This window comes from Ornithodoros turicata, chromosome 8 (assembly GCF_037126465.1).
Source record: "Ornithodoros turicata isolate Travis chromosome 8, ASM3712646v1, whole genome shotgun sequence".
NCBI lineage: Eukaryota > Metazoa > Arthropoda > Arachnida > Ixodida > Argasidae > Ornithodoros > Ornithodoros turicata.
The window spans coordinates 33,431,541-34,556,897 of record NC_088208.1 but is presented as its reverse complement, the minus strand read 5'-3'; the positions used below and the strand labels follow the sequence as shown (position 1 = coordinate 34,556,897).

The 1,125,357-nt window shown below is 45.6% G+C and overlaps 49 protein-coding genes, 2 long non-coding RNA genes and 1 other non-coding gene across 92 annotated transcripts; 32 read left to right on the top strand and 20 right to left on the bottom strand.

Moving 5' to 3' along the window:
* Positions 1-4,714: 4,714 nt before the first annotated feature.
* LOC135367091 (very long-chain specific acyl-CoA dehydrogenase, mitochondrial-like) lies at positions 4,715-12,176 on the top strand. Its single transcript, XM_064600199.1, has 14 exons — positions 4,715-4,937; positions 5,945-6,008; positions 6,204-6,276; positions 6,604-6,668; positions 6,752-6,955; positions 7,028-7,159; positions 7,356-7,469; positions 8,123-8,320; positions 8,425-8,613; positions 9,414-9,657; positions 9,737-9,915; positions 10,225-10,297; positions 10,475-10,623; positions 11,303-12,176. Exons 1-14 carry the CDS (start codon positions 4,870-4,872, stop codon positions 11,438-11,440), a joined length of 1,890 nt encoding a protein of 629 aa, XP_064456269.1. The 5' UTR covers positions 4,715-4,869; the 3' UTR covers positions 11,441-12,176.
* A 315-nt stretch (positions 12,177-12,491) lies between these two features.
* On the top strand, positions 12,492-17,116 carry LOC135367090 (zinc finger protein 513-like). 6 transcript variants are annotated; one of them, XR_010414360.1, is made up of 4 exons: positions 12,492-12,608; positions 12,738-12,763; positions 13,163-13,207; positions 13,350-15,249. XR_010414360.1 is itself a non-coding variant. In XM_064600197.1 (4 exons), the coding sequence occupies exons 1-4, from the start codon at positions 12,505-12,507 to the stop codon at positions 17,030-17,032; spliced, it is 573 nt and encodes a 190-aa protein (XP_064456267.1). In that variant the 5' UTR covers positions 12,492-12,504; the 3' UTR covers positions 17,033-17,116. The 6 variants fall into 6 exon arrangements, 2 of the variants coding, with proteins under 2 accessions (XP_064456267.1, XP_064456268.1); XR_010414359.1 differs by having other exon boundaries at positions 12,738-13,207; positions 13,350-13,567; positions 13,829-15,249; XM_064600197.1 differs by lacking the exons at positions 13,163-13,207; positions 13,350-15,249 and adding exons at positions 15,956-16,349; positions 16,984-17,116.
* A 1,452-nt stretch (positions 17,117-18,568) lies between these two features.
* LOC135367088 (zinc finger protein 513-like) lies at positions 18,569-29,062 on the top strand. Of its 5 annotated transcripts, none has more exons than XM_064600196.1 (3): positions 18,569-18,728; positions 21,073-21,359; positions 25,323-27,756. In XM_064600196.1, the coding sequence occupies exons 1-3, from the start codon at positions 18,671-18,673 to the stop codon at positions 25,515-25,517; spliced, it is 540 nt and encodes a 179-aa protein (XP_064456266.1). In that variant the 5' UTR covers positions 18,569-18,670; the 3' UTR covers positions 25,518-27,756. The 5 variants fall into 5 exon arrangements, 1 of the variants encoding a protein (XP_064456266.1); XR_010414352.1 differs by lacking the exon at positions 21,073-21,359 and adding an exon at positions 28,349-29,062 and having other exon boundaries at positions 18,641-18,996; positions 25,323-25,836; XR_010414353.1 differs by lacking the exon at positions 21,073-21,359 and having other exon boundaries at positions 18,641-18,744.
* A 3,600-nt stretch (positions 29,063-32,662) lies between these two features.
* Positions 32,663-35,692, top strand: LOC135367586 (lysosomal alpha-glucosidase-like). Its single transcript, XM_064600876.1, has one exon. It carries the CDS (start codon positions 32,663-32,665, stop codon positions 35,690-35,692), a length of 3,030 nt encoding a protein of 1,009 aa, XP_064456946.1.
* A 561-nt stretch (positions 35,693-36,253) lies between these two features.
* Positions 36,254-50,359, top strand: LOC135367585 (zinc finger protein ZFP2-like). Its single transcript, XM_064600875.1, has 5 exons — positions 36,254-36,311; positions 39,804-40,284; positions 43,404-43,829; positions 45,982-46,075; positions 49,207-50,359. Exons 1-5 carry the CDS (start codon positions 36,254-36,256, stop codon positions 49,732-49,734), a joined length of 1,587 nt encoding a protein of 528 aa, XP_064456945.1. The 3' UTR covers positions 49,735-50,359.
* Positions 50,360-53,580: 3,221 nt separating this feature from the next.
* Positions 53,581-60,545, bottom strand: LOC135367087 (uncharacterized). The gene is made up of 7 exons (XM_064600195.1): positions 60,366-60,545; positions 59,355-59,669; positions 58,750-58,938; positions 56,634-56,930; positions 56,342-56,517; positions 54,446-54,700; positions 53,581-54,000 (listed from the first exon to the last, which is right to left on the bottom strand). The coding sequence occupies exons 1-7, from the start codon at positions 60,490-60,492 to the stop codon at positions 53,797-53,799; spliced, it is 1,563 nt and encodes a 520-aa protein (XP_064456265.1). The 5' UTR covers positions 60,493-60,545; the 3' UTR covers positions 53,581-53,796.
* Positions 60,546-67,388: 6,843 nt separating this feature from the next.
* On the top strand, positions 67,389-69,587 carry LOC135366179 (COMM domain-containing protein 8-like). Its single transcript, XM_064598840.1, has 5 exons — positions 67,389-67,522; positions 67,680-67,835; positions 68,223-68,375; positions 68,465-68,620; positions 69,047-69,587. Exons 1-5 carry the CDS (start codon positions 67,448-67,450, stop codon positions 69,068-69,070), a joined length of 564 nt encoding a protein of 187 aa, XP_064454910.1. The 5' UTR covers positions 67,389-67,447; the 3' UTR covers positions 69,071-69,587.
* A 625-nt stretch (positions 69,588-70,212) lies between these two features.
* LOC135366178 (uncharacterized) lies at positions 70,213-75,873 on the bottom strand. Its single transcript, XM_064598838.1, has 7 exons — positions 75,796-75,873; positions 74,935-75,006; positions 73,839-73,981; positions 73,688-73,781; positions 72,721-72,748; positions 72,394-72,642; positions 70,213-70,735 (listed from the first exon to the last, which is right to left on the bottom strand). Exons 1-7 carry the CDS (start codon positions 75,853-75,855, stop codon positions 70,467-70,469), a joined length of 915 nt encoding a protein of 304 aa, XP_064454908.1. The 5' UTR covers positions 75,856-75,873; the 3' UTR covers positions 70,213-70,466.
* Positions 75,874-103,054: 27,181 nt separating this feature from the next.
* On the bottom strand, positions 103,055-109,369 carry LOC135367086 (solute carrier family 28 member 3-like). Of its 2 annotated transcripts, none has more exons than XM_064600193.1 (12): positions 109,243-109,369; positions 109,152-109,178; positions 107,945-108,187; positions 107,208-107,488; positions 106,230-106,593; positions 105,996-106,157; positions 104,865-104,990; positions 104,677-104,804; positions 104,063-104,231; positions 103,834-103,992; positions 103,592-103,772; positions 103,055-103,237 (listed from the first exon to the last, which is right to left on the bottom strand). In XM_064600193.1, exons 1-12 carry the CDS (start codon positions 109,270-109,272, stop codon positions 103,173-103,175), a joined length of 1,935 nt encoding a protein of 644 aa, XP_064456263.1. In that variant the 5' UTR covers positions 109,273-109,369; the 3' UTR covers positions 103,055-103,172. The 2 variants fall into 2 exon arrangements, with proteins under 2 accessions (XP_064456263.1, XP_064456264.1); XM_064600194.1 differs by having other exon boundaries at positions 107,945-108,155; positions 109,243-109,361.
* A 5,470-nt stretch (positions 109,370-114,839) lies between these two features.
* On the top strand, positions 114,840-120,565 carry LOC135367083 (solute carrier family 28 member 3-like). The gene is made up of 14 exons (XM_064600189.1): positions 114,840-115,030; positions 115,453-115,835; positions 116,077-116,218; positions 116,277-116,384; positions 116,517-116,630; positions 117,050-117,211; positions 117,269-117,394; positions 117,911-118,038; positions 118,100-118,268; positions 118,940-119,098; positions 119,338-119,518; positions 119,599-119,633; positions 120,171-120,276; positions 120,483-120,565. Exons 1-13 carry the CDS (start codon positions 114,995-114,997, stop codon positions 120,252-120,254), a joined length of 1,827 nt encoding a protein of 608 aa, XP_064456259.1. The 5' UTR covers positions 114,840-114,994; the 3' UTR covers positions 120,255-120,276; positions 120,483-120,565.
* LOC135367084 (acid-sensing ion channel 4-A-like) lies at positions 120,455-126,244 on the top strand. Of its 2 annotated transcripts, XM_064600190.1 has the most exons (11): positions 120,455-120,790; positions 120,855-121,009; positions 121,533-121,639; positions 121,700-121,860; positions 123,025-123,129; positions 123,200-123,320; positions 123,980-124,052; positions 124,791-124,842; positions 124,904-124,935; positions 125,000-125,072; positions 125,741-126,244. In XM_064600190.1, the coding sequence occupies exons 1-11, from the start codon at positions 120,455-120,457 to the stop codon at positions 125,900-125,902; spliced, it is 1,377 nt and encodes a 458-aa protein (XP_064456260.1). In that variant the 3' UTR covers positions 125,903-126,244. The 2 variants fall into 2 exon arrangements, with proteins under 2 accessions (XP_064456260.1, XP_064456261.1); XM_064600191.1 differs by lacking the exon at positions 125,000-125,072 and having other exon boundaries at positions 125,741-125,843.
* A 100-nt stretch (positions 126,245-126,344) lies between these two features.
* LOC135367085 (forkhead box protein I1-like) lies at positions 126,345-134,830 on the top strand. The gene is made up of 8 exons (XM_064600192.1): positions 126,345-126,732; positions 127,495-127,569; positions 128,128-128,205; positions 128,287-128,364; positions 128,560-128,647; positions 129,330-129,515; positions 129,578-129,711; positions 131,059-134,830. The coding sequence occupies exons 1-8, from the start codon at positions 126,487-126,489 to the stop codon at positions 131,179-131,181; spliced, it is 1,008 nt and encodes a 335-aa protein (XP_064456262.1). The 5' UTR covers positions 126,345-126,486; the 3' UTR covers positions 131,182-134,830.
* A 1,073-nt stretch (positions 134,831-135,903) lies between these two features.
* LOC135367081 (E3 ubiquitin-protein ligase rnf168-like) lies at positions 135,904-140,523 on the top strand. Its single transcript, XM_064600187.1, has 5 exons — positions 135,904-136,326; positions 136,610-136,714; positions 136,860-137,000; positions 137,677-137,955; positions 139,399-140,523. Exons 1-5 carry the CDS (start codon positions 135,954-135,956, stop codon positions 139,602-139,604), a joined length of 1,104 nt encoding a protein of 367 aa, XP_064456257.1. The 5' UTR covers positions 135,904-135,953; the 3' UTR covers positions 139,605-140,523.
* A 193-nt stretch (positions 140,524-140,716) lies between these two features.
* On the bottom strand, positions 140,717-143,530 carry LOC135367080 (negative elongation factor D-like). The gene is made up of 3 exons (XM_064600186.1): positions 143,086-143,530; positions 141,869-142,981; positions 140,717-141,230 (listed from the first exon to the last, which is right to left on the bottom strand). The coding sequence occupies exons 1-3, from the start codon at positions 143,371-143,373 to the stop codon at positions 140,874-140,876; spliced, it is 1,758 nt and encodes a 585-aa protein (XP_064456256.1). The 5' UTR covers positions 143,374-143,530; the 3' UTR covers positions 140,717-140,873.
* A 158-nt stretch (positions 143,531-143,688) lies between these two features.
* On the top strand, positions 143,689-155,756 carry LOC135367079 (serine/threonine-protein kinase PAK 2-like). Of its 3 annotated transcripts, none has more exons than XM_064600183.1 (16): positions 143,689-143,824; positions 145,334-145,439; positions 145,549-145,682; positions 147,104-147,210; positions 147,333-147,492; positions 148,148-148,177; positions 149,095-149,168; positions 149,248-149,346; positions 149,457-149,543; positions 150,245-150,468; positions 150,698-150,884; positions 150,954-151,046; positions 151,605-151,704; positions 152,225-152,421; positions 153,186-153,323; positions 153,424-155,756. In XM_064600183.1, the coding sequence occupies exons 2-16, from the start codon at positions 145,387-145,389 to the stop codon at positions 153,505-153,507; spliced, it is 1,767 nt and encodes a 588-aa protein (XP_064456253.1). In that variant the 5' UTR covers positions 143,689-143,824; positions 145,334-145,386; the 3' UTR covers positions 153,508-155,756. The 3 variants fall into 3 exon arrangements, with proteins under 3 accessions (XP_064456253.1, XP_064456255.1, XP_064456254.1); XM_064600184.1 differs by lacking the exon at positions 143,689-143,824 and adding an exon at positions 144,507-144,670; XM_064600185.1 differs by lacking the exon at positions 148,148-148,177.
* A 5,556-nt stretch (positions 155,757-161,312) lies between these two features.
* Positions 161,313-163,352, bottom strand: LOC135367078 (phospholipase A1-like). Its single transcript, XM_064600182.1, has one exon. It carries the CDS (start codon positions 163,011-163,013, stop codon positions 161,844-161,846), a length of 1,170 nt encoding a protein of 389 aa, XP_064456252.1. The 5' UTR covers positions 163,014-163,352; the 3' UTR covers positions 161,313-161,843.
* Positions 163,353-172,991: 9,639 nt separating this feature from the next.
* On the top strand, positions 172,992-174,567 carry LOC135366177 (uncharacterized). The gene is made up of 2 exons (XM_064598837.1): positions 172,992-173,112; positions 173,952-174,567. The coding sequence occupies exons 1-2, from the start codon at positions 173,085-173,087 to the stop codon at positions 174,449-174,451; spliced, it is 528 nt and encodes a 175-aa protein (XP_064454907.1). The 5' UTR covers positions 172,992-173,084; the 3' UTR covers positions 174,452-174,567.
* A 5,724-nt stretch (positions 174,568-180,291) lies between these two features.
* Positions 180,292-182,962, top strand: LOC135366176 (WW domain-binding protein 11-like). Its single transcript, XM_064598836.1, has 2 exons — positions 180,292-180,471; positions 180,806-182,962. Exons 1-2 carry the CDS (start codon positions 180,451-180,453, stop codon positions 182,909-182,911), a joined length of 2,127 nt encoding a protein of 708 aa, XP_064454906.1. The 5' UTR covers positions 180,292-180,450; the 3' UTR covers positions 182,912-182,962.
* Positions 182,963-198,923: 15,961 nt separating this feature from the next.
* LOC135366174 (uncharacterized) lies at positions 198,924-200,091 on the top strand. Its single transcript, XM_064598835.1, has 4 exons — positions 198,924-198,969; positions 199,358-199,396; positions 199,599-199,724; positions 199,921-200,091. The coding sequence occupies exons 1-4, from the start codon at positions 198,936-198,938 to the stop codon at positions 199,974-199,976; spliced, it is 255 nt and encodes an 84-aa protein (XP_064454905.1). The 5' UTR covers positions 198,924-198,935; the 3' UTR covers positions 199,977-200,091.
* Positions 200,092-201,200: 1,109 nt separating this feature from the next.
* Positions 201,201-203,331, top strand: LOC135366173 (uncharacterized PE-PGRS family protein PE_PGRS46-like). 3 transcript variants are annotated; one of them, XM_064598833.1, is made up of 6 exons: positions 201,201-201,288; positions 201,885-201,923; positions 201,987-202,097; positions 202,464-202,724; positions 202,794-202,946; positions 203,170-203,331. In XM_064598833.1, the coding sequence occupies exons 1-6, from the start codon at positions 201,258-201,260 to the stop codon at positions 203,214-203,216; spliced, it is 642 nt and encodes a 213-aa protein (XP_064454903.1). In that variant the 5' UTR covers positions 201,201-201,257; the 3' UTR covers positions 203,217-203,331. The 3 variants fall into 3 exon arrangements, with proteins under 3 accessions (XP_064454903.1, XP_064454902.1, XP_064454904.1); XM_064598832.1 differs by having other exon boundaries at positions 202,464-202,946; XM_064598834.1 differs by lacking the exon at positions 201,987-202,097 and having other exon boundaries at positions 201,885-201,944; positions 202,464-202,946.
* Positions 203,332-205,449: 2,118 nt separating this feature from the next.
* On the top strand, positions 205,450-208,129 carry LOC135366172 (uncharacterized). The gene is made up of 4 exons (XM_064598831.1): positions 205,450-205,488; positions 206,187-206,246; positions 206,780-207,139; positions 207,887-208,129. Exons 1-4 carry the CDS (start codon positions 205,458-205,460, stop codon positions 207,955-207,957), a joined length of 522 nt encoding a protein of 173 aa, XP_064454901.1. The 5' UTR covers positions 205,450-205,457; the 3' UTR covers positions 207,958-208,129.
* A 1,260-nt stretch (positions 208,130-209,389) lies between these two features.
* Positions 209,390-211,347, top strand: LOC135366171 (elastin-like). Its single transcript, XM_064598830.1, has 4 exons — positions 209,390-209,449; positions 210,054-210,113; positions 210,611-210,979; positions 211,188-211,347. Exons 1-4 carry the CDS (start codon positions 209,419-209,421, stop codon positions 211,241-211,243), a joined length of 516 nt encoding a protein of 171 aa, XP_064454900.1. The 5' UTR covers positions 209,390-209,418; the 3' UTR covers positions 211,244-211,347.
* Positions 211,348-212,471: 1,124 nt separating this feature from the next.
* LOC135366170 (macrophage receptor MARCO-like) lies at positions 212,472-214,396 on the top strand. The gene is made up of 5 exons (XM_064598829.1): positions 212,472-212,599; positions 212,704-212,775; positions 213,376-213,468; positions 213,594-213,665; positions 214,216-214,396. Exons 1-4 carry the CDS (start codon positions 212,494-212,496, stop codon positions 213,659-213,661), a joined length of 339 nt encoding a protein of 112 aa, XP_064454899.1. The 5' UTR covers positions 212,472-212,493; the 3' UTR covers positions 213,662-213,665; positions 214,216-214,396.
* Positions 214,397-215,674: 1,278 nt separating this feature from the next.
* LOC135366168 (collagen alpha-2(IV) chain-like) lies at positions 215,675-220,831 on the top strand. Of its 2 annotated transcripts, XM_064598828.1 has the most exons (7): positions 215,675-215,786; positions 215,955-216,020; positions 217,845-217,913; positions 218,024-218,098; positions 219,353-219,445; positions 219,557-219,940; positions 220,397-220,831. In XM_064598828.1, exons 1-7 carry the CDS (start codon positions 215,756-215,758, stop codon positions 220,489-220,491), a joined length of 813 nt encoding a protein of 270 aa, XP_064454898.1. In that variant the 5' UTR covers positions 215,675-215,755; the 3' UTR covers positions 220,492-220,831. The 2 variants fall into 2 exon arrangements, with proteins under 2 accessions (XP_064454898.1, XP_064454897.1); XM_064598827.1 differs by having other exon boundaries at positions 219,353-219,940.
* Positions 220,832-221,037: 206 nt separating this feature from the next.
* On the bottom strand, positions 221,038-225,836 carry LOC135367075 (coiled-coil domain-containing protein 149-like). Of its 2 annotated transcripts, none has more exons than XM_064600179.1 (12): positions 225,562-225,836; positions 224,868-225,026; positions 224,697-224,753; positions 224,211-224,315; positions 224,007-224,129; positions 223,488-223,663; positions 222,643-222,715; positions 222,514-222,574; positions 222,311-222,443; positions 222,090-222,181; positions 221,866-221,955; positions 221,038-221,768 (listed from the first exon to the last, which is right to left on the bottom strand). In XM_064600179.1, exons 1-12 carry the CDS (start codon positions 225,613-225,615, stop codon positions 221,581-221,583), a joined length of 1,311 nt encoding a protein of 436 aa, XP_064456249.1. In that variant the 5' UTR covers positions 225,616-225,836; the 3' UTR covers positions 221,038-221,580. The 2 variants fall into 2 exon arrangements, with proteins under 2 accessions (XP_064456249.1, XP_064456250.1); XM_064600180.1 differs by lacking the exon at positions 225,562-225,836 and adding an exon at positions 225,351-225,499.
* Positions 225,837-225,861: 25 nt separating this feature from the next.
* LOC135367074 (nucleolar complex protein 4 homolog B-like) lies at positions 225,862-227,528 on the top strand. The gene has a single exon (XM_064600178.1). It carries the CDS (start codon positions 226,001-226,003, stop codon positions 227,477-227,479), a length of 1,479 nt encoding a protein of 492 aa, XP_064456248.1. The 5' UTR covers positions 225,862-226,000; the 3' UTR covers positions 227,480-227,528.
* A 232-nt stretch (positions 227,529-227,760) lies between these two features.
* On the bottom strand, positions 227,761-230,857 carry LOC135367077 (mitochondrial fission 1 protein-like). Its single transcript, XM_064600181.1, has 6 exons — positions 230,710-230,857; positions 230,019-230,151; positions 229,306-229,382; positions 229,017-229,122; positions 228,718-228,802; positions 227,761-227,923 (listed from the first exon to the last, which is right to left on the bottom strand). The coding sequence occupies exons 1-6, from the start codon at positions 230,752-230,754 to the stop codon at positions 227,920-227,922; spliced, it is 450 nt and encodes a 149-aa protein (XP_064456251.1). The 5' UTR covers positions 230,755-230,857; the 3' UTR covers positions 227,761-227,919.
* A 5,641-nt stretch (positions 230,858-236,498) lies between these two features.
* Positions 236,499-237,574, bottom strand: LOC135367584 (uncharacterized). Its single transcript, XM_064600874.1, has 5 exons — positions 237,467-237,574; positions 237,203-237,360; positions 237,031-237,116; positions 236,752-236,823; positions 236,499-236,623 (listed from the first exon to the last, which is right to left on the bottom strand). Exons 1-5 carry the CDS (start codon positions 237,572-237,574, stop codon positions 236,499-236,501), a joined length of 549 nt encoding a protein of 182 aa, XP_064456944.1.
* Positions 237,575-245,303: 7,729 nt separating this feature from the next.
* LOC135367583 (uncharacterized) lies at positions 245,304-246,540 on the bottom strand. Its single transcript, XM_064600873.1, has 5 exons — positions 246,444-246,540; positions 246,249-246,331; positions 245,984-246,141; positions 245,813-245,898; positions 245,304-245,428 (listed from the first exon to the last, which is right to left on the bottom strand). The coding sequence occupies exons 1-5, from the start codon at positions 246,538-246,540 to the stop codon at positions 245,304-245,306; spliced, it is 549 nt and encodes a 182-aa protein (XP_064456943.1).
* A 4,839-nt stretch (positions 246,541-251,379) lies between these two features.
* Positions 251,380-282,118, top strand: LOC135367073 (solute carrier organic anion transporter family member 4A1-like). Of its 3 annotated transcripts, XM_064600176.1 has the most exons (16): positions 269,525-269,719; positions 270,352-270,512; positions 270,579-270,668; positions 271,308-271,412; positions 271,910-272,107; positions 273,395-273,769; positions 275,245-275,344; positions 275,751-275,872; positions 275,934-276,101; positions 276,561-276,650; positions 276,752-276,953; positions 277,698-277,845; positions 279,686-279,876; positions 280,991-281,055; positions 281,452-281,693; positions 282,040-282,118. In XM_064600176.1, exons 2-15 carry the CDS (start codon positions 270,359-270,361, stop codon positions 281,682-281,684), a joined length of 2,241 nt encoding a protein of 746 aa, XP_064456246.1. In that variant the 5' UTR covers positions 269,525-269,719; positions 270,352-270,358; the 3' UTR covers positions 281,685-281,693; positions 282,040-282,118. The 3 variants fall into 3 exon arrangements, with proteins under 3 accessions (XP_064456247.1, XP_064456246.1, XP_064456245.1); XM_064600175.1 differs by lacking the exon at positions 269,525-269,719 and having other exon boundaries at positions 269,737-270,512; XM_064600177.1 differs by lacking the exons at positions 269,525-269,719; positions 270,352-270,512; positions 270,579-270,668; positions 271,308-271,412; positions 271,910-272,107 and adding an exon at positions 251,380-251,848.
* A 2,279-nt stretch (positions 282,119-284,397) lies between these two features.
* On the bottom strand, positions 284,398-325,234 carry LOC135367067 (solute carrier organic anion transporter family member 4A1-like). 8 transcript variants are annotated; one of them, XM_064600165.1, is made up of 16 exons: positions 303,059-303,145; positions 302,935-302,995; positions 294,632-295,026; positions 293,983-294,099; positions 293,477-293,677; positions 291,705-292,079; positions 290,251-290,350; positions 290,044-290,165; positions 289,371-289,544; positions 288,736-288,825; positions 287,915-288,113; positions 287,209-287,356; positions 286,206-286,396; positions 285,266-285,330; positions 284,653-284,876; positions 284,398-284,515 (listed from the first exon to the last, which is right to left on the bottom strand). In XM_064600165.1, exons 3-16 carry the CDS (start codon positions 295,017-295,019, stop codon positions 284,495-284,497), a joined length of 2,415 nt encoding a protein of 804 aa, XP_064456235.1. In that variant the 5' UTR covers positions 295,020-295,026; positions 302,935-302,995; positions 303,059-303,145; the 3' UTR covers positions 284,398-284,494. The 8 variants fall into 8 exon arrangements, with proteins under 8 accessions (XP_064456235.1, XP_064456238.1, XP_064456233.1 ...); XM_064600168.1 differs by having other exon boundaries at positions 302,935-303,007; positions 303,059-303,125; XM_064600163.1 differs by lacking the exons at positions 302,935-302,995; positions 303,059-303,145 and adding an exon at positions 325,149-325,234.
* Positions 300,167-312,599, top strand: LOC135367069 (uncharacterized). Of its 3 annotated transcripts, none has more exons than XM_064600171.1 (5): positions 300,167-300,278; positions 311,287-311,447; positions 311,531-311,616; positions 312,116-312,190; positions 312,309-312,599. In XM_064600171.1, the coding sequence occupies exons 1-5, from the start codon at positions 300,255-300,257 to the stop codon at positions 312,437-312,439; spliced, it is 477 nt and encodes a 158-aa protein (XP_064456241.1). In that variant the 5' UTR covers positions 300,167-300,254; the 3' UTR covers positions 312,440-312,599. The 3 variants fall into 3 exon arrangements, with proteins under 3 accessions (XP_064456241.1, XP_064456242.1, XP_064456243.1); XM_064600172.1 differs by lacking the exon at positions 300,167-300,278 and adding an exon at positions 305,551-305,651; XM_064600173.1 differs by lacking the exon at positions 300,167-300,278 and adding an exon at positions 305,551-305,666.
* Positions 303,025-305,460, bottom strand: LOC135367071 (COX assembly mitochondrial protein 2 homolog). Its single transcript, XM_064600174.1, has 4 exons — positions 305,301-305,460; positions 305,030-305,101; positions 304,814-304,966; positions 303,025-303,190 (listed from the first exon to the last, which is right to left on the bottom strand). Exons 1-3 carry the CDS (start codon positions 305,379-305,381, stop codon positions 304,877-304,879), a joined length of 243 nt encoding a protein of 80 aa, XP_064456244.1. The 5' UTR covers positions 305,382-305,460; the 3' UTR covers positions 303,025-303,190; positions 304,814-304,876.
* Positions 312,802-315,818, top strand: LOC135367068 (uncharacterized). The gene is made up of 5 exons (XM_064600170.1): positions 312,802-313,076; positions 314,431-314,594; positions 314,661-314,746; positions 315,134-315,208; positions 315,622-315,818. Exons 1-5 carry the CDS (start codon positions 313,008-313,010, stop codon positions 315,747-315,749), a joined length of 522 nt encoding a protein of 173 aa, XP_064456240.1. The 5' UTR covers positions 312,802-313,007; the 3' UTR covers positions 315,750-315,818.
* Positions 317,106-320,017, top strand: LOC135366167 (neprilysin-1-like). The gene is made up of 2 exons (XM_064598826.1): positions 317,106-317,278; positions 317,637-320,017. The coding sequence occupies exons 1-2, from the start codon at positions 317,234-317,236 to the stop codon at positions 319,728-319,730; spliced, it is 2,139 nt and encodes a 712-aa protein (XP_064454896.1). The 5' UTR covers positions 317,106-317,233; the 3' UTR covers positions 319,731-320,017.
* LOC135367072 (uncharacterized) lies at positions 324,240-325,901 on the top strand. Its single transcript, XR_010414348.1, has 3 exons — positions 324,240-324,319; positions 324,822-324,896; positions 325,638-325,901. It is a non-coding gene; the product is annotated as an uncharacterized LOC135367072 (long non-coding RNA).
* A 925-nt stretch (positions 325,902-326,826) lies between these two features.
* On the bottom strand, positions 326,827-329,525 carry LOC135366166 (male-specific histamine-binding salivary protein-like). Its single transcript, XM_064598825.1, has 6 exons — positions 329,331-329,525; positions 329,124-329,276; positions 328,836-329,002; positions 328,456-328,526; positions 327,719-327,808; positions 326,827-327,147 (listed from the first exon to the last, which is right to left on the bottom strand). Exons 1-6 carry the CDS (start codon positions 329,475-329,477, stop codon positions 327,002-327,004), a joined length of 774 nt encoding a protein of 257 aa, XP_064454895.1. The 5' UTR covers positions 329,478-329,525; the 3' UTR covers positions 326,827-327,001.
* An 8,567-nt stretch (positions 329,526-338,092) lies between these two features.
* LOC135367582 (uncharacterized) lies at positions 338,093-342,740 on the bottom strand. The gene is made up of 5 exons (XM_064600872.1): positions 341,130-342,740; positions 340,179-340,206; positions 339,378-339,448; positions 338,827-338,910; positions 338,093-338,259 (listed from the first exon to the last, which is right to left on the bottom strand). The coding sequence occupies exons 1-5, from the start codon at positions 341,383-341,385 to the stop codon at positions 338,123-338,125; spliced, it is 576 nt and encodes a 191-aa protein (XP_064456942.1). The 5' UTR covers positions 341,386-342,740; the 3' UTR covers positions 338,093-338,122.
* Positions 342,741-344,276: 1,536 nt separating this feature from the next.
* On the bottom strand, positions 344,277-348,382 carry LOC135367066 (male-specific histamine-binding salivary protein-like). Its single transcript, XM_064600160.1, has 6 exons — positions 348,271-348,382; positions 346,636-346,790; positions 346,193-346,377; positions 345,611-345,681; positions 345,126-345,212; positions 344,277-344,561 (listed from the first exon to the last, which is right to left on the bottom strand). The coding sequence occupies exons 1-6, from the start codon at positions 348,365-348,367 to the stop codon at positions 344,410-344,412; spliced, it is 747 nt and encodes a 248-aa protein (XP_064456230.1). The 5' UTR covers positions 348,368-348,382; the 3' UTR covers positions 344,277-344,409.
* Positions 348,383-351,894: 3,512 nt separating this feature from the next.
* On the bottom strand, positions 351,895-768,392 carry LOC135367064 (uncharacterized). The gene is made up of 55 exons (XM_064600159.1): positions 767,921-768,392; positions 728,505-729,834; positions 683,844-683,996; positions 608,532-608,647; positions 597,120-597,235; positions 532,228-532,377; positions 430,275-430,395; positions 403,764-404,299; positions 402,763-403,343; positions 400,087-400,314; positions 394,685-394,822; positions 379,738-379,942; positions 377,502-377,750; positions 376,441-376,570; positions 375,608-375,811; positions 373,336-373,511; positions 372,986-373,201; positions 371,540-371,697; positions 371,368-371,481; positions 371,107-371,232; positions 370,946-371,008; positions 370,137-370,226; positions 369,863-370,060; positions 369,055-369,327; positions 368,747-368,855; positions 368,023-368,221; positions 366,820-366,876; positions 366,469-366,678; positions 366,206-366,366; positions 365,894-366,125; positions 365,677-365,816; positions 364,412-364,503; positions 364,132-364,333; positions 363,756-364,047; positions 363,563-363,675; positions 360,769-360,878; positions 359,815-359,921; positions 359,116-359,289; positions 358,660-359,027; positions 358,420-358,568; positions 357,993-358,179; positions 357,807-357,891; positions 357,471-357,736; positions 357,217-357,327; positions 356,722-356,946; positions 355,832-355,906; positions 355,632-355,743; positions 354,645-354,746; positions 354,421-354,561; positions 353,798-353,938; positions 353,515-353,727; positions 353,182-353,349; positions 352,811-352,915; positions 352,639-352,718; positions 351,895-352,564 (listed from the first exon to the last, which is right to left on the bottom strand). The coding sequence occupies exons 1-55, from the start codon at positions 767,927-767,929 to the stop codon at positions 352,192-352,194; spliced, it is 10,779 nt and encodes a 3,592-aa protein (XP_064456229.1). The 5' UTR covers positions 767,930-768,392; the 3' UTR covers positions 351,895-352,191.
* A 4,305-nt stretch (positions 768,393-772,697) lies between these two features.
* On the bottom strand, positions 772,698-778,974 carry LOC135367061 (beta-1,3-galactosyltransferase 5-like). Of its 2 annotated transcripts, none has more exons than XM_064600156.1 (3): positions 778,187-778,974; positions 777,819-778,021; positions 772,698-774,769 (listed from the first exon to the last, which is right to left on the bottom strand). In XM_064600156.1, exons 2-3 carry the CDS (start codon positions 777,819-777,821, stop codon positions 773,609-773,611), a joined length of 1,164 nt encoding a protein of 387 aa, XP_064456226.1. In that variant the 5' UTR covers positions 777,822-778,021; positions 778,187-778,974; the 3' UTR covers positions 772,698-773,608. The 2 variants fall into 2 exon arrangements, with proteins under 2 accessions (XP_064456226.1, XP_064456227.1); XM_064600157.1 differs by having other exon boundaries at positions 777,819-777,885.
* LOC135367060 (GTP-binding protein 10-like) lies at positions 777,988-798,041 on the top strand. Its single transcript, XM_064600155.1, is given in 10 exon segments — positions 777,988-778,173; positions 794,043-794,080; positions 796,145-796,347; positions 796,409-796,500; positions 796,570-796,714; positions 796,798-796,902; positions 796,904-796,988; positions 797,117-797,302; positions 797,446-797,569; positions 797,737-798,041. Coding segments are annotated over 9 exon segments (1,176 nt in total). The 5' UTR covers positions 777,988-778,173; positions 794,043-794,044; the 3' UTR covers positions 797,937-798,041.
* LOC135367055 (peroxisomal carnitine O-octanoyltransferase-like) lies at positions 782,729-802,268 on the bottom strand. Of its 5 annotated transcripts, XM_064600148.1 has the most exons (17): positions 802,173-802,268; positions 801,227-801,275; positions 793,917-794,061; positions 793,609-793,733; positions 792,078-792,256; positions 791,518-791,642; positions 790,664-790,881; positions 789,492-789,605; positions 788,889-788,990; positions 788,708-788,788; positions 788,356-788,469; positions 787,569-787,699; positions 787,355-787,478; positions 787,205-787,283; positions 787,043-787,136; positions 786,381-786,500; positions 782,729-785,334 (listed from the first exon to the last, which is right to left on the bottom strand). In XM_064600148.1, exons 2-17 carry the CDS (start codon positions 801,254-801,256, stop codon positions 785,214-785,216), a joined length of 1,902 nt encoding a protein of 633 aa, XP_064456218.1. In that variant the 5' UTR covers positions 801,257-801,275; positions 802,173-802,268; the 3' UTR covers positions 782,729-785,213. The 5 variants fall into 5 exon arrangements, with proteins under 5 accessions (XP_064456218.1, XP_064456215.1, XP_064456216.1 ...); XM_064600145.1 differs by lacking the exons at positions 801,227-801,275; positions 802,173-802,268 and adding an exon at positions 799,340-799,459; XM_064600146.1 differs by lacking the exons at positions 801,227-801,275; positions 802,173-802,268 and adding an exon at positions 799,340-799,459 and having other exon boundaries at positions 788,356-788,466.
* Positions 802,269-805,369: 3,101 nt separating this feature from the next.
* LOC135367063 (uncharacterized) lies at positions 805,370-943,527 on the bottom strand. Its single transcript, XR_010414347.1, has 3 exons — positions 943,357-943,527; positions 891,427-891,480; positions 805,370-805,420 (listed from the first exon to the last, which is right to left on the bottom strand). It is a non-coding gene; the product is annotated as an uncharacterized LOC135367063 (long non-coding RNA).
* On the top strand, positions 816,115-819,982 carry LOC135367062 (pancreas transcription factor 1 subunit alpha-like). The gene is made up of 2 exons (XM_064600158.1): positions 816,115-817,178; positions 819,549-819,982. Exons 1-2 carry the CDS (start codon positions 816,773-816,775, stop codon positions 819,704-819,706), a joined length of 564 nt encoding a protein of 187 aa, XP_064456228.1. The 5' UTR covers positions 816,115-816,772; the 3' UTR covers positions 819,707-819,982.
* LOC135367057 (cholinesterase 2-like) lies at positions 820,777-824,482 on the top strand. Its single transcript, XM_064600150.1, has 6 exons — positions 820,777-821,043; positions 821,647-822,429; positions 822,811-823,015; positions 823,080-823,271; positions 823,351-823,625; positions 824,232-824,482. The coding sequence occupies exons 1-6, from the start codon at positions 820,847-820,849 to the stop codon at positions 824,386-824,388; spliced, it is 1,809 nt and encodes a 602-aa protein (XP_064456220.1). The 5' UTR covers positions 820,777-820,846; the 3' UTR covers positions 824,389-824,482.
* LOC135366165 (acetylcholinesterase-1-like) lies at positions 827,441-833,337 on the top strand. Its single transcript, XM_064598824.1, has 6 exons — positions 827,441-827,827; positions 829,187-829,969; positions 830,080-830,302; positions 830,497-830,694; positions 831,619-831,899; positions 832,411-833,337. Exons 1-6 carry the CDS (start codon positions 827,655-827,657, stop codon positions 832,553-832,555), a joined length of 1,803 nt encoding a protein of 600 aa, XP_064454894.1. The 5' UTR covers positions 827,441-827,654; the 3' UTR covers positions 832,556-833,337.
* Positions 868,080-961,121, top strand: LOC135367058 (calcitonin gene-related peptide type 1 receptor-like). 4 transcript variants are annotated; one of them, XM_064600152.1, is made up of 18 exons: positions 868,080-868,204; positions 930,405-930,464; positions 935,337-935,463; positions 937,469-937,579; positions 937,768-937,853; positions 940,020-940,182; positions 940,755-940,871; positions 941,056-941,162; positions 942,511-942,602; positions 946,178-946,304; positions 949,772-949,925; positions 950,046-950,112; positions 951,536-951,602; positions 951,708-951,793; positions 952,645-952,777; positions 954,874-954,915; positions 956,694-956,801; positions 960,624-961,121. In XM_064600152.1, exons 2-18 carry the CDS (start codon positions 930,432-930,434, stop codon positions 960,696-960,698), a joined length of 1,695 nt encoding a protein of 564 aa, XP_064456222.1. In that variant the 5' UTR covers positions 868,080-868,204; positions 930,405-930,431; the 3' UTR covers positions 960,699-961,121. The 4 variants fall into 4 exon arrangements, with proteins under 4 accessions (XP_064456222.1, XP_064456224.1, XP_064456223.1 ...); XM_064600154.1 differs by having other exon boundaries at positions 940,752-940,871; positions 941,083-941,162; XM_064600153.1 differs by having other exon boundaries at positions 940,752-940,871; positions 956,694-956,783.
* A 5,051-nt stretch (positions 961,122-966,172) lies between these two features.
* On the top strand, positions 966,173-969,148 carry LOC135366164 (uncharacterized). The gene is made up of 2 exons (XM_064598823.1): positions 966,173-966,641; positions 967,063-969,148. The coding sequence occupies exons 1-2, from the start codon at positions 966,302-966,304 to the stop codon at positions 969,087-969,089; spliced, it is 2,367 nt and encodes a 788-aa protein (XP_064454893.1). The 5' UTR covers positions 966,173-966,301; the 3' UTR covers positions 969,090-969,148.
* Positions 969,149-975,371: 6,223 nt separating this feature from the next.
* Positions 975,372-978,678, top strand: LOC135366163 (uncharacterized). Its single transcript, XM_064598822.1, has 2 exons — positions 975,372-975,923; positions 976,528-978,678. The coding sequence occupies exons 1-2, from the start codon at positions 975,653-975,655 to the stop codon at positions 978,555-978,557; spliced, it is 2,301 nt and encodes a 766-aa protein (XP_064454892.1). The 5' UTR covers positions 975,372-975,652; the 3' UTR covers positions 978,558-978,678.
* Positions 978,679-983,271: 4,593 nt separating this feature from the next.
* On the bottom strand, positions 983,272-1,115,211 carry LOC135367054 (calcitonin gene-related peptide type 1 receptor-like). Of its 5 annotated transcripts, XM_064600140.1 has the most exons (23): positions 1,114,905-1,115,211; positions 1,071,203-1,071,293; positions 1,050,722-1,050,755; positions 1,036,945-1,037,004; positions 1,033,159-1,033,285; positions 1,027,213-1,027,323; positions 1,020,093-1,020,178; positions 1,008,774-1,008,939; positions 1,004,193-1,004,309; positions 1,002,335-1,002,441; positions 1,001,483-1,001,574; positions 997,954-998,080; positions 993,385-993,538; positions 992,155-992,221; positions 992,009-992,075; positions 991,869-991,954; positions 990,899-991,031; positions 987,976-988,017; positions 987,141-987,230; positions 986,529-986,596; positions 984,969-985,089; positions 984,194-984,378; positions 983,272-983,736 (listed from the first exon to the last, which is right to left on the bottom strand). In XM_064600140.1, exons 4-21 carry the CDS (start codon positions 1,036,975-1,036,977, stop codon positions 984,972-984,974), a joined length of 1,791 nt encoding a protein of 596 aa, XP_064456210.1. In that variant the 5' UTR covers positions 1,036,978-1,037,004; positions 1,050,722-1,050,755; positions 1,071,203-1,071,293; positions 1,114,905-1,115,211; the 3' UTR covers positions 983,272-983,736; positions 984,194-984,378; positions 984,969-984,971. The 5 variants fall into 5 exon arrangements, with proteins under 5 accessions (XP_064456210.1, XP_064456211.1, XP_064456213.1 ...); XM_064600141.1 differs by lacking the exon at positions 1,050,722-1,050,755; XM_064600143.1 differs by lacking the exon at positions 986,529-986,596 and having other exon boundaries at positions 987,123-987,230; positions 1,114,905-1,115,210.
* Trnal-aag (transfer RNA leucine (anticodon AAG)) lies at positions 1,052,202-1,052,283 on the bottom strand. Its single transcript has one exon. It is a non-coding gene; the product is annotated as a tRNA-Leu (tRNA).
* Positions 1,115,212-1,125,357: the final 10,146 nt, after the last annotated feature.

Below are 1,125,357 nucleotides of genomic sequence, written 5' to 3'. Positions count from 1 at the left end.
CCATCATTTTGCTGTTCTTCTCTAGCTTCCAAATTATTTTCCCGCGTGCTGTGTTCTTGCACTGGCGTCGATATGCGAGGTTGATCGACGGCAAGATCATCAGAACTACCGCCACCCTCGGCTGTGTGACCGATTCTCCTTGAAGCAGCAGTAGCAACCACGCCAGATGAACGGTGTTCCAGTAGGGATTTCTTCCTAGGTGTTGGTATTTCCTCCGTACTTAACTGTGTTTGTTGTCCATTAACTCCAAGCTGTTCCTGCAGTACTTGCACGACCTCCCCAGGGAATGCATCTCCTGAAGCAGTTAGCTTACGCGTTTGACCATCTTCGGATTTCCGCACGCTGTCTTTCCGCAGTGTAGTGGAACTGTTCTTCCTTGACTCTTCTACTTGAACCCCAGTGCGACTGAATCTCCTTGAATCAGCAGTAGCAACCATGCCAGATGAACGGTGTTCCACTAGAGATTGCTTCTTAGGTAGTGTTGGTATTTTATCCGCACTTAACCGTGTTTCTTGTCCATTAACTCCAAGCTGTGCCTGCAGTACTTTCACGACCTCCCCTTGGACTGCATCTGCTGAAGCAGTTAGCTTACGCGTTTGACCATCTTTGCCTTTCTTTGCCACACTGTCTTTCCGCAGTGTAGTTGAACACTTCCTCCTTGACTCTTCTACTCGGACCTCTGGTACTCCTCGGCTAGTTGGTGATACCCAAGATTTGCGAGAGCCGAAAGGACCACCGATAGTGACTCCAAATCCACCCGTATCATGCGGAACGTCTGATGGAGGTGTCTCGAAGGTAAACGTGTTTGTCCCGTGCACCATACGTGGTGCAGCGTAAAGTGTCTTCGGTGGCTCTACGAATTGATTTTCTAGCATTCCGAAAGCATTTGCTCCAGTGTAGTGAGCATCTGGAAACTTTTGCTTTTGCCATACCGTACCTGCTGGATAGCTGTCCAGTTTGCTTGTGACATTGTCATTCAGCCATCCACTATGCCCGTTTCTCTCGTATGAGTATTGCCCGGGATCCGGACGACGTCCTCGCAAAAGGTGTGGGTCACCGTTGTATTCCCAGCTAAATTCACAACGCTGGTCGGTTGTGGGGCCTCTAATTGTCGTCCTTTCCCTAACAAATGTTATTTGCGATGTACCGTCGTCCGTATAGGTCACAGCTGCCTCCTGTGGTGAAAGCAATAAATCGGGGCGATCGTAGCTTTCGAAGTCTCCTCGTTTTCTAATCATTCGTCTATTGGTAGGGTCACCGTACTTCGTGTACGAGGGTGTCGACTTGAGAAGGTCACGGTTTTCTCTACGCTCAATGTCGTAAAGTTCTGGGCCGTTAAATCCTGATTCCACGTTCGCATACCACTCCGGGCTTCCAGGAGTGTCAGGTGGGGTGTGGTATCCAGCATCGAAAAGCACACGCGTTGGGTTCACTTCTTCCCAATGCAGCGGTGATAAGCAGGAGCGACTTGAAGGTAGGCGTTGTGGATGTCTACACGTGCAAACATGGGCACTGTCATAACAGCCCGGGATGTTGCAGGATGGACACACTACGAAACCTTGGGGGGAGATAACCCTATCCGATGGGTATACGTGCACGTTGGTGACATGTTGCGACAAAGGTACCTCGGTGGAGGGCATGGTGGAGGGATACGTGTGCAACGCGCGGCAATGGTCCTGGTTATGAAGACACACGCAGCATCTAGGTGAGGTGGCCCTCTCGTAGCTGAGCTGCAATTCTTCCTCACAAGCGACACATGGCTCGCTATTATGAATTCGATGAAAGCTACACAGGCTTGGGGATCTCGCCGAGGCCACGTGCACGTGCTGGACATCCGTCCAATGACCACGTGTTAAATCGTCTCCTCTACTGCGTTCATATGGATGCCTTGAGTGGCTCTCCCATGATGGCAAGCACGCAGCCTCGAGAGGGACGTCGATGTCCCTAAATGGGACTGGACTAATAGGCGCAGATGTGCCAGGCGGAGCACTCTCAGCTCCCCACAGCTGGTTCTGGTTGGAACGTGCATACAAGTATTGTTCAGGGCACTGTGTGGACGTTTCCATTCGAGTGGCTGGTACCTCTTCTCTTCCTGTTCTACCAGCGGTAGATGCGACGTTCTCAGGACTTCTCTCGTGAGAAAATGGCGATGCTATTTCTTTCTCGTCTGCTATCATCGTTGCAAGCATTGACACGTCCTTCGCGATATTGTGGCGAAACTTAGTCTGGTCCGACGACTCGCTGTCTGATGAGTATGGTTCAGAACCCTTAGGTGAAGACAGGATTGATTCTTCCGACCTTCGATGACGCGGACCATGTTCTCTCTCGTGTGCTTCTCTCCTGGACAGTCTCCTCGAGCGTCTTCTCCGGCGGTGCCTGTGAGAGTGTTCAGACGTGTCGTCGGAACCCCACCGCGAGTACTCGTCCGAGCCATCCGAGCGCTCGGTTCCACCTTCACCCTCTTCCTCCGTTCCCTCAGTGTGGCCTTCACTCTCTCCCGCTGTGCGCTTATGTTCACCGTGGCTCTCTTCTCCGTCACTTTGCAGTTTTTTGTTGGCTTCTCGCATAATACTGTCCACATCGCGTGCTATGGTTCTTTCGTCGTGACCTGTTAGGTCCACAGCCTCCGGTGAGACACTTATTCCTACATCGGCAATGCCCTGTAGCAACGAGGCGTTGTCTTCCACAAAAAAGGCACCGAGACCAGTTTCTGAAGGTTTCCTTCCTGGTGCAACAGACGCCGAAAGTGGAGTAGTTTTCGCGACAGGAGGCGTTGCAACATGCGGCGGTCCCATTCGAGCGCCACCAAGTGCCTTCGCAATGAGATCCTGTTTGCTTACATTCCTTGGTGATGTGGCTATCTTGGGCTTCTTTCGTTGAACGGTTTCGCTGTCGAAATCTGGAGAAACTAACTTTCGAGGTGACGGCTTAGGGCGCTTTGGTGACATTGGTTTCCCGCTTGGCTGTCTCTTTGGTGACATTGGTTTTCTGCTTGGCTGTCTCTTTGGTGACATTGGTTTCCTGATTGGCTGTCTCTTTGGTGACATTGGTTTCCGGCTTGGCTGTGCTGCCTTGCCGGAGGGGCGCTTCGCCGCTGGCCGTCTGGGTGGTGGTCTACGTGCTGGACGCTTAGGCATCTTGAAAGTTTATATCGCAATAACTCGGCAAATGCTCTTCCACTAGGTCAACCCTTGCACGTGAACGTCAGAGGCATTTACGTCACAACTCGTGCACTTCACTTTCTTCGTATGCCGTAAGATGTCCAGACGCGGACATCTTTTGATTGGTAGAAGATGTGGACAGATGTCGATGTGTCGAGACTGGGAGGTACCCGGGTTCGAATCCCAGTGCCGGCTGTGCTGTCTGGGGTTTTTCCTGGGTTTTCCTCAGACGCTTTCAGACATATGTCGGCACAGTTCCCTTAGAAGTCGGCCCAGGACGCACATTCCCCCAGGGCGTGAGTCGTGACGTTGCCCACATACGTGAGGCCGACAACGGCAAGCCCTATCACCACCACCACCACCACAGACACGTACCTGGTGGACGGATGCACGTATTCCACTACAGTCAGTTGTTTATCCATCCAGAATCCCAAGCACGGGGTGGGGGGGGGGGGCGGAGAGGGGGGTGACGTTGAACCACATGAAGGTACTGTGGACAACCTCTCATATATATTATTCGAACTTTCCGCACCCAGCGCTGGGCTTAAGAATTTGATACGGTCCTTTACAATCCATCCACTTCATCCAATCCAATACAGAGCAAAAAAAGAAAAAGGAGGGAGGCGTGGAATGGCCCAACAGTATAGCAGCTCCCCATAGCCACAGCACAGCGTCACGACTAACGCCCTTGGGGAGTGTGCGTCTTGGGCCAACTTCTAAGGATAAATAATATAATAATAGAGTCGTGATGTTACACGTATAATGTTTGCCTGCCCAGTGTGGCGACATGCTGCACGTCCCCCCAAAACGTCAGTTTATACATGGGATTTCCTCTCTCCCCTCCCCCACTATGCGCTTCAACAAATAAACCGCCCACCCACCCACAAACCCGGTCTGCCCTGGGATGCAAAGGTAAAAAAAAGTTGTGGGGGTCGCCAAACTTTTTTAGGGGAGGGAGGAGTGTAGGTGGTGTCTGGATAAATCAGTGCCAACAATCCCAGCTTCAAGATATGCCACCACTTCGAGACTTCCTCCCGTACTCTGGAAGTCATATGTTCAACTGCATAGCACGGTCCATTCTAAATTCGCATCACTGAACAGACGTCAGGAAGAGTAGAAAGAAAGAACACTGTGAATCCGGACGCCGGCTGTACTGTCTGTATGTTCTCCCCGGGTTTTCCTCAAATGCCGACACAGTTCCCAGTGAAGTCAGTCACGGACGCGCGTTCCCCCCTGCCCGCTTGAGTGTGGCCGATTACAGCAAGCGGTCCATATGTGCCATCACCACGATCTCCACCACCTTGGCGCACACGTCTAACGTCTACGCGTCTACCAATGGGTCTTCCACGTGGTCCAAGTTATCCGCTGTCCTACCGGTCCTAGCCTGTGGCACGTGCAACATGTCGCCTAACAAATATAGGCTGACTCACCTTCGCGTAAATCTACTCCTAATTATTATTGCCAGTTTTACCACCACCCCAGCGGCTCTGCACCAGCCCACCCGCTGTCAGCACGCAACCAACATGGTTACCACAAGGGCACCGTCGTCGGCATCGACATCAGTAGATGGCGTGCGGACGCGGAAACTGCGGAAAAACGAACTAGAGGTTTCTCTTCTCACGGGAGTACGAATTGGTTCGTTAATACGCTCTCCGCGATTGGTAACATCTTATTTTCAAATTAGTATTCATCTTCGAGGACCTTCGCAATGTTTCGAAGTGCCGCGTCAGTGATATGTACCCACAGCTGTCGAATGAAATTGCTGAAACTTGTGAGGTATGTGTTGCATGTCTTGTACCCCGTAGCAAAACACCTTTTACCTTCCAATGCGGAAACGACGTACGAATAGTGGAGTGTCTATTTCTTTTCAGACGTAGCATGTATGTTTCGACGTGATGTTGCGTTTGTTGTCATGGAAGACCTTCATTATACGCTGATGTGTTTACGCTTTTTGTCATACCTCTCAGTCATCCCTCACAGTGTCAGCAGGTTTGCAATTTTCTTCTCGATATCTCTGAAGTTGAGTGGGGCATCTACACTTGTAGCCGAGCATTTACGGACTCGACACTTGAAAGGGACCCTTGACCTACTAACAGATGTAATCGCAGCAGCGAAACGGCATATGTTACGAGTTTCACTTTCCCTGGCAGAACGTACTGGACTACCCGCTTAGATATGTCGGCTGTACTTTACTAACGATCCCGTGGCAGACGGCACTTAAATTAAGTGCAGATCTAGCGGAGGTTCGGTGATCTCATTGTCGCGGTCTTTTCCTGAATATCATTTCCTTAAGTGAGATGCACCCGGATGTGTACATGTTCAAAGTTCTTCGTTATCTGCATCGGTGATACGTGAGCTACTGTTTACTCCACACGCTGAGGTGATAGCACACATCAGAGAGGGAGAGAGATCTGTCAGTAGGGCCATGACAGATGAACATATCAATGTCATGACATGGATGTTTCATGACAGTTGAGGAAAACAAAAACGAGAAGACAAAAAAGGCAGGTCATCGACGCGTAGCATAAAAAGCTTTGATTTGATGAAATAAATCTTAGTTACAACTAGAGTGTTGTCCTTGCTTGTCTCTTCATGTTTCTTTCTTGTGCTGTGTTAGAAATGCGTGTTTTGTTGTTCTAACTTGGTATTTACTATATATGTACCAGCTATTCCGGTGTTGTCTCATTACAACAATGTATTAGCCCCTCTGTGCTTCAGGTTGGCGTGTTATTTATATGTCAACCACTTTGTACAAACCTCGCATAATCAGTTATAATGCGCAGGTTGACCTCTACCTCATCAGGTGCTGATTCAAGGAGAGGAAGAAATAGGAGCTTTAAGAAAATGGTCAGTATTGACTGGAAATGACAGTATTTATTGGGTGCTTCAAGGGGCAGGCAAATGAGGACTAATGCACCCTTTAAATAGATTGTTTTGCTACATACATTGAAAACAGGGAGCTCTTGAGAACGGGCCTGCATTTTCCTATCAGATGATATAAATTACTGATATGGTGTTTATAATCGTTTTCCGTCCTTGCAGGAATCCAATTCATTCTTAATGAACATCTTTAAGGGTGAAGCCAACATGGAACAGATGTTCCCTTTTCCTGATGGTAGGTGTAGAAGAACCTTCTTGTGACAGCAGCTGTTTAAATTTTGTGAGAAATTAAGCCAAGCCTATCGAATATGAAGATCTCTTGTTACAGAAATAAAAATCTCCCCGCTCGTACTTCTACACAAATAGTTATTGATCACAATCTATCGCCTCGGTATGTAAGAAAGAAGTGTTAATTTAACCATCTGAAACAGATACAAAAACACTATTTCACTAATTTCTATGGAATAATTGTCTGTTTGGCTGTTGCCATGTCCACCGATACTTAAGTGGTTCTTTATCAATCGTTCCATGCTTAGTAGTAAATATGCTAACATCTTTTCAGTGCTGACAGATGACCAGCTCGAGACATTGAGAATGGTTCTTGGCCCCGTTTATAAATTTCTGACTGTGAGTTAGGGCAGTATATTAGATGCACGGGAAGCCAGTCGAAGCGTCCACCACTTCTCAAAGTACGTTCATCCGCTTCACAGGAAGTAAATGACGCAAAGCAGAACGACATGGAAGAGAAATTCTCCGACGCGACGATAGAAGGGTTGAAGGAGCTCGGTGCGTACGGCATGCAGGTGCCTCCGGAAATGGGAGGTATTGGAGCCAACAACTGTCAAACTGCACGTCTCAGTGAAACCATTGGTGAATTTGACATTGGGCTCGGAATAGCGCTGGGTGCTCACCAGGCAAGTGAATGTTAACAAACTTACATGGCAGATTGCATTGTGCTTTATGACGCATTATGCTCTATGTTACAGTCAATAGGCTTCAAGGGTATCCTACTGTTTGGAAACGAGAAACAGAAGAGGAAATATTTACCTTCCCTGGCTGCTGGCGACAAACTTGCAGCCTACTGTCTCACGGAACCCACTAGCGGTTCAGATGCCATGGTATGGACAGTGTTCTGTTCCATGTATTTATTGCTGAGACTTTACGAAAAGCTGCCTAAAAAATGCTAGTTACTTGCAGTTTCTGAAATATTGTATGTCATCACTACACTTTCACACTCATCCGGTGTTTCTACAACTGGATATACTACACATCTGGAAGGAAAGCCACTTATTTTGCGCGATGTATCTGTTGCAGTCTATTAAAACCCGCGCCGTTCCCTCGCCTGATGGGAAGCACTTCATCCTTAACGGTGGCAAAATTTGGATCAGTAATGGTGGAATTGCAGATATCTTCACTGTTTTTGCACAGGTGAGGACCATCAGCCTTTCACGACGACAGTTTAGTGCCATGTACACAATATGTATCGAGCCTGAAGTTTTCGGGAAATATTTTTTCCTACATTCGGGGGGGTAAAAATTGGGTAAATAAACGTGTGCACTAAATTTGTGCCAATTCGGGTGAAAAAACTTCCAGTACGCTAAATTTGGGGAGAAATCGGGCTCAGTTACTCAAACTAATTGTAGCGGTTTGGTACAAACGGTCATGTAACTGCATTTTTCTGCCAAACAAGTAAGTTAGTGCATTCCTACAGACATCCCAGTGAGGGCAATTTGCTGGGTAAAAATCGTTGTTCACCCTAAAGAGGCAACCTTCAATTCGGGGAAGAATGGGGTAAAACCCTAAAACTTCAGGCTCTAAATATGTACCACGGCCGCTGTTCTGTTGCTTTGTTCTCTTTTTTTTTTTTGTAGTTGCTTCAAAATCATCGTTTTATGTACACTAGCACGAGGAGAGGCTCGCGCTTGTGGAAGCAAGTGCTGCTTAGTGTTTGCCAGCATTTCGCTGCATGTCTGCTAAAGTAGTTTTGTTTGCAACTACTGCATCCTCCTCTCGTGTACACCTACAGCTTGCACTGCAGCAGTGTTACTCTAAAATGGCCCTCCGTTCTGCCCCGTTTCTAGACACCCGTCAAGACAGATTCCGGAGAGGTGAAAGACAGAATCACAGCATTTATTGTGGAGAGAAGTTTCAAGGGCGTGAGTTCGGGTCCGGCGGAAAAGAAAATGGGCATCCGAGCATCCAACACGGCAACGGTCAACTTTGACGACGTTCAAGTACCCGTCGAAAATGTCTTGGGAGAAGTTGGCGAGGGCTTCAAGGTAACGTGTGAAGATTAGGAATTATCTAAGAAAAGATTTGGTACTAACGACATTTGAGAACTGTCAAGAACTGGAATTTGACTGCCTACTGTAATGCTGCCCAGGTTGCTATGCACATCTTAAACAATGGCAGGTTCGGCATGGCGGCGCTCTTGTGTGGCACGATGCGCTCCTGCATAGCACGAGCAACAGAACATGCGACAATGAGGTCTCAGTTTGGTAACAAGCTGGCCACATACGGAAGTATCCAGGAGAAGATAGCGCGTATGGCGATGGCGTTGTACGTGTCTGAAGTGAGTCTCACATTTCTTTATCGCTTTGTTTGAAGGGAATATAATGCCAGCTTGAAGGCGAAAGTGGTGACAATGAAGCTCCTTTTAGTATGTCGTCGGACTAGTTTTGTCGACAGAGTTCCACTCTGTTTGCTAATTCATAAAAAAGTTGTTCTCACGCATTGTCACTTGAAAAAAGGCATTTCTATGACGTAATGAGATTTTTGTAATTTTTTTTGTTGGTACAGCATCTGCTATGGACTACGGGGAACTAGGAACATGAAACTGAATTTAGGAACTAGACTTTTGGGACTAGCAAATCTCAAAATTTTGTCTGTCTGTGTCAGCATCCCGCACGGAATTCTGCTCTGCTACGTACAGTACAGCACTCTCATAACGTTCCAAACTTCCATAAATCGTTGCATTACAGCACTAAACGATTTTTGTCTCCCGTAACACTCCTACTGTACATCGCCTTCATTTTTTTTTCTTTTTTTTTTTCGCTCTCTCAATTTTCTCTAGCAAGAATTTGTATTTCCTCCTCGCCGCCTTCTTTGTCCCCTTTCTCTGGTGTACATTAGCATAAATATCCGTACCAATGTTCATTGTATCACACCTGATGCAGTACGGACTCGGTCCGAAAGCTTGTCTTTTAGTGAAATAAATTATTTGAATGCTTCAATATCTTTAAATACTTATCTTGTTCACTAAATGGCCCTACTGATACTACAACACTCACACATTTCTTGTTTACTGCAGTGATTGTGTACCGTACATTGAAATGGGAAGCATGCTTCATTGCAACAATGTCTGTTACGTAGTCCATGACGTACATGCTGTCCGGCAACATGGATCGAGGCTTCACGGACTACCACCTGGAGGCTGCGTGTACAAAAATAACAGCCTCCGAAAGTGCCTGGTTTACGGCCGACGAGACGATCCAAATACACGGTGGCATCGGATTCATGAGGGAGGCGGGCCTCGAACGAGTTATGAGGGACCTGCGTATCTTCCGCATTTTTGAGGGCGCAAACGACATCCTACGCCTATTTATTGCACTCCAGGGTACGCCTGCCTAAAAGTACTATTCGCGTATCTTTTCACTTGGGGCAAAACAGTGTTGAATTTCGTACATGTTGTCCAGGACTACAGTTTGCTGGAGGTCACCTGAAAGACCTGCAGAGGGCCATGAGAAACCCCACTGCCCATCTCGGATTGATTCTCGACTACGGATCTAAACGTGTGTGGCGTGCAGTGGGATTGAGTACCGTGGGCTCCCTCTGCGAATATGTGCCTGGTCGACTTGCAACCCCAGCTGCTCTGGTATACTTCTCTTTCTCCTTCATTTGCGTCTTATGATGTTAATGGTAGCTAATTGAGATTTCCAATTTTGAGTACAGTTCACTATATTTTGGGCCAAGTTGACAATCAGGGTTGCCTTTTTGATACGTATCGATGGCTTACAACGAAAGCATGGCTGGTAGTAGGATCTTGTTGGTACTATTACTATAGCACAATATTTATTGGTTGTTGCTGTTATTTCCTCGTTTCAAGGTAGAGCAGTGTTGCCATGCTTGATATTGGTTTCCTTATGTGGAAGCGTTGTAATGTGTTTCTCTATTATTTGGTCAGGCATCAAGGAGCATTGAAATGTTTGGTGCTTCTGCAGAGAGCCTACTAATGAAATATGGCAAGAATATTATTAGTAAGTTACGTTTTATATGCTTGTTTAACTTGATTTTTATACAGAGGACTTGCTATGCAGTTCCTGTTACCTTACCATAGATAATGTAGAACATTATGAAGTATTGACAAGCTTTGTAGCTCTCTACTTCCATTGTTCCCGTTTTAATGTGTTGCCTGTCATGTTGCTTCCACCTAGATGAACAGTTTCTACTGACCCGGTTGGCAAACAGTGCCATTGACATCTACGCCATGATCGTGGTCTTGTCTCGGGCAACACGTGCCATTCAGAAGGAATATGCCACTGCAAATCACGAGGCACTCCTGGTTGATGTCATATGCAGTGAGGTATGCGGAGGGAAAATAGTTGCTGACATTAGTAGTAGTGTAATTCAGCATTGCGTTATATCTGTCAGGACACTGTACGTTTTAGAAATTTGGGGCCGGATTGGTTTGGCTACAAGTAGCCAAAACCGTAGCTTGATACCGTAGCCGTTTTCAGAACAAAAATCCGTCCGGTAGATCGGCCGCAAAAATTTCGTGTAGGAACAACTTTTTTTTTTCTTGTTCATTGTGCATCTCCAGAAACGCGCAATGAACAAAATAAAGAAAAGAATGGTGTTCCTTCACGATTTTTTTGCGGACAATCCATCGAACGGATTTTTGTTCTGAAAACGGCTACGGTATCAGGTGACCGAAGGGACTGATGTTCTCATTGAGACAACTTCGTAGGTTTTATAATTAAAAATTTAATTAATGAAAGTTAATTAGGACATTGCCTTAAGAGTTCGCTGGTGCCCTCTTAATGAGTGTCCTTCAGCATATGCTATATATTGCAATTGACTTCACCTCGAAAAAAGTGCTATGTTATATATTCTAAAAAAATCTGTTCGCATTTTGCTGGGACGCCCCGTATTGAGGCGAAACAAATTTTTCTCCTCCATTGAATTGGTTCGCAGCTTTTGCCATGTGGCAACCCTGATTTGGGGGTTGTAAAGTTCAGGCCCGGTATCTTTGTCACTTTCAGGCATCGGAACGAGTGCAGAACAACTTGGGATCCCTTCACTCAGGAGAGAAGCTCTCGAACTTCGACAAAATGCAAGCAGTTGCCAAAGAAATGTGTGACACAGGTGGCCCTGTTCCGCACAACCCTCTGAACGTTTAGTGCTGTCTGGGCTGCGACAATTAAAACTGTTCAAGGCCAGACAGATGAACAGTTTGTGCCTTGTTGTGTTTGGAACTCAACAATGTTTCAAAGAAATTACACCTGGATGACAGTGGAAGTATACAGGACTACCTGGCAGCGGAAATCCTTCCTCAAAGGGGCCGGTAAATGTCGTTGGATTAAAACAAGCCCATATCTACGTCACACGTGCATCGTATATTTATATCAAATCAAATCGTCTCTGACGTGCATAGTGAACCCTCGATTAATGAGTCAAAGTATTTGTGTAGAAAAGTGGTGGTAAATTTGTTAATTGACCAATTGCATTCTCACTGTTCTCAAGTGACGTGTGTCTAGTACAAAACCTTCAGTGTGGAAGCTATTTTGTACTTAAATGCGTATAGTACGATTATTGTGCGTCTTGTGAACCATAGATCCTATGGTGGTGTGCAAACTGCCGTTCCCCAAGCTTGGGATATTGTTAACAATGCAATTTTTGTTTATGATATTACTGGTATAGCCCTTGTGACTAATGTCCCTAATTTTATTTACCTTATTGTTGGTCATGCATATGCAATTTTTGTGGAATACTTATACTTCAGAATTTTATTTTTACCGAAACACTATTTAGCATCATGTTGCATACATCATTTCGTGTATAAAGGACTGTGTTACATGGTTTGTGTGTGACAGTAAGCTAGAGTGATATGGAGAAAATATATTTTATATTCACCAACGCGTTGTTGTCTTATTATGTACGACAGGCTTGTGTCACAGGCCATTACTTTAATAACAATAGTTGATCCACTAGTTGGTGAGCAGACATAAAACAAGTGCAAAGAGGATTGCACGAACACGTACAGTCCTTCTCGCACGCAAAATGTATTTACTAACGAAATGGGAAACCAATCATTTGCAAGGAGATGGATGCAAGTAGGTCATGGGTAAAAGTTCTCAGCGGTTCCGCGCTAGACGAACGTATCCGAAACCATAGGAGTTTGACAGGTGGGCATGTGGCGCCGTCTATCATAGCCTGGTTCCCAGCGTTCTTCATACGAGCAGTTATGAAAGACATCGAAACAACAACACTTTGTTTTGAGAATGAAGTGGGCGGGTATTGCCCTGGATTAATATTCCTTTTAACCACTACAATGACATCTATAAACATGTGAGCGAACTGTGACAGTCTAAGACAAGGCGCAAAAGTTCTAGAGGGTTGCATAGCGCATCATGCTTTTGAGTTTTGACAGTTTTGTAGTACTCTGTAATTTACATGTTTTTTTTTCCCTTTTCGCAGTGACTGTTCCCTTTTCCCTGCTGGTGGTACGTGGCCTGGTGTTTTATTTACGCTTAGAAATGGCAGTCAACCAAGTTACTCAGTCAGTGAATCTGAATAAATTCCACACGCTTGACGGTCACAAGTAGGACATGCTATCCTTGCCCCAACTATGTCTGAATAATGCTTGTGAATGCTGTCGTTGTGTTCCTTCCGTAAATCTGTGAGCTCCAGCGTAGCAAGTAGGAAACTTCTCCAAAAGCTTGCGAGTTCAGTTTCAAAGTGAGCGTGTGTGCGTGAGTTCACGTTTGGCAATGCATTATGAACCTGCCGAGAGTTTGCACGTTTGCAGATAAACTCTTGAACGTCAGTGTTTTCATTTGTCTTCGTTGCACTCTGGTGGAAGACTGCCCAAATTTCACTTGAGCACATTGAACTGTCTTCAGGTCATGGGAACTTTAAAAGCGATGAGGGAAACAGCTCCTTGGGTGGTATGTGTCTTCCAATTTGCTTTTGCTTTGCACTGCAAGCGTTTGTCTGTTCCTGTGCGTTTTGCCTGCATTTTGTTGAATACCACCACAAGAAAGAATAAAAACACTGTTGCGTGATTTCTAATTTTTGTTTTGTTTTCAGAGATGGAGAAAGTACACTTCAAGCTGACAACTAGAAGAGAAATCACTCTTTCGGCGTGCTTTGTTGTTACGCATAAATAGTGAACTACATCTAGTGTGGATGAAATGGTGCACACGCGTCAGAGAGCTGTTGTAACGACTTACAAGAATGCCTTCATGTTTAGAGGGCATGATTGATGACTTGTCAACTGTTTATGATGTGATTTCTGTGCATTACTGGTGATTATATACATTGCTGCCATTTTCTCTGTCTTATACGGTCGAATGCCAATCTGTGCATACGTATCTTTACTATATGTTATGTTCTTGCTCTGATCTTCTGCAACCCAGAAGTTTATTGTACTCTGCAGTTTTGTATCTGAGAAAAAAAAAAAAGACATTCATAGTGAGAACTGCCCACTGTATGACATTTTGTTATCATGAAGAGAGGATGAGCACTTTAATTCTGACCAATCATTCTAAACCGTAGCTTCTTTTCAGGGGCCGTCGACCGCCTTCCTGCATCAAGTCGGACGTCCTCTTCGGTGCAAGGACTGACCACCGTCGTCACACCTTACACTTCCTATTCCGATCTGTGGTGTACCAGGCTTCACGCAGGATTGCGAGCAGCGTATAAATGCAGGTTTTGTCCGTACAAGACCACATTCAAGGGTGGCATCGTGCTGCACGAGCAGAGGCATTCTGAGGCAGCGTCCTTCAAGTGCAGGTTCTGCAACTACATGTCACTGGACGGGACGAACGTGGCAAAGCATGAAATGAGCAAGCACACGGGGAAGAAACCCTACAAGTGCAGCTTGTGCGCATACATAGCAAGAACGAAATGTCATCTCACAGAACATTTGCGAACACATCAGAAATGACTGCTTCAGGGCTGAAAACTAATGATAGGAGGATTGCACGGACAGTACGGTGTGCCGGTTTTTGCGCTTTCCTTTACGAAGATACGTTGAAGACCGCAAACTTATCTTTTTAAGTATAGGAGTGTCTGTGCATGCTTTAAAAGGAAAGTCCAGAGCTCCCTTATCGTGCCACGTGGCTAGATACTAACAATTCCTAGCATAGATCCGTCATGATTGCCAATGGTTAAGGAGTGCCTGTGTGCCCCAAGGTAAGCTAGGTGCCATATATGTCCTTCACAACGACATCGGCGTTGTTTCTAAGAACTGACACCTGCAGTGCTGAGAATACAAGATGTACCGCTTGCGACAGTCATCTAAAATCGCCACCCCGTGTTTTATCCCATATCAAATCTTGGGGGTGTTGCAAGATAATTTATTTGGAGAGATACACATGCAGCATATGGTCCACCTTTAAATACAATATTGGTACAACATTTTTGAGGGCAGTCAAGGAAATACTGACAGGCGATTTCAGACAACCGTGTCTTGAGCAGTACGCACGCACGCACACACACACACACACTGACAATCTAAGTTTATTTTTCTGAACAACTGCTCTATATTCCTATCCCACCTTATTCATTCTTTTCTTTCTTGTGTTGGAAGTGTTCTTTTTTCTTTTTCTTTTTCTTTTTTTTGCGTGTTTTATTCCTTACATTTTATCTGATATAGAAACCTCTAATCTTCTGGTAAATATATGGCAGATCTACTGGCACTGTTTTACGTCCTCGACTTCCAGAAACGATAGGGTTCCTTGTTTCCTATCGATTACTGTGTAAAATACTTGCGCGACGATTGGGAAGCACTATTGGTAGCAGAAGACTGCTACTGTAAAAAGAAAGTGGTTAACCCTGAGGATTATAAAACCAGAGAAGGGAGTTCTAAACGTGTGGCTTGATAAGGGTGCCCTGAACTGGCCCTTAAGCTGAACAGGTAATCTCTTATCCGTGGTTGCATTTCACTGTCTGTACCGATTCCAGTGGGAATAAAAATGTTAACATAGTTCAGTCCAAGAGCTATGGACAGCAAAATATAAGCAAAACCTGAGTACCACTTTGACCACTGTTGGACAGAAATGAGCAAGAAGCACGTTTTAGATTACTTGTTACTTGGGTAGAATGCAGAAAACCCTATCTGTTGCCTTATCTCACACCCTTGGAGCACAGCCTCTGTCCAAATGATGACAAGCATGCGTGCTTTTCAGTGCACACTCTTGAAGTTGCTACAGTGAACCACAATAGAACATCTTTATTGTGACATTAGCTGGACCTCTGTGAAACTTCACTTCAGTACTTGGTTGTTTCTACCACCACATAGAAACTACAGAATGCTTTCTTTTCACAGGCAGTAACATGCATCAAACATACACTTTATACAAGCCCATTCTGTTAAGTAATTTTTTTTACATTTTGCAAAATCAGGATTCTTCTACTATTCATAATGATACCAAGTGCTTATGGAACTGCACAAAAATGTTTTTCTTCATGGCCTTACGCCAATTATTTGTTTTCACTACATCACTTCCTCCAGTATAACTGTCATCAGTGTAGAGAGAGAAAAAACAGCACGAGCATCTATGACCACCAAATTGACCCGATAAGATTTTTCGCTACATTCATATTTTCATTGCAGGTTCGCTGTAGCAGGTTCTACGGCATGGTTGGTATCAACAGAAATATTCCTAAGGTGCATCCGCTTTCCATTTCAGGTGCCTTGGAGGTACAAGGTGGATTTGGGGCCTCAGATCCGACACCGTTTGCGCAGGAAGGTCCTGGATACGAGTGCACGCTGTGTCCGTATGTGACAAACTGCAGGCGCAACCTACTTCGGCACGCAAAAACTCATTTGGTGAACAAGCCGTTCAAGTGCACGTTCTGCAGCTACGCGACAGCCAAGAGGGGACACATGATGTCGCACGTGAGAAAGCATACGGGAGAACGTCCTTACGGGTGCAGGTACTGCGGTTACAAGGCATCGCATCCGACAACGCTAACCAGGCACGAGAGGATCCATACGGGAGAGAAGCCCTTCAAGTGCAGCACTTGTCCGTACGCGTCTTCGCGAAAGCAGCAGTTACAAGAACACGAAAGAACACACTGGAGGTAGTGGTTCTGGAAGCGACTGTGTTGAGCAATTGCAAGCACAGCTATGGCAGCAAGTGGCCGTTGTGCTGGCGTGAATCGTTTTTGTTGACTCATGCGATGTTTCAAGTTTCTGCGCACTTGTCTTTATGTTTTGAATAGATAAGGAAGCAAGGTTTATCTTGCAGGAACAGACAAAAAGTTGCAAAGGATTATAAATTAATATTAATTATTATATTATCTGCAAAGATACCTATTTATTGAAGTGTCCTAGAGTGGTTGTGAGCCGATTTAGGTAAAGAAGACACAGAATGCAGGCTAGCCGGTGAATCGTGGTAGAAACGAAAACCCGAGATGGGGAAACAGAGCAAGAGGAACAAGAATCTGTTGTGTGCTCCTATCTCACTGGTTTTTATTTCTATCATGATGTGCACACATTGTACATGTGATTTCTTTTAGTTTTTTTTTTCAGTCAGCTACTTGGGAAGTGACTGGCTATAGATTTGCATTACTTTTTTTTATTTCTCACTTCTGTCACTCTGCACACTTATTTTACTTTGCCTGCTTCTTTTTTTTTTTTTTTTAACCTTACTGCAAAAAAAAAGTACCCATTGCTAATTAAAAATCAGTCCTTTTTGTGTGTGTCTCATTTTAGAGTCCTTTCGAGACCTGCCCTTTGGACTAAAGCCTCCGTCGTGGCCTGATCAAGTATTGTGTTTTCCACAGACGTTTCCTCCAGCTGTGTTCACCTGTCGATTTTGCTCTTATACGTCGAGGTTAAAGCACCACCTCATAGTACACGAGCGCATCCACACGGGGGAAAAACCGTATGCGTGCAGATTTTGCAGCTACAGAGCAACTCAGCAGAGCAGCGTTGTGACGCATGAACGAACACACACTGGGGAAAAACCGTACAAGTGCAAGTTCTGCGACTATGCAACGGCACAAAAAAGTAATGTCAAGACGCATGAAGCCATACACATGTAAAGCGCTGTGTAAGCAGCAACATGCAAGGTCACACATAAAACGTGCGTCGTGAAATTATTTTCCGTGCCTGTTGGTCTGCAGATGACGCTGTTTTGTTTATTTGTATTCTGGAAGTTCCGAAGGCAGATGTTCTGACAGAAAATGAAGTGTTTTGTCTTTGATTCCTCAGCTGGGCATTATGTTTATGCTTGTGCGGTGGGGGAAGAGTTTGTTGTCACAGTTTTATTTAATAATAATATTAGTATATTTTTTGTTGTCACAATTTAATATCATATTATGCCGTTTGAGTTTGACCACTCAACAATATCTGAACAAAAAATTAAATTCAGTCGATTTTATTTAGGCCAATGTCACCTGACCTGTTAGAACTGTCAAAAGATTGCATAATTGCCAGCAGAAAAATTAGGTGTGCCATTGATCAAGGATGTGTGAATATTTGTATCTTTCGAATGTCAAAGCGAATAAATGAATATTTGATTTCAAATTAAATGTGGCATGCTATATTTGGATTTTCCAATTGAAGCAATGTCTCTTCCAAACCATAACTGCAAAGTTCTAAAGCTGTGCTCATCAGCCCCAAAAAAGCACCAAAGAGATATGCAGCACATGTATCACGTGTATATGCTCTACATAAGCACATGTACAGTGTTTGTGTTCGGGTCAGTTACATAACCTTTTCTCTTCATGTTTGCTTCGGGTATACATAGCCATTCGTATTGTATTCGCTTCGGACCAGTTTCATAGTGGTTGGTGGTAGTGCTGAATACTGGCAGGTGGTGGGTTCAAATCCTATCACTGGCTGTGCTGTCTGAGGCTTTCTGGCAGACTATGCAGACGAATGTCGGCACAGTTCCTCACGAAGTCGGCCCAGGACGCATGTTACCCACCCACCCGCTCATAGCCACAGTTGCTTCGCGGCGGTAACACGGAATAAAAAAAAAAATATTCCCTTCAGGTACATCGAGGTACATAATCGTTTGCTTCGTCTAGCCCGTCATATTTCGTCTACTGACGTACGTGTAAACAAATAGGCAAATGCTACAAAGGCTCAGTTTCGAGATTACTATTGCAAGTTGCTTCGGCTCATATATAAATTAATACTAACTTATAATTAATCCAGAAGAAAGATATGCATCGGTACAATGCATGACAATAATAATGACACCAGTGGACACTACAATGAGTGCAACGAGCAAAACATATGGATCAGCAAGGTCGCGCCATCTACGTGAAATGGTAACGCGGAGTAATGTTTGTAATGCATTGACCCGCCTGTGGTGGGAAATATTTCTTGCCTTGTAGTGTTGTTGTTGTTGGAAGCGGTTTTGTGTTATGTATTAAACGTCTTTCCGTGTATGGAGTGCTTTATAAAAGCTGCGTTTTCTACGCTTTGTGCAAGTGTCCGAGAAGCAGGTAGGTGCTTTATCAGGTAAGGAGCTCCAGCGATGGAAGTCTTCGAGCGGGAGAATCTGTGAACTTTGAGTGAGGTCAACTACGGGAGACAGGTGTTCCTCCTGTTGCAACATAAGAGAATTACAAAGCCTATGTCTACCTGCGATACTACGCGTTTCTTCCAGATTATTTTGCGCTTTCCCTGCGTTTCTACAAATAAGCTTCACAGTACTGAGACTGAGAACAGCATAACGACGCGAGCTACAACTGCGACACGTGAAATCTAGTGGTGTGTTGTGCTGTCACGATAATCTTTGTGTTCTTTTGTGCATACGTTGTGTGATGTTCAAGTACAATTATGTAGCTGCAACTCTGTAATACGGTATGGCTAATTGGTTGTCTGTCGAGAAAGTTTGTCAACATTTGTTTGTCTTGAATGCTATTCCTCGCGCAGCTGCGCCCAACACACGCGTTTTCTTCTGCGTTCAAATTTGTGGCCGGCGCGCTTGCAGCATGATGCGATGCGCATAACTTGCTTCCCTGACCATATCTTAAATAGCATGACCTTAGAATTGGCTATGTGCTGTGACGTCCAGCAAGGAAGACTTACGGTTTAAAAAAAAAACAAAAAAACAAAGAAAACAATCATTGTACAACGGTAACAGACCACCTGTTCACGATGTTATTGTGTTAATTCGAGGAAGGCTATGTATGGCGGAAGGGTAAAACGCTACACCGCCATCATCTTCGACCCCTTTGAGATGCGGATTACACTACCCACTTACAATTGGGCAATTGTGCCGCTCACAAGGAGAGCAGTGCAGTGTGACAGTACAAGTAGTCTAACCGCTGTAATCAAACACACAGCTCTCAGCTAAACTAGCAAGCTCCTTATCAATTTAGAAATGAAAGCAAGATGTGGTTGTGACATTGATAAGTAAATTGCTAATCTGAGTTTAGTTGATAATTTTACCTTCTTGAGCACCTGTTGCCTTGGCAGTTCAGGTCGGCTTGAGCATGGTACAACTCGTCAAAATGAAGTAATGCATAATTGTGCATTTCTGAGTTGCCTGGCATCAAATGTGAACACGAATCGGCTTCTATTAACAGTAACGGTGGTGGGACACAACCCTGTTACCTGTTGTAACCACAACCCAGACAACACGTCTGCATTGGCTCCTGTCTGAATGTTTCATGCTCAAAATATTTTCAATTGTCATTCCAGATTTTTGACAGAGAAGCTACTTTGCCATTGTGGGCCCTCCGTACACTATTTTGTGGTTCCTCGTGACAGCAAAGCTGATTTTTGTCTTCAACTTGTGTCCTAGTGTCATTTTGTTACGTCTTTATGAGACAGTGGGACATGTATGTCCCACTTTATCATGCCATCATATGTAACATGTACAGCATGTCATCATTAGCAGTAAAGCTGTGAAAATAGCATTAATGCTGTCACAAACATGCAAGTAGTTCTTGGCTTTAATGAACCTTTGGATTTTTTTCTGCACTACAGTGTGAAAGACATGCAGATATGTGATATAGCTTTAAACTCTTTAGCTATTTGTGAATTTGTAATAATTATGTTTCAGTGTTACACTGTTTGCACTTGCTTTGTGGCATGAACTTTGTTAAAATTGTGTTGTGCCTGTGATTGCCATGTTCCTTGTGCTTCTATGTATCACAATGTGAAAGCAGTGTGGAGCCAATGTGTACTTTCGGTACAGCTGAGCTTGAATTATGAGAAACTACTGAATGTGAAGCTTCAATTTTTTTCACTTCTTTGGTACTGCTATACGACTTACTTGTGAGGTAAAGCTTTCGCAATCTTGACACCAAGACAGCACCCTGCATCTATACTGCATACTTTGTTCTAATCCAGAGTCCTGCTGGGCTTACTTAACATATTTTTTACGCTGGTCTAGCTCCAGGGTATACGTCTGATATGACAGGAATGTTTCTTAGCAGTTGCGTAGTAATATGCCCAAATTTAATACTTGTTGTAACTATGTTGTAAATAGCTGTAGGGTGTTTTACGTGGCTCAAGAAGTCTAGGTAGTGCACTTCAAAGACACCAAAGCTCTCTGAATATTGAACTGCGGTTAAGGCTGTTCAATTCGGCCACTTCAGAGACTGTGATATTTCACATATTTGTGAGTCTCCAACCTGCTGTTCACATATCTTTGTCCTACATCGTAGAGACGGAGCCTTTTTTTTTCTTCTTTCTTGAACAAGGTGATCTTGAGCTGTCTGTAGACCACTCCCATGCATGATACATTCTCCTCTATCTGCAAGTGACATAAAGTAATGCACTCGTCATCATTTTAAGTTTACACTAACTTGAGTCGCCGTCGTTATCTTCTTGCAGGACATTCTGAGCTCCTGATGTTCCTAAGTGCCACCCACGCATCTCAGCTCGGTGCACATCCAGCCTCATTGTCTCCACTGATCCACAGATGCAGTGTTTGTCCGTACACAACTGACACAGTCTCTGATTTAATAGAGCATGAGCAGACACACATGGGAGAGCACCATTTGACGTGCAGGTTTTGCGCACAAGTGGCTGCCAGCAGCCAAGAACTGAAGCAACACGAACAGACGCATGTGGACAAGCAGCGTTTCAAGTGCAGGACTTGCCATTACACGGCGGCTTCGGTAAGGATGCTCGCCGTACATGAGAAGGGACACTCCGCGAAGCTGCACTACAAGTGCAAGTTCTGTAACTACGAGGCAGCTCATCCGAGCCTCCTTCGGCGCCACGAAAGGATACACACGGGGGAGAAGCCGTTCAAGTGCAAAACTTGTCCGTACGAGTCGTCGCGGAGTGAAAACTTGAAGAGGCATGAGATGCGGCATAAAATTTAGGGCTTTGGAATTAAGGTCACCGCTCATGGACGTTGTGTGCAGATGTTCCATATGATGAAGGTTATGGCGTGAGTTTTGTTGTCATGTGACGAGGTGGGACTTGCACACAGTGAGGGGTTCCTGCACCGCTGATGCCATAATGTCCCGTGGTGCAAGCACCCGTACACCCGTATAGGCACCCGTATGAGAATTCCGTCATAAGTTGTGCTGAAATGTTTTATATTTGATAACAGTGAAGCCTTGTAGGTACCTTCTTAGGAGGAGAAAAATGCAGAAAAAATGTATTGTTCTTATTAGGAAAACTCCTGAGACTAGGGACTACGAAAACACACACACACGTATACGGTGTGTTTCAAGTGATGTGTCATCAAATTATATTAAAAATATACTTGCCTGAACATTATGGGATCAACGCTACGTATCTCGAGAGATTTTGCCATTACTTCTGAGCACTTTTATCAAATTTAATTTACAAGAATTTGGATTTTCCCAATTGAGCGCCGTCGTCAGTCAACCAGTCTTTATTTTTTACAGAAGCAGAAAGTGCATCCAGGATTTACCCCATTCGAGCACAAAATACGTTCACTACTACAAAGGTAATGGCCGGAAAAAAATTGCGAAAGCCATCCTTTTGAAGAGTCAAATTGGCAGTCGAGCTCATTTTTGCATCAAGATAATGCAAGATGTGACAGAAGGAAAACGGTCTTCCCCTTTCCTGTTTCCATCACTCTCTTCTTTAAGATAATGTGCATTGCAACCGTGATGCCGTTGTCAAAAGGTTGTAAAAGGAAAAGTGAAAAGAAAAATTTGTGGGTCGCGAAAGGGCTGTTTTTTGCATTTTTTTTTTACTATGACCTTAGTAGTAAACATATTTTGTGCTCGAATAGGGTAAATCCTGCATGCGTTTTCTGTTTCTGTTAAAAAAAAAACGTCAGGTTGACTTGTCAAGTTTCTGAGTTCAAATGTGAAAATTAAATTTCATAAAATGCTCAGAAGTAATGGCAAAATCTCCCTTAGTTCAATAGCGTTGATCCCATAATGTTCCGACAAGTAGATTTTTAAATAGAATTATATGACATGTTAGCCGAAACACCCTGTATGTGTGTGTGTGTGTGTGTTTTTGTAGTCCCTGGTCTCGTGATTTTAGTAATATGAATTCGAATTGGCGGCTCGCTTGGTTTTTAGCAGTTCTTTCATGTACTATTCAGGTTTTGCTGTGTAACAAAACAGTTCAGTAGACTCGTGTGTCTTTTAAATTTTCTCACGGCAATTTCAGTGTTTCGTTTTTATGAAATCTGGTGGGACTCGGGTTCTGTGAATGCTGGCAAAATATGCATCTCTTGCTGAAAATAGCCCAAGAAGTGTCTCGACGTTGTTCCCATGTCTAAATCATAGGTCTCTGGAAACTGTATCATTGGGGTTTCACTGTTGTAATTTTTCATCAAAGTGGTGCTGTACCAGCAACTATTTTGTACATACTATTCTGACTTTGTCAGAACCCGGGGCTGGGTACTTTTTGAAAGATGGTGACGCTTTCTACAGAATACCACACATTAGTTGGGCGGCAGACATATCGCTACATATCCTCGCACAGCCATGCACCCATTGTATGTGGCATTGCTTTATGTTATGTGTGTTAATTCAACGCAACGCCAAGCTAGTGATGGTTCTGTGACCTGAAGTAGCAATATGAAAAAATATGCTTTTATGACCCCAAGAATCTTACGGGAGCCATAAAATACTGCATATCGTCTGAACATGCTAGTTACTTTGTATGTTGGTCAAGGGTACAGTGACCACGAAGTGTAAACGGTAGTGGACAAAACGTAAACAAGAACTGTACATTGTTGTGTCATCCATTCCACTATCTGACGCACAATTGTACACCAGTGTGATGTGATACTGTACAAGTGTAAATTTTTTGCATTTACTTTTGTTATTACATGTAGTACAGTAGTGAGTACCGGCGTCTGCTTTTGGCCTCCAGGAGGACAAGTGGGACATTTGAGACACACACACACACATTTTCTCACTTCCCAAAAGGTGTCTCTTTTGCGTCCCTTTCGGAGGACTCAGTGGGGCAGTTGGAACAACCTCAGTGTTAGTCACCTGCACTTGTGCAGATTACAGAGCAACCTCCTGTGCAGGCAGGTCCTACACCACCTTAATGAAAGACCTGGAGATATATTGTCACTTCTTTTTTTCTGCGCTATCAGCGGTGCCCTTTTGTTAGACTACCGTGCAATGTCGAAAATGATTGCTCTGTGCAATTGTCTCCTTGCCTTCAAAGTTGCACACTGTGCATACGCTATGCTTGCCGAGTTTTTGTACACGCATGCTGTCAGTTTGCCTTTGAGCTCTAGCACCATTTTCTGTTGTTTGGGGTTATTTTTTTTAGTGTCTTTTATACCGCTCCCATAAAAGTTGATATTAACACCGAATGCATCATTTGCGGGCGTGATAACAGCCCCCCGGGGGCACCTGTGGGAATTTTAAGTGAACAAAAATCATTGCGTTACCCTAAGAGAATAATTTTGTTCAATTAAGATTTCCTCATGGCTCCAAGGGTTGCTGTAATCGCATTCGGGGACAAGACCACATTTTTTTCCAGTGTTGTTATTAACCTTGATGGGAGCTGTACACGAAGATGTATGCAATATGCACATCTACGGTGTGTCTGAATTATTACTGCAATTTATTTGTGTATATGTTTCTGCAGAGTTTTATAAGACTACACATGTGGCAACAGAAATATTTTACGCAGCTGAGCTGACTGATCTGTTGGCTGAATCTGATCAGCTTTAGCTTAAATATTGTATGTGCCACTAGAGCACTATGGTCCACTAGGGCACATGGTCCACTAGGGCACATGGTCCACTAGGGCACATGGTCCACTAGGGCACTATGGTCCACTAGGGCACTATGGTCCACTAGAGCACTATGGTCCACTAGAGCACTATGGTCCACTAGGGCACTATGGTCCACTAGGGCACTATGGTCCACTAGAGAGTATGGTCCCATCACCCCCATTTGTGGTTAAGTGCAGATGGAAGGGTGAATATCACAACAACAACAAAAAATCCAAAAAGAAACTAAGCAAGAAATAGAGATAAGTTGATGCAAGTAATATATTGACCTTGGATTAACCTCTCCTCTTCAGCGTGATTATTTTTGTTGAACTGTCAATTTCATTTTGTTTGTTTGTGCTCGTTTTCTTGTTCCATTATTTTCTCTATTCTTATCATTGGTTGTCTTCCACGCTCTCATGTACCAGTGTGTTACACCGTATCATAGTTTATCACTGTCACTGCATTGACGTATGTGTGATAACATTCCATTGCTTCAATCAAGCATTGTTATTTAATTTTTTGGAGTTGATTGATATCATCCTGCTATAATTTTGAGGCCTAAGTTCTCTTACGCATGGTGTGCATTCAAGGAAAAAAATAAAATCTTAGACCCGGTAAAAAAAATGCATTTTTGTGCAGTGGTGAATATTTTTTTCGGTGTACCGCAGACACCCCGGTCATAAAACTATGTGGGTCATGCTGACGAGAGAAATTTGGGCACAGTTATGACCGTGATCCGACGGTTATGCAGTGAACAATTTTTCTTCGATGTCACGCAGCACAAGACTAAATTGCAGCGGCACTGTACATGATAATTAGTCAAACTACCTTCCTGCATGTCTAACCATGTTCACAGCAGATCACTCAAGTGTGTTTCTGTACTCTTTTATTTTTATTTTTTCAGGAGTGCTGCGCGACACGTTCCAAGACCAGCCGCAGGGAGAGTCGGCGCTATTCCTGGAGTCCGAAACAACGGCTTACGAGAGTGAATTGCTTCCTAACAACCTGTGGCAAAGCTCAAGCGTACTGGCGAAGAGCAAGCGCTCAAAGGAGAGGAGGTTCAAGTGCCGATTCTGCACTTATGCCGGAAGTCAGCTGAGTCACCTCGTAAACCACGAGCGAAGACACACCGGAGAGAAGCCTTACAAGTGCAGCTTTTGCAGCTACGCCTCGGCTGTGCAGTGCACGTTGGTCAGGCACGAAAGGACACACACGGGGGAGAAACCTTACAAGTGCCAGTTCTGCTCCTTCGCGACCAATCAGAGTGGGGTCTTAAAGAAACATCGAGAGAAACACATGCTCTAGTTCGGGCGACCGTCTCTGGGGTGGACGATGAGACGTTTAACGCTTCCTCTTACCACCTTTCCCACGTGGGCACGTGGAGTTGGGATGTCGTCTGCTTCGGCCATTTGCTACAGGTGATTTCAAACACAGGCTATGTGTGGCTGCCCATGCGGCTCGTGATGGCTTATCGCCATAGCTACAGCTGCCGAGGCACAGACACGATTAGTGGACTTTTAATGACCATGTCACATCGTTTAAGTGATCAGACGTTGTTTACTCTCGGTGGTTTTTAAGTTTACAACGAAAATATAGTTGCCATCCGCAGCTTTACAAGTCAGAGATCAGTAGCAGCAGAGGCTGGTGTCTTTACAGTTGCCAAATGGTTTCTTGGACTTCAGAAACTGCAAATTGTCTCCGAATTATCGAGCCGTCCAAGTGGTTACTTTTTACACAAAGGTGACATGCACATTGCACATGCGCATCCCAAAATATCAATATATACTCTTATTCGCTCTGCAGCACAAAGCATTAGTTTACCAGAAATTCTATGATCATCACATTTAATAAGTGCAAGGGCTGTTGCAAGGACTAGTGTACAATGGCACCAGATGAGGTTGTTGTTGTTGTCATCATTGGTGGGACTACTAATGCCAGACATGTTATAGACGTGGTGTCAAGATCACACACGCTGATGCTGCGGATTGGCAGACCCTATTCTCTTAGGTGCAGTTCTCACAAATGGCGGATCCCTTTGTGACAGCTGCTGCACTTGGTGCATGTATCCCAATCACGTCTGCTTCCCTTCACATCAGATACAACGTGTCATGTTCACTTTCAGTTTGTTCAATGCACCCTACTACTACTGTGTACATAGGGGTCTCCACCTCTGTGCACAGGGGACATGCATGCTTTGAGTGCCGTTAAACAAATTTGCATTGCTGGGGTCCAAATATTCGGCTGGTGACTGTACCATACGACTGATGATACTGAAAAATATATCCCACAGTTCGTAATATTGTAGGAGATTATCTTCTGCTGAATTTCTGGTGAATTTGTTTGCAACTGCAACAAAGAATATGCCTTGAAATTCCAGCCCAACCTAAACAAAGAAAATTAGAGAACTGCTGTGATATTAACCAGGCATGGCAATCTCATGGCCCACAACTGTTTTCTGATTGTCTACAAGCACTTAGTTTTGCTCTTGCACACACTATTTGGAATGTACAGTAACTTTAGTCATGTACTTCTGGGAATTGTGGGCCATACAGGGTCACAGTTTCATGCGTACTTTTAAGGTTCTCGAGAGTAGAATGTAAGATTGGCGACAGCGTGCACCATTATGTTTATTGAGTTTGTTCAGTTCAAAGCACACTGCAAACAACAGCAGAAAAAAGAAAAAAAATGCTCCGACAGCCTGCTGCACAGCCAATCCTTCGCTACTGAGGTATGTGAGGTTGAGATTAAATCACTTCCATCATCATGCATCGTTAAAAAGAATGATGATCTGAAACCAGGTATCCGCCAGGCACTCTAATCCTTCGGCTATGCAATGCATTCTGAGCGGGTCCCTACATAGCAGTCCCAGAAGATTGAAATTTCATTGTTGTAACGTGATAAAGATGGATGCTGAACACAGCACTCCTAAGGGAAAACAGAAGAGTTTCATTGAAAGAGTTTTGAATGATTCAGCACATCCTAATGCTGGTGGATGCAGATGGCTGGTAGTTTTATCCCATCCTGTCTTTCTACAGATTCTACAGACCCAATTAAGAATTGTCCTGCCAGTCATCCTTCTTAAAAGTCTTATCCTGTATCTTCTCTTGTGTGCCCAGCACAGTAATGAAATACTTTTTGTGGCTGGTAGATATGTGACAATGTACACATCTCAGTCAGCTGAAGTGATGTTCAGTGTTATACTGAAGGTAGTGGGAAAGTTTTCTAACTTCCTTCCAATACACCACAACCCAGTTAAACTTATCTTTTCTAACTTCCATGAGATGCCTTGTACACATTCTGTTTGTGTAATAAAAGAACTGTATTTTTGTAACATTGGAGCGCAGTGACTGTCCTTTAATTTCCTAGAGCCGTCCAGTGGTCTGCAGCAAAGCACCCAAGAACGCTGTACACATGTATTGCAAATGAGTGTTGTTTGTGACACGTGAACAGCATTTTATATCAAACGCTATAGGGGTTCTCTGAAAAGGTATCATGGCATGTACAGCACAGCGGCATAGCTCAACTGTTAAGTGTTCATTACTCTTTAGTGTAACATTTAATTGGTTCATATTTGTAAGTTGTCACACATAAGCACATTGCCATTCTGTCATTGAATTATCAACATAAATTTTGTGCACTTTACAATAATAAACTTTTACCGCTGTACGCCCATTTGAAAGGGAGTGCTTGCATTATTTTCGTTTCTTTTTAGTTCTGTCATGAGTCAAAATAATATTTACCTTAATTAACTGCAAGCATAGGCATAAGGTGAAGCTATTGATGGGAAAGGAAAGATTATGAACAGTAAACTTTCTTTTCACAGTGTCTAGTGGGACCGTTGAAATTTGCAGGGTAATATAGCAACAACAATTTTGCGTGTGAATGCTCCAAAGGGTGAGGCCTTCTTCTGAAAGTGACCTCTTGTTTCAGGTATCTCCAACGTGGACTCCCATTTTGAGGCAGCAGTAAACGACGTGATGGTGCCAAGTTTGGAGCGAACGGCAGGAAGAGGAACTTACGAATGCAGCTTGTGCCCATACATGACAAAGTACGCAACCTGCTTAAAACGGCACCTGCGGACTCACACCGGTGAAAAACCGTTCAAGTGCCGGTTCTGCAACCACAGGGCAGCGCAACGTTCCAACATAAAGCTGCACGAGAGGGTTCACACGGGAGAAAAGCGATTCAAGTGCAGGTTTTGTGATTACTCCGTTTCGTGCTACAAGAGCATGCAAGTGCACGAGAGGATACACACATGCTAAAAGACATAGAAATCCAATATCGACAGTATACATAGAGAAGCAGTTGTGCTGGGAATGCGGATTTCAGAGCACCCGCACTTGCAAGAAACTGTTACGCCAGTGAAAGCCATTCCTTATTTGTTTACAACCAAGTGTCGTTATCAGAGCCCACAAGAAAGAAAAAAAAAATGGGACAAGATGGTACCATGAGGGCAGCAACATTTAACCAGCCAAGGGAACACTCGTGCTGATCAAAGGTATAAGATTTGTTGTGCATTTTGAGCCTTTATTGTCCCATAGCAAATGTTTTGTAATTATTTTGACCATTTTTTATTTTGACCATTTTGTCATGTGCCTGAAGTTGCACCGTATCAGAAATGAATACAAAATATTGCGTGCTGTTTATGGTCTTTTTTTTACAGTGAAGGTGCTACATTGACATTGATTAAAGCGCCACTATGGACTAAATAATTATGTTATACTGTATCATATCTTATCAATATTATGTACACGGTGTTTTTTTTTATTAGTTACAGAATTTTTATTTAAAAACTAGCAGAGCAAAATAGGTGCCGTTTTTGCTGTTGAGTTACATGGCCAGGCGAACATTCTCTCGGCGAAAGTATGTGGCTACAAGATCACTAATTACCTAGAACTCATTAATTAACTCTCGCTCGTGCGTCGCTGTTGTTTCGGCTCATTTGCATGAAGCTCGGCGATGAATATTTCAACGCACGTGTGGGTTTAAGGTTTTTTTTTTTAATGGAATGGCTTTCAACGAGGAATATCTCCCGTTCTGCTATATCGCTTTTCCGAGAAATCCCCTAATTAAAGGGTTAATTAATGAATTTTATGTAATTAGTTATCCTGTAAATACAATACTTTCTTCGAGTGAATGCTCGCCTGGCCATATAATTAATCTGTAAAAACGGCATATATTTTGCTTTGCTAGTTTTTTAATAAAAGTTCAGTAACGAATTTAAGAAAAAAATATCCTCTATATCTCGCTCAATGGCTTAGTACACAAGACATAAATGCTGTAAGTGAAAATTCCGTGCTCTCACGAAATTTGGAAAGAACCTGCGAAACTCGAGCTTCGGATTCTCAAAGGGTCTGTGACGTGACCGGCAGTTCTGGCGTCTGTCTTCTCGCAGCAGCGCACGCATCTTCCCAAACTCCGCTCCCCGCCCCACATTGGCAGACTGCCAGCAGCTGTTGTGAGAGGACGGGTATCTACCTTCTAGGAGTAATGTTGCCAGACGCATGACAGATTGCGCACCCTGCATACTTCACAAAACTAGAAATTTTATGATACCGTAGAGTCCGTTTATTACGATATCCGATATAACGATATCCGATATAACGATAACTCCGATATTACGATCAAATTGCTGGTTCCCGTCAGCTCACCGATAGAAGTATACATGTAATGCTCCGATATAGCGAACGTCGTGAAGGCGTTTGCTCACGTAGAGCGATCAAAATTCTCCCGGCGGTCGATAAAACGCGCGAAAAGTCCAGAAACAGGATTCCATCTTCATGATAGGGGACCGAGAGACACGGAACAAGAAGGACGGACGACAAATTCCCATCACATATTCATATTTTCGTTGAAAAAACAAAAACAAAAAAATTGAGTAGGCATTTTGGGGAGCCCCTCGATAAGCATTAAAGTGAGAACGCATTGCGGTTAGCGGCGTATATACTGACGGGGATTAGATGTGCGCGTTGCAGGCAGCGCGTTTGATATATATATATATATATATATATATATATATATATATATATATATATATATATATGTGTGTGTTATTAATTTATTTATTTTATTTTTTTCTGGTGTGTCGAGTGATACTATGGCGTCTGCCGAAGCCATTGAGGAATGGCACTTGCTCGACTTGAAGTTGCACGTGCTCGACGGGTTTTGTACACGTGGTTTTGTATACCGATGCAAAACCAAGTTGCGAAGTACGGCGCCTTCCAAAATGTGAGTTGGCACACGCACCGTTGCGCATGCATCATCACCCAAACACGTGTCGAGGACGAGGACCCACCCGTGGACGAGGCGCGCATTCTAAAGGTTACGCAGTGATGATGACTGTGATAGAAGAAGATTCTCCCTACCATGAAGATGACTGCGGCAATGTGTGACGAGCAATGGATGAAGTTGCCAAGATGGCGTATATGCAGGCCAGCTGGTGGATGAACTCCGTAATGTAAAAGCCTGAGTCTGGGCACACAGAGGGATGACACGAACAACACGACTCAAAGTTTTGAGTCGTGTGTTCGAGTCGTTCAGTACGTCTCTGCACATGAGAGAAAGAAAAGATTGGAGAATGCACGTGACAAAGCGCCTGTCCACTCAGAAAGCAGCAATAAGGGGGTATTCGCAGACGGGCCACAACGCTATCGTGAAAAAGATGAAGCCACGTGGACCTCACGTGCAGCTGTTGTGGTTTGACAGCGATCCGATGAGATCCGTTCTACATGCACGAGGTGAAAGGGAAAAGCCGAGGGGCTGCGCGTTGCTGCGATCTCCAGGCGATGCCAACAACGCGCCCTCGTGCATAGCGTATTGCGTTCATTGCACTTTTCAGAAAGCGACTGCATGTTGGGGGCGCGGAAAATTATCCACTCATATCCTGTATCAAACGAGCAAGCAAAGGGCTGTGCTTCAACTGTGCTCAGTCGTTCTTGCTGTTGCGGTTCGAAGGTCGCCATACTTTTGCCCAGAGGAAAAAAAAAAAAAATCCAGAGGTGATTTATATGCATGGCCCATGCTCTGTATAGTATTCATATTGCAGATTTTTCACCGATCATTGATTGTCCATATGGGAGGTCCTTTCACCAACAGGCTTGCGCACTATCTTTTCAAGAGGAGACGTCAAGCAACAAAAAAAAATATTAGTTTCGAGTGCACATATGTACGTCCAATACATGTATTGAATGAGACAACTACTGTAAATAAATAGCACATAGTTGGATTTACTGTGGACAGCGATATTCTTCCAGCTTTCTGGTTGCGGTCAGTATCTGAGACATTCCATATTTCTTCAAATCCATTGTAAATTTCTGCTGTCATTTCGTAATTCAAACAGTATTCGCGTTTCATCGTAAAGAAAGCTTTACAGCCCGACGACATAATTAGACTCAAAATCTCATTAGTAAGCAGCTATGGTGTGTCACTTGACGGTCTTTATCGTCCTCAAATTTTACAGCATCGATAAATCAGTGGTGGTGTGACATCTCGCTCCGCTGCTGTGCCATCCATCGGGCTATTTTTGCACACGCAACGGCATGGACACGGACCTCTGCCATGGGAGAGGTCATCTGCTTCTAAGAACCACTGGGAATGACGGGGGTGCACGCGTACTGCTGATGTTATCCCCCGGAGCTGTGATACACGAAACAGAGTTTTCTCTTCTTAATTACGTCACACAAGATATTTTTTTTCTCACATCGTTTTGCACTGCAATGGGATATTCCCAGGACTGTTCATCTCGTGCACGGGGGCATGTCTGCTGCCTTTGTGGCTTTTTTTTTTTTTTTCCTTATTCGGACAGTATTTTGTGGGGTGTTGCAATATATTTGAGAAGTGGGAGTGTTATAGGTGTGTGTGTGTTTGATGGGGGGGCACCCGGGTATAACGCTTGAACTACAAGGTATATTAAAATGACTTAGGTGCCACACGTACGTGGACAACACAAGTCAGGCGCTGTCCGCTATTTCCATGACCTTTGTTCACATTCTACACAACGCTAGCGTTTTTTAGCGTCATTACACGCGATGCAAAGACGCCCAGAAGACAGTTTTCAAAATGCCCCTAATATCCATCATCCTTGCAGTAACGTCAACGGCATCAACATTATTACTCAAAGTCTTCGCCATTATCATCTACCTTCGCGTGGCTGGCGAACGTCAGCGAACTGACAGGCGCGCGTTCGTCTTCGGACAGTACATTCCACGCGCTGCGCGTGCTGGGGTCGGTCACCCCTGGCCAAAAATGGACGAACGCGTTGCGGAAACGGACATCCTGGCCCCGAGCACGGACAGTAACCAAAACGCATCTCGTAGAAAGCTCGTCGTTGCAGGTTCGCTCTTCGGCATCGTTTTGATACTCAGTTCTTGCGTCACCGTCATCTGCAACGTCTACATGCTCTTCAAGCCGCAGACTAACCCGGTGCGCTTCCCATTGCTGCCGAAGCCAGAACCAACAATGACGCTGAAAATACGCATGTCGGATGTGGAGAATAATCTCTTGTCGGTTCTCAACAAAAATACTACGCTCTTCAAGACGGCAGCACAGGTACAGCCAGCGCCCCCCTTAACTCAGACCTACGCGGATGCTGGCTCGCTTGTTGGTGCTAGAGCGAACATCCTACCCGTTGCTGCAGAACGCCAAGTGTACAGCGATGGGAACACTGCCAAGGAAATTGTTATAATCCCTGCTCCAGCATGTGGTCAAGTGTGGGAAAGCCACAGGCTCGACTGCCATCCCGACCGACCGCCATCGTATACGTCTTGCTTGAAGCGCGGTTGCTGCTACGAGCCTGTTAACAGCACCGGATCGCCGCCGGAGGTTGGATTCATTCTGCCGCCGTCGTGCTTCTACCCGTCTAACTATCTCGGCTATAAGGTTGAATCCGTCGAGAGGAGTCTTTTCAAGACAGTGGTCAGAGCGAAGAGAGTGACCCCGTCTGGATTCCCAAACGACGCTAGCACCGTAATAATTGAAATTATAAATTACGACGACTTCACGGCGCGTATTCGAGTGACCGACGCGAAAACGAAGAGGTACGAAGTGCCCTTCCCTAAGGTAGCGGACCAGAGGAAGACTCATCCGAAGTTGTACGACGTCGTGGTGAGTCTAAACGGCGAGCTCCAAGTCACCAGATTGTCTTCGAGAAAGCCCGTCTTTCATACAAATATCTCCACTCTCGTGTACGCGGAACAGCTGTTGCAGTTGTCGACACGACTTCCCTCTCGTTACGTTTACGGTATCGGTGACGTCAAGTCACCTTTACTTCGAAGTACAGACTGGCATAAAATCACTCTCTTCAATGCTGGACGCTCGCCAACAGAAGGAAAGAACTTCTACGGCTCGCACCCTTTCCTCATAACCTTAGAAGAGAACGGTGAATCATCGGGTCTCTTCCTCCTGAACAGCAATGCGATGGACATTATCCTCCAACCAAGTCCCTCTGCGACGTTCCGAACTATCGGCGGTATCCTGGACGTCTTTGTGTTCGTCGGCCCAACGCCGCAAAAGGTAGTCCAGCAGTACACCGCGATCGTGGGGAGACCCTTCATGCCGCCTTACTGGAGCTTGGGGTTTCACCTTAGCAGGTGGGGGTACTCCACCATCGAAGAAGTACACGATGTCTGGAAACGGAACGTGCGCGTTGGCATCCCCGTGGAAGCCATATGGCTCGATGCGGATTACATGGAAGACTTGAGGCCGTTCTCGTACGACCGGTCGCGATTTCCAGGGCTTCCGGAGTTTGCCCAGGAGTTACATAAACGTGACACAAAATTGATGCTAACCTTGCATCCTGGTATTGACAGCAATCGCGACAAAGGTAGTTACCTTCCGTTTGATGAAGGCGACAGACGTGACATTTTCATCCGAATGGAGAGCGGAAGATACAATCACGGCTTGATCGGGAACAGAAGCGGAATCGTGTTCCCCGACTTTACGAATCCGATATCTCAAGAATACTGGGGTCAAATGCTGTCTTATTTTCACCAAGCAATGCATTTCGACGGAGTGTGGCTGGACCTCAACGAGCCATCGTCGCTTTACAGCGGATCAGAGGTAGGATGTCCGAACTCGTCGCTCGAAAATCCGCCATATCTGCCAGGGGATGGTCAAGAACAGTTGTGCACAAAGACCCTCTGCATGACATCCAGACTCCACGCCTCTCTCCACTACAACGTCCACAACCTGTACAGCTACGCCCAGACCCTCCGCACGTACGACGCCCTTATCCACATAATGTCCCAGCGACCTTTCATAATCTCCAGGTCGACCTTCTCTGGCCAGGGTCACTACTCTGGTCACTGGAGCGGCGACATCGAGTCGGACTGGGACTCGTTGCGGTATTCGATTCCGTCTATGCTCACTTTCAACATTCTCGGGATGCCCATGACTGGATCCGACATCTGTGGCTTTTGGGACAACGCTACGGCTGAACTCTGCCACCGCTGGCACGCTCTGGGTGCATTCTATCCGTTCGCCAGGAACCACAACTCAAAAGGAAGTGTTGATCAGGATCCAGCGTCGTGGGGCCCTCAGTACTCTTCAGCGGCTCGAAAGGTCCTGCGAGTGCGGTACAACTTCTTGCCTTACCTTTACACACTCTTTTACCGTAGCAATGTCTTCGGGGACACAGTAGCACGCCCGCTTTTCTTCGAATTCCCGAAAGACGTCAACACTTACGGCATCGACACACAGTTCCTGTGGGGCGCTTCGCTTCTCGTCCTGCCAATCGTCGAGCCGAATACGACGGAGATCAAACCTTACCTTCCGCGAGGTATCTGGTTCGACACGCTCCTAGGTACGCCATACCATAGTGCCGGAGAAGACTTCTCAATCACCCCTCAAGCGGACTTGGTCTGCCTTCTTCTACGGGGTGGCAGCCTAATTCCAACTCAAGAGACGGCGCAGACGACAGCAGCAGGCAGACTCAAACCGTTCAGTCTTCTAGTCGCTGAAGACACCGAAGGCGTCGCCACGGGCGAGCTGTACTGGGACGATGGGGAGTCCGTGGGAGCGTACGAAAAGGGAGATTACAATCTAATGAAGTTCACCGTGGTAAACGCCCAACTGAATGGATACTGCATACATTGCAAATACGATACAATTATGCTTCTTAACGCTGTTGTCCTCTACGGCTTGAAGCAGAAGCCGAAGGTTGTTCATTTTAATACTCGTCCAGCGAACTTCACGTACAACCCAGAAGGGCAGTTTATGAAAGTTACAGCACTGCACTTCCAGATGACGAAGGGGTTCTCCATGACGTGGATATATTGAGTGCGCCGACTTCTTCGTGGGTCGCAGCATGCAGCTGAAGTAGTAAAAATTGATGCTCTACGAAGTATTAAAAATATGTCTCAAACTAATTAATTTTCGTTGATTTGTTCCTAAAGTGGCCAGAGTTCACTTTTGCGGGGAACCCCTATGTACGTAGTCCCCCCAGTATACGTCTGGAGGAGTAAAGCTTTCATAAAGGCTGAGAACTAAGCCGCATAAAAGCTGAAAACGCTACATGCAGCCGTTCATATACAGGGTGTTCTATCGCACACCAAAAAGACTTACTGCATTGTGTTACCAGGCGTGTGAGGATATTTTCCGTTTTGTAATTAAGTGGAATTAGTTTTTTAAATAGAGGGATTAGAGCCGAAATGTCACTGAGAAAGTTCGTATCGACGGACGTTCGTCACGTTCGACTTCGTATCTCTAACGGTACTTCCTTGTACTTTCGGTTTTGAAAAAAAAAAAAAAATGACGCGGTGCTTGTTGCAGACGCGCGAGGGGTTAATGTCCAGTCAAAATGTAAATGAGAACTGTGACTAGTCTTCGTTCGATAACAGGATGCTCGAGAGCGCTGTGATCCTGCGCTCATCGCGCGTCTGCGACAGGTCCCGCGTCAGTGAGGTACTAATTCGTAAATCAAGGGTTGGCGGCGGCGGTTGCTTGACGGCGTCACCTGTGACAATGAAACCGAAACTACCAAGTGGTTTTGCTTCTACAACGAGCATGCTCTCTCTCTCTCTCTCTTTGGTGGAATGGATTAGAGAGGCCATTCTTTTCTTGGCTTAGAAGTTGTCTAGATAGCCAATTGGCGTCACCGCCATTGCAGCTCCGTCCGTCAAAAGTGTTGAAGTTTCCCAATGGATTTTATGCGTGTGACGACTTTTTCTGTTTCGGCGCTAGATTTTAGCATGTTATAATACCGAAAAAGCACTGTGATCAAGTAAGTACGAAGCACTACGAAGTGATCTCTCGAAGTACAGAGCTCTGTGATCAAGTGTTACGACTGAGCATATAAAAATCATAAAATCGTGCGATGGGTTAACGTAAGTATTTTGGTTTCCATCTCCTATGCAATCATAGAATATGGTGAAGCTGCTTCATTCCATGCGTTGTATTATCTGACGACCTTTGTGATTTTGAAGCTGACGTGCACTGTGAAATAAAAATTACGAAATTGCAATGCTCGGTTGGCGTAAAAGTCACACTAATCGAAATGGAGCCCCAAAAAACTTGCACTGAAGCTGCGAGGCGTATACCGTTTTCACTGCGTAGCACATTGCATGAACCACCGCAGCATTCATGGAGGCACACGACGTAATTGCAAATGTCGAGAGCGCGGTGAAGGTGCTGTGCTGTTGAAACAAAACTCGACAGAGTTTCTCAGTTTTCCTTCACATTGTGCTTCTCTAGTTGCACGTTTTCAAGCGTGCTGTGTCACAGAAGCTCCCACAGAGACCATGTATTGTTGTACACTCGTACAACAATGCTGAGGACAGTAATATGAAACACTGAAATGTCGGAGGGCTCTCATACTAAGGTTTGCTGAAGTTTCTGCCTTTCAACTGACATTAAATATTTGTACTCGGGGATGCTGCAAGACGTCTAATAACTAGACCCCGGATTCTTAGGCAATTGCCTATTTTTTTCATGTGGTTCTAGTAGGTTCAGGTTTGAACCGCAGGAACTGGGTGCTAGGGAACATCCAGTATCGATTTCATTGTGCCTAAAATTCATATTCCTGTACTGGTGCATATTTTGGTGTAGATGCCTAAAGGTCTGATTAAACAAACAAAATCTAGAAGGCAAAGTTCAAGGACTAAAAATGTGTGTGTTATACTAAAGCCTCCAATGCTCGAAGCCCATCCCGCATATGGATAAGTTTTGCATATCGAGCAGTAAAAAGATGAGAAAAACTGCCAACTCCTATTTATGGTATTGCTCTTGTATTGTTCTCGCAGATAGAATTGATTTACTCACCCTGTTTTTGCAATTTCAGAGCTACGAGAAAAAAAAAAAATACTCACAATTTATAGTGCCCAAAATCGGGATTTTTAGCTCCTTTATGTGCGCCTAAAACAAGGTCTTTTCGTGCCTAAAAATCCATACTAACATTTGTCTTGTGTCTTTCTTGCATATTTCTCTGCAGTGAATAACCTTTGGGGCTCACACACATCTCTGATTGTTCTCTGCCTCTCTCTTGCCCTTTTTCTCCTTTTAATAGGGAATGCCTGGTTCCTCAATTCCCTTACTTCTGTGCTCTCTGCTAGACACTTACCTTTTGTGCAAACGGAGCACTCAATGAAGGATAAATCCGTACAACTTACATAGACATACTACAACTCCATCACAATTATTTCCGTTTTCTGCCAATTAAACTTTTGGTGTTTTCTTGCAACATCGAGCACCTGAGGGCACTATAGAGCATCTTTATCCCCTATCAAGTGTCCAAGCGGCTGCCTTCATGTTTCAATGAAAGAAATACTAAAAAAACAAGGAAGCTGGTGAGTAGGATTTGTGACAGTAAAACTTCGAAGCTAGGGACAATTTTCTATGTCTGTGTGTGTATTTTTGTTGTCCTTACTCTTGAAGTTTTACTGTAATAAATTCATGTCCCTGTTTAGAATTTTGTAATCACACATCATCAATTTGAGTTCGTGAGCACTTGGGACGACCATCTCGAATTTAACAGCTGTATAGCAGAAGACCCTTCTTCATATTTTCTGATTCCAAGTGTTGATGATGCTCACTTACTTAGGGTGTTATGGCATTTAAAGTGTCGCTTGTGTTGGGCAGTTGCGTTGTCGTTATTTTTAGTTCATCTATCGCGTTCTCAGTAGACTGATCACTTTTAAATGGAAAGTGTACATACGTACACATGTTTGAATTTGCTCCACAAATAATATTATTTCTACTTGCAAAATTGAAGGAAACAGTCATTTTGCAGCTTCTAAACACTGCTTGCCACAACATTGTTACAATTGTGTTGTGGTTATAATGTGCATTTAGCTTTGGCACACACTGGTACTAAGGTGGTATCTAACAATGCTGGTAATGCAAATGCAATCTAGACTGGTATCTAAAGCAAATTAATCTTTATAGAATACCCCAACACACCTCCTGTCCTCCAAGGGCTCTCGCATATATTGCCCTTGCTGCTGAAAATGAAGACTGCACCCCCTGCTGGGAGGCGCATTCGTGCACCAGAAAACCTGCTGTGTTTGTGTGAGCGCACTGCAGGGTTTGGGCACTTAAACCCTAGCTGTGCATGGAAGGAAAACTGCAACAAGTGCTGCAATGCAACTGGTGACACAGGATCATTTGTCAACCATAGTGAGGAGACTTGTTCTGGAGGAAAGTCATATAAGTGCAGGTGTTGCCAGGAACCATTCAAGTGCCCACTTCAAGCCATGAACCTCGGTATTTCAATGGGCTGCATCACTTTGCCAAGAGAAGACAGGCTTTTCAAGTGCAGGTTCTACTGCCGTACTGCTCTGAAAAAGAGTTCCGTGGAACAGGATGAAATTGAAATACCTGCAAGCGCTGCTGAAAGCATCATAATGCTACTGAGATGGATGTGGGTAATTTTGGAGGATGAAGGATATTGTGACCTATTTGTTAATTTGTAATTTTTGGCAAAACCTGTTTCAGAGTGCTGATGTTATATGTATATCTAATTCTTGTATAGGTAGCTCACTTTATAACACTGAGGAGTGTTGACGTGGTATAAAACGCAGGGTAGACAGGACGCAAGTGAGGAACACGACAGGACAAACACTCATTCTGTCGTGTTCCTAGCTTGCGTTCTGTGTTCCCAACGCTTCACTTATGACACATTTGCTTTTTGTCCAGTCAAACAATTCAATTTTAAATGTGCTTGAATGCTTTGTCAAGTTCACTGTTTCACTTCACCGTCACTTCCGAACTTTCATATTTCTAACCATGTCTAAAAAACAAGTGCTTCTTGTTCACTGTATGGATATGGAACCATTGATGTGTTGGCATACCAGAATCTATGTAGCTCAACTCTGCAGCTCTTCTTGCAAAATATGAGTGCGCCGAGTAAAGCCCGCGTTATTTTTTTGGTGCAGAGGGGGATCGCAATGCTAAGAAACCTATAATTTAGATTTCCAATACTCTACTTCCCTCCCTCTCTCTCTTTCTCTCTTCTCCCTAGAACACACTCCGCCCGCAGTGTCCCTGGCGTCCCGTTATGGCCTGGCGTGGTCGTCGCGGTTAGCCAGAGCTCCCGGCTCGTTTCCTTGCAGATTCTGCGCGTTCACATCGAAACAGAAGGCCACCGTCATAGTTCACGAGCGGACACACACGGGGGAGAAGCCGTACAAGTGCAAGTTCTGCCCCTATGCAACGGCGCAGCAGAGCAACCTGAAGAAACACGAGCGCAAGCACACGGGGGAGAAGCCCTTCCGGTGCAGGTGGTGCAGTTACGCGACCTCTCGGACGGAGTCACTGAAGGTCCACGAGCGGAAGCACACGGGAGAAAGGCCGTACAAGTGTCGGTGGTGTGACTATGCAACAGCACAGAGCTCAAATTTAAGTTTGCACGAGAAGAAACATTTTCAGGATGCAACGTGAACTGAACTCGTAACACTGTGTGTGTTCACATCCCTGTGCTTATTTATTATGTGTGTGTGTGTGTATCCTTTGATATGGAGGTAGATAAAAATTAGTTTGCGTGATAAAAATTGGAGCGTGTTTGTATTTGTCTGCTGGAATGTCGGGATCATTTTGCTCTCGGTCAGGAAGGCACTGTGCAGCAGAGTTCTGCAAGTGTAATGCAGTAAGGTAGCGCGAGGCTTTGTAAAAGGTGACGTGTGTTGTCTGAAGTCAGCTGACATTGTGCTTCCGCCTGTCTGCATTAGCAGCACTTTTCAAAAAGTTGTCCTTCGGGTCACTCAGGCTAACTTTTCTGTGTAGGCTTCTTCGCCCTTTTCTTCCTCTTTTCCATGCCTCTTTCCCATTTCTTCCCTGTTTTCAGGCTTCTTCCCCTTTTCCCATTTCTTCCCCGCTTTTTTTTTCAGACTTCTTTTTCTGTTCATGTCCCTGTTGGGTAGCTAGTAGATGTCAATTTTCGTACAAGTATACAGCTAACGTGGAAAGGGGGAAATTATTTGTTCATATCTCGCTTTTCTTGATTTGGAGTTGCCTTTCAGTCTTTACCTTCATGGTCATTTTTAATAACTAAGAAGTGCAAAAATAGGTTTTGAATGGAAACTATTTTTGAGCTGAATCATGCGAGCGGCAGTTGGCACTTGGTCGTACACACCAAAATTGGGACACTTCATGTATCTGCCATTTGGGTTCTACATGCAAACATCGCTGTGTGGAGTCATATAGTGTTTTTACACGATTGCAGCTTGGTGCCTCCCAGCCTTACGGCACATTCCACATGATGCAGCACATGACGACTCGTTCTCTTTCTCTGTTGCAGGAATGTTAGAGGATTTACTACGTGTTCAAGCACCCCACATAGTGTTATGTATTAACTGTGATGCACAAGAGAAGATTGCATCTCGTTACAAAATACTGTTCATCTGCAATGTGTGGCAAAGGGGATAACCTTGAAAGAATTGCTAAGAAGCAAGTGAGCCGGTGACCAGAATACATGACGGTAAAACCCCCCCCAAGACTATGGGGTCAACCAAAAACTGACAACCTGCACGCAAGTGACAACTTTTTCCTGCATGAAAGATTGCATGCTGGAGGAAGGCCATACAAATGAAGTGTTTGCGTGCATGTAACAGCAGGGGCTTCTGACATTGCACAAGAGGATACACATTGGGAAGAAGCAGTACAAGTGTTCTTGGTGCAGCTGTGAAACACTGTACAAGGAAACCTTGCAAGCACATCAGACAAGACCAGATGCAGTGAAGAAAACGCACAGACATTGCTGGTGTACAAGCACGAACAGCATGCCGCCTTTTGTAATGCACGCATAACACAGCAAGGGGAGTGCCCAGGATAAAGAAATTTATGCTCGAGTTTTTGTCTCATCTCCACGCTCTTTATCTTTCCTTTTTTTTCTGCGAGGAAGTACTGCTTGCAGAGAGATTCTGAAGCAATTTTACTCGAGTACACACTATGTAATTTGAATCAGTTGCCCTGTCGTTAGTCTAATTCTGATCTCTGAACTGTTCAATTGCTGTTATCTGTTCATTTTTGGATTATGTGGATTATTTCCTTTCAGGACAATCCAGTATCATCTTATGACTACCCCATGTGGCACTCCTAATGTTGCAATACATTTATATTTACATCCGAGCAACCATGTTTTTCATTAAAATTGCTTAGACTGTGTGGCCCTCATGTAGGCGGTTGTATTTGTGCATGCCATACAACATCTGTAAATGCTGCCGAGGATGAGAAAGGCGTCCTGTATGACTTCTCATAAGTCCAAGGGTTGCCAGCCTCTGAGGTGCATGTGAGAATGTTGTCGTGTGCTTGTACGATAGCAAGGGAGGCATCAGTTCTTTATCCTACTGTAGCATGAACAAAGCAATGAGGATAAAAAATTTAATCGGTGAGCTCGTTCTTTTGGAGGCTGTTACTGCAAAGTCTTTCAGCGTCGGACACTTGCTCTATGATCAATTTTACAAAACGGAGTCAGTATATGGGCAGTGTGGCATCAAGTGTTATTCCTCATGACATCAGGGCCATTTCAGCACATCAGTAATAGTGCTTTGTAACTGGTTTATACAAGTAGGGTAGCCGCATGAGAGCTGTGCCAGTATTTGCAATGAAACGTTTGCCATAGATCATAAATGAAAATATCGACAGTTGCTTGTACCATTATTTCCACCATTATTCCATCCTGAATGATGGAGGCCAAATTGCTGAACACGGTTGTTGTTGGATGTGGCGTCTTGGAAGCTTTCACTTTTGTGGGCCTTGTGCTTTTGAAGGGGCACTAAAATGCAAAAACAACTTGTTGTCAAATGAAATTCTGTGTTTCTATTGGTATAGTGCAAGCAAAGTTTGTTCACACAGCGCTACCGTTTAGGAGAAAAATGCAACGAAAATAGAGCCGTCTTGGGCGGCAACCAAAGGGATCCTCGGGAAGCAAAGATTGGAGGCATCCAATGAGACAGCAGGAGAAGATCTATGCCTATCGTGTGTGCATGGATTTGAAACAGGGACGGTCTCAGTGTTCTGTACACGTGTGGCATGACTAGCATTGCTGCATCTTTCAATACCGATTTACTGAATTGTAACACACAACAGTTATCACGGTCACTGACAACAATTATATTCACGTCCTTCGGACAGCACCACCAGTCCGCTTCGTAACTTGCACTTTTTTTTCGCCGGAACTGCACCATGGCGTGGCACGCGCGTGAACTAAAGGCACCCGATGTATACCCGATGTATACCCGATGCACACCCGATGCACACCCGATGCACACCCGATGCACACCCGATGCACACCCGATGCATACCCGATGCACACCCGATGTATACCCGGTGCACACCCGCTGCACACCCGATGCACGAGCTGAAGCGACGTTCATTGCTTAGTGCCGAAGCAAGAAACAGTCCGGCATAATTCTGATTGTAGCTTGGTAACGGAACCAAAGTTTTGCATTATGACAACGAGCGCGAAATTAACGTAGCGTCCAACATAATTTGAAGTGAACTTGTTTTTGCACTTTAGCGCCCCTTTAACTTGACTTACCCATTCTCACAACAACAGTGACTCTGTTGCTGCTTTTCCAGAGCTGCTCTTCAGAGTACTTCCTCAAACAACAACTCTTCACCCGTTGACAATCGCCGGGAATGCATCGGACACGTCGCAGGATGGCTACAAGTGCAGATTCTGCTCGTTCACTGCCCGGCAGAGGGGAAACGTTATCTCGCACGAGAGGCGCCACACGGGGGAGAGGCCGTACCAGTGCCGTTTCTGCCCCTATGCCACGGCGCAGCAGGGAAGCCTCAATTCGCACGAGAGGATACACACGGGCGAGAAGCCGTACAAGTGCCGGTGGTGCAGTTACGCCTCACCCAGGAAGGAAACGGTCAAGATACACGAGCGGAAACACACCGGCGAGAAGCCGTACAAATGTAGCGTGTGCACTTACGCGACGACCCAGAGGTGGAACCTGAAGCTGCACGAGAGGAGGCATTTGCGGGAGTCCACATGATGTTTCTTTTTTCCTCCTTTTTCTTCGCCCTTCGTTCTGCTACAGCTACGTCGACGTTTATGCCTTGCGGAAGAGAGACATGTCGAGAAAGTGTTAGGACTCTCATTGTGGTGTTAGCCAGCGTGGATCCAGAACTTTGAGGATAGTTAGTCAGCCGGTGGCTGTTTGTATAATTGATGATATTGTGATCGTACTGCCTGTCAACATATTGGGTGCCAACGTACAGTGTGTCAGTATGTCATAATCCTGATAGTGCACGTTAGTAGTGTCAGCTTACATAGAGATATTCTGTTTATGACTGCATTAATGACCCGCTTAAGTCTGTGAGGACCTGTGTAGTACAGACGTGTGGATTGAAAGACTCTAGAACGTCTGGCTGATCCATTGGGTGTGGGTACATATGTTCCTGCGCCGAAGGCAAGGAACTTTTTTCAGATTGCCAGGATTTTATTAAGTAGATCCCCGAAATTATGATAATGAAACCACCAGTCCATCAGCTTGCGGATGTAACCGCCTTGAGTGTAATTTATAAAGAGCAGCAGTGTTATGTCAATTGCGAAAACTGCCTTGCTTTTCTTGTAATTTTCAAGTACAAACAATGTGTCTTGTAATTTTCAAAAATAATTCATTTTCAAAGTTCCTCGTTATGGTCACATCTTCACGTTACTATAATTTGCGCTATCGTACTGGAAAGGTACTTCCAACAAAGGTTTCTTTATGTATTGGAAACGCTTTGAGTTTTAAAACCACAAAGCCATTTGGAGGTTCCATCTCCTCTTTACTTGGCGTTAAGGCTGACAACTATATGGGATAGGGAATTTGGACTTGAATGTTTTGTGCTGTCAAATATCGTTGAACATGCTATATTCCAGGTAGTTTAAACAAACTTAGTGGTATTGTTCCTCAAATGCAATGCATTTTCATTACATTTCGAGCATTTAATTATTGCAGTGTTCCTACATTGTTTTGTTCGGGCATTTTTTAGAACTGTATTCTATCAGTAAGTATTGTGGGATTTTTCTGTAACCCCATGAAGGTCATAGACCCGACATGCCGCAGGAATCTTCAGGCACTTTGTACACACAGAGGGATGTTTATTCCTTACGTCATAGCCTTCTCTGCTTGGCTGTAGCCCCAGTCCAATGTGAAATGCTTCTGGGCAGTGCCTCAGTGATGACCGCTTTCCATAGCCCGTGTTCTTCCAATGCTGACTGTACCAGTGCTATTGTTCCGAGAGTTTGTTGTCCTTGCAGGAGGTTTATAAAAAGCTGTGCATAAGAAAGGGGGCACACACTGTGCTGCTTGCAACAGCTGTCATATAAAGTCTGTACCTTTTAAACTTCAAGAACCTCTCCTGCCAGTGCCTGTTTCTTGAACAACTATGCACTAAACGATTTTACACATACTGATGGAGTGCCTGTGTTCTGTATCACTCATTGGGAACCTCGAAAAATACAAACGTGAACGTCAGTAATTCCGACTTGTTTGCATTTTGCATGAATGCACATAACCAATACTTACTACATCTAAAACCAGTGCTAACTAGTGGAAACCAGTTTGTAATTGACGCTTAGATTAACGTACGGTTGCATGAGGATAGTGTTACAAGGAATAATGCACTCTTCCTGTACTGCACGACTGCGTTCATGCTAAAGTAATCTGTCATTATACTGCTTCCTCTTGATCAATGGCACAGCACATGGTATATGCTATGCCTTCTTTGTAGCATGTTTTGTTATTTATGTGCTGTGCCGTTGTGAGTACGGCTTTGTACTGTCAGTACGGAAACATACTGAAGCACTCCATAGGATGACTTGTCAGTTGACTGTGAGTGTGCGTTGCTGCTTACAGGGGTTGAGGTGCAGAAAATCACACAAAGGCAAGAATTGGCATTAGGCCCCTAAGTTCTTCAGGAAGCCCTTAAAAATTTAAGACCACTTTTGAAATCAGGATAGCACTTCTTACTTTATACCTGGTTTTGAGGAATAGAGTACTAATTAGGGGGTGAAATTGTTAAGGTTTCACAAATCCTTAAAACTATACATCTTGGCGTGCACTAATTAGAAGCAGCAGCGATGCTGCATATCACCTTGACCGTTTCTTACTGTCGTTCCTTCTGCAATCTTACAGGCATCGACGCACCGACTTCAGCCGAAAGGCCCCTTCAGCATTCTCCGCTACCTTCAGCAGCGCTGATGCCTTACTCGAGACCACGTCGCGGGAGGTACTGCACCCGACAGGAGGTGGTTATCCACCAGTGCAGGTTCTGCCCGTTTGCAGCGAAGCAAAAGTCGAACCTTGAAGCGCACGAGAGAACGCACACAGGCGAGAAACCCTTCAAGTGTAGGTTCTGTCCGTTCACGGCCAGGCAGAAAGGCAATGTGGCCACGCACGAGCGGAGACACACGGGAGAGAAGCCCTTCAGGTGCAAATTCTGTTCATACGCGACTGCACATAAAGGGAGCATTTCGGTGCACGAGAGGAAACACATGGGCGAGCATCAGTACAAGTGCCATTCCTGCAGCTACACGTCGTCTTGGGAGAAATGTGTCAGGGCACATGAGAGGAGCCACGGTTTAGGGAGGCTGTTCAGGTGTGGTTTGTGTGGGTACGAAACTAACAGGGAATATAACCTCAAGTTACACGAGAGGACTCATGTACAGAGTAATGTCTAAGCACCCTTTGTCAGTGTTTTTCGTTAAAGTGCTGACGTGTGCTCCAACGATGTGTTTAAAGTGCGATATAGTCAGAGGCGGATCCAGGATTTTTTTAGGGGTCCCGATAGGCATGCTACATATACTAAGATCAGTTGAAGCGATCGGTGACGAGAGAAATTGAGTGGTATCGGTACATCAGGACACCCCTCTACGCTAGATCTGTAGTGGATATGGTGAGGAGGTGTGGTTTGGAAGGTCACTATTGATGTGGATCAACAGTTGTTGCAGTTTATTGTGTGTAACAGTGCAATGTGTGCATATAGTTATTGGGACAAGGCAATGTTTTTTGTTTTGTTTTCCTGTAAAGCACAGTTGGTAATACACGCATCTTTAGCACTTAATCAAACTAGTCATTGTTCATCAGTGTTTTTGAACGGAATAAGTGTCTGTCCCTATAGATTCACCCAGAGTCCCGTAAGAAGTGTCTGGTGATTAGAGATGCATTTACACGCCTCTGTGGCAGAGCGGGAAAGCATTTGTATGCTGCAGGTTGGTTGCATATTAATGTTTCTTGTCACGGTAGTGCAGTCCAAGAAAGCTGCCGACTATGCCTTGTCGTTATTGATGGTTCACATGCTGGCAACAGTGACAAAAATGAGCCGTCTTCATTGATGCACATCTTGTAGATTTGCATTGAGGTGTCAAACCTTATGTCCTGGCAGATTACATATGCTGTACTTCTGTTTCAACTTGGGGAGGAGTTGGCATTTCTTAGTACACGTTATGCTTGAGCCTTCTTGTATTGACATACAATGACATACTATGAGTTAATGCAATTGTGCTGCACAGACAGAGCGTACACCTGCTTCCTACACAAAATTTCAGCAGCATAATCCTATTGTGTCTATGGCAGTATTGAGGTTCAAATGTCTTCTGATATGTGCAGTACACTATGACTTGGTAGCTGCCTTACAAGTAGCCACATTTGGTAAGCAAAAAACAAAAAAACATAGGTCTGCTAAGGGCAAAACTATTGGCATCTAGCACATGTCCTGCATTGCTAACATCTGTTGCAGTTTCCAAAAATTCACGATGTTGTGGTAAATATAAACCAAGTATTTTTATTGTCTTGAGCCAGGATTTCTATTGTCTTGCAGGGTACTCAAGAGATGTGTCTTGGTTGCATACCATGGATATGCTTTCATGTTTTTACATAAGGTGCTTTGCTCAAAAGCTACAGTGTGTTCTGGCAGTGGCAAAATGGTGGAAGTCTGGGCTTGTTGGTATCCAGACGTAGCAAAAGTAATAACAGCATGGAGGCAGCACACAGGTTACCTTTGTTACGCCTGGTGGTGGCTTTGGGAGACCACATTGTAAGGAGAGTTGCGCTGTATGGTACATGTATATACTGCTAGCTATGTACTTTTGGTATTAACTTTGAGTGAGACTAAAACAAGTTGCCAGAAGCTTGTTCTTCCTCATCTTTGCCGCATAGTTTACTGGAAGGTGTCAAAATGGATTTGGAGGATTGTTTTGCATTGCAGAGATACAGTGTTTTGCTTGCCAATTTTCTGAATGAGCTTTCCGAACTGCTACATTCACTTTGCTTCTTCTGTTGATGTCAGGACTCTCTTGTGACCGATAGAGGTGTAGTTTCCGAGCAGACGGAGTGTATCGATGGTAGCGTGTGTGAACACAACCTAAGAGGGGTACCTCTTTTCAGAACTCTCATAAAAGTTGAACAGACATGGAATAATCTGTGGCTAAACTGGTAGGCTAATTCCCGTTACTACATACCCATATGTATGTCTTCCTGCTGCTGTGATAGGTAAAGCAGGGCTCATTTAGTATAAACTGCATACCTGAGCATTTGCATAGTTATTGTACATTCAGCTATTTATGCTGTTGCCACCAGTTGAACATTGTATTCAACTGGGATTAGAGCTAGATGTGTCATTTCTGTTTCATGTGAAATGGTGTTAATATCTTGTACATTCCACTAGTGACAGAATTTCCATTATCACAGCTGTTACCAGTGCACTTGAGTATGTCGGTCTGTCTTTATATAGCTGTATGATGTGTTAACTTGTTGCCGATTCTTATCTGAATCAACAGTACAGTGACTATAAATGCAAATGTGTTGGTTTTCATGTCTGCTGGACTAGTGAAGCATTTCCTGTGGTGCATAGTCGTGCTGATTGATATGTAATTTTTGTGTAAGCCTGCCACCGTGTACAATAAATAGATTTCTAAGCTTATTATCTCTGTTCCTGGATAGCGATGAGCATAACAGGCAACAGCAGTATCTTCTCCTTGTGATCACTAGCTGCTAACTTAGTTATTGCAAAGTGTTCCAAGATAAAATTTCTCAAGCCCTCGGCACAGTGCAACTCTGTCAGCTGCATCCACATAGTTATTCGCCGCAATCTGTTTTGGTCTGTATCTCTTGCATTATCAGTTTTACCTAGGTGCAGAAAAGATATGACCTTTATGTCTGTAAACTGTAGGAGCGTTCTAGCATCAGCTCTGAAAGTTATTTTCGCATCACATTACTAGGGGGCTCTAAGATTTGCCTTGCTCAGTAGAAACTTCACTGTAACACCCTATTTATTAAACCATTTTCTATGTTTCTTTATACTTGACATCTTGTTTAACTGGCAGGAGAGCGTTTGCTCCCCTAACTGCCATTTAAACACAAATTATATTGTTGCAATCATTATACATAGTGTTATGTATTGTCCTCTATTATGATTATTATTATTATCCTGCTACGCATATAAGTACACCCTCTGATCCCTTATCTTCCTTCCTTTCAGATTCACTTTATGGCATTGCGCCAAAACAGCCAGAGAGGCGTTTCAAGTGCAGGTTCTGTGATTACGCGTCGAAGAAGAAAGGCAACGTGAATGCTCACGAAAGAGTCCACACAGGGGAAAAGCCGTACAAGTGCAGCTTTTGTAGCTACAGGGCAGCGTATCGAACGTGTGTTGCCGTCCATGAGAGGGTACACACAGGAGAGAAGCCCTTCAAGTGCCAGTACTGCAGCTTTGCCTCCAAAGATCGCAGCAACCTCCGATCGCATGAACGACTGCATACCGGTGGTCCGACATACAAGTGCGGGTATTGCGACTATGAAGCCAACAACATGCGAGGGCTGAAGAGCCATGAACGAAAACACGAACGCGGTGATGTTGTGTTGCTACATTACGGACCAGACCATAGCTAGACAAACGCTGTGACGTGCTTTCTTACGATGTCCCGACTCACCTTGCAAAACAGTCGAGCCCGTTTATAACGATGTTGACGGGAATGCGAAATGCGATCGTCATATCAGGGTATCGTTATACGTGAACTTTCGCGAAGTCGCCGGTCGGGATCACGTCAACGAAGTTAGAACGGTACCTCCGCTGAACACGCACTTTTGCTGAGAGCATGAAAGCTCTAGATTGACGCGGCAGCTTTGTGTTGAAAGCTTTTCCAAGGACAACATAACCGCCGATACCGCATGAGGCTCCGCACGTCTTGAGATCGACGGCTTCGTCCACTGCTCGTCAAGTCGTCATCATCGTTATCATTGGAATTCCGTTGTTGCCCTTTTAAACCACGAGTTGTCCACGTGGTAATTCGTAATCCGTTGACACATGAGTGGCCACGCGGATACGGTGTGGAGAGGGAGAAGCATCCTCTACCTCTCGAGAGCGCCCCCAAAGTCGCGCGCGCGGTTTATGCACCGCAAAACACAGCGCGTTCCTCACTTTAATGCTCATGCAGGATGAGGTTCTTCAAAAAATGTACATAAACATGTAATGTCAATTTACTTCTGAATAATAAAGTGTGATGAATTTCTGCCACCGTCAGGTCATAGGACTGCCTGCTAGGTCATACAAAGCTGTGAGCTTGTACACTTGTAATTTGTTGTATACTTGTATTTGTGTCACCTTGTACCAACTTATTCGGGCAGTTGAAAAATTTTGGTAATTCTTGAGAATTCCTTTTAGCCATTTGTTCTAATCATGCGGAGTTCTCTCTCTCTCTCTTTTTTCTTGCATAACGAAATTTATTCCTTGCATGAAACGTGTGCTGTGTCATACACTGCAGAAATAGTTTTTTCTAGAACTTGGCATTTTTTTGCACAGATTGAGTGTAGCTGATTACTGTGTTGTCGACCTCCTAAGCAGGATAGAAAATTTAGGTATTTCTCATCAGTTAGAACATACCACTTTTCTGCTACTTTCAGCAATTCTGTGTATAATGGAAACAAAACAGATGCTTGAAATTTTATGTGTTTACTCTCCGTTGTCCACGGTGACCACGAAAACACCACATCCTAGACAAAGCCCATGTTGTCTATATAAAGCCTGCTTCACAGTAAAATTAACCTGTTATTCAGGCTGTATAGTGCTACTTATTTTATTAACAAATGTGTAAATTAGAAAAAAAAGCTTTTTTTGCAAACGTTATTTTTTTCTTTTTTTTTTACTGTGCACCACCTGATTTACATTTATGATTCACTTTAATTATCATTTCGTTTTATGTTATTTCTTTAATATTTATTTCATTTTATGTTTTGTCCATCGAGCCAATATAATTATATTCGATAAAAAATAAACCACAGAAGCATACAGAATGAGTGCTTTGCAGAAAAGTATTTTAGTGACAAATACAATCGACGAGAACGTGTTCAAGCAGAACAGAGGCAACACATTTATTAATGGAGAGTAACCTCTTTGTGTGTTAGAGAAATACCAGAAAAGTGCATAGGCTCCATGTGAAGTATTCCTTATCAACACGATTGTGTATACGAAAACCTCTGTGCCTAGAAAATGTGTGTACGATATAACTACCTCTAGTGTGCTCCTCTTTCGACTACCCTCACCCTTCTGCATATTTGCAGAAAGCATCGACGTAGAACCAGCCTCTCCCCGAGGACCGTACGAGTGCGACCTTTGTTCGTACTCGGCAGGCACGAGGTCGTCTCTCTGGCAACACTTGCTGATGCACCGAGGCTTTAAACCATTCAAGTGCCGTTTCTGCAAGCACACCAGTCGCCGCAAGTCTCACCTGCGTGTCCACGAAATGAGACACACCGGAGAGAAGCCATTCAAGTGCAGGTTCTGCGACTATGCGACGAGACAGCTGACCCCTCTGAAAGTGCACATGCGAAGACACACGGGTGGTACGGCTCAGAGGTGCACATTCTGCCAAAAGGAAGTCGGCCACTGGAAGTCTTGCTGCTTGCACACGTTTCCATAGTCACCTGTGAACGGAAGAAGTGTGAATTTGATCACAACGCGTTGTTAATTGTTACCGATGTACTGAAGAACTTGTCCCATGCAGCTTTGAGTTTGTGATATATTAGCACTGCATGGCACGAGTGTTTTGGCGCCACGCGTATTAATTTGGCTTGAATGTGCTAAGGTGCATATAAGGGAACATAATTCTGCAGCAGTCTTTGCATGCCAGCCTGGCCCTACTGGCTTGAACAGCACTTACCTGCTGGGACGGAAATTGCGCCAAATCAAGAAAGCGCTCAAGGCTTTCCAGCCGCGTTCCCCCTTTTGCACCTTTGTACATGCGTTAACAATGTGCTTCTTGCTGCCCAGTATGTAACGTATGACTACACGAATAAATGTTTCTGTTGTTTCAGGCTTGCGGCCACTTCATCGTAAAAAAGTATCAGAGTACCACTGCAATTTTTGTCCCTATTCTTGCAAGCTGAGGTACGTGGTGAAGAATCACGAACGAATACATACTGGCGAGAAGCCCTACAAATGCAAGTACTGCAGCTATGCAACTGCTCAGAAGGGCAACATTACCATGCACGAGAGGCGGCACACTGGACAGGAACCGTACAGGTGTGAACCGTGCAGGAAGGTTTTCAGTGCCAAAAATCGGTATCTTTCACATATGGCACAGCACGACAGCGAAGACAACTCATAGCGCCGTACCAAGGGTTCGTCGTGCTCTCATGCATTCAGTGACAGTTATGCTTCATAACAGGCTTGTGCAGCACCATAGGCGCCGACTGCGGGGGGGGGGGGGGGGGGGCCTCCCCCGGGTAGTCCCGCTAAGAGACTGGCACCAACCATTTCATATCATTTCAAGAGACTGCTCCATTTCATTAACCATATTCATTATATTGCGCGCATTTCGGGTCAAACACCGAGGATTCAATACATTTTGTTCTTTTTGCACTCAGTTTTCAAAGGCGTAGTGCTTTCAGTTGTGCACATGTTCACTGTTTACGTTCTCTCTGTTCTTCCTTCCTCTTATTTCTATGCCAGTTCTGCATACATCATAGGATCCCGCCAGAGTCTGTGATTCTTCAGCTTTAGTTTTGTGTTCTTCATTTTTCTTTTCCTTTTCTTTCCTTCTTTTTGTTTTCTTATTTTCTTTGCCTTTTTCCCCCTTTCACTTTTTTTGGAATAACAAGCCGACATCCATCTGGCTTACCTTCCTTTCTTTGCTTAATAAACATATCCCCCCCCCCCCGCTCCGCCAGAGTACTTACTTCGCGGTGCGCCCTTGCCCCCTCCGGGAAAATGAAACCTCTCCGTTTCTGTGCAGCACTTTGTGTCACCGCACTTCCTTTAGAAGGAAATAAAGTTCAGTAAGCGCGACGTTGTCCGTGACGTAGTCAGTCCGCGGCTCAGTCTGTTGCCTCTCGCCGTGGCACGCCACCAGATGTCGCCATTGTCGAGAGGGGCATTGGTTTCGGGAGCGCGTGGAGCGCCGTGGAGCGCTCCGGAGCGAGAGGTGCAGTGTGGACGGAGCGCGCCGTGTAGTTGTATAGGGAGCCTCGGAGCCTATATACATACGGGACTTCCCGTATATAGGCTCCCTACCATACTAATAGTACCATTTCCCGTTGTTTTCTTGATTTCTTGCTTTACATTTTGCGGCAGCTCAATGCCATACGAATGAATTCTAAAAAAATATACTTTATTGCACGCCGCGGAGGACGTGAAATTCTAGTAACAATAACTTGGTACAATGATAATAAATTATTTCATTTTGTGCTATGTACTTACAATATGTACAAAGGTACTTTAAAGTCCATAATACTATATGCCTCGCTTCTTTTGATAACTGCTCACACACTCTGCTTCTGGTGTCCGCTTTCCCGTATCCTTGACAAACCCGCCATCAACGGTTCTATCCTTCGCTAAGCGTCCGTCCTCATCTTCCAGTGTGTTGGAAGCGGCCTGCTCTTCTCGCCATGCACTTGACCCACGGACCAGGACCAAACTCTCTCTCTCAGTAACACATGAGATGTGTGCGGTCTGTCTCAAGGCCTGCTCATCAGAGGCGCAGTCCTTGCCCTCCAGAGGCTGGGCGGTACATTTTGGCAGCCGAAGTGGAGGTCCTCAAGTTCTTGTTTTGAGTAGGGCGGAATCACATCGCAGGGGGCTCCGAACAGGGTCTTACGAATGCTTCCTTGTGAGCCATCGTAAGTGACTGGCGTTGAATGCGTCACAGCCTTTGCCGCCGCCTGTAAAGCAAGATTACAAAATTGGTGAAATGGTTCAACTATATTCTCGGAAGTTAGGGACAGCTAACGCAGCTACACAACAGTTACAGAAACTCATCAGTATCACGACGACCAGCACATTCCTCCTGAAACAGTATCTCTCGCACAGTATTTGTGCGAGAATTCCAGTCAACCCATCGACTTTGCCGCGATGTCCGTGACGTAGAATGGGTGCGGCCGCCTTCTGCTATGCTCACGTCCTCTGTCGCATCGTATCGTCTGCGCTTGTGATTTGTGACGCGCACGGAAAACGCGCTCTCCATGCGCATACTGTATTGTAACGTTAACGCAAATGAGTATATAGAAGGGCGTTTGTTCACTGTGACAACGAAGCATTGAAAACCACAGACCGCGTCTACGACAGAATAATTCACAACACCCGCTCCAACAGAGCCACGTCACCAACCTGTTGTATCTCCCTCAGGCACGTGGTCGCGTGCTCAGAAGACGTCCAATGCCGTGTGAGCTCCGATCTCCAGGCGTACTCGTCCTTCTGTGTGCTTCCAAAGAATATCACGTTGTTGTGGGATTTGGACCTGGCAAACGCTTTGGCAAGCTCTCCAGAGAAGTTCTGGTCTGCTAGAAGGATGACTTGACGTGCAGAACAGTTCTTCAGGTCGAAAAGTAGCTCCTTTATTGTATATGTCTCTTCTTCGTCGGCCTGTAAAAGCGTCACATATTAACGTGTGTCGGCCTCCACTCCATCTATGCTATGTGAATGATCTAAGTTGCAGGGCTGGTCATAGGGGAGTGGCGAACAAGTCAACACCCTTAGTAAGTTCTTACCGATGTTCTCTTGATAGGAGCTCTCGGAGCCTATTTATGAGCGCTAACCGACTCGCAAGGTACGAGCAAATTACTCGCTTTCCGACTGAAAGACGCTATACTATATGGTACAGTCTCTACAAGAAAATTTGAGACATTGGTCGCATCATGTCACAGAGCTAACACGTCGAAAAATCGATTTGATACAAATTTCAATCTTGAAATTGCGAAGAATTCCGCAGGGTATTGAATCTGAAAATCGCGGGGAAAATTCAGCAAAAAATAGCATATCCGGAAGCCATTAAACCGTTCCTTACCGCGCCCATAGAGCGTCGATCACCGGTGATCGACGGTTTACGGGCGGTGCTACTCGGCCTCTAAAGTAGATATGGACAAGCGGTGACATTTGTTGGATACTATAAACACTAAAGAAGTTTTGACTGACAACTGAGTTTTGTTTTCACTTTTAGCTTTTCCTCGGTGGTGGTGATTTATTAAGCTGGCTCTTCGCCAAGGAGGCAGTGTGGAGATTTCATCTTTGTCGCGGCATCGCGTTCCGGCGGCGGACCTGTTTCGCAAATGCGCAATGCCCGCATTTGAAGCATATTTGCATATTTGAAGCATATAACAACTCTGAAGGTGTTAGACAATCACATCTTCGTCCTGAATGTGTGGATATGTATAACTTGCATGATTGCAGTTCCTCCTGTCTCAAAACTATCCGGGAGGGATACAAAAGCGGTGAAATAGCAAAATGTGGTACAAGAACAGGAAAGTGGAGCATGAAACTAATGTTTTCTACAGAAATTACGATGTTCATTTCTGTTTTACTGCTTCAATGAACTCTGCTACTCAGTTACACGAACAGCATGGGTGTTGACATTATTTTCCACAACTCGTGAACTTCTTGATCCAGAGTGTTGATATTTGCAGATATTATTTCTGACAAAATTTGCCACATTTTGTATATTTTGGAACATGTATAGATTTATATTTTTGTTCGTAATACAAGCTTCATGAGGTTTCTGCTGTTTGCATCGATTTTTTGTGTTCCAAAATTAATTTTGGAAATTCATGGATAGCTTTCTTTCTGAAACTTACATCATTCGATAGGGCATTCATTTGGCTACATTTTCCTGTATAGCAACATATTTTGAAGTAGTACTGTCGGACACACAAAAAAAATATACATATTTGTCAAACAACCCAAAAATGGCCATGTTTGCGGCGGTAAGGACAGAGTTAACGAAAGATCCGCAACTCCCGGCTGCCCTTGTACAGTGCTGGACAAAAGTTTACGGAATACCCTCTGGCGCATTCCTTCCTCAGAGTGACACGCTAGCAGCGAATGGAACCGTACGAATTTACAGACATGTGCCTAGGTAACCTAACTAAGGTAACTTTTTGAAGTACGTTCGACGTACACCATTCGCTGCTAACGTGTCACTTTGAGGAAGGAATGCGCTGGAGCCCGTTCTGTAAACTTTTGTCCAGCACTTTACGTGGCTTTACCAAGCGTGTCGTGACCCGAACGCACCTGACCATTGCCGTCCACGTCCCAGAGAAGGGAGGAGCCGTCCAGCAGAACGGGGCTGTTGAGGTACAGGAAAAGCGAGTCGACGCACCGGCTGGATTGACACATGCGCTGAAGATGGTATCGGAAAGTCAGTTTCAGTGCTGATGGGTACAGTACTTGGTTTTCGTCGCCCGTCACTGCAGAAAAAAAAAAAGCATATTTGACGTGAAAGACTTGCTGTTGTCTCCTGCTACCAGGATGTGCCTCTTTCCAACAAGAACGCAAGAAATAATGTTGCACTTGTAATACTTGCCGTATTTTCCTTGAGCTCCGTTGGCGTAAAAGACTTTGATGTTGTTCCTTCTGAAACCGTATCTGGTTAGCGTGTCGTAAACACTCTTCAGGTCTTCTATACTTCCGGTGGCAGGCGAGGTGAGCCTATCCCAGCCTCCAGACAGTAGAACGGCCTGGTCGCAGGTCTCGAATAACCGACACTGAGTCTGCACTGCGTCTTGCATCGGTGAGCACCGCTGCGTGTTCACCTTCACAGGATTGCACATCAAGAATTCCGTTTCGTTTAAAGGATGAAGTACCGGGCACGGGGCAAAACCTGGAACGACACAACAGGTTTGGAAGTGTGACAATGTGCTTCACCAGGCTATGCTTTTGCACCATTCGGGTGTAAACGTCTCATCTTATGGGACACACGTTTGTAGGGCAAGGTGCACACTGTACAGAAACGTGTTTTGTGAAAAACCCATCTAAATGGTGCAGGTATCCTGCAAAAACCACGATTTCATAGGGCATATTCTGCAGAAAATGCCATTTCAGGCGGGCGTATTCTGTTTAGAGTACTGTCCCAGAGGAGTGTTTTGCAAACACCTTTTTCAGCACTGTTGTTACACTTTTCAGTTGAACTCGCGGAATAAAAACAAACAAACAACACAACTTTTTTTTTTGCACGCTGTAAGGTGCAAAAAATCATTTATGAAAGCCACAAATGCATCACATCTGAATTCTCACGATGGCTGTGTCGTCTGCTTGTTCTGCTCAAGTATTCAAAGCCTGCTCCCAACAGGTGAGCTTTTCCGCAGGGGTTAATGAAACTCTACGCATTTTATGGCAGAGCTATGAACTTGAGCGCTGCCACGTGATTGAAACAAACATCCCTTTGAGTCTTCTCTTATGTCCATACCTCACCGCTTGCCTGGCGGCGATATGTGGGTCGTCAAGCAGCCGACATGAAAGCATCGCTTTAGAGAGTCCGACAAACCCGGAAAGCACGGAGATGCCGGAAGGGTATTCGAAACCGCTACCCCCGTCAATAAACATGTACCTATTGACACCCAAGGTCGTTTTAAACCTTTTAAAGCATCGCTAAGGGCGAATACCTGCGCTCATCGTTTTCTCCTTTTCTGAAGTCCTTTCTTCGCGCGTTTCTTTCTTGTAGACAATAATGTGCATGGCACGTGCGTTCTGTAACATCAGAGGGGCCGACACCACAGCTGTCTGTACACATGTATATACGCATTACAACGATCTCATTGCGTTGCCGCATGCTGACTGATTGCTCAGGACATTTGGCCGACTGTGAGGAAGGGATGCTGAAGTTTTGTAACATGCAGTCAGTCATTGCGTACTGAGTCATCCCCGCAGTTTTCAGTAGTGTGCTCAACAAACCGATGCGCGTTTTAAACTCGAATTCAGGCGCTTTCTTTGCCGACGGTACAGAAGTATACACCATACAGTGCTCCAGCGCGAGCTTCTTCAGTGTGCTCTACATATTATCGGATGAAGAATATCATGCAAGACGTTACTGAAGTTCCAGTGGTCCTGCTGGGGATTTATATAGGTGCCAACTTGCTTTGGACTGTCAAACTTTCAGGTGTGTGGGAAACCGCATCTGTGGGTCTCTGTGTCCCGCACATGTAGGACTGCACGTGTAGGTATGTGTGTCCCGCGCGTGTATAGCGTGTTCAATAAGCTAAACGGTTTTTCTTAACACAGGGGAGAGGGTAAAGGGTGGAGAAATCACGTGACGGAGTGTATGTCCAATCACAAGGCAGCAATTCCTAGACCGGCACGTGTCAACAGAAAAAAAGAAAAGAAAAAGAAAACGTGTGCCTCACCTTGAAATGTTGCCCCCTTATTCGGGAATGAGACCAGTGAGATAGTTCCACGAGCGATGGGGGAAAGAGGGAAAAGGACGAGAGACGTACGCCGATATGTCGAGCAGAGACTGCTGTTCTCCAGGGCACCGTCCTCATCATTGGCATGGTATTTAAAGGGTTAGGGATGGCATGTTAAAGGGTCCATGGGTATTATGGGGCGGGTCTCGTCCTGAAGCAGTTCCCTTAACATTTTCTTAACGGTTCGCTGGATTTGGTACCCTTTTGCGTCTACGTGGGGTACTGAGGTGGAAGACTTACCGGGTATCTCGTCTCTGCACCTCAATTGCTGCCTGGACCGGTGTGGCTCTTCGTGTGCTGGATGCACTAGTGGCAAGAATCGCATCTCACATCGGCGAACAAGGCGCTTTGCGTTTCGTGGACGGTGATGGCCTTCGAGCAGATTGTGACAGCGGCTCTTGAGTGCCAGCGACAGACATTCGCCTTCTCCTACAAATTGTTGATTAAAATAATCAAATCAGTTGTACAGGGGACCTGCATGGGTTGGGGTAGTCGACAGCGCACACCATTAAAGGGTTACCACAACCGTATACACGTAAGAAATGTCGTGCATCTCATCTCGACTTAGACAAATGTAGCACTTCCTTGAGCATGGAGAGAACACAGAACGAACCAGTTCCCCACTGGATTCTCATTAGTTGACTCTGGCTACGGAAATATGCTTTGGATAAAACGCAGCGCGCACACTACATAGCACACTCGCATCTCGTTATTCGATATTGTATATTATTTAATGTTCGATACATTACGCGTGAGAGAACCGTAATGTGTTACGTCTCCGTCATATGCGTAAGCGTCTTTATGGCTCGTCATTGATAAGGAAAAATAAATCAAAAACCACTTACGGATATAGTATCCGCCATTCACTTGGCACTGCAACTGTGTCCAACCCAAATCCAAGAAGAACACTACCACCAGATGTCCGAAGGCCGCGTATGGAAAGGGATCGAAGACCAGAACCGCGTCGTGTTCTCCGGCGTGCGTCAGGGCTTCGTCGGGCAGCACTACGGAATACCGCATGTCTTCCTCGAGAGCAGCATAGAAAACTATGTCACTCTTTCCCATGGCCTGTATCAGGCTGCACTCTTTTTCGCTGGCAAAGAACGCGCAGGATACGTTGGCGACCAGCTGAAATCCGGCATCGGACCATCGAGCCAAATCTGCAATTGAGATGCGTGGGATTCGGTGAGACGTCGTTCAGAACGTTCACGCTGACAGCGGGGACGTGTCGATGCAGGTCCACTGAAGGTTGTTTTAAGACCTGGTATCCTTATATAGAATCACTGCCGCTGGTCAGGGTCTGACACTCTCCACTTATATTAATTTTGTTTGCTTTCAACATTGAGGAAACCTATAATAAGAGGAGGGATAAGAAAAGCTTCGAAAGAAGTGCGTTTTAGGAAGTTCTAAAATGGAAATTTTGATAAGGTGTGAATCCATCTGGCTAACTGATGAGTATGAGCGCTCAATGAGAACGGGACGGGACAGAGAACGAAGAACACAACCGCTAGCGCGCAACAACACTTACAACAATTTAATAGACGGGGTATAAATAACAATCTACCACCCTCACCCCGGCGATGGCGGGTGTGCGACGAATTCAATAGTTTTCTGCCCTGTCCCATCCCGTCCTCAATGAACGCTCATATACTCAGTCATTGTACCAACTTGCCCAGTCGTCTACCCTTCTTATCTACTAAATCGAATAGACAGACGTGATTGAAGTCAATCGGCACGATCGGCATCTCTACTATACGGCCTGATACTTTTCTCACCTCTCTGAGACGGAAAATCATCCAAGCACTACACGAAGAAAAAAAAGAAAAAAAGAGATCTGCATGATGAAGTGCACTTGCCTTGCGTCGCTGCTTGACGTGATTGTCCCGTGTGGAAGCTTCCAGAAGAAGATAGTGGCCCTGCATGGCATGCGAGGATGCAGAAGAGGAAAGCAACCGTCCGTACCAGCATCGTGGGATGATGCATGTACGGACGAGCGCGGTTGAGCGTGCGCTTCTACGGGCCGTGAGGGAGGGTACATTTCACCCTCTCACTTGGACTCCGCTCTTTCAACCAATGCCGGCACGATGTTTGTTTTGTTTCTTCTTCTTTGCCGTTATTGATGCCGAGCCAGTAATAAGTGACCACGTGCAGTATTTTATTCATTTAGCGCGTACCATATACCATCATTGCAGGCACAAAGATGACCTTGAAACCTCACGCCTTGCCAAATACCAGGGTTGGTTTTAGAGTGTCGAAATTACATTTGCTTGTCATGAAGCATAAAACGTGCTTTACAACAATAATATTGAAAGTAGATTTACATGTAAAGTAAGTCGACCTTACCATGAAATTCTTAACATCACCTATTTATTAAACGGTTCATATACATCCCACCTTTCCTATGCACGTTTTTTTTAGGAGTATCTCCTTTCACGTCTAGCTTCTCTGTGAACAGTAGTTTGACGTTGAAGCATTGAATTGCCACGCTAACTCATGAAATCATGTTCACCCACATGCAACGGAGTATAATAGGATCCCGCAACCCAAGCAACATCCCACGGCGTAATCGTTCATAATTTATTTGTTGTTGTTATTGGAGCATTGACTGGATTCTCTTTTGTCAGTATCACAGGAAATTTGGCTCAAGGGGGCTCAAAGGAGTCTGTAAGGGTGTCCGCTCATTTCATCGAACGCTGTTTCGTCGAACGCCGTTTCATCGACGCCGTTTTATCGAACGCCGTTTCATGGACGCCTGACAAAGGTTAGGTCAGGAGAGCCTGGTTGTCATGTCTCCTGTAAGCAACTCTTCCGTTCTTTAATTATGGACTCCCTTTATTTATTTATTTTTTTTCGAATTCGATTTTCTTTCATTTTCCTTCTTCTTTCCTCACGCCTGGTTCTCACGCCAGTGGGTTGGTTACGAAGAATCAAGAATCATCGCTTTTTGTTCTCTCGCTGTCGTTGCGGAACTGCAGATGGTGGTTGTTTTTATTTCTTGCCTCCGCAAATATTATGCTAACGGATCGCAAGAAGACGTTTCTCGGAGCCGAATACGAGAACACGCCATCGTGGAATGCAGTAATAAAAAAAAAGGGCTGGCAGGTACATTGCCACATAAGCAGGTCCTAAGGCGGAGAGGGAGGCAGACGTTTCGGACCGGACGGACATCAAAGGAGACCGCGCTGTTTACGAATGGGCCCTTTTGAAGGTCCTCCTGTTGCCGACAGGAGGGCGCGTGCCGCGTGTGATGGTGGACGGCTCTTGCGGTCGAGTGTTTAAGTGCCTTCTTCATTAACCACAGTGGCTTGCATCAGCGGTTTCGCCGCTATCTCGAATGGCGGGAGCGTTTCAACTGCTCTTGGACGCCGGAGCTCGTAAAAAGCTTTCCTTTTGCTGGTATGCTATATATATCGCGTACGCCTGTGGGATAATGCATTGCGCTTGCGTCTCGAGGTTGTGTCCGACGAGGTTTGATAACCGTTAATGTTACGCGCGGGCTTTTTATGTATATCTTTTGAAAGCGTTTGTCGGCGACTCTGAAAAGCGTAAGCTCATTTGAATGACAGTGTATAACGAAGACGAGACAATCCATATTCGGATGCCTTGCAAATTTCTTGCAGTCGTATAGCACATTATGAGCTGTGGGTTCTAGGATACTACTCTTCGCACGATGATAACAACAATTGATTACCAGCTCCCGTGGCAAAGTGGTTAAGATGATCGCTTTCCACGCCGAGACTGGGAGGTGACACGGGTTCGAATCCTGTCACCGGCTGTGATGTCTCAGGTTTTCCCTGGGTTTTCCGAAGACTTTCCAGACGAATGTCAGCACAGTTCCCCCTGAAGTAGGCCCAGGACGTATACTAACCCCCTGTTCCCCACTCCTTGCTATTGTCCTCTCTCCATCTGTCCACATCTGTACGCCGCTCATAGCCACAGTTGCTTCGCTGCGCTAACATGAAGTTTAAAAAAAATTCATTAATCGAAAGTTTAGATCGATGCTGATGATTCGTTATTTTGCTTTTTTTTTTTACAGTCAAGTTATTATTCATAAGAAATTGTGGTCTCGAGGTCAAACAGCTAATCGACGGTTCCATCGTGCGGTCCTCAAAACGCCGCGCTAACGTAATTTTGATTTTTAAAAAATACTAATTTTACAGCTGTTCCACGCGCCTGATCTGAATAGGCTTGACTTTTTCCGTTTTCAGAAACTCGTGGTCCCAGTTTAGAGACTAAAGGTATTATCCACAAAAGTTTTCGATTAATGTCGTCTTGTATGCATGTAAAAAGTTACGAAATGCCGGGGTGATCGAACACAACACACGTAAATCGAACAACTCAGGACACGCGTGCTGGACTCCCAGTAATACCCATTACAATATGAACAATGACGAAAACATTTCTCAGTTTGACTTCGTTCTCTGCGCCTATTGAGCGGAAAACATGCATTATTTGGACAGATTGAAATATGGCAGTCTGAAAAAAGAAAGAAAAAAAAAAAACCCTGTCTGTCATGTTTTTAGGCACCCCCATGAAGCTTGTGTTGTGTTCGTCCGCTTGTGTGTTGAAGCCTCAGAACAGTTATACTTTACATCATTATGTGGAAAGTCCCCATTTCGGCGGAAATATACAGAACACTTGTACTGCAAATATGTTCGTGAGCCGCCCAAACGCTGACGCCATTTCCATGCCTCAAGATCCTCAAGGTGAACAGTCATTCCATGAACCTTTTGAGCAACTCTCTGAGCACGTGTCCAAGTATATAGGAGGCTATGGTCAAGCCTCACCTTGACACACTCGCGTCTCGTTTCCGCGTCGGGCTGCCTTTTTCCCCTGTGGCTTTGTGACACTCATCACGACCCTTCAGAGATATGCCTTCTTTGAGGTCTTTGTTTCGACCCGCGGAGCTTTGAGCTGCGCTGACAACAGAGATCATGGTTCATGAAGACCCGCCAGTGAGCCTTGTCTGAAAGTGAGCTATCGACCTTGCTCTTCGCGGAACGGACGCGCGGCAATCCGATCAGCAGACGGGTTTACAGCGAAACCTGTGAGGGTACGGACTCGGAATTTAAGCAGAAAATGTCCTTTCAGCTGCCCGACAGAGGGATGAAACCAGACATTTCATGGGCATTCTTACTGCGCAGGTGGTCGGCGCCGTTTGACTCTCTGTCAAAGTCGTTTGTTTCAGGATTAGGCTCATATTAATGGAAAAGCGTATATAGCTGTACTATGTGGGCGGTGTTGACATTCCTCAAGAACACACATGCACACACACACATACGTCTTGACCCTGAGCGCCTGCAACGTCTTGTTGGGACAGGCAGAATGTTCATATAAGCTGCACCTGGGGCATTCGATGGTTTTATCTATACATCTGCATGAATGAAAGCAATGAGCGTGTTGAAACATGACGAGACTCTGTGGGGAGTTGGGCCTTGACTCATCGCACAGGCACAGCTTTACTGGCAGATTCCTTTGCTATATATGTGTGTGCGGGTTGGGGGGGGGGGGGGTAACGTTGGCTAGACGAGCGGTCTGTCTGCCTATAGATTCCATTGAAGATGACCTTCACACTTGGCGACACCGGAAGCAACGTCCGAAGTATAATGCAAGAAAGTCGAGGCTTTTTAGTTTGGTCGGAATTACGAATGAAGCTGCCCTGAATAGCCGAAGAAATTGACATCTCGGCAGTACGGTATAGGGATTAATAAAAAATACCGAAATTTAGTCATGTCCAAGATTAGTGCAATGATGGGTTGCGAGAATGCGGACACCATTTCTGGAAGACATTAGAGTCACTAAATAAGCTTATTTAGTGACTCTAGAGGACACGAGACTCCAGTACTGACATGGAGAAACTGGAGTTGTTCTGTGAGAACCAAGCGTTTTAATCGTTACGTGCTGACTGGAGACTGCATGCTGTTCGTTTTGTCTGTTTGTCTTTTCCCCAAGCGCAGGAACCTGTTGTCAACGTCAACAATACATAGTATATATGTAGTATACATCATCGACATCACGAGTCCAAAATCAATTCTATACGCAGTAGAAAGCACGGGTGGACCTCGATATTCCCGCGGTTGCGAAATCCCCGATCCGGACATTCCCGTTCTCGAAACAAGGAAGATCAAGGAGACTGCTCGATTGCTCCGTAACATGCATGGTATGCCGTGTTTAAAAACGCGGTATCACTATTTAACCACCCAAATTCACGGGTTTTCGATGTCTGTCCAAGTCGTTTTAGCGAACGAAAGCCACATTTTAGCGGCCGTTAGGCTTAGCAGGGCAGACACGTCGGAACACCACGTCGGTTAGTTTATTACTAGGTTAGTTCACGTTCGTTGTTTGCATCTAGATGTCAATTCAGGTTTGTGTAAGTTCGCTGTTCGCAGTTTCACGCGCGCGACTGTGCACTTTATAGTCAAATAACGTTTATTTCCAGTAGTTTATTTTGCAGCGGGGATTTCGATCACTTCATTTCGAGGTACACCCGAAAGCACAAGCCTTTCCACGTCTCTTAAACGTTCACTGTGTGTAGACTTTCAGACCGACAGAGTTCCCTATATACAAAAGTCGGCGATTCCCTAGTCTCTCTAGGGGCTTTTCTTCTGTCTTTTTTTCTTCAGAGTTCTCATATACGGTGCTGTTTATTGTGCAGCCACCTGCGACACCGTGACAGCGAGGACGATGCGGCTGGCAGTCTCTCGTAGATGCAGAACAAATCAATGCGCTCAGGTCGGGGCGGGCGGGGGTCCGTCGGCGGCGTCTTTGATTAGAGGGCCCGCTGGGTCCTTCTGTTTGTGCTCCGCTTATCGGAGCCTTTTCATTAGGCGGCCGCCATTAGCGTCGGTCCATCGTATTACGACTCCGGCCAGGGATATGGCGTGCTGACAGACGGCGGTCTCCTTTGATCTCCCCGCCGATACTGCCGGGATCAAGTGCCGGACTTGATTGGAGCTCCTTGTTTGCTCGTTACAACTTCTCCTGGTCAAGATGAAATGTTACAGTTAAAGTGATATTCCTGGTCATCCATGTGGTTATGCTTCCGTTTACGGTTTGCATTTGATACCTCAAGGGCCCTATGAAGGGCATTACGTGAGGGCACAAGAGTATAGACTCACTTCACTGCGTGACGTCATAGCGATGCGGCGGCGATGCTGTCCTGATTGGTGGGTAAAACATCGTGCGATCATCGAATCACTGGGTGTTTTCGGTCCTTACTAGAGGCATGCCACAAAGTGGTGTAGCTATTGGATGTGCTCTCCTCTATGCGCATGCGCAGATGCGCCCTCTTGTTCACAAATAGAAGTGAGTCTATATGGCAATGGCAGTATACACTTCAGTATACAGCTTGAAATAACAAACACAACGTAGTTTGAAGCAAAAGCCTCGAGTAGGCAGCCATTTCATGCAGTCACGTGCGGTTTTCACAAAAAGAAGGCTCGGAAAAATACTTAGTGCGACGGACAAATCGTATAGTTTTTTTTTTTCGTGTGATCTGTTCTAGCAAAGATGTGCTTTGCCGGAACGATATAAGAGAATTAACCGCAATGTACTGTTGTCGTCTGGTGGAGTAGACAACGACGAGAAAACATCGCACGGAAAGACTACAGAAACCGAGAGAAGACCCTACCATAGAGACGGGTGTACCTCGAAATATAAAGTCAACGAAATCCCCGTTGCAAAATAAACTACCGTAAATAAATGTTATATGACAATAAAATGCACAGCAGCGCGCGCGGGAAACTGCCAACAGCGAACTCTGACTAGCCTGGACATAGAAATGAAAACACCTAACTTGGACTATATGTTAATGAGCACTATCAACAACCGTGGTACTTTTTACCATTTACCTGAGGCCTCGTATACGTGTTGTATTTATGAGCGACACGTGCTTCCAAGCCATACACTCTTTTGCTTCACATTTATCAATAATTAAGCACAGCCCCTATAGTCTTAGTCTGATATCTAGCCAGTATCTGATGACGCCTTATCCTCCCCACACTGCTATCGCTTTTATTTATTTTTTAATTTGACCCCATGTTCTGACTACTTTCTTTTCACCAGCAGTAGCCTTCGTGGACACGCCTCCCTGGTGTATTGTTTCTGCTGCCATTAATGTATCGAAAAATCCCTCGCTTTTTGAATTGCCTTTGTAACGTGCATTTCTGCTGTTCTCCATCACACAAACAAGATTCAGTTCGAGTCTTCTGAGATCTTGTGCTTCTGCGTTGCCCAGTCTCAGGCTTTTGTCCATGATGGTGTTTTCCCACCAGCTGGCCTGTTGTATATTCCTTCTTATCAGTCTCCTGGTGTTCCGCCCCTGAGTAAAATTTTTAACCTGACTACAGGCATTCTCCATTATATTGTGATGTCCTTTTATTTTCTAACTGAATACAATTTGTCCTTCCCGTTGCTACTGATAGCGTAGTCGACCGCTGATCGCGCAGATTTTTTTATTTCATTCCATTACAATTACTTTTTTCATCGCTGTTTTGGTGTTCTGGTGCGTGCATCCTACATCCTTAATGCACCTGTTTCACTAAAACCCGAATCAAATCATAAACTGTATAAGTGGTTAATTTCCCGTTTTTAATAATTCGCGGATTCGAATGGAGGCACGTCTGGGGAATATTTCGGGGATTGGGGAATTGGGGATTATTTTATATAGTTCCTTTCGGGACTTTTTACGATACGGGTTTACAGATCGCGCGGATCCGCTTTGCTCGCACAGAGCAGTCTGAGCGACTATCACGATTTCTCTGCGGTCGAAATTTTCCGCAATCCTACTGGCAGTCCTACGTGCAGCATGATGCACTCGAACTACCAATTTCTCTGCGACTAGCGCCGATGGTGAGCGACAGCCCAGCCACAATGGGTATCTCTCTCTCCCCTTTTAGCGTTTCCCCTCTCATGTTGTTTTCGCCCGGCGTGGCTTGCAATGGCGCGCGGTAATGCGATTGAAACTGATGCCCTCAAGCTCATATCGAAGTGCTCAGTTGGCGAAGCTGAAAAGGTGATGTCTCTTCCAAGCACCGTATTGCCAATTCAAACGCACAAGGCGGTAAACAGTGTAGTATCGCTTCTGAAGCGTTGGCTTTGATTCTTGGTGCACACACCCACCCTTCGTGTGAAAATTGGGTTCTGTTAAAATAAAACTGTTTTGGTTTCAGTTCCTTCATGGTGTAGTGAACAGCTTGTGTGGCCAAAGAGGGCTGCCCTTTGACCAATTTTCCAAAGTCTTCTCATTGTCGGCATTCTGGCAATGCAGTGATGCCTGGGCGGCGTTCTTCAAAAGTAGACGAGCTCCCCGCTTGTCAGAAGAGGAGGTATACACGTTTTGTTGCTGACAGTAACATACTAGAACGCTTCCATAGCACATTACATGGTTGAGGGCGCAGAAAGACGTGGAGCGTAGTGAGTAGGATCCAAGGAAGAAATGTAGTGCAAGAGCTGGCTTCATGTGTTGCATTTCTTTCAAGCTTTGAAACCGGCCATTTCAATGTTTATGCAGATGTATTGAAACGTACTCTAACGTGCGAAAACGTTTACGGCATACTACATAAATCGTGCATAAATGCTGCATATATCTACACCCAGCCCCCCACTTTCTGTGCATACGTTTGAAGCAAAATTTCCTGTTTGTTTGTTCGTTGCAGCACTGTTTACACGTGGTAATAACCTGGAAACTAATATTTTTTTATCCCTTTATCCAGCTGTTGTCAGAACTACAGTATATTCCAGAGAGCTACAGAACAGTTGTAGCAACGGTGTGGAAAAGCCGTGCAACCGATATTGTCGAGGTTCTGCTAAAGGACACTGAACAAATATCTGGTCCAGTATTGAAAGACTTTGACTGGAAGGTTAAGGTACTGCTGAATTCTTTCTTGCCGTCCTTTAAAGGGGACACAAAACACCTGTCCGAGCATTTCCTTAGCAACCTGCCCGTCTTTTTCAGCTGGTTCTCGGGAGTGACAAAGTGGCATCTCAGAAGGTTCCCTTATTGTCTCTAGACCTGACGTTGTTTGAGCAACGCAAAGGAAGAGATGTTTCAATAGAAATGACATCGGAAGAAGTCCACAGGCTCATTGTAGCTTTGGAGGCAGCACATAAGGTGAGCTGTAGTGCATAAATCCCATATGGAGTATGTCTGTTCCACAAGCGCTTAATTTTGCCTTGAATGTTTGCCATAAAGCCGTAAATTGCTTGAATCAAATGGTTGGTATTTACAAACTATATTGCAAACTAAGCACAAGTTTGGTCTACAAAATCTTCAATCTGAATTTTGCTTGTTGCAATTTCTTTTGCATCTAGTGATAAGCATTCCTGTATGCTCCGTCGCTTAATAGACATGTTGTCGAAGCAAAGCAATTTTATTTTTATTGTGTTGGCAGTTTAGTGGTTGTTTCATTGTTTTGAGCGATGCACCACATGTGGAGGCCCTGAGCTGTTTACGGGCATCCTAATAAAGAAATAATAATAAAACTGTCAAGTAAAAGTTTTAATTTAGAAATGTCCGGTGTCTAATTCATTTTTGCAGGCTGCTGTGCAGTTACAAGCATGAAGTAGATTCTTTGGATCAGCTGCGCAAAATATTCTGAAGGTGGAACGCTGAAGAACTCCCGTGAGTTGCAGCTGAGCCATGTGACTGCAAGAAGTGTTACTTTTAGGTGTAGCTTAAGCACAGGCAACGTGACAGATAAGAATGAACGCAAGTGTACAAGAGCAGTGGACGTAGACATTAAATGTGACGTCTGCAGTGACCTACTCTCAGGGCTCAGAAAGGCTCAGAAGAGCATGTACCGGTTGTCAGCTATGTGGTGCCCTTTTGCATCTCCAGACTGGAAGGAGAGTCGGCCTCAGACCATCGTGAATGTATAAGTCATTGTTTCTCATGTGCTTTAGATGTAGTGAATCATGTCTGTACTGAGCAGGAAAGCGTCGAGTTATTTTCGTTACGAGAGGTATGCGATTATTGTGGAAAAGAAACCGCAGAGCAAATGTCTGTGTCGGACATTTGAGGTGCAACCAGTGTATGTCGGACGTGGACAATAAAAAAAATCCAATTGGGAAGTATCGTAGGCTTTGGCGACATCGGGTCATTTTTAAGCTTCAACTGTTGCAGTAGGAGAATACAGGCTAGATGAAATATTTTTCCTTCTAACCATAGAACACCTTGCACACTTTTAATTTGTTCTGAGGCAAGTGGCAGCACCAAGTGGGTAAGATTTCCTTGAGCCAGAGAAGCAATGAGTAAGCAACGAAGTGGACAGAACAGACTTAACCTTAGGGTACTCACTTAGTGTGTTGTCTTGGGTGGAGTGTGTATTGACTGAGGGTGTACTGAAACTGTATTGAAAACAGTGGCACTTAGGATGTCTTTCTGAGGAGCCTCAACAAAATTCAAGTGGGGAGAACATTACCTGTGTTATTGTGTGTGGTAACCAGCCAATTGACATATACACTCTTAGTGCACATGGTTGACTTTGACAGGAGAGGTGTGACCTTTCCCAGGCACGGTTGTGTGTCACACAAGAAGGGAAATGGCATCAAGAGGGCCAGCTTCGGGAGATACCTTCTTGAGCAGCGTGCCATACTGATTACTGTCTGTGCTCCCAAACTTGGATAGCACGGTTTCTATTGCGACGGAGGGTGAACTAAGCTATTAAATAGGACAGTGAACTGTTTTAACCAAGTAGCAACGTTTTTTTTAATGCCTTTGTGCGTGTCCCTGTACGCAGACACACTGTTGCACTGTCAACGAAAAGTACTCTGCTTTCTTGCCAATGTATGTAGTATGAAGATAAAACATTGTTCGATTCACTGTGTATACAGTGGTGAACTCAAGGTAGAGAACTGAAGCTGCACTGATGGCAAAAGAGAAGGACTGAAGGCAAGAGGCGAACCTCTGCTCCTTCATCCCCCACTGTCTGTAGCGATTGTGGCTATGGTGTCTTTTATTAGGGTAGCCCAAACACTTCGAATTCTGCAATCTGTAGAACGTTCTTGAGAGGTTCTCTGCAGTCCGTACAATTTTGCGTGATCTGGATGCTGACGTAGCGTCCGCGAACCGGACATGGCTTGCACTCGATGAAGAGCAGGGCCTCTTCTGGAATGCCGCCTTTTTCGTGGTAGTGGCAGCGGGTGTTCAGCTTGAAGGGTACGTCGTTGAATTCTGCAGAAATTGGCTGGGGACCCACTCGGATGTCGTAGTCGTGCAATCGATCGCCTGCAAGAATCATACGTACGTTCTTAGTTCAGAGATTAGTTATGTGCGGATATACACTTTACGAGCAACATTCTCCCCTGGTGGGAGTCCTGGTTCCCATGAACAGGAGTCCGCCGCAGTACGTGCAATCCCGTTAATTCGAAATCTCTTAATTCGAACTTCCGGATAATTCGAACTGACGCTCGGGTCCCGGCAAAGCGCATTACTATGGGCGAAAACGCCCGGTAAATCGAACATATGAACGTGGACGCAGAGAGGGGCGCACGAGATTGCATGGTAGCGCCGGCTCCCATCTACGCATCGATTGTCGGACTGCTTACTTATAACGTTATTATATTTATAACTTACATATTATGATTTACTTATAAGTCTATTCCTCTTGAAAGTGGTGCTTCTTCCAGAGGAAGTAGGAGCAAGTAATGGTGTACGCAACCGGCATGGAACGATGCCGCTTACTCGTCAGCAAAGCAGTCCTGCTGACTACACCGCCAACAAAAAGGCAGTATTTCGTTATTTTCTCGGATTGGCGTGGCAGCGTAGGTCAGCGCATATAACAGATTATTTTCTGCCCCGAGATGTTTTGCGCTTGCCTGTGGACCTCGTACGTGCGGCAAGGCCCAGCGAGCCGTATGACGTGTCTCCGATGCAGTTAGTATGCGTTGCCAACGCATCGAACTCTCAATCAGAGCGGCTCCCTTAGTTCGAACTCCGTTGTATTCGAACAAATATTCGGTCTCCGTAGAGTTCGAATTAACGGGATGATTTTACCACCCGGAACTGCATCGCGATTCCCGGGAAGCCCATATAACGGCTGGAACCCTGGTGTGCTCATGTGCCTCACTACACCAGAGTTCCAATTTTGAAGTCTGGGCTAAAGGCGTCACGCTAGCGTAGCGCACCACAATGCGTAACGAAAGATATTGGGACATCGCGACGCTGGTACAGGTGCGAGCGCTCGCACGTTTCACCAGATAGTGGAAAGAAGAAAACGCGCGCTCTTGCTTCGATATCTGAATATGTCACGTGACTGCTCTTTCTGTGATAAGGTCACCAGTGGCGACTATCGTGTCCGTCGGCATCACTTTCGGGGTCACGTGTCGGCTAGAGCGCTCTGGAACGCGTTCGAAGTCATGCCTGCGCTTGCGTTCCCGGAGAACATCTACGAATAGTTAGTGTTGGCGATTTTTAGATGCCCGAGGCATGGGGAGTTACCCGAAATCGCTACCCTGTACCGTTCCCGCTACCTGGGCTGTCTTGCAGGAACGTTGAGGAAGCTCCTCAGTGCGATCCTCAGTACCAGTGGTTTACGAAAGGGCAGCGTTGAGGACAGTAGCGTATACGCTTGGAGCTGCTTCGGCCGGTCGGGGAAGCTACTGAGGACATCACTGAGCTCGTGTAAGCGAGCCCTGGTTTGTGCAATACCTTTCCGGATCCAACGTTCCGGGTTCGAACCTCGCTCTGGACAACGGGGGCACGGTACAGTTTGCTCATACTCGTCGTCCTCATCGTCGTGCAGTGCACGTTAAAAGAACCCTCATGTGGGCAAAAGTATTCCACACACACACCACTGTGGCGTCGCTCGTGATCATAGCGTAAACACATCGATTATCTCTTATCTGCGTGGATCTATGCGGAAAGATACAGTATGCCCAACTTACCCCACTCTTTTCGGTTTCGTAACCGTATGCCTGTGACCGTAATTTCTTGGTTGAGGTCAACCATCCACCAGGGAAACAACTCGTTCCAGTAGGAGTCTAGGGTGTGAGCAAAGTACGGCGGCTTGAGACCGTCCGTGTTGTGAGAGCCGTCTACTGCTTTGTCGGACGTGTACAGGATGCCATACAGTTCGTATGTCGAGCTCTGCATTGTCTTCTTCCTCAAAGCGTAGTTAATGGCGGTACCGGACTCTGCCAAAGAAAGAGAGAAACACGTGGACTTCTATCTGAAAAGCATATATTGTTCCAGCGCTAGGCTATTCCGCTTACCATTGTACAAAGTATCCTTGTACTTGTTCTGGAAAAAAGAGAACGAGCGTCAAATATTTATTCCGGGAAGAGGGCGTCCCGGTGGAGCATCGATGATGAGATAATTAGAGAACACGTTGATGGTGTGATGAATGCGAGTTAGAGGTCTCCTTCGCCGATATTTAACAGTCACGGAATTGTTTTCAGTGCCTTCAAACCATACCGGGTAATAATGTCATTACTGTAATGAATTATTTTCCTGGTAATGTGTAGTATTACGCATTACTTGTTGCCTTAGTTAGGGCACCCACAAACAAACGTTCTTCAGGTCAACGGCTTGTAGCCTTGGAGAATCATTGTTTGCGGGCGTTACTCGTTACCGAGGTGCAGTGCATTACTCCCCCATCTCTGCTTGTCAGAGAGCACTCCAGAAAGGCAAGCTTCGATTCCCTAAGGTCGCTCCCTATACAACCACGGATTTTGATGGCTGAAATCCGAGTGCCATTGCGAGATTTGCCCAATAAAATTTTCAGGGAAATAAAGAACGTGTCAGTACATTATTCATAGTGCGCTTTGTTCGGGACTTGTAGTCACTTAATAGTAATGCGCTTGCGATTGAGGGTAATAAAATGAAATGAAATAGTGTGCAAATTCAGACTTCTCGGAGTTTATTGACGAAAAAATTCGATGGGAATCCGCGGACTTGCCTTTCCCCGAAAAACTGGGGATTTCGAATTAGGAATATGATCGGTGAGCTTTACCGTATTTGTCCTTCTTCACCTTTGGTGAACACATGACAGACAATTGTTGGCCGTACGCGTATTAAGCGAGTGTTACATTGCAACGATATGTCGTCGCACCGGAACCCATACATGTTTACAGTTTACACCGAACCCGCCCGGCACCGAAACGTCCGTGCACCGAAGTGCCCACAAATGAACAGTTGGAACAATACACTGCCGAAAATACTTATAATTTTTTGACTCACCGCTGCAAAATATATGTATCCTTTTGGTGTTAGCGGTTTACCGTGCGGAAACGGTGTTAGCAGATCGCAGCTGTACTTCTTGGTGTTGGACATCCTGCACGTGGACAGCCGATGAGTGGTGCGCTCCATGTAAGGCCAAGTGAAGGCTCACCTGACACAGTAGCACTCTGGGGTCTTTTCGCACTGGTTGAGACAGTCGTAGACCCGGCCTCGGTCCGGCAGACGCCCAATCTTTTTGTCGTTGCGGAAGGTGCCCATCGTCGTCACATACGAGTCCCCGAGCACAGTACTGGCCTGCACATAGAGGCGTCTCATCGGGAACAACCGTCCACGGTATGCTTTTAAAAATAACCACAAAAGCTACTCGGTATTAATGTCCGCTAAGCAATGCATAATTGAGCCTCTGTATGCAATAAGGGGATAAGTAGAAAAATCCCAAACCGAGAAAACTGCAAGTGAATATTTGTAAAGTAATTGCAGGTGAGTTTCCTCGAATAACGCAAACGCGAAATGTGTAACATACATGTATGTGTCTATACTCTACATGCATGTCTCGTTAGCATCGTTTCTGGGTGTGCGACTTAGCAGAAATTGAACAAAACCCGGGAGCATGTCACATCCCCTTTTTCTAGATAACACCGCACGCACAGGGTTTTCGTCCAGGGAAAAAAAAGAAAGAAAAAAAAAAAACAGTTTTCACGAGTTGGACTTTAATGGTGACGCCAGGACGGGCGAAGTTACCTTTGTGCAGTGGAGCAGCCTAGATTGCGGTTATCGTGCTGCTAAACGATCACAATCTTGAAAATAGTGTTCTGTATGGCCAGCTAAATATGGCTCATTAGCGTAGTGCACACGTTTTTCCGTTTACAACGCTCAGGAGCACTGCTGACACGGTCACGTGGGGTAGGAAGAACATGTTTTTCGAGTGGAAGTCGAAGTTCATTTCCGCGTCGTAGCAAAATTTAAGCTACACCATTTGTATGCGTATGTAGAAAAGGGGCCTATTCCGGCTGTTCATCCCATTGACACGCATGCATTTCTCCTTTCTTACCCTCCTGTAGTAGGCCAATAGATTGCAATACGGTCCTAAATTTTCTTTGGCAGGTACATACTGGTATTGTAACAGGCAGCATTGCAACAAAAATACTAAAAAGGGGATAATGTGACCTATCCCCTTATTGCATACAGAGGTTCAATTGTAACCCTCTGAGAGGCTGCATTGGGATCTTGAGTCGATTCGTACTTACAAAGTATGCCGCTAGCACTGCAACGGCAAAGCAGTTTCTGACGAAGGCATCGGTGAATCCCCATCGTTGAACCTAAAGGAAACATCTTTTTATAGAGGCAGATAAAATTTACACACCCATGCAATTTTTATTTTTGTTCCGGTTTTTAGGTGGCTCTTAACCAAGCCGAGACAGAGAAACAGACAAACACAATGAAGACTGCCTTATATTTGAAGTCGCGACCTTTTAATTCATGATCGTACACTATATAAGAGGAATGCAGGGTCGGCGATCTAAAATAAGGAGTGTTTGCGAACTTGGGGACTAAAAGCTGTGATTGCTCGTTTCGCTATGTTTCGTCTTAGTAGAAATGTACCCAGGAAGTAGCGTGGCTTGCACTTTCTGCTGCCGTGCGTTGCATTTCCGCACGTCTTCTAACGCGATTGGGGCAGAGAATGTAATTAGAGTAGATTTACACGTAAGGCGCGTCAGCCTATTTGCGTGGCGACATGCTGTACGTACCGCAGGTTATAGGACTGCAAACTTGATACTTGCAAACGTCAAACTTGACACGCATATCTTTTGATCGCGCTTATAATGCGCGTAATCCTAACAAGAAAGACCATATTCAGTTGCTTCGTTTAAGCGCCTCAAAAAATAGGACGACTGAAGCAAAAAACCTCAGATCGGGAACCAGCGATATTTCGAACAGAGGGTATTCTACTACTACTCCTGCAGGCAGTTTTCTATATTCCATTTCGCTTCAATCCACCTTTACTGGATCGCTGAATTTTCAGTTTTTTTTTTTTTTAATATGACGTTTTTGAAGATTCTGGAACGTAAGGCAAGGGGCGACGGAATTTATGTAAAATATTGACTCACATATGCGATCCCAGCGTTGAGCGAGCGTCTTCTCCGGTATCCGCGTACTTGGCCGGCCATGCTTGTCAATGGGGTGAACGTGTGGTCCACTGTTGGGGGGGACTGTTCCAATACGCACGCCATCCCCATTGGCGGAACAGTGCGCGTGACGTCATCAGCGACAACTCTTTCGTTTGCGGCTCGTTGAAACGGTCTATTGCGTCTGGGGGGCCGCCTGCCACTTTTGCTGATTAAATGGGAATACCAGTTATTCCCATTATTATTGTGGGACCGTACGTATGGATGCATGGTACAAGACATCAATTGCAGACGATTGTCACGTGGTTGTGCGTGAAACGACGTTTCAGTCCTTCGCTAAGATGTCTGTCGTCTGCAAAGAATTAACGGAATAGCAAGGAAAAGAATCAGAGCTGGCTATGTTTCCTACTTAACGAAATGTTCGAAGAATTCCGCCGTCTAAAACCATATTTGGCCGTTAGCTTAGTTTCTTTGAAAAATGTCGTTCGTTATTAGGCTACTAGAATAATCGTTGGAATAAAGCCCGATAAATCCTTTCTCAACTTCCTCTCCATGTAACCACACCTGCACATTTGATGTGTACCTGAGACTGGTACTTTCGTTTCTGCATTGCATTCCCATATTTTCCGTAAGGAACTAGGACTGAGAGTCCAGCGACGTTGAAAAACTAAAAAAAAAAGAACTGATTGTGGATCTTACAGACTGTATAGTTGTATGCTCCGTGGCAAATAAAGCTGAGAGAACTCAGTTGAAATAAAAAGAAAAAGAAAAACAACAATAGAACAGAAGTTCGAGTCTATATCTTAAGCCCCACCAGTTTGCAGGGCAGATCAGCATTGCACTGTGCTTAAAACCAAAATATTTTTTGAACTTTTTCGTTAGGAATGGCTATTTGCTTTGTCCTATCCCGTTGCATATGTATAATCGCTTACGTCCCTCGACAGCAAAAAAGTAAAAGCGCTTTTTCTTTCGTCAGCGTTCGTCCACCGTAAAAAGAAGAAAAAGAAATAAAATAAAATAAAGCCGCCAGTCTCACGTCTGCAAAATCAATTTCTGACACTGTTCTGCGTATCTAAATATTATTGCACAGCAAGAGACCATGTGACCCTATCCCACACAGTCATTCTTTATTCATGCTCTCGAGCGAGGTCACCTTGAGAACAACAAAAATCGGGTACGCGCTTAAACAAGGTATACGTTGTGTGTAGCCGACGTGCAACTGTTGACTCGCACGTAAAGCGGATCACTCCGTTGGTCATTTGCGCGTGCTCGTTGTGGTTCTTCCTCCTGCTTGACACAGCTAGTGCAGCAGTGATTTAGTGTGGGTCAAAACTTCCGTGTCCTCCCCTTAATTAGGCCACTTCCGGTACGTTTTCATGTGTGTGCTAAAAGGGTTACAACGCTTCGTCCCAAGTTGAATGAATTAATGAATCCTGTATTCGCATTGACAATTACTAGAGCGCGGATGAATACGCACTAAAAACTCTCGTAATATGCATGCAACTATATGCACTATAAATCTTCGAAGTGCGCAGTAAAAACCCTGAATATACTACGCAGTGTTTCTCATTGTTTGTGGTGTGAAACTATTCGGCATGAAACGCATATATTTGACAAAATTTAGCATTGCATTAGCGATGGTGGTGTAAAGAGAAGCTGCCGTCGTTCACACAACTAAGAAGACCTGCACCACACATATAAATCATGCACAGCTGAAAGCTTTGCCTTTCGCACTGCACCATGGTGCAGATTGATATGCGAACGTCTCGCATGCAAAAGCACGTCGAAAGCACAAGCCTTGAGCGCCGCTGTAGGAAAAGATGTCGAACATTTACGTACAGTATTTCGCGCAGTGGAGCAGCCAGTGTGAGTGCACAACATCGCACCCCTCTTAAACGTCTAAAATAGTCGATTGTGAAACGAATTTTCGCGCAAAACGACCCGAAAGCCTTCCCTAATCCAGCAATACCTTCCAAGAAGAAGAAAGCCTTTCGAAGAAAGCTCGAAAGCAAATATGGCAAGATATGCATTTTTCAAGCATTTTCATGCGAAATATGTCATAACGCGCAAAACATGCATTTATGTTGAACTGTCAAGCACAGGATGGAAATACGGCGTGTACCCGCTGGTCGGTGACGGCCGGTGATGACAAAGAGGCGGTCCAGATGGTGTCCCCATTTGCCCAGGACAGATGTTGATGAATAAAGGTACGGGACAGGAGGCGTGTTACCAGAGGCAAGAAATACGTTTATTAAGACTTTCGGTTTGTAGACGTTAATGCGTCGATGCTGGCCGATCAACTCCCGTGGCCTCCCTCGCGTCCATCGCTTTTCTGGATGGGCGATGCGACGGTGAAGACGACGATAGGTCGGTTGCAGTGATGCTGCTGCTGCTGCGGATCACAGAACAAATCTAAATTGCATTCCGTGCATGTACTACATGCACCATAGAACTCTCCTAATCGGTCCTAAATAAAGACCAAAAGTGTTTTTTTTTTCATCGTCATGCAGATAGGAAACCACACGCACACACACACACACACACACACACACACACACAACATTTGCATGAAAACCCGCGCTCTAAGCGTGCTCCAGAAAAGGAGTAAATAGGGGAGCCCTTACCGCTTCTCGTCCCCTCGATTCCAGTTACTCATCATTTTAGTCCCCTGTCTCGAAATTTACTCCCAGCCCTGCAAATAGTCCAATAATGATGATAATAAAGAAAAAACACCCTGCATGCATATATCTAATGCGCCATAACCCTTCCAAGTAGAGCCCTTCACACGAAATAAAAATACGGGATAAACAATTTATCCTATCGCACCGCCAGCTGTTCTCACAGTGCATCTCTCTCATTCGTGAGCTGACGCAGCGTCTGCATGAATAATTCCGTCTTCATAGGATGCATACAGATTCCAGTACATCATTAAACACGTGCTTTTTCAGCTGTAATCTCTCCCAGTGGGTCACAATATGGTCATTGGCGGGCTGTCCTATACTTTCGTGCATCTCCCTTCGGGAATACACAAAGCCTATCAGCATTCATATGAGGCCGGACAAATGTTTTCGCAGGCAGGGACATCGTGCCGGGCATAAATATCTACAGGGACCAGGAGCGTGGATGCTTGCGGGCATGACATGTAAATGTGGCATCAAGGTATACCGACAGTACGGGCTGTTTGCCTTCTAAACTCGTCCTAACGTTCCACGTCTCCTGTGGTTCAGTAGGCTTCGAATGGCAGACAGTTTCGCCAGTGAAAGCAATGATCATCCATACACCTCGTAAGCCTAACGTGGAATGGTACAAAATAAGCCTCATATCAGAACAAATACCTCACAACATTAACAAAATTCGTCACGTCTTACCGATCCGGCTCATTTAATCTCCTCGAAATGAGCGACAGGGGAGAGAATCAACAGCTCGTATCCTCAGCGTCCCCCGCAGAGCGACACGGCTGGCCAAGTACCAGACGCAGTCACGCGTGCAACATTTTTTTTTGTTTTGCGGCTGATCGTAGTGCTTTCGAATATCGTACTTCGTTTATACAATGCAGGTGGTGGCCAGGAGGGGGAAAGGCTGAAGTGACGGAGTGCAATACATCTACGTTGAGAGAGGCGTTACTGCCAGTGTGATCGAAGGACTGTCGGTTGACACCCATTTTTGTACGGATGACCAGCGTGACAAGCGTTAAGCAGCTGATAGTCAAGGCGGTGCGCATGACAGCGGACAACGTGAAAGTGGTACTACTGTACGTGTCTGTTATCAGCACCAGATCAGTGGCTGTCAGCAAAGGAAGTAGTTGAGAAATCCGTAGCACTTGCAAAATTCGAAGAAAATTCTCAGTGAATATATGCTATCAGTAGCGAGTTTTAGTGAGTCGGAAGCTGTTCACAATAACGGTTCTGAGAACGCAAGGCAGTGGCCTTATTCCTTTGTAGTGGCCGACATAAGGCTTATCTTTAATTCGACAACTTCCTTTATCGTATCAGTTGGTTCCGTAGAGTGTTTACCGCATACGTTTTAGTAAGGAGTAGACACATGGTTAAAACATACTTTGCAGAAACCAGAACCAGTGAACTAGCCACACCATCTTCGGGACGTATTGTCAACGTCTGTAAAGCGTGCTTTGCCAGCAATACACGCATGCACTAGGCGAAGTATCCTTCAAGCACCATTATGCATCGTTTCACACCCTCGTTAAAACACCCCAGTTATCACTATAGCGCGGCAAAAAAAAGATAAAAAATAAAATAATAAAAGAAGAGGACATCCTGTCCGAACTTCTGTACCAACAAGTGAAACAAGCTGCAACACTAGAACAGCGTATGACCTGTTCTCATTTGCTGAGTGGTCCACGTGACCAATTCATCATCCTCCCCTCGTCCACGTCGTAGTTGCACAGCAGGACAGTTATACCGGTTCCGTGGAGCAGAAAATCGCAGGGTACCACGCTCTGACCTTGGAAACGTGAGACGTAAGGCACCGGTTGCTACCGACAACGGTAGAGTCACATTCAGACGTACTGATCGCATGAACGAAGCTAGGAACGTGAGCTGTGTCAAGATCTCTACTCCTCGATTACGGGCGAGTGGTGAAGTGATTGATGAGTAAGGTTCATTGCCAATCAGGCAGCGACTTAAGAGGATGCACCAGACATGGCACAACAACAACAACAAGATTTTAGTGGTATTAGGTCCCCGGTAATTTCGTGCGGAAGTGACTTCAGTGTTTTCGCTTTCGTGTCAAGCGCCTCACAAGTTCCGATAGGCGAGGTGCTTCGTGATCGTTGAGTGCTTAAAATTGGTTTCCCAGTCGCTCCTGAAGCAGTATGGGTGGCTGTTGCGCTGTTGTGAAAGGCTGATTATTCCCTTCAGGACTACAGTGCCAGGTATTGGCACACCGACGGTAATGCTGCATCTTTCTCCTGCATATGATTGTATGCAAGAATACGGGGGTGATGTAAGGAGAAGGTGCGGCCAGCCTGCTCTGAAGTGACGGCTCGGTGCACCCAGGGGAGGGTGGCACAGGAAAGGGAGGAGCGTGCTAACCCTCTTGCTCTGGGATTTGGGTAGTCCAAGAGGACTACCCGCCACAGAAAACATGCGAGCATCCTTCCGTAGTCTTCATTGGGACACTCCCTGTACCACGGTAACCGCCAGGACTATTGGCGAAGTTACCCCATCTGCTCCGAGTCTTTGTTTTATTCGTCGTTGTCTTATTCGCCGCGGGATCGATCTATGGGGGCGACACCGTCACCTTTCTAGTGTGGATAACACGCCGGCCGATGTTCGGAGTTGATGGTTCTTTTTCCGTAATTATTGTGTAGATTCACCGGAAGATCAGTTGTGCAGCGATGGTACGATACTGTTCGGTTCCCCAATGCTCCACATAATGCATTGAACGCGGAAAATAAACGTCTAAAAGCAGACGACGCGAGGAGGCTACCCACACTACGGTAGTTCATCGTCTCTCCGCAGCGCGCCGACGCCGTTAGATCTCGGAGCGAATATTACCAAGTGCTGGACAAACAATTCACGCACCTGGACTTTGCCTCCGGCATATTCACCAACAAGGACATAGATCCCGTTATGCAGGGACACTCCGCGGTCACCACTAATATAGTATTGATATCACTACTTGATTACTTTTCAGCAACAAACTATGAAAGGAACTCGTGACTGGGGGGTGGGGTTCTGAAATGCGGCCCACTAGAGATCATGAAGAACAGTCATCGCCGATGAAGGCTGTTATCGGAACAATTTCCTTCACATAAACAGGAACTTCATGACAGCTAACCTTCAATCCTCGAAAATTTCACGCTTGTTGTAGATATGGTTCTGTTGATACCATGGTGTCAACAGAACCGAAAGATTGTGACTGCACTGACGAGATAGCGTCCGTAGATATGGAAGTGTCGAGCCGAGAACGTCTTCTTGTGAAAAAAATAAAATAAATAAAAATAATAAATAAATAAATAATAGAAAGAAGAGGTATTCTGTAGGTTAGACTCCCCTTTTTTTAAACGTCATTTTGAGGCATTCAGAAAGTTACTTCCGTTGATTATGGGTTTTTAAAGGAGGAGTGAAGCGACGGATCTAATACTCAGCCTCGTTCTTTATTGTTTTTTAACATTGTATTACAATTGACTCGCGACGTAATGCAGCAGCGGCATATATTATGTACGAAAGCTTGTTATTAATGAAAGCAGATGCTCCGAACCGTCTGAACTTTATTCTGACTACATAATGACGAGACAGCTAATATCGCTCCTTCATATGCTTTGTAAATAATGAAAGCACATGTGGTACAGCTTCCGTCAAAGTTAATAATAACACAGAAAAAAAAAAAGAAAAGTGGTTTTCGTTCCCGAGCGCGATTACTGGAACCCTTGGGGCCGTGAGGAAATCTTAATTGAACAAAATTATTTTGTTAGTTGAACGCAAGGATTGTGTTCACTTAACATTCCCCCAGTGCTCCCAGGATGGCTGTTTATCACTCTCGGAAGTGAGACAGAATTTTTTTCCAGTGTTATTATTTACTTTGACAGGAGCTGTACACACACACAAAAAAAAAAAAACATCTTGCACATATTTCGGCACGGCACTGCTCTCTCTGTGGTTAAGACACGGGCCAGCACTCTGTGCTTCAGAAGATAAGACTAGAATGCAAGGGAACGATGATTAATAGGAGACAAACGTCGTCATTTTTCTGATATCACACACCTTTGCCACGTGCCGTACAGTGCAGCACTCTCCCAAGCAGCACAATGTACTGAAAGTCGAGTGCAATAGGGGTGGACGGTATGTGTCTTATCAATGTTCCTTAGTTTCAAGAGTCTGTTCAAGGTCTTCCACCTACCCGTCCACCCCTATTGCACTCGACTTTCAGTACATATGTGCTGCCTGGGCTTCCTAGGCCATATCTACACGCGCGATAAACCCTCCTCTTCATAAGCCGACGTGGTAACGGTGAGACTGCTTGCCAGGTCACGCTCAGAGCAGGCAACGTCACGGCCAACGCAGAACGTAACCCTACGTCCTGACATCTGGGCATATACACAGTTCCCTTCGTATTGCGGTTCTACGTTGCCCTGTGTTCACTATGTCATCCGTTCTTGATGTGCGTTCTGCAGCGCTATATGCTGAGACAGACCTTTGGACAATCTGTTGGAATATTGAAGATACCTCTAAAAATACGTCCTGTCACTGCTGTCGAACAGGTAAGAGTTCATTGTCCACCTTCCAATTAGGGGTTGTTAGTTTTTACTTCATCTCCTTCAGTGTTGTATACTGTCATGGCCACTGTTAACCAATCTCCCGTTCCTGTGGCCTCGCTCCCATAAGCCCTCGACTATAGGGTAACAGCGAAAACAGCATTAGACCGATCAGTTGCTATGCTGATGATGGTCGGAACACTTGCAAAAAGAAGAAAGGAAAAAAAAAGCGTCAGAAGCGCCATGAAAGAGGACTGCTTATCTGAGACTTGCGTGAATGATTTCTTGGCTCTCGTTTCGTTGCGCTTGAGAACGTATATATATACACATAATGAGAAAATTTATCTGAAACGCAACGAGATATCGCCATAGCCATGGCACTCTAAGCTTACCGCCGACTTGGCGTTGAGGCAATTTTGCCACAGGGGAAGCTTTTCCGGCAAGATAGAATTACCTTAGCTTTCACAGGTTGCCAAACGCGATCTATATAGTTATTCTCTCGTGTTAAATTCCTTACACTGTAGATATGTGAGCAACCGAAAACGAGAAACGAATGTTATACGTGAGTTAGTGTATCTAACATGCTTATTAATGCTTTTTTTTCACAGTTGGTTTGGTCGCGGTACACTGGCGATTAGCTTTAAAGTATTTGATTGTTTACAGCGTTTGATACGTTCAGAGAAAATTGCACGTTTTTTTTCTTCTTTCTTTCTGTAAATGCTTCATTACGGAGGTAAACTGTTCCTCAGGAACTCATACACCCGAAGAAAGCGTATGAAAGTATTTCGTATAGTCGAGCGCTTTGTAAAAGATGAACGGAATTGCCTCAGGACGAGAGCCGCTGATATTTCGAACAGAGACTGTTCTTCTGGGCACCGTCCTCATCATTGGCATGATGTGTTAAAGGTTCATTCGCATGGACCATTAACACGTCATACCTAACCCCTTAAGTGCCATGCCAATGACGAGGACGGTGCCCAGAAGAACAGTCTCAGTTCGAAATATCGTCCTGAGGCAATTCCCTTCGTACTTCCCTTCCAGTTCGATGGATTTCTACCCGTCTAGGCTTTGTAAAAGAAGCCGTAGTGTGGCTGGATGAATGAAGGCAGGGGAACAGTGACTCAAAGTTCCTGTGAGACCCTTTGGTGCAGTATGCCAACAAAAGACTCAATTGTTTTTGGAGTAGTTGGCCCTGGCAAAAAGCATGAGCAAACGTTATGGCATTCGATTGATCTTTTTACCACCTGATGATGAGTGGTATGATGGCAGTTTCGTCATTTTATCAAAGGGGACACTGATCAACCCGTCAACAGTTAGCAAGGGCAAATTTGAAATTGCGATTCGCGGATATATCGAACAAAATAATGTTATTGAAAAAAAAAAAAGAAAAGAGTATTGTGTTCGAAACATTCTGACGGAGAAATTATTAAATGCACGTATGCGTTATGTGCATTAAATTGTGCCTTAAATTCGAATCATTTCAATGTCAAGATCAATGTTAAATAACTGCCCTGGCAGTTGGTAGTGGTATCATTTACGCGGCATGCTGGCTATGTGAGCCACATTTGGCAACTGGATGCCTACGGTATAAGGTACTGCCTAGAGAAGGGTACGCAAGCGGAAAAGTAGCGGCGGACTACTTACGCTACTTTTATTGGGTCGCGATAGTGGTATCGCGTTCCCGTTTTCAGATTTGTAGCGGTGCTAGTATTGCGATACTTATTTGCGGGGTAGCGGTATTACGTTACTTCATTTTCGCAGCGGGTACAACACTAGTGTTCATCAGGTTCTGCTACGAGCGCCTCAAATGCTAAAAAAAATGAAAAACGGTGGCAGGTTGTCTTTTACGCACGCATTCTCGGGTAAGCACGACATTATTTTTTCCTCCCTGCAGGGATGATTCGGGACTGTGAGTGTTCACCGAGTGTCAGGGAATGCCACCAACTCAAGGGTGTCGACGCTGGGTATCAGCAACCTACAGATTGCTGTCCATTGCTTTCCACAAGGCATGTCCACTGTCACGTTGTGTAAAGACATGTCGGTTGACCAGGCACCAACCAGACACCATGCCAAGGACGAAGACCGTGGAGTCCAGGAACAAAGAACCAGGAGCCTGCGCTTTTCGCGTCGTCCTTTTCACCCTTCTTATGCTAATATAATGTTATTCTGCTTGTCACTGCCGTACTGTTCTTGTTATTGTGTTTTCTCACTCCCATACTGTTATTGCTAACTCCCATACTGTTATTGTGCACACTCACTCACTCCCATACCATTCTTATTTGTTTTTACTCATTCCCGTCCTGTTCTTGTTATTGCGTTCACTCACCGCATTATACTCTTTTTGTTATTGTGTTTCATATTGTTCTTGTTATTGTGTTTATAGTGACTGCTATACTGTTCTTGCTATTGTGTTTACTCACTGTTCTTGTTATTGTGTTTACTCACCGCCATTCTGTTATTCTGTTTACTAACTGCCATGCTGTTATTGTAATTGTGTTTCACACTGTTCTTGTTATTGTGTTTCACACTGTTCTTGTTATTGTATTTACTAACTGTCATACTGTTCTTGTTAATGTTTCACACTGTTCTTGTTATTGTGTCTACTAACTGCCATACTGTTCTTGTTATTGTGTCTACTAACTGCCATACTGTTCTTGTTATTGTGTTTACTAACTGCCATACTGTTCTTGTTATTGTGTTTCATGCTGTTCTTGTTATTGTATTTACTAACTGTCATACTGTTGTTGTGTTTACTAACTGTCACACTGTTCTTGTTATTGTGTTTACTCACCGCCGTATTGTTATTGTGTTTCACACTGTTCTTGTTATTGTGTTTACTAACTGCCATACTGTTATTGTTTACTAACTGTCATAGTGTTCTTGTTATTGCGTTTACTCACCGCCATACTGTTCTTGTTATTGTGTTTACTCACCGCCATACTGTTCTTGTTATTGTGTTTACTTACTGCCGTATTGTTATTGTGTTTCATACTGTTCTTGTTATTCTGTTTACTCACCGCCGTATTGTTATTGTGTTTCATACTGTTCTTGTTATTGTGTTTACTCACTGCCGTATTGTTATTGTGTTTACTCACCGCCGTATTGTTATTGTGTTTCACACTGTTCTTGTTATTGTGTTTACTAACTGCCATACTGTTATTGTTTACTAAATGTCATAGTGTTCTTGTTATTGAGTTTACTCACCGCCATACTGTTCTTGTTATTGTGTTTACTTACCGCCATACTGTTCTTGTTATTGTGTTTACTTACCGCCGTATTGTTATTGTGTTTCATACTGTTCTTGTTATTCTGTTTACTCACCGCCGTATTGTTATTGTGTTTCATACTGTTCTTGTTATTGTGTTTCATACTGTTCTTGTTATTGTGTTCAATCACCGCCGTATTGTTATTGTGTTTCATACTGTTCTTGTTATTGTGTTTACTAACTGCCATACTGTTATTGTTTACTAACTGTCATACTGTTCTTGTTATTGTATTTACTAATTGCCATACTGTTGTTGTGTTTACTAACTGTCACACTGTTCTTGTTATTGTGTTTACTCACCGCCGTATTGTTATTGTGTTTCATACTGTTCTTGTTATTGTGTTCACTCACCGCCGTATTGTTATTGTGTTTCATACTGTTCTTGTTATTGTGTTCAGTCACCGCCGTATTGTTATTGTGTTTCATACTGTTCTTGTTATTGTATCTACTAACTGCCATACTGTTGTTGTGTTTACTAACTAACCCACTGTTCTTGTTATTGTGTTCACTCACCGTCGTATTGTTATTGTGTTTCATACTGTTCTTGTTATTGTGTTTCATACTGTTCTTGTTATTGTGTTTACTAACTGCCATACTGTTATTGTTTACTAACTGTCATACTGTTCTTGTTATTGCGTTTCATACTTTTCTTGTTAGTGTATTTATTAACTGCCATACTGTTGTTGTGTTTACTAACTGACACACTGTTCTTGTTATTGTGTTTACTCACCGCCGTATTGTTATTGTGTTTCATACTGTTCTTGTTATTGTGTATACTAACTGCCATACTGTTCTTGTTATTGTGTTCGCTCACCGCCGTATTGTTATTGTGTTTCATATTGTTCTTGTTATTGTATTAACTAACTGCCATACTGTTGTTGTGTTTACTAACTATCCCAGTGTTCTTGTTATTGTGTTTCCCACTGTTCTTGTTATTGTGTTCATTCACCGCCGTATTGTTATTGTGTTTACTCACTGTTCTTGTTATTGTATTAACTAATCTGCCATACTGTTGTTGTGTTTACTAACTGTCACACTGTTGTTGTGTTTACTAACTGTCACACTGTTCTTGTTATTGTGTTCACCCACCGCTGTATTGTTATTGTGTTTCATACTGTTCTTGTTATTGTGTTCAATCACCGCCGTATTGTTATTGTGTTTCATACTGTTCTTGTTATTGTGTTCACTCACTGCTGTATTGTTATTGTGTTTCATACTGTTCTTGTTATTGTATCTACTAACTGCCATACTGTTCTTGTCATTGTGTTTGCTAACTGCCATACTGTTCTTGTTATTGTGTTTCATACTGTTCTTGTTATTGTATTTACTGTCATACTGTTGTTGTGTTTACTAACTGTCACACTGTTCTTGTTATTGTGTTTACTCACCGCCGTATTGTTATTGTGTTTCACACTGTTCTTGTTATTGTGTTTACTAACTGCCATACTGTTATTGTTTACTAACTGTCATAGTGTTCTTGTTATTCTGTTTACTCACCGCCGTATTGTTATTGTGTTTCATACTGTTCTTGTTATTGTGTTTACTCACCGCCGTATTGTTATTGTGTTTCATACTGTTCTTGTTATTGTGTTTACTCACCGCCGTATTGTTATTGTGTTTCACACTGTTCTTGTTATTGTGTTTACTAACTGCCATACTGTTATTGTTTACTAACTGTCATAGTGTTCTTGTTATTGAGTTTACTCACCGCCATACTGTTCTTGTTATTGTGTTTACTTACCGCCATACTGTTCTTGTTATTGTGTTTACTTACCGCCGTATTGTTATTGTGTTTCATACTGTTCTTGTTATTCTGTTTACTCACCGCCGTGTTGTTATTGTGTTTCATACTGTTCTTGTTATTGTGTTCAATCACCGCCGTATTGTTATTGTGTTTCATACTGTTCTTGTTATTGTGTTTACTAACTGCCATACTGTTATTGTTTACTAACTGTCATACTGTTCTTGTTATTGTATTTACTAATTGCCATACTGTTGTTGTGTTTACTAACTGTCACACTGTTCTTGTTATTGTGTTTACTCACCGCCGTATTGTTATTGTGTTTCATACTGTTCTTGTTATTGTGTTCACTCACCGCCGTATTGTTATTGTGTTTCATACTGTTCTTGTTATTGTGTTCAGTCACCGCCGTATTGTTATTGTGTTTCATACTGTTCTTGTTATTGTATCTACTAACTGCCATACTGTTGTTGTGTTTACTAACTAACCCACTGTTCTTGTTATTGTGTTCACTCACCGTCGTATTGTTATTGTGTTTCATACTGTTCTTGTTATTGTGTTTCATACTGTTCTTGTTATTGTGTTTCATACTGTTCTTGTTATTGTGTTTCATACTGTTCTTGTTATTGTGTTCAATCACCGCCGTATTGTTATTGTGTTTCATACTGTTCTTGTTATTGTGTTCAATCACCGCCGTATTGTTATTGTGTTTCATACTGTTCTTGTTAGTGTATTTATTAACTGCCATACTGTTGTTGTGTTTACTAACTGACACACTGTTCTTGTTATTGTGTTTACTCACCGCCGTATTGTTATTGTGTTTCATACTGTTCTTGTTATTGTATTAACTAACTGCCATACTGTTGTTGTGTTTACTAACTATCCCAGTGTTCTTGTTATTGTGTTCACTCACCGCCGTATTGTTATTGTGTTTACTCACTGTTCTTGTTATTGTATTAACTAATCTGCCATACTGTTGTTGTGTTTACTAACTGTCACACTGTTGTTGTGTTTACTAACTGTCACACTGTTCTTGTTATTGTGTTCACCCACCGCTGTATTGTTATTGTGTTTCATACTGTTCTTGTTATTGTGTTCAATCACCGCCGTATTGTTATTGTGTTTCATACTGTTCTTGTTATTGTGTTCACTCACCGCTGTGTTATTGTGTTTACTAACTGCCATACTGTTATTGTTTACTAACTGTCATACTGTTCTTGTTATTGTGTTCACTCACCGCCGTATTGTTATTGTGTTTCATACTGTTCTTGTTATTGTATCTACTAACTGCCATACTGTTGTTGTGTTTACTAACTATCCCACTGTTCTTGTTATTGTGTTCACTCACCGCCGTATTGTTATTGTGTTTCATACTGTTCTTCTTATTGTGTTCACTCACCGCCGTATTGTTATTGTGTTTCATACTGTTCTTGTTATTGTGTATACTAACTGCCATACTGTTCTTGTTATTGTGTTTGCTCACCGCCGTATTGTTATTGCGTTTCATACTGTTCTTGTTATTGTATTAACTAACTGCCATACTGTTGTTGTGTTTACTAACTATCCCAGTGTTCTTTTATTGTGTTTCACACTGTTCTTGTTATTGTGTTCACTCACCGCCGTATTGTTATTGTGTTTACTCACTGTTCTTGTTATTGTATTAACTAATCTGCCATACTGTTGTCGTGTTTACTAACTGTCACACTGTTCTTGTTATTGTGTTCACCCACCGCTGTATTGTTATTGTGTTTCATACTGTTCTTGTTATTGTGTTCAATCACCGCTGTATTGTTATTGTGTTTCATACTGTTCTTGTTATTATATCTACTAACTGCCATACTGTTGTTGTGTTTACTAACTGTCACACTGTTCTTGTTATTGTGTTTACTCACCGCCGTATTGTTATTGTGTTTCATACTGTTCTTGTTATTGTGTTCACTCACCGCCGTATTGTTATTGTGTTTCATACTGTTCTTGTTATTGTGTTCAGTCACCGCCGTATTGTTATTGTGTTTCATACTGTTCTTGTTATTGTATCTACTAACTGCCATACTGTTGTTGTGTTTACTAACTAACCCACTGTTCTTGTTATTGTGTTCACTCACCGTCGTATTGTTATTGTGTTTCATACTGTTCTTGTTATTGTGTTCAATCACCGCCGTATTGTTATTGTGTTTCATACTGTTCTTGTTATTGTGTTCAATCACCGCCGTATTGTTATTGTGTTTCATACTGTTCTTGTTATTGTGTTTACTAACTGCCATACTGTTATTGTTTACTAACTGTCATACTGTTCTTGTTATTGCGTTTCATACTGTTCTTGTTAGTGTATTTATTAACTGCCATACTGTTGTTGTGTTTACTAACTGACACACTGTTCTTGTTATTGTGTTTACTCACCGCCGTATTGTTATTGTGTTTCATACTGTTCTTGTTATTGTATTAACTAACTGCCATACTGTTGTTGTGTTTACTAACTATCCCAGTGTTCTTGTTATTGTGTTCACTCACCGCCGTATTGTTATTGTGTTTACTCACTGTTCTTGTTATTGTATTAACTAATCTGCCATACTGTTGTTGTGTTTACTAACTGTCACACTGTTGTTGTGTTTACTAACTGTCACACTGTTCTTGTTATTGTGTTTCACACTGTTCTTGTTATTGTGTTCACCCACCGCTGTATTGTTATTGTGTTTCATACTGTTCTTGTTATTGTGTTCAATCACCGCCGTATTGTTATTGTGTTTCATACTGTTCTTGTTATTGTGTTCACTCACCGCTGTGTTGTTATTGTGTTTACTAACTGCCATACTGTTATTGTTTACTAACTGTCATACTGTTCTTGTTATTGTGTTCACTCACCGCCGTATTGTTATTGTGTTTCATACTGTTCTTGTTATTGTATCTACTAACTGCCATACTGTTGTTGTGTTTACTAACTATCCCACTGTTCTTGTTATTGTGTTCACTCACCGCCGTATTGTTATTGTGTTTCATACTGTTCTTGTTATTGTGTTCACTCACCGCCGTATTGTTATTGTGTTTCATACTGTTCTTGTTATTGTGTTCAATCACCGCCGTATTGTTATTGTGTTTACTAACTGCCATACTGTTGTTGTGTTTACTAACTGTCACACTGTTCTTGTTATTGTGTTTACTCACCGCCGTATTGTTATTGTGTTTCATACTGTTCTTGTTGTTGTGTTTACTAGCTGCCATACTGTTATTGTTTACTAACTGTCATACTGTTCTTGTTGTTGTGTTTACTCACTGTTCTTGCTATTGTGTTTCATACTGTTCTTGTTATTGTATTTACTAACTGCCATACTGTTGTTGTGTTTACTAACTGAAACACTGTTCTTGTTATTGTGTTTACTCACCGCCGTATTGTTATTGTGTTTCATACTGTTCTTGTTATTGTGTATACTAACTGCCATACTGTTCTTGTTATTGTGTTTGCTCACCGCCGTATTGTTATTGCGTTTCATACTGTTCTTGTTATTGTATTAACTAACTGCCATACTGTTGTTGTGTTTACTAACTATCCCAGTGTTCTTTTATTGTGTTTCACACTGTTCTTGTTATTGTGTTCACTCACCGCCGTATTGTTATTGTGTTTACTCACTGTTCTTGTTATTGTATTAACTAATCTGCCATACTGTTGTCGTGTTTACTAACTGTCACACTGTTCTTGTTATTGTGTTCACCCACCGCTGTATTGTTATTGTGTTTCATACTGTTCTTGTTATTGTGTTCAATCACCGCTGTATTGTTATTGTGTTTCATACTGTTCTTGTTATTATATCTACTAACTGCCGTACTGTTGTTGTGTTTACTAACTATCCCACTGTTCTTGTTATTGTGTTCACTCACCGCCATATTGTTATTGTGTTTCATACTGTTCTTGTTATTGTGTTCACTCACCGCCGTATTGTTATTGTGTTTCATACTGTTCTTGTTATTGTGTTCAATCACCGCCGTATTGTTATTGTGTTTCATACTGTTCTTGTTATTGTGTTTACTAACTGCCATACTGTTATTGTTTACTAACTGTCATACTGTTCTTGTTATTGTGCTTACTAACTGCCATACTGTTATTGTTTACTAACTGTCATACTGTTCTTGTTATTGCGTTTCATACTGTTCTTGTTAGTGTATTTACTAACTGCCATACTGTTGTTGTGTTTACTAACTGTCACACTGTTCTCATTATTGTGTTTACTCACTGCCGTATTGTTATTGTGTTTCATATCGTTCTTGTTATTGTGTTTATACTAACTGCCATACTGTTCTTGTTCTTGTATTTACTAACTGCCTACTGTTTTTGTGTTTACTAACTGTCACACTGTTCTTGTTATTGTGATTGACACTGTTCTTGTTATTGTTTTTACTTACCGCCGTATTGTTCTTGTGTTTCACACTGTTCTTGTTATTGTGTTCAATCACCGCCGTATTGTTATTGTGTCTACTAACTGCCATACTGTTATTGTTTACTAACTGTCATACTGTTCGTGTTATTGTATCTACTAACTGCCATACTGTTGTTGTGTTTACTAACTATCCCACTGTTCTTGTTATTGTGTTCACTCACCGCCGTATTGTTATTGTGTTTCATACTGTTCTTGTTATTGTGTTTAGTCACTGTTCTTGTTAATGTATCTACTAACTGCCATACTGTTGTTGTGTTTACTAACTGTCACACTGTTCTTGTTATTGTGTTCACTCACCGCCGTATTGTTATTGTGTTTCATACTGTTCTTGTTATTGTGTTTAGTCACTGTTCTTGTTAATGTATCTACTAACTGCCATACTGTTGTTGTGTTTACTAACTGTCACACTGTTCTTGTTATTGTGTTCACCCACCGCCGTATTGTTATTGTGTTTCATACTGTTCTTGTTATTGTGTTTCATACTGTTCTTGTTATTGTGTTTCATACTGTTCTTGTTATTGTGTTTCATACTGTTCTTGTTATTGTGTTTCATACTGTTCTTGTTATTGTGTTTCATACTGTTCTTGTTATTGTGTTCCATACTGTTCTTGTTATTGTGTTTCTTACTGTTCTTATTATTGTGTTCACTCACCGCCGTATTGTTGTTGTGTTTCATACTGTTCTTGTTCTTGTGTTTACTCACCGCCGTATTGTTATTGTGTTTCATACTGTTCTTGTTCCTGTGTTTACTAACTGCCATACTGTTCTTGTTCTTGTGTTTACTAACTGCCATACTGTTCTTGTTTACTAACTGCCATACTGTTCTTGTTAAATTGTTTCGCACTGTTCCTGTTGTTGTGTTTAGTCGCGGCCATACTGTTCTTGTTATTGTGTTTACTCACCGCCGTATTGTTATTGTGTTTCATACTGTTCTTGTTGCTGTGCTTACTAAGTGCCATACTATTCTTGTTATTGTGTTTACTCACTGTTCTTGTTATTGTGTTTACTCACTGTTCTTGTTATTGTGTTCCATACTGTTCTTGTTATTGTATTTATACTGTTGTTGTGTTTTCTAACTGTCACACTGTTCTCGTTATTGTGTTTACTCACTTCCTAAGTAGGTTCTGGTGTCGTAGGGTGTTGCGGTTGTTTTTTCTCACTATCATCCTCTTGGTGTCTTACTGCCATTTAGTTGCTGTTTACCCACTGCCATTGAGTTGTTGTTGTTGTTTTTTACCCAATGCCCTTGAGTCGTTGTTTCACTGTCATTTAGTTGTTTTCTCGTTGCCATTTTGTTATTGTTGTTGGTTTCTCGTGTTATTTTCTATTTTCTCCTGTTTTTTTTTTCACTGCCATCCTGTGTTGCCGTTGTGTGTTCTCCCCACTAGGTGTGCCTTTTTTTCGCTACCGTCAGATGTTTCTTTGTGCTTTTCTGCTGCCACTGAGTTGTTGCTGCTGCTGTTTATCCAATGCCATTGAGTTGTTGTTGTTGTTGCTGCTGCTGCTGTTTATCCAATGCCATTGAGTTGTTGCTGCTGCTGTTTATCCAATGCAATTGAGTTGTTGTTTAACTGTAATTTAGTTGTTTTGTCGCTGCCATTTTGTTTTTGTTGTTGGTTTCTTATGTTATTTTTTGTTTCTTCCTGTTTTTTTTTCACTGTCCCACACCATCCCGTGTTGCCATCGTGCTCTTCCCGCTGCCCATCAGGTGTTGCCATCGTGTTTTTCTCGCTGCCCATCAGGTGTTGCCATCGTGTTTTTCTCGCTGCCCATCAGGTGTTGCCATCGTGTTTTTCTCGCTGCCCATCAGGTGTTGCCATCGTGTTTTTCTCGCTGCCCATCAGGTGTTGCCATCGTGTTTTTCTCGCTGCCCATCAGGTGTTGCCATCGTGTTTTTCTCGCTGCCCATCAGGTGTTGCCATGGTGTTTTTCTCGCTGCCCATCAGGTGTTGCCATCGTGTTTTTCTCGCTGCCCATCAGGTGTTGCCATCGTGTTTTTCTCGCTGCCCATCAGGTGTTGCCATCGTGTTTTTCTCGCTGCCCATCAGGTGTTGCCATCGTGTTTTTCTCGCTGCCCATCAGGTGTTGCCATCGTGTTTTTCTCGCTGCCCATCAGGTGTTGCCATCGTGTTTTTCTCGCTGCCCATCAGGTGTTGCCATCGTGTTTTTCTCGCTGCCCATCAGGTGTTGCCATCGTGTTTTTCTCGCTGCCCATCAGGTGTTGCCATCGTGTTTTTCTCGCTGCCCATCAGGTGTTGCCATCGTGTTTTTCTCGCTGCCCATCAGGTGTTGCCATCGTGTTTTTCTCGCTGCCCATCAGGTGTTGCCATCGTGTTTTTCTCGCTGCCCATCGGGTGTTGCTGGTGTGTTTTTCTCGCTGCCCATCGGGTGTTGCTGGTGTGTTTTTTCGCTGCCCATCGGGTGTTGCCATGGTGTTTTTCTCACTGCCAAACCTTTTTTCTTCTGCTGCATTACACATAAATGCATGAAGTGTTGTTGATGTTTTTGTGCCATCAGGTGCTGTTGTGTCTTTTCCCACTGCAATTAAGTGTCTTTTCGCTCCCGTCAGGCGTTGCCGTTGTGTGTGTGTGTGTTTTCCCGCTGTCATTGGGTGTTGCTGTTGTGTTTTCACGCTGTCATTGAGTGTTGCTGGTGTGTTTTCACGCTGTCATTGAGTGTTGCTGGTGTGTTTTCACGCTGTCATTGAGTGTTGCTGGTGTGTTTTCACGCTGTCATTGAGTGTTGCTGGTGTGTTTTCACGCTGTCATTGAGTGTTGCTTGTGTGTTTTCACGCTGCCATTGAGTGTTGCTGGTGTGTTTTCACGCTGCCATTGAGTGTTGCTGGTGTGTTTTCAACGCTGTCATTGGGCGTTGCTCGTGTGTTTTCACGCTGTCATTGGACGTTGCTGGTGTGTTTTCAAGCTGTCATTGGGCGTTGCTGGTGTGTTTTCACGCTGTCATGGGGCGTTGCTGGTGTGTTTTCACGCTGTCGTGGGGTGTTGCTGGTGTGTTTTCACGCTGTCATTGGGCGTTGCTGGTGTGTTTTCACGCTGTCATTGGGCGTTGCTGGTGTGTTTTCACGCTGTCATTGGGTGTTGCTGGTGTGTTTTCACGCTGTCATTGGGTGTTGCTGGTGTGTTTTCACGCTGTCATTGGGCGTTGCTGGTGTGTTTTCATGCTGTCATTGGGCGTTGCTGGTGTGTTTTCACGCTGCCATTGAGTGTTGCTGGTGTGTTTTCAACGCTGTCATTGGGCGTTGCTGGTGTGTTTTCACGCTGTTATTGGGCGTTGCTGGTGTGTTTTCACGCTGTCATTGGGCGTTGCTGGTGTGTTTTCACGCTGTCATTGGGTGTTGCTGGTGTATTTTCACGCTGTCATTGGGTGTTGCTGGTGTGTTTTCACGCTGTCATTGGGCGTTGCTGGTGTGTTTTCACGCTGTCATTGGGCGTTGCTGGTGTGTTTTCACGCTGTCATTGGGCGTTGCTGGTGTGTTTTCACGCTGTCATTGGGCGTTGCTGGTGTGTTTTCACGCTGTCATTGGGCGTTGCTGGTTTGTTTTCACGCTGTCATTGGGCGTTGCTGGTGTGTTTTCACGCTGTCATTGGGCGTTGCTGGTGTGTTTTCACGCTGTCATTGAGTGTTGCTGGTGTGTTTTCACGCTGTCATTGGGCGTTGCTGGTGTGTTTTCACGCTGTCCTTGGGTGTTGCTGGTGTGTTTTCACGCTGTCATTGGGTGTTGCTGGTGTGTTTTCACGCTGTCATTGGGTGTTGCTGGTGTGTTTTCTCATAGCCAAAGCTCTTTTACGTAGGCTGCATTAGCTGTATTGTCTCATCTACTGCCGCACGTGTTACATATAAATGCACTTCTGCTTTACCATTAAGTGTTGTTGTGTCTTCTCAATGCCATGACGTGTTATAGGTTTTGTGTTTCTTGCTTGCGATTAGGTGTTTTCTTTGCGCTCCCGTCGAGTGTTACTGTGTTTTTTGCTCTCATCAGGTGTAGCCGTTGTGTTCTCACTGCCACTAGGTGTTGCCATTGTGTTTTTCTCGTTGCCCATCAGGTGTTGCCATCGTGTTCTTCCCGCTGCCCACCAGGTGTTGCCATTGTGCTCTTCCCGCTGCCCACCAGGTGTTGCCATTGTGCCTTCCCGCTGCCCACCAGGTGTTGCCATCGTGCTCTTCTCGCTGCCCACCAGGTATTGCCATTGTGCTCTTCCCGCTGCCCACCAGGTGTTGCCATTGTGCTCTTCCCGCTGCCCACCAGGTGTTGCCATCGTGCTCTTCCCGCTGCCCACCAGGTGTTGTCATCGTGCTCTTCCCGCTGCCCACCAGGTTTTGCCATCGTGCCCTTCTCGCTGACCATCAGGTGTTGCCATCGTGCCCTTCTCGCTGCCCATCAGGTGTTGCCATCGTGCTCTTCTGTGACGGATCTGTTAATGGCTTACCACATACGAAGCAGGGCGCAGGCTGCTTCTCCAGAGGGTCCAGGCCTATTGTGCTGTCGTGTGGAGTGAACACGCCGACAGCGCTGCAGAAGCAGCTATGTCGTCTCGGAGACGGGGGACTATTACGCTGTTGAGAGGAGACCCTCGTTCCGTACTTCCTTTCCTCATGACATCCATGACTTCCCTCCAATGGACAGCTGTCATTCTTCCCCCATCTAGGCTGAGAAGAGTTGGTCCAACGCTCGCTTTCAGCATGCCACGAAACATCAGCAAGATGCTGTATTTTATTCGTCGAATGCGACTCGATGTGGCATTTACAGCTCAGTGGCGTTACCGCTTGAGACAAGTGGACTCTCCGAGATGATGTCACTGCTGTGCTCTGAAGGTCTAGAGTGCACTGTTCCTCATTGCCCATGCTACCACCCTTCCCGAACCTCAATCTCCAGGCCTCTTAAGCAGCTGGACTCTCGCCACCCCGCCCCCTTTCAAAATTGCCTGGACTTTGGTCGAATCCAGCCCACCAACGCCGTGCCCTCAAAGTTCTTTTGGCATTTTTGAACACCATAGGACTCCGAGCCTTACTGTGAATGGGCTCATTACTTTATTTCCCACAACACCACCAGCGCAAGTTATGTATTTGTGTATGCAATGTGTCTATAAAATAAAATCAACCAATAAATGAGGTAGTGTATCGCCTCTGGCGATGAAAATCCCCTTTCGACATCTTAAAATAAAGTTGTTGTTTTGTTGTCGTGCTTTTTCGCTGCCATTAGGTGTTGCTGTTGTGCTTTTTTCGATGTCATCAGGTGTTGTTGTTGTTGTGCTTTTTTCGATGTCGTCAGGTGTTGCCATCGTGTGTTGTCGTGTCTTACTTCTTTGCTGCCATCATGTGCTGCTGTTGTATTTTTCTCTGCCATTATATGTTGCTGTTGTGTTTTTCGCTCCCATCAGGTGTTGTCGTTGTTTTCGTTTGCTGCCAACAGGTGTGGCTGTTGTTTTTCGCTGCTGTCAGATGTTGCTCTTGTGGCTTTTCACTGCCTTCACGTGCTGCTGTTTTTTTGTTTTTTTTTGCCGTTTGGTGTTGCTGTAGTCAGGCGTTGCTGTTTTTTCTTTTGCTACCATCAGGTGTTGCTGTTTATTTTTTCGCTGTCATCAGCTCTTGCTGTTGTGTTTTGTTGTGTTGTACTGCATTGTCTCATCTACTGCCGCGTTACATAAAAATGCATCTCTGCCTTGCCATCAAGTGTTTTCTCACCGATGTGTTTTCACAAGTGTTGCTGCTGCTGTTGTTTTTTGCTGCCATAAGGTGTTGCTGTTGTGTTTTTCCCTGCCGTCAGGTGTTGCCGTCATGTTTTTCGTTGCTGTCCTATGTTGCTGTTGTTTTTCTTTCACCATCATCAGGTGTTTCATCTTTTTTGCTGCCATCAGGTGTTGCTCTTGTGTTTGCTGTTCTTGTTGTTGCCATCAGGTGTTGCTTGCATTGTCTTATCTACTGCTGCGTTACATAAAAATGCACCTCTGCTTTGCCATTAAGCGTTGTTTTCTCACAGATGTTTTATTGTTAACTGTTGCTGTTTTTTTCTTCTTGCTGCCATTATGTGTCGCTGTTATTTTAGCCGCTTTCAGGTGTTGTTGTTTTTTCGGTGCCATCAGAAGTTGCTGTTGTGTTCTTTTTTTTTGCTGCCATCAGGTGTTTGTTCTTTTCTTCGCTGCCAGCTGGTCTTGTTGTTCTATTTTTTGCTGCCATCAGGTATTGCTGTTGTGTTTTCTTTTTTTTTTATGCTGTCATCGAGTATTGCCATTGCGTTTTTTTCGCTCCCATCGGTGTCGTTGATGTTTTTTTTTTTTTTCGCTGCTATGAGCTGTTGCCATTGTTTTTCTTTCACTGCCATGAGGTGTTGCTGTTTTTTGTTGTTGTGCTGCATTGTCTCATATGCTACCGCGATACATAAAAATCCAACTCTGCTTTGCCATTAAGTGTTCACTCACTGCCATGAAGTGTCGCTGTTGTGTTTTTTTGCTGCCAGGTGTTGCTACAGGTGTTGCTGTTTTTTTCGGTGCCATCAACTCTTGCAGTTCTGTTCTGTTCTGTTTTGTTTTGTTGTTGTTGTGCAGCATTGTCTCATCTACTGCCGCGTTACACGAAAATGCATCTCTGCCTTTCCATTTAGTGTTTTCTCACCGCTATAAAGTGTTGTTGTTGCTGCTGCTGCTGTTGTTGTTTTTTGCTGCCATAGGGTGTTGCTGTTGGGCTTTTCCCTGCCGTCAGGTGTTGCCGTCATGTTTATCGTTGCCGCCCGATGTTGCTGTTGCTGTTGTTTTTCTTTCACCATCAGGTGCTTCATCTTTTTTTGCGGCTATAAGGTGTTTCCGTCATGTTTTTCGTTGCTGTCCTATGTTGCTGTTGTGTTTTTCTTTCACCATCATCAGTTGTTTCATCTTTTTTTGCTGCCATCAGGTGTTGCTCTTGTGTTTGCTGTTCTTGTTGTTGCCATCAAGTGTTGCTTGCATTGTCTCATCTACTGCTGCGTTACATAAAAATGCACCCTGCTTTGCCATTAAGCGTTGTTTTCTCACAGATGTTTTATTATTAACTGTTGCTGTTTTTTTTTTCTTGCTGCCATTATGTGTCGCTGTTATTTTCGCTGCCTTCAGGTGTTGTGGTTTTTCGGTGCCATCAGAAGTTGCTGTTGTGTTTTTTTTTGTTTTTTTTTGCTGCCATCAGGCGTTGCTGTCGTGTTTTTCTCCGCCATTCAGGTGTTCCTGTCGTCAGATGTTGCTGTTGTTTTCGCTGCCATCAGGTGTTTGTTCCTTTCTTCGCTGCCAACTGGTCTTGTTGTTCTGTTTTTTGCTGCCATCAGGTATTGCTGTTGTGTATTCTTTTTTTATGCTGCCATCGAGTATTGCCGTTGTTTTTTCGCTCCCATCGGGTGTCGCTGATGTATTTTTTTTCGCAGCCATGAGCTGTTGCTATTATTTTTCTTTCACTGCCATGAGGTGTTGCTGTTTTTTGTTGTTGTACTGCATTGTCTCATCTACTACCACGATACATGAAAATGCAACTCTGCTTTGCCATGAAGTTGCCATGATGTTTCCTCACTGCTATAAAGTGTTGATTTTGTTGTGTTTTTGTTGTTGCCATTAGGTGTTGCTGCCAGGTGTTGCTACAGGTGTTGCTGTTTTTTTTCGGTGCCATCAACTCTTGCTGTTCTGTTCTGTATTGTTGTTATTGTGCAGCATTGTCTCATCTACTGTGGCGTTACATAAAAATGCATCTCTGTCTTGCCATTAAGTGTTGTTTCCTAACCGCTAGGAAGAGGCGTTTTTTTCGCTGCAATCAGGTGTTACTTTTTTCGATGCCATCAGGTGTTGCTGTTCTCTTTTTTGCTGACATCAGGTGGTGCTGTTGTTTTCTCACCGCTATGAAGTGTTGCTGCTGCTGTTGCTGTTTTTTTGCTGCCATAGGGTGTTGCTGTTGTGTTTTTCCCTGCCGTCATGTTTTCGTTGCCGTCCGATGTTGCTGTTGTGTTTTTCTTTCACCATCATCAGGTGTTTCATCGTTTTTGCTGCCATCAGGTGTTGCTCTTGTGTTCGCTGTTGTTGTTGCCATCAGGTGTTGCTTGCATTGTCTCATCTACTACCACGATACATGAAAATGCAACTCTGCTTTGCCATGAAGTATTATGTTTTCTCACTGCTATAAAGTGTTGGTTTTGTTGTTGTGTTTTTGTTGTTGCCATTAGGTGTTGCTGCTGTGTTTTTTGCTGCCAGGTGTTGCTACAGGTGTTGCTGTTCTTTTTTCGTTGCCATCAGCTCTTGCTGTTCTGTTCTGTTTCGTTGTTGTTGTGCAGCATTGTCTCATCTACTGCCGCGTTACATAAAAATGCATCTCTGCCTTGCCATTAAGTGTTGTTTCCTAACCGCTATGGAGTGTTTTTTGCTGCCATTAGGTGTTGCTATTGTATTTTTTTCTCTGCCATCATGTGTGTTCCAGTCTTGTTTTTTCGTTGTCGTCCGGTGTGGCTGTTCTCTTTTTGCTGCGAACTGGTGTTGCCGTTGTGTTTTTGCTGCCATCAGGTATTGCTGTTGGTTTTGCGCTACCAACTGGTGTTGCTGATGTGTTTTTTGTTGCTGCCATCAGGTAGTGCCATTACTTTTTCACTGTCATGAGGTGTTGCGGTTCTTTTTTCTTTTTTGTTGCCACCAGGTGTTGCTGTTGGGTTTTTTGCTGTGCTGCATCGTCTCATCTACCACCACGTTACATAAGAATGCACCTCTGCTTTGCCATTAAGTGTTGTTTTCTCACTGCCATGACTGTTGTTGTTGTGTTTTTGTGTTTGCCATTAGGCCTTGCTGCTGTTTTTTGCTGCAGTTAGGCGTAGCTGTTCTGTTTTTCATCTGCCGTCAGGTGTTGCTGTCGTGTTCATTCGTTTTTTCGTTGTCAAGTGTCGCTGTTTTTTTTGGCTTCCTTCAGGTATTCCTGTTGTGATTTTGTATTGCTGCGATTAGGGGTTGCTGTTTTTTGCTGCCATCAGCTGTTGCTGTCGTGTTTTTTTTGTTTTGTTTTTTGCTGCAATCAGGTGTTGCTGTTCTCTCCTTCGCTGACATCAGGTGGTGCTGTTGTGTTTTGTTGTTGTTGTGCAGCATTGTCTCATCTACTTGCCTCGCGTTACATAAAAATGCATCTCTGCCTTGCCATCAAATGTTGTTTTCTCACCGATATAAAGTGTTGTTTTTTGCTGCCGTTAGGTGTTGCTGTTGTGTTTTTTCCTCTTCCATCAGGTGTTGTTGTCGTGTTTATTCGTTTTTCGTTGTAGGTGTCGCTATTTCTTTTTTCACTTCCTTCAGGTGTTGCTGTCGTGTGTGCTTTCTTCGCTACCATCAATTTTTGCGTTTTTTTTTTGCTGCTCATAAGGTGTTGTCATTGCATTTTTTTGTGTCATCAGGTGTAGCTGTTTTTTTTTTTTTTACTGCCAGCGCTTTTTCCTTGTGCTGCATTGTCTCGTCTACTGCCGCACTACCTAAAAATGCACTTCTGCTTTGCCATTAAGCGTTGTTTTCTCACCGCCATGAAGTGTTGCTGTTGTGTTTTTTCGCTGCCATCAGGTATTGCTTTCGTGTTTTTTTGCTGCCATGAGCTGTTGCGTTCTTTTTGTGCTGCCATCAGGTTTGTATTGTCGTTGTGCTGACATCAGGTGTTGCTGCTGCTGTGTTGTTGTTGTTGGTGTTGCTGACGTGTTTCTGTCACTCCCATCAGGTGTTGCTATTGTTTTATTTTGGTGCAGTCAAGTGTTGCTGTTGTTTTTTTTTGTTTGTTTTTTGCTGCCCACGCTTTTTTATGTGCTGTATTGTCTCTTCAACTGCCACACTACATAAAATGCATCTCTGCTTCCATGAAGTGTTCTTGTTTTCTTACTGCCATGAAGTGTTGTTGCTGTTGTGTTTTTTTTTTTTCCACTGCCATCAGGTGTTGCTGCTGTTGAACACGAGACAATTGATGTTCTTCCTTCTTTCATCGTTGCTGCCGTGTTTTTGTTGTTGTTGCCATAAGGCGTTGGTGTTGCGTTATTTTTCTAGCATCAGGTGTTGCTCTCGTGTTTTTTGCTGCTATCATGTGTTCCTGTTGTGTTTTTTTACTGCCAACACTTTTTCCCGCACTGTATTGTCTCACCTACTGTCACATTATATAGAAATGTATGTATTCACAATGTATAATGTATAATACATATATAATCTTTAATGTGTATTCTTTGTATTCACAATGCACCATGTATCAGATCTTTGAATCAGTGCTTTGTGTCAAATAAATGCTTCTTTTATCCAAAAGAAACTTCAGTTATTTGGAATATCGGGGAACGGCGGCAGGCGTGAAATCAGTAGAAGTCGATGGTAGCCAGAACCTGCCGAACGGTCAGCCAAATGTTAAGGCTTCTGATTGGCCGACCGGCTAAGCATCATTTCTACAACGTTGCACTCTTTGATCATGGGCCCAGTGTTGTGTGAATTATCTCAAACTATGGGCTCTATGAGGACCTGTTGGAGCCTGATGCTAACTGTTCACATTTACGACGTGTTCAACACTGAAACCTCATAAAACACAAATTCTTGTGTGCCTTTATAGTGCCTTTAATAAAATGCTGAGAGTACGCCGGGAAAAAATTATCCCATTTATTGATGATACGTGATTCGTGATAACGCATGTATTATTGCAACAGCTAGGTTAATGTGCATTGGGCGCTTCCGTCCTCTTGACGACGAGAGCTCACAAGAAGTCTGTAGCGTTGAAACTTGTCAACGTCGGGTTGGCCTTGGACGTGATCAAGGAACCTGAAAAATTGTTCGTCATCACGCATCCCATATGTGAGCACACAATCTCATGTGAGTGCGATCATATGGGCTGGAGTAAGGATCACACGGCATCCGTTCGATATCCGCATATAAAACCTAAATTTCTGTTACTACAATTGACCTTATCGCAGACAAATCTAAGACAAAAATACGGCAATAGGAAATTGATGCCGGTGTGTTTTGGAAGGGGAAGAAATTACCTGAACTCAGTGTGCCAAACGCACTGAACACATCATCGTCGACTGTGAATTTTCTGTTACGTGGCCCCGTGAAGTTACGTGGGGACATACACTGTAGTTGGCACCTATAAAATTGTCGAGTTAGGGATCTCACCTGCAACGCAAGCTGTAAAGAAGCAAGCCACAAATCCTGCGACTGAAGCTCTCAAGACAACCACTGACAGGTCAGCAATGCGAGACGGCGCGACGGCTCCCAGTGCTCCCAACTGGATTCCGATGGTGCTAAGGTTACTGAAGCCGCAGAGAACGTACGTCGCCACTGTTCGCGTTCGCATCTGCAATTGCATCTCTACATACTAAAAGCCATTGGACACCGCTGTGGCCCCTACTGCTTACAGTGAGCCCAGCGTTCGCGCTTTCGTCATGAAACCTGGCGAAGCCATGGAGTTCGTTCTCGATGGCTTGGGCAGAGAGAATGCTCGAAAGTCGACGTGCTTCGCCCCTGTCGATGACCAGGAATAAAACTCCGGGAAAGAAAATTGTGGCTACCAATTCCTGAAATTATTGCAAGAAATATCCGTGGATCATCATGCGGGCGGCACGTGGTCGTTTTTGTATTGTATACCTTAATGTTGAAACTGTGCAGGCCAACAAGGTTACCCAAGTGCTGAATAGCATCATCGGCGAAAGCGATAAAGCTCATGAAGACAATCAGAGTGGCTGCTATTATCGGCAACATGGACAGCACAGAGGTAATTCCAACGGCGGCCGCTTCTAAAGCGCTGCTTTCTGGGCTGAAATGGTGTGGTGGCGTCACAATATAGGAATACTACCTCTTCACACACGTTATTCACAAAGAGCCCTTTGACTGTTAAGGTTAAGCATGGCTTAAGGTTAAGGTTGGCTCTAAAAGTCTTTGCTGAGGTTTGCTTGTAACCTTACCACCGTTAAGATGCAATGTTTTGTCTATACCTTTTTGGAGAAAATTCTAAGCATACGAATGAACTTTGGGGAAAGCAGGGCCGCGGAGGTATAACAAACACGGTTACACCCCATGCAACATTCCTACAAACGAACGCTGCCATCCGCGTGGTGAAGGATAGGCAGTTACCAGTGCCATTTCAAACCCTCTTCCCTAAGAGTGTACAGGCAGGTGTTGGGGCGAATTATTTCAAGGAATTTCTCTAGGCCTTGGGTAAGTTCAGTTTGTTCCTGGAGCACGAAGGCCAAACAGCATACCTTTTAAATGTATCTATATCGCCGTAGTGCGTTACGGACACCTGAGTCTCGGGGTACCAGAGCTTCGCTGCCACCAGGCCGGCTGGTGCTGAGAGGATTGACGAAGCCATAATATGGAGTGGATCCGTCTGTACGTTTGAGCAATGTTATCGATGCATAGATTTGCGCTGGTCCACAGAGCGTCCTACCTGTTGGCGGGAGAATGCGTTGAAGAGTCCTGCTGACATGGAAGCGATGCCAACCGTCATGGTACAGTGCAGCTCGGAGATTGTCATGCGACTTATGTACGGACGGATCAGTAGGGTGGCTTCTCCCTACCGATAAAAAGGGGGTATTTGACCATGGGCGTACCGAGAGGGTGGCAAGGATCTTCAAGCTCCCATTGTGGAAATTGTCCTCTGTGCTTACAGGCCGTCATGGTTTATGCTCAAATGTCATGTGAATAATATGAACCTTACCCGCCATATCCGCTTCATGTAAGAGGTGTCAGTCAGGTCAGGTTGTCGTCATTCTACTATATACCTAGTGCCTATTGGTTTCCCCCCTTTGGAAAAAAAGTCATGGGAACGCCCATGGGATGACTGCATTGTCGGGAGGTCTGTGGACACGTCCTCTCAAAGCTAGGCCAGATGTATGAGCAAATGTATACTCCGCTCAAGAATTGGTTTTGGATTGGTGGCAATCTGTCAGTCCTGAAAATTAGCTAAATAAGGCGAGCGTTCTAACATCACGCACGCGGTCTATATATAAACGTGGAAAATCCTGATAACCTACAATCTTGAGAAGCTAAATAGGACGAGTGTTGTAACATCCCACAGGTGTCCACATCGAAAAGTGGAAAACTCAGCCATCCGACTGATTGAAGCAGAAGCTTCAGATCGGGAGCCATTGATGCTTTGAGGAGAAACTGTTCTTGGGCCAGAGGCTCCGTACAGTATGAGATGTAGCTCAGAAACGAAACTAATACTATATATTACTGAACATTAAATAGCCCTACTCTCCTAGCACATGTAAAGAGACAGGAAACACGTAATCTTGCCAAGTGTCAGCCTTCAAGGTGCGTGGATGCAGAGTTGCAGTGCTGGACAAAATTTCACGGAACCCGGGGAGACATTCTGGTCCACCCCCTTTTTAACGGATGGCGTGCTTCCGTCTGCCGCCAGGGTGGCGTTAAGGAAGAGAATGGAGACATTTTTGTGTTCCATAAGACTCTGTCCTGTACGGCATAGACATCCTTCCAATGCGTCCCGATTTTCCGTATGATAAGGGAGTACCCTTCAACAGCACTACCGTAGAATGGGTTGAAATGTACGCCTCACCGTTCCAAGAAAGATGTTGGCAATGGCAGCTGTGGATTCGCCAGCAGTTGTTCCAATAATATGGTGCATCAACCAGCCCACTTTGACAATCGTCCATTGCGCCACGCCGTAGTAGAACAGGACGTTGATCAGGAACCCGAAGAATATTACGTTGGGTAACATCTGGTCGAAAATGAGCCCCGCATGTAACGCACTACAATACTCGCGTGAACGCAAGGAGGTCTGCGTCCTTACCGTAAAGACAAAGATGCCGGGCTGCTTCTGCTTGACCCCGGCGAGCTGCCCGTCGACGAGATACCCAAAGACGAATCGTGCGCCATATTCTGAGAAATCCGTCAAGTGCAGGGCTAGGTCGCCCACACATTGCACAAGGCGGCGTCCAAAATCTGATCGCAACAGAACAAGTCCCAGTAGGTACTGAAAGAGCACACCGGAAAGTACGCTGTCCCACGGTATATGGTTGGGACTCTTGGAGAACAGGCAGCTGAGGCAAACGAAGAGAACGAGGCCACAGAAACTGACCAGGCCATCCAGTTCCGGCGCACTGTCGTACGCGAGGAAGCCGACGAGGACACTGTAGCTAATGCCGTAGACCAGCCTGCGAGTAGAAATGCGCGGAACTGCTTACGCAGGGGCTTGTGGGGAACATGGTGTTATTTTCCGTTTGTCCATTTAGTTCCACAAGTCGAATCTACAGAGTTACCGAGGATAAAGTACTGCTTCTGTAATGGAAGATAAAATGAATAACAAGAGTGTTCGCGTTATCAAACGTTATCAAACGTCATTATCCGCTCAAATTTCATGCAAGGATTGCTAAGCGGTGCAATTCTTTACGGATAAATCGACAAGAAAAAAAAAGGGAAACCCGCTGCCAACGTTTCCGACGGCCTATCCCGCCGCGTAGTGTCGCAGCGGTAGAAATTTTGTTACGACATTTATTTTGCCGCGTATTCCACAATTTCGAAGCATAACAAGGCTTCTGTTATACTTCTAGTAAAACATGCCTCCTATAATACATTTCGAAGCGTCACCGATGCCCAGACAGCTCGGCTTTCATGACCTATACCCAAACAAACCTGGAAGCTGAAAAAAGCCTGCACCGGTTTTTAAGCACTCCATACATAGTTGAAAGGTTTTGTGGCTGGCATATCAGTGCAGTATTCTCTAGATCTGTATTTTCGAGTTAATTTTGCAACATTGCTAATGACTTGCCCCTTCACCAGGAACGGCGTACAGAAACACGAGGTGCAAACGTCGGCCAGTGAATGGTACATATATTCTTTTATGCGTCGCACAGATGTCCACACGCCGAGCGACCTGAGCACGATGTCAGCCGTGCAGATGTGCAGCAGCAGTACAATGAGCAGCAGGGACTTGACGCCGTGGCACCAGCTCTCAGACATGCTCCAAGAATTCCACGCAGCAACGGCTAGATATATGTGCACGAGCATCCATAACGCAAGGAACAGGAGTCTCTTGGTACGTTTGCTGCACTGCAAACACATGAGGTAATTAGAATATACACGCAGAGCGGCTCAACTTTACGAACTTATCACATTCAAATGTTTGTGAAGGATTCCTAGGAGGCAGCTAGAGCGGTCCACTTAAGCGATTCGAACCGTTGAAGCGTTACGGGACCATATACGAAACGATGGGACTATACCATTTGAGATATCGGAACGTAATGCCACTAGCTGTACTCCCAAGAGGAGACCGGTATGTCGCTGGACGTTCGTTGGCACAAAGTCAACCGGCCGTCGAATAGTTGGCTATGTGTCACCCGTGTAACTATACCGGTTTTCAATTTCATTAGCCTCTGGTAACTGCGGATCCTCTGACGCCACGCTAATTGCCCCCCCCCCCCCCACCTTCATTCCTATCCCTGTTTCCAGATTTGGCGCAATGTGCACATGAATGAACCGTATCAGTAGGTGCATATTGTCACGTACGTGGGATCCATTGATGCCAGCCACGCTGCCCGTAAGTTGGATGGCGCTCGACACGCTTTTGAGCTCGCCTCCTTCGCCACCTTCGGAGACGTCCTCCCAGTTTCTGGTTCTTGAGGGAAAAGCAGTCGTGTTTGTTGAGAACCCGGGCTCAAAGCCCAGTGGTCGCCGTAAGGACTCCAGGGTCGATGTCGAGAACATCTGAGTCCCTGGACTGCCGCCATAGTCCCTTTCGTTATGTACGGTCTTGAAGAAACGTGAGAAAACGTTCTATACAGTTGTGGCGCTTTCTTCTGTTCCACGAAAGAACTGGACGTGAAAGTTCACTATAGGTTTCGTGTACGGTACCACACAGCGGAGATATCATATATGCATACATAACCCAACGGTATCCTTGCTTTCAAGCCCAGTATCCAGTAGTATCAAAGGTACACTATTAAACATATCAGAGATATCCCAGAGTGTCAAACAAGTTGTGTGTGGTTGAATTCATGGTTAAAAGCGCTAGAAACTCCTGAACAGGGAAGATCACACAACTCTGTCCCTGTCCTCGTTCTTTTCGTGAAGTCTTTAGCGCTTTTAATTATGAATTCCACCATTCACGAATAGGCCTACATGACAGTTCTGAACAGCAGAGTAGCGTAGAGTGCACCTAAAGTGAACAGGTTGCGTGGATTATAGGGGGCGTTGAAGGCGAGGAAGGATCCAAGCTTTTTCTGAGAAGGAGGCCCGGTCCAGGACAGCATGCTAAGCTGCCTAATATAAGTTGAAGCACTTGGCGACTGTTATGAACATATATTTGAGTACAGTTCCCTCTGTACTCTCATGTGGTGGCGAAAGCCAACCCTGGGTGCGGGCAAGTCGTGGTCACAGCGAGATGTACACCATAAAGCATGTTAGGGTAGTACCATAAAGCATGTTGTGCGATGCACTTAATCAGTCTTCAATCATAAGAGACCCGGTACCATCAGTTCATAACATGATGTCAGAAGTGGGGTACGGACCCACGCCCTCTTAGAGGACCAGAGGCAATTCAAGGGAGGGGGTATCAGGACATCCGAACCTTGCACCCCTAGGCCCGCCCTTAATTGCAGGATACAATTTGTGTTTGTATAACATTCCGTATAGTGACCACGTAAGGTTATGCCGAGGGGTGACCACGTAAGGTGCAAACCGAGATCTCAGGCCATCGAGAGTGATCTGCAATTACCTTAGTCGTGGACGACTTCGATGATGCCTGCATTAGAAGGGACAAAGATGTCAAACATGGATGAGTACACTAGCTTAGTACCGTCACTTACAATATCTGCATTCGTCAACGTAGCCGCCATCACGAGTGATTCACGAATGGTAATGGTACACTAATTGTAATCAGCTCGAATGCATCGTGGCTCGTGCAGGTGATTGCCATCAATGGCTGTGCGCGTGTATCTTCTTCTTCTTCTACCTCAGGGCAATGGCCGTTAGCCACTGAGGGCGATTGGCCAGGGCTAGTCATGATGTAACGCGTGAAGCGACCTTAGATATCAGGTACGATCAGATAGGATGATAAAAGCAGCTTCTGCTACAAAAGAGTGGCCGCAGAAGAAGTAGAAAGAAAGTTGGAGATTCTCATGGGACGTGGGATTCATGGGCGCATTTCTTTAGTATATGTTTTTGTGAGATATACCTTTTATTTATATCTCCCCTCCTCTCGATGGTGTTGCCAACATCCACTTCTTCGACCTTCAAACTGCTGGCCGTGGTTGTCTGCGAGCTTCATCTTCGACGAACAGTAGTCCGCAAGGCTCTAGGATTGTGGCCCCCCGAAAGAAAACAACAAAGAAATATGTCCCTGTAAGGTCCATATAGGCGAAATAGCAACGAAGGTTTATTTGAATGACGATAATTGGGGTGTTTCATCGCGACAGGTAATACGGGGGTCACCAGCAACACTAGGAGCGTGCGGTCTGCACGGGGTGAAGCACCGCACCAATAGCGTCTCTTCCTCTATCTATTTGTGCGGCGATGACACCAAAAACAACACGAGGAGCACTCTGCGAGCAAGTGATTTTTTTCCCCTTTCTTCTGGGTGTGGTATATGTGATATCCTTATTTATCATGTGTCGCCTGGTACGGAAAGAGATCCAGAGAGAGGTATGGAAAGAGGGGTGACGCATACCCTATATAGTGACGTCATTGACGGTGATAATATCATGATGAGCTCTCCAGTAGGAGCCGAGGTCTGCAACATTGTTCAGGAAGAGGAAGTAAGCAGTGCAACTATGGTGCTGCTAACTTTTGAACTTGGTGTGGCACACAGCCAAAGGCAATGGTTGACTGAAAGAATTTCTCTGTTGGTCCGGAGGAACCTGCGAGGAAGAAGTAGAAGGATTTCTCTAGTGGTCTGAGGAATCTGCGAGGAGCTTAGCCTTGGCTAACCTTTCTTCGTGAATAGCGACCAGCGTCTGAGGTGAAAGAAGAAGAAGTAGGGCCTTCATCATGCCCTCTGGCTATGTGCCAAAGATCCAAGAGGAAGAAGAAAAGAATATCACCACGGATTTTTAAAATTAAAATCTAGATTTGCATAAAAGGGTGAATATGAACAAAAATTGAGATGTGTGAATTTTCAGATCCGCGGCATTTTCGAATTTCTCGGTTAAAACTGCTAAATAAAAAATATTTTAGACAGGTTTGTCCTTGCATTGGGCAACAAGTTTTGCCAAAATGTTTGCCCAGCACTGTATTACCTCGCTTACCTCGCACTTACCTCCTAAAAGTATCTATTATTTTACTCCAAAGGGCTAGCCCATCCTCCCAGCAACCTTTTTGGGACATCTTCTCCAGGTATAATGCTCATTTTTTTATTCACTTGCAAAGGCATAATCCTTTTCTTTTCTTTTTTTTTTCCTACGTCACGGTTGAGTCGAAATCGAAACTTGTCAGTGCAGCGCGGAGTAAATTTGACCTCTAGCAACATTGTGTAGGTCACCGTGTCCGCTGTTCGGTGTGTTTCGCTGGGGAAGCGAGCTCTCGCGCTTGACATCAAAGAAAATGGCACATCTAAAGCCTATTGTAAAAGCAGACGCTCCAGAGGAAGAAGAGGAGCTTGTCGACCCTCTTGATACACTGAAGGACAAATGCAAGGAAACCGCCAAGTGCACAGCCTACGGGGAGAAACTTCAGGAATGCAACGACAGGGTGAACAGCCGAACCAAAACAGCGGAAGCGTGCACTGAAGAACTGTTCGACTTCCTACATTGCGTAGACCATTGCGTAGCCAAGGATATCTTCAAGCACTTAAAGTAGGCCGCAAAGGAAAATTAAAAGATCGATTTGGTTTTGCCGACGGTAAGTGCTTAGGCTTAATGAGAGTCCCGGCATAAGAGACCTAAGACCTAACCGGCATAAGACCTAACGTACTCTCACTGACAAACGTCCTTCCGCTTTCGTATAGACATTCCAGATAGTCAATACATAACACTGCAGCTTGAGTACGAATGCTTACATGTGTGTGCCGCTTTTAATTGAGTGTTGGTGTCGTACATGTCCAGATGAAATAGTAAGATTAATATATTTGCATTTCAGGTGTCTGTTGGCAACGTCGTGTCACGGAAAGCTGGTGATGTAAGGGTTTGGTGGCACAAAGATTGGCAATGCTGTAGTATACTTCTGCCTGGAATAAAAGTATGTAGATGATGTATGAAACTGGCATGCTGAGAGATTCCAAAGGAAAAATCACACTGTTGATTTTCTGCCAGACTGCAATAAATCTCATGTCATTTACTTTAACAGAGGTGTTCTCTAGCTCGATCCGGTGTTCGCAGTCGTGATGAAGAGAAGGTATGGCACCTATATGCTTGTATAAATTGTTGCATCTATTGCGTACTGAAATGCCGAAAGGCATAGGGCTTGGGCACAGATACCTTGGAGCAGGATGTCTGGTAGAATCCTGGGTATGCAGTGTCCGTTTCGTTTCATGGACATGCTGCCAAGTGTACTTGTCTTCAGTCATCCTGGGTCACTGCATGACATTTTGCTGGTGCTGCACCAATGCTTCTTATCAGCAAGTGCACCAAGCAGCGAGACAGAAAACGTACTTACAGTCCACACCTTCCCTCCCACATGTTTTCTCCTTAGCACACACATTGATACACACGGGGTTGCTCTGCACCCGCCATTTTTTTTACTACTTTCAAGATGTCGCTTGTCGTAAGATGACGATATTGTCCTGGTCATACATAGCAGGAAACATCATTTTAAGTTCGTGTGACTTTGTTTAGAATCTGTTTTAGCACCTGCCGACATATTCCCATCAATTTAAAACACAAAGATGAACATGCTTTGCAATGCTGTAATGCTTGCAATGCGCTTCGCAAGTGTGAATTACACAGTGCTTCTTACGCAGCACGGTAGCACGTTCCTCCGAAGTATTAGCACGTTTCATCGGTTTGGAGACTCTTAGCACCGGTGTAGATATCACACCTTTGGGAGTAGTCAACAGTATGAGGCTTAATTTGCAGGTGTGAGTGTTTTGCTGCAAGGACACCTGATAAAACTAACTACCAAGGTCAAAAGAGGTTGCAAAACGATACACAGAAACAAGAATCCCTTCGTTTACAAGACGTCTGGCTGCTGATCATGCGCACAGCCATTTTTATGGTCACGTGTGTTGATGTCTGCAATGACGTGCGAGACCAGCACCTGTCCAGAATGCATTGTGCTTGCCCTGCACATTTCGTCCATGGAGCAATACGTTGTAGGGCGGCCTTGTGTTGATGTACTTATAGCACTAGGAGAATGGCTAGGAGTACTATCTATATTGTTACCTAATGAAAGCTTCTTGCCGTTTAGACTTCATTTAGACTACATCCTTCCTGGACTGCACATCATTTCTGTTATTTACGCAGTGCAGTTACAGTAACAACAAAGGTGAGGCGTTAAGAATCATGTTAATGCATGTGTATGTTTGCACAAGTTTCAAATCATATGGTGGATGATGAGTACATGTTCATTTGCCATACATTCATTGCAGGGGCTGTGTCGTATTTCGTGTTGCGTCATGATATGCTGTTTCAAAGTCCATTGTTGAAGATATAACACCGATATAACATGTTCAATTTTTGAGAAAAAAATTGAAAAACTATATAGAATATGTATATAAACGGTGTTAATTTTTATACGTCGGATTTTCCTTAAAAAGCTGTGAGAGCAGCATAGATGTCGTTTTTGCAGTTTCTCTTTTTTTTTTTTTTTGCCAGGTGGACATCCTCTCAAAGGGTAACTACGAGATGACTAATTACTTAAAATTAATTTGTTCTTTCATTAGGGATTTTCTGGCGAAAGCGAGATTAGCAGAATGGGAGACAATACTCGTTGAGAGCCATTCCATTTTTTTAAAAATTCTGAAGCTCGCACTGCGTTGAAATATCCATCGCTGAATTTTGTATGCAAATGAGCCGAAACCGCGCCAATCGGGAGCGCTGGGAGGACAGCGCTCGTTCGACGTCAGAGGGTCACGTGCTTCGGAGCGATGGAGATGATTGGAGTAGGTGTTTACCTGCTGGCCAGATCAACCAATTATCGGCTCCAGTGGCTCAGTGGTTAGCGTGCTAGCCATGTCACGTCGAGACTGGGAGGTACCCGGGTTCGAATGCCGGTGCCGGCTGTGCTGTCTGGGGTTTTTCCTGGGTTTTCCTCAGACGCTTTCAGACATATGTCGGCACAGTTCCCCTAGAAGTCGGCCCAGGACGCACATTTCCCCAGGGCGTCAGTCGTGACGTTGCCCACATACGTGAGGCACACAACGGCAAGCCCTTTCAACATCACCACCACCACCAATTATCGGCCCTGATAAGCCTTCGTCGGCGAAGGTCATGCGCTCCTGGGACGCGCGGCTTTTCGTTTCGGCTCATCTGCGTTGCGAAATTCGGTAATGAATATTTCACTGCACGAGCTCGCTTTTGCCCGAAATTCCCCGAATGTTATAGTTGAGTAATGAATTATGGGTAATTATACATCTTGTGGTCTCATACTCTCTTCAAGAGAATGTCCGCCTGGCCGCAGAATCCACCTGCGAAAGCGACATCTATGCTGTTCTTATAACTTACAAAAAAAAAAAAAAAAATCGTACAAATATAAACGTAATAATATAGGGTGCGTTATGATGACTCAGCAGGCCGCTTGCTGTTAAACGTTTGTCACAAGAAATGATATGGCACGCACTAGCATCATCTTTCTATATTAGGGTACAGATTGCTCAATAGATCGATGGAACCACGAAAAAAAAAGTATAAGAAAAGCAACAGCAGTTTGTTTTCATTGTGCAGATCTGCTCGCTACTGTGCTAGAGACCACTGAATAAAATTAGCAGCTTTCGTTCCGTACTCGACCGACATACATTGGAAAGCGGAGGAGCTACGAGGCAGTCTTTGGAAGTATTTTGTCACAAGTATCCAGTTACAGTACCTGGTTACAGGAAATCTAATTGCTTCTTCCCATGAAGTCTCCAGGTACTATTTACATAGAGCAGCACACCTTCCGCAGTAATTTCAGAAAACATTGGCGTTTTCTTACTCTGTCTTGTTGACAGCCAGTATTCCTGGACACATGTCACCGTCAAGAAAGAGGAGAGATGTGAAAAGGAGTATGGTAAACAGAGCTATAGGTGTAGATGTGTATGGCCTGTCTTTGTCTACGTTCGCACTCCTAAACTATGAAGAATATGGTGTGAAAAAAGTGTATGCCGCTTGCATTCTGGTGGAACGCAACACACAACTTGTCTTTTGGTCGTACCGCGGTCTCTTCTACCTCATCAGCTGTCTTCCACGCGTCGTCATCCCATCGCGTTTAGTCTTCAGTCTCATCCTCCCTTACACCGTCAGATTGACCCATGGCCTATTGCCTCTGGCTGTGCGAAGATGTAGAAGAAGGCTCGCGGCAAGGCAGCTAGAACGTGGCGCGAGCCTGGATTAGAAGACGCTTGGCGAATGCTGTGACGGCAGTCACTACGTTTTGTCGTTTCTTCGAGACAGGATTTGCTTCGATTGCTGCCTCCATTTCTCTGTTGTACCAATGCCTGAAAGTCCTTCTACTGCCACGACCCCAGCAGTAAGCGCGCTTTGTCGTTACAGATCAGAAATATTCCTATAGGGAGGTAAAATATCCTAACTCATCATGCGGATAACTCATGCATGGGGATGTAGGGAAGGGGGCTGCGGAGTCCAGAGGTCCTGACCCCACCCCATGCCGTCACACTGTGCTTCAATGGACCGTAGCACACATTGCATGCTGTCCGAGCGCGGACCCCTCCCGGAAAAATTCTGTATCCGCTCTTGCTTGAACTTCTGTTAGTACGTAGGTGCAAGTAGCGAGCAGTGATAGGTTTCACTTGCGCAAAGGACCAGGCGGTCGCATGGAAGACTCGGTTCTATGCTGTCGCGCTGTCCAGACAGACAATAAAGCCGCGCATATAATGCTTAAACGTAGTATAGACACTTGGAACTTACTTATCCTGCGCGCCTTTTCTTCAGGAAATACTGTCCTCCGAGAATCTAGCTGCACATGGCGGACTGTCGAACGGCGAGCACGGCCCTGTCCGCCGGCACCAGTTACCAACTAACACTCAACATCCTTGCTTCATGGCCATGTATTTGTTTTATGACAAGATCAAGGCACGCCTGTTCCAAGTGTTTCTTGTGGTCTACCACGTCTACCTGGCGGTAGTCATCACAAGATCTTGGACGGCGGAGCAGAACTGGTGCACGGATCCCAAGTTCATGACGATTGTGACGGTAGTGTTCCACGTTACGACACTTTCCTTTACGCTTTCTTCGATCTGGTCGCGGATGAGACAAGGACCATTGAGAAGACTCGAGTCCTCAATCGTTTACGTCAAGGAGGCGAGCGTGCATAGGTGAGCCTCTTGTCGATAACGTACACTACTCATGAATAGAGAATAGCGAGTTTAGTGCATCGTACGCTAACGAATTTGCGTATACGTAGGAGATAGCGTTGGTGGCTTTGCGCACGTGCTATCCCTTACGTACGCAAAGGCGGTACCGTACGACGCACTAAAACTCGCTAATGGCTGACTCTGACTCTCAGTGACAGTCCATATAGTTGAGGGTAGGATAACGTCGTCGTTTCTACTTCAGGCTCCTGTGGTTTATTGCTCTGACCTGCATAGCGATGTTGATCGTGGTGTCATCAAATCCTCACGTGAAGCACCTGGTTTCCATGCTAGGCATGGTGACCATTATCCTAATCTGTTACATGTTCTCTTACAACAGGAAAAAGGTATGTTGTCACCCGTTTCTCGCTAGCCGAGCACACGTAGGCACACGTTGTCTTGCAGATCCCTTGGAATGTGGTCTTGTGGGGCATACTCCTTCAATTCCTCTTGGGAGGTACGATAATTCGGTTGGGCGTTGGACGGGCTGTGTTCGTCTGTATTGGAAGCAAGGTACTTGCTCATATGTGCATCTAAGGATTTCTGTACGGGTACTAAAGGTTGCCCTTTGATTGCGTACGACTGGGAAAACACAGGCGATATTACGCATCGCAATGTTTATAATGTGTGTATATTCCCACGCAGATCAAGCAGATGATGAACTACTCTGCTTTTGGCGGAGAGTTTACCTTTGGTTTCCTCTCCACGGGAGTGCTGGAAGGGGGAATTAGGTTTCACAGTCCTATCTTCACCTTTCAGGTAACGCAGTTGCCTGTTTCATGGGTTGATGTGTCTCGTATGTTGAACATAGGAGACAAGCGAGGTGGAATATATTCGAAATAGGGAGCATTTTCTTAAGACCAGGGAGTGAGACACTAACGGCCATGTTCTTAAACGATCATTGACTCGACACCCTTCCTCGACCCCTATGAACGGCGGAGAGAAGCGCTTCTGCACTTCAGGAGCAATTAGGGTTCAGTGACGATTCCTCCAGTGAGGAGCTCGATCGATCGGTCGTCCTTCCACTACAGTCCTGATCTCGTCTCCAGACGTCCTCCACTTTACTCGAACCGCTCCCCAGGCGAGTACCACAAGGAAGAACGCTTCTTTCCTCCACTCGCAGGGGTCGAGGTCGAGAGAGTCTTGGGGCAAGCCTTGGACGCGTATAACTTATGCAGGTAGCCCCGATGGCGGTGTACTTCTCCTTCTTGCTTTCTGTGGCTGTCTACTATGGTTGTGCTCGCAGCATAATCTATTACGTTGCCTTGGGACTTCACTGGACGACAGGTGCGACAGCCAGCGACACGCTCTGTGCAGCCACCAATATCTTCATTGCCCAGGTGCGCTCCAGTGCGTTTCATTCTTCCGGTTCTACGATGATCGTTTTCACTTGTCAGGCCGATATTCCGTGGATTCTGCAGCCGTACATAAACGAGATGACACTTTCTGAAATTCACACCGCTATGGCTTCTGGTTTCGGAAGCATGTCAGCTCCAACTTTCGTTATGCTGTTATCGTTCCACGTAAGTACGTTGGAAAAGTTAGCGAAAAAGTTGTTTTCCATTTCTCATAAACGATCTCAGTTGTCTTGAGACGTAAACCCCCAATTATTATAATTATTATTATTAGTTTATCATAAACGCGAACGTACCAATTCACCAATGCATGTCACGGAGTTTACATTGACAGCCTTGTGGGTTTGGACTATTCAGCATTTCTCGCCCTTATTCTATACCCTGCAACAGTTTGCCCTCAGCGCAGGAGAGGGGGGTAAAGTTTGGAGAAACCACGTGACCAAGTGTCAGTCCAGTCACGAAGCAGCAGTAAGGGGGTATCCGTAGACCGGCATGGTCCGTGAGAGGTTGACAGAAGAAACCACATGCTGGCCTTGAGCTGTTTACTGTTACCCCCTTATTTGGAACCGCTGAGGTCGCTCCACGGAGAATAGGGGAGAGTGGGAAACGAGGGTGCTGCGCAGACATCTACTTGCATAGCGTATTGCCCGGAGATATGAAAACTCTTCCGTTCTTTCGCCACAGGTTGAGCCACTGCACTTAATGGTCGCTAGCCTCATCTCTGCTCCAGCTGTCCTGGTGACCTCCAAGATGCTGTTTCCTGAAATGGAGACGCCGGTCACGAAGTTCGACCCTTTTCTCAAAATAAGAAGGTGACGTCGCCGTTAGGGTCGAATGACTCCTCTCTAAAGTCGAGCGGTGCTATCATTGCAGGTCGGAACACAACGTTCTGGAAGCCACCTTCGGTTCCGTGCGTAACATGCTCAAGGTGCTCTTCGCGCTGGCTGCTAACCTTATAGCCTCCATCGCGTTCCTGGAGTTCCTCAACGCGATCCTGCGAAACGTGACGACCCAGCTAGGTTGGCGCGCAGTCGACGTCCAGGTAAGGGTAGGCGGTCACTCTTACACGGCGAGTGGCGTCAGACATCGACCTGACAGCTTTCACGGCGGTGTCTGTTAAGCATACGTGGTAGTTTTCGTGGAACCACCACTCTTGTGGATGGGCATGACAGGCGTCCCGTAGCTGTTCCCTTGGACAGCCCTCTACTTGGACTCTTGCAACAGAGCTATTTGGAGGCAGGAGACTGCTAGAGAGATGGCGACCCCACGGCGCTTCTGTGGGCATTGGGGCGTAGAAGAGTTCGTGGCTCTGTTCGTTTTACCGCTGCTCGCTCCGGGCTCTCACAGCCAGTGGCGGATCCAGGGGAGGAGGGAATTGCCCCCAAAACGTTAGCTTATACATTGGATTTCCCTATTTCCCCTCCCCTACTACACGCTTCTACAAAGAAACCGCCCTGCCCCCCTGCCAAAACCGAGGGTCTGGATACGCCCCGGCTCAGACACCGTCCAGATGACTCTGCATGTCGTTTGGGGACTTCAGGATGCTCGCAGACTTGACACCGTATAGTGGCGGTTGCCGGATCAACATCGCACCGGAACGCGTAGAGGCAGGTCAATAGCTCACTTGTGGGAAGTCCGTGCCCTGCGTCCGAGCTGTATTGACATTAATTCATTGTATAGTGCCCCGTACAATGTTGCAATTGTTTTATGCAGTGGATTATAGCCCGATTATTCATTCCCATTTCCATGATGATGGGCATTCCGCTGGACGAGTGCGAGCGCGTGGCGCGACTCATTGGCGTCAAGACTTACGTCAATGAAATACTGGCCCTTTCCGAACTCAAAGAACTCGCAGACTCTGGATTCCTAACGGTAGGTCACACACAAGTCCGCAATGCGTAGCGTGTAGTAGCGTCGTAACTAGTACAAGTCAGTCAAGCGATTTTCGTCCTTGTGCGTTTACCTATAGCTTTTCTACCTTGTCGAATGTGGTCTACATTCTGGTGGCCCGAATGAATGTCTTTAGCACAAGCTACAGAATGTGACCGATCATCCTTACGTGGAGCCGTGAGAGGTCCTTTCATCCACCTAGCGCTCTTATTTCATCCCAGAAACGTACCCAACTCATCGCTACCTATGCGCTGTGTGGGTTCTCAAACGTCGGATCCATCGGCATCCAGCTGGCGGCGTGGTCTACCTTATGCACGCGGCGACTGCCAGAGCTATCTGCACTGAGCATACGTGCCCTTGTTGCAGGCATCTTGTGCGACTTCATGACAGGCTGTGTCGCAGGTAACGAACACGTCATTCCTATAGACGCTCTCGCCCCCGTGTTACTCTCGTATGCTGACTCGTATGACTTCTTGCTACAGGTGCCCTGATCCACGGAGATGACGAGGGATCGCCGGTAAAATTCAAGGCCGATGCTTTTTTGGACGCTTAATAGTTTCTTTTCCAATAGTCTCAACCTATCGGAGACAAGAAATAAGCGCGCTTTCGTGGTAAATACTGGATGATGTGAGCTAATCTATACCGATCAATCATAACCGGCAACGCACGGTCCATTAGGGTCCATTTGACACAAATAAATATCGACCAGGAAACGTTTTTTCTTTCATGAGTTCGGTCTACTTTGCTTCTGACTGGGAAGTGTGGACAAAGTTGGTCGCGGGCACAAAGAGTTTCATGTATTTGTTCCGGATGGATTTTTTATTAAAGAGTTGACGTTCGATCGCCTCGCATGATGTACCAAGCGCTTTTTCACACAATCCCGGCGGCGTGCTTAAACTGGACCAGCTGAGCATTTTGTTTGACCACTGCACAGCTTGTGATCAGTAAGGGAGCGGAGAAATCTCGGTGGCAATGACTGTAGCTGAAAATACGATAGAAAAGCAACGCGTCCGCCTACAGGCCCAAGTGGTGCATCTACGACTCTTATTCGCAGAGTCCAGCATTCCTGGCAAGTAAACTTCTTTTCTTGCTGACTTTCGTTGGAACAGGAAAATGCACGGGACCTAGGAGCATTTGACTGTGAGGGCTTCGATGGGACAGTATGTAACTACACGATTGCTAAGTAACACTAATTGCCTCTCCTGTATATAGGCTGGACAATAAAGAAAGCTCTCATGTTTGCAATTGTACCATACACTTTTTCACAGCATAACTCATATTAATCGTCGTGTAGTAGTAATTACGCTCAATGTGCATGCTCATTGCGCCGTCACCGATATGTGTTATTGCCGGTTTCTTTCTGTAGGATTCAAGGTGATCCTCGGCTTTTCTCCGCCACTTCGACGTATTCTCTGGGTATCAGTGTTGGCTTCGTTATCTTTCTTCGGGCTTCAAGACATGTATGACGTGTTTCGGGACTTTGCTGAGTACAGTGATACCGTGGACGTTGTCCTTGCACGGCCTCCAGACGGTCTAGCGATGCCCGCCGTCTCCTTTTGCAATTTAAATCAAGTGCGCCGGAGCGTCTTCTGCGGTGACATAGTCCTCAACAGGTCAACAGCTAGCGAGTGGCAGCAAAAGCTCTGTACCGACGATGGACCGCTTCCAATATGGGTATGCATTATGCGCGGGCTATCTTGAAAGTGGAAACAACGACTTTTTCTCTTTACAAAACCAGCTTCCCGAAGACGAAGCTTCTGACCGCAAGCAATTCTTTAAGTGGGTGGCAGAGATGCAGAGACGCAACGAAGCTATGGCAGAACTGTTGGGACACCAGAGGGAAGACATGGTCGTGGACTGTACCATAAATGGTGCATCCTGTAATTCGGCCAGGTCAGATATTCATGTTCGATTTTCGGGACACAGGGACTGGCGAGAGGGGGGACTCAGAAATCGCAGCTAAAACCTGACTAAACGTAGCCAGTGCGTTATAGTTTCTTAATCGTCTTTAGAACCTAGTACTTGAAATTGCTGATTCTGTTACATGTGCGTTCATGCTTTGTACAGTGCTGGACAAAAGTTTACGGAACACGCTCCGGCGCGTTCCTTCCTCAGAGTGAAACGCTATAGCAGCGAATGGTATCGCACGGTCTTGCGGACTGCGTTACCTATATAAGCACATGTCTAAGTCTATACGGTCCCATTCGCTGCTGGCATGTTACTCTGAGTAAGGTACGCGCCGGAACGTGTTCCGTAAACTTTTGTCCAGCGCTGTACCAGAAATACAGATCATGTGCTAAGGAAGCCGGCGCGTTCCGATACATTTTCACGCCCTGCTTGTGCGCTTACATAATCACGAACCTGCAGCATCAATTTAAGTCATGTGTTCCGTTGACGTCCTTATACCTTTCATCAGCAAATTACAGTTGCAAATGTACGGAAGATACGGCAATTGCTACTGCTTCGGCTGCAACATGACCTATCCTCCACACAAGCTTCAAATCATCAACAAAGCTTCAGAAGGTACGTGCAGATTTGTACAGATTTTGGTACCTTCTGAGCTATACGTATACGCTTGTTCAGGGCTGCAGCTGCTGTTAAACGTGGAGCCGGAAGAATACCTTTCGCTCTCCGTAGAAGCTGGCTTTGTTGTTGCCGTCCACCAGGCAGGAGTCGAGGTGGACTTTCGCAAAGATGGTGTCTTTCTACCACCCTATTACACTACATTCATCAGCGTCACTCAGGTATCACTCGTATAAAGTTTTGTTCCTCGTGATGTGTGTAGCTATAACATGCGAGCTCTGTCCTGAAGGTATCGGAGCTTCACGATAGCGATCCAACGGCCCTTTGTACCTGGCTTAGCGATGTCGTTGTAGGTCGCAGGCAGCTAGGCTGATGTAGGGGGGGGGGAACCGGATGTCGTTACATCGAGTTTCATTTGACCCCCCCCCCCCCCCCCCCCCCCTGGATCCTGGATTCGCCTGTGGACGCAGGTCTTGAGTTAGGGGATGCAACCGGCCTTCCTGTACTGCGCCGAGTAGGTACTATGAGGTCGACAAGAGATCTCGGAGATATTGTGGAACCGTGTTGTGTGTGTGTGGGGGGGGGGGGGGGGCTACTGTCGATCACGTAAGCCGTACTGGGCGCCATGATATCCAGTGTCTGCCCTGGCAGCGTGTTCGTTTTATAATGCTGAATCTGCTGTATCTCCCTGGATGCTAGAGCAGTGATTCTCAGCCACGCATGTGTCTTGGACCCCTTCTGAGCTTGAGGAATTGAAGAGGACCCCTTCAGCGCGCGGGGGGGGGGGGGAGGGGAGGGTACGTGAATGTGTGAGAAAAATGAATACAACAAAAATATCGATATGGAATGACATTATTTATTGCATGCAAGAGAAGATCACCGATCAAAGGTTGGACTGTCTCATTTTTACGGGTGCGTTGATGGGTGGCGCAATCCCACTCGGACAAGGGCACGTGTCTGTACTGAGTGACACACAGGCGATCTCTGTACTTGCATTTTTAGACATGTAAGCCTTGAAAATGGGGGGGATCAGGGGGGCAACTGCTTCCCCTGAGCCTACCTAAAAGGGTGCCTAAAAGACACCCTTCGGAGAGCAAGAATACCGGGGGGGGGGGGGCAGCGCAAATTTCTCACTTGTCCCCAAGGAGGCGCAAAGTAGATGCCGGTACTGGTTACAGCATTTGACATACGTGCCGAACAACGTTTTCATTATGGGGAAGTCTGTGTGGGATCATGAAACACTCTCCCTCCTATGACTTTCCAAGTTTCACAGTTGTCTTGCCTCATATGCCATCAGTGCGAACCCATAATTGTGTTAAGCTTTATGAGTATAAGTAGGTCACTCTAGATCTTATAGTGCACACTATAGATCTGTTCACTCGCAGTCAGTGCAGGAGAGGTTGGAACCACCGTACCGCAACCCTTGCCAGCCTACGTGGCCCGAGGAGTACCTCCAATACGTTCCAGAAGGACATATCTACACTAGCAGCGTGAGGACCCTATCCAATACTTCTTGAGGGGAATGCACATTGAGCAACATACCGTCTCCTTGTGTTTTAGGCATGCAAAGAGATGTGTGCCCAAATGCACGTGCTGAAAACTTGCAAGTGCCAGTCGCACGACTACGTCATTCTAGACCGTTCCTTGGCCAATATTTGCCTAGAAGAGGATGAAGCAACAGGTACATGGTTTCGTGTCTGTGTCGTGTCCGTTTAATCACGTCTCAACGTGTCAACAAATTGTGATAAACTTATTGGCGTATCGGTATGTGTTCAAGTATATATTCGTTGTCATGGCTGTGCGTTATGACAGAGTATTTCTGCCATTGAACTTTAGCTTAATGTGACACTTTGACATGTGTGGTTCATTGCATCACGCATGCAAAATGAAATGGTGCGTTGTAATACACGCAACCGTGTCGAGGAACAACAGATTATTTTTCTACGTGTGATACTACTTGGCGAAATATAAACCCTCGAACACACACGTACGCGTCAAGCTCTGACATGAGAGGAGCGAGAGCTACGGCCACTCCGATTGGTACTCGCAAGCACGTGACACCTCCCGCGGCTGCCTCCCTGGCGGAGGCGCCTTGCTGTGCAGTCAGAGCCAAATGAGTTCCGGTATTCGATTCGCGGTACCGATTTCCTGCGCGTCTATTAGCTTATTCGGTGTAAAACTGTTCTGTGTTCACATCGATACATATAAACCGCTTTTTACGTTAACTAGGGCCGAAGTGTCTCAGGAAGGTTATCTCGATTTTTTTACGCGTTGTGTGAAACACTTCCCTAGGTTGATGTTATCGGGCAGTGTTAACAGAAAATTCTTTCTTTTTTGTAGATGCCTGCATTGCTGGTGTGGCGTCAAAAATTATGAGCATGGAAATTCACTGCCCCTGCTTGCCCAGCTGCAGGTGCGTGTCAATGAGCATCGTACATCCATGTCCCTCCAACTAATTCCTTCGCTAGTGACGGGCTCTTACGTTCTGCACCTTAATCCTTTGAGCACGGTTTAGTAAGCTAACAGTGCCGGCGTCTACGGGGAAGGGGGGCATGGGAGGACAACTTCCCCTACTCCCCGAGCCTGCGTGAAGGAGCGCTAGACACACCTTTCGGGCACCAAGACGCCGCTTTAGGACGACAGAAAAGTGAAAGAAAATCAAGAATACAGGAAAGGAAAGGGGGGGTGCAAATTTCCCACTTTTCCCCCCGGAGGCGAAAAGTAGACGCCGGCCCTAAGTAATCAAAGCAGTAGGAAGTTTCGTACCTTAGCAGACATTTCTAACATCCCCTACTCCTTGGAAACCTCTCAGATTTCGTGTGCCCCTTCAAAAAAAAAAAAGAGAGAGAGAAGGATTTGCACGACGTGGTGTCACTATCAGAGCCGGCAAGAGAAAATACGGGTCCCTGAGATGACTCCGGACGAGTCTTGCCCTGGACCTCCCCTTACGTCTCCTGCGGTGCTAGCAACCGTCTGCCTTGGGTCGGGCTCCCACCCCCCTCTCGCCGGCCCTGGTCACTACCATGAATGTCCACTGGAGGCGTATTTTATTGGTTTCGCTTTCTTCTATCCCCTTGCTCTTCAAATTGCTAGACTTACTGTGCACATACGTTGCCACTTCTTCTTGTCCCTTTGTTTATCTTCCCAACAGTAGCATCACCTATACTCAGAAGGTATCTTCACTGCAATGGACCAAGTACTCCGTAAGTTACCGCCATGATCCAACAAAGCGATTCAAAGTTTACATTGCTTCGCATTCTACAGGATCCCCGAAAGGAACCTACAATGAGTAAGAGGTGAGAAAGCTGTCTTAAGAACCTTTAGTGATCGGTCTAGGGCCTATAGCACTTTCCGTTTCAGAATGTTGGCTAAAGTGTTTGTGTATTTCGCAACGACACAAGTGGAATGGAGGAGACACGATCCAAAACTGACGGTGAGGCTCCTCACACGTGGGGAGGATGTATCCTCGTCCACGAATGATACCTCGTGAGCACATTATCCAATGAGGTCAGCCTGGCTACATTCACGCGTCTTGATAGGATAACAATGGACGCGTGCGCATTGGGCATGGACCATATGAGTAGACAAAGAAAACTTATTGGTTTGCAAACATTGGAAACGGAGCCATAGCTGGTGGCCTGGTGACAAAACACAGCCTTTCAGGATATTTCAGAATATGTAGACCTCTTACATGTGACTGGTTGCATTGATTTGAGCAGAAAGAGCTGACATCTACTGGAAAACAAGATCAGTTGCACTCACGACTGGGTACTGCGGCTTTAAAAATAAAGGTGCATAGTCTTCGCTGTCGTGTGTATATAAATCCTTGCGCATGTTGACAAATCTAGAAACAATGTCCTATTGACGAATAGCTCGTCAGTGGTGATCCACTCTACATGTTTACAGTGTGAACCCTGAAGTCACGACATAGCAAAGTAAACTTTTTTTTTTTTTTTTGAACATGAACGATCGTGTTTTGAACCAAAGACACAGTGCATTGCAGCGTATTTGTACTAGCTTGTACAACAGCGCACGACAAACGTATTCGCCAAATCTCGACCTGCTTTCACTAAGCATGTTGCTTATTTTATCCACTTGCAGGTCAATCTCTTGGTGAGCAACCTCGGAAGCACTGTTGGAATGTACATTGGGATGTCCTTCTTGCACATGTTCAATGTTGCCGACATTATAACCCGTGCCGGGATTGTACTTTACAAACAAAAGATGAGAAACAGTAACCGAAGTGGGAAACGTGCGTACTAATCTCACAATAAAATGAGTTCATGCTGCAAGTAACCAGGAGATGGACTTCGCGGGATTCACTGGACTGTTAATTTGAAGCTGGATTTCCGGGTGATCTACACGGAATAAAATTACTCCACGGGTCTTGCAGAGATAAACATCTCATGTACATCTGGGCCCAATCTGGTTTGCTACATTTTCATCTTCGTCGGGTCACGGGTAGCCAAGTAGGCTTTCAAACTTACCGCCCTTTTGCCTATAGGCCAGCCGTGGCGGCATACGCTCCGAGAACACAGATGAGAACAGTACAATAATGTAACAATTCCAAATGTTTTAAGCGCAGAGATTTCAAGTTCTTGTATATTTTTAGAAGTGTACAATAAATGCACGAATGCAAAGTGTTCCAAAAGTCAAATGCGATGCTCAAATCCTGAAGTCTCAAGAAAAAGAAGAGAAGAAAAGACCAAAAATGTCAATATGGCCGCTTGTCGAGTTGTGCTTTGAAACGTAGGATGTCAGTTTGTTTTCCCTGTGTATTATAGCGTGTGGCCAGTGCACACTGTGTGCAATCCGTCCGCGATAATCTAGTTCGTTGTTTGTTTCAAATGGAGTGGCCTGCCCGTGGTAATTCACGGGAGGCTTTGAGCACCGTGCGCCGCACGCAGTGCAACAGCGCTGCAAAATCTCCCGGGGATGAGACTTCTGTGAAAAGAAAACCACCGTACAGCTATTCGACGCTTATTTCCTTTGCAATTAACAGTTCGCCTTCTAAGAAAATGACTTTGAGCGATATTTACACATGGATCTGCGCAAATTTCCCATTTTATCGGGACGCAGGCACAGGATGGAAGGCAAGTTTGTTTCCTTTATGCTCTTGCACCCTTCGAAAAAGTTCGTCGCAAAGAAAACTTGAGAGTCGCATTTGTGCAAGTTGGTGGTGATTCTGATGCTCTCGCATATCGCGAGGTGAAGGCACTTGTGATTGCGCAACTGGGAGTGTCCCACGGTCATGGAATCCATGTTAAAACAGCTGACATGCCATTCATTCTTTGATCTTGCACCACCCTAACGGAGCCAATAATCCTGCATTCCAAAGCGGCTCACTGAGCTATTAGAGCTCTTCTTCATGATCTACCGCGGATAAGCAGTGTATAAATGCCAGCTGTAAGTTGCTTTGCTTTACTGCGCTTCGTATGCTTGCAGACCCTGCAACTTTGCGCAATGTGTGCAGGTGCACGAGCAGTCATAAACGAAACTGTACTGAGCATTTTACAGCACCTGCGCGACGACAGTCAACAATCACGTCGTCGCTATAGTCGACCAAACCGCTAAAAAGGAAAACATAAACAGCGCACATGTGTTTTCTTACTTGATTGCGCGACAAACAAACATGTCGAGGAATGCAGGCCAAAACAGAACATCCGTAAACAACAGAAAATAAATTGGTGCATCCAAAACTGTGTATGCTGCGCATGTTTTACTGAGCAAACATCACTCAAACTTTGTGTTCATATTCTATTTTTTTGCAACCCGCCTTGCATGTACCACTACCCCTTTGTAGGACTAGGTATCGACGGAGAGAAAATGTTACTGATGTTTTCTTCGTTCTGCAGAATTCCATTCGTCATAACCTGTCGCTCAACAAATGTTTTCACAAGGTGCCCCGATCAAAGGACGACCCTGGAAAGGTGGTGTATCGGCTCCTCATTTTCTTGTGTTCCATTACTATTATTATTATTATATTTACCTCATAGTCTCCAGTTCATGTGGAAAGGAAAGTTAAGCAGCCTAAACAAAGTAGAGTAAATTAAACATGATACGGTCATTGACTGGGATCTTATGCATGACTGGTGAGGGCATTTCCATCACTGGACCACTTGTAACAGTTGCTTATGAAAAACATGCCATGCTTTAGCTCCCTGGAGTATGTTCTGTGGAACACTTGTCCAGCGAAACCAGTGGCACAACGTGAGAAACCCTCTAATAGCAAGCATAACTTTCCTTTCAACCTTTCTGAAGGAAGGAGATTTCTCGGGTCGAGCGGTCTCGATATAACTGGGAGGGGATGAACAGCATGAATGGTAGTTTTTCACTCTTTTGCTTGTTCTGGTTGTACCTACATTTTATTCTCTAACGTGCAAAACAGTTGATACCCAACTTTGTCCTCCTTTCTGAGTCCTTTCCGTTTGAAATCTACCCATCACTCAAGTACATGCTCCCCATACACCTTTCCGTGTCCCATACAGGGATCGTACTGGGAACTGGACCTAAAGTCTGGAAATGAACTCCCGTGTAGAAAGAAGAGGCTCAAGACCTACGATGCTGTATGTATTCTGGCTGCTGATGCTTGATGGCAATGTGCTGTTATGATTGCGTTCTGTGTAACTGGTTGCTTTTGCTTCAAGGTATACCCATACAGTCCAGAGTCGAAGACAACTTGGAAGAGCGAACCAGATCCTCCAGCAGTGCCTGATGTTGTGCAGGTGAGATGTTGCTGCAGCCATATTTGTTCTCTTTTCTGGCATCTGGTAGTTCCATTGATACCAGCGATTAGTCCACGTTGTGATCCTCTTGTGGTGCTATTCTCATATATTCACAGGTGTGGTAACCCCTGAGAGATCGAGTGTAAAGTGGGGTTCTACGCTTAGTAGTATAACACAATTTCTACCTTAATGCAGACTGTTACGGTCAAGACCGAGAAGTACACTGTGGATGACAGCCAGTCATGCCTCTCATTTGGCCGCTACGACGAACCCGTGAAAACAAGTGAGTTCCAGTGGAAATATGTACGGACATATGGGGGAAGTAGTGGACCGGCGGTTGGCTCAAAATCACCTCGTACGCATCTACTAGTTGTTGAGGCAAAAATGTTGTAGGCCACATTTGGAAACCTTTGCATCATAACTTTATAAGTAGAGCCTGAAGTTTTCGGGAAATATTTTTTTTCTAAATTCGGGGGGTAAAAATCGGGTAAATAAGCGTGCGCACTAAATTCGTGCGGATTCGGGTGAAAAAAACTTCCATTATGCTAAAATCGGGGAGAAATCGGGCTCAGTTATTCAAACTAACTGTAGCAGTTTGGTACAAACGGTGATGTAACTGCATTTTTCTGCCAAACAAGTAAGTTGGTGCATTCCTACAGACATCCCAGAGAAGGCAATTTGCCAGGTAAAAATCGGGTTTCACCCTAAAGAGGCAACCTTCAATTTGGGGCGCAAATTCGGGGAAGAATCTGGTAAAACCCCAAAACTTTGGGCTCTATTTATAAGTAACGGAGAAGGTTTAAGATAATGTGAAACTTCTCGACAGAAGCACGTGATACAAGTGGGCAATTTGTGCATTGCATACATAATTGTGTAGTTTGTCTTAGCTTTTCACATAACTTACTGCGCTTACATACACTGCCTGTGCTGGAGTTGTATGACCTACTGCGTTTTTTTTTTGCCAGTCATGGAGTCGTTCACCCACGAACAACTAGTGGAACTGACAGAGTCGTTGACGTCCTTGGAGGAAACGGACACGGCAGGGTACAGCGGCCACCCTCGAAATCCCAGTGCTTTGGCAGTGGCTCCATCAAGCAATGCCCCGCACATGGCAAGGTTTGACCCCCTACCACACATGCCTTCCGTCCCAGGTATGTACACGTGGTGTCTCAGGCGGTGAGTGATGCGCTCATTTGGCCAATTTTGTCGTAAGCTCTAGGTAATGGTGCACGGCACAGCGTACCGTGCCAGTACACTAGCGGAACAGTTGCGGTAGAGAGCCTTGACTGCGGAGGTTACTATGGAAGGAGCCGGAGTCCAAACCTGAGTGGTGGATTTCTGGACCAGGTATGTTGTTTCCATTATGTCAGTATGGCCGTTATTTACATATTCTACCAATAGGTGCGACATGGATTACCTGTTTTTTGTTCCTGAGTAGCATACTGCTGGTGTGTTTTGAAGCGTGCCAAGATTAGAGCTGCTGAGCTGTACTAATTGCACGCACTTGACTGTGTTCAGTATATGTGTAAATGGACTCCATTCTGTAACATGCTGTCACTTTCTCATTGCCGCATACACCACAGCAGCACACAGTAACTTTAGTCTGTCAATGCTGTCAATGCAGGGGCAGTTCCAGACCCTCACATGGGGGGGGTGTTCCTTGTTGAAGCTCGTAGCGCGGGACGGGAGAGCGGACACCTAAAGTTTGCCCTGATGATTTGGGGGGATAGGGGTGGCGACCATCCAACTGCCCTACCCTGGATCTGCCACTGTGTCAGTGTTGGATAAATACGGAGCAGAGAGAATAACCGGATCACAACTCCATGAGTAACTTGCATTGAAAGTGGCACTTTTATGTCTCGCAACTTAATTGTTCACTAAATTGAATCTTCTCTCACTAAAGCTTGCAATTGACGAGTCACTTTTAAGCTGTCCTTTTTTAAATATAAAAAATAAAATGATAAATATTAAAATAAAAATTTTTTAAAAGTTGAAATTAAAATTTCAACTCCACCGTGACTCGAGCAAATAAGTCCCTAGGCTTTATTAAGCGTCACCAGCACCTGGCCTCACCTGAAACGAAGTCTCTCGCCTACACTACCTTTGTCCGACCACAGCTGGAATGTGCCTCTACAATCTGGAACCCATCCCACATCTCTTAATCGGCAAGGTAGAAACTGTACAGAACAGAGCAGCGCAGTCCGTTGCTCGCGATTATCATCCTTTTTCCAGCGTCTCAGCCATTAAAGAGCAAATCTCTCTTACTCCTTTGATTACCAGACGAAAAGTATCAGGCCTGGCGTTCTTTTATAAACTATAGTATGGTGGCTCTCTTCCTCACCCCACATACTGTCAACCCCCTCACAAATTATTTCCCCAGACTCGATCACCCGCACAAAGTACTTGCTCCACAAAAAAAAATTCCTTTACTCTCCACACCAGCAGATGGTGTCAAGCTGGTAATGACCTTCTTGCCAACATAGCATCGGAACAATATATGTCGTCATTTATTTCCAAGTGCTATGGGCGTCTTATGGGTACAAAACCTCTCCCCCTCTATGTAAAACCCTTCAGAAGGGTCTTTAAAGTAAAGATACGGAATTGAAATGAAATTAAATACACGGTCATTATGTGATGTGTTCAGTTTAGAAAATGAAAAGAGGCAATTTATCAAACTTTTGTGCCACAACGCAGATCCCAGAGATAGTGAAACCCGAGATGGGTGAGCCAGCACAGTACAACCGGACAGCATTCCACCAGAAGGCAGACACGTCATCTGCCACAATAAACTCCTTTGTTTGGGACCAGCCAACCTGAGGTCTTCAAGAGTGAACTCTCTCTCTCTCACCATTCATCTGTTTTCGTTGAGAGTGCCATTGGGTGTACACAGAGGTTTTTAAGTGCTGGCTCGGATTTAAGCAGGGTTGGCTTAAACCGAGTGATGTTAAATCAGCTACATTCCTTCGAAATATACTGTGTGTATTTTTGTGATATCTGCTCTTGAAAGGTTGCACTATCATTCAAGTACTTTGGGTCGGTGCAAACTTTTTTTTTAAGGCTGTTGCAATTCACGTTGTATTAAGTATTGCGGCACGTGTTGACAGGCAGTGTGCATTGAGCGGTGTGCATTGAGCTTGGTGGCCGGACGTTTGCTGATGTGTGCATGGGCGTTAAGAGTCTTGATTTGGTACTACATGTGTGAATACCACAGTGTCTTTTTTTTCCCACCTGTCATTAGTGAATACACATTATTTTAAAAACAGCATCCATCAGCATGGTAGCGGATACATATTGGCTGTATATTCAAACTTGAATTTGGAAGACGTTTTCTACAAACTAAAAAATTAGCCTGCATTTCTTGTGTGGATATGAATTTTAAGCACATCAAGTCAGGTTGCAGCTAATACTTGTCATACACAAGTGTAGCAGGTGGTAGTATCTTTCGAAGTTATGACACAAATGCGCACAGTGTCTTGCATAACATTTTGTTTATTGGAAGGCAGAGGAAAGAGTGGTTTAGGACAGTGAATGTATTGACAATGCATTGACAACCTGACATTGCGTAGCAGTATGCCATTGGAATACATAGCCCAAATACGCTGGGGTCACTTTGTTTACCTCCTCCTCATTTGATGGCATCATTCAATATGTCAAATATGGTTCAAACATTCAAATCGTTCCACAAATCTTTACATTACATATTTATCGAATTTGTCTTTGTGTTGTATCATGTTCCAATGTTTTGTTTTTGTGTTTTCCCTTCTTTCTTTCTTTAAGCTCATTGAGAAAGACTTTTCCTGTGTTAGCTGTTATGACATGCATACACATACTGTAGCAGTATCTGTCATTTAAAAGCATCGAAGGAGGTGTTCTCGCTACTGCACTACTGCGAGACACATTGCCAGTGCAGGGAGCTCAGTAACATGTGCTTTACTTCGTAACACGTTTACAAAGAACCCACAGTTTGCTGCTAACTAATAAATACGTGTAGATGAAACATGTTATACACATTCAGAAGATTACCTCGGTTTTTCACTCATCAGATTCTGTCATTGCAAAGAAGCTCACCATCGCTGTACTCTGAGCAGTTCAGTCTGTGTTCATCGACTTGTCACATAATACTACAGAGTATTTTTTATGCCGTCTATATAAACGAATTTTCTGTTATTCGTAGCTTAGACCTTAGTTTTTTTTAGTGGTCTTTTCGTGCCTATGTCATTTGTTTTTAGTCTACAGAACACAAATTGGGTATTTACAATGTGTTTTATGATGCGTCAGAGCCTCTGTAAAAAGGAGTCGGAACTACGTACATTGTGTGTTAGCAGAAGAAAAAAAAAAATTCTTCCTGGTGTTGGTAGAAGCTCTGAATGATATTGCATTATTTTCTTCTTTTTTTTTTCCCCCCTGTGTGAGGGCACAGCATCTTGTTTGACAAGATCTCAAGTAGAAAGTTCAAAATCATACGTAAACGAAGTGTGTACCTGCTTGTTTATTTTGAGCTGTATGTAAGTTTTGTATCTCTGCGTGTGTTACCATTAATGCCTGTTAAGGATGGATGCCAGTATTATCACGTTTTTGTTACACTTCTGTTGTTGATGAGGTTGTGCTGACAACTCTGTATTGTGTACATATTTCAACGTAGACCTTCACATTTCATTCTCAACGGATTATGACCGGTGCAACTGCCACCATGACATTTCTCAGTCTGCCTCGTGACGAATATTTGTTGAGCATGTCCAGCGCACACACTTGTAAAGGGTGTTAAAATGTGTACCGTCTCTGTGGAATCTGCAACTTTGCTGACTCATGTAGCTCGTATCTTGTTCCACACCGGTTGGGAGACAGAACCGTTTTGGGAGGACGCTGTTTCTTGAGAGTGGAACCATGAATTTCTTACCTTTTTTGCACTGTGGGGTGGTGCCTTAATTTTATTTTGTGCGTACCCTGGAATAAATTAACAAACCGTATAGCCATTTTCCCTTGGCCAAGGACTCGATGGGGGTGTTATTTCGTTGCAGGTTCTCTCCAACTAGGCATTATTTGGTAGCGAAAGGCAGTTGTCCCGTAAGGCACAGATGCGGAGTTTATTGCGTTCTAGTCACTGATGTTTTTCTAATTTTGTAGAAATTGATGAGCATTCCTGGACTGCATGCCTCGAAGCACATTCAATGTGCACCCAGAAAACGAATCGCGTGGGGTGGGGTGGGGGGTCATTATTGCAGGTTTATGTATCATTGCTGACATTTGTCACAGGGGGTACACAGGGGGTACACAGGGAGTACACAGGGAGTACACAGGAATGAAAGAGAGGCGGTTGCCCAACCTTTCGAGGTGTGTACGGGGTTACGGATAAAATTGTCAATGTGCACGTCTCTGGGAACTGCAAAAGCATACGCAATTGACTGTGAACTAAACTTCGATTTTTCCTTTTGTACATGTAGCATATGTTTGTAGGAATGCGTCATCACAGCCCTGCATGTGATAGGTTAACTGCGGTTAAATATTATGTTAAAAAGTATCCCATCTCACTATTCTTTGAGCTACCTAGACTTCAATTTCCAGTAGTAGTTTCCTGTCATCTGAACTCTTGAGTTTCCTTGTGTGCGTGCTCTAATGTATCATAAGGTATATTGCGGAGCATTGCAGTGTTGTGTTCCTTTCAGTTTTTTTGGATCTTGTACTAGAATGCTCAAATGTGTTGCTGGAAAGCAACAAAAGCTTGTGAAAGCATTATGTGTGAAAATGGCTGATTATGAAAGGGGGCTTGGTATGATAACTGTTTAGAACAGCAGAGTGCTTTTTTGCTTCTGATCTCAATCATGGGTGCTCCAAGCATTTCGACAGTCACACGGCCTGAGTGCAGTTTATTGCAGACGTGTTGCCACAGCACATTTGCCATAATGCCTTCTGGGTACAGTGCTAAGCATAGCTGTGCTAAAGTTTGGCCTCTCTTGTACATACGTAGTTGTTTGTTGCAAAAAGCTGCTTTTTAATGCATCTAATAGCTACAGCCACATTTTCAATGAACTCATACCAGCAGTGTGATCACTACATTATTTATTCATGTACCATACAATGTTGCCCCAATATTTTTTATCATGTCCTCGCTGAGAGCGTGCGAGGTACACCTCGTGAGCCGAGAATGGGTGGTGGAAAACCGAAAATGTTTTCTGGCAGGTGGTTGTGTGGGCAAGAGGGAACGGTGGGTCGGGTGCCACTAAGAAAAAAGGAGGTGTGTGGTTTATGCTAGCTTGAGCATTTGGTGGTATAGGATTCAGAATGTTCCACATCTGAACGAACACTGCCAGTGTATTCCAATGATTTCTTTTGTGCGTTCACTGGTCTTTTGGGTCATGGAGGATAGTTCTGTGTTTATGTTGTTGTGGCAACAAATTTGTTAGCTTGGTTTCTATTTTTATATGCAGATGTGCACTGAATAAATGTCTTAACTTCTGCATTCACAAAATATATTTACTGCTACGCAACAGAGACGTTGCTCCATTGCCGCACGTTCTTTTCTCTTGAATCTTTCTCCTACTTTATACCGGTGGTATTTGAAGTGTCATTTGGTTCAGGTGCTTTAACGGATAGAAATAGGGGAGGGGAGGGGGGTGGGGTTATGGCTTCATTGTTTGTGAAATTCTCTTTCTGGTAAAGATCACTCTTCATCACACTTCAGGACATGTGAAGAGGGTACCGCATATATGCTATCTCATTCATGTTAATTGTTCTATCTATACCGGTGATATTTGAAGTGTCATTTGGTTCAGGTGCTTTAACGGATAGAAATAGGGGAGGGGAGGGGGGTGGGGTTATGGCTTCATTGTTTGTGAAATTCTCTTTCTGGTAAAGATCACTCTTCATCACACTTCAGGACATGTGAAGAGGGTACCGCATATATGCTATCTCATTCATGTTAATTGTTCTATCAAACTACTGCACTGTCCCTCCACGTCGAGACTGGGGGGTGATGCGGGCTGTGCTGTCTGAGGTTTTCCCTGGGTGTTACGGCAGATTTTCCAGACAAATCTCGGCCCAGGTCATCCTGAAGTCTGCCCAGGATGCATACTGCCCCCCCCCCTTATCCCCCACTCCTTCCTGCTATCCTCTCTCAATCTGTCCACGTCTATATACGCTGCTCATAGCCACAGTTGCTTCGCGGTGTTGACACGGAATGGGTGTAGATCCGTATCATCCCACGGAATTAAAAAAAAAAAAATGTCTGTACACCCGGAGTCTCATTGGCCTTTTGTTGACCCGCAGTAGTGTAGCACTCGTCTGGTCTGGCAGTGCTTCCCATCCAGCCCGTATTTCGTACCGCCCCCTGTCGCGACGGCTGGCTATTTTCTATTTTGGCGCTTCTCGCAACACTTCGCAAATTATTTGCTGCTCATCTCTCCTCCTCGTTCAAATACATGACCATGAGAAGACAAGAACATGAGGACCATGAAATACACGCAGTCATGCCGGTGTAGAAGCTTGGAAAACGGAAATTAAAGAGAAAGTGTGCAGAGTGTGGTGCCGGCGGCGCCACCAGTCGGTCATTCGCTCGCGAAAAGCGCGCGTAACTGTGGGACTGTTGACTGGACATGGCGTCGACTAGCAAACGTCGTAGAGTCCGAAAGTCCGCAAAAGAAGAACGCACGGTGAAACAACGCAAGACAGAGCAAGTAGAATTGTCGCTTTCAGATGTGACCTGTCCCATATGCTTGTCAGTGGAGGTTGAACCAGTGACACTTCCGTGCCAGCATGAATTCTGCTTGCCTTGTTTTACGGACACTATCTTCAAGGCAAACAAACAGTGCCCACTGTGTCGCATGCGAATTGGTGCGTGGACTAGAACGGCGACGAAAGAATGCACTTTAGTGAACAAAAATCGATGGGACGACATCAGGCGTATTTTTCCCGACGAGGTGAGACGACGTCTGAGCGGCGAAGACGACGACATATCGAACGAATATGGTGAGTGTTCGATGCAGGAATTCATGAACGCCTGCTGGTATGCTGCACGATATTGAATGTGGTCCACCACATTTGCGCTTGGATGAGTAATTTGCCAACAACGTATAAGTTTCCATATTCTGCTTAGAAAAGAAAGAAAGGAAAAAAAAAATCTCAATGTTGTGCGCAGAACATGTTGGTGCTTGTCCAGATAGGCGTGTTGCACCGATAACAAAGACCGATCGCTTTTTTAGTTTGATGTTTGCGGTTCCAGCTGTTTCGGTTACCTTTGTTTTCTGCCCAGTTCCCCCAATCCCGAAAGTGGTTTCTTCTCCTGGAGCAATCAGGCAGGAATATGAGGAGCAGATGCGACAACTTGCTGATGAGCTGGCACGGGAGAACAGAGCTGGTGGGCACACCTATTCGCTTTACTTTGCATGTGAAACATTTTTGTGCATAGCAGCTCATAAAGGATTCTATGACAACATTTCCCTGCTTCAGCCTTCTATGTTTGTTCCTGTTCTAGTGTTTCCAATTAAAAACTATCTCCATAGGTGAAGAACTGGCACGGAAAATTGCGGAAGAAGAACGACAGGCTCTTGAGGAACAGAGGAGACTAGAAGAGAATGACGAACACTTGGCTTGGAATATTGCGCATGAAGATACATCCTCACAGTCCCTTTGTTTGTGTCCAGGTCAGTTTACAATTTTCGTGTGCTGAGCAGTGCATGGTTTCATACACACCACCCTGCACCATTATTATGCATCAGTTATAACAAACTGAATACTTGCTTGCTATGTTGGCTTGACTTCCCCACGTCTAGAAACCACACCTTTTCCACCAGAATGCAATGCACGCAGTGAGGAATTGAGGTGTGACAAATAAAATCATGTTATAGTGCAGTGCAATACAGTAGAATCCCGCTGCTAACTTCACTTTTAGTAGAAACCCGGTTATTGTTATGGGAGCGGGAAAAAATGCACCAAAGCGCCAAAACAGGCATTGGGGGGGGGGGGGAACCCTATGTAGTGGTGAGGCTGTGTGTCCTCATCATGCAGGAATTGTATTGCTTGACCTTGGTCTACGGGCAATATTGATAGAAATTGATTTAAAAAAAGCACAATTGTTTCGTCCTTTATAAATACTCCGCATGAATATTGCAGTTTCACAGTTGCAGTTACAGTGATGAGATGATGCTAACATGGGAGCTCCTAAAACATGGCATCGCTTTGTGATGCATACGACCCATGTGCAGTATTCTAGAACAGTTTTAACTTATCCTGGCCCCCCCAACCCCCCACACACATGGATAGCTCCTATGGTGTATACCACATACACATGCCAACAGCACCTCCGCCCTTGTGTTGCAGATGATGGCGTCGTAATCAAGAAAGGATTCCCGGTGCAATCCCACGGGGACGAGAGCAAAGACAGCATCGGCCCAGAGCAGAGCTACTTCATCCCCATCTGCGTTGCTCCAAAGACTCCCGTGACAACGACCGTGTTAGCCCCGGCTGCCAGAGCTCCGGATTGCGCCCAGTATCTGCCAAATTTTAGAGACAAAGCATGTTTCTCGAAGTCACAACTCGCTGCTACTTCGGAAGCTGTGACAAACGAAGTCACAGCAGAGCCTCCTCTGGAGCAGACACGTGAGTCATAGCAGTTTCTTCAGTACCCGAGGCGTATTAGCACCATCCGTGTTGATCCCTCTCATCTCCTTCTAGGGTTGCCACCTTTTAGTAGTGAAAAATAGCGGCTGAGGGAGAGGAGGTGAAATAGAGGGAAAGGAGGAAATGTTTGCGAGAAAGGGAAAGTAAGTGAGTGGGGGGGGGGACAGTATACAGAAAGAGAGAAAGGACGAGCGTACTCGCTCAAGACAACAACAATGATAATAATAATGAATAACTAAGAAAACGGCTGGTGACTACGGAGTTGGATCTGTGCTCCAGATTTATTCAAGCTGTAGTGGAAAGTTGAAAGGAAAACCCAGTAAAAGCCCCCATGAAAGGTGTTCAGCCACAAATACCGGCAAAAGGCTGCCGGTATCACCTTCCTACCGGCAACCGGCAGAGAGAGCAAATAACGGGCCGTGCCGGTATAATACTGGCCTGGTGGCAACCCTATCTCCTTCCCAAGAGACTCGCACGATAGGATGTTTGATCGCCGCAGGAAGTGGCGTGAGGAGACCAATAGGAGGCTGTCCTGCATTGTCGCACCTCTTATGAAGGAGAAAGGAGGGGAAAGCACAAACTGATTTTCTTCTTGCTGGAATCACATACGAATCTCGTTCCGTTTGTATTGCTGCCAAGTTACTGTGTATTCACGTGAGCGACATACTCAGCGGAAGATTGGAGTGGGAGAAAAAGCAAAAGCTGCACACGGAGCCGAAGTTCCGCCCCGTTGTTATGTCGAGCATTCAAACGATGTCGGAATATAGATAGCGATGTACTGCGCACTTGGCAGATGACACCGTCACCGTCTTTTCCTGTCGTCTGCTGCTATGATCTTGTGGCCATGCTGCAGGATATTCCCCGCAGTTAGCAGTGCACGTGAAGACGCGGTGCTGAGCGCTCACGTTCGTGCGACAGCGGAAAGCTACAACGTTTTTCTCATCTTCCGCTGAAGTATTTTGGTGAGTGTTGCCCATGCGAATACATCGTTAAAGACATCTTTCATTCCGCAAGGAGAAATTTTTGCAATGACCACTGAAAGGGCGCTAAACAGCTCAACGAACACATTCTCCAATTATTATGCTTCATTAAAGGGCGTGGCCCACGATATCCAAATATGTAATTCATTTACTTCTGGTGAGTACTTACCAAGAAACAATGCCATTCAAAGATCATAATCCACGAGAGTCTCTCCTTCATCCTTGGAACGGAATCACGTCACAACGTTCCAACGTATGGCACCACCGCATCCCAGGCGCTGGAGATGTGGGCGGTACTTCGCTCTCCTAGCCAATGACGGGCCCCGTGGAGTCGAGCCGATATTATAACCAAATCAATTTATAAGTGTCCCATATAGGAGGGGAGGGAACCCGTTACGATGGCAATCTGGCACAGACCGCTCATTGTATATTGTTTTATCAGAAATCGAGGATCAGCAAGCGGATGAGGGCGTGCGCCAGAGGCAGCTCGAAGAAGACTTCAAACTTGCCAAGAAGATCCACAGTCAACTACTAAGTCAGGAACGGCGTCATAGGACCAGGGAAGACTATCAGCTACGCTCGAGGACCAGGGTCATGGAACTTCGACGGCATGCTCCGAGAAAATTAAGATGGCGGAGAACAAAGTGAACTTTTTTGCATTGCATTTTAGACGTTTGCTGACAGTGCTGTTGCTCATTTGCGACAGTTTGACAGGAAATTTCTCTTCACTTTGAATTAATTTAGTAATTTACAGAAATTAGCAGAGACCTAAATTCTGGTCTGCAATGTTTTTGCCAACTCCCTCCCTTTTTTTTTTGTTCCTGTTCTGTGCATTCATTACGTTGTTTGCATTTTACTGCTGCAGATATGGGAATCACGTCTAGCCTGCGAGTTGTGATTGGCAGTTAGAATCACAACCATTGCGTTTCTCAGGCCACTTTTGATCGCTCAAGCTACCTGTAGTTTGACGTTGCGCTACCAGCCTAATTACAAGACGCTGACAAAAAGATCCCAGAAGATTATTTACGCAGTGCTACACTTGTTACTATACTTGTAACTATTACTTGTTGGTCATTTGCTGATCTTGTATGATTTGAGCTAAAACTCGCACAAAAATTCACAGTTGCACTTGAACAATTTCTGTATATTGCTCATGAGGCTCAACTGCAAACTGTCAGCTGAAATTGTCGCTGTACCTATTGTACCAGCCGATTAACTATTGCACAAACCTGAGCTCAATGAAGCAGTTCAGCAACAGTTTTCTATGTTGGGTTCCCTTCCCTTTCTGCTCCTTTCTTTCTTTCTTTTTTTTTGTGTGTGTGTGTAGTATTGTCTTAACATTTATGTTTGGCTTGTTGAAACAGCCATGTAAAGTAATCATGACATGACAGAAGGCTGTTTATGTTTCATTTTGTGTTTCCATTCAATGCAACGGTGTTCATGGGTGGGTATTAGTCTTTTCTGTGCCGTGCATTTTGAACAAAACTGGTGAAGTATAGTGTTATTGCAGTGTGATATGATCACAAAATAAATATGCTACTATGTGCAGAGTGCGCGTGTCACAAAATGTGTATGCGTGCACATTATTCACAAAAGTAGTTATTGTAGTATTGTAGTCAGTTATTGTAGTATTGTAGCATATTATACATACAAAAGTAAGTTACTGACAATGTAGAATTTGACAAGCTTAACACGCATGCTGGGAAATAAATGTGCCGCGAGCAATCGACACCAAAATGAATTTCACAGCTTTACAACACTGTAACACTTCCATTTTTATGACCACTTCAACTGTACACTTCCCACCACCGTTCTCCCCACTTGTGACCCGCAATATTTACAGCGCCCATCTGTCTGGGTGAGGAGGAGGTCTTCCCCCACTTTTCAGTCCTTCCGCAAGATGCGTCGTCTTAAAATTTAAGTCATCATGATGTAATTTGACTTGCAATGCATGATGAACTCCGACACCGCATCGGCTTCTCCTCCGCTGGTCGCTCCGGCAACCTGTCCTTCCCCGCGGACCCCTCCAGTCACCTCCTCGCTCTCTGCAAGCGGCAGGAACAGTTGCACAAACTCTGCTGTGTACGGCGGAGCAATGACGTCCAGCACTTCGGTGACAAAGTAGCGGATGAGGGAGACATCTGTGTCCTGTTTCTCCCAACAGCTGCGTACGTAACTGACAACGGGGACGACGCATCCGCGGCTTAACAAGTGCACCATGCGGTCCAACAGCATCTTCCGATGTTCCAGCTGCACAAGGACGTCCAGCTCTTCCTGCACAAATGAGACAGAGTGCCAGAGTTATTTCTCCGATACGTCACGGTGCTTTTCATGACAGACTCACTGCTGGCTATTACCCTGTGATCGTACTTTAGGACTACTTCTATAAAACGTAAATGCGAAACGTGGCGTTGGCAATGGTAATACTAATACTGTTGGCAATAATAGTAATTTAATTGCACATATCCAATAGTGGTTTATCCTGAATCGCACGGAGTAGTGGTGCAAAAAATTGGGTGGGGGGTCTTATTAGAGTCGCGTTAGAAGTTTAACAGCTTTGTGTACCATTGAAGACATGTCTAAAGCTGAACTAATAAAGCCCCCTCTCCTGAAGGAGGTGCAGAGAAGAGAGGGATGGAGGGTGCCAAGCAAACGGGGGTGGATCTGGCTCAGTAATGATAACTAATGAACCTTGTACAGCGCTAACAATTGGGTAGGTTCATGTTATTGCGTGTAACAGATAAGTCACTGTTCTACATGGCACTAACAAGTACATACTGTACAGCTCACTGTACAGTACAAAAGTACAGTAATGGTAAAAGGTACAGTAAAAGTAAAAAGGAACCGAGAGACCATCTGGACCACAAGAGAACATTTGGTGACCCCCCATTCGCATAAAATGTATCGCTAACCTGCGGCGGCGACTCAAACAGCCTAACCAACAGGTCCAGCACCCTCTGGTGCAACGTTGCGTGGCACACCACAACCTCGTCCAGCAGCGCCAAGTGCAGGGGTGTGTGCTCCGTCGACAGCTTGAAGTACGACCGCTCCGAGACGACGTGCCCCACCCAGTGCACGACCCCCAACGCAACCACGGGGAACCTCATTCCCTGGAAGAGCGCGTTCAGCTCCGGGATCAGTTCCGAGGACCCCTTCCGTTCCTGACAGATCGTATGAACTTTCTCCACAGCTTGCTGCGTGGCTCGCAGCTCGTCCCTGTTCAGGGCCTTCCTGACTCCCTTCCTGCGCGTCTCGTAGACGCTGCCCGCATAGGCGAGGAGGAAGACGTACTTCGGCTTGTGCTCGGGGTTCAACCGGGACCCCGGACGAAAGAGCGCGTCCAGGAGCAGGTCTAAGAAGTGCGGCTCTCTCAGCAGGTCGACGGGCGGCGGGTCCGCGGCCTGGTACATCTTGAAAAGCCACGTGACATCGGCGGGGTTCAGGGCGTCGCGCGACAGCATGGCCGAGAGCGCCTGACACGCGCGCGGATACGCGGCGGCTCCGTTGAGCGCCATCGTGATGGGGGTCGGGTCGTGACTCGTTTTCTGGGCATGACGACTGATCTCTTGGGCCAGGCGACGTATGTTCGATCCCCCGCGCGGTTCTTGAGAGAGCACGTGCAGCACCGCCTGGCTGTAAAGGTACGTGTGCTCTCCGTGGCATACCATGCGGGTGAACTCGCACAGGTTTCGCTCCATGCTTTCCTCGCCGCCTTCGAGAAAGTTGTCCGTGGCAGTCTTTAGGATGCGAGAAAACACCTCGAGTTGTTGGGAAGCCGTCGCTATGCTCGTGATTTCACCTTGAAAGCCGGCGTCCGATATGAGCTTTATTGTGAAGTTAAGCATAAGACAGTCGGGATACTCCTCGGCGAGCTTGTACACGAGGGAGCGCCAGGTGGGATGTTCGATCATCTCTGTGAGCCAAGCTGGTGTTTCACCCTCGTCGGTAAAGATGGTGTCTGCCTTTTTTGGGTCGAAGTGCTTCAAAATCATCTGCTTTAGGTGGTCTTCTACCAGTGCTTGAACCTGGGGAACGACGACGATGCGTTTCAATCTAATGCTTGCCTGTCGTTGCTAAAGACTTGGCACAAGTTGTTGCATAGAGCAACAGCACCTAATATTGAACTTACCTCGGAGATTTTCATCCCGGCCATGATCAACCACTCTGCCAGTAGGTTGGCAGTTTGTGCAACAGCTTGGTAGTTTTCTAGAAGTAAGTCCACTACTTGTTCCGGGTTTCCACCAGCTTGGAAGTAACGTTTCAGCTGAGCGAAGATGCCAGGTTCCATAATGAAATCCAGGCTGCTGAATTTTTCTATGCATTCTTGTTGTATCCGCTCCACCAATGCTTCTTGATCTTCTTCCAGAGGAGACTCGTCTCCGTCTTCAGAATTGTGTTCTTCCTCGAGGTCATCCATGGTATCAAAACTCGGTCGAAACGAATGAGAAACTCATACGCGATTTCCAAATGGAAGCAATAAGCTATAAATGCTATAAGCAATCAACAATTCAATTACATGACGATCGCTGGGGATCCTGGGGATCAATCCAAATTCCAAGCCAATAGCCAACGGAAGCTAGCGGCGGAGTCAACACCAACTCTCGTCATCTTCTCGAACGAGTAAACAGCTATGGAGCTCAGTATTTGTTATTCTGAAATATTTTATTAGTTTAAATTTGTCCTATCAACATGTGTAGCTCCTTTGTAGATAAGGTTACAAAACTATGACTCATTCGAGAGGCGGCGGCGGGGTCGCCTGTGACGTCACGTCTCGAAGCGTCAGTCGAGTATTGTGGTTACAAAATGTTAAATCGGAGAAAAAATATGATTAATTTCAAAATTTTCGACTCGTATTTACTCGTCTGAAGGTAAGCACTCTGGCTATTTGTAGTTTCTCCGCAGAGAAGCCAGCAAACTTTTGCACAGGCAGGGTCGACCCCCCAGTACGCTAGCACTCCTAGCACATTATTTGCCTCTGTCATGAAAAAACGAAGAACGAGCGTTTCCGTCAGCATGTTAACATCTTTAAAACTTGTTCGAAGATTTTTCGTTGCATCCGTGCAGTACTACTGAAACTGGTTCAGTTCAGCAGCACAGATGTAGAAGCTCTTGCTTTCTCCCATGTGTTTCAGTGCAGTCAATCATCGAAGTGTAGCAATGCTGTGTTCGCATAATAATATAGCAAAAGCATCCATGACTCCTGTCATACGCCCACTGCTGCTGTAAGAGTCGTGGAGTACGACATTTCCATGCTTGTGCACATACAGAAACTTTCATGGCTCTCACTTTGCCACTTGTCAAGTCGCCTCTTGCGTTTCATTCACAAGCACCCAGATATCGTGTTACGCATTCCTATCCTGTCTTTGTTTGCATGAAAACAAATACATGCGCATCTCATTGTCGTCCTCCACAAGATTACCTCATGCCGGCTTATCAGCCAGTCTACTCGGCAGCTCGTACGATAAAAGATAATGCCCCCGGGAGACACGAGAGCTAGCACGTTGAGGAAGTGCACATTAATCTTAGAAGAGTACAGGTGTCAGCTTTGCTCCGTTCTTTTCTTCGTGCTGCTGGGTTCTTGTATCATGAGAGGCAGGTAATGCAGCACTGGATACACAGAGCTGTCATCTCAGGCCATGTTTAACTGTTGCTCCTTGACTGACTGACTAAGTGAACAGGCCTTTTTTTATACTGGGGGATGCTCTTCTTCCGTTGTGAGTTTTTCAACCTTCTTATTCTAGTTGCCCCGCATGATTCCCTTCAGAAGTGTTACCTCCATTCACCAACATGCACATTATCGATATCCCTGTGTTAAGCGCTGAATTGAAACAGTTATCGGTGTATTTTAGTGCCTTACTTTTCAGAATTCGTGCAGCTGTGAGCAATCTGTCTAGGCAGCAATTTCACGTTTTATACACCTGTCCGAAGGTCATTCTTTAACAGCGTCATATCACTCTGCCACCATTTGCAAACTTGTTGCAATGTTCCTGTTTGAGTGTGCCTGATAGCAAACCTACCCGCTATATTAACCTGTCAATTGCTGAATATGCTTTTCCGCCGCAAAGGTTCCTAAAAAGCAGGTTGCCTTGCCATGGGAAGAGTGCTATGGCCAACAACTTTCCCCCCTGACTGTACCTCTATCCATAACTTAAAAACCTGAGACTAGGGGACAAAAAAACGAAAAACACAGACAATGTGTGTGTTTGTCGACACAGACTTGTCTGTGTTTGTCGTTTTTTTTTTTTTGTCTCCTAGTCTCGGGTTTTTAAGTTATGGATCTATACCACCAGCTCGCTTGCTACCTCTCTATCCTCTCGTTATTGTACGTCTATGTTTGTGAACACACAGAAACCAGTGTGGTGCTGTCTGTTTTCCAGGGGACCATGTGCATTGGCTGAAGTAAAGGCAGGGGAGACATAGGACACTAAGCATGGATGACAACGATAAACCCCCAGCGCCCCCTGTGAGGCTTACGAGTGCAAGGTGAGGGCGTGAGGTCATGTTGCTTCAGTACTTTCGGTAAAGGTGCTCGAGCAACGAGTTTGGGGCATTCACCATATCCTACCAGTAAACTGTGTTTCCCTTACCACAGTAATGTGCGTGGCACTGGCGTGGCTCCCAGCCCCGTGCTTCGAGACTCCTCAGCGGTGCCAGTGGACATGCGGCCCCTTCCAAAAGAGCCAGACTCTGAGGAGCGGAAGAAAGGAAAACACAAGACTCCAAAAAGTGAGTGGTTGCGACACCATTAAAGGAGCGCAGAAAGCGCTTCAGTCACGACCTTTTTTTTTTTTTTTCACACCGGGCCGTTAACCTGACTGCTAAAACACACCGTGTGGAGTGATTCACTCGACAGATGCATATACATCGCGGAATATGAATTTTTGCAATTTTGAATTTTTGCAATTTTGAAAATTGCGACCGCACGCAACGGTGGCAATGCCCACAACTAGTCGCCAGATTCGCTTTGACGTCGTCGCGGTACAACCCGCTACCTGGTTTGCTTGTTTGGAGAAGCGTCTTCTGCTACACACAGAGAGAGAACTGGGAGTTAAAACGAAAAAGACAAACAAGTGCGAGAAGCGCTGGCCCCGATTGGAGCGCAGTCTCTCTCGTAACCGCGATGACATCACGATCCTCCTTGTTTCGGCCTGCGGAACGAGCCGAGCTGGAACGCACGCGTCGATGTTCGGGGGCGTTTTATTCCAAGAAAAATACTGCGTACGGAGAATTTTTTTGTGTGTCAGTTGTCACGTCAAGTTACATCCTTTCGTAATTTGCCAGAAACAGAAAATCTTTTGGATGGCTTTCTGGGCTCCTTTAAACAAAAAGTAGCAGCTCATATCATTTGGTTGTCCATCTAGCGTGGAACTAACAAACAATCTTTAAAAAGACAAAGTTGGTTGTACGCAATTGTAGGATAATCAAATTACCACAGCTGACGCGTAAGTCTCATTTGTGCCAAGGCTCACACACAAATTTGAATGCAATACCACCGTTGAAGAGGCAGAGGTCCCCTATTGGTTGGCGGATAAGTTAAAAAGGGAACTGATGGAGGCCCTTGTATATAAACATTTACCGTGAACAATGTATGAACAAGTGAGTCAGTTATCCTGACTCAAAAAGGGTGACAAATGTAATCAGAGTTTGTTCGAAGTTGACTTTGCTTCGACCTCTGTCCTCCGTGATAAGATTTGCTGTAAGAGGGTGAGGGTATGTGGGCACACATATTGGTTCCTGAGTGTTTCAGGGTAAATGCCTATGTTGAGTGCTAGCATCCTGCGGCTGTGTATTTTTTTAAATCTTTAATTGTGCATTCACACTTAACAAGTATGACTACTGCAGGATAATCAGTTCAGATTGATGTAAAGACTGCACCTATGTTCATCCTTGGTAAAACTGCCACACACTTTGTCGTCTTCCAGCTCGTGCATAATATATAAGATATTATCGAAGCTGCGGCTAAGGATTTTTTTTCACAACGATAGGACCCTAGCGCGACTTCTGTACAAATATAACCAGGGTTGTACCTATTAATGGCATGTGACTTTATTGTGACAGGCAGTTTTATGTGATGCAGATGGGAATTTGTGCAACTGTGCACGTGAAATAGAACTGGATACCTAAAACTGTGGTTGCTCAATATGTAGGTGCCAAAAAGGACAAGAAGGAATTGGAGAAACCCATCATCTCACCGCCCACCAACTTCGAGCATACGGTGCATGTCGGCTTTGACGCTGTCACTGGAGAATTCACGGTGGGTGCGCCTTGTCAATGTGCAAAAAACACGTGGAGTGAAAACATTTTGAAGCTGGTCTTGACCATGGAGCAAAGCAGTTTGGGTTCACTGACCAAAATTGTTAACTGTAACGTTTCCAGGGCATGCCGGAGTCGTGGGCTAGGCTGCTGCAGAACTCCAACATCACCAAGTCGGAACAAAAGAAAAATCCGCAAGCCGTTCTCGATGTTCTCAATTGGTATGACGCTTCCACGAAGGACAAGGGTGCTTCTAAGTATATGACGATGAACAGAACCCTTGGTACGAACCCTTTTCTGATTGTCGTTTACATCGTGTTACTCTTGAGCAGAAATTTCCTTTTCACTCGAGATTTATGATTTTGTACGTGTGTAATGCTTAGAGCCTGAAGTTTTAGGGTTTTACCCGATTCTTCCCCGAATTTACATGCGCCATTGTATTTCTTCCTGCCCTCTTCATATCATGCCTTTTTATCTGTTCCCCTCACCCATTGCTAAAAAGGCACATGAGTTGTGCGCAGTTCTGCTTGCAGACAACAACTACACTGGGTAGAAGAGTGCATTCGGAGCTTATGTTTGATTGTGAGCGACCACAAATAGCCTTTCTAGACCTTTCTGAAGTGTCCGGTGCCGAACAACACCCTCTCTCGCAGCTGTCTGTGTTTTTCTCTCGTGAGGGTTAACACGCCTTGCATAATTTATTCGTGTATGTCAGTGTCAAGCTTAAAATCGAGTGGCAAATCTGAAAATTAGACCTGCACTCATGTTTTGTAGATTGCGATATTATGCAGCGTGATGCTGCTGCAAATTAGTGAACCTGATAAATGTGCATGGTAGATGACAGTGTGCACTGCTGAGAAGAGCACTGCTTCTTGTTCATGATTGTGTTCTCTTTTCTGAAAAATGTCTCTTTTTTTTTTTCTTACTCGCTGGAACAGCCGAGCTAGTCGAGCTATGGCAAATATCACGTACGTAAAAGTACATCTTCTTGGTGTTTGCGCACATTGTTTAATATTTCACGTGCACTGTTTTACTTTTGTAAGGCTGTTGAAACAATAACTTTTTTTTTTATCACTAGAGCGTGCTCTTTTTCTTTCGTTTTTCTTGATTTTATGAGATGTTTGCAGCTTATGCCTCACAAAATGGCTTAAGTTTTAAGAAAGACTTGCATGAAGCGTGAAGTTCACCGAGTGTTACCACATAGTGGTCTCATTTCTACCTCTGAATGTCACTTACGTCATGTCACTGCAACATGCTGCGTACTGTGCCTTAATCCAGTTTGACCTCATTTTATTGGGCTTTCCGTATTTTTTGCTTTTGCATGCTGCAAGCTATTTTCTTTGAGAGTTTTCCCGCAAAGCATAGATGGTGGAGAAAGTTGGCCTGTGTGAACTCAGCCTATGCGCTGGCACCAGTGAGACATGTCCTGCTAGGGTAGTTGCCCTACGTGGAGAGGAGTGTCACGTAGTGTGGGGGGCTGTTGAGAGTTGGCTTTAGTCTACCCCAAAGAAATGTACATGGAGGTAATACTCATCATACCTGTGTGGGGCTGGCTTTCTTGGCAGTGGCCAGTGTAATAGACCTCCGTTCATTCGATATGCTATTTGATTGGCACAGTGGTTTAGTTCATAGTGGGTCCGATAACTTTGTGCCATAGCTGTGCTGTGTCACATGTATTTTTATGGGATATTAGTTTGTGTTTTTTGCACATAATTAATTACCCACAGCCGTGGTACCACAATCCCCTCCCACCATTTTCTGTCTATTCTCCGATATATTTGCTTGTTAGGTGTTTTGTTTGTTTTTGTTTGTAGGTATTTTTTAAGCTTAGGAAGATATTACTCACCGTTGTGTATATTACTAATTACGCATATTTTTGATATAGATCCCTCTCCAAGGCCCAGCTACCTGGGTGACAAGTACGCCCTCACGACGACGGTGATTGGTTCTTCAACCTCCGTACGTACCATCGATCCTTCTTCTGTTCGGTGCCTGTGTAAGTTGAGTTGGCGCTCAACGTGCTGCCGCTTTCTTTCAGGAGGACAGCATTTCAGAGCCGGAAAATGCTCCAAAGTTTCTCGCCCCCCACACTGAGCCTCCTCCCAGGAGGCATGTGTCAGAAAAACTCATCTATAAGGTAAGGTTGTGCCGCAAGAGGCAATTCCCCTCGGCAGAGTCACGTGCATTTGTTGTTCAGAAATGTCTGGAATGAGAAAGGTCCTCGCTCAGTTTCCTCCTCTCCTGCAGGAGCCGCCGTCTTCCCCAGAGGAAGAGGATGAAGAGCCCGGACCTCCGCCACCTATTGCAACAAGGCCGGACAAAACAAAATCTATTGTCAGTATACGTGCCTTAGAACATGCCTAGAGCCCCCAGCTTTCCGCGAAATTTTTGCAAAAATTGGCCATGTGTCGCAGTATCGGGATATTGCAAAATTTTTAATTTAAAAATTAATTTGATTGTAACGAAATTTTTGCAAAATTGGCCATGTATCGCAGTATCGGATGATTGCATAATTTTTAATTTAAAAATTTAATTTTTAAAGAATTTTTGCAAAATTGGCCATGTATCGCAGAACCTGAAGTTAACCTCAGAATTGTTTTTTTTTCGGAAACTTCGATGTACTACTACAGAATTACGTAAGGATTTCAATAGCTCAGCGCCATTTTCGTGGGTTGAACCTGATCACTCGCGACTGACGCTGCTCTGGCACCCGCACTGCTGAACGTGCCGCGACAAAAGAAAATTGAATGCAAGGAGAGAAATTGACCGAGTTGAGACCATTTTTTTTTATTATTGCACATTGAAAAGCTACGAAATGCTGCAAGAGTGCACGGGCCTTGTCGGTACGCGATCTCGGGAGAATAGTGCAACTTCTTTTGCTCGTTTTTTCTTGCCCGTGGAATCCCGCTGATTTGTGAATCCCGCTTCGCGGAAAGCTAGGGGCTTTAAATGTGCCTTATCACCGTGCGCGAGAATTGGAGAAGGCCTTCTCGCCTCATTAGGTCGCTAACATCTCTCTGTTCATGCTCTTACAGTATACAAAACCTATCGAAGAAGATAATAAAAATGGTGCATTTGGTTATGACATGAGGGATATTGCAAACAACAACAGTGCTCCAGGAGGAGGCGGTGGATTGCCTGTCACTCGCGCGCGGAAGAAGAAAATGTCGGACGAGGAGATAATGGAAAAGTTGCGCAGCATAGTGTCGATTGGCGACCCCAACCGTAAATACACCAAGATGGAAAAGATTGGGCAAGGGTGAGAAGTGTCTCCATTTACGCCATCCTTATACGCAAAAACTTTATAATTCATAAGTTTATTAATTATTAATTAGTTATTAAGAAATAAACTTATTATTAATTAAATAAGTTTTGATTAATAAGTTTATTAGTTAATAAGTTAATTAATTAATAAGTTTATTTCTTTATTATTCAGTTATTTACTAAGCAGTTGTTTTTATCTTTAAAAAAAATGTTTTACGTGGCAGAGCTTCAGGGACAGTGTATACTGCAATCGAGACATCGACGGGCATGGAAGTAGCCATTAAGCAGATGAACCTGTCGCAGCAACCGAAAAAGGAGCTCATCATCAATGAAATACTTGTGATGCGTGAGAACAAGCACCCTAATGTAGTTAACTATCTCGATAGTTACCTAGTTGGAGAGGAACTCTGGGTGAGTAGCGGGTTTCTTCCTCCCATTGTCCTTGCAAAGCGTTGCGCATGAACGTTTCCTTTCTGCTAGGTTGTCATGGAATATCTAGCAGGGGGATCCCTAACCGACGTAGTCACGGAAACCTGCATGGACGAGGGTCAGATAGCTGCTGTTTGTAGGGAGGTAGGTTGCTGTTAATTTCGTTTCTTGATATATACAGTAGCCGACCGATTCTCCCGGGCTTGACGGTCACCGGAAAAAAAAACTCTGAATAATACAGCAGTCCAAAAGCTGACTAACAGCGGGCACCAACAAACTCGGGGACTCCCAAAAGTGCCCACACAAAACGCGCAAAAGTGCCAAGCTGCGGCACTTCGGTGGCGCCACCTAGTGGTACGGTTCGGAAGTTTTAGAGCAGTCTCGCCTAGGATTCCGATTACCAATCCAATCCAAGCGCACAATCCGAAATGGCGGTTGCAAAGTTGCCACTGCAGTGCCAAAACTTGCGTTGTTCGTGCTTCTCCGCAAGCATTTCGGTCCGAAAGATCGAGCCTTCAGACTTCGATCTGTCCGGAAAAAACAGTCTCAAAATCTGTTAATCATTAATGTGAAGGTCACCGTTTCCGTGAAAGTCCGAAGTATCGAACGAGTCCGAATAATCGGCGCCCAAAGAATCAGTCTGCTACTGTAGTAGGACGAGCGCTGAGCACTGTCACACTCTCTCTCTCTCTCTTTTGTTAGGTACTTCAAGCCCTTGAGTTCCTGCACTACAATCACGTTATCCACAGAGACATCAAAAGTGATAACATTCTGTTGGGCATGGATGGCAGCGTGAAGCTAAGTACGTACAAGAGTGATTGATTGATTGCCCTAGCATGTGGGGTACGAGTAAGGTTGCCACCTTTCGGAGTGAAAAATACCGGCTGAGGGAGTGGAGGTGGGATAGAGGGAAAGGGGGAAAGGGAAAGTGGGTGAGGAACGTTCTACCTGGCTCGACACAACCACCAACAGCTTTGCACAACCACTGCTCTTGTCCCCCTCTGAACACGAGACGTTGTGAATAATAATAACGATGAATAATCGTAATAATGAATAACTTAAGAAAATGACTGGTGACTGCGGAGTTGGGTCAGTGCTCCAGATTTATTCAAGTTGTAGTGGAATGTTGATGGGAAAACCCCGTAAAAGCCCTTATGAAAGGTCCTGAGCCAGAAATACCGGCAGAGCGCACAAATAACCGTCCGTTTCCCGGTATAATACCGGCCTGTTGGCAACCCTAGGTACGAGTGACCGAGCGTGACGCAGCTCCGGCTCGGTTCAGTGCCGGCGGCGTTTTTAACAAGGCTTACTTTGTGTTTCAGCGGATTTTGGCTTCTGCGCGCAAATATCCCCGGAGCAGAACAAGCGTACCACCATGGTGGGCACACCGTATTGGATGGCTCCAGAAGTGGTGACGAGGAAACAGTACGGCCCCAAGGTTGACATCTGGTCCCTAGGCGTAATGGCCATCGAGATGATCGAAGGGGAGCCGCCATATTTGAACGAGAACCCTCTAAGGGTACGTCGATGCAGCTGGTGGTCTCTTCGCTAGCGTGGATTTGTCACGCTGTATTCGCTGACTCGCTTTTTACCGTGTTTCCTGCTGTGTTCTCTGTACTCTATCAAATTAGTAAAAATTGGGAAGCTGTCAGGGGAAAGAACGGCACCAGGGGGCTTCTGCCGCGTTCTTTGCTGCGACTTTGTGCAGTGGCAGATGCGTACCAATAAAAAGCCCATAGCCTCCTGCGGTGGAAAATTTATTTTTCGGCGAAGTGGGATATACAGTTGTGCAGGTAAAAGAAAAAAAAAGAAAGAAGTGTAGGATTCTATCAGGATCGCGTCTAGATTCGCCCCACACATTTTTGCAGCCTTTCGTAACTTTTCAGTTTTTCAAATGTAACTTCAAGGACTTCAAAGACTCAACTCTGTCAATTCCACTCCGGCCGTTGCTATCATTACATTTATTTATTTTATTTATTTATTCAATGTACCCCAAAGGCCCCTTACGGGATTTACTTTCGTCTTGGCACGTTCAGCCACGTAAGTGCCAGTAATTATCAGCAGTGTCAGGCATATGACAGTCTCGTCTCGTCGGAATTAGCACGGCAAAATGTCGCGGATCGGTCGAAATCCGTACATGATTCTGTAAGACATCGAATATTCCGCGAAAAGAGGACGATTTTATTCTGAGGGGAACGGCAGGCTCCGCGAGGCACTTTACCGTGTACGATGTGCACATTAACTGCAAGGACACGTGGTATTTATCTTGTATCTTCTCCACAGGCGTTGTATCTAATAGCAACCAATGGAAAGCCGGAAATAAAGGACCGAGACAAGCTCACACCCGTTTTCCAAGACATGCTGGACAGATGTCTCGAAGTGGACGTCGATAAACGATATGCAGCTTCCGAATTACTAAAGGTTTGATTTATTTGCCTTTGAAGTCTTTTCTTGGAGTGCATCTTCTTTTCATGAAATCCTGTTTACTTAAAAAAAAAATTTAAAAAATTCGCTTTTACAGCATCCTTTCATGAAGCTTGCGAGGCCGCTGACAAGCCTTCACCCTCTCATCGTCGCTGCGAAGGAAGCTGCCAAGAGCCACTGAAGCATCTATCCAGTGCACCCTAGTGCACTTTCAATACATGCAACATGCAACATGCGAAACAGGAAGCGCGACGCAGCGATGTGCAATGGGTAAGGGGTGCAGCGAGTTTTAGCCCTTTGCCCCTCAATGCGTCAGCAGAGAGCAGCTGCGGGATACGAACAGGAAAGTGTGTGCAGACTGTCTGAGGTGTTATTTATTTTACGAAGCTCGTGGGAAAGACGCTGTACTGCTCGTGGTGCCGAACAGTTTTTCGTGACATCCGGGACCGGTGTCGTCTCGTAGCAGCTTTTGAAGGGTAGTAGTCTTTGGTCTTGCGGGAATGCTATTTTGGTGCCCGGTGCAGCGGTGCTCGATGTTGGATATGCAGACTGGTACATCGCTTTTTTTTTTCCTTTTTTTTTTTTTGTTGTTGTTGGCACAACTATAGCATTCTATCCAGACCTAGTGTTGTTTACACATACTCTGGTGTTGGCAAACACTGCCATTGAGGGTGTACGACTTTTTTTTTTAGAAATATTCACATTTTTTAATAGGGAAGCTCAGTGAAGACACATGGAAAAAAAATAGCTAAGTGCAGGTGTGCAGAATGTGTGCAGAAGAAGTGCAGCTGCTGCCAGCACTGTGCTGGACAGCATGCATTTCAGCTCTGTGTAGCTTGCCTCGTGTGATGACGATCTTGCAGCTACGGCCTTACGTGCAACTACTTTTTCCTGCTTTCTGGGCGGCGGAGCATTTTTCAGCCTTCGTTGTTCCGTGCAGCTTGTGAACGGACATTCGGGCAGCCCAGTATCGGCTTTTGTTTATATTTTTATGCTCAACATTGTCTTACGTTTAATTCGTGAATACTTTTACCGTTTTCTATTTTTGTGTCGCGTACCAATGGTTGTTTGTTGCCAAAGATTTAGCCACAAGTAACGGGCTTCTTGTCCTGAAACCAAGTCATAATACGCCGTACATTTTGAGCGGTTTACTTGCGCCTTGATATTCCCCACTGAAGTCTGTCATAGAGCGTGAAGTTATCGGGAAAGAATATCTTTCCTAAATTTGGGGCGTAAAAATTGGGTAGGTAAACATGTGCTCTAAATTAATGGGAATTCGGGTGGAAAAACTTCCAGTGCGCTAAATTTGGGGAGAAAACGGGTTCCGTTACTCAAACTAACTCTACTGGTCTGGTGCAAACAGTGATGTAACTGCATTTGCTGCCAAGCAAGTCAGTGTGCATTCCTACAGATGTCTCAGCGACGGCAATTTGCCGGGTAAAGATCGGGTTAAACCCTGAAGCTTCAGGCTCTAGTCGTAAACCAGTGGGGCACATTAGGAGTTATCCTGTCCTGCTTTTAGAACCGAGCAAAGTTCAAGGATGGACCCAGATCTGCAGACATCCATCCTTTGTTCCTTTCAGTTAGATGCAAGCCCTATGTGATAATGAGCACTAAGATATCGGGTTAGGTTACAGCTTTGATAGGAGTCTGGTTTACTTCTGGATGAATGGTCCAGTTGTGCAAAACAAGAAAGAGGAACTACAGCACCCGTTCAGGAAGATAACATGATGTTGACATAATGTGGAGCATAGAACAACAGTGCTGCAGGTGCATGCAAGTGCATTTGCAATGCCTTTCTCTCAATTCCTTCGAGACACCCCTCGGTAACGGAGCACATCTGTTGGTAACGTTGGTCGGCGTAGCGGAGAGTTTGCTTCTAGTCGATGAGCCACAACCGAGGTTGACCGTAATAGAGCTGGGGGCACAGAAGGACCACCCCCAGGAACACAGAATGCGAACTGAACTTTTCAACTTTTTGTGAACACACTGCTTTGTTTGATCAAACCAATTGGTTCATTGTTCCTTGCAATCAAAACCTCGCACATACCTATCTTCCCTGGCAATGGAAACATTGGCAGAAGAGCTGTACTTTTCTGTTTTATCTTTCCTCCTCGCCCTCTGCTTCCAGTGTTGATTGTTTACCTTAACCGCTTGAATTACTGAAGCAAGTTAAGATTCCCCAAAACTCTGAAGTCTGTGTGTGGAAGCTGCAAGTGCCCTGTGTGTGTGCACGTTCTGGATAGATAACTTCTCTCTGTCGACTCTTTCATGATGTGCCTTTTCTGGAATCCAATAGAGTGTCGTGTTTCGTTGTAGTCAGGAAACCAGGGCTTTTTGTCCTAACGAATTGCAGGTTCTGTAATGACTTTTCACTATATGATGCAATAACATGAATCAATAAAGACTTTTGTAGTAAAAAAAACTGTACTACGTAAGATGTCAGAACTGTGCTACGTTCCAGGGCTCCCTTGGCACTGCATCACTGGGGAGCTTACTGAAGTGCTGATTTCTTTCCTACTGTTGAGCGTGAAGCCACATGAATCAAAGTGGGACCACGTGTGGTTGAGCTTTTCGTTTGAAGCTAGTCTTGTACATTCTATGCCCAAGAAGCCATGCCTTGCCAATGCACTTGGCCTTGTTATTTTTTAGACCTCATTCGTAGTGTTGATGGAGCAATGCATAACGTGCCACTTTATATTTGCTTACCTTACTTTATATCCGAAATAGATCCAAAAGGTAGTCATCCAGTCATGAAACATGGGTACCATACTCTTACATGCGACACTGCGACACTATGCGACAAAGGCTTTTATTGATGAATTTTCTTCCCTATGATGCACGATCTTTGCACACATGCGCAACCTAGAAACGTCCAGGAAGTATCCGGCACACGTCCTGTGTGGGACGTATTGCTGGTAACCTTAAACCAGCATGATGTACATTATGTTTACTAAGTTCCAATGAGGTATCTTAACTATTCTATTCTCACTACGACAACATGGGATGTATTCAACAGAGTTAAGTCTTTAATAGGTAACAGTCGCGTATTAAATTCGTCACACTGATCATGTGATCATATCGTCGCGTGTGCAGATAGTTTTAATGAGAGCCACGATAACCATGTTATCCTCCACACAAGGATATCTGCATATAAAAAGTCTTGCATGTGATGTCCCGTGAACTTGCGTTACCCTTCAGGACGATTACGAAACAGCAGCAACCGATGGCTTACCCCTGTGAATACCCATCTTGTAACTTAAACATTTGCGTCGAGTTCACCCTCCGTACTTCCTGTACGCGTCGCTCACCGCCTGGAGCACTTCCAGAAGTCCATCACCCGCGATCGAATCTTCGTCATACTCTGCGTTCCGTCGCCGTCGTCCGGTTGCTACCGCTGCAGTGCCAGGGTTTACGACCGCAGTGGCAGGCAAGGCGACGGGTGTCAAGCCCGAGGCAACGATTGACGTGAAAGGAGCCATGAACGTGGCCAGGCCTAGAATCGACGCCAAGCCTAGTCCCACCATGAAGAGCAGGACATCTTCGGTGTCGAAGAAGGTACGAGAAGTAGCTACTCTTCCAGATGCAGATCGTGGACTTTGTTTGAGATTCGTGGTCGAAGACGCAGCGCATGACACGAGCGTCACGGCGAGGACTAGTATTGCGTAAGTGTGGCAAAGTTGTGGCATGGTACCTGCGGTAGAAGGAGAGTTCAACTTATCGGCGTGCCAAGTCTTGGAAGACATGAGAAATTGTTCACGCAGTGTCTGTACTCAGTCGTACTAGTTTTATCGAATTCAGGCAAAAGCCGCAGTTCGGAAACCGCATATATTTCGAACAGAGTCTGTTCTTCTACTAGGCACGTGCTCTCTAGCATTGGCAGTTGCGTTCAGAGCTGGGTGTCGAACCGAAAAATTTACGGCTTCGGTTCAGGTTGAGTTCCGTAGCGCAGAAATAACGGTTCGAACCGGTTTGTTCGGGTTCATTACGATTCAGTACATCGCAGAAAAAGTTGCGCCAACATTCTCTGGTAATACGAGGGTGCGTACAGAACAGGATGCAAGGTTTTCCCAAGGATTCGGCGTTTTAGCATCAAGCATTGATTTAAGATGTGCATGATGACAACACCAGCGCGGGGTGTGATCCAAAGACACAACAAGCGGCAAGCGCATGACTAGAAGGATTACGCGCACCGTATACCATATTCGCACGAAGATAGGATTTTGAATAACATTTGCGGCATATGAGGCAGGTTTAGCCCTCGACTTGAGTGTCCTCCACACCCTTCATCGTCCTTGTCCAAGCGCCTTACGAATAAATAAATAATAATGAAACTCTGAACCTTTTGCCGAACCGGTTCGAGGCAGTACTTTTCATTAGTTCATGTTCAGTTCCAAGGCGACGAAAAAAAGTGGTTCAGTTACGGCCATTGGCTTCAACGATGATTGAAGACTGTCCATGTGACGGCGATATATAAGACAGTCTCTGTTCGAAATACCGGCGGCTTCCGACTAAGGGCGGATCGAGACCCTCACTTGGGGTGGTTGGATTCTGTGTCAAAACGCGTAGCGGGGGAGGGGGAACCTAATGTTTAACCTGACGATTTCGAGGGGGCGGTCGCCCCACCACTCCTCCCATCGACTCCGCCAGTGCCGCCGGCCTTAGACTTTCGCTTCAGCCTGCCTTCATCGGATCGCTGTATCTTCTAGTTTTATCGAAGTGTTTCTGTACTTCTGATACACACAGGAAGTAAGCATCGTATAGACAGTGATCAGGCCAATGTCGGAAACTATAGTCTGCTGTCGTGAGGTACAACGAGCCCGGAAGCTGTTATTCACGCCTGTTTTGAATAGTGGTTCGGCTCCAGTGGCGTGCTAAACTCCTTCCTCGCGGTGCATAAGATACAGCTATGCATCCACGGAGACGTGACAAGGTGCTCGTCCGTGCAAGAAGAGTCCTTTTGTGTGCACGTAGTGCGACAGATAATATGAATGCTTCTGCTAACCGCGGGGCTGGATCGTCACGCTAGGTCTTGCGCAAGCTACCGGCGGTCGCTTCTCGGAAACTTGAAGACGTATCCCTGCACACGTCGAACACAAATGATTTCTTCCAGGTCAGTGCTCGTGTTGTGTCAGAACCTGGAAATCTGCTGGCTGGGTGTTCTGTCGGTTGTTTACGTTCGTTACTTTTTATGCATGTGTTTCTGGAAAGGTCCACGGTTTGCTGTGGTCGTAAGGTGTTTCTTATCCATCATTCTCGGGGTTTCTGTTATGATTTGCTGTGGTTATCTTGCTAATGCGCCTCTATGATGTCGAAGCTACTCGCGATTGGAAATTTATATGTAAATTACAGTTTAATTCATACATCAAGTGCGGTTTCATCGTAATGGCGTCGCGTAGGGTGTGCCCTTGCTCTACCCTGCGAAGTATCGCGTTGGTTTCTGCAGTAAAAAAGAAAATATGCGTCGGTACTCTCGTTGTTTTCCGTGCGTGGCTCGTGGCAGTAAGTTAACCATTTTTCAAGAATAAGTAACGCAGGAATGGGAGATTAATCCAAAGCATATTTTCTGCTTTGTCACGACTCTGTTTACCCAAAGTTGCTTCGGAAGTTTCTTCCTCTGCTCGTTGAAGAAACAAGTTTCGCTTCAGTATCTCAAAATGAGCATTGCAATCCTTTTATCAATCATGTTATCTTTTTGTAGGCTTAAATCGGAGTTTTTTTTTGTTTTTTTTGATGCCAACGACAAAACATGTGCGCCTTGAAAACACACAGAAGAAAATAGCAAGGTAAACGAAGAGGGAACGAACAGTACACTGTTACGATTTGCGCCGAAGACGACAAATGTCCATGGTCTGCACTGTCATTCTGCCCTGCTGACAACGACTCGTCACGTCCACTCGAACCATCAAGGCACAGTTCGCGGCCCGAGGGTTTAAAAATAGCTGTCGCACTACCTTTCGGATTTTTATGTTGTTCTTCAGGCTGTTTAGGGTCATGGCTAAATTATTAGCAGATGCCCGGCTCAATGGACCAACAACACAGTGCGCGTGGTCGCCGTGCCGTTCATATGCTAAATGCTCGGAGGCCACACTTCCAAAACGTAAGCCGCAGGGAGGGGGATCGGTTCTCGCTAATGTTTAGTGCGTGATGACAAACTGCCCCAGTTCCAATGCGTTATCATGTCGTGACAAGGGGATGAAAGGCGAAGGGACACAAGTCCAGTCCTACCGGTGGATGTAACATCTCCAGGACCTTCCCACATGTATGGACATGAAATGGACACGTGGATTTTAATCTGATATAATTCATCGGATTTAGAACCGTCTAAAACAAATACGCATCCGGTCACAAAAGGGGGCAAACCACTACACTCGCTATTTTGGTTTTAAGGTACCAGGAATACCGCCGAACAGTTGTCATCTAGATAACACTATAGGTATAAGGTCGTCGCAATATTCATTACATAACACATCGTGCTTACCGTCCTCGTATCGATCCAACACCGTTGCATATCAGACGTGCTAACCTACCTGATGCTGTGATTCCCGTGAAATACTTGCAAGAACACCAGCAGGGCCCTTCAGCGCCGTAGACCTTGTGAGCGATGGCGTCTCCTAATCAAAAAGGCAGAACTATTTCTCGCGTGTCTTTCGCCAGTGATCTTTATATGCCAATCCGAGAAGAAGAAGAAGAAAAAAAAAAAGGCGAGGGTCTGGAAAGGGTCTGGATGAGACGATACGCATCGTCTGCTCTCGTAGCCCGAAGAGGATCTGAGGGATGTACCTTCTGGAACACGTGACACGACGCTTGACGCATTACACGTTGGTATAGGAATATCAAAGGCGCACATTATTGTGCTGATGCTGTTTATGAATGCATCTTGGTCATTCGTTATGTATCACGCCCGCTATGGCATTATTTTCATCGTCATCGTTACGTCTATTACCTTTTCAGAAGAGGTGGAGGCGACTCGGAACACTTCTTAGCGTCCGGGAGACCATGCAACGGCGGTTTCACTCGCTTTAGCGTAATTGTGTGGGCTAACATGTTTCTTGTGGGTCTTCTTATATGCGTCCCGTTACATTACAGTATATAGCAAATGACGTTACCCCAACTGCGAAGACCTCTGCTAAATGGGAACGACTGAGAGAAAATCTGTTGTCTGCCTGGAGGAATTTGATGCCATACGGTGTGTTCCTGACATTAAAAAGGCTTCTGTGGACATGGCTAAAAAAAGAAACAAAGTGCAGAACACGTAGTTGCGTTTGCCCGCCGTTAATCCCGCCGTTAATTTCTTGAGCGCTAGGGCTACAAAACGCACGAACCAAATTTGACGAAGCTAACTTAACTTCGTCTTTCTCTTGTTTTGTTTTCTTTTTTTTTTCGCCAACACCAAACTTCGTCTTTGACGAGGAGTATGACGCGCTTCTCCGCTGGCATGACAACATCATTTGTGAGTTCGCTTGACCATATCGAAGTGAACCATCACCCATTACGGCATGATTCTGGTCTTGCGTGATGAGCACGCGTGCGCTACGATCTGGAAATAACTCGGAAGTGGACCGCGGCGGACGCGGTTTTTTGAAACAATGAACGACTCAATTTACTTCTGGAACGCACAAAACTAAGCAAACTGAAGGGCATATAGTAAACGAAACGTCCACACTGCTTCGTGAGCAGGATAAACCAAGGTCTACCCGGGTCTAGAGCCTGGATGTAACTCGTATAGTTTAAAAGTGGTGATTACCTAAAAAAAGAATATGTATTGCTCTTCAATTGAACCTCTTTGCGAGCTGTGGGGTTGCACGGCTTTGTACGAACGAGCAGTTCGTCCACGGCGGTGCTGCAAACTGAGTAATCACACCATGTCGAGACACAGATTTCGTTCAATGCGATCTCGCGCGGTTATGCTCTACAATGGATGTTTTTATTGCGCAGCTGTCGGAGACTGCAGCGCAAATGTGGAATGTTGAATGGATGTGAATGTTTTAGTGCAAAACCGTGTTTTATTTGTGCGAAAACACACGTACTATAACTATGTGGTATAAAGGTTTAAAAAAAAATTACATGCAGCGAAGAAACTACCGCATGTAACACTGTGAGACTTCAACGGAATGTCATTTCATGCGCAGTGCGAAGTAGTTGTCCTCAATCATTGCCGCAGTCCTCGTGAGGTCACTGGGAACGCCAGTGAGGGCACCAAAGTTTCTTACAGAAACTGGCAAAACAGACATTGGCGAACAAGTAAAGCTGCAAAAAAAAACAACAACAACGACAACTAAACGTTGCCTAGCCTATTTTTCAAAGCTCATGTTCCTCTCTCCCTCTTCTCTTCGACCCTGTACAATAGATTATTAAATAAAAATAACATTACCTGAACATGCAAAAGTTAAATGCGCACTAACAGCTGTTAACTTCACTTTGGTCAACTCAAATAACTTATACATATATAGTCTAAAAGAGCTTTGGTATCATTGCTCACACGGGGCTAGGAACTATAAAACCTTCAGCAATAACTCACAACCAACTTTGCAGTAAAAAATGTGAAGCCATAAGAACTATAGCAAACCTTCCAGAACAAACTGAGCGCGAGGTGATTGATGTAGGTGTAGGCGTGCTATCGTCAGTGGAACAGTAAGGGAAGTTCGGTTTCGTTTTCAGATAATACAGTCCTGTGACGTCATTGAGAAAGCTTCTGTATCCAAAGATGGAGCTACTCGTATTTAAATCATAATCGGGAGCAGCGTACGCCACCATATCACATTTCGCAATCGAACTGGTGTAGTAAGACAGTGCCCGGACGTGAGAACACATCGCGTCCGTGCAGCCGGGCTGCATTCCACCCCCGTTTACGTAAAAGTCGACGTGACCCACTGGTTTCACCAGGCCGTGACAGTCGCTCGTGTGCACAACATCGACGAACGAAGCACTGTCTCGTGAAAGGTGATTCAATCCAGTATCCTCGAACAGAAAACGCGCTGGGTCAAGGGCAGTCAGTCGGCCGAGGTACAGTTCTATCGACGACAGTTCTTCAGCGAGAAACGCGCCGATATGCGCACCAATTCCGAATCCGATAAAGTGCACGCTGTCCAACTTGTAGGTCCAGTCATGCATGTAGACCAAGCTGCTGAGAAAGCGTGCAGCCTGTCGAGCGACCAGCCGACTGTCTCCAGCTGCTTGCTGGTAGAAGTCGGCGTTGGAACTCGACGCACCGGCGGGACAGTAATAAAAATCGCCAGGTGTCGTCTTCGCCTCGCAATCTCCGACGTTCCAGCGGACATATATAAGGGTATCACTCTTCTTGTGGCTGAGAAGTTCATTGATCAGTACAACGGCTTCTTTTCTGTAGTTTTTCGGCAAATCATGACAGATGATCGTGATACTACTGTTCAGTATCCCAGTGAGATATCTTGTGTTTCCACCAATACGATATTCGATAGGAGCGAAGCCGTTGCGATAGATAACGAAAGTTACTTGCACGTCGTCCGGTTTGCGTGGTACGAGGTACGACCAGTTTCCCGTTGTGTTGAACGTTCCAAAAGGCGCGCGCTGTACCGCGCGCGCGGCATGTTGTATCCTCTTCGCTTTCGGCAGCTCTGTGCAGCTGGCGCCATCTGCGAAAAGCGGACACAGGCAGAGCAACGCCGTTGCAAAGAGCGTTGTTGCAACACCTGCGAGAATTGCCATCGCCGGCCGGCGTGCTCGTTAGGCTTAGCTGGCTTCGAAGGTTTCCATTCCGATTGATGTAGCTTGACGAGCGACGTGTAGGTGGTGTAGGTAGGTGTAAACAGAAATAAAGACGAACCTTTGTGCCGTGCGGTATCAAGTGACTCGCGCGTCACGCCATGAGAATAGTCCAGGAAAGAGATTCCCACGACAGCGCGGATCGCGCCTGTTGTTGGATCGTTGAATCGGTGTAGAGAGAGCGAGTGACTACGAGACGGGAGAAAGACGCGCGGGCGGCCGTCGCCGTAGACGGAAGGGCATTTCAAAAGGATTTCCTCATTCAACGTTTGCGTTAGTACGAGCGCTTTTAGTCGACAATCAGAAACTATGCGCAATCCGGATCAAAACACGTTTCTCCATCAATGTCACAAGCAAAAGAAGACATACAAAATAGGGGATTCTAGTATTGCGTTCGCCGTATACTCAAATGCGTTGCGTACGCAACGAAATAGCGTTGTGGACGCTGCGCATGTGTTGGACGGATGCGCAACTTTTCCACTCAGCGCGGCCCGCTATTTCTCGAATTTAACGTGCGTACATTGGGCCACTTGTGTGCTTTCCAAACCGTGAGACGGTTTGGAAAATTGGAATACGGCGTTGGGCTGCGCGGATTGTATTGGCTGCTTTTAGCTTGCTTTGTTCTTCATAGTAGTCATGGTCAATATAGTCATAGTCAACAACGTGTGGTCGTAGTGCAGACCAGTGATTTATCCAGACCCCCCCTACACCCCCTAACAACCCCCCAAATGTTCAGTGACACCCCCCTAACTTTTTCACATGTGTACCCCATACAAGGTGTGCCCTTGCGATTTCAGCTTTAGACAGATGTCAGTAATGATATGTTAAGCTGTAATGACGCAACTATAATAATGACCCTCCCCCCATTTTTTCCAACACCCCTCCGTGCTTGGGATTCTGGATAAACCACTGGTGCAGACGATGCCACAGAAATTTGGTGCATGTCAGATGGTGTCACGACGTGTAGCGTACGCAAGCGTCAAGCAGCAGTAGCGAATAGCTTTCTGTCCCGGTTTTCGATTGCGACTCATCTGTGCGAAAAAAAAAAAAAAGAAGATACAAGGAAACGTTTGTTTATTTGCACGATGGGTCCGATCTGGCCAAACACGCCTCGCCAAGCTTGGACGTTGACGTAATACGTAGTTCGTGTGCATCTCGCTCTTATTTGTCCGCACAGTGGCTACAAGCCGCACCTGTCCGTATAGCGCCGCGTGTGCTGCTTGTACTGCATTCTTGGTAACGTAATGTAACCGTGCTCTAGGCCGTTAACAATTGCTGCTCCATCACTATATGTCGCACTCGTCAAGTCGTAGTAATAGCGGCAGTGGACTTGCGCTTTTTCCCTCTTGCGACAGGTTGTGCTGTGCCCGACCCCTGGTAGAATGCTCGCAGAACCCTCTGGGACTTATAAAAGAAAAAAAAAGAAAAGAGTAAACTCCGCGTTAGGTGGCAGCACACCTGCCACAAGCATCGCTGTGGGCGTACCCTGAAAGTTTGACATTGTATCTTGTATAATCGCGTGTGACTCTGCTGATTGAACGCCGAAGCAAAGAAAGTCATCCCATCACCCCCGCGAAGTGCACCAGCGGAAAAAAATGTCTCAGCAACAAGAGAGGCCAACGTTCTTGACAGGATTCGGCGCGGACATCGACGACTCACGCGCTTCTGCCATATGTTCGATGTTTCGCCAAGTATATAACTCTGTTTTTGGAATGTGAACGTGCCTTCTGCGATACTTGTTACCAGCAGTTCGCTCGAAATAGTCGCGTTTGCTCTTTAGACCTTTAGGAGGGGTTCGAACCAGGCGCGGTGAGAGATCTTGCCTTCGAGAAAAGGCACACAGCGTGCGTTGTCAGAGCTGGATGCACGGATGCAACTTCGTCGGAAATGTTACCGCGACACTGGCGCATTTGGTGATTGTTCTTCTTACGCCGTTGTTTGTATAGGGGGTGCGATCAGGAAGTGCTCAAGTTGATAAGTTAATTTGCTCAAGTTGAATATGACCCGATGTCACGGTGAAGAGTGTGGAGACGGTACAGCAATGGCAGCGAATGTTCGCGCACATGTTGAAAATCGAGTGCCACAGGTTGATACTTTGGCAGCGAGAGATAACACTGCACAGAATCTGAGCGACCTCGTCGATGGTCAGGTGTCCCTGAAAGGCAGCGTAAAGCACATATCTCAGCTGACACACGGGCCCTTGCAATAGAACTTCAGCGCCTGAAGCAATATAGATGCCGACCGAGGGATATGTTAATGAAATACGTCAGTGGAATATACACCTGCGTAAAGACTGACCCAGCCGTACGCTACTGACACTTTGTCGGGCTCCGTGACACGAAGCATGAGTTGCAGCTCACGCAGAGGGTTTACAAAGAAATCGATAAGTTTCTGTCGGACGAGTATATAGCTTACGACTTGTGTGTTAATTGTCTACGTAAAAAGGACGAGTCGGTGCAAATTCAGCTGATTGTGTTTTTGTCAAATTGTCTTCAGCAGTCGTTTGTTGCTTGGCCATACACGGCACCAATACGTCCTTCTTTGGTTCATCCCCAGGATGAGACAAAGAATGTGGTCCATATCGTAGCCGCGGAACATGTGCTATGGGCCTGTTGCTCTGGGCCAGGTGGCGCGAGTGAGCAGCAACATCAGCGCCCCAAATCATGCAACACTCCCCAGTTTAGCAGACGACACGGCACTTTCAAGTACACGGTTTCGAGTTGTTCGCGCTTTTCAAGAAGCACCGCTTTTTCTGTTGATTTCCTACAGGTTTTGTAGCTTCCTTGGCACCATACCGTTTGACAGACCATGCAAAACCCGCTGATGGAACTCCTTACTGTTGTGATCCGCGGCCGTTTGGGCCCGAAATGGCGCTGTGCAAACTTCACTGCAACAGCCCTATAGGAGCATCTCTCTTTCGGTGTCGGCCGCGCTACTTCGCCGAAGCGTTGGGCAAGCGCCAGTGAAGCGGCCGCGGGAGAGATCACGTGCTTACGAGAACCAATAGGAACAGCCGAGGTTGCGTGTTCGAAATATCGACGGCTTCTGACCTGAGGTTCTTGCTTTGAGCTGTATTTGTAGTTGGGGTCTGGTGCCAATATCAGCTCCTCCTTTCCGTCGAAACGGGGTGCACCCTCTCCATCCTTCCTCCACGTCACGTGATGTGGCTGCTCTCTCTCTCTCTCTCTCTCTCTCGGACGTGTTTCGAATGGCGCGTTGCGATTTTTGCTCGTTTAGAGAGCTGAGATGGCACCCAGATTCGTGATGAGATAGTAGAAGTACCATACCATAAAGGGTACGCGATTCCGCAATGGACGTATGGATGTGGATGGAATAATGAATTTATTTTTTATACATATACTTCATAGAGGAGCATGATTGATAAAAACTCATCAGTCAAGGATCACTGACAGTGGCGTTCTATCGCCAATCGGCATATGCCTTTAAAATCCAGCATACTTACTGCATAAATACTTCTTCTTCTTCAAACGCAATCAAGGTTTACTTCGTTGTCGTTATACTTGCATCTATAGTACACGTGTGCCATACACAACACGACATGACTTTCCTGCTGTCTGTTCTCATCAGCGAGTTTTAGTACATCGGCAGATGTTCACGACAACAGTTGCGAAAACAGGATAAGCCAATTGCCCTGCTTCTTTCAAGCGGGTGACATCACATTGCTAAGCTTGATGGAGCTCACACTGAAAATGACATGTCCAAGATAAAATGATATGCGGATGACGCGACGTATAGATAGATCCACGAGGCTCACGTATCTTATCAGGTTTTTGGTTTGAGCAAAACATGAGGCCCGGTATTACCAAAGCCGATTAGCACTTGAACCGAGAGCAACGGTCCATTAACTTTAATTTAACGCTTAACTGTGCTTCACAAAAAGGGAGTTATTGTTACTGAAACATTCATTACGTCACCAACTAACGTTTACAAAAAAGAATTGAGCGTTAACTTCAAGTTTTAACAACGCTTGATCTCGGTTCAAAGTTAAAGGGAGACTTCGGAAGGATTCGAAAAAAAAAATTACGTGAGCATCATACCGAACAAGGACCGCTCCCTTGATACCGAATACAACAGTCGCATTCATTTTTTTACGAGTAATTAATTCGTAAATGATGACAATACCAAACCGAAACCAACCTGCAAAGCGCACAGCGGTTCGCCCGAAGGAAGATACTGTGACGTCACCCGGCATTGTCGTCTGCTACGAAGCTTGCATTCTTCCATGCAGGATGACGTCGGCAGTGTTGCTTTCAGCGCCCTCTTGCTTCACAGAGGCGAAGCGCTCAGTTCGTATTAATTCGTTCGACTAAAATTAGCGCACTTTGGGAACGCGATATTTCGTATGTATGTTCCTGACACCGCAAGGGTTACTGCTATGTCACTATCGTTGTGGTGATTTCGTTGCGGAGTCCCACTTTAACCAGCGTTGGTGAAACCGGGCCATAGTCGTTGAGCGAGGGCAAGCACACGTGCCAGTGTCAGCAAACGAGGAAACAAACAGGCCCCGATTTTAGCCCTCCTGAATGAGTACCGGTTCAGCTCACTAAACATTCCACCTCCGTTTTTAAAGAGTTCGCCTATCGGCTATCTGTTCCAGCAGAGCCGACCTTCAACGTGGTTAGGCGCTAAAGCACATGCAGATGACACGATGTGGTGGAGTCACGTGGGCATGCAATGACCCGTGACGTTTTCGAAGGCGTTTCATCTGTCACTCGAAGCGGGCTTTTCCTTTTGGGTCTTGGGGTCGTTTCGTAATTTGAGACGGTGTTTCTGCATCAGGGCTCTTAATCCAAAGTCAGGCAAGGTATTGCCTAGGCTTCTTTTCAGTTCGACAACCCGAGAGCTGGCATCGCGCAGCTGCGAGAAGGGCATCTTCAGTATCCTACAGAGGGAGAGAGAAGCATCACTGGGATTACAAGACAGGTATCGTTGGTTATGAATGCACGTACTGCTCGCGTCACGGTTTTCTGAAATCGCCTGTCAGTAGTTCTGCAGGCTATATATATCCTTGATTGCCCTCGAATATGTTTCAATATTCTATTTAAAGGGGGATTATACGCTGCACGTACGTGTTTCTTACTAAAAATAAGTTATCTCGCAACACCTGAAGATTTGAGATGGTTTAAACCACGGGGTGCTGATTTCGGACAACCTTGTCGCAAGCAGTATACATGGTGCATAAGTAGAGCCTGAAATTTTCGGGAAATATTTTTTCTAAATTCGCGGGGGGTAAAAATTAGGTAAATAAACGTGCGATCTAAATTCGTGAGAATTCGAGTGGAAAAAAAATTCCGGTATGCCAAATTCGGGGAGAAATCGGGCTTCAGTTATTCAAACTAACTGTACTGGTTTGGCAGAAACTGTGACGTAACTGCATTTACTGTCAAACAAGTCAGTGTGTATTCCTACAGGCCTCTCAGACTCTCAGTGAGGGCAATTTGCCGCGTAAAAATCGAGTTTCACCCTAAAAGAGGTAACCTTGAAGTCTGGGTGCAAGTTCGGGGAAGAATCGTGTTAAACCCGAAAACTTCATTCAGTTGTTCAATTCAATGAATCCAATTCATTGCTCTCTGCGTAAGTCACACGTGAGGGCAACAACTGGATGGATTACCTCGGTATATTGTGTACGTGGTAGCGTCCTACGTGGTACATCTTCTCCCAGAATGTGAACCAGACGTTTAGCCGTTCCGGTTCAAAAAGGTTGTTTATCAGTCGCTGGAAGATGGTCGTTAGCGCTTCTGTTTGCTTTGGCTGATGTGAAAGCACTGCGACTAACAGGATGAATGCCGCAGCTGGAACGCCAGAGCTGAAAGAAGCACAACGTCTGTAATCATGGATTGCTCGATATAACGCATAGCTGGCAAAAAGTGGCGGCCCTCGCCAGAGGGGGGACGCTGGACAGAACGCAGGTCCCGGGAGATGTACAGCCAGCCAAGAGAATTATTTTTGAGCTCGGAAGTCCAGATGAGCCCTTTTTTTTCTACATCTTTGCTTTGTTTCTTACTGGAAGTGTTGTTGTTTGTTTATAACTTCTTTACTTTTTTTGTTTGCAAGAAAGTCATGGCAAAAGCTTCTCGGAGATATAGCGTTGACCCCATAATTTTCGGGCACTTAGATTTTTTACACGATTTTTTAACACGTCAGGTGAAACACGCTGTATAATGCTGGCAACATATACGTATTCAATTCAATTCATTCACAATACTTACGGAAACAAGATAGAACCAACACTATAATGCTAATAAGTAATGCTTTTGGTTGGTTCTGATGCATTATAATAGATAATACTATTACTTCATTACAGTAGATAATATATAATAATACTTCCGTGTATTATGGGAGTAGCCAACACTTGTAATGCATTAAGCGCGTCATCAAGAAGCGAGAAGCAGGAATGCACAGTTTGTGTACTAGTTAATTCTCCGATCACGTTTAGTTTAGCATATAGGTGCCTTGTTTGTGGGACGCGGACTTGAGAAAACTAGCCGTAAAGTGCACCGGCGACACTCGGTATCCTTCAGTATTCCAATGCATATAATACTTCGATTTTTTGTGTTATAAAAACACCGATACAAATATGTTCAGAGCATGAATATTATAACGCAAGTACTATTACCCAAAGGTTTCGCAGGAATAGTATTATAATAATAGAAAGTGCTGTTACTCCCTGGTTTTCTTTTAAATAATCAATCAATTAATCAATCACTGTTACTGCCCACCCATGATCAGTTGATTTCAGAAAGGCGAGGCAAACAAATGTATTTAAACGGTGTGAAACGTATGTGCCATGGGCTGCCTTCATGCAATCGTTTTTTTTTTCTTTTTACATTTTTGTTGTTGTTGTTGTATGAAAACGAATACGCGGGGTCGCTACATTCGTCCCCACTATTCATCCACTATTCATCCGCTATTCACTAGTCCACTATGATAGTAAGAGGCGGTGAACCGTGCAATTTCGGAATCGTTTCATTCATTGCCAGGGGCCGTGGAATCTGGGATGACAACCTCTCTGTCAACCCTTTTGTGGATGTCGCAGGACCTCAACGCAAACACAATAAGAATGAAAACGGTGTTGACGAACTCTGCATTGACCATGGATGAAATATGAGGCTTAGGAAGTATCACGCGTTGAACCAGAAAAAACATAAAAATAAATGAAGTCAGGCTCACTTTCTTTGTGTTTGTTTTAAAGTGCAGCGGAGAGAAATAATCAGCAACCGCGTCGCTGCAGGCGTATTCTGAGTAGAGTAATCAAATGATTTGTTGATATTTACATGTGCAAACCTTGTAGGTAGCACATCAAGTTCGGGACAGAATGACTTGCAATTTTCAAAAGGGTTTCATTCCCTGTAACAGTGTAACACAGTAACAAGTACAAATGTACAGCTTAGAAGGTGATTAAATATTCAACTTTTTTTTTAGAATCTGAAGATTGCAGATACGACCACTGTTGACTTCTTTGTGAGTCGAATACCTTGTCCTGACAGTTCTTGTCCAGTCGAGCTTTAGAGACCCAAGCAGCACAATGTACTGAAAGTCGAATGCAATAGGGGTAGCCGGTATGTGTTTTATCAATGTTCTTTAGTTTCACAAGTCAAGGTCAAGGCCTTCTACCTACCCGTCCACCCCTATTGCACTCGACTTTCAGTATGCTGCTTGGGTCTCTAAAGCTCGACTGGACAAGAACTCCAATTTCAACGGGACTCCAGAGAGCTTGGGTAGTCTATTCTAAAGCTCCTTTTAGATAGTTCGTATAGATGACGTTATCGCCCACCCTAACTCTGAGACCGAACAGTGCATGACGAGAATCTCAAACGTTTCTATTTTCCTTCTGTCTGGCAGGAATGGTTTTCTCGTCCGTGTTTTTGACGGAGGCAAAACGGACCCGTTGGAGCCTACGGGGCTCGAATGCCCTTAGGTTCTATTTTCGAAGCAAATGGACGACAAAAACGGACGTGTTAAAGAACCCTTGGGGGAAACAAAAAGCGATCATGACAACGATTCCGAAAACACGATCAGCCTATCACCATATTCCTTTGCAGTGGCTGACATCACATTGCTGATATTTGATTTGACAGCTTTCTCTATCGTGTCGATTTCGTAGAGTGCTGCCCATCTCCTAAAACTCACAATAGTTAACGATAACCGGACGTTCTCAAAACATAACAAACCAATCGCCGCATTCCTTTCAAGCTGCTGGTATCATATCGCTGAGCGTTGATAACGTCACAGTGGAGCTACCGTACCTACCGGAACCAATGACAGTGTGCATGACTCAAAATCTTATCAGTTCGATTGGATGCGGTGCACACGGTACTTCGGAAGCCACGTTATCAACTCTCTACTAAAACTAACTAGCACACAGCTTCTGGGAGCCCCGTAGGCTACCGCGTCTACCGCACCCAATCGACAGATAAGGATCTGAGTCACGCACGCTGTCATTGGTTCCGGTAGGTACGGTAACTTGACAATGACGTCACCGACGCTGTACTATAACTCGATTATCTAGGAGTCTTTACGAAGCACAAATAGCTGAAGATAACAGCCTATACGTGGGCGTTGTCTGATAAATGGTTCCCACGAAGATTATAGTAACATAAATCTTATCCATCAACTACCTCGCGACTCGGCTTGTCATCACACACAGCCCTGCCCGAAGACGTTTCGAAAACACAAGCGGCCATGACACTGATGCCACGCTGAAAGCACGACGTAACTTACCGCATGGTGAGCGAAGAAACAGAAGGGGACCGATATGGATTACGCGGAATCAGCGTGTCACTGGCAAAGCTGATAGAGTGCAACGGACGTGTAAACGCACGCGGGAGCAATGCAGGGAGGGCCGGAGGGGTCGTACGGTTTTTCATGGTCTCTAGGTCAGGGGCTGTCCCAAACCGGTTGGGATCTTCCGCCGTTTCCTCCGTGAGGAGGAAGCTGTACAAATAAAGTGATTTTTTTTTTTTAGTATTTCATATTTTTATTTTATTTGTTAATTTTTTTTTTGTAGTTTGGGGGAGGGGGGTGCGACTCGCGGATTGCGCAAACGTCTTTATAATAATGAAATTTGTGACATTGGCGTTTTTGATTGCACAATGTTTAACGAATTAATTTTCCATTGTTTTGTACTAATTAACCATTGTACCATATTTTGAAGACCATATCGCGCTGTTTATGGACAAGCTAATAAAACTATATTAAAACTATGTCATAAACACACGGTAATATGAATGCAGGCAATTAAGGTTCTGGTAACATTGGTATTCTTTTTTTTTTTTTTTTTTTGATTCCGTGTTTGAGCCGGTGCCAGGTCTTGAACCGGTGCCGGGACCTTACCTTGGCGTGGAAAGCAACCATCCTAACCACTATGCCACGGAAGCTGGTCTTGGTATTCCGAAGCGAATACTTGTGCCTTCGAATGGAATTCCGAATCGCATGTGGCATTCGATGTTCAAATTTCGTTCTGCCAGTCTTGTAACGTCGAAACGCTGCGAAGTCTTCCAGGGAGACGGATATGACGAAACCAAGACTACTCTAAAATTGGAGTGTCAGGAGGTAAACAGAGTGCAAAACTGTCGAAGTTGTCAAGCGTACGTGGTGATGGGTGTCGAAGAACAATGCAGAACGGAGAAGCGAGGCCTTGTTTGTGCATCGCTGACAACTCCGGATGTTTACCTATGTACAACATCGCCGAAAACCACGACATTGAGTGTGTGTATAGTGTACAGACACCATCCCCAACTGTCGAAACCGTCACAGAACGCTAACAGCTGACATGGCCATTGTCCATTAGCTGGGAATGAACCTTGCTGGTAGACCTTGGCTTGTCTGTGCTCACGGCAGTGGAAAGTAACCATGAAACGCTAGCACCTCCTAACGCTATGGCACACTGGACTGGCCACATCAGGTGTCTTCCTGTCGGCGTGGTATATATACCAGCACCGTTTGTCAGACCGTCACTGTATCTGCTGTTCCTGCTTCGGATTCACACCAACCATGATGTATGCTACTCTCCTCTTCATTGGTGAGTAAACACGTTTTATGTCTTGCATACCTGTGTGCTGTAAAGCAGTGTACGTAGCTTCGGTCTTAGTCTGCAGGTGACGTTGCCCAAGGCACTGCTTTCTCTGTCTAGTACAGACCAGATCGCAGAGTGTAATATATTCATAATCGATATCGTTTTTCGACAATGGAAAGGGAACAAAGAGGTTCTATAGTGGCTGCGTCTGTACTTAAGGTTGGGGCACGACAACGAAAAAGTTTTCCTTTTATTATTGCTGATATACGATGGAGGTCACGTTCTTGACACAAGACTTTCTGTAAGGGCTTGACGATATGCTTTTTTTTACAACCACTTATAGCAGCTGTTTGCTGCTCAACTCTCTTGACCACGTATATACGTCACATAAGTAAGCGGTGACACGGATTGTGGATAGACTGCCATAACCACCACGACTTAAATTTTATGTTACGTTTAGTTCTACGAAGTGTGAAATTTATTCTTGCTCCTTGCACGTATGAGTTGAGGTATTAGTATGATTAGATAGCAATCATTGTACATCACTGAGCGCTAAAAACGTATTACAGTGTTAGTTCATAAGGTAGCACAAATCTGAGTGCTCATGTTTATCAATCATGACTGCACATATCACGGAGATAACACAAAAGCTAATCTCCCGTCATGTATTTGCACGTGAGAAACTGACCAGGCACTATACATTTTAGAACCTTTTACATTACCGACAACACGTTGTTGGTAGTGGTGGTGTGAACAGCATGTGCATTGTTTGTATGTCGGAACATTGAACTGTCCATGCAGTGCCAGGGTTAGATTGAGGACATTTTTTCCCTTTCACCCCGCAGGGCTGTTTGCCATCTTGACCCAAGCTCGATCCAGTGCACTACTTCAAAAAAGTTTCGCTCTTGCACTCGACGGCCAAAATGATAATACGCCCGTACGCCTTCAAACCGTCACTCTTCCCACGATGTACGGAAGACTGACCAGTGGTGGACAGTTATCGCAAGATCCTGATAGTGCGCCTGAGGAAGTGTCGTCAGTGACACCTGACATAGAAGCTGAAACACCGTCCATTGCTCAACAGCCAGGACTGCAAGAGCCCGGGAAGGCACTCCAAACGTCGGTCAACCTGGACAACTTAGGTATCGACAGTTCAGTTCTCGGAACGGTACTAGACAGCATTCCTTCTGTGGACGTCTCCGCTCTTCTGCCTGAAATCAACTCTACCGTCTCACCGTCTACCGTCTCACCGCAAAGATCTGGCGATGCTTCAGCTTCAGGAAATGCATCGGGATCCAGCGATGGCACGCAGGGGTCTGTTGACGCATCAGCTAATGCGGACTGAACCAACTTGTGACACGTTGTTGCTCAAACGACCCACCGGTAAAGCCATTCAGTAATGTATACCAGACTTTGTATGCCACTGCAGGCGACGGTGTCGAATAAAGTTTTGCAATTACACGCAATTTGTCGAGATAATTTGGTGTCACAACTAGAAAGGTTTGTTAACTAAACGAGAACCAATAACTCAAATTTCGATAGTTGCAATAGTTTGGGGAACTATTAGGGCACGTGTTACAGTCATGAGTAGCAGCCGAGGCAGGCCACAAGGAAGATTGAAAGGAAATCTACAAAATCCTGAATACTTTAATTTCCAATAACATCGTTGAATAAAAATATCCACACATAGAAAAGTAACCGTTCGAGAGAGAACGTTTTAAAGTTCTTCGGCTTGTCCGCATTTTCGAAGCAGGATGCCAGGAGATCCTTCGCCATTGTTTCGTTCTCGACGATAGGAAAGGATCAGAGAAAGGTTCTTGCGCTATGAAGAACGGTTATTTTTATGTGCGCACAAATCTACATGTTTTGCGATTCGAGATGGTCGTTTCAGCAGCATAGTGGCCAAAGTGTACTCCTCCGAATGTCAACCCTCACGCTGGTATATTGGTTGGTTCCTTCATGATGCGTTAACATCAGACCGGAGTCGTCCGGGCCCTGTCTGTGCTGTCTGGGTGTTTTTCCTCGGTTTTCCTCAGACGCGTTAAGGCACATGTTGACCCAGTTCCATGTGAAGTCAGCCCAGGACGCACGTCCCCCCCCCCGAGATAGTCGCGACGCCACAACCACCACCACCACCACCGAGCGACCTGCCTGCCGTTTATAGTTAGTCCAAAGCCAAGCGACTCTAACAAATGCACCATTCATTTTTTTCTTTTGCGCCGTGGAAACTGTGTTTGCACCCAATAATGTCCACTACAAATGGCCCTCCCGATCTGTAGATGTGTGCGGTTTTAACTGACTGTTATTGGAAAACTGTTGCGTACTGTGACAGCTGCGGATGCATAAAGTGTGTACGTTGAAAAGTAAAAACGCTTGTAATGTGACATCTTCTCAATGGCGAGTCTTCCCTACAAATACAATAAGCGGAGTAGCCGAAAAAATATTTCGGGAGGGATGCTATGTGGACTTTACATGGGAGAGGAGGATTTCCCTTCGTTTCCCTCTCCCAAATGCACTACCGAAGGTACCATTTCGGGACGGATTTGACCAACCAGAACACCCCGTCTGGCTATACGCCCAGTGAATATAGTGACCGCGGACATACTCAATATCCGCGCGATTGCTAGTGCGGATACACCTACGCCAACTAGCACGAGTGCAGTGTGAATGCTGATACTGTCAATCATATCCACCCTCACCTCTATACTGTTTGTCTGTACTTCACTGGTAACAAATGACAGACACTGACAACAACTGGAGATCGAGCGCAGCGTATATAGCGCGATTTTTTATTCTTGTAAGATACGGTGCATTTGCAGAGTAGGAAGTTTGGCCGGTCGACATACTGTCCCTCACTAGGTCACCGTTCACCATCATCAGCAACACCAGCAGGTTCAGGTGCTACAGCCTCCGGAGCAGGTCCTGCGCCACCTGGGGCGTCGTTGCCAACAGCACCCTTCTTGTTGAAGCCTCTGCTTCCCTTGGCACTTCCAGGTTCCGCTGTCAGAAGAAGCGCTGTAATATTATAAAAATCGAGCGTAAAAATCTAACCAATGTACAAGTTGCCTTTAGACACGCCGTCTTCCGCGAGGGACGTTAAATACGGGGTGCCGTGTGGTGAGCTTTCATCGCACGTTAAAGTACCCTCAGGTGGGCAAAAGCAATCCACAGACCAACCGCTGTGGCGTCGCTCATGATCTCAGTTGTCTCGCGACGTAAACCCACAATTATTATTATTAAAGATCTAACCGTAAGCGACAAGTTTCTTTAATAGAAACTCCGCATTATGTCATGGAACAGCTGCGGTTGTGTACGATTATAAGCACACTTTATTCTAAGGCATGCGTGAAAAAAAAATATATATTTCCGTTACTTCCGGTCTTGACGATCAAATCATATTAACATCGATAGATGGATGACTCGTGTTGACACTGACCAGTAGACCTAGTCACCCTCTAGTCTAGATCGTATGAAGGGAAGTGCTTCAGGACGAGAGCAGCCGATATTTCGAACATATTTTCGGTTCGAAATATCGAAATGTGGTCCGTATTTCTACCCGTCTGTAGTCTAGATCATGACTGTTCCTATGGGATATCTTAGATCTGTGTATGTGTGTCAATGTATTGGGGGAGCGGTGTCCAGCCTGTAGTAATCAACCTGACCACCTGTCCATGCTTGCGTGTATTGGTCCTGCATAACTTGTTCGACGCGTGGATTTGGCAGCACCACTAACGTTGCTCGCGTAGCTCGCGTACGTGGCTCAATGGATAGCGTGCCGGCCACGTCTCATTGAGACTGGGAGTTACCCGGGTTCGAATTCCGACCCCCGAATTGCGGGTGGTGGTTGGTGGTAGCGAAGGTCGTGCTGAAGACTGGGAGGTGGTGGGTTCGAATCCTACTACTTGCTGTGTTGTCTGAGGTTTTCCCTGGGGTTTTCCGAAGACTTTCCAGACGAATGTCCGCACAGTTCCCCCTGATGTCGGCCCAGGACGCATACTACCCCCCCTCTGTCCCCCACTCGTTGCTGCTGTCCTCTCTCCATCTGTCCACATCCGTACGCGCTAACACGAAATAAGTAAATAAAATCAATTGCTTGACTTTGGAACATTGTCTAGATGTATCCAGAAAATCTATAAATACAGAGCTTTTTCCTGGGCAATTTCGAGAAACTCGTGCACTTCATAAATGGGTGCTTTATGCTTTTCACAGCCGAATGGATGAAGTGACAAGACCATGCACGTTGACATATACGAATGTCTGGGACGATATATAAGCGCGATTCAATAAACGCTGCGACTCTTCTAAACTAGAAGCGTTTGTCGCTGACATGTCGGGTTTTCGGAATTCAGGAGCGTCCGCTAAGTGAAGAATGGAAGCATCTGCGCTAGCAGATTGGAACAGGTGGTGTGCACCGTTTCGCTGTGACTGTTGGAAGCTTCCGAGGCCCGACTGATCTCTCCAATGACCCCTCGATAGTGTAATTTCCATGCCATGCAGTGAGATAAAACGGAACTCTGTTCGGGAAGGAGGGCACAAGGTCCCCATTTGCTTCACCGCAGTCTCTACACAAAAGCGCGATTCAAGTAATGGCCGCCGCCATTAGTGCTTCCACCCTGTGGCAGTCACAGGAACTGTGCACGTGTGGGCTGCCGTTTGCCGAGTTTCTCCACTTTCCAGTGCGTGTTTTCGTTCAGTTTTCAGTTCATGTCGAAGCAAGCAATCTTCTTTTTCATTGATCTTTCGAACGTTGATACGCTACCCAGATGTTTACCGGATGACAATGTTGTGCTATCGTCAGTCGTACTCATTAAAGACGGCGGCCACCAGTATTCATCCGAATGGTAAGAGCGATTTTGGCAGTCCACCCCAGTTGTGTCGTCGCTGGGAACGAGGCTAGGGAGCGCACGGAGGCTGGTGGTTTGAGAGTAACGCGACAAGGTCTCACGCACTTCGTTTCTCCCTCTCGTATGCCTCTGTTTGAGTTGCTGTCCGCTACAAGATGCGACAATCAACAGGGAAGAAAGCTCCTAAGCAGAGTTGTACGTAACGCGTTACTAGTAATTGCGTTACTAGTAATCAATTACTTTTCTCAGTAATTTTTAACGTAATCAATTAATTTTTTGAGCAAGTAATTTTCCAAGTAATCTGATTACAATTTTCGGTAATCAATTACTGAGTAATCGATTACTTTTTTAACCTTCTTTCAACAATGGCAACCCTTTTCAGCAAACAAATCTGCAATAAACGCGTGTATGTGTTTTGTATGTTGCTTTCAAATGTATTTGCGAATTTCACTTACCATATACGGTGGTGTCTCATTTTAGAATTTGCAACAAGAGCTGCATAGTTGCATTCACTGCAGGCTTGTTGGCTTTGCTATGACCCACAATTTAAAAGTAACGGAAAAAAGTAACGCGTTACATTTCTAATCGGTAACGTATTACATTTTCGATGAAGTAATTTGTAACGGTAAAGAATTACTTTTCGCGCAGTAGTAACAGTAATTGTAATCAATTACTTTTTCCGAGTAACGTGTACAACTCTGCTCCTAAGTAAGCTCACGCATGTAATGTTTCTGCTAGGTCAGCGCTTGATATAGTCAAACAGTAGCTGCTGAGTAAGTCGAAGAAAACGCAAAAAAGAAAAAAAAGTAAGTGTAGTTGCTAGGGTGGCTGAACACTAGCTCCCTCTGCAGAGGGAGGCACCCTAGTATAGTTGCTGTTCTCTTCCAAAAGTTGAATCAATTTGATATGCTTACGGACCGACGACTAATAAACAAATGCCATTGCACAATGCTCACCGATCATGACGAACACTAGCACGGTGGCCTTCATGACTCTCCACAACGTTGAAGTCTCGGGCGTTGTTCAGTTCAGCCTATGGCAAAACGCCAGTCCGATACCCACGCGGGTCTCTTATATACCACCATATGGTGTCTCCAAAGCTGGCACGTTGCATCAGACAGTGTGAACGACCTTTTGCTTCGTATCTGTCACTGCACCGGAAGTATGCGGTTCATTCCGGGGTCGACGAACCGAACTTAACGACCTAACAGTCAACTAGGGTTCATATTGACTAATTGGGCACTGCCACATGCTATGAGTTCACAAAGGTCGTCATAACCATCCTCTGCCGTGCTCCGTCGGCCTGGTCTTTTAATTTAATGGGCGTACCACAGCTTTCGAAGTGCAGATAGTAGGAAATGGTAAATGAATACAAGCTCTATATCGCTTCTCGCGTATGATTGCATACTGCTGCAATATTTCCGCATGCTGGATCACTGGGCTTTTAGTAGTGCGCGGCATTGCAACTAGCTTCGAAGGGAAGGAAAATTCCTTTCGAATAGGTTCCTCGTATTAGGGATAGGGAACGAGGTCCTGTGCTTTCCTGGCAGATGGATTGCTGTGACAGAGCGATGCCTGCCTGACGGCCCTCCGGTGTCTTGCCTCACCATTCAATCTCTATCTTCACTCTACAGAATATGCACCTCCCCAATGTTCTACGTTATATCGTTATACGTTATACGGTAGCATATCTGACCGGAAAACGGGAAAACGGGTTCGAAGGTCCGCATCCTGGCGAGTTGCTTGATTTAATTGAATCTGGTCATTGGAGGCTTACATGTTTGACTCATTCATGTTTGGAGCCCGCGAAAAAAAAAAAAAGAGAAATGGGTACACAACATGGTTGGTCTGCGGCGCTGCTTCTTTGTTTCGGCCTGCAGTGTTGGCCTTATATAGCTTGTGAGACGCTCAAATTTCTGCCGCGGAAAAACACAAAAGGGCTTGCCTAAGGCTAAGCTCGATGCCAGCGATTGCCATTTTTGCCTGGGCCACTTGGCTGTTCATTGCGGCGCAGACAGAAAGCTACGTTACAGGAAACAGCACAGGACGAGTTAGGCCTATATAGCACGTCAATCTCACACATTTCATTAGTTCCCTCGAACACGCTGCATCACATTTTCCGATGACGTACCGTTTTGTTTCGCCTGATCATAATGCCGGAATAGCCATCGAAAAGTCATATATTAAATTTTGTTTTCTTCTGCTGCGTCATACCACTGGTGTATTTGTGAATACTCACTGTACTTTGTACCCTGTACCAGTGCCCGTTATAGGGCTAGCCCTAGCCAATATCGCTTGGTGGATTTTTTGGTGCGATATCTGCCCAATCCAGAAAATGTGGCAAAGAAGAAGAAGGAGTGGACGCACCGCGTAGCGCTCGGGTGCGTGATCGAACGCGGCGGCGGCGGCGGTCGTCGTTCCAGCCGCAGATGACGGCACACCAAAATCCCACTTAGGTCAAATTTTTCGCAGCGCGGACTGGGGATTGCCTACATTCGACATGACAGAGCCACAGACTACGGTATGTATTTTTTTCCTCTTTCGCTTGAAAGCTATGTGTGTCTTAGACATAAAACAGACTTAGACATATACTACACATACTTACAAATAATAAGCTTTGACGCAAAATGAGAGAACGGCCGGACTAAACTAGCGAACAAGATAACGTAACAAGGTAACATGGGTCAATGGGCAAAACAACCTGCAGTGATTGTTTTTTTTTTGTTTTTTTTTTCTAGCTCGACGCATAATAGCCATCGATGCTTTTGCGCCAGAAAAATCCACATCGTCCAATAATATAGTTTCGCTTTGATGGCCTGGAGGCGGTGTCTCATCAACACTCTTGTACATTCCAGAGGCTCAGATATGCGAGCAAACAGAGGTATGTCCTCTTGGCTAGAAAACCGGGCCAGTACCCGCAGGATATGTCGCCTCCGCCAGTGCAGCAGACTTCGGCCACCGTGCTCGCAGGAGGCGCGCCTTCCGTTCAGCCTCCTTGTTGTATACCTCCCCCGTATGGTCCACCGGCAATGCCTTATCCAGAGCCTCCTTTCGCCATGGGACCGCCACCGTTTGATGCGCCACCAATGGGGCCGTTCCAGCAGCCCCCACCGCAAGACATGATGTCTCTAGGGACGATGGGACATCTTCCCTTTGGACCAGACTCGTTTTCATTTCCGCCACCGGACCCTAATAACCCTTACCTGCCCATGATGCCTCCACCGCCTTGCGATCTCCCCGGCATGTACGATGATTTTGACACGAGAGATTTATATTCTCGTCGCAGAAGCTCCGCACCCTACAACCCGAAGGGAAGCACGAATAGTCAGATAAATATCACTATCAATGTCGGAGATGAAGATGTCGATGGCGGTTATGCTTCTCCGAGAGAAGGGATTCGTGGAGGACGAGAGAGATACAGGGATTACGATAGAGATGGTGATGATTACAGAGATTATGGTCCCAGTTCTCGAAGGTCTCCTAGAAGGGATAGGTATTGCGATGAAGATGAAGACGAGCGACCTCGTAGAAGACGCTCAAAGTCTAGGACTAGGGATGGCGAGCGGAGCTCCCGCAGGCGGAGGTCGAAGTCGCGAGGTCGAGATGAGGAAGACGAGGATAGGAAACCTCGTAGAAAAAAGTCGAGGTCTAAAAAATCACGGAAAAAGAAGTCGAAATCGAAGAAATCGAAACGCCGAGGCAGTAGTGATGAGGATCACAGTGACGACGACACTGACCAAAAGAATGGGAGAAAAACGTCTGACGCAAATCAGAGTGACGAGAGTGACGAGGATAAAGATGATAACGAGGGGCGCGACTATGGGAGATGGTCAGGAAGAAAAGGCAGCAGTCGCCAGTTGGAGAGCTACATTTCCGAGGGCGAAGGACTGGATCAACTCTTTATGCTTAGAAAGACCGGCAACGTGGCTCCCAAGAAGAAAAAGAGGAAGCACAAGAAAAAGGCCCAACCTGCCCCAGAACCACCACCTCCTATCCCCGTACAAATTCCCATCAGTCCTGTGTCTTCACCGCCTCCATCTGCTCCGAGGGCCACTGGCGTTGGCGGTTTCTTCGCGTCCCTTTTCGGTGCGAAGTCACCTCAACCGTTACCCGAAGCGGCCCCGGCTGCTTCGGTAATTTACTTGGTTCCTCCTCCTCCAATTTCCGCTCCACCACCCCCTGAACAGTCTTCGTCGTCGTCATCGGAAGAGGAGTTCGCAGATCATTTCGAAATCGAACCCCTCGGTAAGAAGCAACTGATTGAATTTTGTCGCAGAATTAACATACGGGAGATGGTCAAGAAGCAAGTTGACGAGGAGCAACGAGACAGGGAGAGGCTCGAGAAGAAGATCATGAGGAGAATGAAAAGGGATAAGAAGATACTCGACGACGAGAAGGAAGAGGAGAAAACTCCCAAGTCTGAAGAGAAGAAACCGGAAACTCCAAAACCAGATTCAAAGAAAGAGGAACCACCAAAGGCGGAACAAAAGAAAGATGAACCACCAAAGGTGGAACAGAAGAAACAGGAACCAAAGCCAGTGGAGCCATCCAAACCAGCTGCGCCGTCACCTGCTCCGGCAGCGCCTCCCGCGGACGTGCCGCCTCCACCGCCCACGTCACCTCCACCACCCACGTCACCTCCACCTGCGCCTCCAGCACCTCCACCAACGTCACCTCCACCTGCGCCTCCAGCACCTCCACCTGGAGAAGCGCCTCCAGCACCTGCATCACCTCCACCTGGAGGAGCTCCACCTCCTCCAGCACCTGCATCACCCCCACCTGGAGGAGCTCCACCTCCCTCATCGCCTCCACCCGCAGGAGCGCCTCCAGCACCTGCATCACCCCCACCTGGAGGAGCTCCACCTCCCTCATCGCCTCCACCCGCAGGAGCGCCACCACCTCCTTTGTCACCTCCTGCAGATGGAGCGCCTCCTGCTGCCAGTCCGCCTCCGCCGGCTTAGTTGATGCCTAATAATTGAGACAATGGTAATAAATACAACTCTATTATCTATTAGCAAGAATAAGCGACTATAAGCGACTCCGAGCACGCTGTTTCATAAGCCCTCCGTGAAGCAGCACGTCCCACGACGTGGAATGGAGTAAACGGAGACACTAAATGTTTCCCCCAGGAAAGCACGATATCTTTGTGGTGTGTAGTCAACGCGGTATGTGGTCAACGGACATGCATGCCACGCATCTATGTCAGCTTGATGTGGTATTTTTTTTTAAATATTTAGACTGAAAAGACCGCTTTAATTTCAAGACTCCGAAATTTGACGCCAAAAAACGCGAAGACTCTAAAACGTCGCAGCGGCTAAAGGTCTTTTTTGGTAAAAATCGCAGTTCCTGCTGAGTATCTATGCGCAATTGTAATTGAAAAAAAAGGTAAGCCTAACCCCTTGCCATTTTTAAGGTGAAAAATTGAAGGTCCTGTTTCTGGACAAATTTTGGGCTAAAATTAAAGCGCAGTTCCTGCTGAGTATCTATGCGCAATTGTAGCTCGATTTGAGCACTTTTATTTTTTGGCCAAAAATGGAAAAAAAGGTAAGCCTAACCCCTTGCCATTTTTTAAGGTGAAAAATCGAAGGTCCTCTTTCGGGACAAATTTTGGGCTAAAATTAAAGCGCAGTTCCTGCTGAGTATCTATGCGCAATTGTAGCTCGATTTGAGCACTTTTATTTTTTGGCCAAAAATGGAAAAAAAGGTAAGCCTAACCCCTTGCCATTTTTTAAGGTGAAAAATCGAAGATCCTCTTTCGGGACAAATTTTGGGCTAAAATTAAAGCGGGGTTCCTGCTGAGTATCTATGCGCAATTGTAGCTCGATTCGAGCACTTTTATTTTTCGGCCAAAAATGGAAAAAAAGGTAAGCCTAACCCCTTGCCATTTTTTAAGGTGAAAAATCGAAGGTCCTCTTTCGGGACAAATTTTGGGCTAAAATTAAAGCGCAGTTTCTGCTGAGTATCTATGCGCAATTGTAGCTCGATTCGAGCACTTTTATTTTTTGGCCAAAAATGGAAAAAAAGGTAAGCCTAAGGGTCTTGGACCCTGGTCGGCTGCTGCTGCACGGCGGCTTTTTTTTGGCCCTGGGGATTATACGATGTCCCTGCAAACGGCGCGGCGTTTTTTCGGCTAAGTCCGAATTATACGATGTCCCTCGTCCGAGCGGGGCGCCGCCCCCTCTTGGGATTTTTTAAGGTAAAAAATCGATGGTCCTCTTTCTGGACAAATTTTGGGGTAAAATTAAAGCGCAGTTCCTGCTGAGTATCTATGCGCAATTGTAGCTCGATTTGAGCACTTTTATTTTTTGGCCAAAAATGGAAAAAAAGGTAAGCCTAACCCCTTGCCATTTTTTAAGGTGAAAAATCGAAGGTCCTCTTTCTGGACAAATTTTTGGCTAAAATTAAAGCGCAGTTCCTGCTGAGTATCTATGCGCAATTGTAGCTCGATTCGAGCACTTTTATTTTTTGGCCAAAAATGGAAAAAAAGGTAAGCCTAAGGGTCTTGGACCCTGGTCGGCTGCTGCTGCACGGCGGCTTTTTTTTGGCCCTGGGGATTATACGATGTCCCTGCAAACGGCGCGGCGTTTTTTCGGCTAAGTCTGAATTATACGATGTCCCTCGTCCGAGCGGGGCGCCGCCCCCTCTTGCCATTTTTTAAGGTGAAAAATCGAAGGTCCTCTTTCGGGACAAATTTTGGGCTAAAATTAAAGCGGGGTTCCTGCTGAGTATCTATGCGCAATTGTAGCTCGATTCGAGCACTTTTATTTTTCGGCCAAAAATGGAAAAAAAGGTAAGCCTAACCCCTTGCCATTTTTTAAGGTGAAAAATCGAAGGTCCTCTTTCGGGACAAATTTTGGGCTAAAATTAAAGCGCAGTTTCTGCTGAGTATCTATGCGCAATTGTAGCTCGATTCGAGCACTTTTATTTTTTGGCCAAAAATGGAAAAGAAGGTAAGCCTAACCCCTTGCCATTTTTTAAGGTGAAAAATCGAAGGTCCTCTTTCTGGACAAATTTTTGGCTAAAATTAAAGCGCAGTTCCTGCTGAGTATCTATGCGCAATTGTAGTTCGATTCGAGCACTTTTATTTTTCGGCCAAAAATGGAAAAAAAGGTAAGCCTAACCCCTTGCCATTTTTTAAGGTGAAAAATCGAAGGTCCTCTTTCTGGACAAATTTTTGGCTAAAATTAAAGCGCAGTTCCTTCTGAGTATCTATGCGCAATTGTAGCTCGATTTGAGCACTTTTATTTTTTGGCAAAAAATGGAAAAAAAGGTAAGCCTAACCCCTTGCCATTTTTTAAGGTGAAAAATCGAAGGTCCTCTTTCGGGACAAATTTTTGGCTAAAATTAAAGCGCAGTTCCTGCTGAGTATCTATGCGCAATTGTAGTTCGATTCGAGCACTTTTATTTTTCGGCCAAAAATGGAAAAAAAGGTAAGCCTAACCCCTTGCCATTTTTTAAGGTGAAAAATCGAAGGTCCTCTTTCGGGACAAATTTTGGGCTAAAATTAAAGCGCAGTTCCTGCTGAGTATCTATGCGCAATTGTAGCTCGATTCGAGCACTTTTATTGTTTGGCCAAAAATGGAAAAAAAGGTAAGCCTAAGGGTCTTGGACCCTGGTCGGCTGCTGCTGCACGGCGGCTTTTTTTTGGCCCTGGGGATTATACCATGTCCCTGCAAACGGCGCGGCGTTTTTTCGGCTAAGTCCGAATTATACGATGTCCCTCGTCCGAGCGGGGCGCCGCCCCCTCTTGGGATTTTTTAAGGTAAAAAATCGAAGGTCCTCTTTCTGGACAAATTTTGGGCTAAAATTAAAGCGCAGTTCCTGCTGAGTATCTATGCGCAATTGTAGCTCGATTTGAGCACTTTTATTTTTTGGCCAAAAATGGAAAAAAAGGTAAGCCTAACCCCTTGCCATTTTTTAAGGTGAAAAATCGAAGGTCCTCTTTCTGGACAAATTTTTGGCTAAAATTAAAGCGCAGTTCCTGCTGAGTATCTATGCGCAATTGTAGCTCGATTCGAGCACTTTTATTTTTTGGCCAAAAATGGAAAAAAAGGTAAGCCTAAGGGTCTTGGACCCTGGTCGGCTGCTGCTGCACGGCGGCTTTTTTTTGGCCCTGGGGATTATACCATGTCCCTGCAAACGGCGCGGCGTTTTTTCGGCTAAGTCCGAATTATACGATGTCCCTCGTCCCAGCGGGGCGCCGCCCCCTCTTGGGATTTTTTAAGGTAAAAAATCGAAGGTCCTCTTTCTGGACAAATTTTGGGGTAAAATTAAAGCGCAGTTCCTGCTGAGTATCTATGCGCAATTGTAGCTCGATTTGAGCACTTTTATTTTTTGGCCAAAAATGGAAAAAAAGGTAAGCCTAACCCCTTGCCATTTTTTAAGGTGAAAAATCGAAGGTCCTCTTTCTGGACAAATTTTGGGGTAAAATTAAAGCGCAGTTCCTGCTGAGTATCTATGCGCAATTGTAGCTCGATTTGAGCACTTTTATTTTTTGGCCAAAAATGGAAAAGAAGGTAAGCCTAACCCCTTGCCATTTTTTAAGGTGAAAAATCGAAGGTCCTCTTTCGGGACAAATTTTTGGCTAAAATTAAAGCGCAGTTCCTGCTGAGTATCTATGCGCAATTGTAGTTCGATTCGAGCACTTTTATTTTTCGGCCAAAAATGGAAAAAAAGGTAAGCCTAACCCCTTGCCATTTTTTAAGGTGAAAAATCGAAGGTCCTCTTTCTGGACAAATTTTGGGCTAAAATTAAAGCGCAGTTCCTGCTGAGTATCTATGCGCAATTGTAGCTCGATTCGAGCACTTTTATTTTTTGGCCAAAAATGGAAGAAAAGGTAAGCCTAAGGGTCTTGGACCCTGGTCGGCTGCTGCTGCACGGCGGCTTTTTTTTGGCCCTGGGGATTATACGATGTCCCTGCAAACGGCGCGGCGTTTTTTCGGCTAAGTCCGAATTATACGATGTCCCTCGTCCGAGCGGGGCGCCGCCCCTTCTTGGGATTTTTTAAGGTAAAAAATCGAAGGTCCTCTTTCTGGACAAATTTTGGGGTAAAATTAAAGCGCAGTTCCTGCTGAGTATCTATGCGCAATTGTAGCTCGATTTGAGCACTTTTATTTTTTGGCCAAAAATGGAAAAAAAGGTAAGCCTAACCCCTTGCCATTTTTTAAGGTGAAAAATCGAAGGTCCTCTTTCTGGACAAATTTTTGGCTAAAATTAAAGCGCAGTTCCTGCTGAGTATCTATGCGCAATTGTAGCTCGATTTGAGCACTTTTATTTTTTGGCCAAAAATGGAAAAAAAGGTAAGCCTAACCCCTTGCCATTTTTTAAGGTAAAAAATCGAAGGTCCTCTTTCTGGACAAATTTTGGGGTAAAATTAAAGCGCAGTTCCTGCTGAGTATCTATGCGCAATTGTAGCTCGATTTGAGCACTTTTATTTTTTGGCCAAAAATGGAAAAAAGGTAAGCCTAACCCCCTTGCCATTTTTTAAGGTGAAAAATCGAAGGTCCTCTTTCGGGACAAATTTTGGGCTAAAATTAAAGCGCAGTTCCTGCTGAGTATCTATGCGCAATTGTAGCTCGATTTGAGCACTTTTATTTTTTGGCCAAAAATGGAAAAGAAGGTAAGCCTAACCCCTTGCCATTTTTTAAGGTGAAAAATCGAAGGTCCTCTTTCTGGACAAATTTTTGGCTAAAATTAAAGCGCAGTTTCTGCTGAGTATCTATGCGCAATTGTAGCTCGATTCGAGCACTTTTATTTTTTGGCCAAAAATGGAAAAAAAGGTAAGCCTAACCCCTTGCCATTTTTTAAGGTGAAAAATCGAAGGTCCTCTTTCTGGACAAATTTTTGGCTAAAATTAAAGCGCAGTTTCTGCTGAGTATCTATGCGCAATTGTAGCTCGATTTGAGCACTTTTATTTTTTGGCCAAAAATGTAAAAAAAGGTAAGCCTAACCCCTTGCCATTTTTTAAGGTGAAAAATCGAAGGTCCTCTTTCGGGACAAATTTTTGGCTAAAATTAAAGCGCAGTTCCTGCTGAGTATCTATGCGCAATTGTAGTTCGATTCGAGCACTTTTATTTTTCGGCCAAAAATGGAAAAAAAGGTAAGCCTAAGGGTCTTGGACCCTGGTCGGCTGCTGCTGCACGGCGGCTTTTTTTTGGCCCTGGGGATTATACGATGTCCCTGCAAACGGCGCGGCGTTTTTTCGGCTAAGTCCGAATTATACGATGTCCCTCGTCCGAGCGGGGCGCCGCCCCTTCTTGGGATTTTTTAAGGTAAAAAATCGAAGGTCCTCTTTCTGGACAAATTTTGGGGTAAAATTAAAGCGCAGTTCCTGCTGAGTATCTATGCGCAATTGTAGCTCGATTTGAGCACTTTTATTTTTTGGCCAAAAATGGAAAAAAAGGTAAGCCTAACCCCTTGCCATTTTTTAAGGTGAAAAATCGAAGGTCCTCTTTCTGGACAAATTTTGGGGTAAAATTAAAGCGCAGTTCCTGCTGAGTATCTATGCGCAATTGTAGCTCGATTTGAGCACTTTTATTTTTTGGCCAAAAATGGAAAAAAAGGTAAGCCTAACCCCTTGCCATTTTTTAAGGTAAAAAATCGAAGGTCCTCTTTCTGGACAAATTTTTGGCTAAAATTAAAGCGCAGTTTCTGCTGAGTATCTATGCGCAATTGTAGCTCGATTCGAGCACTTTTATTTTTTGGCCAAAAATGGAAAAAAAGGTAAGCCTAACCCCTTGCCATTTTTTAAGGTGAAAAATCGAAGGTCCTCTTTCGGGACAAATTTTTGGCTAAAATTAAAGCGCAGTTCCTGCTGAGTATCTATGCGCAATTGTAGCTCGATTCGAGCACTTTTATTTTTCGGCCAAAAATGGAAAAAAAGGTAAGCCTAACCCCTTGCCATTTTTTAAGGTGAAAAATCGAAGGTCCTCTTTCGGGACAAATTTTGGGCTAAAATTAAAGCGCAGTTCCTGCTGAGTATCTATGCGCAATTGTAGCTCGATTCGAGCACTTTTATTTTTTGGCCAAAAATGGAAGAAAAGGTAAGCCTAAGGGTCTTGGACCCTGGTCGGCTGCTGCTGCATGGCGGCTTTTTTTTGGCCCTGGGGATTATACGATGTCCCTGCAAACGGCGCGGCGTTTTTTCGGCTAAGTCCGAATTATACGATGTCCCTCGTCCGAGCGGGGCGCCGCCCCTTCTTGGGATTTTTTAAGGTAAAAAATCGAAGGTCCTCTTTCTGGACAAATTTTGGGGTAAAATTAAAGCGCAGTTCCTGCTGAGTATCTATGCGCAATTGTAGCTCGATTTGAGCACTTTTATTTTTTGGCCAAAAATGGAAAAAAAGGTAAGCCTAACCCCTTGCCATTTTTTAAGGTGAAAAATCGAAGGTCCTCTTTCTGGACAAATTTTGGGGTAAAATTAAAGCGCAGTTCCTGCTGAGTATCTATGCGCAATTGTAGCTCGATTTGAGCACTTTTATTTTTTGGCCAAAAATGGAAAAAAAGGTAAGCCTAACCCCTTGCCATTTTTTAAGGTGAAAAATCGAAGGTCCTCTTTCTGGACAAATTTTGGGGTAAAATTAAAGCGCAGTTCCTGCTGAGTATCTATGCGCAATTGTAGCTCGATTTGAGCACTTTTATTTTTTGGCCAAAAATGGAAAAAAAGGTAAGCCTAACCCCTTGCCATTTTTTAAGGTGAAAAATCGAAGGTCCTCTTTCTGGACAAATTTTTGGCTAAAATTAAACATGTGCATAAGAGTCAAGAAAAATGAGAGGAGTTCATAGGAACATGTTTATTTCGCAACAAGGAATAACATAAGAAAGTACAACAACAACAACAAAAAAATAAGCTCCAAGATTCTTCTTTCGCGCGTGTCTTCACCACGTAGAGAACAGTTGGTGGTGGTGCTGTTGCTACGCGAGCTCGGCGTTGTCGGCCTGCAGAACAGTTCCTGCAGAAAGAAACATAGAATTAGCCAGCGTCGTTAAGAGAACAAAATTATACTTCACGAGGTTCTGATGGGGCATGTCATTGCCGGATGTTGTCCTTCCATGAACCAGTGAAACGAGGCTTGGCTGCAGCAGACTGGAGTCTCTGTAAGGGAAAGGGGGGGGGGGGCACTCAAATTGACCTACCTCAACTCGTAAGCTAGTGCATGTTTGCGTACCAGGGATTGATGAAAGACAAAGCTAAGAGAAGGAAACAATGTTTTATTGCAATGGTGGTAAAGTACAAGACACAATGTCTAACAAAATGACAAAGCAAAGGGACAACGAGGCAAAGGGGGCAGCCAAAATGTACCTTCCTCAACCAAGAAGCTAGTGCATGTTTGCGTCAAAGGGGGTGGGGAATGAGTGAAGAAAGAGACACAGGAACACCATTTTATTAACAAAAGCGACCGAGTTACAAACTGAAAATCGAGCACGAGTTAAACCTCCTGGCGAAATATACACTAGCAGCGCGACCGTAAGCTAGGCCTAACCACGATGGAATTGGAATCGATGGTGGATGCAGAAGTTTACAGCTCACCTTTGTCGTAACACCCATTTGGCTTACGAACTGAAACGCGAAGTTCCTCTTCAGTTGACGCAAGAAAAAGAAACCATTCCGTTCGTCAAGGTCCAACTGCGTCAGCAACTACCGTTGGTCCGTGACGAACGGAATGGGGGGCTCAGTTAGGCCTAACTTAAATCTACTCGACGACAAATGCGCGTAGCTCCTCTTGAGGCTTGCCGTCTTCATCTGTCTATCTTAGCTACAGCTAGAAACAACTTTACAGTTACTTTACGCTAGCGTTTCGCTGACCCTAAGTCCTAACTGAGACCCCGTGTTGCAGAGCCGAGTGAGAAAGCCCAGACGGCTACTGCGAAAGAAGCGATGGTCCCTCACCATTCGTAGGCTTCGTCTACCAGACCGTGAATGTTGAAGAACAAAAATCCGCCATATCGTCATTAGGGGGAACCAGAACCTTGTCACCTACACGAACAGCAAAAGGGGCACGGTTAACGGAGATAGTACATATTACCGACAAGCCTGCTCACCACTTATCTCGGGTCGAACTGTGGAAGCTCTTCGCAACATCACATCCAAGAACGACTGGTGGCTTGTAGACCGTGCGTGCCGCTTTTAAAGAAAAATGTTGGTGCTGACAATGTGATTTTTGAGCAATAGCAAGTGAATTACCACTTTAAAACAAGAAAAAAAAAGAAATAATTTTATGTTATGCTTGAATACCTTTAGCTCTGCTATCTTTTGTAGTTTATCCATTCAAATGAGCCACTGCGTTAGTGCGGTGCACCAGGAAAGGGAAACTTCCCTTCCCAATGTCACTTCTCCCCTTCCAGACGGGCCTTTCTTCATTTTTTTTCTTCTGTCTTCTGTGCGGATCTTTCCTAGATATGTGTAATCTGAACCAACAGATCTCTCCCTGTTTGTAAACAAGTGACGTCATAGTGTTCAGTTCGTTGTGGCAGCGCCACAAATTCGGTAGAGTTGAACTACGCTCGGAGCTATAGGGCTGTTGCAGTGAAGTTTGCACAGCGCCATTTCGGGCCCAAACGGCCGCGGATCCCATCAGAAGGAGTTCCATCAGCGGGTTTTGCATGGTGTGTCAAACGGTATGGTGTACCTGTAGGAAAACCTGTAGGAAACCAACAGAAAAAGCGGTGCTTCCTGAAAAGCGCCAACAACTCGAAACCGTGTACTTGAAAGTGCCGCGTCGTCTGCTAAACTAGGGAGTGTTGCATGATTTGGGGCGCTGATGTTGCTTCTCACACGCACCACCTGGCCCAGAGAAACAGGCCCATAGAGGTGAACAAGGTCGCAGGATACTTTGCATGGACGAAGTGGGCATGCATTTGTGGTAGTTGTGTTTTTTTTTTCTTTTGGATTCCTTGCTAGAGCCATGTCAAACCCGAGCCCAGCCCGGGCCTGCAGAAAGACGGCTTTAGGGCCCGGCTTTCGGGTAAGCCGGTGCCCGTGCAGTGCTCTAGCATCTATGCAGACGGATGTCGCGTTCTCGACACACATTAGCACGCTCACTGATGCTCGTCCATGCTCAATGTGGCGGATGAGCTGAGCATGAGCCGACCTATGGGTCGTGTATGCCATTTCATTGCTCATTTAAGGCAAGAGCGAATCGCGCCATCTTTCGCTGTAAAATCACACTGTTCCCCTTTTACCGATGCCGAAAGACTCGAAGTTTACGCATCGACTGAACACTGTGGAATCCAGAACGCCGAGCACGTGTCCCCCCCCCCGAGGGAGGAGGGGCCTCCTTGAGATGCCCATACAAATTTTAAGTTCCTTGTTGATTTTGTCTTTTATGTGTGCCGCAAAACTAGGTCTCGGTCTGCAGCGAAGGAAACAGCAGACCATAGAGGTTGCATAACCGTGGTGGAGGTTCTTGAAAAGACGCCGCGGCCAGTTACCGGATGAGGCAACTAACCGGGGGGGGACCCGGTCATCGGTGACCCCGAGGGTCTTACGGAAACACCCTCGGGGCCTCCTCGCGAGCACTCCCGCCAGACCTCCTCCTATCTTACCCACCCTCTCCTGGGCTATTTCCTGTGCCCCTTATCCCCCCTACAGCTAACCCTCACCGTTACCCAGTTGCTACCCCCGAACCTTACGCAGAGAGATCCCGTTTCGAACCAGGGTCTTTCTGTGCAGAAGGCAAACGCCGAACCAACTGAGCTACCCGCCCACGTGTATGACCGTGTCACGAAGCCCTTATCAACTGAGCGTTATCAACGCAACCTCGGGTCTCTGTCAACACTTCATTCCATGCATAACAGATGGCGCCATGCAACACTTTCTGGAAAGTAAGAAGAAAAGAACAAAAAACTAGACGCTGGATGAGTAAATGGAGGCACAACCACGACCTACCCAGCACGTATTACCGATGTAAAAAAAAAAAAGTGCTCAAAGACTCAGGCTTCCAGATCTGAATCAAAGTGCTCACATCAAGCTAGGAGTTTGCGTAGCCATTCAGCAGCAACAGCGACGCTTTAATTTGCGGGCAAATTCTGCCAGCTCCGTGGCTCAGTGGTTAGCGTGCTGGCCATGTCACGTCGAGACTGGGAGGTACCTGGGTTCGAATCCCGGTGCCGGCTGTGCTGTGCTGTCTGGGGTTTTCCCTGGGTTTTCCTCAGACGCTTTCAGACATATGTCGGCACAGTTCCCTTAGAAGTCGGCCCAGGACGCACATTCCCCCAGGGCGTGAATCGTGACGTTGCCCACATACGTGAGGCCGACAACGGCAAGCCCTATCACCGCCACCAAATTCTGCGACGAAAAAAAAAAAAAAAAGAAGAAGAAGACATCCCGTGCACGGCAAAGGATGCTGCTGAATTTTTCCGGGGGGTCTGGCAGTCTTCAGCTTGGCATTTTGATAAGGGGTGATGGAATGATGAAGGTTGCCTGCCAACACCTCTGTAGCATAGATCAGACTGCTTATCATTCAGATCATTGCATACGCAGTTTGTTCATCTCAGTCTGATAACGCACAAACATTTGTGAATAGCATTATACATCCAACGATACAATGGAAGCTGCTGAACAGTACTTACAGTTCATAGATTTGCTTTTATTTATAATAGACTCCTTCATATAATGAGAAACTCTAACAGAAAAGTCCAACGCAAACAATATGAAAACAAGGCCTCTACTATTTCCTTTGGTATCTTCTTTGTCACAAACACAGCAGTATCTGAGCACCAAGCTGGAAAATTCTTGCACAAGATTGGCTGCACCAGCCGGTACAGACTCCCAGAGTACAGATCCGGCATGAAGCGTCGAAGAGTGGGCAACGCTGCTGATACCTGGCCTCAATATGTGACTTATGCAAGGGCGATGGCTTGTTCAGTGAATTTCCAGGGCGCGGAACGACGTAGTAGGCGACGTAGTAGGCGTAGTAGACGACACAGTAGGCGTCGTTCTTCTGTGGCTAATGCTTTTTTTTGGGGGGGGGGGGATTCCAGGAGCAATGATCCGTCAGGAATCCACCCTTAGACGGCGGACATCATTGCCTGGGCCGACCATTTTGAACTAGATGCCCAAACGATGGCCTGGCCAGTGGATACCATCGTCCAGGTGACTACCGACATGCGGAGGGATGGCGCGGTCGTAGTCCTCGCCGAGGACTGGGTGGGCCGAGATGCGTTGCCAGACGAAACGGCGGCCCGTGTCGGTTTCTTCTTCCTGGGGCTCATCCAATGCAGATATCTGCAAAAAGAAAACACGGGAATTCAGTAAGAAAGAGCTCCCACCGTGAGGCTCTCCCCCAAAGATTATAGCGGCAGAACGCGACACAGCAATCACGTAAACACAGCGTACAATCAGGGATTGGAATAGCCTACCGGACAATGTCGTGTCGGCTAAAAGCTTTGATGTATTTGTTTGCGTGGCTCAGGACCACCTAACTTCGTTGTAAATCATTGTATATATCATTATTACCTTGCTCGGTACAGGTACCATTGTGTCCTTTGTCATCATTGTACATAATTACTCAAATCTCGTCATTTGCAATTTGTAGGTACTGTGTAACCAATGTGTGTATCAATAAATAATAATAATAATAATAAAAACGATGCCAGCTAAACCGCGAGCACTAGGTCCCAGTAACCGAAATAGTGGATGCTACGTGCGCAGCCTGCGTGGATGCAATTTATAGCGACTGGAAGCTGGTCCAGTAGCGGGGTCCTGGACCAGGTCTGGAGGAGGAAGCCGAAAAACTACCTCTTCGTCCTCGGGGTCTCGCAGGTGATAGCCTTCACATCCGAGATGTGTACTGGTCCAGTTTCTTCACCCGTGTCACAGCGGCGAAGCTTGTAAGTAAGGTCGGAAGAGCACCCACATACCTCGAAGGGGCATCTTATCCCATCCACCTATCCGCCATCCCACCTATCTGCGATCGAAGCTGCAAAGCCCCGTGACGCATCACTAAGCGGACCAACTCACCAACGCTGTAGGCGAGACTCCGTCGCCCACGGTTGTACTGGCGAGCCTGGTCCCACCTTGTGACGTCCAGAGTCTCCCGAGCCGTCCGGGCTGCAACGTCCAGTCGGCTCCGGAGGTCAGCAAACCTTGAATAAGGGGGCCGGGTACTACCATCCCGGAGGCCCAGTGCATTCTCCACTGGAAAAGGAGCCTATTGTGTCAAGTTAAGGAACGCCGGGGTGAAGCTCGTAGATCTGTTGATCGTCGACCGTGTAGCGAACGCCAGCTCAGCCAGGCGAATATCTCAGTCACGGTGGTGCTGGCTAGTGAAAGCAACCAACATCATTGTCAGGTTCCATCTTTTCCTCTCAAAATAGATCCCCCGTTTCAGGTTCCCATTACAACGTTCGGTAATGTTAGCCTGAGGGCGATATGGGGAAGCCTTCTTGTGCAGAATGCCCAAGACATCGCAAGAATCTGGGGACACCTTACTTGTAAAGTAGGTTGCGTTATCTGTGATAAGCTGAGCAGGAAATCCGAACCGGCAAATGGTGACGAGTAGCCTTTCCCACACTCTCTGGGAAGCTAGCGTCCTGAGTAAGAAGAGCTCAGCCCATTTTGTGAAATGACCAGTAACCACAAGCAAATACTGGGTACCTCTAGGACTACGGGTAAGAGGTCCCATCACATCACTTTCCTGGCAATGTAAAATGTCATGGCAAATGTGGCAACACGGCATAACTTTTCATAAATTTTCCCGACAGTGCTGTGACCTGCAAAAGGCCGAGTCGTGAAAGTAATGTATGAAAGACTTACGCAACTTCCGTGGCACTACGACTCTGAATGGGGATGAGCCGTCGTCGTCATTCGCCTGGGGCATGTACCTGAACAGGATGCCATCTTCGCCCAGCAGATAAGTGTCGTGCTGTCCGTCGGTCGTTCCGCGGTGCCCGCCAAGTACTGCACGGGTATCCAATGAGACACCCCCTGAGAAAGGCATCCGCTCTGTGCGCTTCAAGAAGCTGCTCTCTGCTCGCTACCGTGCCCCAAGACGAGGATGCGTCTCGTTTGTGCTGCTGACAAAAGTTAAGAAGGCGCCTCGGTGCCTTCCTCTTACCCCTCCGGTAGAGGCGCGCGGAGCGCGTCTGCCTCCACTTCTTTCTTTGGGCCCCGCTTGTACTTCACGTTGAAGGAGTAGCCTTGTAAGCAGGGCCCACATATGGCAAGACGTCCAGAAGGGTTGCGGAGCCGCTGCATCCAGGAAAGTGCCTGGTGGTCAGTCTAGACGGTGCAAGTGCTGCCATCCAGGTAGAGATCAAGCTGAGCGAAGGTGATCGCCAAGCACTCCTACTTTGTGACGGAATAATTCCGTTCTGCCGGATTCAGCGTGCGACATGCAAAAGTCACGGGACAAAGAATAGTGTCATGCTCCTGCACCAAGAGAACTGCACCAATACCAGCACACAGAAACTGTGTTTGCACAACAAACGGTTTGTTTAGGTGGCGCAAGCATAGCCTGGCCATATTAACGATTGCCTAAGATAGAGCTCGTAAAGACCGTTCCTGTTCTTCCCCCACTGCCGCCTGTGTTATTGAGCAACAACTGGTTAAGCGGCTGCGCTAACTCGGCACAATTGAGAATAAATTCTCTGTAGGAACCAACCATACCTAAAAAAAAAAAACGGTGGAAGGCTTTTACGTTACCAGGAACTGGAAACTCCATGATCGCCCTCAGCTTGTCATCGCTCGGACTAATGGTACCTCCGTCCACCACGAATCCGAGAATGCTGATCCTAGGCGCCGCCAGCTGCACTTTGTGAGGGTTGGTGGTTAACCGCGCCTGCTGCATCCTTGCAAGGACAGTTAACAGGTGGTTCATGTGTTCCTGAAAATTTCTGGACAACAGTACGACATCATCCGTGTACGCGACTGCGAAATCATACTTCGCATCTCCCAGCGCGGTATCCATTAACCGCTGGGAACTGGCTTGTGAGAGCAGACCAAAAGGCATCCGTAAAAACTCAGACAAGCCCCCGATGAGCTGTCTTCAGGACATCCTCCGGGGAAGCTTGGGTTTGCGAAAACACTCTACTACCATCAAGCGTTGAAAACACTGTAGCGTTGCTGTACCATCACGTTTCAGAACCAGGACGATAGGCAATGCCAAGGGCTCTGGCACCTACCGGTTTGGAGCATTTCATCAAGAGCGGCGTCTAACAAAGCACGGCTATGCACACTCGATAGTCTCGGATTACAACGCCAGGACGTAGCGTGGCCTGTGCCTATGGTATGCTGTAACACAGACGACTTACCGGGTTTTTCCGTGAAGATACCGTCAAACTGCTGCAGTACTTGTTCAAACTGACGGCGCTCCTCCTCAGGGCCACTGAATGAAACCAAGCCACTTGGAAGCCGGTTCAGCCCAACTGAGCCGGGGAACGGTTCAAGGGAAGTCGCGGCAGCTTGCTGAGCTGAAGTCCCTAGTCACGGTGAAGGGGAACAATCCTGTCGAGTCGTGGTAAACGTATCCTCAGACAAAATGGTTAGATGCAGGCTACCTTGCATCTAACCATAAAAGCCCGATTCAAGGCACAAGGACGACACGAACACGCGACTCAAGAAGAGTCGTGTGTTTTGTGCGTCTGAGTCGTGTCGTCCCTCTGTGTGTCCGGACTCGGGCTTTTACATTATAGACGTATCCTCCATAGCACAGGTCCAGCGCCCACTTCTGCCGGATGATGGAATCCCTGCTCAGGATAGCGGACACTGCGAAGCCGGGAAGGTGAACGAAGCATGCAGTTTGTGCTGGAATGACGTCGTTGGAAGCAAGGGGTAGGGTGAGACCTGTGTAGTGCAATTCCACATTCCGTGATACGCAGTGATCAGAGAGACCGTAGCTCCTGTGTCGATGAGGGCGATGTAATCTCTACCCAAAATTCAAATGACGATGGTGGCAATGGCTAAAGCGTCTCCATCTCTCATCTTACTGCATGCAAAGCGAGCCTTTGAATGATCAGGGTCACGGATTGTAACCTGTTCGCTGTTTCTGTAGGTAGCCAACGTCGTTAAAGCGGTTGCGACACTTTCGGATGTGGTTCATTACATTAGAGATACATAACCGATTAGGGTGTCTGAATACTAGCTCCCTCTGTGTAGAGGGAACTACTTGTTTATAACAATAGCGGTCGTCCGTAAGCGAGGTGCAAATGAAAGCTATGATTTCCTGTTACAGCTGATACAGATGACCGCCTTTCCATAATGATAATTCGTTTTGGCAATACGTTTCGTTCACCGGCAAAGTTCAATGCTCCATGACTGCATCGTTCTATTGCCTTCCACTGATTAAGTAGGAGGTGGCATGACCAGTACACGTAGCCTGTACGAGTATCGGGTACAGATATTAGCGCCCAATTCAATGTGGTGTATTTAATAAGGCAGAACATTTCTATATTGGCCGCTGAATTACCTGCCTGTACGACGATATACAATGTTCCCATGTCTTTATTGCCGAAAACGTGTCCCGGAAACGTCCTCACTTCCCGGGCACGCCGACATGTAACATGTTAAAAGCACACCGACAAAAAGAGTAGCCTGGTAGTATTTCTTTTTTTTCTTCTCTCTCTCTCTTCTATCACATCATATCACATAGCCTGGTCCGACGCTTTTCGACATTGTGCTTCCTTTAAGCTTTCTAAACAGGATATACCAGCTGAGCTACAAATGCAGCTGCAGTGTTTCGGCACTTGGAAAAATGCCCATACACTCGTTAAATTATGCAATATCCGAGCAGAAAACAATGTCGGATGTGACAGTTGTTCATGCCCAGTCATCCACACGAGGTTAACGTAGATGACCCCGTAAATAAGTTTCATGAACACACGTAATACCAGCATATATTGGCAACGCATAGACACCTGCTAGAAACGATAGTGAGGGTGACGCATAGGTCTGACGTCACTGCCGCCGTATGAAGCGACACTGGGCCATATATAAATGTTTCATTTGTGTCACAATGCTTAGAACCGCTGCTATTGCTGAACAGCGATATGAAGATGAACATCGTCTACGTTTTTCTGACAGGTAAACTTCTTATGGGCCATGCGGCTCTGCCATACTTCTGCTTAGTGTATGTCTGTAGTGTATGTTTCTTGTATGTCTTTGTGTTAATTTGCATGAGAAATGTATACAGTAAAATTGTGGCACTACCGACTGGTATGACATATCTGATTTCATATAAATTTATAAGTCCCAGGATGCGCTACCGTGGAATTGGTCGGTACCGACAGGGCTTACATTACTGACCAGTTTAATACGTTCGTAATTATACTGAGGAGACACATTCAACTTAATGTTTTGTTGCCCATGGGTTTCTTCGTTGCAATGACTGGGCAGTGAAACCAATGATAACCAGTGGAACGATATTTTAAAAAGAGGCCCTTTTTATATTCCTCACTTCTCTTCCTTACAGTTTCTATACTCCTTGCTGGAACAGGCTGCAACTCTCAAGGTACCCATTGAGGAATTGCCTTAGCGTTCGTGCAAACAGGCCCTGATTGTGTGATCATCGTCTTTGGCAGTCGCTGTCGCTGTAAATCGATCGTAAATCGCTGAACAGTCTTATCTTGTTCGTGTGTGTGTGTGCGTTTTACCAGGCTGGACTGACATTCTATAGCCTATATATGGTGTGTTTATTCATAATTTTCATTCAGGCGGCATCCCGGGTCTACAAGGTATTGGAGGCTTGGCTAACCTTCCCCAAGCTGCTCTTGGCGGTTTATCGGGTCTTGGAAATATATTTGGACTCAGAGGCTTGCCTGGCCTTCGTGGCCTTGGAGGTATTCCAGCTCTGCGTACATTGAGTAACTTGCGATCTCCAATGATATCCAAGCGGTGATGCGACTTGATTAATCAGATTGCAATGTCCCTCTTGATGCAGTGTTTGGTTAAGTTGTACATAATATGTAATATCTAGTAAAACTTTTGTTTATTTTTGGTCTGACTGATTAGCTCCGTCGCTACCTATCTTTGCAGGAACTGGAGGATCAAGGCGGAGGTGCCACAGGAGATTTGGTCATCGGAGAGGCTGAATGAATGTGCTCTGCTATGTTGCGCGAATATAGAGACCACCATCTTTTCACATGCCACGTGTTCATTATAGATTACACTTGTGTGTTAGACGGTTCTTAGATGGTTTATATAGTATAGGGCCTTGTAAAGAACATTTGATCTTGTTGTTTTGCAATTACAAAAGCAGTCAAACGATATGATGGCACGAATACGCACTAGTGTGGAACCAGACATAGAGACATATTGACGACGTATATTATACAAAAATCCGAACGACCTGCTTGTCACTTAAAGGAACGAGTTGTATTTTATGTCTATGTATATGGGTGTTTATGTCGGTGTCGTAACAATTGGAAATAAACCTGCACTGAGGTTTTACTCGTTGTCTCGTGAAATTTATTTCTGGATTTTTCTGTTCAACTGGCATCTATCTGAACAAAGGTACTTCTATTTCGTTACAATGCCATTGAAAAGTGTTACAATGATCTGTTAGCTTGCAACTAATAAGATGTCAATAATAAATAATTGCCAATAATAAATTTTAAGGAACTATATCCCAGTAGTCGCACAAGGGCAGGAACAATGGGCGTATTTTTCTGCCCCCAGAAATGAATAAAGATAGTAATTTCTCGTCATTTAAAAGAAAAGTCAAATGTTTTTTAATTGCCAATGCGTTTTAATAGCCATTGTTCTGTGAGTTGAGTATTCAGTTACTGTTTCGTGTTGTTAGTGTAGTTACTGTGAGGTGATTGTAAATTTTACCTTTCGAGTGTATTGTGCTTGGCGGTGGTGTTGGCGATACTTTGTAGGCTTTGTTATTAATATCAATGCTCATAATTGTTCTAACCCTTATATGCGCATTAGGGAGGAGACTTTAACATGGAGTGTTTCCCTCTGTCTCCTCCATCCTATGTATTTGTGTATACAATGTGTGTATAAAAATAAAATCAATCAATCAATCAATCAATGAACCAACCAATCAATCAATCAACTCTACGACGCAACATATGAAAATACTGCCGGCAAATACAAAAGAAGAGCGCATTACATGGCTGTACGCATCGGAAAATTGTTGACAGCGTTGAAGGAATGTTCTCTCGGCGTAATATATGAGCGCATCCGTTGCAATCCGAAGTATGTGTTGCAAGCGGCATTGAGAGCGACAAATAGCATACAACGTCATCCATTATGACATAACCGTTATCCTACCGTGACACAAGCCCAGTACATATAACGAGCTACACGCACGATCCGGTAGGTAGTATTCTAGCCACTGCCATCCTTATTCCGACGCACAGAAAATGCCGAGATACGTCAGTGTTCCGTTTTCAGGTAAGTCATCGCCAGAGACAACGAAAGTCTTCGCCTTCATGTCTCTCTCTGTGTTTCTGTTTTGCTGAATTTGTATGCGGAAAAGGCACACAGGACCTGCTGTTAGGCATGCGCCCGGTTTATTTTTTGTTACTTGTATTCTGATCGTGGGTGAGTCCATCGGCTCTTGGATATGAGACATGTCCTTGTTAGACCAGGGGCTGTTCTTTTCCCGCAAGAAGTATGTTTCATCAACAAGCCCAAAGGAAAATTTTGAAAGGAAACACGGATCTGGGGAAAAGATGGTCGTGCTGGGAGAGTGCAAGGCTGAGAGTGGGAGTAGGACGTTGAGTCTTTGCGGGGTCTACAGGGTGCTCATACAGCAGCTCGCACAGTTCTCAGTATGCGGATGCCATGGTTGCGTGTTCAGGCCCGGCTGAGCACTCCAGCAATTTAGTGGTACGATGCAAGCTGCTTCGTTTCTCTTGAAATCTAGGCGCTTCAACTCGAGTAAACGCTTACTATGGCTGACACGAAAGAAGAGTACGCGAAACACATCTTCGCTACTGTGGGGAATGTTCATAAGCTTGGTCTAGCACTTTCTTTTCTTCTTTCAGTTGTGACTGTCATGATTGGAATTGGCTGCTCAGCCCAAGGTATACCGGGATCTATCGGAGGTACTCTTGAAAGAACTCGATTTCTTCTTGTCATGCACTTAGGGTACATAAGTGGATATCCAGGAATTCTCGGCCTGCCAGGCTTTGGGACAGCAGGCTTGTCAGGCGTCCCAGGTCTTCAAGGTGGTTTGCTAGGAATTCCTGGTGTGCTAGGTACAACTGTGAGCTGCAATTTGCTATAAGCTTGTCAGGATTATTTAAAAGGTGCTGTGCTCGTTCACAAAAGTGTTATTGGCTTTTTTGTGTGTGATATATTCGGTTAAAAGTTATTTCAGTGCTTAAGCAAAACGATCCAGAGTTTTTTGTTGGTTTTGCGTGACACTCCGCGATGTCTACTTTCAGCGACAGAAGATGAATCTGCAACTAATGCAATCAGAGTTGTGGGTTCATACCCCGCCACTGGCATTCCATGATTTTTCTTGTTCGCTGCAGTCCTTTGATTCATAATCTCGCACGCTTCTCTGCTATATCGGCTATTAAGTGTGCCCCTGACTTACAAGTACTGCACTGATCTCCTAGGTGTTGGAGGACTCCCTGGCCTTGGAAGCCTCCCAGGACTCGGAAGCCCCACGGCACTCGGTGGCATCGGGAGCATTCCTGGTCTCGGGGGTCTTCCGGGCCTTCCTGGACTTGGGGGTATTGGAGGTGTTCCAGGATTAGGAGGTACTGGTGCTCTTCCTGGACTCGGCGGCATTGGAAGTCTTCCGGGCCTTGGAGGCACGCCCGGAATCGGCGGCATAGGAGGTCTACCGGGAGTCGGGGGCCTTGGGGGTTTACCAGGTATCGGTGGCATAGCAGGTCTACTGGGAGTCGGGGGACTTGGAGGTTTACAAGGAATCGGTGGCATAGGAGGTCTACCGGGAGTCGGGGGACTCGGAGGCTTACCAGGAATCGGCGGCATAGGAGGTCTACCAGGAGTCGGGGGACTAGGAGGTTTACCAGGGATCGGCGGCATTGGAGGCCTCCCTGGCCTTTCAGGAATTCCTGGGCTACCCGGACTGAGTATGTTTCAAATTTCGAATGGCACCGATTGATAATATGTGGCTTATATTTGGGTGTCATAGAGACACCATTAGATCCAAGTATCCGGGAACCAATTCAATGTTGGTAGCACGAATCAGGATGCTTCAATCTTCCAATCCCTCTCTAACTTGCTCACTACCCAAGGCTCTACAATCAACGTCCTCAGATCAACCGACTAATAACTGGAGCGTTACTCTTACAGGTCGGAGGCGAAGGTGTGCGAAGAAGGGCCACATTCAGCAAGGTTGATCGCACATCTGCACGCTGCATAAACAATGCATTGTAAATAAAGTGCTCACTTTTACTGTACTGCCCTCCTCCGACGTACACCAGGAGAACAGAAATAAAAGAGTCTCTATCGTGCTCGAAAACGTTCGAAATGTTATTACTTTGTTTGAGGTACACTGGAACGACTCGTGAACACGAGGAGTCGATTTCAAATGCAGTTTAAACCCAAGAAGCACTGAGGTTTACTTCAGATGTATTCATGTTACGACGCATGCTGCTAGAGTTCACTGAGTTCCGCCCTCTAGCCCTATTTAACTATGGGGGACACTCGTTGATTTGTTGACCATACATACAGTGGTATTGGTCTTGCGCAGATGATTAACACATATTTGCGAGCATGCTTGTGCATGTACGAATGTCCATCGAACTGTACATCACTCAAAGTGAATTCTTCTCTTATCCTGTTACTAGGCATTTTCGCTAGGAGCATCAAGTCTGACTCAATCTCCAAAATAAGTGCTGGATCCAGTTCAACTCCATGACGATTCATCGTTCACGCTCGTTTCCTGTAGCGTGCCTGCGATTTCTCAAATCACATTCTGTTAATACACCACTGGAGAACACTGTTTTGTGTTCCCAGCTGTTCTACTGCTATGACCACCTGTATTGCATTCTCTCTATTATTCTGCATTGGTCTCGGCACTTAGCAGAATGGCTGCTGTGAGGTGGGAATTTATGCATCTTGCTTCGGAAATAAAGTGATTACTGAACAACACTGCAAGTTGGAGAAGGCTGGCTTGGGGTCGGTGCTAGTACCCCGGGACATTTTACTCGAGATTGACGGGAGAAATGCATAGCGCAGAAGCGGGAAGCGCAACGGCGAAATATTTGACTTCTCTTGAATTCACACAATTTTTGTGATACGAGGCACTGCCGGATTATGAACGACTCCGAATAGTTGCCACGGTTTCTCATCGCCATAGCTATCTCGCGCGAGGAGACACACATATACAACATCGACTTTGACGTGTTCAGCGTATAGATGTCCTGAACGAAGTACCTAACATATAACATAAATACTCAATTAATGCTCAATGAACAATACTCAGGTCCTGACTCCCAGTATCTTACAAAACATGAGATCACTTAATTACACTCAATGAGCTCATAGGCAATGTAGACCCGCTGTACGAGAAAAAAAGTGTTAACTGTGATACTAAACAAGTTCGTGGAGCATCACACCATAGTGCGATTATGGAATGCAGAAGCACAGCCGCTTGTCCCGTGCAGGACTACAAAGGCCCGAGAGACTGGAGTGCTTGGCCAGCCCCACGTTACTCTGTTTGCTAAAAATAGCGCAGTAGTGGGAAGCGAGGGCGATTCATTGCCTTACATGCCAACAAGTGTGTCGAAGCGTCGCAAGGACATTATACGCGCGGTGTTATGAAACAATAAACCATCATCTGACCTTTGGCATCCGGATGCACAGGATATGTCGGTGCACAACCGTACGACCTGCTTGTCACTTAAAGGAACCAGTGGCATATTATACAGGGTGTTCAAAATTAAGGTTTCACCAGCACTTTATAAATAGGCGAACAAAAGCAAACCTGGTGCTATTTTTCTGTTCCTTGAGTAAGAAACAGGTGCTACATAATTAGCAACACCTGTTTCTTACACAAGTAGCGTAAAGCTATCATCCGGTTTCATGTCATCGCTGTGTTTGCGAAGCGCTCGTGAAAGCTTAATTTTGAACACCCTGTATATGTGTCGCAACAACTGTAAATAAATTTGCATTGAGGTCGGAGTTGTACTTGTCTCGAAAAATTTATTTCTGGATTTTTCTGTTCAGCTGGCATTCATCTGAACAAATGTACTTTGTATTTCGTTACAATGTCATTTAACATTTAAAAGTTACACTTTTAATATCTTAGCTTGCAACCCTACGACGCAGAAAATGGAAATACTGAAGGCCAAACGCAAAAGGGTAGAGTGGTGCACGGCCGTACGCATTGGAAAAGTGGTGACAGTGTTGACAGAATGATCTATCTGCGTAATATGTGGCGCATCCGTTGCAATCTGAACTGCAATCCGCATGTGTTGCAAATGGCATTGAGAGTGACAAATAGCATACAACGTCATCCTGTTATGACATAATCATTATCCTATCGTTGACACAAGCTCAGTACATATAACGAGCTACACACACGATCCCGTAAGTAGTATTCTAGCCACTGCCACCCTTATTCTGACGCACAGATAATGCCGAGATACGTCAATATTCCGTTTTCAGGTAAGTCATCGCCAGAGACAACGAAAGACTTCGCTTCGTGTCTCTCGCTCTCTGTGTTTCTGTTTTGCTGAGTTTGTATTCGGAAGGGACACACAGGACCTGCTGTTCTGCATGCGCCTGGTTTTTTGTTGCTTGCCTTAATTCTGATCGTGGGTGAGTCCATCGGCTCTTGGACATCAGAAATGTCCTTGATAGACCAGGGGCTGTCCTTTTCCCACAAGAAGTATGTTTCATTAACAAGCCCAAAGGAAAATTTTGAAAGGAAACACGGATCTGGGGAAAAGATGGTCGTGCTGGGAGAGTGCAAGGCTGAGAGTTGGAGGAGGAGGTTGTGTCTTTACGGAGTCTACAGGGTGATCATACAGCAGCTCACGCAGTTCTCAGTATGCTGATGGTTGCGGGTTCAGGCCCGGCTGAACACCCGGGGAATTTAGTGGTACGATGCAAGCTGCTTCGACGCGTTGTACTGAAATTTCGGCGCACGTGTACACTAGTACTTGGAGTGTAACACAACTGGACCACAACCACAGCGACAACGTCATAATGAAAAACGACAGCGCCGCGAAGCCATTACGCTTTTTTGGTAGTTTGTTTGTAGTTTACTATGGCTAACATGAAAGAAGAGTACGCGAAACACGTGTGCGGTACTGTGCGGAATGTTCATAAGCCTGGTCTAACACTTTCTTGTCTTCTTTCAGTTCTGACTGTCATGATTGGAATTGGCTGCTCAGCCCAAGGTATACCTGGATCTATAGGAGGTACTCTTGAAAGAACTCGATTTTCTCTTGTCATGCACTTAGGGTACATAAGTGGATATCCAGGAATTCTCGGCCTGCCAGGCTTTGGCACAGCAGGCTTGTCAGGCGTCCCAGGTCCTCAAGGTGGTTTGCTAGGAATTCCTGGTGTGCTAGGTACAACTGTGAGCTGCAATTTACTATAAGCTTGTCAGGATTATTTAAAAGGTGCTGTGCTTGTTCACAAAAGTGTTCACTCATATTATTGGCTGTTTTAGTGATATATTCGGTTCAAAGTTATTTCAGTTATTAAGCAAAACGATCCAGAGTTTTTCGTTAGTTTTGCGTGACACTCCGCGATGTCTGCTTACAGCGACAGACGATGAATCTAGTAAAAGTGCAATCAGAGTTGTGGGTTCATGTCCCGCTACTGGCACTACATGATTTTTCTTGTCCGCTGTCGTCCTTTGATTCGTAATCTCGCACTCTTCTCTACTATATACTATATCGGCTGCTAGCTGTGCCCCTGACTTAGAAGTACTGCACTGACCTTCTAGGTGTTGGAGGACTCCCTCGCCTTCCGACCATTCCTGGTCTCGGGGGTCCTCCGTGCCTTCCTGGACTTGGGGGCATTGGAGGTGTTCCAGGACTTGGAGGCACTGGGGCTCTTCCTGGACTTGGCGGCATTGGAAGGCTTCCCGGTCTAGGAGGCACGCCCGGAATCGGTGGCATAGGCGGTCTACCTGGAGTCGGGGGACTAGGAGGTTTACCAGGAATCGGAGGCATTGGAGGTCTACCCGGAGTCGGGGGACTTGGAGGTTTACCAGGAATCGGGGGCATTGGAGGTCTACCGGGGGTCGGGGGCCTTGGAGGCCTCCCTGGCCTTTCGGGAATTCCTGGGCTACCCGGACTGAGTAGTATGTTTCAAATTTCCTGTGATTTTCAAATGGTGCCGATTGATAGTGTGTAGCTTATATTTGGGTATCACAGAGGCACTCTTAGATCCATATCCAAGTATATTGGAACAAATTCAATGTTGGTAGGGCCAAACAGGATGCTTCAATCTTTCAATCCCTCTCTAACTTGCTCACTACCTAAGGATCTAAAATTAACCTTCTCAGATCAACCGACTAATAACTGGAGCGTTGCTCTTACAGGAACAGCGGGTCTGAAGCGCAGGTGTGCGAAGAAGGGCCATATTCAGCAAGGTTGATCGCATATCTGCACGCTGCGATAAACGATGCGTTGTAAATAAAGTGCTCACTTTTACTGTACCTCCCTCCTCCGACGTACGCCAGGAGAACAGAAATAAGAAAGTCTTTATCGTGCTCGGAAACGCTCGGAATGTTATTACTTTGTCTGAGGTACACTGGAACGACTCATAAACGTGAGGTGTCCATTTCAAGTGCGCTTTAAACCCACGGTGAGGATTACTTCAGATGCATTGATGTTACGATGCATGCTCCTCCAGCTTACTGAGTTCAGCCCTCCAGCCCTATTTAACTATGGGGACACTCGTAGCTTTGTCGACAATGCATACAGTGGTCTTGCGGAGATAATCAACACATATATTTGCGAGCATGCTGTTGCATGTACGAATGCCGATAGAACTCTACAACGCTCAATGTGATTCAATGTGAATTCTTCCCTTATCCTCTTACTAGGCATTTTCCCAAGGAGCATCAAGTCTGACTCAAGCTCCAAAACACGTGCTGGATCCAGTTCAACTCCATGACGATTCATCGTTCACGCTCGCTTCCTGTAGCGCGTGGCTGCGATTTCTCAAATCACATTCTGTTAATACACCACTGGAAAACACTGTTTTGTTTTTCCAACTGTTTTACTGCTATGACCACCTGTATTGCATCCTCTGTATTATTGTGCATTGTTCTCGGCACTTAGGAGAATGCCTGCTGTGAGGTGGGAATTTATGCATCCTGCTTTGGAAATAAAGTGATTACGGAACAGCATTGCAATTTGGAGAAGGCTGAGTTGGTGTTGGAGAATGCTAGAAACGTAGGATATTTTACTTGAGGTTGACAGGGAGAAATGCATAGTGCGGAAGAGAGAAGGACAATGGAGGAATATTTAACTACTCTTGAATTCACACAATTTTTGCGATACGAAGCACCCCGGGATTACCAACTACTTCAAATAGTTGTCATCGCCTAGCTATCACGCGCGAAGAGACACGGATACACAACATAGACTTTTTTTTTATTGACACCCCAAAGGCCCTACGAAGGGCATGACATGGGGGAGGGCATAGAGGCGTCGTATGCAAACAGTGCCATACATGACACAACTTGATACCAATCAAGCACAAAATCACATAAAACACAGTAAATATGTCACGAGTGCTAACCAGCGGAAGGATGTGGGAATCAAGCATAAAAGAGGTGTTGTGAAAGGGCATTACGAAAATGCTTGGGCTCGGTAAGCGCAACAATCAGGAGAGGCTGAGTGGATGTGAACTGCTATGTGTTCATGTTATATTATGCACGTCTTAGACGGTTCCTAGATGGTGTAGAGAATTCTAAACAACATTTGAGACGGTTGAGAAACAAATATTGGCGACGCATGTTATACATTAAAAATAAAATCCGAAGGACCTACTTGTCACTTACAGGAACCAGCTGAACCCCTATGTTCCCCACTCCTTCCTGCTGTCCTCTCTCCATATGTTCATATCTGTACGCCGCTTATAGCCACAGTTGCTTCGCGGCGCTAACACGGAAGCAAAAAAACATAAACAAAAAGAACCAGTTGTAACTTGTGTCGGTGTCCTAACAACTGTAAATAAATCAGCATTGAGGCCAGAGTTTCGTTACAGTGCCGTTTAAAAGTTAATATTTTATTCACTTAGCTTGTAACTCTACGACGCAGCAAATGGAAATATTGCCGGAAAATACAAAAGAACAGCGTATATTGCATGGCTGTACGCATGTGTTGTACGCACGGAAAAATGTTGACAGCGTTGAGAGAATGTTCTACCGGCATAATATATGTGCGCATCCGTTGCAACCCTAAGTATGTGCTGCAAATGACATTGAGAGCGACAAATAGCATACAACGTCATCCATGATGACATAACAGTTACCCTACCGTGACACAAGCCTATGTACATATAGCGAGCTACGCACACGACCCGAGGTAGTATTCTAGCCACTGCGACTCTTATTCTGACGCACAGAAAATGCCGAGATACGTCAGTGTTCCGTTTTCAGGTAAGTCATCGCCAGAGACACCAAGAGACTTCCGCTTCGTGTCTCTCTCTCTCTCTGTGTTTCTGTTTTGCTGAATTTGCATGCGGAAAAGGCACACAGGACGTGCTGTTGGGCATGCGCCTGGTTTGTTTTTTGTTACTTGTATTCTCATCGGGGGTAGGTCCATCGGCTCTTGGACATTAAGCATGTCCTTGTAAGACCAGAGGCTGTCCTTTTCCCATAAGAAGTATGTTTAATCAACAAGCCCAAAGGATAATTTTAAAAGGAAACACGGATCTCGGGAAAAGATTGGCGTGCTGGGAGAGTGCTATGCTGAGAGTGGGGGGAGGAGGTTGAGTCTTTACGGAGTCTATACAGTGCGCCCATCTGGTACTTGCAGTCTAACACAACTGGACCACAACCACAGTAACAAGATCATAATGAAAAACGACAGTGCCGCGAAAGCGTTACGCTTTTTTGGTAGTTTGTCTTGAAATCTAGGCGCTTCAACTTGAGTAAACGCGTACTATGGCTAACATGAAAGAAGAGTACGCGAAATATATCCGCGGTACTGTGGGGAATGTTCATAAGTTTGGTCTACCACCTTTTCTTTTCTTTTTTTCAGTGCTGACTGTCCTGATTGGAATTGGCTGCTCAGCCCAAGGTATACCTGGATCTACAGGAGGTACTCTTGAAATAACTCTATTTCTTCTTGTCACGCACTTAGGTTACATAAGTGGATGTTAAGGAATTCTCAGCCTGCCAGTAGGCCTGTCAGGCGTCCCATGTCTTCAAGGTGGTTTGCTGGCAATTCCTGGCGTGCTAGTTACAACTGTGAGGTGCCATTTAGTATAAGTTTGTCAGGATTTACTAAAAGTTGCTGTACTTGTTTACAGAAGTGTTCACTCATATATTATTGGCTGTTTTAGTGATATCTTCGGTTAAAACGTATTTCAGTGCTTAAACAAAACGATCCAGTTTCCAGTTAGTTTTGCGTGACACTCCGCGATGTCTGCTTTCAGCATCAGACGATGAATCTACAACTAGTCCGATCAGAGTTGTGGGTTCATATCCCGCCACTGGCACTCCATGCTTTTCTCGTCCGCCGCTCTCCTTTATTCGTAATCTCGCATGCTTCTTTTCTATATCGGCCCTGACGTACAAGTACTGCACTTCTTCTAGGTGTTGGGGGACTCCCTGGCCTTGGAAGCCTTCCAGGACTCGGAAGCTCCACGGCACTCGGGGGCAGCGGGAAGATTCCTGGTCTCGGCGGTCTTCCGGGCCTTCCTGGTCTTGGTAGCTCCACGGCACTCGGGGGCATCGGGAGCATTCCTGGACTTGGGGGCACCGGAGGTGGTGTTCCAGGATTAGGGGGCACTGGGGCTCTTCCTGGACTTGGCGGCATTGGAAGTCTTCCGGGACTTGGAGGCACGCCCGGAATCGGTGGCATAGGTGGTCTACCGGGAGTCGGGGGACTTGGAGGTTTACCAGGAATCGGGGGCATTGGAGGCCTCCCTGGTCTCTCAGGAATTCCTGGGCTATCCGGACCGAGTATGTTTCAAGTTTCCCGTGATTTTTGGATGCCGATTATGTGGCTTATATCTGGGTATCACAGAGGCACCCTTATAGATCCCAATATTGGTAGCACCAAGCAGGATGCTTCAATCTTCCAATCCCTCTCCAACTTGCTCACTACCTAAGGCTCTAAAATCAAGGTTCTCAGTTCAACCGACTAGTAACTGGAGTGTTACTCTTACAGGAACCGGTGGTCTGAGGAGCGAACATGCGATGAAGGGCCATCATCAGCACGGTTGATCGCATACCTGCACGCTGCGATGAAAGATGCGTTGTAAATAAAGTGCTCACTTTTGCTGTACTACACTCCTCCGACGTACACCAGGAGAACAGAAATAAAAGAGTCTCTGTCGTGCCCGGAAACGTCCGAAATGTTATTACTTTGTTTGAGGTACACTGGAACGACTCATGAACGTGAGGAGTCGATTTCAAATGCACTTTAAGCCCAAGAAAGCACTGAGGTTTACTGGGACTTTATTTACTGAGCACTGGGAATTTATTCATCTTGCTTCGGAAATAGAGCAATTACGGAACAGCATTGCAATTTAGAGAAGGCTGGGTTGGTGTTGGAGAATGCTAGTACAAGAGTATCGTATTTTACTTGAGATTGACAGGAGAAATGCATAGTGCAGAAGAGAGAAGCGCAATGACGAAATAATATTTAAGTTCTCTCGAATTCACGCATGTTTTTGCGATACGAAGCGCCCCCGGATTATGAACAACTCGGAATAGTTACTACGGTTTCTCATCGCCTAGCTATCACGCGCGAGGAGACAGGCATACACAACATAGACTTTGACGTTCTCAATCACTTTAAAAAGGTGGATGCCCTGAACGAAGTACCTAACATATAACATCAATACTCAATCAATACTTAATGGTCAATACTCAAGCCCTCACTCCCAGTCGCTTACATTACTGAGATCACTTAGCTCACAGGCAATGTAGACCCGCTGTACGAGAAAACAATAACTTTATTACGATATAATAAACGTGGAGTTTCATCGTCAGGGGCGATACTCTACCCCATTGCTGGTGGTGATGCGGGGAATGAAATTATGAGCCCCTTCACAATAAGAATCGAAGTCCTATGTTATCCAGAAAGGTGGAGAGAGCTTTGAGGGCAGAGCGTTGGTGGGCTGGATGTGGCCAGGGACCAAGCAATTCTGTACGAGAGAAAAAGTGTTGACTGTGTTAAAAGTGTTAAACTAAACAAGTTCGTGGAACATCACACCGTAGTGTGATTATGGAAATCTGAAGCACAGCCACTTGTCTCGTGCAGGACTACAAAGGTCCGAGAGCTTGGAGCGCTTGACCAGCCCCACGTTGCTCTGTTGGATAAAAATAGCGCAGTAGTGGGAAGCGAGGGCGATTCATTGCCTTACATGCCAACGAGTGCGTCGGAGCGTCGCAAGGACATTATACTCGCGGTGTTATGATTATGAAACAATAAACGATCATGTGACCTTTGGCATCCGGATGCGCAGGATATGTCGGTGCACATCCGTCGTATCGGTAATACACATCAGTTTCACGATACGAATTCAGCGCTTAATGACATAATGTCGCCGGTTCTTGCCGTTCCTCTGTTTGTTGGTAAATATCCTTTTTATCCTCTTGGACGAACTTTTTGAATCCAGGAATGTAGCGAAAACAAAAGTGTGAGTGCGGGAACGTGATAATGGGTGACGATGTTTCAGTTGTAGTAGCCGCACTGATGGAAGGAGGACACAGTCAGGACAGTGGAGGTGACGAGGACCAGAGACCTGAACGTGAGTTGTGGTGCAACGATCTTGAACGTATAGGTGTACTGGAGGGGGGTCATGTACCGTAAAGGTCACCTGAACCAATTGGAGCCCGCTGAAAATACCCGCGGCATACTCAACTGGGTCATTATTTCATTCGATATAGGAAATGGTGACTGCATATCACTCTTGTTTAGCGTGCAAAGAAAACTCGCCAGAATATACTTCGTGGCGTGCATTCGATGAATAGCGTAGCTCATGATAATACGTAACGCCTAAGAAACCAATAGCAAAAGTTCAAAGCCCCTAGCACTAGACATGCTTAGTTATGCAACGGCGTATACCACTGTGGAGAGACAACATGCTTCGCTTTACTGACCGACTGAGAATGTCAGCGATTCAGCCATCTAGCAATGTGATACAAGTACCTTATATTAAGTTAAGTTCATTCGCAAATATTATTAACAATTATACACGCCGTATCCTGAGTCCGCAATCCCTGTTGAAAACTTCACCCCACGCGCAAGTATGGCTCGTGATAGAAAACACCACCTCAACGATTACGGACTATCAGCATGCCAATTCAACAAACTCAACTGATGTCATCCATTCTCATTCTCCAAGCAGCTCCCGGCTTGCCAGGACTTCCGTTTCCTGGAATCGGAGGAGCAACAGGCGTACAAGGAGTGTTAGGTCTCCCAGGACTTCCCGTAGAGTCAGGTACGCTCCTAAAGTGCAGTTCTTCCCAAGTGGAGGCGTTTCAGATATATTAACAAACATAGCACCACTTGCTCCAAAAAGCAGTGATATAACAATATGCCTTGTGTTCCTCTGGTGCGTACAAGGGGAGACATTCAGCAACTTTGGTGATGCGAGTGCAGGATCTCCTGGAAGTTCTGGATCATCAGACTGATCAGGTAACATCATCTTGCAGACACAAGGGTGCCTCTCATTATAGTTATTCGGCTTCCTCCTGGACTAAACGCATAGTAAACTATCGTCCGAGTGTGAAGGTGAAGGTGATGTGATGGCACGTGAACGATGACGAAGAAGGAGTAACTAGCACCAAGCGTCACGACTGCCTATTGTTCAGTTCTCTCGACATTGCCCTGGACTTGACTCTATAGCACGCCAACCCTGCAAGGCAAACTATAATGGCCAAGGCGGAACAATGTGGAAGAACGCTACGTTCCTTGCAGATCTGGATCATTCTTTGCGAGAGCTATCCATAATGAATATCGACTGGAGAAGGTGGTACACGCTAGTCATTGTGATCAGCGCAGCAAACAACCCGAACAGAAAAAGTAATAAGCGCGATGTGTCACTTGTCATGATGTCAGCGTTGTTTGTTGCGCTGACCACATCGACTAGCCGCCGTATCGTTAGCCGTTTATTTACAAAATGCCAAACAAAATGAGTTCAATTGAACAGCACGTTTACGCTTCGGTACTACTCTTTGTTGTTTAGGTTACGATGAAGTGGCTTCTTCCGACCAGAAGCAGCACCAGCAGCGCAGCCTCTGCTCCTATTCAAGTTTTGTAGTACCATATCTGTAGTCAGACTCATGTTTTTGGAACATTTCTATAATTTGGCACAGTGTGCGTCATTTAATTATTCAGTGAACAATCGCCTAATAAATCTGTATACATCAAAATTGTCATGTCTCACAATTTTCAGCAGTTTGCATTCTCTATTAAAAGAACCAGGACAAAAATGGCGACGATAAACGTTCCTGCGATCCACGGAAATTCAGCTCAGTATATAGATTTTCTTTTGGAAACGCTTACGTTCCACACACTATTCTTGGTTGCGAGAACGACTTAGAGGGATGCTGAGGTGCCGAATTGCCCTTCCGGATCGGGAGGGCGATGGAACAGCCCCTGTTTACGACCCTGTCGCTTCTGCTACAGCCGCGGTGCGAGGTCTCAAGAGGTGCATGCCTCCAACCGTCCCAGACACTATTTTTTTTTTAATTTCCGTGTTAGCGCCGCGAAGCAACTGTGGCTATGAGCGTCGTACAGACGTGGCCAGATGGAGGGAGGACAGCAGGAAGGAGTGGGGGACAGGGGGGGGTTAGTATGCGTCCAGGGCCGACTTCAGGGGGAACTGTGCCGACATTCGTCTGGAAAGTCTTCGGAAAACGCAAGGAAAACCTCAGACAGCACAGCCGGTGGTAGGATTCGAACCCACAACCTCCCTCCCTGTCTTCAACACGACCTTGGCTACCACCAACGAGAGGGATGTCTTAACTCACTCGGCCGTGCCCGGCTGGTCCCCAGACACTAGGACTTATCTATACAAGCATCCTAAGACGCCAAGCAAGACTAGAAACTCTCACGGTGTCATGGTTTGTAAATATGGGAGGGTAGAGCTTGCGTTCAATCTTGTCCCTCAGGTCTTGGTCAAGCCAAGACTAGTCTTTACTGCAGGAATGGGGAAACAAGAGGAACTTTTGCGGTTGGTTTCGCACGAAATGACACGGGTCTATACTTTTGCTTGCTCTGTAGAACTCGATTCGCTTGCTTGCAAGTCCTGAGTATATCGAGGTTTTCGATACAACCTATACAAACGACAAGCACGGGCACTAGACTCCAGCATTGTCGCAGCAACGGGATGTTTTCGTTGCTTGTCCAGTTCGTTCCATAAATTGTTTGTCAGCCTTCGGAAACATTTGAGAAATCGCTCCAACAATGATAATCAATGACGTGGAAAGCGAGGGACATTAATTATGGCGAGCCTGTAGTGTCCTTGTTAGCTTGTCGGTGCCTGACATGTGTACGAAATGGGATGCATGGTGCTGTGTGTCGCACCTGTGTTGGAATTCAAGGACGCTGTACACAGCGAAATAACGTTATGCCAGTGATAAACACCACGTGATCAATGACGTCCGCTCGCGCAGGATGTGAACGTGCGTATATATAAGCATGCAGGTGTACAGGTGACATCAGGAACGGAAAGCCAAGTCGACATCACCCTATAGCCCACCGAATTACACCTCTCGCACAAGATGAAGTGTCACCTCGTGCTACAATTTGCAGGCATGTATGCATTTTACGTAGTTGCCGAGAGTTTTTGAGAGAATTAACTGTGTGAGTAGTAAAGAGAAATGCGTGAGATATTGACCCGTCGATATTTCGTACAAAATATGTCATTCCGTTGTGATTGCGTACAGTTGGAAACATGATATCACTTTTTTCCCTCTTTAGTGATAGCAGCTGGGATGATGAAATGTGGACTCGGTGTAGCAAGTGCAAGTTGCGGAGACTCGAGTGGTAAGTTGTGTCACGTGGGGCAATAATTTGGTATCTATAGGAAGGCCCCCTCTTCTAACTATAAATCCGTAAATAAATCTTAGCCAAAGATAACTACTCCGCGTCGCGTAGTCTCCCACCATCATTGCTAATCCACAAGACATGCTGCGGCTTCTCAGCCCTGAACAGTGTGCATCGATCCATCGACCGATCCTTACATGACAAACGCGGAGGGCATTTTGATTGAAACAAGAGACAGACTTAGAGGAATGACCAGAAAGGAGGCGATCTATTACTCTTGTCAACATGTCACTCGCATGTACTGTAACGTCGACTTATTCAAGTACTAGCAATGGCGTCAGCTTTGTGTCGAGCAGTGAGGCTGGAAAAGCATGAACGAGGGTTGTAAAGTGCGTGAATGCATAACATGTACCGTATTTGTGGACTTGAAGAGTTTTCTCCCAGTCATACCCTACAGCAGATCACTCGTCCCCCGAATAACAAAGAAAGCAGGTCCACCGTCCGGAACGCCAGGGATACTTTTCTCACCAAGCGGGTCCCATTTCCCGTACTGTTCATTCTGTTATGGAAGTATACTACAGTCGACCCCCGTTTATCCGGACTTCATTTATCCGGATCCCGCGGTATCCGGACAAAAAGGACGGGAACGGATTTTCCTGCATGTATTTTGTTCTCGTTTATCCGGACTTCAGCTTCCGGACTCGGACAAGAATTCCAGGGAACGAAAGTCGAAAATTCTTGTAATCCAGCTTCAGTTATCCGGACTACCGTGAGTAAGAGGAGACGCTGACCCCGCTTCGTCACCCTTTTCGCTGTTTTGGGGTTATTCCCGTCTCACATCAGGGAACTACATTCCTCCGTAAGGGAGACAACCATGCACAATGACCCCGTTTTCGTTTGTGCGTTGGGTCACGTTGACCAGTCGAGTCGTTTGGAAATATCTCGAGCAACTGTCCGGTTCTAGAAGGGAAAACTCCGACCCAAGGGCCTGCTGCTTACGGCCCGTTGGCCGATGAAGACATTCCCCTAGATCAGCTGCGATCCCTGGTGCAGATGCTCACTGCGACTGCCGTAGATGATGCTGCGGTTTCTGACTACGTTGACGTTGGATGATGACACGTGTGCAGCTATGACTGATGACGGTGTGATTGCTGCTGTTGCCTCCGATGATGTGCAGCAAGACGGTGCCGATCACGCAGTGAGAAACAAGGCTCGGACATCGACACTTTGCGACCGCACTGACATTCTTCGAGCAGCGCAACAGCGTGGCTCAACTCTATGGAATTAGCAAAAGTTTGCAGGAATCGAGTGCCTACGCTACTATGTAACAGCTGTCATTGACGAGATTTCTATGTTTAAATTAAATCTTGCTCTGTAGGACGTTCCTATTCGGTCGTTTCATTTATCCGGATGCCCCAGTATCCGGACGATTTCGCCGGGAACGGCACCGTCCGGATAAACGGGGGTCGACTGTATTATCAATACGTTCAGTGTCATTGCTCTTTGAGTACTTCCTGGTTTGCCTGGACGTTCCGTGCCAGCACAGGCGGGAGTCCCAGGAAGATCGGGTATATGCGACGCATTTACCCATCCCTGGCTGGTCTCACCCGCTCCGTGGCCCCAAGATTGTTGGACGTTCCAGTCGTGCCCCGTTGCACTTGTGCGGCGACACGCTGCCTCGCACTCACCCTTCCCCAGTCCACGATTTGCGGGTCGGCCATTATACTCGCGTTACAAAAGCTTGAAATGTACATTTTCAAGAATATGATGTGCGTCGTTACCGGAATCGGTATTAATTAGCTTTTTAACTTTGAAACGACCAAGGTGCATCACCGGTGAACCCTAACGACGAGAGCTCGGAATCACCTGAAACTCAGTCATCAGGCTTATCAGGTAACGCGCTACTTCAGAATCGTTCATTGGTTCCTGGTCACTAATAATGTGATTATAATAATAATAATAGAAAATAACCAACCTCCAAAGAGTACTTCGTTTGTCCACAGCACAAATTCCAGGACTGAGTGGATCTTCAGGCCTTCCAGGACTACAGGATCTCCCTGGATTATCAGGAATACTAGGTACACATATACTGCTGTTAAGCAACAGCGTCGTGAAATACTGCGAAATCAAACACATAGTTTAAGGAAGCAACTGTACGCTGTGATATCAAAACGAGCATTTGTCTATTATTTCTTTCGTACAAAGAAGGTTGCTCATGCGGCGGGTCCAACAAGGACCGCTCACCTGGAAGTCAATTATCGAGCTCATTGCCGCTCAGTATTGAAGCGCGTCACCTCAACTTGGTCACGCATATATATGTATCTGTTATATTACGATTAGACACGTAGGGCAGCGTAAAAAGAAAGTGCGACAGGTTTATTTATCACGTTTCCTGAAAAAAATTCACTGCATGTTTGTTAATAATGCTTGCATGCTGCAGGGTGTATTTCTTTTTTCTCGATACAGATTTTTCATTAAAAAAACTATAAGGGCTATAGACATCTTGTTTTCACTTCTATCATCTCTAGGCCGGCGGACGTTCTTGGCCATCTGTTGCTCAGCCGTGAAATGACTAATTACCTAAAAATCGTTAATTAACTTTCTAATTATAAAAGCTACAAGGTCGTCCCAATGAGAACATCTGGTCCCTTCGGTCACCGGATACCGCTACCGATTTCAGAACAAAAATCCGTTCGATAGATCGTCCGCAAAAATTCGCGAAGGAACATCATTTGAACATGGAGGAACACTATCGCCTCTTGCGTCCTGGAAAAAAGATTAAAAGAAAACAGAAAATGCAACCCGAGATAAGGGCAGTTCGGATACTGCCAGGCAGTTCGATACATTTCTTTTTGTTTTGTTTCCGCAAGTTCGAGCTCATATTCGAAGCATGAGGCGGCACTGCGCTCCTTCACCCTCTCACATTGGGGGTGAAGGAAAGACGCGTCTCCGAAGATGCGCAATGAACAAGACGCAAATGGTGTTCTTTCACGAATTTTTTTACGGGCGATCTATCGAACGGATTTTGTTCTGAAAGCGGTAACGGTATCAGGTGACCGAAGAGACCAGGTGTTCTCAGTGGGACGACCTAGTAGCTTTCATAATTAAAAAGTTAATTAACGATTTTTAGGTAATTAGTCATACGACGGTTGAGCAACAGATGGCCAAGAACGTCCGCCGGCCCAAGGATGATAGAAGTGAAAACAGGATGTCTATAGCCCTTAGTTTTTAATGAAAAATCCGTATTAAAAAAGATATCCTGTATAATAGTCCGTTCGTAGTATGCTGAGCCGACGTGGTCTATGTCTTTTTTATTTAACAAATTCTTAAAGGTGCCCTCGGACTACCAGGACTGACCATACCAGGCCTTAATGGTACATCAGGTCTCTATGGATTACCAGGGCTGTCGATACCAGGCCTTAATGGTACATCAGGTCTCCAAGGATTACCAGGACTGGCCATACCAGGCCTTAATGGTACATCAGGTCTCCAAGGACTACCAGGGCTGTCAATACCTAGCCTTAATGGTACACCAGGTCTCCAAGGACTACCAGGGCTGTCGATACCAGGTCTTAATGGTATATTAGGCCCCCAAGGATTACCAGGGCTGCTGTTACCAGGCCTTAATGGTACATCAGGTCTCCAAGGATTACCAGGGCTGTCGCTACCAGGCCTTAATGGTACATCAGGTCTCCAAGGATTACCAGGGCTGCCGATACCAGGTCTTAATGGTACATCAGGCCTCCAAGGATTACCAGGACTAACCATACCGGGCCTTAATGATACACCAAGTCTCCAAGGATTACCAGGGCTGTCGATACCGGGCCTTAATGATACACCAAGTCTCCAAGGATTACCAGGGCTGTCGATACCAGGTCTTAATGGTACCCTAGGTCTGCTAGGACTGCCAGGACTACCAGGTACACCTAGAGCTCAATAACTTCAATATGATTCTGTCGGTACTGTATGGCTTTGTTCTTTTTTAACGGTACTGCAAGTTTGCTAGGACTGCCAGATCTCCTGGGGTTGGTAGAATTAAAACTCTCTCAAATAACTCCATGGTTATAAATATATGCTCCAAACTAGATCTTGAAATTTTATAGTTAAGGTTGGGACCTAGAGCTTATGTTTGGAAGGGGCTCAGTGCTATGATGTCAGTGCTATGATGTCAGCGACAAGAAGTCTGCATAGGTTCTGTCTCGCATGACTACATTTTAGAAGCTTATGGAGTATATTATATACAATTATGTTAACAAACTTTTTGTATCGTCATACAGTTCGACCAAAGTTTCCGCATACTCAGACACATCCAAACAACATGATGGTTATACAAATGTGCTCAACTGTCTGTTTCGTCTCTCTGTCGTTATTACCAGGTGGATCAAGTAGTTCCAACAGGTCAGAATCACCTGGGAGCCAATCAGTAATCCCTGGCTTGCCAGGGATACCAATTCCAGGACTCACAGGCTAGCGAAGTCTGCCAGGGCTACCTCGTCTCATAGAAGGACAGTCAGGATGACAGCAAATTACAGATGTATAGCTCTACAGGAATTACAGGAACCGCTTGGTAGAGCATGGTGCCATAGGTGAATTCGATGGAGTATGAAAAACACAGGTGCTTTGTGCAAAAGTCTTCATCTGACAGACGGCAAAAGGTGTTTTCACAGAACAAATAGATATCATCAGATGGCACGTTTAAACATCTGCAGAATAATGATGTATGCTATCTGTCATGAAACACGCAAAACTCTACACAATGTGCTCAGACCATGATGTTATGTAACGATAACAATAAAGATGTTTGGACTTGAGACACATACGAGCTTCCTTTTTTCCTAACTGGGTCTGTAGAAGAGCTGCTGTAATTTCCATATTGCCTCCTCGTTAATGACGATGCATTAGGAATTTGTGCTGAGCCAGATTGATTAAAATGCGCTATCAGCCGTGTCTTTTAGAAACAAGTTGCAAAAACAAAAAAAGAAATTACGTTTTGATCTTTGACAAGGACCACGTGGCATATAAATTAAATTACTTTTATTTGCTTGAAATACAGTGCCTTTGTACATGTGTGCATGCCATTTCTTGTTGTAAAGAGTGCAATTGTATCTCTGCATAGAACCGTGCACGTACGACGTATTACACGACGTGGTATTGTAGAAGCAAACCTGAGTGCCCTATGACATGTTGATGTGAGATCTGAGGCTGTGAAAGTGAAGAATATGTGCCCTGGAGACCATCCCGTTCCATTCTTGAGACCATATTGTCAAATCAAGACAATGTGCATTACAGAGGCCCCAAATATAAGTGAATACCACTGTAGAGCATTTCCACTTTACGCACTAAAGGGTCGAGAATGTGTGCAACAGATGAGCGTAACTAAAAACCTTACTCGTCAGTTTTAGCATGTTTAAATGCCACGCCACATGTTGGAGAGAAAAGCCAACTGGAGGATGGGAGTCAATGAAACATCATCGATGCCATTGTCCTTAATCCTTCTTAGCGACAAATGATAATCGGTCACCTGGGTACTATTATGAGTTGCATCACAGTGAAAGCGAGATCAACAGTTCAAATCAGGACTGGCCAAAGCTTCTCTTTCCGCTGCCTGTGCCTCATCTTCAGTGTTGAGTTCTTGCATGGCGTTTGAGATGAGCAGTCGAAGTTCCGGTGTGAGGTCGTCGTCGTCAACGAGAGATGACGACGACCTTGACTGGGAGCCCCGTATGACAACTGTCCTGGGTGCTTCACCTGAAGTTGTCCAGAACAATCCACCGTTTGTCAGAAACACATTTGCATGTGAGGCATAAAGAAAAAAAAACTGTTAATGTTGTAAGTGTCACAAAACCTGATTCTGATGATTCTACTGATGTGCCTTCTCGTTTCTCTATTTCAACGCACACCGAATCATCTGGCAGACCATTGCACATGGAGTCACCTGCATGAACAACGAACGTATTGGTATACTTTATGTGCTGTGTAGGAAGTTGCAAGGTCTACAAAGAGCTACCCAGTCGGGATTAAACTTCGGGCTAGAATTAGAAAGATGTATGATGCAAGCAGAGCACTTACTAGAATGTTTCTGTGGGCAAGAAACTGGCGATTTCCACGATCCGTTGGATTTTAAGATACTTTCTAATTCAGTTATTCGTTTTCCTAGCATTCTGAAAAAAAGATTTTTGAAAATAAATTTTCCACCTCTTATAGAGTGAACTTGACTTCCAAGTTATTCATCTAATCTTTTTTTAAGAAAGATTTGGCACTGTGGTGACGTGTCAAGTGATATAGCTTACTTGTTTGCTTTCCTCTGATGGTTGAGGGCCACGGTCTTATCACTGAGTGATTCCAGTAGTGAGGATACGAGACTACGGACATCTCCGTTTGCGGAGTTGAGGTCAGGAGATGTGCACTGGAGAAGCTGTTGAACTGCATGTGCAAGTTTACAGGACAGGGGACGTAAACAAGCAATTTAGGCATGCATATTTGAACGGCATACTTTGCTTGTTTGAGATACAGGCAGCATTTATTCCTCGACCCCGCTTCTTCTCAACAATGTTCTGCAATGGCGCATTACAATGCAGAGTAAGTTATGCACGTTTTGGAGCAAGAGGAGGTAGAAGACCACCTTGTATTTTGTGAGAGAAGTTGCAAGGATAGATTTTTCCTCCTGGAATAGCTGAATTTTCTCTTGCAGGTAACTAAAAAAAGAAAAGAAACATAGGTGGGCACAGCGGGCTTAACATAGCAATCCTGAAAAACATACATAGGTCAGCAATGCCACCTAGTGAATTCATATCAACTAGGAAACACAGACAAGGTTGGGTAGAAATCCAGCGAACCGGTAGAGATGTAGGAAGGGAGTTGCCTCAGGACAGAAGCCGCTGATATTTCAAACTGTTCGAAATATCGGCGGCTTCTGTCCTGAGGCAACTCCCTTCCTACAGACAAGGTTGTTACTTTAACTGGTTTGTTACGTCTTATGGACCATCACGATGTGCAATCATAACACACAAACAGACCAAGCATGCTTTCTACATGTGCAACAATGCCTGTAAAGCACTCTTTCCAACAAAGCTACTACGAATGTGGCAAAGCCCTCTTTACAATAATTTTGTGTCTCTTGAGAATGACATGCCTGCCTTTAATTTTGATTAGATGATTTAAGTTGATTTCTCATGTAAGCAGCCTGTAAAATACAAATAGAAATGCCGTCAATTTACAAGTGACCTACATTCACCCATCTCTAGGTGTATGGTCAGATAATTCTGGTAGAGACGCTCTAAACACTCCAGTCAGGCAGTAAATGTGGTCCGTATACCATGTCAGTTTTTATGTCAAGTTTCAACTGCACATCCTCGTCTTATCCAGATTGCAAAGAATAACCTAAACCAAGGCTAAGCAGAGGGAAAGGTTGAGGCATCAAGATCATGATGAAGTGTTGCTGCACAGCATAAACACAAAGGCACTCACCGGTTTTCAGCAAGCACTGCATCCACGTCCACAGGAACATAGTCCCCTCCTCCGCGAAGAGCGAGGTTCAGCTGTTGGTTGAGACGCTCCACCTTGCAGCGGTACGCATCTCGTGCCGTCACTAGTTCCTCTTTCTCATCAAATATTGCTTGTAAATCACGCTCCAACAGGAGGCACTAAACAAAAAGATTTGCAATGACGATGGTTTCTTTAAAGGTAAACAGCACACAAATAAGTTTGCTGTTTAACTAAGTGAATACGACAGCAAGTGCACCGAGGTTGCTCGGCAGTGCTGTGCTGTGTGTGAAAAGTCTGGAATTCGGAATCCTACATAACCGTGTCGCAGCGTATAAGATATTCGTTTGACCGACAGTAAGAATATTTAAAGCTGAACCGTAGTGGCCATAAAATGTGGCGTATTCAGAGCAGTGTTTCATTACAAGGAAACAAGAATATGTACAATAAGGAGGGTAACAATAATTTATGCAGTAATCGAGGATGCAAGATACAGAAACGTACCTTTGCTCGGAGCGACTCTAATTCACCCACAAGCTCCTGCTTATCATTTAGTGCGCCAAGAGATGGCACGCAGGAATCACTTTCGAGGCTGTTCCGACGTTCGCTGATGTACTGGCGTAAAAGCTGGGAAAAAAATTAATGTTATTGTCTTTTATACCTACTTATTGTGATGATCAAACCTTAAGCAACCCACAAGACCCCCACCTTGTTGTCTTCTTCTACGTCCTGAAGTTTCTGTCTGAGACTGTCTGTTTCTGACTGAAGTTTTCTGTTCTGTTCCTTCATGTCACATAGTAACTGTGCGAGACTCTGTACAAAAATGATACATGCCGTACAGTCCCTGGAATTAAATATCTCAAGTTTGTGCTCTATTGACCTGGTCCCATGACTGAGGAACAAAAGACAGTTGTATCGTTAGCCTTTCAGGTATTAAAATGAAAAAGGGTTTGTGGTAAACGTCAGGTGTCATTTAAAATTTCTGAGCACATTAAATTTGGGTAGCAAAAATAGGTGGGGTCGGCGCGCCCAGTACCTGGTAGAAGTAAGACGCAACAGATTTCGAACAATGGCATTCAAATCGAGGTGCTACAATGCGACATTTTAAAGCACACAGACATTATTTTACTTGCAGTGCAGATCGCCGCATCGCTGCGGACGATAACGGAAATAAAATACGCCGTAATTATTGACCTTTTCTGCCGTCCCTCTGTGGCCCGTAACATCATAGACACCAGCCAATGATGGACCCTACGAAAAAAAAGATGCAAATTGAAAGCGTCAAGCTTATTGTTCCTTGCTGAGACATACGATGAAATGGTGGTGTTACGCATGATGGATGCAAAAATAATACTGATCATTTACCCAGCACTGAATTCGTTTTTTCAGTATGGTGTACCGGTCTCGTAACTGGTCAGCCATAAGCTTATATTGGTCCCGCTCACTTTGACAGCGCTCCAGGTCACCAGTCAAGATCAGCAGCGCCTCAGACTTGCTTTCCAGACGGCAGCGTAGGATCCCCATCTGTCGCACAGACGCAATTGCATCTCAGTAATCGCACAAACATAAACCTGCCTATTGTACATGCAAAAAAAAGCACCAAATGGTAATGAGTTTTATGGGGTCTTTACGTGGAAGGGGAGCATTTCACCCTCGTTTCCCTCTCCCAAATGCCCTACGAAAATTACCATTTGAGGGGGGGGGGTTACACCCCCGGAACCCCCCTCCTGCTACGCTAGTGAATACAGCCCGTTTCTGCGCATTGCTCTACGGAACATTCATACGGGACTGACGATTAGATCCACTATGACATCCGAGTAAAACGAACTGTTCAAACCAAACACTTGCCCTTATCTAAATTCCCACGTATTGTAGCGAAAAACAACTGTATGCTACCATATTTCCTCTTCCAGCAAACGACTATATGATAAAGAGTATAAAAAAAATATCCGGCATCCGTTTTGCGAGTGCCACGCTCTACTCGTTTGCGTGAACACTTGCGCGCGGTCGCGCACCCTAAGTATTTTGCGCATGAAATTACAACGAATTAGATACTCACTTCAGAGACGAGGTTTTGATAATCGTCGTCTGGCTTCGTTGTTCTAGCGGACATGTTTCGATTAATAGCACTCCCACTCCAAAGGAAATCCTGCCATCGCGAACGCTTACGTATTCCCGGTGTCAATATGGAGAGAAACACCCGGGACAGGGTTGGTATTTTGGTTTCGGAATTAAAGAGAAATTATATTTGCAGCACGCGTAATCCAAACGGTGTTACTTTTATTTAAATGAGTACAGAATCTATGTAGAATGTTTAATGTCAACGCTGAACTGGATTTTGTTTTGCTGCAGTCGGCGCCACCAGCGCCGTTAACAAAATGGCCGCATACACGATTATTTTGATGCTACACGTTTTCTACACTTGTCCGTCTATTTTTTGTGTTTAAGAATCAAGTTGTGCTGTCTTCTTCTGTTTAGTCGCAACTCTGGTGCGAAAGATGACGGCGGACGACATTAAACGCAAGACACAGGAGTTTCTAAGCGATAAAAGACATTCGAACAACCTCGTGGATATAATTGCCGGCTTGCTCTCCGACGAGAACAGAGTAGTGACCGCAAGCATAAACGCAACAAACCAAGTGTTTTGCCACCTTTTACAGACGTCGACAGTGCTCACAGACACATGTGACGAAACGGTGCAAGAAGCCATCGGAAAATACAATGACTGGCTACGTGACAGGTTTGTGGATGCGCAAAACGGTCTGCTGGACATGCTGTCCACAGGGCAAACGAAACACCGTCTGCTGTGCCTTGATACGCTCATGAAATGGATAGAGCTTGAAGCGAACTGCAAGAAGCCCGGCGAGCATCATGTCCCACATGCGAAACTCGAACGCGTTGTGTACGCCCTCCTGTCCAGTGACGTAGACATGAAGGATGTCGTGGACAAATTCGGAGAATATATGAAGCTTGCAGATGTAAAAACGTTCACGCTCAAATTTCTCCTGAAGGCGACGAAAGAGTGGAAACGGTCCCCACCAAATGAACAGTATTTGAAGAACATGTACTGCCTCATTCGAAACATCGACATAGCACAGAGGCCACCGTCGGATAAAGTGCCCGTGCCAGTCCTGGGTGGAGAGAAGGTCTTTGTTGTCAACGCCGAACAGGACGTGAAGAGGATCTCGGCCGTGTGGATAAGCTTCATTGCGCAGAAACTACCTGTGAAACTCTATAAGGAACTACTTATTCTTCTGCCCGACAAAATAATCCCACACCTCCACAATCCGCTCCTTGTTGCAGACTTTTTCATCGAGTCTTACAATCGAGGTGGAGCGCTGAGCCTGATGGCTCTCAACGGCCTGTTCATCCTCATCCACAAGTATCACCTCGACTACCCAAACTTCTACGAGAAGCTGTACGCTCTCCTTGTCCCAGATGTTTTCTACCAAAAGTACAGAGCCCGTTTCTTCTTCTTGATGGATTTGTTTCTGTCGTCCACTCACATACCCGCGTACCTCGTTGCTGCTTTCGCAAAGAGGTTAGCGCGGCTAGCACTGACGGCACCGTCGTACGGATTGCAGTACGTCATACCTTTCATTGGCAATCTCATGATACGACACAAAGGACTTGATTTCCTTATTAATAGCGACGGTGAGGAGGATATGAAGACCGATCCCTACGATGAGAACGAGCCCGACCCATCAAAATGCCGAGCTACCGAGAGTTGCCTGTGGGAATTGAAGACCCTGCAAAGCCACTGGCATCCCGATATTGCGAAGAAAGCACGTTTCATCGAAAACCCTCTTCAGAGAGTCGAATGTGACATTTCCCAGACCCTCGAAGACGGTTACAGAGAGATGATGCTGAAAGCTAAAAAGAAGAAGTACAAAGAGGCACCTGTGAACTTTCACCAGCCTACAGGAATCTTGCAGCAAAAAGAAGAATGCTTGAGTCAACTGTGGGACCTCGAATGATGCGATGTATAAAAATGCTAGTTGATGTAAATAAATTATTTTCATTTTCTGCAATTACCTTCACTGGCATAGATCGTGACAAACTTTTCCGACAGCTTTTTTTTGTTTGTGGGACGTTGAAAGAGTAACAAAGAGAGACTGTTAATGAGTAACTAATAGCCAGTAAGCCTAAAAGTAGTATTGTAAGTCGTGAGCACTGAAATACATGATAGGGACAAAGGGAGCTCTTACGTTCAACCCGAGCACACGAAGACCAAGCAAATGACTGACAAACTGTGTACTGGGGATCAAAAGCATGTACAAATCTGTCAGTTTAATCTGTAGCATTTGTCTAGTACAAGGACACAATGACAAACATAGCGTTCAAGGTACTTGTTTACATCAAAAGCCGAGCAGGAATGCTGGCATTTCCGTCAGGTGTGGAATTTACGTTGCTGATATTACCTGAAAAAAGAAAAATGTGTCTACAAGTAGGGTTCACATCATACAGGGTTTTTTTTTTTTAGCTGCACCAATTTTTCAAAAATAATAATGGCATTAGGACACTTTCAATTTTGTCACTCGCTTACCCGCCTTGGCGGCCGTTAGGAATAAGGTTGCTTGTGTAGTGAGGTGGCTAAGTAACCGAGATATTTTAATGAACTTTTTAAGTTAGATGCTTTGAGGAAAAGTGAGATAGTAGAATTGAAGGCAGTCATTATTTAAAGCGACTCTGTTCCTTTAAAATCCTGAAACTCGCAAGCACATTCGAGATATCCATTGCCAAATTTTGATGAGTGGAAACCGAAATCACGACATCAGAGGTGTGGGAAGTATTATTTTAAGGAAACAGAGCTGCTCTAAAAAATGACTGCCTCCCCTTCTACTATCTCACATTTCCCTGAAAGCATTTGATTGAAAAGTCAATTAGAATGTATGTTAATTGGTCACCTCACTACGCAAGCAACCCTGTTCCTAATGGCTGCCAAGTCTGGCAAGCTAACGAGTAATGCACGAGTGTATGAAGTTAAGGTAGCTGCCAAGGAGAATATGCTAAGGATGTAACGACAAAATTGAAAGTGTCCGAATGCCATTCTTTTTTTTTTTTTTAATTTTGGTGCAGCTAAAAAAAAAGGGAATACCCTGTACAGCAGTCCTTCAAGACTGGTGGCAGTGGCCAAATGTAGTACACAGATAATACATACAACAAAGGTCTGACAAACTATGTGAAATAAGTACGAGCATATAAGGTGACAAACCTCTTCGCCAAAGCAATTCCGAGCCCAACGAGCCCACTAACAGCAAGCGCCGCTCCTCCAACAATTGCCATTCCCATCATTCCCTCTGGAAACAAAAGCGAAAACAAAACTAGAGTCAAGATTATATAGTTCCCGTCCCTACGGGGAAAATAAATCTATAGTCGTTGCAATGAAATTGAAGCAGCACGAACCGGTTAAACAGCTATGTTTTCCTCCACAGTCTACGACAGTGCACTTCCTTCTTTTTCTGCCTTCGAGTCGGTGTAGAGAAAAATATATGGAACAAAAATGGCTCTCACCTTTCTTCATTCTGCTCTTTATGATCCCTTCAAGCTCTTGAGCTTGTCTGTTGGCGGGCTCCACATTCAGGAAAGCCTTCACAAATTTCAATGCTTGCGCATACTCCTACAAGACGGAAAAAAAAACAAAAAACGAGTGGTGCAGTGGCCATGCAGTATGACACTTGCACGTCATTACTTAGAGGCATTTAACAAATGCCTCTTTCAATGTACAAACTACTACACAGACGCTATACACTAGACAAAAAAGAGCACTACTTCGACAATAAGAGAACTGTGCTAACATTACCTTGAGCTTTGTGTTTCCAACAGCCAGATAAAAGAGATAGTCCCTCTTCGCTTCCGTGTCTCCATTGTGAAAGAGGTCTGCAAAGTATAAATTAGGCATCCACAATTTTGTACGTGTTTTCTCATAAATGCCAGACCAACATTAAAGTCCTGGCCAGAGTACCAACTTACCAGCCTCCCAAAGGAATAAGAAACATAATGGCTATGATGAGAGGTTGGCAGTTGCCTGGCATTGAGCATGCGTGAGGTCTGCTAAGTAAGCAGCTAGGACATATTCGGCAACCATTTTGTGCCTGAATCCAAAAAACAGCAGTATGCAGCGGGATCAAAGCGGTTCTCCTCCTTGAGCAATACGGAGAACAATTTCTTTGCCTGTGTATACTTCTTTTCTGGGGAGCATAAGGCACTATTTACCTGGACTGTCTTGCTACCCAAAAGGAATTCAAGGACAGTATTAATAAACTTTATTTAATAAGAAATGCAGCGAGCACCATTGCAGGCAGGACAGCATATACGACGGCCTGCTTACATTGGCACAGTCAAATTACGAACGAGAACATGTAGGATGATACTAATTCGAGACATTTCATGTTGTCACAGCCTCATGAAGTTCTATGCAGCTGTTTGTTAAACACTATTGTCTGAGGTATTGATTAACTAGATCACTCATCATGATTCGAATTGCATCCCAAGCGGCAAATGTGTAGTACATACCTTCCATGAGGAGGACACCTCGACGGATGTCAGCAGCATATCTACTTCTCACCAGGCACCACGCATATTCAAACTGAGTTTTGGGTTGCACTTGGCCTGTTTTCATTTCTTCATGATACTGCTGCTCATAATGCTGCAGGGAACATTATATAAATGAGTAAAATGCAGCAGCTGAAACGTGAATCTCGTGACATTTATGCTCGACTGTGACGGTCTGCCTGAATCAGCACCACACAGTTGACACCGAAGACCTGCGCTTGTTGTTCTATGGCTTTTGTTTCCGGCAGCACTCCGTATCGATTGTATTAGCCGTGTGCAACTGCACAACATGTGTGTTCGAGTGGGACGAACTGGATAACGGAATACATGCTCAGCTGTTTTCATCTTTGGTTCTCAAGAGCTTAAATTCAACATCTAAATGTAGAAAACACAAAGTGGCAGAAAGCTCGATGATTGCTGAACCCAGCGAAAAGCAAGGAAGCTCTCGAACACAAATGAATGACATGAGTACATGGTATATAGCCTTCACTACGACTTCAGACTGTTTGTATGCAGGACAGGAACGTGCATTAAAGTTGATACCCCATGTTCTAAGCGATATGTTAGACGAGGTATGAGTCACGCAACAGTGAACGAACGTTGCCTTCCAGTGTTGTTCTGAACCAGTAGCGTACAGAGAAAATGGACTCACTTTCAAGTCGGCAGGGGTGACATAGTCTTCTAAAACGGAATCCATTGCTTTACTTCAGTAGCATTACACATACAACACGAAATAATACGCAAACTACGCCTTCCGACAGCACAACACACATACGGATAAATATTTGGATTGAATTGACTTTGCTTTGCTCGTACCACGTATGGCCGTGGCAATGGCTGTGGCTACAGGCTATGCTACAGGCTACGGCGAGGCAGCTGACTATGGTGGCGCTGCTGACAGAAGGAGGTTTTGAGTTTTTGGCTGCGTTCCAGAACTCACCCGGGCCGACCCGAGAGGAGGGAGTAGCTACTTTCCGCGTTCCAAAACCTACCCGGCGACTCGCTCTACTCCCTATCAGATGGGAGTAGACCTGTGCGCCGCCGCGCCGCCGCCGCCGCCATTTGTCCGCGCGCCGACGCTACTCCGGCGCACCGATATCCCGCGCGCGTTCCGTGTTCCGATCGGTTCCGCTGCGGAGCGGGAAGCTCAAAGTGGTTTCGCGCACTTCTGCCGGTCTTGGCCTCACGAGTATTGAACTGTCATGGCATCAGAGACTGGATATCCGTTTTTGAAGCGCGTGTCGTTGTTCTCTGTTGATAAGAACTCAAGTGAAACGAGCGCGGTATGGCGTTACTTTGGCACCTCAGTTTTGCAAGACGGTGACAAGAAGCGGAAGATTGGCTCTGATTTCTTCTGCGATGAGTGCCTGACAAACGCAAAAGAGAAGGATGGAGATAAGCCCTTCGATAAGTGAGTATATTATACATGAAAATCTTCTCACCGTTGCGAACGGATGCAAAACATTGGCAAAAGGAGACGTGTAGAAAACGCTCGAGCTTTGTGGCTCATATACTGTCATTATTATTATTAATGTTTTCATTCATTCGTGATAGTATTAGGTTGATCCCCATGGGCACCGCGAAGGGGTGTAATGGGGGCCGTTGCCCCCCATTACACCTCCTCCCGCTGGCCGTGTTGATTTTTGTGCATGACAACTATACCATATGTAAAAATTCCCGCTGAGAGTACAGCGCGTGTGCAACCATGTGCACAGATAACGGGCTTTCACGGCTTGTTCTAGTCAAAATGTGATCAAAGTAGATCTATTGTCTGTGATAAATTTATTAAGGTTAGACTTTTTGTCTTCAAATAAAAAGTGGAACATTTTTAGGATGTGGTTTCGACTGTAGTCTAAACAGCGTACACCTCGCAGGCTACCAGCGCTTGCGTACGCTTGTGGACGGCTTACGCGTTTACGCCCTCGCGCCGCTGACGCCGCCGCCGCCGCCGGTGGCAAAACCGGCTCTACGCCGCCGCCGGTCAAAGTGGCATCGGCGCACAGGTCTAGGGAGTAGGTAAGAGTAGTGACGTCAGAGCTGTCGTCTGCATTGAAATCTACGGTCGTCTGCATCATAGAGGACCCAGGAAAGTTCCAGTGCGGATTTTGCAACCTGATGTTTTCTTCGGAGCAACAATCAACGGAACCATACATACAACACACATCAGATCGTTGCATGTGAAGGTCGAAAGCTGTTTCTGTGCGTTTCAGAGCTAGCTGCGGACGAGAACAGTATATCATGACGAGAGGACGAGTATATCATGAGAGGACGAGAAGTATATCATGTGACTGTCGTCTGCTCGTCGGTTCTAAGCACACGACACCGAATAAAGCTGATCCCAAACATTTTCTGTGCGGCGCTTTTTTTTTTTGTTTGTTTTCATTTCGTTCTTAATGTTCGTGTTTAGTATGTCTCAGGAGAGGATCGGGTAATTGTGCTGATTCTTTTCCCTTTTTTTTTTTTCAATTACGTGGGAACTGACAACTTATATTAAACACGAACATCAAGAACGAAATGAAGAAAACGGGAAAAATAAAATAAAACATATGTGACATTCTGACTGCCTTTGACTGCTACAGTTGCCAGCCTTGTCGGAGACAAGAATATTCCACTCCTCTTCTTTCCCCCTCACCCTGTTCGCTTCTTCTCACTGCACCTTCTGCATTAAAGCTTCATTGCTGGTTTGAGTCTTGTGTTGTCCTCTTCGTATTGTGTGTTCCTCACACTACAGGAAATGTTACTTCTTTCTACAGTACACCAGCTCGCTTGCACCATTCTAATTTGCTACTAATGCCATAATACGCGACATTGCACTATACAGTGCTTTCTTATCTCATAGTAATCATACCTCCGAGAGATAATTAGTTAACTGTCTATTATCCTATTTGTGAGCAGGATCAAGCAATTCCTTTGTAATGAGAGAGCGAGGGCTATGTACCTACAGTTTATGCTGCCATAACACTTCTAAGATCATCAAGCATCGTCGCACGTTGATTACTTTGTTTTTCTTATCCCTCTTTCCATGTAAAACTTGTTTTATTTTCATCTGTGGTAATTTAGAAGTTGTGCAGTTAACTATTAGGTAAAGTGTACCATAGGCAAGGCAAGCAAAGCAGACGACACAGTTATTTTTTCACAGTTCTTCTTAAATTCCTTTTTTTCTTCTTTTTATATCATATCACATCCCAGAAAGGCATGACAGACGCAAGCAATAGCAGACGATAACCTTTCGCGTACGATAAGTATGGAGATGGAAACACACTAGTGTGGATCAAATATAAACGAGACTTTCGTTTTATATATATTTTTTTATTTGTAGTAAGAAATAAACCAAGTGTGCATTATTTTTCTACATTATCTCCCCATGTAGAAATGCATTTTTCCCTGTGGGTCGGTAGCTTTTTATCCCTTCTTTATAAAAAGAAGTGGGTTGTGTAAGCAGCCGGTTGCGCACAAACTCCTCCACAGTGCGTCGTCGTCGAATCATTGGACTCCCAGTGCTTGTTTTGGTGACCGAAACAGGTGGAAGTCACAAGGCGGTAAGTCAGGGCGATAGGGAGGGTGTTCCAGGGAGGGCTGCAGTGTGGGGTCTTGCGTTATCATGGAGGAGAATCGCTTTACGTGTTGGTTGGCCACGCGTTTTGCTGCGATAAGCAAGTTTAACCTCACTCAAAGGTTCCAGCAATATGCAGCGCTGATAGTACGACGATCGTGCGAGGAATCAATGTGCAAAATGCCGCCCTGGTCCCCCCCCCCCCCCCCGAAAAAAAAAAAAGAAACAGTTGCAAGCACCTTGACAGCTGACAGCCGAGTCTTGGCTTCGACAGGGGCTTCCGTTTTCAACCTCGTCACGGCCTTCCACAAATTCGTTATTCCAGGGAAACACACGCGGTCTTGACAGTGTTTGATTCCCGAACTGTGCCGTCGATCTGCGCAGAATTTCCGTCAGTTTTACACTCTCACGAGCAAGAAACTTTATAATAATACGTTGCGCAATCGTCACCGCTATTTGTCACTTTGCTGCGTATTGTCAGTGACGGCTTTTGAGTTTCTCCAGCGTATCGTCGCTATACTGGACAGTCTGGATCACTTGCCAAGACGAGTCTCTTAACTCCACCTCGGATAACAACAAGGACTGTCATCCAAGGGCAGAACGAAACATCTACACAGGAGTGGACTACTGACAGGGCCTGGACCTTCGTGTGATGGTGTTCATTATAATAACTGTAGTGACAAGTGCTTACAAGTGCACTGAAGTGCTTACAAAGCTGACTATAAAGCTAAACTATACTACTATATACTATACTATACTACTATACTATAAAGAGAAACTATACTACAGACGGTTTTTTTATGTTGCGTTGACTATTCGTTTGCTGCGTACTGCCATTGACGACGTTTGAGTTTCTCCAGCGTATCGTCTCGCTGTTCTGGAGGGGCTGGATGAGAGACCAGGACGAGGAGGGAGGAGTCTCTCACCTCCACCACGGATAACGGCCAGAACTCTAAATCATCTAGCTATTAACTAGTTTGTTATGCTGCGTTATTTGTTACTTTGCTACATAATGCAATTGGCGGCTTTTAAGTTTCTCCAGCGTACCGTCTCTGTTCTGGAAGGTCTGGATGAGTGGCCAAGACAAGGAGGGAGGAGTCCCTCACGTCCACGGCGTCGGTCGACGGATACCTTTACTTTACTTTTGCACTTAAAAAGCGACACTTGGAATCGCTGTAACGTACTGTAAACCTATGGACAGCCGCATTCCTTTGGATCGTAGTACGCGTACTTTTCAGAGCCGCACTTCAATTGGTAGACGAATTCGCAGCAACGGTCTACGTTGCACGGGTCGCGCACGTATAGCTGGCATTCATAACCTGTAAAAATCAATTATCGTCTTGTATCATAACGATCGAGGGTCTCCTGTGGAGGCCTGTGATGTTGACTACTTGCATCTGGGCTCATTGGAGCGGTTGTGAGAGATATGGTGAAAAGCGTTTACCATCTCTATCATGTGCCCTGGTCACAAGACAGGTCTCGCAATCAATATATATTGCAACGCCAGTCGCGGGCTCTGTAATGGAAGTCAATAAAGGAGATCAGGAGGTTTTCGCAAAGAAATTGAGTGACAACATCTGCTCTGTTGGGACACGTGTATGGAATTCCGAGGGCCTTTTCACATAGAAGATTCCGCATTTGGTCACCACCAGTTTCCATGGGGACACTCCGTTGCAACCGAATAAGGTGTAGCATGAACGTACCTAAACAGGGTGACGTCAGGTACATGGCATTGGCTACGCAGTGTAGCCGGGCGTTGACCTCAGTTCAGTATTGTGAATAATAGATTTCCTGGGGACAGTTTCCGGAAGATTACAAGCATTGAAAAACAAGTGATCTGTCTGTTAAACTGACTTAAAGGGTCTCACTGGACGCCGTGGTGTATAAAGGTCGAATTATGCGCCGTTCTGCCGTCTACGAAGGGTTTGACTCTCCGTGACACGTAACATTTCACGTTGATTCTCAGGCTCTGATCAGGTTCGAAATTTCGGTATACGTTGTACCACGGGTCGTAGTCATCACCGCACTGCAAATGCAACAATATTCATGTAAGGTTGCGTTTGCGCATAAATCAGGATGCATAAACCTAGCAAAAAAGAAGAAGAAAAGAAAATAAGGCTTACACTTGCAAAGTCTTGGTACTGACCAAGGTCAGGTCTATTCTCCAGTACCTGCGCCTCGGTGGTCCTGGAGAACCACGCGGACACTCCGTAGAAGAGTGCGAAGATCATCGTTGCCATCATCAAATGATGCTATGCGCGAATGTATGCTTATATTTATATGTGTTCAGGAAGTAGACTATCTGTGCGGTCCACCTGAATTCCATGCCAGGGCTCTGTTATCCGGTTGCGGTTCTGAACGCTCCAGATACGCTTGTTGTTATGCTGGAGGAACACATGTTCGTCCTTGCTCGTGCGTTGCCCCTATGCCAGCCTAAAACGGGTGTCAAGGTGTTCGCATATTTTGCCATAATCGCCAGAGAGAATCATTCGAGATGAGAGACAATTGTCTAGAAACAATGAGTCGATCGTCGTTCAGCCTGTACCACCTCTCTCTGCACCTGCACTCCCGACGGCAGTTCAGCGGCGGACGCTTCAATGTGGAACATAAAATGGGATTAGTCACAATTTCAGCGTAGCGTAAAATATAGTTGGCGATTACGTGGTGTCATGTGACCCTACAAGCCACGGTCGGACCGACACGGTGAACGGCCGTTCTAACATATCTCTCTAAAAGGAGACCCGCCGCTCCTGCATAAAATAAGTTGCTGCCAGTTCCGGTTCGACAGTTGATACAAATGGACAGAGGGCCGGCTGACGCTTACGTTGTACTTTATTTTTGCACTTAAAAAACTTCTCTGAGAGCCTAAATAACGCCTTGTAAATCTTTCAAGGTGCGCACTCGTTCGGATCGTAGTACGTGTACTTCTCAGGGCCGCACTTCGAGTCGTAGGCGTACGCGCAGCCACGGTCCAGGTTATATGGATCGGTCACGAAAAAATGGCATCCATAACCTGCAAAGATCGATTGTCCTGTATTACAACAAGGGCTTCTGTGGTCGCCTGCGATATTGGCTATACTGGCATCTCGGCTTATCCGAGCGCCTCTCAGGGCTATCACCGATGTATCTATGGCCACCTACCATCTCTGTCCTCTGTCCTGAGCAGCATACATGCCCCGCACTCAATATATACAGCAATACGAGTGGTGGGAGCTGCAAGAAGCAATAAAGAAGATCAAGTGGCTTTGGCAATGAAACTCAGTGACAAATCGCGCTCTGTTTAGACATGCGCAGAGTCATGGAGGAACGTTTGACACATATCTTATCACGCAATTGGTCACCACCGGCCTCCATTTGAAGGAATTAGTGAAATGAAGGGGAGACTCCATTTGAAGGAATTAGTGTATAACATGGTCATACCAAAACAGGGTGGCGTCATGTACAGGACGTTGGCAACAGTATAACCGGTCGTCGACCTCAGTTCGGAAGGGAGGAACATATAATTCCTGGAAACGATTTCTATAAGATCACGTTCTTCAAACAACTCGCGCACTGTTAAGTTTCCTCCGTTAATTTCATTTTAAAGTCTTACCGCACGCCATCCTTAATGTAGGTTGTATTGAACGCTGTTCTGCCGTTCACAATGGGTTCTACTTGGCGTGTCGAGTAACATTTGACGTTGGGTCCCAGTTCCGGATCAGTTTCGTAATTCCGGTACAAGTGGTACCACGGGCCGTAGTAATCAGGGCACTGTAAATGCAGCAATGTGTATGTAGTCGTTGCAGTGGCGTAGAAAACAAGGCTACATTGGCGCACAGAATAAGAACGCATAAACCTAGTAAGGAACAAAGCTTACGCTTGCAAAGTCCTGGTACTGACCAAGGTCTGGTCTATTCTCCTGCATCTGTGCCTCAATGGTCCAGAAGAAACAGGCGCACGCTACATAGAGGACCGTGAAGACCATCATGAAACGATGTAATACACACACGAAGGTAGATTGACACTGGTTATACTGTTCGTAGGCACGAAGCATCCCATCTGTGCAGTGCACCTGAACTGGATGTCAATGCTCCCTCACGCCATTGCAGTTCCGAAACCTCTAGGTACGCCCGCAGTTCCGGCGGAGCAGACACATGTTTTTCGTGCATTGCTCCTGCATGTGCCAAACTGGAGGGGTACCAGAAAGAGCCTACCAGATTGACAACAGATGGGCAAAGAGAATCGTCCGGGTTCAGAAATGATCATACCTCTTCGATACCGAACGCTCGATTGTCTAGTTCTGGAGAGATTGGAACTAACCGCGTGAATGGCGCACTCCCTTGTTCTCCACGAACAGGAGACATCGCCTCGCTCTATTTATACAAGAGGACTCGCAGCGTCCACACTGACATCCTTCATTCTTGTAATGTCTCCAACAAATCGTGACACTGTTACGAGATAAATAAAGAAAAGCAATTAGGCTTGCTTCTCTGTGGATCGTCTACCAATGAGAACTACGTCGATCCGTACCTGCACCCCCTACCGTTGTTCAGCGACTGGTGCGTCGAGGTACAGTTCCGCTTTCCGTTCACCCTAGTCTTGCATCGAAACAAGAGCAAGTACCAAAAGCCAGGCCCATGCGAACTCAAACTGAATCGCATTCGTTTCCAGAACTGATTGAAGAGAGCAACGCCGTCATGTAGCAAAGGTGTTTGAGAAAGCAGACCTGTGCACCTGGACCATGGTCATAAAACGTGAACGAAACCAATGCTTCCTGTGCGTTCACAAGTACTGGAAAACGGATTAAGAACTGTGCTAAGACTTTAATCCTAAGACTTTGTAAATCCACTCCACGTTATTTTATTTAAAAAAAAAAACATCCGCAAACCCATCTATAAAAAGCTGCTATCGTTAGAAAAGTGCTTAGATATTAAATAAACGAATTTTAAAGACCAGCGCGGCTGCCGCGTCCGAAGATGCTCCGGCAAAGTGAATTTAATTTAATTTTATTTAACTTAATGAAATTCCATTCCATTCGATTGCGTTTAATGGAATTGAATTGTGTTCAGATTGAATTAATTTAATTTAATTTGAAGAGCAAGAACTCTCATCTAGCTATTAACTGGCTTTTTATGCTGTGTTATATGTTACTTTGATGTATATTGCCATTGACGGATTTTGAGTCTCTCCAGCGTATCGTCTCTGTTCTGGAAGATCTTGATGAGTGGCCAGGATGAGGAGGGAGGAGTCTCTAACCTTCGTCTTGTAAAAATCAATTACGGTCTTGTATCATATGGTGGCCTGTGATGTTGACTACTTGCATCTGGGCTCATTGAAGCGGTAGTCAGAGATATGGTCAAAAGCGTTTACCATCTTTATCATGTGTCCTAATCACAAGACAGGTCTCGCAATAAAGATATATTGCAATGCCAGTCGCAGGCTCTGTAATGAAAGTCGATAGAGGAGATCAGGAGCCTTTCGCAAATAAATTGAGTGACGACATCTGATATATTAGGACGCGTGTACGGAGTGCCGAGGGCCTTTTTAGATACGTCATTGCGCAATTGGACAACGCCACTTTCCTTGAGAACACTCCGTTGCAAACCAATAAGGTGCAGCATGAACATACCCAAGCAGGATGACGTCAGGTACAAGGCATTGATTACAGTGTAGCCGGGCGTTGACCTCAGTTCAGTATTGTGAATAATATATTTCCTGGGGACATTTTCCAGAAGATTACAAGGTTTGGAAAACAAGTGCTGTCTGTCTGTTAAAGTGACTTAAAGGGTCTCGCTGGACGCCGTCGTGTATTAAGTTCGAATTATGCGCCGTTCTGCCGTCTACTATGGGTTTCATTCTCCGTGACACGTAACATTTCACGTTGATTCTGAGGCTCTGATCAGGTTCGAAATTTCGGTATACGTTGTACCACGGGTCGTAGTCATCACCGCACTGCAAAAGCAACAATATTCGTATAAGGTTGCATTGGCGCATAAATCAGGATGCATAAACCTAGTAAAAAAAAATAAGGCTTACACTTGTTAAGTCTATTCTCTCCGTCAGTTCTATTCTCCAGTACCTGCGTCTCAGTGGTCCAGGACAAGCATTCGGACGCCGCGTAGAAGAGTGCGAAGATCATCGTTGCCACCATCAAATGATGCTACGCGCGAATGTATGCTTATATTTATGTGTTCAGGGAGTAGGCTATCTGTGCAGTTCACCTGAATTCCATGTCAGTGCTCTCTTATCGCGTTGCTGTTCCGAATGCTCCAAATATGTTTGTTGTTATGCCGGGTTATGCCGGAGCAAATAGACGCAGCAGAGGCAAAACACATATTCGTCGTTGATCGTGCGTTGCCCCTATGCCAGCCTAAATCGGGTGGCAAGGTGTTCGCATATTTTGCCATAATCGCCTGAGAGACTCATTCGAGATGAGAAATAATTGTCTAGTGTGGCGGGATGAGAACGAACCTCGTGAACAACGCAGCCTGTTTCGCTCCAAGAAAGTGAGGAGATATTGCTTCGCAATGTTTGTGCAAGGGGTCTTACTCCGCCGCTTCCTAGCCAGTTACACCGCAGTGTCCACGTTGACATCCTTCATAGCTGGGTTCTTGAATGTCCCCAACAAACCACGATAGTTTCACGACAGAAGCATTTACGTAAGTCTGACGTTGAGTCGATCGTCGTTCAGCGTGTACCGCCTCTCTCTGCACCTGCACTCCCGACGGCTGTTCAGCAGCGGATGCTTCAGCGTAGCTCTGGTCTTCGTACACCGGGGCGTTACATCGAGACCCAGAACCAGAACGAACCGCCGCAAACCAGTAATATTGGGGGAGGATCATACAACGTGGTTGGTCACACAATTTCGGCGTACCGTAAACATATAGCTCGGCGATCCCGTGGGTGTCATGTGACCCTTCAGCCACGGACGGACCTACACGGTGGACGGCACTTGTAAACATATCGCTCTAAAAGGAGTGCTCACTACAGACCGGCCGCTCCTGCATAAAATAACAGACAAGACACACATGGACCAGAAGGCCGGCTGACGTTTGCCTGCTACTTTATTTTTGCACTTAAAAAACGTCCCCGAGAGCCTAAATAACGCATTGCAAATCTTTCAAAGACCGCATTCGTTCGGATCGTAGTACGTGTACTTCTCAGGGCCACACTTCGAGTCGTAGGCGTATGCGCAGCCACGGTCCACGTTACATGGATCGGTGACGAAAAAATGGCATCCATAACCTGCAAAGATAGGATTGTCCTGTATTACAACAAGGGCTTCTGTGGTCGCCTGTGATATTGGCTATACTCGCATCTCGGCTTATCCGAGCGCCTCTTAGGGCTATCATCGATGTATCTATGGCCACCTACCATCTCTGTCCGCTGTCCTGACCAGTGAACATTTTCCGCAGTCAAGATATATTGCAATATTAGTGACGGGAGCTGCAAGAACAATAAAGAAGATAAAGTTGCTTTGGCAATGAAACTCAGTGGCAAAGCGCGGTCTGTCTAGACATGTGCAGAGTCATGAAGGAACGTTTGACACATATCTTATCACGCAATTGGTCACCACCCGCCTGTATGGGGAGACTCCATTTGAAGCAATTAATGTATAACATGATCATACCAAGACCAGGTGGCGTCGAGTACAGGACGTTGGCAACAGTGTAGCCGGTCGTCGACCTCAGTTCAGCAGGGACGACCAGATGTTTCCTGTAAATGAATTCTATGAGATCACGGTCTTCACACAAGTCGCACACTGCAAATTTACTCCGTCAATTTCATGTTAAAGTCTTACAGCACGCCATCCTGCACGTAGGTTCTATTGAACGCTGTTTTGCCGTTCACAATGGGTTCTACATGGCGTGTCGCGTAACATTTGACGTTGGGTCCCAGTTCCGGATCAGTTTCGTAATTCCGGTACAACTGGTACAACGGGCCGAAGTAATCAGGGCACTGTAAATGCAACAGTGCGTATGTAGTCGTTGCACTGGTGTACAAAACAAAGGGTACATTGGCGCACAGAATAAGAACGATAAACCTAGTAAGGAACAACGCTTACGCTTGCAAAGTCTTGATACTGACCAAGGTCTGGTCTATTCTCCAGCATCTGTGCCTCAATGGTCCAGAAGAAACAGGCGCACGCTACATAGATGACCGCGAAGACCATCATGAAACGATGTAATGCGCACACGAAGGTAGACTGACCCTAGTTATACTGATCGTGGGCAGGAAGCAGCCCATCTGTGCAGTGCACCTGAACTGGATGTCAATGCTCCCTCACGCCATTGCAGTTCCGGAACCTCTAGGAACGCCCGCAGTTGCGGCGGAACAGACACATGTTTCTCGTGCATTGCTCTTGTGCCAAACTGGAGTGGTAGCAGATAGAGCCAACCAAATTGACAACAGATGGGAAGATGTTGAGACATTCGCCATAACGGTTAGAGAGAATCGTTCGGGTTCAGAAATGATCATACCTCTTCGATACCGAACGCTCGATTGTCTAGTTCTGCAGAGATTGGAGATAACCGTGTGAATGGCGGACTCCCTTGTGCTCCACGAACAGAAGACATCGCATCGTCCTATTCATACATGAAGACTCCGTCCGATACACGCAGCGTCCACACTGACATCCTTCATTCTTGTAATGTCTCCAACAAATCGTGACACTGTTACGAGACAAATAAAGAAAAGTAATTGGGCTTGCTTCTCTGTGGATCGTCTACCAATGAGAAGTACGTCGATCCGTACATGCACCCCTTACCGTTGTTCTGCGACTGGTGCTTCGACGTACAGTTCCCCTTTCCGTTCACCCTATAGTCTTGCATCGAAACAAGAACAAGTACCAAAAGCCAGGCCCATGCGAACTCAAACTGAATAGATTCGTTTTCAGAACTGACTGAAGAGGGCAACGCCGTCATGTAGAAAGGGTGTTTGAGAAAGCAGACCTGTGCACCTGGACCATGGTCATAAAACGTGAACGAAACCAATGCATCCTGTGCGTTCACAACTACTGGAGAACGGATTAAGAACTGTGCTAAGACTTTAATCCTAAGACTTTGTAAATCTACTTCACGTTATTTTATTTAAAAAGAGGGTCACCTCCGGAAACCCATCTATAAAAAGCTGCTATCGTTAGAAAAGTGCTTAGATAAATACATATACGAATTTTAAAGACCGGCGCGGCTGCCGCGTCCGAAGATGCTCCGGTGACGTGAATTTAATTTAATTTTATTTAACTTAATGAAATTCCATTCCATTCGATTGCGTTTAATTGAATTGAATTGAGTTCAGATTGAATTAATTTAATTTAATTTGAAGAGCAAGAACTCTCATCTATCTATTAACTGGCTTTTTATGCTGTGTTATATGTTAATTTGCTGTATATTGCGATTGACGGATTTTGAGTCCCTCCACCGTATCGTCTCTGTTCTGGAAGGTCTTGATGAGTGGCCAGGATGAGGAGGGAGGAGTCTCTAACTTTGACCACGGATAACAGCCAGGACTGTAATCTATCTATTAACTGGTTTTTATGCTGTGTTATATGTTACTTTTGTTGTATATTGCCATTGACGTATTTTGAGTCTCTCCAGCGTATCGTCTCTGTTTTGGAAGATCTTGATGAGTGGCCAGGATGAGGAGGGAGGAGTCTCTAACTTTGACCACGGATAACAGCCAGGACTCTCATCTAGCTATTAACTGGCTTTTTATGTTGTGTTATATGTTACTTTGCTGTATATTGCCATTGACGGATTTTGAGTCTCTCCAGCGTATCGTCTCTGTTCTGGAAGATCTTGATGAGTGGCCAGGATGAGGAGGGAGGAGTCTCTAACCTTCGTCTTGTAAAAATCAATTACGGTCTTGTATCATAACGAGGGTCTTTGTGGTGGCCTGTGATGTTGACTACTTGCATCTGGGCTCATTGAAGCGGTAGTCAGACATATGGTGAAAAGCGTTTACCATCTTTATCATGTGTCCTAATCACAAGACAGATCTCGCAATGAAGATACATTGCAACGCCAGTCGCAGGCTCTGTAATGAAAGTCGATAGAGGAGATCAGGAGCCTTTCGCAAATAAATTGAGTGACGACATCTGATATATTGGGACGCGCGTACGGAGTCCCGAGGGCCTTTTTACATGTGTCATTGCGCAATTGGACAACGCCACTTTCCATGGGAACACTCCGTTGAGTACGAATAAGGTGTAGCATGAACATACCTAAGCCGGCTGACGTCAGGTACAAGGCATTCGTTACAGTGTAGCCGGGCGTTGACCTCAGTTCAGTATTGTGAATAGTAGATTTACTGGGGACATTTTCCAGAAGATTACAAGGTTTGAAAAACAATTGCTGTCTGTCTGTTAAAGCGATTTAAAAGGTCTCACTGGACGCCGTCGTGTATAAAGTTCTAATTATGCGCCGTTCTGCCGTCTACCAACGGTTTGACTCTCCGTGACACGTAACATTTCACGTTGATTGTCAGGCTCTGATCAGGTTCGAAATTTCGGTATACGTTGTACCACGGGTCGTAGTCATCACCGCACTGCAAATGCAATAATATTCGTGTCAGGTTGCGTTGGCCTCATAAATCAGGATGCATAAACCTAGTAAGGAAAAGAAAATAAGGCTGACACTTGCTAAGTCTATTCTCTCAGTCAGGTCTATTCTCCAGTACCTGCGTCTCAGTGGTCCAGGAGAAGCATTCGGACGCTGCGTAGAAGAGTGCGAAGATCATCGTTGCCACCATCAAATGATGCTACGCGCGAATGTATGCTCATATTTATGTGTTCAGGGAGTAGGCTATCTGTACGGTCCACCAGAATTCCATGTCAGTGCTCTCTTATCGCGTTGCTGTTCCGAATGCTCCAAATACGTTTGTTGTTATGCCGGAGCAAATAGACGCAGCAGAGGCGAAACACATGTTCGTCCTTGCTCGTGCGTTGCCCCTATGCCAGCCGAAGACGGGTGGCAAGGTGTTCGCATATTTTGCATTAATCGCCAGAGAGAATCATTCGGGATGAGAAATAATTGTCTAGTGTGGCGGGATGAGAACCAACCTCGTGAACAACGCAGCCTGTTTCGCTCCAAGAAAGTGAGGAGATATTGCTTCGCAATGGTTGTGCAAGGGGTCTTAGTTCGCCGCTTCCTAGCCAGTTACACCGCAGTGTCCACGTTGACATTCCTCATAGCTGGGTTCTTGAATGTCCCCAACAAACCACGACAGTTTCACGACAGAAGCATTTACGTAAGTCTGACGTTGAGTCGATCGTCGTTCAGCGTGTACCGCCTCTCTCTGCACCTGCACTCCCGACGGCTGTTCAGCGGCGGATGCTTCAGCGTAGCTCTGGTCTTCGTACACCGGGGCGTTACATCGAGACCCAGAACCAGAACGAACCGCCGCGAACCAGTAATATTGGGGGAGGGTCATACAACGTGGTTGGTCACACAATTTCGGCGTACCGTAAACATATAGCTTGGCGATCACGTGGTGTCGTGTGACCCTACAAGCCACGGACGGACCTACACGGTGGACGGCACTTGTAAACATATCGCTCTAAAAGGAGTGACAGGTCTCACTACAGACCGGCCGCTCCTGCATAAAATAACAGACAAGACACACATGGACCAGAGGGCCGGCTGACGTTTGCCTGCTACTTTATTTTTGCACTTAAAAAACGTCCCCGAGAGCCTAAATAACACGTTGCAAATCTTTCAAAGACCGCATTCGCTCGGATCGTAGTACGTGTACTTCTGAGGGCCGCACTTTGAGTCGTAGGCGTATGCACAGCCACGGTCCACGTTATATGGATCGGTCACGAAAAAATGGCATCCATAACCTGCAAAGATCGATTGTCCTGTATTACAAAAAGGGCTTCTGTGGTCGCCTGTGATATTGGCTATACTTGCATCTCGGCTTATCCGAGCGCCTCTTAGGGCTATCACCGATGTATCTATGGCCACCTACCACCTCTGTCATCTGTCCTGACCAGTGAACATTTTCCGCACTCAAGATATATTGCAATATTAGTGCTTGGAGCTGCAAGAACAATAAAGAAGATAAAGTGGCTTTGGCAATGAAACTCAGTGGCAAAGCGCGGTCTGTCTAGACATGTGCAGAGTCATGAAGGAACGTTTGACACATATCTTATCACGCAATTGGTCACCACCCGCCTCTATGGGGAGACTCCATTTGAAGCAATTAATGTATAACATGATCATACCAAGACAAGGTGGCATCGCGTACAGGACGTTGGGAACAGTGTAGCCGGCCGTCGACCTCAGTTCAGCAGGGACGAACAGATGTTTCCTGTAAATGAATTCTATTAGATCACGGTCTTCACACAAGTCGCACACTGTAAGTTTACTCCGTTAATTTCATGTTAAAGTCTTACAGCACGCCATCCTGCACGTAGCTTGTATTGAACGATGTTTTGCCGTTCACAGCGGGTTCTAGACTGTGTGTCACGTAACATTTGACGTTGGGTCCCAGTGCCGGATCAGTTTTGTAATTCCGGTACAACTGGTACAACGGGCCGTAGTAATCAGGGCACTGTAAATGCAGCAGTGCGTATGTAGTCGTTGCACTGGCGTACAAAACAAAGGGTACATTGGCGCACACAATACGAACGCATAAACCTAGTAAGGAACAAAGCTTACGTTTGTAAAGTCTTGATACTGACCAAGGTCTGGTCTATTCTCCAGCATCTGTGCCTCAATGGTCCAGAAGAAACAGGCGCACGCTACATATAGGACCGTGAAAACCATCATGAAACGATGTAATGCGCACACGAAGGTAGACTGACTCTAGTTATACTAATCGTGGGCAGGAAGCAGTCCATCTGTGCAGTGCACCTGAATTGGATGTCAATGCTCCCTCACGCCATTGCAGTTCCGGAACCTCTAGGTACGCCCGCAGTTCTGGCGGAGCAGGCACACGTTTCTCGTGCATTGCTCCTGTGCCAAACTGGAGCAGATAGAGCCTACCAAATTGACAACAGATGGGAAGATGCTGACGTATTCGCAATAACAGTCAGAGAGAATCGTTCGGGTTCACAAATGAACATTCCCCTTCGATACCGAGCGCTTTGGAGTGATTGGAACTAACCGCGAGAATAGCGCATTCCATTGTGCTCCCAGGAACGCGCACATATACAGGGTGTGTGCGGAAAAACATGACCCGCATTTTTACATGTAACTCGTTGTCTACTTAGCCGAGGAACTTCCGGTGGCGCACGACGGCGTATTTATGCGTGCGAAAGCTACAAAAAAATCCTGGAAGCCATACTCAGTGTAAAAAAATTAACTGAGCGCGAAAATATATGGGCTTCCATGCATTAGAATAGGGCGGTCATGACAGTGCATGGTAGTGCATTTCGGTCTCATGAGAGTTATGTGCAGGCACCGCTAGGGGTACTGACGATGAGCATCCATGTGGGACATCGTTTCGATTTATGCACCGAGAGCTCCCCTAGCGGTACTTGAACACAACTCTCCCACGTGCACCACGTTGCCCTTTCACATACACCCTATTGTCCACCATGTTGCCCTATTCTGATGCACGGAAGCCGACGGCTGGCCCCATTTGCATTATGCACATGCCAAGGAAGCTTTAGCAGGTGGAGGCTCATCTTTTGCGAGGAAGAAGAAGGAACGCACGAGTTTCGCTTCGAATGAAGCCCACAGTCCCATATAATGAGAGTGGGTCATAGGTAAGGTGGCACTACATTGAGACTCGGAGCCGTCATGCGCAAATAGACGCAGCAGAGGCGAAACACATGTTCGTCCTTGTTCGTGCGTTGCCCCTATACCAGCCTAAAACGGGTGGCAAGTGTTCGCATATTTTGCCATAATCGCCAGAGATAATCATTCCAGATGAGAAACAATTGTCTAGTGTGGCGGGATGAGAACCAACCTCGTGAACAACGCAGCCTGTTTCGCTCCAAGAAAGTGAGGAGATATTGCTTCGCAATGTTTGTGCAAGGAGTCTTAGTCCGCCGCTTCCTAGACAGGTACACCGCAGTGTCCACGTTGACATCCTTCATGGCTGGGTTCTTGAATGTCCCCAACAAACCACGACAGTTTCACGACAAAAGCATTTACGTAAGTCTGACGTTTAGTCGATCGTCGTTCAGCGTATACCGCCTCTCTCTGCACCTGCACTCCCGACGGCTGTTCAGCGGCGGATGCTTCAGCGTAGCTGTGGCCTTCGTACACCGGGGCGTTACATCGGGACCCAGAACCAGAACGAACCGCCGCAAACCAGTAATATTGGGGGAGGGTCATACAACGTGGTTGGTCACACAATTTCGGCGTACCGTAAATATATAGCTTGGCGATCACGTGGTGCCATGTGACCCTACAAGCCACGGACGAACCTACACGGTGGACGGCACTTGTAAACATATCGCTCTAAAAGGAGTGACAGGTCTCACTACAGACCGGCCGCTCCTGCATAAAATAACAGACAAGACACACATGGACCAGAAGGCCGGCTGACGTTTGCCTGCTACTTTATTTTTGCACTTAAAAAACGTCCCCGAGAGCCTAAATAACGCATTGCAAATCTTTCAAAGACCGCATTCGCTCGGATCGTAGTACGTGTACTTCTCAGGGCCGCACTTTGAGTCGTAGGCGTATGCGCAGCCACGGTCCACGTTACATGGATCGGTCACGAAAAAATGGCATCCATAACCTGCAAAGATAGGATTGTCCTGTATTACAACAAGGACTTCTGTGGTCGCCTGTGATATTGGCTATACTTGCATCTCGGCTTATCCGAGCGCCTCTTAGGGCTATCATCGATGTATCTATGGCCACCTACCATCTCTGTCCTCTGTCCTGACCAGTGAACATTTTCCGCACTCGAGATATATTGCAATATTAGTGGTTGGAGCTGCAAGAAAAATAAAGAAGATAAAGTGGCTTTGGCAATGAAACTCAGTGGCAAAGCGAGGTCTGTCTAGACATGTGCAGAGTCATGAAGGAACGTTTGACACATATCTTATCACGCAATTTGTCACCACCCGCCTCTATGGGGAGACTCCATTTGAAGCAATTAATGTATAAAATGATCATACCGAAAACCCAGGAAATACTCCAGACAGCACAGCCGGCACCGGGATTCCATCCCGGGTACCTCCCAGTCTCGACGTGACATGGCTAGCACGCTAACCACTGAGACACGGGACGCACATTTCCCCAGGGCGTCAGTCGTGACGTTCCCCACATACGTGAGGCCGACAACGGCAAGCCCTTTCACCATCACCACCACCACCACCACCACCACCATTTGAAGCAATTAATGTATAACATGATCATACCGAGACAGGATGGCGTCGAGTACAGGACGTTGGCAACAGTGTAGCCGGGCGACGACCTCAGCTCAGCAGGGACGAACAGATGTTTCCTGTAAATAAATTCTATGAGATCACGGTCTTCACACAAGTCGCACACTGTAAGTTTACTCCGTCAATTTCATGTTAAAGTCTTACTGCACGCCATCCTGCACGTAGGTTGTATTGTACGCTGTTTTGCCGTTCACAATGGGTTCTATACGGTGTGTCACGTAACATTTGACGTTGGGTCCCAGTGCCGCATCAGTTTTGTAATTCCGGTACAACTGGTACAACGGGCCGTAGTAATCACACTGTAAATGCAGCAGTGCGTATGTAGTCGTTGCACTGGCGTACAAAACAAAGGGTACATTGGCGCACAGAATAAGAAAGCATAAATCTAGTAAGGAACAAAGCTTACGCTTGCAAAGTCTTGATACTGACCAAGGTCTGGTCTATTCTCCTGCATCTGTGCCTCAATGGTCCAGAAGAAACAGGCGCACGCTACATAGATGACCGCGAAGACCATCATGAAACGATATAATGCGCACACGAAGGTAGACTGACACTAGTTATACTGGTCGTGCGCACGAAGCATTCCATCTGTGCAGTGCACCTGAACTGGATGTCAATGCTCCCTCACGCCATTGCAGTTCCGGAACCTCTAGGTACGCTGCAGTTCCGGCCTAGTTCCGGCGGAGCAGACACATGTTTTTCGTGCATTGCTCCTGCATGTGCCAAACTGGAGCAGATAGAGCCTACCAAACTGACAACAGATGGAAAGATGCTGACGTATTCGGAATAACGGTCAGAGTGAATCGTTCGGGTTCACAAATGAACATTCCCCTTCGATACCGAGCGCTTTGGAGAGATTGGAACTAACCGCGTCGATAGCGCACTCCCTTGTACTCCCAGGAACGCGCACATATAGGTGTTACATTCAGGAGACATCGCCTCGCTCTATTTATACACGAGGACCCCGTCCGATACACCCAGCGTCCACGCTGACATCCTTCGTTCCTGTAATGTCTCCTACAAATCATGACAATGTTACGAGACAAATAAAGAAAAGCAATTGGGCTTGCTTCTCTGTTGTTAGTCTACCAATGAGAACTACGTCGATCCGTACCTGCACCCCCTACTGTTGTTCAGGGGCTGGTGCTTCGACGTCCAGCTCCACTTTTCGTTCATCCTAGTCTTGCATCGAAACAACAACAAGTACAAAAAGCCAGGCCCATGCGAACTCAAACTGAATCGCATTCGTTTCCAGAAGCGATCGAAGTGAGCAACGCCCTCAATGGGCAAAGCTGTCTGGCAAAGCAGACCTGTGCAGCTGGACCATGGTCATAAAACGTGAACGATACCAATGCATCCTGTGCGTTCACAACTACTGGAGAACGGATGAATAACTGTGCTAAGACTTTAATTCCAAGACTTTGTAAATCTACTCCAGGTTATTTTCTTTAAAAAGAAGGCCACATCCGGAAACCCATCTATGAAAACCTGCTACCTGTGCTTAGATATTTAATAAACAAATTTTAAAGATGACCGCGGCTTCCGCGCCCCGCAGATGCTCCGGCGGCGTGCCATCACTAGTGAGAGCGCAGTGCTCCGAGGACGACATGCAACGTCCAGACGCCCCGTAACTGCGCACGCACGGCAGCGACATTCCTTTTTTCATGGTCGCGCTCTCATTGGTTCTTAGGGAGTGACGTCTTCTCGTTTTTCCAGAGAGGGAATTCCGGCATACTCTCACCATCAGGCGTCTGCTCTTGTGATCTATTGGGCCGTATAACAGTGAAACTACGCCATTATTTCGCGTGGGAGCTTCGATACCGTGTTCAGTGGTCCAGGAGGAATGAAATGACACAACAGTTTGGAAATAGACTGGAACGGATGGAACCGTCCCTTTCATGCTGCGGACGAAGTGGAAGGATGTAAATCGTTATAGAGTTTACTTGATGTTCTCCCGCTGGTACTATATTATTAGCAGCTCCACTATATCGTAAGAAATTTTGCATTACATTTTGATGATATGCATGTGCTTTGTCTGAGACTCACAATACAACTTACCATGGAAACATAGCTGTATACGTTACACTATTGTTTGAGGACGCTGATTTACACACATCAAGAACGAATCAGTTGTGCCAGGGTAATCGTTCAGTTGCATCCCAGATCAGTGGCGTTGGCAGATGAGGGGGGGGTTCATACCCCCTCCCCGAAATGGTACCTTCGGTAGTGAATCTGGAAGATAGAAACGAGTGTGAAATCCTCTTCCCCCATATAAAGTCTCCACAGGACCCCTCTCGAAATATTTGTCTGGCCCCATATGCATTATGCACATGCCAAGGAAGCTTTAGCAGGTGGAGGCTCATCTTTTGCGAGGAAGAAGAAACGCACGAGCTTCGCTTCGAATGAAGCCCACAGTCCCATATAATGAGAGTGGGTCATAGGCAAGGTGGCACTACATTGTGACTCGGAGCCGCCATGCGCCCAGCTAAGGCAGTTGCAGGCGTCTTTAGATTTGTCATCGGAGTTGACCTGTAGGAGTTGACTTTTCCCGGAGTATAGCACGAATGTGGAGCTAGAGAGAGAGAGTTCAGGCGGCGGTAGAGTAACGGACGGGACGGACTCTTTCAATGAAATCACTCACAGGGAGAAAGCGCATTCCAAAGCAGAAGCTCTTTAAAAACATGGTTGTTTTAGTGTGTGTTCCAATTACAGGACCGCAGGTGGACCCCGACACGGAATGCGGCTTCTTCTGCGTGCGTTCTGCTTTCCTGGACCGGATCCGCACCGTCCAATGGGCCCAATTCTTCTTATGCTGCATTTCGTTTCTGCGGAATTTCTCTGTGGGCGGAATCATGTTCGTCGTACTTCCCTCTCTCGAGCGACGGTATCAGCTGACTGGGTCCGAGACTGGTGAGACGCACCTTCCGGTTTTGTCCACGAGGCGTATAAGCATAACAAGCACGTAACTTTCACGGAGCCGCATCACCAGTTTCTAGATTCCTATCTGGTGTCTGTTGGACGCAACCACGGACCTATGGACTTCACAGAAATTCCCAATCATCACTGTGGCCAAAGCTTTCCCCTGGTCCCTGAAATCTACTCTCCAGCATTGCAGATAGTCGCGAAACTTCGCATGAACCATCGTGCGTCTAGTCCGAAAAGGCGCAATAGTTATGGCAATGCATCTATTCCGAAAAAGGAGACAAAAATTGTAAGTTTACACCTTTTTTCGTTAGAGTGCACGGGCCCGCGTGAGACAGCAGTTTCCCCAACTCACTGTCTTGATGCTGCCACTCTTATCTGGAGGAAGTAGGCAAGGATCATGCGCAATGACTCTCCGGATAGCTGTTACCATGGGCCCGGCCCTCAGGGTGTAGTACGATAACAGCTCAAAGTACGATAACAGTCAGGACTTTCATCTGTCTATTAACTGGCTTTTTATGCTGCGTTCTTTGTTACTTTGCTGCATATTTCCATTGACGGATTTTGAGTTTCCCCAGCGTATCGTCTCTGTTCTGGAAGGTCTTGATGAGGAGGGAGGAGTCTCTAACCTTGACCACGGATAACAGCCAGGACTTTCATCTATCTATTAACTGGCTTTTATGCTGCGTTATTTGTTACTTTGCTGCACATTGCCATTGAAGGATTTGGAGTCTCTCCAGCGTATCGTCTCTGTTCTGGAAGGTCTTGATGAGTGGCTAGGATGAGGAGGGAGGAGTCCTTCACGTCCATCAAGGATAACAGCTAGGACAATCGTCCAAGGGAAGAATGGAACATTTACATTAAAGTGGACTACTGACAGCGTCAGGACACTAGTGAGATGGTATTCAGCTTGTACAGTAGTAGTGACTGAAGCGTTCGTAAAGACAGCCAGCCAGCCAGCAACCAAGAAAAGTGTACATGTTTTTTTTTTTTATGTTGCGTTACTTGTTACTTTGCTGGGACTGCTTGCTGCCACTGACGGCTTTTGAGTGTTTTCAGCGTGTCATCCCTGTTCCTGAGAGTTTGCATGAGTTGCAAGGATGAGGAGGGATAAGTCTCTCACCTCCATCAAGGGTTAACAGTCAGGACTTCCATCCAAGGGGAGAACGAAACGTTTACAGCCAACTACTACTGATACTACTGACTGTGCTACGGCACTGGTGTGATGGTATATGTCGGTGTAACCTGTTGACCTCCTAGGAAGCTAGGAGCTAGTACTTTTCAAGCTTCCATTTTAAAATACCGGCTCGAAGAGGAGTTTTCGTCGCGGAAGCAATGGACATTGAGGTTCGACTCTTCGCCATTCCATGGCCAGACTCACAACATGGTGCCGACGCAAGAGGAGCCACGGCATGCGCTAGCATCGTGCGCATACCCGCCTGTGCGGTATATGTAGTCTTAGTCAGGTCAATGTTGAGCAACTTCGATGTACACGCTTGTGATTAACCAAAATGAGCGGCTAGTGACTACAGAGCGACCAATCCTGTGCGCCATATAAATCCCTGCCAACGTGCCGCATCTGTTTATGATGCAAATGGGCCCTGTTGACGTATACATTTATTCTTTATTTTTGCACTTAAAAAGCGCCACTCGGAATAGTTGTAAGGTACAAGTGGGATCGTTAACTTGTAAAAATCAATTACGGTCATGTATCATAACGAGGGTCTTTGTGTTGGCCCGTGATGTTGGCTACTCGCATCTGAGCTCATTGGAGCGGTAGTCAGAGATATGGTCAAAAGCGTTTATCATCTTTATCATGTGTCCTAATCACGAGACAGGTCTCGCAATCAAGATATATTGCAACACCAGTCGCAGGCTCTGTAATGAAAGTCAATAGAGGATATCAGGAGACTTTCGCAAAGAAACTGAGTGACGACATCTGATATTTTGGGACGAATGTATGGAGTCCCGAGAGCCTTTTTACATACGTCATTGCGCAATTGGACAGCGCCACTTTCCATGGGAACACTCCGTTCCAAACGAATAAGGTGTAGCATGAACATGCCTAACCAGGGTGACGTCAGGTGCAAGGCATATATTGGTTACAGACTTACAGTGTAGCCGGGGGATGACCTCTCTCCAGTATTGTGAATAACAGATTTCATGGGGACATTTTCCAGAAGATTACAAGGTTTGAAAAAGATATCTTATCACGCAATTGGTCTCCACCCGCCTCCATGGCGCGACTCCATTTGAAGCAATTAATGTATAATGTGATCACAGCAAGACAGGGTGGCGTGAAGTGCTGTCTGTCTGTTAAAGTGACTTAAAGGGTCTCACTGGACGCCGTCGTGTATAAAGGTCGAATTATGCGCCGTTCTGCCGTCTACCACCGGTTTCATTATCAGTGGCACATAACATTTCACGTTGATTCTCAGCCTCTGATCAGGTGCGAAATTTCGGTATACGTTGTACCACCCGTCGTAGTCATCGCCGCACTGCAAAAGCAGCAATATTCGTGTAAGGTTGCACTAGCGCATAAATCAGGATGCATAAACCTAGTAAAAAAATAAGTTCTACACTTGCTAAGTCTATTCTCTCAGTCAGGTCTATCCTCCAGTACCTGCTTCTCAGTGGTCCAGGAGAAACATTCGGACGCTGCGTAGAAGAGGGCGAAGGTCATCGTTGCCACCATCAAATGATGCTACGCGAGAATGTATGCTTATATTTATGTGTTCAGGGAGTAGGCTATCTGTGCGGTCCACCTGAATTCCATGTCAGTGCTCTCTTATCGCGTTGCTGTTCCGAATGCTCCAAATACGTTTGTTGTTATGCCGGAGCAAATAGACGCAGCAGAGGCGAAACACATGTTCGTCCTTGCTCGTGCGTTGCCCCTATGCCAGCCTAAAACGGGTGGCAAGGTGTTCGCATATTTTGCCATAATCGCCAGAGAGAATCATTCGAGACGAGAAAGAATTGTCTAGTGTGGCGGGATGAGAACCAACCTCGTGAACAACGCAGCCTGTTTCGCTCCAAGAAAGTGAGGAGATATTGCTTCGCAATGTTTGTGCAAGGGGTCTTAGTCCGCCGCTTCCTAGGCAGGTACACCGCAGTGTCCACGTTGACATCCTTCATGGCTGGGTTCTTGAATGTCCCCGACAAACCACGACAGTTTCACGACAGAAGCATTTACGTAAGTCTGACGTTTAGTCGATCGTCGTTCAGCGTGTACCGCCTCTCTCTGCACCTGCACTCCCGACGGCTGTTCAGCGGCGGATGGTTCAGCGTAGCTCTGGCCTTCGTATACCGGGGCGTTACATCGAGACCCAGAACCAGGACGAACCGCCGCAAACCAGTAATATTGGGGGAGGGTCATACAACGTGGTTGGTCACACAATTTCGGCGTACCGTAAACATATAGCTTGGCGATCACGTGGTGTCATGTCACCCTACAAGCCACGGACGGACCTACACGATGGACGGCCCTTGTAAACATATCGCTCTAAAAGGAGTGACAGGTCTCACTACAGACCGGCCGCTCCTGCATAAAATAACAGACAAGACACACATGGACCAGAGGGCCGGCGGACGTTTACCTTCTACTTTATTTTTGCCCTTAAAAAACGTCCCCGAGAGCCTGAATAACGCATTGCAAATCTTTCAAAGACCGCATTCGTTCGGATCGTAGTACGTGTACTTCTCAGGGCCACACTTCGAGTCGTAGGCGTATGCGCAGCCACGGTCCACGTTACATGGATCGGTGACGAAAAAATGGCATCCATAACCTGCAAAGATCGATTGTCCTGTATTAGAACAAGGGCTTCTGTGGTCGCCTGTGATATTGGCTATACTCGCATCTCGGCTTATCCGAGCGCCTCTAAGGGCTATCATCGATGTATCTATGGCCACCTACCATCTCTGTCCGCTGTCCTGACCAGTGAACATTTTCCGCAGTCAAAATATATTGCAATATTAGTGACGGGAGCTGCAAGAACAATAAAGAAGATAAAGTTGCTTTGGCAATGAAACTCAGTGGCAAAGCGCGGTCTGTCTAGACATGTGCAGAGTCATGAAGGAACGTTTGACACATATCTTATCACTCAATTGGTTACCACCCGCCTCTATGGGGAGACTCCATTTGAAGCAATTAATGTATAACATGATCATACCAAGACCAGGTGGCGTCGAGTACAGGACGTTGGCAACAGTGTAGCCGATCGTCGACCTCAGTTCAGCAGGGACGACCAGATGTTTCCTGTAAATGAATTCTATGAGATCACGGTCTTCACACAAGTCGCACACTGTAAATTTTCTCCGTCAATTTCATGTTAAAGTCTTACAGCACGCCATCCTGCACGTAGGTTCTATTGAACGCTGTTTTGCCGTTCACAATGGGTTCTACTTGGCGTGTCGAGTAACATTTGACGTTGGGTCCCAGTTCCGGATCAGTTTTGTAATTCCGGTACAACTGGTACAACGGGCCGTAGTAATCAGGGCACTGTAAATGCAGCAGTGCGTATGTAGTCGTTGCACTGGCGTACAAAACAAAGGGTACATTGGCGCACAGAATAAGAACGCATAAACCTAGTAAGGAACAAAACTTACGCTTGCAAAGTTTTGATACTGACCAAGGTCTGGTCTATTCTCCAGCATCTGTGCCTCAATGGTCCAGAAGAAACAGGCGCACACTACATAGATGACCGCGAAGACCATCATGAAACGATGTAATGCGCACACGAAGGTAGACTGACACTAGTTATACTGATCGTGGACAGGAAGCAGCCCATCTGGGCAGTGCACCTGAACTGGATGTCAATGCTCCCTCACGCCATTGCAGTTCCGGAACCTCTAGGTACGCCCGCAATTCCGGCGGAGCAGACACATGTTTTTCGTGCATTGCTTCTGCATGTGCCAAACTGGAGCAGATAGAGCCTACCAAATTGACAACAGATGGAAAGATGCTGACGTATTCGCAATAACGGTCAGAGAGAATCCTTCGGGTTCACAAATGAACATTCCCCTTCGATACCGAGCGCTTTGGAGAGATTGGAACTAACCGCGTCAATAGCGCACTCCCCTGTGCTCCCAGGAACGCGCACATATAGGTGTTACATTCAGGAGACATCGCCTCGCTCTATTTATACAAGAGGACCCCGTCCGATACACCCACCGTCCACGCTGACATCCTTCGTTCCTGTAATGTCTCCTACAAATCATGACAACGTTACGAGACAAATAAAGAAAAGCAATTGGGCTTGCTTCTCTGTTGTTCGTCTACCAATGAGAACTTCGTCGATCCGTACCTGCACCCCCTAACGTTGTTCAGGGGCTGGTGCTTCAACGTCCAGCTCCGCTTTTCGTTCAACCTCGTCTTGCATCGAAACAAGAACAAGTACCAAATTACAGACCCATGTGAACTGAATCGCATTCGTTCCCAGAACTGACTGAAGACAGTAACGCCGTCAGGGGAGCAAAGCTGTCTGACAAGGCAGACCTGTGCACCTGGATCATGGTCATCAAACCTGATGGAAACCAATGTATCCTGTGCGTTCACAACTGGTGGAGAAGGGATGAAGAACTGCTAAGACTTTAATCCTAAGACATTGTAAATCGACTCCACGTTATTTTATTTAAAAAGACGGTAACATCCGTAAGCCCATCTATAAAAAGCTGCTATCGTTAGAAAAGTGCTTAGATATTAAATAAACGAATTTTAAAGATGAGCGCGGCTGTCGCGCCCGCAGATGCTCCGGCGGCGTGACGTCACTAGTCAGAGCGCGGCGCTCCAATGACGAAAGACAACGTCCAGACGCCCCGTAACTGCGCACGCACGGCAGCGACATTCCTTTTCTCGAGGTCGCGCTCTCATTGGTTCTTAGGGAGTGACGTCTTCTGGTTTTTACACCAGACCAGCGCGGCTTCCGCGACCACACATGTTCCTGTGGCGTGAATTCAATTGAATTCAACTCAAATCAATTTCAATTAATTCAATTTATTTCTATTCAATGCAATGCATTGCAACTGAATTCAATTGAATTGAATACAAGCAAGGACCCTCGTCTAGTTATTAGCTGGCTTTTGATGCTGCGTTATTTGTTACTTTGCTGCGTATTGCCATTGACGGCTTTTGCGTTTCTCCAGAGTATCGTCCCTCTTCTAGAGAGTCTGGATGAGTGGCGTGGACGAGGAGGGAGGAGTATGTCACCTCCACCACGGATAACAGGAAGGACTCTCCTCTAACTATTAACTGGCTTTTTATGCTGCATTTGTTACTTTGTTACATATTGCCATTGACGGCTTTTGAGTTTCTCCGACGTATCATCTCTGTTCTGGAAGGTGTGGAGGAGTGGCCAGGGTGAGTAGGGAAGAGTGTCTAACCTTCACCACGGATAGCAGCAATGACCCTCATCTAGCTATTAATAGGCTTTTTTATGCTGCGTTATTTGTTACTTTGCTTCATATTGCCATTGGCGGCTTTTGAGTTTGTCCAGCGTATCGTTTCTGTTCTGGAAGGCCTTGATGAGTGGCTAGGACGAGGAGGGAGGAGTCTCTCACCTTCGCCACGAATAACAGCCAGGACTCTCATCTAGGTATTAACTGGCTTTTTATGCTGCGTTATTTGTTACGTTATTGCATATTGCCATTGACGGCTTTTCAGTTTCTCCAGAGTATCGTTTCTGTTCTGAAGGCCTTGATGAGTGACCAGGATGAGGAGGGAGGAGTCTCTCACCTTCGCCACGGATAACAGCCAGGACTCTCATCTAGGTATTAACTGGCTTTTTATGCTGCGTTATTTGTTACTTTGCTGCATATTGCCATTGAGGACTTTTGAGTTTCTCCAGAGTATCGTCTCTGTTCTGAAGGCCTTGATGAGTGACCAGGATGAGGAGGGAGGAGTCTCTCACCTTCGCCACGAATAACAGCCAGGACTCTCATCTAGGTATTAACTGGCTTTTTATGCTGCGTTATTTGTTACTTTGCTGCATATTGCCATTGAGGGCTTTTGAGTTTCTCCAGAGTATCGTCTCTGTTCTCGAAGGTCTTGATGAGTGGCCAGGATGAGGAGGGAGGAGTCTCTCACCTTCGCCACGGATAGCAGCCAGGACTCTCATCTAGGTATTAACTGGCTTTTTATGCTGCGTTATTTGTTACTTTGCTGCATATTGCCATTGAGGGCTTTTGAGTTTCTCCAGAGTATCGTCTCTGTTCTCGAAGGTCTTGATGAGTGGTCAGGATGAGGAGGGAGGAGTCTCTCACCTTCGCCACGAATAACAGCAAGGACTCTCATCTAGGTATTAACTGGCTTTTTATGCTGCGTTATTTGTCACTTTGCTGCATATTGCCATTGAGGGCTTTTGAGTTTCTCCAGAGTATCGTCTCTGCTCTCGAAGGTCTTGATGAGTGGTCAGGATGAGGAGGGAGGAGTCTCTCACCTTCGCCACGAATAACAGCAAGGACTCTCATCTAGGTATTAACTGGCTTTTTATGCTGCGTTATTTGTTACTTTGCTGCATATTGCCATTGAGGGCTTTTGAGTTTCTCCAGAGTATCGTCTCTGTTCTCGAAGGTCTTGATGAGTGGCCAGGATGAGGAGGGAGGAGTCTCTCACCTTCGCCACGGATAACAGCAAGGACTCTCATCTTGGTATTAACTGGCTTTTTATGCTGCGTTATTTGTTACTTTGCTGCATATTGCCATTGAGGGCTTTTGAGTTTCTCCAGAGTATCGTCTCTCTTCTCGAAGGTCTTGATGAGTGGTCAGGATGAGGAGGGAGGAGTCTCTCACCTTCGCCACGAATAACAGCCAGGACTCTCATCTAGGTATTAACTGGCTTTTTATGCTGCGTTATTTGTTACTTTGCTGCATATTGCTATTGAGGGCTTTTGAGTTTCTCCAGAGTATCGTCTCTCTTCTCGAAGGTCTTGATGAGTGGTCAGGATGAGGAGGGAGGAGTCTCTCACCTTCGCCACGAATAACAGCCAGGACTCTCATCTAGGTATTAACTGGCTTTTTATGCTGCGTTATTTGTTACTTTGCTGCATATTGCCATTGAGGGCTTTTGAGTTTCTCCAGAGTATCGTCTCTCTTCTCGAAGGTCTTGATGAGTGGTCAGGATGAGGAGGGAGGAGTCTCTCACCTTCGCCACGAATAACAGCCAGGACTCTCATCTAGGTATTAACTGGCTTTTTATGCTGCGTTATTTGTTACTTTGCTGCATATTGCTATTGAGGGCTTTTGAGTTTCTCCAGAGTATCGTCTCTGTTCTCGAAGGTCTTGATGAGTGGTCAGGATGAGGAGGGAGGAGTCTCTCACATCCGCCACGAATAACAGCAAGGACTCTCGTCAAGTATTAACTGGGTTTTTATACTGCTTTATTTGTTATTTTGCTACGGGACTGGTGTGATGGTATATATCGGAGTAACCTGTTGACGTCCTAGAAGGCCAGCTACCCACGATTAAGTAGAATGAGGTTAAGTTGCTTTTATGTTGGAGCTTGCTGTTTTCCAGTTGCCGTGACCACTACATCTATCTTCCAGGAACATAATGTACTTTTCCAGCTTCCATTTTAAAATACCGGCTCGAGGAGGAGTTTTCGTCGACGAAGCAATGGACATTGCGGTTCGACCCTTCGGCATTCCATGGTCAGACTCACAACATGGTGCCGATGCAAGATGAGCCACGGCATGCGCTAGCATCGTGCGCATACCTGCCTGTGCGGTATATGTAGTCAGGTCAATGTTGAGCAACTTCGATGTACACGTTCGTAATTAACAAAAATGAGAGGCGAGTGACTACAGAGCGACCAATCCTGTGCGCCATATAAACCACTGCCAACGTGCCGCATCAGTTTATGATGCAAATAGGGCCGATTGAGGATACATTTACTTTATTTTTGCACTTAAAAAGCGCCACTTGGAATCGCTGTAACGTATGGGTCGCGCAACGAGGGTTGCAACGTGTTGCAACCAGAGTCTTTGTGGTGGCCTGTGATGTTGACTACTTGCATCTGGGCTCATTGGAGCGGTAGTCGGAGATATGGTCAAAAGCGTTTACCATCTTTATCATGTGTCCTAATCACAAGACAGGTCTCGCAATCAAGATATATTGCAACGTCAGTCGCAGGCTCTGTAATGAAAGTCAATAGAGGAGAACAGAAGACTTTCGCAAAGAAACTGAGTGACGACATCTGATATTTTGGGACGCGTGTATGGAGTCCCGAGGGCCTTTTTACATACGTCATTGCGCAATTGGACAACGCCACTTTCCATGGGAACACTCCGTTGCAAACGAATAAGGTGTAGCATGAACATCCCTAAGCAGGGTGACGTCAGGTACAAGGCATTGGTTACAGACTTACAGTGTAGCCGGGCGCTGACCTCAGTTCACTATTGTGAATAATAGATTTCCTTGGGACATTTTCCAGAAGATTATAAGGTCTGAAAAGCAAGTGCTGTCTGCGTGTTAAAGTTGCCTCACTGGACGCCATCGTGCATAAAGGTCGAATTATGCGCCGTTCTGCCATCTAACAAGGGTTTGGCTCTCCATGACACGTAAGGACTCCAGGCTCTGATCGGATTCAAAATTTCGGCATACGTTGTGCTACGGGTCGTAGTCACCATTGCACTGCAAATGCAGCAACATTCGTGTAAGGTTGCTTTGGCGCATAAATCAGGATGCGTCAACCTAGTAAAAAAAAAAAAAAAAGAAGGCTTACACTTATGCTAAGTCCTGGTACTGAGCAAGGTCAGGGTCTATTCCCCAGCACCTGCGCCTCAGTGGTCCAGGAGAAGCATGCGGACGCTGCGTAGAAGAGCGCGAAGATGATCGTTGCCATCATCAAATGATCCTACACGCGAATGTAAACCAGAGACGGACCTACACGGTGGACGGCCCTTGTAATCATGAGGCTCTAAAGGGAGGGACAGGTCTCACTCATACCGCTACTACATAAAATAAGGTGCTGCCAGTTCCACTTTCATGTCTGATACAAATGGACAGAGGGCCGACTGACGTCTACCTTGTACTTTATTTTAGCACTGAAAAACGTCCCTGAATCCTAAATAACGCATTGCAAATCTTTCAAAGACCGCACTCGTTCGGATCGTAGGACGTGTACTTCTCAGGGCCGCACTTCGAGTCGTAGGCGTATGCGCAGCCACGGTCCACGTTACATGGATCGGTGACGAGAAAATGGCATCCATAACCTGCAAAGATCGATTGTCCTGTATTACAACAAGGGCTTCTGTGGTCGCCTGCAATATTGACTATACTGGTATCTCGTCTTATCCTAGCGCCTCTTAGGGCTATCACCGATGTAGATATGGTCACCCACCATCTCTCTCCTCAGTCCTGACCACCATACATGTCCCGCACTCAATATATATTGCAATACGAGTGGCGGGAGCTGCAAGAACCAATAAAGAAGATAAAGTGGCTTTATTGGCAATGAGACTCAATGACAAAGCGCGCTCTGTTTAGACATGCGCAGAGTCATGGAGGAACGTTTGACACACATCTTATCACGCAATTGGTCACCGCCGGCCTCCACGGGGAGACTCAATTTGAAGCAATTAATGTATAATGTGATCATACCAAGACAGGCTGGCGTGAAGTACAGGACGTTGGCAACAGTATAACCGGACGTGGACCTCAGTTCACCAGGGAGGAACACATGTTTCCTGTAAACGATTTTATAAGATCACAGCCTTGACGCACTCTGTTGGGTTTACTCCGTTAATTTCATGTTAGTCTTACACCATGCCATCCTGCACGTAGGTTGTATTGTACGCTGTTTTGCCGTTCACAATAGGTTCAACTTGGTGTGCCACGACACATTTGATGTTGGGTCCCAGTTCCGGATCACTTTCGTAATTTCGGTACATCTCGTACCACGTGCCGGAGTAAAAAGGACACTGTAAATGCAGCAAAGAGTACGTAGGGTTGCACTGGCGTACAAAACAAGGTTACATTGGCGCACAGAAATAAGAACGCATAAATTTAGTAAGGAACAAAGCTTACGCTTGCAAAGTCCTGGTACTGACCAAGGTCTGGTCTATTTTCAGGCATCTGTGCTTCAATGGTCCAGAAGAAACAGGCGCACGCTACATAGAGGACCGTGAAGACCATCCTGGAACGATGTAAACGTGGACTAACGCTGGTTATACTGATCGTGGGCAGGAGGCATCCCATCTGTGCAGTGCACCTGAACTGCATGTCAATGCTCCCTCACGTCACTGCAGTTCCGAAACCACATTTTTTTTCATGCATTGCTCCTGTGCCAAACCGGACTGGCAGAAGATAGTGCCTACCAAATTGACAACAGATGGGAAGATGCTGACGTATTCGCAATAACGGTCAGAGTGAATCGTTCGGGTTCACAAATGAACATTCCCCTTCGATACCGAGCGGTTTGGAGAGATTGGAACTAATCGCGTCACTAGCGCTCTCCCTTGTGCTCACACGAACGCGCACATATATAGGTGATACAGTCAGGAGTCCACGCTTGCATCCTCCATTCTTCTAATGTCTCCAACAAATCGTGACAATGTTACGAGACAAATAAAGCAAAGCAACTCATGGGCTTGCTTCTCTGTGGATCGTCTACGAATGCGAACTACGTCGACCCGTACCTGCACCCCTTCCGTTGTTCAGCGGCTGGTGCCTCGACGTCCAGCTCCGCTTTTCGTTCACCCTCGTCTTGCATCGAAACAAGGATAAGTATCAAATTACAGACCCATGTGAACTGAATCGCATTCGTTTTCCGAAGTGATTGAAGACAGCAACGCCGTCAGGGGAGCAAAGCTGTCTGAAAAGGCATACCTGTGCACCTGGATCATGGTCATCAAACGTGATGGAAACCAATGTATCCTGTGCGTTCACAACTGGTGGAGCAGGGATGAAGAACTGTGCTAAGACTATAATCCAAAGACATTGTAAATCTACTCCACGTTATTTTATTTAAAAAGACGGTAACATCCGGAAGCCCATCTATAAAAAGCTGCTATCGTTAGAAAAGTGCTTAGATATTAAATAAACGAATAAGCGCGGCTGCCGCGTCCGAGCATCCTCCTGCGGCGTGAATTCAATTGAATTCAACGCAAATCAATTTCAATTAATTCAATTTAAGTCACTTCAATGCAATGCAGTGTAATTTATTCTATTCAATGCAATTCAATTCAATGCAATGCAGTGCAACTGAATTCAATTGAATTGAATACAAGCAAGGACCCTCATCTAGTTATTAGCTGGCTTTTTATGCTGCGTTATTTGTTACTTTGCTGCGTATTGCCATTGACGGCTTTTGCGTTTCTCCAGAGTATCGTCCCTCTTCTAAAGAGTCTGGATGAGTGGCCAGGACGAGGAGGGAGGAGTATGTCACCTCCATCACGGATAACAGGAAGTACTCTCCTCCAACTATTAACTTGCTTTTTAGGCTGCATTTGTTACTTTGTTACATATTGCCATTGACGGCTTTTGAGTTTCTCCGACGTATCAGCTCTGTTCTGGAAGGTGTGGATGACTGGCCAGGGTGAGGAGGGAAGAGTGTCTATCCTTCACCACGGATAACAGCAATGACTCTCATCTAGCTATTAATAGGCTTTTTATGCTGCGTTATTTGTTACTTTGCTGCTTACTGTCATTTACGGCTTTTGAGTTTCTCCAGCGTATCGTCTCTGTTCTGGAAGGCCTTGATGAGCGACCAGGATGAGGAGGGAGGAGTCTCTCATCTAGCTATTAACTGGCTTTTCATGCTGCGTTATTTGTTACTTTGCTGCATATTGCCATTGACGGCTTTTGAGTTTCTCCAGCGTATCGTCTCTGTTCTGGAAGGTCTTGAGTTGACAGGATGAGGAGGGAGGAGCCTCTCACCTTCGCCACGGATAACAGCGAGGACTCTCATCTAGCTATAAACTGGCTTTTTATGCGGCGTTATTTGTTGCTTTGCTGCATATTGCCATTGGCGGCTTTTGAATTTCTTCAGCGTATCGTCTCTGTTCTGGAAGGTCTTGATGAATGACCAGGATGAGGGGCGAGGAGCCTCTCACCTTCGCCACGTATAACAGCGAGGACTCTCATCTAGCTATAAACTGGCTTTTTATGGTGCGTTATTTGTTGCTTTGCTGCATATTGCCATTGAGGGCTTTTGAGTTTCTCCTGAGTATCGTCTCTGTTCTGGAAGGTCTTGATGAATGACCAGGATGAGGGGCGAGGAGCCTCTCACCTTCGCCACGGATAACAGCGAGGACTCTCATCTAGTTATAAACTGGCTTTTTATGCGGCGTTATTTGTTGCTTTGCTGCATATTGCCATTGGCGGCTTTTGAATTTCTTCAGCGTATCGCCTGTGTTCTGGAAGGTCTTGATGAATGACCAGGATGAGGGGCGAGGAGCCTCTCACCCTCGGCACGTATAACAGCGAGGACTCTCATCTAGCTATAAACTGGCTTTTTATGGTGCGTTATTTGTTGCTTTGCTGCATATTGCCATTGAGGGCTTTTGAGTTTCTCCTGAGTATCGTCTCTGTTCTGGAAGGTCTTGATGAGTGGCCAGGATGAGGAGGGAGGAGTCTCTCACTTCCGCCACGGATAACAGCAAGGACTCTCGTCAACTATTAACTGGATTTTTATACTGCTTTGTTTGTTACTTTGCTACGGCACTGGTGTGATGGAATATATATATATATGGTATATATCTCTTGACGTCCTAGAAAGCCAGCTGCCCACGATTAAGTAGAATGAGGGTAAGTTGCTTTTATGTTGGAGCTTGCTGTTTTCCAGTTGCCGTGACTACTTCATACATCTTCCAGGAACATAATGTACTTTTCCACCTTCCATTTTGAAATACCGACTCGAGGAGGAGTTTTCGTGGACGAAGCAATGGACATTGAGTTTCGACCCTTCGGCATTCCATTGTCAGACTCACAACATGGTGCCGATGCAAGAGGAGCCACGGCATGCGTTAGCATCGTGCTCATACCCGCCTGTGCGGTATATATAGTTTTAGTCAGGTCAATGTTGAGCAACTGCGATGTACACGTTTGTAATTAACAAAAATGAGAGGCGAGTGACTACAGAGCGACCAATCCTGTGCAGCATATAAATCGCTGCCAACGTGCCGCATCGGTTTATGATGCCAATAGCGCCAGTTGAGGATACATTTACTTTATTGTTGCACTTAAAAAGCGCCACTTGGAATCGCTGTAACGTATGGGTCGCGCAAGGAGGGTTGCAACGTGTCGCAACGAGGGTCTTTGTGCTAGCCTGTGATGTTGACTACTTGCATCTGGGCTCATTGGAGCGGTAGTCAGAGATATGGTCAAAAGCGTTTACCATCTTTATCATGTGTCCTAATCACAAGACAGGTCTCGCAATCAAGATATGTTGCAACGTCAGTGGCAGGCTCTGTAATGAAAGTCAATAGAGGAGATCAGGAGCCTTTCGCAAAGAAACTGAGTGACGACATCTGATATATTGGGACGCGTGTATGGAGTCCCGAGGGCCTTTTTACATACGTCATTGCGCAATTGGGCAACGCCACTTTCCATGGGAACACGCTCTATCGCAAAGGAATAAGGTGTAGCATGAACATCCCTAAGCAGGGTGACGTCAGGTACAAGGCATTGGTTACAGACTTACAGTGTAGCCGGGCTCTGACCTCAGTTCAGTATTGTGTATAATACATTTCCTGGGGACATTTTTCAGAAGATTATAAGGTCTATAAAACAAGTGCTGTCTGCGTGTTAAAGTGGTCTCACTGGACGCCGTCGTGTATAAAGGTCGAATTATGCGCCGTTCTGCCATCTACCAAGGGTTTGGCTCTCCATGACACGTAACATTTCACGTTCATTCTCAGGCTCTGATCGGATTCAAAATTTCGGCATACGTTGTGCTACGGGTCGTAGTCACCATTGCACTGCAAATGCAGCAACATTTGTGTAAGGTTGCTTTGGCGCATAAATCAGGATGCGTAAACCTAGTCAAAAAAAAAAGAAGGCTTACACTTACGCTGAGTCCTGGTACTGAGCAAGGTCAGGGTATATTCCCCAGTACCTGCGCCTCAGTGGTCCAGGAGAAGCATGCGGACGCTGCGTAGAAGAGCGCGAAGATGATCGTTGCCATCATCAAATGATCCTACACGCGAATGTAAACCAGAGACGGACCTACACGGTGGACGGCCCTTGTAATCATAAGGCTCTAAAGGGAGGGACAGGTCTCACTCAGACCGCTACTACATAAAATAAGGTGCTGCCAGTTCCACTTTCATGTCTGATACAAATGGACAGAGGGCCGACTGACGTCTACCTTGTACTTTATTTTACCAGTGAAAAAGCGTCCCTGAATCCTATATAACGCATTGCAAATCTTTCAAAGACCGCATTCGTTCGGATCGTAGGACGTGTACTTCTCAGGGCCGCACTTCGAGTCGTAGGCGTACGCGCAGCCACGGTCCACGTTACATGGATCGGTGACGAGAAAATGGCATCCATAACCTGCAAAGATCGATTGTCCTGTATTACAACAAGGGCTTCTGTGGTCGCCTGCAATATTGGCTATACTGGTATCTCGGCTTATCCTAGCGCCTCTTAGGGCTATCACCGATGTAGATATGATCACCCACCATCTCTCTCCTCAGTCCTGACCACCATACATGTCCCGCACTCGATATATATTGCAATACGAGTGGCGGGAGCTGCAAGAACCAGTAAAGAAGATAAAGTGGCTTTATTGGCAATGAAACTCAATGACAAAGCGCGCTCTGTTTAGACATGTGAAGGGACGTTTCACACATATCTTATCGCGCAATTGGTCACCACAGGCCTCCACGGGGAGACTCCATTTGAAGCAATTATTGTCTAATATGATCATACCAAGACAGGGTGGCGTGAAGTACAGGACGTTGGCAACAGTATAACCGGGCGTCGACCTCAGTTCACCAGGGAGGAACACATATTTCCTGTAAACGATTTCTATAAGATCACAGCCTTGACGCACTCTGTTGGGTTTACTCCGTTAATTTCGTGTTAAAGTCTTACGGCACGCCATCCTGCAAGAAGGTTGTATTGTACGCTGTTTTGCCGTTCACAGTAGGTTCAACTTGGTGTGCCACGTCACATTTGATGTTGGGTCCCAGTTCCGGATCACTTTCGTAATTTCGGTACACCTCGTACCACGTGCCGTAGTAATCAGGGCACTGTAAATGCAACAGTGTGTATGTAGCCGTTGCAGTGGCGCACAAAACAAAGGGTACATTAGCGCACAGAATAAGGACATATAAACGTAGTAAGGAACAAATCTTACGCTTGCAAAGTCTTGATACTGACCAAGGTCTGGTCTATTCTCAGGCATCTGCGCCTCAATGGTCCAGAATAAACAGGCGCACGCTACATAGATGACCGCGAAGATCATCATGAAACGATGTAATATGCACACGAACGTAGACTAACACTGGTTATACTGATCGTGGGCAGGAAGCATCCCATCTGTGCAGTGCACCTGAACTGCATGTCAATGCCCCCTCACGTGACTGCAGTTCCGAAACCTTTAAGTACCCCCGCAGTTCCGGGGGAGCAGACACATTTTTTTCATGCATTGCTCCTGTGAAAAACCGGACTGGCAGAAGACAGAGCCTACCAAATTGACAACAGATGGGAAGATGCTGACGTATTCGCAGTAACGGTCAGAGTGAATCGTTGGGGTTCACAAATGAACATTCCGCTTCGATACCGAGCGCTTTGGAGAGATTGGAACTAATCGCGTCACTAGCGCACTCCCTTGTGCTCCCACGAACGCGCACATATATAGGTGATACAGTCAGGAGTCCACGCTTGCATCCTCCATTCTTCTAATGTCTCCAACAAATCGTGACAATGTTACGAGACAAATAAAGCAAAGCAACTCATGGGCTTGCTTCTCTGTGGATCGTCTACGAATGAGAACTACGTCGACCCGTACCTGCACCCCTTCCGTTGTTCAGTGGCTGGTGCCTGGACGTCCAGCTCCGCTTTTCGTTCACCCTCGTCTTGCATCGAAACAAGAATAAGTACCAAATTACAGACCCATGTGAACTGAATCGCATTCGTTTCCAGAATCGGTTGAAGACAGTAACGCCGTCAGGGAGCAAGGACGTCTGACAAAGCAGACCTGTGCACCTGGACCATGGTCATAAAACGTGAACGAAATCAATGCATCCTGTGCGTTCACAACTACTGGAGAACGGATGAAGAACTGTGCTAAGACTTTAATCCTAAAACTTTGTAAATCCACTCCAGGCTATTTTATTTCAAAAGACGGTCACATCCGGAAACCCATCTATGAAAACATGCTATCGTTAGAAAAGCGCTTAGATATTAAATAAACGAATTTTAAAGATGAGCGCGGCTTCCACGTATTTGCGTTTGACATTCACTTGCGTTCTTACATGATTTGTGTCGTGCGTTTTGCATAAAACAAGACATCGAGCAGTGTAAAAGGTGTGGCTAGGCTTCTATGTTGCCTTGACGGCCTGGGTTGAGGTGCCCACAGGACCTCTCCCGAAATATTTTTATCGCTACACCACTGCCCCATATGCATGTGAGCAGGACAAGGAAAGCTTTATCAAGTGGAGCAGGTGGAGAATCATCGTTTGCGAGGAGGAAGAAGAAGAAGGATAAGAAGGAACGCGCGAGCTTTGTCCTTCCAGACACACTCTGCAACGAACGTTAACGGTCGTATCTGCTTGCTTCTCGGTGGTATAGTCGCCCTACACGGAGCTAAAAGCCCAACGTGTACGGCCACGAGCAGGGAAAAAGACAGAAGGAAACACCGTTCCTCCTTCGCTGGTGCTCCTGGAAGACTGGGATACCTGAAAGGCTTCTTCGGCGGTGAGGCTATATACCACTGTAGCAGAATCTCGACGGTCTGTAGAATCGTCCAGTTGTGCGTAGTACACTCGGTATAGACCTTATTGAATTGGTAAATGTTTTGCTGCTGTTTTGCTCAAATTTTGTAGTTTATCCTCGAGGTGAAGCGTGGCGTGTGTGAAGAAAGATGTGCTATCGTTTTTTTTTTTTTTTTTACTCTGAAATCTCAGAGTGAATGCTTGACCCTATGCGCAGCGTATGTCAGGCACCTTTGATCTAACCACACTTTCTCAACTAACATACAGAAAAAAGGATTGCAAAAGCCATCGATGACTATATTGCGGTCAACGTTCGGTACTCCAGATTTTAACATGCACACGGACTACGCGTTTGTGCTGTGTGACGCCGCGATCAAGACCTTGGATCTCATCTGTTCGTTGACGTGGGCACCTTTTAAGTGCGGGAAGCTTCACATGACGCCAGTGTGGCGTATAGCCAAGTACCAAGGGTCGCGACGACAGGGCAGCGTCACGTCGTGTCCACAAGTATTTGGGACATGCACTCTTTCGCCGTTATCAGTGCCTCGTTATACCAACCACTCTTTTGTACCTGTGGCAGTGCGCCTTGTATTGAGGACAGCTTTTGATGCGCAGATACAAGATGGAGAAATCACGCACTAAACGGCGCAAGAAGGGGAAGGGTCGCAAACGTCTCGAACAGGAAACTGCAACCAAGATGACCGAACCTCCAAGTGTGTTGTCGGCAGATGGTGCACAGCCTCTTGACGAGCCTGCTGTTGAAGCACGAGACAAACGTATTGATTTTTGGCGGCTTAATTATCATTGACATCTCAGGGGTAACGCGTTGACCTTGCCCGCAGCTGACGTGGTGGTTCCCGCAGGCGGTGTAGCCGTTTCGAAAGCTCCCGTTGCTCCTCCTAGCGCCGTTGTTTCGCCTTCTCGTCCTCCCGGTAAGTCCAGTGTTGCACTGTTTCTCAATGCAGTGTCCTTATACACCCGTTGCTCCTGTACAGCCAGCTGAGAGCCTTCATGTCACCAGAGAAGGACATGTGTTGATTATTTCATCTTTTTAGCCGCATAGAGTACGCAGGGAAAACAAATCATCTGGTCAAAAACATACCGGGATCACAGTCCCTCTCATGTACTTCAACAAAAGAAAATTTCGAAATATGAAAACTTCCTGCAAATTTCCGACGCGTAGGGCTACATTTTTTTAACATTCCGCAAACAGAGGACAGAGTCCTCTGTAGCTTTAGGCCGATGTCTGTATCCTAGCCTGAGAACGAATAAATGGACAGAGAATTTGAGCAGTCGACGCCACAGAGGAGAGTACCAGAACTTCCGCCCTGATATACCTTTGCTACTACTTCACTCCAGTCAAGTTAACCTCAGCAAGAAATCATGCCCACCACCGTTACGAAAGCTCCAAGCTACCAGCGTGGTGGTGATGTAGTAGGAATGTGCGGTCAGCCTGCTCCCTGCGCTTTGCGCGTCGCGTGAATATCAAGCGTGTCTTTGAGAGCACTACAGATGCGCCGCGCTCTTTTGTGTGTTGGTATGCCTGATCTTCTCCACTCTTGACTCTTTAGCTCTCAGTGAACCACAGAGCCTCCTCAAGGGTGCTGAACTTTCCTCCACGATTTTGTCCCGGCCAGGAGCTACTTCCGTGAGATCGCCGAAGTCGCCGTGCTCTGGTAATTATAGTTTGTTCCCCTTGTCCGCGGTGCTGGACGTTGCTTTGGATGCAAAGAACCAAGCTTACACATGGCTGTAACGAGATTCGTACGTCCTTATCCGTGTCTTTGGGGGGAACGGCAACCGGTTTCTCCGAGACAACGTAAGAGCTCCAGGCACAGAGGGATATATCCGCCAGCGGAGAATGAAGCCCACAGTCCCATACAACGAGAGTGGGTCATAGGCAAGGTGGTACTACATTGTGACTCGGAGCCGTCATGCGCCCACCTAAGCCAATTGCAGGCGTCTTTAGATTTGTCATCGGAGTTGACCTGTAGGAGTTGACTTTTCCCGGAGTACAGTACGAATGTGGAGCGAGACAGAGAGAGAGTTCAGGCGGCGGTAGAGTAACGGACGGGACGGACACTTTCGATGAAATCACTCACAGGTAGAAAGCGCATTCCAAAGCAGAAGTTCTTTAAAAACATGGTTGCTTTAGCGGGTGCTCCAATTACAGGACCGCAGGTGGACCCCGACACGGAATGCGGCTTCTTCTGCGTGCGTTCTGCTTTCCTGGACCGGTTCCGCACCGTCCAATGGGCCCTATTCTTCTTGTGCTGCATTTCGTTTCTGCGGAATTTCTCTGTGGGCGGCATCATGTTCGTCGTACTTCCCTCTCTCGAGCGACGGTACCAACTGACTGGGTCAGAGACTGGTGAGACGCACCTTCCGGTTTTGTCCACGAGGCGTATAAGCATAATAAGCACGTAACTTTCACGGAGCCGCATCACCAGTTTCTAGATTCCCACCTGATATGTGTTGGACGCAACCACGGACCTATGAACTCCACAGAAATTCCGAGCCATCACTGTGGCCGCACACTCCAAGACAGTGGTTCCCAAACTTCGCCGCCCCGCGGTCCCCTCCCTCCCCCCACATCCGGTTTCCCTCGCCGCGATGCCGGGCGTCTTCCGATCTCAGCGCATGAACGTTAGCTAAAACGATACAGTGACAGTTTATTGGAGCTACATTCAGAACGAGTTCTCTGGGCCAAAATAGTCTTGCACAACGGCATGCTTGCACAACTGCATGCTTCGCTCACGGATAACGCGCGCGAAACGGTTTTCTCAGGGTTTTGGCATCTGCTCTAATTCGAGAAGACGCCACTGCGCGGTGCACCGTGAAGGCGGGGCGTCCGTGTATGCCGCGATAGACGCAGACGCTGTGGCCTTTAGTGGGGGTGAGTGGACCTCACGACATAGATTTTGGACCCTGGTGCACAAGTGAAAGCAGGCGTGAAAGCGAGGCTCTGTGATGCATCGAAAACGTCGCGTGTCCCACATGCAAGCGCAGTTATCAGAATCCTCCGTGTCTGCTGCTACGGGACTCAAAATAGCGGGCATGGCGTGGCATTTTTTCTTTGGGCCGCTTCGCCCCCTGTGGAGGTCGCAAAAGAAAAGGGCTAACTTGTGAGCAATTGCAGCTTCTACTCCCCTGTACTTCGGTTACTCGCGTGGCCCTGAAATTTGTTCTCCAGCATTGCAGATTGTCGTTAAACTTCGCATGAGCTATCGTGTATCTAGTCCGAATAGGTCCAATAGTTAGTTACAGTCCAAAGTGAGGAAGTAGGCAAGGATTATGTGCGATGACTCTCTGGATAGCTGTTACCATGGGCCCCTCAGGGTGCAGCAGGCTTATTTATGAGCGTTCATGGACCATACGCGTTGGGCGCAATAGCAAACCGCACCACTATAGTGCAATAGTGCTAATAGTGCTATAGTGCAATAGTGCCGTAATAGTGCACTTGCAGTGCACTATTGCCCAAACTATATCCCCATATGGGCGGCACTAGTGGCGCTGCGGTATAATTTCTCCATTGGAGTAAATTTGAGTAAATAACGTTTTGTGCGGTTCCTAGGTAGAACACTGGTACATCACGTACGTCGGTGATCAGCCGTTGTAGGGGAGATTACTATACAATGTTGTTTGTTTCTCGTGACAGGCGCCATTGTGAGCTCTAACGACCTGGCCAGCTCTCTGCTGATGCTTCCTGTATGCTTCCTTGCAAGCAATCGCAACCAGCCTAATTTCGTGGGAGGAGGCATCGCGTTGGTTTCCGCAGGAAACTTGGTCATCTCCATGGCTCACTTCCTTGCACCACCCTACAAACCGGGAGGCGGAGCAGGAGGCGACGAGACATGTCCCAAGCTATATCTGGACGACAGCGCGGATTCAAAGAAAGGAAACGTTCGCCACTTCCGCTTCGTACTAATGTTTGGCCAGATACTGGCCGGGATAGGAACGACTCCGGTTCACACGGTGTCTGTCGCATACCTGGTCGACAATATGCCTCCGGAGAAAGCCCCAGTTTATGTAGGCAAGTATACCTCAAAGGAACGGTAGAATCCGGACATCCATCTGTGAAACCTATGGCACTATTACTATATACTCTACTATCTTTTGCGTCCCGAAAGCGCTTAGATATTAAATAGACGGATTTTAAAGACCGGGGCTGCTTCCGCAGCTGCAGAGGGTCCAACGGTGTGACGTCATTCTCTAAGCGGAGGGGCGAGAGGGCGGTCCAGATGCTCCGTCACTCTGAGACGGCCGCGGCATTCCCTCATTGGTTCTTAGGGAGTGAGGTTTCTCGTTCTTCCAGAGGAAATTCCGGCATACACTCATCATCCGGCGTCTGCTGTTGTCATGTATTTAATCAAATATCGTGTATTTAATGTCATGTACTTAACCAAACGTATTTAATCAAATTACGTCACTATTTCGCGTGGGACTTTCGATACCGCGGTCAGTGTAAAATGACAGTATAGTTTCGAGATCGACTGAAACGGATCCGACCGTCCAACTTTTGTTTCCCTGAACCTCGCGATTTGAGGTGACAGGAGATGTCGCTACAGAAACCGCGTGCTCGGCGATCAAAGCTTAGTCGTTGGGAAACACGAATGCGTCCTGATTTGTGGCCGATGTCGATTACCAATGGATATGCACCAAGTACCCCGCCTAGCTACCTTAGTTAAAACAAGAACTGCTCACGTTGCACAAGTTCCGCTGCCTGTTTTTGTGAGCATTCGCGCGGTCCAGGAATGTCGAGAGTGGCGTTCTGCAAATATAGCAGACGACGACACCATCAGTCCTATCATCTGCTACGGGATGTGCTGAGACCGCGGCATATTCCAACACCAGCTAGATAGGGAACGCCTGCCTGCTTACTCATCGACGTGACGTAACATCTAAGTCAGCCAATCAGGACCGTGTTTTCCAGCGGTCGTAGCCATATGCAGACGAGCCATCGTCAGCCACATGGGCAGCCACTGTCGTCTGCGAGTAGTGAATGTCCCCGCGTACAAAACGGGAAAACTAAGCGTAAAACAGACCCTTATTTTTCTCAAGACTAATTTTCTGGAAACCATGCTGCACTTCTAGTCTACAAGTTCAAATTTGCGAAGTTAGCTGCAATCATTTGTGAGCTCTTCAATTCGCAGATCAGCGGATCGCGGTGGCAGACGAATTCGGACTTCTTGTGTACACGTAGCGAAGGAGGGAGAGGAGGCATTAAGCAGGTGGCGTTGCATATTCCCGGCGCCTAGAAGAACACTAAAATACATGACGCTGATAGCCTGCGCTCACGTGCAAGGAAAAAGCTGTGACATTTTGCCGAACGACCGTATCATTTCCTGTCTTCAGCTACAAAATAGTGTGGCTGCGCCGCAGGATGTCCCTCACGGTTAGACAAGACAAGACGTCGTGCTTACGTATTTTTCGCATCATTCACTGGAGTATATTCTCGTTCCTCGTGTGAATATACGGATAAAGCCAACAATGGAGTACTTGACGCAGGCCTGTTCAACAGCATGTCCGTGTTTGGACCCTCACTTGGGTTCATCATCGGTGGTTTGACGCTCAAGTACTATGTGGACATCCTCACGGATTATAAAGCGTAAGCAGGACCTTGATACATTCCGAATATGGTACAGGGCCCGACAAAAGTTTACGGAACACGCGAGCGGTGTATTTCCTCCTCGGTAGCGACACCCTGTACCGGCGAGCGGAAACGGGCTTGTTTATTCGTTCAGGGGGGTGAGCTAGTGTGCTGGTAGTGATACACCGTGTTAGTTTCGGTATCGCTTGAATGTGCTCGAAACACGGTTTGAATAGGTGTCGCTGCCGGCGCGCTCCTCCACACGTCTGAACGGGTGAACAAGCCCGCTTCCGCTTGCCACTAGGGTGTCACACCGATGGGGAAAAAAAACTCCGCTCGCTTGTTCCGTAAACTTTTGCCGGGACCTTTGTACATTCGGTACTTGGAGCTCGATGCCAACATCCCTTGCCTTTATGTGCTGTAGGTTGGGTATTACTTCGAGCAGCGGATCATGGGTAGGGGCGTGGTGGCCCGGTTTCCTCGTCTCTGCTGTCCTAGGGATGGTCTTGGCCTTAATTATGGTAATGTTTCCCAAGCACCTTCCTGGTAAGTGGTGACGCCAACAAATGTCTCACTGTCGCTCACTGTTCCGTGTACTTTGCCGCAGGCCGCGATGAGCTCGACCAAGACAGGAATGTTATCTTATCCATACACACAGCAACGCCCGTACACTCGCACGATTTTGGAGATCGTCTGTCCGGCCTGCCGCCGGCTCTGTTGAAGTTGTGCAAGAACCTCACTTTAGACTACATCTGCCTCGCACGCTCTTTCAGTCGTGAGCATACACCAATTTGCTTTCAGCGGCGCCCCTCGGCGGCCGTTTTTGAACTCCGAAAGCGTTCAAATGCGGTAGTTTTGCGATCTCGTGGCAGTATAAAGCCGTGGACATGGTGGCCGGCTCTACGAAGCTGTTATTTAATATGAAGGGAAGTGTCGCCGATATTTCAAACAGACTGTTCTTCTGCAATGAGAACGGTCTCTGTTCGAAATATCCTGCGAAATCGGTGGTTGGATGCATCCCTGAAAGCACTCCCTGGCTCCATGTGCGCTGGGGAGTAAATTTCAGGGTCGGGGAAGTAAACTAGGAAGTAATTGCAATCTGGGGGACCAGAAGCTGTAACTGCTCGCCAATCAACTTCAATTTTCGTAGAGCGGAGACTGACTGACTGATTCGATCCTTGCGTGAACGGTAGGGTATCCCTATCTTATCCTTATTTTCCTTTTCCGCATCCAGAGATGTACGTAACGGGCATCACTACAGTGTTGACAAAGTTTCTTGAGGCACAGTTTGCTCTCACGTCGTCCAAAGCCGCACTACTCATTGGTAAGTCATCAGTATAAGCTTCTGGAACTGTCTATAAAGAGGCGCGCTTGTGCTCCGTCGGTTAAAGAGTCGCATTATTCGCTACGACCTTCACCTTGTAGGGCCCTTAGTGCTTGTGGCTGGAGTTGGAGGAGCCATCGCTGGAGGTGTCCTGGTTACAAAACTGAAGCTAGGATGCACGGGTGTCTTACGTCTCTGCATCGTGAACTCATTTTTTTCCGTGCTCAGCATACTGCTCTTCTGGTGGGGGTGCCCGGACACAAATCTCGCAATCAACGCGAACTACAAGAATGAAGCGAAAACGTAAGAGCCTGCTGTGCCAAAAAATGCTAGTGTCTATACTGCCGATGCCCCTGTTTGAGCATATCGACTTGTAGTGCATGCAGCCGGGGCTGAAATGCACTGTCGCTGTTCACCGGTAGTGACGGCGTCTCCTACCGTCCTTCTGCTACTACCTGTCACGTTATGTTCTCGCATTCTCCCGCGTGCATGGCACGGAACAAGAGGTTACTTGCACCATTAAGTGCTTGTGTAATACTATTCCTATTTTTATCTGAACAGATCCCCCGCAGCGCGTAACGTGTGACTTTTTCGGCTTAAGTTTCGTTCTCAGATTCGGGCGCTATTTTTAAATCTGTATAATTCGGGGAGAAATGGGGCGATAATTGTGCCTTCGGGTGTTATCGGGTGCTTTGTTTCTCCCCTTGTCTATTAAGTACTTTTTTGTATGTGTGTGTGTGTGTGTGTGTGACCTACCAACGCTAATCCCCGAAGGCAATAGACAGTGCTGACACACATGGGTGGATTTCTGGGAACGTAAGCGACCCATTCTTACATGTGCTACACGTGGTCACATTTGTTCGTTTTCGCGAACGGAATTCGGTGAGAAATCGGGTTTAACCCGAATTGGTCGGAGGTCAGGTCGGGCGGAATAACCTTGCGGAATCAGGTTTAACCCGGAAAAGTCACTCCCTAAATATATGTTGCATTCTATTAAAATAGCGATGTTCCGTAGTGGATGTGTGTGTGTGTGTGTGTCTGTTGCAGTACCAGCTCCCAGTACGACTTGCCATGCAACAGCCATTGTGGCTGCTCCGAAGATGTGGTGCAGCTAGTTTGCAGTGCCGAAAACCAGCTCTTCTTGTCTCCTTGCTACGCAGGCTGCCAGGTTGTAGTGGCAGGCCACAACATCACGGTACGTTATAACTAGAATTTCGAGTTTTCAAATTTGTCCGAGAAAATCCGACAAACATGTATCGGTATTCCGACAAACATGTATCGGTATTAGGGGGTTCCAGTAAAACCCGCGGCTCCGCAAGGCAACCCGTGCCTTGATGGCTGTCTGACGAGGAACCGGATGACTAATGGACTCTTAATGGCGCCTTGACGTTGGAGGCACTGGACTTGGTACCCTATCTTGTTGAGTGCATTCCACGTGGGGCCATTTCCCAGACAAACTTGCCGGAAAACATCCAGCCTCCAGGGTTTCCCCTGTTTTTGTGAATCAAACTCCCCCCCATCTCTCAGTCGCAAAAGTAAACAAAAATAAACGAATAAACGGCGCAAAAACGTTCTCCGAGGATCCATAACCCCATTTGTAATGTATGAATAGCGTTTTGAATGTACCGTTACTTTTGTGCAGTTTTACGGAACACTAACAGCCGTAATCTGACCTTGGACCAGACGCCATAATTTGAAAAGCTGGGCCTGGGCACAACTACTGGGACGGGAGAAACACGCGAAACAAAGGGCAAACAGGACAAAAACACTTGAGTCGTGTGTTTGTCTTGTGCCTCCATATAGTTCTGCAGAGACTCATGCTCTCACATTATGGAGTTTGTCCAATAGCTGCAGCAATGCCATACTCTCGGGCTCTACCCTCCACTTGAGCTGCACCTCGACACTGGTTTTGCGATTCGTTACTCATTCTCGACTCGAAACGCCGCCTCCCCCCCCCCCCCAGAAGAGCGGAGAAAACACTTTCTGGTGTCTTCGCGCACTACCCTGGTAGCGTAGGTGGTTGCTAGAACCCCAATAGCTCCTCAAGTGGAAGAGTTGAGTCTCAAAAGTCAATGAATGGAGTTGAGGCGGTGGTCGAGCCGGGAGGATCGCTTGAGCATACTACCGGAAGTGTTTGTATTTAGTCACGATGTCGCAAGGCTATCCATTTGTTGTGCACAAGATAAGAACAGTACTGGCCTCCCTGAACCAGCTGGTAGCATGTCCACCTACTGGTTCTGAGGTCGCGGGTTGGAACGCGAGTGAGGACACCAACTTGGTGCCAGGGTACAACTATTGCTTGGGCACGCCATCTTCCGTGACTGGCGTTAAATACATAGTGCCCGAGTTAAAGGGACTATCGCATCCGTTGCGGTCAATTCCGAAACAAGTGCCGTGACAAGAGCAGACGACGGATGTTGAGAGCATTCCGGAATTCCGTCTCTGTAAACGTCATTTGGACAAGGCCAATCAGGAAGCACCCTTTGGCGCGGACAAGGCCATTCAGGGAGTGGCAGAGACCTTGGCGCCCGACCGCCAGGCGGAGTGATGGCGTCTGTAGAGATCGCGGAGAAGTCTGAGATCGGCTCGTGGGGCGCTGTTTCTGGTTAGCGTCATGCGTGTTCGTACAGCCGAGAGCATGACACCGTGTTCCACGGAACATGGCCACGTCACTCGGCACTCACACTGGTAAGCGAAAGCCGGCGTTATTTACCGAGGTCTTTTCACGTAGTATATTGCGGTGCGAAAGCGAAGCAGACGACATTGGAAACAGTCACCTGCGCTGCGCTCCCATTGGTGTGCCCCGCTTACGTCATTCTGGCCTAGCTGCAAAGGGAGCGCGAATCTTAACAAGTGAGCTGTTTTCGGAAAAGAAACTTGGCCAAGTAGACCGTGAAACCATGTCGAACATCACCGTATCGGTATCATGCACACCCTTTTGGATTCGATAGTCCCTTTAAGGAGCTCTCAGTTGGGCGACAATAAGTCCACAGGCGGACCGCTGCGGCGTCACTCATGTTTTGTTTCTTTTGCAGGGTTATATTCAGTGCGACTGCATTAAAGAAAAAATGTCCATGCACGGTCGTGACGCTACGGTCCAGGTTGAAGCTGTACGTTCCCGGTGTGGGAATGATTGTAGACTCCTGGTTCCGTATTTGGCTGCCATCGTATTCAGCCTTACCTCAGTCTTTCTTAGCCTGGCCCCGTCCACTGCTGTCGCCATACAGTATGCAGTGTCCATTAATTTCCTAGGATTCTTACGGCCGTATTCTTAAAGGATCCTCGCCTCTACAAACTGGGAACGTTACTGGAGGAAAGAAACGTTCCTCCACTTCGGGCGTCAGTGGGGTTCAAGGAAACGCAGGCGCATCTGTGTAGTGCTCGAAGAAAACGCGAACAAGTCCCTCCGCTCAGGGCCCCTGCAAGTCAAGGGCGATTCTTGACGAGGGAAACCTGTCTTGAGAAGCAGCTCGAGGGGGGGATCGTTTAAGAATACGGCCCTGCAATAAGAAATTGGAAGGCCATTAATGTAATCAATGCGATGACAAAGCGTTAGCATTAGTCGTTCGTCTTGCTTCTAATTGCTCCTCTCTAATATGCTCTCTCGGAGAACGCACGAACACATCCAGAGACGAGGCGCAACTGACGAGCTGCGCCGGCTTCCACGTGACGGAGTTTACGGAGCGCAGCCCGATTCGCTATTCTCCGTCACGTGCTGCGCTGCACACGGACACCACAGTCACCACGCTGGCTTTGTTTTTCCTTTCTATTCGTGGTGCGCGAACATTGCATCGCCCCAAAGCATTTGGTCATACGTTAGGTGTCCCCTCACCTTACCCAACGAAAAAAGAGGTCTGGAGGGTAAAGCCCCTGAGTAGAACGCAGATATATAGGCAACAACAACCAGTGGCGTAGCCAGAGGGGGTATTTCAGGGCTCCAACCCCCTCCGAAATCGTACCATTGCTAGTGTATTTGGGAAAGGGAAACCGAGGGTAAATCCTCTCTGCCATGTAAAGTTCCCGCAGAACACCTCCCGAAATGTTTTTCTGACACTGATATGATGCATATTGCGTATAGCGCAAGCCCCAGCTTTTGGTTTCAGTGAGAGGAGCTTTTATGTCGGTCATTCAGAGGTTGATATCGTTACTACTCATGATTAAGAAATCTATGCGAATGACCATAGTCTACAGGCGAACATGCGAGGACACAGCAGACAAAGAAGCGAAGATAAGAAAGCGAGCCAAATAAATTAGTTACGATAGGACTTCTAAACAAACTTATTGTGCACGTGTTTGTGTGCCCGTCACGAATGACATGGGTCTGTATTTGTCATTTTCAGGGTGGTGAAGCCGAAGGAGAGAGCACTTGCACTGGGGTTACTGGGTCTCCTTACTCAATTGATTGGTGAGACTACTTTCAACGCAAATTTTTCAACTCCGTCCCGTTACTTTCCTCGTGAACGGTACCTGCATTTTTGGGTATCGTAACGTTTCAAGCTTCATGGGTCGATCTATGCAAAGGGGTTCAAACGATATTCCACACGATATTGTCTTTGCGCTGCTTGGTTGGGCTCGTGACACCGTGAGTCACGTGTCAGTCCTCGTGTAGCACACCTCTCATATGACTCAGCGTGCGCGAGAAAGGCACGGCTCCAGGGCAGTTCCCATTCCTAATGGCGGCCGAGACCCTTGAGGCACCGCCGTGATACCAGCCTGCTTTCTACTTTGAGTGTCTAACAGCGTAACGATAACGTACACAATCCTATATGTAATATTTGAAGCCCTAACACCTTCCACGCAGGAAGCATGCCCGCACCTATGGTGTTTGGCGCGATCGTCGACTCCACCTGCGCGGCTTGGAATAAACGGGGCGGTCATCGCGGCAACTGCGTCAGCTATCGCAACATCGACTTAGCCCACGGTGTTTTCTTCACCCTTCTGGTTTGCATCCTGGCTTGCATAGCAGCTTATGGAGGGGCTCTGTATAAAGTCTCAAAAATGAAGGGAGGAACAGAAAAGGATGATGATGAATGAAAAGAAAATGTAAGGCACTGTTGCAAAGGAATGGACCTTTTTCACATACGCGTCATACCCTAGCGGCCATCCAACGAACCATGCTCGGCGCGCGTCAAAACAAATCCACGTGGGTAGCACAATGGACCAACACCGGTACTGAGTGGTGACGACAAGCTCGCGCCGTTCGTGCGGTCTCCCCACTTCTGTCGTCCCCATAGTGCGCCATCTAGTGAAGACGGATATAATCCTCTCCGGCACCTCATGCGCATGCGCATAGGCCATTGTGAAAAAGGTCCCCTAGCGCAGGCGTGATGCATTGGCGGTCATGTTGTGGTTATGCTGAGTTACTCATATTTCTCCTCGGTCCTTCCAGATCGTTTCCGATAAAGAAAGTAACGTGGCAGAAGACAAGTCACCAATGGATACCCAATAAACACACACGTATATATACATACATATGACGTTACACGTGCGGGAAGCTGTAATTGCATCTCCTGTAATGTTTAGGGCCTCACATTGGCACGCTAGCAGCGAATGGTACCCCGCGGACTTGCTGACTGGGTTACCTAAGCACATGTCTATGTCCGTACGGTCCTATTCACTGCTAGCTTGCCACTCTGAGGAATGAATGCGCCGGAGCGTGTTCCGTTAACGAACTGCGTGGTCTTTGACAGTACCCAAATATTGGCGAGTTAACGTCACCGTTAACATACCGCACTACAGGAACCAATGACAGACTCGTGTAGCTACCGCGTCTATACAGATGAGATTCAGAGTGTCATTGGTTCGACAATATTTGGGTACTGTCAAAGACCACGCAGTTCGTTAACGGAACACGCTCCGGCGCATTCATTCCTGGCTGGCGCATTCCTTCATTCACTATTGGCTGGAACAAAGGCACTGGAATGGGTACAGGAGCATGTTAGCAAGCCAATAAGAACCCTGACCGTGCGGCGGTGGATGATCTTCTGGTTCCGGTAACGTGGGTGGTGTCGGAGACTCGGAGAGAGAGGCCAACAGATGGAGCGGATGGCCCAGATATTTCTCACAGGCACGGAGCTCACACGTTACAACCGTTAAGTCGAACTTTCCGAGAGTTTCTGTTCATAACGGGTCTAATGGTAATTAGTGGCAATGGTAATTAGGCCATTTGCAAAAGTCGCGCGTCCCGACAGGGTGTGCCGGGAAATGCAGTGCAAAACGACAACGATTTGGTGTCTCCGATCGCCGTCGTCTTATTGGTGTACGCACCGTCGCTGTCGTTTTGCACAGCATTACCCGCCATGCCCTCCGAGGGAGCGCGCTGCTCCCTGGAACTTTTGCAAGTGGCAAGTAACCGGTCACAAACTCGTTACGTAATATCACGTGATATCTGTCGCCAATCTGGGTCAGACTCCCACTTTGTCCTCTCCGAACGTCGAGGGTCACCACCTTTCAGTTACTAAGTGTTCAAAATTAATTAGTAGGACGGAGTGTGAAGTTCTAGAATACTTGAAACATGGTGGTTATATTTCGATTTACAGTTCAAATTGACCTGTAGACGAGAAATTCTAGTTCCAATGCAACTAATTGATTACTGTTGCAAGCAATTTGTAATGCACTCGAAATTACTACTTTGTGAATTTGGGTACAACCTCAATTGAAATGTTGAATCTATTTTGCAATGTCCGACACTTTTACTCTTTCAACAAAGACTTAAGACTAGATTATCGTGTAAGGACACAAGGCGCAGTCAGTGCCTTGACAATTCCACGTTTGGCTGGTATATGGCTTCTCACCAAGGATGCGAGAAGGACATCGAGAAGGACTTCGATCGCACATTCCATGTGACCGGATCCATGTGACTTCAAAGATGCATTGAGAGCTGCAGCTTCTGCAATGGAAGGTCACGAGTGCATGCACGTAATGTAACTTGAGTACAACGGCAGCAACAAGGAAACTTCAAGCGTGCGTCACGTGTGTAAGCAGCGATTTTCAGCTGCAGCTGCAAATAAAATGTGTAAAATGTAAAAAATTCGTGTTTGATGTTGTGGGTTTCCTATCCTTATATGCATTCATATGTAGGAAAACTACGCAGCATTGCCGTCGCTGAGCCAATACCTGGCATTGTAGCCCTGAGGGGTATATTCAGCCCTTGACAAGCAGCACTGAAATTTTAAACACGCAGCGGCCACAAGGTACCTTGCCTACCGGAACCTGTGACGCGCTTGATATGGAAGCTTGAGCGGAGGGACACTGACGTCACTTCCGCAAGAAATTACAGGTGCATTGCACACTTGATATTGATCTTCTGGCTTCTCAGGATGACAGGTTGCGAACCATGCTGCCGACCTTCCATAAAAGACTTTCATTGTTAGTAAACCGCTATTGGGTCATGAGTAGCATGGTTCATGAGTGCAGCGCTACGTCGACACAACGCCTTGTTGGACGAAAGTAAAACATATGGGACATGTGGGTAGATGGAACGACGAGCATGCAAGTTGTGTCACCGCGTAATAACATTAACTACATCAGTAACTACAGATCGTCACCCCAGATGCATCTTGACCATACTCCACGGTCGCATGGTCCACGTTCTTATCGCCAGCAATATCAACACGCTCCAGTACCCATTGCGGTGACTTGGTTCCAGCCGACTGTCTAAGACCAGTGTGCTCAGGCACCTACTGGTCATGCAGAATTCCAGCACTGGGGCCCTAAACATCACAGAAGACGCTAGTACAACTCCCCGCACGTTGTAACGTCATATGCATATGGGTGTTTATTGGGATAAAAAGTTGAAATTTATAGGCTTCTATGATGTCCATTAGTGACCCTCTCCTGCCACGTTACTTCTTATCAGGAATAATCTGTAAAGATGGAAGAGAGATATGAGTAACGCAGCACAACGCGTCACGTTGCCTCCGTTCATATTCCGGTGCTGTATGTATAAATGAGCCTACCGTGCTACAAGGCACGCTATAATCCCTTGGCAACAGAACCTTACATTTCCTTTTTCCGTTTCTGCTTCCATTTTCGAGACTTTGTACAGGGCGCCTCCATAACAAGCTATGCAAGCGAAGATGCACATAAGAAGGGTGAAGAAGACGCCGTGGGCTAAGTCGATGTTCCGATAGCTGACGCAGTTTCCGCGATGACCGCCCGGTTTATTCCAAGCCGCACAGGTGGAGTCGACGATCATGCCAAACATCATAGGTGCGGGTATACTTCCTGCACATATTAAATGGGATTGTGTACTTTATCCTTACGCTGTTATACACTCCCAAGCAGAAAGGGCTGCTACGACAGCGGGTTCTCGCCCTCTACATTAGTCGTAGCCGCCACTAAGAATGGGAATTTTGTTTTACTCTCTCGTTTTTATTTCTGTTATCATTTCGTAGTGCTCTTACGCTGCGTCATATACGTCGCGATACACAAAAACTAACCTCGATGAATCGGACCATCGGAAGACAGTCCAGAACAACCGTGATTTGGAATATAGTTCAAACCCCGTCGCACAGATCGACCATGGAGCTCGTTATACAGAAGTGCAAGCTCCGCTCACAAGGAATATAGATACTCAATGAATTTGAAGAAATTCGCATATCAAGTAGTCTCACCAAGAACTCGAGTAATGAGACCCAATAACCCCAGTGCCAGAGCTCTCTCCTTCGGCTTCACCACTCTGAAAATGACAAAACACGTATCAATGACGGTCACGGTGGGCACACATATACGGTACGTACAATAAGCGTCTATATGAACTGCGCTAACAAAACTAATTTGCTTGACTTATTTTCTTATTTTCGGGTGTGACGTTTCATGTTCGCGTATAGTCTATGAGCGTTCACATAGATTTCCGAATCACGAGGAGTAACGATACTAATCTCTGGGTGACACGGCATAGAAGCTCCTGTCACTGGGACGACAAAAAATAAAAATCTGGAGCTAGTGTTATGCATAACATGTATCATCTGCCTTTCAAGCACCTTGAGGACATAACGTATCATTTCATGATTTTCTATTATGGTGTTGTGGTCAGTAGCGTAGCCAACAACAACCACCCCCGAAACATCGCTCCGTCTGCTCTGGTTGTTGCATAGTTAGCTACGCTCAAGTCTGAAGCGGATGCAGACCCACGCTGTGGAGGGGAGTGTCTTTCACGGAGCACGGAGCGGAGGTGGGGGGTGAGGGGAACCCTAATTGTTAGTTTAACCAAATGAATGTTTATCCTAACGGTTTTCGGGAAGGGCGATCGCTCAACGTCCCCCACCCAGCGATCGGCCACTGGAAAAGTTCGATTGTTGAAAGGCCGTATTCTTAAACGATCCTCCCCCTCGAGCTGCTCCACAGGACAGGTTTCGTGCTTCAAAGATCGCCCTTGACTTGGAAGGGCACCGGGCGGAGGAAGACCTTCGTGTTCTCCTCGAGTGCTACACGGATGTGCCTGTGTTTGCTTGAAGCCCAGAGACTCCTCTAGTGGAAGAACGCTTAGTGGGATCGTTTACGTACACGGCTGGAATAATCCCGCAAAAGACAAAACTTATGGGCATAGCATACTGTATGGCGACAGCAGTGGAGGGGGCCAGGCTGAGAAAGACTGAGGTAAGGCTGGTTACGATGGCCGCCAAATACGGAACCAGGAGTCCACAATTACTTATACACCGGGCACGAACGGCTTGAACCTCGACGGTACCATCACTACCGTGCATGGACATTTTGGCGTTAACGCAGTAGCACTGAGTATAACCCTGCAAAGAAACAAAAACGGGACAATCAAGCTTCTTACGCGAGGCTTGGCCTACTGGTTTAAACGTTAGACACTCCCCTTCGTTGAGAATAATAACCGATAACCACACACAAACGTCTACATGGGCATCAACAGCGTACAGTCATCATGATCATAATTACTTGTCTTGTGGGGTGTCGCTGCTCTCGAGATCTAGGGGGCGCACCATGGTGGGGGGGGCGGATCCGCGGGAGGGATTACCGTGATCAAGAGAGATAAAAGAGGCATTGCGCGACGAGACAGGGGTGGTACATCACAGAACTGCTTCGAATAAAGAGGTTGCTCGTTTCATTTCTGTCGGTGTCTCCAGGCGCAGCGGTTGGGCAGACGGGTTGGGCTCTATCCCACCCGGGGTAGAGCCCGACCCACCGGACGCCGGCGTCGTTGCTAGGAGACACTCTCCAGAACATGGCATCATTGCAATTTGTGGGCTTATGATTACGTCACCCGCTCCTCACCGAAACTTGTGGGGGCTCCGCAGTTCTTCAAAAATTCACAGAAATGCGCAGCGTCCGTAAAAAGAATTGATATTTCGTGTATAGAATCCTTGAGACACCTTCTCTGCATGGACTAAATAAAATAAACTGTTTTCACAGTCCGGAGTGGCACTTCAAGTGAAAGACTGCTGCACACAGGGTTTGGATCGAGAGAGCCACCCTTCCTTGTCAAGGGGGGCGAGGGCTGGGTAATCCGCGATGCCATGCAATCCCGCCAGAAAACAAAACGAATTTTCTCGGATTAGTCAGAAAACCCGAAATTCTACTCATAATGTACCGTGATGTTGCCGCCGGCCACAGCCACCTGGCAGCCCGCGTAGCAAGGTGACAAGTAGAGCTGGTTTTCGGCGCTGCAAATCAGCTGCACCACATCTTCGGTGCAGCCACAATGGCTATTGCAAGGCAAGTCGTATTGAGAGCTGCTACTGGAACAGACATACGCATCCACTGTCACTGCGCAACATCGCTATTTTAACAGAATGCAACATAAGATACACGATATCCGCTAGCAAGCGATCTGGACAGATGAAAATAGGGATAGTAAGCTATTACACAAGCCTTGTAGTGCAAGTATTCGCGTGCTCCGTGCCACGCGTAAATGAAAGCTTCTTAACAAGTGCTAGAATAAGAAGTGACAGGCAGCAGCAGATTGACGTTAGTGAACACACTCAATGCCATATTCCTAAACGATCCTCCACCCGAGCTGCTCCTCAAGACCGATCTTGTGCTTCAAGAATCGACTCGAATTGACGCCCGAGAGAAGGAAAGTGTGTGCCGTTATTTCATTAAAACCCAATGGCACCCTCAAGTGGAGAAGTGCCTCTTTGGTCCACTCACTGGGGTCGAGTTAAGTGTCGTTTAAGAATACGGCCGTCAGGCTCAGAATTATGCAAATCGTCTCCCCCAGCTGCATGCACTACAAGTCGACATGTTCGGACAGACCCGTTGGAAGTATACACAGTACCGACACTGCAGTTTCTTACGTTTGCGTATCAGTCTTGTTTGTGTTGACTGCGAGATCAGTGTCCGGGCACGCCCACCAGAAGACCAATATGCTGAGTACGGAAAGAAACGAGTTCGCGATGCAGAGGCGTAAAATGCCCGTGCATCCTAGCTTCAGTTTTGAAACCAGGACACCTCCAGCAATGGCTCCTCCAACTCCAGCCACAAGCACTAGGGGCCCTACATAGAGAGGTGAAAGTCGTAGCGAAAAATGCGACCCCTTAAGGCGGACTCATGTGATCTAGTTAACGTTCGCATCCGGAAAAGGTTGGCCGCACCGTCGCAAAATTGTCTCCTTCGCTTTGCTTTCCTCCCGCGCTCTAAGCGAGAAATGTAATCGGCGCCACAGTGCAGAACATGCTAGCAAACGACAAAACCATTATTTTCATTCGCAGGGATCTGAAAACTGCAGAAAGCTTGTCGAATTTGTTGATTGCAATCAATTCCCAAACTGTTACTGTAGGGAATGACATCGTTTTCGCCCAAATATTGCGGGCGGGCGTACCGAGGGAAACCATTTTGTTTTGGAAGCCATTTTGTGTGGAAGCCATCTCCCATAGACTCCAATGTATAGAAAATCTGACAAAGTGGATCGCGTGATGCCATGAAAAATGTGTCATTTCCTCGGTTAATTCGAGGGGAACACGCCTGTACCCCTTTGGTGTAGAAATTTAGAGAGTTTTACGAGAACCCTGCGAACAAAAATTCCCCATAGAGTTTCCTAAGAAGTGAGTCCGCCTTAAGCGAAGGAACACAAGCGCGGCTCTTTAGACAGCTCCGGAAGCTTATACTGATGGCTTACCAATAAGTAGGGCGGCTTTGGATGATGTGAGAGCGAACTGTGTCTCAAGAAACTTTGTCAACACTGTAGTGATGCCTGTTACGTACATCACTGAAAACGGAAAACGAAAATAAGGACAGGTGAAACGCTGTCCTCCACACTCCCTTCACTCACTCGCATCATAATGGCGTAAATATACCGCCCCCCCCCCCCCCAGCTACAGCTACAGTTTCTAGTCTTCTGCAATTACTCCCCATTTCAGTCCCTGACCGTTAAATTTACTCCCTAATGCCTGAACTTTGCATAAGTTTCTATGCATTTAGTTGCGAAAGTTTAGTTTAGTTTCCGATGCTTGTGGCATTGCATCTCCAGCGTGTAGGCCACGTGATCTGTCACGTGTCCTCACCACGTGATCCCAAGCTGTAATTGCATGCACAGCAACAATGCTAAAAAAAATCCACACACCATTAAAACGCGTTGTACTGGAACTTTACATGGGCGAGAGGGTTTACCCTAGTTTTTCCTCTCCCAAATACACTGGCATTTCAACGCTCTTGGCACCATGGCCGAAGATGCTAATGCCACGTCTCCCACGCGACAGTTCAAACTCATCCACTGAGGCAAACCCCACTGCAAGTAAATTGCTCTGTACTCACGACTGAAAGAACGTGCGAGGCAGATTAAGTCTAAGGTGGCGTTCTTGCAAAGCTTGAACAGAGCACGTGGTAGGTCGGACAAGCGATCTCCAAAATCGCACGTCGGTAAGACTGACAATGTGTGTATGGATTCGATAACATTCTTCTCTTGCTCAAGCGACAGCTCATCGTGACCTGCAGCAATTGACGTACACGGAACAGTGAGTTGACACTGGGCAACACCACCTCGATACAGAAAGCCTGCGCGTTCGTCGACGTGACGTAACAATTAAGAGTCAGCCAATCAGGATCGTGTTTTCAATGGCCGAACGCGCTTTCAGCGGTCGTGGCCATGGAGAAGACCCACCATCGTCTGCGAGTTGTGGTTGAACGTCCCCGCGTGCTAAATAGGAAAACTTGGAAATAACGTGAAAACGGTCTCAGTCTTTCTCAAGACTGATTTTCTGGAACGCGTCTTGCCATTTTTTTTTTTGTCAAAATATTTAGGTCTCCAGGTGAGCTGCAATCTTTTGCTGGTTCTTCAATTCGCTGGACGGTGAATTGCAGTAGCAGACGAATTCTGACTCTTAATTGAAAGAGGGAAAGGAGGCAATGCGCAGGCTTTGCCTAAAGTAATGGCAAAGTACATGGAACAATGAGCGACAGTGAGACATTTGTTGGAGTCACCACTTACCAGGAAGGTGCTTGGGAAACATTACCATGATGAAGCCCAAGACCAGTCCTAGCACAGCAGAGACGAGAAAACCGAGCCACCATGCTCCTACCCATGATCCGCTGCTCGAAGTGATGCCCAACCTACGCCATGGAGGCAAGAAATGTAGGTGCCATGTTTCCAAGTACCGAATGTACCACATCCGGAATGAGCAAGGTCAATGCTTACGCTTTATAATCCGTGAGGATGTCCACATAGCACTTGAGCGTCAAACCACCGATGATGAACCCAAGTGAGGGTCCAAACACGGCCATGCTGTTGAACATGCCTGCGTCGAGTATGTCACTGTTGCGTTATAAATGCCACTGCAGATTAAATCCCGCGCCTTCCGAATCTTCCCGAATACCATTGCATTCTATGTGTGTCACACCGCGTATTCTCCCAAAATATTTTTTTTTCCTGTGTGGCCCACAGTGTTCGCAGTTTGGAGCAGTGCGACTGTGACGTCATATTGTTCACACGCGTCTGACAATATTGGAAGGTCGACTTCAGCACGACCTACCAGACACGACCTGGCCGAGCCAGGAGCAATGCTTTTTCAGAACCCCGAACAGACGAGTAGCAGACATTTCTCCGGACCAATCAGCGAGCGTGATCCATGTAGCGTCAGCGCGAGGTTCCAGCCCATAGTTCCAGGCAGATCACAGGCTGGTACTGCTCTCCATCGCCGTTGCGCACGGTCGCTTTTTTGCGGCGTACTTTAAATTCAATTTCTGCGATAATTATGACTCTGTGGTGTGAATTACTTCGCATGGCGCATTTTACTGGCCTACTTAACAGGCCAGTGAAAACCCAGACCAGGTTAAAACAGGCTGTTAAAAATGACTTCTGTGCTACTTTAAAGTGCCACTACGGACTAAATCTCGTGTCGTCAGAATCCCAGTCTTCTTGCCTCACTTTACAATCCTGCAAAATATTTTGGCTCTACGTGACGCGATAGCTAGAGAAAAATTAGTTTTTATTTTTGAGAACTGCGACGTCATGTTACGCTCCGACGGAGCGCCTGGCTATCATCTGGCAACGTTATTGCCCTTCGCGTCCTCCGGGGGGCTCACTGTCTGCACTCCGTTAGCGGAGCTCCACGTGACATGTCATCCCACCGCTCCGAACTTCAAGAAAAAACAAAGGAGGGAGAAGACGTCTCTTCCATTTCCCCCCTCTTTCGATCAGTGTCACGTGACCACCACCATGTGACCCTGCCCCGACGCCGCCGTCGTCGCTAGGAGACGAGTGCCCTCTCCAGAACATGGCATGGTTGCAATTTGTGGACTTATATGATTACGTCACCCGCTCCACGTGTCATCGAAACTTGTGGAGACTCAGCAGATCTTCAAAAATTGTCAGAAATGCACAGCGTTCGTAAACAGGATTGAAATTTCGCGTCCTTGAGTCCTTGAGGCACCACCTTTTCGTGGACTAAATAAAATAAACGGTGTTTTCCCGAGTCCCGAGCAGCACTTTAAGCACCATAAGCTGTTCAATAAAAGTAAGGCCCCTATAATGTCCCGCATCGCTCAACGACCCAAAGAAGGCATTAATTTCGGAGCACGCAGTTTTCTCTAGCGACATCACTTGCCACCTCAGATCGCGAGCGTCGAGAGAACAAACGTAGTGGTACTTGCCTACATAAGCTGGAGCTTTCTCCGGATGCATGTTTTCCACCAGATACGCGACAGACACCGTATGAACCGGAGTCGTTCCTATGCCGGCCAGTATCTGGCCAAATATTAGTACGAAACGGAAGTGACGAACGCTGTCTCCCTGTAAACCCGTGTCGGCTGCATGATGCAGCTTGGGGCACGTCTCGTCGGCTCCTGCTACCCCTCCCGGTTTGTAGGGTGGTGCGAGGAAGTGAGCCATGGTGATGACCAGATTTCCTACGCCAACCAATGCGATGCCTCCTCCCACGAAATTAGGCTTGTTGCGATTGCTTGCAAGGAAGCACACGGGAAGCACCAGCAGAGAGCTGGCCATGTCGTTTGAGCTCACAATGGTGCCTGCCACGACAAAATGAAAAATCCCGTTGTAGTAGAAATAATTCTAGATCTTCCACTACAACAGCTGATCACCGACATACCTACAACACCCGGGTTCAACGCAAGAACGGCACGAAATATAGTTCGTCAGCTCTTATATCCATACTCCGCCGGAGAAGTTATACTGCAGCGCCACCGGTGCCGATTGTTGGGCTTATAGTATATAGTTTCGGCGTCAGTGCACCTGTCGCCATATAGAATGATGAGGCTTGCTATTGTAGCCAATAGGAACAAGCCTGAGGCAAAGTCTAATGTGACGTTTTTAGGTTGAACACGACTGTACAGGCGCATATCCCATGAACGATCATAAGTCAGCCTTCTGTGCCCGGGTGTGGCATACGTCGTCTACTCCGTAGACTCGCCCATGCCCCGTGTGGTAACAGCTAGCCAGTGAGCCACCGTGCATAATACACTTCCCGCTCCCACTTCCGCCCCTAGATAACAGTGGCGGCGTCAAGGCAGGGAGTGGGAGAAAACCTCTGTTTCTCTCTGTCTGTCGCTCTCTTTTGAGGGATAGATGCATTGCTACAATTAAACGAAAGTTTTTTTCTTAATTTCGAGTTAGCTCCGCGAAGCAGCTGTGGCTAGCTCCTGCTGTGGACAGCAGGAAGGAGTGGGGGACGGGGTGGGGGGTCACACGAGATTTCTTGCGAAGTACAGCGGCTATCTGCAATGCTGCGGAGTAACCTTCAGGAGTGGCAGTCTAGGGGAGTAGAAGCTGCAACAGACCTTTCCCTGTTTGTAAACAAATGACGTCATAGTGTTCGACAGCGCCACCAATTTAGTAGACTTGAACTACGCTCCAAGCTAGGGGGCGAACAAAGTCGCGCCCGAAAGCCACGATCTTGAAGGGATTACGATCGTCTTCGGTCCTAGTTTTCTTTCAATAGGATCCCAGATATCTTTGCACCAGAAAATTGCAAACTCTTTCGATAGGAGGCAGCGTACCCACTCCTGGAATCCAGCCCTCGCCTTCCGATTTGTTTCGGTTTCAGACTGTCTACCAACGCCATCATGACGTCCCTGGGGTAGCGGTCTATAGGAGGCAACGAACAGGTGCCCGTTCGTGGAACCCAGCCCTCCCCTTCCGATTTGTTTCGGTTTCAATCTGTGTACGAACGTCATGACGACTTTTCTCGGGTAGAGGTCTATTTCTCGGCAATTTAATCCGTTTTGCTCTTAGAGTGTGCGACCGTGGTGATGATTCGAAATTTCTGTGGAGGATCCATAGGTCCGTAGTTGCGTCCAACACATATATCAGGCGGCAATCTAGATAATGGTAATGGTGACGCTGTTGCATGAAAGTTGTATACTTATTGTTATACGCCTCGTGGGCAAGACCGGAAGGTGCGTCTCACCAGTCTCGGACCCAGTCAGCTGATACCGTCGCTCGAGAGAGGGAAGTACGACGAACATGATGCCGCCCACAGAGAAATTCCGCAGAAACGAAATGCAGCACAAGAAGAATAAGACCCATTCGACGGTGCGGAACCGATCCAGGAAAGCAGAACGCACGCAGAGGAAGCCACATGCTGTGTCGGGGTTCACCTCCTGCTCAACTGTAATTGGAACACCGAGTAAAATAAGCATGTTTTTCCGTAAAAGAGCTTGTGCCTTGCAATATGCGTTCTGCCTGCGAGTGATTTCATAGAGAGTGTCCAGTCCGTTACACTTCCACCTCCTTACCTCAAGTCTCTGTCGGAATCGCTCACGATCGTACCACCTCACATACACCGGTTAGCCTTCCCCCCAGACACGTGACAAGGAGATACTATAATCTCAATACAGCCATGTCTACAGGCGGCGTTCTTCGCATCCAAAGCAATGCCCAGCATTACGAACGAAGTGAACAAATTATAATTACCAGTGACCGCGCCCGTTGACTTCAGCGATCTCATAGAAGAAGCTCCCGTCTGGGACAAAGCCATGGAAGAGCGGCGTGTGCCGTCACTCTTGAGGATGCTCGGTCGTTGACTGAGAGCTGGAGTTAGAGTGCAGAAGGTTTGGCATACCAGACCCAAAAGCGCGCTGCGCAATAGCGCGCGCTCTTGATATTTACGCGCTGAGCGTCGTGATACCTTCGTTATGGTGGTGGGTTAGAATATTCTCTTTCGACACTGTATTACTGTGGTATTTCCTCAGCTTAATTTCTCCCAGAGGTTCACTCGGCTGCAGTGATCGCCACGATACATATCAGGGGCATCGAAACATTGGCACATGTATATATCGGGGCAGAGGTCCCGACTGGTGAGGGCTGCCCATTTATTTATTCTGAGAATTAAATACATGAACATAAATAAACGACCTAGGGCTACCGAGGGTTTTATACTCAGCTTGCGAAAAATTCCTAAAACGCAGCCATCTACACTGGTGCCCCGCGCATTGGAAATTTGTCTTCCATGTTTCGAGATTTCTTTGCGTGAAAGTTCGTGAAAGGGACTGTCGTTCTAGGTGCTCCGCCTTGCATTCCCCTATACGCCCGCTATGTTAAAGGTTAAATAACCAATACGTACCCTTCTCCGGTGACTGTGCTGTACGAGCGGGCGTAAGGAGGACACTGAATGGGGATGCCTCCCCCGGGAATAGTTCAACAGGTAATTTCTCAAAGCTGGGCTTAGCGCGAGGAAGAGAAGGAGAAGCAACGACGTCAGGACGCGATGCCGCTGGAGGGACAACAGGAGTTTCCGGAGCGGCTACATCGCGTGATCCCTGAGATGTCGAGGATAAATCAATACGCTTGTCTGGTGCTTCAGCAGCAGGCTGGTCAAGAGGCTGTGCATCCTCTGTTGACGCAGCCAACGCACTTGGTGCACTATGTTCGGCCGTCATGGTTGCCTTTTCCTGTGCGAGACCTTTGCGACCCTTCCGCTTCTTGCGCCGTTTACCGCGTGACTTCCCCATCTTGTATCTGCGCATCAAAACCTGTCCTCAATGTCAGGTACACAGCCACAGGTACAAAAGAGTGGTTAGTTCATTTACATATTCCGCATGTTAAGTAGTACACCGCTGATCACGCACAAAAGAACACATGTCGCGTGTAGTTGCTTGGCCCAGCATGACGGGTCGCTATACGCTGGCGTCATGTAAAGCTCCCTGCGCTTCAAACAAGGAATCCACGTCAATGGACAGATAAGCTCCGGGGTCTCACAGTACAACTGCATTGAGCATGTTAAAATCTGGAAGACAAAACCTTGACGGCAACCAGTCATGGATAGCACCTGCTATTCACTTCTCTAGACGCTATATGCTATTAAAAACGTGAGAAAAGTGTGGTTATGTGACAGTGTCTATAACATACGCTGCGCAGAGGAACGAGCATTCAATAATAACAACAAAATCTTCTAGCGTCCGCTTTATATAAAAAACCACGAAATTTGCGCAAAAGAACGCGCCAAACATGTAACAATACAACGTGTCCTTTACCAAGTACGCTATATCCCACAACTGGACGCTGCTAGAGATCGTCGAGCTACAGCCTCACCCTCGAAGAAGCCTTTCAGTTATACCACTCCTTCAGGAACACCACAAAAGGAAGGACCGCTGTTTCCTTCTGCCTTCCCCTGCTTGTGGCCGTACACGCTGGGATTAACTCTCTGTAGGGCGGATATATAACCGAGAAGCAAGATATTGTTCGTTGCAGAGCGTGTCTAAAAGAACAGTGCTCGTGCACTCCTTCTTCCTTCACTTGCTGAAACCTCAAGCTGCTTTGCCATGTGCTAGCCACTAGCTACGCAGTATTGCACTTCTTCCTCTCATACGCAATGGCCCAGGAGAACCTCAGCCCTCCTTTCGTTTGGAGCCCCTCGCACTTCCCGCTGGGACAGATCTGTGGCAGTGGGTCTGTGGGTGGGGCTTCGTGTTTCGTTGTTTCCACCTTGAATCATTCCTCATCCACCCACAATCACCCCTGCAGCATCATTCATTGAGTGTTATCAAGCGCACACTTAAGTAGCCCGTTAGGACAGAGGAATACAGGCGACTCCCTCGCCCGAGGCGAGTGCCGCAGCTTCGGGAGCCTCTGAAATAGCAGCACAAGTCTGAAAATGGTGGCCGAAGGATACCGTGACATCTGTTTGCTTCAGGTTACCCGAAGTATCACCTCGTGCCTCACTTTCAATGTAGAGCACCTAACTCCGAAAGCTCTTACTTACCCTAGAATGTAGAACAACGATCAAATACACAAAGACATACATATATACAATGATACTACATGTGAACAATGTAAATAACTGGACATGTTTGATGGCACACTTTGGCCAATAGTTGCCCTTGTGCTATAAAAAACCAAGACAACCTTAAGTAGCATTATTCACCACCTCCATCACTTCAACCATCACATTCTCCACCCAGATTCTCATAGTCTAGGTAGTCAACTCCATAGCCCTGGCCAATCTCCCTTGTGGCTAATGGGCATTCTCCGTGGGGAAGAAGAACCTGAGTTCCCTTAGAAGTCAGCCGAGGACGCACATACTCCCCTGAGCGTTAGTCGTGACGTTGCCCACCTCTGCCCTTTCAGCGCTACTACCACCACCACCACCACAAAGCCTGAGACCCTGAGCAGGCAATTGGGCTACAGGTGCTCATGAGTATTGCCAACCAATTTCACTCTTCTAGTATAGCTCAACGATGAACTCTATCGTAGCCTGCGTATTCTGTGAGACTACCGCTCTTCAGTACTGCTCTAGGATGTATGGTCAACGTGCTAGCGCCTAAGACAACGGGCCTATTTTTTCACCTCGTACAACGCCCACTTCAAACATGAAAACCCGCGAGCGGGTTCAATATCGGTCGAGGACGGCAGCGGTGTGTGTGTGTGGGTGGGGGGGGGGGGGGGGAGGTAAACATAGCTTCCAGTATCGCGCGTCGGAGATTTCCGGTGCGCGTCAAAAGAACCTCAGGTGGTCGAAATTATCCGCAGTCCTACCCTGCGACAGGTGCAGCACGTAACTCCACAAATGTGGGCGGGGCTCCAATGCATAAACGACAAAAAGCTAAATATGTCGCAAGTTAATGGAAACAAGGATCGTGACGGTCACACGTGTGCTCATGTTAACTCTTTGACTGGCTGTACGTGACACACAATGCACGGCCAAGCAAATTTCTTTGTAGTTTCGCCCAGTCCATAAAAAAATTTATTGACCCATAACAGAACCCGGAATTCACCCTGTGAGCCCCTTGTCTGAAGACACTATGTTAGCGTTGCATGTCTCAGTCATGTTTCAAACATGGGCCGCAACAAACTGTCGAGCGCAGTTCCTCAACCTTCTTGGCAATATAATATATTGGTGAAACGCGTATAATGTTGTAAGCAACAAGGCAGCCGCACTCAGGAGTAAGCACAACAGGCTGGTGCCCCTTACGATGAGGTTCAGAAGCACTCTGTCTTTGGTTCGCATCGAGGGCGGTGTCTTTACCGTGAACACCGTGAACTCCTGGTACTCTTCCATGTCAATGATCCCATCATCGGAGGTAAAAACTGCCGCGGTGCTGTTGATGGCGACCCCAGTGAAGAACGTTTTCGGTGAGGATTTTTCGAAGATCCAGGCCAGACCTGAAGCTAGGCTGTTTAGGAAGAGCACCTGATCTGCGTTGCTGACAATGACGGAACTCTTGAGAGGGGTCGCCATGATGATGAGGAGCAGCAGCTTGGCGCAAAATCCGTGCATCGTTGTGGCGATGGTTGGAAAATCGCAACGTCCGACTGCGCGGTCTACGCCTGCCTCTGCGATGTACCAAGGAGACCCGGTCACACAGCTCGGCGCACGGAACGCTGCCTCTTCTTCTTCCCACGGGGAATGGCCATTAGCCACAAGGAAGATTGGCCAGGGCTATGGAATTGACTACCTAGACTATGACATGACTATGACACGGAAGACTACCATTAGAATGACGTCACTTCTTTGCTTTCGAGTTCATTGTGCATATGATGGTGGTAGCTAATATTTGACTTATTCTTTACAGTGTTATCTGTCACCTGTGTGGAATGAGGCGGTTTTAGGCAAAAGGTACAATATTGCACTCGGTGGGAGTACACTGAAAACACTCTATGGCAGATCAGACGCTGTCCTGTTCCCGGACATTTGAGAGGAGTATGGGCCTTTCTTCTGCAGGAAGGTGGTATCTGATGCCAAGAGACCAAGCTACAACTGCTGTGCCCGTCACGAGGAACAGACTCAGTCCGCAACATTTGCTGATGAACTACACGTGCTCACACAAACGCATAAACGCGATGTGCGCGGAATGTTGTTCTCCAGGAATGAAGTATTATTGGGGATGACGTACTCCTGTACTGGGTCCACGGCAGTTGTTCTCGTATGTTGTATTTTTCGACGCTGTCGTCGTCTAGACAACAAAGGATACAGAGACAATAAAACGTTTGTTTGCTTTTTCTTGCTAGGCCAACCCACAACTGACGTACCTGGCGATGCAACTCCCCCCCCCCCCCATCATCATCATCGTCACTAAAACAAAGTTGTTTCACATAGCTAATCATGAAGCCACAGTTCGATAATTCATTTTATTCATCCTCTGTTACTTTCTCCATATCTGTTCTCCGGAAGCCCACTCAAACACAGGGGTGAACGTAGATTGTACGAGAGGCAACCGGACCATAGAGAGACCGATCACGAAAGGACAACGCGTAAAACAAACCACCGATAAGGCAAATCACACTCAAGATGAAGCCAGCTAGACTTATCTTCTTCACTGTACTAAGATACTTCTTTCTGGCTTCATACGGTGACGTTTCCCCAGGCGTAATAGGACCAACCAAATTAGAGTTGAACACCAGGTCAAAGTTCCATGCTTTGAAGACGTTCTCAGCTTCGTTAGATATTGGTAATGAGGCATTTGTCGAAATGCTTGCAAGTTTGAGGTGGGTTTCGTTCACGTGCTGAAGTCCCTCGGGTGATGACTTCTTGGCAGCAGGACTGTTAAAACCTCCAAATATAACCGGAAAATTCCATAAATTGAAGATGTCCTGCAAACCCTCGTTGGCTGCTGACATCTGAGCCGGGGCTTCGTGCGCCAATTTTGTTATACTTAGTTCAGGGTTTGAAGATTCTGCAGGATGAGGTATGGCAGACAGGCTAGCATGGCGCTCATTATCTGCAGTGAACTTGCCGTAGCCATTGGAAGCAACGGCGACCTCCCGTTGCCTCAAGGTGCCTTCTGAGGAAACATCAGCTTCGGTAGGCGCTGATGATGCCACAGCTGGTACCTTTGTGCCTCCTCCACGAACTAGGCTCGTTGCAGTGGCTCGCGCCCTCGGGGCTGCCATCTTGTCTTGTGAGGATTGCGTAGGCACTGTCGTCGCTGTGACAGATGACGCCTGTACATATTCCAGAAACTTTTCTATGTCCTTCGATTGAACGGGGTAATCCCACGATCCGAAGTCGTCATCCAGGTACAAATCGGGTTGCCCGGACACTGACAGTGCACCACCCGTTGCTACTGGCAGTTTCTTCAATTTCCAGTCTTCGTCAGGCGAAGGTTGCTGTGCTTCGGTGACAAGGACCAGGGCAAACAAGAAGAAGAGAGCGCAAAATGCACGCATCATGCCCGGTGTTCACGACTGCGTGGTCTACGCCACTTCCCTGGTCCGCTCTGCAACAAATTTTGTGGCAAATGACCCAAGGATAGAATTTCGAGCTTCGCGAGACGTACTTCTTCTTCCTCCCTTTCTGCCCTTCAGATTCGCCAGGGTTAATCTATAGCTGAACATGTCTATGTTTACTAGATATGGTCGAGGAGAATGTTGAATGTGCGCTACAGACAGATGCAGTGGAGAAAATGAAGGTACAGTGTAGTGTCTGGGAGGGAACACGTGAAAAATCAGAAAATCACAGCGGTTACGTAGGCTTCTTCTTCTTCCTCCCACGGAGAATGGCCATTAGCCACAAGGGAGATCGGCCAGGGCTATGAGGATGTCTAACTAACTGTACTATGACTTGACTTGCTTCTATTTCTTCTTCTTCAGCCTCCATCATGCCATAGCACCGCATCCGCAAGGGAGATTGGCCAGGACAACCTTTGAATGAGATGACTATGACGATGCTACTAGTTAGAAGCGGTTAGAGCCAACGATGAATGAGATGAGGTGGTCTACGATGACCCGGTGCCACTTCCCATCGTGGGATGCGCCAAAGGAAAGTAACGATGGTAAAGTGAAACTACTATTCTACTATTCCTCGTTGTCCTTCCACTTTCATATGAAGTCATGCATAGATGTGTTTTTCAGTAAAAATCTGTAGCAACTCTAACAATAATCCAGTATTTGTTACTAATAGTTTTAAACAAAGACCAACACTGTAACCAATAGAGAACTATACTATATAGAACTATCTGGTATAGACTAAGGTATCAGTGAAAGGCCACAGTTGGACATTTCACCACTATGTATACGTGTCTAAGCTCAAAACATGGTGGCACGGTTGTAAATCCACATAGAGCTTAGGTCCACGTAGCTTGAGCTTGCCCTACTATTCAGTTACCGTGATTACATGCTCTTCGTAACTGTATCATAAAGAAACTGACAAGAGAAATTAGGAAATTACTCTCAAGAAAGGTAGGAAGCAACAACTCCTTGCAACAGCTCTGATGTTTTAATGTGTTGTCCAGTAGGTGCGGCACCTGTTAGAGCTGATGATGGAGCTGATGAAGCTGCACTGTCACTTGGTGGTGACAGTGCAAAGAAATACATGCAGTTCATTGCAGAGAAAAACAGTGCAGTTCAGAGAAATACATGCAGACATTGCAATGTCACTTGGTGGGGTGACAGTGCAATGTCTGCACATATTTCTTTCAACTTTTGCTGATTAATATTAGATGCAGTGATGTGTAGTAGAATAATTTTAGTTACCTAAGAATATGTAGCATGCATGACCCAGACAAGATAGAGTACATTTTGCAGTTATGTGAAGGAGCCTTGGTCAACTGGTACAGTAGATGAAACAACAGTGTTTACGCAACATAACCAATGTACACAAGCAAGTTTGAACTGTGCAGGCATGCCACGTTATGACTTTGAGGCTTCACACCCCTGCATAAGGCAATCACAGACATCATTAGATCTGTGGGAGAAGTTGCGTTGTCTCGAAGTATAGGTTGTCAACACTTTAGGGCTCTAGCAAATGCCATATTTGGGGGCTAATGAGACAGTAGAAGCTGCAAAGAGCAGTAAAGTGTAGCTGCAAACGGAACAAGAAATTACTGTATGCTTTCTTACCTCCAACGTGGGTAAATTGCAAACAACACGGTAGGTATTTGCAATGCTTTGTTGTAAAATTTTTGTGATGTTATCCGCAATCCTACCCACAGCACGTGCAGCAACTCGCCACCCACAAGGCTGACTTACCTTACTGTAAAGCTACCCCAAATTATTACTTGCAAGTTTCCTTCTGTGTTGTGTATACAATGTAGTGTAACACACTGAGCTGAACAAAATGAAGGTCGTCGCTAATACAGTCCCCTCCATAAATAAGTGTACCTAATGTTGCGGATGTTATAATAGCACTGTTGGGTGATGGTGAAGTCCACCTCCCGTATCGTGTGTTTAGAGTGTAACTTTTTCGGGTTAAACCGAATCCCACCCAGTTATTTCCCCTCCCCCCGAAGTGACCTACGGCCAATTCCGGTTAAACCCAATTTCTTCCCGAAATTCATCACTCTATATGAAATCCTCAAGCGAATTTCCATTGGAGATGAACAAAGGTCGCCATGTGTAATGCATGTAAGAACAGGTCACTTAGATTCGCAGAAGTACACCTGTCAGCACTGTTTATGCCGTTGGGGATTAGCGCTGGTAGGTCACCAAAGGACCGGAAAAAAAAAAGAACTTACTGTAATTTGACACATATAAGCCGCACTGACAGATAAGCCACGGGCAATACGAGGCGACTGACTTGTGTGACAAAGGGGACCGTAGAGGAGGTCCTAAACGCTGTGGTTCATACTCCGGGATCAGCATGGTGTACAACGAAGGAGGTTAGTTCTAGTGTTCTACCATAAATCAGATTGTGCCCTTGTGCGTTTTTCATGGATCGACGAGTCAGTGGCCATTCAAAAGACATGAATCACTGTCACCACTTTCGTTAAGGCTGCTTGGGGGAAGGCACCAGGAAGGTCAGTCTTCTCGAATGCGGATACGCCCGTTATGCTTTCTTCGTGCATTGGCATGGCGGTGTTGTTCCAGAGACACTGTCGGCCCTTTCTTTAAAACCAGGGTATGGGGGAAAGCATCCGGGCAAAATAGTCATCAGATAAGCCGCATAGCACCCATGAGAAAAAAAAAAAGAAAAGAGAAACAATAAAATTACGCATAAGCTTCGGCTAATATGCATGAAATTACGTAATAGACAAAAGGAGAAACAATAACACCCGAAGGCGTAAGTATCGCCCGATTTTTCTCCCCAAATTACACATTTAAAAATAGTGCCCAATTTTTGCCTCTGAATCTGAGAAAGGCATTTGACCGAAAACAGTCACTCCCTATGTATGTTCTACAACGCTGTTCCTGACAAAAGTACGATTTCAAGTGGAACAATTCTTGTTACGGATCTGTACATCATATTCATTGGCAGATGGGATGTCGTCATGGAAGGATGGGCACTCGTCATTCTGACGTATTCATCTGTCACTTTGACGTGAAGCTGCTCGTTCATGCACATGCAGACTTCTTCCTTCATTGCAGTATTAGTGTATTCAAACTAGTGAACATGGAGCAGAGAATATACCTGCTCCCAGCAGCCTATGAGACCCACAAACACAACAGACAGTACTGTTTTCTATAGGGAACAGTATAGGATAAAGGGCTAACCTTTTGTTGCGAAGCAAATCCAGAAAAGGCAGGCAAGGTTTGCTATGAGCGAATCTGTCATCTACAAAATGGTCTGTTACAGCCATGGTATCTGTTTTTGCAGCATTGTATATAATATATTTACCATTTATTGTGCATTCTGTTGAGAGGCGTTACATGCTTCTTGAGCAGGTGGCCTTCGAGGATGTGTGAAGTGTACATTGAAAATACTAGCCTCGAGTAAAACTCCCCGCGAAATGTTTTCACTCTTTGGCTCCTGTAAGTGCAAGAAAAGAAATATTGTGTTGAGAACCATACACTTCAACAGCAGAGATATAAAAGAAGCGAACCAGAGTGTTACTCTTAGTCAAAACCTAATCATAATCAATACTATCTCGTGATATAATGCACCAAATTTATCAATCCCCACCAAGAACTATTCTACGCCATGGAATATAACTGTTCTGAGCACGGAACACACAAACTGACAAACGCAACACTTTACACCATATTTTCACCAACACACACCATATTTCCATCTTACATATGCCGAACAGTGTTGTCTGTTATGACAGCATTATTCGGACAGGCCATCACAGCCGGTCCGACAGCAGCAAACCGCGTACCACTTTCTCACCCGGAACCTGTATCTTACGATTAAATAACTGCAGTTGATGAAGGGACACCAGCAGGGGGTTTGAAACCACACCCTCCGAATTCTGGTCAATGGTACGACGATGGCAATATTACATTAATGTTTCTCTGGTGAACAATATGAAACCATGGAGGGCAAAATGCTGCAGCCACATTCAATTTTTCTGCAGATTCCTTCACCATTCTTCAACAAGCTTCTAAGCTAGCTACGTGCCTCAATTCTTCACAAATGCTGATAAGTGAGATTAACAAGGAATGCCTGGCAGTCGTCTGTACTGTGCATTCGTAACCACAGCATGTTTGGGATTCTCTACAATGCCACATTCACATAAACTGTGAGAAGCAGCTTTTCCATCCTTCATTTCCAGGTGTAACCCAAACAAAAATGTATGTAATTACTCAGTATGTCTAGCAATGCCAGCTGTGATAAGATTCATGCAGACTTGAGCAACCAATAGCACCATGTCAGTGGTTAAAAGCGAGATATGTCCTTGAAACACTGGTTCACCAGTAGATGGCTTGCCACTTCTATGTGCTAATTGGTTAGCACCGTAGTTAGTGCTAAGAGAATTGCGGCAGTAACTGGTACCGAAGGTAGGAGTAAGCACTAAGTAGGAACTTCGGGAGCAAGTTTTAAATCAATAAATGATAACGGTGAAGAAAAAGAAAGATAAATCAGGGTGTCGAACCGCACCAGAACTGAAAACCATACCTGAACCGTTATTTTTGCCGGAACCGAACCCGAATCGAAATTTTCATGACACTGTCCAACCCGAACCGGAGCAGAACCGGAAAAAATAATACTGGTAACTGGTTTGCAACTAAACGGTTCGGACATAAAAGAAATCGGCATAAGAGTTTAAGTGCCTCTCAGTCCCCGAACGAGGACACGTTGGTCTCCATATCATGAATTTCGCAAATTTTCACCTAGCAGCCAAATGAGGACATACAGTAAGTGTGCGTTCAGCGTGTTTTTTAATGCGTTGAAACGCAGTTGTCCTCGTGAGGGCTTGCTAGCACCCCACGCACAAATCAAGCAAACATTGTGGCCGTCCTCTGTTAGCAACTGCTGTATTGTCTGAAAGGTTAGGGGTTTTAGGTTTACCCTGCCCTGGGCACAAACTTGTCTCACTATGGCTCTGAGTCATGTCATGTCAATATTTCATTGTGCTCCTTACAGTCGTGCGCACCACATGCATAGAACCCTGAATACAAAAAAATTTCCCTTTGTTTTGTGTGTACTTACAGTAGGAAAAACACAGTTCACCGGTCAGGTGCAACTTTGCAGATGGTCATATAAATCATTACTTCAACTTCTAGTTTGCGCCGTTTCTGCCAATTTCTGTCGCCTCTGCCGTTCCAACGAGCGTTCGTAATTCGCCCGTTGCTTCCGTAGTCTCTAGAAAAGAAATCACTCAACGTTTATCCGGTCTATCTTCAGAAGCCCATGAGGCAGCCTTACCTCTTCCTTTAGGCACTTCAACATTTTCGTGTTGATGCTGTTGCAAGCTCCAAAAATTTTCCCGAACTTTTGCTGAAACATGTATTGCAACTCATCACTTGCTGGCTGTATAAATCTTAAAGAGAGTTTGAGTCCGTCGCGTTTGAAAACGCCGAAACCTCCTTCCAAACAGTCAAAACTCCAGCCACCGTGTACAAACGGCACAAACGCTACTGTTCCTGAAGAAAATTTCATGCAAGCACTGACGCTATCAACAGCTGATGTTTCTCACCTCTTCATGACACTTCATGAGCTCCCGTATTAATATATTGCATTCATCTGTGTGCAAATGCTCCGAGAGGTCAACATGCATATTTGCCGCAGAGACGTGCCGCCAACGCTATTTTTGTCGTCGTCGGCGGCTCTAGCCGCCTTTCATGCCGCCTTTGTAGCCAGCACTTATGCCAGCGGCGTAGACGCGGTATTGTGGCTTGGCTAGGCTCGTCGGCTCGTCTTCTACCCACTACGAGCCACCATCGAAATGGGCGGCAGCAGTCGTGTGACCAACGACCTAAAAACGCTCCAGGCGTCGCCTGTGTCCAGGCTCACATAGGCTCACAGGCTTCGCGAGAGGTCATTAAAGGTACACTCCTCCAACGTGAGACTATTTTCAATATAAACACCGCCGTTTTTAAACGAAACCGTACGACTGCACAGTGAATACACATCACTGAGCCATTTCGCTTGCTTCAACACATGAAGGTTACCTATGAAATAAGTGGGAGTAGAAACGTAAGGTGATTCAGTCAATATACAGGGTGTTTTTATTAGTTACATAATTTTTATTAAAAACCTAGCAGAGCAAAATAGATGCCGCTTTTGCAATGAAAAAATGGCTAGGAAGCAAGCGAGCTGGTGAAGATGATGCGTAATCCCGAGACTGGGGAACACGAACTTTCGTGTTCCCTAGTCTCGGGGGTTTTACATTATGCACAGTTTTTGCAGTTGAGTTCTACGGCCAGACTGACATCCCCTGACGAACTATGCAACTACAAGATGACTTTGTATGTGTGGCGACACGCTGCACGAGCGCCAGTTAGGCCTGCGAATAATTTTGACCACCTGGATTTTTTTTTTACACGCGTCGGAAGCAATCTCCCCATATTGCGACTGTTCTCGGCTGAGCTCAGCAAGACCGCATGCTACCGACAGATATATTAATCTTACAGGAAGTACTCGAACGATTAGATGCTACCAAGCCACGCCACGACTACACGCTGACAACACCAATTACATATGCAACGACTAACATTAGCAATGACTTGCAGAAAGGACTTACTATTAGTCAGGTTCGGCTTGGGTCCCTCAGTGTCAGATATGCACGATCCCTAACGGACCCAAGTGCAGTGGAAATAGTCACTATAGATACATTTATCTCTTTCTATTTTGAGTTAGTCTATTATATTCGAAACAATAAGGGTGTTGGCAACGAAGCGCTCAATGGTCAGCACGTTGGTTTCTGACAACTCTTCAAGTCATGCAGAACAAGCAAAGCACATTTAGCATGGAAATATCCTGTAATGACTACGAAAATGCATATATGACGTAAGAATTATAATCAAGTGGTCATTCAACCATGGTAATACACAGTGCTGCTGTAACACCCACCCAGAGACCAAGGGCAACATGCTGACGCCTTCCGGCACATCCGATGCAAAGTTCTGGCCAGATGCACTGGGAACAGAAAACCCACAGACATGCGCCAGAGCACTGCTTTGCTACGTACGCCAGTGTCATATGAAGACTGAAGTTCTCCCAACTAGTGAGAGAACCGCACAGCATGCCTCCGAAGAAAGCTAGAGGCGTGACTAACCCCAGCATCAGCATTGCTTTGAGGTGGAGCCTCGTCTTCAAGCCGAGGAGTCCCAAGATGGTCGCCATCATCATTTCACGCAGTACCTCCTGCGTATACGAGTAGATGTATGGGTGCTGGTACGAGTACCGATAGTACGCATACACCATACAGAGGCCAACATAGCATCCTCTTATGCTTGTGATGGCGCTGGTCAAGAAGATCAGCTCTATGTATGCGAGCCCACACATCCCTTTTACAGCATCCATGTTAGCTTCGGCTGAGCTGATGGCGTTTCTTCGAGGTCTACACTCATGTGGCGCACTCTGGCATGGACATAAGGCAATCAGGTACATGTGGACAACATACGCAAGGAAGAGTCCACAGATGGTCCACACCGAGTCGTTGCTTAGTAGCACAGACAACAGCGTCGCGATCGGTGAGGATAAATCGATGTGGTCGTTCATGTCTATGGCATCACTTAAGCTTACGTTGAAAGGGACCACGACGAGCACCCAGTATGCCAGGGCTAAGCCGGAAGCAGCGCTTGTGGTTTTCTCCAGTGTGCGGCGTCGGCATAAAACCGTCCACCGCTTAAGTGCTTGTGGGATGGAATATGAGATGAGTATCAGAGCAGAAGCCCATAATGCTCGCTTGGTGACTTGGGCAGTTGCACTTTCCATCGAGGCGAGCGGAATTTCCACCTTCGTAGTTCGGAATCAAGATCGCATAGAACGGCCGCAACGGACGGAATTCTTCCTCTTCTTCTTGGTGTGGCACGCACCAAAGCGAAGGGTGATAGGTCGCGAAATACGTGAGCCGAAGATTCGTCACCTTGTGCTTCTCCAAGAACTACGAAGACCATTGGCTGTACGTCACAGCAAAGGGTACTCCTTCTTCCGTCGCCATATGTTATTGTCTTATTATTGGGAATATTTTCCGCATTATATCTGCATTTTTTGCGGACGATCTATCGAAGAGATTTTTGTTCTGAAAACGGCTACGGTATCAGGTGATCGAAGGGAACAGATGTTCTCATTGGGACAACTTCGTAGCTTTTATAATTAAAAAGTTAATTATTAAAAGTTAATTAGGACATTGCCTTAGGAGTTTGCTGGTGCCCTCCTAAAGAGTGCCCTTCAGCATATGTTATATTGCAATTGATTTTATCTAAAAAAAAGTGATATATATATTTTTAAAAAATCTGTACGCAGTTACCTGGGACACCGTGTATATGTAACAATATACATAAGCGCAGCAATCTCCTCAAGTAGTCCTTGAGTATCCTCTACTCCAACTACTTTGTTTTCCTAGTATTTCGTACCACATCTTAAGCACATTGTTTTCTTCAGTACTTAGTATCGTATTTTGAATACGTTTGTATACATGCGAACGCCCTCGATTTCAAACGTCTCGGTATAGCCCACCAGTGAGGAGCGGGCACACATAATGAAAAGGATACGTGTCATGCAGCGGAAATGTCATCTGCGCTGTGACACGATTAAAATTAGGACACACCTGTGAAAAGCTAACAGTGTGCATACCACACACATAGGCATATACTGTTGAGAGCCTACATTGGGGAATCCTGTTGCTGCGGGGGGGGGGGGGGGGGGGGGGGGGGGGGGGGGGGGGGGGGGTATTGAAAAAAAAAGAAAACATCAAAATGAAAAGGGAAAGATTGCTTTGGTTCAATACGATCATAGACTTGCATCTCTTGTAGATAGCTATATGGCTGAAACGGACGCGACTCATAGTCATACTCAGTTAGCACGGTACGTCCTTCCAACCAGGACTATTACTAATGTATTCTCACAGGCAGCAGCAGAATTTTATTCGATACCCCGGAGAAGACTTTCGTTGTGAATGCCGCCGGTTAATTTTTTGTCGAAGAACAGACTTAGGTCGTGAACTGTCCTTTCCTCTTGGCTGACCTTGACTGACACTGTAGTAGAGCATCTATATACTCGATAGTTGCACAATAACAACAACAACAACTTTATTGCGAGATGATGAACGGGAGTTTCATCGCCAGCGGCGATACTCTACCCTATTGATGTTGGTGATGCGGGGAATGAAATAATGAGCCTCTTCTCAATAAGGATCGAAGTCCATGACAACGTGCAGCCACAGGGCTTCGGCTATATTTCCTTTGTATGTGTACTTGCTGGCTAGCACTGCGGCCTCCACAGGTTGCACCGTCACCGTGGAACATTGACGTCTTGCCGAGGCACCCTGTTAGCGCCGACCAGTGGCGTAGCCAGACCTCCAAGGTAGGGGGGGGGGGGCTCGATACGAAAACTCGCCCCCCCCCCCGCTGATCCTGGGCGCGACAACATACACATACTCGTGCACGCCGCAAAATGCGGTTCAAAAAACAGAACGAAAATAATTGAGTTGGACGTGCACAATACGATTACATGTATAGGCTGTCATGTCCAATGAGGGGGTGTCACGAGATTGGAAGGATTTTGAAAAGCTCATACTTTGAAAACCATTCAAGAGTGCTGCGTAGACGCCATGAACTGCAAGAACTTTCGCGATCGTCACACCGTCACCCCCCATATATTATTTTCTTTTCGGATTTGCACTATTTCCGTGGGTCGGTCCGTGGCAGGTAGAGGGGGCTCGAGCCCCCCCCTAGCCCCCCCGTGGCTACGCCACTGGCGCCGACCCAAGACCGTGTCACTTCTCCTGCGCTTCCCCTGCTGATTATTTAATAGTAGTTGTATTTTTATACTCGACAAATCCAAGATTGATGTTGATGTTGCTGAAAAAATAAAAGGCTGAGATTGAATCCATCAAACGACGAATTCAGCTATCCCCATAAACAGACCTCCATCTCCACCCCCCCCCCCCCCGCCCTACGTGGAGGCGATAAAACAACCACGATACCACTCAGCGGTTAGCGTAGTCCGTAATGAAGCACACAGTCCCATAGTAGGACTGTCTCCCGTGCACTATACTCTGTAAGGTTCGACTTGCAAAACTGAATCATCCAAGCATCAAAACTTGACAAGCAACAGGAAGTGAATGCTCCTGGCCGCTTAATGTTGAAGAAAGAGCTGGCTTTCATTTCTCTAAAGGTGAAGAATCCACGCAGCATAAACTGCTGCTTACTTAGCTGTACTGTACTTACTTATTTTGCTATAGTAGCCAACTACCTCTCTCGTATGAAGCGAATATTAGTAATATTTATTCAGTGCTCTTAATAATCTAGTAATTCGTGTTCTTAATGATGTATTAGCATGTACTGTATTGTGTTTCAATTATGTATTGCCCATGTATAGTGACTGTCAGGGTCCTTTTGATTTCTGAATAATAAATAAATAAATAAATAAACTCAATAACTTTCGAACCTCCAAGTAACTGCAAGATCTCCACACTTCATACTTGCGAGTGCGGGCGGTTTGAAACATGTCGGTATGAGCTTGCTCTTTTGACATTTCCCCGTTCGAGCCTTGTTCCCTTTACCTCTTTTAAGCGCACTCACCAGCGAGGAATGGGCGCGAATCCCACAGAGGATAAGTATCATTGAGCGAAAGTCTCAGCTGCGCTGTAGCCCACTCATAATTGGGGCACACGTGCGCATCGGTAAGAGCGTACATACACATACCAACTGCTGCGAACCTACACTGAGGAATCCTACAGGCACGCGATGAGGCTGTTTTCCTTCATTTCGTTCATGTGCTTAACATGGGGCTTACATGCTCAAGAACCGCCCGAAAATCGACCGGAGCTCAGCAGATGGCAAAATATTGATTCTGTGAGTAATATATGGCAATTTGTGAGTTTTGAGTTCTCGTTACATTCGGTGCTATACCACACTGTACTCGGTGCTAACAGCTTAACTCGTTAAGTGAATAGTACGTGACGAATTGTGGTAGTAGGTAATCTCCTTATCCCCACCAGTATGAACGGCTGTTTCAGAGTTCATCCAGTTCAGCGAACCGACAGTTCGCGATAAAGTTTGTTTGCTTCTCACAAATTTACAGTTCCGTGGTTGTACGAAAAAAATTACTGATACATATTTGTAGTCTGTATTTTGTCGTGGCTTTGTAGGGAGCTTTCAGTGATAGAAGAGAATTCGTGGACAAAAGTACGTGCGACGAGTTAATGGCTTAACGGCAACTGAGTTCTTTAGTTATTTTTCCTTTATTTATTTCTTTTTGCGGTTGCATATGCCCGTTGAGCCCGTCGCGCGTCCGAAGCACAGAAGTTATCCGGTCACCGTACTCTGGCACCCACGAATCCCCGCAGCGAATCAAAGCGTTCCGATGACGTGACGTCACAGCTCGACAAAAAGAAGCTGTGAGGGATCACCGTCGATGCGCGTACTATTGTGAGCTGGCCTGAAATCGCCTGGAGCGGTACTAAACTACTAAATTTAATCTATAGCTCACCCATTCTCAACATTCCCACGCAGTGCCTTGGAGGGAGCCCGGTCACGTGGTACAACGTGCTACGCAACTACCCGAGCGACCCGAATCTGGGAGGCTCCGGGCAATGTTTCGTGTTAAGCCAAACAGAGCCTTATAAAAACCGCATGACAACGTTTACTGCAACATACCTACAGAATAACGAATCGTGAGTTGCTAACAGCGTGCTATATGTATTCGTACGAAGTGCGTGAGCATGATTGTTTGAATGTCTTTCTCGTACATTTTCAGTCAAACGTTGGATCTCCCTACGCAAGTAATCTCCACGCCGGGGTATAAAGTGGGGAATGCGATGCAAGTGATACCATCGTGCCCAGGTAGTCTAGCAACCTTACGCACCGTGATGTAACATACCGAAAGTGGAGATAACACTGCGAAAACCAAAAATTAATTATTCCAAAAACAATCACGTGTGATAGTTGTAATGCGCCAGCTCACAGTAAACTGCACACACAAAAAAGTAACACTATGGTACATTGATGTGATATTTTTTCTGCAAGATTTACTTGAGACTGACTGCAAACTTTTAGTACAGAAACCTTCCTGATGACAGTACAGGTGTATTCAATAAAAAGACAGACAGAAAACACGAATCTCGGCGAAGCGTTTTCGCACTGGACAGGTCTGATACAAAAATTGCAGTTCACGGTTTTAATAAGGATATTCGATGCAACTATTCCAATGCGATGAGCGAAGGATGGTAAAGGAGCATTTTTTTTCCGAAAAAGAAAGGCCGCATATGATCGGCTTCACGTGCACGTTTGCTGTAGATCGTTGTATGCATTGATTTGGATCTCCGTTGTCTCGTCCGCACAGGGGAGCCTCAGACTTATCCAGCAATCTACGTAGATTGTGACAAGTGTCTAATATTAAGGACTCCAGCAAACAATGGTAAGACCGGCCAAACGGAAAACACATAATGTCACCGCAACTGGATACTAACAAATTCTTCTCAACTTTCCTTGAATGTTGTAATTCAAAAAGTTGTGTGTGTATACACACTTTGCAGGTACTGGGTGTCTCTACCTTACACCTGATCCAGAAAATTTGGATTTCTGCTGCCAGTACATCTTTGACTTGACCTGTGGCCCGGCCCGGCACACGTTTTACGACCCAGATACTTGTCCCGATCTCTGCTAACGTTCAATTGTCTTCCACTGGTAATCTGCGAGTCCTCGGTGGCTTTCTGCTACATGTGGCTGCAGCGCTGCTGTGGTGAAGTATTGCAAATATACAGAAGCCCACTAATGTGCAGTGCCCGCATGCGTACAGCAGCTGAAGCGAATGAGATTACCGTATAGTGAATAAAGCAACAGTGATTCAAACCTCCCTTTCGGTCTTATTTGTTAACACAGAGTGTGTACTGTTCTCCACCTCCAAATATAGGTTTGCCTTTCCTGGGGATAGCTATGGCTGAAACGGCCGCAAGCTTGTGCGTAGTTAGTAGAGTTGTACGTTGTTGGAAAGCGACGACAACCAACATTTGGCGCGTACATCTCTCGCGCACCAGTTCTTCTGGTCACTTGCGCTTTCGCTTCCAGACAGTACAGCTGTTGTTACTTTCGCCATCCATTTGATGCCAATACACTCTCTCTCTTTCGCTCCGTGGCTCGTCCCTCTCAACAGGTTATATGGGCCCAGAGCGCGTTGATCGTCGGTAATCGTTCAACCGGGTCTGCTGTCATCTGCTAGCTGCGTCGAGTTGGAAATGGGAGAATCAAGCAAATTCTCTGTGGCGAAGCTGATTGACGGGAACTACCAAGTATGGAAGTTTAAGGTGATAATGCTACTCATCCGGGAGGACACTTTGTCGTACGTTACGAGTGATGTCCCAGCGAATCCAACGACTGCATGGATCACCGGAGACAGTAAGGCCCAGAGTACAATCTGCCTCAGCATTGATGACAGACAGATCGTGCATGTCTGTAACTGTACGACAGCGAAGCAGATGTGGGAGGAGCTAAAAAAGGTTCACGAGCGAGCAAACTTAAGCAACAAGCTTTATTTACTGAAGCTATACCAGTCACATCTGGGAAAGGATGAAGGTATGCTCTGCTACATCAGGCGAATTCTGGAGTTGGTAAAGCGCCTTAGATGCATCGCGCAAGAAGTCACCGACTTCTTGTCCATACAATGTCTGGTCTTGCCGTCGTACTGATATAAAGTATCTCCCCAACCGACAAAGTCACACGCGGTTCATGAGTCCTGAGGCCCTCAAGAAACTGACGAGAGCTCCAGTGACAGCCCACTGTTTACGGTGCAGGACGGCGTCAAGGAAAAACCATTACAGCCAATCTGGAGTAGACAACAACGGAGGGTGTTCCGATGGTGAAGTTGTTGTAGATAATACATGAGTGGATGTGGATGTCAGCATCCACGCCACAGAACCAGCAGGCCCGTCAGACTGTGTTAGGGTTTGAAATTCCGTGCTTCGAACCGTAGATCCCGCGCTAGTCGACAGGTAAACGTCGACAGTCGAAAAGTCGACAAAAAATAGAACAGACAGAAACCAGGTGGTCGCCCAAATACGCAGTCGACGATAGGCTGACTCCTACGCAGTCAGAAGCGCAGAGCAACGAACTCGGGTGCCATACCTGCCGTACCATATTGCTATCATGCATGCCGGATAACCGTGCCCTGTATACGGGCAAAGCTATTGATAACCTGGTTAAAAAATAGCACACAGATGCAGAACCTCTTAATATATCAACAGGGACGCCTATCGAGGAACAGTTTTGAGCTAGAAGAGTCGCCATGATATTCATAATTGTTTTTGCATGCGCATGCGGAGCTCATGCAGAGAATGCCATAAACCGGCCAGACCTATCTCGCTTCCAGAACCCAGAAGTAGTAAGCAACCCTCACGTATTCAGCACTCTCACCTATGGCACTAAAGTCGAGAGATCCTTTTTTCAAATTTCTGGTCCCATGTGAAGTGTGTGCGACTTCGCGCTCCTTTTGAAAACGGCTGTTTTTTTTACTTGACTAAATGAGAAAGGGAACCCAATACAATGCGCATGAAAAAGGTGGTGGTGTATTCTCAGTTCTTCGTAACTAGAGATGTGCAGACAACTATGTGTTATGAGGAAGGGGAGATGTATCGAGGGTTTCCTTTGCCCCGTATTTTGCAGTGTTTCGGTGGACCTTTTGTAAAGTGGTACAACAACTTTCGCAATTTCCGTGATGACACGCTCTTTGGCAATGAGCCGTGCTTTGCCCTAACGCAAATTGGACCATACGACACATGCACCAGAAGACTGACGGCCCAAGAGAACTCGTTGCAGAACGGTTCATTGTAAGCTAGGGTTCCGCAGCAAAACTCGTGAACGCGACGACCTCTGTACCGTACCGTTCGTTTCAGAGTCACTTCAATACTACCCGTGGAACTGGTCTCGACTGAAGGCTACCCAACGCCCAATGCTTTTCACCTATTCCCTGATTGTCCAGGTAAAGTGCCCCTGTTTTATCGCTTTTATGCGCGTTATGTAGGTTCCGTCCATGCAGCTATGTCACACCAGCTGGCTTCACTTCGCAGTTATGTATCGGTTAATCGATTCTCGGTTCATCCCGTTGCGCGGGCCACACACTGTAGACACGGTACGGCTCAGTGTTCAGTTACTTTGATTGATTTCCTCAAGACCCAGGTCCAAAGGCCTAGGTCTGAAGGCCCAACTTCAAATATGAAATACTTGCTTGACTGAAACGTAAAACGGTATAAACGACGAAAAATGAATTACAGCTGGCATGGACAAAATTGGCTATGCCGGAAGGAATAGTAGATCCGTGTATGAGAAGCGTTGTTCCATATCGTGGTTAACTTTTTATCGTCTACAGGAAAGTCAGTAATTGACCCCGTGGTGTACATTGACTGCGCAAAGTGCGTTATTGTGAGGACCCCCGAAGGCAATGGTAAGTACCCGTTGTGGGTTTGTGGTATGTTTACGCAAATACTCCCATTGAAAAAAAAAAATCAAGAAAATACGCATATATGTATCGACATTCAAAAGAATCTGCATGAGTATTTGTACCCAGAACCTTTCTGAACAATGGAAGGGAGATTCGTATACGAAATATTTACTACGTGTTTATAATTGTGACTTTAGAATAAGAGGTTTTAGTCACAGTCCCCCCCCCCCTCCTTTTTTTTTTTTTTTTTTGCGGTAGGAAATAAAAAATAACGGATTAAAAAAAACGCAGTCTTGCGCAAGCGTGTGAAAAATATATATACACACACAAGTAATGCCATTTTGAAGATGAACATTCAGTGTTCGTGAAATAGTTGAATGGGCTTTGATTTTTGAAAATTCTGCTTTACGTTTCAGGGAACGGATGCCGTTTCTACACCATCAATCCGTTCGTCGTAGACCCGTGCTGCGAGTTCGTCTACCACTTAGTATGCGGGCCGGAGAAGTACCACTACTACGACCCTGAGCGGTGTCCTCGTTACTAGGATGCCATCTAAGATTTGAGAACACGACACATGGTGTCTCGCAGAATAAAAGCTTTGTGTGTTCATCCAGGTTGTCTTCCAGCTTTCTGTTAAGCCTATGTTAAGCACTTCTGGACACATGTATTTGCAGAGGGTGTGGCCGTCACCACGACAGGGTAGTGGTAACACCAGTTGCGTGCTTCATGAAATATTTATTCACACAGGCGGTTACAACAGGTTAAAAACAATATACAACCGACGTTTCTTAACCTATCACTCTAAATCTTTTCACACCTTTAAAGGTGTAATAACGTGCATGGCGCACGCCTTTTTAGGTGTAACATTGGTAACATCATAATGGAGCACGGTTTCGCACAAATTTTCTTTACTCGAGTGTTGTCTGTCCTCCAAAAATTCAGTCTTGCAAGAAATCAATATTATTGAGCAGTATTGTAGACACTGGCGCGTGCTCGATTATCGTAGCGATGCATATATGCATTAGCTTGTACCTACGATATCCAAGACATAATGAAAGCAAGATTTGCACTGACACTTGATCTTTAGTAATGCTTTCCAAATTTTGTAAAATATCATCCTGGAGATGCAATGTTACGCAACCAGGTTGAATGTGCATAGCACACACCTTTAAAGGTGTGAAAAAGGTTACAGGTAGGGGTTCCATCATCACAGAGAGAAGACACGTCCTGGACCCGTCCGGTTCGTTTCGTTTTGAGAGTGGAACCTGTATATAGGTTCAGAAACGTCGGTTTTAGATTTTTAACCTTTTGTAGGTGCCAGTGCGCATTTCAGTGTGGGAAAACGTGGGCAGCCCCGGCATTTGGACCATTTTTAACTTAACGAAATGTCTAAGGAGTACCGCGTCTACCACCAGGTGTCTACCGCGCGATTAAACGGTACCAGCTCTATCGGGCTTTTCCCTAGCTTTTTATATAACAAATTTGCGCGCGTGCGGATGTCACAAAGACACGAGGAAGACTGCTATTATTGGAGTTTAGTATGAAGTCGTCGTCGAGTACTCTCAAAAGTGGACCCTATAAGCTACCGGAATCGTGGGCTGCAGGGTACTGATATTCAACGAAGTTTCCTCATTCGTGCTTGAAGAAACGAAGCGTTGGACGAAGACCTCGACCCACAGAGTTGACTAGTGGGGTCATTCGGCACTGCATGCATCACGTAATGCTGATCTCCACATTCCCCATATTCCCTCCCATTTCCTTTCTTTTTTTCTCAATAAACATGCCCCCCCCCCCCTGTATTCCCTACATTCACGTGCCTACAACCACAGCACCATAAGAAGAAGGTCAGTAACACTGTCACAGAGCCTGCACGCGCTACAAAACGTGGAAGAACTGTCACTGGTAGAAGAAGAAGGACGAACAACTGTCGAAGTCGAAACGCGGCATTCATTCTGTTCTGAGAAACTACACCTGATTTAAAGCCAGAATTTCGCAAGCTACCCCAGTCTTCTTGTTGGGCTCCATTCAATGTCGGCTGATCAAGGGTTGTCCGATGGAAAAGACTCTTCATCGGTAAGATATTCTAGCTATAGTGATTGTATTCCTATTCGAGGACGAACAAAAAGACGACCACGGAGCGGGGCACGCGGCCGTACAGCCTGTGCCGCTCTAACATGAAGGTCGTAAACCATAATCTTTACAGAAGGATGTCGTGACTCATATCCTTGTGTCACATTCTTTGTACTCATGTGACTTCTATCTACTGTAACAGTGCGGTAAACTTCATATCGTAAGCTAGCTACAAGCTGCACGTTTCGCGCAACACCTCAAAAGCATTAATGTAAAGAGGTAGCTTATTTGTTATTTCTGTATGAAGTGACCTCAGGAACTACATTGTGTTTACCCCTTTTCATTGTTTTTCTCAAAACAGATACGCGACCAAACCGGACTAAAGCATTCGAAACTCCTCCCAACGAAACAACATGCAGCTACCAATCTTGCTTTCAGTCGGCCGCAGTCGCCAAGTGGCCGCACTAGAACCAATAGAATCAACTCCATAAAGTCCCTACTTATAATCGGCGCTGTCGCTTTGGTCATCGTTGTCGCTGTCGTGATCTGGTGGTTCGTACGTCGAGGGCGTGCAGCCAAGAGAACCGGCATCACTTACTGCGAAACGAACGCTTGCAAAGACTACGAGGTCATGCTGCTAGGTTCAATGGACAAGACCATCAGTCCCTGCGACAACTTCTACAGACACGTCTGCGAGAACTGGAACAAGCAGCAATCACGCTCCGTCTACAGTGCACACCTGGATCGCTTTCTCATGGAGCTCGAGGCGACGCTGACCGACGCCGTCGTTCCCATCAAGGGCCAAACAGCCGCAGAAAAAGCGGCTCGTTTCTTCGAGTCCTGCCAGGACGCCGTGAACAGCGAGACGGGAGAGTTGGAAAACTTCAGACGAGTGATGACTCAGTCCGGTATTGAGTGGCCCAGACTTTCGAAGAATCCTGACGTCATCAGATCGTTAATTCACTTGCATGAGCTCTTGGGCCTCGACAATGTGATCACTGTCCGTATGGTAAACAACTTCGGGAGACCAGCGCTTAGTGTGAGCTTCGGAAGAGCCGTTCAAGAACTCAGTGCGAGACGCAGACTGATCGAAACATACGGGATGTACAAGAACTACTACGAGGCCTTTCAACATTTAACCATGTTGCCCACTACAACCGTTAGCGATATCGTCGAGTTTGCTAAGTTTGAAGCTTGTGAACGTAGAATATACGATGCACTGCTTGCTACGATGCAATTAGACACAATAAGATCCGTACTCTTGGCCAACCTGTCCGAGTTTGCGAGGCTGACCCCGGAAATTCCCTACGAACGCTGGTTGAGAGTCGCTGCATCTGAACTGGGAGCGACCGAAGATACCCCAGTAATTATCGGCCAAGAAGACTACGGGTACGTCAGGACGCTCAGCGGACTTCTCGCAGATGTGGGCGAGAAGTACCTCCATTACCAGATTGGTTGGATGTTTATTCAGGGTATCGCTCCGTACATCAACCACCATTTTTCAAAGACGTATAACGGCATAGGAACTCCAGAGTTCTATGTGGCACGTCAGCGCGAGCACTGCGTTCGGCTCACGGAACGCACAATGGGATGGGCAGTGTACTCAAAATACGTGACGCAGAAAATGGCTGAAGGAGCTGATCGTGACATTGAAGAGATCATCAACAGCATGGGCACTGTCGCAGTTTCCAAAATGAAGCCGATTCAGTCAGTTAAGGAAGACGCAACACCAGCCATGTTGGGTAATCTTCACCTCATGATGAGATACGCGAACGCGTTTCGAGAACCGAAGGCTCTTGACGAGATCTTTGCCAACATCAGCGACATGAGTTCCGTTCTGTCTTCCAACTGGCTGCGAGTTCTCCACGACGTCAGGTTCACGAATGAATCGCTCTGGAATTCACGAAGCGTTTCGTTCGACCTCCAAGTTATTTATGCACCCACGTACACCTTTTATAATCCAGAAGCAGGGCAGTTCCTTGTACCACCGATCGCGCTGTCTTTGCCCATGTACGACTTCAGCATCCTAATGCCGGTCAAATACGGTGGTATGGGGATGAGGATCGGGGCCGCGTCTCAGGACCTGCTCAACTTCATGCAGCAGGCGGCTAACTCTTCCTTGCCCTGCGTACTTGGAACGGCGGCTCCTTCTGCGTACGATAGCCTCATGTTTGGCAATGCGGTATCGCTGCAACTGGCTTGGGAGGCGTACAAAAACGCCTCAAAGGAAGCACCTGATCAGCGGCTGCGACAGTTTCCGAAGCTGAACGCGCGTCAGCTATTTTTCATTTCGACGTGTTACACGCTATGCGGTGAACAGGCGCCAGCCATACCTGCTCGCCGGTGCAACGAGCCTCTCAGACATCATCCGCATTTTGCTAAGGCGTTTTCTTGTCCTCGGGGAACTTTTATGAACCCGAAGGAGAAGTGCAATCTGTTTCCTGCCACCAATTGAAGTGGCTTCCTTCTGGTAGAAATTAATGCTAATCAAATACTGGTGTTTCTAAACTGATCTGTAACTATTTTTTCGCTTGACCCGGTACACCTAGTAGTTCTCCCGATTTGTCACAGCGCATAATATGCAAACCTTCATTATTGTAACTTAGTGTGCGTGTAGTAATGTATTATGGCTGAAGTATCACGAATCCTAAAAAAATAAGCGCGCAATTGTTCGGATCTTCCGGATTTATACGATTTATATTAAAACTCAAATGATTATTCGTGCAGAGGATTTGATAAAATTTGATTAAGCTGATAATTTGATGATACTCTCCTGTAGTTTATCATTACTGTATATGCACTGATATGTGCTTAAATCCCGGTCCCGGTCGCAAACAGCACATGTGGATTGTGCACCACAGTACAACGAACCGAAGTTCCACACACAGGTTTTCGTTGATCACAGGCCACACTTTGGTCGCGTTTCGTAGCGTACACGTGGCGTGCCATTAGCCCTGCTGGAAAAAGCAGGTTCTATCTTATTCAGCGCCCGCATCACTTTCAATGAGTTTCGATGGGAATTTAGGCATCCAATTCATTTAATGTGAATAAAGCAGGTGTTTCTCATCGAAGTAATGAGAGGTGTTGCGGGAAAGCTGACTTTATGTCTGAGCGCTCGATGTTGTGGTGAAGGAGTCTTCCGGGAAACCAGGAGCTAATTCGTCCAAAGAGAACCAATGACTTTCAATGAGAACTGAGGCACCAAATTCATTTCACGTGAATAAAGCAGGTATTTCTCAATGAAGTAATGAGAAGTGTTGAGAGAAAGCTAGCTTCACGTTTCAGCGCTCTAACACTTGTTATGGTGAAGATTCACAGGGAATCCAGAACCAAATCGCGTTAAGTGGCCCATTGGGTGCCAATGAGAAACAGATTTCCAATTGAACCAATCTGAACCGACGTGTGCTGCAGTGAAGATCCCCTTCACAAAATAACAAAAGAAGGAAGAAAATCACGCAACTATATGATCGCTAATCATTCAATAACTCTTTCATTAGGTGACTTCGGGCAAAGACGAAAAACAAAACTGGATGTATTCGTCGTCGAAAGCTATTTTATGTTGAACAAAAAAAGAAAAAGGAAAGAAAGAAAAGCTTTAACGCGCATGTGCATTGAAATATCCATCGCTGAATTTCCCTATGCAAATGAGCCAAAGCACGTTAAGCACTTTTCTGGCGCAGAAAGAGCGACATGCAATCCACGTGAGAGGGTCACGTGCTTTGAAGCGATGAAGCTGATTGGTGTAGGAGCTAATCTGTTGGCCAGATAGACCGCTCTTCGTCCCGGATAAGGCCACGGTCGCATCATTTCTGCGTTTGCAAAGTGCGTATTTCTTGTTTCGGCTCATTTGCATAGCGAAATTCAGCGATGAACATTTGAACACAGGTGTGCTTTTAACGCTCTATTAAACATGGAATGTCTTTCAACGAGGAATATATTCCTTTCTGTTTTCTCGCTTTTATGCGAAATCCCATAATTAAAAATTAATTAATCAATGTTAGGTAATTAGTGGTCTTGTAGATACATACTTTCTTCCAGAGAATGTTCACCTGTCCGTATCACTCAACTGCAAAAACGGCATCTATTTTGCTCTGCTAGTTTTTTTAACACAGATTATGTGACGACTAAAAGTAAACACCCTGCAGAATGCTTCCTCGGCTTTCTGACAGCCACGTACTTGTGACAGTCCGTACAACGCCCAAGAACACTGTGTGCATGTAAGTAGGAACAAATCCAGGCATAATTTCAAAATGTGGTATGTTTATTAGTGCAGCTGGTCCTTTCGATCCGCAGACATTAGAGTTTGTCCTTTAATGACTGCGGCATCTCTCTCACTGCTGCTTCATCTGTCCGTTCTCTTCGGGTGTTAGTTGTGATATGGTCCATTGCTGAGGCATAGTACTCTCCTTCATGGTAGCGCCAACTACATCCGTAGTACTCGTGAAACCCAACATTGTTTTGCATGGGGGAAGAGCTACGGAGTCGACACAGCAGCATAGTCCAATAAATCTGCTTTTAACAATGCTCCCTGACATCTATGACATTCATGACTTCCATGTCCCACCACTGAAAATACCGTTTGCATGATCTGCAGAGTCCGAGGAAGGTGTTCATATCCGGCTTTCCTCTACCACAGTTAAAAGCGTGTGCTTCTGCCTCACAGTTTGCGGCAGCTCATTTATCATCACGTGTATGGGCCAAGCTGATATGGTTGCTGATTGAAATACTTAAATACTACTTCAGCTACTGCTAAATCTTAATTACATCTTTTAGATTTTCTATTTCTCACTGTCTGATGCACGACAGTATTACTAGCCAAACATTGCGCATCTGTGAAGACACAGTGCAACTGATAATATTATACCCAAGCTGGAATATGCGCTGTGATAGAATACATTATGTCGTGCATTTTGTCCGGTAAATTTCCAAGTCGCATTGAGTCTGATTCATTTTTGCGAGAATTCATTTACACTCATTGGAGAGCTCTACACATCAAGCCACAAGAAACCACGACAACCTGTTTGTCGTCTCAGTCACAACAACCTACTGGCAAATCGAAATGGAGAACCATTCCAATGAGAAATATGCTGCTGTGGCTCATTGGTTCAACGAGCAAAGATGGGGACATGCAATGGGTTTGAAGCCACCAGTTATCATTACATCTCATTAACACTTACTGTGATCTCTCATAAAGACTCACTGGATATTGCACAATTTTCAATGTAATATTTGTCCCAAATCATCTCTTGAGAATGAGAATTTTCGTGGTCATTGAATGAGATTTGTGTACATGATATCCAACAGATTCAATGACATTTTCATAGGATTTTGAATGGCACAGTTTACTGCAGGGCGTAATGTCTGGTAATCGTAAAGTATCTTAATGTCCGCGTAAGTCCTGCAACTGCCATATTTGTTATTTATTTATTTATAATACTTCTGGCTATTGCCAAAGAAGGACGGCCAAATACAACAAGCCCAACATTAGTGCAATTGCAATGGAAAGCGAGAAAAAAAAAAGTTAAAGGAAAAGAAAACACGAAAAAGCGAAACCAGTTACTCATCCTGCTCTGTCAAGTAAGCAAGAATAGCTGCATTAAATGAAGACGAAGTATTCTGGTAAGGATATATTGTTTTTCGCGTTGCAGTGCTAGAAACGCGTCGCATGAACCTTACACGCGAACGCGAGTTACCCGTGCGTCAGTGCAACGAACTTCTGGTACACGGCGCACACTGAGGTCCTGAACCTCAATGCGCACGTGAGCTGACACATGGTACAATTTACTCTATAAAGAAGCAAAACAATGCAGAAACAGGAAGCCGGTTGGACACGTTCGCGATGTGGAGATCAAAACAAGCGGATAGGACCATAATGCAGCTGAGCTCGGAAACGGAACACATGTGTTCAACGTATTTGCGAATATGTATATAGGAAGCACCAGTTACACATCCAGTATTCTGCCCAAAGACTTATGATGCTGTTTGGTGCTTTGCTCCTCGCGGTCGCGAATTTCGTATGTGGCTCCCAAACAAACCCCAGACCCGAGATCATTCCGAGGCTGAGCAGGTACCAGAACCCTGAAGCGGTAAGTATCCCACACCTACTTTTCCGCCTTATGTACCTTCGCGGAAGTTATCCTCGCGTGCTTTCGATGTCCGGCTGCAGAATGACATGCACGTGCATTGAATACACTGGCACCGGCTATGGACGGCGTCACAATCGTGACGGTGTTGGAAAAGTTAGTTTCAAAGTATAGGAGTCAGCAAAACCAAAGTATAAGGAAAGACTTTCCCGCATATAATCGATATGATCGTGTGGCTTTCGTTCAGGAAAGTGCGAGTCATTGTCCTGGATCATGCATAATAAGGAGATGGAGCATCTGGACTTGCATGAGCAAGACAGGCGCTTTGACTAGCAAGTTTGAACAATAGATAAGGTATATACGGTTGTTGCAGACACAAACAGATAGGAATATCTTGCTTATGCAGTCCAGCAGAAAGGTATAAACGCACATACCTAGTTATGCTGCTATGTTCAACAACACGGCAACCATGAGCACAAGGTTCCAAGTCCCTAAGGCTCTTTTGACCGAGTAGCTACGATACATTCTAAATGCCCGTATTTCCTAGGTCGGTATGCCTTTATGAGTCTCATCGTGCCAAAATAAATAAGGATAACCATGCGGTTTATACAGCTCCATCATTTCTTTCACATTCTCTTTTCCTCCGCAGTGTTTCGCAAATGGACAGTACGTCAAGTGGTATAACACCTACCGCAACCACAGAAGCGACCTGCGGTTTGCCGACGGACAGTGCTTTAAGCTCACACAAGTTACGCCCTACGAAGACTACACATTGACATTCATGGCTACATCTGTGGATAACGGAGAAAAGTAAGTCAGTTCGGCGTTTTAATCGCTACCGGAATATTGAGATATTTTGTTGATATCGCTTGCAGGAAATCGGAGGCTGTTCCCGCTCGGCTCATTTCGACTCCCGGCTACAGTGTGCGCAATGCGTTCAACCTCTTCTACGACTGTCCTGGTATGCCTCACGATTTAGTCCACCGGTTTCTACCAGTCGCACGTGCTTGAAACTTTCAACAAATGTGGATCTTACATAACGTGTCTCGTGCTCAATTCTAAATTGAAGAGATTTGTAAGCACGAAAAACCCTTGTGGTGTTAAAAGCGCGAAGGTATTTCAAGCCCGTGCTGCCATACTGTACAGCCGCGAATACGAAAAACAAATGAAAGCCAGTAAAAGCCGTCACAGACGCGTGACAGCTCGCGAGCGCAGTGATTATGCTGCAGTATATGCGCACCACGAAGAAAAACGAGTGCCAATACTGTCAGTTAAGTTTATGGGGCAAATTAAGTAACCGCCAGCTAGCAGGGTCTCCAAAAAAAAACAACTTTTAAAAACATTCATAGCCTTGAAGAAGAGCGGCAGCATCCAGTTTAAAAAATGTGATTTTTGTCTGAGCCTCTGTTCGCTTTATCTTATCGTGTGTTAATGCTGCCATGGTTATGTCACTCCCTTCCCAGGCAAAGCGGTGGTCGACCCGTCCATTTACATCGACTGCGCAAACTGTATCCTGGTGAGGACACCCGACAACAATGGTAAGTCACACGACACATAAAGTATGTGCGAGTATCAAAAAGTGCCGCGATCCCTAAGGACGTTACGTATTCCTTTGCAAAGTAGTAATTAAAAAAAAAAAATCAGGAAAACAAGGTGTGAAACGCCAAGGCGTGCTCACAGTAATGCTGTACCAGCAGTGCTACGAGCTTTCGAATCGGGTGCAATGTGGTAAAAACAAGACCGCAGAAGACAGTTTTAGAAAAGAAAAGCAAAGTTTTAGTGCAGCTTACCCTGAGCAGAAAGCATCGTTCATTCTGTGCTTGCTGGCGCTTTGTCAGCTCCTACCCCTGCCTTCCAGCCGTATACCGCTCCACGCTGCCGCGAGTTCTTTTGTTTGCTTGCGACGATGACGCGCCACCGTGAAGTTATCTTACGTACACGAACCAATGGCAGAGTGCATGACTCATAATCTTATCCGCTGATTGGGTGCATTAGATACGGTACTTTGGAAGTCAGGTTATCAACGGTTCATTAAAATAATGGTGCCGCGATGTTACGCGTAAAGTTTTTCTGCCCTATGTAACGGCATACTAAAGCTCTCTAGTGTTAGTATACCACTGATAGCGTGGCTTTGGAGGTACCCAGTCAACGAATAAGGTTCTGCGTCATGCACGGCGTCATTAGTACGATAGTCAGCGTCATTAGTACGGCGAAGTTAGTTCAGGAATCTGCTAACACCCTCAATCATTTCCTTCTTTTCTTTTTTTTCATGTTCCCAGGAACTGGATGCCGCTTCTACACCATTGACCCATACCACGTAGATCCATGCTGCGAGTACGTCTACGACTTGACCTGTGGTCCTGAGAAGTACGTTTACTATGATCCTAATGAATGTGGCCTCTGAGAAACAAGAGAATTGGAGTGCTGTTGCGGTGGTACCGATACTAATAATATTATGGGGGATGACATGATGCTCGCTCCCATTCACGGCCAGAGCAACCTGTGTAAGATACTGGTGCATTAAAGACACTATTTTTCTTAGATGTTACGTCGCATTGATCGATGCTGAACGTATTGTATTTCTGGGCGGAAGCTATTAACGAATGTGATAAAATCAGCAAACGAACCAAATATTTTGCCTTCAAGGGCGTGACACCATGATAGATACGGTTGATTCCATTATACACGCGCTGTAGTACGACCCAGATAATTGACGGAAGAAAATCGTGTTGGCGCCGCGAAGCAACTGTGGCGATGAGCAGCGTACACAGGTGGACACATGGAGAGAACGGTAGCTAACTTGGGAAACATCCAAGCTCTCTTTCGACAGCAAAGTCGAGTGATTATTTATGTTCTCACGATATGTTACTTTAAAATAAGCAATCAAAAACAGTAGCAATAGGAGATTTCTTTTAAGACCACCTAGCAAAATCTTCTTGCCATAAAAGGCGCTATGCGCATGACGAACTACTGTTCACTTCAGCCAACGGGTCCATCATAGCGATATCTGTACCCAGAGGGCTATGCGTGCTTCGTAGTTGACAATAAGATTCAAGTGTGCCCTGGTAGATGCGCGGCCTATTTGTTTCTTCTACCATGAGCATCGTCATCGGTAAGAAAACGGAGAAAGAGAGGCAAATGTGAGACACTCAACATTAAAGGGCCCTTTAACAGATTGGCAGGTTTTCTCCTTCACATTGCAAGAGACCATGCACCGGTGTACAGCACCTTGACAGTGTTTCATCAGACACTGTCATATGCGAAATGCTCATGTTAGAAATTAGCAACGGCCAAACCGCAATCAGTATTCTTCACTGTGGGATACAGCATGTCGTGTGGATAAAAACGTTGCACGATTCAACAACTCGCTGAACGCTTTCCGAACTCCTAGCGAGTCATCGAATGCGGCATCTCGCTGACTACATCGACATTTTAAGATTCGTCGTTGCATACTAGTAGTCGGGCCTCGAAGCTCGTGACATGCTGTTGCCGCATGTCTATTTATTATTTGTTTGAGCAAGCATGTAGCACATGTTTACCAACGTTTATTCATCCGCGGCTCACACCACAGAAGTGAATAACGTAGGACAATGAAAAAGCCTCCAACAAGTAAATGGAAATCTTGGTCATCAATGTATATCTGCTAAAGTGTTGGTACGGAATCTTCTGTGCAATTCTCGTAGTATATCTGGAACTTCTGTGGTGCACACAGGAGCTTATAAATGAAATCGCAGCAGGAAGGGTAATTCGTAACGTTCTCTTGTGCGACCCAGAGTTCGCAGTCGGAAGCTGAAGGGAAAGAAAGAATCACAATCATCATGAGACCCTGAGAAGTTTTTGCAGATATACAAAGCAAAATACACACCCGAACAAGTTACAAACATATGTTTAAGTGGTAACCTGAACTGAAGCTGAGAAGATTGCAGCGTTTTTCTACCTGACGCTAAGCGCAAAAGGAGTGTCATAGCTATTTTGCCACGAAAAAGAAGTAATAATAGTTATTTGGGAGTAGATTTACACGTAAGGTAGTTTATCAACACCTAAATAGGTATCTTAGCTTTGACGACTCTGGTAGAGATATAGAATATCATGTAAGTATCTCTCGCGGATGTCCAGTCAACTCAATGCCACTATACAGCAGATATAGTTGTCAATTAAGTTAATAGCAACTTTGCCCATTACCGGCCTCACTGGACAATAGTATAGAACCAACCGCCAATGCCTGTTTAATTCTCGTGTAGAGGAAGTACCCGAACCACGCTTCAATACAAACACATGGATAATTATCCGAAATACTCCCTAAACGGACTCCCGTCGAAAACGCCAAACCCAGATGTGACATTTCAATGCGTATACTTGCCATTTCCTGTGTGGGGTGCTCTAACAACGTCACATGTCTCGTAATCAGAAAACATTATTGGAGAATCTGCGGTCTTGATGTTCTCGAAACCTGGAAGTCAACAATCTTTATAGCATACGTCCTGCACAGCGACACAAGGATCAACGTCTGACACGGACTGCATGTTTGGAAACCAAGAGTTCCTGAAGTGTTACCTACTTGCACAGCCCAAGACAGAACACCCACATGTTAAATCGTAACTGCGTATTTGGTCGCTTCTAGAGCTGTACTATACTATATACTCATACTCTTTTGGTCACATGGAAGTCAACAGCAGTCAGAAGTCAACAGTCTTCACATCATACGTTTTTTACGTACACACGTACTTTATAGCATACAGCGACATGAGGATCAAGGTGTGATGTGGACTGTATGTTTGGAGATCAAGGGTTACTGAAGTGTTACCAACTTCTACACAGCCCATGACCACTCAGTCGACAGAACACTCACATGTAAAATCGTAACCGCGTATTCGGTCACGTGCTGCAAGTGATGATCACGCGAAATTGAAAATATAGAGCTAGAAGTACGGAAACAACAATGGAGAACTGATCCTTATTATTATGCGCACTTTAGGAACACTTCTGTTGAACGACAAGCGTGTCAAGGTTCTCATCGCAGCCGCTTCTCTTGCGTAGTGCTCGTTCAGTTTCGTTTTTGCGGTCGCAAAGGGCTTATTGTTTTACGCATGTACTTACCGGCTCGAATCACATTCGGAACGGTATAGTTGGTGGATGTAAGCGCTTTTGCAGGCACAGTGTACTTGACCCTACATCGACGAAAATTGGTAGAAAGTTCAGGTTGAGGATTGATATCCGATTGTGTGAGAAAAACAGACAGTTGGTTAGGAACTGATCATTACAGTACAATTGCTAAAAATTCTAATGGTTGTGAAAAAAAAAATACTACGCGTAAATAAAAACGAGCAACGAAAAAGAAACACCGTGGTCAACGCAACATCACATGACTTGTGCTGTGAGCACAGGTGCAATTCCTCTCAGCTGAACATTTGACTCTTTACACAAGATTTTTTTTTCATTTGTGATTTTGAAATGTTGCATTTTTCGTACACACTCACCAATTTTTAGAAGTTGTGTTGTAGAACCTCATTACCGTACTTGCGTTTGTGTTGTCCTCCGTCTGGTTTGTTTGCTGAATGCTGACGCAAGGGAATGCTGCTCCAAAAGCCTGGTCTAATTCATATGTACGGTACACCAGAAAACGTTTCGACGTTACCGCCATGGACTGCAAGATATAACACTGTCCGTTATAGATATGCGTTTTCTCACATTCACAGTTTTTCTTCAATGTCGGTAAAGAAAAAAAAAGACAGAGTTGCCTCCTTCGTAACGACAGACACACTCACCCTGGTGGCATTTTGGTATTTGGAGAGTTCTGGCCTGCGTTCGAAAAATCTTTCCCAATATTCTACGGCGTTACAAGTAGCAAACAGTACAAACAGAATTAGCTTCATTTCAGATGCCTGTGATGCTGCTAATACGCTGTCGACGTTGGTTGTCTGTAATGAGCAGGCATACACCTATCAGAAATTACATGCGAGCGGTTTACTTACGGAAGACTGGCAAAGGGCAGCACACAGACAGCAGGAAATTAACACAATGGATGTCTGTGCAGTCCAAGCCAGAAAGGAGCGGGAATAAAATGATCTCGTATAGTATGCAGTTCTGAGAGCCGAAAGGCGACACGGTTCATCGCACATTCTAATGAAATTATTTTAGAGAATTCCGAGTACTCTGCCGGAAACTGTTCTCGCGATCCCTCATTACCATACGCACATAGACTTTTAACAGTATTCAGTGCACCGGGGGCGTGACAGCCGGATACATCCATTCGAAGCGGACATTACGTCATCAACGTCCAGTCCTCTCAGCCAATTGTTGACGACCCGGAGCACACACCCCGCGGGGCCACGTGGTTGCACGGTTTCGGCTTGGACAACAACAACGTCGTATATCTGCCATCGAAATCAGTTGAAATATGGCGAAACGCAAATTGTCAGCGATGGAGGAAGAGATTATGCGACGAATACAGCGTATACACAGTGTTTAGGAATCGTTCCATACGCAGCAGCTCTCAAAAGGCCACCGACAGAGACATTTTCTGATGAAGAAGCAGCTCACAGAGGAAACGACGTGCTCCCGTAACCATGCGGACATTACATTTCTGGTAGGATTCTGTGTCTACGATTTGATACGATGTTAGCTCCAGGTCAAATTAAAACGTACTTCATGGCGAAGTAATTTGCTCGCAAAGGACCGTTCGCGAATCGGCAACATCCCCTGTGTATGATGTCGCCAAGCAGGCGGGTCGTAGCAGTCACCGTTCACAGCCATGATTAATAATGAATATTATCGCTATTTGAACGATTATCAACTTAATATTTCATAGGGTGAGTGCTTTAGTATAGATATAGAGGAACAAATTGAAAATGATCGTAGGCTTGTGAAAAATCCCTTCATCGGCATCCAAGGCAATCGTAATTCATGCCAGCATGTACACTCTTAAAAATGAACTTCACCGCATAGCACGCTCCTAGCCAACCATCATCTCAAATGATATCGTTGTCAGCCCTGATTTGTTGAAAACGGGGGGCGTACGCCTTTTTTGTGACAATTATGAACAGCATAAGTGTCACAGAAAAGGCGTTCGCCCCCCGTTTTCAACAAATCAGGGCAGATAACGATATCATTTGCGATGATGGTTGGCTAGGAGCGTGCTATGTGGTGAAGTTCATTTTTAAGAGTGTAGGAATACGTCGAAAAACGTAACTTGAACTCGTGCGGACATAAACTGTTACTCTAAATGATGAACTGAAGAGGGGATCTTGAATATTGTTTTCAGGGGGGGAGGGGGACAGAGGTTGCAAAACTTCTTTCTTTTTCAGGAACCAGAGCATTTGCTGAGGGATGAATTGAGTGTATCGTTAAACTACAGTGTATTGTTGCACGGCAAGTGCGCAGATGCTCATGGGGGTGTTGAAAAATAAATGTACGTTTTTGCAATGGACCGTGGCTCTTGTTTCTATAATTGTCGCATTGTCACATCCGTGTTGGGCTTGAAAGTTACTGCATTGAGGAAATTCCTCAGAGCCATCCTCAGTAGCTTTTGCAGTGCTCTACGCACGAGCAGCATGAAGGACTGCAGCGCCCGCCTGGAGCACTATCAAGCTAGAGTCACTAAATAAGCCATTTATTTAGTGACTCTAATCCAAGCTACCCAGGGCACACTGAGGAACCTCGCTCGTGCAAACGGGCCCAGAAGGGAACAAATCAATCCACGTATTTTGGAATCTGCTAAGACTGCACTGTAAACAGAGCACAAGAGACTTGTTATCTTTATTCGTGTGGTGTCAGAACGTTTCGTCTGACATAATTCAGGAACACAATTCAACAACTGACTGAAGTCCTCTGACGAACTCCTGTTCCTCCATTTCAGATCCGTATCGGTGGCTAGCAGGATATGCTGGGCACATTTGCAACCTCAGACAATAAGAGGTTTGCGAACACCACCATCACATTAACAAGCCTTCGGTATGGTAGTAGACCTTCGACGCAAGGTGTCTGGGACGCTTACTGTTTATAAGTGGGCCAAAATGTTCTCAGGATTTCGCAGGAAGGGTGGTCTCTGAAAACAAATGAAAATGAGTTTAACTTGCTGGCTTTTAATACGTCAGTAGTATTACGTCAGACTGTATAAGAATCACTTCTTTGTAATCCAATTCTAAGCCAAAATCCAGTTGTAATCCTACACAATCCAGTTCTAATCCAACTCAATCAAATTCAAATCCACCGCAAGCCAATTCTAAGCCAGCTGATTGGCCGCCATTGGCATTGGCCACTTCACGTTGATTGGCCCATGCTAAGCCTACTGATCGTTGATTGGTTGACCATAGCTCCGCCCCTTTATGCTAAATACTTGGCTCTGCCCACTTCAGGCTGATTGGTGCATGCTGATCGCTGAGCTCCGCCCCTTTATGCTAATTAACTCGCTCCGCTGATTCATCCATTCTAAGCCTACTGATCGCTCTCCCAGACTTTCTAAGCCCTCTGATTGGTCGCCCCCCTACCGATTGGCCCGTTCTAAGCCCACTTATTGGCAGACTAACATAGCCTTCACTAGCGCCCGCCAGACTGCGCGCTCGGCAGCGACCCCGCGGCGACTTTATCTCAGACAGACAGGAAAAAATACATTTCAACATTTATTGAGTACATGTTTGAGGAAAAGCATGGCAGTCTTGGAGAGATTGATTCCTTTGATGCTGGGAGTGGTTCCGCGGAAGTGACGGATCATGTAGACGTCTCCGGGACAGCGGCTCAGAAAAATTTAATCCTCCGTGAGTTGACACTTCCACTTGCACTGCATATCTTTGTAGCTGTCCCTCACGTCCAGCGAGTGAAGGCACGTGCGCAGCGATTCAGTAGCGTTCCTGTCCAGGTTAATGCCGGACGACATAGGTACCACGTGCCACTCTCTGATGGCCAAGATATCACCAGGGCATTCGTGGGCGTACGTGTGCCAGGTAGCTTCGATAACTATACAAATTATTGTTCGTAATCATGGTCTGATTCAAGAAAACGGCTACGTTCTTGAAAAGTGAGCTGGCGAACGCTTTGACGGGGTAGACCTCGTCGTAGTCATCCTACACCCGCATGTATTTCCGGTAGGGACCATCGTCACGTACAATGCGGACTTTCGTAACTATGTACGCGGAGTTCAAATCCAGATAGTGATGCCCCAAATTCGAGAGCTGGAATTCTATGACGGAGGATATGTCAGTGACCGGGTAGAATACCTTGTATTCCCCCTTCAGTATATGCCATTGCGTTCTCGGCACGGAAAATAATTGTGTTTCTGACTTATCCAACAGAGGAGTGTCGGGGTGTTCGACATTAATTGTGCCCATCTCGCAACTAAATTGTTGCCACGCAACTGGCGTGATTGATGCTGTTGAAGACGTCCGGTTTTCTCCTCTTTCTTCGTCGAGCGCCTCCGAGATCTCGGAGAATTTCTTGGCCTGTATCTGTCGCCGATCTTTCAAGCGCTCTTCGGAGAGAGTTTCCTTCCGACAGATTTTTGGCCACGCATTTAGCTGAGGCAACAGCCGTCTTTTTTATGTATGGCGACACACGTTTAAAGAGTGGAATAGCGAAACACCCCAGCTGAGAAAGGAAATTGCCTCCCCTCTGGTACAGGTGTGACCTGTATACCGTTGGAACACCAAATCCGTAGATCGGTAACGCTTTAGTGTACATGCTGAAAGTGCAGCGTCAGCGTCGATCTACCACGATTTTGTAGCGGTAGCTTGCGACCTGTGTTGTTGCGTATAGAGACGGTGATTGAAGAAATTTCGCGCTGCACTAACTTAAAGTACTGAACGGGAAGAAAGCTGAAACTCAGTTGCTCTTTCGTTCTATCGTAAACGAATGAAATTACCTTGATAGCGTATCTATGACCGTTAAGATGTACATGTAGCCCTTGTTAAATTTCTGATATTTACGCATATCCAGAATGTCCGCCTGATATAAATCGCTCACGTTAGTTGGAATGATAGAGCGTCGCATAAATTTTTTCTTCACGGGCTTGTGAAGGGTGTAAGCATCTTCTTTTTTCAGCTGTTTCAGCTTTTTTCAGCGTGAGCTTGTGATAACGTCCGTACCAATCCACTCCACTTAACCCTTTCTCCTTGATCTTTCTATAGGGCCCCATAATTGCTCCAGCGAGCAATTCAGTGCATTTTCAGAGAGGTGCATTTTCGATACTTTTTTGTACCAATTGGGTCTCTTGATGAGCGTGCTACGACGTGCTAAGTAGCTCACGAGAGCCACAGTGTTTGAGCGGTTGATTCGCTTCCCTCTATATACTAGCACATTATCCGCCTGCCAGGTGAAAACTTTCTTCAATTCTTTTAGCACAGATTTCGTGCATGATTTATCAACGCCTGAGGGTAGATTGAGGGTAGATCGAGGGTAGGGTAAAATCGAATTGATTGCGTTCCGGTTTTGGTTTGGGTGCCGAATGGACGGGTTCCAGAGGACGAGGAGGATGATAGTGAGCACGCTTGAGCAAGTGATAGAGGGCTTCCAGTATTTGGCCACTTTTACGTCGTCCGAATAGTTGGGTTTCATCATATTCACCGATCACAAGCCCCTTACGTGCGCCTTGTCATCTGCCAGCACCAGTTACACGCCACGAGAAACCTGACATCTGGCCTACACTGCTGAATTCACGTCAGACATCCGTCACATCACTGGTACCAACAACCCAGTCGCTGACGCCCCCAGCAGGTCCGTCTCAACCGTTGACTCTGCCAATGGACCTTTTCCATATTCGCGTCGCCCCTGGCGGCGGAATGTCGAACGTCGTGTCTATCCCTCTAATAATGGTGACGCTTTACGAACTGGCACGTACGTTGCGTGGGAAAGTAGCCAAAGAGAATGGAAGAAGAATGCAGAAAGAGTGAAAGCGCATTGTACTCAAACGTCCACGTAACCTTGAAACCGATTATCTCCCCGCAATGAACATGACAGTCGCCCGCAGGTGGGTCCATGGCGATGTTTTCCGCTCAAAAATGGCGGACTCAAGGGCTGGGCATTGTCGGAAATGGTCCATTGCCCGTCGACGCTGTCCTTGGACACCTTGTCCGAGGTCTAATCCATGGACTCCGAACTCGCCATGATCCGCGCCAACTCATCGCCTGGCCTGGTCATCCGCAAGACCTTGCATTGCCAGGTGCGTCGAAGCTCGTCGCCTGCGACACTTCCCAAGGACGTCCCCGCCCTTTTCTTCCTTGCGCCTTCCGTCGCGCTGTGTTCGACACATTCCGTGCTTTGTGCCATACCGGCGTCCGGGCGCCGCGAGCGGCCATTTGTGAGCGCTACGTCTGGCCGCGTATGAACAGCGACATCAGCCATGGGTGAAGACCTGTTTGCACTGTCAACGAAACAAAGTTCAGCGCCACACTCGCCTGACGCCTTCTTCTTCTCCTCCGCCCGATCAACGTTTCGACCATATACATGTGGACCTCGTAGGCCCACTTTCACCAGCCCAAGGTTTCAGATATATACTCACGATCATCGACAGATACACCCGCTGGCCGGAAGCAGTTCCTCTCTCCGATTCCACAGCCCCAACTGTCGCAGCAGCCCTTCTCCGTGAGTGGGTCTCCAGGTTCGGAGTTCCATCGATTGTCACCACTGACCAGGGCCCGCAGTTTGAGTCGGCGCTTTTCTCCAGCCTTACCAATGCTCTTGGGACTCGCCGCATCCGAACAACCGCTTACCATCCTGCATCCAATGGCCTTGTGGAAAGACTACATCGGCAGCTCAAGGCGGCATTACGGGCATCCCCCAAAACCCCTTGGCCTGAAGCCCTCCCCATTGTACTGCTGGGAATCCTCTCCGCGTTCAAGCCCGATTTCGAGTGTTGCTCGGCAGAGCTTCACCTATTTCTATGCTATGAGACATGGCCGATGGCTTTGGATATCGCTCGCCCGGCGACTCCCGCCACGAGACTCGAGAGCCCTGAGAGGACCCGTGGAAATATGGGAATGAGGCCACCTCGTTCTCCCCTAATATATATCATCAATTGCTGGGGACTTGTAAGCGAGGAAACGGATGATTTTCTTGCGTTTCTTCAAGTTTTTATGAAGTTCCGTCGAAAGTGGGATCTTTCCGCGTAGAATGTTCAGACAGATTTCAGAAAGGATTTGAAGGTCGTCGCAGCTGAGCTCTTTAAGTAGGTCTGCACGGTGTGTCGGTTGCTGGTGGCCAATACTTTGAGGAGCGTGAGATGTCTTCTAAGATCGATCATTTTGCGGGCGTAAACAGGAACTGTTGCTCGTGCGGTAAAATACCCGTTCGCAGGCTACGGGACGGAGGTGTTTGATCTACAACGAAATAACCGTGCACCTTCTCCGTCGCCTCGTTATACGCGTCAATAGGAGAGCCCTTGTTTCCCAAATATTGACGTCCGAAGGTTTCGATCTATTGTACGGACCGAGTGTTCAGAAACAATACGATATAACTGGAGTTCAGAGATATCGTTCGAAAAGCGGCATTGTGATAGAACAAGGCTTGTGTGATCAGGATCATGGACGCATTCTTATGGTGGCTACCACGCACAAACAGCGACTCTACCTCCGATAGAACCCCCTTTTCCGTGATTTGATCGTCAATAACTACGAGAGTGGGATAGTCTTCATCCCCATCTGTGGGTATCCATAAACTCCACGCCGTCGGAATCCTTTTCCCATCCAGCTGCATACTTTCGTACGTAGAGTATCTTCTGCGGTGGAATGCTAAATAACTTGGGGTGTCTCATTATATTCTGCATGAGCACTCTCTTGCCACACATGGACACGCCGGAGATGGGAATTCGAGCGGGGTGCTGGAACTGCATGCGCATCGTGGAATAACTGGAGCAGACTGTGTAGCGAGGTGTGATGCGTCTTTATTTTCATCCAGAGCTCCTAGCGCGATTGATGATCGTCTCCAGGACTCTTATTTCTGACATAGTTCTGACATAGTTCCTGAAGATCGCGAAGTGATTGCTCCCTGTAAGCCGATAGGTACTTGTCCAAGATTTCGTGTAGGATGTCTTGCAACTTGTTTGTGGTGAAACAGGAGCGCGATATGTGGCAACACATCTCGACAAAGTTCTCTCGCTCGTGCGGCGCCTCGAAGTGGAACAACGTGGAGTTGATGCACCTGAGTTGCGCCATCTGGTGGCGCACTAACGAGTTAAGTTTGGGCATCTGAGATAAAGCTGCAGCGGTGTCGCTGCCGAGCGCGCCATCTGGCGGGCGCTAACGAAGGCTATGTTAATCAGCCAATCAGTGGGCTTAGAACTGGCCAATCGGTAGGGGGGGCGACCAATCTGAGGGCTTAGAAAGTCTGGGTGAGCGATCAGTAGGCTTAGCATGGGCCAATCAACGTGAAGTGGCCGGAGCCAGTCCAACTAATTAGTATAAAGGAGCGATCAGCAGGCTTAGGGCCAATCAACGTGAAGTAGGTGGAGCGAATGGCGGCCAATCAGATGGCTTAGAATTGGCTTGCGTTGGATTTGAATTGGATTGTGTTGGATTATAACTGGATTTTGGCTTAGAATTTGATTAGAAAGAAGTGGTTCTTATACAGTCTGACGTAGTATTACTTACCTCTTTCAAGCATAAGGCTGAATTTGATTACCTCCAGTGTTCTCTTAAGGCGTGGTCAAGTCCCCTTGAAGGTCTGCAGCACAAACGAGCTCCCGTGAGTAGGAGTAGGCAAATCACAACGTTGGGTATTATTGGAGTCGAGCGTCAGCAGCAGCAGAGTGCGTGTACCGACGTAAAGGTTTAATGGAAAACTGAGAATATACAGGTGCGCGCAAATATGCACGCAGACCCGAGCACACAATGGGTGCCATGTTGTCGGCTTCATCTAACACCCCATTAACCGTCCACGAAGTTCATGTGAATTCTAAGCGCCTCGAGCCTAAAAACGCGGCAGTGGCTCAGTCGTAACATCTGCCACCATGTCGGAAGACTGACAATACTGGAGCTCAACTACTTTGCGCTGGATTGGGTCGCGCAGGTGATGATGTCGCGCATCGATGTGTTTTGTTCTTGCGCTGACGCCCTCACCTAGTGCGAGCTTGATGCAGCCTTGATTGTCTTCAAAAATACATGTGGGTACATCCACAACCAGTCCGTTAACAATTGGCGAAGCGAGATAATCAGATGTGTCGTGATTTCACCTTTCGTGTCCCCTTAATCTCTGGCGCTGGGAACCATGACACACAGTTGCACAGTTAAAGTAAGAAAAGGGAGAAGGGGAGGGAAAAGTGAGACAGTCAACATCAAAGGGCCCTTTAACAGATTGGCAGGTTTTCTCATTTACATTGCAAGAGACCATGCACCAGTGTACAGCACCTTGACAGTGTTTCACGAGACACTGTCCTATGCGAAAAGCTCATGTTAGAAATTAGCAACGGCCAAACCGCAATCAGTATTCTTCACTGTGGGATACAGCATGTCGTGTGGATAAAAACCTTGCATGATTCAACGACTTGCTGAACGCTTGCCGAACTTCTAGCTGAACGAGTCATCTCGCTGACTACAACAACCTTTTAACATTCGTTGTTGCATAATAATATAGTCGAGCCTCAAAGCTTGTGACATGCTGTTGCCGAATGTGTATATTGTTTGTTTGAGCAAGCATGTAGCACAAGTTCACTAACGTTTATTCATCCGCGGCTCACACCACACACATGAATAACGCAGAAAAAAGAAAGAAAGAAAAGAAAAAGCCTCTAACTATAGTACACCTGGAAATTCGTGGGACGACTCCATATCTGCTCAACTGTTCAGCGTGGAGGCAGTGTGCAGAACTTCTGGTATATAGGGTACTTATCTGGAGCGCACAGGAGATCATAAATGAAATCGCAGCAGGAAGGGTATTTGTTAACGTGCTGTTCTGCCACCCAAAGTTCGCAGTCGTATTCTGAAGATAAAGGAAGAAACACAGTCACCATGAGGCCCTGAGAAGTTCTTGTAGATATACAAAGCAAAATAAACACCCGAAGGAGTTACATACATATATATTTAAGTGGTAACGTGAACTGAAGCTGAGAAGATTGGAACGTTTTCCTACATAACGCTAAGCGCAGAAGGAGTGTCATACCTATCTCACCACGAAAAAGAAGTAGTAGTGACTATATGAGAGTAGATTGACACATAAGGTAGTTTATGAACACCTAAATAGGTATCTTAGGTTTGACGACTCTGGAAGAGATATAGGATATCATGTAAGTATCTCTCGCGGATCTTCAGTCAACTCAATATCACTATACTGCAGATATAGTTGTCAATTAAGTTCATTAATAGCAACTTCGCCCATTACCGGCCTCACTGAACAATAGTGAAGGAACCAACTGCCAATGCTTGTTTAATTCTCGTGTAGTGTACCACACTTGAATACAAACACATCAATAATTATCCGAAATACTCTCTAAACGGACTCCCGTCGAAAATATCAAACCAGAAATGACATTTCAATGTGTATACTTGCCATTTCTTGTGTGGGGTGCTCTAACGACGTCACATTTCCCGTAATCAGAAAACATTATTGGAGAATCTGCTCTCTTTTTGTCACCTGGAAGTCAACAGCAGTCGGAAGTCAACAGTCTTTACATCATACGTTTTCGTTTTTTTACGTACACACGTACTTTACAGTATACAGCAACACAAGGATCAAGATCTGAAGTGGACTGTATGTTTGGAAATCAAAAGTTACTGAAGTGTTACCAACTTGTGTGCAGCCCATGACCCCTCAGTCGACAGAACACTCACATGCAAAATCGTTACCGCGTATTCGGTCACGTGCGGATATAACCACAACGTTCTAAGGCCAGTGATGATCATGCGAAATCGAAAATATAGAGCTAGAAGTACGGAAACAACAATGGAGAACTGATCCTTATTATTATGCGCACTTTGGGAACAGTTCAGTTGGACGATAAGCGTGTCAAGGTTCTCATCGCACCCACTTGTCCTGCGTGGTGCTCGTTCAGTTCCGTTTTTGCAGTCGCAAACGGTTTATTGTTTTATGCATGTACTTACCGGCTTGAATCACATTAGGAACCTTATACTTGGGGGATGAAAGCGTTCTCGAAGGCACAGTGTAGTTCACCCTACATTGACGAAAATTGGTAGAAAGTTTAGGTCGACGATTGATATCCGATTGCGAGAGAAAAATGAACAACTGGTTAGGAATTGATCATTACAGTACATCTGCTAAAAATTCTAATGGTTGTGAAAAAAAAAAAAAAATATATGCGTAAATAAAAACGAGCCACGAAAAAAGAAACGCCATGGTCAACGCAACATCACATGACTTGTGCTGCGAGCACTGGTGCAATTTCTCTCAGCTGAACATTCTGCTCGTTATACCTGATTTTTCTATTTTCTTTCAATTCTTGATCTTGAATAGTTGCTAGAGAGTGGAGATAGACTTAGTACAGGGGTGGTAGTGTGTCGTAATGATTAGAGCACTTGACCTGCAATACTGGAGTAGCTAGTCCGGCTACCACCACCACCATCATCATTATTAATAATAATAATAATTGGGAGTCGATTAACACGTAAAGTGTGTCCAGTCTGCCCCCAGCTGTGTGACTACATGCTGCATGTGCCGCGGGGTAAGAATGCATCATCCTTGAGAAGACACTAAATAACACAAATCCAGGCAGCAACATGGCACTATATGGGCAAGCAAGTCGCTCGGCAAAGGATGTTACCAGCCATCCAGCATCCGTGAAATAGGAATACAAGACTGACCCCATGTAGCCGACGCTATCAGTAACAAAGCTCCTTGACCCACCTCAGGATACAGCTAACGCTGCATATCTCGTACGCACTCACCATGCACTAGAACTTGTGTTGTAGTACACTGTTAGAAAAAAAGGTATAAATAAGGTATAATAATGTGTTCTTATACCCCTTTTATACCTTCTGCTTCAGATATATACCTTTGGATGGTATAGAAGAGGAACAAATCTCCTATTTATACCTCCAACGCTTCTCAAGGGTATGAAAGAGGTATAAAGGAATGCTAACGGGTACCACATTTATACCTCACCAACACGCGTTTATATCCTGTACCAGGAATATATCACGAGGCTATGCATTTCACGGTATAGATGAAGCTGCTATACCTTCTTTTTCTTTATACCTTTACGGATTTTTTATACCTTTACTTCCGCAACGTGCTGTATCACATCATTAGTATTTTGTTTTTGGTGACGATACCAGCAGAGTTAAATGGATGTTTGATTAACAAACACAGACATTAGTACAGTACTATCTGAATCCACATGGTTAGTTTATGGCTGTATGATATCTACATTGCCGGAATGTTGAATCTAGATGTCCTCACCCTTAGAGTTGCGTGCCAGAAGAAAACTGCTCCACACATTGTCAAGTCGCCATCGGTACATCAGTATTTGTTGCTCTGTCAATGTCTGTCATCGTGATATATCGTGACTTGATGACTGCGCAGAGCGATCTTGCTCCTTCAAATTGTTCTCTAGTTTTTAACTCCATCTTTGCGTGTGTTTTTTTTTACATGGGGAGTAATGTGCACGAGCTTTGCTTTCAACTTGACAACCATATGCGTTTGCGTGTGTTTATAGTACGTGTGTGTATGTCAAAAACTTGTCTTCCCTCCAAAGGTGATATTTCTAGTTCCCTCCTCTAAAAATGCCTATGCCTATGATTTAATACCATGATGGTACTCGTGCAGACTCGAACAGGGGTATAGAGCTGTACCCCTAAAGGTATGACATATAGCCCTTTGTTGAGGACTATTTTTTTATACCTGTATGCAGGGTATAAAATAATACCTAAGAAGGGCTAAGTTATTGAGCAGGCGATCTATACCTCTAAAGGTATAGATTTTTCTCTGAGTGTAGCTCATTACCGTACTTGCTTCTGTGTCGTCCTTCCTCTGGTTTGTTTGCTGAATGTTGACGCAAGGGAATGCTGCTCCAAAAGCCTTGTCTGATGCATATGAACGGTACATCAGAAAACGTTTCGACGGTACCGCCATGGACTGGAAGATACTGTCCATTATACATACGCGTTCTATCACAACTTTTCTTGAATGCCAAAAAAGAAAAAAAAAAAGAGAGAGAGAGAGTTGCCTTCGTAACGATATACACACTCACCCTGGTGGCATTTTGGTATTTGGAGAGTTCTGGCCTGCGTTCGAACAATTGTTCCCAATATTTTTTGGCGTTACAAGTAGCAAACAGTACCAACAGAATTAACTTCATTTCAGGCTCCTGTGACGCTGCTAATTCGCTGTCGACGTTGGTTGTCTGTAGTGAGCAGGCATACACCTACCAGAAATTACATGCGAGCGTGGTACTTATGGAAGACTGGCAAAAGGCAGCGTACAGACAGCAGGAAGTTAGCACAGTGGATGTCAGTGCAGTCAAATCAAGAAAGGACAGAAAATAAATGATGTCGAGAGCAATTCCAATAATCAGTCGAAACGCAAAGGTTCAGTCAATTACAACGGGAAAGGTCATGCGTGATCCGTACGATACCTGACTGGTTTCAGAGAATGTCCCAGGAAAAATCGTTATAGAAACAATAGCTTTCATAGTTGCATACCGGCGCACTATTGCGGTGCAGTACAGATAATTTTCATTTTAGCAATCAGCGTTCACACCCGTCCAGTTTACCGAAGCCGAAAGGTGAGACGGTTCACCGCATTAAGTGATTTTCGAGAATTCCGGATACTCTGCCGGAAACGGTTCTCGTGATCCCTCATTATCATACGCACATAGACTTTTAACCGTATCAGTGCACCGGAGGCGCAGTTACCAGGCAAAATAGCGGGGCGTGAGCGCCGGATACAGCCCTTCGAAGCGGGCATTACGTCATCAACGTCCAGTTCTTTCAGCCAATTGTCGACGATCGGGAGCACACACCCCGCGGGACCACGTGGCTGCACGGTTTCGGTTTATAATTTCGGTAAATAAAAAGAAAAGGAGAAAGAGGCAAAAGGGTGAGACTCCATAAAAAGGAGGAGAAGTGGGAGAAGGAGAAGATGGAGAAGTTTGCAAGCTTGCTTGCTAATTTTTTAGTTTGCTCGCAAAAGACCGTTCGCGAATCGCGCGGCAACACCTCCTGTGTATGATGTCACCTCGCAGGTGGGTCGTAGGAGCCGCCGTTCACAGCCCTGGTTAATAATGATTATTTTCACCATTTGAACGATTTCCAACTTCATATTTTCACAGGGCTTTAGTACAGAGGAACAAATTGAAAATGATAGTAGGCTTGTCAAATATCCTTTCATCCGCACCCAAGGCAATCGTAACTCATGCCAGCATGCAGCACGTCGAAAAATATAACTTGAACTCGAGCGGGCATAAACTGCTACTCTAAATGATGGACTTGAATGATGGGGGTCTTGAACATTGTTTTCGGGGGGCGGAGGGGGGGGGGGGGAAGAGTTTGCAAAACTTCCTTCTTTTTCAGGAACCAGAGCATTTGCTGAGGGATGAATTGAGTGCATCATTAAACTACAGCGTCGCTGCGCGTGAAGTGCGTAGATGCTCATGGGTGCTGTGTTGAAAAATCAATTTATGTCCTTGCTATGCACCGTGGCTCATGTTTCTGTAATTGTCATATCCGTGTAGGGCTTGGCAGTTACTGCATTGAGGAAATTCCATAGAGCCGTCCTCAGTAGCTTTTGCAGTGCTCTACGCACGAGCAGCATTCAAGACTGCAGCGCGTGCCCGAAGCACTATCGAAGCTAGACTCGCTAAATCAGCTATTTATTTAGTCACTCTAATCGGAGCTACCAAGGACACACTGAGGAACCTCGCTCGTGCAAGCGGGTCATGAAGAGAACAAATCAATCCACGCATTTTGGAATCGGCTGCGACTGAGTGATCCTGCACTGTAAACAGAACACAAGAGACTCGTATCTTGCTTCGTGTGGTGCCACAACGTGTCGTCTGACACAATTCACAAACGCATTTCAACAACTGTGAAGTCTCCTGACGACCTCCTGTTCCTCCATTTCAGATTTGTATCTGTGGCTAGCACGACATACTGGGCACCTTTGCACCTTTGGGAGGTTTGCGAACACCACCATCATACGTATTAACAAGCCTTTGGTAGTAGTATACTACTACCAAATGCTTTCTCTGACGCCTTCGACACAAGGTGTCTGGGACGCTCAGTGTTTATAAGTGGGCTAAAGTGTTCTCAGGATTTCGCAGGAAGGGTGATCTCTGAAACCAAATGAGAATGGGTTTAACTTGCTGACTTTTAATACGCCTTTCAAGCATAAGGCTGAATTTGATTACCTCCAGTGTTCTCTGAAGGCGTGGTCAAGTCCCTTTGAGGGCCTGCAACAAACGAGCAAACGAGCTCCCGTGAGTAGGAGTAGGCAAATCGCGACGTTGGGTATTGTTGGAGGCGAGCGTCAGCAACAGCAGAGTCCGTGTACCGAGGTAGAGGTTTAATAGAAAACTGAGAATATACAGGTGCGCGCAAATACGCACTCACACCCGAGCACGCAGTGGGTGCCATGTTGTCGGCTTCATCTAAGACCCGACTAACCGTCCACGAAGTTAATGTGAATCCTAAGCGCCTCGAGTCTAGAACGCGGGAGTGGTTTAGTCGTAACATCTGCCAGCATGTCGGTAGACTGATAATACTGGAGCTCAACCACTTTCGCGCAGGTGATGATGTCGCACATCGATGTGTTTTGTTCCAGTGAATGTGTTTTGTTGAGTAAAAACGTTGCACGATTCAACGACCTGCCGAACTTCTAGCTGAACGAGTCATCACGCTGACTACATGAACTTTTTAAGATTAGTCGTTGCATAATACTAGTCGAGCTCGAAGCTTGTGATGCTGTTGCTTGATGTGTACATTGTTAGATAGATAGATAGGTTTAACTGGATTGTGTACATTGTTCATTGTTTGAGCAAGCTTGCAGCACATGTTTACCAACGTTTATTCGTCTGCGGGTCAGGCCACACACGTGAATCACGCAGAACAATGAAACAAAAAAGTGAAACAAAAGAAAACGTCGAAAAGGTAACTGAAAATCCATGTAATGACTCCATATCTACTGAACTGTTTTGCGGCGAGCTTCTGTGGTGCAGTTGTCGTAGTATATCTGGAATTTGAATGGAGCACAGAGGAGATCATAAATGAAATCGCAGCAGGAGGGGTAACTGTCAACGTGCTCTTCTGCCACCCAAAGTTCGCAGTCGGAATCTGAAGGTAAAAGAAGAATCATAGTCACTATAGGGCATTGAAAAGTCCTTGCAGATATAGAAAGCAAAATACCCGAAAGAGTTACAAACATAAATTTAAGTGCGCTAACCTGAACTGAAACAGAGAAGATTGTTGCGTTTTTCTAACTAACGCTCAGTGCAAAAAGAGTGGTATAGTTATTGCGCCATGAAAAAGTAGTTTATGCACACCTAAAGTGGTAGTTTATGCACCTAAATCTATATCTTAGATTTGGTGACTTTACATAGCATGGTTTACAATCGGGTACAGGTATACAATATCATGTATCACGCGCGGACTTCCGGTTATCTCAACGCCATTGTATTGCTGATGTAGTTGTGAATTAAATTCATTATTAGCAGCCCCGTCCATTACCGGCAACAATGAACAAAAGTATAGGAACTAAGCTTCAACTCTTTAATTCTCGTGTAGAGGGTACACAAACCACACTTCAATGCAAACAGATCGATTATTATCTAAAATATTCACTGAGCGGCATGACACATTATCGAACTAGAGATGTGACATGTCAATACGTATACTTGCCATTCCCTGTGTGGGGAGCTCTAACAACGTCACATTTCCCGTAATCAGAGAACATTATTGGAGAATCTGCGGTCCTGTTGCCGGAACCTGGAAGTCAACAGTCTTTATAGCATACATCCTGCACAGCGACACAAGGACCAATGCCTGAAATGGACTGCATGTTTGGAAACCAAGAGTTACTGAAGTGTTACCTATTTGTACAGCCCCGTTAACCCTCAGTCGTCAGAACACTCACACGTTAAATCGTTACTGCGTACTTGGTCACTTCTGGAGCTATACCCACAACGTTTTGGGGCCAGGCATGGTCACGCGCAATTGAAAATATAGAGCTACAACAACAAATGGAGAAGTGGTGTTCATCATTATGCGCACTTTAGGAACATTATTGTTGGACGAAAAACTTGTCAAGCAGCCATTTCTCTTGCGTGCCGCCCCCTATTTTTTGCGGTCGCACAACGTTGACTGTTTTACGCATATGTACTTACCTGCTTGAATCACATTAGGAACGGTATAGTTGTCCGTTAGAAGCGTCCTTGCTGGCACAGTATAGTTGACCCTACATTGACGAAAAGTGGTGGAAAGTTTAGGTTGACGATTGATATCCGATTGTGAGAGAAAAATGAACAATTGGTTAGGAAATGATTATCACAGTACATGTGCTCAAAATCTAATGCTTGTGAAAAACTGCCATACGTAAATAGCAAATGCAAGCCGCCAAAAAGAAACGCATTGGTCCGCCCAAAATCACGTGAGCGTGACTTCGCCCACAATTGTGTGCCACGTTGCTACGTGCTGCACCTGTCGCTAGGTAGGATTACACCATTATTAGGAGGGCACTGAATAATACGAATCCAGAGAGCAAACAATGCATTATATCGGCAGGCAGAACGCTCGGTAAGGAAACGTTACCAGCTGAGCCAACCAGCATTCGAGAAATCGCAATACAAGACTGACCCGATGTGGTGAGACGCTTTCAGTAACAAAGCACCGTCAATCCCTGGCATCTTGACCTACTTCGGCATGCAGCTAATACTGACATACAGTTTGCATTTCTCGTATATACTCACCATCTTCTAGAAGTTGTGTTGTAGAACTCCATTACCGTATAGGCTTCCATTACCGGATAGTCTCGCGTGTTATTACACGTCTGATTTGTTTGCTGAATGCTGACGCAGGGGAATGCTGCTCCAAAAGCCTTGTCTAATTGATATGTACGATACACCAGAAAACGTTTCGACGATACCGCCATGGACTGCAAGATATAACACTGTCCGTTAGAGACACTCGGAAAACCAGTCGTGTGACTTCAAACGTCAAAACACGGCTATAGTCTGCTATCGGCATTAGTTGATACCCTGCTAGTTCTTTACACATTTTACAGGAAATACGTTCCATTTGTTTTCCTTCATAGTTTCCTTCCATGTCGCTAAAGAAGGAGACTAAGAACAAAGGAAAAAAAGAGAAAAAAGAAAGAAAGAAGAGTTGCCTTCGTAGCTAAATACACACTCACCTTTGTGGCATCTTGATACTGGGAGAGATCCGGTCGGCGTTCGAAGAATGTTTCCCAATAATTTTCGGCGTTACAAGAAGCAAGCAGTACCAATATAATTAGCTTCATTTCAGATTCCCGTGACGCTGCTAATCCGTTGTCGACGTGTGCTGCCTCTAATAAGCAGGGAAACAATTGTCAGAAATGCGAGCGGGGTACTTACGAAAGGCGAAAGGGCAGCAGACAGCAGGGAATTACGAGATCACAATGGATGACTGTGCAGTCCAAGCAACTAAGGAATGAAAATAATGATACCTCTTAGTATACAGTGCCGAGAGTGATCCCAATAACCGATCGATAACTCAGAGGTTTAGTCAATTACAGGGAAATGTCATGTGCGATTTGCACGATATTTAACGGGTGTTATTAAATGCTTGGGTAAAAACTGTTAAAGAAACAATAGCTTTCAAACTCTCATGTAGTTGCGCAACTGCTTTTGCGGTGGATTTTCGTTCACCGCATGATGTATCGACTGTCATAACAAAGCAATCGTAATTCATGTCAGCATGCAGGAATACATCGAAAAAACATAACTGAAGAACCCGGGCATAAACTGTGATGCTCAAAATGATGAATAACTGAAGGGGGGCTCTTGAACATTGTTGTCGGGGGTTGGCAAAAAAAATACCTTCTTTTTCAGGAACCACAGCCAGGGAAGCGCGGACGAGAAGACACAGACTGACAGACACAAACAGGACGGGCGCTAACTTCCAACAGGTTTCTCTTAGAAAAACACTTGGGTTATGTGTCTTGTACAGGGTTAGGGTGATCTCAGAAATGAAAGTTCTTTATCAGATAAAGACACCGAGGGGGTGCTGACGCATGATGTACCGAGCGCTGCAATCTTTTCAGCTTGTATGATTTCCCTAGTGGTCTTATTAACACGCCCCCCCCCCCAACACACTTCGCTATCACATCATACTCACATAAAATAGGTTTAGATCCGCACGATTTACAATGCAATGCGAGCCACCATTCCTTCCCGTTGTTAACATTGTTGCTGTGCTCTCCAAGCCTGTCATTAAGACATTATGTTATGCTATCTTTATGCTATACCAACAAGCCCAAAGGTTCGCTCTTCTCGAACCAGAGCATTTGCTATGGGATGAATTGAGTGCATTAAAATCAAGTGCTGTTGCGCGTGATGTGCGTAGATACTCATGGGGCAGTGTTGAAAAATAAACGTACGTTCTTGCAATGAACCTACGGTGCGCATTGATTGCATGAGCAAATGATACACGAAAAAAAACGGATATTCAAGTAGTAGTAGTAGAGAGTGGAATATCGAAAAAAATAGAAAAGGAAAGGAAAGGCAAGTCTTCAAGAAACGATAAAACATACGCGGGCTGTGCACAATCACTTGCTCCACTCCAACGTTGTACTTGAAGCTCCAAGAAATCTCGTCCGAATGACACACTGAAAGTAGCGTTGTTAAAAGCGGTGACACCCGGTGAAAATAAAGATCTTACTACTTTTCTTTTCCTTCGGCGATTTCCGGTCCGCGAGATCAAACGTGCATGGTGCAAGGTGAAGGAATAAAAAAAAAATATTCGCACTGTTGGACCATGTGCTGGTGGAACGATTAATAACACGTACCTTGTGATCCTTTCACAAACGGTACAAGGGCCCTGTTTATGCTCCACTCAACTCGACCACCTTTACACCTGAAACGATCACTGCAGTCTGCTTTCATACACTATGAAACACTGATCGATGCTTCTGAACAGAACTCCGGGTGCTGGCGTTGAATAACGCTACGCGGGTAACATTGAGCTTTGACACATACATAATAGTATCCAGTAGCAACCGCAACAAACATGTTTAAACTTCGTTCCTGGGACTAGTTGCAGCCGTTCTCGTTGTTCGATCGTAGTTGAAAATACTGTCAGTATAAAGCAAAAAGCTTGCTTGCTTCCGAAGAAATAATGAAGACATAACGCCCATGTGACACCACAACGTGGATCCATGGTAACATGTACATGGAGCCCGGACGCCAGACACAGAACACGAGGTGATTCAAGCAATAACCACACTAGAGTGGACTCTGATGTATGTTTAGACAAGGACGATCAGAAATGTTTACTGTTGGTTGAATTACATATATACAAAGGAAGAGGCGGTAGCTCATGGAGCACAAGTTTCTGGACTTCTGTTTGTCCAAAGCCTGTGGAGGGTATTGTAGACGTTATATAATGCAGATATCGTATCAATTCCGTATATATGCTCTAGCCTGTCGTAGCCCATGAGCAAAACCGCAAGGAGTATTACACCAGCGCCGGCACATGTCCAGAAGTCTGGATACGTGCCGAAGAAAGCCGCCTCGAGCGTCATTGAAAACACAATGTCTCCGCAGAACTTCAGCGCAGTCACCACTACAGCAGACTCCTTCTCCAACGCTTTGCCCAGAAAGAACAGGGAGCAATAGGTGAGCTGACTCATCAGGACCAGGCTCCCCAGGAAAGCACTTCTGAATAGCTTTCGGATGTTGCCAGTGACCATGTTGACTAGAACAGAAAGTCCAAGGGTGAGACATGACCCGTTGAAGCCAAACTTCCGGACTGTAAGATGTCGCACGTACCTAGCTACCATCATCAGTTGGATCGACGCCATAACACTTCCAATAGCGAAGAGCACGCCTGTCACTTGCCTCACGTTGAGCGACAGGCCGACAGGCCGCACGACGATCAGCACGCCTATCATGGTCATCCCAATGGACATCCATTGCAGCTTGTGAATTTTCTCATGAAGAAAGAGCCACGATCCGAATGTGACGCCCACGGGGACAAGTGCATTGATTGCAACTACGTGAGTTACGTGAATGTACTTCAGTGCCATGGCCTTACACATATTGGTAGTGATGATCAGTGTCGATCGTATGACTATCAGAGGTTGCAGATGAAGAGGAGCGAAGGGCCATGCCTTGGTGTGCATCGACCCGGGCATTGAAGAAGTCAGCATAGTGAGAGCCAAATAAAAGACGATCGTGTCCTTGGGGACACGAGACAGTTGTCGCCCGGTCATAACGCTAGAGATTGCGCCAGCCATGCAATGCAGGACGGCGCATACGAAACCGTCAGCGCTAGATTCCGACACGAAGATGGCATCCTTGAATTTGGTCCGGTACTGGGAGCGGTTTGTCATGGCGCTCAAGCACGACTCGTCCTCGTATAGCACTTGAATGTCACTATATTCTGGGTCCATATCCATCATCTCGGTATTTATGGCGAGAGACACACTGCTTGCTTGATATTTATGTTGATGACGCATGCGACTCTGATGTGCTCCACCGTAGCTCTCCATGTTGTCTGCGGACGGTGTCCATGGCATAAATGGTGTAGTAACGCTTGCAGCTGCCATGACTGATTGAAGATCGCCAATTTCTTTCGCTAGACGCACCGAAGACCTGCCTGATGGCTGAAATGCAGAATTCGTCGCTTCGCGTTTCCCAACTGTGGCCTTCACTGAATCTGCACGCTGTTCGGGAGTCGGCTCGGCGGAACATAGCTCTTCAACGGGCTTCGATGGCACCCACCATGAGGGGCTAAGACAGGTAAAGAAAACAGGCAGGCTACCTGGTTGAACAGTATGTGGGCTGGGCTCTTCTGAGGGCACTCCCACAAAACGCACGGCCTGCTGCCGTTTCGTCGATGGCTTCTCGACACCCTTGGCGGAATATTCTTCAGAAGCAAGGGAACTTCTAGCCGTTGCAGCCACGCCGTCAGAAACCAGAGATGGTTCATTCCTGGTGGGAGCTCCAACAGCTGTTTGAGCGTCGTCCACTGTCTTCGTTTCACGCGCTTCCGTAAAAGCAGTGGTAGCTTCAGCCCAGGACACTCCAGGTTCAATGATACCAGTTCCTAGCGCTTCTGTCGTCGAGACGGTGTTCGTGGTGGCGTCTGTAGTTTGGTGTCTCTTCTTGGATTTTTTCTTCCGTTTCTTGCTTTTTCTGCGCTTCCTTCTGTGTACTGTTCTCTCTCGCGCACCTTCTTGTTCGACTTCGGCAACGCCTTCCCTGAATGGTTCATTCAAAGGTGGCTTCTCCTCTGCCATTTCGTCTGTCTACAACTGTATCGAGGGGGTGCCCCAAAACAACAACTGATCGCAGCACCTACCTCAGATTGCCAAGGTACCGCTGCGTTGAATCGACACGTTCTGTTTCGAGTTAGCTCGAGCACCATAGCTCGAGCGCAGGCTAGCGTCTGTCAACCTCTCCTTTTTCTGTATCTGATACCCTCGAGGAAGGCAATGTCATAAATAGTAGGCAATAGTAGTATGAGTGTTTATTTGTATAAATAAACACTCATATTCCCACGCAACATTGGTGTATCCCCCCTTTTACCCAGAGAGCATATGCAGAAGACATGGGTGTGTGTCCTCTTTGCGCTCATGTTTGCGTTCTCTCGAACGCATGTCCTCACTCATTTTCGGCAAGCTAAAGTAATATTGCTACGTTAAATCGAAAAATAATAATAATGCACCGCGTTCTTCAATGTGCTGTGATCTTAGCGTGGTTTTCCACGATATCTCGTGGAGAGTTTACTTTTCAGTAGACCGCAGGTGGCGGTGTTCCACCCACTGGAAGGTAGAAGACGTTCCCGAAAGGGACATGTATACTCGCCCTAAGAAGCTGACGCCTTCAAGTGAAAGGGGATAAGAGGCCCTCTTTCAATTGTTTGTTTCTTTCTTACAACACTCAATGAAGTAACGCAAGAAAAAAAAAAAGTAAACCGATTGCTTGCTTCAAAGGTAACGGCAGCATGTCTTGTAACGTGTTGTAATGAACGTTCTTTAGCTCAGTGAGGTATTCATCCTCCATAAGAAATCTATCATAAAAATTATGCAGGTGTCCAACGAAAGAAGAGCGCCAGAACTTCACTTCCTCAAAGCCATTGGTGAAGATGCTAGTCAGTAACTTTCGTTCTATAACGCTACCTGTTTCCTGCCTTTCATCAGACCTGGCTGTGAGATATTGCCGCAGCCAGTGATGCCATGGGATGCGTTCAACTAGCGCTGCTCAGTGGGCTAATTTATGCACAGGTTCTGTCTTACTATTACAGCATGCTTCGTTTAACGCGAATTCCCGAAACCCATAGACTGTGAAAAACAACAAGCTTTAGAAAATAAGCCCTTGCTAGCTTTAATACGGCCGTGTTTCGATGATGAAATGGGTACATAATCTACAGGCAAACAAACGTTTGCGGAGAATGAACACAGAAAAGGTGCACAAGGATGGAGTTTATCAATGGTAAATTATATTTGGTACAAAAATATCACTGCGGTAAGGCACTTTAAAGTTCTTCAGCTTGAAGAGTACAAAAATAAATAAAGGAAGAAAAGAAAACATTGCACGGTCCCAAAAACAGGGCCTGTTGAAACAGTTTAAAAACATACAATAAATGATATGAAAATGATGTTTCGGTGTTTTTTGCAAAGCCACTGGCTTAAGCATTCGGGAACGCTAAGTACAGACAATTGATGCGCACATTCTTTCACTTTCTTTTTGATAACAGTGTTGGTCTACTTGTTTCTTCTTTCTGAGCCACTTGTGCTCCTCGTTTTGCAAAGCACGTCTATGTCCAAATGCTTTAGTGCCCCCTTGCTGAGTGGCCTCGTTCTTCTGATTCGATGCAGCAGGGTTCGGCGTTGCGGGTTTGACGTTTCGCCAGATGAGGATGATGATGTCGGTGGAAGCGGAATGAAAACTTCGCGCATGGCGTGCGTTCGCCTCACACGACACTTTCGGATGGGCGACGACATTTTCCTTCCATGGGTTACGGCGGGGCGAGCGCGTGGCCTTCTTCTGCTGCTGCCACCACGAAACTCCCAAGATTCTGGAACAGACACCTGGCTTGGGGGGTAGCTGAACACGTCGTCATTATAAAAGTCAGACCTGAAAGAAAGGAGGGATTTTTTAATGAGAATACTTTCTGACGTTCATGACCGATGTTGTTCATCAGGCCTTACATGACACTGGAAATGTCACTGCTTATGTCATCTAGGCTTCCTCGAAGTTGCCCGATCATTGCTGCAGGATTGTTTCCCTGCTGTGTTGCAATTTAATGAATATGAAGTGAAGGCATACACAAACACTAGAAACGGAAACAAAGTAACAACAAAAAAGTAACCTTACACATACCTCTGGCTGCATCGCATAGCCGCAATGCGCGTGAACTGGAAAGAGTGCATTAGCTTTCTCCAGGAGCTCGTCCATTCGATATTGAAGTTCCAGCAGTAAGAACTCCTGAAACAGAGTGATATTCATCGTCACTGAAAATCAACTACAGCACGCGAAAGAAGGCATGAAACTTAATTGTATTCCTTGTCATATAGAGGCAACTAAGGGCACGCGAAGAAGGGTCTCAAGCAGAATTACGTTCCTTAACACTCAAAGACAACTGGAGTATATTCATTGGTACTTAAAAACAACTAGGGTACATGAAGGAAGGTCGATTTAATGGACAGTGTAATGGACGATTTAATGTTTGAAGACTAGGCAAGTTTCCTCACCGCCGGCACAGCTCTTCCGTCTTCGTTTCCAACACAGCCGTAATAAGACTTTCCAAACGCCACCATCATATCTTTCTTGAGCGATCTTGCAGCTCGTTTCCAGTTCAGAGACGCGCAGTTGCGACTCGATTTACACAAGCGGGTCTCAAGCATCAACGTCGTTCTAACCTGTAAAGAGATATGTCATATAGCTAGGGGTATATGGTCTGGGACTATATGGGGATATAGGATAGAATATGGGGATATATGGGGGCACACGTCATTTTCCTTGTCTCCTTCAAAAAAGGCAACGTAGCCTCCTGCAATAACTAATTTACAAACATTTTTACTCACAGCAGATAAAAACAGCACCGTGCCGCCGAGTAGGACTCCTTTCTCCAGCACTGCGATCACGTGGCACCATGGATATTCAGAATCGAATGGAACCGTGACGCCGATGCCTCGAAGGAATATTTGTAAGAACCTAATACAGTGGTGCAGCAGTCCTCGCCGCTTTCCTGTCTGATGTACGCACGATATCGCTATCATCAGTACCAACCACGACAGCTGAAATGTAAGAAATGTCTGCTAAGCATCCAGTATTACAATGTTGAGCTGTGTGCCGACGTACACGTACCCCAAGCATAAATACGACGCGCCATGTCTTCTTGATCACACGAAGGGAGTTTGAGATCTGCTCTTGACGATATTCAAGGAAGACTCGGAGGACGCTGATCATGTTTACAAACAGCATGACCCCAAGGAGAGAGCTTGCAACCTACATGAAAAGCGAGCAAAGAAAATTCGGTATATCAGGTTTCGAAGAAAGTCGCGCATTTTGTGAGTTCGCGCTAACGTCGAAATACTTTTGGAGGAGCGCAGGCCATACACGCGCTTCCAATGCTTCTGGGAAGGGTTACGTTAAGGACGTAGAATATTTTCCACAAAAATCCTCCTCTAAAGAATTCTCAAACTTCAAAACGTTGCCCACGAATGAAACGTTCCAAACGAATTGTTACGCGTGCTGCACGGAAGAAACTTACCGCGTTGCGTAATAAATATACCAAGTTGGCAACTCGCATGTTGCATCAATTATATTCTTACGTATTTCTACATCAATGTAGACCAACACTAGTGGACCCTTTTGAACGTACGACGTTAAAGAATCATTGCCAAAAATAGGAAGCTTTTTGCATTTGTCAGTGTAAATCTATACGAACTCGTTCAGTGGGATCAACTTTTAAACAGAACGCATGTTACCTGTTCATAGAGTGAGAGAATGACGACAGCATGAAATAATTCCGTCGTGTTTTCCTTAACTGCAACAGACACTTCCTCCAATGTAATGGCGTGAAGCAGGTTGCATAGAATGTAGCACAGACCGGCAATAGAGAAGACAGTCTGTAAATTGTAAGAATTAACAATTAATCCATTGATTTCCCTGCTATTCGGATAAAACAGATAACTATGGCAAGGACACGTACGTCGCAGATGTTCCAATAGTTCGAGAATGCTTGTCGTTGCAGTTTGATAATCCTCCACAAAAGGACCTTAGCGTGGTACAGAATAGTAAGCACGAGTACAACCTGTTGAATGAAGAACCACAAATGAGAGAACAAGTTTAGTACAAACGATTCGAACAGAACCCTAGCAGGCAGGGCACGACAGAGGTAACTACTATCACATATGATGCAGATTGATTGAAAGAAGCAAAATATCTCGTAGAGGCTGTACTGTGTATTAATACTGAATGCATTCAATAATAGGAAAGCGTCCTTCCGTCCCGTGGCGGTCTCCTGTAAAGCGTGCTTTCACTGCAGTGTCCCGCTGTACGCAGAAGAAGCAACCAATCTGTGTCTCCTCGCGGTTCTCTTAACTAGCAGTAGTACTGTTGCTGCGCTGTCCTAATGAATCGTGATGGCTGTGAAGGTGTGTTTCGGACCTTCGGGAGACATCTCGATATTACTGTTATTCATTACGCATCAGTCATGTGCAAGCCTCTCACGAGTGCCGATGGCTATACCAAGTTGCGTTGCAAGTCAAGGCTCTCGCAATAAGTTACCACAAGAGCGCAAAAGCGAAGAAGAGAAAGACAAAAACAAGTTTAATCACGCGCATTGCACCTTGTACATTTAATGATGCACTCTGGCTCTTCCATTCGTGAACAAAGCGCGTATTGAGTACGGTAGAACGCGCTCAGCAGCTATTTATGCCTACACGCATTCTACAGGTTCCTTTGTACTATTCTGAGAGGAAGAACAGCAGGAATGAGCAGGAATGGGAAGGAGTGGGAAGGAATGGGAAGGAATAACAAGTTGTAGTCGGCTCCTAAGAAGGATTTGTGATTCCACAACTCGCAGGACTGTTTTTGGTGACCAATGAAAAATACAATGGAACAGTATAGGAAACAACTTTTTCGCATGCTGATTCCTTTCATTAATAGAATAGATAATCAAGAAGGATGTACAGACCTTCCACAGATCATATTGCAAGGAAGAGTGCCCACCATAGCTTGACACAACGGCGTCTGCATGTAGTTGGATATTCATGCTTCCGACTTTGTTGAGAATAAGTGTGACAGCGCTGCAAGTCAAATTTATGCAATTTCTCGTAAGAGTGAAATCCCCAGTATGCGTCTCTGTCCTTCAAGTGACTGCTTGTGAAAATTTACCTCAGGTGCTTGGGTACAGGATTGTAGAGAACGAACCGTAGGGCGCTTGCAGTAACATTTTCCATGCTGACCTCACTAAACCCACAAAGAGACAAACAAAAAGTATCCATGAAAGAGCGCCACGGATGAATTTGTAAGGGGCCACAGAAGCATTGGGTACTCACTGGAAACTGTTTATAGCGAGCAGCATTGGCAACGCGGAAAGGTTGACTATGTGCGACAACTCACGTTTGGGAAGATAATTAAATTCATTCGAAGATAAAGGAGAAAGAAAACAGCGGCCGTATGATTGACAGATATGCGAGCGCAACGAACAAGCTTTCATGAAACAACATTTGGGCGTCGCCTGCTTTGAGAGCTGTGCCGCGACACTGATGATACGACGAAAAGAGACCGTTAAACCACGTGTTGAGGAAGTGCTGAATATCATTAAAGTAGTAGTACATGAGAATTACTGAACTGCTCACTACTAAAGAGGTGCAATGCTCCTTCTTAAATTCATTTTTTCCTGCGGCATGTTGTATGCCAACTATCACGCGTTGTTGCAAGAATACCGATCCTAGCAGACCTGCGTAGCGAGCGAGCGAGCGAGGTTTGATCTGCACGCCCTCTATAATCTCTCGTAGTTCTCATGGGACATATGTAGGCGTCACTTGGTGACGCAAGCGGGAATGCCAATCAGGTGTCTAGTTTTGGCTAGCAATAGGTGACTCGCTAGAGGCGCTGGTGACGTCACTCTACGTCTTCAAGGTTGCTCCGGCTGATTTTTCGGACAGTGTTAGGGTGTGAAAGATTTTTCAAGGTGAATTGCGCTCCGATAAGACTACAAACAGTCTCCACTGGATATAATATGAACATATATGGGAGTTACGTGTGCAAACTCTCCTTACCCAATGGAGTCACCTCTGCGAAGGTTATTGAAACATTCGTTTGAGCTACACAACGTCGTTAGAGACCGTTCATCATCCGTTCTCGATGCGTCTCGGATATATATATGCACAGCTGATGCACAGACGCTTCCTGTATAACTCCACAGATGCGGCGCCATTTTGGTGCTCAGAAGCGGAACAACAGAAACTGCGAACCACTCCATACTGTATTTCGTACCTGTGGATCTGTTTGGAGAAACTGAGTAAGCTTCATCTTCCTTACAGAGACCATAGACGTGTAAGACCCAAGAACGACATGTTTAAGCCCATCCCTAGGCTCTTTCCTATTGGCTGGAATGGAGACATATACGCTACATAGGCGCCACGTGGTGGCGTTGTAGTAAGATTTCTCGTGAGCAGTAACTCGGTTAGGGTTGACGGACTATATTTCATGTTGTTCTTAGGTTGGACACGAAATACTGTCAGCAACAACGTAATTCATGTGTAAGGCCACACCTCTGAAACGTATTCAAAATAGCCATTTTCTGTCTGTACTTTGCAGATAAATCCTCTTCAAATGAAATCTGGAGCAGGAGGGTTGTGGTGACCGCACATATCGCGAAGTACCTGAAATTAAAGTAGCGAGCGTTTTGAGGAAGGGCAAAGCTCTAAAATTGCGATGTGGTTAATCATTCTGTATCCAATATCGAGGCTTAACTACACTGAATTTCGCGGTGGATTTCTACCGAGTACGAATGAGACGAAGTTACCTGAACGAGCGAATTGCACGTGAAGTCCAGAGAGCGGCATTTCTCGCGTGCATCAGAACGCTCTCCGGTGCTCGTGGAGCGTAAGTGTTCCAAGTTCCACTCGCGGATTTCAGATTGCCGGTGAGGTGGCACCCCTTGGCGCGGCGTATTTTCGTGTAGCACTCAATGAGTTTCCTTACACCTTTACCACACTTGCAGTTCAGAATGAAGGCACTTTCTTGGCGAAGGCACGACTGTGCAGTGCGAAGAAGAGCTATGCAGAATGCCTAGAAAGAAGCAAAATTTGTTTTTGGCGCAATGCAGGAAACCCCGTCGATCTCCAAAAGCGCCACCTACCTGGATAGGGTATAAAAGAACTACAGAAAAGATGACAGACAGGAGGGTGAGTTGAAGGCACAGTGTGTTACACAACACCTGAAAGCTAAATGACAAAAATTCTTGGCTCAGCAAAGAAGTCTATAACATAATAATTAACAATAATGAAACTGCTGAAACGAGTTCTCAATGAGGTCAGAAACTCACGTGCGGGTGTAGCTAAGGACTAAAACTGTTGACGTGCAGATTCCACATAATGTGACAGCACACGCAAAAACTGACACCCAGCTGGGGAGAGGTTCTGTGTCATCCGTGACAATTGAAGGCACTTGGTATGCCATCTCAGAAACATATTCTTCATTCCGAGCATCTCTAACAATGGTCGACTTCTCTTCTGAAAATGTGAAGAAAAAAGAGAAACTATCGTATCTACGAATCTACGATGCTTTGTGTGGCTTGAATCTATGTGCCATAATCTTTATTAAAAAGGAATTGGAGCGAAGAGTGGAAGTCATGCGAAGGTGGTGAGTGGCACAATAGGAAGAACAGTTCTCAGTAAAATACAACATGGGGTGTTCTGGAGACATTCTAATGTCTTTACTACAACTGCATACGTGAAGGCGTTATGGATTACCAAGGCACCGATGTGGGTTTTGCTGATCAGGATCTTCGTGGTTCGGGCTTTCACAACCGAGCGAACTTGCCAATGTCGGATGCCTTCGAGCCCACACTTTAAAATGATGCCACTTTAACAGGGCAGATTCCAAAGGCGCTAAAGAATTTCTGCAACGAGACAGTAGTACGAGACGGTGCCGATCTGATGCCGATCTGGTGCCAATCGGCCGAAAATAATTAGCAGCGTCACATCACTTACACTGATGCATTCTGATCCATCCTGTTAGATCCTTTTGGCGTCTCCGAAACGGTTGTATCAGTGAATGACGTGAGAGACCTGCCGTCATAGGTTGACAAGGACTCCTCACTGCTGTACACGAAGGCTGAACCTGGATCTGAACCGCTGTAATCCGAAGGGGTCCTGTTCCGTTTCCACGTGGCAAACGGATTGTAAAGCGAAAGCACAGCGGTGATCCGATTGACAATTGTTCCTGGTACCGAAGGATATCTGGAGTTTCTCAAAAGTGCAATTTGTACTTGGTGCGCTACATGTACTGTGCTCGCTATCACTACTGCTTGCAGAATCCTCCAGTGGGAGAGCCTCAGAACCCTAGCATGTGGGGCGGGCTGTAACATAGCAGATGTGGGAGAATGAGTCATAGCCAGAGGCATGAGCATAAGTGAAGTGTGCCAACAGCTACATAGTCTCTCTTACCTCTGGCTCAAAGTAATGTAACCACATTGCACAAAGAGCTGCAGACCACAGCAGCGTAGACAAACAGGCTCCAAGCCTCTGCACTCGGCTGAAGGTCGTGCATATTGGGGCGCTCAGGACTGAGTTCCAGAGGTGATGATCATTGAGTGCAGCCGAAAGGTTCATGTGTAATTCCTAAGGTTACATAAGAATAATACGTCTCAATCGTCCACGAATTGTAATGAGGTAATTGTATGGAATAATGGGTGAATATAAGGCAACTCCAGGTTACTTCAGAAACCACAGGTAGTGATGCAATAAAAAAATGACAACTTATAGTGGTGCCAAACGACTTGAACTACAGAAAAGAGGCAAGCAGAACTCCAGCAACCTCTTCGGTCAAGTTCGGCCTTGTGACACTGGCCGTCTTGTAGTCACAAGTATCAACTTTTCATTCCATGCAGCATATCACTCACATTCATATACAAAAGACGACACCGGTAATAATGTTTCACATGTTTTGCGCACGAGGACGTTTAACGAGGGCCACCACCACCAACGAAGTAATGATGATGTAGTGGGTAGGAGATCTCAATCACCATCACATACGATGACGCATTCGTCAGTTTTGGAAGAAACAGGTAACATGTTTTCAGACGCGGCAATTGCATTTATTTTCTTGAAACATTTGCAGGGTCCTCTTGGTAATCGCTGGCCTACCTGAATTAAATTGCACCGCCAAGGAGAGGCAAGGAGCTCTTTCTGTACTTCTCCGTCCCCTTTGTCCACGGCAAGCCAGTCATAACAGTGAAAGTAGAAGTTCCTCCCTGAAATCGAGGCACGTGCTATCAGAATTTTGCCTGAATTTGTTATATTGAAACACAAAACGCATTTCGGACAAAGGACGTATGACAAACGCATACTAAGAACTGTTACATGTAGCTACACTTGCTTGGCAAAAAACGGCCGTTTGACCCCGTCTTCATGGGCGCCAGTAATGTCAAGTTTAGCTCGTCCGTTTATGGGTAAGGGAGGAGAAGTGGCCGCACGACTGTCGCGTCGAATGGCCGGTGACTTTTTAGACTAATGATATACAGAGTGTCTGCGCCGAGTTTTGAACAGAATTCTATAAAGTGGGGAAATTGTTTTGTTAGACTAGAATACACGGGTATATATTCTAGGTCACGTGCACCACCTTATGAAAAACGGAAATGGAAAGGGAAAAACGGCACATTTGGAGGTAATTTTTATTGCTCCACGAGAAACGCGCTCGCTCTCTTGCCTTCAAATGCAAGGGAGAAAAAACCGCAGCTCTTGCTCTCCACCAATATCTTGCCGTAATGAAAATTTCTAAGAGAGTTTGCACAATGCATGACCTTGCTCTCCTCAATCTGACGTAGCGCGTGCGAGCTGAGAGAATAATTCCGCCATGTACCATACGAGCTTTCCCACGTCACGGCTTTTTGTCAGAAGTCAGCTAAACATCAGCCTAATCACCAGCAGAGTTCTGTCCTCTGCGGTTAAATCCAACCGAAGCATGTTACTAGTGAGTTTTCATTTTTTTGCTGGACATGACATCACAGCCACCACCAAATTCTTTCCCACAGGCAACGATTCGCTGAAGGTTTCTGAGGGCGAGTCTCAAATGTAATGGGCCATTAAAGAAACCCTTACCTGTAGCACAGTCAGTGACGAAGACATCTTGTAGGAACCACGAAGGGCATGGGCCACCATTATTGTGCCATATTTCTATTTTCCAGATCTCACCGAGCTCAATGTTAGCACTGATTGAGAGAAGGGAGGGAGAGGAACAAGCCGAATCACAATGTTTGCAATACCCACATTTTTTTTAATTTAATTGAAAATCCAATGTAGGACTGATCGATAGAAAATAAGTGCAAGGAATGATCGGTAGAAAGTAATCGCCAGTAAATTGGTTGATAGAAAAAGATGCCCTAGGATTGATCGATTGAAAACAAGTGCTAGAATGATTCATCGAAAACAAGCGCCAGTACCATACAAAACAGGCCCTTGGATTGATAGATAAAAACCAATCGCCAGTAAATGATCGTAGAAAAGCCCTAGGATTGATCGAGAGAAAACAAGCGCTAGGAATAACTGGAAGAAAACTTGTCAGTAAAGGGTCGATAGGAAAGGAAGCAAAGGAAAGCCAAAGGAAGGATTGAAGGACAGGAAACAGGAGTGACCTATAGAAAGCAAGCACCAGTAAATAGCTGACAGAAAAGAAACATTGTCAATGTTCGATAGAAAACAAATGTCGCGATTGACTGACAGAAAAGACGACCTAGGATAGAAAACCAGCGCCAGTAAATGGTCCATAAAAAGAAAGGCTAGGAACTGCCGATAGAAAAGCAGTCCAATGATTGATCGATAGAAAACAAGCGCCATTAAATGGTCTATTAAAAGAAGCACTAGAAATAGGCGATAGACAAGAGGCCCAAGCACTGATCGATAGAGAACAAACTCCAATAAATGGTTTATAGAAAACCGCTTTGAAGGGACGATATAAAACAAACCTTAGGATTGATCGATAGAAAACAAGCACTAGGATTGATCGACAGAAACCAAGCGCTGGGAATGGTCGGTAGAAAACAAGCGCCAGCAAATGATCGATGAAAAAGAAGCGCTAGGAATCGTCCAAAAAAACGAGCTCGAGCAAATGGCCGATGGAAAAGTTAGCGTTAGGAATGGTCGGCAGAAACGCCCTAGGATTTATTGGTAGAAAACAAGCAGTGAGATTGATCGATAGGAAACAAGCAGTGAGATTGATCGATAGGAAACAAGCGCCAGTAAATGGTTGATAGAAACAAAGCACTAAGTGTGGTAGATAGAAAACAAACGTTAACACTGATTGATAGAAAAGACGACCTAGGATAGATCGATAAAAAACAAGCGCCAGTATGCGGTGTATAGCAATGAGGCCCTAGGATTGATTGATAGAAAACAAGCGCCAGTAAATGGTCTATAAAAGGAAGCAGTAGAAATGGGCAATAGACAAGAGGCCCAAGGATTGATCAATAGAGAACAAGCTCCAATAAATGGTTTATAGAAAAGCGCTGGGAATGGTCGATATAAAACAAAGCTTAGGATTGGTAGACAGAAAACAAGCGCTAGGATTGACCGACACAAACCAAGCGCTAGGAATGGTAGACAGAAAACAAGCGCTAGGATTGACCGACACAAACCAAGCGCTAGGAATGGTCGGTAGAAAACAAGCGCTAGGGATCGTAAAAAAAAAAAAAAACAAGCGCCAGCAAATGGCCGATAGAGAAGTTAACGTTAGTAATGGGTCGACAGAAACGCCGTAGGATTTATTGGCAAAAAACAAACAGTGAGATTGATCGATAGAAAACAAGCGCCAGTAAATGGTTGATAGAAACAAAGCGCTGAGTGTGGTAGATAGAAAACAAACCTTAACATTGATTGATAGAAAAGGCGACCTAGGACTAATCGATAGAAAACAAGCGCCAGTATGCGGTGTATCGCAAAGAGGCCCTAGGATTGACTGATAGAAAACAAGCGCCAGTAAATGGTCTATAAAAAGAAGCACTAGAAATGGGCGATAGACAAGAGGATTGATCGATAGAGAACAAGCTCCAATGAATGGGTTATAGAAAAGCGCTGGAAATGGTCGATATAAAACAAACCTTAGGATTGATCGATAGAAAACAAGCACTAGGATTGATCGACAAGAAACCAAGCGCTAGGAATGGTCAGTAGAAAACAAGCGCCAGCAAATGGCCGATAGAAAAGAAGCGCTAGGAATCGTCCAAAAAAACAAGCGCCAACAAATGGCCGATGGAAAAGGTTGCGTTAGGAATGGTCAACAGAAACGCCCTAGGATTTATTGGTGAGTGGAGATTGATCGATAGAAAACAAGATCCAGTAAATGGTTGATACAAACAAAGCGCTGAGTGTGGTAGATAGAAATACATGGTACATACACATACATGGTAATACATAGAAATACATGCAATACATAGATACATGGTAAATGGTCTATAAAAAAGGACTAAGACTGTCGACAGAAAAGAAGTCCAATGATTGATCGATAGAAAACAAGCGCCAACCACCAAATTTGACAACGAGACTGAATTCGTGAGTTACGCTTCGTGATCAATTTATGATTCTAAGAAATTATTTACATTAAAAGTTCAATTAACCCCACACAAAGCAGTAACGCCAAAATCTTAATTACTTCTTAATGTCACAATGTCACATTATTTCTAATTACATAAGCGATAGGAAACAAAACAACAACTTTATTTCGGGATGGTGAATGGGGAGTTTCATCACCAGGGGTGACACTCTATCCCACTGCTGGTGATGACATGGGAAATGAAATAATGATAGCGATAGGAATGAAGTCAGTTCTAGAGAAAAAAGTACAAAATGCGACAGTTTTTGAGCAAAGTTTCAGGTGTTTCCACAAGGCCGCTCAATGTACCTGACGATGAAGGCATCTCTCGACCCTCTCTGAAACAAGCCAGTTGTCTCATCTGGATCTTTCAGTTCGTATGGCTCAGTCATGCCTTTTGTGCCGTGGAGGGTAAGAAAAATCTGCAAGAGGATGGAATAATGCAACACGCACATTCCACACTGAAATTTTTCCTAAGGAAATTTCCTCATATACCACTCACTGTTGCCGACGTTCCAGCATAAAAATAAGGACCTGTTCTCAAAGTAACAATGTATATCTTGGCGTGCATTGTCTCGGTATTATCTTGCAAGGTCACAACGTGTTTCCTGTATTTCATTGAGCGTTCGAACTTGTAGACCGGACGTGTAAGTGCCATGAACGTTAAGAAGATGAATACGAGGAAGAGTATCACGGGCATGTTCAGTGGATATGGAATGAGATTCGCCACAGGAAGATCTGTTTGTTGAAGGTGTAATGCGACGCTCTGCATTCCCATGAGAGGTTCGCGACCACTAGAAAACAAAATTTTGAAGCAGTTATTCATCCCTCTATATCGCGTACACACTGCAGCCGCAACCAAAAAACATGACACTTACATGCAGTGGACGTAATCTACGTCTGTGGTGGCCTTAACTGAAGAGTTCTGCTGCCTCCAAGTGTTCTCTCCAGGATCGTAACTGAGGCACTTCTGCCAGAATCCTTGCGCGGTGTACGTGATCGTACTGGTTTCGTACGCGATTTTCCACAGCAAATTTTCACGCCTTTTTCTAGAAATCACCACGTTTAGAAATATAGGATCTGTAAAAGAGATAAATTATTGTTTCACATACATCACTACAAGGCAGACCAGAGCAGGGTACAATGATTAAGACTAACCGGAGACCCTTTCCTCAGGCAAAAAGATTTCGACAATTCGGCCACTTCTTCGAATTTCTGCATCATCAAGTTTGGTGGACAGGCTGCTGTCACTAGAAATAGACAATACATTTCCACATCATTCACACTAAATAATGTTGTCTTGATTTGCCGATCACAATATAATATAAGTCTCCGATAATAATTATCTTATGAGGAGTTGTTCCGCATGTGCTGCACTTCAAAGATTGTTCCTTTAATTAGTAGCGTCGCAGGTTTCCTGACCCATCAGTGGGGGTTTCAACGCTAGCAGAATCAAAAACAATATTTCGTTTGTACAAGTCCGCATCTCTCAAGCTTCGCACTTTTCCAGCACCTTCCTTAAGCAGGGCGCCTCACGCGTGAGTGATTGGTGCGCATCGAAGATTCACATTACGTCAAGTTTGAAGGCGGCTCATTCGGAAGAAAAGTCTGACAAAAGCATATGTCAGTCCATTAATCCGGGGGTGTCTGCTGTGAAGCGCACTTTCAGTGGAACGCCGCGCGGTGTGCCCAGATCTGGTAGCGATGATGAAAAGACGTCAGCAGACGCTAGTCATGAACTTTTTCAACTCAACATGAATCTTCATTAACTTGAACTACGTCTTCCGTCGAGTAGGAACTTGAAAACAGGAGCCTGGTGCACAGCATATGCGTGCGCATCGATACTACACAGGCTCTGCGCTATCCTCCCCATTATACACACTGTCAGCATATATTTCACACAGATTCTTCTCTTCAGGAACGAGGCATATGAGTGTTTTACACCACTGACACTTCAAACGTCGGGGAGGTGTCCACTTTCCAGTTGTGCAGATGTCGCGCATCGAGGTCAACACACCTGAAACTTTGCTCACCTAACTTATGCAAGGTTGAGACAAATTTTCAGGCAGGCAGCCCTTGAGCCATACCTCTGGAGAAGACTCAGCTACCATTGCAAGCAGAGACAATTGAAAAAAAGTAAATGAATAACTTTACAAAAGCCCCCAGCAGTTCACAGCAATTGAAATGCACAGGATTGTATCGATCTACATCTAGTTGAATGGGAGTGACTACAACACACCTGAAACTTTGCTCACCTGTGGTTAGTGACCAGGTTGAGACAAAGTTCCGGGCACATCAAAGACACTCTAAATGTAACACAGTCGCACAGTGTACGAGCATTAAATGCAGATGTTGGATGAATTGAAAAGTCCATAGATGATACAATTATTAAACAAAGGCATTTACTGTGTTCTGTCGCATACCTTTGATAAATTTCAATTATGCTTGCACCATCGATGATGTCAAATCTCACGTAGAGGGCGTGATATAGCAGTTCTGCAGACACATTAATGGTGTGAACTCTTGCAAAGCCCACTGGGATAACAAATTCTTCTTTTTGTTCCTGAAAGCATGACAAATATAACAATAAGATGTTATATCTACTCCTAATGGCTAGGAGCCACATAAGTTTGTCCTTACTTCTTCCTGTAGCCATCTAAGAGTGCTCCGCAGAAAGTGCACACTGTACAGCTCACTTGTTTGGAGGCTTGTTTGCAAATGATTGCAAGAAGAGGTATCCAAGAAAGAAGCAGCTGCTGAACAATGTTCTGTTTGGGATTCTATGGACAAGTCACCTCCATAGAGCGGTAGATAAGGAAACGAATACACATGTATGGCCTTGCAGGTGGACAGCAGTGATCCTCTCTGTATGCTGAAAAATAGAAAGATCATGTATACCAGGAAGTGCCTCCAACTAGCATAAGCCATCGATTGACACACTTGTGGACTAACCTGTGTGGCCTACGGTCAATTGTAGTCTCTGCAAATATTTTAGCCCATTTAGTGTGGATAGGTGTAATATGCCTGTTGCGCAAAATGCCTAAAGAAATGGAGATCCACGTTGTTGACCACTGGAGATCATCATGTGTCAACTCCAGCTTCTTCAATGACAGCTGAAGACAGAAAAAAACAAAAATGCCGCTGTGAGTAATTGCTCACAAAATATTGGTGATCAGGAAAAACGAACACGTAATCGATGTAGATTATCCCTTCACCTGTGCCGATTTCTTAATGAGGCTTATGGATTGCGTCATCAGGTTTTTGTCGTGAATCCCAAGATGATTTGCCATTTTCAGGATGTTCCCAATGAGTGTGGTGATTGAAGAGATGAAAAAATTATGAATATTCACAGGAAAAACTTCAACTGTGGGCTCTGCCAAATCTGTTGCCATCGCCATCAAATCGGTTACTTCGTTGCGCATAATCTGAAGAAAAAAAGAAGAAAACAGCATGTATTTACAATAAAAGCAATGATCTCTAAAGCGTGCTTGAGGTCGTCTAGCCATCAAGTCCAATTTAAACAGCATGCATAAATGTCACAACAACTGTAGACACACGTGTCTCACCTCATGAGCTGGCATAATTATTGAGGACACCACGAGCCCTGCATATGCCTTCAAATACTGCAAAATGAAACGATAAAATAGAGAAAATGCATCTAAATTTGCGCTTTGTAAAGTCAAACTTGTTCATATTGAATTCTAATCTATGACACTCTTGCGGAGGTGTGTACCTAAGCAAACCCGAATGTTATGCTTTGCCATCATTTTTCCGCGGTTTTCCGCGAATCCGCGAAATATCACGGAATCCTTCGTTTGGCACGGAATTTCACGGAATCCCTTATTTTTAGGGGTGTGCGCGGATATTAGAGTTATCGAATTCGAATCAAATATCAGTCACTGCTCTGTCACGACTATTCGCCGAATACGAACGACACCTCCCGAAAGTGGGCTTCACCTGAAGCTTCCCTGCATGAGGCGAAGCCTACTTTACGAAACTGCCCATGCTGCAGGGCACTCCTTAGGAGGGCCCCAGCAAACTCCTAAGGCAATGTCCTAATTAGCTTTCGATAACTAACTTTTCAATTATAAGAGCTACAACATCGTCCCAATGAGATTAACTGGCGGTCACCTGATACCGTTGCTATATTCAGAACAAAAATTCGCCCGATAGATCGTGCGCAAAAAAATTCGTGAAGGAACACAATTTCTTTCTTTATTTTGTTAATTGCACACTTTCGGAGACGCGTCTTCCCTTCACCTTCAATGTGAGAGGGTGAAACAGCACATTCTCGCCTCTTGCGTCCTGCAAAAAGATGAAAAGAAAGCAGAAAATGCAACCCAAGATAAAGGCAGTTCGAATAGCGTCACCCGACACATTTGTTTTTGTTTTGTTCCCGCAAGTTAAACCTCATCTTCGACGCATGAGGTGGCAATGTGATCCTTCACAATCTTAAATTGGGGGTGAAGGGAAAGATGCGTCTCTGAAGATGCAAATTGAACAAAATAACGAAAAAACGGTGTTCCTTTACGATTTTTTTGCGGACGATCTATTGAACAGATTTTTCGCACCGGTATCAGTTGACCGAAATGATCAGATGTTCTCATTTGGACGACCTTGTAGCTGTCATAATTAAAAAGTTAATTACTTAAGGTTCATTATTGAAAGTATATGCTGTATTGTAACTGATTTCATCTAGAAAAAAGTGATTTAAAAAAATCTGTTTACAGTTAGCTGGGACACACTGTATTGCACGTTCAACAACTTACCAGGCTTGGCAGACGCATGTTCTTCACAATATGAATGAGACGTCGCATAACCTTTCCCCGCTTGTTGCCCACTTCGGAGTTTTTCGCTGTTATATGAAGCAACTCTGACAAGACGTGTATTTCATTGAGTGCTGCCTGGGTGTCTTGCGTGCCGAGTGCACTGTTCAAACGTGACCCCCGTACATGAATAGCATTGCGCCTGCAATCAAACAAGGAGTAAAAATCTGCACGTGCCAGCATGTCACACAATTACTCAACCAGGTGGAATATTGTGCTGACTAGACATCAAGCTCTGAAGTAGGTTCAATCATGGTAAACGTTATTCGGCATCGCAGCGAAAAGTTACACTGTGAAAGAAACGAATCCCGCGTTCAAAACAACCAAAACGGCGATGTTGCGAAGAGCAGTTGAGACGCTGCACGCCAGACGGCGTCGTGACGCATAACACTGAATGGTGTCGGATGAGGCGGTGAAGAACTGAAGAGGGTGAAGCGGTCAACTGTCCCGTAATAACAGGTTTGAAATTTACCAGGACTGAATGTCTTTCAGAGCTTAATATGCAGACAACAGGATGTCACAGCTGCATTGCGTAACTGTCGAGCATGGCCTACCGATGGGCTCGTACGGTGGCATGCATGTGAGGCTACCGAGTTCTTTTTAGCCATCGTTAACATGCGCGTATGTAAACAAACAAACAAGAACAAAGTGCTCACGAGATACGTACACGTAGTTTAGAAGGGACATGTTCTGCGCCGGAACAGTAACTGACTTTTCCACTAAACGGACACTTGTACGAATTCCTCTTCGGTCTGATACAGCAACCTTGATGTACACTGAAATACATTGCAGCCAACACGCACGTCCACGATAAGGCGTACGTACACAAATACAGGGGTCAAATACACACACTGCATGTGACATACGTCCCACTTCAGAATATAAAGAAAACAGTAAAGCACCGCACAAAACCTTACCGGGGTACACATTCGTGTACTTCCAACCCGAAAAGTCGGCGTTGAAAATGACGCGTACCTTTGGCGTCTTTCGAGCGGTCGCCGGGTGGAAGTACGAACTTGACGTCACTCCTAAATCCTGCGTACACCGGGAACGGGGCACCTTCTTCCGTGAGACTGTAGGACACCTCATAAAAGAGTGGCCGGTGCGAACTCTTCCACTCGACGCAGCTCAATGCGAGCGGCACGTCCGACGTGGTCGCCGCAGCTGGCACAATGTTGCACTGGCCCTCCAGTGGTCCTACTGGCACCCGGAGGTCATGGATTGCGCTACCCACGACGCTTTGCGTTTCTGTGGATGGTGAACAAGTGTTACGACCGCGGCGTACTTGCACGCGTCAAACATGCCACTTGCGTTAAAGTGCCACTGCGGATTAGGACTTCAGGATCCTACCGTGCTTATGCCATTGCAACCCACGTGTCCTGCGCCGTTTTCCTTCCGCTATGCGTTTCCCCTGTTCCACGCGAAAGTATCATAGGGTCCCAGTGTCATACTCAAATCGTTACAGTGTGCGTAATCTGCCATGCGACTGGCAACATCTTTTCTCGAGGGTAGTCCTCCGTCTCCTCACCAGGGCGGCTGGCAGACTTCAAGCGTGGGGCGGAGACGAGCGCGCTGTTGCCAGGAGACAGAAGGGAGAGCTTCCGATGACCGACACCTACTGTTGGATAATACGAAAGAATTCTTCGGAAAAAAAGGTGGAAAAGCGTAATGTCCGGTGACGTCATTAAAATTTTGCGTACTCGATTTATAAAACGAAATAAAATATTTTTAAATAAATAATTCCGTAGTGGCACTTAAAAAAAAAAAGGATATGTTTTCTCACCCTTGTCGATGACAGAGACCTGAGCACGATAAATACTTCCAGGCTTCAGTGCCCCAGGACGCAGCACCAAGCGCGTAGTGCTGCGTCCAGAAGGAGCAACGAACGCGCTGAGTGGTATTTTAACGCTTTGTCCATTCAGAACTTCCACGTAGTATTCCCTGTTGCTAATGTCTGGCCGACGGGTTTGCGCCCGTGCACCTGAAACAGTTCGTGATCCTTGTCAGCGACGGGAAACTGCAATGAAATTCAAGGTAACTTCGAAAACGATTTTTACTGGCGCTATTGTGCCACATCCCGCCGCTTCCACCGACGTGCTGGAAAGCGTCGTCGCCTTCTTCAGGAGTCCTCTCAAAATCGTACGTTTCTGTTGAGAAAATACACGTCTCTAAGTCCCGGTACATTGTTGTAGTGTAAACAAACTCAACGGGGTTACATCTTATTCAGGAGGCAGGCAAACGGTGAACTGGGTTCTGAGCGCGAGCCTCGTTGTGTCGACCATGGTTATATCGAACACGGATATAACGTGCATCGCAATAAGTCCATAGCAGCGATAGTACTGCGAATATAACGAATTTCACTGATCTATTGATGCCCCTGGCGATGAAACTGCCCAGCAATCTTCCCGTAATAAAGTTGTCGTTGTTAGTTGTAGCAGAACGAAGGGAAATCGCGTCGCACAGAATCGCACAGTTACTGTGTCCAGTTCTTTCTTTTTTTTTTCTTGAAATCTCTCTCTCTCTCTCTCTGTGGCAACCTGCCGCCCGTCACGGCAGGCAGACCGCCCTCTCTTCCTTATTTTTTATATTTCTTTAGATAAACAATACCCCCCCCCCCCTCTCAGAATCGCGTACGCGCCAGTCCTCGGGCTGCTATAAACCTGTGTTATAAGGATGCACGCCATAAATGGTGACGCAGAAATTGCGAATCAATGGAGGCATTGCCCGCGCAACTTCGTAGCGGCGAAGTTTGACAATGGCCATGGAGACGCGATGAAATGAAAACAACATCTTTTGCCAATCCATCCTTCCGAAAGTAAGTGTCCGAGAACAACAACAGGAATAACGTAGTAGAAGAAGAACTCACTGAGGTGTCGTGCAGATGCCTCTCCAACCTCACCCGGCATCCCTTCAGCAGACACGTGCAGTTCTGAAAGCGACTGAAGCGTTAGACAGAAGCTCGTCCATTCTGTAACCCATCAAAGCGCATTTTCCCAAGAGTGTAAGGTACAACTGCGCTACACTAACCATCACCAATATAGGGGCGCTGTGCACCAGGCACGTAGCCCGCACTGGATTTCGTGGTCGTCGACGCCTTAACGCGGTGATAACTTGGTAGTAACGCGGGGCCTGCCGCTGGCATGTGCTGCATCGCTGAAATATTTGACACCGCAACAGTTCATCAACATAAGTACGCAATGCACGCGTGCGGAAATTAGCTGATGACATTCTTTTGTGGAATTACACTAACGTAGCGAACAGTATCTCTTGCCCCTGTACAGCCATTACCTTTCCCTGGATCGTTGTCCAAGAACTTAGAAGCTTTCTTGCTGTTCGTGGCGTTTGCGACCGCAGCGTGCGTTCCACGCGTTGCTCTGTACCGCTGGTCACGGCCGCGCTCGCCTACAGGCAACGTAACATTTTAGACAAATTCTGCACGACAGAACACACCCATGGTTACCGTCGTAATAATATGGGTCGCCTTCGTGAAAGAGCCAGATGTCCCACCAGAACTCGTCAGAATCACTCGAACAGTCGTAGCAGTCGGCGCTTAGAACAACCGGTTCTTCCGCGTTCGCTTCGGATCCGTTGCAAGTCACGCATATTGCGCGAACTGCCCTAAATGGAGTAACGTTATACCGAGGCATGAGAAAAAAAGGGAGCCTAAAAAAAGACACCAAGTTATGAATAGGCCCTCGTGCTTTCGGGCTTTATGTTCATTTCCAAATCGGGTCTTATTTCAGGAGTTGTAACGCAGAGCAAAAATTGGGTGATATAATCGGGTTGAAAATAATCGTAATAAAAATGAAAGCGCCTCTCCCATTTCCGATGAAAACGAGATGCCGAGTGGCTGTGCTGCATTCGCGCTGCTTAGCGTTCGCCAGTACTTAAGTGCTCAAGCAGCGCAAAGTACCGAAAGTCGAGTGCAATAGGGGTGGACGGTATGTGCATTATCAATGTTCTTCAGTTTCACGAGTGTGTTCAAGACCTTCCACCTACCCGTCCACTCCTATTGCACTCGACTTTCAGTACATTGTGCTGCTTGGGTGTTGGTGGTTGAATTTCTACTTTGGAAAGTTCGCCTTCAGATTTTAACCCAAGTGAAAACGATGCATATCAGAGGGTGAAACTGGGTTCTACCAGGTTTAAAACACTAGTATAATACAACACTCGCAAGGCGTCTGAAATATTTCGTTTAGGTAAAAAAAAAAAAGAAGAAGGCTGTTCATACCATTTTTTGCTGAATTTTCTGCTCTTTGCCATACAGTCTGATGTAAACATCTAGCCTATACCATGTAGACAGCTCGTCTATGGCATGTAGACAACTAGTCTATGGCACATTGGCAACTGGTTTATAGTATACGGCTTGGAACAAAAGTTCACGGAACACGGCACTCGCGTATTTCTTAATCACAGCGGCCTCCTTCTAGATGTCAGGAAGGGGTCTAGTAAGAAACGTGTGAAAGATGAAAGTCACTGAAAAGGTTAGCCAGCTGTAGGGATCGAACCCACATCTTCTGGATTGCCGGTCCAGGGCTCTACCAATTGAGCTAAGCTAACACGCCTCTCCAGTGACTTTCAGAAGAAGAAACGTGTGACTGGCTGTTCTATTCACCTAGCGTGTCCGCTCCAACAAGGAAATGTGACACCCCCGCGTTCCGTAAACTTTTGTCCCAAGCTGTACATACACAAATAGCGTACGTACACAAAATCAGAAGGGTTTCGCAAGTTCACTTCATTTGCAAAACGTAAAACCATAAACACGATCCCTAAATCCACAGTACTTTTGAAAAACGACACCAAAAATGTGACGACGATGGCATTGAGCATGACAGTACTGCCACACGGAAGTCCACCTCGCAAAAACAATGCAATGCGTAAAACACTTGGTAAGTCGGACGCATACCTAATTGGTACATCAGGCATCTTCACTTCGATGACCTGCTTCACAGTCGTCGACCTAGTTCCCTCGGTTAGGTTGGCGATGAACACGTACGAGTTATGAGGTCTCGTGAAATATTGCGGTGAGAAATGAAAGCCCGTTGCTCCCGGATTCCAAGGGAGCCCACGGTCGAAGCATCTCGTTCCGAAGCTGTTCAACACGCCGCATTTCCAGTCGATACTAATAATGAGACACACAAAAAAGGACAATGTAGCCGCATGTCGCTACGCTAGCAACACATACGTTTGAGCGGAGCAATTCTACTTTGATGGGGACGAAATATCCCCTTTCAGCACACGGTGCTCTACACTTACGTTGTCCCTCTCTCCTCTCTCTCACGATCGGTAGAGACACGAACAGACATGGAGACGGTACTGTGGAAATCAACGGTTCGCCAAATCCCTCCATAGATCGTGGCTGATATCGTTGGTTCGGTTACGAGCAGTGTCGCTTCTTGCACCGAATAAACAATCGTCTCTTTCATTCGCACCTGAACAAGAAACAGTAGATACCGCGATTTAGTTTCGATTGCTCCCGACACGTAAATGCTTTATGACAATCGGCAAGATGCGTTTCATTGCATTATGCAGGTATTGAACTGCACACCAGAGAACTGCGAGGGGGGGGGAGGGAGAAAAAAAAGAGAGGATGAATTACATTCCTTTTGTATTGCTGTCAAAGTAACGCCCTCTAACGCGAAGAATAATTTTTGCGCTTAAGCATCCCATTGAACTGCGCACTTCAGTTTGAAAAGCCTCGAGCGCTTTGTAGATCGCCGTCCAGTTTCCCCATAGAAATTTAATGAGTAGCGACACTTTTTAGCGCGACACTGATATTAGGCTGAGCACCACGCCTCCTTCACAACAAGCTCCGTCATGAAGTCCACATGAAGCAACGCCCGCTGTGCCAGGCCTTCTCGTCAGCATTCTGCGTAAAAGTCCCTGAAAACTCTTCATTTCCAGTCGCCTGCTGCGACAATCTTTCCCTCGCCTTTTTTTCTCCCCTTTTCTGTTTTGTTTTTACTTCGCGTTTCTCGTGCGAAACTCTCCACATTAGTCGCTTCCCTTACTCCCTAACAGCGCTATTAAAGAGAAGGCAACGACGCAACACCAGAAAAACGGGAAGAAATAAATCATTCCTTGCGCTCGCGGCTATTTGCCCGGCGCTCGCTGGTGACAAACTCAATAAATTACGCAAAACAGATGATTAGAATCATAATTACAAGCGCTCTCTTTCACCGTTCGCGCAGCAGGAGGGGTGAAGTGCCGATCGACGACAGAAAAAAAAAAAAAAAAAGAAGAAGCGAGAGAAAAATAAAATAAATAAATAAAAGAAACTCCGTGATTAATGATAAAGAGATGCACCGCCATATTCTCTCCGGACAGTGCAATGAAGTCGGTAAATTAATAACAAACATAATTAATCATCCAATGACAAGGGGTAGTGCAACCAACGTAGATATCTGCATACTGGCGCGTAGTGCCCAAATACAACACCTCGCCTTTTCTTTTTTTTTTTTTTGCTTTACTGGTTTCGGTATCACGGACAAAATAAATAGAGTTGTCTGGGGAAGGATGGCGGTCACATTAGGCCCAGGGAAAGCTGATGGATAGCGGTATAGGCACGCGTTTGGCGCCTTAGAAAGGGCCTGTCGGCACCCGTGTTTGGGAGAGTTTAATGGGACTCGACGGTTTTCTACATGGCTGGTTGGTGTTAGGTCTACGTAGTGAGCGTATAGATTTTGTTTCGTGCGGCGATTGCACGGAGCTCATGTTGGTGGTGGAAGCGAATGAGGTGTAGACATGGGCGTGAAAGTATGTTGTTCTGTCGTTGCGAAACTGCTTCAAAGACGGCTGGCATTCATGTGTGTGATTAGGGTGGAGTTGGCGTTCATGTTGGCAACAACTGCGAATACGTAATAAACCTTCAGTAAACGAACCGTGCCGCGAACATGCATATTAGAAGGATACACATACTACTCGTAACAAACATACCTATCAAAAATACTCATCGGAACCCATCCACAATGCGTTTTCTTCTTTACTTTCATCTATAATCTTCTTCTAATAATAATAATGTACCGTGATGTTCCACGTAAGGTTTGTCTGCCTAGTGTGGCGACATGCTGTACGTGCCGTAGGGTAGGACTGCGGATAATTTATTCTTTTAAGTCTATCCTCTAGAGCAGCGTCTCCCAAACTTCTCATTGCGTCGGACCCCAAAATCACTGAGAATCCATCGTGCCGAATCCCCGGTACGATTCGTGTTGACATGAATGAGGGACGTGAAGAAACAAAAAGGAAAAACAAACAAACAAGGCACCGCCATGCAGGAAATGAGAAGGTACGATATTTCTGCCTCCTTTAGTTCATATATCGTCATATATCAACATCGTCCCCCTAAGAGATGACGTGACCAGCACTCGCCAAGACAGTCTTCGGGCTGTCTTCGATCGTCGCGGACCACTACGAACACTCTCGCGGACTCCCGGGGTCCGCGGACCACACTTTGGGAACCACTGCTCTAGAGGCACCAGCAAGTAAAAAAAAAAAAAAAACTCAGAGCAGAAATTTCTTTCCAACCAACCTTCAAAGATACTTTGTGTGTTCCTTGAGGGAGATAACCAGATGGTAGCACCAGGTCTTTCCTGGTAGCCGCATCCTTCAGGTCATCAAGGAGCAGGGCCGATCCGTTGCTGCTCGAGATGGTCCACAGGTATTCAACCCGTACGGATGTATTGCAGCGCGTTGTCACTTTCGTCTCCAGGTAAGTAGGATCATTCAAGGGACGCTGCATTTAACGAGGTAACGCTATACAGGCAGCCGACTAGGGTCAGCCACCGTGTAGGTCCGTCCGTGGCTTTATCGGACCACGTGACAGTGCCTCCACCACGCGACCCCCAGACTGTGCTTGCAGTTGTTGAAATTTTGTAACCACCATATTTACCACGCAAAAGAAAAAAAGCTATTTCACATAACATTAAAAGGCGTACAATACAAATTTAATAGCATTAGCATTCAAACAAAGAGTCTTGCTGAAATGTACCCCCAACGATGACTTTACAAACGTGCCGCACTTAAACGTATTCGGCACAAGTACCAAAGATGCAGACTTTCTTTTTTTACTTCAATTTCGCAACCTATTCCATTCGGACGTTCACATGTCATGTTCAGGCGATAAAGTTTCTATCTATCCCATCTATTCTCAGTACAATGAATTCGAACCAACAGAGAGTGCCAAGGCGATAGCGTACGATGTACTAAAGCTCTCTAATGACGTTCATTCCAACCGTTAGACCTATAGCCTGACGCGTGACCACAGAACGAAATTAAAATTTCGCATGGTGATACTTCTGTGACATCTACATCACCTATCGAACGAACAGCGTGCAGTTAACTCTTTAATATTAACGGCAATACCTGTGAGAAGGAAGGATGGATTTCAACTTCCGGTTTGTTGCAGGGCTTTTCTAGCACAAATACGTTCGTCTCGCTTTCTGCACGGCTGAATGCGTTCCACATCACCACTTTGACCCAGTACTCGCCGGTCCTGCAGAGAGAGAGAGAGAATGGTGTGCAATCGCGCATCAGCAACATGCAAGTATATTGCTAAGCGCTATATTGCGCTTCATCCGAATACTCAGTCGTCAGAGGCCACTCTTAATACCGGTATTGTTTTTGTAAGCGCGGGAGATTATCTGTTCCAGTGTGGCTATTGGTCCAGTGTGGTCTGCGGTGCAGGTAATGCTAATCCCTGGCTTTACGTCGCGAAAAAACTATGATCATGAGCAACGTCGCATAGTTCGGTCCGTCGATTAATTTTGTCCACCTGTAGGTTCTTTAAAGTGTACTGAAATCTCGTGACACTGCACACCGTATTTAGCGCAGAAAACGGCTACTGTGCAGGACACCATGGCCCCGATGAAAAGTACACCTTCGATACAGGGCCTCGTATAAATTACTACAGTTGCAGCACCAACTGAGAAGGCAAGAGCCGACGATATCTACAGACGGTTTTTGCTTCATGTTGAGTCACTGGGACGAGGGTCGGTTAATCCTCAATAAATTCTACATGTGAAGTCAAGCTAGTGCACTCTAAGGGGGGGAAAAAAAAAGAAAGGGTGAACTCCTAGTCCGTAGATTGCAATTACTTTTAGTATTCATTTATTTATTTGTCAATTAATTTTAGTTCCCCGACACCGAAATTTCCCCCGCAGCACTTTAGGTGCACTTAGTACTCAAAAGAGACAAAAGGTCGTGGCAGTGAATCTAGTGTCTAAAAGGATTAAAATTACTCTTACGTTCCTTAGAGCGTACGCTATATGTAACATATATTCTAATCTAAAAAAAAATCGATGTATGTATATAATGTCTGCTGCACAACAATTACGAAAAGACACTACTCATAGAAGCGCACGATTCCGTCGCACTAAAAAGGTTCAGTTTCAGCGCACAAGCGCAGTATGTAGTGTGCTCTATACCTGTTATAGATGTGCCAGACGTGCGACGAGTGCACGACAACAGGGTCCGATCCATCACCAAAATCCCAGCGAAACGTTAGATTCGAGCCAAGACGATAAAATGCCTGGAAGTGCACGGGCCTGTGCAGGAGAGCAGGTCCACCATGATGGATCCCTCTGTGGTCGCTCAGCCGTTCCACAAAATGAAGCGTCAGAAGGGCAGATGACACGTTGCTGAAGTAATTCTGGCAGGTCACGTTCACGAGATATCTGCAGCGGAAAAAAAGACACCATGCTGTTCGCGACATGCTTCAAAGACTTTGTAATACTGCATGACGTGACGGCACAGAACAGTGGACGAATGTTGCTTACGACGTAAGATGTGGTGGAAGTTTTTTTTTTAAATTCTGGGTTAGCGCCGCAAAGCGACTGTGGCTTTGAGCGGCACACAGACGTGGACAGATGGAGAGAGGACAACAGGAAAGAGTGGGAGACAGAGGGTTAGTATGCGTCCTGGGCCGACTTCAGGGGAAAGTCTGCCGGAAAGCCCGGGGAAAACCTCAGCCCGTGCCGGGATTCCAACCCGCGTCACCTCCTATTCTTTGCGTAAAAGGCGACCATCCTAACCACTACGCCACGCAAGCTGGTGAACAACGACAACTAAATGATGGATAGAGCCAGAAGCTTTAGGGTTTAACCAGATTCTTCCCCGAATTTGCACCCCGAATTGAAGGTTGCCTCTTTAGGGTGAAACCCGATTTTTACTCGGCAAATTGCCCACACTGAGACGTCTGTAGGAATGCACAGAAACTTGTTTGGTAACCGTTAGTTGGTTAGTTAGTTGGTTAGTTTGAGTAACCGAGCCCGATTTCTGCCCGCATTTAGCGTACTGGAGGTTTTCCCACCCGAATTTGCAAGACAGCACACATGTTTATTCACCCTATTTTCACTCCCCGAATTTGGAAAAGTATTCCCCCGAAAACTTCAGGCTCTAATTTATGGATAACGATGTAATAGGGAAGTTGTGGAGGAATAAGAGAGTAGAGCAAGCCTGAATAATAGGATATTTGAAGAAATAAACGAAACAGAAATAATGGAACACAGCGTGCTTTGTTGCTGTGTATTTGGTCGAAAGGGCCAGTAGCTTATAATGCCGGCGCGGAAGCTGGCATGCTGTGGCGCAAGACAGGAAGATACGCGTCCGGTACACGTGCCTAAGTGCGTCCCGTGGGATCACAATCGGTTGGACAGATGACCGGCATTAAGCGCACCTCGCCAGCACAAGTTCGGTGGGGTCGCCATAGGGCGTAAATCCCCCAAATAAGATAATAGAGGACGGACGTAGTTTATCTGCGTTTGCAATAGCAAGTAGATGACAACAGCACTCATCGTGTGTTTTAAAATAAACTGCGTTTGTGTTTATTTATTTATTTATTCATACTGTTGGTCCTCGTCATGTGGACCGTTACAGGAGTTGGCCACGGCATCTACAAATAATGACAATTGTCGCGCAAAGGTGTTTGTGTTTGGCAGACAAACAACCGTAGGTGGGAGGCCGTTCCAGTCCTCTATAGTGCGCGGGAAAAAAGAAAACTTAAAGATGTCAGTTTTAGCGGAGAACGGCACTAAGGCGTGCATGTGTTTATGCCTAGACTTTAAATCATCACGTACCAGGTACGGACAACTACGATGAGAGTGATACAATTGAAACAAGTGCCGAAGCCGAAGGATACGAAAATGCTCCTCAATTGGAACCAAGTTAACCTTATGACATAAACCAGTAGCAGATGTAGTCGTACGGAAATCTTTACAAATGAAACGAGCCGCCTTTCTCTGTACGCTCTCTAGCCTCTTTTTCTGATAAATGAGGTAAGGATGCCAGACTACGCAACCGTATTCTATAATGGGTAAGACCAATGACCTGTACGCCGTTAGCCGTACATTGCGGGTCGCATCCAATGCACTTGATAAGGCTACCTGGTCGTCAGCACATGATATTCTGCGGTACAGCACAGTGTCGTCTGCAAACATACGCAACGTGTTAAAAATAAACTGCGTTTGAAAAGCGCCTCCGCAGACAAACAAAAAAGAGTAATAGAAAAGAAAAAAAAAACATTAGTGTGCGCTCACTATCACGTGACAGAACTACGTCGCAGTAACATCTTGTAATTTCGAGTACGAGGTTCTGAAGTCATGTTATCAAGGCTATTCAATCTCAAACGCTACAGGTAGCCTACGCTAAAAAAAAGTAACTCACGTTCCAGGTTTGTCGAAGGCCTCAGGTAAGAAGGGCTTCTCTGTTGACCAAACTGCATTGCCTCCCAAGAACCATAAGTATTTGACTTCCGTCTGATTGGCTGGTACCAGTATAGCGGTTAGACTGGCGGTGTGTTCCAGTGGTACTTTGAATTCGCCAGGGGAGCAGAGATCTTGTTCTGCAGTTCCAAGGCACACCCGAACGTCTGTGAAGGAACAGCTCCCTTGTTACCAGGCTGAGGGCCACACTTGCCGAAAATGGCTCCATAGAAGAAAGACAGCACGGATGGATGCAACGGACGGATGGACGGACGGACAAAAGGTTCGACCACGTGACACAGAGATGGCATTTTCTTGAGAGTGAGGCCTGAGGGGTCTCAGCTGCTGTTCCGAAAGTTGTCTCGTCCACTTCGTTTTCTGTCTGTGTTTCTCAGGACTCACTGAAATGCTGCCTGTGCCTACAATTGCTACATTACCGCTATATTGCCATGCTCCTATTATACTACAATGATGTAAACGACGCAAGTTTTGGACGATGATATTGGTCTCATGTCCACGCAGCTCTGTAGGAATTCACGTGAAATATGGTTGATTATGCCGCGGCCAATGAAGAGTCACCTTTGCACATGCTTTGATCTCGAAGCACTTTGCAACAGATTGCAGAACTCCCATATCATTTCTTTTTTTCTTTCGTCGATTTTACGCAACACAACAACGAATAACCCCCAAGAAGCGGACAATCATAAGACCCTACATACCGCACTATTACTTAAAAGTCTTCGCACACCCGTGCCTCTGCTTCATGCGTTTTCCCAAACGCTTCCTCGCGTGCAGACGAACTGACAGGAGTCGCTGCCGTTTGACTCTAACGCAAACGGATAGCCGTCGTCAGAATTGAACAGAAAGTGAGTGTGCGATATGTCCGGTCGTCGCTCTCAGACAAAGCCTCCCCCGCAAGACAGTTGATTTTCTTCGCCCAGTTTCTTTATTCCCTTACGACGGCCCGGACGGTGACGTGTGGTGCATTGTAATAGCGTTTGGCGGCGCGACGTTTCGTCGCCTTGTCAATAGCAGAGGAACGCAATACCAAATAGGCCCGCCGCCTGCGCGCTCCCCGGCGACTGCTTATGTGCCCAAGGGTCCGGTAATGCTCCCCCATATATATCCTTTCAGCGACGCCCGACTACCCTTGCATGAGGACGGCCGTTTTACAAAAGGAGGATCGAAAGGAGCAGCGTCAAGGCTAAGAGGAAAAGTTATGGGAATCCGTTAAGCGGAAAATAATAAGAGTGAAAGGGTTAACGGACGGTGTTTTGCTGTAATACAACGTTTTATGTGGAAGAAAGGCGTTAGGTGGTGCGTTCTATGCGGTGGATCAACGGAGCTCGCAAAATGGACTTCTTAGTTTTGTTCCATGCCATTATAATGACTGCGCCAATAAGAGAAGAAAATAAAAATAAAATTGAAGCGTTAAAGGGAGACGCGGCGACAATCCGGAACTTATAAAATGACTGTGTAAATAAGTTCGATATATTCTACCGAAATGAGTCTTGTCTCAGACAGGAAGTCTCTCCAGACAGTCACCTGCTAACCACACTCTTTACATTCTGCCACCGCTGCTGACTACTCCTCATCTCACTTCGCCATCATAAACCCCCGTCCCGCTCACTCAAACTCGCTACCAACACATTTCGGCACTTTCATCAGCGCTCGCTTAATTTTACGACATCTAACCCCCCGCCGGAAAGGTCCGGCCATGCCATCCCACACTGGGACTACGCAACAACTTCGCCAGAAAAAAAAAAAAAAAAAAAAGAAGAAGAAGAAAGAAAGGAGAAGGAAAAGTTGAATATATTCGCAAAGTGGACTCTCATTACTGCTTTACTCACCGCCCCCTGCGAGAAGGCTGTATTTATTCCCTCTGACCCCGGTGGCGCGTACTCTCTTATCGCTCATCTGCATTTGCAGCCCAAAGCCATTACAGTGCCAGATTTACGCCGCGCGCTTTATTTTTCTTGCCGGCGCGGCCATACGTACCTTGCAGAATGAAGATATACTTCCCCCAGGAACGAAATTACGATCGCAGGAAGCCCGCGCCTGTTAGCGAACTCGTAAAGAAGCCCGATCTAGACGGAAAGCTGTCAACGGACATTAACGATGTCGAAACCTTCCCCGAACCCCACGATGCGTCGTTTCCCTTATTTTCAGCCTATAAGCTTCTCCGTGTAGTGTGAGACACGCATATATTGTTTTCTTTAGCCGCGTATGTGTATATATATATACATATATCTATCGGGGGAGCGTGAGGAAGTTTAATGAGACGAAGCTGCATAAACAGCGTGTTGCTAGTGGCCAGAGAAAACAGGACGGCCCAAGCAGCACAACATCTTGGCCCAATATTGGACCAATATTGGCAATGTCGGGCCAATATTGGACCAAGATTGGGCCAGTATTGCCAATATTGGTCCAATATGTTGTGCTGCTTGGGGGCATTATATAGTCAAATGTTGGTCCTAACGCTGTGGGATGCCTTACGAGTGATCTTACTGGTGCGTCAATACTTTGGACGTTGTGGAATGTTCCATCGAGAACATTTTTTTTTTCTGATTGCGCGTTAGCTCCGCGAAGCAAATGTGACTATGAGAGGCGTACAGATGTGGACAGGTGGAGAGAGGGCAGCAGGAAGGAGTGGGGGGACAGGGGGGTTAGTATGCGTCCTGGGCCGACTTCAGGGGGAACTGTGCCGACATTCGTCTGGAAAGTCTTTGGAAAACCCCGGGGAAAACCTCAGACATCACAACCGGTGGTATAGGATAAGCCATGCTCGGCCATGACGCTGGTTCTCAATTGAGAAGCTGGAAGGTGACACGTGGCGACAAACGACGAGCTGTTTTTTTATACTTTTTTATTTCTTCAACGGGCACTCTAGTATGCAATAGTTATAGCGTAATACCCCTATCTTTACTTTTTATTTTACTTTTGTTTATTTTCTTTCGTTCTTCTTTTTTTGTGGAATAGCAAGCCGACATGCCGTTTGGCTGACCTTTCCACCCTCTTTTTCTTCGTTCTAATAAATATATCCCTCCCCGCCTTGTCGCGTTTATATAGGGCCATTTTTGGCGAAATGCATTGTCACGTGACCAACAAAGCTACGGACGGACCTACACGGTGGCTGCCTGATAAAAGCAGTCGCTGCAAAAAGAGTGAACCGCATATGCGCTGGTGAACATTATCCCAGACGCGCTCGCAGATGAGCCGTAAGGGAGAGTGATCCTTGCACTTGACCTAATACGCCTTATACTTGTCTTAGCAGAGTGAACAAATAACAATCGTTTCGAGCCTGCTCCGGTTCGTCCTGAAGACTACATTAAGACTACATTGAAGACTACATTAAGATGTCAAAAACGTCATATTGAAAATTATATCGGGGAGCGGATTCGTAGGTTTAGCTCGCACGTTAAAAATATACCCCAGATCAAATTCCTCACAAAAGTAACGTTGCTACCTCACCAGCCCATGGAACGCAACGCACGAGAGATAATTTGATGCTTTTCCCGTGAGGGTCATTGAGTGAGAAAAGATAAGAGAGAAAATAAAAGTGCCGAGAAACGCGTATCGACAGAAGAAGAAATGAAAAGGGAGAAGACAGAGCGGATCTGCGCATTTAATGAAGCGCACTTTCTTTCTTTTTCTTTTTTTACGTGTGTGTGTGCATCGCTTTCATCTTTCACTCAGGTGCTGCCACCACTCTGTGGAAATAGAAAGTTTGTCTTCGCTGCCTCTGCAATGAAACTGAGTGAGCTGACCTTCTCTCTCAGCAGCGATTCGAAAAGGAAACAGGGTTCTTTCACATCTCTCATAAAATATACTGGGTGCCCGACGGTTTTTTTTCTGACTATTTTTCTGACCTCTTCTCTTCGAACCAGCCACAAATATTTGTTTCAGAGCCTATCGCGGATCTGCTGTAGAAGTTAGGCCAATTAGGTTTGTTTGTACTCATATGTTAACCTTCATGCACGTAGGCACGGTACCGCAATTGTTGCGGTGAATCACGCCATCCCATTGTCATTGATGCAGTTGCTGTAGAATCGCCTGCTATAATATTGTATAACAGAGCTTGTAAAATTGTATAACAGAAAGAACAAAAAACAGAGAAATGCAAAAAGAACAATGAACAAAACAGTCAAGAGGTGTAGAGGATATCTTCCTCGTTTTGTTCCACGATTGTTTCTTTTCTCGCAAGTCAATCCAATTTACATTCGTTTTGTACATCGTGAATAAAGAAAGAACATTTCAGGTGAAACTCTCGTGTGTGAATGCGCTTACTCTGCTCAAGAATATGAAAGAATGCTCTCCCATAGTCAAACATAGTCAGTGCAAACTTAATCATTTGAATAATTAGCCATTATCATCTATTTATTTATTTATTTATTTATGTATGTATTTACTCTTCCATTTAAGGCAGTTACAACAATGAAAGTCTGGGGGGAACAGCGAAAAAAAGCCACCGTAGTGGCTTTTTTAGACAGTAATCTGATCACTGGCAAGAGCAAGCGGTATGGTTTGCATACAATCGAAAGCGAATGCATTAAATTATGTTTCGTTCCAGCTAGTATATGATACGTACGCAACACTGCTTCCAGATTTCATGCGCGCGCTAAACAACGCCGCTCAAAATTATCCAAAGTCCTACCCTGTCGCATGTGCCGCCACACAAATATAGAGGCTTACTCGCTATACGTGTAAACAGACTGCAAATTACATTATGTCATATACACGCACGTTGAAAAAGATGACGAAATCCTGAAATTTCTACTCAGTCCACAACACTGCGGAACGAAAAAGTTAGACGGAACCCTGTACGAGGACTACATGCTTGGCGCAGTAATCTTTAACTGAGTTCTAATACATAAGAGGGGGGGTTCAAGTCTGTGAACTAATAATTACATACGTGTCAGCCTCTCAACTCTTCCTGAATGTGTCGCAGACCGTAATTAGTTTGGAGGTAGCGTAATTATTCCCTAGATGGTTTGCAAGTGCAAGCGGAGCAGCAATTACGACAAGTCGCATTTTCGTCAGCAGCCGCATTGACAGTAATAACTGCTTCCGGACACGTTAATAACGCCAGTTTAATGAAAGGTCAGCCTCGTCTTGCGACTAACATCTTTCTTTTTTTTCTTTTTTTTTTTTTTTTTTGTTGCCTACACTGTATATGTTTCGATTAGAGATGGAGAACCGCTCATTTGCAGCAACTTAATTACGCCCTGTCTTTAAGAGTATCTTTGGCTAGAGCACCAGGATAGGAAGTGCGTCCGGAGTTAAATTAATTAATAATTGATTGGAAGTAGATTTAAACGTAAGGTGAGGCCGCCCAGAATTGTGTGTGGTTACGACCTATATTAACTTTCAGAACGCGACGTATATGTCGCCTTGTCGAATTTGGGAAATCACTAAACGAAGCCTTTAAGTTACGCCATGATAAACTGATAGTGGGACGCAAATCCTTCTACTTCGACACTGCAACGAATTCCGTAAAGGAATCTATACCATAGCTAATGCCTGTACGTAACAGCAAACCCGTCACAACTGTATCATCTGCCTCATGTCTATCTGTAATGTTCACTAACATTCGCAGCTTACTACCCAAGCTGGATCAGGTTGAATCCATTATTCGTTCCAGCTCTTCCGATATTCTTGCCCTAACCGAAACTTGGCTATCTGACTCAGTCTCCAATGAAGAACTATCAAAGTTTCTTCCTGGCTTCACCATTTTTAGGAAAGATCGTCGGGATAGAAGGGGTGGAGGCGTTCTTCTTGCCACCAAATGTTATTTGTATCCTTCACTTCTACCCACACCTAACAATTTCGAAATCATTTGGGTTAAATTGTTACACGTCTTTCCCCCTTGCGTTCTCGGCGTTTGTTATCGACCACCTGACATGAATGACCCATCATTTCTTTCAAATCTCCGCGACGACTTATCTCTCATAACGCAGGAGCATACTTCATGTCGTATCTTCCTCGTGGGGGACTTCAACTATCCTACGATTAAATGGGATCTTCAGCAGTGTATTCCTTCCGGGCGTTCTCAAGAGGCTCAATTTGTCGACTTATGCTCCACATTTAACTTGTCCCAGGTTATCACAAACCCTACCAGGGTATGTTCTGTCTCCCAGGCAACACTCGACTTGGTCTTGACTTCCCATCCCGAGCACGTTGCTTCCTTGCATGTCACCAATGGTCTCAGTGACCACAAGAACATATTCTTCGATATATCCTCAAGACGTTCGAATATCCGCAAATTCGTTGCTAAAACCATTTACGACTACAGTCGTGCAAACTTCCAAGCAATTAACGAGGGTCTCGTTACTCTGTATGATAATTTTTTCCACGACGCTTCACCACGCTCCGTCGAAGAAAACTGGTGCCTCTTTCGCGACAACATAAATCACCTTACTGAGCGTTACATTCCAAAAATAAAGATAAAATCCTACGACCACAATCCCTGGTTTACGAAAAATCTCAAATCACTGTTAAACAAGAAAAAGAGATTTTTCAGGATCGCAAAGCGCCGTGGCGATGATGTATCATGGGCCAAATTTCATGAATGTGCACGTGCGTACATGCGCGCGACAAAACAAGCGAAACATAAGTTCTTCAACCTTGACCTCCCTTCACTCCTGGTGAACAAACCTAAACAATTTTGGAAAGTTCTGTCCCCGCCTAAATCTCACTCCTTTAGCCTAACCTACCCCAACGGGGAGGTCATCCCAGACAATCTATGTGCCAACGAGTTTGCTTCATTTTTTTCGTCTGTCTTTAACACGGACGACGGTTGCTCACAAGTTTTATTACCAGTGATCCCTTCTTCCATGAACCTTTCTTGTCCCATGATGCCCATCGATATCAGCCCCCACGGAATTTGTAAGATCATTGAGTCACTCAAGCTGTCCTCAAGTTCTGGTCCTGACTCAATTAACTCTAAAGTACTATACAACACGAAAGTGATTTCAAGCGAACTGCTATGTTGCATATTTAGACAGTCACTTCAAGAATCCGTGTTGCCGCGGGACTGGAAGACAGCGATTGTCGTCCCCATTCTCAAATCCGGTAACAGCCAGTACGTTAATAACTACCGCCCCATTTCTCTAACTTGTATCGCATGCAAAATTCTTGAACACATAATCTTCTCAAACTTAGTCAAATTCCTTGAGGAAAAAGTGTTTTTCTACCCGCTGCAGCATGGTTTCCGTAAATACTATTCTTGTGAAACTCAACTAGCTTGTTTCGTTCATGACATATTTTTAAACGCTGACAACAACCATCAGACCGACGCCGTCTTCTTAGATTTCCGCAAAGCCTTTGACATGGTGCCTCACCCGAAGCTTATGTACAAAATCTCTCTCCTGAATCTCGACCCTCTTGTCGTCCGTTGGCTAACTCAATTTCTTTATAAGCGCTCGTTCGCAGTCTCATGTAATAACCGCATATCTCCATCTGTCCCTGTCCTTTCGGGAGTTCCTCAGGGTTCAGTTCTTGGTCCCCTCCTATTCCTCATATATATTAATGACCTTCCTTCAGGCATATCTTCCACTATCAGACTATTCGCCGATGATTGCGTTGTATACAGGCAGATCAACTCTCCTACTGACCAACAATCCTTACAAACCGACCTTGCCCTAATTCAGTGCTGGTGTGATGAGTGGCAAATGCCCCTGAATATATCTAAGTGCTGCATCGTGACATTTTCTCGCCGACGTGTTTCTTATCTCCCTCCCTTCTGCTACACAATTAGCGATTTAGTATTAACCAGAGCAGATTCCTACAAATATCTTGGCGTTCATCTCTCTTCCAACTTAACTTGGAATGAACACATTAATCACATCGTGGCCAATGCTTCTCGCTCCTTGGGCTTTGTCAGACGCACCCTAAGATCAGCACCTGTCCATCTCAAGCTTCTAACTTTCACCACTCTGGTACGAAGCAAGCTTGAATACGCATCCGCAATATGGGACCCTCCTCAAAACTATCTCTGTGATGCAATCGAAGCCATTCAAAATCGAGCTGCCCGCTTCATTGTCAACGATTACTCTTTCACTACCTCTGTTTCCGCGTTAAAACTAAGTCTCAACCTCGAGCCGCTCGAACATCGTCGTCGCTTCGCCAAGTTAACCCTCTACCATAGATTTTTTTTCACCTTGCCTGCTCGACAATCACCCATCACACGCTCGAGTGTCATTTTTCCTCGCTTTGATCACACTAACAAGGTTACTCGGTTCCTCTGTATTACTAACGCGTTCTCCAAATCGTTTTTTTGCACAACTACCATTGAGTGGAACAACCTCCCATCATCAATCGCTACCATTGACGACCATACACTTTTCCGTAGCTCCCTCTCTCACTTTCTTCATCTTCAATACTAGTGTTCGTTCTGTTGTATTGCTGAGTTTATCGCTTTGTTTACTTACTTGTATTGTTCTTATCCTGTTATTCCAAGATGTTGTTGTTATTTTGTTTCCTTATTTCTGTTTTCTGTTTATTTCTGTTATTACTGTTTCCATTCTCAATGTTCCATGATGTGTTCCCACCCCCCATGTAATGTCCTCCGGACCCTTGGGGTTTTTTGAAATAAATAAATAAATATAAACGTTAATTTTATTTTATATTTTGGCGTCTCGCTCGTTGGTGGTAGCCAAGGTCGTGTTGAAGACTGGAAGGTGGTGGGTTCGAATCATACCACCGGCTGTGCTGTCCGAGGTTTTCCATGGGTTTTCCAAAAACTTTCCTGACGAATGTCGGCACAGTTCCCCCTGAAGTCGGCCCGAGACGCATACTAACCCCCCTGTCCCCCACTCCTTCCTGCTGTCCTCACTCCATCTGTCCACATCTGTACGCCGCACGTAGCCACAGTTGGTTCGCGGCGCTAACACAAAATTTGAAAAAATATATATACATATTTTTTTTCTGAACGTGATATGCGATAATAGCAGGCAAGACCCCCTTTCGAAATATTAAAATGTCTTTGTTATAGGGCTGTGCGAACGGTAATTTCGAATACTATATTTCGAAGCCAATACGAAGCGCATAGTTCGAAATGAACCAAACACGATCCATCATATATGGAGATATACTATAGCATATGTACGTGATGTGTGGTGGATATGGACCTCACTATCCCCTCTCTTCCCACGTTTTTTAGGCCTACGTCGCTATGATCCGACATCCGAATATGGAATAACCCATTCGATTCAAATTCCGAATGCAGTCATTCACTGTCGAAAAATCCGAATATTCCCACAGCCCTGGAACCTTTCTAAATTCAGATGAAATAAAGTTTAGTCTGGCCGGAGCGTTTGACTCTTGCGCTCCAAAAATCGACGTATTTCCAGAGTTATACACGCCTTTTGCCGTAAGAGCCGGAGCAAGCGAAAGAGTTCCCTCATAAGCTTCTCTGACGTTTCCGTGACGTTCTCGCCAGGAGCCCAACTTTTCCCACGCCTCCTTTTCACTTTCCCCTGCTGTGGGAGCAACCGGAGGAACCGAAACTTGGAGCCGAGGGAACGCCTTCCTGGCATCAGAATGTCGTCACAATAATGTCGCGCATGCGCCTCTCTGCGCGGGAATTTCAAACCGTGTGGATTCCGTGACTTAAAAAAAAAGAAAGAAAGAAGAAGAAGAAAGAAAAACAAAAACACATGCAATTTGATGCTTGGAAAGCGAAGTGTTCGTTTAATAGAAACTTCATAGCGTTTATCTATTGGAATGACTTACATGGTCACAGTTTTTCTCCTCCAATGAGTCTGGGTTCGCGCGTCATCTTTATGCGTATTCTTCTTCTTGTTACGTGTTTCCGAGAATTCAATAAGTATATATGGCGTATCGGAGAAGTATATTCGGTGAAGCACACGTACAGGTATATCCCACACGCAGGAATGTTGAGCAACCTCACGCGGATGCTCCGCGTGAGGTTGCTCAACATTCCTGCGTTTGGCGTCGCCCTTCTGCAACTCCGCTTCGCCTCGGTGAAGCTTCACACTTCACAAAACAGATATTCAAAGAGCAAGACTGGCTTCACCCCACGGTATGCAAACGGCCGAGGTCCCGTTATTTGGGAGACCTTAGAAGCCAACGCTTATATTGCATGACGTATTAGAACACCACATAAGCCGTATGGCACATGGACTTGGTCTAACTAGGCTGGCACACATCGTAGAATCTGAGGTCCCACTCCGTTTTAATTGCCCTGACAACAGAGCTTGATATACATTTCATTGTGCATTGTAAATATCATCAGCCATATTCGATCACGTGTAAACCAATTTTCTGCACATAGCTTCCTGGGTTTCCTTAACACATTCCGTTTACGACATTTTACATTAGCGACGCACTAAATTTTGTGCGCGCAGAGGATTGTGCTAAGCAATACTCCAGTTATGTCGAATGCCTTAACAAGAAAGTGTCCCAAGAACGCACTCTTCCACAGGAATCACGTGACCTTTGCTCCCGTTTCCCACCAATCCTGTACCTGCCGAACGGCGCCTCAACGAGAGAAGAAGCTCTGCCGGGGGGACATCACCTTTGCAATTCCCTGCGCACCAAGAGCTCGCCGTTTGATTAACACGGGGGAGATCGATGGGAGACAGCCGATTGATTCCCCCTGTTTCTTCTTTACGAAGTGGCAGCTTGACTGATTTCTGTTTGCCCGCGAAGGGGCAAGCTGCTATCGCAGATTAACCGAGACGTGCGCACGGTAATAGGGGCCTCATAATGCTTATTGATCCCGATTCGCTGGTCTTCTGAAAAAAAAAAAAAAAAGAAAGGGCCCCTTGCTAATTTAGAAAATTCTCAAAATCGATCATGCGCTCCTTCTTCCTGATGCGCAATCCGCTTTTGCGTAACGAATTCCCTGAGAACGTACGAGAAAAAGGTCTGACGTTCGTGAGCCAATTACAAGAATGTTCTCGGTAGGAGTCTCTCCCCCCCCCTCCCCCCTCTCTTGGGTGCTTCCGTAAATCGGGAATCGAAGAGCATACGACGGTAAACGTTCCAATATTGGTTATCTGACGTTCAGTTTCTGAGTTTGCTGGTTGAAGCACGCATAGATTTGTTCCGACGTTAACTAGAAGACAACGAGGGCCTAGAAAGGGGACACGAAATAGTTAGCAAAACCTCTCTGGGAGAAAATATATTCCGTCCTTGTGGGTAAGCTGTACAGCGTCGTATGCGTGCACCGCTTCCGTTACTGCAGAAAACGCTCGTTAACGCGAGTGTGGCAAAAGTTCGATATAAGTAGTAATTCGATAAACGCGGAAGTGCCAAGATAATAGTGAGATTAGCGTTGGAACACACGGAAACTTTCGTGGTGGAGACCTTGGCAGCCTTTTAATTCAGGTGGAAAGAAAGAAAGGAAAAACAAACAAAAAAAAAAAACTAAGAGAGAGCGAGAGAGAGGAGAAAGATTTAAAAAGAAAAAAGAAATCGAGAGATTGCGGGGTTTGCCGTACAGGTTTTCATTGGCTCGCCTTTCGCAGAAAGTCCACCAGTATTAATCGGAACACCATTAATTTCATTAAATGGAATAATGGGTTGAATAAGGTTGAATGACTTTGAGTACACTTACACTTCGAGTGATCTGGTTCGAAACAAATACATTTTGAACCGAACAGACATCGCATAAAGCGATAATTCGAGAGAAGAAAAAAACGATTTCGTTATAGCGAAGGTTCGCTGTATTTTGTGAAGGCGCGGTCGCAACTACATTGAACCGTGTTAACGAACGTAACCTGAGAAAATTTTCAAGCAAATCGATCATCATTGTTAGGTATGCACTGTTTCTAATCTATAAGCAGCTCTTCTCACCTCAGTCGCTACGGAGGCTAGAATTCGTCCGATAAAAATAGAAATGTGCGAACCCAACTGATTGGAGTCAACCGGACTGATCGATTCTTCAAGCGATGTCGATGGTGCTTTCATAGGCGACACCCATTTGTTTCAGTGAGGCTCGAACGAGAAACCTGGGACAGGCACCAAACGCGTCTTAAGGTACTGTTCGCGGAAGAGGAACCTACGCAGAGCTGAAGAGGTTCAAATGAAGCCGAAACAGCTGCTGCCGAGTGGACGTGGTGGTGGTGGCGGGCAGATGTGGCGGCATGTTGCTCGCGGGAACGTGCATCCTGGGACGACTTCACAGAGAACTGTGCCAACATATGTTTAGCGCGTCTGAGGAACACCCACGGAAAACACTCAGACAGTAGAGCCGGCGCACGGATTCGAACCCGGGTCTCCTCGAAGTCTAGGCGTGGAGTGCCATCATCGTACAGCCACTAAGCCATGGGACCTGGTCGTGTGCCCGTAAGGCACATATTACGTGCAGCTACAGGGGTTTGGCTTCTTCCTGCCGAATTCATATTAAAAGTTACACTCGTGGGGGGATGCACTAGTAGACTATGAGCGAAAGCTAGCCAAGCGAGCTGACAAACAGGAGTAAACGAGTAGCTATGCTAGCATACTGACAAACAGTAAACGGGTAGCTATCCCAGCGTACTGACAAACAGTAAATGAGTAGCTATCCTAGCGAGCTGGCAAACAGTAAACGGGCAGCTATCCTAGCGAGCTGACAAACAGTAAACGGGTAGCTATCCTAGCGTACTGACGAACAGTAAACGTGTGACCAGCTATGGACTGGAACAGCACTGGAATTACGGATTCTTGCTGCTTCAAAAGGGATCAACAAAGCAATCACGTCTTCCTTTCGCGGGCGCTGAGCCTGCAGAACCATCTCCTCTTTAATGCGACGTGATTTCTACAGCGTGATTGGTGCGGCTCCGACGTGCAATTAGAGGAGATATGTTTTCCCCAATCAAATCCCTGCCGCAATCTAGAGCAGCAATTAGACGCTTCTTTTGTCTCCTGGTCGCCATTTCGATTGCGCGGGCCCCCGATGTCTCCCGTTCATCCTAATTTGGTAGGCTGTGCAGTAATGGTAGACTTCCCGTCACGACCCAGCGAGTCGCTGTGGTTAGTCTTTGCGAATCATATAGCGTTTCGCGAACCGTTACTATAACCAGAGCCATTTATAGAGAGAGTCTGGCCATTCTCTGATCTTTTGCCGCCTCGTGGGTGGAGCCTATTTTGACGTCAGAGTCGTCGTTGCGCCGCCCAAAAAGCCTGAATCCAAGCAGGATCTGCTTATCAGCCATCTGGTGCGCACCATATTGATGTTGTCCGTCAGCTTTGTTGTCGCAATGAATGCCATCTACAGGAATAACCGGCTTATGACCCACAGCCGCCTGTGATAAGGGGGGGGGCTTTGTTGCCAAACTGAAAGAGTTCAAGGACGAAGGGCTTTGGAAGGACAATATACGCACGTGTCTTCTCTCCTTGCATCGTAAACAACGATCAGCATCAACAACGACAACGGGACAACAACAGAGCAAGGCGATGGAGGTGGCTTAGCCGTGACGTCGCATGACGCGCTTCAAGTTAGGCTCCTCCCAATGGCCAAACTCTCCCTATAAACGGCTCTGACTATAACAGGCTGACAGCGCCGCAGAAGCAGGTCTCTCATCTCGGAGACGGACGAGCATTGCACTGCTGAGAGGAGGTCTTCGTTCCATTCCTCGACGTCCATAGCGGCACCTATTAGAGTCACTAAATAAGCTACGCTTCAGAGTATCGACACTGAGTTCCAAGAGCGAGAATGCGCCATCTTGTTTCCGCGCCACGCTACCCACGCGCACGCGCACGTTAGCGCACGATGCCATCTATCGTGCGCGGGTGAAATGTTCCTTTTGTTTACAAGCAGCAGTTGACGGCCTCGAGCTCACCTTGACATCTTCGGGACGCTCTGGTGGATAATACATGGATTATCGCATAACAATCACACACGCTTGTCTATACCATAGCGAGCATTATGTTAGCCGTCTTTGATCCTCAAGTGGGGACGGTACCGGTGTGTTGTGGAAACAAGATGGCGCTCCTGCTCTCCCTTGGACCTCAGCGTCGATACTCTGAAGCGGAGCTTATTTAGTGACTCTAGCACCAATGGCTTCCCGCCCATGCACAAACGACGTTGTCCCCATAGCTATGCCTACGAGAGTTGATCCAACGCTCGCTTTGCGGTTCAATGTGGCTTTTACAGCCCAGTAGCGTTACCGCTGAAGACAAGTTGACTCTCCCAGATGCTCTCACTGCGGTGCTCTATAGAAGATCTAGAGCACATCCTCCTTCATTGCCCGCAGTACCAACCTTCCCAAACCACACTTTCAGGGTCTCTAAATCAGCTGGACTCTCGCCCTCTCATTATGTCAAAACTGCTTGGTCCATGGTCAACTCCAGCTCACCAACGCTCTGTCCTCAAAATACTTCTGACACTTTTGGACACCGTAGTACTTCAGGTCCTCACTGCGAGGCGACCTATTATTCCATTTCACCCCCATTACCACCAGCAATGGGGTAGAGTACTGCCCCTGGAGATGAAACTCTCCAATCATAATCACAAAATAAAGTTGTTGTTGGTACTAAGCTTGCAAATATAGCGGTGGGCACACGCTGCATTCCATTGACATGAGATCACTCCGAAAGCGCATGACACAGCTTCCGTTTTCGGTAAGCACTAGCTAGCACTGATTGGTTCTTAGGGAGTGACGTCATCTCGCTTTTCCAGAGAGGGAACTTCCGGCATACTCTCAACATCCGGCGTCTGCTCTTGTCATGTATTCCAATGAATAACAGTCAAAGTACGCCGCTATCTCGCGTGGGATTTTCGATACTGTGGTCTGCGATCCACGATTAATAAAATGACACGACAGTTTCGAGATGGACTGGAACGGATGCGACCAACCCCCTTAAGCAAGTCTGCGCACGTTTTCACGCTACCTTTTACGCAATCGTTAAGTTAAGCTGAGTAGGGTGACAAAAGCGGACGAAAATAGGAGCGAAAATATTACCTCTGAGAATTTCTTGAACGAAGACGGTTGCGGTGACGTTCGGCCTCTCCAGAAACAACTCATCCGTCAACCGATTGTGGGCTTCGACTGCGAGAGTGTACGTTCCAGAATGTTCGAATCTGTGAGTTAACGATGAACCTGGAAAATAAAAGAAGTTTAAACTAGCAAACGTCCCATTGAAAACAACAACAACAACATACAAATGTAACTGGAATCGCCAATGGCCACGTGAACCCCTGACCCCACCACCCCCTGGCCGACCTTCCCCCTTTTTTCTTCTTTCTCTCTGCCAATAAATCTCCCCTCTTTCACTCGGAACTGAACTCGTTTTCAATGAAGTGTGCAATACAATCCATTTACTCTCAGTTTAACCATTTTTTTTTAGTTGATTATCATTATTAAAAAAATAAATTTGTTTCTTCGGATGGTCAAAAAAGAAAAAGAAAATACACGTATTACGGAAGGCTACGAACGTTTGTCACAATGAATAATTCATTCCAACGCAAGATAACATTTCACTCCGCCCGCCACAACCTCCTATTTCGAGACCACAGCTCGTATACACAAAGAAGATTCAGTGCTTTACAAGTACGCCCCAGAAGATTCGCTCTTTACGAGATTTCTCTTAAAAAATGCGCATTGCAGCGTGCGCCCCATCCGCATTGCATCACAAACTCAGGAGGCCCGGAATAATTTTTTTTTTTTCCCAGCCCGACCAACAGCAGCGAAAATCATCTTCTCCCTCTCTCTCTCTTCCTTTCGCAACCAACATAAACGCACAATACGAAGACGAACGAGCAGCGAACTATGTGAACCTTGTCTCGATGAAAAATCTGCGACGTAAGGAACAAGCCTGACAAATACGGCTCTTGCCTGCCTCGGGGCGAGCTCCCCTCGGCGAAACCCTAAACTCACAAAATGTATGGGTCCTGTTGGAGCAATTTGGGATGTCAGCCGTCCTCCTCAGACAAACGTGTGGGTGACGGTCGAAGCGTGCGCGAGACAGTAATAAAAATGCTCGTTCGCTCGATACACACGTCTTGCTCTCCTCAAGATCAGGGGTTGTGTGTGTGTGTGTTCGCGCTTCTACGGACAGTGGTGGTGGTGGTGGTCGTCTGCGTGAACGCGGCTGTCCGCGGCGCTGTACGATAGGGGGCAGTACCAGGGTTGCATAGTTGCCACCCCGGGGTTGGAATGATTCCGGAATGATTCAGATTTGTCAGAGCTCGTAATGGAATGGCGAAAACTATCCTACGAATGGAATGGGAATGGAATTAGGCATTTTTTTTTCGCAGGCGGAATGGAATGGTCTGGTTGCCCCGGTGGTAGTTTTGGTTTGAACACGCTGGTTTTTGCCCTCGCGCCCTTTGCATACACGCACGGCACCTGCACACGGTCAAGGGTGAAATAACCTTGTCTTTGTGCTTTTTTTCATGCAGGGTAATGTCAATCTCCTCTAGCACTGCTGGGCTACCCAGCACGGTTGCCGGTCCCTTTTCTTTTATTGATAGAATTAAAGGAATGGAACTGGGTTGTCAAGTCATTCCAGGAGTGGGAATTGGCCATACCTTTTCATTCCGAGGAATTGAAAGGAATGGAATTATCGCAAATCTCCATTCCTCGGAATGGAATTGGAATGGAATGGATGATCCCATTCCGCAACCCTGACTCGGACTATGAGTGAATGGAAGCAAGTGTGGGTGTGAAGTGCGTGAAAAATGTTCCTGCTTCTGCTTTCGAGACGATGTGAAAACTGGCAGCGTTTGCGACTGGGGATATTTGTTACGCATATTTCTTTTTGCTAATGGCTTTAACGTCGCGAGACAACTACATGATCATGAGCGACGCCCCAGAGGTCGGTCAGTGGATTGATTTTGCCCAACTGAGGGTTCACTGATGGTAGACTTGTACCTTGCGACCAAGTTGCAGGACGTCCTCCGCCTGGTTCGAACCCGCAACTTTGGGGTCAGCAGGTGGACACGCAACTAACAGATCTAGCGACGACCGTGTATTTTTAAGTGTGCGCTTTCTGGTCGTGGTGAAACATAACGTGGTGCAGGAAGTGCATTGCTGTGGTTATGGCACACAAAACGATGCAGGACGCCCACAGATATGTTACTGCTGAAACACCGCACGACTTCCGTCGAATTACGGATAGGAACGTGAAAAAGAAAAGTCAACACAGAAGGTCGACCAAAAGCAGCCTCTAAAGCTCTGGACTGAAGGTTACAAAGCAGAACAAAAGTCACTAAGCAGTAAAGAGTCAGAATCGAAATCCTCGTCATGCCGAACTCAACCGTAGGCACTGAACAAACGCAAGAAAAAGACAGCGTAGAGTCAAGAAAGAAAACCATCATTCGCCTGACAGAGAGAGAGGGGGGCTCGTCAGCGCAATGCAGTCTTAACAATGGTGTCTGGGGTTGACGTCTGTCGGAGTACGTTGTTCGATACAGCCGCGCAGGGGGAACACATAGCCGCGAGCGAATTTACTTTTAACGGGATTTAATTACGGACATTCACCGATGTACAAAGAGTGTTTAATTAACCACTCCCTCAGGCCCTGCGCACAAACCTAACATTGGATGGATGCGGCTGCATCGTTATTTTGCGCCGCGCATTGTGTTCCGACCCGAAAATGTATGACGTCGCGAAACCTCAGGAAACGTGTCCCGATATTCGCCGCAAGTTCCGAGGACGCGCTGCAGTCGTTATATTGGCGGCCGCGGGGATAAGGGAACGTGATCTTTCTAAATTAGATCACCTATTTTGAAATTAACTTCACAGATTTCGAAAAAAAAAAACCGGTTGCACAACGGACAGTACGGTCATTTTGACCCGCAAGGATAGGGATGTACACAAGGTGCAATGTCCTATCTCGCGCGAGGACATAGGACCTATACTTATTCAAGAATGGAATGCTTTTGTCCTATGTTTTAGCCTAATTAATGCTTGTCTTTTCTTTTTGTTTATTTATTATTTCTTATTTCTGGAATAGCAAGCCGACGTCTCGTTTGGCTGACCTTTCCCCCGTTTTTTTGTTCCTTTTCGTCTAATAAATATATCCCCCCCCTAATTAAACACAGTCGCAATGTACTGTACGCATTAGTGACTATACCTAGTACTATACTTATTAATATAGACTATGTATAAATATGATTATTGTAACGAATGCAACAGTTCAAAAATGCTAGCGAGTGAAAAGGCAAGTGGCAAACACGAGTGAATTTCCGACATTGACGCTAATTAAGAAACCACGATCCTTCAAGTATTCATTATGCAAATACTGAACAGCGAAGCCGGCAATTTTGTTATACTTGGTGCGTCCTTGGGGCCTGTAGGCGACCAATTGTTCGAGATTACTGTTTTAATGAGCGCGCCGTGTAGAAGGAATGTAATGGCTTTTAGTTGGAATAAAGCTATTCATCATAATTTTTAACTTAAATTGTTACTTTTCTTGTGCACGGTCTGATAGTTAGGATGCACACGCCAGACATTTTGCTATTTCTACGTATTTTCTTCACTGGAGTAGGGCGACCCCATCGTCATCGACATCTTCCATGTCTTTATTTCACCCGAACTTCAATATGACAGACGAGCTTATGTCGCTGCATTCCAAGAGCAGTCTGCCGCTGGGCATCTGCAACATCAGCTTGATCGATCTTTAAGTACGCGCACCTTTTGTGCTTAAAAATTGGTTTCTCCAACGCACAGCTGCCTAAATCCTTCGGCACAACGTAGAATAAACTCGGTCATACAGTGTCAATCAGATTTTGTTTCGCTGTAGCCGAATCCAAAAGGGACGATACAACCTTGCCGTCTAGCTGTCATGATCGCCACTACGATGGAATCGATTCTCTCAGTGCGTATCGACTGCGATCACTTCTGGCAAGCATACTGCGGAGGGGTCGTCCGTACTGCATGCAAAAAGCGTCAGCTGCTTCATCGCATGTACCGTACAAAAAAAAAAACAAAAAAAAACAAGAGGTATATCCTTATTTTTAATTGCAAACGAGTGATAGCGTGTGGACGGAAAGTTACCACTGCTACCAAACCTGAAAACAGGAGTACTTAAGAAATGCATCGAGACGCTTCATGATGATGACATTTAAAGCGGTTATCACACTTTGGTACATGCGGTGTAACGCATCGTCGACGCGTGGTACAGCACCCCAGAGTATTCGAGAAAAGTAATTATCTTCCTGCGTGTCGTACTTCGCGAGAAGTAAACTCTGCAACGCACGTACGCGTCAAGCTCTGACGTCGCAAGAGGGAGGGCTACGGCCACTCCCATTTCTTGCCATTCTTGCGCTGCCTCATTGGCGGAGACGCAGGCAGTCGAAGTCTGGACCGCCGTCTGGAGTGCATAGCTGGACGAGATTCGAGATTCGCGGCGCCGAGTTTCTACGCGATTAATACTCGCTTGGATGTAAAACCAGCTCCCGTGGCTCAGTAGTTAGCTAGCAAGCTAACGAGTGGCGGGAAATTCAAAAAGGCGGGCGGGAAATTTAAAAAGGTGGGCACGTGATAAAACACGTGCACGACGCTCTTCGCGCGATACGTGAAGGCTGTGGTACACGTCACGCGCAATGTGTCACGTGCCCACCTTTTTGAATTTCCCGCCACTCGTTAGCTTGTAACGACCGTAACGACGATGAAGCGATTAAGCCCCCTGGCCATGTCACGTCGAGACTTGGAGGTACCCGGGTTCGAATCCCGCTGCCGGCTGTGCTGTCTGGGGTTTTTCCTGCGTTTTCCTCAGACGCTTTCAGACATATGTCGGCACAGTTCCCTTAGAAGTCGGCCCAGGACGCACATTCCCTCAGGGCGTGAGTCGTGACGTTGCCCACATACGTGAGGCCGACAATGGCAAGCCCTATCACCACCACCACCACCTTGGGTGTAAAACTTGGAATGCGCGTTAAAATCGATGCAAATTACTGTCTTTCACATTTATTTGGCATAACTAGCGGTGAAGTGTCGTGACCCCCTCTGTAAGCGTTTCTTGCAGACAACTATGAGCTACTTACAAACATTCAGTTCATCAGCAATACACTGCGAAAAATGCAAACACCAGAAATACCTCGCACCATACATACGCAGTTACGTATATATAAGGCAGAGAGAGAGAGAGAGAGATAGGTTGGTATTCACAGAATAAGGCCAACTACAAGCAGACGCACGCACGCGTCGACATTTATGATTCATATGCCAAAAAGAAGGATATTAGAGGGGAATTTTTAGAAGAAGGTCCCTCATATCCTAAACAGCGCTCTCTCGAACAGAACATTTCTTCTGGAAACACATTCTCTAATTTTTCGCAACACAAATGTAGTGCAATCTCCTCTGCAGGGCACACATCCGTTCCCGTGACCCCACAATGCAGTAGCCGTACAATGACGTACCTTGATGTCTAAAATCGGCGACGTCGATAATGGTCCAGACGAGAGTGACGTTGGTTCCCCTGTCGAGGAGGGCACGGAAAGTTTGCGAGCTGTCTCGCAGGACGAAGTACCGCTGTCGGTCCAACGCCAGACCTTCGGGCGGGCTCTGTACGAGTAGTGGCCGATCGATTACACGACTGGCGTTCCCAAGAGGGTTCGTCGCCGTCACGGAGACCAAAAATGAGCCGCCTGTGAAAAGGACACAGCATGACATGGATGCTCCAGTAGAACAGCCTACGTGAAACGGATTGTGACACCTTGATTAATGTAGTTCATTGAGTCATGTACGCATTGTACTGCAGGCCAAGGCAATGAAGAATACAAAACAAAACAAAAAACAAACGAAAATTATTTTCCCGACGTGTAGAAGTTAGCGAGATATATCCTTGAACAAAAACTGCGCGTTGAGATCTGGCGTCAAAGCAGCGAGAGCATCGGCCATCCGATTGGCTCTCGTAGGCACGTGAGCTCTCCCGCGGCATTTCACACTGAAAAGTGAGAGGTGACACGGGTATCGAATCCCGGTACCAGCTGTACTGTCTGAGGTTTTCCCTGGGTTTTCCTGGAAACTCTCCAGACGAGTGTCGACACAGTTCCCCATGAAGTCGGGCCAGGACGCATACTAAGCCCCCTGTCCTCCACTCCTTCCTGCTATCCTCTCCTCGCCCGTCCATGAAACGTCGCGCTAATATGAAAAATAATAATAATAAAGAAATAAAATAAAAACCTGGCGTCAGAGCAGCGACTGCATCGGCCTTCCCGATTGGCTCGCGCAAGCACATGACCTCTACCGAGGCCGCTTCACTGGCGGGGAATGTCTACCGTCTCCGTTGTTTACATGTCCGCATGACGTTTCAGTATTCGCGGTATTCGCGAGTAAGCCTGCTGAGGAGTACGTCAGCCGATATGCTGAAATTTGCAGAAACTACAATGTGTGCGTGGATCCAAACCAGGTCATCTTCTACTCTCTGTCCTATAACCACACACACACAGCCACTGGAGCTGATCTCCTGTCTCGTGACACAGCGAGTTTCCATAGTCGAACAATTTAGGAGGAATCGAACTAAAAATATTCCTCAATGTTCATCCAAGACACACGAATGGAGAAATGATGATGATGATGACGATTGTAAAAAAAAAAAGACATGGAGGGGAAGGTCCCACCTCACGTCCAACCGGCTACTGCAGAACAATTTAGTAGCCTTAGCTAATAACTTAAAAAAAAGTGCACTTCTGTCTACGATATTTGACCCTATGTCCAGCCATCTATCGCGGGCTCCCATAAATAATTGGGTACCGATTAAACGGAGGTCCGACCGCTTCACCGTACGACCTGTACTATGCCTTTTCACGAAGACCATGCCTCGACCACTGCGCACGAATAAAGTTCGCGTACAGCACGATCGGACGCCATGTGTCCTTTATCGCGAGACCGAAGCGATTTACGGTTCACCGCGGATAACGATGAGGGGGAAGTCCGATGAAGTAAAACGAAAAGACAGGACCGATCGTTTTTAAACTGATCGCTTCGACGTCCGCAGTGACGTGCTTCGGGTTGTAAAAGTCTAGCTGAGGGATACGATCTACTAATGACGTGTGTAGATGTTCCATTTTTCGTTTTACCGGTGTATGCTTTCGCGCTCTCGATAAGGTGGCCGGGCGTGGACGCACTGAAACGGGTGATGATGCACGTCTGGGATGGCGCTGAGTTTCGTGGTGGAAAAAAAAACGTGGAGGATGCCTGACGAGACCGAACTAACGACCAGACCTTTTTTTGTTTTTTTTTCTTTCTTGTACTGAAGCATCAGCGGCGTGTGTAGTGGTCAGCTGTGTTCCTTTTGTTGTCTCATTTTGTTTTTCTTTTCTATTCCGGGTTTGTATCATGGCTCACACTTTTTTTAATAACGTAGAAAGAGCGTAGGTGCCACAGGTATATTCGTAGTGACATAATCATCAGAAGCGCCAGTAACTACTCATTAGAAGTAATTTAGTAATGCAGAATGCATTACTAAAAGTAATGCATTCCATCGCGCACATTTCTTCTATTCCATAGTAACCGTATATTACACTGCAGAAGTGTAATGAGTATTAATGCAGAAGTTTTCCCCATTCATCATCATCAGTGCGTTTGTTGTTCTTGTTGCAGTACTATTCTACTACGTGCCGTACTTGGCGAGATCTAAACCCTTGAACACACGTAAGCGTCAAGCTCTGACGTCAGAGGAGCCAGCGCTACCGCTCTTCCCATTGATACTCGCAGGTACATGACCTGATTGATTGATTGATTGATTATTTAAAAGAAAACCAGGGAGACCAGGGTACATGACTTGTTTCGCACTGCCTCATTGGCGGAGATGTCTGGAGCGATGACAAATCATGAGGAGACTCGGTGTTGCCAATTTTCTACGCCGTATCTATTACCCTATCTGGTGGAAGACCTGAAATTCAGGTTCACATCGATGCATATAAACGGCATAGTGTTCACCATACCTTTAATTCGGTACCAGAATACGCTAGACGGGTTCACTAACACCATGACATGTACGCGAAAGGAAGGTTCCTTTCCTTACCCCACGTCACTGTTGAATTGAACGGAAAAAGACAAAAAATTGGAAGCGAACGCCCAAAGCTACCAACCTGTCTCGTAGCGATGACCGACAGCTGCCACGGCCATCGACCTTGTGTCCACGTAACTTTCCACGCGCTGCGTTTTGCCGTCGCCGAAGTGGAAGGTGAAAACAACGTCCGATCCTCTTCCAACCCACGCTTCGAACAAGAGTTCATCCGTTGATTGGCACGGCTTCGACGGCTTGACAGCCTGCCTGGCACTGACCGACGCTGCATGCTGTTCGACGTGCCGACGGCCGGTCCACTGTCTGCGCCCATTGTGAGGTGTTTTTCGCAGACTCTCACTTACGAAGCGCCTTTTCAATGAAACCTGATGCTTTGGTTCTTCGATACCTGTTACGAAAGAGCCGCTCGGGATGATCTTCGCGCCAGATGGAGACAGAGGCAGGTCTTCGCAGCGATACAACGGAATGACATCGTGAGGCTGCAGGACGCGCAAGAGGAGATGGTTGATACGTTCGACCACTTTAATTGCTGGATTGAGACGTGCAGTTAGAGGCTCCCTGGAGAGCGCGTTTCGGGCAGTCACGGTGACTTCGTAGACGCCAGGGACGCCGAAGATGTGTCGTGCGACGCTCGACTTCCCTTCGCTGAAAGGAGAAAATGAAAGGGTGTGGATGTGAGGAAGATGTAATGTAACGTGCTCCATAATTTACTCGTACAGAATATCGAAAGGAGGAGGATTACGTGATTGCTGTCATTAAGAAATCACTGTTTTTCATTGTACATACCAGATCACTGTAATAAATTATGTTTATAAATATTTAGAAACCTCGTCCCTGGTGGCACACTAGAACTCCTTATGAAGTCCGTGTTAGGGCTCATAGCAGAAAGGACGTTCGACTACCTCCATCATAATGTGTTCTCGATTCCCTAATATGGATAATGTACATCGGCGAAAAGACATTTCGAGCACCTTTGAGATGAAGAAGACAATTTGACTTGTGTGACAACTGATCTAGTAATTGACTTTTGAACTACCAGGAATTGAAAGTAGATATGGTTGTTACCTCACGACCGTGGTGTATTGTCCGACGGTGTCTTCGCCAAAGTCCCATTCAAACTCGATTCCCGTGCCGGTTTCAACAGCCGCCACCAAGACCACTTCTTCCAGCACGGCAACAACATCCGAATAGGCTCTCCTGCTCACTGTTAGACGCGACATTGGCGTCTCAATGGCTGCGACGACGGACTTGGTCACGGTGCTCACAGCGTTGGTGATATTCACCAGCACCGGGAATAAACCTCGCCCATCGAACTTGTGCTCAAAGCCAATCATCCATGGAACTTCTCCAGCTATCCAGGACCGTCGGCTGCCGTCGGGAAACGTCACCTGGATACTTATAGGCGGAGTCCCAGTAACAGACAGGGCGAACTCGGAACTGGACCCAAAAGTCGTCGGGAACGCCGTCCACTCCTCGATGGCAACACACTCAACCACCGTCACATTCTTCGAGGCGGCAAGTTCCGGTTGCGGTCTCCCCTTGAAGTCGAAGACGGACAACGTCAGGGCGTAGACTCCGGGAGCAGCAGGCGCCGTTGTAAACTGCAGAAACAAACGCGCACAACGTGAGAAGCACTGTTCGGTTGAAAGGGTAAACGTCCGTGACCGAACTGCAAAATGATAGCGCGCACTTTACGGCAACTTGCCGAGCGAAGAAAATCTGACGTGACCGGCAAGAGTGTGTGTGTCTGCCCGGCGGAGCTGGATCATGCGGCTGCGGAAATTTACAGCGTCATTGTGTTCGTTATAGTGGGGCACACTGCGAGGCAGGCGATGGGCAGAACGTTTCAACCATTTTGAGGCGACGTCTTAGCAGGGGTTTAAACGACACAATATGTTCTAAGAAGCGTCGCCGCCGGCTACGCGCTCGGAGAGAGACGAAAAGTTAAAGACAGATGTGGCCGAAGTGTGCGCGTCAAGCATTGTCTGGAGGCCTATGTGCTGCAGTTTCATCGACTGCGGCCGCCGTATCCAGACGTGCAAGAAAAGTAAAACGGCGCGGATGAAAGAGCAAGGCGACACGGTCAAACAAACAGCGTGAACGAAATCATGCGGATAAGTTGTAGACATCCAAATGGAGGCGGTTAATACCATCATCGTCTCTGTCTGTGAGGTTGCGGTGTGTGGCCGAACGTTGTTGGCCGAACCCGTTTGTTAGTCATCTTTTTTTTTGTTATCTTTGTCTTTAATCTACCTCATCCTTCTTTCATCATTTGTTAGTTTATCCTTTATTTCCTAATTCTTTTTCTTTTTATTTATTTCCTATTTCTTAATTTTCTTTCTTTCTTTATTTCTTATTCCTTCCTATTTCTTTCTTTCTTTAATTCTTTCTTTTCCTTTTATTTATTTATTATATCTTAATTTTATTTATTTATTTATATTATATTTTTTATTTATTTACTTTTATTATTTATTTATTTCTGGAATAGCAAGCCGACGTCTCGTTTGGCTGACCTTTCTCCCGTTTTTTTTTTCCTTTTCGTCTAATAAATATATCCCCCCTCCCCCCAATGTTAGCTAGTATTCTTTTCCAGAATTGAAGCCGATCCTATTCGCTGAAACAGAGCCGTTCAATATCTTCGTTTAGATTGGTTGTGGGAGATTAAATGTGCTACTTATTACTCGGTTACTGATGTTCGTCGTTTGTCGATGTTATTTGCTTTTCGGTTCCATGTTCCTGATGTGATTGCAGCAAAATGCCTAATTTGTGTTAAGAAAAAAAAAAAAACTCTACCAAACCAAACCCCCGTAACTGAGGAAGAAACAGACACCTTTCTTGCACACCGAACGTGCTCCTTGAGAAACTATTCCATTCACAATGAACACCCCCCCCCCCAATAACACATCATTTTAATTTACTCCATCCTTTTAAGTCCAACTATTTAGGTATACTCCCAAGAATCTCTCTCTCACATAAACCTCCCCCCCCCACCACACACACACATTCATGCAAGGCTGACCTAATCTGCGACATTACTCAAGAGTTCATTAACAAAGCAAACAATGAAGTTAAACACCCTTTGATCCGAACAACCCTCTTACACAACCCAACAACCAGGACAAGGCATTTTAATACAAGCTACTTCACCGCAGAAAGGAAGCCCTTTTGTATAAGTTATAACAGGAAACTCCGACGTCGTGTTCGAAGCCAAAAAGAATAGAAAGCGACCGGTGCTGAAAGTCGCCGGCCTTTCGAGCTGCTCGCTTGCGCAGCACTGCGGGAGAGGAGGAGGAGCAGCAGCAGCGGCGCTCATCCGAAGACCTGTCAGAAACACGTACTCCTGGCAGCATTATGCTCGAGCTTATACCCGGAATACATTTTTTTGTGGCGTGCTTCTCATCACAAAGTCCGCTAGAGAAGTCCTCCGGTATTAATCTAATCATGACTACAAGCAGCGTCGGACAGGCAAAGAAAAGAACTGCCCTCCTCCCAGCGTGCGCCACCAACAGGACTCAGGGAAATCGAATCGCGTGTACGCCTTGTAAACAAGCCTTACGTCGGAGGGCTCACACAATGCTTCGAAGCAGAGAAAAATGTGCTTTAAAAAGAAAATGTGAGCGTTGTATATACTTGTAGTGGTTGTTTAACGACGATGTGCATGTTTACAGAGGTCAGACATAGCAGTTTGTAGCATTCCGCGGAAGATGCGTGTGGGTTTTATACGCCGTTAACCTTAAAAGTTTGAAATATGTGTTGACACCGTAACAACAACAACAACAACTTTATTTAAATGATGATGAACTATAGTCGTGTTCAACTTAAGAAGGGAAAGAAATCTAGTCCAGCCTTAACAGCCAATACGGAAGCACAGTAAGTATGATAGATTACACTATCTGGCGCAAGGAGGGAGCGTGACCTCACTGTGTCCAGCCGTCTTATCTGCGGCGCAGTAATATATTCAGAGCTGACGGACTAGATTTCTTTTCCTTCTTAAAGGGAGACTTCGCAAAGATTCGAAAAAAAATTAGGTGAGCATTATGCCGAACACGAACCACACCCTCGGTACCGAATACAACATTCACATTCATTTTGCACGAGTAATTAATTCGTACATGATGAAAAAAGCAAACCGAAACCGAAATGCAAAGAGCAGAAAACAGAGGTGGTTCATCCGGAGGAGGATACCGTGACGTCACCCAGCATTGTCGTCTGCTTCGCAGCCTGCATTCTCTGTGCCGGATGCCGGGTGATGTCAGCAGCGTGTTGCTTTCACTGCCCTCTTGCTTCACAGAGGCGAAGCGCTCGCTTCCTAATAAATTCGTTTGAATAAAATCTCCGCAGTTTTGGGACGAGATATTTCGTACATATGTTCCTGACATCCCAAAGGTTACGGATATACCACAAACTTTGTGGTAATTTTGTTGCGGAGCCCCACTTTAAGTCGAATACGACTGTAGCATATAGCACGGCTCGGTGCGACGTCTTGCGGGAAATAATTCCCGATTTGTCCAGCAACAGTGATCTATGTTCCCGACGGCTTTGCTGCTCGTGATGGCCACGTAGCTGTGAAGTAGTCAACATATTTCGTCTTAGACCCAATGTTGTCCGCATGCAATGTAGTTTTGCCGCCGTGGTCGACGAGCAACGCACAGTCGGTGACAAGTTCGACACAGTGTTGCCCATCATTTTCAAATTTCAATTTTCTATTAAAATTATGAGTGCATACTGTGACGTAATAGAACTGAGGTCTCAGTGTCTCGAATATATATATTTTCTGCACCTTATTACATCAGAGTACCTTTAAGATCGGTGACGGTTTGCTCTGTACTTCACCTCGCGCAGTAGTTTCGTTTGGCTAAATTCGTCTGTCTAATGTTCCCTCTTTCATAATAAACACATTCCACGCTCTCAGTTAACTGTTCTACCATAAGGGTACGACGTGACGTCACATGTGCCCTTGCACGTGACTTGTAACGGAAGAGAGCGAAGTCTGGACGCAATTCGTCCCAACTTTTTTTTTTTCGCATTCCAATTTGTTTACTTCTTTACTATATTACTTTAACGGCACGGCAAAAACGTGGCACAAACTGCAACGAAAAGAACACTTGCAGCACAGCGTGGCGGATAATAGAAGTACTAATGAACTCGTCTTGGAATGACTGCAGCCGTTATGGGGACAATGTAAAGACGTACAGACACAAATCTCAGACAAATAGAACGCAAGAGGGTGGTCAGCTCTCAGAACTAAATCCCACCTAATAAGACATTCGATATTGTTTGTGCGTGTAAGCCGACTTGATCTTCCCCCCCCCCTTTCGTTTCTTTTTATTTATTTTCTTATTTCTTAATTTTCTTTCTTTCTTTCTTTATTTATTTCTGGAATAGCAAGCCGACGTCCCGTTTGGCTGACCTTTCCTCCCTTTTTTTTTCTTTTCTTTTCGTCTAATAAATATATCCCCCCCCCCGACTTCATCCGCTGTGATTTGATGGCGGGTACTAGTGACCGTGTAATGTTATAACTAGATGGACTTGGATGTAGTGTGATAATTCACCCCTCCTCCTCATCCTTCCATATCTAATACTAAGCAGTGTGCACTGAAGTAGTGAGTCGCAAATCAAGTCGCACATTTTCGCAGTCATCGTAAATATATGTATTTTGTAATTTATATTGTGGTTACAATTAAGCGCGTGGAAAAAAAATGTAAATAGAAAGTTCTAAACAATGCCTACTGTCGTTGATCTCTCTTCGAGCATTCTCAATAAGAACTAAAAGAGAACAACAGGAACAAAAAGGGCAGTATGCGTATAGAACCGAGAAACCAACGCCAGGACACACATAAACCACTGTACTTCAGCGATAAACTTGTCATCTTTCCACAAAGTAGCGCTAAAACACGGACTACACGCTGTCCTACCTCACAGGAGTACCACCTCCCAAACCACTCGACGACAAAAACTTAAAAACAAAACAAAAGAAGGTAAAAAGAAGGTAAAAAAAAGGGGAAAAAAAGCCACGCAACGTCCAACAGGCTCAACAGCAGCAGCAGGAGTCAGTGGCGCGAAAGTCGTCCGGGGGCGACTCATAAATTCGAGCGTTGAAGCACCGAAAGTATTCCACGGCAGTGCTCTTCCATTCATCATCCTTGCGAGAGCATGTCAGCATCATTCGCTTATCACTCTTTCCATGCTTCCAGTTTAGTATCCGTTTTGTCGCTCGCGTTCGCAAGGGTACAACGCCATGCACCGATTTATTAGATTGCTCCAGCGAAACAGTTTTTTTTTTCCCTCTTTTTTTTTTTCGAAAGATTCCAACAGTCGTGTTGTGTCTGTTGAACTGAGACTCGGGCTGTGGTTTATGAAACGAGAAAAATATTTTGTAATGGCGCCGGATGTTTGAGTTGCTTTTGAGAGTTTTGAGTTTGAGCGGCGCATACAGACATGGACAGATGGAGAGAGGACAGCAGGAAGAAGTGGGGCATAGAGGGGTTAGTATGCGTCCTGGGCAGACTCCAGGGGGAACTGTGCCGACATCCATCTGGAAAGACTGCCGGAAAATCCAGGGAAAACCCCAGACAAAAAAAGAAAAAGAAAGAAATGTGTCGCAACGGCATGGTTACGATGAGGGGCGCTCTCCCATGGGTCGGGGATTCGTTTTTCCCATCCCATGTTAGTAGCACTGCAAAAAAAAAAAAAAAAAAAAAAGAGAGAGAGAGAGAGAAAAAAGTGTATATATACTAAAGTTATTAACTAGGACGTGTTGCGACTAGGTGTCGTTTTACACGTGATCACCCTTCAGGACGAGCCAGTGATGCAACTTTACATCAATAGATCAAAACAGATCAAAGCTTTTCCGTACAATATCTTTGCATCGTGGATAACAACCATAGTCTCCACGACGTGGTCGTCAACGTACTTCGATACCATCTGTAGATTCCCACGTCCTAATTTCAGCCTCTTCCAGTTTTTTCTCTCGCAATTAAACTCGATTAAAAAAAAAATCTTCTAATTAAACTTTCCTAGCTGTTCAGAACACGATTATTCTTTTCAAGTTCTCTCCACCTGTTTAGAGGCACGGTTTCCTTCCTCCGAGCATACCATGCTGTTTAATTACGCGCAAGTAAAAACATAAGTAAAAGCAAAATGGGAACACCTCGCAACTGGTTCAAAGTCTCGATGGTGGTCGAAGCGGAAGCGTCGATTTGAGAAACGGATATGCAACGCCGATGTTCCGAGCTCATGATCTGGGAACCCATCCAGTAGGAAGAGCAGCAGTCTTCACTCACGCCAACTGTTCAGATATTTGCGGAGTAAGTGTCTAAGTAAGTGACTGAGAGCAAACTTTATTGGGAGAACCGAGAAGCGCGAAGACCCCAGCAGCTGTGACCTTCTGATGTGCTCGCACACCAGTTCTCTTTGCGGAACGTTGCAAGTGCTCCCCGTTTTCATGGACATTTTTCAAGTTGATCGTTTACGGTAAAATAATACAGAACTTGTGGCGAGAACAGAAAGCATTGTGCTTATCGGGTGCTTAAAGCTTATTTCATCCCGTTGTGGCGACGAACTATGCAATGTAACAAGCGTATTCCAAGAAACGCGAAAAGAACGCAGGAAACCCGCCGACTAAAAATGACGAGCTCAAACTTACGTGAGGCTCCTAGACTTCAGGCAGGAGCCTCACGGAAGTTTGAGCTCCCATTATACATACTTGTGGCGCAAACGCATTCAATTAATTGAATTCAGACCGCGTACGCGTCAATTGCAATAGTGCCACGCGCAATACCCTATCGTATAACGTGTATCATAAAAGCGACACCAGGCCGTGTTTCTTCAGTGCATTACGGTAATAACTCCCGGGGGAGATTGTACACAACAGGGCAAGTTCCTGGTCGATCTACGCTAACGAACGCGATAAATATTTACTCTAACGACCCACCCGGGTATCGAGGTTGAAAGGACAAGCGTGGTTTCGCCCGTCATAAATGAACCACGAGGATGGTCATAATCTTCGGTACATATAAGCGGGGAAAAAGAAAAGCCGCTTCTCACCAACAGAGCGTGCACAGGGCAATGATGACCAAAAATGATAGATATTATAAGCCATAAAGCAACGTGAAGTCACGTGCACGGGCTGTTCTTTATAGCTTGTATTAAATCTGTCTAGTTGTCTCTTTGACTGGATTTGGATTTGGATTTGAAGGGAAAAATAATATGGAGAGTGTAGCTACACAAATCGAACGGAGGATGGGTGGGGATGGGGGATGTGTTTACTTAAAAAAAAAAAGGAGAGAAAGGTTAGCCTTAGGCTAGGTAGGTTCGGCTTGCTATTCCCAGCAAAGAAAGAAGGAAAGGAAAGAAGACAAAGGGAAACAAACAAACAAACAAACAAACAAAAAGGAAAACAACCACGAAATTGATCACAGTTCACGCACAAGTGCCTTTGTCACCTGACTATGTTGTGCGGGGCCAAGCAGCGTAGCTTGGGAAAAGTACCGGCTACTCTGATAGACTAACAGGAATCCCTCCAGTTTCTGCTTTTTTTTTTCTGTTGATAAAACACGTGACGTATCTGCACGGCCATTACAGACCAGATAAGGATGGTAGTATTTCCCGTATAATCAACATTTAAACGCATACATAACCAGGATTTGCTCGCCTCTTACATGTATGTTCAACGGACACACATTGTATATCACAACTATCGTTTGAGAGCAAATCAACTCACCCGTCACCTCATCACGTCTCATACTAAGCAGTGCTCTCTGGGTCAATAAAGATCAATCACTCATCGTCGCAACATGTATCTGTCGCTGAAAGCAAATCGAACCGGAAAAGGTTAATCTTATATTGTACAAATCTTCAAAGCCCAGACTTGTTCTACTGGAACGACAATCTCGATGTTCTTAACTCAAATCCAATTCAATCCGTTGTCTTATTGTATTTGCACGCTCAGTTAGACTTGTTCAATGGCAAGTGTTAACGAACGAACAAGACAAAAAGCTCTACAATGCTGGAACATGCACAGTAATAGGCGTTCCCTTGCTTCTGATTAAAAAACCTGTCTCTTGGCAAAGACCTTCTTCATTGCCAAAGAGACACTGCTCAATGCTCGAGGGCACTGTTCTGCACAGTTTTCAAAAGCCCTCCACTCTTTGAGAAAGCGTATCGGAAAGTGAGGGAAGGAGGAGGGTACGTCGTGACGTCACTTACACCCTTGCACGTGAGTTGTGACGGAGACCGGCTCTAGCTCAAACGGGTGTCCTTTAAAGTTTTGAAACGGAAGAGAGCGAAGTCTGAACGCAATTAGACCCAACTTATTTCGCTTTCCAATTTGTTTTCTTCTTCAGGATACTTTTAATGGCACTGCGAAAATGTGGCACAAACTACAGCGAAAAGAACACCAGCAGCACAGCGCGGCGGACAATAGAAGTACTAATGAACTCGTGTTGGAATGACTGCAGCCCCTCACGGGGACAATGTAAAGACGTACAGACACAAATCTCAGACAGATAGAACGCAAGACGGTCGGCTCTCAGAACTGAATCCCACCTAATAAGACATTCGATATTTTTTGTGCGTGTAAGCCGACTTCATCCACTGTGATTTGACGGCGGGTACTCAGAGTAATAAAGCCCCGGCGATTTTCGGCGAAGACAGTTTTTCGCAGATGGGTCTTCGGATTGACGACAAAGAAACGAATGGTTGTAAGAAGTGTTGCAAATTGAATCCGAAACCGTAATAAATTGACCCAACTGAACGCATATATGCTAATGTTACCCCGGTTATTCTTTTTCGCACAGGTATAAGACTTCGTCTTTCGCAACGATGACAATGCCTGCGGCGTTCGGATGATTACAAATAAGAGTTAGCGAAGCTTGAATTGAAGTTTGTAATGATTAAGGACATAGCGAAACGAGGTTGTTGGTTACAGTCACATTGCCTTATACTAATGTTTCGCTTGTAAGTTACTCCCCAAGTCTCGCTTATTCTCACATCTATCTTTACGTTCGGTCGTTATTTTGCCTTTGAATTGTTTTATTAATATTATTTTTATTTTCCGAGTAAACGCGATTAGTGTCCCAGTCTCATTTTCCATTTTCAGTTGAAAAGAAACAAAGAAAGAAGGTAAGAATCGGCATAATTAAGCAAAACGTGCTTCTATTGATTTTCATAGGGTTTTATAGGGTATAGGATCTATACAAAAGCCTACACCAAAAAAAAAAGATAATCAACAAATAGGTTTTGAACACGTAAATTATTCGTTCTGAATTTTGTGACGTCTAGAGCCGCTACCACCTTTCTTTTTCTGTTTTTTTTTTTTTTTTTTTTTTCGTGCGCTACTTATCCCTGCACTGCCAGTGCATCGCTTCTTTCACAGTCACACAAAGTATGGGCTTTGAAACGTTCCATGAGAAGCAGCAGACGGTTCACCCAATCTCAGACGAGATAAAAAAAAAGTATGTCGTTTAGTGCCAAGCGAAAGAACGCACGCTAATCCACGTAAAGCACCGCTAACCATCACCGAGGCAACGACGATGGCACTATACTTGCCTCAATTTTTAACCTAGTATCATCCTAGTGCTAACGATTTCTTCTTCTTCTTCTTCGCGAAACTTCGCACCATTTAAGTGTACCACAATTTAAAAAAAAGAGGAAGCGATAGAGGGCTGCTCTAACGGCAGTTTCACCCCGTTAGCAAAAAAATAATAATAACCACACTAAAGAGAAAATATAGCGAGAGAGGCGCAGTGGAGAGGAGACGCTGGAGGAACGACGGCGTCAGTCGATAAGGGGCGCCATTGCAGCAATTTATATGGCAAACGCAATTACATCTAGTGCTAAGGCTTGTAGCCACGATGCTGGGCCATTCGTTCCCAGAATAGATGGCAGCCAACCGCTGTCTTTTGTCCTCAAGTCTCGATGCATCATGTCTTGCTTGAGGTAGACGACGAGGTGGCAGCCAGTATACCACCATATTTCTTTATTGATGCATATATTGTGGGTGGTGGGGTGGGGGTGGGGGGGAGATAATGTTTTCTTGCCGAGCTTCGCTCCTGTCAATAGAAAAATGATTATTGCAGAGGCGGAAATGAAACGGGTTGTAGTATATGTAGTACGCGGCGTGCCCTCAATCCGAGGGAGTTCGAGGTTAATCTATGGTTGTCCGACTTGGAAAGCCTTTCCATTAAGCGATAATGGTTTGTGGAGTGTTCTCTGATGAATGTAGCTTTACCCCAACGCATCGCTGTATCGAGGTTAAATACACCTAGTCAGCTTGTCATAAAGAAGGGGATTTTTTTTTGTATTACGTGTGAGCGCCGCGAAGCAACTGTAGCCATGAGCGTCGTACACGCTTGGATAGATGGAGCGGAGGAAACAGGAAGGAGTGGGGTACAGAGGGGGTTAGTGTGCGTCCTGGGCCGACTTCAAGGTGAGCTGTGCGCCGACGTTCGTCTGGAAAGACTCAGACAGTACAACCGGTGGTAAGATTCGGACCCACCACCTTGGCTGCTACCAACGAACAGACTCTTTGGGGAAACTTATTACTTCTGCATCTGGTAACAGATTTAGGAACATGATTGTTCTCTCGCGTTTTCCTACTTTCGCTTTTCCTTATGTCTATTTCATCAGAGAATCATACGTGCAGGTGTATGTATTGTATCACATAGACACAATGGGGGCGTTACATATGAATATTTTGTTTTGTATATGAACATTATATATATATATAAGCGACAGCCTTATGGGGCCCACCAACGTCGATAGCCGCTTAGGGTGCTTTCCTGGCAGCGCGTGAGCACCGCAGCATCGCAGCGCCGCCCGTGCTTGTGCAATGAGCGGCGCTACGATGCTACGGTGCTCACGAGCGGGCACGCCAGTCGCTACGATGATGGCATTCAACGCCGAGACTGGGAGGCGACCCGGGTTCGAATCCCCTCACCGGCCGTGCTGTCTGGGTGTTATCTCTGGCTTTTCCTCAGACGATTTAAGACAAATAATGTCCGCACAGTTCGCTGTGAAGTCGGCCCAGGACGCACCGTCCCCCTCCTCGACAGGTGTGACGTTGCACGCCTGAGCGTAGCCGTCTACGGCAAGCGGTCCCATCACCACCTTGGTACAATGCCCAGAGACTCGGCCAATTTTTTAAATTTTATTTTTGTGTTTATTTTATCAGCGAACCATACACGCACGTGTATTTTATCACGTGAGTACAATGATGACTTCAATATGAATAACTTATTTTTATATGTAGGATTTTTTTTTCTTCAAAAATTTGTGGATATTTTATTTCCGATCAACATTCCCAGGTCGTCGCTACAAACTGTCATCGCAGGTCTAAGTGGTATGGGGATACAGCAACACGCAACATGGACCAACAAAATAAAGCGGAATACGTAAAATACAAACGTACGTACACGATCTTTACCGATTATTGATGGGTCGATCCTGTCTTTGCTACACAGGACAAAGCCGTAGTTACACACTAAATGCTGGACCCAGGGAACAGAATAACAGCCATGAAAGGATCAACAGCCGTCTGGTCAACAAATGCTGCCATAAGGGAATAGACAGAAAAAGAAAGATGGAGATAAGAGAGAAAGAAGGAAAGGAACCGATGGAAGCCATAAGTGAAGAGGGGCTCTACAGGCTCAAAGGATCAAGGAGCCTCCCGAAAGCTATACCTCCACTCCATTAGACACGGAGTGCTAGGTCAAGAGCTGCAGCTCCTTGTCACTGGCTCTTTTTTTTGCTCAATTGCGAGAACACGAAACGGCTTGCATCATCTACTTCGCCAGTCTTAAATACGGGCCCATACGTGTTATCATGTTATACCTATGGACAGCGAAGGGGCTATTATATGTTAGAGAGATACAAACATGTGCATTTAGCACTGAATGTCCTTTCTTTTTCTAGGCTAATTTCCCCCTCTACTTGATGGTCTGTTATTATTCCGCAGCCTGTTCCATTCAGGCATGTTTCAGACACTGATGCAGATGCTGATGTTTCTGATGCTGATGCAGATACTGCTTACCGCGCAGTATGAATATGACCTGAACGTTTAAACGAAGTCATGGAGACGCGAGAAAACCAGTGACACAGCGACTGTGGTAGCTATCGCTGGCGGTACAGCTAGATCTACAACTGAAGGTGAACTTTTAAAACAGTGCTTCTTTACTTTTGTTTTATGAGTGTTCGCTCGTTCGCTCCAACGTCTTGAGACATATCAGGGTAATTTGTACGGTTTGAAAAAGAACAAAAGTATGGAGAGGCCTGCTAAGCTCTATACACTGGGATGGCTACTCCAGCACGCATAGGAAAATGTGTACCAACTTAGGGTGGCGGGTGCACCCTAAGTGGTGCACCACCTATAGGGTGGTTGGGGTGGCGGGTGTTGAACTGAACGATCACTTGGTGGAGTGTGAAGGAGACTTGTGGCATAACTCGCGAAAATTTCGATAAAGGAGAAACAAAGCATAAAACGTTGGAATAACTTTGTTGACGCGCTCACATTCCTACGGAGCGTCACGCGTTTTTTCTTTTCTTTTTTAAGAATATGTAGGTATTTCAATTTACTGCATGAAATAGGTTATACATAATTAGTTCAGCCTAAGTATTCACTATGTATCAAACCCAGAGAGGGAATTAATAAATGTCTCTTGAGCATTTGTGGCGTCTTCTTCTTATTATTATTATTTTCTCCGACCGACTGTTAAGGCTTTGCATCAAAATCTTCCGCGTGATTACCCGCACTAAAAATGCTAAATTACTGTATAACCTGCAACCTAAAAACACAGACCCCCAGAGATTAGCAGAGATATATCGTGCGAAGTATCGGACGACATATTCTCATGAATCGAAAGGAAGGTTAACCCAACAGAAGACGCATGCTCCGAGCAAACACGCGAAACGCCGTAGAGGGACCCCCGTATTTATAACGCTACAAATGCAGATAGAGAGATCGAAGCAGGCATCCCACAAACAGAGCGAGGTGCTAGTCAACAAGCAATCGATAGCCTGCGAGACGCGTCTCGGCCCCATCTGAATGCAGACGATCCGAGCTCCGGAATAAAACATGAAAGCGGAATCCGCAAATCTTTCCAGCTGCCTTCCTTCAAATCGGCGGAGAAAGCAATCAGGAGCCGAGGAAGCTCCCTTCGTGATCGTTCTCAAAGTGAGGGAGGGAATCCCATTAACGGAGAGGATAGGATCGCGACTGCTTGCAGCACACGGAAAGACTGCTCAAAGAAACAACGCCTTCCTTTCTCTGCAGGTGCAGCTATTGCTGCCACAAGCTCGGTCGGTTGCCACCAACAGAAACCCCACGGAGCGTGCTGCTGCTCAAAGTATCGGCCCCAACATCGTTTACTTTCCTTGATGACGGAATGAGACTAACTTTGATCTCTTCTTTGTATCTTTTGTTTCCTAAAAAGCGGTAACGATCGGGTGCACCTTCAGAGAAGACTAGAAGTGCCTTTTGTTTTGAGGAATCGCAAAATGCAACGATGTTTAGTTGAGGCATCTTGATTGGAAGTTTGTTGGCGCTGATTCCTGTTTACGAAAATCACAAATTCGTTTAAGGAGGGAATGAAACAGAAGCGAAAAGAAAAAAGTGATGTGCTAGTCGGAGATTTCTGGGCATAGCGTATGCGAGTATTGGTACGTTTAAATATACATGAAATATGAAACACGTAAAATGAATTCGATACAGTACAATTCGATATACGTTTAAGGACTAGACCGACTAAGTAACTGCCGATGCTTTGTATTATACAGGCGAATAACCAAGTACTATTGATTACGCAACTGCCACACGCGTATGTGGGCTTTGAATATTAGGCTAACGTGCCAGCTGCAAGGCATCCTGACCAACCTAATGTCTCAGTGCTTCGTGCAACAAAAGGTATTCATACCTGAATTATCACAGCGACGGTAGTGCCACTTCAATGACACGTTCGAATCTAGCACCCTTTCCACAGTGGACTACGCGGACTACCTTCGCGGGCTACCCGAATTTGTACACGCCAGAGGCTTCAGTTGCTTATGTTGATGATGATTGGGAGTTTAATGGCGCAACGACAACGGAGACTTGCTTATGTTGTTCATAGATGTTCTGATACCAGAAAAACTACTGAAGCGTACATAGTGCGCATAACGAACAATATTCATAACAGCCGCATCATAACATGTTCATTTCAGAACCTAAACGTCGATGTTAAAGCACGCGTCCCCGATTGCCTTATCATAACAAGCAGACAAAGTACGTGCATTCAACAAGCCATCTTCAAGAAACTTGTTGCTGGCGTTCGAATACAGTTCCATCCGTTCGCAACACAAGCACACAAACACACACGGGCTATTTCGCGATATTTCCCGCAGCCCTTTGTGAGGACCACGTTCTCTGTCCACGCATTGCTTAAAGCCCTCTCCAGCCAGTCGTACAGCGTAAAAATGCACGCACAACTTCGCACCCCTCATTGAAAAGACAGAAAGCTACGCGACACAGGGGGAAAAAAAAAGAAAAAAGAAAAGAAGAAACTGCGAGGAGCAGCAAATGGTAAAGGCGCGTCCTCTAAGCTCACTCACTAAAGCTTATTCACTAAATTGCGGCAACGGCACTTTTCTTCTTTCCATTCTCCTCCTTCCCCTCCAGTGTTCCGCATCCTTCATACAATGAAAAGCGCGGGTTGCGGCAGTCACATGTAGTGTGTCAACAAACGCGTGCGAGAAATAATCCCGCGCGCTGCAAAATATGAAACGGTGCTGGCAATGAAAGCAGCTTCGCTCGAAGGTGCCTGAGTTCCGAAGCGCGCGATAAAGCACGTTTTCGCTTTTCTGGATTACAAACACGCATCCCTCCTCTTGTGAGACATTCAAGCCGTGTACTGGCAGAGCCAATAACAATAAAGAAAGCCCGTTCGCTGGAAGCGGCTGAAATATGGCATTGTTGTTTGTACGAGCACTGGGAGGGGGTGGGGGAAGGTCCATAAACAAGCCAGCCTTTTTATACGGCTGACCGATATCGAATGCTGAGCTACAAGCAACATCAATCTGTTGTACCCGGATGAAGACGACGGCTGTCTCAATCGCGTTCGGAGATATTCCTCGAATATCTGTGGGTTCGGTGGCAAGGTTTTGGGGCGTTGTTCTACGCTGAAGATGGTTGGTGAAAGAGAAAAAACAGCGATAATAGGCTTAAATTGGGAACTTGCAGGAAGACTTTACGGAACACCCGTAAGAATGGGACGGCAATCCTTACGGGTTCGTACTATGTTCCGAAAATAGAATCTCTCCCAGTGAAAGACGAGCGGAAAGCGACGCAAGTCACATATCTGCTTTGTACGAATGCTCCAAATGGGGGATTGAAAAGAGGATTTTCAGCGAAGTGCTGCGTTTCAGAGCATCGCTTCAGGTAAATCCCACGTCATGCACCACATCACATACACTGGGATTTTCGAGTCAACATGCAAATCTCAGCAGCACGTGCGTTACTTTGAATGCGCGCTATGCGCATGATTCTACAGGAATAATGCGGTGATCAATTCCGCTCGGGCTAACTGCACGTGATACATAAACAGTTGCTTTTCAAAGAGTGCACAGAAATGTTTTCCGCTAAATACTTGCGGATACATCGCTTGTAAAGATTTTACTTATCCGACGCTCCCATTATCAGCAAAGCAGCGCAAAGCTGGCTCTGCCTCAAGCAAAGACACTATGTGGCGGAGTATCCTTTACAGGAGCGGGTTCTGGAACATGTCTTCTGTGGGAAATCGACCTGTGATTCGCGGGTATTTTTTTTTTTTTAATAACGGCGGAATATTCGATGATGCTTTCTAAAGCATGTACCCGAGACTGATGTCCTGAAGAACGTGGAGTTTTCGCAGCGACGCCGATATGTATCGTTCGTATGTATGTATGTATGTTTCCTTGCGACTTACCCTACTCCCCGTGCTGTCCGCGGCTCATTATTTTTCATTTATGCAAAACTAGTTTCCTACAAAAAGCATTCATACACAGCGCACATCTTGTCTGAATCGCGTAAGTTAAACAGACCATACACTGCATAAATAAATAGATAAATAGACCATATACTGCATCTCATGCTTTTCAGTTTTGCTTTTGCGTTATTCCTGTTTTCCACGTATTATTTATGCGTTTCTAAATCTACTGAATGTATTAGGGGTTATCTTATGCGAATTATTCTGCTTCGTAATTAATTAATGGGGAGACTTTGATTCTTTTTTCTTTAAGAAATCTTCATATCCCCCCCCCTCCTCTAACTCTAGTGCTGTAGTGTGCATCCCAATGAAACCTTACACTAACTAAGCTAACATAAATAAATCGCTCATCCACACCGCGCACTAAAAAAAAAAAAAAAAAAGAAAGATAAGAAGGACTGCTGCAGTTTAGATGGAGCGACGCACAAGTTCAACCGCTGGTCCTACAATCCAATTTCCGCCCAGCAAAAGGAAGGTAGGCACGCTTTCGCATACACTGCGCTAACACATCGCGAAATGCGGGTATTCCTGCGCGAATTTCGCGACAACAAAGGTAACCATATCTGTTTCCCATTCCCCTCTCTCTCTCTCTCACTCCCGCGCGCTTTCTCTCTCTCTCCCCTCCCTTTCTTCATTTCTGAGCTCTTTTCAGATTGCTCCTTCAAAATGGTCATGGTTCGCAAGCTTGGCACTATATTCATACAGCCTCCACAACGAACACGCACGAAGCACCCGAGTAGAAAAAAAAAAAAAAAACCAGAGAAACAGGAAGAATAGTTGCGTCACACAAAAAGTAAATGTCTTCGAACATCGTGTTTCGTAAGTTTAAGAAAGTGGTCGATAGAGAAATTCGAGATAGGGAAACGATTAATTTTTTTTTTACAGTGGCAAACACACGGACACTTTTTAATAGCTTATCTACTTGGCCTATCTGTTCCTTTTCCTTTCGTTCATTCATTCATTCTGTCTGTTTCTCTGTATTTTGCTATTTTCCTTTTTCGTTTCTTTCTGCGCACAACTATTTACTTTCTCCCACGTTTTCTTCCTAACTCTCGCGTTCTAATATATCGCCGCGAGAAGGCACAATAACGTGGGAGTGTAGTAAGGGAGGAATGAAAGCGAAAGGGCCTGGAGGTTCGTGACACGTCGATGTTTGTCGCCCGCCTTCCAAGGAACTAAGATAGAGAAAAGTTGCGTCCAAAAGACGAAGACGGTTTCTTTACAAAGAGACCAGACATGCAGTAAGAGAGAGTGCGGTGAGAATGTGAGATGTGAGAAGGAAAATAAAATGAAATAAAATAAAATAAGATAAAATGTTGGCGACAAGCGAAGTGAGTGTTCTGGAAAACGCGTTCCCGCTAAAGCGAGTTGCGAAGTTAATCGAGACGAGCAAAAAAAAAAGGTGGGGGGGAAATAATCACGAGCCACATTTCCCGAGAGGGACGTTTGTGAACTGTGTCGCGTTGTTCCAGCTTTTCCTCGTTTATTCTAATTGGCCACAGCCGGAAAGTGTCGTGTGAGGCTGCAGAAAAAATAAAAAAAAAAAGAATAATAAAGAAGCGGAATATAGAAGGCGTTGTACGGGCAGCAGAAACGCGACGAAAGGTTTCTTTTTTTTGTGTGTGTGTGATTCCGTGTTAGCGTCGCGAGGCAACTATGACTATAAGCGGCGTACAGACGTGAATAGACGGAGACAGGACAGCAGGAAGGAGTGGGGGACGGAGGGGGTTACTATGCGTCCTGGGCTGACTTCAAGCTTCATTCTTCTTCTTCCCTCTTTTTATCAAGAAAAGACGTGTTGGAATGGCACTCTAGAGCAGTAGCGGGTATATAATATAATCCATTGCGAGTTATCCTGCTTCGATGTTGTCTCAATTGATGTTTCACACAGAAGAGACTACTTTGCTACTGCAGTTGAACCAGCCCATTTTGGAGAAATTCACACCACATTTGGCACATCAGGAGCAACGTCGTTTGGCGACATCAGCTCGCTCTATTAAGTTCTACCCATTTAAGTAGCGTAGAAACCAGCGTATTACGCAGCCGTATACTCGAAACTCTAACTTCAAATTGAAATTCCGCCTAATAGGACATTCCACCCTCCTCCTCCTAGACAAACACGTGTTTACCCCCCCCCCCTCCCTTCCTCCGGATTCAAAGCATTCAACGAACGAGATACTCTAATTCAACTCGAAATACCAGAAAACATCTACGTCGATCACTTGTGTGTTCCCAACTGGAAATGTAAACATATGCAGGGGCCACGAAGACGATTCTAACGGTCATCGATTGAAGTTAGGGATTTGTTATCAACTTTAATTGGAGCTGTAGCACAAGCTATACAAATATCATTGAGGGAGCTAGTTATCGATTAAACGCATGGATTTTTGCGGCTCAAGCGCTGGCGGAGAAAGTGGAGCCAGTTTTGTAATAAAGAAGCTGGTCCGAGTAATCGAGATCACTCTAGGCTCTTTTTGTGGGATTTTACGACGGAATTAGTGATATTTCCTTCTTCCAGAGGGGACGAAAAAAAAAAAAAAAAGAAAGAATGTACGACAACGTAGATATTTACCGTATGTGCACGAGTTATGAAAAAAGTAAAAACACTGAAACTTCTGTATATTAGCGTACAATCTTTCATGCAGTGGACTGCATTTTATCAGGCACGTGCTCCTATACCGTGGCCCGTACCGTCCCAAGCAGCACAACATCTTGGGCCAATATTGGTTCAATATTGTCAATACCAGTCCAATATTGGTTCAATATTGTCAATACCAGTCCAATATTGGTTCAATATTGTCAATACCAGTCCAATATTGGTTCAATATTGTCAATACCAGTCCAATATTGGTTCAATATTGTCAATAGAGGCCCAATATTGTCAATAGAGGCCCCATATTGGTCCAAGATTGGACCAATGCTGTGCCTTTATTGCCAATATTGGACCAATATTGAGCCAAGATGTTGTGCTGCTTAGAATGACGTACTACGTCATCCGTAGCTGACGAACTGCAGTACGCTGCACTAAAGCTTGTACGCTAACAAACATACGTTTCAGTGTTTTATAATGTTAGCACTAGCGTTGACCGTATCTGACTGAAAGTTTCCATATTTCCCCGATTTTCTGCGCACGAAGTAAGCTACTAGTGAGTTCTAGTGCATCGCACGCTATCGCCGTTGCGTACGTAAGGAATAGCGTTCGCGGTTTTGCGCACGCGCAGAACATAAAGGAGAGCTTCGTGCAGTGCGCAGAACCACCACGCCATCCCTTACGCCTCGAAAACTGCACGAAAAAAACTCTTTATTTATACACAAGGATGCCTCTATGCGTCATGTAGTCTCGTATTTTGCTCTGCAACATGTCAGAATTCCAAGACATACAGCCTTTTTCCAAACACTGAAATTATGTGCGCATCTTTTGGAACACGTCGTGCACCTTTTGAGAGCGACGCAACGGACGAATTCCGTTCCTTTTGAATTACTGTCAAGGTAACAGTACTTTTCATTCCCCTTTCCACTCTCATTTTTAACAAACAACTAAGCTCCATGGATTTCCATACGACATAAGCCACCCGCTCCGCTAAACCCACGCTGCCCCCACGTATTCCATCTTTCAAAGGGCGCTCTATCGGATGGGGCAACAGCCACTGATGAGGATATCCATGTCACTTCCTTCCCCTGAGCCGTGTTGTGCCAACGGAGACTGCACAGCAGGACCTTTTCGATATCGGTACAAGCTAATCAGTCAATGGTCGGACGGCGTATCGCTTCATCGACTGCGGCGCTGGGATATGGCCGCCGCACGACAGTGGGGTCACCGTGGACACCCCACGGGGTGCACGGAAGTTCATGGGGAGACAGGAAAGGACGCTGCTATTAGGAGAGGTCGTCAACGTTAACGAGCTGAATGGGTTAATAAGCTCGGCTGGTGAATGATGGCGATGTGGCTGGAAATGTTCGATAGGCACTGACATAGCGAGTGATATTGAAACTTGTATCAGGTAAGTAAAGAGAGAAGGGATGAACGAGATGAAAATTTCACTTTAAAATTTCACCGAGGATACTTCTTACGAAATGAGCCATTAAACAGTAGTGTGGTAAGAACTTCAGGCTGACAACTCTACATTTTTCATCTAACCCAACTTTAGACGTTGAGCTTATTTGTGTACTGAAGTTGAGAAATTCTTTAGAATCGTTCGTGGTCTCTCTTTGACCGTCACTGACCCCGAAATAAAATTTCGAACTACCGGAGGTATTCTGTTGTTCTATTTTTTATATAATTTTCTCATACAAGAATTTACCGTAATCTCGAAAATTCCTACCGGGTTACCTAGGTGATTCGAGTCTATTAAAGCCCAGAAAAACCCGCTCGCGTGACGAAGCGGTTACGATGACCACTTTCCACGCCGAGACTGGGAGGTGACACGGGTTCGAACCCCTTCACCGGCTGTGCTGTCTGAGCGTTTCCTGAAGACTTTCCAGGCGAACGTCGGCACAGTTCCCCATGAAGTCGGCCCAGGACGCATACTAACTCCCCCACTCCTTCCTGCTGTCCTCTCTCCATCTGTCCACGTCTGTACTCCGCTCATAGCCACAGCTGCATCGCGGCGCTCACACCGAATTGGAAACAAAAGAAAAAACTAGCTGTGCTGTTCAACCACTTCTCCCGCAGGCATCAGAACGTCTTCCCTCGCTGAGCTCGGCACATAAATACATCGACAACGCGCACGCTTGCTGGTGCAGCTCTTCATTATCATATCGCATCATAAACGCAGGTACTTAACCTCTATCCCAAGCAGCCGTACGAGAGCAAGCAGCCGAACCGTATACAGCATGTTGCCAAACGCTCCGTACGGAAGAAAAGAATGGCAGAAGGGCAGGGAGAAAGGACCTCGTCGGCTGCCCTAATCTGAAAAGCCGTAAAAGACGGTGCACCAGACGGGTCAGAATAAATAGGGTTCACGAGAAACGTTTATGGAGGAGGTGGGGGGGGGGGGGGGGGGGGGCTTCGAGTTAACGCAGAAGAAAATGCAGTCTTTCAAAGAGTTTCATGTTTGTCTCTATCATTATGCGTGAATTTTAAGAGAGTTTTGTTTCTGGCCGGAGCTATACGTCTTCTTCCTGTCAGTTTCACGAAGAAAACAAGCACGCGAGCACGAGTTCATGGATATCGGAGCCCTAATGGAGCGCTCAGCGGTAATCCCGGCCCCCCATCTTACGATTGAGGAATTATTCTCCGTAGGCGGACGACGCAGTGAGCTTTTACGAGCGTCTGTGCTCGGAAGTAGAGTGCTGGAGCGACAACTGGCACGGGAACAACGCGGTATGGTCTCAGACCTAATCACGCACGCTCTCGTCGACGTATTTTCGGACTGGCGTCGCCCAAATGTTCGTGCTCAACGGCAAGCACCGCCGTATTCGCTTGTTGCTATTGGCTGCAACAGCTAGCAGCATCACACTACGTCGCGACGACTATACTGCACCGTCACCGAAACTATAGAGGCCACACTTCATTGCAGTTTAAACTAACCTTGATCAGCTCCGCGCACCCTCATAGCCACAGTTGCATCGCGGCGCTAGCCATCTCACATCATTTCCCTTATCCAGCATGTTTACCCTTGCTTCCTGTCTGTTTTATCCGAGTTCGTTATTAAACCTGCTGAGCGCCTGTATTCCCACCAAACGGTCTTATTCAGTTTAAAATTATGGTGCGAGTTAAATTAATACCTATGTGACGATGTATTTGTGTATCCACTGACACATTACGTGGATTCACTTCTGTTTAATGTCTGCGCTTGTATCAGCAAAGTCGGCCCACCAGTGGCGTCAAGACATACCGGAAGGATCCCGCCTCCAATGAGGAGATCCCACAGTGTCCTTCATGATGCCGTGTACCCTTCGTCGGGGCGTTACGTCTATCGTTGGCCGACTTCGATTAAACATCGCATTCACCCCATACTTCCGTCACAAGCTGGGTTACAGTAACACAATGCTATGCCCTTGCTGTAATACTCGAAGTACCGTTCAGCACATTCCCATCAACTGTCAGCAGTATTCCACTTAGCGACGCGTCCTCCAGCGCCAACTTGAAGCCACTGGGACACTCTCACTTGCCCTTCCTCAACTGCTTGGGCCTCCGGCCAACCCAGCGCATCCGCTACGAGCTCTTTACGCCCTCATCACCTTTTTAGCAGCAACAGGGCTCCTGCATGAACTCTGAACATTCATCATAATCCACCATCTTCTCCCATTCAAGCAATGTGATAGGGTGCCGCCTCTTTGACACATTGTGACGCTCTTTGTTTTTTGTGCATTGGGATTTCGCACGTGCACTCTCCTACACTGTTGCTTTTGGTGCCAACTTTGTGGTTATGTTTTCATCCATTCGGTTTCAAACTGCATAGATTCGTGTAGTTTCCCTTTCTTTTCTGAATAACGCGTCCTGGAGTAGCCAGTCCCGAGTGGCTACAGACTAACATCTCCATTTTTTCTTTTAAAAATCAATCAGTCAATCAGCGGCGAAACATCCCACTACATCGTCATCACTTATTTGTTGTTGTTGTTTAATGTCACGCGTTGCCATGTCTCTTTTCCTCGATTTAATGCCCTTTTTAGGGGCCCTTAGGGTGCATTGAAATAAATAAGTAGATAAATAAATAAACATGACAGATGCATTGCACTTCTACATCATCGCATTAAACACTGCTAGTGACCGCTTCAGAGCACATACAAGTAATCATAGCAAAATACTAAAGGCTAAAGAACCTTTCAGGCTAGATAGAACGGTGAATAAATATATAATGTTTTCTCCGTATTATTTTTAGTCCGTCCAACTCCAACGTTTTCTTCTTTAGCAGCACAGGCGCAGGTAAGCTCTCTAAAGCAAACAGCGCTAAGCCATACATAAACCATGCGCGGAAAGAGACAGCCATTTCTAGTCTGCGGTGGACACGTATGAGGCAGTTCAACTTCTCGGAGAGTTATTTACATTAAAAATATGGAGCAAGCAACAGTCTGATATTTCTGAAAGCTCTTAAGCTTCCCTGTCTCCAGTGGATAACACATCCCTATTCAAAAAGAACAGCACTTCCTTTTCGTTCCCTGTGAAACACGTGGCCTGTTGCTGGTTTTTCCGCCTTTGCGTATAGGAGCTATATACCTGCAGGCATGGATTAGCGAACTATCCATCTCCTTTTTTTTTACAAATCAAATAAAATAAAATAAAATTAGCGAACTGTACTCTAGACGAAGTGGTGACAATTTCTTTTCGTTGTTTCCTTAATTTTTCTTCTCTGTTCCAATTACGAGAACTGGAGTAGCCGATCCTCTTCATAACGCCACAACCTGCAGTTTCTTTTTTCTCACACCAACACAAACCAAACAAAGTGATGATACGTTAGTTTAGGTTGGGTTAGTTAGCTTTAGGAGCCTTACGTTAGTGGCCTTACAAGATATATTGGAAAGTTTTAGTGAGTCGTTTTCACTCCAACTTCGAACAGTTTTGACGCTGCTTCAACCAGAGTATTATATTCCGAATCACTTCCTCTTTTCATTGGTCACCCGCTACATGACGTTCGCGAAATGGCTTGACCCGAAACGATTCACTGATTCAACGATTCAAACGATTCGGCCACTGAAAAGCACGATTTACCCTGGCGGAACCTACAGTAAGCAATATGAGTATGGCTGGGTTCTTGGAACCAGAAGACGAATATATATGGAGGAATAGATGGTGAAGAATTATGAATGATGTGGACGCAACGTTTAAAGGTTCCATTCCGCTACAATATTTCTATAACGGCCCACCAAAGTCACCTTTATTCTCACGTACTCTAAAAAGGGGAATAATTTTGGGAGCTAATGCAACTTCTCGTCCCCGAAATTAGAATTTATCTCAATTTTCGTCCCCGACCCCTGGCTGACATCTCCTTTTGTGTGAATAAACATATAGCCCCCCCCCCCCCCCCCCCCCGGAATTTAGTTCCCGACACTGCGAATACTCCCAAAGCTTCGCATAAATCTTAGCGCACCTAGTGCACTTAGTGCATGTGATGTCCATGGGTTTCCTCCACGTGCACCTCCAACCCATCTGTATGTCTGTCCGACCTTGTCTAGCCACTTCCTATGGATTGCGTTTTGCTTTTGTTTGTATTTGTATTGCATTTGTTTGTATTTCTCTCAGCCCTCATCCTTTTCTCTTGTACTGTGTAACATGACTTCGATATACCCTTCACCACTTGTAACCAGTCCTCAAACCTGAAGAAGTGCAGCCTACTGCACGGAAGTCTTGTTCTTAATTTGTATATAGTAAACAGTTGATGCTCTTAACCGTCTTTGTTATTTTCGATCCTGCATCGTCAGAAACTTGCACGCTGATTTTCTTCACGTTCTACGATGCCCTTAGTCCATAAATGCAGTAACGTTTCGGCGGCGTCTAATCTCCAAAAGGAAGTAAAACTGCTTCTTTTTTAGCGTGTCGGACGAGGATGGCAGCAAAACTACATATGTACTCCAATTGAGTATTGCAGGTAGCAAACTTCGAACAAGAACGCCGGGGTAGCATTTGCCAGCGCGTCTTTCAAAGTGTGAGCCTGTATACAGACGGTCAACGAGCCAGAACAGTTGCACTTTCTTTGTCCATTCGCTTCCGCAGTGTTCTGGAGCGGGAAAAAGGCTGTTTCGCTGCATCACCGCCAGATGGATGCAATTTAGATACAATACCGCGCTCTATTGTTTCGGTAAATTGCCCGCGGGCCCAGAGGCAGCGTAATTGCCGACGGGGGGGCATACATCCTGATGGGACGCCCAGAGGTATACAGATATAGGACTGACGGTGCGTGGAAAGAGTTTCTCGCCGCGATGCATATCGGTCGATAGATTGGAATACTTCTCCTGGCAGAAAGGATTAGACATCGCATTATTAAGGCTCATAACGGGGACTCGCGCTCACTGTGTGATTGTACAGTTTCGTGGGTTATGATCAAGGATATACTGAAAAGTTGCTAGCAGCTACCACAAACTTTACCTCCTACCAGCGGTATGGTCGAGTGGGGATTAAGGCTTGTCTTCTTCTTCTACTTCATTATGGGCTTATAGAGATGTTAGCCAAGCTAGGGCTGGCCACTCGGTGGTGGTAGCCAAGGTCGTGCTGAAGACTGAGAGGTGGTGGGTTCGAATCCCACCACTGGCTGTGCTGTTTCAGGTTTTCTTTGGGTTTTCCGAAGTCTTTGGAGACGGAATGTACCCCCTGAATTCGGCCCAGGACGCATACTAAACCCCCTGTCCCCTACTCCTTCCTGCTGTCCTCTCTCCATCTGTCCATATATGTACGTCGCTCATAGCCGCAGTTGCTTCGCGGCTCTAACACGGAATTAAAAAAAAAGAAAACGTTACCTCCACAACAGGTACATCAATCGATGCACATATATGTGAGAAAGATGCGCACTGAAAAAGGACGTCGGTAACCTCCGTGGCTGCAAGTAAAATATGAGTTTACGATTCAAGCATCGTCACGCCAGCAAAGCGTATAGCTGCTTTTCCTCCGCTTCAGATTGATTGATTGATTTGTAAAAGAAAAAAAAATGAGATGTTAGTCTCGAGCCACTCGGGACTGGCTACTCCAGGACACGTTATTCAGAAAAGAAAGGGAAACTACGCTTCAGATTTGTGTCCTGTGCATTAACTTGACCAAGAGCTCAGGGCGGCCGACAGCTTTTGCACCTTTTCTTCTAGCCATTATCATTGCTTTCTGTTCTTAACAAACGCACAAACAAACAAAAAAACAGAAAAAGAAAAACGTTGCATTTACTTGGGGAATCTCGGTTCAGAAAATTCAATTTCTTGTGAGAGAAAGTTGATTGAAGAGGTCGTAAGTCGTAGCAGGAGTTCGCCAAAGATAAATACCGCTGCACCTCATATTCGTTGCGTTACATTAAATTATACATGACGTATACAATACGTTTAAAACGTATTTCGTTCTGATACGGCGTATTTCACTATAGTATATCACCATGAGGCACCAAAAAACTCTTCAATCCGGCCCCCCGGTCGCGCTCTCAGTGCCTCTTGCCTTTTTTTAACTGTTCATCGAACTGTCTATAGAAAAAAGAAAAAAAGTCGAAAGTAGCCGAAAAATAAGGAAACAACATTAAGTAATCGAGGGGACTAACAGTGCTGGCGTAATTGGAAATGAAAGAAAAATATGGGGATGTTAGTCCCGACCCAGTCAGGACTGGCTACTCCAAAACGCGTCTGTGTGTGTGGAACAACAGAGCCAGAAAAAAGAAGAAACAAAACAAACAAAGAGGAAAGAGGTAGAGTGGGTCAAGCAGAAGAAAGCATAAAGGAAAAAAGGGGGAAAAGGAAAGTGGGAGACGTTAACACTCACCGGTTCATAATGCGTAATTATACAACCACATCCCCAGTATAGCCGCCATGCTTCGCCCGCCCTCCCAGCCTCGCCACCGGGCAAGCCGTATCGCAATCCGTCTCACAACGGGTATATCCCACCCAAAATGCCACCGGCTCACGCTAAGACGCCGAGTCTCTACGGGAGGGGGGAAAAGAACATCTGACAACTTACCCGCTCGTGTCCAATGACTTGAGGCGAAGTTCCGGCAAATACCCATCGATAGTAGACGAACGGTGGATTCCGCAGCGGTCGATGTGTGGACGACGCCTCCCAAGAGTACGGCACCGAAATTCTGCGATAGAGATAAGGAAAGCGTTCCCTCAGAGTCTGGCCCCCAAAACGAGCCACATAAATAACGGTCGTGCGCTTCGTGTCATCCTCCCCTTCAGCTGCACACATCCCGGAACGAGAAGAAATAAAGGGAACGGTACAGAGAGAGACACATCGCTCGAATTGAGAACAGCGTCGGCGTAGATAAAAGCGGGCACTTTAGCCACAGTTTATTTACTCCTCGTCTTTGTACGCGAGAAAACAAGAACGTAGTACGTATATATATATATATATACGGGGGACAGAAAGACAGTTTACTCAGTCGTACTCACGGAGGGGAGGAAGAGCGATAGGCCTTCGCTGTTAGTCTGATCGCTTTTAGCGTGTAATTAAGTTTCTTTTATTTTTATTTTTATGCGAGCTGTACTAGTACGGTGGATAGATCGAACTTTTAAGCGTTTGCATGTGAAACGAGATCCCTGTTGTCTCGCAGCAGTCTTAAGAATTGATCGCCTTCCAAGCCGAGGCTAGGAGGTGAGGCGAGGTTCGAAACCTTGCACCCGCAGTCCTGTCTGAGGTTTTCCTTGGGTTTTCCGCGTCAGTCTTTCCGGGCGAATGTCGGAGCACTTCCCCTGAAGTCGGCCCAGGACGCATACTAACCCCCCTGTCTTCCACTCCTTCCTGCTGTCCTCACTCCATCTGTACGCGTCTGCAAGTCGCTCTATTCCCTAAAGCTTTCAAGCAAACAAAAGGAGATACAAACAGCTGGGATACAGAAAATTATGAAAAAATACAGAAGAAACAGCTTTACCAGATTATGAACCAGACCAATCACTGACACAATATAGCCCTCGTAAAGTTTCTTTGTGTGTATGTCTCTTTGTTTAGGGGATTGAGGAGAGGTCGGCCAATATCAGCATGTCTGCAACTCTTAAAGTAAAATGAACAAAATTCTACCAGGGCTACGCACACCCAACCCAAAACAGTGCATCCGAAGAGTGTACGACATATCTAGTAACACCGGTGCATGCGTGCGTTTCAATATTTTTTTTCTTTCCTATATCACATCACATCACACCAGAGTATGCGTACTGGTGAAGCTATTCCAATCACAGATTGGCTTTACCACTACGTAACGAGCATAATGTTACTATTGCCCTCTCATAGTAGATGAGTGTCTGCACAACGATTAGTGAAGGAGCTGTGTTTTCCCGTATTTCTTCATAATTTTCTGTGTCTTTCATTTTCCTTCTGTTTGTTTGTTTGTTTGCTTTTGGGAATAGCAAGCCTACATTATGGCTAACCTTTCCCTTCTGCTTTCTCTTTTTTATCAGCATTAAACATATCCCCCCTTTCATATCAGCCATGTCGCTCCGTCTTCTTTCGAGAGAGGGGGCAGCTTCCACAAGCCGTGACGCGATGCTGTGTGGCCCCAATTTTCGAAGGGCGCTAATACACATTTCATAAAGAGGACATCTCATTTCGACACAGGAAAGGCTCATTGAGACGCATCTGCAGGCAAACGAATTGTGCTTCCAGCGTCATCGCCACCAGTCAGCGGACTTTCACAGTGCGTTCGATAGCGAAGCAGTGATGTTTCCTCTTTCTCTGTCCGATCCAGAACGGAACAGTGCGTTGCAACGGAATAAATTTCGCAGTGAAACTTGGAAAGAATATTCGCCGGCGTTCCTTTAGGTGACTGCCTTCCACAAACGTTCGTACGCTCGAATATCATTAGCCATTAGCCAAGTACATGATGATGATGTACTTAATGATGATGATATCTTCTGACCGACATCGACACCTTCGTCTGGTCATATCGGCACGACATTGATGTGCTGAGGAAGGAAGTCTCAACGGTGCACAGCACGACCCACTAATTCTAGCCACTCAACCACCTACTGCATCTGGAACATATTCCTCTACGACATAATTCTGGTGAAAAAGGCTCTGAGCCATCACCAGTGATCTAACCTCAATTCATAACAGTCGCATGACCAATACCGAATGCTTGAGTACCAGCCGGAAATATTCCCACGGAAGCTCTGACACTGAAAATGAAACGAATAACTTTGCAGTTCTAACAGTTTGTTACTTGTAAGCATTCCTTTCTCTAATGGGAACAATCATTACTGCGACGGTCTTCTACGCAGCAGACAGGCACTGCTGCAGCAAAACCTGATGAGTGTCTTTCACCGAAGGACATCTTTGCTTTCTGGCATGGTTTTCAAACGTACTTGAATTACGATCGTTATGCGAATGACTTCGACAGAACGAGCTGGGACCGACGAGTGATTTTTCTTCCTTTCGATCTCGTCTTTCTATAATTACTTATCAACTCACGCGAGCACCACCAGGAGTCATTAAGAAACTGACCATTTGGAGCGTTCAAAAATACGCAGGTGTCCATAACAGGCAGTAAATCAAATGAGAGGAGCCGTTCCGCACGGAGCGTTGCCTTGGCGCGGTGTTCGAATTAATGGTATAAAAACTGCAACCGTGAGTATTAAAACTTTCCCGCAAGACGTGCGAGCGCTTAATTTTAGTTAATTATGACACGCCTTAAGTGGCTGACTATTTGAGACATTCATAAATTTGTTATCATCCGCGGGCACATCTAACTCTTGTGTGCGCGTTGATTAGTCTGAAGAGATTCTGATATTTATAACTCTTCGACGTGCAGTTAAGACCCAACCAGCAGAATGACCTGAAAGACAAGTACATGGGGGTGGCTGGGATGTGCCCTATCAAAGGGATGCTCCAACTCACAGATCTCCACACGAAGAAAACAAAATCGTTCTACCTGTCCACCCCTATATGGAATCGCACTACCAGCAGATTCTGCTGCTTGGGGAATAGGTTTACCACATTCGCGCAGAACACGCTTCCTCCAGGAAGGTAGCTACAATCAACTGTAGTAAGCTTGAAGAGAGACTTTACAAGGATTCGAAAAAAGAAGAAAGAAAAAGTGAGCATCTTATCGAACACGATCCATCCCCCTCGATACCGAATACAACATTCGCATTCATTTTGCCCGATTATTTAATTCGTAAATAATGGCAATAGCACACCGAAACCGAAATGCGAACAGCAGAAAACAGAGCTCGAGCGTGCTACGGCGGGTCGTCAGGATGAGGGTACTGTGACGTCACACAGCGTTGTCGTCTGCTTCGAAACCTGCATTCTCTCTTGCCAGATGCCGGATGATGTCAGAAGTGTGTTGCTTTCAGTGCCCTCTCGCTTCACAGAGGCGAAGCGCTCGCTTCGTAATAAATTCGCTTGAATAAAATCTGCGCAGTTATGGAATGATATACGTATTTTGTACACACGTTCCTGACATCCCAAAGGTTACGGATATACCACAACCTTTGCCGTGATTTTGTTGCGGAGTCCCACTTGAAACAACGCCAGACATCCCGTTACATGTGCGACATCACTTAACGAAAAATCACTCCACGCTGTTCGTATTTAAAATTCTAATTACTAAATACTAAACGGAAAGGTCGTACAGCTAAACTTTTTTTTTTCATGCAACTACAGCAACCAAAAACTTTGCGTTTAAATCCTGCGTAGTCACACTAGCAGAAATACGTAACCCCAGAAATAGTTATAAAACTGAAAGACGCCTCATAATCCCGATAAACGACCAGAATGTTCCCATCCTCCGAGCGACATCATGATCGATAACGAACGAGCCCAGCTTTTCATTAGAATCCCGCGCGTCGATGTCGCATATACAGCACGTAGATCATAATACCACCGGCGCTTTCATAAAACCCGACTTTGCAAAACGCGCTTCATGTTGGATAACCGACGTCGGCACCCTGCCATAGACGTGAAAAGCTGGCTTTATGTGTCTAAATAGGAAGGCAGGTAGGGTCCCGTCCGTTCCGAATATTGATGAGTGCTCGGCTCGGCAGGCCTAGGTTCATCATCATCATCAGCTGCATTGCACAGCAACGAAGAGTAATTGACCTGCACGCGCATCAGTCACGGAAAAACCACCGCCCTTGCGTGTGTGTGTGGACCGGCGGAAGGGAAAAAAAAGCCGGCGGCGGCCCGGTATTAATAATGCAAATCGCAGGCTCATTCGCTTTCTAATTAATAACCCACGTGACCCGCTCAAAGGCAGCCTGGATGTATGATAATTTCCGTCATTCACCATTCGCCGTGACCGATCAGTTTCGTTGGGGCGTAAGTTGTACGTATAGTACTTGGCTCCGAAGGCTATTCAAAATGGTTCAATGCCGTCGTGGTCGCGCTGTACGTTGGTATGGCTTGTAAATTATGAAGTCGTATCATGATTTTGCGTGTCGCTGTACATCAAAGCTCAAAAGAGGTGACTTCGTCATTAAGAGCTCGCCAGTCATGACAGTGATTTCGGTGGCCGTGGCTTCGGGGACGAGCCATCATCAGCCGGATGGAAAGCCACCGGTAGCCACGGAAAGCCTGTGTTGGAAATCGTCTGCGGTGAAAAGTCGGAGCAGACGACACCGATATGTCCACGTGACGAAAGAGTGAGAGACTTTCTGTATCTAGGCGGCGTTGACAATATGCGCATGTCTATCACATCACGGATATAAAGCGGAAGAAAAACACATAGCGAGAGAGAGACAGGGGAGGGATAAAATTGTGCCACGGTGAGAACTCAACCGACATGTAGCAACCTACGTGAGTGTAAAGATGCTACTCTACATAAGCCAATGCGAACGCGGAAGACAGGGGAACCCGTAAAGAACCTCAAGTCTCCCCCGGAGTCTTTAAATCTCCTTTCCCAATACCCACCACATTGCCCACAACAGAGCTGCCACCCGCGATGTGCCAGCAAGGACATTTCCACGGCTTTATCGCAACCGTAGAAGAAAAAGAAGCTTCAATAACCTACGTGTGGAGAGGAGAAAAGAGAGGAGGCTGATGCGCGCTTTCCTTGCCGATTAACTCGCCCCCCCAAAATGGATTGCGGACGTTTGCCTCTTCCGCCAACTAATACAAAATCGATCTGGAGCCGTGCAAACGTGCCCAGCTGCCCAAACTAAGAGCTCGCACAGTCGTGTCATGTACCTAGAGGTGGACGGATGAATCTGGCGGAGGCGTCCAAAAGACGTGCTTAGGCGGAGGAAAGAAGGAACGCGGATGCCTTGATTTCTTTTGGGAGTCGCAGGGACTGTTGTCTGGTCAGTAGCCAAGAACAATTAGGAGTGAAAGTCTGCCCGGCTGCCTGTATGCTTCTCGGCTCGCGTTTGTCTCATGTTGGCTGTTTTACTCATGAGAGTTTCGGCCTCAGAGCCGACTGCAGCCCAGGCGAACGGAATTGGGAGCGAATGGCGCGTGCAGTCCACGTCGTAGGCTGCGCACGAAGCTTTTCCCTGTAGCGAATGGATCGTAGGAATAGCATGCAGGAAAACGATCGCATTTTTAGGGCCTTGACTTAGACAGTATTCGGGTGTTGATGGATGGAATCAGCGGCTACCCGCCTGCTTTGAACGCACGTGTAATACTTTCAAAACCTAGGCTTCACTGAACGCAGCGAATTGAACAATCGTCGAAAATGTCGGACAGCGACGGAAATCGAACCGGCGCCTCTTGCTTACCGGTCAAGTGCGCTATGCGATTACGCCACGCTGGCACGACTGCCCCGACCTCTTCTTTTTTTCACAAGCACCTTGAGGCTCGTGTTGTGTTTGTCTGCCGTGTTCCCCATCAGTCTCAGAATTGTTAGTTTCCATCGCGTACAACGTCACGTTCAAAGTAAATACTAATTATGTGAACTTTGTAAGCACGCCTCACCCCAATTTTATGCTTACCCCACTTCGCCCAGAACGAATCAAGTTAATCTGTGACGTTTTGAGGCCGTCTAAATCTGAAATCACAGTGTTCCCCACACGAATATTTTCCGCAGCCATGCGTCTCATGAGCAGATCTGGCCTGCTCCACTTATCCTGCACATCGTCTGCGTGGGACCATATCGCGTATTCTGCGTCAGCTAAGGCTTAGGAAAACGCCTGGTTTGCATACTTGACTTTCGTCATAACTCTCGGCTGTTTTAAAAGCTCGCCGTTTGACTGAACCGCACTGCGCATTTCTATTAAAAACGACATGAACCCGGCTGCATTTCGAATTCCACCCAACTATTTTTTCCCCCCCCATTTTGCTCGAGAACGCGTACCCCCACTCCCATTTTCTTCTACGTGCTTTCTTCTTCCCATTATAAACGAAAGTAAGAACCAAATAATTCCGTTTTCTGCCTCCTTTCATCCTCTCACTTTTTCTCCTTCCTTTATCACGTTCCAACCATAATATATGGCGTTTTTCTGCAGCATTATTTCAGAGGGACTTCATCTGATCACGTTCGCGTCTTATTTTTTTCCCCCCTTCGAGTTCGCCGCGCGCCGCCTCATGTCGCCGCGACAAAATATTCTGCCCTCTCGCAAGATTTTTAATAAGTTTATCGCGCGCTGGAGATGAACGATCGATTTCGCGCAGGGCCCGAGGGGTTGCTACTTTTGACAATTGTGACGACTGAATATATGTCCCGCTCCTCCTATTCATTTGCGTTTGTTGCATCGCACTGAAGAGAGACTTCGCTGTGCGTCCCGTGTTCAACTGGTGCACGGTAAACGGTCTTACTGCGAAACGACACGAAAGTCAAGTTGTTGTTTTTTTTAAACAAATTTGGCATTTGAGAAGAGCACTCTTGCGTTCACTGTTGCTGCCTCTCTTCTACGTTCGTATTTCCGTCGCTTCAAGTAGCTGGTGCGTTGTGTACTGGCGCTGTGACAGCATAAAAAGGATACGAGCGCAGCATATCAACGAGTACAGGTTTAGATATGCTGGAAAATGTAGAGGAACGAGCTTCGTTTAGAAGAGCTGAAGCGTAATCGATCATAAATTTTTTTAGCCACTACGAGAGCGCTCACGCAAGGGTTGCAGCGAGTGTGCAAACCAAGTCCACTTCATAATGCGTCACATTTCTTATTTATTTATTTATTTTTTTTCGGTGAAGTATAGTTGGGGAGCTTTCGAATATTCGAGAAGACCCCCACGAAGGAACCCCAAACTGCGGAATATAGGAATGAAAAATTATTTGCTCTACTCCGATTAGGAAACGTTTTCTCATAATAACTACGGCGCACGATAAGGCGTAATAAGGGTCCTATAATACGCAAAACGAGTTTCGCAGGACATGAGATAACCACTTAAAGGAGTGATTACAGTTACTCAAGGAGAAACGAGAATGCTGTTACGTGACATGCACAGCTGAGTTCAATGCACGTCCCACTATGAACTATTACGCGAGAACTTGGTCGCCTTTCGATAACAGGTCATCGAGCCAACAAAATTCACATGGCAAGCATATATAAAAGCATTAAAAACGTGCCAAAATTGCCTAGTCGTAAGGGGGAACAACTGACGCATCGCAAAGCGTAGAAGCTTGATATGCACATGAGGATTAACGAAGACATAGCAAATGTTTCATGACTTTGTATCTCTCAGTCCCGTGTTCATATCAGGTATTAGTTTCTTGTTGAAGTCTCCCACATTATATCTGCGTACATACAACGTAATTTGTATCTGTATCTGTATCATACTCTGCGTCTCAATGTTCATTGGCGCTTCTTTCATGTATATGTTTTTGTTTTTAATTGATCTTCTTTATTGTGGCGTAGCGCAGCCAGTGAAGGACAGCTCAATGTTGTGCTTATACATAACTTTAACTTCATTCTCATATCTCACCAGCTCCCGTGGCTCAGTGGTTAGCGTGCTGGCTATGTCACGTCGGGACTGGGAGGTACTCGGGTTCGAATCTGTGTGTAGGTCGCAGTGTAGGTTCGAATTCCGGTGCACAGTGTTCTCTTGGGGGTTTTCCTCAGACGCTTTCAGACATATGTCGCCACAGAAGTCGGCCCAGGACGCACATTCCCCCAGGGCGTCAGTCGCGACGTTGCCCACCTCTGTGAGGCCGACAACGGCAAGCCTTTTACCACCACCACCACCATTCTCACGTCTAATGTTTCGGGTGTAATGGGGTAGCGTACTGCTCTCTAGCAGGGAATCCCCCCATGTCGTAGTCACGATTTATTTGTGGTTGTTGTGGTATTTCACCTGCTCCCCAGCGGAGAAACATAATTTGCTATTTTTGTATTACACCGGTCACGCCGCAATTGCCGCTAAACTTAAAACTTACATAAAATAAAGCTACATCAATACGAGACGATGACCAGTTTCTAAACATCCCACACAGAAATATACAACGCAAAAATCCGCGCATGTTTCTTTTCCGGAAAAGCAATTTCTATCCAGGCCCGCCGTCGTGAGAATATTATTCGATTTACCGTTCACATTGCGTATCGGAACATTCATCCACATTAAAGTGAACAGCCCGTTTCATAACCTTACACCCGCACCAAGAAATCCGCGCACGCGTCATGACAGGCTGCACAGTAGTTGTTCCTCACTGAGACGACCTCCCTTCTATGTGTCGTATACGGCAACTTGATACTGTATCGAAATACGAGTTCTCTCTCTGTGTGTTTTTTTTTTTTCGTTCCCCCCCATTGGCTGGTAATAACACAATGCAGCTCCTCATGAGCCGATTCCCTTTTCAAGCTTTTCAGTCGGATCCCGCAACACGGTGAGGCATTTTCCCGAACAAGGGTCCCTCCCTCTTCATCCTTTTTGGCTCCGAGGCAATTTTTCAGTGTCGACGCGATGTGTCAAGTGCAGCTTTCTAGGCGGGAGTGAAGGCTTTCCATGCACCTCATGCGCGCAATCTCATCCGATTTGGGCAAGTGATATCTTCGTGCCTTGAACGTGTAATGAACATGCGGGCAATTTATATTTCAATGTCCTATTTATTATTATTGTTGTTATTATTATTAAGCACATGCAACGTTCCAATCCCTTTTCGTGTACAGTCTCGCTCTCCGGGTGATGTACAATGTTTCCAGAACTTTCATGACATATGGCCAGGTTCATTGTAGCTATTATATACCAGGTGTATTTTACTTTCTTCTATTACGAGCTTTATCGCTGACATTTGTGTCGTCTACTTAAGAAAATATTTTACGACTACCGGTGTGTAACGAGCACTGTAATGTTGCTATAAGCTTCTGTACTGCCACCAGTGTACACAATAGACCAAGGCGGTGTGTCATATGCATATGCTTTATCTGAAGCACATTTAGTCAAAGCCGTTAAACTCCGATGCAGCAGAATCGGTGTCATACAGTACACTTCAGTCTTCTCTCCGCTTTCGGTTTCGCGTCCCTTCTGAATCACGCCAGCCTTCTGAAATGAATTGCCCTTTCGCCGGTTTTGTCAACTGATACTAAGAGATTTGGGAGAAAGTCACAGCACACCCTGGAAGAGGCTAGAATTTGTGCGTCACCGACCTGAGGAAGAACGCTGCAGGAAAATATTTCCGTGTATAACGCGCACCGCGCAGGACCTCTTCAGAGCACTTTTTTTTTACTGTATAACGCGCGCGTTATACACCGGAAAATACGATAATTGATTGTATTTGCTCTGTGAGTGCTTTGTATTAATGTTCTGTTTGCAGTTAGTTGAACTACCTTAATTAGTTAAGTCACCAAAGGGCCCCTGTTTCCACTCTCTGTCGGGTTCAGCCCACATGCCTCTTTGGCTTAGGAGGGCCTTTTCTGCATTTCCGCATTTCCGCATGTGCCTTATTCTGTTGAATAAATTATTATTATTCTCCCAGGACGTTCTCGCCTTCACCAGAAGCCGTTGCTAGCGTAGCGTAGTGGATAACACGCTCGACTGGCAACCGAGAGATGCGTGGTTCGGTCCCCATCCGGCTTTTTCCGCGACTACCATATTTCAACAAATCCAGCGTTTATAGATAAGGTTAGAAGGCCGTACAGTACAACCACAGAATGGCAGCGGAGTCACTTATTACATGAGTTTCGCCCTTTCTAACGCACTCTTGCGGTCCTAATTGGGACTATAAATAGCAGCATGGCGATGAAAACCAAAATAAAGCTGGTCGACCGCGCTACCTTATGTAACGTTGCTTTATGGGGGCGATTATCGAAAAGAACGGGGGCAAACCACGTACTCTTTTCTGCAAAAGGCACCGGAGATTGATGTTAATGAATGACGAAAGAACAACAACACAGAGTAATCCAGTATTTTCTCATGGAGTTCCGAGAGGTGTTCACGTGCCTCCCGACGGCAGTGCACAAACGCATGCACGAAGTACCTTCGCTAATGGCTACAACGCCCGCATTATACTAAAAAAAATCATACTACTCGTATTTTAAAAAGAGCGGTAATCTGCACGCCAAGTGAAGGCCTGGGTAACTAGTGGTATAATTACTAGCGGGTTACTGGGGTTCGGACGAAAATAGACTAAACCTAAATCCCTTGACACTGCATAATTGCTCGGACGAATCGTGAACAGTGCAAAATTACGCCTCACTTCAGAAGTTTTAAGGTGACAGAGCGTTTAAGCAGGTCAGTTCACTGTCAAACCTTGCCCTATGCAAAAAGGAACAAGGTTATGATTTTTCATTTGTTCTTTTTCCCTTGATTGTTAGAATCCACGTTGCGTTTATCTGAATACATATGTTATCTAACAGCGAGACAGAACACGTAAGTATTAAGAATCACTTTTGCATAGTGCTGACTCCTATTTTTGATACGCATTCCAAAAACCGGGAGTGAGGGCACAAAACGTATGTGTCGTGTTTGTAAGTGCGCGGTAGTCTCCGGTAAAGCGTGCTTTCACTGCACTGCCACACTGTATGCAGGAGAAACAAATGTGGTCGCATTGGATACATATACCATACGGGTTTTGTCTTTTTAACAATCGGGTTTTGTTGCAAGAGGTCTAAAATTGGAAAAAACAACAAAAAAAGGAAAATCTCAAATTATTGTTATTTAGATGAACCCGAGCTGCAGCGCGGCGGTGCTGAATGCACAGTGTTTTCCAGTGCCTGTATTCCAGGTTGAATATGGCAACAGTGGCAAGTTCGCTTCTAGGGTTTCTTCCGTCGTACCTTAAGTGGCGATGATGCAAATCGGGGCAGGCTGGGTAGAAGCAGATCTTACGGGTATTGCCCTAAGGAACAAGGCTCTGCAAACTCAGTACGGTAGAATGTGATGTGCACACCAGGCTTGATCGGGATCATCAAGACACGAGAAGATCTGCTTGTTTATGTTTTGCGTGTTTTAATGGCGTTAGCATACGCAAGAATCGCGGCGTGGTCTGCCTGTCTGAACGGCGCGGTGCGCATGTGCAGTAAGTGGAGAGGGAAGCAGAGGGCGCGTGGAGAGTTCGACGCGTCAAGGCGTCGGTACTCCGCAGTGCAGCAGCTGTGGTGGTCGCCAGGTTCAGACGTATCTGCGTTGGCGCGCCACGGGTCATGAAAGCTGCGCGAAGGAGCGGCGGCTAAAGAAGGCAGCGAGACTGCGCCGTCTTGAATGCTGTCTTGTGTTAGCATAGTGAAGGGTCGTTTGAAGGGTTGTGCCGCGTTTGTGAAGCTCGTTGAAGGGTTGTGTAGCATAGTGAAGGGGAGTTCCCAAATCGCTTTCCAGTTTTAATGCTGAGGCATTTCCGTCGGATCCACCGATGGATCGACCATGATTTTTTTTTCTCCTTGTGCAGCCATAATTTCAGTTTGAACCACCGATGAAAAAGGTAACACTGTTTCGAATGTAGTTTAACAATCTGCCCCGCGTCGTCTTCTAAAAACGCGCACAAGTTTCTCTGGGAACTAAACGCATCAAAGTACTTTCAACGCGTCCCTGGTCCAGGCTAATTGCTCGAAGAACGCCGTTTGCTCTGCGGTGCTGCGTTAATATTTCAGACTCCCATTTCAGTCTCGTTTACATTGCGTCCTTCCGACGTAAAGATTTGTTGCCCCTTTCCCAGACGACGGCCGTGAATGCTACCCACCCTCTTTCTCGCTCTCCCCGCAGGTGCGAGCATTGATTTTTACGCCCGTATTGATGATTTTTGCACTGAAGTTCCTCTCCTGGAGCCGTTGGGTGGGACGCTGATATACACAAAAGGATCGATGGCGAAAAGAATATCGACCCCCGAAAAAGTACTTCCTCTTTCGCCTTTCTTTCTTTTTTGCCACGTATTCTTTTCCTATTAATACAGACGCTGCCGCGGGCAAGAGCGAGAAATTTGCCCCTGTTTATTTCGCGCTCGCTTTGTGCTCGTTGTGAACGAGAGCATCGTTGTTGTACTGCAGTCCGCCTGCTGGTCCCCAAGATCGCGGGTTCGAACCCGGCCGAGGACGGTGGCCTCAGGTGGGCAAAATTAATCTACGGATCCGACCACTGTGGCCGTCGCTCATGATCGCAGTCGTTTCGCGACGTAAAGCCCCGAATTATTGTTATTGTTGTACTGCAGAAGATAGGCAGGCTGATTCACATTACAGAGTTTTAGTACATCGTACATTATCGCATTTTGCGTACGCAAGGGATAGCGTTGAATGTTTCTTCGCACGCGCATAACAAAAAGAGAACTTCGCGCAGTGCGCAGAACTATCAACGCTGTCTGTTACGTACGCTATCGTCTTTGTGTTCGATGTACTAAAACTCTCTATTACTGTGTTTCCGACTGCGTACAGTCTTACGTGTACCTTCGTTATATCCTTCCAATAATTCGCTGTCAGCGGACGTAACAAGCATACGCAACCGTAAACACAGCAGTGTGAATCAGCGTCAGTTGCTTGCGTGAAGGTTACCGTTATATTAGTGAGCTTGTTTATGTTTATGAGCTGCGTTTATTAAAGCTCTGTTTATGTATTGCGCGTGCGCAAAGCTACCAACGCTATCCCTCACGTACGCAAAGGCGATAGCGTACGATATACTGAAACTCACTATTATCGTACAGGGAGGCACGATTAAACGAAGTAAATAACTGGACTCTCTTGCCCCAGCTGTATGCTGCAGTTTCCGAAACGACCAACGCAAAACGCAAACAACGCTAAAAAAACGCAATTTTATCAGTGTGCAGATTACGGACAAGCAGTTAGTTTGTACGCAGGGAAATGGCGTCCTCACACGGAAACGCACTATACCCAAAACCACGTTCAATGTATAAGGAGTGGCATTTTTCTTTGCGTACGCACTAAAAACATCAGTCAATATTAGTGCATCGTACGTTATCGCCTATGCGTTCGTAAGGGATAGAGTTGGTGGGCCTGTGCCTACGCGCAAAAACAAAAAAAGAGAGCTTCGCGCAGTGCGCAGAACCATCACGCTATCCCTGACGTACGCAAGTACGCGATAGCGTACGATGCATTAAAACTCACTATTCTCTCATGCTGAAAGCCCCCTTACGATAGGTAGCCTGTATTATACTAAAACAACGCGACGAAAACCTCTCAATGAATTTCCCGGCCGCTTCGCATTAGAAGGTATTGAAGCGAGATTTTTATCACGCCGGTGATCCCCATCAGAAAGGGCTGCCAGGCGCTGAACGTCGTCACCGTTCTATCTCATATTGAATTAGTGAAAGTGATGCGATTAGCAAGGCAGAACATTCCGTTTTACGGTGCACGCAAAGTGCATAACATCGAGCGGTAGAGTGCCACTACACGGAGCGTGGGTGCGTGGCGAAATACAAAACACGATGAAGCAATAATTACGTTAAACACGTGCAAGAAGCTCATTACGGAGTAACTCTTTTGCCTGCGAGTGCAGCCGCATCGGATATGTATGTACTATGTTTTTATTGAGAGCAACTGATGCTATACTTCCATCGTGATGGTTTACCGCTCAGCGCTTTCGTTGCCATATCTGGAAAGTGTTTACACTAGAAAGGTAGAGCCTGTGAGAAAAGTTTACCGAACACTGGCACTGGCGTATTTCTTCATCAGAGCGTCCCCCTGCTAGATGTCGGGAAGAGATCGAATACGCAATGGGGGACCGGACGTTCTTTCCATCTCTCAGTGTGTGTGTCCGGTCCCTTTTTGCTGCCAGGATGTCGCGGGTCAGTGTGGAGAAACACGACATCCCGGTGTTCCGTAAACATTTGCCCCAGGCTCTATCATCTTAGTCGCCGTCGACTTCACTAGTCAGGCGTTATGTCCACATCGTGTGTTGCAGCAACGCTCCCCAAATTCGAACTCGTCTGTAAACTACGAGGAATAAAAAAAAAGAGAGTAATTTTAATCCTATTTGGGGCTAGATGCATTGTCACAACTATTATTCCCTTTCGGGAGTAAATGCATAGAAGTGTATGCAAAGTTTGGCTATATGCAGTGCTGGAGAGTAAATATCGGGGTTATGGGAGTAAAGTGGCGAGCACCTCCAATCCGGTGTCCAGAAGCTGTAACTCCCCTCCCAATTTACTCTTTCTCTCTTTCTTTCTCTTTTAGAATGTAGGTCACTAATGTGTAGGTCACTAATTTAGAATGTGAAGGTCATTAATTCTCACACGATATTATGGGTCCTTCTTTTTTTTTTTTTCTTAAATTTGTGGATAAGTTACGCATTTTCTAGAAAACGTAAGATAGATCATAAGAAAGGTAGTCTGTCGTTTACCTGCGTCGTTCTTAGGAACGAGCAGAGAGGGTAAACACACACAACCCAAATTGAGACTTCTACGTCCATTGCTTCTTCGTGTACACAGTGTGACGTAAAAGTTGTAAACTGTTTCTCCCGCCTAAACTAATTCACCTTCGTCGGCAATTATCCGAAAAAAAAAAGAAAAGAAAGAAAACTCTTCACAAAGATTAGCTACTGTGTTCCAGACGCCATTTTACATGTGTTTAACCTGTCATCCTCTACTGCTCCGCCGCCATCTGTATGCGTCGCACGTGCACCTGCCTTTCAACTTGCCTCCCTTTAGGTGCCCTCCTCACACGAGACCTGTCTAATCGCGTTACAGAATGTCGCTTTTCCAGACATCGCTCCGTATTTCGTGTTTACCTGTGTGTCTGGTTCAACTTCTGTAACGATTGTTTGCCTGTAGCGTATCTTGTGTTTATTTGTTTGTTTGTTTGCTTGCTTTTTGTATTGGCCTGCATGCGTCTATATAGATGCACGTTTCATCCACAGTTTGTACGTCAAATATATCGTACACCAAGCCAGGCTATACGATATATTTCAGTGAGAAGTTGTAGACTACCATTCGAGTGTACGGAACAAGGCTGATACCTGCAATAAGTTAATTCGCAACTTCCAGATTTTTCGTGTTGCGTTGAGTTGAGTTGATAAGAAAAAAATGAAGAAACAGGCACTCATTACGAGAGCCGGCTACTCCAGAGTCCAGATCACTTAGAAAAACAAAAATGGCTAACTACAATAAGACCAATGAGTGACAAAGACACTCAGTCAGTCACCCACACACACTGTCTTCGTGCTACCTGAGGCTATAACACATTGTCTTTGCGATATTGTTGTTTGAGGAAATTTATTGAACATCAACAGTATTACACTATTTAGAATTCATTACGATGCGAAATGCACAACCTACTATGCATACATATGATTGCATGACTGTGACTATGTACATATGACTGCGTGAGTGTGGCTATGTACATACGATGGCGGGGTGTCGTTGATTCACGAATATCTCAAAAAAGATAAACCCCTCTCGTTTTGGGAAATATGCTCTATGTAAACCAACAAAAAAAGAGTAAGTGACGTGCAACGTGTGTCCCACACACCCTCTCTGTGCATTTTATATTTTTTAACTTTACATACATGCTTTTCTGCACATAACTAACTTCACTTTCGTATCTCACATCTAATATTTCGCGTGTAATGAGATAGTGTACTGCTCTACAGTGGTGAATCACCCCAGGTCATATTCACGATTTATTTGTTGTTGTTGTTATTATTACTTTTACTATTATTACTTTTCATGATTCAAAACACACGTAAATGTTCCCGTTTTCTAATGTTCTTCCTTACTCTCAAGCAATCACACTCTTTCTAACTGTCTACAGCATTGGGGGTCACGAGATTATGAACTTCAAAGCTATACTCAAGACGGACAGCCGCTTCGAAAAAAATAATAATAATAAAATACGGCGACGATGCCACAGACGAGTGAACACCACCAGCCCCAATCACTAAAAAGAAACCAACCAAGGACCGCGAAGCAGCCCCCCCCCCACTCAATACATACGCCCCCCCCCTCCCCCCGTCACCGGTAGACCATTCTTCACGCACTAAGAACTCCAAGTAGTTCCAAAAACCCTGAGCCCGAGGCAATCGCGAAAGCCCCTTTCTGACTCCTTAAGAACACGCTTCGCGAAATCATATTAGCTGCTTTACGCCGGCAAGAGTTATGGGTCTCTCCTTTTATGGCCCTCGCTGACACGCGAGCCATTTCCTCCAAATACGCCCCATAATAACCGTTGAAATTCCTCCACCCCAGGTTTTATTTCACAATCACCGCACGTCCTCGGCGCGTTATACAGAGTAAATGTGTTTGGAAGTGCGTTATATTCGTGTATCTCGGCTAAGCGGGCTATATCCTTACGAAAGCTATCTTTCAAAACGGGAAGTGGATTACGAAAGCGCACGTTATAGGTAGACGCATGCACTCGGCCCGCTTCTTAAATAATCAGTGGGGGTAGCCTGGCGTCAACCGCTGCCTATATTTAAAGGTTTTATGCAAATATATGTCGGTGGAAAGGACCGCTCGAAATGGAGTGCTTTCGCAAGGACGGGATAAGTATTTGCGACCGAGTAATATTTTTTTAGTAAGAATTAATAATTTTTAGTAATAATTAATCAGCTTTGGTAAAAATAACTTATTTTTAGTAACGTATTTGCGACCTAGTAATATTTGGAGATGGAGATGAACTGTAAACCTGATGAGAACAGAGACTTGTTAGTTTCGTCCCGTCAAGAAGTTAAGGGGATCCCAGAAGAATGTCTTAACAAATTTAAGCGGAATTTTGAGAAGCTATGTGTGTGATTTCACCATATGTTACCTCTTTTTACACGGGCCAGGAGCAAGCTAAGGGTCACGCAAAGGATATTATCCCTTCACGACTAATTAGAGGAACACTCCACTGGAACAGTCTGTTGTAGACAAGAAGAGTCGGAAACGGACGTTTCTGGAAGAGTAGACTACACTTTTCCTATCGAAGACAATCGTCGCCATTTCTATCGATCCTTCATTTTACGTAATTCCTGTATAACAGATGACTGCTCGTGAAGCAATGCTTCCCGAACTGCACCGACAACTCCAACTGAGCTGCTTTTACGGTGACCGAGTCTGGTGCAAAGTCATATGTATTAACTTTTGGTAGGCGACATATCGTTGCGGCTTGTTCAGCTTACGACGTAGCGGATTATTAAAAAGTACAAAGTCCTCACATATGGAGCAAAGACTCACATGAGAGGACTGATGTTCTGAGGCTGGAACAACAGAGAAAGGACAAATACATACAAAGCGTCAAATTGCCTAAGAAATGAACGATGAAAGACGGAAGTCACTGAAAAGGTTAGCCAGGCTGTAGGACTCGAACCCACATCACATCCGGTTTATTAAAAAGTACCAAGTACAAAGTACGTCCGGTACGTCCGGTACGTCCGGTACAAAGTACAAAGTACGTCCGGTTTATTAAGAACTACCAAGTTATATGTAATAACTTTTGGGAGGCGACATATCGTTGCGGCCTGTTCACCTTACGATATAACGGTTTATTAAAAAAGTACCAAGTCCTCACATATGGAGCAAAGACTCACACCACGGCCCCCTCAAACACATGACTACAAAGAGGTACGTTATTGACGCTAAAGGACGTTATTGAGCTTCGTCGTCCTGCAACGGAATTAACGCTACGGAGTTAACGCTCCCCTTGCGCTTTCATATCATCATCGGCTGTCGTTATCAGGGTTGTCTTTTCGATTTGCCCGTTCGCCTGTGACGCTCGCTAGACGGAGAACAATGTAGGCTGCGCTTCGTCAACGTCACCCAAACTTTCCCATTCGCCTCCAATGCACGTCACGCACGCTGCTTTTCCCATCCCCACCAATACGCCACTATTCTACTGCCACACAGAGTGACGTTGGACGACAACGTCGCCGCTGCTTTTACATCGCCTTCACACGTATAGTTGGAAGAGTAACACTTGTTGAGAAAAATATTTTGCCTATAGTTTCTATGCTAGAGTTTCCCCGGTTCCGTTTTCTATATATGGTGATATTTGTGAACACACGCGCTCGGAAGACAAGCTCTCTCTCTCTCTCTCTCTCTTCGTTATTCCAGGTAGTACCAGATTCGCTAAACAGTTGCAGGTTGTTCGTATTTAGGTAAAACAATCGTTGCGTAGGACATGCGCAGAAATGAGCCTGTAGTTCCATTAAGAAAGGTAGCAGGACTTCGCAGTTTTTCTCCACTCTGAATATTCATACATAAATGTGCATCTTAGGTCGACACTCAACTCACAACGCAACGTCTAGAGTAAAAAAAAAAAAAAGATAAATAGATAGAGATAGAGAGCGAAAGCGAGAAACAAGTAGAAGTGGATGTTTAATTTATGGCCTCGTGCCTTCTTTAGGGAACTGAGCTATAAATGTATTAAACAGCAAAGAGTGCAAAACATAGAAGAGAGGACAAAAGCAAAAGGAGTGTTTAGCAACAAAGTTCAATCTGATCTAATCGAATCTAATCTAACTGAATTTACTCGAGCCGAATCAGACTTGGAAAATGCGGATGACGGTACTTTTAAGCGACACGGAGTCACATGCATAATGACAACCATCGTTACTCGCACAGACCTAGCAAATGCGATGTTAGTACACTTCGCACAGATATGCTAAAGGACCCCCCCAGTCCATCACATGCTCTGTTAACCAGGAGGTGTCAAAGGAACTCCGCTTTGCCGACGTTTCACAAAACATACAACAAACACACACGTCGCTAGTCATAAAGGAGTTGGAAACGACGCTTCCGCGAAATTCCTGCAACCCCACAAAGCCTCGCTGCACCTCACGCAACCGCACTATAAATCATTGCCGGCCTGACACTTTGATAAAGAATTTCGCACCACTTTAAAAGCAAGGATCGCCGTAAAAAGAAAACGTAATACAGACTCTCCCTCTTAACTCTCTAGCAGCTCACCTACACGTATATATACAGAGAGATGAGAGCCACACAGCATCTCCGGAGCGAAAAACACGGTGTACGCTTATTATAAATCAAATGGCCCTTTATAGAGATGAATGAGGGTTCCCCCGTGAAAGGATAGCTGCTAGTGGATCGTTTGCGGGCTCAAGGGGGCGTGAAATGTTGGCCGACGCCGCGGACCACTCTGGCGGAACCGAGAACAAGATGTGGCCGAGAAAAATGGCGCGCCAAACGTCACAGCTACGCTGTACATCCTTCATACGTGTACCGCGGCGGTGCAACAGAGTCGCCGTCGTCACAGCGCTAATGGGTCGTTCGTCGCCGCAAAGGGGGGTGGGGGGGAGGAAGAGGGTAAGTTTGACGTGGATCGTACGTTTCATTTTCTCCTGGGATAGATAGAGCTGTATGCTTGAGGGAAAGAAGAAAATGTAAGAGCGTCGTCGTGGATATATAGTTACCAAGTGCGAGCACACGTGCTTCTGAGATGGGTTACTGGTGAATTAGCAGGTGACACGTACAACAACAGCAACAACGGATACATGATGATGACGACGATGATGAGTGACAACTAATGAGTGAGTATTAGTACGAAGCACTGCTCAGCACATTTGACTCGTAATCGAGAAGTATTTTGGTACCAATCCTGCCGTTGAGCTGCTTTCTCGACGACAAGTTTAACCTCGGCTTGGTTACTTTCTATCTTCAACCACTTTCTCACGATGATCTACTCTCAGTCCCTCAAGAGTAAATGGCGTGTTGGCGTAAAAGTCAATATATTGCTCATGCGGCCTTACACTGCACGTGCGCGGTCTACTAGCATGCTACAGCACCAACCTATACCACTCTAAGGAAAAAAGGAGTAATTTCAGCTGTTTTGGGGACTATATGCATTGCGACAACGTTTAGTCCCTTCCGGGGCTAATGCACACAAGCTTATCCGCAGTGCAATCGCTATTTGCAGTGCTAGGGAATAACTTTCAGGTTCATGGCACTAAGATGGGGAGTAATTGCAATATAGGGGAGAAGAAGTTGTAATTGTTCCCCAATTCACTTATTTTTTTCCCCTTAGACTGTAGCGCTACTTGCTTTATTCTTCTATCTTTATTGTTCTATTTCACTGTTTATTCCAGCTCTGTTCCTTTATGTTTCTGTCCAATTTCTTGTGACGCGATTTTTTACGTCTAACGAAAATAGAGAACACTTACGGCGTCACTTCTTTCAAAGTACGTGCGCATGACCTAAGCGGAACGCACAGAAAGCCTGGCTTCCATCGCACGGCTTTATACCGCGGAACATCTCTCTCGTTTTTCCTTCGTTGTGGATTATCTCGCGCGTGCTGAGCGGGGAAGCATATCTTCGCGTGGCTACTCTGCTGCAGCTTGCATGTCGACGGATAAACCAGGCGTGAAATAGGATGAGTCGACCAAAACAACGCTTTAACGAGCCTGGAGACACATCCGCACGCTGGAAGATTTATTCTCCCTGGAGAGTCATAGGGCACATAGGCCATATACGCAAGGCTGTGCAAGCATGATCCATATGTCACGGTTTCCGGTAAGTGCTTTAGAAACGTGCTGCTGTGTTGTTGCGTGGATCTTCCAAGGAGACATAAAAGACGTGAGGCGGAGTCTTTCGGAGACTTCGCAAAATATCGCAAGTAAATGGGATCTCAAAACGCTGAGAAAGATAATAACAAGCCTGTAAGAGTGGTCGACTGCAATACGCACGTTCCCTACCACGAATATCTTGACTTAAATTCACGAACAGTAATGATGTCATTTGCTTCATAGAGCAGCACTAATCATCGTACAGGCTCCGAAACAATGCAGCGAAACAATCTGCTTCTCCTTTCTGAGACTAACTATGGATTTATTTAACTTACAAGAAGGAAGTTGCAATTGAATTGAACAAAAAAGAACCCATAAAAATAACCAGAGCAAGGTGTGAGAGGAAGTGCGAGGAAATCCACCATTGTAACTTGACGAGCTCGCAGCTCCTGTCATATAACAGGCAAAATAGGCTACGGCCGAAATTCCGTAGAAAGTTCTTTTGAAGTATGAATAGCGTTTCTAAATTCGACGCATAAGAAAACGTAAAGCAATAAAGAGCAGCAATTAAAGTGCAAGTAAGTAAGTGAATAGTAATGTAACATGACAACAATGCCTTGTCAGATATATGCGGCACGTGTAAAAAGAAAAAGAAAACGCGCCGAGTCCGAGCCGGCATTAGCCTGGCTGACATTTCCTTTTTTTTTTTTTTTTTTCATTCTATTAAACATATCCCACCTCCGAGTCCGAGTAAGTGTGGTGGTAAGAATTACACCCAAGGCTGTGCCATTATCGACCGTACGAACTATTCAATTGCGGATCACAAGGTTCCCAGTTACCTACACTTTCTTATTCTTAACCGTGAAAAAAAAAAGAAAAAAGGTTTAGTTTTATTTCCAGCCCACTACATGACTTTTTGTCATGTAGTGTACGTCACGTATGTCATGTCAGTATTCTGTTTGCCTTTCTGACTATGGTGTCGGCATCGGAACCGGTGAAGGACAAACTGAAATCATATAGGCATATAGATAGAAGATCAGACTGGTTTGTTATCAGCGCAATGCCATTTATAGAAATGCAAAAAGAAAAAAGCGGACCAAGGAGTCTGCCCTGTGGAACGTGACACTCAGCCTTGCAGAGGGCAGAGGAATCGCCATTGGTAACTATGTGACAGCGGCTCGCTAAGTACGATGAAAACAGAGAAAGTGTGCGGAACCTCGAATTCTATAACGGAACAGTTTTTGCAGCAACACAGTACATGATAGGAAGTCGAAATGGCTTATCAAAAGTCAAGAAAAATACCCAAAGTTAGCAACACATTTTCAACATTATTTACTACGAGTTCCTTTTGATTTAATAATATAATAATATGAATGTTTTCTTGGGCGAGCTCACTTCAAGTGTTCTTGAACGAAAGCCGAACTGACGCTCTGACAGGAGATTGTATTCTTCAAAGTAGCCTCAGGGACGGTTATGAACAACACCCTTTGAAAAAATCGGTAGGATTGAGGCGGACGGTAGTTTGAAAGGCTGTCTATGTCGCCACTCGTGTGAGTCATAAAAACCTCAGCTACTTCGCCATACGTCGTTATTACGACAAACACGAAACAGCAGCGCCGCCATGAATAACTTACGTATACTTTTGCACCATCAAGACAATAGAACTTTAACAATCAAGCAAGGTATAGCTTCGCGAAAGAAAGATATTTTTTTCTCCAACATTCCAATGGTAATCCGAACTTTACTCGGCTCGACGAAAAACTACATAACCGTAAAAAGTAAGACCAAAAACGGAGCGAACGCGTGCGTGTGACGTTGGATTGTTTTTGTGCTTTCGGGAGCGGCCACCGCATGTCACGACACACCTAGAGTCCCCTTTCTCTTAACGAAGATGCATTGCAATCGGTTCCTATCTCACCGTCACACAGCCGCGTCCTCATTCGGTATGTATAGAAAGAGGCCGTGAGTAAATGGAATTTTGAAGCTGGTTGCACGCCCTCTCCAAAACCTTTACACTTAGCAGGCAGATGGAAAGAAGAAGAAATATGAGAAGGGCACGGAAAACGCTGCTGTCGACCGGAGGGATGATTCCTCCGACGCAGGGAAGCTCGGTTGGGACTGACACTTCTGCAAGTTTCGGAACCTGGCTTCTGTTTCTTCCCGTTTGAATGACGTATTTCATGTTAATGTACGTTTCCAAGACTACCCGTTAGCCTCTTAGTAAGTAAAGTATTGACGTAGTATTTACTAGGCCAGTTTCTCTATGAAGTACGCAGGTTTCTGATTTTCGTTCGAATCCTCCTTTTCCCTTTTTTTTTCCCCTTTCGCATATACCGTGTGGGTTGTTTATTTTGAAGCACAGTCTAAGAATAATATAAGTCATTTTAATCATTTTCAGGACTAGGTGCGCTGCCAGAACCGTTAATTCCTTTTAGGGAGTGCACGGAAGTTTACAGGAAGTTCACGGACTCTGTGCAGTGAGGGGACTAAAATGGGGAGTGACTGCAATCTAAGGGAGTTTTTCTTTAAATTCCGTGTTAACGCCGCGATGCAACTGTGGCTATGAACGGCGTACAGATGTGGAATGGTGGAGAGAGGACAGCAGGAAGGAGTGGCGGAAAGGGGGGTTTCGTACGCGTCCTAGGCCGACTTCAGGGGGAACTGTGCCGACATCAGTCTGGAGAGTCTTCGGAAAACCCAGACGGATTTCCTCGGACAGCACAGCCTGTGGTAGGACTCGAACCCATCACCTCCAAGTCTTCAGCAAGATCTTGGCTACCACAAACGAGCGGGACTCGCCTTAACCCGCTCGGCACATGCCGCTTGTAATCTAAGGTAGTGGAAGCTGTAACTGAGGTTGCCCTTTTTGACTTCGAATGTACATATAGGTTCGGAATCCCGAGCCGTTTTTACAATCCCGGGATTTCGGGATTTCGAAATGTAGATCTCGAGGGATTTATTTCGCAATATACCCAGGATGTAGTATAGGACTGTATCCACTTGCACAGCCATGCTATATGCATGCAATTGCGATATAGTTCGCGTCTTCTGTCATCCCCACGGGACATTCTAGTGAGAAAAAAAAAAGCGAATAATAAAAAAAAACTGCTCACGGGGCAAAAGCTTGCGTATTACATTGAGCATTCGCACCGTGCCGGAATGTCGACTTTGCAATGAAATGCGTCTCTTCTTGTCGTCTGCTATGGAATATCTTCTGGCTGCGCCCCACTATATTTTCCGCAGCTAGTAGTGCACGAGAAGATACATACGTATGACGTACAGCAATTCTATTTACGCAGCCGCTAGAATCAATGACGTATTTCGCATCGTCCCCTGGAGTATTCTGGGGAATGTGGCTTGTGTGAATACATGGAATGGTGCGTTTTGCTCTTCTTGCCTTTTATTCACCCACAGTGACTGTTGTGTTTTATTCTGCTAGCCGAATCTATAGTTTTCTGAAAAAGCTGTCTCCATTTTCTCTTTTTCTTTCAAATATATATATATTCTCGAAAGTCTTGAAGATTCAGACAGCGCCGTATTAAATACACAGAAGAAATAAGTTGGCACAGAGCACCACCAAATGAATATTCTGAGATGAATTCATTTAATTCATTTAGGAATTACGACGTTTCGAATATATGTATATATCCGTATTCGTGCGGCTCAAAAGAACAAAAAGAGAGCTTCTGCAGAGAGAGAGAGAGAGATTGTGCAATATTTCTTGTTATAGGATTGGAAGGCTCCTTCTGTTTTCATGGGAGTTTTATGCTATTTGAGGGCTGTTCTCCGCTATGGCTCGCGTAGTTCACAAGAGTCAGCAGCTATCGTCGTTGTAATGTGTCGTGGACGATAAGGTTGCTTCGGTTTCGGATTGCATATCATATTTTTCGGGGAAGGAACGCGTGAAACGAAAAGTCGGTTGGACACCGTTCTTTCCCTTTCACTCGCGCCACCGAATATTTGTTGTCAGAAGAGCCGAAATTCATAATCCCGAAATCCCGGGATGTGGCCTTTGCGAAATCCCGGGATTTCGGGACATGAAATTCTGCTGAAATCCCGGGATTTCGCGGTCCGAACCCTAATACACGTTCGTGCCTTGCAGCCAACCAGAAGGCCACCTTCAACGAAGTCGACCAACGCAATAATCCGCAGAAATAATAAGTTACAGGAACAAAGCTCCAGGCAGGAGAGATCAGGGGCGGAGAATTTGCCAGCATAGCGTTCATTAGGCAGCCGGGGCTGAGGTAGTCGTCGTCGTCGTCGTCGTCGTCGGGACAGAATGACCGGAAACAGTGCGAGTCTCAGCATCCGGTAACTCTTGGCAAATGGAATATAGCGATTTCCTCCTCGCTCCTAAATCGGGCGTTTGCGTGATGGGGCCCAGACGAGCAGAAGAAGAGGAAGAAGAAAGTTGCTCCCGTCGCGCAGAAGATAACGGGGGAAGAAGGGATCCGATCGATCCTCTTTCGTTGATAAGGCATTTCTTCTTCTTCTTCTTCTTCCGCAATTCGACAGGCAACCCAAGCAAACGGGAACAAAAGGAAGAGACGGAATAAATTGTATCCAGTCCTGATTGGAAGTGATCTTGTAGCTCCCTATACCGCATATATAAAAAAAAGGGACAAGAAAAAGAAGTGCTGGGGAGAGTGGCTGATGTGCAAAAGAGTGTCAGTTAACCGGAACTGTTCTGGGTGAATGCTGCATTTGGTTGGCTTCACTCGATTGTGGAAAAAAAGGCGACACGGTGCAGTGGGAAGAAGAAAGCGAGGCATTATAAGAATGCAGAAGCGTCGTGATGTTGGGGTTCTATTTCGAACGGAAGGCGGAAAAGCCCGAAAGGGAACGACGGGAAAAGATCGGCCGGATCTCGGCATGCCCTCAAAGAAATAAAAAAAGGAGTAATTTGCGGAGCAATTGCAGCTTTTACTCCCCTAGATTGCAACTACGTACTCCATATTTAGGTACACCTCACCCCGGAATTTACTCCCCTAGCCCTGCAAATAGGCCCTATAAGCTTTAGTGCATTTAGTCCAAGAAGGGGCTAATGGTTGAAGCAATGTATGTAGTCCCCGAAAGGGCGTCCCGCTCCTTTGCGGTAGCCGAGTTCGTGCTGAAGACTGGGAGGTCGCGGGTTCGAATCCTACCACCGACAGTGCTGTCAGAGGTCTTTCCTGGGTTTTCCTAAGACTTTCCAGACGAATGTTGGCACAGTTCCCCGTGAAGTCGGCCCAGGACGCATAACTAACCCCATCTGTCCCCCACTCCTTTCAGCTGTCCTCTCTCCATCTGTCCACATCTGTACGCCGCTCATAGCCACAGTTGCTTCGCGGCGCTAACACAAAATAAAAAAGTCCCCGAAAGGATTATAATTACCTTTTTTTGGCATGTGTATGATTGAAACAAAAAGGTCGTGCAACAGGAAGTTGATGACTTGGTGTAGGTATACGGTACTTTATATGAACCAGTACCGGTTTGCGCGCTAATACGTCATTTCCGTATGCATGCCGACGTTGAGTGGCGCCACCGTCGTCACACAAGTCGATGCTGCCGACCCGTTATACTTTTCAAAGCCCCTTTAAGGCTATATACGAGCTTTTTATCTGTTTCTTCATAGTTGCCTAATCGCAATACGTAACTACAACATACTATGCCGCACCAGCGGAAACTATCTAAACACACAACATCGCCGTCTTATGACGACCTCTACATCAGAGACCGGAAGACTGGCTTTCTCGCTCCCCATAAATAAAAACCCTTTCCCTCACAAAACTTTACCCCCGGAAAGGGCATCCGTGAAAACTACCACAACTCGGAAGCAGCGGATATTCTCCATGCAGGAACCCGCCAACGGTGACCCCATATTTTGCATCGAGACGAAGTGGTCCACTTCCGGTGACGAAAACGCTGCCCAAAAGTGATGCGAGATTGCTTCGCAGCGGAAGATATTCCACGAACATTGGACAAAATGCTCCCCGTCGTCATCGGACAGGCTGTGGAGCCCCCAGTAAAGTTTGTTCTACGCATGCGCATTTCGAGAATATCGTAGATAGCCACGCGGAAGCAGTATTTCACTGTTAATTGCTAGCTTTCTTCGCGGCGTTTTCGTCGCTAAGCAGTTTGTTGAGGAAGCTTCGTTGAACGGGCCGAGAAAACAGCATGCAGCAGGCTGTAGACGTCGTCTTCTGTGTGAATATATACGAGCATCAAATGTTTGCACGCAGGAAGGGAAGTAGTATGAGGAGGAAAGAACAGAAGAGAGAGAGAGAGGAAGAGAGGAAACGTCTAGATGATCCAATGCATCAAGTGCACAAAGAGAATACTTTTTTTGTGTGTGTGCTCACTATGTACTAACACAGTCAAGGCGGCGATCGAAGAGAGAATGGGAGTATACGTACGTCAGAGATAATTCAATTCAACAATTCAATTTACAATTCAATTTATATAATGGTGTTCTTCTCCATTTTGTGTAAAAGTACTTTATTATTTCATTGCGCACGTTCCGCGCACGTACTGATTAAATTCGTAGGCGAAAAAAAAAAACGAATTTATGGTTGGGAAAAAGAACACGAGAATGCGGCAGCGCACCATACATTGCCACAACATTTGAAGTACTGGCAGTAAATTCCAGGTCAGGGTCAGATGACTAAAATGGGGAGTAACTGCGACCTGAGGATAGAGGATGCATAGTTTTTCTCTCTCTCTCTCTCTTTTTTTTTTTTTTTTCATACTGCGGTAAGACTGAGATACACCATCTCAAACTCGAATGCTTAAGACAGAAAAGGACAGAGAGACGCAGAGAAAAAGAGAGAGAACAAGAGAAGAAACGCCGCATTGCAGCGAGTCAATTTTGAATCAGCGTTTTCTAGCACGTCGGTGCTGGCAGGCGTGCCTGTTTCTAACGAGGGGATTAATGAGAAGATCATTCCAAAAATGAGCCGTTTAAGCAGCGGCCAACTGCGCCGCTCGTTCGGGAAGGTTCCAAGTAATTAACGTAGCTTTTCAACTGACGACCGCCTCAAATTTCTCCTCTCCCGAACGAGGCGTGTATTATGTTGCCACGAAAGTGAAGCCGTCCATGCCTTCCCTGCTGTATCTCATAGAAGCATATGCATTTATTTCCTTCTATCGCTCTGTTATTCAACGAGTTTTTCGCGCTGTTCCAAGGATGCGCGAAAGTTTTACGACACTTGTGCACTCTTCTCGGTGATGCTGAGAGTTGTGAAGTATATAAAGCTACGGAGACGGGTAGAAATAAAGCTACGCAGTATTTTAATAATAGCGTGGAGACGGGGAATGCGTAGGCTGACGTGCGATATGAAGGGAGTTGCGTAATATGGAAGGGAATCGATTATCTCAAGGTGGTTTCGTAATGGAACTGTGAAGGGTCTAAATGGTCCTGAGATATATCACCTGGATTGGAGTGTATACGGCAGTAGTTGTTGTTTGCGTTATTCATTCTATTTTAATAGTTTACTGTAGCCACGTGCTTTTACATAATTCGCCTGGAGTAGCTGCTCTGACGTGAAGCAGGGCCTACATCTCCATGATCTTCTCTATCACAACACCAACATTATCATCATCATCATCATCATTACCGTATTATCTGTCTTTCGGCAAAGGCAACTATCGGCTATGTATGATATTTCGTTTATGTATATTTCGTGGCGTCAGCAAATGAACGAGACGAACAGGAAGGACTGAGCAGCTGTACGCGCTTCGAATTTAAGGGCCACCAAGACACTGTAGTGTCATCTACCGTTTATTTAAAAAGCAAGGAAAGTCTCTCGCATCCTTCGATGCATTCGGCAGCCTTTACATTACAGTTAAAAAAAAAGAAAGAAATAAACGTCAATCTCACTGTATCGCATGATCTCGCTTGTAGCGCCTGCTAAATACCGGTTGCCAAATGTTTTCACGTATATACGAACCACACAAATTCGATTGCAGCTTTTACTAAGTGGAAAAGCAGATGAGACATCAATGTCTAGATTATCCCGCTTCTTATCCATCTCTTATTTATTTGCACTTCAAGAGAAAAAGGGGACTGAGAAAAAGAGACAGGGGACGATTACGGCTTCCAGTCCTCTTGATTGCAATTACTCCCATTTTACTCCCCTGCACCGCGAATCGCCCTTACTCTTCACATAGCTGTCCATGCATCTACTCCCGAAAGGGTGTAATGGCTCTGGCGCTGTACTAGTCCCTAAAATGAGTATCCCCCCCCCCCACCCTTAAAGACTACTTACCCGTACATGCTCCGTTTTTAGCTAAACGTGCTAACATCCAAAAAGCATAACGAAAGAAACCAGCATAGAGGTGACAGCCCTTCCTCTCGGAAGCTTGACAGCAACCCCGACTAAAAGTTGTGCCCCACCAACACAACTTAATGCCTTCCAATAACTTCACGGACACAAACGTGCCAGGCGCCCTCCGGCAGTGTGAGAGGGAAGGAGTACCTGACTTGCCAAGGCAGTATATCCCCCAACGGGATTTGCCCCGGATCCAGTGCAGCGGTGGCCATAAAATCCCAGTGACAACCCCCCCCCCCCCCCGCCTCCTGAGCAATGCCGTGAGGCCTTGGTCCAGCGCCTTCAGCGTCGTTAGGAGCGCCATAAACGCAGCACCGTGGCGCGGTATCCAATTAAAACGCGAGTCCGCCATCTTGAGAGCCACTGATGCGTTCGGTGATCTTCGGACCTTTAATCTGATTAAAGGATCTTCTCTGACTTCACATTAACGCTTAGTCGTGGAAGGCTTTCTACGTGAGGGTTAAAATTTAGTGGCCGCCCTACTCCGAGCAACGTGTGGGTCAGCGTGGTGTTCGTGTCATCAAAAAGGGACGCTCCATCGAGGGGTTGCACTGTGGAGATACAGGCGGGTTAGTCTAGCAAACGTTGCACATTTCGACTGCATCGTAAAAATAGAAGACGGGTTATAGCCAACCCCAAATTGCGCAGACAGGTAGCCATTTGTCTGAAGTTTAATTCGTTGCAATTTTTTCTGAGCGTTATGGTCCTGCAGAAGAAAAATTACAAATCGAGCAAAATCTCACTCCATGCATTTTCTATGGGCTATGTCACTCAAAAGCCGCTATTTTCTCCTGCGCGCGCTTAATTTTTATTTCATCGCACACAGGTAGCGCCAACGTACAGAAGAAGGGGATTTGTGCATAACGTCAGAATCATGGTCAGAATGGGCACGTCACGTCGTTGTGGGCAGCGCCGCCTGTGTGGGGTGATGTGAATGTGAAGCAGGCACAAGAAAAAGTGGCGGTGTTTGCGTGAGATAGGCCATTGAAAGTGCATGGGTCGAGAATATGCTTGATTTTTAATTTTCGTTCTACATGGCCATAGTGCTTACAAAAAATTCCAATAAAACTGCAGACAAACGGCTATCAGTCTTCAAAGTTTTGGGGTAGGCTAAACTCCGTCTTCTATTTTTACGATGCGATCGAAATGTGTAACGTTCGCTAGACTAACCCTGTATGTAACGTGTCCGGGAAGCACCAAGACTGGAATGCTGTGCACGAAACGGGTGACTATAACCTGTCCAGAATGCATTGCGTTCGTCTGCCACGCTATCGACTCTTGACTAATACATAGTAGGGTACACCCTGCGTGTTCCTACTGCCCACGGAGGATGAAAAAGCGAGCTGTAGTAGCGTGCAATCTTCTGTGACATCTCATGTCATCGTAACCATCGTCATCTGTTGTTGTTCTGTGACGATCTCAGTTGCGTCTCGCGACGTAACCACCCAATTATTATTATTATTATTATATTGTTCTGTGACGTAGAAAACGTATTCGTTGTTAGTCCATCGAGACGAAATACACAGCTCTACAAGTCGTGACCACAGATGTTTCGTCGGACTAGTTCCCGTTGCCCACGAATAGTCGTCGGCAACCTACCGGTGCCTTGCTAGAAAACAAGAGTGAGCACGTTCTTCGCCATTCCATTCGAGGAGGGGGGGGGGCATATACGTTTATTACGGAAAGGTCAGCCTGACCAAAGGTCGGCTTGCTATTCTTTAAATAAATGACGACAAAGATAAAGCAAGACAAACGGAACGAACGAAGATAACGAGGGCGGAGTGAAGTGTAGATGACATAAAAGTCTGTTGGTCAAATCATAATTGGTCATGGGGTCTGCCCTCTGGAGGAAGTTGAGCGAAGCTCGAGTGTCGCAGCAGTGACGGGAGTGGCGCGCAGTGCCAAGTAATACCGGACGGTCGATGTTGTGCGTGTCGCAGAGCAGCCAGGCGTCTTTTGATTTCATTCGAGCAGCGCCACAACGTATATGCGGAAGCCTTTCGTGGTCCGTCGCCAACCAAACGCCTAGGCGATTATAATAGTAGTAATAATAATAAAAAAGGGAATCAAATCACGAAGTTTTTCGGCGCAGGATATATGTTTATGTGCGCTACGAAAAAAAAAAAAAGGAAGTACAGAAATAAAAAGGGAAGGCGCAGCAGAGGAAATGGAGTGAGCTGGAAATGCAATTGCGCTCCTTTCCATAACGTGCAATACCCGAAAAGAGCCCGTTAAGGAAACCGCCTTCTTTCACAGGCGATAACCCGCACTTTCAAACCGGGAGGAAACCTTGGAAAATGCTTTTTCCAAACGCCCGCTACGTGACGCCCTTGTCGACGACTATATACCGTGTACTTGGAAATGAATACCCGTCGCGTGTATAATGGCGGACGAGGACTGCGTCCACAGCACGCATACATATGCGATAATTACAGGGTGCTTATTTTGCGTAATTCCGGGAGCAGTCGAGCGCCGTTGTGTTTTCGAAGCGTGTTTTACAGTGCAGTTAAACAGATTGTAGAGTATGATTATATAGGATACACTGCGCACGGTTTGGAAATAGGTCAGAAAAATGAAAATTCGTGACTTCACGTCGCGAATACATTAACGTAACATTAACGGAATGCGTACATTAACGTTACGTGCATTACGTAGACAACTGGATCAGAAAGAAACGCCTACGTCCAATTAGGAAAATGAGCCAATTTAATCACTTTCGCATTACTTAGTTCCCTCACTATAAGGTGTCTGGTGCGGTGTATGAGTAATGTGTAGGTGAAATGTAATGCAATGTGTCATATGTGTAGGGATGGACCAATCGAATCCGCGAATGCTATTGGCGGGGATTCGAGATTCGGGAACCCGAATCCCAGTGCCCAATAACGGCGAGCCGAATCTTTCAAATCCACCAACCACGTTATGTTTGTTTGTTTTTAAAACTGGCGCCTCCGGAGTATACGTCGAAGGCCTGATTGCCCGGCGGGCCACGGGCCCAATAATTTAAAACTTTCGGCGTGTTTTCTTGTGTGTTTGTTTACATTGTTCTGGACTGAAAGAGTTTAGACAGGAACTCTTACATTACAAGTTTAAAAGTAACATGGTTTTGATTGTTTCTTAGTTTTAATGGCAATAATTCACACTCGAGGATTTATGTACTTCCTGTAGTCGATGAACAACATGTTAAATGAATTACATTTAAGAAGAAATATATGGATACTGCCTGCTGGTTACAGCTGTATATCATGGCATGATCGGGTTAGGTTAGGTTAGGTTGGGTTGGGTTGGGTATGTAAAAGAAAACATGGTACGCTTAGATATTCACAGACAGCCATTTTCGGTGCTCCAAATCTGTGGCGGGAACAGAAAAACATAATCGGCGATCCTATCGGGATAAGTCCAAGGCAATCCAATTCAATTCAAACTCCTAACATCCTAATGCACGTGGCTTCTCGCCCCTACCCCCCTAAAAAAAAAAATCAATATTTTCCAAAATAAACTGTGCTCACAACAGCAGTCAGCTCAGTTACAACAGGAGACATCGGCTATTGATAACGCAAAGTTGTGTACACACGAAATCAAATCAAGTATTGACCGCGCATATGGGATGATGGATATTAAATCAATATCCGCCGGCTCGCCGCTGCTGTCAGTCCCGTTCATGATCGAACAAGAGACAATAGCGAAGTAACCAGTTTAAAAAATGTGACGCACAGCGTGCGAACTCTTCCGTCATTTACATAATGGAAGGCCGCATCAAGCGTTTTTTTTTCTTTTTCCTTTTTTTATTGAAGCACGCAAGCAAACAGTCAGATGCTTGTGCAACCATCGCTTCACTTCAGTGCATACAACCACGATACCGGTTAAGCGGCGGTCGTCGATGAATACAAAAACAATACACAGCGCGCCATAAAAAGAAAAATAAATACATCGCCGTTACAGTTGTAGAGTGTTCATTTCTGGTGATGGTTGCTTAAGAAATTTTCACTTCAAGGCGTAAAATATGTGCATTCTAGCACATATGTGAAGTGACGGGGCAGTGTTGTTGAGCAACAACAACAACAACAATAAATGAAGAGGTGATGATGACATGGGTGTTGTTGAGCAGCTCGCTAATGATCTAGGCAACTTATAAGAAAATACATAAGAGAGTGTGCGCGGACACCAACAGCACACTACTTTAGGTGCTTCCTGCGTTTCAGAAGAATTTTAGCATCTGAAAGCCGATCTGAATTGAATTCAATTGAATTGCAAATAAACAAAAAAACGTGGAGATGTCGGCTCCATGAACATGAATGCCGTATATACTTTAGCACACTTGCGGCTGCATGATGCATGCTTTCGAATGCACCCGAGCGGAACGCAAACCAACAAATCAGGTTAACACAAAAGACGTACGACCATGAAGTTGAAGGCCTTTTCTTATCTACTGAATATTAAGAGCGGTCTACAAGACCCACCATGAATACGTACCTCCTACCCTGAAGAATGAAAGAAATGGAAGGGGTCTTAAATCAAAGCTGACCATCTTCGAAAGCCGCAGGCTGCCAAGTCGGCTCGGGAGTTTAACGCTCCGAAAGATCAGACCTCCACGAAATTGGATTACGGACACTTACTTCGCCGTTGGCATCGAAAGGACAGTGTTGGAAAGAAATATATATATATATATATATATATATATATATATATATAGAGAGAGAGAGAGAGAGAGAGAGAGAGAGAGACAAAAGAATGGTCCCGAGAACGGGCCGACAGACAGCGACAGAGATGCTAACGGCGACTTCAAGGGTGTGGGACGTCCTAGAAAGGCTGTGTGGATGCGTTCCGTCAGAAGGCATTGGCTCTACAGAAAACAGGGCCGATTAAGATCAGTTTCCGGAGTAATTCCAGTAATTTACTGCAAGCCCCAGTTTTAGCGCCCTGTGGTTGCAGTTTCTGCGACACTGAGAACGTGAATGTCGTTGTCGAAAGCTGTATCGAGTAATTCCACGCGGGAAGATTTAGATATTTGATTTGATTTGATTTGACTTAACTGGCGGAAGGATAACAGAGAGATTAAGATATATGTGCACATATGTTTCCGTGTGTGTGTAGACTTGAATAACCGGCACTGAAGAAAGGAGCAAAGTGGGAAACAGTTACAGCTTCTACTCGCCTACATTGAAATTACTCCCCATTTTAGTTCCCCCAGCACTGATATTTACTCGTTAATACTACACGGAGTCTTCCGTGCACTCAGTCCCGAAAGGGTGTAATCGTTGTGGCAACGCTTCCAGTCCCCAAAACGACTAAAGTTACCCCTTTTCTTTTCTTACAGTGCAGTCGTCACCCGTGCGCTAGGAGACACTAGTCTAAAAGTAGACATTAAGAATGGGGCTGGACAGGTCATGCAGCGTGTGTACTTACTATACGCCCAATGGCCAAGAATCAACCGTAAGGTGTGTTGAAGGCTTACCTGGAAAGACAAAATAGTACATCGTTAATATATTTCCCAAGATTATGGGAGGGGGGCACAACTTTCTATAGTCTCGAAACAACAACAACAACAACAGATAAATCGTGAGTACGACATTGATTGATTCACCGCTGCATAGCGGTACCCCTATCCCATGGTCTCGGAAGTCACAACATTAGTGGCAGTCCCCTTATCACTTACACCCACAGAGTGGAAGTAATGCAAATAATTAGGTACATCTTTGGGCACTGTGCCAAAACGCGTTTAAAATGCTTTAGCTTTATAGGGGCGTCATTGGCTGTAAATTGTTTTTGTAGTGTAATCTGTAAAAATTGGCATTTTTGCGAAATTCTTTATGAAATGCTATTGAATTTTTATAGAAAGCTTTATAATGTTTTGCGAAATCGTTTAACTTTTAAAATTTTTATTGTTGCTGTGGCGGTTACACAATATCAGCGTACCGCTAGCAACAACAACAAATAAATCATGACTATGGCCTAGGGTACCGCTAGCAGTGTGGTAAATCACATCGCGATTTCCCTGCCACCTGATGTCACGTGACCCTATAAAAGCACCAAGCGAACGAGACGGGGTAGCTGGTATCATTAAATAAATAAATAAAGGCACAGACGGACCTACTGGTGGCTTGCCCTATAAAAGTGCCGCGTTAAATAAATTCGGAAGGAGGAAAAAAAAAATTTCGACCTTTCTTCGAGGACCCCTGTCTCTATTGCAGATTACCGTCAGAAACCAAGTGTCGCTACACACATTTCTTCTCCATCGTTCTGAAGAAGGACGAACAAACTCGACACATTCTAATGAATGCGTCGAACGTCGCGAGGAACAGTCCAAATACTCGTTCGCTCCTTAACGGTTTGCCTCTCATTTCGTGCCCTTCCTAATTAGAAATTCTATGCAAATTTATCGCGCGCGGCCATTCGGGGGGGTGCGGGAAACTCGTCCGGAGAACCCACGCACGTTAAAACTTTTCGAACCTCCTCAAGGTGTTGACGTAATTAAAAGAACACGGGGCACCGCACTCGGGCGAAAGAAATAGAACATAGAAAAAAAAAAACGAAATGAAGGGATGAAATTCCCCATTCGCAAGTCCGCATGCATAAAGTACGCGAGGACCATCTCCTTTAGGAAACGGAAATAATGAATTTCAAAGCGTGTGCGAGGAAGAAGCATAAATTTCCCCCTTTCCCTCGAACCCCCCCACCCTTCTCAAAGGAAGGAAGGCAGGGAGGGAGGGAGGGAGAAAGCGCGGCTGCCGCATAAATTTCCCTCCTCGCCATCGGATCTCGGGAAGATCCGCTTGAGACATTCCGTGCATTCTGGGCATCCTTTGCGGAGCGGGCGTGAGATGAGAGATAAAAGCAAATATCACGGATGAAGAGCGCATATATATAGTTGAAAGAAGAAAAGGGCCTTCAATGCAGCAGAGGCCCCCAGCGTGAATTGTACAGCCCCGTAAGTGCCTTCCCCCTTGTGCTTTCACCTGATGACCTTTGAGATATTATTGGGCTCGAGAGGGTGGCAGCAGCCAGTCTGATTCCGCAGGAGGAACCACGCTGATGGTGTGGAAATGTAGAGATTACAAGGTGAAAGACCCTCCCGCTTGATGCAGCGAGGCAGCAGATGTTGCAGCAGTGGGAACATTACCACCGCATCTTCCCCAACTGTTGATGAAGGAGCGCCAGTGCGGTCTTTCGCCATGTTTGCACTTCGCGTGTAAACACAGGATGTACCGAGGAACGAAATGTATAAAGGTTCCGGCGGCACTGGCGAAAAATCGAGGACGTGGAAGTATATTACTCGCGTAAAATAAACTCACCGTGTGTTATACGCCGAGTTTTAATATATTTTTCTGTACGTGGGAGCAATGAAAGGTCGTGTTTCTGAAGGAATGTACCAGACATCTTCACATGTTCAGATCCCGACAGAGGTTTACGGAACACCATAGCGACGTATTTCTTGATCGGAGCGACACCGAACGGGAGTGGACACAAACACTGAGGGGTGCATGGAATTACCCAATCACCTGTCTGTAAGTCTATCTGCTCCCGTTTCCTGCGAGGGTATCGCTCCGATGACGATATACGCCACTGCGGTGTTCCGTAAACTCTTGTCGGGACGTGTACTACAGTTGTACAGGCTATCCTCGCCTCTCTGTTGCACACACATGACAGAGTTGCAGAAGAACAGACGACAAGCTGCCGTATTTTCTGATTTTTCTGTTGACTGTACAATGATAACGTCACGAACAAGACTCTCGAACTGCTTGGACATGGGCTCCGTATTCCGTTACCTCATGTCATGGAGACAAGAGATAACTTCAACGACAGAGCCGTCTGTGGCCAGCTCGAAGTCAAGAGTGGTTGCATAAAAAGCTAGAACAAGACACCACTGTGCAACATGCACACGCTGTGAACTCCAGTGCACACTTCAACGCCGCACTGCTGTGCAATGCATTGTCCGCTGTTGGTATACGTTTCGATCGACTCCAATGACCGACACTGTGGCTTCCCTTCGGTCCAGGCAAACTCAGTTCGTCATTGTGATCTTCTGTATACTCATGCATAAAGCAGCCCCAAACGCCAGCGCCCTGCGCGGCGGACAGCAACATGATCGAGTGTGCTGACGTTTTCCCAATAACAAATCTCTGCTGGAGACTTCGAACACGACCTTTTGTGAATACGATTGTGTTCCCACGTGCAGAAAGGTATGTCGTCCGTACAATCGAAAACAAAAAGGTTAATGCGTTGGACAACCGAGTCGAAGGAATACAGGTGGAACGCTGTCGGCTGATGGCGCATGGTGGCCATATACGCACGAGACGAACTCACACGCCGACACCGTTTGATTCTTTTTACGTCGTAAAGTGAACGATCGATGAGAGCACTGCTTTACGATCGCATGTACGCGCCAATAAGCTGCTAGAAGAAGTGGAAGAGCATAACAGCGAGGACGTAAAATGGTTGACTGCAGGGCGCGTGCCCATGCACTAACATGGATTTATTTTCAATTATATCAGGAAGGACCCGCCGTTGAAGGTGAAATGATGACAATAAAAGGAACGCGACGCAAAAGAAGCGCGCGCGGAGACGGGAGTTCCAAGAAAAAGAGACCATTTCAAATTGCCAGAAGGGAAAGCGATTGAACTCGGCAGGGGAGTAACCGGCTGCATGAACTGCAAACATTTCAGGAAGCTCCATGAATGTCTAAACAATGCGTATATAGCAGAGCCCAGGACAAAAAAAAAAAAAAAACAGTACGAAATGTTGCTGTGTCTGCGCCACTGTTTACGTCCGGGACTGCTCGTTCAACTGTACGGTTTCCGTTCCGTTTATTATTTCTCCCTTCTTCGCGGGCTGCGAAGCTTGGAAGTGTGCCGACAGTCAGTCGCGAAATTCTGCAAGAAGCCCTCGGAATCGCGGCACTCAGCGTTCGTTTGCAGTGGAGCGTCTACAAGCGTGACTAGAGGACGTCATAAACTGTACTTAATACAAAGGGCGCCCTTAATAAAGGGAAATATGAGGAAAAAGATTTAAAAAAAACATGCGTCCTATTCAAATCGTCGTAGTAACACGAATAATCGTCGCATAAGACCTGAGAGGAAAGAAGACAATGGCAGCGAAAAGCAATCTTTGATCGCGGGTCGCACTTTTTTTTTCCCCTTCATGATAACGCATAGTTTAGGACGTTATATTATATTTTCACGCAATGAAAAATGTGTTTTTGTGAAGAAACAAACCGTTTTGTGACGCAGACCCCACTGAAAGGTGTAATAAGAGTGTTGAAAAAGGTGCATGCGACAACACCCACCTGAAACACTGTTTCAAACGGAGTACACTCTCCTGAAATGGCGTTTTCTGTAGAATACGCCCTTTCAAATGGTGCTTTTCGTAGCATACACCGTTTAGAAAGGTGTTGTCCAAAACACCCTTTGGCATGGTGTGAAACTTACACCACGTAGGTGTGTGACGCGGGACAAGACGTTCACACACGAAATATGTAAACAAGATACCTTGCATTCGCTTGTACCACGTCGCCCTTCCAATAGTACCTTTCGACAGTACCTTTCATTAGTACCTTTCGATTCTCACCTTCTGTACCTAAAGGCGCCGCCGACGCTAACGAAAGTTAAAATTACATCACCACTCAGTCCGAACTCATTAATCGGAGAAAACTCACAGAATTAAATTTTCTTCGTCTCTCGTTTAAAAGAAAGAAGAAGAAGAAAAAAATCGCTCGGTGGTACAGCACGACTTCTGCTAAAAGGTTTTCACTCTCGCTTTTTTACGAGTGAAGAGGCCAAAAGGAAAGAGCTTCTAATGACGAGAAATATGAAGGATCTTCTTCACGCACGTCGGCCGTTCTGCTGCTGCGATCGTTTCGAATCAAGTCCCGAGCCAGAGCAATATTCCATCGTCACGTTCAGAGCCACCATTACGCGGGCAAGGCCTGAGCTGCTGTTGCGGTGCCGCGAATAAATTTATAGCGCGTGGGCGAACTATATGCATAAGTCGAGTCACACGCGCGTTGTGGGCTCCAGCAGGCTTTTCTGCGGCACGTAGAGGAAGACAGAGAGAACGAGAAAAAATTATGGCAGCGCCCTGGAATTAAAGCGCAAGCGGCTGTGAAATGCGATATGGAAAGAGAGAGGAGGATAATGGGTGAAAGGCAAAGAGAAAAGCCTGCTGTGGCCGGTCGCTTTTCTACATATTTGAGTGCAAAGAGACTAACGACGAAACGAGTGTAAGGAATGAAGTGGTGACACACTGCGGTTGAACCCATCATGTTAGTCGATGCAGAGGCTCCATATCGTCAGTACAGGAAGTAGAAATATGTTAGTCCGACGAATTACGGGAGATTTCCAGTTCATTCCTTCCTATCGCCTGTTGTGAGGTAGAAAAATTTTTAACGATCGTTTCTGCTTCAATACACTTTCACATTAGCACAGTACGCGCGCAAGCACTGTCGTCATTGGTGCAGGTGATTGTTTCGACAGATCCCTTGACAGTACATAGTAAGTGGTACATTCTGATGGAGAAAAACGAGTAGATTTGGGAACAATTACAGCTTGTATTTCCCGAAATTACATTTACTCCCCTGACTCTGAAATATACTCCCCACCAGAGCAAATACGCTATTCATCGTCGCATAAACTTCTATAATGTTCCAAAAGGGACTAAGTCGTGGTGATGCATGTAGCCCCCAAGACGACTAAAAGTACTTTTCTCTTTCTCGAATTGTATAACGCCTTAAAGGGAATGCCACAACGACGAAAAAAAAAGTAACAAAACGCAAAAATGCCAATAAATACGCAAACAATGAATTACCTAGGAATCATTTTTTACGCAATTTAGAGACGAGCCACACCGATAGGGGTGCCTGCAATGACTCACTCCTGGGTACATTCTTCTCTACATAAGGCAAGTGCTTGCACACGAAGCCAGTTTGCATGCTGCCCAAGCGAAACATGGGATATCGTGTTCGTGGTGGACGCGCAGACACAAAGCCTCCACCTTTCAACGTATGAATCTTCGCCAGAGTCCTTGCAAGCAGTGCGGCTAATTTCTGCGTGATGAAATCGATTCGGCTCAAAAATAGCGCACGGCCCGGGCTCGTCAGATGTGCTCCAATTCGAGAGAGAAACCGCATTGTAGTGCTCCAATCCACGCGCCACCGCGTTTGTGTTCGGACTATTTTATGCGTGTACGGGTGTCTTTCTTTTTTACACTCGTTTCATTTCGTTTGGCCTTCTGCTGATAGGTGTGGGAAAAGCCAGGGACGAGAATGAAGTATATAACGCGCATTTACTGAAAAAAATATATCCTATGGAGCGGAATATATTGGGGCAACCAACTTGTAACGCAAATTGATACTCCCCAAAATTCAAAACTGACATCAAAGCTACGCTACACAACTAGACAAGCACAGTGGATGAAAAATCAAGATGGCGGCGTCCACGCCCCATTGTTGCGAGACTCCTACGTTTTCCTGCCAATCACCGTTTTGTAGGATGCGGGTCATTTTCTTTTTTGCTTATTTTTTGAAGCTACATTCCGACTTCGGAAGAAAAATTACATCACGCGCATATGTAACAGTGTAAGACACGGCATTCCAGTTTTTAGCCTCTAAAACACGTCCATGGTATTAAACTTAAGATCGCTTGTCGCCTTCGAATATGTAATGACGTATAATGATATGATAACGATAATGCCCATATTCGTGAACATACCAGCCGAAAGTTGTGAGTGGTTTTGGAAGAAACGCGGTAGTCTTACACTCCTGCTACCGTGAATCAGCACCAAGAAATACTGTATACTCATGGAATGCATGTCGACACATACAATAAATAATACAACAAAAGCTGCCGCTTAAAAATATGTAGCAGGTGTAGCTTGCAACCTGTTTCTAATCTCACAGCTTGAACTTTACGTTCGACCGTCGGATGTCTGAATCGACTGACTGACTGATTGATTGATTGATTGGTAAAAGAAAAATTTGAGATGTTAGACCCAAACCACTCGAATCGAATCAAATCAAATCAAATCAAATGAATCGAATCAAATCACGACTGGCGTGCCAACGCGCATTCTATTCACCATAAGGATACACGCTATTGAACCCAGGTTGTGACGTTTTTTTAAGTTTTAGCAGACGACAGCGAAGGATGAATGGAGCAACAGGACAGGGGACCTCGGAAGCAATGCCCACCCCTCGATCGATCTCTAAATTCGCAGGGGCACTTCCTCAAGTACCCGATCGTTGATCAAAAAGAAAGAAGACAACGAGGTCAACTGGCGAGACTTGACCAGGCACTTCTCCAGGGTCATTTTTCACAAAAACGACTACCACATAGGAACTCCTCTCGCGGCCATCCTTTTGCGCTAGAAGAAGAGAAGAAGAAGAAGAGGAAAAGCACGAGCTAAAAAAAAAAAAAGAGAAGAACGCGAATGACTTCACCGCACTTGTCCACCCTGTCGTTTTACTGATGCCCAGAAACGCCCAGTTCATCTTCTCTCATACGTGGCTCCCGTCCCATAATACACTTCGCGGAATTGGTACGGCTTTATATGTTGAGTTTGTTAACGAACGTTTTATTCTGCGCGCTGGATTGCCCTGCGCCAATCTGTCAAACGTAGTCTCGAGTCGTCTATCTTGGAAGCTCACAGACATTCTCACGACGTTCTACTTAGGGCTGCCAAAAGCGGTGAAAGTATACATTAGAGAATGAAACGAAGGTTACTGGAATGTTCCCGAGCTCCCTATAGGCATGTCTGTTCTGTACGTAAACGTATGCTGTACATGTAGTTCTGTACATGCAAATGCGAGTCATTTACTTTTAACTACGAAAAAGACCATCCAAAATGTTTCACCAATATGTTCACCGCTCCTTCAGAGCACATTCGGCGAGTGTGAGTATACCCATAGCTTTGGGATAAATGATTTACACGCAGCCCATTGTGGAGGGTAAATAGAAGAAGCAATGCACATTACCCGTTGTGCATTTTGCCAGGGAAAGATGCGTGACAGATAACATTGGCTGTCATTGCGTGATGTAGGCTCAATGGAAAGGTACGAGTACAGTTTATTAGATTTTATTATGGTTAACGGTGGAAACTTGGGCTAATTGGCGAAACATACTCTGGAGATACAGCGCAAAAAGACGAGACAGAAAGACACAGAAACAAACACAGCGCCTGTGTTTGTGTCTCTACTTTTAGTCCCTGTCGCCTTTTAACGCTGTATCTGTAGAGTTCATTATGGTTATGTTATGTTATTATGGTTTATTATGGTTATGTTATGTTATTGTGGTTTATTATGGTAATGGTTTATTATGTTATTAGCATTCGGGGATCGTGCCTTTTGCACTGACAACAACGAACTACACGTGTTCTGCCGCTAACACTAATAAAGTATAGGAAAGCTAGGTTTGAGCTCTTCCCGATCACAAGACTAATCTTTAAACTCATTACCGTTTTCTTGTTATCGTCACGTTTCGCATAATTAGGCAGTCAGGATCGAGGAAGGCGTCAAATCAAAGCTCAGCAATGTAGCGTCAGTAACTTCGAAGGAAGAGCGCGATTGGCTCGGCACGTCTTCGGGACGGCTATCGTAAACACTCGTTCGGCGAGCTCTTTCACAACCACCACCACCACCACCATGAACACTCCTTGCTATCCACTACAACTTCTTGTTAGCCTTCTACCTATATCGCACACTCCAGATCGTAAAGCACAAAAACGGAAGAAGAAAGAGCCTTCAACATCTACCGCCACGAAACAAGTTAACCTCGTAAAGACATTTACCGCCTCGCCTCGTCGGAAAACTCACTCCGGCGAACTCACTCCGCGTTAGCAGTCACACTATCCCCGCATAGCCGAGCCCTATACACTAACGCCACTGGTGGTCGAAGGGATAAGTTAGCTATAGTACGGAGCGATCCCCGCTTGGCAAACAGAACGCGACGAAAGGCAGCCACGACTGCAAACTTCTGAAGTAATGAAGCCCTGCTCCCATGGGAGGAGGGTATAGCACCAGGGTGCGATCGCTCTCTAATGTACCTTCTGAAACGAAGCCGGATTAGATTGTCTGGAAAACCCCTCACTCAGTCGCAGGCGGCGATAATTGATCGCCGCCCTCTTCAAACACACGGCAGCTTCCTTCGCAGTCGAAGCCGCCAGTCTGTCGTGTCCCCGAGAGAGTAGAGAAACTTGTAGGAGGCTGAAAAGTTGTGGTTGGGAATTTGCAAGCGCGCCTATATATACATGCTCGCTTCGCTGTGTTTTTGCCCTGCTGCGTTCACAATGTGGCCTGTGAATGTGTAATGCTGCGGTTATTAGGTGGTGTTACACTCGAAGAGAAACAAAAGGAGTGAAACGGGGAGTAGTTGTAGTCGCGTAGACTGCCAATTACTCCCCATTTTTGTCCCCTAACCCCGACATTTACTCCCCAGGACTGCAAATTGTCGCCGAACTTCGCAAATGGTCTTCCGAATGCAACAGTCTACGTAAATATGTGCCCTTGGTCAATTTGATGGCATAACGCTGGTATAACTCAGCCAACTTTGCAATTTTCCACCCACACAGAGTAAGAAACAGTTAGCGCTTCTCTCTTCGCAAATTGTGCCCCATATAAATGTCGCAAGGTTTTACATCACTCGATATATCACGGTGGACGGTTTGATTCAAAGTATTTTCATGCGTGCACACGAATTATGTACCTGGGACTCTTAGAACAGAGCGTGAAATGCAGTCTCCACTCTGTGACCTTCATTAACTCCCGAAAGGGAATACTTGTGTGGCAATGCATTTAGTCCCCAAAAGGAGTAATATTATTTTATTTTTTTTCCCTTACAGTGTGCGACTGGTCAGCATGTCTGAACGCTTCGCCATCAGGTTAGCCAGCAACCGATCGAATACGCATTGTGTGGGGTAATGGCCCAAAATCCCCAGAGAGAGGCACAGGATGATTTTGTGATAGCGAATTGATTAGCGAGTCTGGCCACTGTGCCACACACCCTCATGCACCATCATGAAAATTAAACACGACTTACTGCGACAATAGGACTACGCCAGTACTTTTGGTAATTCAACTAAATCCATTCCGTGGACAATAAAATTAAACACACCTCCGGCAGCGGTAGTCAGAGCGGAATGTAGATAAATCCAATCACGTCCAATCAAATCAATTAGAATTTTTTTCATTAAAAATAATGCGACAATTGTGGTCGCGCAAGTGTGGAGCCGGCAACTTGAGCTCACTGCTATACCACTAAAGGGTGGTTAATAGAAAAGACCACCAGGGGTTGGTTAGGTTTAATAACGATGTGATGATAACATAAAGAATAAGAATGAGCATGAGAGGTACCTTAGTCCCGCCCTGAGTAGCTGGTTCTCAATGTTTGATGCCAAAGGAGTCCTTTGCCATCCCTTGAGAACAATCCACCCAGTGCTTTCGTCGAAAGCACGCCTCGGACGCGGCGCGTTTTGTAATAGACAAATGTTTTTCCAAAAATAGAAGTCGTCCTCGACTCTGACATCCTCTCCGATTCAGTGTACATTGCGGAGGGCGGGCCAAAACCAGTTAAAAAGCAGTGTTGGAAGAAGCCTTACAAGCAGACATCCTTGCTGTATAGAGCGTACAGGAAAACATTGGTTCTTTAAGAGCGATCTTCACCTATAGAAAGGACAATGTATAGAGCGGGAATCGAACGGCGCTTTAAAGGGAACACAGCACCGTTTTCCAGGGTTCTTATAACACTACCTTATCACACAGGCAGGTCACGCAACTGAGCGATTTCGGCCTCTAAGCCCTCGGCATACGACAGTCTAGCTGGTCGATACAAAAAACCTCCTTAGCCATTCACACACACCTACCTATATATACGAGAGGTTGCTCTGTATACCTAGAGAGGCTTAGAAAGGCGGGAAGAAGGAGATTCTTCGGCTATGATCGATAGCCAGGGAAAGAACATCGACCATGTATATGCTCGTACTTACCCGCTGGGACAACACACGCGTGTATTGACAACAATGTCGAACGGTCAATACGCGGATATTGACCGACTGGGAGCGACTGTGTCTCTACGGTGTTTGCGTCAATTAAGTTACTCTGAGGGTAAAGTGGTGCGCGTGTTTACATATAGGAGAGGGTGCAACGACGGGATATAGTGACGGATACGTGTGACCTATGCAGGCGTAATGTCGCGCCGCCGTGGGATACCCGCACATTGCTCACATCTGTCCGTGTTGGAAAGATATTCTGAAGATGGGTGGGCTTTTATTAAACGGACGCAGGTATCTTCGGACAAAGTTTATTGCTTAATATGTAGTTTATTACTATGAATATTATTATATTATAAACGACGAAACACGGTCGTGCATAATATGGCCTTTTCGGTCAAGTTTGCTTCAACTGAAAAGGGCCTATAGTGTTGTGCCGTTATGTTTGCCGAGGTAATGTGGATGGTAACAACAACGAACGTATAAAAAAACCACCTACGTAAAACTAGTACACAACCTGATAAATAACATGACAGCAAACCTGAAAGATATCACTTTTATAGCATCCGAGCCTAGTGGAAGAGCACGCAAAGTAAAAATTAATTTGGGTGAACTTAAAGCGCCATGTTTCGATAATATCCGCTCCCTCAGGAACTTCACGAAATTTGTAAGCGCTGAAATTACCTCACTCTACCTAATATTTTAAGTTATATGCACAATTTCACCCCGCACTAAGAAAAACGAGACAAAACATACCACGCATGACTCCATATGGTCTCCATACTGATCGCCTCAGACTATTTTCATCCTTTCGGCGCGGATAATATATCATCTCAGGGACGGAGATTGCAAGGTTTTGTTCATATTGTTAGCATTTCGTAGACTAGCGAAATACATATTCTATTCAGAATGCCGCATTTTACTCGGACATATACGTTACGAATTCTGAAATCCGACCAACAAATTCCCTAGTGCTAATTAGAGCGCAACTCACTATAATAATGCCATGGTACGCCAATATGTAAACATGTCAACAGAAATGCAAGGATGAAAAAAAAAGAAAGAGATCAGCGACTCGTTGCACTGGTAATAAACACCCGGAAAGACGACAGGAGAAGGCAACGCACGTAACGCCAAAATCCAAATCCAAATACAGCGCATCGTTGTGAAAGACCAAACAGACAAGGCGCGGGATTCCAGGCGCATACATGCGTCCAAGTTTCGTGAGCCAAAACTTCAATTTCCTGTGCTTCGTTCCGGCGAATGTTCTTTTGCGTTTCCATGTCCAAATAAAGCGAAGTGGAGTCGCGTGTATGTGACTTATCTTGTTTGATTTCCAACGAAGGCGCCGAGGCTCGAAGGGAGTCAGAGCAACCAATTTCCGCGCGCGCGCACGCATGCAGGGACTCTGATCGCCAAGGCTTGAAAACAACGACAGCAGTCACGCAGGAATGGTTCAAAGTGGTTATGCTAAAAGGTGAGGTTCAAAATTCGACTAATTCGCTGGCTGAACTGAATTGGAACGCGCGGTGAATCCGTTTCTATATATACTTTGTTCTGCCCACTGCACGATTTCACGGGCTTTGGAGGACGGGTATACTTTTAGCGATATTGAAAAGCAGGCTGGATCATCTCGTCGAAGTGATTTCTCTTTTGTTGATAGCAGAGAGGCGACGACGTTTGTTGCCTGCAGAATGTACCCAAAGTTGGAATATATAAGGAAGGAAGGATAAACGTTGTGTTGCGTTTTTTTTTTTCAATAAAAAAAATCAGATTTATTTCATTCCATACACCCCTCCTACAAGGCAGCAAACAATGCTCCAAGTATCATAAAAGGCATCATCATCATCATCATCGCGCAACGAATGACAAAAGAGAAACAGCAGGGCTCGATTACATAAATTTCACGTTCGCTAATTCGCAATATCATTCGCAAAAAGGCGTTTAGAGTAATGATGGAAGGACAGACTGTTCTTCATTCAGCAAACCGACGACCTCTTCCTCAAATAACAGAGGTTATTTCCATTGTTCGGCCCGCCATTCGCGGTCGTGAGAAAACGAGGTATAGCAGAAAGGCAAGAAAAAAAAAGAAAAAGGCTCTGCCGCAGGGGACTTGTCCCATCTTTCAAAACTGTCCAAACAGCACAGAACAAATGCTCGTGAACAATGCCTTTATTTGAACTACAATCGCAGTCTTATTTTTTTTAATTTTTTTGTACAATTGATATCGAAATGAAAGGAAAAATGGAAAGGATGCTGCTCCCCAAGGTGCCGTTATGGAAATTAATGCAACATTGTACCGAAAAAAGGAAGAAATGCAGGACAAACATATTTAGTGTCAAATGGAAAAGAAGCGGAAGAGAACGAGATTTGTTCCGCGAATTAGGAGAGTTCTTGTAAACAATTCGGAAACGGCGTTAACTTCACTTTGTTCTCTCTTTATCGCCATTATAACTGGCATTATAGACAGATGAACTCTTACATGAATGGTAATTCTCAATGCGGTGTTTTTGCATTATCCCTCTAAGAGCAAAAGCAGCCGCGCTGTCGTGCTTCTTTCACAAATAGCCATACATTATTGACACTGACAAAGAAAGTACAGGTTAATTTATACGGTCACTCTGCCCCCAATAATTTTTATTAGATAAAATTATACAGAACTAACTTTCAATGTAGCAAAAAAAAAAAAAAAGAAAGGAACTGAAGACGTTGGGCAATAACCTTTTAGGCAACAATTAAATGATGAAAGACGGTGTCATAGAAACCGTACACCTGACCCGGATTCGAATCCGTGCGCCGACTGTGCTGTCTGGGTGTTTTCCATGGGATTTCCTCAGACGCTTTAAGAGAAAGGTCCGCATAGTTCCCCGTGAAGTCGGCCCTGGACGCACTACCCCCTCCCCCACGCGATAGTCGTGACGTCGTCCGCCTGAGCATGGCCGACTACGGCAAGCATCACCACCACTACCACCACCTGATATTTTCAAGGGAACGATTTAGATACGTCACTTTCCCAACCAAAATTAGTCAATTAAAATAAATTAATTGCCTGAATTAGTCGTAAACTGCTCTCTATTAACTCTGGATATATATATATATATAGCTTAGGAGGGCGGTTGACCACGAGAATGAAATAAGCAGGAAAAATCAGAAGACGACAAAGAGCTTACAGGAAAACACAAAGGGGAGTTTATTAACACATATAGGGATGGGGGTCGACGTTTCGGCAGTCAGCGCTGCCTTTGTCGTCTTCTGATTTTTTCCTGCTTATATATATATATTTATTTATTTATTTTCGATAACATCTTCCGAAGCAGTTCCCATACGGGTAGCACGCCTATAGGATGATTTCGGCAGAGTTTAGCACACGCAATTTAATTACGCACGGCAACCTCTCAAAAACACGCACTGATATCCCAAGCAACATGCCATAACGCTCGCTCCATCCCGTAAGACGCTAATTTCAATAGAAAAACCCGCCGTTGTAAGGCAACGGTAATTACGGGCTGTGCTCCCATTGATTCTCCATTAAACATAACAGCCAAGGGGAGAGAGCGTACACCTTTAGCGAAGGCATGCCACCTTGAGCCACGGTCATTACTTATTAGAGGGCGGATTGCGGCCGCTCTCTTAACTGGCGTTTTAATTAGCGACTACACGGATACGGCAGGCGCCTTTTGCTCGCAGTTGCCCATCTGGAGTAACACACGGGAAGCAGCTAGCGTCCAACTTTGTGTACTTATATTAAACAGAACGCTACGTCATTTTGGAGTCCAAATCAAAGGATGCAAGAACTAAGTCACACAAAGAGTGATGGATGATGGACCTGCTGAACAACGAGAAACGCACGCAACCGGTGCTGGGCTTTTCCTGGGTGCTGCTCGAACGTTCAAAGGCAAATGCGGGCAGTTCCCTGCGAAATTCGGCGCAGAACGGACTACATTCACCCCCAAGCAGCACGCGCAATTATCAGGCACGCAATTAGCTCTGTAACACAACCACCACTGTGGTAAATGACTCTTACAAGAGCAGTGAAATGACCCTCCAGAAATATGTTGACTGCGGCTGTGACGTATTGTGCAAGAAATAACATGAGCTCTTGCGAAGGATCAGCTGACCTGAAGCGCGCGAACGAGAAGCCTCAGTCGTTGCACTGAAACCCTCCACTCCTCCAGAGCGTAAGTGAGCGCGTAAGTGAGCGAGGGTAGTCTACGTCACTTCGCGACGTTCGCAGTCCCGATGGAAGAGCCAATCAGGTGACTCGTGACGCAGGCAGCGCGGACGTAGCGGGGTAGTTGAATGCCTGCTGACATCACGCGAGGCGATCGCGCCGGGCTGATTGCTGCTTTCGCCGGCACAGCAAAAATATTTCGCGTTGACTGCTTGACTAACGAAACGGGGAAATGGCACCTACCTTCGCGCTTCTTAAGAGCGGCTTAAAGTTCTGAAAAACATCGCCCCATTGACCTTTCCGGAGTTATTTAAGAATACAAATATCACCATGTGGAGCCATACACCACAACGCCGCTATGCTATTTTTAGGATCCACACAGCACACCATCGATCAACATGAAGTGATCAACAACGTCTTCGACAATCAGATCTACTCTTTCTTTTCTTTCTTCTTTTGCGTATCACCGCGCGGATAGAGCCAGTTGAAATGCAAATGAGGTAGAACTTTTGGTAGTCGAAATCCCTGTTTTGATCAATTCACAGCGCCATTCCTCGTCAACGGATAACAGTGTGCTCTGCCGTGAACGTCATCAATGAATAACCCCCTCCCCCAAACAGAGGGCCTTGGGAAAAGGCGGCGCAAAAGAAATTGGCAATCAGCGTTCGTTTAGATATGCAAATATCCGACTTGCTGGCAGTGTGTACATTGCTGTGTTTTCTTCTTGTCGGCACAAAGCCCTCTGGAGCTTCGCGAGACACTCGGAAATGAGAGCGGGCTTTTATTGAATTAACGCGGGGGAAGGTAGGACGTAAAGACGGGCAGAACGCGGACCATTTCGTGGACGTGATGATGTGATGTGATGCTCAACGGAAATGTTACGTTGCAGGAAATCGTGAACGCAAGGTCGTCTTGCCATGCAACAAAGTTGTGAAATCGGGAGTGGTTACGAACACACCGGCACGAACCGTTGGCTCTGAAGTTGGCCAAGTCTCATTTTCATCCGGCTTGATTGCCAGATGAACGTTGCAAAGATTCTCTGCACCTTATGTATGGTTGCAGCGTCAGAACGTGTTGCCTGTGCTGCGTACAGAAAAATAGGGTAAGCGCTGGTATTTTATTTATGTAATTTCGTGTTAGCGCCGCGAGGCAACTATGGCTATGAGCTGGCTATGGCTATGACTTGGCTATGGCTATGACCTGGACAGATGGAGAGAGGACAGCAGGAAGGAGTGGGGGACAGGAGGGTTAATATGTGTTCGGGGCCCATTTCAGGGGGAACAGGGGGAGCATTCGCCTGGAAAGTCTTCGGAAAACCCAGGGAAAACCTCAGACAACACAGCCGGTGCAAGGATTCGAACCCGTATCACCTCCCACCCTCGGCGTGGAAAGCGAACATCATAACCGCGTGATCTGGTGTAGACGCTGGAGTTGCAAAAAAGTACGCTCGGCAAAAAAAAAAGGAAATGAATCTACCGCTTCAGGATGACAGCTTGTAATGCATCTTCCCGAGATTGCCTGCCTTCCAGGTTTAGAGGAGGCTCGTGTATCCCTCTAAAATTTTACATTTCTTTGTACCACCGAATTCCTTGTATTGTAAGTATACGGGACAAGACTTCCAGTTTCCATCCCATGTCCCGATGGTCTTGTCCCTGTTTAGCGCGGCCACCGACGCGCGACAGAACCTTTCCACGTGCTCCAGGTAGGCGTCAATGTCCGTTCTTGAAGAGCCAATAAGAGTGACATCATGAGCGAAAGCTAGCAACTTGACTTCCGCTTCTCCGATGTGGATGCCTCTTGTAAGTAGATCTTCCTTTATGCTCCTGCGTAAAGGCTCTAGATACAAGGCAAAATCAACTGGCGACAGAGGACATTTGAAGAAGCAGGAACCAGAGACACGGAGGAGCTCCGTGTCACTGGTTCCTCCTTCTTCAAGTATGCACCAGCTTGTCAGCGTCATCTCTCTTTTATCAGACAGAGGACATTATTGATAGAGCCAGGAGTACAACCGCGGTGGCTCTGAAGTTCGTTAAAACGTGTCAAAATGCGTACGCTGTCCTGCAACTTATAGATCAACGTCTATCGTGTACAATGAATTCCATATTAAAGCGTTTGCTTGATAGGGCTCACCAACGTCGACAGCTGTGTAGGTTTGTTCGTAACAGTTGCGGAGAGACAGGACAAGAGGAGAGATAATAGAAGGAAGACGAAGGACAGGGTCGCAAGATGGCCGAATGAAGCTACCTTCATTGTTTTGCAGTTTAGTGCTCCGTGTCGTCTTTTTTATGTTCCCGTGCAGTGGGTTTTAAAGCTTTTATCATAAAGCTACCGCCTGACTTACCAGAACGCCCCCCCCCCCATTTTTTTAACAACCATGTAACAACAACATTTGTGGTTCCATGCTAACAGTACGAGTCAACTATGGCCAACGAGAGGTTTCAGGATGATAATTGCGAATCATTACAGTGGACAGGATAGCCGCCGACAGAAAATCCTTACATTTAATTCGAAATATTGTTCAGGTAACACACAGCAAATCCTTACATTTAATTCGAAATATTGCTCAGGTAACGCACAGAAAATCCTCACACTTAATTCGAAATATTGCTCAGGTAACACATTTAATTCGAAATATTGCTCGGGTAACACATTAAATTCGAAATATCGCTCAGGTAGCACATTTAATTCGAAATATTGCTGAGGTAACACGCCAACGGAGCTCAACGATCGTGGAAACCAGTCCCCAACACACGCCCTCCTTCCCACAAGAATTAAGGATCCCCTCCACCTGAACCGCGGTTGACCGACATCCTGCAAGATCCGCTTCCCCCTTCCAACCCCGATGCTCACCAGGCTGCAGTGCAGGAATGCCAAGCAGGCCCTGGGGAGACGCCATAATAAATAAATCTTCCACATCACCTCCCTCTTCCACCGCGCGGCGCGCAGAATACAAAATGACATCTCCTACGTCAATCACCGGGGATTTGTCTACCATTTCTTTTCGATAGCGACCTAATGGAATATTTGGCGCTACGAAAATAGCCCCGGACCAGTCCCGTGGTGGTGGTACCACCAGGGAAGATTTATTATTATGAAGACGGCTTAGGCGTCGAAAAAGCGCGGTCACCTTTAAAAGTCTTGGCCGTGTAACGTGATTAAGAGAATGAGATGCGCAGCAAGGCGACGGCAAACAGCCCGAGGGTTTGTTTTCCCTTTTGGTCGGAGCCTGCCTGCCTTCCTAACTCAATCAGCTGCGGGCCAATCGCTGAGAGCTCATCGCTGCCTGGCGACGACAACTCGTCCCCCTCGCGTACCTCTCTTGGTCGTTCCCGGCGGCAATGCGACTGCAGCGCACTTTTAAGTCGATTGAGCAGCCGTCGTGCGAGTAGGCTTATATCCGAGGTGAATTGGTTCACTCACGTTTACTGCGTTACAACCTGCGGCCAAGGTGGCTTATGGCGGTGGTGGCGGCAACTTGCGGTCTAAATAGCAGTGATGGCGATCTGCGGTGTAGATTAGGAGCTCAGCATGGGGAAAAAAGGGGTGTGTAGCAGAATGGAGATCAAGCCGTGATATTCGCTATAGAGCAACAACAACAACTTTATTTTCTACCTTGGAGAATGGGGAGTTTCATCGCCACAGGCGATACTCTATCCCATTGCTGGATGGAATGGGGGGAATAAAATAACGAGCCCCTTCACAATAACGATCGAAGTCCGATGGTGTCCAGAAATGTCAGAAGAGCTTTGAGCGCAGAGCGTTGCTGGGCTGGATTGGGCCAGGGACCAAGCAATTTCGATAGGGAGAAAGGGCGAGAGTCCAGCTGACGAAGAGACTCGGAGAGTGTGGTTCGGGAAGGTTCGTAGTTCGCTATAGAGCATTATATTGCATAAACTAATCAATACCCTTTGCTTTCAAGGAAACACGTTGTTGTGGCTCAAACAAACAAAGGAACGCAGAGCAGTTCTTTCGTGTTCATCCTGGACCAAATCCGGTGACGATTGCAACCAAGTTGGGCCAGTGTGTTGCGCGCAACCACACAGTACCTCAGCACATAGACCTGTTGTTCTGGGACAGGTGGCGCGAGTGAGCAGCAACGTCAGCGCCCCAAATTGTGCAACACGCGGTCGTTTAGCAGACGACGCGGCACTTTCAAATACACAGTCTCGAGTTGTTCGCACTTTTCAAGAAGCAGCGCTTTCTCTGTGGATTTCCTACAGGTTTTGTAGCTTCCTTGGCATCATAGCGTTTGAAACACCATGCAAAACACGCTGATGAAACGACCTACTGTTGGGATCTGTGGCCGTTTGGGCCCGAAATGGCGCCGTGCAAACTTCACTGCAACAGCCCTATGTACTGTTCATCACGCCACTGTAATAAGGTGAATGCACGATCTCCTCCTTGAATGAATTTCAATTTCCTGTTCTCCCACTAGGAACATTTTCGCCGTCCGTGGTATTCACACATTTGCCTCGTTCCTAACGTCCCTGTATCCCACAGGTCTTGCCCAACGCGCTGCGTATGCTGTACCAAAGCAAACGTCTGAGCGCCCGACGCGCTTTTACAAATATTGACACCCACTGCCGTGCACGACGTTGTTAAAGTTCCGCGTTGTTATGTGGTGACGAGAAAGTTGTGCAAAAGGTATGAGGTAAAGGTGTGTTCCTCAAACTCAAGGAAATGCCTTCTCTTTCTACAGTACACCCGCTCGCTTGCAACATTCTCATTTGCTCATCAAACAAGCGGTGCCAGACCTGCGATAAAATATCCCAAAGTCCTGCAGGCTTTTGTGCGTTTCCTCTCTTCCTTTTTCCTTCTTTCTTTCTTATTTTTTTTTCTTTACAGAGACAGTGCTTGCTGTGATTATGAACGCGATTTATGGGTCTGTGTGTCCAGCGTGTGTTTTTTTTAGATTATTATTGTTGTTATTTCACTTATTTTCTTTCCTGCACCAACTACGAGAACTGGGGTAGCCGTCGCTTTTCATGAGCGCCATACTCCCTATATTATCTCTTTCTTCCCACCAACCACCAACAACAACAAAAACGAAAAAAAAATGAGAAAAAGAAATAAAACAGTACAATGCGAAATCGCTTTTACCCCGCAAAACGGTCCGGAAACTGGGAAGGCTATCGGGATACCACGACGCTCAACTGCTGCTCCCCGTGTCTCTGCGCTAGGTTACAGCAACGCAGACTACTGAGGCATCCAAGATCTTGGCGAGCAAGTTTACACGTCTACTATAACCGTTGGAGCACCGTATACGGCTACAAGGACTTTGTAGAAACGTGGTTTCGCGGGAGGACGTAGCCTCAAAGAGAGGACCGCTCCTATAGAAATGAACGAGGACGCGCAGGGAAACAAATTGCACGCCTGCAGCATCTTTCAAGAGAGGAGCCGTGAGAGCGTCCGTCGTGTCCAGTTTCCGTAATTATGCTCTGCTATGCAAATGAGTGAAGACGACTCATACAGTGGAGCTAATTAGGTGCGAGATCCCTTTGAAGGAACTGCCGTGGAGCAAAGGCACATAGTGATCATCATTAATGCAATAATTCATAAAATGGATCATCATGAGATGAAAGTCAGTGCTAACGGTCAAGTTTACGAGGCCCCTTGGTCGCTTGGGATATAACTATTTCCCAATGTGTGGACAGGGGTAGATAAGGGAAGGGCAACGTTACGAAAGGCCCTTGGGTTGACAAGGCCCATCTTCACTGAGGTCACTAATGCACTGTCGGACAGTGTTGGTGCGTGGAGCTGCATACATTGCACCGCACAAAGTGCACGTCTAAGAAGTATGAAGAGGCGCGAGAATGCTTAGAGAAAGATAGAAATATAGGCTAAAGGACCCCTGGCGATGAAACTCGACATTCATCATCTTTAAATAAAGTTGTTATTGTTGTTGTAGGGCAGAGGGGACGTGATAGGTGAATGAAAAGATGACATTTTATTTCGACTTTAAGTTGTGGTGGGAGCCGTGAAAAAGAAGTCGCAGTAACGACTAGTTCAGTTCCAGGTTATATTGGATAGATTTAAAATATTTACTAGATATAAAAAGAGTAACACCCCTGGCACTGGCACACACGGGCACGTTTGAACTCCTTTACACAAAGGGACACCTAACGGAAAGGCGCTGCGGAACGTGACACACGGTCTAGGAGAATCTCCTTTTACGAAGCGGTCCTTTTGGGAAGCTGAGATCGGCGATCTCCTTTTCATCTGTAAATGCGTACGGCGTAGCCTCGAACGCAGGGCGATAAGAGGACAATACTCTCGAACGAAGGCTAGACCGTGTTTTTTCATTTTCCAAGTACGTATACTCGAAGTCTGCGTGCAGATATTGCAGGCAGCACGTATTTTGAATTCATTGGTCGTATTGTTGTGTTTACGTACTATGTGTAGGCTGGGTTTAATGGAAATGTCTAGCGCGATATCTTTGGGTATATATTTTTTCAAACGAAACACCAAAAGGAGTTCGCTCATGCCGCGTGTCACCGGCAGGAACTCCTTTCGCGAATGTGTCCTTTGCAGCTGTGAAGGACCCTTAATGGAAAGGAAGTCAACGTAGGCCAAAAAAATATAGGGCGTTCTGACAGCTAATAGGGAGTCCCAGTAGGTCGGAAGAACTGTGGGAAAACGATAAGCAAAATGAGGCTCTTAAATCGAAGATCAGCAGCGTGGTGTTAGCCGCTGCAAACGAATATAACGGTTGGCTTATCCCGTTTTCAGAACCGTTATCGTGGAACTGTCTGGAACGTTATTCCAATCTTCCAATCATCTTCCGATATACTAAAACTCCCGAGCGCAGCCCACGGCTATACTAGATTTGTGGAATACACATTTCGTATTTTTCTTTCCTCCTTCTTCCCTTTTTCCCGATCATTAGAATGTGTTAGTAGTAGTGTGTAGTAGATGTGTTAGTTGAATATCTATTAGCGAGTTTTACTATATCGGAAAGTGTTCACGATAAGGGTCCTGATAAGCCAATCGCCCTGTTTCTTAAAAGCGAGTGACATCACATTGCTAAGCTCGGATTTGATTAATATACCTTTTTACAAAAGCAAGCGCCACCTGTGGGACGCAAGGAAGCATGGGAACTTCGAGCGCCTTAGAGTATTACGAGACGGCCAGAGGCGGAGGTAGAAGAAGAACAACAACATTCCCGATGTGCGCAGCAGCAGCGTCAGCCGTGGCAAACCATAACGTACCATAACCGGACGACAGAGTTCCCATGCTGCTTAGCGCCTCGCGCGTCTTTTTAAAATCGTCTATTTATCGTATCGTTTCCGTTTACTTTTTCCGATGTTCTAAAACTCGCAACGTCAACGCGAGGGTATCGTATATCTAACGGAGCGTCTGGGACCTGGGAACGTTTGGGATCATCGTGATATGGGTAGAAGTACACAATTTCTCCTCCTATACGAAAGCGCAGACTGCCGTCGGCACACTCGCCTGGTGCCGGACCCATTGGAACATCCAGCATGCATTACAGAGACTGAACATTCATGCACCATCGAAGCGACTTTCTCTTTTTACTCCATATCACCCATTTTTAATTATATAAACATAAAAACACTGCCATAATTGCAGAAATTCATAAACTCAACCGGATTTTCAAACTCGGGTGTAGGCATATGCTTTAATAAGCAAGCAAAACGAATTCAGTCCAAAGGAGTATACAGTATCTGTAGGCATTGCCGCCCTAGCCTGCTCTGCATGTCTGCCTCTCCTGAAACGACAGGCGCTGACACAAGTAGCAAAAGCGCTTGTTTGCTACGCAGTTCACACGGCGAAGCGATTGGATCTTTGACGCGAGTGTCACCACGTTAAGTCGCTTCGACGCACGGTCAGCAGCTACGGAAAATTCACAACCACTCTGCAGAACAGTTTGTCGCACTGCGTACGTATGCCTGAAAGCGCAGTCCTACGCAGTCAGAACATTTCAGGCGCTTTTAAACGGGAAAGATTGCAAGTGTAAAATGCACTCGCATGCGTGAGAGTATGCTAATCTTCTACGGCTCATTAGTTTGCAATATTTAGCAAATTTATGCAATGCGCGACGCTTTTATAACTTATCCGTCTTTCGCAGGCCGGCTAATTAAAGACAGCATAAATTTAATTATGAGAGCACGGTTGGTTCTGGCGCTAAACACGTACACGTTACAGGTGTTTCGATGAAGGAAAACACGTTGGCAGATCAGCATTTCTGTTGCTGCTTCGCAGGAACCTTATTTTTGGCGAATAACATTTTTGATTCATTCATGCAACCGTAGTGTCGTGCATGTGTTTTACTCCGGCCCTTCTGCTCAGTAGCGCTCCCCGTCCTCCTCCTCTCTTTTTTACGCCCTTTCTTCCTGCTTTTTTTTTCTCCCTTTTATCCTGGTTCAATATTCACTAGCTAATACAGTGGTAAGCTAATACAGTGGTAATTCGGCTGCAAACATAAACACAAACCACTTAGCTTCCGTCTAAATATCGCATAGTGCTGCGGTATTATTACTCTTGTATATCGTTCGAATGAACTGAAAAGCGACTAGTTTGAAGCACAGAGATCAACAACAAATTCCACAGATCTGACGCGTTCTGATCTTAATCTCGTTGATTTTATTTAAACTTTACAATGCTTAATGAATAGTACAATTTATACAGATGGAAGACCCAGGGGAAAAAGTAAAGTTGCGTAAAGGAAGGTTGTGCGAATCCACGAACCTTAAGAATCTCGAATCCTTTCTTTAAAAACATTTTAAAAAGCTAAGAAAAACAAAACTTCTACTGAAAAGTGTTTTGAAGCAGAATATGATAGATTTGTTTAATGAAAAAAAAAAAAAAAACATAATAGTTCAGTTTCGGGAGAAAATATACCCATATAGTTCGTCTATTTAACATATTGTTCATCAAGGAATACATAAATTCTCGAGCCTGAATTATTTCCATAGAGCTAAAGCAACAATCAAAAGCACACCCATATTACTTTTTAAACTTGTAATGTAACAGCGCCTTCCTTAACTCTTTCAGTCGAGAGCCATGTAAACAAAGAAACAAGAAAACACCCGTCGGTCAATTAGGCTTTCAGCGGACTCCGGAGGCGCCAATTTGAAAAAGAAAGGAACGCACGTGGTTGGTGGATTCGAAGGATTCGATTCGCCGTCCCTGCCCAGGATTCGCGGATTCCGTTGGCACATCCCATGTGATGCCGATGCTACTGGCACTTTCTATGGCAGCCCACTAAGAGGTACGTTCATTTACACAAGCCACTTGCTCCATCTCTCGCACATCTTAAAATCTTCGTATATTTGAACGCTGATATACGCCATGAGCAGGCACACGAAGGAAAAGTAATCTTCGTGCCCTCATCAACGCCCGTACACTGCCCGTAATTAAACGAAGAAGGAAATGGTCTTAATTCATCCTGCGGACAACTTAATCTCGAGCCTTAATCCCTGATGCAGCCCGGGTGTTTTGCCTACCGCTAATGCATGACCCATCACGATGGCAGACAGCTTTAATCCCTCCATCACGACTATATAACGACTCTGAGCCATGTCTGCGATCATGGACGTGAGTTCCTATACAGCTCCTTTGGAAGGTTCGGCTTAAAGAAGAAGAAGAAGAAAAGGCGTTGTACTATATCAGTTAAATTAATGAACAGAGACGTCGCGGTCGGTTCTGCAGTCACAGACGGAAGTACAATTATTTATTAGTGTACTGAGTGGGGGAAGGGAGAAGGGATGGGTAAGAACGGTTATGCAGAGAACATTGAGGATATGAGAGTTATAAGAGTATTGAAATACGCAAATGAGGCTTCTGTAGAAACCAGCATTGAAACCACAAGTGAGCTGAAACGGTATTTCTGCTTTGGGTACTGTGCTGAGGTACAAGCACCCTGTACATTTCTATTCTGGTCAGATCATTTAATGTGCCAAGGTACACTGTAGTACAGACCCATTTCTATTACGTGTCTATTCGTGCCGTCTAACAGGAAGTGTGCTGCCGTTTGCGAATTATTTGAGAATGCTGAATTGCATGGCTAAGCTCAATAACAAGGAATACATGAGGTGATGGTAAACGATGAAGTTAATGCCAGTTAATTTATGACTCACTACGCCAGGGCATAATGGTCAGCAAATGATATGAAATGATCATGAGCTCGGAGTACGTGTGAATTTAAAAAGTCCATTCGACGGGAAACTCGGACAAGCTTCCTTCGACATATTTGTGGTTCTGCGGGGAGAGCGTTCCAAGTGGCCAACTCTTCATACCCTCCTCGTCGCGAAGCAGACAGCAAGCGTCCTTCCCTTCGTATTGGCCATGTTTCATTTTCGGAGCGTGTGCGTATATATATATATATATATATATATATATATATATATATATAGCATTACAGGCGTCCGAGCGTAAGCAGCCGCATACAAACAATGGCACTCGATACGCCATGGCGGGAAGCCACTCGGCGGCGCAATCATCATCGTCATCGCCAAGCACTTTCCGGACGTGAGCCATCCTCAGCGCTATGGTCATCATCAACGCAAGTCGCGTCCCCTAGCGGGGGAAATAACTACATCATACGAAAAGTAGCTCCGAGAGAGCGAGGAAAAAAGAGGGCAGAAAATGTTCGCTTCAAGCTCGACGACAAACGACAGCCGGACTTGGCTTGCGCTGAGTTATGCCAACACGGAGCACTAAATGTGCCTTCCCGAATGGCAAAACTGTGAGGGAGAAGGGCGCTAAGAGCGCACGAGGGATGTCAAAAGTTCATACTTCATCTAACGCGCTGAGAAGCGCCGTGCCACGAGAGCGATAAAGATCGAGGGAAAATGAGAAGGAAGGAACAGCTTTCCTTCCCTAACTTCTGGCGAGGTTACAAGTTATGTCTGCCATGATACATTTTACCGGTAGCTACTTACGTGGGGGTTATGGTTAAAGACCATCGTGGAACACAGCACACAGCAACTCACCTGCAAAGACAAAAAGTACAGTTGTCAGTGATAGGGAAATTGGTGAGGGATCAACTGGAGTCAAAAGAACGCCATAGGAGAAGGTTTAATGTAAAACAATGCGAGGCATGCACAGCATATTATAGCTATATTTGCATCGAGGTAATGGATGCGATGTCGATTCGGAAACCGTACCATCGACTGTCCAGCTTAATCACGTGACCCGCTGAACTCCACGTCCAGTTCAATGCGAACGGGTTACCGCTGGCTAACATGGTGGCGATAGCTACGAGGCTATCACGAAAATCGCATAACACTTGCTTTATACTTTTAGCCGTCCCGCTCGTCGGCGGTAGCCAAGGTCGTGCTGAAGACTGGAAGGTGGTGGGTTCGAACCCTGCCGCCGGCCGCGTTGCCTGAGGTTTTCCCTGGCAGACTTTCCAGACGAATGTCGGCACAGTTTCCCGTGAACCCGGCCCAGGACGCACATTAACCCCTTCCTGCTGTCCTCTCTCCCACTGTCCACGTCTATACGCTGCTCATAGCCACAGTTGCTTCGCGGCGATAGTACGGAATCATTAAAAAAAAAACATATGTTTCCGAGCTTGCGCTACATGTAGGCAGAATAGTCGTCTTTCCCCGAGACACAAAGCAACGTTGAAGAACACTCGCGAGCCCCGCCCGAGACTACAGAACGGAGCTACTATTTAGAAGTTTAAAGAAACTACGGTGGTTCCCCAAATTGGAAGCAACATGGGCAGCAAGACAGATTGAGAAAGGGGGAAAAGAAGTACGAGACGGTTGAGCCGCGCGTGTCCTGCAGCGTTATTGGGTTATTCTTCGCTGCATCACAAATCTCCCCAGAGGAGTAGCGCTGCCGCAGAAAGCCTCGGCGCTCCGGGGGCAGTTGCCAGGACTTCAAAAATAAGGTAGCGAAGCAGGTGCCGTAAAGTTTCTGTAAATATTGCTGCTTCGCCAAACTCCGCTCGCCCCGTTGGGCTAAAACTGGACCCTATAAAGGAACTCTGGCGGGGCGCCACTGACACTGGAATAACTTGGGTAAATTTGCGGAAAGGAATGTGCCGATAGGGCTGAGACGGCTGTATCGAGGTGATGATCAGGCGGCACCACAGGTCGAGACACGCATTCCGATGCGTTTTTAGTTCTGTGTGTAACGTTTTGCTTCTTTCTTTCTTTGTTCCTTAAAGGGGCTGTGCGTCAAGTTATGCCGGATAACAGTAGAAGGCGGATACCGGCTGAGACTTCAGTACAATGTGTGTACGATGTAATGGACCACAGATACCAAAGTGTCACGAAAGCAAGTTTCGAGGTGTTGTGCTCCCCGTTTGCCAAAGCAACAACAACTTTATTTTGAGATGAGGAACGGTGAGTTTCATCGCCAGGGGGCCGATACTCAACCCCATTCCTACCAAACGGTTATCTGCGTCACCCAGAAATAACGCACATAGGCGTTGTTGCGAGAAAGCGCAAGCGCAAAGTTCTGACTCGGACGCCACTACGAAATATGGATAGAAAACGGCACCAACCGATCGACAGCGTGCTGTGGTAACCTTTCAGCCATCACTGCGAAGCTATAGAAGTACAAACAGTCTCTCTCTCTTTAAACTGCAATTGTTGTTTCATGCGACAGTAATGGACATAACACGTCGCACAATAAGAGGCCGTCGATGTAAGGAACAACATACGCTGATTCGCGAGGAAAATGAACAACTTCAGTTTGAATGATGTTGATTGCGGAGTTTCATCGCCAGGGGCGAAACACTACTCCATTAATGTGGTGGCATATGATAATGAGTATCGCCTCACGATGAGGAGCGAAGTCCTACGGTGTTCAAAAAGTATAGAAGTGCCTCTAGGGCAGTGCATTGGCGGGCTGGATTTGGCAATGGGCCAAGCAATTTTGACACAGTGAGAAGGCGAGAGTCCAGCTAATTTAGAGACACTGAAATTGCGGTCCTGAAAGGTTGGTACCGCGGTCAATGGAGAAGGATGCGCTCTAGATCTTCCTGATCACCGTAGTGACGGCATCTGGGAGAGTCAACTTGAACGCATTGAATCGTATCCGATGAATTAATGCAGCGTCTTGACGAGACGTGTTTCGTGGCATCAGGAAAGCGAGCGTTGGATCAACTCTTACAAGCATATAGATGAGGGGAGAATGTTAGTTGTCAATTGGCGGGAAGCCAGGGGTGCCAGTGGACGTCGAACAGTGCCACAGAGAACACTGAAAGTACCTGTGTAAGGTTAACAGGTTGCGTTGGGAATGAAAATAGCGTCCTGTCACGTTGCTCAGTGAACCAGACGTCTGTAATTGTAAAATTTGATCCCTGGTGAGTTTCGGTACGTGCTGCTTCACCCAACGACACAACAGTTTGTGTGTGACTTTGACATACTTGTGTTTTTCGGCGCAGGAAACCACTATTTACGCGTGCCTCCGGCCTTCCGACAGCCGGCATGTGTCCTGTGAGAAATGCGCAATCTGCCGCAAGAGGCGCCCTGGTCGGCGCGCGAGTTACGTTCGCCCGGTGCCTATAGGACTGCGGATAATGTTTACCTCCCTCACATTGCTACCCTCCCCCCCCCCTCGGCCGGGATCGAACCCGCCATCTTGAGCTTAGCAAGCCATCAACTCGACACCCACGGAGCTACCGAGGACGGCAAACAATGATTCGAAGAGCGGTTTCCCAGCTCTATGCTGTTATGACGCTAGGCAAACGTTTCAACTGCGGCTTATAAACATAGCTCGGTTGTTTAGGGCGCTAATCCAGATGTAGTGCGGAACCTTTGCTTTGACGGCACCTTTCGGAACCTGTCTTCCCAGGGAGGTTACTGCACGGCGCTGTTTTTTTTCTTCTTTCTTTTATTTTGTGTAATCCACCCGTCTCTCCGAACGTATCTTTTCTCCGGCATCTATCGCCAAGGCGAAAGAGGAGGATTTAACGCTAGCTGGCGCATGATGACTTAAAAGGAAACAAGTTTCTGATCCTATTTTTTCACACCCGGTGTTCCAGACTCCAATTTCGTTGTCGTTTTTTACCGAAACGTCAATGTAACCAGGAGAAGCGACATTGAAGCCGCAAAAATTCATCATACTTTCTCGTAATTCGCTAGTATCTTTACGACAACATTCGACAACAGCGTGAGATTTTCCTTCATTTTCCTTCAGTTATATTTTCGTATAGACTCGAGTTTACCCGCAGTTTACCAACCCTGTCCTCAACTCTGCTCCAGAACGGATAGCACTCGCTGAAGTATGATAGCCGAAGAAAAAAAAAAAAAAGCAGACATCGCTAAAAACGGGCACCGCGATCAAGATTTCGAAGAAGCCTTTCTCGACTCGAATATCTTTTCCGCTTCCACGCAGATAGTCTTTGAAGTGGCGGGGTAAAGGCGCTTTGCCTTCCGACACTGATCACTGTTATAAACCGCGCGACCGCAAAAGAGTGGAAGAAGAGATGGGGCGCTATCCCCCGAAGGAGCCCCCTTTTTAAATGGAATCTGACAAACTCAATTGCAAACAGCTTCTTATAGGACGAAACGTCTGTATAGAACCCCCAGACGATAGGAAAATATCACTTTTTAAGCGCCATCTTGTATCAAGAAGCCTCTGGGTACACGGCTTCTGTATACTTTCCTTTTGCAATTGCAAGCTGTTTGCCCGGAGCCTATACGTTTTCTTTTATGCGTTCCGGTATACCGGGGGAGGGGGGGGAGGGAAACAAGCCGATACCAAGTTGCGCAAGAAAAATTGAAGTGAATCGCGTGGGAAGAATGGCTCCGCGTCAGAAATTGAGCTGCGCCGCAGGGTGTCCGGTGTTGGAGGTGCCACGATGGCTGCTGATGTGGCAGCGAGCATACGGAGTTTGTTAGCACATTGTTGTCCGGGACATCCGCCGAAGTGCACGAGATGCGCGTGTCGAGGAAAAAATAAATAAAATAAAAGAAAATATACAAATACTGATCGATACACAGGGTGCGTTTTCTTGTGCAACTCTGGCAACTCCGAGTTACTCTCAGTCGGCGAAAAATAGCCAGATTAGCGGAAATGACGTCATAACTCTGCGGCGAAAATTAGCCAGAGTAGCCAGGAGTAGGAACTCTTCTCTACTCTGCTCTGAAGATCAGGAAAAGATCTTCCCGGAACAGCACCGCAAGCGGTACTGTCCCGACGACCTTGTTATCGGCCGCGCGTTCAAAGACACGGCCCACCCAGGGGTGGACCGCGTTATCAAGATCAATACCATGTATTGGCATCGGAGCGGAAGACCAGCGGAGCGGAAGACAAGATCAATACGCGGATTTGAAGGATTTGACGTCACACACAAGATATGTATTGACATCATCGTGGAAGACCAGCCATATTGGCTGGTAGTAAGATATATATGTATTGGCATCATCGTGGCTGGTAGCAAGATAGCAGAGAGAGAGAGAGAGTGTGTATTGGCATACGACGACGACATAGCAGACGATAGCAGACGACAAGATAGCAGACGACGATACGTCGTCTGCTACCAACCGTCCTGTTGACAGACAATTTCGGTTGTGTTCAATTTGGAAGTGTAGGACTGGTTAAAAACTGTCGAACGTTTTCAAAATCTGCTAGAGTGCACGCATGTGCGGTAAATTGTTAAACAGGCAGTACGCCATCACTTCCACATCGTCTCGCCCGTCAGGCCAGTCCGCCATTTTCAGCGCAGAGTAACTCTAGCCGTTCGAAAAGTACGGTCAAAGGTGGCTATACTCTGGAGTCACGTGATGATAAAGGCTCTGACGTCGTTACCCAACTCCTGGCTACTCGGGTTGAATAAGAAAACGCAGCCCCCCCCCCCCCCCCCCCCCCAGATTTGTCCACGAAATAAACTTCGTATGGAAGAAAACGCCACAAAGGAGCTGAGTTCGTTTTCAGTTTGCAGTCACCTGTCAATGTAAGGATAAAATGATACGAAAGGGAAAAGAGTAAGTCTCACCGGACACTTCGAAGCGCGGACATATAGCTTCATAAATTCAAGCTCGCAGGTTAAGTATAATAAAGAACAACCGCAAAAAAAAAAAAAAAGAGCCGAGGACACTACAGAGCATGCGCACATTGCGCAAAAAATAAAAATGAAACAAAAGTTTGGGTGTGGCACTTCGATCTTCAGAAAAAAAGCAGAAAGAAAAGAAGAAACAGGAGGGAGATGGGGGGGGGGGGGCAATTACAGCTTCTCTAGTAACCTATACTGCCTGGACTCCACTAGAGTCCCCCTACTCAGAAATTTACTCCCAAGCAGTGCCAACAGTACTAAAACTTCGTATAAACCCCGCGCACTTCGTCCCAAAAGGAGCTAAAAAGAAAGCTAATAACTAAACAAGAACTAACCTCAACGAGAACCGCAAAAAAACTAAAAAAAAAGAAAAAAACGACAATCCTATTTATTTTCCCCCCTTGAGGGCGCTTTCCACCAATGCTAAAATACACTCTAAGAACAATAGTGTCAATTTTAGTCTTTGTAGTTTGTTAGTCACTTTGTGGACAAGACGCCCAACCATTCGTCCCTTTCGGGACCAAACATGTCGAGACCTCGGAGAAGCTTAGGGAGTATACTTGCACTGCTGGGGAGTAAATGTCAGGGTCAGGGGACGGAAATCAGGAGTAACTGCATATTACCATTGCCTCATATACGCCTTACATTTTCCCTTTGGTACAGAACGCAAATCAGTAGCTTACTGTTGCATTTCAGTTCATTCCCGCATTCTCGAAGCAAATCCCTCAGCCCGCGAGGGCTATGGCAAGGCCTGCAATGCGGAGTCGTCGCATGAAATGGCCAAAGCAGCGACTGCATTTCAATTGTAAAAGTGAGCGAAAGATGACGAAGTCAGACCGTGTGGGAGAACGTCTGAAAATGGAATATTCGCGCGCGCGCGCGCGGGGGCACCCCGCGGTTTCCTTAACGAGAACGCAGGCGCTTTTGCATGAATGCAGAAATTATTCATTATGCTGGGGAGTGCCACCCCGAGACGATATGAGACACGCACAAAAGGCGGCCCATGCAGCAAGATATGCGCATTTGCTATGAAGACTTCTTTCTTTTTCTTTTTTTTTTTTTTTTTTTTTTTGTTTCTGCATGTGGCAAAGAGCGTCAGAAGACCAACTTCTTCGGCACGCTTCAAGCCGGGCCAGCTGTATGACATTTCAATATACGTAACGCGCTTATAAAAGGAATGCAGGCGGCCGCCGTTTTGAAGGGTTTGAGTTTCGAATTCAAACATTTCCCGGACAAACGTTTTAGAGATTTCGGAGGGAAATGTAAGAGTGCGTTTGATTTTTTATTTTGATTTTTTTTCTCCGGCTGGAAGTTTGCTCACCCTTTTGCCGGAACGAAGTGTCTAGGGCTTCGGGGTTCGAGGTCGAGTGTAAGTACTGCTACTCCGCGTACCTCGTAGTACTACTTATTACATTTTGTGTTGAACCTGTGGTGTGAATGTGCATAATACGCATAATACTGTAACAAGAAACCTTACTATACAAAAAGAATGTCATGGCAGGGTCGTTCCCCCTCCCTCCTTTGCAGCATCTCCAACTTCTTATATTCGCTGCATTCACTCTATGGGTAAATGAATCACCCCACGTCACAGTCACGATTTATTCGCTGTTGAATGGGCAAATACCGTGGAGTGGAACGTGTTTATATAATAATGCAAATGTAAAACACCACATTAAGACATGTGTTCATATATGCTACCGCACTTAAATATCGATGAACCGTCATGTGCACAGAACATAAACATAAAAAAAACACTTATTTTAAGTTCTTTTTTTTTTCACTTCCGTGTTAGCGGCGCGAAGCAACTGTGGCTGCGAGCGTCGTACAGATGTGGACAGATGGAGAGAGGACAGCAGGAAGGAGTGGGGGACAGTGGGAGTTAGTGTGTGTCCTGGACCGACTTCAGGGGGAACTATGCAGATATTTTTGTCTGGAAAGTCTGCCGGAAAACCCAGGGAAAACCTCACACAGCACAGCCGGTGCCGGGCGATTCGAACCCGCCTCATCATCTCCCACTCTCCGCGGCGTGGAAGGCGACCATCCTAACCACTTACACGCCGCGCGAGCTGGTTTATTTTAAGTAAAGTTGCACTTGTCGTGTTCGGCAGATGAACGATGAACGCCCCTGGCAACTGTGTGATATTGCGCAACACAGTGTACTACACGCGCTCAACGCGTCAGTCGCGCACAGACTGGCGCAATGGAAACTATGTGCTTCTATGTGCTCTGATGTAATGTCAATTAAACAGTTGGAAAATGGAAAATACGACAGTACTCATATACAGGGTGTTCAAAATTAAGCTTTCACTAGCATTTTATAAATAGGCGAAGAAAAGAAAACTGGTGCAAGTTTTCTGTTCCTTGAGTAAGAAACAGGTGCTACATTATTAGCAGCACCTGTTTCTTACACAAGTAGCGTAAAGTTATCATCCGGTTTCCTGTCATCGCTGTGTTTGCGTAGCGCTCGTGAAAGCTAAATTTTGAACACCCTGTATAAAGCCCTAAAATAAGTGTGTTCCCCTGCGCACTGCACATACATCATCATTTCGTTTACATCGTGCATAGCATGTAAAAAAATTGTCTGTATAAAATAAATAGTCAAAAGCACAACAATAATGCGATAAAACTACAATAAATGCAGCCAACTGAGGGAATTCTGTCAGGGAGTGGGCTAAATTGTTAAACTAGATACTCACCTTTTGGTGACTCATCTAATCATTCAACAATTACTAAAACGTGTGATAATTATACCGCGCTATGTGCTAAGTGAAATCGCTAAAATAACGCGATAATGATAATTCTCATTATTGCTTATTTTAGCGCTTTACAGGAGCACAGCTCGAGCTAAAGAGTCAAACCGCTTTATCAAAGGAAACACGGAAAAGTACATCTGAGAAATACTCGATTAAAAAAGGCGAAAGAGGTGCAAGAAGTGAAATGGCGCCATTCTCGAGCGGTGTCTGTACCCCTATAACCGCGATGCAAATTTTATGCCTAAGCACCAACCCTGCTGCCACCTTTAAGAGCGGAAAGTAAAACAACCGACATTCTACGCCCGGATTTCGAGGGAAAGTGAGTGATAAAGGCGCTAAAGAGTCAGGCGGCCTCATTTGCATTTTACGGCAATTAGCGTCGCTCATACGAGAATATACACGCGTGCTGAGATTTGTTTTTGATCTAATTTGTAACTTGAATCCCTGGGGAGCGCAGATAATTTCGCCCCCTCAGCACGTAATGGCACACAGACGCTTAAACCTCACGCCAAATTTTATTATACCGTCTAGAGTTGGCGGGGGATTTCGCAACACATGGTTCGAGACCAGGCAAGAGAAGACGTAGAAACGAAAACTTTAGGCGAAAGTGGCTGGCGAAAACTCTCTTCAAAATGTCTCGCCGAGGAGACTAAAAGCGTGATCGATCACTTTGCTTCGGTGTGCAAAAAGTACGCGATTAAATGATGCGGAAAGCGATGAGAGGTGACAAGAAATCTCTGTTTGACACCAAAGTGCTAGAAAATCATTGGTGGTGTTGGTGGAGACGTATGGGTTTGGTGTTACTATTGTATTTAGAAAAAAGAAAATGAAGCGTAGAGATGTGGACTCCATCCAACATGAATAGCAAGCCTACACCCTAGCTAACCTTTTCCTTTCCTTTTTTTTTTTTTTTTGTCTGCATTAAAGATATCCCCCCCAACACGAATTCCGGCTACTTCGTAACACTCACAGCTGCGCACTTTAAGCTAATGAAAGGTAATGAAGCAATAAGAAATAAATGTAGAAAGATTCGCGTGACTTTGCAGACCCAATAAAATGAAGAAACATCACTCAAGGAATCGAATACCGAAGAGCACAAGAACCCAAAGAGTCAAAATGTATTATATACTCCAAACTGCGCAAATAATACAGTGTGCACATGTGCCGGGTAGAATACTTTGTCTGCGGTGCCCGAATCGTCTAACTATGCCTGCAAAGCATTTTGTTCCCTCGCGGTTTTCCAGATAAAGTAATTTTGAACTATACCTGCAACGAATAAACACATGATGCAGATTCCTACGAAGACCTACGAAACACAATGAAAACCGAAAATGTAGCAATATATATATACGTTCGAAGACAATAAGAGATAAAGTTCAACAGCAGCACTGCGTGCAGAAACAATGACACAAAATGATTCAAAGTTAGCTACAGTGAATGCTTAGAACTTGTCTGACGTGCTTCTGAAGAATCACTTTAGGAGCAGGAACAGGAACGGGCGGGAAATATATTCGTCTATTATTAGTAGTGACACGCTAAGGAACTGCGCCACAACAAAGCTGTAGCACCACGAGCAGAAGTACTAACTCACGCGAACGGTTGCGTAAGCCCAGAGAAAGCGGAAGTTTTGACAGGTGTCTAGAAATGAAACTTTCGCTTTACTGCGAAACTCGCTCAACAGCTGCGTATTCCTCTATACTGAGTAATGCTCAACAGCTTCAAATGGTGCGGAGGATTTATGTGTGCGGCCAAGATTTAGGCGTTCATTGAAAAGCGGAGAATTGAGCGATCCGGAGAAGGCAGACTGAAGCGAGAGCGTCAGGTCTGGAGCCGACAACATTTCGAACAGAGGCTGTTTGGGCTTTGAATGCCTGCGTCTCAATCGTGGTGAAGTAAAATCTGCGGCGTGAACTAATCTTGATCGTCATTTTGTAAAGGGTACTTCACCTTGCGCTGCCGTGTCATGCGGTGAAGCAGAACCCGCCCCGTCTCGCCGCCAGAATTGAAGACTCATTTGCGCCGCAGACAGGTCAAAGTACAAGAACGTAATACTTTCCAGCTCAGGTGCAGCCTTTTGCAGCCTGTCTTCGAAAGGTCGGGGGTTCGACACCGTCGCTAGCACCAGCACTAAGGGAGCGCACGAGCTACCACCCAGTAAAATTTTACAGTAACATTTCGAACGCAATGTGCCTCTATCCGCTTTATCGCTTGCTGACTTTTATTAGTAGGCTGCTTTCCTAACTAAGTCAGCCAAGACTGATCTGTAGGAGCTATCGTCACATTTTCATCTTCGCCCTTCTCTTTTACAGTGAACCCTCGTTAATATGACCCCCGCTAATCTGACATACCCGCGTTCTGGCATACCATAGTCCTGGGGAACGATGCAGTGAAACCTCAGCAAATCCCCCCGTTAATATGACAGTGCCGCATTATGACCAAAATATTCGGCAACGACCATGGTCATAATAACGAGGGTTCACTGTATGTCGCTTTTACATGTAGTAGAGGTTCAGCAGGACTTAGCATTACGCGACAGTAAAGAACAAGAATGCGAGTGACGGAGCGCATGCTACCTGGTGTAATAGCGTCTCCTTCATCTTCACGAGTTCAGAGACAAGGAAGAAAGGAAAGAGGGAAGAACAAGGACGAAAGAGACTGAAAATCAGCAATTAAAGTTAGATCTTTGTTCGCACGAACACAGGGTACATCGCTGGGAAAGAGGTGATACGAGGGGCGTTCAAGTCAAACCGGGACTTTCTGTCTCCTGAGTGTACAAATGGCTCGCGCTACTTCTTTTTCATCATTTTCGCACGCGACAGGCCTCCGCGTCCACCACGTAGTGGACCAAAGCTTGTGCAAAACAGAAGACACGCGCTAGACAAGATGGCCGACAACGAGGTGAGCGCGCACATCGAACAGCGAATTGTCATGAAGTTTCTCGTGAATGAAGGCGTAAAGTCATCTGAAATTCACAGAAGACTTCAGGCCCAGTATGGCTACGATACACTTAGCCGCAGCAAAGCGTTTGAGTGGTGGAAACGGTTCCGAGACGGCCGTACATCAGTGCAGGACGATCCCGGCCGGGGCGGCTCAGAGCCCAGTGTCAGAGTTCCTGAGAACATCCAACTTGTGGAGCGCCTGACCCTCAAGGACCGACCTTTAATACGTCTCGAACTGGCTCGAAAGACGGACCTTTATGTGGGAACGTTGAACACTATCATTCATGGACACCTCCAGTTTCGGAAAGCCGGGCCTCATCACCAAAGGAGTCCTCCTCCTACAGGACAATGCACGCCCGCATACCGCGCATCTCACGACACGCACCTTACAGGACCTTGGCTGGGAGTTGCTGCCACATCCCCCTTACAGTCCAGACCTCGCCCCTAGCGATTTCCATCTCTTCGGGCAACTGAAAGCGTTCCTTGGGTGCCGCCACTTCAGCTGCGTCGACGAGGTCAAGAATGCGGTCCGATCATGGCTGCTACGCACCGGTAAGGATTTCTATGCTGCTGGCATCCAAGCCCTCGTGAAACGCTGGGACAAGTGCATAGAGGAGCTGGAAATTACGCTGCAAAATAGTACTAATTTCTCGCCTGTAAGTTCATTTTACTTTTGCGAAAAAATGAAAAGTCCCGGTTTGACTTGAACGCCCCTCGTATATTGACATGCGGAACCGCAGATGTGTAAACACAAAGGTGGCTGAAGAGAGATTATTCAGGTTTTTTCCCGTTCAGTTTTTATTTAGCCTCCTGTACGTGCCATCTACATAGGGGGAAAAAAAGTAGCAGAAAAAAAGAACTGCGGGGTTCGTATTGCTTCCCCATTGTGAACGTCGACCTCTTAACAGACCTCTCGACAGCTGCTTCCCACGCTCCTTTTAGTCATCAGATTACGTCACAGGAAGTCGTCGAACTTATGACAGCCCGTCATACGATCTCAGCGGTCATGTGACGGCGGTGCAACCTTTTTTCGCGGAGACCCCGAAAGGAAGCCGAGCGTCGCATTAATCTTCCGTTTTACTTCTATATGCGAGCCACTATTCAAGAACTCCTCCACCTTCTAAGAGTTCTTGTTTCCCAACAGCTGTAACGTCGGAAGATACTGCCGTATGTAACAAAGCCTCTCCACAAAAACTTGGCCACTTCCTTGGTCCGCCGCCGCCACCTCACACTTGATTTACATCGATCCCCCCTTCGCCCCCCCCTCCCTTTCCCCCTTCGCTCACCATCTTGCCATATTTCTCGGAACCTCCGTTCTCTCCGGTTCCCCGAAAATCCCAGCTCGAATCAGGTGGAATACCGAAGGGCCGGTTGTGGGGAGCAGACCTTCAACGGTGTCAGTCGTGCGACCTCTATAAGGGCCGCTAAGCCTCCCAGAGGGGGCGCCACTTTCATAAGGTCTCCCCTTTCCAGTTCCCCCCTTTCCGTTCCCCGTTTTGGAAGCCGCACGCGTCCGAGGCCTCCATTAAGGGCTGTGGTCGGTGTGCACCCTGAACATGGCCCTCCTCTTCACGGGGGATTGCGAGAACTATTCTGGAGAGGTGTGCCTGTCAAAGTTGCTTTTTTGATTCGCGCGAAGTCGACGCATTGATGGCGAGAAAATCGGATTAAAACCACGGGGGGTGATGACGACGGTACGCCTGAGAGATGAAGGACGTCGAGAGTTCTGTAAATAAATAGGCACAGTGCATTCGACTGCCCACTGTTTCGTAAAAATGTGTGTTCGTGTGCGTGCGCGCGCGCGCGTGTGTGTGTGTGTTTCGCGTGATCATTTTAGTTAACTTCATTCGCCACTTTACTCCGTGGTGTGGCGGATTATGACCTAAGCTGCTTTTGCATCACCAAAACTCAAATCATTACTACCAGCAAAAATGCGTAGTCGTCTGTCAAAGACAAGATGCTGTTCATTAACATTACATGTGCAGTCCCTAATATATATAAAAAAATCGCAAATCTGGATTTTAACAGATTAGAGTGAAAACGAGCAAACTGATATGGGAATGTAAAGATAGAGGCTGTATATGCCACATGTAGGCCACTGTGTATATAGGCCTTAACCAGTCTCTTTGATATCAAGATAAGGCACAGATTTCGTGAAAACGGCGAAGAGCCATCCCGACAGCAGTGCCCCATACGGATGACGGCGAAGGAACTCCAAGACGCCCAACTGTTCCGAACGCTTTTCAAGTGTTGAAGGACAGACTCACATTCGGTATAGTCTGACCCTGCAAATTCTGTCTCCACACACATGATGAGCGCCAGGTCTTCTCATATATTTCATTTAAGATAAAAGGTACAACAATACACCACGTGGAATCGCGGGACGAGAGGTCCCACGCGAATACAACCTGCGGCCTCTCAATGGTGGCACAGCTCGACTGCAGTGGGTGCAAATTTGGCAGCAATTTCCAATCGATCGCGATCCCAAGCACTTCGTCGGCTCCCGGGAGAGGACGGGGCTTCAACGAAAAAGGTGAGGGGACCTTGGAAATCGACCTGCTGTTCTATGTCGTTCAGCAGACGAGCCTCCAAGACGTCTCGCAAAGGAGAGAGAGCGAGAGCGGAGGTATATAGTGATCAAAATAGGAAGGTGATGATGATGATGATTGAAAGAAAAAAATGGGGATTGTAGCCCTCATCACGAGGGCCGGCTACCCCGATCACCTAAGGAAAGGAAGGTATATACGCCCGATCATGTGCACCTGCCATGCGCTGCCTTAGACAGTCTCCAATGCGCGTTGAAGATGAATCTCGCTTGGGCTGACATATCTCCTGTATTTAATTTACATCTCGTTTCGTTTCCTTTCGGTTGAACAACGGCTCAATCTGCCATGTATCCGGTAGACCCAAATTTGCCGTTTTCTTTCCTTGCCCGTGTATTACGCCATTTTACCTCCCTCCTTTGTATAGACTCTGCCTGAATGTGGCTTTCACCCCACAATTCATGTGCAAGATCGGATGCTGTGGCGCAAGCCTCCGGCTGTGATGTCGTGGCGAACACCCAGCAGATTCTTATGGAATGTGCACTCAAATGCCCGCAAAGGCGGATACTGTGTGATGAACTTGCCCGTATCAGCAAGAGACCGCTCAATTTAGCTGCACTCATTGGCCCCTACGAAGATCCTGTGCTCTATCATCGGGTTCTTCACCTGTTCATGGACTTCCCGTCGTCCACTGGATTGCTCCAGACGCTTTAATTCTTTCTCGTATTTTCATCCTTCCTTCACCATCTTCACATAATGTTCCACGTGCAATGGGGTAGGGTACCGCACCACCGCGGTTGAACACCCCATCTCATCGTCATCATCTATTGTTGTTGTTCACTTGAACACTGTCATTACCTCCTTGCAAACGAACCCGGAGTCTACAGAAGAAGGTTCCGCGGACCGCAGATCAACACAGTAGAGAAAGAACACTCCAAAACGATTGCCTTCACCATTGCCCAATAACTGAGTTCGCCCCAGCAGTAAAAGCTTCCAGCAAACAAACATTCAGATTTTCAGTTCCCAAGTTCTACTTTCGGTCCACAACTCACATTCCCAAGTATATACTTTCTCCGAAAGGCCAACCAATTCGTCTCTTATTCACTGCGCGTACTAAAAGTATCCCTCGACCGCAATTTGCGCATAAACAAAAAAACAAACGGCACATTTGTGAAAGAATTGCATCCCTACCGCCGACCCCCCCCCCCCCCCCCCCAATGCATTAACTTTTCCCTTCTCAAAGTTTTTCCCTCCTTATCCAAGTCATCCAGCCAGGCGGTGGGGAGGAAGAGCAATTGAAGCACGTCACGAGCGGGCTATAGTTTCCCTGGGAGGATTGCCCGGGCAAGACAAATCAGCACTTGAAAAGAAGGACACAAAAGAACGGCTCCGAGAGCTTCGAGGCGATCAATGCAACAGCAACACTATGCACTCTGAAACAACGTGCTCACGCGCGCGCGCTCTGAAAGTTTGTGATAAAACTGTCGCATGCAATCAACAGAAGGCAATTCTTACGTACATTCAATGAGGGCACGTTCACTTGCTGGAATGCCAAAGTTGAACGCGGCGTAGAATAATACAGAGATCCCGCGCGGGCGTTTTGTACGAACCAGTTGGACGGAAATCGACTTCACTACAGCTAATGAGAAGTTTCCATGACAAGTTGCTTTTCTACGGAGCGAAATTGTATTGTTCACGAGGGTTCGCTTCCAGAGGATGAAAGGAGGCTGGGTCTCCGCTTGTCGTCAGTGCGCGAGACGGAAGGCGGCGTAAGTGAAAAGAACGCAAGTGAACCGACGGCGAAATTAACGAAATGGCTAGATAGAAATGAGCCTCTGTCGTGGAACTCAAAGACGTCACGCATGTAAATACGAGTATTTAGATATTCCACTAGCACCAGTACTACACTCCTAGAAAGAAAGAAAGAAAAAAAAGCAGTAATTGTTTAAAAAGAAATGGAGGAACGACTGCCATTTTTCACTAGACGGGAACGGGGACTAGGTGCACTCTTAAAAAAAGGGTGTACTTTAGCTCCTTTTTTTTTGCCACATATATAACACCCTTTTGGAGAGTACAATTACGCTCAAAAGGCTGTCTCCTCACTCCCTCAAGGGAGTAGCATAACACCTTTCTCACTACTGGAGAGCAATATTACTTCCCGGCAGGGAGAAGGTGTTATGCTACTCCCTTGAGGGAATGAGGAGACACCCTTTTGAGCGTAATTGTACTCTCCAAAAGGGTATTATATATGTGGCAAGGAAAGGAGTTAAAGTACACCCTTTTTTTTAAGAGTGTGGATAGCCGCGGCCGTTACTCCCTTTCGGCAATAAATGCACGAAAGTTTTACGGTGTAGGGAGTAATTTGCAGATAGGGAGTAAATTTCAGGGTCAGGGGGACTAAAATGGGGATTCATTGCAATTTATGGGACAAGAAGTTGTAATTACTCCTTCCTTTGCTCCTCCTTTTCTTAGAGTGTACAAATACAGGTATGCGTAATTACTGTCAAAGGTCCATCCCCAGCATTTCTGCATCACGAGAACACATTCAACAGCTTTGAATCTTCCCTATATTTATCCAGCTTGTAAGAACGTGATAAATATCTTTATAAAGCGAAGAAAGGGGGCTTGCGGCTCTATGAGCGCTGCCAGAAAACCACGCCCCTAACAACTTACAGTATCGAATGGTCTCCCATTTATCAAATATTTTTGACAAAGGAGTCAGAAAACCCTGAAAAGAGGGGGCGACACGGCGCGTGGCTCCCCGCGGTTATATGGGACATACTTCCCACGTGACTGCACCGTGCCGGTGAACCATTCTGCTTTCCCAAAGGGCGCGGAAATTTCAGAGAGACACCTTAAAAAAAGCACAATAGGAAGTCAACAATTCAAATCGTGGAGGACATGGGGGAGAAGGAATGTTTATTATGAAGATTTTTTTTTAAATTTCGCGTTAGCGCCACGAAGCAACTGTGGCTATAAGCGGCGTACAGATGTGGACTGGTGGAGAGGGGACAACAGGAAGGGGTGAAGGGACAGGGGAGGGTTGTACGCGTCCTGGGCAGACTTCAGGGGGAACTGTGCCGACATTCGTCTGGAAAGTCTTCGGAAAACCTGTGGAAAACCTCAGACAGCACAGCCCGTGGTAGGATTCGAACCCACCACCTTCCAGTCATCAGCACGACCTTGGTTACCAGCAACGAGCGGGACGCCTTAGCCTGCTCGGCCCATGCCGCCGGTATATTGCGGAGAATGACGATGGGGAAAGGTTAGCCATATATGAGTCGGCTTGCTATTCCCATAAAAAGAATGAAAACAGCCTGGATGCGTGACCATAGCTGTCACTGTTTGTTCCCTCACGCCCGTTGTCGATGTAGGATGATATGGTATATAAGGTGATATGATATGGTATGTGGTGTATATGGTGATATGGTATAATATGGTTAATACATTCCTATGTGGTGTGTTTTTATTGTGTACTGCTGGTAAGGCTTTAGGCTGTTAGTAGACATATAAATAAATAAATAAGGCACTGATCGTCTCCGACGCTTCATTTCTACTACTTGCCTATACGTGGCGCTAGACTTAAAGTGAGAGTAAAACTGCAGGGTAGCACCCATTTCACAAGCCGCTCGGCATATGGGATTGTATAATTATGATCATAATTCGTAATTATTCATTATATTACAATTCAGAAGTTAAACTGCGTACAGCAGTTCTTCACACACACAATCATAGGACAATCATAGGACGATTATAGGCCATTCGCCGTCGCTGTGAACTCTAAGGAAAGAAAAAGGAAGGAATAGAAGTAAATTTTAAACCATGTGAAGATTAGATGCATGGCTATACAACATTGGTAACTTATAACTGGGTAACTGCTTCCGCAACTGCTCCTCAACTGCTCCATTTTATTGTATTTCTTTTTTTTTTTTACAAAACACGGACAGTTGATGAAGTTGTCAGACTACCACTCACTTCAGCGTCGTTCATCGTCTCATCATCAAGTCAAATCTCATTCCGTCCATTGTGCCTCGGTGTTGGGCGCCGCACACGTCATGCGGCGAATTTCCCCATTCATCATCATCAATGTATCTGTCGCACTTGTTGTTGCCAGACTGTAGAGGCAAGACGATGCGCGCCGCTGGTGTTTGTTTACCTTTTCTGCAATTTCTCAATTTCCCACTTGCCACAATTATGGGACACTGCACGGAATAGCACGCCCATGGACAGGTAGGGCAGGTCACGGCGTTGCAAAAAGCATCAGAGTTGCAATATATATGTAGGGAGTGACTTTTTCGAGTTAAATGCCTTTCTCAGATTAGAGGGGTAAAAATCGGGCGCTGTTTTTAAATCTGTAATTCGCGGAGAAATCGGGCGATAATTGGGCCTTCGGGTGTTTTTGTTTCTCCTCTTCTCTATTAAGTCCTTTCCTGATCTCTCTCTCTCTTTCTTTTTTTGCGGGATCGTGATCTACCAGCGGTAATCCCCGAAGGCACAGACAGTGTTAACACACATGGGTGGAATTTGGGAACGTAAGTGACCCATTCTTACATGTGTTACAGGTGGCGACCTTTGTTCGTCTTCAGCGGAAACGTCATTTGAGGATTTCATGGTAACTGGAATTCGGGGTCAAATCAGGTTTAACCCGAATTGGTCTTGGGTCAGTTCGGGGGGGAATAACCGGGCGGAATCGGGTTAAACCCGAAAAAGTCACTCCCTATATATATATATATGAAGACCGCCTATTCAATCGAAGAGCACCAGAGCCCTCATAAACTGGCTCGTTCCCCGTGGATCGTCTTCAACCTGACTTTGTGTCTCTCCTTGAATAGCTGAGAGAGGGGAGCTCATAAAGTATGTACAGCTCATGAATTACGCCGTGAGTTATGCCGTGGAATCTCCAGCCGATTGTGTTTCGTACACGAAACAAGCGAGGTGTGGGAAGCGTCTGAAATGCAGCGTTAAAAGTTACGATTTCATAGAGAGCCATATCTCAGTTGTAGCCATGGGAATAGGAATTGAGAAAGGATGTTTTTTTTTCACGCCGGCGACTGCTGCAATGCGATACAGCCGTGTTTGTATTCTTCGAGAAGGGAGACAAATGGCGCCGTCGTTCAAAAAATCCGGTGCTCAGGTATAGAATGACTGTTTACAACACGGAGTGCCTTCCCCGTTGCGTCTCAGTGCGATCGAGCTGCGTTGCTAGCTGCCTAGAGAGACACTAGCAAGTTCTCCTCGACGGTGTTGTCGGCGAAAGTTGACAAAATAAGGTCTAGTATGGAACCCCCTTGCTTGAAATGCGAAGCACTCGAGCGTGAATGTCAAGTATACCCAGACATGAAGTTTACGGCGTCTAGCAATAGGATATATACCTTACCAACAATACGGGGCCAACCTCTTCATTTTATTTCGTTTTTATTTTTTTGTCAAGTACCTAGCAACGAAGTTTACCGGATTTTACGGCGTCTCAGCAGTAGGATGTACCGTATATCCTAATGGCAAAGTAACGCGGTACTTTTCTAGACGCTACCTCATTACTTTTTCCGGCGAGTAATTTGTAACGGTAAAAAAATACTTTTTCGTACAGGGTAACGGTAATGAATTAGTTTTTTTTTTTTAGTAACGTGTACTAGTCTGGATGTACCTTAACAATACTATACCAATAATACGAAACCGACCTCTCCATTTTATTTGATTTCATTTTTTTTTCCTCTTTCATTTTCATCTTCTTCAATAATGCGAACTATTCCAAGAAGACACTTTGGAGAAACCATTATAAAAGGTCGCCGAATGACACTGCAGCTATGATGCGCTTCACGCTCCACGGTGCTTACAATGCGACGCCAAATGGACCCTGTTTACCGAACGATGTTCCCCATGCTTTCCGATCCATTCTCTCTCTTTCTCTCTCTCTCTCTCTTGTCTCATTTTGCATCTGTCTCGAGAAAGAATTGAGCCAACCATATCGAGGATGCCGAAAACACATCACACGCTCGTACACAGCCATTTTCCCCGCCGTTCCTGCCTCTCCAAAGACAGTCTACCCACGAACTTAAATGCTGAATACGCGCATAAGTGCAACATCCGAGCACGTATGTACAAAGCAGAGCACCAATTCGAATGCTGACAAACGACGTTGGGCAGAAAAAGGATCCCCATGCACGGAGTGAAAGCGGCGGCGGCGCAATGCGGGGCTGACGTTTCCTTTGAAACGCCTAGCTAGCTGCCGAATACATCGGCGGCCGTGGCCACACACAAGCTGGGTCCGTTGGAGTGGGGAGGGCTTCTGCTGTGGGGGGGCTTAATTCGCTTCACGCTTCTGTAATTACCCCTTCCACGACCAGATCGAGCCGCATGCAAATGCCTGCCTCAGCTAGTCCTGTTTGTTTTGAGCTCGAAACAGCGTTAGGTAGATTAGAGCCCGTATATATTTGTGTTGCAATTCCTGCCACCGTGTTGTGGCAACTTTCGGCTGCGTCGTATTGCGGGGAATTGGCCCAGCCTGCAGCCGCAGACTTATCGGCCCTTTATGGGAACGTGTGGGACGGCGCTGAAATTCTAATGGGTTCTGTCGCGGTAATGGAGGGTGTGGCTGAGAAAGAAGTGGAGAGGGGAAATCATGGCTACGAGTTTCGGGGAAGTGAAAATGAAGCAGTATGGAAAGGAAGTTCGGCAAAATGAAGAAACATAATTTGGACGCAGCATAAAAACGCGCGGAAATCTTCTCTAGAAAGCGCAGTAACTGCCTGTCATTAAGCCCTTAATAGATTAATAGACGCACGACTAAGCTGTGCATGGCGTGCACAGTATGGAAACTTCTAAACAACCGTCATTATATTTAAAACTAGATGAGGAAAGATGTAAATTGCCCAAATTGTGACGTTGCGAGCTTCATGATAATGGAATACGCTTTGCGCAGTCAGGAAAAAAAAAAGGATATCTCGAAAGAGTGCAGAGCAAAGGTACTTAAAGATATAACAGAGGGAGGGAGGGAGGGAGGGAGAGAGAGAGAGAGAGAAAGAAAATTAGCTCCATATTTGGGCATCTGTGCTTTACGTGTTTAAATGCGGTTGCTTCGTAACAGCCACCGGTGGCGGTTAAATTTTGGGGGAATCTCTTTTTGAAAACACAGGCTGGTGATCACGTGGTGGTGTCACATAACTGCGCCACCACGTGACCTACACAGCTACGGAGTGGCCCACACTGTGGCTGACCCTGTGAAGCTATCGCTTCAACAAGCTGTTATCATCGCTACCACCACCGCTTCAAAAGCGACAACGAAGTGCTTGTAGATAAAACTGCTAATTCAACTTCAAACATTGCAATAAATTTCGTTAATTTACAAAACGAAAAGAAAACGGCTCGAAAAAGAAACAAAAGGTAACACCAAAGGCAGATGCGGATTCGTTGGGTGAAGGCGCAACGTCGACATAGCCAGAAGTTCGCTCCCATCGAAGCCTTACACTGCACTTCACTCGTTAAATATCGCAATTTCAGCTCGCTACTGATTGAACCGCTCCTCTCTTCGGACAGCCTGACCATTTCTGACGCCGAAGCAAAACGCATCTCCGAAACATCAAGATATGAACGAAACTGCAGTAACTGCAAGAAACCTGACAGGCATCCTCTTCGTTGAACCCCGGCGTGAGGTTCGTTAACGATGGCTTCCGACCCCCCCCCCCTTCCCCATAAAAAAAAACCGCAATGATGAAGCTGCTGCGGTGGCACATCACGGGGCTGTGTCGCCAAGGCGCACATCCTGTCACTGCAGTAGGAGAGGAGAAAAAAAATAATAATAAAGAAATAAGAAGAGCACAAAAAAACATGGAGACAAAAAGCTCTCGCCCATCACTGTTTGACCGACGTCCACACGCCCCCTCCCTCTCTTTCCCCTCATGCAAGACCGTGCAGACGCGGATCGCTTCTCCCGAACAATCGCCAGCCGGCACAAGGTCGGCTACGGAAAGGACAAAATTGCGCGAGCCGCATAGGTGGACAAATCGAAAAGAAGCACGTCCGTATACGCAGACGAGAATTTGTATATATGTGTGCTATATATACGGTCGGTATGCCGATGCAGGAAGTGATTTTCGTTGGGGCTTTTGATAAGCGTTGCGGCCGGTGACTGGGGTAATGCGCTTTCTTTTCAAAACAAATCGTTTCTGTCGCCAGGGGTAGACTGGCCAAAGAGCCTCCAAAAAAGAATAAACAAACAAGCAAACAAAAGTATTGCGAAATGCACAGAGTGAAAGACGTAGTGGAGTAATTGAAAAAAAAAAAAAATTCACGAAGCCCCGCGTTGCTCCACATAAATTATCGCGTCTCAGAACAATCGTTATAAACATGGTTATACTGGATAAATGCCGACTACACAGCCCCAATCGCCATCATCATCATCATCAAAATAAAGTCGTCGTTACTGCTGCTGAATACTCAGCAAGTGGACCAGTCGCACTCTCACTGAATGCGGATCAAGTGCAACAACAACAACAACAACAACAATAATAAGTGATAGAAAAGATGATGATGACATGGGACGCACTAAAAAGCAGATAATCGGAATACACATAAATCAATCTCCCTTTTCTACAGAGCATTTAACAGTGTTTTAAAATAAATAAATAAATAAAATAAAAGCTTCCAAAACACCCATCCGAAAAAGCACTTTCAATAGAACACACCCCTCTGAAGTCGTGTCTTAAATGTAATGTATACCCCCTCTGAAATGGTTTAAAGTGGTAAAGAAATTAGTCTTAAGTGGTAAAAAGTGATCTGTATAATATATAACTTGAAATGGTGCTTTTTGCAGAATTCATCTTCTCTACAGTGGTAAATTCACACCACACAGGTGTGTACCACAGGACAGGACATTTACGTCCGAAAGCCGTAGAAAAGAGAGAGAGAGAGAAAGAAAGAAGAAAAAAAAAGAAAGAAAAAAGAATTGTACTCTGCATTCTTATTGAAATCGGATCACTGGATGGTCTTTTCCTTCCCGTAGACATTCATAACAAGCAAACATGAGCGTCATCTTACTGCTCAACATCCGTCCACTTCTTTGTTCACCCTCACTAGTTGCGCGGAAAAATAATAATTTGCAGCTCATGACACGAAAGGTAGTATAAGGCAGTAAATGAAAAGGGTTAAGTGGAGCGTCTACATTGCAGCACGAGACGTCAGCGCACGTTCTAATTTAGTGGCAAAAATGCGGAACTTTTACCTTAGTTTCCACTTAGGGTGTTCTTCCTGAACCAGAGGGAAGATCCTTCCATCCATTTCCCTTCATTTTCGAGCACCATCTCTGTCCATTAGTCACCGGCGCTGCCATCGTAAGAAAAGACCTGAAGCTCTCGGCAGCCTAATGCAGTGCGGGGAAGCGCAGGACCCTTAAAAGAATGACCCCCTGTCCTTTACCTCGAGGTCCACTAATGACACTCAAGGTCGTAAAGGCAAGCAGCAGCCAACGAGCTCCAGGGGAGTTTCCTCCGTAAGCGGTGTCACTAAAAGGTGAAATAAACAGCGCGGCCGTCGCACCATCCATTCCCACCCACGACACACGGGGCGATCAACTCGAATGGTGACCGCCTGGTTTAATAGGTCTGCTGCGCTCTACAACATTTTCGGCCGAGTTCAGCTCGCGGCTGAAGGCAAAAAAGCCATCTTCAAATCGTGACTGTCGGTTGAGAGCGATGCACGGACAAAAGCTCGCTGCTGCCACTCCCCCTAGCAATGCTGTGGGGTAGGGGGTAACCGTTCTAGAATGGTCTTTCTTTTTTTTTCATTCTGTGTTAGCGCCGCGAAGCAACTGTGGCTATAAGCGGCGTACAGACGTAGACAGATGGAGAGAGGACAGCAGGTAGGAGTGGGGGACAGGGGGGGTTGGTTTGCGTCCTGGGCCGACTTCAGGAGGAACTGTGCCGATCGACATTCGCCTGGAATGTCTTCGGGAAAACCCAGAAAAAAACTCAGACAGCACAGCCGGTGGTAGGATTTGAACCCACCACCTCCCACAGTCTGCAGCCCGACCTTGGCTACCTCTTGTTGGGCAAGCAATCCCCATTTTCGAGAGAAAACAAAAAAGCTCTTGGAGGTATGTGTGTAAGTATGCCCATAACAGAAGATGACATTTATCGAATTTCTGAGGTATTCTCCCGTTTTCCAATCCGTTCCTCATCTTGCCCAAGGAAACGTAATTTTAAGCCCAGAGATAAAATCGAATCCGAGGAAAGAATGAGGACGATGGAGCCGCGTCATCGCAAAAGTCTGTTAAAGCGACGCTGTCTCTAATGTTGCACCTCAAGGCCGTTTCGTACGGCAGTCCACTGCGGTCAAGTGCATTACTTGATGTACATCACCAAATGTTGCGACAGACATAATGCTTCATATAACCTGCTTCTTTTGAATGGCACTTCGTGTCGCAACTCCCATCCGACATGGGATGCATTGGTGGTCGTCTGGTTGAACTCCTGACAGCGCAAGAAGCTGCTCGTCACCTGGCAAAATACTTGAACGTGAGAGGCCGGACGAGACGTGCACCGGTGAGCGGTCATGCATGTGGTCTCTGCGAAATGCTGTCATTCAAACTACGCGGCGCGGAACGCTGTCAAAGAACAATTACATTCCTTCTCACTCCCCTCGCTGGAAATTATTTCGGGGCAACGATCGGACGGAGGCCTCCGATAGACCGGCATGCAACGCAAAAACGATAAATTGTCTGCTCTGCCCGATTTCGGCATATATAACTTGAATCGCATCCGCACCTGGTGAATGCAACTATTTTGAGACCCATCCGAAGTGGTGCTGATGCAGTAACGGAATTACCGCTAGTTATTTGCAGCCGCAAAATAATAAATATAAACTAAATATAAGCATTTCTAAACTCAATTTAATTTGCCTTCCACGTAATGTACACGTAATGCGCGTGTAATGATGACTTGCAGGTCTCGTAATGTACCAGAGTTACGGCCTCAAAACTTTGACTTTGTCTGGTTTTGAGCTACAGTTGCCATTATCGATGCCTGTGTGTGTGTTTTTTTTAATCTTTTACGTAACAAGGGTGAACCGCTTATGTGTTTATATTTTTTACTCGTGTTCTTCTAAAAAAACAAAAAACAACAACAAATCAATTCAAAAAGTCGTCATCAACTTGCCGTAATCGATACGATGCTCTCGGATTTTCCCCGTGGTAAATTCCAGAGCCTGGGAAATCTTTCCCCCGTTTGAGACTAACCTATTTCGCATCCTGTCGACTTGCAGGTAGGTTTCCAGAATCATCGGGGTCAGAACAAAGTAAAAAAAAAAAAAGAAAGAACGAAACAAAGAATCGTGGTGGAGGGTAAGGACCCTACTGTGTCTGAACAAACGTCACACATTTATTCAGAAATCACACGAAAAGTTCCGCAAGAATGCATCCCCCGCCTTGAAAAAAAAATAAAAAATAATATTCTTCTCCGAGGAGACAATCTTACAGCTCGTCTCAACGTCCCTGCTCAATCTCCCGTCCCCTGGCACCGTTCCCTGTCCTATCGACATATAGAAACAGTAGTAGGTCACAATAAAAAATAAAAAAAGGAAACAAAAACAAGAAAAGCGAGGAAGTGTTTCTTCTTCTTTTTTCGTTCTTCTCTTCGCTTCGAACCATCAATTCCAATACCGGGCTTCGGAATGGAACGCAAGATCAAAGGTAATACATTCTGCGGTGCCTGTTTTAACACGTGTCTTCGATTTTATCGTTCGTACCGAACCGAAGACCAGATTTAATTACGAGATCCGTTCTTATTTTAAGTGCACCATGTATCACTATTAGAATAACCTAATGTGATATACGGACGACGAGGACGTGTGGAACATCTCGCTCCGCGTGACAAATAGGAGCGGGTCTCCGAACAAATTAAATTTGAAACAGCAACGATTACTAACGCATTTCTTTCTCCATATTTTACAGCCGCTGAACCGAGCTACACCAAACTTCTGTAGGTTGGTTCGTGACGCTTATTGTAGAGCGGACCACTTGCCAATGTGGCGGCCTGTTGCCCTGGAGGAAGGTTTGTTTCCTGGGCCGACTTCCTAGGTAACTGTACCGACGTTTGTCCTCTGATAAACCTTTGTGCCTTTTGCTCTACGATTTACTGTAAACTGTTCCATGTGGATGGTAACTTTGATTTTGCATTGGATGTGACGTCATTCACTCGTCTACGTTCCGTTGTTAGTTGGTGGTGGAGCCCAAAGGATAAAAAGGATTAATTTGGGGAGCAATAGACCTCTCCTTGTTTGTAAGCAAATGACGTCATAGTGGTCGACAGCGCCACCAATTTGGTAGAGTTGAACTACGCTCGAAGCTAGGGGCGAACAAGGTCACGCCCGAAACCCGCGGTCTTGAGGGGATTACGATGGTCCCTGAAAGGGACACGACCTCAGGTCGTACTTGTCTCTCAATAGGAGCCAGCCAACAAGTGCCCATTCGTGGAACCCAGCCCTCCCCTTCCGATTTGTTTCGGTTTCAGTCTGATGTTTCAGTCAGTTTCGGTCAGTCGGTTTCAGTCTACCAACGTCATGATGACGTTTCTCGGGTAGAGGTCTAGTACAGCTTTCTATTCCCCTAGATCGCAAACACTTCCTGCTATCAGTCTCCTGATCCTGGAATTTACTCCCCAGCACTACAGATACTTCGTAATCTTCGCAAAAGTTCGCACCTAGTCCCCAAAAGAACTAAAGTTACTCCTTTTTCCCTCGGGTGCAGGTACTTGCACAAACGAGTGGTGTTTCGAGGAGCCACAAAATAACGCTTACGATATCGGAAGGGCAATTAATGCATTATCTATTACATTGTGCACGCGCGTGGATTAGTTCGCCACATCCGGGCTACAAATAGACCTCTACCTGAGAAACGTCATCATGACGATGGTAAACAGACTGAAACCGAAACAAATCGGAAAGGGAGGGCTGGATTCCACGAATGGGCACTTGTTCGCTGCCTCCTATTGAAAGAAAAGTAGGACCGAAGGTCACGTCTCCTTCAGGGACCACCGTAATCCCCTCAAGACGGTGGCTTTCGGGCGCGACCTTGTTCACCCCTAGCTTCCTGCGTAGTTCAACCCTACCAAATTGGTGGCGCTGTCGAACACTATGACGTCGTTTGTTTACGAACAGGGAGAGATCTATTCCCGCGATAGCCAGAAGGAAGAGTCAGGCTAGGACGACGGCGCTCTGATGACAACCATGCCACTGTGGCGCCCCCGGGGCAGTGTATAGGACAACAGTAGGGTGCTGTTGTTACATATGGTACCGTCATTGTCACAAACGATTACTCGGATGGTACTTATTAATACGGTATAAACTAGCATCGTTTTTATTTCACGGCTTCTCTTGTCCATGCATGAAACCATAGCACTCAGCTCACAGTTCCTTTCGAGAACACCGTCCATCCGGAAACCCCGCACAAATCCAGCCATTTCTGACCTCAGTCGTCCACGTAGTTTAAAAGTTGCAAACCCTGTTTCTCCATTGTCCGACAGTGTACGTTATTCGCAACTCAAGTGCTTTCGATCGCCACTGATTTCAAAAGGGCCAGGTCATCGTTTCCATAGACGCCGAGCTCGCCTGCTGCAATTCCCCTCCTCAGATGTAATAACAATAATAACCTCTTCTTCCCTGACATTTCGCGTATTTCTTTCCCCTTCGCTGCTTTCATCCTCTACGAACGTGCGCTATTTTCAGCTCTTCCGCGGACTGTTTTCTTCTGCCCCGATATTGACTCGCCGAGATCAATCGATGGCTTTCATTTTTATCGACGGCCGCCACGGAAATGCTGTTTCCGAAACTGTGTGCAGCCAGTCCCCTTCTGCGCGCATAATATGTTCACGTTCAGATGCCCTACGGCAGCGAGAACGTAAGAGAGAACGTTTAGTCGAACGCCGGTGTGATCGAATAGTAAGCAGCTCGTGAAGGGTTAAGAGGCAGTGCCGGTTCCGTGGATCTGAGTGATCGCCCTTGTATTACGCGGATGATAATACACGGCATGCGTATAAAGAGTTTTGGAAGGGAAGATGGGTGTTCGGCAGGCTCTCATATGGGCTCGAAGAGATTCCGTGACGTAGGCTACGACCTTACGAGTTGTTCAGTTTGGCGGAGGACATAAGAGCAAGGACGGATGAAGGGGGCACGCAAAGAGGATGTGATGTGATGTGATGTGATGTGAATAAAGAAAAAAATGGAGATGTTAGTTTCGACGAAGTCAAACTGGCTACCCCAGTACACTTAATACAGAAAGTTCAAACCGATGATGAGATGATGAAAACACAAAGGGATGATGTCTAGAGACGAACAGAGATGATAATGGAGTTCAACATGTAGGTCAAAAGTTCAAGAGCTGCGCCCAAGTGAGAGTAAAGTGGCGGAGTCGCCGGGGGCACACAGGACACATCACACATTCACCGTGTCATAAGATGTCCATAAGCCCGGTTGCATGCAAGAGGAACAAGGGTGTAATAGGCTAGAAGGCAACACAGCGCATCGAGGAACGAGTACATAGGAAAAGGACAGGACACAGGACAGCGAGTGTCCCGTCCCCGCGTTCTTCTATCTTCGTTCCCTGCTGTGCTGCTTTCAAGTATGTACCAATTTGCCGAAGTCGAAATACTTGCGTAGTACTCCACTCGCCTGCACTCAGAAGCGGCGCGTTTTTGTTCACTTGCCGTTTCGCTTGCAGAGTCAGGCGAAATTACAAAGAGTCAAAATCATTAACGGCACACAATTACTGTACGCGGTTGGATTCCATCCTCCGGGAACACGACACAGCTATAGAGATACCCCTGTTTGCAGCAAAACGCCTGTTTATACGGAAGCACATGAACTTTATGTACGGGTACCGAGGTAGGGGCCGCTACTACAAGCAGTAAAGAGAGAAAAATCCAGGGGCGAATCTCAGCCATTCGGCAGTCATACACTTAGGATTAACAATCCCCCAATCGCAGTTTCCCCGTTGCCAGGCGCTCGTGAAATATCGACCAGCTAATAACTCACGACTAAAGCACTTGGTTATATCTTTGTATGCCCCCTAAAAAGTGCCCCAATATTTCAGGATTTGCCGCGATAAGTGAGTGCACGGTCTCTCAACGCGAATATCGTTGTGCGTCCGAGGTCACACTCTCGTCATAACGCACCCCGCTATATTTTTCTTCCTTTTTTTTTTCGCACAGGAAGAGAATTGATGGCGTGTCGTTGGTCCCATTTGCCCGAATATAAAAATATGAGCTGGTGCATGTTCCTCACCGTTATGATGATGCATATTTGACAAGATGATCGGTAGTCCTATAATGCTAATGCATCTGCGTCGGTCGGCCTAGGCTTAATTTCCACATAAAATGAGAGGCCATAATTGCTATAAAAAAAAAAAAAACAAAAAAAAAAAAACGGGGAGCACAGCGGTTAAGCAAAACTGACGACAACTCGGGCGGTTATGTGCCTCCACTGTGCATTCGTATAGCCAAGAATAATGTTGGCAAAGGAGGAAGACCTAGAAGTTACCGTATTTTCCGGTGTATAACGCGCATTCGTGTGTATAACGCGCACCCCAAAATACGGACCGAATCTGGAAAAAGTTCCATGTATAACGCGCACCGCAATGCTGCTACAAGCTTCTGTTCTGTACTGCCGCTACCCAAACACAATAAGCCAAGGCGGTGTATGATATATGCATATGGTTTATTTGAAACATATTTAGTTTCGCGTCCCTTCTCAATCACTCTAGCCTTCTGAAATGAATGCGGGATTATTGGCTGCTCAATGGCATCCCTATAAGCAGCATCATTAATTTTTATGAAGTCCAGCGCCCTTTCGCCGATTTTGTCCGCTGACCCTAAGAGATGTGGGAGAAACACACCTGCATACCCTGGAAGAGGCTAGAATTTGCACGTCACCGACCAGAAGAGGAACTCAATAGGAAAATATTTCCGTGTACAACGCGGCACCGTTGCATAACGCGCGGGACCTCTTCAGAGCACTTTTTAACTGTATAAAGCGCGCGTTATACACCGGAAAATACGATAATATGATACGTATTTATTAGCACCCCGAAACTGCACCCCCAAAGGCACAGATCAGAGTTAATGCGCACCAACGATAGTGAAAGGTTGTTCCAGTCGATACTTGTTTTTGCTCCGAGCGATCCTGCAGATATGAATCTTTCTGGCACAGATGTTGAAGATATTTCGCAAACCATAACTACCATTACCAGTAAGGTTTAAAAAACAATACGCTATAACCTCACTTTCTCCATTCATACCGGATCTCAACCCTCTCCCGCAAGATTTTGTTCACGGCCATTTAACTTTACCCTCCTCCCTAACCAGACATCTTTTTTTTTTTTTCTTCTATAGAGGGGAGAGACAAATCACTTTTCGTGTCCCAAGCAAAACAAAAAAACGCAAAAACTCGTAACGTTGAAACGACAAGCTGTTTAGCGCCATTTTAACGGCGTTACGCGAAGACATTCTTTATCATGCATGACATGTCACAGCCTGCACGCGCACTATAATCCAAAAAGGAGCAGCCCCGGAGACCCGGATGCAATGTTGCTCCGGCCCATCGTTTGAGACTAGAACGAGAGGCAACAATGACCGGCCCTTAATAAAAGGGTACATTACCATCAGAATACAGTCCCCCGTACCATTATAAACGCGTGGTTAGAAAAAGAAGACCCACTGAAACCAGCCCGGTCGAGCTGCCCGCCAGTCGAGCTAATGGCGCTTCAGAGTTTTACAAAATAACGCCGTGCGAGTCAGCGACCTGACTGCGGGGAAAACAATGGAGATCACTATCGTTGCCCTTACAGCAATGGCGGGTGCGCACAAAAGCGTCTTCTCCCCGAGGGCAGGATTCCGGAAGAACATTGCGTCGAAAGAACAACTCTTCACGCACAGCACACGCCTACAAACTGATAGAGACTCTCCAAATGACGCCAGCTCAACCACGGGAATATTTGTAAAAATAATGAGAACAGAAACGTGTTTTCCAGGTTACATCTGCGGCGAGTTCAGTTCATTAACTCTGTAAGGCAATGTACAGTCCTCGTTCCTCAATTCTGTTGAATACTCGCTACAGCGTACTCCTCGTGCTGAATGACGCTCGGGCTTCAGCCTTGCGCAAGGAAAGGCAGACCACATGTATATAGTAAACCCTCGTTAATATGACCCCCGATAATCTGACATACGCGCTTTACGACCATACTCCTGGGGAACAATGCAGTGAAACCTCTGCAAATCCCCCGGTTAATATGACAATTCCGCATTATGACCAAAATTTTCGGGAACGACCATGGTCATAATAACGAGGGTTCACTGTACAGGACTATTATCAAACATTCAGACTCTAATGCGGTTATGACGTCACAGCAGAGCCTCTCGGCTCAAAAGCTGACCACAAACTGGAGACTCAAAATTCTGGTCTCGGAGACTGAAGAGGAACGCAGACTAACCATTATTACTTTATATGAAGAATAATAAGAAGAAAGGGCCACGTGGATCGGGAATGTGTGACGATAATCAGGGTTTCGTGCAGGAAAGAAAAGCTTTCATCTTTCAGCTTTTCAGAGGCCGTAGTGACTAGCCTTGCTATCATTACCAGTTGTTAATTTACGATGAACACTACAAAGCCAACTGCCGCTGTACGCGAGTCGCGTTTTCAGTGCCTGGCTCCAAATACTTCGAGATTGAATAAAGTTTTTCCCTCTTTAACTCTGTCTTTCAAGAAATGCCGTATTTCCCAGCTGACGACGACAAATGCATGTAACGACGACGAGTTAGGAAATTAGCCACTTTCGGAGAAATTCGCGGGCTTGATTTGGGATTTCCCGCCTTTTGTACCACACGCAAGGTAATCCAAAAGAATTTACTGCAACCACGACCTTTTTTTTTCTTCTTTCTTTCTATTTTTCCGAAACACACTTACTGAACCACCGGAACGAAATGACGGGTACAATCGACTACATCAAATTCTTCCCTTCGCGTTTATGAAGCAGGTGCACACGAACGGCACACAAAACGCTCGCGTTCCCCACCAGGTGGCCGCCGCAGCAATTTCTTCTCCTTTGTGCCCGCCAGGTGCCGATGTGGGAAACATTACGCGGGTTGTGGGAGGGAGCATAGTTTAATACGCAGCAGCCCTTCTTGCAGCAAAGGCCCGCACAAAGGTCCCGCATACAATATACGAAGCATTTCATTCTTTTCCCCCGGTAATGGCACGTTACGACGGTTGGCACGGTACTCAAAATATAGACCGCGATCCGACAGCCATTTCCGTTTCGCCGGCGCTGGCGCTTCCATAGATCGTGAATGGGAAGAATTTTTTTCCCCGACACTTCGCCGCGCTGGCGGCGAATCCGGTCCCGCGGACGTGTTATCAGCCCTTGATGGTGGAGGTGTGCGGCCTGAGGATGCTTCTTCGAGCACTCGAGGCCTGATACGTTCTTTGGTTGTGAACCGAATACGCGATTCAAATTGTCGAAAGCGACAATCGTATACACTCTTAAAAATGAAGTACACCGCATAGCACGCTCCTAGCCAATCAGCATCGCGAATGACATCGTTGCGTCCCCTGATTTGTTGAAAACGGGAGGCGTATACGGCTTTCTTGTGACAATTATGCAGTGCGTAAGTGTAATAAAAAAGCCGTAAGTCTCCCTTTTTCAACGATGTTATTCAGGATGTTGCTTGGATAGGAGCGTGATATGCGGTGAAGTTCATTTTTAAGACTGTACGATTGTCGCTCTTACGTCACAATTTTCGTCCCAATTGTGCTTTTCTTTTTTAAATTAAAATTGAAAATTCTGGGCAACACTGTGTCGACGAAGCCACCAACTGCGTACTGCCCGTCAAGTACGGCGGCAAAACTACATTGCATGCGTATAACACTGTGTCTAAAACAGAAGAAGTCGGCTACGTAGTCATCACGAGCCGAAAGCCAGTCGGGAACATAGATCACTGTTGCTTGACAAACTGGAGATTAATCCCAACCAGACGTGTCCGCGAGTAGTTTTTTTTTTCCGCAATTTTACCAGCAAATGAAAAATAGCGGAAAATAAAAAATATTAAAAAATTAAAAATAGCGGAAATGTTAGCGTTCCCCGTCAGAAGCATAACTTCGCTGTGCTGGGTCTACAAGCAATGACCCAACCAGCACAGTATCGTGGCTCGATATTGGCCAATATTGGACCAATATTCGACCAGTATTGCCAACGTTCAGCCAATATTGTGCCTTGTGCTGCTTGGGGAGCTGTTAAACTACGCCACCAACATAACCTGAACGCTTCTTGAATGCCCGAGCTCTGTTGCCACGCTGCTTAAAGTACTAAATTCCTCGTTAGCACCGCGACGCAACTGTGGCCACGTTTTAAGTGAGCACAAAGTTCAACTCATAGGATGGTTGAGAACGAATAATAATAATAATAATTGGAAGCACATTTTACGCGTAAGGCGAGAACAGCCGCAATCTATTTGTGCCGCAGGGTACCGACTGGGGATGATTTCGAAAACCTGGGGTTCTCTATCGGGCGCCGAAAACCTACGGCACACCGTGCTGGTAACGGAGAACCAACTTCATAAAGAACCACATTCACTATACAACGCCCAGCTTCAAACGTTAAACTCCAAATTCCTTACAGGAATAAACGCGGCATAACTAACGTTGTCATATCAGCGCGATGCGATTCAGTGAGACCGAAAGCACGGCGTCGGTGGTCATGGTTACGCCAGGTAACATTTTGGGGAAAGGGGCGAAATAAAAAGAGGGCATTGTAACGGGACGGGACAAATCGAATATCGCCAAGAAAGAAGTGCTCTGAGCTATTTTGTACGCAGGTAAACGCTTTGTGTTGTTTTTGTTGATTGACTTTGTTCCTTCAGCAGTGTTTTATATTGTACTTTATATATATATACAGGGTGCGTCATTAAAAACTGACCAAAATTTTTGTAGAAAAAGCTGTGAGGGCAGCATAGATGTTGTTTTTGCAGTTGGGCTCTACGGCCAGGCGGACATCCTCTGGAAGAGAGTATGTAACTACCAGATGACTAATTACCTGAAATTCATTAATTAATTTTTTAATTAAGGAATTTCGGGCAAAAGCGAGATAGCAGATTGAGAGACTATCCTCGTCGAACACCTTCCCACGTTTAAAAAATCCTGAAACACGCACGTGCGCTAAAATATCCATACCCGAATTTCGGTATGCAAATTCCCTATGCAAATTATTCCCTAATTAAAAATTAATTAATGAATTTCAGGTAATTAGTCATCTGGTAGCAGTAGCCCACCAGCACCATCACCAACTAAGCGGCGCTTCGCCTCGAACCAAACCACCAAGCAACCTGTCACGGCAGCCATTTTCGTATTAATTTTTTCCCACCGCAAGAGCAAACTCGGCCAGAGAGATGGGATATGTCGCTTAAGCGATATAAGAGACAAGGTCCCGATGGCAGAGACCCCATCTATATAGTACACACACACACACGCACAGTATAGCTCTGGGCGCAGGCGGCCATGATAAACGAACGCGCGTCCGAGACCAAGCTCGCATTAACGTCACGGTAAATGAATCGAATTTCTGAGTGAAATGGATGGTTCTCTTTTGTTGGGCAATTTCGGAATGGACCCCGTCACAAGATATGAAGCATCACTGGCCGGGATGATGAGTCCCAACACTCAGCAGCAGGAGAAGGAAGAAGGTCCTCATGATAAATGGTGGCCACCGCTAACGAACTCTAACCTCTGTACACCGCATGAGACCGCTTAAACAGACTTCCAGGGGCTCATTTCATTGAAAGAAAGGAAAATATATATATATATATATATATCGATTGTAGGAGCTCGGCTTTGTACAGTATCATATAATTAATATGTTCGATGCGCAGGACGATGAAGAAGAGTGATGCGCCTGAGCCTGCTGTAGAGCTCCGCACTTCGCTATATACGATCGCCCAACGTTACTCTCCCCCCCCACAGCCCCCCAGGACCACTTTACCAGATTAGGAGGGGATAGCACGAGATGACTAAAATATTTCATTACGATTCATAGATGCACAGCTATGGGTAGGGTTTGAGTCTTCGTTGCAGTTTGCCGATGACACTCCCCATTAATCGTCATCTCACAATAAAGTTGTTTCGTTGCAGTTATATCCCCTGGAATTATCAAAACGGCAACTTTATATAGGGTCAACCAGCGTGTATGTCCGTCCGTGGATTTATAGGGCCAACCACCACGTGACACCCCGTGAGCACTTAACGTGGGCACATGACGTCCCTAATGAGAAGTGTAAATCTAACTTGTTGCTTGATGGGCGTAGAACACCAGAAGGCTGCGTCTCTCGTGTAACATATTCAACTGGGACGAACGAACTTACCACGCATCGTTAGTCGTACAATATACAGTTTGGGATGTATAACAAAATGTTCTCTTGAGGAGAACGTCGGTGAGACTATGAATAAAGCAATAATGGTTTAATATCGACCTTATCAATGAAAATTAAAGATACCAAGGATAATAGGGAAACCCATTCCATTTTGTTCTATACATCCTAAGTAAATTCCGGAGCTAGTTGCAGATTCGAGTCCCCTATGCTGAAAGAGACATCTCCCTGTTTGCAAATAAATGACGTCATAGTGTTCGACAGCGCCACCAATTTGGTAGAGTTGAACTACGCTCGATACTAGGGGGTGAACAAGGTCGCGCCCGAAAGACACGGTCTTGAGGGGATTACGATGGTCCCTGAAAGGGACGCGACCTTCGGTCCTACTTCTTTTTCAATAGGAGGCAGCGAACATTTGCCCATTCGTGGAAACTAGCCCTCCCCTCCCGGTTTGTCTACCAACGTCATGATGACGTTTCTCGGGTAGAGGTCTATTAGGCCTTATTTTAGAAAACTTCCACGTAGTTAGTCCCGAAATGGAGTAATGGTTGGAGGCAATGCATCTGGTCCTCAAAACGACTAATATTACTCCGTTTTATTACAGCGTGCCTTCTACAGCTTAAAGCTCGCGCGAGCGTCTTGGAGGCTTGCGATGGATACCGGCTGATCACGCGGATAAAAATTCTCTGACGGTCGCTATTTTCCACACTACATGGCGGAACACCTCTCCAGGTTATTCACTCCACTTACGTCGAGGTTGCCAAATCGATAATTCTCTCACTTGGCACACTGAGACCATGTTTCAACAAAACTACTTACATAACCTTTCCGTCTGATTTCTCCAGATCAGGAAGCACTGGATGGTAAATCCTAATTGCGCAACAATGTTGCACACGTGACACGACCAGCGGCAGCGGCAGAAAGTCTCTGTGTACGGCTGTATAATTTGTTGGTCAGGTTCCAGCTCACGTGCACGCTCGAACTTGTGATTTGTCTTCTGATATGAGCTTGTATATTTATATGTGTGTGTATACAGGGTGTTCAAAATTAAGCTTTCACTAGCACTTTATAAATAGGCGAGCAAAAGAAAACTGGCTGCCATTTTTCTGTTCCTTGAGTAAGAAACAGGTGCTACATAATTAGTAGCACCTGTTTCTTACACAAGTAAGAGTAAGTAACACAAGCGTAAACTTATCATCCGGTCCTGTCATCGCTGTGTTTGCGTAGCGCTCGTGAAAGCTTAGTTTTGAACACCCTGTATAGTTCATCTATACTTTTTAGGCCTCTAAAAGAACTTGTATATAGTTGTAGATCATTTATCTTAATCTGTACAATGCACACCATCAACAATAACTCTTATATGTGTCTTCTGTATTGAATTGTGTTTTGTGTTTGTCGCTACATGGCTCAATAAAAAGCTGTGTGTAAAAAAAAAAAAAAACCAGCGGTATGGCCGAGCGGGTTAAGGCGTCTCGCTCGTTGGTGCCGTGATGACTGGGAGGTGGTGGGTTCGAATCCTACCACCGGCTGTGCTGTCTTGAGGTTTTCCCCGGGTTTTCCGAAGACTTTCCAGAAGAATGACAGCACAGTTCCCCCTGAAGTCGGCCCAGGACGCATACTAACCCCCTGTCACCCACTACTTCCTGCTGTCCTCTCTTCATCTGTCCTCATCTGTACGTCGCTCATAGCCACAGTTGCTTCGCGGCGCTAACACGAAAGTAAAAGAAGACAATGTTGCACACGCGAACTCTGGGTTCGCATAAAAGAAAGGAGGGACGGGGAAATCTTTCCAATGCGGAATAGAAATGGACCTTGTATATAGACCGACCAGAAATAGCAGTGCTCACACAGCGCATCTGGGCGCCTATTGTTTCAACGCTGTATTTCTCAGTTGCGACACGTTTTTGCAAACGGGAAAAATGTGTACAGGAGGGGGATTTTATCCGTACCCTGTCGTGTATCGATCTGGAAACAGCCAAATCTCGTCGCCTATAGCTCCGGGGCAGAAGCGGGGAGAAAGGCAAAAGTGTTTCAAAAACCACTGCAGGGCCACATTTCTGACGTGTTCTTCGACTTTCTCCTACGAGCTTGACATGATTGCAGCCTACAGTGTCGTACTTAGCGTCTTCGCGGGTGACGAATGAAATATAAATGTATACGAGCGTTTCTATGCCCTTTCCTCTATAACGCAACTCTATTATTTCATTCTTTGGGCTGGAAGATTCAAGATAGAGACGTTGCTGTCGTGGATACCTTTTAAGTTATCTTGTATTGTAGACCTTATTACATTTCTGCGGATGTGCTCGAGTATGAACAGATACCGTTAAACGCTGTGCAAAGAAATTCCTCAAAACAAACAAACTAGTCCACAAAATAACTTTCGGTGCTAAGTGGTCTTGTTGGGTTCGCGCTTGCATGTTGTACATTTTACATGTTTACATGTTGTACATGTAGACATTTTGTATTGTCAACTGTATGGGATAGGACAAGAGGTAATGCTTGCCCACGTCGCATTTCGAAATACGTTACAGCCCTCGGCCGTTTCCAACAGCCTATAAGGCGGCCGTCGTCCAAGTCGCACTGGTTGTGCTAATGAAAGAGCTCGCTGTTGTCGGCCTCACAGAGGTGGGCAACGTCACGACTCTGGGGGAATGTGCGTCGTGGGCAGACTTCTAAGGGAACTGTGTCGACATATATCAGACAGCGTCTGAGGAAAACCCAGGAAAAACCCCGGACAGCGCAGCCGGCACCGGTATTCGAACACAGCTATTCGACGTGACATGTTCAGCACGCTAACCGCTCAGCCACGTGAGCTGGTGTTGCGTCCAAGTTAGGACTCATCGCCGCAGCGCAGGGAAGCGTGTGCTGTCATCAAGCGTGCCTGCCACGTCACGTCGAGTCTGGGAGGTACCCGGGTTCGAATCCCGGTGCCGGCTGTGCTGCCAGGGTTTTCCTCAGACGCTTTCAGACGTATGTCGGCGCAGTTCCCTTAGAAGTCGGACGCACATTCCGCGGGGCGTCAGTTGTGACGTTGCCCACCTCTGTGAGGTCGACAACGGCAAGCCCTCTCGCCATCATCACCACCACCACCACCACCACCGCCAGGAGAAACACCAGGGAAGTTTCGCTTCCATGCTTCACCAGACCGCACCTTTCCCTTTGACCACACAACCTCCACATGACCGCTGCAGTTGCGCCTGGTGGCGGCGGTGGCGCGGAAATTCTTGAGCGATAAGATGTAGTGAGACAGCTCACCATAGATAAGAGACTGGACGGTGTAACGAACTACAATAGGAAGGGGATCAATATAGCTGCTACTCGCGTTTCTTTCGCAAAATGTCACAGCTCAATTTGTGCTATAGACTACCCTCTCTTCATAAACATGTGACGTCACCAGAAGACCGGTTCGAGGTTATATTTCGCTCTGGTGGACAAGAAGCGGGAAAAACGCGTCAGGTGATAGGCTGATAAAGCTGCTAGTGCCCACCAGCATCCTTTGCGCGGCGGCGTTACGTAATCAATGACGTAGGCGCTCAGGTCGTCTATCCACGGGCCTGGCATATTTTAGGAGAAGGCTAGCGACCAGGGACATAACACTTCCATACTTAAATACTTCTTTCTTGTGGCGAATTTCCCCATTCATCGCCATCAGTTTATCGCTTTGTTGCTGTTACTTGTTTCTTTCTACGTTTTACAAGTCCCATCAGGGGAACATACGACCCGATATACCCGTTTTAAGACTTGACGTCAGAGAAGCCCGCGTTGGTCACTTCAGTGAACGCACAAGACAGCAGCTATTTCCAGGTCCTCAGACCCCATACTTGGCCGACAAACCTAAGCATCCTCGCTGGTTGCCCATTACAATATCACCAATCTCCTGACATAAAACAAAGCCCGGCGAGCTCGCTTTTAAGAGTGGGGTCGTCAAAAATGGCCGCCAATCTGCGGCCAGAATCTTCTTGGAGCGTATCCAGGATCAGAAATCTTCCCCCATTTCTTTCAGCCCAATATCGACAGCACTGGCGCCCCTTTTATAAATAGACATATTTTTTGTTATATTTTTCACTTATGCCTCGAGCGCCAAGGAGCTGAATAAATAAACGTCTGAACATCCTCGGAATGGTGCAGCAGCGCCCAAGTAAGGCACCGGTTAGGCGGTAACGGCCACGTAACCGTATATACCCTGCACCAGCGAGCATGATGAAATGTGCGGCGCGCCGATGCGGCCAAAGCAGGCGTTAGAGACTCGTTCTTCAGAAAGATCTGCCAACCTATATATGGAGAGAGACGAATGACCGGAACGCATATCTGTGGCATTGCTTGAGACGATTCTGTATAGCGTTGGAACATTCCTTGCTTGTTTGGAGTAAGTGACCGCAACTTGTGTGTGTATGTGTGTGTGTTAGCGCCGCGAAGCAACTGTGGTTATGAGCGGCGTACAGGTGTGGACGGATGTAGAGAGGTCAGCAGGAAGGAGTGAGGACAGGGGGGTTAGTAAGCGTCCTGGGCCGACTTCAGGGGGGAACTGTGCCGACATTCGTCTGAAAAGTCTTCGGAAAACCTCGTAACTTTATCGATTTAGTGTACACGTTGTAAAGCAGTAGTTGATACGATGAAGAACGTCATAAAAAGCTGCGTTTTTCTGGGCTTACCATTATTACGGGATTCCCTTTGGAATCAATGTCTTTTTTGCGCCGTTTTAAAGCGACAGCTTTACAGGGCTAACCGCTGGGTATATAGGTCCCGTCCGGACGTTATAGGACCAGCTGACAGTGAGCACCAGACCACGAATGTACCGCAGGAGATAGCCCTATAAAGCAAGCGCACTTAAACGACATTGCCCCCAAGATGCAGCACTTTGCTCTTTATTTTAGTTGATTTAGAGGGTATAAGCAGTTGTGGGAACTTAGGTTCCCACAATTGGCGCCCAACGTGGGGCCCGAACCACGACACCGAGATGAAGAGTCTCGTGCTCTACAGACTGAGTTATAGCGGCTTTCCACATTGTATAGTCACGAGCTAGTAGTAATGACAAGTATATGCATCACTGCTTTCCTGGCACCCTATCAATTCAGGTTATGCCTTTTCTATTGCCTATGTTCGCCTACCGTTTGACGCTCGATCACCTGGTTAGACTTATGCAAATTCGTGGCTAGAAGCGTGAAGCGGTCACGTGGACTGCGACGCAGGTCCGACAAGAGACGTCCGCATCCAAGAATCCATCTATGAAACCGACACCACTATGTTCGGCATCGGCCAACAGTCTACTTGGCTAATTTTTTTAGTTCCAAAAGTGCTTAGATATTAACTAAATTAATTTTAACGATCAACGCTGCCTCCGCGCCTGCAGAAACCTCCAGCGGCGTGACGTCACTCCGTAAGCGAAGGAGTGAGAGGGCGGCACGCAGAGGAGGTAAGAGGCCGTCCAGACGCCCCGTATAACTCTATGAGACGCCCACACGGCCGCGGCATTCCTTTTCTCAAAGGTGTGCCATCATTGGCCGGTTACGGAATGACGTTTTCTCGTTTTTCCAGAGAGGGAATTCCAGCATACCCTCAGTATCCGTCGTCTGCTCTTGTCATGTATTAAGTCGAATAACAGTGGAACTACACCAGTATTCCGGGTGGGATTTTGCGATACAGTGGTTAGTGGACGCGACCGCCCCTTTAGGGAGTCTTGTTTACCTGATACGGCATGTACAAAAAGAAATTTCCCCTTGGAGGCGTTCTCATCTGGCTCGTGAGACATAGCACCTACCTCCATGGACAGTTCTCCTATACTTGATGACGGACAAATACGGACAAAGTAAGAAGGATACAACATAATTTCCGAAAATCTCGGCTGGGGACGTAGCAATGCGGGTGAGATAAAGATTGTTTCTAGCACCGTGTGTCAGAGATTTCTGGCGCGCGTTGAAGAACCCGAGGTGGTCCAATTATCCGCAGTCCTACCCCGCGGCAAGTGTAGCGTGTCGCCAAGCAAGGGTAGGTGGATTCGGACTCTATTATTTTTATATAATTTCCGAAGGGCTCCTGCACAAACGCACGCGCGTTGACATCACCAATATTGAGTCAATGTACATTTACACGTCTCAGCAGCGAAACTCTACAATATCGAGCATTCCGCTTGACGATAGTCGCTTAAGGATAACCCAATGTTTAACTTACGGGCATGGTTACATGGTTTCCCCACGCCACCCATTGATGACACATTTGGCCTCGTGCATTGCAGGATCATTTTACCCACGAGCGCTACTTAAATGAGATGAAAGGCCTGACGAGGGGGAACGGAGGAGGAGTAGCCAAGAGTTAATGATTCCGGTCTTAGATACACACTTGAACGATAATTGAAAGGAACATTTCAGAGGGGTACAATTCACAGCATTTCAAATTACGTATCCCTTTTGTCAGCGTCGTATATACTTACGCACGCTCTATTGAAGCCGTTAATGTCTCTGGTTCGGCGTAAGATGTCTTCGAGCAGGATGTCTCGAATAAATATTTAAACGGGTCTTCGTCTTCCTTCCTCTATTTTTTTATTATTTTCCTTAATCGTTCGAAGCTACAATGTATGCAGCTGTACAAGCACTGCTGCAATACCGGCATTGGTAAAAACCTTGTCTTGTGCAACCAACGATATCTTGTGTAAAATTTGGGTGATTGATTACTATTCGCCATCGATATGTATCAACCACCGATTGTTCCTTTCTTTGTACCGATGGTACAGTGTTTCTACAAACTTTCATTGACTTCTGCGTGCCCTGAGGACATCATTATTGTGGATTTCTGTGGTTGCGAGGCACAATATCCTTCGTAAACGGCATGTACCACACGAGCCAAAAAAAGGTAACGTCGTCCTATGCCCTAAACTCTGTGTTGGCCTCTGTGTACTTTATTCTTAATTTGTGTCCGCCGCCGTACGACGTAAGAAATCGGGATCCTCGCATGATTTTTAAAAACCATGAAAAAAAAAAATCGGGTGATCCGATAAAGGTAACTAGATGCAGGAGCTCCAGGGCCAATATTTCGAACGTCGACATGGGCCCAGTGAAAGAATATTGGTAGAACCTGAGGCTCACGCACCACTTCTCTAAAAAACATTGCTGTCGTGTCCCCCTCGTATTACTTCGTCGATACACCATCTCTTTCGCGTGAAGCAAGCACCTTAACTTACCCGTATAAGGAGACGACCGAAGGCCCGACGATGGCGGCGGACGTCCCACTCTTCTTGGCGTCGCGAAACTCGACGACGCAGTGCACGATGGGGAAGCTCCGGACGGTGACCAGGACGACCGCATCATCGGAGCTGAATCGCTGGGACCATCTGAGGAAGACGTGAAAGAAGAAATGTTTAGTATTCGTCGCAGAGTTTCATTTTTTCTACTTCCCAGGATTGAACTGAACTGAATTGAATTTCGGAATTGAATAACTTCACTCAAGGACTCGGTATGCAAAATACCAATGCATAATGCGTGATATTACGTATCATTTATCAATTATCAATCATTAACTAAGTATTATTAGGTGGTTTTATGAAGTTTCGAAACAACCGCGAAATTTCCTAGTTTCGGAGCATTCATTCTCCAAGCGTGGGTGACGTCATTGAGTGCTCTGACGTCTTTCTACTATAGCGACAGCGCGCGCACCTTCCCAGTCTCCGCTCTCCGCCTCCCGCTGGAAGACAGCCAACGACTGCGGTAAAGAGACAGAAATCGACCTTGAGGGAAGAATATGTTGCCAGACGTGTGTTGGATTGCGCGCCTTGTGACGTCATACTTCTCAAAACTATAAATTAATTTTATCATTATATTATACTTCAGAGACTCGTATAGAGAAAGATATTTTGGGTGTATACATTGTGAGACACCATGAACTGCAATGACATAAGTTCGTAAGGACTGTGAAGACACGAGGTTTATTCCGCTCCGATACTTTAATTAATTAATTAATACGTCACCGGACCTATACGATGACGGGATCTGACGAGTATTCTTGAACTGCGACTTCATTGACAACATCGATCCCGCATGGATATCACGAAATGTACCAACACAACCATGAACACCAAGACAAAGCAAGACAAGAAAGAAAGAAAGAAGAAAAAGAAAAGAAAAACACCCTACAAGAAAGGGCACCGCGCCCGGAACGAATTCCGTTATTTACGCTCCTCATAAGCCCTCACATCTTCGCTAATGCCATTTTCCGAACGAAATCACCCCAAACCCCCCCAAAACAAACCGCCTCCGACTAATCAAACTCCGCCCCATACACTGCAATCGCCTCATCGTTCTGCGTTTATTCTTCGCCCCCAAATACAATCTTCCTCCATCTCAGAACGAAACCTAATATCTTCTTGCGCACGCTTCTGCGAGCCTTAACAACGTCTATATTCTTCCTCTTCGTGGGAGCAGCAACACGTTTTCTTTTCCGCAGCAGGAAGCTCTACACACACGCGCAAAGGCGTGAGGGTCATCATCAGTGCTCACAAAAAGCTAATTTCAATTTCAGCACCCGCTTTTATTATGATCACCCACCATCAAATGTGCGAAGTCCCGCGAAATACGAAGCTTTTTCTCTCACTCTTTTCCCCCTCATTTTGATGACGTGGTTTACTTTTTAGATCTGCTGTTATCTTCCGCGCGGCTTATTGTGCATGCCGGTCTATGCACGTATGTAAGGAGGACAGCGCACTTCACGCAACTCGGAATTTTCGGCGCGTTCCACGAAATGCAAATGCGCGGGCGCCCGAGGTTTCAGTTTTCAAAAATGGGTCGACAACCATGCCGGAAACGGGAAAGAACGTTTTTTCCTTTTTTTTAAAGGAGGTATCTTCTAAACAGGACGAAAAGGGGAATAAAAAGAATTACGTGGGCGCTCGCCCTGCTGTGTGTCTGATGAGGCTGCGGAGAGTTGCGTGGTTTGTGCTTTGCGCAGCGCGGGTTGAAGGGGGTATATACTGCTTTCGAGGGGAAGGGAAAAAGGGCAGCTGTAAAGGAAAGCAGTTGGGGATAAAGGGAATGAAGGGCATGTAGAAGGAAGGCTTTTTGGGAAACGCTGATGCGCTTTGGGTGGTTTCAGTTTCGATTTCGGGTGCGATCAACATTCGGATTATCATCGACATCATTTTCGTTCGGCAGGAGGACCGGCATCGTTGCGACATGCTTTGCTAGCATGTGTAGAGAACTAAGGAGGGAACGAAAAAGCACACGGCTACTTATCTTGGAGAAGAGACGACTGAGTTTCATTTACAATAGAAACAAGAGACCCGCTGGTCGCCAACATTCGTCGGCCATTTTGTGATACGATATAATCTTCGCCATGCATGCATGCATGTGTGTGTTCCTTCGACGACCTACTACTATAGATAGCGACCAGAAAATGCGAAAAAGCTTCCAGCATCCCGGTGCAGCGGTTTCGCTGAGAATTTGGCACTATTCACAATTCATCGTCTCGTGGTTTGCCGAAACCGCGGCAATGTTAACAACGACAAGGTTCACCCCACCAGGATAGGGAAAATGGAGAGGTTAATAAGACGGTGAACCAGCGTTAAAAACACGGACGAAGAAGTAGACGGGACAGGGGATGGATTGTGGACAGTCTATAGTCGTCGTCCAGAACGGGACTTGCGCTCTCCCGCCTTGTTCTTCGTCCGTGGGTTTAGGGTTGGTTCATCATGTTGAGCACGACGGAACTTGATGTTCTGAGGCTGTCCATCCAAACACAGTCATCCAAATCCAGAAGATGTGGGTTCGAGTCCTACAGCTGACTAACCTTTTCAGTGACTTTCTTCTTTCATTGGTTCATCATGTTAGACATTACCAACTCGCCTTTTCTTCTCGCCATTTGTTTTGGACGCGTTTTGGAGTAGCCAGTCCTGAGTGGGTCGGGACTAGCATCTCAATTTTTTCTTTAAATTCCAATTCTCGCGATTTGTTACACTGATGGACAAGTTACAAAAATTTACATTCGAGGTAATGTAACTGAATGGCGTTCCATGAACAATGTTTCTTGCTACGCACTAACGCGAAGGGCGTTCATGAAAACGAGAACACGGACCTGCTGCCGTCTCGCTGTCTCGCTTCTCCTCGGCATGCAGATGAGAATACTATGTCATCATCCATCCTTTGAACCGGTCCTCCACCTAATGTGCATCACGCACAAACTCGAACACTTAATCTGTCCTGCGCAACAAAACCACTGGCCAACGAGAAAAACGCTTCCGGAAACGGGGCACTGCTCCCGAATGGAAATCCTTTCCACCTCCTCTCCCCCTCTTTCAAAGTCAAACAATCCGCTCTGCCTAATGACTTCAATCACCAACTGCCATCCGGCCAACGATCGCAGCACTGGCAAGAGCAAACAAGGGACTTTTCAACAGCGGCTGCTCTCTGACAAAGACAGAAGGGCCGACGAGCTCAGTCGCCAGCTGATCACTCTCTCTCCGCATGCATACTTCCTGCAGTGGCAACAACGACTCGCATGCGGAACATTTTTTGGAATGTTACATCTCTCGAAGGTTCGATAGGCAGATAAACCGAAAGCGAGCAAGGATGATGAAAAGTTTCGGGAAAGGGGGGAGACCTGCTGCACGACTGACAATCAATAATTTAATGTTTCGTCTCTGTCGACATGTCATGTCGCAAATGACTCCTTACTTCCGCTTCGGCTGTCGGCGACATCCGGAGACCGACGGAATTGAACAGGAAGAGGCTCCAGGACGGGCCCGACGACCAAAGGACAAAATAAAAATATATAATGCGTAAATAAAGGACGGGAACGTGTCCCGTTTGATGATGTTGTTTTATGGTCCAGGGGAGAGAGGCTCGGGATCCTAAACATAGACCGCACGGAGCTGGCAAGGAGAAAAGCACGCTACGATGAACCTTGATTGGCAGCCTCCACGATGCGACGGGTGTTGGCCCGACGAATATTTATAGTTCATCATCGAAGGGTTTGCTTTTCTTGCGTCGTCCGCGTCGTCGTGGAGGGAGGCGGTTTTCGGTGTAGGATTACCCACGGTATGTGAACCGTTGAATCCGTCCGGATGCCGGACATTAAGAGACTTTCTTTTCTTTCTCGCTCTGCGGTGACGGATATGAAGTTGTGAGTGGTTGATGCAACTATAGGATATGTTCGAGACGTCTCTGTGTTAGTCCCGAACGTAATGGGACATCCTTATGTTAGTTACGAGCTCGTGTGGCTGAGTGGTTAGAGTGCTGGGCGTGTCACGTCGAGACCAGGAGGTACCCGGGATCGAATCCCGGTGCCGGCTGTGCTGTCTGGCGTTTTTCCTGGGTTTTCCTCAGACGCTGTCAGACTTATGTCGGCACAGTTCCCTTAGAAGTCGGCCCAGGACGCACATTCTCCCAGGGCGTTAGTCGTGACGTTGCCCACCTCTGTGAGACCGACAACGGCGAGCTCGTTCAGCAATACCACCGCCACCACCACCACCCTATGTTAGTCTACAGAGCACCGTAACATGTGCTCCGAATTAACGGGTAAAAGACAAAAAAAAATAAAAAAAAATAAACGATGTGCGATTAGGTAATCACAGACTCTTGTCTGAACAGCTATCTGAATTAGCACTGCCCATGGCTCCATGGCAGTATGGCTGCCCATGGCTACAGTATTCAATGCAATGGTTACCATGAACTTTGAATATTGTTGTTTGAGAAAATTTATTAGACGACTCATACTATAGAGCACACTACGAGTACTAATACTATTATTATTAATTACACACTACTACTACAATACAATACTATTAATATTAATACACACTAATACAATAGTTGGAATGAGTTATAATGCACAAGATACAATGTATATATGGTTGCATGACTATGGGACTGTACATATATGACTACACAACTGTGACTATGTACACATGACGACCATATTCGTCACTGTGGCTATGTACATATACGCATCCTGAATGACAACGGAAGGGTGATCACGCCATCGACGCCGAAGCCTTCCTCCCCCAGCGCGAAGAGGTCCTGCTGCAGCATATTATTTTGAATATTAACGCGTAGCCGGCACGGGACAAAGAGCACAATATGTCCATTTAGTTTGCGTGTTCCTGAAACCTCGTGTCCTCTTTTTATGTACAGAAAAAGAAAAGCAAAATGCTGCGCAAACACGCGATGTGATACCCACTTTACAATAATGGTGACGTTCTTCATTTCGAGTAATAGGGCGGGTCAGTATTTCGTATGCCAGAATCAAACAGTTAAGCATGTAGGGAAAGAAAGAAAGAGAGAGAGAAAGACCGCCATTTTTCTCAGGAAGATTACTCACTAATTCAGCTATCGTGAACCATCTTAATTTTAGGATGAGAAAAGCGCACCTGGTTCCTCCTATATTAAGCGCCTGTTTTCCTTGCATGCTCCTTCTAGTGCTTCCTGTCCCATACGCATTATTCACGCAAAAAAAAAAAAAAAAAAACGCATCTCGCACGTAAAGGAAAAAAAAAAAAAAAAAAAAAAAAGATGAACCGCAGGAAACGAACCACCGCAAAGCCCAGCGAAACGCCTGCACGTCGCAAACAACGTTCTCAGCTCGTTCTCAAAATCTCGTTCTCAGCTCTCCCACTTATCTTCCCAACCTCTCCCCGTAATCGCGAAAATGTCCTGGCACCCTAACTAAATCAGCCCCTAATTTCGAATATTAATCAGCGAACCGGTGATTACGAAGCCACCCCTGCGTATGTCCGTCACTAACATCCGTCATCAATCTAGGCGCAGCCCAGCTATTTTTCTCCTTTACGAGGCATCACGGGCCACTCCACTTAGACAGGAATTGCAGTCTCATAACGAGCCCGTGCGTCAGTTCTGACGTTACAGGACCACGTCACAACTTCTCAGGAGGTGCCGTACAGCCAGACTGTCGCGAAGCACAATGGGCAGCAGAAGTACCGTTTGATTGAAGAGAAGGCACGCGTGGAACCAATCATAGATCACTTGGTCCGCTGCAGGGAAAATTATGCAACCGGCCCCGGAGCGCTAAGTGGTATTTGGTTGGTGAAGCATCTGACACTGCGAAATGCTTGGAAAGTGGAATGGCTGCCCTGTGCTGCGTGTGACGCGGTATACAACGGAGCAGCATTGGATGAATGATACGGAAGATTACGGGAATGCCACCTAATCTTAACACGTGTGGAGAAGTCGTGCTGTCACAGCTTTTAACGAGATAGGTTGATAGGTAAGTTTAAAACAAAGAAAGCTTGTAACAAAAACAAGAAGAAGAAGAAAACAAGAAGAGATAAATTTGCGATGAAAGATGAAGGACGAAAGTCACTGAAAAGGTTAGCCAGCTGTAGGACTCGAACCCGCATCTTCCGGATTACTGGTCCAGGGCTCTACCAACTGAGCTAAGCTAACACCGCTCCTCAGTCCCCAGCGACTTCAAACGGCGCGTCATCCGAAGGGACAAACCAACCACTCTCTCCCATCATCCCCCTTTCACTCTTACATTTTTCTTACTCGTACACACATTCATACGACGGGATCGACGCATTTGTCCTTTCTATGTGTTCCGAGCCTCGGAACATCAATTTCTCATCTAAATTGTCGGGCCATTTATTTGGGTCCAAAAGCGCGAAACTAGACCACGTATGCGACAGCCCAATGCAGGCGCCAATCCATACCAAGCGCTTGTTGGATGAATGGTTTATACCTCAGTGATTTCCGCCATTTTGAAAGTTTACTGGTTCAACTGAGATCATCGCTCTCATTCGAAGCCAACTGCAGTTGAAATCAGATAGGCAAACGAGCCGAGCTTCCTCTAGGGACAAAACAGAACACGTAGAGCCTCCAAGAGCCTAAGGGACATTGTAAACAAGTAATTTGCGAAAACGACGATGAATTTGCTTGGATTTTCATCGGCTTTTTCGTGAATTATTTGCTGACGTAGTTTAAATGTTGATGACAGCTGACGCTGCCAATTGTGTCTGAGGTCAACTGTCATTAGATCAAAAGCAGTTGAAAGCGCCCATGTGACGGGGCGGGGGTATTAGTGTAGCCTAAAGTACGTTCAATGCCTTGCTCAACATGTTTCCGTATCATTTTCCTGGTTAGGCTTGTCTTTTTTTTTCGACATAATTTGCTTCACGCTATAGTAATCGGTCCCTTTCCCATTTACATTACGAGCAATGTGCCTTTTCAGTTTTTTTTAAACTCAAATTCATCAAGATGGCCGCTGACGAACTGGCCGATCCTGATATACGCAAACCCGTGACTGATATGAACCATGATGAGTTTCGCGCAAGAAATTCCAAACGAATAGGTGAGAACCTGCCTCTCTCTCTCTCTCTCTCTATCTCTGGATGCGATCCAACGCGGACAGTAACACAGTAACCTCGCTTATCCTGCCTTCCCATGTCCTTAGCGCTGTTCTTAATGCACACCGCACGTCTTTCTGACCCAACAGCTCGCTTTGAAGTCGGATTCGTTGCGACACAGACTCGGTTGATTCCCAAAGGGGAACCAACCGAGTGCATACAGACGTGCATACAGACTGAAAAATTGAGGCTGACGCGCACGTCATCCGTGCATGCGGGCAAAGGTTCTTACCCAGGACCGGGATTCAATTATCGTTCTGCAGTACAACGAAGAAGATGCAGACATATTATATTAAGAATTCCAGCTCGCGAATATGTGTAGCCAATCAAAAGCGCTTCCTTGACGTAAGTCCGTCTTTTGTGTTACGCCGAGTTACAAAAAAAAAAAAAAAAAGAGAGATGAAGTTGAGCCTAAAATGAAGGTATATGCCCTCGCGCAACAAGTCCCGATCGTTCCGATACGTTCATTTTTCTTGAGCGCTCAGCGAAAATACAGTAAAGAAAACCTTTCTCTCGAGAAAAGGTTTCTCACGTAATTTGAAAAGGCCAATAAATTTCTCGAGAAGAACGAATATCCTTTGTGAATTCTTCTAGCGATGCCTTTCTATTAAAAAAAAAAAAAGAAAATGCCTTTCGACCCACGCATTTTCTGTGCAGAGAAAAACGACGAGGCGAGGGGGGGGAACATTCTTAGACGTAAAGTATAATACGTTAAAGCCGAACAAAGACCCGAGGAACAAATAAAAGGTCGTAGAAGAAAATTGCAAATTTTAGACAATGGCCTCGAAAAAAAAAAAAAAAAGAAGAAGAAGAAGGATATGATGGAGGAGCTTGAGGCTAAGCATAAAACGACATCCGGGCACCATATCGATTCCAACTTTCATGACACAGCATCGATTGCGTACAACTCATTATTCTAAAATTAGAACGGATCTCTCTAACTTGGTCGTCAGAAGGATACATGCCACATCAAGCCGCCCTGGGCTTTAACTTTTTTTTTTTTTTAGTTCTCTTTCCTCCGTCTTTTTCTATCTCTCTCTCTCTCTCTCTCCGCATTATTCTTTTTACCCCCAGTCGGGAAGACAGGCAAATATTTCTTCTTATATTTCTGCTGGAATATTCCGGGTATGATTAATGTGCCTCCTGGGAGAAGCGCATTGAAACGTAACGGGAATAAAAAAATATACGTAGTGATACAAAAGATGGCTCATTGTTATTTTGAGTATCTCTTCACCTCGCGTATTATGACGATAATTGTTGCGTGCAGACAGCCAGATTATATTCTCTAGTACCGGCATAGTTGTTCACCCTTTTCCCTTTCGTATCGAGCTGGGTAATTTGAAGCGTAAATTATGCACATTGCAAGGCGGACCAATCGCGCTACGGGGATTAAAGGCATGACAGTCAGTTCATTAACCTGTTGCGTTGAGCGCTAATTTTAGGAAATGATTTCTGTGATTAAACTGTCGTTTGATTGCTGGCGCCTTTTATGCGAGCGGTCAAACTGCTGTGACTGACTGGTCATTCCTTTTGGCCACACAGCACGAGACGCGCATACAAAGCTCTATAGGAATGCTCTATCTTGACTCTCGTGCACCTTCACTCGCGCTCTCTTTATTATCAAGCGAGCGCAGCTAAGCAACATTGCTGCACATAAAATCTGTGACTCTTATATTGGGCTCACTGACCCATGGCTCACTGGTCAGTAAGTGATTATGAAATGACGTCATTGCACAAGGGACAAAAGTCGCAATATATGCAGCAGCAGGTATTCACCGCAGTGACTATAGAATATGGCATGCCTGTGGATGGTGATGTGCGCGTTCAACTATGTTTTTCACTTCGATACTTCATTCCTGTATATATATATACAAGAATATGTTTCCCTTCGGCGCAACGGCTTGATTAGGATGCGCTCCAAATTAGAAGCAGTCACTCGTCTTTTTTTTTTTTTTTTTTCAAATCAGTCAAGCACCTCGACGTGAGCTGCTGCTTTCCAGGCAGACCCCATCCGCCACCCCCACAGTCGTTGTCGTGCCCATCAAGCGCCAGTCGCCGCAACCCTTTTATCGCAACGCCACTCTCCCACCAGCCGTAAAACCTGCTCCGCTCGAGCGAATAAAACGTCCAGCGGCGGCCCTCGAAAAGGTCCTCCGCGGTGGATGAAATATGAACGCTCCAACCATGCACAAAATGAACAAACACACACACACACATACACACAGTGGTAGCGTGTATGGTCGGTCTTCGCGCAGGCCCAATATAAAAAAAAGAAAAAAACGCTCGTCCTATAGGCAACGGATCGACAACGCAGTGCTTATAACGCATTCCTCGGTTTTTCCATAATAAGGTGGCCGCGTTGTAATTTTCTGGGTGGCTGGCCAATCACGTTTGCAGGCCACAAACCATTCCGGAACTAAAAAGACTAAAGAAACCCTTACGTAAGACGCGCTTGGCCTAATTTTGATGATCGACGCCCAGGAAGGCAATGTTACCGGGGCTGCTTAATTAACGAGAGTTGGCAGAGGTTTCGCGACTTGGTATATATATATATATATATGGAGGATGGTAAGCGGGCTGGCGATAAATATGCCAGGGCGAGGGAAATTTATCGAGGGATAGTAATGAGCGAAGGTGGTTACTTTTGCCGGGATTCTTGTGGTTACCGCTTTGATGCATGCGCAATATAAGCGCAATAGCTTTCAGAATTGAGGAGCTTCAAGAAACTCTGAAAGTCGTTGGAAGAACTAAGCATTTGCGCTGCAAGCGACAACACTGTTTAGAACACGATAGAAAAGGGGCTACTTTTTCGGGTAAAATTGGCTTTACGCAATCAAATTGCAGCTAGGTTTGGGTAGAACGCATTTTTTCTTTTTTTTTCTGAACTCCTTCGTCGTCGTTGTAGAACAAGTGAGCAGGAGTAGCTGTCACCGCAGTTGTAAAGTCATAATCTCCATATTGCGCACTCGAACCCAATCCAATCCAATCCAATGTAACCCAGAATGCGCAAGCCAATGAAGAAATGAAAGTCGTCACTTCCCCTATCAGTTTCAGAACTTACATAATTCCAGAGCCTTTACACATTCAGCCGTCTCAGAGGCAAGCCTGACGTCTGCTTTGGCTTACCTTGAGTGATATCATGCCGGGAGTTTCTGACGGCTATAGCCCATAACACCCACTACATCTCAGAATTTATATTTATCCTCGTCACTTTATTTTAAATACGAAATATAACCCACGTACAAATTCACAACGATCCCTCTGCCAAGTCTCACCAACGCGATGCAACGACATGTAGGAAATCCAACAAACATTATCATATAGTAGATTCCATTTCTTCATGGCACCTGATTAATGTAGATGGTCACCTGAAGGAACGTAGTCTACTACATGAGAGCTTGTGTACTTATATCGTAGAAGGCCTCACTGTTGGATGTCGTTACTGTTCCTGACGCTGGCTGCATGCTGTATTCTTCACTTCCCATCGCGATCCACTTGAAAAGCGCAGGCTACACGGGCAAAACTGCAGAGTCCATGTCAAGACAGCCGCAAACCGTTTAATGACGGAGCTGCAGCAACGTCTAAGGTGACACAACATGATGGTAGCAATCCCCGCAAGACGAATGCCACTCGACCCCTGCGGGAACGCCGCTTCTTGACGGCTTTCACCGCGGAAGCACCCATTAGCGTCGGCCGGCAATTCGTCTCTTCCCGTCCGCTGTGGCATCGCATAACACGACGGCTCTCAAACAACCACCACGCCTTGTTCTCTCATCTGTACACGAACAGGGGACAGTTTGCTGCTCCCGATTCGTCCTTTCAGCGCGCTTTACGTAAGGATCTGTTTGTTCTATGCATGACAAACAGTTTGTGTTTCTGTGACCTGGTGTATTTCTACACTCTAAGGTAAAAAAAAATGAAAAATGAGTAGATTGGTGAGCAATTAAGGTTTTCTAGCCGGTTAGAGTGCAATGGCTCCCAATTTTAGACCCATTATCCCGAAAAATTGCTCGCCAACACTGCGAATAGACCTTAAATCTTCGCATAAATTTCCGTGCATTTAGTCCCGAGAGGGATTAATTAGTTGTGGCAATGCATATAGTGCTCAAATTGGGGGGGGGGGGCATATGTTTGACGCTGATGAAAAAAGAAGGGAAAGGCTCAAATGGACTAAAAGACTACTCCTGCTTTTTCTTAGAGCAGAGACACGAAGTACATGAAACTGTTTGATTCAAGGTGAGTTGAGTCAAAGCTGCATGCGACTATGGCGTGCAAAAAAGTTAATAAAATCATCAACTTTCGTATAACAGAACCGTTAATGAACACATGCAAATCCCCGATTAAAAATGAATGAGTTAGGGATACTGACGATGTTTTTGTAGTATGTGGTGAATTTCCCCGTTCATCATCATCAATTTACCTGGTTTGTAGTAGCAGACTAGTTGAGTGCGGTCTTAAAGTAACGCTCTCGAGGCTCAAACGTTGCAACATGTCTTTATTGCATTTCCATTCAGTGCTTCCATTCAAACCCGAAGAGGAGACTAGGCATACATCCATACGTTGGAGCACTGCAGCGCGTACACTGTATACAACGATACGCCAACCATGAACACGTTTCATTTATTACCTCATTCTCATTTATTCATTTCATTTATTACCATTTATTCTCAGTAGCTTCATTAATTCAACTTCTCGTTCTACATTAGAACCCCACGTACACATGTCATGTATATCCATGTAGGCTCACACTTCATAAAGCTGTAGATTATGTTACGGCAAACCCGCAGTGAGAATTAACTCCTTCAAGCTGCACCGGGTTCCATTGCTTTCAGTCTATCGGATACGAGGGCGTCAAAGCGCAAACGTTGACGAAAATCCCCGGAAAGGAACGAAACAATGAGTCCATCCGGAAGCGCACTTAGGAGTAGAGGCTGTGCAGTAAATCCTTTAATACCAGCAAAGGATTTATATATATATATATATTCTCGTTCACCTTTCGTCCTCGAACAAGGGGGAAAAATTGACTGATGCTGCAGACTTTGGGATTACTTTTTTCTCGAAAATTTTGTAATGACGGTACCTGGTGTACTTGGGTGTGGTACCCCGTGAGCTGTTTGAACGCGACATACGTTTCCAGACAGCGGCACAACATCGATTTACATCCGAACTTTTTATGATGTGTACATCACTTGCGCAACAGACATGTCTGTAAAGAGCGGGCACAATTGGCGAAAAACAGTCCCGGAGGTCTAGTCTTCTAGTCTAGAACGCGACAAGCAGTGTCGGAGCCCCGCCTACACCTACGTCTCTCGACCTCCAATTTCGTTTCCCTCGCGGCCCGCTAGTCGGGCGCTTTATGGTTGTTAAAGAAAATAACGAAATTTGAGAAACAGCAGAGGCCATTTCGCTGGGAAGCAAGACAGAGCTGTGTCACTGTCACTCGACACTTTTATGACCCAGGGATCTGGTCCGAAGCTTCCAATGGGGAAGGTGGCCGACTTCCCGGTCACAGGGAGAGGCTACCGTTTCCAGGAAAAGAAAACGGGGAATGCTCATGACGAAAAGGGGAGACTTGGACTCTGTGCTTCGTGCGAGCAGCACGTACTTGTATTCAGTTTTGTTATCAAGAGCTTCATTTATGTATTACGAGTGTGGTTATAATATACAGTTGTTTGTTGGTTGCGAATGTTACTGAGTCGTCTGAGTTTGTTTCCTCGTCGACAATTTATTCGACGATCGCGATTAACGTCATCTGTAACAATGGTGCCGGGTCACGAAAACGAGAGATTAGTTAAAAGTGGCGAGGGCAGTACATCACTTATGTAGCGCTAAGTCTCATGACGGTAAAATGACATATATCCCCACGTCACTATATCGTACCATCGATATACTGCTAAGGTCTACGTTCTTTTACTCCGCAGACCGCAGGAATCCACCTTGAACAACAACATTTCTCGAGAACGTACAAGGTACTTTCCTCACATTCCAAATGTCAGGATGCCACGGTATCTCAATGCTACTTTTCGGAGCTGGTACGAAAACAACAAAGTATGCAGAGCACAATAAACGCCTTTCGACAAGTTCCGCTTTTGTTGTAACACAAAGCTCCCCCCCCCCTCCCTTTCTTTTTGAGCTGATGCTCTGTGCGCGTGAAAGTATACGTACTCGCTTACTCAATTTCCTTTCTGAGTTTCATGAAAAGTCTATACTTGCCTCAACGGGGGTAGGAACGCCAACATCGAAGAGAAACGCATCTCTTATAAACGTGTACTTCCACTTACTCGTGTCTTTCTTGAGTACACGACTTTGCAAAGGCCTTCTGGCTCCCCATCCATAAATCTACTTGAAACAACAACAACAACTCGGAATTTATCCACCAGCTAGCCTGCATTTACGCCATTCTGTCACTTGAAGAAGCGAGAATGATCAAGAGAAACAGAGAAGCCGCGTACGAACGGTAGGCGGCGCTGTGCCGTACCTTTTGTTTCCCTTGAAAGGGTATACAGTGATGCTCTCTTTGGATATCGAACGACTACGGAATGCAGCGCCACGCTGTGGTTGCGGCTGCAGAAGATTGAAGTGCGAGGCATTCTCATAGGTTGAGACATTAAATGTGTACCAACTTTCGTGAGCAGCGATTTGCATTTCACTGCAAGTACGCATGTGCATGCACGAGGGTCATAATTGGTGGTCAGCTTCCTGGGGCCAATCGTCGTGTAGGTCCGTCCGTCGCTTTTTTGGGTCACGTGACACCATACGACCACGTGAAGTGGTCACGTGATATAACAACGTGACCCCGCCCTACGAAGCTACCGCGTTCAAGTGCGTTTCGCCCAATTCGCGAAGGATGCACCCGACTCTTTTTCCTCTCCCAGAACCTTTGACAGGCTGACAAGCAATCATAGCTTCTAGTAACCCAGATTACAATTACTCGCATTTTAATCCCCTCACCCCGAAACTTACTCCCCCAGCAGAGGAAGTTGTCCCTCAACTTTGCATAAACTTCCGAGCATTTAGTCCGCGTTTTGGAGTAGCCAGTTCTGACTGGGTCGGGACTAACCTCTCCATATTTTTCTTTCTTTTCCAATCCAATCCAAGTCCAGGAAAGGGACTAACTATTGTGGCAACGAATCTTCCAAACTACTAAAATTAGACTAAAAGGGACTGAAAAGAACGAAAGGGCGTGTTCTTAGTGTACTTTGTGAAACCTTTGTCTGAGGTCTTCAGCTGCCACTATTGGGAGACATAACGCTTGCACGCCTACATCATTTCCTTTGAAAACTATTTATACCTGCACTTCTTCAAAAGCTCCAGGTGAGCGAAAATAGTATTTATATAAAAAAACACATTAAACAACAAAATATACAGCTCGCTGGCGCACCATTGAGACGGAGACAAAGCAGCGACCTTGAAGCCTTAGAGCGTTACGTAATGGCTTTGTCGTGTTTGTCTCCCTTCATCACAGTGCCGCCCGCAGTCAGCCAATACGGCTGCACCTGGGAAAATACTTTCGACCCTGCCGTTTCCATTTGTAGATGTGTGCTTTCTCACCGACTTCCTCCGAATCACACAGTGTCCAGACTTGTGGCGGACGCCTGAAAAGCGATCGTGCAGCTGGTAGCTTAGCGCAGGAGCATGATTTGTGAGACAGGAGCCTCCGAAAGGGTGATATACGTTCACGAAGGCTTGAACCCATACGACGCTTCTGGGAATGGGTACAAGGAAGATGTGGAAGCAGAAAACAAATCGTAATTAAAGTACAACGCCGTGGAACGAGCGAGACGAAACAACGCCACCTATACGTATAGGGATTACAGAAGGCCTGCTTAATGCCTCCTCTCACTCCTTCATCACGTGCACATATGAAGTCTGAGTGTCGTCTGCTTCAGCCAATTGCTGAAGACGACTTCAAACACAAGCTTTCTTGTGGCTACCACCGGCTGCCTAAACGGCTGATGGCGGCTAGCTCGTCGCCATAGCTACGGCCAACAGCTCTCACATACTGTTCTCTTGGATTGGATTGGATTAGATTGGATTGGATTCTTGTCGTGTGAATGTGAATCTTTGTGGCCTTAGCGCGACGGTGACTGAGCATTTACTGCTTACGAAATGTCTGACTTGGTAATTTTGTTGTTCTCATTGACTTCGGAGCATGTACCGATTATCCAGTGCATAAAAACAAGCGACATGATATTGATAACTGTATTGATTGACAATAATTGGATTGGAAAGAATGACGTGATTATCGGTTCCTATTTCAGTAACAACAACTTTGTTTCAATAATGATGACTGCATGTATTTCAGTATGTACCAGCTTGTCAATGTCGAATGCCACTGAGTTCGAACTGTCTTTGAGGAGAGGTTAGCTGCGAGCATACAGCACCTGGTTTTCAGTTTGAGGTTATACTGAAATCCGTATCTGCAATATACAGACTGGTTTGGAGAAAGCACTCGATGTCCCAAAGAGGCAGGAGGATCGGTTTTTATGGCCACAAGCTAAAGATTGACGTCATCCTGCGAAGCAGCCTTGAGATCGACAAGTTCAAAAGCTGCACCACTTATTTCCATCCCCGCTCAGCAAACTCATGCACTGTTCAGCAAAATACTTAATAGGGGAGGAGCTTACATTGAAGTCCTGTAGCGAACAAAAGACTCAAAGTTCACTCTGTGTACTCGGTGATGTTCTTGGGAGTTCTTCTTGTCTACCGATTTCCTCCAGGCGCTGTAGAGTCCTATACCCAGTATCTCAATGACCACTGGTGCTTCTTTCATGTTTTTTTTTCTTTTGTTTTTTTTCACCTTCCTTTTTGTGGCGTAGCGCAGCCAGTAGAGGAGAGCTCAATTGTTGTACTTGCAGATAACTTTCTGTGAGGCCGACAACGGTGTGCCCTTTCACCAGCACCACCACCAGATAACTTCATCTTCATTCTCATATCTCACATGTCATGTTTCGCGTGTAATGGGGTAGTGTACTGCTCCCCAGGTCACAGTCACGATTTATTTGTTGTTGTATATACTCGGTGTACCTCAGCAAAAATAACAATTCGAGAAAGAGCGTTTTAAAGTTCTACGGCTCCTCCGTATTTTTCACATTTAAAAGGTTCTTCAAAAGTAAGGCGCCAGGAGATCCACAGCAATTATTTCGTTATCGAGGATTGGAAAGGATCAGAGAAAGGTTCTTGCGCTATGAAGAACTCTCGAAGAACGGTTGCTTGTCTGTGTGATGCAAAGTTCCTTAACAACGTGCGCATCCGATCCAGCAAGCCAGCACTTGCCTGGCTGACATCTCCTTTTCTGTGTGAATAAGCATACACCCCCCGATCCAGCAGAAACCCGTAAGCACAAAAGTTATCGTCACCGTCGTAATTCCCATAGAGTGGCGCCACTCAACAAACACCAATATTTGTCCCTTCTTGCAGTTGCTTTGGCGCTAAAATAATTCCGATTCGTCGGCCGCAAATTAATATTGGCGGGTAGCCCAGTGCTTGCTGGTCGATATCGGACATGGAGTCGCTATATTGATTAGATAACCACTCTTCTTTTCTCTTTCGGCCACTTTTTTGTTGCAGGGGGCATTAAGCACGAAGCTTATTTTTCTATCGGACCGGTCCACGCGAAGAACCCACTCAAAGAGCAGTCATCCGTCGGCTCGTGTTATTCTTTCGGAGTCGGTCAGGAAGCGTCTCTCTACCTTCACCGCCTTCGGTAAACATTACGACGGCTTCATTTGCTTCTCGTTAGAAATGGGCAGAGGAGGTGTGGAGAGGGAAACACGTCATAGTTGGATATAACTCCTGACGCAGGATATTTCGCCGACACTCAGCAGACAGCGAGCGCAATATAGGAAGAGGTACGAGACGTGAGCAGGTTGTTTTATTTCATTTTTTTCTCTCTCTCTCTCCCTCTTTCGGCTCGTCGTGTACACTAAAACAGGAGGTGCATGTGAGAAGTGTGTCATGAAAGCACGTGACGTTCTCACGGCAAAAGCGACCTGTCATCATTTCCAGACATATACGTGTGCCTAAGTTTGTTCCGGTGTTGCAAAAGAAATGTAGGGAGAGAAAAAAAAGGGGGGCTTCGGTCTGCAGAATTCGCAGAATATCCTTTTTTGTTTATCCGTTTTTGTTTTTTACGCTAATCGCGTGTGCGAGAGAGAGAGAGAAACCGTGCTCAGCGCCACGATTTCGCTAAGCGCCATCTCCAACGACACATGGTAATTACTAACCCTTGTCCGTACACCGAGGAAGAAAAAAAAAAAAAGAGTAATCTTCGTCTTTCTAGGGACCACACACTTTGCCGCAACCGTTAGTCCCATTAGGGACTAAATGAATGATGCTATTATAAATTTGGGGAGTAGTTGAAGTGATAGGGAGTAAAGTTCATCTCACTGGGGACTAAGAAGTAGAGTAACTGCAATGTAAAGTGGTAAAAAGCTGTAATCACTACCGATTTTTTTATTCCGTGTTAGCACTGCGAAGCAACTGTGGCTATGAGCGACGTATAGATGTGGACAGATGGAGAGAGGACAGCAGGAAGGAGTGGGGGGACAGGGAGGTTAGTATGCGTCCTGGGCTGACTTCAGGGGGAACTGTACCGACATTCGTCTAGAAAGACTTTGGAAGACCCCATAGAAAACTTCAGACAGCACAGCCGGTGGTAGGACTCGAACCCACTACCTCCCCAGTTTTCAGTTCGACCTTGGCTACCACCAACGAGCGTGGCGCCTCAACCCGCTCAGTCATGCCGCTGGTCACTATCGGATTTACTCATCTTTTTCTCTTTAGAGTGTAGGACGGTGTAGAACAGATTAGCATCTTAACTTGCGGTTGATTCCATTGAGCTCTTCAAATTAGTTGGACCCCCGTTTGATAAAGAAGGGAACAGTACTGTGGGAGAGCACTCGATAGGTCCTTTCACATACAACGGTAAGGTTACGTATTACTGAATGTCATTAGCTATGCTGACTCCAGGTTATGGTCTAACATCACACCAAATCTGGGACAAGCACCAGGAGCAACACGGTTAGCAATGAACTGCCATCTAGATAAAAGCCGATATTGTCCACTGTTCACAAAATGTTTGGGTAAAGAGCTCCACGACTTTGGGTAAAGAACCACGACAGAGTAGTTGTGACAACAACACCAAGAACAAGAAAACAAAAACAGAATTACTATTTTAATTACCAAGTGCTCTCTGTGTACATTTTGTTCTCAAGTAAACGGTATCCTGTAACCCGCAGCAAAAAGAAAGAAAGAAGGAAAGCAGCATCGAGAGCGAAGGGAAAATGTGCAGGAAGCAGCCTCTTCGGGTGTTTTCAACAACCTTCACTTTGCTTTGAGCAAAGTAATCTGAACTTCCTTTGTTGCCACGCAGAAACAGATACACACTTCAAAGGCATCCCTCTCCGACGTCGAGCTCTAAACTTGAGTGACTAAGGTCGGAAAGTAATCCTTCGAAGAGGAGCAGGGGGAACAGATTGCTGGCAAATGTTAGGCAACCTTTACGGCTTCCCCGGGATCTCTAATTAACGCAATTTTTTTCGACGCAATCTCCACGCGGAGCTACAGGGAGACAGCGCCTCACGTTGGGGATTGCATAGGCGTAGAAGAACCTTGTCAGCTTTTCGGTAATTGTCGGAATATGACACTGTTGATACCTTAATGAACGCTTAAGGTTACACAGGCAGTTCTTAATAAAGCTCAGATTCCGGGCCTCAGCGAACGGCGGTGCCTCCAGTGGAATATAGGGACGTGCATTCCCTACACAGACTGGCCTTTCAGTTCCAAACGTCATGAGATTGTACGGCCGGACAGGTGCAATTTTGAGAAAAGAAAAGAAGAAGTAGTAAACTGGGTATAGTACAGACACACACACACACACACACACACACACACACACACACACAAAGAGACGATGATGAAATAGGGCTGATGCCGGCCAGCAGCAGGCTGGGTGACTTAGGCCTCTAGTTCCCTAAATTGTACTTACTCCTTATTTGAGTGTCCTGGCCCTGAAATTTACTGCCCAGTACTGCAAAGAGTCCCTAGACTTCGCAAATGCTCCCCTGAATGCAACAACAACAAGAGCGAGAACAAATACACTGATGATGATGATGATGATGATGATGAACGGGGAAATTCGCCCTGAATGCAGCAGTCTGCGAAGATATGTATTCTACAGGAAGTTAGCGGAACAACGCAATATAGCAATTTTCTGCTCATCTAGTGGTGCTTTCTTGCGTCAACGAGTTGTGCCCTATGCATGTCACAAGATTTCATAACTTCGCGTACCAGTTTGTTTCGATGCCAAAGCATTTTGATATAACGCACATCACTTACGCACACATGACTGTCAGGATTGAAATGCTTGAAAAACTGAAATGCTGAAAAACTCAAAAATGCTGAAAAACTTGAAATGCAGCCGTCATTCTGTGGCAGGACTATGTGCGATGAGTCTAAATGAATTTAGACTCAAAGACATAGTCACTGAAGGGACTAGCGGTTGCGGCAATGCAGCTAGAGGACTAAAACACACATTTTTAACTTATCAACTTATCAGGACCAAAATTTCTCTCTCTCTCTCTCTCTTTTAAGGGTGCGCCTCCTACACTATAAAATGAACGAAATTGAAATTCCGCTAGATCAACACTGTGCATGCTGAGTAATCATGCTCTGCTCCCTGCAGAACATAGCTCGAGTACATGGAAAGTACACTTAACCGAGCTTGTCCACACAGTTCATCATCAATATCGCCACAATGCTCCATAAGTATACAGGGTACTAGTTCAAACGCAACGAAGGCGCCTAACAGCGTGTTCCACTTTGCTTTAATCAACCTTTCACTATCACGTGTCCCGCTTGAACGAGCAAAACGCTCTTCTCCGACTGACTGAGCCGCCCAACTGGTCAGCGGAGCCGCATTTGCATTGCAGATTATGAATCAGAAGTAGTTGCAAACGACATTGCATCCCCGCGTTCACTCCCCGCTCACCCTAGGTGGCGCTTCACACACAGTGGAACTGGTCCATTCTAATTAACCCTTGGCCATCCCAGCTTTGTCTGAATAGAGGGTTAATTAAGCCAATTATAAACAACGAGGTCGCGCAACAGCGAGCGATCCCTGGAGTGACCCTCCTCGCCAGCGCCCCCTATAACAGCGGAAGCATCAGGTCGTGGGGATCGATGATTCCGTATTAGACGCACAGCTAGTTTGCAGCCACTGAAACCGCTCCCAGATATCGGGCTGCACGCACAAGAAAGGGGGCCCCGTTCATTTCCTGCGGCTTAGCCCTCAAGGAAATGGAGATGGCTGCTGACTTCGCTCACTTCCTAAATTGGTTTTCATGGGAGAACTTCATACCAAATGTTATGCCATTCTTATTGGCTGGGCAATTTATTCGACAAACAAGACGGCTTTTTGACGCGTGTTTTTTTTTTTTTTTTTTTTTTTGAGAACGTGACATGTGCAGCAAAAGTGTCGGCGGACCACTGACTTTGCCTTCACTTCTTTTTGAGGCCGAACGAATGGGTCAAATGTACGGCATTTAATGTCGCGAGACATATTTAATTGGTTGATTGATTGACTGATTGATTCTATGCACGACAAACCATAAGTAGACTTGTGGAACTGGAACGGGTGGATTTGGGCGTGAAAAGATTAAGTAGCATCAACACGCAAACAGCATCGCCTTGAACAACACACAAACTTGATCATCGAAACTGCTTAAGTATTTCCAAGCATATAAATGTCTTGCCTTTATGCGTTTGTTACAGAAGACTTGGACAATGTTTAATACAGCATGACCTGTTTGATTCAGCTAATTGCACTAATGCAAAGGTGCGCAAAGAAGTGCATAAAACTGAACTCCCAGCAAACGTGCCTGCCAGTGCTCAGTGAATGCCATTTCTTCAACCGGGGGGAAGAAGGGCTAAAGTATATTTGCTGATCTTCGCGCTGTCGTACGCATGATACGTGCAAATTACTGAAAGTTGCGTTAACAAAAAAACTCCATAATTAACCCGCCCGTAATCTAGAGTCATTCCACTGCCTCAATAACAGAAAGAACCCCTCCAAACCGCATAACGAAAACCCTTCCGAGAGCAAACCCATTGCTGACTTCCCATAACCCGAGGCCAAATTCCGAGCCACTCGAATAAATCCCCGGAATGCTTCGAACGCATCTTCGACGGTGCCTCGCTAGGGACGATATAAAAAGAAGATCCACAATCAGAAAAAAAAGAAAAAGAAGGCCCTCCCCTCTTTCTGCGAGAAAGCTTCAATCAGGCTCCAAAAAAGATTACACGTCCATCGTACGTGAATACGAGACCTGTCGAAAGAAAGAGACTCCAAAGCTATACACGAAAAAAGAAAAAAAAAAGAAAAGAACTAAAAGCGCTCGTGCGGACTCACGTTCAACCCGTTTCCTTGATCAGCGCGTATGGAATCCACCGACCTGCTCGGAAAAAAGATGAAGTGGTGCTTTTCTTCCCAAAGCGCTTCTCGCAAAAATGATTCCTTTCTTGATACATTTCATTCCGTGCCTTCTTTCCGGAAATGCACTATGGCGGAGCGCGTTTTTTTTTTGGGGGGGGGAATATAGGCAAGTAAAAAAAAAGGGGGGAAACCCAGAGGAAATCGCCTCGTATCACACGATCACTTTGCAGACATCATGAACGAATCGTGTGATACGTGCCCATATACAGCACGTGGTCTTACGCGAAGGTGTGCCTTGTACAGGCTCGTGGAAGTATAGAAGTAATTTATGTGAAAGCGCGGACGAGGATTCAGGACTGCGGAAAGAGAACACGTGTTTCGCTTAAATTCAATTTAAAAACCGCGGGGAGGAAGAAGCAGACAGCTGTGAAAAAGCGTGTCGCAGAATGCTCGCGATATCGTTGTGTAAGGGGCTGCATATAAGTAGTGCGTGCGCCTGTGTGCAATATGCACAAAAATGTGCGCTTGCAATGGGAGCTGCTCTAGGTTGTATACTCTATGCTTGTTGGACGTTTTCAGTCACTTCCACAACACGCGCAGCTCAGGTGTGGTTTCATAATGGCAATATGTTTCGCATTTAGGACACTTTGCGATTCAAATGCTGGGAAAAGATACAGTCGCTTGACAAATTAAGCTGCGACCGGTTCCCATCTCGAAGCGGTCTTCAACAATATGCGACACATGCATATGCTCGCGGTGCTTTCATATCTTGACGCTAAACTCAGACTTGGGCATGAAAGGATCGATTAAAGTAAGTCCATCTATCGTGCCATCATTTATTTTGCGCTTTTTTACTTCTTTTTTTTTTTAATCTGCCTGCGTCCTTTCAAGGTTTTGATTCGCTGTTCGTATTAGCTTTTTTCCTCAGACTGTACACTGTAATATTTTGTGACAGGCATCTAACAATTTTCAGGCATGTAATATCATCCATGCTTTGACAACATATTTGACGCGACATTCATTGCTCAGCCACTCAGTCAGCTAACCAGCTATCTTCCGGCCTTCGTACTTATACAGGGTGTTCATTTTTAGCCTTCAAAGAATGTTTATTAAAAAGCTATGGGAGATGTTGTTTTTGAGTTCTAGGGCCAGGCGGACACCCTCTCGAAGAAAGTGTGCAACTACAAGATGACTATAATTACCTAAAATTCATAAATTAACTTTTATAATTAGGGGATTTCGGGGCGAAAGCGGGATGACAGATTGAGAGACTATCCTAGTTGCAAGCCATTTCGCGTTTAACAAATTCTGAAACACGCAAGCGGGTTAAAATATCCGTCTCCCAAATTTTGATATGCAAATGAGCCGAAACCGCGGCGACCGGGAACGCTGGGAGTACAGCGCTCATTTCACGTCAGAGGGCCACGTGATTCGGAGCGGTCGAGATGATTGGAGTAGGTGCCGCTCAGCTGGCCAGAGAGACCGCTTTCCGGCCCATATAAGCCTCCGTCGGCGAGGGTGATGCGCTCCCTCAGGGGCCCTTTTTCGTCTTCGGCTCATTTGCATATCAAAATTCGGGGATGGATATTTTAACGCACGTGCGTGTTTCAGGATTTTTAAACGTGTGAATGGCGTTCAACGAGGATAAGTCTCTCAATCTAGACTCAATAGACTCAAACACTTTATTCTTTTTTTTATTTTTTACATATACGTATCTGTGCAGTTTGTTCAATAAGTGCAGTTTTGTTCATGTGGACTTAATTTGGAAATATTACAAATTAGTACTTTTTACAAATTATTATCCCACTCCCCTATCGCCTCGCGGCCCTGAGGGAATAAATAAATAAATAAATAAATCTGCTATCTCGCTTTTGCCCTAAATCCCCTAATTTAAAGAAAGCTAATTAATGAATTTCAAGTAATTAGTCATCTGGTAGTTACATACTCTCTTCCAGAGGATGTCCGCCTGGCCGTATAGACCTCAACTGCAAAAACAACACCTACGCTGCTCTCATGGCTTTTTCTTTCTTTTTGTAAAAATTATGTAAAGGCTAAAAATAAACATCCTGTATATGAGTGCGATAAAAACACACATCACACTTATCCATGCAACTTTAACAAAGAAAGCCGTCTGCACAAATAACGCCGTACGTGAAATGCAAAAGAGCGCTATCCACCACTAAGCATCTCTTCCGAGTACACTACGCCCTTAATCCCTTTTCTCATTTAACCTCACAAAGAAACTATCTAAACACATGCACGAGCCCGCGCGCCGACGCAATTCCGATTACGTTACGGGTCTTTCCTGGTAGCTGCGTGCGTGCTCCGGGGCATCATGGGAGCCGGAGCTCCATGTACGCGCAGCGCAGAAAAGGGACGGTGCAAACTAAACCCCGTCAAGGTTTAAAGTCCGCCACGAAGCGTGGGAAGCGAGCGAGGGCCAGGATCGGTATTCCGGGGCTCCGGATGTATTTCGCTGCGGCGTGCCTTCGACGCGGTTTTGTTTTTAGAATCGAAAGGCATTGCATTATGCAACCGCTGTGTTTCTCTCGAGGGGGAAGGAGAAAGAGAAGTGCTCCCGTGTACATCGGTTCAAAGTCCCGGCCCGGGCAAGTGGATGGAGAACGATCCTTTTCGCTGTCACGCGGTATCCGGCGTGCATGTGTGGTTTCTCGCGATTGAGCAAAAGCTTCGTGGCGAATAGCGTTAATGCATGCAGAGTATACAGGGTGTCCACGCTAAGTGTGAACAGATTTTTTTAAAATATATAAAACACTTTTTCCAAGATGAAATCAATTGCAATATAGCATATGCTGAAGGGCACTCCCTAGCAGGGCATTAGCAAAGTCCAAGGGCAATGTCTTAATTAACTTTCGTTAATTAACTTTTTAATTATAAAAGCTACAAAGTTGTCCCAATGAGAGCATCTGTTCCTTTCGGTCACCTGATATCGTAGCCGTTTTCAGAACAAAAATCCGTTCGATAGATCGCCCGCAAAAAATTCGTGAAGGAACGCCGTTTTTTTTTTTTTTTTTGTTCATTACTCTTTTTAGAAGACGCGTATTTCCTTCATCCCCAACGGGAGAGGGGGAAGGAGCACAGTGCCGCCTCATGCGTCGAAGATGAGCTTTAACTTGCGGAAACAAAACAAAAACAAATGTATCGGGTGACTCTACCGGAGCTGACCTTATCTTGGGTTGCATTTTCTGTTTCCTTTTAATCTTTTTCCAGGACGCGAGAGGCGATAGTGTGCTCTTTCTCCCTCTCACATTGGGGGTGAAAGAAAGACGCGTCTTCTAAGAAGCGCAATGAACAAAATAAAGAAAAAAATGGCGTTCCTTCACGAATTTTTTGCGGGCGATCTATCGAACGGATTTTTGTTCTGAAAACGGCTACGATATCAGGTGACCGAAAGGAACAGATGTTCTCATTGGGACAACTTTGTAGCTTTTATAATTAAAAAGTTAATTAAGACATTGCCTTTGGACTTTGCTAATGCCCTGCTATGGAGTGCCCTTTAGCATATGCTACATTGCAATTGATTTCATCTTGGAAAAAGTGTTATATATATTTTTAAAAAATCTGTTTACACTTAGCGTGGACACCCTGTATAGTGCTTGGGGAAAAAAGATGCGAGACAGACATAGATTCCAAGTTCAAACATAGTTAGCACAAAAAATGTCCCGTCTTTTTGTTTTCTGTTCATTTTTGGCACTGTAAAGCAGTAGAGCTGCAATCTCAGTAACCCTCCCCTCTATCCCCTACTCCTTCTTGCTGTCCTCTCTCCACCTGTTCACATCTGTACGCCGATAACAGCCACAGCTGCTTCGCAGCGCTAACACGGAATGAAAAAAAATCTCAGATAATTCATCTATTCGATATCCTGAGCACTCAGTATACCCTCACGTCCCAATTGCGTTCATACTTTTTTTTTTGTAGAAAATTAAAATTGAAAATTACGGGCAACACCTGTGCCGAATGTTGAACATAGAAGTAGGATACAAAAGTAGGATACAAGCGAGCTGGTGATAATCTTGAGATTAGGACATTCGTTGAGATTGAGGGAAGACAACGACGAACAATAAGCAACAGGACAATTCTTGGACTTGGACAAGGACTTGTCCCGTTGCTTCTTGTTCGTCGTCGTCTTCCCTCAACCTCCAGGAATGTCATCATCTGCACTGTGTTCGAAGTCGCCACCAACTGCGCACCGCTCGTTAAGTACGGCAGCAAAGTTACACTGCATGCCCATAACATTGTGTCTAAAACAAAAGAAGTCGGCTACGTAGTCATCATGAGCAGCAAGCCAGTCGGGAAGATAGTTCACTGTTGCTTGACGAATTGGGGATTATTTTCCACTTGACGTCGCCCTGAGACGCCGAGAGTCAGAGCCGTTTGTTGAGTGCTGGTGCATAGTTTCGAAAAACACGGCTGCGTGACACGGTATCAGAGCAATATGTCGTGCAATGTGGTGCGTGGATGACTGTGCGAGAACTTCGACAGTTACTTACGTTACTTCTACCGCGCATTCCATGGCATGCATCGGTGTCGCTTTGTAAGCATACTCGATTTTCACAGTTTGTCTTGATTAACATAAGGTGCCGCTCTTGCATGTGCATGTCGTCGTTTTCCTACTAATCCTGATTACACGAAATCGATTGATCAACGCACATTATATCTATCGTTTCAATGTAAGGACTTTTAGCAGTCAGGAGATAACATTTGAAAGATAGTGTACTTTGTGCTTTCCTTGATTTGTTCTCTTTCTAAACTATGCTCTCTCAGTGTTTTGAACTGTACACGTTTTTTTTTTTAAACGAAGCATGGTACACAACAGGAGTACACAACACAGCCCTAGAGCTTGACGTCTGTAACGTCGTCCCATAACGCTCTTGTGTTATATGCCGTCGTTACCGCCACATGTGCAAAGAGAGCACCATGAATACCTCTGGGGCAGCCCGTCTGAACAGATTCGAGTACAAGCGTCAACGTAAAGACATGTTTCGCAAAGGTTGCATCAAGCTCTGCTCTCCAGTTGGATCGAAAGAATTCACAAGGAAAATGTAACATCCACTTAAGACTCGGGAGAGCAAAGTAGAAGGCCGCAATCTTTTCCCAATTCATTTTTTTTTTTTTAATTCAGTTTCCCATGTACAGCAAAGCTCCATCTGACCGCCAAAGCTCCTCCTTTCTTCCATAAGAGATCTAAGAAGCGCTTAGCTTTCGGACCCGACGTTGAAAAGGCTCGAGGCAAATGCTGGCTGGGCATAATCTGGAATATTTACTTTGTCTCAAAATCTCGGTTCTCTCCGGGTTACAGATTGCTGCGGTCTGCAGTTTGCCTGCCGTTCTACCTGTAGAGAAGGATTTATAAAATCTCTTTTTGAGATATCTTCCCCCGCGCAGATTTTTTGTGGCTGATATCGTGGGACAATCTGAAGAAGCAGTCCCGCGGGCCATCAAAACGTTCGTGAATCTATAGGCCTGTGAAATCCAAGTGAATCTGGGCCTGTCGGACGGAGGCCTGCACTCAAGCTCAACTGTGTAGAATTCGGTAGTCTTGTTCCTGAGTACTATAGAGATGTCTGCAGTAGATGAACAAAACAGTGAGCACTCAATGTCGCGATCTCTACCGATACCGCAACACTCACTCGCAGTATGACTCCTCCATACGTGGAGAAAAAATAAATGAATAAATAAACCAAAACGACATATAAGAGCACGCTGGCTTCTTCCACTAAATGGGTTTCACGTCATACAAGCGCTGGAATGGCGACGTTTGAGCTACAAGCAAGCAAAAAAAAAAAAAAAAGAAAGAGAGAGGGAGAGAGAGATCTGTTCTGTTGGGGAGCAGATCCTTCGCCACAGCTATTAGCCCTTTCCGAGAGTAAAAGGAAGAATGGAGCGACAAAAGGAACCCGACAGTGCGGAAAGGCATCGGATTGGTCGCCTCAAACGATCTCCGGCGGTGATTGGACTAATCGTTTGCGGAGACCAATGACATCGCGCTCTCCATTGTCGCCCCCCTTGAGAAGGAGAAGGGGAGTGAAAGCGCAAATTGGGGGTTCTTTCTCTCAAAAAATCGCGAACGATGCGACGGATGACAGCCGTTCCTTTTGTGTTGGTTTCAAAGTAACGATACCTCTCAATCCGGGAAAAAATATTTCTGCACTTCAGTACCCATTGCTTCTCGTTCTCGCCAAACGTAATTGTTGTTGTCTTCCGTTAAAAAAAGTTAGAATTTTCCCAACGCTAGCTAATAACAACAAACAGCAATTGTGTGCCTAATGTTTCCAGTTCCCACCAACGCAGCAGATGTCCGCTAGCCGCGACCATGTGTGCCACAGTCGCTCCTAATGTGTAATTAATCGTTCACAATGTTCGAAGAGAGAAAAAACATCGGCTGGAAAACAGGCCTCGAAGCACTTTGTAACGCGCTAATGCAATCAAGGTTAGGAAAATACGGGAGCCTAAAGAGCACACAACCGCTGCGGTTCTAGCGATCAGTATATGGCGCTGTGCGCGAAACTTCAATTATTATGTTTTCACGATCAAAATGTACGATGGATGTTGCTGGGCTTCATACACGAGCGTGTGAAGCGCTTGCATGAAGAGTGGAAAATAAAAGCGGTGCATAGATTCACAGGGGCGTGTATACATGGATTGAGTTCCCGTCCGCAGATTGCGACAGGGAAGTATTTGTTACAATGGACGCACCCCAGGTGAACAGTAAATGCGAATTTCGCTCCCTTGTGAACATATAACTTACTTAATGGCATGTACCAAACTAGCATAAATTTCTTATGAATATCGCGGCCCATTTCACGTTTCAATACCTATGTCTTTCCTGTCTTCTTGCCAGCACACACACACAAGCGTACCTACTTAAGCACTTTCATATATAACTGATTTGTAATATCAAAAATAACAAAGACGGTTAAGAGCATCAACTGTTTACTATATACATAAACAACAAGACTTTCGTGCAGTAGGCTGCACTTCTTCAGGTTTGAGGATCTGTTACAAGTGGTAACAGTGGTCCTGGTAACAGTGGTCCTCAAACCTGAAGAAGTGCAGCCTACTGCACGAAAGTCTTGTTGTTTATGTATATAGTGAACAGTTGATGCTCTTAACCGTCTTTGTTATTTTTGATTCTGCATCGCCGGAAACTTGTACATTGCTTTTTTCTTCACGTTCTACGATGATTTGTAATAGTCAGCTCCACGGTTGTAGGAGAGAACATCCACTTATCTGACTTATTACACCTTATCTTACATAACTATATGAACAGCTAAAGATGTCGAACAAAATTTAGGAAGCCGACAGTTTCTCAGCGAGAAAGAGCTCGAAATGTCTTACTTGCTGCGAATTGGGTTACGACGACTTCTACTGATATCTTGCGTAACAGCACCGCGGCAAGATACAGATAGGATTGGTTACGTCGTATCTCAATATGTCCATTAAGTATGTACTATTATGTTCAGAATAGGCGAACAGGTCACAACAAACTGCTAGGATATTATCCCCTTTTGGCTAACTATACGTGACGTAAAGAAAGAGAGAGAGAGGAAGATACCAAGCTTCACAGCGACCAGTTGGATTGGATATGAAAGAAAAATATGGAGAGGTTAGTATCGACCCAGTCCGGACTGGCTACTCCAAAACGCGTTTGTTGGTGGACCAGTTAAAGATTGTGAACTGCATCACTGTTTACCGGTCATGGAGCCGTGAATAAATCCACCGTAGACACCACAGCGCTCTCTACTTCCCATTGTGAGATGTTTCAACTGTGAAATTCCCCTGGGCCCATCCAACTGTTGCTCTGAGGACAGAGCTCGTCTAGTGAACACTTTGAACACTCATTAGCATGAGACGAGGCTTTTTCCGCATGGTCGCTCGTTAATATGTAATCCGGCCGACTTGGGTGCGGTTCTGTAATCATTGATTAATGAATCACGAACAATTGTCTCGCCTGCATCGAAGGCGCAGACGATCTTTTCTCGCCAGGCTGAAGAGTCGGTCCGTTTTTACAGATGGCCATCTCTGTGATCGAATGGGTGCACGCAAAGCGATAAAGAAGCCAGTAAATAAGCCGGTTCGTCTTTTTTTATTTTCTTCTTTTTTTGAGAGGAGACGTCTGACTAAGCAACGTGCAATGTTCCTGGGATGAATCAGTTCAGATGAATGAAGTAGGATACGATTTGGTTTCACGCCGGATGTCATAAACATTTCCTGAGCATCGTGTCAGATATATTACTGGAAACTGCAGATACGACTAACTGATTTTCCAGTTCGCTTCGGCACACACTAGCGAATGATCTCTATATATTGGTTTATAGTATTCCGCAGCTAAGTATGGATGAGCAAAGGAACCCTTTCAAAGTTCGATATACAAAACCATACTTCAAGTTCCACGTTTTTTTTTTTTTCTTTTACTCTATAAAACATATTCCCCTTCCCCTCACAGTGCACGGTTTTACGACCAGATAATCATTACAGAAATGTTCACCACATTGTTGAAAATCCAATGCGGCTTTGTTATATACGGTGTTTCTGTGAGGGGAATTTCTATCGAACTACTATCCTAAAACTTCAAGACTCCAAGAGAGATTCAGAATAAAATTTTATAAAAATTTGCGAGCAATCGGTGCAGGTATAGTTTGAGGCGACACCCAACAACATATACAATATCGTACACCCCAACAAATACAATTTGGAGACCCGGCGTTTAGCGAACGAGATTTTTGTTGTGAATAATGGATGACTCACAAGGTTAGCCCGTCGGAGGAAAAGACCTGCTTCGGGACTCGCAGCTTGAACAGGAGGTTTTGAATATTTCAAGAGGAGCGTAAGGGGCATTTCGGCGTGTCAGCCGTTACGACTCGAAGGGTAGCTTATAAATTTCGTTCGCATGTGCCCGGTTGTGGGAAAACACGCTCTCCGCTGAGCCGTAAAGAACACGGGATGTTCTCTCGCTCTATCTTTTTTTTTTTTTTTTGTAGTCACTTGTTCTTTCCATCGACGGACCTCCCCATAAAGCATACTCCCTCTTTCTGCTTGTGTGCCTTGCAGCTGGATTTCATCATGCACTATGGAGCACGCGGGCATGAATTGACAATATCGTCTGGGTTGCTACATAGCCTCTCAACTCTATATGTATGGACATAGCGGATTTCCATGTGGGCACTTTTGGAAATCTAGCTATGTACCAATATGTCGAAGAAACCTTGGAACGCTCCACAGATTACGGTATACAGTATAGCAGTTTGTCTCAAACCCAAGAACCTCGCTTGTACCCATCTGCCTCGCATTTGTTTGTCTAGTCCCATATATGTCGGCACAGTTCCCCCTGAAGTCGGCCCAGGACGTATACTAACTCCCCTTGTCCCCCATTCCTTCCTGCTGTCCTCTCTCCATCTGTCAACATTTCTACGCTGCTCATAGCGACAGTTGCTTCGCGGCGCAAACGCGGAATAAAAAAAATTAAAAAAACAACCCCAGTATTCAAAATACACAAAGATAGAATTTAAGAGAGAATTTAAAGAAAAGCCCCAACAAGAAGCAACGAGACCCCCATCATGAACCCCCTCCCACGTAGACTATCCATTCATCGAAAGCTGCGGCTAGTTCACCGTCTACCATAGATCACTGCCACGCCTACATTTGTAGCTCTCCCGCAACCTATACATTCCACAATTCACACAGAACATGCTCAAAAAAAAAAAAAGAAAGAAAGAAAGAAACGGGTCCACAAAACTCACGACCACAACGTATACACACACACAAACACACACACGCACAAGACACAGCAACGGGCCTCACTGACCTGCAACTCTTGAGTCTTGAACAAGTTTCGCGCACACAAATTCATCATAGAACGCGCTCGGGAGGCTAGTCACAAGAACAGCGCGCATCATCTGTCGCATCACTTTCTCTCAGCAGAACCACAGTCTGTCCGGCACAGGGTCGCCAACCGTTATCGCGTTGTAATCCAACGGAGAATTCGTGAACGTCCAACCAAGCGCACGCAACGTCGTCGACTGCTGCGAGCGCAGCGAGACGTCGAAGGGGTCCTGGCGTCAAGGGGCCGTCTGCTAGCGCCACCTACGAGGGCGCTACGCTCGTCCGGCGCATGCGCATTGCAGAGGATCTCCCAGGCTCCCCTTTTTCTTTCCTCCTTTCAGGTTGGTCGCGCCACTTGCATAGGGACCGCGCGAGGGGGGAGGGGGGGGGGCTGTTATCGTGATGTTGGTTTTATCCTGCATGCAAGTTACATGGACGACGTTGTTGGGGTTCCATTGAGGTGGGGGGAGGGGGGAGCACTCGATATTGCACCAGGTGAAAGCGTGAAGTGGCTTAAACTGGCGCTGCCCGGCTGTTCCCATCGATTCGAAGGCACGCTTCTGTCACGGGGTCCGCGACTGGATCAGAAATCACTTCCTCGAGCTGTGGGTTGGACTCTGCTTTTGAAGAATAAGCGATTTAGTTACGCGTTAGCACCGCGAAGCAACTGTGGCTATGAGCGCAGTACAGACTTGGGCAGATGGAGAGAGGACAGCAGGAAGGAGTGGGGGACGGGGGGGGGGTCAGTATGCTTCCTGGGCAGACTTCAGGGGGAACTGTGCCGACATTCGTCTGAAAAGTCTGCCGGAAAACCGAGGGAAAACCTCAGACAGCACAGCCGGTGCCGGGAGATTCCAACCCGCGTCACCTCCCAGTCTCGGCGTCGAAAACGGCCGTACGTCCCTAACCATTATGCCGCAGGAACTGGTCTATATGACATTTAGGACTGCGATTTGTTGAAGCGAAGCTACGCATTTGTGCGGCTGATATCGCGGCGTGGACACAGCTGTTTACACGGGTTAGCGAGTGTTCAGAACAACAGAGTGGAGCACGAGATACGTGTGGACACTGTGACGTCGCTTGAGATCGAGGGACGACAACGGGCGGACATGAAGACTTGTCCCGCAGCTCCATGTCCGCCCGCTGTCTTCCCTCAATCTCAAGGAATGTCGCCGTGTCCAGATTATCACCAGGTGACTTATACCCATCCGACTTTCATGCTTTATGCCAGAACTCCAGAGAAGAAACAGATATAGAAACGCGTCTACCAGCGGTATGGCCGACCGGGTTATGGCGTCCCGCTTGTTGGTGGTAGCCAAGCTCGTGCTCAAGACTGGGAGGTGGTGGGTTCGAACCCTACCACCGGCTGTGCTGTCTGAGGTTTTTCTTGGGTTTTCCGAAGAGGTTCCAGGCGAATGTCGGCACAGTTTCCCCCTGAAGTCCGCCCTGGACGCATAATAACCCCCCTGTCCCCCACTCCTTCCTGCTGTCCTCTCGCCATCTGTCCAAATTTGTACGGCGCTCATAACCACAGTTGCATCGCGGCGTTAACACCGAATAAAAAAAAAGGAAACGGATTTACGAAACAGCACAACTCAAAGTGACTGCTTGTACTGTACGACAGCTGACAGTACGCCCCGTTACCAATATTCAACACGCATTTTGCTTTACATCACTTTGCAAATGGCAAAGTGGAAAATTTGCTCGCTCAACGTGACTTCATGGATTTGCTGTTTTTTGTTCTGGTTGTGCTGGCGGTTTTGTGCTCGCTCCCCAACGCTGACAACCCTGCGGCGGCCGAAGTCACGACTTCATTCGTTCTGGTCAACAGGTAACTCTACCGCGACTACCTCCTCTGAAAGACAATCCTGTAGCCCCACGTCTTTAATTTTCAACTGCTAAAAAAAGGTCACCCGCCCTCAACCCCATATCCCCCCTCCCAATAAAAGCCCATATCATCTCCAGCACAGCAAGGGCTACAGCTGAGCTGATCACGCCTGTATATATATCCCTCGCTGCAGACACATTCCACAAAGTCCTTCACGGCGTGAAGGCCCTTGAACTCCGCCGTTGTCCATTGTTGGCAGTCCAGCACTGAAGCCCCTAATGAGAGGGATGCATGGAATGACGTGCTCGGCCCGTCACACGCGCCGGCCCCTCCTCGCTTCTCACGCCTCCATCTCCAGACTGGAATGCCCCACGATATGTACAAGGGCAGAAGCGGTTCCGCCTCGCTGGCCGCCTGCACTGCACCAGACGGACGCTCTCCCCGTGCGGGGCCTCAAGCAGCATGGCTAAATCGCCGTGAACTGGTCGCTTGTGGCGTGCTCATAGGGTTCCCGCTTGATTCGCTATGGGCGTGGGCTTCATGGATGGTCCTGGTTTCGCGCAGCGTTCGTTGTGACGGAGGTCCTCACGGGAGATCAACCGGTCCAAGTGGACGCGTCTCGTTGCGGATGGAAGAACGCGGCGCGCATATATGAGATTCAGTTCACGTATTCAATGAGTTTTTTTTTTTGTTTTTGTTTTTTCAATTCCATGTTGAGGATGCAAATACTGAAAGGAAGTGTGCACGGGACCTGCTTCTTGCAAATATAGACGTGGATTTTTTTGGACTGACAAATGCCATTTCAGGACGACATTCAGCTTGTCCAAAGTACTTGGTCCACGGAGCTTACCCTGCGCGTCAGTGCCGGGCTCTTCGCTCCCTTTTTGCTTTCATGCGAGCCACAGGACTCCTCGAAGAGCTCTAAACAGAACTCCGACCTGTCGTCGCTTCGCGTTCGCCATAATTGATCCTCTCCTATTAACCTCTGTGAAGTGGGGGAGGGTCCTGTGGCCACCGCGGGGAAACATCCCATGCCATCATCACTTCTCCTTCATTTATTGTTGTTATCGTCGTCAGGGCGCCAGCTTTTATAGCACACACCAACATCGACAGCCATACAGGTCCGCCCGTACAAGTTGTAAACAGAGAAGCTACAGCTACTTCTTCCTGCCCTAAGAGGAAGAAGTAGCTGTTCTCACGCTATGTGGGCGCCTACACCTGCATATTTCTCTTTCTTATCATCATCATCAGCTGAGTCTCGCGGTACGTCCCTATGCATTCCCTACAAAGCAAATTTTCTTCTATCCTTCCACTTCCCAGCCAATCGTCAGTTTTTGCGTCAGACTAGATGTACGCTGACGAAACTTCCCCAAAGCTCGCAAGAAAAGAGAAAACACAAAGTCTCACAGCAATCTTTCACCGAAACTGGCCCTCACCACGAATATTTCCCGGAAAACATATATCTCCCATGCGTTATCCATTGCATAACCCAACTTCTTCCGAGCAGACGAACGCCTTCGAACAATAAGCTCCATGCTTCTCTTCCTTCAATATATCACTATTAGCTGCGAAACGGTGAAGTTTGAAAAGCGAACAAAAAGAAAACAAGAGAGACACCGTGACAGCGAGTGACGTAAGCTGTCCGACATTAAGACACACGCTGTGCTGTATCTCGGTGATACGAGCCCGTGTAAAATTAATAACTACGTGTCAGAGGTGCAGGTCAAATCGCCCCCGAAACGCGCGCGCGGGCGCATTCGGTACGCGAGCGCCATAGCGATGAACTGCTTACGTCGTTTCTCTGACAAGGCCACGCCCTGCTCTGGAGAATGACCTCTCCTATCGGTCCAGCTGCCGCTGTTTTTTGCTGCATAATTTGCAACCTATCAGAGATCACGAGCGCGTGACATGAAAGCAGAGTGTTTCAGCTATCTCGTCTCCACTTCCTGCCTATAGGGGCCGGTATAGGGTTATCGCTAAAGCTTGCCACGTATAGGTGTGAGGTTGGGTGAGCGGGAAAAGATAGGTTCGTGACACGGACCTCGTCTCCGCGCTCGTCTTCAAAGGAAAGTGTGAAGAGCTCGTAAGAAAGCGTGCGCAATTACCCCCGAGGTTGAGCGCGCGAGGTAAATAGTGGCTGTGAGGCTCCTGCTGTTGATATAGCTGTCAGTGTATAGCTGCCCCGAGTTGCGACGCGTGTCAATAGAGAAAGAACGCACGTGCGACGTTGAGGGCATCATTTATCGTCATTAGTGCGCAAGATATATTCATGATATTCTTTGCTCTTAAAATTAGATTGCTTCATGACTATTCATAGAAATCTCTACGCAATAATTAGTATGATCGACGAGTTTGTTGTTGGAGAGCCCGAATAAATGTAGCATTATGAGGGCGTTGAATCCACCCTGAACCAAAGGACGAGCATAATGTAGAACGATGACTCCCTTAGATTATAATGGAAGTAAAAAGAAGAAGTGCAAGTGTTGTGCGGTGCTTGCGTTTTCCGTATGGTGCATAGTTGGTGTGATGCACCCAAGTGCACCGCACCAGCATGACACGGCCAAAGACCAGAAGCCAGTCCCGTATCCGAAAAATTGTCTGAGGGCTGCAATGGTAAAACGCTGCAATGACGAGTTGTCCAAAAAAGACCAAATATCACTTTCAACCTCAAAGGACTTGCTGCAGACTGCTCGCCTATGGCAGTTATCGTTCGTGGCGAGAACAGTTAAGGAAGTGCCTTACAATTTTTGTCACTGTACACATTAGGAGCCTCTATTAGAAGCTGCGGTACGATTTAAAAGATGCGCGGGTCGAATATTTTTCTTGTGACGAACCTCTCTGCATTACCTATTATCCATACCCCCATTCGCCGTCGACATCCACATGAATGCCCTATGTACCAAACAGCGATCTTCGACAAAACCATTGTAATGGACCACATCGAAAAGGGGAAGGTTAAGGATTCCATGCCGTAGCCGCTTCTCAAAATATTTCCATATCACCTGCAGTATAGAACATGGCACAAAACACGTAATCAAGCCTAGAAAGCCTCAACCTAATCCCATGAACAAGTCTACAAACCAATATGTCTCACAGTTAATTGGAAGGCCACCGATATCGACCCACCACGCGGCGCTCGAAGTCGATTACGCCATTTCACACATGAACCCAGGAGCCACTCCCTTCAGATGTAACACAAGACGACATCTTTCCAGTCGGCGGCAACACGTCGGCCATTTTCTATCAAATACCTCCAGAGCAGAGTGAGCGAGAGAGCACATTAAGGTCCAGTCCTCCCTCGGGCCATCGATTGAGCTCGCAGTGTAAACAAGGTGTCCGAGCTTTGAGCTTTATTAAATCTCAAAAGGGGGAACGCAATCGAGAACACGGTTGCGGTTCTGGAGGAAAAACACAGGAAACCGCAGAGAGGTTTCAGAGCCATTCTCAGCAAAGTTTTCGTTGCCCAGAAACGGTCGCCACTCAACAGAAGTGGCTGGTATTTTTTCTTTCTTTTTTTTTTATATTCTTTTCCCCTCGCACACCAGCACTGCCAACAAACAGTTCATAAGTCACCGCTACTTGGGAGACAGACCCGAGGGTTTCCGCAAGCTATTTGTTTGTCCCCATCGAAAGGTCTCATCTATATTACGCGGGGTTTCTGGCAAAGTACATTTCCAGGCTCTCCGCTTTTAATTTGTCATCCGAGGAGATTTTTCAACGTCCAAACGTCTTATCGTGAAGTGACAGAGAGGAAAAGGCTGAGACTCAAACGCTCTGTTTCTATAGTACGCGTTCGGACGTGCAGGAAAACCATGCACTCGGTTGTGTGAGGCTGGCGGTCGCATTTTCCTTGAGGGAAAACGAATGCAAGGAAGTCCGGTCAGGGATAGTGAAAACGCGGAGCGACATGGAACTATTTTGAACTCTAAATTCCGGTGCCGCGCACAGGAACGCAAACTATGTTTTATGCTGCGAAGACGAGTCAAATGGTCCAAAAAGAAGGAAAAGGTAATAAAGAGAAAAGAATTTAAACGGGTGCCACGCATTCTTTGGCCGCTCCCGTTTTATAGCTTGTTCGTGAAGCGATGAATTGGTCGTTCGTGTATACTTCTCGAAAATCCCGGGCCTCGGGTGGTTAAATTGTACTTCTGACAGTGCTTTCCCCAATTCAGCTCATTCAACTCAACTCAGCACAAGGGGAATCAAGAGTAAGAATGCGACAACTGTGATCTTGCGAAAACATTCGTTTATCCATTAATTCAGTATTTATTTGCCGTACTCACGAGCACCAGACGTTTTCATGATGGTGCAGAATTACACATGTAAGTATGAACTTAAGAGATAAATGCAAAGGAGGACTGTTTCCTTTTCTCTCTCCCTCTCTAACATCCCATGTCATCATCACTTCTTCATTTATTTGTTTGTTTGTAAGGAAAAAAGAGAGAGGAGAAATTGAACTCATCTCCCGACTTGTTCTGCTGCTCCTAACGTAAATTCTCATCCCTCCCCCTAAACCCCCCCCCCCCCCACCTCAAACATATTTCTCATGTGTTCTACTCGCAAGTTCGCTATTCACTATTCACATGTTCACTAGAAGTCTACTATTGACAATTATTCACAATTCACTATTCTTCATTTATTGTTGTTGTTATTCTTGTCTCCCTCTCTTTTAAAGCCATATATAGCTTCAATGGACCAGCCGCCGTGTAGGTCCGTCCGTGGCTTTATGGGGCCAACCAGCACGAGATATCTTATAATCATGTGACGTGGTCACGTGATATGTGAAGTGACCGACCTATAAAGCAACCGCATTTCAACGCGATTCACAAGGTCCAAAGATATACAGCAAGTGTTCTTACTTTTTCTATTCGAGCCGGCGGTCGTACTGAACATGCATGCTAGCAATGCTGATATTTATCGTGTTAATATTTCACATATTGCGAGGGGCGTTAGATACAGGGTGGCGTGTACTGAGATTTCGAAGCACATTAACCGACCCCAACATGCGCAAAATTAGTCCACTGATCGACTGCCCTGATGTCAGTACATAGTGAAGAACGTGAAGGGTTTTCATTTGGCATATTACGGAACTTACAGGGCAGGTGACACGGCAGAAACACGTCTTGAATTCCGACGACATGAGGAACGTGGCGCGGTGTCAAGTTCTTCCGCGGGGGTATCTTGGCGGTGCATAACAACTTATTGTGTTAGTTAAAAGCAAAGTGTAATCTGGGCAGTTACTTGTGTAATAAGATAATTATGTTAACAAAATATTCTGATCAGCAAATTATTTAAACCTTTCATAATGCAAAATGGGTGTTTTTGTACATAAACACCCTTTTTTTGTTCCGTGGACTGAACTGAAAGGTGTAATAATAGTGAGGGTTAGTACATCGTACGGTATCGTCTTTGCGTACGTAAGGTGTATCATTGGTTGTTCTGCGCACGCGCAAAACATAAAGAGAGCTTCACGTATTGCGTAGAACCACCACGTTATCCCTTACGTCATCCTTTGCATTTTTTTCCCTTTAATAAACCTTCATATCCCCCCACCCTTAAGTACACAAAGCGGGTAGCGTACGACGCACTAACGCTCACTAGGTAACAACAGTGATGAATATAGTGTTTACAAAACACCCACGCGAAGCACTGCTTTTGAATGGAATACACCCCGCAGTAATAGTGTTTTCCGTAGAATATGCCCTTTGAAATTGTGCTTTTTGTAGAAAGCTCCCTTTGGAGAGGCGTTTCACAAGTACCCTTTTGTATATGGTATGAACACGCTTCCAGGAATGTGTGTGCTATAAAAGTCAACCTGTCTGTGGGGAAAGGGCAACCACTGATCCAGAAGAATGATTTAATGCCGAGTATGTAATGATAATGCCGCTATAAGACACTCTTACTCTACTTTGTTTGTACTTTCTGTGTGTAAGCGTACCAGGGTAGCCAGATCGACTTCGTCGAAACTTACAACCCCATTTTTTTTTTCTTTATCACATCACATTACTCTACTCTCTCTCACACACAGAGAGAGAGAGAAAACGTGCGCATGGTCCGAGAAGACGGTGGCGCCTTGCGCCTGATGTACCCTTTTTTCCTCTTTTTTACAACGTTTACACTCAGAAGGTGTTTTTTTTTTAAATGTGTGGTTTTGATGGCGTGAACACCCTTCCAAATCCAGGGCTCCAACACTTTTCACTTTCATTGGACACGGAGTGAGCTGCGGGGCGGGGGGGGGGGGGCGTAACGTTTATCTAAAGAAAGAAAAAAATAAGAAAGAGCGGGCGGTCTGCCTGCCGAGACGGGCGGCAAGTTGCCACAGAGAGAGAGAGAGAGAAAAAAAAGAAAAAGCGGGACACAGCAACTATAGACACACGACACATGGCGATGTTACGTTCAGTGCAAAGCTGCGGAATGGAACAAACCTGATGGCAGGGTGTTCACGCCATCAAAACCACACACTCTTTAAAAAAAAACACCTTTTCAGTGTAAATGTTGTAAAAAAGAGGAAAAAAGGGTACATCAGGCGCAAGGCGCCGCCGACTTCTCGGACCATGCGCATGTTTTCTGTGTGTGTGTGTGAGAGAGAGAGAGAGTAGAGTAATGTGATATGATGTGATGTGATAAAGAAACAAATTGGGGATTTAAGTTAAACACCTGAACACACCGTGAACACCTTTGAAAGCTTTTGGAAACTTATCCCCATTTTTTTGCCTTTATCACATCACATTACTCTACTCTCTCTCTCTCACACACACACAAAGAAAACATGAGCATGGTCCGAGAAGTCGGCGGCGCCTTGCGCCTGATGTACCCTTTTTTCCTCTTTTTCACAACATTTACACTCAAAAGCTGTTTTTTTTTTTTAATGTGTAGTTTAGATGGCGTGAACACCTTACCATCAAGGTTTGTTCCATTCCACAGCTCACTCCGTGTGTTCGAGCCCTGGATTTTGAGTTGCTCGCTTAGACAAGACGTCATAACCGCTGATGACTGGTAAAAGTTTTCCAACACTCGTTACCTTCTCGACCTTCGGCCCCACGGCAGGAGCGCGTGGCCGCGCACGCCATGTCCGTCGGCAGCCATCCGGACGCTGCCCCGAAGCCCGGCCATAAAGGCCAGAGGGGCGGCGTTCCGGTTGTGAAGTGCCTTGTGTACACAACCGGGGGCCAGATGGCCGCTGATAAGGGATCGGTCGGGCTGCGCAACCTTTCGCCACGCAAATCCCCGTTCGAATCCGCGAGCGTTGGCAAACACGGCCTTCCACGTCAGGCTTAATTAAAACGCGCTCCGCGTTCTCCTAAGGTCCCCCCCCCCCCCCCCGGCTCTTCACTCTGCTGCTTTGTCTTGACACAAAGCCCCCGTGAAACACTCCTGAATATGTCTGTGTTCCATTCGACGGTGAATTAATTCCCCGAATGGTCGCTGCCTAGGCCTAACAGACCCGCAGGTTTTGTAATATGTTTGGAGTTAGGCGCGTTCCTTTAACCTCTCGTCTTTACAAGTCAGTGCCGTTCATTAAAGGGTTATTGGTGAAATTGCGATAAATAATAATAATAATAATAATAATAATGACAATACCGCGGCCTCGGTATCGGTCTCGGTCGGTACCGTGTCCGCCTACCGACCCCATGATTGCGGAAATCGATGTCGGCCGCGATGGACGTCAGCAACTCGGAGGCTGGGTGCAAGCCGCTTGACGTACAGTCTTATGCGAGGGATAAGGTGTGCCGTGTGCTATTCATTTTTTGCGCGCGTTAAATCACCCTCTGGGGTGGGGCCTAAAATTAATTATCAGACTGACCACTCTAGCGTCGCTCATGATTATAGTTGTCCCGCGACGTAATGCAAGGGATTATCCATTTTAATGATAACGATGAGATAAAAGAGGTGTTAGTCGTGACATGACCTTCGTCAAAGGACCGGTGCTTGATCTGAGATCGCTGTTCACGTCCAATGGGAACTGAATCAAGAAAACAGCCACACTTGAAGTGCGCAGAACTTCTATAACGTGCCAATATCGCGCCAATCACTTTGGGACTAGAAAAACAAAATATTCAAATATTAAATAAAAATTAAATATAAATTAATAATACAATTAATCAAATAAAATTAATAATTAAACATAAAATACTTATTAATAAAAATCAAAATAAATTAAGAAATCAAATAAATAAAAAACTCAAATTCATTTGGACCGTGTTATGGTATCTAGTATACCAGACGCAAAATCCCGAAGTGAGTCCACTGCAGCTCTTTGAAAATGCCACCTCCCCGGGAATCACACTTTGCCGTAACGGTACATCTAGAATTTGGAATTAATTAATTAATTGCCACCATGCCCCCTGAAACATGTTATCTTTTCCTTCTTTCAAAATGGCTGTACCACATTTTGTTAGAACTGATTTAATTGTATCTATAATTCTGCCGTACTACCTACGTGACCAGTGTATTTTCATTTGTGAATCACCACCACCACCACTAAACATCATCATCCTCTTCATTGACATCATCATTCCAGGAGTTTTCCACCAACGTAACTGGTGCAAGTGATATCGAGTTGCGGGCCGCGCACTATAGTAAAGCAAAAATCTCCATCTTATTTTTTCCTAAAATCAAATCAACTCATCATCATTTGTGCTGTGCAAATCAATCAATCAATTGTGCATTTGTGCTGCATACATTTCCCTCTGACATGCACTTTATCTAACCGAATATAGTTTATTGATTTGTAAAAGAAAAAAAAATGGAGATGTTAGTCCCGAGCCACTCGGGACTGGCTACTCCAGGACGCGTTATTCAGAAAAGAAAGCGAAACTACACAAATCTATACACTTTGAAACAGAATAGATGAAAACATCGTCACAAAACTTGACACCAAAGGCAACAGCGCAGGAGAGTTCACGTGTGAAAATCTCAATGCACAAAGAACAGAGAGCGTCACAGAGTGTCAAAGAGGTCCGTCGAGACAAGGAATTGCACAAGGGCGCGTATGGCAGGTATGAGCTAATTTCCGGGCCAGCACCCAAGAACCTTTTCGGTGGAGAATATAGTTGATCACAATATGTCTAGTTGGTTTGGTTTGGAGTAGGGAAAAATAAAATGGAGAATGTGCATGGTGCTCATGAAGGGAGCCAGCTACTCCATGTTCAACTAAATATCGAATGACGTAAAGAAAATGATTGTTAAGCAGTGAAAATGACATGATTTGTCATGACATGACATGACATGATTTGTCACAGACACTTTGCAAAAGCGTGCCGGCTGTGCTGTCTGGGGTTTTTCCTGGGTTTTCCTCAGACGCTTTCAGACATATGTCGGCGCAGTTCTCTTAGAAGTCGGCCCAGGACGCACATTCCCCCAGGGCGTCAGTCGTGACGTTGCCCACCAGTATATACTCCAGTTTATCCAGCGAGTCCTTCAGACGTATTGAATGGCCGACGGGAGGTATAGCATTATCAATGTATTCCAACTGCCTTGACCACTGTCCCCTACCGCGCGTTCGCTAAATAACTACGGCAACACCATTTCCGTCGCCTTCCTCCGCATATATATATAGTCACTGGAGCGCATGAAACATGGGGATTAATTAAGAAGCGGAAGGGCAAAGTGCGCCTACGAAGCACGCATATAATATAAAAAAAGCCATCCAAAACGCACTAGAGCTATATACGGGGAACGAAACAGGAACTGGCGTGTGACAGAAACATTCATTACGCAAAGGACCCAGGGCAACGATCAACAAGGCTCCGACACAATCGCATTTGAGGTCACGCGATATACTAAGCTAACGAATAATGAACGCGGCCTCTAAGCCAGCAACGTTAAGGCCTATCTCACTGTTGTCGACCAGCGCATGTTAAGACCGAAAGAGCATGATAAACGTGGATTCGATAAGACTTTCATAATTTGGGGTTTATTTTCAGAAATCATAGAGCGAGCTTCCTTAGCGGGGTTGCAGCTCACTTTTTCTAGTGGCATTTAAGCTGAGTAACCACGAACGAAACTTCTAAAGTATGTGACGGTTAAGTGGCATGATTATGAAATATGGGGTTGGATAGAAGGAAGTGTTTGGTTTGCACGGAATTTAGAGAACAGGCAACAATGAGAGGAGTCACGGGAGAAGGTGTTATTCGGCGTGTGGAAAACGCGATGTAATCATGACAGATATTGACGTAGATGATGATAAGGCTCTGTTAGGATGCCTTGCATGTGTAATGACTGACAGGGCCCTAATCATGGACAGTATTCTTAGGATTTATCCAATGCACGATTACGCAAATACATGCATCGCTACCCGCAACTTACTACAGGGTCCTGCCGGCAGCAGCAGCCGATCTACTTCGTGCCACGTGTTACTTTCATACTTTCTCAATTGATCCGCCGCAAGGTTCACCATTTTCGAATGGCCCACGTGGCGGTTTATCGACCCGTGAATACGACCCGCTCGCTGCTAGTCCACTAACTGTTCAGATTGACCTACTCTGCTCATCTTCATAATGACATATCTCGGTGGCACCACCTTGAAATTCTGAAAGCGGTTTATAATAGCATTGTTGGATTACACATACAGTTGACCCATCCTTTTCTTTCTTTTTTTTTTTTTTTTTTTTGCAACGGAATTCAATGTCTTTCGTCCCTTGGGAGCACTTTCAGAAGCAGTGCCGTTGGTTCCAAGAATAATAAGAGATATTGAAAAGAGCGTTGAACACGCCGCGTTGGGAGACCCTTTGGTACGTTACAATTGCACCTATCCGAAATTCCGAAATGATGCAATGCCGGCAACTGCAAAACCGAAACCGTCGCGAATAATGAAATTCGCGAAAGTCAAGAGGCCAACTGCATCTCAGTCATTGTTATGCTGCTGGAGTTGTTGTTGTTGTTGTTGGCCAGTTGTTTACCTGCCTGACACGGCGGCATATCAGCAGGTAAATACATTTACTCGCTAATTAACTACTACATGCCGCCGTGTCAACGGTATGCCGTTCAAGCACTATTCTCACATCAACCTCTCACAGCCCCACCCAGAGCCGTAGCGAGGCAAGTTTGCGCCCAGGGCAGAGTAAATCTGAAGCGCCCCCCTCCCTACCCCCTTACCCACTGCCGTCAGAAGCCTTGCAAACAAAGAAATGAAAACGCATATTTGCATTGCAGCGATCGTAAATTCAAATTTTCTTCGTTCCCGCTTTATCCTGCCCAACCAACCTGCCAGGGCCTGCCCTTCTGCACCCTCTCTTGCGAGGGCGCCAGGAGCGGCTGCCCCTCTCGCACCCCCGTCGCTACGGCTCTGGCCCCCCTCACTCCCCCCACCCTCACACACACATTATCTCATCTTTTTGTTTAAATGTTATTCGTTTTTAATCTATCCCATCCTTCTTTCACCTTTTGTTAGTTTAGCCTCTAATTCCTAAATTCTTCTCTTTTCTTTTCATTTTTAATTTTTTGCGGAATAGCAAGCCGACATACCGTTTGGCTGACCTTTCCTTTTGTTTTTCTTTGTTCTAATAAAATATACCCCTTCCCTCTCACAGCGTCGACCCCGCGAGCATGCGTACGATACTCTCGCGCACTCTCGAGCACGTTAAGACAAACGTGCATGCTGTACATAGCTATAGCTATGCACGAATAGTATACAGTGTGTTTCACCTAAAGTGATAAAAAATTCTAACTGGCGACGAACTCGCCGGAGGACTATGAGATTTTCGGCAATTACCTTCTGGATACTCTTGCTGCTATGTAGAAAGGTTTTGGACATTTTTTAATTGAAATTTATTTCGTTCAATTGAACTTTTAAAATTGCCAAGCAAACCTCACTTTTTTCTTTGCAGATATATGAAGTCTTCCACGGATAACCAGAGTCCCAACAAAAACTGTGCACAGTACCACAACAGAAATAGTCGTGGAAAAAAAAATAGTAAAAATTCCGCTTTAGCCCCGCCTGCCTGGTTGTCGCGAACAAGAGCGCACGGAAGGTGCGTGGAGAGGAGTTGTTTAAAAGGAGGTTCTAAAGGAGGACGTGTGTAAAACAAAAAAGTGAGGTTCGCTTGGCAATTTTTATCCAGAAAATAAATTTCATGTCGTTAAAAATTAATTGTCCAAAGCCTGTCCCAATGGTGGCAAAAGTTTCCAGAAGGTAATTCCGAAACTCCCACAATCCTCCGACGAGAACGTCGCCAGTTAGAATTTTTTATCACTTTAGGTGAAACAACCCTGTATATGCGCCTACCGTATATGCGATTCGGGAAGAGCGGTCTGCTTGAATTGGGGAAGACGACAGGGATCGGGGGATCATCAACTATGGCTACAACCGTCTGCGGGCGAGAAATTGGCTCACATTTTCGGAGAAGGTTCGTGTTGAATAATTAGGCACCAGTCGCTAGATAATTAACTTTTCGTAACAAGCCTTCGTCCCCAGCGATGCGGATGATAGGCGTCGCGCTTCCCCCGAAGAAACTTCCCGAAAGGGGACGACTGGATGATATCTATCGCCCGCTAGAGCTCGCTTAGATTGAGACAGATCGAAGCGTTCTTTTCTTACCGTATACGATGGAGAGATCCCCGGTAATGGTGGAATATAGGTGGGAGCTGCACACGATGGATGTGGGTTGAGCGGGGTGGGGATGGAAGAGGTCTCTCTCACGTGCGAAGACGAAGAGTAATAGAAGAAATTTGCTCTGTGGTCGAAATGGCTCAGCAGCCAGAAATAGTCATTTGTCCGTAAAGTACGTGTTTGCTCGTGAGACTTGCGTTGCGCTAACCCGTTGTCATTGGTTGGTGCTGAAAAGGCTCGCAAAAAAAAAAAAAAAAAAAAGGGGGGGAAGTAGCGAACGGCTAACATTAACACTAAGTGTACTCGCCAAACTTCCTCACGTGTGCCGACGTGGAGAACACTGAACACACGTTAATTAATTGATCCATATACAGTGTCCAACGTAATTATATTAGAGCCGCCTTGGAAATACTGGACCACCGTCCTCTAGACTTAGTGAAGCTCCCCGCACGGCACCCATCTTTAATGTAGACTGCTACACGAAAGTTTTTTCTAGTTTTCGCGTTAGTTATAGGCATAATATCAATCATCATTCATAACTCATACTAATGAGTGTGCCCCGAAGCAGTGAGAAATTAATTAAGTGACAAATTTCCTCTCTCATCGGCACTATACATGTCGTGCTGTTGTCACGTTATTATTATTGTTGTTGTTGTTGTTAGTGGTCAGGTGCACAGTGGGACCTCTGGCCGTCTGCTTCTCGACAAGTTTTGTTTACTTTATTTCTTTTTGTGCTAAAGACGTAAATATTCGGCGATCTTGCTAAATAACACGTTACCCGTTCCTGGCTTACGAAGCAAAAATAGTGAACTGCACTGTCTTGCACGACCATCACCCCCACAAGAGCGCGTTCTCTGCGTCCACTTTTATTTATTCATTTATTTATTTATTTATTTCTTAGTGCCCACCAACGGAAATAATCCAACGAGACTTTAACGAGACTATAGGAACAGTGAACTCCGAGCGGCCACTACAACCCTTCCTTTTACTCTACAGCTCGATCATGTTTAAAGAGGTATACTTCTAAACCGATAAGTCGACGCAAGACCGAGTGTGTCGTGTGGAAAAGGCGCACAGCGCGTCGCTAGCCGCGTTTACATGAAGGCGACACAAGTCGACTTAAACGAATGAGTCGACTTATTCATCCACTTCCCCTACGTCACTGCCGGATGCCTCGTCCTCCATCGCTTCAGAATAGAAAAGGTGGATGACGGCCAGAGACTGAGAAATAAGAACAGCTGACGGCGCAGATTTCCTACTAGATTTCCATTGCAGTATGTCCAAAAGAATACAAGCGACGGCTGGTTAGTTATGAAAAGAATGGAGTAGCCAGTCCCGAGCGGCTCGGGACTCACATCTCCATTTTTTCTTTCTTTTTCGTTTACAAATCAAATCAAATCGAATCAGAAGAATGGCCTGCCGAAAGGCTGCAAAACTTCACTTTTTGCAACAGTATTCGAGAAGCAAAAGAATGATCACGTGATGACAAAGTTGTGTGTAACGTACATACATTTCCAGGTTACAAGGATGAGGATACATTTCCAGGTTCAAGGATGAGGATGGCGCTTCAGTCGAGGATCAATCGATTGAATCTTGCAGAGCTCTGTTATGGTGAGCTGTAGCTCCTTAGTCGACAGTAATGTTAACTGTCGCCAGTCGACCTTAACAATCAATCGACTTGGGGCCTTCAGTCGACATATCCGTCCGTCCACGTAAACGCAGCTACTATTTTGCAGCAGACGACGTTCCCGTGACCATTCGCCTCATCTCTGAATCGTAGACACTGCGCGTTGTGACAGGTAGCAAATAAATTCATCTTTCACTGTCATTGTTTAGTGAGAGGCAGGCATATTGTTGCACGTACGACTTCACCACCACCACCACCACCTACTTATGGACTGTACTGACTACCAGGGGGAGCGCGAGATCTTGCAGTACTCAATGCATGCAATGGACCATCGCCCCTTTACCATAGGCAAGGTGCTGGGCCCATGGTCCAGTACTGTTCATATGCACCAAGGTCTCCGTAACCTTTGGGATTTCCTGTCATCAACAGGCCTCTCCACCCTGCTTTGATCACCTGAATCCTCACCTCCATCATCATCTCTCACTATCTACAGATGGCACTGGGGCAGCGCCCAGCCTGCTGGCCGGCATCAGTCCCATCTCATCATCGTCTCTTTATGAGTGTGTTTGTGTGCGTGTACGACTTCAAGAGAAATTAAGAGCCAGTGCATATGCTCATGCCAGTATGACAGCTAATGCATCATATTTTCCTCGTTACCGATACTATCCAACACCATTCGCAATAACAAAAATTGGCGTCAATAGGTATTGTACTAAACGCCTTTATTTGCGACGTCTTTATAGGACCATCTTCGGTGGTAATATATTGGCGAAACTTTTTAAAATACCATTAATTTTTTATTGAAGGCCTCGTAATGTTTGGTGAAATTGTTTCATTTGTTTCGCCTGTTTACGTTGCTACTGTGCTGTTTTACGCAACTTCATAGTGCCGTGTGCACAGTCCTGCAATCACGAGGTGGTGGCACGTGACAGGTCACGTGGGCCTATAAAGGCACGGACGGACCGACGCGTTGGTTGGACCTGTAAAACTATCGCTTTAAAACAAACTGTACGCAATAATATCATATATAATTCAATAAGAAGCATCAATAACTGACACAAAGTACCAGCTGCTACACAGCAACAGACCTACGCAAAAAGGATGCGACTTTTTCAAGTAGTAGAAAGAAGAACGTCGTCATCAGCTTTCAAACAACGTCCACAAATACAGGCTTCGAGAAACGATCCGTAATTTCTGTTATTTACACCGACCACGAGAGCATGAGAATCTCTGCGTGAACTGCAAGAGCAGCAGCAGCAGCCACAATCGATTATGTTGCAGCACGCCACAAGCGCAGACTATGGAAAATGTGAACAAAATACATAACCATATCGATCACACGATGCATCGAGTTGCAGCGGGCAAGAGGGGGGGGGAGAGAGAGAGAGACTGTTCGAGCAAACCCAACACTGATACACTTTATTTCTCTTATCGGTTATATTTTGTGGATTTTGTTCGATAGGAGGACTGAGGGCGCCAGGCTAGAATTCCGGCGCTTTAGCCATACGTCATCGGAGTTTGAAAATAATTTTTCGACGCCATGTTGTACAAGCAGAGGGAGTTTGAGTTATTGCGAGAGGCTGTTTTTCCCAGCAAACATATAGAGAGAGAGGGGTTGTGGAGGACGCACAGATCTAAGTATCATGGTTCTTGGTCACATTTTGTGGGTGGTCTCCCGGAAGAAAAGAGACTGGTGGGCCCTCTTTCTTTTTTTTATACGCTATCAATAAATGTAATGCCTTATTTGGGAATGTTTATGTTGAGAGACGTGTGTCAATACGTGTACATGTCAAAACATAGCTTTGATACTTACCCCATGCGCGGGCAGTAATAATAATACTTTGTATCATAATGCTCCTTCTCTGAATATACTGTAGCATTACTGTGTAATCCACGTGTAAGTTCGAGTCTTATAATACCCCAGTAAGTATTACTATTACAATATAATAATATTAATATAATCGTTTCTTATTACGCCTACAGCATTTAATTCGTTACCCGAGATGAGCCGATTTACCTTGCTGATTGCATAAGATGGGTACGGCCGATCCGAACGGATATCTGGGTGTAATCCAGTTCGATGAAACGGGCGGACGCCCGTGTTCCCAATCACCGGGCCGTATATCTATGTAGTACTCACTGATCTGAGCTTTCGACCATTTACTGTTCTTGCAAAACATACTACTCAACCTGAGAAACCTGACGCATGTAACCTAAAGGCAGCATTTTATGACGTTATTCTGTTGGAGTGTCTGGACGTTATTCTTGTATTAATCAATTTCATAAATCAAGAGATGTATACTTTCAGTTCACTGGTTATAAGGTTATAACCACCGGTTATACTACTGGTTCACTCAATTACTAAGTTATAATCGCACGAGGATACAGACTGAACCCCAAATATAGTGCTGAGACAAAGTCACATTCGTGTGAAGCTTCTAACACTCACAAGAGAGCAACTGATGTTCTGAGGTTGGAACAATATAGAAGGGAATCTTTCATCTTTCTTCTAACACTTACTATGGTTATACAGTCAGGTCAAAAGTACGCTGTAGAACACAAGCAGCACGTGATAGTTCTGCGTCACGCGCGTGACCGGCATAAGTGCCTGTCTACATCTCACCAGTATCAGCACCTACGAGGCTCATCACCAGCGCGTCTAAAAAAAGTCTACGTTATTCCTTGTAGCCCAATCCAAAATATTCGCCTTGTATAAGAGCACGAGCCATCGTCCTGCTGCATGTAGGACATAATCGATCTTCCAAATCTCCTCGGTACAAAGCTGAACACGATCGGCTGCATAAATTGGATATCGCGCGGGAGCAACACAAGAAACCTTTGAGGGCTCGTCGTCGGTGGAAAACAAGACGGCAAGGCTAATCCTGTCTCTGTCTGCGCGTACGGACCAATCGCTGCGTAACAGATTTGAAATCCCCGTCACTGTAGACGCTGATCCCGGGGAACTTAGTGGGCCTCGTCCTGACGTCAGCCTCGATCCCCCCCCCCCCACACACACAAGGCTCTCTCCACTTCCAGTGTTTTTTTTATTTCTCTCTCTCTCTCTCTCATCGCCTACGAATGGTGCTGGAGCGCGTTGTAACTTCATAGTGACGTTATGGAACAACAGCGTGAGTCAAGCCAGAATGATGTTTTCGTCACGGTGAAAACCCGCAACAACAGAATCTCTGGTCGTACTGACTTCTGTGACGTCAGCTGCACTCTAAGAAGAAGAAGAAGAGAAGAAGAAGAGAAGAAGAAGGAGAAGAAAAAGGAGAGAAGAAGGGGAAGAAAAAGAACAGAATAAGAAGGAGTAAATTAGGGAGTAATTACAGCTTTTAGAACCCTAGATTGCAGCTACTCTCCATTTCAGTCCTCTCCCGAAATTAGTCCCGAAATTTACTCCCCAACACTGCAAGTAGTCCTTACACTTCGCCTAACTTTCGGAGCATTTAGCCCCGAAAGGGAACTGTGGCAAAGTACCTAGTCCCCGCAAGGACTAAAATTACTCTTTTCCCCCCCTCTCTTTCTCCGAGTGTATCATAAAATTGGGAAGACTGAAACGGACATCTCAAGACGTGAGCCTTCGACGTTTCGAACAGTCTCTTCTTCTCCTAGGCTGAACTAGGCTTGACTGCGAAGAAGGTGATACGCAGCCTCCGGCACAGATTACGTCTGCGGCATTATGCCCAGCCTGGCTAGAAGAGACCAGGCGCAAAACGAACCAACACCCTGATCTCTGTAGTCCAGCTACCTATTTAGCAAACATTGTATTTTTACCCAACGTACACCGGGTCGAATAAGAGACAGCAAACAAAAGTCTACCGAGTCTCTTCACGTCACCGATTCATCAATCGGTGCCGAAGCAGCCTACACTCAAGCCGGCTCGACCAGGCTAACCTCTCGTAATGCCCACCACTTTGCGGCCGATGGCAGGTGGAAGCAGCAAGCCATAATTTAGGGCTTGCTACCTCTCCATGCCTCTTGAGAGTCCTCATATAACCCAATGCCCACGCTATATTCTGATTTATGAATTTAAAAAAAATGCATCTTCAACATATCCACCACCATATTGAGCTGCGCGTCAACGCAGAGTCATCCGCTGCCCATTTAAAAAAAACTTGAAGGCTTTTGTTTTTCTATTTACGTTGCGAAGGCGATAATGAAAACCAGCCGCGAGTACTAATTGCGGGGCAACTTAAAGCTCCCCCACATACGCCCAGAGGGGAAGCCACAAGCAGCGAAACGACACAAGTTGGAGCCGTGTAGGTCCGGGTTATTTAGTAGCCGGCCATTACCGGGCTTTTATCGCAACTAAACCTTAGCACGAAGTCCTCAGGGAGTACGTATGCGATGAACTGCTGCTGGTGGCGAGCCATCAAGTTTTCATTTGCGGAGTAGGAGGTCCGGAGGACCTCAAAAAGAGGGCGATACTCCGTCATAAAGTCTGAAATGAACGTCCATCTCTTTTTCAATAACGCATTAAGAAAAAAAAAAGAGAGAGAAGAAGAAGAAGAGGTATATCAGAGTTATTAGCGCGCCTTCTTGGTATGGAAAAGAGCTTCATGACGTTCCTTTGCCCTTATCGTGAAGTAATTTCCCTTTCCCCTTTACGTGTGAACGTAAAATGGGACGCTGAGCATGTCGCCGTCCTTTTTAAGCTCCCTGTCGAACCACAAAGTATCCCCTGCATATTGAAGAAAGAACAGAAAGTACTATATACCTATGGCTCCCACGGTGCAGATGTCACATTATCAGACGTTCCTATTCAAAGAGCACATCACATAAGGTTAGAGGTAATATCGTGAAGGGCAGACGCATTAATTTGATTTGATTTTGGGTTGTATTGGAAATTTAAAAAAGAAAGAAAGAGGGATGGATTCACTCGTCACTCAATGAATGGAATTACTTCCCATCTAGCTTTGACTTTTGACTTATTTTATTTACTGCTATACTTATTAGCTCTCAAGTCAACCTATAAGAGCTGGGGTAGTGGCGTAAGCGGGGAAACACTTCATGACGTCATCATTCATAATTTAAGTGTCGTAAGTTTTTTACTGCTCTAGTTATAAAATGAATACACAGAACCGCGTTTTTTTGTTTTCGTTAATAAGGCGTCTGCATCAAGGGCGCTTTCCCGACAGTGCAAAAAAAAAAAAAAAGAGTTTAGTATTTGCACTCCACCTTATGACCACATTGTTTGTTTGTAAGGGGAGAAAAAGAAGAGGAGAAATTGAACTCGATCGTCTCTCTAAATGTTCTCTGTTCTTTGCAGTACCCCGTGCACATACTGCCTACCTCTCTTCAAACAAAACAAAACAAAAGTCGCTTCACATCTCGCGTGACTGAACACAAATGAAAAAAAAAAAAAAAGACTTACACGTGAAACAAGCCACATCGAGAGCTAGACCTAACAGCAAGAACCTCTAAATGCTCCTGCGAAAGGTAAAAGTATGCACTCCATACCACCTCATTTACTCCAACGCTATTAGAAAAGGAGAAAAGAAAAAGAAAAGCCTACCGCACAGTATAAAAACCACCTCAGTGCACAACACTCTCTGAACATCCGCGCGAAACAAAACGCAAAGCCCCAAAGCTTTATCACGCACAATGCTTTCAGTAGACAAACAAAATGACAGAACCCCGCTAACCAGACAGAAGCACTATTCATCTGCGGCAAACTTCCCGACCCATCCAAGCAGTTAATGGCGAAAACATTTCGCTTCGCGCCTCGTTTCCAGCTGGTGGCCCTGCTGGAGACATGATGATCGCCACGGTATTAGGGCTACCTGAACAAATTGTACCGAACCTGGGTTCTCATCCAGCTTCGCTCGTGAATGTCCCTACGGGGCTTACGGCGGTGATTATGCGCCGTTCCACCTTATACATACGTTTTCAAAATTTTCCCAGAAACAGTCCGCGGACTAATGAAACGGAGCAACTGGCTTATGTCGTATGAACAGCTGACTTCGTCCGCTGGGGGGAAATGATATAAATGCATAGAGTTGGCGAAGCGTTCGGGTCGACGAATGTGGAATTATGGAACGGGGAAAGGGGGGAGTGGGACCGTCACTCGTAATGAAGACAACTCCGATGGAAATCATCCGTAAACGACATGCACAATCGTTTTCGCGATGATTTTGGGGGGACAGAGTATTGTGAGCCGATCGAAAAGTGAGATTAGCACTTTGAAAATTGCGCTTAAGCCTTGCTAAGCATGCAGTAAACGGTCCGGAACGACTGGATCATTATGAATGGGTGCACGGTTGCAGAAATAAGCGCGGGTTTCGCGAGGAAGTTTTATTCGATCGGAGGTATATAGAATTCACGTGGAACATACGCCGTATTGAATGTAGAATCCGTATACGAATCAAAAGCATTTCTTTTCTTAATAACGCGTCCTGGAGTAGCCAGTCCCGAGCGGCTCGAGGCTAACATCTCCATTTTTTTCTTTTAAAAATCAATCAATCAATCTATCTGCGGGCTTCTCATTAAGCCTCCGCGCTGAAAAAAAAAGCATTGTCCTTTTTCGTTCGGTCTTCTGTTGCGACAGTCAGCTGCTTTCTAGACTACGATCCTTATCCTTGTGGAGCTTCGCAGATATCAGCTGCCAGTAGAAAGCAGAGTTCGAGGTAACTCGTTACAAGTGACTCGTTACCGTAACTAAGTTCCTTTTTTTTGGTAACTTGTAACTTAACTCGGTACTTTTTGCGCCGTGGTAACTTTCAGCGGAACTCGTTCCTTTTTCAGGTAACTTTGCCAAAGTAACTTAAGTTAAGTTCCAAGTTACTTTTGACTCGCCTTTCACTCACGTCCACATATTTTCTTGCTTTCCCCCCGGTTCCTTCATTGCATTTTTTGAGATAAAACGTGATATTCAATTAATGACAGTATTTTATTCAGGAAGTAAGAACCGCTGCCATTGAAATGAAGCTGAACCATTGTGCGCCCACAGGGAGTAAGATGCAAAGCGTTCGAATAGACCTCTACCAGAGAAACGTCATCATGATATTGGTAGACAGACTGAAACCGAAACAAATCGGACGAGCGCTGCACCTGCGTAATGCTATTTTGTGTCCGAAGTAACTTGGAAGTAACTCGTTCTTTTTTTAAGTAACCCAGTAACTGCGAGTTACATTTCAGGCTTAAGAACTTCGTTATTAACTTAGTTACATTTTGCACACGGTAACTTAACTTGTAACGAGTTCTTTTTGACGGGTAACTTCTCAATCTATGGTAGAGAGTAACGTTCAGCGCCTTACATACACAATGGTTGTTGTTCTGCTGGAAATTCTGCAAGACACGGCGCAGCCCTGACTTCATGTGCTCTCCGGACGCATCGGCGCGCCCATATTGACGTCACGTCAAGTGCTACCTGATTGGCTCTCCCACGCGCGTCACGAAGTGTCGCCTCACTTATTCTCCTCCAAAGGACTGCAAGGCATTCAGACCAAGTCAGACATTCAGACATGTCCGCCCGCGTTGAAAACATAAGTTGGCGTATACCCTAAATCTCATTAATTACATTTTTTTAAGTTCCGTTTTAGCACCGCGTAGCAACTATGGCTATGAGCGGCGTACAGACATGGACAGGTGAAGAGAGGTCACCAGGAAGGAGTGGGGGGACAGAGGGGTTAGTATGCGTCCCAGCATGGAAAACCCAGGGAAAACCTCAGACAGCACAGCCGGTGCGAGGAATTCGAACCCGTGTCACCTGCCAGTGTCAGCGTAGAAGGCTACCATCCTAACCACTATATATATGCCATGCGACATGGTACTAATTACCCACGAGAGAATATGAACTTTGTAGAGCTCGCACAGAAAGCGGCTTTCACACGAGATACATATGATGTTGGCGAAGAAACATCGATCATTTCGGGCGACGAGATATCCATCGGCGGCTGGATCTTCCTCCGCACAGCCAATATCTCTCGCACGGGCCCAAAATGTCACAGTTCGTCACGCTGAAGGATTTCCGTTCAGATGGGAAACAATCAGCGTCGCTCCGCAATGTATTAGATGGGGGACACCGCGCCACGGCATCATTCTTCATCAGCCCAAAGGGGTTTGCTAAAACATATGAAGCTGCCCTTCTGCTCATAGAATGGTCCATCTCAGAGACAACCATCACCACCACTTTCCATATGTGTTTTTATTATGTTACTTGTCCTGGTACCTGCTATATTTTCTACTCCCAGTTCTGGCATATGCGTACAGCAGGAATATGAGCCAAATACAGTTATGCATCCTGGTTAGTAGACAGCATATCACTGAGGGCTGTCTGCCACTTGCCACTCTTATGTAGGGTGCGGGTGCTTGACGGCAAAAAGAATCGGTTGGATTGAAGCCGCAGTTCTGCAATTTTCGATAACTCTATGATTTTCTGATCAACGCTCTCTCTCTCTCTATGCAACGCATTGACAAGCGGCCGTTCAACCTAGCGAAGATCCTCGGTCCGTGGTCGAACGCTGCCCACCAGGCCCAGGGCCTTCGTCTTCTGGCGGAGTACTTGTGCTCAACCGGTCTGGCGACGGCACTTTGATAGCCGCATCATCATCCCTTCATCCTCCCCCAACGCGAAATAGGGCAGCGTACCGCCTCAGCGGCGGTGAATCGCCCACCTCATCACCGTCCAATGTATGTGTGTGTGTGTGATCAACGCTCGCACGCACGTATTTGCTTTCCGACACTGTGCATTCTTTGTCTCTTGCCTAACTGAAGTCTTGCAGTATCTCCTGTTCAGAAAGTGCTGATGCCAAACCCTCGTGCGTTACAGCCCCGCTTGGGTTTCGTGGGTTGCAATTTAGCAAGCACAGCAACACCAGCGCCACGTAGTGTAAGCAAAGCCGACCGCTTAAACAACGCGACGTAGTCATTAAGGTCCGCCAATCACGACGTGCTTTCGGCGGCCATAGGTCTTAGACTGGATACGGGACGTCATGAGCCGCATGGACATGCGCGGCGATTGGCTGAAGCAGATGACATCACAGGGCGAAGGGGTGCGAGGAGGTATAATTAGGCTTTCTGTATCTATAGGTGGCGTTGGCAATACTCGTCCGATACTTTCTCGAGTCCTCTAAATTTAAATACAAAAATGCCATTTTCTTGCTTTCTCACACGCTTCGTGCTACAGTATAAGTTGCACGAACAGAATGAACTCATTTATCTTCGCTTTTTGTTTTTAACAAACTGTATCAAGTGTTGATTCGCGTAAAAGTGAGGCGCGTCGTTCACCCCACAATTAATCTTAAAATGTATAGTGTAACCTGATGTCCCAGCATTAATCACCAAACTTTTTTTTAAACAAACGCCCATCTGCCAAGTCCACAGACAAAGCAACTGCACTAGCCTTTACCTCCGCCTTCCTTCCATTGAAACTTGCAACGTGTCACCAAGAATATTCATTCTACTGCTCATGCTGACGCTTCATAAACTTATAGCTGATGAAAAAAAAAAAAAAGAGTAACTATAAAGTTTCAAAAGGATAATAAGGAAAACTGGAGGATTACTTCGCTCGGTACGGTGGCGATCGGATTGCGCGTCATTATCTTCGTCTCGGTCATCTGATGCTTTAAAAAGATGGGCAGTCAAAAAGCGTACTTTTACGGGTTTTCCGTTTTATGGCACGCGTCCCACCTAGGAGGAAAAAGGAAAATGATTTGAGAGCCCAGGTTGAATGGGGGGCTAAGTCGTGATTTCAAAACCATTGTGTTATACGGCGCAGATGAGAAGGAAGTCTGGACTGGATTGGCTAAGGATGCATGGTAATAAGGCAGACTTGTACGTAACGCGTTACTAGTAATTGCGTTACTTATAATCAATTACTTTTTGGGTAATTTTTCGAGTAATCAGTTACTTTACTGTCAAAGTAATTTTTCGTGTAATCAATTACTTTTCTGAGTGATTGATTACTTTTCCTGCAGCGATTAACTGATCTTTCAGTTGTTCTGCCCGAATTCAAGCCCCCTCGTGCGATCAGCCTTTGAGGTGCCTTTCTATTATAGCAAGCGGAGGTCATTGTAATTACGTTCTGCAATTTCAGGGTCTTCCTCCCTAATCTCTTCCCACGCCAGTGTGGTGGTACCTGAAGCTTTGGAGGTTTAGCGAGTCATGGGGAAGTTCCACGCAATGTTCTTCCACAATCGGGTCAACGTATTCCGGGGCGATAAATACCGTAGACGTACAGGTCTACTTGGCCTACGCTTTTTTGTTTTTCGTGTTATTTCTGCTGGCTGTACCGGCGTTTAACTTTTCTTTTTTTTTTCCTTTTCTGAGGCACACACAGACGGGTATAATTTGCGTGAATACGGGAGTAACGACCGGAGTGACGCGCTACTTTTCTACTCGTTATTCAATTACATTTGAAGTCGAGTAATTGGTAACGATAAGGAATTACACTTTCCGTAGGAGTAACGGTAATCAATTACTTTTTTCGAGTAACGGGCACAAGTCTGAATTGGTAAGTACGGAGCTCAGCAGGAATGCATAGAAGAGAGAGCTAAGACAAATAAACAACGCTGTTTGACGAAGATGTTACTGTGGACGGGCCAACAGTGACGCTCGAAATTATCATATATCCAAATTGCTACAAATACGCGTACGCCCCAACTCGCCCCATCTTTTCTTTTTATTTATTTATTATTATTTCTTATTTCTGGAATAGCAAGCCGACGTCCCGTTTGGCTGACCTTTCCCCGTTTTTTTTTCTTTTCGTCTAATAAATATATCCCCCTCCCCCCAACTTGCGCACCGGATCAGAAACAGTAACCTTTTTTAATTCGTGGCAATGGTTTGCGGACAACGTGCTATGCGGTGAAGTTATGTTTTGAGAGTGAGGTATCAGGTAGAACTTTGCAACCTTTTAGGCGCAACATACGCGACAACCATTATCTCCTAAAAGGTATAGCTGCTCCACCCTTTCTTTTCTAAGAGTGCGGTGTAAAACCCGCATAAACCGTCAACAAGCAACAGTTTCAAACGACGATTTTTGCAACGGGAGAAAAATAAAAAAAGAGAACCGAAGGAAACTTTTACAAGAGCCGTCCTATATACAAAGACCTTTGGAAACACCGATCCAAAGAACCTCCCCACTGTTGCCACCTTGCAGAAGAAGAAGAAGAAGAACAAGAAAACTCGGCACACACACACAAAAAACTATATAAAGTATCCGTTGCCGTCACGAAAAGCGGAGCGCAAAGAATAAAGCAGTCTCTCATTGGCACGCCGATGGCTCCTTTCTCTGCCTCGCCCATCATGCCTTTCTTTTTGTCAGGGCATCGTTTCGCCATCCTGGCGGCCATGGTTTCTATGCAAATAAACGAGAAAGACCCGGCTGGGAAATGAAGCTCGTATGCCACCTTTCACTGTCGCTTATAAATAGAGGATTTATTCATTAGAGAGAGGCCGTTGTGGTATATTGGCGCAACTATACTCTTCTTCGCCGAGAAGAGGAGAGAGATATATCCAGGATATCAGCACACTACGAGGATTTTTACGCAGATCTAACGCCATTACTGGGACGACTCTCTCTGGCTGTGCGACGAGTGAGGGAAGGCGAAAATTAGCATGTTGAGAAGGAGATCAGCGGATCGCTCGGTATATAGGTGGGGAGGGTCGTTGTAAAGTTAAATGCCAGGCGTCGGCCCTTTCGTTTCTCAGCTTCGTAAAGCGCTCGTTAACGACACTAGAGGAATAGTATGCATATGAGGATCGATTTTGTTTGTACATTGAAGTATACTGCGAGTCCCTTTTCGAAATAGCAGCGCGGCTAGATAACAGCAGGTATTTTGCAAAATAAAAACCAGCTCTCCGGAAGCTGCGTCAGAATATACTATAACGTGACAGGACGAAGAACTGTCAAAACGCACAAATTTTAATTGTTGGAAATAATTTTCTCGATAACATTATGTCTGATACCATCTCCTTACCATTTTTTTAGGGACCATGCAGTATAACGATGGTCGTAAAATCCACATAATCTTTTGCCTTACCTATCCAGACGATACATGCACTTACACATAGTCTTTCTTCCCATGTAGCTTGTTAGCTTCCAGCAGGGAAAAGAACACACATCGTGCACTTTCGCCTACAGCGACCCTACAGCGTTGCCTACTAAGCAGGGACCTGTGGCGCAGTGATTCTGGAAGGTCGCCACTGATCAGCATAGACCCAGACTTTTCGTTCGTGGTCCCAGCCTCGCTTCCTCGGACCATGTAGACCCTAATCCACCGGTTTCGTCTGAACGTCCCATACAGCCGTAACAACAACAACAACATATACGTATATTGTGATGATGAAGTGGGGAGGTTTTCCACTCTAGGAGTGGAACGCTACGCAATAGCTAGGGGTCTAATATGAGTGGTGAGAGTGATGAGTAATGACGATGAGAGATGACGAGAATGATCGAAGTGGCGATGGCGATGCTGAACGTGATCGTGATGGTGGGAATGTCCGAGGGCGCTGCTGGGGTCATAATGAGTCCTTTAGGCCTCTCGCCTAAAAGAAGTCAACCACATGACGTAAGGCCGCCCTGGAGTCGGCCGCGGTGTCCCAAGTGCCGAGGATGGTCAACAAGTTGAAGGGGCGGCAGCCTAGGGTGGCAAGCTGTGACTGCAGTGTACGCCTCTCGTTGATATAGGTCCGGCAGCGGAGGAGTATGTGCTCAACTTAGGCAAGTACACCACACTCGTTGCACATAGGGCTAGCCTCACAGCCTAGCTCGTATCGATAGGACGGAGTAAAGGCCCCATTCAGACGTAGCCTGTGGATGAGCGACTTCAGAGGACGAGGAAGCTTTGCATGCAGCCGGTATGACAGCGTTGGGTCTACACTTCCCAGAGAGGACCTAGTTGGAATGTCGTGTTGCCACTGTAGGGTAGACCAGGAATCGGACAAATGCCTGAGGAGGGATCTTCTGTCTCCTCTCGAGAGTATAATGAGCATAGAAGGCCGTTGTTGGTGTGCAGCGGCAGCGTCGGCCTCGTGGTTCCCAGTTATTCCGCAATGCCCTGGAACCCACTGAAAGGCAACGTAGTGGGAGCGATCTTGTAGAGACTTCGGGGCGCACAGGATGTCTATCACCACTGAGGCAAGGGAACCGCGGATGCCCATGTTTTGAATGCACAGGAGAGCTGCTTTGGAGTCGGTGTAAATTACCCAGTGCCGCGGTTCGCAGTCTTCCGCATATGTCAAGAATAACAAGATAGCATAAAGTTCAGCGGAGGTCGATGAGGTACGGTGAGATAGACGGATACAGCCGTAGCTTTCTACACCATGATCGGAAAAGCAGCCTCACAAACTGCTCCATGTGCGGTGGAAAAGGACTAGTGGAAACCATGGTCTATGCAATACTTGCAATACTCGATAATAAACCTTGCAATACTCGGCGCGCACCGCCACACGTTTCCTACGTACACAATCAAATTAATCAACCATCTCCCGCTCTTTCCTTCAAAGCAAAGCAGACGCACCGCGCACTAAAACAACTTCATGAAGAGACAGATATTGGAGGCAGAAGCGCTGCCTTCCTTGAGCAAATGATCTCCATCAAATGCCTTGAACCCACCGTAATACCCTTCATTCCATTTCACCATCCGCATCAACCACACACGAGGAGCTTCCGCTGAGAACCTCGCCGCTGCGAAGCGCTCGCAGCGGAAAAGAACATTCGCCCCTTATCAATCCTTCAAAACAGGCTCCGTTCTACGCACATCTTTCGTCGTCAGTCACCATAGCACGTAGGCAGGAAGCAAAAAACACCACAACTCTCCACCGATATATATTTAAAAAAAAGAAGAAGAAGAAGAAGAAAACGGGGCCTGAAAACAAAAGTAGCAGGGAAAGCAAGTTAAACAGAAAAAGCGTGTCACAAAGTCCTGACACATGCTAGCCTCCGAGCCTTCTGCAGATTGTTTCCAGTGAAACCATGGCTGACTGAAGTGAACGCCGTGCGCGTCGCTGGTATCACTATCGATGTTCGATAAGTCCAAAGAACACGTTTCCAAAATCCCTTGGCAGACAAGGAGCTGTCAATCCATATTGCTCGCCTCCGCGACAAAAATGAAAAAAAAAAAAAAAGAGAAAACAGAAAAGCAAGGGAAAACGGCGACGTAATACTAAAAAGGAAAAACGCTGCAGCCCGTCAAAAATTCCGCCGCTCTAAAATTAAAACTCGGCCGCCGAGATTTTGTCGTCGCGAGCACAAGGAGGAGAAAAAGGTGGCGCGGCGTCGTCGTCCTTCGATCGTCAAAACTGGTTATAAAAAAAAAAAATTAATGAAAAAATTGAAAAAGGTCGTATAGCGTGGAAAAGTTCATAATTTAGGCTTCAAAGTCTCCCTCCCTTTTGAAATCAATTATGGAAGTTTTGTCCCTTTTTTTCTGTCGTTGCAGTGAGAGGGAGAGAGAGAAAGAAGGTTCTCGTCATTACGTCCGCCGTCAACTTTAATTTCGGATCTACTTTGTAAAATGAGAAAAGAATTCTTCCTTTGCCCTTCCTTTTGTCTCGGCGCCAAAGAGAAAGAGAAGAGGCGGAAGGTGATTGGAGGCTAAACGAAACTAAGTCCGTGGCCCCCACGATGAAAATGATTGTTTTCGTCGATCCTGTACGTGTCGAGAGCGATCACAGTGAGTGACGGCGAACCAACAGTGACACGACGAAAACCAGCCAGACCACGCAAAAAAAAAAAAAAAAGAAAAAGAAAAGAAAGAAGAGTGAAAAAGAAAGAAAGATTGTGGTGGAGAGTGGATCCGTGACGAAAACACTGCGGACACTTGCGTAACTGGTGTAAGGTGCAGGACCTAGGCATGGAGAATTGATGTTCGATTACGAACTGATATTCTCGAGTCCATGTTGTGGGCTACCTCTAAGGAGGGTAATTCGAAAAGCGGAGCTCTCGTTTTCTTCTACGTTTTTTTTTTTTTTTTTTCTTTCTTTGTTCTCCACTAGACATGGAGTAGCTTGTCCAGCGGTGAGAGAGCTCGCATCTCCCTTTTTTTTTCTCCTACCATCCTCATCATAATCATCATCATCGAAAAGAACAGAAGAGATGGTTGGGCAAGGCGATTCTCCCTGTGTGACGGAAGAAGGATCTTTGGTTTTCTTTTTTATAAAAACTGGTTGAGGCTCAGGGAACTTGTGTTGCATGAAAGGAAGCAGGGAAAGGTAACGGTAATGGTAACGGAAACAGAAACGGTATATTACCGAAATTGGGGATGGTAACGATAACGGAAACGCACATCACGGTCCTCTATTACCGGAAACAGAAACCGAAACGAAAATTATCATCCGGTATTGAATTCGGGTAATGGCTATATTCCTGTTGTGCGATGACATTTGAGTGACTTTTCATTTCATTTTTGTATTTTATGACTCCATTCCCTGTAATGCTCTAAGTACTCCACGAGAGCATGGACAGAAAGCGCAATATTGGATCTCGAGCATAGAAATGATCTCGAGGGTGCATCCCTGGCTTACCTACTCGTCCCAGTCCCTCATAACTCCATGACACCAACACATGAGACTTACGAAACATAGACTCCACGCACTCTACCCCACCATAACACGAGGATGAAAGCATTCGATTTTTATTTATTTTTTACTTCATTTTCATTTCACCGTGGCTATGACAGTATTACTACTGCGAGCGTCCGCCTATGAATGCGACATTGGATGAAGGTCACGCACATCTTGAGTTGCTGGACTCAGAGTGACTGAAGACTGAGGACATGTTCCTACAATTTTTTTTTAAATCTTGCAAGATATGTGCGCATCCCAACGACGTATAATTACTTGTGTAGTGTGTACGCGTGACACCGAAGCAGCACTTGGGCAAAACAGGGTGCTGACAGAGCTGGACGGGCTGTCCTCCCGCAGCTCTACAACAGCTGTTCCATTACCGGAAACAGTAACGGAAACAGTAACGGAAACGAAATTCAAAAGCTGGTATCAGAAACGAATAACGGAAACGAAAATATAGGTGTAACGAAAGTGCGTCCGTTACCCTTTCCCTGAAAGGAGGTTTCAGCATAGTAGGGATGAGTGACTACATTTCGTGCCGTTCTTATAGGTCGAACACGAGTATAGAATTTGCAAGGAGATAGGGACAGAATACCGTGGTTCTGGTGGTGTCGCACTACCTTGGCCGTAGGTGGTTACTGGTTAGGTGGGTAACGCAGTGCAAATGGTGGCAGCCTGTGTGTTTTACGGTCGTGTCTTACACACGAAGAAAAAATGAGTTATTTGAAAGAGGGAGAGAGAAGAAAAAAGGAGTAATTTGAAAAAGAGGGAGAAAAAGGAGAAAAAGAAGGAGTGCTTTGAAAAAGGGTGAGAAAAAAAGGAGTAAAAACAGCTCTCTACATGTGAAGGCTGCCGCACCGCCTTCGATTCCCCCATCTTGCCCAAAGTCCATTTGCTCACTCATTTTTTGCCTAGTCTTTATTTTTTTGGCCATGGCCTCCTTTTTTATTTTTTTATTTCGTTACACATATCGCCAGGAATAGTACTGCCTTCTTCGAAAAACCAACCCATCTGCCAGCATACATCCAAACTTTTCCAGATTCTATTTTCCCGGTACTAGATCCGGAGTAGCTTGTCCCGCGGTGAGCGGGGTCACATCTCCATATCATTTTTTTTCTCCTCCCATCGTCATCAGCCAGGCAGCATGTAAACCCATAACCCACGTTGCCAGCGTCCACCACGGCGGATATCTCACTGAACAGCGTCAAAGAGGAGCAGCATCAGCCAATAAGGTCCGTCCTCTTTATGCAGAGCATGAATTATACCGCCCTCCTCGTTATATGAGCGCGGCATGTTTTCCTTGGCGACCTGTTTTACGATGTGGCCCGCAAAACGAAACCTGTCCCCGGAGATTTGTTATCGACAAACCGCTGCAATCACGTCCTCCGATGGCTCGTCAATTATCGAGAAAACACGGCTTTGCCTTCGTACCATTGCCCACTCCTCTGTATGGGATGTCTCAATGACTGCTTCGCCCCCATAAAGCTTAATACGGGGCTGCGAGGTACTAAAATCGGTGATGATATCAGCCTATCATGTGCCGAAAGACATGGCCGTGAAATCTAGGGAGAGACAGTCATTACAGTCGGACGTGGGATAGTTTGGGGTTATACCGCTCGTCACGGTATCTAAATAGTCATCCGTATAGGATAGTTTGTGGTTATATCGGTCGTCACGGTATCTAAATAATTATCCGTAGGATAGTTTGTGGTTATATCGTTCGTTACGGTATCCAAATAGTTACCCGTGTGATAGTTTGTGGTTATATCGTTCGTTACGGTATCCAAATAGTCACCCGTGTGATAGTTTGTGGTTATATCGCTCCTTACGGTATCGAAACTGTTATCTGCTGTGGGATAGTTTGTGGTTATATCGCTCGACACAGCATCTAAATGGTTATCCGCGTGAAATTTCGTTACGCAAAACTCACCTAGCAGAGGCGGCCTTTGCAAGGATGGTGACGTTTGCGGAGATTTCCTTCAGCGCGTTCCCAGCGGTCTGGTAGATGACTTGGAGTGTCCGGGAGCTAAGGGCGGAGCTTGTAAGCTGAGGAAGGAGAATAGAAATTGAAGTGAAATCAACTGAACTCAAACACAAATCATGTTTACCGACCCCACAAGAAGACTAAATCAGTCCTTTCATATATATCGCAGGGTGATGAGGTGACAACACACTATAAATCCACTAGACATCCCCATATGCAGGTAGCGTTGCCACGAGCATATATCTGAGGGAACTATTGGAAAGACAATAAAATAATCAATTGAAAAAATAACTGTCCTCAATTGCCTTAATGAACAGATCCGATAAGAGCAGTGTCGTGCTGAAGATGTGTCTCTGGCATCGATGGCGGAATGCTCTAGCATAACAGTGCCACACTGATGACTGTAAACTACGGACTGTCAGTTCACACAACCTCTTATTGTGATAACACTAACAATCGCAGTTTAATATTGCATAGGACATGTTGCCCACTACGTTTCACTGCAGCATAGATTAGCATCCCCAAACAAAGACATGTATTGACGGTCCTCAATTCTTTGTTTGTTTGTGTTTCCTGCACATATGATTTGCTCGCTTTGCAAGATGTAAGTGTCAAGTCTGTCGGCGTTACCGGTTGAAAACAACGGAGGCAAAGAAAGGCGCAGCAAAAAATAAGTCAGCTGACTAAATGAACTATAGGCCTATACAAACACCGTTCTGTGACAAGACTGTGTGATGTCGCTGCTGTTGCTGCTGATGATGATGACAGTAGAAACAAACATGGAAACGTGGGCCCCACTTAGCGAGACACCGCAGATTCCAGAAGGAGTACGTAGTACCACATGGCTCATAGCTTTCCCTCCACAATCTAAGCACAGTCTTCAAGTGGTATCTCCTTCCCGAGGACCATAGGAAGAAATATGAGAGAAAATATGCGAGGCGGTGGACATGAGGATATGCGATGTTCTTCCGAAATCCCCAGCTGAATTAATATCCTTATTCCCCTATACGACAAGCCGCGAATGTCCCACATGGAAGGGAAGAAACGCTGAAGTGACGTTAAATTTACGTCCGCAACGACAGCCCTCAGACACATGGCCCAAAGAAGGCAGACAGCTTGTGGTCAACGTTGCCAATAAATCGGGAGCCCTAAAGGGGTACCAGGGTGAAGCCCTCGGAGGCCGGGCTGGCAGCGCAATTAAACAATCGATGTGGAGCTGAGAACGAAAAGAACGGCCTTAGTGGCCGTGTACAAAAACAAGTACCGGGAATTAGCCCCAGAACATCGTTCCCCAATTGGCAGTGGGGGAAATGCCCTCTATCGATGGCTGCTTAGAGGGTGTTTAGGAGCTCCCGATACGACGGCAACGTCCCTAATGACAACAGTCGTTCGAAGCAGTAAAAAGCGCCTTCATTTGTTTTAGGGTCCTGTGTAGGACAAGTAGAGTATACGCAAAAGCACGGGAAGATTGACCTCGAGTGAAGGCTAAACCGTCTTCCGCATCTAACTATAGAAGAATTGGCTTCCAAACACCACGTGCATGCACTATATGATCGAATAATATTTATCCTAATCAATAAAGCTTTGGCCGTATCCCTAACTGTGTACTCGAAATGTGTAGTTTTGTAACGGGTACTGTATGACAGTAACCAACGACATCGTCTGCCGCAAGAGGGCTAGACAAGAGCGACTAGATTAACGTCGGGCCTGTTTCCATAGTTACCGCGATTTAGCAGACCAGGGGGGGGGGGGATATGTTTAATAGAGTGAAAGAAAAAACGACGGAAATGTCAGCCAAGCTATTGCCAGCTTGCTATTCCGAAAGAGAAACTGAAGTATAAACAAAAAGAAAGAAAAAGAAAGGAACTGAAAATAAACAAAAGAAATAAAGGAAAGCAAAAAATGAAAGAAAAACGGACGGGGCTTCGTTGAAAAGGCAATAGAATGCGAGTGGAAGGTACACCCGCATTTTACGACAACAACAACAACAACAACAAATACACTGATGATGATGAATGGGGGAAATTTAATTTACGAAAAGGTAAGTAAGGTCGTAGCTACATACTTGGCTGCGTACGCTGAAAAAAAAAAAAGAAAAAGAAAAGAGCAAAACTAACGGAATGTTCAAAAAATAGTTCGAATGTGCCTATACAGGTCACACATTGATGAAAATCACGATGACGTCGCAGGAACGCTACGGTGACGTAATCGGTAATACCCTTTAAAGTGCGCTACAAAAGAATCGGATGGGTGCTCTACAACGAAGGTCCCGTTTTTTACACGGCCATGAGGCATTGATCAGTCAGGCTCATATCATCATCCCATGCGGATGTGTAAGGTTAGCAAATTCGCTCTGCTGGCTTTGACGACACAGAACATACTTATCAGACGGAACACGAAATATTCAACAACATTCTACAAGTTGACTGTGTACAATCTCCCAGATTTATGCTATGTGCCTGTACTTTAAGTTTCGCTGAAGCGCGGGGTTGGCAGACGCGTGCGAACGGCAAGGAAGCTTCAAGATGTCCTAGACTTATTCGATGTCCCTTCTGCATTGATCGCAGTGGTGGAGGCAGCAGGCTGTCCACAATCCAATTTTCTGAATCCTCGCGGGGCACGCGCCGTCGCCGTGGCTCGAGGGACGAAAGCTGTTACTGGCGCTCCACTCCGGTCAGCGGGTCACAAAGCTCGTCCCTTTCTTGCTCTTAGAAAAAAAAGGAGAAAGAAGAGGAAAGCCGAAGGTCTCATCTTATAAGCGCAACACCCGAGCTGCCTTGCTCTAGTCCAAATCGAAATATAGTTGTATTGTCAAGCAAGCTGTTATTCGATATCGCTTGGAGGAATGCAGAAAACCGCGTGACGGGTCGAAGTAGCGAACATTAGTTCTTGGGAGCGGCGGGTCGTAGATGGACCAAATAATGACATCCACTAGTACAATGGAACGTCAGAGCATAGGTTACTGAAAAAAAGAAAAGAAAAAAAGAACAGAACGAAAGCGAAAATTGGCTGCATCATAGAGGGGAGTATGTTTAATGGTCAGCGAAAAAAAGCGTCAGCGTTCATTGGGTATTCTGCAAAACGCGCTTTTAAATGGAGGAGCTTTGTACGGGGCGACATTCCGATCGTGTTCTTCGTGTGCCAGCACTGTAGTTTCGGTACCAATGTAACTAGTTTCCTTCTCTTCTCTCTCTCATTCTGTTACGGACTCCTCCACAACTGTTACGGACGGGCATACCCTAGTGTCGTCGCTAGTGGGCCCTATAAAGCTATCGCTTTCATAGAGGCTATCGCTTTGGTATCGACAGCTAGAAATTTTGCTCCAGTAACCGAGAGTGTTCAAGCGCACTATTGGGATAGACAGAACACGCTCGCTTACTCCGGCTTCCCGTTGCTGAATAAGATAAGCACTACATAATCTACAAGCACGTTACCTACATATAATCTACCTCACAATATGCTAGTACATTAAGATAGAGAAGTGAAATGAATATTCTATTCAGTACAATAAGATAACATATGGAGTAGCAAAAAAAGAAAAAAAAGAAAGGCAGAAGAACAAGACGAAGAAGAGCGGTGAGAGTGAGTGCATTTTATGGGAGGTCGTGTACGTCAGTTCGATCAAAATTCCCAAAATTTCTGCCGTATATACACCGCTGACATTTACTCACGTGTGCAGCGGGTACTCGGTATCGTACACGGGGTATAAAACCTTTAGAACGTGGAGTTACTGTGGAACGTGTGAGTTACTGTAACGGCAATATCCTGCACAAGGTATTACTGCAGAGCTCTAATGGCTGCAACACCGACTGAAAACAGGCAATGCGTAGGCTTCGCCGCATAGCACCAAACCACTGTTGAATTCACAGAACCACTGCTGCGCTTTTCCGGAAGCGTAAACTGCTTTCGACGTACCATTCTCTCCCCAGATATAAAAAGTGAAACGAAGAAGAATGGCGTTCGTACAGACCCTATAGCGAGCAGTTCAAATCCGTCGAAAAAAAAAAAAAGCCCTCCCCTCCTCCCCTCTCTCTCTCTCTCTCTACTGTCAGCCAAATTCACACTTTGGAGCCCATCGCCGAAATAAACTGCGTCACATTGCTACACAAAGGAATAAAAATGGACGGCCATATTCAACTTCGATATCCGCCGACGAAGCAGGGAAAAGGGCACGTAAACTACACCCATAAGAAGGAAGAAACAACAAGGCAAAACGTCTTGATCGAGCCTGCATCACAGTCGAGATAGGAGGAGGGCGGAGGACTCCTTTTTCTTTTTCTTTTTTTCGATTTCCCGAGGCTTGATCGAGCCTGATGAATGGTTTTATTCGGCCGCGATAAGAAATCGCCAATGAAGATCGAACGGCTTCAGACGGCCACAGCACGCCCCACGTGCATCCGTCTCGTCCGATGCTGGTTGCTCGATTCGAGAAAAAGAATCACTTCAGGACGTGTGTCTCCGGACACCGACTGGTGACGGCCAGTTGGGTGGGGGGGGAGAAGCTTTATCGCAGTCTTTTTCTGCCACAGTATATATAACAGCGAAAATACACGGCTCAAGAAGACAATGTATGTGTATCGTGCCTTGCTTTTTCCGGTGATTGTTTTTTTTATTTCCTTTCGATATTTCGTTTTTTTTTTCTTCTTCTTTGACAACGTCCCTGTTCGACAGCAGGCATTCGGATGTATTCGACTACCAGAATGTGAGCATTTGGGCGGGGAAGCCTACTAAGGAAAAGATTTTTCTTACTAAAAACATTTTTAAGAAGAAATTTTCTGTGGTGGAACTGACAAGAAGCTGCCTGTAGAGCAGCTCTTGGAGCAGGAAAGATCCGGTTTTGTAGCAGCTTTTACAGTCCATGGAGCATAGCATAGTGACTCCTAATTTCCTCGTATATAGTGTAAGTGCTGTTCTATGTCACACACTTGTTGTTGGCATAAGATTGCGTAAAACACTATAGCCTCGTGTGCTGTTACGCAACTAAATGGAAAACTTTCCAAACACACAACTCATCATTTATTTATAGAAAGGACAAAGGACTAAATTTTATATAAAGGACCAAGGGCTAAATTGTATGTGAAAGGGCAGAGCATGCAGCTAGAAGTACCATTTCTTACAGTTTCTGAGGTTGTCTCGGGGATGGAAGGTGTGGAAGAGTTAAAGCGTGAGGAACACGTTCGAGCGCCGTCGCATTTCGAATACGGTGCAAACGTAGACAGGAGTGCGAGAGCGAAGTTACGTACGTGGAATCGTAGGCTCACTCATGAGGAATTATACAGTGTGTTCGTTTTGTAAGTTCAAATTTTGTAACAGTATGCCACCAAGCGCAACACAGTGTGCTTCACATGCACAGTGAATACATGTTTCAGACCTTCGAATCAATAAGATTGTATCAAATAAATGTCTATTTTAGCTAAAGTTAGCTTCTGTTATTTTAGAATAGCGAATAACTGGGAGTCAGCCGTGCATTTCCAGTAGAAGTACCGGAATTGTTGCGGTGAATCACCTCATCCCGTAATCATTCATGTAGTTGTTGTTGTTCCAGTAGAAGTCGATGGTAGCCAGGCCCTGCCGAATGGCGAGCTAGACAGGAAGGCTCCTGATTTGCCGACTGGTATGCAAAACGGCGCACTTTCATTGGGCATATGCACAGTGTTGTGTGAATTGTCTCAAACTATGGGCTCTATAGGGAGCTTTTGGGGTCTGGTCTCACGCCACGGAAGGATTCTTCTGGACGTTCTCCTGGACGTTCAATAATAATAATAAAAAGAGAAAAAAAACTGCAATGGTAAGATGTATCTCGCGGGTGATGAAATCGCAACCGAGGAAAGCAAAGTGTCTGCTGTTCCTAAAAAAAAATCACGACGCGGCCGCCGAAACAATGTTCGAAGCCAACGAAGAGATGAGGAAGAAGCAAACCAGACGCGATCAACCTGTCCGCGCTCGCTTCCAACGTGGAAATTACACGTATATCTGCGCGCAAGTCCAAGCCAAAACGCATAATATAAGAATCCGTCAAGCAACAAACCCCGCTCTCGCAGAAGCTCCACCAGGTTCGTTACACCCAACAGCCTGCAGCGATTGCACGCGCCTTGTTCACCTTGTCGTCTCCGAGACAAACGTGATCCAGGCGGGCAAAAAGCCTCCGTCCCGAGCAAGCACAAAGCAACAGCGCCAGTGGCGATGATGGGACGACCGGCAGCTCGACACCTACACAGAACGGCATGAAAACGACCCTTACATAAAGGGATGATTGAAACACGGACTCAGCAAGAAGATGAGAAGAAGCGATCACCCAGGAGGTATTCGCCGTCCGGGGCCTGTTCGCGACACACGGGCCTGTCCCAGTGATAGGGGTCCCGGGAGGCCAAACAAAGAGCACGTGTTGTAGCAACCGACAAAACAAGTACAACGCGCACAGACAGAGGACAAAAAAAATAATGATATATTGCTCGCAGTGCGAAATGTTCGGACGGAATGCGAGCATGGCTTAGCTGCTGTTGGCGCGCGGGTGTGTTCTCCTGCAGGCAAGGAGTTTTTGTGTTTGGGTCTCCGTGCCGGTCGGCTAGCGAACGGTGATGAAAGAACGATTTTCTGTGAGAGAGACAGCCGGCAGATTTGGTTTGGTAACTGCTCCCAAAGGACGATTCAAGGGTAAAAGGACGTATGCTTCTGATTCTAATGTCTGTTTCTTGCTGTTTATGTGCGTGTGTGTGCTGGAGCAGGTGACCCAAGCTTCTCCGTGGACCACTGACCGTCAAGTGACTGGAGCCGCCATACTGTGATACGGAGTTGCCCAATCACAATCGGGGAAACCTGCTTTGCGCGAAAGGAATCCCCAATGATGTGATTCTTTCACACTTGTTGTCTTCCGACACTTATACAAAATAAACCTTTTTGAAAATGAGTGAATATGTTGAGACAACATTGAGTGGTGTGGTGTGGTGTTCCTTTTACTGTTCCGGTGGAACGTTCAAAGCGACCGCGAAAAGTTCTCTGCCGTACGTAGTTCAGGTTATGGCGGCTGCGGCTCAGCTTGGACTTGGATTGGATTCGTAACACTAGAAGCACCTATCAGCCAACTGCGGAACACAATGTATCCAGAGAAGTTCTACTTCGACCTAGACTTGAGTGGATTATTTTCTGTGCTGACAACAATGGGTCAGCAACTGGCAGCCGCGAGCGTTTGACGCGTGGCCGATTGGGAAGGAGAATACATCGGAAAATTGTGGCTTAGGCCCATCTGTGTTGGAGCGTACGGAAAGTGGCCCAGAGAGCATGCGAATTTAGCCCTACAGGTGTACTGCAACGTCCTGCGAGCATGTCCCGCTTGAGACACCCTTCACCGCACTGACGCGGAGGGAACCGGAGAGCAACAGCCCCGGTAAAACGTAAAGCCCAAAAGAAGTTCTGCAACGACTATTTATTCTATCGTTTTCGCTACTGGCGCGTTTCGAGCAGAGTTCCAGCAATTGTGATGTTGCGCATGTTGATGGCTAAATAATAATTATGAGGTTGGTTACACAACTTGAAATGATACTTGGTACTAGTCAGCATAACGTGAATATATCTTCTTTTGCAGAAATGCCACGATTTCTTACATTATTGAGCCTTCCCCAGGTCAGAAAAGGCAGACGTTATCGCTGAAGTATGACACCACAAGCTCCTAGAGACCAGAAGCCGAATCGAACCAGATACGGGCACAGAAGGTGGCCTTCAGCGTAGGCTTCTTGCAAATCAACTTTAATATTCACCCCCCTCCCCCCCTTGCACTTTGCTGTTTGCTCTCATGTCGTCATTTCATCAGATCGTATGGCGTACGCCACCAGATATCAGTCTCTGACCTGTGACTAACCACTGATGGGTCGTCACGATCGATATCGATGAGGCACCACCGAACGCTAAAGTGCCCACGTAAGGACTTTGAAGTCATAAAACACAGGATTAGGAATCAAATCAATCTTGTAGGCAACATATTCCCCGACTATGAGGAGCACCAGGAAAGACACATACTCGTACACACACAATGGGTTCCAATCCTGCACAGGCAGTTCTTTCTGAAGTTTACTGAGCTTCCTTTCAAACGGACGATGGCACATATCTTCATGAAGTCTGCCAAGGAAGCGCGATCCCTCATTAGCATTATGCCGCCACATCGACACGCACAGCGTTCGGCAGACGTGGCATCAAATAACAACGTCAAATCAACCAATGAAGATTAAAGAAAACTCCAGAATGAAGGAACGAAGGCAACACCAGCGGCCATCTGCAGCACAGGAGGCGACATTCCACGTGTAACCCTGAAACACACGATGCCTCTCAGACCATCACCCTTTCCATTTTCCCGAGAACGAAAACATCTCCAGTCACAGCGCTCCCTTCGAAAACGCTCTCATCGCTGTACGTCCGTGCTTAGCGCCAAGATAAACTTCGCAAGGGAAAAATTCAAAAGTTGCTGCTGCTTCTTTTGGTATTAACGCGCGCGAAACAAAAACACCGTACGCGAAAACTTCGACGGCTAGGTGCGAAGAAACTGCTCGTGACCCAAAAGAAAAAAGAAATCGGAGAAATAACCTTCACCGAGCAGCGCTTCGGAAATAATAAATAACGCGCACACCGCTGTGTAAACGGAGATCCGCGAAGGGAAGGTGCCGACGAAGAGAATCTTCATTGAAATGGGGAGGAGGATAACGAAATCAAATAGACAACTTGAAGCACGGGCAAAAAAAGAAAAAGCGCTTCAGGGAGGAGGAGGAGGAGGAGGAAGCTGTTACAGAAAAGAAGAAGAAGAAGCAAACAGTGAAAAAAAAAAAAAAAAGAAGTATATAGGCATCCTGAGCGTGACGAAAGTGGAACGTGATAAATTACTGATCGGCAAGGTGCAATGCGGGATCCGCAATCTGACACCCGATCAGAAGAGGGGGGGGGGGGGGTACTCCATGTAGGGAAGATTTGATCACAGGTCGGCCCCCTCCCCCTTGTTATATTGTTCCAACCGGCTGTTGAGAAAAAGGCGATCGAGAAAGTGTGTGCGCGATGCAGAGGTGAAGAACCCTTCAGGTCGGAGATAAAGTTCGTCCGCTCTAAACTGCGCACATACAGCATAGTTTGGTTCCGTCGTTGATGAAGCGCTAATGTGGCCACGGGAAGTGATGAAGGAGGGTTTGTTTGCGCGGCGTTTAGAGACAAATGAGATGAGTTGCGAAAGTTCCGGGGGCGAAAGGTGAGAGAGAGAGGGGGAAGGTTGAGAGGTATGTCCTCGGTTATCTTCCGTATCATCGTTCGTGATGAGCTCCATTGATGCCTTCGAAGGAAAGTGAGGGTAAGAAACACGATGCAGGTATATATCAAAGGGCAGCTTTTGTTGGTCGTCTTCAGGCTTCCAGCGAGATATATACCAGGCGTTTTCAGCACAGGCCCCACGAAAAATAGATGCCCGTTGTTATGTCCGCAGATCTTTCGTCGACAACAGCTGCGTTTCACCGTGGGCACAGATCGGGAGTGAATGCACGTCTTTTGTTTGAAGTTCTGCAGTTCAGTGTGTAGCGGGACGCGTACTTTGCTCTAGGTGTGGACGATCCCTGGCCTTAGCAAACAACCTTATCCGATTCTGCTCTCATTTATCTATGGTGACCTGTAGATGGACGACGACCACGACCTGACGCGCGCCGGCAATCAACCGGTTTTGGTTTCAGTTCTATCGACGCAGTCCTGGACTGAGGACATGGGTTCAGAAGCTCCCCAGCACGTCCGGCACTCCTAGACATACAGTCCCCGTTTGATCAGGGTTCATGTAGAGGGACATCATTATCCTCTGGAGATCCAACTCATCCATGAAGCCACAACTTCGGAGACAGACAGGGAAGAAAAAATATAGTAACCGAAAAGGTGACACTGCTGGATGACGGGAAGAACGTGTAACTACAGAAGAATTACGTGACCACAAGATTTAATCCAAGTACCCTCGAGAGCCCAGCAAAGATTCAGAACAGCTACTACCACCAGGGTGGTCTTTCGACCCCACATGTTACTCTGCACCTGTACCTGCATAATGATTCAGAAAAATCAGAACATAACTCAAAGACCTGAACACCACCCTTTCTAGCCCACCGAAGTAATAATCTTCTGAAATCCAGTTCGATGTAACGACGGCCCGTGCTCCGGCAACCTGCTCCCTTTTCAACTTCCCGCCTTCACACCGCAGATAGCGCGATCGCGTCTACGCTTGGCTGCCCCAGCGGAACACTAATCGGGACGACACTTCCCGCCAAGCGAGCCACACCATGTAACAGCGAGGCAGCCCGGTGAACTTGCATGCAATGTATCCCGGCCGATAATGCGACGAACGCGGCTAAAACTATATACGCCCTTGTCTGCCCTGGGCTTTGCAAAGAAGGCCGCTCACCCCGGGGTTCAAGAGGGCACGGAAACGCGATACATCACCCGCGATTCCTTTCGCATGCTCACTTAGTGTCCCAGACGCTGATCGCAGACACATGCTCGATGCTGCTTTTGCTGCTGGCGACCTGTAGTACAGCAACATCGGAGGGAGGTCAGCAGCTATTCCATCTTCCTCCGCCATGAAGAGTTAAACGCAAAGAGCACGCAGTAAATGCGCGATAGCGGTCTGATTGAAGCCGCCCTTGATAATACGCTTGTTGACTTGCCAGTCACTTTTATGACACCCGTGTGCGGTTGCTGACGGGTCACAAAGAAGGTTGGAACAAGGTGCGAAAGCATTGCAGCGAGGGAGAGTGGCTTTTGTCTTTGATGATGCGAGACGTCTTGATAAACAGAAGTCTTCAAAGACGAGGTCGGCGAGGTCCTCTCAGTTGATGCGAAGGTACAAGAAGCGGACGTTGACCTGCATTAGCATGAGCCAGACAGCTTTTCGCAGACGGCAAGTCGATGTTTTTTTTTTTTTTTTTTTGATTGCGTGTTAGCGCCGCGAAGCAACTGTGGCTAACAAGTCGATGCCAAGTGGCTCTTTTTTCACATGCATCTTTTTGGTCGACCCTTCCCTTCCAGACCTCAGCTGTACGTATCTTGAGCAAGGACCGTGCCCAAACCAAAGGGTCGGGGAGGAGTGGTATGGCGCTCTGCAGGACTGTACGTTGATTATTTATATGTACGTTCTACGTCATGCATAAAGTAATGAGGAGGCAATGAACAGTGGTTTTCCACTGTCACGCCTATGACCGTTCCAGTCTATAGAGGTAGACATCGCAGCTGTGATGAAATAGCATCGGTTTGCCCGAGCAGATATTTTCAGAAACTCCCCACGTGGAAAGCACGCTTACATTTTCGTCGTACTTTTTTTCAACGGCAATCAGAGAATGCAAGGATATGCAAGCTCACCTTCTTCGTGAAGTAGACGGTGACAAATCCAGGGTCGCTGCTTCTAACCCTACACCTGAGGGCTGGGACTCGACAGTCAGCTGCGTTCAGCTTCGTCTCCAAAGTGATGCTCGACACTGAAATGGGAAAATATGCGAGCTATAGAAGGTCCTGGTTTGGAATTATTTTGTTTTCTTCGCTGACATGAGACGTCGCATGAGAAGACGTACTATGTGTTTCGTTCTGGATACAGAATGCCCAGCGAAAAAAAAAAAGAAAAAAAAAAACAGATTGCTTCTTCGCACAAGCCGCATCCATTTGAGCCCATAGCACTAACATGCAAATATGCACGTAACGTGCAAGTAGGATGCACGTATGCTCGCGTACACACCGTACAAATGTTAAGTTGCCCACTAGGGTATGAGTCTTAACCAAGAAAGTTAATGCACATGCTGCTCATGGGAAATGACCCCGCGTCACGGCCGACAGCGCACAAAGGTAAACTTGAATTTCTCGTTTCGTTACTTCAGTAGTAAGCTCGTTCAATATTTCAAATAAATGACGTATGAAGAAAGTGTACAAGAAGCTCCGCAGAATTCAGGTTTTATCTTGCGTATCGCATCGAGCTAATTCATCACTAATTGGCTCGAACTAATTAGCCTCGCGTCTCAGCGTACAGAGATGACTAATCAATTAATTGATTGATTTTTAAACTTATCTTTTGATGCCGAATGCTACAAAATGTCGACCTTTATCCGTCAGTAATTACGCAGTGAATACCTTTCGATAAATGCAAAACAGCGAATTACAATGTATAGATAAAGAGCTGTCACTATCTGAAGAATTTCGTTATTCACCATCATTAATTTATCTGTTGTTGTTGTTGTTGTCACTATATGAGAGGTAGTCATATATAGCCAATTCTACAGATTACGAAAATTTGCACAGAACTATGACTATGTCAAAACAATCCATGATCAGGTCCAGATTCACATAACGGCCCTTCCCTTTCCCATCCCTACCCCCATCGTCTCCCCCTCAGAGATCGGGAATGCGAGAAAAATAGTTCCAGAAAAATACCTAGCATGCACGAAATATTAGAGAGTTTTCGTTGTATAGCGCACGCAGTCGCCTAACGTTACGCAAGCAGATCTCTATTATCGTGTTTCCAAAACCATAATCTAGAAATGTAGGCCTTTTCCATCAGCGGTTCCGAGTCCAGCTGGCATTCGATTGGATTGGACAGTGCTGACTTTCTTCTACTGTCCTTCACATTAACGTGCTTCTACTCCGAACGCCTCTACGAAAACCTTTCCGTAGTGTGTCCTCTACGCCCACTGTACGTTCTATTCCAATCTCCTTCCCAACCCTCGCACGACTTCCGCCATTACGAGCTGCCAAATTAGCCCATGTTCCACGTACGTCTGCGCCGATGTGAAGAAAGCGGTGCGCTCGCAGCGAGAGAAGGGGGCCATTGAGTTGCGGAAACCCTCTGAATTATTTTCGCAGTGCCGCCGCCCACGCCCAGCCAAGTCTGACAACAGCCATCTGCAGTTCTGCAGCCTGGGAAAAAGATGGCGGGCTATAAAGTGCTCCACCCAACCGCCAAACTTCCTCGGTGACATCCCAATTTACTCCCGGGGGAACTCGCCTTGCGCCTCACACAATGAACGCAACATGAAACGTTCTGCGTGCCCGCGTTCTGCAAGCGCGCGAGGACTTCTAGGACAATTTTGTGTCCGTAGCGTGTCGTACGAGCTAGGTGTGTGTGACATGATTCGTGGCTTTACGTCGCGAGACAATCCGCCGTTTCGGAAAGAGCTGGCGCCACCGCTCGGCTAAGTGGCGAAGTAGAATGGTTGTGGATTATGGCGTCAACTAAAACCATGTGCGTGCTGTCTCCGTTGGTCATAAAGGGTTAGTTGGACATAACCTGAAGTTCATGGAGCATCTGGGATGCAACATCGTACCTGGGGAGGAGCGGGGGGGACTCATCTATCATCGCAGGCTGGAACAAGGCTATCAGCCGTGTTCTGTGCCCGAGCATCAAGCAAATACTGGACTTTTTCTGCTGTGGGTTCAGTCGTTTGCACGGAAACGCAGAAAGGGACAAATTTCTTCCCCTTGCTGCACTTTGCTTTGCAACTGCTGAACGAACGTGCTACTATACCATGAAAGAACTAGTGTTCTGAGGCTGGAACAACATAGAAGGGACAAATACATAGAAAGCCGTTCGAGGCCTACAGCTGGCTAACCTTTTCAGTGACTTTCACCTTTCATCGTTAACTACTATACCATCTTTATCAAAAAGTCTTTAGCTCCGTAAGTTCACAAAATGTTGCCTCTCACCGCAAAAGTATGCAACACGATACCATGTGGATACGAATGGCAGACGACGAATGACAGCCTTATTGCTTCGCCAAAGTACCGATGGAATACGCTATACTGTATTGCGCACGCTCCGTTCACATTCTACGAAATGGCCCATTGTGGTCACGCGCGACGCCACAGTTGTTGGTCTGTGGATCAATTATCCGCAGTCCTATATAGCCTGCGGCACATGGTACATGTAGCCGCCTAAGTGTCGCAAGACTGACTTACGTGTAAATCTACTTCGAATCATTAGCGTTGCCCACTTCAGGGGTTCTTTAACGTGAACCGAAATCTCAGCACGCGGTATACCGTATTCAACTTATAGTCTCCCACTGAAGGCGAGCTGTCTAAGACCTGTACCCTGCTGCCAAGTTGCAAGCGGACATCGAACCTGCAACCTTAGTGTTATTTTATATTATAACATCATCGTACTAGCGCTGGAAAAGAAATTTGGACTTGATTACGACTTCGTTAGGATAACGAGCAACACAAGAAATAGCAGGGAATAAAAGCTTTAAAAAGGAGCACAAGGCTGACCGTGCGCGGCTTCGTTGAACATCTGCGCATTTGCATTATGTCCCATTTGTTTCTGGTTACAGTGCAGGTGTGCTGGAATACAGCGAAGAAAGCAAGCGATATTCGCGCAGAGCAATATCTGCGTGTATTTTATTGTTATCGACTTAAGCAGGTCACGGTCGTGTCGCGAGAACCTGTCTGGTAACCCAAAAGTATGCCGTCTTCTTCCAACTTCAATTTTCGACGACTGTTGCTCCCAACCCATGTTATAAATATGTAGAAAAAAACAAGAACAAGAAGAAGAAGGAAGATGAACATAGAGCCTTAGCCGGAATTACACTTTTCTTCTGCCATTGGAGCAACTCTTGATGCAAAGGGAGCAAAGCTAAGGTACCACAAAAACTACGAAGCTCTTTGCACGCTTATAGGTACATTCTAGCATGGTATAGTAGCAACATGAGTAGGATGAACTACATCTACTAGCCCCCTAGATTGCAATTGCTCATCATTTTAGTCCCAGCTGACTCTGCAATTTACTCCACAGCATCTGAAATAGTCCCTATAAAATTCGCACAAAACTTCCGTGCGTTTTGTCAAGAAGTGATCTAAGCCTAATATGGTTGCGGCAATGTAGGCCCCAATGTACTAATATTACTGCTTTTTCTCAGAAAGTACACGCAGAAAAGGCTCAGTAATTCGGTGTGCGTCTCTTGGATCTGCGTATGTCCCAGATAAACTCGTGCACGCTGAAACTGCGTCGATCTCAAACAGGGCAAGAGCTTCACTGTCAATAACGGTAGCACACTATAGCAGACGCATTCTCCCTTCATCTGTCCCAACGAAATGCCTACGGCATCTGAGCCACACTTATCTAGCGTTGGTGTGCCTTTCAGCACGCACAACTGAAAAGCAAGATACCGGGGACGGTGTCTTCAGGCGCACGGAATCGATCGTCCCTCAAACAATGGTCGAACCAACGACAGAAGTTCTCGTGCGGAAAAGTTGCCGGCCAACGGACAGCGACAAAGATGATGATTTTATATATGAAGCTGGAACTATTTCCGCTCTTCGTATAGCGGTAATGGGCAAGGCGCAGGTGGTGTCACAGCACGTGATTGATCACCCATTGTCGTCGTCCTGCAGCAAACGAATCGAGCTACATATAGCGGCAGGGCAACGTGGCCAATGATGAACTCGGTCCCAAACTCTCTCTCTCGTTCATTTTGTCCTTCATTTGACATTTTGCTCAGTGAACAAACTAAAAAATGGGTGCAACACTAAAATGAAATGGGCCAGCCGCGATTGCTGAAGTGACTCCCTGGTCGATGAAAAAAACTTCAGGAAGCGAAGTCGGAATGGACACGTTGTTGCTGGGCCTTCAACGCTGAAGAGGAGGAAAGAAAAACCGTCTGCACCTTCGGGCGTTCTGCGAAACCCGTTTAAACGCAGTAGCTTTATAAGACCACCTTTCGATCTTCCAATCATCTGCCATCATGTGATCTACGAACGCCCGCACTTGTTTCGTATGACACTGTAACCACCTCATCCTCATCTCACCGCAACTGTTATGGACGGACCTACACGGCTGTCGACATTGGTGGGCCCTAGAAGGCTATGGCCCTAAAACCGCAGCCCGTATTACGGCGCAGTACAAAATTACGTCGGAGTTCGCCGGTTACGAAACGCTACTTCAGCTACGACAGAACAGCTTGAAAATTTAATATAGTCTTATTGCGAGGTTTAATGAAAGCAAGTGCTGTCTCGCGTCTACATGTAAATTAAGGCAGATAAAATGGCGTGCACCATTTGTATTCGATGGTTGCGTAAAAAGCAGGGGCCGTGCCCTTTGTTTTTCGAAGCTCGTGGCATCGGTCGATAAGACTATATGCCTGTCTGTTTTGTCTTGTTGTTTTTTGCTTGTTTGTTTTTGCCTAGAGAGAAGTTGGTACGGGTGGTTGCACACTTGGTTTTGTTATTTTGTTTTGTTCATTACAAAATCACTTGAAGGTTAAAAGGAGATGAGAGGAGGTCGCAACGAGTGCAAAGCGACGTGTAATTCGCACGACCATTCACGCGTTGTCGTTCACAAAACAACGTTCGCCATCCCATTCGAAACCATGAATACTTTACCGCCTAAACTTGGATTCTTGGACACAGAGGGGGCGTAATTCCTACAAGCTAGCGTGTGACACGTGACACACACACAAACAACAAACAAACGAACAAACAGCGTTCAGTATTCGCTACGCGCGAGCGGAGACATTATAGTACACAACTTTGAAGCGGCACTCGGAAAAAAAGCTATTGATCTTATTAGGTATTATAAATCTACCGCTGTGAAAGACTCGGTACGAGGAGTAAAAATGTCGTGAGTGAATATCAAACGGTTCCATGATTTTTCCAAAGAAACCCACAAAGGTTCATAGTTTCGGATTCTGTGCCCCACGTCTGGATGACGTCACAGTGAGCTTTGGCTTCTGTCTCCTATACCAACCGCACACGCACCTTTACGTGCTCCGCCTCACGTTGGAAGACTGCCAGCTGCTCCGGTGAGGAGACGGCACGCGACCTCGGAGGAGGGGACCAATGTTGTCAGTCGTTGTTTGCAGACTGCACACATTATCTTTGCACAATACTGGATGCATACCCGTCCAATGACTTTCCAGACGAATGTCGGCTCCCCCTGAAGTCGGCCCAGGATGCATATTAACCCCTCTGTCCCCAATCCTTCCTGATGTCCTCTCTCCAACTGTCAACATCTGTACGCCGCCCATAGCCGCAGTTGCTTCGCGGCGCTAACACAGAACAAAGAAATACCCGTCCAATACTGGAGCAATATTGGACCAGCATTGCCAATACGCAGCCAATATTGTGCCAACATGACGCGCTGCTTGGGTTGTGACGTCGCACTTCTTAGTATTATGATACTTCCACGATCACATGAAAAAGAAGAAGAAGAAAAAAAAAGATTTTGGCAGAATACAAAGCGAGACACACAGGTTAGAATGATATAAATTAGGGAGGAAGTTCACGTTCAGGAATTTTTCCAGAGATTTCTTCGTGCGATATCGACCACCTCTAGGAACGAAGCCCAGGACTTACTGCTTCACCGCCGCCTCCACTACACTTCTTCAGGAAGACGATCACCGCCGACAACACGTGCGAGCCTCAATTAGAAGCAGCCACCACGAAGACAAAACACAGTTATTCTCCCTCACACACGAACACTCGTCAAACGCGTGTCTCGTACTATTACATCGGATATCTCGGCACACATCCGTCCACGCCCAAGACATCGCGTGCTGGCCGCTCCCCATGCTCCCGTTACAATCCCGGAACAACGAGGCTGGCATGACAGAAAATCCATGATCTGACCGGTGACAGCGATCGTGCCAAGAAGGACAACCTTCCTTGTTACTCTCTTTGTCTTTCTAATTTCTCCGCTAGGGGGCTCCTCCACTACTTCTTCTTCCCCCTTTTATCAGTGGCAGCAGCTAAACCACTCGAAATAAGATGAACATTTTCTTGCTGCTTTCGCCAACGAGGATGCCTCACTTCTTATTATACGCCAGATACGACGGACAAAAGAGGGCTGAAATGTCCCTTTTACTCTCGTCTTCCTAGCGCTGGACCAGTCAGATCGATCAAGGACCCAACTTCAGAGTCGCGCGTTGCTCAAAGGGGTGACAGCAGCAATGGCGGCGACGAGGCTTCAGCTACTCTTTTGTCTACTCAACTTCAGAACGTCGGAAGAGGGTTTTACAAGAGACTGGCGCGATAAGCATCCCTATACAGCATGTAATACTGCTTTGCTTCCGGCTAAAGAGTTTTTCGAGCGAGTTTGACAGGCCCGAACGTTGCGGCGCTGGAGGGATGCAGTGATGGATTCAGGTGTAGATGTTGTGAAATGTTCGTACATGTACAGGACGGCGAATGTGAGGGACAGATGCGAAGATGGTAGTGACACAAGGAGAGGTATAACAGTCATGAGGAGGGGGAGTCGGTGCTGTTACTTGAGCACGACATCTTGGTTGTCGTTAAAGCGCACAGAGCTGTGCAGCTTCAGTGTGCTCTGCTTGACAACGCACGGAGACGAGGGATTCTGTAAGGTATTACCCGGATTCCCCGCTAAAGCTGCTACGACCACGGAACTACGGTAAACAGAAAAAACACATCAGCGGAACTGAAAGCAATACAGTGACAGCAGAGGGCGCGTGATACCGTCAGGATCTTGGAGAAGATGGAATGAGTGGCAGGTAAGTCAAGTCGAGATTGGGAAGTACCCGGGTTCGAATCCCGATGCCGGCTGTGCTGGTTGGGGTTATACTTGGGTTTTCCTCAAGCACTTTAAGGCATATGTCGGCACAGTTCCCCTAGAAGTCGGCCCAGGACGCACATTTCCCCCAGAGCTTTAGTGGTGACGTTGCCCACCTCTGTGAGGCCGTCAACTGCGACCTCTTTCAAAAGCAGCATTACCACCAATGACAACTAAGGAAAAATAGGCTGAAGTGGACAAAAGACAAAGACGAAAGGCCTCATTCCTGGCCCGATTCCTGCCTGTACAACGTGTTTAAGCAACGCCAGTTGCTCAACATCATGTTGACCTGTTGCTTCCTATATACAACATATCCTTACGACACTGCTTCTATGGCAAGACGCTAAAGAAAGGCCATTATAATTTTATTACACGTTATGAATTCCGACAACCCTCGCGAGTTACGTAAATAATAAAAAAAAACGGATAAAAGAATTGTCATCACTGACCGAAGTAAAATAATTAGTAGCTCTCACGCCTTCTACTGGTCCGTCCCTTGAGACCACCCACCAGCGAAGTGATCCTCTCGCACGCTTTACGTGTGTGGTCTGCATTCCCAGTTTACGAGCCACCTGAGAGGTTCGACGACCCCCTTTTATACTCCAGAGCGTTGTATGCAAACACACTTGAAGCCACTGCATACACTTAGACGGTGACGCTTCCGAGGCTGGATGACATTCGAAGGACGCGTCAAAATGTACACGACGCCTTTGCCTGTATCAGGCCTGCGGTGCATGTGTCTCTGGGGCGCTTGAAACGTTTCATCCAGAACCCTCACTGAGCGGGAACATTGAATTGGGAGTTTCTTTCTGGAGGTTCATCCGTTGGTTCAAAAGTACCGTTCCTCATAGTAACCAGCAGGCAGTATAGCTACAAGATCCGTAATTGAAAACGGAAACTATGGATACTGAAATGGGACGTCAACTGCAAATGCTGTACAGGATATTCATGCTGGAATGGCTAGCACGCTAGATATTTTTATACAACAACAACAATAAATGATGACGATGAGGTGGGGTATTTCACCGCAGTGGTGCGGAAGCCTACACCATTGCACGTGGAACATTATGTGAAGATGATGAAGGAAGGGTGAAGATGATGAAGTCAGGATGAACAAGAAAAAACTAAAGCATCCGGAGCAATCCAGTGGACGATAGGATATTTTTGTACGTTATACCGCTGAACATCTTCATATTGCGTTCTTCAAATCTTCAGTCAAATCTTTTCGAAAGGCTGCTAAGCAGAAGTGCTCTGAAGCACTAAGTAAACCACAATGATCACACAAATAAAAGTTATATCCATACTATAAAGTGATATACGTGTGAATGCGTGTTTTAAAGACACCGTTTCCGCACAGGGCACCGTCAACGGAGTTTTGGACTAAAATTTTGGTCTCGCATCTTTCTTCCGTGAGTAAGACTCCGAGACAAAGGTACTGACTTAAAAGCGTTAGACATTATCTTTACACCGCAGGACATCATTGTTGTTGGTGTTAGATTATAGTCCGCTGCGGCCAATACAGCAACGCCGAAAACAATCGCTCGTGGCTAAAAAAAGAAAAAGTCGTCCACTGGAAAAGACGCTGGCACGTCTATGCACAGTGAGAGAGACAGACGGGCATTCCGCACTTTCCCCAGCACCTGTGTTCCGCAGCCAGCTCCGGTTTTGGCAGGAAACCATCAGAGCGTCATCCTTTACCGCAACGATGCCACTCCACGATGATTTATTCCCTCATTGTAGGGAGGCACCGGGCCGAAGACGCATTATTCAGATATCAATTTTTATGGGATCCATACAATTGCGGCGCGGACGGCGCATTCCAAACGTCGTACGTGACGCTTTGTTATGCTGCCGCCAACCGCAAATCTGGGACCGTACGGGGAAGATAGTACCCCAGAGGCCTTTTTTTCGGTTGGAACAGCGCACGTTCAAAGGCCAATTCGACCGAACGAATGAGCGGAGGGACGCGCATATTTATAACGACTTTAAAGACCGCTATACTTCGGGTGATAGGGCGATGTGTCGATTTGTGGTGTGCACGCAGGGAGCAACAATTCCCGTTCAGCTTCAACTGCAAGACGGATTACAAGAATTGCTGAGTCTTCTGCAGTGCGAGTGCGGCCGCTGAAGGGAGGGCGAGAAAGGTGATCAAGATATGGAGGGACGTTCGCCGATCCGGTGCAGCCAGCTACTCCAGTATACGCTTGATGCATGTTACCGCTAATCACTCTATTGGGGTATTATGAGCCTTTGAGACACGAATGATGGCCGCAGCCCCTATGTCTTTCAGCAAGTGTTCCAGGGGTCCGCTTAATATATTTGTTGCCTATCTTGTCAGAGTTCCACGTGCTTCCGCACAATAATCTCGTGTAGTGAACGAACCACTGGGGGGGAGAGGATTTATTGGCAGAAAAAAAAAGGAAAATGAAAAATAAAAGGGAAAGGTCAGCCATGCAGCACACCGGCTTGCTATTCCCCCTAAAATAAAAAGAAAACAAATTAAAAATAAAAATAAAAAACCGGACCACCGGATCGTTACTGTGGCACATGTTGAGCCAAGATGACATTTCTGTCTCCCCTGCTTTTTCCGTATCCCGGTAGTAACGCGTTGTTGTAAGTGGGACCGCTGCAATGTTTGACGGTCTCTCAACACCAGTATAGGAGGGGGGATCACAACTTCTGCACTCGTGGACGTGCATCAGGGGGCGTTCAGGTGTCACACGTTTGCCTGTCAGTAACGTTTTAGGCTGGAAAATAAATTTTCTTTCTGAACGGGATAAGTCTTAGCAGAGCTTCTATGCTGCGCCTCCCAACAACGAAATATACGCCTGAACAGTTGGAGCTCACAAGGGTATAAATGTTTCCACCAAAATTATCATTACAGTCGGCGATATCGCGCGCCACACGTGGTCCTCGATTATTTTCGTCCATAAAAGCAGATGCTCGTACGAATAATGGCATGCACTGAAAAGAAAGGAGACCATTTATCGGAGAGAGAAAGCGCATTGTGCTAACCTCCACGAGAATGATCATTTCGATTATTTTCGCAGTCTGCAAATTGACTTCGTTTTTCCTTTTGTTTTGTTTTTTTATTTTTTATTCCCCACCTTTCCATGGCTTTCTGCGTAAGCACTCATTTTCTGCTCTCTTCATAAAAAAAAGAAAGGAAAAAAAAAACAAGAGGGAGAGCGCTGACAGAGTACCCAATTTGTAGCTGCGGGGAAAACCGATTCATTTCGCTACTCCTTTCTAGATGTAGGCAGATGGCATCCATATTTTGCAGCTTATACCCTCTTCATGCCGGGTGTGTCTGCTGCGACGAGGTGATTGCGCGAAAAAAAAGATGGCGGACGTTAACACGCTGTTATGAGGGATAATGAAAGGTTATGCGACACTTATGTAGCTGCTGGCAAGAGCTACACAAATAAGGCTACTTACAAATACTAACACCATGCGTGTAGTAAAGGAAAATTCGTATACGTAAGTCGGTACCATGGCACTCCGAAGAGATAATATGTGTGCCCAAACGTGCCCCGGGGTAGTGAGGCACAAATTCATTTCCTCAGTCATTTGACAGTGCACGTTGTCGTATAGTACGATGTCCTCTTGAACAACCGACCCGTAACCACTTTTTTGCTTCGTTAAAATTGAGAGTCGAGAAAATGCGAATTCCCCCCATTTGAGCTCTCCCTGTTTGTAAAAAAAATGACGTCATAGTGTTCGACAGCGCCACCAATTTGGTAGAGTTGAACTACGCTCGAAGCTGGGGGGGGGGGCGAACAAGGTCGCATCCGAAAGCCCCGGTCTTGAGGGGATTACGATGGTCCCTGGAAGGGATGCGACCTTCGGTCCTACCTTTATTTCCGTAGGAGGCAGCGAACAAGTGCCCATTCGTGGATCCCAGCCCTCCCCTTCCGATCTGTTTCGGTTTCAGTCTGCCTACCAACGTCATGATGACGTTTCTTGGGTAGAGGTCCATTTATAGACGTCGCGATTCCAGCGAAGCCGTGGCCACCGGGCGGCTATTTCGAAAAGCTGCGAGAGCGCGTCCGGAAAGGGAAACGTTTCTCATGCTTATGGACAGAATGCCGGCAACAAAGAATGCATCAAAATCGAAAAGAGGAAATGTTGCACTACTAATTTCTTCTCAGCCTGTTGGAAATACCTCACGCTTTCTTTTAATAGTTTCCGAACCAAGAGGAACGGAACGGAAGTCCCATATGCGTCGACGCATCGCACGAGTTTCCCGATCAACTCTGTCACCACGATTTTGTCTTAATATTAATCTTAGTAATACAGAACGAGGAACCGACATTTCTTTGTCGTGTTGACATGTATGCATTTTCAGACCTCTGGCAAAGTAAACAATATCACCGTACTAATCCGGCGTAGACGCAAGCATCCACTATGGATGGTCTCGAAAGACTCGCAAATATAAAAATATCACATCAAGTTGTATGTGAATACCATGAGTAGTGCAGAAAACGAATACTTCACTTTGCGGGAGCATCTCTTTGTTTGTTTGTTTGTAAGGAAAAAAAGTCCTTCGCCGCACAGCATATGGCATGTTAAATAGTTGCACATGTATTGTGTTAAGACAAGGTGTCAGATATACGCGTGTGCGCCAAGGGTTTTCAAAATACGTATTGTTCACGTATATCTTTGACATACAGTCACAGAGTTCTGCAAACATCAGGGTCAGAGCTAACGTGATATGAGCACGTTTTGTCACCACCACACCAAACAAAGAAGTGTTCTCTTGCAAATGCCCATGTGAACGTTCACCTGTGCATTACAATTTTTCGTGATTATTTAAGATGTGACTCAAAGTTTCGGGAAAAAGTGTCTAATTCCTAGAGACGCTAGACTTCCAACGGAGCTGTTGTTCCCTTGCGACACTTACATGTAAATACAACGGGATTATCGGGGGAGAGACTCCAATATGGTATTACTTGCAGACTACTAATCCAGATTCCAAAACACATGCTATGTCACTCTTCTCAGGAACTAATCCCTGCTTTGCCTCCTTAGATTCTAAAATGCCTCCTTTGTTCGCTCGACTCCCGACGTATATGTAAACAAACTCCAACGACGGAAACCTTTTGCCTACTTCTCTGAGTGGAACTGCACAGTATGAGATGACCAGCAGACAAAATTAATTCCGTTTTCATTAAACATGTCAATTTGTGGGTATTAAAAACTGAGACAGATGAACATAATTCGTTCGACACCGCATGCTCTACGCTCGCTTTGCCCGGGAGACCGCCATCTTGGAAGTTTCGGGGCGCCACCTGCGGTTCATTGTAATCGCGAATACACCCTGGGAGACGCGTAAAAGCATAAATGCCGACAACCACGGAGGCCTTAGTTATGAAGATGTTCAGTGACATCCCTGATGTCATTGTGGTGCGATGTTGATGTTGAATCGTTATGATAATTAGATTATCTACCCCCTATACTCCCATCAGATCGGAGTAGAGAGACGATTATAACGTGATTATAATGTGATGAGTGGTGGTGATGTGATTAAAAAAAAATGTGCATGTGAGTAGCGACGAAGTCGAACTGGCTACCCCAGGACGCTTATACACAGAATATATAAATAAATGAACTAGTTAATGCTAGGGGCATATGCTTCTACCAACTTACTTCCCTACTGAGGGACATTCACAACGTCTTTTTTCTATCTCTTAGGACTTTTATTGAAAAGTTATTCTTAACAAACCTGAAAGCTGCAGCCAGGACGAGCAAGATCACATCCCAGTTTTTTCTTTTTCTTTATCACATCACCATCACAAGCAAGGTATTCAATTAGCAATCTCGTCAGAACAAAAAAAAAAAAAAATCAGCCCGGATCCCGTCAAAAACGTTGTCAATTCATCGTCATATACGCAAAGCGACGCACAGAAAAGTGCAAACATTTTTGAACGGGGCTCAGGCATACCTTCATTAGGACAGGCCTTCCCAAAAATAGCACCAGAAGATGACTCTGCAACTTTATAGATATTCCCAATTAAGAGCACGTCACATTAATGTGTACGTCGCAGAAGCCAATTAGAGCGTAGGTTACACGGAAGCTTCATGTAAGACGCAAGATGGCGCAATGCATGGAGGCCGCCTACGCGGCGGCGTAAAGCCCCGATCGTTAAGAGAGCACACAGTTTAAGGGTCGACACCAATTAATTAATGTCGCGTGCTTTAAGAGGCCAGCGCGGACCACCGTGTAAGCTACACGGTATGCAGCCTATAGCGATAGAGTAATTAATAAAGAAGCGTATCGAGCAAATTGAAAGCGACACAGACCCCCCCCCCCCCCCCCCCCCCCGTACTGGGGACATGGAGACGCCGATCTCGAAGGGAGGACAAAAGTGATTTCAGTCCTTTCGGGGTCTTCATCCACTATCAGCCCCATTCGGGATTAAACCTATGAAGGATAATGCAGAGTTCACGGACTTTTTGCAACGCTGGGGAGTGAAGTTCGGGGTCAGTGGACACAAATGGGGGAGTAATTGCAATCTGGGGGACTATAGAAGCTGTAACGAGGCTTGCGCAGTGACGTCACGTTTTGTCACGTGAGACGGGAAAACCTAGTCACAGTAGGCCTCATTCAGCCCGCAGTATGACGCCTGTGATGCATTCCCATGTTTTCCCGAGTCTCGTGGTTCAAAGGCTGCGCGTGACGTCATACGCAGGAGCCTCATTGCTTCCAAATTTTTACTCCTTACTCCTTTTTTTTTTTTTTTCACTTGGAGTGTACGTGTTGAACACGATAATAACAATTAAATCATCACTCGGCAACGGTTTCTTTTCTTTTTTCTTCTTCTTCTCTTTTTTTTTTTTTTTTTGCACCTGAAACTTGTTTCTCGTATAGTCTGCAGAAAGTTCGCACGCCAGAGAGGTCGATGAGCCGTAAGTACTTCTACGTTCGCTTATGTATTTGACTTTCTAAGAATAAAACAGTTATTGAATGGGCAAGATTATATACTTTCAGAACTGGTGGACGTTGCTGGAAACTTGTAGTAAGACCGGAGCCTTGTCTGTTCCCTGTCACTTTTTATCTCAGCATGTCACGCTCAAAAACACGAAGGACGCCTCGTAAAGTGTTTTGTAGAGTAAAAGACACGCATATTGATTCATGAATCGATGACTGGAAAATCTAAATATCGTGCAGATGACGGAAAATAACTTCAAGAAAGTCCGAGAGAAACTCTGGCGTCGTCGCAAAACGAATTTGGCTACGTCCCATTCACTCTAACCTAGCAATTGACGCAAGACAGCTGGAAGAACTGGCTGGCATTTCTCTTCCGAATCCGTAGGGGATGTTACATTGCCGGTGCATTCTTTTCTATTATGGCTAGGAGAATTCACTGGCTACTTTTGAAGTGACACGAAACAACTAGATACTGTTACACAACGATAGAAGGTGTTACAACACAGAAGTAATGCTCAGGATTTCCAAGGGACATGAGGTTTTGAGAACTGAGGATTTTAAAGCGAGACATGAGCCATTGCATATCTTAAAATAAGTGTCTCTAAAATATCAGACGCCTTCTAGCCCTCTAGCTCATCCAAGCAACTACAACAAGACGAGACTCTCAGGATGTAGAAAGATTCGTCACGAGAGAGAAAAAAGTACCACTAAGAAAACAGAACACATTACTGCCCGCGAGTATCACACCAGACCTCTTATTCCCGTCCAATAAAGAGAACGCAAAAGCAAACATACTGCAACGCACACGGCACATCAGCCGATGGTCTTCTGCCAAGATCCAGAACATTGGCACTTATTCTTGTCCTTCAGTTTTCTATCCGTATAGAGGACATCCCACACCACGTGTCTGTGATACCCAACCTGCTGCGGATCGTCCCCTGCAGATACCTATCATAAACAACCGCCGCAGAACAATACTTCCCATTCAGCGCATTGTGTTCGCGCTGTGCAGACTATCAGCCTTTCCAGATACATCGAAGCTTTTGTCGTGCATCCGTTCGCCAGTCCAATTACCTGGACGTTTTCCATCCTTAGGTGAGCCTGGCGTTCATTTGGAACAGTTTCTTCTTTTCTCTCTCTCTCTCTCGTCTCTTCATTTTCTTCCTTTCCTCTTTATTTTTGTACCGACATCGCTCTTGGTGCACAATCGGTTCTATGAAGTACCCAAAATGAAATATGGATAGTGTCGAAATACTCTTGTCGCTTCCTTTTATATAACTTCATGTTTTCTTCTCTCGGTGTGAATCTCTCTTTAGGAAGACCGGTTTCTCGCAACACACTGTCTGCCGTTGTAGCAGCGAAGAAGATGCATCCGTGATACCATTATTTATGTACACCTTCACCTGGCCGTTGCGTATACAAACCGTGTTGTTCCCCCGTGTAGGGGGGGCGGGGTTCGTAATGGTTCCTCGAATTCAGAACCGAGGACGCACACAGTGTTCGTATGCAAGTTCAGCACGCAGCGAATATCCCAATGCTTGAAGACATCTTAAGGGACGCAGGTGCCGCAGAGGCATCCCGCTAGTTGGTGGAAGCCAAGCTCGTGCTGGAAACTGGGAGGTAGTGGGTTCGAATCCTACCACCGGCTGTGCTGTCTGAGGTTTTCCCTGGGTTTTCCGGAGACTTTCCAGACGAATGTCGGCACAGTTCCCCCTGAAGTCGGCCCTGCACGCATACTAACCCCCTCTCCTGTGCCCCGCTCCTTCATGCTGTCCTCTCTCCATCTGTCCACATCTGTACGCCGCTCATAGCCACAGTTGCTTCGCGGCGCTAACACGGAATCAAAAAAAAAAGAAAAAAAACATATGCCAGACTGACTTCCGTGCTCCCTTCTATCCTTGCTCGCTTGTCATTATGCACGTTTAAACATTGACACTGCCGGCCGTTGGGGGGGATCTATTTATTTTGACAGGAAAAGTCAGCCAGAAAGGACGGCTTGCTATTCCTTGCTAAATAATTCCTTAGTTAAATAATTCGTTAGGCTCTCACATTTGCCCAATCATCATCATCATTAAAATGAAGCTGTCGTTATTGTTGTCTCTCACAGTCTCTCGCTAGATGTTCGTCACCAGGCACATTTTTCCTGTGGCAGGAGTGCTGTACAGCGTCAGAGCAACCGATTTTTGGACTGGGGACCTCACTCGGAGACATGAAATGGGGACAATTTAATCTTCATGGTGCCTATGAACAACCCAACTCTGAATAACGGAACACTAAAAGAAGGAAAGCATGAACATTTGAAATAAATATGAACCTAACACGACCGCAAGCATAGCTATGATAACGTTACAGTCCTAATGGCAGATGAGAAATATCTGTAGATTGCAAAAATGCCGATATCATACTGTCGATGAACATCATGAGTTAGTCATAACTCGTGCTAAAGGACTCTGATCGCGACACATTGCGACACAAAAGCGCCAGAGTATCTTATCGCCTTAACTAGGGGGATATTCTTATTCTAAAGGAACAAAGAAGGGAAAGCCTTAACTGGGGGGGGGGGGGATGTGTTTAACTGAAACCTGGGGCCTTAAAACAAATTGGTGAGGGATGGTTGGGATAGTCAGAAAGAAGGAACTATGCTAAATATCATAATGAAGTCATGGTATAGGCACAACGAGAGACAATGTATTAAGTCCAAGTTTTTTTAAGTAGCCTAAACGATGATAGCCGTTTTATGTGGCGATGCCAAGGTGTCTGTCGTGAAACATTATAATAAAACACTACTGAACCTCTCAATCATTTGATGACGTGTGGCGTCGAATGAATTCCGACAACTGTAGATGCAAATTCCAAATGAGGCAGAACAAGAGAGTTGTACATACGAAGCAAGCATATGAGGAGTTCGAAAGGGCTTAGTAATACGCGCAATGATGATGGTGATGATGATGATTGGGAGTTTAATGGCGCACTGACAACAAAGATCATAATGCGCCATAGACTAAGGTATGATTGAGACAGGGGTGATGTTATGGTTATTTAGGAGTAAACACGATGACTAATAAACGATGAGTGTATACGTGTAAGACATTACTCTGAGACTACAAAAGGCTAATAACGCCAACGTCTCTCAGGAAATCAAAGACGCTTGTAAAAGGAACGAGAGCCTCGTCACCAAGCAAATACGCGCAATGAGACAAGATCATGTTCACGGCAGTGAAAGACAGCGAGGAGTACAGATGAACATCGCGGACAACAATTACACGTCGAATCGTATAACATTGAACGGTATACGCGTATAGTTAGTCGAATTAACTCTTTGCGTAAAGGACTCCGGCCCAGCTCGGGCTTCTAATCGGACGACGCAAAAAAGAAGAAGAAAAAAAACGAGCGTGCCTACTTCACTCCCCCATCTTCTGGTCATCATCACCCCATAATCATCTTCAGCTACAGTCGTGACGACGATGCCCAGAGCTGGGAGGCCAACAACGGAGAGCTGTTACACCATCACGACCACCACCTTCGTAAAGGGCATTATGAAAGTCTTATATACCGTGCAAATATCTTTTACGATAGATCATGTTAAAATCTGTCAATCAAACACCTCACTCAATAGCGAGTTTTCGTATAACATACGCTGTTGCTTTTACGCACCTAAGGGTCTGCGCACGCGCAAGACACAAGCAGAGCATTGCACATTGCGCAGAAGCACCACGCTATCCGTTACGTACGCAAAGGCGACAGCGTACGTTATACTGAAACTCGTGATTATCACCAACGTAAAGTCCCTGTTATTTGCTGACCCTACCGCGCTCTTGGATTTTCTTGACAAAGCACACGAAGCGAGAATCCCCCAAACGTCACATGCGCTGTCCATCCAGCCAGACCAAAGTTTCGCAGCACTTGTCGCACACACAAAAACGAAAGGAGCCTCCACAAGGTTTTCTGCATGAGAGAGATTAACAATGCTGCAATGTGCCTCTGCAACAGTCTGGAGCACACGCGAAAGAAAGCCAGTATCGCATTGGCGCAGGCTAATGAGCTCGGCTTATTGTCAGCTCGTGAAGCTGTAAACGAACGCTGATTCATTCCAGTAATCTCCAATTAGGCTGCAACATTCGATTTGCCAGCGCCATCTTATGGCTCTTCTCTGCCAAATGACCCCGAAGCTATTGACTACAGCCAGATTAATTGCGCCTGGATCCCTCGGACAGCTAATATTGTACGTCAGGGAAAGACCATGCTTCTTCCGTCGACTGAATGCTGCGGAGTACGTGCTTATGTGAGGAGAGCTAACGGGCACGGTTGAGCCCCGGCAGCAGTCATGAGAAATAGGGTGCTGACTCTCGAGTCCTCGTGGCGAGCATTCTTAATTACCGCCGAGATACAAATGTAATACATCTTACCTGTACATCGGTACTTCTACATTTCGCACAATCCTTCAAATAATTGTACACTGTGTCTGTATGTAAACAGTGCCGTGTAATGTGTGTGTGTAAGTGTACACGTAATGTTTAATATATTTCACCATAACAACACGAAAATTAACGAGACCCCGACTTTGACGCTTAGGCTCTTGGAGGCTCTATGTGCTGTGTTTGTCCCTAGACGGGGCTCGCCTCGAATCGTTTGCCTACCTGTCAGAGACTGAAAGATCATAAAGGTGCTAGGCGCCCGCCCCATGGTGGCAAGAGGGGAAACAGCCCGAGTAGAATAAAGGTGCTTACATCCAAGGCGTCTTACAAAGGTATGCGAGAAACGATATCGCTCGGCGAACGTCTTTACGACCCTGTGCAACAGTATATGAAGGATACTGAAGCTAGAAACGCAGCCATATCCTTTCCCGAAACATGAAACTGATTTTCCCACGTGCCAAGCCAGCCCAAGCTGGACTTACTGCAATGGGCACCAGAGACAGGTACCCACATGCACGACCATCTCGACTCTAACGCGCTAACGCAGTGGTCGGCAGTCTTTTTCTGCGTGCGAATCTCCATCACAGAACTGAGCTGTCATCACAGCACTGAGCACTGTGATGACTTTTCTGGTCTGCTTCCTTTCGAATTTATTTAAACTTTCTTACGAGCAATGTAAGTGTGAAGGTTGATGTCGTGTGTGGAGGAAAAGGTACAGTGCTGGACAAAAGTTGACGGAACACTGTCCGGCGCATTCCTTGCTCAGGGTGACACGCTAGCAGCGAATGGGACGGTACGGACTTACATACAAGTGCCTATATAGGTAACCCAGTCACCTGTTTGGAAGTCCGCACGGTACCATTCGCTGCCAGCGTGTCACTCCGAGGCAGGAGTGCGCCCGAGAGTGTTCCGTCAACTTTTCTCCAGCACTGTACAAGAAGGACACAGGCGAATGTAGTGGACTGACCTCTGAGCCGCCAAGCGTCTAACAGACCACAAGTCACTGCGACACCTGGTTGTGACGATCTACGTGCTTCTTTCTCAAAATACGTGGTATATGATACTAACGTCATTCAATGCATTAACTTAGTCAGCAACCACCGCCGAAGCGCCGACACAATGCCATTGTATTCTTATGTTCTTCCACATAGAAATTTCCCCTCAATAAAAATATAATTGTGTCGCTTCGCAAAAAAAAAAAAAAAAAAAAAAAAAACTGGCCTAGCCGGGCGTAACACTACCCTCAATCTGGCCTAGTCTTGGACTGTGGAACCGTGTGCTCGGCCACAGACATAAGACCCGTACAACTCTTAACCGGCAGCAGTGAAACGTACGGTCACTGTACCTGAACAAAAACTAGAACTTCATATTTAGAACAGAGATCTTATCGCCCCACTTCGAGACAGTAAAAAGACTCATCGTCTCGAATATCGTATATTTGAACACAGCCAATCCTATTATCCTGTCATTCACAGCGCCCTTGTGTGTGCCTGCCATCTTCAACAAAACAGGAGGAGGACCCCCGCCGTCCAGCAGCCGACATAACTCTCATGCAAACTCTCCCGAGTCACATACAATCTCCACCGCTCACAAAACAAGAGACTCGGCACTTCTACAAGACCCGCCCTTCTTCCCGAACTCGCAACGAGGAAGAACCCATATAAAGATTCCGAACACAGACCAACGTTCAATTAGTGAATGTTGACGGAGTTTCTTGATCCTTTCAAAGTAGGCTCTTTTTTTTTTTTTTTTTTTTTTTTGCCCTTCGGACTGCTGCGAGGCACCGAAATTACCCCTTACTCTCGTGACATTCTAATAGTAGGTGGCGTCACAGCGTCGCCTATCGTCTCCCGAGCTAAGCTGCGCCAGAACACACGAGAAAAGACAACCGCTCTCGTTTCCTTTCGAGGAACGGCTATCGTTCGGTGGGATTGTTGTTGCGCTCCCAGGCAACAGATAGAAAGACATTGTTCCACGGAGGGACGTTACCGAAAGCCACATATCGAGATATCCCTGCTGCGGACTTTCGTGCTATTACTGGCTACGTTATCGTTACAGCGAGAGTATTGATCTGGCAGTTGACAATGACGAACAAGGTAGCATAGTCAACATGGGAGGGATCACTTCTATACTGGCAACTGACTTGGCTGGATGCGCTCGGGATAAAGCCAGAGACGGGTTTGGTGATGCCTGGATTAGGACGGGTCGCGTTTGTAGGATTAAAATGCGTGTACCTTCCCAGATGTGGCCTGTTTTGGGGTTTGAGAACGTGATGTAGCATTATCGTTTGAGCTTGAGACCCACGAGTGGCTACCAAAATATCGTTACATACATGGACATGAAAAGAAAAAAAAAAGAATATTGATGATGTGTCGTCAAAATTAAACTCAAGCTTCATTCAAACGAGGTCGTGCAACTAAAGTCATCACCTTAAATCTTCATCGTACCGTACTTGCGTCAAAGACAGCGCGTAAGCTTCTACCGCTCTTTTTTCTTTTTTTGAATAGCAAGCCGTCGTGCTACCTGGCTGACCTTTCCCCTTTTTCGTCTTAATTTCTGCCAATAAATCCCCCCCCCCACATCACCTATGCTAGGCATGATATGACGAAGCACTGTGTCGAATCATTACCACTGTGCCAACTTGAATTGTTACCAACAAGCCCAGTTTCTTGTTTTGATGCACTCTGCCGAAGGAACAACCTTCGAGGGGTGTTCAAGTCAAACCGGGACGTTTCATTTTTCGCAAAAGTAAAATGAGCTTACAGGCGAGAAATTAGCTTTATTTTTCAACGTAATGTCCAGCTGCACTAATGCACTTGTCCCATCGTTTCACGAGGGCTTGGATGCCAGCAACGCAGAAATCATTACCGGCGCGAAGCCTTCATGATCGGACCGCATTCCTGACCTCGTCGTCGCAGCTGAAGTGGCGGCCCCCAAGGAACGCCTTCAGTGGTCCGAAGAGATGGAAATCGCTGGAGGCGAGGTCTGGACTGTAAGGGGGATGTGGCAGCAACTTCCAGCCAAGTTCCTGTAAGGTGCGTGTCGTGAGATGCGCAGTATGCGGGCGTGCATTGTCCTGTAGCAGTAGGACTCCTTTGGTTATGAGGGCCGGCCGCTTTTGCTTCAGCGCCATATGCACATCCCTAAGAACCTGGTAGTAATATGCACTATTAATCGCACTTGATGCACTATTGATATCGAGACATGTTATCGGTCGGTCCTTGAGGATCAGGCGCTCCACAAGTTGGATGTTCTCAGGAATTCTGACACTGGGCTCTGAGCCGCCCCGGCCGGGATCGTCCTGCACTGATGTACGGCCGTTTCGGAACCGTTTGCACCACTCAAACGCTGCTGCGGCTAAGTGTATCATGGCCATACTGAGCCTGAAGTCTTCTGTGAATTTCAGATGACTTTACGCGTTCATTCACGAGAAACTTCATGACAATTCGCTGTTCGATGTGCGCGCTCACCTCGTTGTCGGCCATCTTGTCCAGCGCGTGTCTTCTGTTTTGCACAAACTCTGGACCACCGCGTGGTGAATGCGGAGGCCTGTCGTGTGTGAAAATGACGAAAAAGAAGTAGCACGAGCCATTTGTACACTCAGGAGACAGAAAGTCCCGGTTTGACTTGAACACCCCTCGTATGTACTGATTTTCACGTGCACAATACCCCCTACGTGACGTTCAACTAGAAGCCGCAAACCAAGTTAGCACTCCCGCCATAGCGCTACTGATTCCGAAAGTACACAAATAAATAAATATATATATATATATAAAGATCATATCGTCAAAGGCCCTACTTTTCCTCGTACCCAACATTCATTCAAACCAGTAATGAACACGTACTTCCAAAACCGTCACGCTAACTTCTACTCCTCCTCACTTTCCGTCCTCATCATTTCAAGCCCTCCTTCTCAAGCCCTTAATCCGGTTAGCAGACGCGTGCAAACAGATGATCCCCACAGACGGGAAAAGAGCTCGCATTACCGCTCGCATTAGCCCGTTACAACCAAATCACTTGGCAGCGACACCGTCGGGACGTGTCAATCCAACACACGAGCACGATGCATTAAGGCGGCCGCCACACTGACCGGTCCTTCCTCCTTCGAGAGATGATGCCAGAAGTGGTCAGTGCAAACCGCAATCGCAGCGATATGCCTCCAAGCGAGTGATTCCCTCATCATTAGCTGGAGCAACAGGCGGGTCCTTTGGGACTCACGGGCCAACATGTTTACACCAAAGTGACGGGGTTCTCTCGCGAACTTGCACGGTTCGGATGGCGTTCCCAATTTAAGGGATGGATGGATTGCACACTTGGATGGTGGGTCGCCTTGGGACACCAGTAAAGTTTAGGCCTAGCGCTGGAGTTTGGGCTAAAGGAAGGGGTGTCTGGAGAGGAATGGTCCATTCCGGTGGGCAAATGTTGGGTGAAGTCGCGGGGTGAGTAAGTTGAGTAAGTGTGGTAAGGATGGAACGTACGATGACATGTCATCGTCTGTAAAGGGTCAATGGTTAGAGTATAACGCGGTGTGCGGTCTTCAGTGGTATGCTGGATGAAGACAGAACATTCTTCAGCAGGTCCATAGAGGGGAGTCCCCTGTGGCACGCTATGCCCCACAAGCTGTAGCCCTTACAATTTGCACACTTAATAAATTATGCCCACCTCCAGAGGCCCTGGAGACCCTCCACACCCGGATGCACAAAAGATATGGGTAAGAGATTGCAAACAGTATTCATCACATAAGCAATCACATAGCAACATATTGCTAATATGCATCATCCATCGCATTTCGTACGAGGCACTCATGCGCATAATTCGCGGCCGGTGTCGTCGGTCTCCGCAATGCTTGAGCATCCTCACGCATCTGCAAATTCCCCGGATCTGACGAGCCACGCGGCATTTCCGACATGACACCAGTTACTATGCGCTATCACATCTAGATAGAAAACTGTTCCCTGTTGCCAACACTCTGTAGTTGCCATACTGTACTTAACGTTTCCACTGAACTTTACAAGTGAAAGCTAGACATGCGAAAAATATTGCGTACAACGAACCATTACAATCTGCGGTGTAGTGTAACTGTGTGTAGTGCAGTGTAGTGTAGTATATATAGGTATATATATATATATATATATATATATAGTGTGTGTGTGTGTGTGTGTGTGTGTGTGTGTGTAGTGTACCTGTAGTGTAGTGTGTGTACAAACCAACCAAACCAAGAACCTGTAGTGTTAATGGCTACCTTTAAGTGTTTAGAAGCAGCAAGATCAACATTTATGCAAGTAGCCTGCTGCATATTTTTCCTTAAATATCCATCCCCCTGTACGCATACGGAAAAATCGAGACCTGTACTCGCAAAAACCCTGTACTTGTAACTCTGCAATCAGGAGATGAATTCTTCTTACATGCATGAACACTGCCTGTCGCTTCAGCGATTCCAGTACGCAGCGTTTGCTATACTCCACATGATCGAATAGGAGAGCAGGTAAGCGTCGGAAAAATAGTGTCACCGCCATCTGTTGACGCGGATCACCCGCATTAAAACAAGGAACGTGTAACGCCCTTTGAGTGGCAGGTGCGCAGGGACGTGCAAAGCCCGCGCGTGGACATCGCGGCACCTTCATGCGCAGGGCGCCGTGCACTCATCTGTCATGGAAGGCTGTACTCTTTTCGCATGCAGCAGCAGCAGCTGCTCGGACACCCTCATAAATAGCCCCTTGCATTCAGCCGCAGTGGTGTACACAAGAGAGCCTTCGCGATGTGCAGGTGTTCCGACGCTTCACACGCGTGTACGTGCAGTCTCTCTTTTCGTTGGTGCTGCCCGCTTCTTGCTGATATAGGCAGGTAATAAAAAAAGGAACGTCGGCGGGGTTAATGTTAGGAGTAAGTTAATTGATACGAAGGCACCAGCATGTATGTATGCGCACGCTTTCTCTTAGGTGCGATAACCTGTGGCTTCATAAATACAGACGGGAATGAGAGTGTTCACGACAACAGTGGAGGAAGCGTAACCACGTATAACGCGGTGTGTAACAGAAAAGAAAGAATAAACAGACGACAAACAAACAAACAAATAAATAAATTATAACGTATTTTTTATTCCGCGTTAGGCTCGCAGTGCAACTGGGGCTATGAGCGGCCTACAGATGTTGGAGTGGGAGGGACAGGGGTGTTAGTATGTGTCCTGGGCAGACTTCAAGGAGACCTGCGCCGACATTCGTCCGGAAAGTCTGCCGGAAAATCCAGGGAAAACCTGAGACAGCACATCCGGTAGTGGGATTCGAACCCACCATCTCGCAGACCGCAGCACGACCATGGCGGACGCTTTAAAATTATAAGGTATACGCAAATGAAGAAAATTCCTGAATGTGAGTAGTAGCTGACGAAGCGTGGAAACAGTTCATTTTTTTTTGAAAATTTCAACTACCAATGAGTGTAACTGAGGGGACAGAAAACGGACTCGAACAGGACAAGCATTTTTTGCACAAGCACATAAATAAGTGCTTGATCCTGACTGCGTCTGTTATTATTTTTTTCCCCTAGTTTCTAGTTCAAATATTCGTCACCAACTCGCGCTGTGTCTGTGCTCACTCTTTTGCGGTGCAAGCTGGCTCAAGTAGGCGATTCCACACTTGTGAAGCCGCAACCTGCGTATTATTTTTAATTCAAAGCCAATACAATAGAAAAACTCGCGCAATGTTCTACTGTTATTCATTCTGGAATGTTTTCTGTCTGAGTCGTAGTTCTCGTGCAGAGAAAATAGGGGTGGCGAGACATTTTTAATATTTGGGTGGCCTTTGCGGGTTTTATCCAATATAGATAAAGGAATCGTAGCGGTAACCGAGGAACGCACACTCTCTACCATTACGTCAGAGAGCTGAAATAGGAGCGAACACAGCGAACATTTGACATCGAGGCCCTCACAGAATGCGGAATGTTGAAGTTACTTTGATTCTTTAGGTCATCCCCATATCATCGTCATCATGTATTTCTCTCGTGCACAGACGTGAAAAGATGTAGTTTCACAGCAAGAACGAGTACGCGATGGGGATGTATGCATCCTGGGCCGACTTCGGAGGAAACTCATGGTTCCCACTGAATTTTGAAACAAAAATTCCAAGGTCTTTCAAGGACCTTTTGCGGCTCAACCGTGGTTTTGCCTGGGACATAAAACACAGTTTATGAGCAGGGCTTCAACATTAAATATATAAGCTATAGGTATCACACGAGAAAATATGTGGGGACTGCACAATAGTGATCCGTTCACAAAACGACATTGACGACTCCCGAGTGTTAAAGATCACAGGACAGAAAGGAAGGCTGATGAATACAGTTGGTGAATACAACGCAGTGCACCGTGCAATACTTGCACCTCTGGTTTCAGCTGCTGATTCCTATTGCAATTAGTGATAACGCCCGCGATTTCGAAATTATAGTTCTGACTCCGATTAAACGGAATTTGCACTAACAGCTCCACGAGAATGAGAAAAAGATGTAAAATCAAAGGTTCTCGAGGACTACGGAATATTTCGAGGTTTTCCAGACCTCGAAGACGACATTTTGAAATTATGAGGTATTCAAGGGTTTCAAAGACCAGTGGGAACCATGGAACTGTGCCGACATCTCTCTGGAAAGTCTGGCGGGAAAACCCAAGAAAAACCTCAGAGAGCATAGCCGGTTGGTAAGATTTCAAACCACCACCTCCCTGTCTTCAGAATAACCACTGAGCCACAACTGGCGAATACAGTATCCACTCGATCACACTGCTGGTTATACACCAACAACTAGCGACTACATTATCCACTCGATCACACCGCTGGTTTGGCCATGAACTGGACCATGACGAGACAAACAAAAACCATCCCATCTAACAGCTGTGTCACCGTTTTACCACCACCAAGTACCTAACTAACATTTTACGTCAAGCAAGTCTCCCAGAGCAAAAACAAAGAAAAAAATGCACGTAAGAAATGAGGGAAGCACTCACAGTCGACGTGGATCTCACAGCTTACAGGTCAAACGGAGGATATTTTCGTGATTGGCGTCTTCCTCGAGGGAGGACTATCTCCAAGCGCAGTCTCATCTTTGCGTACGTGGTCTATCGCTTAAGTGCGCTCGTCCAAGGATCAGCTCGAAATCACGGAGCCAAAGTGAAACGCTATCTTACCCTCTACTGTCTCCTTGCACTATTAGCTCGGGGAGTTCCCGAGAAACAATGAGAGGTTCAGCGTAGACAGTAATTAAGGATATACAAGCTCGGCAAAAAGAAGCTTACCGAAGGATAAGTCCCAAGAATGAGCAAACACCAGCGAGAAAAAAAAAAGAGAAAAAGGATTCTTCCTGTCCTGCGGCTGAAGTAAGGATTGCTCTTTTTTGGAGAAAGACCAGCGCATACGGGTGCATCTTGTGTCGTGCGGGTAGATCAGCAAAGAAAGGGGGATTGCAGATATCACCGCTTGTTCGGCGTGGCGCATTTGTGCGCGCTTCGGGATCAAGCGGGCATTATACTGGTGGAGACAGGGAATGTAAGCTTCTAGGCTGTGTAATTGGAGTTCCGTTTTGTCACCTTTGTTCAGCAGTAAACAGACGTTAAGGTTCTTAGAAGGAAACAGTTCATATCTGTATATATACTTGCGTAATGTCTCACCTCCTACTCTCTTATGTGTATTGTTTGATGCAAGCTGTCTTGCACTGTAGCCCCACCAGCCAGTCGCGCATCCTGGATTGTTTTATCACTGATTCAAGGCCTGCCTCGTACTATTAAAGTACAATGTCATTCTACAAACAGCGTGTATTCGTCTGTCCGTCCAACCGTGGGCGTCTCCTGAGAAGCGTGCTTTCACTGCACTAGCGGGATGTATGCAGGAGAAGCAACCAAGCACTATATCTTTCCCGGGATGTCCTAACGAGCAGACGTAACGTTGCTACGCTGTAGCGGGCTCTTCGGGTTTACTCATAAACGCACCTCGTAAGGAGTATAATGCATTGCAGTTCAAAACCAAGAAGAGCAAGGCAGAGCAAGTTAGACAAGAACCAGTAGGTGAAGATGCCGAGGCTTGAGCACGTGTAAGTACGTCATTGGCTGACTAGCTCACACAATACCAACCGCACCACCACCGCAATAAAACACGTTTTCAATCAAAAGAAAAAGGGTTAAAAATTGGGCTGTTCTGTTTTCTAGGATCATGATTAAAGTCGATCGATATGTAATCGACAAAAAATCGATATTTAATCATGATTCTAGAAAACCGAACAGCCCAATTTTTAACCCTTTTTGATCAGTGCAATGTGTGTCTTTTTAGCTCCCCGGCACTGGGGTTTTAACGCTTTTAGTCAATCGAACCAATAGTCCGTTATCTGTATACCTAGACATTCTCACCCGTTCGGCCCACGTTCTAAAAGTCACCACAGCTTTCGCGTACTAAAAATACCCGGGAAGCAGAGAAAAGAAAGAACTCAGCGGTGGGCATTAACAAAAAAAAAAAAAAAAGCAAAAAAAAGGGATCCTACTCCGTTATATAGGAACAGCTCGTTTGCACGCCTTTACACACATCGACTCACCGCAACACAGACACATACATACACAGCCATCCATTTGATACTCGTTTACGCGCATTCACTATTATACTCAATGGGGGGGAAAAGTGAGATACGGCTGCAGAAGTCGCAAAGAGGAAATAAATAAATAAATAAAAACATCCCTCCACAAAGAACGTTATCCAACATCCAATCGGGCGTAGCCACGAAAACTCCCCTACCCTCCGTTATTTTTTAATAACTCCCAATGCGCCAAATAGCCCGGCGCATCGAACGTCTTCTCGTTCCATGACGTTAGCGTCTGTTGTAGAAGAAACCATGATTTCTTCCGCAGCGTAACGACGACGGAAGCCGCTAGAATGGAAGAAAGGAGCATTACGGTTGGGGGTTTTCGGTTATTTCTCCCGCTTTTTGACGGCCTCAAATTGCGGGCTGGCTCACCGAGCCTTTTCTTGATTTTTTAGCCGCAACTTCCGCTGCGCTTTTTTTTTTCTTCTTGACGCTGCCCCAAAATGCTGCGATATGTGTGTGTGCGCAGCAAAGGAGCGAGAAGTATACAATCATCTGAGACCGGCGAGTTGTTTGTTCCACTGTTCGTCTTGTGCGGCGGGATGAACGCTCCATATTTCGGGCGTCTGCTGCAGTTGGGGCTAACCAATGCGGTAACTATATGCTAACAAGACGCGCGTTGTTGCTTCATAGCTTTACCAATGTCCTTGGTGAAGTTTTTTTTTTTTGTCTTTGTTACTCGAAGCTGTGGTTCGGAAGATCCTGTAGTTTCGAAGTGCGCGGCTACACCCTCATCGTTACACTCCGATCCAAGGTCAATTTCCCTCTTTCTTTCATTCATTCTTTCCTTTTTGTTCCCCCCTCCCCCAAAGGTTCACGATTCACTTTCTTTTTCCTTTTTTTTGGAAACGAAGCACCCGTTCCGCCAATGCATGATCGATCGACGATCACTCATCTGTGGTCATCACACACGATCGCATATTAAAGCCCGATTGCAATAAAAGTCTATAATAAATTTGAATGTTTCAATCTCTTTATATACTTATCTTATTCACTAACGAGTGCTAGACTTTTCACATTTTTGCCTGCACAGTGTACCGTCACAATGTTAATGGAGCCTGGGATCTCCGTGTTTCTTTAAAGTCAATTTAATGCAATTCTATACCGTCACACGGTCCGCACTTACTATCACTTTCATTTTCCAGATCATTTCTACAGAAAATGGAATCGGTCTTACCAACCGCAGGTTCTGAAACCCTCTTCGATGACAATAAATGAAAAGGACCCCCTATGCTTCATCTTTTCTTTCTTTTCTCTTTTTCTTTTTTTTTTTCTGGAGAGGTAAGACATATTCGTCGAAGCGAAGCATCGGTGCGAATAACGTCCGCTCGAAAATTAACGGCATTTATTAACCGACAACGTGACAGTTTTTTTTTTTTTTCCTCTCCGCGCTGCTGTTCGTGGCCTGCAATTTATTCTAGCGTCGTCATGAAAGCGAATGACTTCAATCATCTCCCTGCTCGATAGCGATAACAAAACAAATGAATAGAGGTGATAACCATTGATGTTCGTTTCCATCTTTATTCCTGGGTCTCGTTCATCTTGAGCTTTAACGGCTGAAACACTCAATGACCCCATGTATTCAAGAGCGATATGCTGAATGAAAGGGACTATATTTGCGTATTATAAGTAGATGAGTTGGAAATGGTTTTTAAGAAAGACGAGAACCGGCGAGAACAGATACATCATGATGGTATTACGCGCTTCATCGCAAGAGTTGGGGTTAGACGGGGTTCATGTACAGGAACAGGAACACCTACTCTACATTTGGTGACCCGAACGATGAACATCAAGTTCGGCGCAATTCGGCCCTTCACCATCGCGAATTTCTGAACACACCATCGACGAGATCTATCATCGCACTCTATCCCTGGAAGCCACCGCCATTACGCGGCTCATCACGACCACATCACGATCGCCCTTCGCCTCTCGACCAACACACCGACCGCTCCCGTCCCGATTTTTTTTTTTTTTTGTGTGTGTTTAAGAAAAAAAAAACTACCTATAGGCACATCTCAGGGCTCGAGAACAACAACAACAACAACTAAATCATGACTATGACAGGGCTCGAGAGCTTCTGACCTGTAAATGCAGAACGGACGTAGCCGGTCTAAAATAAACATACAACAAGAAATTCAAAAATGCAGATTGTCTCATCTTGCCCCAACCCTCGGGGCAATACGATACATCACGTGGGGCAAAATGAGAAACGCCGTGGCAATGAACTGTACAAATTAGTTTTTGCAATCCAAGAAGACAAACTAAAGCCCGTGGACACCTACACAACCCCCCTCGAGCCCAACGCCCACATGATGGGCAACAAAACCACGGAACCCGGTGCTGTTTTGCTCCAGCGTCCTTTGCAAACAAGGTACTGCCAGTCTGACGTGTCGCTGGTCGCTCGCTTTTGCGTGCGCTTCTGCTTTGGTGGAAATACCCTAGGATACAGGAAAATTCGCCGGAGAGGGAGAGAGAAATACATGATGACGATGATATGGGGATGATTTCCGCTCATTGAGCAGAATGCTACCCCATTACTATTGGGGGAAAATGAGAGGATGGTGATGAGGATGATGCGAATTCGCCGGAAAATTCTAGGCCATATGCAAAAAATAAATCTCTGAGGAACAAGGGAGGAACCCGTTTCTAAATTACATTAAATTTAAATCGCATTAAATTTAAATTACATTAAATTGTCGCGTCTTGCCCCGTGCATATCATCGGACGCATTATCTTTTCTGTTCAACACCGGATAACCAAGAGTGCCCATATTTTGCATATATCTAGATCAATGAATAAAGAAATAGGATGTCGACTTACACTGACAGAATAAGCCTGCGAAACGCTGCCGCACAGATGACAAGAAAAAGGAGTGCAGAAAATCGAGCCTTTATGTAGGATCTTTACATTCCAGGCACAAGTAACCGATTTTTTTTTTCTCTCTCTTCAACGCAATCGCCAATCCGGACAATTGTCACGTGCAATAATGCAGACATGCAGGGCAACCTATGAGTAAATTTTCAAGCGCATGGAGCAACGCGTCTCTGAGACATGTTGCGTCGAGCAAAAAATGTCGCGTCTTGCCCCGTGTCTCATCTTGCCCCATCTTGCCCCGCCTTACCCTATATCCAGGGTTCCGCGTTTTCGGGTTTTATTTTTGGGCGGATTCGGCGTATGTTTTTCGGTCTTTATGGATTTTAACGAAATCGGCGTTTTTCGATGTTTTTCCTGGCGTGTACATGGCTTACCCGACAGTTACCGGCGAATAGAAATCACAATGTAATATTCGCGCGACGCTCATTCAACGTGGCGTTGTTCGCTGTCGTGGAGTTTTACGGCTAACGAAAAAGCGAACGGACATTTTTCACAGCCATCGTACTTCAATATTGTTTCCTGATCTGCATCAACAACTTGCTGCGCATGCGCAGCAATTTATCTCTGTCATAGTTCCTGGAATGTCCCTCCGTATTCGGTGTTTTTCGATTAAAACCGAATGAGAAAAAAAATTAGCCGGCGTTTGTTTTTCGGTGTTCTTCTATTAAAAACGAAAATACAGAACCCTACTCCCACGTAACTCCACGTCAAGGATCAGTCAAAGCTCCACTTACAACCAAGAAGCTACGTATTTTCTCATGCCAGTGCCTCCTTTTAGGACAGGTGCATACGTCTCCTGTGCTACTGACACCTGAGTCGAGTATGAAACAAACTGAAAGGCCTCCCTAAAGAGAATGGCTATCTTTGTTCCTGCGACAAAGTACGGCAGGGAATGCGAGAGTGAGGGATGCCAGCTCGATTACAAATTGCGATTGTGTTGACGCGAACTTAAACACAGCGGCCCCCACAGAACAAAGGCACGTGGGCTTTGAGTGTAGCTAAAAACACTTTCCAATTACAGAATAAAAGAGGGGAGAACGCGCGGACTAAACAAAAGCGCCTGCACGCAAAAAGGAAAACAGTGTAACACCATCAGCCGCTGGGCATCTCTTTTGTAAAAGCAATTCCGGATGCGTTACATACCCCTCCGAAAACCAAAATCGCGACGACATGCAGGGATAGCGCAAATGTGGGATGCGGTAACAATGACAGAGGATAGAAAAATGGAAAACAGAAGAAGTTACGAAAGTATGTCGCTTTATGTGTAGCGAACTCTACAGCGAATCACGGTGAAATGGAAGAGAGTTGGGTGATCACACTGGATACGTTTCGTCGACATACTCTGGTGACGTGCGGTGCGGTGCGGTGCAGGCACCGGATGTATTAACGCAAAATATTTTCCGAGTAGTACGAGGACCTCCATCTGTATATGCACTGTATGTATTTAGTTTGATTAACAATAAACTCTATTTGATTTGATTTGATTTTCACGATCTCCTTCCACGCCATATGATTACACTCACAGAAATGTTAGCACGTTATGTGTTGCGTATACGAAGAGGGGAGTCAAGTCCTGTAGATCACATAAACAAAATACAGAAGCCGACACTGAAGATCTTCAGTGTCGGCTTCTGTATTTTGTTTACACGTTATGTGTTCAAAACATCACAGAATGACGAATCCGACACGTGCATGCACTCTACTCGTGGCAGCCAATGAAAGGAGGGGCGAGGATATGTTTAATGGCAAAAAAAGAAAAAAACGAAAGAAAAGAGAGGGAGAGGTTAACAATTCAAGAGACAGAGAGGATACACAGTACGTCTTCCATTATCTTTTGCGAATCTTCCCAAGCAGCAAAATGTACTGAAAGTCGGGTGCAATAGGGGTGGACGGGTAGGTGGAAGGCCTTGAACAGACTCGTGAAACTAAGCAACATCGATAAGACACATACCGTCCACCCCTATTGCACTCGACTTTCAGTACATTGTGCTGCTTGGGTTGCTGAGGCATTCAAGAAAGCTTTCCCGACCAACTAATTTCTTCTCTTTTTTTCCTCCTCTATAATATCATATCATCTTTGCTACGACACCTACTTGTTATTGGAACCTTTCAGTAACGACGGTGAAAAAGATGTGTATGGCTATCTTTAAATTCAAAGGATTCAATGGTACGGTTGACCACGAGAGCGACGTAGAAATTTTAAAGAATCACAGTACGACAGAGAGCATACAGGAGAACAACAACAAAAAAAGGAAGCTTATTAGAGAAAATAGTTTTTAAACTTCCATAGCTATCAACATCTAGTCATAGAGGGAACTGTAACTGCGTGATCCGCCTCCCTTGCACAAACGCAACTCGCAGCTCTCGTTTTGTCGGTGTGAGGCCCGGTTTCACCAACGTCGATTAACATTTGAAATGAGATCAACGGTCGCTTAACTTTTAATTTAACGCTTAAGACCGCTTCATTAAAGGGAGTTATTGCCCCCGGAACATTCATCACGTCACTATCTAACGTTCGCAAAAAAAGAATTGAGTGTTAACTTCAAGTTTTTTGCAACGCTTGATCTCGGTTTAAAGTTAAACAGAGTCGGTGAAACCGGGCCTAAAAGTCCCTTATTTCCGTAGTTTGTGAATCCACTTACACCCTTCAGGGCATTTTGTTGTTAGCTTTAGAAACATTTCCATGCTTCACTAGTTGCTACGCGTCTCCTCCTCGTATCTACGCCTACACGACAGGGATAGCGATACCAAAACGTAGCGTAAAACACACTGCTGCTACAACGTATCTCTGTCTGCCTCCACGTGAAGCACTGCGTCTATATGGGCTACTATATAGAACACGCACCCTTCAGGGTTAACAGGTTTCATGTCCTGAACACGAACGATGGGGCGATCAACAGACGATCGATTGGATCCTTCTGAAGAGGGAGAGGCATCATTAGGCACGGCAACGGGTACCGGCCTCTGTCCTCGACTGAGTTCCTTCTGTTCCCTTGATCGCGAAGCGGTATCCACAACCCGTGAAAGATTCCACGAGTTTCAATTGGAGCTCCTGTGCACAAGCCCACTTTTGCTTTAAATTGCCTTTACCAACTAAAAGTCTACAAAGTTATATTTCTTTTATTGCGTGTTCTAAATCAGCCTCGTTCGAAGACTCACAGTACGCAAAAAAAAAAAAAAAATCTATATATATAAAATGCCGTCAGTGACCATGACGCGCTTTCAGGAATGTTCGAAGCGACTCGCAAAACTTCAGAGTTTCGGACTCTCCAAGAATGGGTGTCGTCACCCAGAGTACCGGCGTCTGAAGAGCAACAACGCGCTAACATTAAAGGTCTCCGCTCTCCGCAACACGTTGGAAGACTGCCAGCAGGCTGTTGCGGGCGCAGAGGGAAATCGGCGTTGGAGGAGCAATGTTGCCAGACGGGTGGCAGATTGCGGCGCACTATGACGTCAATACGTCTCAAAACTAGAAATTAATTTTATGATACTTCCGCGTCCCACGGAGAAACAGCGTTTCAGGAGAATACAATGTGGGACGCGTGGATTGCGATGGCATAAATTCAGAAGGAAATTGCGTTGCATAGGAATTGTTTATGCAATGACACAGAAAACCGCTCTCCATATTTTTTTATTCTGTGTTAGCACCGCGAAGCAACTGTGGCTATGAGCGACGTACAGATGTGGACAGATGGAGAGAGGACAGCAGGAAAGAAGTGGAGGACAGGGGGGGAGGGTTAGTGTGCGTCCTGGGCCGACTTCAGGGGGAACTGTGCCGACATTCGTCTGGTAAATCTAAGGAAAACCTAGGGAAAACCTCAGACGACACTGCCGGTGGTAGGATTCGAACCCAGCACCTCCCAGTCTTCAGCACGACCTTGGCTACCACCAACGAGCGGGTTTTTCTGAACGAGGTGTTTTTCTGAATCCAACCATCATCATCATCATCATCATCATTATGCAAGAGCAACTGCACACAGGTTAAAGCCGGTGAACCTACATTCATGAATACCTATATCGAAGTACATAGCGAATCGATCGTCACACGTTGTTACCATCTCGCCACGTGGTTATCCAGCGAATACGGGCTTTATCATAAATGTAGAGATTAAGAGGCATGAATTAACCAAGCTAATCAGCGGGATGGAGGGCTTGCGTGTCATTAGCGTGCTCAGCCCAACCACGAACGAATGCGCCGTAGTGGTTCAGCCTTCCGGGAAAACACCGGGCAAATTTTGAAATATCTGCCCGTGGTTTGATCGACCTCCTATAGCTGCAAACATGAACTTCACTTATTCTAAATCCCTGTACTATAACCCCTATAACCCAGTTGATCTAGGACAACACAGTACAAGTAACCAAGTGCTAGGGAAGGCGAGTAACTCGAAAGTGAACGCGTTCCTTTCACAATATTTTAAGATTCTATCGAAAAAGATAAGCCAAAAAATCTATCACTTTGATACCTCGATGTAACCGATACGGATTTCATAAACTTAACACTAGGAGTATTACACTCACACTGCACATATCCTATCTCGTCGATATCAATGCGATAACGAGATAATGCGATAACGATGGTAACGAGACAACGAGGAACGTGATCGCACATTACATATGCTACACCGAAGCGTATGCCTGCCCGCCCACGTACAGTGAGGTAGAAACCTCTCATGTTTTCCTTACCACCAGACATGACGCAACAATCTGCGCAGGAAACATGTCGAAACGTTTGCGTGACTCGGGCGTGCCTGGCATCGCTCCCCAGATTGCGTGCGTATAGCAGTTGTGACTGGACCTTCTTCCTAATCACGTGCAATTTTCATGTCCCCCACCCTCTTTCCCTCGTTCTTCCACGCCCCCGTGATCGCGTGTCCCGCCGGACGAGTCTCCGTTTCACGCATCCACTGACGTGATGCGTTCGCGTTAACTGCGTGCGCGACTGCGCGCCTGTCGCGTGAGCCCTGTCGTACTTGCAACTATACGGACAAGTCGCCGTTTCAAGACTCGTTCGTTGTGACTGCATTAACGTGGCTTGCTTTGGTGCTCGACGTAGTCCGAACGTTGGAAAGCCACGCAGGATGCGGTATCAAGTGCGGGATGTAGTTAATTAGTTAGCAAATTAGTAAAATAATATAAACCTAATCATAATGAAATAATAAGTAAATAAATAATAAAATAAATAAAATAATGACATAATATAAACCTTGGAGCTTTTGAGCAATCCACCGTGGGTGATACCTGCTCCATTGCAAAAGCTGTATTCCTGCTGCAAACTCTGTCAAGACTCAAAAACTCTGAGCTCAAACTCACGGGCACTTAATCAACAGAGCGGAAAAACAAAACATAGCACACTACAGATGTAGAAAACACGGTGTCAGCAATTCACACTAAAAGGGAGTTTGCACTTATTGTTCACAATACGGTTGTGAGACCGGTCTTACTCAGAAAGGCTACCAGCAGACTGATTGCCTTCCGTTGATTGCGCGGAGTATCCCAAGGACATGAAACGTGGGAAAATCATTACGGAGGATCGTGTAGGATGTTTACGATAGAAATTATCCTAGAAACACCCATTTCAATTTAAGACAGCAGTGTAGAGAATTGCTGTCCCTTACGAAGGGATCGCCACTTGCCTCAACGGCTTTAAAAGCGTACTATGTAATGGATCACACTCACGACCTACTAGTAGGTCGTGATCACACTGATATCGAATTGTAGTCAACAGCTAATTGCTATAATATGTTTCATTTAAGACTCCGTACGTTTTGGAACTTTTGTGTTCCTTGAGCTTTGTCGTCATTAAACTCCTATTGTAATTTCTGAACATCCACGAACCATTCTTGATTATATATTTCGCTACGAAGCGTCATGTATAAGTTGGCTTCACCTCACGCACACGATTACCGCAGTGAAGCACGCTTTACAGGACCTACTTGCTTTATCATTTACTATCATCTCTACGAACGTTTTACAGCGTGTGCATCAGTTATTTAGGCGGCTATCCCGGGCAGCGGGCGCTAATATTCTCGCGTCCTCCTGCTAGTAAACGCATCAACTCATACGCAGTGTCAGAACTAAAGCAAGCGACAAAAATTCGGAACGGATATCCAACTGCCGGAAACTATCACTCTCACATAGTTGATCCTCCCCTCCCCTGCCCCATGTCCGAAGCAGGCTTCCCCACCCATCTTCAATCAAGCGCTATCCTCCTGCCAACCCTTTCTTTCCCTTATTTCCCTGTCTGTCTCGCCCTTTTTTTTTTCCCTTCACACTCACACATACACCGTCAACTCCCCCCCCCCCCCCCAGTTCCAGGAACCCAAAATAACAACGATAATAATTGGATCACTTTATCCACATACGAGAAGAAAAAAAAACATCGACCCCCACACTAAAACTTTGCGTTTTCGTCTCCCTTGTTCCCGGAATATCGTCCGCCCCGGCCTTTGTGTTGACTTTGCTGATGGTTCCGAAATGTGAGACGCTAAACGCTCTGTACACTCTGCGTGGGGAGCCTATATGCGATGATGAACCGTTGAGAAGCCGATGCCTCTCCCGAGGCTCCCTTGTCTTTGCCTTGTTCCCCAACGAGCGAGGGCCGTAAGTTCTCCTTTGAGCACTTTAGTGCGCTGACGTGCCCACCAAACACGTCCCTTCGAACCCCCGTTACACCCGTTACACGAGCAGGACGTCGAAGTTCCAGTGGCGATGGAGGCGCGTCTTTCCTGTCTTGGGGGGGGTAGGAGTTTCAGGCCGCGGAATTTACGGTGAGGCCTGAGTCTATGCGATGCATGCATGCATGATGCCAAGTTTGGAGTAGCGATGTAACAACGACGAGCGTTCTCCGCAAAAAAAGGATTATGCGAGCGAGCTCCTGTAGGCATCACGCGCGCAGCATATCCCTGTGGATCCGATAAAGACAGACAGACAGGGCTGTTTGGCTTTAATCCACGTGGATTTTATCCGGTGGATTTTTTAAATTTTATTCACGCAATTTAATCCTGATTTTTTATAGATGTTGTCTAGATGCGGCGTGAAGGACAACCTTAATTCAACGCCGCACGGAAAGCTCCCTCCCTATTTCATTGTAGTGTTGGTTGTTTACAAAAGCCCAGGTTAATTTCACTAACTTTTTTTTTAACTTTATCGTTTTAACTTGACATTTCGAACTTTCAGATTAAACTTTTCCCCGTTTTCTCCTACTTCTGTCCATTCAGAGAGAGGTTTTCTTCTTCTGCTTCCTGGAGGCACGTTAAGTGAAGTGCGACAGCTAATTCAGGCGTGTAGCGTCTACACCATTCACCCACGCGTGCATGGGACTCCACATTTCGGAAAACAATAGAAACTCATTCAATGTTACAGGGACAGACAGTTCATAAACCGAAGCTATGACAGGTCACCCGAAATCAAGAAGAACAGTAAAACACATTTGTTTTCGCTTTATGTCACATTTCTGGGCTTGTCTATATTATCCAAAATTTTCCAAAAATATCCGGGTTTTATCCAAAACGCGCACTGGAGGGGGTCTTTTTAAAAATATCCGATTTTTTTTTTCAACCCTGCAGAGAGACGAAGAACGCGGGACAAGTGTCGTACTTGAACTTGCACGCATATTTTGATCACATCAAAAATATGCGTCTGGAGAGCCGTGGCGGCTGTGGGTTCGAAGCACTCAATTTTTCGGGTTTCGAAAAATCTTGACAGCCACGCGCAGCCTGCTGATGCTCAGTGGTAGCTCCCACAAATGAAGGTATATCTATCGCCTCTGTATCGCGATTAATCAGCAATTAATTTTATCTTAGTCAGTCTAGTCGCCAGCAATCTCGTCTCTGGCGCACTGCACGTGTGGTGTTAATGGGAGAATTTTTTTTTGCGTTTTTGCGCAGACATTATTCCACACCGGACATTACACGCACACTAGACACACAACTTATAATGACACTTCGTGCAGTTCTAACGAATGAGTTGATGCGTGGTATTGCCTAGCTTACGTGCAAGCCTTCTCAGTTGTTTGCGCATTTTACATACTTCCCCCAGCTTAAACATTTTATTTTACTAAATAATCGCCCGAAACAAACGTCAATTCATAAGGACGCAATGTAAATTTCAGTTTGATAAAGTTGGATAGAGTATTTCTATTTTCTTTTCTTTTTTTCCCCGTAAATACCGTTTTCGTGACGCGAGACACTTCCTCATATTTTTTTACCGCCTTTTTCCTATAGTACACGAGTATTGCTTGACGGAAAGACTGAATAGTGCAGTCGACTGGTGTGTGGCTTTTTCGACGAACTTTTTAGATTTGAAATACGGGCGTATTTCAACTCTAAACGCCATTACTTGTCACCGAATTGTCACCCGTAGCACGTCAAAAAAGAGACCACAATAAAAACAAGATCTTTGGTGGCTCTCGACACGCAAGCTGATAAGGATATTTCTCTGCCGTTCGTTCGAACCGTCCCGCATTTTTCACGCTTGAAACGACAAGCCTTATTGCAAGCCCGATAAAACTCCTGAAGGGTTGACACGAGCTTTAATGGACCTCGAAAGTGCCGTTACCAGAGAGCAATCGTCCGAGTTCCTGTTCATCCACCATAAGCTTCGCTCTCCGACGCTATCCGTCACCGATCCTTGTACGAGGCGCCATAGGCCGGACGCACTCGAGTGATGTCGCCTACCTAACACCGGAACTCCGGCAGTAATGGAGTTGATCAAGCAGCGCTTCACGCAGAGTTGCCAGGACTAACGGAACGCTTACACTTCCTTCCTGTATTATAATGGGCTCGTGGAAGGATCACGGAAGATGGGGGGATATTTAAAAGCAAAGCTGGGCAAACTTGTGGCTTCCATCGTGCTGTATACGTATACGGAGGAGCGGACGTTGACGCAGTTTGTCTGGCGAAGAGACAATATATTAGTGCACCAGACCTTTCCCTACGTTTGACAATGATGTCCAGATGTGAAAAGAAATTGTGCTGGATGACGATCGAAAGAGTAGAGTACGAAAAATGGGAAATCTAACGGCCCTGTGAAGGTATACTGAAGCAAAAGCATCCGGTCGGAACTCACCGATATTTCGAAGAGAGACTACTCTCCCTCAGGTCGGCCAACACCGGTATTTCGAACAGAGACTGTTCTGTTCGAAATACCGGTACTGGCCGACCTGAGGCGGAGTAGGTTCTGTACAGAAGAAAGCGATGAACGCAGAGGAATGTCGTTCCTTGAAAAGTTGCGAAAGAAAACTCTACACAGAAAAAGAGATATTTAGAGAGTATAGGGTATCGAAGGCGCCAGTGAACCCGAAAGAAACAACGGGGCGTCATTGCGCATGTCCGGAAAGCATTAACGTATCAACGAGCTATGGAAACAAAGTAGGACACGTGCGACACCAAACTCAGCGTATGAGACAGCGTATTTGAATGGGATTGCATCTGCAGCATTCTTAAGAGTGTTATGGGGGTGAGACAAAGAGCTCCGAAGAGACATAGGCGCCGACAGAGACTCTAAACATATGCTTCTGGAGTACATGTAACCCAGTCAATGACTAGCCACACAAAATGTAGATTGCTTCTCCAACTTAGCACCAGGGGTCACTTTCCAGCTCGGAGACTGACCATGCATTTATTCGCTGCAACAAACTAGAAACTGTGACGCAGGCCGCATATCTCTCAGTTCGGGGTTGTACAACAAGACAAGGGCGTGTACAAACAAATCTACAACATAATTTGTCCTGTGTTGCACATTTGTTTGCTCGTGTCCTTCTCTTGAAAGGATAGTTCGCTTTTGACGAATCATATCGTATATTTTACTACTCGCGTTTACTACTGCGTGAAATTGTGCGATGTAATTTACTATCGGCTTCGCGAAGCATTTGAATCCATGTGATCTGAAATTCCCGCGCATAGAGACGCGTGAGCGACGTCATGTGACAATACTGTGACGTCACGATGGTGTTCCCATCCATTGCCAGACCATGCTATACGCCAGGCGATTTCCAACAAAATGTGTATGTCGTTCAATTAGCTTGGAGAAAGAGCTATCCCTTAAGCCCCAAACTCAGGACAAACAGGATGGAACAGGATTCAAACAGGATGGAAACACAAGTACGTTCCTTCTGTTTCCATACTTAAACGTACATGTCTTGTCACATACCAAATCTTCAGTTTTAAGGTACCAGTTGTGGCGTATACTTCATTTCGTCCTCGTCTTTTGACTGCTTGTTGTTGTGAGGCTATGTACCAACTACCTCGCACTTCCACCCTTCTGAGCCCACCCACTCAGAGATACGCAGCTTCAGTCATATTTACGCCAGCTCGCCTACATAAATATTTTATGTTAAAACTAATTGCACATGCTAAAAGCAAGGTAACTCACATATATACTCACTCCCGTGCACAGGGTGCCGCGGGCACATCCCGCTCATATTGCACTTCTCAGTATGCTCAGATCACGAAAACCTCCAGTAACTTCAAGCTTGGGTATTCTACGGATGCAAAAAGAACTCAGTATCTCCCGCTAGGATACAGCAGTCGGTGACTGTAACCAACTCTCAATCGAATAAATACCCTCTTACTGAAACACTCCTTGGCAATACTTTTTTGTAACATATTTTCAATTCCTTCCTTACGAGTTTAGTATCGCAATACGAAACACAACAGAAACGAACAAAATGTCAAACGCTAAAAACTCCCGTCGCTTTATCGCGCTAACAGGTAAAAAAAAGCATGTTCATTCCGTTTGTTCTTTTTTACTTCTTCATCCGTTTTATCACATTAATTTCCGTCGTTCTCTCTCTCTCTCTCTTTTTTTTCACTCCTTATTTAACATAGCAAGAAGAATGGGTGCTCCCCTGGCGGCTGCCTCGACGACGATCCCGCCTGGAAGAACGCAAATGGTACTCAAAAGGCGATGAAGCAATCGATGAACGTGTGTAGGTGCGGTGCCCGATCATCGACAATAACATTCACGCCGTTTTCCCAGCAGGACTCGCAATTACGGGGAAGAGGGCTGCAGTCTGGGACGCCATCACCAACATTGGAAACCTCTTTCAACTGGTTAAATAGGGAGGCGATAAAGAATTTAACTTAACGCTCGGCTGCGTCTCGAAGATATCGCTCGCGAATGGGTACCGAGACCGTTCATAATGGAGGGCTGGATTTGAAGAAGGAAGGCGATACATTTTCTATCGCGTCTCGTAAATGTTGCATAATAGCTGATGTGCCTAGTCAAAATGTTCATGGAGCGATGCATCTTTCGGTGACCAGCTCGGAGAAGGACTGCGTGGGAGGAAAATACGACACGTAGCGTATCTTGCGGGACGATGTATGCAGTGATGGCCAGTAGTTTTAACTACTAGTTAAACTACCTGATTGTAGTTAAAAAGCAGTTATCAACTACTTGCAGAAATGTAGTGACAACTACTAGTTAAACTATTCTTTCGAGTAGTTACAGTAGTTAGGTCACTGCAGGCGCCAACTACTTCCGATTTTGCCGCAAGCTTTACGGCACGATTGTGCTTCCGACTTTTACCTTGAGCTACTTCTTTGATGAGAACGGAGGTGCAGAGCAATTGTGCCGTGCATGTGTACTAAATCTTCATTTTTATCACTGCTTGTGATTCATATTTAGGTGTCCAAGAACACTATAGAATGTGATTGGTGTGAATCGACAACGTTAAGTAGTTATAGATGTAGTTAAAATACATTGCAGTAGTTAAAGAAGTAGTTGTAACTACCTCCCCTGAAAAGTAGTTGAACTACTATTTAAACTACTCCGTCGCGAAGTAGTTAGTAGTTATAGTTAAACTACCGTAGAAGCAGTTAGTGGCCATCACTGGATGTATGCATGGCGCAGGGCTGTCCTAAACCAGCATGATGACAATGATGACGATGACGACGATGATGATGATTGGTTGAATTTTAATGACGCATGAGCAAGTACGGCCAAGCAAAAGGTGATGACGTAATACAAGTTTTTTTTTTTAATTCTGTGTTTGCACCGCGAAGCAACTGTGGATATGAGCGGCGTACAGACTGGACAAATAGATAGGGGATAGCAGGAAGGAGTTAGGGATAGGGATGTTAGTATGCGTCCTGGGCCGACTTCTGGGGGAGCTGTGCCGACATCCGTCTAGAAAGTACGGAGGCGAACCCAGGGAAAACTTCAGACAGCACTGCCGGTGACAGGATTCGAACCCGTGTCATCTCCCAGTCTCGGCGTGGAAAGCGATCATCTTAACCATATGCTGCGTGAGCTGGTGTAATACAAGTTCAGAACAGCAATGATCACGTAAAGAAGCTTGTGTTAAATAAAGCACGCGTAAGGTAAAAAATCCGTGAGGTGAACGAGTAAAAACTGTTACCGCTAGTAAACGCTACAAAGATTCAAGAAGACTACCATCCTTGAAAAAGCTGCACAGGAAAGTGCATGGATTATCACCAGCAATAAGGCTGCCTAAACATCACCGAAAGGGAGCATGCTGTAAGAGGACGCTGACCGACAACTCATGCACCGATCATCAGCGTAATAGAAGCTATTGATCGCTATATCAGGGTTACAGACGGTGAACACAGCGGAACAAGCAAAAAAAAAGAGATCAGTCTCCCGGGAAAACAATCACCATATAAACCGAATGCGCTCTGCTCCGTATTGGTTAGCGCACATATTCCTTGAATTCGTTTCTAAGCTGTCTCTGACAATGAGTTCAACACACATGTTGTTCGGCTACGACGGCATGTGACAGGTGTGATTTTCTTTGTGTATGGAACGCATCGCTATTAACGAGTTATTGGACGTCCTCGGCGTGCCGATCCACCTCGCAGCATCTACGAACCCTTCTTGACGGGTGCGTGTGCAAAATAGTAGCGCATACCAATAAACCGATCGCGCGGGCGCGTCCGCCTTTATCACCCAATTTACAGCAGACGCACGGGAACAGTAAAAGTTTGCCTATTCATAACCGCACGAGCCTTGTAATATAGAGTAACGACCCTCTAGCAGGGGTCCCATTGGCCGCGGTGCTGTTACGCGCATGACAGCGACGACGAGGTCCAAAATGGCGATGCCTATATGACTCATGAAACACATTCGACCGGACGGGCCCAATGAGGATTGGCAGTTATTATTGTGGCTTCGGGGAGTCGTAAAAAAAAAGCCACGTCTGTCACGCGTGTCGTCACATCGATTCATGATGGGCGTTCTTGCTTTTAGTGGGTTGTCCAAGACTCTCCTTATATAGCACCTGTTGTATCTCCTTTCCTTTGGATCCATTACATTGAAAGCTAAGCTCGCCAAGTATAAAAATGGGCCGTTGAGAAGCAGCTGTTATAGCGATATGGCAGTGTTTTCAGCCAGTTTTTAGAGCCACGCGAAATGCATGATGGATGTGTGTTAGCTTAAAATATAGCCCCCATTACGTGCGTTGAATATATATATATATATATGGGTATGTATGTGATTGTAATGATAGCGTTGATGCGGTCCGATACTGATATACCGGGTGCTTCACGAAGATTCCCCCGCCTTAATAATTCGTGAACAGGGGACGCTGACAAAAAGCTTTCTTCTTCGTCGTCATCCTTGAGACATCGGCGAAGAACTGAGCCGTAAGCGGCTCTTTGGATACGCTCATTAATTAAATAAAACTCCTAACTTTTAATTTCATTTACTTCAGAGGCTTTCGGAACCTCGGTTTTACCAATCGCGACATTAATTCCAGGAAAACTCCGCGTCGACACTTAATGATTTTCTTCGAGTCATTAATAGACGATTTCACATATATGCGCGCGCCACCACTCGCGTGGCGCAAAGCAGCATGGCAACTTTGAGGGAACTGCGCTCTGCTCCGGTTATGGTTTACCCCGGCTGATGCTGCTGCTGCCGCGCACACGGGGTATGTTGTTCTTCTTCTACCTCCGTCTCTGGCCGTCTCCTAATGATCTAAGGCCCTCGTAGTTCCCATGAGCCCTTGCGCGCCACAGGTGGCGCTTTATTTTTGAAGCGTGATGTGAGCAAGTTGGAAAAGTTTAGGAAGATGAGTACACAATCTTCTGTGGCTCGTCTAATAGAGTCAACAATACAGAAGGTCTACTGGTTTCGGTTTACTATATTTCTTGCGCGGAGCAGCATACCAATGCGCTCTTTCGCTCGGCTGTTCGGCTGCCAATTACATGTTCATCCACCTGGTTCATACCGACGCCACCTAGAGACAGAAGGCCTATTTAATGCCTCCTCTCTCTCCTTCGCTACGTGGACACAAATAGTCAGAATTCGTCTGCTACAGCGATTCGCCGTTCTGCCAGTTCAAGAACTCGCAAATGGCTGCAGCAAACTTCGCAAATTTGTACCTATATAGACTAAACGTGCAACACGCTTTCCACAAAATCAGTCTTGAGAAAAATACGGGACCGTTTTGAGCTTTATTCTGTTTTCCCATTTAGTACGCGTGGACGTTCATTACTCGCAGACGACAGTGGCTGCCCATGCGGCTCACGGTGGCTCGCCTCCATGGTTACGACCGCTGAAAGCACGTTCGCGATTGGCTACGACCGTTGAAAACACGATCCTCATTGGCTGACTCTTAGTTGTTACGTCACGGCGACGACTAAGCAGGCTTTCTTTATCTAGGTGGTGTTGGTTCATACGCGGGGGCTGACTGAAGGTAAGGAACAGACACAGAGACGTTTCGGTGCATTCGCGATCACCACGATAAAGGCAGGCTCTGCGGCGGTTCCTTATCTTCCGTCACCCCCCGTGTGTGATTCAGGCGGACGAACACGTAACTGAGAGCCGGATACCTGTGCGAAAGAGCGCATCGGTACGCTGCTCCGCGCAAGAAATATGTAAACCAAAACCAATTAATATAAACATCAGCAAGTGCCGACGTGTTTTTTTTTCTTTTTCTTTTTTTTTATGGAACACTTTTTGCTGAAGGTTCTGGTCGGTAGTCCTGAAAGTGTCCGAAGCAGAATTTAAATGTTAGGAGTTTTATTTAATTAATCAGCCGCTCACTGCTTAGTTCCTGACCGATGACTCAGGGAAACTCACTGAAAAGAAAGCTTTGCTCTACCGCCACCTGTTTACGAATTATTCAGCCGGAAGACCTTCGTGAAACAGATCCCGTTGTTAGCGCCGCGAAGCAACTGTGGCTATGAGCGTCGTACAGATCCTTCGTGAAACACCCGGTAGACTTCGGGTATACCGTAATGTCGTACATAAAAGCATATTGTTATCACCATACGAGGTGTTGGCACGGTATATTCGGTCGGCATTGAGGATATTACTGAGCAGGCCCTGTGATGACTGCTTGCTGGAAGGCAACAACCACATTGCCCTTGGACGATAGCGTGCCATGCGAACGGAATGCATTCAGGACAAGTCTTGGTCACACGCCATTGCAAACGTGGACATACCGTAAAATTGATTGATTCATTGATTGGCAAACGAAAAAAAAAAGTAAAATTAGAGTCGCGACCCAAATTTTTCGCGAATCTTGCGCATGGCACGTATTCGCGGCCATTACAAACTCCGTGAAATCTATATGCTAAAGTTGGTGGCTTGATTGGCTCACTTTTTGTGATAGGCCTCAGATTGCCCTTACTGTATTTAATGTAGGCGGCATTGTTTGTGCGGCAAAGCAGTTCAAATGCTTTCTAGCAACCAATTGGGAAAATAGAGTTTGCGACCGTGCCATTGTCTTCGAAGCGCGAATTCTCTTTTCGAAATTTTCGCGCGCTCTTAAAATTCGCGAATTTTCGACTGCGGGGCTTAGTTTTATTCGATATTCTCGCAGTAAAACACGTACATTAGCAAATGAGACCTCGTACTACTGTGCTGACCACTCCCAAATATGTGACGACGACACTGGTGCAAAGACTGGGGGGAGGGGGAATATGTTTATTGAAAATAGTAGGAGCAAAAAGAAAGGTTAGCCAGGCAAAGAGCCGACTTGCCGCAAAATACTGGCTCAGCCGCGGTACGATGCACATACTTCGGAGGAATATGCTACCATGTTGCATAAGAAGCAACGCATGAATTTACGCTGGAAAGATAGGTTCGCCTGATGGGGATATGTCAGCACAGGAACTACGTCATACGACTTGAAAATGACGTTGCCTATGACTTGTGCACAGGACAAGATGGCGGTTTTGCCACAGGCGACCGCTTGAGAGCGGTTACAAAAATGGGGGCAGCATGCAGTGCATCCCTGTGAAGAGCATTAGAACTACAAGCCGCAGTTATCTTCACACAGAACTTCCGTCCACGTAAGCCCCACAACAATGCAAAACTCAGTGAATTGTAAAAGAATTCACAAACTCGAACAGTGTCAGAAACTGTGCACAGACAGACTCTACGCAGAAGTTGCCTGCGTGCGCAGCCTCAGACTGCTGTCTCTCTTTTTTTTTTTTTTAAGGTGTGTACAGTGTGACCTCAAACCTATATTTCATCCGCTACTCTCAAACTGCAACCGTCACTGCACCAACTGGATTCGCAATGCCGGCTGGCACGTCATCAATCACACCATGATGCGCTCTGTTGACCCTCAGCCAGGCGCATCGAAAACAAGAAGACGTCTTAAAGCTGCCGTGCCCGGAATTCGTGCTCCCCCTTTCAGCACACGGACGGAAGAGAACACACGCACGAAAAAAAAAATCGAGAATAAAAAAGAACGCTACGTTCACAACTTAATTGCGTGTCAAAAAAAAACAAAAAAAACGCAGCTGCAATTACGCCTTGACACTTCTCTCGCGCCATCTAGAAAGTCGTAGAGGCCGCAATTAGTCTCGCCGCAAGAATATTCCATCACATGAAGTTCCAACCCCAACCGCATTCACGGTCTTGCTTGTGCGACACGGAGAACACAAGTAACGGAAAAGTTAGAACAATGCAAAGCCGTCCCCCAGCCTCCCGGTTAATTATGCCGGACACCTCCTAACCGCTCCCGGAAAGAGTCATACACTAAACACAAAATATCAACAACTAGAACAACAACAAAAAAGAAAAAGTCAGTTCTCTACACTAAAGCCCTCCCTTCATTACTGCACGTTACTTTTTTACTCGTTCCCCCTTTTTTCTGCCTTCTTTATCTTTTCGTCTTCTAAGAGCTCGACTGACAAGTCAATCGCAATCCTTATCCGAGGCTCACGAAGTGAGCCAAGATCGTCCATCTTCTTCCAGAAATAGGGAGGAATAAAGAAAGTAAAAAAACAAAAAAAAACACATCAAGTTATCAGCGGTTCCGGCTGACAATTCCTTGCTGGGCTACTGGGTAAGACAGAGAGAGAAAAAAGGGAAGAAGAAAACGTGCAAGGCAGGCAGAAATAAGTATAAAAACACGATATGGAGGCGGTCCTTCCCTAATTAAGTAAGCAATCCGAAGTTTAAGCAGGCGAAGCAAGAAGTAAGCCCGGCGTACGAAGGGACATTAAAATAAAGGGAAAAAAAGGGGGGCACGGGAACAGAGCTGGCAGCAAACGAACTGTTGTACAGTCATTACGCAAATTACAGTTTGATGCTCGCAACATGGAGTCACTAAGTTTCCCCCTCGTGGACTGTGAAGACCGTGAGGATGAGGAGAAGAATGCCACGTCAAAAAAAAAAAAAAAAAGAGGAGGAATGGAAAAGAGGGAGAAGCCTGATTATCATGGTCCTGCATCTCTCTACTGGGGCGCGAATATGCATGAGAAAACACGCGCCAGCTTTTCGAGGAAGCTGCATGGCGAAGTCGCCTTCCTGTTAGTTTCTGGTGGCGTAAGACAGTCAGAATGACAGTTGTGTGAGGAAAGCACAGTAGCGAGTTACACAGTATGCAGGTCGCTGTGTCCTATGTGATGTTGATACACTCGTACGAATAAATATAACACGAGCGAGATTACCGAGATACAGACTTGTACGGTAACTTGAGTAGAGCATCTAATTTACATATCTTAAATACTGTTGCGAATAACTTCGTATACCGGGAGTACTTTTCAAAAGTCAGTATTTAGTAATCTAACTTACTTTTTTTTTTTCAGTTCTTCTTTTTCTAAGTCAACTCACAGGCAGAAAATGGGAAAAGTGGAGCACTCGCAAGTGAATACGATAAGTATTTAAAGAGATTGAAACATTTATTGTACTGAAAAACAAGCTTTCGGACGGAGTCCGTGCTTCATCAGGTGCGATTACTTCAACTTCTACTCATTTTCTAAGTTACATTGAAGGTACTTCTCCGTGGGTGACACGGAGGCCGAGCGAAACATTCTCTTTTGTCTCCGCAATGCGTTTTTTTTTTAAGTTCCGTGTTAGCGCCGTGAAGCAACTGTGGCTATGAGCGACGTACAGATGAGGACAGATGGAGAGAGCACAGCTGGAAGGAGTCGGGGACAGTTGGGGTTAGTACGCGTCCTGGGCAGACTTCAGGTGGAACTGTGCCGACATTCGTCTGGAAAGTCTTCGAAAAACCCAGGGAAAACCTCAGACAGCATAGCTGGTGGTAGGATTCGAAGCCACCACCTCCCCGTCATCAGCACGACATTGGCTACCACAGGCGGGACGCCTTAACCCGCTCGGTCTTGACGCTGGTGCAATGTGCTTTGTGCCGTACATTTGCCTTAGCGTCTGTGATATTCGGGACATGTACGTCCATCTTGGGAAGGGGTAGCGTGCAGTGCATCGGGTTTGGGAGCACGCGTGAGGCGATGTTTGTTCCTGAAGGGTATGTGGGTAAATCATTGAGAACCCCCTACCAGGCAGGATAGAAGACCCGTGCCCGTAAAACCTTAGCGACAGAGGGCACGTAAAATATTAATAACAATTTATGAGGCTAAGGCGACATGTAAGGAGAAAAACTATATTACAGTAAATTCCGTCGTTTCTGTAGCGCATTCAATCGCATGAGTAGAGCGGGTGATGGGTTTTAAAAAAAAGAGAAAAAAAACACAAGGCAGCCTATCGGATAGTCATTTTGAAAAGCAGTTGTTCCTGCAAGCTAATGACGCTTTTTGGAAGTGCCACTGTGAACCTCACGCTATGCCCTCCGGGTCCTGAGGGTATGTCAATAAATAAATAAATAAATAAATAAATCGTGTTTCTTTAACAGCGAACTCCAGCTGTGACGTGAAAGTATCTGGAGAGCAGCGAGTTACTTTTGAAAGCATTTAACACAGTCCTAAATATTTTTCAATGTTGGGTATTTAGCACTCTACTCAGTTACTTTTTTTGCCCAGTACTCACTAACCTAACTTACATACTTTTTGCGAGTACCTTGTATAAGCCTGCTTGGGACTACTAGCTTGTCCCACTACGGACTAAAAACCTGCCTCATCAGAATCCTGCCAAATCCACGTCATTGCCATCTTCGTGTCTCAGACTGTGTATTCTCCTAATATATTGTTCCGTTACATGTGAAGCGTAAGTATCATAAAATTAGTTTCTAGTTTCGAGAAGTATGTCGTCATGTCGTATGTCGTCACTCTGCAATGCGTCTGGCAACGCTGCTCCCGAAAGTTCGGCTTCCGTCTCCTCTCCACAGCTCAGCTGGCAGACTTCCAACGTTGAAAGAAGACCCGAGACACTGTTTACTAGGAGAGAGAGACGCACACTCTAGATGACGTCACCTACCCTCCGGGACTCCGAAACTATAGACGACCTCTCTGCGTCATCGATTACGTTTCGCCGCTGCGCAAAGCATCCTGATGGGCATTATCAGCCTTTATCAGCAGACGCATTTTTCCCGCTTCTTGCCCACCACAGCAAAATATAACCTCGAACCAGTCTTCTCGTGACGTCACATATTTGTAAACATAGGGTCGTCTGTGGAGTTTAGCGCCTCCTTTCGAAAATTCGCCGAAGCGAGTAATGCTGAGTCTTCGAGCAAAGTTAATTTATAATTTTAAAAAAATCCCCTAGTGGCACATTCAGCGATGGACAGCGCCATATTCTGGAGCCGGGACAGCAACTTAAACGTCGACGCTACCGCACGACGGGCTCATATACCCAAAAGGCGTATGAACACGACCTGTAATACTGTGCGAAATGGCGCGTTCGCTTCGCGGGGTAACGGCGGAGCAACAAACGACAAACGCCCCAGGGCACATAACGGATGGTGGGACTGCTGCTGCAGCACGGGCGACTGATGATGCACTTGGCAGCGAGCACCTGCCCGGCCAGAAATAATTGCCTCGGGCACGATGACGACGGGAGAACCCCCCTGTCGGCAGGCACTGCCACTACTAGGCCCATCTAAAATATATTGCGGCTGCCCCACGATTGTTCTTCTTGTCCTTTCTTTTCTCGGCCGTTCTTTTGATGCTCTTGCAGATCCACTCGGTGATGAACGGTGTGAAATGCGGCAATATACGGTTCCGTCAGGTAGAAGTGTCGTGCGCCTCGCTGCGTTTGAACGCGGTGCGCCAAGTACTGTATTTTCTGGCGCTTTGCTTTTAACCGAGAGAAGTGTCCAGGAAGGGTAGGAAATAGATGTGCAAATCCGACGAAGTTATGATACAGCATCATTCACTTTAGTTTTAATGCGATAGCGCTATATGGATCACCAGGACCATCCGTCCCTAACAGTTCCGTCCCGTATGTCCCTCCCTAACAGTTGTGGAGAGAGAAGTAAGAGAGGAAGGAGGAAGAAGTCACAATGGCATCGAAAGGAGCGAGGGCTCCCGAGGATCAGGATTCGGAAGATGGGTACTGAAAGATGGCTAGAGGTACCACAACTCCATTTCTAGGGAGATGTCTAATGAAATATGAAAGCGTAGAACGTGAAGAAAAAACAATGTACAAGTTTCCGGCGATGCAGAATCAAAAATAACAAAGACGGTGAAGACATTCAACTGTTTACTATATACATAAAAACAAGACTTTCGTGCAGTAGGCTGCACTGAAGAACCTGAAGAAGTGCAGCCTACTGCACGAAAGTCTTGTTTTTATGTATATAGTAAACAGTTGATTCTCTTAACCGTCTTTGTTATTTTTGAAATATGAAAGGTTCAAATAGCGAAATCAGACAGCGTATAGCAGGCAGTTTGCCAGTTTAGGAGTGAACTCTTTCTATCCACAAGCGATCACCATGCTTCGTGATCAGTATTACCATTGGCGTCCTGTCCAAGGCACTCTGGGGAACTTCACGACATGCTGTGGAGTTCCCTCAGTCCAGCAGTTCCGTGTCTTTTGGCATTCTGCACAAGGGCACTCCGGCAGCAGCTATCCAGATATGGTGCAAAAAACGCTTGACCGGCGGATCTGAACCTTACTTTGAGTCCATCAAATGCCCATCCAAACGTGCACCGCAAACCACTGCATGTGGTGTCTGGCATCGAACCCGCTTTAAACGACTAAAACAGTTATACACATTAAAACTGCCGCTGTAGAGATGTCTTTGTTCCCACGCTTCACCTGGAGAGCAGTAACAAGCTACCGCAACGCAACGCCTAATCGCTTAGGCATACAGCGATAAGTGTTCCATGTACTAAGAGCCAAAGCGATGCCCCGAAAGGCGCGCAAAGCCGGGCTGCTTGTGGTCTGAACAGGAACAGCTGGAACCACTCGAACCTCGATGGCTCCAAAGCTCAGAGTGAGCCCTCGCCAGACGCGGGCTTTATCCATCTCGCCATCATGCCAAGCTGGCTCTAACGTACATAGCCACGATTACCCGGCCAATCAGACCAATTGGCTCCACACAGATGCCAATAGGTGTCACTGATACGGAGCAATTTGTGGAGGGTTTCATAGAGAGACGCGACAAGAGATGCTGTCCGGAGGGCCTCAGTGGGATTTCTCTTGATGACCTGTTGTCTGAGCACTGCCATTTTTTTTGTACAAGGAGACATAAGCTTGCAGTGCGTGTATCGTGGAACGTAATGCCTTAAACGACTTAGAACGTAATGACGCCTTCTGTTATTGCTCGATTTGATTGCTTATGGATCCAAGAACGATAGCTCGAAACGAATACAGAATGGGGCACAAGAACATGGTCCTTCGAGTAACAGTTTGTTTTATCACATTCCATCCTTCATGTTTTCCCACACATGCGCACACGCATGCGTACAATGCACGACTAGGCAGAGAAATATAAAGATTACGGTAACATATATCGATCTTTCATGGTCTTTGGCACCTTGGGACTCGTGTTGTGTTTCTCAGTTTGTGTGTTCCGTGACGGAACACAAACTGACGCTGCAGGACGCACCGTTCTGTACACACACGACTGGACGTTCTGTACTGTACTGGACGTACCGTTCTGAACTGACGTACAGGACATACCGTTCCGCAGGACGGTTACTTTCCATCATGTTCAACACGTAGCGCTGACGCGTCCTCTGTCGCATGTATACATAGGTATATACGTGTATGTATGAGCTTACAGTCGGTAACATGATGCTACTTACCGACACATGCATTTGTGAAATGCGTCGCATATCGCTGCGTCTTTTCTCTCTGCACCGTCTCTTTTCTTCTCACTCTTATCTGCTTTAGAAACAATGCCGCCCTCTACCAGAGACATGGTGTCGGAAAAACACTGGAATGACCCGGTCGCGGTAGCTATTGCAAAACTCGCAACACAACTTTAACCACGTCGTATAAAGCTTAACATAATCTCCCTGACGGAAAGTGCAAAAATGATTATGCCAACCGCCGCTTACATATCAGCGCCACCTTCTGGCAGGTGGACACCAACGCGCAGTTCCTCCAGGAGAGATACATACTACTAATGTTCTGCGCGGCTAAGTCACATAATCACTACGCTCATAACGTTCCTTTCACGAAGGCGGCTGGTAATGTGTAATGTGCTGATCTCACCCATTCAACACGGCCGTATTGCAATGACGCAGCAACCTTATTACGCACCCTACCCGTTCACGCACGTACACAAATGACACTCACATTTGCACCTATGGCCCTGTAGAAGCTATGGACACAATGCGTCGCAATAAAGAAACGTGTCTATGAGCACAAACAGGAGGCGTCGACGCTGAAGAGCCTTTTCCTGTCATCCGATTCATCTCCGTGAAGACCAAACAAAGGGTTGGGCCAAATTCCTTTCATTACCAGCTAAATGGACAGAAACTGGGTAGGCGCGCCAGGAATGCCATGCTTACTCCATCGCCCGATGATGCGACGATGTCTCTAATATATATAAAGGGAATTGATTACATTGATGAACTCTAATATATTTTTTTTTCGCCCTCAACATCGCACAGTCAAATAGCACTGTTTTTGCATTCTGGGCTGGCGCCGCCTGGTTATATAAACGAGCACTAAATACATGCCTGCCCAACTGAATTTTAGTTGAACGTCGAGCCAGGGGTACCCAGTGTTGTCGCACTCCGGTCAGCCTCACGTTATTTCCTCTGTTCCTCATATTTTCTCCCTTCGTTTCTTCATCGACACGGTCAGCCATAGCTGGTCCGAAGTTAGCTGCCGCTATTTTGGTGAAAACTTCCAAATACATTTTTCTAGTCCCTTTCATTCAGTTGACTCCACATCATTTATATTTAGAAAAAAAAACAGATAAAATATTATCTTATATTGACGCAATGATCAAGATACAAATTGGTTTCCCTATATAAAAATTCAAATGCTCGGAATCTCAGACTCATGCACAAGGGAAACTGCACAAAGCTTATATAGCACAAACAGTTCCTTTAGTAGAAGCAAATTGCACAATTATTAGCTGTGTGTACACTTCTACGGAAGCTTGGAAGAAAACAGACGGACGACGGGTCAATCTACCGCTATTTTTATTTTCCAATCCAATCAAAGACGGAACAAAAAGAAAGTTTCAATAACACATTTTCAAGTCTCGACCTGCTATTACGAGGGCGGGAAACTCTATCAAACCGTCATTACAAGGTACCAGTAGTGAGCTATCATCATTCCTCAATGTTCATCTACGATAACGTAACACCGTCGAACGCGAGGAATGCCCAACTTCCGTGTTCACCGGCAAACCAGCAGCGCCCCCTGCCTGCCATAATTTTTCGAACACATACAAACAACTCTAACATATCGGCTCCGCAAACTTGGCTTACAACGCTAACTAACAACTTTCTTCTTTTGTTTCGCACAACCAACCCTTTCATCCCCGACGATTCCCTCCGGACGCACACGCGATCAGATAACGATACAGGACTTGCGAGGGCCAGATACAAAAGCTACCACAAAAGCACAAAAATTGCCTTTCCACCTTTCTGCCTCTCAACAATCATTTACCGTGTGCCTTTCAAGAACAAACACCTTTTCTGAAACAACAGCAGCAGCAACAACAACCTTTTGTGCTTTCGTAAACTCGTTGGCTGATGAATCCTCGACGGAGTAATTAGTAGAGGGGGATCGTGCAGAACAGACGACAAGCCACCCTTCATCGCTCCAAATTCTTTCTCTCTCTCTCTCTCTCTCTCTGCCTTTCGTTTAGCTTATCAGAAGTGGAAGAATATATTATTTTTCGGAGCCGTAGCTTTAGAGCGCCTGCCAACGTCGGCAGCCGCGTAGGTCCGTCCGTAGCCCGTGTGGAGAGAGAAAGAAGTAGAGAGATGAAGAGTGTGGAAGGAGAAGGGAGTGGAGGGAGAGAAGAAGAAACAAAACGTAAAAATGCCACTGAAGCGAAAGGCGGGAAGGTCATGATCGAAAGACGGGGGGAAGGGGATATATTTATTATAACAGAAATAGAGAGGGAGAGGAGCATGTGACGGAGAGCTTAAAGGAGTAGCCAACTTTTTATTCTTTTTTTTTCTGTAAAAGTCTTAATCGATGTCGTCAGCGTTACACTCTCGCGTTGCTTTCTTTCTTGCTCCCTTACTCTTACGTATTTACTCTCTTACTCTCGAGTTGCTCTCTTTCTTGCACTCTTACACTCACTTATTTACTCTCTCACTGTCGCCTTTACTTCCTTTCTTACTCTTACATATTTACTGTCGCGTTACTTTCTTTCTTGCTTTCTTACACTCACCTATTTACTCTCTTACCGTCGCGTTACTTTCTTTCTTGCTCTCTTACTCTTACCTATTTACTCTCCTGCCCTCGAGTTACTCTCGTTCTTACTCCCTTGCTCTTTGCTTCATCTCTTACTCTCGTGATACCTTGTCTTGTTTTGTGGTGCGCTGTTGACCCCTGGGTTGCAATTACTCAAAATTTTAGTCCCCTGTCCTTTTCGTCCCAAAATAACACCCCAGAACTGCAAATAATCCCTATAAACCTTAAGTAGACCTTCCGTCTATTTAGTCTCAAAAGGGACTAAGATTACTCTCTTCCTTTCCTTAGACACCCGCTTTTCCCGTCCGCGACGCCCTATTTGTAAGAAAATAAACGGTGAGGATATCCACAGCTGTTTTCGAGCTATGCCCCTCCCTTCAGCGCGGTTAAAAGGGGGATCATCAAGCGTATTGATCTAATTACAGCTCTTCCAACAGAGCTTCCGATATCAAAAGACTCTGTAATGCCCTCCCATTCGTGCAGCATATTCGTACTGTAAAGGAGGCATCAGCTGGGAGGAGAATCATTCATTCGCTAAGGCCATTATGCGATCAACAAATGCATTGAGCTCTCCTCCCTCTGATCGAATGAAACGGGGCACAATGTGCTCTCTTCGTCTCCTTCTTTTTGCCTCTCTCTCTCTCTTCTTTTTCTGCTTTCGCCAAAAGAGTTTTGTGAAGAGATTTCTGTTGTGCTTGTGGTGGATCATGTTTCCTGCAGGGGAACACGTGCCCTTCGTGTGCGGAAGGTCTCCTTCACGCGATTTTTTCTTCGTGCTCCGCGAGATTGTATCTGAGTTATACATACGATTCAACTGTTCCGAGAATTATGCATTAAATGCTTTAAAGGAGAGAAACGAAAACAAACAAAGTTAGTCGACTACTTAATGTGACCTTCAGGTTTGAAGCGTTTCCTGGAAAAATAATCGCATTACCATTTGCGCTACAAGCTTTGCGCTTCTAGAGTTATGTCCGACATTCCAAGGTTCCTTGGGAGAACGTGGGCCATTATTCCGAACCCGTGAAGCATCTGGACGACGAAACTTACAACTCAACGATTGATACACATAAAACATTCGCCTTACGCGTGACCCTTGCTACAGCCATCCGTTTGAATACATATCAGCGACTGGTTTTTACAGCGTTTGTGCTGATACCATTAAAAACGAAGCAGCTAAAGGAGAATTACTTAATAATCACAATCACTAGTGTAAACATGAGCAGGCTATATATACCAACATGGGGACGAAAACGGTAGCAATTAGAACGACCCTCATACTGAACAACTCACGCGTGATCGAATAAAGCTACTTCAAAATTACTCGTAGTATACGGACAACAACAACTTTTCAACAAAATCTTTCAAAGGGTGTATTATTTTAGCATGCCGGTCAAGTTCTACGCGCTGAGACCACGCTTCTATACATCGCTGTTCGCCGAGAACCGACTTCTTTTTACTCCTCCTATGGCGGTATCTAATTGTGGACGCCAGCACCACACGGAAAGGGAGCACGTGAACGTCAATTACGATTACGAATGTCAATTACGCATCGACCTCGCTCAGTCATTATTAGCGAGCTTCCATCGTTCTCCCAGTGACGGCCCTTCAAAAATAAGCACGAGTCCCATAATATCGACAAGGCACATCACACTGCTACGAACACGCAGCATACGACACGACCAATACACGCAGATACTGATCACATCCATTAGCACGGATTTGGATATTTTATTACGTCTTGCGGCTCAAATATCATAAGCTAAAAATTGTCTGTATCCTTATAGGCCTTATTGTCAAACGTGTTTAAATACGGCAAATTTTCGGCGAAACGCTTTTTGAAGTGTATATTAAATTTTGAGAGCGAATGCCTCTTCATATTTCGTAAATAATTATTTTGCATTTTTACCGATGGTGTTCACGTGACCTTATAAATAGAGGTCTGCGCGGGCACGTAAATCTCGACCCACACCCGCAAATAAGCTCTCATTCCGCACCCGCGGGCCCGCACTGCACATCGGGGTGCAGGCGAGCAGCGCAAGATAGAATACTGTAGCAAAACATAGGAAAGCGCGAAAGCGTCTGCACACGTGAAATTTCACTTTTGGTATGTCAAAATGCACATATTACCAATGAGAGAAACAGTCATCAAAATAAAACGCCTCCGGAAGTCTCGTCCTTTGCGCTTTTATTTCACGAATTAGTAATTATATATTAGAACAGTTATTATATATTAGTATTTCGCGAATATTATGGTTGTTGAGAAAGTATATGTCACGCACTTTAGTTGGCTCGAGGGCTGCCCGCCTCTCTTGGAGAATATGACTAGCCATAAAAAGAACGACCTTTCAGTATAGGCGCACTCTCTGCAGGGGCACTGTGTACAAACGCAGCAGCCCCTGCTAACAAAGAAATACACTCGCGGTCAACCATGGCACCGCACTACCATGGATGCGGGTAGTGCGGTTGCCCGCAAACACGGGTATACCCGCGACCCGTATAAAGTGGCGTTTTCTACCCGCAAATCGGAGAACTGAGCCGGTACACCCGGGCTAAAGCAGGTATACCCTCAGGTCTTTACTTATAGAAATCCACGAACGGAACTACCCACATCCAGTCCATCACATCACGCACAATACCCCAACCCGAACAACACCGAACATCCTCTGGACGTGCGAATGATGTCCTAAGGAATTCGTACGTCCTATGGATATCCCTCAGATATCCTTCGGACGTATAAATCTGTTAGAACATTACTGGTACATCCAGAGGATATTCGGTGTCGTTGGGGAAGTTACATTAGCACAATACGGAGATAAAAAGATAGAGGGAGGCGCGCACAAGGAGGTGAAACAACACGATTCCATAAACGATCAATACTGGAGCCCATCCTTAGCTATACAAACGACAGCCCCCCTTTCCCCCTAAAGCACACGACGACAGCATTCATCAACGTGTAGGCAGGAGTATAGTCGCAGGAAGAACGCACGGCAGGGAACAAAATGGGCCGACCAATACTCGTGCAGTTAGGAACGTCCATACTACTGGCCTCATCAGACGAAAACCGGAGCTCCATTTCCGGCCGTCGTCGCCGCAGTCCCACACTTCCGACGGCCCCGTTGGACGTCCTTTCTTGATGCCGTAATTAAAATTCCGACCGAAAGACACACACGTACAAGGCGTACGAGGGACCAAGCGGCATTCGTCTTCATTTCGCTGCTGCCAAGCCCCTGGATTTCTTTTACTCTCCGCTTTGTGTTGCTCCGTTTCAGCGCGTGTGCAAGCTGGGAGGTTGTTTTTTAAGTGATGGACGGTGTTTCTCAGTGTCTTTTATCTTCTCCGCTTTCGGAGGAAGCGGTAAAAAAGTTATGGCCGGTGAGATGGACTGAAGTTTGAGGCAGGGATATCTTAGGCGGTGATCCATGAGGTTCTGAGGCCTGTTCAGCGCTATGAAATGAATTTAATATAATAAGCGAATGTATATAACCTGAAAGATTGCAATATGGCAGTCGTCGAAAAAGCCAGGGAGACATACTTAAGTATTTCTTCAGGTTCTTATGCACCAGGAGGCTTGTGTTGTTTGTGCGTTTCAGCTTCAGAGCAGTTACGTTCTGAATGTTCACTTACCTCTTTTGGCCAATGCCAGTACTGGATCTAACATGCCGCTAACATCTAACATCCTTTAAAAGGTACGCTATACTTTGTATGAAGCTTTACACAAGACTACATGTCCAGGGCCCAGATAATAAATCCTAAACTAGTCCAGGGACTAATGACTACGAGAACAAGAGCATACTTTGACTTTTAAACCCGACCCTATGAGCAACAATGCACATTACAATACAGTAACGATAATAACAATAATAATAATATATGACAGTCGCGTACGAAAGTGTAGGTGCCTTACGCATATTTTTGATGCGCTCATGAATGCTTAGCTGAGTGGCCGTTGTCCCTTCCCGAGTGAAACATTCAATCACGCTATATGATGACTGATGCAGATACTACGTTACATGCATCATGCGCATAACAAGGACAAACGTACTCGAGAGGCACTACAGGCTATGGTACGCACGTAGTAATGCCGGCACGGCACTCTCCAACGAATTTATACAATTACCATTTTCCCGTGTAATCTATATAAGCATAAACGCCTCGCAGCCACGCGTGTATACGAAGCCACGGCTGCCCTCCAACTAATACAAACTTCTCTCCGCTAATCAGCTGAGGACACATTTCACCGCTCGCCGATTGTGCACCTTTTACACGGCGTTTGATCTCACGCTTCTCCCCGAAATCACACAGCGCAAACAGCACGTAATTAAATTTACTCGCACCGCTTCGACAAGCCTAGATATTCGTGGGTAGCTGCTCGCAGCTGCAACGCCGTGTCAGCGGTGCAGGGGCCCTAAATCTTCGGCCCTCTACCTGGTCGTCATGGAAACGGCGGTCCCAAACACCAACGGGTAGAAAAAGGAGCTCTCGGCACAGAAAAAAAAAGGAGGGGGGACAGAAAGGAAAGGCAGTGCGCATTAAAGGTTAATATGCAGGTCTTCCCTTTCCCTTCTCGTCCAACCATTGTCGCTGCTAGCTTCGAACATAACCTAGACATGGGTGTGGTCGTTTCAACCTGCCATATCCCTGTGGGGAACCCGCCCGTCCTGGAAGAAAAAAAGAGACACAAAGCGAAAGGAGAAGAGGGGGAAAAAAAGGTTTTATTATTTGGAGGCGTTATTAGTAGGGTGGTGCACGCGCGCGCGCGCTTATAGTCTCGTAGCCGTTTTCCGCATTGAGGGCGCCACGTGTCAGGGCAGTTTACTGTTTGCTATTGTTATTGCGGTTGGCTATTGGAATGCGTGGCCGTAATTTGTATTGGACAACCGTTTTGGGTATTCATGCGCGTCCAATGGGCGCTGCGGGTATGCGGCGTATACGCGCTGCTAGCCACCACGAAGAAGTCCGAACAAGAGTTCACGAGTGAACAGTGACGTGAAATTACGGGAGTACACTCTAAGAAAAAAGGGAATAGAGTAAATTACACCTTCCAGTCTTCTAGATTGCGATTTCTCCTTATTTAGTCCCCCGGTCCTGACGTTTACTCCCCAGCGCTGTAAACACTCCCTAAACTTCACGTAAATTGACGTGCATTTACTCCAGAAAGGGAATAATTGCTGCGGCAATGAATCTAGTCTCTCAACCGACTAGAATTACTCGTTTTCTCGCAGAGTGCACATGCAAGACGTTACGTCATTATAACATAGCGTGCCATGCCATCTGCCTCCTATAGTTTCATTGGCGAACACGATCTGCAATTCGGCAAGTTGCGGCCTGCATACGTAGCTTTCTCAATATTTATACCATAAATAAATGTGCTCGGTACGCGTCGAAACCAACCAAAATTTGCAGGATTTTGAGAGCAGAAAATTTCTCATTTTAAAACATGATTTGCAGGTTCCCAGTATTTGCATTGTCCCAAAATAGTATCCGACTCAGTATATTCGCTTTTTCTATGCGGAGCTACACACAATAAAAAAAAATCGTTCCTCGGTTACGTAGCGATAATCGGAGCGATAATCGGAGCGAAAATCGGCGGCGGGAAAATCGTTACGGTCATCGCTCTACTATGTGAACTGCAGGCTATACACTTGTTGACTCCGTAGTAAATGTTTGATCGATCTGGCATCAACCCCAAGTCGACAGGAAAATGACGGTGGACTCGATTCGACTGGATTACAGTTCCACCACTTGTACGGCGAGCTAGAAGGATAATAATGAACAGTTCCCCAAGTTTTTCAATCGACGTTTCCGCAAGCGTTGAGTGTATGGCTTCAGTCGAGATCTAGTAAATGTACCAGTGATCATGCTTCCCGTCTTCGTGGCGTGAGAAAATAGGCTTACTCACTTACTATTTTGAAAAACATAGCCCAACTGTACAACTATACGAGGACATCTTCAAGGGCTCTTCGTCTCTCTCGCAAACATGCCAAATGAAAGGAGGCTTACGGATTTCGAAACAGATGCGAGTTTTGTGTAGTTTCCCTTTCTTTTCTTAATAACGCGTCCTGGAGTAGCCAGTCCCGAGTGGCTCGAGACTAACATCTCCATTTTTTTCTTTTAAAAATCGATCAATCAATCAATCGAAACAGATGCGACAGTACGGCAAGCTCTCAGCTCGTAAAAAAAGGATGTCGGCTTGCGGAACAGATCTGTTTCGGAAACAGACACCCTTTTTTTTATTCCACTTAACGGTGTAATAGCGGTGTTGTGAAGAGGTGTGCAAAAGACCCATTTGAGACAGTGTTTTAAATGGAATACAACACCCGACCTCCCTGAAATGGTGTTTTCTGCAGAATATGCCCCTCGAGATTGTGCTTTTTGTAGAATACACCATTTAAAGGGGTGCTTCATGAAATCATCCTCCTGTAATGTGTGGAAACTTATACCACGGACAGAGGTGTGTGCCAACGAAGCCATTGAAACCCAAAAGGTACGTAAAAAAAAATTACTGCGTAACAACTGACGTCAGCGGAAGCCGCTTTCCGAAACACAACTGAAACACTGTGGCCTCCGTCAGGTTGCTATAGCCCCAAGACCACTTATGACGAGGGCATTTCATTTCTCTGAAAACCATATCGCTTCCGTTCCTCGCCAAACGTTACAGTGCGTTGCTGAAGGCACACACAACAGCTTAGCACCGGCAAAGAGCAAGACCAACGCACAGAAAAACAAATGACGATCGAACCTGAAGGAACCGATCTAGCACCCAGCCAATCGATAACTCCGACGCATGCCAGACGCTAAATATAGAACTGGGGTCTCCGAGCCAGGTGAAAATAAAAAAGGTGGGGGGGGGGGGGGGGTCCACAAATAAATGACGCTTCTACGAAAAAAGTGAAATTAATTTACTTGCGCTCTCCTCCTCCTCCTCCTCGCAGCCTTCATTTTATCTCTCTCCGCGAGTCTCACTTGGGTTATCGGACGAGCGGTTATAGCTGAAACGTGTCACGCACGTACGTTCCATCCCAATCATGAAATTGCTATCCAACAGTCCTTGTCCGCATGAATCGTTTATGCGACGTGGCTGGGCAAGAAAGGCGGACGGGTCACTTCTAAAATCCCTGCAGTCTCCCCTTTTGAAACGACTCATCAATTCCCTTTTTTCAAATCGTTCCGATCGATGCACCCATCATGTACGCCGTATCGAGGAGGGTCCAACGCTAGTCGTTGTCAAAGCGGTTGAACTTTGTAACCGCCAGCGGATACACTGTTTCTGTAAGAGCAGCACTGCTTTGTGTATAGCGCAACTGCGATGGCGAGTTGAATACAGCTGATACATATGGCCTGGTGGTTATTTCCTTCTGTCTCTTTATCTCTCTTCTTTTCTTTTCTTTTTTTTTTTACAGCGATAGGTTCGATCTACAGGATCGTTTCCCGAGATCGCGTCGTCGTCCGCAGAAGGAAAAGCCAACACAGTATTAGTGAAGACGGCGACAAGGACCATGTTAGCATGGCGCTTGAGTAACAAAAAAAAAAGACCTGGTGATTCTGCTTCAGATGCAAGAGAGACAGCTTGTCCTGCTGACGCACAAGCTTTTGCGGCCGGCACGACAACACGCACGGAAGCGCAAAGCTCGCGAAGAGTCCAGCTCGCCGTGCAGCTGAAGCCCGCGAAGAAGAGACGTCAGGATCCCACGTGCGTGCCACCGAAGCTGAGGCAAAACAATGTAGACGCGAAGACCCTACCGTGCATGCCGCCGAAGCCGCAGAGACAACGCGGACTTTGCGGCAAGACGCTACAGTACGTGGCGCCGAAGCGGAGGCAAAGAGGCGACATGGCCCAAGCAGCACGACATATTGGACCAATATTGGACCGATATTGGCAATACTGGCCTAGTATTGGTCCAATATTGGACCGTCTAGTCCAGTCTATTGGTCCAATATTGTCTAGAGAAGTCCTTCGTGGCTCCTTCGACTTTCGCTTGCCTCCCAAGCAGCACGACATCTTGGCCGAATATTGGACCGATCTTGGCAATACTGGCCGAGTATTGTTCCAATATTGGGCCGTCTAGTCCAGTCTATTGGTTCAATATTGTCTAGTGAAGCCCTTCGCGGCTCCTTCGACTTTCGCTTGCTCCCATTCAGCACTACATCTTGGCCCAATATTGGCAAAGCCAGGCCAATATTGGACCAATACTGGGCCATTATTGCCAATATCGGTCCCCTATTGGGCAAAGATGTTGTGCTGCTTGGGAGACAAGCGAAAGCCGAAGGATCCACGAAGAGCTTCACTAGACAATTCAGGGAGAATTCCTTTCGGTACAGTTGCTCGCTGTGCGATCGCTTGTGGTTCAAGAATGATTTCACAGCGCTGTCTTTGACTTGCCACTGCTTCGGCTCGAACTGGACGGTTAAATGAAGGCCAAATGCCGATGGTGCTGTCGCTTAAATTGGCCTTACACAACCGTAACTGTCCTGTGATCTTTTTCTTTTCCTACTTCAATCTTTCTCTTTCTTTTAATTCCTCGGTTTAGATGTCAATAATGGTAGCCAGGGTCGTGATGAAAACCGGGAGGTGGTGGGTTCGAGTCCTACCAACCGGCTGTGGCGTCTGATATTTTCCCTGGGTTTTCCGGCAGACTCTTCAAACGAACGTCGGCACAGTTCCCCTTCAAGTCGGCCCAGGACGCAATGCAATTCGCAGCAAAGAAAAAAAAAAGAAAAACAAACAAACAAAACGAAAAGGAAGACAAAGAGAGAAAGATAGGTACGATACAAGTGATACGATACAATACGACGACGATACGATACGATACGATACGATACGATACGATACGATACATCGACATGAGGAGGGAGAAAAACTACCTGCCTGCCACCATCTTACGACCTGCGCGGAGATGTAGATACAGACCAAGTGGTTTTTTAATGGCCACCTAATCAAAAATAAATTTGTTCTTACCATTATTATTATAGGTGAGAGAAAAGCGAAGCAAGACAACGGTGGAGGGGGGGAAGTGTCGATATGTACCGTGTTTCTACCCCATTATCAGCATAGCTAATGACTTCGCATATAAATACGAGAATCCAGCACTGCTGTATAGGCGTCGAATCAGACAAGCTAACACTGACACTACCAACCTTCCCCAACCGCACTCTCCGGGTCTCTTAATAAGCTGAACTCTCGCCCCCCCCCCCCCGCTTCTCTCTACGAAAATTGCTTGGTCCCTGGCCAAATCCAGACCACCAATGCTCTGCCCTCAAAGCTCTTTTGACACGTTTTTGGACACCATGGGACTTCGATCTTTTTTTGTGAAGGGGCTTATTATTTCATTCCCCACACCACCACCAGAAATGGGGTAGAGTATGCTCCCCATTCATCATCTAAAAATAAATTTGTTTTTGTTGAATCAGACCGAAATTCGACTATTTCAATTCAAAGGCAGTTTTTTTTTTTTTTTTTTTTTTTACTGTACATAAAGAAACTACGAAGCGCAAAAATGCAGCGGAAATATATATTACAAAATATATTTAAAAAACGGACTGCAGCAAGAGGTGGTGCCTTCCGGCCGGCCAACAACCCGTCATGATAAACTAAGTGAGACGTACGGTTGACCTGTCACGGATCACATACTGCTCCGAGAATGGAACGCACGACATGCTTTAGGTATACCCATACATGGAAGAATTGATATTACAGCTGGTCGAGCACATATTCGGCCGAAGAAGGAACAGAATGGGTTGCTGTGGATGACGAGAGTGAAGTGGAAAGAAAGAAAATACCAGCAGGTAAGCGGCGGAGGTTTCGATCTGGCCTGAGTACGTTAAAACCCTTTGTTGCATAGTGTCCACTGCGATGAACAAAGTTTCGTGATTGTTAGCTAAAATGCCGAGCCCGAGAAAACCTCGTACGCGTAGTGGGCACGACAGTGGACATAAAAGCTTTCGTCACGCGGCGATGTGTGGCGACACCGTGCACCCTTGTTTTCGATTGATTGAAAGATTGCAGCGTCCCGAAATTGCACGTAATGCACGCGGGGTTTCGTATATCCCCTGAGAACTGTTCTGTGAACAGCGTACGGGTTACAGAAGCATCTGCGCACATTAGATGAAGGCTTTTGCCCAATGAAAAGGCTAATAGTGCATTTGGTGAACTCTACGTGAACTCTGGAGAGATAAACACACGACACACGGTCATGTGTTTGTCTTGTCCCTCGAGCCGTTGCCCGACTCAATCTCGTCGCATCATGGAGTCCTTCGTCTCCATGACCTTCATTCGCTGTGCAAGACTGGTTGAGTCGTACGTGTGCCCTGTCCCTCTCTAGTTGTTGCCCCAGGCTCAGGTTTTTCACATCATGGAGACGACTTCCTTTCGAACGTCGAAATAAATACAAGTTAGGTCCATTTACACGTCGTGTTCCTCCTCGGGCGGGCGTCCACTTTAAATCGCCTCAACTGATTCAAAGTCGCTACGCTATCGGATACTGCGTCAAATATGAAAGAGCGGAGGTATATCTACGCGTGCAATGCCCGACGTGCAACTGTAGTGGCCAAGGCCGCACCTGCTTTGTACACCTGTTTCGCTCTTTATGCAAAGGGGCCCAGACGGTGGTAGTTCCGCACGCACCAGCCGTTCCGCTGCCCTCTACGCACTCCCCACAGGCCATGCCGCACCGAGGCCAATGCATTGGCTACGTCCCCAAAATGCATGCCTCCTAATTGACCACCCGCCGTCGACGTTCTCTCTGGAGGACATTACCCTCCTCCTCCCCCTCCTCGCTTTTGAGTACAGCAGAAACGGGGAGAGTGATGAACGAGTACGCAGAGTAATAAAGTGTTCTGAACTGCCCATTAAATATCTTATGAACAGAGAGTAATTAACGGTGACCCGGCCGGCTTGTCTGTGTGCTGCGACTCTTCTCTCTCAAATGTCAACAAGAACAACAACAATAAATACGTGTAAATTTGTCGCTTTATTGTTCCTGGGCACACTGGTTAGCAGGCGATGAACATTGGATTGGACCAGAGCTAGAACTAATAACAAGATTGTGGCTGCAACAACTCATTTGTATCACACGTTGGAAAGATATGAAATGATGGGAAACTGTATGATTACGATACTAACAGCACCCCATCTCATCGTCATCATTTATTGTTGTTGTTGTTTATACTAACAGCCAAGTGGCATAAAGCGTAACATCAAAGCGTCTTCCTCTATTGACAACGTGACAGTTGTTGGACTAGTGAGCAACAGCAGACTGAGCCGCGACAACACGCTTATCTGGAACAGTTCTTCATTAGCGAAAAAATAAAGCGTGGCGGAGTTTTAGCTGAGGGATAGCACTTAGTACAAGTGAACGATACACACCATCCTTCAAATTTTCAACAATACAAAATTTCAATACAGCACGATCTGCAGTAAAAAGGGGGAAAAAAAACTAGGAATGTTGGTGATGATGGGAAACTAGGACTCAGGAGCACACACATGCACCTCATTGATATACTGCTATCATTGACATCTGATGCAGCAGTATGAACCGTTCCCACTTCGTAATATTCGTACAGATAAAAGGTTGCCCGGCATAAAAAAAATGTGTATAAAGACAGGAACCCGACGTTGGGTAGTAACCGTCGATCGCGAGCTACAAGGAAACACTAACTGGGGAACTTAGGGGTGTAAAGAGAGGGAGGGGGGGGGGGGGGCTCTTGGGGTATTACAAGGTTAGTACCAAAGTTCGGGTCAGCAATAATTAGGGAAATAACAGCGCTACACCCTGCGCGTTCCTCCTTTTCTCGTTATATGAAAAGAACGCTACGAATCTAGTAAATACATGCGTATATTGTAATGCAAAAGAGACGCGACACGACCAGAAGACGAACGTTACTGACACACCGTTGCCACAGTGAAATGTTAGATCTCTACTTCGTGTTAGGTTACGTTCGGTCATGCCTCATGGACTTGCCTGTTCCCTGGCCCAATCTCATGCATCAGTGCATCAATTCGTGCATCATGCATCTTTTGCACCAATCGCATGCAGCACCGTACCGGTGCTGCATGCGATTGGGCACTGCTTTTTCCTCAAGAAATTTCTAAGGGACACTGATCTCCATTACAATTTTTGGTTGCGGCTGTACTTCTCGTACTGGGATCATACCGTAATCACATGCCTTTGTGCACTGGCATTTTTTGGCCGTGACGGCTTCATGTCCTACCAAAGACAGATACGTATTATTCACTCATCGTCCTACCACCTCATCATTCCATGCCTCAGTCATATACTTCGTCATTTCATACCACAAATTAAGTGGCAAATTTCATCACTCCGTGTACTCAGTGTTGTTGTTAGGGCGGCTCCGGGAAGCTTAGAAAACTACTTAACAGCAGGATAGGACCACTAAGAGTGCTATCCACACACACACACAAAAAAAAAAGCTCACTACCCACATAACGTCTCTCCGTCAACCAATTTCTGAAACGCACGCCCGCAAAAGATTTTTTTTCCGCAACACGAAAGTCGCTGACAAAAGAGCGGTAAACACGGCAACCATAACCGCTTCGCCCGCACACTTCATTAATATATGTCCAACCCAGCCCAGTGTAAAAAAAAAAAGAAAGAAACCGCCACCATCATGCTCGGTGTATTGAGCGTAGCACAGACAACTCCTTTTTTTTCCTGCAGGTGCTAGCCAGTATTTGGCAAGGAGCAGGTGCATGCCGTGGCTTCATGAGGTCAGGGGTCGGGCAGGCCGTGCAAAATGGAAGCCGGTCGTGGCGTCATTGAAGACTCCTCGCAGACGGAATTCGTGAATGAATGGAGAAGATTCCCCCTCCGCCCTTGGCCGCAGCGCACGACTCTCCTTTAAGTGGACACGGCCTCCATTCAACGGCAAGACACGACCAACGGCTACGGGGCCGCACGGAATCGCATCAATGCTATTCCGGGTCTCGCCCGCTACCCCATTCATTGCGTATGAGATTTCGCTTGAGAACGCCCGTGTACACAGAGTAGGAATTTTTTCTTTTTCGTGTGGACTGTTTTTCTCACGGAAGAACCTTCCAGCCTGGACAACAATCGACAAGGAGGAAATGGCAATGAAGAAACAACGAAGTGAAGCGTGCCGTGTGTGGCGAAATGTTTTATGTTAGTTTTAAGCTCATTGCGCACTCCGTTAGAGAAAATGTCAGCTCTAATGAATGAATTAAGCGCGACTGATTTATCGTTTAATCAGTCGAGATCATAGAACATTTTTAATAATCTGTTGGCTGTGATGGGAAGTACCTGAAGTACCAACTTTACTCAAGTACTACTTTAGGTACATTTCGGTAAGTACATTAAGTAACTTTAAGTAGGTACTTTAAGTACATTAAGTAAAGTACATACTTGTATTTTACTTAAACTACATTTCAATTTGTCTACTTTGCTTTAGAGTACCCAATTGGCAATACAAACGCAAAATGTTCCATGTGTATTTTTCCTAAGAGTTGTTCCACACATTTTATTTAACCCTGGGTGGCCCTCCTCTAGCTCTGCTACGGAGCCCCCGTTACTGTCATTCTACCTTCTATTTAGCAATAAAGAATTTGATTTGATTTGATGATCAAAACTTCGTTGGAAAATCTTTTTTTTTTTTCGGTTCATAACTATCCATGTTTTTGTTGTAACTGTCGAAACGTAATTACCTCACGTTTTGCCACTACCAAGTGTTGAAACGTCCAGCGATACGTTCTAAATCTGTAATGCACTTGATGAGTACTTTAAAGTACTTTGCAAAGAACTTTGCACTTTAAGTACATTTGTAGGGTGGTACTTTTACTGTACTTGAAGAACAACAGGTGCTGGGTACGTGGTACTTACTTCAAGTACAAGTTTGAGGTACTTCGCCCATCACTGTACTCTTGGATATCCCGAAACTAGCTGTGTACGTCCGTCAAGCTGAAAGCATGTGCAAAGGCCCCGTTGTACCCTCAGGTTTCTCAACGGGAATTAGATTGAAAGAATGTAAACTGAAGAAGGCAGCCTGAAGTAACGTCATCCATCAATGTGTGGCAGCTCATGCTTACGTCTGAGTGAAACCGAGATATGATAACACGCCGTTGTTATTCTTGTTTATCTAAAAAAAAGCCTACAATGCACTACCCGACAAAATTTTGCATTTCTCATCTACAGTGGAATGCAACTCAAATGTCCAAATGAGTCGCCAGCGTCAGACTCCCCTTTCATCGAGAAAATCTGGCCAGGAACACAATATCGAAAAGCACTGTCATACCAGTGCTAATGACGTTCACGACCACCACGCCAAATATTTCGGAATGAGTCGTAACAGGGAACCTCAAAAACGGGGTTTCGGTACATCAAAACTGCATTCGTAACGCGCCACCTCCACCTCAGTACTTTCCGTTGTTTTCACTGCTCAGCTTTCCTTCAGAGGTCTTCTCTCCACAGTCACGTGGCTCAAAGCCTCTCATGAACGGCCATGCTAAGCAACAACGCTGCCCCAAGCTGCAACTGTGAACCTGACTTCACTGCATCAAGCCTATACACGTGGCAAAGCCAACTTCACAAACCGTCAGTTCCCCCATTTGATCTATTCAGCATGACCACCACACAACACGGTACACTTGATACGGCACCGCAAAAGCTAATTCCGTTGCTATCGACGAAAACACAACATTTTAAAGGGACAGTCCATTACATTCTTGCGCGTCCCACGGGGTTAGATTTCTTCCCCTACGTCTGACGAAAGAAGGAAAGAGCACAGTTGCTGTTGACGGACCTAAAGATGTTCTCTGTGCAGCCGACCAAATTTATTTCGCACCATGTCAGAGCGAATCCTTTCGCAAAATAGATGTCCCGTCCATCCTTCCGCCCTATCCACGAGGGAGCCCCCAGCCAAAGCCTGGCAACCCGTTCCCGTCTTTGCTTGAAAGTCCGAACAGCAATCTCATCTGCCGTCCACACAATCCGCTTTCATTTCCATCGCTTTTCTTCCGTCAGAAATCGGAGTTTCGATCCAAAGAGCTGAACACCCTTTATTTACTCCGCTATTCTCTAGCAAACAACGCCCTCCTTTTTTTTTTCTTGTTTCTTTTTCTTCATTCACTTCATATCGAGCCTGAAAAACATTCAAAAGTGAATCGATTGCGAGAAACGATTATCTGTCCGCAGCGAGGGATTCCATTCAGACTCCTCTCCGAGTGGAACACGAAACATACTCCTTATGGTGTTCCATCTTGGGATTTTCCTATACAACCTGTACTCGGTACGTCTCTTTAGCTCCCTGTAATATACCTTTTGACAGCTGCAGCGGAAGAAAGACGGTGGCTGTTTCGTGGCATATGTTCTACCGAGCGATCTCCCTGTACCACACCAGTACCTGATCCTGGTACGGAGCCAATCGTGCGTCTTAGGAAGCCAGGTTCGTGTCATCTATTGGAGAATGATGTTCACATTGCCAAAAAAAAAAAAGAAAAAAGACGATGTTGATGACAAAAAAATAATAGGACAAAAATAGGCAGAGATGGAATTCGTCGCACGACAAATTCGGCTGCTCCCATAAATAGACCCCTACCCCCCAAAAAAGAAAATCTGTTACCGTGGCGCACAATAAAGCACACGGTCCTAATAGACTGACTCCAATGCACTGCTCTGAATAAATGCCACGAGCCCTGACAAGGCAGCAGCCCTCTTTTCAGGTGGCCAAGGACCCAACGCTTTTACAAGGTCAAAGATGCGGTTGTCCAGTCGGTCGAGAGCAGATTTCATGGTAGACCTTTGAGATACATATCTGGAACACTGCACGGGAATGTGCTCAGTGTCTTGCACCGCTTGCACAAAGTGTACAGTTCGCTGAATCAGCCTTCCCAATTTTATGGAGGAGTTGGCGCCCGTACGGGACGTTTAAACGGACCCTGTACCAAGGTAACGTGGACGGAACTCTGAACTCAGTTCCGGGTCTACTAGATGGAGCAACGAGGAGCAACGAGGAGTGCCCGTCGTCTTGTAGCCATTAATGTGTAGTGTAGCCATAGTCTGTGCAAGAGACCTCAATATGTCTTGCACATCTGCTTTGGTGTACGGCACAAGACGTTTTGACGAGGTCAAATGTGCTACGTTCGCTACTTCATCAGCCGCTTTATTACCCCGTATGCCAGCTTGTGCAGGAATCCATTGAAGTATGATGTCATGGCCGGCATCCCTGAATTGCATGTACACAGTGAGAATGTCGTGGACTACGGGTACAATACACCCATTACGTATAGGGAGGAATGATATTATGGTTTATAGTCCAGCCTTTGAATCACTCTCAATGATCCACTGCGTTACAACCACACATTGAAGAGTGAGTAGTTCCGACGTTGCTGAGGATGCTCTGCGGGATAGCCGTGTCATTCCTTCCCTGTTGTGTTCGGGGACAACAAAGCCAGACGCAGACCCACCTGCTGCCGTCCATCCATCGGTGAAAGTAGCTGCCCTGTTGTGGTTATTTTCCATCATGAATAGACAGTACTGCCTCAGCGCAGCAGATAGCAGAGCTGACCTTCGGTGCACACCGGGCACAGTTACACAGATTTTAGGGAGCATAAATGTCCAAGGGGTATGCCTGGTTGATTGTGGAGGGATTGCTTTTGGCGAAGCGCGATGATGTGGCGCAATCGCTGCGAGGAAACGAGAGTTCCGACGCATAACTTTGCGTGCGAGTGGGTGTCTATGACGCCGCGTGCAGACACGGATGTAGTGTCGCACTGTTTCTTGCGCTCGCAAAATGTCTGTTGGAAGTTCTCTGCCCCCAGCAGTAACTAGTACATTAGGGGCGGCGCGAGGTAGACCTATGCATACTTTGAGGCTTTTGGCTAAGATGCTTTCCAGCATCACCTCAAATGAGTCGCATATCCCATGTAGGATGGGTAGATGGTGTGCCAGCAGCTACCATATCAACTGATATGGTAGATGTGGTAGAGAGAGTAGGGACTTCGTTGACATTCCCCATCGGGATCCCGTTATACGACGTATAATGTTGACTCGTGCGTTGGCTGTGCCCTTAAGACAATTTATGTTAGCAGCCAATGAAAGCTGCGCATCAGTAACTATTCCCAAGAACCGGTGATGGGACACCCTCTTTATCGCCTGGTCATTAAGCCTCAGTTGAAACTGTGTCATTTTTTTCCGAGTAAAGGGAAGGAAAGCAGTCTTCTCGGCGGATACATCCATGCCCTCTTTCCGTTAAAGAGGCAACTGTACAATCTAATGCATTCTCGAGGCCTCTGCTACAATGCTGCTAATATTGTACTCCAGAAGACCATAGACATATGTCTCCGGGTACGTACTAATGTGCGCATTTTTGGGCAGACAATGTGGTAAACTTGCCATCACCACGTTGAAAAGTAGGGGGGCTCAGGACGCCGCCCTGCGGCACTCCGTTTGAAAGATCGTGATGGTAACTATCTGCATCTTCAGTATGCATATACAATGTCCTGCCGGTGAGGTAGTCTGTTATCCAACGGAGGGATCAACTGCGGATCCTTCGGATGTACCGAGCATAGAGGGCGTGATTGTAGCTGACCACGTCGTACACTCGTTTTTAGACCTATTGGAGGAATGTTTTGTCGGTCGCACTGTTCGGTTAGTTCGTGCTGTGCGAGCAGTTCGTCGTCCATAGCGTGTGATGATGATGATGATGATGATGATGGATAGAAGAAAAAAATATGGGGACTCTATGGCGTGTTGTCCATGCTCTGCTCCCTGGGTTTGACCAGTCGAGCTGTGTCTGGTACTGTTTACGCAGCGAAGTGGAGAACGCCACCGAAAGCACGGATCTAGTCTCCATTGCGGTTCTGCACCGCTCCTTCCAGGGCAAGCGTAATACGTGTCTTCAAGAATCGAGTTATGTGGCCATTTAGTGCTTAATGTTGCGGATTACACTTCTGTTGGTTCGTAATAACGATTAGTTGTCCAGATAGAGGCCCTGCTCTGGAGTGGCTTTGTATTGGGGTGCCGTTAGCCCGTGGCACGGATGTACTGGTCGAACCACAAATATGCAGAATAGATGAAGCAGAAAAGAGAAAAATACGTACGTCATACAACCGTTCTGGACCCCTTTTTTTTTTTTTTTTCATGTGTCCCAATAGAACATGGCACCATCGTACACCATTTAACTACGGACGTCCGTGCACCCCAGACAGGAGCTTCTTGACCGAAGTAACCCACCTTCTTCGCGTTTTTTTTGGAGCAGCGAAGGCGCTGTTTTATTCACCGCATGGGCGTGAAGCGTAGGAGAAGGCACTTAAGTGGGCATTACACGAGGTCCGGCAGGGAGGTTATCAGACTGGCCTGGCACGCGGAGCCCGGGGCTGGTATATGGGCAGTCGTTAAACGGTGCCCAAGTCGCCGGTGCCGTAAAGGCCAATTTCCAGACGACCGCCGGCCAAAGTGGCGACCCGCGGGAGAAAAAACGTGATGCGAACATCGTACCCGTAAATGCTGCGCGTGTCCAAAATAGGGCTCTAAAATATGGAGCAGAGGAGACGCTCCCCAGGGGGCATCTCTCATGCCTTTAATCGGGCGAATGCTTGGCGCCTTTGAAGGCATCATTCCTATTTCATGAACCGTTCACGCCTTCCACGGCGTTGAAGCACAGAGTGCTCCGGGAATTCCGATATGTCGGAGATAGTTCCCTCTATGATCTAAGCGATGCGGCAGAGCAACATTTAAGGACTGCTGTTCGAAACTATTTTTGTTGGGTCTCCAACTGAAACTGGAATACGAAAACTGTATTCCGCTACGTCAAATTATGTCCAGAAAGATGTTACTGGACTATATGTCCGAAAGGCGTAGTAGTTCCAGTCGATCGCAATCAAACATATACAGAGTAGAAACAAAGGATGCAATTGCAATAGTAGTCGTCCGTGGATAATATTTTCAACAGGCACGGTCATGCCGAGCTAGGCTGTACCGCTTTTATCTGTGGGAAAAAGCAGTTGCAGGTACAGTACGCTCTGCAAAGTACTCAGCTGACATAACAACTGAATTCAGCACCCTTGAAGCTCCGTAGTCAGAACGCCAGAAGTGCAGACTGCGCCAACACAGCTGCAGAATCATGTTAAAACCGCAGAGTACTCAACGCAAACATATACATTTTCCTCAAACGTCGAGTCACGCAGGGCCTAGTACCTGCCTAGTACCTGCACCTGCTGGTGCGCAGTAGGTATATTCTCAACGCATGTGTCAATTGTTCAGGCGGCAAGCTTAGGCCACGCTTGAGCACGCGGTCTTCGCTAGCTAACAGCCCGTTCAGATCCCGTCTTTGTATTACCATCGATCATGCAGTAATGCCATTACCTGTCAGAAATTGTTACATACCAGGATTGGTGACTTTGGCCACCAGCAAGCGTGGTCTGGCACTGGATTTGCGAAGTCGGACATCGAAGTACGGGACTGAAGTGGTATGGAAGGGTTCTTTGTCGTCGGACTTCCATTGGAATAAGGCTCCCGACTGGTAGTAGAAACCACCTCCTGCATGAAGGAACATGGAAGAAAGTTTAAATGTCATAAGCATAATACCCTTACACCCTGCCACCCTTACACCTGGGCGAGTCAGGTATCCCCCCGTCCAAGCCCGAGAAAATAAACGCATGATCTCATTCAAACCTTATGGGTCAACATTCGACGCTATAGGGACGCTGGAATAGCAAGCCGACGTCCCGTTTGGCAGACCTTTCCCCGTTTTTTTCCCTTTTCGTCTAATAAACATATCCCCCCCCCCCCCCGCTATAGGGGTACAAGATATATAGGGCAAAGACAGTATAACTGCACAATGTACTGGAAGTTCAAGCATAGGGTTGGCTGTCAAGTGTCTTATCAATGCAGTGCCTCATTTCGCGGAGCTCGCCACGTGGAAAACAATCTTGACCAACCAACCCACGCTCATGAACTCACTCGCACTACCAGTGCATTGCACTGCTTGGGAGGTGTCGCTGGACAAGGGCTGCATCAACCCACTTGGAAAGCGAAGATATCGTAGACTTTGCAGCGGTGCGGTAGTCTCCGCTTCGCAGTTTGGAAAACCTACATTCCCAAACGCTTTCCAAGCTCTCGCTGTGCATAAAACCTGTTTTACTTTTTTTATTTTTGTCTGACACACAATCCACACATGAATCAGAACTAAACATACCGCCAATGTAGCATGCTGTGATATCAGTTAGTGATAATGACAAGGCATCACGTGACCTGTACGCGTATCACGCCCCCGGGGCTCTGTACAGACAAGATAATAAAAATTCTTTTTCCTCGCCATATGCTCCCGGATATGACTGGGATTAGTGACGCTTTCAACTTTCTCTCGAAACTTACTTGGGAGCTGCGGTACCGTTTGCCGGGTCTCCGTACGGGCGGCTTTATTGGACGAGATATCGACGGAGACGCCAGCAACGTCAGAGATGGTTGAGTACACGTGACACCGAAGCTTTACGTTATTGGTGCCTTCCCGCGTATTCCCTGCCACCGGGCAGATTTTGTCTGCTCGTCATAGAATATTCTTCAGGCTGTCCGGCTGCTTGTGTCGACTGCTAACACCGTCGCTAGGAGCGCGCCTCTTTCTCTTTTCCTAACAAATCTTCCACAGTTTCTTTTAGCGTCGTTCAGATACTCTTGACATGTCTTCCGCGATATCATCCTGACATGTATTTTCTTCGTTGCTCTCCTTCGCCGACATCTCGCCCGATAAGTCGCTGGTGCGGATATTCGGTTATAGAACATTTGTAGCGAAATTCATGCCAGGCATGTCGTTCATTACGAGAACGTCCTATGGTTTTGGGTTGACGGAGACAAGAAAAGAAAAAGCGAGAGAGAGAGGACATTCCTTCTTTAAGTTCCTCTTTCACTGTAACTTTTTCTAACTTCTCGCTGTTGAGGGCGGTTTCAACCAATCAGAGTCCCTCAGGGAGGGCGTAAGGTATGATCATGAGTCATGACGAACATAAATAAATTTACTACAATTAAATTTTCCTGCCATGCACACCTACCGATTATACAGTCACGTCATTAAACAGATATGTCCGTGTCATAACTGGGTCTATAGTTCAATTACCACATTTCGTTCAGCACCAAAGAAAACAACTTTATTTAAATAAACTGAGTGCAGTCAGCTGAACTATGGTAAGTTGATGTAGGCGAAGCTTTTATATAGATGATTCACGTCCAATGCGGTTTAGATTCCACATCAAAGCCCAGGAAGATGCACTACGAGAAGCCCCACACTTATGACGAAGAAGAATACACGGCTGCAGGAACAAGTAATCAACTTATAGCTGGAAAGCAGCCTCAATTTGTCACTGCGCCGAAGCCGTACATGAGCTCTACATATCGCGGTAACAGTCTAAGCGCGCTTCAAATATGTTTTAGCATTATATACCCGCGGCTGTCGCATTTAGTTTCTCTTCTACATCTTATGAAGCGGTATTGCCGTAAGGCTTCCGCCCACTCGATTCATTACGAAGCATTCACCCTGCAATGCTGTACTATTCAGCGTGGAGCGTGGGCTACTGTTCAAAATGGAAATTTGAAAATATGAGGCGACGACTGAATCAGCTGCCGTTTGCGACATGGCCGCAAACCTTTCAAGAGCTCCCCTCAATGGGTGTCCAATAGACCGAGTTCCGATTGGCCCCTAACGGGGTATCTCGCTTCGCACGTGCAGCATGTCGCTACGCTAGGCAGACAAACATTACGTGTAACGTCACGGCACCAGTGTTATCGTAGAATTTCGTTTAGGTAGTACAGGTAGTACATTCCCTAGTGATGCAAAAATATGGAAATTTTCCATACCGATAAATATCAGCATCGTAAAAAATAATCGATCAAATCGATTATAACATCGATTATTATTATTCATAAATTATATATATATATATATATATAAGTAAAATAATAAGACGTGGACGACAGATTACAGGAAAGTTAACAAAAACTAGATTATTTAATGGGTAATCTAACACAAATATTATAATATACTATGGAACGTTTAAAAAAACGGTCCTTTTGTCCTGACGAAGACAGTGGCACTGTCGAAACGTCGACCGTTCGTTTAAACGTTTCATAGTATATTATAGTCTTTGTGTTAGATTACCCACTAAATAAACTAGTTTTTGTTGACTTTCCTGTAATCTGTCGTCCACGTCTTATTAGTTTACTTTTATTCAACTTCGCAGCCGTCTGATATATCAACCACTTTAACGTATATATATATATAGGTATATACAGGGTGTCTTTTTTTAAACAGATTTTTCATTAAAAAACTATAAGGACTATAGACATGCTGTTTTCCCTTCTATCATCTCTGGGCCGGCGCACGTTCTTGGCCACATGTTGCTCAACCGTCAAATGACTAATTACCTAAAACCGTTTAAAACTAAAAACTAAAACTTATTACCATTTAATGCTGAAAGAAAGAAAAAAGGACAGACGACGAAAAGCAGAAAAAGATGTGGACGTTATGATATGTCCTCAATTATCGTGTGAGAAAGATTGCGGAATAACTGCAAGAATTTAGGTGATCGCGGAGGATGTCGCCCTCCTCGGATCCGCACCAGCTTGCCTGCCTCCTTCTTCTTCTTTATTCCTCGAGGAACGGAGGAACAGAATACGGGAACTCGAGGAACGCGAATACGGAGCCACGCCAGCAACAGAAAATCCTCGGTTTCGACTGCCCCGTGCGCTGCGCGCTCAATGAACTCGTTCAGCACATTCCAATGCGTCATTCGGCACGAAATGCAGCCGCGGATGATCCGCGAACTTTTAGAAGCTAACAAAGTTTCCCCCTAACGTGCATCAGATCTTTACAGGAAATATCGGCATCGTGTTGCAAAACCAATTCAAGGAAAAAAGGCGTCACGATTGGCTAAGAAACTCGTTGAGCCGCTACTTTTTTTTCATATCCCACCGCGGGAGAACCCGCCGAATTACTGATATCTATATCGATGTAATAGCGATATTCATATCGATGTGAATATCGATATTTTTATCGACAAATATCGGTATTTTTGAAGTATCGATAAATTTTCGACATCGTTCCATCCCTAAATTCCCTCACTTACCTTTGCGATCATTGATTATATTTCAATTTATTATTATTACGTTTCGATTTATTGTGGGCATTATAAATCACTGGAATCCACGCAGTTTGAAATTCCGCGCGGAGGGGAAGCATGCGCGAAAGGTGAGTGTGACGACCCGTTGTGACTTCGGCTATCGACAGTGAGTTATGTGCGCAAAGAGCACATTGAGAAAATGTGACGGCCATTGATGTACATGGAATTGGTTGGTTGGTTTTAAGAAAAAAATGAAATGTAATGAAGTTCATGCACACGGAGAGAATATATTCAATTTTACACCGATTAGTTTAATGTGGAAGATTTTGTGTAGAATGAAGTACCGGCGGTCATAACGGATCATGACTGGACTTCTTATGGCATACAAGCTACCAGACTGTCGTACTGAGCCTCCGATATGGATGCACAAAAATACTGCGAACAAGCGCCGCACACCCGAACAAAAAATGCTGCCCCGCTGATCTTTCGAATCTCTGAAACACATTTTCCGCTTTCAGACCCGCTGTGTTTTCCTTACCACCTTAGATCCTCGACCCAGGCAGCATGCACTTCACACGAGAGGCCCCCAAAACGCAAGTAGACTCCGCACGCAGTACAAAAATGCGCGGAAACCTCAAAAAGACTATACAGCAAAAAAGAAAAAGAAAGAAAGAAAGAGAGTTGGCGGCTTTGGCGCCGAAAAAGACAGAGTGCATTGGAACGCAAAAGGCTGCTGCCTCCGATGCATACCGAATCAGCGTGGGTGCCGAGCAAAGCCGGGAAAGCCCTCATGTGCATCAGGGCAACTCCAAAATCGGTTGCTGCTGCAAACGGCCCGGAGACGTGACTTGGAATCGCAGTCTCCCGCCCTCGCGCACCAATCTCCCCTTTGGCTGTGCAGCCTCAGACAACGTTTCGGAAGTAGCCCTTCCCGTCACTCCCATCGTGATTCTCTTTCCGAAACAGATATATGCTCCAACAGTCCCTTTTTGACGGCTGCGATCGGCGCGAAGTGAAAGAACGGGCCGTTTTTGACGTTTGTGTGCGCTTTTCTGCTGGCGCGCCTGTGCTAAGCAGCGTTTTATGTACAGGATGGCGCTGGCGCCGCTTTCATTTCTTGCGGTGCGATGTAGCATAGTTCGCGACAGTTCTGCGCAGAGATGTTCTATACGGTTGTGACATATCTGGCAGCGTCGAAGAAGTGATAATAGTATGATCACGGGTTAGACCACAGTGGCCAGCTTGTGGACTAATTTTGCCCACCTGAAGGTTCACACGGTACGCTGTAATTACTGTATTTACCGGATAAAGACGGCGTGTCTAAGTAGCTTGCATCCCGTTCCCAAGTTGCTGGAGTCCTCAGCCGGGATCGCCCCCGTAGCCTTGTGCCTTGTATACCGTAGACGTTCGGCAGATAGACGATTTCAGGAAATCCCAGTGCTCCTTGCGCACGCGTTGCATCCTGGGCGCTTGCTGTAATGGGGGAACTGGAGACTAGTCCTTCACATTTCGTTTTCGCTGTCCTTGACACGTCACGGACAATGGACCAAGGGAGGAGAAATCGCAACATGATGGCGAATAGCAGCAAGAAGACAATGACATAGGTCGAAGTAGACAGGACAACTGCAGTCCTTGCCCATGTCTCCTTGCAGCTATTCGCCATCATGAACCTAAACCAACTACGCCGGATTGTTCCTATTCTGGAAATCGAAACAGTTTGGGGACCTCCTTCTTTCCGATAACACAAGTTCTCAGCGGCGTTATGCACTCTGGGATTTTCTGAAGTCGTCTATTGATTTACCGAGGCCGGTATCCAGGAAGTGACAATGAGTTAATGTGACAGCTGAAAGTGTGTATCTTCGGAGACAACATAAAAATATGAGTGAGAGGCCACTTCTATATGCCGCCCTTGAACAGTCGTCACTGTATGTGGTGTTCGTGTTGTTCAGCAGTCGGTTAGGGCACCTTCTGCAACACTGGGGTGTTTTCAATCGCGTTACCACACAGGTGTACCGGGCCACGTGCCTTTAGGGGAGTGGTGCGCACGGCTGAGGTCTGTAGACCGTGACTAGAAGCTTCAGTGGTCATGTTCGCTTGACTCCGAAGCTCACTTGCTCTATCGAGCACTTGAAATGCATGCCCTTGTCGGTTCTTGTAGGAGCAGGACATCAACGTGAGTCGGCATAGGACATCCGATAACCTAAAGACTGCTTCACTGACTGCTAATTCCACGTACAATGGCGGTATTAGAGACAACGCGGCTGCACAATGGAGTCAGTGTAACACTGCAAAGAGCAAGATTTCCTTGATTTCAGGACGGGGCGACACAATGGAGACCCGAAATCAGAAAAAAATACAGACTTCAAAGTAGAATAGCCACAGGTTAAAGTGACCGAGCCTACAAAAAGGGCCTTTAGCTCTGCGAGGCAAAACGACCTCAATCAGACGTTTTGTGATTACAGCAGATGATTTACTCAAGCATCCTGACGCGCCAGAAGTCTTACAGGGCTCAAGAAGAAAGCCCAGAGAACTATTTTATCCAATATAGCAGGGCGTCGCATCAGTGAACATAAGCCTACAATTAGTGCAAATCAATTAGGGCAAGTCTTTACTGCGCAGCTTCTCAAGCGAATTCGACGCTCGTAATCAAAGTTGACTCAGGATGCAAAACGTCAAATTATATATATATTTTTTTTATGACACCATAGACGCCTTTCACGGAAGAAGAAGAAGTAAAAAAACAACAGACATCCAACGCCGTCCTGACTTCCAAAATCTCTTCAGATACCGTAACAAGATATCTCTTGAGGCGTGGAACAACCACGTTTTTAGGCACACCATTTCGAGACAAAAAAAGGCATTTTCTTGGCCAACCGAATGGAAGCTTCGAACAAGGTTTGCCAGAGTGCATCGTGCTCTGCTGTTGCCAATCGAATTGGAATTCAGGGTGGCGCTGCGATCGGCGAAGTGGATGCTTCCGTTCCACAGGGTGGCAGGGATTGCTTCCGCTATTCGTTTCAGTTCCCTCGAGCAGTGCTTCTGACCCCGACGTCGCCTTCGCACATTTTCGACACGAAGCCACGCTTTGTTCTCTGTATGCTAGACACGTGGAATATTCTCTCAGGCTATTCCCGCCACGGTTTTGCACGTGCTGATGAAACGTTGATCGATGAAGATCCTTCCTGGAATGTACAAGGTGGCTCGATTAGCTTGATAAAGTTATCCAACGTGTTGGTCGTTCAGGACCACGGACAGGACGTTATAGGACCACGTGACAGTGAGCACGTGACCAAAAATTTACCGCCAACAACGCTACCACATGTAAACCCGTTTGGCACAATGCCAGAAAATGCCAGCCAGTTAACCTTCCTCACTTCTTGTTTATAGCTGTCTCCCGTTAGTGAAACAGTGACGATCTTTCCGTTAACCATAACAACGGACGGACTGCCCTGGAACCAAAGACAGAATCCCGTGTACTCCCCACTTCGCAACGCTTAAGTACAGCTGTCGTCAGAGTTAACTTGAGCGCCATTAGGCCTGCGGTCCCTGCTGGTGCTTAGAAGAACGAACGGCGGAGGGTGTTTGGGTCTTCCCATTCCAGTTAGAGGGGGTGACCCTCGTTACGAAGGCGCTGTTTTCTGCTAGGCGCTGCCAGGGTGGAGCGGCGTTCAACTTAACTTTGACACGAGCTGTACATGATAAGGGCAATGGAAGCGATCGGGAGCAAAGAAAATTGAATCGGCGTAGCAGTGGCGGAAAAAAAAAGAGGAACGTGGACTCGAGATCAACTGGTGCCCCCGACCTGTTGACGACGTCTTAGAGCCCTGTGGCACGTTCACCGCCTGCCGCATTGGTTTTCCTTCTCCGGAACGACGGCTGCCTCCAATTTCCGCCCTCTTCCCTTCGTTCCCTCGGTGTTGAACCGCCACTTCCCCTCGACGCCAAGTCGATTTCAGGGGGGATAAACTGCGCCGCTCGGCTATTCACTGCGCGTGCGATGAGCTTCTTCGTCTTGTTGAGCTATAAGATGGAAAGATATTCGGCTCTGCAGTGCGCACGTGAAGCTGATCTTGCACATTCCCGGCTCTCGTGCACTTTAAGAAGAAGCGCGGAGAGGGGGGGGGGGGGGGGGGGGGGCTTCTTTTTCCGAAAACGTATTGTCCTCTTACAGTCGGTTTCAATGGTGAGTGGGGGACGGCGCCGGGAGGATGTAGGGATGGAACAATATCGATATCTGTGTCGATACGCTCCCCAATTGGCGGTGGTATCGATGTTTTTAAAACAAAAATATCGGTATTTTATCGAATATCGGTATATACCGTTAGAGAAACGGAATTTTTCTCCCATATATCGCCGCATATCGCTAAGCTATCGGTTCTCTTCTGCTGGATATATATTTAGCGGTAAATATCGATAGAATATAGACATTTCTCTCACGAATATCGATTATATATATCGATAAAATATCAATATTTCTAAAGGTAACTTCTCAAATGGTTTTAATATCGGTGCTTATCAACATTCTGTTACAAATATCAGTACTTAGCGATATCCCCGAACTCCGATATTGTTTCATCTCTAATATAACGAATTGAGCTGGCCCTTGTAGTGCAGCAAATAAGCTGCACTGGCTCGAGTGTGCATGTCACGCGTCCGCTTCAAACCAATGTGCGTCGCGTTTCATTGATACTTCTGTTTCCGCTCTTCGTTTCCAGGCTGAACCCACACTGGTACACTACAACAGCACCAGCTCGCGTGGCTCAGTGGTTAGCGTGCTGGCCATGTCACATCGAGACTGGGAGGCCTCGTGTCGGCCTGTGCTGTCTGGAGTTTTTTTCCTGGGTTTTTCTCAGACACTGTCGCAGTTCCCTTAGAAGTCGGCCCAGGACGCACATTCCACCACAGCGTTAGTCGTGACGATGCCCACATTTGTGAGGCCGACAACGGGGAGCTCCTTCAGAATCACCACCACCACCTCCACCACCACACCACAATGCGCTCCACGAAAACTGAATTCGCTATAAGTGAGTGACGTTGGGGTGACGTGGTATCTCTCTCTCCCTCTTTCTTCTTTTTCTTATGCTTCTTCCTTTCTTTTTATTTTATTTTTTTTGTGTACGTGTGTGGTGGGAGAGATGCCCATTGTAGGAGTAGCAGAATTCGCCATGTCACTAATTCAATTCGCTCTTTTTGTGCTTCAAATAAGAAAAAAAATGAAATCAACGTGCGTCGTTACACGCACCCAACAACGCCAGAGACAGGAAGTCGACCCCGTCTCCTCATCGTCGTCATTATCGTTCACCATCATCATATTCGTAAAAGTCGACACGTTGTCCACCAAAGTGAGGTAAATTTCAGCAAGCGAACACGTTCGCCACCGCCACGTTCATGTCCTTGTCTTTGCTTCTTTATTTATTTATTTATTTCACGATAAGAAAATTAACGGAAAATAAGAAACCTCTTTCCCCTCTTTTTATCTTGATCCACTTCAACCTTTCCCAGAGGCTTTCGCTGACGCCAGAATTCGAACCTGCGTCCTCTGGTTCTTCGCTCCTGGCGTCCGCACCTCTTTTCCCTCAGTTGGTTCAATTATAGCATAAAGTTAATGCTTACGCTTAAACTGAACTGAAAGCATAAAGTTAATTTCTGGGCGTTTGGGGCTTAAGCGCCTGTGTCGTCCCTAATTGTGGTCAGCCTCGGCCGATTCTCGTTGTTTACTGTTAATGCGAGGCAAAAAGAACAAAAATTAAACTGCAAAATACGTGGGAAGTTCACTTAAGTGAGAAATTTACGTAAATGGGCAACCATAATATGAGCGTTCCCTGCTACGAGCCCATAAAATGTTCCAAATTAAGTGTATCTTGTAAGCCTTCCGCGGAACACGCGCGCGCAGTTCCCAAGCGGTTGTTTTCCAGGCACTCGGCACGATTTTGCGTAATCAGCTTGCACAAAACTCGCAAACGTCGTTTGAGAGCAATTACAAAATCGTTTAATAATCAGTAAGCAGTAAACGGGAGGAGCACTGTAATGGCTTTCCCGAAACTGTTGCGACGATCATTTTCAACTCGTGGTGCGTCTGCCTTGAGATAGAAATAGTTGTGAAGCGAAATGGAAAGAGGTATTACCCTCCACAGAAGAAAGTATCGTGTGCCGATAATGACTGTTGCCTGTATTTTATTTTATTTCCTTTTTGCATTTTTTCTTCTCTCTTTTCGCGATGCAAAGTCGTCGAAACAGCGAGATCACTCATTTCCACTTACTGATGTCCGATGATGCTTCCAACATAAGCTTGAATGGATGAATTGTAAAAATATTATCAATATAGTTATATTAGTATAGAGAGCTAGTGTTGATCAAATAAGACAGGCGAATCATGCATTTAAAAAGTTCGAAACAAGAATGTTGAATCACAAGCCTTGGGTGAGGAGTCAACGATATTTCGATGAGAGTCTGTTCTTTTCCAAGGCTAAAATATTCTTCATACAAAAAGAGAGACACTATAATGCAGGCTGATCTGAAAAGGGACACGTGATTTATTGTCATTTTAAACCAATGATGACTAACACTTACGTAGTTGTCTCCGTCCACAGTGCCGACGCTGAGAAGTATTCCGAGATTTATATGCGCGTGAGTTTGCGTTCCTGCCATATGCAACAGGAGTCATGTGGGGTTAGCATTCCGTGTACCTAAAACAGGTCCCATAGAGGCCTTAATAAAGGCACATTCAATTAGTCGCCTGAAGCCATTCATGGCGTATACGAGGGTAAGCCCAACCTGACATCCCACGAGAGGACTGTCGACTGCGAGACCATAAGGCAATAGTTGCAGAGCGTCAAAACCTCTAGTTTCCCCCCTTCCATTATGCATCACGGGACTGCGCTATGCATGCATGCGCCGCGGCGTGGCGCTCGCTTCGTTAACTTCTATAGCCGTGTATCATTTGCATGAGGAACCGTTCGGCTAGCATCACACGCCGTAATCCGTGTGAATGCTCACAACCCCAGGTGGTATACAGGTGAGCAGGAAGAGCGTTACGTAAAGTAGATGAGCAAGACGAACACAAATTTGAACCTTGTTTGAAGTATACTGGGACATTCCAGTTTTACAAGTCAGCTGTTGCCTTACTTCTGGCATCTCAACGAATAGTTGCATTTTTTTTTTATGTCTTCAATTTTTTTTTAAGTCTTCAATGAATTTGTTAGACCAGGCAGGAATTTTGGGCAGGAAGGCAGGAAAGGTAATCCAGAAGATGTGGGTTCGAGTCCTGCAGCTGGCTAGCCTTTTCAGTGACTTCCTTCTTTCACAGGAATAAAACCTTCGATTTCCTCGTGAATCATAATAAATCTACGCGTTCAGAGAACGCAGGAATCTATTCTGCTCTCTATTCTGTTATATTATTCTATTCTATTAATTGAAAACCCCATTTCCGTCAGAACAATCGAAGACTGGAGTTCCTTACAGGGATTTGTAGTTGCTGAAGACTTCGAATTGAAGACTTTGAAAAAGCAGTTTCTGCCTATCCATTGTCAATTGTGTTTCGGTTGTTGTTAAGGCACGGGCTAAGATTTTGTATTTTGTCGTGGTTATTAACTCTTGCCTTATGTCTTGAACCAAACCAAATGAGTGGCCTAGAAAATAAAAATTATATAACAATTCACCTACTACAGACTGACTCGTCATTGATTTATTTATTTCTATTCTTAGGGTGCCCATGAACGGACGATACCTCAGCATACGTAGGACCTCACAAGCTGCTACCGATTCTTTATTATTATTTTTTACATAGTTAGCAAACAAATGGAGCAGTTACCGAAACTAAGGATAACGCGAAGCTTTCGACTCCGCTCCAGTAGCTTTACAACTAGTTAGAGAAAAAAACGTATCGCGACGGACATTAAACAAAATACGGCACACGCGATAAAAACAGATCTATCTTTGAAATCTTATTATCCGAACTTTACAATACAGCGCACTCACAACACACAATCCCAAGCAAGAGACTCAACTCCCGAACTCCGAGATTCAAGTTGCATCTATGTCTCCGATACACACCCATCTCTACATCGGTACACAAACTTTTACGATCGCAGACCTGCGCAAAAGATAATCAACGCAGCCCCTGCTGATGCCCCCCCCCCCCCCCCGCCTCCATCCTACGTTCCAATCCTTTTCATTCTAGTACAGCAAGAAATAAACGATATCGCGAGCAAGACCTGCAAGTTATATAGGAGTTGACATCATCTCATAAATGTCAAACCAACCCTGGCATCCAGCCTTAATGAGAAGGCCAGGCCTGGCACGGCCAGGGGGCGCCACCATATATTCCGCGTGCTCCTGGCGGAAGAAATCCGAACCTAATCGTAGCACGGGCGAGCCGTATTTTTTCCGAACTGTTAAACTCTGCCATCGATTCCTGCTATAAAAGGAGGATCCCCCCTTCTTCTTAACGTCTTTCCTACGTCGAAACTTTAATTGTTCGTTGAAATAAAGTTTCGTCGAAGGGAGGACGCGGAGGTCTCCAAGACGAGACGCATAAGTTTCCTGGCGGACAGCTATAGCCTCCGGGATGGGTTTAATTTTGAGGCTGCTGAGTGAATTTCGAGAAACACACTCCCTCTCGCCCTCTTTGCCTTCCCGGGGCAATTGTGGGGATTCCGTGGAGAATTAAGTCTAAAGACCGGCGCTTCCCCTTCTCGGTCGGTAGAACAGATCCCGACTTTCCCTTGACCGATTTCCACTCCTATATGCACGTGGCGGTGAGTTAAGTGGAAGGGGGGTGAGGGGGTGAGGGTGAACCTCGGTTCGTAAAAGAAAAAGAAAAGGCATGTGAGTATTGGAGTGAAATAAAACTGGTAAGGACACTGTGATGCCAATCATAATGATTAGCATGCTGCTGCGTGTTCGCTCAAATGTCACAAAAGATATATAAAAAAAGTTATATTTATTTCATTTCGTATCGTATAAATCAACCTACCTTAAAGTCTCATTACTCAAAGCATAAATGCCGCCAGTGAACGTTACGCAATTCCACGAATTTTCGAGAGGGCCCTCAAATCTTCATGGTTTCGGATTCTCCGAGACTAGGTGACGTCACAATGAGCTCTGTTGTCAATCTCCAACCAAGAGCGACCGCGCACCTACTCGGTCGCCGCTCCCCGCGTCACGTTGGAAGACTGCCAGCACCTGTGTGCTGAGGAGGCGGAAGTCGACCCCCCGGAGGAGCAATGCCGCAAGACGGGTGGCAGGATGCGTCACACTATGACGTCATACTTCTCAAACCTGGAAATTAATTTTATGCTACTTCCACCTTACATGAAGAAACAATTTAGGAAGAATACCAACGTGAGGCACGCGAATTTCAATGCCATTAATTCGGTGTTTTCGTTTTTTCCTTTTTGGTGGATTCGGCGTGTTTTTTATTGATTTTCAAGAAATCGGCATTATTCGACGTTTTTCCTGGCATGCACATGGTTTACCCGACAGTTATCGGCGAATAGAAATCACGATGCAATTTCCGCTCGTCGCTCTTTCAACATGGCTTTGTTCGCTACGGGTTGCGTTTTACGGCTAACGAAAAAATATACGGACATTTTTCACAACCATCGTATTTCGCTACGGTTTTCTCATTTGCATCAAACAACTTGCTGGGCACGTGGAGCAATTTATCTCTGTCATGTCCTGGAATGACCCCCTGTATTCTACGTTTTTCGATTAAAACCGAATGAGGGGAAAATTTATCCGGCGTATGTTTTTCGGAGTTCTTCGATGAAATCGGAAAACGCGGAACGCTGCTTACAGTATAGAAAATAGATACAGAGACGTGAAGCTGGGAGCATGTATATTCCAGTAGTACGAGCCTCTCTCGTATCATTCACATTTTAAGCCATGCATAGGGCAAAAACTTCTCAACACAAGTCCGCGGATACAATGCCATCACGAATAAGCAACAGCCATCTTATTATCTTACAGCGGATTACAAAGCATGCCCAACCCAGGCGTTGCAGTGCGCGACAGATAACTTATGCAGATTCAGAGGACACCCCGGACGGAATTACTACGTGCACCGAGAACCGTCAAAAACACATTATACTAGGCCCGCTCCGTCGTCTCCAAATCCCTGGCGTCTTTCTGTCAGGGCGGAACAGAAATTTCATTGCATGCGCAGATTTTCAAGGAAGCACGCGAGCAGAAATTTGCGATTCAAATGCAGCAGGCGCCACACAGCGGCCGCGAGCGACTCAATTCAAAACAGCTGGTTCGCATCTACGTCACAAGCGGCCCATCATTACGGGTGGGTGTGAAAACACTCATGCACTTTGTACGCATACTGTAAGTAACTGGCTGAGGGAGAGAGCGAATGAAATACATCGCTTATGACCGCAATGTAGAAGTACGAAATTCGTATCTGCAAGTGAGACAAGGCAAATCAGGAGCGAAGAGGATAGAGGAAGAAAGAAAGATGGCGTCATAGTGAAGACCGTCGACACGTGACATGAGGCTAGCGTGTGGAAATTCTTGAGGTTGCGGTAATCGCAGTGGTGCGAATACGCCCATGACCATGTCCATGTAGGATACAGAAATGAAGGCGATGGTTGCGTTGTAAATTTGTTAGCGTACGTTCAGTCTGTAATGTTAAACATGTTATAAATATTTACACGTTTAATTATATTTACACGTTAATTATATTTAATATAATTTTAAATAAACATATAATTATGCGTTAAGCATATATTTGTTTGTTTGTTTGTTTGTAAGAAAAAGAGAAATTAAAATCGTCTCCCGACGTGTTCTGCTACTCCTAATTACATTATTATTATGAATTAATATGTTCAACCATAATGAATTAAACATGTTAATCACTGACATTTCTTTTTAAAATCTGGATTAACCATAAGTGCTCCCGGCCTTGGGATAGCGCGCAACAGAAGTGTCCGTTAACTAGAGACGAATCTGAATTGAGAAAATAGTGCTTTACGAAGTGTCTTTATCGCGGCATATCTGTACAGAAAGACACGAAAAAGACAGATAATCATATTAGCAAAGTAGTTCGAAGTATTATTAGAGATTGCATTTCCTAGATATACCACGGAGTAGCAAAAACAAGGTTTTGTAATTTGAGGTCACCCCAGTGCCTTCATCACGACATCCAATGATGAACACACTTTCGTTTTTAACGTTGTGTGTTTGCCAGTGAGCCTAGGCAGAAAAGAAGAAGAAGAAGAAGAACGGGAGGGGAACAGGAAGAAAGTACCCCATCGGCTGATAGGAAGACAGTCCGCCACTAGGATTTCAGGATTTGAGTACACAGTCGCTTTAAAGAAAAGCGCCTATCGTCGCAAGAAGGAAACGTACACATGCAAGCGCTGTCCCCCCCATCACCATAGAGAACCGGAAGTTGACGTCTGCACGCTTTCACTTTGGAGCCTATGAAAAAGTTTTTTGGCTCGGCCAGTTGATATTGCGCAAAGGAAGCGCCAGTTCCTCGACCAACTTCGCCTCCGAAGAGTTTCGACGGCGTCATTCAGTCTAGTTGTCATGGAAACTGCTCCGACGGGTGCCGCAGAGCTCTCGCTAAATGATCACACCGCGCTCGGAGACAGGCGGCCCTTTTTATTCTTTTGAGGGCGAGAGAACTCGCAGAATAGTGCTATGTGTTGTCACACACCCACGCGTGGCCCTGAGATGAGGCGGTGGAAATTTGACACCTGCTATCGCATGTGTCACCTGTGAACGTTGAGAAGAACTAACTAACACACTGCTCGATACTGCCCAATGGGTTGAGAAATAAAGTCAGACGTATTAGCATCCGCGTAGCAGAGGAATTTGGTAACAATGTGGTTTTTCTTGAGACAGTTTTACGTGGAACGCCCCCATCCTTGTAGGCAAGTTCTCTCTCCAGCGAACGGACAGGTCAAATCGGCAGCAGATACTTTCTTCTGTTCATGCATGTCTGGACAATGTGGGGCTCGACAAATTACCGCAAAAAAAAAAAAAAAAAAAAAGTACCGCCTCCCGCGATGAAAGAACTGCGACGTTGTTGTTGCTCTTCCGTTCACGCGGAGACGGCTCAAATCCTGGGGCGCAATGCGGCAAATTTTAGTTCTCTTCCAGAAGATGACCTTCTGACTTTTTGCTAGAAACTCGGAAGTCAGAGGCGACCTTTGAAAGAAGAAGAAGAAAGCCACACTGAAAGCAAGAGACACGCAATTTACCCACGCTTTACCGTGTTCTCCAGCCCACCCTGCCCAGTGTGCACGTAGACCGTATTAGAAATATTACGAAACAAACGAAGTCAAGCCTGGTTGTTGTTGTTGTTGTTGTTTTTAATTATGTATTAGCGCCGCGAAGAAACTAAGCCTGGTCGTGCCGACTCGGCAACCTGCAGGCAAGAAAAACCACTGAGGCAGTGAGGGATCGTGAGATGTCACGTGCTTGCAGCTGCCGTAGCTCTGGCTCCTCTGACGTCACGTGGTTTCGGGTTTCGCGGTTTCACGTGGTTCGCGGGTTTATATCGCCGAGTACGATACGTAGAAAATAATTGTTTTTTCTTTAAATACCCTCGTGTGCAGTACATTGTGTGTGCAGTGCATTAAGTAATCAACCATATTTATCGAAGTGGTACAACATCTTTAACTTGACGGTGGTACCCGTTCCAGTCGATTTCGGAACTACAGTGTCATCTTCCATTTCACTAAAAGCGCTAAAAAACAGGACAACGATTGTCCCGTTTTTAGCGCTTTTAGTGAAATGGAAGTATCTTACCAACAAGCCCAAGTGAACGTTTTAGTGTGTGTCATCTTATTCCTCGTGGACCACAGACCACGATATCGAAAATCCCACGCGAATGAGTTGCGCAGTTTGACTGCTATTCGATGGAACGCATGACAAGAGCAGGCGCCGGGTGTTGAAAGTATTCCGGAATTCCCTCTCTGGAAAAACGAGAAAACGCCACTCTCTAAGAACCAATGAGGGCGCGTCCTTGAGAAAAGGAATGCCGCGGCCGTGCTGACGTCCCATAGAGTTGGGGGGCATCTAGTCGGCGCCTTTCCTCATCTAAACGCCGCCCTCTCACTCCTCCGCTTAGGGAGTGACGTCATGCCGCCGGCGCTTCTGCGGCCACGGAAGCAGCGCTGATCTTTAAAATTCGTTTATTTAATATATAGGCACTCTCTGGACGAAAAAAAATTAGCCGGGTAGATCGTCGGCCGATGCCGGACATAGTGGTATCGGTATCACAGATGGGTTTCCGGATGTGACCGTCCCTTTTAAGCAACTAAACTAGGAAGCAACGAAAGAACCCGAAGAGAAACAAGAAAACAAACCAACAAAAGCTTGCGGTGTTCCTTCTAAATACGTTAACCCGACACCATACGTTCACTTTGGTGTAAGGCATACTCTAGAGCACAATAATTGCTGACATGGCCATCTCGATGTGCTGACGCGTGTCAACACAGGCAAACATTGAAATTATCTCAACCTATTATACACAGTTCTTCGATGCATAATCACAAAAATGAAAACACTGCCAACAGACCGCACACCTATCATCCGTCTCGAAATAGACCGTCACATAGCACTCGAAAACAGTAACAAATATTGTCCGCTCGTAGTTAGCACCATGTCGTTCGCCCGTCCAGCTACAGTTCCGCGAAAAACATTTTTTTTTTTTTTCAGTCCCCTCGCAGCGGCGAAGGTTTGCACGCAACGTTTTTTACAGACGATCTTCAGGGAATCATTTCGTTTGGAACGCACAAACGGAATTTCGTTAAGACAAAAAATAAGTAACAAAAACGTATAGGTTCCTCTGCAGCACACACATATATGGATAATGACCGTATCTATTCGATATATACCAGTCTGGCTCGATCAAGATTGTTCCTCAGGGATCAATGTGATTGCATCGTCGCAAGTTACCGGTCCCCCCCCCCCTCCCTCGTTTTCTCCGGAATGAAGCTGTAATGAAAAAAGAAAAACCGAAACGGGAGAACGGAGGGTGTATATAGTGGAAGCGTTAGTTGCAGAGCTACGCTCGCAATGCTTCGGAATAAAGTTATGTCTCTATTTATTCCGTGCAATGTGATGCATTGCCTCTGTAGCCTGCAATGACAGAATGCGAACAACTATGTGTGTTTCATCTGAAAGAAAGCAACCTTTCTGATGTACATCACAGATGCACCGATGAAGCGAGAACATTGTGAGCAACTGTATGGGAGTGATGTTCGCCGTACCACATCATTAAATCACACGATTCATTTTTCAATACAAGCTTCAAACACGACAATGTCGGAGCTATAAATAAATAAGGATCCGTGGCTTCGCGTAGGGAGGCAACTGTGATTCTAGTTAAAAGTTAATTACATCGAAGCAAAATTAGATGGGTACAGCTGGTTCAGCGTGCAGTTTCGTAATTAGCGAGATCACCGTGTTGTGTACCCGACAAGCATCATCATCATCCACTATTTCAAATTTGATTATTATATAGTGTGCGAGTAATTGCTCCGTCCAGCGTGAAACTCTACTCTACTGTATACTCTACTCTAGCACATCACCGCAGCAAGAACGCAACGAGATGCTGGGGGTAGCACACGTCCTGTAAAGGGTGCTTTCCATCACAATCAGACATGTCGTGGGAAAGCGCACTTTACAAAGTGATCCGCATTCTTAACAAGGGACGTCGCCGCATAACACGTTGTGGGTTATCCAACAGTCATTCGGAATACCAAAGTAACTGGTGCAAGTGATGTGGAGTTGCGGGCCTCACACTATAGTGAGGCCAAAATCTACATTTTAATTTTTATTAAAATCAAATCAAATCAGAATAATAATGTCGTTTTCTTTCCTGATTTGTTGATGTGATGTCATGTGGCAGTGTACGCCTCGTTTTGCCCAATTTCGACGTACAACAATTAATACAAAAATGTGCGCACTTCACCAAATAAGGACATCCTGAGTCACAGGAACGTTTCGAAATCATATCCATGGGATGATGCAGCACATGTCATGCTTTTTAGAGTAGCCACGTGTTCGCGCCGGCTAGACGAGACTGAAAATATTACCCAATTTGTTGTTTTCTTTCCCTCCTTTTCTTTCTTTCGTGTCAACGTGCTGAAGCTTCACGTATCTTGGGAAACAAAGCTGAAATTGCGCCATATATTTCCTTCCATAGCGAAGAATGTCTCGAGAGAAAACGCTCTCATATTTTCCAATCACCTGACGCCGTCGTCGGGTCCTGCGCCATTCGCCGCAATCTCAAAGTCTCAAACCCGATACGTCCAACAGCAACTCTTTATCCACCGTGCCAATCCATCATTAAAAAATCAGGAACGGAGAGCGTCGGAAAAAGCCCAAGCAACATATCTTCCATACTTTGTAAACGCCACGCAAGTCGTTCGAGTGTATATTTTAACAGCTTCTTCTGACGCCAACCTTCCTGTCAAATGCAAAATAAAGCGAGTCCCCGAGGACGCCGATTCCACGAAAACAGATTGATCACTGTTCCACGGAGCGTAACAAAATGCGAGAGAGAAAGAAAAAAAGAAGTGAGAGATTGAGGAAACGTTTCTATATTGAAGAAAAAGAAGGAAGAGGGCGGTGTGTAAAGTGAGAGAGAGAGAGAGAGGAAAGGCCACGGAGGAATTACCCATATACAGTATATAAGTAGCGCAAAAAAAACGAGAACAAAAAACAGAGGGTGTGGAGGGTATCTCATTAGCGAATCTTAGAGGGCGCTGATGACACTCGCCGTGCGTTTTAATACCTCGCCTGCTTCCCTTCAATGGGTGCAGCTAGCTTGCGCAGGAATAATGCGAGTCAACGGGCTTTGGTAGGAACGAAATATGCCAAAACGTGTGCCAAAACGTGTACAAAAATATGCCGTCTTGAGAGGCGAATAGGGGCGTCACATTAATGATAAGCTATCTCATAAGCTATATTTCTGGTTGTTTCTCTGCTGTGGCAGCATTACTCGCAGCAAAGTTTTGCCCGTACAGAGCTATTTTTGAAAGCTGCTTTGTCCAGCGTTGTCTACTTTTAACGCTAAGGTACATTAACTCTCCCGCAAGTCCGCACATAACAGTTTTACTTTCATGCAGATTCCGTTTGAAGCTACGCAAGTGACGTGCCCCCCCCCCCCTCCCAAACAGGTTCATTATGGTTCAATCATCCCAGCGATGATTGGTTGATGGTAACAACCATACGACTAGTGCAAGACGCAATCATTAGCTTTACGAACAAAGTGTCACCGATGATGAGGATCTTGTAACAAGGTTCGCTGGCGTCGTTTTATCTTCAACATGAAGAGTTACTTGTGCGGCGTGCCAACAGAAAACCTGGTACGCCCAGATATGTTTTGAACCAGCGTTCTCTCTTGAATACTTCGATATGCCCCAACTTGACATGCGTAACATGTATCACAATGTTGTTTCCAAAGCATTTAACATTACTGAAGGTGCAAGAAAGTGAGATTGAACACGGAACCCGTGCTTTATTCATCAAGCAATCAATTAGGATGCACCGTGTGCAATATTTTCCCTGTGCGACGTATTGTCACTGCGCAATCAAATTTACAAAAATGCCCGGAGAAAGTATTCATTGGCCCTGCCCTATCTCGTCGCGTGACGTCATCAGGCCCGCGTGGGGAACTGCCCAAAGCTCTCACTGCTCACCAAATATTCGTCTGCTATACTACGGCGCTTCTGCAGGGCTACGTCACGAGTCACCTGACCGGCCCTCCTCCCATCGCGGCTGCGAACGTCACGAGGTGACGTCGACTCCCCTCGTTCACTTACACGGTCCTTGGAGAAGTGTAGGGTATTTATAGAGGTCGTGCAAGAGTAGAGGCGTCTCGTGCGCGCGCTACAGGTCAGCTGTTTTCGTGGTTCTTTACAAGACCTCTTGTTATTTGTTGCGCAACACGTCGCTTTCAAAAATAAATAAAATAAAAAATAAGAATAATGATGGAGGGGGATATATTTATTAGACAAAAGGAAAAAAAGGGGGAAAGATCAGCCAAACGGGACGCCGGCTTGCTATTCCGCAAAGAAAAAAGAAAAATAAATGATGGAGGGGCATTGCGGGGGGGGGGGGGGGGGGGGCTGCTCCTTTGAGGAACGGACTCCAAACTACGCTTACCTACAATAGACGTAACGGGAGCGCATTTTATAGAGGTTGCTCCAGCCTCAGCAAAAGTATGAAGGCTCAACCTTATTGAAAAATCTTACAAAATTTCTTTGTAAGATTTTTTTGTAAGGAAGGGGGAAACAGTACGTACTGCTGATACTTGCAACGTTCGCATAGACGTGTTGACTTGTATTATCGTGCAACGGCAGCTTGACCCCCTGCTATTAAAATCGCGTTCGAGACACGCTGACGAAAGCAGCGGCGTTGATTTCGTCCTTTCATCGCAAGGTATTGTGGCTTTTATGAACGTCATTCCCTTCTACATAAGCGAGTTATATTGAAGCCTTGCTTCACAAAACACGACGCAGAATGGGACGGCTCTTTAAATAGCGTCTGTAAGGAAAACGGGTTTCTTTTCGGTCTACTAAATTTGCTAGCAGCGGTCTCTTTCAGTTGCCCCTTTATTTGTTCTTTTCTTTTTTCTTTTTGAGACGAAACGCGCGCGCTGTAAGCCTGTTTTGATTTTCAGCGTACTTCTTATAAGAATGCTTAAATGGCATTTGAATTTCCGACAGCGCTTTAGAAGGGCTGAATACGACAGACGAAAGCTCGAACGATGCACATTGTCGTTACATTTTTATGAACCGGAAAAATTCAAATGTGAAGCGATGTCAGCCAGATCGTGCGTGGGAAGAAACACTTCAATGCTGCCTTCAATATCCGAATATATATTCCCCACGGGTTCAGTACATATGCAAATAAGACGCAACAAAGACGCGCAGCAAAGACAGACGCCTAGCTATGTTACGCTTCCGTTACCCTGAGGCGACGTTCCCCGTAACAATGCAGCGGAATATTCCAAAAACGCCGTACTTTTCTGGTGCCGCGTAAGCGCGAACGCACTACGTCATATCTTTTCGTGCACCGCCGACGCCACCTAGATATACAGAAGGTCTGACTAATGCCTCCTCTCCCTCCTTCGCTACGTGAACACATGTTATCAGAATTCGTCTGCTGCCACGATTCGCCGTTCTGCGAATTCAAGAAGTAGCGAATGAGTGTCACTAACTTCGCAAATTTGAACATGCTGACTGAAAGCGCAACATATTTCCAGCAAATTAGATTTCAGAAAAATATGGGGCCGTTCTGCGCTTTATTTTATTTTCCAATTTAGTAGGCGGGGACGTTCACTACTCGCAGACGACAGTGGCTGCCCTCGGCTGCGTGCGGCTCGCAGACGACAGTGGCTGTCCATGCGGCAGACGGCGGCTCGTCTCCATGGCAACACGAAACACGCCACAGAAAGCATGTGTGTTTTTAAAATGGACACCACGACCCTACATGGTCACGTGACCAGCTCGCGTGGCACAGTGGTTAGCGTGCTGGCCATGTCACGTCGAGACTGGGAGGTACCCGGGTTCGAATCCCGGTGCCGGCTGTGTTGTCTTGGGTTTTTTCCTGGGATTTCCTGAGACGCTTCCAGACATATGTCGGCAAAGTTCACATTCCCCCAGAGTGTCAGTCGTGACGTCGCACACCTCTGTGAGGCCGAGAACGGCGAGCCCATTCACCATCACCACCACCACCACCACAGGGTCACATGGCGAACGTTGCATTTGCCCTCCGCCCAATGTGAATGATGATGATGATGTAAACTTAACGCCTTTCCCTTAGAAACACACGACATACATCAAATCCAATATCCAGAATCTATCATACTCTTCAAGCAAACGCCTCATCGAACCGAAACAGAGGTCTCGCCTAAAGTCGGTTCAAATACTTCATCAACCTCTCCGGCTTCTGTTACTCCGAAAACACAGTGTATCTTCTTCGAGCATGAAATACAACAACAAACAAAAGAAGTGACAATGAATGAGGAACATGAACATAAAACACATCCATCTCGGCTACACGAGGAATACCGGACCATGCAACCAAGAGAGAGGCAAAACGCTTTCATCATCTTCTGCCATCAAGATAGACCAGTCTCATTTACTACGTATCGCCCAGAATAGAAAGCCTCTAGCAATTTCTGCTGACTCTAAGCGCGCGAGCGAGCGAGCGAGCGCGCGCGGGCGTACATTTCCAGGCGGCACCTTCATAAAACTGGCCCAATCCCAATCAGAACTAATTGCGGAGTTGGGAAGAGTGGCCTAACGATAGCCGTAAACAAGACAGGCCTTAAGAGATATCAGGCGCCCGAACCACGGCTCCTTGTGCCTCCCTTGCAAGTAATGTCCAGCCATTTCACAACACCGAGATCTCCACACAGGGAGATAAAAATGACGAGGACTTAAGACGCGCCCTAAGGGAGGACACTTAAGAGATACAGCACTCTCCTATTTCGTCTGTGCACTAGTAAACGTGCTTACGTAGGCGCATTACGCTCACAGCTTTCACAACGTTTTCTAGGCCGTACAGAACCCTAAATATCGGGCTAAAATTTACGTCTAGTGGGAAAATTCGGTGGGTACCACATAGTTCAGGATACACGCGTGCCGTATGCTGTGCATAGACGCAAGCGTTCCTTGTACCTGATGCCAGGTTCGGAATGGATAAGGACCACGAAATGAATACGAATACGAACTTCTAATAAAGGACAGACGCTAAGCTGGTGGGTGTACTGTGACTGTACTGTGACATCCATATGTATGCATGTAGCTTTTTCGTACGACCGAGTTACGACAGATTCCGTTTCGTGAGTGCGACCTGTGGTGCTTACCACTTTTTTGTGGGATTGTTCTAAACGAAGCAAATATGTATGCATCTACCGCTGGCACTGTAACTTCAGCACAACACACAGTAATTAGAAAAACAGAATAGTTACGATAAGAACTGCAGTACCACTCTTCGAGATGAAGTTTTCAAGTTCCGGTTCGCGTTCACGGGAAAGACTGCAATAGTCAAGATTCAGTTGAGGTAGTTAATGGGGACAACATGAATATTTACCACAACGGAAAAAGCATCCAGTGCTACGAAGGGGTGAGAGTTCAGAGCAGGCGCTTTGTGCTGGACCACTTTTTTCACATTGTTGCGCCTTCAGGCAGTCGCACGATAATCCTGTTTCTGTTTATTCCGTCATTAAACGCAATGTTACATGTCATCGGGCGGCCAACAAGCAGCAAAAAGACGCTATGTCGAAATGTCGAACGTCCACTACCGAGGCCTCACTGCAGGCCACTGCAACATGCATACATCCGCATTCTTACAGCATCACGCTCTTTGCGGTTCAGGAACCGTACTTTCTCGCGCATGTGCAATAACTGATCGTTTCACGGTACATTGCTATACCCCGACATGGATATCCCACTAGCAGCTGCAAGGACTGACGCTGTATCTCGTAAAGACTATCCCATTTCGCACCACTTAAGATGCGCACAAAAATGTCGATACGAACTCTATTTGGCTGCGCTTTCCTTCCCCGGTTCCACCAAATGACAGAAACCAGAAAATCCTTCCGCTGAATACGATAACGCTAATCATGACCACGCTCTCTGAGCCCACCGAATACCTCGTCACGTGCCTTTACCCTGAACGTCAGTTGCACCGCCGAAAGCTTCAGCATTTCATTTCTACGCGAACGGCAGACACGACGCAAGCAAAAGAAGAGAGTGAAAACCCTTCGCTCTCCATACATCTCTTCCTTTTTATCTGAGAAGTGAGATGCTGGTGAACCGTTTGACTGGCTGTGTACGCTTTATTTCTTTAAGCAAACAGATGAAAGTGTACGGTGCCCAGATGCTCCTCGCTGCGCGTTTTCCACTTCGCCAAGCAAACAAAGCCTTCATGCTAGCAGCCTGTCAAGACTAGCAACATATTTCCCAGAGCCTGGCGTGCCTGTGGCGTATGGCCAATCTTTTTCTTCCTATCTTGGTCCCTTTTAACCCGGAGAGATGAAACAAGACGGGCACTATGCGAATAGTAGTGCTCCTCCTGCTATCTTCTCGAATGAATGCTCGCCTGTGTGGAGGAGAGGGTTACGAATGATGAATGCGTGTAGCGCTGCTCAACAAGGATGTGCCACCATCCTTCTGGAGACACCACGATGCTGACTGCGGCTTGTGAGGTCAATATAATGGCTACAATATAGCGTTTCAAGGTTATCTTCGAAGGAGCTGCGGTGGCTGCTGCGTACAGTAAGGAGTGCTTTCTGTTTGATTTTTTTCCCCTTCCTACACTGTAGAAACAGAAGCATTCAGAACGATTTCGTTCTGACTCCTAACTCAGTGAACACAAGAGATGTATATGCTTTTTTTTTCAAACACGTTATGTATAACATGCAAAGTGCCCAAACCAGGCGTGTCCACACTATTTTCAACACATCAGGGGAGAGGACTGTATATCATTAGGAATTACGCTCTGCCAGGTGCGTGTTCTGAAGCTCTCTTCTTTGCAGCATCCTGTCTAACTAGTAATAATATAACAGACGTGATAAGAATCGCTAATCAATAAGTGGAGTAGCCTGTAAGGTAGTGATCCCAGGCAGCAGGCTTCGAAATGCCGATAGAAAAGCGTGGTCAAAATAACGTAAAGGTACCACCGTTACCGAACCGACTGGTGTTATAAGAGAGTAATTCGTCGAGCAACAACCTGCACATTGTACAAACTCCGTAAACTTGAACTCTGTGAACTGCTTAACGTGTGCCGTTGCGGAGGACACAGAACACATCCTTATCCATTGTAACAGATATGCCACCCAACGTTCATCTTTGAAGGCCGCTCTCGACCGACTGGACCGTAGACCTTTTGACATTGTAAAGGTGTTAGGTGTTTGGCCCTCCAGCAAGAGGGATGCAGCTCTGACTGCGCTTGTGAATTTTATTGCACAGTGTTCCTTGGAATCCGTCTATTAGGTTCTGTGCACTGTCGGTGTGTGACGTTGTGATTAATCGATTTGTAAAAAAAAAAAAAAAAAAGCCACTCGGGACTGGCTACTCCAGGACGTGTTATTCAGAAAAGAAAGGGAAACTACACAAATCTATACACTCTGATACGGAACCACCCACTGTTGCCACTGTACCGCATCTTTGTTGTTGCCATTGCGCTGTCGTTGATGTTGCGCACGTGTTTGTATATAATTGTGACCCCGAGACTATACGTTTTAGTGGGTGCGTGTGTTATGACGCGTTTCTGTTGTTTCTATTTTTTAATATTTTCTTTATTTATTTATTTATTTTTTGAGTTGCAGAATTGGTCGGGTGCCGAATTCAATTCCTCCATATTTTTTTTTTTTTAAGATTTACTTGTCACCTTATCAACTTATCCGTAAACTTGAAAAAGCTGGAAAAGGGTGTATCTATACAAAAGACGTTGAAAACACTCAAATGATGCTCTGATCTGGGTAGCTTGTAGATGAAGTCTAAATGAACGTGGCAGTGGAAGGCAAACATGGAGATGTAGAAGAAAGATGAGCGTAATACAGTGACCACTCGTGAATATGACCCCCGATAATCTGACATACGCGCTTTACGACAATACTCCGGGGGAACAATGCAGTGAAACCTCCGTAAAATCCCCCCGTTAATATGACAATTCCGCATTATGACCAAAATTTTCGGGAACGACCATGGTCATAATAACGAGGGTTCACTGTATACCGTAATATGTCTGACATGTGTTCGACATTTGTGGGTTGAAGTATATACATGGCCTCTGCATTTCTGAAGCCAAAGTTCAACAGCAAAATTAAATTTAAAAAAAATTTAAAAATTAGTAAAAGAATTAGAAAAGTCACGAGCGATCGAGCAGCCCAGTAGCACTGGTGTTCAGGACGACGTCAAGGCTCAATAATCTAAAGTGCACTGAGCAAGCGTAAGGCGACCTCTTATACCCTCACTCTATATGTTCTTCGGTTACCCTTTCTCTCACACACAACACGTCGTTACGTAATAAAGCAAGCCAGCTAGCAGAGTTTGCTCAACAGGAACGCCTCGCATAAAAAAGAAAAAAAAAGAAACTCACATTCTCACGATTATCCCATTCCCGAAACAGGGAGAGACGATACTACGAGACGACATTAGCGAACTAAAAGTCTCCAAATCTGCCGTTAAGCCTTAGTTTCTGCCGCAAAAATCCGCGCCAAATTACCCGGCCGTTTTTCTGCGAAAGGCTTGCGCGCGGCATTTTTGAGACGCGCTCGGCGCTGAAACAGCTATACAGCGAGCTAAAGCCAAGGAAACCAGCGAGGAATGTACACGAGACAATTTTCCCCGCAGAATTCTTCCCGCGTTAGAAGAGAACACCTCGCTCGTATAGTCCGTCATGAATAGGAAAGCAGGACGCGGCTAAAGACGGATTACCCAATCGATAGCCGCGAGTTTTTTTTTCTCATCTCTCAAAAAATAAGCTCAATCCACTCGGTTTCCGCGTCTATTATGTGGATGTCAGCCGGTCGACTCAAGTAAATGGTTCTCCCTTCCCTTTCCACATATATATATATATATATATATATATATATATATATATAGCGGTCATGCCACTATGAAAAGGGGGAGGGGGTATAGTGGGGGGGGGGGGGAGCTGCTCAAATATACGCAAAGCGCAGACTTAATTTCTACGAGACCCCGTCGTCTTCCGAATTTGCATCCGCATTTTTCTGATGAAAATAAACGGAAGGCGAAAAGAAAAGTTGGTTCCGGAAGATTTATGCCTACATATTCTTTTTTAGTTCTTTAGTTCTGTGTCGAGGGTGCCGCGACAAGAAGAGGGAAAGTGGGGTTTCGGAGTTAAGTTTCTTGAACGGTACACTCAATAAGTTGTACTGGCAAGTGGGATGAGATGAGTTAATGCTGTTGTGTCGCATTAGAGGAAGGTCGGGGAATATCACGATGGGGGGAGGAAAAAGTGAGAAGCAATATCGAGAAATATAGGGTGTTTCTTTTTTTTTTTTACACTTCACAGACTTTCTTTTAAAAAAAGCTGTTAGAGCAGCATAGATATCGTTTTTGCAGTTGAGTTATACGGCTAAGCAGTAATTACAATATGTCGGTTATCTGTAATTCATTGTTTAATTTCGCCAGGGTTTCTGGCGAAAGCGAGATAGTAGAATGAGATACAATCCTCGTTGAAAGCATTTCTATTTTTTTTTTTTTTTAATCATCGAACGAGCACGTGCGTTGAAATATCCATCGCGGAATTTTGCTATGCAAATGAGCCGAAACCGACACCGAAACCACGTGGATCAAGAGCGCAGGGAGGACAGCGCTCATTCCGCGTCAGAGGGCCACGTGCTTTGGATCGATGGAGACGATCAGATTAGGTGGCGCTGCCGACCAGACCAACCGCTTTGCGGCAAGGTCAAGACTAACGCGTGCTGTGGCCATGTCACGTCGAGACTGAAAGGTACCCGGGTTCGAATCCCGGTGCCGGATGTGCTGTCTGTTTTTTTTTTTCTGCGTTTTCCTCGGACGCTTTCAGACATATGTCGGCACAACTTCCCTTAGAAGCCGGCCCAGGACGCACATTCCCCCAGGGCGTCAGTCGCGACGTTGCCCACCTCTGTGAGGCCGACAACGGCGAGCCCTTGCACCGCCACTGCGGTGCGCTGTATTGGATCATTTACATACCGAAATTTTGCTATCGAACAACAACAACAACAACAACTTTATTTGATGATGATGATGATGATTGGGGAGTTTCATCGCCAGGGTCGATATCCAACTCCATTGCTGGTGGTGATGCGGGAAATGGAATAATGTGTCACCTCACGGTGAGGACCCAAGTCCTACGGTGTCCAAAAGCGCTATCGATATTTCACGGGACGCACAGGGTTCGTTTCGTTTTTTTTTTTTTTTTTTTTTTTACGATAGAATGGCTCTCAACAAGGATTGCCTCCTGTTCTGCTATCTCATTTCTTCTCGGAATCTTAGAGTTCATTAATCATGTTTTTTATCATTAGTTATCTTGTAGTTACATACTCTCTTGGTGAGGATGTCAGCCTGGTCGTATAACGCAACTGAAAAAAAAAACAAAAAACGGCATATATGCTACTCTAATAGCTTTTTTTATTAAAAAATCTGCAAATAGTGAAAAAACGACATCCTGTATAGTTGCGTTCGAGGCAGTCTGAAATGTGCTGCAACTCGATGCGTCAATTTACGCCATCACTGTACGCTGTGATGTGATATGATTATAAGCGATTCTGTCATTCCCGGGCAGGAAATTGCGTTCCTCCACCTTCCGGTGATTCCAGCCCTGATCACCTTAGCCGAGCGAACCTTTTCAAACACAATATCAACACGTATATAAAAAAAAAATATGTGTCCACTGCACGCGTTCCGGCGAGGGCACACACGGACAATAAATCTTTATGTAAATGAGAAAAAAAATATTGAACTTCAATGTTAGGCATGGGATGAAATATTAGTAATACAACATAACTGAACGTCATTTGTCAAAGGAGCAAAGACAAGCACGTGGGGGTGACGGTGAATGAAGTGAAGGTGATGGGGTCACTTCATTTGCGGCTCATTACATCCGAGCACATTGGTCAGTGCGTCATATAAAATGAAATTACGAGGTAATGGGATTAATCGTAAAAGGATACGCTAAATAAGGCGAGGAACTTTTATAGGAACATTAAGAAGAGAGTGATAACATGTGACTCAGTAACACAACTTACCGAAAGAGAAATGGCTCCCAAGCTCCGTTGTTCACGCTCCTTTTCGGTTCATTCCAAATCCACAGTCCTCATAACGTGCGTATTTCCGGTGTTCCAGATACGTGGGAGTCGCTTAGAATTGCCACGTTACGTCAACAAGATTTTTCAAAGCGCTCCACGAACACCCCTAAAAGTCAGTGCCAGTTCTGGAACATCGTACAGAATATGAAGACAAAGAATTGCCAGCACAACGAAGGAACATTAATCAGTGAGGGCGGGAGTGGCGGTGGAGCGGCGCCGGGTCCACTTTGTCCAGCGACCACTTCGGACACCGCCAACGCGCGATGACAACAAACAAGAAAGACCCTCTTACTGGCACCTCACTGCGTCCGTTGCCATGGGAACAGAATCAACCACCAGCGAGACTGAATGATGGCTCCGGACTGACCGCAGGCTAAGACGCCGTTTTACACAGCCAGTTTTTCTCCTACCCAACGCATTACCCTTTATTATTCCGGGTGCATCTCCTCCACTGGTCCGGATAGGCACATGGAGGTTTCTCTATTTCTTTTCTTTTTTCTTTTTTCATCTCTTGGTGGTAGTGGTTCGAGAGATGAAGGAAGATGGAAGTATCGTAGAATGCGAGTCGTATATTGTTGACCTGAGAACTATAGAAGCTGTGGAGCGGCAGTTATTTTATTTATTCATTCATTTATTTCAGAGTTCGAGGTAACTCGTTACAAGTAACTAAGTTCCATTTTGGGGGGGGGGGGGGGAAACTTGCAACTTAACTCGATACTTTTGCGCCGTGGTAACATTCAGAGGAACTCGTTTCTTTTTCAGGTAACTTTGCCAAAGTAACTTAAGCTAATTTCCAAGTTACTTTTAATTCACTTTTCACTCACGTCCACATATTCTCTTGATTTTCTTGCTTTCTCTCCGGTTCGTTCGTGGCATTTTATGCCACAAAACGTGATACACAATCAATGACAGTATTCTATTCAGGAGAATCGCTGCCATTGAAATGAAGCTGAACCATTGTGCGCCCACAGGGAGTAAGATGCAAAGCGTTCAAATTGTTGGACATAAACGAAAGCGATCTAAGAGTGTTGCACTCCTCCGCAGGCAACTCAAGGTATAACTCCACTGCTCGCGCGCGCTGCGCTTGTGTAGTGCTTTTTTGTGTCCGAAGTAAATTGGAAGTAACTCGTTCTTTTTTTTAAGGAACTCGGCAACTTCGAGTTACATTTCAGGCTGATCAACTTCGTTATTAACTTAGTTACATTTTTGACATGCTAACTTAACTCGTAACCAGTTCTTTTTGACGGGTAACTTCTCAATCTACGAATTTTATTTTATGTGCCCTTGTAAAAGGGGGCGGAATCCCCGGCGAGGCAGAGGCGCAATTGATAACGAAGATACGGTGGAAGAGCAGGCGCATTGGCATAGTCACTTTACAGCATATACTTGCAGTGTTAGCAAAAAAATAACGCATTTATATTAATTTACGTTTCGTTAAGGGGAAATTAATAAACATGCCGACCACTGCATGGTCATATTGACCGCGCATGATCATAATTCTATCGCGACGTAAATATTTTATTGCAGTTGAAAAATAATAAAGGAAATAAAATAAAAATAATCAGTCGCATGACATTCGCTTTTTAGAGCGACAAGCTTTGGAGGACCAGCCAACGTGTAGGTCCGTCCGTAGCTCTATAAGGTCACGTGACAGTCCACGTGACACGGAATTTCGCGAATTCGAATTCAAAAATTTTACCGCCAACGATGGCCCTATAAGGTTACCGCACTTAAATCTACTTTTCCCCTTGAACACTTCGAATAATGTCGAACGCTGCAAAGTCATCTTTATTTTTTTTAAATTCCATAAGCTATACCATTCTCCGGCGCCGTACGTATCATACATCTGCCAACATACATCATTATATGAGTCACCGTTTGGATCACCCTCATAAGTGCGACCAATTCTCTTGTCACACTAACACATTTCTTTTCTTTTTTTTTTCTTTTTTTTTCGTTTTTTGTCCCGCGTCCCTTCAAATTATGGAATTCATTGCCAGCATCAGTTGCGTCAATTTTCTTTTTTTTTAATCTTTTAATCTGCTGCCGCTTCTCTACTGCAGTTATGAGTTTGTTTTCACCTTCTGTCTCGCATTAACTATATATGTTTGTATTATTGTGTAGTATCCCTAGTCATTTCTGATCAACCCTGATCTGGACTCAAAGTTAACCAGCACTGGCGAAACCGCGCCTAGCTGCTCCCCAATTTACTAGGATTATCTTCCCTTAAAAGTGTGCTCCTCGCACCGTTCTGCAAATAGTGTTAGGTAATTGATCACGTTTATCACGTAGCAGATCAGGTAGCAGATCGTATACGTTTATCCCTCAACTTAAAAAAAAAAAAAAAGAGTTTGGGAAACCTCAGCGAAACTGAATAATGGGAACAGACCAAAATGAGAACACTAAAGGGAGAAAAGGAGAACTTCTTTAGGAAGAAAATGGAGGGGAAAAAAAGAGTTCCGAGCATCTAAAAGACGTCATCATCGCTATATACGTTTCTTCATATGATATCACAAAATCGATAGCGTCACAGAAAAGGACATGGGCCTAAAACGGCCACCATGCAGCGCGGAACCAGCGGAGAGGAGTGAGTCCCAATCACGCCATCGTCCCGCACATTGTTCGTGTCCCACCACCATTGGAAGCGGCTGCACATCCGATGGTGACCCCGCGATGGGCAGCGAAGCCCTTCCAGCCTCGCGTGCAGCTCGTTTAAAAAGGCCCTGGCCATACTTATATTCCGTGGCTGTCTCGAAACGAATGGTCCGTCTTAAAAGAGTCGTTCCGTTTCTTCTTTTGCTGCTCCCTTCTAGCTGGTTGCGTGGCCATGGGAGGCAGAGTTCCCACAATACGGGGTTCCATTTTCTCTGTAGAAGTATAACGTAATACATTGGTCGCATTCCAAGGACAGTTTGCGAAGATGCGGCGGGCAAGAAAAAAAAATTTCCATCAGAGACATCTATATTTAAAGTCTGTTTTGTTCTTTCACGAGTACTGCTGTGTGAGATATGAGCACGGAAGAAATACTTGCACAGATTAAAATGAAATCGACGAAATGCTTAATGGGGCCGTTGTTGGCGGCAAAATTTTGGTCGCGTGGTCACTGTCATGTGATCCTACATAAAGTTACGGACTGACTTACAAGGGTGGTTTTCCCAGCAAAGCTATCGCTCTAGAAATAAAAGATTTCGCACACCTACGTTGTATAAAGGAAACAGGAAGGAACACAGGAGGCATACACAAAAAGAAACATTACAATAATAGTAATCGTTTCTAGCATGACCCTGGGTTTTGCTTTTGTAGCTCTGCCACACACGATAGACACGCTGAAACACAGTAGGTCACTAATGACCCCCGAGATACTTCCAGAGGAAGTAACACACACACATAAAAAACGCACTGAAAACATCTCTTGCACTGCCTGACACCCACACCCACACACGCTGTAACGACAGCTCCCTGCCCGTCAGTCGTGATCTACCAAAGAAGAAGAAAAAAAGCTCCGGTCGTCCACGTGAGAACAGTATGTTCTAAATCGGTCCATCACATAGCGCGTTTCAAAAGAACTGAAGCGGGGGTAAAACGTTGCACAGAGAGACAAATCTCACGAGCCTTGATCTCCGGGTGAGGGGTAATGAATGAAGTCATTAAGAGGGAAAGCGACCGTCATCTATTTGTTAGCTTTGAAGAAAAGTCCGGATGTCTATGTTGCCCCCCCCCCCCCTCCCCTAACGAACTACAAGCTCGTTGCGGCTGCATTCATGCGGGCTTATTATCCGACCGGAACCCGCGGCCCGTTGCTTACATTCCAAAAGCAACTTCTCAATGGTCTCCCTTCAAGAGTGTTAGAGAACGATCCACTGCCTTCTTAAATTAATGTCTGCGCTGGAAGTGAGGCTTTTGAAGCGCTCAATGCTCCGGTGGAGACGGGGAAACCGGAGTGGGAAATATGCGTGTGCGGTCCCGCAAACACTGATCAAAGTCCATTTCTCCTTTTCTTTTTTTGAGTACGTCCGAGCTGCCATGGAGAGTGGCTGATTAGAAATCGGGGTTCAGCTCTGATAGAATGTTAGCCGGAGCATCCCAGAGGAAAGTTATGGACTCCGACAAGAAGGCTCTTTGTTCAGTTCTTGGCAACCCATTTGAGCCATGAATCGGTTTCTCGTCCAGACGCAAGTTGCCCGCAGTCTGCCGCCAATTGATCGCCGCGAAGGCTCGGGAGGCTCCGTGGGTCTTAAAGGAGCACCAAAATGCGAAAACGACTTGTACTATCAAATGAAAATCCGTGTTTCAGTTAGTATAATGCAAGTAAAATTGCATAACTGCGGTGAACCGGGCAACACTGTGCTAGAGTGTTAGCACAGTGTTGGTCCTCTCCCCTGTCCTCGTTTGAAGAGCTAGTTTACTTCGATGCAAGTAAAATTAGTTCACACAGCGCTTCCGTTTAGAAGAAACACGCAACGAAAACAGAGCCGTCCTTGGCGGTAACGAATCGGATCCCCAGGAGGCAAAGATGGGCGGCATCCAATGAGACAGCAGGAGAAGCGCTCGCATAGCTATCGTGGCTTTGTGGAGTGGATTTGGAACGGGTTCGATCGTAGTGCTCCGTATATGCGCGGCATGAGGCGCACTGCTGCGTTTTTCAATGCAGATCCACTGAATTGTACACCCCACAACAGTTCTCGCGAATGTTCCACTGACAACATTTACTGACACTGACACGTCCTTCGGGCAGTGACGCCAGCCCGCTTCGCCACGCGCACCATGTTTTTTGGACTGCTCCATGACGTAGCACGCGCGTGCACGTGCAGCTTGGACTTAAAACACCGATGCACGAGCTCAGAAGACGTTCAATGCTTAGCGCCGAAGCAAGAAAGGGTCCGGTATAATTTCGATTGTAGATCCGCAACGGAAACAAAGTTTTGAATTATGATAACAAGGTCGAAATTAACGTAGCCTTTAACGTAATTTGAAGTGAACTTGTTTTTGCGTTTTACTGCCCCTTTAAGAAGATACGAAGGCAGAAAAATAGGCGATGTCAAGTGGCCGGTGGTGAGTAAATCAAAGAGTGATATTAAACGGTAGGAGCAACTTATTTATTTACACATGGTAACGAGACTTTCGTGCACGAAAGTCTAGTTACCACGTGTAAATAAATAAGTTGCTCCTACCGTTTATTATCACTCTGCACCTTTAAGCGAAGATATCGCCATGGCATGCAGGCATGGAGCCAATACTCACGGACACCGATTCGTACGATTTGAAAACCCATGAACATTCATCATCATTCACCATCTGCTCCCTCTCAAGCAATGGGATAGGGCGCCGCCTCAGCGGCGAAACATCCCACTACACCATCATTACTTATTTCTCGTTGTTGTTGTTGTTCCTCCAGGGCCATCGCATTTCCGTTTTTCCTTCACCTCGTTTAGGTGGAATGCGGGGAATATCGTCCTTCGGAGCTGCTAGACTCTAGTTCATTGAAATACCTTCCTCTGTCCAAGAATCTTGAATATGCTGAATGATCTGCCGTCAATACCTTCTAGTGTCCTTCCCAATCCTATCTCTGGAAGCTTACCAACTCCCCTACAGGTCCATGTATGCTACCGAGTACATCACTGTGGTACATTCAACACAAAGAGCCTCACTGCTTCTTTTTTAGTTCCTTTCGTTTCCGCTAGAGTCACTATGGTCTCCGACTCTAGTGACTCTAGTTTCCACTTTAGCCACTGCGTCCCCCCCACTTGCAAGAGTACCCAGCGCGCACGAATAAAGCGCCCCAGTGCTGCGTCCGCGGAGGGACCAGTTCGTTATGACCTCCTCCACGTTCGTCCTTAAGGCCTATATATGCCATGCACTTTTGCAAGAAAACAGCAACAGCGGCAACGCGGGGCACTTTTTCGCGCTCGCAACGTCTCCCTGAAGGGTCGTCAGTATGCAAATTCCGCAGTAATTAGTTGGCTTGTGCAAGGATACTAAATATAAGCCGTCCCCGGCTGCCCCGCGGCGCTCCAAACTCCGCGTGCAGCGAAACAGGAGCTCTTAATGCGGCCATACGGCGATACCGGCTGGGCGTGTGATCTGCCCAGCAAAACGATTTTCGACCGAAAAGAGGGCTTAACATGTCTAAACCAGCGGCATATCAACAGGCACGCTTTTGCAACTGACAGAAATGTCCTGTCGTTAGATTGCCAGTGCAGTCCTGTCGTACGCGGAACCACAGTCTGTAAACCGTGATTAAAGAGTTTACTAGGTTACCCGTAAAACATATTTTGCCGCAGTACAGAGAACGCACAGAGAACGTTACAGAGAACAGTACTGAGAACGTTAGATTGGCAGTGTAGTACCTACTCGCCTTGTACGCGGAACCACCTGTAAACAGTGATTAAAGAGTATACTAGGTTAACTGTAAAACGTGTTTCGCCGCATGTTACCTGTAAAACAAACTTGGTTACCTGTAAAACAAAGAGTCTACTAGGTTACCTGTGAGGCACGTTTTGATGCAGTACAGAGAACAGTACAGAGAACGGTACACAGAACAGTACAGATAACGGTACAGAGAACGTACAGAAAGCGTACACAGAACGTTACGTTGACAGTGCTGTGCTTACTCGTCTTGTCGTACGCAGAACCACCTGTAAACCTTGATTAAAGCGTCTACTAGGTTACCCGTAAAACATGTTTCGCCGCAGTACAGAGAACGTGTGCGGAGGAGGGCGCTTTACGGCTGCACTGCTTTGTAAAATGTTGGATAGCAGATGTCATTGAACAAGGGAAATCAAGTCAGAGTTCAAGTGTAGAGCACTGAAATAACTATATTAATTAAAAACTAATAAGTAATTAAAAACTAAAAAATTAAGCTTCAGCGTGGTTGTTTTTTTAGTGCTCTACATTGTAAAATGCTTGTAAGAAAGAGAAAGTTGCTATGTTTCCCTCTGTGCTTCTTAAATGTTGGAAGAGGAAAAGGAATATCATGCATCCCCATTCATATGTCCGAAAGTGAAGTTTGATTGATTGATTGAGATAAAAAATTATGGAGATGTCAGGGTACTCCAGTACTCGTGTAGAAACGAAAGTAGAAAAACCAACCGCAAGAAGACCAAGGAGTATTTAAAAAAAGGAAGAAAAACCACACAAAACAAACCAAGCAGGGTCCACCTGATGAATGAGTCCAGTAAATGAAATAAGAGTTCAAATTAGCGTAGACTAAATACACAAATGGCCCTCGTCACACTGCACAATGTAATCTGTCCTTAAACGCAGTACTGAAGTGAAGTGTTCTTCACGTATATGCTTCCTGTAATCTGATAATTGCAAGCCCAACTGACTACTGAACTCCAGTTCGCTTAAAATCTAAACCGTGCGTCGACTCAGTTAAGAGGGATTATCAGCAACGTGCACGATATTGTTCTTGGAATAAGTATAAGTATAGCCGTGTATTGCCAGTCAGCATGTATTGATAGGGATACCTATTGTGAGCGCATTGTGTTCATTTGTACAGCTTAAGTATTTAATGTATTTAAGTAATGTAGACATCTGTACATAGAACAGCTCATGTTCTTTGCTTCTCATCACTGCCCACATAATTTGGAATTGATTTCTGGTCTGCGAAATTTGTTTATTTAAACTAGGGGACTGAAAAACGAATATGCTTCCTGTTGCATGGTTCCAACATTTCAGTTGACAATTCAAGTCCTATAGCACAGGAACCAATGTCTTCGTCATCAGCTGCCTTTCTACAAGAATAATATAGTCCTCATCGGTCGGCAGCTCTTTTGTAAACTTTGTTTTGTTAGTATTCAGCGTTGCATAAATTGTCATCTGCGCAAACTAAACTTAGAAAAATGGGCCGCGTACATCGCCTTTTGAGACTGCATTTCATTTTATCACCATCGAACGCCAACTAATCTTTTTACGCCCGGGATATACGCGTGCCAGTGTACCAGAATCTACTGCCATTTCCGCATAAAAGACACGTAGGGGGCTTCGTTTACTGGTCGTAAATTAGAGACTATCCCTACGGTAGTCCGTTCCTGTATAGAGCGCTATGAGTGACACACGTTTGCGGCTAACGCGTGGTATTATTCGTCCTGCGAAACACACGCGGCACGCGTTTATAAACTCGAGAAGTCACTAGAGGGAGTACTTGTCGGAAGGGGGATATGCACACATACACACACAAGAAGGGAAAAAAAGCACTTAGGGAATGTAGCACAGATAGCTAACAAACAGTGACATGAAAGTCGAGACCGTTCGTTGGGGCGCATTTCGAGCTCAGCGAGTGAGTGGGTAATAGAGTAGGCAGTCGACTAAGTCATTGCGTATGTAAGTGAGCTGATGAGTGATTGATTGATTGATTCATTCATTAATTCATTGAGTGAGTGAGCAAATTTGCTAGTCAGTGAGCTACAAAATGGTACCAGGTCCTACCCTGTACACCAGCGCTGCGGAGTTGCCATTCCGGAGTTGGAATGATTCCGGAATCATTCCAGATTTAGCAGAGCCCGGAATGGAATTGGAATGGAATGGCGGAAGCTGTCCTAGGAATGGGAATGGAATGGAATGGTCTGGGTGCCCAGGTGGGCAGTTTTGGTTTCAGCGTGCTGGCTTCTGCGCTCGCAACCTTTGCACCACACCTGCACACGGTCAAGAGTGAAATAACCTTGTCTTTGCACCTTTTCCGTGCTTGGTAATGTCAATCTCCTCTAGCACTGCCGGACTTGCCAGTATGGTTACCGGTCCTTTTCTTTTATTGAGGGAATTAACGGAATGGAATTGGGTTGCCAAGCTAGTCCTGGAGTGGGAACTGACCATACCTCTTCATTCCGAGGAATTGAAAGGAATGGAATTATCGCAAATCTCCATTCCTCGGAATGGAATTGGAACGGAATGGGAGACTCCATCCCGCAACCCTGCTATACACACGCCTATAGCCATTAAATATGTACACCATTTAGTGGCTCTACACACGCTAGCCTCCCCTTTTTCCCGATTCATCTATTCTCGTCCGTCGTATAGCAATATCGAGTCGCATATTCTGTAGCATTCTACAACAACCACATCAGAACAAGTCACTGAAGAGAAAACGAAAACCATAAATTTCCGAGCACAAAGAAATGTATCGACGACGAGTAAAAGATTTTAAAACTGCACGTCGTTGACTAAAATCTATTCGGACTCTTCACAAACACGCACGCATAAAAAGAAGGAACGGAAGACAGAAACGAAAAGCATCCGTCCTCCGCCTCAATTTCCCGTTTTTTTTTTGTTTTTTTTTTTGCTCAAACTCTGATTATAAGATTCCCTTTCCCCTCACTCCTGCACTGCTCATTAGCCGTCCTACGCGTTTCTCCCCGAAGCGAAAGTTAAAAAAAGAAAGATATTAAGTTTTACGGTTCATAACAGCCTGCACTTTGCGTTGCAGGAGAACATTTCCGAAAGGCTCATTCTTTGTTTTTATGCTTTCGCAGAAAAGGTCATTTATGCTTCATCTCGACGGCGTTCTCCGAGCGGTACATTTTCGTACCGCACTAATCCCACGCTTTTCGAGCAACTCGCTTCTATCAAAATGGGATCTAACGCTTATCGTAGAAAAAGCAATTACCGCCAACGCAAACAACGTAATCACTTATACGAATGGACGTTCGTTTCGTTTACAGTTACGTAATACCCGTGTTCGTGCTAGGAACGGCACGAAACGTAGTCCGTCCGCCGGCCCTATAGTAGTGTTACTCCGCCGGGGAAATTATACTACTGTATAGGGCTCCCCCATTTCCGGTGTCGGGCGCACTACTTGTCGCGACGTAGAGAGTCATGCGGCTGGCTGTTGTAATCAATAGGAACACGGGTAGCGCGATTTTCCTTTTTTTTTTTTTTTGTCCCCTAGTATCGGGTTTTTAGGTTATGGATCTATACCACCAGCTCGACTGCTACCTCTCTATCCTCTCGTTATATAAGTATTCGCTTCGATATTCAAAAAAAAATCCAATATTCGCAGACACTACGAACTCTCTATATTTTTCTTTTTTCCTCCTCTTATGGACACAAAATGGACAGCGCTGACACATACAGACACCCCCTGAAAGGAAGACACTGTAGAGAGAAAGCGAACTCTATACAGACGGCTTCCACACCAAGACGAACTACAGTTATTTGTGGTTGTAGAAGGTGAAGTGAAATTATTTGCAGTTACTACCCCTACTACGCTCTAAGAAACAAAGGAACAATTACAGTTTCTAGTCCCCTAGATTGCATTTACTTTCCCTCTCTCTCTCTCTCTTTTAGTCCCTTAATTCTGAAATGTACTCCCCAGCACTGGAAATAGTCTTAAGACCTCGCATAAACTTGCGCGTTTCGTCCCAAAAGGGAATAGTGGTTGCGGCAACGCACCTATTCAACGAGAGGATTAAAATTACCCCTTTGTTTTCGGAGTGTACTTTCGGGTAACTACTACTACTAACTGCCTTCTACATGTCGCTCTTCTCCATCGCCGACTTTAGCCGTTCGCACACTGCTTCCGTGCATCACGGCTGTCCCTCTCCCAAGGGCTGAGTTCCCTCCGGCAGAAACGACGAGGAAGAAAATCTGCCCAGACCAACTGACATCTTTATCGTGGGCCACGCATTTCGTTTTCCGCAGCAACAGCTCGCCCATGAATCAACTCTCTCTCGAGGGGGGCCCCACCTCACCAACTCGGCGATTGGCGCTCTTCTTGCCGGCGTCACATGCTTTCCCCATTCACATATTATCCTTGGCGAAAGTGGAACAAAAACAAAGTGCTTCTCCTTCTGAGAACGACTGGCATGAGCGCTGCCTCCATACATGTCATACATGTATCGAACTTTCCGTGAAAGGGAGTCGATGCAGAGCTCTTACGATCAGGCTGCGTGGCCAGTGCATATATTGGACAACATATTCACTCATGGCGGCCATCATGAACATAACTCACGATCACATCACCACGGAGAATGATGTGATGTTGAGTGACGGGCTGCGATATGACCTGATGTTGAGTGAGTGTTGCAACCTGGAAACCTATCATACGACTTCAACTCCAACATGACATCACACCATGCGTCATCAGATCACTGAGCATGGAGAATGATGTAATGTTGAGTGATGGGCTGCGATGTGATGTTGGATGATCGCCTATGATGTGATGTGATGCGATATTTAAGTTGAATGATAGGTTTTGATATTTTTTTTCATGTTCGCACCGCGAAGCAACTGTGTCTATGCGCGGCGTACAAGCGTGGACAGATGGAGAGAGCACAGCAGGAAGGAGTGGGGGATAGGGGGGTTAGTATGCGTCCTGGGCCGACTTCAGGAGGAACTGTGCCGACATTCGCTTGGAAGGTCTGCCGGAAAACCTCAGACAGCACAGCCGGGATTCGAACACGCGTGACCACCCAGTCTCGGCGTGGAAAGCGATCATCCTAACCACTACGCCACGGGAGCTGGTTTAGACAGATAATTTTAACTGAGTTACGGTGTATGGTGTAACTGGTTATGATGGGCTTTGAAGCTGAAGTGTTGTGATGTTGAAATGATGTGATGGACTCCGTGTAAGGACCACAACGATGTGATGTTGAACGACGACAACAGCAACAACTTTGTTTTGAGTATACTTGATTTGAGATTTCTCGGAGTGTGCCCAGTTAGTTAATTGAGCTGCAGGCGACTGTGGAGAATTTCCATAGAGAATCCCAGCAAACATTATTTAAATCTTCTTTCGTGGGACATATATGATGCCAATGAAAAGATGGCTAAGAAGCAAGCGAGCCGGTGAAGTTGGTACATAGTGTAAAACCCCGAGACTATAGGGAACCAAGTACATATGGACTCTGAGACCCCGTTCCAACTTCCAAGGAAAGCTATATGCGCAGATAAAAGAATATAGAATCGCGATAAGCATCCGTTTTTCAGAACATCCGACGCTGGGTGTGCCCAGCAGCGTTAAGTTATACGCTGTTGACGTCGACGTATGGACGCGTGCATCTGTTCCTCCAAAATGAAAAGAGAGACGACGACGGAGTTAATCGAAGAGTCTGCGAGAGGTTGCACCGCTGCCAAATTGGAAAAAGTGTCTCACATCACCACCAGGACGCTGTATCGATCACCAGACCCTCTCCCACGCCCTTCCTCTCCCCTTCCTCCCCCACGCACAGAAATAAATAAATAAGTAAACGAATAGGGAATCTCGGATGCAATGCAAGGAAATTCATGCAAAGTGTCAAGAAAAATCGTGCCCCGTATATAAATATTTAACCAGCACAGACGTTTAAAAAAAGGTTTAAAAAAAAAAAGAAAGAGCATGCTGCAGAATTATCAGCTGCTCCTGACACCGTGCTATGCGCTTCCTGCTTCCTTTTCTTATTTGATTTCACAGCAACAAGAGTGAAAATGAAAATAAAATCAAAATAAAAAGGAAAAGAAATGAGCCAGCGTTGAAATAATTTATACGCTCACACATAATCTAACTCACGTCTCACCGCCCTCTCTCGCTTATACGTTTCCTCGCCCGGAGCGAGATTTTTGTTTCAGCGCCAGGGCGGTCCTCGTGTTTTAAATTGGATATTGAGTTAATTTCTTATTAGAAAAGATTCGTTTGTCGTCGGCTCCTTCACGTGGAAGAATCGTTTCTTCCGGCAGTTTCTGTTTCGAGGAATCAAAGAAGAAGAAGAAGACGAAGACGAAGAAAAAGGCCACATGTTTCAACTGCCGCGTCAAAAGTTCAATCCGATTGGAAGAAGTTTGTCCGATGTTAATTGGTCAGGGGCACTGGATGGAGGTGACGACTGGAAGAAAGGCCCCGATCGAAGGTGAGGAAATGTCCAGGCGTGTTCGAGAACGGAGAGGAATTAACAGGATACCTTGTTCGGAAGAAAGATCGAGACGGCTGTGACGGTTTTATTGATTGACCAGCGAAGGTGAAAGGAAGGTGAAGGTGATCGCGATTAATTCAATTTAGCAGACGACCACCGGCGACGTACGAACAGGGCGCTGGGGCAAAAGGGGAAAGGCGGAAGCGAAATTATGCGCGTACTTTCCGCCTAGCGAATGTAGTAAGCGAATAAAGTACGCTAGGGAGTTGCATTCTTATATATACGTTGTACGTCATGCTAGGTTAAGTGTAGAAAGAGATGTACGGAGATATTGGCTCCTACATCAGAACAGGCTACTCCGTCATTTACACGTTAAAGTAAATCTGGAGGTGTGTACGTGTACGCGTAAGCAGTACGTCTAGGAGCTTGCACGTACGTATGCGCAAAACGAAGATAACCTATTACTGTCTAATACCTACTAGGTATTAATACGTGGAAAAGGCGGAATCGTCCATAAGAAATTTGACCAGGGATCTGAACGCGTGTACGAGTTCACTTGCATTGGAATTATAACAGTCAACGTGAACATGAACTATAACAATGAACGTGACATCCTTCAACATTGAGGACCAACAACGGTTGAGCATGTCATGTTGCTTTATGTTCGTCCGCTGTTGTTCCTCAATCTCAAGGAACGTCACCTTGATGGGAGTGCCTCTCCATACAGTCTTTTCTTCTCCTTCTTTTTTTCATTTTTTTTTTTTTTTTCATATTGACTCTTGGTGGGCACTTGATGACATACGGAGTCTCAAGGTCGCCACGTGCCGAACAGAAACAATTTTCAGTCCTCATATTAGCCGAGGCAGTACTATTAGCTGGAAAAGCCTCAAATAATTGATATCTCGCACACAGCTTGAGTCCGGACAGCCTCACACTCGGAAAAACTGGGTCGGATTCGATTAAAATTGATACCGAGAAACCAAAATAAAGGCGTTCCCAGCAAGCCCGCCATGTGTAGACCCACATCAGTTCAGCATCTTATGAGGCGACTTCGGAACGAGGTCATTTCATACACACACGCGTATACCCAAAGGCCTGCCTATATGACATTATTCGTGAGGTCACGAGGCCCCGGCGTTCGAACTGCCAAACCGACCGTCGCAGTGCCATTGTTTGCACGCGTGTTTGCGCCGGAAGTGCGCTGTGTCGGCCAATTTCCGGCACGGCGCCGATCACTGGTGAGGCTTCGCGACTCAGCGCTTAGGCGGCTTCGGATATTAAAGCAAGTTCGTATACCGCCTCGGGGTGCTGCTGGGGCACAAATACATTTAAATTTAGTCGCCTAACATTTCTCCGGCCTATATTGCAACCGGGTTATTTGCTTCCTCCTCCCCGATATTGCGCCCGAATGGAAAGATTTCGCGAACCTGTCGTCGCGGCCTCGCAGGTTGGGACAGATGCCGTGTGCAATCGAGGTTCTAAAACGCCGTCTTGGTGGGGGCGCGTGTTGGGAATTCGGCCCCGTTTCATTACGGACTCCGCTGAAGCGGACAACACGCCAGCGTTAATAACGCTGCCCTAGAGAGTGTGCACGGCGCATGTCTATGGTCCCTTGGAACCGGTCGGAACTCGAAGGCAGGATTCGTGAGCCGGTAAATTATATTATGAACAAACGCAAGGGACAGAGGGTGATGGTGATGTGATGTGATGTGATAAAGAAGAAAAAAACATGGCATGTGAGCCGCGATGAGGTCAAACTGGCTACACCAGGGCGCTTACACATAGAAAATACAAGCTGATGAACGAGTTAAAGTGATGGAGTTCAACATCCTGTCTCTCTTTTTTGTGTTTGCTCATCATGTTTCAAGTAAACTAACACGTTCTGCATGGTCTGAAATACACCCCAAAATACACGTCAAAAGAACCCCATGGGGTCGAAATTATCCGCCGTCCTACCCTGCGGCGCGTGCAGCATGTCGACACATAAACAGGCTGGCTCACCTTACGTGTAAATGTACCCCTAATTCGATTTTTTTTTTTTGCTAGACATTGTGTTGCAAACTTACACGTCATGTTTCTTTGAAGTTACTAAGCGTCTGTTGATAGCTTTGCCGACGCAAGGCGATAATTATGTTTTCGCTCAGATAGACCATGTAGACCTCCTAAGACTCAGACTGTCGCTGAACGACACTCTGTAACGGTAGACGCTGTCTTCGAAGTGTCTGGCACGTGTGCGTTAACGTCTTAAACGCAAATCCGATATATGTCCTCTTAACCATGATGCAAAAGAAACAGAGAGCAATCACAAACTTACCCCTTCCAATGACGCCGACTCTCAGTTGAGGCGAGTTCTCTCGACCGCGACGAACACAGCCAACAGTCCTCAGGTGGAGACGTCTCGACACAGGCTTCCAGACATACACCAAACGAGTCACCCACGAAGAAGACACTTTGTTGGACGCGCGAACTCTAATACGGTGACGACCCGTTGTCCTCACCGCCAACACCGCAGCATAACTCTTCGACGCCTTCGACGGTCTTGGCCTCATGGACTTTCCTAAGTTCGCCAGCATCGTTCTGGACACAGGCGAAACATAACACGTGAGAGACACATTCGTTCCTTGGGACAGTGTAGCAGTCACTGTGAAGGGCGAACCCCAGCGAACAGCATGGGGCACGGAGAGATGCAAGCCTTCTGAGGCGTCTTGAACGAGTATGCCCGACGACAGCCGTACGGGCGAAGTACTTCCCAGTGGATTCGATGCAGAGAGTTCAACTTCGTACTTTCCATGCCTCAGCGCCAGGAAGGTGATAGTGCAGTTGGAGATGTCATTCGCGTCCAGCTGTGGCGAAATTGCTAGATGGGTGTCTATGCTCCAGAGACACACCACGCTCGAGCCAGTTAGGAAAGTTCCTCGGAGTGTGACACGCCTGCCCGTCTTAAGATGGATCGGTTCTCGATGGCCAAGTATTAAGATGGCTAGCCCCGATATCTTGTCGTGGGCCGTGATCACTTTGCTGTGCTGGATGGCGCTGACAGGGTTCTTAATGAAAACGTCCACTGTGTAAACGCCAGGTCGCAGAAAGGTATGCTTAAAACAACGTGACGATGACGTAAGTAAGCTTCGTTCCTCTGATTCGTTGGCAGAATGTTGTGCCACTCGGAACTGGACAGTGATATCGAGGCCCTCGGGTACGTTCTTCAGGCAAATGTTTTGTCCCTTCTTAGTCTCAGAAATGTGACTTGCAAAGAGTAATTCATATTCGTTCCTGTCTCGCCGGAGGTCCTTGTAGACGCTGATCACCTGTTGGACCTCTGCAGTCCTGGTGACGTTGCCGCCGTGAAAGAATGCCGTCACCCTCGGACGATACTGACCTTCCCTCTTGTAGATATACTTTAGGCGCGTCCTCCAACACCGTGTAGTCGAAGATTTCTCGCAGGAGGTAGTATACTCGGGTAAATGTGGAAGACCGGTGAGCGGCAGGCGCCGAAGTGGATCTCCGTCTCCAAAGTCAACGTCGAGGTAGACGACGCCGTCTCGTCGCTCCACTCCCGTCTCTATGGCAACGAGCAGCGTAACGACGGACACGGCGGCGATGGCCGGAGACGCCAATCTTTGGGGCCGCATGTCTGCAACAGCCACCTGCAATTAAGCGCCAAAGGAAAGCATTTAAGACTGACTTCCCCGAGAGGATTAACGATTTCGCAGATTGCTCCCCTCCGCTGCTCCTGTTGCACGCCAACAAAGCGACTCGAGTCGGATTAAGTACAGGCGCTTGCATTCAATTGAACGGGTTTCTCGTGTCAGGTTTTAATAACGCCCGGAGCCTCGTGACCTTTAAAAGGGGACAGTGTTAGATTTCAGGGGCGAAATCCCATGACCACTGAAGGCTTCGTGCAACAGTTGTTAACCCATCCGAGGAAATTCTCCGAAAGGGGAAATATTATCGTTCTACCTAGATTGCTGCCCAAAGTCCTGATTCCTTGTGACCAGCCTCTCTGAATAACCTCCCTAAAGATCCACCCAAGCAACGACGTACCTAAACCACGGCTACTCTAACGCACGTGATGCTCTAGAACGCTCTGATACCATTTCTTCGAGATATCGGGGGCAGGCAAAATATTTTGAATCTTTTGGTTCTTTGGCTCTTGGACCGTCTTTGAAGTTACGTCACTCTTTCAACTCATTTTCTTCTTCAACTTCATATACCTGATTAGCATGCATCTTTCGATGTTGATGTGGCTAGCATCTTCACGTTTTTCTTTTTCCCATTGCATTCCATTCGATGTTCGTGCAAGCATATCAGCAATGAAACTGCAGTTCATTACAACCATTATCATCAACCTTCCTTCGACGTAGGTAACCCCTGTATTCTTTCCATCAATTCGCAGATGATGGCTGTCTTCTTTTTTCTTTTTTGTGTGTGAAATAATAGCGACCACTAAAACCAGAATCCATCAGTCCGAGTTATGTCGGAATACCGCATACATCTCAAGAAGGGTGCAGGGTATTACGTCATCACTGTATCTCTGCTTCCAGTTTTATTGGCTTACCGTATTCCCCCTCACTTGCAGGAACGCCAGTAAAATATGAGAGACACAACGGCTTGCCCCTAAGCATCTCGCCGACAAACCATTATCGCTTTTTTTTGTTCCTTGTTAAAGCCGCGAAGCAACTGTGGCTATATGAGCGGCGTAGAGACGTGGACAGATGGAGAGGTCAACAGGAAGGAGTGGGGACAGGGGGTTAGTATGCGTCCTGGGCCGACTTCAGGGGGAACTTCGTCTGAAAAAGTATTCGGAAAACCCAGGGAAAAACTCAGGCAGCCCAGCCAGTGGTGGGATTCGAACCCAACACCTGTCAGTTTTCAGCGTGTCCCTAGCTATCGTTATCGCTTTACCGAAATTGTTTCTCCCATTATCCTGCACATGTGAATAATGAACGTATAGTGCATGCTTTAAACGTGCGTATTCGAAAAAAAAAAAAAACGTTTGTGAACCGCTCCTCTTACTTCAACTTACAGCTCCCAACAACTATACGAATGCAACTATACAACCAACCAGAAGACAGAGGGAGGACAAATCAGAAGAATGAACGAAAAAACGAAAAAGAAAGGTCACTATAATGCAAGAGAGACAGCAAATCCAGATTGGGATGAATCCAGATCACTGTTCGTGACTCCACGCAAGCAGCATGAGAATCCGTCCAGTCCAATCCAGTTCATACTCAGCCCTGAAGACTGTTAATGTTGCGCTACCATCGAGCTGTTTTCCAGCCTCACATGGGACGACACGCTCTTGACAGGCACCGCGAATCCTGGGCCGACTTCATAGACAACTGCGCAAACATCTGCCTTGCAGCGCTGAGAGAAAACCCCAGCCCTGGAGAACTCACCGACCAATCGCCGGTTTCCTTTTCTACGCTATCAGAAACGTGAAAGAAATCAGTGAATGGGCGCAAGCCCTGACCACTTCCCAGCTCATGTCCGAGCACTTCATAAATAGGAATTCAGGAACGCGTAGAGCGCCAAGCAAGCATATATGTCCCGCACTTTTTCAGACTCACGTAATCCTCGTATCGCACTAGACCCGCACATACATAGCGGTTATTCATTCCTCGTTGAGCGCAAAAGTAGCAGACCGATGTGGTGCAGACGTATTTTATGGATCCGATGATAAGGCTCGATCTTTTTTTTTTTTGTGTGTGTGTGTGTCACGTATTCCCAGAGTGCCGAGGGGAACATTTAAAGGTGAAAATTGAACGTGTCAACGTTGTGACAGTGCTGTCTGCAAAAGTCTCCTGGAAGAGACGTAAAAGCCGGAAATTATGAGAAAGAGGAAATTGAAAACTCGCTGTATATATGTGAAAAGAAAAAAAAAAGCGGGGGTGGCAGACGCAACAAGGGTATTCAACTTTACAACAAGTGGAAAGCATATAAACCGATAGATTTTAGAACTGTACCGCACCGGATTTTACTCTCACGGGCAGTGGAAATTTGACTTTTGAAGCTTATTCAATATTGTTCGGCAAATCTGCACGCAATGCCTCGGAACAAGACTTCACTTATACCAGTTGCCTGATTCCCCTAATAAATTTAAATGGAACGTGTTACGGTGACGTTGTCAGCTAGCTGCGATGTACGCATCTGCTCCCAATTTACGAATAACGATCGGTAGGCCAGTATTTCAGTTATGGAGTAACGATATTCGCTTGACGCATAAGGCAGGTCTTAGCTGCGCAAGCCGGCATTAGCCTGGCTGACGTTTCCGCTTTTCGTTTTTTTTTCTTTTCATTCTATTAAACATATCCTCTCCCCCCCCCTTCCTTCCCCCCCCCCCCAGCCGTGCCGCTTAGTACCTATCAGCCTGTATAGACCGAAGATTGAATTGGATCGGATCGGATAGCAGGTGCGCTCTTTTGCGTGGATGAATGCACGGGCAAAGCACGGCTCCCGAATTTGACACGCGGTGCAGGAAGTACAGCTCCGGTCAACCTTAATAATAACACTGGGGAAAAAATGTGGCCTCGTTCCCGAGCGCGATTACAGCAACCTCTGGAGCCGTGAGGAAAGATTAATTGAACAAAATTATTCTGTTAGTTTCACGCAAGGATTTTGTTCACTTAACATACCCCCAGTGCCCCAGGGGCGGCTGTTATCGCGATGGGAAATGAGACCGAATTTTTTCCAGCGTTATTAAAATTGACAGGAGCTGTACATCGCCAGTATCTGCACTAGTCCCCGCATGCGTGCGTCGGTAATAATAATAATAATAAAAACACATGTCTTCCCTTCGTTCAGTATTTAACTAGCTCTCTACAAGCGCATGAAAATACGACTGCAGTGCAGACATCACCGCAAACAAAAACAGAGTTCATTTCTAGGTTCTTACACTGTCCCTTAAAAAAAAAAGACTGGGATGCCTTATTTCTCCTTTTTTTCCTTTTCCTGTACCACCTTCCATGCACAAAGGTGTTCTCATTACGCATTACGTTGTACGCAAAGAAAGGACGGCCTTTTCTGCATCACCTGCCGGGCATTCGCTCTCACGACTTTTGCGTTTTCAAATAAAGATGTTAAGTAAAGAACTAAACAAAGTGCGCGGCCATACGGTACGTTTCCAAAAAAAAAAAAAAAAGAGAAAAACGTAAGTTCTTTGTTCACTGTACCACCGTGAACGCTAGCAGTCAAGAATAGCAGAATCTTAGAGCGAGCGCTGAGAAGACCAGCAACAATGTGCGGAGGTGTCAAAGAGAGAGAGAGAGACAGATAGAGAGAGATGCTCCTTGGGGCGGATAAAAGACCGAGGCACTTTCCTCCGGAAACCGGAAGCCGTGTGTGGTGGGTTAGTTGGGCTTTGTGCCGCATTCCGCCAAAGACTGCAAACAAGAGGAGGACGCGCGCACACACTTCACTCTTCCTTGGACTTCACCTTACATAAAGAGCAGCACAGGGTCACCACTACGAATGGAAGCCATTTTTGTTGGCAGTCCGTCTCGAGTTCTGTGGGACGCTTGTGGGAGGTAGGTAGAATGTATAAGGAACAGCAGAATGGGCGCCCGGGATAGCAGAGGAAGAAATCTCACCGCTGCTGCGTCATTCTGGACAGATAGGGGGTGTTCCTCTGGTTCACCTCTGCCAAGTCGGCTTCCCCTCACACTCGCAGTCTCATGTCGGCACGGCCTCGATCTAGCCTAACCTAACCCAACTTAACCTAACCTAACTTGACCAACCTGACATTTTGGGAAGGGTCACGTTGCGTTCACGCGGGACAACTTTTTCCAACTACTCGAACCAACGTCTTATGAGGTGACGACAACTTAGGTGAAGCCGACTTGGAGAATGGTGACCTTAACCAAAAGGATGCCCAACTTGGATTTGGACTGAATCTGGCAGACTTCTTATGAAGCTGCTCCAAGCATCTCTCGTGCTATGGACGTATACTCTGGCTTGGAGAAGTTAAAGGGGTGTTGACACTTCTATAATACAGGGTGTTCAAAATTAAGCTTTCACGAGCGCTACGTAAACACAGCGATGACAGGAAACCGGATGGTAACTTTACGGTACTTGTGTAAGAAACAGGTGCTGCTAATTATGTAGCACCTGTTTCTTACTCAAGGAATAGAAAAATAGCAGCCAGTTTTCTTTTGTTCACCTATTTATAAAGTGCTAGTGAAAGCTTAATTTTGAACACCCTGTACAGGTTAAGCCGCCGATATATCGAACAGACAGCATTCTTCTGCCCAGAAAAAGAAAGTTTCATCCAATAAAAGCGATCCACGGCAACGCGACATGAATGTATAAAGCATCATCTATCGCAATCTACTATGTAAGCTGTTTAAATAGAGAGAAACTAATGTTCTGAGGCTGAACACATAGAAGGGACAGATACAAACAAAGCCTCAAATTGCCTAAGAAATCAACGATGAAAGAAGAAAGTCACTGAAAAGGTTAGCCAGCTGTAGCTGGCTAACCTTTTCTTCGGATGGGTTCTATAGGGACTTGGCATGGGAGAGGTGGATTTCGACCTCGCTTCCCTCTCCCAAATGCACCACTAAAGGTACAATTTCGGGAGAGGTTTGAACCTCCCCCCCCCCCCCGCTTCCCATGTCTACGCCAATAAAATGACGAGCCAATATGATGGCGACGCACTGTTTAATGCCGACCAATCGATAGCTAGTTTGGACTACACATTCTTAACCTTGTCATTGAAAACCAAAACTGCGAATCAGAGAAAGTGGCGCCATCCAGCGACCGGGCTGGGTGGCATCCGCACCGCAAGTGGGAATCGTCAGTTAGCGCGTTCTCTGCCTTATGAGGAATGTATCTAAGAGTCGGGACTCGATAGATGTCACCCTGACCTCCTCAATTTCTCCACGACCATAGGGGGCCGTCGCATTGGCCTCCGCGCCTTTCTGTCGTGCATTTCATTACAGAAACAACCCTATAGCACTGTAGCAAGGAGGCTGGTACAAGATACAAATACTGAGTGCCACGCAAAAAAAGTAGTGCAAAACAGTGCAATCGTGCAAAAAAGTAGCGCTGAACGAAGTGTAAAAAAAAAACTCAACCTTGCAAAGTATTTGACCACAATTAGTACAATATTAAAGTCGCATTCAAGATACTATCGAGTTACAATTTGTTAAATGTACTGTCAAACAAATACAAACAAGGCGAAGACAAAAACGGATATCGTTCGGGTACTCTCGTCTTCGTTTGATATCTTCTTGGTACATGCTCTCCTCCGCGGAGCAATCGCACGATAATGTCGCTCGCCCGGTACTCGATGCTGTGCATAGAGGAGCAGGAAGAGCCACACGAAACGAACGTAAGAGAGCAAGCCACCTGACACGGTACCTCTTTAATCAACTGTTCATGTCAGGTATTAACGTTAATAGCCCTTCCTTTGCTCACTATTAATCCATGCCTGCTTTCGACAGACCCCTTACATTCACCAACATGCCCTTCACGCCAACACATTGTCCCGCGTACCCGCTAAACCTCAGGAACGCCGCAGAATGGAGGGGGCACACCGGAATATCTTAGTTGAAATGTACGCACATGTAAAGTGCCATAGCGCCCAACCAAAACAAACCAAGTTAATCTTTCTCCCGACCTACCTGTTTCTCGAAAAAAAAAATAGCGCTGTTAGGAATAACTTAAGAAATGAGTACAAGTTACTGTTAAAAAGTAACTCAGTTGAGATACTAAACACTACGTTTTAAAAGTATCTGCAAGATACCAATTTACTCCCAAAAGAATTTAAGATGGAGTAACTTGAGTACAGTATTTAAGGCCTGGCACAACAACAGCAGTCCCGACTGCGTTACTGTACCACAACGGGACATTACTGCCAGGCCTACATTTTTTATTATTGGTCTGCATCGTTTGCAGTTGTTATTCTGTTGCCAACAGTAGCGGCGCAGTCAGAATAATATTGCGGGAGAGCGCCTATGGGGACTGTGCATGGGAGAGGAGGATTTCACCCTCGTTTCCCTCTCCCAAATGTATTACCACAGGTACCATCCCCCCCACCTGTGGTGGTGGTGACGAACCGGCTTGCCGTTGTTCGCCTCACGTATGTGGGCTGCGTGACGATTGTAGCCAGGATGAGATGATATGGTGTGATAACAGATGAAGGAGTGATGACGCCCGAAATTTAAGATTTAGGGCTGCCATTGCAGAGTTGTCGAGAAGTCCGAGCAGTACTTATAGCCTTTGAGCGAGGCCAGATTCTTGGAGAAAGTAGACGAGGCTGCGAATTTTGGAGTGTCTTTCTGTGAAAGAGCCTTTGGGATGTAGGACATCATCCACCGTACAGTTCCTGCAATGGCCAAGGTAGTTCTCCCGCGAGAGCAGAGTTTGTGTACTGCGGGAAAGTCCTTCCTGCGGGAGATCAAGTCGATGATTCTCCAGGATGTCCCGGATCCCAGGGTGCTGCATAATAACTATCTCATTGACCACCAATTTTCTGTCGCTGTCTCCCGGGGTTGGCAAACTAGGGCTAGTGCTGTGGTGTGCAGCAAATGCTAGTTGATCCACTTTTTCCTTGCCACTAATGCCGACGTGGGAGGGGATCCATTGCAGGGAGATGTCTCCACCGATTGTCTCGTGCTGGACACATGACGTTCTAATACACCGGGCTCGAATGCTATTGCATGTGGGGTTCATCACCATTTGCAGAGCGCTACGCGAGTCGGTGAGGATGACAGCCTTGGTGATCCCCCCTGGCGACGCCAGCGACCAACAGCAACACGCCTGAAGCAATAGGTACTCAAAAGTAAATGCAGAGAGACTCGTGAGATGCCTGGCGCGTTCGCACGCAGTCCAGAAAATATTGGACCATAAAACGCAGTCGTTCAAAAACGAAAAACGCAGGAGACTTTGACAGAGAAATATGATTATTCAACAACTTGTTTGTTCACATGCACAAGTGGTTTCGGTATCCAGTTTCTAGATTTAAAAAAAAAATAAAACAAAATCTGCATCCGCCACTGGTTTTGACCACAGAGTTCCGTACATTTTGCATTACGGCTTTCTACAACGATTCTCAATCACCGTGTCATTTGCCAGGATGAGTGAAACTGCTAGCTTGAAGCACCTACAGCGAGCATATCCCAAGTACCATTATTGCCCATGGGTTGAATGATGGCAGAGATAGTTGAGAGTTAGGTAACTGAGACAGCAACGCATACGAACGCCTCCCCACCGAAGACATCTCTACGACAGCGCTGCTTTCACGCTTCCGAACGCCTTTTGAACCTCATGCTGACATGCAACAACGCGAACACATCAAGCTCAGCATCACTGCAACGCCCTGACTACTCCCCCCCCACACACACACACACACACTCCCACGCAAATTAAAGCTTACCGCAGCCACGTGGTACCCGCCGCTTGCGTTGGAGCAGCACAAATCCGTCGCCATCCTTTGTATCCAAACGCGTGACAACAAACCGCACAACACATACACTCACAGGCACAAAACGACGCACATTAAAACACCGTTAATTCGGCGTAAACAAAGAGACGACAAATAAAGAAGCGCAAACAAAAGGCTACATGGCGAACATATTCATCCTTCGCAGACGAGTGTCCAGGGTTGCCCACCGAAGTTAACCATTAAGTCGCCCCGAGGGAAGGGAAGCGGCGAGCCTTCGGGGGATTCGAGCTTTCGGAGCAGCCACAGACGGGTGAACGTCTTGGCGCTTTCGCTTTATTTTTCTTTCTTTTTTATTTGCGTTTTCGCCAAAGTAGAGCGGGAGGAGAAAGTTGCGCTGGTGAAGTGCGGGGACGCAGGAGAGTGAAAAAGGGGACCGTTGGAATAACACAAGGCAGGCCCGCTGCGCGGCCCAAGGGCGTCTCACTCTTGCTTTGTTTCTTCGAATATTTGCTTCCGGCAGGCGTTTGGTGCTTGCTTCCCCGTGGGGGCGCACATGGCAAATTCAACATCCACTGGGGCGAGGGAGTGTTCTGAGAGTTGAGTGGAAGTGAGGGTCGTGTGGTCGTGTGTCGCGTATTCTTGAAGCATGGCATGAAGAAATCATGCCAGGAGAACACGGTGAGAGCGGTTAGGTGGGAAAAGTTCACTTTCGTAAACGTCAGTGCCTCGGTGTTTGAAGTTCTGGGGTCAATAAAAAATACTGATTGATTATAATTCCTTGTATTTGTCGGTCATTGCGTGTGTTGTTGTTCTTCTCCTCTTTGATTTTGGCTCTTTTAATCAATGTCATTTCCCGCGTATATCAAAGCGTTGTGGATGGCCAGCTTCTGGTTTTAACTGCTTTGTGTGACTTGTCGTAAGAAAATAGTCGCGATTATGGAGTGTTTCAACTTCGTAAAAGCATGCAAAGAGCTAGAAGACTTTACCGTGTCCAAGTTCGAACCAAGTGCATAACCGCTTCTGCGTGGGACGGCGAACGTTGACTCAGTGTCTGTAATCAGCGACCAAGATATTCTACGAAGAAGAAAAACAATCTAGCTTTACCGCTTTACCGATCGGCCTGCCTGCCCATCTGGCTCCATATTGCTTGTGCGGGGGAGGGGGGGGGATTCACATAATTGGACATGCAAATCTTGCAGTGTGAGACTTATTCGCACATCTTTAGCGTTGTTGCTCCGAACGCCACGACGATGCTGTGATTTCTAATTTGTCACGAACGCAGCAAATTTTAACGCACCCTACAGCAACAACAACAACTATGACATGGGGTGATTCACCGCTGCAGAGCAGTACACTACCCATAACACGCGAAACATCACCCCGCAGCAGTTGCACTTACAAACAATGCATTGCTGTCATAAGACACAGAGCACTAAAACACAGCACTGTCAATATGCACGCTCGTTTTTCTCAGTCACTGTATATCATGAAAACGCACATCCACCCTTTGAACATCGCCAACAAAAGCCCGCCTATAGACGTCGATACAATTTCCCCCGTTGGAAAAACGATCATCAAATCAATATCTGCACACTCGTATGCGTGCAAACGTCAGCAAGAGTTAAGGACCAAAGAAGGCTGCACCAACAACCGATGAGTACTACAAGCTCACAATCGATTCCCCTCGCGGCGGCCATATACAGCAAACTGCCGTTCTGCTATTCCGACCAAGAAGTGGGAGGAAATGCATAATTCAGCAAGAAGCACTGTAACAGAGAGGTCAACAAAGTCCAGGGCAGCAGCCTTGGGCGAATATTCACGGCTATCGACGCTGACAACAGAAGCTTCGTTCCATCCGTCACAAGCTTTGTATTCAGATGCAAGAAGCGTGCTATGGCTTCGGACCCTTGGATTAATCTAAGTGAAACTACGGGTAGCCGCGGTGAAAGGAAAACAAGGATAAGCCGTTGAGCCCCGTCTTGTTCGGGCATAGCTTTTGTGGCCGATGCACTTAGTGGTGGTGGATGTGACTTGTTCAATAATAACCTTCGCTCGCGAGACACTTTAGGAGATGAGTGTATAGAACTACCCAGAAATGTTCAACTTATGTTTTGAATTATGTACCATTTAATGTGCTAGACCTTGACTTGAGCGCAGAAAACTGAATTTTAAAAATTACGTCCAATAGTTTTGTCGCCGCTGCCCTATTTTTTTTTTAAGCAAACGTATGTCCATTTTACGCATTAAATTATTTGTGAATACGCAAGGTGAGTTAATGGATTGGTTTTATAAGGAAAGGAGAGTGAAAATAGAGTGCGATCTCCATAAGAGAACTTAACCTGACCATTTTTGTGAAGACGAGCTACATGTGTGCAAACAGTCGTTACTCCTCAATTGTCGGAGTAGCAAGCCTAATATTGGCTGGCCTCTCTCAACACTTGAAAAGAAGAAGAAGAGTGTCCTGGTGGTGGCAAATTTTAAATTACCGCCGACCTGAGTGATTAACGAACGAACGAGGTTACGATAATGAACTTTCTCGAAACTTGTAGAGCAAAGCGGTTAAACTTCAGTGCGGTTAATTTAGCGGTTAAATATTCTGTTGTCGCGTTAGCCCACAGTATGACCGTCTGACCGGGTCGTTCAAGCTCGGGCACAGAGAAGATAATATTGGCCAGCGACTTACCTGCCGATGTGACGGCATGACGCCTTGCATAATAAATAAATAAATAAATATATATATATATTATATATATTATTATATATATATATATATATATATATATATATATAAATAAATAGGGCTAAATAAATAAATAAAATAAATAATGAGCATCTCGTTTTTGTTTCTTGGTTTTTCTAGTTTTCTAGTACACTTATTAATACGGTTCTCTCTCTCTCTCTCTCTTTCCGCCGTTTCCGTAGGTATGGACCATAGCCGCTGTAGCATGGACGCCACTGTATCTTACATGTCCCGCCACTGTAGCATGGACGCAGGAGCAGTGCACTTGCAGCCTGCCAAGTTAACTTCCTTGAGCTCCTGAACTTAAAGACAGCTCAGGGGCTCTTAACCGTTGGGGAATCCCACTGGGGCAGGGGGGGGGGGAATGGTATTTGGGAATGTCATTAGGGGAATGACACCGTGTAAAATTCGCCTCCAATCGGTCCTTGCACGCTCTCTGCGTAGTATATCATTCATAGGACATCTCCCTCGTAAGGAGCGACTTGACGGTATGTCACGATGGCTCCTGGGCGCGCACGGTACTATAAGGGTTATCTAAGGGGCAGGGCCACGCGCCAGAAACAAACAATGCCGTCAAGAAACTCTGACGAAGGAATAGAATACCGATGAGCATAACAGGAGTAGGCAAGCTAGTTAGTGTTGACTTGATGTTAACATTGCTTTGACTTTCAGGGAAAACACAGGACAAAAGAACACACGAGTCACGAGAGACCTGGTTCTTCTCGTCCTGTGTTCTCCCTCAAACTCAAGGCAATGTTAACACCGAAGAAATAAGTTTAATTTTTGTGAATTCTTTTGGAATTAACATGGGGGGGGGGGGTGCAACGCCTTGATGAACTGCAAAAGGGGTGCATGTAGCAAAAAAGTTCGAGAACCCCTGATTATGAGTATCCATACAGATTACACAAGTACAGACAAATCCAAACACATTTCCATAAACACGTAACTCTATACCAAGAACACTTCCAATGCAATCCCCCTTTCGATCGGATGGGGGTGTGGGAGGAAGAATGGGAAAGGGCACGTGGTAAACAATGATGAGCACAGCCAAATATGCGACAGCAAATACTATTCCATGGTACGATGATGCACAAGATGAGCAAGGGGCCGTGTGAGTGGTCTCGTGTTACATCCCTGCTCTGTGAAGGAGGTCAGAGGAGTGCCCTGTCTTCCAATATCCTTTATTTGGAAGTCAAATAGGAGGAAGTGCTTGGCTCGCCAGAGAAATCGCTTAGAATCCTCTCAGGAAATCTCCGCCTGACTCGGCCGCCATTCATCACGCCGCTGCCACTACTGCTGGTTTCGGAAGCGAACTCTGACAGACTTCAAAATGCGTTCTACAGAGTTAGTTGGTTTCATGTGTTTTTCAGCGAATCACGACTATTTTCGGGAAGGGGACGTGGTGCAATAAGATCCGAAGGAACTTATACACCTTGCTTGTTCTTCCAACTCAGCAGAGTCAACGTGGAAGTTTTTGGGAACAACAACAAGGAAGAAACTCGAAATCAAAAAGGAGGCGAACCGTCCTCGCACACAAGCGGTGTTACACGGTCCTTGGAGGGGGGATCTATTTATTTTGACAGGAAAAGCCAGCCAGAAAGGACGCCTTGCTATTCCTTGGTATATAATCCCAAGATCCCGTCTGACTGGAAGGTAGCCAAAGTGATACCAATATTTAAAGGCGATGATAAATCAAACATTACTAACTACAGGCCAGTATCACTGCTAAGTAGTAGCAAAGTTCTGGAACATATTGTCTTCGAACACATAATTAGCTCTTTGGAAGAAAGTGATTTCTTGGTGAAAGAGCAGCACGGCTTTAGGCGAGGTTACTCGACAGTTACGCAACTTGTACACATAGTTCATGACTTTGCCTCTGTTGTAGACAAAGGTGGTCAAAAGGACGTTGTGTTTTTAGATCTGTCAAAGGCATTCGATAGAGTTTCGCACACTAAGCTGTTGTATAAATTGAAAAACATGATAAGTAATGATCGTATACTGCAATGGTTTCACTCCTATCTTACTAGTCGTAAGCAGTTCGTGAGTGTTCGCGAGTAGACTCTCCCTCTTGTCCGCGTTGACTTCGCCCTGGGCCCATCAGGAATGGTGTCATGACATCACCCGGTGGTCGCTTCTGTATGCTGTTGAACCAACTCTATTATTTGAAATGCGAGGCGGTTTCCCTCGCCTCTTTACGTCTCTTGTGCGTCGTTTACGACTTAGCGTTGCATTCACCCCTGCACTCCGGTATAGGCTGGGCCTCAGCAACACGGCGCTGTGTACAACTTGTGGTTTCCCGGCAACAATCCGAATAGAAGACTGTAGCCAGTACGTATGCGAGCGACGGGCCTTTAAATGTCAACTTGAAATGCTGGATCATAGGCCATTCAACATCTGCAAAGTTCTCGGCCCATGGAGTAACCCTGCACATCAGTGCCGTGCACTTCGCGCTTTTCTTTCCTTTCTGAGGGCCACCGGCCTCCCTCAAAAACTGTAGGGATTTCCTTCCCTCGTCATCCTGTCATGTGAACCTTTTTCGAATGGGGTAGGGTCCTGCACTCAACGCAGGGAAACATCGCACATCATCATCATCATCCATTCATCTATGTTGTTTTTGTTGTTGAAGATGTCATACTCCATAGCACAGGCTACCAGACATCATGGTCGTAGTTGCTAGACCAAATTCTAGTTTTCCATATCTCGTACTGCACGCGAAAGCCGAGCCGGAATTAAGCACAAGCCATGTGGGCTGGCACTGCGTCACCGCTAGTTTTCTAGTTCCGGTCATAACGATATTTCAATTGTCTTTTGACCTTCTATTAGAATTCGTGAATGTGCATGCCAAGGGTGCTCGCTCCCTCTCATTCCCAAGTCCCCTAACAGCTAGAAAGCTGTGAGCCGTCCCCTGTTCAACACTTGCCCCACTTCACTTTGCTCACTCTACTGTCTTCACGAATGCCCCCGAACGGCGCCTGCTTTATTCCTTGAAGTTGCTAAACGAAACGGTGGCCAAACCCCGAAAACAGTGACATATCCGCTACAAGTGCACTAGAGGCCCTTTAAAAGCTACGCCAGCTGGAAATGCAACCCGACCGCCGCTTCATCGCTGAGGCGAGGACCTACCACGAGGATCAGAAAGCTTGTCTCTGCGTCAAACGCCACACACCGCAAATGATATCACGGTGTACCAATAAAGTATCAATAAAGAGGAGGATAAAAGCAGCAACCCGACACAATGTTGTTGCGAGAAATTTAATTCAATGTCCTACGTCTCTCTAGCGTTACAGAGTGTAAAGGACCGCCTCTCTGCCATCTGCCGTGGCCCTATTATACTGACAAGATAAAAGTGAACAAACAAAGACGCGTGTGTTTGACAGGGGTCAATTATCCCTCCTTAGAGTGCAGTTGTTTCACGAGTGTTTCCGAAAACTCGCATTTGGGGAACTGGGAGCGTCTGGGTACTGGTGTTAATTACCTATCGACATCGGAAAAAAGGAAAGAGATGCCATTATTTCGTTGAAGAAATAAGTCAAAAGTAAGCGAGCTAGTGCAATGGATTTGTAATTGAAGTATTTCTCGTGCTCTATATCTTCCCCTGAAGCTCTCAGAACAAACCATCCAGGAATATGCCGTGTCTTTTTTGTGCTTCAGGGAGAGCCAGCGTTTCTCGCGGGGGCCTTTTTTTATATCTACTTTGTTCCACAGGATGAAGTCACTTGGCAATGACTGCATTGTTTGTGTATTCTTCCGCGTCCGATCATTCGGAAACAAGAATTAATAATTTTCTGCCTACGTGGCCGCTAGTCCAATTTCGGACACCGCTGTCGCGTATATGTGTATGGTACGGCACAACGACAACAACAACAAATAAGTAATAATGATCTAGTGGGATGTTTCGCCGGCACAGAAAGTAGACAAAGAAGCATACAGCGCTGTCAAATTATATGTGGAGGAGCATGCGAGATTACACAGCTTTCAATCGGTGATTTCATGACGTATATACGGAAAGAGAACGACTTCTGGTTTGCCCTATGGTCGGTTCCATGAACCTTGTTAACCACTTGCGGACATTGGCTATCAACTGACTCAAAATGAACCGAAAGGCTTGTTGAAAACAGCTTTGAAGAAAGAGAACGAACTTTAACGCCTAAGTATCTAAATGTCCTACATCTGTACACAGCAAGGGCACGGGACCACGTCGACAATCCACTGCAGTGGCAATGTGGGGAGTACGCAAACTAAAGTAGTAGTTGTTAGACGCGGAAAAAATGGTTTGGGACAAAAAATAATGTTAAGACAGCTTCGCTGGTTTCTGTGCAGAGTCGTCCATATAATTTATCAGAATCCTTCTGAAAGGAATAGCAAGTCGGCCTATGCCTGACTAACCTTTCCTCGTTTTTTTTTTTTCAATATACGTATCCCCCCCCCCCCTTCTGGAAGCCCACCTTCAGACACGTAAATGCAGCGAAGACTGCAACCTAGCTTCCAGCCTGAGTTACAGGTGTTGCCTATATAAAGAACACAAACTTCTTCGTACCCTTCTTCCTTTGTTGCCCTGCTGTATTTGTTTACCACGAAGGTTACCTTTCAGTCCTGTCTGTATTATTAATCAACTACCAAGCCGCAGGTAAGGTTACATCCTAATGGATGCGGTACACGATTTATGTAACCAAGAGCTCTGAACAGGATGTCAGCATGGAAAGGCAGGTGACCAAAAGGCTGCTCTTTAATGACGTTACGTAAGTCCTGACAGGTTCAGAATAGATATACAAGCATGCCTTTTAAAAACAGGTATGATATTCTCTCTTACCATAGCACGGTTAGAAAAAAAGATACGCTAACGCTAAAACCATCCCGAAATATTCGGCACTTACGCGTTCAAAGCTGCCGACATGCCCCTGGAGCCTGTACGACATATAGATAGGGAGTGACCTTTTCGTGTTAAATGCCTTTCTCAGATCCGGGGAGGAAAAATCTTGCGCTATTTTTAGATATGTAATTCGGGGAGAAATCGGACGATAATTGTACCTTCGGGTGTTATCGGGTGTTTTTGTTTCTCTTCTTGTCTATTAAGCGCTACACAACTGCACGCGGATATATTTATCAAGCATGACAATGCCTCGTTTGCAACTTTCAATGTTACGCAACACACAAAGATCAAGTGCGCTTCCTACCATTTATTAACCCAGAGCTGCATAAACAAGTAATATTCACGCCACATAGCCACGCACGCGCGACCTGCGCACTGGATTGTCTACAGCGACGCAAAAGCTGGACTTGAGGCCATGTTGGCTTTCTTGGGGAACAGTTGGACAGCTTCAACGGTGAAGGAGATCCTAACGGAATACAAGAGATGTACGGACCTGGGACATGACGTTATCTTCCAATGGATTCCGGGGCACATTGGCATCCGCGGTGACGAAACTGCAGACGAGCTAGCTGGAATTGCACACCTGGCTTCCACCAAATACGTCGTGATGTATACAGGGTCGGACATCAGACTTCTACTAAGGTCCATGACAGACGACATGTGCAAACGCAAATGGCCACAAGGTGATGGTGGGTCATCTCTTCTCAGAAGAATAGACCCGGAACTAAAATTCAGCATCCCTCCCTCGACTGCCAGAAGTATCGCAACATTTCTACATCGTGCACGCCTGAACGTCCCGTATGGCCGGCATTTCCCGCACATGGTGGGCAAAGCGGATTCCCCGGATTGCCCAGTGTGTGGGATGGAAGAAAATACTGAACATATTTTATGGAGTGCAGAAGACATCAGTCCCAACGCAAGACATTGTGGGCCGCACTAACTCGTCTGGACAACAGAGCTTTCTCCATAGAGAAGGCCTTGGGGACGTGGGACGCCAACCAGAGAGACGCCGCATTCAAGGCTCTCGTAGGCTTCATCTCAAGTTGTTCTCTTGATGTTCAGTACTATAGTTCATCTGTACGTGACGCCCTCGTTCCTGTGTGGCGCGATCCTCTGACGGTCATGTGCCCGTGAACACTGCGCCGTACAGCCTAGCCTAGTCATCTTTCTTTCTTTTTTTTTTTTCTTTTGGCAAGTTTTGCTTTTTGGTACTCGTTTTCGGTTACGCTTTTTTTTTTTTGCCAGGACAGTCCATTCTCCGGAAACGTAAACTCCAACCGCGGGGCTGTCGCATGTCCAATCGCATGTCGTCAGTGTGCGTCTCTCTGTGCCGTATCGTTGCCCTTCAGCGCTGGTACTTTCTTTTTATCGACTTAAGGCGAACCACGACCAATGAACTGCATGATTTAGCGATAACGTGTTATCTCAGTCACCGTCCAGATAACGCCAGCTCTAGGGCTTTTCTTCAGCCAAATCATATCGAAGTCCCATTTGCCTTACTTCTCGCAGACAGCTGCTTCATATATTTTTCTTTGAGGAAGATCCTCATAACGTACAGCAGCATTTTTCACAGAACCTAAGCACGCGACCTGTATCTTTTCCCGAGAAGTGCCTACTAAAAAAGAAAAAAAAAGAAAGAAGAAAAGGAAACGTTTTCAGTACAGCGCACTGCATAGGCAAGGGATGGTACGTGTCCCTTCATAGGATGCCTTTCATGCTGATGTGCTGTTGCTTAGATGACTGCTAGGTTCGCCTCCTACGGGATAGCGGTCTGACAAGGATCCCAGACACGCGCTCATCCCAGTCCTCCTTCTCTTCCTCATCGTCACCACAACCAGCACCACCACCATCATCATGATGCAAGATCACGACCACCACCACCTTGCATAAGTTAGTTTTTGGCACCATTTTTTGATCAATTTGCACCTTTTGCAAATGGACAACAATAACTTGCATTTTTATTGTTTGACACAAGAGAACTCTTTCGAACCGGTATGGTCCACTATCTTTATTCCGAAAATCAACCAGAGCTAAATCGGTAAAAAGAAGACGGAGGACCATTTCTGCACGAAGTTGTCTGCCTGTCTCTATAGGACAAACCCTAAATAATGATCATTCAGAAGAAGTGCTACTGCTAGGAAAGATGACATCTCAGAAAGTTCAGAGGCTGAATGGACGGTTTCCACTGATCAATGCATGCAAGACGAAGAATATAGAAGCGATCCCTTAATAAGGATTTGGTCAATACAAGCCATCTTACGCCATCTGCCGGCACAGAGGAGAAACTATTGCTCTACTTGCTGCAAAAAAAAAAAAAAAAAAAAGGAAAGAAAGAAGACATGTTTTCGTGTTTTTAACCGTTCGCAGATATGACAGTTCGTATTTGCACACACGGTTCGGCGCTGTGGGATAGGCGCTGTGGAAATAGAAATAAAAAAAATGGAAACGTAGGTCGCACTGGTGCGACCAGCTGTTCCAGGCTGTGGAATATAATCAGAAGCGAAGTAATGGTACCGGTGGAACCACAAACCATCTCCTAGTAACAAGCTTTTCCCTGGCCGCACGCTCTTATGGGGTGCGCTAAGCACAAGAATAAAAAAGGAGATAACGCCTTCACGACAAATGGGAGTTCGACTATAGTCGCGTTTAACTTAAGAAGGAAAAGAAATCTAGTCCGTCAGCTTTCAAACTATTACTCCGCCGCAGATAGGATGGCTGAACACAGAGAGGTCACGGTCGCTCCTCCGCCAGATAATGTAATCCATCAAACTCACTCTGCTTCCGCATTGGCTGTTTAGACTTGCCACGTGACACCATGCACGCTGCGTGGTGGCGCTGCAGTATTTCTCCTGGCGCGATATTAAGTCTCCCTATCTCCAACGGCGCATGTAGTCGACGGACTACATTTCTTTTCCTTCTTAAGTTCAACACGAGTATAGAGGGATGAAAGGTACGAGTTATAATAAGAAATCTCGCAAGATGTGTCGCAGTACACTCTACAGAAGAAAAAAGCAGTAATAATCCTTTGGGGGAGTAGATGTATTGCCACAGCGATTAGGCTCTATCTGGACTAAATCCAGGAGGCATTATGCGACGCTTATGGACTGTTTGCAGCGTTGGTGAGTAAATTTCGTGGTGAATGGACTAAAATGGGGAGTAAATGCAGCCTGGAGCGCTAGAATGTACGAGGTCATCGCGCCGATATTCGTAGATATATTCGCAAGAATAGAAGATATGCCTCCACCACGTCTAACTATTCCTCTTCTTCGTCCAAGCAAAAGTCGTCTAACTATTTTACCGTGCGTGTAATCCCGTCCCCCCCCCCCCCCCCATTGTTTCTCTCCATTTTAAAGCTAACGTCTTACAAGCACAGACATCAAACTTCCTCGGAAGGAAAATCCAAAAATCGAAGTTGCACATCGTCGAAGCGAAGAGAATTGTAGACACAGAAAGCGCCGCATTACTCTTCGTGGAGGACTTGAAAGTTTGTGGAGCTCCGCCTATGTGAACCATGAGTCGAGAGGAGAGCGACGGACCACACCCAGCGACAACGGATAAAAGACAGTAGAAAACGGTCTGCCTTTCATTTATGGAGATGCCCCATGGCAGGAAGCGGCCGCATGGAAGGATGTCCGCTAACTCGTTCTGTCTGCCAGGGCGTGGTCATTCGGTGTCTGCCATAGAGCCTCTGTGTCGTGTCCCGAACTGTAGCAAGCCTGCGTGATATGACGTATTAAACATGGCAGCAGCGCATTACTTTGATGGGCTAATCATGCGTATCACACGTCCACAACCCCTGTTTTACGTTATTCGTCGATATGCCTCCCTCTTGGTGGCAAGGGAGTCTGAAACCAATGTCTGCGCAAACGTCATGCTGAGGAAGTCATAGTATGCCAGTTAATGATTAATTTTATTAATTATTTTTATTTAACGTCTGCCAGGAATCTGCGACACAAGGCGCTGGAAGCAATGGACGGCGTTGAGGTTACTTCGAGTGTAAGAACACCTGGTATTCAGTGCTTGACATCTAGTCCACTGTACACACAGTCAGGATCGTTACATATCCGCTGTATCTCACTGTTGTGTCCTGCATGCAGTAGTGCTCCTTGTCGACTATCCCAATAATTTGCGTGGCCAATGAGGTGGACCAAGGGTGAGTTGATAGCGCTGAGGACAGTTGTTCTGTGAACCGCACTCTAAAACCAGACGTGCATAATGGATCCGGCTGCCACAGTGAGGCATTATTGTGAAATCTAAACAGAATGCAAGACTATCTCCTCCCAATAATGCGACTGTGCAGTTTATAGCACAGTCCGTGCACTCCGCGACACCACTTTTGCTCAACTTCATTCGCCTATATGTTCCATCAGTCACGAATGACGTACGGAAGCACCCGGGATTACAGTAGATCCTACGACCTCGATCCTAGAAGACTGCACTTATCGCCGACCACATCGACGGTTCCTCAAGACAACCGGAACTTCAAGCCCTTTGCGACACCGCGGTCGACTAATACAATGCGACGAACCCCGCGAAATGAGGAATACGGTGACGTTTCTTCGCACGTCCTGTCACCAAAATGAAATGCCCTAGGGGCCAGCGCAGAAATTGATAGCCTAATGGTTCTCCGGGAGACACTGAGTGGCGTTTTCACAAAGGACACGGAAGGTGTATTACGGGTTTTGAACCTTTACCGAATGCCGTTATATGTAAACGATTTTCTCTTCAGTGACACCGGGTGACGCTCGCGTTGTTGACCAGAAGGAAAGACACAACTCGGAACGGATGGACAGGTTGAAGGAGGGCTGGATTTATCACGAAGAAAAGAATGCTCGTGACTGCGTATGTTGAGCAAAGTTTTCGTTGAGCTAATCATCTCGGATGTGTTAACTTAGTTACAGACATCTTCTTCAACAAGGCTACTCGTGATGCACATATGCGACATTTAATAGTGAATGAATTATCGTCAACCTAAAGCTTGTCATTATAGTGTCGTGTCCTGAAGTCGTGAGTTGTTGTGTGGCAGTTCTTTGCAGGTGGGGAAGGACAGTGCTGGCCATTGTACGCCGCGACGTTCGGGTCACTGAGTTTTCCTAAATGATGAGGCACTGACACAACATAGGAAAGTCTCTACTAAGCTGTGTTTGCCAAGCCGTCAACTGAACGTCGTACGAGAATGGCGGACACGTTGCAAAGCGTTAACGCTCGAGTAGCGCGTCACGCAACACTTGTAATTTCGTTGTGTGCTTATTGCCGCTACGCGTGGCACCTGTAACGCTATAATGTTGCTGTAACGTTGGAGGGGTCTAAGCAGGCAGACCGCTCGAAGCTTCCCCCCCCCCCCTCGGCAGCTGTACAGATCCGTAACGGAATTTCTCTTTCTCTTTGTTATTTTATGTGACCACCTCGCGCGCCCCTGGAGAAGCAATTCGCAATCACGAAAAATCGAATTGACTGTGAGTGCTTTGTTGTGTTCCTTTTGTGAAATATGTTGTATGTCGGTGTTTTGAGCTGTCCATTATCAGAAAAATCACACCGTCGAAATTCTGTAGCACTTCCAGGCTCGGCTGTTCTCCTGTCTTATGTACTTTTCTTCCCACACCGTATCTGCTATATACCACATATATGCGAGCAAGCCTTTCTTCGCCCAGCAACACGACGACACATATACATTGCTTCTCTCGCATTATAAGTTTCTCCAGTATCGACAGTATATATGGACAGTACCCGACGAGGACGTCCGCACGCTGAGACAAGAAAGGGGAAGTAAATCGACGGACCAACACTGGGAAAGAGAGGAGCCATCGCAATTTCCTGCCGAGCTCCAATGTGGGCGGAATCGCGTTAGGAACACTGGATCAATTCCACTCACACAAATATATATCTACACACACACACATACAGAGACTCCTCGTCGAGACAGTCGGGGCCGGTCGCCACTTCTAGGCATATTTGCTCGCTGCAATTGCCGGTGCATGCTCTTTATGTACGAGCATCACTTTGGCCTTGCAGAACACCTTATTTTGGCCTCTTATTCCCGCGCTGTCACGAGGAATGCCGCCGATGAAACCTATCACCCGTAGGAATGCCTTCCCTTGATGAAACAAAAGGGAGGCCAGAGGTGGAGTGTTTTTGCGTCCAATGAGGGATGGTGGAAGAAAAATTGTTGCATTATTTTCGCCGTGTAGCTGGCTGATTTGGTTCGATATTCCTAAGGCAGGGAAGGCATGCCTCTGGTGTGCATTGAGCGGTACACGGAAGATGAGATATACGTAAAGCAGATTGCGCGAGGAGGTTCTGCTGTGATCCGGTTAGGCGTAGTTCTTTCTTCTGTCTCTCTCACTGTCTCTCTCTTTCAATAGTGGCTGGCGATATGCGGAGGCACACTGAGAGAACGAATTCCAGTGTTAGGACCTACAGAAGACATGTGGTGAAAAGGCACTGAGAGAATCAAGTTCGAGATTGAAACCTACCGAATGCCCTTGGAGAAAAAACACTCAGGGAACGAATTCCAGTATGAGGATGTGGGGGGGGGGGGGGGATATGTTTAATAGAGTGAAAAAAGAAAAAAAAACGGAAATGTCAGCCAGGCTATTGCCAGCTTGCTATTCCGAAGCAGAAACTGAAAAATAAACAAAAAGAAAGACCTACCAGACCAGGATGAGACCTACAGAAGGCCTTTGGGGAAGAAATACGGCGAGGACGAATTTCAGTGTTAAGACCTACAGAAGATGTGTGAGGAAGAATCACTGCGAAGACGAGTTTCAGGGTTAAGACTTACAGAAGATCGGTGGTGAAGAAGCACTGAGAGAATGATGTTCGGGATTGAGGCCCACAAAATGCCTGTTCAGAGAACGAATTCCAGGAGGAGACCCACAGAAGGCACCTGGTGAGCAAGATATCGCGAGAACGAAGTCTAGAGTTAAGATATACGTAAGACCTTTGGGGAAGAAAACGCTGCGAAGACGAATTTCAGTGTTAAGACCAACAGAATATCTGTGGTGAAGAAGCACTGAGAAAAGGGCATCTGGGTTAAGGGAATCTGGAGACAATAGAAATGACGATGCAGGTGCCTTCCATACATGCTCGCGGCGTATATTATATTTTCGTCCTTTCTTCTTTGCTCAAACACACAAAAAAGAAGCCTAATATGGACAATCTAATTTTGTAGACACAGAAACGGAAACCATAAACCAATTCTTTACGGCCTTTTCACATAAAATAATAGTAGTGCAGCCGAGGCTAGTGTTATGAATCACCAACGTAAACGGCTTTGCATTTCGTGCGTGACAGCTCCAGAAATAGAAAAAGAGCCAAACGCAAGCGCGCACTCAATTACATTTACTTAGGGCAAACTTTCCAAACTACATAGTTCGTCTTACCAGAAACATTTTTCATCCGAATATAACGTGAGAGAACGTGAGAGAGCGAGTGAGAGAGAGAGCGAATAGTGTGGTGAAGCTGTCTTTCAGGGCCGCCGCTGCTCACACACCACAGCGCGACGCACACAAGGAAGGAACAAGAGGTGCAGGAAGAAACAAGCAAGCTGGCACCTCCAGACGAAGAGTGCTCGAGTTACTCCGTCCTTGGGAGAGGTGTTTGTACAGTGCGAATCCATCATCCTGAAGCGGGAAACCGGAGCTAGGACGGCCCCTTAGTGATGGACTCTCGCTTAGAAAACATCTTATACTTCCCATCATTTATTGCTGTATGCGGAACTTTCGCGAACATCTTTTCGAGCAGTGCATCCTGCAGGATGGCTAAAAGGTTTTCGGTTAATTATAGGAAAAAAGCCTCGCATTTTTACTATATGTATATAATTAGGTTCGCTCATGCAACTTTGAGTAAGTTTTCAGGCTTGTCGAGGCGATGCAGACAGACTTTTTCTGCCGAGTTTCTTCATCGGAAAGCAATACAATGATTGCGGAAGGTGCTGAAGCTGGCGCAAATTTTCTCTCTCTGTGCTAGTACACTTTGAGAATACAAAGAGTAAAGTCAGTGCTTTCATGAACGAGATGCATTGCCATAGCCATTAGTCGCGTTCGAGACTGGATATATGAAACTTTCTGCGACGTTTAGGGACTATTGGCAACGCTGGGGAGCAAAATTCAGGGATAAGGGACCAAAGTGGGGAGTACAGGCAACCTGGACAACAAGGAGTAATTCATTCCATATTTACTCCTTTCTGTCTGCACACAGTGGTTAGCAATCAAATCTGAAGTATAATCCGCATACTTTTCGATCGATACCCATCTTTTTCTTCATCACGTCACCGCCACCCACGCCAATGGTTTACCTAGAACAGCAAGCACGGGGAGGAGGGGGGGGTGCAAAAAACTGGGCGTAGGGGGTCATTATTACAGTTACGTTGACATCATAATAGGCCGTAATAAGTCGTTGCCGGTATATGTATCTAACGTAGAAATAAAAAAAGATCTCCCCTCCTGCAGGTGGTGCATAGGAAAGGAAGGGAAGGTCGTTTCGCCCAACATATTTGGTGGCGCTCTGGGTAAATCACAGTCCGTCGCACAAGTCACCTCAAATTTACAGCGGTATAGCTGTGATATCAAGTATCTCACGTACACCCGCCTAATCTATACAGACTGCTTTGGACAACGGTTAGTCATGCATACACTTCACTGTCCGCATCGTTGGCATCTCTGACGCGTGTATGGCTGCTTTGCTACAGCCTCTGGACATGCTAATAAAGGGCGATCCTCCGGGTAGCGGCGACCAGCAAACAGGCAGACATTGCAGGGTTGCCTAGCAGCGTAAGGTGCATGTAGACGGCATATGAGCTGCCGGATATAGTATTATGAGCCGGTACACAATGATATGAGATGGGCTAGCGACAGAGCTCTATGAAAAAAAAAAACGCTTTAATGAAAACGGACGCACCCTGACGCCAACGCGTTATTAAAATATACGGGCCTTTCCGGACTACGATTATGCGTCGGCGGCCTGAATGCCGTCGACACCGCGGGTGACTCGCAGTTCCCTGTCTCCCTTTCGAATTGGGGAAGACACGCTGGATGAGTGACTGAGGTTGCAGTTCGTCCTTCTTCACGGCGTCTGCCAAGACAGTTGTGCAATGTCATATGCTTATACAGTGTAGTTGCGGCGGTGCCGCTTAGGTTCAATTGTAGCGCTAGGGCTCCTCCAAAGGGAGCCTAGGGGATAAAGAGGCCTGTGGATACCGCTGTCGGGAAATCGATTGCTCGCCAGAATTGCCCCCGCTGTTTGGCTAACACTTGAATTGCTGCGACTACAACGACTGTTATTTTAAGGCTATATGAAGTCGGTTATGATGCCTTGGGTAATGGAAAATCTGAACAAACAACTTGCACACAGTAACGCAGAGGTACGATAAAATTTTGGGATTTGAGCGTCATGGTCCTGAGGGTTTCGCACGTTGACCGATTGACGTAGTACTATGGATGTTATGCGGCTCACATAACTTAATAATCATTTTTATTATTATTAATAATAATGATAATTATTCGCCTATCATTTCCTGTCACATACTGGTGAAAGTACTCCGAGCTTGTGTGCCTCAAAATAAGTTACAAATTCCCTCATTTATCCTGACTTCACGCATTGTGTTTTTGCATTGTTTTGGGGATGTGACGTAGTTTCGTTGTAGCGTATCGTTGTGCCATTTTCCGTTTCTGAATCAGGGACGAAAGTGAGGGGGAAAAAAACGTTCAAAGCACGAAAATGGAAATATTACGCCGTCCGAAGACGCTGACGGCACTCTGAATTCGGTTCGCCATGAAACTATACGAGCATGTTGCTGGCGTGCTGTACCCAACGGTATTCGACGGCAGCACGTAAAAATCCCGTGTGCGCGCACACAGACACACACACAAAGAACGAGAGTAGCACACCGAAAAAAAAAAGAAGAAGGAACGATGAAAATCAAGTGCGGTGAGTTAGTTTTATTTTTCCACGCACGATCTCGTACGATCAATTTTACTCGGCCATTTGGCGAGGCAGCCAGTTTCCATCCTGTCCGTTGCTAGGTGGTTCATTTTTATTGGAGCAAAAAATAAGAGAAAGAGAAGGAAACTTCACGGTCCGCTTTTACTGCGTCTTTTCTACAACGAAGCCGTTGGAAAGAAAAGGGCGCCCAACGTGCGCGCACACTGTTTCGCTCAAAAACACACGAGGTTGACCGTGCTAAACTCTCGCGCGTCGAGAGAAAATTTTTATCGCACCCATAACAGTGGTGGACGATGAGAGCGTATCATGGAGCCGATATAACAGCGAGAGGTGCCGCTATAAAGGGTGCTTTTGGAGACCGACATCGTCTCGTCGCACTGCAGTGGATTTACGATGTTAATGCGTTGCGTGTCGCGGCTTCCGTTTCTAAGAGTTCCAAATTCATAAACGGGGATATAAACTGGGAAGAGTATAGGGAAGAAATGGAAGAGATACGGGAAAGAATATCGCCGGTAGTGTGGTGTGGAAGTTGAGGTATACATCCAAATCCGTGGTTAACTGAGCCTCAGGTTCATTTCTGGTTGAGTTTCGGAATAGGAACTGTGATTCACCAAGGGGGAAGAAGACAAGACTCAAATTGAGTTCTGGTTGCTGGTGACTAAAACTGCAAAATCTTGAGCAATAATCAGACTTACTTCGTCTACATTTCCCAAGGTCCATGATTAAAAGTGATGAAACATGCAGATAAGTCTTTAAAATACTCAACGTACAGAAAAAAAAGAAGAATAAGACTGACGAACCATGGACATGCAGGACGGACTCGATAGAAGCGCTGAGAGGCGGTACTCAATGTTGAACATAAAAGTAGGATGCAAGCGAGACAAAATGGCGTAGATGCGGGCTAGCTGTTGGATGAACTTCATAATGGACTCCACAGAGGGACGACACACAACACACGACTCAGTCTTATCTTGTGTGTCGTCCCTCTGCAAGCGAGACTTGTTCTGTTGCTTCTTGTTCGTCGTTGTCTTCCCTCAATCTCAGGGAATGTCATCTCCAGCAGTACTCAATGTCGCATACTCCTAGACGAACCTGTCCCGAACACAAAATCGCCGTCATATTCGTTGCAGCGACACCCTGGCGGCAGCCGCAGAGGGTTGACGAAGGCACTCCCAAATAAGAGACAGCGGATTATAGGATGCTCAACCCTACCTTTATAAGGAGCACTTTCGTCTCTTGCTTGACTACATGAAGGATGTTACTGCGGGTATATGAACTTCCTGTTGAACACCGGTTCCGGACGACGACGACAACAACAACAACAATAATAATAAATGAATGAATGGTGATGATGAAAGTGTTCCGGAAGAATTTCTGCAGCACTATACCGTTGCGTCAAGTACATATGATGTGCCGCATGTTCTGTTTTGTTTGTTTTAGGGGTGAGGAGAAGTTAAGCCGAGACAGGGCTGGCTAACGCATGCGATGAATTGCATATCCTGCAGCTATGGTGCCATACATACGCTGTGCCGTCTATTTGAGTACCATCTAACCTTCTTGCCATATAGTGAGCGTGCCTTATCGGTGCAGTTCGCTATAACGTGCCTTCCGTGGTAGAGGACACATTGTCGCAATCTTTCCCCGCATCTAGACGGCACTTTAAATGGATCCACGCTAAGACTGTGGAGGACGCTTGCAATCTACGACTTTCTGTAACCATAGTGACATTGCTTGTCGCACTCCGCTTCGCATTACAGCACTTAAGAGATATTTTTAGTAGACCACGTCCAACTCGCCTTTACTCAGGACGGGAGCCAGCGTGTGCATCAGCGATCCAGCTTGCCGGAGACATGTCCACATCACTCATGCGGCTAAACTGCGTCGTTGTCACGATAGTTTATGCAGGAAGTTTATGCAGTGAGGTAGTTTATGCGACATCCCGAACCCCATGTTAAAAAGGCAACTACATAAGTAAGCGACAAGACCAAACTCAGGATCACAAGCCGAATATTCGTGCAAGTCTCGCGACATGTATTATTCCTTGTGTCACGCTGTCTACCGAATAATAAAAGGAACCAAATGAGCCCTCTTGCAGACCAGTGCACATAAAGAAACACGCTGTTTCAGGCTTTCGTCGACGAAAAAGAAGCACTTCCACACGAAGTGAGGCGCTGTGCTACCGCAAATCTCAATTTATTAGTTCTGCGTAGAAACATCTTCTGCGCTGCCGGGAATCAAATTGTGCTTGAATTGGACCTCATTGAATATCGTAGTGAAGGAAGGTCTGGCGAGAATAAGAGAAGAATGGCGCGTACTGCGTGTGGTTAAGGAAGATGTCTATAGCTCGTCCAGCGGGTCTACACTGTGGGCTCAGCAGGCAATGGACGAGAACAGGTCAAGTCAAATAAAGGGTGTTGAGCGCGTGCATGGGGATAAACAGCAGCGTTCACACGACGACGATGAGATGGGTATATCATTTGAAATTGGTGTCTAAGTTCCTTTTCTTCTTTTCTTAAATGTCAAAAAAGTATTGCGATGACCCGCGCTTTGATCTTATATTCCCGCTGTGTCAATGTCTCATAGCAAGGAGTTTCAAATTTCAATTAAAGACAACCAACCTGCTACCAGAACATTCGTGGTTATACTTTGTTCCCAGTTCCAGTGAGTATACTCCAAGGATATAGTTGTTCCAGGAATTTTCGCCATTCCGTTATACTAACGTATAGCGATGGCTATACAGCCAGGGGCGGATTCAGAATTTTTCTGAGAGGGGTGTCCAGCCCTGGCCAGCATGGTAGATACACGATCTAGGTTAATTAAACACTATGTGAAGACAGAAATTAAGGAGGGGGGACACGACATCCTGACCCCCTCCCCCCCCCTCTAGATCCGCCCCTGGTTACAGCACGGCATGTCTGTACAGAGGAGAGACAGAAGAACTGGCAAATATGTTGCAAGTCACAGTGGCACCAAACCAACGACAGCGACAGAGATGTTGACGTGTCCGTGGCGTCTCCTTTGATGTGTCGATAAACCCCCTCCGTCAAAGTCGACGCGCTTTAGGATACCGGTGGCTCCGTTCACCACACCGGGACATCGAGGTCGGAAGTGGTCAACGAGAAACGAGATAACAGCTGTCGCTGTAGAATACCAAGCATCAGTTGGGTTTACCTTCCTATTCCACAATATTTTTCATAATAACTCGTTACGGTTAACTTGTTACAATTCTTCATCCCTCGTACATCGAGACATTGAAATGACCTTATTCCTCACGATGTGGCACTTATCATTGACCACGTTCAATTTAAGCGAGCCGTTTATCACATCCTTTGTGGTCAATAATCCCCTCCCCTCCTTTTTTTTTTTAACTTTCTTGTGTTTCCCCCCTGCATTATCGTTTCTGTGTGTATTAAATTACTCGGTTTCATTGTTCGTTGTCTGACTTAATTTTGTGCTAGTAGTGTAGTAGTAATCGTATATATAGAGTAACATTCGTAACATCATCATTCACCATCCTCTCTCCCCTGAAGCAATGAGATAGGGTGCCACCTCAGCGGCTGTCCTGGAGTAGCCAGTCCCGAGTGACTCGCGACTAACATCTCCATTTTTTTCTTTTAAAAATCAATCAATCAATCAATCAATCAGCGGCTGTCCTGTCTTTGTGTGACTATTGGTATGTTTTCTGATTTGTCTACGTGGTATGGAGTAGCCGGCTGCCACGTTGGTGGTGCCAATTTTCTCAATTTTTTTTTCTTTTTTATTCACTCACTCACTCAGCGGCGAAACATCCCATACGTCGTCATCGCTTAATTGTTGTTGTTGTTGTATATATATAGAGTGCTTGATATTACATCGTGTGCGTATTTAATTTTTTCATCGTTTGCGTATTATTTGTGTGTACGGCTACACTGATGCTCGCCCTCCGTCATCTAATACCCGCTCAGCGGTTCCTTAACGTATGAACAATAAATAAATAAAATATATGTTATCTCGTTTCTTCGCTTCATGGTGCTTGGTTTTCGGCGATGCGATGTACAGGACAGGATCATGAAACAGGACGAAAGTGAGCCCTTAACAACTATCGCTATAAAAGAGAAAAAAGAAAAAAAAATACAGGAAAAGCTTCATCCTCCATGTCCCTTTTAGCATCCCTCGCATTACCATTGTACGATGATAAAAATAACGTGATGCATTTTTTGCACGCGGAATGACCACAAAAAAGTGCGTGTAGCTAAGCCGAAAGTCTTCTTTTTTTTTTTTCAGGCTGAAGTGGACGGGTGTTTACACTACACAAACATAACTCGGCGGCTGAAACGCGATGTTTTTCTTTTCTTTTCTTTTTCGTTGTCTAGCGGATTAACGCGGCTACAGCTATACGGTAAAAACGCGGATTGTGCATTAGCGCGGTTGAGCGCCACACTGGCGTCGTATAGTTCTTCCGCTGGAGCAGCTTTTACACGTTGCTCCATGGAGCCCATTTGTGAAGCAAGGTTATTTTTCCTACATTCTTTGTTTTATTACGTCCTGTCGCGTATATTTTGCGAAAAGACTGTTCAGTAATGACGTTAACCGCGCGTGCACTGTTGCTCAACTGCGTCGTGCTCGCCATAGCCATGCAGGTGAGTCGTATGCATTAGGACAAGACGCTGACAGGAAGGATAATCCGCGTAGAATATACAAGGAGAATATACACCGTCGTCTTTTCTGTCAAACTCTGCTTCCCTATAGGGCAGACGGAGATTAGGTACGTTGCGTAAAATGGCGGCCTTGTTGTCCCTTTTCAGCTTTTTTTTTTTTGTACACGTTGTTCATGGTGTGCATTCGTTGTTTTTCTATTCACGTGCAAATCTTAATAGACCAGGGGTAGTGATGGTGATGGTGTGGTGATGGTTAAAGTTGCTGTTTTGCTGCTTGATGGCACAAGGGAAGCTAGCGTCAAATGCACGTTGAAGTGTCCACAGGTCTGGGCAAAACTAAGTTCAGAGTCCAAGCACTGTTGTTGCATGAAACAACAGCTGCAGTCTAGGATTCTTTTATCCTAAACTCCCGGCACTCTTTTGCAATTTTTGCATTGGCATTACATAAGTGAGCTTGCAAGCGTAATGGCTGTAGGCGATTCCTTCCCATTTATTCAACGACAACTGTCATTAGAACTGACTGCCAGAGACCGCAAGCCCAACGTAGATGCCAAATATACAGGGTGTTCAAAATTAAGCTTTCACTAGCACTTTATAAATAGTCGAACAAAAAAAAAAAAAAACTGGCTGCTCTTTTTCACGTTCCTTGAGTAAGAAACAGGTGCTACATAATTAGCAACACCTGTTTCTTACACAAGTAGCGTAAAGTTATCATCCGGTTTCCTGTCATCGCTGTGTTTGCGTAGCGCTCGTAAAAGCTTAATTTTAAACACCCTGTAGAGTAGAGAGTTTTATAGCTGATGCGTACGCAAGGAACTAGCGTGCCCACAATGCGTACGAAGTACTGAAACTCTCGAATAGCAAAAAAGAAAAAAGAAAAAAAAACGCATATATCGGAAGAGCCTACGTTCAGTTGTATGCGCCGTACAGGGCACGTCTTCCCTTCACACTATGCAAGCGTGACTCCCCGAACTGCAGTTAGTGTCGCATTGCAGAGGACGTAGAACAACACCTTTCTCAGGCGTGGGAAATACGTTGACACTCGAAAGGTTTTAGAAGGGGAGTCGGTCTCGTGTATAGACTCCCGAGCCTTCGACATCGCGAGACCCGTTAGGTCCTGAGTCGGTACGACAAGGCGCTGAGAGCACGTGAATATGTTTTTAAAGTACAACCGGGTTTATGGACATTCTATGACCTGCTGAGTGTGTGCTCTTTGGAATGGGGTAGGGTCCTGCACTCAACGCAGGGAAACATCCCACATCATCATCATCCATTCATCTATGTTGTTGTTGTTGTTGTTGAGTGTGTGCTGTACGTGCGCCAAGCGATTCTGACATTTTCAACACACTTGGTTAAACTTTTGAAAGTACATGTTGAACCCCAATTCGTTCATCTGTTTTCTGTACGTGTGTAAGCGTCGTGGGGTAGCCGGTTCGACTTCGTCGCAACTCACGTCCCCATGTTTTTCTTCTTTATCCATCACCATTCGTTGTATGCGTATTACTGTATAATTATCGATCGCACTGTCACACTTCCTTCTCACTGTCTCCTAAAGTGGAAAACCTCCCCACTTCATCGTCAGAATACAACTGTTGTTGTTGTTGTCACTGTCCCCGAACTATACTGGCGCGAACAGCCGCGCAACAATTCCAATCGCCGAACAGCGGAAGACGTGAAAAAGGGAGCAAAAAAAAACTCTGCTTCGTTTCTCAAACGCTGACTCTTCAATCCGCGGCTCTGGTTTTCGTGCAACTATAGTCACTACACAGAGAAAGGAAGCCCAAAACTTGTGAAGTAAAAACCGCGGAGAGCAAGCATGGCTCCTATTTGTTTCCTGTAGTCTTCCGCAACCTCAGCACGTTCGCATCGGAGGCCGTATCGTCCCAGTGCGCGAGATTCATGGGCCGCCAGCGCATTTATGGCTTTACGACGTTGGCAATCGCTCCTATGGGGCCTTTCCAATACCAGCCGTAAAAGGAACCACGCTACGAGGGACGCCAACGAAGCCATTGGACCTCCGAGGTGGCCTGATTAAGAACCCGGAGGCAAATCTCGTAGAAGACTCAACTCGTCAGCAATGTTTGACCGGCTTCTATGTGGCTTGTCACAAGGAACACACCAGTAGCCGACATTAAGGGAAAAGCAAAAACAAAAAGAAAACGTCCGAAACATTCTTATCATGAGTAACGAGAATCCGCCGAGGCGAGCTCCATTCTGGATGTTGCCTTGCCTCATGTTTGAGCGTACACTCTTAAAAATGAACTTCACCGCATAGCACGCTCCTAGCCAACCATCATCTCAAATGATATCGCTAGCTGCCCTGATTGGTTGAAAACGGGAGGCGTACGCCTTTTTTGTGACACTTATGCTGTTCATCATTGCCACAAAAAGGCGTACGCCTCCCGTTTTCAACGAATCAGGGCAGATAACGATATCATTTGAGATGATGGTTGGCTAGGAGCGTGCTATGCGGTGAAGTTCATTTTTAAGAGTCTATGAGTGACTGAGGAATATGTAAGAGAGAGTGGAAGGAGCGTGATTGTCTGTTCGTCACCCTTGTACTTCATGCATGGGAATAACCTTGCCAACGTTGTGCCGGTAGCATCCCTTCAGGATGGTATAAGGTGGGACTTTTGGGGTATGGGTATAAACACACATTGAAATTTTCCACGTGTTACTTGAATTTCATTCTAATCATTATGACCTTGTGCGATAATCGCACAATAGGAGCGTGGTGCAACGCACGACAAAGAAATTACGTTCATCACTGCAACTATCAAATTACCTGGAGTAAGCAATCACGCTAGTTCAAAAGAACGTGCGCCCGTTTCCGCGGTCTGCGTTTACGCATGCACAGCCACGGCGACAGCTCCTTTATATGTAGATGACGCTGCGCTGGACCAATATTTTGCGCAACGATGACGCGAGCGAATCAGAGAAAACAAGCGGTTTGTCTTTCCAATTACCATTTTGTCACCGTTATTTTCATCTACACCCTCCCAAACGACGACACGTCAAGGAATCCGAAATGAAAAATGCCCCAGACAAAGTCCGCCCTACGGGCCTATTTTATTGCCCGTTATCAATCAGCACTACCCTCCTTCCCCTCTTCCCTTTGTGGGTCGTTGGTTCCACAAGCGTGGCTAAAGTGAAAGCAAAAAACGGAAGTAGATGTTACCGAGTATCAGCGCATCTTTCCTTTTCAGCTGAGCATCGCATATATCATAAGAGTTTGCTTGTTCCCACTAAGGGACCAGCACTTTCTTGGGCAGGAGGGGAAATAAAAGACGGCACAGCAATTGTGCACAGCCAAAACGCATATCGGACGTCAGAAAGTATTTGTCATCATCTTCAGCAAAGTGTGCTTGGGTAGTGGGTAAAGGATCATAGCAAGATCATTAAGCGTAGTTGCCCATGGAGGAAACTATTGATCACCGGCTATTGAGTAATATATGTACTTACAACGGAGATGCACAACCAAGAAGCTAAGAATGATGAGGCGCAAGTGGATATTGAGACACGTTTTCTTTTACTTGTATCAAACAGAGAGAAAGTAATTGTTGATTTCTGTTCACTCTATATATCTCCATTTGTTCTTAAAGCAAACCGAAATCAAAGGTATGAAAACATTGTCAGGTGCACGATGGAATGTACCTGTTCTGAGGCTGGCAGCCGTCGGCAAGCCGTCGCCAGTGTAGCGTAGTGGTTAGCGCACCCGACGGCAATCGAGAGGAGCGTCGATCAATAGACCTCTCCCTGTTTATAAACAAATGAAGTCATAGTGTTCGACAGCGCCGCCAATTTGGTAGAGTTGAACTACGCTCGAAGCTAGAGGCGAACAAGGTGTCGCCCGAAAGCCACGGTCTTGAGGGGATTACGATTCTCCCAAAGGGGAAGCGACCTTCGGTCCTACTTTTCTTTCACTAGGAGGCAGCGAACAAGTGTCCATTCGTGGAACCCGAACTCATTTTTCCGATTTGTTTCGGTTTCAGTGTGTCTTCCAACGTCATGATGACGTTTCTCGGGTAGAGGTCTATTCCCGTCGACCTGGATTTTTCGACGACTGACATATTTCAATGGACCTTGTTTCACAATGGCCTATGCGCACGCGTATGACCTTGAGGCGCCGGAGAGGGTTATCTCCGTCTTCACTAGATGGAGCCATATGGGGACGACAGAAGTGGGGCCATTGGGGAAACCGCACGAACGGCGCGAGCTCGTCGGTCCCACTCCGGTTTAGGTCCTTTGTGTTACCCACGAGGATTTGTTTTGACTGCACTGAGCATGGTTCGCTGGAGAACCGCTAGGATGCGACGCGCATGTCCTATATATAATGTCCTATGAGGCCAACAAAATCGCTCAGTGGTTCGAAGCGAATCGTTTATCTTTAAACACGAGTAAGACGAAGTTTGTAATCTTCTCTAGATCATCATCTATCAGTAGTACTCAGATTAATATTACCGTTCAGAATCAAGCTGTGGAACAAGTGCATGAAATTAAATATTTGGGAGTGTTGCTGGACTCATCTTTTTCTTGGAGGCCACATATTGACAAAGTCGCAAAAAATATATCGCAGTCCTGTCACGCTTTATTCCTTGCTAGACAGTACTTCCCCCTGTATGTGCTGCGTCAACTGTACTTTGCTCTGGTCCAGTGTCACTTGACTTACTGTGTTACCTCATGGGGCAATGCATTTACAACATACCTTGAGCGTCTATTTAAACTACAAAAGAGAGCTGTCAGATTAATAACATTCTCTAATAGTCGAACCTCATGCGTTGGGTTGTTCAGTGAATTGAATATTTTGCCTTTTCCCGATCTGATTCGTGAAAGATGTACCTTGCTTGTCTTTTCTATTGTAACGACAAATGTGCCCTACAATAGCTCTATATTTAAAAAATGCAACAGGAGCAATCGAAGTGTTGCTTTACAAGATTACATTTTGTATAGGCCAAAGAATGCATATGGAACCCGTTTGACTGTGTGCTTTGGTACGAGACTGTGGAATGCCTTACCGTTCGATGTGAAAACTAGTCATTGTTTCGCCGCGAAGTTGAGACAGCATATACTTGCCTCATCAAAATACTTGAAAATTGTTTAGTATTTCAGTTACCGCTTCAACGTTGATGTTTTTTAACTGTGTGTCGCAGGAGTCTCCACTAGCATGCGCTACTGACCCTGTACCGCAGTATTTCCTTTGGCTGCAATGCCTTGTGTTTTTTAAATAAATACAAATACAAATACAAATGTGAAAAAGGTCCATCCTGTCACGTGGGTTCTTGTGAATCTCATAGTCATTGTGTAGGTACCGTGTAACTACCTTCGGAGCCGTAGGGTCGAGGCCAACAATTCCGAACAAAACTTGCTGACTACAGTTTGTTATATCTCAAAAGAATCCTCAATCGACCTTTATCCCGGAGGCACTCCTTTGTGATGTCAGCGGGGCTGCAGCGGTCCATGCTCACCTCACAGCAACCTTGATGTGAGCATTCGTTTTCGTTGTTCATCGTTAAAACTAGCTTTGTATAAAACTAAAAAAAGCTTTGACCGCTAGGGTGCTCCCTTTTCGAGGTGACATTTGTTTTCTAAACAAATGTTTTCTAGACTCCGCATCTCTTTGTACACAGAGTTCATACTCTTTTTGTTTCACTGCCTTTCATTAGCATGCACCTGTAAATGCTATAGAACAACCGACATCAATGTTGGCGAAGCCGACATGACTTTTCTTTTTCTCCCAATTCAAACTTTTGCGTATGACATCTACGAGTAACTCGCAGTGGGACACAGCTGCAATCTCGGAACCAGTCGACAGCTCCAGACTGCATCATTTTTTTTTAAATTATGTGTTAGCGCCGCGAAGCAACTGTGGCTATAAGCGGCGTACAGACGTGGACAGATGGAGAGAACACAGCAGGAAGGAGTGGGGGAACAGGGGAGTTAGTATGCGTGATGGGCCGACATCACGAGGAACTGTGCCGACATCCGTCCAGAAATTCTTCGGAAAACCCGCATCGTTCATGTCGAATCCGAAGGCCTTCTACGATTACCACATAAGCATTCCGAATTACGGTTTCAATTCGCAACACAACATCTCGCTCGGAAGTATCACGAAAAGGACGGGTCACCGGGCCAGGCGTGTGCACGAGAGACCGCAGAAACGCGATGCGACCTCTTCACACTATAGAGGGCGAGCAACCCTTTGAGGCGAACCAAAAACAAAAAAAAAAAAAAAAAAAAAAAAAAGAAAAAGGGACGGAGAAAGGACAAAAACAATTTGAGGGCACTCGTTTTAGACCCGAGCCGAGGGGACCATTAGCTGGGAAAGCGCACAGATGAATGCTGATTATGAGTTGGCGTGACTCCTGCAAATCAATCTATCGCCTCAGCGGCGTGTTTGTGGGCGCGTGTGTGAGAACGGGGCATTACAATGTCCAAAGTCACGGGCGGTCGTGTACATCGACACACGCTGTTTACACACGGTGACCGCTCATATATTTTGCCTCGTCCTATACGTAATGAATTATCCAAGACGCGCACACCCTTCATACTCACGGGTTATGTAGAAGAGGGGGGGTGTGAGGTCGGTTAGCGAAGAGATGATGCTGTCTGACGAAGTTTGGAGAGTGTCAGTGAAGAACGAAAGCTGGCTGGTGTTCGGCAAATGGCGTTTATCGCTAATCGAAAACTGATCGCAATCGATAGTCGGATAAATAATGAAGGTTGAGGGTTTACTTAGAGACATCTCGTCTGTGTGGCATTATGAAACCGTGTTACTAAATTTCCTGTCTTCTTCGACTTATCCGAGCGATTGCTTTATAGGAGCGCAGCAACGACGACAGCTGTGTTGGTCCGTCCGTAACAGCTGTGGAGCGAGGAGGAGAGAGGAGAGAAGGAAGATGGTGGTACCGAAACGATCGCGGCGCCCCAAGATCATGATTGGAAGATGACCCTGCAAAGCTACCGCATTTAAACGTGTATAGCACCATGTCGCCACACTAGGCAGACAAACCTTACGCGTAGCATCACGGCACCATTATTATTGTTATTATTAGCAGAATGTTCAACCCGTGTCACACAAGCAGTCTTCAATGATAATCGAAAGCAATGGTCATTGGACTAGGCCTCAATACAGCAGAGGGAGTTGGTATTCAGCCACCCTACATTTGACATGCGCATGGCGCCACCAAGTGTGTAATATGTCAACCTGTCAGAGAGCATTGGATACAATGGTGTTTGAGAAGTTTACACGTTTGACGCTTGGTGGCGCTGCGCACAAGCTCAATGGTCATTGATTTCAATCATCATTGAAGATGTGACAGGGGTACTGACAGGGGTAGTTACAGGGGTATTAGTTGAGAGTGTCCTCTGCCGACTCTGGAAGAGGAATAACTAGGAATTTTGGATACAGAGTTATGTGTACTGAAACCACCGCGGGAGTCGGCGAAAGCCAGGTAGAAACCCATCTCTTGCAGCCAAGATGAAGTGATTTTTTTTCTTCTATAGGCGAGCTCTAGCAGGGTCCGCATTACCTTATCGTACACCGAGCACCGGGCTGTCCCCCATCATTCTGAAACATAGCGACAATCCCCAAAAGCCGGAATTCTAAGGGTTCTTTACGGGATTTCTTATCTCTCTGAGACTCAGATAGCCGATTCAACGATAGCGAATCACTCGTTTGATATTCTTCAAACCTAGATGATAACTCCGGTCTACTCACCCTGTTGACGTCAACGTGAGCAAAAGGGTATTGCTATTATCGGCAATAGCGACTACGACCTGTTACAGAGTGCGGTTTGATCTTGGGCATGTTTTCTTGACTCCCCCCTCCTCACATTGCGCCTTGACGTGTGCATGCTTTTTGCATGGGGTCATTACGACACGATATATTTCTACGAGAATCGTGCCGTAATAGCGAACCACCGGCAGCAGAACCTCTGCGCCATCTAACGTACAGGACTCCAGTCACGTTCTGCCGCCCGATACAGGCAGCCACACCCTCCTCGATCAATTCATGCAGCGCGCTCGATTCTGTGCCATACGGCGCAGTCAAAGCGAAGGCCACCGACCAGATTTCTGTCCTTTCTTCCCAATCCAATCCAATCTAATCCAACCCGGAGCTTCAGGAAAAATAACGGGCACATAATTACATGGCGCTTACCTTTGGCATCTACATACTGCTGCAGAGCAATCCGTGTTGCTTTTTCTTCGGTTTTAACCAGCCGCTGTACAAGTTGCTTCCACCATGAAAGTTCGCGTTGAAATTCCACTGATCGCACAAACGGCATTGCCTGCCAGACACCTGGGTATAGTTGCATGATTAAAACCAAATCGATCATTCCGTACAAATTAGTGCTAGTTGTCTTCTAGTCTGTAAGCACCACGGCAATTCATTTCTTCAGGAGACGAAACGTAATGGCGAAAACCTTGTCTTGTTTTGCAGATTCACGTGGAACTATATAGGTTCTACACCCTACGCAGCACAACGCGGTGAGTGCATAAAGCCGGGGTGAATGCTGGTGAAGGGGCATGTCGAACAACGCAAAGAGAACATCGGACAAGGAAGCGGCCAGCGTGTGGTAGCGGTGCACATGCAAACAACATCCATTGCCCGAAACACGGAAGCTGTGACCATTGACGAGGCTCTTGCACGTGATAACAAGATAAGAAACCAGTCGGAGGCTGTGTGTCAGTGAGGACAGGTGGTGTTCCCATGCGCAGGGGCCGGAAGAGGTTCGCTGTAAGAAGACAAGTGATAAAGGCCATTGCTGGACACATCCGATAAGATTGTGAAACCGAAGCGAGAACCGCTCCCGCAAATCGGTGTACGCCTCCCTCCTACGCCTGCAAATAGATAGTGCTAGATTCGACCAGAATTATATCTTATCATCAGGTGCTCGAATCGCATGAAAGACTACAGTTTGCATGCTGCAGCCCAGCACGTCTGCACCAGTTGCTGCTATGCCCTGGCATATTCAGCTAAGGCTGTTATCAATTTTGAGACTAAAAGCTAAGATGTTGCTACGTGAAATATATTTTCATTGTCACCAGAGGTCCAAAGTATACATATAAAACGTACCTTTTATTGTACTTTTGCTTTTGCTCTAAATGTACGATATATGGGAGCCTAGGGTACTTGTTTCAACAAAGACATCCCTCCTCAAAGCAAGCACTTCGGAACTGCCAACTGTCGTCCCCAGTCAGCGCAAATTGTTACAGTGACATTGCACCAATATTGATGTTAAGTTGCTAATGAAAGCCTTCGTTATCCTGCATCAATGTTATGGGAACAACATTGCAAAAATGCGACATCGCAATGGTGATGTGACACTGCTAAGGACCGCCTTCGTTATTTTGCAACAATGTCACAGAAACAACATTGCTAATGACCAGTTATATTACATTGTAGCAACGTTACAAAAGCAACACTGGAGGGGCACTGCAGTGTTGTCTTGGTGATATATGTGCTATGTAGCACAGTATGCTTACATATTCAGTAATCGTCCTGGGCGGGCTTCAGGGTAACGGTGCCGACATCTACCTGGAAAGTCTGCCGCAAAACCCTGGGAAAACCGCACACGGCACAGCCAGAATTCGAACCCGTGTTACCTCCCAGTCTTGGCTCGGAAGGCGATCATTCTTGCCACGAGCGGGCTCCAGGGCTCTGGTCGCACTGACGCTATGGAACAACGCCATATCGAGGGTCCAAGCACGCATTCGCATGTGCGTAAGAATGGATTGTAATGAATTTCATGTTCTGGGTTAGATTAATTTCTTTTGAGTGTATGTTTCCCTCGTCTCGATCCTTTCGTCCATACTCGTCTCCCATCGCGCGTCCAGCAGTGTCGCAGTGTCTCTCACAGTGACAGTTGCTGCATTAATTCTGCCCATAATGGTCCCACTCAACGTTCTCAGACATCCTATATTTTCTTTTTTCTTCGGCATATTGCCTGCATTTACTTTTTTGTTATTTAGTTTTCAGTTCCCACTGAAGGTCTGTTGTTGCCCTAGCATTGATACGATATTGCTTCAATAGCATTGCGTCAGCAATGTAAATGTAACGTTCCCTCACTGCAGCGCATGAAACATTGCTTCATCAACATAACCGTAATGCTTCTCAAATGCAACATTTGAAATGCTGCAACAACAATGAAATAGAAGCATTGCGGTAACATTCCATTTGTGCATGCATGCATGAAACGTTGCCGCAACATTTGAACACATCGTCGAAAACAAACTGATAAATGACGGGTGAACGTCATGGGAAGCTCCGAAGAAGATTTCATTCCATTGTTTATTGTCAGGAATCCCAGATACAACAAGATGGTGCAAACATTGTGTTACTGAAACACTGAAGTGTCTCGGCAATGTTGTAGCAACATGCTTGTTTCAAAGTTGCTGCAACGTTTCAGATGTTGCCTAGAGGTAACATCTCTATTACACAATCTAACTGCGACATTTCCTCAATGTACCATGTAAAACATTGCTCTCGCACCAGAATCACAATGTTATCTCTACGCATCCTTTGAAATACAGCGGACACATTATTACGATGATATACTGCTGCAACGTTAAGATTAGGTTGCTGATGCAGTGTTTTGTGAGCCATGCTATTCAGAATTGCATTAACATTGCTTGCCGAACACCGCATCAGCAACGTAAATGGGATATTTGGTCAGTGTAGCACACTCAACATTGCTTCGGCAACACAATTACACTGTTAGGTCTACGCGTATTTTCCAATAAGCAAAAACATTGAAATAAAGATATTGCACCAACCTTGAATTTACGTTGCTTACGTTGCGTTTTGGAAGAAATGCAATTGCAACATAGTATTGATATTGCTTGCAAAACATTGCATCAACAATGTAAACGCCACATGACCTCAGTGTAACATATTCAACATTGCTTCAGTAATATGACTATGACGAATGGAGTTTTTAAGGCGCACAAGAAACAAAGGCCATAATGCGCAAAGACAGTGGTGGTTAGCGACTAGGTAAAAGCGGAAAGATTAGAGTTGGTTTAAAGTTTTAAAAAAATTAGTAACATCATCGCAATGTTATAGCTTTACGCAATCTTTGAAACTTAGCATGAACACTGAAACAAATATAATATATTGCTACAACAACGAATGTGGGCATGAAACATCGCTGCAACACTTCAACGTTCAGGTAACATTGACGCAACACATTTTACTGTCTGGACCTCCTCTATATCGTGCCTGCACCGTGTCACTCGAAAAGCGCCTCCCATATCCTGGAATATTTGGAAAATATTCTCGATTATATTGGAAGCCCCGCTGTCCTCAGTGGCTAAACGAAGTCCGCCAGTAAAACAAACACTTCTTATATACTCTAATTCAAGGTCCGTGAGGGCAGCCGGAGCCCGCGCGCGGAACAGCCAGTAGCGTGGACGATGTGCACTCTCCGTGCGTAATTATGGGCTATAGGTCTTTCTGGGAGTCACGACGGGAGGTTGGCCGGGTTCCTCAGCGGGCAGCCACTTTGCTAATGGACTTTTATCATCGCCAGCCGCATGAGGTCTCTTCGGGTCCCCTTCGCCTCCGCAAGACACTTTGCCCGTACACAGTTATTCACTGAGCCAGTCAAACTTTGTGCGTGCAGCTCAGGCACAGTTGGACGTGACGACTGCCACCTTTACGGTGAGGCGTAGGGAGATTTCGCAACAAACTATATTCCAAGCTATTGGTATTCCCACAATCACTTACACGAACAGAACACAGTTGTGAAATATCTCACTTGAAAGCCAAAGGGGAATCATAGAAACTTTTGAAATTCGAAAAAGTCTGGCTTCCATCGGGCCTCGATGGAAGTACTTCTTTATTTATCTCTCTGGTCTGCCAACGTCACTGTGCATACCATTCCCCTGCTCTTTCCTGACTCTCAGGGAAGCAGCTGACCGCTTTTTCCACCAGTGTCTGAGTAATCTGATCCCGAATCTTCGTCCATTGTTTTGTTTCGGGAATGTAACACAGCGGCTGCGACAGGCGTAGTATATAGTATACTACCTGTCAGCTCCACGCAGAGTGACGTCAACGCTGTGGCCTTGTGAGGGAAAAATTTCTGCGACCTTCTCTCCACGTTCCTGTTTCGGTTTGACTGCTTTCTTGTTTGAGGCATAATTCGTCACATGAGAAAGCAACAAAGTCTATGGCAGGTATACAGTGGATGTTACGCACCAACGACGATGTACAACATTTTATTTTTTCTCCGATCGTTCCGAAGTCTCCCTTTAGCGCGCAAGGTGTCATAATGTTCATAACATGAAAGATACAAGTGAAACTCACTCGTATCATACTGGTGTAAAGACACGTAACACGAGATACACTATATATATATATATATATATATATATATATATATATATATATATATATATATACCAACCTTCCCGAATCACTCTCTCCGGGTCTCTTACGCAGCTGGACTCTCGCCTCCCCCCTCTCTCTCAAAACTGATTGGTCCCTGGCGAAATGCAGCCCACCGACGCTCTGCCCTCAAAGCTCTTTTGACCTTTTTGGACGCCATAGGTCTTCGATTCTTATTGTGAAGGGGTAGATTCATTCCTCACATCATCACCAACAATGGGGTAGAGTATCGCCCCTGGCGATGAAACTCCCCATTCATCATCTCACAATAAAGTTGTTGTTGTTGTTGTTTAACACGAGATGACATCGGTACCGGTGCTGATATCTTCGACTGTAGACATGAATCACTGTGTTATATGAATGGTTATGCCATCATAATATTGGCCTTAGTATAACACCAGTATGGCGTTATTGGGAAACCTCTTTACAGATCCAAACTGAAGGAAAAGATAAAATGCAACATGTGCTAAACTGGACAGAGAGATGATCGACAGTTCTTTGTGGCTGTTCGCAAGCAAAAAAAAAAAAAAAATAATAATAATAAAATAAAATAAATAAGGGGGTTGTTATGAAACCTTAGCGGTAGCCAAGGAGCCGTAGTGTTCCAGTCGTATTAACTGCCATTAAATTTAAATACAGACATATAATTGTACGACAAAGACACAAACAGCAGATCGCAAGTAAATGCACGTGTCGATTTTACATTTTTTTGCCACCGTAGGTGCTTTGTTCTTAGTTTAATTATCGTCCCATACGTACAAGCAGTTCTTCCTCCCTCGCCTGTGTTAACACGTCCATATAACTACTATGTATGGACGTATAACACGCCATAATGCGATGTGGAGCACGTTGGGAGACACCCAAACAGGGAGTTGGTGACGTACCCATCTTTCAGAGGTGAACGTCCCTGAGAGTGAAAACACAGCGTCACCTTGCGGAGCACAAAGTGTACACTCCCCTGTCCCACCTGAAGATGTTAAATATCGCGGGTCCACGGCACCACCGTCGTTTCATTTTGTGTCCTGTGGCGACGACAATGAACGACGCGGCATGACAACGGGTATGCCCTTCATTCGGTGGAGGCTTCTCGGTAGGAAAAAGTAAAAGGTCATGTTAAACGGTTCACCAAGGGTGCTTGCCATTCCGATATGTCGATTGCTGAAGTGGTCCGCAAACCAATGTCAGGATGAAACTTGACCACAACGCCGAGTACCTCTGGTGTCGATTTCGTGACCAGGAGGGGCACCAAAGTCAGCTGGAAGGCTTAGTATCATCGCTCTTTCTCGCTTCAGACGCAGTGCTTGCTGTGTCGCACGCCAGGAAGTGGGCTCCTAGTACGCTCCTTTTGTGAATACTGACAACCTGCTTCCACAGCTTTGCCTGAAGTATAGAACTCAGACACAGGTTCGTTCGACCCAGCTTCCATGTAGACGAACACATGCAGAACACAGCAGGCGCTCAACCCTTTTTGCCTCGTTTACATTTGAAGTCGTTGCTCTCTAGCTTCTTCCACATGCTTTGCATAACTTGAGGACTGACTCTATGTCTGGCTATGGCGTCCTTGTAAAGACACGCTTCCGGACGGACAATCATGCGAGACATTTGTGGAATCATTATAACCGTTACGTTCGCGATCTCTCTACACATACCAGTTATGAAGACATCCTCTAACGGGAACAAATACTTGGACGACCTTGCTGCCTCGTATATGCTGGGCACAGCGTCCGACGTGATCACGTATGTGAACCCATTCGTGAAGTCGGGATAACGACTCTTGCTGTATACCTCTTTTGTGGTGTACCACTTACTCTTCCTGTTACGGTTAACTCCGCTGTTTTTAACAACCCTTCCCAAAATGGATCGGTGCGGCTTTAACACACTCAAATAGTCGTATAAAGATGCCATCATTAAAAAGGAATCGTCGTCCATTTTGACCAGGTACTCGTATCTGGGACAGTTTTGGGTCACCCACCGAAGTATGCTCACGCTGGAAACCGTGATCTTGTAGTAATCCTCAGTGTAGTTGACCTGCACTATGTCGCGATGGCTTCTAGATTCTTCGAGAAGGTTCGCTTGATGAGACCTGTTGGATGCGACACCGACCATGAAACCCAGTCTGAAACCTGAGCTAGCATTGAAGGCTGGTGAGCCCCAGGACTTTCTGATGGCAGTCCGGATCTCTGTGTTCTTGACGGACGAGATGACGAACACGAGGAGTCGAACATTCGTGCTAGGTGGACACATGGATGGGCTGGTTATGGTGAACGGGTAAAGGCTCTCTTCGTATGGAGGCAACAGCTTCATCCCACTTGGTCCACTATGTCGTGCACTTTGTTTGGAAGCAGGGCTCGGTCCTGTCGAACGCGATTCACTTTCAGCTGGTCTTAGTGGTTGGGGAGTAACTCCTTTCACTGTCTCGTTAGCAGCGGTACGCTGTTCTTGGATATACAGGCTTCCGTTAGTTTCAATCATGTGTGTAGTTTTGACTATCAGCTTTTCACTCGGCGGCATAACGTAAGTGAAGATGTTCTTCTGTGAAATTGATCTGTGGATGACGAATATGCTGAAAGCGTACACTGCGAGGCCAGCGAGGAAAAGCCAGGTCCGCCTTATGGATACCTGCATGCATGAAATAAAGCAGAACCACATGTACCACACACGTCCATGAAGTGTCGTCGCAATACTTTAGTCAATATGTCGAATGCTCATAAAACGGTGGCATACTTAGAACGAAGGGACATTAATCAACTTCACGGTCGCGTCCGCGTGGTAAGAGTCACGAAGAAAACAGGAGTTACCAAGAGCGAAATGTCACGTGTGATACCCCTGTCAGACGGACTAATTTATGTGTCACTTTCACTTCAGTTCACTTCAGTTCTTTTCAGGAAGCACGTAGTGGAAGTGACATTCGCTCGGTTGAGTGCACTTCACGAAAATGACACTAAATTAGCCCGTGTAAAAGGGGTATAAGTACAGGTTGGGACAAAAGTTTACGGAACACGCGAGCGGACTACCTTTTCTTCGGTGCGGCACCCTAGCGGCCGGCGGAAGCGGGTGAGTTCACTGCTTCGGAGGGGTGGAAGCGTGCGCTGTTAGAGACACACAGACACAGTGGTAGTTCCGGGGTCGCTTGGGGGTATCTGGGAAGTAGGAGCTACCGTTGTGTGTCGCTAACAGCGCACCCTTCCGCCCCTCCGAAGCAGTGAACTCACCCGCTTCCGCCGGCCGCTAGGGTGTCGCACCGAAGAAAAAGTACGCCGTTCGCGTGTTCCGTAAACTTTTGTCCCAACCTGTACAGCGCAAACTGGAAGCGAAATGGTCGGTGCAGTGCTACTCTAATTATCAAAGCAAAAAAAAAAAAAACATCTTAAAGAAAATCTGATATGGTGTCTTTGTATGCACCGCAAAAGAGCTAGTCTGCAATGTTTATCATTTGATTATTGCAGAGCATCGCAGCGATGCCAAAATTTGCCTCATCTTATAATTCAGTACCCCTTGAGTTTCGCCGACGTTATGATTGCGACAACGCCCGTCTCTCCTTGCACGCAACACAGACATGTCTGCAGTCAAAATGAAAAGAACTTCTTGAAGGGCCATCATCTATTCGACGTCTGTGAAGGCCTCGCTTTGTTTCGCTGTCCCACAATGCAGGCAGTCATCAAGAACCGGATAGAGCGAGCGGCCGCTCAGCCTGTGAGCGTATATATACGCTTGATAGACGCTGCGAATGACAGCGTCTCTGGCGTCACCGCTTATTTTTGCTCCCAGGAGGAAAAGGATCAGCGGCTAAACGGAACCACTTGTCATGTTCGAAGAGCTCGAGGAACGGCATCGCATGCGATAAAATGAGCAAGCTTGCATCGTTTATGCAGGACGGTCAACTGATTATATCCTCTAAAAATCGTGTTGTTGCCACTTTTGTTTGCATTAGCCGCAAAAAAAGTCATGTACAACATACAGGAAAAAGAGAGGTAGTTCATTATTTTTAAATCTCAGAACTAAAACACGGCTTTATTGCTTACTACGGAATACAGTAATCATCATCTGAATAGAGTTATAGGTGAAGTGCGTGCACAGCAACAAAGTACCAGAAATTTGACTGTCGGTAGTTATCGTGAATCAGTGAGAAATCCTGGATACAAAATTCTGTCGGTAGCGTTACTGCATAAGAAAAGCGTGAACAGCAAGGAAGCAAGGCGATAAAATCGCCAATCTCGCGACACAAAAGCGTCAGGCATGAGAAGGTTCAAGTTCTGAACAGCGACGCGGTATTTTAGAGGTTACTCGAGCCAATTTTTGTTCTCCCAAGCTCATTAACCTTTACGGGCATCATATTCAGCTCTCGCGCACTCTGACGACGGTGTGAGAACCGCGGTATTTTGAGATGCGGTATTGGGATGTGGTATCTTGCGGTGCAAGAACGGCGGTATTTTATGCTGCCACATTTTTTTACCTTCAAAGATATCTTTCAACATCTCTTAGTGTCAATATATGCATCAATATATGTCTATATTGTGTCTATATATATGTCTATATATCATAATAATCAGCATCCTCGCTGTCGTCGTCGTCTTGATCACAGCCTGTGTTCACGAGCCTTTGGTTCTTGTCAACAGTCGCTCTATCTTGCTTGACTAAAAATCAATCTCTTACTAATTCTGCTTTCCACTTATAATGTCTTCTTCGTGATATCAAAAATAGCGGTATTTTAAACGCATCACTTCGTTTTAAGCGGGCATGCTTTGACCGCCTTCCGGAACATCAGGCATACTACCCAGCGTAAATTCATATTTGTCCCCATCTGCAGTAGATCGCATAAGTGAATATACCTTCGTCGTAACAGTTAACTGTAACAGTTTAATCTGACACATGGAAAGTGGTAAGTACCTCACGCGCCGGCGGACTAGAAGTTCCTTTTCTTCCATGGTAGCCCGCTGTCCGCTCCAGTATATCATTAGCATATGTGTTCCGCTCTATAGATCATACTATGCAGCAAGTACGAAAAACATGTGGAGTAATGACGCTCGAATAATAGGCGCCGCTTTCAGCGTAGACGCAACGCCGAATGCCATTCTGACAGCTCACAGCTGTGCTGTCGCCGTTATTAAGCCGAATGCGTGCCAAATCATCAATTTATGGAGCGTATCTACCTTTCCTCCAAAACACTCTTATAGTATTTTATAGCGACCTCCAGCCAGCCCCAAAGGACATATGAATTTTTAGTGGTTTCTAGAATATTTACGTATTTTTGTCAAGAGTGTGCCTGACAAGTTCCTATGGCATCTAGAACGCGCCTCAGATTGAGCACGGACTACAGTACGCACGTATTCAGTAAAAACATGCAGGGCTACAGAATGGTATGGAAATTCTCGTGCTATTGAAGCGTATACTTCCACAATTTTAAATAACGAGCTTACATCTATGAGACTACAAGCTACACACTTGCTCATGCTCAGATATATAGCAGCAGATCGACTAGGGATTTCCCGGGCATCCCCCCTCCCCGCTTACGATAGATCTTACAATAGCCCCCAAAATGCATGTGTCAACAGACAAAACAAAGAAACCCTGCACAGATAGATGCTACGGAGTTCCAATACAACCCCGAGACGACAATCGTACCCAAATCCCCGCAGACCAACGGAGATAACCAACGATAACCACCTACCATGACCTCAAGTGGAGCCTCACGAACATGCTGTTACTTCCTCGAAATCCGGAGGCAGCCACTGAAACTACAGAGGAGGAAATGCAGGAATGAAAAGAGTGAACATCGCCTGACGGAAGGAGGACGGATGTAGATGCAACGCCCCTCACTCCTTCATTCGGTCGCGTGCTTTAATCGGCTCACACGCTGTCCTGCTTTACTGTCTGCAATGAAGTCCTATTCAAGGATGTATACAACAGAACGCTGCATGAAGTCAAACAACAGCTGCCGTTGTCAGCTCTCATTCACTGGGTACATTGTCATCGCGAGAACTCTTTGAGAAGACATCCAACGGCTAACGAGACATGCTTTGAAGGTAAGTAGCTCACCTTTTTACACGCTGCGACGTATTCAGAGTGTGAGGTTCTGGAAGTGCTACACGTAAAGACACCCCTGAGCTGCGTTTTGTCCGCCACGAACCAGGAGGAATCAAGGAATCAGGTGACGTAAGACCACGGCGAGACCAACGCATCAAGCACAACTCATCGAAAAAAAAACGAAGAAAAAAAAAACGAAAGCTTGCAAGAGCAAGAGTGAAGTGACGTATGCAGACGTTCCGCGAAATCACATCTGTAACAGGGTCTCCCGTCACGACATACTTCAGCGAAAAATAATACAACGAGCAGGACTCGTTGAACAGTGTCCAGTGTCCTACAGCCTGGAGTCCATACTGCCTAGTGTGAAGTATTGAAACATGGGATGGGACAAGCGCAATACTTGCCCACATCGTATCCCAAAATAGTACCTCATCTCATGAAGGGAACATTCTTTTGCATGAACGGCCAGGGAGCTGAAACCACGATTACCGCCCGTCTACCAAGATCCTTCACCGCATCAGCTTCACGGTGTGGTTGTCATATGGATCACGTGCTGTCCTCCAACCACATACGCTCAATGCTAAAGGTGGTCAAGTCGTCACTCATCTTTGCAACGTTGCGAGCGCTCAGGCCTGTAATGAATATATCCAGCACAACGTACGATACTTCTGACCCCTACACCTCTTGTCTGGTAGCTGTCTACACTAGCGGCGCGTCATGTGATTTTCGGCAGTTCTCGTCTGGCTTTCGCCAATTGCTCTACGTTTGTGACGCAATAAAATACCGGATGCGTTCCGCTCTATTTAACGGGCCACAAACAGATATTGTACTGAGCTGATCGGTCCAAGGTGATCAGCTGGAACATTTCTGCACAATAGTAGAGATGAAGGACGCCACAAAAAAGCATAAATGCAGGCATGCTAATGGAAAAATTAAGGATTACAAAAATGTCTTGCTGAGCTCAAGACAGCGGGTTCCACATCGGTCGAAGACAGTGGCAATGTGAGGGGAGGTAAACATCGCTTCCAGCAGCTTGCGTCAGCGGAGGCCTCCAGCGCACGTCAAAAGAACCCCCGATGTCCGAAATTATCCGCGGTCCTACCGTGCGGCACGTGCAGCAAACAAACAGCGGAAGAATCTCATCAGCACTCATGACGTTCCCGTACCGTACGAAGCCTCCCTTCAAGTGTACGATACGACAGTTTGATTCTGCAAGTGGGAGAGCGAAAAGTTTGGAGCAATCACTTGACGAAGTGTCTGTCCCGTCACAAGGCAGCAATAAGCGGGTACTCGTTGACCGACATTGGTGCACAGAACTACGTGTAACTCAATAACAACGTTACTGTAAAATGATGAATGGAGAGTTTCATCGCCAAGGGCGATGCTCTACCCCATTGCTGGTAATGATGCGGGGAATAAGATAATGAGCCCTTTCACAATAACGATCGAAAGCCTATGGTATCGAAAAAGGCCAAGAGAGCTTTGAGGGCAGAGCGTTGGTGGCCTGGATGTGGTCAGGGATCAGAGAGAGGGGGCGGGAGCCGAGCTCGTTAAGGTATCCGGAGGGTACGGCTCGGGAAAGTGTGGGCAATGGAGAAGAATGTGCTTTAGATATTCTACAGCACCTCATTGACAGCATTGGGGACACTCAACTTGTTTCAAGCGTTAAAGCCACTGCGCTGCAAATGCCACATCACGCCAAATGCACAGCAACTCCAGCAAGACGGACGCCACCTAGCGCTTAAGTTTAGAACTGCTGAAAACAGGTTCCGGCGTGCTAGACAGGCCCCCTTCGACGGAAGACATTGCGCGTAATCGCTTCGAAAACAAAGTGAATCTAAAAGAGCTGAGGTCCATGTGCTTAGGTCTGCAGGCGGCAGTGCTCGAAAATGAGTGTCATCATTCATAATGAGAATCCGCACAAATGTGCAACTTGCAATATACAAAGTAGCCAATTAACATTTGTAGCCATGATCTGTAGCATGTACATTTCGCAAACAGACGATAAGTTTTCAATATGCTGGCGCTAATTACGTTGATGAAAATAAACCTTACTTACTGGTAGCGCTGAAGCGGTAGTGCGGCGATATGTTTACACCTTTCTGACTGACCAGCTGTGTAAGAACAGAAACACTTAATGACCTATGCGGAATTTTACTGCCCCGTGACTGAAACGAGAACACGGCCGCGCAGGGTATGCGGCTGCTTGTGCATGCCAGAAGTTTGCAGGCAAAGTCCGACGACTTTTACTTCATGAACTTGGTTTTGCGTGATGCCAGCAAGGATGAGGTGTTGTGCTCCAGCGCACGTTCACCCTCGACGAAACAAAGTGACTCGGCCGTGCAACCGAAGAAATTCGTTATCGCAGAACGCGTGAGGGTACCGACCGACCTGTTTTCGGACGCCATTTTGAAAACTAGCAGCGCCCTCTGTGGTTGTTGGAGTTGCCAATAGCTGGGGGGAGAATGTCAGCGGTCCATTGGCGGGAAGCCAGGGGAGTCACGAGGCGTCGAAGTAGGGAACGACGATCTCCTCTCAGCAGCGAACAATACGCGTCCGTCTCCGAGACGAGAAGCTGCTTCTGCGGCGCTGTCAGCCTGTTCACTCCCTTCGACAACGCTGCTGCCCTGCAACAACGCTGCAACGCCCTGCTTTGTAGACAAGGCTGTAAGCCATTAACACATCCATCACGAACGGTGCGGATAAGCCTCGGATGCCAGAATTTAATTTTCAATTGCCTGCAGCGCAGATTTAGAGCCAGTGAACACGACCCATTCCCGCGGGATAAACTCAACGATGTGCTGCAGAAAGAAAAGTATGGCATAGAGTTCCGCAGCTGTGGATGAGGTTTGATGCGAAAGGCGACGTCCTTCCACTACGCCTTCGGATGGGATGACGAATGCCGAGGACCTGCCATTTCGATATGCGCCATCGGTGTATGCTGCGGCAGAGGTAGAAAACTTCGCGTCTACCAGAGCATAAAAATGGGCTCGAAGGACTTGAGGGGGAACCTGAATTCTTCGTTCCAGGAGGTCCGGAAGACGCACGAAGGTGGGTGGCACAGGCAAAGACCAGGGGGCGTCCGGCGGTGCGACGTCCTTAGCCATGAAGCCAGTGAGTCTGGCGTGTCCTCTGCGCTACCAGATACAAATCACTTTCAGGACGGTATCGGATTTTCCTGAGGAGTTGGTGGCTGGGAATGCGACTCAACCTTGATGTTACTCCCTTATTTGGGAGGACCAATGAGGTCTCTCCACGGGCAATAGGGGAGAGGGAAACTGGAGAGCTGCACAGGCAGCTGACCTCGTTGCATAGCATATTCAACACCACCTAGATAGAGAAAGCCTGCTTACTCGTCGCCATGACGTAACAATTAAGAGTCAGCCAATCAGGATCGTGTTTTCAATGGCCGTAGCCAATCACGAACGTACTTTCAGCGGTAGCGGCCATGAAGACGAACCACCGTCGTCTGCGAGTTGTGATCGAACGTCCCCGCGTGCTAAATGGGGAAAACTTGGAAATAAAAAGCCCAAAAAGGTCTCGATCTTTCTCAAAACCGATTTTCTGGAAAGCGCCTCGTACTTTTTGTCTAAATATTTAGGTCTGCAGGCTCCAGGTGAGCTGTAATCATTTTGCGGGTTCTTGAATTCGCTGAACGGTGAATCGCAGTAGCAGACGAATTCTGCCTCTTAATCGAAGGAGGGAGAGGAGGCAATGAGCAGGCCTTCTGTATGTAGGTGGCGTTGACATATTCTCCGGCGAAAAGTGAAGCAGGGGCTCAGTAACTTAGAAAATGCACTACGTGGGGCATAAAAACGTATGAATTTTTTAGTGTGCCTTTGAAGCTAATAGAAATTAGAAAGGGAAAGCCCAGAGGAAAATCTCAGAGAGAAAGAATGCGGAAAGCGAATGACTTGTAAAGAAACGGCGCCCTCACCTAAAAAAGTTCGGAAGCCGCCACGATGGGTACGACATGACGATAGTCGCCGCAAGCAGCATTCGATAGAATAGCAGCAACACTTGGCATACGTACTTACTGTCCACGGGCTACAAATACTGCGCCGAAACAGGGAATTATAGTGAGGTTAAAAAGTATTAACAGATACAACTCAGAACTCAATGAGTGGAGTCCACCACAGTGGTGTTCACGGCAACCCAACAACTCTAGGTAGTATCAAGTGACGCTTTCTCATACATGAGATCACAAGGTCCTATTATCTTCCAGGTGTTTAAAAAAAATCCCCCAGCTAGATAATTCTGAAACGTCTAACACCATACCACGTAAGAAATATATAAACAGGAAAATTTTTTGCTGAAGGTCCTGATTGCTACAGCGCAGGCGCCAGAAGTGTCCAAAGCAAAGCTTAGAAGTTGGGATTTCTATTTAATTAATAAACTTATGCAAAGGGTCTCACTGGTCAGCCCATGGCCGATGTCTCAAGGATGTTTACCGAAAATAAAGTTCTTTGATAGCAGGAGATTACTGAACTATTTGGCTGGGGGACTTTTCACCAAACACCGGTACAGGGTCTAAAGCAAGATTCATAAAAGTGATGAATTCGAACTTGGATATTTAATAACTGGACTTCTGCGTACATAACTTCAGCACTGATAAGGTTGATACTGACAATGGTAAATGCTGGATTGTACGATTAGTGAATACATTTAATTTAAAATCACATAAAAATATATGGAAGGTAAGAAAAAAAAAGGAATGCACTTAAAAATGTGTGGTCCCATAAAATTAGGAAGAGGGGTAAATGGGGTAATATACTATTACTGGCTACCTAAGGACATTGGACCTATCAAAGTAAGGTTCAGGATGATTTGAAAAATACAAGATATAAAAGTGTACGAAGTACATTGTATCACAGACAGTGTGCTATCCTTGCTTTCTGTACAAGTATGCAAGATGTACTTGATACAGGAATCCATGAGTGCCACAGGAATACAAATAGAAGAACAAGAACAAGAAAAAAATTGATATATGTGCAGTGGAGACTGCATGCCAGATAGCAAAAATGTATAAAGGCTGCTCAAGAACCCCCCTCCCCCCAAAAAAAACAACAACAACAACGAAATAAACATACAGCCATAAAGATTCAAATAACAAGGAAGATACAGGCAATATTTGGTCCAACTATATGTTCTATGCCCCGCATACGTAGAGTTAGTCACAACACAAGTGATCATGAAATTATGTAGTCAGAATCCAAGAAATTGATTTAATCCTAGTATGTAATTTTGTAATGATATATATCTCTGTTCTTGCTCAACCGGGTGCAATTGTTGATGTGTTAAGTAGCATTACTTTATGCGTTCATTGTAGGGTGCTCCAATACCAACACATAAGAGAACAAAATGTGTACAGAGGTATGCTTGCTGGCACTGAAGCAGAAAGCTTGACATACAGCATGACAAACATGCTGGTTCCAGCGTGTTCATCTGAAATCTGGGAGTTTGCATGTGCTCACTTGATGTGTCTGCACATGACAAACTTTTCTTGTTATATATATTATAGAAGTAGTGATCACCAGCAGTAGTGAGCTGGGGACGTGTTTTGCGTACATGTGCAACGACAAATTTTTTTGGCTAAGTATCGAATTTCTTCTAATTGAAGTGCACATTGTGCATCCTATGTTTGGCTTATATGGTTGACAAAATAAGACAAAACACTAAAATACTGTTAATTTTTGTGTTTTGTCCTTCCTCCAAGCTCAGGAACGTGTTGCCAACATCCAGTATACACCAGCTCGCTTGCATTTTAATTCAATGTTCAACATTATATGGTTGGCCAGTGTAGGTTTTGAGGTATAAGGCAGTCTCCACCACAAATATATTTTAGAAAGGAAGAATATGCTAAAAAATGTAGATGAAGTCAACAGGATGCAAAGACACAAGATAGGAACATGGAGTTTTGATCATTTGAGAACACATTGACTGCAGTTGTAGGAAACAGTTGTTAAGAGATTTCTCTTCCAGAAAATAGAAATTTTGAGTTTTCTTTTCTTGTTACAAAATCCATCAGCCTTCACCATCAGATGTAATAGTGTCAATTTTAGTAGAATTTTAAAAAAAAAGAAGAGAAAACAGGCCAGATGCTGCAACATTCTTTGCGGAAATTTAAGAAACCTGAAAGCGAAATGCTTACACTATAAATAAAAATGTGTGGAATGACAAATCATGCCATAGGCAATCATATTCATGAATGATGTGCAATGCTATAGCCACCTGCAACTTCCCTGTTAGCTAGCTGCACGCACAAACGTTCAAGCACCTCATGTGCTAGCAAGGAGTCACAGGAAGCATGCAACACAAGTCTCACAAAAAGCGGCATGCTCCAAGCCGCTATATTGGTATTTCATGCTGTGTTGGTGACACAACACACCGTTTTGAAGCCATATCCCAGTGTGACAGAGGCAGTGATATGACCCCTTGCTGATTCAACACATTCTCAATCTATGTTTACATGGTAGTGAAACCATAAAAATCTCCCCCAAAAATTCCTGTATCCTATGTGCTAAAAATGTAAGTGCACTACCTGTCACCTCTCTTGCTTTCGTGCCTCCCACACAGAGTTCATTCCCAACGTGTTCCCAAACATTGAAGGCACATTTTTTTTTCAGAGGATGCACCTTTCTTACAATACAGAAATGTAAAGAGGTACTGAATGATGCACCCGCTTGGGAATGTCAAAATCTACTAAACAGTGACTGTAACATGGTCCCACCACAAGTGTTATGTAAATTGTAAGGAGTTGCTACAAAATGGAGCCCATATATAATTTTGACAGCTTTCAGCTCAATCAGGATCTCAGCAATTGAAAATAAATGATGTACCTATGCATGCGTGCACAAAAAAATCATGGCAGAGAAGTTAGACCTAGAACTGATGGATGGCGACCCAGACTGACGCCTATTTATGGTGCCTCGAAGCGTCAGCTACTAAAAAAGAATTATTCTTATTCGGCTTGGAAACCTGCACCACCCAGAGTGACGTGGTTGAACACTTGTGGGCATGTTGGGCACAGTCAAAATATTCACAGTTTGGCAGATAGCAGCAGCTGTTGCAGATCAAAGAGTGCCTGCACTACGTTTTGATAGAGATGACGGGCATCTGTCTCTGCACTCTCCCTGAAGGCTGATATGGCAACAATAATCCTGAAAAATAAATCAGTGGCATTGCTTATACTTTGTTCTTTTTGTTGACACCTCAAACAAGGATAAAGCGATACCACACTACATTGTACCTATTGCGCTCCCGCTCAGGCCGTATTCATGTCATGATAGGTGGTCACGATTCCACTCTGTAGCAACCCGCGTATAACGATATTGACGGTAATCGCGAATTCCATCGTTATACGGGGTACATCGTTAAACGAGGGCTGACCTAAATAGCGCGTCGCGCGCCACCCCGCGTGTAGCAAAAGAAACAGATGCTAAAAAAAACTTGAAGCTGTGTGACATTGCACTGGCTTGGGAAAACAGCGACCAGAACTCGTGCAGGGAACCAGGGAACATATCAGGACAACTTCTGGCAACACTACACGTCACCATTCCGCAAGTCGGCTTCACCTAACGCCTGCGTGCTTTAGGAGAAGCTCGCTTTAGAACCCTGTCGCGCGACTCGCGGGTGGAAAGCACGTGCTAGGCCTTTTGAATCATCTCGCGAATTTGAGCAGCATTGGCCAAATACGGAGACACAAAAGCGTTACCACCTACCTCTTTCACTGACAGTATTGGAAAATGAACAGTCGCTGTCTATTTCCTTGCCTCAATTTTTATTTTGGTTTAATTCTTTTGATGTGAATTTCGGACGATACGAATTTTTTCCGCTACCCCGTGAGATTTGTATCATCGAGGTTTGCGAAAATTGCGGCGAGGTTACGCGCACGGGACAGCGTCCAACATCGTTATACGAGTACTCGGAACCGCGGTTTCCATCGCTGTACGCGGATCGTTTCCCCATAGAAATAACGTATATTTTGACGGTAAAGTCATGAACCATCGTTTTACGAGGGATATCGTTATACGCGATATCGCTATCCGCGCGTTTTACTGTACTAATAAATAAATAGGGCCTATGGCATTTTACGGTTATACCCGATTATGCCCCAATGTAACCTAGCTCATAGTGCAGGCTAGCATTTCAACTTGGTTGACGAGCACAGCATGACGGAATCTTCCTTCTCATCTTCGAGTCCTACCTTTCATCCTCAATACTGTAGAAGACACCATAACCATCTTTGCACATGGGGGCCACACATCCCACAAGAGGCGTGTAGCCAGTACAGCTTGTTGACAGGATGAAATTTCCATTGCCTCCACTACAAGGAATGAGGACAGCAATCACAAAATCAGTAAAAGTTGTACTCCTACATATCTTCTCCTTCATCTGCACTTCCCACCAATAAATAATGATACACAACGATGAATATTCGTGGCCTGTCATGTCTACGTAAACTTTCTCGAGATCACCTACAAATCCAGAGGGCATTTGTAGTAGCCTTTCTGTTGTGAGATGAGTACATACATCAGATGAGTACAACAAAGGATCACTTCATTGGAAATGTACTTCCCATCAAATACATGCACCATTTCCATGCGTTGTAGCCCCCCTCACACACTTTTTTTTTTGCAGCAGAGATAAAGGCTATTTGCAGTCTTTGGAACTGTGCCCACTGTCTCCAGCTACAGACACTCTTGGCAACAGTGGTTTGCGCTTCGTACAGCCTGCTTTTCTACCCAGAATCACCTGATTTTATCCCAATAGGATTACGAGCAATTCATCAAACAGTGTGCACTTGAAAGCGGCACCTGGTGGTGAAGCACCAGAGGCACAGTGGAACAAAGCTTCTCCGCTGCCTACCTCTTCACAAAAGAAGGGTCAAAGAACAGCTCGGGCATTGGTATTCCTTCTTCCAGGGCAACCATGGCCAGGCCCATCAAGTGCCTATCACATCCTGTAAAAACTGTGAAGATATAGTTTGTGGCGAACACGATAAACACACATCAGATAGGGGCAACTTACCAGAATTGCTGCAGCAGTCCATCATAAGATATGTAAATGTTTCTACTGTTTGTTTCAGTAAGTTCAAAACTGTTATTGTCTGCAAGTAAATCACAACCATCAATAATGCGATCCCCCCTTACAGCACGATTTTAAAGTAAGGAGACTTACAGGAGTGGCATTGTCAAGCATAGCTTCGACAAACGCCACCAGCTCAGGAGTGCAAGACCTGCAAGTCTCTGTTCTGCCGTGGTAAAACTGACGCGTCGATGCCGTTGTGTAGGTAGGGGCAGGTCTGCAATGTCAAGCAACGCGGTGAGAACAGGCCTGTATATTCAAGCTGCTTCATTGGCAAAGTAGTGTTAGTAATTCCAGATGTACGCACCTATTGTGCAGCTTGTAGTAGGCCAGTTGTAGTGCAATTTGTAAGTAGGCCTCAGGGTGAATCCTTATGGGTTTCATGAAGGACTTTCCGTACCCTTCAAACACCTCACAGAAGAGGTCGATGTTGTCACACTGCACAGAAGGCACAGAGGCAGCATTGAGAGATGCGTTTGAAACCATAGTGAACTTGAGAGCAACATGTTGTGAATTGTCACGGTAGCAAGCACGTTCGAGGTTGTGCACGCTGCAAAAAATGCTGCTGTGTTCCATGTGAGTAGAACACAGCCCCCTCAGTTCAACGTTCTTGGGAGTGTCCTATGATCGCCTGCTTCCATTGTTGAATGAAATACAAATCCTCCTCTATCATCCTCGATTATCACACGTTTTACCTGTCACTTGAGATAACTCTTATCACACACAATGCACTACACAATCATCATTAAAATGAAGCTTACTCTACATGAATTCCAATGGGTGAGCTGATGTGGACCAACAAGTTAATTGTAATATAAGAGCTATAGCTATACCGGAAAATGCAACAATCAAGCTAGACTGTACTGGGAACAGGGACTGTCCACGTCTTCTGTACTGGTGTTGGTATCCGTAAATGATTAAGAAAAGCTATAGAAACATTTCGTCAAATGAAAAAAAAAACAAAAAAAACAATAAACTCAGGATAATAGAGGTGCACTAGTATCATTATAATGGTGAAACAAACTTCAGCATCTTGACTGACAAAAAATTGGAAGAATGGACACGTGTGCAAGATTCAGTAGTGTCCAACTTACAAGCTTCTGGTAGTGTTGTCTTGCATAATTTATTTCCGAATACAGGTGCTCGTTCAAATGAAATTTCAGGTTCTTCGGGAGAGGCTGGGGATGAGATGGTGTGCCTTCAGCCTGCTAAAAGTAGACTTCACTTTAGGGTGACATGGTCTATGTTGCAAGAGTTATGTGAACTGCTGAAAGCAAGGTTTCTCAACAAGAGTCATAGCCTCTGATTCACACATCAGCCAACTCTACTGCCTTATCTGGCAACGGTCATTCTCTTTTGACTTGTGAGCAAAAAAGATGTAATGTCTCAAAGGCATGGCAGAAGACAGAGAAAGTTTTTTTCTTGTTTTACACGAGCTTCACTTACATTATCTGCGAGGCCTTCCAGGTGACAAAGGTGTGCATAATGACCAACTGATACTGGAACCATTCCGTCAAACGGTGTGTGCTATAAAAGGAAAGCGCGGTATCCTGTCATTTATTCTGTAACAGCTGCACCTCATTCTTGCTTAACAGCGAGGCTTGTTCAACATGTGAATCGAACTCACATCCGCTGCTGACCCTATTGTGAGATTCTTGTACACAATCATAGTGTAGGATTTGTCAGCCCATCTGTTGGAACAATCTCCCATGAGACACTGTGTCATAACCTGTAAAACACAAAACCATGGATGTGATGTGAGCAAGTAACATAGAACCAAATTTTATGGGAAAACAAAGAAGACTCCACCATTTATAATAAAAATCACTAAATGTGTTCTTTTCTGTGCACGAATCACATGTAAAAACATGCTGCTTTTGCCTTCACTCACAGCAGTTCAGTGTATGCAACTTTCATGTGCAGAGAAATTTGAGTATATATACATACATTCCAGCACCAAATTACTGACCATGTTGAAATGCGTCGTCAAATTTGGTAAATCGTGGAAATATACAAGAAAGAGTGGAAAGATACATGTACACTTGAACTCCTCGAAGCCTAACTCAGCTGGAATCAATGAACTGACTGATGGACTGCTAAAAGCATGAGGCAACATATGAGTGTTGCTTTCATCAATTTCTAGAGTGTCAATAGCGCATTAAATTCAGAAACATCTCCGACAAAGAATTTCAGCATAACCGCCATCCATACTTCGGATTCGCTTGTTTACCTCAGTGCGGTTCTCAGGCGCAGCATTGTCTAAGACCACCACAAGTAACGCATCCTCAATCATCTGCAAATTTCTTTCATTCTCGGGATGAAGGTTCCGCAACGCATCACGATTCTGAAAAAAATTCAAATACATGTAACACTGAAAATGAAAACTTGTGGCGAATGCCACTGGCAGAGGTGGGTCGAAGTTCTGCAACCAGGAAAGTACAAAAATTATTCCGTTGGCAGAATGGGGTCAGGCACGAGTTGTTCCAATGGGAGAGGAGAGGCAAAATATCTGCTCCGAGGGGCAGAACAGGAATGAATGCCGGGAGTATTCCCAGGATTTCCATGTCGGGGGAGTGTTGGTGCTCCTGTAAGGATGTGTGATGCCCATATCTGCTGCTTTTGTGGCGTTTTTGGCTTTTCTGGGCAGTATTTTTGGGGTGTTGCAAGATTTTTGGGGGGAGAAGGGCATTAGGGAGGCGCTGGGAAAATCCCTGATGCACGAGACGAGCGCTGGCGACAATGTCATTTTTTTTTCCACTGAGTCTGTGTTTGAAGTAGTGCCAAAATTATTGCTGCACTAACGAACAAATACTAAAATCTACGGTAGGTCCTGATTCCGAGGAATCCTGGAGTGGCCAAAAAGACACCCAGATTGCAGCTTCATGAATAGACCCTGAAGTTTTCGAGTTTTATATTTTTCCAAATTCGGGGGGTAGAAATCGGGTCAATAAATTGATGTCGAAAATACATGCAAATTCGTGCAGAAAAATTACCATCAGACTGAGTTCGGGGAGAAATCGGGCATTATTGTAGAATAAACGTTCACTGTACCGTTTATCCAGAGTGCCAGAAGTAATGGGCAGCCGCATATTTTGTGAGAAACTAGTACGTCGATGCCTTGAGGTGCCTAGCCTAGGTGCAGTTTTGCAGGTAGAAATCGGGTTTCACCCTAGATAGGTGAACCTCAATGCGGGGTGCAAATTCGGGGAAAAATCGGGTTTAACCCTAAAACATCAGGGTCTATTCATGAACTGTTTTTGAGATGCACAGATGGTATTCTACCAAAAAACACAAACCCGTATGACACTGACACCACTGGGAGTAGGCACCTGGCCCTTGCCCGTCGTAGTGCAAAATTTGTACTCTCAAACGAATTCGCCATGAAAGTCACGGACAACCTACTTCTGCCCAACTGTCCCGATCTCCCACGGTGAGGGCTCCAATGCCTGGTCCCGCCTCCATCCCAGCACAGTACAGTTCAATGTACTCTAACTGCTGACTGAGTTCGTCCACGGTGATTGGTTCGCCATTTTCATTTACAGCCCCAAACGAGAATATGTGACCAGAGCAGAGAACGATAACATTTGTGGGGGATTCGCCTGGAAATGTCTCTTCTCCTTCTGAAACACAAATGCAAGCATTACGGTCGACATAAGACGGTATCCCACCACACACCGATGCAATATAACGCATGCGTATCTGTTACAGTTAGTACAACGAGGACAGCCACTTTCATACAGATAGAGGGATCGCATTTCAGTACTGACAGAATTTCCTCTGTGTTACAAGCAATGCACAGTTGATGCAATGCTTCAGCTGAGTGAGCTTGCGAAATCCTCGGGCATGGCAACTACTAGAATCTGGGACGGCTGTGCAAACAGCAATTTCAAAACCGAAGTGAATACAAAGCACACAGTTATGTAATCGAAGCAAATAGTTATACTAACTGATCCAAACACATGTACAGCACATGTACAGACATACAAGTAATACTGTGTATTGTATCAAGTAATACTCGCTTTGTTTTATACCTTTTCTTCCGGAGTTTTTGCGCTTACGAGTGCAACTTTAGAACTATTCAAATATATTCGGTCTGGAAGAAACTTTGCTCTGGTTCAAATCGAGATTTCAAGGCTAAGCGAAGTAGAACAGCCGATTTGGAATCTGAATCGGTTATATAATTATTCGCTTCAGTACATATATTTGAAAGATCAGCCCTAGAAATAAGAAACCTATATGTTGAAATAAAATGTTACCTGGTAGGAATTTATTAACAATCTCGTCTTTGCCCTCCTGGGGTATCCTAACTGTGTTGAAGAGCCTCCTAAATTGATTCATGGACCAGGGTATCTTCCTGAAAGACTGTGGCTTCAGCTGCTCTCTGGAAACAATAAAAAATGGAGCTTACTGCAACAAGCACTGTGTTTTACAGACTTTATTCTGACTGTTTTATGAGGTAGAGAAGATCTGTTCCAAGACATAATTTTTTTTTTTTTCATACACTCTTGTCGCATACTTCTTCGCATCCCATTGCAGAAGACATGTGAGGAAAAGGTGTAAGAGAGGAACACTCGGAAACATCACGCGACCTGGTGAGGATATCCTCCAGTTTCCTCTCCCCGCCAGTGGGTGCAGGTCTGCTGCCGACACACACAATAAAATATGCACAACTCTGGAAATATGTCGATTTTGGTAGGACGTGCTCGCGGAAGAGTTGATGGGAGGCAAATCCTGCTGCCAGACATACTTATTTCAGTTATGCTGGAGAGCAAACGTTCCCTTTATTGAATTAGTGTAGATAAAGTGAGTGACTCACAGTCTTAACAGCTTCCAGAAGCTAAGGTAGTACCAAACATTCTTAGCTGCCCAGGAGCTCCGTTTGCCCGGGTAGGTAAAGGCATCTTCAAAAACAGCAAACGAGCCACTCATGTGAGAAAGCGGCAACAGGGAGTTCCGTGAGGACAAGTATGCCATGTCTTCCCACCATTTTTCCAGCTGAAAAGGTTTAAAGAATGTCAATCCATGACACTTGCCCAAGCTACGCCATATATAGTCCTTAAAGGAGTACAGAGGGCCATCCCAAAAAAATTCAGATTAAGACATCTGATGAAAGTGTGTGTGTCATTATACCGAATAGCGCGAAAGGTTTTGATGTGTGCAATTTGTTTCCCAGAAAGAAACTCACATAAACATAGCTCCGCGCCTTCACCCTTAACTCGCCACTCCAGCTATAACGAGGATGAGGAGGTATGATGGCACGTCACCGGTGACGGGGCATAAGGAGACTCGTTCTGGTTCACCGGTCGGTGGGGGTCAGCACCTTGTCCCTTTGCCGCCGTAAACCTGTTTTGCCAGTTTCCCCGGAGAATTGGGGATAGAAGGAGCGGCCGAAGCGTTACCGAGCAAGGAGAGAGACTTTATCAGAACCCCGAACAGCCGAGTAGCAGACGACAGCGGAGTAGCAGACAACATTTCTCTAGGCCAATTAGCGAGCGTTCTCCTTAGAGTGTCAGCGCGAGGTTCCAGGCAGATCACAGGCTGGTACTGCTCTTCACCACCATTGCGCACGGTCGCTTTTTGCGGCGTATTTTAAATTCAATTTCTGCGATAATTATGACTCCGTGGTGTAAATTACTTCGCATGGTGCATCTTACTGGCCTGCTTAACAGTTTCATAGGAAGAAAACAAGGGTGTTAAAAATGACTTCTGTGCTACTTTAAGCAATGCAGACTGCACAAGTTTGCCTGCCGATACCAGCACAGCTTAAATAAAAACTTCATGATCATTCATTAATGTACATTCTCCTTGCCTTAAAAAACAGTCTAGGCATTGGCTACTATTAAGGATGTTAACTACGCTATAGGTGAACTACCAGAAACTTTGGGATAATAAAAATTTCATTTCGTGAACAAACATGGCATGGACAGAGCTTGCAACCATGCATGAATGAATACAAGAAAGAAAACTATGCGTGTAACGGCGCTATATTTGTTTTTAAGCATAGTCAATATCTATTTTGGAAAGTGAGTTAAACTTATGAATGTTGTGTCTTCCACACTGTAGAGTTGAAGGGGAAAGATCACCATCACTCGGTACACTATGGGATGTACGTCATGAAAATATTAAAGGGAGCTACAGATACGAAGCAAAGAACGCTTCGGAGGTTACGGTGAAAGATTTCTGTTTCCTTTCCTTATTGCTGCATCACAGTGGGTTCATTTTACGTAAATTTCGGCGGTTTGAGGTAGAAGAAACAGAGGCTGGTAGTCACATTAAAGTGTGAGACAGCAAAGCATCAGTAACACTGCAAGATTTGAAATAAAACAATATACCAAGTTCTCACTGACCCAATTTGGAGAATCCTTTGCCCTTTGCAAAAGTTTCTCATGCAGTTCGGCTCCAATTCCTTGTTCAAATTCTTCAGCTAGGGATTTTGTTACAAAAAGCTCCTCTTCTGAAACTAGGGCCTTGACTAGAGTGAGATAAAAAGTAGACAAAAGGGAAAACATGAACGGCACACACAGTGTACACTATATGCAGCATACAGTCTGTTGGCATATCGTAATGTCTAGGTGAAAAAAAAAAAAGTGCAGCAGTAGCACTCTACATAAAGTTGTATGCAGCACAGTTTTAGGCGGCATCAATGTTGCCTCACCTGAACTGAGGTACTTCTCCATTGTTTGTTTTAGACATGGCACAGGAAGGCTGGGCAGGTTTTCGTCATAAGAAAAAGTTCTCTCCCCATCTGTGATGTAAAGTCTCTCTCTTTCCTTCCTTGCAGACATGCTCATGGCAGTTTCCTGCACATTCAGTATAAAGGTCGGTATCAATCAGAATCTTCCATGTTTCTTTGGTGGCTGAAGAACACATTGCACGATTGTGTAACACCTGACGGACCCATTAGAGCCGTTTTTGTAGCATGAAAAGTAACTACAAATGTCGTTATCAGATATAGCAGCTTTCCTCGATAAAATTATATAAATCTCACGATAAAAGACTGGAAATTCTGTGTTCTTCTCCAGGAAAGGTAACACACAACAATGGTTGCACACTGGCATAGTAATCTAGCCCTGTCACAACCCTCTGTGCAAACGGCAACACTGAAATATCACACAGACTTTTCTTAAATAAAACCTTCCTTCAAAATATTAGATTACATATTTTCTGGCTTCATCATACCCCAAAGTGACATGCACGCCTACTCCACACGAAAATGTTGTGTAGTCATGTTCTCATAATTTGTATCAAAACGTAGCTACTCAAATGTGCTACATTGCTACACTTTTAAAAATGAGTTTCACCACATAGCACACTCCTAGCCAACCATCATCCCTGTGGTGAAGCATGCTCAGTGTTCTAGCACCTTACACCCTCACTACACCGCCACAATAGGAGTTTTACAAATAACACCTCAGTTTACAAGTCTAGTTCTTCAAACAAAAAAGAGAAAAAGGTCAGTAGGAAAAAGACGCAAGAATGTTGCTTCTGATCACCCAACTCGAATGGCACACGATACGCAATCCAAAAACAACTCAAGGAAGCTAAACAGCGTCGGGTCTATTCGTGCTTTATCACTTATTTTACGCTCTGTATCGTGTTTTCGTTCATCAGTGTTGCAACATTTCCTCCGAAAGCACGTACACTATAAATATCTCGAGTGCGGAAATTACGGAACTGCAATGTTGAGGGAAGTGTTTACGAAGACTGTGCGTTGCACACACGAGATGCATCAGATACATTTATAACAGCAGTTTATGCACACAATTTACTAAGGTCAAGCTGAAAACAGGGGAACGGACTGTCAAACTCAGAGTGTTTATGTAACGTCCACAATTGATGACACAAGTTCAATGGACATGCTTTGATTTACGTGTGAGAAATGCCAGAAATGCAGGCACGAGCGACGGGTACAAGGTGCACTGAAATGCGCGTGCAGCAAACTCATCGGACTTTGAGAGAATACCCTGCGCACGAAAATACACGGGATAGTCAACTATATCTCTTACAACCACTGATGCGTGGGGTTCGTGGTGCAGTGATTCAAGCAATAATCGAAGCAGTCGCGCTGTGGAACAGTGATTCCCGTCAAGAACAGCAGGGTCCATGAGATACACTGTACTGTTACAGCTGAGGAGTGAGTTAAGAGCCCCCGAAAACAGCGAATGCGACTGTCAACGCATGAAAGTTTCTGCAATGTAGCGCAGGGCACATAAGCCCGTAGAATAAATACCACTTACCTCTAACATTGCTGTACTTCGAATGACTTAATATTACAACAGCTTAGATTTTGGAGCAATGATACTCATTGCCGAAACCTACGAACTTCCTGCAGAGTTCAGTAACGCCAACATGACTCTTCCCGTTGCGGCCGACTACCGACTAAGCAACTGGCGACTATTCTTGGCTTTGGATTCACTTTGGATACTTAGCCTATGGATAGGCTTATGGCATTTCCACATTAGCGCCACCACATTCTAGAATTCAAGAGAAACTGGTGTTGCGACGTTTGTTTGCGATAGTAACGTAAAGGACGAAGCAGATGTGCTGTTAACTTATGCACAAATGTTTGCAGAGGTGGGGTAACGGTCTGAGTACTCACGCTATTATCAACCGACTAGTAAGGAATACGCGGCAGATCAAGTCTGCGACTGCCGGTGTGCAGTGCACGTGTGCACTGTAAACAAACTGGACCGGTATGGTTTTAATAACAAAGGTGTGCTGTACAGCGGAACGGGTAAGTAGGTGTCTTCCATTCTCGGGAAAACCTGTTGAAATACTCGCACAATGGGTCACTTTTTTTCGTGTGGCTTTTCGATCCCCTTTTGACAAATGGGTTGTGAAACCGAAATCGTAATCTGGGATCAGTGGCTCTACTCATTTCAGGTTAGGGCCTTCAAAGGCATTTTGGACAAACTTCGACTCTACGTTAAGAGCGGCAGCGGCGGAACAGGACTACCCCGATATGGCGGCATTGGAGGCAACGGTGGTAGCGTATACGTCGAAGCCAGGGACCAAATGGAACTGAAGGATGTCTTGGCAAAGTTTCCTGACAGAAGAGTAGTAGCGGGAAACGGGGGAAATAGCAAGTATGGTGTACTTTTGAACATCCTCGTCTTAGCAGTAACCAACGACCGAATACACCGACAGGTCACACCAAATCCTGGGTTGCACAGGCAAAGACGTCACCGTACATGTCCCAGTTGGCGTTGCCGTCTACAATGGACAAGGGCATCTGATAGGTGATTGCATATACCGTAATGCCATTTAATATGGGAGCTCTAAGCGAGAGATGCCAAATTGCGTTGCAGGTGATCTAATCAGACCTGGAGACAACGTTCTTGCTTTGGGAGGAGGCTGTGGTGGGAATCCTGCCACCCAGTTCCACGGGCAGAAAGGACTGGCTGACCACATTGTACTGCATTTTAAACTTATCGCCGATGCTGGTTTTGTTGGGTACGTACGCTGCGGAGCACGACGACCTGATACGATTGCTCTTTCAAACATTTTATCCTTGAGAAACATGATGCTCAATGCAGGTTTCCAAACGCTGGGAAGTCCACGCTCCTAAGGGCGCTGTCTAGAGCGACGCCAAAAGTGGCGAATTATCCGTGTAAGTGTTTTTTAGTTTTTTTTCTACTTTATTTTATGCTTACAGAACAAACTGGAAATTTCAGTCACGACTATTCGTCCAAACATTGGTACCATGGAGTATGGTGACTACCGACAGGTAACAAACATACTTATTGTTTGGCAGGTACTCACCAGTGACAAGTGTTGTGACTCTTGAGTACATTTTATCACATTTGCTTATGCGACTAATAATGAACTGTATAATAATGAACCTTGCATCGACAGATATCACTTGCTGACTTGCCAGGGCTGATCGAAGGAGCACATCGAAACTACGGACTCGGTCACAGCTTTTTAAAGCATGTGGAGAGGACGCGTATGCTTCTGTTTGTGGTCGATGTGAACGGTTTTTGTCTGAACGAGAGCATGACACATAGAAGTGCTTTCGAAACAGTCATGTCGCTCACGCGGGTAAGTTTGTGACCTGTTGCCAGAAAAAGCACATACTTGTCCCACCTTGTGGTGTGTCCACACTGGGTGTTTGAGTTGAAAACTCGAATTGTTTAGAGGATTGCTACATTTTTCATTATGGCGAGGACTATTTATTTATTTAGGAGCTGGAGCTCTACAAGGAGTCTCTGCTTGAAAAGCCTGCAATCCTTGCTATAAATAAAATGGACACCGAAGGAGCGAAGGAGAAATTTCGCGAGCTCTGCAAGAGTTTGGAAAAAGGAGATGGTATGTGAAGTCAGCAGTGACAAATTTCAGCGTCTTTGCTTGACAATTGCTTGTGACAAATCAACAGTTCCGTATCTTATGTGACCTTGACACATTTCTTTAACCACAAAGTACTTGTTAGTCTTTTTTTTCTTCCCAGCTTTTATTGAGCATATGTTTCTCTCCAGTATCTGCTTTGGACGAAAGCATACGGCCCACTAGACAGATCGACTTTGACGACATCGTACCCATCATAGCACGAGATGCAAAAAACACTGCATTGTTGAAGCAGAAAATCAGATCGTTCCTCGAAATTCATGAAGCAGAATCAAGTGGAGACGTGGGAGTGAAACTTGCAAAGTCATCTCAGTCAACTTTCTTAATATAATAATTAATTGAAAAATAATGATCATGTTAGCATGCTGCTCATATGTGGTATTGTAAAACTGTACATATTGTAATAAAACAAGACATGTTAGATTTTAAAAAATCATACAGTTGCTGTTGTCATGTCCTTGTGGGAGCCACTGGAGTTTGTTTTTTCTGAAGATTTGTATACCTAAAAGTTGATATATGTGTAATTTATTGATCATTTGTTGCACGTTTTCTTAGCCCTATTTAATTTCTAGTTAAAATTTCTAGTTTCTAGTTAGTTGAAGTGCAAGTGGGGGCACCTTTATCGGTGGAGAAAATTGTTCTTTGTTTTGCTTTTCGTGTTGAAGACTTGCCTGTCATCATAGTGGGCTGCTTTCCCAGACTTTCCTAAAATTGCTTTCCCAAATGAGGTGTACCAATCCTGGGTTTTGCTGCAAAAAGTTATGTTCTAGAAAGGACACTGCCATGTAAACAGCCGTGGCTGCCTGTTCCGGGACATGTTCATACCGTCAACACTATCCCATTCACGACAAACTATACATATATTCTGTTTTGCCATGCAAGTAACGTGACTAAACATGTGTCCTTGACTCAGAAGTGAGAACGTTCAGTCTCTGTTGTCGAAGTCAAAAGTTTGATCCCGCAGAAGACTGTAACAGTTTGTTGACATGCTACAAGATGTACTGATTCTTTCCCTTCCACAGGGCTTGTCAAAGACTGAGGACATTGCAAAAAGTACTCAGGTTATCTGTCATGCAAACCACTGCGGTGTCTCTGATGACAAACGCAGTTCTCTTCAGGTACCACTACATTATTACACATTATGCACAAGTGCACATGTTACTAATGAACAGTTCCAGTTGAGCACACATTCTTGAAAAACATTGTATGCACAAAAAAAGGAAAACAAACAAGTGAATTGAGCAACTTAGTTGTAGCATGTGGTATGCACTTGTAGGATGATTTTATGCAGGTTGATTAAATTCTTGCTATAAATTAAATAAGCTAAATTGGGTACTAATCTAATGGTATGTGCAGCCTTTGTGCCAATAATCATCAGTACATTATTGTGCATAGTTTTGCCATTGTAAAATTTTGTGTGACCTACCTGAGAATAATTACCTGTCAAAGCATGATTGGCAGGTAGTTTTGGACATCCTATGGCATCATTATTTGGGGAAGTGGCAATGCACATCGCGCCTTTCGAAGCAAACAAATTGCCTACTTTCGTTAACTCAATTCCTTTTTTTTTTCCCTTTTCTGAACAATTTGTGGAAAAATTAGAACCCCATTAAAAGTAGTACGATCGTACGATCGCGAACAGAACACATACCAAAGAACAACGATTACACAGAACACTGGAACAACTCTTATCACCACCAATGCCCTGTCCGAGGTCTACGCAAATAAACTCACCCGCAATTTCCGCCTCGTCGATAATTCATCTTCCGACGTTTCGGCTTTCGGACCATCCACGACAAGAACTTCTGCAGGGCCGACACGTACGCAGATTTGCCCCATATTTTCATACAGGACTCGCGCGCTATCGAAAATCACCACCATACAATGTCTGTCATATCAGCCATGCAAGTACCGCTTCCTGACATCACTATACCGATCGAGGCAGCGGAAAGCGGAGTCACGGTTTCTGCTTCGGAAAGATTTCATTATTTTTCTTGACAAATGGAATGCATGCGTGGTCTCAACCGAAAAGTCGTTACGTGGAATCGATGGTTCTACTACTATGGTAACCCTGTACGGAAGAATGCCTATACATAAAAGATGCGACGTCCTGCATATCAAATTGTGTTTGCTTAATTCGATTTTCTATGTTCTAGCTTTGATGACTAGATGCGGACATTACGTGTATAACGAATGCAGTTTCGAGCTGAAAGAGCACTTCGATCCGATGAACACCGAAAAAGAAAAGGAAAGGAAAGAGGAACAATAAAAGATGGACCGAGAGGTACCCCTTCGGCAAACCTGTAAAAATTACTACTGAGAAGTATTACAACTGCGTTCTCAGAAAGATAAGTAAATGACAGATATAATTACAAAATCATTATTGTAACTTAATTGCAATTAGAGGTCCGCAGAAGAAGGAATTGAGTTACACCGAGTTAGTATTTCTTTCTTTCTATAATTTGGATGTATAAGTTTGAGAAGCGCAGTACAAATACGGAAATATTTCTTGAATGGGCAAATGAAATGACTATTGGAGTACGATGACTAGAGGTCTATGCTGAGCAGAAATATATCAACATGCCTGAACTGAAATCGCACGGAAAGTAATTCCAAAAGTAACTTCACAGTTTCGGGAAAATATGGATTTGATATGGCACTATTTGTCAAAATAGTGGCGCAATACCAGATTGTGGGCGCACAAAACTTTACGGTTCGATACCGTTACTGTTACCGTTGCCGTTGCCGATACCGTCACAGGTTCACGAGATTGTGGCCAAGTGAGCGGCAGCTGAAATACACGCAGCATTTGTCTGACGCGTGCACAGATCGAAACGCAGCAGACTGCGCAGCGATGCGTTTTGGCTGTCGGCCAAACTTTTCTTGCTGAGAGAATATAATTTGTAGGAGCAAACGGAGCATAAACAGTTCAAAATGTGACAGTTCAAGGTCTAAAACAATTACGAAGGGGTTCTGCGAAGCCTAGGCAACGCTATAACTCCCTCGAAATAAAACAAATAACTCCAATCAGACAGACAGACAGGCAGACAGACAGATTTCTGTCGAATACGCTTTCTTTTTAAGCGCTAATTCTGTGTGCGGAACATGTGGTCTCGATGAGTGCTGCATACTAAGCCTCGATGCACTAGCCACAGGCCTACGTCTCCGTTTGGCTTTCACTTGCGCGGCAAGTACGCATGGCGAAAAAAAGATTAGAAAAAGAAAGATTAAGTTTTCTTGGTCGCGTTTTACTTATAAATAAGGTACTGAGTTGTATCGAAATGCTTGTCTATACTCATTAAGTACCTATTTTTTTTTCTTGTTCACATCATCGTCATGTTGTCGACACATATCTGTAGCGTTTCGATAATGCTAAACGCTATACCACTTATGCACGCGTTATACGCAGTAAAGCGTAAACAAAAAGCATGAATAGTCGATATGTGGCGACACGGTGCGAATGTGTTCAGCATAAAACAAGCGAATACCCGAGCTGTCAGAGTTCATTAGGACTCTGCTCCTTCTTGTCCTCGTCGGACGTGATTTTAATTAAGGACAAGGGCAAAGAAAACGCAGTAAGGAAGTGTATTATGTATAAATGACAGGTAATAATGGTGGTACCTCCCTAGACTCCAAGGAACTTCGCTGCATTCCTCCACAGTAGCTTTTCCTGCACGTGAGAAAAAAAAAAAAAAGAAACGAATGGTTAGTCACCACAGATCCCCGCCGAGGAAGTATACGCTATATGCAAGTAGGCCAGCTGTCTGCGCAGCATCTCAGTTTCCCTCTCTCCCCTATTGACCGTGGAGCAACCTGATTGGTGCCTCTTCCCAATAAAGGCAAACATTACAAGGTTGGGGCACACGTGGTTTCTTCTGTGGTGGACCCATGCCGGTCAACGAATACCCCCTATATTGCTGCCTCGTCATTGGACAGACACTTCGTCAAGTGGTTGCTCCAAACTTTACCCCCTCCCCTGCGCAGAGACAAACTGTCGTAGCGTTTTTGCATTTTTCTGACAAGGCAAGTTGATGTCACTGCGAACAATGAGTTTTTGAAAAACAAAAATAAAGATAAATATTCGGGGACCTGTCCGTTATAGAGAGGCCCGCCAGGTTTTGGGCGTAGAATTTATTTTGGTGACTCTTAATTCATTGATTAATTTTATTATAGTAAGCAAATTAATTAATTCACTAATATTAAAAAATGACATACACTGTATTAATTTAATTGGTTTAGCACTACACCAAGCGGTAACGCCAAAGCTTTCCGTGAAACCACAGTGTCAACCACATAAGCGAGCAGAAAGACGTAAATTCCACGTCAATAAATTAATAAAGTATGAATATGTATGTGTAATCTAATAATGTAAAAAAATGTATTTAATAGGCGCGTACGAGAGAGCGCGAACACTGAGATTTTAAAACGTATAAAAAACGACACCATCTCCATGTCGCGCGTTTTTTGATTTTCCAAAGCCCACCATTGATGACACACACAGGTTCATACGAATGCGCCAGTGACAACAACACACCAAAACAATCTCACTGTATAATGTGTAACACACCTTTGTCGAATCGGCCAGGTCGCTTTCCTCGATGACTCGCCCTGGTCGATCAATTTCTCCGAGTGGAAACGGAAAGTCGCTGCCCAGCATCACTTTGTCCTTGGATTGTTCAAAGGCAGGAAGTCAGAAGCGGAGACTGGTTTTTTAATAGCTAAGTAATTACGTACCTCTCCTAGGACGTCTACGAGAAGCTTGAGCGACTTTGCTTTCAACACCAAGGAATCCGCGTAGATCTTTCCCAGGTAATTCCTAGGTGGTACGTCGTTGTCCACAGCGCAGATGTCAGGTCGTGCCTACAGAAGGAAAGCAAGAAGGCTATTTCTCCATTTGCATACCGGGGGTTTATCGGTGTGCACAGTCTAAGGGCAATAAGAAAGAAAGTGAAGAAAGAAGTACAGTTAACCAGGGAAAAATTACAGCTTCTGGTGCCCTAGATTGTAATTACCCCCTATTTTAGTCTCATGACCCGGAAATTTACTATCCACCACAGCAACTAGTCCCCAAAACGTCGCACAAATTTCAATGCATTGCGTGTAGTTCCCAAAAGGACAACAGTTACTCAATTTCTTCTTCTGAACATTTATGAATAGGATTGTGTTATTTATACGTAAGATACATGTGTAAGGGTTACACAGTGCTAACTGCGCTGTTGTTAGTCCGAATGTGGAAAATCTAGCAATCTGGTGAATGTGGATCACAACAGCCTCAGGTCGGGAGATGCTCCGATATTTCGAACAAAGACAGTTCTTCCTGCCCTGAAGAACAACTTCTGTTTCGAAATATTGGCAGCTTCTGACCTGTGGTGTTTGCTTCCATCTACGCCTTAGCCAGTCATAACAGAATCCTATATGTACGAATGGGTAGGATACTATATTTCGTGTACGAGAAGGAAGAAAAAGATACACATGAAACCTGGGCCACCTAACTAAGTAAAGCTAAAAAGTTCGGCATACATGCCTATATAGTGTCCTACCAATCACAAAGTCTTACACATCCTTTACATCGTGTTCTGGTATTGCCATAGGATGGGACAACGTTTCACGTTTCGACACGTATCACGTTTCAAAAATGTACTCTTTTTGAATGCCGTCGCCCTAAAAACAGAGTGCTTTCTAGGTGGATCTCGCAGCCGGTTTTTTTCGTTCTCCTGATGTTAATCGTGTTCTTGATGATAATCGTGATGATAATCGTAATGATAATCGTGTTCTTGAACTTGTCGATAACTTTTGCCTCGCTCATAATATTGACAACTTTCACGTATCATTACTGGACTCGATTAACTGCCTTGCGGTCTAGTCTTTGTGGTGCTTTGGTGCAGAGAAGTTTATTGTTCATAGGCACGTGAAAATAAAATACCTAGAATACATCACATACCTCATTAGGTAGCATTTGTACATTCTTGACATCGTTAGTACAAGCATTTGTTAACAAGCAACAAACAAGCTTACACCGCACGCGCGTTCCATGCGCTTTGGTAGCTCTTTTATATTTACAGCTCTTCTTTGCGTACGCATCATCTAAGCGATTTTCTATACATGCAGAAGATGCCATCGTTGTCTTTCGATATCACAAGCAAAAGCTAAAGTTGCGTCCGAACAGTTTCGTCTGCATTGAATACCACGCTATGCAACAACACGCTGCTTCCAGAAATGCCTCCACTTTCGACGGAGTTCAGAGGTACTGCCTAAACTAGTGTTGAGATTTCAAAATTCTGAAGGCAGTTTTTTTTTTTTTTTCTGCGCCACGTGAGGGTCCGCACGATGCAATATACGATTATTAAACTTAAAATGCCGCTAGTAGCAAGTAGTGTTTCACCTGCATGGTGTGTTTGGCTATTCTGAATGGTACGGTCCTATAGTACGGTCCTAGTCCATCATCTACATACGCCGTTGGTGATAAGGAGACACAATAGCGCACCAGGGGAAATACTGCAGCGCCACAATGCGGTAGGGGCAATAGGAAAGCAGAGTGAGCGCGATAGATTAAATTATCTAGCGGAGGAGGGAGCCTGACCTCTCTGTGCCCAGCCATCCTATCTACGGCGCAGTACTATTTTGAGAGCTGACGGACTAGATTTCTTTTCCTTCTCAAGTTGAACACGACTATAGTCTCTTAAATAATGCCCCAGTGGTCGTGAATTCCCGTGAAGGCTTTAGATTTGAACCTCTTACATCAAATCCGTGTTGTATTCTTCCCACTGTGTATGGGAAAGCTCCCGCTCCGTGAGCAAAGCAGAACCTCAACCGTGGAAACTTCTCCAAGATTCCGCCGAAGATGATGTCGCATATTGAGGCCGTTGTCTCAGCTGGCATACCTACACAACAAGGTCACATTGCTTCCCTGTTTTCCGGAAATGTTATTATAACGTCATTATAATGTTATAATGTCATTATAACGTACCCACAAGCCAGGGCAACCAATACTTGGCCATCCGACCTCCCAAAGGCATGTCCCAAGGATGAACGAATATACTGCAGTCAAGGTCTTCAGCCGCCTGATAAAATCAATATTTTTTTCGTCCTCTTCATAACATTTGGTGGACATGAACGGCATACACATCAAACGCTTTGGCTAGAAAGGTCGCACTTCTTCCACTTGCCTTATAGAACGGGTCCAAAGACCTGTCCGCTAGGGTCCAGTCGTTTATATGGGAGCCCATTATAGCGCCCTTGTAGCCGAGGTCAAGGACACACCGTCTGAGTTCCTGCGCGGCTAGAGGGGGATCCTGAAGGGGTACCGTGCACAGGCCTACGAATCGGTCAGGGTACTGCCGCACAACCGATGCGATATAGTTGTTCTGGAGGCGAACGAAGTCCAGTGCGTCTTCAGCTTTTGCCTGAAAAGAGGTGTGAGCCTTTCACTCATATAGTTCTTGTCAATGGGTAAAACGAAACGTGCTAGATGTTCAGAACTTGGAAAGCGAACTGAAAAGTTCTTCTCTGTTTCAGGTTATTTTTTGAACTGTCAAATTTGATTATTAAGCGGGTGGCAAGTGATATGACAGGAAGCTCTCATCAGCGCTGTCTTTGTCTGCGAATCATTTCTGTCGATGTATTTTGTAATGCTACAGAAAACAATGACGAAGCAGACGACTATACTGTCACCTGCACCAGCAACGGCTGAGAGTACAACAATATGTTTTCTTCTAAGGCAAATTTCAAAATTTCACCCTTCGAAGAGCTACAGAAATAATCATACCCAATAGCTGAAGAGGACTGGTACTGTAGACAAAGCCTGTTTTGTGACACCTGAAAAATAAAGAAAACCTCTTCCTCTATAGTTTCTGTTCTGGGTAATGTCACAGTAATTGTCACGGACTTACTACACCTGACTAGCTTGCCACTCACTCGTGAATATCAGTGAGACAGGTGGAATCATTTGCAATTACGTTTCGTAAAAGCAATTAACTGTGCTTCTGTAAAGTGTTGCTCATATTTCCCGAGTTCTTCACATACCTAACACTCTGGTGGTAATTTCTGATTACAACATGAAGTAAAAGGACGGCATTCCGAGAAAAAAATGGACAACAAACCGGCCTACACGTTTCCAGGTCGTCTTGCTATACTTTCTAGAACTCCACACTCGAGACGAAGTACTTTGTCAAAATATACCAGCAAACTTCCACCGGTTTAACAAGACTGTGAACAAGATTACGAGGAAACTCATATGTCATGCACACGCCATGGTAACCCAAATATAGAGGACAAGCTCTGTTTTCCTGTTGTTTCTTCCTGTTTGTCTACTGAATGAGTAGTGACGACAAGGCTCGCACTTTTTTTCGTAAAGCTGCTCTTTTGTTTTGTTGATTCGATTACTGTTTTCCTCATTCTTTCGATACGCAGGTATGCACAAGGAAATGTACCTCGTATCTTCCGCTTCGTAAAAAATAGCGTTGGCACGGCAGGTGCCGAAACCCCCGTTGTCGGTGTATATATGGAGCGCTAAAAATCGCGTAATTCGTAATCGCGTTCATTTTCCAGATTTGTCTCAGCAACTTGCGCAATATTAAAAAGAGCTCGTTCATGCACAGATTGTCAATAACGCTGCTATTTTCTACACCACTGGCTGACCGGCATGACCGAATTAATGTATGTTAATGCTTGGTGAACTATCTTTGATGTAGTTGTTAATCACTATGGAGAACCCTTTAACAGGGATTTTGTTTCCTTCTGGGTTTTCCACCTGTATGTAAACATGTATGTATTTTCTAATAGAGATGACTAATAAATAAAATAAATAAATGGCATAACTGGCAGACCATCTCTGACCCGGAACCAGAGGGTGTGGGTTTGAATCCCATTGCTGGTGCATTCCCTTCAACTGCCATTATTCAATTGAATTATGCAACTGGACGTCATGAAGCCTGTGATGTGTTCGTCCTTCTATGTTTCAGTGCTTCATTCACTGCATCGTGGATTTGTGGCCGTTCTTGCGCGCGAATGAATCAATAGGTTAATAAGTCATTACAGTAGCAACGGTTACGTTGCTAACGAAACTACGCAATATCGCACATACACACGAGGCTTAGGAGGCGATATAGACCATTGGGAGTGTTAAGACGGCAGCGGTTCTTTCTTTCTTTTTTAATGCGGTTAGCATTAGAAGGCTTATGCCAAAAGAAAAACGGCGGTGTCGGTGTGCGGACATCACGAGAAACGAGAAAGAAAGACGAAAAAAGACTACTATACTACTATAAGACTATGATACTACTATATAAAAGATACTATCGCAGGAAAAGCTTGAACGTAAACAACGAAGACAGCGGGAAACGAACGCAGGGGCCTCTGCTACAAAGAGAAAGGAAGGAAATAAAAGAAGTGAAAAAAAGACGCAAAACAGAAATGAAGCCAAACAAGCAATCAAAGAAAACAAGCAAAACAGAAAGGAGGAAGCACAGGAACGAACCAAAGGCTTACGCTAACGCACTTGCAAAGGATCCACCAATGGAACTGCCTAAAGTTATACTTTTCACGACCTTTCCACAAGGGGGCTCGATAACAATTTTTACATAAAATTTTTGGCGCACAATACGTCCGTCAACGTGTAATGTGCAGCTGCAAAACGCTCTTTTCGATAATTTTATCTTCATCATTACCATCTTGCGTAACTTTGTGTTTTCTTTTTCATGTTTATTTTGAGTCGCTTTTTTGGGGGGAATAGCAAGCCGGCATCAGCCCGGCTGAAATTTCCTCTCTTATTTTATTTCTGTTAAACATATCCCCCCCCCCCCCTTGTTGTTTCCCCTATACGATGCATATATGAAACGTTTTGGCTCTCGATAACACCGAAAAGCTCACCTGTCTTGTCCATATCCGCAATCCTAGCTTCGGGGCTCCAGCAATTCGGTTCCACTCTCCGGAAGAACTTCCCGCTGTCGTAATACATGTCACATTCACCGTTTTGCGCGCGAACCATGTTGATCCATCCTCCATAACCATAGCGCTGCGCCAAAGATATCAGATAGGGTTTGGTTGGTTGTTTTAAAGAAAGAAAACAAAATGGGGCAGTATGGGCATTCAATCTGTGCGCCTCTGGTTTCCGCACACTTCAATTGCCCGGCAATTTTATTCGTGCGTCATGACTTGACGTGTGGAGTAGATCGCCCTGCTATATTGATGTTGAGTGTTGGAGCGCTAAGCATATGCGATTCATGCACAACGATGAAAACATTTTTTTCATATACAACATATTCATAAAAGTCAATTTCCTTCTTACAAATATATGGGCATTGAAATACGATTTTTTTGGACAATACTACGTTGAAATAAGCAATTTTCGTAACCAATTAGGTTGCTAGTGGGTGTCTTACATGTGCAAGTCTAGCTTTACGGCAGTAGTGCCAACATTGTGTACAAAAGCAAAAGCTATAGCGTATAAAGTTGGTGTACATTGCAACAAGAGAGCATACACAATACAATGCCGGACGCGTTAGCTTTTTGTAACATAGTCTGGTGAAAATAGAATGGTGACTTTCGTTTTCATGTATAGGACCAGGTGTTCGCAGAGTCCAACAGTTCAGTTCACTGACTTTTGAAGACACAAAGGAAAAGAAAGTGAGATCCAGAAAGTTGGAAGCACAATGCAAATTATAAAGCCCACTATCCTATCAGTATAGGCTTCCCGTGTCTTGTTATTGTGCTTTAATATTTATGGTATGGTACGACAGCTTGCAATCTTAGCCAACCTCCAGCGAATTTTGGTGAGAATCTCGAAAGAAGTTCCGTCGGTGTGCAAAACAACACGTTGTGCTGAGGACGGTTTGACCTTCTTCATTGTCCTAACTTTTCACGCTTATGTTCAGCATATGATTTTTAGAAAAGCTTTTCCTTATGAAGAATTTATATGCAACTCGCATGCAACTGTTGTTCTATACGATGAGCGGTAATGCGGGAACAGAACTGCATGCAAAGCAGCGCTTGCAGCCGCCTTGTAGCTACGTTCGCTCACTACAAACATGCCAAGAACCGTTGAATTCCGTTCACTCTCTCTTTGTCAGCAGCCGTTGCCATGAAGCCAAGTGTGCCTTATGTCAACCAGTTTAAGACAACGCGCCGTGACTGAATCTTAAATGTCGAAAAAGTGAATCCTAGTGCGCCGTGACTGAATCTTAAATGTCGAAAAAGTGAATCCTAGTCACTTTACTTGCCATTCAAAAGCCGCTTATGGTGATGAAACTGTTGATTGAAGTGATGTGTGTATGTGGTCAATAAAATTTCGTGCATCAAGAGCCATAGTAAAACGAATATTGAGGATGAACGTCGGCCAGTTTCTCTGAGTCACTCTCCGAGTTAATTCAAAGCGATCATTCGCATCTCACAGCAACTCATCGCCACCCAGTTACAGGCATATCGAAAGAACAATGCATTACTGAGCCGACAATCTTGCACCAACATTGCGCGTTACCTCAAGCCAATAAGATAATAACCAATAAGATTTACTTTCGTGCCGTTTTTACTTTATTCGAACATCTCTTTTCGTTTGGTAGTTACGTGCGACTGTGCGGTACTTTTAAGCAGCCCCTCGTAATTCCCAATAAAACTAATAACTAATAAAATGAGACAATTACCCGTTCACATACAATCCCAACGACTGAGCGATTGCTTTGAAAACAGGATTTTTTCCTTCTTGCGAGACAGTATCAAACTCCAAAGCACAATGTCGATTTACATTCAGCATCTTTACAAAGCTCCAGTGAACCAATGCGCAACCCTACCTCTTTTAAGTTTGGCCATTTCTCCGGAAGAATGTGCGTGTGCAGGTCAATCTTCATGGCTAACACGGGGAACAGTGACGCGCAGACGTTCTAGCGGGGACAATCTTCCGTCGACTAAGGTGGGTTCACAGATAAGGACTTTATAGCGCCAGGAAGCGGACACAAAGATTACGGAGGGTCGAACTCTTGCGTACCTTAATTGACTATCGTTGAGTGAAGCTTGGCACAAATAAGGGTGAGGCTTAGGACATACCGCAGGGTTTGTGCAAGACTCGGGAAGGGAAAAACTAGGAAAACTGGAAAACCAGCCTGGGCTATTCACATATTCAGAATTTCAACGTTGCTCATATAGTCTGGCTACGTCTCGCAATCCCTCTTGTACTCCACTGTTCGAAATACCCGATGGTTGATGAATGAATGTTTGTACATTTATTGATTGGTTGAATACCTCGTGAAACTTTTTATTCGAGTACCTTCACGGTCTCGTTAATTCCTAAAAAATTGGGCATTATGATGATACAGCGCAGGTCATTGCGTCATGAAGCAAATGTTAGCGCCAGGGTAGGCATGTTATCCAGCACACCCAGAACAGTGGTTCTCAAATTTGTCGAACAGCACTAAACCGCTAACAGACACCGTTTACTGCAGACATACAAAATGTACCATAAGACTACCAACAACTGTGACCCTTCAAAATGTTTTGTTGTGACAGACTTTCAAACAACAGCAACGACTTTATTTTGATGTCGATGACTGGGGTGCTTTTGTCACTGCAGGATAGACTCGTACCTTCGCTTACACTGCCGTGCACAGCCGCCGAGATTTTATTTTACAATAACTATTGGGTGCGAAGTAAACCATGAGGAGACAGCTTGCGCAAAGCAGATCTCCATCGCGTTCTCCTGGTGTAAAGTTATCATGAGACACAATGTGCCTTACATCAAATTTCAATTATAGCCAAGAAAAAGAAAATGAGGAAGCAACATTGAGAAAGGTAACCCCCTATAGGCTTGCTTACTTTTGGGCGATATCCTTGCACGATGCGTCTTCCACAGTGTTATGAGGTTTTATCCTGGTGGGTGCCAAAAATAACAGCTTCCAAGACAGGTAATCGTATGCTTCGGCTGCTTCAACTTTTTTTTTTGTAACTTCCTTCTTTTGACCACGTTTTTCCCAAACGCATGAAGTCGTTGTAGCAGAGAGACAAAGGGAATGCAAACGGAAATGTTCCTATGTACGCCAGTGCCAATATCATACTTTACATTTTCCGTGTACAATAATACAAGAAACGAACTTTTATTGTTCATGCCTTTACACTATAAAGAAAAAAAAAGAGTACGTCTTGTCCCCCTTTTAGGGACTAGATTGAGCCTTTTAGGGACTAGATTTAGGGACTAGATGCATTCTTACAATGATTAGTCCATTTCGTGCACAGAAGTTTGCGCGAAATTTAGGGACTATTTGCAACGCTGGGAAGCAAGTTCCTGGGTCACGGGACTAAAATGAGGACTTAGTTGCAATCTAAGGAACTAGAAGACATAGTTGTTCTTGTTCCCCACTTTAACTCATTTCCTTAGAGTTCTGAGACTTCAGGATATTGCTCAGTAGAGCAACAGTCTCGGTTTGATACACCAGTGGTGGCTCTCGCCTTTGAGGCTTGCTTCTACCTCAACATATCGTCACTGGATTGCTGGATCTCCCTTCTGTTGGGGGGATATATTTATTAGAAGACAAAGGAAAGGGAAAGAAAGAGAATGAAACTCAGCCAAACGGTGTGTCTGCTTGCTATTCCGAAAGTAATTAATTAGAAAAAAAAAGAAAAAGGAAGGCGAGAGAAGGATGAGAGAGACGAAAGAAGAAGATGAAGAAAACACACGCACACACACAGATGACAGTAATGTGCATGAGGGCTGTGTTAGGCTTCAGAATAGAACTATAGCATTCTTAGAGATCTTAGAGTATAGTACTGTAAATAACAGCCATCGGACATTTTAGTATGCTGCAATAGGCATGTACTAGTTTATTTGGACGCAATTTTGAATCACGGGATGTCATATTAGTGTGAAACTACGAGGAATCGATTCATTAATAAAATATTAATGAAACATCAGTCCCCAGAAATGAACTCATTAACCGCTTCAGAGGTGTGGGAACGCTTCAAAATAACGGTAACTCAACATTGCGTCTACCGATTGCTCCAACTGCTTTCTCACGGACGAGTTTAAATGCTCACCCGAATGAAGCATTACACCATTTCACACGCCGTACCTCAATTCAACTACACATAACGCACTGCCATATGGGATATCCTCGTCATAGGTAACGGGTTTAGCAAAGCGTGGAATCATGCTTTGCACATTTATATATATATATATCCCTCTACATTTCGACACCCTTCTCACGCACTTTATCCCCCTAAATATGACTCAATGCTTTCCATGCCGGAATCTTCCCCAAATATGCGATCGTCGGTGATCAGTGGAGCGAACACGCTGACGTCATGCTAAGACTCCCCGTCTGCGAGACAGCTGTAGCGGCAGCGCGCTCACGCGATCCGCCATGTTTGTCCAGGTGGGCAATGCGTTTTAAAACAGATCCCGCCAGTGTCTAATGGAGACTTTGCTGTCTGTGATCTATTCACTCCCCCTGTTCCTGCATTGTTCTTTCTCCTTTCTTTTTTCATATCGATGTCTACTTTGACGAGGGACAAATAAATCGAAACATGTTTGTGTTGTGAATGTTTCACGTTCTCATGGGTTGCACTACTTCGTAACTCATAATATATTAAAAACCCCGAGGCTAGGCAAGTACGAAACAGACACACACGGACAAAGTTTGAGACTTTTTCCGTGGGTGTCTGTTCCGTGCTTCCCTATAGTCCCGGCGGCTTTAATATTATGAGTTCTAATCACCATCTCGCTTGCTTTCTAGCCATTCTCTACTTCATAACTTTCGTGGGCTTCAACACAGGCTCAATACATGCACGATATACACTCTAAGGAAAAAGAAAAAAGAGCAATAGCGGTCGCTCTGCTGATGCAACGATGCAGCAGATTGCAATAGCAATCGTGCTTCTAAGAAAATGCGGAAATAATATTTTTTTTTACTTTCGTGTTAACGCCGCGAAGCAACTGTGCCTATGAGCGGTGTGCAGGTGAGGACAGATGGAGAGAGGACAGCAGGAAGGAGTGGGGGACAGGGACCTTTTTCGGGACTAAATGCACCGAAGTTCTGCACTAAGTATGGGGACCATTTGCATCGTTAGGGAGTAAATTTCAGCGTTAGGGGACTCAATGGGGAGTAACCGCAGTGCAGGGAAGTGTAACTGCCTGTTTAATTTACTCAATTTTTTTCTCTCTTTGCAATATAGAGGAACAATAGAGGAACAGACTCGGCTCCCAGCTTGGTACTTCTTTAACATTCCATCACCAAATTGTTGGATGGGGCTTCTGTCATGCCCCAGAGTATAGCCTTCGCAGCCCTTCTGATGTCGAACAACAACAACAACAACAAATAAGTTAATGACAATGAATGATGTCGAACAAAATAAAGCTGATGCATGATGTAAAACCACGAGACCATGGAACACGAAGGGACAGACACAAACGCGAAGTCTCAAGTCCCTCTCCCTTCGTGTTCCCTGGTCTCGGGGTCTTACATCATGCATCATCTTCACCAACTCGCTTGCTTCCTAGCCATTTTTTCATTGTCTAAATAAAGGTGCTCTGTGGTTAAGGCAATACAACGATGAAGTGGAAATGTGTCCTGCGTACTTTCTCGAGCAAGCAAGTATAGGAACCTTTCCACTTTATTGTATCATTAGAAGTAGCAGGCCCCACCTGGCTCCAACTCCTCCCTGCTGTCTTCTCTCCATCTGGCCACATCTGCACGCTGCTGATGGCAACAGTTGCTTCGCGGCGCTAACACCTAATAAAAAAATGAAGTAGGAATTCCAATTATTGATTTCTTGGCATGTTTTTATTTCAACTGTGCTCTCAAGAAAGACAAAGTGTATTTGGTGTATTGGGCCCCCGTGATGGGTTGATATATTGCTCAAAAGTTTTCGGGGAAATTATCGGTTCCTACGCGCTCTCAAAATTACTAAATTTTTGGTACTAAATTAAAGCTCGGGCTAAAGTGACCTGTAAGATGAAGGGCTGTAAACAATAACAGTAAACAATGAAGTGATGAATGAAAGAGATGGAACAATAAAACAGATGTACTAAACGACGACAAATACATGTGGTGACGATAGTTTGATAAAAAAAGACGATAAAAAATTAGTGACTCATTACTCCAGTACATGCCTTGGTATGGCATTGCCAGATAATGTCAGAGCACAGAGGCATAAAAGTCACAATTAATACGTTGTTCTAAGGAGTGTAAAGGTGCCCCCTTAGAAATTCCAAGAAGAAAACGAGTGCAGCATCATATTGGGCCGGGGACCTAGCTTATGGGACCTAGCGGGGACTTATTCATCCGGTCTCGCAGCGCCTCTCTTGCATTGAATAAACATATTTCGATGCCCAGTGTTTTTCACAACCGCTTTTCGTGAATCTCAGAGTACCATTTACAAGGTGCGTCCTGGTGTCCAGCACCTGCCTTCCATCACAAACGTAAGGCTTCTCTAATTTCCATCTACGTACACATTTGTACTGAGACCCACTTTATATTTACCTTTACTCACCACACAGCCCCAATTAAAAACATACTACCAAACCATAGACCTTCCCTTTTGATGCCCCCTTTGTATTCGTAGACAGAGGGGGGATTAATAGGGGTCGCACTTCATTGTTTCCTGATACGCGCGCTGCACGTGCAGCAGTGGTTGAAGCGTCACGCCATTACAGAATCATTTACCGTATCGCCACGTGCAACCACTTATGGGGTGGGGGAGTGGGGGGTGGGGGGCTCCCTGCACCCAACACACGCTCCCGTATCGGCCGATTGATTTCCTCTTATCCCCTGCTAGAGTGTGAAAAGGTGCGAATGCCTCTCAACGCGTGACGGGATGAAGTACAGCAGTGAAGTGTGTTGAATGCTCGTGAACCGTCACACGTAAAACTTTGCACAACGATGGGGTCAGCTCGTCTTTGTCCTGGCTTTAGAATGATAGGTGGCACCGTCCTTGTCACGATACATGTTTGAGAAATGGAGGGTTTTCAATATCGGGAACTGCCCCTCTGTAGTCTCAGTGATGCCCGACCCTACACTCTAAGAAAAAAAAAAAAAAGGAGTGATTTTACTCCTTTTTTGGACTAAATGCATTGCCACAAAAAATAATCCCTTTCGGGAGTAAATGCACGGGAGATAAATGAGTGTCACAGACACAGACAGTGTGGAGACTGCATTTCACGCTTCTAAGAGTCCCAGGTGCATAATTGGGGTGCATGCATAAAAATACTTTGAATCAAAGAGTCAACCGCGATATATCGAGTGATATAAAATCTTGCGACATACACTGGCACAGTTTGCGAAAAAAGAAGCTTGCTCTGTGTGGGTGGAAAATTGCTAAGTTGACTGAATTATACAGCCTTATGCCACCAAATTGACCAAGAGCACATATTTACGCAAGCTGTTCGGAAGCATTCGGAAGACCATTCGCGAAGTTCAGTGACAATTTGCAGTTCTGAGGAGTAAATGTCGAGGTTATGGGACTAAGATGGGGAGTAATTGTAGTCTAGGGGACTAGAAGCTGCAATTACTCCATACTTTACTCCTTTTTTTTCTTAGGGTGTATACATAGTCATCCTCTGCCATACTATGAGGTGTGCTCCAGAACTGGTGTTTCCAGACAAGCTTCGACGATGCGCCCTCAAGACACTGACATTTTGATGTGCTAAGAGCGAAATGGAAAGTTGCTACTGGCATGTCTTTGATTATATTACTAATAGCGATTAAACTATCGGTATGAACTGATATATGTCTATATCTGTCAAACAAATATCGATACGTATATCAATATTGTTCCATCCCCACCCTGCAGACGCTGCACCTGTCATCATCTGAGTCTTGGCAACGGATGAAAGAAAAACCAGTTTTCGGAACTTTCGACAGTATTCTCTTGTTTTTAGTCGCAACTTGAATCGACACCATCGTTACCTATACGTTTGTCAGTGTTGCCAAACCGCACACACGCGACAAAAAATGCGCTTTCGTCTGGTTTAAAGGGTCGCATAGAAAGTAAGTGGACACCTACTGTCTGTTCCGCACTGAAAGACCCATGCTATGTAGAGAGAGAACGCCAATTGCCCGTGCACGTGCCATAAACACACCTGCCCGTCATCGATCACAGAAACAGTAAAGGACTACAATTACACGCTGCAACACTACAACACTGTGTGAGTCATGGCAGCCATTTCTAAAATATGAGTAGCGGTATACATGTATATATAAACTACATTTGAAAGAAGGCGTACACGTTAGGCTGTACGAGCAAATATACATTAAAGCGTGTCCAGTTCCTATAGTGCGTTTTTCTCATTGTCTCCCCATCAAAGTGGACACGGAACCTCCACGCACATTTCGTAGCCCTAGGCATTGTTTAATCCCCACGAAGGAGCGACAGGTGCTGATTTCTCCCGTGATCGACCCATCTGCCCCTCCGTGTATTCCCCTCCTAACAAACGGTGGGGGATAGATGATGGCGAGAAACACCGTAACGCGAAGGTTTAGCCCATCCTCCGGGTCGATTCAGGGAGCATATTCCGTCTCCCATTGGATAGAAAGGAAAATCGGGAATACGGGGAGGTGGAGCTTCGTTTCCGCAATGCCAGAAGCCGTCAGAATCGCTGATCGAATTGGCGGCTTACCTGCGACCGTGTTATCTACTTCATGGACTCTGCAATGATACACTTACTCTGCGGCTAGTCAAGGGTACTGAGATGTTTGTACAACAAGAAGGGAAAAGAGCTGTTTGTGTGAGTAACGTTAGCGGTTGGAACGTCTGTAGCACACCCTAGGGCGCCGGGGGCCCCTTGTGCAGGAGAATGATCCAAAGTGTGATCAGGACCTATATTTTCAAGATATATCAGCATCTGTTTCACCCCTATGGAGCCTAACAGGACATTCAACGGGAGAACAAACACCCGTTTCGGATAACTGGTATCGTATGCGATCTAGGACCGAGGCCTAAGATTAGGCCTGCAAGGCGCCAGTGAGAGCCCTCATCGTTCTGCGTTGGTAATCGAAACGCGGTATGTAAAAACATGTGGACACGTAAATGCAACATGTTGTACGATGTGAGAAGCTAGCTTCTTTCATCGTCCCCGCAAACGTGCGACGAGCGCGTTCAAGAAAGATCATCTCTGTGCGTTCACCTCTGCGTCATCCTCTGTGACCGCTTATTTTTACTGTACTGTCTCTGACCTGGGCCGTTCGCCGTACGATGGACAACTTCGACTTCAGCCGCGGATTCCTGCAGCACTTGGAATCGTTGGGAGGAGCGCGGCTGTTGCAGCAGTCTCCCGACCAGGAGAACGAATGCAGGCCTCGCAGGTCGCGAAAGAGAAGTCATCGGTGCGTGCAGCAGCATGTACATCAAAGACAAGCGGCCAACATGCGCGAACGTCGCCGAATGCAGTCCATCAACGACGCCTTCGACGGGCTCCGGGCGCACATTCCGACGCTACCGTACGAGAAGCGGCTGTCCAAAGTAGATACACTTCGCTTGGCTATCGGGTACATTGGGTTTCTCACCGAGCTGGTTGATACCGGGCGGCATCCTGGAGATACACTGCAGCAGCAAGCGCAAGAGCAGCAGGCTAAAAAAGTTATAGTGCAATGCCAGAAAGGTAAGCTCGTTCGTAGGAGGGCAAACTTTGACAATATTCTGATGGACTTATGAGACGACATGAGGGGCAGTTTGGAATTACTGCTTAATAATTTTTGGAGCTAATTCTTCTTAAGAACCGCACTTGATTGGAACCGCCTACGCTCTTCTCTTCTCATCCAGAAACCCAAGAAATTGCGCAAGACGTTAGAAAATATCATGCATGTGTAACGTTCTTCTGTCTTTTTTTTCCAATCCGCTCTGTAATTCCCTATGATTTGCGGTAAATAAATAAATAAATAACTGCCTTATTGTTGAAGAACGAGCCTGCTATCATTCTGCAAGGCAATAATATTTGTGGCTAGCCACTGAATGATCTACCGCGCAAAACGAACACTGCGAAATCCCGACTGCTACAAATAGGCTTAGAGATTTGACGGACCTTCTCCTTCCTCCTTAAAAACAAGAACAACCCTATTTTGGTGACGATGACTAGGATGTTTCAAAATATATACGGAAATACATACATAAGTAATTCTCTGCGAAGGTAGCACAAAGGGCAGTAGGCAATGGCTTTTGACTGACACTTCGGAGCACACCTTGCAGTGATAATGACCAACTTACAAAGAGCATGTCGATTTGAGACGGGAGACGACAAATATGCAATAACTATAGCCTAGAAGGTTTTTGATATTTCGTCGCTTTGCTCGAATGGATTGAAGCGAATGGCGTTGAAAATTGAAGCGGCCATGGTCAGCCATGGTGTGATGTCGCTACTATTTTTATTTTTCCCGGTGACATTTTTCGTTCCAGTAGTCCCGTCAAGAAAGAGGAATTTCTGGGAATATATTCTGGGGAACTGGTGGCATTCTTTATAGCACATTCTTCCATTCATCATGAGATGCGCGGTGAGTGACATGGTCACAATAGCCGCCAGTTTAGCATCTTGGTGGAAAATTATATCCGTATGCCTGGAGAGCGCCTACTGCGAAATGATATATTATCCTCCGAACAACTTTCTGCTACAGTGTCGGCCGGAGATGCATGCAGGGGCGTGTCGGTGTCACGGCCGCTCTTGCAACACACGCAGGGCTGTTGCACTGGGGACATACTGCCACGCACGCCCGTGTAGCCATAGCTAGCGACGCTTGTCCTGTACTGTCATCCTGTCTTCTAGTCATTTGTTATCAATGCTTATTTGTTAGTGGACATCTCGTGCTATTCTGATATCCCAGCTTCGAGCAGCACTCGCCGGATGCGAATTGTTCCTACAGGCTGTGCCAGTGGGAAGGATAAACCTAGTCGCGCGTTTGTGTCCGGACTCTCTAGTTACGCAATATTATCGACGTAGTAAATTAGTTAGTTGCTTTAGGCATTTGTTAAGTTCAATGTTTTGACGTTTTTCGAGTTCTGGGCTCACGCTCCTTAGGCACTGCGCACTGGACGCCCTAGCATTTCTTAAAGGTATCGGGACGGGCAAGTCGTTTTGACTCATTGAGTTCTTTTACTTTAAGTCCTTTGACTTTTTTGTCTATTTGGTACAGGTAACTGACCAATGTCCCTGTCACGCATGCATTTCTTATCCCAACAGTATTTTTTTCGGACTTCTAGCGTACCAATGTCTTCCTTGCACACCTCGGATCGTATACATTATCTGTGCGCCGATAAATGTGTATCAATAATTAGTCGATAGCAATGCATGCTATACCTATCCGCTTTCGATAGCAAACTTCTTCTTTCGCTCCTTGTGCATACTTTGAAAGTAACGCATCCTCCAGATTATCAACCGGGTAGCTCATTGAGCTGACTTTGCAAACAACATTAATAAAAATGTAGAAGAACGTGTGCCTGCTCTGATAGGTGACATGCTCTTGAGTGATACGTAGGTCGTTGCATGCGCTACCACTGCGTTGACAAGTGGTTAAAATGTAATGCTGCTACCTACTCACCAGCGTGATCAGTAATATATCACGCACTGCTACATAGTGCTACACAATGATTTCACGAACATTCCTCATATTATCAAATAATGCTAATCAGAACGCGGGCACCAGCGAACATCTACGATAACCAAGCTTATATAAGGTGCCAGGATAGAAATATACACGCCTGGGTCTTGCGTTGTAGGTAACGTACAAGAAGCATAAGACGTGGTACACAGAAAGGATGCCAAGGCTCCCATTTAATGTACCATACCCTACTGGTGTATGTGCGGCAGTCTGTCACGGTTGCAGGTTTGCAAGTATGCAGATTTAGTCTACTCTTGTAATCTTCACGACTCAAGATATTCTTGCATATCTCGCCGAAATAATTCCTTACGTGACCACGCGATTTTTTCTATACGAAGATGAGCAGCCAACTCGATCTGAGATCAACATTTTGTCTCCGACAGGGATTCTGAACGGCTCCTATTTGCCTCTGGCCGGTCACTCCCTTTCCTGGTCGTCGGACAAGCAAGGACCCACCGGTAACATCATGGTAGCAAAAGTGTGGACCCCCGAAGACCCTCGTAAAGTTCCTCAGCGAAAGAAACCTGGCAGTGAACCCTAGCCGATTGTGACCTGTGAAACTTACGGCTTCGTGCAATACCAACAATCCACTTTTGGACGACTGTTTTAAAATTTCTTTCACGCTTTATGAAATTGTGGTCTTGAGGGACTGTGTGGACATACGTTTACTTCATATCGGTTGCAATACGCTCTAGATGGCCGGCAGAGATGTAGAAATTACAGTAACTCCTAGCAGAAAGAAATGCTTCATGCAATGTGGACATGCTTCAGGCAAAGGGATGGAATTGTATCTAACGAGACTCCTGTAAGGTAGACATAAAATGAGAATAGTGTACTTGTGTGGGGTGTTTTTCGTTTTCCTGGTGAAGGAACGTGTGAAACGTATGCATCAAGTACTGGGGCGCTATTGGGAAACTGCATGAAGCCAAGCTGTACGGAAGGCAGTGGTATCCATTCTGTGCACGCAGTAAAGGGACGTGACAAAACCCAAGTGCACCTATGCTCGTGAGAACTGGGTTGAAAAATGAAGATGCGGTATATATTTATTTACCTTACTTCTGTGGTAGGCTTAGAACTTACTGAACGCCTCTCGTATTTGCAAATATATGTGAAACTAACGCCTTTCAGTAACACATTTACGATTATTAACATATGGAGTTATTGAGGAAACTTACACACACTGGCTTAACGCGACAATGAAACAAAATTTAATACGACGTTTCGATGCCTTTTCGGGAGCTTGTCGAGAACTTGTCGAGCACGTGCTAAAAACAGGTCATTCTTTTGACTTTCACAACGCAAAGACCGTGGCACACGAGCATAGATGGGCGGTAAGAAAATTTTTGGAATCTTGACACATTCACCGCGCTGACAAACGCATGTAACAGTCACAAAGGGCCACTACCTGATTGCTACAAGGTCATAACTAAGCTATAAGTAGAACTCGGATGGCGTACCGTTCTTGTTTCATTCTGATGGTGATGCCCGAACAGGCATCCAAACGTCATATTAAATTTTGTTTCATTGTTGCGTTCATTGTTACATGATCGCTTCAGCATTCCTGAACATTTATGTCAGCTCGTGCAGAGTTGCGTTGAAGAAGACAAAAGAGTGTGCACGCGGTCCGACGTTCTCTGGCCTAGGGATTCCCCGGGTTGCATTGACCCAGAAGGCTCTCTCCATGGATGATACCAGAGAAGGGCAGTGCTGTCGTGTACCGCGTCGAGTACGCGATCCATCCCACAAGGGGCTTACAAATAAGTTTTTTCGAAGCACGACCGTTTCGCACGTTTCGCATGGGACTTCCCGAATGAGCGAGGTCGGGCACTCCTTCTGGAGCTGGCGTTCCGTGTCCTTGTTCCCACACACCACTGTACTGTGAGTATTCGCTAAGAACCTTAAAACTTTTGTGCATCAGTCAACGCTTCAAAGCCTCAAAGATCCTAGAAGAAAACACGTTGACAAAATGACAACGTCCCGGCACTACAGTCCTGAACGTGCATGGGGAGTACGTTTTTCTATGACACTTCGTAAATATGAAAATGTCTCGCACAAAGATGCATGCAGATCTGGCCGTCTACAGAAGTCTCAATCAATAATGGTATTCTAGCCAGTAGGCTAGCCCTGTTAGTTCTAGACAGTGGTGAGCCCTGAGCGTGGTTGACGGCGGACTTGAAGCCATGTGTCATGTCGCATTTGCAACTACTGCCTGGGCTATTTCACCGGGAAGTAGAACGGGTCCCGCTTCCACGAAAGTCGCGGGAACTTCGTTAGTGCTCTACGCCCGAGCAGCGTTGAGTACAGTAGGTTGTGCCCTAAGCACTACCGAAGCTGTTGGGGACACCACTGAGGAATTTCGTCAAAGTTCGAGCACGTGGGTCCTGAATGTCATCATTGTGTGAAGAGTACACCAACCGCGCCTATTCAGAAACCTGTCAGTTCAGTTACCTTTGCTCAGTTCAGTTGCCCTCGTCTTTGCAGGAACCATGTGTCGACTCGTGACCTCGCCTGCTCATTATTCGCCCTGCTGTTGGTTGCCATTCTACTACTTTTCGTCTCGTTTCTGCTCAGGAACCTTTGGAAAGAAGACAGATCTCCCACCGAAAAGATTACCATCTTCTTAAATGGGCCGATCAAATTGGAGGGCTACATAAGTCACGTAGACGGCATTGATGTGCAAGTCTTTTTGGGCGTGCCCTATGCGGGACCAACTGTCCGCTTCAGGCGGCCGAGTCCAGTACCTAAGGTTAATGCAACGGTCTTGGATGCTACACAAATGCCCTGGGCATGCCCTCAAGACAACATATTGCCCCGCATCGGAACCATGTCAGAAGATTGTCTCACCCTGAGCATTTGGACTCCAAAATTTGTCTGTACGGAACGGCCTTGTGTAAACCGAACTGTTGTGTTCTTTCTTCATGGAGGTTTCTTTCAAACCGGAAGCAACAGTGACTACTACTACGATGGGAGTCGTTTGTCAGCAGCTGGAAACTTGGTTGTCGTAGCACCCAACTACAGACTGGGTGCCTTTGGGTTCCTGAACTATAATACCAGTGACGCCCCAGGGAACATGGGAATATTAGACCAGCGGGAAGCGCTTTTCTGGGTGCGGGACCGCATCGGAGAGTTTGGCGGCGACGCGACCAAGATAGTGCTCATGGGCCACGAATCTGGTGCAGCCTCCATAGCCTTCCATCTGCATACAGCACACAAGGTTCTTCACTTCAAAAGGGTCATTTTGCTCAGCGCAAGTCCTTTCTCCAGGTAATTCCACTTCCGATTGCAGCTCCGTCATCTTGTCCAAGTACCCAATGAATGTAGGGTAGGCTACGGCCATTCATACATTTCAATACTTCTAGGCTGTCTTTTCTAGCCTTTGCCGAACTGACAAAAATTATTCCACCGCCTTCAGTTCCATGTACGATGTATTGTATAACAAAGTACTATGACCTTTGCAGGGCAAAAGACCACAACACATACAAGACATAGCGAACCCTTTGATGAGGGCTTAGTTATTAAGGTGGTTGTTGCGTCTGAGATCTTATGTGACCTTTCGTTGATGTTGTGTTGTGTTGTGTGTGTGTTAGGTTCTGGTCAGCATGACCCTTGCACCTACGGCCGTATAACTGACACGCCTGCTTCCAGGTATCCAGACGACAGCGCGACTCCACAGAAGCTGGCAGAGAAACTGGCCACTGCTTTGTCCTGTCCTCTGCAGCCGAGCGAGATTGTCAACTGCCTCCGGACGTTTCCCCATGATGTGATCTCCCGAACGAAGATACGCTTTTTTCCCACTTTTACTGGACAACTTCTCTCCGCACATCCAATTACGCTGCGCCAACAGACGAAGGTAACCCAATGCGCCAGGTCTTCTGATTACATAATGAATTTACCAAACTTGTGTTCGGCGTTAGTTAGAAGACATGGATGTTATGCTCGGCTACACGGAGATGGAAGGCCTGTCAATGTCGAAACGCTACCTACCTTTCTTGACATCGGAATACTTGATGGTACAAAAGCACGTTCTCGAAACCAGCTCCAGGGTTCTTACTCGCATGGGTTTCGACCCGCAATCTGCTATATGGATATCGGAACAATACAGTTTGGTAAGCGTCTCATATAAGCTCCTTTGTTCGGGTACTATTTCCTAACCGTGTTGCTCTCTTTGTCAAATTTCTTCTACAGAGCTTTGCGAACCGTGCACGTAACTGGGTGCAAGACTTGCTGTCCGATATCCTGGTGGTGTGCCCTGTTCAGTACTATGCGGAGTATCTCGCCATAACTGGGAACCGCGTCCAGTATTATTATGCATATCGTCAAAATGCTACCGAGTGTGAGAGTGTGCAATATGGGTACGTGACGGACCACATCTTCAGACCTGACTACAAGTACGCGGGTTCGGAAGCAAATGACTTCAGTCGGAAGATCGTCCAGGTGTTTGCAGACTTCGCCAATAATTTGTATGTATGTTGTAGTTGGACGACCAATATGTTCAATCTCTGACGGCAGCATAGGCTAAGAATGCAAAAATGCAGAAAGTGCCTTGTGAGACACTGACATGTTGTTGATGATCTACAACACAACGCAGCAACAAGACACACAAGGAGGACAACGACAGAACTGCGTAACGCAGGTCTGCTGTCGTCTTCCTCGTGCGTCTATCTTGTTGCTGCGTTGTGTTCTAGATCATGAAATACCGACTACTCCACTTCAAAGCCTTCGTGTTGATGCTTTCTTGTTGACTACAACACATCCTTGCTCCATAAGCCCCATAGGTTGTAAATAAATGCAACACGATGAGTACTCTTAAATAGGACGACGATAAAAGCGGATCTCTCTAAAAATGTCGTCATTGTTTTGGTTGTTGTCACCGATACTGAGACCTTGCTGGAACGCACATCTTCCACCTCACTTCCCTGGCTTCACGAGACCTTCACAAACGGGGGAAAGAGGAGGCCAAAGGGATGCGCTGTCCCTTGACCTACTTGCATAACGTATTAGTCTTTAGCACCGACGTAGAAAAAGTTGCTGCAACCTAGTTTGAATGTCCGTCTCTGTCTTATCAGGACGAAGTTTCTCCCACGGACAGTCTTCAGTGCTGGGTGCTCAGTGGTCTTCGGGCAGTTCACGAAGTCAACGTCCTTAAACTTCAGAAAGGAGCAGTGCTCGTTCCTGAGGCCCTTCTACATGAGAAAGAACCGCACTAAAGTGAACGGAGTCTGAATGGACAATGAAGAACGAGTAGTATAGGAGCTTAGTACACCAAATGGAATACATACATTGTACGAATATATACAACGTACGTGTGAAGATAAGATAAATATACATGTACTGCACATATCTTTGAACCCGGTGACTATTTAGGATTGTCGCCCCTCTGCCGTTTGGGTAATAAAGCTGACATTTCCATTTCCTAGTCGAACCTCCAGTAACCGCTGTGCTGCGTCCAAGTTCAGTAAGTCTCAGTTCAGTTTCAATTGAATATGGCAGTCGAAAAAAATGTACCATCAGTGAAATTGGACTCTAGTCCAGCTCGAACACTGGCCGTTTGTGTCCTTTTGTTATTCGACTAAAGCGGTACGAAGTTCTGTAAGGTCTAAGCCCCATAGCTCCAAGAGTCTAGTCTAATGCAGTGCTGCGTCGAACAGTAGAGCTGTCGACGCATGCTTATAACGCGTGGGTTTACTGCGCGACATTTCTATGATTGTGAGCGACGCCAGCGGTCTTTGTGTGAACTACTTTGCCCACCTGAGGGTTCCTTGGCGTGCACCCAAACCTCTGCAAACAGTTCCTCGCGGAAGACAGCATGTGTCTTGTCTACGCAGCTTCGACCGGCCAGGTTCGAGCCCGCGACCTCAGGAGCGCTGGGCGGACAGACTACCAACTGATCGTTCTATAGTACGGACAGATAGAAGGAAGGCACCGTGTCAGGTAGTACTTAGAAACGGCACACTTAAAGAGAAAGCATTAAAAAGATCAACATCCTTGGAATGCATTGTACACAATCCGCAACCTAGACGAAGGTGATACGGTGGAATATGCCGGATAAAAAAAGTAAAACACTCCTGTTACGTCTACAAGGAACATGAAAAGGAACATGAAAAGAGACAAGGAACTGCTCTCACGCAGTAATTCCGTTCACAGCCTTGAATAAACACAAGGCGTCCCGCATTTGCCTACGGCTATAAAGCGCACTAAGACCGAGTTGAGACAAAACACGTGTAATCATAGTAACACATAGTAATGTAATATAGACGCTGTTTTAGCGAACTTCATCTCAACGTGTTTATGCTTGGTGTCCGTATTCCGTAGTCTGGGTCGTCGATTGGTTCCGTTCTGGGTTTACGGACGATGTTTTCCCGGACCAAATCTCTCCCCTGCAGGTATAGTGAAGTGCCTCGGATGAGCTGGTATGCTTATGTAATTGATCTCATAATGGATATGTATATGGCTCGTCCTGAAATTTCTTGAGAGGGTCGTGCAAATGCAATCCAGGGTGACAATTAACTTTTGAAGATAAAATGCAATAGCATAAATTCTGCCGCATATTGTTTTGCGTTGTTGTTCTGTGTTCCCGCTGGAAAGAAGAAGCAAACTCCATCCCTTCAACTATGGTAACCATCCTATTCTCCACCCAGATTGTCATCGTCATGTCATGGTATCACTGATCTCTATGTATAAAGGCTGGATCGCGCATAGGAGAGGGGCTCGTGGGAGAGAGGTGCGGCTACCGGCCCACTGGCGCCGGCTGCTCCCATAGGAAACAATGGGATGCGATTTGATTTGGAGTATTTATTGCGCTTTAAACGCTCCTCATTGCTGATTAGCACGCATTTTTCTTAGGAATCAGTGTACTGACGTATTCCAAACGTGCTTCAGCCGTGTTCCTGTAGTTTTTGATGGTAATTGCCTTCTTTTTCTTCTCCGCTGCATGTATTCGGAATAGGGGGTCGTAATTGTCGTGCACAGGTGCATACGCATGAAGGTGAATTTGGTGAATATCAACTTATAAAATTAATTATTTTTACTCAGAAAGGTTTCACACTGTTTGTTATTGTAAGGTACTTCCGTTTTTATATTTTTTGTTTGTTTTCGTTTGTTGTTCGGTTTTCGCGTGGTGTACCGCGGTTCTCGTTCATTATTATGTGGTTTGGTATTGTACGGTTCTCGTTTGACTTTTTCTATTATCGTATTATACGAGTGTCTCTGTGTGTGTGCTGCAATAAGACCTCGATCCTTATTCTGAAGGGGCTAGTTATTCTATTCAGCACATCACCACCAGCAATGGGGTGGAGTATGGACCTGGCAATGAAACTCCCCATTCCTCATCTTAAAATAACGTTATTGACACGAGTGCTTTGCAGGTGTTCAGCTGTCAGCGTATTTCATTACAGAAATTTGAAGCGCTGTGCACGAAAGAGCATGCACACGCATGACTTATCACACACGCTGTAGGAGCAACTGCACATACGAGGTTAACACAGCAGTTTATTTACTTCCACAGTACCTCACAGATTAAAAGAACAGTGGAACAAACTGGCATATTGGCGTAGGTTCTGCATCCGGTTCTTCGGCACAGCTGAGCGACTGTGAGGGGAAACCTGCAAGCACAAGCGCATTGTTTATAGAAAATACATGGTCTTGAGATTTGTAGGAGCAGCCACACTTACTTTCTTAGTACGCCAGCGAAGTAGCAATGCAAACGAGTCCCAGTTGTCAGATGCACGCGATACGAATAAACAGATTTTTCTTCAAAATAAAGAGCTTACCTGTGAAAAATTATCCCTTTTTCTCTGTCCGCGTGAAGTGTGCTCAAAGCTGCCACAAACTGGCATGACATGCCCTTTAATTTAAAGGATAAAAAAAAAAATACGGGCAGCACCGCTTGAACTAAATGCAGACGCCAGGATGCGATGGGCCCCCCAATATGGCTGCCGGTGACCACGCTGTGGAGCACCCTATGCGCGATCCAGCCTATGCATGGTATGGTGGTGGTGGTGACGGCGAGAGGGCTTGCCGTCATGGTCATGTCATGGTATAGGTAGACAACCCCATGGCCCTGGCCAATCACCCTTGTGGCTAATGACCATTCTCAGTAGGAAGAAGAAGTAGAAGTAGGAGTAGCAGTAGGAGGAGGCCAATCGCCCTTAGTGGATAACGGCCATTTCCCCGAGGATGAAGAAGAAGAAGGAGGAGGAGGAGGAGCATGATGAGGTCCGCGCGAGAGTAGTTTCGAAATATACGCCAACCCTCAGAGCCCAGGAAGCGCGTGAGCACCGTATACATCGTTGCGCAGTCCGTGCTTTTGCAATCAGGGGCATTACGATGCTACGGTGCTCACGCGCTTCCAGGAACGCGCCCCTGGCCAATCGCCCTGTGTGGCGTGTGGCCACTGTGCTTAGTGGTGGAAGAAGAAGATACACGCCGTGCTTAGTCGTCGAAGAAGAGGAATATATACGCCGAAGCAGAACATTCTGTCTGCTGCCAACATGGACCATAGTGGATCGCCTGGCTCTGTACTTTCTCGGTCATGGACGCCTGGGTTGTTGAGGAAGCGGTCAGTTGGCATCCTCTCCAGCCGTCATCGTGGCCAGACAGAAATAGAGGGCGGAGCTCACACTTTCTGGAGCTGGCGTTCTATGCCGTTCTCTCAGACCGCATTGTAAGTCCCACTTCAGCTTGGATCCACGCGTTTACGGGGACGTAGTTCCGTATCGGCATAGCACTGAGTTTTTAAAGGTCGGCAGTCAGGCAGTTCATGTCGACGACGTAGCTTTGCAGCTTGCTGGGATGTGGTTCCGTAGGCAGGCTTATAGCTTTTAAAAATTAGCGAGCGTGTTTAAAAGCGAAATAATGCATCGAAGAGAAAGGCTATATACCGAATATAAGAAAAATAAGAATTATAAAACTGTGTGGTCTAGAAGCTTTTTTATATGCGCTTGGACAACGCCTGAAGCACTTCTAGCATAGGAGAACCACGGCAATGCGAAGCCTAACGGACTCTGAGGTTGCCATCTTACAAGAGGTAGTGTCGCTGTGTTGGGTTATTTCAGCTCACTTTAGTGAGATTAGGTCAGTTTGCGTTTGACAAATGGTGGTCTAGACCCAGTGTTGTCTGAATGTAATGTAGTTTTGCCGCCGTACTAGACAAGCAAAGCGTAGTTTTTTGTTTTCGCTTATATAGCTTATGCTTATGCCTGAAAGAAGAAAAAATAAAGGAAATGAAAAAAGAACGTGGAATGTCGTGTGAAACATGTAAAAATTAACTTCTCATCCAAAGCTGCGCCACCTTTCACACGGCTTAGGCTTAGGCACCGTTAGGCTTAGCGAGGCAGTGTCTCGTCTGCAGCAGAAGTGCTCCATGTTGTGTTACGCAAGTGTGCATAATAAAGGCTTCTAGGGCACACAATTATAGAAATCTTAGTTTTTTTCATTCGGCGCGCAACGCTCTTTAATTTGTTTCACTTAATTTTTAAACGCTCCCGCTTTTTTTTAAAAATCCCAGTGGTCTCAACGCGGAACTACATCCGCGGAAAATGCACAGAGTGAAATTCAGGGAACCATCGGTAACTGCTTCGTGTGTGCCCCAATGCCGGTTAGGTAACCGAAGAGCGTGCCTTTTTGTCAGCGGCTACCAGACCCCATTGGAAGGATAAGAAGTTTGATAGGGCTTCACGTATAGTGTCCTTAGCGTCATTTTCTTCAGTTGTTGCTATTGAGGTCAATGCCGGCCCCTGCTCTGCGTGTAACTTTTTTCCCGTTCGCTTTCCACTATGTGTGTGGCCAAAGACGTTCATCTCTGATTTTTCAAATCTCTCTTCATCATTGTAAACTGTAACAGCCAATTTACGGTGAGTGTATCCCCTGTCATACAATTATGCTACCCAGTGTCCAAGATTTCCTACTTGTCACAACATAGTCAAGTGCGCATGTATGGCCAGTCACTGCCCTCGATGCTCCTTTCCGTGTACTATGGTATTCTTTGTGTGCAGTTTATAAACAGAGGATTCTCTTCCGACAGGTCCTATCTGACAGCGTGGGACCTCGGTTGCGTCATCGGAACTCTTATAACCATCGCCCTCTTCTTTACTGTCCTGTCACGAGTAACCAAAGAGATTCATATTTCTTACGACACAGAAGCTATTGTTATCCTGAAGGGAACCATCAGGGTACATGGCTCCATTGTATTGTTCGGCAAAACAGAGGTGAAGGCATTCTTGGGTATCCCGTACGCGGAACAACCGCTTTCCAACTACCGGTTCAGGAAACCCAGTCCGACATTTCTTCCGGAGGACATTAATGCAACGGAAAACCCAGCCTCTTGCACGCAACCGACACATCCAGATTCTGGAGTATTGACGAAAGAGGACTGCCTGACTCTCAATGTCTGGACTCCGAAGGCTGACTGCGACGATCCTTTCGGGGAGTGCCAGAACAAAACCGTTCTCCTGTTTCTTCACGGCGGCTTCTTTCAGGTCGGCAGTAACAGTGCTGTCGACCACGATGGTTTATACCTGTCGGCTCTGGGGAACGTCGTTGTTGTGGTGCCAAACTATCGGCTGGGCGCGCTTGGTTTTTTAAACTATGGCACGGACGAAGCTCCTGGGAACGCTGGGCTCTACGATCAGCTACAAGCTATTCTTTGGACAAAAGCAAACATCGCTGATTTCGGTGGCGATCCAACGAGAATTGTTCTCCTGGGTCACGGAGCAGGGGCGTCGTCAGTAGGGTACCACCTGCCGGCTGCGATAAAGGAAGCCGGCGTTCAGAGGGCCATCCTCATGAGTGGAAGCCCACTCGTGAAGTAAGGAACGCCCTTCGCTGACATGCCTTTAAGGCGTACTCTTGAAGCTTGCTTCAGGGCCGCATTCTGCTGCTGTACCGACATGCAATAGCGTTCCGGAACTTTTCCAGATATCCCGACAACAAGGCGTCTGCTCGAAGCAAAGCAGAACAGTTAGCCGGCATTTTTCGGTGTCCGCTCCAACCTAGGACGATGCTCGCTTGCCTGAGGGAAGTGCCCGCCTCGAACCTCAGTGATCCCACTGCCTACAGGGAGTCCCCCATGCCGTTATTCTTCCCTACTCTTCAGAACTTCAGCCTTCCTTCTGACATGGGAAGGCAGGTGGAGCAGCAGGTAAGGTTGTCACGTGACAATGTCTTGTTACAGTTCGTGCCGTTCACCTGGCGGCTTGATGATCGGACCCTATGCATCTACGAGACTCTGAGCTCTATGCATAATGTTCCGAGTGCACAGCGCTTATATAGAAGCACCTGAAATGTGCATAACGGCTGTAAAGCTCAAAGATCTGCACACATTTTTCTTTCAAGGACAACCCTCCTACCGGCATGGACATCCTGCTAGGCTTTGTAGAGGACGAGGGGACTCTTCTGGTCTCCGCTTTTCTTCATTATTTCAAGACAAGTGATGCTGACCCCGACCTATTACAATGCATTTCCTCCAGCTTGTTAGAGGCCGTCGGCTTCTCAAAAGCCTCTGCAGGGCTAATCTCTAATCGTTATATTGAGGTAAGTAACGTGCCCGTGCTAGAGTAATCGGCGTAGTGTAGGGGAAGATTATGGGACACTATACCTTCTAGCATGTCCGCAAAGGAAACGCTGACAGGCATCTGGGACCAAAACGTTGAGTCACATATGGTACATGAAACATTAACTTGGAAGCTTCTGTTCTGCAAGGATCGAACGTTTCAAGAAAAACTTTTTAACCGCTTGTGGCCAGTCTTCATGCAGTACATCTACACCCTAAGAAAAAGGATTAATTTTAACATCTTTTGGGGACTAAATGCGTTGCCACAAAAATTGTCCCTTTCGGGGGTAAATGCACGGGGGTAAATGCACGGGAGTAAATGAATGTCACAGGGTGGAGACTGCATTTCACGCTCTGTTCTATCAGTTCGAGGTACATAATTGGTGTGCATGCATGAAAATACTTTGAATCAAACCGTCAACTGTGATATATAAAGTGATATAAAATCTTGCGACATACATAGGGCACAATTTGCGAAGAAAGAAACGCTAACTGTTCCTTGCTCTGTGTGGGTGGAAAATTTCTATGTCGGCTGAGTTATACAGCCTTATGCCATCAAATTCACGAATAGCACATAGCACGTAGACTGTTGCATTCGGAAGACAGTTCGCGAAGTTTAGTGACAATTTGCAGTCCTGGGGAGTAAATGTCGGGGTTAGGGGACTAAAATGGGGAGTGACTGGGCAGTCTAGGGGAGTAAAAGCTGCAATTACTTCCTATTTCACTCATTTTTTTTTTCTTCGAGTGTAGAGATGGTGAGACCAAGGGACACATCCATGCCTAAGGTTCAGTACGAGGAACAGCGTGTGTGCCGCTAGTTGCCTCTACCTTTAATTGGGGGACAGTGTTTTCAGGATCTCTTCACAACCAATATTCGTAGTCTTTCCAAACCATATTCCGTGCAGGGATTCGGTGGAAGTCGAGAGCTCTGGAAGGAGGAGTTGGTTGCTGACATATTTGTGACGTGTCCAGTGATCTACTACGCGGAGCACTTAGCCTCTTTGGGAAACAACGTGTTCACCTATTTTGTGGGCCGCCTCCGGCCATCTAAAACGAGCTTCGGGGTGCAGCACTTTTATGTCATCCAAATGCTGTTCGGTTACCAGTTCGTGTACTTCCGTCCCCGAGAAGGACACGCCTTAAGTCACCAGGTCATCGATATCTTCACTGGCTTCGCCAAAGGACAGTGAGTACATATCGTCGGTCTGCAGCGCGGCGCCCGTTCAAAGGGGGCATTGCCCTTCAGCCTCTTGAGGTTGCCGAGGAATTGTTTAATTTGCGTGAAATATGTATTGGCTTGTAGATTGCAGTGATTTAATGGTGTTAGATTTTCGGCTCTGCAGGACAATTTCTTTTCTACAGTGCTCAGATGATAAGAAATTGTACTTCGTGCTTCGTTCGCTTTTGAAAAAAGCCTCAGAACAACTACTTTCCATAATTTCGTTCGCTTCCTTTTTCTTTGTTTTTATGTGTTGTCCTGAACAGCTTGACGAATGAAACACGACTTCTAAACCACGTTAAGCGTTAAGGCTCCTTTAAAGCCCCAAAACTCATTAAACCTTTAGCTCTTACTGCGACCAATAAAACGCTCACCTCTTCAGCAACGACGTTATGAACGAATTAACAAGTGGTGGAACTGCTCGCGAGCTTATGTGCTATAATGCATTCATCGAGTGAATGTCCTTTTTGTCTTACAGGCGCAGTAACAGAACCAGGAAGATATTGGGCGATGTCTACTTCCTCACGATCGGGCCACTGCAGGAAGCGTCTGAAGAGTCAGACGGCTTTTACAGCAGGAAGGATCAGTGCGACTTTTTGAAGGAACACTTCATGCGGCAATGATGCGTATACGGGCACTGCAACCGTGCAGGAATACGCGCAACAGAATGTTTCCTATTTTCTATAATATATCGCGTATAACAAAATTTATTAGTCTTGAGTGTCTTGAGTACTAGCGTGCAAGCAAAATCTCTCGCCAAACACATGAGTACCTAAACATTCTGAGCCACTTCCTTTATTGCGTTCATTTCTATGGTAGTTGGCATAGATTCACAGCTTATTATTATTTGCTTTGTGAACGAAAGGATTGAAATTCACTGCTGCTATATACGGATGATTTCTTTATTACTGTACTGTACTGTGCTGTGCTGTGCTGTGGTCATCATGAAAAGCGAATTTGAGTTTTAGAAAGAAAAAAATAGCCGGAGCCATCTACAGTCGTTTACTGTTCGCCGTTTTCGTTTGAGCTGTTCGTTCGTGTATTCGTATAGTTCGTATATTAGGGTGCCCCAATAATAGCCCCCCTCTAGTAGCACAGAGGGAGCTAGTATTCGGGCACCCTATGCATTGTGTTTCTGAGGCGCCCTCCGTCGAGAAGTCTAGACACCACTCCCGTTATCTACTTTCGAGAGCTGGCGCTTGCTGCAGTGGCTACGGCGTGGCACCACCCGCTCGCCGTCCAACACTACACCGGGAAACCGAAACAAGTTACACTGGTGGCGCTGAACCTTTTCCTTATGCAGAAACCATTGCCGTAGGAGTTGATTGTGATCCTTCCTGACGGTTATGCATTCTGAGTTTCGCTTGGACTCATTGTCTTTGTGATTGGACTTTTCGGTGCGACTTCCAACATTAAATTTAATAAATATTGAATATTGTGCGTTATGATTAAATATCTGGATATGTACTTCAACACAAATCGAGACGAAGTGTTTAATGAGCCACAGGACGTGTCCAAGACGAAGACGTCAGCAAATATTGCAAATGGCAGCTCAGTCAGTGGCATATCGCCTGCACGTGAACAAAGTGAAGTGTGCAAAGATTCTGAATCATGTACATCTTCGCGTTGCCTTCAGCAGTACAATCACTACTTAAGCAGTACAAGCCGTGCTATGAGCACGGATGAAACAACGCAGCTGTTAAGCTAAATTCACCAGTGGAACTGAAAGCAGCATGCGCAAATGTCTCAAAAGAAATGTGCAACATAGGAGACATTTTGGACAGGTGCTCGGTCTCGTAGGAATCCGTTCTAATTTATCGACTTCAGAGTGCTAATTTCCCAATCATTGACGGGATAAAGAAAAAAAAAGCTTCTGTAATCGACTGCTTCAACGTTTTCGATATCCGTTTTCGAAGTCAGTTCTGTTCGATAAGTGTCCCAGTATGCTATATGGACTCTGCTTGGTACCTGTTGTGCCTTAAAATATCGATTTATTCCTCGTTCGACCCAGCTCTGGCAGAGCGCGCTTGTCGTACGCGGTAAGCATTGATTGCAACGGGAATTCAACGTCTAGCGAAGTGTGGACTTGAAGGCTATTCACGCAGCACCATTCAAAATGCTGCAAGCCTGTGTGTGAATCCGCGCAGCGGGCCGTAAGGTTAAACAGCTACGTCGTATACTATGTAGCACGTCTTATAACGACGGATACTCCCGCTTCAACGAAGCAGATTCGATCATCATTGAAATGACGAGAGATGTGCCGGTTCGAGGCGTTTGAATTCACGCTATTAAACATACTCCGTATACTATAAGTGCACAAAAAGCAGGTTACGGGAATTCGTGTTGCGTATGCCGAGCTAGCTCAGTATAGTCTCTTATAACGGTATTTTCCCGTGAGGTCTACGTAACCCTAAGCGCTGCCGATCGCGTTTGCTACCAAGAACCGTTTGTTTTATAAACATGAGCTAGTTCTGCTCAGTGGTGTCTGCAATTATGCTTGCACTCGTTCCTTAATGACCATTATATATATATATATATATATATATATATTTATTTAAAATTTCGTGTTAGCGCCGCGAAACAGCTGTGGTCATGAGCGGCGTAGACCACATACGTCGTCTACATAGAGACATCGACAGAGGGGAGAGGACAGCAGGAAGGAGTGGGGGAAAAGGGGGTTAGTATGCGTCCTTGGCCGACTTCAGAGGGGGCTATGCCGACACTCGTCTGGAAAGCCTGCCGGAAAACCCAGGGAAAACCTCAGAGAACACAGCCGGAGCGAACCCGTGCGCCACCTCCCAGTCTTGGCGTGGAAAGCGATCATCCTAACCACTCTATGTCGCGAGTGCTGGTCAACTACACTTGTAGTACGTCGTAGCCACATTCAATAAATATATATTCCCCCCTCCCCCATTGTTTTGTATAGATAGAAAAATTATAACCTATACAGCACCTAAGTATACTGTCACTACGCGTTAGAGTAAAACTAAATTCATATTGCTTGTATTTGGCTCTCCCCCGTGTATAACACCCCTCTGGTACCCTTGAGGTATTTAAATAAATAAATGAGCATATTTGGGTGGTACATAAATCCACCATATAGCTGTTGCAGCAAAGTTTGCACAGCGCCATTTCGGGCCCAAGCGGCCACGGATCCAAACAGTAGGGAGTTCCATCAGTGGGTACTGCGTGGTGTTTCAAACGGTATTTGTCAAGGAGAGCTAAAAAAAGCTGTCGGAAATTCACAGAAAAAGCGGTGCGTCTTGCCAAATGCGCACAACTCGAGACCATGTATTTGAAAGTGCCACGTCGTCTGCTAAACTACACTGCGCGTTGCGCAGTGTAGTTTATGCGCGGCGTAGGGGGCGCTGACGTTGCCGCTCACTCGCGCCACCTGGCCCACAGAAACAGGTTATACAGCTTGCTTCAACAACATAACCTGCAGGAACAGGAAATAATATTTACTGCAGGAAATATGCTGAACATCATGATGAGGCAGCTTTTAGCCGTATATTTGGAAAGAACTAGAAAAGCAAAACAGAAACCCAGTACAAACAGCTTGATTCATCTCCCTCGCAGGGTATCACATTTCCCGACCCGACAGCTAATTTACAGATGCATCGTGTGTGAGCTAGGACGTGGGTAACGGCAACATTTCTCGAACGCAAAAACTTCTAGTTGGTTGTGCACACACATTGAGAGAGGCCGCGAATCGATGGTGCGGTAGAGCCATATATTTCTGCGCAAATACACCTGTTTCCTTACCGCTACAATTTGTTCTTTCGCTGCAGTTGCCAGGGTGGGCGACATTTTCCGCGACAGTTGGTGCTTTTTCTTCTGGAACAAACAGGGAAGATCTTGGACATTCGCTGAGAGATCGACCTAAATGGGGGCGACACCGTCACCTTTCTAGTGTGGGTAACACCCGTGATAACACGTCGGTCGATGTTCGGAGTTGGTGCTTCTTTTCCGTAATTCTTGGGTATATTCACCGGAAGATCACTTTTGTCGCGATTGTACGACACCGTTCGGTTCCCCAATGCTCTACCTACTGCACTAAACACGAAGTAACAGCAGACGACGCGACGAAGCTATCCACACCACTGTAGTTCATCGTTCCTCCGCAGCGGGCCGACACCGTTCGATCTTTCCGTTTCCAGGTCAGGCGGAAGGTCCACGCAAAGGTGAACGATGTATTTCCACCTTTGCGATCATACCGGATCGCTTCTGCTTTATCGCGTGATTTATCGCTTCAGGGATATCACCTTCGCATATCGCCATACATCGCCGATATCAGTGCTAAACTCTGCTGGAACATGGTGAAGCACTGTGTCTACTTTCTTTGTGTGAGTGACGCTCAGTAATCCCTCGTGCGTTCTCATAGAATCCATATTGGATGTCGTCCATCGGCCGCATTCGTCCAGGCATTAAGCCTTACGGATGGATGCATCGCTTCACACTTCGCATGTTCAATGGGGAAGCGCGCTTCGTATTGCTGCAGTCGTACCATTAATATTCTTCATGTTGTCAGGGGACATACGAGTATACGAGCGTTCGTTTATGCGTGCGCGCAACGCAGACAGCAGTTAGCAAAGCTTCGTGTTTCGAACCTTTTTATTCTTAGACGTGAATTTTTTACTCTTGCAAATTGGCTGCAGTTAGATGGCTTAGTTAATTTTATTTCTAATACTTTGCGTGCGCATACCTTCAAGGACAATGACTCAATGTCCCTGGTGAAAAGTTTCGAAATTTTCCTTTTGAACTACAGGTCCAGGAACGTACAGGAAGAGGTACCCAAAAAGATAAGGTAGGGTCGGCTAGGACGCTAGAGTTCACACACGCAGACCACATTCGTTTTGAAAGAGCATCCCACAGTTCCCAGCATCCCACACATCCCATTCGTTTCCATAAGTAAAGTCGGGCATACTTGTGCTCCTGTACATGAGACAGTCCTAACAAGAATACGAAAATGCGACGCAGATGCATCACTCGTTATTGTCCAAGAAGTACTTCCTACTCTTCGGTTAAGACTCCAAGGGTTAGTAGATCTTACGTCCGTTCAGTGTAACTGATTGAATGAGTAATGATAGAAAGTTCGCGTACTTTATGTGCTTGGCATCTGGACGAGCACCTTGATAAGAAAGAACGGAAAAGAAAAAATATTACGAAATAACCATCTGCTAGTGAATTCCTGATCGCGGCCGTCCACTCCCTACGCCACAAGTGACATGCCAAGAAATCAGAAAGTCTGGGCAAGGCCGATGTGGCCAAGACACAACGCTGGCAGCTTCGTATCGCTTCCCAAAGATAAGGAAAAGAATGCGCATCACTCTCTTCTATCCAATGGCTCAACTGAAGCAGCGGCAAATTTATCTGCTGCCGCGGCTGGTTGCTTCCGATGAAGGATGACCCCCGACCCCTCTTTGGCCAGCTTTCAACAGCGTCGGTCCGCGACCATTGTTTCATTTGACGCAGTTGTACCCACTGATCTCTATGTATAAAGGCTGGATAGCGGATGGGTGAGGGTATCGCGGGAAAGGGTACGACAACCGGCCGCCATATTGCGGTGCTCAAAAGAGCGATTACAGCCCATAGGAATGCATGTAAGCTGTGACAAGTTTTGCTGTTTGTGAGCGCTTCCCTTGCTGCTTCGCTAAAATTTTGCCACGGATCGCTGCAGAATTCCATTGTGATTGGGTTCCTTACGTTTTTTGTGTGAAATCCCGTCACATACATGTTATTTCCTGTCTATTTTGTACTCGTGTGAGGTCGTGTCGTTCCAATTTTGCACTTCGAACTTCGATTATGTGATTTGCTGGTTTTGTGTGGTGTTGTATTTGTCGTGTTAGGTTTCCTTTGTCGTCTGTCAGTGTGTGCAGCGTGTTGCTTCCCGTGTTTCTCACATTTCCTTTCTGCTCGGCGGTGTGGAATGCCAGGGAATGTTTGGTAGTCTTTGCACAGGAAGTTTAGATATGACTAGTTATGACACGAAATGCCGAACGGCACTAAAGCACTTCCAAAGGACTAGAATGATATGTGATATAAAGGCTATATGACGGTAAAAACATATCGACTAGAAATATGTGCACTGGGGAAATAAATGGCGCTAAAGACAGTTCAAAATGACTAGAGGTAGAGTGGATAAGTCATAAAAAGGCTAAGTAGCAAGGTCTTGTGGTGAAAGCTCTAACATCAAAGTATCACAAGTCCAGTTGCAACAGCAAGTTTGAAGCAGTCAAGCAGGTAAGTGGGCAGAGTGCATTACTGGTTGTTGAATATGATCAACCTTGACAATTTCTTTCGCAGCTGAGGCCTGGCTGTCACCTTCTCTGTATATTCCTTGGCAAGGTGGTACAGTCCGATACTGCTGTAGCACTGGGCAACTTCTTTGATCAGACGGATCATATTGTTTTCGCTTGGGCTGCATTCAAACATATGTTGTTGCAAACTTAAGCAGCGAGAATAAAGAGTAGACATTCGAGGTTGAAAAATTATTGTCTCTAAGTAAAGTAAACATGCTGGAACGCACCAAAGAGACATGTGGCTGGTGTGTTTGTATGTCCCACTAATACGAGTTTGTACGTTAGACAACATTTTCATGCAATACTTTTTTCTTTATATGCTTTTGCCCATCTTAGTATTGTCCTATCCAATATGGAGTGGCTTTTACTGCATATGAATGCATAATTCAGGAGTGTTTTCATATATTGGACTAGCTGCAGCCTTAAGGTGCCCTTCATGCAGTACTGATTCCAATCATCAACCATCGCTTGAAACTCTTAACTAGGGAACATGATCCTAGAGGCTAGATTTTCATGCAAATACACACTTTCAACCAGAGTTCGAGGTAACTCGTTACTGTAACTAAGTGCCTTTTCTTGGTAACTATATAACTTAACTCGCTACTTTTGCGCCGTGGTAACTTTCAGATGAACTCCTTTTTCAGGTAACTTTGCCAAAGTAACTTAAGCTACATTCCAAGTTACTAACTCGCTTTTCACTCACGTCCACTTATTTCCTTGCTTTCTTTACGGTTCTTCGACAGCATTTTATGTCATAAAACATGATGTCCAGTCTATGACAGTATTCTGTTCAGGAAGTAAGAACTGCTGCTATTGAAATGAAGCTGAACCATCGTGTGCCGACAGGGAATAAGATGTAACACGTTAGAATTGTTGGACATAAACGAAAACTCAACCCAAGCAACTCAGGGTCGAACTCAGCTGCACCTGTGTAGTGTTATTTTGTGTCCGAAGTGACTTGGGAGTAACTCCTTTTTTTAAGTAACTCTGTAACGTTTCAAGCTACGTTTCGGGCTGGATAACTTAGTTGTATTTTTCACACTGTAACTTTGTAACGAGTTCCTTTTGACGGGCAACTTCTCGATCTATGCTTTCAACTCTGCATGCTTTTTGTGCACTACATAAAGTAAGATACTTTTGCCCCAGTGAATTTGTTGCGTATTTTAAATGCATGCAAGTGAATTCCTAGAGGTGCATATTTTGAGCAAGATAAATGAATTTTTCATGCATGTGTGTTCAACCAGCTTTTAGTGCATATAAATCCGGCCTCTACATATGACGCATGCATTATTACTTTCTGGAGGTGTTCTGGGAAGTCGAACTTGTTGGGCACAGCGTCAGGCCTCAGTCGAACGGTTTGGCCCGTTCTGTCGAAGCATTTGTTTTTAAAATGTTTGCTGCAGACCAGTGATGTCGTCGACGGCGCCCAGTCCTTTCGCCTTTACCGCACACTTTGTTTAAATGTTCTGGGCGGCCGTGAAGGAACCTGCAAAGAACAATTTATGCCATCAATTACGGAAGGGATGACAAGGCTAATCCAAGCAAGCAATCGTCGATACCGTGACCAACAAACTGAGCCGTAGATATCACAGCTGACAAGCGCGCTTTAACGCCTGCTGCGTGCCGAGACCATACCCGTGAACTGCAGGAAGGCTAGACTATCACAATGACTCTATCCAGATAACGTACGGCTTAAAGTTCAACGTTGAGATCTTGAGATACGATTCACAAAGTGCCGCGCACATGCATCAACAGCAACGTTTTGTCACCCCGCTCGTGGACTAATAAATCACATTTATTTGTAAAACCAAGTCACTTACTTGTGAGATGTCGTCCCCGGTGCCTTGCCAGTACGGTCAGCACACCCATAACCACAGCAGGCGGGCATGACACCACAAAAATGCTACGCAAAGGCGCATGCACATAATACAGCTGAGCGGCGGACGGCAATGTTTTGAGCTTCCCAAGATGGCGGCCGGTGACCGTACGGTTGCACCCTCAATCCGCTATCCAGCCTATTACTATAGAGATCAGTGGTTGTACCAGCTCCACTTAGATAGCAGCTCAGTTAATGCTCCGCTGGGGTTAGAAGTTAGACAGGGGGACTGCACGAAGTGTAAAAGAATCTCGGCTCATGATACTGCTTCGCGATTTGTTTGGGTGTCGGCAGTGAACGCTCGATAAGTTCGCTATCGGACCGTTACTGTGCGAAAGCAAGCCCGAAATGTTATTTCGTTCACTTCGGGAAAGGTGGCTTCTGAGATTTTTTTTCTCTCTCTCTTTTGGTGCTCCTTGCGGTTTTCAAGGTCCCATAGAAGGAAGAGCATAGTTGAGAGAACTTGAGATGAGATAACCATGCAAGTACCTCATCTTAGGTTCTTGCTTCGTTCATGAGGTACTTGCATGAGGTGACCTATGTGCATAAGACGGTTTCTCAAATATGATGGCACGTGATGTGTGCAATCCAGAAGATGTGGGTTCGAGTCCTACAGCTGGCTAACCTTTTCAGTGACTTTCTTCTTAAATCGTTGGTTTCTCAAAGTTTTACTACAGAGCCGCCTGATTACTGACATCTGAGCAACTGCTGGAGACAATTCTTGCGAAGAGCATCAAGACATGCCTCGGCGTCCACGAGTCCACATCGACTTCTCTTGTCTTCGCGGAAGCCAAGGGGCCACCTGTACCCATCATGAGGCTCGATCAGTCTCTTAGCCACTATATGAGGCTGGCAACTCGCCACCATCGGCACCCCTTAGTGCGCGCTTTGATTTGTCGTCCAGCGTCTGGGTACAGCCAAGCCGTTCTTGCCAACCGAAGCATCATCCCCAAGCGCAAACCTCTGCCGAGGCACCCTGTCACACTCTGGGCCCTGCCCACACCCCCTGTCCGTGTTGACAGAATCGTGGGATCGTCTGCCGTACCACAGTGTTAGCGGAAGGCATTCTCTAGGTGAACTGACTCTGTGGATTCGCTCCATCCAAACTCAAGATGTGCAGGTGACAGTGGGCCAGCCCTTTTCGCAGCCCCTCAGCTTTCCATTTCCCCTAGAGCACGTAGAACGGTCTCATTGGATCGCTCTCAAATAAGGTACCACAACAACTGCACGTGAGGTCCACTGCACGGGAACCAGCTCTCGTGGCTCAGTGGTTAGCGTGCTTGCCATGTCAGGTCAAGACTTGGAGGTACCCGGGCTCGAATCCCGGTGCCGGCTGTGCTGTCTGGGATTTTTCCTGGGCTTTCCACAAACGCTTTCAGACATATGTCGGCACAGTTCCCTTAGAAGTCGACCCTTAGTTTCTCTCATGCACAGAGACGTACTGTCATAGCGTATAGCACGGCTTTAGACCATCCACATAAGTTTGTCGTGTGCCTGCTATTGCACGATTCCAAAGCGTTTCCAGTCGTTGGAGTTATGCCCTCATATCCACAGTTTGTTCTAAATATCTATAAGCACAATTTGGGCTGTATCGTCATGGTTGTTCGACCCCTGATATCTTCTCTGTTCTGTATTGCAGGCGCTGCCAGTATTGAATGAAGAAACTGGCCGACACTCGGTTCACGAATGCGAAGCCTTCTGTCACAAAGCTCAGCATTGCGCAACATGCGACAGCGTTAGTATATCTATATGTTCTGCTCAGAGGAAGATGGAACAAACTCAGAAGCTCTACTTTCTGAAAGCATGCGACACCTGTACAACGAGCGAGACATGGAACCGTGCAAATGTTTCATATTTCTATATAGCGCGACTCACTCGTCGTAGGAATAATTAAGCGCACGGGAAATGTTAGCGAGGGTGATTGCGACACGTTTTGGTGTACTGTTCACCCAAACCCGGAAGTTTTCCCCATAGCCAGTTAAACAAACATACCCCAGAGCGCTGCCTACTGAAAACAATGTGCACGGGAGTATCGTTTGCTGAAGTGCACTGTAGTCGGCACCTGCTGAAGCACGTGTTAGATAGAACCGTTTTATCTCCGACATACCTGCTTCTGATGACAACAACATGACGACGAATGTAAACGTTGGACATTTTCTAGTGCAGACTACAATAATATGCAGCAAGATAACCGTTGCTGTGTTGAACACTTGCGCATCAATTAAGCTACAATCAGCTCGCAACTCGAATCTGACGCATGTGGACATTAGCAAGGTGGGTCTGCGTAGCACGCTGGGAATGTCATCCAATTGAGGATGCGTTTGAAATGCAAAATGTCTCGACCTTCGCTTAATCCTGTTTTCCAGACAGTATTCACAGAATCATGAGGTGTGCGAAAGCGAGTCTGCGGGAAGATATATTGTACGACGTCTTCCCAGAAGTATATACAAGGCGTTTTTTTTTTATCCGTTACGTACTTAAAAAAATTGAAAAGTAATATATGAGAGCAGCACTGAGGCCATTTTTGCGGTAGTAGACTGTATTTTATTGGGGATAACACGGTAAAATAAAGCCGCCTTGGTTGTGCAGCACACAACGAAGAATACTTGCGCCACAGATAGAAATCACTGAAGCGTAAACGCAGGCTAGCTGGTGGACGAAACCCACGGCATTCCATCATGCTGACTAAAATGCGTCTGCGAGCGGAAAGGCTCTCAAGTTCTAGGCTTCGTTTCATAGAAGATATGCTTGAGAAGACTTATCATGCTTATAATTATAAGAATAATACTAATGCTTTTTTTAAATATATTTTTTGAATAGTTGGTTGTAGCTTTGAGCATTGTGCCAAACACTGTTAAATGCGCTGACCATTTCTACACTCTGAAAACAGAGCTTCACCCCATAGCACGCTCCTAGCCAACCATCATCCCGAGTGACATCGTTCTTTCTCCTGATTGGCTGAGAAGGGGGGGGGGGGCGTACGCAGTTTTTGTGGCATTATGCAGTTCATAATTGTCACAAAAATGGCGTACGCCCCCCGTTTTAACCAAATCAAGGGAGAGAGCGTTGTCCTTCGTGATGATGGTTGGCTAGGGGGGTGCAATGCGGTGAAGCTCCGTTTTCACAGTGTAGGGCATGTAGAGGTGGTAGCCCGCCATAGTGGTGGTACCATCACGAGGTGTCTCGTGCCATAGCATGTGACACCTAAAACGCGCTATAGCAAAACAGCCTTCGGTACCCAATGATGCCCGCTAAGTTCAAATCTGTTTGAAGAGCATGCCTGTGCTCTCTCTGCAGCCTCTTACTCATCAAAGTAAAACTAATTATGGGTCACTTCGTGATGCTTTAACGCAAGTTCGGCTACAAAATAATCTACGTGATCGAAAGCAACGGTTCTGAGGCTGAAACATGCAACAGACGATCGATTGATTGACCTGGATTGACCCTGATTGACCTGGACAATTGATCAGGACCTGGAAGACATAACAAGAAACTGCAGTGTATGTCAAAGCTAGTAAAACGTGCAGCTAGCAACACCTCTGCAAGCATGGGCCTACCCGGCTAGTACGTGGGAACGTGTCCACATGGACTTTGCGGAAGCAGAGGGGTCTGATCTCTTAATCATAGTCGACGCCCACTCAAAATGGGTGAAAGCAGAAGTGATGCCATCAACGAACGCCGCTCGGACAATCGAAAAAGTGCGTTCCATATTTGCGCGATACGCACTGCCGTTCCGGGTGGTCACTGACAATCCAAAATACAGTTCGCTATTAAGCCCAGGCTATCCAAGCTATATATTAACTGTATTCACTTAGTGCCGACATTTTCGGGAAACTGGATTGGATTAGATTGAATAGGATATTCCCTGACAACCTACAAACATAGTGGATTTTGCGTCCACTTTTAAAGGCGCCATCTGGGTGGAGAGGGGCATGTCGGGAAGACTCAGAATAGCAGAAGTGCTTGCTAGCAGAACTGATCGGCCGGCAGAACCGCTACTTGGAACAGACTGCCGGCATTATACGTATTTTAACTATGAAATATAACAAGATTGAATCAAGAACGGGCAAAGGTGTGTATATGAATAAAAGTATTTCATAAAATGCAAATTTTTGGCCATCCGTAGCGTTTTTCTTGCTATTTGCCTGTGATCGCTGTCGTCACTAGGCCTAACAAGGACGACGAAACATATTATTTTCAGGTAAACATCGACACTAGAGCGTAATTTATAGGTGATTTGCACGACAACTGCAACAGAATGTCCACTTACGGCATAACATTGACGTCATTTGTGAAAAAAGTTTGTCATGAAATCCTCGCTTCGCCGTTCCAAGCTACGCCGCCATTTTCGGGAAAATTTTGGTGTCATGGCGGCCCGCATAGAAAACAGCAGCCAATGAAAAACGCTCCATTTGATTGACAGGTCGAGTCTCTTTTTTTAGGCTCCTCCTAATGGCCAGACTCCCTTTGGCATACACGGCACTGGTCCGGGGCCGACGGTAGCAACACAGTCGTGACAGCGCCTATATTGGGTCTCATTTACAGCCTGCGGGCTGGCAAGTTGATGTTTGTCAGCCAAGCAATGAACCAAGTGTGACTGATCACGCGGTCAGTAATGAAAGCTGTGTTTCCTGTGCGAGTGCCCGGGGCGAAAATTCAGTGCTAAGACGTAGCACGCGGATTAGGAAACCACCACTTATAAGTAATACTGTATCGCGTCACTTGTATGCACCTTTAGGTGTCTATAGAACGGAAACTTTGAATCGTGTACAACATTGTCATGTTATTCTTACTGTCACTGATAAGTGTGCGGCGCATTGAAAGAAGTGATGATCGTTGTGGTTTGCTAAATGGGTGAAGGAATGTAACGATGGCTGTTGTGATAGCGGTTAGCGTACCCCTAAAGGTCAATTGACACGACAAGGTGATAACGATGCGCGAGACACTGTGTTTGATGATTTTTGTATCTGTCTGCTTTCTGAATAAACATCTGTAGGCACGGTGTGCCACAGTTATTCCAAATAAAAGCGTGGTTCGGTCCTCGCCATCGTCTGGCTTTCTCGGCGACTGCCATATTGCAAATAATCTACGGATATAGCCAGAGCAATAGCAGGGTCCTTCCTTCAGTAACTGCTAACCTCCAGTAACTGCTAATTACGACGAACGGCATTCTGACCAGACTGAAACCAGACGATGAAAGAGAAAGACGTTTTAACATACCATAAATGTTCCATCCCCTTTCAAATCCACTGGGAAGTACAGGGTACAATGCTAGTGAGCATTCCGTATATAAGCCTTCGGAGCTTAAAGACACGCTGTGCCAAGAGCCAGCGACAGTATTCTTCTTCAGTGTCAGCTCCCAACGGGCACGTCGGTGTCAAATTTTTAATTTTTACTCGGAATAAATTTTTACAGCTCTCATTCGCGCGACAGATAATTCCTGCCGACTTTGAAGTTTCCAGTCACCAGTAATTATTCGTAATATTTATAGCGCAGTATCTTCTGTTTTGATTGTTCTTTTTGTTTCTGCTGGCATGCATATGAAATTCGAGTCCAATTCTGATAATACGAAATGCCGCTTCTTTCCTTTCACCTCGCGCCAATAATAACAGAGCATAGAAAAGTGAACTTCCACTCATATTTTCCTTTTCTGACTCTATTGTACTCTAACTATTGTACTGCGTTGGAAGAAAACAATTGCGATTACAGAAGATGAAAACAAGCTATTGTGGCGGCAAATACGCGAAAAAGTAGTCGTTCTTCAACGAATATGCTACGAGAGTCTCTGGGCAGAAAGAGGTTAAGATTTGGAGAACCCACGTGACGAACTGTCTCTCCAATCACAAGGCAGCAATTCGTTGTCCTCGTTTATTCAACCCGCGCGTCTCGGAGTCGTGGCGTGTGAGAGTCATCGTACGTCATCGACTGCAGCGACCTGCATCGAGAAGAGAGTCGCTGGGAGTCGACCCTCGACCACCCCTAGTGTTGAATTATTTTAGAACGGGAGTCACTGCCACTCTCTCGACTCTCGAGTTGCTCGAGTTCAATAAACGAACACAATATCAATGAGGGGGGTGTTCTCTGAACGACACGGCTCTACAGACAAACCCATGTGCGCCTCAGCCTTGAAATGTTACCCCCTTTACTTGGGAGTGGGCCCAATGCGGTCGCTCCACGGGCAACAGGGAAAGAGGGAAACCGGAGAGCTGTGCATACATTCTAAACCTACTTGCATAGCGCATGAATTGCCCTTCTTTATGAAAGGAAAAGCTTTATAGGTCCGTCCCTCAATGTCGCAGGCATATGTAGGTCCGTCCGTGACGGTTGTGGAGAGGGGAGAAGAAGAGCGAAAAGAGAAGAAGGAAGTTGCAATGGCACGGAAAAGAGTGCGATAGACCGATGATCAGGATCCGGAATGGTGGCCCTATAATGCTAACACCTTTAAACACGTTCGGCAGATTGCCCAAAAATGCAGCCTGTTTTATGTTGTTTTTTTGGGGTCACTAGGCATTGCGGACGGGAGTGGGTGAAGAATAAAAATAAACAAACATTAGACATTCACGCTAAATATGAAGAAATACACGAATACATATATACAGCTTGCGACATATTTGTCTGGAATCGACGGCTTGCTGTTTATCCTGTATGAAATCTACAGGTGTTGCAAGAATGCTTCTTCCAGGCAAGTATGTCGCAAACTGTACGACATAATGTGGAGCTCTTCTCACACACAACATAAGTCACATGCGTAAGATGCTATATAAACACTATTTTTTTTCAAAATTCTTACTACCCTTAAGTGAGAAGAAGCAACAGTGAGTGCGACTCGACTCCAGGTAAAAAAAGGATTGATCAAATCAAATGACCTTGTCGCGCACGGGGGAACTCATAGCATTCTGTGATCTAGAACGGGGGCGTGATGCATGAGGGATGCGTGATTAATGCCTGCCAGAGGAAGTTACTATGATACAAAGGTGATCAAAATTTAATAATCGTGATATAATTGCATACAGCTCAGAAGCGTGTAATTTTCTGGCCATTTGTCCCGCTTGCTGTCACTAACAGTTAAATATGGAGTATAATTTTACGCCCGTGTATGCTCGTAGAATTGATTAGTCAACAAATTAGTCGTGTCCGGGACCCTTCCGATCTCAGAGTCCCTTTAGCTGGAGTGGCCTTAACGTGAATATCGTGAATCAAACAGGCTTACGAACCCAGTCTATAGGCAGGGTGCAGGATTATGTCGCAGCAGATTCGCAACACATGCACGAACCCATTGTGATCAACCCAATCGACTTAGCGCTGACGACATGCAATGAAACGGGAGCAAAACTGTAACCCTGACTTAAACCGTTCCATTGAGAACGAGCGGGGTTCGGCGATCACTCTATCGTAAGGAAGCCTTAGTTCGGCAATAATGAGACCCACTCCATGGGAGCTGATTTGGAATCACTATCTTACGGGCTCGCTGAGGAAACGAGAGACAACGATATATCCCTTTTCGAGCAACTCAAGTAGGCTTACGAAAGGATTCTTTCGATATCAGCTTTCACTATACTGATCCTGATCTCGCTGACTGTAGCAACTGAGCAATTCCGTCTCTCGATGTGTCCCTGGGGCCCGTGTTTCACATCAAGGCGATGTCATATATACGGCGATTAGGAATGTCCTTCGCCTCTCGCTCTCATCATGTCTCGCGGGAGTACTGCTTAGCACTTTTGCGCGGCTGTTCTATCAGTGCCATTTGGCCGCCGTGGGAGATGCTGTAAACACAATTCTAGAAAGACGCTGTGCATGTTGGTAATAAATACTGGCAGTTTGAATGAAATACTGGCAGAGCGGTATTTATTTGTTTGTGAAACATATAATTATTTATATATACATTGATATAAATCATAGGCCTGTGACACGTTAGCGAATATCGAAAGGTGATTTTCCTCCTGTAAGCAGCTCCACGCGACAATTTGTATAGTGCGTATAGTGAGTCTGCGTACGGGGCTGTTTTATTTTGCGCGTTTATAGTTTTTCGTATGCACTGCCATCATATTTAAATTGTATTATGTATTTAAATTATATTAAATCAGAAATTTGCGTTTCTAACTTGTGGCTGCGATGCGTGTGTTCTAAGACTAAACTGTCATCGATACTACCGACCTCGTACTACACCAACTGACTATGGATTTCATCGGCACCGCATATGGCGGGTTCTGCACGGTCTTCACGGATGGCTCCTCAACGAAAACTTCGTCATCCTCATCTTTTGTGATACCCTCGATACCGCTCACCCAGGGCTGCCGGTTGTCCCATCGCACCTCTTCGACCTCAGCCGAGCTGTACGGAATCCTGCTGTTTTTACAATATGCTGCCATCTGCGACCCACGGCGATGGGTAGTCTGTACGGACTCCAAGTCAGCTCTTCGATGCCTGAAAACCTCAGGTCTCCGCGGCTCACTGGCCACAGTTGTGATAAACATTCTACGCCTACTGAAGTCCATAACTGCCCACGGCCACACCATCGCTTTTCAATGGATTCCGGGTCATTGCGGAATCTCTGGCAACCACGTTGCCGACGCTGCGGCAGCGGCCGCTCACCACCAGGGCAAGCGTGTCCCGATTGTTCTCCCAAGGGGGGACAGACAGTCCCTTCTTCATGACTGGGCTGCCTCCTCATCCCTCGAACAATGGCGTCGGGATGTCCCGGTCAGTACCATACTGGGAACTGTGGACCCAACATTCTCGTGTCGCTTACCGACTTCTTTACCGCGCGTCATTAAGTCCCTCCTACATCGCTTACGGCTGAATGTTGCCTTTACGCCGTACTACCGTTACCAGATAGGGTGTGCCAGTAGTCCCTTGTGCCCGGAGTGTGGTGTGCCAGCGACCGCGGACCATGTGATCATCGCATGTGCCACTTATAGGAGGTAGCGTCACTTGTTGGCAAACGACTTTGCGCGGATTGACAACCGACCCCATGACCTCAGACTCATTTTGGGACCATGGGACACACGGAAGCAGATGCCCGTCTTGCGACCCTTCATCAAATTTCTGCAAACTACCGGCCTGATCGACTCTCTCTAAAACCCTGTCAACGTCGTCAGCATCATCCTCATCACCATCCTCTCATTTTTCCCCAATAGCAATGGGGTAGCATTCTGCTCAATGAGCGGAAGTCATCCCCATATCATCGTCATCATGTATTTCTCTCTCTCTCCCATCATGTTCAACAAATGCCGCTTGCGTCGCCCCGTCGTGTGAATGTGTGTGCGAGTGAGAAAACATGTAAGAATGAAAGTGGAAAGGGAGCGTGAGTGTATGTGCTTGTCCCTTCAACTGACCCACCCTTGGAAGTCACTGGAGGCGTGTTAAGGTAAGAGCCCTGGACCGGTAATCCAGAAGATGTTGGTTCTAGTCCTACAGCTGGCTAACCTTTTCAGTGACTCTCCTTTTTCATCAAGAACACACAGAAACAAACAAAACAAACAAACAGAAGATGTGGCGTGAGGAAGAGAAGCATTTCTTTCATTGCATACTCTCATTTCATTTCATGATAACCCGATTGTTGTAATTACATAACAACGTCACTCACTTTGACTAAACGCGATTCAGCCGAAAAGAGAGGATGTAGTAATGTTCCTCGACGCTCTCTCAGCCGTGTGGCGATCAGAAAATCAATTATATCAGCGTTGCTGCTACAATACCCAGGAACACAGGGTCCAAAACTATACTCTAGAAGAAGAAAAGTCAGGAAGATAAACATCAGGTGGCGTTGCGCTGAAAGAATTGAATTTTCCGTATCGATATTATACGCCAGCAGCATCCTATAGGCACAAGAGATATGGGCAACAGAGAAAGAAGATCCTGGAGATTGGTTGGCGCTCCCAGAACTGTTCATCTTTCGCTACGAAGGGATCTAATGAAGAAGAAAGATCATCGCGATGGGCGGCAAAGGTTGAAGGGTGAAATATAACCTAATAGATCTCACCGATTCCCAAGCGGAAAATGTTTATGGCTGGGAAGTTTGAGTATAAAGTGCTGCGACCCGCACAAATGACCATCAATTTAGAAGCTGAATTTTTAAAGCTTGAGAGGCAGAGGGTTGAGGCCTCGGGGAATTCGCTTCATTCGGTCGACGTTGTTTGAGTAGGAGGCGGTGTGGCGATATGACCTAGTTCCGTGTTGACATGGTGTTAGCGTCATCGTATAACGCGACTTTATTATGTATGCAGATTATCCTTTACATGACTCGACGATTTTTGGTCAGTTCGTGATTTATTAGAGAGGGGGCGTTTGTTGAATCGCGGACGTTTATCAATATCCGCGATATTTTGGTGCCTCGTCAACGAGAGCGAAGTTACATGTGACTTTATGGATGCTTCGACGAAAGGGAAATGGAAGACATAAATGTTCTAACGCCTTCAAATAACAGACGAAGAAAACGCACGACGAATATTCCGCTTCAAAACAGGAAGGACATTCAATTGTTTTCACTCGAATGTGAACTATGTCTTTCGTGTCTGCTTAAAATGGAAGGCGATTTGAGTGACGTGAAAAGCTCACAAGCGTGCCTTTGCAACACATTCATTATACATCCCTTGCCTTTGTAATTGTGAATTTATAGTCTATACATTAAAACTCTTGCCCCTCATGCTCTCCACCACATTCAGAGTCCGCTGCGATGCATTTCGTACATGTTCTTTCACTAGTGATGAAAAGGCAACAACAGTGGTATTGTTGAGCATCGTTCGTACAGCCCCTTTATCATTCGTTCGTGTTCGCGGTTAAAGCATCTTTCGACGTAGTGGGGTGCCGCTATGGAGGACAGTGCTGTGCGTACGGCAGGATATCGTTGCCACTCGCGCATCAGCTACGATCTCTTCAAGCCCTCATCACCTTTTGAGCCGCAATAGGGCTCCTGCGTGAACTCTGAACATTCATAATCATTGACCACCTTCTCCCCCTTAAGCCATGGGATAGGGTGCCGTCTCAGCGGCGAAACATCCCACTACATCACCATCACTTATTTGTTGTTGTTCTTGTTATTGATACTATTTTGTCAGTACAAGGCTTCATGTACCTTACAAGACATCAAAGACATTCATGAGCTCTACAAGTCAGTACAGACCTTCATGAACCTTACAAGTCATACAATACCTTCATGAACCTTACAAGTCATACAATACTTTCATGAACCTTACAAGTCATACAATACCTTCATGAGCCTTACAAGTCATTACAAGACGTTCATGAGCCTTACAAGTCTTAAACTATGTCGGTACAAGACCTTTATGAACATTAGAAATGGTAAGGGGAAAAGCTAAAAGAAAAGCTGGGAGAGAAAGAAATGAAAAAAGTGAAGGATTTGTGAGTAGATGATGCCCTCTCCCAATGTCCAAGTTCGGGAGCCGCCATGATAGACTCTCACGGCCATTCAACGGCCTATAGGAATTCCTTGTATCCAATCCAATCCAAGTCGGGCTTTTCCTCTGGGATTTGTAAAGTGCGCTTGTCTTGCCTGCTATCATCGGGTGTAATTCGGTTGCTTCCGGCCCCGTTAGGTAGGGACATGATACCGTGTAAGCGTTCATGCAAGAACAGCAAGCGACACACTACTGCTTGCGACACACTTGTCTGTAGTCTTCATTCAAAGATACAGCAGCCCCTGTTGGCTTGGCAGCCCCAGAAGGAGCGGTACCATTATTGTATTTGAGGGTGGGCAGTATGCCGTACGGGTCTATTGGTCGGAAACCATCCGTATCCATCGCGGCGGCTCTGTTTTTGCGATGTTCCTATTCACCACCTTGATTTCTAGAGTTCTATGTCATGAGTATGCTTGCTTTTCCACAATCACCAAAACTCGCTATCGAATTCATCGACCCTCTCTGCCGTGCTTTTCATGCAACCCGATGCAGCGTAAAACGCCCTGCTCACGGAGCCTCAGCAGCACAAAAGTATGCAGGCTATTAAACGCAGTAAGACAGAGAGCCCACCAGGCGTTCCGCAATCTCCATTAGAGTTCCCTTCTGTAATATGAGCCCAGGGCTCAGAGACACCTGTCGCATCTTCCTAACTCGTGAGATAAGTGGTGCGCCCTGACGCAGCTGTTTATGTGTTCACGTTCAGGGCTATCGTCTGCTCCTTCTCGGTCATCAGAATGCTTTTGGGAGTGCAGTGATGCAGATGCCGCTTGTGACGCGAACCACAATTTACGGTCACCGTAAACCACTTCCAAACCCAGACAGGAAAGAATAAAGGCAAAGGTCAGCCAGGCAGCCCCACCTAGCCCCACCATAACGTCGGCTTTCTATTTCAAGAAACAGAAAAAAAATGGCGCCCTGTCACAGCCATCAACTCCTTCGTATGCAAACAAAGATGATACGTTACATGCTAACGTCGGCTACGGAAGCTCGACGAAGGAGTTCTGTGGACAACGTGAGATTTTGAACGTACCCAATTTGTTTGATTATCGCCTTATCTGTTTTTATGAAAATCTTAATTGTTTGTATCACTGAGTTTTTGTACCTTGAAAATTTAAATCAAAACTACATTTTATAGCGCTCGTAATAAAAATCCATCCACGGTTACGAACTGTGGCGTGCAGTCGCTTTCTTACAGTCTCACATAAAAAAAAAAAAAAAAGAAATTCGTAACAGTGGCATTGAACTTGAAGCCAATCATTTTTTGGTGGGGTTGCAATCTGGGTTAAGGTTTCTCTGTTACGTACGTAAATATATTTGTGCATATGTAGTTGTAATGTTGTATATTAATGTTACACATATATGTATATTAATGCACACATATGTTAAATATGTGTGCAACGTCATGTACTTCTGGTCTGGGGCGGGAGCGTGTCAAGCTGTCTGCACAGCTTTTTCTCCAACTTCCAATAATAGATGAAAACAATTCAATTCAATTCAATTCAATTCAATTCAGGCCAGGCTGTTAGTGAGTGGATGGTTAGCAGTCTTACAGTATTACAGACTAAGAAAAAGGAAGATTTTGCGGAAAAGCAAAATATGTACCGATGCTGTATCATTATGTTGTCCTGTAGTTCACAATTTCCGATGCGCTTGCTGGTATTTTTTTAGCGTACCGCTTGTGGTTTGTACCGTACCGTAGCCTATCGTGATCACACAAACAGTTTTTTTTTTTTTCATGAGCGACCGCCAAATATCTCGTGCTCAACAACCTTTGCCACAACAACAAGTACACGATCACTACCACGCGTAACCCTGGCTTCCTGCCACTCCAGGAAGTGCAGTACTAAAATACATCCCAAGCAGCACAATGTACTGAAAGTCGAGTGCAGTAGGGGTGGTCGGTATGTGTCTTATCAATACCCTTTAGTTGCACGAGCCTGTTCAAGGCCTTCCACCTACCCGTCCACCCCTATTGCACTCGACTTTCAGTACATTGTGCTGCTTGGGATCACTGACTGAATTTTTGTGGCGTGATACTACACCCACGTATCACCTCATCCATAACAAGAAAACCAGTGACACAGAGACAAAACAGAACGAACGCACAATCAACAAACAAAAGAACGAACACAAACACTTTCTCAGACAGCAACAGCGATTTACCTTTTGGGGGTTTGTGCCCTTGTCAAGCGGCTCTCTAGCTGCTTTTCGGCCAACTTCCACTTGTTCTTTTATTTTCTGTGCTACAATTGACAATAAATGAAATGAAATAAATGAAAATGAAATGGACTTATTCCAACAAACCGCAACCTCTATACCCAAGAAGCCTCGTGTGTTGTTGTTGCTGTTGCTAGTGCATGAACGGTAGACGCACTCATCATCTGCTGGAACAGCGTATAGAGAAAGCTACGCGTGTTAATTCCAAGCGAGTTTCATTCCCTCCAACGCTACTTGTGAACTCCAACAACGACAGAGTGGTCGCTGCCAGAACGGTAGAAATCGATGCGCTGAAATTTCGCAACGTAATAAACTGGAACGTTCCAGGATTATAACGTTGCATTAAAGAAAAATAACCGTCCCGTTTAAAGCGGTGACTTTTCAACATTACCATGTATGTCGCTCTTACAACAACGTATGCGCAATTAGCGCCGTGTTCTACTGACTACCTGCAAACTAAAGCAAAAGAAAAGCATCGCAGTCAAAATTACGCGTTCATTTTCTAAACGTTAGCTTCAGCCAAAGATGAAATTGAAGGGGGACACAGTCATCCGCGAAGCACCCCTTGCTATTACGTTGTTCACAGTGCTAACCCTTCCCTCCTTCTTTTATCAGCATTAAACGTATCCGCCCCCCCCCCCCCCCAAACGTTCGTTTCAGGTGGCCAAGCTTCTGCAGGGCACTTGACGGAACAATTCTGACATGGGTTTTGCAGTTTAGGTTAGAAGATAAATGCAGACCCAGATATTTATACGTATCAGCCTCATGTATTGCATGACCGTCAAGTACATACGAAAATGAAAGAGTGCTCTTCCTTGGAGATTTACTCCAGCTAGCTACATACGTTATTTGTAATTAGCTATATTTGAAACTATTTCTTCTACACATACAGTCTGTGCGTCTGTCTCGAAATAAGCAGGGAACTGTTGTACACTCTTAAAAATGAGGTGGTGAGGGCTCTTAAAAAATATGGTGGTGGTGGTGATGGTGATGGTGATAGGGCTCGCCCTTTTTGGCCTCACAGAAGGCCGACTTCTATGCGAACTGTGTCGGCATATGTCTGAAAGCGTCTGAGGAAAACCCAGGAAGAACCTTAAAGAGCACAGCCGGCACCGGGGTTCGAACCTCTCTTAAAAATGAATGTGGTGAAGGTCTTCAAAATGAACTTCACCACATGGCACGCTACTAGCCAACCATCAGCCAGAATGTCGTCGTTCTCTCCATCTTTATAAAACGGAAGGCATACGCCTTTTTTGTGACACTGATGCAAAAAAAAATGTTAACTGTCACAAAAAGGCGTACGCCCCGCACTTTCCACGAGTCCAGGGTGATAGAGGTATATCACTCTGTACGATGGTTGGCCTTCAGCGTGCTATGTGGTGAAACTTTCTTTTAAGAGTTTAACGGGGAATAAACAGTAGGCATGAAGTGCAGTATGAAGAAGTGCGAAATAATCCAGCCCTAGGGAAGTCACATTACTGCTTGTCCCCAACGTTCAGCTTACAAAACAGAGTAATTTTAATCCGTTTGGGGATTAAATACATGGAAGTTCATGCGAGGTTGGGGACATTTGCTGCGTTGAATTTTTTAGGGCCAGAGATTAAATGCGAGGTGATGATGCTCTAGGAAACTAAAGGCTGCAAAATACTCCTCACTTTACCCATTTTCTAGAGTGTGTGGCGTCAGAGTGCAAGCTAGCTTTCTCTCTTGCATAAAACGCAGCGGGACGCAATCTCTATCGACCGCAACCCTTTTTTTTTGCGCATTTTGCGCAAAAAGAAGGATGCGATACGCTTTTCAATTTGGCAGCAATTTGTCACGGTTGATCGATTAAGGTTTAGCGGCGTTCTCAATGCACGATGAGCTGCCTCGCAGCAACCCTTTGATTTTCGGTAGCAGTGCGGTAAATTACGCCATCATTTCATGGCATTCGCTCATTCTCTGCAGTGGATGAATGAATCCACGACCTCCATCACGCGGGAATCTTGTTAACACTGATGGTAATTGGTGATGCTACTGGAATTTAAGCAACTAAAAGAATTGCGTATGGAAGCGCATAAGGAGTCGTCAATAAATCGATACGGAAAGCAGGTTTTTACATACAGCTGAAGTATTGATTAATTTTGTAACGAAAGACAACATATGCCCCTCCTGCCGGCTCCTGTGATTTGTAGAAGCCACCATATCCATATTTTTATTTTTGATTTCAACTCCAACAACATATGACAAATTCATAGCACCTTTTTCACGGCACCGGTGCAGTCGCAGATCACGTGATTAATTGACTGGTGAAAGAAAAAATTGAGGTGTTAGTCCCAAGCTACCCGAGACTAGCTACTCCAGGACGCGTTATTTAGAGCTCATTCTACGTAAAACAAATGAAGGGAAAGGAGGGTGAGGAAAAAAAGATCAGGCGTATAATGCAGTCAATGTGCATTCAATAATCAGCAATAAAATTCTCAGTGAAATCATGTTTAATGAGAAGGGGCTGGACAAGGAATGCCTTGTTGAACACGATGGAAATTGATGTTCTGAGGCTGGAACGCAGAAGAAAGTTGTCCAAGTTTCGAGTAAAAGGTAATGCCTTGTTAAGTAGTAAGAAAAAAAGTTGTAGAAGCATATTCGAAAGTACCGTCTCTACCCCCTCTCACATAAAACACATTGCAAACTTGTAAGAGACCTCTATTTCTGTTGTTCACATAAAAGAAGTTATTCACTAAGCGTCAATCAAAGCTGTTCCACATATTGAGAGCTTTTCTGCACCGCGTGGAGCACGCGCCGTACTGTTGGACCGTTCATGTGCAGGAAGCTGCACTAATCGTTCAAACTTCACCTCCCCGTCTTCCCTCCTGACTTCTCTGCTGCACACACCCATACCAGATTCTGTTACCATGCCACCTTAATCCGACTTTACGTCCGAAAACCTTGACAGTGGCGGCCCCTTAACTCTGTCCCTTACGCAACGACGAAAACCAACAGCAGGAAAAAATCTAAAAGCGCACTGTAGAGTCTGCAGCGCCACAGGGTAACATCCCCCTAACGCCGCTCCCAATTTCGACACCGCTCAATGTCAGTTTATTGCGTCACCAAGGCGTTGTCATCGAACCGTGAGAAATGCTTCGTAGCATATTGCAAACGATGTGGCACAAGTTTTCGCCTGAGTGGTGGGGGCGGCTAAATGAGGTTTTCCATACGATGAAGTACTCCCGCATGCTCATCTCCTTTGGTCCCATTTTAATTACTGAAGACAACGATGCAGCGGGTGTTGCAAGCTGATGTCTATAACTACACTGCTTGCAGATTCAAGCTTCCGGCTTATTTTGTAGCCGTCCAGGAGGTGTGGTTGGCACGCAGGTTTTTGGACGTTAAACATTACTTATTTGTTTAGTTATCTATTTATTTATTTGTACATACTGCAGCCTCGAAGTCTATGGCAGGACCAGGCGTATACTGCGTAAAAAAAAAGAAAAAAAGAAAAGGCTTCGGCATTCCACCAACCCCAATTAACATTTGAACCGAGTTCAGCGGTCCCTCAATTTGAATTTAACCCTTAACACTGCTTAACCAAGGATAGCTATTGTCATTGAAACATTCATCATGTCACTAACTGACGTTGCTAAAAAAAGAAAGAAAAGAATTCATGCGTTAACTTAAAGTTTTAGTGACCATTGATCTCGGTTCAAAGTTAACCAGCGTTGGTAAGACCGGGCTTATGAGTGTAATACATCCTATAGGGTCCCCTTCCGGAAACATAACTTCACCGCATAGCACGCTCTGCGCCAACCATTGCCACGAATGATAGGGTTATCGCTTCTGATTCGAGGAGAGAGCGGAGCGTACGCCTGTTTGTGTCAATTTGGATACATGATAATTGACACACACACACACAAAAAGAAAAGGCGTACGCCTCCCTCTCCTCTGCGCTTGAGGAGGAGCGACAATTGAGGAGTTTCCTTTTCCTCATTCATTATCATTAATTAATTTGTTGTTGTTGTTGTTTCGGTAATGCTTCGTGCACGTGCTACTATATTCAACTCTGCTCGTGCGTAGAGCGCTGGAAAAGCTACTAAGGGAGGCACTGAGGAGTTTTGCTCAACGTCCGTACAAGCGTGGCCCACCTGCGCCCGCATTCGTTTCGATAATGAAAAAATGGGTAGGAAGCAAGCGAGCTGGTGAAGATGATGCATAATGTAAAAAACCCCGAGACTAGGGAACACGAAGGGACTTCGTGTTTGAGACTTCGTGTTTGTGTCTGTCCCTTCGTGTTCCCTAGTCTCGGGGTTTTTTACATTATGCATCGTTTCGATGCCATTCCTTCTTCTGCTCTCTCCACAGCTGGTACGGACGGACCTACACGGCTATTGATATTGGTCAGCCTACAAAGCTGTCGCTTTACAGTCATACAAAGGCAGTTTTCTGAAGTGGAGACAAGTGTATTGATCCATTGGCGTGTCAGGTATATTGTCGTGTGTGAGAGATTTTTGCAAATGCCAAATGCGATGCATACAGCATATTGATCTCCACTGTTCGTGATGATATACGTGTATCTCTCATATTGCTTTTTACTGATATCTTTTTCCCTGTACGGACGCCGTATTTTTGAACGCGCAGTTCAAGTACCTTGCTTCTGCTTTTCAAGAGTACTTCTAGACGGGCTTTCAAACCGACCAGACTACCAGCTTAAAAAAAAAAATGACAGAATTGACGTAAGACCCGACACAATTCCTTTATCCGATTATTGCCGGTTCTGCCAAACGGTGCTCAGACACACTGGGGATACAATGGCAAGCGCTTCCACTCTTCGATCGAGAAAAACCCGAAGGAAGTAAAGATGTTACAAGGCGTCTGCAGTATTTTCTAAAACTTGAAATAATGTTTTCGCAGCATGCACCGAGATCGGGCAACTCGTCTAGTCTTGCTGATCTCGAGTTCTGCAACATCTGAAAAGCTGAGCGTATGTGACCATAAAACGCAATTTGCGTGATATATCGGAGGCACGCAGTATCCAACTTACTACGATAAAAACAGAAAAAAAAACAGGTTCCTATTTTAACAACAACAACAATTAGATTATGAATGATGATGTCCTATTTTAAACGTAGAAGATGAACGATTTTGAGCGTAGAGAAAACGATGATGATGCCGCGCCGAAGAAGAAGATGATGATGATGATACGAGTTTTTTTTTTTTTTTAATTCCGTGTTAGCGCCGCGAAGCAACTGTGGCTATGAGCGGCGTGATGATACGAGTTTTTTTAATGATGATTGGAGTTTCAAGACTGGGAAACTAGGGGCGCGTTTGTTACCATATGCCTGCGAACTTATATATCATTCACAGTTTACACACTTTTAAAAAAAAAAATGTTCCGTGTTAACACCGAGAAGCAACTGTGGTTATGAGTATGAGAGGCGTACAGATGTGGAAAGAAGACTGCAGGAAGGAGTGGGGGATAGGAGGTTAGTATGCGTCCTGGGCCGACTTCAGGGGGAACTGTGCCGACATTCGTCCGGAAAGTCTTCGGAAAACCCAGGGAAAACCTCAGACAGCAGAGTCGGTGGTAGGATTCGACCCCCTCTCCCCCCCCCCCCTGTCTTCAGCACGACCTTGGCTACCACGAACGCGCGGGATAGTTTACACACATGTTTACATCATCGGTTAGTCCTTCCATAGCTTTGTTCGAAAGCAGTCTGCTTTACTATTTTAAGCCTGTGTGTAACCCTGTCAGTTCGGCGGAAGATCAAAGGACTCCTGTCTTGCGTGTCTTCTGCGTGCATCGCTGATGACTTCAAACAGACGACCCCTACACCTGATCGTTCGTTTGACCACGTGGAAGTGCGTTTTCTAGTGTTGACGTGAGACATCTGACTCCGGAAAGTAGTTCTTGCATACCGCTATTTACATATACAATCACTTTTGACTGAACAACAACGAGGAACTTCACCACGTATGTAGAATCTTGAGGGCGATTTTTTCCATTGTGAGCTTCGAACTTTCTCCGGCTGACAACATTTCTACGTAAACAAGGGGAATTAGCCGAGGGTAGGCACCTTTTTCCTGTATTTGATTTCATTCAACATTTCTACGTAGTACATGGCTCCGTTGCGCATTGTGTGCGAATAGGCTGGAAGCATAACATATGCTACATCTTTTGCGTGTGTGAATGTTATGTAGTCAGAAGAAGACATTTTAGTATTTTTGGGGACTAGTGGGGTCTACCCATTAAATACATGAGAGGTGCGTTCGAAATTGGGTGCTGAGAATGAAGAAGAGGAAACAAAAAGACACAAAGGTATCACGGGGTCTCTGTCATTTAGTATTCAACAACAGCAACAAATACACCCAGTGAAGACAAATACATTTCTGCTGTCGCTTTTTTTCTCCATTTATTTTTACATATGCGCATCTGTCAATTTGTGCAAGAAGTGCAACTTTTTTCATGTGGACCTAATTTGAAAATATTTTGTGTGCTGCTTGTATTAATATCTTTTTACAAATTATTAACCCACTCCCCCTCTGTATTGCGTCACGACCGTGAGGGTAAATAAATAAAATGAGTACACAACAAAGTGTAATGCATGGCACGGGACGTCTATGCTTCCATGGAACCAGTGTTAATAGAGAGGTGCTCACGAGGACACCTTGTCAAGCTTTATTACATCGTGTCTGCAAGTACATTAATTAATTGGCATTAATTGTCAAATTACTTCAGGGGTGCCCAGAGAGTTGACAGCGATCGAACGAAATCGAACGTTCGTCTGGAAGAAGTTTCTATATATCCTAATGAGTTCCCCTTCTTCAGTGGCGCAATTACTCAAGATAAAATCCAATTATAACATCACTGATTGAAGACAGTCGGAAGCTATGCCATGTCGCTAACGCCAACGCGCTTATTGATGCACATATTCCTATGGGAAGACTTCAAATGGTTTCTCGAAATTAAATTCTATCCGCTCCTTCGATCGAGTCTTCATAAATGTGTCCTTTGTCTCTGTGTCCCTTTTGGAACTTTACAGCTTAAAAGTATGTTTTGTCCTGTGCCTATCTTCTCAAACCTGAAAGCGCAGAATTATACTTGATATATGAATCTGTACATAATTTCACAAAAGGCTTTTTTGTCATTTACTCGATCAACTTTTCGATTAAGCATTTGTGATATGAAATGAACAACTTCGAGCTATCTTTATCCCTATAAGCGCCCAGAAGTCCAAGCACTAGTGCGGGAATAAAGACACCGTCACGGATGTGTGGAGTTTTTATTTAACTGCAAATTAGTTTCTATTAAGTCAATCCGCTTATACGCACACAATGCGTATGTTAACCGATTTTTTTCGTCAGAGATAAGCCACAGAAGCTCTGTGCGAAGCCAGAATTCTCCTCGATAAAATTCATCTTTTCTTTTTGTTATTATCATTGTCGCTTCACAAACCAAAGCTGCTTGCGCCCTCACGAAACTCGAAGTCATCATCTTTCAAGGTTGTTTTTCGTTCTCATCTTGTTTTCTTTTCAATCCACATATAGTTCGAAGAGATCCATCAATATGAGGTAATGGCATACAAGGGTCCAATCTAATTTTAATTTCAGAATGCCACCATCCACCGCTCCTCGACTTTATATCCCCTCCTTAGACCTCGCCTGGTTATACAGCGAAGTTGACTTGATTATGTTTCACGGTCGGGAAAGATGTGGCTCTGAACAGGAAGGAAAGCCTGGCCTGCTTCGGGTGCAAAGAGCGGAAATTTATACAGTATTCCTGGCAAAGATAACACGATGGCGAGCCGCCATATTTATAGCTTTCGCTATAGTTTGTAAAATGCTCTTTGTGTATCAAATACACTTTTGTAGTGCTCCAGAATCGCTCAGACGACGAATAAAGCAAGGTGCGCGTGACAGCTTTTTGTCCATTGTTGCCGGAAATTAGAAGGAAGGCGACGCGTCGTGTCCTTATGGGCTCCCTGGAGGGTTAACTAGAAGAGTGCATTAATTATCTCGCGTCAAAATCTAGTTACTGATCGGCTTACTGGAACGCGAAATGACTGCTACGCGTTTAATATAATGAGTACGGAGGGTATAGGGGATTAAACTGTGCTGGGGGCGTGTTCGTCGTATTACGGATTAACTGCGGTGGAATTCAGCCAGGGCACGACAGCTGCTGTGGTCGCTTTCTTGGTTTTGCTCACCGCAGTCCGTGCATAGATAGTCCGGCAATTCGAACGATGGCGTTTTACATTATAATAATCCCAACGGGCGAGGCTATGCGATGACCATGAATGATGTGGAAGTACTTCATGTTCTTTACGTTTGTGTGTTAACGGTGATGTTGTGTAAAGTTGTTAACGCGAAAGGAAGAGCTGCATATAGATGCACATAGAGACAAATGCGATATAGACGCATATAGAGCGGAGCAGTGATGTTGTGAGAGCTGACGGACTACACTTCTTTTCCTTCTTAAGTTGAACACGACTATGGTTCTCTCATTCTTTTAAAGCAGAGAGCATGATTGGACTCAACCATGGTAACAGTGAATAAATGTTACGGCAAAGAACATCATCTACCGGCAAGTCGCTGTACCTTCTTGTCTTTAATCTCGATTAAGGTTGCGTCATCGATATTGGTATGTATGTACTTTTCTGTGGGAACAGCTTACAGCAGGTACGGTGGGCGAAGTATATGCGCTTCCAGCTCGCCATACACAGGAGTAGAAGGGGTAGAGAATTATTGGTTGAGACTGATCTTAGTATAGAGCGCACGGAAGACAACACGGACAGCGTTCAACAGTGTGTAAATGACATTGGTCGTCTCTTTTCGAGTGAATTGTGGGTAATTTTCTTATGTGTACCTATAAATGGTAGTCATGAATCCTACTCTATGTACACTGCATTTACCGGATGGACACTACATGAAGACGTCAGAACAACATGCAGCGACTGAGCTCACTAATGTCACCGGCATTCTGTCATTACTGAGCATTTCTTTCGAGGCCGTTTCATCACCGGCTGTGATGAATATTAATTAGTATCTTCTTCTTCTTCCTTGGCATGCGTATTTTCTTGTGTTGGTATCTTTATGGTAGCATCTTGCAAGGCACACAGCAGCAACAACAGAAAATAGACGATGACATTCCACTCTATCAAGTCATGGGGGGGGGGGGGGGAGTATTGCTGAATGAGGAGGATCGAAAGGATCGCTATGAGATAGGCAGAGATGCCATTTTTGCAATTGCGTTACACGTCAAGGCAGACGTCCTCTCGAAGACAATATGTAACTACAAAATGATTAATTACTTAAAATTAGCCAATTAACCCATTAATTAGGAGACTTAGGGTAAAAGCGAGCGTTCAGAGTCATGTAAGTCATTCAACCTTCTAAAAACCCATCGATATGTGAAAGCTCCCTCTCAAGCGCAGGGCAGAAAGCTGCCCCCTCATCTACTCGTGACGGATTTCTTTTAGCGGGATTCCGAGCGGAATTGCACATGAGGATGAATGCAGCTAAGTGCTTTCACCAGCGTCTGCGACATTTATTGTGTGTGTAATTGAAGGTTTTATGGCGCGAAGGCAACTGTCTGCGACATTTATTAATGAATGGTAGTGGGCTAATGAAAGCCAATGCACGCCTATTTCAAGTAGCCCGAAACGAAGCAAATTATGAGTTCAAGCGTCGTGAAGCTTTCTGATTAGCGCATCACCGTCCCGCCAGGGAGCTTACTACGGGTCCATTTTGTACAAGTCAAACCACCACGGACAGGCTGCAATAACGACAACACTTGCAGCAGCAAGACACGACTTTTCGCGTTACGTTTTACATAACCTTATTGAAGTTTCGTAAGGGGGGGGGGGGACAGGGAAAAGCCAATAAAGGTTCGTTGCTACCGCCTAAAATAAAACGATTCACACGAAACTTCAGATTTTATTTTACTCCGCACAGCTTCTCAGCAAAGTTTACAGTTGTTACAGCACCGTACGTAATCACGCTCATACTAATAAATGCGTGAACGCAGTAAAACAAAAACACTACAGACAAAACACCCAGAAAACAGCAATCTCCCCTTGGGAGCGTTTTGATTTGGTGTGTAAGATAGAGTTGTGCCCGCACAGTATACGCGTGCAAAAGCACGCGGACCCACGAAAAGGAGGATGTTTTGCAAACTGCTTTGAAGAGCGCAGGCGTTTCAATTGCCTTCCAACAAGGTGTCTTCTATGAAACAAAGGCATCGCTGGATCACGCTCACCATTTTTGAGAACCCTCGCATCCTGTTATCCCTATTGAAAGCCGTAATTACTACATCGCGTCATGGATCCACACGGCACGCATCCTCTCTATTCACAAGGAGGTGACTCAAAAGAATTCACATCCCCTCTTTACGTAGCCGCTTTTGCCAAAACTCTATTCATCTAAAATTCGAACTTTGGCCCCACAGGTCGGTCACCATACGTAATTGACACGTCAATAGCTGCTCGTACACATATCGATCAATACACTGGTCCTTGTCCCGGCGACATATGACGTTCGCTGTCGGTACATTTCCGTTTCCGGTACGTTTACTCGCGGGGCAGTCTTAACAGTTGCTGGAGCCTCGTAACTGTCACTTGTTTGACATGGCGTGTGTTGTGCTGCCACCTAACGTTATTTCGCACGCTGCCCATGACGTTGTTTGTCGTGTGATGTCCTTAATGGAACGAGATCCTCTGATCCTGATGAGAATGTGAGGGTCGACAGCCTTCGGGCCCTCGTGTTACTTTAATCTCGTTTCGTTGCGTGTAGCGGAGAATGAAACCACACGTTGTCTGGAAACGCTGCTTCCGAAGCGAATTGGTAAAGACAGCGCCAACAAGATCTATACGTACAAGATGTTTGTTGTTGTTGCACTTCGTTGTCACTTTTGTTTCGATGGCTATATATATGTATACGGCTTCAATATGTGTGATGCGCCAGACGAGGCGCATTTTGCCATTTGTGATGATGTCTTATTCCGAAAGCACATGTAGAATGGGAATTGAATAGGTAATGAGGTCCGTGTGATGCTTGCCCAGGCAGGCTGAAAGCGAACAGTACTGGCCTGCGGGCGGACGTCTGCCAACTCAATACAACTGGCTTTCTTTTGCTTACAATATACATTCTCTTTTCTCTATCTTTCATACAGGTTTCATACAGGTTACCTGGGACATCTTGCATATCAGTGTTCGAGATTTTGTGTGTCAGTATGGAATAAGCTTGCAGCTTCTACCATGTTTTGGAAAGCCACTCGTTTCCATACGAAACGCATCCTTCAGTTTCTCTAGTGAAGGACTACTTTCGTGCCGAAATTAATCACATCTGAGCACGCCAAGGATCAATCACGTCACGATTAATAGAGTCTACGCGATCTAAATTTCTTGTTTTCTAACTTACATTAGAACGTCATAGGGTTCGTCGAACAAAAACGTTAAAATGAAAAAAATAAAATAAAGAAAGAAGAGAGAAAGAAAAGCACAGGAAGTGAAATGTTCCTGCTCACTGGCGCGCAATGTTCCTTTTCATGTAGCGACGCAAAACTAAAACTTCTCCATTCGTCGAATCAGGAACTAACTCTGGCACCCGAAATGAGATCGGCGGCAAGTACAGGCCCGTGCTAATTCGAATTATGAGATAAAACGCATCCTCGTCTCCCCCTCTCTTTCCCTCTCTCTTTCCCTCTGCCTTTATCGTGCATTAACATCCCACTTCAGGCTCTCCTTTTCATTAAGAGTGCTCCGACCACTCGTGAGATAAAACAGAAGGGCACATTTGCAGTAAAAGTGAATTCAATACCTGTTTTCATGACGATACGTTTTTTTTTTTTCGATGCAGTAAACACATTTTTGCTTTCTTTTTTGTTGTTATAGTGACTTATTCTTTTGGTAAGCACGCATCCGACAAAAGCGGCGCCCGTTGGTTCAACTGATGGCATGCACTTGAAAAGCTCGTATAAAATGATCTTGCATGCTTGGACACCAGAATGAGGCAGCGAAACGTGACGTTTGTGGCGTTTCATGAGTGGAAAACCTCCCCACTTCATCGTCACTATATAATTGTTGTTTTGTAACAATATAGAGTGACCTGAGGAGTCACTTTTTCTTTTTTTAATTCTTCGTGGTTGTTATTTATGTGGCATCTTTTCTACCGTGACAGAGTAGCTCAGAAACGGCTCAAATTGGTGCAAGTTGTGGTGTAAGTGTGTTGCGGTAAGGTACAAGTAAAGCTTGTGGTTTCGGGGGCTTTACTTGTACCCCCCGCAACACACTTAGTTATATGTCAGCCTCTTTCTCGCCTTTTGTTACCATACACTTCTTTTTCGCATAATTTATACAAACGGAATTTGCGGCATGCATGAAGTGCCACTGGATGTGTTCGAAGTGCCGTGTTCGTAGTTTCATTCTCTGGGATGTAAACATTAAGGCTAAAGGGATGAAGTGCAGCTTTTCAAAATAACATAAAAATAAGAAAAAAGAAAGAAAAGGCTCGTGCTTTGTACGCAGGTCCTTCTGAGCATCGAACCGGATTTTCTGCCTAATCTCAACGAACTTCAGTGTCCCTATAGGTGTCAATCAAGGACGTTTATCTTTCTCTCCCTTACATCAACTCCATTCTAGTTTAAACTACGTCTCCGTATTCACTTTAACAAAATTTACCATGCAGTTCACGGTGACCGTGAAATGAACTATAATAACAATAAGAGAAAAAGACAAGAAGTAAGTTGTGGACTTATCTAACCCCGTGCTTAGATGCCGCGAGATGCACCGCTATTGCAACGTAAGAGAATCCTTGTGCGCAACCGACGTTCCCTCCCTCTTTTTCTTGATCCCGTTTTACTCGTGTCATTCAGATGATACACTTTATATTCACCTTTACAACGATCATTGCCGGAGGAGTCATTATCTCTGCCATTTGCTATAGTTTATTGTAAATTTCACAGTAATTAAATGCGCACGGCCGCGATGAGATATTTCAAAATTGCTCGCACTTTCCATTTGAGAAAAAAGAAAAAAAAAGAATTAAGATAAATCGAAAGGAAAATATCTCGCGATGTTCTCTACAGACACGTAAAGAATGAAGATGAGTGGAGGCGAGGTTCACTTAGGCTTCGTTATTCGAAAAAGAAAAGGAAGAAGAAGAAGAAGACGAAAAGAAAAGAGAAACGTTGGCAAAATCATTTGGAGGGAAAATAACACGGGAACATTAGAAGAGCTCGGAAATATTAGAAGGACGCGAAGGCAAGAAGGACGTAAAACGTGTATCTGTAACGAGTTGTTGTTGTTATTGTTGTTGTTGCAGTAATGCCTTCGATCATATATTTATTGTATAATCGGACTTGTAATTTATTTGCCACGTTCAATTAACTTGTAATTCATTTCAAGCATTGCTTGCCCTCATTTCTTCAGTGAATTACCTCCGTCTAACTTCCAGCACTCCTAACTCGTCCTCAGCAGATTCTGCATAAAAGTTTCCGTAGCTTGTTGCTGCAACGTTTCCTGGCTAAGAGGTTACGTTCTTACAACTTTTCCCACGAAACGTACCTGCACCTAGGCAGTTTCTTTAGAACTTTGTCTGATTAAACGAAAGACACTAGCAAGTAACTTGTATGACTTCACCACGTAACCTGGTAATGGAAGACGAGATCCCGCGTCTTTGATCTCACATTCTAACAGTCCGCCACCCTCTTTCAACCTGAATTATTTCCCCTCCGGCTTTCTCCGCTTAATATAACTCCAAACATTTATTAATTTTACATTATCGGGCTAATTTGTAGAGCCTGGCGAAAGTTTATACATACACAGACAAAAAAGAAGAAGAAGAAGAAGAAGAAAAAAAAACGGAGTTAGAGCCACTTAATAATCCACAAACTAAACACTTCCCGATCCACAACTAGTTGTGGGAGTACAGCTCAACTTCGTGACAATTCGGATATGATATAACAGTCGGAATGGTTTGTAGCGCGGGGGTGGGGGGTGGGGGGGGGGGGCGGGGCAGGGAAAGAACGCTACTCCAACGCTACTTCGAAGGGGTAGAGTTACACATTCACACTCTGTTCACATTTCTGCCGCGTTCCTTGGACAGTTATTTCCCTTTAAATTAGAGGCATTTCAAACCCAAAAAAACAATACATCCCGTCAGAACCCACACACGCACTCTTCCCCACTTTCCCTGTGAAAAGGGAAGCGCAGCACCAAAATCCCCATCGTGCACAAGAGAGGCCTTTTGATCCAGCGCTCGCGCGCCGGCGATGTGGGCTTCTCCGTACGGCACGCTCCAGAAGCAACTCTACTACTGCGCATGCTCTTGACTTGAGCTCCTGGTCTCTCACATCAGAAGCTCGCAGTCGGTTCCCTTCAGAAGACATCCGCGGACCTACGGGATTACTCGCTCCGGCTCCCACCTGCACGTGCTCGCGGGACCTTTCCCATCAGCAGGGACAACACCTAAGACGCACCGGTCCACTTCATAGTAAGTGCATATTCTTACCAGTCATTGCGGCGCTCGGCCCTGGAATGTGCAAGACGTCACTGATATAGCGCCATGTGGTATTATTATGTCGCGCACGCAAAGGTATGGACGACGGTACGTCGTGGGATCTATGCCGGAAAAGTAGTCTATCGAGATTGTGCAATGGCCTCAAGTTTTATGTAGAGCGCGTCGCTGTGCCCCTGTGGTACTGAGCGGGATTCCCAACTGTGGTTTACGTCTCAGCACTTGAGCATGTTGTTGTCGACCTTGGCCGGTTGTGCAACGCAGGTTGCTCCAACCTTATTCGTTGGAATCCACGATGTCGCGATAGGCGGACTTGGCTTAATACGAAAGGTGGGCAAAAGAAAAGCGTATTCGCAGTTCGGTAACTTCTGAGACGGACTACGACAGATTTTCGGAAAGTGAAACAGATGTGTGACTTTTGAAGGACGTTTGATTCTTAGTTCTCTTTGCATGCCACAAGTGGAAATTTCGGTCACTTAGAAACTGGAGTATACCGTGAGAAATATGCAACAAGTTGGTTGTCAGTAATTTTCGAAGCGAAGTCTAAGAACTAGTAGGGGCCACTGATTTTCTGATATATAGTCTGTGAAGCAGAGGGGTTGAGTTTGACTTTGAGTGTTACAAAAAAAGATAAAAAAATTGAATTTAATTCCAGCCAAACGAAAGAGGAGAAGATACATCTGTTTCCCATTATCTAAGCTCTGGCTATAAGAACACAGCATATCTACACTCTAAAAAGAGAAATAATTTTCATTCAGAATATCGTTCTTCGTCATTGATTCGTTGAACGTCCGAAGTGTACGGATTTTTTTTTTTTTTGGGGGGGGGGTGCATCAACATGCTGCCTGCTCTAACCTCGGTGTGGCGAGCAGTCGAAACATTTTAGAACTAAATTATATCTTATGTTGTAAACTAATTACTCGCTGTTGCACAATATTTACGTATTATGATATAGTAATGGCTGTGACGAAACGGCGAGCAACACGAGTAACTGACTTCTTTTAGCAAACTTACACTGCATCCTCAATGTTAACAGTACCCTTTCATTAGGCCAGCAAAGTACTCCGTTCATCTCGTCAAGCGGTCTCCGGCTAAGAATGTCTGGAACGCAACGATACCTCAACCTTTGCATTCCAAGCCTCTTACACTGAGAAGATGCTGACCTGTCAGCCCGAGTTTGCTTGGTTTGTTTATGGTCAGGCATAATCCCCGTGTTTTTGCTCTTCCATCTAAAAAGTCTTGCGCGAGCACGATCCGGTTATGGAGAAGACGCAGCGGGGATTACTGATCACGATCATTGATCAGGCCTAGTAATGAGCCCGAAGCCTCTCGCTCTGGTGAAGAGATGTACAAACATTCCCCAGGTAACGGTTCGGATAAAAACAACTCGAGCGTAGAATTTATTGCTCGCTCTGCAGCCGGGGGAGTAAAGTGCACGACGGGCCTGGATTAGCGGACTTCAACGTATACATCGTCATTACGAAGAGATGTCTCGCTGATGGTCGCTAAAGTGACCGTTTAGAGTGCTACATAACGAAGCGAACGACGTCTCCAGCGTCCTCTGAATTGTTAAATATATTTCCTGCTCGAAAAGATTAAGCATATCTGCTACTCTGTTCGTCGTACCGCCGTTCTCTGCTGTTTGTCAGGCTGCACGGAGCCGTGGGAAAGCACTCGTTGCATTCTTAATATGAATGTTACGAAATAAGCCTGTAACGTCAAGGAAGGGGAGTTCAGACAGCCACGAAATGGAAGTAGAAATAAGGGAGAATTGGGTGGAAGCATCACTTTCGTCGAACATTGGTAATTTATGACGGGTTTTGGGACTGTCAGTTCTTGCTGAAACTAGCAGTTCCTTAACGTGAAATAAGTTGCGAACGTTGTAGTTCACTGTGGACTTCCAAATTTTGTGGTGACGTTTTCATCAATTCCGTTTCAAAGTGTATAGATGTGTGTAGTTTCCTTTTCTTTTCTGAATAACGCGTCCTGGAGTAGCCAGTCCCAAGTGGCTCGGGACTAACATCTCCATTTTTTCTTTCACAAATCAATCAATCAATCAATCAATCAATCACTCCGGACTTACACCAGACTCTCGCTTATTCATACTTGTACATAAAATAATAAATAAATGAAATATCAATGCGTATTGCAAAAGGTTGCCCACGTAAGACACTGCAACACACGATGACCTTGTCACTACATGACCTACCTATGCGACCTTGTATGCAAGCAGTAGCAGTTTTCGAAGCAAAATAAATGTACTCAGAAAACGTTAGGTGGAGGTAACATCGCTGGCACCAATCACTTTTCCTTACGATTGTTTTCAAACCGCAGTCATTCCCTACGCTGATGATAATGACGCAAAAGTACCAATTTCACACAGAAGCAACAGTGCAGAATTGCAACGTAGTATATTGTGAAATCAAAATGTCCTGGAGGGAGAAGCCACGTTACTCATTCCGTTCCCCAGCACTCGTTCTGTTGACAAACCATTTCAATCGCCTCACATTTCAATATCGTCGAGTTTTCGATGTTAACGTAGAAATTACAAACAGCGGCGTATTCACTTGCGCGTTTTATTTCTAATGAGTCTGTTGGTACACTTCAAAGTGCTTGTCGCGTATGCACATGTAAATCGCGAGGTAGCAGGACTGAGAGGTTTGGTGCAATAAAATCCAGCGCAGGAACGGCGCAGCTCCGTCGACATATTTTAAGAGTGCGTTTCAGCAGCGAGACGACCGGGAGGGGTTTAGGATTTCCGTCCTGAAAACATGACGGGCCAATCGCCTGATTCCGCTTAAGTGTACGCTAGCTTAAAATGAAACTTCTCCACATAACACGATGGAGGGCAACCGATGCACAGAATGATATCGTTACCGCTCGTGATTTGTGGAGAAGTTTCGTTTTAAGCGAATTCCGTTTTAAGCGAGTTCCGTTTTAAGCAAATGCCTTTGCTTTGCTGCGTTCCGTTTTAAGCGCGGAGCGTATACGCGTTCTTGTGACAATTAACGTAATTGTTATAAAACGTTTTGTTATTATAAATATATATTTTGTTATAAAAAAATTGTTATAAAAAAAGCGTGCACCTCCTGTTTCCAATAAATCGAGGGAAAGGATGGTCGGCTAATAGCGTGTTATGTGGTGAAGCATCCCGGACCTTTTCTTGCTAATTGCATCTCGCACGGCACCCTTTATCGAAGTGGAGTAGTACTGGACATCAATCGTGACCCCTCGCTCAAAGAAGTCCACATGGATGACACCCCGCATGTCCCAGAAGACAGTTCTTTCCAGCAGACGGCTGCATCTTCTGCAAAATTCGTCCCCCTCGAGCTGAAAGCAGCTGCTCAGAGACTGCCATGCGCGCTCCTTTCGGGTCACAACCGAAGTGTCGGGGAACCCAGCTCGCACAGACCTTGCGGAGCAGTAAGTGCTCGTGAATGATGTCTCCACACGGCCGACACTAATATTACGCTGGGCTGCAATGTCCCGAACCGTTACTCATCGGTTCTCCAGGATCGCCTGCGATGTTCACTAGCGTGACTGCGAACGTGTCCATGCGGTTCATTCGTCACCCAGATCCGTCCTTCGCCAAACTGTCTGCGTCACTCCTATATTCTTCCCCTTGACAACGCTTGTTTCCCGTAACGTACCTGTAATCTTAGCAAAATCTCAAATAGTTTAATGTTCTCCTTCACAAGGAGCTTGATCACGCATATCAGATCCACAGCTACAGTAGCTACAGACACATTGCTTGCGGCCATGATAGCTGCCGCTGCTGCACGTGCCAGTGACCCGAGAAGGGTATCAGTTCGTCCTACGAAACTTTTATTCAATTACATTTACTCACTGATTTTTCTCGAGCGAAAGTATGGTGAGCTATAGCGAAAGTCTCGATCAACCTTGAACGACGCCTGTATAATAGAAAGATACAAACGCATCTCATGTACCGACAGAGTCAGTGAAAGAAACAACAACACGCGAGAAGTAGCTCCGCAGAGATATTCATGCTATCCATTCTTCTTCATGCTATTCTTTTTTATCAATTATTATTTTTCCTCTCGTTCTCTCGAGCTATCCAAGAAAACCTCGAACTTGCAGAAGGCAGAATCGGCAAAGCTCCATACAACACGAAAACGCCCACAATTGTCCCTGTGTTGAAATTGCTATGACTTCTGGGAAAAACGTTCCGCATGAAGGATATAGAAACTGAAAATATGCAGATTGAATTTAGCTGCGCTTGCCATAAGAAAAAAAAAAAAAAGAAGAAGAAGGGTAGAGAGAGCTGTTATTGTTCCGTTGGCATACAAACGAGAAAGTAATTAGCTTTACAAAAATGCGTAAGCAAATGGTTGACGGGCTCTTATGGCGCACGCATTTTCGCAGAAAAAAACTACTCGCGAAGCGCCAAAGGAAAGGACGTTTCCATAATGAGGAAAGAGAAAAGCAAAGTTGGCCTCCGGCGAAGTTGAAACGATTTAGCACTCTTTGGTTTTTGAAATGAAACCTGAAACCATGGCCGCTAGAGAACAAATGCTACGTTTGTTAACGAAGCTGGACGCAAGCAAATGCTGCCAAACTCGTCTCTCCGTTCAGTCAAGGTCTCTTTGTGGTGCAACACGAGAGAGTAGTACCAAATGGAAAGAGAAAAAACAAAAAAAAACAAAAAAAAAACAGCAGACTCATGCGTCATAAATAGGGTTCCGCGTTTTTTGCACGTGAAGAAAAATGCCTTAAAACACGCGCCATCTTTTTTTTAAATTCGACATGTTCCGAAAAACTCCGAATTATACGCTTGCATATAGTGCTACACGCCGAAAACACGGCTACCCCATTGCATTTTTCTTCTTCGTCATATTACCAAAAGGGGATAGACGATCTTTCCTGTCGGCGCTTGCATCAGCAAAGGCCGCTCATCAATGGCGTCAAGACATCCCGGAAGGATCCCTCCTCCACTCAGTAGATCCCACCCTCTCATTCTTCCCATACTTCCGCCACAAGCTGGGTTACAGTGACACAATGCTATGCCCTTGCTGTAATACTCCAAGTACCGTCCAGCACATTCTCATCAACATGTCAACAGTATTCCACTGAGCGACGCGTCCTCCAGCGCCAAATTGAAGCCAGTGGGACACCCTCACTTGCCGTTCCTCAACTGCTTGGGCCTCCGGCCAACCCAGCGCATCAGCTACGAGCTCTTCAAGCCCTCATCACCTTCTTAATAGCAACAAGGGCTCTTGCGTGAACCCTGAACATTCATCATCATTCACCATCTTCTCCGTCTCAAGCAATGAGATAGGGTGCCGCCTCAGTGGCGAAACATCCCACTACGTCATCATTACTTTTAAACAATCAATCAATCAATCACTTATTTGTTGTTGTTCTTCTTCTTCATCCAGGGCCATCGCATTTTCGTTTTTCCTTCACCTCGTTTCTAGGTGGAATGCGGGGAATACCGCCCTTCAGAGCTGCTAGACTCTAGCGCAGGGAAATACCTTCCCCTGTAAAGGCACAAAAAGCTCTCCAAAAGCTGCCCGAACCGAAATCGGGACGGGACTTTTTTCTGCGCATCACCGCATGCTACCGAAATGCAAGCCGAACTTCGGCCGAAGACTTCTGACCTTGCGGCACATCGCCTTTCAACCATCTAGCTCAATGAGATAATCCCTGTATTCATAGGGGTAGAAGTCGTTGCTATGGTTCTCCTTCCGGCTGAATAGCCATTGGATGCTTTCTACTTTTTAGGTTGGCGTCACTTCCCATTTCGGAGGAGAAATCTGGCGCGGCCAGATCGGGCCGAATTCGGCCCGGAATTCTGCTCTTCGAAAAAGGTTCGGTTCCGAATTCGGTTCGGAAAGAATTCGGATGCTTTTCGGGCAATGCGGTTGACGCTTAACACTTTGATCAGTGGGGGAAGAGTGTTCAAGTACACGTGGAACCCTCCGATAAAGGAAAGGGAATTCTTTGCATTCTCAATGTCCTCCTATACCAAACTGCTCTCTCCACGTAGTGCTTCTCCCCAATGATTATATAGTTGACGATTTTTCGTCATCTTTTTTTGGCGCAAACGTTTTAAAATGCCGAACATATCCGAATTTGATAAAAACATATAAACTCCGAAGAACACCCGTCGAATCTTCCCAGGAATAAATCGTCGAAAACGCTGAACCCTGACTCATAAAGCCACGACGAACGGCAAAATGTAGCAATCGTATAATAAAAAGAAAAAAAGTATACACAGAAGAGATTACTAAAGCTGCAACTGTGTGTAAAAGTCAGGTTAGTTTCCTCGAAGATGCTGCCCAGCGCTGCACATTTTACGACCTGGGCAGTCCAGACAGCAAAGCAGAATTCCGAATGCCGGTAAAACCAGCAGGGCCATTTCTTCTGCCGAGTACGATTGCACGTGCCTTGCCAGAGATAAGGATGAAACCTAGCAAAGCATCTGCACTTCTACATGCATGCCATCATCTAAGACAGCGGCCACATCTGGGAATGGAATGCCTGATGAAGGCATGCGAGGGGAAAACACAAGAAACAGAATCTTATCCTTGATGTTGATTTCTTGCCCGACTGACGCACGTGATATACACGGGCGTATATATCACTGCATTTTGGCACACACTCGTCCTAAGCATGAGAATTATTTAGAAAATAGTCGACGGGGATGTTGACCGCAGTGCCAGGGCGATAAAGCAGGCGCCGGAAAAATTCTTACGACACACACGCAGAGAAGAAAGCGGCGGCGAGCATTCGAAGCACGTCTCTCACGCCGAGGTGCGTTCCGAACAGACATTTTTGTGTTCATGTACGTACACATACCTGTGGCCCTTTTTTGTCCTCACCTACAAGAATGTAGTGCAGACTAATCCGATTTTGCGAGCAATGTCGCCGCAACGAGTGCAGCAAACACCAGTGGCGCCGTCATTCCTACTGCTTGCGTTGCGACCGTATATGGAATGTGATAAATTGCATATCTGCTGGCCACTTGGATGTGCTATCGAATTCCTGTCTCGCAGAGAAATGTCTATTTTTTTGCACGCTCTCCGTAATTGAAGAGCTGCAGCTAAAAATAGTCGCGTGATTGAGGACATGGCTCACGGGGACTTAGCTTCCAGCTTTCATATTCCAGTAGATGATAGTTAGCGTATGGCTGCATTGGGACCAACGATCTTTGATCTTATTGCATATTTGTATTCATGAACGTTCATCTTAGTATCCTTGGCGTTGCTTGAAGAGGCGTCTGCAGGCTGCACACGTCCGTGAAGGAGTTACCGGCTGGAGAACTCCTCCCAACTTGTGTTTCCTGAACCTGTGTATGGGACGTTACTGCCTGAGGGATTCCTGCAGAGCGAGTCTCCAGATAGAAGATCTACAAAGTCTCCTGTGTAGGTGTAACGTAAAGATGTTTTGACATTGAACTGGAAGGGCCGGGTCAAATTGCTAACGAAACCCCTTTTGTAGAAGAGGAGGAGTGTAAGAATAGTAGGAGGAAAATATAAATTCATTCTGGGGAACATTCCAAAAAAGAAACGGTCCTACAGCACTGTGTCTGGTTCGATGCACTACAGTAGCAAGGTCTTTGCAGGTTTCAGTTTCCGTTTCATGTTTTAAGTCTTTAGACTTCGCTAGGCCGTGCGTCAACCCGCTTGTAATTTACATATTGGCGCGTTCTAGATATACTTCGTATGACAATATGTAGATTCTGGTAGCGGCACAACACCAGAAGTATGTTGCATCACGGTGGCTGCTATTGCACGTTCTTTTATAGTGTGCAGTCACCAGGGGCACTTGAATCGCTCAATGAACTACTTTACTCATTCCCCACTTCCACTCCGATATCACGCCGTTTCACTCTCGCTACGTATTTACGGACGGATCTGCCTGCAAAGCGGCGGCATGCCGGTCAGTGTGACTGTGCGTCCTAGTTTGTCATACCAATCACCTAATCCTCACGTGTCACGGTGTGAACGTCATGTCATTGCCCCCATGTGCCTGTAGTCTCTTGCATTGTGTACTTTCTTATTGATCCTCTGTGACTCGAGAGCCCTATAAACGGTACAGATAATCTGAATGCTTTGATAAGTTAACGTTATACGAAATATTCCTTATTCCAAGACCTAGTCGTGACGTTACGAAAGCAGGACATGTCGCTCCGTTAAAGGTCTGAGGCCGTAAGATGACGTTACTTACAGCTAAACGATTTGGCGGTACGTCTTTCTTACTAAAGGACGAGCGAGCCACGGGCCAGCCATTTAGCGTGATCGCAAATTGCCATTCGCTTTAATCGAAACAGGATCCGTGTTCTTTGTGTTCGCATGTAAACGCATGTTCGTGGATAGACGAGACCTCAGCGAGGAAATAGCTTCGCGGACCATGTCATTATCGCGGGGCTTCTGTAAGGCGATATTACTCGAGGACACATAAGTGACGTCTGGATCGGAAGACCTCTATCGTGAAATTGTATCCCCCCTGGGATGGACATCCTGCGGCTGTCAGGACGTTAAATCGCGAAGGTAAAACATGTAGGCTATTTCATGCAACTATGTAATCTAAAAAAAGAAGAAAAAAAAAGAATGCGTGCTTTGGAGAAGTAACGGAGTCTTAAACGTAAGGTTTTGACGCTTGGTGTCAGTAGTGTGCACCGTCATTGTGATCCACAGAAATCTTGCGAACTTATGAGCTACATTTGTCGTTTCACTATCATTTTTGTCACGCGTTCATTGTTCATGATGTATGTCATCACACCATCATTAACCCCACAAACCCATGTTGATCTGTGCTATTAGCCAACCTTTAGTGTCACAAGTGAGCTCAAGTAGCCGGCTCCGCAATCTCCACATTTTAAAATCCAATTCAACCTAATCTAACAGGCGAAAATGGAAAACGTCCACTACTCGCAAGTGAATAAGATACGTATTTAAAGAGATTGAAACATTCAAATAATTTATTTTACTAAAAAACAAGCTTTCGGACGGAGTCCGTCCTTCATCGTGTGCGATACTATATTGAACACTTGGTACAGATATTTATACTGATGTAAGTACCCCGGAGAAAGGGGACAAATAAGGTAGTGGGGAGGACATACAAATGCTTGTTAGAGACGATAGAGGGCGCGAAAAAAAATATACAAATGAATGCGATGTACAGTAGAACTGTTACCGGAGACAAAAACCGTTGAGAGATCTCAGGTGAGCGCCCTCAATTCTCTCTAACAATCATTTTTACTTCCTCCTCACCACCTTCTCTGTCCCCTTTCTCAATGTATCGCACATGATGAAGGACGGAATCCGTCCGAAAGCTTATTTCTTAGTAAAATAAATTATTTGGATGTTTCAATCTGTTGAAGTACTTATCAATTTATTCTAATGTTATCTTTAACAAGGCCGAATCGGTTAAAAAATACATCGAATGCAGTATTCTTTTGGCGCTTTTCGCATGTGTAAGGGTGTTCTGAATTGAAAGCACACTTTTAAGAAGCGACTGAGCTGGAACTTTCGTAACATGGGTAACGGATTCGGATCGCAAGATTCATAACTCCATCCCCCCATCTTGATCACTATTAACCTAGCCTTCCTCCATCTCTTCCTGTCCTTGTGCATCTGCGTGATGCGAAGGCGAAATCCCGAAAGAAGATCAAGAGAAACTTGAACCTCATGTGACACGACACCCGATGCGTGTTCTTTGAACAGCCCTCGAAATGACATCCCCTGGGAAGGAAAAACGGAATAACTTATATAATCCAGCATAACAGACTCATCGAGAGAAGCGGCAACGCAAATAAAAGCCTTCAGAGATGAGACTCAAAACGTTCGCGCGTCACATCGAGCGGCGGCATCTGGGTTCGACCGCCTTTCTTCGACAGACTGGAGCCACGAGTTACAAAAGTTGTTGATGTAATCAGCCCGCGCGTCGAATCTGCAGTACGACGAAAATTGAGTCATTTCTTGGGAAGCCCGGGAACACAAAGCCTCGACACCTTGCATTTACCGCGTGCATTTTAGGAGTATTTTCCGACTCCCACAGTCTCCTGGAAGCAACGGCGCATATTGTTCGATAGAAGACTTTGCCAGAATAATATTTTTCCTTCTTTCCTAGGAAGCTGTTGTCGTGCATGTGTTTTATAACAGATAAGAGACCAACCTGTTGAAGAGCTAGGCTGAAGCAACATTTTGGAATGAAAATTCGTTTGGAACACTTTGATGGGATGAATAGGAGGGATTTAAGAACAAGAACTCGCGCTATAGTTGGTGCTGGTTCAAACTGGTTCTTTCTTTCTTCACTGTTTTTTCGTTAGCGCTTAATTTTGAGGGATAGTAAAACATCTCACCTAAATATCGCCACCATATTGAAACTCCGGCGGAGACACCCACGCTGATAAGGCGACTGCATGCGGCTTGAAGACACGCGTCAACACGAAGGATGTTCTAGATGAAAATACATTGTCTTGCGAGTGCATTTCTTTTTCTTGTTTATGGCTCTCTTTCTTGTTTGTGGTAGAAGGCGTGTATCTTCCAGTAAGTCAATTATCTTTGACTTACTTGATTGCAATCTTATTTCGCCACATTAATTGCGTGGTAACGCCCACGTTTTATTGTTCCGGCCTGGGGACATAGGCCGTTTGAAATAAATTACTACACAGCGCTGGAAGTGCCATCACCCTACAATGCTGTACGCTGGAGGAGCACGTCAAAGACAGCGCCCACATTTTTGTGGTACGTCAACACTGTTAGGGATTCTTGATGCACCGCTGTTCTGGCCTCAGGAACAGGCACTCGTTTTCTTCTTTTTTACTTTTTCTTTACATCATCCTGTGTGCATGTGCGTGTCTTACTTTTCGAGCTCTTTTGATAGAGTGGAGTAAAGATTAATAGCTGTGTACAATAATGCTGTGGCTTCACACCCTGGTCGTTGACGTTCTTCAGCGTTGAAGGTGATAGAGACGGAAATGGCAGAAAGGACATGAGTGATTTATAATACTATATCCTACTGTTTACGGCGTACGGACTTTTTATATGGGAATATTTAGGAGTCATCAACCTCACCTGCAAAAATGCAGGTCTACTGGATAAGTTGAATGCTTGGTACTTGTAAAAATTTGAAGTGCATTAAGTCTTCACAATGACAGCGAAACAACACCGCATCTGAGATGACGAAATTGAGACCAGTGCTAGCCTTCAATTTCGCCGAGATGGGAGGTGACCCGGGTTCTAATCCGGCAGCCACCGGGGCTGTCTGGGTATGTTCCTCACACGCTCTGAGACAAGTGACGGCACAGTTCCCTGTGAAGTCGGCCCAGGGCGCACGATCACCCACGGTGATAGTCGTGACGTTGCACGCCTGAGCGTTGCCGACTACGGCAAACAGTTCCAACACCACGACCAACAACACGAGTCGTAAGGCCAGAAATAAAGTGCAGCCATCATTCGACTTTTAAGCATGAACATCAGCAGAACCTCATCAGAAGTTGAATGGCTCTCAGAAGCAACTTCGTTCTTCTGCACCGCAGTCCCTTCACGTGTCCGTCTAATAGCTGTGTTCAGACTATAATTTCGTGCTCCGACGCGACCAAATTTATTGCTCGGGACCGAGCAAACAAGTGTGGCATGTGATCGTCGCATCTTTCTCCACGCAACATGCAAGAAAAGGGGGCTTGCCCTCTGACACGTCCTGTACGATGACAGGAAGTGAGAAAGAAGAAGAAGAAGAAGATGAAGCAGCAAAGGCGGCTATAAAAAGTCACGATGGCCCAATGATTAGATTGCGAGCTCGTTTATTTAACAAACGGAGGAAGGGCGGAGACGTAGAAAAAAATAATAAAACAGAAACGCGAAAAAGAAAACGGTGAACGGTGAACAGAGAAAGAGTAAAACGCCGTTGGGCGAAAAAGCGCTTCTTCTGGCAAGCAAGCCCTACGATTTCTGACTTCGAAATGAGTTTTCCTGTTTACGCTTCGCACCTGATTTTAGTTTTTTTGATATTGTCCCCTTATTTTTCTTTTATAACATCCCCCTCGCTTTTAATGAATGCTCACAGACCTCTTGTCGCGCTCTTGTAATCCACTATCTCATTTGAATCGTGGACTCCCGTGGATTTACAGAGTGCCGTGTAAGCTCGTCTTTTTTTGTGGATTTGTTAGGTTGTACATAATTAAGGTGAAGAAAGAAAAACGACAATAAAGAACGGCGACGACAACAATAACGCAATCGTAGTTGGGTATCCGCGTGCTCGTCTTATCACTCTTTCCACGAAAAAAGAAAAGCGCCTATGCCTTTTAATTAAAACGGGCATCGCGGCACTTCTGTGTACTCTTTATGCAAAAAAAAAAAAAGCAACGAAATAGTTGTTTACATTCTGCATTCCCGTGCAATATCCTGTTTTGGAGATTGCACTATAAGCACCTTGTATAATCTACAACGCGTAACGCCGGGAGCGAAACACGTGCACAAGTAACACGCCGTGATGACGCTAGCGGTATTATTGAAAAGCCGACAAGCGTCGTTGTTTGCTCTATAACAGATTGCTTTAACAGATTGCTCTATAACAGACACAGAAGGCAATGTGCCAAAGAAAACATAAAATGGAGTCGTGGAGATCTTGAATCCTGTTTGCATAGTTCGGGAGAAACGAAAACGGGATTTCTCTCTGTGTCGTCATGTTGTGTTTCTGACATGGGAGACAAAGCAAAAGTACATCCGAGTGTCACTGCGCAGCCAGAGGCTAAACCCGAAGGCATTGCAGAAAGAAAGAAAGAAAAAAAAAGGAGAGAAAGTGAGAGAGAGAGAGTGAATTAAACGTTATAGACGACGCAGGGGAAACTTCACAAATTTATATGAAATAGACAGACAATTTCGAAGTTTCGAAGCATGAGAGGAATGCTCGACGCCATCCGGCCCTCAGGACACTATTCAAAGTTTTTACTCTCCCTTCCGGTCTCTGTGAAAAGGAAGAGTTCGCGTAGGGTTATTTCGCGGCGTCTATAAAGCCAAACGATGATAAAGTGGCAACGCCAAGAATTCTGTTTGAGAAAATCTTTCTCGCAGAGTAAAAAAAAAAAAATAGTGGGTGATTGAGAGGGACGAGAAGCTTCGCGAAAAACTGAGAAATTTTCAAGAGCTTTGAGAAATGACCCGCAATGTTGGAAGCCACTCTTGAGAGTGGATAACGCGAACTTCAATCATGTACTACTACAAGTTTTGTGGACGAAAATTGTCCAGTCTCACACAAACGTATGCTTCGTGGCAGTTTGTCTCGCTTTTAAAGTAATAGGTGTCTGGTAACAGATGCGTGCGGTTTGGCAACGGGACGAGAACACCGGGCCGCTACACGGAGAAACTGCAGGCCGACTGGTTGGCAACGATAAAGGTCTCATTGCAGTTGTGGGCGAACAGGTACACGCACACTTTGAGGTAGAGAGATGCGTTCGCGAGAGCTGGTGGTGGTGCTTCTGAAAAGGGCCTCTCTCTGTCGGCCTCCCAGAGGTGGGCAACGTCACCACTAACGCCCTGGGGGGAATGTGCGTCCTGGGCCGACTTCTAAGGGAACTGTGCCGACATATTTCTGAAAGCGTCCGAGGAAAGACCCAGGCGTTCGCTGGGCGGTGGTATGACAGATTGAACGTTCCCCAACGTGCAGCGAACATATGCTGTGCTGGAAATGTGCAGTATTCGCGTTCCACAACAAGCTTTCTGTAATGTCAGACATCTAATATCGATACATGTTTGAAATCGACCACAGTGTGCCAGGCCTCGGCAGTTTTGACCCTCGCTCACTCAAGTTCACTCACCGCCAGCCCTGTCCTCGGCTCGCTCACTGATGGTCACTCACCGTCCGCTCAGCTATCGGCTCGCTCACTCACGCTCACTCACTGTCCGCTCAGCTCTCAGCTCGCTCACTCACCGCCCGCTCACTTACTTCGCTCACTCACGTCCAGCTCAAATCATCGTTTGTCCTGTTTTGAGTTATTTGCTGACTGACGCTGACGTTATTGCTTTCCACGAGGAATCAATCGTCGCGTCGCCCACTAGCGAGCGCTGAGAACGCAGTGAGTTTCCACGGGGTGTATGCGCCATGGTCCATGCATTGACGCGTGGCAAGCTACGGTCCCTCTTCGTCGGTGAAGGCGCGGGAAGGCAGCCATTCAGAAACAATGGGCGCATTGAGACGCCTTCTGTAACAGGAGCTAACCGTCGCAGCCCGTAGCGTTCGTACCATCACGGACATACATACCTCGGCAGTTTTGACTCCCGTTCACTCAAGCTCACTCGGTGCCCTGCCAGGTCTCGGCTCACTCACTCAAGTTTCAATCATCGCCCTCTCGGTTCATTCACTCACCGTCCGCTCATCCCTTGGCTCGCTCACTCACGCTCACTCACCGCCCACTCAGCTCTCGGTTCGCTCACTCACCGTCCGATGAGCTCCTCCACCTGCTTCAGAGTGGTTCTCCCCGACGCTACACAATACGACAAAATCTACACGATGAGAATGTCATCCTGCAAAAGTTTTCACTCTGCAGCGTGTAAACCAATCAAGAACATTATGTCATCAGAAATTGTCCAATAAAATGCTGTTAAAGGCATAACACTGTAAAGGGTAACATACACAGTTTCGGATTATTTGTATCAATAGAGGCTCCACCTGGGGGACGTCGACAGAGACACGGTGCTTATATGCGGATAATAGAGAGTTTTAGCAGACCGTTCATAACGTGGCTAGCGTCGAACTGTATCAACCGGAACCAATCAGTGGACAAGATTCCGATCACGCGCCACTGCGATTGGTTCCGATAGGCATGATAACCTTATCAACGGTATACTAAAACTCACTAATATGTGGATATCCGGGCGATCCACAGAGGTGCGCGGTTGTATGCGAGCTTTACCTGTGCAGACTTCAAAACGTTATATTTCTATCCGCAAACCACGACGTAGCGCGGATATTCTGCGGATCCGCGGGAATAACCACAACCTCGATGCTTCGCGCATTGCACAGAACCATCACGCTATCCCTTACGTACGCAAAGGCGATAGCGTACGATGCCCTCAAACTCACTACTATATAGCGTCATCCCTTTGAAGCGTTATCCCAAGATGCTGCCATCTGATTTGGCAGTTTCTTTTATCGTATAGTTTTCGTAGAAGGCATTCAATCTAGTGAAACCCTCGACGCACAACCAATTTCAGTTTAGACCTTGCAGCATTGCCTACTATTTTCTGTCCCATCTCCCCTGCTTTATTCGAACACCGAATTGCGCAATATCCTGCATTTGCAAGCTCCGCGACTTCTCCGTTATTATATTATTTGGGTATCTGCGGAAGACAAAAGCAGGGTGTGTTTACGTGTGTCCTTTCTCGTGAGTAGAGTGGAGCGAAGACAATCGGGTTAACTTTTCTTAAAACGTCGACAATATCGAAGGACGTCAACAGACGCGCTGGTAGTGGGCGAATGTAAACACCTGTAGGTGCGCATCTCTGTGAGGCGAACTGTCTGAAAGCCGCGACAGAAGTGAACACATTAACAGGGATTACCGGGATAAGCTTCAAAGAGACGAATAGAGGAAGAGAAGTATGAGCTAAAGGGGTATCATAAATAGAAGAGAAGCATGTGTCGAACATGCTGTATGAGAGGACAAACAGGAAGCAGAAATAGACCTCCACCCGAGAAACGTCATCATGACGTTGGTAGACAGACTGAAACTGAAACAAATGGGAAGGGGAGGGCTGAGATCCACGAATGGGCACTTGTTCGCTGCCTCCCACTGAAAGAACAGTAGGACCGAAGGTCGCGTACCTTTAAGGGATTATCGTAATACCCTCAAGTCCGTGGCTTACAGGCGCGACCTTGTTCGCTCCCCGCGTAGAGTTTAGTTCAACTCTACCAAATTGGTGGCGCTGTCTAACACTATGAGTCAGAGCCGTATATTAAAAGGGAGTCTGGCCATTAATGGGTCATGCCTATACCTGAAGCTCCACCTACTTTTTCAGCTTTCCGACCAATGAAGTCTTGAAATATGGGGCGCTATCAATCAACATATCCTCACTATTTGCCCCCTTATCCAACATGGGCAGCGCCATGTTGGGTGGCAAGTGGATTGGATGGGATTGAAATGGATACCTCTCGCAATCTGCAAAAGTAGTGGATTGTTAGCGATTGTAGCTCTGCTATGAATCACTTGTTTACAAACAGGGAGAGGTCTATTAGACACTGATCGCAGAAGATTCGTCGGACCTGTCTGGTGGTGGTGGTGGTGGCGGTGGTGGTGAAAGGCTAGCATGGCTGTTATTCGTAGCATTCTTCATTTGATAAGGAAGACACCGAATCTTGTGCCATCTGATGTTTTACTCTATGATTTGTTGCACGTACAACACATCCTGCGTGCAGCCAGGTGTCTGGAAATTTACTGCGTTCGCCACACAATTTGAGACTTTTGGTGAAAATTTGAAAGTCACGCGCATAAAGTACGCAAGCTGTGGATATCAGAATTCAAGATCCAACAGGTGAACTATCGTGTCACATAATGTTTGTTCTCAACCCACCTCCATACTTTGAAGGTTTTGCAAAGCATGCTGTTGTGGCCTTACAGACTTAATAGTTATCGTTATAACCACATTAATATCCATAAATAACTAATGGTGCGCATGGTAGAAGATGAAGAAGAACATGGATGGTAGTATTCTGGTAGAAGACTACCAGAATACTGGGTCTGGCTGCACAGAGCACATAGTAGCATTCGAGGTTGAGACAGACAGCTGCATGTGTCGTGTACTCCTTTCTGTTCGTTTCCTTGCCCAAGCTAAGGCTTTTCCTACAACAGATTTCATCCACCAACTTTTCCTGCATGTATGCTATTTTCATAATTTCTAACGAATCTTGCTCGTCAGCTAACGGTGAACGAAATACACTGACACTCAACGAATAATCACATCACATCACATCAACGAATAATTACTTGAGACACGCATAGCACAGATATTTACATTCTTCTGAACACACACAATGTCGACCCTGTATACTGCGAGAGTACTCCTTATACCCATTATGTTGTACCTCATCTGACATGTCTTAACAGATGTAACAACAGTATTGTGCTCTACTGGCCAAGATAAAAAGCAGCAGTGGTGATATATTACGGTACAATCTTTTCCACGAAACGAACCCAAACAATTCCAAGGGTTCACCAGAAGACAAACACACACCAGAACCCAGGGGCCTATTTATCAACTCAGAAGAATACGCCCTACTCAGGTAATGCAGCAGATGAGATGCTAATTCCTTAGCACTCTGGCTGAAGTATGCTATCGCGCCAAGTTAACAACAGGACAGCCGATTGTATTCTGGTATTGAAGCACACACACACACACACACACACACACACACACACACACACAAAAAGAGAGAGAAGTCCGGTAAGCTTGCTTCCTATGAGAACTTCGTCGCACGGGGGCGACATCTATGCTAAGGCCTGACTTGGATAGAGTTTAAATAAATCAGACGAAGAACAAAGGGAAGTGCCGGGCGTGCCACTTCGGATCGATTGCGGAGACATCTATCGAAAATGGAAGGCTCCAAAGAGAACAATTGAGCTGGAGTTCATCTGATTTGGTGCAGGACACTGTGGTGAAACAAAGCTGGCTCACGCTTAACTTTGAGAGACCTCTGAATAATACCTTTCTTTCCTTTTGTAAGACTGGTTTCGGTGTAGCCGAATGAACTGTTTATTTTATTTTTTCTCGCTATGAACCTCTATTTGCGCATGCTCGCTACTTGCGTGCGTCTGTATCTTCATATGTGCGTATCTGCCCATGTGTGTGCGTGAGCATGCGCATATTTCGTTACAACACCCAAAGGCATGCTGGGAACTCCAAGGCTGCACATGGAATAGAATAGAATAGAAAAAAATACTCGGCTGCACGTACTCGATAAGACACACACAGACACACACATAAATGGGATGATGATGTGGTGGGTCATTCTCTGCCATACTCGATAAGAACGATATTGTTAACTTGTGCAAACAGGGAACACTGTCAATTTACTTTTTCATAGAAGAGAGACTGCAATCGGACAATAAATTTCGTGCTCCAAAATAGTCCTATTAAATAGACCCATAGTCCCACGTAAACGTAACTTCGCGGTCATCCATGAATAACTCGCACAAAACGTCTACGCATCATGCAACTAATACCGTTGCAAAAATAATCGTATTTTTTGTAGTAACCCGTTACAGGACTCGTTTGATTTTCTCGAAATACTAACTTTATGACCTCAGAGAAAAAAAAAAACATAAAAGGACAGATGGGGATATATATATAGTTGCCTGCCGTGCGCAGTGATCAGCAACATTTGCATTTGGCTATCAAGTTAATGCAGGTCTCCGCATATAAATTGGTACTTGTCTGCCAGAATGAAACGATGATAGAACTAACAGGTTTACGTCGATTTGCATATCTTATGCAAACAGAAATAGGCTTGTCTTCGGGAAAACGGTCGCGGAGAAACGAAGAAACAAGGAGCAGTACAGTCTCCATAGACATGTAGTACGCGGAATCCCGTTGCGATTGGGGGCAAACTGCATACTTCCGCTTATCACAAACACTAGGAACCACCAGCAGCGTCGTAATCAGAGTTGAGGCGTCTGTACGATAGGGCACACGTCATTTCAAGGCAAAACGCCGCAAAAGTATTTTCACAGTCAAGCTTCACAAGCAGGGGAGATGTTTAGACCCCTCTCAGTTATCAATGATGATTGAAACAAATTATTATTCACTTTCGGCCAACTCCAGAACAACGACCATCAAGAACCGCTTTGTCAGCGGCACCTTTCACCGAAAGCAAAAACGAGCAGCCCACTAAACGTGACGTCAACACACAGCAAGCGGAGTCAACGCCACTTACACCACCACAAACAAGCCGTGTGTTAAGGACAGTCACCGCTCAAAGAGCCCTGTCACGTAAAAATGATACGATGAAAAGGCGATAGGCAAAAACGAAAAGAAACTCGGAGGCGTTACATAAAAGAGGAGCCGAAAAACAGATCGCGGAGAGGCAGCGTAGCACGGAAAAAGAATTGGGCGGAACGTAGGTACTCGTCCAAAAATATCTTGCGCTATATATGCCATTCCGTTGAATGTACTAAAGGAAAACATCTTTCATGGCGTGTTGATAGCTTATATCCGCAAAATAGGGTTCGAAGGAGGCGCGAAAGATGTGTCGGTTGGTGTTTTTTTTAAATTTTTTCTTCTTGTACGGGTGGAGAGGAAGAAAGAGAGAGAGAGAGGAAAAAAAAGAACGGTATGCATCGCAGATGAGATGGACAGTCAGATGGATCAATCAGATGGACTCAAAATGCATCGACTGGAACATCTATGAATAACCGCGTGATGTGATGTGACATGATGTGATAAAGAAGAAAATGGGGATGTAAGTTTCGACGAAGTCGAACTGGCTATCCCAGTACGCTTACACACAGAAAGTACAAACAGATGACGAGAAAACAAAGAGATGATGAACAGAAATCAACAGAGATGATGATGGAGTTCAACATGTAGTTCAAAAGTTTCGACCAAGTAAGTATAAAATGTCGCAATCGCTGGGGGCACACACAGCACACATTCAGCGAGTCATAGAATGTCCGTAAGCCCGGTTGTATGTAGAAAATCAAGTGCACTGAGCGCCTTGTCGGACGACGGAGGACCCAAACAGCTGTATTGTACATTTCGGACGTTACCTTAAACAATACTCTAAAAGAAAACATCAAATCAATAAGAAACAGGAGTAATTTCGTTCCCACAACCATTACTCCCTTTGCAAACTCAATGCACGGAAGATTACGCGAAGTTTAGGGACTATTTGCAGTGCTCGGGAGTAAATTTTGCGGTCCGAGGTCTGAAATGGGGAATAATTGCAATTTAGATGCTGTACAGTTACTCCCCAATTGATTCCTCTATTTCTTTTCTAGTTTTTTTTTTGTTCCGGCGTAAGCCTTTCATGCAAGTCACATAGAAACTTTCCGCGTGCCTCTCGCCTGTCTCGTGTCGAGTAAATTAATCAATTGTTTATGCACCCTCCCCTTTTGCTCGCAGAGTCAGGTCATTTTCAAATCAGTACCAGCGATTTTCTCCGTTGGTCAGAGATTGAACCACCGAAGCCTTATCGAACTTCTCTGAACACCTGCTACGTGATTTTCTGATACTCGGTGTCACGCATGCATAAGGCTTTCGTAATGCGTCCTTGCCGCTAATCCCCCTCATTCCTTGTTGTACGCGCGTTGACTCAATGAATCTCACTCCGCATCAGGAAGTAAGCCAAATGTGCGAGGAGTCTCGCGCGAATTCGTCAGGTGACGAATTCAATACCTTCAGTCGCGTGTGTTTTCTTCGCGTGTGTGTGTGTTTTTTTTTTTTCTATAATCAAACTCACTCTCGCGCGAAAGCTGTAAAAATACTTGAGGCATTGTTTCGGAACTCTTTGGCCCCTTCTTTAAAAGCGCCTGCCCAAAAATTCTCATTTTGGCACGTCGCCAGTAAAGTGTTCGCGACCATGAAAGCAAACTTCTCACTCGAAACTAAAACCTCATTTACCTAATGCAATTTCTCCTTGCTAAAAGACGAATAGAAGAAAGGAAGGAAAATACGAGTAAAGGAGATATGAGAGCCCTCAGAAAGTTGCCGTTAAGCTCATGTGACAAAGCCGGATCACGCTTATGCGATTCTGGATAATTAGGGTTCATCGAGCAGGCTACCCTTTTACTTAGGTTCCGTTAATATTTCATTAGCACGGCCGCTTGTCGTCCGTATCATGGGACGTGCCTCATCAGACCAGCTCTCTGTAGTATCAATGATGCTCGATGATGAATCCGATTCTGACTGGCAAATCCTTTCTGCACACATACTTTTTTATGAGTTATCCGCGCGTAATTAGTTTGATGAAAGCAGTCTGTGCCACTTCGCGGTTGGCGCTAAGTCCTTGCAGGAGAAGGCAGTTTCCTCTGCTACCACACTCGTCCTTCCGAGAAAAAAGAAATAATAATAAAAAAAGAACAGACGCTGGAGCAGGGGAATAGGTTCTTATGTCCTCATGCCTGCAACCAAACTCTCCGCTTTTACCCTCTGCCAGATGGAGAGACAAAGCCCCCGTATGTAGGGTTTTAGTGGATCATACGCATTCGCTGTGCGTGCCCTATAATATAGCGTTGCAGCCATTGCGCATGCGCGGCGGTTGCGTGCGCTAGGACGCCGTGCAAGAGTACGCTATTTTTGATGAACAGGGTGAGTACGCTACGAGCTTCTGGGGGAACATCTCGTAAGATTCCGACCCGTCCGAGATTAAAAATGGCGTGGACGCAGCAGCATGCACGAATGCTGTTCAACGCAGGCGACGACAACGGTGCAAAATGCAAAAAAACATCAAATACTGCGAAATACTCGCCTTTGCGTACCACGCACTAGAACTCAATAATAGGGTCTTGTCTGTTATTACATTTCGGTTACTGTATCTGAATCGTGCGACTCAGTTGCAGATGACCGACTAAAACGTGCTTTTCTTCCCGGTCAACAAGGTCACTGCCAACGATGCTAGATAAGAGTTTCGATGCTAGATGTTTTCATGGTACCATCTTTTGCTGTTGCTGCCGTTCAACTTTACATCATCGTGCGATCACATCAAGCAGATGATGAAAATTTTGTAGAATGTTTACCTTTGAACGAGCTGCTCCTGAACGGAGCTTGATATAATTCTTATTGGACGTTTGCTTAGCAGTCAAACGATATCTGAGGCACGTTATCTAGCTCGTAGACAGTGCGATTTAGTTACATGAAAGCAGACGACTTCACGGACTTCTTTGACAATCAAAGGTTCGCTTGAAATGTCGTGCTAATTGTTCTGAATGTTAATTAGTGCTCATATAGGTACAGTGAGATTTCTTCGATGAAGCGCGTGACTAATTAACACAATGCTGTCATTTTTTTTTTTAAAGCTAGCTCACGTGCCGGAACTTCAAGAAAACAACATTGGCTTCAGCTTTAGGCATTGTGACAAACGCGTTTAAACATAGAAATTGGATTGGATTGTGTTGGATTGTGTTGGATTGGAAAATAAAAATAGGGACAGTCTGACTCGTCACCATAGCAATGTTCCAGAATATTGACGAAGGTTACCATGCAGAAGTAGAAAAAAAGAAAGAAGAAAAGAGGAGAAGTACTTATGCCACTATATGTTTCCTATGGGTTATCTTCTCTTGATCTCAGTGTTAAGAGACCGCTACCTTTCTGGCAAGCGCAAGTGCAACGCTGAAGTTTTGACGATAGTCCATCCTATACATAACTAGTCACATAAAACATAATTTGACCAAACCTTTTTGTAATACGCTTTAAGAAAAACGTACAGCAACAGCAGCTGCACTATCGAATAATTTTGCAGAATGTGTTAGACGTTCAAAACTTTCATGACTCAAGTTCCTTTAGGCCATATTACCCAACGCACACAGACCGTTGTTTCAATGCTTCACGTTTTGTAGCAACGTATCTCCTCAATTTATTCCTGCCAGTCTGCTATTGCAATCTATTCTTTCCAGAACGCTGGTTTCTATTCATGATGTATACCGCACGCTCCGTTGATGAGGCAAACTTTAAAAAATGATCCGTTAGGCCATTAGTTTGCGGCTATCTCGAATACTGCGCAACATAACGCTGCACATTGTATTTTACTTCTTATAGTATGCACTGTATTAAAACGCCATATGCTTCAGTTGATGACTAAAATAAGGTGTATATGAATTCCTGCCGAAGAAAAATGAACCTGCCAAAGCGAGAACGCGGAACTTTCACTGCCAGGTTACAGAGTTCTTTCTTTTTCTTTTTTTTGTATTTTTGATGCTGTTTCCATCCTATAGTGTGCGTAACGGAATTAAGCAATGACGCTCTCCTAAAGGATTTATGATCAAGAAGAAGAAGAGCGGGTAGATGACTAAATCATGAACCACATCTCGTTGTACCGTGGAAAGGACGAACGGGAGGCGGTTTCCACCTTATTTATGACGTCGCGAGCCCTTACATCGCAAGCAAACTTGTTTTACTCTGTCTCGCGTGTTTAATTGTTAATGGCTAATCTTGAAAGGTAGGAATGATAGCCATGTGCGCCACGTGTGGACCATGTTAATGTGATTATATACGGCAATGGGAAAGCCTGTAAGGAAGATAACACACCTATTTCCTCAGTCCATCCCTCCTGGTGAATTCACGTAATAGGTGTACCGTGCACTGCAAGGAAAGAAGAATGAACATTTATTCCACATTATGTGAACTCGTATACTGAAGAATAATTGAATAATTCCTAATTGAATAAATACTAAATATTGCGAGCAGGCGAATGAACAGTGAGAGAGTCTTCAAGCCCTTCTTTGCGATTTTCTAGTATTTTTTTTTTATTCAATGACGACCAATTGGGGAGGGGGGGGGGTTGTTTTGGCAGGAAAACACGTCCAATGGAAAGATGCCTTTCTCTGTGGTTACTAAACAATACGTCTATTACACTAATCAGCTCCGAAGTGGTCCCGGCTATAGCATTCCCGCAATTTCCTTTTTTTTCACCAGTAGCAACTAGATTCAAAATGCGCTCATTAGTCGTAAGTCACGGATACTCGATGCCAGTAGACAAACGGCAAAGACCACACATCTGTGTTACTCCGTTCAATATATCTAGAGATCATGATATAAGGAAACCGAGAGGCACGGACAAAAAAGAGGACAACACACACACAGATCCTCGGACACAGCAAAGAGATTTATTATAGCCAACCAACTTATATCGCCAAAACCGGCTGTGAGGAGCAAGATGAAAGAAGGGAGCATTGCGTATCATATTCCCTCTGCTGGCTATTTCTAACGATTCCCGAAACAACCTCCGATGACTGAGGGGGAGAGAGATCTAGAAAGACAAATTCGGAAAACAAAAGGCCCAGTGCAAGAACAGACCTTCTAGCTTACTCCAACGAGGCTTATTTTAAACAGATGATGCTTGACAAAATACAAAGCTTTTTGTAAACTGGGTGCGAAGCGTACATGCCTCTCAAGAGGAGACACCTTATCGAACAAAAGGTACTGACAAACAGGTGTTTATTGATATCTTTTCTGAATAACGCGTCCTGGAGTAGCCAGTCCCGAGTGGCTCGAGTCTAACATCTCCATTTTTTTTTTTCTTTTACAAATCAATCAAATCATTGATACATTTGCTTAATATTTTACGTTGCCGTCGTGGCATTTCTGTTGAAGACTGGAAATCAGAAAAGAAAAAAAAAAGAGAAGAAAACAAGAAGATCCGAGAAAACGTGTATTAGCATCATGAGTTTATGGTCCCCAATGACCCACCACATCATCATCCCGTTTATGTGTGCGTGTGTGTTATGCTCCCCATCTCATCGTCATCTTTTATTGTTGTTGTTGTTACGCTTTGCAAGCATTTTCGTGGGATGTACAAAATTTAAAACACTGTTAGTGTTTTGCAAACCCCCTTTCAACACTGGTATTACACCTTTCAGTCAAACTTGCGGGAAAAGGGGGTGCATATACTAACAAAGACACCCCGCTCTTACACGCTGAAAGACGTAGAAAATTTACTGTGCAGGACACTTTCAGACACTTGCTTTTACAGCTTGTAGGTGGGCAAGGCGAGCGGGCTGAACAACAACAACAACAATAAATGAAGAAGTGATGATGACATGGGATGTTTCCCCGTGGTAGCCACAGGACACTACCCCATTTCACAGTGGTTAATGTGAGAGGATGAATTATGGTGAGAATGAAGCGACGACAGGTCGGAGTTCTGTTTAGAGCTCTTCGAGGAGTCCAGTGGCCTGCATGAAAGCAAAAAGGGAGCGAAGAGCCCGGCACTGATGCGCAGGGGATCTCCATGGGCCAAGTACTTTGGACAAGCTGAATGGCTGAGCGGGCTGAGCTCAACGCACAAGTACGAAGAAAGAGGAGGACATCCAAAATCGCACGAAACAGAAGGGAATACCGTTTCTGAACGTTTAAAAAAAACGTTCCACATTTATACCACATAAAGAAATATACCACATTTTTTTTGTACAAACAGGCAGACACGGGCTCGTTGTGCTCCATGCTCCGCCAGATAGGCATGGAGTAATGGCCTGCATAAAGAACACCATTCACGCCAGCCTTCCTAAAATCAGTCGTGAAATGCTCGTTCAGAGCGCGAAGGCGCAAACATCACGCGAGGAGGGACACAAAACGGCCTGGTCGCATTCGTCGTATATAGCAATGTAGTGTATCCTAATATATTGGCTTTTATGACCCTTTTATGTTGCCGCTTCTGAAGCAGGAAGACGGGAACACAGCGAGGCAGTACCTTTCATTTCCGGGCAGCATGCCCCGCTTCCCTACGGACTCAAGGCCCTCAAAGAGTGCAGCTTCTTTTTCACTACGAGGCAGCGTCGTTGATGTAGCCGCTTCCAGTCTTGCAGCTATTACCGTCGAACTGTTGATTGTTAACTCGTCTCTTGCGTCGACGCTTCCGCATATTGTATAACGCATTTGCGCCAGCACGCCTTGTGTTTTTTCGTAACATGCAGATGAGATCGGGCAACTTCTGCCGGCATTAGGGAACTGGAAGTTTACTTATGCAACGCTAATTTTCAGTGTGCGCGAATAATGCATCAAGGCTCGTTGCACAGGACGAGGTTAGGGTCGGGGGCTTGCGTCGGACGAAGCGTAGGCTTTTTCCCGAGATCTTTTATATCACCACCTTCCCGTGATTCAATATTCTTAAAACTGCCGTAATATTGTTACGCATTTCACGTACTAAAACGTTCGTGACTGGTAGTATACGGCACGTCTGAGCTCACGACTGTCGTCATGAGTAGTGCATCGGAGCCACCTCTGCTGTCAGATCTACGAGATCGCGTTAACTAATAATTCTGATTTCGCTCATGTCCCAGGTACACTCTAGAAAAAAGTATTTGTAGTCCATTTGGGGACTAGACTGTGCATTGCCATAGCTATTATAGTCCCCTTCTCATCGTCATAATTTATTATTGTTCTTGTTGTTCTGCGCGAAATGCATGGAGGCTCATTTAGACAGTATTTGTAGTGCTGACGAGGGCATTTCAAGGTCCGGGGACTAAAATGAGAAGTAATTGCAATGTAGGAAACATGAAGTTGTAATTACTCCACAATTTGCAGCTTTTTTTTTCTCTCTCTCAGAGTGTATAGTCATAGGATCAGCGCCAACCACGCGTCCGAGCTCGTATTTGCATCACTGGTAAGTGCGCGGCTTACTGTATCGATGGAAGATGTTTCTCTATGTCTTGCGCCGCCTACTCCAGGGGCTCCTGTTCTGTTACTCTAATAATTGAGCGAAATTAGGCTAAAACGTGGCATCCTGCGCATGGGCCATGGCATGGGCATGGGCATGGGCATGGGCATGGGCTCACGACCGTGAGTGTGTTCAGGGAAAGGGAGCTCGGAAGGGCGTCTGGATGGAAGGCAGTGCGCGTAGATTGATAGATTGCGAGTAGAGATGGATTTAAAACTACGCAGACACCTTCTAGGAAGGGTACCGGTCGTGGCGGAGATCGAATTACGCGCGTACCATCTAGGATCATGTGTCCTGGCTAACAAATATGCTGATGATTGTTCATTATTTCTTTGTTATATTTTTTTATTTCATCACTTTGTGAAAGCCACTACTCGGATTACTCGTTGAGAATCGGCTAAGAGATCTCCGCTAAAAGTTGTATTATTAAAATGAGACAGACATTGGCAAGATGTAATGCTTTGTACGGTCCTACAAGTTCTAAAAAATCCACAAAAAAAAAAAGAAAAAAAAAAGAAGTGAAGAACCGTCGTTCAAACGCGGTGGCTTTGTAGGGCCATGCTGATCTTGCCGAGCCCTGCCGCACTTGTTTCGCTGCCATTGTAACTGCTTCCTTCTCTCCTATCTCTTATCCTCTCCTTCTCTCTCCGCATCTGTTACGGACGGACCTACACGGCTGTCGACGTTGGTGGGGCCTATAACGCTGTCGCTCTAAAAGTCGGCCCTCATCTTACGTACCGGTAATTGGCAGGGAAATCACGATGGCTGCGCAACAAAAGCTGGTGGAACGCCGCCATGTTTTTCTTTCTCTCTTTGTGTTCGCGCAGGGTGCTTGTCACTTGGGAAATGTTACTTTCCTTTGTTTTTCAACTTGCACGCGAAAGTGAGGGAAAATGGGCAGGAGGATACTACTTGAGAATTCAAGACAAAAAAGGTAATTTTCTTTCACAGTTCGTAAGTTTTGAGCTCAAGCACTGCTATACTCTGTCGGCTAAGACTTTTTCCGTGGGGTAGCAACGGAATCCCTCATGCTGCGGCACCCCAGATCCCTTGTTGACTTTGCATTGTTCAACACAGTTCAATAGAGCGTGATGCAGAAATATCCGTATATCTCCGTATTCTTCTTGCAGATTTTTGCTGACTACCAAAACGCACTTCATAAATCTCGGTCTTTTGAATTCGCGTCGCGGACCGGCCGAGATCAGCGTTTGTCGAAGCCGTTCGATCCTGCGTTCGCGACTTTTTTTTTTGTTTCGGCCAACTGAAACCCAGAGAATGTATAACAGAATATATATATGTATTCGGATAGGGTTATGACGCAAGACCACGTCCTTACCATTTCAGCCTCCTGAGGCGTATTAAGACTGGAACGTGCCGTCGTTTAGGCGAATGTTGTTTCAAGTGTTAACAGTGTGAAAAACAGGAAGAACTTCGTATATAGCTTACAAAACTGTACGTGGGTAGACTACTAAGTGCAGCACAATATGTGGTACGAAACACTTTCAGGGCTTTCCTCGTCGATGTTGCTTTTGTAAGTTTGTGACTGCCCTTTCGAAGCCATTCTGGCGGAAAAGTGTTCGTCTAATTTTCAGACACTGCACGGAACGAGGTTACAGTTTCTTATACGTTTTTCGCTACTTCCAGTTTTTGAAACTACGAAGAGCTGATAAATGACATTGACCCGGATACGTGCTGGTTCTCGATATTGGTTTCGAACTTACGACATCGCAGTTTAGAAACACACCATTCCAGGACTTCGATCCTTATTGTGAAGGGGCTCATTATTTCATTCCCCACATCACCACCAGCAATGGGGTAGAGTATCGCCCCTACCGATGAAACTCCTCATTCATTATCTCACAATAAATTGCTGTTGATGTTGTTTAGAAACGTACCAGAGAATCTGTAGTATTCTAACATATCCAGGATTTTTACAGTCTGTTTCTGGATGAGGTGTCCTCACTGCGACCATGGCAAAAAGGACAGGTTCTGGCCTTTTGAATTTACAGGGTGTTTCACTTAAGTTGTACCCCAAGAAACGCCGCATCCGGCAATGGAACGAGACTGTCTGCATTGTGTTACCAGTCGTGCAATAATGTTCAGCGTATTTTTTGTTTCCTAGTTAAGCAACTAATGAATTGAAATTCATTCACATTTTAATTATTAGGATTAGGGTAAAAATGTCCAATAGTTGTGCACGGTGACATGAGGCGATGAATTCCGATGGGAGCAATTCTCTGCCTATTACAGGTCGTCTTCTTTTTTTTTTTTTCGGGTCCAAAGAAATGTGCGCGGACTTCCAAAAAGTACCACGTGACCTGATTTTGGGGGTCACCTTAGTGCTCCTTTAAAATATCAGAATTGTCAGATATCAGAGATATAAAAATACGCTGAATATCTTTGCAAGACTGGTACGCGGACGATCTCGTTCCAGTGCGATGCGCAGTTTTTATGTTTATTTTTTAAGGGGGCGTTTAACTTAAACGAAACACCCTGTATATTGTTACTAATCAATCAGTCTGCACTCAGTAAAAGCTAACATATAGTTCTGCCATTTTCTTGCATTTCGGCTATATCACGTTCGTGCCAATTGAGGTTCAAGTGTTAGCAGGCTATACACGCTCCGCGACTAGACAGCGATTCTACCTTAGCCATATGCGGTACCGTCACTGTGACGCTGTAAGCGGTATCGCTATAACAATGCGCGACTGACTCTGCCGTCGCCTTATGAGCCACGTTAGCGAAATTTGGAAGCGGCGCATCGGAAATGACTCTGGAGTGCGTGATTATCGACAGTACGCAGTGTTCCAGGGGTGGCTATCAGGATATGATGAGCGCGCAAGTGGGACCGCAACTCCTGCAAATAAGCTCCGAATTTAACTCGCTTCGGTACTTAGACAGGTGTAAAGCGCCAACGGTGCTTTACGGCATAAAGCACCCATAATACTTTCTACAGGGGTACCCGAGTACCAAAGAACCTACCGAAGAGTACCCAAGCACCTACGTACGTTATACAGTAAATTTACCGCATAAACTACCCATGGTACTTGATACCGCACTGCTATAAACTACCTTGTACTAGTGTAAAGTACGTGCGGTACTTTATAGCGGTGCCAGGCACTGTACATAATATGTGCATTACAGAGTCTCAATTGTTAACGAACTGTGAAAAACGTAGATCATTTCGATCCGCCCCATCTTCTTACCTGACATCGGTTCATTACGTTTTTGTCCCTTCCTTTGTAACTTTAATAGCGAACAGTGTTGAACGAGGAAGCTGGTAGCTAATGCAATCGAAATGCCAGGCTAACAAGATTAGGGCGGTATCACCCTGGTGCATTAAATGAAACATTGCGCCCACGTTGCAACTGGTGCACGGGGGCTAGAAACGCGGTAGAGAGGCCCCTAATGTGGTTACGCAGTCCCCGCACTTTGTGTGTGTTTCGTTTCAACTCTTCGTACTTCCGCTTGTCAGGCCAGGCTCAATTAATAGATGATGCAGTGATTACGAAGTCGAGTATGTCCATGCACAAATGAGCGAACGCCATGCTTCGCGACGATAAATTAATAGAATAGAATAAAATAGATGTAGAAAGAAAAAAAAAAGGAAACGTAGGTCGTACTGGTGCGACCAGCTGCTTCATGACGCTTGATGTGTGAAAGCACTGAATGATTTAATTGATTGATTTGATTACTTCAGCACGTATGTCCTTGAAGTAGATCGCCAGGGCACACAGCGCACGTTGTTAAATTAATGGTCAAACACAGGTACCAGCTCCAGAGGTGCGGCAGGATTAGTTCCAAACGTCATCAATACGTCGGTTTGGTTTGGAGACCATTTTTGAAATAAGCTCGGTTTCAAATTTTTTCTGTTTTCATCTGGTATTATACAAGAGGAGGTATGTGAGTGTTACATATTGTATTCGTATTTTTTCTGGTTGCTTCTTGCCGCATGGCTTCGCTTGGTTTGTGCCGGGTGGCATGGCAGTGATTGAAGAATAATAAAAAAAAATGATGAGGACGATCATTTACGCGGTAGATATTTTATTGATTTATTTGTTTATGATAATAATAATAATAATTGGGGGTTTACGGTTCGCAGAATTCGCTTGCGCGAATTCAACCTCCCCTTGTTATTTAACCAACCAACAACAATAACAACAACGACAGACAAAAGATATGCGTTAGTATTAATTAACATCGTAGCGTGTCTGCCACTTTAAACCTAGAGGTACGGTTCGGGAGTTTCGCCTTGGGTTCCAATTACCAATCCAATCCAATCCAATCTAATCCCGAGGGACAGATTCGTCAACGGTCAATTTTTCTCGACATGAGCGCTCTAATGCTAGCGCATTAAAATTCATATCACACGCGTTTAAATTCCATAGTTTTATAGGGCAGGGCATAGGGTAGCTGTCTAGCAAATCTAATGTATCGTGGAACCGCTCAATTTTATTGTTTTGCATTGTTACTGTTACTGCATGGTTACACAATTTCAACGTATACCGCATACACAGTCTTGCTATCGCATGGTGGTGGCGCTGTCACGTGGTCCTATGAAGTCACGAACGGACCTATACACGGTGGTTGACTCGATAAAGCTAGCGCTTTCAAAACATACTACACACATACAGTGGCGTAGCCAGACCTCAAAGGTAGGGGGGGCTCGATACGAAAACTCGCCCCCCCCCCCCCCCGCTGATTCTGTGTCGACAACACACACATACTTGTGCACACTGCAAACTGGGGATTAAAAAAGGGAACGAAAATAGTTGATTTAGACGTTCACAGTACGATTACATGTATAGGCTGTCACGACCAATGAAGTGGTGTCACGAGATTGGAAGTATTTTGACAAGCTGATACTTTGAAAACCATTCAAGAGTGCTTCTTAGATAGACGCCATGAACTGCAAGAACTTCCGCGATAGTCACACTGGTCTCCCCCCCCCCCCCCCCATATATTGTGTTCTCGGATTTGCACGATTTGTGTGGGTCGGTCCGTGGCAGGTAGGGGGGGCTCGAGCCCCCCCTAGCCCCCCCGTGACTACGCCACTGCACACATACAACATCATGAGCACGTAACCACCGGCATCTCGTAGATCTTGTTGCCGTCACCATAGCCCTGCTCCACTTCCTGCAAGATTCGGGCAACGCGTCCGCGCTCTGACCGGTCCCGTCTTGCGCCACGTCGTGCCCTTGCACTGACTGTTTTTCTTTCTTCCTTCCTGTTTACTTTTTCTTTCTTGCATTTTACTTTGAGTTTTTCTCGTTTTGTATAGCAAGCCGGCATCAGCCTGGCTGACATTTCCTCTTTTCTTTGGCCACGAACGCGACATCATCATCTATAATCAAAAACAAAATTCTTGGCACGCAATAGTACGTATTACGATAATTACCCCCATAATATCGAGCAAACACACCATTCAATGAAACTGCAAGTTCTGCAACGGGAGAGATGTCGGGTTATGCTTGCGTGCCAGGGAATCGTAATTCGTGAATGCCACGGGATGTTTATGTGGTATGCTGCACAAGGCACATGCTGCCCCCATATCACCTCCAGCATTTAGAAAACGAGCATGAATGAGCTCGACGGAAGAGTGAAATTTAGTTTATCTCAACGAGTGGTCCCATTCAATACGTCAGCGCCATGTGCATTGTCGTGCATAAGATATGAGCAGCATGGCTTAAACGGCCATGAAGTGCTTTGACCCGCGCATCGGAAACGAATTTCTGTGTAATTCAGGGGACCGCTGGGAGCTTTTCAGGTTCTGCAGGGTGTGCTTCATCTCAATTTTCATATTTTGCAGCTCTTCTTTATCTTTTCTTTTTCTTTTTTTTTGTGGTGGGGATGTGTGTGTGTGTGTGTGCCGTCGATTTCAATATCTTTCTTTGATGTTGGAGCTCCTCAGATGTCAACCGAGCCGTTCGGCTCCCACGCAGCGCTATCGCAGTTTCTATTGATTTTCCGTCACGCGCATCCCTTTCTTCCAGCTCTCACTCTTTTTCCGCTCATTTCGTGACAAAAGGAAATTGATTGTGGATTTTTATTTCGTGGAAGGTGTACGAATTAGCGCGAAGTCGTGGACTGCGACGTCGTATATTACAGATATTGAGGACACGTTTATAAACGTATCTTTATATTGTTTACGACACGAAAATTAATTAGTTCATATATCACGTTAGGCGAATGCTGGAAACGTATTTTTATTCGCCATGTATGAATTTTCGCGAATTTCGCGACCGCTAAAAAAACAAAAACGCGCGAAATATTGTACTCGCGAACACAGCTTGACGTCATTGACAGAATGGCGTAAATGAAGGCTAGCTGGTGGATAAATTCCATGATAGGCAAGCCTGAGCGAAGGGACAAGACGCGTGGGCCTTCGTGTTGGTGTTCGTTTACGTGTCTTGCCCATCGCTCAGGCTTGCCTATCATGGACAGCTTGACGTCTATCCGCGAAAGGAAACAGCCCTGAAATCGCGAAAATAAATACATTAAATACTGTTAAAATTAAATTTCTAAATTAAAAATAAATACGGGAATTTAAATACTATACACGTGAATAGCTCCGTAAATGACTGAATGCGCGCTTCGCGAAAATGAATACATCGCGAATAAAAATACGTTTACAGTACTTCAAAATGGTGTGAAAATGGTGATGGACGTTAATACCTTTTGCTTTTGCAAGCTGTCTGTTTTTTTTTAAATTCCGTGTTAGCGCTGCGAAGCAATTTTGGCTATGAGCGGCGCACAGTTGTGGACAGATGGAGAGAGGACAGCAGGAAGGAGTGGGGGACAGGGGGTGTTAGTATGCGTCCTGGGCCGACTTCAAAGGGAACTGTACCGACATTCGTCTGGAAAGTCTTCGGAAAACCCAGGGAGAAAACCTCAGACAGCGCAGCCGGTGTGTCTGTTTTGCGATTTTAGATTGTGTGTGTTGTTGTGTACCTAAGTTATTTCGTATAGCTGAGCAACTGTAATCAGGTGCCCGCGCAGCGCAATTTGTCAACGAACTCGACTGGCAATCGAGTAGAGACGCGTGGTTCCGATCCTTGCGCCGTCTGGCTTTTTCGACGACTGCACTATTTCAGCTGTAATCTAGTTAGCTTGCAAAAAGGACAGTGTGAAGAGAAGGCCATACCTCAGCGGTATAATCGACAGCGTACCGGAAGGGAAACCAGTAGGTGACTTTGTTAATGTGTTTATGTGTTTGTGAACGTAATAAATACTGTGTGGGATGTGCACAAATTTCGGCGCACGTCAAAGAACCCTCACAGGTGGTCAAAACTGATCCACAGACACAGTTGCCTCGCGACGTAAAGCTGTGAATTATAAATAGGATTCCGCGTTTTCCCTCATTCGGTTTTAATCGGAAAACATCGAATACAGAGAGGAAACAGGGAACGGTGTGAGAAATAAATTGCTGCACATGCCCAGGAACTTGTTGATACATATACAGAAATACGGTGGTTGTGAAAAATGTCCGCTTAGTTCTTCGTTAGCCGTGAAACGCCACCGCAGCGAGCAACGCTACGTTGAATGAACGATCACGTTCAGCATCGCCATCGCCGCTCCGATCATTCCCGTCATCTCTCACCGTCATCATTCATCATTGTCACCACTCATATTAGACCCCCTAGCTATGGGGTAACGTTCCACTCCTAGAGTGGAAAACTTCTCCGCTTCATCATCAGAATATATTTGTTGTTGTTGTGGAAATTGCATTGTGATTTCTATTCGCCGATAACTGTCTGGTGAACCACGTATACGCCAGGGAAAAAAAAAGCATAGAAGAACGCTGATTTCGTGAAAACCAATAAGCACCGAAAAAAATACGCCGAATCCGCCCAAGAATAAAAAGCGAAGACGCGGAACCGTAATTATAAATTGTTGCGTACAATATTAGTCCGAATTTTGAAATTAATTGATGCAGTGATGTTATGTAAAGCATGTAATATATGTGAAATGATATAATCAATAAAGGTCACTTTAGAAGAATAACAACAACAACAACAAAAAATCCCACAGAAAGAATAGTGCGAAAAGCGGATAAAAATCCGCGATCGCAAAAAACAGTGCGTCATTTCGCAGATCCCTAAAGTGCTGTTACTGCGAGGTGGTCTATTTCACAGACTGGAAGTACTTCGAGATGAGAGAAACTTGTGTCCCGTGCAAATATCAAGACCTTGTTCGAGGAAATCACCTGCTCAAAGAGTCTATGGGGCTCATTCGTTCCAGCCCATTTCGGCGCAAACTGCCTCAGGCACGGTGCCAACGAGACTTCAATGTGTCGCATCACGAAGAACACGGTTCTTTCGTTACGAAGAACACGGTTGACATCGTTCTTTTGCAACTGGCCGTCGGACGTATACCGGCTATGTTGTGTTTCGTAAGACTGCCTAAACGGAAAGGTCAGGAAACGGTGTTGCCTTGATGCCATCTGCGTTGTTCAGCAATTTGTAAGACGTCGATCAATCTGTCGTTTGGAATTGGAAGTTCTCTCTGGAGAGCCCTAGATGACTTTCTCCGAAAAGCCGAAATTGGTTTTTCGATAGAAATCAGTATACATTTATTTTTTATTATATTTTATCTATGCTTGTTAGGCTACATCGCCTTGCGGCATGCAGTAGCGGGGAGGTACAAAACGAAGAAAGAACATGTACATAACATTACGACAATCACTGCCCTAAACCATCGTGGAAACAATCATTGTCCATAAAAGACTATAATTAGTTACAGGAGAGAAGGTATATCGTACGCGTTCAAAGCTGGAAAACCTAACCAAAATCGATGAATTATGATTATTATAGGTAGTACTGTGTTACTCTACGAATCTGGTGTGAGAACTAAAATCACTGAACATACAAAAGTATTGGAAAAATTAACCAGGTTTTCATGTTACGGACAGAAAGTTGCTCACTTCCAAAGGGGGCTTCAAATGCATGGCTTCTGATTTGTTTCCACGCTACGCTACCATCGAAGCATCGACTATTAGATGAGAAATGCTGTATATTCATGAGCACGCAGGGATAGAGTGGTCGTAGGTTCTTGGCCTTGTGGCTGATGAACACTTAAGGGTTCCTCCTGATCCTTATCAAGATGTTCTCGAGAGGGGAAAAAAATATGTATTTGAGCGTCTGAAGAAAGTCTACTGGATTGGATTGGATTGGATACGGAAGGACGTCTATTCTTTGAGTGTATGTGTTGCTCAAGTTTGGTCTTGTTTGTGTGCAGTGAGCAAATTTGGAAGTTAGGAAAACGCAAAAGTTATTCAGCTACGCGGCGAAGCGCTTCAATATATGGCCGCTGTTGCTTGGGTCATGAACCGGGCGTCGGCACGTTGCCAAGATGGCTAGGAACATGAAGGATTTTGTGTACTAGTAAATAATAACACTAAATAACCACTTCTAAACAATAATAATAACAGGTAAGTGTTCCAAGTAAAGGCATCAATATCTCAATTTATGTGGCCAGATGATACCCTCTTCTTGATTCCCACCCCCAAATTGTAAGATCCCGAATAAAACCATGCTGATAATCCCTAAAGAGCTGTATTATATATACCTAAAGATTTTATGATAAGGCGTTTAACCTGATGATGACCCAGCTCGTGCGAAAAAAAAAAAAAAGCTACTTTAGCCTACTTTCACGAACTTTCGAGTAACTCCGTATTTTGTAATAAGATGCACAGATGTTTCTTGTAGCCTAAGCAGCTGTGTGCTGGAACGGTGGACCCACATTTTGAGTCGTAAGGTATTACGAGCTAAACTCTGCAAGTAAGGTTCTCATTTACGAAGCCGCTGAGGCGTGTATCGGCTAAGGCGATAGCTCATCTCCTAACGCCCCCGGTAACAGCAGCACGTGTTGTGTCGTTGCTCCAGCATTAACGAGCTTAGCTCCGTGAGCGCCCACAATTTGCTTCACCGTCTAGGCGAACTGTCCCGAAGGCATTCCCGGTAAGCTCCCGGCAAAAGAGCTTAAGTTACCTCCACCGAACACAGATTTTCATTAAGGATTCAGCGGACTCTTCCTTTCTGCTACTCAGGATCCAACATTACCCATTACAACGGTTAGCAGATTACAGCACAGGAGATGAGACAAAGGTAGCTCGTTCCCGTAATAAAGCGGAGAAGTTAGTACCTGGTAAGCAGCGCTTGCCCATACTTTGCTAATCGAGGACGACGACTACTCGAGATTTTACGTTGCGAAACAACATGCTCTAATCCAGCGCTTCCTTCAGCTGGAGGTTTTGATCCTGTTGTTGTGATGTGGGGGGCTCGTTTGCCCATGCGCAGGGACCTCACATGGAATATCTTACGCAAGACAGCTTATGGCTTCAATACCGACTGTTCCTGTACAGATATTTTAATGTGAACAGAACTTTAAAGGGGCACTAAGGTGCCAGAATTTCTCTTCGTGGAATTGAAGATGTCGTTATCTCGAGTGCGATACAAGAGGAACTGAATTCATTGCCTTTGTTATGTTACTAGTTCCTCTGGCGAGGCAAACTTTGAGGAGAGATAGAAAGGAAGCCAAGCCAAGCCAAGAGCGCACGCGCGTCTCGCACGCATTGCTGGATTGGATTGGATTGATAGGTACATGATATATCTTTGGGATATCTTTGTGGGGAGCATCCTTCTTCAGGTTGAACATCCAAACGGAAGGCAACATGACGGGTCGATCCCCCGAAGGCGATCACCTTGCATCCCCACGAACCAGCAGCATAATGGAGCACTTCTAAAATTGAGTTCAGGATCTTGATCGAGTTACGAAGACTCGTAAACATTTTCGCTGCAGTACAGCCTTAAGCTGCCAGTGTAAGAAATGTCGAAAAAAAGAAGAAAACGAGAGAAAAAAAAAAAAAAAACGAAGGACGTTTGCTTCGTCGGAAACCGCATTTGCCACCCACTGAAACCCATTTCCCTTTAGCGAATGCGACGCTGTTGCGATCTGTATATGTTGACCTATCTCGCTTCCCAACGAAAAGTGCAGCGTAGGTGTAAGGATAAATGTGTCTGGTGACTAGATGATACTGAATGTTTTTGTCTTTTTCTCCTTCAAACTGATCGAGGAAGGAGGATGGTTCAGTGAGATAGTGTTGCGAGAAATGACAGCCTAAATTGTTTTACAGAACTGGACAAGGACTTCGTCACTTCGCGAAGTGAGACTCATAATCCTATTTCACCAAAATTACCGCGAGCAAAGAGGTAGAGTATATTGCCTCGGGCGATGAAAACCCCGACCGCTACCATCATAATCATCATCAAACTAAAATTACCGTTGTTGTTTGTAATGGCAGTGCCGTCACTTAAAGACGTACAGAGAACTATCAAAAGAAAAAAAAAAAAGGAGAGATTAAGACGTCTGATGAAAGTGTGTGTGTCAATTTACCGAATAGCACGAAAGGTTTTGGTGTGTGCAATTTGTTTCACACACAAAAAAAACTCACATAAACATAGCTTAGCGCGTGCACACTTAACTCGCCAGTACGGGTGTAACGAGGAGGATAAGCATGATGCCAGGAGCAATGCTTTTTCAGAGCCCCGAACAGCCGAGTAGCAGACGACAGCTAAGTAGCAGACAACATTTCTCTGAACCAATCAGCGAGCGCGGACTCTGCAGCGTCAGCGCGAGGTCGCAGGAAGATCATGGGCTGGTACTGCTCTCCACCACCGTCGCGCACGGTCGCTTTTTGCGACGTACTTTACATTCAATTTCTGCGATTATTATGACCCTGTGGTACGAATTACTTCTCATGATGCATCTTACTGGCCTGCTAAACAGTTTCATAGGAAGAAAACAGGGTGTCAAAAATAAAGCGACTGCTGTGCTACTTTAAAGCAGCAATGAGGTGACATTTAACGTCACTCGAAATCCTGCCTCGTCTGTCAATCTGTCCACCAGGAGTAACCATGCAAAATATTTTCGCTCTGCGGTGCGTTATTGCTGTCCAATCAAATATACAAAAAAAAAAGGTCGGAGAAAGCAGCAGCTGACGGCCGACACGGTGCTCGCGTGACGTGGAGAAGGCGCTGTGCTTTGTTTCTTTGTTTTTTCTTCGCAGTTCACGCGCCGCTTATACGTGCTTGAGCTTTGCCGCTCTAAGTCACTGGTCACGTGAGGGGAGTAGCACACGTCACGACGTCCTCTCGTTCTGGGACGCGCTCTTTTCACGAGGAGAAGGATTTTTCGTCCCTCGTTTCTGATTTGTACAGCGCAAGTGATGCCAAAATGTCACCATCGACTTGACGGCAAGCCCTATCACCACCACCACCACCACCACCACCATCGACTTGACCATGGAATCATCAGCTACATAGCACGCCAGTACCGCCGGAGCGTCTTCCATGATGAATTGTTATCCTAGCGCGTTTTCACGACAGCTCGCGCGGTGTGAACAAGTTGCAAGGCACCGGCAGAACATGAAATGTTTTGCGTAGGAAAGTTCGCCAACACTGTTCGTGCTCTGGGTTCCTCGTTATCCCAGTGCGGTAAGACCGCGAACAAATGCGCAAACATCTGCGCGGACATGTTTTTCATCGCGTGTTCTTCTGTTATTCGCCTAGTGTGAGTAGGCTCCAAGACACTATTTGTTGTGTTCGCCTCGGCTCGTTTGCCTATTTGTAGAGAGTGTAGTTGAGCATCTGAACCTCTATGGCTGCACCTTCGCATTTTTCATTTTTACATAAACTGCGCTGTAGCTCTTTGGCTGATCCACGGTATGACGTTCGCGTTATCGTTTCTTTACGTCGCGTGCATTTTTACTGCTCAGTATATTTGCTTCTTTGTACATACAAAGAAGGACCATGCGCTACATGACTTTCCTAGTGACAACTCCTCAAACGTTTCCTATTGGGAAATCAGCTCAGGAAGTCGACCCAGAAAGAAAAAGCTGCCAATGTTCTCCAATGCCGACGCTCGAGTTTCAAACATACATACATTCATCGTTCCCACTGCTGGCTTTCGTCCAGGGCTGCCGCATTTGCTTTCCCAATTTCCCAGGCGCGTTTAAATTGAACGTCCGCTCCGCGCTCCCACCTGTTGTTTGGTTTCCAGCGTCCGTGTGCGGAGCCCACGAGCAAAGCTGTTAAACGAAGCGAGTGCCGTAGCTAGCTACCCTCTGCAACAGCGGATGAAGTTCATAAACACAGGGCCCCTCACACGTCAGACATCTTGTGTGCGCTTAATGCAAAAAAACGACTCTGCTAAGGATAATACGAAATTGCGAGGAGCGTCTCTCTGGACATGCGCTCCAGCGTGTAAGAGATAGTCATTGTCTGCACAGAGGCGCACCTTTAATAAAGCGTGCCGTGCATTATACACGGGCACATGGGAGCTTGCCTCGCCACGGCTTGTGTTTATCGCTCCGGCTAACGAACCTCATTCTGTGGCACGAACAGGTAGGATGCGCCCACCAACTTTACGACGATAAGAACAATTGGGTCCTCCCCGCTGGAGGGTGAACGACGAGATTTACGGCAAGATCAGTGCCGCCATAAGTCCTCTGCTCTGCTAGTAATATAAACTTTCAGCGCACCGGTCGAAGGACGGAGCAGGCGGCCATGTTATCGGTCCAGCATACAAGGACAGCAGTGCCGGTCTGTCGCGGTTACTGGTCACCAGGCACAATAGAAGTGATGTCTGCAGCTCATTCAAATCAGATAAGCAAGATGGCGACCTGATAACTTTCCGAAGAAAGCACATACGCGCGAGGGCGACCAAAGGGTACAGTTGCCATTTAAAGCTACCGTCACGAAGCGAGGCACAATGAAACAAGGGATGGGGCAAATGGTACCTCGGTTAGCGTGATCAATCTATTGCTATGACCTTGTGAGATCGCGTTTTGCGTACGACGCAGAGTACGCGGACAATAATGAGGCGAGCTTCGTGCATTCAGTCTCGAGATTTTCATTACAAGGTCAAAGTCTGTCGTAAAGTGTCCGAGCCCAACACCTGAAGTGCTGAACGGCTGATAAAGCGTTAGCTAGCTGTATAAAACCAACAACTGGTGTAGGCCAGTCGGATTCACGAAAAGCTCGTACGACGGAATCTGTCGTAACTCCGTCGTACGAGAAAGTTACGACGAAGTCTAGATTCACGAAGGGCGCTCGTCGCAAAATCCCGGCAACTTACGGCGGAATTCTGCGAGTGCTCCCGAGCGATCTTACGAGGAAAGATGGCAGCGGTGGAATTGGAGGCGGCAAACAAAGACGCCGTAATATGCGCCCGCGTATTGCACTTTGCCACAGACCCTTGAGGACCGTACCCCATAGCCTCAATGGCGCACTTGTTTGCTTGATAACCTTCAACAAGTGCTTCAGTTTCGCGCTCCGTAAAATTGGGTGGTAATGGTGCCGTGACGTTACACGTAAGCTGTGTCAACCTATATGTGTTGCGACGTGCTGCACGTGCCGCGGGGTAGGACTGCGGATCATTTGGACCACCTGGGGTTCTTTTGACGTGCACACGGTGCTGGAAGCAATGTTTAGCTCCGCCACATTGCTACCCACTCCCCTCGACTGGGATCGAACCCGCGAACTTGAGCTCAGCAAGCCAACACGTTACCGACTGAGCTGGTCAAACGCGCTTCGCCTGTGATTGCATGGCCAACACCACCTAAATATAGAAAGCCTGCGCATTGCCTCCTCTCCCTCTTTCAGTTAAGAGTCAGAACTCGTCTGCTACTGCGATTCACCGTTCTGCGAACTCAAGAACCCGCAAATGATTGCAGCTCACCTGGAACCTGCAAGGACGGACGAAAAATTCTCAGCCATTCGTGCCTCTCGGTGCCCTACCAGCTTGTCTGCACCCTCTCCCTTTTTCCATAATGTTCAGAGATGCAGTCCTTTATTTTTATGCTGAAGTAAAAATACTGTTTCGTCGCTAACGCCTTAAGAAACAAATTGAGAACAGAACCGAGGCCATGGAGTTCTCATAAACCAACGGTCACGACGGAAATAATGACATTGGTGTGTGTGTGTGTGTCGGGGGTTGATCCTCCCATGTATCTGTGCTCTTTCCGTTTCCGACATGCCGTCTTCGCATTTCTTGTCTCTGAGCTCGAAGAAATGGATCCCTGGTTCTTTAGTGCACTAATGAGGCCCCAAATTCCGAGTCGCGAAGTCCCTATAAGACAGGAAGCTAGACTGTGGAGAACTGTGGGAAAGCTCTTTTCTAGACTAAGTAATTCTTCTTGGGATCTGCTCTTATACTCATTCTGCTAAAGCCATATTATTACTTAAGTATTTTGATGTTCCGACATTCCCTGTAGTGGTTTTGAGGTATAATACGTGCTCCAGTCAAAACGAAAATAAAAAAATAAAAATTCTGTCGTAGTCTTCTCTTAAAAAATGTATGGTTCACATTTTCAAAAGTACAGCCTGTATTTCAAGTAAAAAGGGCGCTGGCAAGATGACAGTGGTATCCCCATATTACCACGTGCGTCTGCTACTGGAACCACTTAAAGAAAACGTCCAATGCGCAGAACGAGGACATTTCTGCGGATTGCCCTATACGGCAACGTGAACGCTTTCTCAGCGAATTCCTGCGCCACAAAGTTCTTCTTAAGCCCAACTCGAACAGAGGAAAATTAGCCCAGACGCCATTGAGAATCTCATTTCCAACGTGATTGTAGTAGACGTACAAATCAAGTTATACCAGAATTGCGAAATCACTCGTGCGCTGCAGAACAGGAACGGTTTGATGAGACACCTTCGATTTTCAAGATGAAAAAAAAAAAAAAAGCACGAAAGACACGACGAATGGGCTTAATTAGATTTCACGTTAATAGAACGCGTTCCGGAGGATTGTGGTTCATCGGAAGAATTCGCTGGGGAGCTGAAAATACATGTACCATGCACAACGCAATACGCAGTTCGAAATTAATTGCAACACATGCCGTTGAACACACACGGTCCATTTCCTCTGTGTCGAACAAAAAGGTCATCAGTCACAACTGCCAGGTCCTGTAAGAAAACGCAGGAAGTACACGTTCCGATAGGGCAGAAAAGGACAGGCACAAAAAAGAAGACCGCCCTGTATAGGAAGACTATTAAACCCTAACCGACATGTGGCGACAACGAAGAGGGAAGCTTAACAGAAACCAAATCACGACGATGATGTGGAGAAATTGTCCGCTCGAAGGAACCTTAAAAAACAAATATACGTGATCAGAATTTTCAGCGAACCAACAAAGATTCCCTGGGGCGAAACAGCGGCTTGGCTGCGTCTTCCACCCGCAGTTTCTTTCCGCCATGTCTGTGAAAAGAAGCAGGCACTGGAAGTGCCCATACGATCCTATAGATCTTCACGCTTAGAACGCATTCGTGCTTGTAAGGTGAGTCTAGCGTAGCAATGAAGTTAACTCGCGTTTCAAGAAGTCTTTAAGAACATCATGAGATACACGCTATTGGTTTAGAAAATTTGTTTGAGCATTCAGATATTTGGAAGCGTATAGTTACGGTCTTGATCATGTCTGCTGTATAATATTACAAAAGGGGGTGACCCCGCATTGTATTCGCTCCGGATAAGGAACAACGTAAGAAGTGAGGGTAATTAGTGAATGTATGGTTGATTGGGTGCAATAAACAATAATTGTGTGTGTAGTGTGTAATTAATAATAATAGTATTTGTACTCGTAGTGTGCTCTATAGTATGAGTCGTCTAATAAATTTTCTCAAACAATAAACAATAACAACAACAACAGCAATAAATGATGGAGAAGTGATGATGACATGGGATGTTTCCCTGTGGTAGAAAAACAAAACAAAGCAGAAAACAGGAAAAAAAACTGTGAAAAGGAGTGGTGTATATGTGTTTTAAAGCGATAATGTATCAGGGAGGTATTGCGTTGACGGTGATTACGGTGAGCTCAGCAGAAACGAAATGACGTCTCCGCGTCATGACGTCACAACATCACGTAGTGCAGTGAATGCCACCAATGACATCACACCACCTGCAGAACTGCCATTGGCCGGTGCAGCAGTGAATGCCAGCGCAGGGAGAGAGAAATAAACCTGTACCTGTGCGCTTGTTGCCATTGTACCATACTCCTCAAAACGGGCCGCCACGCAAAGTGCGCACAACATTGAAGAGCGAGAGTGGAAAGCGCAGCGCGTTTCCGCTGCTCGTTAGCGCCGTCGTACGCAAAGTGAAGCACAACGACGAGTACGTGCCGCGAATAGGAGAAGGCGGGAAGAACCGGACGTGCGACAACGCGAAGCGGACGCCAAATGACGCAAGCGAGAAGACCCCTCGGTATGTGGCATTGACCTAGTCCTCGACCTGAACACTCCCAGAGTTGCAGTACCTCGCCATCCCGACATACTTTACTGATGACCATAAAGGTCTGATGTCACAATTTGAATAGAGCAAGTGTGAAAACAGTTGTCTATGTATGTATCGTTGTCACTTCTTCGCACACTGGGGACCAAAAGACGCGTTTTTAAATAGATAAATGAGTTCTGTAGTAATAATAATTATAATAACTTGCTGCACACTTACATGCTAAGCGAGCCGCAGTAAATGAGTTGGGTTTGCTACATGACTACGTATTCCTTATGGTGCACAGTAGTTTGCAGCACTTTCTTTGTGGTCAAACATTTCGTAATAATTATCATCACCATCGTGCGTCTTGTTGGTTGGTATAAAAAAGAAAAATACGGAGATGATGTTGTTGTTTGTTTCATATTAACTTATCGCTGTGGCTAAAACGAGAAAACTGAACACTTAAGGAATCGGACAAAGCCAAATTCCACCACGGCCACTAAAAAGCACTTTAGGAAGCCTTAAAAGTCAAACTACGCATTGTTAGCTCAAAGAATCCAACGAATCTGTCAAGAGTAAGAAGTTATGGCTTAAGGCCTGACTTAAGAGAGGCTCGGAGAAAGGGACGACAAAAGAAGGAAATCTTTACGATGGAAACTCTCCTGCTTCGATTTCAGCATGCGAAAATACAAGAATCTGTGCAGTAGGAATGCTTACTGCGCAAAAATGTACTTTCTCGCAACGTACGCTCTAAAGTACTTTCCCGCGATGCGTGATGCATCGGTTTTGTTTGAAAAGAAGAAGAATATGAAGAGGTTGACTCAACTCTACATTTGGCTTGCTACTCCAAGGAGGATTAGGGTGATGCATCGAAGAGCAGACCACTTCAGATCGAATAACGTATTGCTGCTGTACACGAAAGCGCTCGCATTCTCGTGCATGTGAATATGAGATGTTTCCGTGCACGAAAGGGAATTCGTCTATGCGAGGGCTGATAACTTTCGCCCAAGTACTTCAACAGGTCATGTTACAAAAATCCAATGCCGTAGATTTTTCTACTGCAGTGATATTAAATACCTCCTTCGTGAACTTGAGAATGTAGAAAGACACTATCCGGTAATTAGTTCAGATTGAGACCTTAGCTTTAGACAGAATGCCTTTCTCCTTTTTCTGTTTCGTTTTTGTGTGTATTATCCCTGAGACTGCTGTTGAACATCTGGACAGCGGAACGCGGGAATCCCATTAAGATCTCACTTGTTCCGTTGGCACAATGAGTACGGACCCATCGACAATCCACTCTTGCTGGCGTAACGTAATAGGCACTGGCCAGCTGAACGACCTCATTTTCCCGCATACTCCCCGTGATAGCTTCACGCCACTCCCCACGATAACTTCGGCCGATGGGTTCTCTCGTTTTATCTTCTACCTGCCGTCGAAGTAAATTATTCACTTCCGTACGTGCGCTACTGCTCAGCGGTGTCACTGTCACGTTGGCCGAAGGTTGTTTGGGCTCAACGACACGGAGCTGCTTCATTCGATGCTAATAATACGTATTCTCCGAAGTACCTTCACCCAAACTCGCCCTTTTCAACGAGGTTCAGTTAATCGTTGCCGGTGACGCGCACCAATGGGTTCTGTTCGCTTCCGAATTGTGAAACAATTGCGACGGTTCGTCTATATGAACGAAGGGACTGATCCATTTTTTTATTTTAAAAATCAATCAATCAAGGGGCTGATCGTTGAAACCGAGAAAGGGGCGTTGTGGAATGGATAGAAGAGGTACACAAGTATATCTGAGGTCCCAGGTTTGTATTTCAGCTGCATGGGTCCAGTGGTTCCTGCGAGGTGTCGCATTTATAATGTTACTAATAATCGAGTGAGGCAGATTTGAATGTGGTTCGCTAATGGAGGTACGATAGCCACCGCTGCAAATATAGTCCCGCGGAGTAAGCACGAACACAAAAGTGGTGACAAACTTTGTTGTGAGGGGGTGAGGGGGGGGGAGGGAGATATATATTTATTAGATCAAAGGAAAAAAAACATGGGGGAAAGGTCAATCAAACGGGCCGGCGGCTCTTGCTATTCCGCAAAGAAAAAAGAAAAGAAAAGAACTAGGAAATAAAGGACAAACTAACGGACACACACTAACAAACTAACAAACAGTGGAAGAAGGTGAAATATTTCTCAAGTGCTGACACCTGGATTTCATTTTGAGGTTCGCGAACCTCACGATATCTTGTGTGACCCCTGGTTATTGAGTAGTCTGCGTACTGGTAGATGCTACATACGGGGAAGGCTAATTCGTCGCGAACCGACTTCGCAGGAAACCGTGTCGGCACATGCCTGAAAGGTATAAACACACAGACACACATACATTGGATGGTGATGGGGTGGGCGATTCACCGCCGCTGAGGCGGTACACTGCCCTATTTCGCGTTGAGAGAGGATGAACGGATGATGATGGGGGCTTTCAAAGAGCTGTCGCCAGACCGGTGGAGCGCAAGTACGCCGCCAGAAGACGAAGGCCCTGCGTCTGGTGGGCAGCGTTCGACCACGGACAGAGGATCTTCGCTAGGTTGAACGGCCGCCTGTCAATGCGTTGCATAGAGACTTCCATTAGGGCACGCTCGTGGTGGTATTGCCCACAAGCCAGGATGACGTGGCTGAGGTCGCCGTGTACTCCACAAGTGGGGCAGAGGGAAGACGAGGTGGAGCCGAGACGGTGTTGAAAGGCAGGTGTAAAGGCAACGTTGAGCCTCATGCGGTGGAAGAGAGCAGTTAAGGGGCGCGGTAGTCGCGGAGGAAGGACGAGAGAAAGAGTGGGGTCTACATCAGAGAGAAGGGAGTGAGCTATCTCGTGTTCCCACTGAGCCTGCATCTTGGGACCGGTGAGTGTCGAGAGGAGGTGTCTACGGTCGCCCGACGACATCATTATCGGGGAAAAAGCTGCGTGCTGATGGGCGCTCAATGCGGCTCTGTCTGCTTCTTCGTTGCCGCTGATACCGACATGTCCGGGGATCCACTGCAATACTACAGTGTGCCCTGCAATGGTCGCCTTCTTATAAGCTTACAGGATGTCAAAGACAGCAGGACCGAGGAATCCACGTATCCCCAAGTTGGCCACACACTGGAGCGCGGGCACACGTAGACGATGTTCTGTGAGAAAGACGGTGACCACAGGAGACTGACTGAGATGGAATGACGAATGCCGAGGACGATCCACCAGGAGTAGATGACCCGAAAGGTATAAAGGTCACTGTGTAGGTCCCAGAAAAAGAGGCATACAGCGTGGCCAGCAATCACAACATCAACAACAACATAGATGAATGGATGATGATGATGTGGTATGTTTCCCTGCGTTGAGTGCAGGACCCTACCCCATTCCAAGAAGGTTCACATCAGGTTCATCAAGTTTCTGGCGTCCTAGGTCCGGTTCAAACACAGAAAAATCGAGGAGCCTCGTTGCGTACGCGCATAACGAGCATTGTTCTAATGTAGTTGAGAGGATACCGCTTCACCACTCCGAGCGCATTACGGATGCATTCGCCTCATCCCCTCTACGAAAATCTCGAACGCCGCATTTCGCCATAAACCCTTCCGCAAACGCAATTCACCAGAAAACCTAAACACTCTAGTGTACCGGCAGTAGACGCTGTACCCGCTTTCTTTCGGAAAAGCTTCCCTAACGACCTAGCACACGAACAGCTACCAGCGTGCATCCCCTCGGGATCCCGAGAACCCTCAAGAAAATGCAGGGCAGCACGCTTGGAGGCGAGATTCGTAGGCAGTCATTATTGGCGCTAATAGGAATCCTGGGACCCCCGTGTGACACTTTCGCATTAATTGCCCCCTCCCCCCCTCCATTCCACACGGGGAAGAAAATTACTTTCTCGAAACCTACTTATTTCCCCGAAAGTCGTTCGTGTGCTTGCATTCTGACATTCCCCGAATAGCGTTCAAACCGCAGCGACTGGTATGGCCATCTAGGAACACCTGAAGCACGAAAGCGAGAAGAGGCCGTCCTTGTACCTTCCCAATATCTGTCCACCCGGTCCTGCCTGGGGATTCAATATGTTTCCCTGGAAGATACTGGGAGTAATACGAGAGCAATTCCGAATTCCAAGCACGTCTGTGCAGTGCGTCGTGGAGCAAAAAAATCGAAACGGAGGCTATCTCAAGTAGATGGGTTGAAAAAAACAAAACAAAACAAAACAAAGAGACTGATCACTTCGTGAAAGATCACGCTGGCATGAAACGAGGTCCAATCCGTGCTTCCAACTGTGTGGCAGTTGGCAATAGGAATACTGAGGGAGAATTTTGTTATCGATGTGTGCCGCAATATCCGTCTGCGCAAACGGGGCACAGGACTTGGTGGCTGCACATATTTGTTCTGCCAATCTCAAAAGGAGTGGAGGCAAATACGAGGACATTTTTTTTACATGTATCGGCGTTTTGTCTTGACGCAGAAAGTCTATTGAATATTGTTTTCAAGACGTATAGGGGGATCTCGTACCGTTGCAAGAAGAAGTGACAGATCGAACTTGAAAGTTTTTTGTTTTTGTTTTTTCACATGGGAAGACAGATAGCTCAGGCTTACGAAGGCGTCTTGGTACGACACAGACACCTAAGGAAACGCGAGGATCAAATCTAAAACATGAATCAAACATAGATAAAACAAACAAAGATAAATAAACAAAGATAGAATTGGTTTGGAGAAAGGGCAATAAGTTCGACTGCAGGGTGCGCAGCAAGGCCCCTTTAATTTCGGAGGCCGTATGTTATCGACTGCGGAGAGAACTTTTTCTTTCTTATATGAATGACGACCAGTACACAGACAGTGCCCACCGCAATTTTCACAGCCATCGCAGTTTCCACAGATATAGAGAAACTGAAAAAAAGAAAAAAAAGAAACAACGCACGCAACGTAGGACATGAAGTAAACTCGATTGCTTCAATTCATTCCTTTATTGACTTGACTAGGACCTCGTTTTCATATTGACCACTTCGCTTTCCTTTTTCCATGGTCCTAGTCCATTCCTAGCCCATTCCTGAGTCCTAGTCGTTGCGTTATACGACCTCGATAGAACTGGGGGCAGCAACCTGCAACCTTTCTTGAGCAACCTCTGTATCACAAATGAGCGCTGACGAGTTCCTCCCCGACATCGTGCTTTTTGCTTTTTAGCCTTTCACTCGACGAGGCTTACTTTTTACAGCAGTATGGAAACTTTACGTCCAGCTAAGTGATAAAATCCAGCAACGCAATATGAAAACCGTACGCTTCCTCCAAACCAATATCTCTCAGCGGCGACGCTTTCTTTCTCTGCCTCAACAGCAACTGATTTCAGCTGCTTGAAAAGCGTTTTTTGATGAGCGCTTCCAAAACCTTTATGTCAGCCTCTTGATCCGTTATAGTGACATCTATCCTGCGATAGTTTACCCGGCGTGAAGTTCAAAGCATAGAGGGCAGGAGCTGAAAAACCTGGTATGAAACTGTTTTCGGATCAATGCGTTTTTTTGCGCTATTGATAACGTAAAGGTACTGAACGGGGAAGGAACATTGATCGACAAGTTTCGAAGGCAACGCCAACGAGCCGTTGTCACTGTGATCTCCGTTCTCCTTGTTTAGATTTTTGTCGCAGTACAGGCTTGACTGCCGGCATGCCCGTCAAAAGTTTTCGACACGTGGGGCACATGGAACAAGAACGGTTGTCGGCTGCCAACTGGCTATAGGGCGGACTTTTTATCGATTACAAGTACCAGGCGTATGAATCAACAGAAAAAGCCAGACTTCATGTTATGGAAAGCTTGGGATGATGTATACCATTGTGGCGCAAGCCTTGTTTGTGGTTCTTTAACGCAAAGTGAAGAACTACATATGCCCGCGAGACTGTTCGTTACATATGTGCGCACGTGCGCGCCATCAAGAGCTATATCGTAGAGAACGACAGTGCACAATTATTCCTTTCTGTACTATTCTCTCAGTGCGTCACAAAATGTTACTTACTTACTTTACAAAATGTTTCGAAAGTTGATTGATTTGTAAAAGAAAAAAATTGAAATGTTAGTCCGAAGCCACTCGGGACTGTCTACTCCCAGGACGCGTTATTTAGGGCTCGTTATATGTAAAACAAATGAAGGGAAAGGAGGGCGGGGGAAAAAAGAAGAAAGGTAAACTATACAAATCTATACACTTTGAAATGAAATAGATGAAGGCATCACCACAGAACTTGGCGCCAGAGGCAACAGTGCAGGAGAGTTTAAGTGCGAAAATCTCAATGCACACAAAAAAAAAAAAAGAGTGTCACGGGGTGTCAAAGAGGTCCGTCCAGACGAGGAATTGCACAAGGGTGCGCGTGGCAGGTATGCGCTGATTTCTAGGCCAGCACCCGAGAAACTTTTTGGTGGAGTATGGGCGATTATCCAGGCGGGCCAGCGACGACACAAGGATACAGGTCCCGACAAAAGTTTATGGAAGACTGGAGTGGTGTATACAGTCATCTGAGCGACACGGTTGCTGCAAACAGGAGCAGATAGACTTACAAGCAGGTGGCCGGGTACTCGACGCACCTCTGAGTAAGCTTGTCCACTCCCGTTCGCCACAAGGGTGTCGCTGAGATCAAGAAATACGTCGCTCTGGTGTTCCGTAAACGTTTGTCGGGATCTGTACGACGGCGTGCACTGTACCCCGTGCAGTCTTGGAGTATGTGATCCACGTCTTCAACTACACAACACGGACCGCAGTTGGGGGATGAAACCTTGCTGAGCTTAAACAACAGTCGGCCACTGTATGGCACGCTGAGGCGGAGCCTGTAGATGAGCGACGTGATGGGTCGAGAAAGCGCTGACGACATATAAAAACGGATATCTGGGTCCACCTTGCGTAGGAATGACGTAGAAGGGACACTTCTTCGCAGGTGTTCACTGCGCAGACGTCTCGTAAGAGTACCAATTGCTCGCTTCGCGTCCGCTTGGGTAAAATACGTAGTGCGCATCGGTACACCACGTGCCACATGATCCCGTCTCGCAAGGAGTCGGCAGCTTTATTCCCAGGGACGCCACAGTGACCTGCGATCCACTGCAAGGTGATGTTATGACCCTGTGTGACGGCAGACAAGTACTCCCTGAGGGCGTCACAGACCAGTGGAGCAAGGGAGCTCGATCCCATGGTACGGTGCAGAGCTTGGAAGGTGATTTTGGAGACTGTATATGGTCCAGTGTATCGGGGGCTGACGGGACACAATGAAGGAAAGCGTCATAAGAATGAAATGTACCTCGGTCTCAGCCCCCGACGTCGGGTGCGATAGCCTTGCAGTTCTTTCAGTCGACAGCTCAGAAGTTACGTATGCACAGGCAGATCTGGTCTGAGTCGATGAACCCTCAGTAAAGATTTCAATTCACCCTTCAGCGCGATGAAGCATGCTCAGACTGAGTTGCTGAAGAGCAATTGTCGTAGCTGATTCTTTCGAAGCCAAGTCAGGGACATTGACATGCACAAGAGGTGCCTGAAGGGCCCATGGTGGGACCGTTGGTGGAGTCAGTTGTTTGTTCTTTGTAGAAGGCCCCCCAGCGGGCACCACAGAAGTATAGCAGGACATTCGGGCGAGGCTCAGATCTACCTTTCAGACAACGAACCTCCGCTCTCCAGGACAGACAGCGGTCGAGAACCACACCAAGAAACATGTGGTGCGTAACACGCCGCACAACATGCCCACTTATATGGAGCTGAAAGTTCTTCAAACGACGGCGAGTGAACGACAAAACTAGTCTTCTCATGAGAGAGGTCCATGCCTCTGTTTTCCAGGAAAGCGGAAACAACATCAAGCGCACAGTGCAGGCGGCGCTGTAGCGCTGGCCACTGCTTGCCGGATGTCCATATGCATACATCATCAGCACACAAGCTGATGTTGACGCCCCGCGGCAGGGGTGATGTTAGAGCAGCCATAACGACATTGAAGAGGAGTGGGCTAAGGACCCCGCCCTGTGGAACACCTGCTGTTGTGCTGTGATGAAACGTTTCACCATCCGAAGTCATCACAAAGACAGTGCTACCACCTAGATAGTTGGCTATCCACCTGAGAGCTCGCCCAGTAACGTTCAGAGGGAAAAGTCCATGGAGTAAATGACCGTGTCTTGTAGTGTCATAGGCTCACTTAAGATCAAGGAAAGCCGCAACGGTTAGTAGACCTTCAGATCTAGCCTGTTCTGCGTGGATTAACACATTCAAGAGACAGTTCATTGTACAACGAGCGCTCTTGAGTCCTGCCTGCGCCGGGTGTAGGAGCTTCCGGGGACTCCAGAAACCAGTCAAGGCGGTTCAATAGTAGTCTTTCCAGTACTTCGAGTTTCGAAATTTTACTGTGTGCGGACTCACCTTTAAGTGGAGATCTACTCCCAATTATTATTTGTTTAGAAAGTTCGTTTCTCCTGAGGGCCACCGTACCATGCGGTGAGAGCACGCTTTACAGGAACATAACCGTCTATGTATGGTGTTCTTTTCATCTTCGAGACTTGGGAGATTTGCAGCATTTGAGTGGCTATACACCAAACGCTCTCGACAAGATAGTGATGATACAGTGCAGGCGATGCGATTATCAGTGAAGCTGAATCCAGAGGTGGGGAAGTTACTTTTATTTTGTAGTGCACTACCGTTACTCACTACTTTTTCAAAAGGTAACGCGTTACGTTATTCGTTACTGTTGCGGTAGTAGGTAACGCGTTACTAACGCCTTTACTCCTGATAAGTAATGCCATTACTTTTGCATTACTTCACCAGGAATTCTTATAATGTGTACCAAATTTTGGTTGGGTCTCATAAGGGCATTCCGCAAATCAGGCAATGTCAAGCACGAATAACAATAACAATAGCAATGTCAGGCACGAATAACGGTCACATGAACACAACTTACAGGTAGGATTTACTAGAATGCCGAAGTAGTTGGTGTTGAAAATTTTTATGGTGAGTTTCGCCCGTTTGGCTGCGAGGACGTCCTTTGCCGTGACCCTTTATATCACACTCTACAAGTCCAAACAGCCAATCCCTTGGTACTTTGCCACTTGTTCATGAGGTAGAGGCTATTTTCTGTCGCTTTCACCCCATTCGTCCAAAAAGTACCAGAGGGAGGGAAAAATAAAGGGGTGACCAAAGGTGACATCTCAACAAGTGTAGGTCAATAATCCTTCTTTTGCGTTCTTCGTGGGTGCCGGTGTGACCTTCTTGTCATTGTTAAAGACAGAATAGAAAAATTCTGGGATTTTCACGGATTCTGCAGGGACGGTCCACAGCTCAAGCTTAGACAGTAAAGCTTTCAAGCTGTCAAGTTTAGACAGTAAAGGAATGTTCCCGAATACGCAGTAACGCATAACGCCATTACGTGTTAGTTAGTAAAAATGTAATGACGTCACCTTACTCATTACTTTTCTTCCAAATGTTATGCGTTACCATATTTCGCTACTCGAATGTAACGCGTTACCTGTAACGCAATACTTTGTAACGCGTTACTCCCCACCTCTGGTAACAACGACCTCAACGAAATTTTAGTGCAGGGTTTACACCGCACAATTTCGATAAATAAATCGCTCAACTTTAGTAGCTCAACTTCATGAGAGCACGCTCGACTCAAATTACGCCTAACCGATATACAGCGTGCCCGAGCCATATTTCAACGTGTTATGCAAAGGGTCACGCAGATCCCATCAAATCCGCCCTATATACCATCCTTCACTCTGCTCGGATACCATCATAATATCGCGCGCTGCTCTAGATGTTCTAATGGACATCTGTAAGCTTTCAGGGTATAGAGCAAATTACACTTCGCATCAGCGCCTACTCTGACGTGCCTGTATTCTGGAGGCTGCAATCACACGCGATGTGTTCCGAACACCTGGTACAGTAACGAGCCTTCCCATTGCAGCAATCGTTTTTCTGTGCATCTGTAACACTCTGCCCAGTATAGCATTTTCCTCTTCCATACGATAAATCTATTTGCACCGAAGATGTTCCGGATAGCTTTCTATTTGCGCAGCGAATCGTGAACACAAAGCTTTCGATGCCTGCTATACGACAGCTTGGAACAGCGTTGGCGGATTTTGGGCGGATGATGACCGCAATATACGAGTGGTGTGCTGAAGGCCGTCGCAAAGCAAATATGTTTCAACAGCCAAGCTAAAGTAGCAAGCAGCTTCTAGTGGCGGTTTTGGGCTCAGGGCGAAAAAGTGGATAAGAGAGAATTGCCAGACAACTTAGGATCTAATGTGGACGATCCGCATTAAAAATCGGTAGCATCCTATATTCAGATAATCTTAATCATACTCTGAGAGCCGAAACTTTCCCAAGCAGTTGGTATAGTTGTAATATATGCGGGTACCTTTCCAATCTCCAAGAAATCTTGAATCAAGGCTATCCCTTGTTTCTTTGTTTTTTTCCCCTTGTTGTTGTTGCACCTGGATGCATCTCGCATGGACTTATTTTCCCTTGCCCTTGTTTTGTTTTGTTTTCCAGTCACCTTTCAATGCTGCTATATCTCCGGGGTCGTTATATTTTCGTATCAATCCTCTTGTTACGTTGTTACGTGGGAAATAACGCGGCAGGATATAGATAGCTGTCCTTACATGCTATACAGATTGCTTATTTCCTTTGAACAGTGAATGCGTTAAACGTATCATGTTGTTCATCGGCTTTTCGTTCTGTGTGCATTAGATGTTCTAAGCATGTAGTACATTATGTGTCGCTCGAACAGTCAATGACATAGTCTACAATATTAGAGTACCAAATCCCACCGACGTTAATATTACCCTGCTGTACTAACGTCCGTAATGTGAACATGTAACACAACAAAGCCTAATCAAAAACACAGTTTGAACTGTTACCAAAGTATGCAACACAGCCTCATCAGTAAGTGTTTAACTTATTTTGGACTGTTAATGGGTAATGCAACATTTTCTCGTCTAAGATTTTAATTTTGATTTCGGTGAACGAGCACACAACGGAGCAATACTCTGTAAAAAGTGTGGAAGGCTCGTGGTATGGTCATTATTAATATTTAGGCGAGAGTCTTCATCTCCACAAAATGTAAAGAATCCTCCTACACATACCTACACTCTTCCCCTGCTCGTCGCGAATACCTGGCAATTTAGCCGGGTACTAGTTCCCACTTGTGCTTTCAATTGTTTTCCTCGTCTCTTCTCAGAACCTATTGATGAAATGCACTTCTAACGATAAAACTTCCTAATGCTTTGCCTCCAGCACTTGACCTAGTTTCCACATCGCATCCGTTTTTATGCAGGGGAAAAGTTTCAACAATGTCTCGTCTGGCACCAGTGCGGACATGGCCGTAACATTATAGCGCTTCGCATCGGCTCGTAAAAGGTTCTCTCGTGGAAAGGAGCATTGTGTGTTTTTTTTTTACACTTTGATACTACTGCACAATTCTACAAAGTGGAAAATGGCCTTTTGTTATGAATACTCGCAGTATGTTAATTAGTACTAATTAGGATATAATCGATATTATAATAAGCAGGATATTCGCATTTCTTCGGATCGGTTCCTTGGAAGGCATTCCCATGTACTACATTTGTAGATGCGTACAGTTGTAGAGTTGTTGTTGATCTGTTCCTCGTTAACAACTATCGATCGATTATGGTCGCGAGCAGAGGTTTGTTAAATCGTGATCTCTGATATGCTATATTTACAAGCGTGGTCATCGAAGCTTTATAATACGTTTTCTCGCACATACGAGGTGAGCTTCTTGTCGTTGACTGTGCGTCAATGACGTCATGGCTGAGTACCGGGTCATGATAGTTCTTTCCCTTTACACTTCACCCCGTGCATGAAAGCTAAGCTTTCACCTAAACGTTCATAGCTTCGTTGTGTGAGCCCAAAGACTTTGATCCCTGTCTGCCATGTCTTCTCGTTCATATTTGAGGATACCTCATCAACATATAGGCATGCCCGAAACGGATCTGACGTAACGAGTCTACAGCGGTACGCTCGTTATCTGTAATTAGATGAAACTCCGTAACAACGTGCAACTACAGCTCAGCTTCGCAAACATTCAGAACTTTGCCCTAGTTAAGGGTATCGCCTAAAGCCATTTCTAGATTCAGCGAAAGACGCAAAATCCCAAAACCAGCAGAGCACGTTACGAAGCAGTTTATCACACTTAATTCTAGTAAAATTCCTAACCGCCAAAATTTCACTGACTCATTTTGAACGTCGTAAAGGGTACATGTAAAACTGTCATAAAAGCAGCATCACTCTAATTAATGACACCGCATTAACCGCTGTATCGTCGTCTCGCAAGCAGCACAATATTAAGAGCCCTAGGGAGATCCTACCACATAACTCGGCTTCTTTTTATAGCTCGTAGGCTATAGCGGCGTGAACGAGAAAGTAAGCGCAGTGGTGGCGCTGCTGTTATTGGTTCCTCCTGCCTCCGCGTGGGTGGCAGCGACGACCGCGAAGTGCGTGTACGGAGGCTCAAGAGCTAATTTTTGATACTCAGCGTTCTAAATGGAAATATGCGCTGTTCTGATATCTCGGCTGCTCACCGTTAGGAACATTGTATACAGAAAACTCGATGGTATTACACGAAACGCCGCTCGAAACGCATAAGACAATACTAATAGAAGCCTGCATCTTTTGGTAATTCCAAACCTGTTTAATAAAGAGCTTTACAGCTTCATTTTCCGATCCTGACCCTCGAGCGCCTGCACTCCTTTCGGTGCCGTTTCTGCCTTTTTCTCGTCTCTCTCTCCTTTACTCTCCACAACTGTTACAGACGGACCTACATGCCTGTCGGCGTCGGTGGGCCCTGTATAGCTGCGGCTTTGAAAAAACAAAAACAAACAGAGAAAAAACACACACACACAAACTCTGAACTACTCGACATCTGAACACGTGGTCAACGGTGTGTTGGGTGAAATCATGTGCTCTCTACCATATAAGATGACTGTTCGTGTAATTGTGCCTTTGGGTTATCATTCTTTCTCGTGGACTAGTTGTAGTACGTGAGACTTCAACAAGTAACAAAGTATAGTAGTTTGATAATGTGGTAATTCCAATGATCACATAACGATATGCCTTTTAAGCAACCTTTACCCGTCCTAAATGAGGGGATGTTTTTCCTCTGTCATATCTAATACGTGCTTCTCATCCAGTCTATAAAAAGTAAGAAATGAGGGCTGTACTCGATAGCAGGTCATGAACATCAGCGGTGCCCGAAGAGAGGGGGAGAAAAAAAAAAGGATAGCCTTGATTGCATCCGATCAACGCGCTCTTTCACTCTAACGCGCAGAGGAGCGGTTCAGATGAAGGCTACAAAAGAATAGACCCACACTGGCGATTATGTGACCTTGTTCTTAAGCTACGAGTCAGAGAGATACCATCAGCGGCATCAGGAGTTAGAACGAACATCAACTAATGAGCTTCGCTACTTTATAGCAATAAGTGGCGGAGATATTAGAGTATGAGGACACCGTAGGAATTCTATACCGCCTCTTCCATACAAAGAAGAACTCTAAGCTGCACGAAAACGAAGCGGCAGTAAAGTATAATACAGTAAACCCTGTAATTCAGTCTACTGGACCGCATAAAATTCGATATCAGCGGCAGTTCGATAAAAGTGGAAGCGCCATAAAAGCAGTCACAGTAGTCTCGGAAGCAGGCAGGAACACCGAGATAGCCTTAAAAATCGTAATCAAGCAGGCATATAAACTTGATCGTGAGCACATTTGCATGATCTTCATTTATATGGAAAATGAGATAGAGATAGAGAGATATAGATAGCGAGAGAAGCTGTGATGGCTCCACCACCAGCGAACAGCGAGGGAACGGTAACAATTATGGTTGCGCACATACCTGGGAAAATTACTTCTAAAATGTAATTAAATTACGTTACTCATTACTCCAGTTAGAATTTAATTAAATTACATTACTCGTTACTGCAATTGAAATCTAATGAAATTATATTACAATTACTACGAAAAAGTAATGGCATTACTAAGTCACTACTGCGAGCTTAATCACACTCTTCTATTTGTATCTTCTACATGCCACGTATGACGTATCGTTCTACAATGTAGAGACGAAGATGACACAATGTATCACGGCAGCAGGAAGACTGTCCGGAGGGTGGGGCCCACAAACAATGGTTCTCCAATGCCACAAACCGCGAACCTGAACACTCGATTCTTATGTAGTAAAAAAAAGTAATGAGTAATGTCGTTAAAATTACTGCCCAAATGTAAATAAATTACATTACAAATTACATAGTGTCAAAAGTAATGCATTGTGTAAGTAAGCATTTTTGTAATTAGTTTGTGCTACATTATTATGGAACTGTATTGAACTTGTACTACACAAGTTTACTTGGTTATATTAAATATCCTAAACAGTAATGCATTACATTACAAATTACCAGAAAAAGTAATTACAGTAATGACATTACTACCCAGGTATTGTTGCGCATCAGATTATTAGAGAGTTTCAGTGCATCGTACGCTATCGCCTTTGCGTACGTAAGGGATAGCGTCGGGGCTTCTGCGCATGCGCAAAACATAAAAAGAGCTTCGCACATTGCGCAGGACCACCGCGCTATCCCCTACGTGCGCAGAGGGGATAGCGTACAATATACTAAAACCTCTCTATTGACTCACCATGTTAGTTTAAGTAAATAGCAGACTGTCTGGTGTATCGCTCAAGTATCCTTTCTTTCTTCCTTTACGATAAACATATTCCCCCTCCCCCTTGACTGTCCGTAACTGTCATAACATTCCACGCACTCCAATGTAATATACTTCATTTTACCTGGACGAATGAGTAATGAATAGTATATGCGGTGTAAAGAACCATTACTGCGACCCAACAAATGAACGGTGCGAAGAGCAGCATGCGTCACCTGTAGAGACGTCCATAATGCTGCCATGCCCACTGGGCACTGGTCGTAAAGCTGGCACGTCGACACCAAAATTACCCAAGCAGTGACCTCCTGTACCCCCGGGGGCATTCTGCGTACGTATCGACCCAAACACCAGCACAGGTACATAGCTCATATGCGGTCCGCTTTGTGTCCGGGAACACGTGAACATGACACATGGGTATACACGTTGCCATTAAATGTTTCCGGCCGACAACGTGTCTGGCGGTACTGGCGTAAGGATATGCTGTGTTTATGTTACGCAATGGGCCTAATGGACTCCCGACGTAGCGTTAAACGTTTAATGGACGTGAAAGGGGTAAAGGTTGTCCATAACACATTACTTGTTCGTTTTTTTCTCTCTCTCTCGTAAGGAATATCACGATCCATTCATTGGATGAATGGCGATAAAAATCTCGTTTTTTACATACTTTAGCATGATATATGATACGATTTGATATGATATAATTTAGTTGAGTGCGTGGAAAAATAAAACGAAATAAATAAAGTAAGTGATAATTAATGAATAAAGGAACGAGGGGGAAAGACGACGCTGATTCACTTTGTTAAGCATAACCCATATTAACAAAATACAAGTTATGCAAGGAATGCACACCAACAAAAACCAGAACAACAAAACGGTGAATGCTAATGTCATGGGGTATTTCATAACGCGAAGCGACTAGCAGGAGAAAAGACGAGTCCGTTTTCTACGTCCTTTGTTCTGCTCGTCGCTTCATGGCATGGATTCGTACAACTCGCATCAGAGTTAGCTTTAACGCCATTCCGGCCTGCGGTACCTGCTGGTGCTTAGAAGAAATAACGGCGGAGGGTGTTTGGTTCATCTCCGTTAACTTTGACATGGGCTGCGGGACCATACACGAATCCCGCAATTATAAAAGTGATTATGTCATACCTCACGCAGGTAAAACTAGGCAGCACTGCACCGTACTAATTAGCTAACCGTTCTGCACCGGGTGTGTCGCGTGTTTCTGTCTTTCCTTGCAATCTGAAGGAAACCAGAAAGCCGCTCACAAGTTCAGTCGCCAGCGTCTCCCGTTGTCCACCGCCGGCTAGTCGTAAATCATTTTTATATATAACTTGCGAGACCAAGCGCATTATTATGAGGTCTGCCATATATCATATTTGCTGCCTTCCCTGGAATATTATTATTCCGCGTGACAAGCAAAACTTCGAGTGTGCCTCGCGAATCTAACGGAAACAGGTTATTGATTTTCGAGTGTACTGATGGCTCTGCTTTTTCTTGTAATGCTTCTCTCTTCCGACACATCTGTATTAAAAATGTGTGATCTTTCTTCTTTGTTTTTTGCTGTACTTTGTTATGGCGACATTTATCAAACATTACGACCACGCGCGTTCTGCGGCACTGCTTACATATGGACACTACTTACAATTCTTCATGTGCGTGTGTGAAATATACGAGAACCTATCCACACGTGAGAAGTCTGTAGGCGAGATGTGTAGGTATGTGCACATGAATAGCCACACATGTCCTGATATACGCTAACGGTGGCACGCCAGGGATAGGAACGTACTCGTATGTGCTGTACTTTATTGCAACTTGTTCTTAGTGTACACTCGCGCTGAAAATAATAATTTAATCTAATAATTTAATTTAAACACCTGAGACTGATCGTCTTTGTCACAGCTTCCTACAGTCTCTGCCCTACTGATAAAAACAGAAAGACAGAAGCTTCCGCTCCCTCGACTGAACGTAATATCGTTAATATAAACTATACACATAATATATTATATATAATATATCGACTAAGTTAATATATTTTGTACAGCAGTTGCGCTCATGCAGGAAGAAGGTTCAGAACTAATCGGTACACGATGTGACATGATAACACCTTGACTGATTTCATAATCGTTTTATGATGTAGAGCGCAACAGGCCTTAACGACCTTAATGATGCTTCGCAGGATTGATGCTCTCTTTCCATCTTTTTGCTGCCGCTAGCAAATAGCTATTATAGAGCGTATCCTGCGAGAAGAGATAAGAAGTGCACGTCTGGGGAACGTCACACCTTTTTCGTTGTGTTGCGCGATACGCATACCTTGGGATGCGAACGCTACAAGATGTTGCAGTTTCAGTAGTTCCCACATTATTAAGTCGTAAAAAGTTTTCATCGCCAGCACAGCCATTTACTTTGCATAAATATGAATAAAAGGAGTATTTGTGACATGTATGGTAAAAATGTAGCTAGCCAAGGAGATTTGAACTGCAGCAATGTAACTCGCTGGAGACGTGCCAGTAACTCCGCAGATATTTTGGCGGGACTTCTGAATGTACTGACTGCAAGGTGTAAAAATGTACCGAAAAAGATGCTCCAATATTTAATTAATTTAATAATTTTAACAGTGACTATGATCTGCGTAACGTTAACGTAAAGAAACAAAAAATAACACAGCATTTTTTTAAAAGTTAATTCTACACTGCTTCCGCGCATTTATGAGTCCTTATGTGTACCATGTGCCCCATAAAATCGGTGTTAAATTGAGTCACTACGCAAGATGCGAACAACATAAAATACTCGCATCGTCATCATCATCATCAAGAGCACCTGAACACTGGTGCAACACTAACAGCGTGTCCTTTGGTCACGTCTCTCCTTCAAGTCAGCACACTGTTGCGAGCTCGAGGGAGACCTCGGCAACGTCCATAACGTCCACAAGGATAAGATGAAAAGACGTAAAATAGAGACGTCGCCGCGCCAGTGCGGTCAAGTGTTTAAGAACGCTTGGTCCGTGTGTTATACTAAGACGCTAACGACTATGCTAGCAGAACGGAAGTACGCAGTGGACCTGTCGTTCGAAGAACAAAAACCAGACAAGGACCGTCTTCTTTGTCAGGTATGAGACAAATAAAACATTTTATTTTGAGACGAAGAAAAAAACATTCGTGCCACGAAATGGCCAGTGATGATGATGATGATGATGATGAGTGATTAACCGGACGCGGGATATTTGTACACCAACAAAACCTCCCGACGCCTCGGTTAATCATTTAAGAGCAGAGAATCCAAAACCAGTTGTGCACATGACGGTCTGTGCGTGAGAGACTGGCTTAGTTAGTGTATCTGCGGCCATCTTGTCCGTCGGGATATGCTGAACCAAGAATTCCTTGACGTCAACCAAGAATTCCAAGCGTCTTGCACACTATCTTGAGATGTTGTGAGCGTTAAGTTTCAAACAATTATCGCAACACATAGTATACCTTTCAGAAAACCCACCATGGCGCAAAGCACGCGTGCTTTGCGCCATGGTGTGCTTTCTGCATCGGGCTGTGTTTGCTGATTTGGTCAGTCCACCAGCATCTACCGTCCCCTCCGTTGCAGCCGACCAACTAGTCGTACGATCGAGCCAATATATGCAATCCGTACAAACTAGCCCATATCGCCGTTCTCGTTCGCCTACTCTGTCGCAGGGATGCCATATCTACTTTATTATGCATGGTCTTCACGCATTATTCGATATGCTCGGGAAGAATTGAAAATGTACAGCGTTTCCATTTAATTTAATTTGGATTACGACGCTGGTCTAAAGGCTTTTTCACAAGAGGGTTTTCATTGTAGTACTTTATAACTGGAACACAGTGTTCAAGTAGTAGAGATGGATGAGATTCATCTTAGAATATTTTCCTTTCAGTGCTCTTGGAGGGATCTTACCGGAGATATGATAGTCCGTCTGCAGTCACTACTCAGTCTGGTAAGAAATCGATTTCTTCTCAATTCCGTTAGTATGCATGGTTCCCGACAGCCCTACACCCTCATACATACTGTCATGGTTTCGTAAAAGAACAATATATAAGAAAACGAAAAAAAAAAGAATGTTGCATTGTGCGTATGCAAACATAACACAACAACATTCTGATTACTTTTCCTCAATGCAACGAAATATGCTGAGGAAGGAACGTCGATACGCTGGCTTTATTTTTCCTACGCTGGTAGAATGTGAGTGTGGGGCCCGTCAAGTGTGTCACAAATGTAGTTCATTACCCTGTGCTACGGTGTCAGAAAGAGGTAGAGGTAAAGCTAAAAGCACGATACATGGTACTGTACTATTTATTCAAGTCCCCAAACCGATAAAACACAAATTGGCTGCATCTTCTTCTGCCAATCCCTGGTCTACGAGCGTCGATACTAATTTTTCGCCGCATCTTGTGAATTCATTGTTCTTTTTCGTCCACTTTTTCTATCTCAACATGTGTTACGGACGGACCTAGAAGGCAGTCGACGCTGGTATGCCCTGTAAAGTCATTGCTTTAATACTTTGACGCAAACAGAGCTTTCGGAGTCCCAGAGGTGTTCTCTGAAAACATAACATTGTTTTTTTTTTCTTCTGGCAATTGTACTTCTCTTCCAGGTAAGTCTTTTCAAGATATGTGCAGAAGATAAAGTTCAGCACTGACGAGCACATAGTCGAGCTGACGTGCAACTCTTTCAAAGATACACTATGTCAATTATGATAATTTTCTCCCAGAAGGCTGCAGTTGCCGCTTTCATGTGAACCTATCGTTTGCTATTTCTAATACCTACGTAAACTCACAGAGGGATATCACCCGAGCTACCATTTTTAGAGCGACAGCGTTATACAGCATACAGTCTACGAACGTCGATAGGTCCGTCCGTCACAGTTGCGGAGAGAAGGAGAGGAAGAGAGAGGAGAAGAGGAGGAAGTTACAATGGCACTGAAACAAGTGCCCCATCTTTTGCGAGGAAGAGATGATGATGAAGAAGAAGAGTGCGGCCGCCCAAAGGTATGGCGGGCTACCAAAGGTCTTAACTGGAAGGCAGCCCTATAAAGCTGCCGCATTGCAAAACGCCCAGAGATGTCGGCGATTTTTTAAATACAAATCATGTACAGAAAAAAGAGAGAATCATTGGCCTGCGTACCTGGCAATCTTCGCCATCAGGATCTAACGATAGTCCTAACTAGCTTCCTACTCTCCAGTACAAATTCTCTCGGCTTGAACGATAACTGAATTAGAGAGCGAACCGCGCGAGCGCCTGTGGAATTCGTGGCGCAGTTTCCTAATCTGTTTCACGGGCGCGCCTCAATAGATAGGTGCCTCATACACTTGCAAACATTGAAAGGGCCACAGCGGTGGCGCTGCAACACTGTTTTGCCTCTCGAGACTTGGTATCATACGCATTTCACAAATGTAATAGTCGGGTAAACATTCGCTCCCTGTCAATGGCAACTGGCTTTGGACGATGTGTATTTGCTGAAGTAAACACAGCGCCCGCCCCCGGCTCTAAGCCGAAAAATGTCGTCTAAAAAGAATGCTTCTATCAACTGCTCGGTGCAGCTGTGCGGTCCGGTGCGCTTGAGTGCTACTGCTTTGCTTGCTATATAGCACCGGAGGTTGCATGTATTGGAGCACCATTCTGCTTTATCATCCCTGGTATTTTCAGCCTCCTTTTGAAGAGTTCTATGGGCTTATGTCTACGACTTCGGGCAAAGGAATGCGCGCTTTTGCGAATCTACACCGGGAATCATGAATGCGCGACGTACTTCTTTTATATATTCGTAATTATTGTCAATGTTTGTTTTGGAGCATCAGAAAAGAACACAAGAAGCAATGCAAAAAGTTAAAAAAACTACGTAGAACCATTGAAATACGGCGTGATGATTCCTCTGAAAGATAATCTGGAACTCAAGGGGTACAAGCAAAGTGCGATCGTATCCATGCAGACTTTCCTGTTGATCATCTACACTAGAAAGAACTGTGTGTGAAATAAACCGGAGACACCTGCATTCTCGACGACGACATTGGAGCACTCCACTATGAAAATTGGCTCTATGTACAACGCATGGGGACACGTTCACGAAAAACAAACCACACAAGACGTGAACAGGCATGATACTTTTATGCGTGTGTTGCATGACCCTGCCGCTTGCATAAGCCTATTCCTGCTGCAACCAGACGAAGATTCGGACTTCATGGTATATTGCACCGATACAAAATGAAAACAGCAAGAAACAAAGAATTCAAAGAATTCCAGCGAATCTCGTATACAGCTTGTGGCAACAGCCTTTCGCTCGCCTGTACAATCGCATCTGTTACCGGTTGCACCGCAGACTGTGTATTTGGTCTTTAGGAATACGACAGCCTTCCTGGGATATATTGCTGGCGTGTTACCCGGGAGTAATTGCCTAGTCCGGCACGGAATCTCAGCAATCCCTTTTTTCACCTCCTTACCATCAAAGTTACACACCTCACATAGCACCGAACGATATTGAGCCTGTCTTTTGTACGCTGGAGTCATCACGCCAATAACTCTTGCGAGGTGACCAAAGACAGCTCGATGGTGTCGACGAAAACATCGGCAAATCAGTGAACGATGGACGTGGGCTTATCCATAAGGGAGCGAAGAATCGATGTTAAACGCTGATTAGAGATGTAAAGAGGCGCATTCATTCGTGTGTTGTATATACAGCCGTGCCTTCGTTAATATGGACCCCGTTAATGTGGACAACTCGAATTATGGACGGTTTTTGTGAGCATCAAACATTTCAATGCATTTTCGTCTCGTTAATATGGAAACTCGCTTTTCGGACAATGGACGGTCCAGCACGGTACAAGCTATATGTTGTCGATGTATTTTTGTTTCGTTATTATGGCAAGCCTCTCCCCACGTTCAACACGATACCTTTTTTAAAGTAGGACGTTGCGTTGCGTAGAGAGCTATGCCCTCTTTTTCGCAACCGTCTACAAGAACTACAAGGGGTTATTTGCGGACATGAAGAGCCTGGAAAATCCTGTATGACGTCATGACTGTTCCGAACACGTCTACGAGTGATTGATCCTGGTGCAAGGAGTTGTGCCTTTAGTTAAACATAGTGCAGTCTCTCGGCAGCTTACAAGAACAGAGGCGGTACAGTTGTCAAGGCAAGTCCTCAAGCACTGGCGTTTGCGATTTCAGCAACGCAAAACTAACGGTCACGTCTGCTATTGCTCAAGCGGGACTGCATGTTAAGGTACAGGTTCAGCTTGTTGTATTGTTACGAACCACAACAAGTGACAATGCCACCACCGTACAGACCGCTCTAGGTAACTCTACCTCTGTCTAAACAATAATTGTCGTTGATCTTGTGTGTGTGTTGTGCTTGTTGTATAGTACCCGTGTGAAATTCGTTCAGTAAATCTCTCTCCCCCCCCACACACACAAAACAATTATCAGATGTCAATCGGAACGCACTTTCCGCCAGACAGTTGAGTGAACGTGCTGCAGGTCAAAATACTCCGGATTATGTTGAAATCACCGGTATATTGTTGCGTGCCTAGGCCTCCCACCGTGAATTTCGATATCTTTGCCATTCTCAGTATCGCCGGTCATTAATAATGATATCTGAGGAGAAGTTAATGAAGGTCAGCTGTAATTTAAGCAGCCCCATACTTGATTATCTCTTACAAATCATTCCTCAGCTTTGTGACTCAAGCAACCAATTACCGTAAACAAATAGGCGGGCCAAAGCGCATTAACTCCACGTCTACCACATTTCTCAATTCTCGGAACATTAATAACGCGACTAATTAACCTCGTGGAAACGAGAAATGGATTCGTCTCTCCAGATTGAAGAGCATTCTTGAATCAAGTGTCCCTGCCTACGTATCAGGATGTTCTGGCGTGGTTCCGTACGTTCATTAAATGCACACTGGAAGACGCGGAGATGGGTTCCTGATTTTCCAGACTTCATAACATCTGGGAATGTTGAAACTAAAATGTCACGCTGAAACAACTCAATAAAAAGGGTCGAATTTTTGAGTTGTCCTTGCAACATTGTATTACTTCAGCAGAGTGAAGACCTGAAGACTACTTGAACGTCCTCCGTTTCACTCTAACAGAAAAAATAAAAAAAAAAAGAAATCATAATAAGGAGTTATTTTAGCCGCTTTTCGTATCCGGTATATATTGCCACAACTATTACTCCCTTTCTGGACTAAATGCACGGAAGTTTATGCAACGTTTGGGGACTATTCACAGCGCTCGGCAGTTAAGTTAAGGGTTACGGGACTAAAATGGGTAGTAGTGACTGCAATCCAGGGGACTAGAAACTGTAATTGTTTGCAAAGTCCTCCTTTTTTCCTTCTTTTCTTCTTAGGGTGTTCGCCGTGCCCTTTCAGCTACAAAATTCCATCCAACAGACGTCTTTATCCGATGTTACCGTGACAATGACAAGGAGTTTCGCACGTTCCGCACACGTAGTTCCGCTCATAAGAGTCACATGACCGTTATAGTGACTGAAGTTTTCTAAGTAAGATTCTTTGCTAAGCTAAGAAGTACTAAGCAGGTTCAGCTAAGGCTAAGCAGTGAAGCCAGATATAGGGCCTGCCAAGTGTAAGGCATTGACTTCACCCGATAGTATAAGGGGATAATAAGATCCGGGACGGTATAGGTAATAGCTACGTGCAAAAAGAGTTTTTTTTTTGTACCTAGTTTTTTAGTTTCGTAAGAAGTGTACCAGTAGACGAACAGCATCTGCCCAAAATATCTGCAGATCCCATTTACAGTTTTTGCTTCAATCTATTGTTTTAGATGGGTGTATATCAAAGAACTGTATTTTGTATTCCAGGTGTTGCTCGCATTTATCTCTAGCAGCAGTTCGGAGAGCACTAGGAGCGAAAGGATATTCAACCAGTTGCGTCTTATGCGCTCTTGTGCACACAGAGCCTTGAATGAGCCTCTTGAAAACGCCACTGGTGAGTATAGTGTCAAATCTGGGGTTGACATGAGCATCCGAATAGCCGGAACAATGAAATGAAAGTTTGCGCGCGTGAAGATAGTCGACAAGTACCTTATTCGCTTCAAAAATCTGCGAAAAAAAAAACAGATATAGAAACGTTCATCCACACATATGCCGTCTCACTCTCAATGTCCTGCGTGGACTGCATTGAAACACTTATATATAGTCCCGTCTGGAGCCTCGAAACAGCAGCTGCACGGTTCCCAGGGTAAAGCGTCTCTGTCACGTTCACCAAACTTATAAGTAGATAAATGTTGAGTAAATACATTACACGAGACCTTTTCGCGAAATCTATATCCATACATTTTTAAGACGATTCTAGAAGACCTGCTGAGGGAAATAATGTTTATTTTTCTGCCGCTACACCGGACACTTGTGTCAGCTATTGGCTAATGTACACAGACGCAATATCCTTCGCCATAAAACTTTTGCTCGCATTACGAAAGAACCCTACAGTGACACTCGATGAGGAGGGCGCTGCAAGCGTCTTTCGACGCAGGAAAATTATAAGTCTCTTATGTAAAACGTTCAGCGAAGGCTCCGATAGGGAACTTGAAAAGTGTCCTTTTTGTTATTCTTTTGTGCTCTGTAATGAAACAAATGCTTCACTTTTCGTGTCTCAATGCTTACACTCTAGGGTGCATGGTAAATATTTTGAGCAAAAAATATTTAGAAGGCACGAAAGAGGACCAGCTTTCTGTTTTTTTTGGGGGGGGGGCTTCGTTTTACTCAACGTCGACTATTGTTCACGATCGTTAAAAACAAAACAAAAAGAAACAAAGAAAAATATCAAGAAGTAAGACGAGACCAACATACGCTGTTAAGATTAGAAACGTAGACCAGCTATAGTGTCCAACCTAGGAACGGCACGAAATGTATTCAGCCAAACCTAACAGAGTTACTTCGTCGGATAAACTGTAGTAAGGGGACTGAGTACTAGCTCCCTCTGTCGAGGGAATACCTTCACTAGCACAGTTTCAATTTGAGTATATATATATATAGCCGAGCAAAACTCGATAAAATCGTAGCACAGCATTCACGCATGATGAGCGTGGGCTTCAAAATGGCGGCTTGGCGACGTTCGTTTGTGGAAAAGGTGGCTGCACCCTAGACAGAGGGAGCTAGTATTCAGGCACCCTATCCTATTGTTTCGGTATTAGCGGACTACTTGTCGCGACGTAGAGTGACGTGGCTAGCTGTTGCAGCCAATAGGAACAAGCATAGGGCGGAGCTTAAACGTGCTGTTCCTCGGTTGAACACGGCTATGGTATGCAACGGTAACACAGGTGTCGCAGTAGAAGAGAATAAGAGAAGCAGGATTGTAAACCTTGTAAAACTTGGGTCTGCTAGCAGGAATGTTGAGGAGATTCCTCAGGGGCGTCCTCTGTAGCCTCGGTAGTGCTTCGGGCACGCGCTACAGCCATCAATGCTGCTCGTGTGTAAAGCACTGTCAAAGCTACAGAGAAATTACCTCAAAGTTCGTAGACTCCATGGAGGGACAGGATTATGTACAGGGTAACGCGGGACTAGGTGGGCCTAGGGTAAAATCGCACCACGCTAAGCAAAATCGAAACCATCGCCATTTTGGTACGAGGATCACGTGGGCAAGCCCTGCAGCGTTCCCGGTGTGAATTCGACAAAATAGCGCGGTCGTTCTATTTGTGGTTTCGTTTTCGCGTAGCTTCGATTAGCCCCTAGGCCCATTTAGCCCAGCGTTACCCTACCCGAATACCAATGCAAATCCGCCATCCGAATAACCCCATCCTCAACGTTGCTCTAATGTTTGAACTGTGAAAGCCCCTACGTGCTTTGCCTCTTTTTACTTCGCGCCCTTTCAATGCTGTGAGTGGATCGTTCGTTCCCTTTCTACACGAGAGGTGAAGGCGGCTTGCAAAGGAACATCGTGACCTATGAAGATTGTGACGCCATAAACGCCTGACACGTTTCTAACTATTCCCCAGGTATGTGCGACTGGGCATTCGACGGGTGGACGTGCTGGGAACCAGTGACCGTGGGCACAGCAGCTCGAGCGCCGTGCACTGCTCTGCTTCCAGGGCCGCATCACACCGCAGGTGCAGTAGCACTCCTCGCCTTCTAGTACAGCCTAAATAGCACGCTTGAACGCTGAATACCGTGAAAGCAAACAAACAAAAAAAACAAAAAAAAAACATTATTGCAATACTGCCACAAAGGTGCGATGTCACGTCGTGTATTCTTATAATAGCGCGCTTTGTGACAGTAACACTCCTAACTGTTGCAGGTGCTGCTACTTATCGCTGCGTGGCGGATGGTACGTGGGACGAAGGAGGCGCCGACTACGTTGGCTGCACGTCCGCTGCTGATATCGTACGTTGGATGCCAGAGTTTCTATTTTTAACATACCTTGTAGCTGCTGCTCTCATTTACACACTTTAGAACTGTTGGACACATGTTGTGATTTTTATGTCTTTGCGCACTGATATTTTCTGACCTGGCGGCCATCGTGTCTTGCCAAAGACTTGGATGTTGGGGTGATTATTCAAAATGATTTAACGCACCTCCTTTCTTATATCATGCTGCGTAACTAAGTCAGTCTGTCTTAGTAACTGCGTCGTCGCCTTCGGTACTATGTGAAGTCATTCCTCACATGCTTCTTTACTTCTGAGTGTACACTCTGTGGACAGTGTAAAGCAAGTTAAGCTGAACGCCAAAAGGCAATCTATCGGCGACAAAAAAAAGAAAGAATAAGGAAGGAACATGCACGTGTGAGGGCGCCAAGATAAGATGAATACGTGATGCCATTCATAACACTTGCAGGTCCAGAAATGTGTGATTCGTCAACTTAACGTTAACTGTAACTGTAACAAGTTAAGCCAGAAGTATGGCGTCATTTATATAAAAATGCGACCGTAACAAGGCAGAAGAGGATTAAGAAAATAAGAAAAAGGAAAACAATAATTCGAGCTGCTTTTCCGAACACAGAACTGAAATTTTGAACACGCAAGACGCTTGAGGGCGCTTTCAACCTTCGAGTCTTAAAAGCGCGCTGTACAAACCTGAGAAAACGATCACTACCACGCTGTAGTGCATTTGCGCCGCACCAGTGTTTGTTTGTCGAGTTGAAGACAGAAAGAAAGCAGCGGCAAAGAAAGAAAAAAAGCGGTTTGGCGGAAACGCAATCTCATTCGTCCATTACAACGAACGTCCACAACGAAGGCCGGCTCCGCGAACACAGCAAATGGAGCTGTCTGCAAGAAACGATGGCCGCGGATGCATTTCAGGCTCTACCTTCCAGATGATTACCAGTAACAAAAGTGTTTGGCGAGACCGCTAATGCGCGAGAGTTTGGTGCACTGCTTCTTCGCATCGATTTCCGATGATTGAGCGGGATATATAATAAGTGACTGCGGCAAAACCGAATGAGCCCAGCTGGCAGCAGCTGCTCTTCTCCCGTATATACACTGTAAGAGCTCTTTGGTTGTCTCCCGCTGAACTTCCTTTGTGCGAGGTGAGAGAAAAATAAGGAAGTAAGACGCTCGCTGGCGTGGGCGATAGCGACGAACCTGGAGAGGGTTCGTTCAACGTCCCACGGAGTCGGATGTCACGTGCGTTCACGGCAGTGTCCATCTCTCGAGAGAGTTAGATTCGGTCCTAGTTTTATTGGGGGTGCGATAGGGAGATTTTGAGGATACACTCCAAGGGAGAAAAGTCATTTTAGTCTTTTGGAGGACTAGATGCACGAAAGTTCACGCGAGGTTTAGGGATTAGCAAGGTTTAGGGATGAACTGTAGTTTTGGGGATGACAGGGTCAGGGGAGTAAAATATGAAGAACCCGCAATCCAGGGACCAGAAGCTAAAATTGTTCCCCAATCTCCTCTTCTTTCTTAGTTCGTTTCACGAATCTAAGTCTACCAGGAAGAAGACGAGTGATGTGATGTGATGTGATGTGAGTAAAGAAAAAAATGGGGATGTAAGTTTCGACGAAGTCAAACTGGCTACCCCAGTACACTTAATACAGAAAGTTCAATCTGAAGACGAGTTAGAGGGTACATACAAACGTGTGGTTAAGCCAGTGGGAAAAGTTACTCCCCTTACGACTGAACTGAGAAAAAAAATCAGGTGATTAAGAAAGGAAGAGCTCACATAAAACTCCATCTGCATTCTGAGAACACAACAGGAGTACTTTCACTCCTTTTTCGGACTAGATGCATCGGGCTACAGAAGTTTATCCGTAATTTGGGGACTATTTGCAGTGCTGTGCATCAAGTTTCACGGTCAGAGGACTAAATTGGGGAGTAATTGCAAACTATGGGAGTAGAAGGTGTAATTGCTCCCCAAGTTACTCCTTTGTGTGTGCGTGGGGGGTAGCTAGTAGGTAACTTATGCTGACGGCGCACGAATCTTACCCGCGAAGTCTCCGGTCGCCTGAAGGGACTTAATTTTTCCAAACCGACATAACTATAGCTTTTCTTCTTTCATATTAACCTGTCACTGATAGATAATCGCATGTGTTTACGTTCGTTAATTTCTAAGGATCCAGAACTGGAAGTACTTCAGTGGATTGTCCGGGAGATCGGAGACTTTATCCCATGGGAGGTGGGCTCTTCAAGAGGGGAAAATATCCTCTGGGAAGAGAAGATCGGCGACTTCAAAATATGTCTGGCGGATGTAATACTCAAGCCCTTTCCACAACACGGTAAGAAATTTATAGTAACTAATTTGCAAGACTGAACGTTATTTGCACGTCCGAATTTGCTGTGGACTGACCCGAAAATCTACTTAAAAGAAATGCCACGCTCAAAATGGTGTAGCTTGAGCGCAATTTCGTGTTGAGGAACAGTATACTACATAGTCGTCTCACTCTGTGGTTGCGACACACTTCACTGCTCCTTTAAACTAAGACGCGGTGATAGATAATAAAGGACGACACGAAGATATTAGATTCAATATCTCGGAGACAAAAGAATAGTCCGCCCTTATAAGACTCTTAAGTTCTCATGAGTACATAAAACCACAACCATTAACTGCTACATAGAGGAAAGTATAACGCTACCGTTCTCCCCATGTTCCTCACAGATACTAGCTTAAGCGCTTTTGTGCATCGTGGGCTTTTTCTTGAAGACCAAAAGGCAATACACAAAAGCGCTTAACGCTGCGTCTCCTTTTGTGCCTAATTAATTCCGGGCTTCCCCGAAATGAAAAAGCAATCTTGTTTCTCTTCCCCCCCTCTCTCTCTCGATGCCATTGAACTTTAAAACATGCCAGCAGACAATGGATCCTACTGCCCTCGAACATGGGACGGGTGGAGCTGCTGGGACGACACTCCGGCTGGAAGCACCACGTACGCTCCCTGTCCGCGTTTCGTCGCTGGATTTGCATCACACAGTAAGGATGGCTCACTCCCCCATTTTGCGGCAATGGCGGTCATAAAACAAGACCGCGAAATGCCCGAGGTCACATTTTGTTCCTCATTAGTGGGATGGGAGAGTCATATGAGAGAGGTCGCGCACTCCCTGTAATTATGTCGTGCTGAGAGAGAATTGGACGAAAGAACTTGTGTGGTGTTTAGGAATGGCTCATAAAGTATGCAACCCAGATGGCACCTGGTTCCGGCATCCGACAACCAAGCACGTCTGGTCAAACTACACTGCGTGTGTGGATACCCTCGACCTTGAGGTGAGTACGCCTTTAATTTGTTTGTTGTTTCGTTTTATCTCACGGTGACGTCATTTATGGCAGCAGTTTTCTTTAGTGACGGTCACCAGCGTTAGGTACAGTGGCGTGCAGACTTGCCTTGAACAGCGGAGCGCGTGTCATCGGGCGCTGATAGACGGCTGGAAACGAGATTGGGATGATCCACTATCCTGTTGAAGGGAGGGTCGGTACGCACAACGGATACGTTCGCGTTTCGGCTTCCCAGGAGCATTGCGCCGTTTATCTGATGCACCCTGGGTGGCCTTGATCACGTGCTTGTATCGGTAATCAGGGAACCGCATCCGTTGTGCGTACCGACCCTCCCTTCAGGGGGATAGTGGATTATCCCAATCTCGTTTCAAGCTATCCATCAGCGCCCGATGACACGCAACTCCGCTCTTTAAGGCAAATCTGCGCGCCACTGTACGAATAGTACCATGTGTTATTACTATTACTACTAAGGCTTATTAATAATAAAATTAATCACTATTAATTTTAGTATGTGCACCTATATTCACCAGCAGCTTAAGTAACAGGGTACTAGCGGTAATATGTGGGAGACGTGAGTTTGCGTTAAGAGCAAATATCGAAGGGAAAGTCAAGAGAAAACAAAAATTTAAAAAGCCCAAAAACGCAAAGTGGCGACGAGCCTGTTTGTGCCTTTATCCGTATACGTCCGCGTGAGGACCTTTCAAAATCGGAAAAAAATCCACGGTATGAAAATATTGTCACGATATGAAACTGGCTGCGTGAGACGCATTTATACTACTGGATGCTGTGAAAGACAAGGGACCTCTTTTTAGTCATACACTCTAAGTCTAAGGGCGAACAAATTAGTAAATGGGAAAGCAATTGCAACTTCTACTAGTACCCTAGATTGCCTGTTACTCCCCATTTTAGTCCCCTGACCATGAAATTTACTCCCCAGCACTGCAAATAATCCCTAAACGTCACATAAAGTTGCGCGGACTTGGCCCCGAAATAGACTAATGGTTGCGGTTCCTAGCTCCCGAAAGGACTAAAAGTACTTGTTTTTTTTTTTTCTTTTTCTTAGAGTGTATCACGTTGGTGCCTGTCTTTATATTCAGAGGTGCACAATGTCTCCAAAAGAATCGGAGAACTTCTGCATCATATCGACTTCGCAAGAGGTCGACTGCACGTCGTTTTACTTTCACGAGCACTACAGCTATCCCCATTCACAACCCGGTGACTGACTCCGAATCCCGAAAATGCTTTCTACACATTTTTTTCCCTCACATATGCTCTCGCATTGCGATCAAAGTGCGGTTTACGCTTGGTTAAGTTTCCTTCCCCTTGTTACTTCTTTCAGTTCCGCAATGTCGTGAACTTTCTCTACGTGGGAGGCTACTTCCTTTCATTGGTCGCTCTGCTCATATCACTTTTCATCTTTTTTTACTTCAGGTAAGTTGACTCCTGCTTTGACTTTTGACAATGTGCCATAAACAAAACAAAAATAATAAGAATGCGGAACTGACGCCAACCCGGAAAAGCTACATTTTTTATTGTAATGCTCCTAGAGTGGGTTGTTAGTTGAAGCACTGGGTGGCGCAATGAAACGCTTATCCCTGCTCGGTGGTGCATAAACCACGTGATACGAAGTAGACACGATTTGTCATTCTTTGGTTGGTTCGTCTATCAAACCATCTTCCTTCGTAGACGGGTAGAAAATCCAGCAGTAACATTCAGCACGAGAGACGTCGATATTTCCAACAGAGATAGTTCTTCCTGTGAGCGTAGAAGAACAGTCCCTGTTCGGTACATCGGCGGCTCTCATCTTGAGGAAGCTTGAGACCTTCACATAACATCGTCCTACCCGCATTTTTTAAAAGTTGAGCAAAGGATTTGTCTAAATATGTGCCAACCGCAGCCTTCGTCCAAGCGTAATCTTCAGCCTAAATTAATGGGCTACAGAAAGAGGTGCTGATAGATGTTCAGAAGGGGCGCCATTCCAAGCGAATTTTTTGTTATCGTTCGTGAGTCAGAGGCTCAGAATCTCCTACGCGGTGATCGTTAGCTGTGACATGAACATTAGAGTCACCCTTGTGTGAAAACAAGTCATACATCTCGTGCGTTCGATTCCTGCTGCTTTGCGTAAGCGCCATTCAAAGACGTGCGAGATCAGTTAATAGGGCAAAGGTACGGAAGAAATACTCACCTGTTGGACGCTCTTGTAAATGGAAAGGCACAGTCGTGGGCAAGCGTTTTCCAAAGCACTCGGTCCTAGGGCTTCCCTAAAGCAGGGCTTCAGGGCTAACAGCAAGAAAATGAGGCGTCCCACACCACACCAAGCACGTTTCGTCGATCCGCACGAAAACAAAGTGTTATCTCGAATTCCCTTCAAGCTGCGCAATATCAGTTATCAGTGGGCACGTGATCAGCGCCTTTGCAATGCCACACCGCACTATGGTGAGTCATGATGAGCATACCGCACGGTAGGACAGAGATAAGACCACACTGATCTCTGCAAATCACGTCTGGCTCCTGGCAGGGTAATTCGGTGGCATATGATGTGGCATTGCTCAAGTCCGCGGTATTTTATCTGGCAGGATAAACAGGAGGGTGCCGTGTGCTAAGATTTGAGTGCACGTTAAAGAACCACCCATTAAGCAACCTGAACCGGTAGTGGTATTCCAGCAGGGCTTACCCAACGATTCTGCCCCGCAATAAAGCATTCTAAGGCAAACTGTCCGCAAAACTAGAGAAAATTATCGGAGCAACAGCAAAAGGCTGCGCCAAGTGATCCACCAAGACCGTTTAATTGTAAACCCATTAAAACTCTATTCCAGCACATTTACATTGACTTTTTTTTCTTTTTTCACCGACTTAGATGTGTCTTTGTCAACGCTCACCTTGGCAAGCAAATGGGAAGAAGCATACCTGATAAATGTTACGTCCGTTAATCTACGAGAACCCATCAACATTTGCATAATAACCAGAGGAATGTATTTAAACGAAAGGACTACACTCTAAGAAAAAAAATGAGTAAAATAGGGAGTAATTGCAGCTTCTAGTCCCCTAGATTGCAATTACTCATTATTTTAGTCCCCTAACCCCGACATTTACTCCCCAGGACCGCAAATTGTCGCCGAACTTCGGAATGGTATTCCGAATGCAACAGTCTACGTAAATATGTGTTCTTGGTCAATTTGATGGCATAAGGCTGGTATAACTCAGCCAAAGTCGTAGTTTTCCACCGACACAGAGTAAGAAACAATTAGCGCTCCTTTCTTAGCGCCCTTTATTATGCCCTATGTATGTCGCAAGGTTTTATATCACTCGATATACCAGGGTTGAGGGTTTCATTCAAAGTATTTTCATGCATGCACAGGAATTATGTACCTGGGACTCTTAGAACAGAGCGTGAAGTGCGATCCCCACTCTGTGACATTCATTTACTCCCGAGTCTGAGGTTTTCCCTGGGTTTTCCGACGACTTTCCAGGCGAATGTCGGCGCAGTTCCCCCTGAAGTCGGCCCAGGACGCAAACTAACCCCCCCTGTCCCCCACTCCTTCCTGCTGTCCTCTCTCCATCTGTCCACGTCTGTACGCCGCTCATAGCCACAGTTGCTTCGCGGCGCTGACACGGAGTTTTAAAAAAACTTACTCCCGAAAGGGACTCTTTTTTTGTGGCAATGAATTTAGTCCCCAAAAGGAGTAAAATTACTCCTTTTTTTTTTCTTCTTAGAGTGTAGTAGAAATCGACCGTTAAACTTAGAACCCTCCTCCCGGGGAAGGCGTACTCTCGGAAAACCCGTGACACATAAACAGCCCAGGACTTTACTGCCCCTGCGGGCTATCTATAACCCTGTTATGACAGCAAGGAGAGTTCGTCCCAACAAACAATGTTGGACATAAACAAGAACAAAAAAAAAGAGACCCGGGGCACATAAAATATACGGTGACAACTTCGGTTCGCTTGGCGCGGCAAAGAAGAAAAATCGGCGACGCCCGCCGGGCATCCTGTCGCGCACTCTTTCAAGGTTATAAAAAGTGCTTCTTTGCGTACATTGAAAGACAGAGTGTCGGTAGTGGTACCTATGACCGTGAGATACCGCGATCCTTCGAGCGTTACGGAAGATAAACAGGAATCCAGTGTGTTACTTTGACGACTGAGACGAAAGAGCCCGCGCGATCTCTAAGGCCCTTTGAAAGAGACAATGCGTGTTGCACCGCTCTCGTACTCCGCTTCCCAAAAGCAGCTTATGAAGATAAACGCGCTGCTTTTCGTCTCGAAAGTGTCGAGCTTAAGGTGCTTTTTGTTTACTTAGTTATTTTTGCAGCCGTTTTGCTGCTAAGAGAGTGTAGGAAAACCTGACAGTGGGCTTTGCGTAATGGCATACAAATAAACAGGTCGGGGTTTTGAAATGCGGAAAAACTTCTTACTGGGTACATGTAAAACGTGCGCATTATCGCGAAGTGATCTATATTCACTGGAACGGTTTGTTTTCGCTGTATTGAGAAAAACAACACCTTTATGATGGGGAGTTTCATCGCCAGGGGCGATAGCCTACTCCACTTTAGGATAATATTGTTCACGCGCGACTGTCTGTCTAAGCAAACAGATACGTCGAAAAGGGGAAAAAATGAAACTTAGTTGTGTAACCTGAAGAAGTGCAGTCTCTTGCACGAAAGTTCTTGTTCGAATAAATATTAGTTGCTCCTAACCGTTTTTCATGTTACGTAAGCAAACAGACGAAGAATATGTTTCCCGTCCCAATAAAAAAAAAAAAATAATAATAATAATAAGACATAGTTCTTGCCGTGTTTGGAGGGGATGTGGTCGAAACGTAAAAGGAGGAATGTTAACCACTATACATTTATAGGGGAATATGTAAAATTTATTGCGCCGAAAGAGCGGTAATAGAAAACGTTTGCAATTTCCCATGGGTTGTTACGACACCCTTGAAGCTTCCGTTCCTGCCAGAAGTTCCAGCGCCGGGAAAATACATTTCCGCTTATTGTACTTTTCAATTTCAGATCTCTGCGCTGTCGCCGCATCACCATCCACAAGAACTTGTTCAGTTCATTTATTATGAACAATCTATGCTGGATCCTCTGGTACATCTACGTCATTGCCCAATCTCAGGTCATAGAAGAAAATCCTGTAAGTGACTATTGCGACATAGGATAGGGTATAAGTGGAACGTCGAAGAATTCGCTCGCAAAGAAACATTATGCTACGTTAAAGGAAACAATAGAGAAGCTTACGTTTCAATTGCTTTGGATTTTCTTAAAGAAATGCAACTGAGAGACAGACTTAAGTGCATGTACCCACTCGTGCGAGTGTCGTACAAGTGCATGGGTTTTCCCCCTTGTGATCCTCGTCACTTGAAATCGCCCCCTTCCCCCCTCTGCCGCCAGCTCTCTAATTTCTTTGCTCCTTGTACTTCTTCAAATTTTCATCCCCATTTTGTTCTCATTAACTTATCCAATGTAGACGTGTTGAGGCAGTCAGTTCGGAAATCTCTCCACCCCTTTTTTGTTGTGTTGGCTGACGTCATCATTCTTTTGAAGGCAATCATCTGCCAATTTCTTACGACTGTTTCTGTTTCACAAGCATTCTTTTGTTCTTTGATGCTGCATCCATGAGTTGAAGCACCCACACGTTACATTGACACACGTACACTAACATTAACTTCGAACGCATTCAACGGATACGCCCGGGGTTGTATGCATAGATAATGAACGCGCAACGATCGCTACCTATACACTGAATCGTGAAAAAAAAAAAGAAAAAAAAACGATAGACGGCGACGATCGGCCCTTCTCATCACAGCTTTTCAATGAACGCCACACTCTCCAGTTTGTTTTATGTTTTCTTTCGGCAAACCAAATCAACCTTTTCTCATCAACTGCACCCCCGTTTACTTTCTCACTTTTTTTTCTTGCTTTCTCGTTTCTAAACGGCAGACACTCGCCACACCACAAATATCAAAACTTCTCATGAAAGGAGCTACCCATTAAGCTCTTTTCATGTCTGCGCCCAGTAAGATTGCTTCATACCGCGTGGAAAAGAAAGGCCTCAGGACAGGATTGAATTGGATCGGATGTGTAAAAGACTAAAAGCGGGTAGCGGACAAGGAGGGTGACATCACTTGGTCTGGGCACTGAAGACCACTCTAGCTTAAAGGTTTCGAAGGTTAGCGAACTCACTTTCTGTATTCGTTTCCCGAATAATGAGGACAGCCTCGTGCACTGACGGGACGCTTTAAGCGCCTATTATGCCGGGAGCGGCTTCAAGCGCATCAGGTTACCCCGTCATTAACGGGACGGTCGCATCTATTCCAGCCGATTACAAAATTATGGTGTCATTTTATTCGTCGATGACCGCCGACCGCGGTATTGAAAGTCTCACGTGAAATAACGGCGAAGTTTGCCTGCTATTCGATGGAATACAGGACAAGAGCAGATGCCGGATGTTGAGAGTATACCGGAATTTCCTCTCTCGAAAAACGTCATTCCCTACACCACCAATCAGAGCACGGCCTTGGGAAAAGAGATGCCGCGGCGCTGCGGGCGTCTGGACGACGCTAGAATGCCTCAAGTGTATGAATTCCCAGAGCCGTTTATGAGGAGAGTTTGGCCATTCTGTGATCTTTTGCCGCCCGGAGATGGGAAGCCTCCGTGACGTCAGAGTCGTCGTCACACCGCCCACTTGACCGGGATGGAAGGCGAGCCGCGGCGGCACGGGAGGATTTCATGGCTCTGCCTCTGCTCCAAAATGGCGGAATGGGAGATTTCAAGGCGACAGCTCTGATCCAAAACGGTGCCACTGGCCTTGGCGCCTCCCATCGTGTGACGTCAAACGGCGCGCTTTGTGACAGGCTCCTCCCAATGGCCAAACTCTCCTAATAAACGGCTCTGCGAATTCCTGAATACTAGCTCCCTCTATGTAGGGCGGCGTCATCTTTTGTAGAAGCGAATGCGCCGCAAAGCCGCCATGTTTACGCCCACGCGTACCATGCATGAATGCTGTGTACCGATTTCACCCTCTTTTTTCAAACCTCCTCTGCTATGCATTTACTCAACTCCAGAATGTAGTGTATAGCTAAGCGTGCTACACTATAGCTACACTTTTGTGAGCGCATCGCGAGCTGTGCGTGGGCTAAAGATGGTGGAAATTCGTAGCAGACGACGCGGTTGTCTTCACCCAATGGAGAGGGAGCTGGTATTGGTGCACGCTAGACGACGCCTTTCTCCTCTGAGCGCCGCCCTCTCCACTCCTCCTGCTCGGGAGTGACGTCACGCAGGTCTCGTCGTCGCCTTTAAAATTCGTTTATTTAATATCTAACTTTAGCACTTTTCGGACCAAAAAATTACTAGATTATCGGCAGACGCCAACATAGTGGTATCTGTTTCATAGATGCTTTTCTAGATGCGACCGTTCGTATAAGCGTTTCAGGGTGAATATGTGCATGCTATTTCTTGCGTGTTCCCCATGTTTCATAGCAGCGTGGAGGTTCTGCTGGACGAAATAGTAGCAGTAGTAATTAACCGCTAAAAAAGAAGAAAAAAGCGAAGGACTTGGAACAGGGTGGCTGCCCTAAGGGCGCCTGCAGCTCCATCTCGTTTAGGTTACAAGAAATGTCACGTCTGGTTATGGTAAGGTGATTTTTTCTCTAGTGGGTGCTGAGATGCTCAGCAATCGGCACCATCTGGTACTTGCTTCCAAGTTATTATATGTGGGAAACGTGTACACATATTCTCGCGTACTTCCTTCACATCTAGCTGTGCCCCTACAGCGCAGACACAAACTGGTCACGGAGCACACACACACACACACATACATTGGGTGGTGATGGAGTGGGCGATTCACCGCCGCTGAGGCGGTGGTCACGGAGCAAAGAAACACGGCGCTTGTGTATTCCGCGGAATTAAGCGAGAGTAGAGATGAGGATCTTGTGTGTGTGTGTTGACTCCTTTTTTGTTCGTGCCTCTCGGTTTTCCTACATCATAAAGAATTCAGACCATGTGGCCAAAAAATGTGACGTTCTAGCCTTGTGATTCCGCTTTTAAACAGTTTAAGCAAGGTACGATAAGATACTTCAGGGTATGGACACTTCTTTCTAGCCCTCACAGTCACCTGACATTTCATGGAACTGGATGAAAAGCATTGCGCCTCTGGGAAGGTGATGAGTAGGCAGGTGAAGCCGACTTTTAGACGAGGTGCCCTGAAAATGATGCACATAAACCTATTAACAGTCGAGGGCGCAATAGCCAAATGAAGAGAGAGAGGGGGGAGGAAAAAGGATCTATATGTAAAGGGGGATCCATTATGATCAAGGGAATCGCTTGGAGCTAAATCGGAGCCATGAATATGTCTACGTTCGGAGATTGCGTCACTTATAACGTGAGAAAAGCGAGCGAACGAGCGTCAACGAATACTTAAAAGTTCACTGAAATTACACTTACAAAGAACAGAATACTGGAACGCGTACTGAGTGCTAATTTTGCAAAAAAAGATGTTGTCAAAAACATCAATAACGACAAAACAAAAAGAAGCAGGAAAACACACATTCTTCTCCGGAATTTTGTTATATTGACAGAACCCCGATTTTCATCTTACTACAGGTATGGTGTCAGGTATTGCACGTGTTGACGCAATACTTTCTGGTGTGCAACTACCTGTGGATGTTCTGCGAAGGCCTCTACCTACACACGCTGCTCGTTATGGCTTTCATCACAGAGGAGAAGATCCTGAAATGGTTTCTAATGATAGGATGGGGTAAGCAATCTGTTCGAGATTAATGGAGCATCCTTCGAAAGAGCCGATAATGCCTTCATTGTCTACTCGACGGGAGCGTCACCTATATTGATTTTCATATGCTGTATTGTTTCCTTTCAGGGTTCCCTCTATTTCCAATAATAGGATATGCCGTCGCGCGCGGATTGGACACGGAGTTATCTAAAATGTACGTAATGGACCTCTTATACCCTTGTCACATGGACAGTCTTCAAGGACTATTGAGTTCAATTGCCATTGAAAATGCAGGTAGCACCACCTAGCGTGTAATGTGTCAACCTCTCAGGAAACATTGGATCCAATGCTCTTGGAGATGTTGACGCGTTACACGCTTGGTGGCGCTACGTGCATTTCCAATGGTCATTGGTTTCAATGGTCGTTGAAGACTGCAGTTTTGACAGGGTTATTAGTAAGGTGAGGCGAAGTATAGTCAGAAAACTATGGCGACCAATCAATCAATCAGTCAATCATATGACGACCAATCAATCAACCAACCAACCAAACAGGTGGTGGTGGTGGTGGTGGTGCTAGTGAAAGAGCTCGCCGTTGTCGGCCTCACAGAGGTGGACAACGTCACGAGTAACGCTATGGGGGGAATGTGCGTCCTGGGCCGACTTCTAAGAAAGCTGTGCCGACATATGTCTGACAGCGTCTGAAGAACCAATCAATCAATATATCAATTCATCAATCAATCATCAATCGAATGTTGACGTGAATTTAATCAGTCAAATGTTGATATGATGCCGATCAGTCAAATGTTGATGTGATATCGGTCAATCAACTCAGATATATGGGCCACTTCCTATCCCCCCTCCTTGGTTTTTAGAAAGGCAACTCTGTAATGTGGTCGACAATTTGAACCTGTTTATATTACATTGGTTACATATTTTGTCGCCTAACATGTCTACGTTGTGATTGGTCATTGCTGAACCTACGAAGTATGTGGATCATCCGGACAGAGTTGCAAGGAAGGGAATTCTACAAAGCAGTCACATATATTAAATAACTAACGCTCCCAAAGTTAACGGGGAAACACTTTCACACTTTCCCAAATCTTCACTATCTGTAATGTGTAATCCTTATATCCTGTGGTCGCTAACAGTGTAAAGCGTTAAATTGCAGTGCGCTATTACGTAAGAAAAGCAGGAGAGAGAACTGAGACATCATCACTAAACTATCATCATCATCCTCGTTCATGTGGGGTCACCTACAGCAAGCAAGATGAGCATCATCACCGTTTCCAGCCCTGGTGCCACCAGCTTAACCTGACAAGCCATGATGATAAAAAATGTTCTCTTTCAATGTATCTCTTATTTCAATGAGTAATTCTTACCGCTTATGCTACCGGTCGCATTAGCCACGTTGGTACGGAACTAGGGTGAATTGAATATTATTGTGAGACGTTTGCCTAGCTTGAAACTAGGGTGACGTTTTCATAATTAGTGGTCGTCTTCTGTACAAAGACACAAGAAATCATTGTGGCTAAAAACTTTCTTTTGTGTGCGCGTTCTCGCCCAGTTGACAGTGTCTTAGCAAGGGCAGCTGATATGCAAACAAACTTGAAGGTAATGTGATTTTTTTGTATTTCACAGGTGCTGGTTAGAACACGACGTCTGGTACACGTACATTCTTAGTGTTCCTGTGTGCCTTTCCATACTGGTAAGATATGGTTTACACGCTTAGAAAGAGTGGTTTTGAGCTAGCACATAAAATGCACGCATATTATCTGTCCGATGTACAGCGATCTTGTTCCGCGTTTCGCAGCTCAGTTTTGCCTTCTTGGTCAACATTGTTCGTGTCCTCGTCACCAAACTCCGGGCTGTCAACTCTCCAGACAATGAAAGTACCAGGTGAGCAAAAAAATGAAATTTTGTTCCCTTCTTCGTGACCTTTTCATAGCTCACACGTTTGTTTTACTACGTCGTCCTTCGCTGACAAGAGAAAATCGGTGCGAAGAGAGAGACAGTAATAACCGACAGAAATGTGAGTCGCGCTATTTCACGCAGAAGAACATAGTAAGTGAGTGCTGCAGAGGAAATTGTACCGCGACCTTTGCTCGACGACGGTTTGGGTCTTAATAAGTTCCCGGATGTGACTTATAAATGCTACGCAAAATACCTTCGGACACACGAAAGTCATTGCAAGAAAAAAAATAAAAACGTATACCTCGGCGTTGAATACGATGCTGAGCTTCGTTGCCGATGCGAGCTTCCGATTAAATGAAATACTAGGTGTGAGAGAGGAAGAGAGAGAAAAAAAATACGTATCTGCGATCCGCTTTCAGAACGTTTTTGCGATACTTCTGAAACGCGAACAAATGTGTTGCTTCGGGTGTTAAGTATTTTAAATGGTATTCTAGTTTTGCCAAAATATTTTCTAGTTCTCAAAGGGTCGCAAGCCAAGCATTTTGCTGCGACCGATCGAAACAGTCATGCCCAGCAAAGTTTGCTAGATAAGACCAAGGCCTGTGTGCACTATTTACATCAAAAGAGAGAAGAAAAAAAAAAACGAAAAAGAAAGTCTACCTCTCGTCGTTTCAAATGCGGTTCGCCTCCCTTGAACAGAGCTCTCTAATTGTGACAAACGTTCAAAGCTCGAGCATACAGGTCTCGGCACTTTCCCCGTCTCTTATGGGAATTCCAACCGCCCAATGTGCTTGCGTTTGTATTTATGTAGGGGCACTTCGTCTGCCCTTTTGCAGGAAAGCAGTACGTGCCACGGTGATACTGCTTCCGCTGCTGGGTCTCCATTACGTGGTCACTCCTTTCCGGCCAGAGAAAGGCACGATCTTCCTGGCGTACGAGATAATCTCGGCTCTTGTCACTTCGCTCCAGGTAACGTGGTTTTGTCTCTAAACAGAAAGAATCGAGTGGCCTTTAGGAATGGTGATTATGGACCTGGGAGAGTAATGGGACGGAGCAATCGTGCGGATCGATTCTGTTCGGTATATTGCGATTTTGTTGCGTACTTCAGTCAAGGCTAAGCGTCTCTAAGCAAAGAGAGGGAGAGAGAGAGAAAAAAAAGATTGATTTCATTTCACTTGTTGAAGCCTTAAGGGCCACGTATCGGGGTAATAATTGCGATACTGGAGACTAAAAGCTAAAATTGCTTCCAAAATTACTCTTTATTTCTATTTTTTTTTTTGTCCGCTGAGTGTGAATTTACTCCTCAGCACTGCAAATAGTCCTTGAACTCAGCAACTCCGGGTATTTAGTCCTCAGAATAACTCAAATGACCATTTTTCTTTTTGCTTCTTTTTATCGTTTGTTTTCGTGTTAGCGCCGCGAAGCAACTGCTTCTTTTTTCTTTTTTTCTTTTTTTTAGAGCGTGGGTCTGGAGCTTTGCTAAGCGTGGGACTCATATCACTCACACAATTTTATAGTTACTTTGTAAATGTCCTCCACCGTCACAAATTTACGCGATTCGTCTTCAGAGACAAGCACTTCAATTACTGAAGTAACTGCTTTTTTTTTTTTCGACATTCATTGATAAAGGTCAAATCATAAGTTGAGAGTGAGTTCAGATTCCCAGATATATATTTTTTAATTCTTTGACCACAGATAGCGCAAAATAAATGTTAACGTGAAAGCTAGCGCAAATTATTTAGTTTTGTTTTGTTATTCGTGCCTCGACTTTCTGCGATGCGTTTGAAGCATAACTGCTAGCAATCCAGGAAGCCAAAGAAAGTCGCATGAATCTATATCAGATTTTTAACAAAGTTCATACCTTGAGTAAATAACACGGTACTTATTTGTCTTTATACCTTTGGTTATGTATATTAAATGTTTGGTGTATGTTTATTTTGTTTGCTATTGACTTTGTTATGTTATCTATTATGTTTATATTATGTCTTATGGTATTGTTCATTTTATAATTTATTTTTATTTGTATTATTGTTACATATTTTCACATTTCGAATTCTCTACTTATTTTTCTATGGTATAAGATGTTTGATACGTTATTACGTTCATCATACAGCTTCGTCCACGATATTTTCATTGTAGCTTGTTTTCATTTCGCGTCCTCTTCTCAGGTTTCCTCTACTTTCGCATTTCGTATCACTCATCACAAAGCAGCATAGAGACGGGTAATTCAGTACTTCAGTCCCCTCTTTTGCTACAAATATTAAACACACACACTTATCGTCATCACAAGAAGAAAATATCGATCGAAACGACACGACAGAAAGAGGAGAAGAAGAAGCAGAAAAAAAATGATGAAGACGTACTACGGTCGTAGATCGCTCTTTACTTAGCTGTCATCATCAAGAGGGTTCCAGCAACTAAAGAGTACAGAAACCAAGAAAACCTACCGTTAACTTCGCCTTTCTGTATTTGGTTTACTGATTATTTTAGCCCGCATATTTTTTTTTAATTTTTACGCTACCGCACGAGCGTATAAAGTTGGGCTGGGCCAGAAATGTCAGGATGCGGCGAATATATTACAGCATAATAGCTTTGCTTTCTCTCTTTCTGACAGTAATGGACGGTTTTGGACGACTTTGCTTTTATTTCGAACGAAGCAGAAACGCAAATAACACTTGGTTCCCTCGCCCCCTCTAAACACCAAGCAAGCGCGAATTACTAATGCTCCTCCGAGTGTCCGACAACGATGGCAAGAGGCAACGGTGGGGTGTTCTTTTCGCGAGTTCCTCACAATCCCGTCAGAGAGAGTCGTTGTATGTTATGAATGCTCATAAAGGGACCTGTCTCCTTAATTACACGATGCCGAAGGTTTCTTATTCCATTTCCATTGACGTTTTCTTTTCTTCTTCTTCGTCTTTCTTTCTTTTTTTTTTTTTTTTTTTTGGCAATGAAACAAAGGCTTTGACTACAAAGGCTTTGGTGTGGGTGCGAAAGCGTGGGAGGAAGTGCTAAGAAGCCTATTGCTGAGATTTTATTTCCTCACGTGGCGTTCTTTTCTGTTGCAGGGACTTTGCGTGTCTCTGCTCTTCTGTTTCTTCAATGGGGAGGTGAGTAGATATTCGTTTTTCGCAAAGCTTTGCCGCGGAAACTGCTTCAGGAGATTGAAAAATATTCGTCTTTTTTTATGCACCCTTAAGACAAATAACGGCAGGACAGTGGCAGACATGTTTACGATGTATGACTTTGCAGATTAATGAGTGCGGGGGCACGTTAATCATTCCATGAAAGTTGTACGTAAACACGTGGGTTCATGTCAAACGATCTGGGACCGTTTGCCCTTCTGATTACGTTATTCGTTTCAAGAATAGTGCTACTCGAGTTACCATCCCTCCCTCTGCATAATGTTTAAGAATAATTGGATGTTTACGTCGCGAGACAACTGAGATTATGAGCGACGCCACAGCGGTCGGTCTGTGGAGAGCTTTCGCCCACCTGAGGGTTCTTTAACGTGCGATCAAAGGTCATCACACGGCATCCCGTTTTTAACGTCCCTCGCGGAAGATGGCATGTCTAAGCAACTTGTCCCCTGCCACCAAGTTGCTGGCGTCCGGGGCCGGGTTCGAACCCGCGATCTCGGGATGAGGAGGCGAGCACGCTACCGACTGAACCACCGAGGCCGGTCTACATAATGTGTAGGAGCGTTAGGTAGGATTTGCACAACTGCAAACCGCGCATTCCACATTATGCGAGCGGCGCCAAATGCCTCGACATACTAGAACGCGCAAACAGATAACACGAGGCGATCGCTCGTGCCCGAAGGGGGCAGTAAAGGTCCTACAACGAAATTCGTTTCGAAGAGAGCTTCTGTTTCTCCTCTATCTACCGCAGACGCTTCTAGAGTAACGTTAGCACAGTTCCATGTGAAGCCAGCCCAGGACGCAAAAGACTCCTCCTTTGCGAGGAACATATCGTAACAAACCGCCAGGCTAGCCTCTCGGCAAAACGTTGATCTGCGACTGTAAAGCGTGCTTTGCCTGCATAATTCCTTAGCATGCAGGGGAAGCTGACTTTACAAACGCTGTTGATTGTATCATTTCCTTGAGTCTGAAGCGACGGAAGGGACAGGAACACAAAACACAAGTAGACAGGACTAGATTAAAATCAGCAATGAAGCCCTTAATCCACTTTAATGCACTGCGTGAACATACTCAGTATGACTTTATTCTGGACACCGCTGCGCCTTACCTGTTCAGTACCAGTAACAGCGCAATCCCGAATCAGCATGTTCAAATAGGCGAAGGATGCATGCACTGTAAGATAAAATAGTGCACTGCGCAGCCTCTACCCAAAAATAATCCTCAACTGAAAAAGTGCATTCGTATCGTTAAGCCCACACGACTGGGACGGGCCCAAATGGCTTCGGTTATCCTAGGTTCAAACGGTGGACGATCGTGAACTTATCGTCCTTGAGTAAATGATTGAATGTTGACCTTCATTGAAGCAGTGCAGCTTGCGACAAAAGTTTAGGGAACACGGCATTGGCGTATTTCTTCATCGGAGCCGCCCCCTGCGGAAGAGATCGAATAATAAAATGGGTGACCGGCTATTCTATCCATCTCGCAGTATGTGTGTTCGTTCCTTTTTGCTGCTGGGGTGTTGCACCAATGTAGAAATGCGACACCCCGCTGTTCCATAAACTTTCCTCCGATGCTGTACCTCTCGGTTTCATTCAATTTGATTAAATGTCATTTCCTTGGTTCTTTAAGTCCCAGTTTTGGAACTATCTGTGTCTCCCGCTATAGGTGACGGCTCTTTTGACATATGTGTGATCAGTTCAAATTCACCTCAAGTTCAGAAACTAAGCTGTGTCTACTGTCCATTTCAGGTGCTGGCGGCCCTTCGAAAATGCCTATCTCAAACGCCATGCTTTGGGAGCGACGGCCGCCGACTGTCTTATGCCAACACAAGCATAAGTGTAAGTTGCCTCAAGAAGGTACGGAAGCGTTCAGACTACCGTTTTCTCGCTGCAGGCTGCGCTTTCTTCTGTTGCTGCATTTTTCTATCTGTTCTGCTTAAATAATATCTCCATCATTCCAAGGAAGCTACTACTATAACGTACGAGTGGAACATCTGCTTGGCTACTGGCCGTACTCTTAGAGGTTCATGCACTCGACCATCCACTCGAGCTGCTTCAGTGGCAATGTTATTCAAAAGTTGACCTCGACTCGACACGCCTCCCAAGCATAGGAAACCGCTGGCGCATTCTTCGCGTGTTACACGATGACGCTGGTGTTTCCCCGAAGCACAATAGCTGCTCTAGAGTCACTAAATAAGATTTGCATCAGAGTAGCGACACTGAGTTCTGCAGGCGAGCAGGGAAGCCATTTTGTTTCCGCTCTACACCCGCGCCACCCAGAGTTCAAGAGCAGAGACAACTAGCATAACAGTGCTCGCCGTGGAGGCCGTGGGTCAGGGAAGCGTTAGAGTCACTAAGTAAGGTTCGTTAAGCTTATTTAGTGATTCTAGGCTGCTGAAGTGAAGAAGCGCCTCTTTTTTTAGTTCACAAGAGTCCAGGAGCTTGTGAAGTCGAGGGCAATTTAAGAAGCCGTAAGTTTCTGATCAGTTCGAACCCCGCCGAAGAAAGCTAGATGGTACTCCAGGTTATTCACAAGAGACACACAACCACAAGAAAGAGATGAAGTGACAATGAATGTGGGAATCTGCCATCAAGAAACAAACTAAGCGACCTGACGAGTCGATACATGAGACGAACCTGTTGCTTGAGCATTACCGGCGGGAGGGTGTTTTCACAGCATGAAATGTACAGTGGGAACATCGAGGTACTGAAATAGAGTTTGAAGGGGGAAACGGCACCAGTTCATCTTGCAAACTACACCGACTGACACTAAAACAGGACGCGTTTCAGCTTTCAATCGAAGGAATAATGGCAAATTCCGCTGATCGCTTTTGTGTAACGCGGTACAGCATGCCAGCCCATGTTCAATGTAGAAACCGACGTCCAATGAAACGTGACGCACGTTTGATAGAAGCGACCAGTGTGACAGTGTACCGTAAGTCGGTGTAAGATTTTCTGTTCTAGAACGACGAGTGCAATTCGTGAAACTGAAGGAAAGAAGGAATAATTTTATTAATTTTTCTTATTAATACTGCGAGTTACAAAGCGGGACCATTAGGGTGATCTCTGTTGTAAATTACCTTAATTTAAGCTGTTACTAAACGAAAGTACGTCATACATTAGTAAAAATGCTGCCCACGAAGTTACATAAAAGACGTTAATGCGTAAAACATACATACGCTTCTGGAAACGTCCTTGCTCTCAAGTTTGCCAAACCACATGCCCTTACCGATAAAAAAACTTCCGGCTTTTCCGATAAAGCCGTTACGGAGTTGTCTGACGTAACTACATTGTACTACCTGTAACTACTTGTAACTACCTGTCTGATATGTACATACTCTGACCTGTGTCATCTATACCAGCCTACATTATCGTGATAAGTGAGACCGTTTCACAGCTCTATTTTCTTCTTGTGTTCTCTAGGTTTTGTGTACAGGCGCCTTTCACCCTCTCCCACGTACTTCCCTCGCGCAACGACTGAGGGAATGGAATGCGCAACGACTACAATATATTCCAGGCGCTTTCTTTTCCCTGAGCCTGGCCTTTCCAGTTCTACTCTGGAAGAACCGAACAGTAGCTTTTGTCAGCCATTTCTTTAGTTATCTCTCAGTGCAAGTAGAGAATGAGAGCGTGCGCTTTATCTTCACAGCTGTCAGCCATTCCGAGAACGCCCTGACGACAACATAGTCACTCACAACATACAAATTTGTTTATGAGAGCTAAAATGCACTGGAAAAGGGGTCACTGTCGGCAAAAGGCACGGGGAAATGGCGGTAATGAAGGTGACGCGCATTGAAAACGGCGGACAATTCACAGCACCTGCCAGCCTAGATGGAAGTCTGTTTACCATAGCGTCTCAGAAATGATGTCATACGTATATGTATAGCAACGGTGGGGGGAGTGCGGATAGCATCGCATGGCAAAACGTCGTACAAAGCAATCCCGCAGCGACAACTTTGCTGCGGCATTATCAAAGATGCGGCATGTTAAACGAGAAAATGGTGGCGCAGAATGTGAGAGGTGGCAACGATACTTTTTATATGGATAATAATTTACTCTAGATAACGTAATTGGTGACGAGCGCGTTTCACTGTGAAAGAACGGACGCTTTCTCCAAAGTCACTAGAAACTTCCTTCTCTTCTTGAGTGTTCCGCAAAACAACATTGTGCCTTCCACATAGTCCTACACTGATGCCGTTTGAAGGTAGCGCAAATTACAACCTGGAATGTTAGTAGTACACTACAGATTGTTGTGACTTCAGTCATTGCCATATTGAGGCTCTCGGGGGTACGCGAGCGGACACCTTCCTGAAGTCCGCTGGAAGCCTCCCAGTCTCCAATGAAAAGGGAGAACGAGGACTACTTCCCAGAATCCTTCAAGGCCGAAGCCTTATTCCCAGTACGCGCTGGCTCTGTGTCTGTACAGAATACACGTCGTGTCAACGGGCCTCTGCCTCGATTTTGTCTACCGTGTGGGGCCACCTACCTCCGCTGCGGCTCTCAACAAGATGTCGTAGCGATGTGCCGAGACAAGCACTAAGTTATAATGACAGGAGTCATCCCGCGAGTGACAGAATAAGTGAAGCAAGAAGATGTCCACAACGCTTGGAGCACACGAACAATAGAGTGGAGGTGTAGTGCGCCGTAATGCCAAAGACAACGAAGTGCTGACCACAGCACGCTCCCGCTTCTGGAGCTCGCGCTCCGAGTAATAAACATTCTCTCTGCTGCCGCACTGGCCGAACCGGTTGCCTCTTTCTCTGGCTCCGGTCGAGCTCCCACATCTGGTGACCATCTGGTGGCCAGAGGAAAGCGAAGCTCCCCAGGACAGTTGTAGTATAGTTGTAGCTTACAATCGACGGACAAGGCTATCTTCGTCTACTGCAGGACAATTACTTACGTCTGCACGCCAAGCAATATGTAGAAAAATACTGTTCCCTCTAGTTGGGTACATTAATGGTGACGCTCCGTAGCAGCTGCTTGTTGCTTTCTAGCTTTTGCGCTAAGAAGCGCTTTCGCAGCTTATTTTTCATATGCTCTGCTTATCATACGCTGCTCGCATGCAGTGCTATTCGTGATGCCGAGTTTGAAATGGAGCTAAAGAATAGATGCCCCGCTTGGGGAAAAGTAGCTCCGGAACGTTCGAGCCAGATGGAGTTACTATTGCTAGGACGTTGAAGGTAACTAGACGTATTTCGGTACTCGTATATTGCACAAGTTGCTTCAAGGTGCCATGATATCATGGTACCATCCGGTGGCAGTACAAAGGTAACAAGAACTGATGACGTCACTCGCTCCCACACCTAAACGATGGTGGCGAGGCTACTCCACTGTCTAGAGATAACATATAAACAGATGCGCGTCGGTATCGTGGAGGAAAGCTTAATACATTTGATTATCAGAGTCAGGCATCAATTTTCAAACTTGGCATCACTGCGGTAAATCGCAGACGCGGAATGCGCAATGTTTTGCGGGTGCTAGCAATGAACTGTACTGGTAGGAACGCAGTGCAAAGTGTGAATAAGCTTTCCTGGAAAGAGCTGAGACCACGGCACATTTCAAAATGTCCTTATTATGTAAGTTAGGGAGCCTTACAAACGACTTTACGCTCGGGGACAACACCTGTTCCTATACAAGTTTGCATATGACACTCACTTTGCTGTTTCTCTCCTCTTTCAGTTTATGCCGCGGCAAAAGGCGAATGGCAGAAGCCCATCAGTGTCGCCGAACCACGTGCAACAGACGCTTTTGTGAGTGGCTTCGGCGTGTGTGAGAGACGGATATGAAATCGGTGCCAAACGCTGCACACTTTACGTGTGCGCCCTCGTGTGTTCTGTGCCGTCATGCTTGTCACAAGGTTACGTGTTCATGTGCTCAAAATCCGCGTGAAGGAACATACGCTTTCAGCGAAAAAAAAAAGAAAAAAAAGAAGAACTCAACGTGAAGTATACGTGCAGGACACAATGTGACGCGCGTGCTGGTAGATCAAGGAAGCGGCGAAACGTCGTGCAGGAATGTCGGGGGACGAGAATGTACTGTTTTGAAGTGCAAAGAAGAAACAGATCTCAGAGTTTATCCACGTGCTTCTCTCTCTCTCTCTCTCTCTTTTCTGTTTTGTTGTTCTCTGAGAATGCCTTTGATGGAAAGCAGTAAAGGATGTGAGTGAGACATCAGGGAGAGCTTTTGTTTGTCGTCTTTCTTTTCTTAACATGAAATATTCAATGACCAACGCACAAGCAAGACGTTTCTTCAGGTAATGTCGTTGCTGATCTGATTGGCTGCCATGGGTTGCTACGTCAATTACGTTTCGCTTCTGAGAAAGAAACCCTCGTCGAAAGAACGTTCGGGGGTCAAAATTGTATGTCATGAGACATTCATTGGATGTAGGACGAGAGCACAAACATCGCTGGAGTCTGGTAGACGTGTGGAAAACCCAAAGGGCTGTTTTAAAAATCAACGAGATAGGTTTTATTTCAGCTTGGCACGGTGTATTTTAGTTTACGCATTTTTGACTCGTCGTCGTTCACGCGAATCTGTTAAATAAGGTTGCTCTGAGGAGTAACACTAGAACATAATAGCAGCATACCCGAAGCGGGCTGGTATAATTGCGACGACGGCAGTATCTCCTTGAGTTTCAGGGGTTGAGGACAAGGACAATTTAGACGACGAAAGGGCGAAGAACGGGATGGGACGGAATCGCTTTTCTTGATGACGTGCAAGTTCCAAGGTCGCCTGATGTGGTTCCAAGTGGCCTTAGCTGGTGTTACCGTATTTCCAGCGAAAATTAAAAAAAAGCAACTGAGGCGAGCTAGTGTGTGTATTGTCATCAAGTAAGGAACCTAAGAAAAGCTAAGGAGCTGGTGTGTGTATTGTCATCCAGTAAGGAACCTAAGGAAAGCTAAGAAGCTGGTGTGTGTATCGTCATCAAGTAAAGAACCTAAGGAAAGCTAAGAAGCTGGTGTGTGTATCGTCATCAATTAAGAACCTAAATAAAGCTAAGGAGCTAGTGTGTGTATTGTCATCAAGTAAAGAACCTAAGAAAAGCTAAGGAGCTAGTGTGTGTATTGTCATTAAGTAAGGAGCCAAAGGAAAGATGAGCTGTGTGTGTATTGTCATCGAGTAAGGAACCTAAGGAAAGCTAAGGAGCTAGTGTGTGTATTGTCATCAAGTAAGGAACCTAAGGAAAGCTAAGAAGCTGGTGTGTGTATCGTCATCAATTAAGAACCTAAGTAAAGCTAAGGAGCTAGTGTGTGTATTGTCATCAAGTAAAGAACCTAAGAAAAGCTAAGGAGCTAGTGTGTGTATTGTCATTAAGTAAGGAGCCGAAGGAAAGATGAGCTGTGTGTGTATTGTCATCAAGTAAGGAACCTAAGGAAAGCTAAGGAGCTAGTGTGTGTATTGTGATCAAGTAAGGAACCTAAGGGAAGCCAAGGAGCTAGTGTGCGTATCGTCATCAATTAAGGAACCTAAGTAAAGCTAAGGAGCTAGTGTGTGTATTGTCATCAAGTAAGGAACCTAAGGAAAGCTAAGAAGCTGGTGTGTGAACTGTCATCAAGTAAGGAACCTAAGAAAAGCTGAGCTGCTGTGTGAGTTGTCATCAAGTAAGGAACCTAAGGAAAGCTAAGGAGCTAGTGTGTGTATTGTCATCAAGTAAGGGACCTAAGGAAAGCTAAGGAGCTAATGTTTCCCATACATCTAAACCACATTCCTGAAAGCAAAATATGTTGCTCCCTAACTAAGGTTACCGTGATAAGTACCTGCTTTAGATTACACGGTGTGTAATTTCAGTTCAGAAATAAATGAGGATTTCGAATAGAACCCATTCCTCTTGCTGCTGCTGCTGCTGATGATGTTGATCACAGATAGAAGGGAAAAAAATGGTGAGGTGAGTCGCGACGAAGTCAGACTGACTACCCCAGTACACCTATACGTAAAGTACTCTTGAGCATTAAGACTTCTAGGCAGGAAGTGCGGTTCGATAGAACACCGAGTTGAGCAAAACAAGCAGCGAAACATATTAGTATGAACTATACTCTATAGCACTATAGACGGATGAGAACATCCGTGAACAAACGGACTTTACGCAAGCTAGACTGGTATCTTTGCCTTTTAAAAGAAAATCGAATATGTACGCCATAGATGTAGCCTACTAGAGAGACGGTATATCAGAGCGCAGTGGGAAAACCTGAGGATATACTGCTGAGAACAGATAAATTGGAAATGTGTCAGTCATCGAAAAGGCCAAACAGTGGCGCGATTTGAACCACGCGTCTCCCGATTACCGGTCGATAGCGCCTTGACATGAACAGATAAATGTTTGTCGGGACCGGAAATTACGAGGCCCACTTGAGGAAATGGATAAGAAAATCCTTGAGGAGGAAATACATCGTGTCCACTCTATATCTCGATGGGTAAGCGTGTTTGGTGAGGATTATCGGTGCAATAGACAAACACAACTACAAGAAACATATATCAACTAAGACTGATAAACCTGGAATGAAGACGGCAACGAATTCTCAGCATCAGGTACCCGGCGCAGTGCCAGACGTTAAGGATTGTGCAAAACCGAGAGACACGGACAAATAGACACAGACACAACAAGTTATTTGTGTTTGTGTCTATTTGTACGTATCGACCGGTTTTCCTAATCACGCACCAGTTAGTCTGCGCACACTTCTTCTTAAGAAATTAAGTTTCGTTATTTTGCCACAATTTTAATGAATTTTTGATTTCATTTAATTCATGTTTTGTCCATCCTTTCAATCCATTTCAGTCCATTCCTTTTACAGGTGTCAATCAAATGCCGCAACGGAATATTGTAGACAATCGTCTTGTGGAAGTCGGGTATTTTTTTGTATTGGCCCCAGTTAACTATCCAGTTACCAGCGGCGTGGTTTAAGCGGTTTAAGGCATCCCACTCGTTGGTGGTAACCAAGGTCGTGCCGAAGACTGTGAGGTAGTGGGTTCGAATCCTACCATCGGCTGTGCTGTCTGAGGTTTTCCCTGGGTTTTCCGAAGACTTTCCAGACGAATATCGGCACAGTTCTCCTTGAAATCGGCCTAGGACGGATACTGACCCCTCTGTCCCCCACTCCTTCCTACTGTCCTCTCTCCATATATCCACATCTGTACGCCGCTCATAGCCACAGTTGCTTCGCGGTGCTAGCACGGAATAAAAAAAAAACTATCCAGTTGAGGATCATTGTCGAGTTTGTGAAAAAGTGTGGCAATCAATTTGAAACCATGACTACGGAAATGGAAGCTGTTCGGCGCATTCAGCTAGAGTCTCTACATTCTGCAAACCAGTACTAAGTTGTTTGCAATCAAGTAATTCCTACTTGGTTCATTCTTAGAGACCCCTAAAAAAACGCAAAATAATCTGAAAACAACAATACCATGTACAAGCCTGCGCGCCTAAAGTCACTCGGGAACCCGGACTTCGCGTCCCTGCTACAAATCGAGCTTTTTGCTGCAAGACTTTGCCCTAAATCGAGCAGTTTCTTAGAATCCTCACTTTAACTTGACATGCTGTCACTCTAACAGTTATACAATCGCACCGAAATGAGGCGGCGCATGCAACATATCAAGACCAGGGCCCTAACCTTCAGCTTTGACATATCGATCGTTATCCTTATATTCAAAGTTCGCGCGCTCCAAAGCCGCTTTTGTAGGCTCGCGCTAGAGGTCGTGGCGAATCACGGGGTGAAGTGATGTATATAACTCGCGTTATGGGGTACCATGTACTAATTGCGTTATGGGATAACATGTACTAACTGGGAACACACTTACACTTCAACTTGCATGTAAACCTAGTCCCCATTATTATTATAGATTTACACTTGTGAGGCTACATGCCGCACGTGCCGCGCGGTAGGACTACGGATAACTTCGACAGTTTGGGTTTATTTAAGGTTTTAGAAAATTAAAACTGAGAAATGCGGGCAACACTGTACCAAGTCGCCACCAACTGCGCATTGATCGTCAAGTACAGCGGCAAAACTGCATTGCATGCGCATAACACTGTGCCTAAAATGAAAGAAGTTGGCTACGTAGCCGTCAAGGCAGCAAGCCAGTGGGGAACATAGATCACTGTTGCTCGACACATTGGGCGTCATTTCCCATCCAGGCGCTTTTATAGCAATTTTAATAGCAAATTAAATATTTCCCGTTATTTGTCACACGTATAATTTGTCGTGCTGTGCTTACAAGCAAGAAGCTGTCTAACTCTGCCGCCATCATAATGTGTCTTTCTCCTGCTTTATTTATTTATTTATTTATTTATTCAAGATACCCCAAAGGTCAAGCGACAGTAGGTAGCTTTAACGGTAGCTTTAACACGCTGTGCGTAAAGAAGCTGAAGATTCCCAGAACACGAGCTGCCACTTGCAACCTGAGACACGGAAGAACAAAATTCATTGATTGATTGGGAAGTTTCCTGCGCCGCGACAACGAGAGAAAAGAACAAAAGAAATGGTATGGTCCGTGTCTCCGGTATGCCACAGGACCGTCTTCACTCTTTCACTTCTGCACTATTTAACCAATTGTTTGCGTTTTTTTTTTTTTTTGCCCCTCCTGCGTCCATGAGATCTTTCTATCGTGGGTCACGCTGGCATTCCCGCCAACGAAACTGCCAGCGTACTTGTGAGGGCGGCTCTTTCTTGTACTCGGCTGGGATTCCTGCCTTTAATCTCCAAAATTTTCTATTTGATGTACCTAAGATCTTTACAGGTCCTCTGTGGTCTTCTTTGAAGGCCGGAACTAGCTCACCTGGCGCAGTCATGGGACCCCCATCCTCTCGGGTTCGCGTCGGATGGAAGTTACACTCTTCCGTTGTCGCGTCCCCCCTCTCAACTTCTTTCTCTCCCTCATCCTTGTGCCGCATCGTTGTCCTCATTCCATTTGGATGAGACCATTGATCACTTTTTTTTTCTCGTCTGCTCTCGCTATTCATCTTACCGTAACACCCTCTTGGTCGTCCCCTTCCGTTCGGAAGGCATTCCCCTTACGCTCTCTGCCACCCTCTCGTTTGGTCGTCCTTCTGGGCGCTGCTTATCTCGCACCGTCTTTTTCTCAATCATCTCCTACATATCATCTACTCAGCGTTTTTCACGGCGCGCTAAATTCTCCTGATTAGATCAGTGTTCAGTGGCCAATTGGTAGTGAGCAGTGCGCTGCTTTTGATGAAGTAGAAGAGGAACCGATTTGGAACAAGAGGAAGAAGAACACGATTGCAGACCTCATTCTGTCCCGAGTGTCGCAACGGACGTGGCTTCCGTGATACAACCAAAAAGTCTCAACGGAAGAAAGCCTCCACTGCTGCAGCAAAGACCACATCAGGCGTGCCTGCTACAGATCCGATGTCTTCAAGGAAATCGAAAGCTGGAATGAGTCCCAGCAAGAATCTGCCGCATGGAGAGCATAAACATTCCAAAGGGAAACGTGCTGACAGAGGACCCAAGGGAACCTCTAAGGAAGCAAAGGAAGCTCAGTCCTTGAAGAGCAAGGAATCGTTACAATCATTACCTGAACCATCTAGGAAAGGAGATCAGCCCACCCCGTCAATGCCATCTGCGTCACAAAGTCAGCCGCAAGAACATCAACACGCCACACCTAAGGACCAACCAAACGGCACGCAAAAACCAGCAGCTCACGACAAGCAATTAGACCCAAATGCATCTGGTCCTGAACACCATCATGGTAAGTGGCGCCTTTGTATTGCGTGTTTGTCAGCCATTGCGTGTTGCGTCTTAGATGGAACCGAGAAGCGTGGACTGGTGAGTCTTCGATGTGTTTCTTGTTTTGTCACTAGTGCTGTAGCTGAAATACTTCACAAATGTCCGCAATATTTATTGTGACGCTTCGACAAACGATAGAAGACTTTCATGTTCGCTAAGAACCATTATTGAATGAAAGTGTTCGTGCTGCACAATATATACTGCCAATAGCCATGCAGACAAGAGCTTCGGATTGACCACATTGGTCAGAAGTGGCTATAGTTTTTTTTTTTTTTGTGTGTGTGTGTGTGTGTGCGTACGTATTGGTTGGGAAAGGCATGCCTGCGAACAGAGCCTGCTTTGAACTAACAAGTCATGCTCTCTCTGTCTCTTTTTCTTTTCAGGCTCAACGAGAAAGTCGAGGTCCACCGCGGCAATCCTAGCAGCCACCGCCCTTGTCGCTCTTCTTACCATCGTTGTCGCCCTGTGGATCTACAGCCGTTACAGCAAAGCACAGGAAAGCAAGAAGATAAAGTGCAAGACAACGGAATGCAAGCATATCCTGGACGAAATCAACCAACAACTCAACCAGGACGTTGATCCATGCAAGGATTTTTACAGCTACATCTGCCATAAATGGATATCAGGGCCGAAGAGCGGTTCACCTTCGGGATTTGTACAAGACGTGTTCGATGTTTATGACCATACCCTCATAACGGCTCTCAAGGCTCCTGGCACCCGGAAGCCACACAGATTCGGACTGCACATTATGGTAAAACTGTTTGGGGTGTGTGAGGACTACATGACAAACGACAAAGGAACCCTCTCAGCTGCAGTGGGCCAGATCATCGACTTAATGAAATTCGACAAGGTTCTCAATCATGAGCAAAATATACTGACATTCCTGGTTGATGAGTCGCTGACGCGAAATTTGAATTCCATCTTCATGGTCCGATACCAGCGCACTGGAAATTCCAAATATTTGCAAATCGACGTCGGAGACACTATTCACTCAAAGATGTTCGCAGTCATAACTGAGGATCCTCCAGATACCAACACAAACACACCGTATCGCGAGATAATGAAGGATATGACGTCAGCATTTTTGACTCATCCTCGAGTCCGGTCCAACATCAAACCGGATACTATACTAGACCTGGATGTCGATGTCTACAAAGCCCTCGCTGTGAAGTACCCGGCAAAAATTAAAACATTCGACGAAATTGCGCAAATATTCGGACGAGACTTGGTGCGCGAGTTCATAGATGTCATAAACAAGAACGCCCCGCAGGACTTTCAAGTGGGGTTCATTAGTCGAGTCAGATTCTCAAGACTGGAGTCTCTGGAGAAGGCGATCGATATTCTCGAGAAAGAACATTCCGATGTGACAAGTATATACCACCTCCTCAACGTCGCGACTACTCTACTGCGATTCACTGCGTACAGGGACTTTGTGAAGACACACACTGAGCTCGTTCCCTTTATGTGCTTACGTGCAACGAGGATTGCCTTTACGAACACCTGGCAGTATCTTATAGCCGATCTGATCGGCCGGCGAAGTCGCGGAAAAGTAGCAAGTGAGCTTGCGACGCGTGTCAGGGACATGGCCCTGGAAGAAACAGTCTTCAAAGAGTTCGAAGCCGTCGATCGAAAAAGTGGCGAAACAGTACTGCGCAATACGAGATTGCTTACCTACTATGGCGGAGGAGCTGATAGACTGAGCAAGTATACTGATTATTCGTCGTGGACTTTGGAAGGAACAAACGCCTTTGAGATGTTTATAAAAGTAGGAGTACAGGAAAGATTGATGCTGCGCCAGACCTTGTCTCTAGAGAGGATGATCAGAGCCAGCTGGGACCAGCTGAAAAGAGAGCTGAAGTTTGATGGCGTTAGGTACCTGACGGTGCCCACAGCATTCCAAATTCCACCCCTTTTGTACTTCGAAGAGGCGAACGAGATTCCACTTTACATCAACTTAGGAACATTGGGCGCTTGGATAGCGAAGGAGATGGTACGTGCTTTGACAACGAAGCTTCAAACATCCAACAAGGCGACCGCTACACTTCATAAGTCTCTAACATGCGTCAAGAAAGTTGCAACGGTGCAGGGATTAAACCTGTCGGCCATCACCGGAAGTGGCCTATGGTACAGCGAAGCAGTTCTGTGGTACTACGGTCTTCGCATAGTTCACGAGGGTCTCAGGCGTGTAGTGCTCAACATGGGCGAGTCTACCACTGGCGACGTCTGGAAAGAAGCGCAGCATTATCTTTTCATCCGTTTCTGCATGACGGCGTGCACGTCCAGAGGGGGCGCTTCCGGGGGCACACCGATGACCTTCAAAGAGCGCTGTCTGGTTCCAGTTCTGAGCAACCCAGATTTTGTGAGTACCTTCGGTTGTGCCGGGAGCTGCGCAAGTGAATCGCGAGCATGACCCTGGGCTCCGAGGACGCATGCAATATGTATAAGATGTCAAGAAAATAAGTCTTTCAATGCCCACAAGAATGTTGTCATATTCATATCAGCGTTATATTTCAATAAGATATTGTGAATAGATATGACTTTGTGAATTTCAATCCAAGCTGCATGAGTATACCTAAACATAAGAAGATTGTCTAGTACTGGTCCAGAGGAACTCTGCAGAGATCACTATGCCACTGTACAATCTGGTGGTGGCAAGAAGCAACCAAAAGCAAATCAAGGAAACAGTGAATGCTTAGGAATATATTGTTACGCCTGAGGTAAGTCCCTGGATTGGGAAAAGTCACCACACGTTTTTTCCCGCTGCGACCTTGGAGCTTTAATGGCGGCCACAGCGTAGGTTTGCACGGTACGGAAGCCGGTAAAGCCTAAAGGTCGCAGCGTCAAAGATCAAGGGATGGCGGTATTTTTTACTCTTACTATCATTCTACAGGCACTTTAATTGGACTGGGTGAACGTTCGGTTATTTTGGAACTCACTTTTGTTGGAGCTATTGTCGTGTTTGCTGTTAGCTCCTACATCACACGGAGACCGTTTAGCAAGTGAACCTAATGTCAGTATCTCGACACGTAACCGTGTTTCTGTGTGTGTGCGTACGTCTACTGATGTTGCCCCTACTTGCGGAAGTGCTCGGCTTCCAGTAAATATTTCATCCTGCAAGTCTGCCATGACAAGACTGACCGTTTGTCGCTCCCACGGTTATTATCTCCCCCACCGCCAGCATAGCCAGAAAGCAGGGATGTGCCGAACGACTCCTCGAATCCTAGGCAGGGATTCGAGTTTCGCGAATCCGAATCTAATCGACGAATCGAATCGATCGAATCCACCAACCACGTTTGTTTGTTTCCTTTTTCAAACTGACTCCTCCGGAGTCCGCTGAAAGCCTCATTGGCCGACAGGTGTTTTTCTTGTTTGTTTACAGTGCTCTGAACTGAAAGAATTCAGGCAGGAACTGTTACGTTACAAGTTTAAAAGTAACCTTGTTTTGCTTTTGATCGTTGATTAGTTTTATGGAAGTAATTCACACTCGCGAATTTATGCATTTCTTGTAGTCGACGAACAACATGTTAAATAAATTACGTTTAAGAAGAACTAGATGAGTATATTTTCTCCTCAAACTGGAGCATTATTTAATCCGTTTTTCATTAAACGAAGGTATCATATTCTGCTTCAAAGCGTTTTTACTGGAAGTGCTTTCTTTTCTTTTTTTTTTATGTCCTAGAAAGGATCCGAAAGATTCGAGATTCGTAAGGTTCGTCGATTCGTAGAACCTTCCTTGGATTCGGATTTGGATTCGGAAAATTTTGGATTCGTCCCATCTCTACCAGAAAGGTATTTCGGGAGGTGTTCAATGGGGACATTACATGAGAGAGGAGGATTTACCCCATCGTTTCCCTCTCCCAAATGCACTACCAAAGGTACCATTTCGGGGGGTTTGAACACCCAGAACCTCCCCCCCCCCCCCAGTTATGCCACTGGCCCCCACATTCGTCTTATGGTAGGTGCAATGACTAAAACTTCCTACGGTGTCAAGGCATTGCAATCAGATGCGGGAGCGGAGCGTCAGCGATGTCAGCATCGCTACGTGCAGTAAGCGAAATGGAATAGGAAAGAAGAACAGCAGGAAGGTGCTACACGTTGTGTACGATGTTGCTACATGTAGCTTCGTTTCATTGTGTATTTGGAGCGTTTTGGATGATGAGCTCGAGCTGACATTCCAGTGTTCGACCCTGACACAGTGTTGTCAAGGGGGCTCATGTTGTTGCTCTTCATTTCTGTTTCCTCCATTCCAAGACCAACGCGTGCTATGACACCCAGTTCAAGAAAGCAAAAAACAGGAAAACTAAATGTGTTCTTGAAATGATGCACACCACCTGCGGGTCAAGTGCGCAATCCGTGTTGTGTTTCCTGTTCAAGTTTATGAAAGAAACTCAAGATATATAACACATACGGATCGTAAAACCTAACGCGAAAAAAAAAATCGTACTAGAAAATATATTTGTCTGAACAATATAGGGTCAACGATAGCGTTATCTCGAGAGAGATTTTGCCATTACTTCTGAGCCTTTATCAATTTAAATTCGCGTGAAATGGAATTTTCCCAATTGATCTCCCAATCGATCTCGTTTTTTTTTTCTGTGTGGCTATTATTATTGTATTAGTGAGTGTATTTTCCAGTCGAATGGTGTAACTCCGGCATGCTCTTTCCGTTTCAGAAGAAAAACATGACGTTGATTTGGCAAATTTCGATGTTCAATTCGGAAAATTCAATTTCCCGTCAATTAAATTTTATGAAAGTGCTCTGACGTGATGGCAAAATCTCCCCCGAGATAAATATCCTTGTTCCCATAGTGTTCAGACAAGTAGATTTTTTAATATGATTTTTTTCCCCCAGAACTCCTTAAAAACTCATTCAGACGGTCAGTCTCAAGTAGTTCGTTCTTCTAACTTTGCAGGTTCTGCTCTCCAACTCGCGGTTTGCCAATAGTTTAGTCTAACATAACCAAACCCTTTCGCTCTATCGTAATGTTATTGTTCGACAGTGGCGTAGTTGCACGAGGACAAAGAAGAATTCCTCCATCCTACTGAAAGGACAGCCGTCGCGCGGACATACGATGTCTCGAGTACTGTTTATGTTCTGCGGGGCCATAGCGCGATTCCTGTCGGGTGGAATGTCGAGAAAGGAAGCCGGCAAAAGTGTCGGGAATCCAAGACAGTTGTGTTTGTACGCGGATGAGCGCAGACGTAGTGTTAGATGGCAAGCAACACAGCACTTCTGTTTGTGGCACAAGACGAACGTATGCTGCGCTATGTCTTGCTCATATTTACATGGTTTTGAGGAATGCGCTCAAAGAAGCCAATCGCCTGTGCGGAAAGCAGTTACACAACAACAACAACAACAAGCACTTTATTGTGAGATGATGAATGGAGAGTTTCATCGCCAGGGGGCGATACTCCGCGGCTACATAAGAGCGTGCTTACCAGCATACCATAGACTGCGGGTAATATGAGCGTCGTTATTGCATTCGCAGGGACACTTGTGACATCCCCCTGCTGTATAAGAAGCAATAACGACGATAAGAGGGGAATACGCATCGATTGAGTGATTGCTCTCCGTCATACCGCGCACGATGGCTCGACGACGAAAGTAAACTGGTGACATGAATGTCATCTGGCACGTGACAAATATTTGTACTGTTTGTGTGTTGAATCACGCAATCAATCACTCTACGAGAAAACACGTTTGTGATTCAGTATTCCGACTTTGAGTTGTATAAGACCAACAACTACACTTTAAGTGCGTTTTCTGGCATTCGTACATTTGGGGGCGCAGCGTTTTCGTTGGGTGTTACCGAAAAGTGCTCTACGTCTACGTCTACGGTGCACATCAGCGTAACACTGTCTTCTTTACAGGTATGCGCGCTTGATTAAAAGCTTGGTCATAACTGCTGGTTGTTAAGAATCAGTTGTCTCGCGACGTAAACGGCCAGTTATTACAGTTATTATCATTGTTAAGATTAGTTCAGTTGTGAAGAATACTATCAGCTTCCACCGCTGCCTGTGAGGTTTTCCATTTACCGGATGGACCAAGTCTGCTCGACCGAAGCTTTAAAGTCTTATGCACTTCACCAACATCGTTGCTCGCAGTTGTCACGAGGTGCTGTCCAAAACCCACCAGATTTTTTTTCCCTTGAAAGTCTATTACGAGAAACACACGCGCGCCTTGGGTCATCCGGTGCACTTATGTGTCCTACTTTATGACGTAGAGATGTTGCTGAACCTTTGGGAGTGAAGATTATATGAAACCGCTGTTTTGGTATAGTTTCTGGGTCTATAGTTCTTGTCAAACAGATAAGTATACATGCGAAAGCTGAGCCTCTGTCAGGGATAGTTAGGGAAGAAAGGGAGGAATAACGGGTCATTTTGAGCAGGAATAGTAAACCCAAGAATGCCCTCGTTTCACAGCATTCGCCAGTAGATAGTCGTTAATATGTGCCCGCATTGTCGTTAATGCGCTTCAGTCGGTAGTCGTTAATGCGATTCAAAGCGCTTGGCAATACACAATATGGCAGCGGTTTTTAAAATCCAATCAATTGCAAGCAATCTAAGCAATCTCACTGATAATCAATTATCTTTTTCCGCTACTCCCACGCTCCCACACAACGAGAGACCGTAAGATTTCTTGGTGGACACTGTTGGTGTTAGTACCCCTGTCGTTACATAACTGGGCTCTGTCAATTTGAATTTCCTTTTTCTGCACCTGTTTCAAGTGCCATCTCTACACTTATGTACCTTCAATCCTTTGTGTAGTTCGCTATTATCTTATTCTCGTATTGTACGTCTGGGATCTTATATGAAATGCTATAGTGCTGACTCAGACTGCACGGCTATTGGAGTAACCGGTCCTGGCCACGTCCAGACTAATACCACCATCGCACTGATATTCGGTCCTGGTACAAGAATTGCCTCAGTTCGACATATCGGCCACTCCTGAACTGAGACTTTCAATCTACCTTCACTAGATCGCAGGATTTCCCACTTTAGAATATTGTCAATCATCATTGAGAGCAAGGGCCACTGAACTAGGGTGCCTGAATAGTAGGCACCCCACGCTGAACATATGAGCGCACCGTCACCTGACGTGCTATAAGTGAGCTTTTCACGAAGCACCAGATCCAATTGGTCCTGGGAGGTCGTCATGTAACATGCTGGGTGGCGTTTGTATGTTCAATAGCCATTGCTTTCAATGATCGTTAAGAGTGCTGGGTAGAGTGAGGTATAACATCAGCACTTTTTTGTTATGTCTAACCTAGGGTTGCCAGCGTCCGGGTTCCTGTAAAGTCGAACGTAGCTACCACCCACCTGATTCAAGCTGTCCTGCTCGGCACATTTAAATGACGCGCATTTTCTTCCATGCGAGTCTGAAAAGAAAAGGCAAAGCGAAAAAAGGTTCCGATTGCTGTTAGGGAACGACTTGTAAACCGTAGCCAACGCAAGTGACGCATAACAAAAAATATGTTTTGTTCCTTTGAATTCAATTGCAGCACGGACATTTCATGTTTTTGTGAATGTGATGCCTGTATTTGCACGCCTGCATTATCTCACGCAGTTGTATTTACATGGGTAGTCACAGTTCAGTAGCGAAGGGTGGTGGTGGGTGGTTCTCACTTTGAACTGTCGGTTATCACACATGTTGCTCACAGTGGCTCTTACGCGGTCTCACGTGCTTCACGCAAGGTGTGTCAGCCGCACCATTCACATTTTTCGCTCAGCATTTTCAGCACATTTCGTAGGGCGTGTCGTAAGATTATACACCTTCAAGTGTGAAATCGTCAAACGTCACTTCTGTGGAACACCTTGCGTGAGGCATTATTTCCCACCAGATCTCACCCCGAATCTTTTAACCGCAAATATATATACATATATATAATAAAATATTTAAAAATATAAAAATATACAGGGTGTGAGCAAAAAAACGTGACCCGCATTTTTACATGTAACTCGTTGTCTACTTAGCCGAGGAACTTCCGGTGGCGCACAACGGCGTATTTATGCGTCCGAAAGCTACAAAATAATCCTGGAAGCCATACTCAGTGTAAAAAAATAAACACAGCGCGAAAACATGGGCTTCCATGCATTAGAATAGGGCGGTCATGACAGTGCATGGTAGCGTATTTCGGTCTCAGGAGAGATATGTGCAGGCACCGCTAGGGGTACTCCCGATGAGCATCCATGTGGGACATCGTTTCGATTTATGCACCGATAGCTCCCCTAGCGGTACTTGAACACAACTCTCCTACGTCCACCATGTTGCCCTTTCACATACACCCTGTTGTCCACCATGTTGCCCTATTCTGATGCACGGAAGCCGACGTTTTCGTTGTTCCGTTTATTTTTTAAGCTGAGTATGGCTTCCACAATTTTTCCGCAGATTTCGCACGCATAAATGCGCCATCGTGCGCCACCGGAAGTTCGTTAGTTATAGGTAGGCAACAAGCTATGTGCCTAAATGCGGGTCACGTTTTTCTGCACACACCCTGTATAATAATAAAAAAATTTCGCGTTCTTCGTCACATGCATAACTTGTTCTGCTGAGTTTACAAGCAACTGTTTACAAGCGGACCACATGGCCGGTAAGTAAACACACTATTTACAAGCAACAAGCTGTTCAACTATGCTGTCTGCCTTGTGCTGTACGGTAGCTTCAACACGCCGTGCGCAAAGAAGCTGAAGAGTCACGTGAGCCACGCGGCACGCGCTGTCACTTGCAGCTGCAGTAGCGAACCAATCTGGAACGAGAGGAAGAAGAACCCTCAGCCAATCGCCCTCAGTGGCTAACGGCCATTGTTCTGAGGTGGAAGAAGAAGAAGAAGAAGAACCCTGTTGCAGACCTCATTCTGTCTCGAATGTCGCAGCGGACGTGGCGTTCGTGATACAACCGAGAAGAAGTCTCAACGGAAGAAAGCCACCACTGCTGCAGCAAAGACCACATCAGGCGTGCCTGCTACAGATCAGATGTCGTCAAGGAAATCGAAAGTTGAGACGAGTCCCAGCAAGGATCCGCCGCATGGACAGCACAAACATTCCAAAGGGAAACCTGCTAACAAGGAACACAGGGGAAGCTCTAAGGCAACGAAGGAAAGTGAGCACTTGAAGACCAAAGAATCGGAACAATCACCACATGAACCATCTAGAAAAGGAGATCAGCACGTCTCGTCACTGCCATCTACGTCGGCAAGTCAGCCGCAAGAACATCAACACGCCAAATCTAGTCCTGGAAAGCCCGGTAAGACAATGAAAAAATGGCTAGGAAGCAAGCGAACTGGTGAAGATGATGTATAATGTAAAACCCCGAGACTAGAGAACACGAAAGGACCGACACAACACGAAGTCTCAACCTTCGACTCGTGACTCTCAGACTTCGTGTTGTGTCTGTCCTTTCGTGTTCCCTAGTCTCGGGGTTTTACATTATGCATCAAGCCTGGTAAACTTCGTCTTGAGATTATTTAGATGATTAATTTTGCATTAGATGTACGCAATGGCTGGCAAACACCCGACAGTCTTAGATGTGCTTGTTTTGTCAGGGGTGCCACAGCTGAAATGCTTCACAAATGTCCCGCAATATCTGTTGCAACGCTTCGACAAGCGATCGAAAATTGCCATCTCCGCTCATAATCATTGTTTTGAATGAAGGTGTTCGCGTTGCACAACGTATGCCACCAATGGCCATGCAGAGATGACCTTCGGATTGACCACAAGTGTTCTTTGTAGTATTTGTAGTATTTTTTGTAGCATTTGTTGGTTGGGTGCATGTTACTGCCTAGAGGTATTCCTGTGAACATACCTTAGTTTTTTATCTAACAAGCAGCTCCTTCTTTTTTATTTTTTAGGCCTCGCCAGAAACGTCTCCAAGTCCACCATGGCAATCTTAGCAACCGTCGGCTTTGTCGCTCTTCTTACCACCGTCGTCGCACTGTGGATCTACATCAGTCACAAGAAGTCGCTGGAAAGCAAAATGATAGAGTGCAAGACAACGGAATGCAAGCAAATCCTAGGCGAAATTGACCAACAACTGAATAAGGGCGTTGATCCGTGCGGCGATTTTTACAGCTACCTCTGCCGTAAGTGGATGACAGGACCGAAGAGCGGTTTACATTCGGGATTTGTACAAGATGTGTTCGATGTTTACAACGATACCGTAATAACGGCTCTCAAGTCTCCTGACGCCATGAAGCCACATAGATTCGGACTGCACATTATGGCGAAATTGTTTGCAGTGTGTGAGGACTACCTGGCAAACGACACAGGGACCCTCTCAGATGCAGTGGGGCAGATAGTCGACTTACTAGAATTCGACAAGGTTCTCAATCATTCGGAAAATGTACTGACGTACCTTATTAATACGTCGCTGACGCGAAATTTGCATTCCATCTTCATTGTCCGATACCAGCGCACTGGAAATTCGAGATATTTGCAAATCGAAGTTGGAGGCACCATTCACTCAAAGATGTTCGCAGTCGTAACTGAGGATCGTCCAGACACCAGCACACATACAGAATTTCGCACGATAATGAGGGATATGACGTTAGCATTTTTGAATCACCCTCGAGTGCAGTCCAGCATCCATCCCAATACTATATTAGACCTAGATATCGATGTCTACAAAGCCCTCGCTGCAAAGAACCCAACAACAGTTAAAACCTTCGAGGAAATTGCGGAAAATGTTGGACAAGACTTGGTGCGCGAGTTCATGGATGTCATAAACAAGAACGCCCCGCGGGATTTTCATGTGGAGCTCAGTAGCCCAGTCAGATTTTCCAGGCTGGCGTCTTTGAAGAACGCGAACAATGCTCTCAATAAAACACATTCCGATGTGAGAGATATATACCACCTCCTCAACGTCGCGACTACTCTACTGCGATTCACTGCGTACAGGCACCTTGCGAAGACAAACGCTGCGCTCGTTCCCTTTATGTGCTTCCGTGCAACGAGGATTGCCTTTACGAACACCTGGCAGTATTTGATAGTCGACCTGCTCGGTCGGCGAAGACGCGGAATAGCAGCAAGGGGGCTTGCAACGCGTGTCAGGAACATGGCCCTGGAAGAAACAGTCTTCGAAGAGTTCGCAGCCATTGATCGAGAAAGTGGCAAAACACTGCTGCGCAATATGGAATTGCTTACCTACGGTGGTGTAGGAGTTGGTAAACTGAGCAATTATACTGATTATTCGTCGTGGACTTTGAAAGGAAACAACTCGTTTGAAATTTTTCTTAATGTTGGAGAACAGGAAAGATTGATGCTGCGCCAGACCTTGTCTCGCGAAAGGATGGTCAGAGCCAGCAGAAGCCAGCTGAAAAAAGAGCTGAAGTTCGATGGCGTAAGGTTCCTGACGGTACCCACAGCATTCCAAATTCCACCGCTTTTTTACTTCGAAGAGGTGAATGAGATTCCACTGTACATCAACTTAGGAACACTGGGAGCCTGGATCGCGAAGGAAATGGTACGTGCTTTGACAGTGAATCTTCGAACATCCAGCAAAGCGACAGTCACACTACATAAGTCTCTGACATGCGTCAAGAAAGTTGCAACGGTGCAGGGATTAAACCTGTCGGCCATCACCGGAAGTGGCCTATGGTACAGCGAAGCAGTTCTGTGGTACTACGGTCTTCGCATAGTTCATGAGGGTCTCAGGCGTGTAGTGCTCAACATGGGAGAGTCTACCACTGGCGACGTCTGGAAAGAAGCGCAGCATTATCTTTTCATCCGTTTCTGCATGATGGCGTGCACGTCCAGAGGGGGCGCTTCCGGGGGCACACCGATGACCTTCAAAGAGCGCTGTCTGGTTCCAGTTCTGAGCAACCCAGATTTTGTTAGTGCCTTCGGTTGTGCCGGGAGTTGTGCAAATCAATCGCGAGTATGACCCTTTGCTCCGACGACGCATACAATATGTAAAAGATGCAAAGAGAATACGATTTGCAATGCCCAAAGGAAGTGTCATATCATGTAAGCATCCTATATTTCAATAACACATTGTGAGTAGACCTTGTGAGTTTGTCCTAGCTGCATTAGTATACCTAACAGTGCAAAACTTACAATACACAATACAATACAGTGCCCTATACAGTCTGCTGGTGGCAAGAAGCAACCAAAAGCAAACAAATGAGACAGCAAAGTAGTGCTTAGAAATGCTCAGTAGTTACACCTGAGGTAGTTCGTCCTCTAGTTCGTTCAATGTAACACGAAAAATGGCTTAACGTTCTAGTTCGCTGAGTATAGCGCCTGCATCATGCCGGGACCGTTTAACAAGCGAAGCTGACGTCAGTATCTCGACACGTAACCGTGTTTGTGTTGTGTGTGTGAGTCTACTGATGTTTCACATACTTGCGAAAATGCTCGGCCTCCAATAAATACCACTTAACTGCCTTGGCACTTCACCTGTAAGTTAGAAAAAAAGATAGAAATATGGAGATGGTGGCTCCTACACAACACAGGAGCCGGCTACTCCGAAACAATCTTAGGACGTCTAATAAGATGGCGCTGCAATGTTGGCCATCGGTTTCGGCCATTCTCCGAGGAGCTTCACTAAGGACGGTTGCCCTGTCTTTCCAAGGCGGCTCTAAGGTCACTACGTTGGACACTGTATCTGCTGCAGCAGTTAATATGTGTTCAGTGTTCACCTTTCCCATCTTGAACAATAGGGCACGGCTGAAAGGGACGTCCAGTCGAAGGCGGTGCACCAATGATTCCATGGCACACAGCGTCTAAGTCTCTGCCATGGCAAGACTGATCGCTTTCGGCTGCGCTTATCGCTCCCACATGCGTCTGACGGTAGGTGCAACGGCTAAAACCGCCTACGGTGTCAACGGCATTGCAATCAGATGCTAGAGCGGGGCATCCGTGATGTGAGCATCGCTACGTACAGCTGGCGTCAAAGTTAACTTGTACGCCACTCCAGCCTGCGAAGCGGAGAGAGCCTCCCTGGCGGCGCCCATAGCAGAAAAACAACGCCTTCATAACGATGGCCATCCCCCTAACAGGAATGGGATGACCCAAACACCCTCCGCCGTTATTTCTTCTGAGCGCCAGCAGGGATCGCAGGCCGGAATAGCGTTAAAGTTAACTCTGATGCCAGCCGTGCAGTAAGCGAAATGAAACAGGAAAAAACAGCGGGAAGGTTCTACACGTTGTTCGCAATTGTTGCTGCACGTACCTTCGTATCGTTGTGCATTTAGAGTGTTTTTGATGAACTCGAGGATCGCGATACATCACGAGTTGACAGTCCAGTGTTCGATCCTGGCAGTGCTGTCAAGGAGGCTCATGTTGTTGATTTTTTTTTTCTTCCCCATTCCATGACACGCAAGTGTCATGCAAGAACGCAAAATAAAAAAGAAGATGAAGATGCACACCACCTGGGTCAAATGCACAATTCGTGTTGTGTTTCCTGTTCAGGTTCATGAAGGAAACTGATTATATCTAGCACATGCGGATCGTAAAATATCAAACTTTTTTTTTTGCTTTCGGCTGCATACCGACTATATAGCCTGTACTGTGCTCCTTAAAAGCTCATTCAGACAGTCAATCTCAAGTAGTTCGTTCTTCTAACTTTGCAGGTCACATTCATCGAGTTCTGCTGTCCGACTCGCGATTTGCCAATAGCTTAGTCTAACATAACCGAACCCTTTCGCTCTGCCGTAACGTTATTGTACGAAAGAGGCGTAGTTGCACGAGGACAAAGAAAAATTCCTCCATCCTACTGAAAGGACTTGACATACGATGTCTCGAGTACTGTTTATGTTCTGCAGGGCCATAGCTCGATTCCTGTCGGGTGGAATGTCGAGAAAGGAAGCCGGCAAAAGTGTTGGGAAGGAATCCAAGACCGTTGTGTTTCTACGCGGATCAGCGCAGACGTATAGTGTTAGGTGCCAAGGTAGCACTTCTGTTTGTGGCAGAAGACGCAAGTATGCCGCGCAATGTCTTGCTCATACTTACATGGTTTTGTTGGAGGAATGCGCTCAAAGAAGCCAATCTCCCGTGCGGAAAGCAACTACATAAGATGATGATGCGTTGGATTACATAAGAGCGTGCTTTCACCCATCGATTATAGTTTTACACAGCATACCATAGGGAGGAAGTAATATGAACGTCGTTGTTCTTTTCTCGGGAACAGTTACGCCATTCCCCAGCCGTAAGGAGCAATAACGACAATAAGCGGGGAACAGACATCGATTGAGTGATTGATCTCCGTCACACAATAGCTCGATGATGAAAGTAAAGTGGTGGCATGAATGTTGTCTCGCACATGACAAATATTTGTGCTGTTTATGTATTAGACCACGCGATCAATCACTCTAGGAGACAACACGTTTGTGATTCAGTTTCACGACATTGATTTGTATAACAAAAAAAAAAAAAAACCACACGAGGGTTTTCTAGAATTCATACGCTTTTGGGCTGTATGCGCAATGTGCAAAGCTCTGTTTATGTCTTGCGCATGCGTAGAACCACCAACGCTACCCATTACGTACGCAAAGGATATAGCGTACGTTATATTAAAACTCACTACTGAGTGCTACAGAAAACTCACTATTGAGTGCTACAGAAAACTATTGAGTGCTACAGAAAACTCACTATTGAGTGCTACCGAAACCTCACTATTGAGTGCTACAGAAAACTCACTATGGAATGCTGCCGAAAACTCACTATTGAGTGCTACCGAAACCTCACTATTGAGTGCTACAGAAAACTCACTATGGAATGCTGCCGAAAACTCACTATTGAGTGCTACAGAAAACTCCCGTTGACTTGCCCGTCGACGTCTAGGACGTACACCGACGTAACAGTGTTTTTCTTCGCAGCAATGCGCTTCGTTAAAACTTTGGTCCTATCTGCTCATTTTCAAGATTAATTCAGTTGATAAGAACATCAGCTTTCAGCACTGCCTGTGAAGTTTTACATTTACCAGATGGACCAACTCTGCTCAACCGAAGCTTTAAAGTGTTTGTGCATTTCACCAGCATCGTTGCTCGCTGTTATCACGACCCCCCCCCCCCCATTGCGCAAAAACCAAATTATCTCTTTCCGCAGAGCATTTCCCCTCGGAAGTCTATTACGCGAAACACACACGCGCCTTGGGTCACTCCGTGTAATTATGTGCTCTGCTTTATAACGTACTAGTGCCGTTGAGCCTCTGGGAGGGAAGACGATATGAAACCGCTGGTTTGGCACGATCTCTGGGACCAGTTCGTATAATACAGTTAAGTACGTGTTATAAGCTGAGCCTCTGCAAGAGATAGATAAGAAAGCGAGGGAGGTACAGCGAGTCGTTTTGAGCCAGGAATGGTAAACCCAAGTACTTCCCCGTTCCAGAGCGGTTTGCCTGCAGACAGTCGTTAATGTTATTTGGCTGGAAAAACGTGCTGCGCCGAGTGGCAAAGCTAACTAGGCACGCATCGTCTTTAACATTATTTTTATGCATAACGTAAAACTCCGAGACTAGGGAGCACGAAGGGACAGACACAACACGAAGTCTCAAAAGTCTCAAATCTCTTTTTTGAGACCTCGTGTTGTGTTTGTCCCTGCGCGTTCCCTAGTCTCGGGGGTTCTACATTATGCATCAACTTCATCAGCTGGCTTGATTCTTAGCGATCTTTTCATAATTATTTATATATTCTACTGCGTATGCACAGCATGACCGCAGTTTTTTTTTTAATCGAGCGATCTCATTGATATCCAACGATCTTTCTCCATTAGTGCTCCCGCAGATCGAGAGGCAGTGAGATTTCTTGACAGACGTTGTTGGTATAAGTCCCCTGTCGTTGCACATATTTGCTCTCTGTAAATTTGCGTTTCCTTTTTCTTGTCTGTTTTGAAATTGGCATCTCTACGTTGATTTGTCTTTCATCCCTTGCTTCCTCCGTTATTATCTTACTCTGGTATAGCATGCTTTAATGTTGACTCACAGGCTATACGAAGGAGTAACCAATCCTTACATCCTCGGTACTAATACCACTGTCACAAAGATATTCATGCCCGGTACAATCAATATGGGCGGCTCATATAAATGAGGCTTTTGTTTCAATCAACCTTCACCGGATTGCGTGATCTTTGCCACTTTCGTATATTCCCAATCATCATTGAAAGCAAAGGCCACTGAATTAGGGTGCCCGAACAGTAGGCACCCTACACTGAACATGCTCGCAGTGTCACCTGACGCGCAATATTTCAGCGTTTCAGAGAGATCGGATTCGATTGTTTCTGGTAGGCTGTCGTGTTACACGCTGTGTGGCACATCGCGCATTTTGGACTGTCATTGCTTTCAACGATCATTGACACTACTGGTGAGCGAAAGGTATAACATCTTCACTTTTTTTTTTCTGATCTGTAATCCGGAGTTGTCATGTGCCGGTCGAAGCCGAACGTAGCAGCCACCTACCTGATTCAGGTTGTCCTTATTAGCGTTGTCTTAGACCACGCGCATTTTCTTGCATACGAGTCTGAAAAGAAAAGGCAAACAAAAAAGATCCCAATTGCTATTAGAGAACGACTTGTATCTAAACCGTAACCGACACAAGTAGATGCTTTTGTTCATTTGGATTCAGTTGCAGCACGGACATTTCATGTTTTTGTGAATGTGATGACTGTATTTTCACGACACCTTTATCTCACGCAGTTGTATTTACAGGGTATGTCACGACTCAATATGGCGAAGGATGGAGGTGGGTGGCTCTCACGTTGAATTGTCGTTTATCACACACGTAGCTCACAGTGGCTCTCACGCGGTCTCACGTGCATCACGCAAGGTGTGTCAGCCGCACCATACACATTTTTCACTCAGCATTTTCACGCCGATGTGAACACATTTCCCAGGGTTTGCCGCAGGACTACACACCTTCAAGTGTGCAATCGTCAAACGTCACTTGTGTGAAATGTCACATTTTCTGGAGACAGTGATTCAAAATGATGGGTACATGTGCACATTCACACTCGCGAACACCAGATGCTGATGGAACTCACAGCCAAACGCTCAAGCTCTTTGTCAGGTATCTGCTATGCATGCTTCCGGTGCTGCCTGGAAGCTGTTAGCCCATGCACGATTTTATCTGCAAATAAAATCGTTCAATTTTCAAATACAAATTCAAATTCTATTTAACGGCTCTCGGTATCGACGGTATTGTTAATTGGGACATTCAAGAGTTCGAAGGTGCCCTAATTTCCGAGAAGATTTGTACCCTTACCTCAGTGCTAGAGTACCTCCTGAGCGATCTCAAAATGAAGTCGATTCTTTATTTCATTTCATTTGTTGTTCCTTCGGGAGACCTCAGAAGGTCATTATAACGCAGTTGCAATTCGTCAACTTGTACAGGCACAATGAACGTAAAATAATGACGCTTTTGATACTGCTTGCTTGCTGGTCGTGCTAGGCTCATACTGCACGCGACAAAACATGAACGAATAATGAACTTGACGATATTTGCCCCGTTGTCTTTAAGTAATTCATGCTGGAATTAGTACGCACGTGCACCGAAGGTCGGTGAGCTCGTACCACCAGGTCCTCACCTTTGACTTCCTTCCCGAAAGTGCCATCGCCTTCGAAGGTCTCCAGATTGGCGCACCGTACGTATTCGCAGCCACGAGTTCACTTTCTTCTTGCAGTTCCAGCAGCGTTTCAATCTACACTGCTGCTTTTCACCTTCATTGTAAGTCTTCTTTGCGGTGGACACAGAGAGACTATCCGCAAGGTCCTGCGGCAGCAAAATTTACACACACATGGACACACAAGTTCACGTTCATACACTGGTCACGCAAGTGCTGCTTGCGACACACTTGTCTATAACCTTCAGGGCCCGATTGCACGAGGAAATTCCCCGGTGCTGTCCTCAGTAGCTTTGACAGAGCTGTACGCGCGAGTAGCGTTGAGGACTGTGGCGCGTACCCGAAGTACTGCCGAAGCTATTACTGAGGACACCGGTGAGGAATATCCTCAACATTCGTGCAAGCGGGCAAACTCTTGACGCAACGGTCCCCTATCGGCGTTGTCGCGCGCGAAGGAGCTATGCCAAAATAGTTTTCCTTGGGAGCCCGTGTAGTCTCGTGCGTCACACGGTGCCACCAATCAGAAGAGAGACTTGGGCATCGTCTGGCTGCAATGTCCGCGATGCACACAATGGCCGCAATATACGCAATGCCTGCGGCCTCCTCTCGGAGCCCATGTTGGTGTAACTCCTTCGCCAACCCCTTCCTTTGGTGTAACTCCTTCCAAAGCCGATAGGGAATCGTTCCACCACGAGCCGGACATTACAGACAAGCGCATCGCAGGCGGTACATTACTTACCTCCTAATCATGTGTTACTGAACGTAAAAACCAACGCGAAGAATCTTCACAAGAGCGTTTGTTCCTGATGATTAGGTGATATCGATGGGCTTCTACCATCTGAAGTGCGTCGGGGCACAAACTGTCGAAAGAAAGTTGTATTTATGCAGCCATTTTGGAAGTTCTTCATTCGAAATAAACACAGAGCACAAAAGCATACACAGATGACCGCTTGCTAAAAGGAGACGTTGCAAGCAACCAGCCATGAGTGTATTCGCAGCGGGACACAAAAGGCGTTACAGTGTGCTACCGAGCGGATGAAAAGCGGCATGCAACACTCCCAGAGGAAGCTGGCAGACAGCGTGCAGAGGAGAAGCCAAACCACAGCCTACTGGATTATAGTGACCACGTCATTTGCACCCCTCTTCAGCGCCACGATTTTGAGCAGGTTTTGTGATAGCAGTGGCGCTGGCCATCGCTGGGAGTTTGTTCTACTTCATTTTTCGTACAAGGGCTAACGGTACTATTTTTGTACAAGCAGTGCACGTCCTACGGAATATGTCTTTGTGCACAAGGTCTAAATTGATTATCATAATCATTCTACGAGGTTTGATGTGAGTTGTACCGTAGGTGTCGTCCACTACGGCAATGTTCCGCTTCTACTCAAATTTTAACTATAAACTTTAAATTTAAATTTTAAATTTAACTATACCAAATCACGATGGAGGTCCCGCGGGACGATGTGCAGCGCCCCTTGCGGATTATGCGGACATGGATTACGGAAATGGGGACGTGAGCCTCAATAGGAGCTGCACCTTATATGACATGGTCGGTATAATCTAGCAGTTCATCAGACAGACATATCAGATGCTAATCGAAGACGGGAGTGAGACGGAGGTCACGGTTATTGGTTTGAATGGTTGACGTAACCCAACGTGGCGCTTTGGGAGTAACAGGGTGCAACATAACAGGGAACGGAGAAAAGACATGACACCGAAAGGTGGCGTTGCTAGTTCGTACAGTCCGTTCAACGAAAGACAAAACGATATTGGACATTGGAGTCACGTGATTTCTCATCAGTTTCTTACGTTTCACACGGCATGCTGCCAACACTACCGGAAGTATGACTGAGAAGTGCAGTGTGTAGGCTAATGACATGTCGCCCGGAGCAGAAGTACGATTAACAAGTGCAGTGCGTTTGACGTTTCATGTACATTCATCACCATCGTTAATGTCACCACGTCTAAGCTACTGTAGGTGTCACGGCAATTTTGGCATTACTGAAACCCGGAGTAATCGACGAACAAATGTCGCGGGGGAAATGCCGCTGGATCTCCGGCTGAAAGGCGATGAGCGTTCTGAAATGCACCGTCTCATAAATAAAGCGTGTAAAACACATAGTGACGTAACGTCGTAAGACACATAGCGACTGGAATTTACGTCATGTGAACAACGCCGTGCGCAACTATTTTTTTTTAATTCCGGAGATACGTTATGTAATGATTGATCGTGCACAGTAACAGTACTTTTCGACACAGAGATACGTCACTTGACCAACATATGAGAAAGAAGAGCAATTACACTATGCTGGACGGGCGTTGCAAATTGCATGGGATGTCGCCACGTCGCTTGAGGCCATTCAGAGAAACCTGCACAATCAGAGAGACCCGCACAGTCAGACAGCGTGACGCAACGGGGCGGTGGTACTGTTTCATCTTTCGTTGAGCGGAAAAAGCAAGGCTCGATTTATACTGTTCCCGACTCTATCTGCATGTTCTTCTTTGTTGTTTTGAAGAGACAAAGCGTTTCACAAGAAGCTACGGTTACATAGGACACATATTTCTTCATGGTGAAGCATGCGCGCTCAAGAAAACGAGTTTTTCTTGAGTGCCGAAAGCGAAATGAAACGCTGCGTATCTCTGCATTAAGACAGCAAGTTCAACCGGCAAATGAAAAGATCGAGAAAAAAGAAAGGTGTTGCCTGCATTCAATCATACTTCCTGGTGGTTCATATGTCACCGGAGTTTTGTAAAACGATGTTCAACCGGGTGATGCTTCACTCTTTGCAAGATTCTCGAAGAGTTGTCCAGCAACCAAAAGCAAACCCAAAAGCGACAGATGTCCAAACCCAGGCGGCAGCGGGCGAACCAAAAGGTGTTGGAACGACTGCCGTACCTTCTTGAGTAAACTTACGCTTATACTAGTGTTCGCATAGGACATGCGACGGCCATCGCTCTGGACGCAGGGCGTCTGAGAGAGGTATTTGCGCAGAACACCTAAAACCTGAAAGGAAATAAAGTAAAAATGATACGATTCATTCAGCATTGCAAAGCAGGAACGGTTGTAGGTTAAGAGCATACAGGTGTACTGGAATTTGGTAATTTACAGATATATTTTGGTCATTCCGACCAAACGCGCAGTGCCCATTCTACCATACCGTATACGAAGCCCGTGAACGTAAGCAGAGTGAAAAACATACGGGCCTCTATTACAACACCGCATCCATACTACGTTTGCTCGCCAAGCGAGTGGGAATCGCTTGGGTGCTTCTCCTTTGTACGCCGAACAGGTGCAGTGAAAGCACGCTTTACAGGAGACAGTCACGGATGGGCGCATGCTTTGTCCGACTTTATTCCCCATTTGTAGAATGCATTCTGCATTAAAACCGCCAGACTAGGTTCTAGCAGTGAAATAGGCTATTTCGTTCGACAACACCGGACCTCTTCGCGCGTAGCTCTGCACACTATAGCACCGCCCAAACACCAAAGCACCAAAGAGTGGAAACGTTCCGTAGCACATCGTATTACGAATATTACTCCCTTTCAACGAGAACGAACCAAAATATTGACCCTACAACTTACATATTTTTCTAGACGCTGTTTGTTCGTGTGCGCGTTTCCACTATACGACTCACACATGTGAAGAGTCAATACGGTATTCAGCGTTCCGCCAAAGTGCAACCCGCCGGTTCGAAACTTCAATCTTAAAATATTTCTAGTCTTGTGTGACAAATCCAAACACAACCAACCTCTCCATTGAAGAAGCAGAACAACAGAGCAACACAGAGACCCTGAAAGTAGAAAACAGAAGGTCGCGTTAAATCACCGAACAGTTGTGATGCAAAAGCGAGTCGTTAATACGGCGGTAATTTTGGTAATTGTAAAACCCTCCACAACCATATACAGTCTAACCTCGTTAATATGAGGCTCGTTAATGCGTCATCCCCGCTTTATGACCATTATTCTTAGGAATCGTTCGTTCCCAATGGCCTCCGCATGTAACTCATGTTCGTTAATACGACATCGCCGCTTTAGAACCCTTATTCTCGGGAACCGTTCATTCCCAATGGCCTCCGCATGTAACTCATGTTCGTTAATATGACATTTCGTTTATATAACTATGACAGGTATTTTCAGCACAAGTAGGGGTGAACACTTGCACTTTACCTTCCTTACTATGACCTTTGGTCACTGAACCGGCTGTTCTCCTAACCTATAACGGCCAAACCGCTGGCCCCCTTTCGAGGTGAATCATGATATCCCTGTCTGACGTGCCTAGAAGATCAGTGTCCTTGGTGGTGTCAGTGGTTTTCTACTTTCCCAAGCTTATGTAAAGGGCATGGTACGACTGGTTACATGTGGTGTTCGTCAATATGACAATTCGCATTATGATCATAATCGGCTGGAGCGCCCGGGGACATATTAACCAGTTTCGACTGTACTACCAACTCTCAACCAACGAACGAACCAACGAACTCTTCGCTATACTGCATGGTATAATAGTTTCCTATTACGATCATTTGGTTCTCTGACTGTTAACGCGACACAGTAAAGCCCCGTTCAACGCAGCATGCGCGTAGTTCCGTCTCTCTTTTTTTGCAGTGCTACCTAGAATCCCATTCCACTAATGGTCTCGCATAATACTTCTCGTCCCACCCATCACTTTCCACCTCTTCTTTTGTCGGTTTATTCCAATGAACTCGGAAAGGGGCCTTTCTTATGCACAACCAGGGGTACTGCAGTTGACCGCTGTAATGTCGTCTCGCATCCCTCTTCTTTTGGCCGACGGTCTTTTCTCTAAAAGCGCAGATGAACCTTTTTTTTTTTTTTTTCGTAGACGAGTTACTCGGCTCTGGTGTCGAATAAGGAACTTCCTTCTTTTTGGGGAACTCGCTTCATTAACGAGCATGATGAAACCCTCGGGGTCCTGTGATCATCAGAGGGTCTAAAGGCGGGCGAAGTCTAACAACTTGAAGGGGTTCTCAGTGCCTTGCTCCTTTACTTTCGTTGATTGGTAAATCCCTGCTTTCCGCCTACAATCTGCAGCACGTTCAAGAGCGTGTACTTGTAATTAGTATTTACGACAGGAAGATACGAAGTTGTTTTTTTTTTTTTTTCTGTTAGGATTACGCGTAACATCGTTAAATATTGACTGGCGTAAAGCGAAAGTTGAGGAAGACTGCCTTGAGCGTGCAGGTGGTATTAGATGCCCTTACGCTGGTCGATGCATTAAATGTCGTTAAATTAAAAGCATTAAATTAAAAGAGAAGGAAGAGTTCACTTTAGTCATTTTGATGACTACATGCGTTGCCACAACCATTAGTCCCTTTAGGGACTATATGTTGGGCTTCTAAGCGAAATTTAGGGAGCATTTGCAGTGCTGGAGAGTAAAAATGCATCGATGCATTAAATGTCGTTAAATTAAATGCATTAAATTAAAAGAGAAGAAAGAGGTAATTTTAGTCATTTTGAAGACTAGATGCATTGCCACAACCATTAGTCCCTTTAGGGACTAAATGTTAGGGTTTTGAGCGAAATCTTGGGGACTATTTGCATTGCAGGAAAGTAAAACTCGGGGTGAGGAGATTAAAATGGGGAGTAATTGCAATCTAAGGGACCAGAAAGCAGTGATTTCTCCACAGTTTACTCCTTTTCTCAGGGTGCGTTAATCAGCCTCTATGGAAACTGGTGTGTATATGCCTTCTGTTCATCAGTTAACGTTTAAAAATGGTGCAGCTGACGACAGAAAAATTGTTGATGAAAAAAAGAAAGACTAATGGAAGTCTATTGGATAGAACGGTAGAAGAGGGCTTCGGTTGGGTACTTGATGTCGTCTCGCTGCACCGTGAAAAGGAGGGAGTGGCAGAGGATTGAACAGCCTCTACAGGACACGACGTCGGTAACAGGTCTGCCACCTATAATATTGTTTCCCGTTCTTCGGCGAGAAATTCTAGGGGAAGGTGGGGCTAAATGGGACAGTTAGGTAAAATGGCGTATCGGTCTTCTAGCTTCAACGGGCTGAGCCATATACGAGAAGAACGTTGAAACATTTAGGGTCCATGTGCACGAACACATTGCAAATGGCCGTCTAGACAAAGAGACGCCGTTGAGCCCACAGGTAGGTGAAATGTGTTTTACGTTGCGTTCCTTATAATTAAGCTTAGTACTTTCTATTTAAATAGTACAGTATAGGATTATTATTCCTTCATACCGCTTGAGTGAACTGCAAAGCGAATAAGACGAAGCACAGATTCAGTATTCAATTCCACATATGGGACGTGGAATTGAGTAACGAGCTCGAGCATCAAAAGAGTTAGCAGTCGAGAAACGAGAAGATGTCTTAGTACTCTATCGCTGCCTCAAGCTACGTTACGATTGTGTACAGCTTGGGACAAAAGTTTACTTCATCGGAGCGGCCCCCTGCTAGCTGTCAGGAAGAAATCGAATAAGAAACGGGCTACCGGCTATTCTAGCCATCTCACAGTATGTGCGTCCGTCCCTCTTTGCCGCAATGGAGAAACGCGACACCCCGGTGTTCCGTAAAGTTTCGTTCCAAGCTGTGCAATCTTCGTTCTTCCCTGCTTGTTGTGTCGTATTATTTCGCTGTCATAGTCGTTTCGAAAAACGCAGCGGGATCTATATATTTTAGTGGGAGTTCATCCTTCCTTGTACCTGCAGAGATGTGACGAGCGCGGAGAAGATCTCGTAGGCGACGAGAATGACACCCTTCCCTGGACGGAACGGCGTCACGACATAATGGAGACCCAGCAATGGCAACAGAATCACCGTGGCGCGAACTGCTTTCCTGCGTCACAAAAGGAAGGCACTGAGCAATATGCGTCTTGGTTATGAGAAGTCGTGCATGTTTCATTTTCCGGCGCGGACAAGGCACAGCACAAAAGTTATGGCAGCGTCTATGTACAAGACAGTAGAATGAGGTACGTAAAATGTTGTAAACGAAACAATAGGCTTCTCTGTGCTCGGCGCATCATTCCGCCTGCCTCGTTGAGCGCATATGTGAGATTGAAAATAATCCACATAAATGAGTATGCTGAAAGGACGATTGTATCGTCTTGTTGAGGCACGGTGCAATCAACGACAAGTAGATTGCTTTGTGGTCTAGCCGGTTCAGACAATGTGACGCCGGTTCAAGCCCTGGCAGGAATGGTAGAGAGTACTTCTCTGTCCGAGCAAGCTCTACGTGGAGAGATAATTGGTTATGTCTCGTACATCGTCGCCCATTTGGTTTCCCTCCTCTTTCACGTTTTCACAATGCCCATTGGGATTCGCTGGTCTCATAGCAACACAAGAATATGCGCGGGTATTCAAGGTTCACCCGCATTTTTCCTTGTAGCTCTGCGCTTCTGCTATACCAGCGCCACCTACATAAAGAGAGCACTGCTTGATGCCTGCTCTCACTCAGTCTTCACGTGGACATACGCAGTTAATTGGCGATGTCGTCTGCTTCAGTCAATCGCCGCAGGCGGTTTGAAACGCAGGCGTTCCCTGGCTACTATCGGCTGCCCATGCGGCTTATGGTGGCTCATCTCCACAGCGTCGTTTAAGAGACCGGGCCTTGTACTCTAAGTGGCGTCGCTGGCATCGATTGCTGTGTAGTGCCGACGGATAATAAGAGGCTTACCTTGTGCTTTCGTTGTCGGGCGAATTAACGGCCCGCAGCTTCGTTACCAGCACTCGCACGATATTCACCAAGAAAGCGAAGCTCAGCTGCGTAAAAACTCTCGTGAGAACTCATACCAATTACGAACCACCGCCACTTACCAATATGGAGAGGATAACAGGAACTGTCAAAATGTACGTGTACCAAACTTCGTGCTCCACCCAACACCTGCGAAATTTTCAATCGGGCGCTTGTTATCCGCTGCATTCGGCGGAGTGCGGGAGGTGCACATACAGAAATTACGTACAGCTTAGAAGCTTGACCATCCAGGCCACGTGCAATGGCGTAGCCGATTATGGGAAACAATGGGAATCCTGTAGGTGAAAGAAAAGCAATTTTCAATTTTTAAAATTTTTACAAATTTTCAAAACAATACAAATCAATCAATCAATCAAAGAAAAATACGTGTTATAGTATTTTCCGAATCACTGCCCAGATAAGTCAAAATGGTGTTTCACAAATAGCAAGAAGTTGATAGTGTTCTGCTAGAAAGTTGTCTTTTCATAAAGACACGCTGGAAAGTATCTGTTCTGAGGCTGGGACACACAAACAGACAACACAACAAAAGCCTCAGCGCCTTAGAACACGAAAGTGGTTAAAATCTCACTGTTTTTGGCTTTTTCGACGACTGCCTTGTTTCAGTTATCATAAGTTGTTTCCGTGCAAAGTGCAAGTAGCTACAGCTCAGCCACGTTACCTTTGCCGGAGTTCCATGAGGACATCGCATATCCATGGTGAGATCCCAGGCGTTATTTGGGTATTTCAATATTCGATTTCTTCCCAGTGAAATTTAAAGTGATTGTGACACTTCGATAAACGCTATTTTATAACATCATACACGCGTTGTAAAGCACGCTTGAGTACCGATGAAAAAAGAATTATCTTTCGAGCTGTCGTAGTTAGCCGGAAACGTACAAAACCTCGAACAGACCGCGGCGTCAAGCTATGACGTCAGAAGAGCCAAAGTCTCGGCCATGACCGCGGATGCGTTACTTATGGCGGAGACGCCTGTCGTGATGTTAAGGGCGGGTGGGCTTCCGTGTTTGCGGTGACGATTTCTTTACGGGTCTCTTACCCCATTCGGATGTAGAACTTGGAATGGTGTTTCATACCAAGGGACTTATTCGGAATAAAGTGGGGCGAACAATCGCGACCCATCTGATGAACCTGCGCATACACGAAAGGAAAGTGGCAAAGCATCAATATTTTTCTGCCTAGTCCCACCGCTATTGTCAGTATACTTGACGTTTTCGCTGTACCGCCCTTCGAGATCTCCCAGATTTACTGCTTTGCCGCTTTTGCGCTTCATTAAGAAGGTGAACAATGTCGAGAGAGGGAGAGAGAGAGAGAGGCAGTCTAAAAGTGCACTTCAAGAACTTATTTGTTGGGACTGAAGAACGTTCTTTCTCATCTATTGTCTTTAACAGGATGGACGAGTTTTCGCTTTCCGTTTAATTAAACGCGCTAAGGAGCTCACCCCATCCGATGAGAAAGAACCACTTCAGGATGCGGTCCTCGGCGATGAAAGCGAGAACCAGCAATGTGTGTAGGTAGAGACCCTCGCAGAACATCCACAGGTAGTTGCAGAGCAGAAAATATTGCGTCACCACGTGCAAGGCCTGGCACCACACCTGAAAGAAGCAAACAGAGAGGAACAATTGAGTTTATTTTGTGACAAACTAATGGCGCAAGATTATTTCGTGCACGATGAATATTTTGATTCGTATTTATCGTCTGTTCTATTCCGTAATATATATCTCGCAATCTCGTACGGAACGTGAAAGCTCATTTCTTGTGTCCGTCAAATATGTTACCTTTGTTACAACGAAATCGCCTTTGTCCGTATTATCGCTTTATCCGAAGTCTCACGCTGTCCCTACCAAAATGCACACGTTTCGAGCCCCATTTTTCGAAGCGTCCCGCCAGCTGACTTCGCATCGTGCGAAGGGAGAGCCGTTAGGGGAAATTCACTTTACTTCTTGTCTCTCTCTCTCTTTCTCTTTGTCTATGTAAATTAAAAGGCTGCCAACATGATCACCCTCAAAGTTTCTTTGACGACGTGAATACTTTTTTAGTGCTCCTGCGTTGTTTCCGTTGATGTTGGTCAATTACCAATCTTCCAAAATCTTTCGTGAAAAGTCACGTGCCCAAATCACAATTCAGCAGCTCTGTTCACATGCTTCAAGCAAAAACGTGTTTTGAACAGGCTTCTCAACAACAACAAGCGTTATTTCGGTTTGGTAGTACGTTGTGCACGCAGTAGAGACATAAGGATCATAAGTTGCTAGTTACTGAGCGTTCTCCCCTGCATTGTCAAGACAGATATGCTATAGAACTTTGCTCAATATGTGACTTGTCTCTACATATTTTTGCATTATTGGGAGTTCAAAATTCACACCACCCTGGCATCCCGCGAGTATACTACATGACTTGAGTGGTCAACGTGACAAAGAGCAGCAAGCGACGCTGTTTGGATGATCACTGTCAGATCACATTCAGCAAGCTGTAACTAGCCACGCCCACTTCTGTGTCGCCAACAACGGCGAGCCGAGTTGTAACTGATGCTGAAGACTTTGGTCGCCTTTCTTTTTTTTAACAACTTGGAAGGAAATTGATAATCAATTACTAGTGTGACATTCAGCACAGACTTTAGGCGGAGACGTGGCCTAAGGCTCGGAAGTTATGGCGTTGACGTATTTAGAAATATGTATTATTGTTGTTGTTAATAACTAGGCGCTTGTGTTTTCGGACTTTATGCTTTGTGGAAATCGCAGGGGAGGGGCAAAAATTGTATTCTATTTAGAGAGTTGCAAAACACGAGACAATCGAGAGATATCGGATGGTAAATCAGATTTTCGGTTGAAAGCGCTTCTCGCATTGAAGATGAACATGAGCAATTGGGCTGAATTCGCAGCGCTTAGCCTCCTCCGGTGCTCGTATTTGTGGCTCAATTTGCGCTCTGGCAAGTTCGCGTATTCGGGGTTTTTCGGGGTTTATCGGGTTTTATCCTCAAACACAAAGCCCAATTAATCGTCCGCTTTATCACAAGTATTAAATATTCCACATGCCACGCTGTAGAAAGGAGCCTTTCCATTACTATTAGAAGATTACTAACATCTCCATTTTTTTTTCTCTTAAAATCAAGATAAAATCAATCAGAAGATTACGCGTGTCAACACATACACGGCGAGCCGCTATTTTCCCTTCCCCCACTGCTTTGCTCTTAAACATATCACATTATGCGGCCTTTGCAACCGAGCTTGCACGTTAAGGCGTGTTTTATGCTCTAGGTGTGCGCCCGTGGAGCCATTAGAGAACCGTACACCGTCGTGGGATGGCTTTCAATAGTGTCCCGGCGTTCAATAGAATCAGGACGTTGACTTCTCTGTTAACGTGCTTTCTATGAGTTACAGTACCCTTTGCAAGGTTTTATTCCGGCTACGTGGGTAGGTTACCGAGAGAAAGCGGAAAACAGTCCACAATATTATTTCCTTTCCTGTCCGCCCACACAACTTAGGGGGTGCATTCACGTGTAAGGCCGCGTTTTATCCTATTCTACAACATCATATTTGAAACCTGAGCACGCACTCATGTAAGGGTAAGAGACGATACCCAGCTGCAAGGTAGTCCTGAATTTCTGTGTCTAAGAGCGTTATTTCTGGAGTGTAATGCAACTCAAACCTCCTAGCTACAATGAATTGCCATACATATTTTTGGTGAGTGTGAAGGTCAGCTGTGAGTTATGAAACCTCATTAATTTCACGCTGATGTCCAGTATAACTCTGGTTTGCGCTACCACTTTCAACAGCACATCTTCTTCTCCTCCTCCATTTAGTTTTTCTTATAATCAATCAATTAATCAGCACTTCTAAAACAGCTATTACGAACTCCGGAGAAAGGAGTTGTAACATTGGCGTATTACTTCCATACGTGCACCCTCTGTCAAGTCCGTCTGTGCTGAATATATCACTGCTGACTATCGCTTAGCTTCCACGTCGTTCAAAAAAAAAAAAAAATAGAGAAAGAAAGTCGACGGTCAATAGTCGATACTACCGAGCAAAGTCTTCAGCATCAGTTACAAATATCCTGATACGCATATGAAACAAACACAGTTCACTGTGTATTCTCCCGGCGTCTTCTACGTGACTGGACGCGCGGCGGAATAGGCAAAACGAGCAAAAACGGTGATCCTATACGCAGGCTAATCACGAGCTGTTTCCATGCTTGTGTGGTAATAATGTACGGCTTTAGGAAAGAACCGCATGTGGCGGAGGCGCCAATCCACTGGGACGCGTTACGCAAAGCCAATGATTTCGTTCCGGTGTCTCTGCTCGCTAACGTGATCACGTGTATGTGCCTCCAATGAATTCCCACACATTCCCACAGGATCGCCTTCTTGCGTGTTTTCAGCTTTTTATCGGATATCAGGAGCGAAAAACCAGGGCGTTCACTCAGCCGTTAACCACACGTTAAAGTTGACACCATGAATGGTTTTTACGGCTTCAGAGAAAAGTACGTATTTATTTATGGTTTTAGAGTCTCGCTTTGATAGATTCAGGACCATTGTTCGTTTACTCGACTTCCGCCAAAAAAGAGAAGAACGAGAAAGAGAAGAAGACGAAGACGATGCTAACGAAAGAGCTCGCCGTTCTCGGCCTCACAGAGGTGGGCAACGTCACGACTAACGCCCAGGGGAGTTTGCGTTCCTGGGCCGACTTCTAAGGGATCTGTGCCGACATATGTCTGATAGCATCTGAGGAAAACTAAGGAAAACCCAGGAAAAACCCCAGACAGCACAGCCGGCACGGGACTTCGAACCCGGGTACCTCCCAAAAATACTGAGAAGAAGAAAATAAATGTAACGCGCAGCGCGGGACGAACACGCATCAGGCAAGCATAAAAGACTATGCTGGAGAAGCGAACTCTTCGTAGTGCTAATTACGCCGTCCAAACCCAATAACTGCAGTTTGATTATGCTGTCCATCGCTCGCGTTAATTTCACAGTGAGGATCAAAGTGTCACATTGCACTGAACGGTTCGTATAGTGTTCTTAGGGCTGAGCGTTGGTAGGAACGGGTTGGACCACGGTACGAAGTGATCTTGTTATAGTGGGAAGGTGAGAGTCTAGCTGATTTAAAGACACTGTAAGTGTGTCCCTGAAACATTTAGTAAGCTTCTAGCAGATGCGTCGAGAAGATAGCTCTGTTAAGAAACGCCTCACAGAAACATGCCCATGAACTGCTGTTCACGCAGTGAGCACCCTCCTCGGTCCTTCGCAATACTTGGATACTCAACTCGCAACAAGTTTGGAACTGACAGAAGTGGCATGCCTGTCTTTGTTTATAAAAGAGTGATATTAAACGGCAAGAGCAGCTCATTTATTTTACACATGGCAAACGAGACTGCACTTCTACAGATGACGGGGGATTTTGGGCATGAAAGGGTAACAGGGTGATGGAAAGGATGCAAACACCGGTAAAAATCAAAAGAACATAAATACAAAAGCAGGTTTATCAGAAGCGCAACATAACGCGAGCCCAAGGGATTACACAGGGACCTCCTGTGTAATCGCTTCCTGTGTAATCCCTTGGGCTCGCGTTATGCTACGCTTCTGATCCCCTGCTTTTGTATTTATCTTTGATATTTCTTTGATTTTAATTTGTGTTTGCATCCATTCCATCACCCTGTTACACCTCTCGAGCCAAAACTCCCCCCGTCAACTGTATATATGTGCCTGTACCATGTTCATATTTTTGTAACCTAAAGAAGTGCAGTCTCGTGCACGAAAGCCTCGTTTACCTAGTGTAAATAAATAAGTTGCTCCTACCGTCGTCTTTTCTTTTTTATTTTTATTTTTTTGTTTCATATCTTTGTTGTTTATTAACTCTGAATTTGTGTTGCTTACAGCAATGTCGTCCTGCCCTCTTGGAAACAATAGAGAGAGAGAGAGAGAGAAAATTTCATTTTCATACAATGCTGTGTTTTCCACTTTCTGCTGCATGTCATCATGATCGATATGAAAGCGCGCAATAGGATATGTACTCACTGGATTTTCCTCGATGACGTGAGGAGGAGCAACAACGTAGATGTACCACAGGATCCAGCAGATAATGTTCATAACAAATGAACTGAAGAGATTCTTGTGAATTGTGATGCGCCGACAGCGGAGTGATCTGCACAAAGATTTTGTTCATGAATGCTTTAAAGTCGACATAAGTCGTTTACTGGATCGGACATTTTGGTCCTGCCGAAGACTGCACATCCTTGTGCTTTACTGACGTGCACCTCGGAAATGTTATGGCTTAAGAAGTGGCCTTTTTAAAGATGCCCTTGCGATGTCTAATAGGGCATCGGTGTCACGACAGAATAGCTCAAACTGAAAGCTACGCCATGGATGTTTACAGAGACGCACTCAAAAAGGATCTTGTACCAAAAGATCCCAACGTACGAACGTGATGTGTTTGCTCAGAAACAATACTTTTATAGAGCTAAATCGTTCAAGAACTTCACGTCCTCATTTTTACAGCCAATCATGTGCAAGAAAAACAACCGCGCACCAGTATGCCATATGCCATCATGCATCTAATCATGTGCCATCACACCAGAGATGACCAGAGTCGCTATCAAATATAGCACTATGGAGCCAGCAGTGCAGCCTTCTATTGTAGAGTCGATGGAGCCAACATCTCCATGCTTTTCCTTTTCTATAGACCTTGACGCGTTGCTCTCAAACCACCAGTCTCCGTGCGCTCCTTAGCCTCGTTCTCAGCGACGACAGAGCAAGGGTGGACTGCCAAAATCGCTCTTCCCATTTGGATGAATACTGGTGGCCGCTGTCTTTAATACCTCTATACGTCTATACGAGAGTATAGAGCCCGAAAATCTGCGGGGCAACATCCCACGTCCACGGCTCCTCCACCACTTTCGTTCCCAACTCTCAAACTAGCCTCCTCTCAATACTCGATCACCAAGCAATGGCCGCCAACGCCGCCTGCGAGAGGTTCTTCGGTTGTTTCAGGACTGCCAATTAGTGCTGCAACCTACCGGTAAAGGTCAGCAACACAGATTAACAAAATGAAAGTCACCAAAGTAATTTCTGCTCCCACGAAACCGGACCTCTCCAACAAAGCGAACCCCACTACTTTTTTTTTTCCTTTCTTTTTTTTTTTTTTTTGCTTCATACATGCGTGAGCCTTTCGCATCACCGTGGAGACGTAGCTGTGGAAAAGTTAATCCGCAATAAACTTCGCAGTATCTCGATCTCTTTTTCTTCTTCCCTCTTTGTTATGCTACGCTCTCCATATATATATAATTCTAGCCACGAGTATACCGTCTGAGTGATTACATTCCAGACGGGCGCGTGGCTGCCTGCCAAGGCCATACATCTGCCACAGAGCAATAATAGGTTGGTGCATCTCGGAGGGGGGTGGGGGGGGGGCAGAGTGCCATTGCGAAGGACATCATTCGCACGTTTCAGGGCAGTTTCAAACGTACAGCTTCGAACGCTTTAGCCACTAATTTCGATTACAGCCACCTTTACGTGAGTGGTCATAAAATGGAGTGATTTGATACACGACGACAAAAAATAGCACGTTTTGTTGTAGCACTCGTAGCTCTTCGAGGAGTAGGGCAGTAGTCCTGTTTCACGAGACATGGTGTCTTTCGCTCCGTAATAGTTGCGAGAAGTGATGTATGGAAGAGAAGATTCTTCGTGTGTTCAACTTTCGATTCTTTTCTTCTTTCTTTCCAATTATCAACTCAATCAAAATTCACCATCGCTTACACTATACCACACAGGGGCCACAGAAATAACTGACGTTAATTTGTTCGCAAGACGTGAGTATGTGCGCCCTCTATCGTCTGGTATCTGAACGTACAAAACAACTAGTACGGTCAAACTCATACTTGTTTCGAAGAGCGAGTGATTTGTTGGCGCGCAAAAGCCAGCTCAGCAGAACTTGATTTAATGAGTTAGACATTCGAGCTATATGTATGTCACCGGGCGTATACCCAAAAAAGCAACGTCAACCTCTCGCAGTGATGCTGGTTTACGTTGAGGGTAATAAACAAGAATGTCTGCTGAGTTTGCCTATATTTGGCGTGTAAGTCACATCATATACCCAGACCGAGACGTTTGTTGATGTGAACGTCGTCAGAGCTTCATACTGAGGGATGACAGCAACGCAGTTCGTATTCCAGCGCCGTCCTTTCTCTATGATGGCAGGCGACGCCCATAAACAGAAAAATTTATTCGCTCTTCTCTTTGAAGCGAATATGCGCTTCGAGTTTTATGTCTTTATATATATTTTTTTTTAAGTGTTGAGTATGTGGAAAGACGACACAGCACTAGTCGGAGTTCATGTGTCTCGTCCTTTTGTGCTTTGTTTCGTCGTTTTCCCTGAAACTCAAGGAGAATGTTACCTAAGATTCCATTCCAGCAGCCCCTACCTCGCTTGCCTCATAATTTTCTTCCAGAGATTTTGTTGCCTTCAGCCTCTGCTACCTTGGATCTTTTATTTCCACCGTAAATTCGCGTGTCTGGGAACCGGAGAAGAGCGACGCTGCGTTCTCGGTACTTGTAAATTTTATAGTGAGTTGTGTTATGGAGCCAGTCTTTAGGTGCGCATACTTGGGGTGTCTTGTCGAGTTGCTCATGCCTTGTTTTGCATTCGTGGGGTAGCGTCGTAGTCGTTTTATTTCTATTCCTCTTCTTCTCCTGGTCTTTTACTTTTTTTTTATGTGATGGGAGGGGGCTCATTAGCAGAACTCGTCGATTGAGGAATTCAATTTTGCTTCTGTTTTTTTTTTTTTTCTTACGCTGAAATCAACAAACACAGAAAGGCAAGTAGCATCGGCCAAGGTCTTCAGACTGATAATGTTGCAAGCAGACCGAAATTCCTCGAAAGATCGTGCATCGGGTTCTCACCCCTTCGCGAGAAACGTTGAAATAGTTTCCCCTCGCGAAGAACGTGACATGCGGGCATGCCAAAAGTGAGGCATAAAAACGCTCACGTCTGGTGGGGGTTTGATATTCCGCTTTCCTGCAATACTCAATATAACGAGGCGTGTGCATAAAGACGTAAATGGTCTCGCTGCGCACGTGGATGTCCGGCACGTTCACGGGCGTGATCTATCATGGCGGATCATGGCGACGGCGAGTGTTCCGTGGTTCCTAATGTAAGTCTCAACAAGCTCATGAGGCGGCAGCGCATTTGAGATTTACATATTTGCGCAAGGATTATTGTGAATTCTAGAAAGACGACACATTGGATGAACGATGGGAGCTGCCGATTTTGACGTTTTTCCTACGAAGTTTGCCCAGGATACACGGTCCCCTCCTGCAGGCATAGATCATTCTCGTCTATGTAGCACACTGCTGCACGCGTTGTCCCATCAGAACTTCACCTGGAGTAAACACAGGGCCTTCAAAACATATTTCCGATTACATAAACGACGATTTAGAGATACGCCGTAATTCTCATTTTTACCACAGCTTGTCTATTGTTGGGTGCAGTTTCGTACCTGAGCAGCTCCCGCTGTTAAAAAGAAAAGGTACTAAAAAGTACTGCTCGTACCTGAAGTAGAAGAAGATGAAGAGTGATATGAGCAGCGCCACCAAAGAGATGAAGTAACCTCCGACGTACAGGGAGTTGACCACGTTTCGAAACTGCACAAGCAACATAATAAAAACATAAGGAAGGTAAGTCGACACGATAAGATCTACGACATATCTACGAGGAATAGCCTCATGTACCCCTGTCATCTATGTCCTGACCGTCCTGACACAGAAAGAAGGAGGAGGAGAAGGAGGAGGAGGAGGAGGCCGCGCTTAGGCGCCTGGCTCAGAAATTGTGTTTTGATGCCTAGAACTTCGAGCCGCTTCCACGGTTCATATACAGACGTTTTCAGGAAATCCCAGTGTTCCTTGCGTACGCGTTGCATCCTGGGCTTTTACTGTCATGAGAGTCATTTACTGTCATTTACACTCCGAGAGGAGAGAAATCGAAATACTTTGGAGACCTTCTCCTTCCTTCCGATAACACGAGTTCCCACAGTTCAAAGCGGCGCTAAGCACGCTGGGATTTTCTGAAGTCGACTGCTGAAGATAATTTCGTGTCATACACGTTCATTTTAGCCCTACGTTCTCCGTGAATTCAATCTCCTCTCTCCTCACTTCAATACGACCTCACCACGTTTAGTGCAGCAAAACCTGGTTCCATCTCATGTACATGACGTATATCATGTTCAGGTATCATACATCTCTACATCATCTCATATATTTACTACATCTCATACATCACGTACAGGTCTGTCGCACTCCGCACACTGACCAACCAGCAGAAGGTAATCTCGCTTTAACATTTCAATATCTTTCTTGAATCGTATGTCTTTTGAGCTCTCTTTTGCAGTAACAAAGGGGATCTTACGTCTAGATCATGCGTATCAACGCATGCCGTGTAGTTGGACCAGACGTGTTTGGTCTCCGGGTGTCGGAACCAGGTGCCATCCGGGTTGCAGACCTTATGAGCCTGCCCTGCAGAGAGATATAAGTCAAAAAGTATAGGTGTCATGGTACTCTCAATTCTGCACAAGCAACAATGGGACAGGATTGGCCTCCGATCCTTAAAAAAGGTCGAGGTCTGACAAAGGGGTACGAAGCCCCACGCAATCCCACAGGATGCCACAGGATACCACACGTTGTAGAATTAGGTTGTTCAAAAAGTAGTAAATGACAACTTAGCAACAACAGCAAAAAGGCTGCATGTTGAGTATTGTGCAAAACGCATTGAAATGAACTAAAACTTCAATTGAAATATTCAAAAATTCAGTGGAAAATTCAAATATTGAATTGAATTTTTTGTAAAACTCTCTTTTCACTGCTATTAAATTTTCGTTTGAAGCTTTTTAATGTTTTGTGAAATCGGTTTCTTTTTTGCATTGTTGCTGCGGTAATTATGCAGTTTTGGTGCTCCGCAAGCATAGTCCAGCGATCACGTGACAATGCCACGTGACAGGTCACGTGTCCCTATAAAGCGACGGACGGACCTACACACCGGTTGGCCCATAGAGCTGTCGCTTTAAAATACTAAGTAGTAGAAACAAAGTAGTAAAGTAAAGTAGTGAGCTTTACATCTTGTCTAATGTGAAAACAGAATAGATACATCATCACACGTTTGTGATTTGAATAAATTGACTTCAACATTTCGGTAACCACATCAACGCCATTTTCTTTCCCGCAACATTCCAGAAGAGAAATCTGTAGTGATGGCCGTGTAGGTAAATGCGAAAAATGATTTTAGCACATTCCAAGAGAACAGGGGTGGCAGAACGACAAAGCCCGTCGAATGCATGGAACGCCTCCTTTGAAGTGCCTAATCAGTCAAAATAGAATGAGGCACCTATTTCTCACGCGGCACATCCACGTGGGCGTCTTCGAAATATTAGAATCGATCGTGACTGCTTCTCTTAGTGAGAATTGCAACGAGATGCGAGCTTGGAAGTCGAGAGCAAGCAATGCGAACTGCCGCGTAGTTCAACACGTTGGGATCTAAAATACTCAGTGATGACGTGGGCAAATCGAAAGCTTTCGAAGCAAACTGCTCCTAGTGAAATAGGTTGTTGCACAACCGTTCATTCACCCTTCGAGAGCGATTTTCCATAATTTGAAGCGACCGTATGCAACGCTATGCAGCACGATTCATTTCTTTTCCAGTACTGCGTCGAGGATCAATATCATGACTAGAGGTGAGCGCGGATAACATTGACATCCTTATCTATGCAATACCGGCGCATTTAAGATTCGTGACTGCATCCGCGCTAGTTGAAAATGTGTATGCTGATATTGAGTGAGCGCTGATCTGTGTTTCGCTGGGTGCTCGCAAATATGACCCCACCTAGGAGACGTCCGCAGAGGGACAAGCGCTTATTTGCGGATTAGAAAACGTTACATTTCTATCCGTATAGCAGCACGTCGCGCCGATATCCGCGCGGATATGTGGACCCGCCCCCGCGCACACATAATCATGAGTCATGACCTCCTTGCATGCGGCAGTTCGCGCCACAAAGTACGGTTACAAACATCCTAAGTACTCATGCCTTCCTTTTCGCGTATTGGTCAACATTTGCCATCAAGAAAGTGACTACAACTGATACTATCTTGGAGTTCTACTCGAGTAAAAAAGCTGCAGAGCCTACCTTGCCGGGTCGTAGGCAGGCCCTTTTCGAGTTTGGTAAGCAACTTTTTGAATAAACATCATCATAATCATATTATTATTGGGAACTTACTGTGCGATGCGAATCCGGTGACGAAGCGTGGGCACGGAGCAATCTGGGTGGTTCCAGCAGGAGTGTCCCCCCAGCAACTCCACCCGTCCCACGTGCGCAGACAGTATGACCCGTTCTCTGTAACAACCATCATGTTGGGGATGAAAGCAACACCCCAAAGGTTCCGACTGTCCTTTATATTTTTTTTTCATAAAAAAGACTGCCTCCATGAGTGACCGACTGTCAAAGAATAGCAACTACTTTTAAGCCGAAGCAAAAATTACGCTATGTCACAATGTGACATTGCATCTCTACAACACAGTTTCCAGTAACCTCTCTCTTTTTAACATTTTTTTAAAGAGATGCAATGCATTGTATATACAGCAATGTATGTAGACTATATGTGGAACCGAGCAACGTTATCACGGTACACCTCTTACGGAGTAAATGCTACACACTATTTTTTGTTCGCATTTATATTTATCTTATCCATGCATGTCCTAAGTCAGCCATGTACACGCAAGAGCATCCGTATCATCCATCAACAACATATCCCAGAACAATACACACGCTACCAACGTCACCGCTCTCAGAACCTTCAGAAAAGAAGGGAATCCGTTTCTTCGGCTATAAATTTTGTTTCACGATGGTATGCTGTAAAAACGTCAACTTGAATGAAGATCATTTCATTATTTAGACCGCGAGCTTTCTTTCGTCCTTCGCTGTTTCGCCCTGTCGTTCTTCCTTCATCCGTCGATTCTTAAAGCCTTAATCCTTAAAGCCAGACTCGATGAATATGGCGCTTATTTCTTTGATTGTAGCGACCAATCGCGGTCGTCTCGCGGCGGGTTTGAACAGCTTACTCTGGAGCGCTTCGTCAGCTCCGCACTGCACAGCACGACTGCTGTCTTTATTCACGGCGCAGCTCTACTTGCAACGTACTCAATAGTGTGTTTTAGTGCATCGTACGCTATCGCTTTTGCGTACGCATGGAATAGCGTTGATGGTTCTGCGCAAGCCCATAACAGAAGGAGAGCCTCGCGCAGTGCGCAGAACCACCAACGCTATCTCTTACGTACGCAAAGGATATAGCGTACGATGTACTAAAGCTCTCCAATAGGTCGCATCGGATGACGTCAACATCACCGATTCACTTTCGGGATCTCTGAATGAGTTGAAGGGTTTCTGAGGGTGTGCAGATCAAGTACAGGTTGGGACAAAAGTTAAGGAACACGCGAGCGGCGTACTTTTTCTTCGGTGCGACACCCTAGCGGCCTGCGGAAGCGGGTGAGTTCACTGTTTAGGAGGGGTGGAAGGGTGCGCTGTTAGGGACGCACAGCGGTAGCTTCCACTTCCAGACACACCCAAGAGACACCGGAACCGCCACTTGTGTGTCAACAGCGCAACCTTCCACCCCTCCGAAACAGTGAACTCACCCGCTTCCGCAAGCCGCTAGGGTGTTGCACCGAAGAAAAAGGGTCAGTTCACTGTTTCGGAGGGGTGGAAGGTTGCGTGCTGTGTGTCGCTAACAACGCACCCTTCCACCCCTCCGAAACGGTGAACTCACCCGCTTCCGCCAGCCGCTAGGGTGTCGCACCGAAGAAAAAGTACGCCGCTCGCGTGTTCCGTAAACTTTTGTCCTAACCAGTACCCGTCTCGCGCCACGACAGATCATCGTTCTTGCACATGAACGCGTTGTTTACTTAATGCAAAACGCGCCACAGTCAAAAATAGAAAAGAAAAATATATGGAGGAAACTTTTACTGCTTCTTTAAAGTTGCCACGCTGTCGTTACCGAAGCGCACTCTCTCCCCAAATCTGATCATATCGTTCAGTCTCACGCAAAGCGTACAACGTCTCCATCAATCCTTTGAGCACACACCATCCATCGCCAACTGGCAATCTTTTTTTTCCTTTAATTAAATCACATTCCGCATATATTGTTATGCAACGCGCAGCCTCGCTCAACAAGAAGCTTAACGAGAACTGACCACAGAACGGAATATTTGCGGTATCGCCGCATTCCGGACACGCCCATGCGTATTTTGGCAGCATTATATAGTTCCATTAGCTTAATTGCCTCTCATCAGCTTTTATCCTCACGATTCGGCCAACTAATTGCGCGCCGCACTGCGATGGTAAATTAATGTGACGTACTTTCCGCCCGTGCCGTTTCCTAAACAAAGCTTTCCTACCGAGTGGCCGGACATTTAAGGTGCGACACGAATATTTTGACACGGTTGAATTTAAAGTTTCCACGTTTCCGGAGTTAATGCGACGCCGGTCTGCTGTGGTGCCGTGCACGCAGGTTTAAAAAAAAAATCCGGATATTTTTTAAAAAATCCCAGAAATGTGACACAGAGTAAAAACAATTGTGTTTTGCTGTTCTTCTTGATTTCGGGTGACCTCTCATAGTTTCGGTTTATGGAACTGCCTGTTCCAGTAACACTGAATGAGTTTCCATTGTTTTTCGAAAGGGAGAGTTCCATGCACGCGTGGGTGAATGGTGTAGACGCTGCACGCCTGCTATCGCACTTCAGTTACAATGCCTCGAGGAAGCAGAAGAAAGACTCTCCCTGAGTGGGCAGAAGTAGAAGAAAACGCGGAAAAAAGTTAAATCTGAAAAGTTCAAAAAGTCAAGTTAAAAAGTTAATGCTGCGCGTACCTGGGCTTTTGTAAACAGCCAACTCTACAGTAAAATAAAGTGGGAATTTTCCGTGTGACGTTGAATTAAGATCGTCTTTCACATCGCATCTCGACAAAAAATTAAAAAAATACGAATTAAATTGTGAGGATAAAATTTTTAAAAATCCACCGGATAAAATTCATGTTGATTAAATCCAAACAACCCTGCGTGCACGGGAAGTGCTGCGCCCGTATTTATTGCTGGTGTTGGCGCGGCGAATTCTGAGGCTATAATGAAAAAAATTGTCAGTTCAACACATGAGTCCAAAGGACTCTGTCCTCAACAATTGCTCAAGTTTATTGTTAGTGTCTTGTACAGACGCGCTGTCGTGAAAGGAGACGCAACATCAACTTTATCGTAGAACATCGTAACAGCGCCCAAGCTATAGACTGGTGCAATTACGACTGGTGCAAACTCCGGGACTCGTCCACCTGTCTCCTCGTTCATTTCCTACTCATCTATGTTGTTGTTGTTTGTTTTCGCTGAAAGTATGATGAAACTAACGATAAGGCCAATAAAAAAAATTACAGGTGCAAGATATTTGGTAGCCCCGTAACGTAGCGCGGCGATACTGATGTCTCGCTTTTGTTAATTAAAGGGGCACTATAAAGTGAAAAAATTTCTCCTTGCGGAATAAAAATGCTGCTACCTTGACCCCAACACAAGAAAGAATGGGTGTCATCGGTTGCGTCGTTCGTCATTTGTGAGGGAAAAAAAAAACAATGTGCGCTTTCCTCCTTCCCCTCCTTCTCAAGAAGTCCGACAATGCGGATTGGACCCAGATTGGTCTCCTCAAACGATCTCCCGCGGTGATTGGACAAAAATTGTTTGCGGAGACCAATGAGAGCGCTTTGCATGGTCGCCCTTCTTTAGAATGAAAGAGGAAGAGAACAACAACAACGACGACGACGACGACGACGACGAACGAAGCAGCTGAATGAAAGCGCTCCTTTTAGCGTTTGTGTCAAGGTGACAGCTCCTTTCATTGCACGAGCAGAAATTCTTGCACTTCAGTGCCCCTTTAAGTACGACAATAAATTAATTATGGCGGTTTTCCTTTGCGTAAGTATTCAATGACGCTTATCGCGGGTCAGGCAGCATTGTAATGTGCTGTAAATGTGTCAGCTTCGAGACACGATCGATTTCCCCCAAGTGACCCTTATTGTTGCACTCTCACTCAGAGATATCTACCGCACCTTCTTTCGAAAACATAAAATGCTTTTCTCTACATGGCGAGACTTCATGAACGGAAGTTCGAGGTAAGCCCTTGGTACGTTTGGCACTAGCTGTCGCTTGCAAAGAAGAAGAAAAGAAAACGAACTCACTTGAAACGAACTCACTCGAAAGAAGCACGATAAATGGAAATCGGATGCATAGTAGGAGTAGTCTTGCTACCTTTTAAGAGCTGCGTGCAGATTTCTCCGCGTATTCCATTTGCCGTGCCGATAGCAATGGTTTTCAACTAATGGCCTTTTCCGGCTAACAATCTTGGTAACAAATCAATAGTGAAGTTTCGAATTGAATACGAAAGTACACCAGTAGACGGGAAAGATTCACAGCTGCATCAAACATGATTTCGTTGCTTTTTATTCTGCGTTCGTCTTTCTTATTATTATTATTTTTTTCTTGCAAGGCGCACGACTTCTCTTCAAAAGCTTATTTTCTGCCACGCGCGTTCTCGCACGTGAATATAGATGACTTCGTGGAACAGATGGGGGAGGTTTCGCTGTTCGCAAACGCGACTTTTATGTAAAGATATGCGAACCATTCCAGTTTCACTGAAGAAAAAAAAAAGAAAGCGAAAGTTGCAAAACGGCTTGCTTCTCCTGCTTCTTTACGTTCGATGCCAGAGCAAGAACTGAGCTCATTCCTTTTTGCTGTCTGTGAGTATAATCTCAAACAAGAATGGTTCTCACCTGTATTCGGAAATGGCTGCAAAAGGACATTCTGCAGGCATTCCTTAAAGTACGTGATCTTCTCTTGCCACCGAATGTTTTCTCCGCGAGATGCACTCTTCTCCCAGGGTGCAAGATCGCCAATGTCTTGCGCTATCCATTGAACTACGCTCAGCTCTGGGTCCACCTGAAAAGTAAAAAAAAAAAGCGTTCACGCATATCAAACGCTATACGATGAACATTCTTTACGTCAGGATTAGCGCAGTACTGCGCAGTCCAGGCTAAGTCAAAAGAAGAGTGTTCAGTACAAGGTGAAGGGGGTAGGAGGGGACAACACTGTATCACAATTATCGAATTTTTGTGTGTGAAATGTTTTCCTCCGGGTGAATTTTTTTAAAGAGTAGCAAGAGTATTGGCTAACCACTCTCATTCCTTAAAGAAGAAGAATTATCGAAGTAGATTTTAATGGACTGAGATGGGTGGCGATGAGACACGCGCTACGAGCGTCAGCCGCTAGGCCGTGGTTAGTCAGTCAGACCTCGATTAGAGCAGAGTAAACATGTTGCTTTGACGTCATCGCTTGACTCTCGCCCCTTCTCTCTCTCTCTCTCTCTCTCAAAATTGCTTGGTCCCTGGCCAAATCCAGCCCATCAACGCTCTGCCCTCAAAGCTCTTTTGACGTTTTTGGACACCATAGGACTTCGATCCTTACTGTGAAGGGGCTCATTACTTCATTCCCCACATCACCACCAGCAATGAGGGGGGGGGGGGGTGTTGTATTTATTTAAAATGAAAGGAAACGTTAGCCAGGCAAAGAGCCGGCTTGCTATTCCACACAAAAAAGATAAAGAGAAAAACGGAAAAAAAGAAAAAAGAGAAAGGAAAATAAAAGAGACACTACAACCACGTCACATGCACTTCATCGTCAATGGGGTAGAGTATCGCCTCTGGCGATGAAACCCCCCTTTCATCATCTCAAAATAAAGTTGTTGTTGGCTTACTGTGACAATTTCTGCCATCTGTTACTTTTGATTCATGTATCTGAAAGCCTACGGTGGTTGACCCGGTTGATTGGCGTCTGCGTAAACCTAATTAACTATCAGCAGCATGAGCGGACGCGTTTCCACTCTGTTCACTTTCCCACGCGGACTTTCGGAGTTCCACAAAATGCTTAGCATGCAGCAGAAATTAAGCGTGCTCAGCACTTCGAAAGACCTCCGCAAGACTTCAAACGAACCGATAAGGAACCGCGAGGAAGAAGATATCGGACGCCATGCACTCCTCAACAAACTTGGCATTGAGCATTTTGCATAGTTCACGCAATTAAAAAAGCGACTAACCACAGTAGCTCGGCAAATTAGTTACCAGACATGGAACAGTGAACATCTTCTATAGGGTACGACGTCACAGAGGAAATCCTCCCATAGGAAATCGTCGCCTTTTCGCACGGTATTCGCCTTCTTTTGCATTACCCTTTGCGAACGTATGTGCGCACCGCCAACCAGGCTGCCCGTTGCCAACTCCCAGCCCAAAAATGATAAGCAGATAAAGTACCGTTTGCAGGAGCGTGAAAGTATGCTCGACTACAGGTCTGGTATGTGTTTCGATACAGTGAATCCCAGGCACTCCGTGAGTGCCGATACTTCTATGAATTCGCATGTTGATTTTGCTTTCCTTTGTACTATTACCTCTGTGGGCAAAGAGATCCTTGCAGTCGTTCCGTTTCGTGCAGCGTTTTTAGCTGCGCAGGAAGCACTTTGCAAAATTACATGCGTTAAACATAAACACACAATGGAATGAGGAACAGACTAACTAGGTTCGCAGAGACGAGGCGCCGCAAGAAGGACAAACGAAAAAAAAAAAACGAAAGCGAGAACAGTGTTTCCCATTTCCAATTCATTGCCCAGGGGGCGACACACTCGTGTCTGTTGTTCTCCGATGATCGTAGGGCTCAACGGTGGCTGATAAAGAAAGCTAAAGGACAGACAACAAGATGTGATGAAGCTGGGAGCAACACCTATAGGATAATATAGATAGAATAAAATGCAATTAAAAACAATTAAAAAAACCCCAGTGCTGGGTAGGACAAGGACAGAGGATAAAAGGACAAGGACCGGCACTGAACTGCAACCAAGTGAAGTTTATTTTTTTCGAGCAAACCAGAGACACCCCTCTCACCCAAAAACCGATGCAAAAACCGACCAAAAGAGAGCGCTATACACTAGAAACAAGCCTTCCAAATATGCTTGCCTATCTGTTGTTTTTCTTTCGTGCGTTGATAAATTCTTCTATTTTCTTGGTGAAATCAATGGATGCCATACTAACGCAATTATCCCCTTCCTCTCGAATGTACCTAGCCTCCTGATAAAGAAGCTTCCCTCTTCCATGCCCGTGAAAAAGAATTTGCGTTCCGCGATAATCTGGGGGTTGTTTTTTGCAACCATCGCAATCTTTTACGTGATCTTTTAAAGTTGAATATTGGGAGCTTGGCCTGGCATGCTCCTGCAATCTGACGTTGACGCATCTCTGCGCTTGCCCAATGTAAAATTTCTTGCAACCTAAAGGAATTTTGTACACGACATTCCGTTTGCAGCCCAAACGCTTACTCTGCTAAAAGAATAAAATGCATTGCCGAGAAGGACGTCCGTACCTACAGCGCCAATATCTCGTTTTTCGCCAAATCATTAGTTGACTCTCTTTCTAACCAATGGTTTCTGGCCATTACAGACGTTCACTTTGACTTTCAAATTCGAGCTGGGGAGTTTGAGAAGTCGAAGAACAGTCAATGCGGGATTAATAATAGAAACATCCTCATTATTGTTGTTGTCTGATTAGATGAGCCACGAAAAAGGTGAGCCCATCGTCGTTAACGTTTTAGCCCACTATTTCATCTACCCCCATTTAATTTACCGATTAACTTCATTTCCTCAACACAGTCAGCAATTGAGGTCAGTTCTAAAACGCTGCCTCGTTGCCTTTGCACTTATGTGCATCATGTACTTCTTGTGCTTCATGTTTCACCCAGCCCAAGTTAATAGATCCCCTCCCTTGGTTGAACTTAGCATATTCCATTCCAGCAAGTCCATGTAACTAATCTGGCAATTTAAATTTGACAACACCCTCAACTGCCATAAAACCTGTGCCCTGCAACGATTTTTTTTACGCTCTCCTAGGCCGCCATGTCAGATTAGTGTAAGTCGCCAACAGTAATGTGCTGGATACTCTGTGACCGCAAGAGGTGGATCGAGGGCTATGCCGCCATATTAGATTAACCTAACCTAATCTGACCTAACCCAAGCGCCTGGGATCTTAGGTAGAAATATGTCCATGAATGTAGCGTGTTCTTTTGCTTTGTCAGCGAAGACGAGAAATCATATCTCCGGCGTCTTTGAGCACGACGAGAAAGAGAAGAAGAACGAATGAGGAGATAGAAAGCGAGGCATAATCGTGTTATTGAGGAAAGGTATGAGACGGGTGAGGGGGAGTTTCCTTTCCCCTTTCTGTTATTGCTAGTTCGTTTTCCTGGGACGCAACATTGCAACCTTATGTCGCAACAAAGAGACCATTTTCCTATAGATAATACGGCGTGGATGCAAGTCAGCTGCAGGACAAACTTATAAAGTAATTTCAGGGAATGACCGAGCTGATGAGCTGGCCGGAACAGCTACAAAAATCGAACCGAAAGGCCAGGCGCCTCTAAGTAGTTTCGCCTGCTATCAAAAGACATGTATGGAGGCTACATCATGATAGGCGAATGGGAGACGGGTCTGCACCCCCGCCCTTTGCAGCGCGTGGCCTCTCCAAGGCTGAGGTTTCCGCCCTGCTTCGCATCCGATCTCGTAGTGCCCACACGTGCGCCCACACTTTCAATCTCGGCTTCCAGGCGAAATTGAAGCCAATGCGGCGAGCCAGAAACGGAGGAACACATTATAATGGTGTGTCCGGCTACATCCGACGCCAGACGGCAACTCCAGAAAGCAGTGCAGCACCCTGGAACGTCGGAGCTGGAGTTTTGGGAGGTCGTCCATTCAGGCTGCAACCTCCAGCGCCGCAAACCCGTAAAGAAAGCCACGCTGAACTTTCTGAAGGCACTGGACACTCACGGCTCGTTGTAGTGCAGGAAACTGTAGGACCAGATCTGTGAGCCTTCCCCTTTCCCTACACACCACCCTTTCATCCCTTCCCCGAGCAACATGCCGACAATCTAGGTAGGCAGGCCGCTCGAATACTCACGTCACCCTCCCCCCTCCCCCCTCCCATCCGAACGAACTTCATCTTGACAAAGCATGAGCGATGTGTGTCGTGTTTGTTTTTTCTATGCAGTCCATTGCTCAGGCTTTCACAAGATTGAGACTACTTTCTTCTTCGCTTCAAAGGTGTCTTCGCTCTATCCTTTAAGCTACTGTTCAAATCTTATGTTGAAACGGAGTAAACGTGCACCCTTCACTTATTTTTGAAAGAAAAATTATGTACCCTTGACTTACCAAATCCTTAACCTAATGAGGTAATCAAGGTACACATTCGATGCCAACGATGTTACGGTTCTAGCCAGGTGCTGTTAAGCGGTCTGGAGAAGCTGTTTCCATTATCGAGTATGCAGTGTCCGATGCCTGTCTCGTCGTTCCCATTATTTTTCGTTTTGACCTCGTTCGATTCGTTTTGGTTGTGGATTCCTCCTAGAACCCCCGCAGGGAATAAGGCAGTATTGATTTTGTGAAGTTCCTAATTAACGAAGCGGATGTATTCCCGAATGACCTACGGTTTGATTAAGGTTGGCTATCTTGGTGTGGATCTCTGGACCTTACTTTGTCTATATGCAATAATGGTCGGAGAAGCCCGAAATGGCAATTGGTGCTAGCAAAGTTGTGAGCTCGTTAGCATATCTACAGCTTAGTATAAAGAATGAATGCTAACGACCCACGCTTTAGGCATGCAATGCGCTCTGCATCTGATTTTGTACGCTTCCATCTGCCACTTTGCTTCTTTTTATCGAGTCGTCTTTCATTTCCTTGACCAGTACCTTGTTATCGTGTAAACCTATAGGAAAAGCGCGAATCTCTGTCTTTGACTTCGTCGAAACTCACATCCCCATTTTTTGCTTTATTCACATCACATCACATCACATCTGTCTTCCTTCCTATTTTTTCGATCCGCCCGTTTGTCTTTTATCTTTCCTTCCTTTTCTTTTTCGTTTTCCCCATTCTCTATTCCCTCTTTCCTTTTTTTTTTTTTGGAATTGCAAGCCAGCTCTTTGCCTGGCTAACCGTTCCTTTATTTTTTTAAAGAAACATATACCCCCCCTCCCTTCTGATTGTCTGGCTAAGTGGTCTGGGGTAGCCAGTCTGACTTTGTCGTGACTTAAATCCCCCCTTTTCTCTCTCTCTCTCTCTCTTTTTCTATCAAATTACGTCGCACCTGTCTCCCAACTGCTCGGAGTGTGACAAGGAAAATATCGTTATGTTGTGTGTGCGGTAACTCTATCTCTCACAGTCGCCTTCGGTTTTCGCTCACGGCACCGGATGGCGGTCCACTTAATATTGCGACGGTTTTGGGCGCTTGGTCCCCACTCCTTAGGCAGTGTGCACTGTATTCTCGGATGTCGGTGCCTACAGACATCGGAGCGGACAAAGTGTTTGTCTCTTTTATGGTTGGGATCTTTTCTTTCTTTCTCTCTTTTTTCCCCCTCAAATATTGATCAAAGTCACGCATACCTTTGTTCGATTGTTCGAATGCCGCGTAGGTCCGTCCGTAACAGTGACGGAGAGAGAAGGAATAAGAAGGAAATGGTCCGCGAACTTATGTGTTGGAAAATGCTCCTCTTTCATCTTCTTGTGCTTCCTGTAACTTGCTAAATGTAACGGTCCCCAGTCCTGCTACATTGGAACCCTTGCTAAGGATTTTGAGAAGCAAAGCCAACCAGAAAAAGAGTTCCTTCATTTCCACTGCTGACCATGTGTAATACGAAATGATAGAGCGGTAGAGAGAAAGATAAACAATGTCTTAAGTTCGAATTCGAGCCATCGGAAGAAAAGCATTGCACATTACACATTTCTAACGAAAACAGTAAATTGAAGGCCCTCTCTTCCTAGATGGATGGACAAACGGTTAACAGAAAGACGGGCCCTGCTCCTAGAATTGAGCAAAATAGAACGATAAAGATAAGCCTTCGATAGGCGATGAGGCGTAACGGGTGTTCCGAAATCTCTTAAAGGATCACTTTTTTTTTTTTGTTACATAAGTTCTGACAGCGAACATGTGTGCGTTGGTGGCCTTCGCCGTTCAATTACGTACCTCCCAGATGCTATTTCCGCTGCGTTTATTTCAGCAACCCAAACGTTTTGAGCTATACAGCCTTCGGCCGTCGCAGCGCCAGAGTTGTTTCCACCGATAACGCAGCGGCACAGCAAACGACACAAGGGCGTGGAACATATTTAGATTACAGGTTAAAAGGAAATGCTTTCTTTGTGGTCACAATAAAAAAAAACTGCGGTAGTCAAGTGGATGTATATTGTTAATGCCGAAAGTACAGGATTAGCCATGGTAAAGTACGGCCTTTGTAATACCCTAAGCAGCATTTGGGAGCTAAACTACATGCTCAAGGACATTGATACACCGCTTGGTCGAACTATCCCACATCATCATCATCATCATCCATTCATCTATGTTGTTGTTGTTGGTCGAACTCTTTTGTGAAAAGATCATTAAAGAAACAAAGAAAACTCTCGCGTTCTTAATATCTCCAATGGCTTATACTTCCTGCTCAGCCACCCATGTGTGTGGTGTGTGTATTTTCGTAGTGTTATAGCAGCCTAGGATTTGTTACAATATTTACTTTGCCGCTTAAAAACAATTTCCAAGCATAATCTGACCTTTTGTTCCTTCTACAGTTAACTACAACGCCCCAACGATTCCCATACAAGTCAAGACGTAAAAAAAAAAAAGAAAAAAAAGAGAAAAGAAACGGCGGGATAGCGTACTGATAATACATAAGAGCGATTAGTTTTTCATAATTCATCGAAACAAATGTGGAATCTGAAAATGTTTGACACGAATTTTTTTTTAGAGTTCCATACATCACTGAGGAAATTATAGGCGTCTGTTGTGTTGCCCATACCGCTATTTTCTGCGAAGTGGAAGGAGCACCACACTTTGTCTTGGGTAACCGCATTGGGCTTTACCTCGAAGCTGTTTGTATCCAGCTTTTGTTTTTTCTCTCTCTCAGGACCGTTGTTATCATTAGGTGAAGCTCGCGAGAGGTTTCCATTGATTTTCCCCCATAGCTAGGTGTATGTGTACATCCTATGATTACTGGGAGGAGACGGATTTGCTGTTCTAGTTCCCCGTCGCCCGCGGTTAGCTCAGAGTGTGGAAGGATATACTCATGAGTACTTTGTTGTGGTGGTATATGGACTGTAGTTGCACTTGGCCAGCATCTTAACTGTACCGCGAGACATTTCCGTGGGAGATGTCGGCTCCTCTCACGCACTATCCTCTTAGCGCTTTCGTGTGTTCGAGCAGTTTATCTTACAGCACATCTAATGACAGTGCCGCAGAAGTTCCCATAGGAAGTATACGAGGCTCCAAGGCTGAAAGTGTTGGCTCGGTGAGGAGCCCATTCCGAAGAAACCCATACTACCGAACGCCCTCAACTACAACCCAAGGGAACAAAAGAGAGTCATTTTACTCCTTTTGAGGGCCAGATGCATTTCATTAATCTCTTTAGGGACTAAATGCAGATGCATGGGAGTAAACGAATGTGACAGAGTGAGACTGCATTTCACGCTTTGTTCTCACAGTCTTGTGACACCTGCGGCGGTAAATGGCCCGTAGGGGTAAGGTACCACATCAGGGGTAGGTGTACTGGAAGGGGTAGGGTAAGGGCCCAATTGGATTAGGGTACAGTACGACCACGGTGAAACACCCCTTGTCATCGTCATCATTTATTGTTGTTGTTTTTGTTGGCCTGTAGCATTATCATTCTATGTATATATGCGTGTACTACGTGTTTAAACTAAAACGCTTGGACACTGGATTAAACTGTGGGCGTGGAGCCCTACAGGAAGAACGGCTGCCCGTCGATTGGTCGAGCAATTTCTGCCATCACTGCCGATTTTCAATCATGTTGCTCTTGTTGTTTCTGAAATATTTTGTAATTTTCGTTCAATATAATAGTTAATTGGGAGTAGCATGTCAAAATTGCTTGGTCCACGGCCAAATTCAACCCACCAACTCTCTGCATTAAAAGCACTTGTAAACTTTTTTGGGCACCGTGGGGCTTCTGTACTTCTCTTTTTCTCTTACTGTTTTGGCGTTTTGGAGTAGCCAGTCGTGACTGGGTTTGGGACTAACATCTCCATATTTTTTTCATTTCCAATTCCAATTAATGATTTCATTTCACCATAATACCGCCAGGATGGTGTACAGTGCGGTATACCCTGGCGACCAAACTTCCCAATCATCATAAAGTTGTTGTTTTTCTTTTTTTTTTAGTTCCGTGTTAGCGCCGCGAAGCAACTGTGGCTATGAGCAGCGTACAGATGTGGACAGATGTAGAGAGGACAGGAGGAAGGAGTAGGGAACAGGGGGGGTTAATAAAAATAAAGTTGTTGTTGTTTGGAGTTGACTATTCAGTAATTTTACTTTCCTATTTGTCCTTTCATCCCCGATAGCCAATAAAAAACGTGGCATAAACGTCACTAGTTTACAATTTTTCGCGGACGTCTGTTGGCAGCACCGCTTTACAATTATAACTTCTTATTGCGCACATACACTCTAAGGGGGAAAAAAGAACTAAACTGGGGAGCAATTGTCCACAAGATCGCAATTGTTCCACTTTTTAGTCTTCCAATCCTGAAACACTCCCCAGGATTGTATACTGCAATCCCGAAACTCCGCATAAACTTTCGTGCATATAGTTCGAAGAGGCTAATGCTTGTGGCAACGCATCTAGTCCCCAAACGGAATAAAATGACTCCCCTTTTTGTCAGTGTGCATTGCTGTGGACAGAAGTGGAATGAACAGTAAGAAAAATGCCAGTATTATGATATCTACGTCACGACGTTCAAGAACAGGGCAAGTGGGAAGTGGGCATCGTCGGGGCCCTGCCTTTTTTACTCTTGCATTCTTCAAAGTAATATCAGCGCGGGAACCACGAGAAGAAGGCACTCTTGCGTTACGATCGTAGTCTCTGGAGCTATGTCGCTTCCGTTTCCTGTTACAAAACGGAAGTAGTCGTCTGGTCTAACTGACGCTACACTTGCTCAAAGATCCGTTACAAATTTCAGGAATTCTTCCGTTGTCGAGTGTGCAAAGAACTGCAAAAGACGGCTACGGGCTGTTCTGAATAAGGCTACATCATATGCTACGAGACAGACACACACACATTGAATGATGATAGGGTGCTACGATATATATATATATATATATATATATATATATATATATATATATGGTATATAGCATCATATGCTAAGAGAGAGAGAGAGAGAAGAAAGAAACGGAGAAAATTGAAGTGCAATTACAGCTTCCAGTCCACTAGATTGCAATTATTCTACATTTTAGTCCTCTGACTCTGCACACCATTTCCACCCTAAGCTCTGCAAATAGTCCCATAAGTTCGCATAAAGTTTGGTGCGTTTACCCTCGAATGGATTGGAATGGAGTGGATTGTGGCAATGAGTCCTTTTTTTCTTATTGTGCAGGCACGTGTGAAGATGCCCCGAAAAATCTCGAAACGTGTCATTTTATGACTCATGGCGACGCATCAGCGCGTTTAAATTACACTAATCTAAAACATTTCTCTCGCCTTTTCACAGATTTGTAGATACGGTCTGGATGATAACAGTAATCCCTGCGGCAAGTGGGATGAAATTGCATAGTCTTTCGACAGCGAGTCTAAATAAAAAGGAATTCCGGCTCCTATGCCACAATGCACCGCCGCAATTTATTCCGCTAATCTCAACACATATGATTATCGCGTCCTTTCTCATTATCGATATTTTTTCTCTCTCTCTCCTGGTTCCTGACGCGTATTGTATCTGGAGTGTCGCAGATTTTATCTTTCCCCACAGCTCTCCGCACATTCTCGCATAAAGCAAAACCTGTAATTAGAGCCCGTCTGCGTAAATAATACCGGTGCTTCCCTTCGGAACAGGCGAAAGGTTCCGCACAGTATAACATTGCAATCGCGTAATTGTATGGGCACGGTATGCGGGGATCAATCTCGCGATATACTTATATTGGCAATTACGCAATGAAAAGCACATCAACATGGACTAGAGGGTTCATTATCCTATCGCCAGGCAGCAGCAGCAACGCGGAAATTCTCAAAATACGAGTATAAATTCCTCCCTCTCAAGGATCGGGAAATGCGCTCATTATTCCCATACACGTCCTTTAATATAGGGAACGAACGCAGAGCGTAATTGCTAATTAGGATATGAGAGACTGCGATGACAAGATGCAAAAATCCATAATGCTCTCGACATAGTCCTCACTTGGAACAGTGCCGACAATATGTGATGCTCTGATACGATACGATCCCCCATATCTGAAGAGGTTAATATATTTGGAGATTTGAGCCCGGATTGTCAGCTGCAGAGGGAAAGTGAAAAGATGCTCTGTTTGCAATCGAAACTGCGTGCCAGCTGCGACAGTCTTCGTTATTTGTATTGGGTGGAGTGCCGACTCTCTACGTCTCAATTCGATAAGAAGGGAAAAAGTGCTTCGAGTGACTTAAAACGCGGAGTGTGTCTTCGAGGTTAGTCTGTATAGGGGTATATTCACCCAGTCTCGAGCGCGGCGAATATATGAATAAATGTTAGTCGAACTGCTGACAGATATACGTAGTTATAATTCCAAGTGAGAAGTCGGAGAATTACTCATGATAATGAGTTCAAGTGTGTTCATATCAAGTGTGTTCGAGTTAGTTAATTAGTTAGTTAGTAAATTAGTAAAATAAAGTAAACCTTGGAGCTTTCAGCAACCCAGCATGGGTGCTACCTGCTCCATTGCAAAAGATGTATAGCCATATATGAAGCAAAAGGCATATATGAAGCGCATAGACATAAAATACTACCATCAATATACGTATTGCCAGACTTTTTTTTCTTTTTGGACATATTAAAAGGGATCTGCATTGCTTTTCTCCTTTTCTTCTCGATTTTTTTCCTTTTTTTCCTTCTTTTTTTTTGTGCACAGCGTATTCAATCCACATTCAAAGTGATGAAGGACCCACAATGCTGTATGAAACGCCATTTTTTCACTGAATAATTCTGAATTCAGAACATGTAACTAAACTGACTAACTACGATGCTCACTAGCTGACTCATTTTTACATACCTCATTGGCATCTGTCGTGCAACTTGAATAGTCTCCTCTGGAAGAATCCCATGTGCCGTTTGCTGTGCAGTAGAAGGTGGCAAGCCCTGAAAACGACGGAGTTTGCATGTTACAGGGCTTTCCCTCACAGTCCTGCTTTCAATGTAACACCAAGAGACTTTGTGCACTAGAATAGCTTCAATCAAGAATCTTGTGCATGCACGCGTATACACCAGTTTGCGTTACTGCATACACACGTACTAATTGCGGGTCACCCAACAGTTCGTGTAGAACTGTCCCTTGCCCAGTGCCGTAGCTAGATCACCGAGGTAGAGGGGGAACACTCTCGCCCCCCCCCCCTGGCGACGCCGCTGATCTGGGTACGCCCTCACACTCAAATTTGTGCAAATAGCAAGACGAGTATAGATAATACTTGAACGTTTACTATAGTACATTTACATATGGGGTGCCATGAGCGGAGAGGCCACCTCACGAGATTTGAAGTATAGGTCGAAAAGCGCGTAGTTTTAAAAGTATCCAAGAATGCTGCGTAGATAGACGGCGGTAACTGCAAGAAATTTTGCGACCGTCACGCTGTCCCCCCCCCCCCCCCCTCATATATACTATTTTTTCTCCTCGGATTTGTACGATTTGCGTGGATCGGCCTGTGGCCGGTAGGGGGGGGGCTCGAGCCCCCCCCCTCAACCCCCTCGGGGCTACGCCACTGCTCTTGCCGTCGACTAGACACTAATTTCAGTTGCCTTCGCGACAGTAACGAATAAATACGCCGTAAAGTACTAACGCACATTCCATTACAAGCGTAACATATCTAGCGTAGTGTAACAATAAATAGGGGCGACGCACATATGCCGTCAACGGAAACTGTATAAGGCAGCTAGAGGACCCCCTTGACGCAATAAATTCATTAGCCGTATGTTAGAAGCCCTCGTGCTCCTTCGTCGCAGTATATTTTGCTGCTCTACGTTTGTTATGAGCACGTTCCAACTACTACGTTTGAATAGCGTAGTTCTGTACAGGCCGCCGTCCTGCACTCGTGCGCTCCCGGCTTTCTCTGGCAACAAAACTAGGGGCTTGCCGCTTCTGGGTCTTACACGAGCTCGAACCATTTCTCGCGCTGCAATAAATCTCTGTCTACCCTTTGTTAAGCTCTTCCTGTCTCAGTGTAGATGCAACAACACCCTTGAGAGGGCAGGGTTTCGGAACAGTATGTACACAGGGAAACATGGTAAGGTATGCGGAGAAAAAGGAAGGAAGTACAACTGCAACCGGCGCCGGTTCTTTTTGTGTCATCGTCTCGCGTTCCACCGCTATCCTTGTTATTAATGCTGAGTCACTATTAATGCTCAAGTCAGCCATCGAGCATTCGCCGCCATTTTGTTCTTTCATGTGTCGCTACACTGTTCCATAGCATGTGCCTGTGGCACGTGTACACTTCCACTTTTGCATCGGTAGTCCATGAGTTGACCAATCCGTAGTGTTCGGTGCGAATGGACTGTACGGTGCCGGTACACGGTACACGAAAGATTGGTATACCGTGCTGTTAGAGCACTCCGACAGTTACTGCTGATATATGGGCGTTTCATGGAAAAACTCAAGGTTAGTTTCAAAAGACAGGCATTTAATATTGATGAAGAGTTTTAACTGGATGCGTCATCAGGGTCACCGCTTCGAAGTGGCCCGTATGTTTGTAGTCTTCAACTGGAGGTAATTATTGAATAGTACGGTAGATTGAACCGTGCAGGGCTCACTCCGTGATGTGGTATACACATTATGAATGGGGCGCCTTTAGTGTCCACTATTTAGACTTTAGGGCTTGTCAGTGCAGGCACAGGTACTCGTCAGCACTACCACAACACCAACTGGGATCTCTATAACTTCAATGTATGTTTGCGGGATGATGAAATACTTCTTGTGTGTCCGCAGGTAATTTTTGGAAAACAAAATATACTGCTCTGCTCTTCCATGGGGTCACGTTGGGCCTTCATCAAGCTGAGGATCCGTAAGCCATCTGTCCTAGTTTTGCAGTTAAGATACCAATAGCGCACGCTGACACGAGAGCTTAATAATGCCCTGTTGCGCCATTAGTCTTTTTTGCTTTTGTTCAGACTTTTGCCCTTCTTTTCTTATTATTTTCTACGTTTTCTTTCTGCTAATTCCTTTCTTCTTCGTCTTTGCTCTCTGTTTCTTTCTTTCTTTCTTTTTCAGTGGAATGACAAGTGGACCTTGCATTTGACACGCTCTTTTCTCTCTTTTTAAATAAGCATATATTTCCCTATCCGTACTTTTTTTCTTCTGTGCATGGTCACTTCGTTATTTCATAATGTCATTTCATACAAAAAAAATTACGTCATCATTATGATTGCTGTTGTTGTGCTTGTAACATACGCGAAACAAATACACAAAACTAACTCTTCCTCTCTTGGGGACCCTGCGACAACAGACAGCACCTTTGAGGCGACGTACACACGCAAGAAAGAAAAAGAAAAAAAGCTACCGGCCCCACCCTACACATGACAGGTAAAAAGAAAGAACCACAAGAACCAATCCGACCCATCACCGAGTTGTCTTGCCGGCTGACATTCAAAGGCGACATCGCGCGGACAAGTTCGTGCTTCTTTTTCGTGTTTACAGACCGAGCTGTTTTTCTGCTTCCTTGCCAAGCTGGCAAATTCCCAGCGTTCGAATGGCCAACATTTATTTCAGGCTTCACTTCCTTTCACGTTAAACACAAAGTGTCGTGTGGGAAGAAATGGTGAGAACTATGCCACGACAATGCCAGCGGGGGGCGACCTTTTTGCACGAACAAACGAATTCCGCAGCATCTTTCCGCGCGTTTGTTCCTCCGTGAGATCATTAAATCGCTTAAGTAGAGTATGCACGCAAGAGAATGGAGGCGCAAAATGTCGGGAGACAAGGCGTCGTTACTGTCGTGAACAATCGCCTTACTCACGCTGTGGATGTGCCTAGGTGCATATGCAACATCACGCACAACCTGTGGTGCGGAAAGAGCAGTGGTGGCAACAAACGTGACCTACCAACGTCAGACGTGTAGGTACGTCCGTAACAGTTGTGGAGAGAGAAGAAGAAGAAGGAATGGCACCGAAACGTGTGCTCGCGCCCGAAGATCGAGATCGGAAAATGGCTCTATAAAGCTACCGTATTTAAAACCAGTGTGGCACAATCCCTAAAAATGCAGTCAATTTTCTTACATTTTTTTAGACAAAAAGTTAATTAGGTGTGAAATGGACAGAGTATATTGTAGAATTGAAAGGACTATGAATATAAGGAAGTGAAAGGACTATGACTTTTGGATGCAGGCTTCAGGTCGCACAAACCATGGCGTGCAAAAGCCATGGAGAAAATCATCACTTGCGGCAAATCATTTTCCATTTTCGAATGAGTTTCCATTCAACTTCTCTCAAGTGTGTTGTGTAATATTTCTTCGCACAAACGCCTATATCCTTCGCACAGTTCTTTTGCGTATCAAATGACCAGAGATTGTGTGCATTGAAGTGTGCTATGAAGTACGCCGTTTCGTGGTGGTGGTGGTGGTGGTGGTGGTGTAACTGCTTGCCGTAGTCGGCCTCGCAAGGCGGGCAACGTCACAACTAACGCAGGTCCGTAAAAAAGCAGGTTCGTGGGCCTTCAGTACATGTACACGTATCTGGACGAATGGCGATTATACCACACTGTTGCCAGTTATCAAAGCTGATATCCTCTGCGTTGCGCTTGAAAAAGATGAAGAGGTGACTATGGTTAGTCTAAACCATAGTCATCTCTCCATCATTTTTATATATAGATCTATAGTCTAATAGATTATTAAATTTCACTGCGATGGCTAGCCATCAAATATTTCAAGATTTCATTTGACGTCTGATTTCATTCAAAATCTGATTTGATGTCAAATTCGATTGCAAATTTGATTTCGCGTCAGATTTGATTGACAACAACAACTTTATTTTATGATGATGAATGGGGAGTTTCATCGCCAATTCCATTGAAAATTTCATTTGCTAGTAAAAAATCAAATCTCCTCACTACAAATTTTATCTCGCTCGTATGGCTTGCGTACTTCTTAATATGCCACCGTACATTTGTCGGCACTTGGAAATCATGTAAGCATTCCACGAACTGCTCTACTTAATTACTAACCCCATTCTATTTACGGCATCGCTCAACTCCACGCATCCCCTCAGTTTTAGACTAACATTAAAGGATCATGACGTTTCCTCTCTGTAGCACATTTAATATGTTTAAGCCGGCAACAACGCGCGAAATTCCGCATACGCCAAGTCAATGTTACCTTACATAAACATCTATCTCCTCTTCCGTCTGTCGGTTCCACGAATACGAGCGCGGAACGGTGGAGTAATATCCCAGTATATCCGTTGAACATTCTCCCGTTCTCCTTGCTCGGTTCGCTAGAGTTTGCACTGTAACTGTTTGCTTAGCGGTGAAACCGCCAGAGACCACAACGAAAGGAGCAGGAGGGAACATCATCATCCCTGTTTCGCGATGCTGCTTTCGCTTTATTTATGCGACGGTTTTAGCATTCGAAACCGCGTTTTCTCGTGCACTTGGATGAGGGCCGGTTTGAAATTTTAACTCGGCTTATATGCACTCATGGGGATATCTCTATATAAACACGCACGACCTGTAGTAGTTTCAAACGTTCGCTTATGAACGCAGGTGTTTGCCGTGGGGTTAGGCGTATTTAATTTAAGGATTAAGTTGTAATTAAAGGTCTCTGCGGGTGTTCATGCAGAGGCTATTTGTGCGTATTGGACGACTTTCTAGCGTCACGGATAGGTTTCGATCGTCTGGATGCGTTGGGATTGTCTAGGATTGATTGTCTAGGATTGATCCTGGATTGCTTAGGATAAAACACGGGAGACGTTCATTACAAAGATTATGCTCTGCGGAGGAACCTGGTGTTGCGCGACGTCACACGATTAAGTCTAATGTGACCTCAGTAGATTTCTTTTTTTTTCTTTTTTTTTCTCTATAATAACGATAATTTAAAAACGCACAATGTTTCAAAGAACGACAAAAGGCATATTAAGAGTGCCGAAACTAACGAAAAACTAGTTGATTGGGGTAGGGGGTAACGTTGGGTAAACGATGAAAGATGAGTCACTGAAAAGGTTAGCCAGCTGTAGGGATCGAACCCACATCTTCTGGATTACCGGTCCAGGGCTCTACCAATTGAGCTAAGCTAACACGCCTCTCCAGCGACTTTACTTGAGGCTTTGTTTGTATCTGTTCCTTCTATGTTGTTCCAGCCTCAGAACATCAGTTTCTCTCTTGTTCAACGTTGGGTAGAGTTGATTGCAATAACGAAACACGCCCCGGGGGTGTGCCACGGCCGAGAATGATTACTAGGTGGAGGAGGTAAACATTGTTCCTTCTAAAGTGTTGTAAAATGTAAGTAATGACGGACATAGTGGGGAAATTTCGAGATTACACGAGTACTGTAACTTTCGTAACCGTGTTTACGAAAAAATCCTTTCCATCAGCAAAGGTGTGCATTGTTCAGTGCTGCGTAGTTGTTCTAAAATGATTTTTCGCAATATGTACATGCCACACAGCTTAGGTACAAGCCCGCGCATTTAATCGGATTATGCACGCACATTGTAAAGGCACCATTATTGCTTGCATAAGCAAACACCTTGAGAGCTGGTCCCCAACCGAAACAACGTCGGTGAAGCGTAACCCTCCAACCCAAACCTTCCGCCCTAATCTGTGTACCCGACGGAAAAGCTCCGCGCTAAATTTAGACATACTCGATATTTGCCCATTGAGCCACCCCACCACTGCCCATGAAACACGTCTGTTTTGTCATCCTGTGACTGAAACTGAATACTGACTCTGTGATGTTAAAGAAAAATGAAAAACAGCAATATTTTTGCGTTTCAAATGCAGAACCTAATGCATGATTAAGGGATAAAATATACGCGAGATCTTAATTAGGCAATATCATATTACGCATGTCGGCCACGGGAATATTTCTGCGTTTTGCTGAACAGTACAGTTATTCAAACTAATGGGGTGCTTATTTCGAAAAACGTGCATACATAATCAGTGCATAGGCCATTACTATTTTTCTTGGTACCTCTATTAGATTTGGGCATTTCTGGTAAACTGTGGAACACAATATTCGCAGGATGAGTTTACCACGTCATGCAGACACAGTTGCAGGTTTCCGAAATTCACATTACTTAGGTTAACAAAGCTCCGTCGATTTAACAGAAAGATGAGCATCGATTCCCAAATAAGCCTTACGAAATATTTCTGAAAGAACAGTCTAGACAGTGCGGGTGAATGAAAAAAACAGAAGAAGCATAGAATATTTATAATAACATTTTCCCATTCATTATCATTAATTTATTTGTTGTTGTTGTTGTTGTAATAACAAGACCGGCATGCGAATTTTCCAATCGCATAGCCGATTTATATTAGGTTAGGTTACATCTTACGTCGTCAGTACCTTTTCACTGTTTCTTGGCTTTCTCCATTACGACTGGGAACGAATTTATCAATATGGTACCCGAGACAAATATAAGATAGATTAGATAGAACAAATTAAAAAAAAAGAAAAGAGATTAGATAACGTTTATCCTATCCGAACTAAAAACCCTCTTCGGTCACCTTTCGATGTCCCGTTTGGCTGACCTTCCTTTCATTTTTTTTTTTTTTGTTAGTTTTCTTCTTTTCTTCTAATAAATATATCCCCCCCTCTTCGGCATGTCTCTTGCGCAGCAGACCTTTTAAACCTCAGTGCGTGTACTTGCGAATAAAAGAGTTGATCGGATAGCCTAATTTTGATAAAAGATCCAGGCCCGCCTTTTCACTGCTGCTGTCAATGGTATTCAATTTGAGAAGCTTGCCGAAGGAATTCCACCATTACCTTTTGTTTTTTTCTTCTTTATCAAATGGTATGAGATGGAGCACTCAAAGTAATGTCACGGCATTTCACGGCTCCTTTCCGAGGTCCAATAATCAATGTGTAAACTGGGTAAGGCGCTTTGGGACGTTGACCTGTCAGCGCTTCCTTACTCTTCGCACGAAGTCACGGACCATAAAACGGTCACGGAAGCGGTTGGCGGCTTAAACGGATTACCTGTACTGTTCGAGGGACTATTGAAGAGTTCAGGGCAAGGAGCCGTGGCTGTCACGTTCGACGTTGTTGGAGGCCAGCACGTCCAGCCGTCGAATTCCCAGTCGCATGTCCCTGCAAGCGATCGACACAACATTTGTAATTCTCTTGTGTTCATTTCATCTTTCCAAAAAAGTCAATGTGCATGAAATTAAACTGGCTTATTCCCTGCAAGGGAATCATCGTACTCCAGAGATATATCACTTGGATGCTTTTCCTGCGTGCACTACGATTGTGCAGTGAAAGCACGCTTTACAGGGAACCGCCACCGATGGACGATTGGAAGGGTGGGCACGAGCTTTGATTTAACAACAACTACTACGTACATGAATGACGATGAGATCAGGTGATTCACCGCAACAAGAAAACGATGAAAAAGAAAAGGAAGAGAAAGAAAGAACAGAATGAAGGAAAAGAAGACGGAAAAGAAGAAGAAAAAGACGAAAAAGTAAGTGCAAGTAGTAGTAGTAGTAGTATGTGTGTGTGTGTGTGTGTGTGTTGACTTGAGAACCCGCTATTCGATCAACGCATTATGCATTAGTGAATGCTACTGCAATGATGATAGTGTAATCATTGCTTATCCATGTTGCCCATAAAGACCGATTATAGGCTGGCACGTGCTATAGACAGAACGCCTTACACGCGTCGACGTTGGGTGCGTTAACTAAAAAGGAGATCGGAAGCCACACCCGACACATAACGCCTTCTTAACGTACGCTTTCGTAAGCAACGGGACGTCCATTTATTGGATAACCTTCATCATGTGACAGAACCAAAAGAAACACAACATAGGAACACACTATACACAGATCGCTATACCAGTATACCAGAAATAATTAGGGTTATCTCCACTACTACGCATGGACTGACACTGCAAGGCCACAATGTCCTACCTGCATGCCGTGAAACAGTGGCCAGGCAAACGACAGGGACCTCTGTGTTCTTGCAGAACCATAGCCGCGCAGAGGTACTAACTGTGTGCTTCGTGCCAGATACCCTGTCATATGGCGTCACACTGAGCGCAAATAAAACTACATATTCAATCAGAAAGTGCAAGAGCTATATTCACGTTCTGCACTTTGTGCAAAACTTTGTAAAAGTCTGTGCGGAATTCTCTGTATGCATTAAAACAGACGGCAATAAAGTACGCGATCAATAAATCCATTTCGTTCGCGACATCGCCAAACTTGGAATGGGGTAATTTTGGTGGAGTAAATACTTTGCTGTGGGGTTTCTCGTAAAGCTATTCAGCACGATACAGCGTTTCCCTCGGACACGGCGGGGCCGATGATACCCGCGTAGCACTACACTTTTACGGCACCCATATATTGCCATAGCGCCTAAAACTGTCATTCTGATTGCAAACGAAACGGATGGTGAACAACAGCTACACTTACATTTCGAAATAATACCGATTAAGGAAAAGTACCGCACGTAATGGTTCCGAAAGAATTATATATTTTTATAGCATTGTGCTGCTCGACAGTGAAAAGAGTTTTAAGGGTTATGGGTCAGGAAACGGTCTCCGTGGTTTAGCTTCCCTGAGAGGCTGTCTGTGCAGGAACAATAGATTGCGCGATGCACTTAGCAATGCGTGCAAGAAAGCGTGCATGTGGACCCGTTAATAGGGTGAACAGGAGGAACCTTGCAGAAAAGCAAGCAGACACATCGACCACAATGAAGGACGTGTCAGTTCTTGATGCCGGCATTGAAATTCGGAATCTGGCTCGGGAGGCAGAAAACCAGGTGGCATATAGTACGCAGTGCACGTCACACATCTATCTCATCAGGCAAACCCTTAGAAAAAAAAAGTTATATGAGACGGTGGGTAACCGCCTCATTTACGAATTTACCACGTTGCAGGCAGCGCCCCGTTGTATAGGAAGGCTGAATGTGCTTTGAGGACGTTCGAATTTCCCCTGAAATTCAGGGTGAAATAGTACACCCTAAGGAGAGTAAAGTTACAAGCTACCTAAACGCAGGGTTTTAACACCACAACCCTGACAAAGGGTGGTGGTGTTAAACTTCGACACCTTTCTAGACCAAAATATGTCCCACGCTGTTATCACTTCAAGGGTATAACCAGGTCATTTATTTATTTATTAGGAGCGTGCGCTCACACTGTGTGCCGTGTGCGCATTCGCACTATAGTATTTTATTTTTATTTATATAGCGTCTCGCATAGAGAATAGGAGCATGATGTCTTATCTGAAGCCAAATTTCGAACTAATGGCTAAAGCAGCAAACCTCCTGTGTACAAAAGATAGGACAGATAAACTACCCAAGCAGCAAAATGTACTGAAAGTCGAGTGCAATAGGGGTGGCCGGGTAGGTGGAAGTCCTTGAACACACTCGTGAAACTAATGAACATTGATAAGACACATACTGTCCACCCCTATTGCACTCGACTTTCAGTACATTGTACTGCTTGGGTACAGACGACATGCAGCCCTACATCATCGATTACGTTTCGCCGCCGCGCAAAGCATGCAAGTGGGCATCTATCAACTTTATCAGTCTTTTCGGCCTATCAGCAGACGCGTTTTTCCCGCTTCTTGTCCACCGCAGCAAAATATAGCCTCGTACCAGTCTTATCGTGACGTCGCATGTTTATAAACAAAGGGTCGTCTATGCAGTGTGTGATTAGCTCGTGAATGGGGCACCGATAGTTCTAGAGTATCTGGCTCGCTCCAGTACGCACGCAAGCTGATTGGTTGCTTGATACAGAGTAAAGCCTCGTTATAACAAACTCAACGGGACCAGGAAAAAAATCGACGTAAGCGGCAATTCGATAAAACCGTAAGTTCCGCAAAATCAGTGACAGTAACCTCGGAAGCGTGCGGGAACACTGCACGGAAGCTTCAGGAAACGTATTCAAGCGAACAAACAAACCCTGGTGATGAGTGCCTGGTAGCTGCGTATATTAAATTGAGAAAAAGAGAGAAGGTGAGAAACAGAGAGAGAAAAAAACCTCTAGCTGGATTTGCCGCGCGAGCCTCCGCAGTCTCGCTCTTGGTACCAAGCGTATCCGGCTGGCAGGACATTCCGAAAAATCGGTTTTAAAAGCTTGTGTTTCCGTCGGGACAGCGTGGAGCTTCCATTAAACCGACAACTCGGAAGAAAAAAAGAAAGCGATTTCGATATAACGAGACTTTACCGTATGTCTATCTATGTGTCCCATCTGCGATGGTCTTAAAAGGTCGCTCGAAGCAGACGGAGCAGACGAAAACACACCTTCAAAAGTCTAAGGCCTTTCACAAGCATTTACATCAAGCACGGTACAACGGCACGTGGAAGGCAAGCAGCCTGATAAACTTTTTATGTGCAGCAATCTGTTACTTCGCTGCAAAGTGCAGTCTTGAGAAGGGTTTAATGAGGTGCTCCGTGGGGGATTAGCATTGCCAATTACGGTAATCAGCCCATGTGAGCCTTTTTTCTTAAAGCGATACTTTGCGTGCTTTATGGTATGGCTCACTAAGCCCACAGCGAAGGACGAAACATGCAAGAAATGCCAACCTGTGACCTCGACTGTAAAAAGCGTTCAGATAGGGGAAAGAAAAACTTTGTATATATTTGATATTTCTCGCATGTGTCACAATACACGTGTTTTCGGTTTTTATATTTTCTGAAAATAAGGGGCAAAGATCTGGTTTTACTTGAAGAGCTGTAAAACAAGGTAAAATCGAGAGATAACGCATGGAAAAGCTGATTCTCGAGTGGAATATATATATATATATAGGCAGCTTCATGCATTTTAGGTGGACCCTAGAGGCGGTGGAAACTCACAGTGCTTAGCATTCTCCAGTGCCCGTGATGGGGGATGAATTTTCACTGTGGAGGGCCCGTTTTCTGGTTGTTGTTATTATTTTTTATTATTTTATTATTATTGTTGTTATTTTTTAATGCAAATCGGAGGGTAAAATTTGGTTTTACCGGGTTTATCCCAAAGAACAGAAGCGCTTAAAAAAAGGTATGCTTTCAGATGCTAAGCCTAACGCTGCGAAACAGGAATGCGTGGGCACATATCCCTAACAGCAAATAGATAGAGCTCGAACTCGGACAGATAAAAAATGTCCCATTGCGTGACAGGTTTTCACAAAATGACGGCCTCGGTGACTCAGTCGGTAGCCTGTCGGCCTGCCGATCCCAAGACCGCTGGTTCAAACATCTTGGCATCTTGGTGGAAGAGTACAAGTTGCTCAGACACGCCCGCCGTCTTCCGCGAGGGACTTTAAATGCAGTGTGCCGTGTGTGTCTAGATTTCAGCGCACGTTGAAGAACCCACAGGTGGGAAAAATTAATCCACAGACCCGGCCACTGTGGCGTTGCTCGTGATCACCGTTGTGTCGCGACGTAAAACCCCGGAATATTTGAGACATTATGGAATGCGCACAAAAGCCAAGGACGAAGGATGTGGACAACACCGGTGCAAATATCTGGTTTGTTTGTTTTTTTTACAGCAGGAAGGACCCGGTTTATTTATTTTTATTCTTTATTTTATTCTTGTTTATAATTATTATTATTATTATTATTATTCACAAGATACCTGTTGACTCCCGAATTGTCCGCCATAACACCCACACAGAAAGTTATTATCAATTAAAGTAAATCATTTAAATTAATTTCATTAAATCAAAAATCAAATTATTATTATTAAAGAAAATAATTACTAATCCTCAATGTTTACAATGTGTTACGCATAGAGTATACGTGCAGGTAGGCGCACGTTTAAGAAGCAGTTTATCCGGATACTTCCTTTCTACCGTGTCGATGCCATGTACGCGAGTTGTTTTGCTAAAAAACCTGTCGAGATTTATGGTAACGGCGGCGAGATGTCCGACCGTACTGGTTTCGCGTGCGGAGGAATGCACTATTTATAACGACTGGCCTCTAACGCGCATTACGCAAGCGCGATATGTAATTTATCTACTTTTTGGTTTTAGTGTTTGCGTGACTTTTATCGCGTGACATGCATGCTACCCGGCGTCTTTCGCACAGCAGAGGAAAAAAACCCTGACATACGAGTCCGATTTACTTAATGCTTATCGCGTTTCATTTTGGTTTCTTTCGGCATCTGTAGAGATTACATCTCCTCTTTCCGCTTCGTCTATTCCTTTTCGCTTTATTTTCACGATGTATTCAACAGAAGCCGGAAAGTGACCCTTTTCATATACACTTCTATCTAAACATACTACTCACGATGAAAGATGGAAGTCACTATCCCCCCTTTTTTTTTTTCAATCAATCAATCAATCATGGAAGTCACTGAAAAGGTTGAGCCTGTATTTGTCCTTTCTATGTGTTCCAGCCTCCGAACATCAGTGTTCTCATATTACTCACGCCTGGACACCCCACATACGATTCCAGCGTTACGACATCGTACGCCACGCTCACTAGTTTTTGTCTTCTGCCAAACGAAACTAACCAACCCCATCGCGTGACAAATAAGAATTTGCTAACTACGTCATTACATTAGATTGAACAAGAAAAGTAGATATTGCGACGGCAAAGCTTAATGAGATCAATTAGATTCCCGCTACATTTCCGATGCCTTTTCGTTTGTGTGTTTCTTTTCTCTTTTGCACGCCCTATAGCAACAGAATGTCAAATAACGTGTCTTCGCGCCATTGTTTATTGAGGTATTCTGAACTAAGTAAGTTACTGAATTGTTTGAGTCATGGTCATGCAGCGCATATGAAAAGTTCACACGCATTTGACATCCATACATGCCGCGAAAGCACTTTTATCTCCTATATTATTATCACGACAGTCATCTGAACCACATCTGTATTTGACACTATCAAATCTCTGATCTAAATGAACTCCACGAGCGCGACGCTTCACCATGAATGCATGCGAAAGCGCAAAAACAAACCGACTAGGCTAGACACAATATACATACGAACCTACCTGAGACATTGCTCTGTGGATCTTGCGCCGCTTTATGCATGCACCCCCGCAACAACTTGAGCTGGGTGAAGATCCTCTCACTCCGCGCATTCCATGCATTGGCTCCGAGCACACCCGTAACAAGCACCTACAGGGGCACAAATCCCGGGATTCAGCAATAATAAGCCGAGGCGAAATACGGCCGTCGCAAGCAGTCGCATAGCATGTCGCAAATATGTTAAGGACAGGCAACGGGGACATGCACTATTTAGAGTAAATCCCAAGCTTGCGCTTATATCGTCCTGATATCAGCATAACTCAAATATTTTTTTTTCTTCTTCTTTCAGAACAGCAGGAAGCTGCACGGCTATACTAGAAATGATCAGTGCCAGCAAATATCTGATTTTTCTAATTACATATCATCTAATACGGTGTTGCTGCAGGTCGCATTGAGTGGCTCCAAATTCGTGCAACATCAATTTCCATATATTTTTCGACTCGCCCAAAGACTATGAGGGTAAGTTTCTTTGTTCAGACGTCTCACAAATTCTGGCAGTGACCGCCCTACATCTTAACTTTCGGCCGTCATCATGTCATCATTCCAACGTCTGTTATCGTAACGTCTCATCTCATCCTGGCTACAGTCGTGACGCTGCCCTCATAAGTGGGGCTAACAACGGCCAGCCGGTTTTCGTCACCACCACCATATTATATCTCATTTTTCAGCCCTATCCATTGAGTGTTGAATAGCAGGACAAGTCATTAAAACGTTGCACACTCCAAGAAAAAGGGGAGCAAATTGGGGAGTAATTACGGCTCTTAATAGCCCTCTAGATTGCAACTGCTCCCCATTTCAGTCAACTCTCCCTGTAATTTGCTCACTGGAACGGCAAATACTCCCTCAAGTTGGCATAAACCGCCGTGCATTTTATGTTTATTGATTAAAAGAAAGGGAGGAAAGGTTAGTCAGGAGTAAACCGACTTGCTGTTCCTCTAAAAAAATTGGAAGAAAATGAACACACACACACACACACACAAAAGGGGGCCTTAGGGGCTGGTCGAGAGGCCGGAGGCATCAAGAAAGCTGAAGAAGGCAGCCGTAACCGCCCCCTGGTTGCGCAGGACTGGGCTGAGCAGAGTGGCCAAAGAGACGTTGGGGTAACCAAGTTGGCGCAAGTGGCGTTGGAGGACGAGTCGTTGAGAGATACCGGTTGCAGTATAATAGATAGTGCTCAATGTAATCTTCCACGCAACAAGTTCTGCAATTGGGAAAGTTCGTCTGGCGAAGAGGACTGTAGATACATGAGCCGAACTTGCGCAGCACTCATTCATCGATTCCCACTTGGTACTGCTTTCACAAGAGCTTACAGGTGTAAGTAAACATGACCAACCACCCTACATGTAGAAAATGCAACACAAGCGAGGACGACATTACATCTACTAATGTACTGCACGGAGTACGACGACAACAACAACAACATAGGTGAATGGATGATGATGATGATGATGATGATGATGATGATGATGATGATGTAGGATGCGGGAATACGAGTACGCGAGAAAGATCCTACACAAGCGGCTCTCCACACTGGACAGCAGGCCACTTAGCATTACGAAGATTATGGGTGCATAGTCCAAAGAACGACAACAACAACAAATAAATCGTGACTATGACCTGACAACAAATAACATTAAGGCTACCTGCTGCAATTCCTCAAGGCCAGAAACCTGCGGGGCCTGTGACAGGTGTGCTTCGGTGCATCTCCATTTTCCTGTGTTTGTGATTTTTCTGTGTGTGAATTTTTGTGTGTGCATTTTTATCGTCCGGGATGAATTTTTTTAAAGAGTAGCAAGCCAAATAATGTCTGACCTCTCTCATTACTTAAAAAGAGAAAGAACAAAAATAACTCCTGTTTTTCCTATACCGTACCCTCGCATGCAGACCCTTACAGGGCGACCCCTGCTACCCGTTTCTCGCGGAAGGACGACCTTGGGAGATGTCACGTGTCTAGGAGTACCCATTATTCGGAGACGTGTTAAATAACTCACTGTGAGAGCTGAATACAAAGTAGAACATCAGTCACCACAAAAAGATAAAAAAAGAACACCGCAGTTCTGGCATATCCAGGATAATAAACAAGTTTCTGCTTTTTCCACGAAATGCATAGAAAAGGATTAGCTGCGTGCCTACACGCACGGCTTACTACGGTGCGGCCCCTCTTTGGTGAAGCATGGCGTGCTTGTGGAAATATATCCGCGAAACACTTGGAACGGTATTATCTTAGAAGTTTGTTGACGCGTATTGCTTCAGGAAGAGCAGGGTTGAATAAGGGTTATCGTGGGAGAGATACGCAGACGACCCAAGAGTCTCTTCTAATGGCCTATAAAAAAGATCGCATAAATTGTATTTGCATTGATGCGAATGCACTTGAGACGCTTTATCAGTTAAAAACAGGTGCGGATACCGTGGAAGGTCGTTCCAATCACTAATGGATTCCTAAATAAGGATTTTGTTCATAAAATGTGACAACGAAGCTCAACGGAGGCCAAACTTTATGAATCAGGAAGTGCCTGCAATGCATGCATTCCAGCAATTTAAGGAGTCAACTAGTCTTATTGGGATCATGTGAAATTTTTTTTGCATTACTGCCGCTTTTGCACTACTGCCTACCAATATCGCAAGCTATATTGATAGACATTATTGACGTCGGAAAATGCACGTTAGTCCTCCACTGCTTAGATTCTACCGTCAGATTTTTCTCTCTCACAATTTGTTTTTCTTTCGCTTTTTATTTCTTTTTTTTGTGTGTGTGTGTTCGAGGCCCTGATCTCACCGTTTATTTATCTCACACCCTAAATTACGTTATCCATTATCATTATTTTTTATTCTGTTTTTTTTTTCTCTAGGTTCTTACCAACTCTGCGATTTATGCTGTCTTTTCCTTTCCATTTTTTATTTGTTTGTCTCTCCATGGTCACTCACCTACAACACGTCTATTGGAGAAACGAGTCCTGACAACGGCGTGCCAAACATCTGCATGTTTTCCTCTTCATATCTAATCTACTGATTGATTGATTTGTAAAAGAAAAAAAGATGGAGACGTTAGTCCCAAGCCACTCGGGACTGGCTAATCTATTCTAGGAAATCTGTCATGTTCTTACCCTGCGTGCATTTGTATGAAATAATGGCAGCGGGTGAAAAAGAGACCAGCAGTGAGACCAAGAACCCTGGCCCTCAAATTTTAGGTCAGAAAGGCTACCTGCTGGGCATTTCTAGCTACCCAGTAGTCGTCAACGTACCAAGCCTGCAAGAAACACATGTATTTTCTTGCTTTCTTTCCTTTTTCTTCTAAGTTTTTTTGTGTTTTTCTTTGAAATATCAAGCCGGCTCTTTGCCTGGCTAACCTCTCCCCCCCCATACACACACACACACACACACACACAGGGACACACGCTCGCCCTCAATGGGTTTTCTCTCGCCACGAAAGCTGGTCATTACATCAAGACGCTCTTAACCGTCTGACTACTTATCCTGACTACCTTCTTCGTGGGCTTGACAGCGTATTTATATTTTGTGTATTTACGCATTATATCTTACATTGTCGCCGTCTCGCTCACATACACACGTACGAACACACTTGAGGCGGCCGGCATGTGTTCGTCTACCTGTTGTTTCGTTAACGTTACCCTTCACACAGAAAAGGAAGCGCAACTGTCAACGAGTCATGCGCGTGTTGGAGTAATATGCCACGGGCAACAGTAAAAGAAAAATTATGTGGCATTATGTGTAAATTTAAGAACACTTACCAAGAATAGGGTCGTCCAAGAATAGAGTGACATGTCACGGCAGGTAGTTTTTCCAGAAAGCTGAAAAGTACATAGTATCCTTAATCACTTTGGTGCAGCACCAACTAAGTTAAAAAGCGTCTAAATTCATCGCTAATGGTGGACAATGATGAATGAGACTACAACAACAACAACAACAATAAATGAAGAAGTGATGATGACTAAAAGGCCGTACTCTGTATCATTATAGCATCCCCCATCATCGTTTCCTCGAAGCCCACAAATCAATTCTGATCCAATACAGCATTACCTTCGATGGTATTATTATCCCATCACAGTGCATTGAAATGCCCCACTATATTTCTTTCTTTCGTTTTTAGCTGGGGCGCGCGCAGTGCAACAATTATCATACGAATGTACGCTGATATGTGGCGCGCGCCCTCTGACCTGCACACCCTCTTTGAATCCCCCACTCCTTCAAAGAGCGTGTAAAAGAGTGAGGGAAGTCGACGTCACTTTATGACGTTCACGGTCTCGATGTGAGGGCCAGTCAGGTGACTCGTGACGTAGCCCATCGCTGCCGAAGCGCCTGATCAGAAGCAGATGAACTTTCGGTGGCCAGCAAGATTTTACGGATATTCCATAAGCACGCCTGATGCTACGCAGACCTGTGACGTCAAGCGAGGAGGTCGAGCCGGCCTGTGGCTCTCCAGGCATTCTTTAAATTTGATTGCGCAGAGCCAAATACACCGCACAAGAAACTATTATGCATAGTGCCTTCTGATACACTGCGAAATGAATGAACGAGGGTTTTAGAATCATGTTGAGTTGAGCTGAGTTGATAAGAAAAGAAAAAAATGGAGAAATAGGCACTCATTACGAGAGCCGGCTACTCCAGATCACTTAGGAAAACACATGTTAAATGTCACTTCCTCGGTCATTTAACGTAGTGCGCGACAGACTGTTTTAGCACTGTTGTTTTTATGTGAGTGAAACAGCAAAGTGAAGGATTTGCATAAACCTCAACGGAAAGGGGGGGACTTAGTGAGCTACCCGTCCAGGAAGTTCTCTAAGTGGCAGGACAGCACACACACACACACATAAATGGGAAGATGATGTGGTGGGTCATTCTTCGCCGTTATGGCTGTACACTGCCCCATTGCGCTTGTGGAAGGGATGAGAAAGTGATGATGATGGAAATGTGTCCGATGACGATGGAAAGGTGTCCATTAGAGTTCGTTCATTAGTCCAGTGCTGGAGAGGAACTCAGCAACAGCTCGTAGGCCTTGCATCAGATGTGAGGGGGTCCGACCATGGCCCGAGAATTTTGGCTAGGTCGACCTGGCGTTGATCGACGCGTTGGAGAGCAGTTTCCATGAGTGCGCGCTCGCGATCGTACTGGGCAGGACAGCATGATGACCCCAGCACTGGTAGAATAGAAGATACAGTTATATTGCCCCTAGACATCAAACTTAGCCTGATGAGAGACTTCGTTACATCTACGAACCTAACCGGATTCGCGCTCTAGTAGCCGGCTTAAACTTCCTTCGAATCAACGAAGCGGAACATAACGAGGGAGTTTTTATGAGTTCATCGATTCGGACGCGTTTCAGAGGCGAACTGTTCAACAACCTGCATCAGGGTGAAAGAAAGAAAAAAAAGGCGCTTCGAATACACGTTTCGTCTGGTGCCAACTATTCCCTCGGCAATGGTGGAGTGGAGTAATCGAGAACACGTTGCCGCAGGAAGCCTGCAGTGTATGACTAAACCTGTCTGGCTTCATTTCCATGCACCTGGGTGGAGAGACCAGACTTGGGCCCGCAAGCATGTCTTTCAGCAAAACCTTGACAACTCAGAGCATGACAGCGAAGCCAACAGGTGTGTAGAATCGGGCTTTTGTCGTTGTATATCTCAACAACAACAACAACAATAAATGAAGGAACCGCAGCCACCCTCTAGATTCGACTGCTACACCTGTGGTTTTTCTTTGATTGTAAAGAAGAGAAAGCTATGGGGAAGTCGGCCACAGTCTACAATGAGCCGGTTACTTCAGCACTCTTAGGCTGGAGGGTTTCGCTAATAGATATCAAGAACAGTGTGAGTTCCGCTAGAGTCCTGAGGAAGATCACTGCGTAGAGCACCAGTTCCTGTCTACGGGACCCCCTTCCGAGTTCATAGAAAAGGTACGTCTAGGGGGAATTATAAGTTAAAACAGGCGGAGAGGTTAGTCGCATTTATGACGACTTGCTACTCCGCATTCATGTGATGTGGCTGCAGGCAGTATATAGTCACTGAAACACGTGCTTCACTGGGACACTGGTGACGTACCAGTCAAAGACAAACAGTCACAAAGAATTGCAGTCAACGCAGTCAAAAACGAGAAACCCAGCCCATGTCCCTCAGGACTCGTATTGAAGCGTCTATGGCAATTGAAAGAAAGGAGAGGGTGCAGGCAAGCTGGTATAGACCCATGGTAGGGGACCGCGAGACACGGAACAAGAGGGACAGACGACATGGCACACTATGGCAAAACGTTGGGATGATGGATTGTTCCAGTGCCCTAGAAGAACTTTCAGATTTAGTGGGCCGGTGGTGATCTTGCGCAAAGCTAACCTAAACAGGATCTCGTCCGGCATTGATGTGATGTGATGTGATGTGAATCGGCATCGGCATGTGTCCGGCATTATGTATCGATATACCCATACATCTATCGTCATCATACGTTGTTGCATCTATCTCAGTGCATTGCCTAATCGTTTTTTCATAACCCCCCTGCACAACATTTGAAACAAACAATTTCTAAGTAGTACAGTACAGTGTCCACAATACAGTAGAATCTGTAACCCACAGATATAGTTGTGAGTGCGAAAATACTGAAGTTTGGGAACCAGAATCGCAATTACGATTGAACAACCTCCCCTAGTCAAATACATTGTTCGTCGCCAACAAAAGAAAAGTACTTGTGCGTTTTCATCGGCTTTATTGCAGGCAGAGCGTGAAGTCATTTTTCGGTAGAATTCTTTGACAGCCCGCATGGAACAGAACATGCGGGCCGTCCCCCGGCAAGCTTTCCTTTAAATATCTTCCGCATTATCCAAGCACCGAGAACTCCCACTGTCAATGTTGAGGATATCTGTGGGCTACACATACTAGTCCCAAAAATTTTTCAACCTCAAGAGTTGTTGATTGATTTTTTTTTTTAAAGAAAAAAAGAAAAAAAAAAGAGTTGTTCTTATTGAGTTACTAAACCGACATCTCTAAGCCTCGGTCGCGATTTTAATGAAAGTTTTATTGCAGCTTCGCCGAGGCTATGTAAGGAGCTTAGAGGAATGTCATTTCGCCGAAACCCGAAACAAGGTTGTCCTTCTTTCTTTTCGCACTTTCGTTCGTGCTTTTTCTTTCCATTCAGTTTTCATTTTATTTCTTATTTCCTCGCTCAGTGGTGGTGGCCGAGATGAGCCACAAAAACAAGAGAATCATTTTTCAGTCAGGTGTCTCACGCACTTACTGGGAATTTTTCCGAAACAATAATTTGGACGTCTCTTTGTAAACGATATTTTTTCTTCGGTGTTCGAAGACAACGCTACACACAAAGTGCTCTCGCTGAGTTGAGACACATGGGTAATATAGCTCTCTAACTTTTCCAGCCGTATGAACGTGGTAAGCTGTTGACCTGCTACGAGTTACTCTCAGCCGTACGAAAGCCCTATACACAGTATACCGACAAGCTCGCCTCGACTTCGCGAGCCCGCTACCAGCTACATGTCACACAATAACTGGAACGATATGACATCGGTGTTTCTTCCTTTTCTAAGTGTTTTAAAACTACGCTGTATCATGTCTTTCACGAAAGGTTGAACGATTTCAATAACATCGACAACGCACCTCTCAGGAGGGAACGTTGACAGAGATATTGTCTCGCGAGATTTTCACGCGAACTAATGTGTCTTGTCCCTGTCACATCTCGCAGCTTATACGTTACAACCTGACGAGAATGGGTTTCTTGACCGTACTGCCTCAGCTGCCGATAATATGTCGTGTGCGACGTAGTCGATGCAGTTTTTGATGTAGCTGACGTCGTGAGAGTAACCTCCTCGGACCTCGAGCTACAAGTATGAGTTCCCGTCAGTTGCTATACAGCATATGAGAATGACGATGAATGATGATGAATGACAACAACAAAAAAAAAAGATTAAGTGTGTAGTACTTTTGAGGACAAGATGCGGTGCAAAAACCTCGTCCCTCTCGGCATTAAATACATAGAAGTATCCTTTTTCAAATTCAATTCAATTCAGTTCACTAAATGCATGGAAGAACATACGTGCTCAAAATAATGTTTTAAATCATTCAGTGCTTTCACACATCAAGCGTCATGGAACAGCCCATCCCCCTTTTTTTTTTCTCCCCTACATCTATTCTATTCTTAGGTGAGATTTGCAGTACTAGGAAGTAAACTTTAAGGTCAGGAGAACTAGAATGGGGAGTAATGACTTCCCAATTTACTCCTCTTAGGGGGAATGTAGATAGTCTTAACTAGGCGAAATAAACGAGCATCTCCCTGAACTGTGACACCCGTTTCTTGTCGTGTATCTTGACCAACATGATCGTAGATATTGATTCTACATAACTGATTGAATGATTGATATGCACGTATCGGTTTGTACACATTTTTGTATTACACACACTGTGCGTGTTTTGCGCAGTAGTAGTCGTACAGTAGAGGTCATAGCAGACATAACAGCATGACTGGCCCAACTGTATAGCCCAAGTAGTTACAATTGAGGCTTTGTAGTGTTAATAAATTTTGCTATGTAACAGAATAAGACTGGGTTTCACCAACTCTGGTTAACTTTGAACCGAGATCAAGGGTGGCTAACACTTGAAGTTAACACTCAATTGCTCTTCTTTTCTGTTTTTTCTTGTTTGTTTGTTTTTGTTTTTTTTTAAACGTTAGTTGGTGGCATGATGCTGTTCCAGTTACAGTAACTCCCTTTACTGAGACAGAATTGAGCGTTAACTTCAAGTTAAGGGACCGTTGATCTCGGTTCAAATATTAATCGGCGTTGATGAAACCGTGCTTAAGTGAGACAACATCAACCCCTATTCAACGTAGTTTATCATCTCATCATCAGGACACATCTCACACACACGCACACACACACACACATAGAGATACGATGATGAGATGGGGCTGATGCCGGCCAGCAGGCTGGGCGCTGCTCCAGTGCCACTTGTACGCGATGAGAGATGATGATGAAGATGATAAGGGTTCCGGTAATCAAAGCAGGGTGGAGAGGCCTGTTGATGACAGGAAATCCCAAAGGTGACGCAGACCTTGGCGTGTATGAGCGGGACTGGAGCATGGGCCCAGCACCTTGCCTATGGTAAATGGGCGATGATCGATCGCATCTCACCCTGTCCATTGTGCCTTGGGGTAGTGTGCCGCACCTCATGCGGCGAATTTGCCCATTCATCATTAATAGTCGTTGTTGTGCCCAAGACATGTACTCTGACTACTTCATACGCGAGTGTGAGGCCGAGGAGCCGGCCATGGGAAAAAGGTTCGGTGGTGGATCAATAATGAGCCTATCTAAATATTAACCTTTCCCTTCCCTTTTTTCTTACTTTGCATTAAACATATCCCCCCCCCCCTATCTAAATATCGACAACCCGGGTTGAAAACACTGTGTGGTTTCAAAGAAGTTTCCGCCTTCTACGATTCACGGAAGTAATATTTCTTCCTGGGGAGATGGCAGGTAATTAAAATGAGATATTTAGACGGGAGATGATTATTTTACGGTGCGCAGTTTCGAAAAGACGCATCTCGTCTCATATGTAAGGAGACGGATTTCGCCGGGATGGTGTTTGCTTTCGCGAATGCCGTCTAACGAGGGAGCTCTTCTTTTTGCTGCGATCACTGTCGAGTGAACACGAATGGGAGTCAAAGAGTTACAAGTCGCGCTTTCATAAATTTTCTTTCGTAGGCTTTTATGGACTAGCTCGGCTGCGTCGTTTAAGGAATGCATTTCAATATTGGCCGCGCAAGCGTGGAGACTCGTCGCTACATTTCTGTGAAGCTCTAAGAAGTTGTTAGAAGAACTCGGTGGAAAGTAAAGTAAACTAATTTGTGCCTTCGGGGTTTCCTACACGTTGCCGCAAGTTATGTTCTATAAATGTAAAAGGGTACGTGGATCTATGCGATCTTGTGTTCCATGTTTTACAGCCAAAGGAGTAATAGACTGCGCATAAATACAGCGCATAGACGCGCAGAAAGTCGGCACCGCGAATACTAAAATTCATCCGTGGTGGTGGTGGTGGTGAAAAGGCTCGCCGTTGTCGGCCTGACAGAGGTGGGCAACGTCACGACTGACGCCCTGGGGGAATGTGCGTCCTGGGCCGACTTCTAAGTCATCTAAGTGCCGACACATGTCTGAGGGCGACCAAGGAAAACCCTGTCAACATAAGCGCTCTTATCCGAACATAGTTAGCACTGACAATTTTCAATCTGCTTCGACTCTTTATCATCTGAGATTGCAAACTGTTCACGGAACAAAAGCCCCGCGCTACGCGTACGCGGGAGTAAATGCATTAGGGGAGGAACGCGTGCAATGTCAAACGGTTGCATCGGGAATGATTCACGCAGCCTTTTCTTTTTCAGTACATTTTCACACTTGACACAACACATTATACTAGAGTGAGCACGGTAGTCGTAATAAAAACACGTTTCTTTCAAATGTGCCGAAAGAGCACTTTTAATTAAATTTCCTACCTCGAAGCACTCCCCTGATAGGGTGTATATTTTATTTTAAAACACATGCAATCATCGTGAACACTGTAGGCGTTGATTGAAAAAGATTCAGCCGGAATTCACCGAGCGAATTCGTCTCTCTCCCCTCTCTATCGTAGGAGCTCTGGTTCTCGGCCTTCGTATCAAGAACCAACGATAACACTCCGCCATCAAAAGAATAACTACCAATAAAGAGCGGTAGAACAATTTCGATGTCTCTCCCTCGGAGTGTGTTTCAAATTTAGTACAAGCTCGTGCACGGTATAAAAACAACCCTCTCGAATGCAAAGCGGCCCGGCAAGCGCAGGTGCTGCAAAAACGCAGTTGCTTATGCTATTTCGTGCGCGCCAAAGTACGTCAACGTGAAGGGAGAAACCTAATACACTGCTCTGCCTAGGAGAACGAACGTGATGTTAAAGGAGACGACCCAGCGATACCTAACAAACATTGGATTATTTTTACGTCATTTTACGTTAATTCGTAAGTGTATATCATGAGCGACACCACAGTGGCCCGTCTGTGCATTAATTGTGCTCATCTGAGTGTTCCCTAACGTGGGCCGAAATCTCAGCCCCCGACATACCATATAAAACACCCCTCGCGGAAGGTTTTACTTTTTTCCCCTTTTTCTTTACTTTCGCGTTAGCGCCGCGAAGCAACTGTGGCCATGAGCGGCGAACAGATGAGGACAGATGAAGAGAGGACAGCATCAAGGAGTGGAGGGGAGGGGGGCTAGTATGCGTCCTGGGCTGACTTCAGGGGGAACTCTGGCGACATTCGCCTGGAAAGTCTTCAGAAAACCCAGGGAAAACCTCAGACAGCACAGCCGGTGGTAGGATTCGAACCCAACACCTCCCAGTCAGCATGACACCCACGAGCGAGACGCCCCTCGTGGAAGGTGTCATTACACAGTGTCATTAATATCTGGTACTGAGCCAGTTTAGAAGCCCTACTGCTGCTATTCACGCGTCTCTCATTGAAACAATTCAGCAGTTTGCAGTAATGATATTGTCCCCGCCTGTCCTAAGAAAGTTAGTCCCCCCCCGAGAACGTGAGGGTCTACTGAATAATGGTCACTCCCCCAACAATGTATGGATGTACGAATAATGTCCTGACTCGCACGTCCGATGGATATCCGAGTGACACCCATGGGACGTACGAATCCATTAGGACATCATTCGTACATCCAGAGGATATACTGTGTTATTGGGGTCTTGCCTCTTCGTATAACCTCCTACGTAAGTAAGTGTAAGTAATGACGACCTCAGGATGTGGTGCGTTCGCAAAAGTATAATGGGTACTGTTGAATGAAAAATGCGTGCACGAAGACAACATTGTCAGAAATTGAAGCGTCGACATGAGGGCGTATATAATGAGGGACGATAGTATTCTCGGTGAGCTCCATAGTAATGAAGAACTGACTTACTTCGCGGGAATTTCGAGAAAAAAACCTGACGCGTTGATGAAGCTCCACCCTAAGAAAGGAAGGAAAACTCCGTTGAAAAGGGAGAAAAGTTAGAGATGGAAGAATGAGCACTGGAATGAGAATTCCTGAAAGGATCGCACAGCGACGGCGCATTTGTGCCCCTATACGGAAAACGGCAGCTGCGTAATTTTTTGACAGCCCGCATGAATACTCCTCCTTAACAGAACACCCCAGAAAAAAAAAGTTCCAATCTCAGCTGCAAAAAAAAAAAAAAAACGTGTAACACATCCACCATTCTAATGGACCGTTGAGCTAGCACGTTGGCACAATCTAAAAATGCAGGATAAAGTTAAGAAAGCTCGACGAGTTGGGTCGTAGAAAGTGAATCAATCGTTAATTTAGCGATTGCGTAACATGATATAAACCTATAAAAGTCGTCGCGAAATATCAAAAGAGTCGCGCGAGATATGCAGTGTGAAGGAATTCACAGAGGAGTTGTACATCGAGGGACGCCTTTTCTGCTTGGCGAGCTTTAATTCCGTGCGATGCAAGCTCCCACTTGCATTTTCATTGTTAAGTTGGACGGAGGATGTATAATGTAGAGGTAGAAGGGCGAAAGAAGAGCGTCGTTTCGTTGTCGTGAGCCAGGCATATAATGGTCGCGAAACGGAAACTCCGAATCAGCGCCGAGTCTCGGAGAACATTCCACGTTCTTATAACGAATCGCATTCGCGGACAAAGGAGCCAACGCGAATGGGCCATTTTACTCTGGAATTGCAACCTCATTAAATAGCCACAGGTGTATTTAAATAACGCTACACAAAACATTCAAATGCATAACGCATAAACGCAGATGTACTTTTAATGTTAAATAGGCACGAGGCAATTTCAACCGAGATTCCGGTGTTATATACTCGCCGAGGCCGTTTCTCGTAATGTTGACGCTGTGGCATGGAACAATGCTTCGGAAGTAAACGATGAAGAAATAGCGTAGCACATACGAGGCATGCTAAAGGAAGTCGATAGAGAACGACAAGTACCGACGACGAACCGCTATTACGCCCCCGAGCGGGCGTGTCAGGAAACTAGCACCTGATTTCTCTAAACGTTGTGCTACTATTTCGTATACGTAGCGAAAAGAAGATGAAACTTTGATTGCCCTGAAACCACAAACGTGCTGTAATGCGTAAAAAAAGATGCGCAAAATGCGTGCTCCAGAACAGCCACATAAATGTAATGGAGCAGTTGATATAAAGGGAAATAAACATTCCATATACAACGAACTCCGTTGCAACGAAATCGCTTTCTTCGAATTTCGTTTTATTCGGAGTTTCACCATTCCGCGACCAAAACACACGTGTTTCGATCCAGATTCTGCAGGCACGAAGGGCGAGTTCGCGGAAGCCGGTACGGACAGCGACCAAGCCAGAGCCACCCTCTAGTCAAAGCCAGCCCTTCTCGTGCGGTTGAAAAATGCCAGAGCCACAAACCTGGAATTGACTGCGGTAGCTGAGATGCTGGCTTTGCTACTTTACAGGTCAGAGTTCAAGTGCAGCAACGCGTGGCATGAATCACTTAAGAAGCGCCATGCTGTGCCATCGAAGGCGCGTGGCGCCCGACAAAACCGCTCGGCAGACCCAGATTGTCCTTTTTACAGCATAATAGAAAGGTTGCCAAGGTGCTCGTCCAAGGTTTCTTTGCTCCAAGGTTCGCATACTAGAGTATACTTGCTCCCAGAGTTTCGGTGTACACTTTCGTAGCTCCAGCGGAGCTTATCAGTGTAGCTATACTCTCACTGGCTGTGTGGCACTCCCGTTTGTATCGAATCACCGCTTATATCGAATTTCTCTCCTGTCCCGAAGACTTCGTTAAGACTGTCCTGTACTATACATCAAGTCCAACCTTGCGCGTTACCATGACAACAGGTAAAGAAAAACCTAACCTATAAAAACCTTCTCCGCTAGGCAACGCACGAAACCATCACTGTATTACACTGCCCTTCGTGGGGAGGGATACTTTGGGAGGCCGACACGTTTTCTTTCTGCAAGCATCATGAATACGCGGTGGCGCCATAAACTCGCTAACTACTAGTGCAATCGGATCCTATGCATGTTCTTCCCAATACCAGATAAGACAGGGACGTTTTTTTTACGATGTGCATAGACTATTAGAGTCGTTGTAAGGCCAACCACGTTGACACTGATCTATAAAAAGTAGCGCAGGTTATGGCCGCGGGAAGTGAGTGCGAATAGAGGCAAAATGGGGTAGTCGCCCAGCGCTCCCAGGAGTAAGGGTGGATTAGTGAAGCCTTTTTCGACACGTCGATCACGTTGGGAGATCGCTATAAAAGTGGTGAGCAATACTTCCGTGGACGGGAGGGTGGTGTGAAATGAAGTATGAGGCCAACGGAATGTCTGGCCGTGTCATATCGACACGTGGCAAACTGCGGCTTGCATAATGTATGAGGCGTCCTAACTTGTTAAGTACCGCTTGCAGTGTGGGATAAATGTACTGTAAAACAGTGGAGCTGCAACTTCAGAAAATTTATCTATTGCAAGCCAGCGCCACCTAGATACAGACGACCTCCTCCTCCCTCCTTCGCTACGTGGACACATAAAGTCAGAAGTTCGTCCGCTACAGCGGTTAGCAGTTCTGCCGATTCAAGAACTCGCAAATGATTGCAGCTAACTTCGCAAATTTGAACCTGTAGACTAAGAGAGAGAGAGAGAGAGAGAAATACATGATGACGATGATATGGGGACTAAACTGTAGACTAAAACTTCAACACGCTTTCTAGAAAACCAGTTTTGAGAAAAATATGGCACAGTTTTGCGCTTTATTTTGCTTTCCCATTTAGTACGGGGGGACGTGCACTACTCGCAGACGACAGTGGCTGCTCATGCGGCTGACGGTGGCTCGTCTCCATGGCTACGGCCGTTCAAAACACGATCCTGATTGGCTGACTCTTAATTGTTACGTCACGTGGACGAGTAAGCAGGCTTTTTCTATCGAGGTGGTGGTGCCCTCACTACTTTTACGTCCCAATTTTCGTCCGAATTGCGGTATAGGTTTTTCAGAAGGTTCAAATTGAAAATTACGGGCAACACCGCGTCGAAGTCACCCCCAAACTGCGCATTGGCCGTCGAACACGGCAGCAAAACCGCCTTGCATGCGTAAAATACTGAGTCTAACACAAAAGAAGCCGGCTACGTGTCGGCTACGTAGTCGTCAGGAGCAGCAAGCGAATCGGGACCGTAGGTGACTGTCGCTTGACAAACTGGGGATTATTTCCCACCAGACGTCGCCCTATCAATCATATTATCCTATTTCAGCCCTGTTTGCTATCAAATTAAAATATTTACCATTCCCTGTCACATATATAACATTATATTTATTCATAACTTAAAAACCCGACAAAGGGGGCAAAAAACGACAACATAGACAAGGTTCCCAGTCTCGGGATCTATACTACCAGCTCGCTTGCTACCTCTCTATGCTATCATTATATTTATGTTTATATCATATACGTTTATTAAATGTTACATTTACATGTATAACAACATATATTATTATGATATTTAGTGTCCCTTCAACGACATTTTACGTTTCCACAATAACAAACACAACAACAACAATAAATGATGACGATGAGATGGGGTGTTTCAATAACAAACACATGAAGTGATGACGAATGAGAAAACTGTCCACTTAATTTATGGCTCACAACCCATTAGCACACCGGTCAGTATGTGATATTAAACCATGAAGTGATGAATGAATAATGTTCTTTACGCTTCCACTTCAACGAGTTCATATCGAGATTCGTTACTATATGTCGCTGCTCCCGTCACGAGGAACAGCTCCTTTACCGCTTCCGTCTCAACGTCGCCAGCACATTACTGTTTCCCTTCCAAATGGGTCACACCACCACTCCCCTCTGCACCAGCACAGGCGTGGTGGCTGATATCCCCCACTACTTCTGGCCTTACGAACACCCACTAAACCTGTGAACCCTGAGATTGCCTGTGATTACCTGAATGCCATATGAACACTCTTTTGACTGTGCATTATGTTTCTCCTTTATTCCTTTTCCTTTTTTTTTAATTTTGGAATAACAAGACTAACTTTTTGTCTGGCCGACCATTCCTTTTTCATTTAATAAACTTTCATATCCCCCTTCTCATATCGAATTTCTGTCTTCCCGTTGCAACATTAATTTTGCATTCGCATTTTCGTTTACTTCCCATTTTTTCGTTTCCCGTTGCCGCGTGTACGAAACATTCCAAGGTTGACGCGTTTGGCGGCAACTTGGCAGAGAACACCAAGCAACTCCGTGAAGAATGAATGCTTTCCACCGTGCGCTTGAACACGGCTGTCGTCGCGTGACGACACGAGACTTTTGAAGAGATATTTGGAATGTTCCAGGCGCATAGCAGATGAGAGACGGGAACCGAACGCCTTTCTCCTGGGACGACTGCCAAGGGGCCGATTTGCGAGAGAATGCATCGCATCGGTTATTTTGGAAGACGCATACGCGAAAGGGTACAGCCAGGCCACGCGACGGTGATAAACGATCGGCCTTTCATCTCGATCGCTTCATACCGGCTTTTTGACGGCCTCCCGCTGGGCGATGCTGCGGGAACGGACAGGTGAAATCGCGGCTATGGTAATGAAGTGTGGATCGTGCGCTTAGGCATGTTTTTATCGAGCTTATACGGGGCGATCGGTTACCGAGGATGATATCACGTTACAAACAGTGTATATACTGTAACGTATAGCTACTTTAGCAACCACCGTTGCATTGTCGCACCTGAGAACTTTTTTTTTCTTCCATCAGCTTGGCCTTTTACTATCCGTTTACACCCGTTTATAATGTCATACTATCGGGTCAGATTTTTCCGGGTAAATGCGTTGGAGAGGGGAAAATCTGGTGCTCTAAGTCTGTAATCCGGGATTAATTCGGCCGTTATCAGGCGTTATCAGGCTTTTTCTTTTCGGTCCAGCAAGTGGCTCGCAGTTAAAGGTGCACATATTGGCAAAACATGCATTCCTCGCGAATTGCAATCACAAGCACCACATATTGTTGATTAGTACAATTTATCGTTGCACTCGGAAACAATATTTAATCAGACATGCGTACAGATTGCTATTAAATAACCTATGTAATAGTTGGCACAGCGTGTTATGTGATTTGAATTCGGGGAGAAATCGGGATTAACCCGAATGGGCCCGAAACTGATTCGCGAAAGGGGCGATAATCTGGAGGAGTCGGGTTTAACTCAGAAGTGTCAGACCCTAATTATACATCCGTTCAGCACATTATACCTGTCACTGTTTGGATCACTCTCATAAATGCCAGCCATTGTCATATCACACAAATGCCCGTAGTGCAATAGAGTGTATCGTAGTGTTAAAAAGAGAACCTTAAGTTTGATTGTTGCCCTTACTTTTAACTGGATGTAACTGTGCTTAAAACGCAACTTTATTTAACTAGGAAATTAAAATATACGAAAGAAACATGCACTTGAAAAAACAGCCTCTCAGAATCAGAACGAGCATGTAATAAAATACGATGGCTCACTCACGTCACATTGGAAGTCTAAGACTGGCCAAGAAAGCCTGCAAAACAAGAAGGACACCTTAGGAAAACGCAGAGGGGGCAGTGTTCTAAAAATGCACTGAATTCTTGAAAGCAATACCGCGTCTTTCACATTAAATGGATGAAGCCCTGATCAACACTAATCTCGAAGCATGGCAAGGAATCAATCGGAGCTCGAGCCTGCTCACAGTCCTGAGTAGGGTAATGCTAATCAATCAATAAATAAATGAGCTCCATTTCTGTTTCATAATCTCGAGTAATAGTTCAGCTGTCTTGGACTTTTCGATACTCTTTGCCTTCTGCCTATTTTCTCTGGGTGAGCTCCACACCTAAGCTACGTCATTAACAAAAGCCCAGAAGCGTAACGTAGTTCTACAAGCCTGGAAATCATGCTGTAAAGTCACTTCAGCTACGCTCGATTGGCCTCGCCACAGTCACCAGGGCATTATTAATCTTTTATTATGGAGCTAAAGTTTGAAAACTCAAAGCTTCTCTGCCAAAGCGGAGTAAGAATGTTCTGACGCATGTTGGCATCTGTCTGAACATCCTCAGAGGATACGGATACGAGATGGGCTTCCCTTCTTTGGCTGTGTTTTAGTCGTGTTGTCACGATTGCTGTGCACTTCTATGGACCGAAGATAGACCAAAAGCCAGGGGACGTCATGAGTATTCACATACACACATTGGCTTGACGTAACAAGAGAAAATAAAATTTAATATGACGTTTCGATGCCTATTCGGGCATCATCATCAGAAGCAACAAAACGAGTCCGAGTCTTGGTACTTGGTCTTGAGCCTTGGCGACCAAGGTATAAGTACCAAGACTCGAATGACGCATCGTTTTGTTGCTTGTGATGATGATGATGCCCGAATAGGCATCGAAACGTCATATTAAATTCTGTTTGCTCTTGTTACGTCAAGCCAGTGTGTGTATGTGAACATTCACTTCTATGGACCGTGTGCTATACCTAAGAGCGGGGAGGGGGGATATATTTATTAGAAGAAAAGAAAAAAAACAGGGAAAATGTCAGCCAAACGGGACGACGACTTGCTATTCCACAAAAAAAAGAAAAAGAACGAAGAAAATAATTAGGAAATAAAGGATACACTAACAAACGGTGAAAGAAGGATGAAATGGATTACAGAAGAAGATGACTTAAAAAAAACATGGGGTTAATGTGTTGAGGGTGAAAGTGGGGCACTGAAAAATGAAACAGCACGACTTGAGTTCACAGGCTGTTCATGAGATCTGTATCACTCCTAAGAGCGATATGTGTGTTGTATACCTTTAGCCCGCAAAAGCACACGAATGCAGAATAGCATGTCTTCATACATGGGACAACGCCTCCGTATAAATCACATTAATGTATCCCTATCCACCCTTCTCAGTAGGCAAACACATCCACAAAGTATATATAGAAACTCATACCAGATGCGGTAGAAAAGTGGAGAAAAAAAAGTAACATTGGCAGCGGTGGGATTCGAACCCACGCCCCCGAAGAGACTGGTGCCTTAAACCAGCGCCTTAGACCGCTCGGCCACGCTACCGATAACACACCGCCACACGTGTCGGTTCCCGACAGGTCGGAAAGGGGGCACTAAAGGCGATCCAGTTTTTGATCACCTCAGCGGCCGAATTTTGCCGGGAGCGGTGCAGAAACAGGCAACACCCTCTGAAACTTCTTTCGCGTATACCGACAGACTATCCTCATGTGCGGCCGAACAACGAGACTTTCACCGTGTCCCTTATTTCCGTCCCTGCAGAACAAGTCGTGTGGAAGGAGAAAGCGGGCGAAAGATCGACCCGGTGATAATCAGTTAAGGACGCTCGAGTGTCAACATGTACTCCAAAAATGGGAAAGTCAGGAAATATTTATCAGTCGAGAAACCTCCCCACTTCAGAATTTTGAAGATATCGGTAACGTTATCGTCGTTTAGACAAGCTAAAGTCGCTTCCAAGACGCTGCTTGTGCTTACTGCCGTATTCGCGCTCCGCCCTAGAGCCAAGTGCTCCTCAAGGGGACCTTCTTGTAGCATGAGTCACGGAATACGGTCTTTCCTTAACAATCTCAGCCTAACCATGCATTCCGCAACAATGTCGCAACAGTTGACCACCCGGATGCTCCCTCAGGACACTCAAGGGTTCCTTGAAAAGTGGTCCAGCGCGCACCCTTGAGTGGAGGGAACCGTAACGGAAGGCGCAGCGGTTGGGTGCGCTTCCGGAGCCAAAGACAGGATACCTCGAAGCACACTAAGCACACGCAAAATACTTCAGGAGGGGTTCTACAAGAACTTTACATGTGGGACAAGACTTCACCCTTGTCTTCACTCTACCAAATAAACTACCGAAGGTAAGGTTTCGGGGGCGGAGGGGTGAACCTCCGAAAGTCAACCTCTGGCTAAGTCACTGTTGAGTACTCTTTTCAACACTGTTATGCTGGACGCCTTTAGAACTGCAGAAAGTAACGTGCTATGACGGACCAGTAGAACCAGCGTCAGCTAAAACAGTACATCGCTGGCTGCGAGACCAGATGAATAACACTACCGAGTACTGAGGCACCGTGTACGTGGGCAATCGGTACTGGGTCCCTGGCCGAATACCGTACAGGACGTTCACGGAATGATGCATAATGTAAATACCCCGAGACTAGGGAACACGAAGGGACAGACACAACACGAACAGACTTCGTGTTGTGTCTGTCCCTTCGTGTTCCCTAGTCTCGGGGTTTTTACATTATGCATCATCTTCACCAGCTCGCTTGCTTCCTAGCCATTTTTTCATTGCTCACGGAATGCTTGTCATCGTGGGAGATTTGTAAGGGACAGTGCTTTCCAATACATTCTTGAGTAGAGTTGGGCTCATATTGTGATGTTGATCCCTTTGTTCACTGTCCTTTTGTAGCCATGAGGTTTTCGTGTCCTGCCAAGGACAAGGATGTAATATCACCATTCCCCCACCACCTCATTATTTTATGCTTCATACTCACCAGCCCACTGTGGTAGTGAGCCATAAATCAAGTTGTAAATTACCTCATTCACCGTCACTACATGTATTTGTTCTTGTTTTTGGCTACCTTGACTACCATAGCTGTCAGCTCAGAATGATCATGTCAACCCCTGCGAGGGCGTTGGCGGGCGCCTATTCGAACCAGTGCAGTAATAAATTACAACAGATGTATATTATTGCGCGCTTATTCTTAAAACTCTCACTTGAATAATGATTCGTGCTATCTCCCTCGTACAACTAATTACGGTCCGACATCCGCAACGCAACTTTCGCTGGCCACTATAAGACCGCGCATTTGTGTAATATGATTAATGGTATATTCGCCCCACTAAATAATTGAGTTCCCGTGTTCGCAATTGTGCCGGATCTTCTCTGTAAAACTGGCAAATGAATGATTTTTATTCGACCAGGAATTTCAATGGCTTAAAAGAACTTTTCATTATGAGTCCCTCGAATGCAACCTTATCAACCACACGATTTTAAAGGACTGCTCATCTAATTATTTGGATAGGCCCTCTCTTATACACCGAACGCAGACGAGATGCCACATAGCAAGCCGCCAAGTTGAAGCTTTAGGTGTTTGGACTCACCGCAAACCGTCCAGAAAATAACTGCAATAAAAACTGAATCATGCGTGCTTCGCAGAAGAATAACATCCACGGAACTAAAGCTCATTCTCTTCGGGCATTCTTGACTTTCTTGATCTTTCTCGACGAAATCGTAATCCTTCTCCCGAAGTAGATTTCCCCTGTGTAGAGCTACAAAAAAGAAATACACAGTACATGTTGCTCTCTTCTCTCAGGTGTGCCAGAATTGTGTTACCACGTCTCCCCTTCCAGAAGCCAGCATGTAGCAGGCTCCGAGAATGTTTCACATAATGGGCCGGCCATCAGTAAAGTTGTCCTATTAAGGACACCTGCGTTTTCTCCTCAGGTGCAGTTCCGACACAGCAACAAGGACTGGTGGTGTAATGCGCCTGCTTATAATGTGTGTGAAGAGCTACGAGCTCTTCACATGCTTCAGTAGAAGTCTGAAGGAATAATGTATGTAATATGAAAACGGGGGCTGTCCGGGCTGTTTTATAAAATAGTTTTTCTTTTAAGTTACAACTAATTAATTTTAACGCAATTCGACAACAAGAACAAAAAAGTGACACAGACAACGCTGTCATTAATTTGTCGTTGTTTTCAAGCTGCGCTGTAATAGGAATATTCAGCTATTACCAACTGCTCTGATTTTTCTGTTCTAATTAATTAATTTTAACACATACAAGCATACACATATGGCCAGAAGTTATGGCGTGTGTTCCATTGACAGTACCTTGACCCAGATGGCATTTTTCATAGCATCATAGGTAGTCGCTACTCCGCTGTGTACTGCTTTACTCTGAGGGTAGCAATAAATAAACAAATATATATTATATAAATACAAATACAAAATAAACGAGACATGGACAACAGAAGTATGGGTATTAAGCGAAAAAAAAAGGTATTTATTATGAATTAAACTAGTTAATTAAAAAGAGCTGAGTAAGAAAAATTCCCTCATTGCTTTTTAATTAACTAGTTTAATTCATAATAAATCCCCTTTGTTACATAGATATATATTCCCTTATATGTTTGTAAGTCAAACGTCGCCATGTCAGTGCTGGACAGCTGTTTCGGCCTTCTTGGGCCTCATCAGCAGTACGCAGGCAGTCAACGTTTGAGCGGATGGCGTCAGAAGGTCACGTAACACGTGATTCCTCCCGTCAGGGTGAGCTAGCTCACCACTGAAAGCCCAGTGCAAAGCCAGTGAAGTATACTTTATACTTTTACTTTTTATACTTTTTTAAGTATATATACTTTTTTCACGTACAGTCAATGAGTGGAATAGCCTACCAGACAATGTTGTGTCAGCTAAAAGTGTGGATGAATTTGTTTCGATGGTGCAAGGCCACCTACCATCGTTGGAGGTGTATGTCATTGTTATCTTTTGCTTGCCACATGTGTGTATTGTGTCTTTTGTTATCAGAGTTAAAAACTGTCATTGTTTCCTCGTTTGCCATTTGTAGGTACTATGTCACGTGCTATGATTGTAGAATTATTGTCGTTATTTCAAGTTTGTACAGTTATTGAACATTCTTGAATCGCTTGTACCATTCCTACTTGGGCCCCCAAAAGGTTAGTAGTATCAATAAATAATAATAATAATAATAATAATAATAATAATAAAATGAATACGTCCGTAAGCGAAGACGTTGTTTCGTTCTCCGTCATTTATACTCCACTTGTATTCTTCTTCGGATTCACCACGTACTCCGTCGCGTTCCAACTGCGCAGGCGATATGTTTGCTAGAAACTTTGTAGAGACGAGCGATCTTCTGCGAATTCAACTCCAGGAACTTGGGTATTTTATCAAATCGGCCATCTTCAGGTATTCGATACCGGCGCCTCAGGCCTTTTAGCCGCGGGGCAACCCCACACAGAGCAGGTGTATGTGTATGGTGTGGAAGCCACCGAAATTGGCTTCTGCTCCACCGCGCATAGGATTTTCGAAATGGACTTGGCCGAACGTCACTTCTGGTCGAAAGAAATCTAAGCGTCTTAGAGGTTCTTGAAAGACCTCTTCGGAGGCACTGCACAACTGTCAGCTTTCCTCGTGTTCCCCCCTCTCTTACTCTCTATTTTCCTCATTTTTATTGCAATTGTTTAGAATACAAGAGAGGACTGATCCTGTGAAGGCTAGATGTTTTGGACTCAGTAAAAGGACGGGGGGGTATATTTATTATAACAGAGAAAAAGAAGAAGAAATAGCGGCCAAGGTCGAAATAAGCAAGTAAGGCTACGTTCTCGTCGTAAATATAAACAGTTATGTTTCAAATATTCATGCAAGGTCAATAGAAAGGCAGAAGATTCCGCACCCTGAGAAAGCAGAAGGAATTAGATTTTGACGGTTTTACTACTGTACAGTTTTATAGTACAGGGGAGCATTTACAGTTTCAAGTTCCCTAGGTTGCAATTACTCCATTTTAATCCCAGACCCTGTACCTTACTTCCTATTACTGCAAAAGTTGGGCCAAATTTGGCATAAACTCCCGCGCATTCAGTCCTGAAAAAGAGTATAATCGTTGTGCCACTATAACTAGTCCCCTAAAGGAGTAAAATTGCTCCTTTTTTTTTCTTTCTGAGGGTGCACTTCAAGGCCTTTGCGAAGATGACAGCTACGTTTTCATCACCTGTTACTTTTGAAACTCCTGGAATGGAGCCCACGAGTTGCTCCGAATAAAACAACGCCGCTGAAAAGCAGGAAGCACCACGGCCACGTACGCGTTTCTATTTTTTAGAGAATGTATTCTACGCACAATTTTTGTGTGCTTATCCGCACAATACGTTTCACGAAACACACGTTTATTTTTGCTCCTCCTCCTGCTCCCTAGTCAAATCGTCGTTGGATCGAGAACGAATAACGAGACATCACGTAATCTCTCTGGCGCCATTCTAATCATTAATCTCTCGAGATGTGTTCCAATCGCAAACCACGAACGTGCTTCCGCGTGGAGGTAAACAGGGCCTTAAATGTCGAAACAGACGTCCACTTTAGATATGTATACTCCCGGAATTGCGCAGTACCGCTTCATTTGCCAGGGTTCCACTTAGTAGTGTTCGCCTTGTGTGATGCGTAGCATTGCAACCTCAAAGTATTATGCAAATGTGCCTCTCCAGCGGGGGTTCTCTTAAGGGCATATATGCATTTAGCCTGGCCGATGTTGTCTTGTATGGCATCTAGCCATCGCTCACCGTCAGATGTACAGTATTGGCTGATAAACGCGAAGTGAAAACAGTGAAGAATAGCAATAACAAAAACGTGCGCTACCAAATACGCAAGAGCAACTCTCCAGACGGTTATTGTACTGTCGCATAGATGAAAGAGTACGTCGCTGACTACAGAAAGGATAAAATATTGATTTTTCACATTGTTATGATAGAAGTCAAAGAGACGGGAAAATTCGATATGAGACAGTTCGATATAAGCGGAAGTGCCCTGAAAATGGTGACAGCAGCCTCGGAAACGCGCGTAAACACGCGGCAGTGTTAAAAACGGCATTAAGTATGGAAAAAGGTCCTCGTGATGAACGCCAGGCAGCCTTTAAGTTAGGTTCAATAAAAGAGAAATACGCGAGATATATTTGCCATACGGGCTTGGTCTGGCTCATCGTTCGCTGTATGCAGAGTCGGCTGGCAGTACGATACGAATGATCTGGTTCGCATGTAACTCGGTCGGAACTGCATAAAACCTTGCACAAAGCGATAATTCGAATAAAGTTTCTTCGTTGTAGCGGGTTAGGTCTCGTAACTGAGATGGCCAAGTCAAGCGCAGTAAGAGAACAAAATCTTCACTCATTACACGGACAGATCTTTTAGCACTCGAACAAAAGGCATATGCGCCATAGCAGCAGAAGATATTCCCTTTGCGAGCAAAACGAAAAGAACACAAAGCGCGAGATCTTCAGTGCAGAGAAAGTGCAGAGAAACTGTTTCTGTTCCTTTTTCGTAAGAATGTTAACCGCTACCACAGCTTTGCATGCTTACATGCATCATTTAGCACCCCCTGTCTCTTCTTCTACTAACACGTGGTCTTTGCAAAGGGGGGGGGGGGAGTGGAAAGGAAGGACTATCGGAACATTTCGCCGTAAAGCTCAAATTGCCGCCGTTCTTCTTGTGATTTTTGGTTACTTTGCGCAAAATTTTTGTTTGTCTCTTTCTTTGTAATGATTTTGCATCGGGTATGCCTTTCAGGAACCCGAACAGCACCTCAGGATGGAAGATCCGTTATTCTGCTCCCGCATTATCGTTCACTACTGCCAGAGCCCGCGAGATAAGAATGTAAACAGTGTTTACTTATGCAATAGGGGCCCACAGAGGCTTCTTTACTAAAGCAGCTACTCCGCCACGATTCTCCGCCGTGCGCTTCAAACGCGCGTGCACCTTATACTGTGCCTTCATTAAAGGAAGACGAGTAGCTCCGTTGCAAGAGCGCGCGTTCAACGTGATGGAGTCAGCGAGAATTCTTATTAGTTCTCGTGAGCTCTCCGGTAATTAACCCGCAGAACATATGTCCTATGCATTTAGGATGGAGAATCTACACAGGACAGCGGCGACGCTTTAATCTGTTCTAGGCAGGAATCCGAAGCAACCCGCGTGGTACGTATGAATATGTGGTACATATGAATGATGTGCTCAGCAAGAATTTCGCGGAACCTTCTTAATTTCTTCCAGGAGTCAGTGGCAGTGATTAGTTTCAAACTGCACACTGTACGTACATTGTTAAACACAGTATCCGTAACTAGGGATGTAAAATTTCCCGAAAATTTGTGCCTCGGAAAAAAAAAAAAAGAACAGGCTCCTTTCGTGTTTTTTTTATAATTTGAATAAAATAAAATAAAAACAATGAACATACTGTTACTATAACCTGTAACTTGTTTATTGACATGTATATACAGAGTGTCACACGATAAAAGTCCACCCCAGCGAGCGTGCTGTGCTACTCCGATTACTCATGCAAGCAGAAATTGTGTGGTCTACATATAAAGTTCTCAAGGACATGCGATCCCTGTAGATTTCAAAGGGCTTGAGCATCGCTGTGCAAAGTTATGATGCAAAACGTGCGAATCACGTGTTCAAAACAATCAACATGTCGGTTGCAGTTGAGAGATTGCTCCCCAGAGGGCGACGTGTCGCTTTGGTAGAGACGTCTTCGTGTTGTTATTTATCCCTTTTCCTGGGGTTCGCGATTCACACACAAGGAGAAATGCATCCAACGTTCGACAGCGACGAACTATTTTACAAAAGTGTCATGAACACTGCGGTCAAAGCGAAAGCAATGAATGACGATGGCGATCTTTCGCCGCTGCTCATCGAAGTACTTTGAATGCTGAATGTTAAACCAAAATTCAGGCGCCCCACAATGTGCTGACGCTCGAAACACGCCATCTGGGTTTTCTTTAGAGTTTTTTATTTATTTTTTTTAACCTCTGAGCAGCTGAAAAAGACTTTTTTCGCGAATATTTCCGGTTTTTTCCACTCCCTTTACATTTCTCGTAACGTCTAAATTTTCATCAATGATCGAACGAGCAAATCGAAATTGTGCAAGCGATCTGGCGTACTGTGGTTACATGTAGCATTTCCATAACTTTGAGGAGCACAGATAAAAAAAAAAAACTGAAAAAGATGAGGATGACACAAGACTATAGACTAGGTTACACCAAGGTCAGGCTTGTGTCTAGCGCTTGTATCTAGCACTAGAAGAAAAGTGATGTCCACATAGTGATGGAATGCAGACAGCGGATGCATCTCATGTTGTACTCTATGTTTGTATTGCACACCTATCGAGCTCGATGTCTTCATCATCACTCGCCATCTTCTCCGCCCCTCAAGCAATAGGATAGGATGCTGCCTCAGCGGCGAAACATCCCACTACATCGTCATTACTTATTTGTTGTTGTTGTTGTCGATGTCTTCCACACAATGCAAATTCACTTAGACTCACACACTGCTTTTATCTAGATACACGTCGTCAAATTTAATTTCCAGACCAGGTTAAAAATGTGTTTTACGTGAAACGAACTTGACAGTAATGCCAGAAATGAAAGATAAAGCGGGAAATATTTTCTTTCTCTGTATCTCTCTTGTAACACACAGTAAGACACAAACGCGCTAAAACAATTCAATGTATTCGAGAGGTATTTCAAATAACAATCTTGTTTCAACTTTTATAGAAGGTCAGTTACACACCGTAGCCTAAAGGGACCTACACTAATTTCATATGCACGAAATCGCACGTATATCGACAATTACGTCATAAAATGCAATCAGCTCTTTACATTATGACATCATCCTCTTCCCTATCGTTCATCGCTTTTTTTCTCTCGTTCTCGCTGGTGCGTGCGCGTATGTTTATGAGCCTCAATCAGAACGGCGTGCCATACCATAGTTTCGAGGCCGCCATATTGCATAAACATCGGCCGGGATATATTTTATTAAAGGACACTATACCGTGGTGTGTTTTGAAACCGCTCGGCGACATACTTGCCTTATTTATTCAGAACGTTACCCGGAAAGCTTATTCTTCGACGTCGTTTTATCGTGAGGCAATTCGAGTATACTGCGGAGAAGGGACCAAACAAACCGGAACTAAGTGAATTTATCATTCAAAACGTGTCAGGCTCGATCCGCCTGTAGGAAGGTTGAAATGTGGCGGAGACAAATGTGTACATTCGGTTGCTAGGCATTGTGGTATCAGAAGGGCCCAACAAGAGAGTGTTGCATTCGTACACGTCGCAGCCTTGCATCTGAGACAAGAATGATGGGTGTGAACTTCTCTTTTGGAAACGTATAGCCATAAAGGATGCGTGTCATTGTGACAAGTCTATGTGATCAGTTACAAGTGGTGGTGGTGGTGGTGGTGGTAGTGCTGAAAGAGGTCGCCACTGTCGGCCTCACAGAGGTGGGCAACGTCACGACTAACACTCTGGGGGAATTTTGCGTCCTGGGCCGACTTCTAAGGGAACTGTGCCGACGTATGTCTGACAGCTCTGACAGCGTCTGAGGAAAACCCAGGAAAACCCGCAGACAGCACGCCGGCACCGGGATTCGAACCCGGGTACCTCCCAGTCTCGATGTGACATGGCCAGCACGCTAACTACTCGGCCAAAACATTATCATTATTATTTATTATTACTACTATTAATAATATTATTCATATGCCTTTAGCTCATGCTCAGCAGTCTCTTAGGCTTAGGCGGGCCACTTTTGTAGTTATTGGTATTAGAATATTGCAATAAAAGTTATTATTATTATTAAAGCGGTAGCTTCACGGGGCCAATCACCGTGTAGGTCCGTCCGTTGCTGTATAAGGCCACGTGACCTGTCACGTGGCACTAGCACGTGCCACCACCACATGATCGCCACGCTGTGCTTACGGCACGCTGAAATTGTGTAACCCGCGCAGTAACGATGCAAAACCGAAATGAAATAAACGATTTCACGAAATAGTATAGTGGCTTTCCATAAAAATTTAAGAGCATTTCAAGAAGAGTTTCGCCAAAAATTTACCTTCTTTTAATGGCTTCCGTATGCAGCGGTATGTGTTCCTAGAGCAAGCAGCAGGTCGTGCATATCTTAAATGCTTTGCAGTCTCCAGATTCCTTAAATGAAACAGTATCGTGAAAAAAAAAAAAAACCTTACACGGTATTTCCACTTTGCGGGTGTATTACAGCTATAGAAAATACGTATTCCGGAATATCGTAATGTCAGCGGCGAGAGAGAGAGAGAGAAATACATGATGACGATGATATGGGGATGACTTCCGCTCATTGAGCAGAATGCGAAATACCTCATCCCATCCTCAATCATGTAGCTGCTGTTGTTGAGTGTATTCCGGAACTGTAGTAGGCGAGTTGTCCAACGGCGCCATCCTTTACATGGTGAGTTATGACACTCTACCAGACGGTGCAATAAAAGCAAAGATCTGTGTAACAGCCTCAGCAGGGCCGTTTAAGATGACTTGCGTATTTTACACATCTTTGATGGCGCTTGCAGAACAACATTCACGTTCTCTGAAACCAGCGCATCACATATACGGCATATTTGTCGACTGAAAAAGCCAGTTTTAAAGAGGGAAATTAATCTATTAGGGGGCGATCTAAAAAGTTGTCTCACATGTACAAGACGACAGGCAACAACGTGCAGCAGCCGGTTCCATTTGCGTTCGGTATAGTACAAATTTTTCCTTTTCTTTTTCTTTTTTGTTATTTAAGCTTGGTAATGCAAATGTTCTATAGACCACTTTGGAGTCTCCTTCTGACGGCAGTGTTTAGAAGATTAGAGTTTGGCGAACTATGTCCTATCACCAAAACACTTCTAGGCCTTTCCTGGTGGTCGGGGATTTGAGAGTAGGATCTGTTCTTGGAAGCACCGACGCAGGCATCGCTTCACTTATCAATTTTTTCATCATTTATTTATTTATTTATTTTCTATTTATTTCACGATACCTCGGAGGTCGCTATGTATATTACGGATTAGGTGGTACTTTGGGCATTAGATCTAGACCGTGCCGACGGTCGCAAATACTTTGAGGATTAATATTGGATTTATTTGCATTAATTGCGTCATTTGCATTAAAATTGTATTAAATATAAATACGTCTTATGCATGGCGCTGGTGAGCACGTGGAGTGTTTCGCGGTCAGCTCCGCTCCCTGCAATGCAGATAGAACCAGGGATCCGCTGCAGCCCTATGCCGTGCGCCCCGAACGTGACGTATTGATAATCTTCGCAATAGCTCGAACGTCCAGTACACTTGCAGTTCATAATTTTTTTTTTGCCGGTCGTTCAGCTCACGATAGCCCGTTTACGAACCTCATTAAATTTTCACTTTCCGTAAACTTCGTTTCACATTTCATGCCATCGCTCATAGCTTCCACTAACTTTCAAAATACCTTTACTCTTTAATGCGCCTCATTCTTCACTTCTCACTCGCCCAGCGAGTGAAAGGTAATGATTTATTCACGAACTCGATCCATCATCCTCTAATGTTCAACTCAAATACCGATCAGTTACTATAGGACCTCATTTCAGAAAATGAATGGCATTCCCGCTTTTCTCACTTTCCCTGTTATAGGATATTGAACCGATGCAATTCGTTATTTTTTCTCTACTTCTTTCCTCGCGATGTTGAAGCCGACACAGCGACACAGCGGAAGTAATTTTTTGTCCAGGGCAGAGGTAAGCATCACGGGCGTTATATCCTGCAACGGAAACACGACCGAGTCAGAAAATTGTTGACCTGTGGACACAGTCGATTCGACAGATGACTCCGATGTTTGCTCAGATGTTACGCTTATACTGTGTGGCCTTTTTTTTTACCTGTCTTTGCGTGTCTGTTCATATTTATTCGAGGCAAATTCACATACATCATTAAAGTTGTTTCCTACCTTTCCTACATTCATCTTATCTTTCGCAGTCCATCGACACAATGAAAGTGTAACACAAAAAGAAATAGAAAAAACGACAGTCGTGTGGACCACAAGGTGTTCCCAAGTGCGGCGTTTTGTCACAACATAAATCAGATATGGAGAACCCACAAACTAATACCCCCTAACATAGTGTTGGTTGACGTGTCTGGGAGTTCTCCCTGGACTTCTCTTAGACGTATGTACTCTCAGGTGTACTCCCTCTGAACTCCTTATGAGGTCAGCCCAGGACACAACATCGTCCTCAGCGGAAAGTCGCAAACGTGGCAGGCAAAGCGCTCGATAAGCACATATCGAAAGAGCAACCGGTACCAGTACTGGACTATAACCGGTACACCGAACATACGAACTCAGCCACAGATCGAGCCAAAAGGCAAACAAACAATCCATACAAAGCCCGTTTCTTTACACTGGCTGAGTCAGCTCACATAAATGGAGGCATTGTGATTTAAGTGCCGCACTGCGGTTCATATTTTACGAGCCGACATCATGACCATACAGAGGGATAATGATGATCTTCAGAATAAGCCACCCAATAAGCCACCCGTCTTCAGAATAAGCCGCCCGAGCGCTTCCTTTTAGTATCCATTTCGTTTTATACACAGAGAGGTCATTCAGCTTGAAATAAAGTGTCGCACTCGCTAGTCGGAGGTAGCGGCAGATCTGCTCCACTGCCCAAATCACACAGACGTCTGGAATGACACCCACGTCTGTTGCATCTGTGGGATATACGTTCGGACAGTCCCTTTTAAGGTCCATATCCTCCTTTGATGAGAGCAGGGAATATAACTTTTATATCTCACTTCCGCGTTGGGTCGTATAGCAGACTTCACCGCTTGCTGCTAAGTACTGCGGGGAAGCCTCTGCTCCGTAGAGAAGGTATATCTGGTCTTGTCACTAGAACTGCAGTACAATGTAGGGTACGAAGGTTGATGCCGCTTGGTTTTGTTTGTTTGCGTGCTGATTGGAATGATACAACAGATGATGCCCGATTATGAATAGGATTGGATTGGATTGGATATAAAAGAACAATATGGAGAGGTTAGTCCTGACCCAGTCAGCACTGGCTACTCCAAAACGCGTTTGTGGGTGTAACGATTATGTTTTGGCCTGCATGGTTTCTCAAAGTTAAGTGCAAGTGTTCATGGTCAAGATGGTATAACCAACTAACATAAATATTTTTATTTATTTTTTTACAGGTGGACCTCAATAACATCATTTATTCGTGTCGCACGCTTATGAAAGGTAACGAAGCAGAAACAATGCGAAATAAGTGCAGAAAGATGCATGTACAAAAATTGACTGTCAAAACACTGCCAAAAGGTCACTTAAGGAAGGGAGAACATAAGAGCCCGAACAACCCAAGACGATCAAAATGTTTCTGATATGTTTAGAAAGCACTCCTTTGGTCTCTGCACTGTGCAGGCTCGCTCGACACGCACGCGTGCACGCGCGCCTCTGCAGTCACGAATTCATCGTTGCGTCGATAGCTTTCCACTGCGCAAACTATACCGTCTCTAGCGTAGAAAATCGAGCGATTTTAAATTAGCCGAGCTGCGCATGAGAGCATTGACGCGACTCAATCTACATCGCTCAATATCGAGGCCGGCCTCACGTGCATGCAACCATGGTCGTGATAAACAGGAGCAACATTGGAATGCCAAGAATGAAAGAACGAAGAAAGAATGACCTGCAGTTGTGATCGATAGAAACGTATCTGATTTCAATATGCCGTCCTGCGGTAAGAAGAAAAGAAACGAACAAACACAGGAGACTGTCATTGTTCAAAGTTCGCGCCTTTCTTTTGTCGAGCAAATGCTACAAATAACGACACAGCATGCATTCCGGAACTGCGGTGTGTATTTCCAAAGAAGGAGCCTTTATGAACAAAAAAAGCAGTGCTTCTTTGTATTGGAGGAAGAAGATGAATGTACATGCAGATGAGATATGACGAATTGTGATTGAGTACTACGATAGCCATCGTATTACAACCGTACGAGGATATTGAACGTGCCTCAGACAGCAGCTTCTCGTACAAGCTTACACGTCACTTTCGGGTCCATTCTTACACAATTTGTACACGCGGACTTGCGATTCCATGACTCGTTAAATGCATGCTCGGCGTTGAGATATTTGTGCTGACACATTTTTCTTCGTGCCGTCCAAATAACTTTCATCGGGTGCCTCTAAATATTAGAATGATTTTACGTCATTTGCTTAAGAGAGAAAGGAAATGACGTTTAACATGGCGCCGGAACTTGTGTTGTTTAACAGCAACAACTTTATTGCAAGATGATTAATTGGGAGTTTCATCACCAGGGGCGATACTCTGCTGGTGGTGATGCGAGGAATGAAATAATGAGACCCTTCACAATAAGGATCGAAGTCCTATATGGTATCCAGAAAGGTGAAGAGAGCTTTGAGGGCAGAGCGTTGGTGGGCTGGATGTGGCCAGGGACCAAGCAATTTTCTGAGAGAGGGGGGGGGGGCGAGAGACCAGCTCGTTAAGAGATCCGGAGAGAACGGTTCGGGAAGGTTGGTAGTGTGGGCAATGGAGAAGAATGTGCTCTAGATCTTCTACAGAACCGCAGTGACTGCATTGGGGAGCGTCAACCTGTCTCAAGCGGTAACGCCACTGCGCTGCAAAAGCCACATCGAGGCGCATTCGATGGACTAATGCGGCACCTTGACGAGAGGTATGTCGAGGCATGCGGAAAGCGAGCTCTGTTTTGTTTAATTCTCCAAGTAGTCTATCAAAAGTTGTAATGCATGATATTTTCGCAGTGCGATGTCTTTTGACCGCGCAATTAAATTTGTAAAAGCGCACTGAAAAAGTAGGTATGAGCGGCATAGCGTGATCCAGTAGACCCCGCCCGATCTCCTGGCGTGGCGTAATCAGGTCCGTGTTGTAGTGGCGTCAGCTGAAGAAGCTACTAGGCAACGGGAGTTAACCACTTTTGGCTGAAGTACAAGGTAACACGGAACGAAACGGAACGGAACGGAACGGGTAACAGTTGAACGACGGAACAGCCGCCATGCAAGGTGCTCAGCCAAAGACACTTTCTCACAGAACTCGACATCCTTCGCCCAAACCATCCGAATACTTCAACTACAACGAGGGATCGGCAAAAACGTAATTACGATTCAGGCACCAGGGACCGAAGCTTTGCTGGTCGTGACGAGGTTTGAGTTCACGACTAAACACACTGGCTTCGTGGCACTGTCATCCGCTCGTTACGGGGTGTACCTCGAAATAAAGTGATCGAAATCCCCGCTGCAAAATAAACTACTACTGTAAATAAATGTTATCTGACTATGAAATGCGCGAGCGGGAAACTGTTAACGACGAACTTAGACTAACTTGGACATCAAAAATTCAAGCACCAAACTTGGCTATCCAACATGCTGCTCCGTATAGTGTCCGCCCTGCTTGGCCTAACGGCTGCTATAATGTGGCTTTCGTTCGCTAAAACGACTTGGACAGGCATCGAAAACCCGTGAATTTGAGTGAATAAGTGGTGATTTTTATATACTTTTTAAACACGCCATATCATCTTACGAAGCAATCGAGCATTCTCCTTAATTTTCCATGTTTCGAGAACGTGAATTTCGAGATCAGATGCTTCACAACCGGGAATCTCGAGGTCCACCCCTTCAGGGGGCGCCTAGCCTATCTGGTTCTAACTGAGGATAAGAAGGAGCATAGTGCGCATGCGCACGATATTCAAGATTCGCCTGCCGGATCTACTAGACTTCGATACATCACCCGACGATGTGCTTCTTGGCAATTCCGTCCTTGATCGCGGTGTTCGTTCCGAAGACGTACCTCAGCCCCGAAGGTACCCCATCAGGGATCGTCGTCCTCCCCAGCGGTTCGGCTCAACTTAGTCGTGAGGAGTGTAGTGGTGTGTCAGCTGAAGAAGCGAAAGGCACGCGCAGCAATGCGAGGCGCATGTGACAGCTGACACGCATGTAAATACTTCGTTTGATTAAACGTCTAGTTCTCTGGGACTCCGCTACACGTGTGACGTAGCATCACCGAAACGTGCAGCTGGAAGGACTCGTTTCCCAATGAAAATTACTCTGCTGTGGACACAGCGCGGTGTAGCTCGCGCCGTACTCACTTCTCACTTATTACTTCCGAAGAAGGGAATGGGAAGAGGAAAATGGGAAGCAAAGGGTTGTTGTGCAAACCAAAGACTTCGCGCGCGCGCCCTGCAGTTCAGCTACAATCGTCGTTCTTGCGATAGAGCGCGTGTTTACTTGGGGGGGGGGGATATATTTATTCAAAGGAAAGGTCGTGTCTACTTGTTTCACAATACACTGCAGCCAAAAACGAAAATTTATGGGGGGGGGAAACTTCCACTGTTCCTTTAACATAAAACTTTCGAAAATACATGAAGCGCACATTTTTTTTTTAATTCCATGTTAGCACCGCGAAGCAACTGTGGCTATGAGCGGCGTACAGATGTCGACAGATGGAGAGAGGACAGCAGGAAGGAGTGGGGGAATCGGGGGTCAGTATGCGTCCTGGGCCGACTTCAAGGGGAACTGTGCCGACATTCGTCTGGAAAGTCTTCGGAAAACCCAGGGAAAACCTCAGACAGCACAACCGGTGACAGGATTCGAACTCGTGTCACCTCCCAGTCTCGGCGATTCTTCTCGGCGATGTCACGGGAGCTGGTCGCCAGTGTACAAATATTCAATTAACTTCCACACGACGCTTTCGCAGCACTTTTTCATTTGAAATGAGCACGAGGACTGATGATTTAATTTCGAAAAATTTCACCTCTTCCTTTTTTTTTTTTTTTTTCTGGAATAAAGCAACGAAGTGGCAGCAGGGCGTGACACGTGGCGACCTTGCTCAGGTGCATGTGCAAAATCGGAAACCGCTGCTTCAATGGCTGCGTTAAGTTGCTGCTCCGGATCGCAAGTGTTTGGCACTCGTACTCCGAATTTCGCACGAGAGCGCGCTCTTCATGCACCTGCTTTGGAGGGTGCACGAAAAAGGGGTATCGTGCGCCTTCACGTGACATCTTCCCTCCTCTTCACGAAAGCGAAGAAAGAGAACGCCGGACGGTGGGGAGACAGCACAGCAGAGAGAGTAGAAAAAAAAAAGGAAGGGAGAAACGGCAGCACGGCGAGCGTGTTCAGGCGTCCAAATGCCGTTTACTAGCTGCTCCAGGAGCACGAAACTCGGAGCACCCGAGAAGGAGTAAGAAAGCAGCTACTTAACGCGCCCATTGCGTTCACGCTGTGAAAGACTCACAAGTAACGTCTGCCGCAGTGGAACCTATAACCTGCCGCGGGACCTATAAACTGCAGCGAGAAGCTCTCTCTAAGCCCGCTGAAGACACTTGAGTGGTATTTCCGTTCCGAATGTGGGCGCTTATCCTTTCGAAGACAATCTCCCACTGAAAGCACATGTCCCCCGGCTACACCGGGAGACTGCTGTGGCACGCGTGCAGAAAATCATTCGAGTTAACCGACGTCCGACTATAAGAGAGGCTGCGGAAAGGTGTTAAAACAGCACACGACGCCTTCCAGAAAATCCTAGCTGAAGAATCAACATGCAATCTCCTGCTCACACGCATGTGACCAAAAGTGAGCTTCTTGCGAGACACAACACGCCACGACTCCAACATAACCTTGGCATGACGCACGGCAGGGCTTCTAACAGGACTCGTGCATTCACAAAAGAAAAAAAAAACGCTTACTAGGTTTATTTAGCTCATTAATCTTCTTATTTAGCTCGATACTTTTGGTTTTCTTAATCAGCTGGACTTTCGCCCCTTCTCTCTCTTTCTCTCTCAAAACTGATTGGCTCTTCGACCTCTTTGGACACCGTAGGACTTCACTTCGATTCTTATTGTGAAGGGGCTCATTACTTCATTCCCCACATCACCACCAGCAATGGAATAGAGTATGGCCCCTGATGATGAAACTTCCCATTCATCTTCTCTCAATAAAGTTGTTGTTGTTCCACCAAGCTGAACCTTGCGCTGTGGCCTAGGATCAAACGAAGGACCAAACACAGCACTTCCAAGAAAACTGACACAGAACCTTTTTCCTGTGACATCACTAACAGATAATTAAACTTGCCCAGATTTCCATTTTAATCACGTCATCTGTGCGTGGCCGGTGGCTACACCATCTCGCAGTAATACATTCTCGCCATAATCCGCTGGTTTCGTTTCGTCGAAGCCATCAAGAAAATTCTCCAGACAACAACAAAAAATACAATTTGTATTCCCAAAATTAGAACGTGGGGAAACAAAAATAGTAACTCTCTAACAAAAATCCTTGCACGCGCGGTTGCCAAGCTATTACGGCGATCAATTCCTGCATGAAGGAAACTGTGGTTTCTCATTTCCTCTTTCTTTATTTTTTATTTTATTTTTTAAGTTGTTTTCCCCTCTCCATTTCGTATTACCGGCGGTGAATTACATCGTAGAGGAGCGAGTGCATTACACGGGTCAGCCATTAATTATGTATTCGAACATGGCCGCACATTAAATCGGATCTGTCGAAAGAGTGAGACATCATGGTTGCTCCCTTTTCGCCCCCTCCCCTCTCTCTTTCTCTCTCTCTCTCTCTCTCTCGTTACACGTAGAAGGTAGGACGTGCATTGAAATACGCTGCTCCTAAAATTACTTACGACTTCGCTTCACGGAATTGTTCTCTTTTATTTTATTTTTCTCGTTTCCGAGACTGTCAGCTAAGCTGCAAGGTTTAGGGCGGTGGGAACAGTGAATTGATGAAAGTGATTTCTATGTAATTCCACGTATGTAGTACCAGGAGGTAGAAGCCAGTTCCTGTTATACCTTACATCTGTATATATGGTGAAGATGTCGATACGTAGAAATCAATGGTCTACTATTTGCACAAAAGTGTAACACGAGTTGCCTCCAACGTTGCGTAAAGGTTGATTGGTTGATTTATGTGAAAGACACCGTCCACCTGGACGCCCTGTGTGAATGTGAAGGTGACTGAGAAGGATACAAGAGAGGACGTGCGGAGAGTGCATGCATGTCCTCATGTGTCCTCATGTACTCATGTATCAGCCTGGTATGAAAATGACAGAGGCGATAAAACGGGGGGTAAAGGTAACACCCCTGACGGGCGTTCGATTTTGTGCGGGTTCGAATCCCTGCTGGTGCCTTTTTATCAACTGCCATTGCCTTGTCGTATCAACTAACTGAGCCCTGGAACATCAGTTACGAGAACTGGTGAATGCGCGCTAATGGGCCATGGTGTCGTCACCGTGTTTGCAGACCGTACGGAGACCAGACCATACGCAGACCATACATCTTTTCCTGGAGGAACCATATAATCAACAAAACCACGCGCGCTTCTTAAATAGCACGTGGCAGATACAAGCACATTCGAAGTCGCATGACAACAAAAAGAAAGGTTATCTACCACATAACACACAATGAAAATACTACCTTGGTTGGATGTCTTTGATGCTGTGGCAACCTCAAAGGTGGAAACCGGTCGCACGTCTGAATCGCCAAAGTGGCATTTCCGGACGTCACACTGCGAATTAAAAGATCACATTGTTCAGGCGTAATGATCGAGGACTTTTGTATGTGTCAGCCTCCAAGAGCTATGTTGAACATACAGAGTGTTTGCTTTAACGTGTCCGGAAATTATATTTAAAGCGAGCGATAAAAGTAAGTGGTACGTTTCTGCTACTTGAGTAAGAAACAGGTACTGCTTCACTAGACTAGTAGCACCTGTTTCTTAGTCAAGTAGCTGAAAAGTAGCTCTCGTTTCTCTTTTATTGCGCGCTTTATATAAAATTTTTGGACACGTTAGAGCAAACACCCTGTATAATAGCAATACAACGATATTGTAACAATGTCATCAGTCGATATAACGCGTGTCGGTATCGGTAGGCCATACGGTAGTAGACATACCTTGTCCACCTGCTACGTCTCCATGTTGCTGATAACACGCTTCGTATGTACATGATACCGAATTGTCCCATGCCCGAATTGTCCCACCTGTGGCACGCTTGCGGACACCGAGCACATTCCCCTGCACTGCGCTGTCCACGAACGACGCGGTGGCGTTTGCATGTGTCCACAGGCGAGGCTACAGCAAGTCCTTTGAGTTTGACAGTGCTACTTGGTCCTTGGGTCAACTCATCGTTTCAGCGTTTGATAGTAACCTGGGCACTTCCTTACCGATACAGGACTGGCCCCGCCCCAGCATCTTTAACCGTTGTATTTCAGCGTAGCGCACCGACTGGACACCCCTATACTTTAGTTTTGGTAGCACCTGGTTCATTTCCTAACAGCTATGAATTGAATTATGGTAGTTGAAGTATGCAACTATAGGCTGTGTGAGGCTTGTGTCGCATTTTTTTCCTTGTGTGCTTAATTTCCTCATCCACTACAACCCATGAATGCGGAGGCGCAAGGCGTAATATTTTATGACCAACCTCTCTAGGATTCTAGCTCCCAGGCCATTCTTTAATCTTGCAACACGCGAACGCATGTTCTTGAGCGAGCTGAGATGCTCTCGACTTAATAAATATTCCCTGCATGCGAAACAGTTTATTCAGAGACTTCAGTGTCGCAACGACATTGGACTCCGGGCTGGTTGCCACGAATGCCCATCAGGCCACGCTGTCGTGGTGGCGGTCAAATTGAGCCTGGTCCAAAAACAGCGGTTGTCGAAGGGTCGAACGTCGTATTTGTCCTAATTGTTGATTCAGCCTGTGCAATTTCGCCGCGTTTGCTAAATTGAGCCTGCTCTGACTGCGCTATTCTTACTTTGATGCGAACCGTCGAACCACTAAGATCTCTAATCTCTCCTAACGCGCAAAGTTTCCTAATCGCACTTTTCGTCGAGGACGAGAATATTTTTAGTGCGCGGTTCTGACAGCCGTCGCAAGTCGTGCTGGAGGTTGCCTTCACGTGGGCTTCCATTAGCGGCACATGTGGTTGCAAGGACCGCGCCGATGCTCAATAATATTCTATGGCAGTGCTAATTCGGTCGACCCCAGCTGCACCCGTGTGAAAGTGTGCCGAACCATTAATCTTCGTAAGGCATTTATTTATTTATTTATTGCCAAATGTCCTGTCCTCGCTAAATGGATGCTGGAGTAAATGGACGTTGGGTGAATGCGTTCTCTCTAATCTCTGCGCTATCATTAGCATGCTATAAACCCGCCTTGAGTACGCGTGTCGAGTAATTTCAGGAATAAGTTGGTGAAGTCCATGGTGAGCAGATCTAGCTCTGCAAATAAAGAGCGTCTATACGTTTTAACTTTCTTTTTCTCGTGCTCGACCACCAGAATCTTATTTAGGGGACGCTGGCGTGCAGATATGGCATCGGCTGCGTGTAGACGACAGTACTTATGCTGTGCTTGAGTGGACACTTCTATTGATCACGTCTGAAAGACGACTCATGGCTATTGATAAATCAGCTTTCACTAGGGATGAGACATAGATGCTCGCCGGGTTGGTCGGCATGTCACGTCCGGACAGATACTCCATCTGCCTTCGCTACATGCATTTAGAAGCATACATGCTATCGGGCCGCTGTCGCTGTCGCACCCTCTCTGCTGTGTCACCATGTCTGCTGTGATATCTCCGCTAGAGACGAAGTTTTTAATACTTCTTTATTTATTTATTTTATGTCAAGGGCCCTTCGGGCATTACATGGCGGAGGGATAAAAATTAACTTTTCATACACAATTCGTACACCAAAACATTAAATACAACACGATAAAAACGAAATACAAGACAGTAACTACACACTGAACAGTACAATAAATGATGATTCAAGATAACAGATGTATGACAGACGCTCTGTGGTCTTCTTTGTCGCGTGTGCGGACAACATTTTCAGGAAGGGTATTCTACTCTGGTATTGAACGGGGGAAAATGATCCAGAAAAAGATGATGAGCGGCAATGAGGGATTTTAATCTTTAGTAGGCGATCTAAACGGGGAGAGATATGAGATGCAGGGTGTAGCAAACGACGGCTACGTAGCTAAACGGGGAAGATTTGACGGGTGGTAATACAGTTTGCGCAGGAGACGTAGTCTGGATGCATTTCGTCTTGTCGACAAATTGTGTAGTCCTACCTGGTTCTTGAGCCCAGATACACTAGTATGAGGCAAATAATCGGAACAAATGAACCTGGTTGCACGGTTCTGTACGCCTTCCAACGTTCTAGTGAGATATCCTATCCAGCATAAGAGACAGCCTATATGAAGCCTATTATTCAAGCAGTATTTCTTATCGTTCACTTCTTTACCGAAACTAATATTTTTCTTTCGTTTGTTTGTTGTTAGCTGCACATTTGATAAGTCAAAGCCGAGCCTCCCAAGTGGGACTAGGCACTGGCCTACACAAGAAATGAAGGAACCTATGTCTACGTACACTAATGTTGGTGTAAGAAATGAGGAAATTCGAGCGAAATTGTCACCGGTCATCTGCCCGGTGTGGTTTTGTAGATGCGGCGCCTCCAGGAGCCTTATACGGCTGCAAGTACACGCCCTTGCACACTCCTATTAATATTCATACGTGCCAGCGTAGCGAAGTGGTTTAGGGCACCCGGCCGGATTGCAATCAAGAGGTGCGTGGTCCCATTCGTACCGCTCTATGACTTTTTCAACGGCTGCCATATTTCAGCCATCCATCGCAGCATATACGTTAACTAGGAACCACAGCTCGTAATGGCTCGTAACGTCGGTTGCGTTAATGAATCTGCGCTAATTGTCTTAGACACCAGAACACATTTTCTCCCCCTGGTCGTCTTCTTTTCGTTATCACTTTCGCACATTTGATGATCGAATCTCACACGTAGTATTCCCATAACGTGATTGGCTGTGTTTATATCAGTGGCGAGACGTAAGACGATGTCATTTAGCTTTTATTTGATATTAGAGTGCGTTAGGTAATCGTGAACACACTACGTTTCCTCTTCCTTTTACGATACAGGTTCCTGCGGCGTGACGACAGAAGAGGGGTTGAAGGCAACAACATTGCGTCACATGTTACGACTCCGTATCACGAACGGTAGTGCCATCTGATGGTAGAAAAAGTTACTATTTCGGATTTACAGACTTCCTTGATCGACGACCATTTGTTCCCCAAGTCTCGGGGTTTTCGTCGTCAATATGTGCCACGAGCTCGTTTGCTTTATACCTAATTTATCATTTGACAACGTTTTCAAAAGGATTTTCGCGTACACTATGAGTCGTACATCAATAGAGCGTACTCTTCCACCACTCAACAGCTGCGCTTTCATTGGCTAATAGGGAAGGGAGTCGGAATTGGAAAGCGTTTGCGGTTTCCTGGTGCAACATAATTCATAACGTACACTGATCCGACAGGTGATGTCGCTTCCTATACATCGAATTTGTTGTTTGTATTCCCTCGTTTATGCCTACATTTTTTTATTGTTGTTGTTGTTTTTCAGCGTTCGTCTCTTAACATTTAGAACTAGATGTACGCATCAGCCTCGGTCACTTATTCGTGCAAGGTTCACAGAGTGAACCTCCGAAACGACGTCCGACTTGTGAAAGAGCTCTACGCTGAATTATTAAACGCGGTCCTTACGTAAAGGATCCAGCATGATCCGCAAGCAACCAGCATCTGATCCAGTGGATATCGTATAAATATTCCACGCACTCTCAGCATCCCGTGTTCCGAAAGAATCTCTAAATGGCTTCTTACATGAGGAAGAAGGCGGAACGTAGCGCCTGCAATGCGCCTTGCCGAGGAAGGCTTTTGCGGAACAAGTGCTGGTGCGAATAAATAAAGGATTTGGACGCTCCCGTAGGAATGCTTAACGTCGTAAAGGTGTTGCTGCTGGAAGAATGGGCCCTGTTTCTGCTTCTTGCGCATGTTTTATGTAGAGAAGAAGTCTATAGGATGCGGACGGCCACGTTAGCGTCTGCATGCTGAAATAACGTTATGAAACATCGAGGTGAGGTTCCAGGAGCTGCCTCTGGGATACGCTGGGACTTCAAAAACTGCGTGTGAAGGTGGTGTACGTTACCTTGAAAGCATCTGATTGAAATTTTGTGACACTCTCTGGGCCCTCGTGTGCGACAAGTGCTTCCACTGGTTCGGGATGCTTGTCTCCCCCCCCCCCCTCCCCCCCCCGCTCCACAACCTACTTGGTTTTCTCTCTAGTTTTAGTTTTATTTTATTTTTCAATAAAATGTGGCATAGTGATCTGGAATAGCCAACCTGACTTCGTTGTGACTAGAGTCACTAAATAAGCTACGCTTCAGAGTAACGACACTGAGGCAAAAACAGCCGCCATGTTGTTTCGGATGACCTCCAGTCCCACCTCTATTTTGGCAGTAGAAATAGATGAAGATGAAGTTCAGCAGTGGAAGAAGACAACACTTTGAAGAGCGCTAAATGGATGGCGCTGGAGGTCATCCGAAACAACATGGCGGCTCAGTGTCGATACTCTGAAGGTTGTGACTTACGTCCCCATTTTTTTCTTCCTCTGCCACATCATATCACATCACACTTTTGACCTTGTGATGTCTGGAATAACTTTAAGCAATAGGCAACGTTCAGGAAGCTGCGGTTGTTTCAACACGAGGAAACGACCTGGGGCACCGTAATGGGATAAACAGAGTAAGAGCTGAAGAGTATTTATGATCACCTTTCGGTTGTTATTGTTACACATAGACGACTGCGCTAATTCCAAGCCATCTTCGCTACAATATGACCAATTCCAAAGTTTCCTTAACTTCCTTCCTTAACGTTGCACATAAACTTTATGCTATAAGCGGACGCGTTGACGGGCAACTACCTAATTAGTAACCCCGCGCACCAAAAACGTAATTCGTGTGGTGCTAACGAGATATTAATTACCATGGAGCACGCGAAGTGTAATTAGTCCTGTTTGAGGTCTACTGCGTGTGCTACTGCTTATCCTCGTCGAAATATATTAAGCGGCGATTTCTAATTCGGGCGAGGTAAATGCAGAACTGTAAAAGAAACTGTAAAAGATATGTAAAAAAGAACGTTAACGAAGCCACGAAGCAAGTATAGATTCCACTGAAAAACAAATTATGGTGTCATTTGCGACCTGTGCGACTCAAAACATGTTTTAGAGCAACACGGTTTGACGTAAGCATGGGGTTTTGCACAGCACAGTGCCTGTTGCTCAAGTAGCGCTTAAACAACAACAACAACAACAACAAATAAGTAATGATGATATAGCGGGATGTTTCGCCGCTGAGGCGGCATTCTATCCCATTGCTTGAACTCCACCCAATGAAATTTGTGCCAATGAGTACCCAGTATATCAAAAATCCTTCCTTTGTAATCGTTTACGCCACCGCAGAAGTCGGAAAACGGCGGATAGAACAACAACAGCAGATAAATTAATGATGATGAATGGGGAAATTCACCACATGAGGTGCGGCCCACTATCCCGAGGCACAGTGGACAGGATGAAATGTGTCCTGATGATGAGATGATGAACGATTCCGAATAGGGGATATAGTCAGTGGAGTCAGTGAGACTATAGGTAAGCAAGCTCTGGTAAGCAGGCACATCATAGGGTATAGAGATGAGACCGGTGACCCGGAGAAAAATCTGGAAGCACTCAAGAGCTTGGCGATGGTCCATCTGGTTAGACCAAGGGTCGAGGATGGTATAGCCAATGTGAATGGTGCGGCCGCGATAGATTGCAGGCGACACCGCAAAGCTGCTCTTTGGGAGGTGTACAGATGGCAGTCGAGAAGCACATGCTTGGTTCTGCCAAAACAGCACAGCGAGAGCAGAGCATAGAGCCGGAGCGACCGATCACATGCTTGAAATGGGATGTGGACGCAACCCCGAGACGAAGTCTGCGCACCAGCGATGCAAAATGGCGAGGCACACGAGAGGGCATGGTGAAGCAAAGGTCAGGGTCCACTGCACGCATCAGAACTCTTGATGGAACGTCACGGGACCATTGCGCATGTGTGAGAGGCCTCACCCAATTCATTGAGAAAGGTTCGCCTGTCGCCTTTGGGTAGCGTAATCCGCACGCTTGATCGGGATAAGTGGTATACGCAGCTGCCGCAGCCCCGTCAGCCTCTTCATTGCCGCGGATGCCGCAGTGTGCAGGAACCCACTGGAAGTAGGCAGAGTGCCCGCTCATCTCAAGACGGCTTAGTTCTTCCGGTAATTTCACAACCACTGGCGCCAGTGATCCACGAATACCCATGTTCGCTATATATTGGAGAGCTGCCTTGGAGTCGCAGTATATCACCCAGCTGCCGATAGCGGCGGATGGAATGTGCTTGAGGAAGAACAAAATGGCATGCAACTCTGCAGACGTGGATGAGGTGCGGTGCGAGAGACGGTATGCGTGGCAAGACGACCTAGTCGTAATTGTAAAGGCAGCAGTGGAGAAGTGTAAGTTGGTCGACCCATCTGTGAATACTGCAGTGTGCGAATGGGAGCGGCACTGCATCATGTCTAGCGCAAGTTGTTCCAACACGGGTGCTGCAACGTGATCCTTCTTGTTCTTGAGCCCAGGAATGGTGGTAGAGATTGAAGGTATCGAAAAGACCCATGGAGGGGACCTGGGGGCGATTGATCTGCCAACAAAGACCGGTAGCAACGGCTTTACAGCAGATATGCAGCGAGAAAGGTTGCTCTGCCTCCGCCTTTTGAGCTTCGAAACCAACGGGTGACGGTGGTGTTTCGCGGCGAGGTGTATATAATGACGCACAGTTTCTCTGAGACGTAAGACCTCTACCGGTAACTCTCGGGCTTCTGCCACCACCATGCGCGTTTCAGCGGCGCGGGGTACACCGAGGCAGATCCTCAAGCTTCTGGCCAACGTACATCGAAGATGACGTAAGCGCCACCATAAAATAAAGGAGCTCGCTGTCGTCAAAAGAAAGCAAGGTCCTCACGCATGTCTTCCACAAAACATATCCGGGAACGATATCATATACCAATAAGAAGACTCAGCGCTAAAGAACCTGGAAGCTCATAGTCCCAGCCACCAACCTCTCACACCATTCTGCATCATGTCGGAATTTCTACCTCGAGAATGCTGTGCCTAGCTCCAATCGTTCCCGCTATCCAGGAAAACTCGCCTCCGCCGAAAGATCCGCACTCATATCACGTTCCGCAGAGTGAAGCGATAAACGCACAAGGTCATGCTACGCATCCTTCCAAAACACATATAATTGACGCGCGCTTTTTTTTTTTTTTTTCCGCCGAGCAATTTTCCGAATACGTAAGTTGGTGAAATGTCTGTCATCAGGATGGCGTCTATAGATAACCTCACGACATCTTGGGTTGGTTTGGTGCATCGAAAAATAAAATTGAGATTATGGTGCTCATGAAGAGAGGTTGCTATATTCCAGTTCAAGTACAGATGAAATAAAGCAAGTAGCGTGATAATTAGTGAGTAAATGAATGAAAAAGAAAACGGTAGACGGTCGCGTGTCGTAAATGATGGTGGTAGTGGTGATGGTGGTGGTGGTAACGATAATGTAAGAGCTCGCCGTTGTCTGCCTCACAGAGGTGGGCAACGTCATGACGGGGGAACGTGCCTCCTGGGCAGACTTCATAAATTTCACATGGTTAGTCGCAGTAAAGTCACAGTACATCCAAGAGATTGGTGTCTGTAAAAACTGCGCGAATGCCTGCAGGCCTAGGAGGTGTATGGCCCTGGAACAAGAATCCAAAGGTCGTTCGTCGCGTCAAAGGAACGGCTGTCCGGTTGGGCTAGGGCTGCCTGAAGGTGCTGACGATGCCGACGATATCGCCGACAGGACTGTATGTCCTCTACAGACACGTTCGGTCCTGCTGTAGAGAACATTTTTGCGCAGCCCGTGGAACAACGTGGTACACGTCCTCGGAAATACGGCGTCGTGCACGATTATTATTTGATGTGCGTGGTCTTTCGTCAATGATATCTTCCAGACACCGAAAGTCTCGCGTTTGTAAGACCGAGAGAGAATTGTCGTAAGTAATGAAAACCGTGACGAAATGAACGCATAAGTTTGTTGCTTATTAGTTCACTGACGTGCGTGTGCCCTGCTAGAGGTTCTAGTGGATGGAAATCGTCAGGGACAGTGGCGTTTCCCAGTGCTGTTCTTCAATTACAATTTCCTGGGGTTGTTACGTCACTCAGCAGAAACGACGACACCTTGCAATATGTCGTAGACTGGCTTTCAGAAAACAGTTGTGCAATCAAGGACATTATGAATAGCGTGTGCAACTGACCAGCACGAAAAAGTCATGGGAGATGGCTATTGTGTCGAGTTTGATAGAGCAGTCAGCTCGCTAAAAGGAACTTCCTTTGCTGCTCTGTCAGCTACTGCAACTACAATATATCGACTTCTGCGTCTACTAAGTTAAAAATCAAAAACGAAGAAGAGGCAGAAAAGACTTAACTGGAATAAAGAGAGTGTGCTTCTTAGCATCTCCAGACTTCAACACATTCGACTTGGATTTGCTGCTCCGGAGTTAATCGAAAGCAAATTCAAATACGGGGAACCTTTCATGCACCGTTCCAAGAAGACTCCCGCATTCGCTATGGCATGGAAAGGAAATTGTATAATGCAAACTAGCACAATCTTGAACAAGAAGAAAGTCCATTTACTCTACAATTGTAGAAAAGTTGAAAGCGGCAGGAAATAGGAATGAGCAGATACTGTCAGCGACGTACAGAAGTTCAATCCTAATAGAGTACCAGACAGTACCAAAATTTAATTCTTAAGAAAAAATGAATAGAAGACGTTGGAAGTTGTTGTAGATTAATTTCCTGACGCCCCCCCCCCCCCCCCCAAAAAAAAAAGAAAGCACCAATCAACAACAAATACATGTCGTAACAATGAGCGAAGAAATTTTCCACATGAGTGGCTGGTTTGTCGTCCCTTCAGATGACGCACCCCGAAAGTCACTGGAGAGGCGTGTTAGCTTAGCTCAATTGGTAGAGCCCTGGACCGGCAATCCAGAAGATGTGGGTTCGATCCCTACAGCTGGCTAACCTTTTCAGTGACTTTCATCTTTCATCGTTTCCACATTATTTGTGGCTCACTACCACAGGGATGGCATCCAATGTATTGCTCCACATTTAGTCCATTTAGTGTCTTTAGTCCTGAAAGAGGCTAATGGTTCTGGCAATCCATCTAGCGCCCAAAAAGACTAAAATTACTCTATCTTTTTCCCCTTTGTGTGTAGACCGATGTACTGCAGTGCGCTTCCTCAGACGGGCTTCCACGGACTTCTGAGATCTCAGGATGACAATAGTTTATGTCATCGATACCCTATTGCTGGCTCTAAGTGTAGTCCTGACAGAATCGCTGATTAGGGTAGCAGTCGCTATGTGCCACTGAATAATCCAGCATGCTTCTTCCTTTCAGCCTTCTTAGCCATCTCATCGTCAGCATCTGTTGTTGTTGTTGTTGTTTTCAGCCTTCTTAGACATATTCTGTGTCCCAAAAAGATACATGACAAGGAAATGCGTTGACATCACGTAGCGTGCTGTTCGCCTTCGCGTTGTGGTATGAATAATTGATCCCGTCGCATTGATTTCCACTTCGGTTTCTCGTGCACCTGTCACTGCGGTTGTATGATACAGCCAGCAACAAGTCTTGAATAGTACATGCGGTGTTGGAATAAACCAGCTGGAAATGCAAATACCTAAGGTAAAGACGTGTGAACTTTACAAGGGACGTGGCTGCAGTGATATTTCAGGAGGGGGGGGGGAGCTTCACGTCCCTCCTTCCTCTATGATCCTGCTAGGAGGCACGCGGGAAAGTGTCAATTCCTAGAAGGGACTGGGAATGTCAGTATGTTTTAGCCAGTGAGTTTAGCCAGTTTTAGCCAGTGAGCCAGTTTAGTTAGTGAATATGATCACTGTGATGGTGGTGTGATTGAGGTGGATGAAGAACAGGCTCGGCAGCGCGAGCACTGTCAGAATAACCTGGATCGGTCTGGACGGTTCCTACTAGAATGGTACTTTATCTGCTCTTGTATTTTTGTTTGTTATAATGTACAACAGGTTCGGTAAAGGAACAGCGGCAATCCGCGACCGTTCTCCTGGAGAACGTGCCCCCAAAGTGTTTATTTTAACCTCCTCTTTTCCTTTCCCTGTTCCCTTCCTCTTCAACATCTACAGTTGTTCAAATGGCTGTTGAGTGTATATGCCGACAATCTACTTTCTACGTCCATAACTATATCTTCATCGAATAATTCTTATCATGTTTCATAGTCATTCGTGAAACTGGTTTTTGTGCAGGACTCAGCACGTTCGTTACACATGTTTTATTCCTTTGACTATAGACGACACGCTGCTTACAATCATGTGACGAGACATGAGAAGACCGGTTCGAGGTTACGTCTTGCTGTGGTGAGCAAGAAGAGTCAGGTGACAGGCTGATAAAGTTGATAGGGCCTACCAGCATGCTTTGCGCGGCGGCCTTACGTAATCAATGACGTAGGGGCGCAGGTCGTCTATAGACAACCTTACAAACATGTGGCGTCACGAGAAGACCGGTTCGAGGCTATATTTTTCTGTGCTGGGCAAGAAGCGGCAAAAACGTGCCGGCTGATAAGCCGAAAAGGCTGATAAGGTTGATAGGTGCCCACCAGCATGCTTTGCGCGGCGGCGTTACGTAAACAATGACGTAGGGGTGCAGGTCGTCTATAGGCCGCTTTGACGCGCCTCAAATGCGAGAACTTTACTGGCCACTGAAAATTACCGTCCGCCCGTATTCCCATGCATTTACTGAGACGTTCTACCGTATACATGCTCGTAGGACATGCATACTTCATCCTCGAGGCAACTAGCGTATTTTTAACGAGACTGCAATGTTTCTAGGGCGCTGTATCCCTTCTTTCGAAGACGTCGACTTAGAAGTCCCGTGTGATTTGCTGCGCACGAAGCAAGCGCATAGCACATTCTGCGAGTATGTGGAAGTGTTGCAGTCGGCATCAACTGTAGCTAATTATTCCACTAAGAATGGGTGTGATGTACAACTACCCATTTAGGAAACCCATTTAGACCAAACAGTGCTACCATCTCCGTGTGTGCGTACAGGAGATGAGAACCGCTTGTGAAAACACAAAAGGGAGGAAGGGAAAGCGTGAGTGATATTGCGCTAGACTTGATTCACATGTATACGCTCCTTTGCGTGTCATTATGGCTATAGTCGCATTATTTCCCATTTTCAGGAGTACGCAGCATGAAGTGCCGCTCACAGGTGCACATTCGTGTAATTAATATCCGTAATTGGAAATCCGTGTTCATGTGCTGGTCGGTTTGCGACGAGACGCACTGCTGTGGAGGACATTTTTTCGCCCGGCTCGTCGTAAGCACGTGCAATTACCCGCTTTGAAAACAGAGTAGTATAATACGTTAGTTTACTACTAAACAGCGCGCTGCAATTATAATAATAATAGTAATAATAATAAGATGTCTAAACTGAGTTGTTCTATTTCCTCATTCATACCCTCTCTCGCTGTCTCCTTTTCTTTCTTTCTTTTCCCAACAAATACAACTGTAAACCTGCTGCTAGTAAGAGAGGTCAGAAGAGAAATGCAGTCGGCAATAATAAAAAAAAGAAAAAAGAAAGAAAGAAAGATTGCACGAGATTGAACTAAGGAAATAATCGTGGCGTGAGTCCCAGCAGGGCAATGTATAAGTTGTGTTTTAAAGGGTATAGAGACAGGTTGTGTAGCAGTCTCCGTTAACACAGGAACAACAAATGAACAGCATGGCATTCGAAAGGTGTTCCCGTAATAAATAACACCGCGCCGTGGACGTTCCTCCATCTTTTTGTGTGTGTGTGTGTGTGTGTTAGCGCCGCGAAGCAACTATGAGCGGCGTACAGATGTGGACAGATGGAGAGAGGAGAGCAGGAAGGAGTGTGTGTGTGGGGGGGGGGGGTTAGTATGCGTCCTGGGCGGACTTCGGGGGGAACTTGTGCCGACATTCGTCTGGGAAGTCTTCGGAAAGCCCAGGGAAAACCTCAGACAGCACGGCTCGCGGTAGGATGACCTCTTTCCACGACGAGACTGGGAGGTGACGCGGGTTCGAATCCCCGCACCGGTTGTGCTCTCTGAGGTTTTCCCTGGGTTTTCCAGCAGACTTTCCAGACGAATGTCGGCACAGTTCCCCCTGAAGTCGGCCCAAAACGCATACTAACCCCGCTGTCCCCCACTCCTTCCTGCTGTCCTCTCTCCATCTGTCCACGCCTGTACGCCCCTCATAGCCACAGTTGCTTCGCGGCGCTAACAGGAATTTAAAAAAAAAACGTAAGCCTCCAACGCCCAAGAATCAATGAATTCCAATAACTCGGGAGAACACGGTTTTCCTGAGTTATTTGTATTTCATCTTCACTTTGTCACTCGCAACATTTGAAATGCCGCCAAATGGATGACTTTAATCCTAATCCGGAATTCGAGTTCCGAGAGAGGGACGAGGTACCCTTTTGCGTAAGGAATAGAGATATCACTTGGAGCAGCAGCTAATACAAGCAAATCCTGTCGCGAGCAACGACGAGAGAGAGTTGCTTTCCCATACCATTTTTACGTGTGACAAATGTCACTGAGCTGTTTATTCAACGCTCCTGCGTGAAACGCCCATTCGTCACACGAGAATCACCGCACCGAAATATGCGCATATATATCATGGTAAAGATGAATGGCCCGTTATGTCCACCGTGTGCTTACGGATCGACATTGCATTCATTGCAGTCGTGAGCGTGGGACCGCACGAAAACGGATGTTTGCATCGGGAAGATGAAACGTGGGCTTTTGCGCTGTGCCTACCCGACAAAGCCCGGTCCTATATACATCATGGTCGCTAAAGGTCGCAAAAGGTGTGAATGGATGCTGCGTCTCCGTTGCGTCTGGTGAGAAAATGAATCCATCCCAGTAGCTGCTCATATTTGTCGGATCAAGGGGGAGGGGGGATATGTTTATTAAGAAAAAAGAAAGGAAAGCCAGACGGAGGTCGACTTGCTATTCCAAAAAAAAAAGGAAGAAGGGGAAGAAAAGAAAAGAAAAAGAAGAAAAGAAGAGGAGAAGGAAAGGAAGAAAAGAAAAGAAACGACGTTAGTTATGATGTCAAACGACGAAGTACCGATAGTATGATAGAGAGAGCTATATAAAAACCTGGCCACATCCAGCCCACCAACGCTCTGCCCTCAAGGCTCTCTTCACCTTTCTGGACACCATAGGGCTTCGATCCCTATTGTGAAGGGGCTCATTATATATTAATATTCACAAGCTTTCGTGCAGAACTTGCAGCTCATCCGGTGTACATTCTACGCAAAAAAAAAAAAAAATCGCAGATATCTTCTAGGGAGTGAGCCCCCAATATTTTCTCCCATACGTCGATGTGCGCTACAGCAGAGGATTGGATTGGATTGCGAAAAAAACGAAATATCCAACTCTAGTCCCGACTAACTCTACACACACTGCACATGGTCTTTTATCTGGCTTTTTTTTTTTTCCTAAAGTGATTTGCAGCTGTTGCATGGCAGAAAATCCTGCATCACAGCAGTGCAGATGAAACTGTGTCCTTGATATAAGCCTGCTTTCCACAGTGCCATTGCTGTGGGTAACGCCGTTAAAGTGCAATGTAAGACGCACGCAATAAAATACCCATAAAACCCCATTAGCGATGATATCAAGAAGAAAAAAACAAATGCGTTCCAGAGATACAGCTATTCCATCGGAGTTATGGGGCAATATACCCACTGGTGGCGAAGTGCTAAGCAGATTGTGGAATGCGGTTGCGAGATTTCTCTTCTTAATTTTCTGCTCTCCGTTTTCTGCGGGGTCCGGCGAGCGCGTACCTGCCAGCAGCACTCCATGGACCAGATAACGGACTTGGAGAAAGCATTAGAGAGCGCGGTTCGCATGCTAGAGTGCAATATCTGCACGCGCGACCCGTACACTGCATGGAAACGTTCTCATGAGAGCGCATTTGCTTATCTCACCGTGCTAATGTCGCCCGTTTTTCGAAGTGGCAAGTCTCGCGCAACACATTCTGATAGACGAAAGAAAGAAAAAAAAAGTATTTCCCCGCCAATGTGGCTGCTTTATCTCATGCCGAAAATTTGTCCGTCTCATGAATGATATCAAAGCGGACGTGCCTTGCTTCTAATTTTGTTCGCAGTCAGAACGGTTCTGTAGCGTAGCTAGCGCATAGGGTCTCAGTACTGGCGCTCGTTTCGGAGTTTGTGTCGGGTTTTTAAAACTGCTGCTGGTGCTCTACAAGACTTTTGTATGATTACGGATTTGTACTTTTTACTTACTAGTTTGTTGGTAAAAAAAAATGTTGGAGATGTTGGTTACTTACTAGTTTTACTCGCATACGGGTTACTTACTTAACAAATTTCAAAGTTTTTAGCGACGAATTGACAGACTAGGGATCAGGAATAAGTTACCAACGTCACAGTATACAAACATTCGTAAACACACGTACACACATATGCACATTTCGTAAACAAGTGAAATAAATATTCTATTCCCAAACATTCGTTTGCATAATATTGCTTTTATATTTAAGAATATACCCGGCCGAGGACGCGAGCAACTTGGTGGCCGGGTACAAGTTGCTTAGACACGCCGCCTTCCGCGAGGGACGTTAAATACGGGGTGCCGTGTGGTGAGCTTTCATCGCACGTTAAAGAACCCTCAGGTGGGCAAAACCAATCCCCAGACCGATCGCTGTGGCGTCGCTCATGATCTCAGTTGTCTCGCGACGTAAACCCCCAATTATGAAAAAAATGTTTAAGAATCTCAAGTTTGTGCTTACAAGCATTAAGCAAAGTACACAATTTTTGCAGAGTCAGCTGTACAGTGGAGACTTTCCCGACATCACGTCGGCGTCGTCGGCACTCGCATGTCCGCACAAAACTCTTATCGCGTATGCGCTCAGCGCTGGGAGTAAGGAGGAGAATCCCGCCAGTTTTTACAACCGCTATCAATGAAAAGTGAGATAAAGTGAGGAAAGTGAGATAAAAAAAACAACAAAGTACGTCAGTTTTCCAGCGTCAACTTCAGCGACTTTATCGTTGATGTACTCGCGCCTCACCGCACGCACACTCTTCTCGTCGTCGGAGACTTCAAGGTGGACTTCGCGTGGAAATTCGCACAAGCTTCTCGTCCCCTAAATTAGCTATGACTCTCCAAATTTTGTTCCCTGACCCTGAGATTTACTCCCGAGCATTGCAAATACTCCCTAGACTTTGTATCATTCTTTTTTTACATTTAGTCCCGAAAAGTTGTTGTTGCAATGCATCTAGTCTTCAAAAAAGGATTAAAATTACTTCTGTTTTCTTTGACCGTATTTAGCGGCATTCAACCGATCAAAGCACGCGCAAACACACTACTGCCGCTGTCATATGCAATAACGTCCATCCACTGAGCTTCCTTATTTGCATACAGCGCATGATATCGTACCCTGCCGCAGAACGCTTCCAATTCGTTCCTCCTGTTTTCTTTGTCCGACGTGCTCGGCAATCTGCAGCGCTCATGAACCCAGTCGAGCCCGAAAATCAGAGCAAGTTTATAAAGGAAGAGGCATCAGCCGGCGCCTTAATTAACGCAGTAAATCCAGCTAGTCAACGCGGCAGATGTTAATATCCTGTATCGAGGTTGTCTCGTTTACGCTCTTGTCAGCGCTCGTAAAGCCAGGATCGCTTTTGCGAACCCGCTTCCGAAGGGTTCGATGCGCGCCTTGGCTATCGAGCCCGGGAGGGAAGAACCACTGGATGTTCTCCGGAGGAGGAAACTCCGATCGCTTTATTCGGGCCCTGCGCGTCGTTTTACGACCGAGGCTCGCGTTAGCCTGCTGGGGATTCCAGGTTTTAAGTTTGGGACTGACTTTGGCAAAGTAATAAAGAGAACGAGAGTGTGACTTATCGAGGATTTTTTTATGATGCTCGACATTTCTTCCGTCTGAGCTCGCGCGACTGATGAAAGATACCGGAACATATAGCTATGGTTGTAACGTCGGCTTGTACCCGAAGCTCATTAAATAGTGTGGCGGATGCTTCCAGTTTATTTTGCCTCTTATTTCTCTCTCCCTCTCTCTCACTCACTAAACGTGTAATGTCAATGCAGAACATGTTCTGGAACATCCACTGGCTCACAATAGTTCGCCCTCACCACTACTGTTTCTCGAGTGTCGTGCAGGGTGATTTTGAAGGCCTTCCAAATGTTGCATACCACAAATATTGTTTTCTTTTTCTCTTTTTATGACGCCTCTTGCTCCAGATGCTTCAGACTCACGCTGCATTTTTGGTACGTAGCCATTTCTATACTTACGATGAGATTACAGCGCTGTATATCACAAGAGGTTCACTAAACAGAACAGGACTGATGAGCATTTGCTTGTTCGTTGTCTCCTATGCGGTACCCAGCGCCGCTGTATCGAAACTCATTTACTTTGCTAAACACTCCCGTGGGCCTTATAAACACACAGTTTCGTTAGGGACGTCCATATATCAAGATGTTGTTCACACAACATAGCTATGCGGCGTCCCATACCTCGTGAAAATCATGCGTGATACCCGACAACTTCGATTCGCCTCCCTCGTGGGGCTCACTCTTTTCACGGCGGGATTCCTCGATAGCCGCTCACGAAAGAAAGGGAAGAGCAAACTTTAAGAAGTCGACAACATAGAGCTTATAGTTATAGGACGGGATAACCCATACCGGTCAATGCCGTCCACAAATTCAAAGACGTTTGTGAGCGGCTTGGTTACTCCAAGTCACAACGTCGACTTGATCTCTCGTTCCAATCACTTTCCCGCAGTACACAAACTCTGTTCTTCAGCTTGCGAACAGGAATCGCTTTCACTAAATCGCAATTATTCAAGATTGGCTCTATGGACAACGCAAATTGCAGATTGCAGGCACAGTCAGCAAATCGAAACTATCGAACGGACCCTGCTTCATTGCTGTGCATATGGTGTGGTGCGGGAAAAATATCTTGGACACTGCAGGAATTGTACGCTGGATGATGTCCTACATCCCAGAAGCTCTTTCACGGAAAGACACTCAAAATCTCGCAGCATCGTCTGCTTTCTCCAGGAGTCTAAAGTCGCCCAAAGGTTATATAAGACTAAGTTTATTTGCTCGGACTGACAGTGACCGCCCTACATCTTAACTTTCGGCCGTCATCATTCCTACATCTTTTGTCATGTCATCTCATCTCATCTTGGCTAAAGTCGTGACGCTGCCCGCATAAGTAAGGCGAACAACGGCAAAAGCCGGTCTAGTCACCACCACCAATACGTATGTAGTACACTGGCAGGCTCGAAACTGTTGCTTGCACTCTGATCATGTTGCAAAAACGAGACGACGCGCCCAATGCACTTTTCCTTGCTTTCATAAACGCGTACAGTATTCGCGTTAATAAAACATTTTTTTAGTAGTAGATTTTTTTTAGATTTTTTTAGTAGTAGTTTTTTTAGTAGATTTTTGCCGTCTACCTGACGTCCGCCATCTTCTTGTATACCTCTTGTATACCTCACTCAAGGTCCGAGCTGAGCTCACCGACCTTAAAACACGTCGCATGATTCAACGGCTGTCATTATTTCACAGGTTCTATCACTCTCCCGCGCTCCGCAGTAGTTACATCCGCTCCCCTTCTTATCTTTCCTGCCGCGTTGACGATCAGCATAAGGTACTACTAACTCGGTCACGTACAACATCATTCCAGGCATCCTTCTTTCAACGAACATGATCAGATTGGAATAAACTCCCACGGCATATTGCAGAACTCACGGATCATATCCAATTTACCAACGCATTAATCGCCGAGTTTACTTGACCATTGTCGCTCCCATGTACACGCACACCATTGCTCTCTAATCTAGATATATTCTTTGCTATATTTTTTTTTATAGCAAAGAATATTTTTATTTATTTATTTTTATAATCTTGTTATAATCTTTTTCTGTCTGCTGGTTTTCTTTTGTTTGTTTTTTGCTTGTTTTATCAGTGTATGTTTGCTGTTTGATGTACAGTGCCAGTGTGTTGCATATGTGCTCACTCCCTCACGTAATGGCCTAAAGGCCCCTTGATGGATCAATAAAGAATAATAATAATAATAATATGCCTCACTCTCAATGTGCGGACTGCATTCTCCGCTGGCGGAGATGTATCCCCGTGATACCTCTGTTGCCCTTACGTTGTCTCGGAGTAGTGTATCTAACCTGAATGAACAGTGATCTGCACGTATATAGTCTCTGTCCGACTGGAAAACTCATGAAGTTCATATTGCAAATTCTCTCCCTCAGATGTAATTAAGACCCCTCTCGTAATAATTTGCCCGCTGCAATATAACCCCATCCCAGGGAACATGCACGGTAAAGTGCACCCTGTAAATGACCCACACAGGTAATGGCCAGTGAGGGACGGTAGAACTCTAATACGCCATTGGATTCGAAAGAATTCCGTACCCTGTGTGGAATGAGACGTTGTACGAAGGATGGGTACGGATAGGAAGTTAATGACCAACTGGGGAGAAAATTTCGTCGCAAAAGGGGAACAGTGCTTAGTCGGGAAGGGTGTATACCCAATTAGAGTGCAGAGTGCCACCAGACCGTGGCGTTTCCAAAACAGCGCTCGCAACAGGAATGTCGATGATGGCAGCTGTCAAAGACAGTGCGGAAATTATTTGGCAAATGAACAGTTTCTAGGGAACCTTGTGCACGCGGGGTTATGTATCCCATAGGCGTGACTCCGTCCTGTAACTATAGTAATGCGATAAATTGAGACGTGATGTGATGTGATGTGATGTGAGGCGTCGTTTGAACGACTCCGTTGAATGAACGCAATGGAGTACGGTGGTCATCACGAATGTCCGGTTAAACACGTACGTTCTGTTCTGAGGAACACAGGAGTAGATTGGGGACTAATTGCAGCTAATATACAGACATATATGCAGACTAATATATTGAGTTTGGAATAAACTGTTTGGAGGCACGTTCTCCAGGAGAACGGTGGTGAATTTCGCTGCTCCATTACCGAACCTGTTGTACATTATACATTATTTATGTCGTCTACTCTGCTTGTATTTATTTGAAACATTCAGCTATCGACTACGCTACACAACCATGATTGTGAGGAATGAGGGAAATCATATTTCCGCCTTGATGTTTACGATGATTAGCATTATAACACTATAACAGGCACCTCCGCATAAGCTATCAACGCCTTTCCGTAGTAATAAGCACGTTTAAACGTTCCTGACTACTTTACTACCTACACGCAATCACTATCTCCATAATAGCATGTCTACCGCCAGTAAGACTGCACACCGTCATTTACCTAGTCATACGATCGATTCCGAAACCAAAAAGGCGAAACGAAACAGAGTGTTTTTCGCCCTCCGGAAAAGCAGTTCCATTTCATTTCCTCGGGTAAGAGACCGCGCGAAGGCTTCCCCACGAAACTTCTCCCGCCATCGATGGTGGCCATCTAAAATTGTAGCCTGTTCTGAATGTCGTTAAAGTAGAACGACCGAAAATCGAGTTTTACAAGGGCCATAACCGTTGCTGAACCTCGCATGCGGGCAGCATCGCGGTGTAATAAACCGCTTAGCCTGGGGCATTATGCAAAGCAAACAGCGCATTCCGAAATGCTTCCCCAAGGAAAGCTAACGAAGCGTACATTTTTTTTTTTTTTTTGCTTCCACGTCTCAATTTCTTCAGCTATATATTAGATTTCTTTTTGTTTGTTTGTTTGTTTGTTTGTTTGTTTGTATGGCCTTCACGTGCAATGGGAAGTGAACAGGATACTTTTCTATGCACTTCAACAACGAAATTTTGCCTGATATTAGAGGTACAACTCCTATACAAAGTTATATACCATTATATCCTGTCTGGTTTGTCATAAAAGCAGAGTGCATATTTCTTTCTACCAACGTATGCGTTTTGTCTAAAGCATCAAAGGTACGTCAGGCCTCGCATTCTTAGCAAACGTATAAGAGGAAACGAAATCATTGTTGTATAACAATAATTCTTGGCTTTACGTCACGAGACACATATGATCATGAGGAAATCATTGTGAATGGCTTATTGCACGAATGTCATTATTGGCATACTTGTGTGTGCCTCATGGCAATCTGCTTTGCATATATCCCATATGTGATTGCGGGGACGGCGTGCTTCACTTTACGACCAAAGTCGTTTGGCAGTGCATATCCAATGCTGCGCACATGTGCTGGCTACATGAGTACTCATAAAAGTAAGAATAAACGAGACGTAAGTGCAGGAGCCGCATTTTAAGACTCAACGCTCACAATATGTCAAGAAACAACAGCAAATAAATCGTGACTAATGGGGTGATCCACCGCTGGAGAGCAGTACCCTACCGCATTACACACGAAACATTAGATGTGAGATATGAGAATGAAGTTAAAGTCATTTTTTGCTTTATTCACATCACATCACATCACATCATGTACAAGCACAACAATTGAGCTGTACTCCCCTGGCGGCGCTAAAAGGAAGATGAAGAAGAACGAACACACGTAAGAAGCACCAATGGCCATTGGGACACCGCAGCTAATGGAGCAAACCGGTAGACATGAGGAACACCAAGAACATTCCTGGGTTTTCCTCAGACGCTTTCAGACATATGTCGGCACAGTTCCCTTAGAAGTCGGCCCAGGACGCACATTCCCCCAGAACGTTAGACGTGACGTTGCTCACCTCTGTGAGGCCGACAACGATGGGCTCTCTCATTAGCACCACCACCACCAAGAACATCAGAAGACGTCGACGGCTTTGCACGTGGTTCTGACATGGGCCAATAATAACAGCCAGGTTGAATGTCTGTCTGCTAGCAGTATTCAACTGAGCACAGAGTTGCCGCCTCTCCGTTTCGTAGAGCTCACATTCTGTCAGGACGTGCTCAATGTTCGCCACTACGCCACATTTGGAAAGTGATTACGGTCTTGGTGCGCAAACACATTAAGTCATCCGGAGCAGCCAGCTGCACCAGCGCTGCCCGCGTATCAAGTTTTAAGCGAATATCCAGTTAACTATATAGGCGAATACTAGGGTAAATCTCTATTTCATGCGGCATCTGGTCAGTCCAGCCGTCCTAGAATATGGTGTATACTGGAAGACATCTCATCACATTTATCGAGTTCTCCCTCACTCTATTATACCCGCTGCAACTCTCACGGCAAGATAAAGATAACTTTCGAAATACAAGAATTTCGAGCAAACGGTCTTACTGGAGGGTCGTTTGCTGTGAAATGCTGTCACACACATTATTTTCAATTAGCTCAGGGAGCAAGCAATACCTTTGACTAAATACGTGCTATGGTACTATATACAAGGAGGGGGATATGGTACTCTACCAAACGAAGGCGATCAAGGAGACTCAACCGTGCAATGGCGAGCACTCCTCGCGCAATTTCTCGTTGAAGACAACTACGAACACAAAGCAAATATTAATGTTGCACCAGCGGCATGACCGAGCTGGTTAAGTCATTTTTTGCTGGCTGGTTAAGGCATCCCGTTCGTTGGTGGTAGCCAAGGTCGTGCTGAAGATTGGGAGGTGGTGGGTTCGAATCCTACCACCGACTGTGCTTTCTGAGGTTTTCCCTAGGTTTTCCGAAGACTTTCCAGATGAATGCCGGCACAGTTCCTCCTGAAGCCGGCCCAGGACGCATACTAACCGCACCTGTCCCCCTCTCTTTCCTGCTGTCCTCTCTCCATCTGTCTACATCTGTACGCCGCCCATAGCCACACTTGCTTCGCGGCGCTAACACGAAAGTAAAAAAAAAAAGGACAGACCACCACTGAAATAGCAAGTGCTCTATAGGAGAAGTCGCGGAAGCATGCACACTGTCAGTGTGTGGTTTCAAAATGCTTCTTGCTATATGCCGGTATGGCTGAGCTACAAAACTCCGCTAAGACGAATATGGCTCATCTAATCACACTGCGAATAAATGATCATTATCCGCCCTTCAATCATGTGGGGAAAGAGCTTGAATGAAGTACACACGAGCAGTCACCGCGTTCGCTTTTATCCGGATCACCTCGACCCCGATTACGCCGCCTTCGAAAGGAAGCACCGCTTGGGCGAGGGAGAAAAAAAAATACTCGCGCTATATAATTTGCTTCTACTTGAAGCACGAGATCTAAACGCGATTTCTGTAAAAAGATATACACTGTGAGAAGGCCCACCCAATGTCATTGACATGCGTCCTTCAGCAACAAGCCTGACACAAATACCATGCCATATGCTTTCAAAGCTTCGGTGTCGCCATTTTGAGTCCCATGCGCATGCATGTATTGTGTGTTCGGAGCAGTTCGGAGTATTGAATATCATTATTCGCGGGGGCACTCTGCGTGACATTTTATCAAAGTCTGGACGAAGCATCAAACTTCCTTAATGATCTACAGTTCTCTCAGAATAACATCTAATCTCTTTCCTGGATAATATTGGATGTCACGTTGATGGTAAGCGCTCTGAAGTGCAGATACAAATAAGCAAAGTTCGCTAAATTTGGCATCCGTGCGTAGACACGATGGAGAGTGCGCTGTCCGTCGGCCCCCCGTCTGCAGTTATTGACAACGGTATATTGCGCAGTGGAATATACTTTTGACGCGAGTCGTGGCAGCATTGTAAACATTGTCCCTTGAGTATATATTGAGTGCTGTGCACCTCCCTCTTTTGTTATGACGGCCGTATCAGGACAAATATATTACGAGTATGTTTACCCCTGTGGCTCGCAAAGGCGTGTTACGAGACAGTACAGTGTTGATGAAGAGTTGTGTTTGCACTAGGAGATGGAAGTTAAGTATTTCGGTGTAAAGAAAGGAATGTTTTCTGAAGGTCTGTGGCAATGAAATAATAGGGAAAAGGAAACCATTGGTTCCTTCTAGAGTTACTTCATGTTCGTTTATGGTGCGGGTCCCGTAAACCTTAATAACAACACTGGAAACAATTGGACCTCATTTCCGAGGACGATAACAGCCATCCTATGAGCACTGGGGGAACGTTAAGTCAACTACATCTTTGCTTTAAACTAACACAATAGTTTTGTTCAGTTAAGATTTCTTCATGGCCCCGAGCGTTGCTGTATAATCGCTCCCGGACACGGGACCATATTCTTTCGGTGTTATTATTAAGGTTGATGGGAGCTGTGTATACTTGGTCCGGCAAAAACAAAAACAAAAAAGGCTTCTTATAGCAATGGGCAATCGAAATGGGGCACCACTGAAGGCTGCTTTGCATTTGTATTTCTTTATATTTCCACAAATAGTGGTGGAACTCGCAGCGAAAAGCTTAATTATAGCTGCCTGTCATTCTCAAAACCTGATGTAAGTGACGACAGTTGTTGTTGTTAATGATGATGATGGCGACGTCGATGTGAACAGGAGAAAAATCGATATATTAAGTGGCGACAATATCGGACTGGATATCCCAGAGTGAAAAGTAAAATAGGAAAGCCATGTGTCCCAGTATATTACAGAGCCACGTTCCCTGTCATGTTCATTGTGTACTCTCCAAATATTCTCCTAGTTGTTGGGCTACGCTGCCGCAGACTCATGCAGTGAAACACCGCATATCATCATCGTCATGTATTGTTATTGTTGTGGAGCTTCAATGAGAAAAGGTTCAAAACGTTATTCCAGAGCTCCGGGTCCAGCTCTTGAGCCAAAATAAAGACTAGCATTATTATTATAAACGTGGAGCGTTTTGATGTCCCGCCTGACTTCCTTCGTTAAAATCCGTAATTAATCCTATACAACGGGAATCAATTGACAGAAAGGAAATTGCGCAGACCATCTGGTGCATGACTAAGCGAAGAAACCCAGAGACCTTTTTTTTTTTTTTTTCATAAGCCTTCGTATTCCCCTCCCCCCACTTATTCTCAGAGACTAGGGACACAAAGGAAGACGAAAGCGACACTCTTCCTTTGTGTCCCTCCTGTTCCTGGGTTTCTTCGTTTTTATTTTACAAATGTGAGCACTTCACCATATTCCATTCATTATATATTTTGCATCAATAAAGTGCGTGAAGAAGACTCTGTAATGAACTTCGTGCGTCAAATTTTTCTTCTTCGCGGTATCACAGACGAAGTTGGCTCTTGACGCTTTCTGATCGACAGCGTTCTTAATTATCAAAGTGACGCACGTCTTGGGTTGACGACAGGCTGATGACTAGACCTCGCGCCTCGCTAAAATGTTTTTCTTTTTTTTTTTTTTACGAAACAACATGGCCGCATATTTGACACGTGGCACGCGGGTGACAAAAACATTGCGACTTTGCATTCGGTGTCTAAAGCTTGTGCTCGTTCTGTTACCGAGGGGGCGCCCTCGCTCACTGCCATCCGTGGTGGCAGGGGTAAGTTATTCCCATGATTTATTTCAGTCATTTCGCAGTTTCCTGCAGTTATTTCATCAGGCATTGTACACATTCACTGAGGTAGGTCGAAGACAAGACAGAATTCACGCGATGACGTGTGAAATCGCCAACATCGTCATCTACGCGTGTAGAATACGCTAGAAAACTTTTCCTCCGACCGCCACCAGGCAGAAAACCGGCGCCAGTGTCGCCGCGTGCCAAACTCTAGGTGAACGTCCCTGCAAAGATGCTTTCCCTGGGTTTTTCTAAGCCACTCTAATGGAGCGACACATTCGCGGCGTATCCTCTATCATGTTATACAATTTCTATAAAGAACGTGGCTTCTCACAGCGGCTGTCAGGCTCTCACACACAGGTCAACCGCTGGGTTACGTGACGGTATGCATTAAACCTACGCTCTATAGAACGGTCAACCCTGCCGTCATGACGGATTGCGTGACAAATGACGCCACTCCAGGTTTCATTATCTCCGAACGCATACTTGTAACGTCCAAGATGGGGAAATTGTTCGCGAGGATTGCGAGGTGCTCTGAAAAATGGTTCCTCGCGTGACCGCAAAGGGTATATACCCCTTTCTTGATCTGTTTGATATATGTATCGGCAGCTTTTGCCTGACCATGATGTTTTTTTTTTTTTCGGCTATACCCTTCTGACCGTCTCGATAGCAATATGTGCGTTTTCATTCAATCTTTTCCGCGAGGTGCTTTGCGAAAGAATCTCGGTTGAAAAATGACTGGTCTTTCGCGGTTCGCGTCGCCTGTGCGACGGGAGTAGCTCACAGAATATTCCACTGTAACCTTGGCGAGATGGGTTTTACACACGGGCTGGAGTCTCGTGGTGTTCTGCCCACATAGAAAACGACTGAATCCGGAATGCATTTCCTCTGCGGGTGAAGCTTATGCTCTTGATCGTCCATTTTGATGACATACGTCTGTAGAATATATAGATGAAGCTGATTCATATTTACGTGAAAAGAAAGCGATATGGAGAAAGGTAAAGCTCCGGAATCCAGAAAGAAGGCAACAGAACTTTCATTTTATTTCTCTTTTTTTTCTCTCTCTCTCTCTCTATCAATTATTCTATTATACTCTCTTTGATGTTATATTTTATCAATTTTTTGTTAGTTTGTTTTTGTCAACTCCGTATTTGTGTGCGTGCGTGCGTGCGTGCGTGCGTGCGTTTTCACCTAAACGAAACTAAAAAAGTTCCATTTTAGACCGAGCGTTTTTTTTTTCCTGTAGTGCTCCGTTGCTTACATCGAATTAATATTTTCAATAGGTTATCGTCGACTGAGAGCGCTGTCAAATTCTATTTCACTCTTCATCTCAGCTATTAGGAGCTATTGAACACTTCTTTCGCATTTCCAAACCCTATCTTCCAATCCTTCTACACCCTCTACCTTAAATTTTACGACAGAGATCGCTTATACTCAATATTTTTAACTGCTTCCTAGATTCCCGATTTCAAATCCAATATTTCAAACTTTCGAACCCGTAAACAATCACAAGACTTAGGAGGCATCACTCTTTTACACTAAACCGAACTTTCACCGCCCTCCTGCCAGACAAGAAACGGGAGAAGAAAAAAAAAAACACCACGTCCCATATCTCGAAGCAACAGCCCAAGGACACTCCATCATCCCTCCATACCGCTCCTCAATTTAGTATATGGGACTGGAAAAGACAGCTGCAGCGGCGGAGAAAGATGACTTATACGTCGGCACTGACCAGGCCGCGTATATCTTATAATCTGTACAGCGCACAAAACTCACACAAGCGCGACGGAGCGCAACAGGCACCGCCCTCTATGGCATTACTTCGTCACAATCCTTCAGTGGTCGCCGTCTCATCACTCACTGTGCGCTAATCACCCTGGCGGTGAATCACGCGAGACAGTCATCGGTCTACATAGCGACAGGCGGAAGTATAGTTCCTTGCAGTTACGTGTTATAACCCCCACGAGGAGAAACAGGCTAAACGCAGAAACAAGATATATGGGGGTAACCTTAGCGGCCAAGGGCGGAGATTGCCAGATGAGAAAAGTTTGGCGTGCTTCGAGGTGGATCCCATTAATCTCGCAAAACATAGGTGCTCGCGGCCAGCTGGTCTGGGAAAGTGTGTGGAGATGATGATGATGGTAGGAGAAAAAAAAAGGTGTGTGTATCTTGTTTCAATGGCCTTGTCTTATAATGGAATACTTATAATGGTACATGCTTATGGTGCACTTGCTATTTCATCGTTCGTTTTATATAACAAAGAGTGCACTCCTAAAAACGAACTTCACCGCATAGCACGCTCCTCCCGTCATCGTCATTTCATCTATTTGTTGTTGGTGTTTTTGTTGTTACAAAACCGCGTTAAGGCTCTTTCGTAATATCATTGTTTTTCGACCCCTTTTCAACGTCGTTCATCGTCTCATCATCAGGACACATCTCATTCCGTCCATTATGCCTTGGGTGCACTCTTAAAAATGAACTTTACCGCATAGCACGCTCCTAGCCAACCATCATCTCGAATGATATCGTTATCTGCCCTCATTTGTTGAAAACGAGAGGCGTACGCCTTTTTTGTGACACTTATGCTGATCATAATTGTCACGAAGAAGGCGTACGCCTCCCGTTTTAAATAAATCAGGGCAGATAACGGTATCATGCAAGATGATGGTTGGCTAGGAGCGTGCTATGCGGTGAAGTTCGTTTTTAAGAGTGATAATGAGAGGGAGCTTAATGATGCAGTGTAAGGAAAGGAGTTCTTTTGCGACTATCTTGTCTTCTCCACTGCGAAGTGGGGTAAGGTCCTGTGGCTACCTCTGGGAAACATCCCATGTCATCATCACTTCTCCTTCATTTATTATGGTTGTTGTTGTCTCTCCGAACCGGAAAATATCAGCCGTATCTGAGAGAACTGATGTAGAGCGTTGCACTCCAGGGAGGCTAACGGTGAAGCTGCACGATTGCGATAAGACATTTCTTTGTAGTTTCCTATGAAACAGGAGTTGACCACTTTCGCTTAAAAACTTCCATCGATCGCATGGAGTCCGCTTCCTGCAAATAAGCCTCCGCACACTGGATCCGATACAGGTGTATGTTCTCGGGGAAGGACGGGGTGAAAACAGTAGGGCGGGGCTTTCCCGGTCGAAATGTTTTGCGTAAGCCCTCTGAAGCCCATTCGCAACCTGCCTGGGTGCTTTTAGAGCCACATGTCGGAAAGAGGCTGAGATCTGATAACCTCGATGCCGAAACGAGAGCGAAAATGTGTTGCTAGTCTAGCATCCCTACAGAGAGCTCGCAATTTGTACCTGAATTGCCAAGGAATGCAGTGACCTGATCAACACACCAAACTGGGATTCTCGAATTGAAGATTCCCCTTAGAAATTGGATGTTCCCCAAGGCTCGTCCCTTGGATGATTTGGAGAAACTGAGGTAGAGCGGACCTATAATAGCACACGGCACGATATGGGCCGAACTAACACGTGCAGGAATTGCGAAGTTCGATTTATGTTTTCTTCAAGAGGGATGCGTCGACAGCCGTGTAGGTCCGTCAGTAACCGTTGTAGAGAGAGGAGGAGAGGAGAAGTTGCCATGGCATCGAAACGAGTGCGGACACCCGAGGACCAGGACCGCAATATTGCTCTATGCTATATAAAGCGGCAGCGTTTAATCGCGTTTGGTAGAATGCATCCATCCTCGGCCCTTGGTCTAACATGATCGAACATCGTCGTGCTCTGCAGTACTTCCTGATCTTCTTCCGTGACACCGGTCTCCTCCCTATCCTGTGATATGCCTGCGTATACCCGTGTGCTGTGCGTTTTTGTGTATTGTGTTTTTGCCTAGCGTTTTGTTGATGTACTCGCCAACCCTAAAGTTGACTTAACGACTCCGCTGACAGTCTACCACTTACTTCAGCGTCGTTCACCGTCTCATCATCAGGTCACATCTCATTACGTCCATAGTGCCTTAGGGCAGCGGGCCGCACCTGATGTGTCGAATTTCCCCATTCATCATCATCAATTTATCTGTTGTTGTTGTTGATAGAATGCCCAAGAATGCAGCCTATTTCATTGAACTTTTATGTTCCATTTTGATTCAAAGACGCGTATGAGATAGCGTTATCCGAAAAGCCGGGTACAGTTCGTTCACAAGAAAGGAGTGCTATAGGGAGTTTCAGTATATGGGAAGCCATCTATGAAAACGATACGACAAAGGAAGCTGAAAGATAAACAACGCGACGACAGCTACATCAAAGGAATAATACCCCTGCCAGACGGTATTCTAAATGACAGCTAACATAAATGACCTTTCTGTTTTGAATTGGCCTTTATGGAGTATCCCCTGGTGGACGAGTAGGAAAGGAGCCTCTTGTTGCCAGCATCTTGCACGATCTAGTTCGTTTCTTTTTCATCCTGTGCCCGCGTACTGAAGTTGTCATCTTACCAAATCCTTACCAACATGGTTATAACCTGGATCACAACTCTCTTTTGTCACATTTAGACGTTTTGTCTTTCACTTGAGCATTGTCAGAAGCGACGTCGTCGGATGCTGTTGTCGAGAGTACTCTGATTTGAATTGTAAAGGCCGTTAGGGAGCTGCTTTGAGCGTAAGGAGCTTTACGCTGCCGTCTTGCAGGGTCATCAAATGTCATCTTTCGAAAAGGCCAAATCCCCAAAGGCCTTTGGGCTTGTCGTCTGTCAGGAGGATAAGTCGATTGGCTTATCGGATCTTCGGAACGGTTATCGTGAACACCTTCACGTCTACAAAACACCCTATTGTCTTCACACCGTTTCGACTGACCGTTCCTCCTTTCCTTCGAATAAACATGAAGTACCCCTTCCAAGTGAAACAGTAACTAAGCAATCTTCCAATTATCATTAATAATTAATTACAATTTACGCTAATTAGCACCTGTCAAGACAGTGAGGCGTGAGCAACGCAGCGGTTGCCAACTAACGCTATGATAGTCCGCATACAGCGATAACTTATACAAGGATACTACTAATTTCGGAGAATCGGTCGTTATTAAGAAATGCGAAACGGTCACCTGCTTTCGTTGGAGCGTTCTTTCAAATATTGACTTCTCCCATCTCTCCTCCCTAGCGAGTCACAGCTTAGGTATTCGGCTGTACCAGGCTGCGAAATTATGTTTCCTTGGCAGCACGTCTGTTTTTGTTTTTCTTTTCCTTTGTAAACACGTCGGAACGCTGCGAAAAGAGGCAATAACGTGCGTTCTTTCCTCTCGTGCAATCTTCCAAGGCACCGCAGTGCCCATCACACACAAAAAAAAACAAAGAAAAAAAACACCCTGCGTTTGATTCTATAGACAATAACAGACAGCCAATCAAGATGAGCTATAGGGGGCTCCCGACAAATTAGATTTGATTCTGCGCGGAAGAATCGTGAAGTTTAGAGCGCCCTCTTCGAATGAATACGAAGCATGCCAGAATGCTCAGGCGGCCAGACAAAATCCGACACCGAGAGTGGGTATCTCAGTGATAGGATGCCAGACACACAGGCCAGGTGGCATATAGATAACGATGATACATTCGTCGCTTGGCTCAAAAGCAAATGAGTTCTTTTCAGACGGAGTTAGGTTTTAGTTCTCCACTGGAGTAAAGGTATAGGGAAAAAAATGCTGTGGATTCTGATTTGGTTGATCAGTGCATATGTAAACGAAGGAGCTGTTCTGCAAGTCAAGTTCACGGCACGGTAATGTTTCGATTGGAAACGTAATGCCATATGCAAATAAAACAGCACTCGGGATTCGGCCTCAATTTTGGCGCAGGCTGAAGGAAATTCATAGTCACAGGAAAGTCATAGGCATATTATAATGCGTAACACGCTATGCGTCTTTAATAGTCATACGTACGTTGCGTATTCCTAATATATTACACGTATTTAAGAGACGCGCTTATATTGATTGCGTATACGTATTTAACAGACGAACGTATATTACGTATACGTATTTAACAGACGTACGTATATTACGTATACGTATTTAAGAGACGTACGTATATTCCATATACGTAATACGTATTTAACAGGCGTATATTACCTACTCGTAATACGTTAAACATATTTACCAGAGACACGTACATTACCTACTCGTAATACGTTATGCGTATTTAACAGACGTATGTATATTACGTATATACGTATATTCCATATTCCATATACGTAATACGTATTTAACAGACGTACGTATATTACCCATTCGTAATACGTTATACATACGTAATAGCCATACCGATGTATACGTATTTGTTATACATGTTTAATAGCCATACCACGGTGGCCATACTTGTATCGAGTTTTTCGTTGCGTATTTAACGGCCAAGTTTCTATATTTAATGCCCCTTCGGCGATCATGCGGAATTCATTTCCTTACCAATTTCTCTGAACTTTGCTCAAGCAGAATCGATATTCCCTCTCCGCTGCCGGCAGGTGTACATCGATTATTACAACGCAGACGGTATATAGAAAGCGAGCCAGAACTGTTAACACATGCGCCGCACAGCCAAAGACCCAGAGACGGGTATAGGTCACACTGAAACCCTTCATTATACTGGTACTATAAACGCAGGCACTCTCACATAATAAGAGAGACCAGTAATTTTTCCCGGTCAAACCACATATCTCACCCAAGTATCGCAACGTGCCCCAGTGCGGATCTCCATCCATCAAGCAGCACTCATGACACTATAATTCAGCCAAGATCGAGTCCGTCGGTTTAATTTTTCGGAGAAAATACGACGAAAAAAAAATCGTTGCCTATGCATGCGAATGCAATGATTCGAACGAGTGCTATACACCGCGGAACCATATTGATGGCATGCGGCAATTAGGCTTGTGCCTACAAATAGAATGAGATGATGCTAATGATAGAATGCTCCCGTGAATGAGTAATGAATGGAGTAATCTCGGAACTTCGTGTCTACCAGCACTATAGAGATGCCATGTCTCGGAAAAAGCGGTTTTCGTTTGTCTCCCTAGCGTCCGAAAAATCTCCGAAAATTTCCAGTCCTGAAAATCAAAAATATATCTAAGAAAGCCGTAGTTCTATATCAGCAACTCAAAATTTTCTCAATTTTTTTTTTTATCTTCATAGATAGATAGATGTAAAAAAAAAACTTCGCGCATATATTTGCTAGTTCTAGTTAATACTTGCGCTAATAGTTACATTGACCTAAACTTGTTATATTCCCTATCTGAATACTAAACAAACAAAATTACGAGAAGCCAAGGAAGGAGGAACAAGTCGAGGGCCAGGTAAGCGATATTGATTAACGAGAAATGAGACTGCGTTTACCGCCTTTGGTGACACATAATACATTAAAGTTGTCGCGACAGACGTGTTTCGAATAGCAATATAATTATCTCAACGCGTTTATGATTGTAGGCGCAGATGGAGGCAGGTGAACTTGTGGAGACACGCGCGTGTCTACTCCTCCGGATGTAGAGGTGCTTTGCAACGTCCTTTTAAACCTTATTTATTGGTTTATTTAATTTAGTGTTAGCGCCGCGAAGCAACTATGGTTATGAGCGGCGTACAGATGTGGACAGGTGGAGAGAAGTCAGAGAAGTCAACAGGTAGGAGTGGGAGACAACGGTGTTACCGTGCGTCCCGGGCCGACTTCAGGGGGAACTGTGCCGGCATTCGCCTGAAAAGTATGCCGGAAAACCCAGGGAAAACCCAGGGAAAACCTCGGGCAGCACAGCCGATGGCGGGATTCGAACACGTGTCACCTCCCAAACTCCTAACTACTCCACGCGGTTTTTCAATTGTGCAGTGACCACGTCGCTGTCTGAACATGGACTTGTTCATGCTTTGAAAGCATATATCATGTCTGGAACTGACTTCATGGTGCTTAGCAACGGCACGTTTATCACACGTAGTTAGGTAAATGCACAAGGCACAGGTCATCGTACTTTTTATTCTATTTTTTATTATTTTTATATTTTTGCGTGCAGGATACATTCTAATTTTAGTCCTTTTGGAGACTACAAAGTGGAGTTGTGGAGACTACAAAGTGGAGTTGACTACAAAAAAAAACAGAAGATATTGAATTCGTCACCTGATGAATTCTGCTACTCCCACAAGTACTGCTACAACCATCAGTCTCTTTCGCGGCTAAATGAAGTTTATGCGAAGTGTAGGGACAATTTGCTGTGACAGTTTACTTATTTTTCACTTGAGTGTACGGAGTTTCGGTGGCACTAAAAGGATGGGGGGATATATGAGAACGGTTGTATGGAGAAGTTAGTCACAAGAAACACTGTCAATTGTTCATGTTTTCAAAACGCCAACAAACAAAACGCCAGTACAATAAACGTAAATTGCCAGAAACTACGGAAACCACACCTTACGTAATGACAGGCGTTGTTATTGTTATGTACACCTAGCTGTAATTGTAATGTTCACCGAAAAGGATGCATGCACACGTTAAGCCTAACACCTCACTCGCTACAAGGAGCTACGCGCTCTCCCCTCAGAGCACAGCAAGCCACCATCTTTCCGGACTAATTTACTTGACCTACACAGATGATAAACCACTTTCTTCCCTGCTGTGCGTGAGCGCCTGCATTTCCCAAGCGTACACCGGTGATTTCCGCCCGTTGCATGTGCTACGCCTCAAATGGTGTCTAATGCAGTGGGAAAACCGAGCTACTCGGGCGTGCTTCTTCGCACTTCCTTATGCGACTTTCTTTTCGTCACCTCCCCCCCCCCCCCCCACCACCACCACCACCACCATCCGCAATGTGTGCTCTCGTAATTTGCCGTCGTCTGTTGTTGTTGTTCTCGCGTTCCACTTCCACAGCTAAAGAAGCGGCGCTTCGAACAAAGCCGCAGGGGCAAGATTATTAAGGGGCAATTTTATGCAACCGAGTTCTTTTTGTGGAAGAAAATGAAAGTAAGGGTGAATCCCAGGAGGGTTTGCTGCATTTAGGACACACGACTTTATTTTCTGCTCCAAAAGTCTTTTGCCTCACTTTAAATGTCATTGGAAGTCGGTTCCGCTAGTCAACTTTAACGAAACTGCATCAGAAACACGACCTGCTATAGACCGGTGTTTCTCAAACTTTTCCAGTACGTGACCCCTTTGAGTAGTACCAAACTTACCATGACCCCCCACCTTTATAAGCCTTCCGAAAATTTACTTTTTTTTTCAATGACGCAGACATTAACCACAGATAGAGCTACCAAACATGCGTATTCATGTTTCTTTTAACGAGGATCGGTTTAATCGTGTGTTTTAATCAGAAGGATGTATTTCCTTGCTTGATACAAGCAATTCAATACGTTGGTCTTGTTGGCACAGTTTGAGAAACACTGCACTAGACTATAGCCCTAATAGGAACCCCTTTCCAGCGCCGCATTTGGAAGCTAGCGGTGGCGCTACCCATCGGCCCGTTTATTGCTTCCTCAATGTATACAATACCTTGCTGTGAGGATTTTGATTCAGAGGGTGTTATAGCTATACAGCTCTTGCAATGGAGCAGATAGCACTCATGGTGGGTTGCTGAACGCTCCAAGGTTTACTTTATTTTACTAATTTATTAACTAACTAACTAACTTGTATTTCAGCTCACCTTCGTATTTTTGCACAAGCAGTGCACGTCCCACGGGAGATGCGTACACTCTTAGAAATGAACTTCACCACATAGCACGATCCTAGCCAACCATCATCCCGAATGACAACGTTCTCGCCCCTGATTTGTTGAAAACGGGAGGAGGAGCCTATTTTGTGTCGTGCATAATGAACACAAAATAGGCTCCTCCTCCCGTTTTCAACAAACCTAGGGCGAGAACGTTGTCATTCGGGGTGATGGTTGGCTAGGAGCGTGCTATGTGGTGAAGTTCATTTTTAAGAGTATACTTGCGTGATTTTGGCCTTTGGCCGAAAGTGGGTGCGGGAGTGGGGGGATGGGGGGTGTCTTTTATATATTTTTTCATCTTTGGGGGGGTGCTGTTTATGGGAGTAGTCGAATCGTGTGAACGAATTTAACCTCTCCCTAGTATTTTTTTCTTCAACATCAACATCAACAACATGCGTACTTGCTAAAGTTTTTTTTTTATTTCTTTATTAACTTGCCCATAAACAGCACATGCCTTATTAATATGAGTTAAAATAAGTTATTATTTATATATGAGTATATATATCAGTTATTAAAGTTGATTATCATCATCATTCTACGCGTTTTCATAGAAGCTGTTGCTCTCGTCTGCTATACGGTACTCGTACAGCCGTAGCCGTATGTCCACTTCTGCGCGTTCAAAATTCAAAATTTCCATTCTCCAATCATAATGTAGATCTCACGGGCCGATGTGTAGCGCTCCTAGCGGATAGAGCGGACGGGCTCCGCATAGGGGTTGCGTATTACGCCGTTATAATCTAGTAGGTCGTGATCAGAACATGCACATTAGAAGTGAGTGCGACTGAGTAGGAGAGATCACTGGTCGTAGAAAGCAACAAAGTTGCCGGAGGAACGACCACACAACGCCCTAAATTCGCCTACATGTTCGGAGGATTCAAAGAAACCGTACACTGACTACGCCGCTAATTTGCCGGGTGTCGTCAACGTCGAGGCAGCCTTCCGTGGAGTGCGTTATCTCATTGAGGGCAACCAGTGCATGTACTGCCACGACGGACGCCCAATGTATTAGCCAGATAAACACAGAACGCATGGGCCGTCGACGTTCTGTCAAACGTATATAGCAGGCAGGTGTTCGGAAATGAAGCTGCCAGGGCTATACACGTGCGAGCAACACAGGTGGATGGGCGTGTGGGTAACCAGAGTTAGCTGAGTGGTGTGCCACGCGAGAGGATGATGCGCATATGACAGAGACGTCGTACACTCTAAGAAAAAAAAAAGAATTGGGGAGAAATTAGTTTCAAGTGTCCCAGATTGGAATTACTCCCCAGTTTTCGTCCCTAAAAGTATCATGTTGGGCCTGTTGGTATATTCGAAAATTTTCAATAGAAGAGCTAAAAAAAGAAAAAAAAACAAGGCGAAAGACACACATTAGAACCACGCAGGCGCAGAGAGCGCACAGTGACACCGAACATTACGGTCCCCTGGCCCTGAAATCCCATGGCCCATCACGCAATTTCGCGTAGGTTTCTCTCGTGGTGATTCTGCTGACAGTTTGTTACTCATTTCCACGGTGTACCAATGTTCTTGAATTTTGGGAGAATATATGTCAGGAACTATCTCGTTTGAACAAAATTTTCGAAGTTCATGAAGCCGGCTACTTAGCCCATGACTTGGCCGACAGAGGGTTGGGAACATGTAACACTGTTCCTCGACGAATGGGCGATTGTTTCCCACCACGCGTCGCCCGGCGTCGTTGCGCCGCAATTTCAGTCATGATTAAAACATATTCAGAGTTTTCTGTCGCACACAAAATTTTGCAGAGTGGAGTTTTCAAATGCCGTTGCCAATATTAACAGCTCGCCTGCGGCTTTACAGTACCTTTAAACAGAAGCTCTCTATTAAGACTGCGTTCAAAGATGAGAGAGTAAGGGATGTTGCAATTACGATCCGTGCCCGCAGGTTCAGGAAGGTTTCGTCATGCTTCCGTTTGCTTTCTAGTAGGAAAGAAAGAAAGAGAAGTATCTGTTTACATGAAATGTTATACGCTCGTGAATGCGCAAGAATGTAGCACCACGGATTGCGTAGATACTTTAATTTGATGCTTCCTTTGCCCCGTTCACCTTTATCGAAACGGCGAATTGCGTAACGTCTTATCATTCTGCTAGTCCACAAAGAAAAAGACGTCGCAGACAATACGCATCCTTTTTAACTTCAACAATGCGTCTGCTTAAATTCGACTGAAACAGATCGCTTCTAAAGGTCGGGAACCGGTGCAGGCTCCGAGTACAAAGACGCAGTTAATATCAAATTGCGCTCACTTTCACTGAAGTTTGAATTCAGATTTATAGATCAAAATGGCCGTTCAATTGAGTCTTCGGCGAAAAATAATCAAAGCCGCGGTGGGAATTGATGAAGCGACAGATGTGACCAGACAATAATCGACTGGCCGTCCTTTCACATCCCCTTTACACATACGCAGTTCCACTGTTCGTTTCTCAATATGGTTGCATTATGGTGGGCATGCTGCAGGATGACGGAACGTATCGATGGCCTCCACAAAACCATCTCCTTAGAAACCGAAGTGCATGTTTACCCTATAGCGAATTTTCCTTTGAAATATGATAATTTCGCGTAAGGTCATTCGCGATTACGCCAAACACAAAACCCGGGTTAGGCGAGCTCACAGACGTTGAAAGGAGTTGTCAACTGTGATTGAAGACCACCATATCCCGTTTCAATGCGCCACTGTGCTCACGTAGTCCCCTTTACCTTTCGAATACATCGAACCCATGTACTATATCGAACGGCAGGCGCTGAAAAATAACGCTAGAAACGAAATACGCGGGTCCATTGCAGACATGCAAAGTTTTTGGAAAACAAAAACAAAAAAACTGTTTCTTTTAGACTTTGAAGGGAAGTTGGACAAGAAACGAAATTTGCAATCTTCTATGGTTTGGCCTTCTTAGCGAGCATTACAGAATAAATCATAGTTTAATAGTAGTATATATTATTAAAAGAACATTTTATTTGTTAACTAGTTTAGATCAATGCAACAAAGGCGCAAGGCTTAACTAGGGCTACCAAACGCATATTGGAAAATTCGCGGTAAATTTCACAGGCTGAGACAGAAGAAAGGCTTTCTCGTCTATTTATTTATTTATTTGTTTATTTTTTGATCGAGGGCTCGTGTCACAACTCTCTTGTAGCGTTCCCTTCCACGAAATTCATACACAGCGCCGGATATATCTCGGGAGAAACAAAACGGCGTTGAACGAACCATAAGCCACCGCATCGAAAGCCACATACACGAAAGGAGCCATGACAAGGCCACGCTATTTTCGTTCTCTTTCTCCCTTTACGAAATCCCGCTCTGCTCAACCTTCCTCGTGGCGTGCATCACATCTTAATAACGGTGTACCACACGTAATGTATCTTTTGCAGTATTCATAAGCCGCGAAGACCGACATACTCGATGCCGGCGTGGTGCGTGAAATATTAACGAGCCGGCGTTTGGCCGACACGGTTGTTAATGTCACGCGTATACGGAAGCATTGGAGCAGAAAAGCAGCGTTTAATAATCTCGCTTCTTTTCGAACACAAGTTAATCACCGAGCACAGATGTCGTTTTCGAGAGAAAGAGTCGTCGTTGTTGCACGAAAGCAGTTATACACCGGTTCTCGTCCTCCAGAAGATTTGAGGCGGATCTCTAGAACGCCTCTGTAACATGAGCTCTTTCATCATTTCAGCCTTAGTAGCTTTTGCGCCAAAAAGCTCAAATCATAATCATCATCATCTTTCCTCATTTCACCAGCGTCTCATTAGACTGATGGTCAAGTGCGCCTCCGATTACAGCACAACAGAGGGTCATCTCATATATTGGGAAATATAAAACCTAAAAATAGAAATATGTAAACGAGAGAGTATATCCCGTTATTATACTGCACCTACACTTTGCGGATGCTTGAGTCTGAGTTTGCGTTTACTTCTGACGTTTTCTTTTACTGTCTTTCTGTTCATTGTTTTTCCTTTTCCCTTTCAGCAAGGTCATGTGCATCATATAGGATCCAAGCCTTAATGGTGTCACGAGGGATTTAAATAAAGAAGTATCCATCTTATCATATTTCGGAATGAGCGCCGCGTATAAAATTTCCGTTCAGACTGCCAGCTATATTTCTCGGGGAATCTCGGGAAAATGTAGCTGGGAATATAGGAGGAACACAATACTTAACCAAGTTGTCATACTCTAATACGCAGTACATAATTGCAACAAAAAGGGCGTACGCCTCCAGTGTTTGGACAAATCAGGAGAGAGATTGATATCACTCGAGATTATGCTTGGTCTACCGGTGAAGTTACGGCCGTTCCGTTTACGGCAACTTGACCGCATATCACGTTCCTAGCCAACCATGATGTCGAATGACATCGTTATCTGCCCTGATTTGTTGAAAACGGGAGGTGTACGCCTTTTTTGTGACAATTATGAACAGCATAAGTGTCACAAAAAAGGCGTACGGCTCCCGTTTTCAAGAAATCAGGGCAGATAACGATATCATTCGACATGATGGTTGGCTAGGAGCGTGCTATGCAGCGAAGTTCATTTTTAAAAGTGCACCCAAGGCATAATGGACGGAATGAGATGTGTCCTGATGATGAGACGATGAACGACGTTGAAAAGGGGTCGAAAAACAGCGATATCAAGAAAGAGCCTCAACGCGGTTTCGTAACAACAAAAACACCAACAACAAATAGATGAAATGACGATGACGGGAGGGACGCACGAAACGTAGCCGCATGGGGCCAGAAGACAGTTGAGGACATGCAAGCCCAGAAACATCAGTTTCGTTCAATACCTAACTCGTGCAACGCAATGCATTTTCATAGGGGGTTCCAAAATCGAAGGACGTATAGACCCCTCGGGATATCTATCTTTCTCGTTATTGAGAACCGAAAAAGAAACGGCTGACTAGGCTGTCAAGACCAGCCGGCACGCTTTTGTCCTTGCGGGCTACAACGACAAGAACAGATACGTGACGGCGCCCACCATTCACATAAAATGCTTTATCCTGTACACTTGGGACAGTTATTCCGTAACGCACGATAAATACATTACCTGTACCTCATTCGCTGCACGCTCAAGCGCAAAGGTATATCGCAACGTTCATTTAGAAACCCATCTTACCAAAACGGTTTTCGTGTGTCGCAACGTGATTTGGAGCGTGCCACCTTAAAAAAAAAAATAATTATAACGATAACGCCCTTTGTGCGGAAGCTCTGAATTCAGTCCCTGGGACTGAAAGAAAAGTTTGGAAACACTAACGGTTTTTCTGTTTTGTTTTTTTACAAAAACTGCTTTTGAGTACTGATTTCAAAGCCTGTCATTCTGTGCATGTACATGCCACAAAAACTTATACGATGGGGTGCTCCTATATACGTACATTGTACAACGTGGTCAAATGATGATTCACTGTGTTATGAAGTGCAACCACGCAGAGCATTGCATTCTTACAGAAATTACTCGTCTGGTAAGTCTATAATTAGGGAGGGACTTTTTCGGATTAAATGCCTTTCTCAGATTCGGGGGGGGGGGTAAAAATCGGGCGCTATTTTTAAATCTGTAATTCAGGGAGAAATCGGGCGATAATTGTGCCTTCGGGCGTTATCGGGTGTTTTGTTTCTCATCTTGTCTATTAAGTCGTTTCCTAATCTCTCTCTTTTGTTTGTTTGCTTTTATTTTTTCTTCTTCTTTTCTTCTTTTCTTTTTCTTTTTTTTTTTTTTGCGGGATCGTGACTTTCCAGCGGTAATCCCCGAGGTCATAGACAGTGTTGACACACACGGGTGTATTGCTGGTAACGTAAGTGACCCATTCTTACATGTGTTGCACGTGGCGACCTTTGTTCGTCTTCAGTGGAAACGTCACTTAAGGATTGAATGCAATTGAGGGAGAAATCGGGTTTAACCCGAATTGGTCGGAGGTCAGTTGGAGGAGGGGGGGCGGGATAATCGGGCGAAGTCGGGTTTAACCCGAAAAAGTCACTCCCTATTTATAATATATCAAAGGAAAATGATTGTTTTGACTGGTTGCAGATCTGACTCATCTAATACGTCAACCGTATACAAAAATTTATATTTTTTATATATTTATTATTATATTTATATATACCACAGTCTTGGTAGTTGTTCCGGGAAAATATAAAATATTCGATCGAAAGCGCAAGGAAAGCGGTGATAGGAATATAACCACACCTTAAGCAAACGCACTATTTCTATGATGAAAGATGGAAGTTACTGAAATGGTTAGCCAGCTGTAGGACTCGAACCCACATCACTTTGTATGTATTTGTCCCTTCTATGTTGTTCCCCCCAGCCTCAGAACATCAATTTCCCATGCACTATTTCTGTTGCGAGATTATTGTTCGTTTCTCGTACCTCCTATTCATCTATTGTACCTATATTGAGACGCGGATGTTGGCATGACGCTAGTCTTTCGTAGCTATCATTAGATCATCAGGTACACAAACGGAGCGGCAAGCTTACGTATCGATCGCCGTTTTATGTGCACGTGAGAAGCGTACGTGTCTGTACTACAGTGTAAAGAAACAAAAATCCATATTTTTATGCGTCGTACACAGCAGGTGCTTGTGTCTCATGCCGACAATTTTTCACCTCTACTACCTTCGCAAAGTGCGTTTTTTGTTTGTTTGCTTTAATCTCTCCACTGCTGTGACACGTGGGATTTCTTCACGCGAGCGCTAATGCAGAAGTGACATACTTTTTGACGTCTGTTTTTCGCTGTATTTCTTACGTATGGGATGAGAATGTCACCAATTTAAGGAAAGAAACAGAGAAGTCGGAAATTACGCTACTTCGCAATTCCAAAAGCAGGATTGATCTAGTCGCACTTTATGCAAACTACAGGACAGAGCACTGCCTGGATTGCAACGATGCATTTTTCGCGGAACAGGATATATAGCGGGTATAAAGACAGCTCCATCATGAAGGATTTTTATTCCTGCAATTGAAGATACTGATGAAGAAGGAATAAAAAAAAAAGAATGTTCTGCTGGCAGTTAGTATGGCAACCACCGTCAACTCAGGTACTTGTGATGCGGCAAGCCCTTTGAATAACTGCACTTTACACGCACGCTACAAAAAATTATCGTGTTCTGCATATCCGGCATTTTACCGTAAGAAAAGATCTTCCTTTGCTGTGATATCGTCACTTCATCTGTTTTTTTTTTTTTACATCCGTTTCCATCTACGAAAGATGGCGCTGGCCCCGGATAAAAAGCTGCTACTATTATTACTGCTATCTGTTATGTAGAAGCCCAGAGTTTCAAAATACGGCATAGGTCTCCCCCGAGGAAACCTTCGCTCTGTCGTCAGACTTCGCGGGACGCCGCCGAATTCACATCCTCGTCACGAAGTATTTAGCAACAGCGTTTCTGGCGGCTATCTATATAACACTATGATGGAGAACTTGTACGACGACTCAAAATTCTCGCACGGTTTCCCCCTGGGAGCATGGTGTAAATTTCTACAGGTATTCGCGTTTATGACCCTGTTATGATTTGTATGTCTTAGGAGACGATTAATAACATTGCGGAGACCACGTAGAAAGCACATGAATGCAGTATTCGTTGCGCTGTCTCTATTGTAGCAACAGTTCCAGACTTCTATAGTTAGCACCTTATACCGACGACACGCGGGCACGCTAGAAATCCTTTACACAAAGGGACATCTAACGTAAAGACGTCGCGTGACGTGACACACGGCAAAGAAGAATCTCCTTTTACGAAGCGGTCCTTTTGGGAAGCTGAGATCAGCTATCTCCTTTTTATCTGTAAAGGCGTATGCGTAGCCTCGAACGAAGGGCGATACGACAATACTCTCGAACGAAGGCTAAACCGTGTTTTCATTTTTCAAGTATTACTCGAAGTCTGCACGCAGATATTGCAGTTGCAGTACGTACTTGAATTGATTGGTCATATTTTTGAGTATCTTACTGTTTATCTTATTTGAACTACGAGCGAATGTCAAGAATCGAGGAGTTCGTACTTGCCATGTGTCACCGGCACGAACTCCTTTCGCGCTTGTGTCCTTTGCACCTGTAAAGGAGCACTAAATGGAAAGGAGTTCACGCCCGCGTGTCAGGGCATTAGTGTGCTTTCAGCACAGCTTATCCACGTTTAACAACGGATTAAACTGCTCAGGATGATACGTGACCATTACGAAATTATTCAGATGTGTAATAAGTGACTGCATTATTTTTTTCAGTTGTTTTCAATCCTCGTTCGCGAGTTGACCTCGCGCGGACGCAGATGCGGAAGATTGTGTTTGCGTCGGGCACATGTGTCATTGCGTGCATTAATTCTCTCTCCATTACTGACCTTCCACCTCCTCCTCAGCCTCCACATCGGTTACTTCTTATTCCCTTTCGTTCCACTTAATGCTTGTGTTTTTCTAGACCACACGCACGTGATCAGCCACCACGCACCTGGTGGGGACTAAACTCTCATTTCTACGTTTATCCCTATCAGGACATTCTGGACCATTTTGCGACTGTTCCTCGCCGTTCTCACGTTTCACCGCTTGTTCAAACGAGTAACCCTCAAAAATCGCGTTACCCGTACCTCACTCGCTTGCACAAAAATTACCCGTCAACTAACATCACGCAGCTAACATAAACAAAAACGAAAAAAAGCGGTACCCTCCCTTTTCCCCACAAGTAATAACCCAAACAGCATGCTGTACTGAAAGTTGAAGTAAATGGGTGTGTCTGGCAGGTGCCCTATCAATGTGGAATAATTCATTTCGCAGAAACCCTTTATCTACCCGTCCGGTCCTATGCACCCGCAGTTTCAGCATATTGTACTGCTTGGGGAGATGCAACAATAGCGTCCACCAAAAATGCCGTACCGGGATAAACTTGCCTGCCTTACAGTACCCCTTCCAAACGTACTTTCCCGATGAACAAAGTAGGATGAGGCACGATAGCTGGTGCATGCGTGAAAAAAAAAAAGCATAATTTCCATGAGTTTGAGGAGTGAGACGTGGACATGAAGAAGTGGATGAAGTGGACGGGACAGACTGTACAAAGTGTCCTATCCACTTCGCTCCGTCTTATTCTTCAAACTCGAGGAAATCACGCCTTTTTCCACTTCCTAGGCAGACACACACGCACACAGATGAAGCACTCACCGAAACGATGATGTGCAATTATTAGATCAGCTGCGGTCCAGGCTGACGCTGTGCGAGGAAGCAGAGAAAGCACGTGTCACGAAGAGCACTGTGTAATCCCGCGGGTGCGCTTGGTAGGATGCGGCCGAGACCGACTGACTTCTTCCGTGCGAGCGATGCCGTCACAACACAGGGCAAGTTATGTGGCGCATGCGTCGGTGGGAGCCGCCACCGCTTGTGCTACTGCCAGGGTCGGCTCCTCCCGGTCGTACACCGGTCAGTAGAGTAAGCGCAGCGTGCGGGTCTGCAGGCAGGGGACGAGAAGCCGAGAGCTGCGGTCAGATAAGAGAAATAAAAATTGTGACAAGGGACGCAGATTGGAACGTATTCTGTTTCAGGAAGCGTCATACGATATGACATTTGTGACCACGTCTTTCCAGTGATCAGCGTAAGGCCTGCTTTCGCTTGGCGGTTTAGAGATATAACGATAATGTTACTACGTGGTTGGTGTCGAGTGTGTTGTGAGATTACTGATTAATCCGAGGTGGCCGCTTTTCAGAAAAAAGTCGCTGACAGGAAACTGAAGAGTGAAGAAAGAAACGGTTGATAATTGATGAGGCGTGTGTTTTGAAAATGTTTCTTCATCTCAGAGTTCATCTCCGCTGTCGTCTTAGCAATAAAGCTGCGCGATATATTCTGACCATTCGGACTGATTCTTTGTCATGGGTCGGCTTAATCGCTTGCACGCTTTACGAGCTAACGAGGGGCGGGGCACCTGTCGAGAAGGGCACGTGATAAACCACGTCCAAGGCGCTCTTCGCGCGATACGCGAAGGGTGTAGTATACGTCACGCGCAACGTGTCACGTGCCCATCTTTTTGAATTTCCCGCTCGCCTTTTTTTTTAATTTCTCGCCACTCGTTAGCTCGTAACGATCGTAACGACGATGAAGCGATTATGCCCCCAGGGGGCTTAATTGCTTCATCGTCGTTACCTGTTACCTATCGTTACCCGTCTGTTGTGCTGTATACACGTACATTGCTGAACATAAGTAGACTAACAGTCACGAGGCGTGGTCAAAATCCGAATTAATGGCATACAGATCTGACTGCAAATAAATTTTCGTATCTCTGAAACTTATACAGATACGAGTCATAGGGTCCATAAAGACTGAGCACACGACAACACGAGCCCGCACAAACGGCCGAGGCAAGGAAATGCTATGTTACATCAGCTGCACTCAGGCCCGACAATATTTTCTTCATTGAGGCATCAAAACCCCGTCGCTTTAGCAGCTTCTGTAAACGGCATGTTAACACCTGCATTTTGTTACTTGTATAGCCGAGCCAGCTTTCCATGGAAGTCACAGCGTTCGGGTGCAGAACATTTATGCTGCCTGTCATTTAGTCTGCAGCTCGTCTGACGGTGTTGTGAAACTGGTTTCAACAGAACTAACATTTAAACCAAACCGTCGCATGTTACGTTTGCATGCGCCCTTAACTTTCTACCCTTTTGTGCATAAACTGCTTGACGCAGGGCGCGTGTCTCTCGAGGTATAAATGACGTTCGTCCTCAAGCTATAGCACTTCTATGCATTTTTGGTCTGTTTGTACTCTCATTTTCTTAGGTAAACTGCATTACATGACTACATTGTCACGACTCATGTCCCCGCTATTTTTATTATTATTTTGTTGTTGTTGTTATTCTATTGGGGACATGCAGATTTCATTATTTTGGGGAGCAAAAACTACATGCTACCATAAATCACTCCCCCATCTAATAAACCACTACTATGTTCACGGCGTTCTTTTTTACTGAAATTAATGTTAGCGCGAGATGTTATCGAGTCTCTATCATAAATATACGTGTTGCCAGGCTGAACAAGTAAAGATATAAACGAGGTAAACGTAGTACAGAAATCCCTTAGCCCCAACAGCTACAGAATGAGGTATATAGTCTCAGTATAACCTTGCACGTGCATTACACTTGGTACAGACGGTGATGACGAGGTGTGAATTCGTCGCGTTAGCTCTTCTCGATGATGTTCGTACCTCTCGTATGCATTTTCGCCAAACCGTGCGCGCTGCACATAATTCGTTGATGTTTGGTTGATTCATTGATGGCTATACGCATCTTAGTGGTTAGCGTGCTGGCCATGTCACGTCGAGACTGGGAGGTACCCGGGTTCGAATCCCGGTGCCGGCTGTACTGTCTGGTGTTTTTCCTGGTTTTTCCTCAGACGGCTTTCAGGTATATATATATATATATATATATGTCGGCACAGTTCCCTTAGAAGTCTGCCCAGGACGCAGATTCCCCCAGGGCGGCAGTCGTGACGTTGCCCACCTCTGCGAGGCCGACAATGGCGAGCCTTTTCCCCACCTACACATCTCATTTCTTCTTCTTCGTCCTCCCGCTCTGCCCTTCATCCCCAGGGGAGATTGACGAGGGTGAAACATGACTACATGACCACGTGCGTACTGCTTCCGCCTACGAACACCTTTATCGCCCCTCCTTCTCTTCCCTTTTTCCCCGACTCCCACGCAACTCTACACGTGGTCTTTGCCGGAATAGATTGTGGGAGAGTTGGAACCTGCTCTTCGATTGCACTCGTTAATGCCTACATACTCGAAAGGGGTTGCTCCATTTAGCGGTTACCCTGACCTTCAAGCTTTCTCCCGTGTGGATGTCATACACTTCAAACCAGTTTTAAAGTCCTGAAAGGTCAGATTGAGAAACGTGCTTTTGCTGTAATTCATTAGTGTAACATACTTCCAGGGGGTGTAATGTAACAAATCTCCCGCGGAGCAAGCCGGGGGATCTGGAAGCGTGCAGAAGATGCTAATGCGTTGGAACGGAACGGCTGAATGTATCTATTAAACACCTCTAAAAACCTACTAGATGCTAGTATCTCCTGTTTACTAAAAAAATAAACGCCATTAGTTATTCTCATTCACGTGAGGCTGGTTACTCCTTCCAAACCTATCCGTCAAGATTATTGTAATGCTATGAGACTAGAGGGAATGTGCAAACTATAAAAGGTCGAGACATGTAGAGTGGGTGTGAAAAAACTACAGCTCCTGCACAAGATGGTTTAAACACCAAAGGGTAATCCTGTGCCAAGGGTTTCTGTAGTGAGGCGATGTTCAATCAACAATCATCATTCTCAAACTAGATGACAGAACGAGTGCCCTCTAACTTTTTATTGTGCCGGATACGTTATATTGCTGTCAAACCTGTCCTACATCAGTAATGCTTCACGACAACGAGAAGAGGAAAAAATAAAAGTCACTTCCCCCATCGTTACATCTTGTCTCTGGCTAAATACTTAAAAAAAAAGACAACTGAAAGCTGACTAAATAAAAAGTTGACCGGGACTAAGAGGTGTTTTCTTATCCTGTCGTGATGTACTTCCAAGCAACGTCATTTTCACACTGGTACTGTTTTTACGTGTTTGTTTAAAAGCAATCAGTACCTCACTCAGAAATCAAATGACAAACGTCCTCGAGATAATTTATTACAGTAACTTACAACAGTTAATGGCAACAGCTCTGTTGCATTGGCGAGAGCCATGTACGTCCTCCGACATTTACACAAGCCATTTACAACAAACCGTCTCTCCCCCTTCATCGTCATTTTACATCTTATGCAGTCCTGTCGGGTAGTTGGGGTAGTGGGCCACAACCCAGGTGGCGAATTACCCCATTCATCATCCTCAGTGTACATGTTATTGTGGTTGTTACAAAACCTTTCACCTTTATCCGACAACATGTATCATCAATCATAACTTTTCACTTCTCCCGAAATTGGGGTAGTGCATGCGGTTTATCCCGCGTCATCCCCATCTGCATTCTTTTCTTTTACCAATCACCACCATGATCATCCCGCGTCATCCCGACCAACATTCCAGAGGCTGATGGAAGCCCCTCTCTCGTGTGTAGCGGATTTCCAGTACTTGATATGTTCCTGACGTTCTCGACAACTCAGAAGCATTTAAGAACGGCTACTTCAACATTCGTTACACTATCTGGACGCATTTAAATTCACGTGTGTCAAAAAGCGTATATCAGTGAATCTTCCAACAATTTTATTACCTTTCTCCGTCTGATGTGGTGTTGTGCAAGAAAGCTCTGTGGGTGGGGAGGATGCAGAAAATGAGAGAGAGACCGAGAGAGAGAGAGAGAGAGCTGTCGTTTTAACGGCAGTTTTATGTGCTTTTTACGTAGTGTGTACATTATTTAACGCATTTTATTTACTTTTCTTCAACATGTTGGCGCTTCCACCCCTTTGCCGCTCATGTTTTCTTGGATTGGATTCGAAAGTGACATCGATAGGTTTCGCAGCTGCACAGTAAATAACGTGTGGATGCGTCTAATATTCGTGCGTCGTAGTAGTAGTATACGGTTGCGTTGGCGCATCGGCCAGACATAGTTCTAAGAATAGACGACTTTAAAAAGATGCGCGCGCCACCAAGCGCGCGGCGCAAAGCAGCATGGGAACGTTGAGCGAAACTGTCGTCTGCTGCGGTTTACCCCGGCTGACGCTGCTGCTACGCATACCGGGAATGTTGTTGTTCTTCTACCTCCGTCTCTGGCCGTCTCGTAGTGCAGCCACGAAGTTCCAACTCCCGCTCAGTTACGAATAAGGTGCTCGAAGTTTTTGAAGCGCGATGTGGGCAAGCTTACGCTTGTCCCATCCTACAGTTCGCAATACGAGTTCCCATGCGCCCTTGCGTGCCATAAGTGGCGCTTGCTTTTCTAAAAAGGTGTATTTGTCAGTTGTTAGGGGACCGCCAATGCGTGCCGTTCGAATGCTGCGTTCGCAATCTACAAGGTAGAGCAATAGGTATAGGTGACTTCTGAGTAGCGGCGAGGGACAATCGTTAGAAAAGATTATGATCATTTTATCCGTAAGATATTGTATCAGAGCATATAGTGCACAGCGTCTTTGGATGTCTGGAAGCGGCGGTGTGGTAGTAATGATGTGAACAACTTGTCGTTGCTGCCGTCGCAATTGGGCGCGTAATGACAGGGCACGCGCAACTTCCTCCTACCATTGTTTAAATGCATACTGTGTACAGTTCTTGCCTACTTATGTCCACGGCTGCGCCCAGGGTCGCCCCATTTCCTTGTTTTGTCACTTTCCGAGTTTGGCGCCTCAAGCATTTCGCTATAATCACGCTTCAGAACAATTATCATTCCGCATTCTAAGAAGAGTGAGTCAGGTGATTGTTGTTCAACTGGACGTCATCGCAACAACATTTGGTGGAGGTGACACTTCTGTAATGTTTACTATCTTTGACTGACTGCTATGTTTCGAATTAAAGAAAATAGGATGCATAATTTTTCAGAGTGTTCGGAAAATTTACGATTTACAGATTACGGTTCTTTCAGACAAAAATGGTAGGCACTTGACTTACTGCTGTAGCGGCCTCCGCCGACGATGAAGAAGCGAGCTCCCGCCCACGCTTTTTTCTCGCTCGCTTTTTTCGCTCGCTCGCTCGCATGCTTTTTCTCTTAGCCGCGCTCCCAAACTGCCAAGCGTCCTGCGTAGCAAGCAAGTACACACATACTGAGATGTCACAGAACGCGCAAACACGCAACACGCAAACAGTCGAAACCCCACAAACCCACAACCCACGGAATCACCACCACCACTAATCATCATCATCAGCATCAGCATCGCCATCATCCTGCTCACCTTCATTGCCATCATCATTCCAGGAGTTTTACACCAAAGTAACTGGTGCAAGTGATGTGGAGTTGCGGGCCTCACATTAGTGAAGCCAAAATCTCCATTTTATTTTTTCTTAAAACCAAGCTAACCAAACCAAACCAAACCGTCCTGCGTAGTACTAGAGCGCCCTGTGTCATTTTTCCCCACCAGAGACATTGACAATGTGGGTATTTCGTGTCATGTTCTAAGACAGAAGATGCAGGCTCAGCACCTGGTATGCGAGTCGCCGCCGCATTAACGCTACGAGCATAGATAATCTAAAAAAACTCCCTAATACATCGATTGCTTAAAACAAGCCTACGGCATACCACGAATACCTACGAGGATTTTGGGGAAAGTGGCCCGTAAGGTACATTCATTTCGTAATTCAACAATGCATCCTCAAGACCTCAAGACCCAAGACCCAAGACTCCTCAAGACGTCCTCACACCTCACACCTCAAGGCATCCTCAAGACCCAACACAATCCTTGACAATCCTCTAAGCGTACTTCCTAACCTCGGAACTCTAGGGACCGCGATACACAAAATGGAATAATATTACATTATTCGCAAGCCCCTGCAGGCCTCAGCAGTCCTCGGCCTCGTCGCACCAAGAACCAGGAAGCAGGAGAAATCGGTCTGTGGGAGGAGCTAAACACGTTAAGCGTCTCCTTATATCAACCATTCGTCACGAGTCTGCCTGATTACGAGTGCTTAGAGGATACGGCACCCGCTGAAATCCATGTGATATGTAATTGCATGCCCCCTGGGCAATTAAGCGGAACAGAGGACTGGCAATACGGACGCCAGATTGCATCCTTGTGATGGACGTTCTGAGGCCAAGAAGCGGGGTGACGCCAGGGCGACTGACGTGAATAAAGGTTATCGTGTCTGTCTGCCAGAAAGACTGGCTTATAGCGCTAGGTTACTGGTGGTACAATCATCTCTTCGAGGAACTATCACACTAGTGATTGTAAAGGAGCTTGATGGCTGAGAGGAGTTTTTTTTTTTTTTTAAGTTCCGTGTTAGGGCCGCGAAGCAACTGTGGCTATGAGCAGCGTACAGACGTGGACAGATGGAGGGAGGACAGCAGGAAGGAGTGGGGGACAGGGGGGTTACTATGCGTCCTGGGGGCCGACTTCAGGGGGAATTGTGCCGAATTCGTCTGGAAAGTCTCCGGAAAACCCAGGGAATACCTGAGACAGCACAGCCGGTGACAGGATTCGAACCCGTGTCACCTCCCAGTCTCGGCGTGGAAAGCGATCACCCTAACCACTATGCCACGGGAGCTGGTGAGAGGAGGAGGAAGAGGAGGAGGAGGTACCTGGTGACTGTACATAGGTAACGGCGTGGTCAGACTAGCCGAATTAAATTATGATGCTTCTCCGTTCGAAAAGTCTGACTGCTATCCAATCACATTTGCGCGACACTTTGACTGGCTCCTCTAGCGAACGTTCCTTGGAACACTTGCACGGGCTACATGAGTACAACCCATGTAACAGCTGTAAAACGCACGCCTCGATGGATTGCGGTTCTACCATGGGCGTCCCCTTAGCACCTGTCACGCAAAAAGGCGCTGACACGCTCCATGCACCGAACAAGATTGAGGATGGCGATTGGAATGTGGCTGGTTTCAGCACGGAAACGTTGCGTACATACTACGTTCACCCTCTATTGTAAAGTAACGCTTGAGGAGTGGAAGAAACACTTTTGGAATCGACGTTCTACTTTTTACCGAACATCATTAGACCATGCTTTATTTTTTTCTTCTGCACCGTGGTAAGATATTTTAAGACTCCGTGCGGACAAAAGGTCTTGACGTGCGGTAGCCGTAATCCATGGAAATCTCGAACACCCATGAAGTATTTGAATCATTTTGCACTTGTTCATTGTTTATGCTGTCACCTCATCACTATCCCCACATACCCCTGGTGGTCTATGTTGTTAATTGCCCTTTCGCAGAACACGTGACCTGGTAGTAGCCGTAGTTCTGGTGGACCTGGGTAGCCGGCTCCACATTTGTGGAGCCACAATCTCCACATTATTTTTAACCGAAATCCAAAGCAATTCAGCGTTTCTCTTTTATAATTCCATCACGCGATCAAAATGTGTATGTCCTTCCTCGCGGTGCGCTTGTATAACCTCACAGTTACGGCCCGCGTCTTTCGTTGCCACTGGTGCGTGCCCCGTTGTGACGCGACCGTGAATGGAGTTTCGTTAGCACCATCATAGGACATGCATCAGGGGCTCTACGCAACTCCGATCATCCCCAGATCAAGCCGTCCTTGGAGCTCTCAAGGCTATTCCTCGACGAACCCCGCTGACGATACAAGAACAGTGACTCCGAAGCAAATCCCGCAATCGCACGAACGACCGTAGTACGTGATGTTGACTATGGTCGTATTGTGCAAAGGTCTCTTAGAAATTGCACGAGCCACAATGCTTCTGACGAACCAATCAAGCGTAATCACCGTTTCTACAAAAGAGGGCCGAGCGCGTGGCCATTGAAAGAGGCTCCACAATTCTGTCCGGTGAATAGCCCCTACTGCTTCGGTTGTCACGCATTGAGAACGATTATGGATGGAGCTGTGTCACCGGAATTAAAGCCTACGATAGATGCTTTTGTACTCACTGCTCGCCTCACAAAGCATGAACGAAATTGTGTGCATAGCAAAATGTGCGCTATTACCATAGGTGGGGAGTAACGCGTTACAAAGTAGTGCGTTACCGGTAACGCGTTACATTCTAATAGTGAGATATGGTAACGCATTACATTTGGGAGAAAAGTAATGAGTAACGTAACGTCATTACATTTTTAACAACTAACGCGTAACGGCGTTATGCGTTACTGCGTGTTCGGGAACTTGAAAGCTTGAGCGAGGACCCTGTCTACAGAATCCGGGAAAATCCCCGATTTTTTCTATTCATCTTCAACAATGACAAGAAGGTCACATCGACACCCACGAAGAACGCAAAAGAAGGGTTGTTGACCTACCCTGGTTGAGGTGTCACCTTTGTTTACCACCTCTGTTTTTCACTCTCTCTGGCATTTTGCGGACGAATGGGGCAAAAGCGGCAGAAAAATAGCCTCTACCCTATGAACAAGTAACAAAGTACCAAGGAATTGGCTGTTTGGATTTGTACTGTATGAGATAAAAGGTCACCGTCTCTATCAACCTTGACAAGGAGCACTCACTGGTCATTAGGCGTCCTCTCAGCCCAACGGGCGAAGCTCACCGATGAAAATTTTGAACATCAACTACTTCTGCGTTGCAATAAATCGTACATGTAAGTTGTGTTCATGCGTGACCCTTGTTTGTGCCCAACATTGCTTGTATTGATTTGCGGAATGCACTTATGTGACTCAACCAAAAATGGTACATATTATAAGGACAACTGGTGAAGTAATGCAAAAGTAACGGCATTACTTATCAGAAGTAACGGCGTTAGTAACGCGTTACCTACTACCGCAACAGTAACGAATAACGTAACGCGTTACTTTTCGAAAAAGTAGTGAGTAACGGTAGTGCACTACAAAATAATAGTAACTTCCCCACCTATGGCTATTACCGGAATACTTAGGCACATTCAAAGGCGTCTCACCTTGAGTGCGGTTTGAGAAAAACAATTTAATGAAATATCGTCTGAGATCCATTCACTTGTGAATTTCCATCAAGCATACAGTGGGCGTTGCCCGCTCTGTGGGGGGTCGTCGATTAATCTCCACTACTGTTTACGCACAACCGGGAAAGGCAGTGAAGTGAAGGAAGATGACGGGAAAAAATGACGGGTCTTCACACAAGAATGAATGCCAAAAGGCAGACAGTATATCTCCTTTTTAACTTTATGATTTTGCAGTACGTAGCTCCAAAAGGCCGTTCTTTATGACTTCTCCCACTTCGAAAAATATGCAGCACGTACTTGCCTCGTTGCAGGGTAAAATATATAGCAAAATATATATCTAGGGCAAAATGTGCAGCTCGTGCTTGCCTCGTTCACCAGCTGATACAGCAACCTCTCGTTGCAGGGTAAAATATGTAGCCAAAGATGAATGTAGGGGCAAAATATGTAGCACGTACTTGCCTCATTGTCCAGCTGATACAGCACCTGCTCGTTGCAGGGAGCTCCAACGTCATACCAGCCACTGAGAGGTATGCAGGGTCGAATCCCCCCACCGGGTTTGCTGTCGGAGGTTTTCCTATACGGTCCTCCAGCAGATTTCCCAGCCACAGTTCTCTTGGAACCAGGACACCCTTGCAATCGGGACACATGCTAACGCCCCTGTCCTCTACTCTTTCATACTCTTCTCTCTCCGCTTGTCCGCACCTGTAAATCAGTTGTATCGCGGTGAAAAACACGCAATTTAAAATAAGTTATATACAGTGTATAAGACTTAAGCAGTTTAATAAACAGGCAGTCGGCGTCGAAACCGATAATTAAAGAACGCTGTCACGCGCATCTTGTAGTGCTCGGACCTCAGATTATTTCAATTAAATCCACAACCACTTATTGTAATTGAATTTGAATTTGAATTGAACGCAACTGACTCCACAAAAAACCTAGTGATGATGTTTCGTCGTATCTCGATGACCTCAGTCAGCTTTGTTTCGGTCGAATACCATTGTGACGTTCGCTAATGTGCAGGAGCACATGCTTACGTCACTGAGAAACCGAAAACTGACGTGCCCATGCAGTTCGTTCTCACGTGTTTATCTCAAAAGCTACTACGCTAGATTTAACTTCGAATATTACACCTAAC

What these genes read in the sequence shown, in the direction of transcription:
- LOC135367582 (XM_064600872.1), bottom strand. Translation starts at nt 341,385, where the DNA reads ATGGACAGTATCTTCCAGTCCATGGCGGTACCGTCGAAACGTTTTCTG. An exon ending in AACACAAGTTCTAGTGCATG is followed by an intron (nt 339,449 to 340,178) that starts GTGAGTGCGTAC and finishes TCGTCAATGTAG; the next exon opens with GGTGAACTACACTGTGCCTT. An exon ending in AGCACCCCACACAAGAAATG is followed by an intron (nt 338,260 to 338,826) that starts GCAAGTATACAC and finishes CTTTATCTTCAG; the next exon opens with AATACGACTGCGAACTTTGG.
- LOC135367055 (XM_064600145.1), bottom strand. Translation starts at nt 799,444, where the DNA reads ATGGGGCAAATCTGCGTACGTGTCGGCCCTGCAGAAGTTCTTGTCGTG. An exon ending in CAAAGGATTCTCCAAATTGG is followed by an intron (nt 792,257 to 793,608) that starts GTCAGTGAGAAC and finishes AAACCTTTTCAG; the next exon opens with CTGGAAAAATGGTGGGAAGA. An exon ending in TACAGTATTGAGGATGAAAG is followed by an intron (nt 785,335 to 786,380) that starts GTAGGACTCGAA and finishes TTTATTTTTCAG; the next exon opens with GATTATTGTTGCCATATCAG.
- LOC135367085 (XM_064600192.1), top strand. Translation starts at nt 126,487, where the DNA reads ATGGAGTGGCCTGCCCGTGGTAATTCACGGGAGGCTTTGAGCACCGTG. An exon ending in CAAAGGACGACCCTGGAAAG is followed by an intron (nt 127,570 to 128,127) that starts GTGGTGTATCGG and finishes TGTCCCATACAG; the next exon opens with GGATCGTACTGGGAACTGGA. An exon ending in CAGTGCCTGATGTTGTGCAG is followed by an intron (nt 128,365 to 128,559) that starts GTGAGATGTTGC and finishes ACCTTAATGCAG; the next exon opens with ACTGTTACGGTCAAGACCGA.
- LOC135367058 (XM_064600151.1), top strand. Translation starts at nt 930,432, where the DNA reads ATGATAGTCCGTCTGCAGTCACTACTCAGTCTG. An exon ending in GTTTCTAATGATAGGATGGG is followed by an intron (nt 949,926 to 950,045) that starts GTAAGCAATCTG and finishes GTTTCCTTTCAG; the next exon opens with GGTTCCCTCTATTTCCAATA. An exon ending in GTGTAAGTTGCCTCAAGAAG is followed by an intron (nt 956,802 to 960,623) that starts GTACGGAAGCGT and finishes CTCCTCTTTCAG; the next exon opens with TTTATGCCGCGGCAAAAGGC.
- LOC135367077 (XM_064600181.1), bottom strand. Translation starts at nt 230,754, where the DNA reads ATGGATTCCGTTTTAGAAGACTATGTCACCCCTGCCGACTTGAAA. An exon ending in TCACCCCTGCCGACTTGAAA is followed by an intron (nt 230,152 to 230,709) that starts GTGAGTCCATTT and finishes TGTTCCCTGCAG; the next exon opens with CATTATGAGCAGCAGTATCA. An exon ending in AGGTGTCCTCCTCATGGAAG is followed by an intron (nt 229,383 to 230,018) that starts GTATGTACTACA and finishes TATACTTTGCAG; the next exon opens with ACCTCTTTCACAATGGAGAC.
- LOC135367074 (XM_064600178.1), top strand. Translation starts at nt 226,001, where the DNA reads ATGACGGCGGACGACATTAAACGCAAGACACAGGAGTTTCTAAGCGAT.
- LOC135366165 (XM_064598824.1), top strand. Translation starts at nt 827,655, where the DNA reads ATGGACCATAGTGGATCGCCTGGCTCTGTACTTTCTCGGTCATGGACG. An exon ending in AGTGGAAGCCCACTCGTGAA is followed by an intron (nt 829,970 to 830,079) that starts GTAAGGAACGCC and finishes GAACTTTTCCAG; the next exon opens with ATATCCCGACAACAAGGCGT. An exon ending in TCTCTAATCGTTATATTGAG is followed by an intron (nt 830,695 to 831,618) that starts GTAAGTAACGTG and finishes TATTCCGTGCAG; the next exon opens with GGATTCGGTGGAAGTCGAGA.
- LOC135367586 (XM_064600876.1), top strand. Translation starts at nt 32,663, where the DNA reads ATGGACGAACGCGTTGCGGAAACGGACATCCTGGCCCCGAGCACGGAC.
- LOC135367087 (XM_064600195.1), bottom strand. Translation starts at nt 60,492, where the DNA reads ATGCATCATCCCACGATGCTGGTACGGACGGTTGCTTTCCTCTTCTGC. An exon ending in ACGTCAAGCAGCGACGCAAG is followed by an intron (nt 59,670 to 60,365) that starts GCAAGTGCACTT and finishes TCTCAATTGCAG; the next exon opens with ATTTGGCTCGATGGTCCGAT. An exon ending in GTGCAGAGACGAGATACCCG is followed by an intron (nt 56,931 to 58,749) that starts GTAAGTCTTCCA and finishes GTGTCGTTCCAG; the next exon opens with GTTTTGCCCCGTGCCCGGTA.
- LOC135367584 (XM_064600874.1), bottom strand. Translation starts at nt 237,574, where the DNA reads ATGGTCTTCACGGTCCTCTATGTAGCGTGCGCCTGTTTCTTCTGGACC. An exon ending in CATGACGCCACCCTGTTTTG is followed by an intron (nt 236,824 to 237,030) that starts GTATGACCATGT and finishes TGCTTCTTGCAG; the next exon opens with CTCCCACCACTCGTATTGCT. An exon ending in CAGGACAGAGGACAGAGATG is followed by an intron (nt 236,624 to 236,751) that starts GTAGGTGGCCAT and finishes CGATCTTTGCAG; the next exon opens with GTTATGGATGCCATTTTTTC.
- LOC135366164 (XM_064598823.1), top strand. Translation starts at nt 966,302, where the DNA reads ATGTCTTCAAGGAAATCGAAAGCTGGAATGAGTCCCAGCAAGAATCTG. An exon ending in TGGTCCTGAACACCATCATG is followed by an intron (nt 966,642 to 967,062) that starts GTAAGTGGCGCC and finishes TTTTCTTTTCAG; the next exon opens with GCTCAACGAGAAAGTCGAGG.
- LOC135366166 (XM_064598825.1), bottom strand. Translation starts at nt 329,477, where the DNA reads ATGTGCGATGAACCGTGTCGCCTTTCGGCTCTCAGAACTGCATACTAT. An exon ending in CTGCCCTTTGCCAGTCTTCC is followed by an intron (nt 329,277 to 329,330) that starts GTAAGTAAACCG and finishes TGCTCATTACAG; the next exon opens with ACAACCAACGTCGACAGCGT. An exon ending in AACACAACTTCTAAAAATTG is followed by an intron (nt 328,527 to 328,835) that starts GTGAGTGTGTAC and finishes TCGTCGATGTAG; the next exon opens with GGTCAAGTACACTGTGCCTG.
- LOC135367068 (XM_064600170.1), top strand. Translation starts at nt 313,008, where the DNA reads ATGGGAGAATCAAGCAAATTCTCTGTGGCGAAGCTGATTGACGGGAAC. An exon ending in TCGTTGCAGAACGGTTCATT is followed by an intron (nt 314,595 to 314,660) that starts GTAAGCTAGGGT and finishes CGTTCGTTTCAG; the next exon opens with AGTCACTTCAATACTACCCG. An exon ending in GAGGACCCCCGAAGGCAATG is followed by an intron (nt 315,209 to 315,621) that starts GTAAGTACCCGT and finishes TTTACGTTTCAG; the next exon opens with GGAACGGATGCCGTTTCTAC.
- LOC135366171 (XM_064598830.1), top strand. Translation starts at nt 209,419, where the DNA reads ATGCCGAGATACGTCAGTGTTCCGTTTTCAG. An exon ending in TATACCTGGATCTACAGGAG is followed by an intron (nt 210,114 to 210,610) that starts GTACTCTTGAAA and finishes CACTTCTTCTAG; the next exon opens with GTGTTGGGGGACTCCCTGGC. An exon ending in TCCTGGGCTATCCGGACCGA is followed by an intron (nt 210,980 to 211,187) that starts GTATGTTTCAAG and finishes TTACTCTTACAG; the next exon opens with GAACCGGTGGTCTGAGGAGC.
- LOC135366178 (XM_064598838.1), bottom strand. Translation starts at nt 75,855, where the DNA reads ATGGCCGGCCAAGTACGCGGATACCGGAGAAGACGCTCGCTCAACGCT. An exon ending in TCAACGCTGGGATCGCATAT is followed by an intron (nt 75,007 to 75,795) that starts GTGAGTCAATAT and finishes TGTTTCCTTTAG; the next exon opens with GTTCAACGATGGGGATTCAC. An exon ending in CCAGAGTGCTACTGTGTCAG is followed by an intron (nt 73,782 to 73,838) that starts GTGAGCCTTCAC and finishes GTCCACGTGCAG; the next exon opens with GATGTCCAACACCAAGAAGT.
- LOC135367583 (XM_064600873.1), bottom strand. Translation starts at nt 246,540, where the DNA reads ATGCACGAGAAACGTGTGCCTGCTCCGCCAGAACTGCGGGCGTACCTA. An exon ending in AGTATCAAGACTTTACAAAC is followed by an intron (nt 246,142 to 246,248) that starts GTAAGCTTTGTT and finishes CTGCATTTACAG; the next exon opens with TGCCCTGATTACTACGGCCC. An exon ending in CGCGATGCCACCTTGTCTTG is followed by an intron (nt 245,429 to 245,812) that starts GTATGATCATGT and finishes CGATCTTTGCAG; the next exon opens with GTTATGGATGCCATTTTTTC.
- LOC135367054 (XM_064600140.1), bottom strand. Translation starts at nt 1,036,977, where the DNA reads ATGTCACTCTATTCTTGGACGACCCTATTCTTG. An exon ending in CACCGGATTCGCATCGCACA is followed by an intron (nt 1,002,442 to 1,004,192) that starts GTAAGTTCCCAA and finishes ATCTCTCTGCAG; the next exon opens with GGCAGGCTCATAAGGTCTGC. An exon ending in ATGCGAACACTAGTATAAGC is followed by an intron (nt 986,597 to 987,140) that starts GTAAGTTTACTC and finishes CTGATTGTGCAG; the next exon opens with GTTTCTCTGAATGGCCTCAA.
- LOC135367080 (XM_064600186.1), bottom strand. Translation starts at nt 143,373, where the DNA reads ATGGATGACCTCGAGGAAGAACACAATTCTGAAGACGGAGACGAGTCT. An exon ending in CCGGGATGAAAATCTCCGAG is followed by an intron (nt 142,982 to 143,085) that starts GTAAGTTCAATA and finishes GTCGTTCCCCAG; the next exon opens with GTTCAAGCACTGGTAGAAGA. An exon ending in TGTTTGAGTCGCCGCCGCAG is followed by an intron (nt 141,231 to 141,868) that starts GTTAGCGATACA and finishes TCATTTGTGCAG; the next exon opens with GAAGAGCTGGACGTCCTTGT.
- LOC135367078 (XM_064600182.1), bottom strand. Translation starts at nt 163,013, where the DNA reads ATGGCAATTCTCGCAGGTGTTGCAACAACGCTCTTTGCAACGGCGTTG.
- LOC135366176 (XM_064598836.1), top strand. Translation starts at nt 180,451, where the DNA reads ATGACAGAGCCACAGACTACG. An exon ending in TGACAGAGCCACAGACTACG is followed by an intron (nt 180,472 to 180,805) that starts GTATGTATTTTT and finishes TGTACATTCCAG; the next exon opens with AGGCTCAGATATGCGAGCAA.
- LOC135367057 (XM_064600150.1), top strand. Translation starts at nt 820,847, where the DNA reads ATGGATGATACCAGAGAAGGGCAGTGCTGTCGTGTACCGCGTCGAGTA. An exon ending in AGCGCAAGTCCTTTCTCCAG is followed by an intron (nt 822,430 to 822,810) that starts GTAATTCCACTT and finishes GCCTGCTTCCAG; the next exon opens with GTATCCAGACGACAGCGCGA. An exon ending in CGCTGCGCCAACAGACGAAG is followed by an intron (nt 823,016 to 823,079) that starts GTAACCCAATGC and finishes GTTCGGCGTTAG; the next exon opens with TTAGAAGACATGGATGTTAT.
- LOC135366170 (XM_064598829.1), top strand. Translation starts at nt 212,494, where the DNA reads ATGTCGGTGCACATCCGTCGTATCGGTAATACACATCAGTTTCACGAT. An exon ending in CGAGGACCAGAGACCTGAAC is followed by an intron (nt 212,776 to 213,375) that starts GTGAGTTGTGGT and finishes TTCTCCAAGCAG; the next exon opens with CTCCCGGCTTGCCAGGACTT. An exon ending in AGGACTTCCCGTAGAGTCAG is followed by an intron (nt 213,469 to 213,593) that starts GTACGCTCCTAA and finishes GGTGCGTACAAG; the next exon opens with GGGAGACATTCAGCAACTTT.
- LOC135366179 (XM_064598840.1), top strand. Translation starts at nt 67,448, where the DNA reads ATGGCGCGCGGTAATGCGATTGAAACTGATGCCCTCAAGCTCATATCG. An exon ending in CCCGCTTGTCAGAAGAGGAG is followed by an intron (nt 67,836 to 68,222) that starts GTATACACGTTT and finishes CCCTTTATCCAG; the next exon opens with CTGTTGTCAGAACTACAGTA. An exon ending in ACTTTGACTGGAAGGTTAAG is followed by an intron (nt 68,376 to 68,464) that starts GTACTGCTGAAT and finishes CGTCTTTTTCAG; the next exon opens with CTGGTTCTCGGGAGTGACAA.
- LOC135367081 (XM_064600187.1), top strand. Translation starts at nt 135,954, where the DNA reads ATGGCGTCGACTAGCAAACGTCGTAGAGTCCGAAAGTCCGCAAAAGAA. An exon ending in CGACATATCGAACGAATATG is followed by an intron (nt 136,327 to 136,609) that starts GTGAGTGTTCGA and finishes TTTTCTGCCCAG; the next exon opens with TTCCCCCAATCCCGAAAGTG. An exon ending in GTCCCTTTGTTTGTGTCCAG is followed by an intron (nt 137,001 to 137,676) that starts GTCAGTTTACAA and finishes CTTGTGTTGCAG; the next exon opens with ATGATGGCGTCGTAATCAAG.
- LOC135366163 (XM_064598822.1), top strand. Translation starts at nt 975,653, where the DNA reads ATGTCGTCAAGGAAATCGAAAGTTGAGACGAGTCCCAGCAAGGATCCG. An exon ending in ATCTAGTCCTGGAAAGCCCG is followed by an intron (nt 975,924 to 976,527) that starts GTAAGACAATGA and finishes TTTATTTTTTAG; the next exon opens with GCCTCGCCAGAAACGTCTCC.
- LOC135367091 (XM_064600199.1), top strand. Translation starts at nt 4,870, where the DNA reads ATGTTTCGAAGTGCCGCGTCAGTGATATGTACCCACAGCTGTCGAATG. An exon ending in TCTTCACTGTTTTTGCACAG is followed by an intron (nt 7,470 to 8,122) that starts GTGAGGACCATC and finishes CCCCGTTTCTAG; the next exon opens with ACACCCGTCAAGACAGATTC. An exon ending in ATATGGCAAGAATATTATTA is followed by an intron (nt 10,298 to 10,474) that starts GTAAGTTACGTT and finishes GCTTCCACCTAG; the next exon opens with ATGAACAGTTTCTACTGACC.
- LOC135367069 (XM_064600171.1), top strand. Translation starts at nt 300,255, where the DNA reads ATGCGCCAAAGGAAAGTAACGATG. An exon ending in TACCTACAGAATAACGAATC is followed by an intron (nt 311,448 to 311,530) that starts GTGAGTTGCTAA and finishes GTACATTTTCAG; the next exon opens with TCAAACGTTGGATCTCCCTA. An exon ending in AGTGATACCATCGTGCCCAG is followed by an intron (nt 311,617 to 312,115) that starts GTAGTCTAGCAA and finishes TCGTCCGCACAG; the next exon opens with GGGAGCCTCAGACTTATCCA.
- LOC135367585 (XM_064600875.1), top strand. Translation starts at nt 36,254, where the DNA reads ATGCTCGAGAGCGCTGTGATCCTGCGCTCATCGCGCGTCTGCGACAGG. An exon ending in CTGCGACAGGTCCCGCGTCA is followed by an intron (nt 36,312 to 39,803) that starts GTGAGGTACTAA and finishes CGCAATGCTAAG; the next exon opens with AAACCTATAATTTAGATTTC. An exon ending in CTGAAGCTGCACGAGAGGAG is followed by an intron (nt 43,830 to 45,981) that starts GCATTTGCGGGA and finishes GCAATCTTACAG; the next exon opens with GCATCGACGCACCGACTTCA.
- LOC135366173 (XM_064598832.1), top strand. Translation starts at nt 201,258, where the DNA reads ATGCCGAGATACGTCAGTGTTCCGTTTTCAG. An exon ending in CGTCAGTGTTCCGTTTTCAG is followed by an intron (nt 201,289 to 201,884) that starts GTAAGTCATCGC and finishes TTCTTCTTTCAG; the next exon opens with TTGTGACTGTCATGATTGGA. An exon ending in AATTGGCTGCTCAGCCCAAG is followed by an intron (nt 201,924 to 201,986) that starts GTATACCGGGAT and finishes TCATGCACTTAG; the next exon opens with GGTACATAAGTGGATATCCA.
- LOC135366172 (XM_064598831.1), top strand. Translation starts at nt 205,458, where the DNA reads ATGCCGAGATACGTCAATATTCCGTTTTCAG. An exon ending in TATACCTGGATCTATAGGAG is followed by an intron (nt 206,247 to 206,779) that starts GTACTCTTGAAA and finishes CTGACCTTCTAG; the next exon opens with GTGTTGGAGGACTCCCTCGC. An exon ending in TGGGCTACCCGGACTGAGTA is followed by an intron (nt 207,140 to 207,886) that starts GTATGTTTCAAA and finishes TCCTCTTACTAG; the next exon opens with GCATTTTCCCAAGGAGCATC.
- LOC135367084 (XM_064600190.1), top strand. Translation starts at nt 120,455, where the DNA reads ATGTGTTATTGCCGGTTTCTTTCTGTAGGATTCAAGGTGATCCTCGGC. An exon ending in GCATCCTGTAATTCGGCCAG is followed by an intron (nt 121,010 to 121,532) that starts GTCAGATATTCA and finishes ACCTTTCATCAG; the next exon opens with CAAATTACAGTTGCAAATGT. An exon ending in TGCAATGGACCAAGTACTCC is followed by an intron (nt 124,843 to 124,903) that starts GTAAGTTACCGC and finishes CGCATTCTACAG; the next exon opens with GATCCCCGAAAGGAACCTAC.
- LOC135367071 (XM_064600174.1), bottom strand. Translation starts at nt 305,381, where the DNA reads ATGCATGTTGACCTCTCGGAGCATTTGCACACAGATGAATGCAATATA. An exon ending in TCATGAAGTGTCATGAAGAG is followed by an intron (nt 305,102 to 305,300) that starts GTGAGAAACATC and finishes TACATGTTTCAG; the next exon opens with CAAAAGTTCGGGAAAATTTT. An exon ending in TGAAGTGCCTAAAGGAAGAG is followed by an intron (nt 304,967 to 305,029) that starts GTAAGGCTGCCT and finishes TTTCTTTTCTAG; the next exon opens with AGACTACGGAAGCAACGGGC.
- LOC135367066 (XM_064600160.1), bottom strand. Translation starts at nt 348,367, where the DNA reads ATGAAAGCAGACTGCAGTGATCGTTTCAGGTGTAAAGGTGGTCGAGTT. An exon ending in AACACAACTTCTAGAAGATG is followed by an intron (nt 345,682 to 346,192) that starts GTGAGTATATAC and finishes TCGTCAATGTAG; the next exon opens with GGTCAACTATACTGTGCCAG. An exon ending in TCCTAATGTGATTCAAGCAG is followed by an intron (nt 345,213 to 345,610) that starts GTAAGTACATAT and finishes GTTGACTTCCAG; the next exon opens with GTTCCGGCAACAGGACCGCA.
- LOC135367086 (XM_064600193.1), bottom strand. Translation starts at nt 109,272, where the DNA reads ATGGCGGCTACGTTGACGAATGCAGATATT. An exon ending in CGTTGACGAATGCAGATATT is followed by an intron (nt 109,179 to 109,242) that starts GTAAGTGACGGT and finishes CTTCTAATGCAG; the next exon opens with GCATCATCGAAGTCGTCCAC. An exon ending in CGAAGTCGTCCACGACTAAG is followed by an intron (nt 108,188 to 109,151) that starts GTAATTGCAGAT and finishes CGTTTCTTCAAG; the next exon opens with ACCGTACATAACGAAAGGGA.
- LOC135367079 (XM_064600183.1), top strand. Translation starts at nt 145,387, where the DNA reads ATGGATGACAACGATAAACCCCCAGCGCCCCCTGTGAGGCTTACGAGT. An exon ending in CGAGCTATGGCAAATATCAC is followed by an intron (nt 148,178 to 149,094) that starts GTACGTAAAAGT and finishes TTTTTGATATAG; the next exon opens with ATCCCTCTCCAAGGCCCAGC. An exon ending in ATGGAAAAGATTGGGCAAGG is followed by an intron (nt 150,469 to 150,697) that starts GTGAGAAGTGTC and finishes TTTACGTGGCAG; the next exon opens with AGCTTCAGGGACAGTGTATA.
- LOC135367064 (XM_064600159.1), bottom strand. An exon ending in AGAGAGGAGAGAGGGACAAC is followed by an intron (nt 373,202 to 373,335) that starts GTAAGTGTAGAG and finishes TCTCATTATTAG; the next exon opens with TATCGACTGGAAATGCGGCG. An exon ending in CCTGTACCCAAGCACCTGAG is followed by an intron (nt 355,744 to 355,831) that starts GTAAATTTTCAC and finishes TTTGACTTGCAG; the next exon opens with CGCTGTCACACTTATTCTCA.
- LOC135367090 (XM_064600197.1), top strand. Translation starts at nt 12,505, where the DNA reads ATGAAAGACATCGAAACAACAACACTTTGTTTTGAGAATGAAGTGGGC. An exon ending in ACAATGACATCTATAAACAT is followed by an intron (nt 12,609 to 12,737) that starts GTGAGCGAACTG and finishes CCCTTTTCGCAG; the next exon opens with TGACTGTTCCCTTTTCCCTG. An exon ending in TTCCCTTTTCCCTGCTGGTG is followed by an intron (nt 12,764 to 15,955) that starts GTACGTGGCCTG and finishes TTTCCATTTCAG; the next exon opens with GTGCCTTGGAGGTACAAGGT.
- LOC135366177 (XM_064598837.1), top strand. Translation starts at nt 173,085, where the DNA reads ATGATGTATGCTACTCTCCTCTTCATTG. An exon ending in TGCTACTCTCCTCTTCATTG is followed by an intron (nt 173,113 to 173,951) that starts GTGAGTAAACAC and finishes TTCACCCCGCAG; the next exon opens with GGCTGTTTGCCATCTTGACC.
- LOC135367062 (XM_064600158.1), top strand. Translation starts at nt 816,773, where the DNA reads ATGGACAACTTCGACTTCAGCCGCGGATTCCTGCAGCACTTGGAATCG. An exon ending in TATAGTGCAATGCCAGAAAG is followed by an intron (nt 817,179 to 819,548) that starts GTAAGCTCGTTC and finishes TGTCTCCGACAG; the next exon opens with GGATTCTGAACGGCTCCTAT.
- LOC135366168 (XM_064598827.1), top strand. Translation starts at nt 215,756, where the DNA reads ATGAAGTGTCACCTCGTGCTACAATTTGCAG. An exon ending in CCTCGTGCTACAATTTGCAG is followed by an intron (nt 215,787 to 215,954) that starts GCATGTATGCAT and finishes TTCCCTCTTTAG; the next exon opens with TGATAGCAGCTGGGATGATG. An exon ending in AAGTTGCGGAGACTCGAGTG is followed by an intron (nt 216,021 to 217,844) that starts GTAAGTTGTGTC and finishes GAAACGACCAAG; the next exon opens with GTGCATCACCGGTGAACCCT.
- LOC135367073 (XM_064600175.1), top strand. Translation starts at nt 270,344, where the DNA reads ATGCGCAGATACAAGATGGAGAAATCACGCACTAAACGGCGCAAGAAG. An exon ending in TCCACTGCTGTCGCCATACA is followed by an intron (nt 279,877 to 280,990) that starts GTATGCAGTGTC and finishes TGTCATTTTCAG; the next exon opens with GGTGGTGAAGCCGAAGGAGA. An exon ending in TCTCCTTACTCAATTGATTG is followed by an intron (nt 281,056 to 281,451) that starts GTGAGACTACTT and finishes CCTTCCACGCAG; the next exon opens with GAAGCATGCCCGCACCTATG.
- LOC135366174 (XM_064598835.1), top strand. Translation starts at nt 198,936, where the DNA reads ATGAAGATGAACATCGTCTACGTTTTTCTGACAG. An exon ending in CGTCTACGTTTTTCTGACAG is followed by an intron (nt 198,970 to 199,357) that starts GTAAACTTCTTA and finishes TCTTCCTTACAG; the next exon opens with TTTCTATACTCCTTGCTGGA. An exon ending in AACAGGCTGCAACTCTCAAG is followed by an intron (nt 199,397 to 199,598) that starts GTACCCATTGAG and finishes ATTTTCATTCAG; the next exon opens with GCGGCATCCCGGGTCTACAA.
- LOC135366167 (XM_064598826.1), top strand. Translation starts at nt 317,234, where the DNA reads ATGTCGGCTGATCAAGGGTTGTCCGATGGAAAAGACTCTTCATCG. An exon ending in ATGGAAAAGACTCTTCATCG is followed by an intron (nt 317,279 to 317,636) that starts GTAAGATATTCT and finishes TTCTCAAAACAG; the next exon opens with ATACGCGACCAAACCGGACT.
- LOC135367075 (XM_064600179.1), bottom strand. Translation starts at nt 225,615, where the DNA reads ATGTCCGCTAGAACAACGAAGCCAGACGACGATTATCAAAACCTCGTC. An exon ending in ATCAAAACCTCGTCTCTGAA is followed by an intron (nt 225,027 to 225,561) that starts GTGAGTATCTAA and finishes TCTGTGCGACAG; the next exon opens with ATGGGGATCCTACGCTGCCG. An exon ending in AAAAACGAATTCAGTGCTGG is followed by an intron (nt 224,754 to 224,867) that starts GTAAATGATCAG and finishes TTTTTTTCGTAG; the next exon opens with GGTCCATCATTGGCTGGTGT.
- LOC135367083 (XM_064600189.1), top strand. Translation starts at nt 114,995, where the DNA reads ATGCCTGAAAGTCCTTCTACTGCCACGACCCCAGCA. An exon ending in CCAATATCTTCATTGCCCAG is followed by an intron (nt 117,212 to 117,268) that starts GTGCGCTCCAGT and finishes TTCACTTGTCAG; the next exon opens with GCCGATATTCCGTGGATTCT. An exon ending in CATGACAGGCTGTGTCGCAG is followed by an intron (nt 119,519 to 119,598) that starts GTAACGAACACG and finishes TTCTTGCTACAG; the next exon opens with GTGCCCTGATCCACGGAGAT.
- LOC135367067 (XM_064600161.1), bottom strand. Translation starts at nt 295,327, where the DNA reads ATGACTGGTTGCCGTCAAGGTTTTGTCTTCCAGATTTTAACATGCTCA. An exon ending in GAAAGCTCCAGCTTATGTAG is followed by an intron (nt 290,351 to 291,704) that starts GCAAGTACCACT and finishes TACTCGACGCAG; the next exon opens with GCATGTTCAACAGCATGGCC. An exon ending in TCCACTGCTGTCGCCATACA is followed by an intron (nt 285,331 to 286,205) that starts GTATGCTATGCC and finishes TGTCATTTTCAG; the next exon opens with AGTGGTGAAGCCGAAGGAGA.
- LOC135367088 (XM_064600196.1), top strand. Translation starts at nt 18,671, where the DNA reads ATGGAGTGCTTTATAAAAGCTGCGTTTTCTACGCTTTGTGCAAGTGTC. An exon ending in TGCAAGTGTCCGAGAAGCAG is followed by an intron (nt 18,729 to 21,072) that starts GTAGGTGCTTTA and finishes ATCTTCTTGCAG; the next exon opens with GACATTCTGAGCTCCTGATG. An exon ending in GCCATTACACGGCGGCTTCG is followed by an intron (nt 21,360 to 25,322) that starts GTAAGGATGCTC and finishes TTATTTTTTCAG; the next exon opens with GAGTGCTGCGCGACACGTTC.